The sequence below is a fragment of the Pleurodeles waltl genome, chromosome 6 (genome assembly GCF_031143425.1).
Source record: "Pleurodeles waltl isolate 20211129_DDA chromosome 6, aPleWal1.hap1.20221129, whole genome shotgun sequence".
NCBI lineage: Eukaryota > Metazoa > Chordata > Amphibia > Caudata > Salamandridae > Pleurodeles > Pleurodeles waltl.
Genome location: NC_090445.1, coordinates 1,543,677,929 through 1,544,831,361, shown reverse-complemented (window position 1 = coordinate 1,544,831,361; position 1,153,433 = coordinate 1,543,677,929). Strand labels below are relative to the sequence as shown.

The window sequence follows — 1,153,433 nt, the reverse complement described above, 5'->3', positions numbered from 1 at the left end:
GTGTATCTTTCACAAGTACATGCTCCCTTCATGTTGTGGTTTTGTACAAACTGGAAAAAGTCTTTAAGTTCCAGTATACAGTCTTCTTTTTCAGTTAGATAATTTATAAATTCCATCCTTTGAAGGCCATAGGATGTTCACTCTCAATAAGATAAAAGGTAGCCTCCCAGCCACATTCATGAAAAGTGGGAGGTAATGGCCTCTGGGTCAGGTAAGAGAAGGATATTTAAACAAAACGTTTCTCTTCTGAGACCACCACTTAAGCGCTCAATTTAGGTACAAAGAGAAATTGGTGTGCCACTTTCGATTCTAGCACTGGCCCAGAGGAATGAGAGAGCAGCAAATTCTGGATCAAGAGATAGGGACGGTCTTGTTACAGATGTTCTGAGATCTGTGAACATGCATACTGGAATAGAAAGAAACTCCGATTTTTCCAGGAGCTCATTCGGTGCCGGGACATCTTCCACAAGCTAAGCCAAAGCACAGATTACACGTTTAGGTTCCATCACTTTCTACCTCTATTCTGTTTTGTGATATACAGTGTAATGAAATGCATTATTTTCCCTTCCCAGTTTGTCTACTGACCACTGTATTCTTGTGAGCAACTTTCTTCATAATGTAGCTTAGAATCTTTGTTCAGGGAGTTCTAAAACATGTTAGCAATTCACATGCATCAGTCACTAAAGTGAAATGTTTCCTATAAGAGAATTTAGTGCTTCAAAGCTGCTAACGATCTCGCAAACACATTCTTACAGAAGACTTTCAAGACCACTATTTCCCTCAAAATAATGGCTAACTTAATGTACACTGTGTGAAAAATATCTGCAGTCTCTTTCATTGTCTACATTTATAGCTATTTTCACGGCTCTTTTGTAAAGTAGAACACTGGAATCAGCGAAAGTATGCCTCTCCAAAGGGCTTGAGAAGTGCGAGTGAAAATCATGCTCTACAGTCGTTCATTTCCAAAATCCAACATATTCAAATGCCACTAGGAACGGAGCACAACATTGAACGCTATTTCTGCCACCACAGACACTCAGGCAACGCCTTGCTGTCGGCCATGGCAGCTTCCAATCTCAAGAGACCATCGAGGCTCAGCTGGCATCAAGAAAGTAGGAGGATGTAAATCGGGTAAGGATCCAATTACTAATTCACCCCTGGGATGGGAGAGAGCAGCAGAAAAAGAAGGAACAGGCACTTTACGTGGCTTATGGAGGGGAATCTATGTAACGTTTTCCTGCAAAGAACGACAGACTAGGCTAGGAGTATTGCTGAGTATCTACTGCAAGAGGTGTTACAAAGTTGGCTAGAAATTGCAGGAGAATAGGGTACTACTGAAGGTCGCACAACACAAAGTGATATTAAGTGACCTGGTACTCAAAAGGGTTGAAGAGAAGTACCAAGAAAAGCTCTACAGGAGAGGATGATACAAGTTGGCCGGTACTTTCTAAAAGTGAGAGGGGTTGAATGATAAAGTTCCTCTTCTGAAAGTCATCCAAGTTGGCCAACTAAAATGCAAAAGTACTTGCCATAACAGTTAGAGAGATATTATAACTAGTAGGCATCACCATGCTAGGAGGGGGAAATAGCCGCCAACCTGTTACTGTCAAGCTGGAAGAAGATATGGAGGGTGGCATCACAGCAGTGCTAGTATGGAGTTTTGGGGGAATTAATAAGGCCCATGGGGAGAAAGTAAGATAAAAAAGCTGACACTTACTGGTAGAGTTGCCTTGCATCTGGATGATGCATTTGGAGTCCTTACTGGTTTCTCTACTGTTGAAGGGCCGCACCCTCACAGCCACCTTCACAGAGGCCCCCGACATCCTGGTGTGCCTTTAGTGTAAGGTCCGGAAGTTTCTTTGGTGCCGGCTAAGCTAGAATAGAAGGAAAATTAAGTTATGTAAAACAGGTATGACAGACTATTTCACTGAAGGCAGTCCCTTTCACATTTACAATTCTGAAAACAGGTAAAAAAACAAGCATTTGCAATGCAATAGGTCTCGCATTTTAGTGAGTTAGAGCTATTGGCATTGTAAATTCATAACTGGACTTTTCTTGCCACATAAATTGGTTAACCCTGCCTCATAATTTCGTCTTTCCCTACCATATAATTCCAGTGGCTCAGCATTTAACTAAAGAACTTCCATTTACCTTTATTCTTAAAACATCTACAATTATCATATAAACCTTCATCAGAAATAAACTTCAGGCATTAGAGTGTAATGCTCAAAACACCATCACAAAAATATGATTTGGGACGGATTTGAGAGTGAAAGAAAAGAGGGAGTCTGGAGTGAAGATGGAGAGAACAAGTGGCATAATAACGGTGTAAAGGGCCCTGGAGTGAGAAAGGAAAATGGTTGAATGGAATTTCAGGAGGCAAATACAACAATAATTAGAGTTGAGTGAAGTCTATAGGTCTAAGGGCCCCGGTGCCACTGCACATGTTGCTTCGTTGATAACTAGGCCTCAGTAGAGAAACCAAATGGGACAGAAAGTGAGAAGCGAAAGGAATACAACAGACAAAAGGAAGAAAGCAAAGTGGTCGCAAAGAAATAAAAGGGAAAGAAAAAACGAGAAAATGAAACCACAACTAAGAAGAAATACATCAAACATGTGAGACAAAAGAAAAAAGGGAAGGAAGTTAGCAAACGAAAGATAAGGAGGAAAAAATAATGAAAGAAGTGTGAAGAGAAAGAAAAATGAACACTAGAGAAAAGAAAAAGAGATGGGGAGAGAAACAAGCAGTGAAAGAACCAGGGCAAGTATGTACTGAGACATTTCCCACAGACACATAATGGGAAAACCACTGACACTTCAGGTCCCGACAAGTAACTTGTGGCTTCCTCATGCAAACGGGAAAAAGAGGGATTTATAGTAAAACGTGAAATGACAGATAAAGATAAGAAAAACACCAGAGAAAGGAAGGAAGGAAGAGAGATAAAATAAAGTGAAAGGACACATCGAGTCAAAGGAAAGAGCAAATAAAAAAACAAAGAAAGAATGAAGGTAAGAGAAACATAGTTAAAGAATGAATGCCTGATAAACCAAAAAAGAGCAATGAAACAAGAAAAGAAATGACCAAGTTTTTGCGAGTTTGAAAGTGGGGGGTAGCAAGAGGAAGAGGGAAATGAAAAAAAGGGAGCGGAGTAGAAATAAACAGTTGAAAGAAAGAGCGAAACTATTAGCATGTGGATTTTAAGAGCTGGAAAGAGAAAAGTGGGGGGAGAAAGTAAACATTGAGAGTAAACAGAGTAAAAGAAAGAAGGAAGTGAGTTAGATGAAACAGACCCTTCCAAATAAAGAAGGCAGCTAACAATAGCTTTAATTGGCTCCCCCACGTCCTCAAACAGAAGTCAGAGTGTGGAACAGCGGGGGGCACTGCAAAAGCTGCATTAGCAGAGTTGTATTGAACCCCAATACAGCAATATTGGGGCTCTTCAGATCAGGATTGGGGGTATAGAAAGAGCTGTGCTCCGGCCCAGTGCTGGAACAACAGAAAGGCAGCAGGTAAGGAATGAGAAACGGAGCGCCGCGTAATTCCTAGTATTGGAATAATGGGGCAATGCAGGTTAGGGTTGAGGTGCGCTGACAGAGTTGTATGTGGGCTGCAGAACTGGAATAGTAACTGGCACACAAGGTAAGAAATGAGGTATGTTAATGGTGTCATGTTTGGAACCTAGTATTGGGGTGCCAGTGTTGCTGAGTGTTATCCTGGAGGTGCCCTGGTGAAGCTGTGAGTGGGGCCCAGTATGGGAGTGGTATTGCCTCTGACCCACAGAAGCACAGAGTCCTGATGGGGGGTAGGGGGTAATGGGGGGGGGGGGGTACTTTAGTACTGACAAGAAATGTGCACTGAATGTTAGAATTGACTGATTCTGGCACCGCTGTGGTGGTTCCCATCAACAGTGACATTAGATGTCAGAATTGAGGTGCACTCGCTCAGCTGTGTTTTGCTCTTTTGGGTACAGTACTGGCTTGGCAGTGGGACTGAGTATTAGAATTGAGATGCTGTAATCGAACTGTATGTGAGCGGGGCCCCAGTATAGAAATGGAAGTGAGCTTTCCGGGGTGGATCTGAGGTGCACTGATGGAGCTGCGCCCAAGGTGCTAGTAGTGGAACAGCAGAGTGTACTGACTGTAAGAGTATGCTCTGGCATTCAGCGTGTGTGCGGTTCTGGAACGGCTGAGGGCTTGAAGTCTGTGAAATGTGGTACTCCAATGGAGCTGCTCCCAAGGTCCCAGTACTGGAGATGCACAGTGTACTGGCTGCAAGAACGGAGGTGCTCTGGCAGACAGTGTATGTGGGGTTTTCTGGCACTGGCACGGCTGAGCACTCCGAGTGTGTGGCCGGTGGTGCACTGATGGCGCTGCGCCCAAGGTCCCAGTACTGGAGCAGCAAAGTGTACTGACGGTGAGAACTGAGGTGCTCTGGCAGACAGCATGTGTGAGGTCCCTGGCACTTGCATGGCTGAGGGATTGGAGTGTGTGAACTGCAGTGCACTGATGGAGCTGTGTCTGAGGACCCAGGAATGGAGCAGCAGAGTGTAATGACTGCAAGAACAGAGGTGCTGTGGCAGACAGCGTGTGTGGGGTTCCTGGCACGGCTGAGGGCTTGGAGTGTGTGAACGGAGGTGCACTAATGGAGCTGCCAGTGGGATCCCAGTATGGAGCAGAAGTGGACACTGTCTCTAAGGATTGCAGAGCCTGAGTGCCTAGGCTATAAGCTATTAAGATAACAGCCTGATTTATAGCCTTGTTTACAGATAGGCTCAGAGGAAGAATGCTCTTCAAATGAAAAGGGAAGCTTCCCTGGACAGGAGCAGGAAACAAAGTAAAAAAAACAAGTCTCCTACAGACCAGATAAACAGGACACAGCGTAATTATACAGTAGTTGGTTCCTGCTCCCACACAGAAGGAGGGACAAAGAGGCGTGACTGACTACTAGCAAGCATGGATTTTTAAACGACACTGAAACTAACATGAAAAAGCTGGAAGTCCTCAGAAAAAGTATACAAAAAAAGTAAACAAGAAGTAGTATGGTTACGCTCGACCAAACAACCCTGTTGCCACAACTCCTCTCTGGTCTCCAACCTGTGCACTGTCAATTACACCCACCAGGTAGGGTTTCCTTTTGTCATGTGCATTAAGGCTTTATATTATTCAGTTAAATAATCACACTGACAAGGAATACTGCACAGCACAAATTACTGTAAAATATTTTCAATTGTACTATGCATACCGCCAAAAATCAATATCAACTTTGTATGTAATGTACAGTACTCTACAGCTTTTGGAGTCAAGTTTTTTTGGGGGGGTATTTAAATGCTAAGTAAAAAAGTTAAAAATTATAGATTTTCTCCTTCACATATTGCCTATGTAAGCCTTTGCTACTGCAATTCTGTATGGGAAGACAAAGTGAAAATGTATTTCCAAAGTCCAGAAGTTGTATCGTTTTCTTCCCACCTAAGTTTGTCACCCCCAGTCTATACTTCTCACCGTTTTTCTCAAACACTACTTTGTCTTTCGCAGATGTGTGGGTAACCTGGTCTTACAGTCATTTTATTTTCCTTCAAAATTGCAATCTCAAATACTAATGCAATCTGCAGGAACATTGATAAACAAATCCCCGTTCCGTGTAAAGACAGAATTCAAACGCGTATGAAGAATTTAATATTTCATCTTAACTACTGCTCTTGTTTCAGTGGTCGTTTTGCTTACGCCTGCTCCTTGTCCATTCGACGCTGACAGTCGGTTGTTGGTAAAGTTTTCCTTAGTAAGCATCAGTGCTTTGGAGCATTGTTCGTAATTTCTCTGTTATTTCTCCTCTACTGTCGCATGTCTGACCAAGCTCCTGAACTCCATTTAATTTCATTTTCTGTGTACTGTTTTCATCCAACGTTTCCTTGTGATTGCCCTGCGAATCTCTTGACCTTTGGTCTCAGCAGCAAAATGAGGAATGGTAATGGACAGACGGTGAAGGAACATTTTTCCTTCAGTCCTTGGAATAAATGATCCCAAACGCATGGCGCTATCTCTTCTCCCTCGGAGTGTCTGGCTCCTCCAGTTTTAACTTGGCCGAAGGGACAACATGAGATTTCCAGCTATCACCTGCACCTATGGACTGGTTTCATTCTCTACAACTGCAAATGGATGGTCTGGATAAACTGTTTTTTTATTTATTATTATTTAACTGTAGTTCAGTGTTTATGTTATGGTGTAATGTGCGATTTAAGGTCTTTCCTAGAAATAACTTTAGCTATCAAGGAAGCCTCTGGTTTTCCCAAGGAAATGTTACAGAAATACATACACATATGCACAGAGAGGTTCTTTTCGGTCAGCCTTCTTCAGTTCTTGGCCTCTTGTAGTGTCATTCACATTTTGCTTCCGTGCACACAGCATGGAGCTATGCGTCCGCCGCCTTAGATATTGGCTCTCTTGTACAGTGAGTGCTCTGTTGTGCCTACGTGCACAGCAGCCTGAAAAAAGAGTAAACTTATGTGCCAGAGCTAAGGGGTATGGGCCACACCTTTTTTAATATACTATTTATGTTTGCCGATTATATTTTTGCAAAGTACCTATTTGAAAAATAATACAAAATACGCATACTTGCCAATGGGAGACCTGCATTTTCTTAAAGAATGCAGTAACGAGCATCTATCCGAGAATCTCAGTAGCAGTGCCAGGAGACGTGACATGCAGAGCACCACCAATAACGGCAGCTTTCAGATTTTCTAAGAGCGTCCATGCTTGATTTACTTTGCTTCTGCCCGGGATTTTTTCATGCACGACGCACTTTACTGAGGCCACTGTTCTTAAAATTTGGGATGTTCACTTGTAAGGAGATTTGGAATTTCTGCCCGACTGCCGACATCCCGATGAAACTGCCTTGCTCTGGCAGGTTTATCGTTCACTTCCATCAAACAGCGAATGGAGGCTGCAGGCACGTCTTGATCATGGTTGCTTGAGAATCACGCGTTTCTTTTATGGTTTTACTTGTTTTTAAAATTGCTCTTGTTTGTACTATGTGAAGCTCTTGGTACATTATTACATATATTCTCTCAATTAAGGGTTTAAAAAATACTTTTATTCTCATTTTGCAATGGCTGCGCATTTTCCACATACGCATAATTAATTAATATGGCACTAAATAGTCCATGCACTGAGATGGTTTGTCATTTTACCTTCCTTTTACGTATCTGTACCAATTCTAATTAGTTGACACAATAAAATAAAGACCGAGACAACAACGGGAGCTGCTAATTGGCTGCCCCTGTAACAAAGCACACATCGTTGGAGTCTTCCGCATCCTCTTGAACATGGTCCACGGGATGCAAACTGCAGAAAGAGACAGCGGTAACAGTCGGCACCAGGAACCAGTAAATACCAGGACCGTTCAGAGCGCAGTACGACACCCTACTCGCAAACCCAAACTGTCCAGGATTATAGCACTGCAAATGGACTAGGGACACACACTGCCTAATCTTCACATCATCTTCTGATTTACTAATCTGTACAGTGAAAGCGCTGTACAGATAAGGCTTGGTGCTTCCTGCTCGAATAAATGTGTAACTGAAAGATGTGATAAATGCAGGAAGGCCCCAGTGGTGGGTCCTTTGATGCTAGACATCCGCACATTGTACTTCAAATATACTGAGAAGAAGTACAACTATCAACACAAGGATCCGGTAAAATATTTTATATGTGTTTTATTAGAACGTGCTTTTAACTCAGGTGGAGGGCCTTTAACAGTCAGTTTAGTTCTTTCCTTCGTACTGGCCTCTAATGTTATATTTATACAGCACTACATTCCCCAGGGGTAGCTTCAGGATATAAGTTTCCGTGGCAGCATTAATACGTGGAAATAATCTTTTCAAAACGTGATAGCGATAAAGGTCCTTCCGCTGGGCTTCGATAGTCACGCAAACCTGTACTATCCACAAATCTGGTTGAAGTGCATTTCATCCTGGTGCTTTCAGAACCCGAGTGGAAGAACACACGCGACATGCTGCAGTTCACCTCAAAAAGACAACATCCTTAAACCAATATTATCACCTCAACAAAGGCTTGCATCAAAGTGGAATCGAGTCACATCATGAGTACTACTACTTTATACAAAAACCATCTACCCTCCTGGCAGCAGTGGTGCTGGAACAAGGGGTGTGGTAGGAGCTACGACGCTCACATAAAACTTGAAAGAGTTTGATGGAGAAGTAAACAACAAAGGTGCCCTTTAAAGGTTTTTCTTCTGGAAGCATTTTTGGGTTTTTGCAGTAACATCAGCAAATATCCCCTATGCCTTTTTTGTGGTGACATTATTGGCCAGCACCCCATTCTAGAAATTGTTCCCTCACCTCTACATAGCAGCAAAACTCGCAATGTTCTGTGATATTCACAAAACCAAGAACGAATGCTTGACAAGGATACAACTATAAGTGTGAACTATGAAAACGTAGACGATAAAAGACGATTTATATCCCAACAGCGTGACGCACCCCACTTTAGATCAGATTTGCCAACCCATTCTACAATTCAGCAAACAGGCCCATACACTCCTTTTCTACAGCAGAGACCCATACCATCCTTTTCTCTCACACCACTGAGGTTCCTAGCACTCAAATCTTGGTAAAGAAGCCGTCTATCCCTCCTCAGTTTCCGCCCTACCTACTCTTAGATCCCATCTACACCCTACCTCTTGTATCTTATGTTTTGCCCGATACTGTATAGTGTATACAGTGCCTTTGCTAAGAACAGTGCTTTCCCGTTTTTTCAGACTTAAATTGTTCTTTTTACGTTATACAAAACAAACACTGAAATAATAATTGCATATGTATTTAGCGTTCGCTTGGTCTTCTTGCAGTACCCTAAACAGATAACGTTATTATTCATCTTAATGGTACCAGATTTTTCCACGTGAGGCCGACTTAAACACTATTAGTTAGTTTACGAAATGGCTAAAATCCGGTGGAAATAACAAAGTGATGCTATAAAAAAGTCACAGAAGGAAGAGTGACTATTTAAATAAGAACGTCCCACTGAACAGGCACATTAGCCGTGGAATACTATTTACCGTTTCTTACCAGAAACAGGGATTCAAAAACTGGAGTGCAGAATCGGGCCGTAAAAAAAAATCCTAAAGACAACTCCGGGGAGTTGACAGCAGTCACATATCATGGTAATTCAACTACTAAATGTTGCTGTCGGCACGGGAGAGAACAGCGGCTCTGCTTCTTGGTGGCTGTAAGGGCATGCGTAGACAAGATGCACGTCCATACCTTTGCCAGGTTATATACCAGTGCTTAATTTGTGCTTGTTGTTTACGGTGCGGAGCACCAGCACTTATTTTTGATGTCCGGCACTTAATTTTCTGCCGCAAGCATTTACTTCGAGCAAAGGACACATGGGAAAGACGGAGGAAGAGTAAAACGAAAAAGCGTCACGATGGGAGAGAGCAGAAAGCTTCAAGAGTGAGCTGAAGGGGCAGGGAGTGGCTGTAAATCGATTAAAGAGGCCCGAGATGGCTTTAGGATTGCGCTGCCTCAGTATTCTGTGCTCCGACATTTAATTGCAGCAGCCGCGCGTATGAGAGGGCGGCTTTGAGCACCAGCACGTATTTATTTACAAATTAAGCACTGTTACATACTGTGTCCCAAAGCAGCCCTAAACAATGAAACTTATATCTGGCAGCCCGACTGTAGAGAATGCTTCGAATGTTGAGCATCTTAGCATGTAAACTGGAGGTTGTGAGCCTGTATGCGTGGAATCAGTTGGGGGCATAGCAAGGACAGGGAAGCTATCCTGCTCCCCTAGGGCTACTCTTTGTACCTTCATACTTCTATCGACGTATCCCAAAGCTACCAGCTTGTACCTGAAGTGCCTGCCTGCTACACGGCGTCCTACTACAGGATTCCTCTGCGGGTTTTGGGACTTCCAGACTCAAAAGGGCCGAAAGATTGGACAGAAGAGCTCTAGCAACCAAAAGATTAGCAAAATAAAATGTTTGCAACAGACGTCCAGACTCAAAGGGGGTGAAAAACTGGACCTTCATCACCACCCCAACCACCCCCGGCACATTTCACATGCTCTCTCCTGTACACTTGCCTGTAACTGGAAACTAGGGCATTTGCATGGCAACATTATTTATGCAAGGTGTGTGAGAGTGAGGTTCTTATCATAACGCTGTCATTTGAAATACTGCAGATTTATTAACTCGCATTGTTTTTTTGACTGCTTTACCATATCAGTCCCACTCCTGCCCCCAGAGAGCCAACTTCTTTGAGTGTAGCTATAAACGAGCAGAAAATCTGATCAAAATGGAGGGGTGCAATCATGAGTAAAGTGCACACAAGAACCAACTCCCAAACAGACATTACAGTCGGAATGGGACAGAAAATAGGCCCAGGCAACAATATAAGTGTCTCCCTTTAATGAATCAGATATCTTTATTTAAAAAAAAAAAAAAAACACATTTACAAATCAGATGCCTAAATAAAAAAAAAAGTTCCATGTTCCCAAATCATGGAGTCCTGAATTTCTAACTAATACTATATTACTTTTGGTGTGTAGCAAAGTTTGAGAGACTGCATACGTTTGTGGGTACTGCGAGCAATACTGGGGTAATCAACAGTAAAAAAACAAACCACCAGAACATAAAACAGTCCCATAAACAGCTTAAAAAAAAAAAACTAAAAAAGGAGGTCCTCACACTGACCTGTCAGACTAGCTCCTCTGGCACTGCCAAACTAGTCTACATGCCAGTCCGACTTTGGACATTACCGTTCTACTGAAGGTCCCAAAGCCCAGGACAGCGGGACACAACAGCTTTCCATCACCTCGCACCCAGCAGCCTGCCATGGGGGCTGGGCAGCTCACATTTCAGCTCTTGGAAAGTTAACTAGAGCTACACTTCTCGGAATAAGTTCTGCTCACAAAGGTTTTTTCATAAGTGCCCCAACCCATCCTGGCGCAGATCTTTAATCTCAGAGAAGGTAGTAAGTATTTATTTTATTAGTTAATTAAAACCATAAAACATTCCTTCCACATAGAATTACGAAAAACATAATTAATACACTAAAACATTAATAGTGCATAAAACAAGACATAATTAGTGCGTTGGGCAGGTTAACCCAACTTAGCTCCAACTACAAGCACAGAACTTTGTTGCAAGGAAAATTGAAAACATTTTCACAGTAGGTGGTTCCCATGTTTTGTGATAAAATGATTCAACACCCCTGGTGTGGTTCCTGTCCACTACATTTTGGCAGGGTGATTAGGGAGATACAAATTTCCAGAAATTGGACGAGCCTAATGGTCAGTATGGTGTTGCTAGGGTTAAATGCTTCAATTAGAGCTTGTCTACATGATCTAACCCCTAATTTATTTAGTTCTTTCTTCAGTATTTGTCTTGTTTCTATGGCCAAAGCTGGACAAATACAGACCACATGCACTAGGGTTTCTACTGCCAGATGACATAGGCAGCGTTCCTGGTTGTCTATTTGCGATACCTTTTTACATTTTGGCATGAGGTCCAGCGTTAGCATATCGCCCAGCCTTAGTTTAAAAAAGCGTTCTTTAGTTTTTAGTGAGTAGGGGGCAGCCAATAATGGGGATACTTTATATGAGTTAAGAACCAACCAGCCATCTCAAAGAAGGTGATTACAGATCACCAAGAGACTTCAGCCTTAGGACTGCCCAAGCAGACGCTGCCCTTTTTAGTCCAGGTCTACACCCTCAACCCCAACACATCATACACCCTTACATTCCCACAAGCAAGCACGCATGCAATCAGAAGGATCAGGGTCTGGCAAACGAGAAGGTCACATTCAGGGGCGTATAGGTAAAAGTGCATGCCAGGAATAGCTTTCTCATTTAGAGGTTACGATTCCCATGGTTGAGGTTAGTTTGGATGGATCTCCCTCGCTCCTGACAGAGGCAGAGAATGGACTTGAACTGTTCACCCCTCCACCCCAACATTTTACCACTGGGGGCTTGTCCCCTAATCTTACACACACCACTGGAGTCAAAAAGGGCACATTAGGTGTCTGAGGCTCAGCCTGGCAGAAAGGCCCTTTTGGGAAGCAGTGGAACTCCTAAGGTGGGGCATTCATACAGGTGCATGGTACCTCAGTAGTCCGCAGGAGCTAAAATGGCCCTGCTGACCTACTAGTGGCCCAGACAGTACAGAATAAAACTGGGTAAAGATGTGTTCAACCCCCTTTTTTGGTCTCGCCTACCAGGAAGCTCATGCTGACTGTTTGCGACAAAATCTATTTGTCAGTTTAGAGAGGTCTTAGCCCCAACCCATCGGTTACTTCTTGTTTAGTTTTACTGTCACTCCCCTTTGCTTGCTATTTATTTGTTAGTTTGTATAGGCTTTCCTTACTCTTCTTGCGTTTGTCCCTTCCCTGGTGTATGGCTTATTACTAGTGTCCTTCTACTGCTTACTTTTCAGGCACTACTTTTTTTCTTTTTGGCTAACGACTCTCAGAGAATGCATGTGTTTTCCAGCTGTCTACTTCAGGCACTTCTCATCCCTCCTCCACTGCATTGTGTTGCTCTCTCACCCATGTGCTTCTCCCGACACACCCTCACTGTTGGGTGTGCCTGATGTGCTTCTCCCACGTTCCTTTCTCGCCTATGCGCTTTGACCTCCTTTTTCTGCCACAACCCATCCTCTATTTACACTTTCACCCAGGTTGTTAATTCTGTCGCGGGGCCTTGCTTCATGTTGCTTCCACCCTGTGTTGCTTCAGCCCCCACCTGCACCCACCGTGTTGCTACAGCCACCCACCCATGCCCTCAGTATTGCTCCAGCATCCCCAACCCCACACACGCACCCTACTTCTTGCTTCAGCCCCGCCAGCGCTCTCGGTTTTGCTTCCCCTACCTGGTTTAGAGAGGGGGGGGGGGGGAAATCATTTCTTTCTTTCCCTTTTTTTTTTTTTATTCACCAGTCCAACTCAGATCGGTGTACAAACAGAGAAAAAAAAAGTTCCACAATCATTTTGTAGGCACATGCACGCATGGTGAGTGCCTAAAAATGACGCTGTCTCAGAACCTTTTTTTTTTTGTTCTGCTCCAGCCATGATACACAGCATCACTAAAAGAAACACTGCAATGCCAACAGATCTGAAACACGAGGCCTACTGACAGTGTTAGTTAGGTCTGTGTTTTACAGCACAATTGACAAAGAGAGCTACTAGCTGTGCTATACTTTTCGTGTACTTTGGGTCTGCCTACTTCAACCTCTGGCTTGCTTCAAAAAGCCTCCTTCAGCCATTGGCTTGAGACTTAATCATGCATGCACTGGCTTACCCCTAGGAAGACACACAGTTCACACATCTAATGTTATTGGTGGTTTGGTGTGTATCCTTAGGTCTCCAAACGATTATTTGCACGGAACCCTGGGCGACTACTTTACAATTTAAAAGTACACTTAATATATTACATTGTTTTTCACATTTAATTATTTTATGTCATACCTGCCAATATGCTATGGCCCAAACTTTTGCTCACGTTGGCAAGCGCTACAGAAGGTCAGAGTCCTGAATACCACGGCTGTGTTGTCTTTATTCCACCTCATGTTTCTTTAATGCACTAGCAGACACTCCCTTGTATCTTTGTTTCACTGTTGCAGGTTCTTTTAAATCACTACATTATCCTTTTGCCACTGTTTTCCTGTGTTCTGTTCCTCCTTCTTTCCTTATTTTGTGTTTTTATCTCACTTGCTCTAGAGTAAAATTAGGGTAGGAAAAAAAAGTGGCGTCTGTCCTCAAAAATTAACTCCAGTTTTAACCACTGGCTCAAATCAAGCACTATCACTTGCTTTCTACACACAAATGAATCCATTTTGTAATTGGTTTTTAATGCAGCTGTTTTTAGTGTTGAGCGCAAAGCACTCTGAGCCTGCTGTAATCTCTCTTTGGGCTTCTAACCACACCCATGTTACATCAGCCACATTCATTGGTTCGTGGGCTTGTTTTTTTTAAATTCGCTTGCTTTCATTAGTGAAAGGCATGCATACGTCATGCCTTTTCCGGTGTTTAGCACTCTTCGAGCACACCGACCAACTATTGAAAACATACGAGGCTCTGTGTTTTCCATATGGTTTCTGGACTACTTTTTCTCTTTATTTCGCAGCGCAATCGCACTGGGTTTTACACCTGTTGCATTTTAAGTGCTTGTTTAAATTACTTGTCAGCACTCGAGTTTGAGAATGAGTCTGCCATAGCCATTCTGTTGGCTTTTGTTTTCGAAATAGTGGATGCCGGACAACAAAAAGCGCGTACCAATCTTACTAGATTTTGGCGCCATCTTTGAGCCATGCTGTCCAAACATAAAACAAAAGGAAAAGCCAACATTCTATTTCCCTCTTTCCCCAGTGTCACTCAGACTTCTAGTCTTATGCATGGTCACTGTTGCTCCCTCCCACTCTTTACCCCTATGCCACTTCTCAGTCCATCTGCCTAGTACGTCCTCTTTTTCCTCTCTCATTCCCATAAGTGTCGCCCTTTATTCCTACATCCTACACCAGCCTCAATTCCTTACTACCGATTCTCCCTCTTTACTTCTTGTATTACTCCTTAGTTTGCCCATCCACTCATCCGTCCTAATGGAATGTCACCAGTGCCACCAAAATGAACGAAGGCTCCCTAGCCATCATTAAAATTCAGTTTGTTAAATATAAAAGAGTGGGGATTATTTCTAGTGCAGACACATTCTGACATCAGAAAGTACCTTTTTTATAGCCAGATTTTATTGGTATTATTTTGTTTACCACCGACAAACTGAGGTCACAGCTGACACAGTACAGCATCTTCACAACACTCGCACTCTCTGTAAGGAATACTCTGCATGCTATACCGTGTGCACCATTTGCCCCATATCTTCAGGTGCCCATGAGGGCAACCCCTTGTCAGGTAAATGCTTTCTTCGGCCTTGGCATTGTGATCCATTGCCCTAAGTCAGTCACTAAAGGGTAGTGCACAGCCCCATATCCAGTATCTTTCAGTGTCATGTTTTGCTAGAACAGTTTCAATCTCCACCAGGGCTCGATTCCCCCCGTTGTGCCCAAGGTCTTCCAGTAACACCAGAAGAGCCAGTCTAGGTCTGGGTGAGGGACTTAATGGTCTGGCCAGCGCTTCCGACAAGGTAGTGAATACTCTGATCCAGTATTGGGAGATCACTCAACACCCCGCAGATCACATAAAATAAGATCCCTCCTCACAGCATCCAAAAAATTAGGGGACTTACTATGCCTCATGTGACACAGCCGCTGTCTGGTAAAGTAGACAAATTGAAAAAAATTCTGCTGAATCAGACTAGTGTAGCTGAGATAAGAACTGTGCGTGGGGCCATCTTGTTCTCCTGCCAATAATGACATCTGAGCAGGACTGGAATATGTGGTAACATAGAAGCCCCACGGGTTACCGATTACTTTGCAGTTGGGCCTCACACCATCCCATTCTCCTGCTGTGAGGTCATGTACACCAGAACATCTGCCTGCTACGAGGCCATGTGTGGAGATCCTCCCATCCCAGGGACATCTTAAGCATTTTTGTGGCCCTGGGACAAACAATTTTGGGGGCCCAATTTAAGATCCAATTTCATCTCTTTCATGCCCTCTGTGGCTAAGTCACTGACAGTGCACAGGAACACCTGCCCAAATTCTAAAGGTGTTTACATGTGATATTCAGGAATAGCAACTGTGTTTTCAATATTTTAACACAGCAGCTGCTTAATAATATTACTGAAAATCATCTCTGCAACACCTTTCCATTTCTCATATGTGAGGTCATATTGTAATCTAAAAGAAACTTTTTTTATGGATGCTGCATGTAACAAACACATTTCTCTGCAAAATGTTTGTAATAAACTCTCACACATCACTGACATAAAAAAATAAAAGGAAAATGGTAACAATACGGTTAAGAATTATTCAACGTCATTAGAGCAAGACACTTTGCAGAACAGAGCTGGCTCTATCTGGGTTGCCCCTGAAAGGCTGGGGCTCGGGAAAGAGCCCACTCTGCCCATGACTTCAAACCTTTCTGGCCCATCCACCTTCAGGGAGAAGCTGCAAACGGCCGGGAAGCCACAGACTGTCAAGGGAAGAGCGACCCGCAGGCGCCACTGAAGCCTCAGCTCACTCATATGGTATAGTGTACATCCGGTCATTCGGCTTTGCGATTAGCTGACTGCAGGGTCACATCAACACAATGTAAAATATTTTTTGCTATGACGTGCAAGGTACTAGATATTCTCTTTACTTCTTGGTTCATCTGCTTTTTTTTTTTTCCTTAGGGGGGGGAGACAGAGAGAGCGCAATTAATATGCACTGCAGCACTGTGTATTTTCTTGTTTTTAGAGTTTTGCAGATTATGTGCCCAGAGCGCGCATTATATTCCATCATACCGTCTAGGATGTTTGTTAGGAAGACAACACAGATTTCCAACCTGTCTCTGGCACATAAATATGTATTTTGTTTAGTACCTCTTAAACTATCATTTAAGGACTCAAGTGGCGTAGTAGAAGAGCCACATTCCAAGTCTGAAGAGTGAGGCTTTAAATGCTCAAACACTTCAGGATCCTTCTTGTCAATGCAACAAAGGGGATTCGGGGGGGGGGGGGGGGGGGGGGGGGGGGGCTGGCTTAGGGCACTGCTGACCAGAGGGAGGTCTCCCCCCCCCACACGGGTAGGTTTGCGTAGGTGGTACAGCCCAACGGACTTGGGCTACGTTGTGGGCTACAGTAAGGGATATTTATAGCCGCCATTACGTAGTCCGGGCACCATTTTGGTAGGTGACCCGTGGCTGGCAGCAGAAGATACAGATTTTTGGGGCAGAACTGTAGATTTTCAGGTAGAGCAGTTAAAAATAATAATATAAACTTTAAACCAAACCTAATAAATATAGCTAATTACCTGAGGTAGGGGACAGGCGGAGTGGCGATAGCGGTGCAGGGAGCAGGCGGCACACCAGAGGTCGGCGGCGGGTGTCCCTGAAGCGCAGAAGGCAGTGCAGGACGTGCACGGAGTGACATTGCTCAGGATGTCGGCGGACGAGCTGATGCAGGAGGTGGTACAGCTGCTGCGGCAGGCGGGCCGCATGGATGTCCTGCGGGAGGGTATGCTGGATGACGAGCGCCCTGCGCACAGAGCTGCAAGCAGCGTGGCGGCGGCCGTGTGGGCCTGTTCCCCGCCCGAGCTGCAGCTTCAGAAATGTGGTGAGAGGAGGAGGCCGCTCTCAGGGGCGAAGAGTGGTCTATGGGAGGGAGGAGGTATGTGGGGCGGTACAGGCAACATCAGCCTCAACAGGGGGGAGGGTGGGGAGTGGGCAAGACTCACAAAGGCGGGATTTCCCAATGTGGCCCAAGCCACGGCTCGAGTCGACGTCGGGAGGCCGAGAACACAGTCGATGAAGAGGCCTTGAGTGTAGGCTGGGAGGGGGAGGGGCGGCCACAGCAGGGAATCAATCCGCGCAGCCACAAGAGCGAGGCAACAATAAGCCTTGTTCCCCTGGGGGATGACTGCGATTGAAGCGTGGAAGGGGAGGGGGGTGGTCTAGAGAAGGGGGAGGGGGGGAGTCTGATGGGGAAACACCAGGAGGGGGGTGGGACACAGCTCTACGTACCCGAGTCCCAGAACTGGCCCACCATATTAGTATGGAGTGATGGGGAAGGGGAGGATGAGGTGAGGGGCCATATGGGGGTGCAGGTTCCCAGAAAGAGGATAGGTGGACAGTAAGGCCCCCAGAGGGTTTATGGGGGGGGGGTCAGCAGGGGCGGTTGGGGAGACAGAGGAGGGTAGTGCAGTGGAGGGGGACAGGAGGTGGGGGGAGGGGGGGAAGAGTAGCCGTTGCACCAACACATTGGACCTTTCTTGTCGTTGGCAGAAGGGGGTGACGAGGCGGGACCCGGGGGAGCCAAGTGTGGCTCTGTGACCCTGGGGAGAAATGAAGGCGGGCCTCGAGCAGCCAGCCGGATTTAGTCACTGGCGCAATGTCGGCGCAACAAGGGAGGACTACGCAAGTCTCTTCGGGGTCATGTGACGGCAGGGGTAGTGCGCCCACCAGTGTCGCAACCCTGAGGAGATGGTGTCCTAGTGCATCGGAATGGCATAGTGGGCGGAGTGCGCCCCCTTGGCGCGAGCCACAGACAAAGGTAGTATGCTACACCCCAAACATGCTGGGGGAGGCACAGGGGGTGTCTGCGCCGGGTGAGTATGGTGACGAAGATGCAATCTGGTTGGACAACGACAAAAGGAGTGAGGAATAGGGAGAGATCAGGGAGGACGACAGGGAGGAGGAGGAGATAGTGTGGTGGGTAGGGGGCAAAGGTGGGGGGTTGGGTGGTCAGCTAATGCTCTGTTTCAGTCTTTGCAGCCAGCGGTGCAGGGGCGATCCAAGGAGGTTGCGGCAAGGACAGGGAAGTCCCTACCGGCACGGCGCAAGGCACAGGAACTGCCGCCGACCTCGGCGCCAGGTAAGGGACCTGGAATGGTGTCAGTGGCCATTGAGGCCAAGGAATTGGGTGGCGGCGGGGAGGCCCGCTTGCAAAAGGGTGTGTATTTGTTGGATATTGGGGTGAGCACAGAAGACGTGACGGACGCCAAGGATGTAGGGCAAGGGGAGAAAAAAGGGGGCAACGGTAACGGGGGACAGGCAGGGAAGTATGACAGGGGCAAAAAATTGTCATATATGGGTACGGCCAAGCCCCTAGGCACTCATCTCATGTTGGTGACGAAGGAGAAGATATGGAAAGGTAGGAATGTGGAGATGCTCAAACTGCTCCACAGAGAAGTTAGGGGCGAAGAAGGGTCCAAGGAGGAAGAGTATAAGTTGGCTAAGCGGCCTAAAGTCCCAGTGACAATTGAGAACTGGACTGCGGCCTTTTTAATATTTGCCAGTGTTAATTGCAAGCGTTATCCAGAGGGATCAGTGGCGCTTTTTAAGTATATGGATGTCATTCAGAAAGCGCAATTAAATTATGGAGGGTACGCATGGGCGCAGTACAATGAGGAGTTTCGGGCGTGCATGGCGGCAGATCCGGAGATGCATTAGGGCGAGATTGACGCCGACCTGTGGCAGCACAGGATGGGCCTGACAAAGTTTGGTAAAACGATTTTTATGGCTAGCAGGCTTCCCATTACTTATCGCCCCTTTCGCGATTGTCCCACTTGGGGACGGTGGGAGGGCAGCAGGGAGAGGACAGGGCGTCTCGACAGGCTCCAGTGGTCCCAAGTTGGGGCCATGCTGGGATTTTAACAAAGGGGTGTGCAGCAAGGAGTATTGCAAGTTTAAGCATTAATGCTCCAGATGCGCCGGAAAGCACGCCTTGATGCATTGTTACGGACATGTGGCCCGTTCCGTTAGTGGAACAGGACAAGGGCCAGGAGACTGGGGAAGGAGGCTGCAGCAGGGATGGCAGGCGGGGGGAGATCGAGGGGGACAAGGGATTGTGGGAAAAGGCTCGTACTCCAATTGAATTGGAGCAGCTGGCCTTTTGGTTGGATCGGTATGACAAGAGAAAAGAGGCAGAGTTGCTGCGGGAGGGGTTCGCTCAGGGGTTTAGGTTGGGGTACACAGGACCGCGGGTGCGACGGTGGGCAGACAACTTAAAGTCCATAAGAGGCCGGGAGGAGGTGGTGCGGCTGAAGTTTAGGAAGGAAGTGCAGGAAGGTCGCATGGCGGGCCCGTTCGAAGATTGGCCTCCGGATAATCTCACTGTCTCCCCAATAGGGGTATTGCCAAAAATCGGTGAATTTCGGCTCATTCAGCATTTATCCTGGCCAGAGGGCTCGTCGGTTAATGGTTTCATACCTGAAGAATCAGCCAAGGTGTCCTATGCATCAGTTGATGTAGCAATGGCGATGGTTGAGGCGTTGGGAAAAGGCGGACGTTAAGTCCACTTTCAGGCTTTTGCTGGTGCATCCACAGGATTTCGAACTTTTGGGCATTCAGTTTGAGGGACAGTGGTACATCGATAAGGCCTTGCCCGTGGGTTGTTCCATCTTTTGTTCCTTGTTTGAATGTTTCAGTTCATTCTTGCAAATTGATCACAACCCCTGTGTGCGATGTTCCAGATGTTAACACCTCAGCTATTAATAGATTGGATCATGTAACCGGTACTTTGCGTGTTTCCCTGAACCGCTGATTTAACTGTCTGAGCTATTACCCGCTTATCTTTTTTTTTTTGGGGGGGGGGGGCGGTTGTTTTTGTTTTGTCAAACTTCCAATAGCTTTAGCTGCCTGTCAGCGGATGTGCCATAACAAAACAAGCATTAGCAATGCTAGTAAATTGAGCTTAGGAATGAAAGTGCCTTTTGTGTCACCGATGGGTTTAGGCACTCAGTAAATCATCATAAATGCAAACTGTCACTCATCTTTGCACTTATGTATCCATTCATCCATTTACCGACTCATTCTTGCATGCAACTTCGGAAACAACCACAACAACACCAACATACTCAAAATATAAAAGATAAAAAGTTTACGAGTAGAAAAAAGAAGACTTACTACCATCTTAACATTACTACATATGCTTACAATAATGAAACTAAAAATAGCAACAGGAATCTGTCTTGCAGAGGTACTGAAAAAAGTCTAAGGACGCTTTAAAGTTCCAGCATAACCGCCACATTTATAACCAACTTGTTGTCTATCCTGGAACAGTAAAACAACGGAATACTACGGACAGCAGCATTCAAGGACGGTTGCCTGGTTTAGAGAAACAGGCCACATGGAATGCAGTGCACCGCAGAAAAAATGAGCAGCAAGCAAGTGGCCTGTTAGCACTTTCTAGAAAGCTTCGGTAGCTCCTTAAGAAAAATTTAAAAAATGAAAAGAGGAAAAGCAAAAAATGAAAGGGGAACTATTAAAGGAAAAAAATGAAAACTAAAGAAGTGGCCTATCAGCCGTGGCACTGAAGCAAGAAGCACACTCATTTTCTAGTGGGTATTCACACTTGATCAGAATGTGCTGTCATTCAAAAGGCAAAAGTTTAAATGACACTCAGACAGACCAATGGCAAAAGAAAGCCTACATGAACACTCACCAGCTTCATCCACACCCACTGAATCAACACCATTTCCTATGCTCATGATACCCCAAGCTCATTCTCTCCTGCTCCGAAAGGACACCAAAATCCAGCACCAATTTCTTCACCTGCATTTCTGAAGTCTCCAAAAGAATGAAAACTGCCTGTCTCAAATTCTACAAATACAAGACAGAAGTAGTACTCTTCGGCAAAGAGACCTCATGCTGGGACTCCACCTGGTGGCCTGCTGTACTAGGACCCACTCCAAACCCAGCAACACAACCAAAGACCCTGAGAATAGCAATCGACAACCAACTCACCAGGACTGGCCAAGTGAACGTTGTCTATGTCTCCTGCTTCCATAAGCTCAAGATGGTCAGGAAGATCTTCAAATGGCTCCCCACCAACACTTACAGAACCATCACCCAAACTCTCATCACCAAAAAGATAGATTATGGCAACACACTCTATGATGAAATCAATGCTCAAGTGGCTAGAAGACCCCAGATCATACAAAAATAAAAAATGAAAACTTGGTGGCCAGGTTCACATTTACCCTCCTGTCCACACTCGTATCACCCTGCACCTCAAAGAGCTCAATTGGCTTCCAATCTTAAAATAAGCACTCTTCCAACACCTCACAAACACTAACAAAGCCTTCCATAACATTGGCCCCATGTACCTCAACAAATGCATAACCTTTCACAAACCTAACAGACACTTCTGTTCAGCCAGACACATACTCAAACATGTCCCATGCATACAGATAACCAGATCCAGCAGTAGTGCCTTCTCCAACCTAGCTCCTAAAGCCTGGTACGACCTTCCCCTGCACAACAGAGCTGCCTCCTCATTTCTTGAATTCCGCAAGAAACTGAAAACCTAGGTCTCCAGCTAGTCCCGGTCCTGGTTTAGCCCATTCAGCTCCTGCTTTAGCACCAGGATACCGTCCTGGGTGAGTCATGTGCTATACAAATACACATAACATAACACAGCATAACTTAACAAGGCTGATTCAAATGCATGCTATGTATCTATTAGGTCATAAACTTATACATATGAATGTATATATTTATTATTTAATGATTTTTTTTTTCATTACAAGATCCTGGGAGTCAGCCAAACCAGTCAGGCTTTCCGAAGAGATTCTAGCAACAATTATTACACTGGAAATCCACAATAACTAGGGTTTATCATAGAGGTAACCAACACCAAAATCCTTCCCTACAAAGGTAAACTGTGAAAGTCATGTAATAAAATATCTTTAAACTTTAGGACAGAGTAATAACAATCTACACTTAAATAACTACTGACTTAAGTATGTGCTTTTTACAGTTACTATGTCAGGCATACTGTCTTTATCGTAGCTTTTCATAATAAACAATTAGACCTAGAACCTTTATCATTGGCTTCTCACCTTACAACCAACTCAGACCTACTGTGTTGGTCATAATCTTTCCTACGAGACATCCATCACTTATAAGGTAATAACATTAGAAATATGTATGGAATTACAGTTGTCAAAACAATATAAAAACCATTCCCAATACAGCCTATTAAGCATAGCCATTGTGCACATCTTCTATCCCCATTATGTGCTTAGGTGGGCCACCATAACCCTTGGGCACCATGGTAATCTGAGACATTCCATACATCTGCTTATGGGCTGCAGCACAGTGTAATAACAATTGACTCTTACAAGCCTACTGCCTTCAACAAAAGCTTTCTACAGTAAGTAAGTCAAGTCTTCTTGCTATGTCACTTGATTAAACACAGATTACTCGTTAGGAATTTGACTTTTCCCAATGAACTAATGAGGTCTGTAGCCTTTACCATAGGCTTGAAACGGTAACAAACACAGCTCTACTGAAATGTGCATAAGCTGGCAACCATTATGCATATAGTTATAAAATTACAAATATGGACAGAATTACAGTTGGCAAAGCAGTATATAAACCCTCTCAAAAGGGCATAACAATAATTATCAGAATGAAAATCTACTCACAAAGGTTTGTCAGAGTGGACACCAAAACCCTTGCCTACTATGGGAATCTGCGAGATCACATGTAACCAAATACCTGTCTACAGACATTAACATAGTATGATGACAATACACCTTTAAAAGCCTATTGGCTTTAACAAATGCTGTTCACAATAAGTAAGCCAGCCCTACTGACTTTTCATAATAAACAGACAAGACCTAAGGTATCAGGCATAACTTTCACTAGGGCACTTATCAGGCCTTTAGGTGTTATGATTGGCCAGTCACCATAACAACTCAGGTCTACTGTATTAAGCGTAAGCTTTCCCATGAGGCATACAGTCCAAAAATTATAAAATGTTTAAGAAAAAGCCCTACAGTTGGTGAAGCAAAATACTATCTCTACTAAAAAAAGCCAAATAAGGATTACCAAAGTGCAGATCATCTATCACAACTGTTTGTTCAGGTGTTACAGACCTTGCGTACTACTGTAATCTTTGAGACTCCATGCAAAAAAATATCTATCTGTAGGCTTTAATATATAGTAAAACAATCCACTTTTCAATGCCTATTGACGTGAACGTGTTTTTCCCAATAAGTATATCACAATAAATACATGTTGCCCTTTTCATAACATTTCATAATAAACAGATAAAGCCTGTAGCCATGGTCATAATCAACCAACTAACGGAGTTGATTATGGTATAAGCTTTGCCACAAGCCAAATACAATCACTCTGTAGTGGAAGGAGATAACTTTGTCCCACACAAATCCTCTACTAGGGGAAACCAACATGTGGGAGCTTTACTGAAAGCTCTTTTTTTTCTTGATCACATAAGGCCTGGTGACAGATGTGCTTGAACATCAGACCTAAAAAATCAATTTAAATTAGTCTTGCCCTGTGTATCACATCCTTGCTCTCAAACACAATGCTGTACTTTGAAGTCTAATGGTAATGATGGAAAGGGATACATGATGCTAGAAGAAGGGAAAACACAAACTGTAAATTATCTACCTATCTAAGACACTTTAACACCGTTACTGTGCCATGTGTGTGCCAAGAACATTTTAGAGCCAAACCATTGCAAAGTTTGTGTGTGTTATGTGTGTGTACTGTAAAGTTTATGTGTGTTACAGAGCCTTCTCTAGAGAGCTGTACTGCTGCTGGCTCTTACAGATGGATTAAAAAATTTAAAAAATCACGAGTTGCTTGGAAGAGAAGTACTTTCTCTATGGACCATAGCAGATGGGACAGTGTGACCACAGCTCTAAAGACAGGTGTCTCAACCGCAGGCACTACAAAAGGGAGCACAGCTGCCACCACAGCAGAGAAACCACCAGAGGAATGACCACAGCATGTGCCTCAGCTATAAACTGAGAAGAAACAATAGCATTAACAAAAACGTCTTCCACAAAAAGGACCACAACAAAAGCAAAAGGAGCCTACCTACACTAGCTGTGACTACAACCATCACCACAGTAGCAACAACAGCTGCAAACACTGTGTAGATCACAACAGCAACTAATAAGTGCTGTGAAGCTAAACAGACCTTTATGACATCTGGTGTTCACAACTAGGCACAAAAGATTTAACCAATAAGACAATTATTGTTAACTGTACACTTATTTGGATTGTAAGTCAGTAAATGCATCACCAACGAAACTCCCAACAGCAAAAGAGTAGCATACACAAGAGAAAGGCAAATAAGAATTTGTTTCCCAGATCAGCAATAAAAACAGAAGAAAGAGAATAAGGAACCTATCTATTCTCTACATTGAGCCGCAGCAACTATATGGAACTTTAATCTCATTTTATCACAGCATTCTAAATTGCCATAATCTCTTTACATTGGGTGAGGTCCATGCCAGAACTATTCAAGAACTAAATTTACAGGTCCAATGGGATAAATGGTACCGAGAACAAGTCCCATTTCACACCAAAGGCAGAGTCATATATTCACATTAGCCAAACTATAGTTACCAACCTTCCTCCAGCAAGCAAACTAAAATGTCAGCACAGCTGGTGTAGATGTAAGCATGGCAGTTATGTGAAACATGAGACAAACACTTTCAGAAAAATATCCCTTTTGTAGCATATGCATCACAGGGTAAGGAACTAGCAAAGTTTTGTATACTGTAGCAAACCATCCAAACATGCAGTTTCATTGCAGGGAACACTCTGTAAGAAAGCAAATAGTTCAATTCATAAGAAACGGAAAGGGATAAAACTAGTACATTTGTCAAACGTTTCACTGAATGATATATGCATGGCAACCATATTGTACATTCACTAAGCATTACTGTTTGAAATTCCACTTAAGCCGAGATGCAGCAGTGAGTCAGCAGGTTTTAAAAAAATATACTTGCTTCCTCCGACTCCTCACGCCCTCTTCAACAAGAGGTGTGGTACCACATGCTCTACGCGTAGCATGAGAATCTAGAACAGGTTCACACTGCAATACAAACTAGTTACTATACCTGTAACAATAGTTTTGCACTTTAGGCGTCTTCTAGATTCACATTTTATTGATAGTGAAGAAGGGAGTTGGTGAAAATACAAATAAGATACAAGATTTCGAATAAGGTAAAGGCACAAAAAACAATCTGAAGATAGCATCAATTACTGGAGCATTGTGGGCTTATCCTCGATGTCTTCTTGAGTCAGGAGGACTTCTGCTATGCCATAAAGGAAAAACATTGTTTAAATACATGATGATTTCTAGGTCCAACCATTAGATTTTGGAAAAATGCACAAATGAGAAGACTGAACAGGTTCAAATTATAAAGCTTGCATGTCTCTATCACTTAAAGAACAGTGGTTACAATACCAGAGACCACCACCATAACCATGGCCGAGGCACTACAGAGACAACAGCTGCCACCACAGTAGCTGCAACAGCTACCACTTCAATCACCACCACATCAATCACCACAGTAGCAAAAGAAGCTGCCACAGGACCAAAAATAACTGCTAGCTAAGCAGAGTCCACAGCAGCAACAAGAGCCACCACAGCTTTGATAACGCCCTTCACCAATGCAGAAATACTTGCTGTAGTAATAGCTAAAAGCAGAGCTGGGACCTCAATTTATACCACAGTCAAGACCAAGGTAGCCACAACTGCTGCCACCATGGCAGGAACAAGAGCAATGAGCACAGATGTAACAGCAGCAAAGAACACAACTGTCACCATGGATGGGGCATCAGCAACAACAGTTATCACAACAGCAGCAACCACAGCTATTAGTATATTAAGGGCCTGGCAGCAGGCATATCTACCACCATGACCGGAATAATAGCAGTGATCGCTGCATTAAGCACAAAAAGGCCAGCGCTGCTACTATGGGAACGACAGCAATAGCAACAACAGATTTTACAAAAGCAACTTTCATGACAGGGACCAAAACTATTACAACAGCAGTGGATCACAGTTGCCACCATGACAGTATTAACAACAGGAATATCTGAGAAAACGCAGTCCATGCCATAACAATAGCTCTACCACAGCAGTGAGCACAGCTATCATGAAAGTAGAAACAGAACACTAGCCACGGTTTGCAACCATAGCAGTAATTAGAGCTTTCATCACTGTAGAGACAGCAGCAACAACAACAACAGCACTTACTACAGCTGCTACAACAGCCAGCAGTATAGCAGCAACTACTGCTGGCTGTAGCAGCAACCATATCTCCAACCATAGCAGTGACCACAGTAACAACAATAGCAGTTGGTGTAACAGGAGCAGCCACTGAGTAAAGCTCAAAAGGGAGTGCACAGTATATAGAGAGGAGTGTACACAAGAAGGAGAGCAGAAGGGAAGTAAAGAGGATGGAAAAAACGGTAAATTAGATTGATTAGAAGAGTGGTTCTGAAGGTAGGAAAAGAGGCACATAAGAAGGAAAGAGACAATCTTGAGAGGAAAAGAGGGTAAAGGTAAGGAAGGTATGGAGGAAACATCTTATGTTTTTTTTAGATACAGTATTTCATATCATAGTTTTGCAATTTGTAAGTCTTGTAAATACAAGTGTTATTATTACCTAGTAAAACAGCACTATTTACCATCCCCAATAGGCCCACTTTACATTCAAAGTTGTGACTGGGTTTCAGCAACAAGGGTTTAACTCACCAAGCTATCTTGCAGGAAAGAAGTGCACAAGGTGGAGTGAGGAGTTAAAGGAAGGCGCCCAAAAGCAAGAAAAGAGGTTGGTATGGAGGAAGAATCAAGGAGGATCCTGGAAGAAATGAAACAGACTAAAAATGTACACAGGAAGAAAGGAGGGATGCAGATAAAAGAAGGGAAAAGGCGGGAAGGATAAAGAGGTAAAGGGTGTGCATGGGAAGGCAATTTGTAGAACAGAGGTAAAGGAAGTGGGCAGAGGATGCAGAAGGATGCACAAAGATTGCCGGGAAAGAAATCTGAAGAGATTATTTAGGGAACAAGGTAGAGAAGACTGAGTAGGTGATAAACACAAGAGAAAGGATGAGATAGAGAAGGTGGTGTGGTTGTACTTGCATTTCAACAGATCAGCCTGCATTAAACAAGTGATGACCACTGAAGCAGTGATGGAAGAGAAGCTACATTGGCTGGAGAGAATGGAGATGGAAAGGATAATGGTGGGGATTGAAACAGGAACGGTGGTAAGCCGGAGGGAGGCGAAACAAAGATGGAAAGAGTGGACAAAAAACAAACAAAAAACGAGATGCATGGCAGAGGAAAAATAAAAGGGAGGATTGCGAAGTAAGTATGGGGGGGACTATAGGTTAGAGGTAAAAACCCTGATGTAGTTGCAAAGCACAGAAGGAAAGGAAATAGGGGAGCAGATGATGATTAAAGCACTTTCCGACTGACGCCATCACTGCTCCTCCAGGATGAATCATTCTCCTGCGTTCGTTACTGTGAACAGATTAAGTTACGCTTCTATTTTTAGCCATTTGTAACGATATTCAGTGAGTGAATTCTAAATGCCCGATAAACGGTTCAACATTACATAAATAATCTGCAGACAGTCGCACGCTAAGGGGCAGTATATAGCACAAGAGAGGTGGAAAGAAATAGGAAAGACTCGTTTTGACAGAAGGACAGAGCTAGCTGAATGTAAAATCTTCATTCTGGTCCACTGGTTTCGCTGCCAACTGCTGAATGTTTTCCTCCAAATCTTTAAAAACATTTCGTTCTTTTACGAAGCAGAGGAAATAGCCAAAATATCTAAATTTTTAGAGCACCCACTGATTTTGCTGGTGCATCTAAAATGAATCGCGAAGGTGCTCGACATTTTAATGCTTTCTTAGATAGACCTCATACTTCCAAGAGTAATTTCGCCCTGAATCTTCTGAATTCGACCGCGATTTCGTAGGGGTTGCGGTCTGTATGGGCATTAGCGTTATACGCAGGCATGCCAGAAAACAGAAGCAATATCACTGATTATGTATGGTATGCGCCCTTCAAAAACAATGGCAAAAATCAGTTGGGTTTGCTGTGATGTTTCATGAGGACGACTTTCTTCACAAATCATGGGCAAGGGCCACAATATCTGTGAAACTGACAAAATATTTGTTAATGGCATGCCTAGAGTACTGTAATGTATCCTATTGTGGGTTTCCAGAAAACTGAAAAAATGCAACTATTGCAGAATCAGGCAGCCAGATCATGCCTGAAACGTCCAAAGTTTAATCACAGGAAATCAGGATTGCAAACACTTAAAGTTTTCTGGTCAAGGCTGACCTTTAGGAAGGTCGAGCTGGGCTCACGCCCATGGCTCCAACATTCAGAGGAGCATAAAGAGCAGTATGCACTAAGGTCATGCAACAATCTCCTTTCAACCTGGATCCATGGGATCAGCTTACATTTTTGGTTGACTACAAGCACCAATTTTCAACACCTACTCAAACCCAATCCTTAGCCCCACTCTACTTTTCCTCACGAACAACTTGGCATCAGTGTGAAGAAGCTAAACTATGTATGGGTGATTCAGCTGAGATAGGAGAGGAGTGGGGATGTTTGAGTTCAGAGGACTGCTCTGATTTAATCAGCCACAGAGTGACCAGTGAACACAAAAGGACTCCCTGCGGACTAATTTTGCTGACCAGCAGCAGCATGGGTGCCAAAAATGGTTCTCCGAGGGTGCAATCTGAGCGAAGGCCATTGCCACTTGTGGTGCAATACAACTGAACAATTAAAAAGTGTGAACTGAAAAAAAAATTCTAGTCTTAGAATGTGCAACATGCTAAAACAACCATTGTCAAAGCCATAAGCTCTCGCCTTTGGGCTCCACTGGCTTTGCCAATGGATTTTCAGTAATTCTGCATGGCATCTCCAATTCCGTGCAGCATGATTAAAGATTTTTTTTTTAAAAAGCCTTTTACACACGAGCACCTCTATAAAATGATGTGGCCGCTTGCTTTTTACTTTTTTTTTGTAATTACTGATCCCATTTGGATCAGTAACTGAAAATAAACAAGCATTGGCACAACCAATAGGTCACACCTAGGATAGCTATTCACTTATTCAATATTTGCTGCCATGTTGTACAGAAGCACATCTGTTGTGCAGCACAGCTATAACAATACCCCCCAAAAATGTTAAAAGCACAATGACACAGCCAGAGCTGGCCACATCATATCACTTTTTTTTTAATTGCTTCCCCAAGGCAACATGGTGGGAGGGCAGGAGGCAACACAGAAGGAGGGAGAGCAGTAGACAAGACCAATGGTAGCCGAGGAATACAAATATAAAGGTGCTAATACTAGTCTAGTGCTGGACGAACCATAGCTGTTTTTTTATTGCTCCCCCGAGGAAAAACAGAGGGCTGGAAATACCATGGAGTGCAGGAGTAAGGACGCAGATGTGGGAGCACACATTCAACAGAGGGTGTGAAGGAGTAGCCGAGGGCAAGAAGACGAACAACAGAGGGTGGGAAGGAGAGGCTGTGGGCCAGTGCACAACAGAAAGTGGTCGGGAGGGGCTGGGGGCAAGCAGACAGACAACGGGGGATCAGCGGGCGGAAGGGGCTAGGGAAGGAATAATAAAAAGGGAGAAGAAAACAAGCAAGACAGTTGAAAAAATGCACTGTCACAAAGTATTAAACTAAAATAAAAGAAAGTAGTGTCTGAACAAATGTACCCAAGAAAGACGCAAGTAATGTATCCATGCAAGCAAATAAGAGTGACATTAAGGCCAAGCAATGTTAAGTAATGGGAGACCTCTAAGCCCCTTGCAAAATAACAAGAAGTCTTGCACGCAAGACCCAATAAAACAAGCAAAAGCCTTTTTTAAGCAGGTGGAGGGAAGCAACATGGGTGACACAAGCAACATGAGTGGCAGAGAGGAGGAAACAACATGTGAGGAGGAGGAAACAACATGGGGGGGCATGAATGGGGAGGTCTGGGTGGGCGGGGGGGGGGGTCAAAGCAACATGGGGCAGCCACAGGTGTGGGAGAAGCAGAAGACAGAGAGGGCAAAGTCTAGCACTGTGGGGGAGAAAACAATTGAAACAGTGCAAGTGGAGCGGGCATAGAAGTACATGGGGGGGAAAGAAACAGTTGACAGAGCAACACAGAGTGCAGGGCAGAGGATTATGCGAAGAAAACAATAGTAAAACACACACACACACCCACACTGCCATGGAGTGCTTAACCCAAAAGAAAAAAGTAGTGCTTAAAAAGAAATTAGTGGAAGCAGTGAAGCCAACCAATCAAAAGTGACAGTAAAGAGGCAATGCTCCATGGGAGGGAAAAACACAAGATTGACAATCTAGGACATGAGTAATAAGCACATAAGTGAGAGGGACAGGAAAGCCAACCAATAGCAAGCAATCGGAGTGTTCCAAACCCCTGTATGTTTCTGGTAAGCTCACAATATGTTTTGCAACACTTTTGTCCAGTAGGCTCGACCTAAAAACAATATCCGTGAAATGTAAATAATGAATCTATAGTAGAAAGAATTACCATACAATGCAGTAAGTGTACCCTCACATGAAATTCTTTTATAATCAACATAATTTAAAGAGCAAACTAGACTTCCGACTTCACACTTTGACCTGGTTCTCCGATTCCACTACCCCATCTTTTGAGGTTCTTACGCCCGAAATCTACACCCTCACAAAGAGCAGGATGGTAAGGCAATTCACAGAGCAATTTGCTCTACAAAACAACTCTCACTAACGGAAGAAATGTTTTGAAACTTGGCATCATAGTGACATTATTTCATAACTTTAGTACCTGCTACAGCCCACCAGACCAAGCCATTTACTTTAGGGACCACTTCTCCACTCTCATTAAAGGCATGTCTTTTACCTTCAGTCACATCCTCATGTTAGCAAACTAACTTGTGGCTGAAGGGCTGCACCATCTCCTTATCAAATGAGTTCATGGACAATTGTGAAAAAACTTGATCTAGAAATACTCTGCATAAAACAAAGGCCATTGCCTCAAGGCACTCTCAGCCCTCACCCTGTAACTGACTGTGGAGGTCTATGTAAACAAAACTGAACATTTACATGTAATCAAACATAACCTCTTTGTTTACCAATCCCATGCTCCAGTCCCTAGAGCAATTGTGCGCTGCTGTGTTGATAATACAACAAAAAAAACATAACATAAACAAGAGAGATTCAAGTTCAAAGTTCTATGTTCTGTACATAAAGCTTATGGGATGAAAAGCCTAGAATATATGAAATATGTTGCTCCCCCATTCCACCGCAACCAGTAATCTACCATCATTTATATAACAATAAATCGCCACAAGACTACAACATGACGGCAGATATCTAGAAATACAAGGCCCGAAACTCTAAAATGCTCAGAGTTTACCCTAATGCAGAGTCCAAAAAGCTGCATTTCAGGATACGTCTAAAAACAGAATCATACTGAATTGATTTTGACTTGATTATTGATATGGTATTGGGAAGTGAAGAATATCGGTCACGCCCTGAAGACCGATGATATAACTCCTGCAATGCCATATTCACAAACTTTCACTTCCATCTATGAGGCGCCCGAAAGTAATTTTCAAATGCGGACATTTCTCTTCTATTTTTCTTGCACATGAATATGTGAGTTGGGAGTCTGCCTTACAATATATATAAATCCTGTTCTCCGACCTATAGGGATACCAGACATTTAAAAGTATTTTTGACAGGCTCGAAGGCTCTACAGAAGCACAGCCAATCTGTGCAACTGCAGAAGAGCTAGGAGAACAACATAATTAGAGTGTCCTAAGGTGACAGATGTCAACGCACAGGACACAGCCAAACGCGAAACAATAGATTTATCAATTCTGGACAACATGCGACATCTTTCCGTAGGTCAGAAACCCTCCTTTAGATTAACAGTTGTGTACCAGCAGACAAACTTCCACTGGCATGAATCCTGCCTCATCCTGTGCATTGATCTATGACACTCAGGAGCCCAAAGGATTGCTCCATCAGTAGAACCTATACTGACAGCTTCTGTCCATTTAACAAACTAACGAAGCTTTTCTCTGAGATAATGGTTACACAGTTTTAATTAGTCGTTTGAGGTGTAAAGCAGAGATAAAATGGTTGAAATGATTGGTTTATATTAAACTCCAAGATAACATTTGGCAAAAAGCAAGACTCAACACAAAGAAATTAATAATCTGAAGTAACTACATGAAGGTAATCTGCCATCACAACCAACAGGTCACTAATGTTTCCGATTTAAATAATTCAAACTAAAACATAATAGTGTTTAAAAAAAGCTTGAGATTACAGACTCGGCTGTCACTTGACTGTAAAGAAGCAAGATCCTGATTGGCACTCACACACCTGAAAGTGCAAACACGAAAAGGCAGCAAAGGAAATGGATTGAAAGATCAAGGCATAGAAAGGAATTATTGTGCAGGAAAAAAAGGTTGAGGCCATGCAAAACATTGAGCTTGCATTACTTGGATTTCTGCAGTTCATCATAACTGCATTCAATCCAGAGACACACACTGAAGGGGATCTAGAAACTCTGAATGAACATCAGGAGGGATTGTAACATGTAGTGCAAAAAGTAGCCAGCATTATGTAAACCATGCTCCCGAAGATAGTGTCACAGTGTCATTTTGGTCCTGTAAAGCAAGCTCATGTTTTCTGCCTTCTTCGCATGCTCCACTGGCTGAGTGACAAACCAATCTTGCTTTTTTTGTTGTCTTCGCTTAACAGTCCTGTAGGTATATTCAACACTCAATAGAAATTAGAACAAGGGTCAAAATTACACAAATAATTTGTTGAAAGAGTCAGACTTCTAATCTTAAGCACAACAAGAATCACTTTCACAAGTAGAGGTATAGGAATATCAGAGGTAGAAATGATGAAATGTTCTACCCTCACCGCAGTAAAATACCTAGTGCTGTTAGACAATGACACCAAGAGATTTCAGACCAAGCTTGAAACCACTGGCTCAATACTAGAGGATCCACGAGGAAAGAAGAAAGAATCATAGTCCAAGAGACTACAATTCCAGCAATGATGTGTCCTTTTCTAAAAATTGTTGTAAATACCCAAGTACAAAGCAAAATGGTGCTGCTCCTGAAATTAAGAAAATCACATTGGGGCTTTGCTATGTACTCTGATCATTAAAATATATCTAAATTATATTTTTTGAAGAAAAGGAAGTTTAAAAAAAAACTTGAGAAAGTTCAAATAGTATACGTTTTGCTGTAATGTGAGTAAGAGTACTGGTAAGCAGACTCTGAGAAGGGGGGGGGCTCTGTTCAGTCACCTGGGTTAGCAATTTGAAAGCAGTAAAATCTGAATGAATCTCAATTCTCAAATAATTCTGATGACTGGGAAAGAAGATCACAAGCTATACACTTGGATCTGTTATGCAACTGCAATTCATATTACAGTTAGTCACAAATATACTCTATAGGATGGGCTGAATTCAGAAGCCACAAATGAAACGTAAGAAGTAGCTTCCTTAAAATTAAATGCTAAAAAAAAAAAAACACACACACAATAGTAGCAAATATTTTGGAATGAGTACATAAGTATACTTACCACATTGTAAAGCAAAAGAGATAAAGGGGCCACGAGCATAAACAGCTAAATGGGCGCATTGATTATTATCACATCTAATGACATCTTTAACACCTGTGCAGTGCTGCTGCCCTAAGTGTCATGTTTCTAGAGAGCAGTTCTGCAGGATAAGTATATTACAAGCACAAAATCTGTGCACTGTGTTCACAAACCTGCAATATGTGAACATCGTGATTCAATGCTTTCTGATACGGTCCTCTCTTCCATGTGGTAAGTGTCTTCAAGTCATGCTTTCTTACAAGGTTCTCAAATGTACGCGGTAAGTGTCCTCAAGTCAGATACATGAAGGAGACAGGTAAATCAAACCTTGTTCATAAGTGATGGTGTGCTAGAATGCCGCTCTGCACACCAAGAAGAAAATGTTAACTCGTCCAAGGTCCTGTGAATCAGTGTTTGGACTCTGGACAGTTTCTTCTGACAAGTGGAATGGAACAGTATGGAGACTGAAGAGTAAGAACAGAGGCAGGGCTAGAGACTCTAAGATCAACCCAAATACGGGGTATACAGTTACTAATCAAAGGTCTCTCAGAAGAGAACAACAGGTCAGCAAGACAGCCATTCGTCAACTACCAAGCAACTTTTAAATTTGATAAACAATTGTTCGTCAGACAATCCACAGTTTGTGCTGGATACTGGAACACGAAAGGAAACTGAGAAAGCAAAATATTTAAAAAAAAAAAAAAAAAAAAGCAAAACGAGCGTATCAAGCACACGGCGCGATCGTCTATCTTTTGAAAATGGAGTAAAACAGATGAAAACACTTAGACAACATCAGAAACCTGGGAAACAAAATGCAGCCGAATCTGTGGAGCGGGCTCTCATGGGAAACTCGAGAGAACAGAAGGAGCCAACGCAACAGTGAACACGAGAGCTGAGAAATTAGAAAAATCCATCTTCAAACTCTGCCCCCAAAGAGATTTGCTGTGGATTAAATGTCTCCCTTAAAGTTAACGCGCATAGCCTAGTATTCCAATGCCGCTCACGAAAACGGAACCAGAAAATACGTGTTAAGGCTGCGCACGGAAAGAAAGAATAAGGCACATTTACTATCACTAACTGTGGGACATTGCGTCGTTCAGTTTTCCGCTAGCTCCCAACCACCACCATATCAGGATGAAAGCTTCATTTTTTTTTTAAATCAGTGTAGCTCCCAGAGTACGAAACAGAATATGTGGCTGTGGCCGAACAACACGTAGACAAATTATTTTGTATTCTGCTACTATAGCACATACTCCACCCGAAATGGATTTCTGAGGGCTGTACAAACAGGTGTAACTGACAGAGGCACTATGTGACCACGCCTTTATTCAGAAGGGGTTTTCTAATAAGGCACGGACTTCCTTCGAACATGCTCCCTTAACTCTTCACCCCTCCCAGCCCACCCCACCCCATTCCATTCTACCCCTCCCTCATTCCACCCCCCCCCCCCCCCCCGTTAGTCTCTCAGATGGTTCTGAGGGAAATGAAAGAAAGAAAAAAAACAGTTATCTCTTCTTTAGTTAAGATACCCCGCAGCTTTCTTAACTAACAGATCTAAGAGTCTTAAGTCCAAAGCACTAAGCGTACTTAAAATAAGAGCAAGGGTTCCAAAGACTTGTTGGGTTGGCCAAGGGAGACCCCCCTCAGGTCATCAAAGGCATCGTAAGCAAATAACGGGACACCAAAAAAAATTAAGGCCATGTGACATATTATGCCAATGCATGTTATATGTCCATTCCTCAGTATATCTCTGAACTACTAATTTATGTATTTAACACTGTTACAATGAATTATATCATACAAGTAACAGCTATTCTGCTCCTCTGGGATAAATGATCACGCTTCGTAGTTCACTGTGTATCCCTAGGCTTGATCAATCGACAAAGTCTGCAGGTACTTATATTTTAAATGGGTCATCAGTTATCAGCTGTAGGACACTAAAAATAACATCCCCCCCTCTTCAGTTTGTGAAAAACGTTTTAAAACAATCTGCAGTGCTACACACATTTCTTCGTACTCAAATATTAGAGAGACTAATAGTATTTAACTTAAAAATACACAATGGGTCTATAATTATCACTCTAATCCCTGGAATCACCAGAATAGAGGACCTTGGAAGAACACCACCAAGAACACCACCAATGACTGATCTCAGTTGGTAAGCTCCTTATGCTAACTATGATATGCAAATGGGTACAACATTTGCAAAAATAGCTGTCTGTACTTGTCTCATCCTAAAACACCATATCACTCTAGGTGTGTGCTGTACACCTTCTTGCAACATCCTGTAGAGATGCAGCAGAAATCAATAGGCTGTACAAAGTGTTTTCAAAGTACCAGAAACACCAATAGCACAACACTATACCCGGAATGACGGAGTTATCCAGAAGTATGTAGCCTAGAGTAAAACCATAAACAGGCACAAAAAAGTCAAAATGCCACATACACAAACATGTAACATCCTCCCCTCAAAAAATCAGAGGACAATGTACTATGAAGAATGATGAAAACTCCTGCATCAAGTCACTAACTGATCCTATTCAAAGTCAAATCAGAAAGGAGACCCACAGAGACAGAAGCAGGGTTAGAAGCAACTGCAATCATGCACAACTTCTGCCGCTAACCTAATTTGGGGTACCTTGAAAAAAAGATGGAAAAGACAAGGCTTGAATACAGATACCTAGAGGGGGAAGGAAGGAAACAAGGAGGTGAGATCATGACTGAAAAAATAACACACGTTGGGGCGTGGCCAAGAAGCCGAAGATGGCGCACGCATAATCCCCTCGCTCCGGAGAGGCCCGTAATTCTCCGTACATCCTGAGCCACCCCTGGGGCAATCAGAGCTGGTGCGGAGACCCGCAGAGGCCTGCCGGGTGGCCGTGGAGCCCTACTTGGGCCCTGCTGCGAGGACCTGTGCTGTGCTCGCAGACTCGGGGGCTTGCGGCCTGTCCCTCCGTTGGAGCCGGGGATCCGCGTGGAAGAGCGGTCCGGCGCGCGGCTAGAGCTTGCGGCCGCGCGCTCCGAGAGAGATCCGGAGTAGCCCTGACTGCTGAGGTGCCGCGGTTGGGGCAGAGAGGTGTGCCCCCTGTCGGCCTGGGGCCCCGTGGAGGGCCGGCAGCCCCCAAGAGAGCCCTGCTGCGGCGGAGAGTGCCGCGAGGAACCGCGCAGCATTAACTTCCCAGAGACCGGGGCAGGTGGAGGCGGCACGGGCCTGGGCCGCGGACAGGCCCTCTGGGCACCGGGGAGGGCGCTGGCTGCCCGAGGCCGCTGACGTGCGGATGCGCGCTTCCCCGAGCTGTGGGGAGAGGCTGGAAGCCCCGCAGCCGTGGAGTTCAACGGGGGCAACGGCCTACAGACTAGGACGTGGCGACCTGCGAAGCCCAGGTGGTTTTAACGCGCCGGGCGCATACCCTGGGTGGCTCCAGTATTTAGTGGGACGAGGCCGGGTCAGTGCAGAGGCCTCCCAGCGAATGGAGAAAGACGTAAGACCCCAACTGCCCAAGGCAAAACAATAATAATGGCGACCTCCTGGTGAGCAGCGAAACCTGTGGGAATATTCCGCCCTGGAAATGCGGCGGCCTGGGGCCCGGTGACTTGCCCCACGGACACCGAACGGGGGATGCCGAGGTCTATCCGGCTGCCCCTGAAGTGGGGGAGACCCTGGAGTGGGCCTGGCGGGAGTACAGTCTTCCGAGTGATGGCACAAGTGAATTGTTACTGGACCGAAAGTGAGGAGCAGTAGCGCCGCGCTTCATGGTGCCTCGCTAGGAGTATACGAGCCACCCAACGGGCTCTGGCCGTCGGAGGCAGATGGGAGTGGACCAAGAGACCCCACGCAATGGCCTGAAAAGAGATAACCTGTTGCGGGCACAGTGAATATTCAGGCTGGGCCGGGCCCTGAAGCTGTGATCGCCCATGATCGCATAGTGTTGTACCTCCCACCCCGGTGAAGCACACATCGAGCACACTGGAAGTCAGCGAATACGTGCACGAATCCCCAGGGCTACTGGGAGACTACCTGGGAGCCCCTGCGGGCCCTGATGTGGGCTAGGGACGGAGGCCTTGGGTGGTGGTAACCTCGCAATAACAGTCTGGACCCTGCCTCGTCCCTGAGGGAACGGCCACTCGTGTACCCAATGTCCCCCAAGAACCGGCACAAGACCAGAATCATGGATAGTGCAGCACCCTCTGGGCATAAAGGGGGGGACCTGCAGGACCCACCGCAGATCAAAGTACAGGACACTCTGGACAAAATATTAGGGGCAATTGAAGACACCAAGTTAACGCTGCAGCACGACATCAACCAGGTTTCGGTTGAACTGGGCCTCCTGAGGGCAGACCACCACAAATTATCGGACAGAGTCAAAGAGACGGAGACCACGCTGGCTGAACTTGCACCAAAACAAAAAGATTTACAGGCCGAAATGACACACCTCAGGGACAGAGTGGGGCGCCTAGAGCAAAGGGCGGAGGACGCAGAGGGGAGAAGCCGGCGGAACAACATACGAGTGGTGGGCCTCCCGGAGGGGGCAGAGGGATCGAATATGGTGGAATTCCTCGAGAAATGGCTGGGCACAGTGGTGGCACCGGACCGCCTGACCCTCTTCTACACAGTGGAACGAGTACATCGGGTGCCCTCGAGGCCCCTTGCTCCGGGCAGACCCCCCCGAGTAGTGATTGCTAGATTATTACACTACAGAGACAGGGACATCCTGTTGCAGCGAGCACGAGAGGAGGGCCCCTTTAAGGTGGCGAATGGTGAGGTCACGCTGTTTCCGGATTTTACATAGGAGGCACAGAACAAGCGTGCTTCATACATGGCAGTTAAGAGGACCCTAGGGGAAGAAGGTATTCAATACTCTCTGCTTTACCCGGCTACACTGAAAGTGATACTAGACGGCAAAACAAAATTTCTTCAATCCCCCGAAGAGGCATGGGAGTGGCTGGAGGCCCGCGGGATCCAGATGGGGCGGCATGCGAGAGAGGGCCCTGCCGGGGGCGGATCTCGCCGGCCCCCTAGGGGGCGATGTGACCGGAGCCGCCCCCGCTTGGCGCCATCCCAGAATCAAAAAGAGAAGGGCAGGAAGGCAGCATTGGAAGCAGCAGCCCGCATGAGCGGAGAGGGGTCACCCCCGGAGTGCTCTGGAGGAGAGTCGGACGAGACCGTGATGTCATCGGCTGGGGACTCGGGCTGCTCGGCGCGGGCCCCAAGGGTGACCCCGCAGACAGCGGACGACCTTTGATAACTAAAAGCTGGCGGGAGAACCCCGGGGCAAGGTGAAACTGTTGAACGTGTGGCCCCTCCGGGCAAGGCCATTCCCCAACCGGAATCTCGCCCGTTCAAACAGACTGGCGAGAACTGCAATTAAGTTGGTATAAGTTGCACTGTTGCACAGTTTTTTTGGGCAACCTATTGTTCGAGAGGCGCCCTGGGGAGGGGGAGTTGGGATAGGCATTTACAAGTTAAGATGGCACTGTGGGAAATGTGGTCGGCTTACAGCAGAGGTCCGATAGAACGCAGGGGGAAGCCGATAGCAAGGAAAGCAAGGGGTAGCTACCATAAACCTGAAACACCAACATGACAGAATACAGTTTCCTAACATGGAACGTCAGGGGGATGGGTTCACTGACTAAAAGGCATAGAATACTGTCTTACCTAAAGAGGAGGAGTATACAAGTGGCAATGCTGCAGGAGACCCACTTAGCAGCTGGTGAAGCTGAGAGACTGAGACGCTGATGGAGGGGGCAGGTGTTTGCAATGGAGTGCTCAGCATACGCAAGGGGAGCAATGATTTGGGTCGGAGCAGGGGTCCCCCTTGAGGTAGAATCTTCCAACATAGACCGTGAGGGCACGTTTGTGATCCTGGAGGGGAAGTTACACGGCACACTAATTGTCCTGTGCTGTGTGTATGCCCCCAATCAGGATCAGATCCCCTTTATGATGCGACTGTCGAGCCACCTCACTCGCCAGCGGAGAGGGGACCTCCTGGTTGGGGGTGACTTCAACAGTATATTAGACATAGACTTGGATAGATCCACACCACCGCTACAGGGTGCAGTGACAAGCAAGATAGCCAGGAAGCTTAGTGAGTGGTTGAACTCTTGGGGGCTGGTGGATATCTGGCGGGAACAACATTTGTACGACAAAGACTACTCGGGCCTTCACTGGGTTCACACTAGAATTGACAGGGTGGTATGTACAGCAGCTCTTGCACGGGAATGATCCACTCAGAATACCTGGTACGTACACTGTCCGATCATAACCCCCTACTATTAACATGGAGGGTGACGGAAGACAGGCCTCCCTTCCTGACTTGGAGGCTGTCCCCTGCGGCACTTGAGGACCCGGCATATAGAGACGCCCTGAGACAGCACCTGACAGACCATATTAAGTCCAATGGAGGATCTACCTCCTCTAGATCAACGGAATGGGAAACACTTAAAGTGGTGACAAGAGGTTATTGTCTGGGACAATCGGTTGGGGTGAGACGTACACTCGAAAGGGAACTGACCAACCTAGAGAGGAAAATAAATGAGGGGGAGCTGAGACAGGGAATGGACACACAAGAGAACGAGGAATATATCCAGGCAAGGAGAGACCATTCCCAGGTCGAAGAACAACTCAGATACCACAATATGCAAAAATATTTCGCCTCCTTACAGTCCGAGGAGGGTAGATCTGGGAAAATGCTAGCTTGGTTGGTGAGGCCGGGGACGGACGGCGAGTCCATCACAAATGTGATGGATAAGGAAGGGGTGCGTATCGGTAGGCCGGGCCCCATAACTGACGCATTCAAGGAATATTACACCAATCTGTATGGGAGGCCTGGTGAAATTAGTGCGGAGATCTTTGATAATTATCTATAACAGATCCCACTGACGACCTTGGCGACCGAAGACTTGGATAGACTGGGGGGCCCAGTGACGTTAGTAAAGGTCAGCGAAGCTATAGCACAGCTAGCCCCTGGGAAGGCCCCGGGAACGGACGGACTGCCCATGGACTTCTATAAATAATTTGAGAAACAGTTGGCCCCCCCACGTTAGAAGAAATGTATACGGAAGCACTACAAAATGGGATGATGCCTGGCTCCATGAAGGAGGCTCTGGTGGTCCTGCTCCCTAAGACAAAATCCAAGGAGCCCTCAGTGACCGAGTTCCGCCCCTTGTCAATGTTGAATAGTGATTTTAAAATACTCAGTAAGATCATGGCCAGCCGTTTGCTTAGCCACATACCCACTCTTGTACATGCGGACCAGAACGGCTTTGCCCCGAATAGTAGCACCTCCTTGAATCTGAGGCGTCTTTTCGCAGTCCTACATATGCCCAATGGTGAGAAACCCACATTGGGGGTGTTGCTCGCAGTGGACTTTCAGAAGGCGTTTGACTCGATCAGATGGGATTATTTGAGGGTAGTGATGCTCCGTATGGAAATGGGTGAGGGATGGGTAAAATGGGTGGACTTACTATACGCGTCACCACTGGCAAGAGTAAAGACAGGTAGGACAGTGTCCGACACCTACCCAATACACAGAGGAACCAGACAGGGTTGCCCCTTGTCCCCACTATTATTCGCTCTGGCCATTGAGCCCCTAGCGTCCCAGATGCGACAGGATGGCGTGGGCATGGGTGTGGAATGGGGACATTCTGAACATATCATCTCATTATACGCCGACGATATACTCATTTACCTTAGGGACGGGGAGAGTGGTCTCCCATGGGCTCTTAGGAATCTGGAAGATTTCGGGACTCTGTCGCGACTACGCCTCAACCGTGGCAAAACATTCGTGTTCCCCATATCGCTGTGTTGCGCGCGTCCGGCAGCATATCCCGGGGATGTGATTTGTGCCCCACGTACCTTCAAGTACCAGGGCATACAAGTATTTCATGACAGGACAGACCTTCGCGAGGGTAACCTGGGTAGAGCACTCCGATCCCTGATGACCTCTGTTGGGTTCTGGCGTTCTTTGAAATTAACGATAATGGCTAGAATAGCATTATCTAAAATGATCATGCTTCCCCGCCTCCTCTATTACTTAGCTAATTTGCCCCTCCTGATCCCAGCAGCGTGGTTCCGCGAACTAAACACCCTGCTCAGGGAACTCATATGGGATGATGGTCGGAGACGCACTTCGCTCTCGATACTTTGCAGGCCAACCTGCCAGGGTGGCCTGGGTGCCCCAGATTTTGAAGCCTACTACTTAGCATCCCAATTACAGTGGGTGGCCGGTTGGTTCGCCGGTAGGGGTCAGACAGACAGGTGCACCATCCACGAAGAAGACATAACTTGGATCATTGCGCGAATGACAAATAGGAAGCTCACCCCCCCCACACGGACAGCCTGATGACAAGAGTGGCGGCGTCGTGCTGGAGGAGATGCGCAAAAAGAGTGGAAGTGGGCCCTCCATACTCCCCGGCACTACCGTTATCAGTTCTTGCGTTTGAAGCGGGGGGAGAATCCGTGGGGCACGAGACTGGGGCCATGGAAAAGGGCGGGAATAGAAACAATTGGGGACCTGTTCCGAGAAGGAGTGCTGAGATCCTTCACTGATCTTGTTGACGGTGGAGTCCCCCAGGGACAGTTCCTACTATTTTGTAAACTGGTACATACACTGAAAGAGCACTGGGTTACGATTAATGCAGAGCCAGCCACCCACAGGGTGTTACATCTCCTGTTGACATCCGGAGAGGAGGCCCACCTAATCACTAAACTATATCGGGTCCAGATTAGGGATGCATTAGACCCCCTGCGGCCTCAGAGAGAGATGGGGAAGGACAGTCGGTAGGGAACTGTCTGACGCGGAGTGGAATAGAGTACTAGCTTACCCCCGGACGGTAACTCGCAACACACAACTGCGATACATACAATACAATTATCTTCATAGGACGTACCTCACCCCACACCGTCTGTCATTAATATATGGGGGAGAGCTCCCAAGACATGCCCTAGATGCGAGGATGTAGATGCAGACTTTGACCACATGGTATGGAGTTGTCCGGAGATCCGGCTGGGGTGGGTCGAAGTAATGGCTGACCTGTCGAGATTATTTGAGATGGACCTGACTCCAACCCCCGCTGTATGCTTACTGGGCCTCGGGGTGGGCCTGCCACGAGGGAGGGTGGGGGGCCGCTTCCTGAACCTAGCCTTGGTTCTTTACAGGAGACGGATCACGAAGGGCTGGAAGGCCCTGGGTCGTCCCCCACTGACTGAGTGGAGACGAGATGTGACGACACGGTCCAGAGCCAAGCTGCAGGTCCTGAAGAGCGAAGAGATGAGAGGACTGCGTCATCACCCCATTGCCCCAGAATGGGAGGTCACAGTGACGAGTTGGGACAATATAGCAAGGGGGATGGGGGCATGCGCCGACGAACCAACAGTGGTGGAAGTCTAAGAGGACAGTAGGAAGGGAGGGTTGATACTACACCTACTAAAGTGAGACTAAACTGATGGTCAGCGAGGCGGAGTGTGAATCTGGGACAGTGATAATAATTGGACTTAGCCATGGGCACTGGGGAGTGGACAGGCTGGACATGGAAGGCAGCCCACCCAGCAAGAATTAAGTGAAGTCGGTGAATAGCGTCACCCCATACATTGGAGAAGCCCAAGCGTGGCTTACCCCTGCATATGTAATGATCTTCCCACATAGTGCCATCATGTTTAAGTTCTGTTTAATTACTGTTTAATACAGGTTAGGTCTGATGTATTGTCTCAAGAACAAAATGGTAATATAATGCCCGTATGGGTGGATAGTCCAAACAAGAATAGTTAACACACTTATTCTGGTCCAGTATAAGTCTGAATCGTAAACTGAATGCACAATGTGATGAAACGCCCAAGCTTAGAACAGACAGCTGTGATATTAACACTGTTAAATATGAACAAGATGAATACATGATTATGCCATAACCAAATTTGTGTCTGTAAAACACCGTTATGTTAATAATAATATATTTTTTAAAAAAACACACGTTTTCAGCCTGGAATAGGTTGGCAATTTCTGCAGAGGAAGTACATCAAAAGGAGCATAAAGAACGAGGTTAAGAAAACATACAGAAATCCTTACCTGCTTATGGAAAAAATACATTTCAAATAGACAAGATGGGCAGAGGAGGGATTGAAATTACAGATCAGAACTTAACACCCCAAGCAGCGGGCTATCATTTTCAAAAGGACAACCAAATTAAAAACAAAGGGAAATTGAAGCCACTGAAATCCAGGGAGATGGTATAAAAGGACTGTCTTAGCTCAAAAGAAAACCATAAAGCACAAGTATAAGCCTTATCCTCTAATTATTAAGGAGGTAGGGAGCAAGATGACGTCACAGGAAGAAAACAGAATATCAAGAGAAGCGTTAGTGAGAAAACAATATTCACTAAGTAAATGAAACTATTTATGGCATTTAATATAGTGCAACATTGCACCATGAGGATGGCACATAAAGCTGAAAGATATTGTCCAATTAGTAGTACAAAGCTCTAGTTTGAGAGATAAATCTTTATAGGTCATTGTAAAAGGTGGAGGAGAGTGCAGGTACAAATGAAAAGACATCAATAAAACGCACAGCTACTAAATACAGCTTTGATTTCACTTCTGTAATTTTGACAGTCCATTCCAGGCTGCAGTTTTTGTTCAACGACATGGTTTCTCTAGTGTCCAGTTATTTAATGAGATTTGCTCCATGATGGGGCAATTCTGTGACACAGTTTGGAGGCTTTTTTTAAATACCCGTGTAGATACTGCTGTCCCAATGTGAACAAGGCAGAGATTTCTATAAAGTACAAACTGTCTCAAAGTGAGTGAAGAAGGCGATTCAGAAACAGCTTGCCACAGTGCTTGGTGTTAGAGCCTGTATAATTTTAGATGATGTGTCCTGTGACATTAACACCTGATCAAAACATTTCTCCTACACTAAGCGGTGACGGCTACTATACGCCGGTGCTGGAAACAAGGCTTGCTGGAGCCACCCCCCTCGGAATCATGCCAGTATCTGGTCAAGGCGACTGGGAAGCACAAAGCAGTTACGTGTCTGGATAGAAGACAGACACGTGAGTTAAATCCACTGTTACCGACACTTAAGGCGAAATGGGAGGATGACCCGAGTAACCTTGTCAGTGGTGGTGACTGGGAACAAACCCTAGAACGAATTACCAAGGTGTCCCGCAATGCTCACTTAAAGTTAATTAACCTTTATATGCTACATAGGGCCTACCTTACACCAGGTAGGATCAGTCGGTACTTCAGAGACTTGGAGGCAAAGTGCTTCAACTGTGGAGAGCTGCAGGTGCAATTCCTACGTATGTTCTGGACCTGCCCCCGTTAGTAAACTACTGGGACAGGATTACTGATACAACGGCCTCCGTAATTAACCGAGAGATCCCCTGTGCCCCGGTCATTGTCTTCTTCATTGGTTTCCTCTCCTCGTACCTCCAAAACGAAAACAGGTCAGTTTCAGGACTTGGCATACATCACAGCCAAGAGGGAAATCGCAAGGCTGTGGAAGAATACCAGAGGAGCCACTTATGAGGACTGGAAGCATGAGATGCTAAATCAAGCAAAATATGAGTGGGTGATTAAAATGTAGGACGCTCGAAGAGGACAGGGATCGGTGGATGGGCCACGGCCTGAGAAGCCCTGGTTATAGCAGTGGACCTGCATGACACGGCGCTCTCGGACATTGACCACACCTCGCCTTAAATAATTCCCCCCCCCCCCCCCCCCCCCTGTTTCCAAAAATACATAGAAGGCCATAGGCTTAATAGCAAATACTGACCATAATAGATCAAGGCATGGACAACACTTAGAGATGACAAGATTGAGCCGACCTACTTCCCTATGTATACCACTGCCACACAACTGTGAAGGGAGGACGCAAAGGGAGGAGGTGGTGGGGGGGTGTCATACTTTATAGGCATACATGATGGTTGAAAATATAAAGGGGGGGGGGGGGGGGGGGTTGACCCAATTGGACAATTTACTCCCCAATGGCAGCCTTGAATATGGAAAGTTGTGAATTAATGTATTGGCTATAATGTATGAAAACCAATAAAACTTAGTTTAAAAAAACAGTTGATCAAATCATTCATTTGTTGTACTACCAGTTTGTTCATGACTTAGGTGCTTTCCATATTCCTTTTTAGAGCATTATAAAGAAAGGGCAAATAAGCTAAAAACTGATTCCATTAGGCAGAACCGGAGGTAACCGTTAAATTGCAGAGATTAGTTGCACAAGTCAGCAGTGGTTCGAGGCTAGGGCTCCCAATGGCTCTAGGGTGTAGGGCTGGGGTCTGCTTGATTAGAGTTACCATTGGCCCAAGGTCACCTGATCACTGGGCTATTCAACCTTAAGGCTCAGGTCCACCGAGCTCAGGGATCCAGGTGAAGGGAGACAGGCTAAATGTGTTGTTCGTTTGGGCAAGCTAGGGCCTGAAAAGGGCCCAGGGCAAGAAACTCTGCATCAATCTCAGAAGACTTTCAGGTAACAAATCCCTACCTACAAAATGTTTATCAACTAATAATCACTAAAACTCCACCTCTACTACAACACAGCCCTCATACACAAACACTGATTAACCTTAACTACTAACCAATCTCTCCCTCAACCATCTAACTTTTCCAAAACAAAAACAACCACAACACCACCTAGCCCTTCACTAACAATACAGCAATTCATTAACCACATGTTAAACAATCTACAAACGCAATGTCCCTTGCCAGAAGGAGACTAAAAATCAAGGAAGGGCACAAACACGTGATCACAAGATTCCCTGATCATACCATACCACCATACCACTATACCACTATAGGCCTTCACATTCTATAAAAACCAGAAGACAACAAAGAAGTTATAACACCATGATCAACCACAAAGAGCCCCCCCAACACTCACACACACACACCTCAAAACCTACATTTCTCTAACCCAACAACCTCCCTTCCACCTCCACCAATAGCCACAATCACAATTCATCATCAAGCAGCAACATCAAAATATCCTATTCCTCTTCACCACTACCACCCCTACTACAGGATATGAAGAAAAAAGAAACAACTAAAATGCCTACTCTTCAACTTTAGACTCATGAACAAAAATCACTAACATTTTTGACCTACTCTCAGAAACCGGACCTCACCTCCACGAAAGAAACACAGCTCAGCACAAATTCTGCACTCACATGCCACAAAACCATCTCTTCTGATTTTCCCATCCCTAACGAAAATCATATTGGCAAAATTGGAGGAGGCCTAGCTGTCATCCATAACAAAAACACTACAAATAACAATTACTGAAAATGTCAACATGACGGCTGTGAATCCTTAATGAAAACATGTCACCGCACCAACTATCACCTAGTCCTTCCTTTTAAGATATAGATCATCACACAGCAATGTCAACCTTAGAGATGTCCTACTTCATACAGTTGCCAACACCCATCTGGACCACCCAACCCTATACATTCTAGGAGACCTCAATTTGTTTACGGGCCTGGTCCTTCATTTAAAAGCTGTTGGGGGGGGATGAAACGCCCTCTCGAAAAGTGTTGCATCATTCTGAACTATATACTAGAGCAGCGCTTCTCAACCTGTAGTCTGGGGACTTCCGAGGGTTCGTGAAGCTTACTCAGGGGATCTGCGACTACTTCGAAAATTAAATAACATTAAGAGATTAATAAAGTGTGCGTTGTTTCCCCAGCAATAAAAATTTACACGGCTAAGGCTCAAAGTGCAGCCCTGTACGGAGCGGAGGTATGGGGTTACGCTAACTGCAATAAGATCAGTGTGGGGGAAAAAAACTTTGCAAGGGCTTTAATTGCATGTCCACGCACTACACCCTTGCTTCCATTATTTCTAGATCTGGGGTTAAGCCGAGTAGCAGATCTAGCTACTCTAAGACCTCTCCTTTATTGGATTAGATTATGGACAACCCCCGAACTAGATATATATAAGACCGCATTACTCGATTTACTGAAATGCCAAAATGCTAATACTCTTCCCTGGATTCGCCATGTGGCCCATTGGCTTAGGCTTTTGGGCTTGGGCGACTATTGGGAAAATCCCCACAAATTAGAGAGACGGCACAAAAATGTTTTAAAGTTAACCTATTGGTCTTATGTTAAGGACAACTACATAATCCATAAATCCCATGGTCGCTTAACTAATTCCTTTACTGATATTAAATGGTCCCCAAAGTTTGAATCCTATTTGGATGTGATACCGGACTTGCAAGGCAAGAGCTTATACGCAAGGTTTCGTTTTGGCTCACTGCCCCTGATGTCATTGATTCATAGGTGGGGGTCGATTAATCTTCCCGATACATGCCCTGCCTGTGGCAGTATTTTTTAAACCATTGAGCATTTTATGTTCTTCTGCCCAGCCTATGCGATTCCGCGAACAAAATGGATCCGCAAGATTTGCAGGGACATGGGATTCAAGAATTGCTCCTTGGCTCTACGGGTTCTAAAAAGCCATAATTCAGCTGACGTAATTCTTTCAGTAAGTAAGTATTTAGCAACAGCTTGGCGCATACGTTGCCATCTTCAAAAAGTTATTTAAGGTCTTATCTCTATATAGGTAAGATTTAGAGCCATATGTGCAAATCAAGTTATTGTTTTAATATTTTACACCTATTTACAGACATGTATCTATTTATTTACTTAAGAATTATTATATTCTGTTTTATGTGCTTTTATGGTCATTGATGAACTAAGTTGATGATGAAGATGATCTGGATGAAGTGGGTTGGATAGGGCTTGGAATAGATTTTTCAGACATTATGTAGGTAATCATTATGTGTTTCTGCCATTTTAACACTAGTTTTAGCCATAAAGAGCTATTTTTTATGCATCTGTCTGGTACTCGTGCCATTTTAACATGAATCCGATAACCATTTTAAGTTAATATATAAGCTTTTTATCACACTGTGCTTGTGTCTTAACGACTTGACAGTGCTTAAATTTGCCAAATGATTGTGCCGGTAGTAGGCTCTTTTTGTTAAAGTATGCCATCTAAATTATTAAGGAATTATATTATTATGTAACCTCAAATCAGCACTTTAAATTTTTACATCTTGGGTCGGATAGTTTGTATTTATCTTGATGATGATACCATCTGGGAAATATGTATTTTGAAATCACCCCATATTGTTTTAAGAGTTTTAAATATTTGTACTATTTTAACCTTATGAAGCAATTGTCTCAGAAACCCTGGTATCTAAATGTTAAGTTATGTATCGGGATCAATGGTGGATTATAGTAGGCCATTGCCTACAGAAGCTTTTCCTATTCTAAACCTTACTATTTTCAGCCAGTTTAAAAGTATAATGAAGAAAACGTACCTTTTTTGTACAATTTAATATGTAACTTTTATGACCTATGGTCGAATAAAGTATATGATGACTAAAAAAATAAAGTGTGCGTAAATAAAAAAGCAAAATTGACAATTGAAAAGTGTAAAATATTCTGTAAAGTGTGTAGGAATTTGAAATTGGAGACTAAGACTTAAATTGCTATCCTCAGATTTATTTGTGAGACAGTGCAACTGTATCAAACAGAACATGGCATGGGTTGTCTTAACTGAATTTAGAAAAGCTCCACCCTTCCCATCAAAATTATGATTTTTGCATATTTGTTTGTGAATTAAATAAAACAGTTAATTATTTGTGTATTGCTTTGTGGATCAAATCATCGAATTACTTTAGCCAGGGTCCCAGGCATCCAGTAATGACCCACTAGGAGTCCCCCAATTCCAATAATTATTCGGTGCATGTGGGAGTCCCCATATTCCAGAGATGGTTAACTGGAGTCCACAGAAGTCAAAAGGTTAAGAATCACTGCACTAGAGATATAAATGAAAATTTTGAGCACTCAACTCATTTATTTATTTGCCAAATTATACAACATCAAATAAGTAAAAAATGGAGATGGCAGAATTGTTCTGTGCCCAGTAGCAGTGAATCTACAGCCAAGTAGCAGCTCTGGTACTTTGTTTGGCATCTCCTTGATATCATTGATACAATGTTTGGTGGCAGTATCTTTTTCAAGAACTAATATTCTTACATGCTGATCTGCTTGTCACTTGATCGTGAAGTAGCAAACTCTCTATGATCTGTGCAATTGTTAACACATCTTAGAACAATGGTGATTGGCAGGTGCGGCGATGTTGTGCAATCGTTACAAAGGCAAAGCCACTGTTATACCCCTTCCAGACCATCCTTCTTGGAAAATACCTAGGTTTACTTTGCATTTCTAAAGAAGGCATCAGCAGCAACAGAAACAGCAAACTCCCCCACCATCCCATTTGTCTGTGCAGAATACAATCTATCCTCCTGAGATCTAAACACAGGAACACCTCTCTCTTCTTCTTCAGGCTAAGTAGGACTTGGAAAGGCCCGATTTGGTCTCATGTATACTTTGCATGCAGCGGACTCTCATAAAAGAGGCTGTGCTCTCCTTTCAGATTGAAGTCTGCAACAGCAGAGAGAAATTTAGCCAGCAAGCATCTAAAGGAAGACTTGCAGTCATTCCAGCATTCAGAAAAAAACACTTGAGTTGAAGGATGTCGTAAAACAGATCATATGTGTTCCATCTCCACAACGTTTGGTGTGCCAGACTGAAGCACACTTTCAACAATTTTACCAGAGAGGAACCTTTGTTGTATAGTTGTCTCTTAAAATTGTAGTCATGGTTATTAATATTATTCTTTGTGTGAAAGTCCCGACTTATGAGCAATGCGTGATGACTGCTCCTGGCTCTCAGCACAAGATCCTCTGAACAAAAAACACCAAGACCTTAATTTGCCAGGAGCTCTTACATGAAAACTACTAGTCACTGCAAGATATCGGGGTGAAAAATAACGCACGGATTCCGTTTTATGCAATCAGTGTATAGAAAAATAAATTATACGAAAGCTTGGTAATGGCATTCACGTAACATACACTATCGTTCAGGAAAAAAAAGCTACTTGCATGAGCCAATCATTCTCCCCAAGCATACAAAGCATATGACAAGTAGACTGTAAAATACAATACAGACCAAAAAGTAACTCCAAGTGTGCGATGATGACATCAAGACAAGGTTTTTACTTTATATAGCTTTTTTCCAGATTAAGAATTTCTTAAGTGCGTAGAGTCAAAATACCAGCAGAACCTAACAAAACTAGGGGAACTGTGCAAAAAATTGATTTTTCATCACCACACCTGCCAGTCAATACTTCATTTGCAGCCTAATTTGCAAATTTTAGCAAAAAAAATTGGTTTCGGGCTGAAATGGATCAACAATGACTTAAAGAGCCACACATGGTGGTGTATGGAGGTAAATCCTTTGCAAGGGCTAATCAACCATCTTTTAGTTGTTGATTGATGTATCAATGTTTTATGCTGGTACTAATGAAGTGTAACTTTTAACCACACAGTATAAATGTGCATTATAGCGAAAAAATAGAGAAATAAAACTGCAGTAGAACATGTCATTTTTGTACAGAAAACTCAAAAGCTATTGATTTCATTTATTCTGGTTTCAAATGTACTGTTTTTGTTCTAACTCAGTTCTGATCGTCCATATGCTGTCAACCCAAGGCATGCAACTAGTGCTGAAAAAGCATGCAATGCAGAAAACGTCTCAGGCTAACTAACACCAACCTTTGTGCTGGGCTTCGTGTGTTAGGTTGCAGACTAAGTCCAAGCCGAGCATATTTGGCAGAGACAGAAAATTTATACTGCTTTGGAAACACCTTACAAAGCTCATTATTGCATTTGAGACGATATTAAGATGGTAGTAAACATTAAAAATGAATTATCAACCATAATAAAACCCATAAAGCACGTTTACTCATGACAAACAAGATAAGGTTTTGCTCAAGGTGTTCTAGTGCAACCAAAAAAAAGTCCACAGAACTAGTATGATGGACATATATGTATATCTCACAGCAGCCCACACATTATTCAACATAAAACTTACATTCTAAATTCAGATTTCTATCATACTATTAAAGAATTAATATTATTAAGTGAAGTGGCAAGCAGATGCAAAAATCGCATTCTAACTTGACAAATGGGTTTCCGTATTTGTTCACCTCAGAAGAACATGTTATGCTGTCTTAATTGGTTTCCATGTACAAGAAGGTTTGTCCGCCTGGACCTCAGCATAGGATAAAGAAGGGGCAAGAATACAAAGTCATTCTAGGCAATTTACCACAAGGGATTTCTAGGTTATGCACAGGGATCTTTCAGAGATTCAACATTAAATGTAGGATCCGTCTTTCATTTCCGTTTTAGTATGACGACAACCCAGGCACCCTCGTCAAACACGATCTCCCAAATCCGATGATACTGATCAGCATGTGTCTTCCACTGACATTTCTGAGTAGTGTCAGTAGCACGTATCACGTCATCATTCAGAGTTCGCTCAGAGGTCCGCTGTGGTAATTTGGTTCTTATAGCTCTTCCAAACACCAGGGTGGCAGGACTCTCACCAATGGTAGAGTGAGGAGTTGACCGATATGCACGGAGGGCTTGGCACAATGCCTGACTGAGCTCAATGCCCTCCATCAAGGCACATTGAATCACTTGTTTCAGGGTCCCCATAAACCGTTCTATAACACCATTGGCTTAAGGCCACAAGGGTGTGCTTTTCTGATGCTTGTCCCAGCTTGTCAGAAACTCCTTGCTGCTGAACGGTAGACCATTGTCAGATTTGAGTGTGTCCGGTATGCCCCACACGGCAAATATGTTGCCTACCGGAGGAAACCAGAAATACTTGAAGACCACCACGAGGTGGTGTCCGTTTGCCAGGGTCCCAAAGACATCAACAGTTATTCTTTTCCATGCATGCACAGGAAGATCGGACATGGTTAGTGGATGCTGGGTCACGGTGGAGGACAGGCAATAGCATAAGTGACACTCCGTTAACTCCCTCTCGACCTTCTCATCCAGTTGAAGGAACCACACTTGATCTCTCAATGCCCTCTTGGTGGCTACAATGCAACAATGTTGTTCATGAGTGAGTTCAATAACTTGCTGTCTCAGACTCGCAGGTATGATAATCCAAGTTCTTATTAGCACAATGCCTTCTTTGGTAACAGACAAGGCATCTTGGACATTTCGGTATTTTGAAATTCAGCATCGTCACTTAGAGGTTGAACACTATCTCCATGATTGTGCTGAAATAATGTTTTGCAGGGCCAGCATGTCCTTTCAGCATTTGTAGAAGCAATAATCTGCTCAATGGACAGAGCCGCAGTCGTGCTAGACAATGAAGTTGATGTACATTGGCAGTTTTCAACGTTGAGCTGTGCCGCTGCAAGGTTACTTGTAAGAAATAATCTGCACTCTTGATTCTTGCCTGGCTCGTGCATAGTCACATAGTTGTACTCCTGTAGACGTAAACCCCACCTTTCAATGCAAGGGGGTGTCTTGGCCTTCAGATTTCCGAAAATGATGAGTAGCAACTGGTGGTCTGTGATGATTGCAAAATGTTTTCTATAAACACATGAAAACCTTTACAGGTCCATACTACAGCTAGACATTCTTTTTCTAGTTGGGAACAGGCATGTTCTGTGTCAGACAAGCTTAAACTGGCATACAGCACAATGAGTCTGCAATCATTCGGTTGTCCACTATGCTGAGCAAGGATCGCTCCCAGCCCCACCACTCTCGCAACAACAGTCATCTCAGTGTGCAGTTTAGGATCACAGTAAGCCATCTCAGTTGCATTTTTAATCACGTTTTACACTCTTGAAACTGTGATCACATTAAGTAAACTATCAGAACTGAACATTTACTTTTGCCAGGTCTCGCAATGGGGCACTCACTGTGGCAAAACGAACAAATGTACAGTGAACAATATCTGGCCATCCCCAAGAAGGACCGCACCATGGAGACATCTTGTGGAGTACTGGTGGCGGATATTGCTTGCACTTTATCAGAAGTCATCCCCCATCAGAAAACACATGCCCAAATAACTTGAGTTTTGCTTCATGAAATTCATATTTTTCAGCATTTAATGTGAGACCTGCATCTGTAAGTAACTAACACACTTGCTTCAGAGCTTTATCATGTTCTTTTTGCGTTACGTCAAACACCAGTATGTCATCACTGTATCTGAATACATGTGTAAAAGACTGAATAATCCTACTTGTTACATTCTTAAATATTTCCGCAGCAGATGACACTCCAACACTTAGGGGGTTATTACAACTTTGGAGGAGGTGTTAATCCATCCCAAAAGTGACGGATATACCACCAGCCGTATTATGAGTCCATTATATCCTATGGAACTCGTAATACGGCTGGTGGTATATCCGTCACATTTGGGACGGATTAACACCTCCTCCAAAGTTGTAATAACTCCCTTAGTCTTTTGTATCTGAACAAACCAACATGAGTAAAAAAGTGGTAATGTACCCGCAGTTTTTTTCTAGGACGAGCTGATGGTACTCTTTGTTCAAGTCAAGTCAGGAGAAGACTTTGGCTCCATTCAGCTGCATGATCATATCAGCAATGTGCAGACCAGGATCCCTTTCTCTCCTAATTGCCTTGTTGGTCTAGTGTAAATCCTTGCAGATGCATACTGCACCTCCACGGTCTTTTTGGCACCACCACTATGGGAGACACTCATGGTGTGGGAGCTGTAGAGCACTCAATAATGCTGTGTTTCAGCAGAGCCTTTAGGTTCTTCTCAACTGCTTCTTGTAGATGAAATGCTATCCTGCAGTGTTACTGTTCAACATGATGCATGTCTTCATTGATATTTAGTTGTAACTTCATCGTCTTGAGCCTTCCTAAGGCATGGAACAGTGACGGGAACTGATGCAATATGTCAGATTGCGTGTTTAGGATGCAATTGTTAGATATCAGTCCCATGTCAGGAGCAGTTGCAAAACTAAGTAAGCACACACTTGATGGAGTGCCTTCAAGCAAGTGTACTGGTGCCTGCACAGACCTCTTGTGCCGCAAGGTCGCTGTGAGTGATCCTTGACTTCATAATGGTTTGAAAGTAGCCCATGTATACACTTTTGTATTTGACGCTTTAAGTTGCGATACAGGTGTCGAACTGTGAAACTGTTCGACTGCAATGTTGATCGATGCACTGCTATCAACTACAAAGGTTGTGGGACAACCGTTAGCATTCAGTTTTATCTTGGGGCAATGTTCACATGAGTTCTTTTGTTTCATTAACTCACCTGTGTTTGTATTCTCCTATCTTTGGAAGCAGCCAGGCCCACATCTGCACGTCGCTCCTTTTTATTTATGATCATTGCACATTCACCCTCTTCACTGTCGCTTGATGGTGACATTCAGGAACTTGTGCAGGGTGACTTTGATGACGATCGACTTCATTCAGTTTCCACCAGTCGCAATTGAGGTTACTTTTTGTCTTTGTGGGCGTGGTAAGAATGCTTCTGGAACTTTCTAGCATCCATTTTCTCATCTTGCCATGACACACTTGGTTTTGCCTTTGCTTTGTGAAAAGATATGAAATTATTCTCCTTTCCACAGCCCATGCACCTTTGTCCAAAAGCTGGACATTTATCCTCATGTGGAAATGAAAATCCACATCGGAAACACAGTCTTTCTTCCTCTAGAGATTTCAACTTACAGGCGCCTGCTCACTGCTTGGGTCTTCTCTTCATGACCGATGTCGAGTCGCCTCTTGTTGTTCCCGCTTCCATGTTGGCAGCTTGTTCATCTGCTCGTTCCTCAGCTCTAACAGCCATCAGAACTTTCTATGAGCTGCGTGTCTCTCACAACATAGGTCTTGGGAATGACCCGACAAACAACCATCAATGACTCTGACGCACAAGGCTTCCTCATCATTAAATTCACTAAATTTACAATGTTTGATAAGCAGATCAAGTATCTAAACAAATTCATCCACTGTCTTACCAACTTGTTGTCTAGTTTGCTTGAAAATGTACCTTCCATAGTTGACATTTGGCATCAGACTGAAGTTGGCTTCTAAAGCTACTTTGATTTGACGGTATATCATTGCCTCATTTTGTGAAATTTTCATCATTACTTCATTCACTCCTTCACCAGTTAGATTCTTTAAGCATTTAATGATTTTCTCATAATTTCTTCTTCCAGAGCATTTATGAAATAATTGAAGGTCTCAATCTATGTGATCCTCCTGGCACCAAAATTCTGCTTTTTAGCAGTATCCAATGGCAATGGAGGTTTGAAGGGTGTGGCACCACTGTATTACATGTCTCTTTGGCAGCCAACTGAAAAAAATCATGAGTCCCAAGGTGGCTTTGGTTGTTCTATAGCAACCAACAGCCCTGCAAGCACAACCCCTGTGTTAGATTGAGTCACCTCACCCGGTTTTGAGGTCGTAAGGCCAATGAGTAAATCTGTACCTGGCGGACGTTGCCTTCCACCAATATATCTGGTTCTTGCTGCCTGTGTTGTACCTGGTTCTCACTGCCTTTATCATTTTCGTTGTAGAACTGATAGCTCGGTGTTGTGGCACAGCACCTTTTTTTTTCTTAGCCTGGGCGACAAATCTTGGCGGGCTTTTCTAATGGTGCACCCTTGTTAGGCCTTCAACTTCTCCACGGGGGCTCACACGGGCTAGAGTGGAGCTTGCACTCCACATACGCCAACTGCAGGCTTCTTACTTCATTTCAGCTTGCGCACACGTGGCACACACGAGCAGTTTGCTACTCCTTGCAAACTCTCAAGAGTAGTTCTGCTACTTCAGGGCACGTATCCCATCCTCGTCGCCAGATGCTGCGTCCTCCCCAGCCCAGGACCATGCACAAGAACACACCACACATGGAGCTCGTATCTATCGTCTTCCGCAGAGTACGACATTCAACTAACTTTTCAATAGGGCCACACCTTAACACCTCACAGACTGATTGTGTAATCCCTTAACTTGAGTCTGCCAGCAATCGAAGGGTCTTAGTCCCAGACCAAAGACACCACAAGTATGATATGATGAGAATTTTTAAAGGTAAAGTATAATCTTTCAGCTAGGTTTTTGGTCCTCATTGAATGGTGCATTCGCCAGTACTTCGTTACAGTTTTCCAACTGGGACACAACTAGTAGCTTAATGAGCTCCATTTGGTACTTTCGCTACCGCAGTAGCTGAACTCTCCATCACCCTGAAGATGTAGCCAAGATAACCTGTCACTTAGCTATAGTTTTAGGTCTGCTCAGTGATCTGCTGGTGGATCTGTGCATCACCCTCATACGTATTTGGGCACGAACGATGAAAAGAGTTATGCAAATTCTTGCATATGTTGAGGTGAGTGATTGAGGATCCCAGTGAAATGCTGCATAAGACCAATCTGAACAAGTAAAAATTTTCAATTCTGACTGATTTACTTTAGTTGTTAACCAAGGACTGGATCCACTGAAGGATTTTTCAACTACATCATGGGCAATTATAAATGGACTAACCAGATGGCTAAACCAGCATCAAAGGCAAAAAGGAGCTACTCTGTCCAGAAAACTGGATTCTGGAGGCCAATGTACAACAATATCAGAGTAACTTATTTAAAGTCATATAATAATAATTTTGTATCCAAAGTAACTGTTGGCAAGAGCTTTGAATCAACCTTGCAATCTTATAGCTCTTGGGCTTGAAAGTGAGCAGTTCCTCACAGTGCTGAAGATTGTGCAGGAATGGTTTATGAAAGCCTCTAGGTCAGTAATGTCTCAGGAAAACTTAACTAGCACAGCTTGGGTGGTTTGTTGCTTTTGTAAGATCATTCACTGAGATAAACACTCCCTGCTGACATCCGGTTTGAACTGCAGATCACAAGTTGGAATCCCATAAGTCAGAGGTTGCTAAACTGAATACAAATAAACTGGTTACTAGTCACACCTTAGAAGCCTGCCTGGAAACTGTGTATTAACGTGCACTCTCTGTGAGGCTGATACAAAACCCCAAGTGGAACCTAGCATTCAGGGTTTTGAAGTTTCAGCCCATGACATGGTCTTAACATCAGCATGTAGCACATCTTCTAGGGGACAGAAACAAACCAGATGGAATACTTAAGGCCGCTAGAAACAGATACAGAATTAGCATTGCCGTGTCCATCTATGTTGGCACCCTTTCCATAGTGACTTCATCACTTTACAAGAGTCTTACTGTTAGGCACCAAAGACCCTGATTCAAATCTTAAATATGTGGAAATAAATCCTCGTGCACAGAATCAAATCTACCAAAATTTGCTTTCAAAAGATTCATATTGCTAATAATTATACTATCTTGCGTTATTGTAGTAAGGAAAACGTCCCATTCTTATATTTTATTTCTAATTACATCAATTTTAAGCAATGACCGTATTAGAATCACAGTGAAGCAAGCCAAAAATAAAGCCATGAGGAGTAAGAATGAAACGTTAACGAAAAGAGAGAACAGCCTACAAAAGAACCTGTAGATACTTAAGGAACCAATTTAAAAGTTCCTTTTAAGATTAACAAAGCTATTATGTAATATTGCCCCACCCTAGAACTCAGCACTGCAGGTTAACAATAGTACCAGCAAATGTGTGTCTATGTCAACTGCTGTGGACTCAACTATCAAACTCTAAACACACAAGCAGACAGGTGGAGGTAAGCCAGCATCCATTCTCACTGCTCATTAGAAAAAAACAAAGGTTGTGACAGCTGCAGAAAGAGTTCAACCAAAATGTTTTTTCCCCTCAGACAATACCCTACTTGGAATTGGCAATCTCTAGCAAGAGACCAATCCTTTTGGAAGAGGAAGCCCCACTCACATCATGTGGCAAGTTTCATCTTGGGCCACCTCCCCCCACCCTGGTAGGATAATAACACCAGGGCAGACTCTACTTCGAAACAAAAGTTGGAAGAAGGTTCTTAGATAATGGTCTACTGTAGGTGAGGCTTCCTCTTCTAAAAAGATTGGTCTCTTGCTAGGGATTTCCAAGCCCAAATAGAGTACTGTCTGAGGAAAAAACATGATGATTGAACTCTTCCTGGAGCTATTGCACCCTTTGTGTGTTTTTCAAACCCAAGTTCCACTTTAGAATTCATAATGTCTAGGATTCTGACCATCAACAAGTCTGCAATCCAACCCTTCACTCATATTTCCTGGTTAAAATGACTAAACTCATCAAGAAACTAGTCATTTATGAGACTAATCATCAAACTGTAAAATCCCATTCAAATATATTATCACAGGTCTTTTTTGATGGTTGGTTGTATAGTACTTTATTTTAAGCCAAGGGCACCTTAGAGAGTTAAGGGTGAATAAGAGAACTTAAAAAGAGATACCTTGAGAGATCTAAGTAAGGAACAAAAGGAAATCAAGTGAATGGAATGGCCTTCCTCCTAAATGCTATTATCTCTCTAGATGGAGTTATAGTGCGTTGTGGGTTGCTGAACCTAGGTATGTGGTTAGCAAGAAGGGAGTACCAGAAGGAAGGAGGTAAACAGCGTGAAGTGGAGAGCAAATTGCATGACTCTGTAGCACCAGCACAGTTCTCTTTCTGTAGATAAGTGCAGTAAAGAAGCTCCATTAGGAGTCAGGAAAAATGAGTAACATTTCTGGAGCATCTCCCAGGTCGAAATTAGGCTCATATAGTGTCCTAATCGATCACCAACCATAGAATCTGAGCCTCCTTTTTCAGTGACAAACTTAGTTTAAAAAATGAGCACTTAGTGAGCGCCAAACATGGAAACAGAGTTAAGAGGGTGCCACTCAGGGCCTCTTCCCTCGATCCAGAATGGAGGAAGAAGGATGTGGCCATTGTGCAAATGGAATGCCTGCTGAAAAATACAGAACTGGAACAGGAATCAGAAGTGTGCACCAGCAAGCTACTGTTACATACTCATAGTGGAAACACTGAGTGTGGGGAGTACAAATACATGAGAGAGATTCAGGAATGACATAAAAGCAGGCAAATTTGGATTTGTGCACTGTAGTCTGACCACGGACAATGAAACTGCAACAAAAGGAGCAATTCAGATTTTCCTGGCTAATTCTGGTGAACAACTTTGAAACCAACCTTGAGGAATTGGAATGGAGTTTCAGCACTACCATTTTCCCCAAAGCGTAAGTAAAAATAAACTGCCCAACTGGATAATGCTTCAACAATGGCTAAGGTTATAGGTACTGCAAGGGCTCAGGCAGGTAGCTATTAGAGCAGGGGTTAGGTCAGTGCAGTTGAATATACTACGGAGGACCTACTATACAAGAATACAATTGGTAAGATTCAGTAGGATCAACAGCAACAAGTGCCTCAGAGGATGTAGTTAAAGGTGTACTTTATTTTAAAATAATATGGACGTGTCCCAGGCAGGTGTCCTACCGGGAATAATAGGAGTATGTCTCGGAATCATGCGATCTGGAGTGAAGAAACTTTATGTAAGTAGTTGAAAATGTTCTGCTACTTGAGTATGATGGTCTCAAGATGAAATGTTGTCAAACTGGGGTGGGGCAGGAACAGAAGACTGGGAAAAAAAGCTATGGACTGGTGCTGTTTGGCCAAAAAGTATGTATACAAAGTTAGAGGATGTCTGAAAAAGTAAGAAAATATTTGTATGGCAGGGGGAACAAACCAAGAGATTAGCTAAGTTAACAGCTATAAAAGCAACTGGTCGTCCTCAATAGTAGAGATAGGTAGCTGAAGCTATGGACTCTCTATGCAGTTTATGGGCTCGATGTAGTGTTCTTTGGTGATGTCTGGCAACTCACATTTCAACCATGGCAGTGGGGAACTCGTCTGGATTAATAATTGTGGATGTACAATGGACCTCCTTTAAGTACAAATGTAAAAAGCATTGTTTTTTTAGAATGTTAGCCGAAACTGGAATCCTTGCAATCACCTGCGCCTAATGGAGAGGGTGAAAAAGATTGAGGTGCCAAATACCAAGGATGTATATGTAAATTCCTGCTGGTTACTAAGGTTTCTCTTGAGGTGCAAGACCCCAAGGGTTGGGTCCCTAGCACTGGCAAAAAGAAAAAATATATATTGCTGACCTGCGGACTGCTGGTCAGTGAGAACCAGTGTTATGAGCAACAGCTGAGAATGAGGATCCTAAACTTGGACAATGTAAAATATCAATCTTCTCTGTACCGTGTATAGCTGCTCAGCAGAGAAGACAGGAGCAGTAATGTTTCAAGAAAATGTGGATTGCTCTTAAATTTTGGCCCTTTCTCAGACAGCTAGGCAGGTTGCCTAGATGTCAGAAAGAGGGCAGAGTTCTCAACCTCAGGAGACCTTGATTTCCTCAACATCAGAGGACTCCTTGAGTCTGGTCCTACTTGGCAACTGGGAGACCAGTGTAACCGCTATTTCATGCACAATGCTTAATCAGTCAATTATTTTTCTTTACACTTCACCTTTATATTCTGGATTAAAGCATCAGTTATTTAACTAAAAGGTTCTAGGACCATCATCTTGCCATACATCTTTCCCAAATTTGGTACTCGTACATTTATTCTGAGACTTTAAAACACTGTAGTATTACCACCTGGGGTTAAGGTGATGCATTATTGGGCAAATTGCCTTGATTATGTACTGCAAGCACATTGAACTTTTAAATGCTGTTACGTTTCTCTGTGTTGGATACACACAAAACAATTAAATCAGGAGGCGTAGAGGCAGCAGTGATTGGAATTCAGGCTTGACCGAGAAAAACATCATGATAGACAGAAACTGAGGAAAGCCAAAGTGAACATCTGAAAGAAGGGCACTGCTCCACATCCCACTAAGGGCCTAATTAAGAATGTGGTGGCCCTTGGACCGCCACACTTGCAGTGACTGTCGGACCGCCCCGGATGTGGCAACCCGATCACCACATTATGAGGTTGTGGGCAGCCCAGCCAACCTACCGGCGTCCCTGCCGGGATTGGAGATCAGCACTGCACTGCTGATTACAACCTGGTTCTCCGCCAGCCTTTTGCCATGAAAAGGTTAGCAGTGAACAGGTGCACGGGGCAACAGGGGGGCCCTGCACTGCCCAGGGAACAAAATCCTTAACAATGCGTCCTTAAGGACGCGGACTTTTCCCACACAAGCGTAACCACGCTTGCCTGAACAACGCATGGCTTTTTCTGTGCCTTAACCAGGCATGTGCTGAACTACGCATACGCGTGGTTAAGGCACAGAAAAAGCCATGCTGTGTTCAGGAGAGGACATGGGGGACGCGGTACAGTAAGTGGGGCAGGGGTGGGGGTGGATGGGTCGAGACGGCTATTTTTTTTATTGAGTTTTTTTTAAGGGATTAGGATGGGGTGCTCTGGGTACTTTTTTTTTTTTAGGGTCAGGGGTGGGTGGGGGTGTCGGGTAATTTAGTTTTATGGGGTGAGGGTGGAGGGGGGTCAGGATAGTTTACTTATTAGGGGGTGTAGGAAACTGGCACTTGTTGAAGTTACCCCCTCCCCACCTTTTGCCTGATATTGATGCTAACTTGACAGAGTGTGCTGGGATCCTGCTAACCAGGTCCCAGTACCAGTGTCCTTTCCCTAAAAATGTACCATTGTTTCCACAATTGGCACACCTCTGGCAAACAGGTAAGTCCCTGGTAAAATGTACCAGTGGTACCAAGGGCCCTGTGACCAGGGAGGGTCCCCAAGGGCTGCAGCATGTGTTGTGCCACCCCAAGGGACCCCACACCTAACACATGCACACTGCCATTGCAGATTGTGTGTGTTGGTGGGGAGAAACAGCAAAGTCAACATGGCATCCCTCTCAGGGTTCCATGCCCACAAAACACTGCTGTGGCATACGTAAGTCACCTGTCTAGCAGGCCTTACAGCCCTAAGGCAGGGTGCACTACACCACAGGTTAGGGCATAGCTGCAGGAGCAATATGCCCCTATAGTGTCTAAGTCCATTCTTAGACATTGTAAGTACAGTGTGGCCATATTAAGTATATGGTCTGGGAGTTTGTCATTATGAACTCCACAGTTCCATGATCACTTCACTGAATACTGGGAAGTTTGATATCAAACTTCTCAGCACAATAAATCCCCACTGATGCCAGTGTGGGATTTATTTAAACAAATGCATACAAGAGGGCATCTTAGAGATGCCACCCCGTATTTTGCCCAAACCTCGGTAGTAGGATTGACTGGTCTATGCCAGTCTGCCACTAGCAGACGAGTTTCTGGCCCCATGGGTTGAGGGCCTTTGTGCTCTCTGAGGCTAGAAACTAAGCCTGCTCTGGGTGGAGGCGCTTCACACCTTCCCCCTGCAGGAACTGTAACACCTGGCAGTGAGCCTCAAAGGCACAGGCCTCGTGTTACAGGGCCCCAGGGCACTCCAACTAGTGGAGTTGCCCGCCCCCCGGACAAGCCCCCACTTTTAGCAGCCAGTTCGGCGGGAAACTTAAGAAAAACATCGAGTGACCACTTCAGCTGGGACAACCCCTAAAGTGTCCAGAGCTGAAGTCACCCCCTCCCTGCAGAATCCTCTTGGTTTAGAAGACAGGGACCAATAGGGATAGGGATGTGCCCCCCTCCCCAAAATGAGTGAACACAAGGAGTGTGTAGCCACCCTCAGGGACAGTAGCCATTGGCTCCTGCCATCTGAAACACTTCAAAATCTAGGATTTAAGGGCCTCCTTGAACCCAGCTCACCAGATTCCTGGTTACCTACAAGAAGGAGGACTGCTAAGCTCAAACCCCCAGCAGAGAAGAAGGAAGACGACAACTGCTTTGGCCCCAGCCCTACCTGCCTGTCTCCTGCTTCAGTGAACAGGAAAAAGACCAGAGACGCGACCAGCAGGACCAGCGACCTATGCCAACTCCAGAGGACTGCCCTGCACCCAAAGAGGACCAAGACCTCTTGAGGACAGTGGCTCTTTCTAATGAAACTAACTACTAAGGACTCTCGCCTCACTCCAGATACGCAGGTCTTGACCCCTGTGCACCAGACGCCCACAGTCCGTGTCCGGGTGGTCCATCCAGCCAGAGAGATTTCCCAGGCGATTGCTAGTAAGTGCCCTGCCTGGGCTGACCTCTCCACCCCTCCACGATGAGACCTGCAAAGGGAATCCCGAGGACCCCCCTGACCTCGAAACTCTGGACAAAGATATTTGATGCCAAAGAACACACTGCACCGGCAGCCCCAGGCCTTGAAAAAACCAACCCCCAGTGCCTCAACGTTCAGCAGGCGGCCATCCTCCCTGTCCGACCGGTGGTGTGCCCGAGACACCCCCCTGGACCTTGCCTGCAGCCTCTGAGGGATCCCCTGGGGTCTTCTCACAGACCAGCATTGGAAACCCGACATCCAGTTTTCACCCGGCACCCAGCTGCCCCTGTGCCGCTGAGGGTGTGTGTTTGGTGCCTACTTGTGCCCCCTACAGTGCTCCTTCAAACTTGCCTGGTCTGCCCTCCGAGCCGCGAGTACTTATCTGCAGGCAGGCCTGATTCAGAATACCCCCTGTCTCCACAGGAGCCCATGTTAAATTTGCTCAACTTTGATCTCTGCACCAGACCGGCCACTTGCTGCTGGTGGTGGGTGTTTGGGGTTAACTTGAACCCCAACAGGTGGACTTCTTAAAAACCCAGAGACTGAAACAAGTGTTGTACATACCTGCAAACCGACTTAACATTTCTTCCAGCCAGAAAATGTTCTGAAAATTGTCTGACGTGTCTATTTTTAAAACAGATTATTGTCAATAATTCAAAAACTGTATTACTTACCTATTTTAAACAAAGTACTGTTGATACCCGTGTGAAATACGGAACTTTTAAAGTACTTACCTGCAACTTGAATCCTGTGGTCGTAAAAATAAAGAAAAAATATTTTTGATACATAAAAACCATTGGTCTGGAGGCAAGTCATAGAGTATGTACTTCTTCTATTGTCTTTGTGTGTGCGTAACAAATGCTTTGCACTACCCTCTGACAAGCTTAACTGCTCAAACACACTACCACAAAGAGAGAATTAGTATTATCTACTTTAGCCTCAGTTAAGCCTCTGGGGAACCCCCGGACTCTGTACACACCATATCTCACTTTGATACAGTATATACAGAGCCAGCTACAGAGGAGAGGTTTTAGGGCTGAGGACGGGGGGGGGGGTCAGGGTTGTGTAGCTTTATGGGGTGGGGGTCGGGTAGATTTTTGTTTTTTTAGGGCTGGGGGTTGGTGTGAGAGTTGGGGTAGTTTACTTTTTATGGGCAGGTGGGGGGGTCAGGGTTGTTTTTCTTTTTAGGGCGCAGGGTAGGTGGGGGTGTTGAGAGTTTACTTTAATGGGGCAGAGGTGGGGGGGATCATGGTCGTTTTTTTTTAGGGCTGAGGGCTTATGGGGGGGTAAGTTAGGTAGAGGTGGGGGCAGGATAGAATTTAGTTTTTTAGGGCTCAGGGTGGGTTGGAGGTCAAGATAGGTTAGGTATATGGGGTGGGAGTAGTTTTGGTCCACGGGCGTGTGTGGGGGGGGGGTTGCATGACAGAACAACGCATGCGTTTCCACACATGCCTTTACTAGACATGCTTTTACGAAATTTTTGGTAAAAGCATGCGTGGTAAAAGCATGCGTGGTAGAGGCATGCACTGTTAACAACACGGTTAAAGTTCCGACCACGTTAAGGCGTACGTGGTTCCAGCATGTGCGGTTCCATCATACAACCCCAGTGCAGGGGTCTCCCTGTCCATCACCCTCATAATGGGCAATGTCTACTGTGCAGACGGTGCACATTACGAGGGTGCTGGAGCACCCTGCGGGCAGCAGCACTGCCACCTGCTCGTTTACGAGCCAGTGACAATGCTGCTGCCACTTTCCTACCGGGTTGACTGGCTGAAACCTTAGTTTACGCCAGTCAGCCCAGCAGGAAAGTCTTAATGGGGCCGGCAGAGAGATAGCTAGCACTGTGACAACCACCCCAAACTGGTGTTCCCGCCCGCCAAACTCATAATCAGACCCCAAGTCTAAAGACAGACTGCTGGTTGCGGTCTTTCCCAGAGCAATAAATTCACCTCTTTGGCCAATCACCAAATGTTCTGAGCTATGCATCCCTAATGTACTGATACAAGAATTCTAAACTCTAAAGAAAAATAAAACTCTTCTGGCTGACGGTTGTTTATAAGAGTTGTTAGTAAGGGTTGGAATCTGAAACATAAGATGCAAAAAAGGCACTACTATACTTCCTAATTAGACAAGAGTAAAGCTCACAAGATGTTCCAGTATGGTGGCCTAGACCACTGTGACATTGTGCCTACATGCTAACCCAGAATATGAATGAAAACGTTGTTGACAATGCAGGGTCAGAGAGCTATGGGCGTGAATGCAATTTACTATACCTGACCCACCTTCAAATTCTTCTGCTGGCTACCAGTGGAATACAAAGCTAAACTTGAAAAGCTGTGCACGGTCAATCTTTTTGGGGTAGATGCCTGGCCAACTGAAGAACAAGAACGGTTCTAATTCAGAAGGATCATACATAGATATTAGGCACTAATTACAGAAAAAATTCCTTCTACAAAGGGTGCATGGCAGTGATTAATTTGCAATGGTGGATCCAGTTGGTGGGCACCGATATTTCTCTTTATGAACCAAAATATATTTTTCATTGTCATTCTTTGACAACAGCAATTGGGAGAAATGCAGAAAAGGTTTCCCACCTTGAAAAGGCTGGCAAGGGGTCACAGGGATTCCCCTGCACTGCCCATGCCATTGGTATGGGCAGTGCAGGGGTCTCCTTCCCCAGCACCCTTGAAATGCATAGCAGACAGTGCGCATTTCCAGGGTGCTGGTGCACCCCACCTGCGACAGCATTGCCACCTGCTCTATTATGAGCTGGGAACAAAGCTGATGCACCTTTCCCACTGGGCTAACGGGCAGGAACCTTGGTTCCTGTCCGCCAGCCCAGTGGAAAAGTTATAGTAGGCTTGGTGATAAGACATCCATGTCTGTTGCGGTCTTCTCACCACAGGGCTGGCGGGTCGACAGTCGGCCTATCAGTCTCATAATGAGGCCCTTAGACACCAGAAATTAAAATGAACCTGCAAAAGTGAGCTAAGGAGACAGGTAGCATATTGGTGGCAGAAGGTGGCATAAGCTAGAATCAAAACCAGGAGGCTTTGGTATTTGACAACCATCAAAGGGGCTCCTGAACTTTTTTGTAACAAATTAAGCACTGGTTCACAGCCCAACTCAAAAGATGCATTATAACTTGCTGAACCCATCCAGCAGACATGCAGAATAAGGTCATCACACCTGCATTTGGACAACGACCTACTATGCCCGCCAATGCTCGAGGCCATTATTAATTTTATAACCGGTTTAAAACAGAGAAAAAAAGTCCGTCTCATGCCAACCATCACCAAAATTCGATCTGTATGCATAATTAACCATTTCAGGTGAACTAAAATCAAACTTTGGTTCCAGACAGAATTCACTGCGGCAACTAACTAAAATCACTAAACCTAATATTCGGCCAAGAGCACTTTCACAAGCCAAAATCAAATTCGAAGCCTACAACAAACCTAACTGATGCATGCGGTCTACCAACAAATCACAATCCCTGCCCAGAACTAACTGTTGCCAGTATAACTAATTTTTAATTCTAATGCTATCCCAGGGTTCACCATTGCTTAACACTACCAAAGACACAAGATCAATTCGAAGTCAGGTGCTTATAAAGAATGTCAGTCCTCTACAGAATATATTTTATGACCTCTCCAGAACGTAATTCATCCTCAGAGCTCAAAAACTCAACCAACGAACAATCCTATAAAACAACTTGAAATCTAACTGCATGAATAACTAAATCCACCTGGGATCTGTTAGTTTTACTAGCTCCAAACAACAAACTATAATGTCTGTGCATGATGATGACCTTGCTATCAAATCTTCAAACCCAGAAGAGCAAGTAATGCAAAGTGATGTCATCACCATTCTACTTCTCTCATGAGAACTCACTGTTGCAGTGTGATTACACGACCAAAGAATATTAAATGACCAAATCCTACCATCGCAGGATAAAAACAAGAGGTAGAAACTGTACTGTAAAATATAATATTTTACTATTTAACAGACTATTCAAAAGAGATATTTCAAATGCGAAACAATTACACCATTTAAAAAAACGCATAACTACAAGTAAACTAAACTGAAAAAGTCCCACTGAGATTCAGGCAACTGAGGAGGTCATACAATATCTCCAATGCTAAATTTATAAAAGAATAAGTGCCAGATCCAAAGTTTTGTTCAAAAACATGCGGCTGGCGCTATCAAAGACTGAGGTGCCAAATACTGTTTTATAGTCTTGATTCCACATCATGCCTCTTTCATCCACCATCAGATCCCTCCCTGTCCCTTTATTTACCTATTTGATGTTCTTTTTCGTCCTTTTCTTTTATGTCATTTTTTTCTCTGTTTCTCTTCCTACTTTTCTCCTTTTCTGTTTTTCTCCCTTTTGCTCTTCGCCAGAGTCCGAGGAGGTAACATAAGTGCTGATACCAAAAATAAGCGCTGGTGGGAACCACCTGCCACTAGTGGCCCAAATTAAGCACTGTATACTCAGTAAAAAGAAGGACAAGGGCTTAGGTACAGTAAATGGTTGCTCACTGATTAATCTACGTGCAAGACAATATAAACCATGTTAAATTTTCCAACCAGTTTTCTGGCAGCGTCAGCGAGAATAGGGAGGACATTGACAGTAGAATGGGAAATCCAGGATTGGTACGCCTCCCTGGAATTGTACATACTTGACAAATTTGCTTGTCAAAACATTTTGAAAAAGGCAAACAAAGAACAATTTATTATTACTCTATGTAGAGTCTTCAATAAAAAAACGTTCTTGAAATGCAAACAGCAACACAAAATGTTCACCAATTATTGTCCACAGCAAGCAGCTTAGCCACAAAGCCAGGCACAGAATATATAGGGTTTAAGACAGACAAATCTGTGTGTAGTTATAGACAGACTAAGGTCTACACCGAAGCCACATTGACATATACTGCAATAATCAGTAAAGATCAATTCTCTAGACCCAAGGTGTCAGAGGCAGTACATGGATTATCAGGCCACAGTGACATTGTAAACATATACAAAACAGTCAGAGTCGAGTTGCATGCACAGTATGGACAAAGGTGATAGCTTAACACAAACTGCATCCCCTAATCTGCTATCTGAAGTACCGGAAAAATACATTCTGAAGTCCACAGGCCCATAAACAGGTTATGAGTGAAATGTCTTTTCATAAGAAAAGAAATCATAAAGGAATTTTAACGATCAATCCTTGGAGACAAAACATCACAACTCAGAAATACACTACTGCATTGACACACTTACGATAAACACAAGGTGACAACGTTTTTACAACAGTCTGCAGTTCAACTCTACCCAGTGATAACCATTGCCCCTTCCTTAAAAGAATGGTACAAACGCCACAGACAAGGCTGCTGGTGCAAATATCAATATTGCCTCTAGGTGTGGGGAGCGCCTATGCCATAGAGACCCAGCATGCACTATTTGGGGAAGCTCCAAAAGGGAAGCTGACGAGAGGGTGAATCAGCATTCATCCCTAGTTCTCCATTGCTGTGCAATGGGCCCACAAGCACTTCCAGAAAAGGTCCAGAACCAGTGCCAAGGTCACAGTGATCCTCATACCCCATCGACAGCTAGATATCAAATTCACATCCTCCCCCAGGACCTATCCATCAGCAGTACCCCTTCTTTAAATATATAAATGATATCTCCAAAGCAACTAAATGTTAAAAACATCAAAGTCTTAGCAATTCCAGAATATTGTGTCAAGTCAATATATTATTGGTTTATTATACAGCTATATCGAAGGTATAAAGATCTTAAGATCTAATGCTGCGTACTCTCAATGTATCCACCCAACTCACTTTCTGTGACACAGTCCTCCCACCCCCGCCACTCATCCCCCACCCTACTCTATGAACGTACAGTGTTACACAGGGAAAGGTGAATAAATCAATAGCCCCGCTCCTCAGCTGGTGGCACTCCACTCCAGCCATCAATAGAGGGATTAAAGGAGGCTTTAGACAGCAGTCTAGCACATTGTTATATTACAGTGTGCAACGCAAATCTGAGCGCTTCAGGGCCCCGTCAGGCGTATGAATGACTACATAAAGGATACAATAAAATAGCTCTGGGGGAGGGCTGTAGGGGTCAGGGAAGGAGAAAAGCAAACACGCTGTAAGCACATTAGTTAATCAGGGGGGCCCAGATAAGGTAACGGAGGAAGCAATACACAGTAGGGAACAAAATAAAGGAGATGGGAAAGGGAGGACCAGAATGGGGAGACTGAGATTTAGCTGGGACAAGATGACGTCATGGGGGAGAAAAAGGTTCTATGAGAAATAACGAAATGAGGAATGGGGTGGGAGGTGATGAAAAAAATAGGACGACCCCGTGGATAAGGATAATGGCTGTTTCTGGCTTGAAGGAATGTAGAGAAGTCTGTTCGGGAACTAGTTTTCTTTTGAGGGGAGCAGTACTGGATGGGAAGTGTGTACAGGAATTGGGAGGTAGATGTGAGGTGGAACAGTGGGGTGTAGAGGGGAACTGGGGTGAGAGATTGGAACAACTTTGAGGGAGAGAGCTGGGGAAGTCATAAGGGGTCGACAAATTATAACAAATGAAAAGGGGTGGGTCAGAGATGACAACAAATGAATGGGAGGAGGGGCCAGATGGAATTATGGGAGTGGTACGGGACAGTATTAAGTGGGGGAGGTTGGCGCAACTAAGGGTGTTCAAGAAGTAGGAAAAGCTAGGGGTGGCTGAGAGATGCTACAAAGAAGCGGTGGGCGAGAGGTGAGACTGAAGAAGAGTTAGAAGAGAGGGAGAAATGGAGGGTGGTGTTAGAAGTATGGAGGATAAGGCGTGGATAATGGAGGATGGGTCAAGAGGTGGGAAGGAAGCAGGGTGGGGCAAGAAGTGGAAAGGAAGCAGGGTGGGGCAAGAAGTGGAAAGGAAGCAGGGTGGGGCAAGAAGTGGAAAGGAAGCAGGGTGGGGCAAGAAGTGGAAAGGAAGCAGGGTGGGGCAAGAAGTGGAAAGGAAGCAGGGTGGGGCAAGAAGTGGAAAGGAAGCAGGGTGGGTCGACACGTAGGAAGGAAAAAGGGTGGACAGATAGGAAGGAAAAAGGGTGGACAGATAGGAAGGAAAAAAGGAAAAAGGGGTGGACAGATAGGAAGGAAAAAAGGAAAAAGGGGTGGACAGATTGAAAGCAAAAAAGGGGTTGTTCCGACAGGTAGGAAGGAAAAAAGGGTGGGCTTATAGGTGGGAAGGATATTGGGTGAATATTAAGCGATGATAAGAAAATGGGCGGAGGATCAGCGAGAAGGAATTAAAGGCCTACAGTTAATGGCGGCTGGTTTGAGAGAGCCTTTAGTGACGGTCAGAGGGTATCAAAAATGGTGGGCATCATACGGAAGAGATGGACGCTTCAGAGGAAGAGAAATTGTTTGAGCGATGAGCACGAACCGCCAGAATGTGAGACGAGGAAGAATGTAATGGCAGCTGGCTAACAGAGGCTTTTGTGCTTCCTTGTCTTCGTATCCATGCCAAGTTGTCTCCCACAAATAAATGCTCACCGGTTTTCAGACCTCTTGTGACAAACCGTTAAAGAGCTTCTTATCTCGGTAAACCCATTCGTCTTACATCTCCATCGTCGATTTCCTCTAACTACGTCATAGTCCCATCTTTTTTTCGCAGATCATCTTTCCCTCACCCGCCCTCTTATGTCCTTTCTACTCCCTGTTGACCACACTGGATCCTCAAAGCCCCACCCTTCCAGTCGCATCACAGGCCCCTCGCATTCTCACAGACCCCGTTCAAGTCATCCTCGCACAGGCCCCACCCTAAAAGCACCCTCTACGTTCTGCCCCCTCCCCTTTCATAGTCTCTCACCCCCAATACTGTCCCCAAGTGTGGTCTCAGTCCATCCCGTTTTAGCTCCCAAATCCCTTACCTCCAAACCCAGCTAAGCGCCACCATCCCGATTCTATAACATGCAAGCCCCCCCAATGCCCCCACCCCCAACACACACCCGTCTCCTCCTTGTGAGAATCTGTGGCGCGGACAACCCTCGCCACCCACTCTCTTCCCTGCTAAGCCCTCGTTTTTCATAGTCGCCTCCCCCCTCGCCGTCCCTCTTCCTCGGTCTTAGTCCGGATGCTCACCAAGCTTCCTCCGTGTGGGTTGTGTCAGCCGCTGTGCGCTCCGTCGGCCATGGGAGGAGCTGTTTGGAGAGGCCTCGGTCCTGTCAGACACAGAGACCAAAACGTTTATGCGCATTCGCCAGCGGTCAGATCCAGACTAAGCGGCTAGTACGGACAGCCGTGCGCGCGCACCGGCGGACACCCCCTCTATGTACTGACTGACAATGCAGCCAATAGTAAAGCAAGGACTCAAAGAATCTAACCAATGGAAGCTGAAGGGTGACATCAGAGGAGGACTCCAAAGTAGGAGGGGCGGGGCTCCTGTCAGAGCAGACAGCCTCGCCCAGAAGCCTCTGACGTCAAGGAGCGATGCGGGCCTGCTGCGGAGCGGATAATACCCAGGCCGGGTGCATGGATAGGCTATATTCCCACCAAGCGGCCATCTCTGACGGGACGGGCTTCCTGAAAAACTCAACACAGCAATAACAATTTGCCAATTAGTTCTTTGCCTAAGAAAATGGAATTCAAAATATTTAAGGTCGTATTTATACTTAACGTATATATTATGTAAGTCCATGTTAGAATTTACCATCTTAATACATTTGCGAACATTTGTTACTGGCTTTTATTATAAACCAGTATAATAAGAGCAAATATTTTGATTCCCTGACTTTCGTTTCTGCCTTTTGAAAATGTATGTCAAAAAAGCTATTCATTCTCTGTATTTCATTTTCCAGAATACTTCTCGGTGATGCTCAAGAAAAGCACGAGCACTGCGGCCTCTATCGGCGCCGAAGAGCAGTGTCAGGCCGCAGCATCAGGACCAGCCGCATCCCGCGCGTGCCCGTAGACGGAGACGTGCGTTGCGTAGATCTGGAGACATCCCGAATGGATGTACAATGTCAAAAGACAGCAACCCTCAAGAGCGCGTACCAGCGCACGGCACCTTAAATAAAACAACTCGTACCGCACCTAAACGCCCGAAGAGGCGTACAGGGACAATAAGCATTTATATAACTGCGGTTGCTGAGCTGACCGTCAGGAAAATTCTGGACTGTGGCTGTCCATAATTCCAGACGAAAAGGCACCAGTTTTAAAATCGCGAATTATCGAAAATATTACATCCACCCAAAGACTGCGCTAATCTTATACACACATTGAAATCATTCATGTTAATTCACAGCCTGTACTATATTCGCATCTTTTCTATTTTTCCATTTCAAGCACTGAGTTAGATAGAATAACGTCTGGTACTTTTCCCATCCTACACGGAACTCAAGTTCGTCCGGGGTATGCCCTTTCTGAGTGCCACCAGTTTCCACTGGTTTTATTTCAGGCCACAATAAAAACTCAAAAAATATTTCCCTAGCTGTGTAGCACAACTGGAGAACACTAATTATTAGATCGAGTCGTTTAGGTATTTATTTGAGTTATGTTCCTTTCTTTACACAATTACATTACCATGAATAAAAAACGTACTTTTTATTTTCATAAATAAACTGTTAAAACGATTGAAATAGAACACATTATCCAATAAATTACTTTTTTGCTTTGTACCTCGGGGCTCAAGCGTGAACACAAACAGCAGCTGCCCTTTCCTCTCTGTGCACTCTCGCAATCACGTGTTTCTTTTAAACATGATGCTCCTCTATTAACGAAGGACTTACTAGCTGAAAAATAGAAAGCGTACTCAAAAATAAAGCAGGGTTCAAAAAATAAAGTAAAGCTCGAATGTTGGATTCATATTTGGTGCTAAAATATGGAGACTACTTTAAAGAATTTTAGAAAACTCACCATTTTATAATTGCTGACAATTACACCGAACTTTATGATGAACTGGAAAGACCTAGCAAAAAAATAAATAAATAATAATTCACTCATCATAGCTGTTCATCTGTGAATTTCCAAATGTCCCCAAGTGGTTGCTCAAAGTTGTGGGTGTACTGTAACAATTCATAGTGAGGGGCTGTTGTAAGTGCATAGTATCTAGCTGCTAAATTACACATTTCAGAACCAAGATACCTACGATGAAATCCCAGTTTTGATCAAACTGTACAATCTTACATAATTTACTTCATTTGAGCGTCTCAGTTGCATTCTTTGAGAAACATTTAGAAGCGCCTATAAGCATCTCAATTTGTGTTGTATTTAGTACCAGGGAGTGTTTTTATTCAAATTGAGGCACTGCAATGTTTAAGAGTTCTGTCACAAAAGACGTAGGTTCAATATGAGAATGTGTTATTCTAGTTCCAGGAACATATAAGCGGAGAAACACAGCGCCCATCCAGTAGTGATCAGCTTATGTCAATAACATTGTTGGCATTGCCCTACATAAAAAAATACAGGTAGACAAAACCAATAATGTTTTTTTAAATCTTTTTGTGTGTCTTTCTGTAATTTCCCAATACATTTTATGCTTAAAGTATATATTCAGGAAAGTATTAAATTATGAGTTTGAGGTATAAATAATTTGGCTTCCCAGTGTAAGCTTGTGAATATGTGGAAATACCTTTTCATCTTCCAACAAACATACATTTTTTTGTGCAGTAAAAAATATAAATGTGTAACGTTCCTTTCAGTACCCTATTTAACATGTAGGTTTACATAATTCGGGCATTCATCTATGTTGGTGTTACTATATAATTGTGCACTTTAACAGCTACTTACCAACACTGTTAGTTATTGTGATGTCATTGGGAAAAGGTCATGCAACATCACTTACTGGAAGCATTCAGTGTCTGATTACATGATATCACTTCCTTTGAAGTCATTGGGTCAGAGGAAAGTTGTCACATCCGCTACCTCTGGCATGTTGGTAAACCGATGCCCATAGAACAAGTTTCCTTCATCCTTTCCACAGCGAACTGTGACAAAGGTTTCAAGCCTAAAAATGGGAAACTCTTCCCCAAGTTCCACACCTTGCTTCCTTTTACCCTTACCATCTTTTTACACATCTGTGTCACCTCTACAGGCTAAGAACATAGTGGAGTCACTTTCCCTGGGTAACTAGGTATCTTGTCACAAATATATTCTTCAATGTACACTTTTACAAAGGAAGCTTTACCTCTGTCTTGGTTGATCAAAAGCTGTACTTCCCCCTGGACACTGCCATCCTCGCTCAGATGCCACCATGATCATTCAACTGTACAACACTATTCATATTCTTTAAAGACCAGGGGTACAACTGTGAGCCTGGAGCATGTCTTCCAAATACCTGAAAGGACAAGCATCTGGTTACAGGATGATTTATTGTCCTATACAACACATACATCACTTAGAGAGTGCTCTGTCAGGTTGGCACTAAACCTGTGCTTCATCCGAAGAGCCACTTCATGAGGTTCTTTCTGAAAATGGTGAGTGATGGGCTTTGTCTCAGGTGCAGGAGGAGGTTGATCCAGCTCTGAAGGTAAGTAACTTGTTTGTCAGATCCACCTATGAAGCTGTTACATGATTCTCCATCTTGCTACTGCAAACTGGAGCCATGCCAGTGAAAGAGGCAAAATGATATATCCAGATGATGTTGTAGAGTCTGATGAGCCATCACAAGTTGAAGGTCCACATGATTTCTATATATAATACATACCCGGAGATTGAGGAAGAAGATAAATATTAATTTCAAGAATCACTGTTATCAGCCCCTTATCAGTCCTTCTGTCTACTTACAGGTGCCAATAATGCAAAGAGCCTGTACTTCTTAGACTCTTTGAGAAAACTCCCAGTGGAGGGTCCTCAGGTGTTGGGAGATAGGTTTTTGGCGTGGGAGGACCAGGATGAGTCTGGCGGTGGCATTCTGGATGAGTTGAAGTTTTTGATGTTTCTAGTTGAGGTGCCGGCATAGAGGGCATTGTCGTAGTCGAGCTTGCTTGTGATTAAGGCGTGGGTGACTGTCCTGCGGCAGTCTGCTGGGTTCCACCTGAAGATTTTCTGAAGTTTGTGGAGTGTGTGCCAGCAGGAGGAGGCGGATGAGTTTACCTAGTGGGTCATGGATAGGGAGGAGTCGAGGATGATGCCTAGGGTGCGGGCGTGCTCAGTCGCTGCGGGGTGGGGGGAGGGGGCGCTGAATGATGTGAGCCACAAGGAGTCGTCCCAAGTTGAGGTGGCATTTCCGAAGATGATGAGCTCAGTCTTGTCGGAGTTGAGCTTGAGGCAGCTTTTTCTCATCCAGGTGGCGACAGCTTCCATTTGGCTGTGTCCGGGTCTGCGGTGAGGGAAACAATGAGGTGTGTGTCATCAGCATATGACACGATGTTCGGTCCGTGGCTCCTGACGATGGCTGCGAGAGGGGCCATGTATCAGTGAGGATCCTTGGGGGACTCTGCAGTTGACCCCTGTGGGTCTGGATGTGTAGGGCAGAAGTGTGCCCTTCTGAGTTCTCCTGGAGAGGAAGGAGTGGATCCATTCCAGGACTCTTCCGTGGATCTCTATGTCATGGAGTCTGGTGCATTGAGTGCTGTGGGGAGACCATGTCGAAGGCTGGTGAGCGGTTGAGGAGTATGAGCGCTGCAGTGTGGCCATGGTCTAGGAGTGATCAGATGTCGTCGGTGGCTACCACAAGGGCAGTCTCCGTGCTGTGGTGACTGCGGAAACCAGACTGGGAGCTGTCCAGGGAGTTGTTGGCCTTGATGAAATTCCATAGTTGTGAGCTGATTGCCTTTTCCAGTGCTTTGGCGAGGTAGGGTAGCAGCAAAATGGGCCAGAAATTCTTTAGTTCTGATGGGTCGGTCAAAGGTTTCTTTAGGAGAGGGCTTATTTCAACGTGTTTCCAGTCCTCGGGGAAGGTGCCAATATTGATGGAGCAGTTCATCGTGTTTCGGAGCTCATGGGGCAATGGATGTGCTGGGTCTGGTATGTATGTGATGCGGGTATTGATCCGCGGGGGCTCCTGAGTGGGTGCTGTTCATGATGCTGACTGTTTCCTCCATAGGGAGTATGGACCAGCTGTGGATGGTTTCGGTGGGTTCTCTTTTCACAGGTTCTGGTGCCAGGGTTTTCCAGGAGGAAGCTGTTGTAGATGTCCTGGATCTTGCGGTGGAAAAAGGTGGCAAGCTTGTCGCAGAGGTCCTGTGATAGGGGGATGCTGGTGGCTTCGTAGGGGGGATTTGTGAACTTGTTGAGGACTGAGAAGAGTTCCTTAGAGTTGTGTGTGGAGGAGTTGATGCAACCCCGGAGTACGTCCTTCCTTGCATTCTTGATGTTTCGGCGGTGGATGGCGGTTGCAACTCTGAAGGAGGCGAGGTCTTCTTTGTTCTAACTGTTCCTTAATTTTTTCTCTAAGCGTTTGCGGGTGCACTTTGATTCTTAGGAGTTCTGTGGTGAACCAGCTTGCTTTTTTAGGTACGCGTTTGGCCGATGTGATTCAGGTGAGCTAGAGTGTCAGCGCATTCGGTGATCCATGCGTTTAGATTGCGCGCTGCTGTGTTGGCATCATCGGAGGGAGGGATTTGGAGAGAGTTGAGGTGAGTTGCTCATTGGTGATTTCATCCATTTCCTATGGGTGTTCTGGGAGTGCGGGTGCGGCTGATGGGTGCAAAATCTCTATGCTTTGACAGGTAATGGGATATTCCTTAAAGCTATACATAAGCAAACATAAATATCTTGCTAAATACATAAACAATCACACATCTCCCTGTATTTAGAGTAACTAACTCAAGCTATGACACTATGGGCCCCTTTGTGCAAGATGAGTATAGCTTTACTTGACTTCTTTAGAATAGGAAATATAGAACATTATTAGTATCTTGAGATTCCCAACACCTACCAATATATACACAGACTGGAAATCTAATACCTTATACACCAAGCACCCAATTAACAAACTGCATTTTGTAATATGTAGAGTAGTACTACAGAAGCACTACTTATTTACTGCAAAATGCAATTCACAAACCCACAAGTGCAAATTTCAACCCCCACCTGTCCTATATTTTCTAGGGGAGATCATCATACATGTAAGTTTACTACTTAGTAGTAATTGTGGAGGTATGAATGGAAGTGGTTTGATAAAGGGGAGTATTTACTACTAAATGGAAGGTATTCAGGGAGTAGTAAGGATGGGTATAGGGAGGGCTAAGCAGGGGTTTAGGGAGAGATAGACACTCACCACAAAGCTCATTGCTATTTACAGCAAGCATTTGCAATGGAATGGGTCTCACGTTTGCTCAAATTAGCATTGTAAATTCCTAACTGAACTTTTCTTGCCACATAAATTGAAAATGAAAAGTAAAACAGTTAACATAAGCAAGCCAATTCAAAGTGCCACCACAGCCATGAGCGTGAGCGCAAAGAAGTGATACAAAATGAAAAATAAGTTTGCTCACAGTGAAACATAACGGCAAAAGTGCATTTATTCATGTAATGGGGTCGATGGCCAAGGCAGCAACAAAATCGGCCCAAGGAAGGACAAACGTAAAGCATATACCAATGATGATGAAGGATTTTTGAAAGGCAAGCCCATGAACGAGTGATAGTGATGGGCATGAGGTGGGCTTGGGTAAAAGCCCACAGATAGATTACAAGAGGCCAGAGCGCTTGAGCGCTCGACCTGAAAACACTTCTAAAGTTACTACAGCCAAAAAGGACCCAAAAAAGTAGTCAATGTACTCCAGCTCAAACTTGAAGTAATACCAGCACCACACTGGCCACTCTCTGATACTGCAAAACTCTCTCATGAAAATAACAGAGACAGGGACTTAAATAGAACCCAGTAGGAAATAATGTTAAAATAAATTAATTTATATTGGCTTTATAAAATGATATAAAGAAAGTTAATGTTAAAATGATATATGAATAAAAATAATGATTTCTTATAGAATATTTAAAAAACGTTGTTAAATTTTAAAACAAATGTAATATAAAATAAAAAAGAAATTAATTTAATACTATACATTTCTTTTTGCAATTTTTAATAACTATAATTAAATATAAACATTTTACCTTAGGTGGTAATTTTTCGAAAACATGAACAAAAAATGTTCATTTAATATATTTAATTGTTTTACATATTTAATTTGGAATAAAGTTAACAATGCTGTAGCATTTGTACTTTGTTCTGCCTTTAAAATAAATAAAATACATATATCAAATTATTTAATATCCATATGTAACATTAGAATATTTTTACTATTTGTTTAAGTTTAATAAACCTTTTACATTTTCCCTATACATTACCATAGGGAAATCTCCATTCTAACAGCAGAGAACTCTGCCTACATGTGAAAAGTTAGTAGTAGTAAGTGTGCACTGTTAACTTGAACTTGATTTTGTAATGCATTTTAATTAGTTTGAATATAGTAAATTAATTTAAAAAAAAATATTTATTAAAACAATAAAAAAAAAGTAAAATGTTTACGTTAAGTTCTTATGCATTAAAATGTATAAACAGATGCATAGTATTAATTTAAATAAATGTAGTGATTGTTTTCAAAACTAAAGTTAGATTTATTTTAAAATGATAAAGTTAAAATATTTTGTCATAAAATATTTATTTATATCTATTATTTAACATTACAATAAATGTGTAGATAGATATTTATAATATATGTATACACACACACAGACACATACACACTTTAAAAAGTCTAAATAAATTAATTTCTTTTACCATTATTCGCTATGGTGTTTTCTTTAAGTCCTTGCCTCAATTATTTTCTATAGGAGGGTGTTTTTGTACCAGTGGTTGGCCATAAGTGATACTGGACTTACTCCTGGTTCATGTTTGTCAGTAGTAACTTGACAGTCGTAAAAGTTCACTTTTCCCCCTGTTTCAGGGGTGGACATGTGTTGTAAATTCACACTCGGAAATGGTTTATAGCCAAAAAGTATTGAATTCACTACAAAATATAAGGGTAAATTTACATAAGTAGGTGCCCACCACATATAAACTTACCTTTGTGAATAGCTCCATAAATTCATTAACATTTATAGATCAAATCTGTTTATTAAGTTTTCAATTTTAGAACATCGCACATGTATATGTACTACATCACTATATTGCGAACAGGCACAAAGTTAGCTTATTCCATGCGAAATAATGAAGAAAAAAAAGAATTATACAGTTAACACAACTATGTTTCCCCACTGCTAGTTGGAAATACATTAATCAAGCGATCTCAGGCTCTAATACCATGTAGTGTTAGTCCAGAATTAACCTCACTTCGTAGATGACCTCCCAGGCAATCAATTAAAATTCAGAACCCTCAGATAGGTTGGGCATGTCAGCTCTGAAAACTCCCCAGATAAAATACGTAAAAACGGTTGCCAGAGTTCCCTAAAGTCTCCACCCCGCAGCTGTGAAGCCAGGGATAGCTTTTCCATGGCGAGGATAAACCATAGCTTGTGCAGCCAAGAGACTGTTGACAGGATCTGCTCTGTCTCCCACACTGATAGCAAAAGCTGTACGGCAGCGTTCAAGGCCAAGGCCATCTGCCGACCCTTCAAAGATTTTAGGGGAAAAGTGAGCGGGTTGGGGAGACCAAGTAAAATATACGCAGGAAATCTAGGGATCTGGGTATCAAAAGCCCTGTCCACAGTGTCTATTATATCCTTCCAATACCTGTGCAACTTGGGGCAATGCCATAGTAGGTGCACAAGCGTGCCATCCCCCCACACCCCCTCCAGCAGCTATTAGATTTGTCATGATTCCAAGCATGGATCCTGTTAGGGGTGTAATACCAGGAGGAGGCTATTTTATAAGCTGTCTCTGTACCTGCTGAGTTATAAGCTGTGTGGTGCACCCTATAAAAACCACTCTCCCACTCATCCTCAGATAGTTCCCTCTCAAGCTCCTTCTCCCATCTCAATTGACCCTTAGTCTTGATTGAACGGGTCTCTCCCCGCAGGAGGGCATAGAGTTCTGAAACCACACGCTTATCGTCCTTTTTCATTAGAATCCATTTTTCAAATGGGGTTAACGGCCTGTCGATTAATATCCTATTGGCCGGAAGCAGTGCCCAGTGTCTTATTTGGTAGTACATCATCCTATCGGCCTCAGTCAGGTCATATTGCTCCCTCAATTGGTCAAAGGGGATAACCCCTTGCTCATCAAATAAATATCCTACCCTTTTGCATCCCCCCTCATACCACTGACGCAATGCCTCCGGCTGTAAGCCCGGGCCAAAATCAGGGTTCGCGCCCAGTGGAGTCATTGGGGACGGGAAGGTCGTCAAACCCGCCCTGCCTGCCACCCGATCCCACACTCTCATCATAACTTCCGTAATCGGTGATATATACAACCCCTGCGCCCTATGGCAGCGCCTAAGCCAGGGTTCCTTTCATATGTGAGAGCCCGCCACTGCTTGGTCCATGAAACACCAATGCTTCTTCGAAGATGGCCGGCTCTATTCCAAAAGGAAGCGCAGCTGTGCTGCCTGAAAGTATCGAAGGAGGCAGGGGACCTTAACCCCCCCCCCTCCCTCTTAGGACGGTACAGAACCTGCTGTGATGTCCGCGCCGCCTTCCCTTCCCAAATAAATCTTAAGACCGCTGTTTGGAGGGACGCTATCGTTCGCGGGGGAGGTTCCAGCGGGAGCACCTGGAACAGATAAAGTATACGTGGTAGGATGGTCATCTTCACCGCCGCAACCCTGCCCAGCCAGGAAAGTTTAAGCCTCCCCATGACTCCAAGTCTCGCTGCACCTCTTGCGTTAGTTTCGAATAGTTCAACTTCACAGTACTGGCGACCGTAGTGCTCAGCTCAATCCCCAGATATGGGAGCCCCGAAGAGGTCCATGTAAAATGGAATCGGGCCTTCAGGTCCCTTTCGTGCTCCGCAGGGATAAACTTGCCCAGTGCCTGCGATTTAAGCATGTTCATTTGGAACCCCGAAACCTGCCCAAATTCCTCAATAATACCCATTAGTGCCGGCAGTGAGTTCATGGGCTCCGCCAAAGTAAAAATGACATTGTCCGCATATAGCGAAATTAGATGTTCATCCCCCCCCGAACCTCATGCCCGTGATCTGAGGGTTGTCCCGGAGCCTCTGCACCAGTGGCTCCATGTAAAGCGCAAACAGGAGGGGCGAAAGAGGACACCCCTGCCTGGTGCCTCTTTGGACGACGAATGACAAAGAGAGAGTCCCATTAACCCGGACCGCTGCCCGAGGCTCTTGATAAATGCATTGAATCCATGTTATAAAACCTGAACCCAGTCCAAAGCGTTAGAGCACCCTGAACAGGTATGGCCAGTGAACCCTATCAAAGGCTTTCTCAGCATCAACAGACAGGAAGAGCGCCGCCCTACGGGAACGTTCAGTTTTATCCAAGAGATGGAGCAATCGCTTGGTATTATCGCTGCACTGTCTATGAAGTATAAATCCCGAAGGGTTGGGGTCCACAAGCCCCGGCATATAATAGTTGAGACGGTGTGCCAAAATGCCAGTAAACAGTTTGGCATCGATATTCAGGAGGGAGATCGGTCTATACGAGGCGCATTCCTCGGGATCCTTCCCCGGTTTCGGGATAACAACGATAGTAGCGTCTAACATACTAGGCGAAAGCACACCCGTTTGCCGAAAAGAGTAAAAAAGTCGCACAAGAACGGGAACGAGTTCCGCACAGAAGGATTTATAAAAAAGCGCAGAGAAACCGTCGGGGCCAGGTGACTTCCCGATCTGCAAGTGAGCAATCGCAGATATAACCTCCTCAGCCCTTATAGGTTGGTCTAACGAGGCTGAGTCTGTCGCCGACATAGGCGTGATTGCTATGTCCTCTAAGAAGGATTCTGGGGCTAAGTCACCGGGCTTCTCGGCCATATACAGACTTCGATAGAATTCCGTAAAAGCCTGCGCTATTTGGTCGCTCGTACGTGCCTCCGTCCCAGAAGGGAATCGTACCATTTTTATCAGTGACGCTGCACGCTGTGCTCTCAACCTATGCACCAGTAGCTTGCCGGCCTTATTGCTTCCTACATAATACTTTTGTTTGAGTCGGACTACCGCATACTCTGCCCTGTCCCAGTCCAACCTCCTCAGTTGCTTCCGGACCTTCTCGAGCTCTCGCCATATTCTAGGAGCACCGGTGCGTTTATGTGAGCGCTCTAACACCCTCACACGCTGCTCCAAGTCCCCCCGGAGTCGAATCCTCGCCTTATTATCCCTAGAAGAAAGCGACATCACCTCACCCCTCAAGACAACCTTCAGTGCCTCCCACAGTATTGCAATGCTTGTTGTCCCGTTGTCGTTAAAGCTAAGGTAATCTATTATTGCCCTTCGAATCGCCTCTACCATTGCGCCGTTCTGAAGCATCGAGTCTCTAAATCGCCATCCCAATGGACTAACCCTCTCCATGTCCGTATGAATCTCAACTGTTACCGGAGCATGATCCGACAAGGCCCGCGGCTCGATCGCCGGGTCTCTAACTCTGGGGAGAAGCTCCTTGGATGCCAGAAAAAGGTCTAGTCTAGCGTATGTTTTGGTTGCTAGTGAGTAGAAGGAATAGTGCCTCAATGTGGGGTGCGCGCTCCTCCACACTTCCACCAGCCCACATTCATTAAGCCACTGCCACCCAGAATCCGACAAGGACCCAGTCTGACCATACCGTTGACCTGAGCGATCCAGGTCCCCATCCATCACCAAATTAAAATCACCCCCCAGCAATACAGCACCATCCGGGGACTGCAGAATCGGAGTCAGAGACTGTCTCAAGAAGGCTTCCTGTTGGGAATTGGGTTTATAAAGGGAAGCGATCATGAGAGTGAAACCCCCCAATCGGATCCGCAAGGCCAAGAGCCTCCCCGGGACCTCATGCAATTTGGATATGAATTCCCCAGGGAATGTGCGTGATAAAAGTATCGCCACCCCTGTATGCTTTGACGGCAGGGAGGACCAGAACTGCCTGGGAAACCACTTGGATCGCATATGGGAGGTGTCTTTAAGGACAAGGTGCGTCTCTTGCAAGAGACATACATGACTCCCGGATCTCTCTAAAGCTGAGAGGATAGCTAGCCTCTTAGTAGGGTTATTTAGCCCCCTAACATTTAAGCTTATACATTTGATGGCCATAGCCTAGACTGAAGAAAGCAAGCCGGGGAGACAAAAGCACAACCTAGGACTACCCTCCACAGTATCATCTAGACCGCCTAGTGCAAGCAGGCCTGAGGATGTCTTCTCAGAAGACCAACATCGCAGGGAAAACCAACAGCAAAAAAACAAAAAGCACAACAGGTGCATGTGACACAAAAGTCCTCGATCGTCCATCCGCGCGAGGTAAAATCTCCATGGGGAAGTATATTCCGCCATGTCAGTAACTCGGTCCATTGCCCCCGCCGCCCGACCCTCTGCAACAGTCAACATACTATTACGGCTGTGGCCTGCAAAAATCCCGGGCGCCCCCGGGTGCTCAGACTAAGCCGAAGTGCCGGCCGCCACGCTGTTCAAAGCGGCTTCTCTCTCCGATCTCAGCTCCAAGGCTGTCGGGCGTTGCAACTTCCTTTTCTTCTCTCTTCTCCGCCACCAAGGAGGGCCACCCACCGATAGAGCCGCTCCCTCACTCGCCTCCCGGCTTGTGTCCTCAAGGCCCAAGACGCGGCCAGCCTCCGTAACCGATTTCACCTGCCGAAGCTGATCCTCCCAGCGGAAGACCAGGCGCGCCCAGCTCAATGCACCCGGTCCAAGACTACCTCATGTGTCTCTTCTGTGCCAAGCAGGGAGTGAAACAAATCCACCACGTAGCCCCCAATGTCCCCTTTTTCCGCGCCCACCGGTGCCCCTCGAATATGAATATTTTGTCTCCTCAAGCGATTTTCCAAGTCCTCAACCGCCATCTGAAGGAGGTCCTGTTGCTCTCGGAGGCGGACTACCTCCTGTTGCAGGCCCGTGACCTCTTCGCCGCGAGGGATCTCACTGTCCTCTAGCTGCGATACACATTCACCCAGGGAGGTAACCTCTCCTCGTATCTCCTTCACCTCCCGTGAGATGTCCCTAAGCAGCTCCTGGATATCACTTTGGAGCGACTCAACCAGGGAGGTCAGACAGCCCTTTGTCACAGAAGAACTCTCCTCTGGCTCTGTCTCAACTTGACTTTCCAAGGCCCTCGTCTCAGGTAAGTCCTCCATCATAGGCCCAAACGTAGAGCGCACCCCTGCCAACATATCCCTCACTGAGCGCTCGCGTTTGGACTTCGATGTCGCCATGATGCGCCGGCCTGATCTCACCTCACCAGCTCACCTCCGTGGGTCCTCCAAGATCACTTTTCCAAGGCCGGTCGGCGTGCACCGCTCTCTCCGGAACCGCGCCAGGGCACAGCTCCCAGCCGCCACCAGGTACTACGGTCCGCTCCTTTCGCCCATTCGCAGGACTCCAGGCCAGGCTAGGCAAAGGTTCAAGTGCTGGGGTGCGCCACCCAGAAGCCAGGGAACCGGATCCTTGCTATACACCAGGGCCCTGCGCCTCACCAACCTCGCTCCAAGGTGCCCGGGAAGGGAAGCTCCGCCAGTCACCGGGCACCGAGAAGCACCGCTCACTCCTCAGTCACCTCAACCACCAGGTGCCGGGCCCCGCAGCTATCTCCAGTTATCAGGGGGCCCCAGGAAGGCTCCTCGGCCCTCAATCCCCGGCGCCCTGGCCACAAGGGGCGCCAAGGGAAAGGCCCGTGCCGCGGCCGCACCCTGACTGCCGAGCCCCGCTCCTCCCACTGGCGTGGCGCAACCCAGCTCCGACCGGTGCCGCCGCGCCCGGAACACCCGGGGGGAGCCACACGATACAGGGAAAGCCTCCAGGCCTCCCCCAGGCTGGCCACAGGTCGCTTTTCCGGGCTGAGGCGGCGGAGCGCAAACAGGAACGTCCTAGCACTCTGCAATCTTGACCACGCCCCTTCATTAACATTTATATACACATAAAATATATTTTTAAGAATCCATTTTGTTACATTGCAGGAACTCTTAGAAGAACATACAACACCAGTCTTAAAGTTCAAATAAGTGTGCAAGAAATAGGTCAAAGTTTGTTTTCAAATCACAGATTATTTCAGAATACTTCTCTGTAAACACAACTGTTTATAATCTACTCCTTTAGGAATTAGAGGTCTTGATGCTTGGAAACCAAGATCCGTGTAGCAAGCTCTAGCTGCAGGATCTTATGCCTAGCATGGACTCCAAGCACCACAAGGGAAGTTCCACCTGAATATCTATGAGGGCCACCATCTATCCATACACTCGAGAATTACGTAGTCCACTAAAAAAATATTGTTCCCTAGAAAAACTATTCAGCATGTTCAATGCACACACATCCTAAATTCAGTCAGTAGCAACATTCTGTAAGGACCCCTCAGCATTCCCTTCACTGGAAGGCACTCAGCATGGATGGCCTCAAGGTACTGCTTCCTCACGCTTGAACCAAACTTGACAGTAAGCAGCTCCTTCAACCCCACTTTCTGACTCACTTTCATACTAACCATATGCAAACTGTATGGTATCCTTGATTACTTAGTTAAGCCTTTCTAGCAGACCATTGGCTTCCAGATGGAATACAGAAATACTCTGATTTACACCTAGCTGATCCAAGTGGATACAAATACTCATTTGTGCAAAAGTGACTAAAATGAGGTCAAGTATCAGAAAAGAAATGCTAATCTCTGGTAAAACATCCCGAGCAAAAATGTCACCCAAAAACCTAAGTTACATTTGCGGACCCACTTTCCCCCATTCTGATCTCTGACTGTTTGGTATAGAAATTAACACAGTACTAAATGCCAATGTCTGAGGCAGAACCTCAAATGCTTCAATACCAGTTGTCTCCAAGGAGCACCTGGCATGTCAACCAACTTTGACTCAGTCCTAAACGGCTTGGCAGGTTTGTCTCTATTCAAAGAGGCGACACAGTTGTTGACCAACGAATCAATAATGGTATCCATAGCTGCCCACCAACATGCTTCTCTGGTGTGTTATTTTGTGGCAGACATACCCATGTGTCTATCATGTTAATGATCGAAAATTGTCTTCCTCAAAACAAAATCGAGGCACTATTTTGGCGCCATATTTTAAAAGCCCCCCTGAACTGCCAGTTCATTTTATACCTTGAAATATGACTCAAATTCTATCACAGTTGCTCACAAAGCAGTAATTTCAGTTGTAGCCCTCTGTAACAGTGCCACCCAAGACAAGCAAACGAGAGAAAGTGATGGCATGGAGATGAAAACTGGTGACCATGACCTAGATTTGGCTAGTGGGTACCACCAGAGTTATATAGTGGAAACTATAGTATTAATGTAATGCCACGTAAAGTGACATTGTCATTTGAGCCTAAATTGGTGTAAGAGCACTTTAAATGCTTTTGAGAGATATGGAAAGTGAAATTAGTACATATTTCTGCACTATCATTGAAATAAGCAAGAAAACACGCAAAGGAAACATTACTCAGCAAGCCCTTGAAATGATTTGAAGGTGTAGAAAATTTAAGAGATGGTAGCACGAGATTAGCAAATCTCTACAGCCATGTTATCAGGCACTCTATAAATACGAAGTTGTGCCTTTGCTAGGCAGTGGTGATCAAGGGTTTACCAGGTAGCTAGCTACCTGTGCAGGAACTTACCTGAGGCACACAGAATCTAAGTGACGACTGCATCTTTCTGCAAAGCCATCACAAGCGAGTATCCACGTTCTGAAAAAGGAAGAAATGAAAAGATAAGTACAACTGACATTTAAAAAAAAAAATAGTTACAATCCAGTAACACATGCATGCGGCTATGGTGATTTTGAGGAAACAAACATTGAGAAACAGACAATCAATGTGAATAACGTTTGAAAGTCTAAATCTGAGTTTTGATAAATTGGTAATTTACAGCTTAAGCGATAAGGAAAGTAAAATTTCAAGCAATAAGTGACATCCTCAGAACTTGTGAGGAAACTCGCAAAGTCTTTTAATAATTAAAACTAAAGATAAAAGTGACTAAAGATAACCGAAGACAACTGTTGAATGAGTATAACAAGGTTGGTAATTACTCAAGTCTCTGAATTTCTGACCGTTTAGCAAGAGATGGTGTGACTGTGACTAAAAGAGCAACTTGAATTAAGATAAATTGGGCAAATCACAGCTAGAGGAATTAAGCACATTATTTCAAGAAAAAGGACATAACAAGAATTACATTTGTTCAGACTGTTCTTAAGGTAAAAAAAAAAAGGAATTTATGAAATAAGGAAATGATTGTTATATAAGGTGAATAACCCAAGACAGAATAATAAATGTGGTATGTGTATTTGCAACGGGAACAGTGGCGAGAAATAAAAAAGCATAGCCGGAGAACCAAACTGTGCAATGTACTGAAGAGAAGGGAGTAGACAGTCGTGAAAGCAACCCACAACACTTCTCGCTTCATCTTGTGTCTGTTCTAAATGACAGTCTCCTTTCCTCATGATTACCAATAACACAAGATCATTATCGCTGCTTTGGTGGGTGCGGATGGGAGAAAGAGGGCTAACCAAGTGCATCGCTCCCGCCGGTCAGTTCATTTAAGTAGTAGCTATACTGTGAATACTAACTCCATACTGTAATCTTAGTCTTATCGTCTTGCTTAACAGGTGTGTCAAATTTCCCCATTAAGTCCATGTTACTAGGCCAACATGACATGACATATTTCATGACCTTCTTCAGACTTATCATGCTCCATTTCCTTGCTTCATATACTAACATACCAGTAAAAGCCATCCACACTACCTCTACTCACATGGTTTAACGTGAATGCTACCTCACACTCAGCTTCCTCTTCCTCAATTCTAATAGAGCCTTTGAAAGTCATTCTGAACCTGCAATCAGCATGTATGTAATTTTTGCCAGATACGTATCCAATAATAACTTTAATATTCTGTACGTTTGTTGCTAACTTTGCTTATCTAGCCATCAGGGTTCTTTCCTGCCAATTGGTGATAAAATATTAACAAGAGGTTTATGATCTGTTCTGATAGTAAATTTAGCTCACCACACAAACACCCCATATTGTTCTGGTGCCCAAGTGCAAGCTAATAACATTTTCAACTACGGAGCAGTTCCTTTCAGTTTCCCTAAGTGTTCCTGACCCAGATGCAGTGCCGGATTACTAAATAGGCAAAGTAGGTACCGGACCACACTCCTTTTAGGGGCCCCACGACAACTGATCAAAATAATGTTGATTTGATCTTGAAACAAAATTAAAATCAAGCTTTCTTAAATTGCTTCAAAAGATAGAAAAATGTATTAACTAAAAAAAACGAAAACTTTACATTAAAGACTCTATAGAGAAAATATTGTATTAATGTAAAGTACCCATAAATAACATAAAGTACATAAACCATAGACATCAGTTTCATGTAACAGTATGGGCCTCATCACGAGTTTGGTGGACGGGATAATCCATCTGCCAAACGTCTGACGGGGAGGTTGCCTCCATGCTGGCTACTTCCCCACCGGGCCCGTTACGATTTTCCTGCTGGGCTGCCTGGTGGAAACCAAGGTTTGTGTCTGTCAGCCCAGCGGGAAAGTTGTGGCAGCATTGTCATCGGTTTGTAATCAAGTCGGCGACAATGCTGCAGCCGCCGGGTGCACTAGCACCCTCACAATGCTCACGGTCTTTGGCCGTGAAGAGGCTGGCGGAGAATCAGCCCGTCCGGATCCCCGATCCCAGAAGAGACTGCAGTTCCCTGGTGGTCTGACCACTAGGGTCATAATCTGGCAGCTGGACCGCCACAGTAGGAGCTTTCCTGACCACCACTGTGAGGCTGGAGAGGTCTCAGGACCACAAGCCTCAAAACCAGGCCCTTTGTCTCTTAAAAGCTCATCTTCTGTCAGCTGTCAGTCTGTAAAAAAAATAGGTGCAAACTACGTAAACAAAATGACAACTGATCTTTAGAAGATGGAGCTTGAGCTTCCAAAATTGCCTTAACATGTTCAGCTTTGGGTTTAGATGGGCTAAGATGTGTCCCAAATATTCCATGCTGTATCAAGAATTTTTTTATCTGTCCATTCCTACTGTTAGAACTTTGTTGATCCACATGCACAACACTTTCTTCAGCCTGTAATCATGTTCAAAATAGTACCTGGCAAACACTATAACAGCGGTTCCCAACCGGTGGTCTGCTGACCCGTCTGGGTCGGTGACACATTCCCAGTGGTTCCGTAGGCCTGGGCTGGGAGGAAGGCCCTTCTGCAGCTGGGGCCTCTATAAAAGCATGCATGATTTTATATTTATTTCTTCCTTTATGCAGCAGTTTTAAAAGCACTGGAAAGTTCCTTGTCTATCCAGCAGCTTTTGAGCGAAAATAAAATTGTCAGGAAAATTCTAGTGATTAATGTACCTGCTGGAGAGAGATGGGAGTTTTGACTAGTGGAATTTTTTACACTCAGAAGTAGAGCAGATGGTTACGTGCCTGCTGCAAAGAACATGTATCATACAAAGAACAGTATTTTATGTGCATAACAAAGTGAGTTACTGCTTTTGTCACAGAGGTTATTTTGTTACTGTGCAGCTCCTAAGTTACAATCGTAATCTAGCACAGTGAGCTATGAGCTGCCATTAAAGAGCTGCATGCAAATTGCATGACGCAAATTAGAAAGCTGTGTTTTTCTCAGTCTCTCATTTTCCTTATGCTGCTGAAAAAGGCTTGCTTGTGTAGAAATACATCCTTATTAAAGTCAACGCTAACCACTTGTGTTCTGAATCCTGAGTTTGTGCTTCTCCAGACCAAGCACTCTTAGAAAATGCCTACTAGTGTGGATGACATGTGAATCTAACATCTTGTTGTCCCCTGTAAAGTGCTCCAACACCATACACTTATATAAGAGGTGCTATAAAACAAATGAATTACATGTGACGGAGAGGCTATGAATAGATGAGAGGTCTCTATGGTTTTACTTCCTTTCTTTTTTATGCGAAAAAGCTTTCTCAGGTCTTATGTACCTAACAAATAAAAATGTAGAATCTGACCTGAGGATTCAACGTTCCTAAATAAAACCAAAAACTGAAAAACAATTTGCCGAGATGCAGCGCCAACATTCCCATTAAAGATTTTGATTTTTTTCATATTTTATCAATCTAAAATAATGATATTTTTAGTAATTCAAGTGTTTGGTGTGTACTTGTTTGTGTATTTTTTGCAGATTGCTGTTTCAGTGTTTGAAATTTAAATTGTACAAATTGCTTAGGGGTCACCGGCTTCTAGTAATGATTCAGTGTGGGTCCTCAGGAGTCAAAAGGTTGGGAACCACTGCACTAGAATATCATCCTGGAATGCTACAGCTCTCAGTAATGTCATTAATTTTCTTTCAGGTGAGATGCACTTGGAAACTGATTGCCATGAACACAATCACCTCTTTCAAACGCACTCTGAGTAGAGAATAGCTCTGTGTGTTTGAGAATGTCTGGTTGTACAGCAGTTGGAATGGCTAGAAGACATAGGTGGTCATTCCAACCCTGGCGGATGGTGTTAAAGCGGCGGTAAGACCGCCAACAGGCCAGCGGTAAAAAATTTGCAATTACGACCGTGACGGAAACCGCCAACAAAGACAGCCACTTTAACACTCTGACCGCCACAGCGGTACAGACAAACAGCGCGGCGGTCACCGCCAACAGACAGGCGGAGGACAATGTACCACCCACACTATTACAACCCACCAATCCGCCACCTTTTCCGGGGCGGATTCACCGTGGATGAAAACACGGCGGAAACAGGAATTCCAAAGGGAAAACGCTCACCTCTACACACCCCACGAGGAACGAGAACACCATGAACTCCAAATTCTCCCTGCAATAGTCTTCCTGCTCCTCTACCAGGAGGACGAACGTCGGCGGCGAAGACCACAGTGAGTACTGCACCTACGACACAGGGGAGGTAGGAGGGAAAAAACAGGGACACACACACGCAACACACAACACCCCCACCCCCACCCTCACCCACTACAACACACACACTAATGCATATTGATACATCACAGTTACACCCCTCAACCCCCCCCAGAAGAATGCAAAGACAATAGAAAATGAGTGTAACCATTGTAATATATTAAAATCAAGTAGGCAAAAATATATATATACACCATGTACAAAATATATACCAAGCATAGTAGTCCAGGTAGTGCTCCAATTAATTCTGTGGAACACTGGCCCCACACAGTATGGGCGAGGCCCACACAAGATCCCCGACCATGACGGAGAGAACACTGCAGGGGCATCAGAGAGCAACAAAACAGGCACCTCAGGGGGAGGGAAAGGGGGGGCACCTCAGCCGGTTGAGTGCACGACGCCAAATCCACAAGGGGGCCACATGCCCACTGTTCCATCCTGGGGAGTGCAAAGCCACAGTCTCTCAAGTCTATACAGTGGGTGGCTTGCCCACTGTTCCTTCCTGGGGAGTGCAAAGTCTCTCAAGTGGATAACAATCTCCACTGGTTCTGGAGGGGACATGGTGCCTAGAGTGCTTCATCCTGCTAAGGACAGAGGTAGTGGATGACAGTCTCCACTGGTTCTGGAGGGGGCATGGTGCCCAGAGTGCTTGAGACGGTGGTGCCCTGTTCAACGGTGCTTGAGGCGGCGGTGCCCTGTTCAGCGGTGCTTGAGGCTTTTGCTGGTGGTCCTTCATGGCCCAGCGGGGCTTGTGCTGGCGGTGGCCTCCTGGGCAGCTGGGCTTGTGCTGGCGGTGGCCTCCTGGGCAGCTGGGCTGGTACTGGCGGTGGCACCCTGGGCAGCTTGGCTTGTGCTGGCGGTGGCCTCCTGGGCAGCTGGGCTTGTGCTGGCGGTGGCCTTCTGAGCAGCTGGGATGATGGCGGTCTTCTACGCCGTGCTGCTCTTCCCAGACTTGCTGACCTTCTTGTGCCCCTTCCCCACCTTGGAAGGTTTTGCAGCTGACTCCACACTCCCACCTGTACCCCTGGGAGCGGCATTGGTGGCTGGAGTCTTCCCACTCTCCCGCCGGGCACTGGCCAACTTCTGATGCTTCACAGGTGGGGGACTGTCTGTGCTGTGGCTCCGTGCCACACTGGCTGCCCTGGTGGCCGGTGCACTCCATATTCCGGTGACTACAGGCACCACTGGTCCCGGAGATGTTGTGGCGGAGGTGCTAGTTCGGGACCTATGAGACGGACGGGGTGGGGAAGGTGTGGGAAAGAGGTCAAGGTTGGACAGGAAAAGTTTTTTGGACACACTGTGACGGGTAGCTGGAGGGGGTTTGGGAGTGGAGGAAGAGGTTGTGGTTGTAGGAGGTGTTCGTTTGGTGACTTTGGGTGAAGGTGCATGCGCTGGAGACTGTCGTGAGGTGGATGGCTGTTGGGTGCGTGTGTGCCTGCGTTTGTGTATCTTGGGAGGGGGAATTCGCAGACACACTGGGAGAGGACACATGGGACGTGTGAATGGTAGTGGGGTGGTGACTGCACGTGAGCGGGGTGTGGTGGTGGGTGTGCTGGTGATGGTAGTAGTGGCTGTAGAGGTAGTGCATGCAGGTGTGAGTGTAGACGAGACCGGGAGGGAGGAGGGAGACGAGGAGGAGGGGGACACAGTGGTGGCAATGGATGTTGCTATGTCTGCATATGTGTGATGCTTGCGTGAGTGCCTGTGGGATGTGTGGTGCTTATGTTTGCCTGAGCTTCCCTTGTGTGTTGACGTGTGTGCATGCTGGTCTGTATGTGTTCTTGGGATAGGCTGAGGTACAGGGGATTGGGTCGGAGTGGAGGAAGTTGGTGGGGGGAGGCTAGACACAGGGCTGCCATCTGCTGAAGGGCCGCCTGACCAGAATGAATGCCCTCCAGGAATGCATTTGTTTGTTGCAACTGCCTTTCTACACCCTGGATGGCATTCAAAATGGTAGACTGCCCAACAGTGAGGGACCTGAGGAGGTCAATGGCCTCCTCACTGAGGGCAGCAGGGGTGACAGGGGCAGGGCCTGAGGTGCCTGGGGCGAAGGTGATGCCCACCCTCCCGGGTGAGCGGGCAGGGGGCGAAGGCTGAGGGGCTGCTGGGAGGGCGGTTCTGGAAGGGGGGGTGGCGGCTGTACCTGGAGATGGGGGGGCACAGATGTTGCCGCCACCACAAGGGAGCTCCCATCAGAGGATGAGTCACTGGTGTCAGCCCCTGTCCCCGCCGTGGAGCTCCCCTCACCCTCCGTCCCACTGGTGAACTCCGATTCCGTAGTGTGGCCCTCCATGGTGTTGAGTACTTCCTTCAGCACAACTACGATGGTGCCCAGGGTGGAATTGATGGTTCTGAGTTCCTCCCTGAAGCCCATATATTGTTCCTCCTGCAGGCACTGGGTCTCCTGAAACTTGGCCAGTACCGTTGCCATCGTCTCCTGGGAGTGGTGGTAGGCTCCCATGATGGAGGAGAGGGCCTTGTGGAGAGTGGGTTCCTTGGGCCTGTCCGCCCCCTGTCGCACAGCAGCCCTCCCAGTTCCCCTGTGTTCCTGTGCCTCCGCCCCCTAACCGTGTGCCCACTACCACTGCCCCCAGGTACCTGTTGTTGTTGGGGTGGTGGGTTAGCCTGGGTTCCCTGTAGTGGTGGACACACAGCTGATTGACGTGTCCTGGGGACGGAGGTATGGGCCCGCTGGGTGGGTGCTGGGCTGGTGTTTCCAGAGGGGGGAAGGTCTGTAGTGGCCTGTGACTGGGTGAGGGAACCGACTGACCCGAGGTCCCCGATGGGCCTGGCTGGTCATCTAGATCCAGTTGGACAGAGGTGCTGTCATCACTGTGGGCCTCTTCTGTTGGTGGTGTGGCCATGTGTGGACCCTCCTGTCCGGTGACGTTGGGTAGGGGTCCTGCAGGGGTATCAGAGCATGATTATTGCATCTGTGTGTGTCATGGTGTGCAATGGGGGGTGACCGTGTACCCCAGTGCTAGCATTCCTGTGTGGGACCTTGTGTGATGATGGTTTAGGGGGGTGTATGGGTATGTGCAGTGGGCATGCTTTAGTGATGGGTGTCCATGCTTTGTTGTTGCATGCAGGGCTTGGTGTTAGGATGTGTGGTTTGTGATGTTGGGACATTTGTGAGGAGTTGGAGTGATGGGGTGAGGGTGAGGGTGGGGGTATGTGGTGGATGCAGAATGGCCAAGACCTGCTCCTCCCATGTTGTTAGTTGTGGGGGAGGAGGTGGGGGTCCGCACCCAGTCCGCTGAACCGCCAGTTGGTGTCTTGAGACCACGGAACGCACCTTCCCCCGTAGGTCGTTCCACCTCTTCCTGATGTCCTCCCGATTTCTTGGGTGCTGTCCCACTGCGTTGACCCTGTCCACTATTCTTCGCCATAGCTCCATCTTCCTTGCAATGGAGGTGTGCTGCACCTGTGGTCCAAATAGCTGTGGATCTACCGGATGATTTCCTCCACCATGACCCTGAGCTCCTCCTCCGAGAACCTGGGGTGTCTTTGCCGTGCCATAGGGTGGTGTAAGTGATGTGTGGGGTGGTGTGTGGGGTGATAAGTGTGCTGATACGTAGTGGGGTGTAGTGTGAGGTGCGTAGAAGTTATGTGGGTGATGGTGTTGAGTGCCTGTGGATGCTAGTGTTGTTGATGGTGGTGTCTCTCTCTGGCTTTCGTTCGTGATTTGTGGTCGTAAGGGTTTGTGGGTGATGTGGGTGGGTGTTTTATATTGTATTGGGTGTGTGGGAGTGGTGTGTGTATGTGTATCAGGTGTGTGTATTTGAAATTGTCCAATGTGGTTGTGTTTTGTATATGTGTGTGTATTTTGAGCGCGGCGCTGTGTACCACCAATGGAATACCGCAGTTGAAAGACCGCTGCGTGGATTCATGGGTCGTGATAGTGTGGGCGTATTTCTGTTGCCGTGACGGTGGAGGTTTTGTTTTCGCCAGTTTATCACTGACCTTTGGTGTAGCGGACTTGTGAGGGTGTCTGAATTTTGGCGGATTCCGAGCTGTGGGTCATAATAGCTGTGGCGGAATTCCGCGGCGGTGTGTTGGCGGTCTTCTGCACCGCAGTAAGCGTCTTTTACCGCCAATGTTATAATGACCGCCATAGTGAAGACCATTTGGAAACACAGAAGGAATCACTGTGGAGACAAGATAAGGAATGGATTACAGACAGTATCAGGATCCACAACGTTTCTTCAGAAGAAACCTCCTACCTATTAGCACCTGCATGGAATATAGTGCAGTCAGGTTCCACACAATAGAGGAGTAGAAAGGGAGCGAAAATAAGGTACAAAAGTGATGAAGGTTTCAATTAAAATATTAGTTACACAACGTCATCCATCAGCTCCAAAGAGACAGTCGAAATAGTGACCAAACATATTCTGTAGGATAATATCAGTTGTAGGAAGCTGGCCTGGTGTGTGTTGGGTACCTAAGGTACTTACACCTTATACCAGGTCAAGGTATCCCCTCTTAGTGAAGTGTAGGCAGTGTCTATAAACCAGGCTCTCTAGAGGTAGCTGTGGATTAGCAGCCAAGGCTTATCTAAGAGACATGCAAAGCTCATACAATACCACTTACACACATGAAAGAAAACACTCAGTTGTACAAAAATAAAGGTACTTTATTTTTGGAATAAATCATCACAAAATACTAGAAGGGCAATCCTCCAATAGGAGGTAAGTAATATACTAAATAAATACACTAGTAATCAGAAGTAGGCATAGAAAAGGTTAGAAAACAGTGCAACTAGCAATAACCAATAGTGACCATAGGGGGAGCACAAACCATATACTAAAAAAATGGAATGCGAACACTGGAGCCCAAACTAGGTAAGTAGAATGTGTAGAGGGGAGTTGGAAGTACTAGAAAACCACAGAGTTAAGTAACAGTACCCCACCAGCGGCTGGGAAAACAGGAGTAAATCACTGGATTTTCCCCAAACCAACCAAAGGAGGAAAAGAAGAAAAAGACACCCAGACAAGACTGCAAGAAAACCAGCAGTGGATTCCTGGTGAAAGAAGACCATTGTATAGAGTGGACCAAATCCAAGAGTCACAGTGGAGTCCAGGAGGAGTAAGAGCTACTAACCTCCCAGCTGTACTTGCAGGAGTTGGTCGATGGTGATGAACAGGTCAGCACTGCCGCCCTGGAGCCGGAGAAGAGTTCCTGATGAATGCAGATGATGTCCCACGCTGGAGTGAAGATTACAGATAGGTGTCGGTGCAGGAATTCCACCAACAAGCCTTGGCAAAGGCAAACTCGCAATAGTGGAAAAGTGGTGCTGGTGGGGACCAGCAAGGCCCAGGAGGACTAAACCCAGGAGGGGGTTCGCAGGGGACCCTCAGCATTGCAGAGAGTCCACAGGAGCAGAGGCAGCACCCGCAGAAGTCCCACAGGATGGGGACACAGGAGTCGCAGAAGGAGCCCATGGAGCACTACAAAACAGGATCCCACGCCGCAGGAGAACCACGTAAGAGGCTGTGCTTTGCAGATCCCTTGGAAGAGATGCAAACAAGCCTTGGCAGCTGGAAGAAATGCAGTGCACTGGGGTACTGTCCAGCATGGAAAGTCAAAGGCTTACCTCCACCAAAGTTGGATAGCTGGCAGAGAGGATCAAGAGTACTACTCTGGATTACCACCTGTGATGCAGGATCCATGCAGCTCAAGATGAGAGGAGATCCAAGCAACCAGTCATCGCTTGCTGTAGGTGCCTGTGGTTGCAATAGAGTGACTCCTTCACTCCAAGGGAGATTCCTTTGTCTTCTTGTGCAGGCTGAAGAGTTGCCATCTTCTGAGGATGCACGGCTGGTGAAATGTTGCAAAGCTGGAAGAAGCTGTGGAAACAAAGTTGCAGAAGAGTCTTCTTTGTTGATTGCAGTGTTGTCGGTTCCTGGAGGGTCCAGTCACAGTTCCAGTGGCCAGAAGTCAAAGTGGAGGTTGCAGAGGAATCCTGCTGGAGTCTTGCAAGCTGAATCTGAAGACCCACCCAAGAGAGCAGGGATGGGGAAATCGTATCGCCCGACGCCCCAGCCATGTTGATTATCACAACGGGCTATAAGATTTAATGTCTATTTTGTCCGACGGACAAGTAGACATTAAATCAATATCTGTGAGCGCTGCCTCGGGCTTTATCAGTTTGCACTCCCCTCCCCCGCGGCGACGCACTTGAAAAATCTGTGGCCCGCCCCCTCCGTGGCAGGTAAACTGGAGCAGAGTGGCTGGAGCCTTCCAACGTTTCCTGCGGAATCGGAGGTGAGCTGGGGAGCACGCGGCCGCTGTGAGCCAGAGAGCGCGAGCGAGAAGGCACTGCCAGCCCTGCCCTCTGTGCAGCCAGTCGGGGATGCAGCGGCTTTTCCCCGGGATCAGCGGAACGCGACTAGAAGCCTACTCCTCCAGCCCTGCCGGGCTGTGGTGAGCGGACGCTGGGCAGCGAGAGGGCGCTGCCTCCTTCCTTCTCTCCTGCTCCGGAGCAGCGGCAGAGGGCGCCGGACCGAGCTCCCGCAGCAGATATTTCTAATATTGAGGTAGGCGAGGTACTCACAACCGCCTCGAGACTTCGCCGCTCATGCGTCATGGACTCACCACATACACTCCTAGTAAATAATACATGTCATATTACACTCCGCTCACCTGCAGATAGGCTTGGTTAGATTTTAGCGCTCAGGTTTTTTGTGGTGTTGTGTGTTTACGCGCGCATTAATCCTTCTTGTTACTTTTTCGGGTGACAGCGCGCGCGTGTTGGTTTGCGCCCAAAAGCTTTTGTCGGTTGTTCTTTCTGTGGTGTGTCCGCTGTATCCATCAGTTTTTCCACGGTGTTCTTGCACGCGTCTGGGTTTCTGCTTAGCACGGATCTCAGTGCCTGCTTGGGGGGAGACGCAGCTCTAGATTCGTTTTGGGACGTTGTTATTCGGGGTTCTTATTAGAAAGGAAACCCCGAAAACCGTAAAAGACAGAATTGGCAAGAGACACTGCATCACTCAGTCACCCCGATAATCCCCGCCTTTGGGGGTCAGTGCCCCCTGCGCCGCAGTCAGTGACTCTATAAATCCCAGACCCCCCCTTTATTCCACAGAAAGCTGCGGGGATCCCATATCCACCGCGTCACACACCTTGCCGCCACCCCTTAACCTGACTCCGGCCGTGACTTCTTTCTGTCGCGCGTCTAGTGATATATTTACCCGCGGGATGCAATGGAGGGGGACAGACGGACATGGACGCTTCTCGGTGTCCCAGCAGCAAAAGCGGGGAAACGACTACCTGTGGGGTACCCGGCGTCACCTGCACCCCGACCTCAGCAGCTGTAGGGGGGTCCGTGGCCGCCCACCCCGTCCAGCGAGAACCAGAGGTAACTGGTCCGCCTTCCCCTCGCAAGCCCACCCGAGGAAGAAGGGGCGGACGCACCCCACCGCCCAGCGAGAACCAGTGGTAACTGGTCCGCCTTCCCCTCGCACGCCCACCCGAGGAAGAAGGGGCGGACGCTCCCCACTGCCCAGCGAGAACCAGTGGTAACTGGTCCGCCTTCCCCTCGCGCGCCCATCCGAGGAAGAAGGGGCGGACGTACCGACGCTGCCCCCTAGTACCAGAGGGACACCTCCTACCCGCGTGAGCAACACGGAGTCCACCTGGCTCTCCAAGAGTACTGAAAAGGGGATCATTAGTATTGTCGTCGTTGTTGTTATGATTGTTGCTGTTATTATTATTGTTGCTGTTATTATTAATATTGCTACTATTATTGTTGCTATTGTCGTTATTATTGCTATCATTATTATTATTACTATTCCAGTAGGAGACATTTAGTAGTAGCAACTATAGTAGCAGTATTATTACTACTGTTATTTATAACGGTAGTACTGCTAATACTAATACCACTGCTACTACTATTACTCCTCCTTCTAATAATAATACTAGTTATTGGTATTATTATTATTGTTGTTATTATTATACTAGGATACGTTTATTAGCAGTAGCAACCATAGTAGCGGGATTATTAGTACTGATATTATTCATGATAGTACTATTACTACTGCTACTGCCATTATTCCCCCTCCTCCTAATAATAATAATTATTATAAGTGTAGTTAGTGTTGTGTTATAAGTGTTGTTGTTATTACATCTTACAATTACAGAATTTGAAAGATGTCAAATGGCACTGAAGTCTGCTCACAGAAGCCAATGGAACTCTAACCATGTTTCGCACAGTAAAATGGTCAGTGTATATTGATAGTTGAGCAATTAAAAATTGTGACGTGGGTTAGAAACTATGGAGGTTATGGTACAGACAAGTGACAGGAAGCGTTAGGTGCTTTTAGAAACTGATTTTACTTTTCCTGTGTTTTTTTTAAAGCACTTTATCTGGTTGCTATACCAGTCTACAATTAGTTTTTCTCAACATTTCAAGTCGTTTTTTCCAATTCGAAGTAAATCACCTTTTTCCCCAGAAAAGTAGTAATCTACAAGTGGATAAAGCCCACAATTTAATTAATATAATTGATGTTTTAAATATTCCAAAGTGCTCATGACAAAGAATGTAGTTAGGCTGAAGGTGCCACACATAACCTGGGTTAGCTAGACATTCAAAATGGTGTGTTTCATTATACAGATTTGCAAGAAAAAGAAATATCACGTTTGCAATTGATGTTTGTAAATTTCATAAACCGTCTGCGCTACAGAGAACAACAAATTTTGATGCAGGACTGGGGATTAGGTACTTTCGACTGGAATCCTAGCCCCTTCCCTCCTAAAACTGCCGGCCAGCCACTGGCGCTGGGGCTGCGCCCCTCTGAAATTCCTACTGCTCTACTGCAAAAAATATTAAATATATCTATTTTATTGAGAGATACGGTTGTATCTCTAAATAAATCCATGTAATTAAGTCTGTGCTGCTTGTGCCAGGCTGTCTGCCCTGCCTCACTTTGAACAAGGAGCCAGAAGTCAGGCAGTAAATCAACTTTCTGCAATGTGACACACAGCGCAGGGCTTACCTTGCTAACTCCCTTTTTGTGACATGGGAGTCTGTAGTGATATCACTGCAGGCCAGTGATGCTGCTGGTGTCATGGGTTTGGGCATTTAGGCTGCATCCCTGCGTGAGGCCAGCCGTCAGTCATCCATAGGCATAGATCCCACCCTTTCCCATTTATCACATGGTAGGACTGGCCGTGAGCCCATGAGATTCAGGCCCAGATTTATACTTGATTTGCACTGAATTAGTGTCTTTTTTTGTTTTGTTTTTGTTAACACTAGTTCAGTGCAAACTTAACTCCTTATTTATATTTAAAATATCGGTCATAATAATAGTCATGGTTTAAGTGTGTGAACCTACCTTGGGTCGATGAGATGCAAGGTAGGCGTTCCCGCCCAAAAAATGACTCTAGGGCCCTAATGCCTTATTTATCCTCCTGTGCAAAGATGGTGTACAGGAGGGAGGTGGGACTAAATAATGGCGCTAAGCCTCCTTAGCGGCAATATTTAACGCCTGGGTCTGGGCAGGAGTTAGGGGGCCTGTGGACCCATTTCCATGGTCAAACACCATGAAAAGAGCACACTGATGCCTGCCCCAGGTACACCCCCACCCACACCAGGGGGTCCCCACAGGATGGGGGAAACCATTCCAGGTACGTAGAGGTAGGTATTTTGCTTTTATTTTAATTTTAATTTTATTTTTTTAATGCCATTGCGGTTCCTGACCAGTAAAACAAATATCATTACATTGTCTAAATCATCATTGTCAATACAGCATTAATAAAACAAATTCAAGGTGTACACATATTTCTTTTTTCTACTTTGATCGAGGTGTGCCTGCAGCTTTAGGACCAACAAGCAGGGCTCCCCACACTCCACAGCCCTTGTGCAAAACCCCAGCTCCAGGAGTGCTTTATACCTTGAAAATGCCCTCCAGGGGCACTAAAGTAACTCCCTGGGAGACTTAAGGCTACCTTTAAGCACAACATCTGAAAGTGCGGCAGCACCTATGGTAGGCCCCCCTGCACATACACTAAAACTGTTGATTCTAACATTGCCCACTTGTGGAGCACCACAAGGAGAAATAATATGGAAATTTCACCCCATGCAAGGGCTTATATGGCTTCCCTCAGAGGTGAATGTATTGTGATACAATACGTTTTTGGAAATCCCAGATGCCCCTGCACTTGATGGGGTACCCTGCAATTGTGACCCCTCACCCCATAACCACCTTCGATTCCCTCACTACCACCCAGCCCCTCATCTTTCCAATGCCCTCTTTCACATGCATTAATTTGTTTGAAAGCACTTGTAAAGGCTCTGACTTTACTTATCAACTTAACTATCACATAAGATATAAATCTGTTATTTGCAGCAGGCACCCTGTACGCTAACTTTATGGCTACCACTAGAGAAAACTCCCCTCTCTCTCCCTAGCAGGAACATTAATCACAAGAGGTATCTTTCTTAAGCAGTCAATTATACATAATTTATTGAATTTTTGTTATGGTAACATGGATGGTAGATTTGAATCCCCTTTAGGTAAGCTTGTCATTTCCAAAGCCCACATCCTTGTTCTTAGTGTAAATATTTTCTTGGTTTCTAGGTCTACTGTGCAGCCAGTGTAGTACCAGACTCCGTGTGTTCACAACTTGGCAGGAAATCACTGCGAACCATAGCAGCATAGCTTCATTGGAGCAGGCTGCCTCAGGCACTTGTTCTCAGAGAGTTTGGAAAACTGTTTCTAGGTTTATTGGAGTCGCCTATGTGAAAGGCTTGTCGCAACTGGCTCTACATTTCTGGACTGTGAGTATAAAACTGAATCAAGTAGTCTCAGACTTGATCACTTTTTGTCCTGTTGATAGAAAATATGTCCCAGCAAAGTCTTTTCAACTTTGGATTCAAAAGAAGTAAAGACACTGATAAAGAAAAGCCAGGGGAAGGAAATAAAAAAGAACCAACTGAGGTTCCGTGTTGTACCACCCCACATAATCCTAACCTAAACAAGAACAAAAAGTACGATGCTGAAAAAAGAAAACGAGTTTTTCAGTCTCACTGGGTTGAATCCTGGCCATGGCTAGCCCTGAAGGAAAGCCAGGAAGGAGAAGGACCAAAAATGTACTGCACTATTTGCCAAAAATATCCTACTGTAGCAGTCAGCTATTCAGGTTCAGGTAGAAATGCATTCTTAAGTGGATGTGACCAGTTGCGCATTGAACCAATTAGAGCTCATGAAACTAGCAAGGCACATATGACATGTGTTTCATGGCATCGCCAGGAAATGAAAGAAATGGCGTTGCAGTCTCAGACTCTTAGAGCGAGTACCTCAAATTCCAGTCCCCCTACAGAGCAGCCCCTCATCATGCAAGCACTGCAAAAGCTGAAGGAGAGAGAAAGAAAGAAACTGACCATCTTGTTTAACAATGCTTACCTAATAGCAAAACAAGGTAAGCCACTCTCAGACATGGAAATCATATGTAGGGCTATGAAGAAAGCTGGTGTGGATATAGGAGAAAATTATACAAACCGTGAAAAGGCCTCAGAGTTCATAAGATGTGAGGCAGATATACTTCGACAGGACATCCAAAAAATTGTTTCAAATTCTCGCTTCATTTGCATTATCGCGGACGGAAGCACAGATAATGCCATCATTGAACAGGAAACCGTGCTGGTGAGAGTAGTCAGTGATGGGAAACCCTACACTCTATTTGCAGATCTTGTTCCACTTGAACATGCACATGCTCGCGGTGTCCTGGATGGTATAGCTAAAGGAATCCAAAGGTTATCTTTGGATTTAGTAGGCATGAGGTCCACAGAATATCCAGGCCCATCACTAATAGCTGTCAATTTTGATGGTGCTGCAGTAATGATGGGATCTAAGGGAGGAGTTGCAGCACTTCTAAAGAAAGACATTCCTTTTCTTCTACCGTTCCACTGTGTAGCTCACAAACTTCAGCTTGGGATTCTAGACGCTGTAAAATCCAAACCCTCTATTTGTCAGTTTGAAGAAACTTTGAAATGGATTTTCAAATTTTACTGGTACAGTCCTAAGAGGCGACGAGATGCCAAAGAAATTTCAAGAATAATTGATGAAAACTTTGCACATTTCACTGATATTAAACGGATTAGATGGGTATCCAGCAAAACCCGAGCTTTGGCAGCCATGCAACAAAACCTGCAGACTGTGGTTCTACACCTGGGACAGGTTGCAGCTGGGAGTGATGATTCTGCTGCTAAGGCAAAAAAGTACCTCTCAATTGTAACGAGCTTTACATTTATAAAAAACCTTTACAGCCTGAGAGATGTTCTGAAGCCAGTGTCTAAGCTTTCAGAATTCTTTCAGTCTAATGAACTGCTTTTAATGCATGTTCCACCTGCTGTAGAGAAGTGTGCATTGACCCTAGTAGGCCTTAAGAGTGAGTTGGGTGAATACATGCAGCAGTTTAAAAAACTGTACCACCCTGAAGAAAAAAAGTTTGGAAACATTTCTACTGATGGCTGGGAAATAAAGTTATCAGGCGGCTGTCCACCAGCAGCAACAATCCAAAGTGACAGTGAGTTCATTGACAGTGTAGTTAAGTATATTGATGAAAGGTTTGAAAATTTTAATTCCATGCCAGTTCAAGGATTTCAGGCATTTGATTATACACTATGGCCAGAGAGTAGAGAGGAACTGTATAAATATGGGATCTCTGATATTGAGGCAATTGTTCAACATTTTGAAGTACTTTTCACCACAGACGAGCGGTTGGCAATTGTAGAGGAGTTTTGTGGACTTAAAACCCATATGAAAAGCTTTCAGAGCAAAGGCATTCCTGTATTGCCTGCATACTCCACCCTGCTAGCAACAAAACCTCCTACGTTAACTAATATATTAAAGCTCGTGGAGATGATGTTCACATTTAGTGTGTCTACAGCAGAAGCGGAACGTGTGTTTTCTGCAATGAATGTCATTAAGAACCCACTAAGAACACGGTTAAATCAAGATATTCTCCAAGATCTAATGCTTCTTAAAATAGAAGGGCCCAACTTTGAGGAATATGATCCCAGCAGAGCTATTGATCTCTGGCTTACAACAGGAGGCACAAAGCATGTGTGCGGACATAAGAGGCCACATCTATCATAACTACTGAAGTATTGTCAACAATGAGTCTTAGAGCAGCTTGCCATGCAAGATCATTTACTGCTGTATTCCTATACAATTTCTATACTTTTGGACAATAGGGATAATGTAACAGCTTTTCAAGTTTTTCTTTAGCATGATTACAAACCACTGAATAGTTATTGGTTTAATAAAACAAAATAAAAACATATTACATGTTTCTGTGTCAGCCCTTATAATTGATGTAGGTGGGACAAGTGGATTTTTCAGGACATGTAGATCTCATTAGCATTTTGTCCCTTGGCCAAGTAGATTATTTTAAAAATTCCACACCCCTGGAGAGATACCCTAAATAGCCCTGAAAGGGGGATTGATCACCTAATCAGGTAAACAGCTATCGGGGGGGAGGCTCTGATGTAACCTGCCTGGCTTGGCCACTCAGATGCTCCTAGAGTTCCCTGCCCACCTTGAAAACAAGATGAAAAAACCCAGGGACCCTTCCATTGTCCTGTTTTGTGCCAGAGCAGGGACTGGGGGTCCCTGAACCAGTGTGGACTTGTATATGCACGAAGGGCACCAAAGGCTACCCCTCCCAAGCCAGTCACACCTATTTCCAAAGGGAGAGGGTGTATCTCCCTCTCCCAAAGGAAATCCTTTGTTCTGCCTTCCTGGGCTTGATCAGATCAAGCAGCAGGAGGGCAGAAACCTGCCTGAGGGGTGGCAGCAGCTGGGCTGCCTGGAAAACCATGTAAGAGTGGTGGTAGCACTACTGGGGATCCTCTAAGGAGCCCCCAGAGTGCATGGAATCATACTTCCAATACTTGCAACAGTATTGACTTATGATTCTGACATGTTTGATACCAAACATGCCCAGGTTTGGAGTTACCATTATGTAGCTGGACATAAGCAGCGGCCTATGTCCAGTACACGTGTAAAATGGCATCCCCGCACTCACAAAGTCCAACAATATGGATCTGGAGTTTGTGGGGGCACCTCTGCTAATGCAGAGGTGCACTCACACAGAGGTTCCTGCACCCTGTTCTCTGAGCTCAGAGGGCCTACCATTTTTATTTTTTTTAAATGTATTTTATTTTATTTAGAGAGTTTTCTATAGCGCTGGCAAGACTTGAGGGTATCAGAGCGCTTTACAACAGTACAAGTAATCAAAACATATTCATTTTATACAGGTATGGTGTAGGAAGTTGGCTCTGTATATACTATTTCAAAGTAAGAAATAGTGTGCACAGAGTCCAAGGGTTCCCCTTAGAGGTAAGATAGTGGCAAAAAGAGATAATTCTGATGCTCTATTTTGTGGTAGTGTGGTTGAGCTTTAGGCTTATCAGAGGGTAGTGTTAAGCATTTGTTGTGCACACACAGGCAATAAATGAGGAACACACACTCAAAAACGTACTCCGGGACAATAGGTTTTTATTTAGAAAAATATATTTTCTTAGTTTATTTTAAGAACCACAGGTTCAAGATTTACAAACAATACTTGAAATGAAAGGTATTTCACTCAGGTATTCTAGGAACTTTGAATAATCACAATAGCATGTACAGTTTTGACAAAAATGGCAATAAGCTATTTTAAAAGTGGACACTGCAAAAATCAACAGTTCCTGGGGGAGGTAAGTAAATGTTAAGTTCACAGGTAAGTAAAACACTTACAGGGTTCAAAGTTGGGTCCAAGGTAGCCCACCGTTGGGGGTTCAGGGCAACCCCAAAGTTACCACACCAGCAGCTCTGGGCCGGTCAGGTGCAGAGGTCAAAGTGGTGCCCCGGTTCCAGTCTGCCAGCAGGTGAGTACCTGCGTCCTCAGACGGCAGACCAGGGGGGTTTTGTAGAGCACCGGGGGGGACACAAGCAGGCACAGAAAGTACACCCTCAGCGGCACAGGGGCGGCTGGGTGCAGAGTGCAAACAGGCGTCCGGTTTCTAATAGGAATCAATGGGGAGACCCAGGGGTCTCTTCAACAATGCAGGCAGGCACGGGGGCTCCTCGGGGTAGCCACCACCTGGGCTAGGCAGAGGGTTGCCTGGGGGTCGCTCCTGCACTGGAGTTCGGTTCCTTCAGGTCCTGGGGGCTGCGGGTGCAGTGCTGGTTCCAGGCATCAGGTTCCTTGAAGCAGGCAGTCGCGGTCAGGGGGAGCCTCTGGATTTCCTCTGCAGGCGTCGCTGTGGGAGCTCAGGGGGGTCAACTCTGGCTACTCACGGGCACGCAGTCGCCGGGTAGTCCTCCCTGTAGTGTTAGTTTTCCGCAGGTCGAGCCGGGGGCGTCGGGTGCAGAGTGGAAAGTCTCCCGCTTCTGGCAGGAAACGTGTGGTCTTTAAAAGTTGCTTCTTTGTTGCAGAAAGTTGCAGTTTGATGAACAGGGCTGCTGTTCTGTGGAGCTTCTTGGTCCTTTAGGTGCAGGGTAGTCCTCTGAGGCTTCAGAGGGCGCTGGACCCTGTTGGATGCGTAGCTGTTGCAGTTTTCTTCGAAGTAGAGAGACAGGCCGGTGGGGCTGGGTCAAATCAGTTGTCGCCTCTGTCTTCACTGCAGGGCTTCAGGTCAGCAGTCCTTCTTCTTCTTCTTTAGGTTGCAGGAATATATCTTCCTCAGTTCTGGGAGCCTCTAAATACTCAATTTAGGGGTGTGTTTAGGTCTGGGAGGGCAGTAGCCAATGGCTACTGGCCCTGAGGGTGGCTACACCCTCTTTGTGCCTCCTCCCTGTGGGGAGGGGGGCACATCCCTAATCCTATTGGGGGAATCCTCCTTCTACAAGATGGAGGATTTCTAAATGTAAGAGTCACCTCAGCTCAGGACACCTTAGGGGCTGTCCTGACCGGGGGGTGACTCCTCCTTGTTCTTCTCATTATCTCCTCCAGCCTTGCCGCCAAAAGTGGGGGCAGTGGCCAGAGGCGCGGGCATTTCCACTAGCTGGGATGCCCTGTGGCGCTGTAACAAAGGGGGTGAGCCGTTCCTGCAGGCGGAGGTGAGAAGCACCTCCACCCAGTACAGGCTTTGTTCCTGTCCACAGAGTGACAAAGGCACTCTCCCCGTGTGGCCAGCAACATCTCTGGTGTGTGGCAGGCTGGCAAAAACTAGTCAGCCCACACTGGAAGTCGGGTATGTTTTCAGGGGGCAGCTCTAAGATGCCCTTTGGGTGTATCTTTACAATAAAGTGCACACTGGTATCAGTGTGCATTTATTGTGCTGAGAAGTTTGATACCAAACTTCCCAGTTTTCAGTGTAGCCATTATGGAACTGTGTAGTTTCGTGTTTGACAAACTCCCAGACCATATACTCTTATGGCTACCCTTAACTTACAATGTCTAAGGTTTTGCTTAGACACTGTAGGGGCATAGTGCTCATGCACATATGCCCTCACCTGTGGTATAGTGCACCCTGCCTTAGGGCTGTAAGGCCTGCTAGAGGGGTGACTTATCTATACCTATAGGCAGTGTGAGGTTGGCATGGCACTCTGAGGGGAGTGTCAAGTCAACTTAGTCATTTTCTCCCCACCAGCACACACAAGCTGGCAAGCAGTGTGTATGTGCTGAGTGAGGGGTCCCTAGGGTGGCATAAGACATGCTGCAGCCCTTAGAGACCTTCCCTGGCATCAGAGCCCTTGGTACCAGGGGTACCAGTTACAAGGTACTTACCTAAGTGCCAGGGTTGTGCCAATTGTGGAGACAAAGGTACAGTTTAGGGAAAGAACACTGGTGCTGGGGCCTGGTTAGCAGGGTCCCAGCACACTTTCAAATCATAACTTGGCATCAGCAAAGGCAAAAAGTCAGGGGGTAATCATGCCAAGGAGGCATTTCCTTACATATGGTTTCACATAGGCATGTAAGATGAAGTGAGGGCAGTGGTGGGGGGTTGGGAGTTAGAGTGAACGATGGCTCTTTGGCTGAGATGTTGGTTGGTTGAAGAGGAATTCCCTTAGTTGTTTCTTGAAGATCTGGAGGGAGGGGTTTGATCTTATGTGAACTGGGATGGAGTTCCAGATTTTGTGGGCGCTGCTTGTAAAGGAGCATGCCCGGGTTTTTTCTTTATGAGTTTTGGGCGGGATGAGGAGAAAGGTGTTTGAGCTTCTTAGGTTTCTTGTCTGTCCTGCTTGAATGAGTTTAGTGGCGAGGTATTCTGGTTTCCCAGTGTGTAGGGCTTTGTGAGTTAGACAGGCAGTTCTGAAGTAGCAGCGGGCTTCGATTGGGAGTCATTTTAGTCTTTTCAGGGCAGGGGAGATGTGGTCATATTTTTGTAATTCCTGTCACCATTCTGGCCGCTGCATGGAGAGTGGATCTCATGGGAGCAAACTGGGTTTTAGCCGTGCTGGTGAGGATGGAGATCCAGTAATCTAATCTGGAAAGCACGAGTGCTTACCTGGCATTTTTTAGGTCATCTGGTGGTAGGAACAGTTTAATTTTGTTCAGTAGTTTCAGGCTGTGGAAAGCATTTTTCGCGTTATTCTTTATGTGGTCCTGCATAGTCAAGTTGGTGTCCAGAATGATTCCTAGCGACTTGACAGAGTTTGTTGGGTTAAGATTGCATTTGAGAGCGTCTATGGATTTTAGCCATTCTTGCATCTGGGGGAGCTGATTCGTTTTTGATATGAGAAGTATTTCAGTCTTATCTTGGTTGAGTTCCAGGTGGTTGTAGGATAGCCAAAGTTGTACTTCTTAAAGGGTGGCATTTAGTCGGTGTACGTCCCCTATTGGGGATATTTCCATGTAAAGTTGGGTGTCGTCAGCCTATAGGTGGAAGGAGATGTTAGATTGGTTGAGAATTATGGTAAAGGGGTCCATGTAGATGTTGAAGAGTGTGGGTGAGAGGACAGATCCTTGGGGAACACCTCTGGTGATTGTAGTTGTGACAGAGATCCGGTTATTTATTTTTACTTGTTGAGAGCGGTTCCATAGAAAAGATAGGAACCAGTGTCGGACCGCTCCTTCCACGCCAATTCTTTTTTGGAGGAAGTACAGTAGCAGCTTGTGGTCAACCGTGTCGAAAGCCGCTGATAGGTCTAGGAGAATCAGCAGGCAGCATCGGTCTGAGTTAAGGGAATTGGGAAGGTCATCTACTATGTTTAGAATAGCTGTTTCTGTGCTGCGCCCTTTTCTAAATCCAGATTGGAGAGAGTTAAGAAGGTTGCTGTTGTCTATGTGTTGGATTAGCAGAGAGAAAACATATCTCTCTAGAGCTTTGGCAAGGAAGGGTAGATAGGAGACTGGTCTGAAGTTGTTGAGGTCGTTCGGGCCTGCTCCCGGTTTCTTTAGCTGTGGCGTGACTTGACCCAGCTTGAGGCAGTCCGGTATCAAGCCAGTTTGCAGGGACCTGTTGATGATCTTGGTCCAGATGGGGGTAAGAGTCTGGTTGAGTTTTTTTTGCCAGGGAGGCTGGGTGAGGGTCTGCCAGGTGAGAGATGGTTTGGATGTGGCCAGTAATTTGGAGATATCTGCCTACAAGAGTGGGTTGAAGGTCTTCCAGCTTCGGGGAGTTTTCGTATGTTTTTGGGTAGGATGATACCAGTCATTTATTTTTGGAGGGATAGGAGCTGGGGAGTTCGTGGAGAGTGAGCAGTGTTTATTGTTGTCTTTACTGGGAGATATAATCTCCGTAGCTGACAGAATGTCAGTTTCTAGGGAGAGCTCAATCATAGTGAATTTGTCATTGAAGACGTTAGCAAAGTTGTCACAGCGTTCTTTGGTTGTTAGCGGATGGTTTTGGGGTGGTTTGGAAGTTTGTTGTTTGATGATGTTGAAAAGCTCCTTTGGGCAGTTTTTGGCTCTATCTAGTGCATTGCGGAAGAATGTATTTTTTTCATTCGTTATGTGTTTTTTGTAGTTTCTGCATTCTCTTCTGAGTTGTTCGAGGTGCGCTGTGGATGGGCCAGATCTCCACAGTCTTTCAGCTGCTCAAAGTTGTCTTCTTACAGTGTTTAGATCTTTATTAAACCAGGCTCTTGAGGGTGTGTTTCTCACTCATTTCAGTTTCATAGGGGCTAATTGGTCTAGTATGAAGGATACAGTTGAGCTGTACTGGGTGGTGAGCTAAGTTGTTTAGTGGTTATCAGATGGGGGCGGTAGAAGGGAGCTAATTCTTTCGTTAAGGGTTTCTACTGGAATTTGACTAATGTTTCTTTTTCACTGGAGAGACTTTTGCGTGTGGTTTGGGTGTTGTGGTGTTTTATTGAGATGGAATAGAATAATGTGATGATCTGACCAGTCGACAGGAAGGATGTTGTCGATCATGAGTGTTTCTTTCTGAGCTATTATAGCATCCAGTGTAGCGCCTTTGTTGTGGGTTTGACCCTTGCAGAGCTGGGAGAGGTCTTTGCTGTGTAGGAGATCATTTAGGGATTAGATTAGAGTATTGCTTTTGTTGTTCCATTGGAGGTTGAGGTCTCCTAGGATGATGAAATTGGTGCATGAGAGTGAGCAGTGTGTTATTAGATCAGCCAGGTGTTCCCCCAAAAAGGAGGGTGGTAGAGTAGGTGGCAAGTCATATTGGTGTTGTCTTTCATTCTTATGGAAGCGTTGAGATGTTCAAATGAGCTGTAGTTGATAGTGTCTTTTATCTCTCCGTTGATGTTGTTCTTGTGAATAATGGCAATGCCGCCGCCGCGGTCTTTCCTATCTTTGTTGGTTATTGAGAACCCAGCGGTACTAGAGTATCCATGATCGGTTGTGAGTATTCATTTAGCCACGTTTCTGTGATGAAGGCATTGTCAATTTTGTGGTTCAGGATTGCATCTGCTAGCTCCATAGCATGTTTGACTGCGGAACTGCAGGTAATGAGCATGCAATTGGTTTGACATCTATTCTTGGGGTCCTGAGTGATTGGGGTCAAGGGGACATTGATAAGGTGTGCTGGAGGCCTGGTTGAGGTCAGAGGTGTGTGGTTTCGACCTAGACCCATGATGACCTGGATTTTGGATGGGGGGTTAAGTATGGATGGGATCAGGTTGTACGACTGGGCGAGTTCCTCTGCTTCGCTATGTGACAATGGAACACTCGTTCTTTTCAGTCTTTGGGCATTGAAGTTGCGGGGCATGGAGGGCCACTAAGTGATTGGGGTCTAGCTCTGTCAAGTCATGGTGTGTTGGAGTGATTCAGTGAGGGGTTCAGAAGTAGGTTTAAGCTTCTCGCGATCATGTTGATGCCCTGTATTACTGTTTCTAGTTGGGTTTCCAGGTTGGTAAGTCGCTCATTTATTTTGAATATGAGTGTGTGATTGGGGGGGAGTGTGGGTGTTGTGCTTCACATTGTGCTGGGTTTGATGAGCTTCGGTAGGATGGTGTTCATTAGCAGTGGGAGGTAGATTTGAGGAAACAGCAGTAGAGCGGTTAGATCAGTTATTGGGGTCTTCGTGATTAACAACACGACTTGTGCGGGGATCTTGGGGGTCATTTAGGTTTGGGGACCTTAGTCTAGTTGTGGGAAGTGGGTAGGGGGGGGTTAGAAGTGTGAGCCGCTCGGAGGGTCTCCTGCTTGGTTTTTGGGAGAAGGGCAGAGGGTGGGGATTGTGTGGAGGGACAGTGGTTATGGGATTTGTTAGGAAGGGGGATGGGATTAGGATAGGAGTGCAGGGCGGAGTGGCCGGTTTGGGGGGAAATGGGAAGAGTGATGTCGATCTTATTGTGAAGGAGAGTTGTAGTGGTGTAGGTTTGAGTGCACCCTGGGTTGTTGGGTTTGTTGTTTGCAGGGTTTAGGGTGCTGAGAGTTGTGTCGGGGGGGTTTGTGGTGAGACTCAAGGGTATCTCCTTTTGGTTGAGGATCTGTGAGGACGGGTTATGGGGGTGTTTGAGGTTGTGATATGGCTATTTTTAGTGTAGGGAATATGGATTCGAAGGAGGGTAGGTTGGCATCATTAGCCTGTATCATGATGGTTCCATTTCTGAAGATGGTAATGTTGGCATTGCCCTGGAATGTGGGTGACCTGGAGATCGCGACTTTGCAACCATTTGGGATGTTGGTGGATTTGGAGGTGTGAAGGTAGTTGGTTCTGAACTTGTTCCACCTAGCTGGGCGTTTGGTGTAGAAAATGAGGTCTGTTCTTTCTAGGCCTTTGGAGGGATTGAAGTAAGTGTTGGCAATTAGCAGCTCAGGGTGTTGCTTGATCAGTTTGTGTTTGAGGTTTTTAGATGCTGTGAGGGAGAGGTTAGTGGGAAGGGATATTGAGAAGGAGTAGGGACTGTGGGTTTTCAGGAGGGGGAATATAGTAGGGTTAGCCGTGTTCTGTGGCTGTCAGCATCCTAGGTCCTGTAATTAAGAGTTAGATTTATAAATTGAGCGCAGACTGGATGAGTTTTCTGGGTCTTCAGGTGGGGTCTGTTGTGGGGTAAGGATGGAGATCTGTGAAATACGCTCGGCTCAGTTATGGGGGGGGGTTATCACTCACTGTTAGAGCACTAGATTAAGTATTGGGAGGTAAAAGGATATGCTGGGGGTAGAGATTATAAAGGAGGGTGGTCTAGAGTCAACCCATTTGGAGGTGGTCGCCCGTTGGGGTGAAGAAATGTTAAGTGTTCAGGTGCACCTCTTAGCTTTTATGAATTCTCAGGGGGGTCAGGGAGTCCTTTCTTTGTTTCCAATGTTGGGGTATGTGGGGGGTGTGGAGGGGTCAGGGAAACCCTGGTCCAGATAGTCCTTCTTTGGTGTTAAATTCGGGAGTGCCTCTTGATTTCTAATGGATTTCTAAGGATGGGGTCAGGGAGTCCTCTTTTTGTTTCTAGAGCTGGGGGAGAGGGGAGGGGCTTGGGATGCTTGGGCTTTATTGGTCCTACTTTGGTGTTGTTGCCGATTCTGCTTCGATTTGGACCATTGAGGACCAAGAGAATGCAATAGGGTGGGCCTGCAACCTATTGCCTGCAGAGGCTAGGCACAAAAAAAACAGCTCACAGAGTGGAGGGCTTATTGTGCCATCCTGGAGCCTGTGAGAGGTTCTTCCCGATAGGGAAACCCAGCCCAGGACTGTTCTAGCACTGGCCCCTTCGGGCTGAGGAAAGGGGGGGAAGCAGGGGGAGGTCAGGTCCAAGCCTCCACAGCTCCGGAGGGCCCCCGCTGAGCCTCAGCAGCTTTGGGAAGCCCTAGAGGCGGGCTAGGGGCCGCACCCTCATAGGGGCCGTGTTGGCACCCCCAGCTGTAGATGGCCAGGGGCAGCGCTGCCTAGTCTGTGCTGTGTAATTGGCTCAGGGGGAGCGCTGCTTGGTTCGGTCTGGCCAGAGTGATTGCCCCACCCCAACCAGTCTCTCAAAAGCACTGAGGCCAAAGAGAAGTGTTCCATTGTGCCTCGGGGGGGAGAGCGGCAGCCGACGGAGGTGGCGCGGATGAAAATGGGCTCCCAGGTCGGCTGGGCAGCATGAAGCGGATAGCGGATGGCGGGCAGCAGATGGTGTTCCCAAGGCAAGACCGACTGCCTCCCTGCTCAGCACCAATGGTGGGGCAGCTCTCACCTGCGTGTACACAGGGGTCTGGGTTTAGGTTTTCGATCGTCAGGGTAGCAAGAAGGTGGCCGATGGCAGACGGAGGTCTCAGGTGAGTTGAGTTGGTTTTTGTTCTTTCTTTCTTTTTAGTTTTCTGTTCCGTTGTAGTTTCGTATTCTGATTGTAGTTCTCCTGCAGATTCGTTGAGGATGCCTAAGGGAAACCCTGGATTTTCACCGATAGTGATCCCGTTCCCTCAGGAGCTTGGCTCAGATGCTTCCTCTCCCGCGGCCAACTTGGTTCTGAGACCATAGGGGTGGCTTACAGAGACCTGGTGCAGTGACCTGTAGTGTAAATGGGTGCATGTACCCGTTTCACGCTAGCTGCAATGGCAGGCCTGCAGAACCCTTTGCATGGACTCCCTACGGGTGGTAGAATAAGTGCTGCAACCCATAGGTATCCTTTGGAACCCCAATGCCCTGGGTTCCTAGGTAATACATACTAGGGACTTACATGGGGAGACCAGTATGCCAATTGTAGGGAGAAAAAGGTAAAATTTACATGACAGAGCAAAACTACTGGGGTCCTGGTTAGCAGGACCCCAGCAGACACAGGCAAACACATTGACAACAGGCAGAAAATAGGGGCAACCCTGCCAAGGAAGAGGGTACTTTCCTACACCAGTGAACAGACTTGAAGATATACAGGTCCTCAAAAAATACAGATTTCAGAAACTAAGTTATCTCAAAAAGTTCCACAAGGTAAAAACAAAACATCCCTGGCCAAGGAAAGTGAAGTATAAAAATTAGGAACAGAGGGCCTGAGTTAGAGTTTGGCAGACGTGTACTCCGACACAAACATGCCTGCGTCAGAGGCCTCTGCAGGACCACGGGTTAGCACATTTAGCACAATGCAGAAATGGTGAAGCAGATTGAAAATGCTGGTGTGAACCAACCTGAAATGCCTAATCCTTACAGTAAAAATGTACAAGCATCAAAGCGCAGGTTTGTGACAACCGCTCTACTGTTTCCCTCATCAATCGTTGTATATCTCAATTCCTCAAGATGAACGCCTTGGTGGAACACACATTCCAGGTCAGCAGTGAAAAAAAACTGCAGCTCCAGGTAAAGCTGACATTATTTCATATATGTTTGGTAGTTGATGCATCCATATTACTTAATTTAAACTATGCAAACCTTAGCACAATGCAATTCACTTGAAGACTTAGGGCCTCATTACGAGTGTGGCAGTCTGAGGACCGCAACACTCATGGTGACGGTGGGATCTTGCAGACAGTGCGCATTCAATGGTGCTGCTGTGCTACGGTATTGGCCTTGGCTCCCATAAGGGACCTGATCCCTATATCGTAGCACTGTTCCATTGTAATACGTTTGGGGGGGGAATTTGGATGTAGGCTCATCCAACCGCCATATTCGTAATGAGGCGCTTAAGCAATATTATTATAAATGAAACCCAGGGTGACGACTATTGGCTCAGTGAATTACTTATCACACAAGTCTCCCAAAGTTTCTATGCATTTTCTCACCGTATCTGGAAAGTACACCCCCAACTTAGCACCTAACAGTGACTGCATCTCCCTTCAGTATGATAACAATGTTTAAATCCTTTATACTTATCCAATTTCCAATCAAACATGGAACTAAACCTCAACTTAAGCTCTTCCACCAAATTCCAACCCTTCACCCACCAATACTTCCTTCCATACAGAGTACAGCGGAAATTGTGTCCAATTTGATGCCTAAGTCCTCCTGATGGGGCAGCCCAAGACATTATTTTCCTTTTCTAGTGACAAATAACTTGCCTCTGGCGTTCTTTTATTTAAATTTCCACTTTACATTACTTGAAACCTAGCATGTTTATTTTGTGTCCTGGCTACTCCCCTGGGCAACGTCAATGGGGTTAAAATCCCTACCAGATCATAATTATGTAACAAGTCATAATTTATGATAGAATACCACGGGCCCAAGTCTACCGTCATCCACAATTATCATGTGGACAGTAATATATTCTGTATCCTACCATCTTCAACAATAAGTACTACTGTGAATTCAGATACCCACACCCTTCGCTATCTACTTCCCCCGTTACTAAAGGAACCTTATTTAGTGATACATTTTTACATGCCCTTTGAGAATGGCTCCCATTTTGCATCAGTTTCACACATTTGAACCTACAGACAAACTGCATTTTCAGAAGTACAACAGTAGTTCTAATAATGTAGTACAAAATTCTATTCACAAACCTACATGTGAATGTCCCGCTCCACCTATCTTTTTCCGTGTGTCAATCGCTGCCCAATTGCGGAGTCTCAGCACAAGTAAGTATATGTTTCAGCAGTAAATGTCGGAGGGACAGGAATGAGTGGCTGGAAAATGGAGAATGCTCACTACTAAAGGGGAGGGGTTAAGAACACAGTAGGGAGGGCTTAAGAGATGGCTACGGAGGGGCACACACCCACCCACAAAAGAGTAAGACCATTTCTATTCACAAAATGCACTTCTAAAGTTACTATATGCAAAAACGGCTCAAAACAGTTGTAAATGTAATCCAGCTCAGATCTGGGGTAAGCACACATCCACACATTGCCAACCAATGGTACTGCAATGACCTACCATAGAAAATAATGGAGGTAGGAACTTAAAGTAAACCCCATAGTAAATTATGTTAAGTAAAATTAAATATTTTTAAATAGTACAAAAAATAAATGCATTTAATTTAATGTCTAACAGTAAAACACTTTTATTTTAATATATTTTAATTACCTTTTTTGAATTTAAAAAATAATCTAACATTACTTCTAATACAATATAATCAAAGTACTTTTAATTAATTCTATACATCATTTTAACAGTCATTATTACATAATAAACATAATAAACAATATAGATTTTTACATTTTGGTGGGAATTTCGTCATAATTTGCACTTCAGAAAAATAATTGTAATGTAATGTACTATGTTAAAATATTTATTTATGAATTTCAATTTTTATTACTGGTGATAACAATTTAATGTCGTTCTAAAATTGAAATACAAATATTTTAATATAATTTACATAAATGTTTAATTTAGGAATATTTTTTACAATTTGTTCAAGTTTAATAAACATTTTTACTTTCTCGGTACTTCACTATGGGTGCAGAAATGTACCTGCTGAAAAGTACAAGTAAAATGTTTATTAAACAAGAAGAAAATGAGTAAAAATAATGTTGTGTTAAATGTTATTATAAAAAAAGGCTGAACATTTTACATGTAGAACACAATGTAAAACAATGCTACATTACTATTAACTCAATTTTGAATTCAATATTCATTTAATTTAAATATTCAGGGGTGTGGAATTTTTAAAATAATCTACTTGGCCAAGGGACAAAATGCTAATGAGATCTACATGTCCTGAAAAATCCACTTGTCCCACCTACATCAATTATAAGGGCTGACACAGAAACATGTAATATGTTTTTATTTTGTTTTATTAAACCAATAACTATTCAGTGGTTTGTAATCATGCTAAAGAAAAACTTGAAAAGCTGTTACATTATCCCTATTGTCCAAAAGTATAGAAATTGTATAGGAATACAGCAGTAAATGATCTTGCATGGCAAGCTGCTCTAAGACTCATTGTTGACAATACTTCAGTAGTTATGATAGATGTGGCCTCTTATGTCCGCACACATGCTTTGTGCCTCCTGTTGTAAGCCAGAGATCAATAGCTCTGCTGGGATCATATTCCTCAAAGTTGGGCCCTTCTATTTTAAGAAGCATTAGATCTTGGAGAATATCTTGATTTAACCGTGTTCTTAGTGGGTTCTTAATGACATTCATTGCAGAAAACACACGTTCCGCTTCTGCTGTAGACACACTAAATGTGAACATCATCTCCACGAGCTTTAATATATTAGTTAACGTAGGAGGTTTTGTTGCTAGCAGGGTGGAGTATGCAGGCAATACAGGAATGCCTTTACTCTGAAAGCTTTTCATATGGGTTTTAAGTCCACAAAACTCCTCTACAATTGCCAACCGCTCGTCTGTGGTGAAAAGTACTTCAAAATGTTGAACAATTGCCTCAATATCAGAGATCCCATATTTATACAGTTCCTCTCTACTCTCTGGCCATAGTGTATAATCAAATGCCTGAAATCCTTGAACTGGCATGGAATTAAAATTTTCAAACCTTTCATCAATATACTTAACTACACTGTCAATGAACTCACTGTCACTTTGGATTGTTGCTGCTGGTGGACAGCCGCCTGATAACTTTATTTCCCAGCCATCAGTAGAAATGTTTCCAAACTTTTTTTCTTCAGGGTGGTACAGTTTTTTAAACTGCTGCATGTATTCACCCAACTCACTCTTAAGGCCTACTAGGGTCAATGCACACTTCTCTACAGCAGGTGGAACATGCATTAAAAGCAGTTCATTAGACTGAAAGAATTCTGAAAGCTTAGACACTGGCTTCAGAACATCTCTCAGGCTGTAAAGGTTTTTTATAAATGTAAAGCTCGTTACAATTGAGAGGTACTTTTTTGCCTTAGCAGCAGAATCATCACTCCCAGCTGCAACCTGTCCCAGGTGTAGAACCACAGTCTGCAGGTTTTGTTGCATGGCTGCCAAAGCTCGGGTTTTGCTGGATACCCATCTAATCCGTTTAATATCAGTGAAATGTGCAAAGTTTTCATCAATTATTCTTGAAATTTCTTTGGCATCTCGTCGCCTCTTAGGACTGTACCAGTAAAATTTGAAAATCCATTTCAAAGTTTCTTCAAACTGACAAATAGAGGGTTTGGATTTTACAGCGTCTAGAATCCCAAGCTGAAGTTTGTGAGCTACACAGTGGAACGGTAGAAGAAAAGGAATGTCTTTCTTTAGAAGTGCTGCAACTCCTCCCTTAGATCCCATCATTACTGCAGCACCATCAAAATTGACAGCTATTAGTGATGGGCCTGGATATTCTGTGGACCTCATGCCTACTAAATCCAAAGATAACCTTTGGATTCCTTTAGCTATACCATCCAGGACACCGCGAGCATGTGCATGTTCAAGTGGAACAAGATCTGCAAATAGAGTGTAGGGTTTCCCATCACTGACTACTCTCACCAGCACGGTTTCCTGTTCAATGATGGCATTATCTGTGCTTCCGTCCGCGATAATGCAAATGAAGCGAGAATTTGAAACAATTTTTTGGATGTCCTGTCGAAGTATATCTGCCTCACATCTTATGAACTCTGAGGCCTTTTCACGGTTTGTATAATTTTCTCCTATATCCACACCAGCTTTCTTCATAGCCCTACATATGATTTCCATGTCTGAGAGTGGCTTACCTTGTTTTGCTATTAGGTAAGCATTGTTAAACAAGATGGTCAGTTTCTTTCTTTCTCTCTCCTTCAGCTTTTGCAGTGCTTGCATGATGAGGGGCTGCTCTGTAGGGGGACTGGAATTTGAGGTACTCGCTCTAAGAGTCTGAGACTGCAACGCCATTTCTTTCATTTCCTGGCGATGCCATGAAACACGTCATATGTGCCTTGCTAGTTTCATGAGCTCTAATTGGTTCAATGCGCAACTGGTCACATCCACTTAAGAATGCATTTCTACCTGAATAGCTGACTGCTACAGTAGGATATTTTTGGCAAATAGTGCAGTACATTTTTGGTCCTTCTCCTTCCTGGCTTTCCTTCAGGGCTAGCCATGGCCAGGATTCAACCCAGTGAGACTGAAAAACTTGTTTTCTTTTTTCAGCATCGTACGTTTTGTTCTTGTTTAGGTTAGGATTATGTGGGGTGGTACAACACGGAACCTCAGTTGGTTCTTTTTTATTTCCTTCCCCTGGCTTTTCTTTATCAGTGTCTTTACTTCTTTTGAATCCAAAGTTGAAAAGACTTTGCTGGGACATATTTTCTATCAACAGGACAAAAAGTGATCAAGTCTGAGACTACTTGATTCAGTTTTATACTCACAGTCCAGAAATGTAGAGCCAGTTGCGACAAGCCTTTCACATAGGCGACTCCAATAAACCTAGAAACAGTTTTCCAAACTCTCTGAGAACAAGTGCCTGAGGCAGCCTGCTGCAATGAAGCTATGCTGCTATGGTTCGCAGTGATTTCCTGCCAAGTTGTGAACACACGGAGTCTGGTACTACACTGGCTGCACAGTAGACCTAGAAACCAAGAAAATATTTACACTAAGAACAAGGATGTGGGCTTTGGAAATGACAAGCTTACCTAAATGGGATTCAAATCTACCATCCATGTTACCATAACAAAAATTCAATAAATTATGTATAATTGACTGCTTAAGAAAGATACCTCTTGTGATTAATGTTCCTGCTAGGGAGAGAGAGGGGAGTTTTCTCTAGTGGTAGCCATAAAGTTAGCGTACAGGGTGCCTGCTGCAAATAACAGATTTATATCTTATGTGATAGTTAAGTTGATAAGTAAAGTCAGAGCCTTTACAAGTGCTTTCAAACAAATTAATGCATGTGAAAGAGGGCATTGGAAAGATGAGGGGCTGGGTGGTAGTGAGGGAATCGAAGGTGGTCATGGGGTGAGGGGTCACAATTGCAGGGTACCCCATCAAGTGCAGGGGCATCTGGGATTTCCAAAAACGTATTGTATCACAATACATTCACCTCTGAGGGAAGCCATATAAGCCCTTGCATGGGGTGAAATTTCCATATTATTTCTCCTTGTGGTGCTCCACAAGTGGGCAATGTTAGAATCAACAGTTTTAGTGTATGTGCAGGGGGGCCTACAATAGGTGCTGCCGCACTTTCAGATGTTGTGCTTAAAGGTAGCCTTAAGTCTCCCAGGGAGTTACTTTAGTGCCCCTGGAGGGCATTTTCAAGGTATAAAGCACTCCTGGAGCTGGGGTTTTGCACAAGGGCTGTGGAGTGTGGGGAGCCCTGCTTGTTGGTCCTAAAGCTGCAGGCACACCTCGATCAAAGTAGAAAAAAGAAATATGTGTACACCTTGAATTTGTTTTATTAATGCTGTATTGACAATGATGATTTAGACAATGTAAAGGTATTTGTTTTACTGGTCAGGAACCACAATGGCATTAAAAAAATAAAATTAAAATTAAAATAAAAGCAAAATACCTACCTCTACTTACCTGGAATGGTTTCCCCCATCCTGTGGGGACCCCCTGGTGTGGGTGGGGGTGTACCTGGGGCAGGCATCAGTGTGCTCTTTTCATGGTGTTTGACCATGGAAATGGGTCCACAGGCCCCCTAACTCCTGCCCAGACCCAGGCGTTAAATATTGCCGCTAAGGAGGCTTAGCGCCATTATTTAGTCCCACCTCCCTCCTGTACACCATCTTTGCACAGGAGGATAAATAAGGCATTAGGGCCCTAGAGTCATTTTTTGGGCGGGAACGCCTACCTTGCATCTCATAGACCCAAGGTAGGTTCACACACTTAAACCATGACTATTATTATGACCGATATTTTAAATATAAATAAGGAGTTAAGTTTGCACTGAACTAGTGTTAACAAAAACAAAACAAAAAAAGACACTAATTCAGCGCAAATCAAGTATAAATCAGGGCCTGAATCTCATGGGCTCACGGCCAGTCCTACCATGTGATAAATGGGAAAGGGTGGGATCTATGCCTATGGATGACTGACGGCTGGCCTCACGCAGGGATGCAGCCTAAATGCCCAAACCCATGACACCAGCAGCATCACTGGCCTGCAGTGATATCACTACAGACTCCCATGTCACAAAAAGGGAGTTAGCAAGGTAAGCCCTGCGCTGTGTGTCACATTGCAGAAAGTTGATTTACTGCCTGACTTCTGGCTCCTTGTTCAAAGTGAGGCAGGGCAGACAGCCTGGCACAAGCAGCACAGACTTAATTACATGGATTTATTTAGAGATACAACCGTATCTCTCAATAAAATAGATGTATTTAATATTTTTTGCAGTAGAGCAGTAGGAATTTCAGAGGGGCGCAGCCCCAGCGCCAGTGGCTGGCCGGCAGTTTTAGGAGGGAAGGGGCAAGGATTCCAGTCAAAAGTACCTAATCCCCAGTCCTGCATCAAAATTTGTTGTTCTCTGTAGCGCAGACGGTTTATGAAATTTACAAACATCAATTGCAAACGTGATATTTCTTTTTCTTGCAAATCTGTATAATGAAACACACCATTTTGAATGTCTAGCTAACCCAGGTTATGTGTGGCACCTTCAGCCTAACTACATTCTTTGTCATGAGCACTTTGGAATATTTAAAACATCAATTATATTAATTAAATTGTGGGCTTTATCCACTAGTAGATTACTACTTTTCTGGGGAAAAAGGTGATTTACTTCGAATTGGAAAAAACGACTTGAAATGTTGAGAAAAACTAATTGTAGACTGGTATAGCAACCAGATAAAGTGCTTTAAAAAAAACACAGGAAAAGTAAAATCAGTTTCTAAAAGCACCTAACGCTTCCTGTCACTTGTCTGTACCATAACCTCCATAGTTTCTAACCCACGTCACAATTTTTAATTGCTCAACTATCAATATACACTGACCATTTTACTGTGCGAAACATGGTTAGAGTTCCATTGGCTTCTGTGAGCAGACTTCAGTGCCATTTGACATCTTTCAAATTCTGTAATTGTAAGATGTAATAACAACAACACTTATAACACAACACTAACTACACTTATAATAATAATTATTATTAGGAGGAGGGGGAATAATGGCAGTAGCAGTAGTAATAATACTATCATGAATAATATCAGTACTAATAATCCCGCTACTATGGTTGCTACTGCTAATAAACGTATCCTAGTGTAATAATAACAACAATAACAATAATACCAATAACTAGTATTATTATTAGAAGGAGGAGTAATAGTAGTAGCAGTGGTATTAGTATTAGCAGTACTACCGTTATAAATAACAGTAGTAAAAATACTGCTACTATAGTTGCTACTACTAAATGTCTCCTACTGGAATAGTAATAATAATAATGATAGCAATAATAACGACAATAGCAACAATAATAGTAGCAATATTAATAATAACAGCAACAACAATAATAACAGCAACAATCATAACAACAACGACGACGACAATACTAATGATCCCCTTTGCAGTACTCTTGGAGAGCCAGGTGGACTCCGTGTTGCTCACGCGGGTAGGAGGTGTCCCTCTGGTACTAGGGGGCAGCGTCGGTACGTCCGCCCCTTCTTCCTCGGATGGGCGCGCGAGGGGAAGGCGGACCAGTTACCACTGGTTCTCGCTGGGCAGTGGGGAGCGTCCGCCCCTTCTTCCTCGGGTGGGCGTGCGAGGGGAAGGTGGACCAGTTACCATTGGTTCTCGCTGGGCGGTGGGGTGCGTCCGCCCCTTCTTCCTCGGGTGGGCTTGCGAGGGGAAGGCGGACCAGTTACCTCTGGTTTCTCGCTGGACGGGGTGGGCGGCCGCGGACCCCCCTACAGCTGCTGAGGTCGGGGGTGCAGGTGACGCCGGGTACCCCGCAGGTAGTCGTTTCCCCGCTTTTGCTGCTGGGACACCGAGAAGCGTCCATGTCCGTCTGTCCCCCTCCATTGCATCCCGCGGGCAAATATATCACTAGACGCGCGACAGAAAGAAGTCACGGCCGGAGTCAGGTTAAGGGGTGGCGGCAAGGTGTGTGACGCGGTGGATATGGGATCCCCGCAGCTTTCTGTGGAATAAAGGGGGGGTCTGGGATTTATAGAGTCACTGACTGCGGCGCAGGGGGCACTGACCCCCAAAGGCGGGGATTATCGGGGTGACTGAGCGATGCAGTGTCTCTTGCCAATTCTGTCTTTTACGGTTTTCGGGGTTTCCTTTCTAATAAGAACCCCGAATAACAACGTCCCAAAACGAATCTAGAGCTGCGTCTCCCCCCAAGCAGGCACTGAGATCCGTGCTAAGCAGAAACCCAGACGCGTGCAAGAACACCGTGGAAAAACTGATGGATACAGCGGACACACCACAGAAAGAACAACCGACAAAAGCTTTTGGGCGCAAACCAACACGCCCGCGCTGTCACCCGAAAAAGTAACAAGAAGGATTAATGCGCGCGTAAACACACAACACCACAAAAACCTGAGCGCTAAAATCTAACCAAGCCTATCTGCAGGTGAGCGGAGTGTAATATGACATGTATTATTTACTAGGAGTGTATGTGGTGAGTCCATGACGCATGAGCGGCGAAGTCTCGAGGCGGTTGTGAGTACCTCGCCTACCTCAATATTAGAAATATCTGCTGCGGGAGCTCGGTCCGGCGCCCTCTGCCGCTGCTCCGGAGCAGGAGAGAAGGAAGGAGGCAGCGCCCTCTCGCTGCCCAGCGTCCGCTCACCACAGCCCGGCAGGGCTGGAGGAGTAGGCTTCTAGTCGCGTTCCGCTGATCCCGGGGAAAAGCCGCTGCATCCCCGACTGGCTGCACAGAGGGCAGGGCTGGCAGTGCCTTCTCGCTCGCGCTCTCTGGCTCACAGCGGCCGCGTGCTCCCCAGCTCACCTCCGATTCCGCAGGAAACGTTGGAAGGCTCCAGCCACTCTGCTCCAGTTTACCCGCCACGGAGGGGGCGGGGCCACAGATTTTTCAAGTGCGTCGCCGCGGGGGAGGGGAGTGCAAACTGATAAAGCCCGAGGCAGCGCTCACAGATATTGATTTAATGTCTACTTGTCCGTCGGACAAAATAGACATTAAATCTTATAGCCCGTTGTGATAATCAACATGGCTCGGGCGTCGGGCGATACGATTTCCCCATCCCTGAATATATTAAATTACATTAACATCATTTTTTCAAATATTTATTAAAAAAATTCCACCAAAAAGTAAAATGCTTACGTTTATATATTATGTATTGAAAATTACAAAAAGATATGTAAAGAATGACTCTGAATCAAAGTGTTTTTTTTTTTACAAATTAGTTATATTATAGCCTTAGAACCCGCCGTAGCGGGCTCTACCGGCTATTAAAGGCCCGCTCCCGCGTTAAATGCCCGAGCTGAAGGTGAGGGCATTTAACAAGGGAAAGGGCCTTTAATAGGCGGTAGAGCCCGCTACGGCGGGTTCTAAGGCTATTAGAACATTCCGCCACTCAGGGCAGAATGTTCTATTAAATAAAACAAATTGCTCATGGAGCCCGAGGGGATTAAAATCACCTCGGGCTCCGTGAGGCTTTGTTCACAGCTGTTGCTGTGAACAAAGCGAACATTGGAATGTTGGCACTGCGGGCTTTTACCGGCCAGTAAAAGCCCGCAGCACTCCATTGTTTTCAATGGAGCTGCCAACTTCCAATGTTCTAATTATTCTTAAATTATATAAGCATTAAAATATTTTAGGAATCTAAAATGTAGGTTTTAACTATATTTAATTGTATTTAGCATCAATTTAATTTTGTATATATTTAAAAAGTCGAAATAAAGTAATTTATTTTAACATTATTTCCGATGGGGTTCTATTTTAAGCCACTGCCTCCATTATTTTCGATTGCAGGGTATTGTTGTACCAGTGGTTGGCCATGTGTGGTGCTGGAGTTGCTACTCCATTACCACTTTGTGACAGTCCCACACTTTTGCTGCCTTTTACCCCACGGACCCTTCCAACAGCAGAGTTTACTAGTAAGTCCTGAAGGAGGGGGGCTAGTGGGTGCGGATGTGGCTGCTTAAAGCTGAGGCGGCAAAGCAGATGCTGAAGGCAGGTAGGCTGGGTGGCAGGAGGGCTCATGAACAGTTTACAAAGTCAGTGTAATTAAAGCTGAACTCAGCATCGATGTGGAAATCACTAGCTAAAACAAGAGTCACAGAGTGCATAATGAGCTTTTTAAAAGCAGAGACCTTAATGCCTGCTCTGAACTTATGGTAATCAGTATTGAAGCAGGACTAACATACTAGCATGTTTGTGCCCCTTCCCAGTGGCAGTGATATCATGGCATTTGGGCCTGCAAGGGAAGGAGTGGCAGCACTTGAAAGTCTGACTTTTTATGCTAATTTAATCAAACGTAAAACAAATCAGTAAGTTTCACTACAAGAGAGGGGTGAACTAATTCCACTAAGGAATCGTAAAGGAGTTTCTCCAATTACTGTTGCTGCCACTGCTGCCTTATTCTAAGGACCAAGTGAGTGGACTAACTGGATCTCTAACATCTATATAGGACCCAAAACAGTTACAGGAACATCATGTACATAGGTGGAAAACATCCTAAACAAGATCTAGAACTGGGCTTCAAAAAAAATATCACAAACTTTGAGAAAGAGCTGAAAATGCAATGGGAAATTGAAAAGCATTCAGAACCCCTGCCTAGGGGCTACAGGTATTCAACATTGTTTAATTAAGAAGAATTCTGAGAATCCTAGATGCCTCAAGTTAGAACAGGATGAAAAATTATGTAAGAGCTCAGATATCTTCAACTCCCACTCCCTCAAGAACCGACCAGATAACCATCCAGGTAACAATAAAAAGCCTAATCCAGACCACTTGTCAGTAATGGTTAAATCTTTATCTGATGGTATGCGTAGTTGAACACTAGTAACACTGTTGCAGTTTTCTTCGAGTCAGGAGACAGGCCGGTAGGGCTGGGGACAAAGCAGTTTTCGTCTCTGTCGTCTCTGCAGGGCTTTCAGGTCAGCAGTCCTTCTTCTTGTTTTAGGTTGCAGGAATCTGATTTTCTGGGTTCTGGGGTGCCCCTAAATACTAAATTTAGGGGGGTGTTTAGGCAGGAGGGCAGTAGCCAATGGCTACTGTCCTGGAGGGTGGCTACACCCTCTTTGTGCCTCCTCCCTGAGGGGAGGGGGCGCATCCCTAATCCTATTGGGGGATCCTCCAAACTTAAGATGAAGGATTTCTAAAGGCAGGGGTCACCTCAGCTCAGGACACCTGAGGGGCTGTCCTGGCTGGTGGGTGACTCCTCCTTGTTTTTCTCATTATCTCCTCCAGCCTTGCCACCAAACGTGGGGGCAGTGGCCGGAGGGGTGGGCATCTCCACTAGCCTGGATGCCCTAGGGCGCTGTAACAAAAGGGGTGAGCCTTTGAGGCTCACCGCCAGGTGCTACAGTTCCTGCAGGGGGGTGTGAGAAGCACCTCCACCCAGTACAGGATTTGTTCCTGGCCACAGAGTGACAAAGGCCCTCTTCCCATGTGGCCAGCAACTCGTCTGGTTGTGGCAGGCTGGCAGAAACTGGTCAGCCTAGCACTAGGTGTCAGATTGGTATTCAGGGGGCATCTCTAAGATGCCCTCTGGGTGCATTTTACAATAAATTACACAATGGCATCAGTGTGCATTTATTGTGCTGAGAAGTTTGATACCAAACTTCCCAGATTTCAGTGTAGCCATTATGGAACTGTGGAGTTCGTGTCTGACAAACTCCCAGACCATATACTCTTTATGGCTACCCTGCATTTACAATGTCTAAGATTTTGCTTAGACACTGTAGGGGCATAGTGCTCATGCACATATGCCCTCACCTGTGGTATATTGCACCCTGCCTTAGGGCTGTAAGGCCGGCTAGAGGGGTGACTTACCTAAGCCACAGGCAGTGTGAGGTTGGCATGGCACTCTGAGGGGAGTGCCATGTCAACTTAGTCATTTTCTCCCCACCAGCACACACAAGCTGTGAGGCAGTGTGCATATGCTAAGTGAGGGGTCCACAGGGTGGCATAAGACATGGTGCAGCCGTTAGAGACCTTCCCTGGCATCAGGGCCCTTGGTAACAGGGGTACCATTTACAAGAGACTTATCTGAGTGCCAGGGCTGTGCCAATTGAGTAAGCAAAAGTACAGTTTAGGGAAAGAACACTGGTGCTGGGCCCTGGTTAGCAGGGTCCCAGCACACTTTCAATCATAACTGGCATCAGCAAAAAGGCAAAAAGTCAGGGGGTAACCATGCCAAGGAGGCATTTCCCTACACACAGCATCCTGTGTTTGCGGTTGTCTGTCTGAAATGCACAAGGGAGCTGTCAACCAGCCCAGCCCAGCCGTGGATTGGAGACAGGCTGTAAGGTGCAGAAGGATTTAAGTGCAGAGAAATGATCACCTTCTAAAAGTAGCACTTCTAAAATAGTAATATAAAATCCAACTTCACCAATAAGCAGGATTTTGTATTACCATTCTGGCCATACAAATTATGACCTATTTACCTCTTTCTAATCAGAATCTACTACTCAAACAGTGTATGAGGGTAGCCTATGAAAGGAGCAGGCCTCACAGCTGTGGAAAACGAATTTAGGAGTTGCCCACTACCAGGACATATAAAACACACAGATATATGTCCTGCCTTTTACCTACATAGCACCATGCCCTCTGGGTTGCCTAGGGCCTACCTTAGGGGTGGGTGACTTACATGTAGGAAAAGGGGAGTTTAAGGCTTGGTAAGTACTTTTAAATGCCAAGTCGAAGTGGCAGTGAAACTGCACACACAGGCCTTGCAATGGCAGGCCTGAGACATGGTTAGGTGGCTACATATGTTGGTGGCACAACCAGTCATGCAGGGCTCCTAGTAGCACTTAATTTACAGGCCCTGGGCACATGTAATGCACTTTACTAGGGACTTACAAGTAATTAAATATGCAAATTGGGTATGAGCCTTGAGCACGGGTGCCGTGCACATGGCTTCCTTCAGGGAGTCAAAGGCTTTCTACCAGGCCTCTGTCCAATTCACCAACCTAGGTTGCTTTTTGGATGTGAGCTCTGTTAAGGGGGCTACTATGGTGCAATGTCCCTTAACAAACCTGCGGTAATATCCTGTGTGACCTAAGAAGGCCCTCACCTCTGTTTAGGTTCTAGGTGGTTGCCAGGCCTTGATTATTCAATCTTGGCCTGGAGGCGCTACACCTTGCCACCACCTACTGGGTTTACACCACAGAACACTGCCCAATCAGGCACTTACTGTCCTTGATGGTCAGGCCTGCCTTTGGCGTGGTCTGAAGCACCTCTTTGAGGTGGAGCAGGTGTTCTTCCCAGCTGAAACTATAGATGGCGATGTCGTCTAGGTAGGCTGCGCAGAAGGCATCGTTGCCATCTAGGACCCAGTTAACCAACCGTTGGAAGGTAGGGCGGCATTTTTCAGTCCAAAGGGCATTACTCTGAACTGGTAATGCACCTCAGGAGTAGAAAAAGCGGATCTCTCTTTTGCCCCCTTCATTCAAGGTGATCTGCCAGTACGTGAGGTCAAAGGTACTAAGGAACTTGCCAGCACCTAGCCTGTCTACGAGCTCATCAGCTTGGGGGATGGAGTGAGCATCTGTCTTTGTGACAGAGTTGAGACCCCGGTAGTCCACGCCAAATTTAAGCTCTGGCTGGGCACCGGGAGCGGTAGCCTTGGGAACCAACACCACTGGGCTGGACCAGGGACTGCTAGACTTCTCTATCACCCCAAGAGCCAGCATCTTGGCAACTTCCTCCTTGATACTGGACCTCACCTTATCTGACAATCTGTAAATTTTATTCTTTACAGGGGGACTGTCTCCTGTGTCAATATCATGGACACACAAGTGTGTGAGCCCGGGGGTGAGGGAAAACAAGGAAGAGAACTGCTCCAATAACTCGTAGCAGTCTTCTCTCTGGTCTAGGGTCAGGGAGTTTCACACCCTCCACTGACTCATCATCTTCTATGGCAGAGAGGTCAGGAAGAGGCTCACTCTTCTCTTCCATACCCGCATCTGTCACAGGAAGCATGCGGACTTCAGACCTCTCAAAATGAAGCTTCAGTCTGTTTTGATGGAGCACACTTACGGGGTTTCTAGGGGACTTGAGGTCCACTAAGTAAGTGGCCTCCCCCTTCCGCTCCTTGATCTCGAATGGGCCAGTCCAGCGGTCCTGGAGAGCTCTAGGCTCTACTGGCTCCATTACCCATACTTTGTCTCCAGGTGAGAATTCTACCAGGGTGGCCTTCTGGTCATACCATTTTACTGGCCTTGAGGTTGCCCTTAGGCCTATGTTCAGAAGTGTTGCATCTGATTGCGGAGGGCCAGCATGTAACTGACCACATCCTGGGGGGGAGGTTTCCTGGGAGCCTTCTCCCGCCCCCCCTTTCACTATGTTTAGGGGTCCCCTGGCAGGGTACCCATAGAGAAGTTCAAAGGGACCGAACCCCACCCCTTTCTGGGGCACCTCTCTATAAGCAAAGAGAAGGCATGGCAAGAGGACGTCCCACTTACGCCTCATGGCCTCAGGTAGGCCTATGACCATGCCTTTTAAGGTCTTGTTGAACCTTTCCACAAGCCCATTGGATTGAGGATGGTAAGGGGTGGTAAGCCGGTAGGTCACACCACGCTCATCCCACATGGAGTTCATGTACGCTGACATGAAGTTTGTGCCTCTGTCAGATACAACCTCTTTTGGGAACCCCACACTGGTAAATATCCCCATTAGAGCTCTGGTCACCACCGGTGCAGTCACTGTCCTTAGAGGGATTGCCTCTGGATAGCGGGTAGCATGGTCCACCAAAACCAGGATAACCTGTTACCTAGGGCATTTTGGGGTCCAAGGGACCAATGACGTCGATGCCCACCCTTTCAAAGGGGGTGCCAACGACGAGGAGTGGGGTCAGGGGGGCCTTTAGCCTTCTTCCTGTCTTCCCACTAGCCTGGCAGGTTGGGTAGGACCTACAGAAAGCATCTGAGGCTACCCACATTCGGGGCCAATAAAAGTGGGCGACAAGCCTGGCAAAGGTCTTGTCTTGCCCCAAAGGTCCTGCCAGGGGGATGTCGTGAGCCAAATCCAGTAGGAAGGTCCGGTAGCACTGGGGGATCACCAGCGCATGTGCTGCCCCAGCTTCTGGCACCTTAAGCTCACTATAAAGGAGATCATTCTCCCAATAGATATGGGATCCTCAGAGGCTTCACCTGCTGCCTGGGCCGTGGCCTGTCACCTCAAACCCTCAGGAGTAGGGCACTCTTTCTGTGCTTTGCAGAAGTACTCTCTGGTTGGCCCACCCTCAACTTGCCAGCTAGCAAGCTCCGGCAGGTTATCCAGGGCGGCGATGTCCTCCCCAGTTGGCTCAGGGGGCATCCTCCTCTGGGACTCCGTCAACCACTGCAGGAACATCTGGGACCGGTCTCCTGTGCCCCTTGCCCTTCCTCTTTGCAGCTGTCTGGGCCATTGTTCCAGGCTCCAGACACCCTTGACTCCCTTCCCGGGCAGCCATGGACGTGTGGTCATGCAGACCCATTTAGGCAAGCCTAACATCTCCATGTGAGACCCGAGCTCCCTCTCCTTCCAGGTAGTATGATCAAGGTCATTGCCTAGCAGACAATCTAAAGGCATGGCAGGACTCACATCTACTTTCAGAGTACCAGAGATCCCCACACCCCCACTCAAAGGGAACGAGAACCACCAGTAGGTGACTCTCATGATTGTCAGCAACCATGACCTAGTGGAATGTATTGGGGATGACCTGCTCTGCTGACACCAGCTGACCCCTGACAGTGGTTATGCTGGCTCCTGTGTCATGCAGAGCCTCCACTCTTTGCCCATTAATGGTGACCCACTGCCTATACTTGGAAGTATTGGCAGGCATGTGGGCATTTTGGCACAATTTTCTCATCTCCCACGGACACTAGGGTTACATCTACATGTATCTCTTCCCCAAAACTATCTGGGACTACCTCCTCCCCGAGCACTACGCTAGCCAACCCAGGTGTCTGCCCTCCAGTGGGGGGCTGTGCCCACATTGGACACTTGGAGCCTCCCTTGAAGTGACTATGCTTGGTCGACTCTTACACTGCCCTTTCTTCTTGTCAAAGAACCCTGGCTTCTTTCAGAATCAGGTTGGGACTGGTTACCACCACCCCCCTGGGAATTGTTTTGGGGGCCTTGTGAGAACTCCTTCTTTTTATGTTTTTCTCCCCCCTCTTTTTTCTGTTGGAAACCCTGACCACCTTTGTAGGTGTCCCCCCAGATACCTTTTTGGACACTCTGGTGCTAACCCAGAGGTCCACCTCCTCAGCATGCTTCCTAGGATCAGTCAGCTTACTGTCAACTAGGTGCTGGTGCAACTCTGTGAAGCAAACACTCAGCTTATGCTCTCTCAGGATCAAATTATACAACCCCACATTGTCATCTACTTTACTGCCCTGCACCCACCCATTCAGTGCCTTACTAGTAAAATAAAAAAAGTCTACCCACGTCTGTGTGGAGAGTTTGGTGCTGTCCCTGAACCTCTGAAGGTACTTCTCAGGGGTTAGCCCAAACTTGGAAATTAAAATGGTTTTCATCGGTGAGGTGAGTATGTGTTCTGATCCTTTGGGTCTAATCTAAGGATTGTGTCCATCCCAAGTAATGGCACATATCCCCACAAGCCTGCCTCCCATTGCTCTTCAGGAACCCCATGAGCACTTAGAGCAACTTCATAAGCAGCAAACCATTTATCACTGTCATCTCCCACCACATAACTTGGCACCACACGTTTGGATATACTACCTTCTTGTCCCCAGCAGGTCCTGCATGTATGCTGCCACCATCACTCCTGGACTGCCTAGATTTGAGGTCCAGCTCTTTGAGGCTAAGTTCGTGAGCCAGAAGAAGTTTCTCTTCAGACAAGGCTCTCTCAGCTGCAGCCTCAGCTCTCCTCTCCTCTGCCTCTCTCTGAGCTTTCCTTTCCTCTGCCTCCATGTTTAACCCTGCCATCTGCAATTGAAATTCTCTCTCCTCCCTCCTTTCCTCTGCGGTCAGGCCATGGCTAGAGACACTGCTCCCTGGTTTACCAGGGTGCATAATTCCAGGGGTAACATCCCCCACTGCTGGTGGCAAATCCTCTGAGGGGCCATTCTCTGGCTCCACCACCTCAATATTCTCTTGTGAACGGGCTTCTGCCCAGGCTCTCAGCGCCTTTTGGTCCTCCTCCTTCCTAAAGGCACCCCGGGTAGGTACTCCCATCCCCTTGCAGAACCCTTTCAGATGGCTGACAGTGTATGTCTCCAGCTTGGCTAGGTCGAACTCTCCAGCTCCTACTTGAGACCCAGCCAGAGATGTGTTGTTTGAGGATTTGGTTAAAATGTCAAGCGGGAAAACAAAATTGCAGAAAAAGAGAAGAAATCAAGTTGACCTTTAACTGTTGGTAGGTAGTGTATACGTAGCTATTGTATGTTACTGCACAAATACAAGTCCTATCCTCACCGCTGATCACCAATGTTAGAAATGGGGTCTCTAGTTGGCAGAGGTATACACCTTTGTCTAGATAGGAACCACACTCCTAGTCAGGGTAAGTCACACACAATCCAAATTATCCTGTTCCCACCCTCTGGTAGCTTGGCACTTAGCAGTCAGGCTTAACTTAGAAGGCAATGTGTAAAGTATTTGTGCAATAAATCATGCAATAACACAGTTAAAACACCACAAAAATACACCACACAATTTTAGAAAAATGAGAGCTATTTATCTGAGTAAATTAAGGTCAAAACGATCATGATTTGATAATCACAAGTTGGAACATCACTTTTGTAATAATAGGAAGAGTCTTAAGTTCTTAAAAGCAACAATTGTCTCTTGCAAGCACAAAGTACCTGGTTTGCGTCAAAATTACATGAACGGAGACCGGACAGGAGAAGATGCGTGGGAAACGAAGGGTGTGCAGCGGCCTTTCGGGCACATACAGACGATGTGTCGATTCTTTTCCACGCAGCAAGGACTTTGTGTTGAATTCAGGCACGCAGGCTTGAATCCTCTTTGTGATGCGGGGTTTTTTGACGCCCAGAGACGATGCAAGGAAATCCTGGGTGTGCGGGATGAAGTCACAGTCGTTACGTCAATCTGGTGGACGTTGCAGCAGAGTTTCTGTCTCCCGGCTGCCTCAGTGTCCATTCCTCTAGCAGGAAGTCAGGCTGTGTAGTTCCAGCTTGGTGATGCATCGATCTTGTGGGCTATGCGTTGAAGTTCCAGTCACAACGCTGGTGCTGCGTCTTTCTACACTAGGGGAGCCGGGCTGCGTCGGTCCGGTTCCACGATGCAGTGATTTTCTCACCGCTGGGCAGGCTGTGAGTCGAGTCCACCAGGCTGTGCATTGATTTACGCCACACAAGGAGTTTCTTGGCAGAGATGAAGTCTTTTTGGCTCTGAGACTTCAGGAACAGGAGGCAAGCTCAATCCAAGCCCTTGGAGAGCACTTCTCAGCAGAGGCCAGCAAGGCAGCAGGGCAACAGCAAGGCAACAGTCCTTTTCAGCAAAGCAGTCCAGGTGAGTCCTTTGGGCAGCCAAACAGCTTCCCTTGGCAGGTTGCAGGTTCTGGTGCAGAGTGTCTGTCCCAAGATGTGTCTGAGTTGGTAGGGTCAGGGACCCAGTTTATGTACCCAAAAGTGCCTTTGAAGTGGGGGAGACTTCAAAGAGTGGTTTTGAAGTACACAAGGTCCCCTTTCAGTACAACTCTGTCTGGCAGGGTCCCAGTAGGGGTTTGGCAGTTCATTGTGTGAGGGCAGGCCACTGTCATTTGAAATGTAAGCATCAGACCCTTCACCCTTCCAGCCCGGAAAGAACCATTCAGTGTGCAGATGTGTGCAGGTGTGACTGAGCATCCTGTGTTTGTGGTTGTCTAGGTGAAATGCACAAGGGAGCTGTCAACCAGCCCAGCCCAGACGTGGATTGGAGACAGGCTGTAAGGCACAGAAGGATTTAAGTGCAGAGAAATGCTCACTTTCTAAGAGTAGCATTTCTAAAATAGTAATATAAAATCCAACTTCACCAATAAGCAAGATTTTGTATTAGCATTCCGGCCATACTAAATATGACCTGTTTACTCCTTTCTAATTAGAATCTACCACTCAAACAGTGTATGAGGGTAGCTCTAATGTTAGCCTATGAAAGGAGCAAGCCTCACAGCAGAGGAAAGCGAATATAGGAGTTTTCAACTACCAGGACATATAAAACACACAGATATATGTCCTGCCTTTTACCTACATAGCACCCTGCCCTCTGGGTTACCTAGGGCCTACCTTAGGGGTGACTTATATGTAGAAAAAGGGGGAAAGGGGGAGTTTAAGGCTTGGCAAGTACTTTTAAATTCCAAGTCGAAGTGGCTGTGAAACTGCACACACAGTCCTTGCAATGGCAGGCCTGAGACATGGTTAGGGGGCTACTTATGTGGTTGGCATAACCAGTGCTGCAGGCCCACTAGTAGCTTTTAATTTACAGGCTCTGGGCACATGTTGTGCACTTTACTAGGGTCATACAAGTAAATTATATATGCCAATTGGGTATGAGCCAATGTCACCATGTTTTAAGGGGGTGAGCATATGCACTTTAGTACTGGTTGGCAGTGGTTAAGTGCGCAGAGTCCTAAAACTAGCAAAAACAGTACCAAAAAGTGGCGGAAGGCAGGCGAAAAGTTTGGGATGACCACCCTAAGGCTGTCAGGTCTCACAGTGCCTTTTGTCCAAACTACTGTCGAGAGCCAGCTTAAACAATAGGGAAAACTTGCTGCCAAAATGGAAGACTTTGATCAACACCAGGTCTTCCACCTGCAAATTAATTCCTTTCGCTTAGTGACACCTGCTGATAGTGACATACCCATTTTTCCTGTTTTGGAGGGTGAGTTCATCTTTTGGCTGGATCAGAGCCCACCATCAGAGCCCATTAGGTGGCCTATGTTTGGCTTGACTAGGGGCCTGAGTTGCCTACAGGAGTACAGACAGAAAAAGTGTCTGTCTGTACTCCTGTAGGAAGGAATGAATGGTCCATTTGATGTTCTGACAACTGACTTGATATATCCTCATCAGGTTTGACAGAGTTTGCATGAAAGGTTCCACCTCGCCATTGACTTCTGGCCACAAGGGTGTTATTTTCCAGTGCTTGACCCTGAGGGACTTGAAGTGGACCGCTACTTACTGTACTTGAAATGGGGTTCCATTCTAATCCTAACCTCATCGTCCAAGGCCATAGGTGCCCATTATCTTTTCTAGTTTGTGAATCTCCTTGCTGGCAGCCACAGTCTTGACCTCCAGGTACTTGGAATAGACATCTTTCACTACTAGCATGTAACAGTCATACAGCAAGCTCACAAAACTGGCACTGACTCTGGCCATGGTGATTTAGGGATATCCTCGGTATTAACAGCCATAGGCGGGTTGAAATTCCTGGTGACTTGTCACATCTCACACGTTATGACCAGTGGTGTAACATAAGCCCTCGCAGCCTCCACAGGGTGGGGGGAACCATTCAGCAAAAGTGTCAGGTGGTAGACCAGGGAGGGGGGTGCACTCCATGTACTTTGCAGGGGGCCCCCCTCAAGTTTCATTAGACCATGGGTTATGACCACCAGTTTTACCATCTCACTCAGCCGGAAAAGCCACCCTTTGTTCTAGATCCAGCCAGCGGCGCCTCCTCCGCTAAGGCGGAGGAGTGTCGCCCCACTGCTTTGTGCAGTGCAGAAAAAAGGAAAAGAAAATGAAAATAATGCATTCCTAGTTTCATTTTATTTTTTCTCCGGAGCCAGATTAGGGCAGGGCGGAACTGGGCTACCTCACGGGGAAGAAGGGTATGTGCACCATAAGTGTGCATGACTGTCCGGCCCTGTTGGGCTGGCCAAACAGTCATGCACACTTAGCATTTCTCCACCCTGCTGTACTGCACAGCTGGGAGGAGAACATGCACAGGCTCACCTTCCCTGTCTGAAAGCCGAACCAGGCCACTCAGTCCAATCACAACGCTGCTGTCATGCTGCTTAGGGGAGTCTGGGAGCCTGTGTGCGTCCGTGCTGCGGTGGGTCAGGGGAAGAGTAGAGGATGAAGGAGAGACGGAAACGTCTCTCCTGACGGAAAAGGTAAGTGTTGTTTAAAAAAAAAAATACATTATCCCCGTTAGTAGCAGGCACTACTGGATACAGCTCTTCATTTTGAACATCCCTGGTTGACCTCTGTAGGTGAGGGAACTATACGCATTGCCAGAGTATCTCCAGTCTGTGTCCCCTAAACAGGCAGCCCTCTTTTCACAATGTCAGTTCCTGCCAGGGATGGCAGTGTCTGTTGGGTTTTCTTGCCACCTGCATCTTTGGAGCACTCCCTCTGTACAGCTTCCAGTGCGAGACGCACCCAGTCATCTTCTTCCGTGGCCTTTTTTATCACTTCTAGCTATAATGGCCATGTGCTGGACCCTCTACTACCAGCTTACATGATACTGTATCTCTAGGGCATTCACTTCCTCTTCTCCTATAGCTGACTGGAGATGTCGTGATAAACAGTCTGCCAGATTTTGGGACCGAGGCTTTTACTCCACTGAGAATGAGTACTCCTGTAGATGCAGTATCTATTTTTGATCTGTGCAGGGGCTTGAAGATAGATCCCCGGGACATGAATGAGCAGCGTGTGGTCGTTGTGAACAATGAACGGGTGGCCATATAAGGCAACATGGGAATGACAGCCAGTAGAGTGTACTATAAACGCTTCCTTTTGTATCGGCGATTTACCGTAGTTCGGTGGGGGTGAGGGCTCAACTCACATACGCTACGGGAGCCAATTCTCCACAGGCTTGCTTCTGCAAGAGTATCACTCAACGTTACATGGGGCTGGCATCCACTGACATCGCCGACTAACTTGCAAGGCTTAAGTAAGCCAGAATGGGCTCTGGCGACGGGGCATCTTTGGTGTTTTGCAACAAATGTTTTGAAGCTTGCTTTCCCATGCCCATCTGGTCGATGATTTTGCAAGTTCTTGTTGAAGAGCAGTGAGGTCTGTCAAGTTCTTAATTAAGCATCTGCAGTAGCTTATCATGCCCAGGAAACTTCTAATTTCCTTAGCAGGGGATGGGACTGGGACTGATTTTATGTCCTGCACTTCGGTAGCGTCATGGGTTACTGCAGAAACGTGGCACATGGAGAACCTAAATGTGAGGTCTCAGGAATTCACACTTCTCTTTGTGGAACGTGGGACCGCACTCTTTCAGTCTCTGGAGTATCTTTCTGAGGCGGGCATGACCTTCTTCTATGGTCGGGGCAATGACTAAGATGCTGTCACTCATGGTAATAATCTGCTGCTGCTGGGTTCCCATTTACCAAGCAGGGCGTGGCAGACAGGTGTGCCTTTTATAGGCTCTGTATTCAAATTGACCGCCAAAAACATTACAGAATGTTCCAGTGGGTTCTGGATTCAAAATGGCAGCTAAGAAGATTCCAGAAGGTTCTCACGTGCAAAGTATCCTAGTGCAAGTATGGTTAGAGGTGAATTCTGTGGACATATGGCCCTTTACACACTTGATAATTTAAATACTATATTATTAGGCTTGACCACTGTGTGTGCCTCAAGCATACAGGCCAGTAGACCAGATTCAAGCAGGAGACTCGTAATTTTATAAGCCATAAATAGCTTTATTTTGGCTGTCTCCCACTTGAAATTGTCTCTCCTTTAATAGAATCAATTAGGGAAAAACATTCTCCGGATTATTTTTTTAAGATCTGTCACTTTCCTCCTCTAAAATGTTGGCAGGTATGCTCAAGCTACATGTGTGAGTATTATGTTCCTGACTGCTCCTACTGGCTGTGACACTACCCCTTGTGTATGACTATGAAGTTTCAGGGAGCCCCAGGTGATCTTGTGGAGACTCAGGAAGGAGCACATTAGGAGTCTTGGTGTGGCCATGACAGTATCCCCTTTTAACATTTGTTGTCTTTGCTGATTTCTGGGTTTAGTAGGGTATTCTGAGTGGATTTCTTTCTTTTTCACTAGCAAAGGAGTATGGTGATGTTTCACAGGGTCCCAAAACCTCTCTTCTGGCCTAAATCCTAACCAGTCTATGAGATAGAACAAACGACCTCTGACTTCCTTAAAGTCTAAGATTTGCTTCACCTCGTATTCCGGTTCACCAACTATGGTAATTGGATCTGGAAGGGCACTCAAACGTTTAGATAGCACAACTTCAACAGGGAAATGTGAAACATTGGATGACTACGCACACTGGTGGTAAATTTAACTTAACTGTCACTGGGTTAGGTATTTTCAGGATAGGGAAAAGTCCTAAGTTTCAGTTTTCGATTTCCTGGGACTGACAAATGTTTTGTGGCTAAAATATCCTCTCATCAATCTTGTACTCTGGTTCTATCCTTCACTTTTGGTCTGCTTATTTCTTGGTATGCTCATTTGCTTCTTTTAAAAGGAGTTTGGCTTGGTCATGAATTTCTCTAAGGTGCCTACAGTGATCTTGGACAGACGATGATGGCGAGTTCTTGGGCTACTCAAATGGTAAAGGGTTTAGGTGATAACCATTTAAACAAAAGAAAACATGAACATCCAAGGGCTGAGTGGTCCGAATAGTTAAACATCAGTTATGCCATCAGAGATTTTCAATCCCATTGTCACCCTCTTGAAAGGCTAAGCACCTTAAATAGTGGCCCAAACTATGATTTAATCGCTCTCTATCCCTATCTGTCTTAGGGTGACAACTTGATGAGAGACGTGCATTGCTAAGTTTTTACATACGTGTTTCCGAAAAAGTAAATTATTTTGTTCGATCAGTTAGACCCACCCTGGGTATACCATGTAGTCGGACTATGTGGTGCATGAAGGTTTCAGTTAAGGCTGGTGCTGGTGATAGTTTTGATATTGCTATAAAATGACCCATTAGGTTAGATGGTCGATGACAGACTTGGTGTTGTCACCTGTTCCAATCGTCTCTACCTCCTGACTCTTTTTTGCTACCTTACCATGTTTATTGCCTGGATTGTTCCCTTCTTCTCAACAGTCCTTAATCAAGTGGCTACTCCGGCCACAATATATGCAAAGCTTAAGCTTCTTTTTCTTTTAATTGTTTAGGCAAGACCAGGCCCCTAATGCATTTACTTCCATCAGTTCCTCTCCAAATTTCAGCTTGAAGTCTCATCGGGATTGCCTTACTGGGGTGTACTACTATTACTTTGGGATCACTCTTTGATCTACCCCTTGCCTTTCAGATAGACTATCATCCAGTTGTATTGTTAGCTCAATCAAGTCCTCACAAGTCTCAGGGAGATTACCCACTTACACCAAACCAGCTTTCAATTCTGCCCTTAAGCCCTGATAAAACAGAGAACCTCTCTTTTCTTCAGGCCATTTGGTTTCAAAAACCAAATGGTTTAAAGTAGTTATATACGAGAGCAACTCTGGAGTTCCCTGTGTTAGGTACAGTACTTCGTAGTCTAAAGTAAGCACATGGACCATTCTGCCAAATAATTTTTGCATTTGTCTGCAGAAGGCTCCAAAATTATACAGTATGGGTTCATTGCTTTCCATGATTGGAACTGACCAACTCACTGGGTTCACTCCCAGATAGGACAATACAAAAGCAGTGTTCATATAGGTCATCATGAAAGGAAGCGGGTTTGCAGAGGAAATGCATCTTACATTAGTTGATAAAATGGGATACTTCTTGGAGTCCACATAAAACCTTTCTGGAAGGGCTAGTGCTATCTGATGTGGTTGTTTAACCTGGATTGGAAAAGCAGAGTTGTCAGTTGCAAGGTTGTATGGCCCGTTGTTGGTATAAAATGTAGGACCTGCAGGAGGAGAATATGATGAGGACACCCATGAACACAACACTGCTGGAGGCATGGACCATAGTTTGAAGTTTGCTACTCTGCTTTAACTGAGTTTAACCCTTTCTGGATAATACTGCTAGCTCATAGGACTGTTCCTAGCTCCCTTTTAAACTTTCTGCCCGGGAAGCCTGGGACTTCTGTTGCCAAGATGTTTTTGTTTCTAAAACTGTAGTAAGAATCTTATTGGTGTCCATTGCTTAGGCTGCCAGAGGCTGCTTAGCCAGTAAGCTCATCAGATTGACTAAACTGAGATCCTGTGTCCAGTGGACACATTCAAGATCCTCATCCACGCACACAAATCCCTCCACAACACCGGCCCAACCTACCTCAACGAAAGAGTTAACTTCCACACTCCCACATGCAACCTCCGATCAGCCGACCTCGCCCTAGCCACAGTTCCCCGCATCCAATGCACCACCACAGGAGGCAGGTCTTTCTCCTACCTCACCCCCAAAACCTGGAACTCCCTCCCACCGACCTTCGCAAAACCAAAGACCTCCTGGTTTTCAGAAAGAACCTCAAGACATGGTTGTTCGATCAGTGACCCTCCCTGCCCCCCCCCCCCTGATTCCCTCCCCTCCCCCAGCACCTTGAGACCCTCACGGGTGAGTAGCGTGCTCTACAAATTTTTTGATTGAAATTGGATTGGTGGTGATTTCTGTGGACAGATGTCCCTTTAAACACTTGATAACTTAAATGCTATGAAGTTAGGCCTGACAACTGTCAGTGCCTCGACCTACACATTTGACTACTGTGTTCCTGATTGCTCCTACTGGCTGTGACAATACCCCACGTGTTGTGTATGACTACGATGTTTCAGTGGGACCTAGGTGATCTTGGGGACATTGCTGTGATTCAGATCAGAGCACATTAGGGGCCGCTGGGTGGTTATGACACTTAATTTTATAAACCCTGTCCTACCAGGTGTAAGAGTAGTGGACGTTACCCATTATCTTCCATGGCAGTGGCCTTTCCATCTTCATTTTCCAATTAAATGCCTGTGCTGATGGTCAAGTGATGATAAATGGTCAAATGGATTGAATGGAAGCCATAGATCATGTGTGCTTGGGCACTCTGCTCTTATCTTTCACTACGATGTAGGGCAGGAGCTGATGGTGAGCTGTGTCTTGGGGTCCAGCATGGGCTTCTAAACACTGGACCTTTGCTGTGGCAGGCCATCTAGTGCATAGGCCTTGTGACATTTACCATGCCTGGTGGCTCTTGTGGTTGTAGGTAATTCGGGTGGTAGGAGCACCGGCTTCACCTGCAACACCAAAGGGTTTGGTTCTTGTGCCTGTGGTGCTTGGCTCTACCAGCTGCTGCACCTCAGACTTATGTGACAGACCCTTGTGTGACTTTGTGTTGCTTAGTTCCCTTTTATTTATTCCCCCTTTTTTTTTCCATTGTTTCGGGCATGATCCTTTCACCTTCAGCGTTTCGTTGGTGGTCTTTTCCTTAGCAAGCTTGGCACTCCCTGCCTTACTGCACATGGCCCATGTCGGTGTAGCTCTGTGGGTGTTGAAACTGGTGGCCGTCATACCACTGAGTGCAGAGTAGGCTGCAGAACACCCCAGCAGGTATGCTGGAGTCAGTCACTCTCTGCAATCTGCTTCAGTCGCATTGTCCCAGCAGTTGCACCATACCAGGTGCTGATGGATGTAGTCAGCTACTGCCACGTTGCTTGTCAGACATTGAAGCACACCTTGAGTTAAGGCTCAGCGCACAGAGACACGCACAGGGGCCTAATGCAGGCCCCTGCAGCTCCTGAGGTGCAGAAGTGCCCCCAACCCTCCAGGGGACCCATTCAGCCCAAGGTGCATGAAAATCTGTGACATACAAGAGACTCAGGGGCCACCCAACACATTCTGAAGGGGGGCCCCATCAGTTTGCACTGCACCACTGTGCATCCAGTATTGATCATACATCACCATTTAGCAACCAGCAGCACTTCCAACTCCTCCTCTTTCTTTGCGCAGTTCAACAAAAGATCACTAACATAGAAGGCGAACTGCACTCTAAGAACAGCGAAAAGTCACATTACCTCCAACATGGAGATTACCATCCAGAACTCTTCCATAAGATTAAAAACTGGACCCTTCGCCTTCGTAAACTAAAACATTAAACAAACCACAGGACTGGATCTGCGATTAGCACAATGCCCATGCAACCACAACGTCTACCCAGAACAGCTTTCTCTCACTACCTGAAACAACATAATGCAAAGTAACATGCCTAACAAAACTGAAAATGCACTATACAAGGAGCGACAACAAATAAACATATCCAAACAAGATACAAGTAAGCAAGATAACATGAAATCACAATTTCAATACATGCTAAATAATAGATGGGATAATCATTTCCTCCATGTCTCTAATAGATTTGAACATTATTGACCCAAAAGCTAGAAAAAGTTTTATTCTATATCAAGACTGGGTGCTCAGATTATACCTGTTGAAAGCTTGTACCACCATCACGGGTGCTAAATTAGATATTGGTTTATAATAAATTGCCTTGAAAGTAGAATTAGAGGACCAATCAGGGGCCTTCTTAATGTCCTCCAACCTAAAGCATAACAGAAAAGACTTTGATGCCATAGCACCCCTCTCCAAATGTGGGTACATCAATGCTGGCTTCCATCATAAGCCATTGACCTATCTCACCAAAGCAGTTGACGTGACCAGCCCAAAAGCTTTTTGCGCAGCCATCAACAATTGACCTTTAGAGTTCTAGCTAAATTCTCTTATTTAGTCCTCAAATGCCTTCAAGCATTGTATCAAGCACAATTTAGGGTTATTAGGAACAGTTGGATACAAAACGCATTAAGAATAGTTTTTAGTATGTCTAGGGATCTGAAAAGACACCCCTTCTGGTGAAAATACTCTACCTGTTAGGTCTAAAGCTCTCACATCCAATACTCTCCTGCATGACATCAAACATAAAAGTGTGGTCACTTTAGCTGAGAGATCATAATTGTCAGGCCAACTATGGAAGAACCTCAACACAACATCTATATTTCATAATCAGGAATAGCGAGGTCTGTGCAGTTTGGCCAGCCTAATGCCTCTCATAATCTTACTCACCAATGGGTATTCTCCCACTGGTGTACGGTCACGACTTGAACACTTCTTACCCCAGTAATCCGTCAGTTTCTGCACACCACCTAATTTCTTGCTTGTTCTAGACTGACCAAGGTAGGGGCGACCCTTTCCAGTAGCCACGGTGCTGCTGATAATAAAACACCAAGCAGGCCGTAACCTCCAGAAGGAGTCCCAAAGGAAAAAAAACAGCAGGGAAAAACCTCTAATCAAGGAACTCCTGAAAAATAAGAAAAGAAAAAATATTGAGGCACAAAAGAGGACTGGAACAGAAACTGAAGTCAGGAGAAAAGGTAGAATCCAAATCACGGAATACAGGAACGAGGAGTACAACCGGAACAGAAGTGTTTGGAATGCAAGGAACAGAAGACAAACTGTGCTTATATACAGACAAGACAGGAAGCGACATGCAGGAAGTAATGAAGACACCATCTTGGATTGGGAAGAGCTACATAAAGTAAATGGAAAAATAACCATAGTATAAGATAGGAAGCAAAGCATGCAGGGAAGGAATACAGACTTCTGGTAAAGAGAAAATATGTTCAAAGAAGAAACAAAAAGAAAAAAGGGAAAAAATACGATAAGAATAAAAAACAGTAACAAACAGGTAAGAAAAATTTATGGGGCAAAAAGTGGATGCTGTGAGAACCCGAGACAAAAGAAAAGGTCTCAGGTCGCGCTGTAGCCCGATAAACAGGTCGCGGACTGAAGAGCGGCCTGCGACAGAAATGGCCGAGACGCGAACCACCGATCTGACTGCGGCCCGCAAATAGGGAGCTGCCGGTCTGCGCGGCATCACACATGAGAAAAAAAGGATGTGCTACAATTTAATTACATCAAACAAAACCTAGGCACATGTATTTTTTAACTTCTTTACAGGTATGTATGAAATAATAGTAGCAATAGATGAGCAAAGTACAGCGTATCACCTGCTACGTCATATAACTTAAGCCATGAAAAATCCTATGTTGCACATCGCTCACAGTACATCTCAGAGTAAGCATCGTCCCCTCTTGCACTGTTTATGGGCCTTCCAAACATGGTTATATAATATATTTACACTTTCAACATATCACACAGGCAGGTCATCCGCTGATACATGCTAATGGCTGTGTGGTGCACATCTAGCACTGATAATTCGGAAGAAACCCACTTATGTTAGTCATCTAACAATCTTCAATATTACAGACCATTCAGTGACTCTTAGTACGATTGCCAGGTCTGTAAATTCACTTTTCTGCATACTTCTCTTCCTCAGATGGAACTCATAGAGAAGTAATTTTAATATTTTATTAAAGCAACTTATTCTGTTATCTATGTAAATTTGGTTACACCAAGTCACCAGAATTTCTGCACAATGGAAGATACCGAATATATGTACATAGGTCATTTTGTTTCATATGCACCTCTTGCATCTTTCAGGAGTATTTGGATTTATCCCATGTAATACTTAAGGAATTAATATTGTATGTCTTGTGAAAATAGTTGAACACGTTATAGTTAAACCTAGCATTCCAGGAAATCTGTTAGGTATCCCTCAACACCAATGCATATCTTAATTAGGATTTTCTTTTTTAGCTCAACTTTCAAAGCGAAGACATATGTATCAGATAATAATATAATAATGGAAAAATGTGATGCAAAGCTATGGAAGGCCACAAGAGCTCAAGAGGTGTACAGTTACTGCGTAAGGAAGCATTAAGCAACCATTTTCATCCAACCTAAGTATCCTTACACACATGTAGGGGGGTTATTTTCTCAGACAAAAAGATAGCTAGCTAACTCTCCAGGTAAAGATTTGAAAAACTCTGCAGGATATAATTTCTAAGCATAACCACTTTCCAATGCATTTCAACCATGCTCCCCGACACGACCAACCAAGTTTGAATTAGTAAGTCATGATCAGAGATAAAACATACTTCTTTTTGAATACTGTCCCAAATTTTTCAAATATGCTAACATTAAACAATCACATGAATCAGAGTACACTTCGGTGTATGGTAATGCCAGCAGGACCCTGAGTCACTTATCCCAGCCTTGACTTTTTACATGAGGTCCACGAAATTCTGTGAATTAGTATATATATATATATATATATATATATATATATATATATATATATATAGAGAGAGAGAGAGAGAGGGAGAGCGTGAGCTATAGTCATGGAGATCTTTGATCACAATGGATAAATTAGTCACACAAATATCCATTTTGAGCTCAGAGCTACAATCTGCCTTTATTTTAAGCTGGTGAGGCTTTTTGTTTTTCCAGATATCAATACATTACAGAGGACACATGTAATTTTTCTTAATCAGCTGTCATAGTTCAAGAATGTTTGGATGGTTATTAACACATTTGCATTTTGATATTGTAACGTTTAACTTTAAGACATCCATATTATTCAAGTAATAATTTGTTTGAAGTTGTGCAAATGAAAGAGCATTATCTTGTTCATGTAACTCACCTGCAATGGAAATGTCTGCTTTTACCCCTGGTTGTTAGGTTAATAATTGATTTTATCTTTTAATTGTTGGTTCTGTCTTAACGGCATCTAACTCTTTTATGAAGTGAAATTAGAGTTCTGGTTGTGTCCGTTGTAATCCATTTAATCTTTGATAGTTGTTTCTTAGACATAATGATTCTGGATCAAAAGCTCTGCATACCATTTCAGCTTTTTTTCTGAAGCCAAAGTGGACTGTATAGTTTCTGGGTTGTTCAGCCACCAGATCCTTTTTACTGGAAAGAAATACAGTTGATTATTCTGTAAAGCTTGTCAGTCCAACTTCACCCTCCCCTTTTAGGTCTCCTTAATTTTTCTAGTTATAACATAGGTTTCTTGTTTGCCCAAATACATGTATTAATCAGGCAATCAACCACCTTAAAGAAGTTTGGCCATATTCTCACTGGAAGCATGGTTGTTGTATAATTGATGATTGGCAGAATAATTAGTGCTTTAATTTGAAACATAGATGTGCTGGTACTCACTATCCATGGTACCTGTTTGCTCCTGAGATGTACTCACCCATTAAATGTATTGCAGCAGTGCAGAGAAGTGCAGGTACTCTCTCTTTTGAGGAAGAGCACGTATTCAGTACCGGACAGTACCTGTCCATGTAAAGCACTGGTGATAATGATTTTCATAGTTTCCATACTACGCCTCCACATTAGGAATTTAGGAGGTTATGTTTCAACAATGTCAGACACTGTCTTCAGTGTGCAATTTGAAGGTGAATAGCTTCTGCATATTGCTTGAGAAAGCCAGCCCAAAGAACGTGATAGGGCCAGATGGCCATTTAAGTCCCTCATCTTTTACCATGGCTTTTATTCAATAGGTGTTAAAGGACATACATTTAGATTTGTGCATATTCAAATAATTTGTAAATAAAACAGCTTTAAGCAGTTACAGATTAATTTTTCCTGATACTAATTTTATTGAACTTTTGTCATTTTTAATCAGTTTTTCTTCACAGAATAACTGTCTTTAAGCAAATTGTTTGTACATGACATTTGTCTTTAAGCAAGAATTCTCCTACAGGGCAATTACAGCCCCTTTAACACTTGGTTCATTTTTTGCAGTTTGTCTGGAAGCATAGGTTGGTCTAGATGTCGTCTACACCAGAGTTTTCTGTAGTCACTTTGTTGATATGCCTGTTTTCCATGCCCACTCACAGTATACTTGCCCGTTTTTTGTTCCAGCCCACCCCCAAGACCTTACCTGAGCCATAGCGTGTCATTAAGCCATGTAAAGTAATCCAGGCAGCATTCAGTGGGTATCCTGGGGACCACCAGTCCCCACTCCACTCCTCTTCCTCTGAACTTTTTACTATGGCCATGGTTCTATCTCCACCGGTTCCCTGAAAATATATCTATGCTGCTGTGGTTTCTGTGAGAAAAGGGCTCTTTTTGACATTGTTAGCCCCTACTTTTTGCCTGGTATGTGATGTAACCTAGATGCTGTTAGTGCCCAGGGCCCCTGCTAACCAGGCTCCCTGGGTCTCAGCTCTTTCCCTAAACTGTTGCGATGCATTGGCACAATTGGCGACACCTTTAAATGCCCCCATAAGTCCCTACTAAAAGGGACTTATGTTCCCTGGGCAGGAGGCACTAAGGGTATGCGCCCCTTGGGCAGCAGCACTGATTGTGCCACCCTCTAGGGACCTGCATTCAGGTGCACCCAGCACTGCCATTGCAGGCTGAGTGTCCTGATGCAAACCTAAAATGCAAACTTGACATGGCACACTGCCTGTGTTTCTTGTCCACTATGCGCTGCATGCACTATGGGTAAGACACACCTCTGGCAGGCCTTCCAGCCCTAAGGCAAGGTGCACTATACTGCATGTGAGGGCATAGGTGCATGAGCAATGTGCCCCCACTTTCTCCTTGCCAAACCTGGAACATAGTAGGTGAACAGAGCAGCCATTTTAATACATGTGCTGGACACTGGTCAATACGACAAAACGAGTTTCACAGCTACATGACGGTCACTCTAAACAATGGGTTGTTTGGTATCAAACAACTCAGAATGATGAATCCAAATTGGTACCAGTGTTAGATTTAGTACCAAATATAGCCAGGGGTCACCTTAGAGGTGCCCCCTGCAAAAGTTAACGACCCTTGCATGGTTGCTGGCCAGTCACATCCAGACTGCCACCTCCAGGCACAAATCTGCACCCTTTGAGCGAGGGTGTCTGCCCACTGAGAAGTAGAACAAAGCCTTTCCTGGCTGAAGGTGCTAACATCACCTCCCTCAGGAATTTGCACTGCCCTGTTTGCGAGTTTTAAAGGGCTTACCATCTTTGAAATTCGACCTCCAGGCCTGCTGCTAGCAGCAGATGGTCACCCCCATTACAAACACCCACCTTTGGCATGAGCAACAGTGGGAAACTCAAACAAAGGACAGCTGGAGTGAACCCACCTGACATGCACCACCCCTAAGGTTTTGCGTGTGAGGTGGACTCTCCATTTAATTTTCCTCCATCTTGGATGGAAGAAAAATAGCCAATTGGGTGTAAGGAAGTGACCTCTGCCCGCAGGAAGTGGTCACTTAGCGGGTGTAGCCACCCTAAGGTAGATGACCCATTGGTCTCTACCAGGTTCCCTCTAAAATGACCACTAAATACAGTATTTAGTGGGCACCCCTAGAACAAGAAATCAGATTAATCGAATAGTAGAAGACCAGTGACAAGAAGATCCAAAGGCACGAGAACTATGGTCCTGCTGCACAAAGAAAAGGTGCCAAACCCTGCCTGCTGCACCCAGGATATAACAATCACCACGGAGGAGCTGCTAGACAACTGGAAAAACTCTAAAGAACCCCAGAGGTCCTCCAGGCTTCACAAACCACCAGAGAACTCAACAAGCCAGTGAGGTCCACTTCACTGAGCGGATGCTAACTCCGGAACTGGAAGCTGCAGCCAGACCAAACTTCACACCAACGACCAGGAGGACAAACCCTGCCAATGTGCCAAGTTTGGTGGCACTGCACTCTCTAGTGGCTGAATCGTACCAATACCCTGGGTATTGGTCACCTGACTTCGGACACCAAGAAAAACAGCCCACATGGGACTGTAAAAGGACCAAGAGGAAGCCCCAGTTGATGGACTTCAGAAACAACCTGGACCTCCGGCCAGAGTGCCCCCTTTGTTCTGCAATCGACCCTTGAACCAATGAACCTCCTGCTTCTGAGAGCATCCTTGTGCACAGCTCCTGGCTCACCGAATCGCTCTGCAACCGGCCGTCCTGTGCCCTGCACTGAAGAACCAACTGTGCTCTAAGGGTTCCCCACCCCTTGCGACCTCGACACTCCAAGGGGACCCCAGGATCCACCTTTAAACTTACCTGCGGAGTGCTTTTTCAAGTGGTCCGTCGCAGTGACCCTGCACCAGCTCCAGAGACATTTCCCTGCTGCTCCTGCCGGAACCAGGAGCCTCCCGAACTTCTCCAGCTGGCACAGATGGCTTCACCCAACCTGCAATAGAAGAACTTGGTAAAAGGCCTCAACCAACCTGCAAAAGAAGAACTTGGTAAACCTACTGCACAATTTTCTATGTATTTTTAAAGGTTAGCCTCCATTGACTCCTACGGTGCGTAATTACGCACAAAAAGACAATTTTTATTGAACTTCAAAAACTCATATCTCGAAAAGTACTTAACCGATTTGGATTATCTTGGTTTTAAAAATCACATAGAAATCTGAAGTATTTTTATACATTTCCTGTTAGGGATCCAGTTGGTATTCGTATCCTATTATGTCCATGTGCTCCCTAATCAGTCTTGTTCCTGGTCAAAATCCTGTGTCAGGATCTCCACTGTTGTTTCTTTCTTAGAGAAGGAGAGCTTTCCTTCATTACTTTCCTCTTTTATTTCTCCCAAATCCTTACCCTGTCATCTGTCTTGTTCCTCCTTCTATTTTCTCTATAATTCTTCCCTTTCTGTGGCTTCCTCAGTAGTCTTTTCTTGCTCTCAACTATTTGTGTTTCTTTTCCCATGGTCTTTTGCTGTCAGAAATGCCCTCTTTCTCAAAGAAAACTACCAGCCATCTGTTCACGTTTTGACATTCTGCAAAGGCCCACATATGATTGTTAAGTAGAACTTTATATAAATAATCTGTATTAATTTTTAACATGGGCTTTCTGTCTTTGTGTACTTTAATTGTCAGTAAGGGGTCATTATGACATCTGTAGAACACATTAAAATGTCTTTCTCGTACATTTACTTTTCAAAGTATGCACTGGTAAGTGGAAAAGATACTGGCTTTTTAGATGCTTTTTCTAATTTTTGTACCAGCTTGTGCATCAAAATACCGGTCATGCCGGTGTAAAAACTGCCAGATGCCAAACCTAGTTGCTGTATTGGGGTTTTGGGACTCCCATCCACATGTAAGGCGTCTTGACCTGCCCTGAAACCTTGGAATAGTCATTCATGGAATTCAGTATTTCTGCCAGCGGTACTGAAACAAACAGAATAACATTATCTGCGGTTTATAAGTGTACCTACCTATACTCATTCTGTAAAATTTTATTACGTTTCAGAGACATTTTACGTGATTGCAAACCAGTTAGCAATATTAATGGTTATAGGGGACAACCCTGATCAGTGCCTCTTTTGTAAGGGAGAGAAATCTGAGCTGATTTCACGGACCTTAACATTAGTCAGAGCAACTTACAATGCACCATGATCGCAGTCAGAAAGTAATCCCCTATATCAGCTTTGCTTAATATGACCTATAATAAGTGCCATGTAACTCTCCAAATGCTTTTTTCTGCATCAAACATAATTATGGCAGCAGATGTAAGCATTTCATAACGATTTTAAATGTATAACGTATGACAACTGTATTGTGGCTTGACATCCTACCCTTCATAAAAACCACTTGAGCTCTTTAGATAACAAATGAAAGCATTTGGGAAAGATTTTTAGCCAAGATTTTGGCATACATTTTACATTCAGAATTAAACAGAAATATAGAGCGAAAACAAGCATGGGTCATGAAAGCTTTTCTTCCTTCGGGCAAGGATAATAGAAGCCTCAGAAGAAGTACCTGTTGCATATCTTTTCTTGATATTGTTCATAAATACTGTGAACACTCTTGAAGTTTGAGAGTTTTTAAAAGTTTTAAAAAATAGATTGGGGACGCTAATCCAGTACCAGACAGAGCATTACCAGATTGGAGTCAATCACATCCTTGGTCTACTCTCCTCCTCTTGATGAGTTTCTCCTATCATGTTGTGCATTGTCAAGAGATGGCAAGTTTATTCAGCCTAGTTAGTTGCTAATCATTGAACCCTCAACGCTTTTTTTCTGGAGAGTTTAAGACTCAAATTATTTTTTAAGGGTTTCCACAATTTCTTTGTCATTATTCGAAACTGATCCACCCTTAATTCTAATTATGGGAATGAGAAATCTTTTTTTTTTTTTTTTTTTTTGCTTTGAGGTAATTTGCCAATAGTCCACCAGACTGGGCTACCCTCACCTAATAAGAAATCCTTTTGCTCCTCTACCCATGAGCCTTCTCCTTTACTTAGAAATATGTTATATATTAAGGTTTTTAGCTCCATGTATAAAGACAAGCTTTTGAGTTGGCACTAGCTGTCGTGCCACTCACCCAAGTCTTGTCTGTGGAGACGATGTTGGACCTCCTCTCTCTCCTGGGGAGGCGCCTGATCAAGGAACTGAAACCTTAAACCTAACTCTGCCCCAAAAGGGAAGGGGGATTGGGACAAAATAACAAACAGAGAGACTTGCACATCCTGAAGGTCAGCTACTGTTTTTTGGGAGTCTAGTATTTGTCTCTTCTATCTTTGAGAGCGTCTTCGTGGTATATACATAGTGGTACTGTGCGGTGAATGATACTGTAAATACAAGTAGAAATGTTATGCCCTCAGGGAGGTCTCATGTAACATTACCATTCACCTGTCACACACGTATGAGCGCACACCTACGTGTAACTAATCTATTGCTGCATAGACTTTAAGAATTAAATAATGTCACTAGGAGTTACTGTACCCCTAAAAAAACCTTTGCAGAACCTAGACCAGGTCTGGTTGCCACTGATCAGCTGGGATGTTGTAGGAAAGGCCTCTTGTAGCTTGTTGCATCCGTATAGCTTGAACAGGAGCCGGGTCGTATGACACCTGGAGTCCACTTCTTTGTCCAAGGTTCAAGAGGGAAAGCAGGTCCAGTCTTCTAGGTTCTTCTCAGATGTCAAACAACAGATTTAGTCCTCTTCAAATCTTCCCCAGGTCCAGGAGTGTTCTAAAGTGGGTACCTTAAGATACCATATTTATGCCTTGCACAAGCTAGTGGGTGGGAATGACTCCTGAGGATGCCCTAACCTAGAGGGTAAAGTTTCCTGGGGCTAGCACTACCCACTTTGGGATTTTTCAAGATGGCCAAAATCTTCTGAGGGCTGGAGATTTGTGTGCGGAGTGTACTATGGTCATCCTAGTGTCCTCTCACATCTAACACTAAAATACAGTTTGGAAGGGCCATTTACCCACACCAACCTCAGAGACAGAAGTCTGGTAGACCAATGGCTGAGTTCCAGCAACCAGACAGTGGATGAATTGTTTTTAAATTTTTTCTCTTCTTGGAAGTGTGCCCCACATGTTATATGTAAAACAAACCATACCTGAAAAACAGGATTTGGCACTGTAATGTCAAAAGGACAATTTACTTACCTTCGGTAACACCTTATGTGGTAGAGAAAGTATCTAGTTGCAGATTCCTTATGTTAGAATTTCCCCTAGGCGTCAGTCTGGATCCAGAGATTTTTCCTGAGCAGCCCTGTGCGCCGTTAGGTGGTGTCGATTGGCTCCGCATCCGTTGTTGGCCTCGTCCACGCCAGATATGACATTGCGGTCCTACATAGGCACCACCCCACCGCGATTACGTCACTTTCTTTTCACAACTTTCCACACCAGAAGCGCAGAGCCACGAAGAATAATGACCACTGGGGCGTCAAAATTAAGGCCTTGAAAGGGGAGACCCTGTTCCTAGAAATCAATCCACAGAGCAAGGAGGATGGATGAGTCAGCAAGGAATCTGCAACTAGATATTATTTCTACCAGATAGGACGTTACCAAAGGTAAGTAACTTGTTCATCTGATAGAGATATTTAGTTGCACATTCCTTACTTCAGAATAGATACCCAAGCAATACCTTTCCCGGTCTGCAAACTAAGATCATATTAGAAAGTCCTTTAGGACCGAACAGGCAAAGTACCCATCCCTATGTACCTGACTCTCCAGGCAGTAATGTTTGGTAAACGTGTTCAGAGAAGCTCATGTTGCCGCCTAACAGATGTGAAGGACTGGAACTCCGTGTGCTAGTGCAGTGGTTGCAGCTGTAGCTATGGTAGAATGAGCACACAAAACCTTAGGCGGTTGCTTCTTGGCCAGTGCATAGCAGATTTTAATGCAAGGTATGACCCATCAAGAGATGTCCCTTTCTGCACTGCCCGACCTTTCTTCACACCCACATAACCGACAAAGAGTTGATCGTCCACCCGGAACTCTTTTGTACAATCATGGTAAAACGCCAATGCTCTTTTTGGGTCCAGGAGGTGGTGTGTCTCCTCTTCCTTAGAAGGATGTGGGGGGTGTAAAAAGTAAGTAAGGTGATAGATTGGCCTACATGAAAAGACATAACCACTTTTGGCAAAAAGGAAGCCTTAGTGTGAATCACCACTTTGTCAGGATTGGTGGAAAGGTAGGGTGGCATAGATGACAATGCCTGCAGCTCACCCTGTGGGCAGATGTAATTGCCACAAGGAAGGCTGTTTTCAAAGTGAGAAGCCTAAGAGGACAATTGTGGAGAGACTCGAAAGAAGCACACATCAGGAATGTCAGAACCAAATTCAAATCCCATTGGGGTATAATAAATGGGAAAGGAGGAAACATATGAGTACTGCCTTTGAGGAACTTAGTAACAATAGGAGTCTTAAACAAACAAGGTTGATCAGGCAACCTAAAAAAATGCAGAAAATGCAGATGAATGACCATTGAGAGTGCCCATAGCAGTGCCCGGCTAGGCCAAAAAAGATAAACAATAGGACCTCAAAGAGATGGGCAGAAAGGTGGATCAACAGACCTGTCTCCGCACCATCCCACAAATTTATTCCTACGACAGGCATATACCGTTTTGGTGGAGGGATGCCTGACTGCCAAGATTACATTACAGACTTAAGGAGGAAGGTCAAAAGATTTCAAGTGTTACCACTCAATCTCCTTGTAAGAAGGTGCTGAGTTGACAGGTTCAGATAAAGAACCGTCCCCTGCTGCTGCAACAGAAGATCCTCCCAAAGAGGCCGCCTGATTGTAGGATCCATGATCATTTTCAGAAGCTCGGTATACCAGACTCTTTCTACCCAGTTCAGAGCCACAAGGATAACTTGGGCCCGGCTGCTCTTGATCTTCTTGAGAACTCTGGGCAGGAGTGGTATGGGGGGAAAAGACGTACAGGAGGCCTGAGTTCCACCCGCAACGAAAAGCATCACTGAGCAACTGCCACCTTGGAAACTCCAATGTGCAATATTGCTGACATTGTAAGTTCTCTTCAGACGTGAATAGATCTAGCCAAGGTGCTCCCCACTGCTTAAAGAGACATTTCACTACCTCTGAATGGAGATACCACTTGTGATCCGCTAGGCATCGACAGCTGAGTTCATCCGTCCTGGCGTTCAGAGAACCTGCCAGGTGTTGACCACCAGGGTTATGCCTGCTGTTCCAGCCATGTCCAGAGACACAGGTCCTCTTGACAAAGGCTTCATGACCCCACCCGACCTGCTTGTTGCAGTACCACATGGCAGTGGTTTTGTCCGTGAACACCTGCACTAACTTCCCCTTGACAGAGGAAATAAATGACTTCAATGCTAGTCAGACTGCCCAGAGCTCCAACATGTTGATGTGGAGTCTGGATTCTGCCGGAGACCAGAGTCCTCTGATCTCCACCTCTCCCAGATGGCTGCCTCATCCCAGAAGTGACTCATCTATCACTATTGTAAGGTCTGTTTGGGGAAGGGAGAGGAGTCTGCCTCTGACCCAGTTGTGGTTCATAATCCACCACTGCAGGCCTTTCGCAGTTCCATCAGAATCTGGACCATGTCAGAGAGAATTCCCTGGTGCTGCACCCACTGGAACTTCAGGCCCCACTGCAGACCCCGCATATGCCATCTGGCAGTTTTACCAGCAAAATGCGGGAGGCCATGAGGTCCAGCAACCTCAGAGTCAGTCTCATTGAAACCCAGGATAGAGCCCAAAACATTGTTATCATAGCCTGAATATCCTGATCTCGCTGTTTGGCCTGACACTGCACTGTGTCTAGAACAGCTCCTATGTAAGAGAGCATCTGAGAGGGAGTCAGGTGAGACTTTGGCACGTTTATAGTGAACCCCAGCGAATGCAGGAGGTTTGCCATAGTCTGGAGGTGGGAAACAACAGCTTGGGGTGAGCCAGCCTTCAACAGCCAGTCGTCGAGGGAGGGGAAGACTGAAACCCCTGACCTGTGTAGATGAGCTGCGACCACAGCCATCACTTTGGTGAACACCAGAGGGGCACTGGTAAGGCCAAATGGCAGCAAGGTGAAGTGAAAGTGTCTGTGGCCTACCTTGAACCGCACGTAATGCCTGTGGGCAGGCAGGATGGGAATATGAAAATACACATCTTGTAAGTCCAGCGCTACCAACCAGCCTTCTAGGTTTAGGGCAAACAAGACCTGAGCCAATGTGGGCATCTTGAACTTCTCCTTCTTGAGTAAGAGATTTACGGTCCGTAAGTCTAGAAAAGGGCAAAGTCCCTTGTTCTTTTTGGGTATCAGAAAGTAGCGGGTATAACAACCACTGCCTACTTCTGATACTGGGACCCTTTCTATGGCTCTCTTGGCTAAAAGAGCTGTAACTTCTTCTTGGAGCAGTGACAAATGATCCTTCGCCAGCCATTCAAATGTTGGTGGTATGGGGGAGGAAAGGCAGGACATAGCCCTTCCTGATGATCTGCAGTATGCATGCATCAGATGTTATGGACTGCCAGTGGAGGAGTTGGTGGAGTATTCTCTCTCCAACTGGGCCAGCATGGCCCTGGAGAGTCAAGCAAGGAGGGATTTGAGCCTGCACCTGCTTTAGCTGGGTGGCAGATGACTTCTGACCTACAGACCCGCTAGGTCTGAGGGCACCGCACCCATGTCCTTGCATAGCCTGGGTTGGTTGCATAGTACGGTGGCTGGCACAGTACCACACCTCTTCTGTAGCTTCGGAGCCATGGCCCGGCAGTCTGAGCATGATTTTGAGTTGTGGTCACGGTCAAGGCACCAGAGGCAAACAAGATGGGGGTCCGTAACCAACATGGCACGGTTACAGGAGCCACGCGGTTTGAACACAGCCTTCCCTGAAGACAACCTTAACACACTCGAAAAAAAATCTTGGAAAAGTGTAAAAAAAAAGGGCTATCAAAATGCAACAGAGTGGTAGCTCTCTCTGGTGCAGAAAGAAAAGAACTGAAGCCCGCGTGCCGAGGTGCCACTTTTTTAGGTGTCTGCGACGTCACTTCCAGCGCCAACAACAAAGCTGAATGGAGCCACCGGACGGCACATGCAAGCAGTATTGCTCGAGCAAAAGTTTCTGAATCCAGTCAGACAACTCGGGAAAATCAAAGATACGGAATCTACAACTAAAAGTCTCTTTCAGATATAGTTTCTTGCTGTTATGCAGTAGTCCTTATAAAAGCCATGAACTCTTTCCAAACAGTAGGATACAGCCCCTCCCCCCAATGACCGATGGGTTATGGCAGTAGCAAGTTCAGAATATAGGCTTAGGAGAAAACGCACTGTAGCCAGTAAGTATAACTTTGGTTCTCTGGGCCCACCACTAGGTAGTTACAAGCTCTTGGAACTTAAAGTGCACATACAAAGTAAGTTTATGCTGCAATTTCGTGTTTACAGTATGGGATGTGAATAGGCATAGTAACCTGTAGGATATCGTGAGAGGCAGGGGGGAACCACAAAAGTACTTAGGATGTGTTACGTCTTTAGAATGTGATACATTAGTAGACATTCTATGCAGGTGCGGAAAAGAGCCACTTACCGTAGGGGATGTGAGATATATGTAGACCCTAGAAGGATCGTTTGCATGCAGCCTAGGTGGGTCAACCTGTGTCTAGTGTAAGTCACAGCTTGATTTAAGTATTCCAGTTTGCATCAGTTCGATGGAGAGAGTGCGGCCCACGTCTTGATGCCCATTTATCTTGTTTGGTTGACGTGCCTCTGGATGTTTTTAGATATTTCATTTAGTGCAGATAGTTGATCCATTTGGACCTTTTGTAATGATGGAGAGGAGACTGCCAGTAGGAGAGAGGTCAGGGACAGGTCACTCGCCGAGCACCTACTGTGCTCCCTACGAAATTTTCGATGCTCGAAGGATGGAAACTGCAATGGTGAGTTGTTCCACTTTCAACCGCAGGGTACAGAAGATTCCGAGGGATAAGTCAGAATCTAAGTCTTGAATCAAAAGGCCTATAACTGTCTTCCTCACCCCTGCCATGCAGCTAACATAAGAAAAGTTGTAGTTGAAGGTCGACATTTGTGAGGTTGAGTTGTCTCAGTTGCACAAAAAGGACCATCATATGTGGGCGGTCCATGGTTGAGGCTGGCACAGTACTCAGGATACCCATCACACTCTGCACATGAATAGGTAGATGGTTTGCATCTAAACCAGGCCGACAGTAGACTCATGGGTGTCCAGAACAGCACTTTAAAGTCACCACTGACCCCCTCCCCGCACCCATCGCCCCTTCCCCACCACTAATGGAAAAATGAAGTGCCAGCGTTTCAGAAATTCTGCTTTTTAAATTAAGTTAGTAGGTGGTCACTGGAGGAATATGTGTGTCTCTTTAAGGATTAAAAGGAAAGTCTATCCAAGAGGCTCTATCTCTAAACTCAGAAAAGTGTACATGGAGACATCACAAGCCTAAGAATCCATAGGGGAGCCGGGAGGTTAGCTGAAAATATCTCACATTTGGAACCCCTGATATGTATACCCAGGCATCAGATGCCACCAGAGGCCTCAATCGAGGATAAATGTGATATTGATTCTGGTGTGAGTAGGAATAGTTCAGACTTAAACCAAATTATGAGAAGGTCCAAAAAGTAAAATGTGGGCAAAAATATGCAATAATCTCAAGCTGACAACATTCCGCAAGGATACCGGGGACTTCAGTGGCACAAAACACGCGATGGGAAAATGCACAATAAAAAACCGACCTGCCAGGAAGCTCTTAAACATTATGTGAAGCTGTAATCAATTATTCACGAAAACGATTTCTATTAACAAAAAAAAACGTAGAGGGAGAGTACACCCTACTCAAAAGGCGGAGGAGGAGACAAAATATAATTTTGAAGCACACTGGAGCTATGGCGCTCCTTGGCTCTGAAAGTCACAGGTCACTTTCTAATTCTGTGATGGGTTGTATGACTTTCATGGCGAATTGAATAGCAGCAGCCAAGGATTACTCTAGGAGATGGTAGTGGGGTTAGAAACTCACATATTACACGATATAGTAAATTACTCTCATACGCACTGCACAGCTAATGCTGTATCTTTAAAGGAGAGGCTGGCACACTCAGATGCAAGTATTAGGACAGTTAACATTTGTATTTATACATAAATTTAACACCAAACTATTTAGCATGTATGCAGAGTCCTGTGCCCAAGGTTATCATCGTATGGGTCAGTGCTAAAATCCTGGCCATCTTTCGGACTTGATAGATTTACTCATGTGTTTGCATTTTTTATTTAGCAAACAAGATTTCGATCAGAAACATTCCCCAAGAGCAACGTTGACGGTACAAAGAACAGCGAGACTGAGGTGGCTAACAAACTACGAAAAAGCAGAGGTATGAGTATGGATACGGTTCCCGCAGTGGTGGTTGGTGACTGCAACAAGTGGGGGGGCATAAGCCCATACATGATTTAGCACCCTTCAGGCTAGCTTAGTAAGTGGGACCAAACCTTTCAGAGCTAGCTGCTTTTGCCCCATTAGTCACAAATTGAAAGCACAGCAAGTGAACTTTACCTTTCATCCTCCCAAGCTTAATACAATTAGAACTACTGCACCAGCCTATCTTTCAGACCTGGCTAGAGGCAAATAGTGTGCCTGCTAGAGTTCCTTCACACATTGACCAACATTACCAGGCTTTGGCCCACCAGTCCAATTACTTTCACCTATACACATTATTGATGCACACTCACTCACCCACACTCAACAGTTCTCTCAACATGACCCTGTTTCTTCCTTCACTTAACGGCTCACATTCACGCAACTACCTTATGCTTCCCACTGTAAATCACCCACATCGAATAACCAGTCACCCATAGTTATCCACCAACTTAGGAGCCCTCTCCAAACAGAACTTTTGGACAGAGCTGTCAGGTACTCTGACACTAAAAGATGTGCACACTTGGGAGGACTACATACTGGCCCTTTAACACCTGTCCTACTGCCAGTGCTTAATCTGTAAATAAAAAGGTCCCTGTGCTCAAAGCCCTCCTCTTCAACATGTGGCTATTGCAATTAAATGTGTGAACATGGAATACTGAGGCGGCGTAATACTGAAGCCGTTTCGGGCCTCTTCAATCCATTTAACCCCTTCGCTGCCAGTCCCCCCTCCTGTGCCAAGCCTTTTTTTGGCTATTTGGGGCAGTTTGCGCTTAGGCCCTCATAACTTTTTGTCCACATAAGCTAGCCAAGCCAAATTTGCGTCGTTTTTTTCCAACATCCTAGGGATTCTAGAGGTACCCAGACTTTGTGGGTTCCCCTGAAGGAGGCCAAGAAATTAGCCAAAATACAGTGAAAATTTCGTTTTTTTTTTAAAAAAATGGGGAAAAAGTGGCTGCAGAAGAAGGCTTGTGGTTTTTCCCCTGAAAATGGCATCAACAAAGGGTTTGCGGTGCTAAAATCACCAGCTTCCCAGCTTTCAGGAACAGGCAGACTTGAATCAGAAAACTCAATTTTTCAACACAAATTTGGCATTTTACTGGGACATACCCCATTTTGACGATTTTTTGTGCTTTCAGTCTCCTTCCAATCAGTGACAGAAATGGGCGTGAAACCAATGCTGGATCCCAGAAACCTAAACATTTCTGAAAAGTAGACAAAATTCTGAATTCAGCAAGGGGTAATTTGTATAGATCCTACAAGGGTTTCCTACAGAAAATAACAACTGAAAAAGAAAAATATTGAAATTGAAGTGAAAAAAACAGCAAATTTTCTCTACGTTTTACTCTAACTTTTTCCTGCAATGTCAGATTTTTGAAAGCAATATACCGTTACGTCTGCTGGACTCTTCTGGTTGCGGGGATATATAGGGCTAGTAGGTTCATCAAGAACCCTAGGTACCCAGTGCCAATAAATGAGCTGCACCCTGCAGTGCATTTTCATTCTATACCTTGTATACAGCAATTCATTTGCTGGAATATAAAGAGTGAAAAATAGCTAACAAGAAAACCTTTGTATTTCCAAAATGGGCACAAGATAAGGTGTTGACGAACAGTGGTTATTTGCACATCTCTGAATTCCGGGGTGACCATACTAGCATGTGAATTACAGGGCATTTCTCAAATAGACGTCTTTTTTACACACTCTCTTATATTTGGAAGGAGAAAATGTAGAGAAAGACAAGGGGCAATAACACTTGTTTTGCTATTCTATGCTCCCCCAAGTCTCCAGATAAAAATGATACCTCACTTGTGTGGGTAGGCCTAGCGCCCACGACAGGAAATGCCCCAAAACACAACGTGCACACATCACATTTTTGTACAGAAAACAGAGTGTTTTTTTTTGCAAAGTGCCTACCTGTAGATTTTGGTCTCTAGCTCAGCCGGCACCTAGGGAAACCTACCAAACCTGTGCATTTTTTAAAACTAGAGACCTAGGGGAATCCAAGATGGGGTGACTTGTGGGGCTCTGATCAGGTTCTGTTACCCAGAATCCTTTGCAAACCTCAAAAGTTGGCAAAAAAAAACACATTTTCCTCACATTTCGGTGACAGAAAGTTCTGGAATCTGAGAGGAGCCACAAATTTCCTTCCACCCAGTGTTCCCCCAAGTCTCCCGATAAAAATGGTACCTCACTTGTGTGGGTAGGCCTAGCGCACACAAAAGGATATGGCCCAAAACACAACGTGGACACATCACATTTTTTCACAGAAAACAGAGGGGTGTTTTGCAAAGTGCCTACCAGTGGATTTTGGTCTCTAGCTCAGCCGGCCCCGGGGGGGTAGAAGTGGCCTAAAATAAATTTACCCCCCCAACCCCTCCCCGGGAGCGACCCTTGCCTACGGGGTCACTCCCCTTGCGTGACATTGGCGCAAAAAAAAATCCCTGTTGCCTAGTGGTTTCTGCCCCCTTGGGGGCAGATTGACCTAAAATCGTCCGATCTGCCCCCAAGGGGGGCAGAAATTGTGTAAATACAATTTGCCCCTCAGGGGAGCGACCCTTGCCTAATGGGTCGCTCCCCATCTCTAAAAAAAACAAACACAAAGAAAAAATTGCCCTGGTGCCTAGAGATTTCTGCCCCCCCGGGGGCAGATCGGTCTAATAACAATAGGCCCATCTGCCCCCAGGGGGGCAGAAATGACTTAAAATAAATGTGCCCCCCATCCCCCAACCCTCCCCCCGGGAGCGACCCTTGGCTACGGGGTCGCTCCCCTTGCGTGACATTGGCGCAAAAAAAAAATCTCCGGTTCCTAGTGGTTTCTGCCCCTTTGGGGGCAGATTGACCTAAAATCGGCTGATCTGCCCCCAAGGGAGGCAGAAATGGTCTAAATCCAATTTGCCCCCCTAAATCTAAAAAAAAAAAAAAGAAAAAAAAAAAATTGCCCTGGCGCCTAGAGATTTCTGCTCCCCCGGGGGCCGATCGCCCTGATAACAATGCTTAAAATGAAAGTCTCTCTTTCCATTTTCAGCACCAACAGTGAGACAGCCAGAGACACGTGACCGGAGAAGCAGCAAAGGAGAAAAAAAGATCACGTCTTCAGCATAAAGCAGATAGGAGAATGTAATGTAGCATGAGGTGGATTTGTTTAGCACCGCTTGTCACCCATGAGGGTATCCAGGCGCTGAGTAGGTGAGGTTAGGCACGTGGGGAGATTGGGACTGAATACAGGCAGTCTTGATGGATATGCAAGAAGGATAATTGAATAGCCAGGTATACAGCTTCTTGTGAAATTCAAGTGTTGGGGGAAGTTGTTGCAGGATTTGATGACTTGGTAGGAGAATGATCAATCTCCCGTTCTGCTCGTGTGGATATGGGGTGTGTGTGCGAGTGAAAGTGATGCTGAGCCAACTTGTCTGGTGGGTTGGTGAAAGTGAAACTGATGATTGAGGCAGTGCTTAATTTGTGCTTGTGGTTTCCGGTGTGTGGGGCACCAGCACTTATTTTTGAGGGACGTCACTTATTTTTCTGCCACAAGCATTTGCTGCGAGCAAAAGGTACATATGGAAAAGAAGGAAGAAGATAAAAACAAAAAAAAGTCACAATGTGAGAAAGCAGAAAGCTACAAGGGTGAGCTGAAGGGACAGGGAGTGGCTGTAAATGGATTGAAGAGGCCCAAGATGGCTTCAGGATTACGCTGCCTCAGTATTCCGTGTCTGCACATTTAATTGCAGCAGCTGCGTGTTTAAGGGGAAGGCTTTGGGCACCAGTACATTTTTATTCACAAATTAAGCACTGGATTGAGGTATTGCAGTCCCATGTTGTGTAGTGATTTGAATGCATGTGTGAGACATTTTAACTGGCAGCACTTCTGGATGGGGAGTCAGTGGAGCTCTCTGAGGAGTGGTCTGGGAGGAGTGGAGGGTTCAGAGCAAGAGGTCGAGGACAAGTCTGGCGGTGTTTTGGATGGTTTGAAGTCTGTGAAGAATATGATAAACTTGCACTGCACTTTAATCTGCCACAGACTTTTACTCCTGTGCTGCTAGGCTTCTGAGAAAGCATAAAAAACAATGAGTTGACATTACAAGGCAGAACTTGCAGCTCTGCTAGGGATCTGAGGTGATTTATTTTCTCTCCCGCTCCCTGGAGCCCATGATAACACCCACTGTAGCATTCACACTGCTCCGCCATTACTGCCCTGCTGTCTTTTAAACTTACTTTTGGGTCTTTTAATATATTTTCTATTTTTTATGTGTCTTTTGAACCATTGTCTTTTTAGTCTTATGGTGTTCAGGGCATTTTTCAAAACTGATTGTGCTCTATTTTTGCTGATTGCAATGGTTTTTATTAATCGTGCAAATAAAAACTATCACTCTGTGAAGAAGATGGGTTGGGATGCCGGTGTAGAGTGCATTGCCGCCATTCAAGCTGCTTGTGAGTAGGGTCTGCGTGATGGTATGTCTGGTGTCCAGTGGGAGTTACTTGAAGATTTCACGGAAAATGCAGAGGATGTGGAAGCATGAGGAGGTGATGGCTTTGACCTGGGACTTCCTGGTGAGGATGGTGTCTAGGATGAAGCCTAGGTTCCTACAGTGATCAGTTGGGGTGGGTGTGAGTCCAAGATCATCCGGCCACCAGGTGGAGTCGCAAGCGGAGTGCTTATTTCAGAAGGTCAGCACTTCAGTTTTGTAGGTTTTGAGCTGGTCACATTGGTCATGCATTGTTTGAAGTTTGTCTTGGTGGTTACAGGGTTGTATGAGAGGGAAAAAAATTACCTGGGTGTCGTTGGTATAGCAGATGATGTTGCTTCTGTGGGATATGATGATGTTGGGCAGAGCACTGGTCATGCATTGTTTGAAGTTTGTCTTGGTGGTGACACTGTTGTATGAGAGGTGAAAAAATGACCTGGGTGTCGTTGGTATAGGAGATGATGTTGATTCTGTGGGATGTGAGGATGTTTGCCAGAGCAGTCATGTATATGTTGAAAAGTGCGGGGCTGAGTAATAATCACTGTGGGTTCCTTTGTGAAGGGCGAGACGCTGACTCGTTGAGCTCTTTTGGAGAGCAAGGAAGCTATCTATTTGAGTGCTGGTTCTTGTAATCTAGCTGTGTGTAGTCTGGTGATGAGTGTGTGTTGGGAGACAGTGTTGACAAATGGCAGAGAGGTCGAGGAGGATAAGGGCAGCGGTCTGTCAACGGTCGGGGGTGGTACGTATCTTGTCAGTGGCAGCGATGAGGGATGTTTTGGTGCTTTGTTTGTTTCAGAATCTTGATTGCGAGTCGTTCAAGAGTTTGTGGCACTTTAGCTGATCTAAGAGTTATTTGTGGATGGTCTTCTAGATGACTTTGGCTGGGAAGGGGAGCAGCAAGATGGGTCCTTAGTTGATGAGGACTTCAGGGTCGACTGAGAGGTTTTTGAGGAGGGGGATTTAGTGTGTTTCCAGCTATCTGGGAAAGTGGCTGTTTTGAGGGAGGTGTTGATGGAGTGAGTGCAATGTAGATTGTGGCTCTTCCCAGGTTGTAGATATGGTGGGGGCAGGGCCTGTAGGAGCGCCTGAGTGAACTGCAGTGGCCTTGATCGATAGCGAGTTCCATGCTGTCAGTTGGTAGTATTTGGTTGATGAGGTTAGCAGGCACTGGAGGTTGATGAGGGGGTGGCTGGGGTTTGAAGTTGCTGTAGATCTTGGTGATTTTTTGTGGAAGTTCTCAGCGATATTATTGCAGAGGTCTTGTATAGGGGTGATGGTTTGGGTAGTAGCTGTTATGTTGGTGAATCCCTTGACAATGGCAAAATGCTCCTTGCAGTTGTTGGAGCTAGATTCAATTCTCAGGGTCAGGGTCTTTTTCTTGGTCTCTTATTTGATTATGATAGTGTCCTAGTGCCTTGGAGGTGCCTTGCCGTGGCCCTTTAGGTGTTTCTTGCAGATGTTCCTTGGTTGGTTCTCTGTTTCCTTTTGAGTTGTCTGCAAACTCTCTTGGATTCTCGAAGGTCAGAGTTGTGGCACCTAGCTTGTTTATAGGATCTTTTGAGTTTGGTGTTTTTCAGGGGGGCCAGGGTGTTGGATGCAGGTGGTGATCCAGTTGTTACAGTTGTTTGTGTCACTGATGAGGTCATTGGAGGAGTCTAGGTAGTTTAGTTAGAGGGCGCTGAGCCATTTTGTTCCTGTAACTTTCTTCCAGGGGTGTTGCTAAACTCCATAGGGATGTTTGGTGGCCCTGTTATGTGAAAGTGGAGTGATGTAGCTGACTTTAACCTTGTCGCTGGAGGGGAAGATGGGGTCCAGGGTGTGTCCGGCAATGTTGATAGGGCCTTCTATGAGCTGGGTGAGGCCGATGTTCTGCAAGACCTTTGAGCAAGTCTGTAGAGTTGGAGTCCGTGGGTCTTTGAGATGAAAGTTGAGATCACCCAGCAGAATGTTGTCTCTGGTGCCCACAGCGGGGGTGCAGTGAGGTCAGTGAGGGGGCTGCTGAAGTGGGTGCGAGGTCCTGTGGGCTGGTAGGCAATGGTGCCTTTGATAGTGGTTTTCCTGTCCTTCTGAAGCTTGAAATGCATGTGTTCCATAAAAATAGCATCTGGGTCACTTGATGGTACCTCTGTAGACAATGGCAAGTCCTCCTCCTGGTTTATGGGACAGTCCTGCTGAAGGATTTTGTATCCAGTAGGGATGGCTTCAGCAATCTCCAACCCCAATGTGGGGTTGAGCCAGGTTTCGGTGAGGAAGAGACAGTCCAGTGCATTGGAGTAAATGAGGTCCCAAATCTCGGTGGAGTGCTTGCTGAGTGAGCATGTTGAGGAACATGCATGAGAGCGAGTGTTGTTGTGTAGGTGTGTGGTGCTTTTTGAGTGCAGGACTTGAGTTCTGATTTGGTGGGTGTTACATTGTGTGTGGGCAGTAGGAGCAGGTGTGTGGAGGCAGGTGAAGTGGCAATGCAAGCAGGCACACGTGCCCACTGTAGACCGAGGGATGGCTCAGTAGCAGCATTTGTGGCGGTATTCAGGGTTTATCAGGTGGAGTTTATTTGTGGTGTAGCTGTCAGAGGAGTTTGGACCAGGGTTCCTGGTGTTGGGTGCGGCCCAGTTGCGGATGAGCACAGACAGGCTTGTCTTTGGCGCAACTGCTGGGCACGTCTGATGCGCAGCCAAGCTGCAGCCTCCATTACGCAGGGCCCTGGCGAGTGAGAGGAACGCAAGGGGTGTTGGACGGAGTCTGCAAGGGCGGGAAAGCTGGCGGGAGAGTGGGAAAGTCCAACGGGAGCAGCAGGGTGGGAAAATGCAATCATTAGAGCAAGTCCAGGGCCAAACACTGACAGAGGAGACCAAGATGCAAAACGGAGCAATAAGAGGAGCAAAAGATGCAAAAAGGGCAGTTAAGAAGAACGTAGAGTGCAAAAGGGAGCAGTTAAACAGGGACAGGGGGCAGACAGAACATAGGGCACAAACAAGAAAGAGCAGTTACTAAGTCAGGGGCAGACCAAGCAGATAACAAGAAAAAGGGCAGAAGACAGACACCAACACGAGTCACAAGGGCAAGGTGAGGTCAAGGTTGCACTGAAGGAGAAGAGAGACGTCTGGGTGCCAGGTTCCAAATCAAACAATAATATTCCAGAAGGAGGTGGTGTACATAAAGTAAAGGAAAGGGTATGGGAGACAGTTGGGTATACCCGCTAGAGATAGGGTGGACTTTGCTTTCTTGGAGTTTCAATTAACTGAAAAAGAGTATGCAGAAAGGCAAGGCAGAATGATAAATGCATAGGATGGTTTCTAATGAGCACAGGTTAGGCTGGAATTCGGTCTAACACAACAGCAGTTGGACAGGAAAGCCCACACAATAAAGACTTGTTACAAAATAAGTAAAAATACTGTCAGCCCTCTAGTCACGGCACTATGGAATTCAGTGAATAACAATGCAACCTCATTATACAACAGGTTCATGTATAACTCCTTGCAAGAAACACAAACAAAGTACCTATGGGATTCCAACATTTCATATCCTCTTTTGTGTCGAGCGATAAAAAAGGAAATAGGCTTCCAATCATTTTTAGATGATAAAGTTAAATTTGCGCAGCGCTCACACGCTTGGTCATTAATGCATTCTTATACCATCTTGGCGCCATCACATTATCTGTCAGCAACTTTTGCATCTCATATCAAGCATCGTTTCTTGGCGCTTCGCTTAGGAGCCTTACCAGCCAGAGCGAACCAACCATCGTGGAAGAACGGGGGAGAAATTTCCTGCAGGCTATGTAACGGCCCTAAGGAAGATATGGTCCACCTGATTTGTATTTGTCCGGTCTTAAAAGAAGCACGCCAACAACTATTAAAACCACTCTGTGAGAAATGGGACTCGCTCTGACCCTCGTGATGTACAGTCAATATGCAGATTTATCAAATTTCTGACTGTACATACCAAAGATGTGAATCAGCTTCCTGGGTGACAGTCTTAATTAACGAATCTTAATTCTTCTAGAACTGAAAGCTGTCTCTCTGCACTTTAGACTAATAAAATTGATTTTAATCATACAAAAGGATTTTTATGGTAAAGGAGCTTATGGAATTTTAACAGAATTTTATATGGTATATTATGAGCTGATTGTTATGGTTTTTATTCACTAAACAATAAAGATACTTCTTCTTCGTTAATGAGCAGAGGGACTCAAAACCAGATTGCCAGTCTATCTTAATAATTTGCATCTCAGATCTCTGATGTGACAATAACTGCTCAGGTTCAAAACAGATGCAATCTTGTACCAAAGAAATGAAGATCAGACATTTTAAATGCTGCTTTGGCATTTATTTCTCTTGCCACGACGCTAGACACCTACACATCGCCTGCAGTGACCAACCACCTTAATTACCTTTACCCGTCACAAAGAATTGCTACACAGCATCCTTTTTGTAGAAAAATCTGTACCATGTCTCATAAGCTGTCAGTGTTGGTAGAAAGACACATGCCCAATATACATTTTTTTAAATTACATATTTGTTAAGTACAGGTTGTGGTGCTCAAACAACAGGAAACATAGCACAAAGCTTAATACAACAAGGGAAGAACTTAGGGCCAGATGTAGCAAGCAGTTTTGCCCATTCTGTCTCTATGGGAAAATGTGTTCGTACATATGGCCCTTAGTCACACAGTGAGCTATGGTACAGATACAGCTATCAATCAGAAGCATAATGATACAATCAGGAGGAACATTATACAGTCACAGCGCATGCCACCAAGCAGTAACTTGACAGTGTCCAAGGGCGCAGTGCAACGCCCAGTTCTAACAGAAATATGTGACGTTGGGAGCCAGGGGCTTCCAAACTATCATGGGCATGCCTTTTTAACAAACACAAATGGAAGTAATCAGGAGTCACCAACTTGGGAGTCAGCAGGATCGGTCCTCAAGGTTGTTATCATGTTGCACAAGCAGGTAGGCAACTAGTGGAGATCAATTGCCCTTCGGTTTACAGCATGCAGGCATCTATTACCAGTAGGCATTCAATAGTTCTTGGCAATAGGCAGCAATACGGAGCCAGCAAGCCGAATGAGGTTCAGGGCGTCTGCTCCAATGCATTGGCCAGCAAGAGGAAAGTAGCTGTAGGCTTTTTGTGTGTCTGAGGGGATGTCCCTCACATATCCAAGCAGGGCTACCCGCGGGGTGCTCTGGGGTGTGTTATTTGTGATCTGTGCAATGGCATTGAATACCTTGGACCAAAAGTGTGCAACCGTGGGGCATTCCCAAGCCAAATGTAGGAAGTTGGCAGCAGGCGTAACCATCACATCACTGAGAGAGAATATCATCAGCCAATCACATTGCATGCAATGGCTCGTGCGTACTATGTATTCAATGCAAATATTTAAAGTGAATAATTTCACTCTGGGGAAAGGGGCCTAGATTGAGTACAGCAATAGCATCACTGCTCTTCACTGACGGGGATGTTCAGGTCTATGGCCCAGGTCAGGCGGGCAGCACATGTTCAGTATTCTTACTCGCAAATAAATCTGTTTTGGATTACAGGTGTGCAACAGAGGTGATGGCATGATCCTTAAATTGATTCCTACAACACAATTCCACCTTTATCTGTCTACTATCTGCCTCCAGCAACCCAATCCATGGATTCAGGAGGCCAAATGCCTGTTCATTATTTTCTTATATGGCCCTTGAACTCCTCTATACCTACCTTTATAGATATCATCTCAACTGAGTCTGTATAATTGAATCTTGCAAATCTCTCACCTCTACAATGATGAGTGATTGTCCTAAATAAACAGGTAATGCCAGGCATGATGAGTTTCGTTCAGATTTGAGGTGGTCTTTGGAGGCACTCAGTATCAAATATTACAGAAGAAGAGCTTTCATGTAGAGATATTTTTTCTTTTTTTTTAAAAACATTGATCTGACCCATTTATTTTATATCTATTATATTCATGTCATATGATTATTTCGGATTCACATATTGCCCTCAATATATTTATTCACAAAAACACAGTCCATGTTTCATAGGACCATGCCACAATGTATTCCTTTGACTCCATAGTTTGTGAGGTACACTGTTGGAGTAGTTTCCTCTTTTAGAATTCTTCCTGACATGGCACCATCTCCGGCAGAGCATAAAAGACAGCTGCCGTAAGTGGAAGTCCATCTAGTCTCAGGTGCCCCTATTTCTTGAAAGGTAGCTAATTATTCCCTCTCGCCCCACACTCACTTTTCACCACCAAGATTTACTTGTTTGTAGAGCAGGAGAGAAAGACAGTAACCATAAGTTGAGGCCCTTCTAGTCCTAGGCATTCCTGAAAACAGCTCTCTTCTATCTCCTATTATAGTGCTCTTGAGGGGTAAACACCACCCCTTGTTTGTTCTATCATGATGTGATGTGGTTGGTGGCTTTGGTGTGGGTTTGGCTGTATGTTCTCTTCTGTTGATCAGGGATCATTCTAGAAGGTGCAGGACATACTCCCTCTAAAAAGATCTTGCATCCTTGTTCTTCATCCGGCACCTGTAACAGCAGTTTTTTGTGGCCACAATGGTGTCTCTACCTCTGCTTCCTTATGTGGGATTAGGTTTGGCTACCTACCCAACCAAGCAATGCTGGTGCACCTGCTGTGGGAATCTGTCATGTCCTGGCCTTTACATACCAACCTCGCGCCTGTACACAGTGTCCTTGCTCGCTGATTGAGCAGCCCTGTCTCATCTGATTTCCTTACTGCTTTCCTTCTGTTGTGGATAAGTCCAGGTGGATAAAATAAGCATGTATTGACACTTAACTTCTGTCCCATAAACAAAACAGTATAGCTTCCCTGCTGTCTTTCTTTCTTTCGCTCTTCTCACATCCTTACCTCATTGCCCACCTTCTGTTCCACAACCCCTCCTCTTAGAGCCCAGACGTTCAAGACAGTCAATGTTCTCCAGGTGGCTACCTGGTCAGCAGGCCACAGCACATAAGAAGGGTTGCAGGGCAAAAATCAGCACAACTCCCTTGAATTATTATTAATCGGTACTGCCACCCACTCACCTCATGGACAGGTATAATAAGAAAAAATAACACTCCAAAAGATAACGTTGAAGGGCATCAACTGCCTTTTTATCACTAGATGTTCCTACCTACTGTGGTATGTTACATTTCATGCCATAGAAGCTTCATGCTAACGTAAAGTTTTTGTGTAGACTGTCAGAGAATTCTTGGGATAACACCGGTCTCTAACACGTCCCTGAAAAGCCCATGACATATGATTAGGCACTGTCTTTTGAAGTAGTTCAGTCAAGGAATTCGATAGATTGGAAACTTGGGAAAAAAACATCCAATATCATAAAACTCAAAAAAAGTCCTACTGTTTTAGGTAGAAATTCTCATATAAGTTTACCTAGGAAATATCTAGCAGAGATGTGCTATCTAGTGCATTATGTAAGACATCTACTCCTGTTTCAATCTTGATCCTAGGACTTAGATAGGTCTGCTGGATTTCCAGCAGTTCTCAACTTAAGGCCACTGGTTTGAAATGTTTAAACTACAATAAATATAGCACAAGACATCGGGTACAACCATCTGTTCTCACGTGATATTAATATCAAAAGTTAAAGTGTGAAAAAAATCAAATGTGTAGAAGAGAAATAGAAGTAAGAATAGCTAAACCATAAAACCTGAAAGCATTACTCAATCTGTGAACATGAATCAAATATAATAAAATTAGTTGAGCTGGAGGTAAGTACAGCCTTTTCCACATTTGGCAGCATAGTCTCTCTCAAGCTGGTAGGAAGCTGCAATACCTATCCATCCATACGTATATATGTATTTATACATACAATATGTTTATAGCACGATCCTAGCCAAAGGGCAGCGGAGCGCTGTACATTGCCAAAGGCAAGCAAAGCCGGCGAGTAATAGGAGAGGAAGCAAAATTGTGGATGGTTAATGCCTTGGGATGCAGTGTGCTACAATGAGGGGAGTCTTCAACTTTTTCCTATATTGGAGGAGTTTGGGGGCAGTCGCGAATGAAGCTTTTTATTAATAGTTACCGAAAATACATTTTCTGTAAATTAATGTTTTGATTTGCAACCAGTAATTCCATTGTCGATGTCCGTAATGCTTTGTAACATCATGTTCTGAAATCTGGGCGATTGTTTACGTGGCTATAAACAACCTTGCAATTCCCAATGGGAAACATATTACCATTTGTGACGTCTTGTTCCTTACCGAAATAGGATCTGCTATACGAAACTGAAAGATGCGAGTGGATGTATGTATTTTTACCTGTGCAATGATGTCACAAAAGGAAGATAGTTTCTCCCATAACAATCGAGGTGGAGCATGCATAAACATGTTGTGATCTTCATTATCGTCCCCATAGAGTGGGCAGCCATACATATTCTTTGTTGTTATGTTTTCTAGGATGTTATTGGAGCCTGTACTTGTGATGAATTGCTGATGATGATATTTGGTGATAGTAAATGTGATTTAAGTTACTAATACTCCAAATATTGTCACAGATATTTACATTTTTCTTGCTCCATTGCGAAATCAGTTGTGCTTTACAGTCCGCACCATCTTGTACTTCTTTCTCAGAGTTGAGCTGCAACTCCTTTAGAGCATTTAACGTTAGTAATCCCCACTTAGCAGATGTGTGTAGGTACAGAAAAACAATTAGCAATTCTGAGCTGTACTTATGTCTGCTTGATTTGAGGGCATTGTGGGTGCGTCACTTTACTATAGGCCTGTTGGTTTAGTATCTCAACATATTTTATTTTATCTTGAATTAATTCGGTCTTTAAAACACATGATGCTGTAATGTAAAATAGAGTTACTGGAAATAGTAAAAGCTAAGAAATATTGATTATGCAAAATTGCAGTATGTTTGTATACTGTGTAATCTGACTGTCCAGCAGTATCTCTGGAAGTCTTATTTGCTTCACATATAAGTTTTTGGGGCAATTCTTGAAACATTATTGTTACAAATAAATATATTTATACACGATACCGTAATTAAAAAAAAAAAACCTTTAGGCACATAAGTTGAGCGTTGCTGGAAAAATACAGCAAATTAGGCAAGACTGTCATTTTGAAATAGGTAACTCTTTCCACTAATTATATGGACAAATATTGGCTGCAATCTAATAGCTTTTTGATATCTTCCAATTTGAATTGTAATTTAGCAAGAAGAGATCTTTATTTTTTTGCATTTAACCCGCAGATATTTTCAGTTTTAAACTCAGCCAGGCTATTGTCTAGATGTCTGTTCAATGTAATTATCGAACTCTCACTAAAGTTGTGTATGTAGCCTGAAAAAGATGTAGAAACTCCTGAGTCCTGGCATAGAAGAAGAGAATTGTAAGATATAGTTTGACCTTATTAAATGTAGGGTTTAACTAAAAACTATTTGTTCGGGGGTTCAAACGTAGCATAGTTTCTATAGGTTCAATAAACAAATCAAAAAGCCAGGAACATATTGAGCACTATACCTTGCCATAATGCCATATAACTTCCTGTAAGAGGGCCAATATACCCAATCAAAAGCCTTTCCCTAGAAATGCGCTCATTTAGAATTTGAAATTCGTAATACTAATTTAACTTCTAAATCAAAAGTTTTGATCATGTGCTAGTGGGGGAAAGGTGGTTAAAGGATACTGCAAATCAAAAAATCAAAGGTGTGTTTAGGAGTATTGCTGAAAAGATCTAATGATGTATTATTTTGTCACAGGTGAGGTAATTTTGTTTTTGGTTGAGGAATGCATGGCGTGAGTTATGGGAGTGTTGCCTCTTGGGGACAGGAGTGCTAGAAGAGTGAGCACTGAGGAAATGTTAATAAACGCATTTCTAACTTCATGATTGGATGGGGAGGATTTGATTGTGCGTTTAGAGTAGTAATACCAATTAGCAAGGCTGATGTAATATGGCTGACTCTCATTTCAATACTTTTTGGCAAAAAATAGACAACTTGGATAACAAAAACCACACGCCCCATGCCGACAGTGTCTTATAACATCGTTTTTATACATCTTACATATTTACACTCTGGATCTGGGGGTCTAATCGATACCAAACAAACTCTTCCGGAACCTGTATGTTGATCACTGCTGAACACTTATGCCTCAAGGGCATGGGCACCCCTTCAATCCTCCCCTTTCCTTGAGACACTCCTGTGTCACTGTCATTGGCTGCTAGTGCCCACCACGGCGACTCCTCGGCCGCACCCTTATCGTAAAACAAGGACATCCCAGAACTTCCAAAGATATTCAAGAGGATCAGTGCCCCAGATTAATGGCTGGGAAACTCAGTCATAAGTAAAGTGCACACATGCCAACTGCGAGGACCCCCAAGCAGAGTCAAGCAGTCTGCAGCTCAACACCCTCTGACTAGTCACCTGCCCTGCCAGCACATTAGACCGTTTCTCCTGCTTCCCAAACCCCACATCCCGCTTGCCACCGCACAGCGCCTGTCCACCCTCTCTTATCTGCACAACTGACTCTTCGTTGGGCCCCCTTATCTACTCACTACACAGAGTTGACAGGACACACTGGCTCTAGCAGAAGCCATCTTGCTGAAATTAGCTCAAAGGAAGGTGATGGCGACCTTATGATCTTCACTTATCTATCAGCACACACACTAAAGAGGAAAAGCCACTAATAGTTACAATTATTTAATTATAAATTTCAGGCAAATGCAACTAATACTACCACTAACTATACGTTGAGTGTAAGTCCAAGTGCATGATGAAGCTAGCAGTGTAAGACATACAAGGAGTCAATCCAAGGCTTTAACACCCAGTAAGCTCTACATTAACAGCAGTCAGTCAAGCAACGTAATAAAGCACTGAAGTGCAGTTCTTGCAGGACAAGTACACAGCTGGTGCAAGACTAGTAAAAGATTAGTGCAAGCAAGATAAGACCAAGTCAGTCCAAGCTTCAAGCAAATCAAGCGAGATCAAAGAAGTAAGCGAACACTAGAAAAGTAAGATCAACAAGTGCAACAGTCAAGCAAGGGAAAGTAGCGACTTAAGTGCAAGTTCAACTTATAGCAAATAATAGTAGAGCAAGCCAAGTGATAAGTCGTTTAAACAAGTTATTCTTGTTCAAACTCCATCCCCGCCTAAAATCAAGCTGGCATTAAAGGATGGAGGTATAGAGCCAGCCCTCAGCATAAATTCATTATGGCAGAATTTCATCATCGTAGACTACCCCCAAAAAAGTTATTCGGGCTTCTCGGACTCGTCCAGACTCTCCATGTAAGCATGGATAAGGGCCTAAAATACTATCAGATGGGTGAAATGCGGAAGGAGTTCAGCATAGGATACAGCCAATTCACTACATATGATCATGTCTTTTAACCAACAGTAAACATTCGTGATATCATCACCTTCTTCATATTTAGAGACAATCCCTTTGGGGATTTTTAGGACATCAGTATTCTCCCTGACCCTATTTATGTTGCTGCCACCATTAATGGGTGCTAAGCCCATTTCTGCTCTCTCCCCTTCTATAGCTAGGAGTTGTTGCCCCAAAGCTAACCTTTTGGCCATCCTTGCAAAAAGGAGGTCCTCTTCATTGAGGCTGCCCTCAATGTTCCCAGAGGAGCTGGACACCCCTGTGAAAGATCCAGATCCTGTGAGTACTATCTTTGGAGATAGGGACCTTGGGACACTGATCTCCCTAGTTAGGTGAGATGGGGGGAGTTCATCCTCCTCATCACTAACATATTCCCTGTCTGAGAGGAGGTCTTCCTCCTCAGCAAGGTGGTCCCTGGTGTACTCTGCTAAGAAATCCTGGAGATTGACCTTGGTATGGTTGAAACCTGTTCTAATCTTTTTCACCCTGCAGATGGACCTTAACCCTCCCATCCCATCGGTGCCAACAGTTTCCAACAATGCTTCTGGGCACCCCTCACACCTCCCAAAAGGAGCGGAAACAGAGTAATTGAGACCACCCCCTCTGTCATAATATCTAGGGTGCGAATCAGAGAGGCCCAAAGGCCTGCAATTCTGGGACAGGACCATGCAAGGTGGAAAAAAAAGTCAGCAGTATGGGCACTACACATACGGTAGGAGTAAGCCGACAGACCATGTTTCATCATAGAGACCGGAGTATAATACACACAGTGCAAGTATTTGTAATGGATCAGTCGGAATTTCCCATTTTGGGATATAAATATCTCTTGTGGGAGCGCAGCATAATGCCATTTGTGTACCAGTAATGTCACAGCCGAGATCTACAGACCACAACATACGGGCATACAATTCCGGTTCAGAAGAAGCCAGAGATAACATGGTATACAGGTGGGCAGTAATATGCACAATGGTAGGTTAGGCCAGCAGGAAAGACAAAAGCTCCCAATTCACCGGCATGCCCGGAGAGTTGGGGAGTAGCTGTTTCAGAACATATTTGAGCATGGAAGAGGCAGGTGAGTCAACAAAGGCCTCTAAAGGGAGGAATTTACCACTGTGGAACAAATCTCCCATTTATCTAAGTTTTTCCTCTTCAATGCAGAAAGGAGGCCTTAATGAGCACCACCATGGGGATACAGGTAATAAAAACTCTCTGCTTTGGCTGCAAAGCAATGTGATCTACCACTAAGCACTGCCAGTCATGTTAACGCCCAGCCCGAGCATTTGACCGTGTGGATCTCCCTGCTAGGGCATAGAACATGACGATACAAATATTTCTGAATGGGGTCCAGGTCTGCTAGGCCACATTCCAGATCTACATGAGGTGCCAAATGGATATTGTGTATCCAATGATGAGCAAACTGAGCCTGGGTGACAAGATGATAGAACTCAAAATTGGATGCCCTAAACCCCCCTTGTCATAGGGTTTCTGTAATTTTGCCCAACTAATTCTAGGTTGCTGGCAGACCCATGTTAAGGTGATCATTAAGGGAGAAGAATGCCTTGCAAAGAGGAAAAGGGATGTTTTGAAAAAAGTACAGAGGTTTCAGCAGCACCAGCATTTTCATTAGAGCAATTCTCCAAGTCAACAATAGGGGCAATTTAATCCACCACTGACCAGATCTATAATTCAGGAAATACATGTGCCATAGTTTGCCCTAATAACAGTATCAATATCCCTGTGATACATAATGCCTAGATGGCGTATCTGATCAGATGTCCAGCAGAGGGGGCAGTCAAGCTCCGGTCTGGTGGTGGCCTCCATAAGAATGACCAGCAGCAATTTGTCCCAGTTGATTTGGAGCCAGGCCAATGCTCTTTGAGCCATGGAACAGCTCCCCATCCTACCCACCGAGTTCGGCAACAAACTTCACTTCCCATTTGGGCTGGATCATCTAAGCAAGTGTGTGACCGGGGCATTCATCCTCCCCATATGCTCGGGCAGCACGATACTTGCAACGAAAATTGAATTTCTCCATTGGCTGCCTACTTAAACTCTCGGAATTTCAGTTGTAAATATTCTAGAAAGTTTGCCATTGCAATCATACACCTCCTCCAGCATTTTAATTTCAGTTTCTAACTTCCTCTGCGTCCCATAAGGGATTTAAGTATTCCACATCTTTTACTAACGCACTAATCACTAATACAATTTTACTAAATCACAGCTTTTACTAATGCACTGTCCCCGGATAACCACTTTATAAGCTTCCCAAAGGGGCAAAGCAGAACGCACCAAGCCCCTGTTTTCACTGAAATAGCTAGTAGTGGCCAGCCAGATATGCAGGAAGTGACCCAGCGGAGTAAGGCTTTGGTACCAAACCATGCATCTAACCTGGAAGAGGAGTCATGAACTGAAGAGCGAAACATGTACGCACAAGTCTGTGGATGCAGAGCTCTCCATAAATCAACCATATCATGGGCATGGAGCAGATCCGCCAGGGCTCCACCTGCTTTTTTGTGAGTACGGGCCAGACCCCGGGTGCTGCTGAGTCGTGGATCTAGGACAATATTATGATCACCCCCAAAAGGTTAGCCTGAGGATGTAACCCATGAATTTGTGGGGCTATACACTCCAAAATTGGACAGTCATTATTGGGGCCATAGGTGTTCACCAAGGAAAGGTGGACAAAGCCAACCATCCCCTGCACTAATAGTTAGCACCCTTCCGGTTCAGAAAACTTGTAAAAGTGCGGAAACTTAACAGATATATGAATCAGTATTGCCACCCCAAGCAAACAGGTGGAGTAAGAGGCAAAATATCTATGGTTACCCCAACCTTAGCTAAAGGTGGAGTTGAGTCAGTCTAAGTGTGTTTCTTGAAGAAAGGCCACCGTAATTTCATGCCGAGTCAAATAAGCAAGGATATGGCGACGCCTACAAGAGTTGCTAAGCCCCTCATTTTCTAAGTAACACAGTTCAGTGTCATGTAGAAGGCCGGGAAGGTCTGGGTCTGTGAGGATCAAAACCAGCATCCAGAGAGACGCTAAAGGGCAAGCATGCAGACACATACAAAGTATTATTTGTGGATACATTAAATAATGCATGATGGGACCTAAGAACAACCCGCCCACCCCACCCACATCGGGCCTCAGTTGTCCTGTGAATGCATACCAACATACCCAGTGCAGTGATCATCATCAGATACAATAACAAATCCAAACACAGAGAGCAATGAACAGCAATGGCATTTTGCCTGGAAATGCCTGAACAGCCCTCAACGAACCAGAGGGAATCATGGGTGCCACAGAGGCAATGAATGCCACCAAAAAACAGAAAATTAACCCCCGGTAATCACAGAAGCAGGCGCACATAGAGCACTTGCATAGCCACAAACATAAGGACAGCCAATGACAGTCCATACAACCAGTTAAATGGCACCTGCCTGAGTTATTCAACATCACTTAGGCGCCCTGGTCACGCTGGCTGGAACCAGCAGAGGAAAGGCTGTGCAAGGCACAACAGTGTCTATTAAGTACAGAAGAGGCTTCCTTGGGGCCCACAAAGATCATAGTTTTGCCATGCAATGTGAAGCGGAGTCATGCTGGAAACAGACTAGCATAAGAGGTGGTCAGTTTCTGCAACTTCTTTTTGACAGGAGCAAATTTTCACTGAGTATCCTGCATGCCTTGTGTGAAGTCAGGGAAAAAAAGATAGTCATCCCTTTGTAAGTGATAGTGCCTCTCTCCCTTGCCAACCGTAAGATAATGTCCCAATCCCTATAGCTGAGGAGTTTGGCGATGAATGTGCATGGGGGCGCCCCCGAAATCTGGTGGGGAGCCAGTGCATGATGTGCCTTTTCTACCACAAACACTGGAGATAGCAAGTCTGAGCTGAAGCGGTTGTGCACTAGCTTTTGATGTTATCCTCTGTTCGTCCATCACCGTTGACTTTACAACACCCACAATTTGCAGGTTTCTCCTGCACAATCGTGCCTCCAAGTCTTCATTCTTCAACTTTGTTTTGTTGATCTCCTTCACTATTTCTTTGAGCAGGGAGTTCCATTGTGCCATGTCATCTTCAACTCCCGAGAGTTGCTGTTCAGCATGGTCTATGTACATTTGATGACGGTCCAGGCGCTCTTTCATATTATCCATGCAGCAGGTAAGAGAATCAATCTTGGGGTCAATTGTAGAAACGCTAGTCTTATTTTCTTTTAGGAGAGTAGAACGTATGATCACAGACACGTATCAAAATAATGGCATATACCTGTAAGAAAGAGGCGGTCAAAACTAAAAATAGGACTGCCCATGCATCACACTACCCACAAAGAAGATCCAATTGATGTAGTCAACTGAAATTAAAAGACTGCAAAAAGCTAAAATCTCTCTCCCTTTAAAAAGTGCGAAACCAACACTTAACCAAAATAATGAACAAAGATAATTACAGAAAACATTCTTAAAATTAACCTCATATACACTACAGAATACCAAATGAAGCTTGCGAATGTGAAAACTAACATCAATGAGGGAGTTGGTAGAATCAAACACCTCGAGTTCTTCGCACCCAGAATCGGTTAAGTAGAATTTGAAGTCTCCAAGCTTCACCAAACTAGATAAGAAAAATAAGTACATGAGGAAAAATGTCAGACTGTCACCAGAAGGAAAGGCAAAAAGCAACATCATTTGCTTCCTAACTAGCCTACTGTCTATACTGTTCGACATATTAATTAATAGCTGCCAAGGTTTCAGGTTGCTATGTGTGACATTTTCATAATTTCAGTGTAATTATGAGTGACATTTCAACAACTCTGAGTGACACTTTCTTGTGAGTAAACTCAAGCAATGAAGACAAAGGAATCAAAAATATCAGAAACTACACCCATTTGAGCAACGATAAACTCTAGGAAATGTAAACCACCAGAAATGAAGACACAAACCTAGTGCCCTCGTAACCTGATCGTACAGTTAAACAAACTTAAACAAAAGAATCTTTGCTGCTATTGGACAGAAGCTGGGCTGCAGCTGGAAGTTATTAGGACTACCGACCATAGACCAGTGTGCTTAGTGCCAGTGTGTACTATTCTCCTCCCTGTAGGGTCGCGCTTGGACAAGACGGCAACCCAGTACGGCATGAAAAACAAAACTGTCATCGGTTCCTCAGTGTTGGCTCTCAGGCAATCCTGCAGAGTTGTCAACGTGGGACAGTCGCCTTTCCGGAATTGGGAGAAATACAACAAGCAAGGTGCTGAATCCACATGACAAACCAGAGCACTATCTCTGCCGACAGTCTGGATTGCTTGTAGTCATAGCCGAGAGACCACATGGAACTCTCACTAGCTGGGCGAGGCGCCTTGCTTCATTAAGCTGCCTCTTGTATGCAGGTGATATCCCGGGCCCACGGCTTGGTGAAATGAGGGTTCTTTATGAAAATAAAGATGGACGCGCCAACTATTGTGAGGACACAGAACATGAAACTAGACAGTACAGCGTGCTTGCAGCACAAAAGCATTGCAGCCTTCCCTCATATCATGTATTTCAGGGTGGTCACTAGGGCACTGTATTTGCATGAGTAATGCATTTTAGTGCTGTGCTGCTGACACCATCATTAAAATGCGTTAGTCTAACCCCTGATGCGTGGTACTTGGCAGGGCTGCTGATTGGAGATCCCCTCAATATCTAAATGGCTCATCGGACCATCCTTCAACAAGTCTATCCCTAAAGACATAAATACGTCCTTTTAAGAATTAACTGAAACCTCCGTGATACTAAAAGCCACTAAGAAACAACGAGAACGTGTGACCAACAAGTTTATATCTCACAAGACCTAGCCAAAGCAAAAAGCCACAAGGAAAAATACATTTCTCGATATGAGGCCAATATTGAAACATTAAAAAGTAGTATACACCGTAATCTACTTGGGAAAATCACCAACAAAGAAAACAAATATCGCCAATAAACAAATGAATGTTTCCTTGTGTAACGTAACTGGTGTGCATGTAGAGTGCTCAATACATTTCGGGTCGAGTTCACGGTACAAAAACGCAAAAAAAAAGCACTCAAGTGCTGCAAATTCTCCTGGATTCTCTAGCACTTTAAAACAATTGAGACAAATTAACCTCCCAGCGTATTTGTCGCATCGTCAGTAAAGAAGGGCAACAGTGCTTGTAAGTAATTCAATTGCTTTAGTGTGCCCACGGCTGGGGGTGAAGGGTCGTACACTGTCTCTCACCCGAGCATTTCCTTACACTGACTCTTTTCCGGTTCGGGGGCCTCTTATCCCCGCCTCCGGCTGAGCTGTGAGGACGCAGCCGACCGGAGGCAGTCATGGTCCTAAAGACCCGACGCTACCGTATTGTATAACAAACAGACGCAACAAATTCACAGCGCTGTGTGGGAATATCCCCTCAGCTCATCCACGAAAGCCTCTGCAAATATCTGAACCAAGCCACAGTTAAGATTCAGAAAGTGCCCAGCCTTCAACTCATTGTCTGTCACTTGCTGGGTAACTCCTTCTCATCACCGTTTATACTGCTTTGTGTGTTTCATAAAAGAGCCTAGTGGCTCTACTTGTTACTTACAAGTACATCGACAAAACCAGAAAATGTAATTAAATATGTTTCATACAAGTTCCATGAAGAAGCAGAAGATCCCCACACATCTAAACAATATGGGTCAATCATTTCCTCTAGCCAGGAAATTTGCTGGAGAGAAGAAAATCTAAAGCTGAAAAAATGAGTGGGAGACATTCTCTTTTCACAAGCAGAAACAAGCATTTGCAATGCAATGGTTTGCACATGAGTTAGAGCTATTAACGTTGTAAACTCGTAATTGAACTTTTCTTGCCACATAAATTGAAAATTAAAAGTAAAACAGTTTCACATAAGTGAGCCGATGCACAGCGCCATGGCCGCCATGAGCATCAGCGTGAAGAGACACACAAAAGCAAAAATAAGTTTGCTTGCAGTCAAACTTATCGCCAAAAGTGCAATTAACCATGTAACAGGGTCAATGGCCATGGCAGTAACAAAACCTCCTAAAGGAGGGACAAAGGTTAACCATTTACCAATGGCATTAAAGGATTTTTGAATGGCAAGCCCACCTACGAGTGGTAGTGATGGGAGTGGTCAAAATCCCAGATACATACTAACACGACGGAAAAGCAGCGCTTGCGCAATGCTACGCTCGGCCTAAAAAGAAGAATGGAGTTGCAATCTCGGCCCCTCAGCTGCTGGGGATACGTAGCACATCTCTGAATTCCAGGGTCCCCATACTAGCATGTGAATTACAGGACATTTCTCAAAAAGACTTCTTTTTTACACACTGTCTTACATTTGGAAGGAAAAAATTTAGAGAAAGACAAGGGGCAATAACACTTGTTCTTCTAATTCTGTGTTCCCCCAGGACTCCTGATAAAAATGGTACCTCACTTGTGTGGATAGGCCTACTGCCCGCAACAGGAAACTCAACATGGACTCATCACATTTTTACATTGAAATGTGAGGTGTTTTTTGGAAAGTGCCTAGCTATGGATTTTGGCCTCTAGCTCAGCCAGCACCTAAGGAAACCTACCAAACCTATATATTTCTGGAAACTAGACACCTAGGGGAATTCAGAATGGGGTGACTTGTGAGGCTCTCACCAGGTTCTGTTACTCAGAATCCTTTGCAAACCTCAAAATTTGGCAAAAAACACTTCCTTCAGATTTCGGTGCTGCAAAGTTCTGGAATCTGAGAGGAGCCACAAACTTCTTTCCATCCAGCATTCCCCTAAGTCTCCTGATAAAGATGGTACCTCACCTGTGTGGGTAGGCCTAGTGCTTGCGACAGGAAATGCCCCAAAACACAACGTGGACACATCACATTTTCTAAAAGAAAACTGACCTGTTTTTTGCAAAGTGCCTAGCTGTGGATTTTTGCCTCTAGCTCAGCCGGCAGCTAGGGAAACCTAGCAAACCTGTATATTTTTGGAAACTAGACACCTAGGGGAACCCAGGATGGGGTAATCTGTGGCGCTCTCACCAGGTTCTGTTACCCAGAATTCTTTGCAAACCTCAACATTTGGCCAAAAATACTTTTTACTCACATTTTTGAGATAGAAAGTTCTGGAATCTGAGAAGAGCCACAAAATTCCTTCCACCCAGCATTCCCCCAAGTCTCCCAATAAAAATGGTACCTCACTTGTGTGGGTAGGGCTAGTGCCCGTGTCAGAAATGGATCACACAACGGTCAATGTTAGTCCTTATATGAGAGCAATTGTTGACCCTGGGGTGATCCATTCCTGACGCAGACACTAGGTACAGGCACTTAAGTGGGGTAGTGTTTTTATCAGAACATTTGGGGGAAACACTGGGTGGTAGGAATTTTGAGGATCCAAGCATATTCCTGTAGTTTGTGTGACAGACATGCAGGAAAAAATAGAGTTTTTATTCGACATTTCATGTTTGCAGGGTTTTCTGGGTAAGAAAACTTTGGTGAATCCACACAAGTCACACCTCAGTGGACTCCCAGGGTGTCTAGTTTCCAGCAATGTCTGCATTTGATAGGTTTCCCTGTATAGCTGCTGAGCCCGGGACCAAAAACGTAGGTGCCTGCTTTACAAAACCAGGCTGTTTTGTGATAGATAATTTTGATGTGTCCACAATACGATTTGAGTGGTGGAATTTGGGGCTGAACTAAATTGGGGAGCTCACAAGAGAGCACTCTGTGTGTGCTTGCCGCCACATGCACCTGCACCTGTTCTCTGGGTTGGGCTAACCCGTTATTGTTCTGCTGCACAGACTGTGCTTGCGAAGAGACAGCAGGACTCTCCTCATCACCTCCCTCAGAATCACTAGAAGAGGAGTTGTCGGAAAAATCACTCCCAGAATACGCGCCATTGTCCTATCCCTCAGATGCTGTCTCGGTATCTGCTGTCTGAGTCTCTGATCCTACGTCAGATCTATCCTCTATAATCCGAGTTAGGGATTGCACAGCAGTTATCCAACAAGACGGTATCTCTGCTACTGGCTAAACTATCGCTCTAAAACACTCGCCCACATGGACAGTCACAAAATTGCTGGTGGGTGTGTGTGTGATGCGTGCAACAGTAAAGGTCAGTCACCTTACCTTTGCGTCTTCCCTCAAACAGCAGGTTCTCTCAAGACATTAAAAAAAACCAAAATAACCACACTATTACTTCACCTTGTCACATACCAATCATCATAGTCTTTAGCGCCTCTGGCGCCCAGTCCAGCAATCATTATTGGTGCTCCCACTATCAGCTATTTACATAAAATACAGATTTGATCTTTATAGTGGGCACATAAACCTTCTTTGCTACTTTATGGTATCACAACTGCCACTAGCCAAAAATTCAGATCCTTTTGTAACAGAAACATAATCACAAGAGTTACTTGACTTTTTTATTGCTGCCTAAAAACTACAGTTGAAACGCATCAGTTGAAGTATGTGCCTTGATTTGAAGACGCAAGCTGCAACTGCAAGAGAACTGGTGGCGAATATATATATATATATATATATATATATCACTTTTATATGCAGGTGTGGTTTTCCTGGGGGCCAATCACAGCCCCATGGAATCCACACATGCATTGAGAAAAGTGATATCTCTCTCTCTCTATATATATATGTATATATATATATATATGTTGATCTATCTATATAGATATACATATCTATATATAAATATATATAGATATTTTTATATAGCTGTATGGTTTCCAATTGCACCAAAATGTTTTGACCGGGGGCGCGATTCATGGGTAAACGTACTTAAAAAAATATATTGGGGGGGCAGCCTGTTTTCAGAGGGGTTGACCCCCCCCCCCAAGTAAAATCCCTGGTGTCTAGTGGGGTTTCAGGCAATAATCTACCCTTTCAAACAAGGCCTTCCCAAACGGTGGGGAGGCCCGTTTGGGTGCGTTTTCCCCACTGGAGCAGGAAGCTCTGCTTCCTGCTCTGGTGGGGAAAACAGATTGTGATGTCAGCGCACCTCGCGGCACGCTGATGTCACAAAGGGGCGGGTGGGGGTCAGGGGCTGACACAGAAGCTCTTCCGTGTCTCCCGATGGGGAATTAAATTTAAAAAATGCTCCGGTGCATTGCCCCAGACGACTTTACAACCCCCTCCCTGGTGTCAGCCACTGGTCGTTACCCGCACCAGGGAGCCAGTGGCTGATGCCCGCACTTATGAGGTTAATTCAAAAAAACATGAATGCCACCATCACAGCTACCAGTTGGACAAAAATGATAGCTGAGTTAGTGCCACTATTGTAACCAGTAAACAAACACAAATGATGGACGGAATGCGGAACCAATCAAACATTCGAACCCCAGTCACACATCTGGATTTAATCCACCAATTCTTTTGCTCACCATGTCACCCAAGTTTGGACCCAGCCATATGCAAATCAGTCTTGACCTTGTCCCCCATGGGAACAGTCCAGCCGAACTGCCAGGCCAGGTCCTCCCTGGACCGGAAACAAGCATCCTGGGACCGATTTCAGGGTATTACCCTTCATCAGCCAGGATAGCTTAAATCCAGTGGCACAGTGAGCCCGGGACCCAGCGCACTTATGGCGACAAAAGCAAACAAACACAAATGATGGACGAAATGTGGAACCAATCAAACATTCACCCCCAGTCACAGATCTGGGTTTAATCCATCAATTCCTTTGCTCATCATGCCACCACAGTGACATCAAATACAACCTGATCAATAATTATGCCTCTACCTCTGGTAGCGCGCACCTCTGGGAAGAAATTCAGTAAGACATTTGTGACCCTTCCCATTATTAAAATTGACTACTAGGAGTATACTGTAACACATACATCAACACTATCCTGGATAGAAGCTCCCCCCCAAGGTACTCTTTCAGCAAATTCCCCAACAAAATTCCAAAAGCTAATTGAAAATGGAAACCATGCTGATGTTTGGTGGTTTGCCAACCCCACCAAATAAGAATTCACATGCTTCTCTAACTAGCACAATTCTCCTAGGAGACTTGACTATTTGCCTACATCTGAACACTTTTCAACATCATGACAGAAACCAACATTGGTCCAATCCTTCCGTTAGATCATGCTCCCCCCAAAAAATAAAACAATACCCCAAAAAGGAAACAGGACACAGAGCTATTGAATGATCCAGGCACTATACACTGTTTTGAAATGTTCACTGAACAATTCTTCAACAACAATGACTGGGTCACTCTCAAAATAAACAATCTAGGACAGTGGTTCCCAACCGGTGGTCCGGGGAGCCCTGTGAGCCCGCAAAGCCTCCTCAGGGGGTCTGCGACTGCTTGGAAAAGTAAATACTATTAACAGATTAGGACTACAGCTTTTAGTAATTACTCAGTAGGGGGTCCCCGGATTCCAATAATGATTCAATGGGGATCCCCGGTTCCAGTAATGATAAAGTGGGGGTCCACTGAAGTCAAAAGGTTGGGAACCACTGATCTAGGATGTTTACAAAGCAACTCTACGAGGTGAGAATGTAGCCCTTCGAAAGCCACACTAAACAATATGAAACTAGCATTTACAATGCATTTGCAATGCAATAGGTCTCGCATTTGCTTGAGTTAGAGGTTTTGGCATTGTAAATTCATAACTGGACTTTTCTTGCCACATAAATTGGTCAATCCTGCCTAATGACGTTATCTTTTTCTGCTATAAAATTGCAGTAGCCCTGCATATAACTAAAGCACTTCCAATTTACCATCTCCCTCTACCTGCAGCAAAAAATGAAAACATTGCCATTTAGAGTCCTAATTTAAACCTGCCATGCTAATTCTAATAGAATACCACTTTCACCACCCCACTATCAGAGTTGCTGGCTGGCTAACACAACTCCCCAAAAAAGATACCAATAGAGGAGAAATAAACTAGAAGGGTCACCCAAACACAGTAAGAGTGTTCACACAGTCATAGTGTAGTAAGGATGTTAAGTTGGCCTGAATCATGGTCATAATTGCAATAAAGAGAGATTATTAAACCATATACAATTATTATATAACCCTTTATCAGAATTAAACCTTTGGCATTCGACTGTAATGCTCAAAACAACCCCTAGAGGGCACCATAAGAAAAATATAATTTGTAAGAAACATGGTCATGTAACCATATCGTTAGTCCCTAGAGTGCATAGCCCCATGGAAAAAAACAGGAGAAAGTAATGCAGTGTAACCATATACTTAGCCCCTATAGGGTTTTTTAGGGCTAGCAGGCCTACTGTAATGATATTACAAACAAGGCCTTTACAACAAATCTTCTCCCAGCTATAAAACAAACATTCTAGCCATGAGAAAGCTTGAAAGATACTGAATGGTGGGAGGGTTTTTTATTTTGGGGGTCCCCACTATCCTACTGTGGAGATCCAGAGATGTTGTAGACAGAAAGCGCATTTTGAAGGTGGTCCCATTGTTCTAGGACCACCATGGCTGAGTTATGAGCAAAAATGTTTTGTAAAAGTAATGCTGTGGAAAGCATTCGTTCCACGAATATTATAGTCTGTTGACAGCAAAACTCAGAACAGACCCTGGAGGAATTCACAATAAAAATAGCATTTGGAAGAAACATGGCCATGTAACCATACAGTCAGCTCTTAGAAAGCATAACCACATGAAATAAGAGAAGGATAAAGTAACCATATATTTAGCCCCTAGACAGCATACTGCATTATACATTTTCAAGGCTAGCTGGCCTACTGCAATGGCATTGCAAACAAGGCCCATAAAACATAACTTCTTCCAGCTGTAAACCCAAAGTTCCAGCCATGAGAGAGCTTAAAAAGATAATGAATGGTGGTAAGGGTTATTATTCTGGAGTCCCCACTAAAGGGGTGGGGACCCAGAGATAATGTAGGCAGAAAGAACACATTGTGGTCAATATTGTGAAGGTGGTCCCATTGTCCTAGGACCACCACAGGTTATGAGCAACATTTTTTGTAAACGTAATGCCCTGCAAAGCATTTTGGGGCAAGTGTCCATGCTACAAATATTTTAGCATGTTGATTTGCCTGCAATGCTTAGAACAGCCCATAGAGGACAGCACAATGAAAATAACATTTGTATGAAACATGGTCATGTAACTATACAGTTAGCCTTTACAACGCGAAACTACAAAAATAGAAAATGGCATCATATAATGCATAGTAACCATATATTTAGCCCCTAGAGGGCATTGTGCATTACACACATTTTCAGGGGTAGCAGGCCGATAGCAATGATATTAAAACAAGGCCCTTAAAACACAAGCTATTCCCAGCTGCAAAGCAAAAGTTCCAGCCATTAGAGCACTTAAAAAGACACTGAATGGTGGGAGGGGTTATTATTTTGAGGGTCCCCACTAACATAGTGTGGGGACCCAGAGATAATGTAGACAGAAAGATCATGTCAAGCTGAACATTTTGTAGGTGGTTCCATTGTCCTAGAACCACCACAGGCTGAGTTGCGAGCAAAAATGTTTTGTAAAAAGTAATGACCTGCAAAGCATTATGGGGTGAGTTTCCTGAGTGCAGTGAATATTGTAATATTTGCACTTCCGCTGTGCCGGGAGACCCGCTTTTGCTTTGAGGGTTTCTGTTTTACGTAAAACATTTACCAACTTCAAGTGTTTTAAGAGGAGAGCCACAAGAAATGACTATGATTAGGTAGCTGTGACCAATGTGACCAGTGCTCCAATATCACCAATCGAGTTCACGCTGTAGTGCCTGTTTGCACTACATGGCCACCATGCAGCACACAAAGGAGAGAGTCAAAAGAAAAAAATAGTTCAACCACGCTGAAGTATACTGGCAATCGTGCAATAATCCATGTAACAGGACCAGTCTGCAAGGTGTGACAAAACAGCCTCCAGGCGGGACAAACGTGAAGCATTTACCAATGAAATCAAGTGATTTTTGAAAGGGAAGCCCAGGATCATATGAAAGTGATGGGCATGGTTAAAATCCCACAATACTTACAACAGGTTAAGGTGCTTATGCTAGAAATCCAGTGTACCAAAGGCAACCCTAGCTCCATGTACAAAGACGACCTAAAGTTGAAAATTGAGGTCAACAAAAGATGTGCACAGGGTCAGACTTGCTGAAGGAATGGTCTTAAAGATTAGTGTATCTGCTGTTTTTTTAGCTTTTTTGTAGGCCTTCTTTATGATCTAGTGGGCTTGTTGCTACTTTGTCAGCATACAATCCAGATATCACATTGACAGGAACAGAGGTGCTAAACGTCTTTACTAAATACTTCAAGGGAGAAACCTAAAATAATAGCAATTAAGAACAAACAAGGACTTCTCATTTATAAAGATATCGAAGGCACTAAAATATTTAAGGATTTCTATAAGACTTTTCGGAAGCAAAACCAGTTGACTACAGAAGACATAAACAAATTGTAGGAAAATGGCTCCCTGTTGCAGTTACCCCCCACGTTTTGCCTGATATTGATGCTGACTTGACTGAGAAGTGTGCTGGGACCCTGCTAACCAGACCCCAGCACCAGTGTTCTTTCACAAAAAATGTACCATTGTTTCCACAATTGGCAAACCCCTGGCACACAGATACGTTCCTTGTAAAAGATACCAGTGGTACCAAGGGCACTGTGACCAGGGAAGGTTCCTAAGGGCTGCAGCATGTGTTGTGCCACCCTAAGGGACCCCTCACCTAACACAGGCACACTGCCATTGCAGATTGTGTGTGTTGGTGGGGAGAAAAAGGTAAAGTCGACATGACTTCCCCCTCAGGATGCCATGCACACAAAATACTGCCTGTGGCATAGGTAAGTCACCCCTCTAGCAGGCCTCACAGCACTAAGGCAGGGTGCACTATACCACAGGTGAGGGCATAGCTGCATGAGCAATATGCCTCTACAGTGTCTAAGTCCATTCTTAGACATTGTAAGTACAATGTGGCCATATTAAGTATATGGTCTGGGAGTTTGTCAAAACAAACTCCACAGCTCCATAACGGCTACACTGAATACTGGTAAGTTTGGTATCAAACGTCTCAGAATAATAAACCTACACTAATGCCAGTGTTTGACTTATTACAAAATACACACAGAGGGCATCCTAGAAGATGCCCCCTGTATTTTACCTAATCCTTCAGTGCAGGACTGACTGGTCTGTGCCAGCCTGCCACTGAGACGAGTTTCTGCCCTCCTGGAGTGAGAGCCTTTGTGCTCTCTGAGAACAGAAACAAAGCCTGCACTGGGTGGAGATGTTTCTCACCTCTCCCTCCAAGAACTGTAACACCTGGCGGTGAGCCTCAAAGGCTCATGCATTTTGTTACAGCACCCTAGGGCATCCCAGCTAGTGGAGATGCCCTCCCCTCCGGCCACTGCCCCCACTTTTGGCTGCAAGGCTGAAGGAGATAATTAGAAAAGCAAGGAGGAGTCACCCACCAGTCAGGACTGCCCCTAAGGTGCCCTGAGCTGAGATGACCCCTACCTTTAGAAATCCTCCATCTTGAGATTGGATAATAAATTAGAATCATCAGATCTCTTCAATGCTCTTAAATGGCACAGCATTCCCAACACATTTATAAACCATGTTAATTTTCTCTTTGAAAATCTGCAAACTTAATTTCTCACCAACAGAGTACTCTTGGAAAGATTCAGCTTAACATGGAGTACAAGCAAAGGCAAGCCCCTTATCTCCCCTTCTCTTTATTTTAGCTTTTGAGCAATTACTACAGAGATTTAGAAATAACACAATTGTTGGGGGAACCAAAATAAAATTCTACAAATAACAACTCTCATCTTATGATGATGACTTTAATAACCCAGGACACTCAATTCCCAGTTTCTCAAGTGAGCTGGAATTATATGTCGCTAAATCTAGTTGCTAAATGAATCAAGAAAAAATAGCAAATCATTCTCCTCTCTAAGATACGTCTTAAAATGTGTTCCTCAATTGCATATTCAGTGGTACTACTCTCACATAACATATTTACGAATTCTCAAAGAAAACTGATTATAGTTATAGCCTTAATCAAAACAGAGTAATGGAAGAAACAAGAAGTAAAACCTACAGCTGGGCTCTTCTCAAATGCCCGCCCCATTTTCAAAACTTCAAAACAATTACTGAACTCCTTGCTCTAGAAGGGTGGAATATTGATAATATCTCAAAACAAACTAGAGTAACCCAAACATGTTCATGTTACAAATCCAAATTTCAAAACTTACCAAACTGGTCTAAGATTGACCCAAGCATTGATCTGGTCATTGCCTCCTAGTGATCCACCAACACCACCACAGGTTTAGCCGCTTCAATTGAGGAGGGGTCCTCAATGTAAGATACTTTATGTTCCATCTGGGGCCGCCATCTTTCTATGTTTAGCAATCTAGTCGTTATGCATTTGCAAAAGGACACATAATTGGCTCCAGATAACGCGCTTGGCCTTTACTAATGAGCCACGTTCACTAAGGCTGATAACATTCGGACCTCAGGCAGGAGAAAGACGGGTTGATTAACGGGAGTGACGCTTTGGAGTAATAAGTACCATTCTGGTTTAAGTAGCATGGGAGACAAATATGCTTTTATCATATAGTTTTACAGAGCGATACAGCATGACTATTGTATTTATCTTTGCAGAGTGTGACTACAAGTGCACACCTCCACCGGAGGATTCATGACATATGATCCTATTCTCTAATATGTATGTGATGTGTTTCTATATACTATATGTTTTTTCTGTGTTGTGTGTCTCAGTGTGCAAGCATCACTGTGTGCTTTTTCACCCTTATTAATACTGAAGATAGTATTCACATGTAACTTTCACATTTTATAGGTGTTATATTGTTATACTAGGACCACATTTCTATACAATTACGCAAGATGCTGCCATGTGATGGCGGGTTAATTTTGTATTAGAGGTTAAATACTGAAGCTCACTGATCATAAGGTGTAGTGTGGGTGTATATTAACACATTAGGGGGGTGTATTAGCACATATCCATAGAAGGAGTGACACTAGGGAGACACTCTTGATCCTGATGCAAAGCAGAGGGGTAGGCTTGAAACATGTAGGCCACACATTAGGAAGGCATGTTCATGAAACATCTCCCGCCCCCAATAAACCTGTTTTTAACCATACCACCACTAGGGCAGTTATGAAAACATTAGTTTACCTGGGAGGCAGGTATTGTTAGTCCTGTTTATGACCCCCTCCCCCACTCCTATTATTTATTATCATAGTGGTTCATATATGAAGTGCTCCCACGTAATATGTTGGCTGAAGCACACCTCATTCTGCAGCGGAACGGGAAGGACCCAATGATGAAGCATGCCACCAAGGGGTACCCCTGGTGAGTGAGGGTTTTCCAAGGAAACTAATCAGTTTCCTAGACAGATTAACTGGAGGGCTAACCCTGTAGATAAGGCCTGGGCTTTTGTTTGGCTCAAAAACTATTTGAGCAAGACTTCATATTACCCTTTTGCACTCTCCAACTAAGCTATAACTTTACAAAACTCAGACCAGAAGAACAATCAGAAAATAATTAAATGCATCCTCAAAATGTTATCTTTACCTAGATTTCAAGACAAAACTTTCTGCAAATTCTTACCCTTGACTAGACCAACAAACAAACCTGCTCTTTCAACCTCTGTAGTGTACAGCAGAATCAAGAGTACCTATTCCGATCCCAAGAAATCAGAACCACTGGAAGTATGAGCTACATCACTCAAAATTTCACTAACAGTACCCACACTTGTACCAACTTGGAATAATGCTAGCCAATGCAACAAATCAGCCTCTGTAACAAAGACCATCTTTTTCTCGTCCTGGAGAGATCAATGTGCTCCCCCAGTAAATCTTTCAAAGCTAAGTTTCAGAGGAATGACCAGTGCTGGAGTTGCCTTGGTGAAAATGCTCCAATTAAACACATGCTGTTATTTTGCTAACTAGCAACCTTTTAGTACCTTGCCAAGTCTCTACTGACATTGCATTCAATTTTACTTAAAGAGTTTCTCTTAGCCTTAACCCTTAGCAATCCTCTAGACAGACCCAGAATTAGGCTTCTTGACCAACTTACTGCTATCACTACCTCTCTCTCTGCAATGCTGAAACACTACACTCTACTCACAGGACTGAAACCAAACAGGTTGGATCTGAACCCCTGCACAGTCATTAAAGAGAGATGTGAACCTTGCTAACTGACTTATCTTACTAACAATTGTATTGACCGCAGAAATGCATTCTAATTGTAATGAACTTTAAATCAAATCCTGAACCTATTTGAATATGTACAGTACCTTTACCTACTTATGTCTTTTGTGAGAACATGGGGTGTGTTAAAGGGTGTGGTTTTGCAAACCTACTGTGTAATACACCTAACAACCCCTTTAGGACCCTTGGGTGTTGTCTGTCAAACCCTCAGCTCAATGTAGTTGTGCCGCTGAGCAGCAAGGCTTATACAGAAGAACATGTGTTAAGCATTTAAACGGCACCAGAACAACTGAAGAAGAGATTGACAAAACACTCAAAAATCTGACACCAATTGATAAAAATAGGTTGTATTTTTGTAAGAATGTTAAAACAAAAACATCAATCAGAGGGTTCTGGAGACATAAGTTTTATAAAAATTTTAAATCAGTGCTGTAGGAGGCTGGCTCAATAAATGGTGTACACCTATAGGTGATGCACCTCACACTGAGTACAGGCAACCCTTTGTGATAGAGTTAGTGGTTCCTAATAATCAAAGCTTTAAAGGGGTATCTGTGGTAGAGCACCTAAGGCTTATCAGAGAGGGTATAAAGGAATTGCAAATACCACAAAGGTAGTCAGTGATTTACACACAAGAAATAACCATACTAAGTGTTAGAAAAATAAAGACGTATTTATTAAAACACAGTCTCTACTAACTTTAGTATATCTCCTCACCGAAGATATGAACACACAAAAATATACTTCCAAACACGTAGGTAAAAGCATAGAATAGCATGGGCCCCTACGGGATGGACCAAACCATCTATAAAAAAATGGGTTAAGAACAATACAACAGATGAGACAAATACTCAAGAATCCTCAGGATCAGGGAAGTACTAGGATACCAAAGGTAAGTTGCAGGAATTACCCAGGAACCCGTGTCAGGAGATGTTACTTAGCGTTGGTGTTCATAGGCTAACATGGGAATGTCACGAATGGAAAAAGGTTGCAGAAAGACATTTCCCAGAGGACCCTGAGGAAACCCGTTGGAGCAAGGAAGATTCAAGAGTGCCACCACCTGTGGATACCCCAGAGAAGTGGAGTACCTACATCAGGGAGTCCAGGTGCATGGGGGTGAAGTTGTGTCGGAACCTCTCATTGAAGTGAATGGGGACCTTGTCTGTCCAGGTGCTGCAGTGACCTGTGGACTAGGTGGGTGGGACTCAGGTGTGAATTCTGGACAAGGAGTACCTGAGGAAAGAGGAGACAGAATCCAAACCCCCCAGGGCACAGGGGATGCAGGAAGATAATGCCCAGTCTTCTAGTGGGAACATCTCTGTTGAATGGTTGTTGTGAAGAGGCAGCTGCAGAGTAAAGGCGATGCAGAAGAATTCCAGGAGTCATCCATGAGCTGTCCCACGCCAGTCGTCGAACTGCAGTCAGTGACTAGCAGGGTCACCAAGAAGCCTTGGCAAATGCAAGAATAAGAATGCACAAAGAGTTGCAGAAAAGGGGACTAGCAAGGTCCAAGGGACTCAACCTTTGAGGGAAAGTCAGGGCCAGACCTCAGCAAGGAGGAAAGCCAGAAGGAATTCACAGAGACCCCAGGGGGACCCTCTGACAGCAGGCATAGGGAGTTGTGAAGAGGCCTCAGCAGCACATAGAAGATGGATGCCCACATTGCAGGGAGTACATCGGTCTTGGAGCTGTGTGATGCTGGAGCTCAGGCTTCTTGGAGCTTGGAGGTCTTTAGACTGAAGAGCCAACAAGACTTGGCAATGACAAACATACGGGGTACATAGGGGTTGGTTTCAGCAGCTCCAGCGAGGGACTACCGCCTTCCCAGTTGCACAGAAGACAGATCAGACCTCTGGAAAGCCACAGAACTGTCACCTGTGTTGTAGAGCCTTGGAGGGTCATTGGGACAGCAGGATACACAAACTGGTTGTTTATGATGAAGTGCCTGCAGATGAAGGGGAGTGATTCCTTCACTCCAAGGGAGATTCCTTCTGGATGTCCTTAGTGCAGGCAAAGTCCTTGGGACTCTGGAGGGTGTATGGCCACAGAAGTTGCAGAGACCTTGCAATACCCAGAGACAAAGTTGCAGTAGGAGCCCTCCTACCAATTGCAGTCGTGTCTTGGTTCCTGGTGAAGACCAACAGCAGAATCCGGTGTCCAGGTCACAGAAGTGTCTTGGAGAAGAATCTTGCAGATGAATCCAGGGTCCCACCCTCAAGGGAGCCCTTAAGTAATCCAGTAAGGGAGTTGGATGACTACTGCAGTGGCCCACCTATCGGGGGAGGTCAGGGACGCTACTCTACTGGACTAACCAGTCATATGCTCCCAGGGCCCTCTGCTCCTCTTGTTTCCAAGATGGCAGAAGGAAGTGGGCACCTGGCAGAGCTCTGGGCACCCCTAAGGGGCAGAGCTGGACTGGGGGGTGGTCACTCCCCTGACCTTTGAGTGTTTCATGCCAGAGTGAGAGCCTGGGGGCTCCTGCACTGGAAGAAAACAGTTTTGCAAGGAGGGCACCAAAAGTGCTCTTCAAAGCAGTCTGGTGGCACTTAGGCGCACCCCCACCTTAGCCCAGTGACACCTATTTCAAAAGGAGAGGTGGTAACACCTCTCCTCTACAGGACATCCTTTGTCCTGCCTTGCCCTTCCCACGATACGCTCAGCTAGCAGGGAGGGTAGAACAGTGTCTTGGGGCAGCAGCACTGGCTTGTACGCAGACCCTGCAAGGCTGCCCAGGCAGACATCGAGGATCCTCTAAGGCAGTGTTCCCCAACCCCCGGGCCGCGGACCGGTGCCGGTCCGTGGATCAATCGGCACCGGCGGCCGCCCCACTGTGGCGGGCGGTAAATGTTTGATAATGTTTCTGTGGCCCGCTTGTCACACAATGGGACAAGCGGGCCACGGAAAAATTATCAAACATTTACCGGTCCGCGGCGATAAAAAGGTTGGACAACACTTCTCTAAGGAACCCCCAAAGTACATGGTATCATGTAACTAACACTGGAATTGGAGTAGCTGCATGATTCCAACATGTTTGATACCAAATATGACTAAGTTTGGTGAAGCCATTATGGAGTTGGACATCTCATGATGACCATTGTCCACTACACACCTTAAAATGGCTTCCCCACACCTAAAAAGCCCAGAAAATGGAGTCTGGGGTTTGTAGGGGTACCTCTGCTCATGCAGGAGTACCCTCACACTTAAAACCATGCACCGTGCCCTTGGGCTGAAGGGCCTACCTTAGGGGTGACTTATAGGGTCAAAGAGCAGTTACCGCAATGTAAGGGGAACTTTATATCTGCGGTGAATGGTGCATGCACCATTTCACACAGGCTGCAATGGCAGGTTTGCAGACACTGCTTGCATGGGCCCCCATGGGTGGGACAATGGATTCTGCAGTCCATGGGGAACCCATGGTGTACCAATGCCCTGGGTACCTAAGTACCATATACCAGGGACTTACAGGGGTACACCAGCCTGCCAATAGTAGGGTGTACAAAGTACTTACCAACCACATTTGGGGACAGAACACTGACACCGAGGTACCGGTTAGCAGGATCCCAGTGTAATACAGAGAAAACACACTGACACCAGGCATAGAATGGGGGTAACCATGTCAGAAAGATCCTACTTTGCAACAAGTGCAATTTCACTAAAGAGCGAACAAGCCTTGTCAAAGTCCTCAAATTGGACACTTAGATACTTTTTCAAAGAAAACTTAGGTTGGTTAGAAGTAATTGGGGCGACCAACACTGGCAATCACCTAGTAAGGAGGACCAGCTAGGTTCTCAAGTACAGTTACCTCCACAGGGGAAGCAGACCTTCGGCAGATCCAGGCACTTTATCCATGCTGCAATGGATTCCTATGAAGTGGTCATGATGCAAGGGATGAAGGATATTGGCACTAAGGATGCTTTGGATGCAACACAGTCAATGGGGATCTTCCTGCAGGGATTCCTCAGTTCATCAAGATGGTGAGGGGGTCATGGTTACATGGGTGGATGTCCCACAAATTCCTCTCCGGTCTGGCCAAAGTCCAATCGCCACTGGACTACCAGTTGCCAGTGGTCACGGTCATAGGTAAATCCTTCCTGGGTTGATGACTTTCCTTCTGATTATGCCATCACTCCCAGGCTTAGTGAACTAGGGTGCAACATGTGCATTGGCTCTTGGCCTTCTGTGTTGCACAGTGGTGGTAATAGCAGCATGGAGTCTTCGGGCTACCAACTTGCCCTAGCAGGCTTCTTCAGCTTTTCTGTCACTGAGGTGTGAACAGAAGGCCAGTAAGCTGGCCCTTGGAGTTGTCTTCGCTTGACTGGACTCTGAAGATGGCTTCTTCTTGAACAGGACAAGGCAGGCACAGTCCCACTCTTAGAGAGACACCAGGTGCAGCAGGTACAGTCCTTGTCGGTGCAGCAGGGGGGGTCCTTCCTCCGAGTTGGTTGAGATTAGAGGTCTGGGTGTCAGGGGTGCCCCCTTTATGCTCAGAAATTGCCCTTAGGGCAGGATGTGGTTGGTAGCCGATGGGCTACAAGGTTCCCTCCCACCTAGTGACAACTTCCTGTAGAGTGTGACATCTGGCTATCCCAGGATGCACCATTCTGCCCACTCCCAAGATAGCGAGACCTCCATAGCCCACCCCCGGGGTGTGGGTACCTTAGAGCTACATGAACTACATGTCCCTGGGGAAAACAGTTTGGCTACTGGTTTCCTCCTCTGCTTTCCATACCAGCCTGTCTACCTCAAAAGTGGGACAGCCCTTTCCCCTGGTGTCCCACATCTGCTCTTCAAAGGCGGCATTACTTTTGAAGCCTGCCTTTCGAGGCTAACACCTAAGTGGCTTCCTGCAAAAGGGAGATTATACCTCCATGGCCTGAAACCCCCCATTGTTCTCCTTCCTGAGAGTCGTTGGTACATCTCTCCCGGAGGGCAGAAAGCTGTTTCGTGGAGCAGGCTACATGTGTGCCTGGGATGGCACAGGGCTTTTAAAAGCAACAAAGTGGCAGCTTCACTAAAGTTGCACAGCACAATAGGTTACGTTACATTTGGCAAATGTTTCTAAAAATTTTAAAGTTCTGCTAGGGCCTTGGTTAAGTCAGTCCCTTTAGCATTTCTTTTTAGATTTAAAAGTTATTTTAAGGTATGAGTTAGTTACTAGAAGCAGTTTTTAGTTTCTAAAAGAAACCCACCACGTTAGTAACATAATGAACAGCTCAGAGGAAATGGTTGTGAAACTCAACCTTACCCCTCACCTCCACCTAGGGATGGGAGAGTTAAGGTCCCTCTGCAGGCTGAAAAAGATTAAAACAGGTTCCAACCATACCAAGGTCAAGCTCCAGGATCTCTTGGCAGAGTACACCAGGGATCACCCTGCTGAGGGGGAAGATCTCCTCTCAGACAGGGAATATGTTAGAGATGAGGAGGATGAACTCCCCCTTCTCACCTAACTAGGGAGATCAGTGTCCAAAGATAGCACTCACAGGATGTGGGTCTTTCACGGGGGAGTCCAGCTCCTCTGGGAACAATGGGGCGGTCTTAATGAAGAGGACCTCCACTTAGCAAGGATGGTCAAAAGGTTAGCTTTGGAGCAACAACTCCTAGCTATAGAAAGGGAGATAGCAGAAATGGGCTTAGCACCCATTAATGGTGGCAGCAACACAAATAGGGTCAGAGAGAATACTAATGTCCTACAAATCCCCAAAGGGATTGTCTCTAAATATGAAGAAGGTGATGATATCACCAAATGGTTCACAGCTTTTGAGAGAGCATGTGCAACCAAAACAGATCTCAATGGGGAACACTCCTTTGGGAACTGTTTACTGGTAAGTGTAGGGCTAGACTCCTCACACTCACTGGTGCAGATGCTGAATCATATGACCACCTGAAGGCTACCCTGATTGAAGGCTTTGGATTCACCACTGAGGAGTATAGAATTAGGTTCAAGGGGGGCTCACAAAACCCCAAGCCAGTCCTGGGTTGATTTTGTAGAATACTCAGTGAAAACACTAGATGGTTGGATAGCTGGCAGTGGAGTGCATGACTATGATGGGATTTATAATTTGTTTATGAAAGAACATCTTTTAAGTAACTGCTTCAATGACAAGTTGCACAATATCTAATAGACCTAGGTCCAATTTTTCCCCAAGAATTGGGAAAGAAGGCAGATCATTGGGTCAAGACAAGGGTGGCCAAGACTTCCACAGGGGGTGACCAACAGAAAGGGGTCACAAAGCCTCCCCAAGGGAAGGGTGGTGAGACACCTAAGACCAAAAGCAAAGAGTCTTCACCAGGGCCCCAAAAACCTGCACAGGAGGGTGAACCCCAAGCCTCTTCACAGTCCACAAGCAGGTACAAGGGTAACAACTTTGATCCCAAGAAGGCCTGGTGTCGTACCTGTAAAAAGCATAGACACCAAACTGGAGACTTGGCCTGTCCTAAAACAAATCCCCCTAGCGCTGCTCCAGTTAGTACTTGTATAGCCAGTCTCTAGGTGGGAGCAACAGTGTTCCCAGAGCAAATCAGGTTCCACAGTGAAGCTACTCTAGTCTCTGAGGGCGTGGTGGATATAGCCACACTTGCTGCCTGTCCACCTAATATGCGGAAATACAGGCAGTAACTCTTAATTAATGGGGCAAATGTAGAAGCCCTAAGGGATACAGGTGCCAGAGAAACTGGTTTCTCCAGGACAGTATTTGGCTGGACAAACTTATCCAGTCACCAATGCGGACAATGTAACTAAGGTCCATCCCATGGCTATGGTGATTTCAGAATGGGAAGGGCTTACTGGCCTGAAACATGTAATGATCTCTTCTGCAAACCCAGTTGAATGCTTGCTAGGGAATGATTGGGAGTCCTCAGCTCGGGCTGAGGTAGAGCTCAAGACCCACACAGCCATGCTGGGAATCCCTGAACTGGTGTGTGTGAAAAACAAGAACACAAAGTAAAGAACAGGGTAAAAAAGAAGTGTTGGAGCTTGGAATAATGGCCCAACCTTCCAAGAGAAAAAGCAAGAGGACGGGGGGGACCAGCCTCTGAACAGCACAAGAAACAAGACCTCTTTTCCCAGGAAGATGTCTTATCCCCTGAGGGAACTGAGTCCATGGAGCTGGAGCCTTACCAGGTAGAGCTCTTGGTCCCGGGGCACTCTTAAGGGAACAGCTGTGCCAGAGGCAAAAGACTTGTCCCACTCTTGAAGACCTGACGCAGCAAGCTGCTGCACAGCAGAAGGGAAATGTCTCCCAGAGGGTCTACTGGGACAATGGACTCCTTTACAGTGAGGCCAAAGAGTCCAATCCTGGTGCAACCAGGAGAGTGGTAGTGCCTCAGCAGATTAGGGAGTTTATCCTAAATTTGCCCCATGACAACCCCCGAGCTGGGCATTTGGGACAAACTAAAACATGGAGTAGGGTTGTCAACCACTTCTATTGGCCCAATATGTCCCAGAAGGTGAAGTAGTTTTGTAGCTCCTGTGTCACCTGCCAAGCCTTTGGTAAGGCAAGTGACCACCCAAAGGCCCCCTCATTCCACTTCCTGTGGTGGCGGGTCCCTTTGAAAGAGTTGGTATGCACATTGTGGGTCCACTTGAGCCACCCACAGCCTCAAGGAACTAGTACATACTGGTAGTAGTGGACCATGTTCCCCTTAAGTCTACCACAGCTCCTGCAGTAGCCAAGACTCTGATTAGTATTTTTACTGGAGTGGGTTTTCTTAAGGAGGTGGTTTCTGACAGAGGTACAAACTTTATGTCAGCTTACCTAAAACATGTGGATGAGTGTGGGGTGACTTACAAATTCACCACACCATACCATCCACAAACCAATGGACTTGTTGAGAGATTCTACAAGACATTGAAGGGCATGACGAAGGGGCTCCCTGAAAATCTCAAAAGGAGATGGGATGTCCTCCTGCCATGCCTGCTTTTCACTTACAGAGAGGTTCATCAGAAGGGAGTAGGATTTTCCCCATTTGAACTTCTGTTTGGCCACCCTGTAAGGGGACCACTTACACTTGTTAAAGAAGGCTGGGTGAGACCTCTCCATGAGCCTAAACAAGATTTGGTGGACTATGTGCTTGGCCTCCACTCTAGGATGGCTGAGTACATGGAAAAGGCATCCAAAAACCTTGGGGCCAGCCAACAGCGCCAGAAGCTGTGGGATGAACAAAAAGCTCATCAAAAAGGGCAGAAGGTATGGGTTCTGGAGCCTGTGGCTCCCAGGACACTTCAGGACAGATGGAGTGGCCCTTACCCAATCCTGGAGAAGAAGAGTGAGGTCACCTACTTGGGGGACCTGGGCACTAGCGGGAAACCCAAGAGAGTGACCCATGTTAACTCCCTGAAACGCTATGATGATAGGGCAGATACAACCATGCCGATGGTTACTGATGAGGGTCAGGAAGCAGAGAGTGAACCTCTCCCTGACCTCCTCTCAACGGACCCTAAGGATGGGCCAGTGGATGGAGTTGTCTTTTGAGGCACCCTCTCTGCCCAACAGTAAGCTGACTTCAGGCAAGTCCTACAGCAGTATGCTGGGCTCTTCTCTATAGCCCCTGGACAGACACACCTGTGTACCCATGATGTAAACACAGGAGACAGTTTACCTGTAAAAAAAAATATACAGACAGTCTGACCAAGTCAAAGAAAGCATCAAAATGGAAGTCCACAAGATGCTGGAGTTAGGGGTAATTTAGCACTCTGACAGTCCCTGGGTTATCCCAGTGGTGTTAGTCCCCAAACTTCATACCAAAGATGGCAAGAGAGAAATGAGGTCCTGTGTGGACTATAGAGGTTTCAATACAGGGACTAAGGGTCCTGTGGCCAGGGAAGGTCCCCAAGAGATGTAGCATGTATTATGCCTCCCTGAGGGACCCTTCACCAAGCACATGCACACTGCCCTTGCAGCTTGTGTGTGCTGGAGGGGAGAAAAAGGCAAAGTTGACATGGCACCCCTCTCAGGGTGCCATGCCCACCAACCTACTGCCTGTGGCATAGGTATGTCACCCCTCTAGCAGGTCTTACAGCCCTAAGGCAAGGTGCACTATACCACAGGTGAGAGCATAACTGCATGAGCAATATGTCCCTACAGAGCCTAAGTCCATTCTTAGACATTGTAAGTGCAGTGTAGCAATATTGAGTATATGGTCTGCGAGTCTGTCATTACAAACTCCATAGCTCCATAATGCCTCCACAATGGCTCCACCGAATACTGGGAAGTATGATATTTTACTTTAAACCCAAGAACTTCATTATAAGGTAAGTATGTTTTCAGGCATAAATATGTTTTAGTTTTTAAAAAATTGACACTTAGTGCAAGTTCAGAGTTCTTCATTGTTAACCTATGGAGGAAAGCAAGGTTCAGCAAACACACAATTAACAACGGCTTACGAGGCCAATCTAAGGTAAGTACTGGGCACTGATCAGAACCACACCAGCAGGTTACTCTGGGCAGCACTGAGGCAGCCAAGTGCAGAGTGCAGCAAGGCATCGGGTGCCCAATGGTTTTCAATGGGAATTGGTCCTCATGAAAACAGGCTGCAGGCTCTGGCCAGGAAGCCAGTTGGGGACAACAAACAGATAGGTTGTAGACGTGGGGTTCTCAGGGACATAGGGGCACCTTTGGTCCTTTTCTCGGGGGCCCAGGGGCGATGGATGCTGGGGTGTCCTTAGGTATCGGATTTCTCCATCCGGGAACACTCACGTTCAGGGGTTCCTGTGTGTTGAAGCTGTACCGTCGGTGAGTCCAGCAGGACTTGAGCTCAGGGGAGCCGGGGGAGGTCGTTGGTACCGGTGACCCACTTCAGATTGGGTTATGGGCAACAGATGCATTGGTTGCTAGAGGTGTCAGGTTTTCTCTCACTACAAGTCTGCAGAAGAGGGGGCCTGCATGCAGAGGCTGCAGGCAACTTGGGGGAGCCCAAGAGGGTTGAAACCTGAGTGAACTTGTACTCTGGACAGCTGGGGAACCATGCTGGCACCATTGGTTTGCTTCACCTCGGGTTGTGGACATTGGTTGCAGAGGTCACTTCGGGTGTCGGGTTTTTGCTGTGCCTGGAGGCTGCAGAGTCCTTTCTTGAGACTTTGTTGCAGAGCAGATCCACTGCTCACAGGAGTCTGAGTCTTTGTGGAAGGCAGGCAATCCTCCTGGGTTTCTTAGAGGCTCAGCTGCAGGACACGTTGTCTTTTTGGGCAGAATCCGTTAAGGTCAGCAGGCAGGCCGGTGGTGCTGGTACCAAGTCAGCTGCTTCTTCTTTTCCTCTTCTGCAGGTGCGACTCCTTGTGTCCTTTTCTTCGCAGGTAGTCAGGATATGAGTTCTAGGGTTCAGGTCTGCCACCTAAATACTCAATGTAGGAGCAATATAGGGAGTGCCAGGTGGTAGCCAATGGGCTGACCACCTTTAGGGTGACTACACCATCCTTATGACCACTTCTGCTGGGAAGTGGGCATCACTCTAACCCTAGTGGCCTACTTCCTTCCAAACAAGATGGAGGAATTTAAAAAGTAGTGTCCACTTCAGCTCGTCTACCTTAGGGATGGAAATGGCATGAAGTGGGTACACCTTCCAATCTGACTAATTTTCCCACCTGTGCTGCCACCAAATGTTGGGTCAGGACAGTGGGGTCTGTCATCTCTGGCATATGGAGAGACCTGGGTTGCATTACAAAGGCAGCTAGGCCTTTGAAGCTCCCCTCCCTGGAATGTCCATGCTGCCTGTGTCAGGCGCCAACACCTCCACCCAGTGCAGGTTTTTGCCTCTGGCCCTCAATAGCTCTGGCTTTCCCCTTGGAGGGTCAGAAACATGGTTAGGGTGGCTAAACTGGTCAGGACCAGTCAGTGAACACACCGGTAGCTGGTAGATTTTCAGGGGGCACCTCTAAGGATGCAGGTATTGGTGAATCCAACACTGGCATCAGTGTGGGCTCACCAATATGCGATGTTTCATACCAAACATCACTATTTTCAGTAAAGCCATCGTGTAGCTGGGGAACGCATATTTACCAGTGTCCACATGTATTTTAAATGGCTTCCATGGTCACTTACTATGTCTGGGAATCAACAAAGACACAGCAGGGGCATATCTGCTCAGGCAGATATAATATAATGTACATTGCCTTAGGGCTGTAAAGCCTGCTAGAGGGGTGACTTACATATATTACATGCAGTGTTAGGAAACATGGCACACAGGCTGTATGCCATGTCATGTTTTCAACTTTGGGAGCATCTTGTCATGCAGCCTGCAATGGCAGTCTGTAGAAAGTTGGTGCTGGGTCCCTCAGAGTGGCACAAGTTGTACTGCAGCTATGAAGGACCCTCTTCAATACCCATGCCCTAGGTACCAGGGGTACCATTTACTAGGGACTTACAGGGGGCTGAAGGGCCTGTAACTTGGGATCAAGTGACCAGGTGTCTTTTTTTAGGGAAGGAACACTGGCACTGGGGACCTGGTTAGCAGGAACCCAGTGCACTCTAGTCAAAGTTGCTTCTAAAAACCAGGCAAAAAGTGTGGGTTGTACTGCAACCAGAACCCAGCTCCCTACACTCAAGCAGAAATAAAATTCAAGATACCACAAACAACACATTTCTCAGATTTAAAATGCCCAGCAGTCAGCAAAAAAGAAACACCTGCACACCTTAGGCAGTCTGTACTAGAAGGAAGACACAGGAGTGACGTGACAGAAGAACATGGAAACTCATGTGTGTCTCACAAGGAGCCAGCACCCACCTTAGACCTCCCCAAAAGAATCGCTCTTTGGTAGAGAGACCCAAAGGACACAAGAAAATTCCAGTGACATCGACCTCTCACGACCGTATTGCTTCACCTTTGGCTTTTCAATTAAATCAAATGGCTGCTTCAACCTAAGTTAAGGAATACCATTTTCTTCTATCTGGCACTTGACAAAGCATTTCAAAGCCATGCAGAGTACCTACATTACAGTACTTAACAAAGGCAGAGTTTTTTGTATGTTCGGTGAGAGTTATTTCTTCGTTCAAAAAAAGTGTTACGGGACCCTGCATGTAGTCTGAGATACACAGTAGCTGAGATTGTGAATGGACATTGCAAATTGAATTGATGGCTAGCACTGAAAACCAGGTACCAATGAATCTGGGAAAGGCCATGAGACATGGATCCTAGCATGCAGAAAACTGCGAACTGAACCATTGTGTGCCTCGAAAAATCAGGTGCAAAACAACAAGCACTAGCAAAACCAATGGGTTTTTCTTTGGCGATATATTGGCTGTGCAAATGGTTTTAGCTACGTGGCAGAGCATCTCTGATGCTGTATGGTTAAAGAAAACAAACCAAAAAAAATGCTGTGACGTAGCAGCCAGCATGTGCGCGCCTACAAAATGACGCAAACACTTTATTTCATTTACCAACTTGGATCAGTAAATAAGCATCACGAAGGACGTGGGTGGGGGATATATCACGAAGGGCCCAGATGGCAGGAAGCCACACAACGCATGTGGGTGGAAGGAAACAAAGAGGGGTGGAGAGACAGAAGCAGCATGTAGATCGGGGGTACAGAGGAGAAACAATGGATGAGAGATGGCACTGTGAAATGGGCTCACAAGCCGATAAAGCAACACAGAGAGCAGTACACAAGGGCGAGGGCAACATGGAGGTGTAGGGGAGAAGCATATCGGTGAGAGCAACACAGAGCACAGCCAGGGAGAGAGAGAAATACACAAGGTAGACGCCCTACACAGGCGCTTTCATGGAGTGTTCAACCCAAATGAAAAAGCAGTGTTTGAAAAGCGAACAGTGAAGGACACAAGTATTGCATCCATACTCCGGGGCGAGACAAACAAAAACATGAGGAAAGATAGCCCATGCATGCTAATGAATGAAAAGCAAGCAAAAGCGGGTGACAGTAAAGCCAACCAATGGTATGCAAGGGGCGGGCTGTAAGCTGATAATCAGTTTTCCCCCCCAACAGATAGCTTGCTATAGCTAGCAAAACCTAAAAAGGGCAACCCAGCAGCAAGCCAGACATTGGTATTAATATGTCATGCAATTCGAGGTCACACATTTGATAGGGCGGTGTACATTTTTAGAACCCATTAGAACAAACTGACTTACTTGGGAATCAATGCAATTTCTGGAACAGAGATGATGAATCATCAAACCCAAAGGATGTTATAAGAAGATGAGGAGGCACACTTTGAATCATTTGAACTTGTGAGTGCAACTTCCTGGCAAGACCTTTATACAAGCAATGCTCAAAGTACGGCAGTCCTGACCTTTACATGCAGCCCCATAGTCAACAGCTGCCCTGGACTGCTATCTACTGGACTCAGCATTAACATTAAAAAGATATTGGATAAACAGGCATGTCTTTATTTAAAGGTTCATTTAAGTTAAAGAAAGGAAGTATCTAGGTTGTCTTGCACCCCTTAGCTTTTGGAACATTTTTATTTTTAAAAAGTGCAAAAGTGTCAAACTATGAAGAGGTATCTTAAAAATTCAAAAAGTGTATTTCATGAACATGCAGACCGTTTCACCTTAGTATATCAGAATATATCAGTGCATTGAGAGGTATTTTGTTTATAAAGCGATAGTTTCTAAACATGAATTCAAAAATCCTTCTTCTCCCCCACCCTGACAACAATGCCAATAGTGAACTAAGAGGCAAGTCAGCTGTTTTGTGTACTCTTTGGGTGACCTGGGTTACTATTGTACATGACCATTATAGTTTATTAAATGAAACACAGTAGAAGGTTTTGTACAGCGCGCATCCTGAAGTCATGCATTTTGAGATCCTCTGGTATCAGATAATGAAGTAAAAGAAGGGAAAGTGAAATAAAACAATTGCCTAGGGTCAAACTATTTGCTAGAGTGGGGAAGCTGGGATTAATCCCAGGTTTTCATGTTTTCACATTGTGCAGTTCAGCCACTAGATGTATATGCTAGGCTTCTCCTATACCCACTTTACCGTAACCCCCAAACTGGGGACCCCCTGGGAACCCCCTTCTCACCGCCCCCCAGCTAGCATCAATGCGACCCTTGGTCACATCACAAACCAAACTTTGTGGCCCCTGGGAAAATGTTTGTGATTACCCATGTGCTAGAGCAAAGCAGAAGAGCTTTCCAAAGTCATGGAGAGAAGTTTTGTCCCAAAACTCTTCTGGTGCTATCAAACAGGAGGACTTTCCACTCACCAGGGAAAAGGGACTAAGAACCTGAAATATATATCTGTTATAAAATGAAGATTGCAGTGCAGGTAGCACGGTTGCACTTGGTCACAGTAAACTTTCAAAAGGTGAATCTTTCCTTATGTTTATGCACTAGCCTTCCCATGATGGAGCACCAGTAGATTGATATGGAGTTCAGATTCTGCCAGAGACCACAGGCCTCTGATCTCCACCTCTACCAGATGTCCACCCTATCCCAAGAGTGACGTATCTGTCACCATTGTCAGATCTGGTTGGGGAAGGGAGGGAGGTCTGCCGCTGACCCAATCGCTGTTCTTAATCCACCACTGCAGATCTTTTGCAGTTCCCTCTGAGATCTGGACCATGTTGGAGAGATTCCCCTGATGCTGTGCCCACTAGAACTTCAGGTCTTACTGCAGAGCCCACACGTGCCTGCGGGCATGTGTCACAAGCAGGATGCAGGAAGCCATGAGGCCCAGCAGCCTCAAGGTCACTCTCACCAAAATCCAGGATAGATGCTGAAATATCAGTATCCTGGAATATCCAGGATTCATCATTTGGGAGGCTATGCCTGAAATTGCACTGTGTCCAGAACAGCTCAGATAAAAGGAGGCATCTGAGAGGGAGTTAGGTGTGACTTCGGCATGTTCATAGCGAACCCCTCCGAGAACAGAAGATCAGCCGTAGTCTGGAGGAAGGCTAAATACAATTATGGTATTTTGTGGGAAAAGATCATGTATGACTTAGTGCCACAATGAATACATCCAATACTCACAGTCATGGTGATATGATTATAGAGCATATCATTTATTTTACTTCTTGGGAGCTTACTAATCCTCACTCTTGGTAAAGATACGAGGAGTGTGCTTTCATTTTTTATAACACAAAACATTGAAATTAAACATATACAACAAAAGAATAGAAGACATTCACAAAAAGTTTTTTCACAGCAAAGACAAGTAGAATTTTGCTTTGATCTTCCAAATTGTTAGAACAATGTGGCTGCATTCCTTTTTTTGTTATGCAGTCCCCATGGGGCAGTCCAGTCCTCTACCACTTAGAAATGTCTCTAGATTAATTGTTTGTCTATTCAAGCTTGAATGACTCTTCCAGGGAAAAGGGTTGATGTGTTTCAGCCCTTATTGTTCTGGGCCACTCCAGGACTTATGGATTAAAGGAGTATCTGATAATTAAGAAATACATACATAATAAAACCATTGTTGGTGCTAACATTTTTCTGCACCTTAAGATTAAAACCACTTGTGAGTGCCTTGGAAGAAAATCCAACAGAGCCAGAAGAGGGATGTTTACATTTTTATCACTAGCTTCTCTGCAGTTTGTGCCATGCAGGACTTCAGCTACCATGCAAAATATGGCTACGGTGCTGAAGAGCACCCAAAGGTGTGGTGCTACCATTAGATCTGCCAAAAAGTGCCTCTAATGAGAGATTGTGTGCTTGTTAGGTTCCTTTCTGGCATGCAAGACATTACACAGCCCGTTCTTATTAGAAAGCCATGCTGAAAACAGGACCAGTATGTATAGCGTAATGGCAAATAAGTCTGGAGGTGGGAGATAACAGCATGGGGGAGCCCCCCTCCAGCAGCCAGTCATTGAGATAGGGGAAGACTGGCACCCTTGATCTCCGCAGATGAGCTGCAACCACCACCATCACCATGTGAAACTCCCACTGGGCATTCGTAAGGCCAAAGAGAAGCAGAGTGAACTGCAATTACTCGTGGCCTTCTGTGAACCCCAGGTAACGCCTGTGGACAGGCAAGACGGGAATGTGGAAGAAAGCATCCTGTAAGTCCAATGCTACCATCTAGTCTCCTAGGTCTAGGGCAGACAGGACTTGAGAGAGTGGGAGCATTCTGAGGTTCCCCTTCTAGGGGAAGAGATTCAGCAGGCATAGGTCTGGGATAGGATGAAGGACTCCATCCTCTTAGGGCACCAGAAAGTAGCAGAATAGCACTGGGTGCCTGTGATGGAATAAGGGCAAATTAAAAGGGGTTTGGAGGCTGCGGCTGCTGGGTGCATGGTGGACTAGTCTGACCTCTGGCTGCCTAATCCCTGAATTCTATAGGAATGGCATCCTCAGCCATGCAGAGAGAGTAGAAAAATGCAGCTGGAAGCCCCTTCCGTGGCCATGAAAGGCGGACTGGGGTTGGCGAGGGGCCATGGATAGATCAAAGGTTCTGGCAGTAGCCCTACTATCATTGAAGCGCTCCAGCGTGGAGTCCGCCTTGTCTCCGAACAGTCAGGTGCCATCAAAGGGCACATCCTTAAATGATGCTTGAACATATCCTGAAAAGGCAGTCATTCTCAGGCAGGCATGGCACCGTAAGACCACCGATGATGAAATAGCTCTGCATAATGTGTTGATGGTGTCCAGTCCACATCGGATTGCGAACTTGGCTGCATCTCTCTCGTCAGCAATGGCTTGGGAGAGTACGGCTCGGGCCTCCTCCAGGACCGTTGGCAGCACTTATTTTCACAGTGCATGGAAGTAACATCCCACAAGCCACACAGTGTACATGGATTGCAGCGCTGGTGGCAGAATACATTTTATTTCCCATGGCGTCTAGCTTCTTGGATTCCCTGTCCGGTAGGGTTGTAGGGAATGCCGCAGGATTGAAATAGGAGGTTGAGGCTTAGACCACCAAGCTCTCCGGGGAAAGGTGTTGGGTGAGGAAACTATGGTCCCTTTGGGCAGCACAGCGGCAGTGGGCAATCGTCCTGTTCACAGGAGCCGATGTGCACAGTTTGGGCCAAGACCCTGACTTGATGTCTGTGGGGGCTTTGTTAAATGGGAGAAAAAGTTTGAGGGGGTCACTGCCAGCTGAATCAGCTCAGTCAAGACATTAGTCTTGACTGCCACTGAAGACAACTGAATGTCAGGGACCTAAAAGGCCCTTTTTACCACCATTGTGAACAAGGCTTCCTCCCTTGTAGCCACAGTGGGAGAAGAGATCATGTATCTGGAGAAATATCTAGTCAGCTGACGTCCGTCAGGTCCTCAGACCAGTCCAAGGTGGGATCTAGGGGCTGGTATTCTTTGTATCCAGTTACCCCTCTCACTACTCCCCTGAGTCCAAGCCCACAGGAATAGGGTGGCACCCCTCCAGCTTTGTGTCGAGGATGAGAATAGGGATGGTGCTGCCAGTGGCATGGGGAACATCAGCATCAGGACCGGCGCTGACAAATGTTGAAGTGGTACAACCGGCGCTGGTCTGGATCCATTAGTGCATCCTAAGGACAGGCACTGGAGCCATTGAGGGAGAAACAGTAGGGGGCCCTACCTAACCCGCAGGGCCCAAATGCTCGCCAGAGAGAATGGGCCACCCAAAGATGAGGTGCATGGCCTCAAAACTCACAGCATGAAGCAGGGGTTGCTTTGGTTCCTGGAAACTTAGGGAGGTGTTGAGCCGGCCCATGCGATGGCTCAAACACTTCCTAGAGGACATTCCTGCCACACAAAGAGAAAGATTTTTTTTTTAAAAAATCCTTCAGTAAAAGCTGGAAAAGGCTAAGTCAAAAAGTGACTGATGGGGTAGCTCTCTGCGGATCGGTGCTGACTGGCGCATAAATTAAATAACTGACATCAGCGCACTTGGGTGGCACCTCTATAGCCACCGCACATGTCACTTCTGATGTGGATGATGCTGGCCATGCAGAGCAAATTGATGCCACCTACTCAGACGCAGGGGTGCTCCTCTGATGCCTGGGGAAAATTCAAAGGTAAGGAACCTACGGCTAGAAGGCTTCATCAGATGATCAGACCTTTCCAATTCATTCCTAGTTGGTAGCTGTTGTGGGTACACTAGCACATCTAAGAGCTTGAATGCAGTAAGGTGCTGTTGCATGCAACATTCAGACTTATTTGGGTATATTCATTACATCTTTGAATATCACATTTGCAATAACCAATGCTTGTTAAATGTCTCATTTATTACAACCAATGCTTGTTGATTATACATATTGTACTCCACTTGCTAAACTTGCGGCAGCTGTAACTGCCAAAACATGTGCTCTTCACAATGTGATCTGTATTGAACATGTGCCACAATCAGGAGGATATAATTGCTCATTTCCTTAACAAGCAACCAACTGCCTTTCTACCTGCTCCAACTGTAATTGCCAAAACATGTACTCTTCAAAATATGATGTGTACTGAACATGTGCCATAATCGCGAGGATAATTGTTAATTTCCTTAACAAGCAATCAACTGCCAAAAAGCACGTGTGCACATTTGCTTATTTAAGGATGCTTGTGAATCTGAGGCCTTGCTTGGCTTCGTACCTATTGCTCTGCTCACATGTTTCCAGTCAACTGAAGTTCCTTGTCCTCCAGCCTGCTTCCAGTGGAGTTCCAGTGCAAGTCATGATCCTTGGCCTCCATCCTGCCTCCAGTTGAGTTCCAGTGTTCCTTGTTCTCCGGCCAGCTTCCAGTCAAGGTCCAGCATTTCTCGTCTTTCGGACAGCCTCCAGTCGATCCCCGCCCTCCAGTCGGCTTCCTGCACAGTCCTAGCTCTTCACTTTGATCTTCTGCCTACAATCCCTTATATCCTGTAAAAAGAGAAAATAAGAAAGGTGAAAAAACTCAGTTTGAGTTCTTCTGAAATTTTCAAGCAAGTAACTTCATTTCAAGGTAAAGAAAGATTAATCGCATACATGAATCAAAACAGAGCTCTGCCTTTTAATAATTTATGACTATAAGAGCTAGCGTGGTTTATCGTTTGGATGGGGATCCAAGATACCGCTAAACAGACATTAAGGAAGATGTATTTCCTGTAACAAGCTCTACCCTAAGAATTAGGAGATCGTAAATATAGCAAGTTTATCAAAACTATTATTGGCAACAGATTACACCAGAACACAAAGAAGTCCTTTACTCAAGTTGATTGTTTTTGAGTTTGGACATTGCTTGAGAGATTCTGAAAGTATTGTAAAAAAAAAAAAAAGAGGAAGAGACTTGTACAGCCTTACAGAAACGTATGCACAATGTATGAACAATAGCTGACATTTTGTAATAGTTTATGCAAATTCTATGTGTTAATGAAGTAATTATTTTGCAGTCCAGAATCCTAAAAACCAAGAACCCAGTATATTGAGAAATCAGAAGTCCTGATCCTCAACACAACACGCAGTCCAGGGTCCAGCAGTCCAATTCTGTAGTCCACGAAGCAGAAACTGGTATTTTCTCTTCCCAAACCCCATTTCCCCTTGAGGACAATGCACTCTTCATTGCGGTCACATTAGTCCTCACCGGGATTGGAAAACTGTCACCACCCCATCAAAACACCTGGAATTCAGGGAAGTAGCTCAAACAGAACAGTAGCACCTGGCACTTGGGCTTTTGGTGTTTTTTGTATTTGAGGACACGTCTCTTTGTGGAAAGCCTGCTGCAATGTCAAGCCAAGTGCTGTTTAGAATCCACTTGTACTTATCTTGGAAGGATCTGCACAAGAATACCCCTTAGAGGTGTACTGCAGTGATCTGCAAATTTCTGGCTAGCATCTATTTTCAGAATATTTGAGCCTAGAGTAATACAATTCAATGTCTTGTGCCCACTGTCATTTTATTTTCCGCCTAGATTAGCAGTAACTTTCTTTCAACTGTGTCTTGTGTTGGAAGATGATCCAAGCAGATTTCAAATTCAATAAGAGATGCATCTATAAAGATTGTTTGAGACAGAACATTCATATGAACTGGAATACCTTGCAAAACGTCTTTCACTTGACCCGTCTCCTGAAGGATAGCACCACTGCTGGGGCTAGTTTGTCTTCTCAGCTGCCCTAGTACTGTCACCATTGGTGTTCCAGGCATGAAGAGGTCTCATGCAGTGATGCACTTTTGGAATCAGGTAATGTAGGATACTATAGAGCCCAAAACTGATTTAATGTGGTTGGCCACTGGGTCAAAGCCCAGGGACAGGAGGATGGAGACAGTCAACTGCAAATGTAGAGGACATTTTCCCAAGTAGAAGCCTTTTCAGCTAGTTGTCAAGGTAATGAACACTTTTCTGTCTGAGAAGTGCAGCTGTCAAAGATGCACATCCATCAGTTGAGAATAGATTTAGAATGTGAATGTTCGGAATTTATGTTCCTATGTAAATTTTTAATTTTTGGTCACACATGCAGCTGCTGGGGTATCGTTCTGAAACTAACGCTGCAAACCAAAATCAGGCTTCCTAACACCAACATAAAATCTGTCCCTCCATATGGAGCAGAAACTCGGAGGACAACAGTGACCGCCACCAACAGAGTCAAGACCTTCATCAACACCTGTCTGGGGAAAATCTTCCACATCCTTTGTCCAAACATTATCAGCAACAACAACCTATGGCAGCAGCCTTTCCAACTCCCTCCTCATAAAGAAATCATGGAAAGATGTTGGGGTTGGATATGTCAGACTCTCCACAAGCCTGCATCAAACACCACCAGGCATGCCCTTTCCTAGAACCCTCAAGGGAAGAGGAAAATAAGGTGGCCAAGAAACACCTAATGTTGAGTACTCAAGGCTCACAGCAAGGAGACAGGTTACACCTGTAGTCAGATTGAAAGAAAAACCCCACACAGAGATGGCTGGAGAGTTATGGTTGATGGTCTTTATGTTAGGATAGGGTAGTAGGTGTAGGTAAATCTCCTGGAGTGGCGAATGGAGGAGGGAGAAGAATAGGTGAACTGCCAGAAGCCTCCCTGTAGATGGTTACTGGTCACCACTTCCTCTTGCCAGTCTGTGTTGCTGGTGCAGTGTTATGAATTAAAATGCTTACCTGTGAGAATTGGGTTGAGGATTGTACTGCTGTAGATTTGCATAGTGTGCACTTTCCTGATTTGTAGTTTGGGCACAGATGTTGCAAATTGCTTTCCTTTGAAGAGTGAGTCAGGATACCTCCCTAAAAATACCAACACACAAGACCCAGAATCCACCTGAAATTATGTTTCTCCCCAACGAGTAAGTGTGAGTTGGTGTAGAGATGTGAAAATAAAAGGTCTATATGTACTGGTAGATGAGTATGCCTCTAGTAAGACAATAATTGTCAAACGATAAACCGTGAGGTTGAAGCTGGAGAGTTCACACCTGAATCTCAGGGAAGTAATGCCCACGCAGTAATGTTTAGTGAATTATGAAAAGACATCTGTGTATCAGCTTTACAAATGTCAACATGCAGAATATTAACTAGGAAAGCCATTGCAAGTTAAATGTGTTCTAGGCACAGAGTGCAGTGTGTACTTTGCTGTGGCACAGCGTACCTGAATATATTTCACTATTCAGGTTCACCTTGGAAATTAGTTCATCTAGGTGAAACTTGCCAAATGCAATTTACAGCTGGTTGGTTTTCAGGTGGATTCTATATGATCAATGTAGCACATAAAGGCACCTTTACCATCAAGCCTGTGTCATTCTCTTCCTGCAGCTGATTGGGTTTGGGGGAAAAGAGGGTAAACTAATAGTTTAATTAGCATGGAATTGCGAGACAACATTTGTCTATAAAAGGTTGTTTTTTCCTAGGACAAATCGATCTCATAGCTCACCTACCTTGAGGTGGGGAAGTGACTGCAATGAGGAAGCTCACTTTCCATCAAAAGAACGCATTGGTCAAGAGAGTAGTGTCTCAAATGGTGGGGTTCTATAAGCTATGCAACAACGTTAAGGTCCAATGGCTGGGACTGGTGACACTTGTTTTGTGGTAGAATTACACTTTTTAGGCCTTCCATACAAGTTTAAACAAGTTGGATTTAAAAATAGACTGATATTGCATGACTTGGAGGTGGCTACCATGACTATGTGTACTCTTTTAAAAGAGTAAGCTTGTCAAGCATTCTGTAAGAGTAGTAAATAACAAATAAAGTCATGCAGTGTGTCATATAAGGGCTGTTTGTGTAGTTTGGTATAGTAACGGACAAATCTATTCAATCTATTATTCTATTCCATCTATTCTACTTAGCTGCATAACTGCCCTCACAGTGAGCTTTCAAGATTTTTAAGAACTTGCCTGCACTCCTATGGTAGTTGTATATAACCCAATACTAATATTTCAGGTGCCAATTTGCAAGATAGTGCCCTGAGGTTTAGGTGATGCAGATGACCCCCGAAGCTGTGTGAGGTGGTCTGGGTGCAGTGGGAACTTTTCATGGGGAGATAATGGCAGTTCCTATAGTAGCGAGTACCACTGCTGCCATGCAAAAGTGGGAGCTGTGAGGATAGTGTAATTGTTGTTTGCCTCATATTTCTTACTGCATATGAAATGAGCAATAGTGGGAGGGAAAAACGTAAGTATATATTCCTGCCCAGTTGATCCATGGATGAGTGAAGCGTTGGCATTTTCCATTCTTGCATGTGGCAAACAGGTCTACCATGGGGCCTCCAAACTGTGAAAGTGTTGCAGGACCACAGGAGTATTGATTTCCCATTTATGCACTTTTGGTGTGTTTTGCTGAGGACATTGGCAAAGTCATCATCCAATCGTAGGAGGTGTTTTGCTAGGAGCATGACCTGGTTTTGTTTTTGAAGGTTATTACATGCTTGTCATGTTGTCTATGTCAATGAGGTCTGTCTTAGTGAAAATAAGTTCAAAAAATGCTTGCAGCGCTAACTGAACTTCAGTTTAGTACATTGATGTGCTGAATTTGTTGTTGTGCAGACCACAGGCCCTAGATTTTGAGCTGGCTCATGTGTTCTACCCATCCCATTGGGGGGGCGGGGGGGCAGATAGTCACTTGTGGCTGGAGGGGCCGGGGGCTGAGAAATAACCTGGCCAATAACAAGTTTTCTTTGCTCCACCACTGCAGTCTGTGCTGAACATAGCTGTGCTAATACTATATCTTCCATTCACCAGCTGCTTGTGTTCATTATCTTGCTAGCAGAGGGCATCTGAGGAAATGCATCTGCCAATGCAATGCTGCCAAACAGGCATCAGTCCCAGTTATCTGACCCTTAAAAAATCTGGATAGCTCACCCACAATTGGCACACGTTAACTTACTTATAAGTCCCTACTATATAGCACCAGAAGACCCAGGGCCTGTAAGTTGAAGTGTTCCATGTGGTCTGCAGCATTGTGCCACCACGTGTGTGTCAAAACAAAGCAAGACACCCAGCCTGACATTTAAACAAACAATAAAGTTAACACTTTTCTTTTATATATCTATGTAAGTCACTCCTAAGGCAGACCTACTGAGCCCTAAGGCAGGGTGTTTTATATTAAATTAGGGTGTTGTATATTAAAAAGTTGGACATGTGTTTTATGTGTTTTATATGTTTTAACAGTAAAACAACTAAATAGCCGTTTTTGCTATAGAAAGGCTATTAGCCCCATTGGTGAGCACAGTATTATACTGTGACAACTCAGTTGTGCTAACTTCTGAATGAGAGTACTGAGGTTGGTACTCTAAGGTATCAAAAGAATCATAACATTAAACATGACTTGATGTCCAAGTGATATTTAATGTAACTTTTAAGTAAATAGCAACTTTAGAAAAGAGTAACACTGTTGCCCACGTTTTCCAGTGACTGTTTAAGGTTGCTGACTGCAAAACAGCTTTCTGCCCTCCTGGGGGAGGTGTAAATGACTGTGAAAGGAACACAAAGAGCCTGCCATTAAAAGAGCCATTTTTTCTCCTTGGAAGGGAGGTCAAATGGAGTGTCACCCCAAAAGGCAAGCTTCTAAGGGGAAGACTTCTTTGAATGGCAAATGGTAGACACGCTAGAGGGGCTGCTCTTTTGTTCTGGTAGATAGGTTAGCACTGGGGACAGAGAGGGAGAAACAGTTGCCAAACCAGTTTTCCCTTGGGCATGTAGCCCTTAGGTAGTCAAACCTCGATGGGGTACAGAGCCCCCCCCACTGAGAGGGTATTCTGCCATCTTGGGAGTGGGCAGAATGTTATATTCTGGGGCAGCTAGATGACACACTTGACAGGAAGTTTTCATCAGGTGGGAGGGGATATGGCAGCCCATTCGTTTCTACTGCATCCCCAGAGGGCAAGTTCTGGGCATAAAAGTGGCAACTTTGGCACCCAGACTTCAGATCACGTCTGCACTGTAGAGAGGCCTGAAGGACTACCCTGCTGTTCCCTGAACCCAGCAAAGAGACGCAGCACCACACTGCACCTGCTGAACCTTTGGCTCGCAGAGAGAGGACTATACCTGTGGTGCCCTGCTCTTGGAAAAGTTGTCTCTAAGCTCCAGCCAGAAGAAATTGGTCCGAGAGTCAGTTGTCTGACTTCCTGTGACAGCAACAGGACCACAAAAGCTGAAGAAGCCTGCCTGGGTGAGTTGGTAGCCAAGATTTCCTGACCGCAGAAGTGCAGCTTGGGAGACAAAGTTTTGATGCTCAAAAGTTGCCCCTGAGTCTGCCAGACCCAGGAGAGTCATAGGAGTGCATTTTGGTTGCCCAGAACAGACAATAGCCTTAGTTAAAGAGAGCAGCTGCTTTTGCTGTAACCAGAGACCAGTGGAAACTGTTTTTTGGCTGGACTTCAGGGGACAATCGACCCATGTAGCCAAAGTCACCCCACCGTATTAATCGACAAAGGGATGGTCCCAGGAAGACCCCTGCCACTGGATCAGCATCTTTAACATCCTGTATTCCTTGGATTAGGACCACTACATTGATGTCTTATGGCAAAGCACCCACAGAGCCTGGAACTAGACTGGAGACTGCTTTGACTGTAAGGTAACTGTCCTGTCAAGCCTCATTGGCCCCTATAACTCTCTCACTGCCAAAGTAGTCAGACACAACTTTACAACAGTTTTCCAATGCTTTCCAATTAACTGCTAACCACTGTCGTCGCCAATGCTTGTTTGAGATGTGAATTAAAAGCAGTGATGTATTATTTGTTTAATAATTTATATCTCTGGAATCCTCCAAGTGGATTTTGTTAATTTTGGTGTCTAAAAATTCATAAATATAAGAGCTATTTTATAAAGTGATGTCAGATTTTCTTTGTGCCTTGTTTCTTGTTCAACTGTTTTGGTACTTTTAAATGCTTTGTACTTGTTCCTTTGATAAGGCCAGCTGCCTGAAGCCACAGCTACCCAGGGAGGAGCTAAGGTTTTGCAAATGAGCATGACAGGACCCAAAATGGAATTGTGAGCTTATTACAATGTGAGATCGCACAACCACACCATATAATAAACTGTTTTCCTCACAAGGTGCATATGAAATCAGGAATTCGGGACTAGAACAATACAAAAAATATAGGGGGTCATTTTGATCCTGGCGGTAAAAAACGCCTGCCACTGTGGCGACGGACGCCAAAAGACCATCACCGTGGCTATCATCCGTCCACCCTATTATGACCACAGCCGGATTTCTGCCAGAAGGATGGTGGAAATCTGGCTGTGGCCATGCCAGCGGATGGTGGTAAGGCGGTGCTGCTGCACCACGCCAGTAGACCGCCGCAGACCATATCATGACCCATGATACGGCCTGTCCGTGCTCTGCTGACGGACGCTGCTGCTGGCAGAAGCGCCCCGTCCCGGCTCCTGCCAGAGGACCCCCTCACAACAGGTAAGTCAGATGCTCCCATAGAGGGGGGGATGCTGTGTGTGTGTGTCTGTGTGGGGGTGTGTGTGTATGTCTGTTGCGTGTTGTATGTGTGTGCATGTATTAATGTGTGTGTGCGTGTATGTTGTGTTGTGTGAATGCTTGTATGTATGTAAGTGTGTGTGGATGTGTGTGTGAATGGATGTTTGCATGCATGGCTGAATGTGGGAATGAGCGTCTCTCAGGTGGGTGTCTTGCCCACTGGTTCTGGAGGGGGCAACATGCCCTGTTGCTTTGTCCTGGGGAGTGATTGGCCCACAGTCTCTCGAGTGGGTGTCTTCCCCACTGGTTCTGGAGGGGGCAACATGCTCTGTGCTTAGTCCTGGGGACTGCAAGGCCACAGTCTCTCAAGTGGGTGACTTGCCTATTGGTTCTGGAGGGGGCACAACATGCCCTGTGCTCGGTCCTGGGGAGTGATAGGCCACAGCCTCTCAAGTGGGTGTCTTCCCCACTGGTTCTGGAGGGGGCAACATGCCCTGTGCTTTGCCCTGGAGAGTGATAGGCCCACAGTCTCTCGAGTGGGTGTCTTCCCCACTAGTCCTGGAGGGGGCAACATGCCCTGTGCTTGGTCCTGGGGAGTGCAAGGCCACAGTGTCTCAGGAGGGTTTCTTGCCCACTGGTTCTGGAGGGGGCAACATGCCCTATTGTTTTGTCCTGGGGAGTGATTTTCCCACAGTCTCTCAAGTGGGTGTCTTCCCCACTGGTTCTGGAGCGGGCAACATGTCCTGTGCTTTGTCCTGGGGAGTGATAGGCCACAGTCTCTCGAGTGGGTGTCTTCCCCACTGGTTCTGGAGGGGGCAACATGCCCTGTTGCTGTGTCCTGAGGAGTGATTGGCCCACAGTCTCTCGAGTGGGTGTCTTCCCCACTGGTTCTGGAGGGGGCAACATGCCCTGTGCTTGGTCCTGGGGAGTGACAGGCCACAGCCTCTCAAGTGGGTGTCTTCCCCACTGGTTCTGGAGGAGGCAACATGCCCTGTGCTTTGCCCTGGGGAGTGATTGGCCCACAGTCTCTCGAGTGGGTGTCTTCCCCACTGGTTCTGGAGGGGGCAACATGCCCTGTGCTTGGTCCTGGGGAGTGACAGGCCACAGCCTCTCAAGTGGGTGTCTTCCCCACTGGTTCTGGAGGGGGCAACATGCCCGCTGCTTTGCCCTGGGGAGTGATAGGCCCACAGTCTCTCGAGTGGGTGTCTTCCCCACTAGTCCTGAAGGGGGCAACATGCCCTGTGCTTGGTCCTGGGGAGTGCAAGGCCACAGTCTCTCAGGTGGGTGTCTTGCCCACTGGTTCTGGAGGGGGCAACATGCCCTATTGTTTTGTCCTGGGGAGTGATTGGCCCACAGTCTCTCGAGTGGTTGTCTTCCCCACTGGTTCTGGAGCGGGCAACATGACCTGTGCTTTGTCCTGGGGAATGATAAGCCACAGTCTCTCAAGTGGGTGTCTTCCCCACTGGTTCTGGAGGGGGCAACATACCCTGTGCTTTGCCCTGGGGAGTGATAGGCCCACAGTCCCTCGACGGGGTGTCTTCCCCGCTGGTTCTGGAGGGGGCAACATGCCTTGTGCTTGGTCCTGGGGAGTGCAAGGCCACTGGTTCTGGAGGGGGCAACATGCCCTGTTGCTTTGTCCTGGGGAGTGATTGGCCAACAGTCTCTCGAGTGGATGTCTTCTCCACTGGTTTTGGAGGGGGCAACATGCCCTGTGCTTGGTCCCCGGGAGTGATAAGCCACAGTCTCTCGAGTGGGTGTCTTGCCCACTGGTTCTGGAGGAGGCAACATGCCCTGTGCTTTGCCCTGGGGAGGGATAGGCCACAGTCTCTAGAGTGGGTGTCTTCCCCACTGGTCCTGGAGGGGGCAACATGCCCTGTGCTTGGTACTGGGGTGTGCAAGGCCCACAGTCTCTCAGGTGGGTGTCTTCCCCACTGGTTCTGGAGGGGGCAACATGCCCTGTGCTTTGTCCTGGGGAATGATAGGCCACAAACTCTCAAGTGGGTGTCTTGCCCACTGGTTCTGGAGGGGGCAATATGCCCTGAGCTTTGTCCTGGGGAGTGATAGGCCACATTCTCTCAAGTGGGTGTATTTCCCACTGGTTCTGGAGGGGGCAACATGCCCTGTGCTTGGTCCTGAGGAGTGATAGGCGACAGTCTCTCGAGTCGGTGTCTTCCCCACTGGTTCTGGAGGGGGCAACATGCCCTGTGCTTGGTGCTGGGGAGTGATTGGCCCACAGACTCTCGAGTGGGTGTCTTCCCCACTGGTTCCGGAGGGGGCAACATGCCCTGTGCTTGGTCCTGGGGAGTGCAAGGCCACAGTCACTCTTGTGGGTATCTTCCCCACTGGTTGTGGATGGGGCAACATGCCCTGTGATTTGTCCTGGGGAGTGATAGGCCACAGTTTCTCAAGTGGGTGTCTTGCCCACTGATTCTTGAGGGGGTAACATGCCGTGTGCTTTGTCCCGGGGAGGGATAGGCCACCGTCTCTCGAGTGGGTGTCTTCTCCACTGGTTCTGGAGTGGGCAACATGCCCTGTGCTTGGTCCTGGGGAGTGATAGGCAGCAGTCTCTCAGGTGGGTGTCTTCCCCACTGGTTCTGGAGGGGGCAACATGCCCTGTGCTTGGTCCTGGGGAGCGCAAGGTCACAGTCCCTCAGGTGGGTGTCTTCCCCACTGGTTCTGGAGGGGACAGGCCCCACAGCAGTCCATGGAGGCTGGATCAAATTGCATCCACCGGCGGTGACGACTGCACTGTGGTGGTGCTGGTGGTGAGTGGCTCCTGCACAGCCCCTGCACCCTCGGATGGCTGCACCGTGGTGGTGCTGGTGGTGGAAGGCTCCTGCACAGCCCTTGCACCCTGCGATGGCTGCAAAACCACGGTTGGTTGTGGGGGCTCCGTGACAGCAGCTGGTGCAGGCTCCTTCCCCTTCTTGCCTGCTGGTGCAGGCTCCTTCCCTTTTCGGATGGCAGGTGCAGGCTCCTTCCCCTTTCGGATGGCAGGTGCAGGCTCCTTCCCCTTCAGTTTATGTGGCCTGGAATCCTTTCCATCACGAGTAGGTGTGGATGGAACTGGGCCCGTGGACTGTGTGGCTGAGGTGCTTGGCTGGGTTTGTGATACGCTGGCCATACATGCAGGACGGGGTGGTGGGAGGGGTAGAGAAGGGGTCAATGGTGGAAAGGAAAAGCTTTTTAGGGACACTGGGGTGGGAGGAGGGAGAAGTAACGGGAGTGGAGGATGAGGTAGTAGTTGTTGGAGGTATCTGCTGGATTTGGGTGCAGGTGTATGGGCTGTATGCTGTTGCGAGGTGGATGGCTGTTGGGTGTATGAGTGCTTGTGTACTTAAGAAGGGGGGCAGACATAGTGTAAGAGGACACAGGGGACATGTGCATGGCTGTTGAAGAGGTGTCTGCCAGTGAGGCGTGTGTTCTGCTTCGTGTTGTGATGATGTAGTGCATGCAGGTGTGAGTGTAGACATAACTGGGTGGGAGGTGGAGGATGAGGAAGAGGGGGAGACAGTGGAAATAGTGGAAGTTGTTGTGTCTGCAACTGGATGGTGTTTGTGTGAGTGTCTGTGGGATGAGGTGTGCTTTTTGTGTTTGCCTGTGACATTCTTGGGTGTTGTCCTGTGTGCATGCTCGCCTGGCTGTGTGCTTGGGATGGGTTGAGGGGAATGGGTGGGTGGATGCCTAATTAGCGAGAACAGAGTGACCAGGGCACACCCGTATCGTAGATCCAGATAATGTTCAGGAATTAGTAGATGTCCGATCAGGAAAGATGGTGCAGAGGAATTTATTATAGATGCAAATGGGTAATCAGAGTCACAATCACAAAGAGAACGTTGTACAGTAAGTCCATGTATCCAGAGCAGCCAGATGATAATGAATGGTCAGAGTTATAATCAGATGATCACAAGTAACAAAATGTCCGTACAGCAAAACAGCCAACACTTGTTTCGTCTTCAAGACTTTGTCAAGGCTTTGGATTTGCGTAATGTGTACCAAGATATGGTTGAACCATAAAACGGACTGGTGGTAGTATTGGATTTCTAGGTGCAGTCAATAAACGTTGCAAAGATCAATGGTGGCCATGATAATCCTCAAGTGTTGTAGAAATACACCCGTGCTGGTCGCGTCGGGATAAGGCAGTGTGTACATTTTGTGTACTCTTTGTGATTGTGACTCTGATTACCCATTTGCATCTATAATAAATTCCTCTGCACCATCTTTCCTGATCGGACATCTACTAATTCCTGAACATTATCTGGATCTACGATAGGGGTGTGCCCTGGCCACTCTGTTCTCACCATTAGACAAACAGTCCAGCCTGTTACACATATGACCCACCATACCCATTTATAGCACTATTGGACATACATAGCCCAGCACCCAATGTGTACCCAGCCAGGAGGACATCCCTCACCTCCTTACACGAGCTGTCATACACACCTCCATACATGTATGCCACATGCATCGTTCCCACAGTGTACTCATCTGTTGGTCTGGAGGCCCATACAGCAGTCCGTACTGGGGTAGGATCCCATCCACCAGTCTTTACAACTCCCCCGAAGTGAAGGCTGGGGACCTTTCCCCGGTCACAAGGGCCATGGTAGGTTCCAAACACAGGTCACAGAAGCACATGCAGTGTAGGTCCTCTCCTATGGAAGGTCAGGTAGCAAGTGAAGAATCAGATAGAAAATGGCAGTCACGTCCGCGGCGGTGCATACCGTCACCGCCGGCGTATATCACCATTGGCCACTGTAACCCATAGGGCCCAATATTAACCAATGGGGATTTGCATGGCGGTTCCCGACCGCCTCCTGCCACGGCTCACAACGTCAGCGGAATCACCTCATTTCCACCTTTTCCATTCACAAAGGACAGGCAGACGCCATTTCATGGGGGGCAACCCTATGGAATCATGCTGCGTCGCAGGAGAAATAGGCACATACTGGACAAATCACACTGACCCATTACATGTTTACAGAGTGCAAACTACAGTTGTGGCTCCAATGTTCAGTTTGTGACAGCCTCCTCACTCTTGTGTCAATTAGATACCTAGAGCTGCTAATGAATAGGAGATGGAGACATACCCCTATGTACGGACCCCTGGCGGACTTGGCTACACTGGAGGACAGGCACATTATACTCACCTATAGACTGGACAGGGCCACAATCACAGAGCTGTGTGCCCACTTGGAGCAAGACCTGATCTCATCTATCCGTCATCCCACTGGGATCCCCCCTCTTGTGCAAGTGCTATCTGTACTCCATTTTCTGGCAACTGGTTCTTTCTAAGTTACAGTGGGCTTGGCAGCAGGAATGTCACAGCCAATGTTCTCAAATGTGCTGCCAAGAGTGTTGTCTGCCCTGATAAAACACATGTGCAGCTACATTGTTTTCTCCCAGGTTGAGGATTTGGCCACAGTGAAGGACGAGTTTTATGCAATGGGACATATCCCCAACATAATTGGGGCGATTGATGGTACACATATTGCATTTGTCCCTCCTGATAGAATGAACAGGTGTTCAGGAATCGTAAGAGTTTCCACTCCATGAATGTGCAGATGGTGTGCTTGGTGGACCAGCACATCTCCCACGTCAATGCTAAGTATCCTGGGTCGGTGCATGATGCATTTGTCTTGAGGAATCATCAATCCAAAATATAAATGCACATAGGGGATAAATATATATATATATAACTATCTCAGATGAAGGAATCAATCAATCACTGAACACTATTTATTGTCTTTACCATCCCAATTATTTATAAATTTTTGTCTCTCTTTGTCTGGCTAACATCAAACATATAAAATACGACAAAACTCTAACTAAATGACATACCATTAGTACAACAATTGCCCATACACAAATACTCAAAACACATAATCAAAACATATAAAACGTATAACATACAATGTTCTCAAACAATAAACAAAATGTACTCTTGCACTGAAGTCTTTCAATACATAAGCTGCTAAGCCTTTCCGACAAGCAGTATTATACCCTGAGGTAATGATATATAGTATTGCCTTTTACAGGTCCTTTTTTCCTGATGTTTATATGCGATACTGTCCCATTTTCATAACTCCATACTTCCAAAAACACTTCTCATAAGAGTTGTTGACGCGTTTCGGCCTTTAAATTTTTGGCCTCTTCAGGACATCAAAAGACAGTGCCTACATGTGCAATTTAACCATATGTTACTTACTAATCCACATAATCAAAATCATATGACAATCATTTCCACCAGGGTTATAAAAAAAACCTGTTCACCATACCATCTGTTTTTACCACTCTTAGCCATACATGCACCCACAAAAACACCATGCAGCTCCCAAAAAATTTTTTACACATTTTTTGGTGTACCCATCTAATCATGCATATTTAGGCGGTCATTACAACATTGGCGGTAAAAGGCGCTTACCGCCGAGCAGAAGACCGCCAACACACCTCCGCGGCTGCGGAATTCCGCCACAGCTATAATGACCCACATCTCGGAACCTACCAAAATTCAGACACCCACACACGTCCGCCACACCAAAGGTCAGTGATAAACTGGCAATAAAAAAACCTCCACCGTCACGCCAACAGAAATACGCCCACACTATCACGACACACGAATCCACACGGCAGTCTTTCTACTGCGGTATTCCATTGGCGGTTCACACCACAGCGCTCAAAATACACACACTCTTACAAAACACAGCCACATTGGACAATTCGAAATACACACACCTGATACACATACACACACCACTCCCACACACCCAATACAATATAAAACACACACCCACATCACCCACAAACCCCTATGACAAATATTGAGAACGAAGCACAGAGAGAGACACCACCAGCAAGTACAACAGCATCCACAGGCACATAACACCATCACCCACACAACTTACACGCACCTCACACAACACACCACTACATATCACCACACTTATCACCACACACACCACCCCACACATCACCCCATGGAACCGCAAAGACACCCCAGGTTCTCGGAGGAGGAGCTCAGGGTCATGATGGAGGCAATCGTCCGGGTAGAGCCACAGCTATTTGCATCACAGGTGCAGCACACCTCAATTGCAAGGAAGATGGAGCTATGGCGAAGAATAGTGGACAGGGTCAACGCAGTGGGACAGCACCCAAGAAATCGGGAGGACATCAGGAAGAGGTGGAACGACCTACGGGGGAAGGTGCGTTCCGTGGTCTCAAGACACCACCAGGCGGTTCAGCGGACTGGCGGCGGACCCCCACCTCCTCCCCCACAACTAACAACATGGGAGGAGCAGGTCTTGGTGATTCTGCATCCTGAGGGCCTCGCAGGAGTTGGTGGAGGAATGGACTCTGGTAAGTCAAATCTTAACTATTACATCCCCCACCCTACCTGCATGCTATCACATACCCTCGCCCTCACCCCTATCACTCCAACTCCTCACAAATGTACCAATATCACAAACCACACATCCCAACACCAAGCAGTGCATGCAACAACAAAGCACGGACACCCATCACTAAAACATGCCCACTGCACATACCCATACTCCCCCCAAGCTCCCACACAGGAATGCCAGCACTGGGGTACATGGTCACCCACCCATTGCACACCATGCCACACACAGATGCAATAATCATGCCTTTCCACCCCTGCAGGACCCCTACCCAACGTCACCAGACAGGAGGGTCCAGACATGTCCACTCCACCCACAGAAGAGGCCCACAGTGATGACAGCACCTCTGTCCAACTGGATCTAGATGACCAGCCCGGACCATCAGGGACTTCGGGGACAGTCGGTTCCCCTCACTCAGTCACAGGCCACCACAGACCTTCCCCCCCTCTGGAAACACCAGCACAGCACCCACCCAGCGGGCCCATACCTCCGTCCCAAGGACACATCAATCAGCTGTGTGTCCACCACTACAGGGAACCCAGGATAACCCACCACCCCAACAACAACAGGGACCTGGGGGCAGTGGCAGTGGGCACACGGTCCAGGGGACGGAGGCCCAGGAACACAGGGGAACTGGGAGGGCTGCTGTGCGACAGGGGGCGGACAGGCCAAGGGAACCCACTCTCCATGAGGACCTCTCCTCCATCATGGGAGCAGACCACCACTCCCAGGAGAAAATGGCAACATCACTAGCCAAGGTTCAGGAGACCCAGTGCCTGCAGGAGGAACAGTATATGGGCTTCAGGGAGGAACTCAGAACCATCAGCTCCACCCTGGGCACCATCGTAGGGGTGCTGAAGGAAGTACTCAACACCAGGAGGGACACTGTGGCACTACAAGGGGCCCCTGACACTAGCATGGACGATGAACTGCCCACCACCTCCGCCGGCGCTAGTGGACAGGACGCCCGCCACAGGACCACCACACCAGCACCCCACCCCCTGCAGAGGGAGAACCACCCCGCAAACGGTCCCTGAGATCCAGGAACAAGACAGAGCACAATGCCAAGACCCCCGACAACAAATGAGACCACCCTGATTGTCATCCCACTGTCCCACTTTGTCACCCTGTCCATCTTGGAACTGCCCCAGCTCCACTTCCTATGCCCATATGGGCAATGCACCTGTGAGACTAATAGACTGGACTCTGCCATGGACACTCCTCCGCCATCACCCCTCACCATTTAACTTCCCCCTCCAATATTTTGCATTTAAATAAACACACCTAAAGCACAAAACAATCTGGAGTCTGTCTGTGATTTCGTAATAGTGTATTTGCAATTACAGTGACAAAATGTTCTTGAAATAGTAATGTCAACATACCTATGTCACACAGCTCTAGTCCATGAGGAATCTAAGCAGATGACAGACGTTGGGACCCACATCTGTGAAACCGTAAGGGAAAGTGACAACTCAGTGACCATACACTGGGTGAAAACGACAGACAGTAGAGTGGTAGTAGTGTAAAAGTACATGTAGTAGGCAGGAATGTATTCTCACCTGTGTTTCACTGGAAATATTGCTGGATCACTGAGTCCCTGTTCTGCATGTCTTTTTCCTCTGCTTCATCCTCATCACTGTCCACAGGCTCCACAGCTGCCACAACCCCGCCATCTGGACCATCCTCCTGCAGAAAAGACACCTGTCGTCGCAAAGCCAAGTTATGAAGCATACAGCAGGCCACGATGATCTGGCACACCTTCTTCGGTGAGTAGAATAGGGATCCACCTGTCATGTGGAGGCACCTGAACCTGGCCTTCAGGAGGCCGAAGGTCCACTCGATCACCCTCCTAGTTCGCCCATGGGCCTCATTGTAGCATTCCTCTGCCCTGGTCCTGGGATTCCTCACTGGGGTCAGTAGCCATGACAGGTTGGGGTAACCAGAGTCACCTGCAAATGGTGAGGGACAACTGTTAGACAAACACTAACCTGTAGGGATAACCCCATACAACCATTCTCACTGTCTTGCTTCCAGGGCCTCACCTAATAGCCACACACGGTGCCTCTGGAGTTGACCCATCACATAAGGGATGCTGCTATTCCGCAGGATGTAGGCATCATGCACTGAGCCAGGGAACATGGCATTCACATGGGAGATGTACTGGTCTGCCAAACATACCATCTGTACATTCATCTAATGATAACTCTTCCGGTTTCTGTGCACCTGTTCACTCCTGTGGGGGTGGACCAAAGCCACATGGGTCCCATCAATGGCACCTATGATGTTGGGGATATGTCCAAGGGCATAGAAGTCACCTTTCACTGTAGGCAAATCCTCCACCTGAGGGAAAACGATGTAGCTCCACATGTGTTTCAGCAGGGCAGACAACACTCTGGACAACACGTTGGAAAACATAGGCTGGGACATCCCTGATGGCATGGCCACAGTTGTTTGAAAAGACCCACTTGCAAGGAAATGGAGCACTGATAGCACCTGCACTTGAGGGGGGATTCCTGTGGGTTGGCGGATTGCTGACATCAGGTCTGGCTCCAACTGGTCTTCCATTGTCGACAGGTCCACCAGTGGTCGGTACACCGGAGGATGCCGCCATCTCCTCACATATCCCAGCGGACGGTGCCTATGAAGGACAACAGCAACCACAGAGTTAAACAACTCAGAGGTACGTACCCACAGTTTACCCAGAACACCAATCATACACAAAAGGTGGCCTGTATGTGTGTTGAGACTAGGCCTAGTTATGTGTGACGCAGTTGGAAATTAGGCCATGTGGGCCCCTGAAATGGCGGCTGCCTGACCTCTAAAGTGGGACAATGGGATGTAAGGTAACTGTGCTGGCGTTGTACACCGTCGCGGTAGGCGGTCGGAGACCGCAGCGCAATGCTGCATTGGTTAACATTGGACCCTATGGGTCCCAGGAGCCAATGACGATGTACGCCAGCGGTGATGGTACGCACCGCCGCGGACGTGACCGCCATTTTCTATCTGTTCAATCACTCGATACCTGATCTTCGACAGGAGAGGACCTACACTGCAAGTGCTGCTGTGACCTCAGTCTGGAAGAGACAATGGCTTGTGCGTCTGGGGAAAGGGCCCCTGCCTTCACATCGGATGAGTTGGAGAAGCTTGTTGATGGGGTCCTCCCCCAGTACAAGCTACTCTACGGTCCTCCAGACAAACAGGTAAGTACACAGGGAGCATGTTGTATGGGCTATGGCTGCGTGGAGAGGGCTGGATGTAAGAAGGAAGGGGGCAGAGTTCTGCGTGCATGAAAGACGGTGGGTGCATGTGCCACATGGCAAGGGTAGGGATGGGGGCCACTCACTTTGACGGTGCAGTTGGTAATGACTTCTCTTCTTCCCCTGTACATTTCATGTAGGTCAGCGCCCACCAGAAGAAAGATATTTGGTGTGCCATCGCCAAGGACGTCCGGACCCTGGGGGTTTACCACAGACGGAGCACCCACTGCCGGAAAAGATGGGAGGACATTCGCCGCTGGAGCAAGAAGACGGTGGAGGCTAAGCTGGGGATGGCCTCCCAACGTGGGAGGGGTGCCCGTCGAACCATGATCCCCCTGATGTTCAGGATCCTGGCGGTGGCCTACCCGGAGTTGGATGGGTGCTTGAGGGCATCACAGTAGACACAAGGGGGTAAGTACACTCTCATTCAGCTGACTTTGCGCGCAGTGGAGTTGTCTAGGTGGGGGAGGAGGGCTGTGGGTTTCCCTAGGCCAGGGCGAGTTCCGTAGGCTAGGCCTCTCCGTAAGGCATGGCCCTGTGGCCCCCCACCCCACCTCTGTAGAGTGCCAAGTACAGCTATTCATACCCCTGTGTCATATATGTTTGCAGATGTCGTCCATAGCCTTGTAGGCCACTTCCCAGGAATTGCACTGTAGAGGCCAAGTGCACGGCGTAGTGTAGGGGGCTTCTGTGTCTGTCTTGTCCGCCAACTGTAGCGGTAATCCATGCACTCAACATGTCTTTATTCTGTTCCCCCCCCCCTTTTTGTGGTTTCCCTGTTCTTGTGTGCATTAGCTTCATCAGGCGGAGGAGCAGTGGCACCGGAGCACGAGGGAGCTGCATCCCACATGGCAATGGAGGGCCACACTACGGACTCTGAATTCACCAGTGGGACGGAGGGAGAGGGGAGCTCCACGGCGGGGACAGGAGCTGACACCAGCGACACAGACTCGTCCTCTGATGGGAGCTCCCTTGTTGTGGCGGCAACATCTGTGCCCCCCGCATCTACAGGTACAGCCGCCACCCCCCCCTACCAGCACCGCCCTCCCACCAGCCCCTCAGCCTTCGGCCCGTGCCCCCTCACCCAGGAAGGTGGGCATCACCTTTGCCTCAGACACCTCAGCCCCTGTCCCAGTCCTCCTCAGGTCACTCACTGTTGGGCAGTCTACCATTTTGAATGCCATCCAGGGTGTAGAAAGGCAGTTGCAACAAACGAATGCATTCCTGGAGGGCATTCATTCTGGTCAGGCGGCTCTTCACCGAGCCTTTCAAACTCTGGCCTCAGCACTGATGGCAGCCATTGTCCCTGTGTCTAGCCTCCCCCCACCAACCTCCTCCACCCAGACACAGTCCCCTGTACCTCTGCCTATCCCAAGCACACCATCAGACCATCCTGCACACACCTCACCACACAAGGGAAGCTCAGGCAAACATAAGCACCACACATCCCACAGGCACTCACGCAAGCATCACACACATGCAGACACACCAACATCCACTGCCTCCACTGTGTCCCCCTCGTCGTCGTCTCCCTCCTCCCTCCCAGTCTCGTCTACACACACACCTGCATGCACTACCTCTTCAGCCACTACGTCCCTCACCAGCACACCCACCAGCACACCCCGCTCACGTGCAGTCACCACCCCCACTACCATTCACACGTCCCGTGTCCTTTCCAAGTGTGTCTGTGACGCCCCCTCACAAGATACACAAACGCAGCCACACACCCACCCAAAAGCCATCCACCTCACGACAGCCTCCAGCGCATGCACCTGCACCCAAAGTCACCAAACGTACACCTCCTACTACGACCACCTCTTCCTCCACTCCCAAACCCCCTCCAGCTACCCGTCCCAATGTGTCCAAAAAACTTTTCCTGTCCAGCCTTGACCTTTTTCCCACACCTCCCCCACCCCGTCCATCTCATAGGTCCCGAACTAGCACCTCAGCCACAACATCTCCGGGACCAGTGGTGCCTGTAGTCACAGGTATGTGGAGTGCACCGGCCACCAGGACAGCCAGTGTGGCACGGAGCCACAGCACAGCCAGCCCCCCCCCCCTCCTTGTGAAGCATCAGAAGTTGGCCAGTGCCCGCCGGTAGAAGGGGAAGACTCCAGCCACCAAAGCCGCTCCCAGGGGTCCCGGTGGGAGTGTGGACTCAGCTGTGACACCTCCCAAGGTGGGAAAGGGCCACAAGAAACCCGGCAAGTCTGGGAAGAGCAGCACGGCGGAGAAGACCGCCATCATCCCCGCTGCCCAGGAAGGCCCCGCCAGCCCCATCCCAGCTGCCCAGGAGGCCACCGCCAGCCCCATCCCAGCTGCCCAGGAGGGCCCGCCAGCCCCATCCCAGCTGCCCAGGAGGGCCCCACCAGCCCCATCCCAGCTGCCCAGGAGGGCCCCACCAGCCCCAGACCAGCTGCCCAGGAGGGCCCCGCTAGCCTCATCCCAGCTGCCCAGGAGGACACCGCCAGCCCCAGCCCAGCTGCCCAGGAGGCCGCCACCACCAGCCCCAGCCCAGCTGCCCAGGAGGCCACGCCAGCCCCAGCCCAGCTGCCCAGGAGGGCCCCGCCAGCCCCAGCCCAGCTGCCCAGGAGGGCCCCGCCAGCCCCAGCCCAGTTGGGCCATGAAGGAACGCCAGCACAAGCCCCGCTGGGCCATGAAGGACCGCCAGCACAAGCCCTGCTGGGCCATGAAGGACTGCCAACTCAAGCACCGCTGAACAGGGCACCGCCAACTCAAGCACCGCTGAACATGGCACCGCCAACTCAAGCACCGCTGAACAGGGCACCGCCAACTCAAGCACCGCTGAAGAGGGCATCGCCAAATCAAGCACCGCTGAACAGGGCACCACCAAATCAAGCACCGCAGAACAGGGCAAGCACCGCTGAACAGGGCACCGCCGACTCAAGCACCGCTGAACAGGGCACCGCCAACTCAAGCACCACTGAACAGGGCACCGCCAAATCAAGCAACGCTGAACAGGGCACCGCCAAATCAAGCAACGCTGAACAGGGCACCGCCAAATCAAGCAACGCTGAACAGGGCACCGCCAAATCAAGCACCGCTGAACAGGGCACCACCAACTCTAGGCACCAGTCCCCCACCAGAACCAGTGGAGACATCCATCCACTACCTCTGTCCTTCACAGGATGAAGCACTCTGGGCACCAGTCCCCCTCCAGAACCAGTGGAGACATCCATCCACTACCTCTGTCCTTCACAGGATGAAACACTCTGGGCACCAGTCCCCCTCCAGAACCAGTGGAGACTGTTATCAACTTGAGAGACGGTGGCTTTGCACTCCCCAGGATGGAACAGTGGGCAAAGCACCCACTGTAGATACTTGAGAGACTATGGCTTTGCACTCCCCAGGATGGAACAGTGGGCAAACCACCCACTGTAGAGTCTTGAGAGACTGTGGCTTTGCACTCCCCAGGATTGAACAGTGGGCAAACCACCCACTGTAGAGACTTGAGAGACTGTGGTGTGCACTCCCCAGGATTGAGCAGTGGGCAAACCACCCACTGTGGAGACTTGAGAGACTGTGGCTTTGCACTCCCCATGATTGAACAGTGGGCAAAACACCCACTGTAGAGACTTGAGAGACTGTGGCTTTGCACTCCCCAAGATTGAACAGTGGGCATGGAGCCCCCTCGTGGATCTGGCGTCATGCACTCATCCGGCTGAGGTGCCCCCCCTTCCCTACCCCCTGAGGTGCCTGTTGTATTTCTATCGGATGCCCCTGCAGTGTTCTCTCTGTTTTGATCTGATATCGAGTGTGGGCCTCGCCCATGCATTTTGGGCCCAGTGGTCCATGGACTATAAATGGTGCAATACCTGGACTTGTATTATTGGTGTCTATATTTGTTTATAGTGTATATATATTTTATAATACTGTATTTTAATAGATTACAATGGTTACAATCATTTCCTTTGGTCTTCGCATTCTTCCTGGGTGTTTGGGGGGTGTAACTATGATGTATAGATATGTATTAGTGTGTGTGTTGTAGTGGGTGAGGGTGTGGGTGGGGGTGTTGCGTGTGTGTGTCCCTGTTTTTTATCTCCCCCCTCCCCTATGTCGTAGGTGCAGTACTCACTGTGGTCTTCGCCGCCGGCCTTCGTGCTCCTGGTACAGGAGTGGGAAGACTATCGCAGGTAGGATTTGGAGTTCTGGGTCCATGGTGTCCTCGTTCCTCGTGGAGTGTGTAGAGGTGAGCGTTTTCCCTTCGAAATTACTGTTTCCGCCGTGTTTTATCCGCGGTGAATCCGCCCCGGAAAGGGTGGCGGATTGGCCTGTCATAATAATGTGGGTGGTACATTGTCTTCCGCCTGTCTGTGGGCGGTGACCGCCGCGCTGTTTGTTTGTACCGCTGTGGCAGTCGGAGTGTTAAAGTGGCTGTCTTTGTTGGCATTTCTGCCACGGTCGTGATTCCAATTTTTTACCGCCGGACTGTTGGCGGTCTTACCGCCGCTTTAACACCGACCGCCAGGGTTGTAATGACCACCTTAGTGTCTATTCTACTGCAATGAGATGCACTTTTTTTAATTAATCAATGTACCAGCACACTTCCAGAGTATATCAAACTTATGTCTTCACGCTTCTTTAATTTTTTTTTTTATGTTTAATTTTTTATTTTTCCATGCACCACAACCCAAAGCTAACCTTATCTTCCAAACGTAGAATACATTTCCATGGTGGTTGTAACTGACGGCAAAAGCTGTTACTGCAATCTATTTTCCTACTATGCAAGCGTCAAAAAAAGATATTCAAAGTCATTCTATCAATTGTAATTCACGCTAGAGGTATAAAACTAAATAGCGCTTCATGTTTACTTACACAAAGCAATCAGTTTATTCTTGTGGGAGCTCGCTGTGTGTAAGAGCGTTTACTGCCGATTTCCCCGCTTCCGCCATTCGAATCACCTGTTTGGTGATCCAGGCGTATGCTTTTGTTCCCGCTAGCATTGAAAAGACTGAAAAAGGACCACTTTGTTTCAAATGCCGTTCACGCATCTACTAACGTGGCGGCCATCTTAACATATTGTTATTACAGCTGTAGACTGCACTTCTACATTTTACCTTTCTTCCAATCCAAACGTGGACAAACAGGACCCAAAAAGATTAACAAATATTTTAGGACCTAAAACAATTGAAATAATTGTTGAAAAAGTTAAAACCTACAATAACTAAAACCTAGAAAAACTAAAAAAAATCTAGACAAAAAAATCAAGAAAAAAAAATCAAGAAAAAAGATCAGGACTTAATAAAAATAGATAAAGAACCTAAAAAGACCAAGAATTTTTTTTTTTTAGAACTATTTTAAAGACATTTCAAAGAATTGAAAATCATTAGTCCTGAGGAATAGCAGCATTCCAAATGTGATGGGCCAACTACAGAGGCATAGGGTGTGGTTAATAGGTGAGCCCTGGTTCCCACCCAGTATATGTTGGTGTACGGGTATGGTGTGGGCCATATATGATAGTGTGTGGCTAAATGTTGTCCCTCAATATTTGCAGGTGACTCTGGTTACCCAAACCGATCATGGCTGCTGACCCCTGTGAGGAATGCCAGGACAAGGGCAGAAGAACGTTATAATGAAGCACATGGGTGAACCAGAAGGATAATTGAGAGAACCTTTGGCCTCCTGAAGGCCAGGTTCTGGTGCCTCCATCTAACAGGTGGACCCCTGTGCTACTCACCCAAGAAGGTTTGCCAGACAGTAGTGGCATGCTGCATGTTGCACAACCTGGCCCTCTGACACCATGTCCCTTTTCTGCAGGAGGAGGAGACTGGAGATGCCCCTGTGGCAGAAGTAGAACCTGTGGACAGTGAGGATGAGGAAGAGGAGGCAGAGGATGAGGACAACAGAACATCTGTGATCCGTCAATACTTCCAATGACACACAGGTAGGACAGTGTAACTTTATATTTTCATGACTTTGGTTGTAATCTGTGTGGCAATGGCATGCTGATATTTCCCACTTCCATTCCCACTTACTGTTCCCTCTGGCAATTAATTTTGCAGATGTTGGTGATTTGACATATACTCCTGGTGTGATCACTACAGCCAGCTACAGGTCATTAATATATGTTCTTTCTATGTACAGTTCATTTGCAATGTGTGTAACCGTTTCAAGAAATACATGTTTGATATACATGACATACTCCAAATGGATTTATTTTCAAAGGGTGTTTATTGAAGTGCTAACATATGGGGGAAAGTGCATTGGGATGGAGTGATGATGGAGGAAAGTCCAGGGTATTGTTCCAGTCTGTTTGTAGCACAGGTGCATTGTCCAAGGGGACATAGGAAGGGGGGCAATGGCAGTTCAAGGTGGAGAGGCTGATTGAGTGGGACACAAGGGGGGATAATCAGGAGAGTCTCATTTCCTGGCGGGGGGTCTTGGCATGTGTCTCTGGCTTCTGTCTGGATCGCAGGGAACGTTTGTGGGGTGGTTCACCTTCTACAGGGGGAGGGATGCTGTGGCGGGGCCTCCTGGCCACTAGTGGCAGCGGAAGTGGAAGGCTGTTCAGATGTCTGGCTAGTGGCAGGGGCCCGCTGGTGTGAGACTGCCTCCCTCATAAAGTTGGCCATGTCTGCCAGCACTCCTACTATGGAGATCAGGGTGTTGTTGATGGCCTGCAAGTCCTCCCTGATCCCCTGGTACTGTCCCTCCTGCAGCCGCCTGTTCTCCTGCACGTTGTCCAGGATCTGGCCCATCGTGTCCTGGGATTGTTGGTAGGCTCCTAGGATCTCGGAGAGTGCCTCCTAGAGAGTCGGTTCCCTGGGCCTGTCCAACCCCTGGTGCACAGCACTCCTCCCAGTTTCCCTGTTGGCCTGTCCCTCTGTCCCCAGAACCGTGTGCCCACTGCCACTGACCCCAGGTCCCTGATTTTCTTGTGCTGTGAGTTGTGGCCTGGGGTCCCTATAGAGGTAGACACACTCCTGATTGATGTGTCCTGGGGACAGAGGTGTCGGTACGCTGAGTGAGTGCTGTGGTGTTGTTTCCTGATGGGGGAGGCTCTGTGGTGGTCTGTGACTGGTCTTGGGTAACAGTCTATCCAGTGGTCCCTGAAGGGCCAGGTAGATTGTCCAGATCCTGAAGACCAGAGTTACTGTCATCACTGTGGGCCTCTTCTGTTGGGGGACTGAATAGTGCTGGCACCTCCTCTCCGGTGACACCTTGGCTGGGGTACCTGTGGGGATGTAAATGATGTGTTATGGTTCATGTGCATGACATATTGTGCATCCCTGGCTTCCCCTCTATGGTTGGATCTGCCCTGCCAGCTTTCACTTTTGTATGTTAGTGTATGGTGGGATTGTTAATTCTCTATACTGTGCATGCTTTAGTGATGAGTGTCCATGAAGGGCTGTGAGGGGTGTCCATGCATTGGTACAGCATACAGGGCTTGGCATTGGGATGAGTGAGATGTGATAGTGGGGTGTGTGGGAAGTGGTGGAGTAATGGGAGTGAGGGTGAGGGTATGTGATGGCATGCAGGTAGGGGGGTAGTAGTAGTAGTAGTAGTAGAGAGTTGACTTACCAGAGTCCAGTCCTCCTCCTCCTCCGGCCAGGCACTCAGGTTGCAGTATTGCTAAGACTTGTTCCTCCCATGCTGTGAGTTGTGGGGGTCCACCGCCAGTCCTCTGGATACCGAGCTGGTGTCTTGCTGCTATGGAATGTACCTTCCCCAGTAGGTCATTCCACCTCTTCCTGATGTCATCCCTAGTTCTAGGGTGCCGTGGTGTTGACCCTGTCCACGATTCTCCGCCATAGCTCCATCTTCCTGGCTATTGATATCTGCTGCACCTGTGCTCCAAATAGCTGTGGCTCTACCCTGACAATTTCCTCCACCATGAACCTTACCTCTTTGTGGTGCCATGGGTGTTATGTGAGGTGTGTTGGTGAGGGTGTGTTGAGTAATGTGTTGGGGTGTGTGATGTGAAGTGCGTGAGTGGTGTATAGGTGTGAGTGGTGTTTGGCTCTAGTTGTCTTAGTGGTCTTGATGTCTCTCTGGTGACAATAATTTGTAATCGTAAAGGGTTGTGGGTAATGTGGGTGTGTGTTTTATAGTGGTGTGGGTGTCTGGGTGTGGTGTGTGTATGGGTGTCAGGTGTGTGTTGTTTGAATTGTCCAATGTGGTGGTGTTTTGTCTGTGGGTCTCCATTGTGAGCACGGGGGTATGTACCGCCAATGGTTTACCACCACTGAATGTCTGCTGTGGTGATTTGTGGGTCATAATGTGATGGGCGTTGTTCTGTTGGTGTAACGGTGTGGGTTTTGATAACACCAGTTTATCACTGTCCTTTGGGCTGGCGGATTTGTGTATGTGACTGCATTCTGTCGGATTGGTGGGGGTGTGTGTGTGTCATAATATGGTGAATGGATATCCACGCGGTACGTTGGCGGCCGTCAGCGGGGCGGTAAGCGGCATTTACCGCCAATGTCATAATGAGGGCCTTTGTCTTGCCTCCTTTTCTATATGCCCCTGGAAAGGGTTTGATGAACTCCTCCCATTAATTTCTATCATATCTCAAAAGCAGGCTAGAGGAGTTGTGATGAGCCATGATGTAGAAGTACTACTGCCACCCGCTTACCTGCAACATCTATTTTCTTGTTCTCGTTATCACATGTGGCTGTACCATTAAGGCCTCAGTGAACACCCTCTTATGTGCTGGTTCTGCAACAAGGGAATCCTGTGAAACATGTCTTCGAATGTAGGTGGGCTATTGCAGGGCTGATTTACATTTCTTCTCCACCCGATGAACACGGGCTTTTATTGGCTCTTTTTGAGAGGCCCCGAAAGAGGAAACCCTCCTTCTCCTCTTCCTCCACATGGAATTTAACTTTATGATGGCCTGCATCCTGCTGGATACCTGGGTGATATGCAGGTGTGCTATCAAGTGGTGCAGCTGCTTTTCAGAGCCTTAGGACCAGTGGCCTGCACCTACTGGCGAAACCCCCTTCAGAGGTGCTTCAGTGCTCTCCTGGTGCCGTTCCTCACATGGGAGCTGAGGAGCCACTCGAGGTTGACCTTGGAGGGCAAATCTTCTGATTGCATTGTATGTGAAAAAAAACCTGGGTATGTATTTATTTTCTGGTCGTTGATTTGGTTTCGTTTAGGGCCCAGAAGAAGACTGGTCTTTGAATTCGTAGTCAATAAACAACTTATATTGTGGACTCACCTCTCCATAGGTCCCTAGAGTACTTTCGGCCCTACCCTTATCGCCATCTGACTAAATCCCTTCAAGTTCCTCAATGCCGAGGCCAAACGTGGCACGGGAATTGCACACTGTAATGTGCCCACCTTCGATTCTTCGAATCCTAATGATCTTCATGGACCAAAACGGTTTACAAGCTGAACAGGCAGACTCATCTCTGTCCCTCGGAAACAGAGGATACTGACATGATGCTACTCTGACCTCAGGCACTTACTAATTTAGAGGGGCAGAATATAAATTAATTCACCCAGCTCCCCCACCACCACCAGACGTGTAATTCGCATATGACCAGGCCACAGGCTCCTTATGCAATTGGTGGTAACACAAAGGTTTTGCATGGAGAAGCTGTCTGTCCAGTGTCTCAGTGTCAAAGTTTTCAAGTGCCTGAGCTTCTGCAGTGTGAAAGTACCTACGCATGGAAATAGACGTCTGAACTCTACCACATTTAAAATGGTGGAGACTTTGTCCTAGTGCATTTAGATTTCAGGCGTGGGACACTTGCTGGCTGTGCGACTGGAGCCAAGCTATACCTAGCTGATAAGGCCTAAGAAGAGTGAACTAGTCTCAGGTTGCTTGAGTTCCTTTCTAAAAGAGGCCTTACCTGGCATTTTGGGACAGACTATTTCCATGAAAAGCAGAGTCTGTGCTGATTTGCATAAAATAGACCTCTGTCTAGAGAAGCGTAGAGGATGAAAAACAATTGGTTGGAAATCTACCAGCAAGGATTACCAGCGATTTAGAAAATTTGCAAGCATTCTTCCTATACCGTTTTGCATCTTTGTTACAATAACCTAGTCAAGTTGGAGCTCACCCACTAGGAAATGGGATATTTATTCAAGCTACTTTCAGCGAGGCAGGATAGAGTCAATGTTCCATGGGTGAGTCAAGTACACTTTGCACCTGCAGCAACAGGCTTCCAAATTATTCAATAATGGAGTGCCCCACAAATTACCTATGTCTTGACTGCTGAAGGTGGCATAGGAATGTTCAGTTATGCTACACTGTTTGCCAGATGTTGTGGAATGTGCTGTCGACTACAAGCAATAATACTGATAATGTAAAGTTTGCAAACGTTGGTGAATCACTTCTAACATGAAGACGAAGTAGTAATCATAGATTGTTTCATGTTTTTACCTTAGTTCTACCTCTCAATCCCTTATCAATGGGATAGTGTGTTTGTTAGACTCATCATTGCCTACGGCCTCCCAAATAGTTTATAATCAGTAACTGCTATGTGCCATTTCATTTAGGTGCACTTACATTATACAAATATTGTATTCTTTCACAGCGTATTCTAGTGTATAGGTTTTATAACCATTTAAGTAAGATATTTAGAAAAGAATATGCCTTTGGATGAATATGCAAAGGAATTGCATTCTTCTAATCTCAACATTCTTACATCAAAGCTCATGGGGTGGATGTTTCATAAAATAAGGTTAAAAATAATATATAAATCATGTTTGCAAACTCCCCTAGGTGAGAAGAGCTTCCGACATTCCAGAGGGAGCATCTATGACAATCAGTTTGTACTAAGGTCTTAGTTTTACACTTACTAAGAGGTTCTTTTGAGAACAGTGGAAAAACAGAGACATGAGACAGCCTGCCCATGTGCAGGCAGCAGACTAGAAAAAAGAAAACAATGACCATGTAAGCCTGTGCACCATCTGGGAAGCTCTTATTTATGGTAATAACAGGAAGGCAGAACAGTGTTTGGGGTCAGCAGGAGTGTGGGCTGGCAGCTAGACCCGGTAAGGCTAAACAGGCAGAACTGGGAGATCCTCTAAAGAACCCCCAGAGTACATGGTATCATGCAACTAACACTGGGATGGGATTCCAACATGTTTGATACTAAACATGCCTAGGTTCGGAGAAGCCATTATGTGGTTGGACCACTTGTGTAGACCAGTGTCCACTGCATACTTTAAGATAGTTTCTGTAGGAAGCTGACCTGGTGTGTGGTGAGTACCTATGATATAATCACCTTATACCAGGTATCCCCTATTAGTGAGGTGAACTTAGGGGGTTATTACAACTTTGGAGGAGGTGTTAATCCGTCCCAAAAGTGACGGTAAAGTGACGGATATACCACCAGCCGTATTATGAGTTCCATAGGATATAATGGACTCGTAATACGGCTGGTGGTATATCCGTCACTTTACCGTCACTTTTGGGACGGATTAACACCTCCTCCAAAGTTGTAATAACCCCCTCAGTGTCTAGAAGCCAGGCTCTCTAGCGTTAGCTGTGGATGAGTAGACAAGGCTTATCCAGGAGACATGCAAAGCTCATGCAATACCACTTATAGTCACACTGCACTTACAAACATGAAAGAACCATTCAGTGTTACAAAAATAAAGATACTTTATTTTAGTGACACAAATACTAAACTACTATATAGGCAATACTCTATCAGCAGGTGAGTAAACACACTATTACATACACCTTAGTTGTCAGGAATGAGCATAGAAAGCAATAGAAAACCGTGCAGTAACAATAGACAATAGTGATCCTGGGGGGAGCCCAAACCATATACTAACAAAAATGGAATGTGAACGAGGGACCCCACCCAGGTAAGTGGATCTGTAGTGGGGGAGCTGGATGAACTAGAAACCCAAAAATGTAAGTACCAGAGTGACTCCCAACGACTAGGAGAGAAGAGGTATGTACCTGGGTTTTCCCAAACCCACAGAGAAACTTTGGAAAAGGACTGTGCCAGACCCAAGCAAGACTGCATGAAACAGAAGATGGATCCAGACAGAAGAGGACCTACAAATGAAGAAGACCAAGTCCAACTCTAGTTGGAGTGTCCAATTGGGGCAGGAGCCACTAGCCACCCTTCTGGAGCTATAGGACCAAGTCGATGGTGAGGACCAGGAGTTGACTATGCAGCACAGGAGCAGAGAAAGAGTTACAGAAGTGATGCATGGATGCAGCCCCCATAGGCAACTCACAGGCAGCAGGCACAGGAATCGCAGTGAGGCCCACTCAGCAGACCTGGAAAGGAGTCCCATATCGCTGGAGCAGCAGGCAGGAAACCACGCATTGCAGGGAAGAGTGCTGGAGGCCAGGGCTACACGGAGCCTGAAGATTCTTCAGAAGAAGAGCCAACAAGCCTTGGTAGCTGCAAGAGTTACGCTGCACAGGGGTACCGCCCTGCAAGGACAGGCAAAGACTCACCACCTCCAAAGTTGGACAGCTAGTAGAGGGGACCACCCAAGACCACCACCTGTGTTTCAGAATTCTCGCAGAGTTGCAAGAGAGAGGACCCACGCAGCCACACAAGTAGGCACAAAAAACACACCCTCAGCGGCACAGGGGCAGCCGGGTGCAGTGTACAAAGCAGGCGTCGGGTTATGTATAGGTTTAAATGGAGGGACCCGGGGGTCACTCTAGCAGTGCAGGCAGGCACAGGGGGGGGGAGCTTCTCGGGACAGCCACCACCTGGGCAAGGCAGCGGGTCGCCTTGGGGTCACTCCTGCGTCAAAGTTCGGTTCCTCCTGGTCCTGGGGGCTGCGGGTGCAGTGTTGGTTCCAGGCGTCGGGTCCCTTGTTACAGGCAGTCGCGGTCAGGGGGAGCCTCTGGATTCTCTCTGCAAGCGTCGCTGTGGGGGCTCAGGGGGGGTCGTCTCTGGTTACTCATGGGCTCGAAGTCGCCGGGGAGTCCTCCCTGAGGTGTTGGTTTTCTGCAGGTCGAGCCGGGGGTGTTGGGTGCAGATTGTAAAGTCTCACGTTTCCGGCGGGAAACGTGAAGTCCTTGGAAGTTGCTTCTTTGTTGCAAAGAAGTAGCTGGTTTTGAACAGGGCCGCTGTTCACGGCAGTTTCTTGGTCCTGTAGTCCAGGGCAGTCCTCTGAGGCTTCAGAGGTCGCTGGTCCCTGTAGGATGCGTCGCTGGAGCAGGTTTTCAAAGTTGGAGACAGGCCGGTAGGGCTGGGGCCAAAGCAGTTGTCGTCTTCCTCCTTCTCTGCAGGCTTGTAGGTCAGCAGTCCTTCGTCTTTCTTCAGGTTGCAGGAATCTGATTTCCTGGGATCTGGGGAACCCCTAAATACTGAATTTAGGGGTGTGTTTAGGTCTGGGAGGGCAGTAGCCAATGGCTACTGTCCTTGAGGGTGGCTACACCCTCTTTGTGCCTCCTCCCTGTGGGAAGGGGGCCACATCCCTAATCCTATTAGGGGAATCCTCCAAACTCAAGATGGGGGATTTCTCAAGTCAGGGGTCACCTCAGCTCAGGACACCTTAGGGGCTGTCCTGACTGGTGGGGGACTCCTCCTTGTTTTTTTCATTATCTCCTCCAGCCTTGCCGCCAAAAGTGGGGTCAGTGGCCGGAGGGCGGGGGGGGGGCATCTCCACTAGCTGGGATCCCTGGGGCGCTGTAACAAAAGGGGTGAGCCTTTGAGGCTCACCGTCAGGTGTTACAGTTCCTACAGGGGTAGAGGTGAGAAGCACCTCCACCCAGTACAGGCTTTGTTCCTGGCCACAGAGTGACAAAGGCACTCTCCCCATGTGGCCAGCAACATGTCTGGTATGTGGCAGGCTGGCAGGAACTGGTCAGCCTACACTAGAAGTTCAGTATGTATTCAGGGGGCATCTCTAAGATGCCCTCTGGGTGTATGTTACAATAAATTGCACACTGGCATCAGTGTGCATTTATTGTGCTGAGAAGTTTGATACCAAACTTCCCAGTTCTCAGTGTAGCCATTATGGAACTGTGGAGTTCGTGTTTGACAAACTCCCAGACCATATGCTCTTATGGCTACCCTGCACTTACAATGTCTAAGCTTTTGCTTAGACACTTTAGGGGCATAGTGCTCATGCACATATGCCCTCACCGGTGGTATAGTGCACCCTGCCTTAGGGCTGTAAGGCCTGCTAGAGGGGTGACTTACCTATGCCACAGTCAGTGTGGGGTTGGCATGGCACTCTAAGGGGAGTGCCATGTCAACTTAGTCATTTTCTCCCCACCAGCACACACAGGCTGTGAAACAGTGCGCATGTGCTGAGTGAGGGGTTCCCAGGGTGGTATAAGACATGCTGCAGCCCTTGGACACCTTCCCTGGCATCAGGGCCCTTGGTACCAGGGTTACCAGTTACAAGGAACTTACCTGAGTTCCAGGGTTTTGCCAATTGTGGAGACAAAGGTACAGTTAAGGTAAAGAACACTAGTGCTGGGGCCTGGTTAGCAGGGTCCCAGCACACTTTCAAATCATAACAATAACAATTTCAATGCCAATTTCCTCACACAACCCCCCCTCCCCAAACGAAAGAGGATGAGACTAACCTTTCCCAAGAGAGTCTTCATTTTCTAAGTGGATGAACCTGGAAAGGCCATCTGCATTGGCATGGGCAGTCCCAGGTCTGTGTTCCACTATAAAGTCCATTCCCTGTAGGGATATGGACCACCTCAACAGTTTAGGGTTTTCTCCTTTCATTTGCATGAGCCATCTGAGAGGTCTGTGGTCAGTTTGAACTATAATGTGAGTACCAAAAAGGTATGGTCTCAACTTCTTCAGGGACCAGACCACAGCAAAGGCCTCCCTCTCAATGGCACTCCAACGCTCCTCCCTGGGGAGTAACCTCCTGCTAATAAAAGCAACAGGCTGGTCTAGGCCATCATCATTTGATTGTGACAGGACTTCTCCTATCCCATGTTTACCATGTTCAGAGGCATCTGTCTGCACTATGAACTGCTTAGAGTAATCTGGAGATCTGGAGCTTTCAAAACTGGTGCTGTGCACATTGCTTGCTTCAGGGTGTCAAAGGCCTTTTGACAGTCTAAGGTCCAGTTAACTTTCTTGGGCATTTTCTTGGAGGTAAGTTCTGTGAGGGGGGTCACTATTGATCCATAATCCTTCACAAACCTCCTATAATAACCAGTCAAGCCAAGGAATGCCCTGACTAGAGTCTGAGTTTTTGGAGCTACTCAGTCCAAAATAGTCTGGATCTTGGGTTGGAGTGGCTGAACTTGGCCTCCATCTACAAGGTGTCCCAAGTAAACCACAGTACCCTGCCCTATCGGACATTTAGATGCCTTGATAGAGAGGCCTGCTGCTTGCAGGGCCTGCAAAACCTTCTTCAGGTGGACCAGGTGATCCTGCCAGCTGGAGCTAAAGACAGCAATATCATCAAGATAAGCTGCACTAAAGGATTCCAAGCCAGCAAGGACTTGATTCACCAACCTTTGGAAGGTGGCAGAGGCATTCTTTAAGCCAAAGGGCATCTCAGTAAACTGGTAGTGCCCATCAGGTGTAGAGAATGCTGTTTTCTCTTTTGCTCCCGGTGCCATTCTTATTTGCCAGTACCCTGCTGTCAAGTCAAAGGTACTCAGGTATTTGGTAGCATCCAATTTGTCAATCAGCTCATCTGCCCTTGGAATGGGGTGAGCATCTGTCTTGGTGACATAATTAAGTCCTCTGTAGTCCACACAGAACCTCATCTCTCTCTTGCCATCTTTTGTGTGAGGTTTGGGGACCAAGGCCACTGGGCTAGCCCAGGGACTGTCAAAGTGCTCAATGACTCCCAATTCCAGCATCTTATGGACTTCCACTTTGATGCTTTCCTTAACTTGGTCATACTGTCTTAAAAGTTTGTTTTTGACAGGCATGCTGATTCCTGTGTCCACATCATGGGTACACAGGTGTGTCTGACCAGGGGTTAGGGAAAAGAGCTCAGCAAACTGTCGTAGGACTTTCCTACCTACAGTCAGCTTGCTGTTGGCCAGAGAGGGTGTCTGAATCGATCACTCCATCTACTGAGCCATCTTTAGGGTCAGTGGAGAGGAGATCAGGGAGAGGTTCACTCTCAGCTTCCTGGTCTTCATCTGTAACCATCAACATGTTTACATCTGCCCTGACATGGAAGAGTTTTAGGCGGTTAACATGAATCACACTCTTGGGGGTATTGCTAGTGCCTAGGTCCACCAGGTAGGTGACATCACTCTTTTTCTCTAGTACTGGGTAGGGGCCACTCCATTTGTCGTGAAGTGCCCTGTGAGCCACAGGCTCTAGAACCCAGACTTTCTGCCCTGGCTGAAACTCAACCATAGCAGCCTTTTGATCATACCACATCTTCTGGAGTTGTTGGCTGGCCTCAAGGTTTTTACTTGCCTTTTCCATGTACTCTGCCATCCTGGAACTTAGGCCTAGTACATAGTCCACTATATCCTGCTTAGGCTCATGGTGACGTCTCTCCCAGCCTTCTTTCACAAGAGCTAGTGGTCCCCTAACAGGATGGCCAAACAGAAGCTCAAAGGGGGAAAACCCCACTTCCTTCTGAGGTACCTCTCTGTAGGCGAAAAGCAGGCATGGCAAGAGGACATCCCATCTCCTTCTGAGTTCTTCAGGGAGCCCCATGATCATGCCCTTCAATGTCTGGTTAAATCTCTCAACAAGACCATTGGTTTGTGGATGGTATGGTGTGGTGAATTTGTAAGTCACCCCACACTCATTCCACATATGTTTCAGGTAAGCTGACATGAAGGTGGTACCTCTGTCAGAAACCACCTCCTTAGGAAATCCCACTCTGGTAAAAATACCAATTAGTGCTTTGGCTACTGCAGGAGCAGTAGTGGACCTAAGGGGAATTGCTTCAAGGTACCTAGTAGCATGATCCACTACTACTAGGATATACTGATGCCCTGATGCTGTGGGAGGTTCAAGTGGACCCACTATATCCACTCCCACTCTTTCAAAGGGGACCCCGCCACTGGAAGTGGAATGAGGGGGGCCTTTGGATGGCCACCTGTCGTACCACTAGCTTGACAGGTGGCACAAAACTCCTTTACTTTCTGGGACATATTGGGCCAATAGAAATGGTTGACTAACCTCTCCCATGTCTTGGTTTGTCCCAAATGGCCAGCAAGGGGAATGTCATGCGCTAAGGTCAGAATGTACTCCCTAAACTCCTGAGGCACTACCACTCTCCTAGTGGCACCAGGTTTGGGATCTCTTGCTTCAGTGAAAATTAGTCCATCTTCCCAATAGACTCTGTGGGTTCCACTGACATTTCCTTGTTCACCAGCTTGCTGCCTTAGGCCTTCAAGAGAGGGACAAGTTTCTTGCCCCTTGCACAGCTGTTCCCTTGAGGGTCCCCCTGGGCCCAAGAGCTCAACCTGATAAGGTTCTAACTCAATAGGCTCAGTTCCCTCAGGGGATATAACTTCTTCCTGCGAAGAGAGGTTCTGTTTCTTTTTCTGTGCTGAAGCTGGTTCCCCAGTCTTCTTTTCTTTTCTCCTGGAGGGTTGAGCCATTATTCCAGACTCCAACACCTGTTTTTCACCCTAAGCTCTGCACTGTGCCCTAGTCTTGAGACACACCAGTTCAGGGATACCCACCATGGCTGCATGGGCTTTGAGTTCTACCTCAGCCCATGCTGAGGACTCCAGATCATTTCCAAGCAGACATTCAACTGGTATAGAGGAAGAGACTACCACCTGTTTCAGGCCAGTGACCCCTCCCCATTCTAAAGTTACCATAGTCATGGGATGTACTTTAGTCTGATTGTCAGCACAGGTGACTGGATAAGTTTGTCCAGTCAGGTATTGTCCTGGGGAAAACAGTTTGTCTGTCACCATAGTGACACTGGCACCTCTATCTCTCAGGACCTCTACTCTAGTCCCATTAATAAAGAGCTGCTGCCTGTATTTTTGCATGTTAGGGGTCCAGGCAGCTAGTGTGGCTAAGTCCACCCCACCCTCAGAGACTAATGTAGCTTCAGTGTGAACCCTGATTTGCTCTGGGCACACTGTTGATCCCACTTGGGGCTGGCTATTCCAGTGCTAACTGGAGTAGTAGTTGAAGTGGAACCTTTCTTGGGACAGGCCTTGTCTCCAGTTTGATGTCCATGCTGACTACAGCTGCGACACCAGGCCTTTTGGGAATCAAAGTTCTTACTCTTGTACCCAAATGAGGATTGTGAAGAGGCTTTGGATCCACCCTCCTGTGCAGGTTTTTGGGGCCCTGTAGAAGACTCTTTACTTTTTCCCTTGGATGTCTCAACACTCTTTCCCTGGGGAGGCTTTGTGACCCCTTTCTTTTGGTCACCCCCTGTGGAGGTCTTAGTCACCCTTGTCTTTCCCAGTGGTCTGCCTTCTTTCCCAATTCTTGGGGAGAAATTGGACCTAGGTCTACCAGATGCTGATGCAGTTTATCATTGAAACAATTACTTAAAAGGTGTTCCTTCATAAACAAATTATACAGTCCTTCATAATCGTTTACACCACTGCCATTAATCCAACCATCTAGTGTTTTGACTGAGAAGTCAACAAAATCAACCCAGGTCTGGCTTGAGGATTTTTGAGCCCCCCTGAACCTAATCCTGTACTCCTCAGTTTAGAATGCAAAACCCTCAATCAGGGTAGCCTTCATGAGGTCACAGGATTCTGCATCTATTCCAGAGAGTGTGAAGAGTCTATCCCTACACTTTCAAGTGAACATTTCCCAAAGGAGAGCACCCCAGTGAGATCGGTTTACTTTTCTTGTTGCACAAGCCCTCTCAAAAGCTGTGAACCATTTGGTGATGTCATCCCCATCTTCATATTTTGTTACAATCCCTTTAGGGATTTTTAGCATGTCAGTATTCTCTCTGACCCTATTTAAGTTTCTGCCACCATTGATGGGAGCTAAACCCATCTCTTGTCTTTCCCTCTCTACGGCTAGGAGCTGTCTCTCCAAAGCCAATCTTTTGGCCATCCTGGCTAACAGGAGGTCATCTTCATTGAGGCTGCCCTCAATGCTTCGGAGGTTACTGGACTCCCCTGTAGGAGAACCAGCACCTCTGACTATCACTTGTGGAGTCAGGGTTTGAGGGACCCTGGTCTCTCTAACTAGGACAGGAGGGAGGGAATTATCCTCCAGGTCACTAGTTTCCCCCTCTGTAAGGTTGTCTTCAGAGGGGTGGTCTCTAGCAAACTCCTGGATCTGTACTTTGGTATGGTTTGATCCAGTTTTCATATTTTTTATTTCACAGAGTCCTTAACTCGGACATCCTTAGATGCAGGTAAGGGGTGAGGTTGAGTTCCACCAACATCTCCTCTGTGCTAGACATTATTTCTCTAAAAGTTGGGATACTTTATCAAGAATCTAAAATTATCTCTAGAACTTAATCCAAACTTTTACAAAACTTTTAAACTCTAAAAGAAATGCTAACAGGGACTTACACAAGGCCCTAGCAGGACTTTTAAAAATTTAGAAAAATAGCTCAAATTGCAAAAATCAGTTTCTAATGCCAATTTTTGGAATTGAGTCGTGTGATCAGGTATTGCCTGAGTAGTCCAGCAAATGCAAAGTCTTAGACCCCACCGCTGATCCACCAATGTAGGAAGTTGGCTCTGTATATACTATTTCAAAGTAAGAAATAGTGTGCAAATAGTCCAAGGGTTCCCCTTAGAGGTAAGATAGTGGCAAAAGTAGATTTTTTATTTATTTTTTATTATTTATTATTAATTAGTACATATTGCACAACAATAAACAACAAGACTGGCCCACCAAGTGTAAGTACAAATTATGTCGAAATGCAGCTCTCTCCTGATACAAAATACAATCTATACAGCAAGGCACAAATTCCCACCGCACGGGTGCATCATTGGTAGAAGTGGTAGTGTTGGCAGAGTTCACCAGCCTCCTCGATTAATACGGTCCAAGCAAAAAGTCCAGGAGAGGGGCCATTTACCAAATACCGTGGAGCCAAGAGCTAACAACAGAAAAGAAATAATAATAAGAAGAAAAAGGCAGGCAGGATATGCGCCCAGAAGCGCCCCACCACAAACATCCACACACAATACACAACTTAGGAGGACGACTGTGGGAGATAGAATCACCTGAGACGCGAGCAGTCACACATCTCTCACCCCCCCCCACCCGAGGCCGCCAAGTAAACTCGCAGCGTAGCCCAGATATCCTTTGGTCGGGAGCCCTCAGGAGTCAACTCCCAAAAAAAACATCAGCTGTTCCCAGCAATAGGAGGCGTCGCGCAGCCATTCAGACCCACGAGGGGCCCGCCCCCGGCCCCAACACATGGCAACTCTGCACTTAGCCAGCAAAGGAAGCAGTCCCACCAGCCTTCTATGAGTCCGGCAGACCTTGTTCACACACCCAAGCAGCGCGAGTTTGGGGGATAAAGGTAGCTCCGACCCAGTCGTTTCAGTAATCAGACGCATTACCTCCACCCAAAAAGCATGGACCTCAGCGCATTCCCACGCAAGATGTAGAAATCCAGCGTCAGGGGTGCATCAACGCTCACAGTGCGCATCCATGCGCAGACCCATAGAGCAAAGCCCGCTAGGCGTGTAATAGAGGCGGTGCAAAAACTTAAAGTGCAGCAAACGCAGCCTATAATTAGGGGACAATAATCTCATGTGCGCACAGCAACTCCGCCACGTCTCCTCCGTAATAGGCTCTCCCACAACCATCTCCCATCGAACCCTGGCAGACCTTCCAAGTTCACGCAGCTGCTCCTGGATGCAATTATATAATTTTGTAATTAGTTTACGCGGTGACTGAGCACGGCACATCACCTCCAGAGCACGACACTCCGGTGGAGCCTCTGGAAGACCAGGGAACCGAGCGTGCAGCGCAGCACATACATCCGCAGTGGCACGTTCATCTCCAATCGCCTCACCAGGAGGAATCAAACGACCCTTCACAAACCAATCGCCCAACTCAGTCAAGCTGGCTTCCTGAAGAAAATCCCGTAACCAACCATCTCGAAACATATGAACATCAGCAACTGCGAGACCAGGTAACGAAGGAGCAAAGAGTAAGGAAGCTCCGGAGCAATGCATCAGTGCCATCCACGCTTTGGCCGTGCACGTCACCGTGTCAACACCCCGCAGACGAGGCCGAGACGAATTCCCAAGCACACGTGCCAAGCCATCTGGCCAAACCGCGTCACTTTCAGGCGCCAAATGAGGCAGATACCGAATCGGACGCAGCCAATAATACGCAAAGTGCGCCTGTGCACAATTATAATAAAACTCCAGATCAGGGGCAGCAAGACCACCCAACTCAAATGGCAGTGTCAGCTTCTCCCAAGCGATACGAGGTTGGCCGCCCGCCCAAACAAAATGAATCAGAACAGAGCGAAGACGCCGCAAAAAACTCTTCGAGAGTTTGAGCGGAAGGTTCACAAACAGATACAAAAATTTGGGGAGCACCACCATCTTCGCAATAGCAATACGCCCAATTAGCGATAGCGGCAACAAACGCCATGCCTCGACCTTCTCCTCCAGCCACGAGATCGCCGCGCCATAATTGGCCATCCAGAGGGTCTCCGCGTCACAACTCAACTGGACTCCCAGATACCGAACCGGGCCCTCTGCCCACGCTATAGGGTACCGGGAAGAAAACTCTGCCACACCCGGAGATAGAGGCAGCACCACTGACTTAGACCAGCTAATCACGATGCCGGAAAAAGTGCCAAAGTGCACGATCTCATCCAACAGAACATCTAAATTCCGGCAGGGATCCCGTACATACAGCACAATGTCATCAGCATACATGGATATCAAAATGGGCCGCTGCCGGACCTGCAGACCCTTATCATTATGCTGTTGTCTCAACCCCGCTGCAAGGGGCTCCATCGCAACCGCAAAAAGCAATGGGGACAATGGGCATCCCTGACGAGTCCCACGAGCGTACGGGAACGAAGCCGAAACATTCCCATTCAAACACAGTCTAGCAGTGGGGAGAGTATACAATAATCTGACCAGTTTCACAAATTGCGCACTCAGTCCCACACGAGCAAGCAACGCTGTAGGAAGTTGGCTCTGTATGTACTATTTCAAAGAAAGAATTAGCATGCACAGAGTCCAAGGGTTCCACTTAGAGGTAAGATAGTGTCAAAAAGAGATAATTCTAATGCTCTATTTTGTGGTATTGTGGTCGAGGCTTATCAGAGGGTAGTGTTAAGCATTTGTTGTACACACACAGGCAATAAATGAGGAACACACACTCAAAGACAATTCCAGGCCAATAGGTTTTTATATAGAAGAATATCTTTTCTTAGTATATTTTAAGAACCACAGGTTCAAGATTTACAAACAATACTTTAAATGAAAGGTATTTCAATTAGGAACTTTAGGAACTTTGAATTAGCAAAATAGCATATACAGTTTTCACACAAATGGCAATAAGCTATTTTAAAACTGGACACTGCAATTTTCAACAGTTCCTGGGGGAGGTAAGTGTTTGTTAGTTTTGCAGGTAAGTAAACCACCTACAGGGTTCAAAGTTGGGTCCAAGGTAGCCCACCGTTAGGGGTACAGAGCAACCCCAAAGTTACCACACCAGCAGCTCAGGGCCGGTCAGGTGCAGAGGTCAAAGTGGTGCTCAAAACGCATAGGCTTCAATGAAGAAGGGGGTGCCCCAGTTCCAATCTGCCAGCAGGTAAGTACCCGCGTCTTCAGAGGGCAGACCAGGGGGGTTTTGTAGGGCACCGGGGGGGACACAAGTCAGCACAAAAAGTACACCCTCATCGGCACGGGGCGGCCGGGTGCAGAGAGCATAAAGGCGTCGGGTTTACAATGTAGTTCAATGGGAGACCCAGGGGTCTCTTCAGCGAAGCAGGCAGGCAAGGGGGGGGGGGGGGGCTCCTCGGGGTAGCCACCACCTGGGCAAGGGAGAGGGCCACCTGGGGGTCGCTTCTGCACTGGAGGTCGGATCCTTCAGGGCCTGGGGGCTGCGGGTGCAGTGTCCTTACCAGGCGTCGGGTCTTAGAAGCAGGCAGTCGCGGTCAGGGGGAGCCTCTGGATTCCCTCTGCAGGCGTCGCTGTGGGGGCTCAGGGGGGTCAACTCTGGCTACTCACGGGCTTGCAGTCGCCGGGGAGTCCTCCCAGTAGTGTTGGTTCTCCACAAGTCGAGCCGGGGGCGTCGGGTGCAGAATGCAAAGTCTCACGCTTCTGGCGGGAAACGTGTATTCTTTCATAGTTGCTTCTTTGTTGCAAAGATGTTTCTTCTTTGGAGCAGAGCCGCTGTCCTCGGGAGTTCTTGGTCCTTTTAGTTGGAGGGTAGTCCTCTGAGGCTTCAGAGGTCGCTGGACCCTGTGGAACGCGTTGCTGTTGCAGTTTTTCTCGAAGTGGGGAGACAGGCTGGGAGAGCTGGGGCCAAAGCAGTTGGTGTCTCCGTCTTCTCTGCAGGATGTTCAGCTCAGCAGTCCTTCTTCATCTTAGGTTGCAGGAATCTAGTTACCTAGGTTCTGGGAGCCTCTAAATACTAGATTTAGGGGTGTGTTTAGGTCTGGGGGGTTAGTAGACAATGGCTACTAGCCCTGAGGGTGGCTACACCCTCTTTGTGCCTCCTCCCTGAGGGGAGGGGGGCACATCCCTAATCCTATTGGGGGAATCCTCCATCTGCAAGATGGAGGATTTCTAAAAGTCAGAGTCACCTCAGCCCAGGACACCTTAGGGGCTGTCCTGACTGGCCAGTGACTCCTCCTTGTTTTTCTCATTATCTCCTCCGGCCTTGCCACCAAAAGTGGGGCCATGGCCGGAGGGGGCGGGCAACTCCACTAGCTGGAGTGCCCTGGGATGCTGTAACAAAGGGGGTGAGCCTTTGAGGCTCACCGCCAGGTGTTACAGTTCCTGCAGGGGGAGGTGAGAAGCACCTCCACCCAGTAAAGGCTTTGTTACTAGCCACAGAGTGACAAAGGCACTCTCCCCATGTGGCCAGCAACATGTCTGGTGTGTGGCAGGCTGCTAAAACTAGTCAGCCCACACTGGAAGTCGGGTATGTTTCGGGGGCATCTCTAAGATGCCCTCTGGGGTGTATTTTACAATAAAATGTACACTGGCATCAGTGTGCATTTACTGTGCTGAGAAGTTTGATACCAAACTTCCCAGTTTTCAGTGTAGCCATTATGGTGCTGTGGAGTTCGTGCACGACAGACTCCCAGACCATATACTCTTATGGCTACCCTGCACTTACAATGTCTAAGGTTTTGCTTAGACACTGTAGGGGCATAGTGCTCATGCACTTATGCCCTCACCTATGGTATAGAGCACCCTGCCTTAGGGCTGTAAGGCCTACTAGAGGGATGACTTATCTATGCCATAGGCAGTGTGAGGTTGGCAGTGTGAGGTGGGTATGGCACCCCAAGGGGAGTGCCATGTCGACTTAGTCATTTTCTCCCCACCAGCACAAACAAGCTGGCAAGCAGTGTGTATGTGCTGAGTGAGGGGTCCCCAGGGTGGCATAAGACATGCTGCAGCCCTTAGAGACCTTCCCTGGCATCAGGACCCTTGGTACCAGGGGTACCAGTTACAAGGGGCTTACCTGGGCGCCAGGGTTGTGCCAATTGTGGAGACAAAGGTACAGTTTAGGGAAAGGACAATGGTGCTGGGCCCTGGTTAGCAGGTCCCAGCACACTTTCAAATCATAACTTAGCATCAGCAAAGGCAAAAAGTTATGGAGTAACCATGCTAAAGAGGCATTTCCTCACAGCCCTGGAAAGGGGAATGGTCACCTAGCCAGGCGACCACCTGTCAGGAGGTGGCTGTGACGTCACCTGCCTAACCTGGCCACTCACATGATCCCAGAGACCTCCCTCTACCTTGGATTCAAGCTGGCAGAATCAAAGGGCCATCTGGAGGAGTTCTGGCACCACCCCTGGGGCGGTGATGGACAGGGGAGTGATCACTCCCCTTTCCATTGTCCAGTTTAGCGCCAGAGCAGGGACTGGAGGCCCATGATCCGGTTCAGACTGGTTTATGCAAGGATGGCACCACATGTGCCCTTCAAAAGCATACCCATGGCTTGGGGAGGCGGCTACCCCTCCCAAGCCATGTAACACCTATTTCCAGAGGGAGTGGGTGTTGCTTCCCTCTCCCAAAGGGAATCCTTTGTTCTGCCTTCCTGGGCTTGAGCTGTTCAAACAGCAGGAGGGCAGAAACCTGTCTGAAGGGTGGCAGCAGTGTGGGGTGCCTGGAAACCCCAGGAAGCTGGTAGGAACAATGCTGGGAGTCCTCTAAGTAGCCCCCAGAGTGCATGGAATTATACAGCCAATACTAGCAACAGTATTGGTGTATGATTTTGTATTTTTATTAAACTGCAAAAATTCATATCTTGAAAAGTACGAGACCAATTTTGATCATCTTGGTCTTAAAAATTACATAAAAATCTGAAGCATTTTTATAAATTGGTCTCGAGTTATTACAGTGAGTGTGTGGGTTGCGGGATTGATGCTGTGAGTACAACAAATGCTTTGCACTTGTGCAAGATTGGCCTAATTGCTTGACCAAGCTACCTTCAAAATTAGAACATTAAGTGATCTAGTTTTCACCCCTAAAAACCAACGTGTTGTTGCCTAAACCCCTTGCATAGTGTACCCAGTTTTGCACACTTCATAGATGGCCAGCCTCCTATAGTGGGTCCCCAGATTTGGTGTGCAAGACTCCATCAGGACTCCTATGCATCCACCTCTTCTGCTCCAGGCCACTTGAACCGCTGCTGGACTTCACAGGAACCAAAGAAGCCTACTACTCCCTAGACAACCTCGTCTTGCAACTTTGTTTCTCCGGCTTCTTCCAGCAATTACAACATTTCCATGGCTATGCATCCTCTGGGGTCGACAAGACTTCAGCTGCACTAAAAAAGCAAGAAGGAATCTCCCATGGAGTGAAGGAGTCACTCCCCTGTATCCGCAGGCACCTAAGGTAAAGATGTCTGCCTGCTGGGATAAGCTCCCCACAGGAACTGCAGGGATCCTCCAACACAGGTGGTGGTGGCTCTGAGTGGTCCTCTTGGTCCTCTCTGCCTTCTGTCCAACTTGAGAGACGGAGAGCCCATGCCTCTCCTTGCAGGGCAGAATCTCTGTGCACTGCGACTCTTGCAGCGGCCAAGGCTTGTTGACTTCTGCTCTGAGGGATCTTCAGACTCCAAGTAGCTCTGGCCTCCAGCACTTCATCCTTACAAGGACAGGCTCTCCTCTGCTGCTCCAGAGACGTGGAACTCCTCTCCAGGTGTGCTGACTGGGCCTCACTGCAACTTCCTGTGCCTGTTGCCAGTGGGTTGCCTGAGGGGTTTATGACTGTTTCTGATGGCTCTCTCAACTGGTGAAGGTCAGCATGGACTCCCCTCCGAGGGTCGAGTTTCCTGGACCTTGCTGGTCCTCTTCTTCTCTGCCAAGCCTCTTTCGAACAGCTTTGTGTTTGCCAAGGCTTCTTGGTGGTCCTCCTGACCACTGACCCAACTGCAACTTGGGATCTGGTGTGGGACAGCTTCTGCACAACTTCAGGTACTCCTCTTCAGCTCCTAGGTTCCACAGCAGGCCTTCGTCATCCACCATCGACCAGGATCTTCATCCACAGAAGGGTGGGTAGTGGCTCTTTCCCCATCTGGAAACTCCTGCGTGGACTGGACTCTGTCCCCTCCTTTTTTGCAGGTCTTCTTCTACTGGAATCCAATGTTGGGTTCCACTGGACTGGTCCTGTTCTTGCAATCTTTCTTTTCCAAGTCCCCTTGTTAGACTTTGGTAGGACCAGGTAGTTACCACTGCCCTCCTGGTCGCTGGGGGGTCATCTAGGTACACCTCTTGGTTTCCCATGTTCTCCCAGCTCCCTTCTAACTATTCCACATGCTTGGGTGGGGGACTTAACTTCGTACTCCAGTATTTTAGTATATGGTTAGTTCAGTGTTATGGTAATTAAGCACATTTATTTTTGCAACATTGCGTGGTTCCATGCATGTGACATAAACTACTGTGTCTGCTGTGGTATTGCAAGTGCTTTACACTCCTCCTAGATAAGACTTGGCTGCTTGCAACAGGTGCCAATAGGGAGCCCAGGCTTACACTGTTTCACTAACTAATAGGGGTCACCTGGACCTGGTATAAGGTGCACACACCATAGTTGTCCACTACACACCAGCTGCCTACACACTGTAAAAAGGAACTTCTAAAAATAGCTTTGAGTTAGCTAGTTGACATAATAAAGAAGGTTTGGGGGTACCCTCAGTAAAAAGCCTGGTGCAAAGGGATAATGAATGTATTTGTTTAAATGATTCAAATGTATTGTTTTAAAAATATATAACTATAATTGTGTACAGATTGCAGTGAATACTGCATTTTCACTTACTGGTACAAAGATGGTACTTCATAAAATACTAAGATACAATATAGTCTTCTACAGAGCAGGTTGCACGAAGTGATTGAAACAGACTGGAAATAGGTTAATCTGTCGTAATATAGGTATTTACTAGGTAGTGAATTTGAGAGCATGCATGGTATTGGACATACACAACACATCCTAACACATCGAAATGTGTATAGCTGTGCACTCCAGGTAAATGCATTTGGGAAGCAGACATATGTTAGGGTGAGGAGGACGCATAAAAGCAATTTAAGGGAAGAACTTTACAACATTTGTGTACGAGATTAAATTGCCCTGTATTACGATTATTTAACTGACAGTTTACTATGATCATCAGAGAAAATAGATTATGCATTGGACCTTAGCAGAGCTCGTCTTACGGTTGTTGAGATGAAGAAGTTAAGTGTTATTCCACGAGAAATCTCAAATGTAATCTCTTTAGAGAAACAACGGCGTGCAATGGTGGAAACATGCTGACTCTGCTGGTTAAGGGGATGCCCCTACAATGACGTACGGCACAGCATCACCAATCTTGGAAATTCCATATAATTTTAAATCCATTTAAAGTACTGTAAAACGTACTGTTACACTCCACATTGAGTGGAAAATAAACATTTTGCATTGGTCGCTTAATTTTTAAGCTGAAATTAAAGATACATAAAAAAAAGATAAAAATTCAGGGATCACGTTTTTGAATCACCTATCTACTTAAACTATGTATTCTATTGCAGGACTATGCTTTACTAATTTGTTCGCAGATTAAGTGGTGGAGCTTGAAATCCAGACATTTCCATACACATTGTTTGTGAACCATGGCCTTAGTGACAGAGATGTGAAGGAGTGACAAAAGTTACTTATTTTGCAGATATGCTACGGACATGCTACAGCTAGATGATAAAGGTGCATGCCAATCCTGCTTTTTTCAAATGTGACAACCAGCAGATGATGCCCTGTATAGAGACTTTGCAGGGTAATTGTGTTTGCTCATGCAAGACTGAACAAACCTTTAGGCTCAACATTAACTTTGCCTACCCTAACCTTTAAGGATTTTTTTTTAAAGAATCACCACACCCTTAACCACACAGGGTTGATTGGAAGTCACACTATGGCCAACCCACTTCACATGCTTAAAAATGTCTTCCCACTCCTCTCGTAACAGATGGGTTTCTTGCAGAATGATCACACCTTCCTCTCTTATGCAAAAACTCCAAGATCCTCCTCACTCTTGTCTTAACCCTAAGCCCATTTATATTCCTTGAGAGAACCTTCAGCTGATTATATTTATCACTTAGCATTGATTAGAAACCAACAAAAACAAGCATATTATGGGACCCATAATTTCCTGAGTATCTTGGGGACATAAAAAATTAGCTCCTGTGAAAAAATATTTTTTTCTGCTTTTTTCCCCCCCAATTCGCTCTCACACCCAGTGTACAAAAAAAAACACAAATCCTAAAAAAAAAAAAACCCCTACCCACCTTACCTACCTACCCCGGTGGAACCCTCCATTTCTTTTTTTGGGAAAGCCAAAGTAGACCCCCATTTGAGCTCTCCTCAAGGCAGCCTGCCTAACAATCCACACTCACTAAGGTGATGCCTTAATCCGTTCTACCAAACCACAAACTTCACTTGGCTCCCTGATATTATACGTCTCATTTTTCCGCATTGTTCTTAGAGTGGCAGGGAACCTCATCTGGACCATTGAGATCAAAGATCGAAGCTCCTGCATGAACTTCCCTAGCTCCCGCTGTCTAATCAAAGTACCCCTAAAAACCGTATAAGAAAAGACCAGTCCCCTTTTGAGAAGCTGCTAACTTTCAATGCTTCTGAAAGAATAATTTATTTGATAGTGTATGTTCCAAAGTTAACTAAAATTCTCCTTGGGGCTTTCCTGGCAGCGTTTTTCTTAAAAGGGTCTTGATGCACTTTTTGAATGTCCTCCTCCAGAATGAGATGCCCAATTTTAGGGATATAATCACTAAGTAATGAAATTACAAATCCCTTGATGATATCCCCTTCCAGGCCTTCCGGGACATTCAACAATCTAATGTTGTTTCTTCTCAAAGGATTTTCCAACGCTTCTAGCTTGTCTTGAATAGCTTTCTCTCCTGCTTTCAGCTGGAAGATTTCATGACTATTGGCACATACCTGTTTCTCTTGTTCCTTCACAGCTTTTTCCAACCTAGACATTCTCTCTGTCAACAAGTTTATCTTACTTTCCATTGTACCACACACTTCTTTAATTTTCCCTTGATTGTTTTCAGAGACCTCAAACTTCTCTCTGATCTCTTTTGTGAGAGAGAGATCAGGAGCTTCTCAATTCCTGAGTTATGCAGTCTCAAAAGTTCCTCTTGCAGCACTGGTTCAGAGGATGCAGGGGAGACCAGTGGAACAGTTTCTATGTGTATGCCAGAGAAATAAGAGTCATCCCGAGGTAGAGGTGGCTCTTTGCTGCTCATTTATAATTCCCACACCTCGAGCCAAGATCCTCCAAAGCAGACGTGGGGACCTCTATGACAGCTTTCACTGTCTCTATATCACTACTTGGCTTGGGGAGGGTGTTAAAAAAGGACATTAGTGGCGCTGTATTGTTGTCCTTTGTCAGCCTCTTCTGCAGCTCAGCACCCTTTCTTTTACTGGCCTGCATCTTTCCAAAATTAAAAGTCACTTGTTGACATTCTTCCGAGCAAACGGGACCTTTTGACATTCTGCTACTCAATCCGCCTTTTACCCCCTCTTTCCCCTTTTTAACAACTTGTGGGTGAGCTCCCACCCCTGCCTTCTTAAAAGGGGCCCCCTTACCTTCCTGTAGGCACTGCCCGGTGGAATGGGGGACAGAATTAGCCTCCTCATCGTGTGCACTCCTCTGACCATGGGCTGGCGGCATGGGCTCCAAGCCTGCCGAACTCTGGGCCTGAGTCACCTCGCGGCTTCCACTCACCTCCTCTCCCAGCAAGAGAGCACCTCTTGTGCCTCCCGCTCCTCACAGGTTGCAACGGGGGCGAGAAACGCCTACCCTGGCATATGCTCCAGGTGGCGTCCACCCACTGTGCCTCCCGAGCCACACCAGCCTCACCGCGTCCCTCCGTCCCCACCTCCTCCCCAAGCCGTCTCCACCAGCGGCTCCTCCGCTTACACACCACGACGCTCCCGCCAACTCCAGGTGAGAGCCTTCTTCGGCGATTGGCATCACTTTCTCCTTACACCGGTGCATGGTTGCCTCAGATCTCCCAGCCGCGTCCTTCAGCCCGCCACCATGTTACCCAGGAGATGGTTGAGTGTCCAGGTGGAAATATTTGTGTCGAGGCTTACAATAGCAGGATATTATGGCCCCAACATAGATGACCCGGTTCCCTTCCAGGAATCATACATTCATGTGTTAATGTCTGAATATCAATTATTCTGGGGGATGATTTTAATGTACTTCTAGACCCTAAGTTAGATAAATCTACTTCTAGGAGCACTGCAAATTCTATAAAAACTATATTTTGGGAGAAGCAGGCTATCGATGACCTGCGTTTGGTCAATGTTTGGAGATCGAAAGGTGGCAAAGGTCCTAGATTCACCTTTTATAACAAGAAGTACGGCCACCACTCCAGGATTGACTTCTTCATAGTGCATAAGAGTTTATACGGAAGGGTAACATTTGTGGGTCATGCCCCAGAACATCTTTCCCATCCCTCAGCGGTAAAATTACATTTTGCTTTTGAAGCTCAGATAGTTAGCCCTAGATTGACTGTGAATCGTGCTTTATTTTTAGATTAATTGGTAGTGGGGAGCTTAAAGCGGGACATTAGAGAATTTTTTTCAATAAACTATGGATCCACTTCCCTACAGGTGGTTTGGGATGCAAACAAAGCATATATAAGGGGCAGGTTATTCAGCTTGGCAGCATGCAGGCATAAAGCGGAGAAGGATCACAGAGGCAGGCTGGAGTATGCTATAGGCCTGTTACAAAAATCCCTATATTCCACCCAGATGTTGGATGATAACCAACTACAAATGTCTGTGGAATCCCAACGGAAGAGTGCGGGAGCAAATTTAGAGCTGTTTTTAGAAATTAAAAACAGGAGAAGAAGGGAAAGTAGTCCGTGTTCACACTATGAAAATGGAGATGGGTGTAGTAAACTTTGAGCATGGAAAAAAAAACAGATTGGTCAAAGAACTATATAGCCTCCATCAGAAACACAATTACCGGTTTGAATTGTACACAGGAATCTGATATAGGGGGCATCTTCACGTCTTTCTTTCAAAAGCTTTACACAGAAGACTTAGAAGCGTTGGAGGATCAGATCAGAGATTTTCTGAAGGGTATTCATCTTCCAAGTTTAGAAAGGATGCACAACAGGAGCTTGAAGCAAGGGTAGGGATGGAAGAAGTGAATAAGACGATTAAGAGTCTGAAGAGGTGGAAAGCCCCCGGGTCCCGTCAGCCTGCCAAATTAGCTATATATTCAACTTCAGGATGAGATGGCTCCATATATGTTGGAGTTATTCAACCAGATCTTTCTTGTGGCTATGGAGGCGCCTAAGTCATGGGAAGAAGCTATAATCAGTTTAATCCTGAAGCCCAGGAAAGAACCGGCAGAGTGCGAATCATACAGACCCATCTCGCTACTGAATTCTCATAACAAACTGTATACGCATATTCTGTCCAAAAGACTGGAGAGGGTGGTTAGTACTCTGGTTCATGAAGATCAGAAAGGCTTTGTTAAGGGAAGACAACTTCATGAACTTACACACGATCTATTAGTTGCAATTGACTTAGCACTTTTTGAGAACACCCCTATAGCGGTACTTACCTTTGATGCAGCTAAGGCCTTTGAAAAAGTTAGCTGGCTTTTCCTGCAGAAGACGATGGAGGCCTGTAAGTTAGGGACTGTCTTTGTTAGAACAATACAAGCCATATATAAGAACCCTACTGCCAGAATTTTGATTAATGATAAACTATCAAATACATTTAAGATCGAGTGAGGAACCCAGCAGGGTTGCCCACTCTCTCCCCTTCTTTTTGATCTATATATTGAACCTTTGACTGTGTTGATTAGGTAGAATGGAAACATTTTGCCCTTTCAAAGTAATGGTTGGGAGAAGAAAGTGACACTATGCGGATGAGTTAATGGTATATACTAGGGATATAGGGGGTTCCCTTCCTAGTATATTACTCTCTCTGGAGGAATTTGGCAGACTGGCAGGTTATTTGGTAAATCAGGAGAAAACAGAAATCATGTGTTGGAACACCACTTACAACAGTCCATTAGTTAAGAAAGAGATAAGGTACCTTGGGGTGCAGATAACAGCTAACTTGGAGGAGGCTGCCAAGGTCAATTTTTAATAAAGTATGGGCAGAAACAAGGAGGTTCCTAAAGACACGGCCAGGCCTCCCTTTATCTTTTATAGGGAGGTCAAACATCATAAAGATGTCCATTTTACCAAAATTTACTTTTTTTGTTTAATACTATACCCCTTGAATTTAGATCTAGTTGGTTTAAAAAAACTGCATGGGGATCTGACCTCATTTGTATGGGCCTCAAAGGGTGCACGCATCACGTGGAAAACACTATGTAGGAAGAAGGAGTATGGGGGTATTCAGACTCCATATTTCTTTAAATATTGTCTGGCCTTCAAATAAAAAAAAAAAATCTAAGGGCCCTTTTAAACAATAGTTCAAATTATACCCCTCTTTTTAGGGCAATGACTAATTTCTTAGCAAGAACAGGAGATCATTTTTTGTACAAGTTTGGCCACCCACAAATACTTCAAAAAGATCTGACTAAACATTTTGTCTGCAGCCTCTAGAGTATGGTTGTAGGTCAGGGGGCTTGTAGGGACTGCATACTACAGTAATATAGCTCCCATATGGGACTCACCTGGTACACCTGAATGCCTTTTAGACAAACTATCTGCCCCCCTTCGGGAGAGTGGGGTGATAAAATGGGGTCAATTATAGAAGACTGTTCATTGGTATCTTGGTCTAGGTTTAAGGAGCTAGCAAGGAATAGGATTTCTAAATTTAAGTATTACCAACTGGCAAGCTGGGTCAATTCCCTGAAGAAAGAAGGGACAGGAAAGAATATCTGGGAGGTAAGATTATTGCAGAGTTCTGTTTATCAGAAGGAGGTGGCCCTGTGGTACTGGATGATAATGGAGGCAGCGGAAGAGTTCCCCCCCTTCCTGTGAAGAAGTGGGGGAAAGAACTGCCTACTTCAGACATCTTTCATCTTTGGCAAGACTCAATGGCTACACTTTGGGGTACAGTCAAATCAGCCTCCCTGAAGAAGACCCATTTGTTTACCCTGCATCAGGCATACTGGCCGCCGGAAAGGATAACAGCTATGGGAAGGGTTAAATAATGCTGCCTTCGATGTGCTGAGAAGGCAGATGATAGTCACATGTTCTGGGAGTGCCAGAAACTGGGGCCTTTTTGGAACTCCACAAAAAGGGTGTTAAAGAAGATATTCTATTCTGAGCTGGAAGTAAGCCTCCCCAATGATAATCTTTGGGGGGATGAACAGGGAAAGCCAAAACAAGTTGCTTACTAGGCATCAAAGTCATTTGCTCTTCGTCCTAATATTATTAGCTAGACAAGAAATATGCTTAAAATGGGTTACCCCATCAGCCCCTACTGTACAGGAATGGTTGAGGTCAATTAATAAACTGAGCTGTTTAGAACGCAGTGGCCCACCAAATAAAAGAGATGAGTTTTGACTCCTCTGGGAGAATAGTTGCCAAGAGATAGGTCTTTAGGGGCATTCGGCAAAATGGAGTCCTATGATTATGAGATTCCACAAAAGATGCTACCAGTTTTTGGACTGTGTCGCAAGGTCTTAGGTTGGTGATGTTCAGAGTGGGTCTGTAACCGTAAATAACATCACCTTGGCTGAATACAGCAGGAGGGCAGGGGCATGCAGGGTGTGACAGACTAACAGTGATGTCTTCCCCTCTAGGCGTAAACCTACAGCCCCCTTAGCCGGAGTGGAAATCTATGAGGACAAAAAAAAGACTGAACAAACCTTTTTCATTTAGCAGCACAGCCCATGGACAATAGGTGTGGGTACCTGTAGGCAAAGCTTTGGCATTTTAATTTTTTTTCGTGGTGGCAAACAGATTTTTTGAATGCCCCACTTGCAAAAGTATTGTTAGAGAACTTGGGGATTAATTTCCCACTTGTGGACTTGTTGATGTTTCCTGCTTAGAAGGTCCACAACCTTTTTGTCCACACCTGGGAGATGCTCCTTTAGAAACTGTATCTAGTTGCTAATGGGCCACACCAATTCCCCTAAGCCAACACCAATAGCTTGGGGAAAGAGTGTTCCCCTTGTTTACGGATGCAGTGCATGGTTATCATGTTAAATTTTGGGGACTGTTTTGCCTTTGAAAGAGCTTGTAAAAGGCTCTGAGCACCACGTCAATTTGCCTTGAGTTTTATCTAATTGATGTGGCAAACCTGCTGTGGAGTTCAGGTGCCCTGTACAGTCATGTAGTCAAAGATCTGCTCTTGTACACATGAGTGAAGCATCCATGGTAATGGGTCACTTGCAGAATCGGGTCAAGAAAGGGCCTCTTCAGCAATCATTTTTGCTGTTTCACTAGCGGACAGAGCATTGTGTTGAACAAGTTACTTACCTTCAGTAGTGCCTTATCTGGTGGAGACTATGGGCCTGATTTGGATTTCGGCACACAGGCCACTCCACTGAAATATAAATCCCATTATTTCCTATGGGATTTATATTACAGCAGATGGGTTATCTGTCACCATTGTGATGGAGTAATCCATCTGCTGAAATCTAAATCAAGCCCTATACCTAGCTGCAGACTCTTTACCTAAAAATTATCCCAGACGTCAGCCTGGATCAGAAAGATTTTATGTGAGCAGTACCCATGCGCAGGAGTAGGTGGTGTTGATGGGCTCCAAGTGCGTTGTCGGCACAGTCAGCTCTGGAAGGGACGTCCGCTGCACCTCTTTAAGCACCATCCAGGTACGTGGACGTCAGTTTCTTTTCGCTACTTCCCACGCCAGAAGTGCAGAGCCATGAAGAACACTGACCACTGGTGTGGAAGACTAGGGCCTTGAAGGGGATATAGTCTTGGCCCTACAAATCTGTTTGCAGAGTGAGGAGGATTGGTGGGCCGGTAAGGAGTCTGCAGCTAGATAGAGTCTCTACCAGATAAGGCATTACTGAAGGTAAGTAACTTGTTCATCTGATAGTCTTCAAGCTGCAGATTCCTTAACTTAGACTAAATACCCAAGCAATACCATGACCGGAGGTGGGTCTGAATGTAGGAAAGTGCCATCTTTCTAGCATAGTTACCCCCACCTTTTGCCTTATGTCAGTGTGATTAGACTGTAGTTCACTGGGATCCTGCTCATCAGAACCACAATGACTGTGCTCTCTCCTCTAAATTTGGTTGCTCTTAAACTTTTTACACCCACAATAGCCATACTGGTGCACCCATGTAAGTCCAGAGTATATGGTACTTAGGTACCCAGGCCATTGATACACTAGGGGTCCCCCATGGGCTGCAGCATGTATTGTGCCACCCATGGGAGCCCATGCTATCTGTGTCCCAAGGCCTGCCATTTTAGCCTGCGTGAAATGGTGGCTGCACCCTTTCAGCACCAAGCCTGGTCACTGCACTTAGACATTATAAGTTACCCTTCAGGTAGTGCCTTCAGCCCAAGGGCAGGGGGCATGTGCCCACGTGTGAGGGTAACCATGCATGAGCAGGGTGCCCCTACAGACTCCAGGTCACTGCCTGGACTTTTAAGCGCGGGGAAGCCATTTTAAAGCATATCGTGGACACTGGTAAATAACAGTGGTCCAATGACAACATGTCTTCTCTGAGCCTAGGCATGTTTGGTAGCAAACATGTTGGAATCACACAACTACACTGATTCCAGTATTAGCTGAAGGATACCATGTACTCTGGGGGTTCCCTAGAGGATCCCCCAGTTCTGCCTGTGCAGCCTTACATGGTCTAGCTGCCAGTCCACGCTGCTGCTGACCCCAGACACTGTTCTGCCCTCCTGCTGGTGGCTGGAGAAGCAGAACAAAGGATTTCCTGCAAGGGAGAAGTGTGAACACCTCTCCCTGTGTATTAGGTGGCTAAAGGCTGTAGTCGAGGTGGCCTCTGAGGGTGACCAGACTGCTTTGAAGAGCACATTTGGTGCCCACCTTGCATAATTCGGTTTGCACCAGTTCAGGAACCCCTGGTTCGCCCTCTGGCACGAAACTGCACAAAGGACATGGGAATGGCCACCCCCTGTCCAGCTCCTCCCCTAGGGAGGTGCACAGAGCTCTGCCAGGTGGCTACTTGATTCTGCCATCTTGGAAATAAGATGTGCAGAGGCTCCTGGGAGCATCTAACTGGTTAGGCCAAATAGAGGACACCCCTGAACCCCTCTGACAGGTGGGTTTCTTCAGAGAGTGACAAACCCCCTTTTAGGGTTACTTAAGGCCTCCCCCGAGGGTGGGTCTGCAAATTCGTCGAGCAATACTCTCCAAGGAACTCTCTGCAAGACATCTTCTGCTCCTGGCATCGGGAACTGCTGCTGGTCTGCTCTGGAACCAAAACAAGTCTGCTTCTGGTAGGTAGGCTCCCACTGCAACATTGTTTCACCGGATCCTATAAGAATTCTGCCACATCCAGGCTGTGCATCCTCCAAGGCCACAAGGACTCTGTTTGCACCTGTAAGCACAAAGTAATCCCCCCTTTGAATGAAGGAGTCACTCCCCAGCATCTGCAGACACCTCAAGACGTCGACCGGCTGGTGGGGTCTGCTGTTCCACAGACATCCGAAGAATCTGCTTCTCAGAGGGTGAGTCTGTTGCTTCCTCTGGGTCCTGCTTTCCTTCTAACCAACTCGAGAGACTGTGGGCCCATGCTCCTGCCACTGGACTGGAGCCCCTGTGCACCACAACCATTGCACTTGCAAAGGCTTGTTGACTCTTCCTCCAGGAGATCTTCTGGCGCCAAGAAGCCCCAGCCTCCAATGCACTGCAACTCGAAGTTCAGACCCTGTCCTAAAACTCCTGCGACATGAGACTTCTCTTTTATTGTGCTGGTAAGGCCTCGTTGTGACTCCCTATGTCCTACGCCTGTGGGTCACAGGTGGGGATTCCATCTACTTCTGCTGGCCTTCCTGCGTGCTGAGGGCCAGCCCTGACTCCTCCTCAAGGGTAGAGTCTCCTGGACACTACTGGTCCCCAAATCTTTGCAAATACTTCTTCAGCTCCTGCTTGCATTTGCCAGTACCTGGCTGGTCACTGACCCTCCTTCAATCTGGTGACTGTTGACGGACAATGCGTAGGTGACTCCTGTGATCTTCTGCAGCTCCTGGACCCCACAGCTGGACTTCTTCCCCATCGACTTGCAGGAACTTCATTTTCAGGAGTGTGGATATTGTCATCTGCACCACCTGGACACCCACAAGGGTGCTAGAATCTGTTCTCTTCCTTTCCAGGTCCTCCACATCTGGAATCTGCCCCTCGGTTCCACCAGCCTGGGTTGTGACAGCAGCTGGACAATCTGAGGCATCCACTGACTTCAGAGAGAGTCCCTTCTCCCCTCTGCATCCTTGTCTCAGGTGTAGGTAATCCTGTCTTTTGGGTATCCTGGGGTAGAGGCACTCTCCAACCTTCATCTTGACTGCTGGTTTCCTCGGAGTGCACTGGAAGGGTCTGGAATCCCACAAAATCCAACCACTACTCTCTGTATTAGCCTGTGGGGCAACTGGGTAGATACCTATCTTGCACCTGGTGGCTGGGAACACTTACAGTACTTACCTCTGGTGTTTCTTGCTTCCCCCCAGCCCTAGACAACTACCACACTTACCTTGGTTGGGTTTACTATTTCACATTCCATTTTTTTTGTATGTGGTTTGGCCCTCCAAGAGGACCCTGTGTATTTTTATGCTATTTCTGAAGGTTATTTTGTGAATATATTGTGTGTATTGTAGGAGGCTGGCCTGGTTTGTAGGGGGTACCTAAGGTTCTTACACCTTATACCAGGTCCAGTTATCCCTTATTAGTGAAATGTAGGCAGTGTTCTAGCAGCTTAGGCTGTCTAGAGGTAGCTGTGGCAAAACAGCTTAGGCTGAACTAGGAGACATGCAAAGCTCCTGTAATACCACTATAGTTACACAGTACTTATACACAATAAAAGACAATACTCAGTGTTACTAAAACTAAAGGTACAGACAAAATATCTTATAGGCCATACTCCTTCCGGAGGTATTATATATAATATATACACTAATAACTAAACCAGGTAAGTAAACAGTCATAGAATAGTGCAAACAGTAGAAAATACAATAGATTGCAATGGGCCTAGGGGAAACACAAACCATATACTAAAATAGTGGAATGGCAATGTTGAATTCCTCCCTAGGCAACTGTAGTGTGCTGGTAGTGTAGGAAAACACCAAAGGTAAGTAAAGTACCCTATCCCAGAGCCCAGGAAAGCGGGAGTAAAGTACAGCAAGTTTCCTCAGGACACACTACAAGTCGTGATAAAGGATTTTGCAAGAACCAAGCAAGACTGAAAGCAACAAACAATGGATTCCTGGATCTGAACACATGTGGAGAGAGGAGGCTAAGGCCAGAAGTTGAAGAAGAGTCCAGGAAGGACAGGAGCCCCTGCCAACCTAGAAGAAGGTGCAAAAGTGGATTCTCCGGTCAGAAGAAAAGTACAGGAGAGCACCAAAGAAGATGGCTGCTGGTTCCTGCTGGAAGCATATGTCCCACGTCGGTTTGTTGGATGCAGGCTGTTTGCGCCACCGGATTCTGCCAACAAGCCTTGGTTCAAGCAAGTGTAAGGTTTGAGCCAAAAAGGAGCTGCCTGGACCCAGGAGGGACCTGGGGGTCTCAACTCGGAATGAGGAGACAGAGGGGGATTTTCAGCACTTAGGAGAGCCCTCAGAAGACCAGGCAGCACCCATGGGAGTCCAAGAACATGGGGACAAAGAAGATGCAAAGTGCAGTCATCGCAGCACTACACTGGAAGGTCCCACGCCGCTGGAGAACAAGTCAGGGAGCTGTGCGTTGCAGGATGGAGTGCTGGGGACCTAGGCTACACTGTGCACAAAGGATTCTTGGAAGAGCCCAAGGAGCTGCAGAAGACGCGGTGCACAGGGGTACTGTCGCAGCACAGGGAGGCAAGCTCTTACTTCCACCAAATTTGGACAGCTGGACCTTTGGATAGACTGGGTCACTTCGGTCCAAAACTTGTGTTCCAGGGAGCATGCTTGTCATCAGGAGAGTAGTCCCAGAGTACCAGTCGTTGTTGCAGAAGCAGGTAAGTGACTCCCTCACTCCACTGGAGATTCCTTCGGTTCTTCTGGTGCAGGGTGAAGACAGGCAGTCCTCAGAGCGTGCACACTTTGGAAACGGTTACAAAAGCTGGCTGGAGCTGAAGTTGCAGATCACAGGAGTCATCCTGGATCCTTTGTTGCAGTTACATCGGTTCCTGGAGCAGTCTGCGGTTGATCTGACGGTCAGAAGCTGAAGCAGAGGATGCAGAGGAGTCCTGGAGGAATCTTGCAAACCAAATCTGAGAAAACACCCTAAATAGCCCTGAGAGGGGGATTGACTACCTACCCAGGTATGCACCTATCAGGAGGGGTCTCTGACGTCACCTGTTGGCACTGGCCACTCAGGGGTCTCCGGAGGCTTCCCACACCTTGGAACCCAAGATGGCTAACGCCAGGGACACTCTGGAGGAGCTCTGGGCACCACCCCTGGGGTGGTGATGGACAGGGTAGTGGTCACTCCCCTTTCCTTTGTCCAGTTTCACACCAGAGAAGGGACTGGAGGTCCCTGGACCGGTGTAGACTGGATTATGTAAGGAGGGCACCGTTTGTGCCCTTGAAAGCATTTCCAGTGGCTCTGGGAGGCTAACCCTTCCATGCCTGTAACACCTATTTCCAATGGAAGAGGGTGTAACACCCCTCTATTAAAGGAAATGCATTGTTCTGCCTTCCTGAGATTGAGCTGCTCAATTGCCAGGAAGGCGGAAACCTGTTTGTGAGGTGGCAGTAGCTGGGGCTGCAGTGGAATGCTCAGAGAGCTGGTTTGGAAGTACTGGGGGTCCATGGTGGAGCCCCCCGGGTGCATGGGATTGGCCCCCCTAATACGAGATTTGGATTGGGGGGGTCAATTCCATGATCTTAGACACCTCATATGGCCATATTTGGAGTTACCATTGTGAAGCTACATATATGTATTGCCATATATGCAGTGCACGCTTATAATGGTGTACCCGCAGTCACAAAGTCTGGGGAATTGGCCCTGGACAACGTGAGGGGCACCTTTGCTAGTGCAAGGGTGCCCTCACACACAGTAACTTTGCACCTAGTCTTCAGTAAATGAAGGTTAGACATATAGGTGACATAAGTTACCTGGTGCAGTGCAAAATGGCTGTAAAATAGAATTTTTGCACTATTTCACTCAGGCTGCAGTGGCAGTCCTGATGAATCCCAATGCCCTGGGTACTTAGGTACGATATACTAAGGACTTATAAGGGGAGTCCAGCGTGCCAAACCGAATCGGAAAATGGAGTCACTAAACTGTAGTTACAAATTTGGTAAGCAGAGAGAGCATAAGCACTGGAGTTCTGGTTAGCAGAACTTCAGTGACACGGTCAAGCATACTGACAACACAGATAGGCCACAAACTATGAGCACTGGGGTCCTGGCTAGCAGGATCCCAATGAGACAGGCAAAACACACTGACAAACAGGCCAAAAATTGGGGCAACCGTGCTAGAAAGAGGCTACTTTCTCACATAAACAACCCCCCCCCCACCCAAAAGGACAATAGGGCTAACCTTGGCCAGTTGAGACTTTACTGTTTAAGTGGTGATAAGTGGAGAGTAGATCTGCAATAAAGTGGTTACTTCCTTTATCATCCACTATATGGTTACTTCCCTGTGAGGATGTAAACCACCCTGTTTGGAGATTTTTAACTAGAAAACAGTGCAAGTGTAAATTCTCAGAGTCTCTATTTGTACGTTTTAAAGTTGGGCAGTGGGAGTGTTCCACTGAGCCTATGTCAAGGCAGGGTTGCTGTCCTAAGGAAGAGAATGCCAGACAGGGATGCTGTTTCAGTAAAGCCATTGCTGGGCAGAAAGGTAGTCCATATGGCTGAAAGAGAGAATAGGGTTGCTGTTTCTCTTAGGTTGGAGCAGGGCAGGGCTGCTGTCCATTAAGCTCTACACTAGGACAGGGCTGCTGTCTAAAGTGTTCAGAGGTAGTGAAGGGCTGCTGCACTAAAGTTTTTCTGTGAGGGCTGGAGGGTTGCTTCAAATTTACTAAAACTGCAATTTTTCACATCTGTTTTAGTGGTTCCACAGAGAGATACTTTTACTCTGGGAGTCCAGCTGTGGTAGCTGTAGGCTCCTTGGGTACAGATTTAACCCCAGGAGACATTTCTCCCACCACAGGAATTGTAGCCTTAGTGGTAGGGCGGGGAAGGGATATTTTGATACCCTTTTTACCTGTTGGTGGAGTGGGATCCTGAGATTTCAGGCCTTTTTCTCGCCTTTGCTTTTACATTTCACCTGAAATGAGAGGAAGCAATTCCTTAGGGATACCCAGTATGGATGCATGGGTCCTAAACTCTACCTCAGCCCAACCTGAGGCCTCTAGGTCATTACCTAAGAAACAGTCTACATGTAAGCTAGGTGATACCACCACCTGCTTTGGGCCAGTAACTCCACCCCAACTAAGTTGAACTACAGCTAAGGGAAGAGACTGAGTGGAGTTGTTGACATCAGCAACCTGGTACTTCTGTACAAGGAGGTGTTGTGCAGGTGACCCCATGTTTTCAGTCACCGAAGTGATACTGGCACCTGTGTCCCTATAGGCCTGTGCCTCAACACCATTTATTACAATTGACTGCTTGTACTTGTCCATGTTAAGGGGACAAGCAGCCAAGGTGGCAAGGCCAATGCCACGAGGTGTGCCAGAAACTGTCTTGCAAGTGTCTACCCCAGTTTCTATGATGGACCCAAAAGTGAACCCAACTACACCCTTTGTTTGACTATTGCCAATAGTCCCACCACTATTACCACTACTGCTAGGGGCACTAGACCTTGATGTATTAGTGGGGTAGGCTCAGGGGCTTTACCTGGGCAGGACTTATCCCCTGGCCTATGGCCTTTACCTCTGCACACAGCACCTGGGCTTTTTATGGTGTGTAGAGTGAGAAGAGGAGGAAGATGATTTATCCCCACCCCCAGAGGAGTGTTGTGGACCTGACGAAGGATCTCTGTGCTTACTTTTATCCCCGTGCTTGTCCAGAGATTTTTCACCATCTTTCATCTTTTCTTTGTCACCCCCTGTATGAGCTTTTCTGCTCACCCTTGTTCTGACCCATTTGTCTGCCTTCTTTCCCAATTCTTGGGGAGAATTCAGATCTGAGTCCACAAGATATTGGTGCAAAAGTCAGATACACAACTATTCAATATATGTTCTCTCATAATCAGATTATATAGGCCCTGGTAATCAGACACTTTACTGCCAATTGGCCAACTCTCTAAAGCTTTCTCAGAACAGTCCACAAAGTCAACCCAATCTTGTGAAGATTCTTTCTTGGTTTCACTAAACTTGATACTGTATTGCTCTGTGGTTAGGCAAAAACCACCAATGAGTGCATTCTTTAAAATGTTGTAGTTGTCTGCATCCTCCTCCCTAACAGTGATGAGTCTGTCCCTCCCTTTGTCAGAGAAGGACAACCAAAGTATAGCAGTCCACTGCTTTTGAGGGGCCCTTTAAACCTCACAGGCCCTCTCAAGTGCAGCAAACCACTTTTGAATATCGTCCCCCACCCTGTATGGGGAAACAATTTTGTGTAAGTTTCTGGAGCTAATGTTGCCCTCCCTGACATCATGAGTCCTGAAACTTTCAATGCTGCTGCCAAGATGGGGAACTAACTCAAACTCCTGCCTTTCTCTTTCCACAGCTAAGACTTCCCTATCTAGGGCCAACTCCAATCTCAGCTTTCTGAGTTCCCTATCTAGGGAGTTATCTTCAGGGTGGGAGATGTAAGACCCTTCAGAGTTTGAGGTGATATGAGAATGGGCATAAGCCGATCTCTCCCTAACTGGTGTAACCCTAGTGACCTAGCCTCTGGTGTGAAGGGTGCCCTACTTGTGTGAGACCCCTTTCCACTGCCAGCTACACTATGTGGTTTGTTAAGGGAGTGATCTGTTGAGGGACCCTCTCCTGGATCTTCAGGACCCTCTCCTGAATCGAATCTATCTGGGTGGACTCTCCCTCTAACTCCCCTTCTGATAGTACCTGACCATTAGGATGCTCCTGATCCTCTTGCAAGAGGAGATTCAAGAGAAATTCCATGTTAGGGTTCTTCCCAATCCCTAAGCTTCTTTCCAAGCAGAGACCCTTCAGACTTTTGAAATTCAGACTTTCATAAGTGGTCTTAACAACACTTGGTGCAGCCTCTACAACAGACATAGTGAAAGAAAAGATTAAGGAGAAAAGTAAAAAGTTTGTAAACTATTTAACCTAACTTTTTAGAGGAAAAGAAAAAACTTTTCAGAACTTTTGAACTTTTAGAAAATTTGAAATAACTTTTTGAAAATGAAAAAATGACTGCTAGGTATACTTGTATATAGCTCCAAGTATTGGAGTACACTTTTCTTGTGAAAAGCACCAAGCAATTGCAAGTACTTATCCCACTGCTGCACCACCAATGTAAGAGGCTGGCCTGGTTTGTAGAGGGTACCTAAGGTACTTACACCTTATACCAGGTCCAGTTATCCCTTATTAGTGAAATGTAGGCAGTGTTCTAGCTGCTTAGGCTGTATAGAGGTAGCTGTAGCAGAGCAGCTTAGGCTGAACCAGGAAACATGCGAAGATCCTGCAATACCACTATAGTTACACAGTACTTACACACAATAAAAGACAATACTCATTGTTACCAAAAATAAAGGTACTTTATTTTAGTGACACAAGCCTAAAAATATCTTAGAGGCCACACATCTTCTGGAGGTAAGTATTATACACAATATATACACTAGTAACCAAAATCAGATATGTAAACAGTCATATAATAGTGCAAACCGTAGAAAATACAATAGATTGCAATGGGCCTAGGGGCAACACAAACCATATACTAAAATAGTGGAATGCGAATGTCGGATTCCCCCCTAGGCAAGTGTAGTGTGTAGAGGGGTGCTGGGAGTGTAGGAAAACATAAAAGGTAAGTACAGTACCTGACCCCAGCACCCAGGAAAGCAGGGGTAAAGTACAGCAAATTTCCTCAGGACACACTACAAGTCGTGATAAAGGATTTTGCAAGAACCAAGCAAGACTGCAAGCAACAAACAATGGATTCCTGGACCTGAAGACCTGTGGAGAGAGGAGACCAAATCCAGAAGTTGAAGAAGAGTCCAGGAAGGACAGGAGCCCCTGCCAACCTAAAAGAAGGTGCAAAAGTGGATTCTCCGGCCAGAAGAAAAGTACAGGAGAGCACCAAAGATGATGGCTGCAGGTTCCTGCTTGGTGCAGGAGAGGTCCCACATTGAGTTGTTGGATGCAGGCTAATTGCGCCGCTGGATTCCGCCAACAAGTCTTGGTTCAAGCAAATATGCACTTTGCGTCAAAAAGGAGCTGCCTGGACCCAGGAGGGGCCCGGGGGTCTCAACTCAGAATGAGGAGACAGAGGGGGCTCTTAGCACTTCAGAGAGCCCTCAGAAGACCAGGCAGCACCCACGGGAATCCCAGAACACGGGGACAAAGAAGATGCAAAGTGCGGTCGTCTCACCACTACACTGGAAGGTCCCATGCCACCGGAGAACAACTCAGAGAGCTGTGCGTAGCAGGATGGAGTGCTGGGAACCTGGGCTACGCTGTGCACGAAGGATTCTTAGAAGAAGTGCACAGAAGCCCAAGGAGCCGCAGAAGACACAGTGCAAAGGGGTACTATCGCAGCACGAGGAGGCAAGCTCTTACTTCCACCAAATTTGGACGGCTGGACCTTTGGACAGACTGGGTCACTTCGGTCCACCACCTGTGTTTCAGGGAGCATGCTCGTTGTCAGGAGAGGAGTCCCAGAGTACCAGTCATCACAGAAGGGTGCCTGCAGAAGCAGGGAAGTGACTCCGTCACTCCCTTTGGTTCTTCTGATGTAGGGTGAAGACAGGCAGTCCTCAGAGTGTGCACACCTTGAAAACTGTTGCAAAAGCTGTCTGGATCTGAAGTTGCAGGTCACATAAGTCATCCGGAATACTTTGTTGCAGTTACAGTGGTTCCTGGAGCAGTCTGCGGTTGATCCGATGGTCAGAAGCTGAAGAAGAGGATGCAGAGGAGTCCTGGAGGAATCTTGCAAACCAAATCTGAGGAAACACCCAGAGGAGAGACCCTAAATAGCCCTGAGAGGGGGATTGGCTACCTAATCAGGTATGCACCTATCAGGAGGGGTCTCAGAAGTCACCTGCTAGCCCTGGCCACTCAGAGGTCTCCAGAGGGCCCCCACACCTTGGAATCCACGATGGCTAACGCCAGATACACTCTGGAGGAGCTCTGGGCACCACCCCTGGGGTGGTGATGGACAGGGGAGTAGTCACTCCCCTTTCCTTTGTCCCGTTTCGCACCAGAGGAGGGCACTGCTTGTGCCCTTCAGAGCATTTCCAGAGGCTCTGGGAGGCTACCCTTCCCATGCCTGTAACACTTATTTCCAATGGGAGAGGGTGTAACACCCCTCTCCCAAAGGAAATTCATAGTACTGCCTTCCTGGGATTGAGCTGCTCAATCCCCAGGAGGGCAGAAACCTGTCTGTGAGGTGGCATCAGCTGGGGCTGCAGTGGAAACCTCAGAGAGCTGGTTTGGCAGTACTGGGGTTCATGGTGGAGCCCCCAGGGTGCATGGAATTGCCCCCCCCCATACCAGATTTGGATGGGGGCATCAATTCAATGATCTTAGACACCTCACATGGCCATATTTGGAGTTACCATTGTGAAGCTACATATATGTAGTGCAAGCTTATAATGGTGTACCCGCACTCACGAAGTCCGGGGAATTGGCCCTGGACAACATGGGGGCACCTCTGCTAGTGCAGGGGTGCTCTCACACACTGTAACTTTGCACCTAGCCTTCATTAAATGAAGGTTAGACATATAGGTGACTTATAAGTTACTTAGTGCAGTGTAAAATGGCTGTGAAATAGCGTGTGCACTATTTCACTCAGGCTGCAGTGGGTATGAGCTCCTTACGGGTGGCAAAAGAAATGCTGAAACCCATAAGGATCTCCTGGAACCCCAATGCCCTAGGTATCTAGGTACCATATACCAGGGACTTATAAGGGGGGTCCAGTACTGCCAATCAGAATTGGAAAATTAAGTCACTAAAGTGTAGTGACAAATTTGGTAAGTAGAGAGAGCATAAGCACTGGCGTTCTGGTTAGCAGAACTTCAGTGACACAGTCAAGCATACTGACAACACATATAGGCCACAAACTATGAGCACTGGGGTCCTGGCTAGCATGATCCCAGTGAGACAGTAAAAACACACTGACAAACACTCACTAACAGGCCAAAAATGGGGGTAACCATGCTAGAAAGAGACTACTTTCTCACATGTATACATCTCCAAAGTGAGATATGCCAACGCTAGACTATTATTAGTGCTGTAATAAAGTATCCTTAAGTATCCTTTATTTTTGCAACACGTATGTGATTCTTTCTTGTGAGTGAGTTACAGTTTGACTGCTGTGGTATTGCAAGTGCTTTACATTCCTCCTGGATAAGCTTCAGCTGCTCGCCTCAGCTACCCCTAGAGAGGTTTTACTATCTAGACACCTATTCACTATCATTAAGGGTTGCCTGAACTCAGTATAGGGTGCCACACCATAGGTGTAGACCATAAACTGAGCCAGCCTCCTACACTGAGAACCAATTTCAGATGAGGAAGTCCTGCAAGGAACGAATGGACAAAGTGTCCGTAACAACTGACCTAACTGTTCAGGCAGAAACATTTGGTAAACATATACAGCCCACATTACACAACCGGAACTCTGCATGCTAATGCAGTGGATCCAGCTTTGGCTGTGTCAGAATCAACTTGGAAGCTCTCAGGGGGTTGCTTCTTGGCCAATGCATGGCAGATTTCAATGCAGAGCATGGCCCATCTGGAGATGGTCCTTTTCTGCACAGCACAACCCTTTTTAGCTCCAACGTACCCCACAAAGAGTTTAACGACCACCTGGAATTCCCGCATGGGGTCAAGGTAGAACGACAATACTCGTTTGAGGTCCAGATAATGGAGATGTTCCTCATCTTTGAAAAAGTGAGTTGGAGCGTAGAAAGTAGGTAAGGTGATGGAATGACCTACATTATAGGGTGTGGCCACCTTTGGAAGAAAGCAGGCCCACGTGCGAAGCACCACTTTGTCAGGATAAATAGATAAATAGGGTGGCTAAGAAGATAATGCCTGTAGCTCATTAACTCGTGGCAGATGTTATAGCTAGATGGAAAGCTGTTTTGATGGTTAGCAACCGCAGGGGACAATTGTGAAGTGGCTCAAAGGAAGCGCACATCAAGATTGCAAGCATCAGATTCAAATCCCAGTGAGGCATGATAAAGGGAGAAGGGGGAAAAGATTAACTAACCCTTTCAATAATCTATGTACAACAGGAGATTTGAAAAGAGAAGGTAGATCAGGCAAGCTTAGGAATGCAGAGATAGCAGAAAGATAACCCTTAAGAGTGCCCAGATCAGAGGCAGAGCCCTGCTAGGAAAAAGAGAGAATGAAAAGAACCTGGGAAAGTGGGGCACAAAGGGGATCAACATTTCTGTCAGAATATCAGGCCACAATTTTCTTCCAACATCAGGCGTATACCATCTTGGTGGAGGAAGGCCTAGTTGGCAAGATAAAATTGCAGACTCGCAAGGAAGGTCAAAGGCTGTCATCTGCCACGGCTCAATCTCCATGCAAGAAAGTGGAGACTGGACAGGTCTGGTTGGAGAACACTCCCCTGCTGCTGTGACAGGAGATGCTCCCAAAGGGGCAGCCTGATCGGAGGATCGATAGCCATGCTTAGTAGCTCAGGATACCAGACTCTCCATGCCCAATTCGTGCCACAAGGATAACTTGGCCGGGTTGTTCTTGATCTTCTTGAGAACTCTGGCCAGGAGTGGTATAGGTGGCAGGCCGTACAGGAGGCCTGAGCTCCACACAAGACGAAAAGGATAGTTGAGAGAGAACTGCCTTGGTGCAGTGCGCAAAACTGCTGACCTTGCGTGTTCTCGGCAGAGGCAGATAGAACCAAGGCTCTCCCCATTGCTGAAGGTGACCTTGCACCACGTCTGGGCAGAGATGCCATTTGTGATCCTCTAAGCAACTGTGACTAGGTTTGTCCGCCCTGGCGTTCAGGGAACCTGCCAGATGGTGAACCACCAGGGATATGACCTGATGTTCCAGCCATGTCCATAGACGCAGGGCCTCTTGACATATGGTCCACAACCCTGCCCTGTTTGTTGCAGTACCACATGGCGGTGGTATTGTCCTTGAACACCTGCACCATCCTGTCTTGATGGAAGGTAGGAAGGCCTTCTTGTAGGAAGCTGGCTATCTATCTAGTGTACCAAATGTAGGGGAACACTACGCATATAGTACAGGCGACCCTTATTGGTTGACAGGGGTAAACCTGACAATCCCAAAAGCTCTTTTAGGAGGCTGGCCTGTTGTGTGGTGGAGACCCATGGTGTTGGCACCTTATAACAGGTCCGGGCAATCTATTAGTAACTGCTACAGTGTCTAGGAAGCCAGGGCTCACTAGTGGTAGCTGTGGTGAGCAGCCAAGGCTTATCTAGGAGGAACGCAAAGCACTTGCAATACCACAGTAGACACACATTAACTTATCACACATGAAAGGACCACACAGTGTTGAATAAATGAAGATACTTTCTTATAGGAACTCTGAACTAGAATACTATACGCAATCCCCCTTTCTGGGGGTAAATACACACAAAATATGCACAGGTAAGTAATGAGAATTAGCATAAAAACATCAGAAATAGCAAGAAATAGCAAGGGCCAAAACATATACTAAAATAGTGGAAAGGAGAATGGGTCCCCCACCAGAGGTAATGGAGTAGTTAGCCAAGGGCTGGGAAAGTATGGAATCCCAAGAGGTGAGCATGTAGAAGACCCCCGGCGACCAGGAGAGCAGATCGTCCCATAGGCTAACATGGAGACTTGGAAATGGACCAATGCAAGAACAGGACCAGACCAGTGGAAACCCAACAGTGGTTTCTGGATTAAGAGGACGTGTAAAATAAGGGAAGAGAGTCCAGTCCATGCAGGAGTATCCAGGCGGGGCAGGAGGCAATGCCCACCTTTCTGAGGCTAAAGATCCGGGTCGACAGTGGTGGATGAAGTCCCATTGCGGAGTCCAGGAGCTGCAGAGGAGTCCCTGACGTTGCCTGGGGCTACTTGGGGCCTGAAGATCCCTCTGAGCAGAAGTCAACAAGCCTTGGTTGCTGCAATAGCGATGGTGCACAGGATTCCATCCTGGAGGAAAAGGCAGGGGCTCACCTTCTCCCAAGTTGGACAGAAGGCCGACAGGACCCAGAGGACCACTCAGAACCACCACCTGTGTTGGAGAATCTTGGCAGTCCTGAAGAAAGCAGATCTCAGCAGGCGGTCATCATTGGCTGAGGTGCCTGCAGATGCAGGGGAGAAACACCTTCACTCCAAGGGAGATTGCTTCTGGCTTCTTTGGTGCAGCTGAAGTCTTGCCGACCCTAGAGGTTGAATAGCCGTGGAAATAGTGCTGACAGGAGCAGTGGAAACAATGTTGCAAGGAGAGGTCGTCTCGGTGTTGCAGTCTTGTTGGGTTCCTGTGGAGTCCAGCAGCGGTTCCGGTGGCCAGGAGCAGAAGAGGTTGCTGCAGAGGAGTCCTGGTGGAGTCTTGCATGCCGAATCTGGGGACTCACCCCCAAGGGAGTCCCTAAAAAGCCCCAAAAGGGGATTGGTCACTTTGCAGGGTAACCACCTATCAGAGGGGGGCACTGGCGTCATCTGCCTAACCTGACCCCCTCAGATGCTCCCAGGGGCCGCTGCCCATCTTGGGTTCAAGCTGGCAGAATCAAGTGGCCACCGGGAGGAGCGCTGGGCACCACCCATGGGGTGGTGATGGACAGGGGTGTGGTCACTCCATTTTCCTTTGTGTGGTTTCGCGCCAGAGCAGGGACCTGCGGTACCTGGACTGGTGCAAACCAGATCATGCAAGGAGGGCACCAAATGTGCCCTTCAAAGCAAACCGGTGGCGTGGGAAGGCTACAGTTCACCAGCCTTCTAACACCTATTTCTAAGGGAGAGGTGGTTGCACTCCTCTCCCACAGGAACTCCTTTCTTCTGCTTTCCCCTGCATGAGCTGGTCAGGCAGCAGGAGGGCAGAATCCTGTCTGAAGGGCTGCAGAAGTGTGGGCCCCCTGCAGACCCTGGAATACTGGTAGGAGCAATACCGAGGGCCCTCAAAATAGCCCCCAGAGTGCATGGAATCATGCCACCAATATTGGCATCAGTATTGGGGTATGATTCCAGCATGCTTGACACCAAACATGCCTAGGTTCGGAGTTACCATTAAGTAGCTGGACATAGGTAGTGACCTATATCCAGTACACGCATAAAATGGCGTCCCCGCACACATGAAGTAAGGGGAAAATGGAGCTAGAGTTCGTGGGGGCACCTCTGCTCATGCCAGGGAGCCCTCACACATGCGTACCTGCACCCTGCCCTCTGGGCTTGGAGGGCCTACCAAAGGGGTGACATAGTGACCTGGAGTACTGACCAGTGGTGAAAGGGTGCATGCACCTTTTCACGCAGGCTGCAAATGGCAGGCCTGCAGACACATGAGTGACATAATACATGCTGCATCCCATGGGGGACCTCTCCTGTACCAGTGCCCTAGGTACCCAAGTACTGTATACTAGGAACTTACAGGGGTACACAAGTATGCCAATTGTGGGGTGTAAAGGATACCAAGGCAACCACATTTAGAGGGGAGAGCACAATCACTGGGGTTCTGGTTAGAAGGTTGCCAGGGGAAACAGTTTAAGCACACTGACAACAGGTTAAAAGTGGGGGTGATCATGCCAAAAAGGACTTTCCTACAGCTCTCTTTAGTGGTAGTATGGGCGAGCAGCTAGGGTTAACAGAGGGTAGTGCTAAGCATTTGTTGAAGAACACACAAAGTCAATAAATGAGACACACTCAAGAAGGAACTGGAGACCAATTGTTTAGAAATGTTTTTATTTTGTTTATATCATGTTTCAAAACCAGAATAGTTTCAAGGGAATAAGTATTGTTGCAGTTTTATGAAGAATTTTACTCAAATTCACTTTTATGCTGTAAAGGTTCCAAGGTACTTTTACTGCATAGGGGTCCTTGCAATCAGTTTTCTGGGGACCCCTGTAGGTAGGCGAGTGCTAAAGGCCTTAAAGTCACAAACAAGAGCAGCAGTTCAGGTCTACCTGCCCTGGGGCATACAGAAGCAGTGATGCTATTTGAGTCGGGTTCCTGAGCACTGCACACTTGGAGCTGGGGGGTCACCTAGAAAGAGTGCAAGGTGGGACTCGGGGACAAGTCCGGGAGCTTTAAACAGGGGGGGCTCGTGAGGCGGGCGTCCTGGGAGCAGGGGTACACTGTTGGAAATCATGGACCTGGGCTGAGCGCTCGGGCGTAGAAGCTCTTCAGCGCCGGTGCTCCTGCGTCAAGACGCACACTGTTCTTTGGGTGACCTGCAGAAGGAGAGACAAAACAAAGCAGTTGGACAACTGAGAAGCATGTCCTCTACGATACCAACGACCCTCGTCAGCAGGTCTTCGGATGAGCTACTGGAGTCTGGGATTGGAGTCTGGGATGGGCTTCCACAAGACTTAGTTGGGTCAAGGGGTCCAATACCCCAGGTATTGATGCAGCTCAGCTCTGGTTGGTCCTGATGTCTTATCACTTGGAGGGGGGACGGGACAGGTCTCTTGGAGCACGCTGACCTCTTCCTGGACAGCTGCTGCCCCGGTGGACCTGTTGGTCAACAGAACAGTGGATTGGGCATTGCGGTTGGTGCCTGCAGGAAGCTTGGAAATGGCTCCTACACTCCAAGGGAGATGCTGATGGGCTGGCAAAGTGCTGGAGAACCTCCAAGGATTTCTGAGTCCCCACAGCTGCCGGAGAGTCGTGATATTGCGATTGTTGGGACAAGAGCATGTAGGCAGGCAAGGTTTCGCACCAACAGTTTACTAGTCATCTAAAGTTATCGCTCTTAGGGCACTTCTGTGTCATATTTTTGTGTCAAACAAATCTGTTCTTCTTGTGTAAGGGGGTCACCTAAATACTCAATTTATGGGCATTTAGGAGAGTGCAGAGTAGTAGCAATGGGCTACTTATCCTTGGGGTGACTACACCCTCATTTGACCACTTGCTGTGGGGAGTGGACATATCCCTATCCCAGAAGGCCTAGTTCCACCAAAAACAAGACGGAGCTCTTCGTCAGGTGTCCTCTTTGGGTGGCCCACCACAGGGGTGTGACTAGCCCAAAGGTGGTCCACGCCTACTAACAAAGTTTCCCACCAGTCCTGGTCAAGACAGGGTGTGGCTACACCCAAGTCTGGGGAAGCTGGGGTTTGCATACCAAAGGCGGAAGGGCCTTTGAAGTCCCTGGCTTTGGTATGTAGATTTGCTAACCATTTTGCAGGAGCAGGTTACAACCCCTCCCTCCAGAGTAGGCTTTGTTTCTGGCCTCTGAGAGCGGTAGCTCTCATTTCCAAATCACCTGTTGCTGGTGGCAGGCTGGTTGAGAACAGTCAGCCAACACTCAGAGACTGGTGGGATTCAGGGGGCACCTCTAAGGTTCCCTCTGGGTGCATGTCATAATAAATGCGCGGCTGGCATCAGCCTGGATTTAAGACGACAAGGTGCTTGATACCACACACCGTAGGTTTCAGTGGAGCCATTATGAAGCTGGGTAACTTGTGATGACGAGTGTCCAGCACACACCTTAAGAGGGCTTTGCAGCTCACTTGCAATGCTCAGCAATGGGGATGCACAGCACAAGATCACACGTGCTCATACAGATTGGGCCACACATCAAACATAATGCACCCTGCCTTAGGGCTCAAAGGCCTGCTGTGGGGAGGACATATATACTTAGATGCAGTGACTGGGGCCTGGCTCACACTGGGTGTGCCATGTTGTGTTCTCGTCTGGCTTGCAACAGGACATGCAGATTGCAATGGCAGTAGTGTGCATCTTGCTTGGGGGGGGGGGTCTCTGAGGGTGGCACAATGCGTGCTGCAGCCCTTAGGGACCCTCAGTACTACCCAGGCCCTTGGTATCAGGGGTACCCTTTACTAGGGACTTACAAGGGTAGAGGAGCGTGTGCCAAATGTACACATTGTTACCTGTTTATATGGAAAGAGCACTGGCAGTGGGAACCTGTTTAGCAGGGACCCAGTGTTCCTCAGTTGAAAAACCTCAGTACCAATGAGCAAAAAGGGAGGGGTGATCATGTCAAAAAGGGGCCCTTTCCTACACTTCAAAGCTATTTGGATCGCCCGCAACTCCAGCATATTAATGTGGAGTCCGAATTCTGCCTGAGACCAAAGTCCTCTGATCTCCACCTCTCCCAGATGGCCACTCCATCCCAGAAGTGTTGCACATTTGTCACAACTGTGGGAGCTGGTTGGGAGAGGGAGCGGGATCTACTGCTGGCCTAATTGCGGTTTGTTAGCCACCACTGCAAATCTTTGGCAGTTTCGAGATCTGGACCATGTCAAAGAAGTTTCCCTGATGCTGTGTCCATTGGATCTTAAGGTCCCACTTCAGAGCCCGCAAACATCAACATGCATTTGTTTTTAGCAGGATTAAGGAAGCCGTAAGTCCCAGCAGCCTCAGTCTGCCTCACCAAAACCCAGGACAGAGGCTGAAACATCAGGATCATAGCCGGAATATCCTGGACTCACCGATCAGGAGAATAACCCAATAACTGCAGTGTGTTCACAACAGCTCCATTGAAAGGGAGCCTCTAAGAAGGGGTCAGGTGTGACTTCAGCACATTTATGGTGAACCACAGCGAGTGAAGGAGGTACGCATTAGTATAGAGGTGGGAGATGGAAGCCTGGGGCAAGCTCGTCTTTAACAGCCAGTCGTCGAGATAGGGGAAGACTGACACCCCCGATCTCAGCAGGTGAGCTGCAACCACAACCATAACCTTGGTAACCACCTGAAATACGCTGGTCAGAACAAAGGGGAACACAGCAAACTGGAAATGCTTGTGGACAACCGTGAACCGCAGGTAATGCCTGACAGCAGGCAGGAAAGGGATTGAAAATACGCATCATGCAAGTACAACGGCTACCATCTAGTCTCCTGGGTCCAGGGCAGACAAAACCTGAGCCAATGTGAGCATCCTGGATTTCTCCTTCTTGAGGCAGTAGTTGAGGGATTGCAGGTCCAGGATAGCATGAAGGCCTCTGTATTTATTTGGCACCTCAAAGTAGCGGGAATAAAAACCACAACCTACTTTTGGCATCAGGACCCTCTCTATAGCTCCATTGGCCAGAACAGCCGCAACTTCCTTGTCGAGAAAGGAAAGATTACCCTCAGTCAGCCTGTTTTGAGATTGTGGCATAAAGGGAGGTGTAGTCACAAAGGGAAGGGAGTAGTCCCTTCAGACTATCTGTAATACTCACCTGTCCATTGTTATGAACTGCCACTGGAGCAGGTGATGGCAAATCATGCCACCAACTGGACACCTGTGATGGTATAAGGGCAGACTGGGAGGGTTTGGAGGTTGCAGCTGTGGGTTGGGGGTGGGGTACTGACCTGACATCTGACTGCATGATCCATGTGGTATGTGGATAGCCTCAGGTATGCAGAGGCTGTGGAGCATGCACAGCACAGTGGCTGGGTGTGTACTGGTGTGGTGGTAGCCCCTTCCATAGCCATGAAAGAGGTGAAAAGTGGACTGGGGGTGGCGCGGGTTAAAGATAAGCCCAAGGATCGGGCTGTAGCCCGACTGTCTTTAAAATGTTCTAGTGGCGAGTCAACTTTGATTCCGAAGAGACCGGATCAATCAAAGGGCAGGTGCATCAAAGAAGACGTGACAACCCCAGAAAAGCCAGTAATATGGAGCCAGGCGTGGCACCCAAGTGCCACTGGCAACAAAACTGCTCTTCCTAGCGAGTAGGTTGTGTCCTTATCGAATTGTGCATCTCTCCTGTCTGCCACGGCTTTGGAGAATGCAGCCTGGGCCTCCTTCGGGACCGTAGGCAACAGCTGCGCAACGGTATCTCACAGAACATGGGAGTAAGCCCAAAAGGCATGCAGTGTTCACATACCTTAAAGCCAGGCTGGCGGAAGAAAAGATCTTCTTCCCAAGTGTCTCAAAAGCTCCTGGATTCCCTATTGGTCGGGTGGTAGGGAACATGCCAGGGTTAACATGGGAGTGGAAGCCTAGACCACCAAACTCTGAGGGGTGGGATGTTGAGTGATGAAATTTGGGTCCCTGAGGGCGGGGCAGTGGTGATGGGTGATTGTCCTATTCAAAGGAGCCCCGGTGTTGGGCTCAGACCAGGTACCCAAATGGACATCTGGAAGGACTTCATTGAATAGGAGGAGCAGTTCAGATGGGAGACTCCTGGCTGAAGCACCTCTGTCAAGACATTGGCCTTGACCACCACAGAGGTCAAATGAAGGTTAAGGAAATCCGCAGCCCTCCGCACCACCAATACAAAAGATTTTTCCTCCTCTGTAGCCACGGTAGGGGGAGGAAGCATGCTAGCATCTGGGGGAGTATCCAGACCACTAGCTTCACCCAGCTCCTCACACCAGTCCACATCTTGGTCATAAGGCTGGACTTCTTCAGGGTCCAGTGACCCTTTCCATTCCTCCCTGAGTGCTAATCCATGGGAAAATGGCTCAGAATCCGACCTGGGAGGCAAGGCTCCTGGTGGCACTGGATACGATGTCAAGCGATGCCCCTCCAGCTTCGCATCAGTATCGGGGATCAAAATGGGGATTGCGCCACAGGTGGGAGCCAGGAGCATCAACATCGGAACCTGCACCAGGGAAGGTCGAGGTGGCATGACCGTCGCTAGTCTGAATTCAGGAATAGATCCCTGGGACCTACAGGTGCTGGGGCCCGGAGCCGCTGGTGAGGAACCAAAATGAGCCCCTGCCAACCCTGTGAGGCCAGAAGGTGTGCTTGAGGGGTCAGCCCACCCAAATATGATGCAAATGGCATCATACACCTCAGTGAGTTGGGCAGGGGTCGCTCCTGGTCCTTCAAACTTGGAGAAGTGTGAGCTGGCCCATGCAAAACTGCAGACCGAGGACTAGAATGCTGAAGGTCTTATCGGCCGACGGATGCAGAGAAGCCAAACCACATTTTGACTACTACTTCTTAAGCCGGGACTTAACTGAATGCCACAATGACCTCAGACTCTTAAACTGGTTCTGGAATCTCCCTCTCCACCAGGACCTAGATCTGCATGGCGTCGCATGACAGGCAGCCATCAGCTTGAGGGATCGCTCACTTAAAGCCCTGGGGTTCATGATGCGGCAGCCGGAGCATGATTTTGGGTCGTGGCCGCGCTAGAGGCACCACACGCAAACAAGATGCGGGTCCGTCACTGACATCGGCCCGTGACAGGCGCTGTATGGTTTTAAGCCGATCTTCTTGGATGATAACCTGCCACATACCAGGAGGAAAACATAAAAAAAAAGTCTTGCCAAAATCTCAAAAAATCGCAGTCAAAAACTAACTGAAGGGTAGCTCTTCCTGAATCTGCGCTGGCTGGCACTGAAAGAAAAGAACTGATGTAAGTTCACCTGGGTGGCACCTATTTAGGTGCCGCGGACATCACTTCCGGTGAGGACAACGCTGAAAGTGCACTTGGAGCTTATCAGCGCTACCTACTGGTGTGCAGAGGTGATGCTAACGAAAAATCTTTTGGATACAGTCTGACACCTAGGATAATTGTAAGGTAAGGATTCTGCAAATAGAAGTCTCTATCAGATTTAGCTGCTACAACACTAGATCCTCCCAATGACCCTCTGACTGTGAAAATTTCCTTGCTAGAGTTTGGCCTGCAGCACTACATGAAGCGATCATACCCAATAACCCAGTACCATCCTTGCTGTGAAGATATATGCTAGCTGAAAAGGACAGCAGCGATTGGAATATCATCACCCTCTCTTTCTTGGTTTTAGCGGTGACACTGTTTAACGTAACCTTAAAAGGGGCCGGATCTGCTGTGGGCTTAAGTTGGGACATTTTTAGCACTGGTGGTGAATCCTTTATTTATAGAGCCAAGGAACTGCTCATCCACTCGAACCTTTCGTAGGCGACATTCCTCTGGGGTAGCCCATTCAACCAAGTCACTCAGCCAAGCAGCACGCAACGGGGGGTGCGGGCTAGCCCATCAGATCACAATGTGCCTCTTCTCCAGATATGCCCCAGCTGTGAAAATCTATACGCCATTTTACAACCCTTTTTAGGGACAGGGAGCAGGCCCAGCAAACAGTGTTTCATCGTTGCCTGCACTCGCACAGCCGTCACCTTCCTCAGAGCCTCCACTACCTTCCGCCAAAAGGGTTCGACAGAGCCACAGACCCATGCCATGTGATCAAATGAAGCCGACGGCACCCCACAACAGCCACAGCTGTCAGGTCTTGATGGGAATATTCTATGCAAGCGTTGAGGTGTCAGGTATGCTCTATGCAAGTAATAGAATTGCGTTAACTCAAACCGAGCATTGCTATTCGCGTCCCGAACCAGTGAACAGGCTCTATTCCATTCCCCATCTGTGAGTGCCACTCCCAAGTCAGCTTCCGAGCAGCCCCTGCTCCCCTGCGTACCAGTTAGCCTGTCACCCTTGAGAGCTTTATAAGTTCGGGACAGAAGACAGCGGTCACCTCCAGGGTCAAGAAGTGTCACCAGTAGGTGGAACTCAGCCGGCTCCTCCGGAAAGGACACCCAAATCTCTCTGGCCGTCTGCGAAAGGTTTGCATACTGTAGGAACTGCCCCCGACCCATTCCAAACATGGACTCCGCTTCTTCCGTCGTAATGAATGTGCCACTGTGGTATAAGTCACACGCATTATGACAACCCCATGTGCGCCACTTCGCAAAATCCATCACCTCAGCGGCCTTGACAAAGGGTCAGATCCACCATAGTGGAAGCAGGCGTGCATACAGGGTGCTGCGCAAAACCCGCACAACTGCACTCTCCTAAGCTCTCGATACCTGCTCCACCAAAAAGGGGCAACCTGCAGAACCCTAGAGCCACCCATTAGTATATGTGGGAGGCGCTCCGCACAGACAGAGCCAGCTAACAAATCCTTTTCCCAATTGGAAGTGTCCTCACACCACCGGACTGCATACTGTAGTAACCTCGCTAAGTAATATAAATAGAGGTCTGGCAGTCCGAGACCCCCACTAATCAGGTCCAACTTCAAGAGTTCCATGCAGACTCTACATCTTTTGCCTGCACAGACTAGAGATAATAGCAGTTTATCCAGCTGCCGGAATAGTGAAAGAGGAAGCTCACAAAGTGAATTCTGCATAACATACAGGCACCGAGGAAGAACGATCATTTCACTAAGTGTGATTCTACTCATAACCGATAATGGGAGAGAGGTCCAGAATTGAACAGAGGCGCGGAGGCCCTTCAGTACTCTTCCCATGTTTAAACTAAATTGTAGTTGTGGGGAGTGCCTCACTTGAATACCTAAATATGAAAAGGACTCAGTCTCCCGGGACAGACTCAAATGGGGTAACTCAGGCGCCGCCATCGTCGACAGACATGCTGTCAGGAATAATACTGTTTTGTGCCTATTGACGCAGAGGCCCGAGATCTGCCCAAAAATGTCCATCATACCCAACAAGAGGGGGACCGCTCGCTCCAGGTCTGTGACGTACACCAGGGCATCATCTGCATACAGTGATATTATATGCGTTCTCGTCCCCACACGGATGCCCCATCTATCCAGCCCAGACCGTAGTTGTATGGCCAGAGGCTCCATAGCCAATGCGAACAGCAGTGGCGACACGGGGCACCCCTGCCATGTGCCTCGTTCGATAGAAAAGGACTCTGACACTATCGCCCCCATACGCACTCTTGCCCGAGGCGCTGTATACAAAAGACGCACCCAGGACAGAAAGACAAGGCCTATGCCCATCCTGCGTATCACCTCCCATAAGTATTCCCAGGATAAGGTGTCAAACGCTTTCTCCATATCAAGAGCCACCAGAGCTGAGGGAACCGTAGAGTCACGAGTCTCGTGTAGTATATGTGTTAAGCGCCGTATATTCATATGAGTCCCCCTCCCCGTATAATTTTACATTGATCTCCCTGTACTAAATGTGTCACCACTCCACTCAAATGAGAGGCCAAAACTTTAGCTAATAATTTAACATCAACATTTAGCATGGATAACGGTCTATAGGAGCCCGGGTCGTCAGCCACCTTCCCAGGTTTCGGTAGCATGACTATCAATGCTTCCCACATATTCTCCGGGAGAGCGCCCTCACTATGCGCCTCATGAAGTATTTCCAACAGTCGCGGCAGAATCACAGCGGGAGAGGTTCGGTAAAATTCGACTGGTAGCTCGTCAGGACCAGGTGCTTTCCTGGACGCCATACCTCCCAACGCCTCCACCAGGTCGTCCAAAGACACCTCCCCCTCCAATTCCTCGGTCTGGGCCTCCGTAAGGTGAAGCATCAGGAGACCATCCAAGTACTCCCGTATCCGGGTCTCACCTACACTCCATGGTGTGGCATAAACATTCTGCAGGTGCTCTCGCAGGTGTGAATTCACCCGTAGCTGTCCTAAAATCTTTTCTCTAGAAGAACCACAGAGCATCTGGATGATGGGAATGGGACGCTCCCGCCGGAGGAGCCAAGCCAACATACGCCCCTAGCGGTTCCCCTTCCGAAACAGCTGCTGCCTATAACTCCGGCGGACATAATTATCCAGTCTATCCCAGAGGTTCACAATTCTGCCTTGCACCTCAAGACAATCCCACGCATCGCCATTATCTACTTGGCGCTGTAAGGCTGCCAATACGTCTTCCTGCTGCGCGAGCTCCCGGTCCAAGCGCTTCCTGATATCATACATTTTACTGAGGCTTTCCCCTCTGATAACTACTTTCAGTGCATTACAGTCGATGTCTCGGGCCGTAGCCTTACCCCAATTTGTACTAAAGTAATCATTCAGCACACCTTGAAGATCTTGTTTATATTCAGGATCACCTAGTAGGTCCGGACGCAGATGCCACAGGGGGATCGCAGGCTTGGGTATATGTGTTTCACATTCCAAAAGGAGAGGGTGATGGTCCGATAAGAATCAGACTAGATAAACAACTTGGCGGACATCAAGCGATCCGTCATTGGCAAGGAGAAATCTATCCAGGCGGCTGTAAGCCCCATGGGTGGGCATGTAACACGAAAATATTTTAGAGGTGGGGTACATTTCTCTCCACACATCTACAAAGTGTAAATTTCACATAACGTTCCGCATTTTGGCGGTCATATGCGTCTTAGTGTTCATCTTTGGCGGGTCCTTATCTAGTACTCTGTCTAGGACACAAAATCACCAACCCACAAAATGGGCATCCCAGTGTAAGATATTAATTCCTGTTGGAGCTGATGATAAAACCCCATATCATCAGTGTTAGGGGCATAAATTTTCAAAAGGCAGATCTCCTGGCTATCTAATACACCGTGTAACAATATGTATCGGCCTTGAACATCCGCATTTAGACCTGTTAACGTAAAGGGAGTCCCGGGAGCAATCCAAACAGAGACCCCCCCCTAGCAGGAGGAATAGGTTGCCGAATAAAACTGCCCCTCCACTTTTTGTGCTTCATTTTCTACCAAGTGAGTCTCTTGTAGGAGAGCAATATGTACGCCAAGCCTCTTAAGATATGTATGTACTCTGTAGCGCTTCACAAAGAAATTCATTCCTTTAACATTCCATGTAACTATGCGTGTCAGGGTACCCACCATATTCTGTTCCATTCCACCTGGTCAACTACAGTTCTCAACCGCCACCCCCCAACCCCCCAGCACGGTGCATACACAACCCGATGATCCAATGCCTTCTCAACAGGAGACTGCCCAGTGCTCACAGTGTCAAAAAGAGAATGCCAATTGCAACTAGAACCCACATAACACTCCCCCATCCCACCCCGGGTAAACACTTCCCACAACTAGTGTCTGCCCAATCGTGTGTGTACCCCGCTATCACTACTAGTGCCCACAAGTGGGGAACAATTGCCGCTCCCGCTGGATAGCCAGATTCAGGTCCGGACTACGCTGCAATACTCCCAATACACAACAACGAGGGGGGGGGGGTAATCACAGGCCCATCACTCCACCACTGCCCCAGACCAGCCGCCAACCCGGACCCCCGCATCCTCAGCACCCAAAGGCAGCAGTAGACAGGAGAGAGAAAGGGCCAGAGGGCAAGAGGAGAGCCAACAGAGGGAATACCCCGAGCATCAACACAGAACAAAAGTACTTGACTCCAACCACAACGGAAGGTCCAGTGAATCACTCAGGTGTCCTCAGCTTCCCCTTCTGGAGACAAACCACCCGTGACATAGGGGGATCTGGAGCGCGAGGACGCCTCCGACGTGACAGTTTGTACCAACAGTTTAGCCTCCTCACACTCCTGTCTCCTACCTTCAAGAGTACTGTCAGAGCGAACAATCACTTGGCTTCCACGGCCGGCACCATGGCATCTAATACTGCTGCGTGCTGCAGTATGCACTTCCTTTGTCCCTCGGGGTCTCCCGCCACTCTCCCCATGCAGGGATTCCGGCGTTCCTGTCCCATCATTCTGCTCCAACCAGTGCCACGCTGCTTCAGGAGACTGAAAGAAATGTGAGCGGCCTGCATGAAGAACCTTCAACTTGGCTGGATACAACAACATATAAGTATAGCCCAGTTCTTTTAGCTTACGTTAAACACCAGCATATGACGGTCTTTGGAGCTACACCGCCCTGGTGTAGTCAGGAAAAAAGCAGATAGTGTGATTCTCAAATGTAGGTTCTCCATGTTTGCGCACCTCCTGCAAAATTGCGTTGCAGTTTCTATAGTTCAGGACCTTGGCTATGATCGTTTGTGGAGGGGCCCCTGGCAGCGGCAGTGGTGCTAAGGCCCTGGGTGCACGCTCCACCACAAACACAGCCCACAACGGGGCATCAGGCAATGATTTACGGATCCAGTCTTCTAGGAAGGCCTCAACATTCACCCCCCTCTACTCCTTTGGGGAAGCCCACTATACGGAGGTTTCAACACCTTGCCATACCCTGGGCATCCTCGACACACGCTTCCAGTTTGCGCGTTTTAGCTTTGAGGATGGCCACCAAGGCCTTCAGCGTGTCCACATCAGACTGCATGCATGTCACTTGTTGCTCAGTGGCCACCGATCGTTACGCCACTACCCTTAAATCTGCTCTCAGTAGGTTGACATCGACCGCTATGGATGCAATCTGAGTTTGCGTTGCCCGACTAGATGACTCAATAGCAGCCAGGATTTGCGCCGCGGTGGGCTACGCTCCATTCTCCAAGGGGCCAGGGGGATATTTTTGCAGAATCGCTCATGAACTCTGCGCTGTGTATTGATCCATCTGTGTTTGCTGCGTTCCCTTATTTACTCTGTCCTTGCCAATGGTGCACACTTGAAGTGCCCGCTACAAGCGAATACTCCCAATGCCGTGCACGACACTTCGAGGCGGAGTGCAAGTGGTCGAACTCTGTGCCCTCACCATGCACCACCGCCTCACCCTCACAGGACCCCTTCAGGGCGAACACTGGCACAGGCAGTAGCAGCGCAGGCGTCGTTCTCGGCTCAATGTGGCCGTTCCACAACCAGCCAGTCTTGCACTCCAAGAGCGGGCAATACAGGGCCACCCAGTCAAAACACTGCCGTAGGAGGGGTACACCCCTAGAACTAGCTCCGCGACAGTCCCCAACTACCATTGTAAGTTCAGCGCAGCTCCCTATGTCTCCGGTAGCGCTGGCACCCTCCTCAGCAGGCCAACAAACTACACCTTGCTGCATCCAATTCACTTTGATGGGCCTCCAGGGCTGTGGGAGGGCCCACCTCCAGCTCCATGCAGGGGGAGGCACGAGGGGGGTGTGCGGCGCCAAAACACATCTGGGTCCACACCATGAAGGACCCCCTGACAGGGTCACTCCCCCTAGGTTGCGACTCCCCACCGCTTCTATCAGTCGACTTTGACTGATTTTCGGCTTGCGATCGCAGCCGCCATCTTGGGGTCAGGTGCTCTTCACACGCGATCACGCCGCGGTGGTGCGCGGTGCCTGTCACTGGTTTTTGGTGCTCCTCACATTCTCCCCTCTGCCCCAGGGGCCTCCAGGACCGATCTGCCGGGTCTGTGGGGGCCCAGGGAGGGTGGCAGGATCATGCAGGATGCCAGATCCGGGGCAGAGAGCACTCCTCTAGTGCTGCCGGTCGACCATCATGCCGGCCACGCCCCCCAGCTGTTCAATGACTATCATGGGTTGTCAATAAGTCTTCCAACAAAGGAAAACACAAATATTCATCAATGACTACTATGTGATGATGTCCATTTTCTAGAGGTCCAAGGAAATCAACTGCAACTCTCTCCCAGGCATGTGCAGGTAGGACAGATATTGTTAATGGATCATGCATCACCTTGGGAGATAAACAGTTACAAAAATGGCATGCTTTTAGCTCTCTCTTAACTCATTCATCTAGACGAGGGAACCACACTCAGGTCTTCATTATGACCGCCAGCCTTGCCGTGGCAGTCTTATCACTGTGGAGCCAGTAATAAAGACCTCCGCATTGCAAGTTTAAGGTGCGGCAGAAGCCAAACCTCCACAACGCCGCCTAGTCCGTCGGTGCGATTGCACCGATGCGGCTGGCGGTGAGCACCTCCAGCCCGGCGGCAGGCCTCAGCCTGTGGGACAGATTACAAGGCTGCAGACCGCCAGGCTTTCTGTGGTGGTCACCCCGCCACAAAAACCCTGGCAGAAACGCACTTGGCTACAGGAATCCCCAATCCTGTCGCTGGCACATGCACCACCACACGTCCACACACATGCACACAAGCAACCACACAAGTCCGCACTCTTACAAACATGCACCCCACTCACCCACACACTCGCTACATACACCCCCATTCACTTGGAGAGACTGACTGAAATACGCACACTGAAACTCCCATTAATGCACCTACACGCTCTGACACACCCATGAAAACACGTACACGCACAACCCCATTCATGCACATTCACATTCAATCGCATAGATGCACGCATTCATAACCCCTGCCGCATACTCGTACTACACCCCCCTCTGCACGCCTGCACTCATACTACACACCTTCCTCCCTACGCAAACTTGCACTCATACAATCCCCCCTCACTCTCTGCATACTGTCAATCATACTACACTCCCCTCCCTCCTCAGCATACTCTCACTCAGGCAGACACCGCCTGCACCGCATACACGCAACCACAAACAACCCCCCGCAACTGTACACATCCATTCACACACCCACACTCACACATACGCAGCTCTGCACATAGGAAGAGGGCGTGGTATAACTCATTATCGATGTCGCCCACCAGATGTGACGTCAGTGCAGTCCATAAAACCCCCTCGCCAACATCAGTTTCTTGTGTGACTATTTTCTGTGCTTAAAACTTTAAGCCACATATAGAAACTGCCTATTGAAACATTGTGCTAGCACAAAAGACACCAGTGTCCATAATAACCGAATTCTTAATTCAAGGTGTTTATTTCCATAACAAAATCTTATGAGACCGAAGGAGACTCAGTTTGCAGAGAAGGGAAGATGGGAGGGTCGTTAAGGAATCTGCAGCTAGATCCTGTCTCTACCAGGTAACGCGTTATCAAAGGTAAGTAACTTGTTGATCTGCTAAAGACATCTAGCCACAGATTCCTTACTTTAGAAACAAATACCAAAGTCATAGTAACCCGGAGGAGGGAATACGGACTGAGACCTCCCAAAAGTCTCTAAGTATTATAAAAACATCTATAAAAAGATCAGACAGTCATAATAATTAAGGTCAGTAATAATATGTGTATTAAGCTGGCCTGGTGTGTGGTGGACACCTATGTTGTTTGCACCTTATACTAGGTCTAGGCAACCCCTATTAGTGAATGAGGACAGTCTCTAGGAAGCCAGGGCCCTCTAGAGGTAGCTGTGGATGAGCAGCCAAGACTTATGTAGGAGACATGCAAAGCTTATGCAATACCACAATAGTCACACAGCATCTTATCAAACATGAAGGAACTACAAAGTTAAAGGTACTTTATTACAGTAACACTACACTAGATTATTATAGGCAGTTCCATATATATATACATATACATATATATATATATATATATATTTATATGTATACATATATACACACACACAAAACAGCAATCAGAAATTAGCATAGAAACAACAAGCATTGGCAAAAATTGTAGAAAATAGTTAGGGCCCTAGGGAAGGGCCAACCATATACTAAAACAGTGGAGTGCAAAGTGAAATCCCCCACCCAAAGGTATGCAGTAGTTAGAGGGGGGCTGGTAGAACTCAGGACCCCAGGAGGTGAGTACCTTAGTGATCCCCAGCGACCAGGAGAGCAGAGGTAAGTAACTGGTTTTCCCAAGGACTAACAAGAGGGCTTAGAAAACGGACTGTGCAAGAACAGGACCAGACCAGAGGAAACCAAAGGTGGATTCTGGAAGAAGAGGACTTGCAAAAGAAGGGGATAGAGTCCAGTCCACAATGGAGTGTTGAGTCGGGGCATGAGCTACTTCCCAGCCTTCTGTGGATGAAGATCCGTGTTGATGGGAGAAGAAGACCAGCTGTGAAGTCCAAGAGCTGCAGAGAAGTCCTTGGAGTGGTTCAGATGGTGCCCCACGTTGGTCGTGGGGGTCACAGATTGTCAGTGGTTCAGGAGAACCACCAACAAACCTTAGCAAACACAAGAAGAGCCAAAAGAAGAGCTGCAAGACTTAAGAGGACTAGCAAGGTCCAGTGGGCTCTACCCTTGGAGGGAAGTCTGCGCTGACCCTCAGCAGTCGGGAGAGTCAGCAGAAGCAATTGCAGCCTCCACAGGCAACCCACTAGCAGCAGGCACAGTAAGTTGCAGTGAGGCCCAATCAACACACCTGGAGAGGAGGCGCACGTCACTGGAGCAGCAGAGAGGAGACTGTCCTTGGAAGGATGAAGTCCTGGAGGCCGGGGCTACTCAGAGCCTGAAGATCCTTTGAAGCAGGAGACAACAAGCTACACGAGACGTGGTGCACAGGGGTACTGTCCTGCAAGGAGAGGCAAGGGCTCACCATCTCCCCAGATGGACAGCGGGCAAAGAGGACCAAGGAGACCACCCCAGACCACTACCTGTGATGTAGGATCCAAGTAGTTGCAGAGAAGAGCGCATCCACACAGCCGGTTATCATTGCTGTAGGTGCCTGCAGATGCAGGGGATTGACTCCTTCACTCCAAGGGAGATTACTTCATGCTTCATAGTGTGGCTGGAGTCTTGCCGACCCCAAGGATACACAGCCAGGGAAATGTTGCAGTTGCTGGAAGGAGCCGGGGAAACAATGTTGCAAGGCAAGGTCGTCTCAGGAGTTCCAGTCTTGTAGGTTCCTGAAGTGTCCATTTGCGGTTCTGGTGGACAGGAGAAGTACAGGATGCAGAGGAGTCCTGGTGGAGTCTTGCATGCCGAATCTGGGGACACACCCGCAAAGGAGTCCCTAAATAGCATAAAAAGGGGGTTTAGTCACCTTCTATGGTGACAACCTATCAGGAGGGGTCTCTGACATCATCAGCCTGACCTGGCCACTCAGAAGCTCCCATGGTACTCTGCCCATCTCGGTTTCAAGATGGCAGAATCAAGGGGCCACCTGGATGAGCTCTGGGCACCACCCCTGGAGTGATGATGGACAAGGGAGTGGTCACCTTCCTTTCCTTTGTCAAGTTTTGCGTCAGAGCAGGGACTGGGGGTCCCTGAGCTAGTGCAAACCGGTTTATGCAAGGAGGGCATCAAATGTGCCCTTCAAAGCAAACCAGTGGCTTGAGGAGGCTACCCCTCCCAAGCCTTGTAACACGTATTTCAAAGGGAGAGGGTGTTGCCTTCCCTCTGCCATAGGAAATCCTTTGTTCTGCCTTCCCCTGCCTGAGCTGGTCAAGCAGCAGGAGAGCAGAAACATGTCTGAAGGGCTGCAGCAGTGCGGGGTGCCTGGAAAACCCTGGAAGACTGGTAGGAACAATACTGGGGCGCTCCTCTAAGGATCCTCCAGAGTACATGGAATCATGCAACCAATACTGGCAACAGTACTGGGGTATGATTCTGACATGTTTGAATGCAAACATGTCGAGGCTCAGAGTTATCATTATGTAGTTGGACACAGGCCTGTGTCCAGTACATGGGTAAAATGGCTTCCCCGCACTTAAAAAGTACAGTGCAATGAAACTGGAGTTCGTAGGGGCACCTCTGTTCATGCAGGGGAGGCTCTCACACACATGGGGACCTTCACCCTATCCCCTGGCTCGGAGGGCCTACCCTTAGGGTGACTTGCAGTGACCTGGCGTAGTGACCTGTGGCAAAAGGGTGCATGCACCTTTTCACGCAGGCTGTAATGGCAGCCCTGCAGACACATTTTGCAAGGGCTCCCATGGGTGGTACAATACATGCTGCAGCCCTTGGGGAACCCCTGGTATTCCCAATGCCCTGAGTACCTAAGTACTATATACTAGGGACTTATACGGGGCACCAGTATGCCAATTGTGGTGTGCACAAAAGTCCAAGGTAACCAAATTTGGAGGGAGAGAGCACAATCACTGGGGTTCTGGTTAGAAGGATCCCATTGAAAACAGTCTACACACACTGATAGCAGGCAAAATGTGGGCATAACCAAGCCAAAAAGGAACTTTCCTACAATATACTCTATGACAGCGGTTTCCAACATGCAGTCCGTGACATTCCAAGCAGGTCCACAGGCTTGAGCTGGCAGAAGGGCACTTCTCCATCTGGGGCCTCTTGACAGAACCATGTGTGTTTTCCTATTTATCACTTCCTTTGTGCAGCAGTATTAAAAGCACTGCAAAGTTGCTCGTACATCCAGCAGCTTTTGGGCAAAAATAAAAGCGTCAAGATAACTCTTGTGATTAATGTACCTCCTGGAGAAAGATAGGGATTTTGTCTAGTGATAGTTTTGACTCATCACATGCATTTTTGTAAAAAACAGTATTTTATGTGCCTAGAAAAGTGGGTTAATGCTTTTGTCACAGAGATTTTGTTATTGTGCAGTTCATAAGTTACAATCGTAATCTAGCACAGTGAGCTATGAACTGCCAAAGAATTGCAAGCAAACTGCATGGCACAAATGAGAAAAAGTTATGTTTTTTTCCTAAGTCTTTCATTATTCTTTTTCTGCTAAAAAAAAAAAAAGGCTTGCTTGCATAGAAATACATTCTTATTAAAGTCCATGTTAACCACTTTGTTATGTTCTGAATCCTGGGTTTGTGCTTCTCCAGATCAAGCACTCTTGAAAATGCCTACCAGTGTGGATGATGTGAATCCTACACCTTGTAATCCCTTGTAAAGTGCTTTGACACCCTAAACTGGTATGAGAGGTGCTGTAAAAAATAAATACACGTGACAGAGAAGCTATGGAAAGAAGAGGCCCTTGTGGTTTTACTTCCTTTCCCCCACATAATTATGTGAAAAAGCTTTCTCAGATCTAATGTGCTTAAAAAAATAAAAACAGAAATTGCTAGGGAAAGGTAGAATCCAACCAGAGGATTCAGATTTCCTAAATATAACCAAACAATGAAAAGTCAATCGCTGAGATGCAGCGCCAACTGTCCGATTAAAATTGTTTGATTTTTGCATATTTTTTCAATATAAAAGAATTATATCTTTAGTAATTTGAGTATTTTGTGTGTACTTGTTTGTGTAATTTTTGTGAATTACTTTTTTAATGTTTGAACTTTAAATCATACAAATTGCTTGGGGTCCCTGGCTCCCAGCAGTGATACAGTGGGGTTCCTCATGAGTCAAAAGGTCGGAAACCTCTGCTCTGCAATATCAAAACTTGTGGAGGGAGCCAAAGGTAAATATAACCATAAGACAACAAAAACATGGGAATAAGCTCAACCATGTTAGTATGTCAAATATGTATCATAAGTGAGGCAAGAACATTGAAAGTCTCTAAACATAAGAAAACTGGTCTAGTACAAGAGAAATAGACCACACATTCATAAGAATACCTTTGGGGAAACATCCTCTTTAGGAAAATAACTGTGTAAAGGACCACAGTAATAGTTAATAGCCTGGAGCTAGCATCACCCCTGATTGATACCATTAAAAATCTGTCCTTAGATAAACCCGGTCTAGAATAATTCAAAAAGACCCGGCATTCATAACAATGTAGGTAAGCCCTAACATATTTCACAAGGTAAAATTCAAGGGAGGAACCACAGATAAGGAGTCAAACATTCAAAAACATGGAATAAAGAAAATTCATACTAAAATGACCAGTGTTAGAGGCGAACTAACAACATGAATATTAAGCGATTTGCTCCCTTAATGGGATCCAAGCCCAAGCATGAGCACCCCAAAAGTACTGTGGAAAGTACCACAGCAATGAAAGTCAAAGACAAGAAACATGGGTAGAAACACTACTCATGAGTGTAGGAAAGTACTGCCAAATGTGACAATGAAGATACACCTATTTGTTCTTATATGTAGATTGAAACTGCATGCTCTACCCTGTTGGAACACAGAGCAGCATGTCATTGAGCAATCCCTCTTACCATGTAAAGGTATATCCTAACCAGATTTCCACTATAAGATACACATAGAATGTTTATCTCTTGCAGGGAAAAATTACAATTGCACTCTTTAAAAAGAAGCTGGCACAACAATAGCAACCTTTTGACTCATCCACCGATGAACTAGAAAAAGTGTCAATGACACAAAAACTGAAAATGTACAAGATTCTGAAATAAAAAGAATACATATGATTTTTATGTCTTATGACAACACTTCTCAAAGTGTGAACCCAACCTACAATAACTATATCAGGTAAACAATTAAAACAGTTGTACCTAGATGATATATTAACATATAACCTCCTCCAGCACAACAGATATAAATATCTTCACAGAGAAGAAGTAGTACCCCTGAAGAGGGTAAAACCCTTCTGAAAAGAAGGAAACCTTGAATGCAAATGCCCAAGCGCAGAACAACTCCTAAAGAGCCAATAATATTAATTATTCTTTACAATAGACTGAACAGAATCTACAGAGACACATCTCAATGAAGGTCCATGATAAACTGATATAAGCAGGGAAAAGAACAGAAAAATGTTCAAAGAACATGCCACCACCATATAAACGTGTACACCAAAGTGTAGAAAATCCACCAAACTGTGGCTATCTAAGATAAAACCTTTAAGACCAAACAAGGAAAGTCTTAAAGTCCCCAAGAAGATACTGTCTGGCTTCTAAAGTATCCAACCTACCAAAAGAAGAAAAACTAACACTTCATAGGTAAAAGCAAACATACATCACAATTAGTGTAGATCAACATTATGTGACAGTACAAAAAGGACTTTGTAAATAGAGACCCTTAGTGCTATAGAATCCTTAGAAAGAAACCTTCTTGAACAGAGATAAAAACAATATACTGGCACTCCCAAAGAGCTGTTAATATTACAAGTTCCTTATTAGGAATACTAATATAATTTCATAATCTTACAAGTGAGAAAAACAAACTCTCTGCCGAGGGAGCAACTCTGTACCCCCAAATGAAGGTGTATTAGCCCACAAGTTAAGGCCGACTTTGCATAAATATATGAATGCTCAGCAGCATACGAGCCAATACTCAAATACTACACTTAGAGTATGGTATATACTATAAGGGAAACAACTCTTAAGCACAAGAAGTTCTTCAGAGTAAACAATATTACCTTTATATCAGGTGTAATAAAAAGTGGCAACCATCAAAGAGGCTGTTATTGACAAACTTGAAGTGGAAAGGCATCACTTTACACCAAGTAATGACGATAAAGAAAGTAGCCTTGAACATCAGGCATGAAATGGCCCTTAGGGTTACAGGGCACTATACATCCCAATAATAAATTAAGGAAATATAGCACCTGCCGAAAGCAGGAACACCCACCAGGTGCCACAATAGGTTTGTAACAGATATATAACTGCAAATGCCTCACAGCCCTGCGGAAGCATGGCTTTTCTGTGGAATAAGTAAGAACAAATAACACCTCACTAGTCAGTATAGTAGTTCTGAACTAGGCCAAAAGGTAGAGAGGAACCAAACTAATTCGCTGCTCTACCCCTACTGTCACGAAAATGCCTTTAAGCTGAGCCTGCCTGTGCACCAAATAAACGGGCACCATCAAACGGTATGTCAATCAATGTGGTTTGGGCTGGCTCTGAAAACCCTGATGTATATAACCACGCACAGCAACGTAGCACAACTGAGGAAGGCACAGCTCGACTCAGAGTCAGTAGTATCCACACCCCAGCAGATGTTTAGTTTAGCTGCTTGCTGGCCATCTTCAATCATAGGAGTAAGAGTGCTCCTGATTTCTTCTGGAAGCGTAGACAAGAAGTTCGCTAATGAGTCCCATAAAGAATGAGAGACACGTCCAAGAACACAAGTTGTATTCACAGAACGTAGAGCATAACTTGTGGAGAAAAAAATATGCCTGAGTGAGGGTGGAGAAGAATCCAAGCCACTAGCTGCAGCTAGGTCAGTTAACCAGCTGTCCTCTCTCTGAGGTTCCAACTCCTCTACCTGAGGGGACTCTTGTGGAGGAAGATCAGGGATAACAGGAATGACTGAAGCGGAGGGTGAATCCGCTGCATTGACACAGTCAAGGCACATCGCACCTCCCTGGGACCCACACAGGCTCTCCAGAGAAAGATGATTCACCAAAGAGAGTGAATGAAAAGTGTAATACTCACGCGTCTGCTCAAGAGTCACCCCGTCCCCTGGAAAGGGAGAGAGACGCGGGGTAGACTCCAACCTCATTTCCTCAACTGAGGAATGGAGGGAGTTCGTATGCTGTGAAGTCGGCAACTTTTGTGACTTCGACCGCTTGTGTTGAAACTTACCTCTTGACGTTGAGGGAGAATGGCGTTCATGAGAACGACTTCTTGAATGGGCCCGTGAACAGACATCAATTCGAGAAAGAGACCTTGGTCGATGGGAAGATCGGGACCGCTCCGACGTCCCCGCCGCCAGACGCTTCATACAATGCTCCTACATAGCCTTCAGCCAAAGTTGATGACAGAAGTCGCACTCTTCGGCTTCATGGTGCTAACCCAGGAAAACGCACTGTTCCAGATGACGAAAACAGCAAAGTAGGACGAAAACGGCCTGAATAACTGTTACCGGATCAAGCACGGAAAAGAAGGAACGGACATTGGTGCGTCGGCGAGGGGGTTACATGGCCTTCGCTGACATCACATCCGGTGGACGACGTCGATACCGAGTTGCGAGACACCATCTACCGACGTGCAGACGTGTTATGGGAAAGACGTTTCTGGATCCAGGCTCACGCCTGGGGAAGATTCTAAAGTAAGGAATCTGCGGCTAGATTTCTCTATCAGATAATGTGTTCAATGGATAGAGCTGCTGCCCTGCTCGACCTCACAATGAAATTGAGATACTCTTCAGCCGATTTAGATGTCAAACTGGGGTGATGTAGCAGCACTGGTGAAAAGTAATCTCCGTGGTTTTTGTTGTTCCTCCAGCTTGTGTACAGTCACACAGTCAAATTCCTGTAGTCATAAATACCACCTCTTGATGCAAGATGGCATGTTTTATCTTTAGGATTTCTAAAGATAGTGAGCAATGCCTGGTGATCTGTGATGACAGTGAAATATTTCTAATAAATACATACATGAAAATGTTCTCATGCCCACACAACAGCCAGACTCTCCTCCGGCTCAGAGTAGGCACAATCTATTTCAGACAGCCTTCTACTGGCTTAAGCTACAGTGTTTCTCTGGACATTGTGTTGAGCAACGATTGCCCCCAGTCACACTAGGCTCAAATCTACTGTGATCTCAGTAGAAAAGTTGGGGTCAAAATATGCAATTTCAGTTGCATTTTCAATCGCATGTTTTATTTCTTTCAAACTGTGATCACATTCAGGAGACCACTGAAATTAGAAGTTGTTTTGTTAAGTCTGTCAATGGAGCACTCACTGTAGCAAAGTCACAAATGTACCTTGAGCAATAACTCGCCATGCCTAAGGATTGTAGCAAGGTTACATCTTGTCATTCCCCCATCAGATAAAAAATTTGCCCAAAAAATGTAAGTTTGGTTTTGTGAAATTAACACTTTACTGCATTCAGAGTGAAACCTGCATCAGCAAGTAATTGACATACTTGCATAAGAGCCTTATCGTGCTCCTTTTGTGTGGCCCCAAATATCATTATGTCATCACTGCAACTAAAAGTTTGAATAATTTGGTGAAAAACATCCTGAAATATCTCTGCAGCCAAAGATACTCCAAAGCTCAGTCTTTTGCATCTGATCAAACCAACATGAGATGAAAAAGAAGTAATGTACTTGCAGTTTTCTTCCAGCTTGAGTTGATGAAATTGTTTGTTCAGTTCAAGATAGGAGAAGATTTTAGCTCTGTTCAACTGCATGATCACGTCCGCTATGTGGGGACCAGGATGCATTTCTCTCTCAACTGCTTTGTTGTCCTGGAACATATCAACACAAATGCGACCTGCACCTTCCATTGTCCTTTCTTAGCATCACAACTATGGGCGAAACCCACGGCATAGGACCGGTGGAGCGTTCAATTATTTTATGCTTCAACAGTGTTTCCAGTCTTTAACAATGGCTGCTTGTAAGTAAAAAGTTATTGCTGTGCCGCTGAGCAAAAGGGTGAATGTCCTCATTATTATGACCTGCACTTTCATCTGTTTGAGTCTTCCTACCCCATGAAACAACAGTGACTGACCCACAATTTCAGACTGAGCATGGTTGTTGTAGATGAGAGATATCAGTCCCATGTCAGCAGCAGTGACAAACCTAAGTAGGCATGCACTCAATGAAGCTACCTGAAGAATATGAATTGGCACTTGCACTGACGCTGTTTCATTTCGCAAGGTTGAAGTAAATGACCCTTGACTCTGTAACGGTTGAGAAGCAAACCATATGCATACGTTCATGACGGAGAGACTAAGGTGTGACGAAGGAGAGAGGCTGAAATTTACTGGCATGATGTTAACCGACGCACCAATGTCTATAATAAAGGTTATGGGTCAACCGTTCACCTTTAGTGTGATTTTAGGGCAATGTCCAAAGGAATTGTGTTGCTTTGTTTGGTTATTCTCTTTTGAGCTTTGCAAGCAGCTAGCTCTACATATGCATATCACTCTCTAGTCATTATCATCAGCACACATCAGACTTCTTCGATAGTGCTTGACGATTTTTGACCATGCCCAGTCTCTATGTGTCGTAACTGATGTTGCCTTTTGGCCTTGTGGATGTGGCAAGAGTATTTCTGAAACCTTCTGGCGTCCATTTTCTCATCTTGTTGCTTGCTTTGCAGACAGTCACAGTGTGTTTTTTTTCCTGCAGCCTTTGCATGGCTGTCCTATGGCTGGACATTTACCTTCATGGGGAAATGAAATCCCACATCAGAAGCACAACTTTTTCTTCTTCGGAGACGTCGACTTGTGTGCATCCATTTTGTGCCTTTACTTGTTTTTCATGATCAAACCGATTCATTAAGTGCTGTTCCTGTTTCCATACCAGAAACCTGTTGATCAGCTTGTTCTGTTCCTCTTGCAGCATTTTCTCTGAACTGAGTGGCTCTCTCAGCATGCGTTTTATGAAGGAATCTGAAAGGTAGCCATCAATGACTGAATTGCATGGCTTCCTCATCATTAAAATCACAGAAGTTACAGTATTTGAGAAAAGTGCATCAAGTCTCTCAATAAATACATCTATCATTTCACTAGCTTGTTGTTATGCTTGGATGAAGACGTACCTCTTGTAGTCAACATTCGGCATTTGATTAAACTTGGCATCCAACGCTTCTTTTATCTTTTGGTAGGATATTGCATCAGCTTGTGAGCCTTTATTAGGCACTTCTTTCACTCCATCACTAAAGTTTTTTCGAGTACTTAATGATTTTCTTATTGTTGTGTTCTCCTAGTGCATGTATGAAGTCATCAAACGTTTCAAGCCATGCAGTCCACCCAGCACTCATGTGGTGTTTCTTTGCGGTCTCAAACAAAAGTGGTGGCTTCAGATGTAGCTGTGTCATACTTTACGCTTCCTTCAGCTGCCACTGAGAGCATGTGCTATTTAGCGAGTGTTCTTCTTGCAAAGCAGGACTGGCAACCTCTCTACACAACACCTCATTGCTTGGGCGTGACACCCAATTTTCGAGGTCGTATAACACTTCACTCGCTTGTGCTGGTAGGTAAGTCCCTGTTTTCGTACCTATTCATCTCTGCCCTTAGTGTTTGCTTAATACTGATCATGGCTTTGTTATGGTGCAGCACAGTGTCTCTTCTTTCACCCTTACCAATGGATTTTGGTGGGCTTTTCGAATATGCCCCTGTGCAGTCTCTTCAACTTCTTCGATGACGGGTTATGGGCTGAAGTGGAGCTTTGACTCTACATACGCCAAAAGCCGAACACTTTGCATTGATCAGGTGCGCATGTGGCATGCACAAGCAGTTTGCTACAATTTTGCAAACTCTCAAGGAGAGCAGCTTTGTTTCTTCGGGGCATGAATCCCACCCTCAGCACCAGTGTTAGCGTCTGCCTCAGCTCAGAAGCATATAAAAGAATATGGCACACAAGGAGCTCTGTAACAAGAAGTATTTATTATTCACCATAGTATTGCGCCCTCCACACACTGCATCATAACTTTCATACCCACACCTTAAAACCTGCCATCCAATTACGTAATTCCTGCCTAGAGTCCCTCCCGCGAAGGCCCTAGCACCCAGGATATCAGAAGAGCAAGCTGACAGTTTGCAATCCTACAATTAATCTATTAATTTGCTCTCCTTTTCTAAAGGAAGCGGATCTTTAGTTGCCTACACTAAGGCTCATTTTCTTGCGGTGTGGGCAACCACTGAGTCAGATTGGTCATCAGGAGATACGCTGATCTTCTTTTCTACCTAGAGAGTAAGAACACTAACACCAACCAGAAAAGTTCCTGAGGGTAGTCCTGAGCACATCCTGAAGCACTGGGAAGCACTGCACAGACCTCTTAGTCTTAAATGACAGGTCCAATGAGGAAGCCATCCTCCCAGCCTTCTGTATTACTACATGATAGTCAGTGGGGCAGCCTTAAAGGGGTATGGTTCTAGGTCTGGGTCATCTTGAGGGTCTACGCTTTACTCTCCCTAGGAGTTGTCTCCCTCAACATGCTGATAATAAGGATCCCCATGATAGTATGGCCCTTCCTGATCAGAGTCAGTATGGACTTACTTTGGAGACAGACTGGAGGTGAGAGGGTGAGAGAGCGAGTGGCAATGGGAGGGGTACTGTATGAACCCTAGGTGCAGGGTGGTAAACTGATTGTCCTGATGCAAACCCTATTTGGAAAATGGGGGGGGGGGGGGGAGGGGGGAAAAAGAGTCACAAACGAGAGTTCTTCCTCAAAAGTTAACCTCCTCTTTTTGGGGATTTGCAATGGCATGGATGTTTTTTCTGGTAAAGGAGGCCTAGTGAGAATTTTTCCCGTGGAACACTGAATAACGTTTACGTTTTGGTCTTATGTCCCAAATCACTAGGAGATGGAGCTTGATTGGGCACTCTCTTTTGTCCAACCTTGGAGTAAAGGAGTCTTTCACCTCAGCATATATTTCAGTTCTGATGCCAGTTTGTTGCTGCTTTAGGGTTGTGGTAAAGGTAATGATTGGCACAGCTCTGTGCCCTTTGACAATGGTTATCTTGAAGTTGAGGGTGGGTTTCATGTTTGAGTGATTTCAGCTGCTGGAGCTGAACCTGAAGGTTGGTGCCTATTAGGGTGAGATGCAGGACTCTTTTGGGAGTGGTGCACTGCCCTAGCTGGCATGCATGTTTGACATTGACCCGTTGGGGGTTAACCTATGTGTGTAAGGAGTGATAATGATCCTGGTTGCGACCTCAGTCAAAGGACCCCAGAGCCTCAAGCAATGGCGCTCCTCCTCCTCAGACGCCAAGCCTCAGAGGACAATACATCTTAGCTCACTTGCCCCGGTGTAAATGGAAGATCTGATAGGCTAATTTCTTCTCCCTAAGCAGTTAAGATATTGCCCTAATTAAAGATGTTGTGGGGTCTTGGGAGATTGCGGGTGCTGCATTCTATAGTTTGCCCAGTGACTCTCCTTTTGGAAACAAAGGGTCTTTTTGCACCAAAATGCTTTACAGGAAGGTGCACACCGGCCCGTTGTGGGTGGAGGACAAGCACATGTTACACATCCTGTGTGTTGATCTAACCAGGACAATTCTACATTACACCTAAGGAAGAACTGGAAGGGTGTTCTCTCTGTAACTCCCCCTCCAGTCACACTTCAGGTGAAGAGTGAATCCTCAATAATACTGATGCCAATTGCCAGTGAGATGCCCCGGTCACAGTTCCGTAAGAAGTCCTTGATCGAGGGACGGGGAACATGGCGGCCGGTTGAAGCGCTGACCGCGAACTCCCATCGGACGAGAGACGCGGACGAGAGACGCGACCTGCGACCCCTGACCTGGAAACGACGCGCTGAGAGCCGGAGCAGTCCCGCAGTTGGATCGACGCGCGAGAGGATCACCGCGGCCGTAGAGGGGCCCCCTTGTTGTGACGAGGAAGAGGTTTGGAGGAGAGACGCCGGGGAAGAGACTAGGGGAGAGACTGGGATTGTGCAGGGCTCCTAGACCGGCGCCCCGGGTGAGTCGTCCCTCTTGCCGGGAAGAGCTGTTGATGGCGTTTTTTTTTCTCTCGGTGTTGAGGTTGACAGAGCTCCCTGCGTGAGAGATACACACTGATAAATCCAGATTGGTAGGAATACCATAAATCGTTAATTAACCTGAACATCGGATCTTTAAAAAACAATCGCAGGTTGAATCTGCATAGGATTTTTTTTTTTTTTTTGTGAGCCTTTCTTTTTTTTTTTGAGACTTCTTCTGTCACCCACAGAGGTTTGATGTTAAACTCTCTTATCATTAACTTTGAGCATTGTCTCTTTGCTTTAAGAGTTATTCCAACGTTGTTTCTACTCCTTGAATTAGACCGAGTTGGGCATCACTGGGCATCATTTGCCTATCGGGCTTGGAGTAGCTATTTGAAGGACTCGGAAGGATCCTAGAAAATCCAGTCTCGGAATACGTTACTATTGGAGTGTACTTGTTTATATTGATCTCCCCGCCCCAGGTCGGGAGATTTAATTAAAAATCACGGCGAACAAGGAGGGGGGCGAAATTGCTTCGGCGAGAGGTGGTCAGGGGGTCCCCTGGAATCAAGCTTTAAATTCCAGTATTTGGGCTGAAGCAGTGAGGGGTGTGCGACGAGGGAGATCTTATACCTCTCGCTGTTCTCTTCGTAGGAGTTTACCGGAGACTCCGGGGCTTTCCACTAGGAGTAATTTGAACAGGAATAAGGTGGGAGGAGAACGTGATACCAGCAGAGCCTCTCGGTGCATGTCTCCAATCAAACGCCGCCCCAGGGTTGCACGGGCAGAGGTTAAAAACCTGGTTGGTGCAAGGACTTGTAAGCCCGGCCCCCTGGGTGTGAGTGATAAGCCCCAGGTTTATTCATCAGAGACTGTAGCAGTTACAAATCCTGGATATAAGACTCACGGCGAAGTCTCTTTAAAGGGGACTGATCAAATTTTGTCATCTGTGGGCCCTCCTATCCCTCTCTTGGGGGAAGGCCAACCTGAACTTCTGGGGAGGAGTGAATCACTGATCACAAGATATTTTCGGACTACTACCTTTCCATCGCAGGATATGGCAAATAGTCAACTAACCTCAGATGATTTAGAAATGTCAAATTTAGCTATGCGTTTGGCTAGGCGGTCGCCCCTAAATCCATTAGACAAGGATCTAGATGGACAGGGAGAGGATTCCTCTAAATTATCGGCTTTGTTAGAAGTGGAGAGCAACCCTCTCAGAGGTACAATGTCTTATGGTATGGACGTACAGGCCCTGCTAATCTCTCTTACTAAAGAGATTAGGGAAAAATTTGAGACATCAGAAAATAACCAAACAAGGATTCGGGAAGTATGTGAGGCTTTGGAAAATAAAATCACTTTGTTAACAGATCGGATGGGTAAACTCGAGACTGTGGTGGCGGCCCATGAGGAGCGGGTGGCAGCTCAATCTGAGGATATTTCACAATTAAAACGTGGAGAAAAGTTGTTACAGGACAAACTAGAGATTTTGGAAAATAACATGCGGAGAAATAATATCAGGCTTTTGGGTGTTCCTGAGGGATTGGAAGGGGAAGATATTAAGGGCTATGTGATTGCTTTGATAAAAGAGGTTATCCCAAATACAGCAGGGTTTAACCTGGAAGAGGATATTCAAAGAGTCCATCGTGACCCGTTCAAGAAAAATCCCGGGAGGAAGAATCCCAGGAGGATTCTGATAAATTTCAATACGTACTCTATCAAGGAAAAAATTCTGTCTGAAGCCCTTAAAGTTGGTGTTTTTTCCAAGGGGGATTGGGCCTTCAGGATAAGATCGGACTTGTCTAAAGCAACGTTAGATAGACAGTGGGAATTGGGAAATTTTATGCGTGAGCTTCGTTCTCTTGGGGCTACCGTACAGCTAAGGTTTCCGGCAGCACTCCGGATCATGTGGAAGAACAAAATGTATAACATGAGAGATCCGGGGGAGGTTAGCGCATTTATAGACCAGATTAAGGCGTCACAATAAGATCTAGTGGAAGTATCTCGTCCGATGGGGAGTTCGAATTTAGGATAACAGGATGGTTATCCTAGTAGAATCAGGGAGGGTTCCCCAGGGTAGGGGGGTTGGGTTTGGGTGGGAGTTGGGGTTGGTGTTGGTGGAGGGGGTGGAAGGCACTGGGTGTGGGGGTTTGGGTTGGGTTAGGTGGGTTGAAAGGATAAAAATAAGAAAGTCCTCATATGTTGTTTACCTAGGAGGGGGGTGCGCTGTGCTTATGACGTTTTCCTTTTCTCCTGACAGATATGTCTAAGTATGGGAATTTAAGATTGAAATTTCTTTCTTGGAATGTGAATGGTTTAAGAGTGGTAAGCAGGAGGAGGAAGATTTTTGAATATTTAAGATTGGCGGAAGAGGAGATTATCATATTGCAAGAAACTCATCTCCAACAAACAGAGTGGGAGACCTGGGTTAAACGGTTGAATTGGGTTTCTCTTAGCGTATGCTCCTCCCAAACTAGTGTGATAAAAGGCGTGGCAGTTCTCATCAAAAAATCCATAAAGCTTAGGATAGGATCGGTGCAAGTTGACCCTAGAGGGAGATGGGTAGTGGTAGAACTGTGCGTATGTGGTTATTGGGTCACGGTGGCAGGCTATTATGGACCTAACCTAGATGATCCCACACCATTTCAAGAGTTATTCAATATTTTACTTCTAGCTAGATATCCAGTGGTACTAGGCGGAGACTTCAACATTTTGTTAGACCCTGTACACGATAAGTCAACCCCTCGAGGTACGGATAACTCTCCTAAAATGAGGGCACAGGTGAAACAAGCCATGCAAGATTTAGGATTGGTAGACATATGGCACTGCGGAGGAGGCGAAGGAGACAGATATACATTTTACAATAAAAAATATGGGCATAGATCTAGAATAGATTTTTTTTTAATACATAAAAGTTTATGCCCAGAGGTCAGAAAGGTAGCCCACAATCCAGCTCACCTCTCAGATCATTCAGCTGTAAAATTACACTTGGATATCAGGGTCGTAAATAAAGGTATTAGATGTATAATTAATCGCGCTATACTATTAGACGACTCTATAGTAGAAGCATTAAAAAAAGACACAAGAGATTTCTTTCTTTTGAACCAAGGTACGGCAAGTTTATGGTGTGTTTGGGACGCCTTTAAGGCTTATATTAGAGGGAGGCTTATGAGCCTGGCAATATACAAACATCGTGAAGAAAAAGAGAAATTGGGAGATATGGAATTATCTCTAAAAACCTTGCAAGCTGCAATCCATAAAGCACGAGCAGAAGAGAAGGTCAATTTATTAGAGGACTTGATATGTCAAGAGGTTAATGTTCGGACTAAGCTAGAGGCTTTTTTGGAAAATCGCAGTAAGTTAAAATGGGAAGCTAGCCGATATGCTCACCATGAATATGGAGAAGGTTGCAGTAAGCTACTAGCATGGAAGGTTAAGTCAGACCTCTCTAAAAGATATATTTCAGCAGTCAAATCGGACAATACGATTTGTGTGGAGCAAGAAGAGATTGAGGGGGCATTTGTATCTTTTTTCCAAGACGTATACTCAGAAAGCCTGGTTAATTCAGACGAGTCGATTAGTGATTTTCTAGAAAAACTACACCTTCCAGCTCTAGAAGATTCTGAAAAGACCCTATTAAATTGTAAAATAAATGAGGCTGAGCTTATTGAAGGCATAAAAGCGTTAAAAAAAGGAAAGGCCGCTGGTCCAGACAATCTACCTAATGAATTGTACAAGGTCTTGGGGGAAGTTATTAGTCCTTTTTTATTAGAATTATTTAATTCTATGCTGGTTGAGGGGGCTCAGACGCCTAAATCCTGGAGAGAGGCTATAATTTGTCTAGTTTTAAAGCCAGGTAAGGACCCAATGTCTTGTGCATCTTACAGACCCATCTCCCTGTTGAATGCCGACTACAAACTTTATACAGGGATTTTAGCCAGGAGATTAGGGAGTGCCATAGGCAATCTGATTCATACGGATCAAAAGGGTTTTATGAAAGGGAGGTATCTCCAGGATGTAACACATGAGTTATTTGCTGCAATAGATCTGGCGGAACAAGAAAAGACCCCTCTGGCGATCCTGACTTTTGACGCAGCAAAGGCCTTCGATCGGGTCAATTGGTCTTTTTTGAGGTTAGTGCTGGAAAAAGGAGGCTTGGGATTTCCTTTTGTTAGGACAGTCAGGGAATTGTATAGATGCCCCTCAGCGAGAATTCTGGTCAACGGCCAGTTATCACAAGAATTTAGGATTTGGCGGGGTACGCGACAGGGATGTCCATTGTCTCCCTTGCTTTTTAACTTATATATTGAGCCTCTGGCAATTTCTCTTAGGTTAAGTAAGGAAATTACTCCATTTCAAAGTGGGGACTGGGAAAAAAAAGTAGCATTATATGCGGATGATCTTATGCTATACACCAAGGATGTTAGTTCTACCCTACTAGCGTTCAATACTTTGATGGAGCAATTTGGTAAACTTTCTGGTTACAGCGTAAACACAGAAAAGACAGAAATAATGTGTTGGAATTTGACTTATGCTTCTCCTTTAGTCAAACAAGAGATCAGATATTTGGGTATACGATTAACAAATGATCTAAATGAGGTACCTAAACTAAATTTTAACATAACATACAGAGAAACCAAAAAATTGCTAAAGACGTGGGCCGCTCTCCCTCTTTCCATAATTGGAAGATCCAACATTTTGAAGATGTGTATTCTCCCAAAATTCACCTTTTTATTCAACACTATTCCACTAGAGTTTAAGAACTGCTGGTTTAAAAAACTACAGGGGGATTTATCCTCGTTTGTATGGGCCTCTAAAGGAGTAAGGATCTCGTGGAAAAAGATGAGTAAAAAAAAAGAGTGGGGGGGCATTGCGTCTCCAGATTTCTTCAAGTATTATCTGGCATTTCAATTAAAAAACATTAGAAACCTATTGAATAAGAAGTCAGAATATGATCCGGCGTGGAAAGCCTTAACGGCACACCTCGAGGAAAAAGCAGATCATTTTCTATATAAATTCGGCCATCCTAAGTACTTCAAGAAGGTACGCTTGAAGACACTCAGACATGCATGCAACATTTGGATGCACTTTCGGAAGGTGCTAGAGATACCCTATTTTTGCAGCTCTTCCCCCATTTGGGATTCACCTGGCACTCCTGAATGCCTCACTGATAAATTATCAATTCCTTTGAGAGTGAGTGGGATTGTAAGATGGGGCCAGATAATGGAAGGACCAGAACTGTTAAGCTGGTCGACACTTTATGAAGGGACTGGAGGCACAGTCTCCAAATTCAAGTATCTTCAGATAGCTAGTTGGGTTAAATCGCAACAAATAGGAGAAATAGGAAGGAATATATGGGAAGGGAAATTAAACCAGAAAATCATTAATAAGGAAGTTGCTCTGTGGTACCATGCTCTGTTGGAAGCAACAAGGGATGGGACATCCCTTCCCTTGTCGAAGTGGGGGGGGATCTTTCCAACTCTAGATGTGAAATCTTTATGGAATAGGTCCTGCTCAGAATTGTGGTTCACGACCAGCCCGGCAGAGTTGAAGAAAAACCATTTGTTCACACTTCATAGGGTTTACTGGACGCCGGCCAGATTAACAGCTATCGGGAAAACTCAGAAAAACTGTCCGAGGTGTGGTGACGATAAGGCAAACGATATACACATGTTTTGGCAATGTTCAAAGTTGTGGGAATATTGGGAGGAGATAGGAAACACTTTAAAGATAATATTTAATGTGAACGTAAAATTGGATCTTTCTATGGTGGTGTTTGGGGTCAGTGAACAGGGTATGAATTATCAAAAATTGTCAGCACATCAGGAGCACCTGTTGTTTGTATTAATACTTTTGGCTAGACGAGAAATTTGTCGTAAATGGGTTGACCCCTTTCCCCCCCGTTCTAAGGATTGGCAAATATCTGTAAATCGAATGTGCATAATGGAACAACGAGGTCCCCTTTCTAGAAGGGATAACTTCTGGATGAACTGGGAAAATGTCTACCAATAGTATATTACTGTTTTGCTGTCTGGTCTCCTCCTCGTGCAACTTAAGTCCAATGATTAGTACTCCCCTTACCCAATACTGGGCGATGCTTTGGTTATGACTAGGTTTCATAGAAAATAGTATATCCTGGTTGATGGCATACGATTGGGAGAATAATAAAACGTAGACCAAACGGGACGACCCAAGGGTTACGTTTCCCCCGTCCGGTACCATTTTTCCTCTACCAAAGCATGGGTGATAATTATGAGGACGAAAAAAAAAAAAAAAAAAAAAAAAAAAGAAGTCCTTGATCGCAGTGGGTCGAAGCTGAGCAGTTATCAAAATTAAATCTCTGAGGCTGGCACAAAAGAATTTCACAATCATTTCCTCGTCTCTGGGTTTGAGTCCCGATGAATGGCTGTGAAATTTCTGCCAAAGAAGTGTTGCTGGTCTTGAAGGCTGGCACCTGAACATCCACGAATGGTGGAAGAAAATAATTTCAGATGGAGCCTTTCACTTGGTGCTTTGTGGACAACGGGTCAAATTAGAACAAGTCTTGTAACTCAAAAACCATACTGAATAAAAACAACTTGCAAATGTCCGCACCTCATTTTTAGATGACTGAAATTTGCAGACCATGTGTATCTACAGCCCACATTAATAACGTTTAGTTTCTTTTGTCTTAGAGTGAGGATACTTTATAAAATGGCAGAAAAATTAAATGTTTAAACCAATATATGAAGGTGGTAAATGAGTCAATACATGCGCTGTGTGGGGGCCTAAACATCTGCAAAATAGAAAAATGTGGCAATGTGCTTCATTCAAGGATTGGGGCATTTATACTGAGAAATCAGCTTTTTTCAGTGTACTATCAACTACTCAAACATGCAATGTAATGTTTTAATGGAATAAAGGTTTACAATATTCTTTAACATTATAATTTTGTGTATTTAAAACTGTGTTTGCTGAGGTGGACAAGTGTTTCTCTATATAAGGAAAATGGTACTTACCCAGTAGACATCTGTTTGTGGCATGTAGTGCTGTAGATTCACATGCTCTTGCCATCTAGTGTTGGGTTCGTAGTGTTGCAAGATGTTTTTCTTTGAAGAAGCTTTTTCAAGACATGGGATTGAGTGACTCCTTCTCCATGATACTGCGCATGGGCATCAACTCCTTTGTTAAGATTGTTTTCCCACAGGCAGGTGACAAAAGAAAGGGGTGTATAGGAAGTATAGAGAAAGATTTCCATGCACATGTAACTATATAATACAACTATATACAAGTATGAGGTATATGAAACGGCCACAGGCGTCCAGAGAGGATGGAGGGTGCATGAATCTACAGCAGTAAATGCCAGGAACATATGTCTATTGGGTTAAGTAACATTTTCCATTTGGTGGCATGTGTGGCTGTAGATACACATGCTCTGCGTAGACTGTAAAGCAGTCCCGCAATGAAAGCAGCCTAGCCTGTGGGAGTTGCAGTTGACTGGAAAAGTGTTCTTAGTACTGCTTGGCCTACGTTAACTTGCTGGCGTGCAAGTACATCTACACAATAGTGTTTTGCAAATGTATGTGGTGTAGACCATATAGCTGTCTTACAAATGTCAGGTATGTGTATATTCCCAAGGAAAACCATAGTGACTCTTCTTTCTGGTAGAGTGTGCTCTGGGAGTAACAGGAAGTTGTCTTTTTGCTTTAGCATTAGAAGTTTGATTATACTTTACCTAGCTATTCAGTTCTTGGATATTAGATTGCCTTTATGAGGTAGTGAAAAGGCTACAAAGAGCTGTTTGGTCTCGCTGAAGTCTTTAGTTCTGTCAATGTAGAACATTAATGCATGTTTAATGTCTAAAGTGTGAAAGGCTCTTTCGGCAACTGAGTCAGGTTGCGGAAAGAAGCCCGGTAGCTCAATGGATTGATTAATATGGAATTGAGAGATGACTTTAGGAAGGAACTTCAGATTAGTGCAAAGAACCACCTTTCCCCTATGAATTTGGAAGAATGTTTCTTCCAAGGTTAGGGCCTGGTGCTCACTAACATGTCAGAGACTATAACATACACTTTCCATGAGAGGTACTGAAGAGGACATGAGTGAAATGGTTCAAAAGGAGGAATGAGTCTGGTAAGGACAATATTGACGTTCCATGATGGTGCAGGGGGCACCTTTGGTGGAATGACCCGTTTAAGGCCTTCCATGAATGCTTTGATCCTTGGAATACTAAAGAGGAATGTATGTTGTCTGTTTTGTAAGTATGCAACTATGGATGCGCGATGTAAGTGCATGGAAGTGTAAGCTAAATTAGGTTTTTGTACACGAAGCAAGTAGCAGACAATATCTTGGACAGTAGTTTTAATGGATGTGTTTGGGTTGACAGCAACAAAAAAAAGACTTTCCACTTTGCACCATAACATGCTCAGGTAGCAGCTTCTCTGAGGATGTCCACGCATTATGCAGGCACATCTAAGTAATTCAGCTCTATGACATCATGAGCCATTTTGCAAGGTTGAAAGTTTTGGGGTCTGTGTTCCTGACCTTAGTTTTGAGTGAGAAGGTCCAGCATGATGGGAAGCTTCTTGTGGGGGATTGCTGAGAGATACAGTAGTGTGGTGAACTAGGACTGCCATGCCCATGAGGCAGCTACAAGGATCACGTGAGAGATGTTTGTCTGATCCATCTAACTAGACATGGAATGAGAGGAAGAGGTGAAAAAGAGTAGGAAAATATCCCTGACCAGTTCATTCATTGAGCTTTGCCCTTGGAGAGAGAATGTGGGTACCTTGAGGCGAAGTTTTGGCATTTTGTGGGTGGAGTTGCCATCCGTGGACTTGTTGCTGCATCCTGCTGAGCAGGTCCGCAAAGTCGCTGTCCGTTCCTGGTAGATACTCTGCCGCTAGCTGAATGTGATGGTGGAGAGCCCATTTCCATATTATCCGAGAGAGTTGTGACAACTGGAGTGACCGTGTCCCCTTTGTTTCTAAAGGTAGTAAATCACCATCATACTGTCTGTACGACTAAGACATTTTGTGAAAGAAGTGATGAAGAAGTGCATTCTGGGTTAGAAATACTGCCTGAAGCTATAGTAAGTTTATGTGTAGAGATGGATGATGAGGATTTCAATGTCGCTGGACTGAGAGGTCTCGAAGGTGAGTACCCCAGCCTGTGTGTGAGGCATCGGTTATCAAAATGATCAGAGTTACAGGGTCTAGAAAAGGCCTCCCATTCAACAGGTTGGTGGTGTTACATCACTGCAGACAGTAGTGAGAATGGTGGTCTAGCAACACTAGATCTTCCTAGTGACCCTGTGACTGAGTTCACTGATGAGACAGACACTGACGTAGGGGGACACATGTGGAGTCTGGCATGGGATGCAGGAGGCCATCATCCCTAACAGGCGCATTACAGTCCTGACCGTGTATGAGTTCTCCCGAAACTGAGGGAGGAGAGACTGAAAGTTGTGAACACAAGCCAGATTAGGGTATGGAGTCCCTAATTGTGCATTGAGTATAGCTACTTGATAGGGCTATATCTGGAGAGGTTGCAGGTGGGATTTGAGAAAGTTGCATGTGAAACCTAAGTGCGGCGCTTCCATCATGACAATGAGCCAGTCCTCTAGGTAAGGAAGTATATTTAGGTTTTGTCTCCTGAGATGTGCTACTACTGCTGCTAAGCACTTTGTGAATACCCTGGTAACTGTGGTGCCTCCAAAAGGAAGAACCTTGAATTGGTAGTGTTCTCCCGCAAACACAAATCTGAGATATTTACGGTGTGCTGAGTGGATGGGGATATAAGTAGGCGTCCTCGAGATCTAAGGCGGTCATGAAGTCAATCTGTTGTAAAAAGGGATAACATCTTGAAGAGTGATCATGTGAAAATGTTTTGAAAGAAGGTTTAAGGGCCTTAGGCACAGAATGGGCCTGAGAAAGCACTATTTTTTGAGAATGAGGAGGTATTGAGAGTATACCCCTGTTCCTTGGTATTGTAGCGGAACTGGCACAATGGCTCCTTTGAGAAGAAGGGATTGTACCTCTTGTTTGAGAAGGTGTTTTGGAGAAAGCCTGTGAGAGCAAGAGGGAATGTTTGGAGGAATGGTAACGAGCTTCAGACAGTAACCATGTTGGATAATGGAGAGGACCCACTGATCTGAAGTGATGTTGACCCATTATGTATGTAAATTTTGAAGGGCGTCCCCAGACAGGTGTGGAGTGGGGGGGAGGGAAGACACAGGCAGTTCACTGTTTAGATGTTGATGTAGAGGTGGGGTTGGTGGCACTCTTGCCTCTACCTTGGGCGCTATTACCTCTATAGGCTCCTCTGTAGAAGCCTTGTGAGTATGAACTGGAAGGGTGTCTGGCCTGAGAGGTGGAGGCCTCTGTGCTTGTCGGTTTGTAACCGCATCTGAATGTGGAGCGAAGAAAAATACCTCTGAGAGGGAGAACTCCCAAAGGTCCCCCCTGCTGCATCAATCTTTTCGCTCTCCTTATCTGGGGGGAGGAGAGTCCCCTGTTGCCAGACTATTGGCACGTTTATGTGTGGTAGAAGAGCCAATATAGAATCTGGCAGGACCTGTGATCTTATGTATGGTGGACCAGAGCTTTGTATTTTCTGTCAAGTCTAGGGGTGATAATGGTTACTTTAAAATGTTTGCATGACGAAGCATGCCTGGGAGCATGGAGAGGAACTGGATATCCCTATGTGTGTGTACGATCGGGCATCAAAAAGAAAGTCCTGTTCAATGAGGTCCCTGTGAAGCTCGACATTGTGGAAGGTGGCGGACTGAGCAATCCCTTGCTGGTAGGATGTTGCATCCTCTGGCGTTAATGGTTGTGCGGGATAGAAGTCTGGATCTGTGGAGATCATGGGATCAGGGTCATGTGTGTCCCATGGATTTGGGCCCTGCTGTATCCCACCCAAATCCTCCCCAGTAAATAAGTGGAACCCTGTGGTGTGAAATCTCCTGCAATAGGCGAGGCAGGTGAATGAGGAGGGGAGCAGGGTGGAGGAGAGGTAGGTGGTGATGGAGGAGGAAGAGGAAGCTTGTGAATAGTGTTAGCGTTGTTCTTGGTCCTCTTTTGAGATGGTGATAAGTCCAGGGACTCCTGAAAAGATAGTTTCCACTTGAAGGTAAAGGGGGGGGGGGGGAGGGGGCGGGGGAGTTGAGCAATGATGCAACCTGTACCCTCCTGGATGTGGAGTTGGTGCTGACTAGGAGCGGTGGTCTCCAAAATGGGCTCAACAGGAGATGGTGAGGCTGAAGACTGGCTAGAGGCTTTTGGCTCGAAGATGTTGATTCCCTTGTTTTCAGGACCAAGATTTTCAGTCGGTATTGAAGTGGATGTAGTGCTTGCTCGGCACCAGAGTGGTCGGTGCCAAGGGTCCAGTGGAGATTGCCACGATGTCTTGGACCGAAGATGTAGAGGTCCATGCCGAAGAGAATATCTTGGCTGTGGCAATTTTCAGTGCCGAGACGGAAGGCAGGGCCTCTGAGCCTGTTTTTTTGCAGCCAGCCATGGCCTGGTGGCAGTACGGCGTCCTTGGTAAGCCGCCTTTTAGAAGTCTTCGAGAAGGCAGCAGGGGCTACGGTATTCACGGGTTGTGACAATGTCATCTCATGGCTTTCGATATCCGACTGGATGTCAGGGTCGGAGTCCTGGATTGAAAAGGCCTCTTCCTGTTCCAGATTCTCCTGTGCTTGCTCCTCCCCGAAGAAGTCCGTTGTGCCTTCTGGGGTCTTGTGCACCATCTCCAGTTGACATACTCTTCAGCCTCGAAGGGTCTTTTTCGACCGGAAGGATCTGCAGGCATCGCAGGTGGCTTCTTGATGGTCGTGGGAGGAGAGGCTCAGGTTAAACACCCCATGTTGGTCGGTGTGCAGGAATTTAGAGGGGCACCGAGGACAGAAGCGAAACAGCGTCCATTCCATCAGCTCAGCATATTGGTCAGTGCCACATGTTAAGGTAGGCCAGAATGGACGAGGACCCCCGAAGGGCGTTCGGTCGGTTCCCGAACCGGAGGAGTGAGATGAGAACGTAAAAAAAACACGATCAAGAACAATACTGTCCTTAGAGTAAAGACAGCAAAAGAAACATTTTGAAACCGGAGCGAGGGGGAGACAGAGAGAAGAGACTTGTTCGAACTTCACAGCAGAGAGAAAACAATCCAACAAAGGAGGCAATGCCCAAGCGCTCTATCGAACCCAACATTACATGGCAGGAGCATGAAGAGCATGTGTATCTACAGCCACATATGCCATCGAAAACATATACACAAAAGTGGTGCAATTATACAGTACAAAAGTACACAAGAGGACAGAAAATGTCTATCACCATTTATTGTACTTCAGTTGCCCAGAAGTGGACAGAGGACGCGGTCAGCAGAAAAAAATACTAACGAAAATGAAAATAAAAAACACAACCATTTTTTTTACAGCTTAATTTTAAAACAAGCTCCTGGTTTGGACTCCGTTCAAGGACCCCCCCAAGACCTTAATGTCCTGAGCAGGAACAGGAATACAAGAAGGCTCAATTAAAAAAACAAAAGTGATATTCCCAGATCTGATGCACCCTTTCACTTTGGTAAAGTCATGGGTACAAACGGTAATCCAAGTAAAAAGGCATTCCTTTAGCAGTGGAGCACCAGGGACTTCTCTTGGTGCACAACTGTCACTGCACACTTAGCAGACAATATTACCAAATAAAAAAAACTAACACCAATTGCAGGCCATGGGAAGTGACAGAAGAGGGGTTTCCCACCTCCGTCACCATTCCTCCTTTTTCTCTGAGCCAGGTCTGCATACAGCCCTTTCTGAGAGCTCTGGCAATTTTAGATCACTGTGAGTGGCAAACAACAGGTTTCCAGGAATGCCATCTTTGTGCCAGTGTCAAAAAAGTGTGTTTTAATAGCTGTTTCACAACACCAAAATAAAAGAGTGAAAATAAAAGAACAGAGTATGCGAGTAAGTAGGATATAAAAATAGGTTCCATGAGTAACACTTAGCTGCAGGCACCATTAGGTCACAGAATGCAGGTGCTGTTCCTGTAAGGGGCAGGCAGGAGGAGGGGAGGCAGAGGGAGGAAGTTCATCTTTATTACACCATATTGTAATTAATTGTTCCTTTGTATCACTTAAAAAATGATGGTAGTGCAGGGGACAAAAATGAATTTTAGCAGCAGCAAATGGCCACGGTTTGCTCGGACTCCAAGAGAGGGAAATGGGGCGCTCCAGCACCACTCAGTAGCCAAACCATCTCAGCCCTTGGAAGTGCCAGTACCTATTCCGGTGACCCACCCCTCCACCTGCCAAACATTTGAGATTTAAATATATGTACAGGAGTAGGCGGCTCCTTGCTTTCCATGTCTGTTTCACCAGCTCGCAGAGCACTGCGTCCATCAACTTAAAATGGGTCCTCGGCAGCACTGCCCTTGTTCTTCCTCTGTGGGTCAATTGTTGACCGATGGGAGAATTAGTCAATGTTATGCTTGTCTCTCATCCACATCTGAATTCTCTCCTTGAGTTCTGGCACTAGGACGAGAAGAGATGGAAGTGTGATTAAAATGCTGTGACACACACTGCCACACGTGCAATTTCATCTAGAGGTTGTTCAAGTCAGGTAAATATGCAGTGTCTGAAAATGTACAATGAATTATTAAATGAGAACAATATCTACATCTGACCTATCAGAAAAATAAAATATCATTCTTGACAATCCTCAGCAGACCTAAAGCTCAATGAAAAAGTATTCACCTTTAATATTGTCACTGTCAAGTGGTGTCTTCACTGCTACTAAAGTCACCCAAAAGACACCAGTGTGAAAAATTCAACCCAGCTGCCACAAGATCCAACTCACCATAACCCAACTCAAGGTGTAAGGAGCACCAGATCACTGACATGTCAAAGTCAACCAGGCACAAAAGTATGCTAAAGAACAAACAACTGAAGCCTGCACCAACTCACTGATGAAACCAACCCAAAAAGAGCATCTGCTCACTCACAAACCACCCAACACTCCTAAGCAGCACTAGCTCACAGACAAACCCAACTAAAAGCCACCATCAGCAATAAATAAGTAACAAACTTAATTAAAAGTCTGGCCGATGAACAGAAGCAGCCAGAAGCATCATCTCACAGACACATCAAGTCAAATCAAACTCAAATCCATCAGAGGCACAATTTTACAAAAGATTCAACCTAAACACACCCAAACCACCCTTCTTCTAAACTAGCAAACTCACCTTAAAGACTCTAGCAACACTGCTCACTTGATATCACATGCTCAAGCTGTAAGAAGCAACTGCTCAATGATTAATTAAACTGGAAGTTATTACTTATCAAAGTTTAAACTCCTCTCAAGTCCACTTCTATTACCAATCATTTGTTAATGGAATAATTATCTTAGCTAAATTGCAGACTCATGATATAACTGTAGCTTTTGCTTGCACTGCACAGCTCACTCATTTAGGGGGCACCACGGTGCTCACTCTCATCAAGGGACGGCACAGAATAAATTCCGTCCAGGGGGGCTCTGTGTTACTCCTAGTAGGGTCTATCAGCACACTAAACACTGTGATAACAGACTTTTAGAAGAAGACCAAATGCAACTACAATCAGTAACAAGATGACTTCAGGAATAACCAACTGCTAACATCTACTTGCTTATAAGAACAAGCACTGGCAAAGCCAATAGGTCTCACCTATACAAGAGCTTTTGGCTTTGCCAATATATTTTTTGCATGTTGCACGTCAGTGTGACTGGTGTTCAGCATGGCTAAAAGTTAGTGCCATGGAATGTCATATAGTGGAGTGAAGTGTAGAGTGGAGTAGGGGGATTAGAGGCATATAGTTGAGGAGAGCAGAGTTCAACGGTTCAGTGGCAAAGAGTGTTGTGGGGAAGAATAGGGTGGATTGGCTTGGAGTGGACTGAGCTAGTGGGGTGGACTGGAGATGGGAGGATTAAAATGGGGTGAGCTGGATTGGAGTGGAGTGTTTAAACTGGACTGAGGTGGGTGGACATAATTGACGTGATAGGACTAGTGTGGATGGTTTTGAGTGGGGTGAATTTGATTGGGGTGGACTAGACTGGAGTGGATGGAATGGGGTGGATTGGATTGAAACATTGGATTAGATTAGGGTGAGATGGACTGCACTGAGGTGGGATGTACTGAGTAGGGTGAACTGGACTGAAGTGGGCTGAATTGGAGTGGGGTGGGGTGAATTGGACTGCAGTGGGGTGAACTGGTTGGAGTGAATTGGATTGGGGTGGACTGGATTGAAGTGGGGTCGACTGGAATGGGTTGGGTGTATTGGATTATTTGTAGTGGGGTGGAGTGGATAAGAGTGAACTGATGTGAGTCGAGTGGACTGGAATGAATGGAGTGGGTTGGATTGGAGTGGGGTAGATTGGATGGAGTGAACTGTTTTGGGGTGGATTTTATTGGTGTGGCTGGAATGGTGTGGGGTGGATTAGATTGGTGTGGGTTGGATTAAAGTGGTTTGGTGTGGACTGGACTGCAGTGGATTGGACAGGAGCGGGGTGGATTAAGGTAGGCTGTATTGGATTGGCGGGGTGGGTTAAGGTGAATTACAATGGAGTGGGACTTGGTGGGATGGACTGAACCGGGATGGTGCGGATTGGATTGGAGTAGAGTGGAATAGATTAGAGTAGAGTGGTATGGGTTAGACTGGAATAGATTGGGTGGATTTAAGTAGAGTGGGTATGATTGAAGTAGAGTTGGGTGGACTGGAGTAGAATGGGGTGAGGTGGACTGGAGTGGGGTGGACTAGATTTGAATGAGGTGGATTGAAATGGGGACAGGTGGACTGGATAGGGTGGACTGGACTGGGGTGGGTTGGATTGGACTGGGGTATGGTAGGGTGGATTGGAGTGTGGTGGACTGGAGTGAGATGGACAGGAATGGATTGAGGTGGATTGGATTGTGGTGGGGTGGGGTATGATTGGGGTCGGGAGGATTGGATTGGAGTGGGGTAGACTGGAGTGAGATGGACAGGATTGGAGTGAGGTGGATTGGATTGTGGTGGGGTGGTGTATGATTGGGGTCGGGAGGATTGGATTGGAGTGGGGTGGACTGGATCGGAATGGGATGAATTGGAGTGTGGTGGGTGGATTTACTGGTTTGGAGTGGGGTGGATTAAGCTGAACTGCATCGGACTGGAGAGGATTAAGATGGATTGGATTGGATTGGATTGGCATGGGATGGACTGGAGTGAGGCATGTCGATTAGAATGGGGTGGAATAGGTTAGACTGGATCGGGGCAAATTGGATTGGAGTGGGTTTGAATGGGTTGGACTGAAATGGAGTGGGTGTACTGGAATGTGGTGTACTGAAGTGGGAATGGCTGGATTGGGGTGGCTTGGACTGAAGTGGGGGTGGGTTTGACTGGAGTATGTTGGACTGTGGCAGATTGGAGTGGGGTAGGGTGGATTGGACTAGAGTGGGTGGACTGGAGTTGGGTGGACTGGATTGGGCTGCATTGAATTGGGGTGGACTGGTGTGTGGTAGATTGTGGTGGATTGGAGTGGGGCGAGTTGGGATGGAATAAATTGAATTGGGATGGGGTGGGGTGGATTGGAAAGGGGTGAGGTGGACTGAAATGGAGTGGGCCGTCTGGAGCCGGATAGACTGGAGTGGGGAAGATTGTTTTTTTTACTTGTTTGGGGCAGATGATTTTGGATTGATGAGGGGCAAATTGGAGTGGGGCAGGTTGTTTTGGATCGGAGTGGGGCAGATCGTTTTGGATTTAAGTGTGGCAGATTGGAGTGGGGCAGATTCTTTTGAATCACAGTGGGGTAGATATTTTTAGATTGGAGAGGGGCAGATTGGAGTGGGGCGCATTGTTTTGGATTGTACTGGGACAGATTGGAATAGAGCAGATTTTGGTCTGGAGTGGGGCACATTCTTATGGAATACATTGGGGCACATTATTTTGGATTGTAGTGTGGGTAGATAGTTTTGGATTGGAGTGGGATAGATAGTTTTGGGTTGGATTGGGGGGATAGTTTTAGATTGTACTGGGATAGATTGGTGTGGGGCAGACTGGTTTGAATTTTAGTGGGGCAGATTGTTTTGGACTGGAGTGTGGCACATTCTTATGGAATGGAGCGGGGAAGATAGTTTTGGACTGGAGTAGGGCAGACTATTTTGGATTAATTGTGGCAGATTGTATTAGGGTAGGTTGCTGTGGGGTGGATTAGGGTGACGTGGGGTGGACTGAAGTGGGGTGGAATGGACTGGAGTGGAGTGGAGCGAAGTGGAGCAGGGCCGATTAGAGTGGAGTGGGGCAGACTGCTTTAAATTGTAGTGGGGCAGACTGTTTTGGATTGAAGTGGGGCAGATTGTTTTTTATTGGGGTGGGGCACCTCGTTTTGGTTTGGAGAGGGGCAGACTGTATTTTATTGGAGTGGTGAAGATTGTTTTGGATTGATGTGGGGTAGATTGGAGTGGGGCTGGTTGTTTTGGATTGGAGTGGGGCAGATTTCTTTGGAGTGGGCCAGACTGTTTTGGATTGGAGTGGGGCAGATTGTTTTGGATTATGGTGTATTTTGGATTGGAGTGAGAGATGTGAGTGGGGCGGATTGTTTTGGATTGGGGTAGATTTGGATTGGGTAGACTTATTTGGATTGGGGTAGATTGTTTTGGATTTGAGTGTGGCAGATTCGAGTGAGTAGATTGTTTTGATTTTTAGTAGGGCAGATTGTTTTTGAGTGGAGTGGGGCAAACTGGTTTGTGGCAGATTGGTTTGGACTAGAGTGGGGCAAATTCTTAAGGAATGGAGCAGGGCAGTTTGTTTTTCTTGGAGTGGGGTAGATTGATTGTACTGGAACAGACTGGAGTGGGCAGATTGTTTTGTATTGTAGTGGGGCAGATATTTTTTATTGTAGTGGGGCAGACTGGAGTGAGCGGATAGTTTTGGATTGCTGTGGGGCAGACTGGAATGGGGCATGCTTTTTTGGATTGGAGTGGGCAGATGTTTTTGGGATTGGAATGGAACTGAATGTTTTGGATTATGGTGGGCAGATTATTTTGTATTGGAATGGGGCAGATGTGAGTGGGGCAGATTGTTTTGGATTGGAGTGGGGCAGACTGTTTTGCATTGGAGCGGGGCGGCAGACTGTTTTGCATTGGAGCGGGGCGGCAGACTGTTTTGCATTGGAGCGGGGCGGCAGACTGTTTTGCATTGGAGCGGGGCGGCAGACTGTTTTGCATTGGAGCGGGGCGGCAGACTGTTTTGCATTGGAGCGGGGCGGCAGACTGTTTTGCATTGGAGCGGGGCGGCAGACTGTTTTGCATTGGAGCGGGGCGGCAGACTGTTTTGCATTGGAGCGGGGCGGCAGACTGTTTTGCATTGGAGCGGGGCGGCAGACTGTTTTGCATTGGAGCGGGGCGGCAGACTGTTTTGCATTGGAGCGGGGCGGCAGACTGTTTTGCATTGGAGCGGGGCGGCAGACTGTTTTGCATTGGAGCGGGGCGGCAGACTGTTTTGCATTGGAGCGGGGCGGCAGACTGTTTTGCATTGGAGCGGGGCGGCAGACTGTTTTGCATTGGAGCGGGGCGGCAGACTGTTTTGCATTGGAGCGGGGCGGCAGACTGTTTTGCATTGGAGCGGGGCGGCAGACTGTTTTGCATTGGAGCGGGGCGGCAGACTGTTTTGCATTGGAGCGGGGCGGCAGACTGTTTTGCATTGGAGCGGGGCGGCAGACTGTTTTGCATTGGAGCGGGGCGGCAGACTGTTTTGCATTGGAGCGGGGCGGCAGACTGTTTTGCATTGGAGCGGGGCGGCAGACTGTTTTGCATTGGAGCGGGGCGGCAGACTGTTTTGCATTGGAGCGGGGCGGCAGACTGTTTTGCATTGGAGCGGGGCGGCAGACTGTTTTGCATTGGAGCGGGGCGGCAGACTGTTTTGCATTGGAGCGGGGCGGCAGACTGTTTTGCATTGGAGCGGGGCGGCAGACTGTTTTGCATTGGAGCGGGGCGGCAGACTGTTTTGCATTGGAGCGGGGCGGCAGACTGTTTTGCATTGGAGCGGGGCGGCAGACTGTTTTGCATTGGAGCGGGGCGGCAGACTGTTTTGCATTGGAGCGGGGCGGCAGACTGTTTTGCATTGGAGCGGGGCGGCAGACTGTTTTGCATTGGAGCGGGGCGGCAGACTGTTTTGCATTGGAGCGGGGCGGCAGACTGTTTTGCATTGGAGCGGGGCGGCAGACTGTTTTGCATTGGAGCGGGGCGGCAGACTGTTTTGCATTGGAGCGGGGCGGCAGACTGTTTTGCATTGGAGCGGGGCGGCAGACTGTTTTGCATTGGAGCGGGGCGGCAGGCTGTTTTGCATTGGAGCGGGGCGGCAGACTGTTTTGCATTGGAGCGGGGCGGCAGACTGTTTTGCATTGGAGCGGGGCGGCAGACTGTTTTGCATTGGAGCGGGGCGGCAGACTGTTTTGCATTGGAGCGGGGCGGCAGACTGTTTTGCATTGGAGCGGGCGGCAGACTGTTTTGCATTGGAGCGGGCGGCAGACTGTTTTGCATTGGAGCGGGGCGGCAGACTGTTTTGCATTGGAGCGGGGCGGCAGACTGTTTTGCATTGGAGCGGGGCGGCAGACTGTTTTGCATTGGAGCGGGGCGGCAGACTGTTTTGCATTGGAGCGGGGCGGCAGACTGTTTTGCATTGGAGCGGGGCGGCAGACTGTTTTGCATTGGAGCGGGGCGGCAGACTGTTTGGCATTGGAGCGGGGCGGCAGACTGTTTTGCATTGGAGCGGGGCGGCAGACTGTTTGGCATTGGAGCGGGGCGGCAGACTGTTTGGCATTGGAGCGGGGCGGCAGACTGTTTGGCATTGGAGCGGGGCGGCAGACTGTTTGGCATTGGAGCGGGGCGGCAGACTGTTTGGCATTGGAGCGGGGCGGCAGACTGTTTGGCATTGGAGCGGGGCGGCAGACTGTTTGGCATTGGAGCGGGGCGGCAGACTGTTTGGCATTGGAGCGGGGCGGCAGACTGTTTTGCATTGGAGCGGGGCGGCAGACTGTTTTGCATTGGAGCGGGGCGGCAGACTGTTTTGCATTGGAGCGGGGCGGCAGACTGTTTTGCACTGGAGCGGGGGGGGGCAGACTGTTTTGCACTGGAGCGGGGGGCAGACTGTTTTGCACTGGAGTGGGGCGGCAGACTGTTTTGCACTGGAGCGGGGGCAGACTGTTTTGCACTGGAGCGGGGGGCAGACTGTTTTGCACTGGAGTGGTGCAGACTGTTTGGGATCGGAGTGGGGTATATTGGAGTGGGGCAGATTGTTTTGGATTGATGCAGATTGTTTTGGATTGGAGTGAGGCAGATTGTTTTGGATTGAGTGGGGCAGAATGTTTTGGATTGGGGTGGGGCAGAATGTTTTGGATTGGGGTGGGGCAGATTGGAGTGGGTGAGTTGGGAGGATTGGAGTGTGGTGAATTGGAGTGGATTGGGTTGAGTGTTTTGGATTGAAGTGGGGCAGATTTAAGTGGGGTGCTCTGCACTATTATGTGTTCAAGGATAATTTTTTTAATTACACTTAAGAAAAAACCCAATGTTGCTTTACAGTCTCTTAGAACAAGATAATAGTCACCTTTTTAGAACAGAGCCCAAGAGCAAAAACAAAACCGGAGTACAAAGTGAGAAAAGAAGACATGGCAAAATAAAACAAAAAGTTAACTGTAGAAAATAAAACTTTTCAATTGTGTTAGTACTACTGAGCACGTTTTTGCCAGTTATACACCGTCTGTTTGCAGGGCATGAGAAATTAAAAAGAACAAAACAGTACCTCAATCACGTCGGGAGCAGTGAACGGGCACTATTTGAGTTGCATCAATCAGTGCTTGGGCCCTGCGCCACGGGTATGAAAGGAAAAGATGAAATGCCAGCAGCCACCAATTACGAGGCTGCAGCAAAGAGTACTATGCAATCCAACAAGTTATAAGCAACAGACGTGCTTCAAGCCCTTTTCTAAGTACAAACAGCGTTTCGTAACCGATACGCAAGTGCATGCTACTGCAGGCTTGCACCTATAAAACCAACACGAATAAACAAAATCCAATATGTAGTTTTTGTTAGCTTTTGGTAGATGTAGAAGAACTAGCTGATCTTGACATGTTTCTGCCGATACTTTTAAGCACCAGATATGCTCCTCTCATCACATCAGTTTAAGGATTTTGTTGCTAGAATCTTCACACTCTTCAGAATGATCACACATTATATAGAGAGGGGCATTTTTGACATATGATATATACACACACCCAGAAGCCTTCTAATTAAGTTGAACTATGGTAGGCCAAGTAGGGGGAATGTGCTAAATATTCTGGTGAGGATACTCGGCCTGCAGTACAATCTCCTTTGCGTTTTGTATGACGGGAGGTCTGGATCGCAATACTGGTGAAGCTAGTCAAAAATGATAAGAGCCATTCTCACCCTAGCAGGGAGTGGTTAAACTATGAGCTGGCAATTCAAAAGCAGTTTATCCGGTTTGTCAAGAAATAGAAAAAACAGTTATATACTGTTAGATAGCCATGGTATTAAGAGGTTGGTTACTCACAGTGTCAAATGTTACTGATAGACCAAAGAATACCAGGAGGTGGGATGGTGACCTCATAAGTCAATACAAGACGATGGTAAGGTCCTATGAAGGGACTAATGCGATCAAGGTGGGAAAAAAAACGTATAGGCCTTCTTTAAAGGCTTTTAAACAAACAGGATTTATAAGATAGACTTGCAGGTAGACTGCTACAGCTGCTAGGTGTACATACATAGACAAGTAGGGTAGTCCTGCATTTAGTGGTGCAACAAGTAGCATACAAGGTCCTGTACTGTGTATTTTAAGGGCTGTTTCTGAAGGCTGTAACAATATTGGGCAAATCAAACAAGTTACTTACCCTTCTGTAACCTTTCTTCTAGCAGGGACTCTAACCGCAGGTTCACCACCTTTGAAGATTCCCCATGGATCAGACTGGACCCAGAAATTTTGGGCAGTCGCTCTGCACACCAGTAGGTGGCAATCAATCCGCTCCACAACGATCACATCTGAAGAGCGGTTGCTGTGCCCATATGAGGGCCACCCAAGTGTGCTGACATCAGATTCTTTTGTGACTATTTCTGATGCCAAAAACACAGAGCTACGTAAAAACAAATGTGTGACCACTGTGCAGACTGTAATTGAACTGTTTGGGTGAAGAGCCCATTTCACAGAGTGGGGAGGACATGAGAGTTGGTGAGAAATTTGCAGTTCCATAGAGTCTCTGTAGGATGCTAGCCTGGTGTGTGGTGAGCACCTGTGGTGTTATCACCTTATACCAGTTCCAGGTATCCTCTATTAGTGAGGAGTAGGCAGTGTCTAGGAAGCCAGAACTATCTAGAGGTAGCTGTGGGTGAGCAGCCAAGACTTATCTAGGAGACATGCAAAGCCTATGCAATACCAGTGTTCCCACAGCACTTTCACATATGAAAGAATCACACAGAGCTACAAAAATAAAGGTACTAAATACTAGAATACTCAATAGGCAATCCACCAACTGAAGGTAAGTAAACACAGTATTATATACACATTAGCAATCAGTAAATAGCATAGTGAGCAATAGGCACTGGTAAAAGCAATAACAAACAGTGAGGGCCCTAGGGGTGGGCCAAACCATATACTAAAAAATTGGAATATTAAAGGCAGTCCCCAACCCAAGGAAGTGGAATCGGTAGAAGGGAGCTGGAGGAACTAGGAACCCCAAGAGGCGAGTACCAGAGTGACCCCCCAGCGACCAGACGAGCATAGGTAAGTACCTGGTCTTCCCCAAAACCAACAGGAGGACTTTGGAAAAGGATTATGCAAGACCCAACCAAGGCTGGAAGAACCCAAAGGTGGATCCTGACAGAAAAGGACCTGCAAAGGAAGAGGAACAAGACCAGTTTGTGATGCAGTATCCGGTTGTGGCAAGAGCCACTACACCCCCCTCCCCTTCTGATGATGTAGGACCAGGTCAACAGTGGATAAAGAAGAAGGTCAGCAGTGCAGCACAGGAGACGAAGAGAAGTCCCAGAAGTGATGCAAGTGATGTCCCACATCTGCAGTCGTTTAGTGGTGTTGGAGAACAACCAACAAGCCTAGGCAAATGCACGAGATGGAGGCGAAGGTTTGCAAGCCTGAAGAGGACAAGTAAGGTCCAGGGGACTCGACCCAAGGAGGGGAGTGCAGGGTGACCCTCAGCAGCTGGGAGAGTCACAAGAAGAGGAGACAGCCCCCACAGGCAACCCACTGGCAGCAGGCACAGGAGTCGCAGTGAGGCCCACTCAGCACACCTGAAGAGGAGTCCCACGTCGCTAGAGCAGCAGGCAGAAGTCTGTGTTTTGCAGGAAGGCATGCTGGGGGCCAGGGCTACACAGAGCCTGAAGATACTCTGGAGGAGGAACAAACAAGCTTTTGTAGCTGCAAGAGTCGCAGTGCACAGGGGTACAGTCCTGCAAGGAGAGGCAAGGGGCTTACTGTCTCCCAAGTTGGACAGTTGGCAGAGAGGACCAAGCAGACCACTCCAGACAACCACTTATGATGCAGGATCCAAGCACCTCTGAAGGAAAGGAGATCCACGCAGCCAGATGTTGTTGCAGTTGGTGCCTGCAGAAGCAGGGGAGTGACTCCTTCACTTCAAGGGAGAATCCTATTTACTTTTTCTTCAGGCTGAAGAAAGGCCACCGCAGAGGATGCACAGCCGGGGAAATGTTGCAGGTGCTGGAAGGAGCCGTAGAAAGTAATAGTCATCGCTGAAGTTGCAGATTATATGTTCCTGGAGGGTCCGGTTGCAGTCCCAGTGGCCAGAAGATGAAGTAAATGATGCAGAGGTGTCCTGCTGGAATCTTGAACTCCAGCTCCATTTTCCTGGACTTTGTGAGTGTGGAAAAGCCATTTTAGCTGTGTACTGGACATAGGCCAACAATGTTAACTCCGAACCTAGGCAAGTTTGGTATCAAACATGTCGGAATCATACCCCAATACTGGTGCCAGTATTGTAAGTATGATTCCATGCACTCTGGGGGTTCCTTAGAGGACCCTCAGCTTTGCCCCTACCAGTTTGCAGGGTTTTCCTGGGCAGCCTGCGTTGCTGCCATTCTACAGACAGGTTTCTGCCCTCCTGCTGCTTAGCCTGCTCAAGCAGAGGAAGGCAGAACAAAGGATTTCCTTTGGGAGAGGGAGGCAACGCCCTCTCCCTTTGGAAATAGGCGTTACACGGCTTGGGAGGGGTAGCCTCCCCAAGCCACTGGTATGCTTTGAAGGGCACAGTTGGTGTCCACCTTGCATAAACCAGTCTCTGCACAGGTTCAGGGACCTCCAGTCCCTGCTCTGGTGTGAAAATGGACAATGGAAAGGGGAGTTACTACTCCCCTGTCCATCACCACCCCAGGGGTGGTGCCCAGAGCTCCTCCAGGAGGTCACTTGGTTCTGCCATCTTGAATCCAGGATGGGCAGAGGCCTCTGCGAGCATCTGAGTGGCCAGGTCAGGCAGGTGATGTCACAGCCCCCTCCTGATAGGTGGTCACCTTGCTAGGTGACACGTACCCCCTTCCAGGGCTATTAAGGGCCTCCCTCTTGGGTGGGTCCTCAGATTCGACGTCCAGGATTCCAGCAGGACTCCTCTGCAATGTTCACCTTGACTTCTGGCCAGAGGAACCGCAACTGGACTTCACAGGAACCTACAATCTGCAGCTCCAGCGACTACTTCGCTCTGCAACATTGTTATTCCGGCTCCTTCCAGCAACTGCAACATTTCCCCAGCTGTGCACCCGCTGAGGGCGTCTTGGCCCCCTCTACCAGCTGTTCAACTTTGGAAGTCGGGAGTCTTTGCCTCTTCTTGCAGGACAGTACCCCTGTGCACGGCGACTCTTGCAGCTACCAAGGATTGTTGGCTCTTCTTCTGAGGGACCTTCAGACTCCGTGTAGCTCTGGCCCCCAGCACTCTTCCCTGCAATGCGTGGTCTCCTGCCTGCTGCTCCAGGGACATGGGACTTTTTTCCAGGTGTGCTGAGTGGGTGTCTCTGTGACTCCTGTGCCTGCGAGTTGCCTGTGGGGGGTGCAGCCACGATTTCTTGCTCTCCTGACTGCGGGGGGACACCTGGGACTCCCCTCTGTGGGTTGAGTCCCCTTGGACCTTCCTGGTCCCCAGCAGCTCTGCAAATCTTCTTCTGCAACTCTTGCCTTTGCCAAGGCTTTTTGGTGGTTTTTCCACACCACTGACGGGCTGCAACGTGGGACATAAACTGCATCACATCTGGAACTCTTCCTCTGCTGCATAGTCAACTCCTGGTCTTCACCGTCGACCTGGCTCTGCATCTCTAGAAGGGTAGGTGGTTGCTCATCCACAGCTACCTCTAGAGAGCCTGGCTTCCTTTACACTGACTACACCTCACTAATAGGGGATACTTGGACCTGATATAAGGTGATAACACCATAGGTGCTCACCACACACTAGGCCAGCTTCCTACCCATAGCACCTAGAAACCACCCTGGACAAGTTCCCTGCACAGTTTGAGAAGGTTCTCCATACCATTCTGCACACTAAAACGTCCCTTGAGGTGAAAATCGATGCTGTCTCCTTGGATGAGAACCTTTTGAGAGCAGATAACTGCACACTTGTGGACCAAGTGGACGAAACTGAATCAGCACTGACCTCCATGAACCCTGCTGTGAAAGAACTGTAGGCCAGGATGCTTAACATTTGGGAAGAACAACGTGTGAAGGATGCCTGGGGGAGCTTGCAGTGCAACAACATCCGCTTCCTGGGCTTCTCTGAGCGTGCCGAACACCCCAGCGCAGAGTTCTTCCTGGAGGACTGGCTGACATCCACCATGTCGGAGAGCAGGGTCCCCAAGCTCGGTGGAACGTGCACCATGTTCAAGGCCGTCCACATCTACCCAGGGACCTTCCTTGCCCAATTATTGCTCACTTTCTTAATTACCGAGATGTGATCTTACAATGCTTTCGCATTAATTGCCCATGTCACTTCATGAACGTGGTGGTCTCCGCATACCCAGAATTCATGGTTGAAGTACAGCATCAGCAGGGTTCCTACCTATAGGTGAAGCAATGCCTACACAAACTACAACTTCATTACACCTTGTTATTCCCAGCAGAACCTAAGGTAATAGACAGTGAATCCTCCCACATTTTCTCCTCTATGGAAGCTATATGGACTCGACTCCAAACAAAAGACCTTGTGGGCATGGCAGAGGCTGATCGCACAGACAGGAAGTGGGTTATCCCTCAACCCAAACACAGAGGAGGGAAGGCCACTCAAACAAGACCCACCCAGGGTCATGCAGCCAAGGAGCAAGCCTGTGCAGTGGAGTGCGCCGCACTGCACAGCTTGAACCCCTTAACAGTCCTGTGAACCACACCGATCCAGGACTCTCGCTTGGACACTCATGCTTTCAAGACCTCCACCATGAGGGACACACCTGACCCAAACTTCACACCACGCTCGGCTGATGACATCCTATGACCTTCATTTCATATGTGGCTTCCTCGCAGCCGAATAGGGATTGCACACTCTGGCCCTCCTGTAAGGGATGGGCTCCAGCTGGGGAGCTGGATCTTTTGGAACAGGTCTGGAACATGTGCAGCAGCCGTTGCTGCCACCTCGTGCTCCACCCCTTTTTTTTGTTGTTTCTACTGTACTGTTGGGGATTTCTGGACAGGGACACATGGAACAAATGTCCTGGGGCATGCAGTTACAACTAGCTGCTGTTTATATACGCAATATGGTTCTACTTGAATCTGCAGACACGATTGCTATGCACACAAGTGTCCTTGTGGGCTGACCACCATGGTCCTGGGAGGCCTCTCTACAGCTAGCGCAGCACTGTCTAGAGGCATGGGGGAGCAACACATCCTCCTTCACACATCTCACTGATATCTCACATCAATGAAATCCATGTCTGACTCTCATACCCCACAGTACCACATCCTCATGTGAAATGTGGGTGGCATGGCTACCCCTGTTAAGCGCTACTGCATGTATGTGCATCTTAGGCGTAGCCACACACACACTACCACGTTACAAGAAACCCATCTCACATCAGTGGAGCTACAAAAGGGTTGCACGAAATGGAGAGATCAGGTATTTGGAACATCTGTGTCAGTTTACGCCAGGGAAGTGCTCATTTAGATCACACCTGGGGTTCCCCTTGCAGTAAGCATACACAGAGTAGATGGTTGGTTTCTGATTCTGGAGGGCCAACTATACAGTGCTTCCCTCACATTAGTAGCAGTATATGCCCTCAACACCAACCAGTTGAGTTCCCTGGACAGGCTCAACCTAGCCCTCTTTTGGGATCCACTCCACCTGGAACTACGGGGAGGTAATTTCAATTGCGTACCAATGTCGCAGTTGACCATTCCCGCTCTCCCCCCTTGCACGCTGCCACATGCGTCTGAAACACACCGCATTTTCGAACACTGAGCACACACAGATGCTTACATGAGGCTAGGACATCCGATCCACCAGGAGTACTCGTTTTAGTATTTGGTTCATGACAAGCACACTAGGATCAACTTCATTCTCTGCACAGAACAATTGTGTCTATTGATAACCTGGGTGGAGTACTTGGCGCATACCCTATGAGATCACTACCCATTATTGGTCACCCTCAGATGGTGACAACAACGCCCCACTATACCCACATGGCGGTTACCGACAGAGGCACTCTCCGATCCCCCATTCAGGGAGAAGTTGGCATTGTGCATTACACAATATTTCAAGCTCAACAAAGGCAGTGGTTTGACCCATGCCCTAGGATGGGATGAACACAAAAATGTCACATGTGGCCACTGCTTGGAATCCACTTGGGGGATAAGATGCCTCTTCGAGGGTGAACTAACCACTTATTAAACAGGATCTACGGTCCTTTCAGGTGAGAGTAGCCACTTGCACCGTGATGGCTGACAAACTCCGGCAACAGCGTAAGGAGTTCGCCTAACCTAACATGACCACAAACGCTACACAGCCCTCCAAAAAAGGGGACTGTTTGGGTAAGTTACTAGAATGGCTCGTAAAGGAGGATCGATGCAGTGTTCTGATTAGAGAGTTCAGCCTGGATGAAGGCAAAATCGTCAATCGCCTCCTCTCAACCAGCCATCAAAGCTACTTTTCGCAACTATTACAGGATGCTGTGCACAACACCGGCCTCAGCAACCCCAGAGCGCACACGCACTTTTTTGCAACCTGCTGATGGCGAAGCTGAATCTGTTGCAATGGGCCTAACTGGACAAACGCCTATTTATAGAGGAAATAGTCGCTGTTATCTCACAAATCGTCCACAACGAAACACACGGGCACCGATGGGCTGCTGATCGAATGTTATACAACCTTTCCCACACAAACCACTGAACACTTGCTGGGCATGTTCTCGGAGGTCAAAACTCTGGGGCACCATCTGGTCTTGGTCCATGAGGCCCTGATTGTGATCCTTTCTAAAGCGGGCTGGGAACCTTTGATGTCTGCTCTTAATGTCCTTTATCCTTGTCAAACCTTGATTGTAAAATCCCGGGCAGAGTACTGGCTAATCGCCGCCTCCCAATAATTACAGCACTGGACCATGTTGATCATTTGGGATTCAGACCGAGGTGATGCCTTTTTACCAACATTCGCCGCCTCTTGCATGACACAAGTGCTTGTATTGCTTGACATCGAGAAGGCGTTCGACACCCTGAGCTGGGACTTTCTCCTCTCCCTTGACTCCATGGGGTTTGGTAAAGGCTTCTTGAGTTGGGTTTGCACACTATAAGACAGTCCCTCACAGCGGGTTAAGACTGGCCAGCTGATCTCCGACAGCTTCGTTCTTCAAAGAGGCACCAAGCAGGAGTGCCCACTATCCCTGCTCCTCTTTGCCCTTGCCATGGAACCGTTGGCTCATCATCTTTGCAAGTGGATGCCAGACTGCAGCATTACAGATCTGGAGGTCCATCATGTATATCGCTTTATGCAGATGATGCCCTGATCTATTTGTGCGATGTAGAGGCTTCTTTTTCAGGTCTTATGCATTCGCTAGAATAATTTGGGGACGTCTCGGGGCTTTGTGTAAACTTGGCCAAATCATGCTTGTTCCCTCTGGTGCTGCTCCCTTCTTTGCTTCACGTTGACCCTCTGCAGGCTTGTCTTCAGTGGTGCTTTGACACTTTTAAATATCTAGGTGTTCAGATATATTACTTTAAGAAAGACATCAAAGAGGGCAATCTAGACAAGGAGATTCTTCCTCAAATTGCATGGATTATTGCTCGAGCTGGTATGGAGTGAGGAACTTCCCCGAGTTGCACTCAACACCCTACAGCATCCACTGACAGAGGGTGGTCTTGGCACAACTAACTTTGAGCTTTAGTACGTAGCAGCACAGTTGCAATGGCCCCTAGCTTGGTTGTGCATACCCATATGTCCTGAACTGGTACCTATCTGAGCAATCCGTGGCACCCTGAGCATCTACACGTGGCTATCAGACTCGAAAGCCCAAGTTGAAAGTTTGTCCTCTTGGGAAACATGTCAGATGGCTGTGGCCAGCGCCTGCTGGCGCAGATTCATATACGCTTTTGGCGTTGCTCACTCATGCCCCCCACCTACGCACCACCCCTGGTGGATGACTCACTGTGACGTTCGACCCCCCCCCCCCCACACACCCATATCAAGCTACACACCCCATCACACTGTCACTCTAAATTAGACTTCACAGTTACTTGAATAACTATGTAATTGTTCATGTGTTCATCATGTTGATTCAAAATACTGGCAAATGATGACAGCTGTAATGAAATGTTAAGCGATATCCTCTACATGACTAGCTGGGAAATGTGACTATGCCTACGATTATACTTGTCGCCCATTCTGCACAATGTGTACAAAACTCAAAAAAGACATAAAAAAAGGAGTTGCACAGGAGAGCTGTGCAGTGGATGAAAGGAGAACACATCAGAAAAGTTAGGACCAGATTGATGTCTCAATGGGGTATCACAAAAGGGGTAGGAAGGAACAAGTGCTGTATACCTTTCAGGAAACGAGTCACAAAAGATGACTTGAACAGTAAAGGTTGGTCTGGCAGGTATCCCTGAACAGCGCTCAGGGCCAGGCCTTGGCACCTAAAGATGAAATAATAAGCAACACCTCTGACAGTGGTGCAGAAAGGGGGTCCACAAGACGCGAGGAGCACTAGGCCACCAACATATCTGAACAGCAGCCGTATTTCAATTTGGTGGAGGGATGCCTGGCTACCAGCATATCATCACAAACCTCAGAGGAATATAGAAAACCCTCAAATGCTGCTTCTCATTCTCCATGCATGAAGGTGGAATGTGCACAGGTTCAGGTGCAGGACCGTGCCCCAACTGGTGGGACAGAAGATCCTCCTGAAAAGGACAGCCTGATTGTAGAGCCGCTGCTCATGCTTAGAGGTTCGGGATACCATACTCTGTGCCCAACTCAGAGCCACTATGATGACTGGGGCCTGGTTGGTCTTTATCTTCTTGAGAACTCAGGGCAGGTGTGGCATTGGCAGAAAGGTGTATAGGAGTCTTTAGTGTCACTCTAAATGGAATAAGTCTGTGTGTGAGAGTCACTTTGGAAACTTCAACAAGCTTAAGTGCTTCATGGCATGTGCATGGTGGTGGCGAACAGATTGGGCCAAGGTTCTCTCCGTCCTTGGAAGAGACCGCATGCCATCCCTAGGAGTAGGTGACATTTGTGCAATGTATCCGTGGCTGAGTTTGTCCACTCTGGAGTTAACGGAGACTTCCACGTGTTGTATCACCAGGAAAATGTCCTGGCACTCCAACCAATTCCAGAGGTGCAGAGCCATGGGGTCCAGGACGCCACCCGCCCTGTTTGTTGCAATACCATATGGCAGTGTTGTTGTCGGTCAACACCTGAACCAGCCTTCCCTTGATGGATGGAAGGAAGGCTATCGCTGCCAAGTGGATCACTCTCGGCTCCAGGAGACAGATGTGAAGATGAGATTTCGCTGGTGGCCAGAGTTCTCTGACCTCTAATTGTCCCAGTTGGATGCCACAACCCAGGGTCACTACACAGTCAGCTCCATGTGGGGAAGAAAGATGGGTCTGCCGCTGACCCAAGCTTGTCAGCCACCAAGACAGATCTTTTCCAATCTCCTTTGAAATCTGGACCAGGTCTGAGAGATTCCCCTGGTGTTGCACACACTAGGACTTCAGATCCCACTGCAGAGCCCGCATATTCCATCAGGCGTTGTTTATCAGCAGGATGCAGGAGGTCATCAGTGTCAGTCTCATCAAAATCAAAAACTTAGGGTGAAACTTAGAGATCATAGCCAAATGGCCTCCCCGCTCTGGAGGGTAGGCGCATAACTGCACTGCACCCAGAATGGCTCTGATGAAAAGAAGCATCCGAGAAAGAGTCTAGAGTACCTTTGGCATTTTGGTAGTGAACTCCAGCAAGTGCACAAGGTTCACTATAGTCTGAATGTGTGTGATGACTGCCTGAAGTGAGCCCGCCTTTCAGCAGCCAGTTGTTAAGGTAGGGAATAGACTAGAAACCCCAAACTCTGAAGGAGAGCTGAAACCGCCACTTTCACTTTCGTTAATGCCCAATGGACGATGGTAAGGCCAAAGGGGAGCACAGCAAACTGAAATGCTTGTGGTCCACAGAGAACGAAATGGCTACTTACCAGTAGGAATAGTTTTGCAGCCTGAACCGTTTTCTGGATTCATATGCTTTGCATTATTCAGCCACGCAGTGGTTGGGTCCGGAATTGTCCATTTTCTCTCTTTTGTTTTTTTTCCGTGGGTGTCGTTGACCACATTTGATGGTAGCCCTTCCCATTTATGATGCTAGATAGCCCCCGGATGTTCCTGTGCATAGTTGCTGTCTTCAGATTCTTTTTCCAGTATCTTGGAATTTTTTCTCCTTGCTAATTTGTCTCTATTGTTCCCACCTGGTCGCATTATCTCCCACTTCTGAAGATACGGGTGGGTCGTATAAGAAGCCAGAAAACTCTTTAGGCTGCAAAACTACTCCTACTGGTAAGTAACTATTTCGTTTTGCAACATGAATCCTTTTCTGGATTCACATGCTTTGCATTAGATTAAGTATCTGCATCTCTTCCCTTGGGTTGGTTGGGATGAAATGAGGGAGAGTTTGCAAACAGGTCCTGCATTATTTTTGTCCCACTTGTGCCTCCTTGCCGATTTTGAATGTCCACACAGAAATGGTTTGTAAATGTGTGTGGGAATACCCATGTTGCTGATGTGCAGATTGAGTCTATAGGCAAGCTTGCTAGGAACCCTAATGTTGCACCCTTCTTTCTTGTTGTGTGCCTTTGAGCACATGGGTAGCATTATTATTTCTTGCAGATAGCATATTAAAGCTCCTCTTACATCCAAGGTGTGTAGGGTCCTTTCCATTTGTGTTTGCAGTTACCTAAAGAACACTGGTAGCTGTATGTTTTGATTGATGAGAAAACTGCTCACTACCATACGCAGGAATTGTGGGTTGGTCCTGAAAACGACCTTGTCTTTGTGTATCTATAGATACGATTCCTGTATTGTTAGTTCTTGCAGTTCGCTCACTCCACAGTGAACTGATAGCAATTAGGAATACAGATTTGAGTGTGAGTAATTTGAGGTCCGCTTTGTGCATAGGTGCAGACTGTTTCATCATTAAGTGTGTTAATACTGTGTTTATGTTCCACATTGGTGTTGGAAATGATCCTGGTGGAGCAATTCTTTTTGAAAACCTCATCACTACTCGTGAAGTGAAGAAACTGGTACTTGAGGTTCCCTGGTGTATGCCACTATCACTGCCAGGTGTACTTTTAATGCTGAACAGTTTAAGCTGTTATCCAATAGATGAGTGAGATATGTTAATATAGTTTCAATCCCTGTCTTTGTTTCCATTCTGCTGTTATTTGTGCACCAGTGGATGTATCTTTTCCACTTTGCTGCATAACGTGTTCTTGTGGTATGTTTTCTTACTTCCTTAAGGATTTCCAATGTCCTGGGCATTAATAGCAGATGCCTGAATTCTATGTATTCAGGCACGATGATGCTAAGCTGAGTGTTGCTGGCTCTGGGCGATACACTGGCCTCATCTGCATTGTTAGCAGGTCCTGATCTTCGTTGATCGTGATTATTTGTCCCTTGGACATCCCTAGTAGTTCTGAATACAAGGTCTGTCTTACCCATTGAGGGGTTATCTGTATAAGGTTCATCCCTGGTTGTCAATCCTTTTCCAGTACATCGTGTATTAGTGAGATCAGTGGAAAACTGCAAGCAAATCTCTGACCAGTTTAGTGGCAGACAATTCCCCATTCTGACTGGTGGTGCTGTAACCTGGAGGCAAAGTGTTGGCATTGTGTGTTTTCTGCTGTTGCGAACAGAACTATTGTCGGTCTCCCCAGACATTGAATATCCTCTCCTGTGTTTTTTGTTTCAGCTTCAATTCGTGCGAGCTGCTTTCTTGTTTGCTTAGTCTGTTCGCTTCTGTGTTTTCCTTCCATAGTAGGTACACAGTGTAGAAACTGATCTTCTTTGAATTTACCCACTGCCATATTTCTTGCACTAATTTGCTCCAGGTGTACGATTTTGTACCTCCCTGTTTGTTCAGGTAAAACATGGTTGTGTGTGTGTGTGTGTGTGTGTTGTCTGTTTGTATTAGCATGATTCTCCCTGTGTTGTGTGCTAAGAAGGCTTTCAGGGCTAGAAACACAGTCTTCATTTCCAGGATGTTGATGTGTTTCAGCGTATCTGAGTTGTTCCATTGTCCTTGTCCTTTCAAATTCCCTGTGTGCGCTCCCCAACTCTTGTGGGATGCATCTGTTGTGTTGGTCAACTGTTGAAGTTGGTGCCTTGAATGGTCTTCCTAAGGTCACCTGTTTTGATTGCCATGGTTGTGCTTCCTTCTGTACCCTTGCTGTGACAACCACTCGATCCTCCCAACTCCTGGTGGCTTGTGATAATTTGTTGCAGATCCATTCTTAGAAAGGTCACATTTGTAGTCGTGCATGTGTTATGAGCAGTATATGCATGATGTCATCATGCCCATTAGCTTCATGACTGTCCTCACTGTCAGACTGCCCATTTTGTTAAAGGTGAACCTGTTCTGCCATCACCTTTATCTCCTTTGGGACAGGGTATGCTTGTGCTGTCCTTGAGATTAGGGTCTCTCCTAAGAACACCTTTTCCTGTTCTGGTCGTGGTGACGATTTCTTGTGTTTTATGGAGAAACCCAGCCGTTTTAGAGTTGTGATTACTGTTTGAATGTCTCTCTGGCATTTCTATTTTGTGTTTGCCTTTACAAGCCAGTCATCTAGGTATGGGTATACATGTATTTCTTGCCTTCTTAGGTAGGTTGCGATTGCAGCAAAGCACTTTGTAAAGATGTGGTGCTGACTATGCTAACAGTAGCCCCTTGAACTGGTAGTGTACTCTGTCTACTACGAATGTGAGGTACTTCTAGTGATCTTGATTCACAGTTATGTTGTAGGGTGGCATCCTTGAGATCTAGGGTAGTCATGTAGTCTCCTTGTTTTAGAAGTGGGATGACTCCTTGGAGTGCTGTCTTCTTGAAATGCTGTGTACTAACGAATTTGTTTAGGAATCTGAGGTTTATGATTGGCCTCAGAGTTAAGTCTTGATTTGGACAAAGAAAATAAGGAGATTAGTTTCCTTTATTTCTTTCCCTTGGTAGTACTCTTTCAAAAGCATTCTTCTGTAAGTGTTCTTTCACCTCCTTTCTTAATTGTACTATTTCCTCCCCTCAAAATGTTTTTGGTTTCTGGAATTTTTGCAGTGGTTCCTTGGTTAGTTCTATGCAGTATCCGTGACTTATGTTTAAAATCCAAGTCATAATATTATTTGCTCCCACTCCCCTGGGAAGAGTCTTATTCTGCCTTCCACTAGTATTATGTGGAGGTCTGAGTTACCGGGCGAGTCAATTTGTTTGCTGTTCCTCCCCTTTGGGGCGGTTTGACCTTTTCTCCTTCCTTGCACTTGAAAGGGCTTCCTGGCAGGGTGTTGCCACTGCTGATACATTGACTGTTGCACTGCTTGATGTGTGCTGATTTGTGCCTGTTGTTGCTGTTGTCCCGGTGTGAAAGTCGCTCTGCCTCCGACCCTTTGGGTTATGTTTTCTCCCCTTCTTAACAAGCCTCTGAATTGTACGTCTCCCATAAGTTTTGTTGTCCTTCATCTGTTGTAAACATTCATCAATTGCTTGGCTGAACATGGCGTCTCCTGTAAACAGCATGTTGACTATGGAGCCTTGCACCTCTAGCTTAAAACCTGACACTCTTAACCAGCAATGGCTTCATATTATGGTGCATATCTGCCTACTGGCAGTATTTGCTGCATAAAAGGCTGACTTCAGGCACATTCTGGCTATATTTTTCACCTCCTGCATGATTGCTTTGGCCCTCCTCTTGTTCTCCTCTAGGAGGTGTTCCATTGGGGACTCCATCTCATCCCATTGTTGGTGGTCGTGTCTCTTCAGTAACTTGTTTGAATTCTTAATTTGCCACTGTGTTGCGGCTTCCCTCCCCATTGTCCTTTCCATGTAAAGTCTCTTTCTCTCTTTTGCAGGTGGACATTCTGTAGAGGTGGGGGTGTTGTTATGCCTTCTTGTCATGGTAAAAATTATTGAGCTGGTCGGTGCAGTCCCCTGTATATACTTTGGGCCTTGGGTTTATACTTTCTCAACCCTTGGCATAACTGACTTTCCTGTGGCAGGTTCTCAAAATACCTCCTTTCCCTGGTCCAGTGAGCTGGGTGACATAGGCAAATACAGGTTCTGCCTGTTGGCTGGTATGAATGTTTACAGGAGAAAACACGAGTCTCCCTTTGATTCCCCCAGTTGTACACCACAGTCTCATCAAGAGGGCTGCTTATACCTGTTGTACATTGATAGGTCTTCCAGTGGTGAAGGCCTCAAAGGGTAGATGTCTACTCCTTCCTCGGGGGAATCAGTGTCCAGATTGTTCCATAACTTTTTGTTTGACCCTCCAGCCCCTTTGTCTCTTCGATTTTGTAGGACTCCTTTAAGGCAGACTTATCATCTTTACCATCGAAGGTTGTTGACTGTTTCGTTGGGATTCGAAGTCATCAATCTAACTTTTTTTTTTTTTTTTTTTTTGCAGGAGTGCTACTATCTCGGCTTCCAGCCTTCTATTTTTTCTTTTTGACCTCCTGCAACTTTTCTTCAGCATCGAGCTTCACCGGGTCTGTTGATGATTTTGAGCCTTTGTTCATTTCCTCTCAACCGGATGGGATCATCGATGGTTTCAACAGCATCTTGTGTGCATCGGTATCACATGATCGGGATCCGTGGGTCTCTTTGGCTTTCAGCTGACCTTCGGTCGACATCTGCTTCAATGATGACACTGCCTTTTTGGACTTTTTGTCCAAGGATTTAGGTTAAGTGCCTTTCAGCTGGTTAGTTACCTTGAGGGCTTTCTTTTCTGCCTCCATCATTGTTTTCTTATTCACCTGTTTCCTCTTGTTGTCTGTTGCTTAGGCTTCGGCGTCCGACTCTCACCATGTGCTATTTCGGCTTCCTCAACATTTTTGTCAATAATGGACAGGCCGATATCCTTCAGTGATACATGCGGTCTCTGGGTGGCCATGGTGTAATGTTGCAGCCTTTGTCTTCGGCACGAATGTGGTACAGGTCTCGCAGTCGTTTTCAGGAGACAGATGTTACAGACCTAGTGGGGGTCCCTCTGCGCAAACTTGTGGTGGCAGTTGGGGCACAATTTCAAGGGAGTACTTTCCATGTCTCCTAACTGCCCTCATTCACTGACCACGTGGCTGGTTCCAGCAAGGTCCCCAGTCAGGAAAAAAAAAAAAAAAGGAGAGAAGGACCCCTATCTCTCTAGTCGTCCCTTCTTTGCGGTCCTTGGCGATTCTGTAAATTCTCAGCAAAAAACTGGTAAAAGGAGCTGGGTAACGCCAGGCCTGTCTCAATGGAAGACATACCTTTCACCACCGTGATGTGCAATGTAGCAGAGGTATTTGACCTGCAGCTCCAGCAGTCGACTGCTAATATGCGTACCCACAAATTAATAGATGTGTAAGTAACCAGTGCTTCTAACTCCATATCTTGTGCCAATTTCAGAAATACATAGGTTTCCTTGATACCTATTTTTAACTCTTTACATTTTACCATATGAATTGCTCTGTACCTGGTACATAATGAAAAACCACTGCTAAGTGCAGCTCAGTGAAAACCCACAAACCTTATATATCTCTGCAATGAGAAGCTTTTAATAGATGTAATAGTATATCACTTTTCTAAACCAGCCATTGTGACGAAAAGTTACAAATGAAAATGTTGGCACAAATGGACATGTTTCCCTACAAATTTTCAATAGTTTTATTTCAACACTTAGGGGGTCATTCTGACCGCGGCGGACGGCGGTCGCCGCCCGCCACGCGTTTCCCACCGAAAGACCGCTCTGCGGTCAAAAGACCGCGGCGGTCATTCTGGCTTTCCCACTGGGCTGGCGGGCGACCGCCGAAAGTCCGCCCGCCAGCCCAGCGGGAAACACCCTTCCCACGAGGACGCCGGCTCAGAATTGAGCCGGCGGTGTGGGAAGGTGCGACGGGTGCAGTTGCACCCGTCGCGAATTTCAGTGTCTGCTAGGCAGACACTGAAATTATTTTTGGGGCCCTCTTACGGGGGCCCCTGCAGTGCCCATGCCATTGGCATGGGCACTGCAGGGGCCCCCAGGGGCCCCGCGGCACCCCCTACCGCCATCCTGTTCCCGGCGGGAGAACCGCCAGGAACTGGATGGCGGTAGGGGGTGTCAGAATCCCCATGGCGGCGGAGATGGAGGATTCTCAAGGGCAGCGGAAAGACTTTCCGTTTCTGGCCGCGGCTGAACCGCCGCGGTCAGAATGCCCAGCGGTGCACCGCCAGCCTGTTGGCGGTGCTACCGCCGACCTCCGCCATGGCGGTAATTACCGCCAGGGTCAGAATGACCCCCTGAGTTTCTTTGAAAAAACCTTGATCGATCTACACAAATGACCCCTTGCTGAATTCACAATGACGTGTGGTTTACAGAAATGTATAGCTTTCCAGGATCCACCATGGGTTTCACACCTGTTTCCACCACAAACTGGAAGGAGGTTGCAAGCACAAAAATTTGAAAAAAATAGCTATCTTCCAGTAAAATGCCAAAACTATGGTTAAAAAATGTGTTTTTCTGAATCAAGTCTGCCTTTTCCTGATAGCTGGGAAGACGGTGATTTTAGCACCGCACACTTTTCATTGATGCGATTTGCAAGGAAGAAAACAGCCACTTTCTTCAGCAGCACTTTTTTCCCTTTTTCCCCCCAAAACAAAAATGTTGCTACATTTGACTACTTTTTTTGGTCCTCTCCAGAGTAATCCACAAACCCTGAGTACCTTTAGAATCACCAGGATGTCAGGGTGGGGAGGGTGGGGGGAGTGGGGGAGTGGAGGAGAGAGACGCAAATTTGGTGTGGATAGCCTATGTAGAAAAAAAAGTACGGAGGCCTAAACTAAATCTTTCCCAAATAGCAAAAAAAAAAAAAAAAAAAAAAAAAAGTTAGCACTGGGGAAGAAAAGGCCTAGCAGTGAAAGGGTTAACAAAAAAAATCGTCCGGACTGTAGAGGCAATTGTGTTTACTAAACACCTTTTAGGACTTATGTCATAACCAACAATGTCCAGCAATGGAGTTCACCATGAAGGTGAAACATGTGGCCGTTACCTGCTTTGAACTGTTGGTAACCCAAAGCAGTAATGGACAAGTTACTTACCCTTTAGTAACGCCCTAATCTGGTAGTGACTGTAGGAAATTAGCCTCTTTTTGGCATGGTTACCCACACTTTGTGTCTGATGTCAGTGTGTTTACTGGGATCCTGCTAACCAGGACCCCAGTGACTATGCTCTCTCTCCCTCTATATTTGGTTGCTTGGACTTCACACACCCCACATTTGGCATACTGGTGCCCCAATATAAGTCCCTAGTATAGGTTACCTAGGTACCCAGGGCACTGGGGCTCTAGGGGTTCCCCATGGGATGCAGCATTTACTATACCATCCATGGGAGTCCATGTAAAATGTGTCTGCAGGCCTGCCACTGCAGCCTGCATGAAAAGGTGCATGTACCCTTTCACTTCAGATCACTGCACTAGGTCACTGTAAGTCACCCCTATGTTAGGCCCTCCTAGCCCAGAGGGCATGGTGCAGGTACCGGTGTGTGAGGGCCCCCCTGCATGAGCAGAGGTGTCCCTACGAACTCCAGCTACATTTTCCTAGGCATCATATGTGCGGAGACACCATTTTATGCGTGTACTGGACACAAGCCACTACCTGTGTCCAGCTACATAATGGTAACTCCGAACCTGGGCATGTTTGGTATCAAACATGTCGGAATCATGTTGCCAGTGTTGGCTGTATGAGTCCATGCACTCTGGGAGCTCCTTAGAGGACCCCCAGCATTGCTCCTACCAGCTTTCTGTGGGTTTTCTAGGCAACCCACGCTTCTGCCACCCTCAGATGGGTTTCTGCCCTCCTGCTGGTTGACCAACCCAAGCAGAGGAAGGCAGAAGAAAGGATGTCCCTGTGGGAGAGGGAGGTAACACCTTCTCCCTTGGAAATAGGTGTTACATGGATTGGGAGGTGTAGCCTCCCAAGCCACTGTGTGCTTTGAAGGGCACATTTGGTGCCCTCCTTGCCTAAACCAGTTTGCACCAGTCCAAGGGACCTCCAGTCACTGCTCTGTCGCAAAACTAGACAATGAAAAGGGGAGTTACCACTCCCCTGTCCATCCCCACCCCAGGGGTGGTGCCCAGAGCTCCTTCAGGTGGCCACTTGATTCTGCCATCTTGAATTCAAGGTGGGCAGAGACATCTGGGAGCACCTGAGTGGCTAGGTCAGGCAGGTGACGTCATTGCCCCCTCCTGATAGATGGTCACCTTGCTAGGTGACCACTCCCCCTTCCAGGGGTATTTAGGGTCTCCCTCTTGAGTTGGTCCTCATATTCGATGTGAAAGATTCCAGCAGGACTTCTCTTCAATGTTTACTTCGACTTCTGGCAACTGGAACTGCAACAGGACTTCACAGGAACCTACAATCTGCAGCTACAGTGTCGACTTCGCTCTGAAACATTGTTTCTCCAGCTCCTTCCAGCAACTGCAACATCTCCCCGGCTGTGCATCCTCTGGGGGCGGCAAGTCTTCAGTTTGCACCAAGAAGCAAGAAGGAATCTCCCTTGGAGTTAAGTAGTCACTCCCCTGCATCTGCAGGCACCAACTGCAAAGACGACTGGCTGCATGGATCTTCTCTCCTGCAACTCTGCGTGGATTCTGCAACACAGGTTGTGGTCTGGAGTGATCCCCTAGGTCCTGTCTACCAGTTGTCCACTTGGGAGATGGTGAGTCTTTGCCTCTCCTTGTAGGACGGTTCCCCTGGTGCACCAAGACTCTTGCAGCTACCAAGGCTTGTTGGCTCTTCTCCAAAAGGATCTTCATGCTCCCTTTAGCTCCAGCCCCAGCACTCTTCCCTGCAACGCGCAGTCTCCTGCCTGCTCCTCCAGCGACATGGGAGTCCTTTCCAGGTGTGTTGAGTGGGCCTCACTGAAACACCTGAGCCTGCTGCCTTAGTTTCTCCAGCTCCACTCTACAGATACCACTTACCTGGGTGGGGTCTGCCTTTCGCAGTCCATTTGTTTAGTATATGGTTTGGTCTCCCCCTCGGGTCTTGTTTGTTTACTGTCATTTCACTGTTTTCTATTGCTTTCTATGCCCATTCCTGATTACTAAGTTGTATATAATAGTGTGTTTACTCACCTCCTAGTAGAGAATTGCCTATACAGTATTTTAGTATTTGTGTTACCATTACAATGTAACTTTACCTCTGTAATACTGTGTGGTTCTTTCATGTGTATAAGTGCTGTGTGACTACAGTGGTATTGCAGAAGTATTGCATGTCTCCTAGATAAGTCTTGGCTACTCATTCACAGCTACCTTTAGAGAGCCTGGCTTCCTAGACACTGACTAAACCTCACTAATAAGGGATACCTGGGCCTAGCACCATAGGTGCTCGCCACACACCAGGCCAGCGTCTTACAGAGAAGCTGCAGATTCCTCATCTTAGAATTTCCCCAAGCATCAGTGTAGATCTGGAGATTTTTCTTGAGTAGTACCCCTGTGTGCCGTTAGGTGGTGTTGATAGTCATCAGCATTGTCCATGCCGGATAGGACATTGCGGATCCTATATAGGTGCCACACTGCGGCGCTGATGTCAGTTTCTTTTCACAACTTTCCACGCCAGAAGCGCAGAGCCATGAAGGACACTGGCCACTGGTGTGTCAAAAGTAGGTCCCTGAAAGGGGAGTACCTGTCCCTAGAAATCAATTCACAGAGCAGGGAGGATGGGCGGGTCTGGTAAGGAATCTGCAACTAGATATGGTCTCTACGAGTTACTGTAGCTAAGTAACTTGTCCATCTGATAGACACATCTAGTTACAGATTCCTTACCTTACAATAGATAACCAAGCAATACCATTCCCGGCGGTGGGTCTGTGAACTAAGATCATACTATAAAGTCCTGCAGACAAAACAAGCAAAATGCCTGTCCCTTCTGACCCGACTGTCCAGGCAATAGTGTTTAATAACTGTGTGCAGACATGCCCAAGTTGCCGCCAGACAGATGTCAAGGACTGGAACTCTGCATGCTAATGCAGTGGTCTCAGCTTTTGCTCGGTAGAATGAGCATGCAAACCTTCTCGGGGCTTCTTAATGGCCAGTGCGTAGCAGATCTTAATGCAGAGGACGACCCATCTGGAGATAGTCTGCTTCTGCACTGCCTGACCTTTCTTCGCACCCACCCAAAACTCCTTTGTAGAATTAAGGCAGAACACAAACGCTCTTTTTAGGTCCAGGCAGTAGAGTCTCTCCTGTTCCTTAGAAAGATGTGGGGGGTGCGTAAAATGTAGGCAAGGTGATGAATTGGCCTACATGAAAGGGTGTAAAGACTTTAGGCAAAAAGGAAGCTCTAGAGCAAAGCACCACTTTGCCACCTTGCCAGGATAGACGGAAAGGTAGGGCAGCTTAGATGACAATGCCTGCAGCACAACTCACCATGCGGGAAGAGATAATGGCCACAAGAAAGGCTGTATTCAAAGTGAGAAGCAGGAGAGGACAACAGTCGAGAGGCTCGAAAGAAATGTCAAAACCAAACTTAAATCTCATTGGAGCATTAAGAATGTAGAGGGAGGAAACATATCTGTAAGATCTTTGAGGAACCTATTTACAATAGGAGACTTTAATAAAGAAGGTGATCAGGCAACCTAAAAAAAAAAAAAAAAAGAAATCGCTGACAAATAACCTGCGAGAGTGCCCATAGCAGAGCCCTCCTGGGCCAAAGAAGGTATAAACAACAAATCCTTGGAGAGAGGAGCAGAAAGGGGGTCAATAAACTTGTCTGTGCACCATACCACAAATTCCGTCCAATGACAGGTGTATAACAGTTTGGGTGATGGGGCGCCTGCCAAGTTAACAATACAGGCTTCAGGAGGAAGGTCAAAAGCTGTCAACTTCCGCAGCTCCATCTCCATACAGGAAGATGGAGAGTGGACAGATAAGGGTGCAGAATCCTCCCCTGCAGCTGTAACGGAAGATCCTCCAGAAGGGGCAGTCTCATCGGAAGATGGATGACCATGCTCAATAGCTCAGGATACCAAACTTGCAGTTCCGAGTACGGAGCCACAAGGATTACTTGGGCCGAGTCATTTATGATCTTCTTGAGAACTCTGGGCAGAAGGGCGCACAGGAGGCCTGAGTTCCACTCAGGATGACGAGTCTCCGAGCGATTGCCGCCTTGGAAACTCCATTGTGCAATACTGCTGACATAGTAGGAAACTTGGTTCTTGGTTGCAGTACCCCCTCCCCCAACTTTTTGCCTGGCTTATGGATGCAACTTTGACTGAAGTGCACTGGGCTCCTGCTAACCAGGTCCCCTGTGTGAGTGTTTCTTCCCCATAACAAGACACCTGGTAACTTGTTCCCCAAGTGGCCATGCACTTTAGCACCTCTGTAGGTCCGTTGTAAATGGTACCCCTTGTACCAAAGGCATGAGTACTGAAGAGGGCCCCTAAGAGATGAAGCACAACTTGAGCCACTCGAAGGGACCCAGCACTAACCTCATACAGACTGCCATTGCAGGCTGTGTGACAAAGTGCTCCCAAAAGTGAAAACACAACATGGCCCATAGAACTCTGCCTGTAATATTTCTAAGTCACCCTTACAGCAGGCCTTACCCAGACAGCCCTGAGGCAGGGTGCATTATATTACATATGAGGACATATCTGCAAGAGCAGATATGTCAGTGCTATGTCTTTATCGATTCTTAGATATAGTAAGTGTGCAGTGAAGCCATTTTAAATACATGCGCTGGACACTGGTCAACACAAGCTCCCCAGCTACATGATGGCTTTTCTGAAACAAGGGATGTCTGGTATCAAACATCTTGTATTAATAACCCCTCACTGATTCCGGTGATTGATATATTAATACACGCACCCACAGGGCATCTTGGAGGTCCCCCCTGAAAACCTACCAACCGCTGGTGAGCTCTTTGACCAGTTCTGGCCAGTCTGCCACCAACAGATGAGCATCTGATTCCTCCCCCCCCCCCCCCCCCCCCCCCCCGGGTGAGAGCCTTTGCTCTCTGGAGGTTAGAAACAATAGTCTGCAATAGTAGCGGTGTTAACACATCCCTCTCAACAAGATGACCGACAAATCTGCATTACAAGGCAGGAGAGCTGCAAAGAAGCCCATCGTATTTGGTATGCAGAACTGGCCTGCCTCCGAGAAAGATGCCGAACCCCATGCCCACGGCCCGTCTGTCACCTGGATGTACGTGTTACATTTCCAGACCGGGAACAGGTCTAGGGAGACCAGTCAGAAGTGGACATGACTTGGGAAATTTCACCATCTTGTGTGTGGTGGAATTTAGGATCTCTGGACAGAGTGATGCCCACTTAACACAGGAAGTGGTCATCTAGGGGGGGTGTAGTGACCTCAGGGGTAAGTAGCTCAGTGGTTACTACCCTTAACTCCCCTAAATTGAGTATTAAGGGGACCCCCGATACCAGATCTTAGGATCACTGCTGGACACAAAAGAAGGAGTGGACAAGAACCCAGCGGAACCTGAGAACCAAGGACCATGACTGACTAGGTGCCAACCCTGCTGGCCTGCCTGCTGCATCCAACCCTCGAGGAGCAACTGGCCTCTCCTGCTGCTGAAGACTCCAAGAAACAGTGAGAGCTGCCAGTGCTTCGCAAATCACCAAAAAGAACTCCCTTGAAGTAGAGGAGCTGCTCCCCTGTGTCTGCAGGCACTAAAGCAAGAACCAAGAGGACTGACAGAAACCCAACGTCGGACATCATCAATGGACCCGAGCCACCTAACCCAAGCTGAAGTGGGCCAATGGTGTTAGCGCGGTCGTCAGGCCCTCGAGAGACAAAGCCCATACTGACTTTGCCCACTGTGGACTTTGAGAAAGCATCTGCAGACTTCCCTGCAACCACGAGTGACATGGAGACAAAGACCCTGATACTCCAGGACACCTCCGAACCCATCCGCCCTGGACCGAGGATAAGAGAACCAAGGGAGTCACTACGTCTCTCAGCCTCGTGAGATGTGAGCCCACTTATTGGCTTGGTCAGACTGCACCCACAGTCCACATCTGTTACCTAGGGCCTTTGGAACTAAGGTGGGTCCCTAAGGGCTGCAGCATGAATTGTGCCACCCTAAGGTACCCCTCACCAAGCACATGACAGTCTGCCATTGCAGGCTGCATGTCTTGGGGCAGACAAAAGTGAAAACAAGACATGGCACACAGCCTGTGTGCCATGTCTCCTAACACTACATATAATATATGTAAGTCACCCCTCTAATAGGCCTTACAGCTCTAAAGCAGGGTGCTTCATATTACATGTGAGGGTATATCTGCTTGAGCAGCTATGCCCCTGCTATGTCTTTGTCAATTCTCAGACATAGTAAGTGACCAGTGAAGACATTTTAAATACATGTGCTGGACAGTGGTGACTACGGATTCCACAGCTACATGATGGCTTCTCTGAACCTAGACATGTTTGGTATCAAACATCTCGTATTGGTGAACTCACACTGATGCAAGTGTTGTATTTACCAATGCATGCCCCCAGAGGGCACCTTGGAGGGGCCCCCTGAAAACCTATCAGCTACTAGTGTGTTAACTGACTGGTCCCAACCAGTTCAGCAACTTTCGCCATGTTTCTGACCCACTAAGGTGACAGCCAGCGCTCTCTGGGTCTAGAGACAAAAACCTGCACTGGGTGGGGGTGTTGACACCTCCTTCAGGCAGGATGGACATTCCAGGGTGGAAAGCTGCAAACGCCTTGCCGCCTTTGTAATGTGACCCGTGTTTCTCCAAGTGGTGGAGATGACCAACCCCCCTGTCCTGACCCAACTTTTGGCAGCAAGACACGCGAGAAAATTAGGCAGATGAAGTGGTGTGGCCACTTCATGCCAGTCCCACCCATAAGGTGGACGAGCTGAAGTGGACACCACTTTTTAAATTCCTCCATCTTGGTTTGGAAGTAGGCCACTAGGGTCAGCGTTATGCCCACTTCCCAACGTAAGTGGTCATATACAGGATGTAGACACCCTAGAGGTGGGCAACTCAATGACTGCTACTTGGTACTCCCTGTAACGCCCCTAAATTAAGTACTTAGGTGGTACTCCTGAACTCCAGAATGCAGATATAGATGACTTAAAAAGACAAAGGACTAACAAGAGTCACACCCGCAGAACAGAAGAGAAGCAACTGTCTGCAACCCTCAAACAATTCTGCACCAAATGACAGATTGTCCTGCAGCTGAGCCTCCAGAAACCTGGGAGGACTGCCTGCCTTTGAAAAAGACTCAAGTCTCCTGTGAACAGCAGACCTGCTCCCCAACCAACTCTAAATAAAGGACTCTGCACCCTCAAAAACCACAAAGACCAGACACCTGAAGACACCACTGCACCCGCCATCACCGACCCGAGTGGGACTGGAGTCCATCGTGATTTCACCCTTCTTGGACTCCCTGAAGTCACCTTCAGCCTCAGCACGCAGGTCCCCTCTCCAGATGCCTCAAACAACGACTGCATTTATTGCTGCTCCTGGACTCCACGAGGACGCCTGCAGCCTCAGACTACAGGACCCCCAAAACGCGAGCGCTCCTTGACAAGGAAATCCAAAGCCAAAGGACACCCCTGCCTCCGTATCGTCGTTCACCAGATGTGAAGTCAGTGGTCTCCATGTAACTCACTCACCGACGCACCAATATCAGTTTTCTTCTGTGACTTAAAATGTAACCACACAAAGAAACTGCCAAGAAACTGCCTATTGAAACAGTGTGCTTTGAACAAAAGATACTTGGTCAAAAAATCACAGTATTCTTATTTCTAGGTGTTGATTTCCATAATTAAATCTTCTGAGACAAAAGAGGAACTCAAGTTCGCAGAGTGGTGAGGATGGGAGGTTCGTTAAGGCATCTGCAGCTAGATCCTGTCTCTAACAAGTAATTAATTGCCAACGTAAATTGTTCATCTGATAGACACATATAGCCGCAGATTCCTTACTTTAGAATCAGATACTAAAGCATAGAGACCCAGGGGAGGGACTGCAAACTCAGACCTTTGAAAAAATCATCAAGTATTACAAAACCGGTCTAGAACAAGAGAAAAAAGACCAGATAATCATAATAATTAAGAAGAGTATGGAAATAGGTTCATCCATTTTAGCATGTCAATGATGTGCCATGAGCGACCAAACAACATTGAAAGTCTTATCCAGAAGAAAACTGGTCCAGTACTGGAGGAATATACTATGAACTTGCAATAATAGTTATAAGGAAGAACATCCTCGTTAGTAAAAGAACTGGGTAAAAGACCACAGTAATGAAAAGTTATAAAAAAATATTGAGAAAATGCGTACAGATCGCCCATGATCAATGCTATTAAGATTGTTCTTAGAACAAAACTGGTCTAGAGTGATGCAAAAAGACTGGCATTCATAAGAATGTAGGTGTGCTCTAAAATATTTCATGACTAAAGACTCCTGGGTGATACCACTGATAAGGAGTCAAACATCAAAAACAAGGAATAAAGAAAATCCATTAATATGACCAATCTGTGTTAGATACTGTGGAAAGGATCACAGTAATGTCATCATAAAGACAAAGAAAACACAGCTAAAAAACCACTACCCATGATGGTAGGACAGTATTGCCCAATGAGATAGTGAAGGTAATCTATTTTCTCTTATATGTAGACTGAAACTGCATGTTCTACCCTGCTGGAACACAGACCAGCATAAAATGCCATTGAGCAGAACCTCTTACCATGAAAAGGTATATCCTAACTAGACCTACATTTTAAGACACACAAAAAATGTTTATCTCTTGCAGAGAAATCATACAATTGCCCTCGTCAAAAAGAAGTTGAAGACCGCGATAGTAACCATTTGTAATATAAATCTACTTTTTCCCCAGGAAAAGTAGCAGATATAATAAAAACAACCTCAAGATATTCTTCATATATATTTGCACTAACACAGGAGTGAAACATACTAACGCCTACACAGCACCAATGAAATACATATATATACAAACACACACATGTATATATTTCCCTTAAATTCTTTATTTTTTTAAACTGAATAAAAAAGCAAGCCTTGGTAAAGTGGTGGAAACCAAGGTCAGTATATGACTTTTATAATAAGACTCATCTACAGATTGACTAGAAAGGGTATCAAAGATGAAAAAAACAGAAAATGTACAAGATTCTGAAACAAAAAGAATCTATCTGATTTTGATGAACCCATCCCATGACAACACTTCTACAAATTTGAAACCAACTTACAAGTAGAGTCATGTAAAGAGGGACAGTTGTACCTGTATAAGGTATCAATAATTATCCTCATCAAACATAACATATATAAATATCTTCATAGAGAAGAAGAAGTACCTCCTGAAAAGGGTAAAACTCTTCCGAAAAGAAGGAAGTCTTAAATGCAAGTGAAAAAGCGTATAACAACTCCTAAGGAGTCCATATATTGATTAGTCCACACAAGAAACTGAACAGAATCTCCAAAGAGATACATCTCTATGAAGGACCCAGTATAAACTGACCTACGTAAGGAAAATAAATAATATTGTTTAAAGAACATGTCAACACTATAGAAAAGTCTAAAGTGTAGACAATACATAAACTGTGACAAGTGTCTAATATGAACCTTTAAGACCAAAACAAGGAAACTCAAAGTCCTCAAGAAGATACTTTCTGGCCTACAAAGTATCCAATTTACCAAATTTAGAAGATCTGATATTATCATATAAATGTACAACTCAATTAGTGTAGATCAACAGCTAACTTATTTGATTGTACAAAAAGGACTCAGTAAACAAACATCCTTATTGTTGTAGAAGCCTTATAAGCCTCTCTTTGAACTGAGAATAAACAATATACTGACACACCCAAAGGGCTAATATTTACAGTTCCCTATATGGGATACTAGTATAATTCCATTATTTCACAAGTTAGAAAAACTAACTCTCTGCAGACGGAGCAAATCTGTAACGTCCGTTGAAGCTATAATAGCTCACAATCCCATACTGTGTACATTATATAAAAGCTCTCTAGAATACTAGCAAATAGTCCTCTTATTGGTATATACCATGAGGGTAACAACTTTTAACCACAAGCTTTTTTTTCCAGAGTAAAATAAACTATATCACCTTGATTCAGGTGTAGTAAAACGTGATAACCCTCTAAGCGGTTATTACTGACTAACTTGAAGTAGAAAGTCATTACTTTACATCAAGTAATGATGAAATGAAAGAATCCTTGAACACATAGCATGAAAAGCTCCATATGGTTTCAGGGCACTATAATACTCTAATAACAAGTTAAGGAAAATTAGCACCTGCAAATCACGACCCACCTTGTGTTCCCATGAGATCATAACAAATATATAACTGGACAAGCCTCATGGCCCTGCCAGAGGAAAACTATTTTGTGAAATTTTTCAAAAAGAACTAACACTACAGAAGTTATGAACTAGCCAAAAGATAGATAGGAAGAAAATAAGTTACTTACCTGTAACTGTGGTTCTCCAGTATTGGTATCTTTCATAGATTCACATGCTTGAATCATTCCCCGTTGTCGAAGTGGGAGTCCCACGGTACAAAGAAAGCAATAAATAGATAAATCCCCCCCTTTTTTTTTTTCATTGTAGTTAATGGCAAAAATACATTCACTTTCCTAGCTATCAGCCTCATTAGGAAAGGCCCAAAGTTCAGCCAATCAGGCGAGACCACCACTTTAGGATCCTCCGCACAGAGGCTCAGTCTCTCAGATTTCTCTGCACTAGTGATTTTAAGAGACAGTAGAGGTGAGCCCCCAAGGGGAGGAGGGTGGGTCGCATGTGAATCTATGAAAGATACCAATACTGGAGAACCACAGTTACAGGTAAGTAACTTATTTTCTTCTCCAGTATTGGGGTATCTTTCATAGATTCACATGCTTGAATCAGAATAGTCAGCAGTAGAAGAGATGCTTAAGTTCTGCAAATAACAGAAAACATGCTTGTTCACATTTCTTCCTATATGGACTTATATAGGTTGTTAAATATGCTTATCAATATTTTAAAAACATATACATACATCAACCGTAACCATATATACGATAAATATCAGTCTTGAAATACATTCCAGGATGGAGGGTAAAGAAGATTATTGGCTCACCTTATGCAAATAAATTACGTAATACTGCTTGTCCTACCGCGGCATCCATCCGGTCAGTAGCATCCAGGCAGTAGTGTTGGGTAAAGGTGTGGGCACGCGTCCACGTTGCCGCTCTGCAGATCTGGTTCAGAGGAACTCCTGCGAAGAGAGCTGCCGACGTAGATACCGCTCTAGTGGAATGCGCCTTGACATTGGATGATAGCGGTTTTCCTGCTAACTGGTGGCAGAGTTGTAGGGCAGAAGAGATCCAGCGTGCTATGGTTTATTTGGAAACAGCCTTTCCACTAGTGATCTGTCCATAGCTAATAAACAGTTGTTCAGATTTACGAAAGCTGCTGTCCTTTGTATGTAGAATTTCAGGCATTGTTTAATGTCTAGGGAATGTAATGCTCGCTCTGCTGGAGTTCGAGGATTTGGAAAAAATGTTCTCAAAACCACCGGCTCATTCAAATGAAAGGTCGAAGGAACTTTGGGGATAAATTTTGGATTAGTTCTTAGAATTATCATATCTGATTTAAATTGTAGAAAAGGTGGTGAGACTGTGAATGCCTGGATGTCGCTAACCCTCTTCGTGTAAGTAAGGGCCAGAAGGAGAGCTGTTTTCAAAGAAATATATTTCAAGTCTGCTTTATGAATAGGCTCAAATGGATGCTTCATCAATTGGGGGAGCACAATATTTAAATGCCAGGAAGGAGGAGGACGGTGAATAGGCGGAAACAACCTGAACAAACCTTTAAGAAATTGCTTTATTATCCTGGATGACCATAAAGATGGTAACACTGATGTCCGTCGGAAACGGGATATGGCAGCGAGGTGGACCCTGATAGACGAATGGGAAAGACCTGACTTCGCTAAATGCAACAGGTATGGAAGGAACTGTTCTGGAGAGGACTTCAGAGGATGAACATTAGAAGTTGAACACCATATGCAGAAACTCTTCCACTTGAGGTTATACGTCTTATTTGTAGACTGGGTCCTGGGACAGGCAAGCACTTCCCTGCAGTCTGAAGGGATATCTAAGCCGTCAAACTCATAGAGTTCAGGAGCCAGGCTGATAATCGAAGAGAAGTGGGGTTGGGATGAATAACCTGCCCCTGATTCATCATTAGCAAGTCTGGTGCTGGTCTCAGCAGTATGTGAAGCTGTTCCGAGAGTAACAGAAGCTCTGTGAACCAAAACTGGTGCAGCCATTTGGGAGCAATCAATAGAAGCCGGCATGGTTCCCTCTTCATCTTCTGTATAAGTCTCGGGATGAGCAGGAGCAGGGGAAAAGCGTAGGCAAAAAAGCATTCCCCTTTGATACTCTCTGCGGTCGCCAGCTTGCAAAGTGTTGGCATTTTCTGTTCTCTCTGGTCGCAAACAGATCCAGACTGGGTCTGCCCCAACGACGAAAGAGGCGGTCGAGATTTGTCTGATTGAGTACCCATTCGTGACAGCTGGTTTGAGTCCTGCTTAAGGCATCCGCCCAAGTATTGGAAACTCCTGGAAGATGTTCCGCTCTGATCGATATCCGATGCCGAAGCACCCAATGCTACAGTTCCTGTGCCTGCAGAGACAGCGCCTGTGATCTTGTACCCCCCTGCTTGTTGAGGTAATGCATGACTGTGGTGTTGTCGGTTTTTATCAACACCGAGGAACCCTTGATGTTGGTGAGGAAGGCTTTGAGTGCCAAGGAGACTGCTCTTAATTCTAATACGTTTATGTGGAGAGTTGATTCCTGTGTGGACCATCTCCCTCTCACTGATAGGTCTTGTAAGTGTGCGCCCCATCCCTCTAAGGATGCATCCGTTGTTATGATGTGGACTGGTTTGTCTTTCAGGAAGGAGAGACCCTCCGAGATGAGGGGGGTGTCCTTCCACCATTTGAGGGCTTGCCTCGCTGATGGAGTTATTCGAACTATACAGTCGAAAGATCCTTCTATTTGCTTCCATTGAGTGTCCAATTGCTGCTGAAGTGTTCTCATGTGTAGACAACAGTTTGCTATCAACGGAATGCATGAAGAAAGCATCCCCAGAAAAGACTTTGTAGGTCCGTACAGAAGCGGACCTTCTTCTGCTGGGACGGGTTGCTAGATCTTGAAGTCTCTTCTGTCTGTCGTGCAAAGCAAAGGCTTTCGCTTGGACTGTGTCCAAGACGGCTCCTAAAAAGGTGATGTTCTGCGAAGGATCTAGATGAGACTTGGGGTAATTGACTGTTAAGCCTAATGTCCTGAAGAGAGATAAACATGTTCTTGTGTCCCTGGCAGCTTTTAATGTTGTTTGTGCTTTTATTAGCCAGTCATCTAAATACGGGAACACCTGAATCCCTCGTTGCCTGAGGTAGGCTGCAACTGGTGCCAAGACCTTGGTGAAAACTCTTGGGGCCGATCTGAGGCCAAAAGGCAACACTCTGAACTGGTAATGAGTGTCTGCAACCCTGAACCGTAAGAATTTCCGATGACTGGGGTGAATGGGAATGTGAAAATACGTGTCCTGGAGATCCAAGGACGTCATCAAATCTCCCTGGTTGAGTAGGCGTAGGACATCTTAAAGGGAGATCATGCGAAATGATTGCTTCTTGAGGAATTTGTTGAGAGAACGAAGGTCTAAAATAGGTCTCCAGTCTCCTGTCTTTTTCCGTATAAGGAAGAAGCAAGAGTAGAAGCCTGTTCCCCCTCTGATTTCTTGGTACGATCTCTATTGCTCTCTTCTCTATCAAGATGGAAATCTGCGCTAGGAGTTCCTTGAGATGGGCAGGTGGGGGACCCCTTGGTGGTACGTGAGGGGGAGGCTGATTGAATTCTAGTGTATGTCCTCTGCTGACAATATCGAGTACCCATTTGTCTGATGTAATCTGGGACCACTGGTGGAGGAAATTGGAAATTCTGCCCCCTATAAGAGTGTTGGTATAGGGGTTGGGTGCAGGCAACTGATGAAGGTCAGTGTTTTTTTGCTGTTTCTTTGGCTTTATAAGCCGATTTTCCTCTTGCAGCTTGCCGGAAGTGTGTGGATGATGGTTGTCGATAAGTATGCGGCTGCTGCTGGCCAATGGTGGAACAAAATTGGCCCTGGTAGGATGAGTATTGGCGGTATTGGTGTGAGCCGCCTCTATAAGAATAGAGCCCCCTTCCTCTCGCTCCTCGAAAGGGCTGTCTTCTGTATTGCAATGTACCCAGGGGTCTGGCTGTTTCGGTGTCTGTTTTAATAGATTGCAAAGCATCATCTACATGCTTGCTGAACAAGAGCTCACCATCATAGGGCATGTCCAAGATCTTTAACTGCACCTCTGGTCGAAACGATGTTGCTTTCAGCCACCCCTGACGTCTGAGTACGGCCGCTCCGGCTAACTGACAGAAACCTGTAGACGAGACATCTATGGCACAGTCTATAATCTCAGCCGAGATCTTCTCACCCTCCTGTAATATTTTGCGCGCTTCCGCTCTACTATCTTCAGGCATTAGCTCTATAAACTGAGACATGTCAGACCACATCTGGCGGTCGTATCTTCCCAGGATTGCCAGGGAATTCGCTGCTCTGACCGTGGTGGCCGCCATAGTTGAACATTTTTTACCAATCAAATCTAACCGTCGTCCCTCCTTATCCGGGGGCGCAGTCAAAGATGAAGACGGATTCCTGGACCTTGGCTGAGCTGCCTGTGATATGACAGAATCCGGCTTAGGGTGACTAACCAAACATGCTGGAGAGTTATCAGGTGCTTTGTATTTCTTTTTGAGTCTTGGTAGTACCGCTGGTATAGAAGACGGGGCCTTAAGACCCTCTTCCCAAATGAAGTCAACAATAGGTATTGCTCTTACTGACTTTCTAGTGTCCTCTTTGAAGTCATATAGGAAACAGTCTGACTGCTTTGATGTTATTGGCAGTTGAAATCTTTTTGCTGCTCTTTCCATCACACTGTGAAAACCACCAATGTCCTGTGGTGGAGAGTCCACCGGTGGTGGCATAGAAGGGGATGGCGTCTGGATCTGATATTCATCCCATTCCTGAATGAGCAAGTCAGTGTCTTGAATTTCACCTTCCTCCTGCTCGTCCTCTGACGAAGGTGGATCAATATCCTGCCCAGATGAAGGAACTGGGATAGGTTCCGTAGAATCTGATGGTTGAACAGGAGTAGAAATCAGCGTGTGTGGAGGTTGTACTGGAGTAGTGGAGCCAGGCGGAGGAAATCTAGTGTAATAGTCCTGCATCATCTGCTGAAGATTGGCAATCAAGGAGACAGGCATCTGGATCATCTGCTCCTGTTGCTCCTGAGGTTGTACGTGACTCTGCGGCTATTGACTTAAATAGAGCTAGTCACTCTCCTCTTCATCCTCCTCCTGACATTTAATGCGTAGTTCTGAAGGGCTACGTGCCACCGGGAAAAAACCGTCATCTGAATATATGTCATCCTCCTACTCCTCATCAGTAAACAGATGCTGCGGGGTGCTGGCGAGACTTTACTAGGCGATGTATGAGAAGGTAACAGGTGAGTAGATTTACTCTTTATCGGCAGAATCCTTTGAGGTAAGAAAGGAGATGCTCCATATTGTTTGAATAAAGACTCAGGAAATTGAGCCGTCGACGGAGTTATCGTCGATGGTATGTTCGGCGATGGTGTTCTCGTTGACGGGGAAGTTGTCGATGGAGCCGTTGTTAGTGGTGTCCCCATCGGCTGTGCGAGCGTCGACGGAGCGGTCGTAGACGGTGCAAGCGTTGACGGAGTAGTCATCAACAGAGCTGGTGTCATCGCTGATGTCTTAGACGGCAAAGTAGATTGTCGCGCCGTCGTCGATGCGTCAGTCAGTGGGATCGTCGACGAAGAGCTTTGGAGCTTACCCGTCGATGAGTGCGTCGACGATAGAGACCTCACCTTTTTCCCCGCCGACGGTCTCTTTGTAATCTTTAAGGTGTGAGCAGGTGAGGGACCGTATTTTAAGCTCACCGACGTTATGGTTGAAGCTGACAATGGAGATGAAGTAATAATCATTGGCGACGACGGAGCTGTAAATGTAGCCGTCGCTGTGGTCGTCGACGGTGTGGAAATCTTGGATGTAGACAGTGGTAGGGAACTTGAAGATCTTTTGAACTTCTTTGATGTGGTAGCTGGAGTAGATGGCTCAGAACGAACTTTACCACTATGTTCCCTGGAAGTTGATGGGTGTTCCTCAGGTCTGTCCTTAAACACATGCAGCTTCTTAGTTGACTTACTGCTTTTGGGGGAGAAGCTCTCCACAGACCTTTTCCTCTTTCTTGAGGCCACTGATATATCGCTGTCCTCCTCCTCAGAGAAAGTTTCTCTGGATTTTCGCTTTTGAAGCCAAAGCAGGAGCCTGGCTTCTCTGTCTCTGAGAGTCTTATTAGGAAATGTTCTGCAGATCTTGCACTCCTTGACCTTATGTTCAGGATGGAGACAGTAGATGCATTCCTCGTGAGGGTCTTTGCAAGCCTTAATTTTCCACAGGTACCACAAGGTCTAAACAAACCTTTTCTAGCTGTAGACATGATGGAGGAAGAACTAAAGGGGTGGTCTTGCCTGATTGGCTGAACTTTGGGCCTTTCCTAATGAGGCTGATAGCTAGGAAAGTGAATGTATTTTTGCCATTAACTACAATGAAAAAAAAAAAAAGGGGGATTTATCTATTTATTGCTTTCTATGTACCGTGGGACTCCCACTTCGACGACGGGGAATGATTCAAGCGTGTGAATCTATGAAAGATACCCCAATACTGGAGAACCAATCTAATTTGGTGCTCCACCCCTACGGTCTCGAAAATGCCTTAAATGTGAGTCAACATGAGCACCAAATAATTGGGGACCCTCAAATGGAATGTCAATCATTGTAGACTGGAATGGCACTGAAAGCTCTGAGGTACATAACCAGGCACGGCAACGTAGCTGAACTGAGGAAGTCATAGCTCGACCCACAGAGTCAGTGGCATTCATGCCACAACAAATTATTAATTTAGCTGTGTGCTGTCCATCCTGAACCAAAGGAATAATTATACTCCTGATGTCTTCCGGAAACGAATGTAAAATGTTTGCTAATGAGTCCCATTAAGAATGAGAGAAAGAGAACTTGTGGACGAAACAATTATGCCTGCCACAGACATCTAGACTCCTGAACTCTTTATCAGATGGAACATGTAGACGAGGCTCCATATCCTGGAAAGCTAAATCAGACTGTGCCACCAAACATCGATGAGCAGGATGTCCTATTTGACAGGGTGAATCACCAGGAGCAGGTCGGTGCTCGGGTGATATAGCCTGGTCAACAGGGGTACCCTGTATCAAACTTAGCCCAAGCCCCCAAAAAGACATCACGTAGTGTTTCGCTGTAAGGAAGCATTAGTTCACCCCGTTTGACTCTGATGAACGACATCAACGACATCTGAAGCTAATTCCACTAAAGGAAGAGCCAGATCCACACTTCCGCAAACCACTTTAGCATGTCTGCAAAGGAGGAACTTGCCTTTGTAGCAAGTCCAGGGGGTGAAAGTAGGCCTGAGCCTGGAGAAGAATCCAAGTCCCTAGCCGTAGCTAGGTCAGTTAACCAGCTATCCTCTCTGTGAGGTTCCAACTCCTCTACCCTCAGTAGGACCAACATGAGGGAATTATTGGGAAGGAAGACCAGGCATTTACTGGCACCGTTCCCAACGTCAGAAGGCAAGTCCTCGTCAACGTTAACTTCAGATGGAGAGAGAAAGTCGACTTTGATCAGTGACTCAAGCGGAGTTGCCAGAGACGGCTGATCTAATACTGGCCATGAAGGTGAAAACCCTGAAGAGCTGTGCACTGGTGCTGTACCAGCTTTGTCAGAGTAAATGCCTAACTGAAGCAGAGGGCAGACCCGCCGGCGTGGATACAGTCAAGGCACTTCGCATCTCCTTAGGACCCACAGTCGCTCCAGAGGGAGGTGACTGACCAAAGATAGAGTGAAGGAAAGCATAATATTCACGCATTTGCTTTAGAGTCGCCCTATCTCCTGGGAAGGAAGGGAGAAGCGGGGCAGACTCCAACCTCGTCTCCTCAACAGAGGAATGACGGAAGGTTGTTTGCTGTGAAGTTGGCAACTTTTGTGACTTTGCCTGCTTCCAATAATAACCTTTGGACGTCAATATAGAACGGCGTCCACAAGAACGAATCCTCGAATGGCCCCATGAACAGACGTCCGTCCAAGAAGGAGACCTCATTCGAAAGGAAGACCGAGATGACACATGACATTCCCGCCACTAGAAACTTCATCCGGCACTCTCGAAGAGCTTTCGTCTGAAGTTGCCTACAGGAGTCGCACTCTTAGGCGTCATGGTGCACGTCGAGGCACCACATGCAAACCGAATGGGGATCTGTAGCTGACATTTGTTGTCCACAGGATTTAAATTCCAAAGACATTAAAGGCACACTGTTCTACTACAACGAAAATGTCGAAGTAAGCTGAAAAAAAGCCTGAGAAACTGTTACTGGATCCGCATTGCAAGCGCGGAAAAGAAGGAACTGATGTCATACGTTGAAGAGGGAGATGTAGGGACTCCGCTGACGTCACACCCAGTGGAAGAAGTTGATATGGAGTCACCCGAAGCCCTCTACCAATGCACAGACGTAAGGACCCCCCCAGAGTGCATGGAATCATGCCACCAATACTGGCATCAGTATCGGGTTATGATTCTGACATGTTTGATACAAAACATGCCTAGGTTTGTAGTTACCATTATGTAGCTGGACCACAGGTTGTGACCTATGGTCAGTACATAGCTAAAATGACATCCCCGTATTTACCAAGTCCAAGGGACTGGAACTGGAGTTCCTAGGGGCACCGCTGCTCATGCAGGAGGTGCCCACACACACAGGGACCTGCCATAGGGGTGACTTACAGTGACCTGGTGTAGTGACCAGAGGTGAAAGGGTGCATGGACTTTTTCACGCAGTCTGCAAATGGCAGGTCTGTAGACACAGTTTGCATGGGCTCCTGTGGCATAGTACATGCTGCAGCCCTTGGGGGACCCCAGGTGTACCAATGCCCTGGGTACCTAGGTACCATATACTAGAGACTTACAGGGGTACACCAGTATGACAATTGTGGGGTGTAAAGAGTACCAAGACAACCACATTTAGAGGGGAAAACACCACCACTGGGGTACTGGTTAGTAGGATCCCAGTGCAAATATTCTTGGCACACTGACATCAGGCAAAAAGTGGGGGGTAACTATGCCAGAAAGAGGGGACTTTCCTACAACATTGGATTAGAATTTTTACACTCTAGTTCCCTGTGGTCTGAATTACAAATTGAAATTGGCAGGCCGTCTCTAGAAGACACTGTGTAGGGTGGGTCATCCTTCATATAATTTTGATTTCTCTGAGTTAATATTTCATAAACCTTTTTTTGCTACAGTTCATAAATTCCCTTAGTGGTTTCATCAAAATGTTTGAATTAAATCATGGAGTCCTGGTCATATGACATACCTGTCACTATTATGTCATTAGTAGACACAAGGAGCTCATTAATATGTAATTCTGTCAGAATACATACAGTTATTGCTTCAAAAACGGGTCATGTCACAAACTCTGGTTATGAATGTCAGAGCAAAAATAATCAACTGATGTGTTGAACTAGGCTAGGGCATCAGTGCGACAAGAGTCACAATAGAGTTAGTGCCTAGGGCACCACAGGTTGATATAACACATTGCATGTCCACTTTTGCTTCTACAGGAAGTATTTTTGTGGTTAATCTATGCAAACTTGATTATATGTGCTCACGGTCTCACAGTGATTACCATTTCCTATCTGAGCAGCTTCTTATGAAAGGTCGTTGTAGAAAGTTGGCTCTGTATATACTATCTCAAAGTGAGAGATAGTGTGCACAGAGTCCAAGGGTTCCCCTTAGAGGTTGATAGTGGCAAAATTAGATAATACTAATGCTCTATTTTGTGGTAGTGTGGTTGAGCAGTAGGTTTATCAGAGGGTAGTGTTAAGCATTTGTTGTACACACACAGGCAATGAATGAGGAACACACACTCAAAGACTTACTCCAGGCCAATAGGTTTTTATATAGTAAAATATATTTTCTTAATTTATTTTAGAACCCCAAGAGTCAAGATTTGAAGTAAATTCATAAAATGCAAGGTACTCCACACAGGTAAGTACGGAACTTTGAATTAAAGCAGTAATATACACAGTATAGGTTAAAATGGCAATAAGCTATTTTAAAAATGGACACAGTGCAAAAATCATCAGTTACTGGGGAAGGTAAGTATGGTTAAGTTTCTCAGGTAAGTAATGCACTTACACACTTAGTCTCCCAGGCATAGGCAGCCCACCGTTGAGGGTTCAAGGCAACCCCAAAGACACCGCACCAGCAACACAGGGCTGGTCAGATGCGGAGGCCAAAGGAGAGCCCAAAACACACAGGCGCCTATGAAGAACAGGGGTGCTCCGGTTCCGGTCTGCTGGCAGGTAAGGTCCTCGGAAAGCAGACCAGGGGGGTTTTGTAGAGCAATGGAGGGACCCGGGGGTCACTTAGGCGATGCAGGCTGGGCACAGGGGGGATTCTCGGGCCAGCCACTGACTGGGCTATGGAGAGGGCCGCCTGCTGGTCACTCCTGCACTGGAGTTTGGTTCCTCTTGGTCCTGGGGGCTGCGGGTGCAGTGCTTGGTCCAGGTGTCGGGTTCCTTGTTACCAGGCAGTCAAGTCAGGGAGAGCCTCTGGTGGGGTTGCAGGGGGGTCGCCTCAGGTTACTCACGTAGTCGCAGTCGCCTGGGAGTCCTCTCTGCGGTGTTAGTTCTCTGGAGCTTGAGCCAGGGGTGTCGGGTACAAAGTGTGAAGTCTCACGCTTCTGGCGGGAAGAGTGAGTTCTTTAAAAGTTGCTTCTTTGTTGCAAAGATGTTGCTGTTGTTGAACAGTGCTGCTGTTCTCTGAAGTTTCTTGGTCCTTCGGGTGTAGGGCAGTCCTCTGAGTCTTCATAGGTCGCTGGTCCCTGTCGGATGCGTCTCTGTGCAGGTTCTTTGAGTCTGGAGACAGACCGGTAGGGCTGGGGCCAAAGCAGTTGTCGTCTCTGCGGGGCTTTCAGGTCAGCAGTCCTTCTTTGTGTAGGTTGCAGGAATCTGATTTCCTAGGTTCTGGGTCGTCCCTATATACTAAATTAAGGGGTGTGCTTAGGTCAGGAGGGCAGTAGCCAATGGATAATGTCCTGGAGAGTGGCTACACCCTCTTTGTGCCTCTTCCCTGAGGGGAGGGGGGGCACACCCCTAATCCTATTGGGGGAATCCTCCAAACTCAGGATGGAGGATTTCTTAAGGCAGGGGTCACCTCAGCTCAGGACACCTTAGGGGCTATCCTGACTGGTGGGTGACGACTCCTTGTTTTTCTCATTATCCCCTCCTGCCTTGCCACCAAAAGTGGAAGCAGTGGCTGGAGGGGTGGCCATCTCCACTAGCTGGGATGCCTTGGTGTGCTGTAACAAAAGGCATGAGCCTTTGAGGCTCATCACCAGGTGTTACTGTTCCTGCAGGGGGAGGTGAGAAGCACCTCCACCCAGTACAGGCTTTGTTCCTGGCCACAGAGTGACAAAGGCACTCACCTCATGTGGCCAGAAACTCGTCTGGTTGTGGCAGGCTGGCAGAAACTGGTCAGCCTAGCACTAGGAGTCGGACTGGTATTCAGGGGGCATCTCTAATATGCCCTGTGGGTGTATTTTACAATAAATCCCACACTGGCATCAGTGTGCATTTATTGTGCTGAGAAGTTTGATACCAAACTTCCCAGTTTTCAGTGTAGCCATTATGGAACTGTGGAGTTCGTGTGTGACAAACTCTCAGACCATATACTCTTATGGCTACTCTGCACTTACAATGTCTAAGGTTTTGCTTAGACACTGTAGGGGCATAGTGCTCATGCACATATGCCCTCACCTGTGGTATAGTGCACCCGGCCTTAGGGCTGTAAAGCCTGCTAGAGGGGTGACTTACCTATGCCACAGGCAGTGTGAGGTTGGCATGGCACTCTGAGGGAAGTGCCATGTCGACTTAGTCATTTTCTCCCCACCAGCACACACAAGGTGTGAGACAGTATGCATGTGCTGAGTGAGGGGTCCCCAGGGTGGCATAAGACATGCTGCAGCCCTTAGAGACCTTCCCTGGCATCAGGGCCCTTGATACCAGGGGTACCAGTTACAAGGGACTTACCTGGGTGCCAGGGTTGTGCCAATTGTGGAGACAAAGGTACAGTTTAGGGAAAGAACACTGGTGCTGGGGCCTGGTTAGCAGGGTCCCAGCACACTTTCAATCAAAACTTTGCATCAGCAAAGGCAAAACGTTAAGGGGTAACCATGCGAAGGAGGCATTTCCTTACAGTGAGGCTCAGCCTTTACCTTTGTTATGGCCCGGGTACTGCTTAAATAAGAGGCTCTGTTTCTGCTTGCCTTGCAGTCTGCCATGAAAAGAGAAACCTCTGACGAACCCCTGGAATTTATTTAATTGTCTAGAATCTTGCTGCTTGGTTTGGAGTTTTAAACACATAGCAATGGCCCCTACAGTACTTGAATCTCTTAAGGACCAAAACTACCTTTTCTTCAAACAGCCGTGAACCATCAAGTCAAATGGGAGGACCATTAGGGTTGGTTGACATCACTGGAGAAATAGGAGTTGTGCAAGCAGGCATGATGCCTTAACGTGCTAGGAAGTGCCCATGGTATGTGCTATGGTACCAGCTGTGTCAAAGCCATATTTAATCAACTGTCTGGCGGCATCGTGATCAATCCGAACAAGTTGCGTGAAAGGTCTGAGGAGGTGGTCTGGGAGACTTGGGAAAATCAGCTGGGCAATGCCTCACAGGACATGGGAGTAACGACCAATTAAACAGGTAGCATTAAGGGATTTTAAAGCCATTCTCCGATGCCTGAAAAGTGGGGTTACCTTTGGTTAATATGTTTGATTTCCCCTCCACAGATGAATGGGACAATTATAAAACTTCTGCTGTGCGCTGTACTATGACTTGGTATGACGAGATCTCTCGTGGAGGGAGGATGCTGCAGGAGAAACAATTCCGTTCAAAGGAGGTGTCCAAGGATCTTGCCTCTACAAAAGGTTAAGAAATCAGGATCCATGGAGACAGATTGATTGTTTCGTCATCTGCATCCTGCCTAGAGTCCTCTAGAGGATCTAAAACCACTCCACAGAATAAATGGAGTTACTAGGTCCTGTGACTCGAAAAGACCTTAGAAGAAAAACAAGCTGTACACATCCGAGCCCAACACTAGATGGCAGCAGTATGCACAACATGTCTATTTACAGCCATACATGCCACAAACACCTGCTTTCTTCTTGGACCCGATCCAAAAGGGATGCACAGTGTCTTGCAGATCAATTACTGGGAGAGGGGCTAGTGCCAGTGCCAATGTAGATGGCGTTCGAACTGGCAGTATTGGAGTCTATATTTGCGCCAGTGAAGTTCTAGCTGGAGGTGGTGACAACATGGTAGACCCTATCAGAACAATCATGGCCACAGAAGGCGATGAAAATGTTGCCGAGACCAGGGAATGAGTAACAAGGGTCATAAGGGGGCAAAAGAAGCCGTAGGTCAACCTGCCAGTGGAATCCTAAATGGCACACTCATAGGACTGTGGGGTTCAAACGCACTCCAGAAGGTACCTCTGCCCTGTTTAAGACATCGAACAAAGTCGAGGAACAACACTGGGTCTGTCCCCGGAGAAGGAAATTACCGGTAGGGGTGAGGCCTGGGTTTAAGGGTCGTGGTGCTGATGGCCCCAGGGCTGGCATCGGGTCCAGAGGAACTGCGGATGCCGATTCCTCTTGGCGTATCAGTGACCAGTTCTATCTTCGAAGATGAGTTCTGAGGCATAGGGCAAGGCCTCCACGTCGTACCTTTGGAAGCATGGCACCAATTTTAGTTTTCTTTTTTGTGTTGTAAGAATTTTGAATATGGTCAGTCTGGCGTCTTCACCCTTGAGCAACACTTACTCCTGGTGTGCCAGTCATCCTGGGCCATAACATGTTTGATATCCCAGCCTCCCTTTTTTGATGGTCTTGATGTGCATGCCCCTGCATGACTCATATGACCTCTTGTAGTGCCTGGACCCGAGGCACCAAAGGCATACACTGTGTAAATCTGTGATGGACTTTTGTCAATCACAGACCCTTTAGGGTTTGAAGCATGATCTTTTGAGGGGAACAAACATCCCTACACTGCTTTGAAAATATGAGAGAATCTGATGAAAAATTGTTGAAAAAAGCTTCCTCAAGATCTGAAGTGAGCTAGCTCTGGAACCATGCCAATGGTTTGGGAAAAAACAGAACTGACATCAGGGCGCCAGTGGTGGAGCTGGATGGGTCAAGTGATGTCACAGTGGCATTGTGTCCGGCGCAGAGCTAGTACCCACTTCAGGAGCAGAAACCTATTGAAAAGTTTCCAGATCCAGTCTGACACCTGGGAAATTCCATAGGTGAGGAATCTGCAGATGAAAGTATTCATACGAAGCAACCTTACTCTTCTTGAAAAGAACTTATGACAAATGTCTGACATCATGATCTAGGTATAAATAAATGCACTCCCAAACTAGTGTCATCCTCTAAAATATTCCTCTGCATAAACTGAGAAGTTTTTATTTTTGTGTTACATTTGAAACACAATTTACTGCTCCCAGTACGGGGCTGCAGGTGAAATGCTTCTGAACAATACGCTCTTTTGCCAGAACAGCAAAATCTGCTTTTCGTTCAATTACAAATGTGTAACAAGGCAAATAATATGTGGGAGACTGCCTAACAACGTCTGTGCAACCAAAAATCTGGTTCAGATAGTTTTTGGATTGGTATTATTAATGTAGCATAAGTGAATGAGCGAAATCAAGTGCTCCAAGGATTAGGAAATAGGCCAATGGCACAGCTATAATCATGACAAATCACATTTCACACATTTTGAACCAATGGATTCCCAGTTTGATGCTGGGAACAGTGAAAAACAATTTTAAGCACATAAACACCAAGGCTGGAGGGTAGCCTTAACTTGGCTTCAGCATCCTCTAAAAAGACAGAGCCTCACACTGCACCAGATGCTTCAGTCAGAGCACCGTCTTGCATGGTAATATAATTTGGCTCCAACAAGCTCAAAGTACAGTCTAACCTGGCAGCAGCATACACTAATTAACTGCCTCGCATGATCAAGTGCAATGTACAGTCTTATCTGTCTCATAGCATAAATGTGATTAGCCTTACAGGATTTCAGCATACTGTAATTCCGCTCACCACCTAAACTGATTCCAGCAATCTCTAGTGCCAAGTATAGCCTTACCTGGTTCCAACATGCTCTCGGTCAATGTCTGGCGGTTGAAAGGGTCTGTGGATGAGTTCAACAAATGCCGGAGGATGATTGACCGATCCATGATGGTTCCAGATGGCAGTCTTACTGGTTCAGACATCAATGTATCCATCAGTGGATCTACATGTTAAAAACAATAGAAGTATTACAATTCTGCATGACAACACCTAACACATACAATATGAGAAAACATACAATATCTTTATTAACACGTCCACCCTAAGCAAGCATGATGTTTACCTGTCACTTGGACACACTGATGACTGTATTTACTGCCACTACTGCCCCACTGTCACAGGCATGTTAACACACTATCTGACACCACCAGCAGAGCTCGTTCTCTGGGCTGTAGGGTGGTGAACTCTTATTTAACCCAATATGTTATAAACCTTTATTTGTGATGTTAGCACAACAACAAAAAACACTACTATGGTCACAAAAAGCTTGCCACAGAATAAAGCTGGTCCTGTCATAGTGCTTGGAATCCCAACCAGTTTACCAACATTTTTGTCAGGAACAGATAGTGTAGCTGAGGGAACAGCAACAGACATGTTATCAGGACTATTCACATAGGATTTGAAATCTGGCTGTATATACCTAGTTCTGGGTTTTGGATCAATTAGCTCAACAAAATCACATTGCGTGCTATTAAAGAGTAGGATCATTTCCTTCAGTAACACTCTTTTTGGTACAGACTATCTAACTTCAGATTCCTGACGATTTTGATATTTCCCAGGGCGTCGGACAGTATCTGGAAAATCTCAAGCAATAGCCTGTGCACCAACAGGCAGCACAGTGTTGCTCCACTTCGGAACCAACATACATGTGTGGCAACATTAGTTGCTTTCTGAACTGTCCATGCCCTCAGATGTGAAATCCAATCTCCAGATTGGCCGCAAACCGTGTGCAGAATGTTAAATGCAACCTTTTTTTAAAGGAAAAGAGTCCAGTTTATAGAATAGTGAGGATCCATGAGGAATTTGGGGTCAGACTCTCTATAAGAAAAAAACGTTATCGAAGATTACTTTTTCTTCTGATGGATATTCTTAACCACAGATTCCTCATCATTTGAATGGATACAAAAACAGTACCTCCCAGGTGGTGAGCCTGTGAACTGCCTCAAAACAAAAAGCCCTGCAGGACCAAGCGGGCAAAGTGCCCCTCTTGACCACCCCGGCTGTACAAACTGTAGTGCTCCATGAACATATGGAACAATGACCACATAGTCGCCTGACAAATGTACCCTGAAAGCCAAAAAAATGGTAGCAGCATTGGCTCTGGTGAGCGAGCCCACAAGCCTTCGGGAGGCTTCTTTTTGGCCAGTGCATAGCAGATCTTCATGCAGACGCTGATGCCGGGAGAAATGGACCTCCTTTTCACTACCTTGCTTTTCTTTGATCCAGCACACCAAATAAAAACCTGACTTCAAGAGCCTGTCTTGGATCCAACCAATGGAGTCACTTCTGATCCTTAAAGGGGTGAGGTAGAGCAAGAAATTGTGAAAACGGGAGATTCTGGCTAACATGACATGGGGTCATAACCTTTGAGCGAAAGGAGGCTCGAGCCCGCAAGACCAAACTGGGTAGAAAATGGGGTAAGATGGGTTGACAGGGAGGGTTTGAAGCTCCCTTACCTGTTGTACAGATGTTAAGTCAACAAGAAAGACTGTATTGAGGGTGTGCAGTCAGAGAGGACAGCTGAACAGTCGTTTGAAGAGAATACACATGAGGAATGTAAAGAACAAAACTCAAATCCTATTGGGGAATAATGAACGGAGGAGGGGGAAACATTTATTGTGAAACTTTGAGAAAGCAAATTACAACAGGTGATTTAAATGACCAGGGCTGATCCAGCATCAGTTAAAACGCAGAAAGAGCAGACAGATACACTAACAGTGCCCAAGGCAAATGCTTGCCAGACTAGGTACAACAAAAATAACATTTTAGACAGTTTGGCCTGAAGTGGGTCAATCTGCCTGGTAGTACACCAAGCCACAAACTTGTCCCAACGGCAGGAGTGTACAGACTTGGTTGAAAGATGCCTGCCTGCGAAGATCACGTTAACAACCCCAGAAGGAAGATCAAAATCCCTCAACTGATACAGCTCAAACTCCAATCATGGAGGTGAAGAATGCACAGGTCTGGATGCAGGACCCTGCCTTTGCCGTGACAGGAGTTCCTCTCTAAGGGGCAGCATGATTAGAGGACAGATGCTCATGCCTAGGAGTTTGGAGTACCATACTCTCCATGTCCAATCTGGGGCCACTAAGATGACTTGGACCCAGTCAATCCTGATCTTGTTCAGAATTAGTGGCAGGAGAAGTATTGGTGGAAAGGAGTACAGGAGTCCTGAGTTTCACTGTAAGTAGAATGTGTCTCTGAGCAAGAGACACCTTAGAAACTCAAACAAGCAAAATTGCTGACATTGTGCTTTGTCAGCGGTGGCGAAAAGATCAAGCATGGTTCTCCCCATTCCCGGAAGAATCCTTGCACCACCTTATGATGTAATTTACATTTGTGATCTGCAATTTGTCAATGGCTGAGTTTGTTTTCTCTAGAGTCTTATATCCTGCTGTGATTGAGTTTGACCAATGACTTTGTGTTTCACCACTGCGCATATTAGTTGCTCAATGTTCACCAGTAGCACATTACATGTTGTGTTCAGTTTAGCTGCCTATTGGCTTTAACATGACATTAGCCATTACATTCTGTATTCAGTTTAGCTGCCTATTGGCTTTGACATTACATTAGACATTCCATTTTGATATTTAGGTTAGCTGCCTATTGGCTTTTTCCAAGCTGTGTTTTTCCACATGATAGACCAAGCTGCGTTTTTTACACCAGACCCTAGCTGATAAGAGCACGTAGATTTTGTGTTTACCTCTCAATTCAGTCTGAGAACGAGTGAGGTTCAGAGAATTGGCCACTCACCAAGTTTCTTCGGTTCTCACACTGAGTTTGGTTTTAAGGATGCCTCTGGACTACAGCAGAGTTAGACTGAAACTATCTTGACTTTAGACAGGAACCAGATGTCAGTTGCTTGTCTCCCGTTTGGGTAGAAAATCTCTTTCTCGCAGTTGAACCGGAGTCATCAACTTGCCGACCTTAGAATGATGAAGCTGTTATAGGCCCTACAGCCTTGCCCTACGGTGATGCAATTTTGGCTTTTATGCTTTGCTTTGAAGTTATGCTATAATATAATCACATGTATTTGCTGTGTACATTGCAACTGAGAAGTACTTTGCTCTCATTGCTGCGACTACTTTTGAACGTGTGCTTCCAATCTACTAATTTCGTCTCTCAGGAACCTCGTGGTGAAGTAATAATAACAATAAATGTCTTCTTTAAACTCAGAAGTGCATTCCAGAGAGGTTCTGTAACCTAGGTCATGAGATAAGGGCAGGAAAGCAGAACATTTTGTCGTTAGTTGTCAGTCTGGGAGTCAAATTGGAGATTGGAAGTGCACGATTTAAAAGTGTAATTGTTTTTTTGTTGTTTAGAGAATTAAAGAAGCACGGCAGACCATGTTTGAAAATGCATGTGAAGTTAAACTGCCTTATGGTGCTGTGAGAAACATGTTTTCTTGTTTATCAGGACTGTGTGAGTCTTGGGATGAGTGCTGTGATAAAGCATATTTAGAAAATGTGCCTTTTGAAAGAAATGATGTTCCTTTTGTTCTTGACAGAAGGGTTTGGATACTTTTATCTGATTAAAGAAAAATGCAGGAGAGATGTAGGCAGTTAGAACATGAAAATAAGAATTTACGTGAGCAAATTAGCCAGAACACATTAATGCAAGATAATGCTGAAATCTGTGAAACTGCTGTTTTTGAAGAATCTGGCTTTTCTCATTCCAGTAATGAGGGGGTTAAAACAGCTCTGTGCTAGTCTGAGCCTCAGTGTGAGCAAAACACCCCACAGTTTTTGAGAATTGAAGTGCATTCCTTAACAGATAACACTGAGAACAGCGCTCGGAAGGTGATTTACAGACCGCTTTTGCAAAGTAAAATTAATTCGGACAAGGCAGAAGTACTGTCGCAAAATGTGCAGTTGCTGGGAATTCAGTGGAACCCAGAAAATAGACAGATGTTGTCACAAGTAAAACAAAAGATTTTAGAGTTTCTTACTATTTGCACTAAGCAAGAGACACCGAGTTTCATGAGCTTGTTTGATTTTTGGAAACAGTATAGCCCTCATCTGAGTGAAATCTTAACACTTTGGTACAAAGTAACAAGGAAAAAACATGAGCAGCTGCGTGCTTTTGATTTGGCAAATGAAATAATTCAGACTTTTGGTTTCTGCGCAGTGTAAGAGGGAAACACTGATTTACATGTAAATCAGGAACAGGGGAAGACAAGAGTGCCCCTGGAAGTTTGGAGTCTGAAACTTGAAATATCAGGCATACAGTGGGTGATGAGTTCACCTAACGTTCAGTTTAGGACAGGCACAGGAGGCTAGTATCCTACACTGGATCTGGTACATGCAAGACAGGGCTAGAGTCACTGCAGCCCTACATGAACAGGTGTCACAAGCCCCTTTTCAGAATGAGGAGAGGGTGCAGGGAGTACCACAGGTAAAAGAGTCACCAATGAAATTGAGTGCACCATTTGAATTTGTGTCCCCTGAGGATAAAAAGCATGTTTGTTTGACTATTGATTCAGATTTGTACAATGTGTATCAGACTTTAAAGCAAGAGCTGCTTGAGATGTGTCATTTTTACACTGATTCTTGGTTCACTGCCAATGGTTTAGCCGTTTGGTTTACCACATGGCTTGTACATAACTGGTTCAATTCCCTTGCAGATGTTAAAGAGAAAAATTCAGAGACAGAAGTGTCCACCCAGAATTCTGACAGTGGGGATGGCTAAGTGGGTGCACCAGAAATGTGGACATCTCGGAGAAAAAGCCACTTACAGTTGGGCAGAGATTAGAGAGATGCACATTCCCCTAGATTTGATAAAAACTGTGCAGCACGCACAAGAGAGATCTGTCCCACAAACAGTCAAAGAACAGTTGGGGAGAGGAAAGTTACCAGGACAGATATGCAAATTGATCAGGTTTTAGGGGGAGTGATTGCTGCAGATTACCAAGGAGAAATCAAAATTATGCTGATAACTAGAAAATAATCTGATTCATTCCTACAGATTGGAGACAGAATTGCCCAACTTGTAAAAAGTGCAGTGATTGGAGGTTTGGTAAAGAAGGAGCCTGCCCCAGCCCTTCTGACAGTGCAAGGGAAGGGAAGCTGTGGTGCAGCAGATAAAAACCTCAGTGTGGAGGTGTGGGTTGAAGCCCCAAATGACCCTCCAGAACCTGCAGAAATCATAACAAAGGGCCCCAAGATTATAAAACAAGGAAAGGAAGAGGAAGGGCACATTTCAGATGACAAATGTTATTTGCAAGAAAAGTCATACTTTTTTCTTTTGCAGATCCTACCACGTCTCGCCACTGACCATGAGTGTGCTGTGTGGTCTCCCTTCGGGTGTGTGCGTGTGGGGTCGGAGGATGGACCGAACCCCCAACCTGAACCTGATTGAGTAAAGTACAAACCCCATGGATACATTTTGCGCAACTGGCGCCTTCAGTTTAAGTTCAACTTGTTTGATTACATTCTTCCACTGGAACTAAGCAACCTTAACAGTTAACTGTCTGTGTTTTTTCATGTGGAACTTTGACTTTCGCTTACATTCCAGCAAACCTTTCAGGTGGACCGTGCACCTTTACATGAGTAGAACTCATGCTACATCCACTCGCTGTTTTAGAGACACTGTTCAATCAGTTATTATTCCAATCAGAGTATATAAGTTTCAGTCTTTTCTTTGTAGATGTATCTGATGTTTAAGGTTATGAGATCAATATGTTAATCCACTTCCATTGCTTTACAGTGATTGCTTTTATCATTCAAATCGGATTTGCTTATGTTTTTTTGGTGTTGTTTTTGTTTGAAATAAGAGGTATGTAAACAAAAATTCACTGGTCATAGGGTGGAGTGTGATGCTATTAATTGAGTTTGACCAATGAGTTTGTGTTTCACCACTGCGCATATTAGTTGCTCAATGTTCACCAGTAGCACATTACATATTGTGTTCAGTTTAGCTGCCTATTGGCTTTAACATGACATTAGACATTAAATCTGGTATTTGGGTTAGCTGCCTATTGGCTTTAACATGGCATTAGCCATTACATTCTGTATTCAGTTTAGCTGCCTATTGGCTTTGACATGACATTACATTTGATATTTAGGTTAGCTGCCTATTGGCTTCAACGTGGAGTTAGACATTGCAGTTGAGACATTGCAGATGAGCTGTGTTTTTCCAAGCTGTGTTTTTCACACCAGACCCTAGCTGATAAGAGCACGTAGATTTTGTGTTTATCTCTCAATCCAGTCTGAGAACGAGTGAGGCTCGGAGAACTGGCCACTCTCCAAGTTTCTTCGGTTCTCACACTGAGTTTGCTTTTAAGTATGGCTCTGGACTACAGCAGAGTTAGATTGAAACTATCTTGACTTCAGACAGGAACCAGACGTCAGTTGCCTGTCTCCCGTTTGGGTAGAAAATCTCTTTCTCGCAGTTGAACCGGAGTCATCAACTTGCAGACCTTAGAAAGATGAAGCTGTTATAGGCCCTACAGCCTTGCCCTACGGTGATGCAATTTTGACTTTTATGCTTTGCTTTGAAGTTATGCTATAATATAATCACATGTATTTGCTGTGTACATTGCAACTGAGAAGTACTCTGATATTTTGCTTTCATTGCTGCGACTACTTTTGAACGTGTGCTGCCAATCTACTAATTTTGTCTCTCAGGAACCTCGTGGTGAAGTAATAATAACAATAAATGTCTTCTTTAAACTCAGAAGTGCATTCCAGAGAGGTTCTGTAAGCTCGGTCATGAGATAGGAAAGCAGAACACCTGCTAAATTGCACACCAACAGGAAAAGTTGCTCCTGCGGTTCCAAATATGTCCAAAGGCGAAAGGCCTCCTGGTACAGAGTCCATGACTCCAAACTGCCCTACTTGTTGCAGTGCTACATGGTGGTGGTGTTTTTCATGAGCACCTGCACTAGCTTCTCCATGATGGCAGGAAGGCTAAGCAAATGACTCAAAGCTCCATCAGTAAGAAGTGAAGTCAGGCCTTTGAGGCAGGGAGAGACTGGGACCCCTCACTTCCGAAGATGTGCTGCAACTACCACCACCACTTTCGTTAATACCTAAAGGACACAGGTAAGGCTAAAGACAGCATTTTGACCTGAAAATGCTTTTGGCCCAGAGTGTACTGAAGGTAGTGCCTACAGGCCTGCAAAGAAGGGGTAAGGAAATAAGCGTCTGGCAGGTCCAATGCTACCATCCCGTTTCTGGGATCAAGAGCAGACAAGATCTGGGCGAGGGTGAGTATATGGAATTTGTCCTTCGCATAGATCTAAGACGAGGCGGAGGCCTCCATATTTTTCTGGTACCTAGAAATAGTGGAAATAACAACCACTTCTGGTGCTGGCACCCCCTCTGGCTTCTTGGCCAAAAGCACCTGTATTTCTTGCTACAATAGGGACAGATGGCCCTCCTTCATTTGGTCTGAGGATGGAGTAAGGTGCAGAGGAGTTACGAGGAATGGTAAGGAGTAATCCTGCTGAACAATTTCCAGGACACTCTTGTCCAAAATTAAGTGCCATCCTGGCAGAAAATTATGGATCAGACTCTGACAGGGTGACTGTGTGCAAACAAGTGAACACTAAAGAGGGTTTGGGGCTGCATCAGCTCGAGGGGCAGAAGATTAGGCTGAAAGCTGCCCATGATGTCCACGAGGTCTGTAGGTACCATGGCTATAAGGGGGGTGCTCTACTGGTTGCATCTGCTAATGGTGATAAAAAACAAATTCACAGCAAATGAGGGGGCAAAGCTGATGATGCAGCTGATGTGAAGCTATATTTAAAGCACTCCAGGGTTGAGTTTGCTTTATCCTGAAAAAAAACAAAAAACAGGGACCATCACAAAAGGCCTGTGAGAGAGTCTGGCTTGGACATCACCCGGAAAAGAAACAGTGGAACGCATCCAGGTATGCCTGCAAGCTGCCACACTGGTGTTTATAACTCGAACAAGAGTGTGTGGTATCCAGCCCACAGTGAATGTTAATTTTGTACATATAACAACCACCCTGTATAGCCTGAGACAGGGTGGCACATGCTTCCTAAGGTACAAAAGATAACACCTGGACCAATAAGTTTTATAAAGCATGAAAGAACTGACCTAAAAGGCAGCTAGCATTCATGGAGCGTAGGGCAAAAGTCTCCATTCTCTTTGATCCCCTGTCCGGAGTAGACGGAAATTAATTTGAGTTGGCTTTGCTGGCTCAACCCTATACCACAAGGCTCTCAGGATCCAGGTACTAGGTGAGGAAGTTTGGTTTGCCCAGAACAATGGCGCCTGTTAACCTGCCGATTAATAGGTGGACCGGAATAGGTGCCCAGGTCCCCGTATGTATGTTTATAAGAGCCTCATTGGAAGAAAGTAGGGACTCGGAATCTGTTTGACAAGGTTGATGCACTTTAGTTAAGGCACTGGTCTTAACTTCCTGAGTAGGAAATTAAAGGTCAAGGACCTCTGCTACCATCCGCACAATCATCGTAAAGGAGGCACTTTCCTCAGTGGCAAGGCTAAGAGGCAAAACTAATCGAATGTTTGGGGAAGTACCCAGACTACTGGCATCCTGGAGAACCATTTATTAATTGTCCTGATGATAAGCCTGGAAAAAACTAATTCCAAGCCACATAATCACCATTATTTGAATCAGTCCCTAATAAATATGAGTGCGACCAAAAAGATGGGCAGTGTGTGCCAGAATCAGAGGGAATGTAGATGGACTGTGGCTACAGTAAAGCAGAATACAGCCTTGTTTGAGATCAAGCAGCATCGGCTCAGCAACAGCCATATGGTTGAACGCAGTCGCCCAAGTTGATGGCACAGGCATCACTGTCAGTAGACCATGTTCTTATGTTTGATGGGGCATCAGAGGGAGCAAGTACTGAAGCTGGTCTGGAACCTGGCAAAAAAAAGCCAGAGGGTCCAACTAGTGTCACAATGGTGGCCTCATTCGTGGAAGCCCTGTTGGGAGGTGTCTTGGCTCCTTGGGGCCTGAAGGCATGCCAGACGAAGTCAGTAACGTGCCAAAAAGTTGCAGCATGGCATCATGGAATTCTTTGTTTTGCTGATGACGTCCCTGATGGCCCCTGAAATTCAGGTTGCCTTGAACAAGGGTCAGAATCAGGGGAACGATTTTGGGAGAGAGACATGATGATATCCTCAAGCCCTATCAGGAGATGAGTGCAGAAAGGGGCAACACCCTGCTTGAACTTTGTGTTTTTCATCAACTTACCTGAAGATTTTTATCTCCATGAGGATATATGGTGGGGCCGGGACTGGGACCTCAACCAGGCACAATGTGGCATTGTGCAGTGCTTCACAACTAATAGCTTAAACTTCTGATCCTGTATGGCCTTGGGGTTTATCTAGGCACAGTCAATGCAGGCTTTGGAGTCATCCGACCACAGGCACAACATGCAAACCACACACGGATCTATCCCAGACATTTGTTTGTGACATTCACAACGTGTAAACCCTGTCACATTTTCTACACACTGTTTAAACAAAGTTTATTTTGATAAAGTATGGTCTCGAAGAGACAATAGTTAGCTCTAGATTTGCGTCTGCTGGCATGGAAAGAAATAACTGGTATCAGCATCCATGGGTGGTGCACTTGTGCATCACAGCTGGAGTGGACCGATGTTGATGTGGAGCCCCAAGGCACCACCTGTCAGCGCACAGAGGTACTGCAAGAGTTTTTCCAGATCCAGTTTGACGCCTGGGGGAATGTTCTAAAGGATGAGGAAACTGAGGTTAGAAGTCTCAAGCGGAAATAACTTGTATCAGCCACCCACGCTGTACCCAATGGGGCACTGGGCGTCATGCATGACATCCTTCAGCCAATGAAAATGGCCACTCTTAAAAATAAAGGACAGACGTGGTCCTGCAGAACCACATTAGGAGGTCTTGGGCGCAGTGGAGGGGGGGCTGTGTGGACCACAACCACGTTCTCTTCCGCAATGTTATGAAGCCTGAGGACGGTGGCTAAACTGTGGCTGGAGTGGTACCACACCCCTTTCAAAGCCTCAAAAGGGGCGAAAGACAGACTGCTGTCGTGCTGGTGCTGAAAGGCCCAAGGATCTGGCCGAAGCTCGAGAATCCTTGAACCTCTCAAGCGTGGGGTCTGCCTTCTCACCAAAAAGGCGAGAGCCATCAAAAGGCATGTCCATCAAACTTGACTGGACATCCCCCGAAAAGCCAGTTGAACGTAGGCGGGCGTGGCGACGTAGAGCCAATGACAATGCAATTGCTCTGCCCAGCGAGTCGGTCGTGTCCAATCCACACCTGATCGCAAACTTGGCTGCATGTCTCCCTCCATGACAGCCTGGGTGTGAGTGTCCCGTACGCCCTCCCGGACCTGGGGCAGCACCTGTGCCACCATATCCCATAAAGTATGGGAAAAACCGCTCAATAGGCAAGAGGTGTCTACGGACCTCAATGCCAGGCTGGTGGAAGAAAACATTTTCTTTCCAAGTTGATCCAGCCTTTTGGATTCCCTATCCGGGGGAGCGGAAGGGAAGGCACCATGGGAAGTAGAGGCTTGGACCACCAAGCTCTCCGGGGTGGGGTGTTGGGTCAGGAAACTAGGTCGCCCGGAGTGGGTCTATGGCGGCAGCCAACTGTCCTATTCACAGGAGCCCCTGTGCTGGGTTTGGACCATGTACCCAGAAGGACGTGTGTTAGGGCCTCACTGAAGGGCAACATTGGCTCTGATGTTGCCACCCCCGGTTGAAGCACCTCTATCAGGAGATTCGTCCTGACTGGCACTGTAGACATGTCTAGGTCCAAGACCTCAGCTGCCCTACGCACCACCATAGCATGAAGCTCCCTCCTCCATAGCCACATTAGGAGGAGAGAGCATACCAGTATCTGGAGATGTGTCCAGTCCACTGGCCTCCCCTAGATTCTCCTACCAGTCCTGTTCTAGGTCATATTCCAAAGTGTCCTCTGATCCCTCCCATTCTTCTCCTGTACCTCGCTGTTCTGAATAATGCTCAGACAATGATCTGGGCCGAATCTGCGCCATCTAAGTCGGAGTCTGCGTCATACGACGTCGCTCCGGATAATCCGGAATGAGGATGGGGCTAGAGAATGGGGCTACCAACGGTGGGCGCTGGTGGTGGAGGAAGCGTCGACGTCGGACCCAGCGCTGGAGGAGGTCGACTGTGAGGGACAGGCACCGGTCCGGATCCAGTATCGGATCCTGGGGTCCCCAACGGCACCGAAGCAGCCAAACCCAAAGGGGCCCCTGCTGACCCCACAGGGCCTAAAGACCCACCGAGAGTGCAGCCTGCTCAAAAACAAGACGCATGATGGCCTCATAAAATTATTTTATTTGAGCGGGGTCGCTCAGGTCCCTGGAAAAGGGGGAAGACGTGGAGTCGACCCTGGTGACGGCTCCACGGAACCGCGCTCGGAACGTCGACGTTCCCTAGATGCCTCGTCAGCTGACAAGCGTGGCGAAGGCAAAGTCCGCTTGGACTACTTCTTCTTCTTTTTGTGCCTCTTACCTGAATGATCAGACTACCTCGAATGCGAGGAAGAGAGCTTGGGGCTCCGGGAGTGGTGCTGCGACCTCCTCCTACTGCGGGACCGTGACCTCCTCAGAGTCCCGCCGACCAACGACAGCTGTCGGGGCCCAAGAAGCTTGAGGGATCTTTCTCACAAGGCCTTCGGAGCCATGGCCCGAAAGACAGATTACGAGGTGGAGTTGTCATCCTTCTCGAGGCACCAAAGGCAAACTTGGTGCGGGTCTGTCACCGACATGATGAAATGACATGCACCACACGGTTTGAACCCAGTCTTTCTAGAAGACATGACTTCAAACAGTCAAAAAGGTGAAAAAGCCTCAACGTTCGTCGAAGAAAGGGTAGCTCTAATCTGGATCAGTGCTTAACCGGGGAAGAAGGAAAAGAACTGACGTGCACAAGCCGAGGTGGTGTCTATATAGACAACCGTGACATCATAGATGGCTCCAACGACGCCACGTGGAGCTGGACGATGCACGCGGATCCGAACGATGCCACCCGACGGCGCGCGCAGGGTACTGCTCAGCAGAAAAATTCCAGATTTAAAGCGGACTCCAGGGAATTCTAAGGTAAGGAATCTGCAGCTAGAAGTACAAGTTACTTACCTTCGGTAACGAAATATCTGGTAGAGACATATTCTAGTTGGAGACTCCTTACCTTTGAATTTCCCCCAGGTGCCAGACTGGATCCGGAGATTTTTCTTCGAGTAATACCCTTGCACGTCGGTAGGTGGCGTCGGTCGACTCCGCAGGCGTCGTAGTCGCCGTGATGACGTCAGGAGTAGTACATAGACGCCGCCCTCGCGCAGTGACGTCAGTTCTTTTAACGACTTTCCATGCCAGAGCGCAGAGCTGCTAAGAACACTGAGATTGGTGCGCCAGAGCTAAGGACCTGAAAGGGGGGAATCCCTGTCCCTAGAAATCAGTTTGCAAGCGGGGAGGATGGGTGGGTGGTAAGGAATCTGCAACTAGAATATGTCTCTACAAGATATTTCGTTACCGAAGGTAAGTAACTTGTACATCTGATAGAGACTTCTAGTTGCAGATTCCTTACGTTAGAATAGATATCCAAGCAATGCCATCCTCGGTGGTGGGCTGCAAACTAAGATCATACTAGAAAGTCCTGCAGGACCGAACAACCAAAGTAGCCGTACCATCGGACCTGACTATCCAGGCAGTAATGCTTAGCAAACATGTGCAGGGATGCCTACGTAGCTGCCTGACAGATATCCAGGACAGGAACTCCGGGTGCTAATGCAGTGGATGCAGCAGTTGCTCTGGTAGAATGAGCCCACAAGCCATCAGGAGGTTGCTTTTTTTGCCAAAGCGTAGCACATTTTGATGCAAAGAAGCACCCATCGAGAGATGGTACGCTTTTGCACCGCCTTCCCTTTCTTCGCACCCACATAGCAAACAAAGAGTTGATCGTCCACCCGGAAACCTTTAGTACGATTGAGGTAGAACGCCAACGCTCTTTTTGGGTCCAGGCGGTGGAGTCTCTCCTCCTCATGGGAAGGATGTGGGGGTGCGTACAAGGTAGGCAAAGTGATGGACTGGCCTACATGAAATGGTGTAACCACCTTAGGAAGGAAGGAAGCCCTAGTGCCTAACACCACTTTGTCAGGGTCTACAGGCAAGTATGGAGGCTTTGAAGAAAGTGCCTGAAGCTCACTCACCCTGCGAGCAGAGGTGATAGCGATGAGAAAGACAGCTTTGAATGTGAGGAGCCGCAAGGGACAATTATGCATTGGCTCAAAGGGGGTACACATCAAGTAAGTAAGTACAAGATTAAGATCCCACTGAGGCATGATGAAGGGAGTGGGAGGAAATAAGTGGGTGAGCCCCTTCAAGAACCTACTCACATGAGGAGATTTAATGAGTGAGGGCTGATCAGGAAGCCTAAGAAAGGCGGAAATGGCAGACATACCCTATAAGGGTGCCCAATGCAGAGCCCTGCTGGGCTGAAGAAAGAATGGACAGAAAAACCTCTGAAAGAGGGGCAGAAAGGGGGTCAACAGATTTGTTGGTGCACCATGCCACAAATGTATTCCAATGACAGGCGTATACAGTTTTAGTTGATGGACGCCTGGCTGCCAAGATAACATTACAGACTTTGGGTGGAAGGGCAAATGCCGTCAACTGTTGCCGCTCAATCTCCACGCATGAAGGCAAAGGTTGGACAGGTTCGGGTGAAGGATCGTCCCCTGCTGCTGCGACAGAAGATCCGCCCGATGAGGCAGTCTGAGTGGTGGATCGATGGACATACTCAATAGCTCTGGATACCATACTCTTCGAGCCAAGTCCGGAGCCACCAAGATAACTTGGGCCCGGTCGTACTTGATTTTCTTGAGCACTATGGGCAGAAGAGGGATAGTCGGGAAGGCGTAAAGGAGGCCGGAGTTCCACTTGAGACGAAAAGCATCTCTGAGCGAGTGCCGCCTTGGAAACTCCAACGCGCAAAATAGCTGACATTGCACATTCTCTGCGGAGGCGAACAGATCTACTGAAAGAGACCTTGCGCCACCTCCGGATGGAGACGTCTGCTCTGCCGTTGAGAGAGCTCACCAGATGTTGAACCATCAGGGTAATGCCCTGATGTTCCAAACATGTCCAGAGGCGTAGTGCCTCCTGACAAAGGGTCCAGGACCCTACCTTGCCTTGTTTGTTGGAGTACCACATGGCGGTAGTGTTGTCCGTGAACACCTGCACCACTTTCACTTTGAGAGAGGGAAGGAATGCTTTCAACGCAAGTCTGATCGCCCGGAGCTCCAGCATATTTATGTGGAGTCCCGACTCCGCCGGATATCAGAGACCTCTGATCTCCGCCTCTCCCATGTGGCTGTCCCAAGCCAGAAGTGACGCATCTGTCACTAGAGAGAGATCTGGGTGGGGAATGGATAGGGATCTGCCACTGACCCAATCGGGATTCGAAAGCCACCACTGCAGGTCTTTCGCAGTCCCCTCTGAGATCTGGGCCATGTTGGAGAGATTTCCCTGATGCTGCGCCCACTGGAACTTCAAGTCCCACTGCAGAGCCTGCATATGCCACCTGGCATGTGTTACTAGCAGGATGCAGGAGGCCCAGCAGCCTCAGAGTCTGTCTCACCGAAACCCAAGACAAAGGCTGAAAGATCAAAATCATAGCCTGAATGTCTTGGACTCGCTTTTTGGGAGGATAAGCCCGAAACAGCACTGTCCAGAACAGCTCCGATGAAAGGGAGCGTCTGAGAGGTAGTCAGGTGTGACTTCGGCACGTTGACAGTGAACCCCAGCTGGTGCAGGAGGTTCGCCGTAGTCTAAAGGTGAGAGACAACTGTCAGGGGCGAAGGCACCTTCAACAGCCAGTCGTCTAGGTAGGGGAAGACTGAGACCCCTAACCTGTGCAGATGAGCTGCAACCACCGCCATCACTTTAAGGTAAACTGAAAGTGCTCGTGACCTACCACGAATCGTAGGTAACGTTTGTGGGCAGGCAGGATGGGGATGTGGAAATAAGCATCCTGCAAGTCCAACGCTACCATCCCGTCTCCTGGGTCCAAGGCAGACAGAACCTGAGCCAGGGTGAGCATTTTGAACTTCTTCTTGAGGAAGTAGTTCAGGTCCCGAAGATCTAGGATAGGATGCAAGCCATTGTCCTTCTTTGGTATCAGAAAGTAGCAGGAATAACAACCACGACCTACTTCTGGCACATGGACCTTTTCTATAGCTCCCTTGGCCAAGAGAGCCGCGACTTCCTGGTGGAGAAGCACCAAATGATCCTCCAGAAGATGATGGAAGGATGGTGGCATGCGAGGTGGTGCAGATTCGAAAGGGAAGAAGTAGCTGTAAGGAAATGCCTCCTTGGTATGGTTACCCCCTAACTTTTTGCCTTTGCTGATGCTAGGTTATGATTTGAAAGTGTGCTGGGACCCTGCAAACCAGGCCCCAGCACCAGTGTTCTTTCCCTAAACTGTATTGTAACATACACCCAGAGGGCATCTTAGAGATGCCCCCTGAATACCTACCCGACTTCTAGTGTAGGCTGACCAGTTTCTGCCAGCCTGCCATTTACCAGACATGTTGCTGGCCACATGGGGAGAGTGCCTTTGTCACTCTGTGGCCAGGAACAAAGCCTGTACTGGGTGGAGGTGCTTATCACCTCCCCCTGCAGGAGCTGTAACACCTGGCGGTCAGCCTCAAAGGCTGACCCCTTTTGTTACAGCACCCCAGGGCATCTCAGCTAGTGGAGCTGCACGCCCCTCCGGCCACTGCCCCCACTTTTGGCGGCAAGGCTGGAGGAGATAATGAGAAAAACAAGGAGGAGTCACCCACCAGCCATGACGGACCCTAAGGTGTCCAAAGCTGAGGTGACCCCTGCCTTGAGAAATCCTCCATCTTGAGTTTGGAGGATTCCCCCAAAAGGATTAGGGATGTGCTCCCCTCCCCACAGGGAGGAGGCACAAAGAGGGTGTAGCCACCCTCAAGGACAGTAGCCATTGGCTACTGCCCTCCCAGACCTAAACACACCCCTAAACATTCAGTATTTAGGGGCTCCCCAGATCCCAGGAAATCAGATTTCTGCAACTTGAAGAAACAAGAAGGACTGCTGACCTACAAGCCTGCAGAGAAGGAGGAAGATGACAACTGCTTTGGCCCCAGCCCTACCGGCCTGTCTCCGGCTTCGAAAACCTGCTCCAGCTACGCATCCGACAGGGACCAGCGACCTCTGAAGCCTCAGAGGACTGCCCTGGACTAAAGGACCAAGAAACTCCTGTGAACAGTGGCCCTGTTCAAAACCAGGTACTTCTTTGCAACAAAGAAGCGATGTCCCCGGCTAGAGATCCAGAGAACAAATACCTCAGGGAGGACTCCCCGGCGACTGTGAGCCCGTGAGTAACCAGAGACGACCCCCCCTGAGCCCCCACAGCGATGCCTGCAGAGAGAATCCAGAGGCTCCCCCTGACCGAGACTTCCTGTAACAAGGGACCAGACGCCTGGAACAAACACTGCACCCGCAGCCCCCAGGAAGGAACCGAACTTCTTTGCTGGAGTGACCCCCAGACGACCCTCTGTCTTGCCCAGGTGGTGGATGTCCCGAGAAGCCCCCGTGCCTGCCTGCACTGCTAGAGTGACCCCTAGGTCCCTCCATTGATTCCTACCTGAAACCAGACGCCTGCTTTGCACAGTGCACCCAGCCGCCCCTGTGCCACTGAGGGTGTGCTTTGTGTGCCTACTTGTGTCCCCCCAGTGCTCTACAAAACCCACCTGGTCTGCCCCCGAGGACGCAGGTACTTACCTGCTGGCAGACTGGAACCAGAGTACCCCTGTTCTCCATAGGCGCCTATGTGTTTTAGGCATCTCTTTGACCTCTGCACCTGACCGGCCCGGAGCTGCTGGTGTGGTAACTTTGGGGTTGCCTTGAACCCCCAATGGTGGGCTGCCTATGCCCAAGAACTGAGACTTGTAAGTGTTTTACTTACCTCCTAATCTAACCTTTACTTACCTCCCCCAGGAACTGTTGATTTTTTGCACTGTGTCCACTTTGAAAATAGCTTATTGCCATTTTTACAAAGACTGTATATGATATTGCTTTTGTTCAAAGTTCCTAAAGTATCTAAGTGAAGTACCTTACATTTAAAGTGTTTACTGTACATCTTGAACCTGTGGTTCTTAAAATAAAGTAAGAAAATATATTTTTCAATATAAAAACCTATTGACCTGGAATAAGTCTTTGAGTGTGTGTTCCTCATTTATTGCCTGTGTGTGTACAACAAATGCTTAACACTACCCTCTGATAAGCCTACTGCTCGACCACACTACCACAAAATCGAGCATTAGAATGATCTAATTTTGCCACTACCTTACCTCTAAGGGGAACCCTTGGACTCTGTGCACACTATTTCTTACTTTGAAATAGTGTATACAGAGCCAACTTTCTACACATGAACACTTTGACCAACAGAATATAGACCGTAAATAATATTGTCTCTTTTGCATTTGATAACATACAGAATGACATGTCTTTTCTCCAACATGAGCAGAGTCAACTGCGTCCATCATGCATTTAGGTTGGACACTGCAAGTCCTGAAAAATGGCCACGTGCCTTGGAAATACATAAACAGTAGCAACTTGTCTGCTGCTTTTAATCTATCTAGACAGCAGCAATGGTTAAGAAAGAAGCTTGTTACACCATGCTTAACATTGAAAAATTAGAAAAGTGGCCTTTTACTGTGGCAGAAATTCCCTCAGCAGTATGTCTGATACATACGGTTATAAATCTACCGATTTCGATCTTTCGATTCACAAACAGTTTAAAACATTTTTCTGTAGGCAGATACGAGCTGCTAGGAGACAGTCACATACACAAAGTGTGGAAGATGCCTTTCGATTATAAGTGTCTGAACAGCAAAACAGAGGTCTTAACGCAATTGAATGTGAGACTACTGTTAGTCATTCTATGATTTGTAAGCAGGTGTCCTTAAACGCCTTCGCAATGAGGAGGTGGCCAACTCGGCATGCCATTTGAAGAGTACTCCTATCCCTCTGATTCGTCCAGTATTTCAGATGCTTTCAAATAGAAGTCACTTGGTTCTGAACGAAGAAAGCTGCTGCGGCATGAAACCTGGAATTCCTTATGTGATTTTGGTTTCTCAAATTATAACTTGTTGCAGCCACGTTTTATTCCCCCAGACACCCAAGATGAGAGTAGTGGAATTGTGGCCTCGCATTGCTACTTTGAATGTAAATTTTGACAAGCTGAGCAGACTAAAGGTGCTACTGTTCCAAAAACAAGTAACATCAGCAAGGGAGACGTATGATCTGCAGATAGAGAGGTCATCATTTGAGATACAGTCCCTATTAAATACCAATTTCCCCTAGCAGTTTGGAGAATTGGTCAGCAGAAGTTTCAACGCCTCTAGCACAGGAGGGATTGTACACTTTTTAAAGGCAGGCAGTTCTGGGTTTGTCAGTACGTTCCAGAACGTGTTTGGAGTCATACCTTCAGCCATACACTAATTCTTTTCGAGCGTCTTTGGTGGAGTCCCCGTTACTTTGGGGCTGATTGGCAAGATTTTTCTGCTATTATTTTTGCAACGCAGCGGCTGCCCTATTTCAGCAAAGCAGAGTGAAGGAGCTACCATCAACCCAACTGTGTTGTGATCGCATGATGCAGTACATCGGAGCATTCCTTTTGGAAGAGCTGGAGCATGATTGGTCACTGACATTCAGACCAATCCTAGCCTGTGTGCAGCCGGTTTTCCACTGCATTTGGAGTACCTTGAATGTGCACCACTGGTGTGCCTTGATGTGCAGCCTGTGCCTCCTGTGGACAAGGATCTGTTAGTGTTCTCGATGAGGGTTCATTCACAGACATGCCCCTTGAGACTGAGGCTGATTCACAAAACAACTTATAAACCACCACTTGTGGATTTCCTGGCTCCAACGACATCTGGCACAATGAACACTGCCACCTCTGCAGGCCACTCTGCACTTGAGGATCCTGCACACTTCTGCTCAGTGGATCCCTCTGCTAATCCTTTGATTCACCTGATTGTCTGCCAAAGTGGAATCCCTTTTGATCTAAATCTCCATTGATGACATCAGAGACCTTTTGCAAGATCATAATTACATTGCATGTTTTTTTTTTTTTTTTTTTTTTTAAACAAACCATACAAAGTGTGACACCAAATTGCCTTTCAATTCGGCCTATCTGCTGGCCTGTTTTGCTTATCACTATTCACATTTTATCCCTTATGTATAGTTTTTAACTTGAAACTTGCTTTAAGAATTTTAGTTTAGAGCATTTAAATCTTTGGATTTTGCACCGTTTTTCATCAATAGGGGACGGTTTTGTAGATCCATTTTAGTTTGCTCAGGTACAGGAGTTTTGCTTTGCCTCGGCTTGCTGGCCTGTGCCCTTTTACATGCTCTGTTTTATTATTCAGCTTTTATTCCTTAAAGTTCCTGCATTTTGTAAAAAATGTTTTTATGTTACTATCAGTTGCCATTCCACGAAAGCGTCATTGTCGAACAAGTTACTTACCTTCGGAAACAAATTATCTGGTAGTGACTCTACCTAGCTGCAAATTCCTTACCTTAGAATACCCTGGCGTCAGCTTCGAATCTGGAATTTTTCTGTTGAGCAGTACCCTGTGCGCGCCATCGGATGGTGTCGTCCGGCTCCGTGTGGCGTCGTCAGCATCGTTGGAACCACCTGTGTCGTCATGGTCTTCTATATAGGTGCCACCCAGGCAAGCGTACGTCAGTTGTTTTCCACAACTTCCCACGCCAGAAGCGCAGAGTCATGGAATAACCAACAATTATTGACTTTTCAGTTGATTGTTTGAGCAAAAAGACATGCCCTTGAGAAAGGGAAAAAATGTGAAAAACAATGTATATATCCGCAGAGCGGACAGGCTTGGGCGGGTGTAAGGAATCTGAAGCTTGACAGAGTCTCTACCAGATAATTAGTTACCGAAGTTAAGTAACTTGTTCATCTGATACAGATTTCTAGCTGCAGATTCCTTACTTTAGAATAACTACCCAAGCCATAACTCTTGGTGGTGGGCTGCGAAAATATACTTCACACAAGGAAGTCCTGTAGGACCGAGTGAGCAAAATGCCCCTCTCTCCTCACCCGGCTATCCAGGCAGTAGTGTCTTGCAAACTTGTGCAAGGAAGCCCACGTTGCCGCCTGGCAGATATCAAGTACCGACACGCCTCAAGCTAACGGCGTGGTAGCAGCTTTCCCTCTAGTAGAATGAGCTCTCAAACCCTCAGGAGGCTGCTTCTTAGCCAAAGCGTAGCAAATTTTAATGCAGAGAACGACCCAGCGTGAAATGGTTTGTTTCTGCACTGCCCGACCCTTCTTTGCACCATCGTACCCCACAAAGAGTTGGTCGTCAACCTGGAACTCTTTTGTGCGGTCAAGGTAGAACAAGAACACTTTTTTTGGGTCCAGCCGATGGAGACGCTCCTCTTCTTTAGAGGGATGCAGTGGAGCAAAGAAGGTGGGCAGGGTGATATTTTGACCCAGATGAAAAGGGGTCACCACCTTGGGGAGGAAAGAGGCACGAGTTCTGAGGACTACCTTATCAGGATATATCGTGAGATACAGCGGCCTTGGTGATAAAGTCTGCATCTCACTCACTCTCCTGGCAGATGTTATCGCAACTAAGAAGGCTGTTCTGATGGTGAGCGGCCGAAGAGAACAATTATGCAAAGGCTCAAAAGGAGCACACATAATAAAAGTGAGCACTATATTGAGGTCCCACTGGGGCATAACAAAACGCGTAGGTGGAAACATATGTACAAGCCCTTTTAAGAATCTCTGTACAATAGGAGACTTAAACAAAGACTGGTGATCAGGCAAGCGAAGAAAAGATAGCCTTTAAGAGTCCCTAAGGAGGAACCCTGTTGGGTGAGTGTGAGAATAAACAGAAGGATATCAGAAAGAGGATCAATAGACCTCTCTGTACAATATAATACAAAACGTTTCCAATGGCAGGCATAAACCATCTAAGTAGAGGGATGCCTGGGTGCCAGAATGACATCACAGACTTCAGGAGGGAGGTCATAGGCTATGAACTGCCGCCGCTCAATCTCCACACATGAAGTTACAGAGTTGACAGGTTTGGGTGGAGAACCTTCCCTTGCTGCTGCGACAGAAGATCCTCCCGAAGAGGCAACCTGATTGGAGGATTGAGGCTCATTTTGTAAAGCTCTGAATACCAGACTCTTCGAGCCCAATCCGGAGCCAATAGGATTACTTGGGCCCGGTCGTTCTTGATTTTCTTAAGAACTCTGGGCACAAGAGGTATGGGCGTAAAGGCGTACAGGAGGCCTAAACTCCACTTGCGACGAAAAGCGTCGCCTAGCGATAGCTGGCTTGGAAACTCCAATGTGCAATACTACGAACAGATCTAAACAAGGCTCTCCCCACTGCTAAAATAGTCCTTGCGCCACCTCCGGGTGGAGATACCATTCGTGATGCACTAAGCATCGCCAGCTGAGTTAGTCCGCTCTGGCGTTCAGAGAACCTGCCAGGTGTTGAACCACCAAGGTTATGCCCTGGTGTTACAGCCATGCCCAGAGACGCAGGGCCTCTTGACAAAGGGTCCACGACCCCACAGCGCCCTGCTTGTTGCAGTACCACTTTGCGGTTGTGTTGTCCGTGAACACCTGTACTACCTTCCCTTTCACAACAGGAAGAAATCCTTTTAATGCTAGCCGGATCGCCCTGAGCTACAATAAGTTGATATGGAGCCCGGATTCTCCCGGAGACCAGAGGCCCCTGATATCCACCTCTCCCAGATGGCCGCGCCATCCCAGAAGTGACGCATCTGTCACTACTGTAAGATCGGGTTGGTGAAGGGAGAGAAATCTCCCTTTGACCCAATCGCAATTCACTAACCTCCACTGCAGATCCTTTGCAGTTCCCTCCGAGATCTGAATCATGTCGGTAAGCTTTCCCTGATGCTGTGCCCATTGGAACTTCAGGTCCCACTGCAGATCCCTCATAAGCCATCTGGCATGTTTGACTAATATGATGCAGGAAGCCATGAGTCCCAACTGCCTCAGAGACTGTCTCACCAACATCCAGGATAGAGGCCCAAAAATCGGTATCATAACCTGAATATCCTGACTCGCTGCTCGGGAGGATAGACTTGATACTGAACTGTGTCCAGAACAGCTCCAATGAAAGTGAGCTTTTGAGAGGGAGTCAGTTGCGACTTTGGCACATTTATAGAGAACCCCAGCGAATGCAAGAGGTTCGCCGTCATCTGAAGGTGGGTGACGAGAGCCTGGGGCGTCGGAGCCTTCAACAGCCAGTCATCCAGGTAGGGGAAGACTGAAATACCTAACCTGCGCAGATGTGCTGCCACTACCTCCATCACCTTAGTGAAAACCCGTGGGGCACTGGTAAGACCGAAGGGGAGCACAGTAAACTGAAAGTGCTCGCTGCCCTACGTGAACCACAATTAACGCCTGTGAGCGGACAGGATGGGGATGTGAAAATACGCATCATGCAAGTCCAACGCTACCATCCAGTCTCCTTGGTCTAGGGCAGACAAGACCTGAGCAAGAGCGAGCATCTTGAATTTCTCCTTTTTGAGGAAGAGATTGACATCCCTTAAATCCAGGATAGGGTGAAGGCCCTTGTTCTTTTTGGGAATAAGAAAGTAGCGGGAATAACAATCACTGCCTAGTTCTGACATTGGGATCCTTTCTATAGCTCCCTTGGCCAAAAAAGCCATAACTTCCTCGCGAAGCAAGACCAAATGATCCCCCATTAGTCTTTCTTTTACTTGAGGGATACAGGGAGGGAAAGACTAGAAGGAGAAGGAATAGCCCTTCCGTATGATCTGCAAGACCCATTTGTCAGATGTGATGGATTGCCAGTGAGGGAGATTAACTTGAATCCTCCCTCCAACTGAATGGACATGGTCTTGCAGAACCAAACTAGGAGGGCTTGGGCGCTGCAGAAGAGGGGGGTGTGAGTTGGTTGACCTCTGGCTACACCCTCTGGGTCTGACAGTACCACAAACTTGTCCTCGCCCGGGATGCTGGGAAGCCGGAGGACGGTGGTTAACTTGTGGCTGGCGTGGTACGGCGCCCCTTCTGAAGCCTCAAAAGGGACGAAAGATAAACCGCTGATGAGCCGGCGCAGAAAGGCCCAAGGATCTGGCCGTACCTAGAGAATCTTTGAACCTTTCAAGCACAGAGTCTGCCTTCTCACCAAAAAGGCAAGAGACATCAAAAGGCATGTCCATCAAACTCGACTGGACATCCCCTGAAAAGCCAGTAGAACGTTGGACCAGGGGTGGCGACGAAGGGCCACTGTCGATGCAATCGCTCTACCCAGCGAGTCTGTTGTGTCCAAACCACACCTAACAGTAAACTTGGCTGCATTTCTCCCATCCTTGACAGCCTGGGTGAGAGTGTCTCGTATGTCCTCCGGGACCTGGGGCAGCACCTGTGCCACCATATCCTATAAAGTATGGGAAAAACGGCCCAATAAGCAAGAGGTGTTTACTGACCTCAATGCCAAGCTGGAAGCAGAAAGCAACTTCTTTCCAAGTTCGTCCAAGCCTCAGGCAGAAGGGAAGGCACCACGGGATGTAGAGGCTTGGACCACCAAGCTCTCCGGGGTGGGGTGTTGAGTGAGGAAACCAGGGTAATTTGAAGCAGGTCTATGGCGGCGGCCGACTGTCCTATTCACAGGAGCCCCTGTTTTGGGTTTGGACCATGTTCCCAGAAGGACATCCATTACCTCTTCATTGAAGTACCGGCTGAAGTACCTCCGGCTGAAGTACCTCCGTCAGGAGATTCACCCTGAGTGGCACCGTAGGCAAGTCTAGGTCCAAGACCTCAGCTGCCATATGCACCACCATGGCATAAGAAGCCCCTTCCTCCATAGCCACATTGGAAGGAGAGAGCATGCCAGCATCTGGAGAAGTATCCAGCCAACTGGCTTCCACTAGATCCTCATATCAGTCCTGTTCATGCTCCAGTTTACACTCTAAAGGTTCTTCAGACCCCCTCCCATTCCTCTCATGTGCCTGGCTGTTCAGAATAAGGCTCAGGCAATGATCTGGGCCTAATTGGCGGTGTTAAAGTCGGAATTGGTGTTGTACGACGTTGTTCCGGATCATCCAGAATGAGGATGGGGCTACCACCACCAGTGGGCGGTAAGCCGCCGACGTCAACCCCGATGGGGCCCCTGCTGACCCACCCGAGGGTGCAGCCTGCTCAAAAACAAGGTGCATAGCCTTGTACAATTCTTTAAGTTGAGCGGGGGTTGCTCTGGTCCCTGAAAAAGGGGGAAGAAGCGGAGTCTGCCCACCTCCTCCTACTGCACTCCTCGGAGTCTCACCAACTGAAGACGGCTGTTGGGCCACTAGAATATGTATATACCTCTCTCTCTCTCTCTCCTTCTCTTCAGAGCCATGGCCCGACAGTCAGAACACAACGTCGAATCGTGGTGCTTCTTCAGACACCAGAGACACACTCGTGTGGATCTGTGACCGACATGGTGCGATGACATGCACCACACAGCTTGAATCCCGTCTTTCTCGAAGACATCTCAAATAATCAAAAAACCTCGACAAAATCATTGAAGAAAAAGGGTAGCTCTTCCCGGACCTGCCCTTAACCGGCCGGAAGGAAAAAGAACTAATGTACACGCGCCGGGGTGGTGCCTGTATAGAAGACCGTGACGTCACAGACGGCTCCAACGACGCTGATGATGCCACGCCGAGCTGGACTACGCACACAGATCCGAACGATGCCACCCGATGGCACGTGCAGGGTATTCCTCCACAGAAACATTCTGGATTCTTTGCTGACGTCAGGGAATTATAAGGTAAGGAATCTGCAGCTAGAAGTCTCTATCAGATAGTAATGTACGTACTGAATTGCCATCATGTCCCTTTACTTCATAGAATATGAACCAGGCATTTTTGTTATGGTATTGACAATCCAAGTTTGCGCACACAATTATACACTTAGGTACATATCCACGTCAGGATGTCTGCACGAACAATAACATGAGCCTTTTATAAACACTCTGTGAGACCAAGGTCTTAGAGGGAATTCCACTCAGGGTCTTCCATCTACACTGCACATATTTTTGCAGCAGACCTCAGCTTTTATGTCTCTACATTGCTTGATTTGGGGACTGGAGGCCGACCTTGTTCCAAGGTAACAGGAGCAGGGAGGCGCTTCTCAATGTCATGGTTTGGGAAGATTAGGTTAGACAATACGCTTTTAGGGAGGAGTTTGTATATTCATGTTTAATGCAAAATGTTAGGATTGTTCATATTCACATTGCTTATTTTCACAATCCTGATTTTGTCACTGGTCATTATTATCCTCATCATTACAGCTCATCTATTTTATAGTAGAGTGAAGTCTTTCCGAAAATATTCCTGCATCTTCTTTCTTGCCTGTGTATGTGTGTGTAACAGACTAATTTCTAACAAGAGAAAAGGGTAAGACTTGTTGCACGGCGAATCCCTGAGAGAATTTCAGAGTCCATGCGCTAGGCTGCTAGAAATCACCTTTACTGTTCATGTTTTGGGTGAGGTGCTGCAAGGAGGGTTGGGCCGACAGTTGCCAACTGTTGTGGGAGTAACCCAGTTACATATAATCAGATGTGCTGCCGCCCATGAACAAGCAGTTTTGTAGAGATACAAAGAGCCTCTATCACCACCCAGTGAGATCTGTGGTACCTCAAGGCAGAAAGTGGCATAGCAGTGGAGTCCTGCTGCACAAATCAGTCAGATTCTAGTAGTACTGAATTGGGTTCTGACAGAACTAATAGGTGGAGTGAGACTATTGATAGTAGGACCACTGCTAGAACAAGAAAGATCTACAGATACTTGGGAGGTGCCAATATTTTTTTTTAGAATGGAGATCTTCAATAATACTGCGGGGGAAAATAAATTCCAAAGATGAACTCTGCTGTCAGCAAACAGTTGGCAAAAAGGTGGTCACAGAAGAGTTTCTTCCCATGCACATCAAAGTATTTCTCACCATCAGGGAACCATTTGAAACACAGAATCACATTATCCAATGTAGTGCTTGTAGTGAGAGTAAACATCAGTTAATCCGAAGGCCCGAAAGATGACCATATTCTGCTTTTTTGGTATAGTGACACTGGAACTTTAGACATACACCGGTATGTCATCCGTAGATGTAGATGCTAAAATGTTACATCCACAAAACTGGAAGCTTTTAAGGTCTAATTTATCAGTCACCAACAACATCTCTCATTAACAAGAACTTAGCGAGGCTACCTGCAGGTGCTACTTGTCTCCCAGGCCACAACATCCTTTGAACTCAGTAATCTATCAATCAATCATTCTCCACCTCCTAAATGTGCCTGTTTGTAATACTCATTTTATTGGGTACTGGAGGACCGTAGCATGTGGGTCTACGCCAAGTATGATCATGAAAAGCAAAGTGGAGAACTTTGCCTGGTGCCTCACTGCTGTGAGAACGGTCTCATAGCACCCCATTACTAAGGACAACAGCTTGCAGGTGGGACTTAACTCTTTTTATCTGGATCATCCTATAGGAGCTTAAACCTGTTTTTTCTGCTAGCATCAAAATGCAGTCCATTCTAGTAAGTCGAATGCTTTCAGCACATCGAGTGCAACAAGAATGCTATAGAACTGCCACAATTCTGAAACATGACAATAAAAAGGGGAGGCAAAGATTAAGGTGTGTTAATAAGTGTGGGATAAACCAGGATGGGCTGGCTGAACCAGAGATTGGATTTAAAGAAGAAATATATCTATCATCATGATGAGCCATGAATCTGTGAAACGCAAATGTAAACATGTAAATACCAGCTTGCTCTACATTTGTTTTTTTAACTCTGCTGAATTTAATTGGACAGGAGCTATCATGCTATGTTGCATTTAAACACAACCTTAACACTTTGCTTCAAATCACCAATGAGGGCAAGGTTGTTGTTGAGGCAGTTAGACACTGTTAAAGCTCAATCCCCTTCTTCCTGCTCCTGTTCCAAACAATTATCAATCAACTCTACTTTAATAAGTAAACTTATATCAACAGACACAAAATAAACCTCTAAACTATATCCTCCAACAATTCATACATATCCCGGTCATCCCCAGCAGGTTCAATATGTCTATCAACTCTATTAACAAGGAAATGCATTAAAATCAAAGTTATGTAACAGAAGTACTACACCCTCAATTTTTATAAAATTGGTCAACTTATGTCTAGCATTTTTTTACAATGTCTACACAGGTCAAGACAGGCACAGGAAATCTTCACAGAAAGTACAGTTAGAGGAAATGTTTTGGCAATTAAAAATGAGCATGAATCTAGAACCTGACACCACCAAGCCAGAGAAAATATTGCTGCTTCAATGGGATGACAAATCTGGAAATATATGGTTAAATGTAATCATACTCCGTTGTCCTACACATGTATTGTTATGACATCTCCAAATCCAAATGTGACTTTCCAGCATGAGGGCTTCTTCACCTCAAACACTGTTCAAAGCACTTGGCTTCTACACATTTAATCCCGTCCTTAAATAATCAGCTAAATAAAAAGTCTTAAATTGGCTAGTCCAAGTAAGTCACCTTGGAAGGATCACTTCCACACTGCCTCCCTAAACACCCTGGCTGCTCAGAAGGCCTTATTGCACGCAGATGCCTTTTGAGGATGGCCCACAAAAATATGGATCACATATTTAAATCTGAGAACTTCACAGCCAATCCCTTATAGTCAGCATTCAGTCTGAGATTCTGCATTGTGTTCAAAACAAGTCCCTAGACCTTAGAACAAATACTCCTCTAATCTAGAGACAGAATCCTTACTCCACCAAACCGCTGATAAAATTGGAGTTGTGCTACAATTTGTTTTCATTATACATTTCAGCCATTCTGTATACTTGCCTCTAAATTCATCTGGAGCGTCACTGTAGTCAATCTCGGCTCGGGCATTCTTTGCTACAATCTCCTCCACCTTATCCGACAGCAGTTTGAACTTCTCAATGGCAATGGTGGATTTAATGCCAGCTTTCCGCATCTTTGAAATTACCTCTTCAAAGAGTGCTTTGCTGTACGACCGCTGTAAGGCATGAACAACAAGCAGAACTCTTAAACTACGCACAAACACCTTAAAATATTAAAAAAGGAACAATTGTTTTTACTTTCGGAAATAAAAAACAGGACATTTGTGAGCCTCTGCGATATAGGATGTTCTGAGATACCACCCAACAACAATAAAGAAGAGCTCAAGCACAGGGCCCTAACTGCAACAGTTCCATACTACATTTATATCAATTTTACATCCACATAGGGCACAAAGCTACATATAAATTTCAGGATACACAGCTCATTGTTCTTAGTTTGTTTAATTCATTCCCTGGCTGGGTAGGTTTTTCAGTCTCATGCTCAAGACACCTCCGAGTATTTTCCATGGGCCGTACGGCTTTCTCATATTTCTTGGAGCAGCCCCTACCTTCAAACACCTATCTTTCTGCTGACATAACACCAGCCAATTCCTAAACACCAGTTTTTCAGTGAGGCAAGACATGGCTTCCACCCAGGCTTGGCACTTATCTAAAACAACAATGGGCCAGAGATAACAGTGTCTCATGCAGGCTCTGAGCAGCAGGTCACCCCCCAAATACCCAGTACCAATTTGTCTCTATTAACTGACCGGTACTACGGCATTGCCAAATTGTAGGACAGAAGTCCTCAATCTCTCAATCTAGGACAACCCTTCCCATTTTTTCATTGTATAGAGTTGTCCTCAAATAGGGGAATGGAGGAGGAAGATAAAGCCTTCGCTTCTATAACAGCTAAAAACAATAATGCGATGTTCAAAAAGCAAGAGAAGAAAGCTCAAAAGGATGAGGGAAAATGGAGGCGAATTGGATCTGAAACTCAGCAGTATGATGTTAAGGCTTTGGTTAAGGTCCTACTAGCAAACTCCCTCCATACAGATACATTGGACACCCAAATCAAGGTCCTCCAAATGCTCACTAATTTCACTATGGAAACTCACACCAAGCAGGAGCATTTGAACCAACTCATAAAACAGCTCAAGCATTTCCCAAAAATAAGCTAGTGTGGTGACCATACGATTTGATAGAGGAGAAAATGTCCCAATTGCTAGAAACAATGTCTACATGTGTCCAAGATCTAAGGAATAAATCCCACATAAGTAATAAAAGCAGAATGGAGGGCCTCGTAAAAGCAATGGAGAAGAGTGGTTCTGCCGCAGACATGGTGGTAAATGCAACAGTGTTTGATCAATATGGGGGTGATAGACACCTCAAATAATACCAGCCACTAAAACAATCAAAAAGCCAAAAGGAAAAAAAGCAAGCAAAAAGAGAAATCACAGGCAATCACAAAGATGACGCAAATACCCCAGAGGTGGGAGAAGGCAGCAAAACACCAAACTAAAGCACCAGAAGCTATTGGAACTAATGAAATCCAGGTGGACACAGAGAACGGCCGACCAAAGTCCTAGGAGGGGAATCAATGGCCTGAGGGAACAATAACGACAACATCACACAGGTGGACAACTAGGAAGGCCTTTCAGGAGGAAACAAACAAAGATTAAAGAAACTTAACAAGAAGGGCCCTAGTAAAATATCTATGGGCCTAACTAGACCAATGAGGCTCGTCCCGTCTACCCGAAGTTAACCAGAATGGAGTGAGAATTGCTGCAGATGCTCTGGCAGGGAAATAGAAACAAGAAATCGTGGCGTAGGACCTGTACAACATAGTCATGCGGCACAACAAAAACTATTAGGGGCAGCTCTGGCAAGTGGGATGTTGGACATTGGGTGCTCACATCTGTATGGGGCTTTCAAACAGTTACAGCGGAAAATGAGAAGGGAACATGTGGGCTTATCACAGTGCTGAAAAGGGAAGGTTTAAAAATAACACTACTACCCAGCAAGCAACAATAGTCTCATCAGGTGGACAAGGGGGCTGGAAAAATGAGGCGCCAAGAGAGAAGCAAAGGCCTATTACTTTAAAACAGATTGCAATTTCAGCTTCACCAGAAGGATCAACAGCTGGGAGTGAAGAGCAGGAACATCTAGTAAGAAAACCTCAAGTGCTTAACTGCCCCAGCAGCTGGAATATGTCGCCTGAGGCAAATGGAATGTCCTCAACAGGCAGAACATACTCAGGCTGACTTCTAAAATTCCAGACCTGGGACGCCTGAGGTCGGACGATATTAATAACGTGGTCTTCAGCCTTCCCCGGACTGGGGGAACACCTAGAACAAATTGAGATAGGACTAAAAGAAGAGCTATCAGTGCACAAGTTTGAGTAAAACAGTTCCCTGTTGGCATCCTGGGGAACAAAGCTTCAATGTTATCGGAGTGATAAATTTCCAGCCAAACTTAACACCCCAATCACAACTGGACAGGAGCAGGGCGCATCAGTCTTACTGTACACAAGGACAAAGGAGGTGTACTGCTTCAGTTGACCGAAAGGAGTTTTTTCAATGGGCAGCATCCATCCAAGTGGTGGTATATTAATCCACATAAAAACGAAATGAGTCACTAAAGCACCAAACTTTGGACTGGTAATGAAGATGCTATCATTGTAAAAATTACCTCAATAAGATCCCCTAATAGGACAAGGCCAAACTCAATCATAATTGAAAAATATTTACCTCCACCCTGTGCCGATTAAAAATGGCATTCAGGAACAGCTGTACTGAAGAAGCTTGAGGCCGTGAAGGCAGGGCACGGGGATGCAACATATTTAATTGGGGTGATTTCAAACTGATTCTATTGGGGCAAAGCACTACTGAAGACAGGAAGAACAAATTACTTACCTTCGGTAACGCATTATCTGGTAGAGACTATCTACCTTCAGTTTCCTTACCTTTGAATTCCCTGGCATCAGCTTCGGATCCGTAATCTTTTTGTGGAGCAATATCCTGCTCGTGCCATCGATGGTGTCGACATTTGTCTGTGCAAAACTAGGTCCCTGAAAAGGGATACACCCTAACCCTACTAGTCATATGCGCAGAATGGGGAGGCATGGGTGGGTGTAAGGAATAGATAGAGTCTCTACCAGATAATGCATTACCGAAGGTAAGTAACTTCTTCATCTGATAGAGACTTCTAGCTGCAGATTCTGTACCTTTGAATAGACACCCAAGTCCTAACCTCCTGGCGGTGGACTGAGGATAGTACTCCTTACACTAAAAAGTTCTGTAGGACTGAACGGGCAAAGTACCCGTCCCCTTGTACCGAACTGGCCAGGCAGTAATGTTTTGCAAACGTGTGCAAAGATGCCCACGTTGCCGCCTGTCAGATCTCCAGGACTGGTACGCCTCGAGCTAGCGCAGTGATAGCAGCTTTGCCCCTGGTAGATCAGCAGGCTGCTTCCTGGCCAATGCGTAGCATTCCTTATTATAGAGGATGACCCAGCGCAAAATGGTTTGCTTCTGCACTGCCCACCCCTTCTTTGCTCCAACGTACCTGGCAAAGAGTTGGTCATCCACTGGGAACTCTTTTGTGCGGTCAAGGTAGAACGACAACGCTCTTTTTGGGTCCAGTCGATGTAGTTGCTCCTCCTCTTTAGAGGGATGCAGTGGAGCAAGGAAGGTGGGCAGGGTGATCTTCAGACCCAGATGAAATGGGGTCACAACCTTGGGGAGAAAAGAGGCACGAGTTCTGAGAATCACTTTAGCTGGATGGATAGTGAGATACGGTGGCTTTGATAACAGGGCTTGCATCTCACTCACACTCCTGGCAGATTTTATTGCCACTAAGAAGGCTGTCTTGATGGTGAGCAGCGGGAGGGGACAGTTGTGCAAAGGCTCGAAGGGAGCACACGTGAGAAACGTGAGGACAAGAGTGGAGTCCCATTGAGGCATAATAAAGGGCGTAGGGGGAAACATATGTACAAGCCCTTTGAGGAATCTATTTACCATGGGAGATTTGGACAAAGAAGGCTGATCAGGCAGCTGATGAAATGCTGATAAGGCAGAAAGATAGCCCTTTAGAGTCCCTAAGGTACAACCCTGCTGGGCTAGAGACAGAATGAAAAGACGAATGTCAGAAAGAGGAGCAGAAAGGGTCAATAGACCTTTCTGTACAATAATATACAAAGCGTTTCCAACAGCAGGCGTAAACCGTCTTAGCGGAGGGACGCCTGGCTCACCAAAATAACCTTGCAGACTTCAGGAGGAAGGTCAAAAGCAATGAACTGCCCCCACTCAATCTCCTCGCATGAAAGTGCAGAGTTGACAGGTTCGGGTGGAGAACCCTCCCCTGCTGCTGCAACAGAAGATCCTCTCGAAGGGGCAGTCTTATCAGAGGAGTGATGCTCATTTTGAGAAGCTCAGGATACCAAGGATACCAGACTTTTCGTGCCCAATCCGGAGCCACTAAGATGACTTGGGCCTAGTCGCTCTTGATCTTCTTGAGAACTCTGGGCGGAAATGCGTATAGGAGGCCTGAATTCCACTCACGATGAAAAGCATCACTGAGCGATTGCCGCCATGGAAACTCCAACGCGCAATACTGCCAACATTGTGCGTTCTCTGCGGAGACAAACAGATCTAACCCAAGGCTCTCCCCACTGATGAAAGAGTCCTTGTGCCACCTCCGGATGGAGATACCATTCGTGAGCCGCAAAGCATCGCCGGCTGAGTTCATCCGCCCTGGCATTTACAGAACCTGCCAGGTGTTGAACCACCAGGGTTATGCCTTGCTGTTCCAGCCATGTCCAGAGAGGCAGAGTCCCTTAAAAAAGGGTCCACGAGCCCATACCGCCCTGCTTGTTGCAGTACCACATTGCGGTGGTGTTGTCCGTGAACACCTACACTAACTTCCCTTTCACAACAGCAAGAAATGGCTTCAATGCTAGCCGGATTGGCCGGAGCTCCAATAAGTTGATATGGAGCCCAGATTCCGCCAGAGACCAGGGGCCCCTGATCTCCACCTCTCCCAGGTGGCCGCCCCATTCCAGAAGTGACGCATCTGTCACTACTATGAGATCTGGTTGGGGAAGGGAGAGGAGTCTGCCTTTGACCCAACTGCAGTTCACTAACCACCACTGCAGGTCTTTTGCAGTTCCCTCTGAGATCTGAACAGTGTCGGTAAATTTTCTCTGACGCTGTGCCCACTGGAACTTCAGGTCCCATTGCAGAGCCCTCATGTTCCATCTCGCATGTTTGACTAACAAGATGCAGGAAGCTATGAGTCCCAACAGCCTCAGAGTCTGTCTCAACGAATTCCAGGAAAGAGGCCAAAACATCAGTATCATAACCTGAATATCCTGGACTCGCTGCTCAGGAGGATAGGCCCCAAACTGAACTGTGTCCACAACAGCTGTGATGAAAGGGAGCTTCTGAGAGGGAGTCAGGTGTGACTTTAGCACACTTATAGTAAGCTCCAGCGAATGTAGGAGGTCTGCCGCAGTCTGACGGTGGGTGTAGCAAGCCTGGTGTGTAGGAGCTTTCAAAAGCCAGTCGTTGAGGTAGGGGAAGACTGAAAACCCTAACCTGCACGGATCAGCTGCCACCACCTCCATCACTTTTGTGACCACCTGAGGGGCACTGTTGAGACCGAAGGGGAGCACAGTAAACTGAAAGCGCTTGTGGCCCACCTTGAACCGCAAGTAACGTCTGTGAGCGGGCAGGATGGGGATGTGAAAATACGCATCTTGCAAGTCCAACGCTACCATCCAGTCTCCTTGGTCTAGGGCAGACAAGACCTGAGCAAGAGTGAGCATCTTGTATTTCTACTTCTTGAGGAGGAGATTGACGTCCCTTAAATCCAAAATAGGGCGAAGACCCTTGTTCTTTTTGGGGATCAGAAAGTAGCGAGAATAACAACCACTGCCTACTTCTGACATCGGGACCCTTTCTACGGCTCCCCTGGCCAAGAGAGACGTAACTTCCTTGCAGAGTAAGATCAAATGATCCTCCATCAGCTGTTCTTTTACCGGAGGGAAAGAGGGAGGGAAACAACTGGAAGGGGAGGGAATAGCCCTTCTGTATGACCATTTGTCTGATGTTATGGACTGCCAGTGAGGGAGATGAAATGGAATCCTCCCTCCAACTGGACGCACATGGTCTTCCAGAACCATACAAGGAGGGCCTGTGCGTTTTGGAAGAGGGGTCTGGGTGGTGGCTGACCGCTGGCTTGACAGTCTGTGTCTGAAGGTACCACGACCTCGTCCTCGCACGGCAAGCTGTGAAGCCGGAGGACGGTGACTAACCTGCGATTAGTAGGGTACCGCGCCCCTCCCGAAGCCTCGAAAGATGCGATAGCCAGACTGCTGGTGAACAGGCGCTGAGAGGCCCAAGAATATGGCCATAGCTCGAGAATCTTTGAATCTCTCAAGCACAGAGTCTGCCTTCTCACCAAAAAGGCATGAGCCATCGAAAGGCATGCCCATAAAGTTCAACTGGACATCCCCCGAAAAGCCAGTGGTACGCAGTTAGTCGTGGCGTTGGAGGGCCACTGTCGAAGAAATTGCTCTGCCCAGCGAGTCGGTTGTGTCGAAGCCACACCTGATGGTGAACTTGGCTGCATCTCTCCCATCCTTGACAGCCTGGGTGAGTGCGTCCCACACACCCTCCAGGACCTGGGGCAGCACTTGTGCCACCGTATCTTATAAAGTATGGGAAAACCTGCCCAATAGGCAAGAGGTGTTTACCGACCTCAATGCCAGGCTGGAGGAAGAAAACATCTGTAGGAAAATGGCTCCTTGTTGCAGTACCCCCCCACTTTTTGACTGATACTGATGCTGACTTGACTGAGAAGTGTGCAGGGACCCTGCTAACCAGGCCCCAGCACCAGTGTTGTTTCACTAAAAATGTACCATTGTTTCCACAATTGGCACACAGATAAGTCCTTTGTAAAAGGTACCAGTTGTACCAAGCATCCTGTGACCAGGGAAGGTCCTTAAGGGCTGCAGCATGTGTTGTGCCACCTTAAGGGACCCCTCACCTAACACATGCGCCCTGCCACTGCAGACTGTGTGTGTAGGTGAGGAGAAAAAGGCAAAGTTGACATGGCATCCCCCTCAGGATGCCATGCACACAAAATACTGCCAGTGGGATGGGTAAGTCACCCCTCTAGCAGGGCTTAAAGCCCTAAGGCAGGGTGCACTATACCACAGTTGAGGGCATAGCTGCATGAGCAAAATGCCCCTGCACTGTCCAAGTCCATTCTTGGACACTGTAAGTACAGAGTGGCCATATTAAGTATATGGTCTGGGAGTTTGTCAAAACGAACTCCACAGTACCATAATGGCTATACTGAATACTGGGAAGTTTGGTATCAAACTTCTCAGAATAATAAACCCACATTGATGCCAGTGCAGAATTTATTAAAATAAGGCACTGAGAGACAAATTTCTGACCCCCCTGGGGTGAGAGCCTTTGTGCTCTATGGGGCCAGAAACAAAGCATGTACTGGGTGGAGGTGCTTCACACCTCCCCCCCTGCAGGAACTGTAACACCTAGCAGTGAGCCTCAAAGGCTCAGGCTTCGTGTTACAATGCCCCAGGGCACTCCAGGTAGTGGAGATCCATGCCCCCCGGACACAGCCCCCACTTTTGTCATCAAGTCCGGGGAGATAATGAGAAAAACAAGGATGAGTCACCCCCTCAGCCAGGTCCACCCCTAAGGTGATCAGAGCTGAAGTGACCACCTCCTTGCAAAATCCTCCATCTTGTTTTGGAGGATTTAGCCCAATAGGATTATGGATCTGCCCCCTCCCCAAATGGAGGAGGCACAAGGAGGGTGTAGCCACCCTCAGGGACAGTAGTCATTGGCTACAGCCCACCAGCCCTCAACTCAACCCTAAATCGAGTAGTGTCCCTGAACCCAGGAAATCAGATTCCTGACGACCTGAAACAAGAAGAATGACTGCTGACCTGAAAGCCCAGCACAGATGATGGAGACAACAACTGACTTGGCCCCAGCCCTACTGGTTTGTCTCCAGACTCAAAGAACCAGCAGCAGCGACGCATCCAGCAGGACCAGCTGTCTCTGCAGACTCAGAGGACTGCCCTGCAACCCAAAGGACCAAGAAACTCCTGAGGACAGCGGCTCTGTTCAACCAACAAAGAAACAACAAACTTTAAACGGACTCCAGCCTAAATCGGGAAGTGTGAGTCCCCAACACTCTGCACCCAATGCCCTCGGGTTGTGTCCAGAGAAACCAGCACTGCAGAGAGGACCCCCCCCAGGGGACTCCAATGGCGTGCACACCCTGAGATGACCCCCCTGCACCACCAGAGTGACGCCTGCCGAGAGAATCCAGAGGCTCCCCCTGACCGCGACTGCCCGGTAACAAAGAACCCGACGCCTGGAAGAAGCACTGCACCCGCAGCCCCCAGGCCTGAGAGAAAACAACTATTAGTGCAGGAGTGACCAACAGGCAGTCTTCATCCTTGCCCAGTCGGAGCTGGCCCTAGAAGCCCCCCTGTGCCCTGCCTCCATCGCCAGAGTGATCCCCGGGTCTCTCCAATGATTTCTATCTACAACCCAACACCTACTTTGCACACTACTTTGCACACTGCATCCTGCTGCCCCAGTGCTGCTGAGGGTGTATTTTCTGTGCCTGTTTGTGACCTCCCCCCAGTGCTCTACAAACCTCCCCTGGTCTGCTCCCTGAGGGCGCAGGTATTTACCTGCTAGCAGACTGGAACTGGAGCGCCCCTAGTCTCCATAGTCGCCTATGCTATTTGGGCCCCTCTTTGACCTCTGCACCTGGCCGGCCCTGTGTTGCTGGTGCTGGGTGTTTGGGGATGACTTGAACCCCCAACGGTGGGCTGCCTATGCCCCGGAGACTGAACTTGTAAGTGCTTTACTTACCTGACAAACTAACCTCTACTTACCTCCCCCAGGAACTGTTGAATTTTGCAGTGTCCACTTTTAAAATAGCTTATTGCCATTCTATGCTAAACTGTGTACATTACTGTTTTGATTCAAAGTTCTATATTTACCTATGCCAAGTACCTTACAATTTATGTACTTACTTGAAATCTGAATCTTGTGGTTCTAAAATAAATTAAGAAAATAATATTTTTCTATATAACAACCTATTGGCCTGAAGTTGTCTTTGAGTGTGTGTTCTCATGTATTGCCTACGTGTGTGCACCAAATGCTTAACACTACCCTCTGATAAACCTACTGCTCGACCACATTACCACAAACAGAGCATTAGTATTATCTATTTTTGCCACTATCAACCTCTAAGGAGAACCGTTGGATTCCGCACACTATCTCTCACTCTGAGATAGTACAGACAGCGCCAACGTCCTACAACATCTTCTTTCGAAGTTGGTCCAGCCTCTTGGATTTCCTATCTGGGGGAGCGGAAGGGAAGGCACTACGGGAAGTGGAGGCTTGGACCACCACGTTTGCCGGGGTGGAGTGTTATGTGAGAAAACTAGGGTCGTTTGGAGCTGGTAGATGGCAGCGGCCGATTGTCCTATTCACAGAGGCCCCTGTGCTGGATTTGGACCATGTCCCCAATAGGACATCTGTAAGGGCTTCAAGGAAGGCTAACATCAGCTCTGATGAAGCAACCCCTGGCTGAAGCACCTCTGTCAGGAGATTAGTCCTGACTGACACCGTAGGCAATTCCAGGTCCAAGACCTCAGCTGCCCTACGCATCACCATGGCATAAGATGCCCCCTCCTCCATTGCCACAGAGAGGTGAGAGAATGCCAGCATCTGGAGAAGTATCCAGTCCACAGGCTTCCCCTAGATCCTCATATCAGTCCTGCTTCCAGCTCCAATCCATATTCTAAAGGGTCCTCAGACCCCTCCCACTCCTCACCTGTGCCTGGCTGTTCAAAATAAGTCTCAGGCACTGCTCTGGGCCTGGTTGGCGTCGTTGAAGTCGGAATCGGCATCGTGCAATGTTGTTCCAGCTCATCCGGAATGAGGATGGGGCTACCACCACCATTGGGAGCCAGTGGTGGAGGGAGCGTCAATGTCAGGCCCAGCGCCGGCCGACTGTGAGAACCCGTTCAGATCTGCTATCGGATCCTGGGGTCCCCAACTGCGTCGAGGCCGAAGCCACCAGAATCAAATTCGATTGGGCTCCTGCTGACCCCCCCCCCCCCCAGGCACCGAAGACCCATCCGCAGGGGTAGCCCACTCAAAAACAAGGCGCATGGCCTTGTAAAAGTCCTTTATTTGAGCGTTGGTCACCCTGGCTCCCAGAAAGGGGGGGAGGCGCGAAGTCGGCTCTTGCAACAGCTCAGCGGAACCGTGCTTGAAACGTCAACATTCCTGAGAAGCCTTGTCAGCCAACAGGTGTGATGAAGTCGAAGTCCGCTTGGACGACGACTTTTTGTGCCTCTTCCCAGAGTACCCTGAGGACCTCGAATCGGACAAAGAGGACTTGCGGCTCCTGGAGCGGTTCGCGACCTCCTCGAGCGGGACCGTGACCTCCGAGGGGTCGCGCGGACTTAAGTCGACTGCCGGACCGCTCCCTCAAAACTTTCGGGGCCATGGCCAGGCAGTTGGAGCACAACTTCGAGTCGTGGTCCCTGTCGAGGCACCAGAGACATACCTCCTGAGAGTCCGTCACCAACACTGTGGGATGACAGGTGCCGCTTAGCTTGAACCCTGCCTTCCTAGAGGACATCCTCGCACAGAAAACAAAAAATCTTAGATAAAATATCGAGTAAGGAAAGGCTTGCCAAAAAAGGCAAAGGGTAGCTCAATCCTGCGGTTAACAAGCACGGAAGGAAAAGAACTGACGTACATGCGCTGAGGTGGCGTCTACATGGACAACCGTGACGTCACAGATGGCTCCAACGATGCTGATGAAGCCACGCGGAGCCAGATGAGGCACACGGAACCGAATGATGCCACCCGATGGCGCATGGAGTCTATTGCTCAGCAAAAAGATTCCAGATTCGAAGCAGACGCCAGGGAATGCAAGGTAAGGAATCTGTAGCTAGCAGTCTCTATCGGACAGTATTAGAAAACATTGATCGGAAAATCTCTTAAACATCTCAACTAAATAAAAAAAAACAAAAAAAAAAAACGATGTGTTAGGTTCCTCACTTGACACCAATATTGAAGCCCTAGGACTCCTATGCCTGCATGGCAGAACCAAGGGCGATACTCCAGCTGCGTACACCCACATACCTCCGTACCGATTAGCCACCCTAGATTTTATCTGGTGCTCCTCAGATCACTTCCATCTCATCAATAATCTTCACATAGCGCAGAAAATATCAAGTGATTATGCAGTATTATACTGTGCTATTAGCTATACTTGACTCATATGTATGCTGGGCAAGACTCCACGCAGCCATGAAACTAAGATTTTAAGAAATTCTGGGGCTTTGTCAATACACCTCACCGGGGAGGGGGATTTAAAAGAAACTGTAACATCACACTAAAGGAATCAGAGAGATATCTTCAACAATTATAAAAAATGCCAACCCCAAGTAAGATAACCCCAAGAAGCGAGAGCAATAAGGCCTGGTCAGTAAACCAAGGGTCACAGGGGGAGAGGTGTAGGTCAGCATTAGCAACATCAAAGGCTGACTTAATTAAGATGGTCTTACAAAGTCAGGGAAAACAGGGATGGGGACCTCGGAAAAGGGGGAACATCCCGTGGGCAAGGGGGTATTCTCTGATGGTAGCTGCCAAAGGCCCAGCTTAAACAATGTCAGAGGGACGTTAAGCAGATTCAAATGGTCAGGCACCCCTGGTGCAAATGGAGTGCGTGCCACTCTCCTTAAATCAGACGTTCCCCTACGTGCCCCATCTTGACATCTGTTTACACTAATTGCTTCTGCACAAGCTCTGTTCCGGATAGCTAGAGGGGGTCAATTCTGGTCCCAATATTAAAAAAAGGCTGCCACCAATCGCGTAATAATTATAGAATGATTGCACTCCTGGACATAAATGGGAAAGGATATGCTTGACGCTTAAATGAAGAACTTAAGGCTTGGTCGAGGCCAGAACAGCTAATCCCTTGGTATCATAGGGGCTCCCAAAAAAACAAAAAACATATAGGATAACCTGCTGACCCTGACATGCTTAATAGAGGACTCCATTCACCCAAACGCCCACCACTTTATGCAGCATTTATCAACTTCATAAACGCTGTCAATAATGTACCATGAGCACAGTTATGGGCAAAGCTTAAAGGCTGAGGGATCGCTCCCTGCCTCTTCAAAGCACTGGAGTCCCTATATAGCGAGACCTGGGTGAAAATTAAAATGACAACAAAACTAGAGACTCTCAAAAACATATCTATATAAAGGTCTAAAACAAGGATGCATTCCTGCTCCTTTGTTATTAAATCTCTCGATGGACAAATACTGCAACATCAACTCAATCAAGATTAACCAGAAAAAAACTAAACAATACTCAGCGGGAAACTAACCAAAAAAGGTGTGTGGCATGTGGAAGGGGTGAAACTTGAGAAAGTAAAAACCTTCAAATGCTTGAGAGTGCATCTAGATGAAAAGGTAAGAAAAGGGCACAAGAGGAGATGATGAAGACCTCAGCCAAGCATCTATCAAGTGCAATGGGGCATTTTAAAGGAATCTGACTGGCCTAAATTTGCAACACCTACGTGAGGACGCCATCAAGGTGATACCGACCTTATCCTGTGGAGATTTTCAAATACTTGAGAATGCTTCTGGATTAAATAAGTGAGAAAAGGGCATAAGAGGAGGTGATAAAGACCTTAGCCAAGCATCTATCACGTGCAATGGGAGGAACCTGGCTGGTCCAAATTTGCGACACCTAAGTGAGGTTGCCATCAAGGGGATACCTACCTTATCCTGCGGAGATATAATGTTTAAAGATCACTTTTTCGAACTAATGGACAAGCAGCAATTTGCTCAATATAGAAATCTGGCTGGTGCACTTGGGCAAGGCAATCTCAAATCAAGCTGGAATTTAACATCTTGAAGCACAATTTTGTGCTGCGTGCGAAATGGATTGCTTTCTGTGTAAAATTAAAAACTGCCACAATTAGCACCGTAAAGCAGGTGCTACAGAGGAAAATCCAGGAGCCGAACTCTGAATGGGAGACATTCCTAAAGAGGTCCATTCAAGCACATGAGGTGGAGAATATTGTCAACTTAGAGCTCCTGACAAAAAATAATTCCTAAGCTCATAATGAAGAATGAAAACCCCCCCCCATCAGTGGTAGAACATTTAAAAGACTTAAAAAACAAAAAGCAAGGCAGCTGAGCTACCAAATTATATTACCCAGGCTGCCTTTCAATGTACCTGTGTTTGCTGCTTCTCATCAGAGCAAAAATCAGTCTAGGGAGATGGCGATTCTGCCTGATACCACTAAGTTGCTATTGGTTCCGGCGTCAAAATGGGGACACAGTTAAGTAATGCAGACTGAGTAGCAAATCAGAAGAGTCACTGACGCATGTGATTTGCATCTGCAAGAGTTTACTTCCATTGCGGAAGTTCTAGCTACGGCCAATGTTCCACATTTTAAACATTCGATCACGTAGGAGTGCCATCATCTGCTGTCTAAAAGGTTAGTCAAGTCAGCTCTGAAAAAGCCCTAGACAATAAATGAGAGCAGTGACAGACGAACACAAAATCATGGGCCATATGGACATTCAACCTCCACAGAAGGAACAGGAATAATGAGATGACTTTCAACTTGATCATGTCAGCATACCCCTGAAAAGTGGTCTTAAAACATGATAAGATCTTGGAACATATTGACATTAAACCCCCAAAGAAGGAACTGGAATTAGAGAAGACGTTTTCTGAACATTCTGCTAAAATGTTGCCAAGGGTTTATAGGGAAGAAATACAATAAAGGGAATAGTGCAATATCAAGGGAATGCTGATTTTGGCCTGAGGTATGGCCAATGAAACATTTTATCTGAGGTAACGTGAGGATGGCAACACTTAATATAGGTTGGTTTTGGGCAGGAGTGAGGCAGGGCATGTGCCCAGGGTGACCCAAAAAATCTTAGCGCAATAATGGAAGTAGGGCAATGTGCACTGAGGATTCCACCTTTGGGCACTGAAAATATGAGGAAACGTTTGTATCTTAATATCAAGCCAATGACAATGGGTATAGGTGAGAAATGGAAAGTGTCCTAGGGCAGCACAGAAACTATAATGCAATAGTGGGATCAGTGCAATACTTACTGAAAGCTCACTTCTGGTAACATTGATCACAATAATGTGTCTAGATCAATTATCACCGATGGCTGACCTTTGATGTTACTGGGGTGATGTGAAAGAATTTGCTAATCAAATGTGGAAAAAGCTTAATCTTCGAATCTGATCGTATTAAATACTTTTTACCCATGAGGAAAAGGGGCGGGTGGAATGTATGCAAGTATACATTTTACTGTAATGATTTTAATTAATCGAGTAGTCAAAACATTAAAATTCCCATTTTCTTTAACTCTACTGCTCGTGAAGTAGATTTTGTGTTGGACTCTAAGTTGTACCAACTTAAAGTCTACCCAGATGGCCACCTCTCGTGAGTAATGTATAGCCTCCTCACATCTGGGTCTTCCACTCTCCTACATTTGTCTCCAACCAACATTTCAATTTATTTAAAGACCTTCTAGTTTTATTGATCCAGGTTTTGAATAACAGGGACACTGGTTTTCGAGGCAAACATGCTTCCAACATCTATGCTCTAACAGTGATCCGTCTGGTACCCGGGTATCTTTGTGAATTTCTACAAACAGTGCATGCCCCCTCAACTGTAGGTATCTACATGCCTCTGTGAAGATTAGCTTATATTTGCCCTGTACATGGACAAAAGGTATCAACCCCGATGGTCCCTCATTCTTCTCTCAGGCTGGAGATTTTTATCACATCCCATCGGCTTAAGACCCAAGATCACCTCAATTGCCTCAAATTATATCTATCACATGGGATAAATTAGTAAAATAAATATCTCACCTTAAACTCTTGGTGGCAATCTTTCAGGCCTTAACCACTGTGTCTATTTAAGACGGTAAACACCCCCCACAACCGTATGAAGCCATAAGGCAACCAATGTCGGCCAAAGCATGTGTATCCACCCTGATTGAAATGTCCTGATGGGTTGCATATGCCTATTCATGTAGCACCACTGTATGAGATGCCTAATATTTATACACGTAAGGAAGTGCAATAACCTGGTTATACACTCCTTAGGTCAATATACCAAATGTCATCTATGTGGAACCACCATCCTAGAGCAAGGTAAGAACAATATCGACCTTTCTTTAAAAAAAGGGCTCTGACACTGTAGGAAATGTTCGGAAGTAGATATAGAAACTTGGGGAGAAAGGTCGTTTTATGAAATGCTGCTTCATCAAGAAGCCTTCTTCAGTGTTTAAGCCATTCTGAAATTCATCCGGTATGCTAAAAAACTCAATTTAAAGGGTGAAGAAAATCCATGATCTGGTTCCTCGCCACAAGTAAATACTAAAATGGCTTATGCCAATTATTGGTGAACCCACAGTATTTGCTAAAATAATGAACCATTTTCAAGGCCCTTTGAACTGATGCCTTGAGATGTGTGACATATAGTAAAATATCATCTGGGTACAGTGATATCCTATCTTCCCATAGGGATACACTGTCCAGGCTTTTCTGAAAGACGTCCTTCCATATTTGCCCCATCAATGGGTCCAGAGCTAGGGCAAAAAGCATTGATGAGAAGAGACAACCCTATCTTGTGCTTCTTCCTACAGCACATTTTTCCAACAGCACACCATTAGCCCTTGTCAGTGGGTTCTGTATATAACAGTTTTACCCAGGAAAGAAAAGGTGGACCAGTGCCTCACTGACGTTATGTAGAGGACTGGCCATGACCTTGGTGAGAATCTTAGTTTATTTTAAGAACCACAGGTTCAAGATTTACATCAAACACTTTAAATGTAAGGTACTTCAATTAGATACTTTAGGAACTTTGAATGAAAACAATATCATGTACAGTCTTTGTAAAAATGGCTATAGGAAATTTTCAAAGTGCACACAGTGCAAAAATCAACAGTTCCTGGGGGAGGTAAGTAAAGGTTAGATTAGGAGGTAAGTAAAACACTTACAAGTCTCAGTTCTGGGGCATAGACAGCCCACTGTTGGGGGTTCAAGGCAACCCCAAAGTTACCACACCAGCAGCTCAGGGCCGGTCAGGTGCAGAGGTCGAAGAGGTGCCCAAAACACATAGGCACCTATGGAGAACAGGGGTGCTCCGGTTCCAGTCTGCCAGCAAGTTAAGTACCTGCGTCCTTGGGGGACAGACCGGGGGTGTTTGTAGAGCACTGTGGGGGACACAAGTAAGCACACAAAACACACCCTCAGCGGCACAGGGCAGCCGGGTGCAGTGTGCAAAGCAGGCATTGGGTTTCAGGAAGGAAACAATGGAGGAACCAGGGGGTCACTCTAGCAGTGCAGGCAGGCACGGGGGGGGGCTTCTCGGGACAGCCACCACCTGGGCTAGGCAGAGGGTCATCTGGGGGTCACTCCTGCATTGAAGTTTGGTTCCTTCAGGTTCTGGGGGCTGCGGATGCAGTGTTGGTTCCAGGCGTAGGGTCCCTTGTTACAGGCAGTCAAGGTCAGGAGGAACCTCTGGATTCTCTCTGCAGGCGTCGCTGTGGGGGCTCAGAGGGGTCGTCTCTGGTTACTCACGGGCTCGCAGTCGCCGGGGAGCCCTCCCTGTGGTGTTGGTTCTCTGGATCTCGAGCCGGGGGCGTCGGGTGCAGTGTGTAAAGTCTCACGCTTCCGGCAGGAAACGTGCAGTCTTTGAAAGTTGCGTCTTTGTTGCAAAGAAGTAGCTGGTTTTAAACAGGGCCGCTGTTCACAGGAGTTTCTTGGTCCTTTAGTCCAGGGCAGTCCTCTGAGGCTTCGGAGGTTGCTAGTCCCTGTCAGATACGTCGCTGGAGCAGGTTTTCGAAGTTGGAGACAGGCCGATAGGGCTGGGGCCACAGCAGTTGTCGTCTTCCTCCTTCTCTACAGGCTTGTAGGTCAGCAGTCCTTGTTTCTTCAGGTTGCAGGAATCTGATTTCCTGGGTTCAATTTAGGGTTGTGTTTAGGTCTGGGGGGCAGTAGCCAATGGCTACTGTCCTTGAGGGTGGCTACACCCTCTTTGTGCCTCCTCCCTGTCGGGAGGGGGGCACATCCCTAATCCTATTGGAGGAATCCTCCAAAATCAAGACGGAGGAATTCTAAAAGCAGGGGTCACCTCAGCTCAGGACACCTTGGGGGCAGTCCTGGCTGGTGGGTGACTCCGCCTCGTTTTTCTCATTATCTCCCCTGGACTTGCCGCCAAAAGTGGGGGCTGTGTCCAGGGGGCAGGCATCTCCACTAGCTGGAGTGCCCTGGGGCATCGTAACACGAAGCTTCAGCGTTTGAGGCTCACTGCTAGGTGTTACAGTTCCTGCAGGGGGGAGGTGTTAAGCATCTCCACCCAATCAAGGCTTTGTTTCTGGCCTCAGACATCACAAAAGCTCTCACCCCAGGGGGTCAGAAACTTGTCTCTCAGCAGCAGGCTGTCACAGACCAGTCAGTCCTGCACTGAAGGATTGGGTAAAATACAGGGGGCATCTCTAAGATGCCCTCTGTGTGCATTTTTTATTAAATCCAACACTAGCATCAGTGTGGGTTTAATATTCTGAGAAGTTTGATACCAAACTTCTCAGTATTCAGGGTAGCCATTATGGAGCTGTGGATTTCGTTTTTGACAAACTCCCAGACCATATACTTAATATGGCTACACTGTACATACAATGTCTAAGTATAGACTTTGACACTGTAGGGGCATATTGCTCATGCAGCTATGCCCTCACCTGTGGTATAGTGCACACTGCCTTAGGGCTGTAAGGCCTGCTAGAGGGGTGACTTACCAATGCCACAGGCAGTATTTTGTGGGCATGGCACCCTGAGGGGGATGCCATGTCGACTTCGCCTTTTTCTCCCCACCAACACACACAATCTGCAATGGCAGTGTGCATGTGTTAGGTGAGGGGTCCCTTAGGGTGGCACAACATATGCTGCAGCCCTTAGGGACCTTCCCTGGTCACAGGGCCCTTGGTACCACTGGTACCTTTTACAAGGGACTTATCTGTGTGCCAGGGGTGTGCCAACTGTGAAAACAAAGGTACATTTTAGGTGAAAGAACACTGGTGCTGGGGCCTGGTTAGCAAGGTCCCAGCACACTTCTCAGTCAAGTCAGCATCATTATCAGGCAAAAAGTGGGGGGTAACTGCAACAGGGAGCCATTTTCCTACAATAGTATATCCAGAGCCAACTTCCTACAGTGTAGCTTTGCGACCTCATTGTGCAACACTAGCCAACCCCGTTACGACCCTCAGGTTTCGTTTTTCAAACCTTCAGCTCAACCCTGGGTAGCTGTGGCTCTGAGCACCAAGGCTTACAAAAAGGAACAAGCCTAAAGCATTTTAACAGCACCAAAACAACTGAAGAATTTGACAAGACACCAAATACATCGGCCACCAATTTATAAAAAAAGACTGTATTTGTATGGCTTTTAGACACCACAATGAAAATGATCCTCCAGAGGATTCTGAAGATAAATAATTTACAAGTTTTAGTAAATGGAAACATTTCACTCAATCATGAACAAGCACTGGCAAATTTACCAAATATTACAATTAGAAACTTTTTCAGCAAAAAGTCTGGGCTAGTTTTAATGCGGTCATTTAGAGTCACTTTAAGTTCAGTAACTCCGGTAGAGACAGAGTGTCAGGGAGACCAGCAAGTTCCTCAGAAGCAGTTACCCTTTCAAGTGAAGCAGTCATCAGACAGTTACAGGTGCCTTTATCATCTACGTGGCTTGCCTATAGAAATGGTGCAAGGGATGAAGGGTGCTGAAGATGTGGCTGCAAGGTGGTCGACCAGGGTCTAGCTGCAACTACTCCTTGGTCGACGAAGGAGGTGAGATGGTCTTGGTCACAGAGTCGAAATTCCATGTAGTACTATTGGTGGTAACAAAAGTCCAGTCGCCCAGTTTCGCTGTCACAGGAAAATCCTTACTTGCCCTTTGGAGGCCCCAACTGCACTCCGACAACACTCCCAGATTTAGCGAACGTGAGTGCAACTTTGTGTGTTGGGTCCTGGGCCCTGGTGCTGCAAAGCCGTGGGTTGAAAACTTTCAGCTACCAACTTGCCTCAGCAAGTTTTTCAGCTGTTGTGTCTGTGCTGCGAACAGGAAGCCAGTCAGTTGCCCTTGGAGTCTCTTGGCACTGGCTGGGCTCTGGAGACTACTTCTCCTTGGGCAGGACACAGTAGTCACAGTTCCTCTCCTTTGATCGCCATTGGGTGCAGCAGGTAAAGTCCACAACAGTGCAGCCTCTCTTTTCCAGATCAATGGTGCAGCAGGGCAATCCTTCCCCGGTGCTTCTACCAGTCCAGTTGAAATCGTAGTTTGGGGTGCCAGAGGTGCCCCACTTATACTCAGAAAATGCTCTGAGGGCAGGATGTGGTGGGTAGCCAATGGGCTTCCAGGTTCCGTCCCACCTGATGAACACTTCCTGCGAAGTGTGGCATCCTGGAATCCTAGGATGTACCACTTCCAATATGAAAGGACCCATCTCAGGCCATTTGGAGCTCCCTAGCTCTACACAGAAGTGTAGCTATCAAGAGGAATACGAGCCTCTGAAAAAGCGGTTTGGCAACTGATTTCCCCTAGTATCATCCTGTATGTCTGCACAGTGGGCAGCCTTTCTCTCAAGTGTTACCCATTTGCCCTTCGACGGTGGCTTCTCCTATGAAGAAGCCTTTTAGGCAAACACCTTTGTGGCTTACTGCAACAGGGAGGTGACACGCCCTTTCAGAGCAGGCCCCTATTGTATCCTTTCCTGGGAGTCGTTAGCGTATCTCCCCCAAGGAGAGCAGAAAGCTACATCGTTGACAGGACTCTTGTGCAACCGGTATGGGCACAGGGGACTAGAAATAAAGTGGCAACTTCGCTAAAGTTGTGCACTACTACTTGTTACAGTGATTGTGACCTGGGAATCAAGTCAGGTGTAATGCAACAGGTTGTTTCATACCTTTGATGACCCACTTTGGTCGCACCATCCCAGTTAGCACAGCTGAGGGGTCAGCGTGTTACTCTGTACTCATAAACTGAGCGAACAAGCTTTTCCACAGTAATAAAAACAGCTTCACTTTATTTCTATCAGAACATGTAAAATTACATGTTCTGCCTATGGGGTATGTTGCACCCTGTCTTAGGACTGGATAGGCCTGCCAAAAATGTCTGCCTTTTTCTTTACTTTAAATGGCGAAGTTGGGCCAGCAGTTCAAACTTCTCTTCCAACCTGCAATGGTGGGCTGGGAGTCTTGCTTTACTCATGTCACAACCAGGGTGGGACAACTAGTGCTGCAGGCCCTGGGGTGACCCCCTAACTTACATGGCCTGGGTACCATTCACTAAGGACTTACAGGCAAGTTAGCATAGCCAATTTGGGCTGAGACAATCTGACATACCAGTTTAAGGGTAAGGGCAAGGGCACTGAAGTCTGGTTAGCAGGCCTCAGTGAACTCTCATACTCGAAAAAACAGAAGCAAAGGTCTAGTCTAACACTCTAGTTCTGTAAGCCAGCACCTGGAAGACAAAGAAATAATTATCCTGTAAACAGTAGAGCGTACTGTGGAGTAGTAATACTGGCCCTACCCTAGCTGTTTCCACCTTCCATACATCCAACAGCATTTGCAAAACAAATGTGGAGGGGGCAGGACTCAGCAGTTTGCTCTTTCCCATCCAGACATCACCGTATTCATGTCCCCACCAATAACCAATGTGACTTGGGTAAATATGTAGCACTCAAACTAAATTTCCAAAATGGTGTTCCTGGGAGGCAGATACACCAAAAATAGAAACACTTGCTCACTACTTCAGTTAATGCACACCACAGCCACACACCCCTGTAGATCTAGACAGGTGCTTTCCAACTAAAAACATTCTTAAGATTTTTTTTTTTTTTTAAACAACATAGTAACTCTGATTAACCTAATTGTATCTTATGCATTCTTAAGTGTTGTATACTCGGTCAGGGCTGTGTCTATGAAGCAAGTTAAACACCACCACTCACTTGAATCTATCACCATTGCCAGGATCAAGCCAGAAGCAGCATTGGCAGCTACGTGGGGCCCAGATCATTTGACATTTTTGCCTTTATCCGTCAACTTCTCCTTCCTCCAACTGTACACCATCTATCACTACCTGACCTCCTCTGAAGCGGCATGACTCCTCTACGGTCGGGTTCTGCAACTTAGCTGGGAACATCATCATATGTTTGAAGTTTAATATTCTCTATTACTTCTTTAAAGCACTGTAGGCCCTGTGCCAGGATGCACCCCCTGTGTAAAACCTGGAAAAGACTGCACATTTTACTTGTAGTACTTGTAGAGGACCTTTAAAACTTGCAGTTTCTAAAATTACATCACGTTCTTTGTAGCTTAAGATGCAGTCTATAATTTTCATGGATCTACTTACTAGTCTTGAGTGAGTCACCGGTGCACTATGTGCTCTTTTTTCAACAGAAAATATATTAGACAGTTGTAGGAAAATGGCTCCCTGTTGCAGTTACCCCCCACTTTTTGCCTGATATTGATGCTGACTTGACTAAGAAGTGTGCTGGGACCCTGCTAACCAGGCCCCATCACTAGTGTTCTTTCACTAACAATATACCATTGTTTCCACAATTGGCACACCTCTGACACCCAGATAAGTCCCTTGTAAAAGGTACCAGTGGCACCAAGGGCCCTGTGACCAGGGAAGGTCCCTAAGGGCTGTAGCATGTGTTGTGCCACTCTAAGGGACCCCTCCGCTAACACATGCACACTTTCAGTGTACATTGTATGTGTGGGTGATGAGAAAAAGGCAAAGTCGACATAGCACCCCTGTTGGACTTTTGCTTATGCAGGGTCATCCCCAGTCTTTTTTGCCTCCTGCCTCCTATTTTTTTCTGACCTGTTGCTGTTGGCTTTTCAACTCTGAGCACTTTACCACTGCTAACCAGTGCTAAAGTGCATATGCTCTCCGTGTAAATTGTATGTAATTGGTTCTCCATGATTGGCATATTTGTTTTACTGTTAAGTCCCTAGTAAAGTGCACTAGAGGTGCTCAGGGCCTGTAAATCAAATGCTACTATTGGGCCTGCAGCACTGGTTGTGCCACCCACATAAGTAGCTCTGTAATCATGTCTCAGACCTGCCACTGCAGTGTCTGTGTGTGTATTTTTACACTGTAAATTCGACTTGGCAAGTGTACCCGCTTGCCAGGCCTAAACCTTCCCTTTTCTTACATGTAAGGCACCCCTAAGGTAGGCCCTAGGTAGCCCCAAGGGCAGGGTGCAGTGTATGGATAAGGTAGGACATATAGTAATGTGGTTTATATGTCCTGACAGTGAAATACTGCCAATTTCGTTTTTCACTGTTGCAAAGCCTGTCTCTCTCATAGGATAACATGGGTGCTACCTTTAAATATGATTAAAGTGTAGATTCCCCTAGAGAGTAGATGGACATGTGGAGTTTGGGGTCCCTGAACTCACAATTTAAAAATACATCTTTTAGTAAAGTTGATTTTAAGATTGTGCGTTTGAAAATGCCACTTTTAGAAAGTGAGCATTTTCTTGCTTAAACCATTCTGTGACTCTGCCGTGTTTGTGGATTCCCTGTCTGGGTCAGTTTGACAGTTGGGTTGTTTTTCACCTCACACCAGACAGTGACACAAAGGGGGCTGGGGTGTAACCTGCATTTCCTGATTAGCCATCTCTGCTAGGAGGGAGGGGTGGAGTGGTCACTCTCATCTGAAAGGACTGTGCCTGCCTCTGACAATGCCGGCTCCAACCCCCTGCTGTGTGTCTGATGACTTGCCTGGGCAAGGCAGGATTTCACAAGTAGGTGTGAGTCCCCTTTGAAGAAAGGTGACTTCAAAGACTAAAATGGGTATAAGAAGGGCACCCAAATCTACAGACTTTAGAAACACTTCTGGAGCCAAGAGGAACCTCTGCCTGGAGAAGAGCTGATAGCTGAGGAAGACGTGCTGCCCTGCCTGTGACTGTGCTTTGTGGAGCTTTCCTGCAGTGCTGCTTCTGCCAGAGTAAGAGGGCAAAGACTGGACTTTGTGTGCCTTCCATCTTGTGAAGAAATCTCCAAGGGCTTGAGTTAGAGCTTGCCTCCTGTTGTTTGAAGTCTCAGGGACAGCAAAGACTTCTCTCTGCCAGCACCTGTAGTCTCTGGAGAGACTCCTGCTCTGACAAGTGGTACCCTATCCAGTCCCTGGGCCCTTGAAAGGAAAGCTGGTGCAAATCCAAGGAAATCGACTTCGGACGACTCCGGACCAACGCCGCTGCTGAATCCGGTAACGCCGCCTGCACCTGACGCCGTGACCTTCGCTGGAACGCGACACTCTTCGCAGGCCCGTCGCCGCAGCAGCCCCGCTGAAGTCCGCGACTCCGTGGAAGTCGCCGCACCACGTCGTGACCGACGCCGCTTGAAGTGCACAGATTCAACGTTTCGCACAGACGCCGCAATTCCTGACTTCGAGCCTCGGCTTGTTTTCACTCTTCACCAAAGGTACTGTACTTGGGGGTCTACACGACTCCGTGTCCGGCGCCGCTGGTGTCGGCTTGTTGGGAACGACTCCGTCACGACGCCGTGTTAACATCTCATTGAAGCATTTTTGTTTCTAAGCGCTATTTTTGAGTTTAATCTTTAAAAATTCATAACTAGACCTGTGTATGTTGGATTTTTGTCGTTTTGGTCTTGTTTTGTTTAGATAAATATTTCCTATTTTTCTAAACTGGTGTTGTGTCATTTTGTAGTGTTTTCATTAATTTACTGTGTGTGTTGGTACAAATACTTTACACCTAGCGCTCTGAAGTTAAGCCTACTGCTCTGCCAAGCTACCAAGGGGGTAAGCAGGGGTTAGCTGAGGGTGATTCTCTTTTACCCTGACTAGAGTGAGGGTCCTTGCTTGAACAGGGGGTAACCTTACTGTCAACCAAAGACCCCATTTCTAACAACCCCCCTCAGGGTGCCATGCCCACAACCCACTGCCTCTGGCATAGGTAGGTCAACCCTTTAGCAGGCCTTTCAGCCCTAAGGCAGGGTGCACTATACCACAGGTGAGGGCATAGCTGCATGAGCAATATGCCCCTACAGTGTCTAAGCAAAACCTTAGACATTGTAAGTGGAGGGTGGCCATATTAAGTATATGGTCTGGGAGTTTGTCAAAACGAACTCCATAGTTCCATAATGGCTATACTGAATACTGGGAAGTTTGGTATCAACCTTCTCAGAATAATAAACTCACACTGATGCCAGTGCTTGATTTATCACAAAATGCACACTGAGGGCATCTTAGAGACAAATAGTAACAGAGGAACCCTACACCTGGAAGAAGCACTGCACCCGCAGCCCCCAGGCCAGAGAGAAGCCTACTACCGATGCAGGACTGACCAGCAGGCGGCCCTCATCCTTGCCCAGTCGGTGACTAGCCCGAGAATCCCCCTGTGCCCTGCCTGCATCGCCAGAGTGACCCCCGGGTCTCTCCACTGATTTCTATCTACAACCCGACACCTACTTTGCACACTGCACCTGGCCGCCACTGAGGGTGTATTTTGTGTGCCTGTTTGTGAGCCACTATCAACCTCTAAGGGGGACCCTTGGACTCTATGTCCACTACCTCTCACTTTGAGGTAGTATATACAGAGCCAACCTCCTACAACAGTTCTTTGAGCTGAAAATGTATCAGCAATAAGTGATTCAAAAATAGTTTCCTCTGGCACCCATGCCAGACAAATGTATGTATAAGAAAAATCTGCTACTTCCTTGGCCCTCACCGACAGCTACCAGATCTCTTCTTGTAACTTGACCTACTCTTTACAACACTGAATTTGGGTAGTGTTCCCTAATGTTTCCCTCAACCATCCCTACTCTTTCAGATCTTTTGGAGGTCAGCCCCCACAGAGCGATAAGTACGGCCCAGTGTGTATATTATGCTCTAATGTGATCCTTTTTCTGTTCCTGATCCTGTGATCTTGTAGACTGCTGCTTTTACCTCACCCATCAATAGTCCAATTCCATCTGATATTAACTTTGATTGCTTTTCCTTGATTAGGAGTTTTATCTGGAGTCTCTTCGTGGGCCTCTTCAGCAAGGCATACATTTCCAATCTTTTTTGAGGAGAAGACCTCACAAGTCTGTCGCTCTGCATCTCCTGTTGTAATCTTCAAATGAGCAGTAGCTCATGTGGTCTAGTGACAAATACCTCTGGAATAACAGCCAATCACGTTCACTATCCACAGTGCTGTGTGCTACATGAGCGCTGATGCCTACTAAAGTGCCTCAGAGGTTTTGGGGTATTTTGACCCCTTCCTTTAAGCTATTAGAAGGGGATGACAGGATATACAGCCATGATATTACCAAGTCTCAGCATTATTTAAAATAAGGCACCTAAACATCAACTACCCTAAAAGCATTAACAATCACTATATGTAGTTTAGAAAAATCTAACATCTCGTTATACAGAAGATCACTTGGCTATCACTGGCATCAGTAAGGTAATAGAGCCCCTGGTGGCATTCCAGTCCATGGTGCGGTTGAATGCAGACAATGAATAAGAAATAAGTTACTCACTTGTAACTCTAGTTCTCCAGAGTTGGTATTTTTCACATGTTCACATGCCTGAATCGTTCTCAGTTGTCAGGCTAGGCATCACTGATACTTTTAAATAGCAGTAAGAAGTGTTAAAAATGGTCATAGGCTCAATAACAATGGTTGTTTTTTAAACATCCTGAACATCAGCTAAAGAGGTGGAAGTTCTAAGGTCTCGTACACCCCATAGAGGCCACCACAGTTCAGATTTCATAGCACACACTGAACAGATAACATTATAAACGAGTTTCTAACTGGGAAGGGTTGCATGTGAAAGATATTAACAATGGAGAACCGGAGTTACAGTTAAGTAATAAATTTATTCTCCAGGATTGGATCTTTCATATAGTAACATGGTTGGATCTTTCATTTAGTCACATGCTTGAATCAGAATAGTAAGCAGTTCAAACAATTATAGCAAAGCGGAAGGAGGCTCAGCTTTGCTGATAGGTTGTGTAGGATGCCTCACTGATGAGTTGGTTGCCGGGCTCTCAACCCAGCAGTACGGCTGTGTCAACGTGAGCCTGCTCTTCCCAGTAGCGGTCTCATAAGGACAGTGTAGAGTGTTACAACCATCATCATCATCCCTTCGGTGGAATATACCATCACTATTCTCTGGAGTTGACATTTGGCCTTACTGTAGCAAAAGGTGATGCAGGTTGACAGTCAATGTGCTATTCCCTGTTTAGGCGTGCCTCAGCCCTTCTTGAATGGCAGAAGGATACAAATAGCTGGTCAGAAGACAATATGTTTTTTGTATTGTCAATTTAGAGCTTAATGGACCTGCGTACATCCAGCAAGTGCAACAACTTCTCCGCTGAAACTTTGAGAAGAAAAGAGCACAGAATGACAGGCTCATACAAATAGAAGTCAGAAAAGACTTTAGGCATGAATTTGGGACTGGTAGGTAAAATTACTTTGTCTGGTGCAAAGCACAGAAAGGGTCCTTAAATAGTAAGTGCTTTGCATCTGTCCTACTCTCTCTACTGATGTAAGTGCCAGGAGATGAATCCGAGATGTGTTAGGTGGATTAGCTAAAAGGGAGGCAACAAAAGCTGGCTCAAAACAGTATTGAGTTCCTAAGGGAGTGGAAGAATCAATAAAGGAGGGGATGCCCTGAAAGGTCTTTTCATAAACCGCTTCATTATCCACTCTACGAAAATAACAGTGGGCAGTTAGACCTTGCATTGCTGCAAGATGAACTTGCACTGATAAGTGTTTGGGACTACTCTTGGCTAGGTCTACAAGATATGTGGAATATTTGATAGGGTTGAATGAAAACTGGGTGGAATCTTCTACTTCTACACCATACACAGAAACTATTTCATTTGGCATTATATGTGTTTGTGGATGCTCATGCCTGCAGCAGGATGTTCTTGCAGTCCACAGGCAGGTCCAAATGACCCACCTCAGTCAGTTTCCAGTCAGGCTCAGTGACTAGGGTTTGTGATGGAGTTATCTATTCATTGTGTATGAGGTGCATCTTCAATGGTATCACTGTAAATGCAAGTGATTTGGTTACCAGTACTGGCTTGGCCACACTGGGGAAATTAGAAAAAAGGGACAGTAATTCACCTTCGCCTTCCACAGTACCCACAGGATGAGGGAAAATGCAGGAAAGGCACACGCAAAAGCGTAGGAACATTTGATTGAAAAGGTATTGCCCTTGGTTACTGTTGTAGTACCAACATTTCTTGTTACTCTGAGTTGCAAACACGTCCAGAGTGGGGTAGCCACACTTGTGGGAGATACAGTCCACTTGTTCATAGTAGAACTCCCACTTGTCTAAGTCTGAAAGTGTTCAACTAAGTGTGTTCACCTGATCGTTCTTGCATCCTAGTAGATGTTCCACAGTGATAATGACTTGGTGGGAGAGGGCCCACTCTCTGAAAGATGCCACAATCCCATTCCTCCCTGCTTAGCGATGTAAAATACAGACATTGTATGGTCTGTCTTGATGAAGACTGCCTGACTTATAGGATGGAATTCCAGGATTTCCAATCTCATAGGATCCAATCTCATAGGATGGAATTCCAGGATTTTCTGTATCTAAATAAAGGCCCCTGGTAGAGAGTTCTTGCATATGAGCTCCCCAACCCTCCAAAGAAGCATCTGTAGTTAGCAATACTCTCTCTGTTTAGGGATGGATAACAAGGGCTTCATTGAGATTTGCAGGATACTGTCACCACATCAGCATTTGCTTCAATCGTCAAGGGCCATGTAGTCCCACTAGCTTCCACTGTTGGTTCAGTTCTAGTTGGACAGAGCTCATCCTAAATCTACAAAAAGGTACTAGACCCATGCAGGATGACATCAGATTAAGCAGAGATGTGTATTGCCTGACTGTGACTGACTGTTTCATAGGGAAGGTCTAAGCCATGGCTTGGAGCTTCATTGTCCTGTCAGCAGAAATAAATGTTTTTCCTAACTGGGGCTTCTGTATTGACTCCGAAACTGCAGTTTTATCTGGGGTTCCACCGAGGACTTGCAGATGTTTAGTTTTAGCCCATAACTGTGTAATAGACTGATATAGCCGGCGGTAGAAAACTGCCGATCCCATTGATGGACCACTGGCAAGCCAGTCGCCCAGGTGCAGGTATACTTAATGACCTTGTCTCCTGAGGAAAACAAACTGGTGATTAGAGAGTTAGAGAGTATTCAAGGTGCTGTAACTGAGGCCAAACAGAAGGGCCATGGATTGGTAGTGCTGCCGCACCACTGAAAAGCATAGGTATTCCCTATTCTTACGTTGTATAGGGAAATTAAATTATGCAATCTGAAAATCTAGAAAGGTTGGAAAATCATTTTCTTGGGACATGAGGACCACCTCTTGGAGCACTTTCTTTGTGAAAGCTTGTTTTTAAGAACTTGTTTAGCTCCCTGATGTCTAGAATACACTTCCTCCGTCCAGTCTTAATTTTTTATGAAAAAGAACCTGGAATGAAATAGATAAAAGTTCCTTACCAGTAACTCTAGTACTCCAGCACTGGCATCTGTCAGATTCACATGCTTAATTTATTCCCCCTCATCAGATTGGGAAGACTAGGTAAACAATGCTAACATAGCCGTGCACTGTTCCACTCATTAACACTGAAAATTACAAAACACATTTGGACTCTATTCACCTTGTTATAAACGACCCAAACTCCAGCCAATCAGAGACCCACTCTGAGGTGTCTGCTGCCAGAGACTTTAAAATGGCAGACTTCCTAACCTGTTAAGTGGTAACAAAGACAACCTCTTTGTGAATGTTCAAAAGCTTCATAGTTCAACAGGGATAGAGGGAGGGACACCTGTGATTCTATGGAAGATGCCAATAAATGAATGAAGATAATCATAGTTTAAAACATGAAAATAAATACAGTGGTTGGGGATATGAGGCTTACCTTAAGAAGAGGTTGTGATGCACTGTCCTTCCTACTCCTCTGTCTTTCTCAGTGCTAATATTGATACAGTAATGCTTGGTGAAGACGTAAATTGTCCTTTCTGTGAGTGCTTTGCATATGTCCTTAAGCTGGCCATCTGTTAATGTAGCTTGATGTCGTAGGTCTTGTTTTGTGTGCTCAAACATTTCATGCTATGAGCTAAGGAGATGCAAGCTGCAAGCCATCTTGACAGGGTCTTCTTTGTTATGGGTTTACCTTTATCTGCTGGCACAACAGCTAAGCAATTTGTTTTACTGTTGAAGGTTCTTAGTGCGATGGAGGTAGAATTTGAAACATCTTCTGAAATCTAGAGAATGCAGAGTTTTCTCTACCGTTGTCCGTGGATTAGGAAAACCGTTGACCCTGATATTTTCTGTTTTTTTCTGACATGAAGCAGGAACTTTTGGAATAAACTAGGGATACATGGCAACGGTGACAGTCTCTAGAGAACATTAAGAGAGGTCCTTTGCAAGACAAGGTTTGAAATGTACTGACTTTTCTCACAGAAGAGTTCGCCAGCAAGAATGCAGTTTACCATGAATGATGCTTTATGTCCGATTTATGAATGGATTAGAAAGGGGCACAAATTACTGGAACTAATACAGTACTAAGTTCCCATCCTGGTGATAATTTTGCCTTTGGAGGGGGGGAAAACTGAAGAATCCCTTCATGAACTCCTTAATTATTCTTTCTGATATCAAAGATTCTTTGTTTGGAGTTCTTAAAAAAATAATCTAGAAACAGCAGAAGGGTAGACCTTGATAGAACAGACAATCGTAATTTTGCTAAATTTCATATGCATAACAAAAATGTATGCAGTGCCATTACTAAGGATTTATTTTTCTTTCCATTAAATTTCTATTTTACCTTTCATAATGTATTTCATGATAGTACAAGGGGCTCTTGCAGATTCTTTTTTCTGCTTACAATCTGCTGGACTATTCAAGTGACCGAATTCTATGGCTTGAGGAGCAAGGCTGTTAGCTGAAGGGATTTCAGATCATAATGGAATATTTGCCTGTTGTTCCTGGTTAACAAATGAGGACCTACTCTTAGATGCTGACGGGATGGGAGGGAACAACACAATATTGCTGGCAATTGACCTGTTCCATCACTTTTGAGCCTCCTTGGACAAGGACAGAGATTATGCCTCTCTTTGCTTTCTTATATAGAACATGTTAGTCCTGCTGTCTGTATTAATCAATGTGTATTCTGTACAGCTGGGGATTACTGCTCTGAGTTCTAGGAGGCTTATGTGATATGCTCTATTACAAACCATAAACCACTGGTGTAAATTCCTCATTTGAACTCTGCCGCTAATCATGCATCTGTGGTTAGAAATATTTGAAGTTCTGTAGGAACTACAGGTTGTTCCTTGAAAATGTTGTTCACCAACTGCCACCATTGAAGTGCTACTTTCATCGATGGTGAGATTTGTATGAAGTAATTCCACTCCTCCATCACTTGAAGCCAAGGAGCACAGAGCTGCGCTAGAATTATTCAAATGCTCAGGATGTATCAAGGTACTAGAGTAATACATAATGACATTGTCCCTAAGGCTGTCTTGACTTTTCACAGTGATGCTCATTGTGCAGATGCTAGTATGGATGATTGCTGTATGCGTTTCTTTACTGTTTCTTGAGATTGAAAAACCTCCCCTCTGAGCATTAGAATTTTTGTGCCTGCTAAGAAAACTTCTGTTGATGAAGAGAGACTTGATTTTGCTATATTGATTGCTAAACCTATACTGGATATTGTCTTTCTGGTCATTTGTTGACAACTATGAACATTTTGACCTCTTATCAGACAGTGGTCCAAATAGGGGTATAATGCGCAGTAGTTACTCCTTAAAATATGCTGTGATAGGAGCCATGAATTTTGTGAACACTTGTGGGACTGATTTCAAACCAAAGGGAAGTGCTGTGAATTAGAAGCGACGGCCAACCACCATGAAGCGCTTTGCATGAACTGTGATGTGAACGTATGCCTCCTGGAGGTCTTGGGAGGTTGGTCATATCCTTTCTTAGGAAAAGTAGAACGTCTTGGAGAGTGATGATGCTGAAGCCTTGTTTTTTACATGTTTAGTTTCCTGAGGTCTAAAATTGGCCACAACTCTCTGGATTTCTTTAAGGTAAGAAAAATTCTTAAATAAAACCCAAGATTTTCCTGCGACTGGTTCTACAGCTGCCCTGGCTATTAAACTGCACACTTTCTGCCGTAACTCTTTCATGGGTTTGTGGTGTTCCTTTTTTGGAGATATATTTGGGGGAATCTGAATGAATTCCAATGTATGACCAAATCTGAATGCCCAAAACACACTTGTCTATAGTGATGGCCTGCCAGTTTAAAGGTCAATGAGTTATTATGCATTATATTAACAAATTTGAGAAGGGAAGGGGTTGGTCTTATTAAGTAAGGCTCTTCTTCCCTTGTAGTCAAACTTAGACAACTGGTTTCCTCATCTTAGTTGTGTTAACTTCCCTTACTTATTTGCACTGTTTTAGCTGTCTGGCCTGATGACCATAAGCACCATCTTGTTTGCGTGTGCTGATTTTAATTGACTGTAGTGCATCCTCAATTTTCTAACCGAATGTTATCACCATCAAATGGCATATTCATTGACTTTTATTTCACTTTAAGTCTGGAGGTGGTGCTTTTCAGCCATCCATAACAATGCACTACGGTTGTGCTTCCTATTTGTCTGAATGCACAATTAGATGCTTCCACATACATCAAGAAACAGGATTGTTGTCCATAGTGGAAAAGAGTTCTCCTTTAGCTTTTCTACTTGTAATTGAGCAATCCCCCAGTTTTCTATAAGACTTTGCCAGCATTGCGGACACATTTATGGATTTTACTGCGTCTGCTGCTTGGATGTTTATATGTTTCCTTATTAAGTCCAGTTTCCTCCCCTCTTTGTCTATTGGAGCTGTGCTTGGCACAGAAGCATTTTGGGACCTTCGCTGCACTGCTGCCAAGACTAATGATTCTGTTCTGACGTGCTTCAGGATTTATTTACGATCAATGCTAATGTTAATGAAAAGCTCTAGCTAGGTCCTGCATCGCTAGTTGTCCTTCCTAATTAGATGTAATCTAAATATTTGTATAGACTTACCACTTTTGTCAGTTTTTGGTTGTTATAATCAAATTGAAAAAAGAATCCTTAGGTGGAGATCCTGTGTACTCATCTGAAGATGTATTGCTGTCATTATCAAAGATAAGAGATCCATCTGGGACGTTATCTTCAAAATAATTTTTGACCTGATTCTGTCATTGTTCCTCTTTATTCGAGATGGAGATTTCACTGGCAGTTCTGCTGGTTAGTCTGTAATATGAAGCTTGCAGTGAGAAGGCTTTCCCTTTGGCCGAATAAATAAGCAGAGTTGGTGTCCCCATTTTCAGAACTGGCAATAGTGGTGCTAAGAGTGGTTCCACCAATGTTTGGGGAAGGGATGCTGGAGTTAAATGTTGATAGATGTTTTTCACCAGGTCTTGTAAGGTATATAACATTACCAGTGGTATTTGTACCACTGAACTCTGGGCAAGCTTCCAAGGATTTTTGAGTTTGGGAGACACGTAGACCCCATTTGTTGCTGCATCCTGCTGAGCAGGTATGCAAGCTTGTTGCCCGCTGCCGGCATGCACTCTGCTAACAGATGTACCTGTGGTGGAGTGCACAACGCCAGATTTTCATCTACAGCCGTGACAGCTGCGTGGGGTGTGCATCGCAGATTTTGAAGGTAATACATGGCCGACATATCTGTCTTGATGAGGACCACCTTTTACTGGATCTGATGAAAGAAGACCTTGAGTGTCAGCTGGATAGCTCCCAGTTCAAAATAACTGATGTGGAGACCCTGTTGGTGGGACATCCACACCCTGGATGGTGATGTGCTGCAGATGTGCGTCCATGCATCCGTAACTATGGTCATTTGCAGAACTGGGAATAGAAAAGGCCGGCCCGCAGCAGGTTGCTGCTGTTCCACTAGTGCTAATAGCGATGGGAGCTGGCCAAATCAAAACTAGAATGTCCCAATGACATTTCACCTGTGACTAATGTACCACCACGCACTCATGTAGAGGACGTATGTGTAAACTTTCATGCAGGACAAAGGAAATACAAGAAGTCATCATACAAAGAAGGTGCATACTGTTCTGACCGTTAAGTGGCAATTCGGCTGAATAAGAGGCAGTAGTAGTTGGTAAGTGTGGACCCAACATGGCTGAGGTAACCTTTCCTAGTGACTGTGTTGAGCACTGCACCCAGGAAGGGCTGGGTTTGAAGGGGATTAAGGTGGTACTTGACTGCATTGATGGTGAAGCCAAAATTGTGCAAAAGGTCTATGGTAGTTTAAGTGTGGGAGAGTCACTATTGCTTGGCTGCACTCTTAACCAGCACAGATAAGCAAACACGTGGGTACCTCTCCTTCTGAGATGAGCGACTACTACAGCAGGATATTTTGTAAATACCCCTGGGGCCGTAGTGAACCCTGAGGAGCAGTACTTTGAACTGATAACGGTAACCACTTATCACAAACCTCAGGGAGTGGTGGTGAGAGTGGTGGAAGTAAGCATCCTTTAGAGCTGTTGTGAAGTCACTTTCTTGCAGAAAGGGGTTGACATCTTGTAAGGTGACCATATGAAAGCGTTCAGACAGGCATCTACTCTGCCTGAGCCTCTCAATGAGTACATCCTGAGTGTTCCACCCTTTTTTCGTATTAGGAAGCATAGAGGATACACCCCTTTGCAAAGGTGGTGCAGTGAAAAAGGTTCGATTGCTCCTTTGAGGAGCAGCACTTGTACCTCTTTTTGAAGGAGGCACTGATGTTCTGTGGAGAGGTGGTGTGTGTGGGGTCAGATGAAAGGTGGAGATGCAGAGAGCTCTAGACAATATCCCTGCCATATGATGGAGAAGATGCATTGGTCCGAGGGTGATTTCTCCCCACTGGAGGAGAAACTCCCATAATCTTCCGCCGACAAGAGTGGAGTGTTTTGGGGGGAGGGGGCGCAGTTTGGTATGTCGAGAGAGTCACTACTTTGTAGGAATGGCTCCTCAGACTGCACCTTCTTTGACCCTGGTATTGTTGCACCTGCAACCTTCACTGCCTGTTGACTGCACCTGCTCCTGCTGCTGGTAAGTGGAGGATTGGTCAGGAGAAGCTGTTTTGGTCCCTCGCCTCTATGCTGGGTCCTGTAAAGGCGCCTTGATGGGAGGGTGTGGAGGAGCACCCATGGCCTTGGTTGTGTTGGTATCTTTCTTGATGTTTTTTGAGCATCTGATCTACCAGCGACCCAAAGAGATGTTCGCCATTGAATGGTGGGTTTAACAGATGCTGCCTGACCTCTGGCTTGAAGCCAGAGACGTGAAGCCAAGCATGGTGCCAAATGAGGACAATGGAGTTAATCCCCTCCCACCCCCCCCCGGGATGCAGTTATCAGAAGCATAAAGGTGCAGCAGATCGTGGCGTTGGATATGATTTTGTCCCCTGAGACTAGTTTTTGACCTCACTGTCGGTATTGGTCTGGTAAGTGCTGGAGTAGTTCCTCCATCTCGCCCCAGCGGTGGCTATCAAACCGAGAGAGCAATCCAAAAGAATTTGCAACCCTTCAATGTGTGTCGGATTCCGCAGCTACCCTCTTGCACACTGCATTGATCTTTTTGCTCTCTTGCATGTTTGCTTGCCATACGCACCACTAGGGAGTCTGGAGGAAGTTGTCCACAGAAGTAGGGGGGGGTCGGTAGGTGACGCCTTGTATTTTGTTTTTTATACACCCTGGAGGGTAACTACCCAGGGCTTTCGCAGGCTGCCTTAAAGGTTTCTGGTGATGTTTAAAGCATGCCTTTGAGCACGGGCAGTAACTGCAGGGTTTGCAGTGGTGTGGACAGCATCTCGACCACAAAGTCTTTGTCTCCCTAAACAATATGAAGATCTACCTTGTGAAAGATAGCTGCCCTATGAATCACTTCATGGTAAGAAGTGGTGTCATCTAGTATGGAAGGCTTGGCCCTGATAAAGGTCCGGATTGGTGCCCCCCAGTGGATCGACAGTGTAATCTTCCCAAGGGTCATCTCTAGGCTCCATGTCAAAATGAGTCTCGTAGGGTCCTAAGGAGTTCAATGGACTTGCCACGATCAGAGGATTGTGAGGACCCCTCTGGAGAAGGTGACGGAGGAGGCACAAGTGGTGGAGACACCAGAGGTGAAGGAGGCAGAGGGCAAGGGGGAGGAGCTTAAGTAGGACAGAAAGGCAATGGCCTAGTGCCTCTATCCCGGCAGTTGCTGTGCTTAGGAGGAGGCTTAGACGTCAGTTCAAGCTGCTCCTCGAATGTCAGCTTTCTTTTCCTAGGAAGGATGTCCTGCGCCCTATGTGGCAATGTGCTTGAGATCTTCCCAGTCTGTTGATGGATGAATAGTCTTTGCTGACGTGCATCAAGCTGTTTTTGAACACACTGAAGTATTGGCTGCTCAGAGTCATTGGAGACCGCTAACGATGGGGCTTCGGGGCCAAATGCTCAGACACTGAAGTGTTCTGCAGGATTTCTGGCACTGAACTGAGCTTCAGGATGGTTGCTCTTTTGAAGCCAGAGGCTTGCGATGTTGGCACTGACTAAGCTGTCGACACCAAGGTCTGTTGAGCTTTGTGTGGCATTTTTGGCACCGCTGAAGGGTGAGTTATCAGTTCTGAGACCTTCTGTTGGTGCTAATCATGGCCCGGGGGCTTCGGTGGACTAGGGGTACATGGAGAGTTCACTGGGCTCAACACGCTGAGGTGGTGCACAGCCTGTGCACAGTGTTTATGTACTCCATGATATTGAGAGGTAGCACTCACTGAGTCTTCCATAACTGCTGCACCTCCTTACACTGCTGTTTCTGGTCTACAACTCAGATTGGGAACTGGATTCGGAGCTGAACCACAGAGGGTTGTCAATGAGAGGTTCAACTTACGAGTTTTCCTTGACGTCCCAGTCCTTGAAGATGACAGTGGTGTGATCACCTTCTTGTCACTGCATTCTTTTTTGGCATGCATGCCGATATGTCAATGTCTTTTTTAACAGATGAAGAGACAGGACAGACAAGTGGCCTCCTAGTGTTTGGGAGCTAGACACGGGTTGCAAACCTGGTATTGTTCAGTCCAAGGATACTTGGAATGACACTGAGGGCAGTACTAGAACCGAGTCCTATGTATCACAGTGTCATTATCGACAAGAAGACACAAAGGGATGGTGAAAGGCCCCAGGAGGGGCACGACACCAAGCATGGGTCTCAGGTGAAGACCAGCCGTAAAGGGGTATCGAAACCCAACCCAAATGAAGACAGTCTTTTCACACCAGCGATGCCCATGAACATTACCAGTCATAGAAGGGGTCACCTTACCTCATTACTCAAAAGACTTCTTTGAAGAAAAAAAAGGAGTTGCACACATCCAAGCCCAACACTAGATGGGTGGAGTATGCAGAGAATGTAAATCTACAACTACACATGCCACAACTGAAAGAGAAGCAAATCTCTGTTCATCATGACAGCTTATGACAGATGAGAAGTCTCTTGAAACTGAAGCTTCTCTGGAAAATTACCCTAATAAGAAATTTAAAAACTCAAGATAGGATTGGTTGAATCACAGGGTGGACCAGGAAAGTAACAGGATAATGTCCCTAAGAGGTCAGAACAGATCTTCTCAGGGAATACCGCACACACAACGTGCAGTAGAAATCTCAGCTATGGTGGCCTATAGGGAAGTAGGAAAGCATAACGCCTCCACCTCAATGGTTGGAAATCGGGTTGTTTCAAATTAGGAGAATGTGCTACTAAAACATTGTTATTGAGCCCTCCAGCCATTTTTAGGATGGTTTACAGCAATTTAAAGTTACTGGGGATTCCCAGTCTGACAACAGAGTATAATTCATGATCTATGTCAGGCCACTCCACGAGACTCTCACCTCCAGAACCTTCCAAGAGTACCTTAGCCCAAAACAATCCTGTCTGCGCCTACACCAAAGCTCCTGTTTGCTAATTTGCTACACATTTTTAGTTGGAGTTTTTCATCTGATCAACCTCACAAGGCTCTTCTCTTTCTCCTTCACTGATCCCTCATGTCTCCTCCATCTTACCCCTGGCTTCTCTCACACACTTCAAAGTGAGATCATCTAAGCTAGTCATCTCTGGTTCTTCCTCCTTGTTCTTTAACCCTAGCTCCTCATTTGATCCCTCCTCATCGAATAGCGGTCCTGACTTCTTCCCAACTCCTTGAATAGCTGTCAATCCCAACTCCTTCCCCACATGAGTCATCCTGCTGGTGGAGGAGGTAGGGAGAAACAAATATTGACATCATAGATAGATTGACTCCTTCCACTCATAATGCAAGAACAATGTTGGCATTGCTACATTGTGGGTGTCTTCCATTGACATTAATTACACAACATCATGAGGTAAATGACTTATGTACAAAGTACTTGTATTTTGCTGGGTCAGCTTTGCTTACAAAATATCCATCAAAGATTTTGTAAAAATACTGACAACCCTTTTATCAGCCTGATCTAACTGAATCATGGAGTTTGAATCCTATCTTGGACTGCTCATGAAGCCTCCATTTTAGCTTAATGGGTAAAACTTGGGGTTAAAGGCAGACAAAGAACCTACGATATTGGTAGTTGGTATAGTACCACATGCAAGAATGACCATCTGTCTTAAATATAGTACTTCTGAATACCTGTAATGTAAATGTTTTGCCCAGTGATTTTGGGATATGAAAATCAAATTGTGCCAATTTCAATTGCACACTCACCAAAAAAAAATATTTTAAAAAAGTACGGCCAGACAGAGGAGCAATTGTTCCTCAGCTGCTTCCATTACGATGCATGTCTTCCCAAAATGCAATTTTGTAATATTCTTTTTTAATGTTCAGTTGGTTTAGGAGGCTGAATGGATTTACTGGTTTATGTCGCTCATTGAGCAGATCCAGAAACACTCCTGGATAGGTGGAATTAAAAGGTGGGGCCAAGAAGTTGCACGAAGCAGCCTATTTTTAGAAACAAATAATTCCAAATACGCTGGTGGAAGATTCTAAACTAAAAACTTCCAAGTACTACTGAACCTGGAATATGGAAGTTTAAGAAAAAGATCCCATTAGTAAGGTTGAACCTATGCAGTAAGCTACAGAGAACATCAGCTTGCACTTAAAGAAAAGGAAGCCTTCTGCAATTCACATAACAAAGAATATTTTTTTTATTGGAAAAACCTCAAATTTCTTATACCGTTCAATGCTTAATAGCCCCAGGCCACAGTTACCTTAATTGTCAACATCATTAAGTTGATTGTGGCTAAAAATGTATTAATCCGGTAATACAAAAGATCCTACTGCCCCTCAAAGTGGTCCTGACTGATACGTTTGAGAAATCCTGCTGTACATTACCTTAGTTCTGGCTTGAATGGGAACCCACTAGTTGTATGCAACAAAATTCAGAGTTAGCAACATATTATCAATAGTAATGGCCTGAGTAGTCTCTCCTCACTCTCCACAATTCTGTGCGTAATGCTCACCTGGTCATCAGCGATGGCTTTAGCAAAGCGTGGACAATCCAAATGAAGGTAGATGTCAGTCAGCTGATCCAGAAGTTTCTTTGGTTCAAAGCCATACTTCTCAGGATTTTCAACTTTCAAGTCACGACACTTAGGCCCACATAACTGCTGAAGGTTAAAGTTCAGCATGGCAGCTAACCGGGGCCCTAGCTCCTGTCATTAGGAAAGGAAAAAAACACTCTTAATGCTGGACTTGGAGAAAGGAAACATGCATAGGTCAAAATGTGAACTTGTAATTTTCTTATAACCACAAGGATGAGTTACAGGCACTTAAATCATTCTTCACAATTGCTTCAATAAAATATTTTGTTAATGTGCTCTTGTCTGCAAGTGAAACATGACACCACTTGCTTTAGTAGAACATGCAGCATTCACACTAGCACAAAATATGAGAGATCACAAGCATACAGTTTAGATGTATTATTCTTATTGGTAAAAACCACCAGTTTTACAATAAGAAATATTTCCTTCCAACGCACATTAACTGCATCTGCCAACACAAGTTTTGTTTCTTTACACTGCTGCTTTTTCAAAGATTCACACAATTTTTTATGTTGTCTATGAAAATGAAGCAGCTTTCATTTAAATGAAGGAAATCAATACAGCAGGCCTTATAAAGTATCAAAGTGAAGATGCACAAATCATGTTGGGTGATTAAGCTGAAGTTTAGCAAACAACCTACAGAAGAAAATAAACTAAAATAAAAGAAAGATTTATGATTTATTATAGTGCTTTATAACAGACAATAATACTTCCAAGCCCTTGTGACCCTGAATATCCTGTGCTATGTTTTCATTTTAGTATGATTTTTTATGGCATATTACATTAGGCTGCACATATGGGCTTGGGAGGGATGTTGGGAGGCAGTAGGTCTGTTGGTGAACAAAACACAAATATTTAGGGTGGAATTCTAAATCAAATCCAGCAATTCTCAAACATCACCCTAAGAGTTGTGTATTTCCATGTTTCTCTGATGTTACCTTATTAATACATGATACTTAAGAGAAAGGTATAGTTACAAAATTCCAGTTGAAGCTTCACATACTGTGGAAAACAGTACGGAGGTGAGGACCGAAAAATGTTCTCCAAAGCTACTTAATAATACCACACAAACTTGTGAATGTGGGCTTACCACAGGGGCAGGACATGTCAGTTCTACAAAACCTGTTGGGAAGAGGTGAGAAGGAGGGCATTCACGGGTAACTGTAATGCGTGCAAATGAACAAATTGCCTTTCTCCGGTAACACACTTTCTGTTGATACTCTGTTTAACCGCAGATTCCTCACCTTAAAATATCTGCCAGACTGGATCTGAAAGACTTTCTCCAGAGCATTGCTCCTGTTCACCTCACTGACACAGATATGATGGAGCAAAGCTGCATATACGTGACACTCCTACACTTCAAACATCAATTTATCGCCTTTTCCCATTACACACTCTCGGAAGTGTAGTGTTAACAATTCTTGGAACCAGTGTGCTTAATACTAACTTGAAACATTTTAGATGTTAAAAAACAAGAAAAGGCCACCCCACAGAGCGGGGAGGTTGGAGGGCAGGGAGTAATCAGCAGTTAAGTATTCACCAGAAAGAGCGTTACTGAAAGTAAATAACATTTTCTTCTGATTGAAAATTATTTCTAAAGATTCCACACCTGAGATCAGATCCCAGAACAAAAAGTCCTGCAGGACCGAGACAGCAAAGTATCCTTCTACCAGAACCTGGCTATCAAGGCAGTAGTGCTGAGTTAACACACACCGATGCCCAGGTCATAGTCCTGCAGATGTCAAGGACGGGCACTCTGGGTGCTAACGCATAAGTAGTCACCATAGCTTTGATGGAATAGCTTTCAGAAGATGCTTTAAAAGATTAGACCTAATAGGCTACCGTCAACACCAACAAAGATGTTATTGCTGCGATTTTAGGACTCAGGGACTTAGTCCACTGTCCTGAAAAAAAGGAACTAAAATAAAATGTAGGGGGGGAGGGCAGGGATACCCTGACACCTTGGGTGGTTGGGTGGGGGTGGTGGGGGGATTAGGGCGCTGTTGAGTTGTGTTCCACAAGGACCCCCCTCTGGGGCCAAAAACACAATTTTATTTTTAGCAGTACCACGGATCAGGGGAGGACCCATGGTAAAATTCAGGCTCCTACCCTTTTCAAATAAAACCCCTGGGGTGGAATAAGGATGGTCTGTGCATTGTTATTTTTATTAGGAGGGGCATGCAGACCTGCTCCTCAAGTCATTTCAAGGCCACTGAGACCCCCCAACCCTATGGTCAATGCCATTTTTAGCATCAAGGGAGAGTGCAGCTTTTCCCTAAGCCATTTTAAAGACCCGCGGACCCGATCCTCCAGGGCCAATGTCATTTTTGAGGAGAGTAGGGATTGCGGCACCCTTCCCATAAAAAATATGTTATTGTGTTAACCTCCTAATAAAGTCAATAGGCCTGGCTTTTATATTTTGGTGTTTTGATCCTTTAACAAAGAAGTAGATTTGCTTTACTTAAAATGACACCCCTTTATCTTGTTATTTCCATTATAAAAATCTAGAAATTCACTAAGAAAACGAAAGTTTAAAGTGATGTTATAGTTAGGTGAAATGTAACGTTTTAAACTCTGGAAAACAAAACCACTGAAATTCACCAATTATAGTTAACTGAAGTAACTATAACTCATACCCTTGCCACACACTGCTTAAGACCTCACATACAATATCACTTATTACATGTCCTATGATATCATTGAGATAGAGATAGCTAGGTTATTTTTCTCAAGTCTGGGAATCGCCGTGCCACTGTTGCTGGGTTTTTTGGAGGCCTTCTGATCCAATATGGTCAATAATTAGTATTGTTTTTATTGATTTCCTTGAAGGTTCCTTAAAATCATAAAGGAAGCAGTAATTTTCTTTTGTTGATACTGGTAAGTCAATCTTCTCAGAAACTCTTTTGATCAAATTGTGAAAACCTTCAATGTTGTTTGGAGGTGAATCTGCTGCAGAGGGGGGTAACATCTCATAAAGAACAAGTAACTTACATTTGGTAATGCTCTTTCTGGTTGATACTCCTTCTGACCCCAGATTAACTACCTTCTGAATACTCTTCCAGTCTAGTTTCCTGGATCTGGAAACTTTCCAACAGTAGTCGTGCAAGCCAGTAAGTGGGCATTATGAGGCTCTGTGCTGACGTCAGGCCATCCCAGAAGTGACGTGAGGAGCTGCATATAAACGCCACCCAATCATGCTGCTGTCAGCTGCTTTCTAGACTGTCCAAGTCCCCAAACGCATAGCCCAAGAGCAGATTGGTGTTGATTAGTGTGTAGATCTCTAGACTTGGTGCCTTTTCAGTAGGAAAGGAGCCCAGTTCACAGAATGGGGAAGAGGGATGATCAATGAGGTATCTACTAGAAAGACTGTTACAGAAGGTAAGCAAATGGTTCTGCTAAATACTCATAAGCAGACTCCGCACCTTTTTTAATTTCTGAACTGCTCTGCCCTTTTTCACTCCAGCGAACACAATAAAGAGCTGGTCGCCCACATGATGTTCCCCAATACAATCAACATAGAAGCTGAGAGCTATTTTGTGATCCGGCTGATGTAGTCTCTCCTCCTCAGAGGTGTAGTGAAGAGTGCTGGGAGGCTGACCTTTTGCCTCACACGAAAGAGAGTAACCATTTGCCTGACATTAAAGGAAGAAACCACTTTAAGGAGGAAGGAGGCACGGGTCCTCAACACCAGCTTGTATTGAAAAAAATGTCCTGTATGGCAGGTTGACAGAGGTGGCTTGTCACTCACTTACCCGGGAGTTTTACGGAAGTTAAGAAATCAGTCTTTAGAGTGAGAAGCTGTAATTGACAGCTGTGCAGTGGCTCAAAGGGGGTACACATTAGAAATGTGAAAATTAAAGGTCCCATTGAGGCATTACGAAAGGTGTGGGTGGAACTACATGCTGCCACCCTTTCAAAAATGCATCACAGCAGAAGACTGAAATAAAGCGGGCTGTTCTGGCAACCAAAAAAACAGAAGCAAGAGCCGACAAATTACCTTTAACTGTGTCCAAAGCAAGACATTGCAGTTTTACAGACAACACAAAAAGCAAAGCTTCAGATAGTTTTGCTTTGCTTGGGTCGATCTGCTGCATAGTGCATCCAGTCCCAATGTCAGGCATATACTTATTCCCTGGACGGATGTTTGGCTGCCACAACAACATTGACTACTTCAAGAGGAAGGTTGAATGAGATCAATTGCCACTACTCCAGGCATGGAGATGAAGACTGTAGGCCCAGGTGCAGGACACTGCACTGTTACTGCGACAGAAGGTCCTCCCGAAGTGGCAGCTGGATCGAGGACAGTTGCTTGTGCCCATGAATTCCGCCCATGTGCCCATGAGTGCGCCACACTCTCCTTGCACAAGCCAGTGCCACTAGCATGCATTGGGGCCCTATCATTTCTGATCTTCTTTGGACTTGGGGCAGAAGAGGAAGCAGGGAAAGGCTTACAAGAGCCTCAAGTTCCACTTAAGCCAGAATGAGTCTAAGAGACAGCTGTCTTGGGAATGTCAATGCAAAAACATTCTGACAATGCTTGTTCTTGGCAGTAGTAAACAGATCAAGACAAGGTTAGTCCCACTGGCAGAAGAGATATTGTGCCACATCCCAGAGTAGCTACCATTTGTGACATGCTAGGCATTGGAGTCTAAGTTAGTCTTCCCTGGAGCTCAAAGATTCTGCAAGGTGCTGTGAAACCAGGACAATTTTGTGGCCCTCCAGCAACGTCAATAGGCACTGAAGGACGACAATGCCAGAATAACAGAGGAGAACATAGGTTTCAGAAATGTTTCAAGCACTTTGATTCTCTGTACAGTGGGGCTGTGGGGAAAGAGTTCAGTTTGACTCATTCACCCCCCTTTCATCATAGCAAGCATTGTCAGAGTCAGTTCCGAAAAGATTGTGAATAATCTGAGCTGTGTGCAATGGGTTGCTGGAATGCCGTGCCCTCTTTCTTGGAAAGGTTACCCCCATTTTCTGCCTGTATATGGTACCTAGGTGCCCAGGGCACTGGAGTTCCAGGGGATCCCTATGGGCTGCAGCAGTTATTCTGCCACCCACAGGGAGCCCATGCAAACAGTTCTGCAGGCCTGCCAATCAAGCACCCGGTTTCATTACAGGTCACTGTAAGTCACCCTTATTGCAGGCCCTCTCAGACCAGAGGGCAGGTACCTGTGTGTAAGGGCACCCCTGCACTAGCAGATGTGCCCCCACGAACTCCAGCCCCATGTTACTGGACTTCGTGAGTGCGAGGATGCCATTTTATATGTGTACCGTACATAGGTCACTACCTATGTCCAGATACATAGTGGCAAGTCCGAACCTTGGCATGTCTGGTATCAAACATGTCGGAATCATGCCCCAATACTGTTGCAAGTATTGGAAGTATGATCCCATGCACTCTGGGGGCTCCTAAGAGGACCCCCAGCATTGTTATCACAAGTCTTACAGGATTTTCCCAGGAAGCCCAGCTGCTGCCACCCCTCAGACAGGTTTCTGTCATCCTGCTGCTTGATCTGATCAAGCCCAGGAAGGCAGAACAAAGGATTTCCTTTGGGAGAGGGAGGTAACACCCTCTCTATTTGGAAATAGGTGTTTCTGACTTGTGAGGGTTAGCCTTCCCAAGCCACTCGTTTTGCTTTGAAGGGCACATTTAGTGCCCTCAATGCATAAACAAGTCCACACTGGTTCAGGGACCCCCAGTCCCTGCTCTGGCGTGAAACTCAACAATGGAAATGGAGTGACCACTCCGCTGTCCATAATCAACCCATGGGTGGCGCCCAGAGCTCCTCCAGAGTGTCCCTGGGTTCTGCCATCTTGATTCCAAGACTGGCAGGGAACTCTGGGAGCATCTGAGTGGCCAGGCCAGGCAGGTGATGTCAGAGGCACCCTCTGATAGGTAGTTACCTAGTTAGGTGACCCAGCCCCCTCTTTGGGCTATATAGGGTCTTCCACTGGAGTGGGGTCTCAGATTCGGCGTGCAAGACTCCAACAGGACCCCTCCGCAACCTCTGCTGCAACTTCTGGCCTCCGGAACCGCAACTGGACCCTCCAGGATCCTACAAGCTGCAGATCCACGAGGAAGACTCCTCTGCAACACAGTATCCAGAATTCCTGCCAGCTTTACAATGTTTCCCCGGCCGTGCATCCCCAGAAGACTGCAACTCTTCAGCCTGCACAAGGAGGAGGAATCTCCCATGCGGTGCAGGTATCACTACCCTGTAACTCCAGGTACCTGGCTACAATGACGACCGGCTGCGTGAATTTCCCTTCATCCCGAGTGGCGTGGGTCCTGCAACCCTTGGAGCTGTTATCATCCCGAAGGGTAGTACTTTGAACTGGTAGTGGTTGCCTGATATTACGAACCTTAAGTACTTGCAGTGAGCTGGATGTATGGGAATGTGGAAGTAAGCGTCCTTCAGATCTAACGCCGTCATGTAATCGTGTTTTGGAGTAGGGGAATGATGTCCTGTAGAGTGACCATGTCAAAATGTTCTGACAGTATATATAGATTTAGAGGTCTGAGATCTATAATGGGTCTGAGAGTACCATCCTTTTTTTGGTATAAGGAAGTATAGTGAATATACTCCTGTCCCTTGCTGTGAGATGGGAACCATTTCTATTGCCCCTTTTGGTAATCAAGATTGTACCTCTTGTTTTAGTAGAACAGTGTGTTTGGAGAGAGTCTGTGAGAGCGAAAGGGAATATTTGGTGGAGTAGAGATGAGTTCTTGGCAATAACCATTGTGGATAATTAAGAGTACCCACTGATCTGTGGTGATGTTTTGCCAATGAGAGTAGAATTGTTGCAGTCTTCACCCTACAGGCGAAATGTGGGATTGTGGGATGTTTGGGAAGTCATTGTTTTGTGGGTGTGGTAGCACTCTATGAGGCAGTAAACTTTCCTCTGGCTCTGAAGGTTTGTCCTCTGTAAGAGCCTCTAAATGACCCGCTTGAATAATACTGCTGCGTCTGTTTTGGATGGGAGGTGGAAGCCTCTGCAGTTTGGGATTTAAAACCTCCCCTAAACTGTTGTTTCCGAAAGGAACCCTGAAAAGGTGTGGTATAAAGGGCTCCCCCATGGCTTTTGCAGTATCTGAATCCCTTCTGAGTTTCTTAATAGTAGTATCTACTTCTGGCCCGAAAAGATGCTGTTTATCGAAAGGCATGTTAAACACTGCCTGCTGTATTTCAGGTTTAAAACCCGAGGCCCTTAGCCATGCATGTCATTGGATTGTAACGCTAGTATTAATTAATACTTCTAGCTGCAGTGCCAGCTGCGTCTAGGGCAGATCTAATCTGGTTATTTGTAATTGCCCGTCCCTCTTCTACAATTTTCTGCGCTCTCTCTTGGTGTTCCTTGGGTAGATACTGCAAGAATTCTTGCATTTCGTCCCAATGTGCCCTGTCATATCTTGCCAATAGGGTCTGTGAATTAGCAATACGCCATTGGTTGGCTGCTTGTGTAGCTGCCCTTTTCCCCGCAGTGTCAAATTTTCTACCTTTCTTCTCAGGGGTTGGGGTATCCCCTGAAGACAGACTATTAGCACTTTTCCTGGTTGCACTGACCACTATAGAATCTGGGGGGCAGTTGCTGCGTAATGTAGACTGGGTCTGTTGCTGTAGGCTTATATATTTTATCAATTCTTGGGGTTAGAACTCTAGCTTTGACTGGTTCTTTGAATATGTTGTGTGCATGTTTATGCATACCAGGAAGCATTGGTAAGCACTGGTAGTGTTTATGGGTAGAGGATGTATTAGAAAGGAAATCCTCTTCCAAAGGTTCTGCATGCATTTGGACCCCATAATATGCAGCTGCCCTAGATATAACTTGGGTGTAAACTGTACTATCCTCTGGTGCCGATGGTTTAGTAGGGTAAAGTTCAGGATCATTGGACGGTATAGGGTGCGAGTCATACATGTCCCAAGGGTCCACTGTGTCTTCTGTGAATAGGTATGGGAGTGTGATGGTGACGGTAGTGGAGGTGGGGTAGTAGGTGGTGGTGAAAAAGAAAGCTGTTCAAATGTGGTGGAGAAAGCTGGAGAGGTGATGGCTTCTCCTTTCGCTTAAACTTTTTTGTTGGTGGTGGAGCAGTATCAAGGGTCTCTTGAAATGCCAGCTTTTTTTTAGTCTGTGGAGGTGGAGAAGCAATAATTTTCCTAGTCTGTTTGTGGATGTGTATTCTTCTCTACTTACTGTCCATAACCTCCAAAATTGGTTGGATATCAGATTCTTCTATTTGATGTTCTGATGTTTTTGTGCCCTTAGAGGATTTTTTAGTGGCTGTTTTGGGCATTTGTTTCAAATGGCTCGAATGTCCTGTCTCTTCTGTGCAGAAGGAGGTTTTCGGCACCGAAGCGGTTCTGAGCTGTTTCAGTCCCGAAGATAGTAGCCGAGGTTTCGGCTCCGAAGCCGGACGCAGTAATTTCAGATCCGAAGACAGTAGATGTCGGCTCGGTTCAGAGGTGGAGCTTCTTATTTTCTTGCTCGACTCCGGCACAGAAACAGGCGTGGCCTGTTGATGGGGTGACTTGGCCTTTTTCGGCACTGAACCCAAGGGCCAGTCGCGGACAACTTTCGTTCAGGTGGAACCATGGCTTTCCAGCAGTGATAGACCCAAGGCCTTGCTCGATTTTTGGAAAGTGAGTGTAGGGGCATGTATACTCACATGCTGTGCTGTTGTGATCAGCTGGCTGTCATCTGATCCTCGATCGGAGTCGGAATCTTGGAAACATCTGTCTGTGCCTGCTCCTCCTCTAAGGTGTCAGTGGACTTTGTATATTTCAACATCATTTCAAGTCTTCTTGTCCTTCGATAAGGCAGTGTCTTTTTCGATCGAAACAAACAGCAAACTTCACAATCTTCCTCTCGATGTTCAGGAGAAAGGCAAAGATTACATACCATGTGCTGGTCAGTATAATGGAATTTTGCGTGGCATTGAGGACAGAATCAGAATGGAGTCCGATCCATCAGGCTATGGTGTGGTAGGCCCGAACAGGTCCAAGAAGGGCACAAGCTCCCAAAAGGGCTTTTTCTTGAACCCAACGGATCGATTGCAGATGTAAACTCATTCGAAAACAATACCAATGGTATGATAAAGAGAATATAAATTTTCCAAATCGAAAGTCTCGGAGCGAGAGGGAAGACGTCAGAACCAGATGGCGGAAAGATAACAATCTATGATGCCCACGCGTCACTACATGCCTCACCGAGAGGAGGAGTCAATCGATCCCGTGACTCGAAAAAGCTTCTTCAAAGAAAGACAACTTGTAACACTCCGAGTCCAACATTAGATGGCGGGATATGCACAGCATGTGTATCTGCAGCTACACATGCCATCGAACACACACACACATATATATACATACATATATATATACATACATATATATATGGAAAATGTCACTTACCCAGTGAACATCTGTTCGTGGCATGTAGTGCTGCAGAATCACATGTTATGCATAGCTCTTCCGACATCTAGTGTAGGGCTCGGAGTGTTACAAGTTGTTTTTCTTCAAAGAAGTATTTTTGGAGTCACAGGATTGAGTGACTCCTCCTCTTGGTTTCAGTGCGCATACAGGGAGTGCAGAATTATTAGGCAAATGAGTATTTTGACCACATCATCCTCTTTATGCATGTTGTCTTACTCCAAGCTGTATAGGCTCGAAAGCCTACTACCAATTAAGCATATTAGGTGATGTGCATCTCTGTAATGAGAAGGGGTGTGGTCTAATGACATCAACACCCTATATCAGGTGTGCATAATTATTAGGCAACTTCCTTTCCTTTGGCAAAATGGGTCAAAAGAAGGACTTGACAGGCTCAGAAAAGTAAAAAATAGTGAGATATCTTGCAGAGGGATGCAGCACTCTTAAAATTGCAAAGCTTCTGAAGCGTGATCATCGAACAATCAAGCGTTTCATTCAAAATAGTCAACAGGGTCGCAAGAAGCGTGTGGAAAAACCAAGGAGCAAAATAACTGCCCCTGAACTGAGAAAAGTCAAGCGTGCAGCTGCCACGATGCCACTTGCCACCAGTTTGGCCATATTTCAGAGCTGCAACATCACTGGAGTGCCCAAAAGCACAAGGTGTGCAATACTCAGAGACATGGCCAAGGTAAGAAAGGCTGAAAGACGACCACCACTGAACAAGACACACAAGCTGAAACGTCAAGACTGGGCCAATAAATATCTCAAGACTGATTTTTCTAAGGTTTTATGGACTGATGAAATGAGAGTGAGTCTTGATGGGCCAGATGGATGGGCCCGTGGCTGGATTGGTAAAGGGCAGAGAGCTCCAGTCCGACTCAGACGCCAGCAAGGTGGAGGTGGAGTACTGGTTTGGGCTGGTATCATCAAAGATGAGCTTGTGGGGCCTTTTCGGGTTGAGGATGGAGTCAAGCTCAACTCCCAGTCCTACTGCCAGTTCCTGGAAGACACCTTCTTCAAGCAGTGGTACAGGAAGAAGTCTGCATCCTTCAAGAAAAACATGATTTTCATGCAGGACAATGCTCCATCACACGCGTCCAAGTACTCCACAGCGTGGCTGGCAAGAAAGGGTATAAAAGAAGGAAATCTAATGACATGGCTTCCTTGTTCACCTGATCTGAACCCCATTGAGAACCTGTGGTCCATCATCAAATGTGAGATTTACAAGGAGGGAAAACAGTACACCTCTCTGAACAGTGTCTGGGAGGCTGTGGTTGCTGCTGCACGCAATGTTGATGGTGAACAGATCAAAACACTGACAGAATCCATGGATGGCAGGCTTTTGAGTGTCCTTGCAAAGAAAGGTGGCTATATTGGTCACTGATTTGTTTTTGTTTTGTTTTTGAATGTCAGAAATGTATATTTGTGAATGTTGAGATGTTATATTGGTTTCACTGGTAATAATAAATAATTGAAATGGGTATATATATTTTTTTTGTTAAGTTGCCTAATATTTATGCACAGTAATAGTCACCTGCACACACAGATATCCCCCTAACATAGCTAAAACTAAAAACAAACTAAAAACTACTTCCAAAAATATTCAGCTTTGATATTAATGAGTTTTTTGGGTTCATTGAGAACATGGTTGTTGTTCAATAATAACATTAATCCTCAAAAATACAACTTGCCTAATAATTCTGCACTCCCTGTAGGCATCGACTCCATTGTTAGATTGTTTTCCCGCAAAGGGTAAAGGAAGCAGTGATAGAGTATAGGAATACAGAGAGATGTCCATGCAAATGTAAATGTATATACATATGTACAAATGTAAAACTTAAACAACTACAGGCTTCCGGGTAGGACGGAGGGTGCATGTGAATCTGCAGCACTACATGCCACGGACAGATGTATACTGGGTAAGTGACATTTTCTGTTTGATGGCATGTGTAGCTGCAGATACACATGCTATGCATAGACTAGAAATCAGTTAGTCCTCCCAAAAAGCGGTGGCTAGCCTGTAGGAGTTGAAATAATGTCCTTAAGACAGCCTGGCCTACAGTGGCTTGTTGCTATGAGAAAACATCAACACAGTAGTGTTTTGTAAATCTATGGGGAGTTGACCATGTGGCTGCTTTACATATCTCAACCATTGGTATGTTCCCTAAAAATGTCATTGAAGCACCCTTCTTTCTTGTAGAATGTGCTTTCGGAGTGATCAGAAGGTGTCTTTTTGCTTTTATGTAGCATGTTTGTATGCATCTAACAATCCATCTTGCTAAACCTTGTTTTCATATAGGATTGCCTTTATGTGGTTCTTGGAAAGCAACCGAAAGTTATTTTGTTTTTCTAAAATCTTTAGTTCTATCTATATAGTACATAAGAGCTCTTTTGAGATCTAGGTATTAAAAACTCTTTCTGCCACAGAGTCTGGCTGTGGAACGAAGACTGGCAATTCCACTGTTTGGTTGATGTAAAAGGGAGATCCTACTTTTGGTAGACATTTTGGACTTGTTTTAAGTACAACTTTATGGTTCCTCAAGAGTGAACGCTTGTATCTCACCAACTCTTCTTAAAGAGGTAATAGCTACAAGGAAGGTGACTTTCCATGTTAGAAATTGTATGCAGCAAGAGTGCATGGGTTCAAAAGGTGGTCCCATGAGTCTGGTACATACTATATTTAAATTCCATGATGGAACAGGTGGTGTTGTAGGTGGAATAATGTGTCTTAATCCTTCCATGAAAGCTTTAATCACAGGAACTCTGAACAGAGAAGTGTGCTGAATATTCTGTAAGTATGCAGATGTTGGTGTATTTTGCTGGATGAAAAAGCTAAATTTGATTTCTGCAAATGAATTAAATAACATACAATGCTGTAAGTGGATCGATGATTTTAGACTGGCAATAGAAAACAAATCTTTTCCACTTGTTTGTGTAGCATTGCCTAGTAGTAGGTTTACGTGCTTGCTTAATTACTTCCATACATTCTGTTGGAAACTTTAGATAACCAAATTCTATGACTTCAGGAGCCAAATCGCTAGATTGAGTGCATTGGGGTTTGGATGCCTGATTTGACCTTTGTTCTGTGTTAACAGATCTGGTCTGTTTGGGAGTTTGTAATGTGGTACAAGAGACAGATCTAGAAGTGTTGTGTACCAATGCTGACGTGCCCATGTTGGTGCTATGAGTATCATGGTGAGTGACGTTTGACGTAGTTTGCTGACCAGAAAGGGAAGGAATGAGAGAGGGGGGAAAAGCATAAGCAAATATCCCTGACCAATTGATCCATAGAGCATTGCCCTTGGATAGGGAATGTTGGTGTCTGGATGCAGAGTTTGGGCATTTGGCATTTTCGCTTGTTGCAAATGAATCTATGTCTGGTGTTCCCCACTTTTGAAAGTACTTTTGAAGTACTTGGGAGTGAATCTCCCGTTTGTATGTTTGTTGGTGATTTCTTCTAAGGAGATCTGCCAGCTGATTGTCTATCCCTGGAATATATTGTGCTATTAAATGAATTTGATTGCGAATTGCCCATCTCCAAATTGTTTGGGCTAGAAGGGACAGTTGAGATGAATGTGTCCCACCCTGTTTCTTGAGGTAATACATGGCTGTTATGTTGTCTGTTTTTATGAGAACATTCTTCTGTTTGAGAAGAGGTTGAAACGCTTTTAGGGCAAGAAACACAGTGTAGGAAAATGGCTCCCTGTTGCAGTTACCCCCCACTCTTTGCCTGATACTGATGCTGACTTGACTGAGAAGTGTGCTGGGACCCTGCTACCCAGGCCCCAGCACCAGTGTTCTTTCACCTAAAATGTACCATTGTTTCCACAATTGGCACACCCCTGGCACACAGATAAGTCCCATGTAAAAGGTACCAGTGGTACCAAGGGCCCTGTGACCAGGGAAGGTCTCTAAGGGCTGCAGCATGTGTTGTGCCACCCACAAGGACCCCTCACCTAACCCATGCACACTGCCATTGCAGACTGTGTGTGTTGGTAGTGAGAAAAAGGCAAAGTCGACATGGCATCCCCCTCAGGGTGATCTGCACACACAATACTGCCACTGGCATAGGTAAGTCACCCCTCTAGCAGGCCTTACAGCCCTAAGGCAGGGTGCACTATACCACAGGTGAGGGCATAGCTGCATAAGCAATATGCCCCTACAGTGTCTAAGTCCATTCTTAGACATTGTAAGTACAGTGTGGCCATATTAAGTATATGGTCTGGGAGTTTGTCAAAAACGAACTCCACAGCTCCATAATGGCTACACTGAATACTGGGAAGTTTGGTATCAAACTTCTCAGAATATTAAACCCACACTGATGCCAGTGTTGGATTTATTAATAAAATGCACACAGAGGGCATCTTAGAGATGCCCCCCTGTATTTTACCCAATCCTTCAGTGCAGGACTGACTGGTCTGTGCCAGCCTGCTGGTGAGAGATGAGTTTCTGACCCCCTGGGGTGAGAGCCTTTGTGCACTCTGAGGCCAGAAACAAAGCCTGCACTGGGTGGAGATGCTTAACACCTCCTCCCTGCAGGAACTGTAACACCCAGCAGTGAGCCTCAAAGGCTCAAGCGTCGTGTTACAATCCCCCAGGGCACTCCAGCTATTGGAGATGCCCGCCCCCTGCACACAGCCCCCACTTTTGGTGGCAGGTCCTGGGGAAATAATGAGGAAAAAAGGAGGAGTCACCCACCAGTCAGGACAGCCCCTAAGGTGTCCTGAGATGAGGTGACCCCTGCCTTTAGAAATCCTCTATCTTGAGTTTGGAGGATTCCCCCAATAGGATTAGGAATGTGCCCCCCTCCCCACAGGGAGGAGGCACAAAGAGGGTGTAGCCACCCTCAAGGACAGTAGCCATTGGCTGCTGCCCTCCCAGACCTAAACACACCCCTAAATTCTGTATTTAGGGGCTCCCCAGATCCCAGGAAATCAGATTCCTGCAACCTGAAGAAAGAAGAAGGACTGCTGACCTACAAACCTGCAGAGAAGGAGGAAGACAACTGCTTTGGCCCCAGTCCTACCGGCCTGTCTCCAACTTCGAAGCCTCAGAGGACTGCCCTGGACTACAGGGCCAAGAAACTCCCGTGAACAGCGGCCCTGTTCAAAACCAGCTACTTATTTGCAACAAAGAAGAAACTTTCAAAGACTGCACGTTTCCCGCCGGAAGCGTGAGACTTCACATTCTGCACCTGACGCCCCCGGCTCGACCAGCAGAAAACAAACACCTCAGGGAGGACTCCCCAACGACTGCGAGCCCGTGAGTAACCATAGTCGACCCCCACAGCGACGCCTGCAGAAAGAATCCAGAGGCTCCCCCTGACCGCGACTGCCTGTAACAAGGGGCCCGAAGCCTGGAACCAACACTGCACCCGCAGCCCCCAGGACCTGAAGGAACCAAACTTAAACGGAGGAGTGACCCCCAGGTGACCCTCTGCCTAGCCCAGGTGGTGGCTGTCCCGAGCAACCCCCTGTGCCTGCATCGCTAGAGTGACCCCCAGGTCCCTCCATTGATTCCTACCTGAAACCCAATGCCTTCTTTGCTCAATGCACCCGGCCGTCCCTGTGACGCTGAGAGTGTACTTTGTGTGCCCTCTCGTGCCCCCCCCCCCGATGCTCTACAAAACCCCCCTGGTCTGCCCGCCGATGACGCAGGTTCTTACCTGCTGGCAGATTGGAACCGGAGCACCCCTGTTCTCCATAGGCACCTATGTGTTTTGGGCACCTCTTTGACCTCTGCACCTGACCGGCCCTGAGCTGCTGGTGTGGTAACTTGGGGGTTGCCTTGAACCCCCAACGGTGGGCTGCCTATGCCCCAAACTTTAGACTTGTAAGTGTTTTACTTACCTCCAAAACTAACCTTTACTTATCTCCCCCAGGAACTGTTGATTTTTGTAGTGTCCACTTTGAAAATAGCTTATTGCCATTTTTACAAAGACTGTATGTGATACTGCTTTCATTCAAAGTTCCTAAAGTATCTAAGTGAAGTACCTTTCATTTAAAGTATTAACTGTAAATCTTGAACCTGTGGTTCTTAAAATAAACTAAGAAAATATATTTTTCAATATAAAAACCTATTGGCCTGGAATTGTCTTTTGAGTGTGTGTTCCTCATTTATTGCCTGTGTGTGTACAACTGCTTACCACTACCCTCTGATAAGCCTACTGCTCGACCACACTACCACAAAATAGAGCATTAGAATTATCTAATTTTGCCACTATCTTACCTCAAAGGGGAACCCTTGGTCTCTGTGCACACTATCTCTTACTTTGAGATACTACATACAGAGCCAACTTCCTATAGCTGTGGTCTGCTTAGAGGTTTGGAATTTACCTCTGTTCCTGAAATATTGTCCTCTATAGGATCCTCTTTGATATTGAGTTTGTTGTCCCTGCTTGGTTTGTGAGGTGGAAGCATCTGAGGATTGTGGCTTAAAACCTCCTCTAAACTGTGGTCTGCGAAAGGAGCCTCCATCTCTATATGGGGTGGTGTATAAAGCGCCCATTGCTTTCGCAGTATCTGAGTCCTTCCTCAGTTTCTCAATAGTGGTGTCTACTACTGGGCCAAAGAGGTGCTTCTTATCAAAAGGCATATTAAATATTGTCTGTTGAATTTCTGGCTTAAAACCAGAGGAGCGTAGCAATGCATGTCTTCTAATTGTGATAACAGTATTTACACTCCCTGCAGCTGTATCAGCAGCATTGAGGGCAGATCTTATTTGATTATTGCTGATAGCTTGTCCCTCTTCCACCACTTGTTGTGCTCTTTTTTGATGCTCCTTTGGGAGATGCTGTATAAGATCTTGCATTATGTCCCAATGGGCCATGTCATACCAGGCTAGAAGTGCCTGAGAATTTGCAATTTTCCACTGATTTGCTGCTTGTGTGGCAACTCTTTTCCCAGCTGCATCAAACTTTCTGCTCTCCTTATCAGGAGGCAGTGCGTCTCCTGATGACTGGCCGTTTGCCCTTTTCCTTGCCGCACTGACTACTGCTGAGTCTGGAGGGACCTGATGAGTGATGTAATCTGGGTCAGTAGGGGCAGGCTTATACCTTTTATCAATTCTAGGGGTGATGATCCTAGCTTTGACAGGTTCATTAAAAATCTGGTCTGCATGTTTAACCATTCCTGGTAACACTGGGAGACACTGATATCTGGAATGAGTAGAAGACAGTGTATTAAATAAAAAGTCTTCTTCTAATGGATCAGAATGCATGGCTGCTGCCCTAGATACTACTTGGGTGTACGCAGTGGAGTCTTCTAGAGGAGAAGGGTTTGACGGATAAATGTCTGGATCATTGCCCGGGATGGGATCAGGGTCATAGAGGTCCCATGGGTCTGCTGTATCTCCATGTGAGTATAAAGAATGCCTTGGAGAAGGCAGTAGTGGTGGGCTATTCTGAGGTGAGAAAGAGAGCTGTGGAGATTGAGGAGGAGAAGTATAGATAGGTAGTGGCTTCTCCTTTTGTTTTTGCACCTTTGCTGGTAGTTGCACTGAGTCTAATTCCTCTTGGAAAGCCAGCTTTCTTTTGGTTTTTACATGAGGTGCAGTGATGATTCTTCCTGTCTCCTTATGCATATGGATTCTAAACTGTCTCTCATCCATGCCCTGTAATATTGGTTCAATCTCAGTCTCTTCTTCAGAAGTCTTATGAGATTCCATGATTGGATTTGCAATCTGTTTAAACTTTTTGGAAAGTCCTTGTTCCTCTGTATATGAGGATTTTTTCCAGATCTGAGCTGTGCATCTTTTTCAGTCTGAAGTGGTGCTTTTAATGGATTTGCTTGACTCCGAGGTGGATGGAGGAGGGGCCTTTTTCGGCGCTGACCCTGAAGGAAGATCGCCAGCAGTCTTTTCGGGCCGAACCATGGCCTTCCGGCAGTGGTGTACCCAAGGCCTTTGAATGTTTTTTTTCTGCAGGGGTGTAAGGGCAGATGTACTCACAAGCTGGCCAGCTGTGATGGGTCTGTCGTCTTCAGATTCCTGTTCGGAGTCTGTCTCAGATGGAGACTGCTGTCTGCGCCTGCTCTTCCTCCAGGATGTCGAGATGTTCGATGCTTTTCGACGCCATTTTGAGTCTTCTCAGGGTCTTCTTTGAGCGAAATGATCAACAGGCCTCACAATCTTCCTCCCGATGGTCTGGAGAAAGGCACAAATTACAAACCAAGTATTGGTCTTTATAGGGGTACTTGGTGTGGCACCGAGGACAGAATCGGAATGGAGTCCGATCCATCAGGCTTTCCACGTGGTAGGCCCGAACAAGCCTGAGTTGGGCGCACGCGCCCTGAAGGGCAAAATGAAGGTTCCGATGGTACTACCGGTTCGATGCTAGATGGGAAACGCGATTAAAACAATACAGATGAATAAGAAGGTTTTATGAGGTTTTCCGAATCGAAATCTCGGAGCGAGAGGAAACACGTCCGAACCCAACCGCGGAAAGAAAACAATCTAACAATGGAGTTGATGTCCATGCGAACTGAAACCGAGAGGAGTCACTCAATCCTGTGACTCCGAAAAGAAAAACAACTTGTAACACTCAGAGCCCAACACTAGATGTCAGAAGAGCTATGCATAGCATGTGTATCTGCAGCTGCACATGCCATCGAACATATGGAAAATGTGACTTACCCAGTGTACATCTGTTCGTGGCATGAGTCGCTGCAGATTCACATGCTGTGCACAGTCCGCCGTCTGGTGTTGGGCTCGGAGTGTTACAAGTTGTTTTTCTTCGAAGAAGTCTTTTCGAGTCACGAGACCGAGGGACTCCTCCCCTTTCGGTTCCATTGCGCATGGGCGTCGACTCCATCTTAGATTGTTTTCTCCACAGAGGGTGAGGTAGGAGTTGTGTATGTTAGTCATAGTGCCCATGCAATGGAATGAATACGTATGTACATAATAAAGGTTAAAGTAATGTATTTACAAATGTACAATTGTTTAAGATCTACTTCTAAACGGCTACAGGCTCCCAGGGAGGCGGGTGGGCGCATGTGAATCTGCAGCGACTCATGCCACGAACAGATGTACACTGGGTAAGAGACATTTTCCGTTCGATGGCATGTGTAGCTGCAGATACACATGCTGTGCATAGACTAGTAAGCAGTTATCTCCCCAAAAGCGGTGGTTCAGCCTGTAGGAGTTGAAGTAGTTTGAAATAATGTTCTTAGTACAGCCTGACCTACTGTGGCTTGTTGTGCAGTTAACACATCTACACAGTAGTGCTTGGTAACTGTATGAGGCGTAGACCATGTTGCTGCCTTACATATTTCGTTCATTGGAATATTTCCTAGAAAGGCCATGGTAGCCCCTTTCTTTCTGGTTGAGTATGCCTTTGGTGTAATAGGCAGCTCTCTCTTTGCTTTAAGATAGCAGGTTTGAATACACTTAACTATCCACCTGGCAATGCCTTGTTTTGAAATTGGATTTTCTGTATGAGGTTTTTGAAAGGCAATAAATAGTTGTTTTGTCTTCCTAATTTGTTTTGTTCTGTCAATGTAGTACATTAGTGCTCTCTTGGTGTCTAATGTATGTAGTGCTCTTTCAGCTACCGAATCTGGCTGTGGGAAGAACACTGGTAATTCTACTGTTTGATTTAAGTGGAACGGTGAGATAACCTTTGGTAAGAATTTTGGATTTGTTCTTACAACTACCTTATTCTTGTGTATTTGAATAAATGGTTCTTGTATGGTAAATGCCTGAATCTCACTCACTCTTCTTAGAGATGTGATGGCAATGAGAAATGCAACTTTCCACGTTAAGTGTTGCATTTCACAAGAATGCATGGGTTCGAAAGGTGGACCCATGAGCCTTGTTAAGACAATGCTGAGGTTCCATGAAGGAACAGGTTGTGTCCTTGGTGGTATAATTCTCTTTAGGCCTTCCATAAACGCTTTAATGACAGGTATTCTAAATAGGGAAGTTGAATGAGTAATCTGCAGGTAAGCAGATATTGTGGTGAGATGTATCTTTATGGAAGAGAAAGCTAGATTTGATTTTTGCAAATGTAGTAAATATCCTACTACATCTTTTGGAGATGCGTGCAATGGTTGAATTTGATTATTATGGCAGTAACAAACAAATCTTTTCCATTTATTTGCATAGCAGTGTCTAGTGGAAGGTTTTCTAGCTTGTTTTATGACCTCCATACATTATTGTGTGAGGTCTAAGTGTCCAAATTCTAGGATTTCAGGAGCCAAATTGCTAGATTCAGCGATGCTGGGTTTGGATGCCTGATCTGTTGTTTGTGTTGTGTTAACAGATCTGGTCTGTTGGGTAGCTTGACATGAGGAACTACTGACAGGTCTAGTAGTGTTGTATACCAAGGTTGTCTTGCCCATGTTGGTGCTATTAGTATGAGTTTGAGTTTGTTTTGACTCAATCTGTTTACTAGATATGGAAGGAGAGGGAGAGGGGGAAAAGCGTACGCTAATATCCCTGACCAATTCATCCATAGAGCATTGCCTTGGGATTGATGGTGTGGGAACCTGGATGCGAAGTTTTGGCATTTTGCGTTTTCTTTTGTTGCAAATAGATCTATTTGAGGTGTTCCCCAAATTTGAAAGTAAGTGTTCAGTATTTGGGGGTGAATTTCCCATTCGTGGACTTGTTGGTGATCCCGAGAGAGATTGTCTGCTAGCTGGTTCTGGATCCCTGGAATAAATTGTGCTATTAGGCGAATGTGGTTGTGAATAGCCCAATGCCATATTTTTTGTGTTAGGAGACACAACTGTGTCGAGTGTGTGTCCCCCTGTTTGTTTAAATAATACATTGTTGTCATGTTGTCTGTTTTGACAAGAATGTATTTGTGGGTTATCATGGGTTGAAATGCTTTCAACGCTAGAAATACTGCTAACAGTTCTAAGTGATTTATGTGAAACTTCCTTTGATGTATGTCCCATTGTCCTTGGATGCTGTGTTGATTGAGGTGTGCTCCCCACCCTGTCATGGAAGCATCCGTTGTTATGACGTATTGTGGCACTGGGTCTTGGAAAGGCCGCCCTTTGTTTAAATTTGTACTGTTCCACCATAGAAGCGAGATGTATGTTTGGCTGTCTATCAACACCAGATCTAGAAGTTGACCCTGTGCATGTGACCATTGTGATGCTAGGCATTGTTGTAAGGGCCGCATGTGCAATCTTGCGTTTGGGACAATGGCTATGCATGAAGACATCATGCCTAGGAGTTTTAATACCATTTTTGCTTGTATCTTTTGTGTTGGATACATGGCCTGTATCACCTTGTGAAATGTTTGAACCCTTTGTGGACTTGGAGTGGCTATCCCTTCTGTTGTGTTGATTGTCGCTCCTAAGTATTGCTGTGTTTGACACGGCAAAAGGTGTGACTTTGCATAGTTGATGGAGAAACCCAGCTTGTGAAGGGTCTGTATGACATACTTTGTGTGACGTGAACACCTTGTTAGCGTGTTGGTCTTGATTAACCAGTCGTCTAAGTAAGGGAACACGTGTATCTGCTGCCTTCTGATATGTGCAGCTACTACTGCCAGGCATTTTGTAAAGACTTTTGGCGCAGTTGTTATTCCGAATGGCAACACTTTGAATTGGTAATGTATTCCTTTGAATACGAACCTTAGGTATTTCCTGTGGGAAGGATGTATCGGTATGTGGAAATACGCATCCTTTAGGTCTAATGTCATGTAGTCTTGCTGTTTGAGCAGTGGGATAACGTCTTGTAATGTGACCATGTGAAAGTGGTCTGATTTGATGTAGGTATTTAGTGTTCTGAGATCTAGTATTGGTCTCAGAGTTTTGTCCTTCTTTGGTATTAGAAAATACAGTGAGTAAACTCCTGTGTTTTTCTGTAGGCTTGGTACTAATTCTATTGCGTCCTTTTGTAGTAATGCTTGAACTTCTAGTCCTAGAAGATCTATATGCTGTTTTGACATATTGTGTGTTTTCGGTGGGACGTTTGGAGGGAATTTGTGAAATTCTATGCAATAGCCATGTTGGATAATTGCTAAGACCCAAGTGTCTGTTGTTATTTCTTCCCAAGATTCGTAGAATTGGCTTAGACTTCCCCCCACTGGTGTTGTGTGATGGGGTTGTGTGACTTGTGAGTCACTGTTTATTTTGAGGGGTTTTGGGACCTTGAAATTTTCCCCGACTTCTTGGGAATTGGCCTCCTCTATATTGTCCCCGAAAACCTCCCCTTTGATATTGACCCTGGTAGGTAGGTGGTCTTGTCTGTGAAGTGTTGGTTTTTGTGGGTTGACCCCGAAACCCTCCCCTAAAAGGTGTTTTCCGAAATGTGCCTCTGCTCTGCGGGGAGTAGAGTGCGCCCATGGCTTTGGCTGTATCGGTGTCCTTTTTTAGTTTTTCAATGGCAGTGTCTACCTCCGGCCCAAACAATTGCTGTTCATTAAACGGCATATTGAGCACAGCCTGTTGGATTTCGGGTTTGAACCCAGAAGTGCGCAGCCAAGCGTGCCTCCGTATTGTGACTGCAGTGTTTATTGTCCTTGCAGCTGTATCGGCTGCATCCATGGAAGACCGTATCTGATTGTTCGAGATACTTTGTCCCTCTTCCACCACTTGTTGCGCTCTTTTTTGGAACTCCTTGGGAAGGTGTTCGATGAGATGTTGCATTTCATCCCAATGAGCCCTGTCGTATCTTGCCAAGAGTGCTCGCGAGTTGGCGATATGCCACTGATTTGCTGCTTGTGCTGCAACTCTTTTTCCCGCTGCATGAAATTTGCGGCTCTCCTTGTCTGGAGGTGGTGCGTCACCTGATGTCTGAGAGTTGGCTCTTTTACGAGCTGCCCCCACAACTACTGAGTCCGGTGTTAGTTGTGTTGTAATAAATATTGGGTCTGTGGGAGGTGCCTTATATTTTTTCTCCACCCTTGGAGTTATGGCTCTGCCTTTAACTGGCTCCTGAAATATTTGTTTTGAGTGCCTTAGCATTCCTGGGAGCATGGGAAGGCTTTGATACTGGCTATGGGTGGAGGACAGGGTGTTAAAGAGAAAGTCATCCTCAATAGGTTCCGAATGTAGTGAGACATTGTGGAATTCGGCTGCCCTTGCGACCACCTGTGCATATGATGTACTGTCCTCAGGTGGTGACGGTTTAGTTGGATATGAGTCTGGACTATTGTCAGACACTGGGGCGTCGTAGAGGTCCCATGCATCGGGATCATCCTGGCTCATTGTGGTATGAGCTGGTGAGTGCGTTAGTGGTGGAGTTTGCGCCGGTGATGCATGTGTTGATTGTGGTGGAGAAGGTGGTGGTGTTACTTTCTTTACCACCTTTGCTTGTGGTTGCTTGTCCCCTTGTTGGAAAACAAGTTTCCTTTTCATCTTGATTGGGGGAAGAGTGGTTATCTTCCCTGTGTCTTCCTGGATGTGAAGCCTCCTTTGAGTTTAGTCAGTTTCTACAGTTTGAAGCTCTTCACCAAATCTATGCAATTGGGTGTTTAGTCCTTGTTCCTCTGTATAGGAACTAATTTTCGGTTCCGAGGCTTTTTTCGGTACCGAAACCTTTTCGGTAGGCTTTTTAGGCTCCGAAGAAGATTTCTTTGATTTCGGCGTGGTATCTCGGTGCCGAACATCTTCGGTGCCGCTGTCTCTGCGCCGAATTGTCTCGGAGCCGGTGTCTCGGCTCCGAGGTTGCTGTGTGGCGGTATCACGACCGGAGTCGGATGACTTCGACACCAGCATGCCCTTTTTCGGTGCCTTGGCTCGGTCACCTAGTTTTTGGGTTAAGCCATGGCCCGTTGGCTGTGGCGTCCCCTGGGCTTTTGTGGACTTTTCGTGAGTCCTAATTTTCGACGTCTTACTCACGGTTGTTATGTCTTCGGCGTCGGATTCCCCCGAATCCGACTCGTGGATGGAGAACGCTTCCTCTTCATCCTCGAACCGATGGTGTCCTGTCGGCGTGGACGCCATTTGCAATCTTCTGGCTCTTCGGTCTCTGAGCGTCTTCCTCGACCGAAACGCTCGACAGGCTTCACACGTATCCTCCTTGTGCTCCGGGGACAGGCACAAGTTACAGACCAGATGCTGATCCGTATACGGATATTTGTGATGGCATTTAGGACAGAAGCGGAACGGGGTCCGTTCCATCAATCTTGAAGTTGCACGCGGTCGGGCCGACCAGGCCCCGACGGGGGATCGAAATTACCCCGAAGGGCCACCGGTGTCGATTTGTTCTAACTAACCCGATACCGAACGAAACAATACCGACAATTTTTTCCAAGATTCTAACTAACTTTCCGACCCGAAACACGGAGCGAAAAGGAACACGTCCGAACCCGATGGCGGAAAAAAACCAATCTAAGATGGAGTCGACGCCCATGCGCAATGGAACCGAAAGGGGAGGAGTCCCTCGGTCTCGTGACTCGAAAAGACTTCTTCGAAGAAAAACAACTTGTAACACTCCGAGCCCAACACCAGACGGCGGACTGTGTACAGCATGTGTATCTGCAGCTACACATGCCATCGAACATATATATATATATAGTGTATTTACTTACCTCCTATTGGAGGGTTGGTTCGCTAGTATTGTCTGATACTGTGTTCCAAAAATAAAGTACCTTTATTTTCGTTCTACCAAGTGTTTTCTTTCTTGTGTGTAAGTACTGTGTGACTGTAGTGGTATTGCATGAGCTTTGCATGTCTCCTAGATAAGCCTTGGCTGCTCATCCACAGCTACCTTTAGAGAGCCTGGCTTCTAGACACTGCCTACAATTCACTGAGAGGGGATACCTGGTATAAGATATAAGGTGTAAGTACCATAAGTACCCACCACACACCAGGCCAGCTTCCTACAGTGCCCCAGAGACATTAGGGTGCAGCCTTCTGAAGTAGAAGCATAGTCAGCTCAGAGCACTATTCCATACTGTAGGAAAAAGGCTCCTTGTTGCAGTTAACCCCCCACGTTTTACCTGATATTGATTCTGACTTGACAGTGTGTGCTGGGACCCTGCTAACCAGGCCCCAGCACTAGTGTTTTTTCACCTAAAATGTATCATTGTTCCCACAATTGGCACACCCCCTCACACAGATAAGTCCCTTGTAAAATTTACCAGTGGTAGCAAGGGCCCTGTGACCAGGGAAAGGTCCCTAGGGGCTGCAGCATGTGTTGTGCCACCCTAAGGGACCCCTCACCTAACACATGCATACTGTCACTGCAGATTGTGTGTGTTGGTGGGGAGAAAAAGGCAAAGTCGACATGGCATCACCCCTCTAGCAGGCCTTAAAGCCATAAGGCAGGGTGCACTATACCATAGGTGAGGGCATAGCTACATGAGCAATATGTCCCTACAGTGTCTAATTCCATTCTTAGACATTGTTAGTACAGTGTGGCCATATTTAAGTATATGGTCTGGGAGTTTTTCTAAACGAACTCCACAGTTCCATAATGGCTACACTGAATACTGGGAAGTTTGGTATCAAACTTTTCAGAATAATAAACCCACACTGATGCCAGTGTTGGATGTATTTAAAAACAAAAAGCACACAGAGGGCACCTACGAGATGCCCCCTGTATTATACCCAATCTTTCAGCCTGGCACTGAGAGACGAGTTTCTGACCCCCTGGGTTGAGAGCCTTTGTGCTCTCTGATGCCAGAAACAAAGCCTGCACTGGGTGGAGGTGCTTCACACCTCCCCCTGCAAGAACTTTAACACCTAACAGTGAGCCTCAAAGGCTTAGGCTTCGTGTTACAATGCCCCAGGACACTCCAGCTAGTGGAGATGCCCACCCCCCGGACACAGCCCCCACCCCCCACTTTTGGCGTCAAGTCCGGGGAGATAATGAGAAAAACAAGGAGGAGTCACCCCCTCAGCCAGTTCCACCCCCAAGGTGACCAGAGCTGAAGTGATCCACCCTCCTTGGAAAATCCTCCATCTTGTTCTGGAGGATTTAGCCCAATAGGGATAGGGATGTGCTCCCCTTCCCAAAGAGGGAGCACAAGGAGGGTGTAGCCACCCTCAAGGACAGTAGCCATTGGCTACTGCCCTGTGTCCTTAACACACAACCCTTAATTTCAGTATATAGGGACAACCCTGAACCCAGGACTTCAGATTCCTAACAACCTACAAAGAAGAAGGACTGCCTAGCTGAAAAACCCCACAGAGAAGAAGGAAGATGACAATTGCTTTGGCCCCAGCCCTACCGGCCTGTCTCCAACTTCAAAGAACCTGCATCAGCAACGCATCCTGTGGGCCCAGCGACCTCTGCCGACTCAGACGACTGCCCTGCAACTACAAAGGATCAAGAACTCCTGTGGACAGCGGACCTGTCCAACCAAGCAAGAAGAAACCATCTTTAAAGGGACTCTCACCTCACTCCAGAATCGTGAGTCCCCACCACTCTGCACCCAATGACCCTGGCCCGTGTCCAGAGAAACCAACAACCCAGAGAGGATTCCCTGGCGACTCTGACGACATGTCCACCCTGGGCTAACCTCTCTGCACCCCCACAACGACACCTGCAGAGGACCCCCTTGACCGCGACTGCCCGGGACGATACCTGGAAGAAGCACTGCACCCGCAACCCTGAGGCCCGTGATGAACCGACCACCAGTGCAGCAGTGTCCAGCAGGCCGCCGTCACCCTTGCCCAGTCAGTGGCTGGCCCGAGAAGCCCCCCTGTGCCCTGCCTGCAATGTCCGAGTGACCCCTGGGTCCCTCTATTGAAATCTATTGCAAACCTGACGGCTCGTTTGCCCACTGCACCCGGCCATCCCTGTGCTGCTGAGGGTGTGTTTTGTGTGCCTACTTGGGACCTGCCCCCCAGTGCTCTACTAAACTCTCCCCCCTGATCTGGTCCCCGAGGACGAAGGTACTTACCTGCCAGCAGACTGGAATCGGAGCACACCCTGTCTCCATAGGTACCCTTGTTATTTGGGCTCCTTTTTTACCTCTGAACCTGACTGGCCCTGTGTTGTTGGTGCTGGGTGTTTGGGGTTGACTTGAACCCCCAACGGTGGGCTACCTATGCCCCGGAGACTGAACTTGTAAGTGCTTTACTTACCACATTAACCTAACTGTACTTACCTCCCCCAGGAACTGTTGAATTGTTAACTGTGTCCACTTTTAAAATAGCTTATTACCATTTTATGAAAAACTGTGAACATTACTGTTTTGGTTCAAAGTCCTAACTATACCTATGCAAAGTACCTTACATTTAATGTACTAACCTGCAATTTGAATCTTGTGGTTCTAAAATAAAGAAAATAATATTTTTCTATATAAAAACCAATTGGCCTGGAGTTAAGTCATTGAGTGTGTGTTCTCATTTATTGCTTGAGTGTGTACAATAAATGCTTAACACTACCCTATGCTAAGCCTAACGGCTCAACCACACTACCACAAATACAGCATTAGTATTATATATTATTGCCTCTGTCAAGCCTCTTGGGGAACCCCTGGACTCTGTGCACACTATCTCTCATTTTGATATAGTAGATACAGAGCCAGCTTCCTACACATACACTTCGTAGTCTGGTGGTGATGCTCCGACGTCCAGCATGGGTTGTGACAAACGGCCTCAGTACTGAATCTGGTGCAAGACCAAAAACTGCCCCATTGGTTTTAAGCGCAGATTCCTTAGGGCCTGAATGGTGCCAGAGGGAGCTAGCAGCATGCCAAAGAGGAGCAACATGGCGTAACTAAATTCTCGAATTTGGTGTGGTGTCACCGATGGTCCTGGAAACCCTCCTTGCTCCGAAGGAGATCGAGTTTGGGAGTGAGACTGAAAGCCACATTTATGCCCCTGTGCCTTTTAAGGATTTTGAGAGTGGTGGAACTGGACAAGTCCCGCTTGGGGATCCAGCGCATGTCTAGGCTTTTTCGATTACCTGGACAAAGATCTATCCTGTTATCGACTTAAGGACCAGGACCTTTCCTGCGAATTAGACCAGTCACAGCTTGAAGTCTTCCAGTGCTTGGCAACATACAGCTTCACCTTCATCCTGGATGGCCTTCGTTTTCATTATAGCAAAATTGCTGTAGGCCTTTGGGTGGTGGTTCAATCCAAAGCACCAAAGACAAATATTGTGGGGATCTTCACAGACATTTGCAGTCTCTACAAAGTTTGAGCCCTGTGACTTTAATGGGTGACTCTGCCCATTGCACAATTGAATTCTCAGATACGTTATGAAGAATTTGCCTCATGAGAGAAGGGGTAGCTCCAGATCTGCGTCTGATGAAGAAGTAAGAAAAGAACTGAAGACAGCACTCTAGGGTGATGCTTACATATGGCTGCGCGCATCAGGGATGGGCGACCCTGAAAGTTTCTAAATTCAATCTGATGCCTGGGAGAGTTTTAAAAAAGTGAGGAATTTGCAGTTAAAAATATCAGAAATGGGGTGTGGCTTGGATGAGGAGAAAGATGGTGGCATGAGACTGCAGGGGAACACTACAACAGTAAATCTGGTATTTACAGCCCACACCACGACTGCAACTGACAACTAATGTGCAGTTTGACCCCGGGCATACCAAGAGCCCTGAAATAGGATCCAGAACACCCGTAAACTGAGAAATTCATACAACACCCTGATTCGGAACAAAATTTTGCTGCTGTACTGTGTATCGTCCTGAGGTCATATCGGTAAACAGCCCGCAGATGGCGAGTTCAACTACTCTAAAGCAGGCAGAGAACTGTTGTGCTGAAGCTTAACACTGGATATATTGCTACTATAAGTAATTAGTGTCTAAAGGGTTAGTGAAGTGGTACCGTTATACAAGGGTCAGAACTAGACTGGTCTGGAGCTGTCAGCCATCACGGTAACTCTTGTCACTTAACTGCCACCCGATAAGTCACGCAATCAACAGATGCCAGTCAGCTGAGGTGTAACTGCCCCTGGTCACATCAGGGGCTGTGAATCAATGTTCACCCAAATTCTTGCTGACTGGACCACTTTCACAAGGTCAAGGAAACACAGCGGCATGGAGCAGACGGCTCGTCTGGTGCCAAGACAGTGAATATCTTGCAGGCAAGCAGCTGCAATGACGACAGTAATAACAATGGCATAGAAACCCCTAAACCTTAACCATTAAAGATCGAGCACTAAACAATAATCTAAAAGCAAACAGGATATAACAGGCAAAGTATATAAACTGACAGGAGTAATCACTATCACCTAAGTAAACAAAGGCCTTGCACACCTAACCAATCCGAGTGGGTTATCATAATCATTTTATTTTTATCACCGTCACATGTTTGTTTACCTTTTGTCATTAGCCATTTAACTAGTGCCTAACGCTGGGTTTTGGTGTCTGCTCAGTGCAATATTATGTATACAGCTCCACCACACAAGTGCCATAGCACGAGTGAGAAGGCCATTTTAACCCAACTTAAACGAGAATGACTGCATGCACTTTGAGTAAGCAATCTTTGTGGTGAAAAAAGGAGAATTTGTGAACAACAGATTGAAATAAATACAGAGAAATATGAGGTTTTCCACATATGTGGAGTACACAACCTCTCAATTTCTTATTAACTGCACATGCTCCCTACAGTACTCCACAGCCCTTGTAACAGCTGTCACCACAAATTTGCAATCATTCATTGTCAACTGCTAAAGTGATGCCTAAACAGCTAGATTTGGATACTACCAATATATTGTAGACCTGGTGATATTGACCACAGAACAGCAGGGAAAGAACCCAAAGTAAACCTAAAAAAACTTTAAAGCAGATCTACCCAAACCTGGCTCACCTATTAAAAACTGATGTTAGCACAATACAAACGATTCTCATCTCAAGAAAGTAGCAGAGGTCCATGACCAGGCCAAATCCACAAAAGGGAGCACAGGCTCAATGGAGAATGAAATAAACGCAATCAGAGCCAACATAAAACCACATTGTCTGTCACCAAAGACTTAGTAACCCCAGAGGAGAGAAACAGAAGGGGAACCCTTCATATTAATGACATCACTGAAGAAGCAGAGGATCCAACTGGCTTGTGTATATTGTTCTTAGAAACATAAGTACCCCAACTCATTGACAGTGTTTGAAAAAGAGCTGTAATTTGAAAGAACACACAGGTTACTGTCAAACTCCCCAATGAGCCTCGTCCATGGCCAATTGTCTGCAGACCATTACACTACCAGCATATAGAAAAGAATCCTAACACTCATGAAGAAACCCAACCATATCCAATGGAAGAGAAATAAAATCTACATCTCTCAAGACTACTTCACACCTACAGTAGCAAGCAGGAAAGGTTTTCCAGTCTTGCGACTACGACTGAAGGCAATGAACTACGAATTCTCTTTTGCTCATCTGGCTAAATATTTTGTGACAATCTAAGGCATTTCACACATCTTTAGTGACTATATTGCCCTCTCAAAGTTTCTTGACAAACAAAAAAAAACTGATGGAAATGGATACCTCCTCACAAAAGACTGCGAGCAAAAGTAACAAACAACAGAAAATTGCAGAACTCTTCAAATGAGATGTACCTATCAATTTTATCCTACTTCGTAATTCATGCTGGGGTAACTAATAACCCTTATCTGCTTTGCTAGCACTTCTGTCCTGAAGATCGACTCCTCAGAGCCATACCTGGTGGCTATGACAGTACCCGAGTGAGTATATAGTTCTGTGTATACAACAGAGTTTAAATTAGCTGAATATACACCTTTGACTAGAATACTGCCCTGACCTCCTAATCTCAATTAACACAACAACAACTGATTATTGGTGATAGTGACCTATTAATGCTTCATCCAAAATAGATCCCAATTCTTAGTGATGGGTCTGATGCTGGGATCGATTCTTCCATATAACACATTCAGTGTTTGATGCCATCCTCTCTAAACTGTTTTGGATCTCAACTCCTTAAAATGACAATGAACTGTCAGTGGTTTGTCCCTACATCAGGTTCCTTTTGCCCTGCTTACTGTTTGAGCTTTATAAGAATGTGTATTGCCATTTTCCTTAACCATGGCTTAACTGTGGCAGTTAAGAGTTGCTGACTGAATGACATATGTTCCTATACCTAGTTACACAATAGATGGCTGTTCTAACAGTATAGTATCCTGATGCCCTTGGGACAGCCGTTTTCTTCCTTTTGCAATACCTGTTACATACCAAAGGGGGTGGAAGGGTGAAGGGCGGGACAGAGAAGGGGGGAAGGGGATGTTTATGAAACATATGTTTTGTTTATCTTTCTGCTGTTGCTGCTTAAACCTATACCAAAAAGTGATTTCTACCCTTTACGAGTAAGCACCCTATATCTAAATGTTTGTGACTTATTATCAACTCTACTATTCCCATGCATCATGTGGTACAAGTTTATTGTCTCTACGACTACTTATGTAACTATGACCACTCCTCATACACTGTGATCTATCTGAGACTCAAATTAGACTCTTATCTAGTTCTTGAACACATACGCAGCATCACAACCCCCAATAAATAATAATACGGTGCACACAGGTATCAAGAACCCCCTAATACATACCAATGAGACCCACTAAACAAAACATAAAGACAGTATCTCTAAATGTTAAAGATATCAACCATCAAGTTAAAAAGAGAAACATAATTGACCACTAAATAAGTTGCAGTGCGATATTGTCCTGCCTCAGGAAACCAAGTTGATGCTGCACACATCATCATTTAGAAACAACCAATTTAGTGATAAGGTTTGATCTCCAGCTAGTGGGAAGAAAAATTGAGTACTAACTCCAATCTCAAGGAAATCAGGCATAGAACTGTTATCCAACCAATCTGATAACCAAGGGAGATGGATCATATTCAAAATTATCTAAAAATAATGCTAAGTGTTTCGTGGTTATAGTCTATGCACCCACAGCTTACTACCCTACCTTCTAGATTTACACAATCCATACTCCTGCATTGACTATTTGTTAATATCAAGAGACGCAATTAGTAATATTGACCAAACGTCCTTTGAACCAAGAATAATCTCAGATCACTCTTGCATCGCTCTGTCAATACCAGGTACTTCCATAAAAGCAAAGCAAATTGTATGGACATTAAATGATGAGATATTCAAACACCAAAATAATATCAAATGAAGTGAGGAATCTACACAAAACCTCCTACGTGAAAATGATGAAAACAACTCCTGCGCCCTAATTAGATGGGAAGCACTAAAAGCTACAATAAGAGGAATAATTATCAAAATCAGATCTAGAATGAACGAATAAACAAATTGCAAACTGTTAGAACAGGAAAAGAAAATCATAGACTTAGAAAAACAACACATCTTCCCTAGAACCAATTGCAACCTAAATGAGACTGTCAATAAAAAATGTGTACAACAAAATCTTAAGCACTATACCAGGCATCGGGATCAAAATACAAAAAAGCATTAAAAGATGTAACCCTAATAAGGCTGAGAAAATTTCGGGAGCATAATTAAAATATAACTTTCAAAGAAATTCTATAAAAGCAGTGAAAGATATGAACTGACTTTTTCACCCTAATCCAAATAAAATTGCTGACATCTTTAGAGTTTTATTGAGAAGCATATTCTAACAATTCCTCAGATAAAAAACATTGTGCCACACATCTCAATAATGCTAAACTGCCTAAATTAACAGATGAACAGATGAAACCGATCAATGAACTGTAATGCTATCTATATTTAATCACCAACTCCATCTTGACCACTGACTCCATTTTGTGCTTAGCTAAGCTTCAAACACTGTCACATTGGTGGTGCAGGTATTTCTCCGCGTGCAGCTAGTTAACCTGTTTTCACTCTTCTCACTAGGGCAAGGAACCAGGAGGAGCGCTTAAGATAAGCAGGTACAAGGCTGAGAATGTTATGATAGAGCAGGGTACAACTCGGTCTTGGAAAAACAGCATGAGATTTGGCCAGTGAGATGCAGGTTTTCTCAACACTGACCTGACAAAACAAACGCATGCATTTCAGAACTTTCTCAAAGGGAGGGGAGTTTCTAGAACCTTCCTCTTTAGTTTGTTTAAAGCATATAAGGTGGGGAGCTTGACAGCTGGAGAGACTGAACTCATCTGAGAAGAGACACCTTGCTCAGAAAATAAGCTCATTGTGGGTAGTATCTCTTTTTCGGTTGTCCAGGGTTCCACAAACTGAAGCTGGCAGACAAAGGGATGAAGTCTGTGTCAAGTCCCATGGTGATGCATTTTTTATTCATATTTTTAGCTTTACGTTGTGCATACATGAATAGGTTGTGTACATATATATATATATATATATATATATATATATATATATATATGTATATATATATATGTATATGTATGTATATGTATATATATGATATCCATTGTTGAAGCACTGCATTTTCTTTGTTTTTGTGATCATTATTATTCTACTGCTGTGATTATTTTTAGAACTGCATGTGTATTGCTGCATTTGAAATAAAAGCTCATATTATTCTTTTTGTGTATGAAACTTGGGAAGTGCCTTAATAAATTCATTATTCAGACTAACAGTGCTGCATTCTTTGCATTCCTTTCACTGCGCTTCCTTTCAGTCTGAAGCAGAGCAGAACATGGCCCCATCTCAAAAGAGGAAATATCAAACACAATTAAGAAGCTTAAAGTAGGAAAAGTCCCGGGCCCTTGTAGGTATACCACACAATTGTTTAAAGAAAATTTCCTTAAATATTATCTCACCATTATCAAAACTAGTCACTCACTTCTCTAATACTGGCCAGGGCTCAAGCACACCAGCAAAAAAACTACAAGCCAATCTGATTACTAAACCTAGAATGTAAAATCTACAATATGATACTTTCCATTAGGCTCCAATAATAGACATCTAAACTCATACACTCACATCACAAGTTGGATTCTTAAAAAATAGACTATCCAATGACAATACAATAATAATTTGCCATGCCTAGAAAGCCAAAACCCTATGTACCCCTACAGTAGCAATCACACTAGATGCTGGAAAAAGCATTTGATAAGATCAACTGCTACTATCTAAACTCTGTCTTTAGGAAACTTAATTAAGATGAGCACCGTTTTAAAATGATAGTGGAATCATACTACAACTCGACTGCTAGGGTTAGAACTTGGGGAAAAATTTCCAACTCTTTCTCGGAAGAACAAGGGGCTATGTGAGGATACCCACTTTCATCATCCCTCTTTCTCCTAGTTAGAGCCATGTCTTTACAACCTGAGGGCAAACAGAAACAACTGGTGTTAAATTTGGAAGAACCACTATAAAAAGAGCTGCATAGACAGATGACATTTTGATAGTTATGGAAGACGCTGCTTCCTCTTCCATTACTGCATTAATGTCAGCAATCAAAGAATTCTCCTCAGTCTCGAGCTACTCACTCAAAGACAGATCTGAGGTTAAACTTCTAAATAACCACAGATCTGAAGAAATATTAAGAAACTCCAGCCTTATATGTCAACCTAACTGTACCAAATATTTAGGCATATAATTTTCCAGTAACCTCACTGACAACATCAAACATAAATCGATTACATTCAAAAAGATCAATTAATTATTAGAAGATTGGACACTCAAACTTTCGTGGTGGGGAAGAGATGAAACCCTGAAATTCATGACCCCTTCAGACAATGCCTAATTAGCATGCTTCCACTGACAATTTAGATGATTTTCTACTCAAAATTGGTACCATATTTAACCATTTTTAATGTCAAAATAAAAAAAAAAGAACTTCACTCAAAAAACTTTGACTAACTAAAGACATGGGTGGCACTGGCCTAACTAACTTTAGGAACAACCAACATGTCTTTGTTTAAGCAAGGTATAATAATTGGTTCCTTACCAAGTCAGACTATACACCAGTATGGGTTGATTTGGAAAAGCCATTAATATAAGGTAAACCTATTCTTATATATCAAACAGTGAAAAACTTTCACCCATCTCATTTTAAATACATCATGAATAATAATAAAAAAAAGTAGTTGTAAGACTGGACTACTACTCTAGGAGTAGCCAGAAAAGGAAATGAAGCCGGGAGAGTGGGGAAATTGATGTCTCTCTAAAGCATCCTCTTTACGGAAGATTAAACACACATGCAGGGCCATTACCTGTTTCTCTTTCGTTATTTTCTTTTTTATTTACTGTTGCTAATGTTTGGAATCACCGTTAACTCTATTACCAAAGGAAGGCATTATATACAATTATAATGTGGATGTTATATGATGTACTACATGGAATGCTGGAAAACCAAAACACGTTTAAAAGAAAAAAAACTGGACTACTATTCTACACTGGATTGGTGTCTCCCCCTACCGTAGCTACATAGGAGAGAGCATCTTTTGCTGTGGTAGTGAGGAGAGCCGCCAAGGTCCTGGACCTTTCACCTTCCGTTCCTGACTGTCAGGATGAACTTTGTGACTGAGGTGCTATATTACAGTTTGGAGTTGTAGTTCTGCCCAAATTTTGCTAGCACCTTCAGATTGTGCATCTCAGTTTACATGTTCTATTTTACGTACTTGTTAAATTACTTTTCTTTTCACTGATGCGTCATTGATGTTATCAAGTTTTTTTTCCATGTCATACTAAAACCAAATTTCACACTCCACTTACCTCTCCTGTGTTAAGCGTGGACTACTCAACCTTCCTACCATTGTGGATCGTGGGGCACCACCACTGATTAACAGTACCCATACAAGGTGCTGCTCAGTGGCTACTGACTGCACGACAAACCCTAGTACAGGGACTCACAATCAGCACTTAACATAATATATAGAAATGGAACCAGGAGGTGGAAAGAGTTCAAACATCTCCTCATGGTACTATGTCACACGCTCATAGAACAGCTTTGCAGTGGAAGTCTCGTCCTGAACACCAAGTTTCAAAATATCTCAAGTTTAGTATAAACTGAAAATATAACATTTTAACAGCTATCTATGCAACAAAGTCTATGTCTACATTTCACCACACACCTGCCTCTTCCTAGTTGAAAAACGTTCTCCATCTTAACCATACTGCATCTAAACTTCCATTATAAATGATGAGAAGATTTTTACTCCGGTTTCATCTCCCTCCCCCTTTTACTTCTTTCAAGTCAGAAATTATACAATAGAGGGAACTCTGTGTACATGGTTGCTTTATTGGTAAAGAGCACTAACAAGCAAAAAATGGGTAGAGCAGTACTACATAAAAACATAAGGTAATAAATAATCAGATCTTTGGTTTAAAAATCACGCATTATAAAAAAATCTAACGGTATAAAAAAACATGCCAGTAACAATATAAACCAATGGATCTGCAATACTAATGGGAGAAATGAGGGAGGTGGAGAAGAGATGAATAAGACGCAAGAAAATAAAAAGAGCAGAGGAAACAGGTGTCTTGTGCAGGTACTGCATACAGTAGACTGCAGTTCAGCTGCTTAGTGAGAAAATAAAGAAATGGATCAGTATATTTCCAAAGTGTTGTCAGCAGTAGATGGTTTCCAAGTTTGTCTCGGGTAATAGGAATAAATGGTTAGAAGGAACGATGTGCCAAATCCATGTTGCAGACTTACAGAAGATGTAAGTGCTTTTTATTTTGAACCTAGCTGCTTCTAATCTTAGAATATTACGTTCTCTGGGGTGAACTGATGCTCAAGGTTTAAGGCTCCTACTGGATGCATATCCTTCTGGTGGCTGGGGGACTGGGAGACAGAGTTAGTGCCTAGCTGAGAAACACATTAATTACGCTGAGAAACACGCAGCAATTTGAATGTGGAAGGCACTGAGCAATTATAGCACTGTAGATGGCATATGAGGATGCCACAAGAGAAATTGCTTTGCTTTATTTTCCATCAATGGTTGTACGCTTAAGCGGGACTGGCAAGCATATGACTGGTGGTTTATTAAGTAACATAACTGTGAGACTACCATCTGTTGGCCTGATTTGAGACCTGAAAATAAGACTCCTTTTGTGCAGTGATTATGAGGCTAGGCAATTAGTAAACCTAGTCTTTCCCCTATGGCAATAATTAAAAATAAATATTCAAAAGGTCAGTCTTGCTTAAACGTGCACTGATAACTGGCTCACATTTGGTCCTAAAATTAAGATTTGTGATAAATTTCTAAAACATTTACTGGATGACTTATTTGTCAAAGCTTGATAGCTTAGACATGTTCCGGGTACAGATTTTGCTGCTACTCCTGACTACCATACTATGCTTAAGCTGAATCTCGAAATGGAGCAAAACGGTGGGACTTTTATTTTAATATCAAATTCCATCATCAACCCCTTCCGATAAAGCACCGAGTATATGATTGAGCAACCTATTGCTTCTCAAGGGTCAGTGCTCTTTAATTGATTTACCTTTGAGACTGATGTGCTAAAAGCCTGTTTGCCCTTTAAAATGACCAAACCAAAACTGCTTACTTTGGATGATTTTAAATTGTGACATGTTCCTTTTGATAAAGTAACTTTAACTCAGGTGGCTGCTTGGGGGAGCTGTATTCTACATGTAACTTGCTTACAAGTCCTTCCAAATAAAGGGCATATTTTAGGCAGGTTGTTAACCAGGTTTCAGGGTGCTATTTGATGTAAAGGTTTACCAGTTGCCTGCTTAGATTACCTGTTACTCAGTTTCCATATGGCAGCAGAGAAGTACGCTAAACACAAGAAAACTTTCCTGCTACAACTATAAAGTTTGGGCTGTAGGAAACACTATCATAGGCCATTGTAAAGAAGAAGGTTAAGTAGCCTCATTTGGGCCTTATTGTTCTGTTGACGATTTTACCCTGCTAAAATGGTGCCATGATTTCTACTAAATCTATATCTAGATTTTTGGAGGAGCTCAAAATTACTCAGGAAAAATGAGGAGACAGGAGGAACATGCCTGTCCCAAACAATGCAATCCGTTCTCAATTAATAGCTCTCATGATAACGTATAAAGAGGGCATTCTGAATGGCAACAAGGGATGGATGAGTTTCTGAAGCATCCCATTCTACCAACAAACACGGCAAAAATCTAACAGAAATAATAAGCACAAACTCACAACATTTCCAAACTAATAACAGACTGGATATGTAGTCTCCATTCATGATAAAGACGAGGCCACTGATACAGATTTTGCATCAGGCTAAGCAGTGTCTTAACACTTCATCATTTTGGAAGCTTCTGGGATAAAATCATTCTGCGTATGTAATCATCTAATCACATTTTTTCGTTTTGGGATCTATGCTATAACAGAAAGATTAACATTCAAGTAGTTAACCTAGGTTTTTTGGGACATTTCCAACACCTTCTTTAAAGAAGGAATGGTCTTAGTTATTTTAAATGAATTATGGATTCTTTCCCTTTAGAAAAAAAATGGGTTTATTTGAAATGGATGCAGCAAGCTTCTGCACAATCGCAAATGCTTCTTAGCAGCTAAAAGCCACAGTGCGGCTTCAGCAGGATTCTAAGCTGAACTGCATCCTGGTTGACAATCAGACTCTCACTTCAAAAGCTTCCAATCCACCATGCTGAATATAGCGGACCTGGCTCATCTGATGATGCTTTCATTGGCCTTTGATTCCCTGGAACATTCTCCATTGGATGTAAGGGCAGAAGTGTCATGGTCAACACTACAGTTGATGTCCACCTTTAGGTCGAAAAGCTAGAGACATATGGCTAGGAAGCAGACAAAACAAACAAGTGATTTACCTTCTGTAATGCTCTTTCTAGTGAATAGTCTATCTACTCATAGATTCCTTACCTTCAGGATATCCCTGAGGTGCCAGACTGGATCATTCAGCTCCACATAAGCACCATACCATCCCAGAAGCGATGGAGTGGAGCCACGTATGACCACCACTACTGCATGCAGACGTCAGTCTCTTTTCTCTTTATGCATCCTCTAACGCACAGCATTAAACAACTGATGGTAACAGTATGCTGATTGTTACCTTGAGACCTTTCCATGGTTCAAATCTCTTTTTATAAATTTTTTTTTTTTTTACATTACAAATATATGCTCACCTACATCCAATGGCTAGTGAAGCTCAGTGTTAACAACAAGCTGGCCGACAGTGGGGTGGACTAGGAAAAGGCATCCAAGAAGAGGGGTGGTCTTTGAGGGGAGGAGCGCTCGCTCAAACACAGTGCAAATGATCCCGTAGGGCTTATTGTAGCTGAGCAGGGAATCACAAGGAATCCTCAGCCAATCTAGTAATCTCTGCTAACCAGATACTCAGCACACATACTCTGTTTGAGATATAGGTATAGGGGGCATGTAAGTTCATAAAATTCCTGTGCTAGAAATTGGATGCTAGCACCTCACATTGTGTAGAACCGTGGCAGCTTAGGGTCCAGAGTATCCATGATTTTCTTCATCTCAACAAAGTCCCACAGTTTATGCAACCACTCTGCTTGGCCCAGTACAGAATCAATGCCCCATGTGGAGTTGATGGCAGCACACAGTGCCATCATAACTGTGGGCTGCTATCACCATCAGCCCATCTGCACCCGGCAGAGACCAGAGGCCAGACATGCCACTCAATTGGACCCAAAAAGACTAATGTACTCAGGACAACAACTCCGAGCACTCAATAGCCAGACTCTGAGTACGGCCCATTATCCTACAATCCCTGATATTCCTACTAAGGCTTGTAACATTTGCCACTGGACCCCTCAACCTACGCTCTCCTCCCCTCTTAGTAAAACTAAAGAGCAATCTGGTAAGTTTGTATTGGTCAACTGTCGCTCTCTGCCAGCTCATAACCTACAAATGTTCTCACTGCTAGATAAATATACTCCAGATGCCCTATTCCTAATTGAAACTTGGCTTTGTGTGGACTGCTCCCCGGAGGTAGTGCTGGCACTACACAAGGACTATGCAATACTTCGATTAGATAGACTTTACTCCAAGCGTGGGGGGATTGACATTATTTATAAGAATTCAATCAAATGCCTCACCAAACCTTTCGCCATTCCTGATGGCGAAAGTCTGTCTTTCTCCTTAGCCATTAATGTCACGTCCACTCTTTCTGGATTACTTATCTATCATCCTCCTGGCCCTTATGGGAGGTTCTTACAGGCTTTACCGGAACTAGTGGCAGATATGTTCTGTAGAACTCCCAACTTTACCGTTCTTGGTGACTTCAATACCTATGTGGATGAGGAAAACGGTATGTCTGCCAAATCTCTACTTTCAGATTTGGAATCATTAGACCTGACGCAGTTGATTAAGGGGCCCACTCATATCAAAGGCCATACCATTGATTTGGTGTTCAGCACCCTCCCAAACTTACCTCCTCAGGTCTCTCTCCCTTTGATCTGGTCTGGTCATTATTTCATTTCACTCACGCGCTCTTTTCTCTCTGCCCCCTCTCACCAATTGCCCAAAAAGTTGACCCTTCATCAATGGTCAAAACTGAACCATAGGGACTGGTCGGCCCCCTTACATCTCTCTCACCCCACCTGTTATGTCCCTGGGCCTTGCTCAACAGAGACATTTAATAAATGGATTTCCACTTCCCTAGACACCATAATGCTGACCAAGGCTGCCGTTAGAAGTACTGGTCGTAAGAAGAGACCATGGTTTACACCTTAACTGCTTCAATTAAAAAAGAAGTGTAAGCAGCTCGAAAGGAGGAGGAGGAGGAACTATGATGACACCTTTAAGCTAGAATACAGAAAGGCAATCAGTTCTTTCTACACGGAAATTAAGGTAGCACAGGCAGCTTTCTATACTTCCAGAATTGAACAGTGTTAATTCTCCGAAAGAGATTGTTGTGATTTTTAAAGAAATGACCCTGGATCCTTCCTTGGACAATCCATTGGAAGTCTCCACAGTTCATACTAATAGTCTGGCAGGTTTCTGTCTAAAGAAAATCTTGGATATTCACTCAACTTTTTCTTCTAACCTCTCTCGAGAGACAGACCTGCGAGTACATGACAACTCCCAGTTTCCCAGAGCTACATTCTCAGTTTTTCAACCATTGATGGAAGACTTAGTAATAAATTATCTTTCTACAATAAAATCTGGATCTCGCTCCCCCTTATATTCTAGCTCTGGGCTCAGATATCATTGCGCCTTTATTAACCGACATTCTGAACCTCTTTCTGACATCTGGTCTTGTTTTGCATCACTGGAAACATGCGGTTCTCAAACCTTTATTAAAAGGAAAAACCAGACTTGATGCAACCCTTTTTTAGTAATTATACACCTATTGCTCTTCTTCCTATAGCATCTAAGATAACCGCAAAACATGACAGGTTTTCTTGAAAGTCATAAACTTCTCCATCCCATGCAAATGGGCTTTAGACCACAACATAGCATTGAATCTGCTCTTTTGGCCCTCACAGAAGACACTTGTCAACGATTGGACTCAGGTGGATATGCAGCCATCATCTTATTGGACCTCAGCGCTGCATTTGATACGGTGGACTATAATATATTACTTCAAAGATTATCACTAATAGGAATTGAAGGTACCACTTTCAAGTGGTTCTCTTCCTTTCTGAGGGATAGGACCTTCCAAGTTCTTGACCGTTCCTTCTTTTCTAACACATTTTCCCTTACTTGTGGGGTCCCTCAGGGCTCCTCGTTGAGTCCTACTCTTTTCAACATTTATATGTCCCATTTGGCTAATATTGTGCAACCTTACGGTCTTTCCTTGGTATGATATGCTGACGACACTCAGTTGGTAGTCTCTCATTCCACCAATGCCAACACGGAACAGGCTAATCTATCTTCCTGTCTTTCAGATGCAGCTAGATGGATGGACAACTCTAAACTCAATGATGATAAATCAGAAGTAATGTTAGCTGGGAACTTCTCTCTCCTCAAGTCCCCAGCCCAGGTACTGGAAGAATTAAAAGATCTCCCTCCGCCTAGGGAAAATATAAAAGTCCAAGGGTTCCCCTTAGAGGCTGATAGTGACAAAATTAGATAATACTAATGCTCTATTTTGTGGTAGTGTGGTCGAGCAGTACGCTCATCAGAGGGTAGTGTTAAGCATTTGTTGTACACACACAGGCAATAAATGAGAACACACACTCAAAGACTTAACTCAAGGCCAATAGGTTTTTATGTAGAAAAATAGTATTTTCTTAATTTATTTTTAAAACCACAAGATTCAAACTTGAGGTAAGTACATAAAATACAATGTACTTCACACAGGTAAGTATAGAACTTTGATTTAAAACAGTAGTACAGACAGTTTTGGTTAAAATGGCAATAAGCTATTTTAAAAGTGGACACAGTGCAAAAATCAACAATTCCTGGGGGAGGCAAGTTTTGGTTAGTTTTTCAGGTAAGTAAAGCACTTACACAGTCAATCTCCTGGCAATAGGCAGCACACCGTTGGGGGTTCAAGGCAACCCCAAAGCCACCGCACCAGCAACACAGGTCCGGTCAGGTGCAGAGGTCAAAGAAGGGCCCAAAAACACATAGGCTTCAATGGAGAAGGGGGTGCCCCGGTTCCAATGTGCCAGCAGGTAAGTACCCGTCTGCTAGCAGGTAAGTAACTGCGTCCTCGGGGAGCAGACCTGGTGGGTTTAATAGAGCACTGAGGTGTTTGGGTTGGGGGGTCACACAAGCACACAAAGCACACCCTGAGGGGCACAGGGGCAGCTGGGTGCAGTGTGCAAAGTAGGCGTCGGTTTTGCTATTGAAAACAATAGAGGGACCTGGGGGTCACTCTGGCGATACAGGCAGGGCACAGGGGGGCTTCTCGGGCCAGCCACCGACTGGGCTAGGAGGAGGGCTGCCTGCTGGTCACTCCTGCACTGGTAAGTGGTTCCTCTCCGTCCTGGGGGCTGCGGGTGCAGTGCTTGGTCCAGGCGTCTGGTTCCTTTGTTACCAGGCAGTCGCGGTCAGGGGGAGACTCTGAATCCTCTATGCAGGCGTTGTCGTGGGGGTGCAGGGAGATCGACTCAGGGTGTCCACGTCATTTGAGTTGCCTGGGAGTCCTCTCTGTTGTGTTTGTTGTCCTGGACTCGAGCCAGGGGCGTTTGGTGCAAAGTGTGAAGGCTCACACTTCTGACGGGAAGTGAGAGTCTCTTTAAAGTTGCTTCTTTGCTGCAATTTTGTTGCTTTTTCTGGACAGAGCCGATGCCCTTGGGAGGTTCTTGGTCCTTTAGGTGCAGGGCAGTCCTCTGAGTCCTGAGAGGTCACTGGTCCCGCTGGATGCGTCGCTGTGCAGGTTCTTTGAGTCTGGAGACAGGCCGGTAGGGCTGCGATCAAGTCAGTTGTCGTCTCCGTAGGACTTTCAGGTCAGCAGTCCTTCCTGTTGTAGGTTGCAGGAATCTGATGTCCTGGGTTCAGGGTCTCCCCTAAAATACTAAATTTAGGAGTGTGTTTAGGTTTGGGGGACAGTAGCCAATGACTACTGTCCTTGAGTGTGGCTACACCCTCTTTGTGCCTCCTCCCTGAGGGGATGGGGGCACATCCCTATTCCTATTGTGGGAATCCTCCAAAACCAAGATGGAGGATTTCTAGAGGCAGGAGTCACCCCAGCTCAGGGCACCTTAGGGGCTGTCCTGATGGGTAGGTGACTCCTCCTTGTTTTTCTCATTATCTCCTCCGGACTTGCCACCCAAAGTGGGTGCTGTGTCCAGAGGGGTGGGCATCTCCACTAGCTGGGATGCCCGGGGGTGCTGTAACAACAGGCATGAACCTTTGTGGCTCACCACCAGGTGTTACGTTTCCTGCAGGGGGAGGTGAGAAGCACCTCCAACCAGTGCAGGCTTTGTTCCTGGCCACAGTGACAAAGGCACTCACCCCATGTGGCCAGAAACTCGTCTGCTGGTGGCAGGCTGGCAGAAATTGGTCAGCCTAACACTAGGAGTCGGACTGGTATGCAGGGGGCATCTCTAAGATGCCCTCTGTGTGCATTTTTTTACAAATCCCACACTGGCATCAGTGTGGATTTATTGTGCTGAGAAGTTTGATACCAAACTTCCCATATTTCAGTGTAGCCATTATGGAACTGTGGAGTTAGTATTTGACAGACTCCCATACCATGTACTCTTTATGTCTACCCTGCACTTACAATGTCTTGCTTAGACACTGTAGGGGCATAGGGCTCATGCAACTATACCCTCACCTGTAGTATAGGGCACCTTGCCTTAGGGCTGTAAAGCCTGCTAGAGGGGTGACTTACCTATGCCACAGGCAGTGGAATGTGTGGGCATGGCACCCTGAGGGGAGTGCCATGTCGACTTAGTCATTTTCTCCCCACCGCCACACACACACACACACACACACGCTGTGAGGCAGTGTGCATGTGCTGACTGAGGGGTCCCAAGGGTGGCATAATACATGCTGCAGCCCTTAGAAACCTACCCTGGCCACAGGGCCCTTGGTACCAGGGGTACCAGTTACAAGGGACTTATCCGTGTGCCAGGGCAGTGCCAATTGTGGGAACAAAAGTACAGTTTGGGGAAAAAACACTAGTGCTGGGGCCTGGTTAGCAGGATCCCAGCACATATTCAATCATAACTAGCATCAACAAAAGGCAAAAAGTTAGGGGGTAACCATGCCAAGGGAGACATTTCCCTACACCTCATGATTCAGGCCCTTATATTATCTCGTCTAGACTATGGAAATTCTCCTTTCCTGGGCTTTCCTGGCTACGTAAAAAAGAGATTGCAGGTTGTGCAGAATGCTGCTACCCGGTTGCTTATGAATACTCCCAGACACCTTTCTGCTAAACCAGCACTGGTGTCGCTCCACTGGATTCCCATAGAACAACGTATTTATTTTTTTCATTTTAAAGCTATTTGCATGGCACATAAAGCCCTTCATAATAAGGGTCCAACATTTCTTAGGCAAATTATAACATCTTATACCCCTCAGAGGGCACTTACATCTTCTTCCGCCTTGCTAGTCAACACTCCTCGGGATAAGAAAGCAATATGGGGAGGCAGCTCTTTTGCTTTTAAAGCTGCCTACCTCTGGAATTCACTCCCTTTGGAACTTTGTCAAGAGCATCTGGAATCCTTCTTTCGCAGGTAACTGAAGACAATGCTATTCTCAGCATACGCACCTCCTAGTTTAGTGGTCTATTTTCAGCGCTGGGAAGCCTTCGGGTAGCCATGCGCTCTATAAATGTTGTAAACTACACTAAACATGCAAGGGAGTGAGTCGAGGGCTCAGAGGCCCAGTGTTTAATGGCAGTATAACACCAGATGTTCTGACCCTTTTAGAGTTGTAGAAAGACTAAGGCTTGGGTGATCCAATAAAATCTTGTTACCTCTTACAATTATCTGTCTCCCACGCTTGGAATTGGGGATGGCTGCTGCAGGAGGAAACTATGGGTTGACTATGATTGGTATGTGGGATGATATTCCTTTAGATACTTTTACTCTGTCCCCAGGCTTGTACTTTAGGGCAGTTAGCAAATGAGATATTAACTTCCAGCGGGGGATTCCGTTTTAGGAACCAAGGAATTTTACAAATGTGTTTCCCAGGTATGCTATGGTCCACGAGGCACCAGTGCTTCTCCCTGAGTGGTCTGAAACTCAAACACTCAAATTGTGGACAATAAGCAGTGGTGATAAAATGTCATCAAGGATCTCCCCATTAATCGAAAATGCCCTCCACTATCTCTGGATGCAGATACTATTTGTGATTTGTCAAGCAACGTAAAGTTTAGTTTGTCCACTCTGCCATTCAGGACCCCTGACCGCTGTTTTATTACTAGAAAGATGTTCTACTCTTCCAGTTAACTCCGGAGAGGAAAAGTCTCCTGGAACAGCTTTTGCAGTCTTCTCCGACACCTGGATGGAATCTGAATTGTTCTCGCAATTCGGGATCCACTGAGACTTCAGATCCCACTGCAAAGCTCATGGTCGTTGAGCAGGATCCATCAGTCCAGCAGGCCAAGAAGCCTCAGAGCCATCTTAACTGAGACCCTGGACAGAGGTGGAAACATAGGGTCATGTCACGACTGCCTTTGGTTTGTTGGTCTGGAGAAAAGGTACAAAAGTACACTATATCGAGGATGGCTCTGATGAAAGGTAGCCTCTACAAAGGAGTCAAGAGTGACTTCAGCATGGTGATTGAAAACCCCAGCAATGTAAGCAGATTTGCTGTCGCCTGGAGGTGGGCCACATCGGACTGTGACGTGCCTGCCTTCAACGGTCAGTCCTTGAGATAGGGGAAGACTGGTCCCCACAATCTTCAAAGATAGGCAGCAACCAGTGCTATCACCTTTGTGAACACTCTATGGACAGTGGTGAGCCATGAAAGGAGCACAAGAAACAAAGTGCTCTTGGCCCACCTTGAATGGCAAGTACCAACTGTGGAACTGCAGGACAGGGGTGTAAGAATATTGGGTCTGTAGGCCCAATGCCATCATCCAGTCTCCAGGATCTCGGGCAGACAGAGCCTTGTGCCAGTGTGAGAATTCATAATTTGTCCTTTCTCCGTTTCTCAGTAGGGCGTGAGAGCGTGAAGATCCAAAATAGGATAAAGGACTCCATTCTCCTTTGGCACAGGTAAGTAGGGATAACAACATCTACTTCCCACTTCCAAAGGCTGGTATCCTCTCTGCATCTCCATTTGCCAGAAGTGCCTCGACCTGCTGGTGCAAAATGGACAGAAGGCCCCATGAAAGCTGTTCTGATGTAGGTGCCAGGTGCGGTGGGTCTAAAAGGATTCGCAGGACATAGACCCATTGGACAATTTGAGGGATCCATCTTTCGGTTGTAATGCTTTGCCACTGCTAAAGGAAGTTGTAGACCCTGCTGTTCATTGAAAGGCTGTGTGCCACCAACGGTGCACCAAAGAGATTTGAAGTTGGTGCCGGAGGGTGGGGGTGCCCCTAATGGCCTCATTCTTGTCTGGTTGACTTTATAGCACCAACCTTGAAAGACATGGGAGGCCTATTGTACAGGCAGCAAGGCTTGACACTGTTAATACGCCTTGCCCCTGGAATACTCCCGAAAAGTTCAAAACTGTTGGGGGACTGCCTGACTGCTGATGAAAGGCCCAAAGAGCATGCTGGGGCTTGGTTCTCCTTGCTCCAGGACTGAGTTCCCATTTTCGGGTGGAAATCTCAAACAAGTATGTCTATTAGAGATGCTGGATGTCACTGAGCAGCTTGAGGATCTTATTTAAGCATGGAGGTGGAGGACCACACTGGTCCCAACAGGCCTTCCTAGACAATCGAGGCTCAAGCTGCTGACTAAATTGGCCCCATCCAAGCCATCCTGAAAGGCTTGGGCCAAAGAGGCTTGCAAGTCTTCAAGGACTGCTAAAAAGATCACACTAACCATAAAACAAAGTTCACAGGAGCAACGCCATAGAAAGCAGCTGGAGCTGACTGATCCCAAGGCAAGGCTGGTCAATGAAAACATTCTCTTGACAAACTTTTTCATAAATTAGAACTTTGACAGACAAAGCAGTTGAAAAGGTATTAAGGTTCACTCTGCTGGTAGACGTCTGCATCACAAACTCTCATGAGTTAGATGCTGGGTTACAAATTCTGGTTGTTTAATATTCGTGCGACTTGCCGATTGACTGGAGGACCAAAACAGAGCTATGTCTACATGCCAAAAGTTTATCAGTGAGAGCCTCATTGAAGGGTAAGAGTGGTTTGGTAACATTTGTTTTTACATACGTAGTGGAGAAGTGGAGGTCAAGGGCTTCAGTAGGCGAATTCGGCTGAGTCAGATAACACAAGCTCAGGATCTTCATCTGGTGGAGATGATGCCGGCATCGACATCCAAGGGACCAGCACTAATTTTGGCTGTGGACCCCAGGTCAGCCACCATAGACACTGGTGAGTAACCCAAAAGCAGGTTCACGTGGGACAGGTGGGACCAAGAACAGATCTGCATATGGTAACCCAAATGGAAGACAAGTGCAGATCCTTGGGACCCGAAGGTGCGCCACAGGGAGCTGGAAGATCACCAAATATACGAAGCATGCTAGCCTCTCAAAAGAACTGCTGCAATATTGCAGACAGACCTAGAAACTTGGGGTGCATCAGGACAAAAGTTGGAATCAGCTCCTCAAAGAATGAGAGTGAGACGCGTAGGTATAAATCGCCCTTGCACCTTCTCTGGAAAATGAAAGTGCCAGGAAGCAGTCAAGTCCCACTAAAATTCTTGTGTCTTCTTGAAACTACCTGAAGACTTCAACCACGAAGAACACCTGCCACAGGAACAACTTTGAGAGCAGGTGTGCGCTCTCAACTTCGACCAGGAGCTGGGTCTGCCTGAAGTCTTGCAGTATTTTTCCATGTAGATCTTCAAGTTGTCGGTTGGCCTTTGGATTTATCTGGGGGGAGTGGTCAAAGGCCTTGGAGTCATCCCCTGAATATAAACATTACAGGCACACTTAGTGAAGAAGTGTTACGGAATTCTTTGTGACGGTACCTACCAGGTTTAAGCCCTGTAGTGTTAGGGGGTGAGTTTTTCCATTGCAGACTACAAGCATTTAGAAGTGAAAACTGTCGGGAAAAAAAAATCAGAGCACTGGATTCACATCTGAAGACAAGGAAAGAATGCAAGTGATGTCAGCATGCATTGGTGGCACTTGTATGCAGCTCCGCTCATAATTTCTGGAGAGGAACGTACTGCTACAGAGGAGCACTGCTTTTTGAGTTTCCGGATCCAATCTGGTGCCTACAGATTTTGACAAGGTGAGTAATCTGTGGTTAGAAGTATCTATCAGACATTTTTATTTGGCAATGCACCCAGCTATTTGAAGCAATGTTTTACCTCTAACTGTGAGAGGGGAACAGCAGGAAACAATATCCTGTTCCTGCCACAGAGTTTTCGGGAAAAAGGCAGTAATTATGTTAAGTAAGCCATGTAATGCCTAGCTCCCGGTGGAATGCTCTCCCAGATTTTTTATGACAGAAACATCATCTCCAATTTGAAAAGGCACTGAAAACAAACTTGCCCAGGAAGCCTGTTCTACCTGGGGAGACAGCAACTAGTTACCTTGGGGCTACAGAAATGTTTCACTGAAACTGACACTTGACTTCTAATCTCTGCAATTGAATCTGCATTTGCGTGCCACTTCTGGCAATGATTCTGATCTCTGTAGAAATCTCACACTGGTCACAAACCCTCAGAACTCTTCATACGGTCACGTTTTACAATACCCTGTCCTCTGCTCTTATTTGCTTCACTTCTATGTTTTATTTGCTTGGAGTTTTAACTGAGAGCCCTAGATGTACTTAAGTTATGTACTTTTTTAGGTTTAATGTATTTTTCATTCCATCTGTGCTAAAGCCCTTGATCGCTCTGCCCAGGAGCAGCTGGGTCACCTTTCCTCAGTACGACTGGCTTTTGGGTTGCAGTTATAGCTGCACCAACACGGTCTTCCATAAACCATTATCAATTCTGATTCATGATCTCTCATTTAATGTAAATGAGAGGCCTTACCCAAGTAATTTATAATGCACTAATTCAGGAAAAGTTGGACTGTCCTCAAACGTACCTCGTTTCCACTCTGCATTTAGTCTGTGCATACTTATCTACATTTCCTTTTACTGGTACCCGGTGCCTAGTCATTTAAAAGACTCAACTCTTTCCACTGAACCTTATATCACTGCCCGGTGATTGCCAACATGATGGTTTACTAGCTGTACAGCTGCAACTAATTTACAGCGGTGCAATTTCATGGACAGCAGTGTTCATTTCTATGAACCTTCCTGGTGGCCAGAGAATGTTGTCTAGAACACGACACCCTTCTATAACCTTTACACCTGACAGATGGGGATCTCTACTACACAGCAACAGTACTCTGAACCAGCCCACACTTTTGTGAGGTGCAATAAAAGAGCATGTCTATAATTATAAATACTTATAGTGTGGGATCTGGATTCCTTAAATAATTCTACAAACACAGGATCTTGCAGTGCCTGGAATTACAAATCAAAAATCCAAATTTCCATTTACAGCAGGCAGTAAGCAAAGTTCATGTGGGTTATAAGGTACTTACTGGTCGAAGAAATGGTTTTTGAACTTGTTTGGTGAGAATGTGAAACATGTCAACTGTCTCTGTGGCCAGCGCAAGATAGGACCGTGATACACGTTCATCTTGGGCGAGCTGGGCCTGTCGGGCCTGCTGCTGATCCTGAAATAAAACATGTATAGAAAAAAGACAATTTAATCAACATTAACTGAACAAGAAGCCAATTTTTATCATTTACAGTGGGATATCATTCCCGTAGCACTCATCTGCAGACTCAGTACATGGTATAGCTGACCAATGAGCAATATATCACATGGGACAAGTAACTGAACTAATTACTCAGTTGTACTGCTGGTTCTTCATTAGAGAAAATTTATTTTAATTCATACATATCAGGATATTTCCACTTGGGTGCAGGATCCTGAAACACATGTCATTGAACAAAATACTTAGATGTTTTACATCTGAAAGTTATTCCACAGAGAAAACATCTCAAGGAATCAGTTCTGTATGCCTCTATTGTATTAAAGGTCAAATTCAAAATTTTAACATTACAAAGTGCATATTGGTAACAATACCACTTTAAATATCCCCTAAAACTGGAAAAGAAAAACGTATAACCTGTGGCATTACTATTGTCACAGATATATACTGACACTCTCAATCCTGAGTGTACATCAGTCCTTTGGTGGTCTGATAATGTTTTCAATAGGTTGCGCCCCTGTTTTTTCTAGACTGCTGTTATACAATGCTCCTTGGTGGTTTCAAGTTAAAACAATTCAGAGGTGAGTAGACAATTCAATCTAGTCACGGTTTTCATGCCTGGATAGCAATGAACACCTTATAATTATGTTTAAGACGCCTGATTAGTGTTGAGGTGAATGATGGGGTTTGCTTAGTAAGTTCTCATGCACATTCAACATGAGAACTGACTGCAGCACACAAATGGATGTATGTTTGTTTCCAAGCACAACTATTGAGTAAGTTACAATACATTATCTGTAAGCTTTTTCATTGGCTTCCACTGTGTGAGAGATTATGATGACTGTATAGGTTTCATGTTTTTGGACCCCTAGGGTGTTGCACATATGTATTTGTCATCCACACGAGATGTCTTCAGTTTCCATCACCTTTGAAACGTATTATTTACTGCAGAAAATATATTCAGTAAATCTTGATTTGTCCAGTCCACTGAGGTGTAGGTTGTGATTTATGCTACCAGCACAAAAGTAAATCCAGAACTACTTATGTAGCTAAAAGGAGAGTTAAAGTGTGACCCTGCCTTTTCCTGCATCTACGTATCCATATGATATTTCGATAGAGTAAACGGCGGAGCGCTGTACATGGTTGCAGGAAATATGCCTTTTTCTGTGTGGTCATCTTAGATTATTTGCCTTTTGCTTGATCCTATATTTTTGCTGGCTTTAGAACTCTCTGCACTTTACCCCTGTCAACAATTTGTTTAGTGCCCATGCTCCCTGTTTAGACTTGGGTGTACTGGCATACTTCTAATTGCCACATTTAACCTGTCTATAAATCACAAATATATGTTGAAAAGTGCAACCAGGGCTTGGGAATTAAATGACACTAGTGGACTGTAGCACCTATTGAGCCATTCACTACAGTAACAGTGCAAATACGGTTTCAGGCCTACCATTGCAGCCCGACTGCAGCAAAGTGAAAAGTGAAATCTGACCTGTCAAAATAAATCCTTACGGTACTGTATATTTAAATGCCATAAAGTATAAACGTTTTTGCCACAATATGTATTGGTATATAAAAGTACTTTATGATACGTTTAAATACTATGAGGTATAAACCTTTTTGTATTTAAATTAAGGATATGTTGAAATTGTAAGTTAACATGCCCCTACAGTGACTGGCATTCAAAAGCTATATGTACTGTGGCAGGCCTAACTCTCCTATGTAGAATACCAGGGTAAAGATTAAAATCCTAATACTGTATCTAAAGAATAGGACCAGCTGGAAAAATGATGAAGCTACTAATTTAATAGCTACTAAAATGTCAAATTAACGGTGAAGTCAGATTTGTGATAAATATTAAGTAAACGTAATAGAAATTTCAATAGAAAGTTCAATTCCCTGCATGAAGTTCCCAGGGGCTATTTGCATTTACTCTCTAGCTTCTCCCAGCCAACAATTAGCCTTGAATAAGTGTAAATGGGGATGAAATGCCTCTCAGAAGCAAACAATAGACTGACCTGAATGGGCAGAGATGTCTGAATATGCAGGGTGGAGGCTGTATGCATGCTTTTTGACAATACAGTGTCAAATCCTGCTTGGGAGGTCTGCTATCCTAATATAATTTTATTTCAGGGTTTACTGTGGGTCGTTGGTTGCCTCAAACGCAATTTTTAGTGTTTGATATGGGAGGGTACTAGGATTCGGTATGCATGCCCCAGACACACCTCCAGCATGCAGATCCTAGATTAAGTTTGCATGAGGATATCAACCATCTTGAAAATGCCCAAAGAGGATAGGGTTGGACCTACAAACGTTTACCCCATTAGTTAGGCTGTGCCAAGGAGTAATTTGCACCCACTGGTTGTGCCAGGTATAAATGTGGTAACTCCAAGTACCCACTTCTGAACATTTGCTGGACCTTTAGAACATCAGAAGAGGTCTGGACCTGCTGTCTGTAACCCGAGAGAGTCCTGAAGGACTGGACCCGCTCTCTCTTGTACCCAGAACAAAGAAGTGGACGTCAAAGGTCTTAAGACGGAACTCTTGTTCAAACTACAGGAATACAACAAGCTACATAAGGTATTTTCCTAGAAGTACTCAGCACAACAGTAGTAACTGGATCTTGACTCGACCCTGCTGTTGGTTTCTGGCAGACACGCTCTGCGTCTGTAAAGAGCCTTCCCCTAGATCCTGGTGGATGTGAGAAGTGTACTCTAGTGGTGGTTTGGGACTTAATGTACTAAGTCAAAAGGTAAAATTTCTGTCTAGGACAAAAATGGTTGGTGTATCTAACCCACACTCCATCACGGTCAGCTCAAAGGTGTGCCTAGGTCCTGGTCTATGCTGACCATTGATACATTGTGCTTTTTGACATTATTTCCACTAAAACTTTACCAATCCATATCTCTGGTTCCCCTTGTTGGATTTTTATTATTTTAGTGTTATGTTGTTTTTGAAAATGTTCTCTATTTTTCTAATTCAGTTTGGGATTTTTATTGCTTTGCATTTTGACTTGTGATGTAGTGATCTTTAAAGAGGTGGATCTTCAACTCTATCCTAAATTACAAAGGCATTGGGGAAATCCTAATGCATAGGGTGATGTTGTTCAAGATTGTGGGTGCATAGATGTAAAGGACCTGATGTTTTTTTACGCTTCTTAGTTTGCAGCCTGACTGTGTCCTAGCTGCACTGGTGCTGTCTACTGCCACAGTTAGGTATTTTGTCTTCAAGATAAGTGGTTCATGTCATTTAGCCAGGTTTGTGCTGTGCCGTGTTTGTTGTTAATGGCAAATAAAAGGAATTCTGTCTTTGTTGGGTTGAGGGAGGCATTGGACTTCCAGGTCTGGTTGATGTGTAAGCAATGTTTGAGGCACCGGACGGACGGACACACACAGAGTCCTTCAGTAGTCTTAACATTGCGCATGAAAAAAATATCTTCACTGGGGAGGTCACATTCCAAAAATAATGGGGGTCAAGAAAAAAAAACTGCTGTTTGAAAAAAAAAATTGATGAGATCCTAAAGCTATTTCAATCACAATGCAAGGCTCTATATGGTTTGATGGTACACAAACTTGAATCACATCAACTCTTCCAAATCATGACATGACCATTACAAAAGGCCCTTTTATGCCGTGCAGAAGATTCATTCTGCAGATTTATTTAGTTCATGAGGCTAAAGGTACATGGTGCTCTTAAAGAGGACAAGACAAACAACTGCCACAAAGAAGAAAGATTGCCTATGGGAGAAAAAACCTTCCTAAAGCTTAATAGGAAAGGTAAAATTCTTACTGTACATAACACAAGACATAAAAAAAAAATGATTAATAAACGGTTATATCACTCAAATGTACTTGCACAGCAAGAACATTAAAACCTGTATTCAGCCAGAAACTACAAGAACAGGTGGGATTCTTTCATTCTGAATGAACTGAATGAATCTGCTTCTACACACACACCAATGGATTACCTCTTACAAATGGAGATGTAAGCTGCATTCATGTAAGAGCAATTCATCACTGTTGGACCCGGCCCTTCTTGCTGGGTCATCCCCAAAATTGTCGCTGAATTCGTTTATGTTAGCTTTAGGACCCTGAGCACTTTACCACTGCTAACCAGTGCTAAGGTGCATGTGCTTTCTGCTTTAAACCTGGCAACATTGGCTTATCCACAATTGGCATATTTAATTTATGTGTAAGTCCTGAGTAAAGTGCACTACATGTGCCCAGGGCATGTAAATTAAATGCTACTTGCGGGCCGGCAACGCTGTTTGTGCCACCTACTTCAGTAGCCCTTTAAATAGGACTCAGGCCGGTCACTGCAGAGTTTGTGTGCGAAGTTTTAAACTGCCATGTCGACCGGGCAAGTTAACCCTCTTGCCAGGCCCAAATCTTCCCTTTTAATACAAATAAACCACCCTTAAGGTAGACCATGGACAGCACCAATGACAGGGTGCAGTATATTTAAAAGGCAGGACATGTACTTTTAAGTATTATATGTCCAGGTAGTGAAAAACGACTAAATCAGTTTTTCATTACTGCAAGGCCTATTTCTCCCTTAGGTTAACATTGGGATTCCCTTACTACATTTTATAAATGTAATTTCCAATTGGGACCAGATAGATATTTCGACTTTAGTGTCTCCGGACTCGTAACTTAAAATTACCATTGAAAGGAAAAATTGGATTTTAAGTTGCAAGTCTGAAAATGCCACTTTTAGAAACTTGCCATTTTCTCATCTAGGGCCAGATGTATCAAGAATGCATTTTGCGAGTCGGAAATAGCGATTTTTAAGAAATCGCTATTTCTGATTCGCAAAATGCAATGTATCACATTTGCGATTCGGTAATAGCGATTTCTTAAAAATTGCAAATGCTATTACTGAATCACAAATTGCGATACCGGCCCCATTTTCATCTATGGGCCTGTAGGCCCATATTTGCGAATTTTTTGCACTTCCAAAATTGCTAATTCCTAACTGGAATTCGCAATTTTTGGAAATGCAAAGTCTAGGGTGCTGGGGGCCATAGGCCCCCTCTGCTGCACCCCAAAATATTTTTTTTACAACATGTAAGGTGCACACATGCCAAAAGGGCATGTGTGCTTTACATGTAAATTTTAAAAATGCATTTTAAATGCATTTTTAAAATCTGCACATGGTTACCACCAAGTTCAACTTGGTGGTAAATAGCGATTCCTTAATGCCCAATTCGCATTAGGGAATTGCTTGTTACATGTGCTTTAGAAAACGCAAATAATGATTCCTTATTTAGAGAGTCGCAATTTGCGACTCTCTAAACAGGGTCGCAATTTTAAGGAATCGCTATTTTAGCGATTCCTTAAAATTGCATTCAGAATGCCTTTGATACATTCTGAAATGGCTTTTTGCATTTGCACCGTTTGCGAATGCAAAAAGCTTTGATACATCTGGCCTCTAGTGCCTTCTGCTTGTCCATGAATACATGTCTGGGTGGGAGACAGCTGGGCTCTTGTGCATTCCTTCCAGACAGCCACACAAAGGGAGTGTAGGTGTTACTGAGTGACCATCTGCATGTTGATCTGCCACCCTGGGCAGGATGAGAAGAAGGAGCTGACACCTGTATATGATGGGTTTGAGCCCTCACAAAGGACTGCATAACCTCCTGGTAGGGTGTCTGGAGCCAGAGAAGGAAGAACACAGACTTTATGCACTTCAAAGGCCTCTCTTTGAAGTCTCCCCCACTTCACTTCAAAAGCACAACTGGGAATAAGTACTGGACCTCAAACACCACAAAATAAGTACACTTCTGGACCGGAGGTCATTCTGTTGGGAAGAAGGACTGCAGAGCTGCTGAAAGGACTATCACTCTGCTGGACTCCTGCTTTGCTGTGCCTGCTCTACTAACCTCCTTTCCTGGGACTGAGGACTGGACTGCATCTCTACCCCAGAACCAAAGTGACTGCAAGTTTTTCCTAGGCTGCCTCTTATTTTGAAGTCTCAGTAACATCAAAGAATTCACTCAGCTCTGCGACAGCTTCTGGACTCAGCCAACTGTGAGTCCTACCCTGCCACGTGGCACCAATCCAGTCTTGGGCCCTTGGAAGTGGGTTCTGCAGCTGCCTTCTACAGAAATCCATGCATCATCTTCAAAGCAGTGATTAGAACCGCCACATCATTCTTTGACACATTGCCGCTGGGAACATTGCATTACCAACAGTGTGGCTCAGAATCGACACATCTTACTCAGCCCCAACACATTGCTCCCGTATCACGGGCTGGGTGCCTGGACGACAACGCATTGCTTTCGTAGCAAAGGATTTGATGCCGCACCTGGAGGACACTGCATCAATGACTGCACAGCTCAATGACGCATCTCAGACTACACGGATCAGAACCGACACATTGCCTTTGCATTGGCCCCCTTGCTCTCGGCATCGGAATATTTGATGTTGACGCAACCCTCGATATAAGATTCTTTTTCAGCAGGACAAGGTGGTCCCTGTAGCCAGCCTGCGCCCCATCAAGGTCAGTCGGAGCTTTGTGTTTACCCTAGTCTAGCACAACCAGATAGCCCCAGTTGGCACCTTAAGCTTCTAACTCTACAATTGCAGGTATTCTTTAAACATTCATATCTCGACTTCTACTTAATGGATTTTTGTTGCTTTGTTCATTAAATTAACATCTATTTTTCTAACGTGGTGTGGGTTATTTTAGTGTGGTGTTTTTGCTGTCGTAGTGCTGCACAAATACTTTATACATTGCCTCTTAAGTTAAGCCTGTCTGCTCTGTGCCACCCTACGAAATGGTGAGCACAAGCTAATTTATGGTGTGTAACTGACTTACCCTGATTGTGGTCCCTACTTGGACAGGGGTCATACCTCTGCCAACTATAGACCTAATTTTTAACAATCACCTTATACCAAGAAGGAGTATACTGAAGGCCTTTGGGCAAGAATCCTCCACAATTGTAAAAGCAAGCATCTAAGCCAATTCTAGAAGCCGTCAATAACTGAGAAAGAGGCCCCTTGCACTGGTAACACCGCCAACATCAGTGAGTCAGCCCGGGTGCAGTAACTTATAACCCAGTATAACACCAGCCTAAAAGATTCTGTGAAAACAAACCCATGCATGGATAAATTAATTTCTCTACCTGAACTTGGATGACCTGGACGGAACACATAAGACAAATTGAGAAGCTGATAACCAAAAGCAAATCAGATGGGGACCCGCAGCTGAAAGGCCTGCCCAAGCTCTCTTCAAATCAAGCTCAGAGAGTTAGGCAAACTATCTAGTCTCACTCTATAATCACTGCTTTGCTCCAAGTCAAATTCCAAACTTAGTGTGGTACAATCATCAAGATGATCTTTTAAGGTGGTAAAAATATGATCCTGCATCTGTCGCCTGATCTCTTTGTTAGATAATAAGGCCAAATACTATGCTGGGCTTCTACTTCACGACCTGAACAGCTGCGTTACTAACCGGATGATAATTCCACACAATCAGTCCGCTTTCGCACCGGGATACTATTAGTCCTGATAAAAAGAAAAGCTCAAACATAAAAGCTCCTGAAGGCCACTTTTGATCGCGTAGAAAACACAAAGTTGTGGTGTAAACTTGCAGGTTGGGGGGATTCCAGAAAAACTATTGAAAACAATTCAACAACCCCACACTGATACCTGGATTAGGATAAAAATAGGTGCTAGAACAAGGGTATCCCACAAGACTTAGACTACAACAGGCCTTAAACAGTGATGTGTACTCGCTCCAGCACTGATCAACCTCTTCCTGGAGGAGCTCACAAAAGACTTGGACCAAACACTTTTGCACCCAAGTAAGAGGGAAAACCATTGTTAAGCATTTTATAAGCTGATGATATAGTTCTTCTCAGCAGAACCAAGGTTGGCCACAAACGCTGTCACACAAATTAACTACATACACTCTAGCAAATTACCTGGACATTAACTTCGGCAAAACAAAGATGTTAACATTTAGTAAACGATCTAAGAAAGTAGGACCCTGACATCTAAATAGCTACAAACGAACTCAAGAGCAAAGAAGGACCCACACAGTGACTATTTATGGTCTAGAACAGGGTCCCTACAAAAAACTGGGGGGAGACCCCAAACTTATTTTACGTCTTTAGGAAACATGTAATCAACATTTTGTGCAAGCTTTCGGTTATTGAGGATAAAAACCTCTTCTCAAAACATGCTCACTCAAGGGTAACCATCCAGTCCTATAAGACTCTAGTGCAGCAGAAATACCTAAGTTCTAGTTATTCACTCTACAAAAAAAATTGAAAGAATAGGTCTGCGCTTGGGTGATTTCCCAGTTTTGAACCTTTCACCAAAATGGCTGGCAAAAGGAGTTAATAAATCCTGCAGAGGCTGTAATCAAGCTCTCAAAACTAGTACGCATATTATTTGTTTCTACCCAGTATTCCTAACCCAGCTATGTCAATTTTAAGAGCATTCTTTAAAGTCACTCTGAGTGCAAACTTGCCGACAAGTCGTTATAGCTTATTTTAAAGGGGGCCACATAAGGTTACATCTGCAGACAATATGATTTTTGACAAGTTGTGAACACACTGCAGCAAAAAACAAGCCAAGCAACTCTCATGCCTTCACTGTACATTGCTACCAGCAATAGTTTAAAGGCAATTTTCCCTGACAAGTTCTTAAGAAGCCCTCCAAATGTACTTTTTTTATTTTTGTAATGCTTTTATTAATATTTCAACACTGTACATTTCCACATAATGCACAATGGTTCTGACCATTAACACCATACCAAGCAGCATGTATAACTCCAAATGCTACAAAGTCCATTCGGAACACAACATAAAATACCAACTAAACAAAAATTGGAATGAAAGAACCCCCACCTCCCATGCTCAGCTCCTGACATATTCTGTTTTCCGGACAGTATAAGCAGTACAGGTTAACAGCAGCAGTTCACCCTCCAATATATTTAAGAACTTTCTGTCGGTTCTTAATTTTTTTATCCCCTCACCCCCAAAAAGCAGAGATCAGGAGCACTATATCTGGGTAGTTCCCTCATTACCTTCCCTCATCGTAGTTGTGGGGGCAGCGCTGTCACCACCAGTAAGGTCATGAACCATGGCACCCCACGCCAACAAATACATCAGTCTATAATGTGTCTCAATTTTTTCATATGTGCTGCTTTTGCACCATCCCACTCAGTCATATCTCGCAGCCAATCAGACGTTAGGAGGAGGGTGGGAGGGGTTCAGGCTTATCCATCTAATGGCTATAAGTCGTTTAGCAAGAGTCAGTCCAAGAAGTGCAAATTTCCTTGTAAGTTTAATATTTTTTCTTGTAGGGACCAACCCCAGTAGGTAGTGTTTCAGTTCCCTTCGTATCGTCCGCCCTGTAGCGTTGTGTAGGTGCCCTAGGATCTCATCCCATTAATACCCAATCTGAGGACAGCTCCATACAACATGAAGTTCGTTGCCGGTTATTACCCACACACAGGGTGAGCACCCGTGTTTCTAGAGGATTATGTTGTATGTACTATGTTCCACTGAGCAAGTTTAATCTGTACATTAGCAGAGGTCTCCCGCACCCCTCTACGTATCCTGATACATTCTTCAGCCATAATTGGGAACTCACAAATCGGTTGCCATATACCTTCCTCTATGAAGGGAAGACCTAGGCCTATCAGTCCGCAGGTGCAGTATATATGAGTAATAAGCCTCCAAATGCCCACCATTGTCAGCATTGCCACAAGAGTCTAAGTAAGTTCAGAGGCATCTAGGAACCCAGGCCAGATTGCTTGCTGTAGCTGCTATTTTGGCATACTGGAGAAACTGGCCCCTTCCTAGACTAAATGTCTGAGTTTCCTCCTGTAGAGTAATAAACCGGCCTGATGGATATAAACCTTTTGAAGTGATACAGCCCAACTCCCATCAGCTAGCTAAGGCCTTAGTCAATCAATCAATCAGGAATTTGTAAAGCGCACTACTCACCCATGAGGCTCTCAAGGCACTGAGGGGGAATTGGGGGGTGGGGGGTGACGGGGTGGATGCTGCTACTGCTTGAACAGCCAGGTCTTGAGAAGCTTCCTGAAGGTAAGTAGGTCTTTGGTCTAGCGCAGGTGGGTGGGAAGAGTGTTCCACGTTTTGGCGGTGAGATGCGAGAATGATCTTCCGCCGGTTGTAGTTCTGCGGATGGGTGGGACGGTTGCGAAGGCAAGGTCGGCGGAGCGGAGCTGCCTGTTGAGGTATTCTGGTCCGATGTTGTGCAGTGCTTTGTGAGCACGGGGGAGGAGTTTGAAGGTGATTCTCTTGTTGACTGGGAGCCAGTGCAGGTTTCTCAGGTGGTCTGTGATGTGGCAGTGGATGTCCAGGATGAGGCGTGCAGAGGCGTTCTGGATGCGCTGCAGCCTCTTCTGGAGTTTGTCCATGGTTCCTGCGTAGAGGACATTGCCTTAGTCCAGTTTGCTGCTTAAGAGGGCTTGGGTGACTGTTCTTTTGCTTTCGGTGGGTATCCATTTGTAGATCTTTCCGAGCATGTGGAGGGTGTTGAAGCAGGAGGAGGAGATGGCTTTGACTTGTTTGGTCATGGATAATGAGGAGTCCAACATGAATCCCAGGTTGCGTGGGTGGTCGATGGGTGTTGGTGCGGTTCCAAGTGTGGCAGGCCACCGGGAGACATCCCATGCGAAGGGTGTGGAGCCAAAGATGAAGACCTCAGTCTTGTCAGAATTGAGTTTGAGGCAGCTGTTCTTCATCCATCCTTCATTCAGGGTGGTCTTGGCGGTGTCCTTGGTGAGGGAGAGGATCAGCTGGGTGTCGTTGGCGTATGAGATGATGTTGAGGCTGTGGGATTGGGCGATGTTAGTGAGCGGGCCATGTAGAAGTCGAAGAGGGTCGGGCTGAGGGACGAACCCTGGGATACGCTGCAGATGATTTTGGTGGGCTCCGAGTGGAATATGGGGGGGGGGGGGAGGCGGACTCTCTAGGTTCTGCCAGTGAGAAAGGAGGTGACCCAGTCCAGGGCTCTGTCGCAGGTTCCTGCATTGCTGAGGCGTGAGCGTAGGGTGTGGTGGCAGACAGTGTCGAACGCGGTCGAGAGGTCCAGGAGGATGAGGGCTAAGGTTTTGCCGTTGTCCAGTGTGGTCCTGATGTCGTCGGTAGCGGCGATGAGGGCGGTTTCGGTACTGTGGTTGCTGTGGAATCTGGATTGGGAAGGGTCCAGGTTGCAGTTCTCCTTGAGGACGCGGGTTAGTCAGCTGTTCACAGCCTTCTCAATGACTTTTGCCGGGAAGGGGAGCAGGGAGATAGGTCAGAAGTTCTTGAGGTCCAGGGTGTTTACAAAAAAGGATTGATTCACAACACCTCCTTTTCGGGTACATATGGCACCCTGCAGAGCACCACCCATACTGTCCGCTCCCGGGGCCTGCACACCAGTCTCAGTACATGCAGCATTCTTCCAGGTGTCCTATTGCCACACAGCAGGACTTAAGGTCTTCACTCCCAGTGGTACCGGCCAATAGGGATTTCTCCCAGCTGGGCTCATTGTCAAACCAATGGACTGCGTTTTGCAGGTGTGATGCAAGGTAATACAGCTCGAGGTCAGGTACTTCCATCCCTCCTTTATCTCACTCCAACTTCGGGATGGCAAGCCCAACCCTGCACAGTTTCCCTACCCACAATGAGTCTACAAGGAGCTGGTACAACGATTCTCGTACACGGTACCTTGTAGCACATAAAGGTACAGGGGCAGCGTGGCCATTTTGTTTAGGGCAATCTTCCCCATCAGGGAGAACTTAAGGGTATTCCAGAATTTAATAGGAGGTTTCAGATTGGTGAGCACATGTCCCATATTTAAAGGGTGGCACTGCTGTGCCCTGTGCGCTACTTGCATGCTGGGAAAACCAACGCTGTCAGTGTTCTAGGATATTCCGAAATCAGACAGATGGGCAGCCTCTATTCCTTTCAGCTGTTCCAGTGGGAACAATGCAGATTTCAATTGATTTACATGTAGGCCTGACAGCTATCCAAATAACTTCATCACATTCAGCAGGATAGGGGTTGAAAAGTCAGGCTGACACAAATATTCCCTAGTGTCAACCGTATACAGATACACAACATGGGTTGTTTGTCTTACCTGTATTCCCGAGCAATGCAACACCGGTCTCAGCCTGCATGCCACCAGCTCCATTGCTAGGGTGAACAGAACAGTGGACATCACTGTACAGTTCCCCTCTGCAGCTGCATCACCTCCTCAACTACGCATCCAGTGCGCATCAGTGCCAGCAGTTCAGTGTAGAGCAATTTAACCCATGCAATATACGTGGGACTCCCCCTCACTCTGCCAAGTACTTGCCACATATACTCCCTGCTGGCTGAATCAAACACCATTTCTATATGTAGAAAGGCAAGGGCAAATAGATCCTGATCTAGACAGGGTGCCTGAGGAACCTGTCAGCCTCTGTAAGTTGTAAAGAGTGTTTCTGCGAGGTATAAATCCTGATTGGTCAGGAAGAACAAGTTTGGAAAGTGATGGAGCGAACATTTCACCAGTATTTTGCAAGGGTATTTTTTGGTCCTCATTTAATAAGGCTAGAGGGCGGGAAGAGGATATGTCCAGAGGGTCCCTCCCGGGTTTGGGTTTTAGCATATTAGCGCTTCATGCATGGATGCAGGGTGGACTCCCTGCTCCAGGGCCTCCTGGTACAATGGGAGTAACCTTTTGGCCATAGTCTCTGGAACTGCCTTGTAGAGCTCAGCAGGTGAACAATCCCTTCCAAGGGCCTCAGCTGTTTTTAAGGGAGTCTATGGCCTGTACTATCTCCTGTTTGGTCAAAGGTCCCTCTATCTCTGCCCACTCATGTCCCTCCAGGCATGGTAGCTGCAGCAAGCACTTTACGTTTTATGTGTAAAATTTTCGTTAGCACTGGTCCCACAATATCATCTTTTGATGAGCTCTTAAGAGGTCCTTTTAATTGTAATTTTAGGACAAACATGTATCACGTTCTTTTTACATGCAATGTTTTTTTTTTAATAAACTAAGCATATTTGATAAACATAATTTCAATTTGAAACTTCAACACCTTCAGCATACTTATCCAGCTAAACAAAATGGTTAATGTAAGGTGAGGTGGTGGTCTGGATACCACATGCAAAATGCCCAGTCCCATATAAGCAAATTGTTTTATTTTTGTGCTTCAATCACAGCTTTTGTTAGTAGAAATATATTTATATAAGTCCGGATATCCTGGAGAGGAGCGGCAGAGCTTAGAGGACTCCCGTGAGGAGATGCTCATTCAAAACGTCAGGAAGTCTGAAGTGATTAGAACCCTTCACACCACATTACTTCACCTTCAGTAAACCTTTGCCCAACATCATTTGTGGAGAATTAGAAACGTCTGTCTGATATCTCCATCAGAGAGCACGCATTGGGTAAGCAAACAGGTCTCACCTTTCAATAGTGGTTCCAGAACATTTGGCTTTGTCAATATTTCTTGCCAATGCAGTTCCACATCAGAAAATAGGCTGATTACAGCAAGGATAGACAATGCCAATTGGCTTTTTCTGGGTCGTCCTGCTCATCTGGTTAAGCCAAAATGCTGTGGCATGTATAATTCTGAAAATAACACCGTTGGTTTCAATCTCTTAGCATTTCAAATTGCTGCATATCTATAAGAGGATCCATTTCACTGCACTTTTATTGATCCACTATCTGTCTAATCATGTGGCTTATTATGCACCTAATAGATCAGTGCGATCCTTAGAGTCCTTCCTAGCTCGCAATCCTAGGTTCAGGCTTTCCTGGAAAGGAAGACATTCCTTCTCTGTTTTGGCAGCCCGGGCTTGAAACACTCTTACAGCAACTTTGCATCTGATTAGCAAAGAGATGCATTACCGTAAACTTCTCAAAATCTGGTTATTTTTCTCCAGTTAATTTCTGTCTAATTCGGTCAACCTGAATTATTTTCAGCACCATGACCCATCTGGCGGTTTACAGCACCCTCTGAAGTGCTGTTGTCAGTTTCTGTTTTTCTGCAAGTTACCGAGTCAGGTCCGGAGCCCTTCTTAGGTGTCAGTTTAATTCCTCAGTGATTTTAACAGTATCTAAGTAAAATGTTGCCTTCTAAAGTCTCTGGAGGCCAATTAAAGTTAGTGGTGGCCATACACAGAGAGATACTGTGCAGGTCCATAACCAAGATCTGCATGTGATGCATTATAACCTGTAGCCTAGGTGGAAAAATTCCTGCTGCACTGCCAAAAGAATTTGAAACAAAGCAAGCAGTGGTAAAAAGCTGACCCAAACTCTGTGGAGCAGAAATCTGGATCAGCATCCGAGGGCATGGAATGAAAACTGACTGGCATCAGGAAGCAGAGGTGGTGCCTATATACAGTTCCACGTTACACCTGGGGTGTGACGCTGTCACAGTTGATGCCGATGGTGCTACCTACTGGCACGTAGGAGCTTTTCTCAGATCCAGTCTGGTGCCTGGGAGGAGTCAACACATGAGTAACTTGTGGGTCTAAATATCCATCAGAACTTGGAAAATAATTAGTGATTTAAATGGTAGTAAGTAGAAAGCTTTCAGTGCAGGTGTTACAAGGCCAAGTTTTCTGGAGGCTGAGAGAGAGCTTGACAGCCTGTTCTGCAATCTTTTAGTATGCTTCTTGGGTAGGCTAAGGTATGATGATGTAGTAGTTAAAACAATTAATATGTCCTTTTGAGGTGACAATGAGCCACTATCACTGCGATCCAGGTCAACAACTGAAACATCGGGAACATAGCCTGAATGTCCAGGACTCATTGAAGAACACAGAAGGCTTGAAACAACAAAGTGTCCAGGATGGCTGAGATGAAAGGCAGTCTCTGCTGAGGAGTCGGGAATGACTTTGGCATTTTGATGGAAAATACAGATGATCTTAATAGATTAGCCATCGTCTGGTGGTTAGTAACCAGTTGTCAGGATTGAGGAAGACTGGTTATCACAAAGCTCTAAAGATGAGCCGTGACCATCACTTTCGTGAACACCGGAGAGGCACTGTTAAGGCAGAAGGGGAGCACCAAGAACTGAATGTGGCTGTGGCCTACTTGAACTGCAGGTAGAGTCTGTGGGACTTCAGGATGGGGATGTGGAAACAGGTGTCCTGTAAGTCTAAAGCCACCACTCTGTCTCCTTTATCAAGGGCAAATAGAACTTGGCAGAGAATGGCAACCCTGAAGTTGTCCTTAATGAGAAACAATTTGAGGGGCGGAGATCTAAAACAGGACAAAGTCCTTCGTTCTCCTAGAAAGTAACAGGAACAGCAATCAGTCTGGATGTCTGATGCCAGCAACCCCCCTATAGCCCCCTTCTCCAAGAGAAAATTGATTTCTTGTCCCCGGAGCCGGCCTATATCTCATGGTTTTTTGGCAGTTGATGGTAGGGCAAGATCTTGGCTTCGCCCAGGTGTCCAAAAGTGGAGGGGGGAGCTGGAGATCAAGTACTTCTGCTCCTCGCCTGACACCTATAACAAATGAAGTACACTGTTCTGTAGAAGGGCTAGGTGAAGAGTTCAGGGCTGTTTCTGCTGTTGTATCAAGGCCAATGGCATTTTTCATGTCAAAGAAAACATTTTAGTTGTCGTACAACTATGTGGTCTCATCAAAGTCATTGTCTTGTGGTTCGGTGTCAGAGAATCTACATTTCTGAGGAAGAGTGTCTTAATCAGAGTTGGAAAAGTTTGAGGATTGATCCGCTGGCCGTACCATGACTAGAGATCTACTCAGGTCCATGGGGCCTGAAGGCGCTCCAGAGGGATAAAATGAGTGATACTAAGAATCACAGCATGTACTCCTTGAAGGGGTGGAGCTGTTGTTGAATCACAGGTGGACCCAGTAATTTAGGATGCATCAAGACAAAGACTGGGATTGGTTCCAAAGTAGGAGATTGGGAGTGCGACCTTGAAGTGCCCTGATGTTAAAGTGACTTCTCCTCGTGAGATTGGTGGGAAGACTGGGATCCACGTTTGGACTTCTTGTGCTTCTTTTTTTGGGACATGAAATGCAACGAGGACTTCAAGGGGAGAACGCGTGTACATTCTCAACTTCATCTGGGACACAGCCTGCCTGGCCTTCCAACGGTGCTCAGCAATGTGAAGCATGGCCTTGGATCCTGTATAACCTTCAGGTTGAACTGAGCACATTTGCTGCAGAACTTCGAGGCTTGCAAAGAGCTCCGACATCTGAGACCGACCTCATGAGGGTCCATCAATGATATATGGTTGTGGAAATCCTTGCAGAGCTTAAAATCTATACGGCAACATATCACTTGCACAATGAAAAAAAAATGAAAATTTGAATATGTCAGGTGTCAAAGATTAAAGAAGCAAACTCTGGATTTGCACTGGAAAGCACAGAAAGAAATGAACGGACATCCACACACAGAGGTGGAGGTTATATTGTAGACCGGAAACCAATTCTGCAGATCCAGATTTCACAAGGTGAGTAATATGTGGCTATAAGTATCCATCAGAAATAGTGGTTATATTGATAGAAGATGAAGGTGCAAAACAGAAGGATGAGAAGGTCTGATAAACTCCAAGACCTTACCAAATGACAAGCACAGATGACACATGAAGAGGGGAGTTCAGAGAACAAGCAAACTACAAAACCATTGGAAAATGTTATAATCAATACATGAAGCCCTAATGAAGATGTAAAGTGAGGTTCAGGAGATTGGCACTGAGAGTATGTACCTACATGTAAATGGTGGGAACAGTGGTGGCCAGTCAGCTGGACCCTTTGGAAAATGCAGTATGGATACAAAATATGGCATGGTCAGGGGGTCTCGCAATTCCCAGTGGGCACATCTCTGGTAGTGGCTAATCAGAGTTGGAAATAGGTGCTGCTGTCACAGACACTGCCCTGAGTGACAATACGGATTCTAATAAGTGCATGATTAAAAAGAAGAAGTGAGATACTAAGGTGAAAAGCCTGGTGATTGCAGAGCTTAGAAATTCTATTGAAATGGAGGTGATACTCACTTTTAGTGAACCGGATAAAGTTATGATGAATGGTAAACAATCACTAATTTTATCATATTACGACATGGCAACCAGGAGGCAAAACAGTTACAGCAGGTTAAGAAATACTTGCTTGCTGTCAAACGTAATTCATCACTCTGGCATTAAGAGAGATTAACAAGGAGGGAAAAACACATTTTCTCCCAGACCAAGACTACAGAATCCTTTTTGCCAGCAATGATCAACACACTGGACTAGGATGCAAGAGGTGACAATCAATAAGATCCAACGCTATATTCACTGGCTCATACTGGGCAGGGTTTGTATATTAGGGATGCTGTGGAAGTTGATTTTGTGTGTAGGAAATCAATTGTTGATAGTTTGGAGGTGATAGGAGATGGAAAAGTGCATTGTACAGAATAAAGCATTGATTTAAGATTCGGAATATGTAATACTACTGATGTTAAACGAGAGTTGCAATGGCAGCAGTAATCGCCTTCAAGATCATGTAACAATATTTTCTTTTTCTCAATAAAAAGACTGAAATCTAAAACCCAGCACTGGCTTTCCATTTTTTCAAAAGCATAAGCACCTCTACTCAGGAAGGCTTGCTTACAAACAAAATAAAGCCTGACAGAGAGGACAATAGAAAATGTTCAACAGATTCTACCCATTACAAAATAATCCTGTCCAAAAAGTCACCCTCGGAATTTGAAAAGACAGTGAGTGAAAATGGTTATGAGCAGAAATTACTACAAATACAATTTACTTCTAGGAAGAAGCCATTTTAAACTGAAGATAGACATTAAAAATATCAAATGATATACTGCAGTAGGTCAATTGATATACAAAATGTAAGTAGATTTAAGATAAAATATACTAGAGGCCAGTGTTTGAAATCTTCACTCCATAGAGCAGACACATTAACTGACATACAGAGTGCTATGCAATCTGGGATCCTGAATCACTTGAATTTGTTTAAGGCATAGTATTATATTCATTTCAGTCCTCTGTAATAAATAAAGTTAAAAAGAGGTTACTAATCTTGTTTTATTTATTTAAAAAAATGTTGACACCTACGGGGCTAGAGGCATAGGGTTCCATAGTAAAGCCGAATCACTTTAAACCTGCTTCTTAATGCCTTTACTAGTCAATTTCTTTCAATTATTTAATTATATTTAGGGAATGTTATACTTGTCGAGGGTAGGGCCCACAACCTCACACTTGCCAATAAACTGTATTAAAAAAGTGTGTTATTCACATTATATTCACAGTATGTTTCTAAGTCCTGTAAAACAAAGATACTTCACCAATAAGATATTGATTGAATAACCTTTGTTTTATTTTCCTTTTTATCAGTATTAGAGATATCTTCGGTAATACTTCAGTAATATTTCATTGCAAGTATCCAATATATCATATTCTTCTCCTATATATATATATATATATATAATACAGCTACAAGAAAATCCTTTGGTATAGCTCTCTGTTGATTCAGTTAATATCGTATTGGTGAAGTATCTGTTCTGCATGACTTGGGAATATGTTGCAAATGTATTAGGATAACACGCTCTGTAGAATACAACTGATTTTTTATGGACTTTTTAAAAAACTGAATATCAAAAAAGCGTTCCATAATGGAGAACCTGGTGTATATGAGAACTGCAGGTCCTCTGTATACTCTTAAGAAACATACAGAGAATCAAGAACCACAAACCAGCCACCCCTACCTAACACATGCCTGTAGAGTGCACCAGCTCTGTGGCCCAAGAAAACCGCCCAAACCATATCATACTATGCTCCATTTCGAAGCAAAAAACAAACAAACAGTATTTAAATTAAATGTAATGTTATTTGGTACCTGCTCTTTAAAACTGGATGCTACCAAATAGTAAAAGAAGCTAACACAAGGATGTTAAAAACTGAGGTCTATGGGAAACTGGACATCAAAATAGGCCTTCATAGCCAGAGACATTGATGGATTCAAACAACCAGTCCCTCTTGGGCATGCTACCATATGGGCACAAGAATTCTAGGGCTGAACCATACTGATAATTCTAGGCATGCATGCTGCAGATGAATCAAACCTAACCAGCCAGTCTGTTCCATGCATGTGACCACATAAATTAGACAGTTCCAAAAACCAACAACCCTGATCTCCACCTTGGCATGCTAACAGACTGGTAGAGAAAATACAGGGCTCAGGCTGTCCTTTCCATGGTTATCTTAGTTGCCACTCATATTCACATATTCTTCACAGAGTATGCCTCTCACTACATCTCACCCGGGGCAGCTGATCCCAGTGTTCCTTGTTCCTCATTTCCTCTTGCATTTCGTGGATCCTCTTCAAAGATTCCAGGCTCTCATCCAGAAGAAATGTTGTATCATTGATTAGCATATTTATATAGCGGACAAACTGCTTCCCAGAGCTGCAAGATAACAAGACATTCACCTCTGTGCCAAGAAAGGTAAAATGCAGGCGATGATGAAAGGATAAGCTAGCAAAGCATGTCTTAGTGGGGGCAGGTAGTCTGGCACAGCAGGATCAGAGCAGAAGAGGTTGAAAAAAAAGGTAGTAAAGCTTAGTAGGATTTGAGATCTGGCAAATACAAATACAACAAGAAAAATTGTAGAACTGCAGGCACAGGGAAAGAAGCAAAGTAGATAGTTTAAGATTAGGGAAATCTATTAACGGGATGAAGTGGAACAGGAGACACTATATCTGCTAGAGCCAGCCTGGGGAAGTAAGTTACATGTTGCATAGTTTTACACTCACTTGAACTCTTCCATGAAAGTGCCATGGTGTGCAATATTCTGCCAGAGGCTCTTGAAAATGGTGCTGATATGGTAGCGGATTGTAAACTTGTCGTAGAATTCACTGGTGGCTCCGGTATGCTCCACATCTAAAAATGGCAGGATACCAAGGTCTTGAGGAGCAGAAACTCTAAGCAGACCTTTGCAGAGTATTATTTATACAGGACAACATGCCTTAAAAATCACAAACTGCGCCTTTACGCGTTATACTCTTATAGTGTGGGCTAATTAGATTTCATATTTATCACAGGGGCATTCCACAATCAAAGCACACATGTATCAAGAATGTAACATCGTTAGTCACTTTTGAATTCAAGCATGTTTCTTACCTTCTGTAATGTCTTATGTGGTAGAGACACAGCCAAGATGCAGACTCTTTACTGAAGAATAATCTCTGGGCACCAGACTGGATCCAGAATTTTTTTGTCAGCAGTACACCTACTCCTAGTACTACTAGGTGGTGTCGTTCAGCTCCGGGTTGCGTCATCAGCACCAGAAGGGACACATGTGATGCCAATATAGGCCCCACACCTTTGCACTGTTTAAGTTTCTGTTTGCAACTTTTCACACCAGAAGCGGTTTGCCACGCAGAACACTGACCACTGCTGTGTGAAACTAGGGGCCAGATGTATCAAAGGTTTTTACCCATTCTGTGTCTATGGGAAAATGTGTTCATACATATGACCCCTAGTCCCTTGAAAGGAGAACAATGCTTTACTCTAAAATCTATTTACAGAGCAGGAAGGATGGGTAGGTTTGTAAGGAATCTGAGTCTAAATATAGTCTCAACCAGATAAGGTGTTAAACAAGGGAAAAAACCTGTTCATCTGATAGAGACTTCTAGCTGCAGCTTCTAACTTAGAATAGATACTCAAGCAATACCTCCCTGAAAGGTGGGAAAGCAGCACAGACTTATAAAAAACTAAATTCTGAACAACCAACCAGCAAAGTGTCTGCCCCGCCAGACCGGACTGACCAGGCAGTACGGCTTTGTAAACATGTGCAGGGAAGCCCACGTTGCTGCCTGACAGATATCTAGGACAGGTACTCCGCGCGCTAACGCTGTGGTCGCAGCCTTCGCTCTGGTGAAGTGAGCACATAATGTTTCAGGAGGATGCCTTTTGGCAAACTCCTAACCACCTTGTCTTTTTTTTAAATCTCAGACGTACCCCAAAAAAATGTTGATAATCCACCTGGAACTCTCTTGTGCGGTCAAGATAGAACAACAATGCTCTTTTTGGGTCCAGCCAATGGTTTCTCTTCTCTCTTTTAGAGGGGTGTGGTAGAGCGTAAACAGTAGAAAGAGTGATGGGCTGGCCTACATGAAAGGGAGTTACAACTTTCAGTATCAATCATGCTCTAGTCCGAAGGACCAGTTTCTTTGGATAGATAGTGAGATACTGCAGCAGAGATGACGAGGCCTACAGCTAACTGACCATCCCGGCAGACGCTACTGCCACTAAGAAGGCTGTTTCGTTAGTAAGAAGCCCGATAAGAACAATGTGTAATGGCTCGAAAGGAGTACACATCAGGAATGTGTGAACTAAATTAAGGTCCCACTGTGGCATAATGAAGGGTGCAGGTGGGAACATGTGTTGGAGACCTTTCAAAAACCTAACTTGGAGAGGGATGGTTGATCTAGCAATTGCAGAAATTCTGAGATGGCAGAAAGATAGCCTTTTAAAGTGCCCAAAGCATTGCTGGGATAAAGAAACAAACAAAAAACCTGGGTAAGGGGTTCAGAAAGAGGATCAACTTGTCTGTCTGTACACCATGCCACAAATTTGTCTCAGTGGAAGGCGTGTACCATTTTAGTGGAGGGACGCCTGGCTATCAAGAGAGGCTGTTACAGACTTCAAGTGGAAGGTCGAAAGATGTCACCTGCCACTGCTCAATCTTCACGCATGATGTGTTTTATGGTTCAGGAGCAGAACCCAGCCCTTTTGCTGAAACAGAAGATACTTCAGAAGGGACCTCATGATCGGAGGATCCGTGCTCAACAGCTCGGGATACCAGACTCTCCCAGCCCAATCCGGTGTCAAAAGGAGTCATTCCTAATCTTCATGAGAACTCTAGGCAGGAATGGTACTGGCAGAAAGGCGTATAGGAAGCCTGAGCCCTACTCGAGACAAAACAAGTCCCAGAGTGAGAGCCAGGTTAGAAACTCCAATGTGTAAAACTGTGTTCAAGGCACGTGAACAGATCCAACCAAGGCTCTTCCCAGTCTTGAAAGAGACCTTCCCCCATTTCGAGACAGAGACATCATTTGTGATCTGCTAAGCATCGACAGTTGAGTTTACTCACCTTGGCGTTTAGAGAGCCCGTCAGGTGTTCACCACCAGGGATATGCACTGATGTTCCACCCATGTCCAAAGGCGTAGAGCCTCTTGACAAAGGGTCCACAACCCAAACCCGCCCTGTTTGTTGCAATATCACTTGGCGGTGGTCTTGTCCATGAACAACTTTTCCAGCATTCCCCTGAGTGATTGAAGAAAGACCTTCGATGCCAGCAGGATCCCCAGGGCTCCAACAGGTCGATGCAGAGACCGGATTACACTGGAGACCAGAGTCCTCTGATCTACACCTCTACCAGATGGCTGCCCCATCCCAGAAGTGAAACATCAGTCCCTACAGTCAGCTTTGGTTGGGGAAGGGACAGGGGTCTGCCAATCACCCAACCTTGGCTTGTTAGCCACCACTGCAGATCTTTTGCAGTTCCTTCCAAGATCAGGACCATGTCAGAGAGATTCCCCAGATGCTGTGGCTACTGGAACTTCAGGTCCCACTGCAGAAGCCTCATATGCCAACGGGCAGATGTCATGGGAAGGAGGCCATGAGGCTCAACAGCCTCAAAGTCAGTGTCACCAACATCCAGAATATAGGCTGAAACATGGGTATCATAGCCTGAATATCTTAGCCTCGCCGCTCTGGTTTAAAGGCCCAAAATGGCATAGTGTAGAAAAGAGCTCTAATGATCTGCAGTGTCTGAGAAGGGAGTTAGGTGTGACTTCAGAACATTGATAGTGAACCTAGCAGGTGCAGGAGGTTAGCCGTAGTCTGAAAATGGGAGAGGACTATTGGAAAGTGCCACTTTTGGCATGGTTACCCATCACTTTTGTTCCTGATAATGATGCTAACTTGATAAGAGTGTGTTCTGGGATCCGTCTAACCAGGCCCCAGCACCAGTGTTCTTTCCCTAAACTGTACCACTGATTCCACTATTGACACAACCCTGGCACACAGTTCCTTGTAAAAGGTATCTTGAGTATCAAGCGCTCTTTGGCCAGGGAGGGTCCCAAAGGGCTGCAGAATGTATTGTCCCACCCCAAGGGACCCCTCACCAAACACATGCACACTGTCATTGAATATTGTGTGTGTTGGTGGGGAGAAAAAAGGTCAATTCGATAAGGCCTCCCCTCCGACGGTGCCATGCTCACAAACCACTGCCTGTGGCATAGGTAAGTCACCCGTCTAGCAGGCCTTACAGACCTAACACAGGGTGCACTATACCACAGGTGAGGGTATAGCTGCATGAACAAAATGCCCCTACTGAATCTAAATCCATTCTTACATATTATAAGTGCAGTGTGGCCATGTGTGGCCATATTGGGTCCATGGGCTAGGAGTTTGTCATTACGAACTCCACAGCTCCATGATGGCTCCACTGAAGACTGGGAAGTTTGGTATCAAACTTCTCAGCACAATACACCTACACTGACGCCAGTCTTAGATTTATTGTAAAATGCAGACCAAGGGTGTAGGAAGTTGGCTCTGTATGCACTATTTCAAAGTAAGGAATAGTACGCACAGAGTCCAAGGGTTCCCCTTAGAGGTAAGATAGTGGCAAAAAGAGATAATACTAATGCTCTATTTTGTGGTAGTGTGGTCGAGCAGTAGGCTTATCAAAGGAGTAGTGTTAAGCATTTGTTGTACATACACAAGCAATAAATGAGGAACACACACTGAAAGACAATTCCAGGCCAATAGGTTTTTTGTATAGAAAAATATATTTTCTTAGTTTATTTTAAGAACCACAGGTTCAAGATTTACATGTAATACTTCAAATGAAAGGTATTGCAGGTATGTACTTTAGGAACTTTGAATTAGCAAAATAGCATATACAGTTTTCACATAAATGACATATAGCTATTTTAAAACTAGACACTTAGTGCAATTTTCAAAAGTTCCTGGGGGGAGTAAGAGTTCGTTTTTGCAGGTAAGTAAACCACCTACGGGGTTCAAGTTTGGGTCCAAGGTAGCCCACCATTGGGGGTTCAGAGCAACCCCAAAGTTACCACACCAGCAGCTCAGGGCCGGTCAGGTGCAGAGGTCAAAGTGCTGCCCAAAACGCATAGGCTTCAATGGAGAAGGGGGGTGCCCCGGTTCCAGTCTGCCAACAGGTGAGTACCTGCGTCTTCGGAGGGCAGACCAGGGGGGTTTTGTAGGGCACCGGGGGGGACACAAGTTAGCACAGAAAGTACACCCTCAGCAGCACGGGGCGGCCGGGTGCAGTGTGCAAACACGCGTCAGGTTTCCAATAGAAATCAATGGGAGACCAAGGGGTCTCTTCAGCGATGCAGGCAGGCAAGGGGGGGGCTCCTCGGGGTAGCCACCACCTGGGCAAGGGAGAGGGCCTCCTGGGGGTCACTCCTGCACTGGAGTTCCGATCTTTCAGGTCCTGGGGGCTGCGGGTGCAGAGTCTTTACCAGGCGTTGGGATCTGGGAGACAGGCAGTCGCAGTCAGGGGGAGCCTTGGGATTCCCTCTGCAGGCGTCGCTGTGGGGGCTCAGGGGGGGGCAACTTTGGCTACTCACTGTCTCGCAGTCGCCGGGGAGTCCTCCCTGAAGTGTTGTTTCTCCACAAGTCGAGCCGGGGGCATTGGGTGCAGAGTAGCAAGTCTCACGCTTCCGGCGGGAAACGCAGTTGTTTTAAAGTTGCTCCTTTGAAACAAATTTGCAGTCTTGGGTGAACAGGGCCTCTGTCCTCGGGAGTTTCTTGGTCCTTCTAGAGCAGGGCAGTCCTCTGAGGATTCAGAGGTCGCTGGTCCCTGGGGAAAGCGTTGCTGGAGCAGTGTCTTTAGAAGGGGGGAGACAGGCCGGTAGAGCTGGGGCCAAAGCAGTTGGTGTCTCCGTCTTCTCTGCAAGGTTTTTCAGCTTAGCAGTCCTCTTCTTCTTAGGTTGCAGGAATCCGATTTCCTAGGTTCTGGGGAGCCCCTAAATACTGAATTTAGGGGTGTGTTTAGATCTGGGAGGGCAGTAGCCAATGGCTACTGTCCTTGAGGGTGGCTACACACTCTTTGTGCCTCCTCCCTGAGGGGAGAGGGGCACACCCCTATTCCTATTGGGGGAATCCTCCCTCTGCAAGAGGGAGGATTTCTAAAAGTCAGAGTCACCTCAGCTCAGGACACCTTAGGGGCTGTCCTGACTGGCCAGTGACTCCTCCTTGTTTTTCTCATTATCTCTCCTGGACTTGCCGCCAAAAGTGGGGGCTGTGTCCAGGGGGCGGGCATCTCCACTAGCTGGAGTGCCCTGGGACATTGTAACACGGAGCCTGAGCCTTTGAGGCTCACAGCTAGGTGTTACAGTTCCTGCAGGGGGGAAGTGTGAAGCACCTCCACCCAGAGCAGGCTTTTGTTTCGGTCCTCAGAGAGCACAAAGGCCCTTACCACATGGGGTCAGAAACTCGTCTCTCAGCAGCAGGCTGGCACAGACCAGTCAGTCCTGCACTGAACAACTGGGTAAAATACAGGGGATATCTCTAAGATGCCCTCTGTGTGCATTTTTTAATGAATCCAACACTGGCATCAGTGTGGGTTTATTATTCTGAGAAGTTTGATACCAAACTTCCCAGTATTCAGTGTAGCCATTATGGAGCTGTGGAGTTCTTTTTTGACAGAATCCCAGACCATATACTCTTATGGCTACCCTGCACTTACAATGTCTAAGGTTTTGCTTAGACACTGCAGGGGCATAGTGCTCATGCCCCTATGCCCTCACCTGTGGTATAGTGCACCCTGCCTTAGGGCTGTGAGGCCTGCTAGAGGGGTGACTTACCTATGCCACAGGCAGTGTGAGGTTGGCATGGCACCCTGAGGGGAGTGCCATGTCGACTTAGTCATTTTCTCCCCACCAGCACACACAAGCTGGCAAGCAGTGTGTCTGTGCTGAGTGAGGGGTCCCTAGGGTGGCATTAGACATGCTGCAGCCCTTAGAGACCTTCCCTGGCATCAGGGCCCTTGGTACCAGGGGTACTAGTTACAAGGGACTTACTTGGGTGCCAGGGTTGTGCCAATTGTGGAGACAATGGTACATTTTAGGTGAAAGAACACTGGTGCTGGGGCCTGGTTAGCAGGGTCCCAGCATACTTCTCAGTCAAGTCAGCATCAGTATCAGGCAAAAAGTGGGGGGTAACTGCAACAGGGAGCCATTTCTTTACAAAGGGCATCTGAGAGATGATACCCAATCCTCTAGTGTACGGCTGACAGGTCTGTGCCGGCCTGCCACTAACAGACACGTTTCTGACCCCATGTGGTGAGAGCCTTTGTGCTCTTTGGGGTCAGGAATAAACCTTGCTATGGGTGGAGGTGCTTCACATCTCCCCCCCTGCAGGAACTGCAACACTTGGCGATGAGCCTCAAAGGCTCAGGACTCTTGATACGGTGCCCTAGGGCAATCCACCTAGTGGAGATGCCACCCGGACTGAGCCCCACATTTGGCAGCAGGTCTGGTGTGAAACGTAGGTAAAACAAGAAGGACTGATCACTGCAGCTAGGACCACCCCTAGGGCGTCCATAGCTGAAGTGACCCCCTCCTTGCAGAAACCCCCATCTTGTGTTGGTGGAGAGGGACCAATAGGGATAGGAATGAGTCCCCATTCTGGAGAGGGAGTGGGGAAAAAGAAGGGTGTAGCCACCCTCGAGCCCAGTAGCCACTGGCTACTGCCCTCTGACCCCTGTAAAGTCCCTAAATCTAGTATTTAGGGGCACCCCTGAATCTTGCTCACTAGATTCCTGGCGACCTCAAGAGGGAGAAGACTGAAGAGCCAACCCCAAGCAGTGAAGACTCCAGACAACAACTACTTGGCCTCAGCCCTACCAGCCTGTCTGCTGCTTCAAGACTCGTGCTACAAAAAGGCGACGCATCCTGCAGCACCAGCAAACTCTAGAGAGGTTATTATCTGGTAGAGACTCTACCGAGCTGCAGATTCCTTACCTTTGAATTCCCTGGTGTCAGCTTTGAATCCAGTATCTTTTTGCTGAGCAATATCCTGTGAGCACCGTCGGGTGGCGTCATCCGGCTCTGCTTGGCCTCGTCAGCATTGTTGGGGCTGCCTGTGATGTCACGGTCGCCTATAAAAGCGTCACCCCGGCACCCATACGTCAGTTCTGTTATCCATAAAACACCCATGCCAGAAGCGCAGAGTCAAGGATACAACCAACATTTGTCTGTGCAAAACTAGGGTCCTGAAAGGGGTAAGCCGCAACCCTACTAGACATATCCGCAGAGCAGGGAGGAATGGGTGGGTGTAAGAAATCTGCAGCTAGATAGAGTCTCTACCAGATAATACCTTACCGTTCATCTGATAGAGACTTTTAGCTGCAGATTCCTTACCTTTGAATACATACCCAAGCCATAACATCCTGGCGGTGGGCTGCGGATACAAATCCTTACACTAAAAAGTCCTGTAGGACTAAACGGGCAAAGTGTCCGTCTCTTCATACCTGACTGTCCAGGCAGTAATGTTTTGCAAACATGTGCAAAGATGCCTATGTTGTTGCCTGACAGATCTCCAGGACTGGCACGCCTCAAACTAGCGCAGTGGTAGCAGCTTTGCCCATGTCAGAATGAGCCTGCAAGCCCTCAGGAGGCTGCTTCCTGGCCTATGCATAGCATATCTTTATGCAGAGAAAGGCCCCGCAATGGTTTGCTTCTGCACAGCCCAACCATTCTTTGCTCCCACGTACCCCACAAAGAGTTAGTCATCCACCTGGAACTCTCTTGTACGGTCAAGGTAGAACGACAATGTTCTTTTTGGGTCCAGACGATGGAGTCGCTCCTCTTCTTTAGAGGGATGCAGCGGAGCAAAGAAGGTGGGCAGGGTGATATTCTGACCCAAATAAAATGGGGTCACCACCTTGGGGAGGAAGGAGGCACGAGTTCTGAGAACCACTTTGTCTGGATGGATAGTGAGATACGGTGGGTTTGATGACAGGGCTTGCATCTCACTCATCCTGCTGGCAGATGTTATTGTCACTAAGAAGGCTGTCTTGGTGGTGAGCAGCCGGAGGGGACAGTTGTGTAAAGGCTCAAAAGGAGCACAGATGAGAAATGTGAGAACAAGATTTAAGTCCCATTGATGCATAATAAAGGGAGTAGGGGGAAACATATGCACAAGACCTTTGAGGAATATATGTACATTGGGAGATTTTAACAGAGAAGGCTGATCAGGCAGCCGAAGAAATGCTGATAAGGCAGAAAAATTGTCCTTCAGAATCCCCAAGGCAGAACCCTGCTGGGCTAGAGAAAGAATGAAGAGAAGAATATCAGAAAGAGGGTCAACAGATCTTTCTGTTCAATAATATACAAAGCGTTTCCAACGGCAGAGGTATACCGTTTTAGTTGAGGGATGCCTGGCTGCCAAAATAACTTTACAGATTTCGAGAGGAAGGTTAAAAATCTTTAACTGCTGCCGCTTAATCTCCACGCATGAAGGTACAGAGTTGACAGGTTTGGGTGGAGAACCTTCCCCTGCTGCTGCTGCAGAAAATCCTCTCGAAGGGATAGCCTGATCGGAGGAATGATGCTCGTTTTGAGTAGCTCAGGATACCAGACTCTTCTTGCCCAATCCAGAGCCACTAAGATGACGTGGGCCCGGTCGTTCTTGATTTTCTTGAGAACTGTGGGCAGAAGTGGTATGGGCAGAAAAGCGTATAGGAGGCCTGAATTCCATTTGCCACGAAAAGAGTCACGGAGTGATTGCGGCCTTGGAAACTCCAACGCGCAATACTGCTGATATTGCGCGCTCTCTGCGGAGGCAAACAGATCTAACCAAGGCTCTTCCCCACTGCTGAAATAGTCTTTGCGCCACCTCCAGATGGAGATACCACTCGTGATCCGCTAGGCATCAAAGGCTGAGTTCGTCCACCCTGGCGTTCAGAAAACCTGCCAGGTGTTGATGCTGTTCCAGCCATGTCCAGAGACGCAAAGCCACTTGGCAGAGGGTCCACAAGCCCACACTGCCTGCTTGCTGCAGTACCACAGTGCGGTAGTGTTGTCCGTGAACACCTGCACTATCTTCCCTTTCACAACGGGAAGAAATGCTTTCAATGCTAGCTGGATCGCCCGGAGCTGCAATAAGTTGATATGAAGCCCAGATTCCACCAGAGGCCCCTGATCTCCGCCTCTCCCAGATGTCCGCCCCAACCCGGAAGCGACACATCTGTCACTACTGTGAGATCTGGTTGGGGAAGGGAGAGGAGTCTGCCTCTGACCCAACTGCAGTTCACTAACCACCACTGCAGGTCTTTTGCAGTTCCCTCAAAGATCTGAACTGAGTCGGTAAGATTTCCCTGATGCTGTGCCCACTGGAACTTCAGGTCCCATTGCAGAGCCCTAATATGGCATCTGGCATGGTTGACTAACAGGATGCAGCAAGCCATGAGTCCCAACAGCCTCATAGTCTGTCTCACCGAAATCCAGGATAGAGGCCCAAACATCAGTATCATAACCTGAATATCCTGGACTCGCTGCTCGGGAGGAAAAACCCGAAACTGCACTGTGTCCAGAACAGCCTAGATGAAAAAGAGCTTCTGAGAGGGAGTAGGTGTGACTTCAGCATGTTATAGTGAAACCGAGTAAATGCAGGAGGTCTGCCGTAGTCTGAAGGTGGGTGACGAGAGCCTGGGGCGTAGGAGCCTTCAACAGCCAGTCCTCGAAGTAGGGGTAAGACTGAAGCCCCTAACCTGCGCAAATGAGCTGCCACAACCGCCATCACCTTGGTGAATACCCAAGGGGCACTGGTGAGACCAAGGGGGAGCACAGTAAACAAAGTGCTTGTGGCCCTACGTGAACAGCAAGTAGCGCCTGTGGGCAGGTAGGATGGGGATGTGAAAATATGCATCCTGCAAGTCCAACGCTACCATCAGTCTCCTTGGTGTAGGGCAGACAAGACCTGAGCAAGAGTGAGCATCTTGAATTCGTCCTTTTTGATGGAGGGAAATGACGTCCTTTAAATCCAAAATAGGGCGAAGACCCTTGTTCTTTTTTGGGTTCAGAAAGTCGGGGGAATAACAACCACTGCCTACTTCTGACAACTGGACTCTTTCTATGGCTCCCTTGGCCAAGGGAGGTGTAACTTCCTTGCGGAGCAAGATCAAATAATCCTCCATCAGCCGTTCTTTCACTGGAGGCCTAGAGGGAGGGAGAGACTGGAAGGGGAAGGTACAGCCCTTCTGTATTATCAGCAAGACCCATTTGTCCGATGTTATGGACCGCCAGTGAGGACGATGAAACTGAATTCTCCCTCCAACTGGATGGGCCTGGTCTTGCAGAACCATACTAGAAGGGCTTAGGTGCTGCGGAAGAGGGGGGCTGTGTAGTGGCCAACCTCTGGCTGGAACCTCTGGGTGTGAAGATACCACAACCTCGTCCTCGTATTGGATGCTGTGAAGCAAGAGGATGGTGGCTAACCTATGGTTGGCGTGGTAGCGTGCCCCTCCCGAAGCCTCGAAAGGGGCGATAGGCAGACTGCTGGTGAACGGGTGCTGAGAGGCCCAAGGATCTGGCCGTAGCTCGAGAGTCCTTGAACCACTCAAGCGCAGAGTCTACCTTCTCACCAAAAAGACGTGAGCCATCGAAAGGCATGTCCATCAAATTTGCCTGGAAATCCCCCGAAAAGCCAGTGGTATGCGGCCAGGCATGGCGTCGGAGGGCCACTGCCGAAGAAATCGCCCTGCCCAGTGAGTCGGTCGTGTCCAAGCCACACCGGATGGTAAACTTGGTGGCATCTCTCCTATCCTTGACAGCTTGGATGAGAATGTCCTGTACGCCTTCGGGAACTGGGGCAGCACTTGTGCCACCATAACTCATAAAGTATGGGAAAAAACACCCAATAGGCACAACATGTTTACTGACCTCAAAGCCAGGCCGGAGGAAGAAAACAACTTCTTCCCAAGTTGGTCCAGCCTCGTGGATTCCCTATCATGGGGAGCAGTAGGGAAGGCACCACAGGAAGAGGAGGCTTGGACCACCAAGCTCTCTGGGGTTGGGTCAGAAAACTAGGGTCAATAGGAGCTGGTTGATGGCGGCAGCATATTTTCCTATTCACAGGAATCCCTGTGCTGGGTTTGGACCACGTTCCCAGTAAAACATCTGTAAGGGCTTCATTGAAGAATAACATTGGCTCCGATGTATCAACCCCTGGCTGAAGCACCTCAGTCATCGTGATGTTGGCCCTAGCAACGGCTCCTCAGAACCTCGACGTATGAGAGACACCTCCTCGGCCAACGGGCCTAGCGAAGTCGAAGTCCGCTTGGGCTTCTTCTTCTTCTTGTGCCTCTTCCCCGAGTGCCCCAAGGACATCGAGTGGGACGAAGAGGACTTGGGGCTCCTGGAGCGCTCCCGCGACCTCCTCGTTGACCGGGACCGAAGTCGAGTGCCGGGCCGCCATGAGCTTCAGGGACCACTCCCTCAAAGCTTTTGGGATCTTGGCCCGGCAGTCAGAGTACGACTGAGTCGTGGTCCCTGTCGAGGAACCAGAGGCATACCCGATGGGGGTCAGTCACCGACAAATGGCGCGATGACAGGCGCCACATGGCTTGAACCCCGTCTTCCTAGATAACATGTTCCTCGCACAGACAACAAAAATGTCGAAAAAAGGCTTGGCAAAAAAGGCACAGGGTAGCTCAATCCCTGACCTGCGCTTAACCGGCGTAGAAGGAAAGGAACTGACGTATGCGCGCCGGGGTGGCGTCTTTATAGGTGACCGTGATGTTGCAGACTGCTCCAACAACACTGACAAGGCCACACAGAGCCGAACGACGCCACCTGAACAGCGCACTCAGGGTAGTGCTCAGCAAAAAGATTCCGGATTCGAAGTGGACACCAGGGAATTCAAAGGTAAGGAATCTGCAGCTAGAAGTCTCTATCAGATATATATTGTTGATATATAAAACAATTGCCCTGGAGTTAATCATTAGTGTGTGCCACAATGTTTTGACACTGTGTGTACAACAAATGCTTTGCAGTACGCTCTGATACACCTAATTGCTTGACCACACTACCAGAAAAGAGAAGATTAGTATAATCTGCTTTAGCCTCGTTAAGCCTCTACAGAACCCCTGGACTCTGTGCACGCTATACCTCATTTTCGTATAGTATATACAGAGTCAGCTTCCTACGAGGACTGCCTGGGGCGAGGCTGCCTTCAACAGTCAATCGGCGAGGTAGGGAAAGACTGCAATCCCTGACCCTCGCAAATGAGCTGCAACCAACACCATCACTTTTGTGAAGACCTGAGTGGCACTGGTAAGCCCAAACAGGAGTACGGCAAAAGAGTGCTCTTGGACAATCATAAACCGCAATTAACGCCTATGAGCAAGCTGGGCAGGAATATGAAAATAGCCATCCCGGAAGCCCAGCGATACCACCCGGTCTCCTAGGTCCAGGGCAGACAAGACCTGTGCAAGCATGACCATTTTGAATTTCTCCTTTTTCAGGAAGAGATTGAGATAGCATACGTCTAAAATAGGACAAAGACTTCCATCCTTCTTGGGCACTGGAAAGTAGCACGGATAGCAACCATGACCTACTTCTGAAGCCAGCACCTTCTCTATAGCCTCTGTGGCCAAGAGAGTGAACACTTTCCGACTAAGCAAGGAGAGGTGGTCGTCCGTCAGCTTGCCCTATGGTGGGGGCATTGATGGTAACCAGAGAAAAGGAGTAGCCATTTTGAACTAGCTACAAAACCCAAAGGCCAGATGTTATTGACCTTCAGTGGGCGGGTGATGGCATATCCTGACTCTCCCAGTGGATGGCCACTATGATTTGAAAACATACAAAGGGAGTTTGGAGGCTACAGCTGTCTGGGGGTGGTGGACTCACTTGATCGCTGGCTGCCTGTCCCTAAGTGCTCTGTGGGTACGGCTTCCTCCCTGTAGGAAGTTGGCTCTGTATATACTATTTCAAAGTGGGAGATAGTGTGCACAGAGTCCAAGGGTTCCCCTTAGAGGCTGATAGTGGCAAAATTAGATAATACTAATGCTCTATTTTGTGGTAGTGTGGTCGAGCAGTAGGCTTATCAGAGGGTAGTGTTAAGCATTTGTTGTACACGCAAAGGCAATAAATGAGGAACACACACTCAAAGACTTAACTCCAGGCCAACAGGTTTTATATAGAAAAATATATTTTCTTAATTTATTTCAGAACCACAAAATTCAAGATTTGAGGTCAGTACATAAAATACAAGGTACTTCCCACAGGTATGTATAGAACTTTGATTTAAAACAATAGTACACACAGTTTTGGTTAAAATGGCAATAAACTATTTTAAAAGCTGAGAGTGCAAAAATCAACAGTTCCTGGGGGAGGTAAGTTTGGTTAGGTTTCTCGGGTAAGTAAAGCACTTACACAGTCAGTCTCCTGGGTATACGCAGCCCACCGTTGGGGGTTCAAGGCGATCCCAAAGCCACAGCACAAGCAACACAGGGCCGGTCAGGTGCAGAGGCCAAAGGAGTGCCCAAAACACATAGGCGTCTATGAAGAACAGGGGTGTGCCGGTCCTAGTCTGCTAGCAGGTAAGCACCTGCTACTCCGGGGAGCGGACCGGGGGGGGGGGGGTTGTAGAGCACTGGGACACACACACACAATCCCACAAAACACACTCTCAGTGGCACGGGTGGAGTAGGCAAAGTAGGCGTCGGGTTTGCTATAGAAAGCAAGGGAGGGGCCCACGGGTCATTTAGGCGATGCAGGCAGCCACCGACTGGGCTAGGATGAGGGCTACCTGCTGGTCACTCCTGCACTGGTAGGTGGTTCCCCTCGGTCCTGGGGGCTGCGGGTGCAGTGTTTGGTCCAGGTATCGGGTTCCTTTGTTACCAGGCAGTCACGGTCAGGGGGAGCGCCTCTGGATCCTCTTTGCAGGTGTCGCTGTGGGGGTGCAGGGAGGTCGACTCAGGGTGTCCACGTCGTTGGGAGTCGCCTGGGAGTCCTCTCTGCTGTGTTCGTTTCTCCAAACCCGAGCCGGAGTTGTCGGGTGCGGAGTGTGAATTCTCACACTTCCGGCGGGAAGTGAGTTCCTTAAAAGTTGCTTCTTTGTTAAAAAGTTGTTGCAGCTTCTGAACAGTGCCGCTGTTCTCTGGAGTTTCATGGTCCTTTAGGTGCAGGGCAGTCTTCTGAGTCCTCACAGGTCGCTGGTCCCGTCGGATGCATCGCTGTGAAAGTTCTTTGAGTCTGGAGACAGGCCGGTAGGGCTGGGGCCAAATCAGTTGGTGTCTCCGTCGTTTCAGCGGAGCTTTCAGGCCAGCAGTCGTTCTTCTTTATTCAGGTTGCAGGGATCTGATTTCCTGGGTTCCGGGTCGCACCTAAATACTAAATTTAAGGGTGTGTTTAGGTCAGGGGGGCAGTAGCCAATGGCTACTGTCCTTGAGGGTGGCTACACCCTCTTTGTGCCTCCTCCCAGAGGGGAGGGGGGCCCAACCCTATTCCTATTGGGGGAATCCTCCAAAACTAAGATATAGGAATTCTAAAGGCAGGAGTCACCTCAGCTTAGGGCACCATAGGGGCTGTCCTGACTGGTAGGTGACTCTTCCTTGTTTTTCTCATTATCTCCTCCAACCTTGCTGCCAAAAGTGGGGGCAGTGGCCAGAAGGGCGGGCATCTCTACTTGCTGGGATGCTGTAACAAAAGGCATGAGGCTTTGAGGCTCACCGCCAGGTGTTATAGTTCCTGCGGGGAGAGGTGAGAAGCACCTCCACCCAGTACAGGCTTTGTTTCTGGCCACAGAGTGACAAAGGCACCCACCCCATGTGGCCAGAAACTCGCCTGGTTGTAGCAGGCTGGCAGAATCTGGTCAGCCTAGCACTAGGAGTTGGACTGGTAGTCAGGGGGCATCTCTAAGATGTCCTCTGTGTATATTTTACAATAAATCCCACACTGGCATCAGTGTGCATTTATTGTGCTGAGAAGTTTGATCCCAAACTTCCCGTATTTCAGTGCAGCCATTATGGAACTGTGGAGTTCGTACTTGACAAACTCCCAGACCATATGATCTTTATGGCTACCCTGCACTTACAATGTCTAAGGTTTTGCTGAGACACTGTAGGGGCATATTGCTCATACACATATGCCCTCACCTGTGGTATAGTGCACCCTGCCTTAGGGCTGTAAGGCCTGCTGAAGGGGTCACTTACCTATGCCACAGGCAGTGTGAGGTTGGCATGGCACCCTGAGGGGAGTGCCATGTCGACTTAGTCATTTTCTCCTCACTAGCACACACAAGCTGTGAGGCAGTGTGCATGTGCTGAGTGAGGGGTCCCCAGGGTGGCATAATATATGCTGCAGCCCTTAGAGACTTTCAATGGCCACAGGGCCCATTGTACCAGGGGTACCACTTACAAGGGACTTATCTGTGTACCAGGGCTTTGTCAGTTGTGGGAACAAAGGTACAATTTTAGGGAAAGATCACTGGTGCTGGGGCCTGGTTAGCAGGATCCTAGTACACTCTCAATCAAAGCTGGCATCAACAAAAGGCAAAATGTTAGGGGGTAACCATGCCAAGGAAGGCATTTCCTCACACTCCCCCACTAAGCAATTGTGTGATTTGCTGGCTGGGTGGCTGGCCATGTACAGACACGGTTGGGAACCCCTTCCGTGGCCACAGAAGGGGCAAAGGCAGACTGGTGTTGATGAGGGGCCATGGAAGGGCCCAAGAAAGGCCATAGCAGTGCTAGCCTTAATGCTCTCAAGCCCAAAGTCTGCCTTCTTTCCAAAACGAGAGCTACCAAAGGGCCTTCACATCCTCGACAAGCCAGTAGTTTTCAGTCAGGCATAGAGCAGACGACCACGGACTATGAAATCACTCTGCCAAGTGAGTCCGTCGTAGCCAGTCCACATCGTATGGTGAACTTGCCTGCATTCCTCCCATTAACAATTGCTTGATAGAGTATGGCTCGGGCCTCCTCCAACACTATTGGCAGCACTTGCGCAACTGGGCCCAAGATGGTATGGGAGTATCGACCCAAGAAGCATGCAGTGTTAACCGACTGCAGTGCCAGGCTGGCAGAAGAAAACATAGTCTTCCCAAAGGTATCCAGAATTTTGGATTCCCTGTCCAGTGGAGTGGAAGGGAATGCACTGGAGTTAACCTTGGAGGTGGAGGCCTGAACCACCAAGCTCTCCAAGGTGGGTGAGGAAACTGGGGTCCCCTGGGGCAGGGCGATGGTGGCGGGCAATTGTCCTATGCACAGAAGTCCCTGTGCAGGGCTTGTACCAGGCCTCGAGAAGGATTTCAGTAAGGGATTTGTTGAATGGGAGTAATGGTTTGGTGGCAGCAACTCCCAACTGAAGCACCTCCATTTAGATGTTTGTCTTGACAACCACTGAGGGTAGTGTAGGGTCCAGGGCCTCTGTTGCCCTCTGCAACACCATTGCGAAATAGATGCCCTAGTGTAAAGAAATGGCTCCCTGTTTCAGTTACCCCCCACTTTTTGCCTGATACTGATGCTGACTTGACTGAGAAGTGTGCTGGGACCCTGCTAACCAGGCCCCAGCACCAGTGTTCTTTCACCTAAAATGCACCATTGTCTCCACAATTGGCACAACCCTGGCACCCAGGTAAGTCCTGTGTAACTGGTACCCCTGGTACCAAGGGCCCTGATGCCAGGGAAGGTCTCTAAGGGCTGCAGCATGACTTATGCCACCCTAGGGACCCCTCACTCAGCACAGACACACTGCTTGCCAGCTTGTGTGTGCTGGTGGGGAGAAAATGACTAAGTCGACATGGCACTCCCCTCAGGGTGCCATGCCAACCTCACACTGCCTGTGGCATAGGTAAGTCACCCCTCTAGCAGGCCTTACAGCCCTAAGGCAGGGTGCACTATACCACAGGTGAGGGCATAGGTGCATGAGCACTATGCCCCTACAGTGTCTAAGCAAAACCTTAGACATTGTAAGTGCAGGGTAGCCATAAGAGTATATGGTCTGGGAGTCTGTCAAAAACGAACTCCACAGCTCCATAATGGCTACACTGAATACTGGGAAGTTTAGTATCAAACTTCTCAGAATAATAAACCCACACTGATGCCAGTGTTGGATTTATTAAAAAATGCACACAGAGGGCATCTTAGAGATACCCCCTGTATTTTACCCAATTGTTCAGTGCAGGACTGACTGGTCTCTGCCAGCCTGCTGCTGAGAGACGAGTTTCTGACCCAATGCGGTGAGAGCCTTTGTGCTCTCTGAGGACAGAAACAAAGCCTGCTCTGGGTGGAGGTGCTTCACACCTCCCCCCTGCAGGAACTGTAACACCTAGCAGTGAGCTTCAAAGGCTCAAGCTTCGTGTTACAATGCCCCAGGGCACTCCAGCTAGTGGAGATGCCTGCCTCCTGGACCCAGCCCCCACTTTTGGCGGCAAGTCCAGGAGAGATAATGAGAAAAACAAGGAGGAGTCACTGGCCAGTCAGGACAGCCCCTAAGGTGTCCTGAGCTGAGGTGACTCTGACTTTTAGAAATCCTCCATCTTGTAGAAGGAGGATTCCCTCAATAGGGATAGGAATGCGACCCCCTCCCATTGGGAGGAGGCACAAAGAGGGTGTACCCACCCTCAGGGCTAGTAGCCATTGGCTACTAACCCCCCAGACCTAAACACGCCCTTAAATTTAGTATTTAAGGGCTCCCCTGAACCTAAGAATTTAGATTCCTGAAACTACAAGAAGAAGAGGACTGCTGAGCTGAAAGACCCCTGCAGAAGAAGAAAAGAAGACACCAACTGCTTTGGCCCCAGACCTACCGGCCGGTCTCCTGCCTTCTAAAGAAACCTGCTCCAGCGATGCTTTCCCCAGGACCAGCGACCTCTGAATCCTCAGACGACTGCCCTGCTTCAAGAAAGAAAAGAAACTCCCGAGGACAGCGGCCCTGCTCCAAAAAGACTGCAACTTTGTTACAGAGGAGCAGATTTAAAGACCCTGCAAATCCCCGCAAGAAGCGTGAGACTTGCAACACTGCACCCGGCGACCCAGACTCGACTGGTGGAGAACCAACACCTCAGGGAGGACCCTCCGGCGACTCCAAGACCGTGAGTAACCAAAGTTGTCCCCCCTGAGCCCTCACAGCGATGCCTGCAGAGGGAATCCTGAGGCTCCCCCTGACCGCGACTGCCTGACTCTAAAATCCGGACGGCTGGAAAAGACCCTGCACCCGCAGCCCCCAGCACCTGAAGGAACGGAACTTCAGTGCAGGAGTGACCCCCAGGAGGCCCTCTCCCTTGCCCAGGTGGTGGCTACCCCGAGGAGCCCCCCCCTTGCCTGCCTGCACCGCTAAAGAGACCCCTTGGTCTCCCATTGAAACCTACAGAGAACCCGACGCTTGTTTGCACACTGCACCCGGCCGCCCCCGCGCTGCTGAGGGTGTACTTTTTGTGTGGACTTGTGTCCCCCCCGGTGCCCTACAAAACCCCCCTGGTCTGCCCTCCGAAGACGCGGGTACTTACCTGCTGGCAGACCGGAACCGGGGCACCCCCTTCTCTCCATTGAAGCCTATGTGTTTTGGGCACCTCTCTGACCTCTGCACCTGACCGGCCCTGAGCTGCTGGTGTGGTAACTTTGGGGTTGCTCTGAACCCCCAACGGTGGGCTACCTTGGACCCAAAACTGAAACCTGTAGGTGATTTACTTACCTGCTAAAACTAACAATACTTTACCTCCCCCAGGAACTGTGAAAATTGCACTGTGTTCACTTTTAAAACAGCTATTTGTGTTTTATATGAAAAGTATATATGCTACTGTAATTATTCAAAGTTCCTAAAGTACTTACCTGCAATACCTTTCAAAGGAGATATTACATGTAGAATTTGAACCTGTGGTTCTTAAAATAAACTAGGAAAAGATATTTTTCTATAACAAAAACCTATTGGCTTGGAATTGTCTCTGAGTGTGTGTTCCTCATTTATTGCCTGTGTGTATGTACAACAAATTCTTAACACTACTCCTTTGATAAGCCTACTGCTCGACCACATTACCACAAAATAGAGCATTAGTATTATCTCTTTTTGCCACTATCTTACCTCTAAGGGGAACCCTTGGACTCTGTGCATGCTATTCCTTACTTTGAAATAGCACATACAGAGCCAACTTCCTACACCTAGTCTGTAGCCAAGGTAGCCGGAGAGACCAGGCCTGTGTCTGGTGAGCTGTCCAGTCCACTGGTATCTATTAGATGTTCATGCCAATTGTCCTCTGTCTCTTCTAACTGGTAGACATAAGGTTCCACAGAACCCTCCCATTCACCCCTCAATCTAAGCATATCATACGAATAAGACACTATGTCCACCATGAGGGTAACTCCTCTTTGGTGCCAGAGTTGGTGTCAGACTATGCCCGCCCAGCTCCTTGTCAGATTCAGGGATGACTATATTGATGGCGTCATCATGGGGTACAGACACTGGAAAAAGCACCAAGGAAGTTTGAGGTGGCTCGACCGGCACAGCCATGGATCCGTCAACCGGTCCAGAAAGCTTGACTAGTGCTGAGGGCAAACCCACTGGCAGGAGACCATCAGGAGCCCCTCCTGAGCCCAGGGGGCCAAAAATGCTCCAGCAGGGACAGGGTGCCCAAATATGAGGTGTATGGCTTCATAAAACTTGCGTAAATGGGCAGGAGCTGCTCCGGCTCCTGAAAACTATGGGAGGCGCAGAGACTGCCCAGGAGTAGTCTCCACCATAGAGTTAGGCTCTGAGTGCCGATGTGCCCAAGTCTCATCAGATGACTTTGACAGATGTGGTGAAGTATAACATTTCTTCAACTTCTTACTCTTCTTGTGCCTGTGGGACTTATATAATTTTCCCGACGACCTTGACTGTGACGCCAAGCGCTTGGAGCGGCTCCATCACTGGACCATCTCTCAACCAAGATTATGAGTGCTATGGAGTTGCGAGGAGCTTTAAGGACCACTCCCTCAAGGCCTTGGGGGGCACAGCAGGGCAATCGTCCCAGGTCTCGATGTTGTGGTCGTGCTCCAAACACCTGAACTGCACCAAATGTGGGTCCGTTACTGACATCTGTTGGTGACAGGCACCACAGAGCATGAAACCAGCTTTCCTTGAAGACATCCTCGATGCACCAGGAGACAAAGTCTAAAAAAAAACTTTAGACGAAAAGTCCAAAAAACATTCAGTCCAAAAAATACTTTTGGTAGCTCTTCTCTGATTTGTGCTGACTGGAGCAGAATTAAAAGAGCTGACGCCGGTCAGCGTGCTGTGATGGCACCCATATAGGCACCGAGCTTCTCAGGTCTGGTGCAGATAATGCCAAAAGGAGGTCAAACAACGACACATACTGGCATGCAGGGGTCCCTGCTCACTAAAACGTTCCGGATCCAGTCTGGCTCCTGGGGATTATTCTAAGGTAAGGAACCTAATGTAAGTCTCTATCAGATACACAATTTCTATGGCTACTCACTTATAATAACTTAGCACAACTTAGAAGTGATCCAGAAGCCACAGTTCAACATTTCACCAGCACATAAAACTGTGAGGTTAAGCAACATACAGTTTGATGTAATATAAATTAGGCTTTGACTACTTAAGAGTGAATAATGTACACACGCATTATAAGGAAAGTAACCTCAGATAAAAGCTCATATAAAAATGTCTGCCTTGTGCCTCCATGTGGTCTTGAATCACTTTTGTGGGTTGCAACATCATTATAATGTACAGCTGGAGATACAGTATCATTTAGATTGCTACAGAAGCATAGAATGTCCAAGAAACTGGTCAGTATATGAACAGGGAAGGGTACAGCAATTTAAGGTGTTAGGTGACTAACTTTAAACCAAACACAGCAAGGCTAAAAAATGAGACCCAATGATAAATTTGTGAATTTTGCAACTGGAAAGCTTTCCCTACTACGATTAGCAAGTACTGATATCAGTCATGGTCAATTTACTTGTGAAAGGCTGAGCTGTCAGAGTCTGAAGTGTCAGTGGTCAGTGTGAGAGGTGAAATTGTTTGAAACTAATTATGAAGCTTTACTACAAATCTGCATAGTCATGATTTGCTATAATAGGCACAACACGCAAAGCTCTGGCTATTTTAATGGGCAATGTATTTGAGCTATAATGAGTATTGCTATTGCCATAATCAGTTACTCGTGCCTTAACCGCTATTTTTGTATCACTGCACCACACATTTACTCAGTAAAGTCCAATGAAGTGCAAAATAATTCCACAGTACGAGGAAAAATACACTCCAAAATGATGGAAAAGGCACAGTAAAAGTTGCATTGTATCTGGAAAGATAAGGAACAGTGGGTCAGATGTACGCAATACTTATTTTGCATTTCCTAAATAGGTACTCCTTAGAAATCACTATTTAGGAAATGCAAAATGATATGCACAAAAATAGAGATTCCCTAATGGGAAATCGCTATTTAGGTAATAGCAAACTATTTGTTCCTATAGGCCTAAAGGCCCATAGGTATGAATGGTTTGGCATTTCCTAATTTGCAATTTAATAACCGGAAATCGCAAATTAGGAACTGCTAAAGCAAGGTTGATGTTCAGCCTAAGCCCCACTCCCCTCACTGCACTTGGAAAAAAGTGGTGCGCATGTGTGCGCTTTAAAAAAAAAGCATTTTCGGGTCCTTTTTAAAAAAAAAAATTGCACATGGTTAACATCGACCTGAAAACCCATAAGCGAAGGGGATTATTTTAGATGATGTGTGCGGACAGCCACTTGGGGGATGCATTTTTAAAGATTACTTTTGGTCGTTTTCTGCCTTCTCTGGGGCAGATAGGCCCTATTTGGAAGCCTATATGTCCCACCTGGGGAGGATTAGGGGGGTAGGAGGGAGAAGGCTAGCAGGGATTTTTTTTTCCATATTATGTTTGGGGGCTGACCCTTAGGCAAGGGTCACTCCTATGGGGGATAATATGGTTTGACATTACTTTCAGCTGTTTTCTTAATTCTATCATATTATGTTTGGGGATGGCTCCCTCGGTAAGGGTTGTCCCAATGGGGTGCTTTTATTTACTTTTGGCCATTTTTCTGGCCCCCCCTTGGTGGCAGACTTTGCCACAGTTTTAGGCCCATCCGCCCCCATGGGAGTGGGGGACAGGAAACGACTACACACCAGGGAAAGTTTTTGTGTGATTCTGGAGCTCGGTTGGTGGTGTGTGTGGACTAGCGCTTGGCTGGTGGTGTGTGTGGACTGGCATTTGAGTAGAGACATATTGTTTTATAATGTTAACTGTTTAATTTCTTGTCATTTACATGTGTGATTGCAATGTTTTATTTATATTTTTATTCTAGGGAAATTATTTTCTTTTCTTTGCTGTGATTCCTTCTTGCGGTTTTGTCACTGGTAGATCTGCAGTTTATGTAGCTGTCTGTGTTAGGAAAGAATAAGGTTTTTTTTTTTTTTTTTACTATTTACTCTAAATGAGTATCATTTCCCTGCATGAATGTGCTTTTTGTAAAGGGTGTAATAATAGCAGCATGTTTATCTTCTGTTTAATTGTGTGTTAAATTCTCCTTGCATTTGTGCACGATGTGTATTGTGTTGCCTTGTGAGTATTTCTTTTTCCTTTCTAGTTGGATATCGTTGGTGCTTGCTGAGTCTGTGCATAGTAGGTGCTGGTCAGTCTAGCTGCCTCAGGCAAGAGAGCAGTATTGTTTTTGAGTATATAAGTCTTTGTGATAAAGCCACACTTTATTTTCTGCTTATTTTACACAGTGTTGGTTGTTGGTGACTTATTTGTCAAGTTACTTTTATTAGTAAGGATTGTGGCTAGCCGTAAGGTGACTGCTCAGCAGGTTTTTGGCATGCTTTTTTAATCTTCCTCTAACCAGGATTATGACCCTGACCCTGCATCTGAGGCAGGGGTGGAAGTGCCAGATTTTCTCTGTCTGCGAGAAATCATCTGATGCTGAAGCCACTCTCAGTGCAGAGGTAGTGCCCCACTTAGAGGAGGGCACTGATGTGCCAATAGTGCAGCAGGAGACATCTGGAGAGCAGCCTTGGGCTGCAAGGCTTCCCAATTAAAGAGCTGAACTCTGGGTTGCCCCAAATATGGTGCATCTGGTGTTGTTTGCTTTACTGGTGTCTCAGGGTGTAGAGTGAATACTGAAAACTTTTTGGCTACACATTTCTTTCATTTTTTTATGGACAATTTATTTTTGGATGAGACTGTTGAGCAGAGTAATTTGCCTTCTGAACAGTATTTGAGGACAACAGTGTCACACTTAAGCTCCACTCAAGATCTACCCGGTGGGCTACCACAAATCTGGATAGGTTAAAGTTCTTGGGTTTAACTTGTTTGATGGGCTTGATAAGGAAGCCACTGCTGCCTTCATATTGGTCTACTAGTCCCTTGATGGCAACTGCTATATTACCTGCAACAATGAGTCGTGATCAGTATTTGCTTCTGCTTCAGATGCTGCATTTTTTTGACGAATGGTTTAGAGCTGCCACGAGATCACCCTATTTGTGACTGTCTTTTTAAGAATAGGCCTGTTTTTGATCACTTTGTAGATCGGTTTTCAGAGATCTAGGTTCCAGGGAAAGAAATAGCTGTTGATGAGTCTTTGGTCCTGTTCAAGGGCATTTTGGTTTTTAGGCCAAACAGTCCTAGCAACAAGGCACGTTATGGAATTAAGATGTATATCTGGTCTGAGAGTGGGACTGGATTTGTATATCATTTCAGGGTTTTCACTGATAGGGAACTCAGTATTAACACCCCCCTGGTTGTCCGTCCACTTTCAGAGTAAGTGAGAAGAGTGTGTGGGAACTTGGCAGAGGACTTTTTAACAAAGATCACCATTTATATATAGATAACTTTAACAATGGTGTGCAATTGTTCAGGGTATTGGTCAACGTGGACCCTGTTGCTTGTGGCACAATCTGCTCTAACAGTAAATGTTACCCAAGAGAGCTTGTTAATTAAAAAAGAAAAAAGAAAAAACATTAGGGGGGGGGGGGCAGTGCAGTGCTTGGCGTAGTGATGAACTTCAGGATGTGAAATCTGCAGACAGGAAAGCTGTCTACATGCTAACTACCATTCTGTAGTGGATCCTACTTAGTTTTTATGGGAATCAGAAGTTTAGCTTAGCCTTCAGGTTTTGCAGGCATGTGCCCCCGTCACCTAGTGATTTTTAACCTAATTATCCTGCTCTGTCTTAGCCAATTTATTTTATTATTTATTTTAAGATGGTTGCCTTTATTTAGAATTAGAGCAATGTTTTGATTTACGTTATCAATGCCACTCTGTGAAGGTATTAGCGTCAAAAGTAAATGATCTACGTAGGTCTCCACATCATGTCCCTTTCCCACTTATGTGTGACAGGAACATAATGTGGGAATTGTTTACATAATTGCCGCCACATGCCTGCCCCCCTATCTATTGTTTGGGAACATACTTGCGCCAGGGGTCCTACAAGATCTGTATAAATACATCTCACGCAGACAAGGTTATTTGAGGGATTCCTACCAGAAGCTATCAACGCCATCTATGCTGCACGTCGCCTTGATGCGGACCTAGCCTTCGTGCCACCCCGAAGTCTGATCTAGAGACCTCACTGTAAAGTCTACTCCACATAATTCCTCTTCTTTTTACAAGTTTTCTTTATTATGGTTGAGAAATCATAACAACTTCAGCAGTTATAGACACATCCTTTTCTCTCTCCTCTCCAGATTCTTCTTTCCTCATCATTCCATTCCTGACCTCAGCTTACTACCTCTTCACATTCTAGATTCCATAAAGGAGATGCTACAATGAATACTAAGATCTCCACACACCTCCCCCCTTTCATTAAAAACAAAACAAATCAAAATGAACACAATATAATTAACTATATACAATAATGTAAAATACCATAAAAAAAAATAATTCAACGATTAAGTTTGCAAACATTCCCCATGTCCCATGTGGATCCATTTTCTAAAACCACCACATTTTCTTTCACATTCGACACACGTTGAGGAGGAAAATATTTGCTTTCTCCTTTAAGAACAATACCCTTCTTCCTTACTGCCACCCAATCTCCTCTTTGTATAGTACAAGATTTCACACCCATCCTCCTATTGTAGTGTGTGGCACATTTTTCCTGCATCTTTTCAACTCTTGCCCTTATTGACTCTCTATCAACCATCACTCTATTATTATTGGTCTTCAACCACACCGGACACTCCAACACACCAGGTTCCCTTCCCTTTAATGATACAAAAGGTGACACTCCCGTTGTAGAATGGGGAGTCGTTCGATAAGTCCATATCATTTTACTCAACTCTTTTCTCCATGGAAGTCGATTCGCCAGAGATAACTGTATGTTTTCCATTATTAATCGGTTTACCCTCTCCACCAGACCATTGGCTTGCGGATGGAAAAGAGCTACCCTCTCATGTTTGATTCCAACTCTTCGTATATAATCAGTCATTTCTGATGATAGAAATTGCACCCCATTATCGGATACAATACATTTTGGGATGCCTTCCTCCATGAATACCTCCTCAAAGAATTCTATCACTACTGAAGTTTTCACGTGCCCAACCACCTTAGTAGTGAACCATTTGGAATTTTAATCTACTAACACCAATATAAATTTACACCCCACTCCCAAACTAGACATAGGTCCAATGAAATCTATAGCCAATTTTTCCCATGGACCACTAGGAAATTTCACAGGAGCCAGGGGTACGTGCCTCAACACCTTGGTCTTATCGCTACTGGCACATGCCACACAATTTTTTTTACTGCTTCTTCCACTTGCTTGTCCATCTCAGGCCACCAAAATGTCTGCCTCACCTTCCTTTTCATTGTTACTCTGCCCAGATGTCCTTGATGGGTAATCTCAATAATGTGTTTACGTATATTAACAGGTGGAACAATTTGGTCCCTTCTTAATAACCTCCCATTAACTATACTTAGTTGATACCTAATTCTAAAGTACCTTACCAAATCACAATCCTGCTCATCACCATTCTTCCAACCATTAACTACTCTTTCTTTCACGACTTGCATAGTTACATCACTAACTTCTGCCTGTTCCCACTCTTTTTGCTGTTATAGCCATTTCTCCTAAAATAGTACTCACCACATCTTTTGACTCCATTTCCTGAAACTCACCTTCATCCACTGGCGCTCTAGACAAGTAGTCCGCCACAACATTCTTATTACCTTTCACAAATTCCACCGTAAAGTTGTATCCCAATACTGACAACAACCACTTGGAAATTCGCGGGATAATACCACCCTCTAAACCACGCCCCCCTTTAAAAATGTAGGTAAGTGGCTTGTGGTAAACCCCACAAATAAAATTTAAAATGGTTTATTCCCCAACAACAAGCCAGGGCCTCCCTCTCTATCACAGAATATGAGACTTTGGCACCCTGCAACCTCCTGGATGTTCTATAGGTTCTGTCACAACACCAATACTTATCTCCTCAGTAAGTGACACAGGTTCCTTTGCGTTTGGATTTAAAATTATTCCAAGGTCCTTCTGATGGCGCCAACCAAGGAGATTTGTACCAAAGTCTGTGATGTACACTTTCCCCTGAATGATTCTTCCCTTGAAGGAAATAGTCATGCAGCACATTCCTATAATCTCTATTTTTCTCCCTGCGTATCCCACAGCTCTGATATCAGGAATTGTTAGATTTTTACGCGAAGAATCTGCCCATCCAGAATCAAATACTTCCTTTGAGATGAGGGTGAATAAGCTTCCCGAATCCACCAACAACTTAACCGGAAAACCATCTAACATGGCTTGGATATGCGGTTCATCCAGTGCTTCAGTGCTCTCCTTCTTGACTCCTTGAAGTGAAATTACCTCACAGTTGTGAGAGACCAATTCTCCATGAACCGACAGGATTATATCTTCCATGGTCTCACATATGTCTTCTACCTCCTGAACCATCTTGTTATCTATGACACATTTGAATCTGCAAACTTTGGCAAAATGCCCTTTTTTTCCACAGTTGCGACAAATAGCATTCCTGGCAGCACATGTTTTACTGGAAGCTATATGCCCTGGAGCGTCACATCGATAACATTTTATAACTCTCCATTCCTGTGTTTTACGTTTTTCCTCTTTATTTATTTTCACATCGTCACCATTCTTATCACACCTATTCCATCGTGTTGCACCGCGAGGTTCTTCTTAACTTCTGCCACAACTCCTTGTTCAACCTGTATAGATTTTACATCCATTTCTTGCAGCCATACATCTGCATGCTCCATTTTCTTAGCAATCGGTATTGCTTCTTCCAAGTTCGGATCCTTCATCAATAATTTTTCGCGTATTCTTTTGTCACTCGCACACCTCACAAGCTGGTCCCTTATTAGGGAATCCAGTAAATGATCGAATTCGCAAGATAGCCCCAGACCTCTTAGACTCGCTACATAGGATGCAATGTCTTCGTCTCTTTGCTGTGTTCTGGAAAACAAATTATGACGTTGTAACACAAGCTTCGTCTTTGGGATGAACTGTATGTCTAACATCTGTATAGACATATCAAAGACGTTAGAAGGCTGGCCATCTCCCATTCCCAGCGATACCTCCGGTAAATTCTCATATATTCTTCTGCCCTCAATTCCAAGGTGATGTAACAATATAGCTTGGCGTCTAGGAGGAGCATATCGATCACTCCCAATAGCTAACATATAAGTGTTAAAAATCTTCTTCCACTGTTTCCAGGGTATGGGTGGATCACCTGGAGTTGCTAGAAACGGTGGCGGCGCTGATATGCCTTGATCACCCATTTTATTATATATATATATATATATATATATATATATATATATATATATATTTTTTCCCTGAGCACTAAATACCTGTTATTATATTTTTTCAGTAGGATATGTATGCTATTTTCGTCTGTGTAAATTATATATTTATTTTCATATACTTAGTTGACAAATAAAATAAAAGAGATAGGAATAGTGTCTCTTCACTTTTTCTCTTATTTCTCTCTAAGCCTTTCTTCACCATTGAGGCATGAAATAGTCTTTCTTCCCTTTTTTTTTGTTTTTTTGTTTTCTAGTTTCACTTCCCTTTTGCTCAAGTCCTACTTCCTTCAAGTTCGTTCAAAGACTTAGGTAAGATTTCTACTTTTTAATTAGCCTGTAGAAACGTTACTTGAACGCGCATTTCTCTGCGGGCATTGAAGATGAATCAGCGCGAGGCTTTTACAAGTTTTCTTTATTATGGTTGAGAAGTCATAACAACTTCAGCAGTTATAGACACATCCTTTTCTCTCTCCTCTCCAGATTCTTCTTTCCTCATCATTCCATTCCTGACCTCAGTTTACTACCTCATCACATTCTAGATTCCATAAAGGAGATGCTACAATGAATACTAAGATCTCCACACTCACTCCAAGGTAACAAGGGTTGGGGGAGCTTCTCATGGACCTGGTACTGGCAGATTAGGTTTGACACACCTGTCTCTCGTTAGGTTAGAGATTAGGTTCTCCTTGCTAGGGTTTTAGGAATTTTACATTTCAAATGTATTTCAAGCTGGTGGGGGGGTCTTTGTATTTACAACTGTCATCTTTACAATTCTGCTTCTTGCATTTATCATAATCCTAATCATTGCAGCTCATAAATTTTACAGTAGATTGCAGTCTTAATGAAAACTTTCCTTCATTTCCTTTATTGCCTGTGTGTGACTGAGACTTATAACTAACGTGAGAAAAGGGTAACTTCCGTTCCAGCAGAACTCCCTGAGAAGTTGCATTCTAGAGTCCATGTGTATAGACTGCCAGAAGTCACCTACTACAGTTTAGGTTTTTGGTGAGGTACTGCTTGTGAGCCGGGAGGGTTGGGCCGACAGTTGCAACTTGTTGTAGGATTGGCCTAGTCACCTACAAATAAAAGTGCTGTCATCCCTAAACCAGCAGTCTCGCCTAGAAGCGAGTCCAACTACGACAATCCATGATGAAACTCCTTCCTCTGTAACTGATTGGGGTCAGGTTGCTGAAGTGTGCAAACCTGTGTGCATTTTAGACTAACAGGAACATGGGTGGTGTTGATAAAGTAGAACCATATCCTGCTGTTCGTATGGGGCTTAAAATTTGGTATAAGAAGTTGGCTATACATCTTTTCCTCTAAGCAACCTTGAATGCTTTTGTTGCATTTAAGGATTGCTCTCCACTGTCCAAGATGACATTTTATCAGTTTCAGGATCTGAGAAAGACAGCCTTGTTATAGCTGAACAGGCAAGTGTTCCAAGAATTGGAGTGGTGGAGGCTGTGACTAGATTGAAAGATTGCCATTTTGCTGATCACATTCCTCCCATGCGCAAGAAAGACTTTCCCAGTAGGAGATGTAGACTCTGTATGCAAAGAGGTGTGCGGAAGGAGAGCTGTATATTCTGCCGACTGTCCTCCTAAACCTGGGCTATGTGCGCTCACTTGTTTCAGAATGTACCATACCCAAAATAAATGTTAGGGAGATACTGTGAGGGTAAAAGTGAACTCCCTGTTCTAAATTGTTTTATATTTTTTGTTCAGTTTCTCAGTTGGCATTAGTGTCATGTATTTAGTTAGAGCTTTTGTGTTTGTAGGTTTGTATTTACTTACAGTTGATTATTTTTTTTAACAAAAAAGAAAACAAGAAATGCTTGTGTGCGTGGACTGGCGCTTGGCTGGCGGTGTTCGTGGACTGGTGCTTGACTGGCGGTGTGTGTGAGCAGGCACTAGGCTGTGTGTGAGTAGTGACTTGCTGCTCGTCACTAGACATGCAGCTGACCAAATGCCACTCCACACACTCCGGCAGCCGGTGTGATTGCTGTGTCAGGCACGTGGATGTATGAAAGTGATGGGCCCTTGTATGGTATTGTCTGTTCATGTGAGTGTTGTAATGGGCTGGCCAGCGACATGAATGGTCTTGTGAGTGTCATGTATGAAAGGTGTTTGCATGGACTGTAAAGTGGTTGGTGCCTTGATGCAGCTGTACAGCGCACGAGCTGTTGTTCATTGGTTCAGTTTTCTGACCTTTCAATTGTTAACAATTCATTTTATTGTTGTGAAATCTTTTTTTTATTAAAATTTTATATAGTGAATCATCACTCACCCGTGTGCCAATTCCAACCAGTATGTGTGTGTGTATCCGATGAATATATGGTTGCGCAGTAATAATTGTCTTTTTGGTCTTTCTCTGACATGATGTGCTGGGCCCGGGGCTGGCGGTGTGAATGGTCTTGTGTGTGTCATGTATGATAGGAGTGTGAATGGCCTGTAAATCATTTGGTGCCTTGTCGTAGCTTTACAGCTTACAAGCTCAAAGTCATGGCTTCAGTTTTTGAACTTTAAATTAATAACAGTGCATTTCATTACTGTGAAATCTCTTGTTAATAAAATGTTATATATTGAACCATCACTCATCCTCATGCTGCATGTTATAAGAACAGTGAGTTGCTACAACACATATTTATTGCACTTCTCTCGGTTGGGAATGCAACTCGTGAAAAAAACCCACACCTCTGTAATCAGGTGTTGAAGCACACCCCTCACACGCTAGGTGTCTCAGGGAGGACCCCAATGATGAAGTATGTCACCAACTAGGTTGGTGGGTCAGGGGTCTTTTTACCAAAACCTAAGGGTGTTTTTTCACAATTTGAGTGTTTGGGACATCACAGAAGTAAGAGGCTTGGTAATATGCTCGCTACTTGTCTAGGGAAAATCTACCAACTCTAGATACGTTTGAAAACTAGACACCCAAGGAAGTACATGGTGGTGTGTCTCTCATGGAGCTCAATACGTTTTCTTATACACAATTCCTTGCGAACCTCTAAATGTAGCTAAAATCACACATTTTTCTTGCTTTTCTGTGCCATATTCTTCCACAAACTGAAATAAACCACAAATTTCCTACCACCCAGCGTGCCCCTCAGTCTCCCAAAAAAAAATGATCCCTCACTTGTGTGGGTGCTGTAGGAGGCTGGCTCAGTTTATCGTGCACACAAATGGTGTGGCACCTTATACTGAGTCGAAGCAACACTTAGTAATAGTGTTTAGGTGTCCAGATTACAAAAGCTCTCAAGGGGTAGCTGTGGTGAGCAGCTAAAGCTTATCTAGGAGTGTAAGGCACCTGCAATACACCAAGTAAGTCAGTAGCTCCCACACAAGAAAGAACCACATTAGCTGTTGCAAAAATAAAGTATTCTTTATTACAACACTACTACTATACTAACTTAGGTGTATCTCCACTTGGCGATATCTACACACAAAATATACAATTAGCAACAAGCAGGAAAAGCATAGAAATGCATGGGACCCTATGGGGGGGGGGGGCATAAACTAAGAAAGTGGTATACAAATTAAGTGCCCAATCAAGGTAAGTGTGCTAGAATCCCAGGTGCTGGGGGAGTAAGAAATTAGTGAAGTTAAGTATCAGAAATCTCACAGACGCTTGGGTGCAGAGTTGTTATCGAGATGGGTGTCCCATAGGCTAACACAGACTATTGCGGTTGGAATTTTATGGATTCAAGACCCTTCCAAGAGGACCCTGAGTAAATCAGGGTCAAAGAAGGTTGGATAGTGCCCCCCATCCGTGGATACCCAGAAGACTAGAGCACATACAACAGGGAGGGGTGAAGTGGCATTGGAAACCCTTGTTGGAGTAAATGGAAACCTTGGTTGTCCAGCTGCTGTTGGGACCCATAGACCAGGCTGGTGGAATCCAAAGGTGGATTCCAGATGTGAAGAACCTGTAAAGGAACGGGACAGGGTCAAGACGGTTCAGGTAGGCAATGCTCATGCTCTTGAAGGTGAGGTTCTTGCAGGACGGTGAAGTAGAAGTCCAGCAGCGGAGTCCAGGGGATGCAGGAGATCCTTGGATTCACCCACAAGCTATCCCATGTCAGTCATCACATTGCAGGAGGGTCAGTAGCTAGCAGGGCCACCAACAAGCCTTAATAAACGTAAATAGTTATTTCAAGGAAGATTGTAGGTTTTCAAGGATCAGCAAGGTTCTAGTGACTCGACCCTTGGAAGAGAGTCATGGCAGGACTTCAGCAGGGTGGAAAGTCAGTCAGAGTTGGAGGTGTCCCCAACTAACAGCAGGCACAGGGAGTCGCAGGGAGGCCTCATAGCACAACAAAACATAGTCCCACTTGGCAAGAGCTGCAGAGTGGAAGCTGATCTTCAAGTTGCAGAGTGCTGGAGGCAGGGGTTTCTTGGAGCCTGAAGATCTCCTGGAGAAAGAGTCATCAAGCCTTGGCAAGAGCAACAATTGCGGTGCACAGGGGTTGCGTTACAGTGGCTGCAGCAAGGGCCCACCGTCTTCCAAGATGGTCAGAAGACGAGAGGGACACAGAGAGGACCACAGAACCACCACCTGTGAGCAGAGCCTTTTCGTTGTCTATCGGACAGTAGCATCCACCAGTCAGTCATTGTTGTCTTGAGGTGCCTGCGGGTGCAGGGGAGTGACTCCTTCACTCCAAGGGAGATTCCTTCTTGCTTCTTGGATGCAAACAGAGCCCTTGTGACCCGGGACGATGCACCTCCACAGATGTTGCACAAATCTTGCAGGAGCTGGAGAAACAATGTTGCAGTGGGAAACCTCCCAAATGGATACAGTCTTGTTTCAGTTCCAAAAGCAGACCACCAGTGGTTAGGGAGGCCTGGAGCAGATGTCTTGCATAGAGTTCCTTCCAAAGTCTTGCTCGACGAATCTGAGAACCCACCCATCGGGGAGCCCCTAAGTAACCATAAAAGGGGGTTGTTCACTCTCTAGTGACCCACCTATCAGAGGGGGTCAGGGACGTACGTCTTAGACATGCACCCTGCCCTTGGGCTGAAGAGCCTATCAGAGAGGTGACTTACAGTGTCCAAGTGTAGTGATTGCGATATAAGGCAAACCTTATATCTTAAGTGAAAGGTGCATACACAATTTCAAGCAGGCTGCAATGACAGGCCTGCAGCCACAGTTTGCATGGGCTCCCATGGGTGGCATATTACACGCAGCAGCACCTAAGTACCATATACTAGGGACTTACATGGGCGCACTAGTATGCCAATTGTGAGGTGCAAACGTTAACCAAAAAATAAAATTTAGACGAGAAAGCACAGACAATGGGGTCCTGATTAGCAGGTGCCCAGTGTACTCCAGTCTAAACACACTGACACCAGGCAAAAGTGGGTGTAACTATGCCAGAAAGATGCTACATTTCCTCTATAACCCCTCCCCCACCCCAAACGTCAGGGAAGGAGACTAACCTTGCCCAGTTTACTCTTCATTTTCTAATTGGGAATATATGGAAAGCTCATATGCACTGGCATGGTTACTCCCAGGTCTACGTTCCACTGAAAAGCCCATCCCCTGTAGTGAAATGGACAACCTCAAAAGTTTTTGTTTTTCACATTTCATCTGTTTAAACCAAAGGAGGGGCTCGTGGTCTGTTGTAACAAAGAAGTGAGTGCCAAACAGGTATGGCCTCAACTTCTTTAATGCCTAGAACACAGCAAAGACCTCCCTCTCTATGATTGACCAATGCTTTTCTCTGGGGTTCAACCTCCTAATGATAAAAGCTACAGGTTGATTTTGGCCCTCTACATGAAGTTGAGATAGTACTGCTTCTATTCCTATTGCTGAAACATTTGTCTGGACAATGAATTGTTTTCAATAGTCAGGGCTTTTAAGAATTGAAGCAGCGAACACAGCCTTTTTCAGGACATCAAAGGTCTCTAGCCAGCTAACCGTCCATTGTACCATTGTAGGCATCTTTTTAGAGGTGAGATCATTCAAGGGGGTTACAATGGAGCCATATCCTTTTACAAATCTTCTGTAATACCCAGTCAGGACCAGAAAGGCTCAGACCCGAGTCTGGATAGCTGGAGCAACCCAATCCATAATGGTTTGGCTTTTGCTCTGTAGGGGCTGATCTTGGCCTCCACCTACAAAGTTGCCCAAGTAAACCACTTTGCTCTGCCATATCAGTCACTGAGTAGCGTTTATAGGGAGGACTCTCTTTTTCAAGGCCTCAAGAACACTCCTGAGGTGGACAAGCTGGTCCAGCCAGGAGGAGCTAAAGACCGCAATATCATCAAGATATGTTGCACTAAAGACTTCCAGGCCTGCCAGAACTTGATTCACCAACCTCTGGAATGTGGCAGGTGCACTTTTCAAACCTAAGGGCATCACTGTGAAGTGATAATGCCCACCGGGGATGGAAAATGCTGTTTTAGGCTTTGCACTATCTGTCAATCTGATACAACAATAGCCTGCTGTTAAATCAAAAGTGCTGAGATACTTGGCTGCAGCCAACGTATCAAACAGTTTATCTGCCCTGGGGATAGGATGGGCATCAGTCTTCGTGACTGCATTGAGACTGCTGTAGTCTACACAAAACCTCATCTCTCTCTTTCCGCCCTGGAAATGAGGTTTGGCATAAGTATTACTAGACTAGCCCAAGGGATATCTGAAGGCTCAATAACCCCCAACTCAAGCATATTTTGGACCGTGCCCTGATGCAATCTCTGACATGGTCCGGCTGCCTGTAGATTTTACTCTTAACAGGCAGACTATAAACGGTGTCCACATCACGTGCATACCAGGTTGTCTGATTGTGTGTCAGGGAAAAGAGTTAGGAAAACTGACTGAGAACTTGTCTGCAGTCAGCTTGTTGTTGTTCAGAGAGGCAATCTGCAAAGACTACCCCATCCACTGAGCCATTACCAGGGTTGTGGTGAGAAGGTCAGGGAGAGGGTCACGCTCTGCTCACTGCCCTTCATCAGTGGCCATGAGCAAGCTCATGTCAGCCCTGTCATAGAGAGGTTTAAGGTGGTTTACATGAAGCATCCTGTGGGGGCTTCTGAGACTGCCAAAGTCAACCAAATAGGTGACCTCACCTTTTTACTCCACAATTGTGTGGGGACCACTCCATTTGTCTTGGAGTGCCCTAGGAGCTACTGTCTCCAGGACCCACACTTTCTGTCTTGGCTTGTAAACAGTCAGTACAGCATTTTGGTCATGCCATTGCTTCTGAAGCTCCTTGGTTGCCTCAAGGTTATTGGTGGCCTTCTTGATTGTAGGAGGCTGGCCTGGTTTGTAGTGGGTACCAAAGGTCCTTACACCTTATACCAGGACAGTTATCCCTTATTAGTGAAATGTAGTCAGAGTCTAGAAGCCAGGCTGTCTAGAGGTAGCTGTAGGCAGAGAAGCCAATGCTGAACTAGGAGACATGCGCAGCTCTTGCAATACCACTGTAGTCACACAGTACTCACACACAAGAAAATACTCAGAGTTAACAAAAATAAAGGTTTTTATTTTAGTGACACAAGGCCAAAAATACTTTGTGGGCTATACTCCCTTAGAAAGTAAGTAAATCACACAATATATACACTAATAACCAAAAACTTGTAAGTACACAGTAGGAAAACAGTCCAAATAGTGAAAATAAAACAATTGGTTGCAATGGGCCTCGAGGGAACACAAACCATATACTAAAATACTGGAATGCGAAAGTCTGTTTCCCACCTAGGCAAGTGTAGCGTGTAGAGGGGCATTGGGAGTGTAAGAAAACACCAAAGGTAAATAATGTACCCCACCCCAGAGCCCAGGAAAGCAGGAGTAAAACACAGCAAGTTTCCTAAAACACACTAGAAGTCGTGATAGAAGGTAATGCCAGAAGGGACTGTAAACACCAATGATGGATTCCTGGACCTGAAGACCTGTGGAAGAAGGGGATCAAGTCCAAGAAGCACTGAGGAGTCCAGGGAGAACAGGAGCCTTTGCTAACCTGGATGAAGGTGCAAAGGGGGAACCACCAGTGAGAAGACAAAGTCAGTATTGCACCAAAGAAGACAGATGCGGGTTCCTGGTTGGTGCAGAAGATGTCCCATGCCAGACAGATGAATGCAGTCTGGTTTGTATCTATGGATTCCGTCAATAAGCCTTGGCTCTCACAAAACACATGGTTGGCGGAAAATGGCGTTGGCTGGGACCAAGATGGGGAGGCAGAAGTGGCTCTCAGAAACTCAGCGAGCCCTCAGAAGACCAGACAGAATGCACAGGATTCCCACAGCATGGGGACAAAGGAGGTGCAAATGGAGGCCCAAGCAGCACGACACAAAGGTATCCCGCGCCGCTGGAGAACTGCTCAAGAAGCTGTGCATCGCAGGATGGAGTGCTGGGGGCCTAAGCTGTGAGGTGCACAAAGAGATTCTAGAAAGGTCGCACACAAGCCTTGGCAACTGCAAGTCACGGGGGTACTGTCTTGTGTGGGGAGGCAAGCTCTTACCTCCACCAAATTTCGACAGCAAGATGTTGGAGTCGCTTTAGTCCACCACCCGTGTCGCTAGATCCAGGTATGTCATCCGGAGAGGGGACCCAAGTCACCAGTCGTCGCTGCAGAGAGGTGCCTGCTGAAGCAGGGAAGTGACTCTGTCACACCGTGGGAGATTCCTTCGGTTCTTCTGGTGCAGGCTGAAGACAGGCAGTCCTCGGAGGATGCATGGCCTGGAAACTGTTGCATTTGCTGGCAAGAGCTGACGATATAATGTTGCAGAAGTCGTCTTAGCTTCTTTGTTGCAGTTTTGTAGAGTTCCTGGAGCAGTCAGCGGTTGCTCTGTCTGTAGAAGATGAAGTAAAGGATGCAGGGGATTCCTGCTGGAGTCTTGCAATCTGAATCTGAAGAAACACCCAGAGAAGAGACACTAAATAGTCATGAGAGGGGGATTGGTCACCTAACCAGGTAACCACCTATCATGAGGGGTCTCTGACGTCATCTGCTAGCACTGGCCACTCAGATGCTTGCGGAGTTCCCTGACCATCCTGAAAACAAGATGGCAGAACCCCGGGACACTCTGAGGAGCTCTGGGCACCACCCCTGGGGTGGTGATTGACAGGGGAGTGTGGTCACTTCCCTTTCCTTTGTCCAGTTTCGCGCCAGAGTAGGGACTGGGGGTCCCTGAACCGGTGTAGACTGGATAATGCAAGGAGGGCACCATCTATTCCCTTCAAAGCATTTCCAGAGGCTCTGGGAGGATACCCTCCCATGCCTGTAACACCTATTTCCAAAAGGAGAGGGTGTAACACCCCTCTCCTAAAGGAAATGCATTGTTCTGCCTTCCTGGAATTGAGCTGCTCAAGCCCCAGGAGGGCAGAAAGTCTGTCTGTGAGGTGGCAACAGCTAGGGCTGCAGTGGAAATCTCAGAAGGCTGGTATGGCAGTACTCGGGGTCCACTGTGGAGCCCCCAGAGTGCATGGGATTGTGCAAGCAAGCAATGCTGGAATCAGTATTAGGATACAATTCCCAGTTGTTTGACACCTTACTTGGCCATATTCAGAGTTATCATTGTGAAGCTGTGCATAGGTATGTACAGTGCACACTTAAAATGGTGTCCCCCCCCCACCCCCCCCCACTCACGAAGTCTGGGAAAATGGGCCTGGATGACGTGGGAGCACCTCTGCTAGTGCAGGGGTGCCCTCACACACAGGTACTTTGCATCCAGCCTTCAGGGTTGGAAGACCTGACATAAAAGTGACTTATATTTGACCTGGTGCAGTGAAAGCGGCTGTGAAATAGTGCCTTCACTATTTCACACAGGCTGCAATGGCAGACCTGAAGAAGCCTTTGTATGGTCTCCTTTTGGGTGGCAAAAGAAAGGCTGGATTCCCTGGAACTCCAATGCCCTGGGTACCTATGTACCATATACTAGGGACTTATAAGGGGATCTAGTATGAGAATTTGGAGTGAAATACAGAGTCACTAGTATGTAGTGACAAATTTAGAAACAGAGAGAGCATGAGCTCTGGAGTTCTGATTAGCAGGACTCCAGTGACAATTTAGAAAACAGTGAAACACATTTAATGTTTTTACCAGGTAATTTGGCAAAATTGTTTTGGTTTTAATCAACTGAAACAATAAATAAACAAATACATACAAATAAATACTTGGTGTCTTCAGACATGTTGGATCAGTGAAAATGTGGAACAAGCCTCTCCCAAGTCTTATTTTGCCCAAGATGTCCTGTAAGAGGAATGTCATGAGCTGGGGTCAATAACAACTCCCTAAACTTCTGAAGTATGATCAACCACCTGGATGCACCAGGCTTGGGGTCTCTAGCCTTAGTGTAAAGGGGCCCATCTTCCCAGTAGATCCTGTGGGATCCACTGTTATCCCCTGCCTCTTCTACAGTGGCCTGCTGTCTGAGGCCTTCAAGAGACGGGTAGGATTTCTGTTCCAACTCAATTCCTCCCTGGAGGGTCCCCTTCCACCAAAGAACTCTGCTGTGTCAGGCCCAAGCTCCTCTAGTGTAGGTTTCTCACAAAGGGCAAGATCATCTCCCTGAGAAGACTGATCCTCACATGAATCCTGGGCATAGGGTAATTTCTTATCATTCCTACCTCGTCTTGGGAGTTGGCTGGTCCTTAGTTTCAGACTCCAGTTTTTCCCTGTGTCTTCGCTGGTGCTCTTGTAGTCACAAATACATTTGCAGGGATGCCCAGCATTGCTGCATGGGTCTGTAACTCCACTTCAACCCAGGCTGAAGTCTCCAAATCATTGCCCATAAGGCATTCTATAGGAAAAGAAGCGGACACTACAACATTTTTCAGGCCAGTAACACCCCCAAGCTAATGTTAACAACTGCCTTGGGGTGGCACTTAGTGATAGTATCAGCACTGGTTACTTGGTTATAGTGACCAAGTAGTATTTGCTCAGGTGACCCCAGTTTTTCATTCATCATGGTGACACTTGAACCTGTGTCCATGTAATCTTCTTCCTCAATACCATTTATGAGGGGGCTAAGTCTATGTTTCCTCATATTAGGAGGCCAGGCAGCCAGAGTGGCAACGCCAATACCACCCTCGTAAATAAGGACAGCCTCAGTGGTTTCTCTTACTAGGCCAGAGTCCACTGCAGTACCCAAGGTGAAACCAGCTACACCCTTGGTTGAAGTACTACTAATAGTGCTATTGCTAAGTGCACTAGGAGGGGTGTAGAAGTACTATTCTTATTGCTTTTCTTAGGACAGTTGCTAGCACCTGTCCTATGGCCTCTTTCCTTACACAAAAAGCACAAAGGTTTCTTGTTAGATGAGGAGGGGGGCTTGGACCCACACACAGAAGAATTTTGTGGACGTGTAGAAGACGCTTTCTTCTAATCTTTAGGTTTTCCCACATGATTCTCCTACAACTTGGAAGCATTCTTCTTCTTTTAGTTCTCCAGCCTCCCACCCGCCCCAAACCATGGGAATTCTTACCCATCCTGGTGCGAACCCATTTGTCTTCCTTCTTTTCCAGTTCTTGGGGAGAGGTCAGATCAGAGTCCACCTTGTATTGGTGCAGTGTGTCAGATACATGGTTATTAAGGATGTGCTCTTGTGATTAGATTGTATGGCCCTTCACAGTAAAACACGTTACTACCATGTAACCAGCCTTCCAGAGCTTTAACTGTACAGTCAACAAACTACTTCCGAGTTTCCCTGAACGTAATCATATACTCCTCAGTCGTGAGCCTAAACCCAATTAGGGTCTCTTTCAAGATGTGGTAATTGTCTACATCCTCTTCCCTTACTGCTAAAAGTTCGTCTCTACCTTTGTCTGCAATGGAGAACCATAGGACAGCTACCCACTGCCTCTCAGGGACCGTCTGGACTTTACAGGCCCTCTATAAATCAGTAATCCACTTATGGCTATCATCCCCAGACTTGTAAGGAGGGACTAACCTGCTAAGATTCCTGGAATCAAAGGTGTCTTCCCTGATCCCATACCATGGGGATCTGTTGGAAAATAGTCCTCTCTGAAGGGTCACCCCATACTTTTTGCCTTCCTCCGCCTCTTTTTATGACCTCATTTTTGTTAGCTGTTGGACTCTGGACACTTTACCATTGCTAACCATTGCTAACCAGTGCTAACGTGCATGCACTCTCTCCCTAAAACTTGGTAACAATGGTTCATACCCAATTGGCATATTTAATTTACCTATAAGTCCCTAGTAAAGTGCACTAGATGTGTCCAGGATCTGTAACTTAAATGCTACTAGTGGGCCTGCAGCACTGACTGTGCCACCCACATAAGTAGCCCCTTAACCATGCCTCAGGCCTGCCATTGCAAGGCCTGTGTGTGCAGTTTCACTGCTACTTCGACTTGGGATTTAAAACTACTTGCCAAGCCTTAAACTTCCCTTTTTCAACATATACGTCACCCCTAAGGTAGGCACTGGGTATCCTATAGGGCAGGGTGCTATGTAAGTAAAAGCAGGATATGTACCTATGTGCTTTCCATGTCCTGGTAGTGAAAAAACGTACACATTAGTTTCTCACTACTGTGAGGCCTGCTCCTCTCATGGGCAAGCATTAGAACTGCCCTTATATACTTTTAAGGGTTGGATTCTGATCTGAAAGGAGTAGCCCTGTCATGTTTAATGTGCCAGAATGGTAACAGAAACTCCTGCTTACTGATGAAGTTGGATGTAATATTACTATTTTAGAAATGGCACTTTTAGAAAGTGGGCATGTTTCTGCACTTACTGCCATCTGTGTTTAAAGCCTGTCTCCAATCCACGTCTGGTCTGTGCTGGTTGACAGCTCCCCTTGTGCATTACACCCAGACAGCCAGATGCGCAGGGCTCTCGGTCACATCTGCATGTATCTGCATCCTGAATGGTTCATCGAGGGCAGGACGGGTGGAGGGGCCAACTCTTACACTTCAAAGGCCAGCGGCCCTCCCTCACACAAAGGACTGATAACCCCACAACAGGGATCCTGGCAGAGGGGCTGGGCCGAAAAGGGACCTTTTGCACTTCAAAACCACTCTTTGAAGTTTAGCCCACTTCAAAGGCACTTTTGTGTATAAATACTGGGTTCTAACCTCACCAAATTAGACACTTCTGGATTTACAACTGGACTCTGTCAGAGGGACTTCCTGGCTGTCCAAAGGACTCATCTGGACTGCTTTGCTGGAAGGACTGCTGCCCTGCTGCCTGCTGCCCCCTGACTCTGCTGGAAGGACTCTACCTTCCCCACAAGTGCTCTTCAAGGGCTTGGATTAAGCTTGCCTCATTTTCCGAACGCTCAGGGCCACAAACACTTCACCAAAGAGAAGTAAATCCCTGTGCGTTGGAAAATCAATGCAACGCCTGTAAAAACTGATGTAGCACCTCACTGAAAATCACTGAATTGCCTACCGGATTGAAGCAGTGCCTGCTCATTCTTACCAGCATGTCAAGAATTTTCAACACATCGTCCTGTGGTAAATCCATATTTTTTTTTTTTTTATTGGGAAGCAGGAGATTAGCTTAGCCCTTTGGCTTGCAGGTATGTGCCCAGTCATCTAGTGACTTTTAACCTACTTAACTGGCTCGGTCGTACCCCATTTATTTTATCCTTTCTGCTATTGTTTACAGTTAGAGAAATATTTTTGATTTGTATTATCAGTACCTCTTTGTGAAGGTGTCACTATCAGTGTCATAATCAAGTGATGTACGCAGGTATTCACATTATGTCCCTTTCCCAGTTCCGTGTGCCGGGAACATAATGTACATTTGGTGGGAATTCTTTACATAATTTCCGCCACAAGCCTGCCCCTTTATCTATTGCTTGGGAACATACCTGCGTCGGGGGTCCTACATGACCTGTAGGAATACATCTCACACAGACAAGGTTTTCAGAGGGATTCCTTCCAGATGCAATCTAGGACATCTATGCTGCATGTCACCTCGCTGCAGAAATCAACCTTCGTGTCCTCACGGAGTCTGACCTAGAGACCTCATCCTCAGGTAACAAGGGTTGGGGGAGGTGCTTCTCATGGACATGGTACTGGCAGATTAGGTTTAGCACACCTAGCTCTCATTAGGTTAGGGATTAAGTTCTCTATGCGTGGGATTTTACACTTCATGTTTATTGCAAGATGGTTGGGTCTTTGCATTCACAACTCATCTTTACAACCATGTAGTCTGCTGATGCTCGAACTGTTATAAAAGACTTGCTGGTCTTTATCGGTACATATGCAGTTGCAGCATTCCCCTCAGGACAGGGCCATGCTTTTGCCTCTAGGGCATTCAAGGATACCATGAGGACGATGGATGTTGAACTCCATTACTCTTCTCCATATCATCCTGAGGGTAATTCTATTGTGGAGAGAAGAAATTGCGACTTAAAGCAGTCCATAACATTATTAGCTCATGCGTTTTTTCGTAGATTGCAGTCCTTTCAATAAACATATTGAAAACTCTCCTGCAACTCTTTCATTGCCTGTGTGTGACAGACTTGTTGCTAATGTAAGAAAAGGGCAACTTAAATTCCACCATGACTCCCCTGAGATGTTGCACTTTAGAGCTCATGCGTAAGGCTGGCAGAAATCTCCTTTTACTGTTTGGGTGTTTGATGAGGTACTGCTTGTGAGCCAGGAGGGTTGGGCCGGCTGTTGCGACTTGTTGTAGGAGTGACTCAGTTGCCTACAAACAAAAGTGCTGTCGCCCCTAAACCACAAGTCTCGCCTAGGAGCAAGGCTTCAACCACGACAGTCCCTGGGAATCAAAATATCCCTGCATTGCAGTGAGGAACCAGGTTTGAGCTCCTGGAAATCAACGCATCACTTTGCAGTGTGGAAAGAAACAACACATCCTCTATGCCACGTTGGGAAATTCAATGCAGGGTCTTATTTTTCAACGCATCTCCGCCTCTGCAGCCCCCGTGCCTCGTCATTTTTTACACATCTGTCAACATCAGGGCAGTGCGCGCTCTACCGGCGACTAGAATGCAAAAACCCAAAAATTTCAAGTTAACATAATGTATGCATTGTGCTGATATGATGTTGTTTGACCTTTTGCATTGCAGAGTTTAATCTTAAAGACTAATGTTCAGCATGCATATAAATACTGTTCACATGCTATGTACTGCTGCAGGTTTTTAGACTGTGCCAGGGTGTGGTCCCCTTCCAGGGCCTTCTAGAAGCTTTCCCTGCAGAATGCCTGGGTGTGGTTTGTGGGCTGGGCCAAGACTCTATATAAGGGAGCCAGCCCAGCTCCATGTGCTCACTATTCAGAGGTCCTGGTGCAGAGCAGCAGCAACTTCCTGAGCTCCTGTTCCGGTGGCCTACTTGGATCCTCCAGGCCTTGCCCTTTTCACTTTAATTGGTGATTCTACATCAGGGCGGTGAGACGGAGGTCGGGCTGGGCCCCCGACCCAGTTATCGAAGACTCTCGAGTTCTTGGGCCTAATCTTTGCATGATAAACAATTTTACTCTTGTGCATGTGAATGTGCGCTTGGTCGTTTCGTGGCATTTGCATGCTGATACTCGAATCGGCAAGACGCGCAATTCTTTGCTTGTGTGTTAACCCTCGATATTCATTGTGCGCTACCATCCCTTGGCAGTTACATGGTGGCATTCGAATCGCCAAGACGCGCAATTCGTTTTCTTGTGCTTTAACCCTTGATATTCATTGTGCGCTACCATTCCTTGGCAGTTACATGGTGGCATTCGAATCGGCAAGACACGCAATTCTTTTCTCATGCTTAATTCATGTTATTCATTGTGCGCTACCATTCCTTGGCAGTTACATGGTGGCCTTTGAATCGTCAAGACGTGCAATTCGTTTTCTTGTGCTTAAACCCTTGATATACATTGTGCGCTACCATTCCTTGGCAGTTACATGGTGGTACTCAAATCGGCAAGACGCTCGATTCATTACCTGTGTGTAATTTATGTTACTCATTCTACGCTACCATTTCCTGACATTTATTTGGTGACATTCGAATCAGCAAGCCGCACAATTCCTTTTCTGTGTTTAAACTCATGGTGTTCATTCTGCGCTACTATTTTCAGGCATTTACTTGGTGGCTTTTGAGTTGGCAAGTTGCGTGATTTATTTCTCGAGTCTAATTTGTGTTATTCATGGTGCACAATCATCCTATGGTATTTACTACCTATGTAAAAATCTGCAATGTGCGCAATTCATGTTCTGGCAATTTGAGAGAACAAAAAGCCAGAGTTCTAGATGTAATGTTGTGTGTTCCTAATATGGTTCTCAAACACGATTCATATGATGGTTTAGAAATCATTCAGATTGTTTCCTGATCCTCATGCAAAGGATAATACTTGAATTTGAAAGTTGCATTTAACCTTTCTTGATTCCTTCACAGGTATCCAGTCATCTTGAAGCCTAGTCATTTTAAGTCTAAGTATGCTTAGGTTGTCCATGTTTTCAGAATGACAATGCTTAGAGTCATAGCCTAGTATTAATTCATATGATGTAATCTTGATATTGTGTGTTTTTAACCTTTTTGCTTCCTACAGGTCTCCTTCCCAGCTGTTCCCTTCCTAATCCCCTTTTCCCCACTTGGACTCTCTTAGACTCTGACAATTCTAATCAGAGTATTGGAGCTGTCTTGTGATGGAAGTGCTGGGAACGTGCACAGACCCCGAGGATCTGGTGACTCTGACAACATCCCAGGTACTTTGTGTCAAAAGGATACAACTAGTTTCTTATGGATTGAGACTCGTTTAAACCTTTAAAAAGTGATATCTTGACTTCTTGTTGTTTTGGTCTTATTTTATTCAGATAAATATTATCTATTTTCCTAAACTGGTGTGGAGTACTTTTTGTGGTATTTTCACTGGGTTACTATATGAGTTATTTCACAAATCCTTTACATATTGCCTTCTAAGTTAAGCCTACATGCTCTGTGCTAAGCTACCAGACGGTGGGCACAGAATAATTTAGATAGTGTAGTGACTTACCCTGACTAGGGCTGTGGTCCATACCTGGGCAATGGTGTATACCTCTGCCAACTAGTGACAATTTCTAACAGGATCTAACCCCAAATTCGTTCTTTCCATCTCTATGGCATCTCTCTCAAGAGATAGTTGCTACTTTTTCAACTTGCATTTGGCTTTCTCAAGCTTCTGCAAGTTGAAACCCTATTTAAGGATCCCTTTTCTGAGTTAGAGTGGATGGACCCAGCAGAGGATGCTAAGGCATGAGAAGATGAGGAGGATCTACTGCTTCTGGAAAGCCTTTGGACCACCCCAGGGGGAGAAAAAGTGGGCCTGCTACTGCAACCCCCCCCCTCTTGTGTTACCAACACTGCTCCCTGCAGGTTCAAATTCTCTCCAGAATCATCATGGTTCTGTCAAGTGTGGTCGTAGGAAGCAACTGATACCACCGTTGCCAGCACTGGTGGTTCCCCCTCCTCATCTAACTCTCTTTCCCTATCGGGTTCTGTATGTCATCCTGGATGAGCATCTCTGAGAGTGTAGACCTGGTAAGATTAAGAGTTGTAAAAAGTTTCCTAGCTGTAAATAGGATCCTCAGCTCCTGGAACCTAAGAGCCCCATACCTAGACTCATGAGCCTGGTCAGCACTCTTAATGAAAGACATGGTGTTAGAGTAGTGTATGTAGTTTTCTACCTACTCTAAAGTTCTAAACTTTTTGTTAAGTTTGCAGAAAGGGCTATGCTAGACCCCAGACAACTCGAGCAAAAAGTTTAGAAGTCCCTGAAGTCACAACGGTCAGTGGTGATCTTTCTTATGGAAAGTCACTGATGACAAAGTGGTAAAGCAATCCAAGAGTTTTATCCCACTGCTAAACCACTAATGTAGAAGCCTGGCTCAGTTTATGGTCTACACCTATGGTGTGGCACCCTATAGAGTCCAGGCAACCCTTAGTGATTGTGTTTAAGTGTCCAGATAGCAAAATATCTTTATTGGTAACTGTGGTGAGCAGCTAAAGCTTATCTAGGAGGAGTGTAAAGAACTTGCAACACCACAACAGTCAGTCAAGTCAGTAACTCTCACACCACACCAGATGTTGCAAAAATAAAGTTTTCTTTATTACAACACTACTACTACACTAGCATTGGTTAATCTCCACAATGAGATATCTACACACAAAATATATATTTAGCAACAAGCGGGAAAAGCATAGAAATACATGGACCCCTATTGGGGCCAAACCATATACAAAGAAAGTGGTGTAAGAATGGAGGCACCCAATCAAGGTAAGTGTTAGAATCCCAGGGGCTGGAGGAGTAACAAATTACCAGAAATAAGTACCAGAATTCCCACAGGCACCCAGGGGCGGAGTTATCGAGCCGGGTGTTCACTAGGCTAACTACAGGATTGTTGCAGTTGAATTTTTATGGATTCAGGACCCTTCGCAGTGGACCCCGATGAAACCAGTTGACACACCGGTTAGATAGTGCCCCCCACCTGTGGATACCCAGACAACTGGAGTACCTACACCAGGGAGCCCAGGTGCATAGGGGTGAAGTGGCATCAGAAACCCTTGTTGGAAACAATGGAAGTCTCAGTTGTCCAGCTGCTGTCGCAACACGTGGACCAGGCCGGTGGAACCCAAAGGCAGATTCCGGACGTAAAGAACCTGAAAAAAAAAAAAAAGGAAACAGTGCCCAGAACACTTGGAGATGTCAAAGCGGTGCAGGTAGGTAATGCCCACCCTATTGAAGGTGAAGTTCCTGCAGGATGGTGAAGGAAGTCATCCAGCTGCGGAGTTCAGAGGATGCAGTTGATCCTTGGCGTCGCCCACAAGCTCTCCCACATCAGTCGCTGGATTGCAGTAGCCAACAGGGCCACCAGCAAGCCTTGGTAAACGCAATACCAGCAAGGTCCTAGTGACTCGACCCTTGGAAGAACAGAGTCAGGGCAGGCCTTCAGGGGGGAGAAAAGCCAGCCAGAGTCGGAGTCCCCACGAGTGACTCACTGGCAGCAGATACAGGGAGTTGCAGGGAGGCCTCAGCAGCAAAACAAAACAGAAGTCCCATGTCGCAGGAGCTGCAGAGTGGAAGCTGATCTACGAGTTCCAGTGTGCTAGAGGCTGGGGCTTCTTGGAGTCTAAAGATCTCCTGAAGGAAGAGTCTGTGGGAAGCTGGCCCCGTGTGTGGTGGACACCTATGAATTTGTCACCTTATTCCAGGCCCAGGTATCCCCTGTCAGTGAGGTGTTGGCAGTGTCTAGGAAGCCAGGGCTCTCTAGAGATAGATGAGCAGCCAAGACTTATTTAAGAGACATGCAAAGCTTATGCAATATCACTATAGTCACAGACCAACTTATCACACATAAAAAAACACACAGTGTTACAAAAATAAAAACTTTATTCTAGTAACACAACACTAGAATACTTATAGGTGGTTCCCCCAACTGGAGGTTAAGCACACACTAGTTATATACACAGTAGCAATCAGCAATTAGCATAGAAACAATCATCAATGGCAATACTTAGAGTAAAAAGCAAGGGTCTTAGGGGAGAGCTAAACCATATACTAAGAAAGTGGAATGCGAAGGAAGTCCCCCACCCAAGGATGTGGAGTTGTTAGAGGGGAGCTCGAAGAACTAGGAACCCCAAGAGGTGAGTACCTGGGAGGCCCTCAGCGACCAGGAGAGCAGAGGTAAATATCTGGTTTAACAGGAGGACTTAGAAAAGGGATTGTGCAAGACCTGGAGCAGACTGGAAAAAAAAACAAAAGAGGATTCTGGCAAAAGAGGACCTGCAAGAGAAGGGGACAGAGTCCAGCTCGGGATGGAGTGTTGGGTCCTGACAGGAGGCACTACCCACCCTTCTGTGGATACACAACCAGGTCAACTGAGGAAGAAGACTACCAGCTGTGCAGCGCAGGAGCTAAAGAGAAGTCCCTGGAGTGATGCAGATGGTGTCCCACATCGGCTGTCAGGTTGCAGTGGGTCACTGGTCAGGAAAACCACCAACAAGCCTTGGCAAAAGCAAGAAAAAGCACAAGAGGTGTTGCAGGGCTGATGGGGACCAGCAAGGCCCAGGGGTCTTTGACCCTTGGAGGGGAGTCTGAGCTGACCCTCAGCAGTCTGGAGAGCCAACAGAAGCAGTCGAAGCCCCCACAGACAGCAGGCACAGTAAGTCGCAGTGAGGCCCAGTCCAGCACACCTGGAGTAGCACAGAGGAGACTTTGCTTGGCAGGAAGAAGTGCTGGGGGCTGGGGCTACTCGGAGCATGAAGATCCCTTGGAGGTAGGAGACAACAAGCCTTGGTAGCTGCAAGAGTTGTGGTGCACGGGGGTACTGTCCTGCAGGGAGAGGCAAGGGCTTACTGTCTCACAAGGTGGACAGCTGACAGAAATGACCAAGGGGACCATTCCAGACCACCAACTGTGATGCAGGGTCCACACAGTTCCAGAGGAGAGAAGATCCACGCAGCCAAATGTCGTTGCTGTAGGTGCCTGCAGTTGGAGAGGAATGACTCCTTCCCTCCAAAGGAGATTTCTTCTTGCTTCTTTGTGCAGGCTGAAGTCTCGTCAACCCCAAAGGACGCACAGCTGGGAAAATGTTGAGGCTGCTGGAAGGAGCCAGAGAATCAATGTTGCAAAGCGAAGCAATCAACGGAGTTGCAGCTTTGTCAGTTCCTGAAGAGTCCAGTTGTGGTTCTAGTGGCCAGAAGTCGAAGTAAACGATGCAGTGGAGTGCAGGTGGAGTCTTGCATGTCCAGACTGGGAACGCACCCACCATGAAGTCCCTAAATAGCCCTTTAAAGGTAGATTGGTCACTTAGCAAGGTGACCACCTATCAGGAGGGGGCTGACACGTCACCTAACTGACCTGGCCACTCCTATGCTCCCAGGGGCCTCTGTCCACCTTGGATTCAAGATGGCAGAATCAAGTGGCTACCTGGAGGAGCTCTGGGCACCACCCCTATGGTGAGGATGGACAGTGGAGTGGTCACACCCCTTTCCTTTGTCCAGTTTTGCACCAGAGCAGGGACCGGTGGTCTGTGGACTGGTGCAAACTGGTTTATGCAAGGAGGGCATCAAAAGTGCCCTTCAATGCATAACAGTGACTTGGTGAGGCTACCCCTCCCAAGCCATGTTACCCCTATTTCCAGAGGGAGTGGGTGTTGCCTCCCTCTCCCAAAGGAAATCCTTTGTTCTGCCTTCCCCTGCTTGAGCTAGTCAAACAGCAGGAGGGCGAAACCATTCTGGATTGTGGCAGCAGCGCAGGCTGCTTGCAAAATCCTAAAAGACTGGTAGGAGCAATCCTGGGGGGTCCTCTAAGGAGCCCCAGAGTGCATGAAATCATACAACCAATACTGGCAACAGTATTGGGGTATGATTCTGGCATGTTGGATACCAAACATGCCCAGGTTCGGAGTTACCATTATGTAGCTGGACAAAGGTAGTGACTAGTACCCAGTACACAGGTGAAATGGCTTCCCTGCACTTACAAAGTCCAGTTCAATGGGACTGGAGTTAGCAGGGGCACTTCTGCTCCTGCAGGGGTGCTCTCACACAGAGGGACCTGCACCCTGCCCTCTCGGCTAGCAGGACCTACCATAGGGGTGACCTGCAGTGACCTGTGGTGAAAGGGTGCATGCACCTTTTCATGCAGGCTGCAATGGCAGGCCTGCAGACACATTTTGTACAGGCTGCTATGGGTGACACAATACATGGTGCAGCCCAAGGGGAATCCCTGGTGCCCCAATGCCCTGGGTACCTAAGTACCATATACTAGGGACCTATAAGGGGGCACCAGTATGCAAATTATGGAGTGTACAAGTCCTAGGCAACCAAATTTAAAAGGGAAAGAGCACAATCACTGGGGTGCTGGTTAGCAGGATCCCAGTGAAAACAGTCTAAGCATACTGATGGCAGACAATAAGTGGGGGTAACCAGGCCAAAAAGAGGGTACTTTCCTACAGAGGCAACAAGCCTTGGCAAGAGCAAGAGTCACGGTGCACGGGGATTTCATTCCAGCGGCTGCAGTAAGGGCCCACTGCCTCCCAAGTTGGTCAGAAGACAAGGGGGACCCAGAGAGGTCAACAGAACCACCACTTGTGAGCAGAGCCTTTTCGTTGTCCCTGGGACAGCAGGATCCCTCGGCTGGTTGTCGTCATCTTGAGGTTCTTGCTTCTTAGATGCAAACAGAGCCCTTTTGACTGGAAGGATGCACAGCCATGGATGCTGCAAAAAGCTTGCAGGAGCTGGAGAAACAATGTTGCAGTGGGAGACCTCCCAATTGGATAAAGTCTTGTTTCAGTTCCGAAAGCAGACCAGTAGCGGTTTCGGAGGCTAGAAGCAGAAGATGTCTTGCAGAGAGTTTGTTGTAGGCTCTTGCTCAATCAGCCGGATTACCCACCCTCAGGAGAACCCTTAAATAACCCTAAGGGGGGTTGGTCACTCTCTGTAGTGAGGCACCTATTAGAGGGTGTCAGGGACGTTATGTACCTGGCCTGACCAGTTAGATGCTCCCGGGGGCCTTTGCCGACCTTGTTTTCAAGATAGCCGAACCAACCAGCCACCTGGCAGAGCTCTGTGCACCTCCTTAGGGGAGGAGCTGGACAGGAGGGTGGTCACTCCTTTGTCTGGTTATGTGTGGGAATCAGAAGTTCCTGGACTGGTGCAAACTGGTTTATGCACAGACGGCACCAAATTTGCCCTTCAAAATAGTATGGTGGAGCTCACAAGCCACCCCAGCCCTGGGACATCTAGTTCTAAAGGAGAGGAGGTCACACCGCCCTTCTACAGAAAAACCCTTTGTTCTGCCTTGCCCTGCTCGAGTTACGCTCAGCAGCCTGAGGACAGAACCGTGTCTGGGGTCTGCAGAAGTGTGGGCTGGCAGGCAGACCATGCAAGGCATACAGGCAGGACGGGGGGACCCTCTAAGAAATCCCCAAAGTACATGGTATCATGCAACTAGCACGGGATCATTGCAGTTGCATGATTCTAACATGTTTGATACCAAACATGCCTAGTTTCGGAGAAGCCATTATGTTGCTGGACCAATCGTGTTGACCAATGTCCACTACATACCTTAAGAAGGCTTCCCCGCATTTACAAAGCCCACAAATTGGAGTCTAGGGTTTGTAGGGGTATCTCTGCTCATGCAGGGGTACCCTCACAGTAAGGAACATGCACTCTGCCCTTGGGCTAAAGGGCCTAACAGAGGAGTGACTCAAAGTCTCCAAGTGCAGTGAAAAGGAGATAAAGCAAGCCTTATATCTTAAGTGAGAGGTGCATGCACCATTTCACGCAGGCTGCAATGGCAGGCCTGCAGCCACAGTCTGCATGGGAGGCATAATATATGATGCAGCCCATGGGAGACCCCTGGTGTGTCAATGTCCTGGGTACCTAAGTATCATATAAGAGGGACTTACATGGATGCACCAGTATGCCAATTATGCTGTAAAAGATTTACCAGTAACCAAATTTAGAGGAGAGAGCACAGACACTGGGGTCCTGATTAGCAGGATCCCAGTGTACTACAGTATAAACACACTGACACCAGGCAAAAAGTGGGGGTAACTATGCCAGCAAGATGCTGCTTTCCTATAGGTGGCCAAAGCAGAGATAGCCTAAAATCATGTTAAAAAAACTGTGATTACAAACACGCTTTGGTGCCCCCTTAATCTCTACATGTTTTTGGCCCTTCCCTATCGCAGACACTTGGCCCACCCACACAAGTGAGGTCTAATTTTTATTGGGAGACCGAAGGGAACCCTGAGGGGTAGGAAATGTGTGGCTCCTCTCAGATTCCAGAACTTGTTACCACAGAAATGTGAGGAAAATGTGTGTCTTAGATAAATGTTGAGGTTGCGTTTTGGGGTGTTTGCTGTTGCGGGTACTAGGCCCACCCACACAAGTGAGGTACTATTTTTATCAGAAGACTTTGGGGAGTGCTGGGTGGAAAGAAGTTTGTGGCTCCCCTCAGATTACAGAACCTTCCATCACAGAAATGTGAGAAAAATATATTTTTACACAAATTTTGAGGTTTGCAAAAGATTCTAGGTAACAGAACCTGGTGAGACCCAAACAAGTGACCCCATCCTCGATTCCCCTAGGAGTCTAGTTTTCAAAAATGTACAGGTTTACTAGGTTCGCAAGGTAATGGCTGAGCTAGAGCCCAAAATCCACAGCTAGGGAAGTTACAAAAAACAAGCCAGTTTTCAGTGGAAAAATGTGATGTGTCCATGTTGCGTTTTGGCCCATTTCCTATTGCGGGCACTAGGACACCCATGCAAGTGAGACACCATTTTTATCGGGAGACTTGGGGGAACACAAAACAGCAAAAAAGGTGTTAGTGCCAATTGTCTTTCTCTGCACTTGCACCTTCCAAATGTAAGACTGTGTGTAAGAAATAAGTCATTTTGAAAAATGCTAGTATGGGTACCCCCAAATTCAGAGGTGCACATAACCACTGCTTCTAAACTCTGTATCTTGTGCCCATTTCCGAAATACACAGGTTACCTTGATACCTATTTTCACTCTTGCTGTATTCTCGGCACACAATGAAAAACCATTGCAAGGTACACCTCAGTTATTGGCTATGGGTGGCTTGGGTCCTAGGAGAACCTACAAGCCCAATATATCCCTGCAACCAGAAAGGTCCAGTGGACGTAACGGTATACTGCTTTAGAAAATCTGACATAGTTAGAAAAATGTACAGCTGAAATCTTAGACACAAATGGTTGTTTTTTTCAACTTACTTTCAATATTTGTTTTTTTCAAGTGTTACTTTTTATAGGAAAACCTTGAAGGATCTACACTAATGACCATTTGCTGACTTCAGAATTTTGTCTATGTCTCAGAAATGTGTGGCTTCTCGGAATCCACCATTGGTTTCACACCCATTTCTGTCACTAACTGGGAGGAGGCTGAAAGGACAAAAAATAGAAAAAATGGGGTATGTCCCAGTAAAATACTAAAACTGTGTAGAAACGTGGTTTTCTGAGTCAGCTCTGCCTGTTCCTGAAAGCCTGGATGGTGGTGATTTTAGCACTGCAAACCCTTTATTGATGTCATTTGCAGAGAAAAAAAAACCAGAAACCTTCTTCTGTAGCACTTTTTTCCACATTTGTCCCCAACAAATTATTTTTTAAATGTAGCTGTATTTTGGGTAACTTCTCGGTCCTCCGAAGGGAAATCCACAAACCTTGGGTACCTTTAGAATCCCCAGGATGTTGGAAAACAAGGATGCAAGTTTGGTGTGGATAGCTTATGTGGAGAGAAAGTTACGGGGGCCTAAGTGCGAAGTACCCCATGTAGCTAAAAAAAAAAAAAAAAAAAAGGCTTAAAGGAGGCATGGAGGTGTGCTTAGCAGCAAAGAGGTCAACAAAGGCAGATTGTTTAATCATGTTTATAACTATGCTGGAGAAGTAATGTTACAAGCAAGTAATATTTGGTTTTCCACCCTGAGATCTTTCTTGACAATCCTGGACAGCAGAATATAATAAGCCTTACCCTTAATTCTGGGGGTGGGTGAAAAATTCTGCTCCACCGGCGCAGTTTTGACCACTCCGCAAAATGTGTCCTTTGTCTGTAACAAAGGACAAATTCCGCCAACCGCCATGTGGCGGTGTTTCTTCTTGCACCGGCTTACCAATGGTAAGTTGGCAGGCGTGAAATGGCAATTCCAAGAGCTATTTTCAGGCACCCAATGTGGGGGATTGTCCGAACCATTCTCGTTGAGAAAGCTGCCACTTGAGTCGAAAATCTACTCAAGAAGCAGCAAATTCTACTCGACCAGCAGCAACACCCTCTGATGTACCGCATAGTGCTGTTCGCACTGATATTTCAGCGGAACCAAGATTCTGGTGCTGAAAATCAGCATGAGCAGCGTAACGTGCCCATTTCTGCCCGTTCGCAGAACTCCGCGGAATCGTGCAGGGTTTTTATGTAATTCAGCAGAATTCCGCAGAGAGAACTTTTGCGAGTTCCGCCCACCCCTACTCCACACAGGGTGTTGATAAAACTGGGAGGATTAGGACTGATTTAGAAAGATAATATGGAAATCGAACTGGTGGCACAAATACTTTAGTGTCTCTTATTTCATCAACACCTACACAGTAGTGCATGGCAAAGGTGACAAACTGCTAATTTTGTTAATAGGAATCTTACTTGGACCAGCAGCAGTGTCTAAGTTTGAGTGGTTTAGTCGGTACTAGGCATACTTAGAGGAGATCTGTTCTTCTGGCAAGTTATTTACCTGATAACGGACTGTTTACAAGAAGCATTTATGTGTATTGTTTAACCTAATTAACACACAGCTGCTCAGATTTGTTTAGATTCAGCCATGACTCCATTTAATGTTCTGTAGTTAAACAGTTGCTTGGATTTTCTTGTCTCTTCAGTCCTGTCAAAGTAATATTAAAAGGTTCATTTTAAGCAGCTAGAGGATGACAATGTCTTACTGAAAAGGATGATTTAGGAAATTTTCATGGAAGAAAAATGGGTTATATGTTAAAAAAAGAAAATCCCCCAAAAAAGCTAGGGGTGGAAGGAAATTGGGGAATTTTGACTCTGCTGAGTTCTGTTGAGTTACATAAAAACTCCACGAGTTTCCAATGAGTTCAGCTAACGGGTGAAAACAGACACATTGCGCTGCCTGTGTTGTGACTTAGTGCCAGTAGCGTGTTCAGTGCTGAAATAGAGCAAACGGAACCATGCGGTGGGCACCAGAGAGGGTACCACTTGAGGTGATTTGGCTGCCACTCGAGTAGATTTTCCCTCCATCAGTTTGGAGAGTATGACTAGGGATGTTTTAAGGCATGGGAAAAGTGGGCAATTGGTCAGGGCCTCCACCTTGCAAGAGCCAACCTGAGAAAATGAACTCTCTTCTGGCTTTGCCTCCTTCAGAGTGACTGTGCATTCATCAATGAGTTTCATACTGCAAACCTTAAAGAGTCAAGCAGTCAATTTAAGAGATGGAAGGCTGGCATAGAAATCTCTTCAAGGTTTTTTGGAAAACATTTCTGACTTGATAGCATTTTGAGTAGCAGAAGGGGCAACTGAAGATAGTTCAGTTGCCACCACTGGTGAGGCCAATTTGGGGAGAAAAGAATACATTTCACATTTGAGATTCAAACTAGTTTCCACTTTATGGAAAAAAATGGATTTGAAGAAAAATGTAGAGACGTCTTCATTAGCAACTGATTAAAAATGCGTTTCCCAGGGTCAGAGGTTTAAAAAAAAAAAAAAAAAAAAACATAAAACAGAAGACATAATTGGGACATTTCTCCTTTTAGTTCTTTGTCAACACCGCTCACAATATTGAATGTCCTGAAAAGATGTCCTCCAGTACTTGGTTGTTTAAAACCCATTTAGTGCTGTTCTGTCAAATGGCGAATCAATTTGTCTGCTTCTGAGTTTTCAACACCCTCAAGAGGCACTGCAGTCAGCTGAACTTAGTCGATCATCATAATTCTTGCCAACATCCAGTGCTAAATTGACGGAGCTCTCTGAGAGGACTTTGTGCACTTGTTCGGATGGTATAGTTTACAAGTAGTCCATTTGAGACAGCAGACTTTGCTTTATCCACCAGTAAGAAAGACTTCGGTGCAAGGTGTAATGTCTTCAAATCCAATGTTAATGTGATGCCTCTTCTCAGTAGCAAACTACTGCACTTAAGTGATAAGATTGCCCATGTGAGCTCCCCAAGCCTTCCAAAGGGCATCTGATAATTGTGAGGACAGCAGAGGACGGAGGGGCATTCTAGCCAGAAGACTGTTTACACACCTCCATTGAAGCAAGTGCCGGGCATGTAACAGCTGCATTATGCCGTCCTAATTTCCTGGTTTCTGGCACTGCTGATCCCCAAACGTTCCTGGGGAGGGCACAAATGTATAACCTTATGTGCCACATCAGAGGTGCATAAGAGGCTAGTGACCTAAGAAGAGAGAATGCTTGAGTTGAAGAATATTAAACTTGACAGAGCTGTAGCCATTTTTGATGTATCTAAGGTAAACATTTGGGGGGAAAAGGACATTTCCTTTTTCCATGTTTAGGACTGTTTATAAGTATGGAAATGTTCATGAGGGAATTAACTATTTCTTTATATGCAGATGAAGCATCAACTTCAAGAGCATCCCTACTGTCAACTGCAGAGCCTGAAGAAGTTTTTGATGAGAGTTTGCCTCGAGTAATTAACTCTAGCTATAGGAGAAATTTACTTCTACCTTTCTCCAGAGGTACGGTGGAACTGCTACAACATTTGAAACAAACATTGGCAATGCCAACAGGTCTGGCTTTATTGTGCTGCACCCTGTATTCACAAAAGAATGCAGTTCATTCTGCATTTACACAGGTATACCTCTCACCTTGCACTTATACAGACATATTGTACATCCTGTAATTGCAAACCGCCTACCTCACCAATCCTAGACTCTCACCCACTCACTCAGCACTTACCCAGTCAAAATTACTCTGCACTCTTACACAGCGCACACCACCCCTCTCACCCAACTCTCGCCCTGCATGCAGACACTATGCATTTTGAGTCCTAATATTAGACAAATGTGAATACTCTCAAATAGGAGTGAATTTTGTTTAGTATTGGGTAAGCCTTCGAACATTGACGTAGTGCATTCTGGATCTAGTACACCTGTCCGGTGAACTAGCTTTCTGATAAATGTTGACTGATACAGGCAGTATTCGGTCCAGTTCTGCACACTTAATTGTTAAAAGTGATAGGTTTTGTACTGAATTTGAGTGCAAAATACCCCCAGATTATTTTTTAGCAGCTGGCCTATTGGAGGGATTGGTGAGCCTCTGTGTGTGTGTAATGCTACCTATGGGGCCAGCGGAGCGCACAGATGCCCCTTATTCAGACAGGAGCAAAACTCGTTTAAAAAAAAAAAACTTTAAAAAAAACACCTTATGAGCCGGGTAATGTTATCCCTGTGTGGTCCTCCGGGTAATGAAGTTCCCCAGTCGCCATGCTCTCCCTGCACACCCCATCAGTATATCAAGGTTCACCTAGGGTGATGGGCCCCCTCCTTCTACAAGTCTGTAGCGTTTATTAGTGCACACTCATAAGGCCCCCAGACACACCAGGACAAGTTAGGCAATAAGATCTCCATTCTCATGCCCCAAGGGGGCAATCTGAGGGTATTATCAGCACCCAATGTGCCTGTCCTCTGATGCGCAATGTTAGGGAGTCCTATAGTGTGACAGATTCCGGGTACCCCTCAGTCAGCGGGTTAGTAGTGATAATGAGGGTGCGCTCCTTAGGTCCCCAGGTTCACCAACCCAACTCCAGCAGCAGGTTCCTCAGTCCCAAGCTCCTAGTACCCATGGGCACTGTGCAAGTATGACAGGGGCAATCGGGACGGCAGGGGCCGCAATCAATGTGTTCCCAGAGATCTTCGTCACAGTGCTGGAGGTCTTAAGTAGCCCATGTGCTTTGCAGTCAGCGAAAGTCTGCAAGGTTGATAATCGCCGCTGGGGGTCTTGCTAATGCTGGAGGGTAGAGGCGGGCCCCTGTATCAGGGCAGAACCTCTCTGGGGGTGTAATCACCACCCCACGCGTCTGCGCCTCTGGTGCACCAAGGTAGAGAGTTTTGCAGCACGGTTGCAATGCTTAGGCAGCCGCCATTTTGTGAGTTGCATGGTGCACCACTTCAAGCCTTGCGGTAGTCAGGAGACATCTCAGTTGGACTGGGTCCTTCCGCTGTGTCGGCGCTATCTCTGCATTCTGGGCAGAGGCATTTTCAGCTTTCTGTAGGCTTTGCACGCTGCTTAGCACTGCTAGTGAGAGCCCCGGAGGTGGAGGTGTGAGAAGCACAACCTACTCCGCCGCCATCTTTGCCACACCCCAGGATTATGCCCCCGGATTGTGGGATTAAAATAATAAAGGCTCACCTTACTGGAATAGATGATGAAGGACTACCTACCCACTGCCACATCTCTGTGTACTGTTTAATCCAGACAGTACTGCTACGTAAATGTGTGTCTGATCTTTCAAGTTGCCGCTCTATAGATGTCCTAAAGAGACACCAGCAAAGAGTGCAACTCACGGAGGCACACTTCTTGTAGAGTGCGTACAAACCTTGGATGAAAGAGTTTTTCTAGCCGTCCCATGACAAAACTGGATAGCAGCACCAATCCAATAACCAATTCTGTGTTTGGAAAGCAGATATCCTTTCCGAGGCTTACCATAAGCCACTAGCAACTGGCTGGATTTTCTAAATTGCTGCATTCGATGTAAAAAGTATTTTAGGCATCTTTTAACATCTAATAAGCATTGCATTTTTTCTGCTATGTTCTGCGGATTTGGTAAGAACATTTTGAGTTTGATAGGCTCATTAAGATGAAATTCTGTCAGCACTTTTTAAATGAACTTGGAATTAGTTAGTAACTGTCCTTGCCGAACTGTAAAAAGGGTTGTTAAACTTTGAACGCTTGAACTTAGCCCCCCCCCCCCCCCTTGCAGCCGTTAAGGCGAGTAATAATGCCACTATCCATGAGAGAATGTTTTTATCAGCTCTGTGAATGGACTTAAATAGAGCTTTCATCAACTCTGGAAAAAACTAATTAGGCTCCAAGATGGAGGAGGTTGCTTTATTGGAGGAAAGACAAGACTCGAAAGAGCCCTTTAAGAAACCCTTTTATAAGTCTATTTGATCACAGAGAAGATGAACCAGATGATCTCCTAAATCTAAGCGCACTTTCATCGAAGTATGAACCAGGCCCGCTTTGGCTAGATGTAGCATATGAAAATAAGTTACTTACCTGTAACTGTAGTTCTCCAGTATTAGAATCTTTCATAGATTCACATGCTTGAATCCTTCTCCGTCGTCGAGATAAGAGCCCCCGGTACATCAAAACAGCAATACATATAAGCATTCACGCATGTGAATCTATGAAAGTTCCAATACTGGAGTAAAAGGCAGTTCACTTCAGATGGAGTCTATTTCTGGCACCATAAACAAAAGTATTTCTATTTTTCTATTTGAGCTTATAAACGGTGTTAGTAGAATCAGCCCTGGCTTTAGCATGAATTTCATTACAGTCTTTGGGGATATTTAGGCTCATGAATTCATTTTGTTCAAAAGCCATTATAAGTGTAAGGATGCTGGATCCGGATCAAGTATCTGGTTGTGGTTCATTGTCAAAGTTGGAATTAGATTCAGGCGAATATGATGTTTCTCTGAGAGAAGGGCCAAACCAATACTGTCTGGGCCATTTTGGGAATTATCCTGCATGGGTCTTGCGTCATTTTGTTGAGAACTGCTGGATTAATGGGATCAGGGGGAAAAGTGTAAGCATCTTATTGAAAATGCATTCCCCCGTGATTCCAGTTGTAGATCCCAACTTGCGTAAAATCAGCATTTTCGATTCCAGCGAGTTGCAAACAGACCTAGATTTGGTCTGGCCAAACCAGGCAGACATTGTCCAGGGCATCTTGGTTAAGCTCCTACTTGTGACAGCTGTTCCTGGATCGTCTTAATGTGTCCGCTTGAACAGTCTTTATTCCAGGGACTTGCCCTGCTTTCCATTGCAACTAATGTTTTACTGCCCACTTCAAAATCTTCTGAGCTTCTTGAGAAAGCAGTTGAGATCTTGTACCTCACTGCCTGTCAATGCAGTGCATGGTGGTGGTGGTACTACCCGTGCATACTGGCACTGATGCTCTCTTGATTCTGGGGATGCATGTTTGCAGACTCACTGCGACTGCCTTGAGATTCAACAGATGTGTTCTGAATATAGATACATCTTTATTGTCTACAGTTATTTAAAACCCATCACAATATACAGCAATTAAGAAAACATTATATAATCTGTTCACTTCATACATACATTTTCTCTAAAAGTCATGATCAACTGATCTATCGTAATAAAAGACAATGCACCCAATTGAGGCCATTATCCAATAAAGTAGAAGGTGAAGTGTGATACAATAAAGTAATTCAAAAACACTCCTGACCCAGGACAGCAAAGGCCCAAAGATAATCTCAGAGTCTATTAAAACAGTGCTAAAATGGCCTACAACTGGCCAAACAGATACAAGCAATAAATGAATGCATCTTTAAATGCCAAAACACATTCTATGTTACGGCAGAGCTGGAGACTGAGATACAAATATTAGGGCTCACTTAAAATATAGTGCAGGTGCAGTGAGATGCCCTTTTTAGGTGTGCCATGGCGGCCTTTTTTTTTTTTGCAGTGAATTACCAATGATCTAAAACAGACCTAACCATGTCAGAATCAAAAAAGGAGCATAATTAATAATCAATATAACTGACGGAGATCTCTGTAACAAAACCAATAACAAGAATACAATTTAAAGCTCAATCAAAATCAAAATGGAGATACCACTAGCCATCCTTATAACTGAAGCTGATCGTCTAGATCGTTTTAGAACAAACCTACCAAGATCGACCACAGCAGCATAAAATAGAGAAAATGTCAAATACAGTAAATACTAAAGTGCCTCCCAAAGGTGAACCCTACAACAAATTTAAAATGCGTACAAGATAAAATGAAATTACAACACAATGGCGGAAATCAATTTTAACTGTTCTCTAACAGTCAAGTTCTTTTAAGATAAAGGGCAAATAATCTAAAACAGACCCAAGCGGATTCAAATTGAAAAGTGTCAAGTGGAGTGCTATCCAGAGAACATTTCTGCTGCAAAGCCAATAACCGAGATACATATTTACAATTTAAAAAAGGCCACATTCTAATATGACAATATGCTGGACTCCGTTTTAAGTTATCATTAGCAGACAGATTTTTTAGGTAAAGTGCAAAACAAAGCTGTGAGGAGCAGCCAACATAGGTCTGCCGTGGGTTACCACGGCATACAGGCCCATAGCAATCACATCTGCTTGCCACAGATGGGTATTATTCAAACGAAGAATGGAATCACGAAGTTCCCCATTTCAGCGGCTTTCCGACAATGGATTCAGTAACTTCAGTACTTCTCTGAGAAATTTCACACATCTGACTGAAAGCTGCACATCCACGCCACTCAAACATGCGACACTGGCCATGTTGTAGTGTGTTAAAACAAGTTTGCGGAACAGCGGATTCAATCAATGGCATATTAAACTCTTTAGGGCTGGACACATGCGTATCATGTGAGTCACGCCTTTCTTTCTTGTAATTACATAAACTGCAGTTCTGTCCCACTGACCTAGTTAAGTGGCCAAACTTGTAACCTTTTAGGGGAATTAAGCCACATCTTCGCCTCGAAAGATCTTTTGTAAATGCCAACTTCATGGGGCAGCTAGATATGCTTTCCCCAATCCTGATACAAAGTCTCAAATAGATGGGCATAGGCTTTTCGCAAAAGATCTTGTTTATTCTCAATTCTACATCACATCTTGTTTCAACCAACAATTTTGCAGTGAGCTTGGGGGTTGATTTTTCTTAAAAATGTATTGGGCTTCAAGAGCTTCAATGGCTTCTATCAAATAGGCTTCCCACAAGAATTTTTTGTGTTGGATAACTTGACTTATCAATTCTTTAAGAGACCTCGAAGTGGGATCCTTCAGCTTCGCATAATATCCCAAGAAGCAGGCTTTCAACATATTTGTTTATAGAGCCTCAATTCCAATTGTATCTGTGAGGATGGTCCAGAATTAGGGTGACTGAATAAACATCTATAACACCTTATCTGGGCTTTGTCTAGCCAGGAAGAAATTTGATCTTTAAAAGCTGGCGTGAGCGCTGGTAAAAATTTAGTGTCAATTACTTAACAAAGGCCAGTTAGATCAGGACCACTCATTTTGGATACCAGTTTTTGAAAACTCGTCGTCTTTGACAGGCCAGAGTATTTTAGGCTTGCCAAATGTGTAACATGGGAGCCACGCTGGGTAAAATAAATGCCCAGGTATTTAAGGCTAGTCACTTGTTAACATTGTTCATCGTAAAATGAAATTTAGCATTACGTCTATTTTTCACTCCACATACTATAATTTTAGTTTAGGTATAGTTGACTTCTAATTTATTTTCTGCACAATACTAAGAGGGCCGTCAAAGATCACTGCAGCCCTACCGCACTATGGTCACATAATAAGGTGTTATTGGCATACTGGAGGCAATGAATGTGGGTACCAGTGAATTTAGGTGCAAAAGCATGTGCAGACACTGAGGCTTTATTTATGTACGCCAGATAAAGATTGAACAGCAATGGTTCAAAAATGTACTCTTGTTTTATTCCTGTCTTGTAGTCCACATTTTATAAGATGTGACTCTACTGGTGGCGATTATTACCTTTACCCAAGTCCTAGTGTATAAGCTTCAAATGGGTCTTAATAGGCTGCCGAGATGCCCCTGTTAGATAACTTCTGCCAAAGTCTCCTCCTGTCGACTTTATCAAAGGCAGTTTTAAAATCGATGGATGCAACAAAAAACTGGGGGTCAGTAGCTTTAATCAAGGACGAGAAGAGAATCAAGTTATATTCGGTGCCAAACCCACACCTGAAGCCTAATTATGTAGTGAGTATTAGGGCTTTGGAGTTGGACCATTCTTCTAACTCATTGTTTAAGATTTTTGAAAAACATTTACCTTCCACGTCAAGACAGGCAATGAGTGGGAAGTTAACTGGATTACCACCTGCCCTTTTTTTGTGAGTTTGTGAGCGTATGGCACCTCTCCAACAATCCAGTAATGAGTTCCCCGTATGCAGTTTTTAAAAAGCAGGCTTTCAGCACTGATGCTCCCTAGATTTTGTGGAGGAAGGTATGCAGACTCAATGCGACTGCCTTGAGCTTCAACATATTTCTTCTTAAGATTTTGTGGGTGAGGAGCCCATTTCCTCTTGCGTTGTAAATCCTGAAAGTGGGCACCCTATACCCCTAGGGAGGCATTGATTATAACCATAAAATCAGCTATTTGAAGCAGGAAGGCCAATCCTATTGAAAGATAGCTGTTTTGAGTTCACCGAGGAAGAGACTCCTTCAAGGCTGAAGTGATTTGGATGAGGTATTCGGAAGAGCTGTACGTTTGGAGCCATTGTTTGTCCAATTCCTCTTGCACAGGTTGCATATGGAGTTGTCAAAATAGTACTAGAGGGATGCATGATGACATGATGCTAGAAGGGACTTGAATATGCAAATTGAAACGGACTTTCATTGCATCAGCCTTTCCGCTAATAGCCTTAGCCTGGTTCATCTGTCTTCTGTGAGATATGCTTTTTCCTGAATGGTGTTTAAATGGCACCTAAAAACGTTATTGTCTTTGATGGCTGAAGCAACGATTTCTGAGGGTTTAGAGTTAAGCCTAGGTTCCTGGGTAGAGTTAGACAGGTCATTGCCCCTTGATCGCTTCCTGCTGAGTAGAGGCTTTATTCAATCAATCACTGAGATATGGAGATATTTGATAACCTTTGAGCCTTAAGTGAGCTGCCACTGGAGCTAGACATTTTGTGAAAATGTAGGGCTGATTTGAGTCCTAAAAGGAGGCCTTCAGACTGATAATGAATGCCGGCTACTCTCAGTCTTAAGAACTCTTGATGCTTTGGGTTAATAGGCAAGTGTGGATAAGCATCCAGAAGGTCGAGGGACGTCCTGTAGCTTCCATGGTTCAGGAGCTGGAAGATATCTTGAAGAGTAACCATTTGAAATGATTGTTTTCTAAGATATTTGTTGAAGCTCTGCACATCTAAAATGGGCCTCCCTTCTTCTGTTTTTGTTGATTAAGAAGAAGTGAGAATGAATCCCATTTACCTTCTGATTGTAACTTCTGATACTCTTTCTATCACACCCTGGTTGAGCATGGTAAATACTCCCCTTTGTGGCAGTGCAAGATGCAGAGGGAATTACCCCACGGGAGGCATATGTGGTGGTCTCTTTGTAAATTCCCATGCAGGGCCATAGCAGACTAGTTCCAAAACCCACTAGTCTGTTGTGATTCACTTCCAATAAGGCAGATAGTTTGCTATTTGCCCCCCTTTTGCTTCTGGTACATGCTTTGCAGTAACCAGCAAGTTCGTCCTATCGCTGTTTCCAACTCATGTCTCTTCTCTGGAAGAATGTTTCCTCCTTGCAGCTAGCTTGCTGCAAGTTACTGGTGTTGGTTGTGTGTACTGATGTTGAGGGTACTGCTGTCTGCATTGTTGATAAAAGTGATGATACTGATGTTTTCGATAAGGATGGCATCCTCCTCTACTTAAGAACATACCCCCTGCCTCCGTGCCCCAAGAAAAGGCCTTCGACTTATTTGCAGCGAACCCAGCGATTTTGCAGTGTTGGTGCCTGTTTTTATGGATTGTAGCACCTCAATGTGTCCTCCAAATAATGCTTCTCCTCAAAAAGCATATGAACAAGTTACTTACCTTCGTTAACGCCTTTTCTGGTGGATAAACTAGCTACCTGTGGATTCCTCACCTAATGAATTTTCCCCCTTGTGCCAGCATCCAACGGAAATTTTCTTCTAGCTCTTTAAGTCGACGACAACGTCACAATTGCCCGACTCCCACGCGGCGCCGTCTGACGTCATCAAGGCAAAAAGAGGTCCTCGTCCAGACGTCAGTTACCACCATTTTTTACGTGACTTTGAGGCGAACAGGTGAACATTGATACTACGTATTTGACATGAACACATCAATCCAAACTTATATCCCATCAATTAGTTCAACCAATAGAAAAAAATAACGAGAAGAAATATACCCCCTACTGTATACAGTTCCACAATATCAAATATATTTATATATATTTATATATATAAATATATATACAAATATATACACATATATAAATGATTGCATCAGTATATACATATCAACAACATACAGATGCTCACCCAAGGAAATCTTGGTAAGACCAGCCAGGCAACGGGGTGGCGGGTGGGACCGTGAGGAATTCACAGGTAGCTAGTGTATCCACCAGAAAAGGCGTACCGAAGGTAAATAACTTGTTCTTCTGATGGATACAACTACCTGTGAATTCCTCACCTAATGAATAGAGTCCCAAAGCACTACCGCACTCAGTGATGGGTGCCTGAATGGTCAAACCAAGAAATCCTGCAGCACGGACCGTGCAAAATGGCCATCCCTCCGGACTTCAGAATCCAAACAATAATGTTTAGCAAACGTGTGGAGGGATGCCCAAGTTGTGGCCTTGCAGATGTCAACCACAGGAACACCTTTAGCTAAGGCCGAAGAGGCCGCCTTAGCCCTGGTGGAATGGGCTCTTATCCCAGCAGGAGGTTCCTTCTTTGCTAAAGAAAAACACAATTTGATGCAAAGAATGACCCACCTGGAAAGCATTCTCTTGTGGACAGCCTTGCCTTTCCTCTTTCCCGCGTAACCGACAAAGAGCTGATCCTCCTGTCTGAACTCTTGTCCTGTCGACGAAGAAGCTCAATGCTCTTCTTGGATCTAGTCGGTGTAGCCTCTCTTCCTCCTTTGATGGATGAGGTGGAGGATAGAAGGAGGAAAGTGTGATGGACTGTCCTAAATGAAAGGGTGTAACAACCTTCGGTAAGAAAGGCACCTTGGTCCTTAACACCAACTTGTCCCTATAAAAGGAAGTGTATGGGGGTTCCACACTAAGAGCCTGGAGCTCATTCACCCTCCTAGCTGACGTAATGGCAACCAGGAAAACAGTTTTTAAAACTAAAAACCTTAAGGAACATGAATGCATTGGTTAAAACTGTAAACCCATCAGAAATGCTAACACTAAGTTCAAATCCCACTGTGGCATAACGAATGGAGTGGGCGGAAACTTGTTAGTGAGACCCTTAATGAACCTCAAAACTATTGGGGACTTAAACAAGGAGGGTTGGTATGGAAGACACAGAAAGGCTGACAGCGCGGCCAAGTAACCCTTAACAGTCGCAACGGCACAACCCCTCTGCGCTAAGGACAGCGCAAATGACAAAATGTCCAATAAGTGGGCACGCAAGGGATCAATTTGATTCTCTCCACACCAAGTCACAAATTTAGCCCATCTGCTTGCATAGATAGATTTGGTGGAGTGTCGCATGGCTGATAATATAACGTCCAACACTTCTGGTGGGAGAGAAAAAGTACTCAGATTGCCCGTTCAATCTCCAGGCATGTAGGTGCAGGCTCTGGAGGTGGGGGTGTAGAACCTGCCCCTGCGACTGCGAGCGGAGGTCTGCCCTGTGAGGGAGATGGAGCGGAGGGCACAGAGAGAGTTGGAGAAGGTCTGAATACCACACCCTTCTTGGTCAACCCCAGCTATTAAGATGACTTGGGCCCGGTCTTGGTGAATCTTCCTCAGAACCCGAGGAATCAAAGGTATGGGGGGGAAACGCGTAAAGCAGCTGGCCGTACCAGGACATCTGAAACGCATCCCCCAATGCTCCTTCCACCAGATACTGAAGGCTGCAGAACGACAGGCAGTCTGCGTTCTCCCGAGTGGCAAACAGGTCTATCTGAGGAAACCCCCGTATCTGGAAGATGTAAAGGACCAGGTCTGGATGAAGACGCCACTCGTGATCGGTCGAGATGTGCTGACAGACTGTCCGCACGTACGTTCAAAACTCCGGCCAGATGGTTTTCTACCAAGCATATCCGATGGTCCTGTGCCCAGCACCAGAGTCACAGAGCTTCTCTGCAGAGAAGGTACGACCCCACCCCTCCCTGCTTGTTTATATACCACATCGCGGTAGTGTTGTCCGTCAGGACCTGGACCGACTGACCGCGAAGGGAGGAAGGCCTTGAGAGCCAGAAGTATCACCCGCAATTCTAAAAGATTGATATGAAACATCTGTTCCACTGGAGACTAATGAAATTTGACCTCCAGGTCCCCCAGATGAGCTCCCCACCCTAGAGTGGAAGCATCCGTTATCACTGTGGCCACTGGAGGTGGAAGCGAGAACGGCCTTCCTTGAGAGAGGTTGCCGACCACAGCCCACCATCGAAGATCCGCTGCAGTGTCTCTGGAGATCCTTATCGATTCCTCGAGATCCCCTTTGTGTTGAAACCACTGCCTGCGGAGACACCACTGAAGAGCCCTCATGTGCTAGTGTGCATGAGTCACCAACAGAATGCAAGAAGCAAACAGACGAAGGACATTAAGGACTGGAACGACCGCTCCATTCTGGAACATTGGAATCAACGCCTGAATGTCCTGAATCCGCTGCGGTGGAGGAAAGGCCCGATTCAATGTTGTGTCTAGTACTGCCCCTATGAACAGGAGGCGTTGAGAGGGCTCCAGGTGAGATTTGGGCACGTTCACCAAAAAGCCCAGATCGAACAACAACTGAGTTGTCGACTGCAGGTGACGCAGCAGGAGCTCCGGAGACTTGGCTTTGATCAACCAATCATCCAGGTAAGGGAATACTGCTATCCCGCTCCTTCTGAGCTCTGCTGCAACCACCGCCATCACCTTCGTGAAGACTCGAGGTGCTGAAGTAAGACCAAACAGAAGGACCGCAAACTGATAGTGTTGCGATCCCTCCACACACCTGAGATACTTCCTGTGCGACTTGAGAATCGGAATATGAAACTAAGCATCCTGCAAGTCGACAGACACCATCCAATCCCCTTCGTTCAACACCAAAAGCACCTGTGCTAGGGTCAGCATTTTGAACTTTTTCCTGTTTGAGGAACCAATTCAAAATCCTCAGGTCCAGGATTGGCCTCAACCGACCATCCTTTTTGGGGATCAGGAAATATCTTGAATAACAGCCCTGACCCCTCTCCTGCTCTAGAACAAACTCTACTGCACCTTTCGACGAAAGGACTAGAACCTCCTGTTGTGATAAAAGGAGATGGTCTTCCGAACAGAAGGATGGGCGGGGAGGGATGGGAGGGGGAAACTCCTGAAAGGGAAGAGTATACCCTTTCCCCACAGTATCGGTGACCCAGGAGTCCCACATGTGGAGAAACTAAGATAATCTTCCCCCTACAGGAGATGCATGCAAAGGGATTGATGGAGGACTAAGGCTGCTTTCCCTGCTGCACCCCTCCGGAGGAAGAGGCAGACAGCTGCTGGGTGGCCCCTCTGGTACAAACCCTACCCCTCCCCCTATATGATCTATAGGGGTGAGTAGAGGCAGCCTGTCTGCTGAAATCTCCCTCGAAAGGAAGAGGCACGCCCAAACCACCTGAACCTCCTGAATGCTCATGAAGGAGTGGAGATGGAGGCCTGCAAGCATAATGACTTTGCAGTGGCCCTACTCTCCTTGAACCGCTCCAAGGCAGAGTCAGCCTTTGTCCCAAAGAGTTTATCCCCATCAAAGGGTAAGTCAATTAGGGTTGACTGCACATCGGGAGAGAATACTGAAGATTGTAGCCAGGCATGCCTACTTGTTGCTATAGAAGTGCCCATTGCTCTGGCCACGGAATCAGACGTCTCAAATCCAGATTGGATGACCTGAGTTGCCGCCGCCTGAGCATCCATGAAAAGGTTCAGAACCTCCTGAGGAAATCCAGGATGTGTCATCTTGGTCTGTCCATCAGGGCATAGATGTAACTGCCCAAGATACAGGTTGCATTGGTTGATTTCAGGGCCATGCTGCATGAAGAGAATACCTTTTTTGCAGATTGGTCCATTTTCTTGGATTACCTGACCAAAGGAACCCCTGGAAAAGATCCTGGAGCTGTGCGGGAGGCACATGAGGCCTTCACCACCAAGCTCTCTGGAGTTGATGTTTTGACAAGAAAGCTGGATCCCCAGGAGCCACCCGATACCTCCTTGCAACAGACCTTTTCACCTCTGTCGAAGTTACAGGCTTCTTCCACAACTCCATTATCGGGTCTACGAGTGCCTCATTAAATGGAAGAAGTGGCTCCGCCACAGCTGAAGAAGGGTGCAACACTTCAGTGAGAACGTTAGTTTTTATTTCAGCAGCTGGAAGAGGAAGGTCAAGAAAATCCGCTGCCTTCCTCACTACCGAATGGAAAGAAGCAGCCTCTTCGGTGTACTCCCCAGGAGATGCTAAGTCCCACTCCGGGGAAGTGTCCAACCCACTGGCAGTGTCCAAGCCCTGTAGGTCTCCCAGGGGCTTTGCGATCTCACCCTCCTCTAAGAACTGTCTCTCGTATTCCTGCTCCTTAAGCAGCCTCAGAGCCAATCTTCTGGAGCGCAACCTGGCCTGAATTCTCGGCGTCGATAAGGCGTTTGCCGACACCAAAGACCTTGGTCGGCATCGATCCTCGGATCCATCGGCACCATAGGCTTCTTCGGCGTTGAGGTGGTGGTGAACTCATCTGCGCCGGGGCAGCAGACGTCGTCGGTGTCACAGGCCTTCTAGGTGACGCCATCGGTACCGGCGCCGAGCCAGCACTTCCCGTGGGAAGGAAAGGCATGAAGGGCGTTGGTCTGTACGGAGCCGGAACACCCATGTCATATGCCAAAGGACCTGAAGGTCCAGACGGGCCACCTCCCAGAGCCATGTTGGCAAAAATGCTAAACCTTGCATTTAGAAATGTTGCAGGGTCTGTACCTGGCGCCGGGAACGCCAGATATCCCTGTGGAGTCGGCGCCTGAGGTGACACCGGCGTCGGTTCGGGCATCTCCGTCTGCGCCAGTGAAACCCCCGGATCCTGATGAGGATCGACCTCATAGACAGAGGAGATGTAGGAGAAATAGGAGTCGGCGGAGGTGTTACCGTACCATGTCTTACGGCGTCGAGCTGATGGCGACCTCGAGCGGGATCGGTCCTTACTCGACAGACGTCGTGATCCATGCCGGCGCCGGGAGTCTCGATGACATCTGTGCGACTTCGAAGATTTAGAGGAAGACCTACGATGGTGATGTCTCTCCTTCGTTGATTTTGCCAAGAATAACTTGGCCTCCCACTCCTTGAGCGCTTTCGGATTCATACGCTGGCACGAACTGCACGCCTCGACTTCATTGTCAGAACTCAAACACCACAAAATTTTTCGTGTGGGTCTGTCACTGACATTCGGCCACCGCACTCCCTACATGGTTTAAAACCCGATTTACATGGCTGAGACATAGTAACACTCGGAGTGAAACAGTAGCTCCCTGGAGCCTCGAAAAAATAACTTACTCGAAGGCACGGAAAAAAGGGAACTGATGTCTGCACGCCGACGAGGACCTCTTGTTGCCTGGATGATGTCAGACGGCGTTGCGTGGGAGTCGGGCAATTGTGACGTCCTCGTCGACGTGCAGAGCTAGAAGAAAATTTCAGTTGGATGCTGGTGCATGGGGAAAATTCATTAGGTGAGGAATCCACAGGTAGCTGTATCCATCAGAATTATAATTTTACTCTAGATTTCAGGTCTGAAGAAAGTAACTCTAAGCTGTCCCTGCCTGCAGAGAACAGCTGCCCCTCCCTATAGCCAAAAGCCTGTGGAGATGATATCCAGTGCACAATCAATTATTTCTGAAGAGGCTTGTGTGCATTCTTGTTGAATCTTTGGCTCTGTCCTTACACGAGCTGGTAACCGATCTATGTAAGGAGCAATATCAGACCACATCTACCAGTCGTATCTGTCAAGAATCACAAGCGAATTGGCCGCTCTAACCATTATAGTGGACAATGAGGAAAGGAATTTATTACATACCCAGTAAGCATCTGCTTGTGGCATTTTGTGCTTTAGGTTCACACGCTATGCATACTCCTGCCATCTAGTGTTAGGCCCGGAGCTGTGCAAGTTGTTTTTATTCAAAGAAGTCTTTTGGGTCACAAGGTCGAGTGACTCCTCCTGTCGGTGATAATGCACATGGGCATCAACTCCATTATTAGATTGTTTCCAGTAGGTGGGGCGAAAGGAATGCAAAGTTTGTGCAATGAATGTGATGACCATGCTAAATGTATAAATGTTAAGGAAGATTGCAACAGCCATAGTTCTCTGGGGACGAAGGTTGGCGCATGTGAACCTACAGCACTACGTGCCACAAACAGATGCTTACTGGGTAAGTAACCAATTCTGTTCAGTGGCATGTGTGGCTGTAGATACACATGCGCTGCATGGACCATAAAGCAGTCCCTCCTTAGAAGCGGTGGCTAACCCATGGGTGTTGCAGTGATTTGAAACAGGGTAGGTAGCACTGCTTGTCCTACATTTGCTTGTTGGAGTGCTAATACATCCACACAATAATGTTTGGTGATAGTGCATGATGTGTACCATGTGGCTGCCTTAGATATGTTAGCTATGGGAATATTTCCTAAAAAAGCCATGTATGCTCCCTTTTTGTGAGTAGAGCGCGCTCTGGGAGGAACAGGAAAAGGTCTTTTGTCCTTAGCATAGCAAGACTGGATGCACTTTACTATCCATCTGGCTATGCCTTTTCTGAGGTGGTGAAAAGGAAGCAAGTTGTTTAGATGTTCTAAAAGTTTTAGTTCAATTAATATAGAACCTAAGTGCTCTTTTAACATCTAGTTTGTGAAGAGCTCTTTCCGCAACAGATTCTGGATTAGGAGATACAACCTTATGTATGTAAGAATTTAGGGATGGGAGGCAGAACCACCTTATCTAGGTGTATTTGGAAGAATGGTTTTACTAAGGTTTTTTTTTTTTTTTTTAAATATCGTTTTATTAAGATTACCACAACAAATCAGTCACATAAAATAACATCAACTCAGTACATTTGCACATAAGTAGCATGAATTACAGTATTTCTGAGAGGGTGCGAAACAGACATTTCAAAAGTACAAGGTTGCTACAGTTGAGCTCAGAAGGCATATCAAGTCACACAAGCAGTAGTAGGCGAGCAATGGAGGTAGTGCAGGAAGCTCTGGGAACAATCTGAGAGTGACATTGATTCCAAGGAGAGTCAAGCATCAATTAAGCCCGGTTGATGTTAGTTCGAGGTGATCACAAACCTTAAGGATCGCAGGAGTCAATCCGCACATATCATTATGTGGGGCATATCCACAGTTCTCAATGTCAGATAGTGAGTGTCACGGTTCAGCACATATATCGCCCAACCACTTTGTGGACCACTGAGGTGGGGTGGGGGGGGTTGATTCTCGTAGTTCTGGGTGGGTAATTAGCATTCTTGGCCTCCACATTAAGAATATATGTATCCCAGTGCACCATCCCAGCTCTCAACAAGCCCTTGTTTTGCTATGAATGCAGTGTATTGGCTTTGGCTCGACCCCACAGCAACAGGGTCCGCAGGCATTACCATTGCCAGCATCACTGCTGCTTTCCATGGCAAAGTAATCTGATGTCTAAAAATGACAAATGGAAGATCAACAAATCTATGTAAATGTTTGGAGCCTTTGGCCTTGGGTCTGATTCCCAACAGACAAGTTTCAGGGGTAGGGTGCGGTCCGCCAGTTCGGACTGAGTGTTGTAACCTCAGCCCAAACTCTTCGCGATATAGGGCACTCCCATACCATGCAAAAGAACCCAGAATCAGGTAACTGGCATAGGGGGAACTCGGTATGAGTATCCAGAAATATGCAGCCAATGTGGTGTGGGGACAGGTATGTTTGGTGTATGAAACTGAAGTGTGTATATCAAATTGGAGGGTCACAGGATACTTCTTTAATCTGAGAGAGCATCTGCATCCAAGCTTTACCCATAAGGGGAGGGTTTAATACACTGTCCTACCTGGCTCTCGTCCGTGTTAACACAGTTAACAGTGTGGCTAGGAGAGAGGAGTGTAACATGGACAACAAACGGGGGGGTGTTTCCTCATGTAAGGAGTGTGTATCAGGCGGGCTTTAATGCAGGTTCCTTCTCCCTTGTCCTTTATGTCAACTGTAAATGGCGTTTGATGGCATAACAAGAAAGGAACAGTCCTGGTCTAACATTACATTCAGTGCCAATGTCTTGAAAAGATAGTAATAAGCCCACTCGGAAAAAGCTTCCCACTTCAGTGAATTCAGCCACATGCCAAGGGGTAAAGTTGTGCTGCAGAGGTAGGCGGCGCATGCCCAGCATTGGATCTATCGGTATAAGAGGGGAATATGAAGCAGGTAGCCCTTTTCTTTGTATGTACCGTAGACAGTACTGTTGGGCTGCTTACATCTGGAGCGGCTCATGTTGAGGATACGACTCGCGGTCTGCCAGCCAGGAAAGCACGTTAGTGTCACCCAGCACATTGTGAGCTGGTGTTTGTTCTGGGGTAGCCAACTGAGAAATCCAACACATAGGCCACTGCAGCGGTGCCGCCGCAGTGTATAATTCGAAACGTGAGACACCCATCTCCCCTTTCATCATTGGACGCTGTATGGTCGATAGGGCCACCCTGTGTCTACCTATTCCCCACACCAATTTCAATAGCAATCTATCCAGTTCTCAATACAAGGGTTTAGGAAGCCAGCAAAAAGATATAGGGCCTGATTAAGACTTCAGCAGAGGGGATTATACCGTCCCAAATGTGACGGATATCCCGCCCGCCCGAGTCCATTATATCCTATGGAACTCGTAATACGGTGGGTTGGATATCTGTCAAATTTGGGACGGAGTAATCCCCTCCGCCGAAGTCGTAATCAGGCGCATAGTAATATTGGTAGGATCAACATTCCAGCTATTGCAGTGAGGCCCAGTGGTGACTGAGGAAGCGTGCTCCAAAAGGGCAGCGAGCCCCGTATAGAGCGAACCGCTTGGCCCAAGTTGCCTTAGGCATCACTGAAGTCTGGAGCATGGTGCTATACCTCTATTATGTTCAGACGGGGGAATCAATGGGAACAAACAAGATTTACCCCAATTAACCCTGAGGCCAGACAGCAGGCCAAAGTCATCTAATAATGCTACCAATCCTGGCACGGTCGACTCTACCTTGGTCAGAAACACCAACGCATTATCAGAATACAATGATTCTATGTGATGGGCTGTCAGGTCTCGGATCCCCGAATCTTCTGCTCTGAGGAGTGGGTGGGAGGGCAGGGCCTCATTGCTAAAGAAAATAGGAGAGGGGAAACTATCTGAGATCAGGTGTCCATTCTTAACTCGGGCAGAAGGGTTGGCATATAAGGTGTATATCCATGGTTCATCTAAGTTTTAAGCCTGGAGTTCACTATCATGATGGCGACTGAGAATGCCACTTTCCAACATAAAAATTGAAGAGGGCATAAGTGTAGCGGTTTAAATGGCGGACCCATGAGTCTTGTAAATATGCTATTAAGATTCCAAGAGGGTGCAGGAGTCGCCCTTGGTGGAATCACTCGTTTAAGCCTTTCCATGAAGGCTTTGCTGACTGGAATTTTGAACAGAGAAAGCTGCTGCCTATTTTGTAGGCAAGCAGCTCTTGCAGCAAGATGCAACTTCCTCCACTCAACAAGCACTAGCCACCGTACTCCCACACATGGACAACCTCAGCCGGTGGGAGATCCTTTGCTTACCTCACAGCATACAGCTGGAACACTCTACCTCTCAGGCAGTCACCATCGCTACGCCAATTCAAGAAAGGCCTTAATACCTGGCTCTTTGACTGAAGTTCAGAGGATAAACCCCCTTAGCGCCTTGAGACCCTTACGGGTGCGTAGTTGTGCTTTATAAACCGCAATTTGAATTTATTTTGATTTGATACAGAAATGGACGCTAAGATTGCCTTCTGTAAGTGAAGTAGGTGAAAGACCATGTCTTGCACAGGCACCTTGAAAGGGTCAATTTGTTTTGAATGACAGTAGGGAAACAAAATGTTTCCATTTTGCTGCACAACAATTTGTGTGCTTGCTTAAAAATGTCCAGATATTCTTGTGGCATGTTAGGGGAGCCAAACTATAACCTCAGGAGCCAAATTGCTAGGTTGAGAGTTTTGGGGTCTGGATGTCTAATTTGACCTCGATTCGGAGTATAAGTAATTTTATTAATTGCATAGTTACTTAAAACTTTCGCAATAAAACAACATATGTAAAGGGCCAAGCCCCAATAGTCATTATTGTTGGGCTGGTAAACCCATTGCATGACACATGCCCCAGTGTTCTTTAAAACAAAATTACTCAAGATAAAACATTAGATAAAATCTGCTTGCTCTAAGTGAGAAGGTCCAGCCTGTTGGGCCCAAGTGGGAGCTACCAGGATCACTGCGAGACGTTTGTCTGAGCTTCCGAACCAGAAATGGAAGGAGAGCGAGAAGTGAAAAAGCGTAGGCAAATATCCCTGACCAACTCATCCATTATGCGCTGCCCTTGGATAGTGGGTGTGGAAACCTGGAGGCGAAGTCTGGCCATTTTGCTGTGGAGAAAAGGAGTATTTGAGGGAACCCCCACTTTTGGAAGTATGACTGGAGGACGTGTGGGTGGAGTTCCCACTCGTGGACTTCTTGTTGCATCCTGCTGAGCAGGCCTGCAAAGTTATTGTCTGTTCTCGGAAGGTATTCCGCTAACAGGTGAATGCTGTGATGCAGAACACACTTCCAAGTGGTCTGCGACAGGAAAGATAGTTGTGGAGACCGTGTCCCTCCTTGTTTCTGTAGGTAAAACATGGCTGTCATATTGTCTGTCTGGACTAAGACAGCCTTGTGAGTGAGGTGAGGAAGGAATGCTTTTAATGCTAGGTGATTAGCTTGAAGCTCTAAGTTGCTGATGTGGAGATTCTGGTGCTTGCCATCCCAGAGACCCTGAACTGTTAGGTCTAGCAGGTGTGCACCCTACCCTAACTGTGATGCGTCAGTTGTGTAAGTTACGTGAGGAACAGGGTTCAGAAATGGCCACCCTTTTAGCAGATTATTGGTGTTTCACCAATGAAGAGAACGGTGAGTGAATCAACACTAGATCCTCCAGCCGACCCTGTGACTGAGACCACTGATGGGCTAGACTTTTCTCTAGTAGACGCATGTGTAGCCTTGCATGGGGGATTATGGCAATGCGTGAGGCCATCATCACTAGTAGATGCTTAACCATCCTTACTGAGAGTTGAGGTTTGTCTGAAACTGCGGCAGTGTTGCCTGAAAGTTTTGAATTCTTGTGGGATTGTGGGTAGGCCAATCCTTCCTGTGTGTTTAGGATGACTCAAGTATGGTTGAACCTGTTGTGGTTGCCGCTGAGACTTGGGAATGTTGACAGTAAAACCTAATCTGTGAAGAAGTTCCATTGTTATCCGAGTTTGTTGTTGGCACTGATGATGAGTGCTGGCTTTGATAAGCCAGTTGTACAGGTAAGGGAACACATGGACGTTTTGTCTGCGTAGATGAGCTGCAACCACTGCTGGGCATTTGGTGAACATGCAAGGGTGCAGTGGTCGCCCTGCATGGAAGCACCTTGAACTGGTAATGTTTGCCCACTATGACAAATCTTACGTATTTGTGATGTGCTGGATATACCACAGCACATACATGTAGAAGGCCAAAAGTAAATTAGACAGTCCATCACAAAGTTCTGCAGACCCTAGTTCCTAAATAATAGGTTTACTGAATCGTAGAAAACTATGTACATTTCAGTACCCATCCCGAATTCCAGTGGTAGCAGGGTGAATGATACCACGTTAGTGGGTATCAGAGGTGTATTCCAGTAGTTTGAGAATTGGCCTTCTTGCGTGCTGTAGTGATAACAGTGGAATCCGGTGGCACTTGGCCCTGAATAAATATTGGGTCTGATGGCACTGCCTTATATTTCTTATTAATTCTAGGAGTTATGATCCTGGCCCTAAAAGTGTCCATAAAGATGTCATCTGCATGTCTTATCATACTCCTTAATATGCGGAGATACTGAGGAGGTGGAGGTGTGGGAGAAAGGCAGGGATAGTGGTCTTGCCCGTTGAGTTCTTCCTGGAAGGAAGGGGTACATTCAGTGCCTCCTCAAATGTCGATTTCCTCTTTAAAGGTGGAAAGGAAGGAATAGCAATAATCTGACCAGTTCCCACTTGAATTTGGATTCTTCGCTGCCTAATGTACCATATTTTCTAAAATAGGCTCAACGGAAGATGTTGAACCTGAAGAAGCTTTCGTGTCTTTCAAATCTGAAGGTTTCAGAATCGAGGATTTCGGCTTCGGTGGGTGAGGCTTGGTCGGCGCCAAGGTGGAGGGAGTTGACTGCCGAGACAGAACCAAAGGTAGATTTAGTTCCAAGGTCTCCTCTCGGACCGAAGAAGTTGATGCCGATGGCTTGGCCTTGGTATGGCTTTTTTGCACTGGGCAGGAGGGAGTGCATCCATAGTAGTTTTCCGGATCCGACCATGGCTGGGGAGCAGTGGCAGACCGGTGACCTCAGGTGGAACTGTCAGTGCCAAATATTTTTTGGATGGCTTGGATGAAGGTATGGGGGCAGGGGTTGCAGTACTTGCATTGTGCAGAAAGAACTTCCTGCATTTCAAGGTCTACCTTTATGTCGGAACCAGAGCTGTTGTTGTGAGAGAAGTCCTCCTTTTTTTCTATGGTAGGCTGCTCTTGTGCATTTTTGTCTCTGAAGATATTGGGAGTGTCGTCTGCGGCCCTCTGAGACATGTCGAGGTGATGAGCGCTGTAGTCTTGGAGTATTTTCTGCAATCTGAATGACTTAGAGGCCTTACAGTTGGCTCCTCCATGGTCCGGGGAAAGGCACAAACTGCACACTAAGTGCTGATCTGAGTGCTGGTATTTCGAGTGCTAATACAGGCAAAATTGAAATGGCGTGCGTTTCACCACCAGCAGTACATTTTTGGAGTGAACGTGGAAGGTAGGTCCCAAAGGACGGTACCCAGACGTGCTCGGTCCGGCAGAGACTGAGGTGGCACCGGGATGGAAAGGGAGAACGACAACAATACCATCAATGACAGAACAGAAATCAGTACAATCTAACCAAAAGGAGTCAAAGCACTGAGCGAATGCACACATCTGAACCAGACGGCGGAGAGAAAACAATCTAACAATGGAGTTGATGCCCATGCACACTATCACTGAAAGAAGGAGTCACTCAACCTTGTGATTCTGAAAACTTCTTTGAAGAAACACAACTTGCACATCTCCGGATGGCAGAAGTATTCAGAGCATGTGTATCTACAGTCACACAAGCCATTGAACATATTTTTCCTATGTTATCAAGACATGTGCCTTCTCTATCCGGTAGCGTTGACACAGATGTAGAGGGAACAGCGTTGAGCTGCTTGCATTATGATAGAATCTGATTTAGGGATGTGCTGTTAAACAGGCTTGCGAGTTTTCTAGTGCATTACATCTTTTATCCAACTTGGGTCGGACAGAAGACATTGTTGATGGATTCTTCATAATTTTCACACCTTCCTCTCAGATACAGTCCATAATCAAGACAGTTTTAACGGGTTTTCTAGCCGCCACTTTAAAATCATAAAGTGAGCAAACTGATTGTTACACTTGTATTGGCAACTCAATTTGTTTTGCTGCTCGTTCCATCAGAGTATGAAACTCCCAAAGTCATCTGGAAGGGAATCCACAGAAGGAGTTAATGGCAGTGAAGGAGCCAGTAGCAGGTAATCATCTCATTCACTGGACCCATTTTAGACGCCTGTTACTTCTCCCTTCTCTTTGTCCTCATCTGAGGATATCACATAATTCGCAGCCGAACTGCAATGATTGAAGGGGATGTCCTTTTTCGTGTATGCACTGCTGTTAAACTATGCTGTGTGAGAGGAATAGGAGGATGAATTTGAGGAAAATGATTTTTTTGTGGTGGTGATGTTGCCTACGATGGCTCTGGAAATCATTTATAAAAGTCCTGCAGTGTAGGAAGCTGGCTCTGTATATACTATATCAAAATGATATAGTGTGCACAGACTCGAAGGGTTCCCCAAGAGGCTTGACAAAGGCGATAATACTAATGCTCTATTTGTGGTAGCGTGCTCAAGCAGTTAGGCTCATCAGAGGGCAGTGTTAAGCATTTGTTGTACACACACAAGCAGTAAGTGAAAAACATACTCAATGACCTAATTTCACGCCAATAGGTTGTTATATAGAAAAATATATTTTTCTTAATTTATTTTTATAACCACAAGATTCAGTTAGCAGGTAAGGATAAGTTACTTACCTGTAAATCCTAGTTCTCTTCCAGGGGTATCCTCATCAAAGTCATAAACATTGAATATTCCCGCCCTTGTGCGGGGACCCCGGAGCATATATAAAATATATACACATTATACATGTGTAACAAACAGTCATGCAGGCTATCATGTTAAAAACAGGCTAAAATGCTTTATTTCTATGAAGGTTTTTTTTTTTTTTTTTTTATTAAATACTACAATAGAGCCTAAATAAGTACCCAAGCTCCTAAAACTAGGCTTGGGGAAGTAAGCAGTAGCAAACTCTAGTGAAAAAATAGAGAAAACTGCATTGAAAAACAATGAAGCATTCTTAGCCAATAGGCTGCATGTAGGTTAACACAGGAGAACCATAAAAACTTTGGCACTGTGCCTTTAAGACCCTGAGCACCTCCAGTATCCCACCATGCCTCAGGGGTGAAGGAAAGGTGACAGTTGGTTCACAGTTAGGTCAGTTCTTTTTACGGTGACAATTTGTATAATTGAATCAAAATACTGTCTGTCCTGCACTTCCAGTAGACGTGCGTCCGGGGAGGAGGGTGGGTTGTTTATGACTTTGATGAGGATACCCCTGGAAGAGAACTAGGATTTACAGGTAAGTAACTTATCCTTCTCTTCCAGGGGATCCTCATCAATAGTCATAAACATTGAATAGATTAGCAAGCCCATCCCTAAACCCAGAGGACTGTCCGATAGAAGTGCAGGAATAGACATGTCTTACGCAAATAAATTCCTTAGAGAGGCCTGCCCCACTTGGGCATCCGCTCTTGCATCTGAGTCTAAACAATAATGTCTTGTAAAAGTATGGACAGACTTCCATGTAGCAGCCTTACAAATCTCAGATATAGGAACATTGTTAAGGAGAGCAGCAGTAGCCGCTTTTCCCCTTGTGGAATGCGCTCTAGGCCGCGCTAGCAATTGTCTATTAGCTAGCTGGTAAGTATTAACAATACAAGAAACTATCCATCTTGATATTGTTCGCTTAGATGCTGCTTCTCCTGTCCTTAAATGACCATAGTTCACAAACAAGCGGTTAGAGTGTCTAATCGATTTTGTCTTGTCCAGATAAAATTTCAGCACTCTTTTCAAGTCTAATGAGTGCAATGCTTTCTCAGCCGGAGTTTCCGGATTGGGAAAGAACGTCGGTAAAGTTATGGTCTGATTAATATGGAATTCTGACACCACCTTCGGAAGGAAAGATGGGTGAGTTCGTAGAACTACTCTATTGTCATGAAAAACCGTGTACGGTTCTTTTGCAGACAAGGCCTGGATCTCACTGACCCTCCTCGCTGAAGTAATGGCCACCAGAAAAGCCGTTTTCCACGTAAGGTGTTGTAAGGAGGCCTTATGGATAGGCTCGAAAGGAGGGCCCATAAGTTTTGCTAGGACTATTTTCAGTTCCCACGGAGGAGAAGGCCTCCGAATTGGCGGAAAAACGTTCTTCAAACCTTCTAAGAAATCCTTGACTACAGGTTTCGTAAAGAAGGATTCCTGAGAAGGTGACTTGCGATAGGCAGTAATAGCAGACAAATGTACCTTGATAGATGATACCTGCAGACCGGATTTCGCTAGGTGAAGCAAATAGGACAGTATGACGTCCTCCAGCGCCCGTATGGGATTATGGCCTTGCTGACAGCACCATATGTAGAATCTCTTCCACTTAAAAGCGTAGGAACGCCGCGTGGAAGGCCGTTTGGACTCTTTCAAGATGTTCATGCACTCCTGCGAGAGTCCTAGGTGCCCATACTGCAGGAATTCAGGAGCCATGCTGTTAAGCTCAGAGAGGGTAGGTTGGGATGCAGAATCCTGCCCTCCATTCTGCTCAGAAGATCCGGTCTGCACGGCAGCCTCCTGTGAGGTTTTTCCGACAGGTTGAGGAGATCCGTGTACCAGAATTGTCGAGGCCATTGTGGCGCTATAAGAATCATTCTGGTCCTGGATCCGTAAAGTTTGCTGATTACTGCCCAGGGGAATCGGCAGAAAAGCGTAAAGAAATGTCCCTGACCAGTCGATCAACAGGGCATTCCCTCGAGATCCCGGACGGTAGAACCTGGATGCGAAGTCTGGGCATTTCCTGTTTACATCGTCTGCGAAGAGGTCCAGTTGAGGCCGACCCCATTGCGCGAAGATGTATTCTGCGACTTCGTCGTGCAGGACCCAATCGTGAACGTCCTCCAGGTGTCTGCTTAGAAAGTCTGCTTCTACGTTCTGCTGACCTGGCAGGTGAACTGCTGTGATTGACATTTCTCTGGCCAGGAGCCAATGCCATTTCGCTTGGGACTCTCGTGAAAGGGGTAGGGATCTCGTTCCCCCTTGTTTGTTCAAGTAATACATCGTGGTTGTATTGTCCGTCTGTATCAATAGAGTTTTCCCCTGAATTAGCGGTGTGAAAGACTTGAGAGCCAGATGGACCGCTCTGAGTTCTAGCAGATTGATGTGGTACTGCTTCTCCTTGTCTGACCACAGACCCTGCGCTTGAAAAGGACCCAGATGAGCCCCCCATCCCTGAAGAGACGCATCCGTTACCAGAGTGTCGGATGGAAGTACCTGGTGAAACGGAGCGCCCACTGACAGGTGAGGTCTGTGCCTCCACCATCTCAATGACTGAAGTGCTACCTCCGGTAGCCGCATTGTGTCTTCCCAGCGACCTGTTCTTTGGCTCCAATTGGCCTCCAATGCCTCTTGGAGGGGTCTCATGTGGAGTCTGGCATTTGGGACAATAAAGATGCACGATGCCATGGAGCCCAGTAGTGATGTCACCTGACGTGCCGTAGGTGCGCTGGCTCTCAACAGGTCCTGGCACTTCTTGTTTATTGAGGACAGTCGTTCCTCCGAAGGATACACTTTTTGTAGTTCTGTGTTTATGATAGCTCATAGGTAGTGAAGACTCTGCGTTGGAGTCAAGGTTGACTTCTGGTAATTGACCTGAAGACCTAGAGCTTCTCAAACTCCTAGTACAATGTCCCGATGGCTTCTCGCCTGCTCCGGAGAAGAAACCTTTAGTAGCCAGTCGTCTAGGTATGGATATATGTATATCCTTTGTCTTCGTAGATGCGCCGCCACCACTGCCATACATTTCGAGAAAACTCTTGGAGCAGATTTCAGGCCAAAGGGTAGAACCCTGAACTGGTAATGCTGTAACGCTACTCGAAAGCGCAGGAATTTTCGATGCTTTGGAGCTATTGGGATGTGGAAATACGCATCCTGCAGGTCGATGGAGCACATCCAGTCTCCCTGATGCAGTTGAGGGAAAATTTGGTGAAGTGCTAGCATTCTGAACTTCTGCTTTCTTATGTATTTGTTCAGCAGTCTTAGATCCAGGATTGGCCTGAAAACGCCCTGTTGACCCCTCTTTGCTACTAGAAAGTAACGGGAGTAGACCCCCTTTCCTCTGTGGGCAGGTGGAACCCTTTCTATAGCATTCTTTCTTAGGAGGGCGAGAGCCTCCTTGCGTAGCAAGGTGAGATGAGCCGGATTGTGTTTGGTTGGTGGCAAGTGTGGTGGAGGCTGCTTGAAAAGGAGAGAATAGCCATGTTCGACAATATTGAGCACCCATTTGTCTCTTGTGATAGAGTGCCACTCGTGAAGATGAGCAATAATACTTCCCCCCACCGGAGTGGTGTACAGTGTCGAGGGAAGCGAGACTTCATTGCTTAGTGGGTGCTTTTGGAGTGGACTGTTGAGGTCTGCTTGACCCTCGCTCCCTTGTGTTTCTTCGCTGAAACAGAGGGCGTCCCTGTCGTTGCTGAGACCTTTGCGACCAATGAGGGGTTTGAACCCTCTGTTGGAAAGGGCGTCTATCGTACGGTCTGTACCTCCGCCTGAAATCTTTCCTTCTTTCGAGGCCTACCGCCTTCATGGTATCCACCTCGGTCTTCATGCGGGCCATCTCTTCGTCTGCATGGGCACCGAATAGAGAATTCCCGGCAAATGGGAGATTCAGGATACGTTGTTGTGCCTCCTGTTTCAAGCCAGTGAGCCTCAGCCAGGAAGATCTCCTCGCACAGATACCATGTGCGTACCCATGAGCCGCCAAATCCGCCCCATCCGCTGCCGCGCTGATAACTTGGTTAGATACCAGGCATCCTTCCTGTAGAATCTCTTGGAAATCTTGCCTGTCTTCTCTGGGCAGTTTTTCTGTAAATCTACTGAGGGAATCCCACAGAGAACGATCGTACCTGCCCAGGAGCGCAGACGCACTAGAGACCTTCATTGCTGAAGCCGCTGTCCCGCACATCTTTCTTCCCAGAGAGTCTAAATGCCTGCTCTCTTTATCCGGGGGTACCGTGGATGAAGAACCTGATGAAGACCAAGAGGGTGATCTTCTTGAGCGCGACCTGGATCTCCGTTGAGAGCGAGATCTGCTGCGGGACGCTGTAGCCGAGCGCCTAGGCCTCGCGGTCGGCTGTCGAGGAGCTGAACGAGCCCGTTCTGCCCCGGCTGTCGGCGATGGCGTTCTTGGCGGGGAGGCAGTGGGTGAATACATTCGCGAATATTGCGAATCTGGGGAGGCCGCTGGTCTGTTGAGGCTCTCCAGCCATCTCGGAGATAGGTTGATGGGCAAGACATGCCCAGGAGATGCTCTTGACCGAGAAGAGTCGCTCGGTATGGAGACCACTGGAGACGGAGCCTTGTCTGGCGAGGGGCGATGTTCTGCTCCCTGTTGGACAGGTAAAACCTGCTTCGACGTTGATGGCTGTTTCGACGTCGAAGGACGCCCAGTCGGTCGGTCCTGCCTCGACGTTGATTGCCTCGACGTTGAGTGCCTTGACGTCGAACGGCGTTCCTTGGACCTCGACCTGCTCGCCGTCGTGTGCCTCGACGTGGAGCGATGGGAGGTTGACGGCGGATGTTTCTCGTGCCGTCGTGGAGATCTCGACGTCGTCTGTCCTGACGTCGGGGGGCGCACAGCCTTTGGCGGCGACCGGGCATGCCGGCGATGGCTCGACGTCGATCGGCGGGCTGCCGTCGACGGAGACCTGCCCCTGCTCTGATGTTCCCTCGACGCCGTTCCCTTCGACGTCGGGTGTGTCGCCGTCGCCGGCGATCTATGCCGGTGGGACGGTGGTAGCGACGACGTCGACGGTGAACAAACAGGTATTTTCCTACCTGTCGACGTCGACCGGGCCATTCTCTCCTGAGAATGGCCTTCTGGGTGCCTGGGGAGTGAGGAGGACGATGTTCTTTTCCTCTCCTGAAGCCCATGAAGTCGGATCTTCTCTCTGTCTTTCAGAGTCCTCCTAGACATGTTCTTACAGTACTTACAAGTGTCAGGGCAGTGACTCTGAGGCAGGCACACTATGCACAGAGAGTGGGGATCTGACTGGGCCTTCTTCTTCCCACAAGCAGGGCATTTGACAAAAAGAGAAGGCATTTTTCTGTCAGAAAAAACCTTCCTAGCTCAGACAAAGATGTTACTTGTCGAGTGAAAAGTGAAAAAAACGCTTTTTTAAAGAATTTTTCTGAGGAAAACTCAGAAAAACTGAGAGCTCAATGCTCCAGGATCCTCTCAGAAGAAGCCGGAAAAAAGAACTGACCTAACTGTGAACCAACTGTCACCTTTCCTTCACCCCTGAGGCATGGTGGGATACTGGAGGTGCTCAGGGTCTTAAAGGCACAGTGCCAAAGTTTTTATGGTTCTCCTGTGTTAACCTACATGCAGCCTATTGGCTAAGAATGCTTCATTGTTTTTCAATGCAGTTTTCTCTATTTTTTCACTAGAGTTTGCTACTGCTTACTTCCCCAAGCCTAGTTTTAGGAGCTTGGGTACTTATTTAGGCTCTATTGTAGTATTTAATAAAAAATAAAAAAAACCTTCATAGAAATAAAGCATTTTAGCCTGTTTTTAACATGATAGCCTGCATGACTGTTTGTTACACATGTATAATGTGAATATATTTTATATATGCTCCGGGGTCCCCGCACAAGGGCGGGAATATTCAATGTTTAGGACTATTGATGAGGATCCCCTGGAAGAGAAGTACATTAAATGAACAGTACTTTGCGTTGTAATACTTAGGACTCTGAATAGAATCAATATTGTACACAGTTTTCTTTAAAATGGCAAAAAGCTATTTTAAAAGTGGGCACAGTGCAATTTTCAACAGTTCCTGGGGGAGGTAAGTAAAGTACAGACTCTGAGGTAAGTACCACACTTACGGGTTCAGTCTCAGGGGATAGTTAGCCCACCGTTGGGGGTTCAAGGTAACCCCAAACACCCAGCAACACAGGGCCGGTCAATTGCAGAAGTCAAACAGGAGCCAAAATAACGTGGGCACCTATGGAGACAGGGGGTACTCAGTTCCAGTCTGCTTTCAGGTAAGTAACCGTGTTGTCGGAGGGCAGACCAGGGGGCTTTGGAGGAGTGCTGAAGGGGCCCCAAGTAGGCACAAAAACCACTCCCTCAGCGGCACGGGGGCTACCGGGTGCAGTGTGCAAACAGGGCGTTGGGTTCTCAATAGATCTCCTATGGAGGGACCCGGGGATCACTTAGGCGCTGCAGGCAGGGCGCAGCGGGGCCTCTCAGGTAAGCCACCAACTGGGCAAGGATGAGGGCCGCCTGCTGGTAGTTGCTGCACCGGAGGTCGGTTTCTCACGGGCCTGGGGGCGGTGGGTGCAGTGCTTCTCCGGGCATCGGATATCTTCATCCCAGGGACTCACGGTCAGGGGGGTCCTCGGGATTCCCTCGCAGGCGTCGTCGTGGGGGTGCAGAGAGGACAGCCCAGGGTGGACACGTCCTCAGAGTCGCCTGGGGGTCCTCTCTGGACACGGGCTGGGGGGTGTCGGGTGCAGAGTAGTTGGTCTGACGCTTCTGGAGTAAGGTGAGAGTCCCTTTAAAGTTGGTTTCTTGATCTTTGTGGACAGGTCCGCTGTCCACTGGAGTTTCTTGGTCCTTGGTAATGCAGGCAGTCCCCTGGAGGCTTTTCAGGGGTCACTGACCCTGCAGAATGCGTTGCTTCTTTTCTTGCAACTTTTCGAAGTAGGAGACGGGCCAGTAGGGCTGGGGCCGAGTCAGGGGGGGGGGGGGGGGGGGGGGCAGGCATCTCCACTAGCTGGAGTGCCCTGGGGCACTGTAACAACAGGCTTGAGGCTTACCGCCAGGTGTTACAGTACCTGCAGGGGGAGATGTAAAGCACCTACACCCAGGACAGGCTTTGTTTCTCACCACAAAGTGCACAAAGGCATTCACCCCCCATGTGGTCAGAAATTCGCCTGGAAGTGGCAGGCTGGCACAGACCGGTAAGTCTTGCACTGGCAGGTGGGCTAACATACGGGGGCAGCTCTAAGATGCCCTCTGGGTGCATTTTTCAATTAATCCCACACTGGCCTCAGTGTGGATTTATTGTGCTGAGAAGTTTGATACCAAAATTCCCAGTATTCAGTGTAGCCATTGTGGTGCTGTGGAGTTCGTAATGACAGACTCCCAGACCATATACCATATACTTACAATGTCTAAGAATTGACTTAGACACTGTAGGGGCATAGTACTCATGCAGCTATGCCCCCACCTGTGGTTTAGTGCACTCTGCCTTAGGGCTGTAAGGCCTGCTAGAGGGGTGAATGCCACAGTCAGTGGTTTATAGCATGGCACTCTGAGGAGCGTGCCATGTCGACTTTGTCTTTTCTCCCCACTAGCAAACACAAGCTGCAAAGCAGTGTGCATGTACTCAGTGAGGGGTCCCTGAGGGTGGCAGCCCTTAGGGACGTTCTCTGGCCACAGGGTCCTCGGTACCAGAGGTATCTTTTACAAGGGACTTAACTGTGTGCCAGAGCTGTGCCAATTGTGGAAACAAAGGTACAGTTATAGGGAAAGAACACTGGTGCTGGCGCCTGGTTAGCAGGGTCCCAAGCACACTTCCAATCAAAGCTGGCATCAACACTAGGCAAAAAGTGGGGGGCGACCATGCCAACAGTGACATTTTCCTACATGCATTATGCTCTGCAAGTCATGAGACAATTCTCTTTTTACCTACACCATCTCCTCCTGGAGCTCAATGTTCGTAGGGTTGGTAATGATGCATATATGAAGTAGACATCCATAAATTGCGTCCCTGAGGAATATTAATCCTCCTCATCATATTCCTTGCTCTCCTCTTGATATTTGACGTGTACTTCTGAAGGACTATGTGTTATTCCAAAAGGACCATCATCCTTTGAATCCTTCAAATCTATCCAGTTAGTTGGTGTAAGAGGGGGAAACATTACTCGGTGATGTGTGCTAAGGCAATATTGAAACTAAAAGAGAATGAAATGATTCTCTCAGACGGTATAATCGGCGATGGCCTTGCTGACATTAACGCAATCTTTACTGTGGACAGCAAAACCTCATTCACCATTGATGTACATGGTTTTCTCATCGATGACGGCGCCGTAGGTGAGACCGCAGGTGTTGTGATCAACTATGATGGTACAATCACCATCAACAATGCCGGCAGCGGCTGTGTTGTCATCAACAGGGCTAATTTCATTGATGATGTCGTCAGCGATGATGGAGTCCCTTTCGTTGATGATGTCGCCTACAAGGTTTGACAATTTCTTAATAGTAATCTTGGAGAAGGTATTGTGGCTCCGATTTTGATTTTTGAGGAGGCATCTTCTTAACAATGTTTATGCAAGTTCTCAGTAGACAAAACATGCTTCTCAAATGACCCCGGATGAGTCTTTTTTTAACGTTTTTTAGGTGATTCCAGAGACATATGTCTTCTCTCTTTCTCTTTTCTCAGACTTTCTTGACTTAGACAAATCAGTATTCTAATCCACAGAGAAGCGTCCCTGGTCTTGAGCTTTTGAAGCCATAACAACAACCTTCCCTCTCTATACTTTAAAAGTTTTGAGGAAAAAGTACAGCAAATCATACAGTCTTTCAGTATGAGAAGGGTAGATGCAGCAAATGCAGTCTTTGAGAGGATCCTCAGAGTGCACCCTTGGTCCCACAACGTCTGAAAATACCTTTTCTGCTTGAGCCTGCCATTTGAGCTAGACAGTTTTGAACAACAGATAAAGTAGTTCTGAGAAGTACTGTTTTAGATCTATTTTCTGACAGAAGATCCTGGATAGCGGACAGGGGCTCAGGGAGCCTCCCTTCATACAACATGGGGTAGAAATTCTGAGGGACAGAAGCCTCTGTGAGGAGTGATTGGCTGGACTTTGGTTCTTTTTTAATGATGGAGATGTGTTAATGATGTAAATGCTTTCTTAGCCCTTCTGGGCTATGTATGTCCTATACTGTTTATAAATGTACTGTGGGATTCCCACTTCGATGATGGAGAATGATTCAAGCATGTGTATCTATGATTTAGTACTGGAGAATGGGACTAATGCTGCCATGCAGCCAATGTTTTCCTGAAGTGCATCATATTTAAACTGAATGCCCTATAAGGTTGATATTGTTTTGTACACAGTCTTACTCTTCATGGTTGCTGCTCCTAATGGCGAGATTACCCTAACTGGTTTTGCTCTTGAGCCTTTTTCAGTCCTTTATCAGTCTCTGGATAATGAACCACTTTCTTCATCTGCGTTCATTTGCCCAGCGCTCAGAGAATTAAGTGTGCTTTTCCAGTATGTCAAACAAGCCAGTGCAAACCACTTCTGGCCTGCTATCAGACTCTTACCTGCACAGGGCTGACAAGCATCAGTGAAGGCTTCTCAGCTCTGTCGTAAACGTCCACCGCTGCTGCCTGACATACACGATTTTATCCCCAACCCTGTAACCAGCCAGCCCTTCCAATCCCTGGCTTCAATGTGTTTCCACAGTATATGCACTCATGCTTTTGGTGTCTGATGTTTCCCTTCCATGAACAGCAGCAGGGTTACAGTGTCGCAACCCACCAGCTGAGATGTCTGGCAGATTTCATCAGCTAAGACCAATGTGGTTTTAGTCCTGTTCACTGCTTATGCAATGCAGACTATGCTTCTGTTAATCATAGACACCCACCACATGCTTTTCCAGCTGTGGAGGGAGAGACGTCCAGCCTTAAAGCCAGCTTTTCATCTTCGAGGTGACAATAGAACTCATTAGGCAACAGTGCTGCCTTCCTAATTTGAGAATATTCCACCATTTTGCTAATCCACTACTACCTGTAACTTTTCAAAATCAATGTAGTCTAGTCACATACTGCCATGTAACACTGATCAGTATCAGTGATTCACAGTGTGATAATGGGAGATAATTTAATCTAGTAAACCAATGACATATCTAGTGCTGGAAAAGGAGATCCGCTTTGGATGACCATGTAGTATGTGCCTTGGGGATACACACTCAATTAGGTTTTTTTTCTGGGTATATTCTTCGACCCACAGACTACACACACTGGCATTCCAAAGGTTGTAATCCATGTCACAGAGAGAACTGGGTCAACCAATTCATGTTATGACAGCTTGTTCTGAGGAGTGATATTCCCTTCAACATACTTACATTACACCATCCTTATTCTATCACTTTTGAGTATTCATCCTGCAGACCATTGGTTTATTTGTTGAAGTCTAAACAAGTCCCATATTGTGAAGAATGGACCATAAATGTTGGTTTTCTGAAGAATGGAGTCCTCAAAAGAGGAAAAAAGTGACTGCAGAGAACACATAGCATGCATGCATCAAATACATAGGCAGTCTTTAGCTTGCTGGGGAAGAAAAGCATACCCAGTGTTAGTCTAGGTGCAGTGTGCACTGTAATCATAAAGGTGAATATCAACTTGTCTGTATGACCAGTTCTCTCCACAAGTACAACCACCCCAACTCCTACCCACCTCACCTGTATAAAACTTCATCAGTGAAGGAACCAGTAGCTTGGTGGAAAGAGGATGGTTTTCAATCATCTCAAAGAATTTCTGTGTTCGTGGCTGTATGGAAGGATTTGTCACAAACATCACCTCCACCAGCTTGGCAACAAGGTAGGGATTTCGGATGTAATTTTGGTTGCAAAGTAGTACCACTAAAAATGTCACAATGTCCTGGGTGCAAGGCTCGAACAGGACTTGAGGGCAGTATCTGCAGGAGCAAGGAAAGTAATGCAGATAAGCAAGGTGGCTGAAAGCACGCAGGTGAGTATACAGATGAAAATAGCAATGGTGCCAGGACACAGGTTTGGACTACTCAGTTCAGATCAAGAAATAAAAAAACAAAAGAGAAGCAACTTTGATCTTTCCGTGTTGGATGCAGTGATCAAACTTAAGGCTTGCCAATCGCCATATGTCATGTTTCAAAGCTGTATATACAAATATATTTGGAGACTATGGCTGCCAAAGTTCTTCACTACTGCAGCTGAAGCAAACCACATGGACAAGCTTTTTCACTCTAACACTAGTTTGTTTACTAAAGTATTCAACCCATACTCATAGCTTTAAGAACATTTCAAACTGCTGGTTCTCTAGAAATACTTTATTTTGATTTTATATGGTCTTCTCCAGCAAATTATTTTTTCATCTTCAGTTTACAAAAATATTTTTGAAAATGTGAAACAAAAAAACAGCTCAAAGTCCCAGCACTCAGAGCTTTACATTTTGTTATTTAGATTAGCTTTGATATGAACAACATGATCTCACCCATTAGGCTTGAAACTGTGGCTATAAAGGAATAGATTTATTCCACACAGGTGCTTTGTGTATTTTATTGTATTCAACTTTAAAGAGAATAGAGGTGTCTTGTGGATATGTTAAAGTCTTTCACTGTTTGATATTATCACTGAACAACAGTGAGAAATCAGAAACGGACTCCATTGTAGGAAACTGGGCCTCTATAGAGGGAAACTAAAGGCAGTGTGTAGTTCTTTAAACACATTCTATGTTTCATCACTCCGGGATCAATTCAAATGGAACCACATATTATGATTCCTTAGGAGAAAGTGTCTCCATATGATCTAAAATATTTGGTGTCTAACTACTTAGTGCCAATTGCACGCATTCTCTTAGTGCTAAGGTTGGAAACACTTCACAGTGCTTATAAAATGTTACTTAACTTTAACAACATTTGTCCAGAACTGGTATCCCTCACAAAGTTACTTGCGTATATCATTCCCAGTCATTGAGGTGGGAATGCCATACTAATCTTTCAACAGCAGAACTAGTAAACCATTGAAAACCAGTATAAGCAATGTCACCTAAGGTGACAGTCCACTGAACTACAATCTCATCAGAGGCTTCCTTTAGGAAGCTAGCTCTCTATATGGTGCAATAAAATGAAGTACAGAGTGCATAGAGTTCAGTGGATCCTCAAAGGTTTGCAACAGGGGAGATTTAGATAGGTCTAATGCTCTATTTGTGGTAGTGTGGGTGAGCAGTTAGGCTTATCAGAGGGCAGTGCTAAGAATTTGTTGTACTCACAGAAGCAGTAAATGAGATACAGTCCAAGAAAAAATCTGAGATCAATAAAGAAAAATAACATTCCTTTTTATATATATTTCAAACCCAAGAACATCTTTATCAGGTAAGTTTTTAAGAATAAGTACTGTGCAGTTTCAGAAATCAACACAGTGAAATTTTTCTGTTCAGCAATGTTAACCCATTGGAGGAAAACAAGAATGTAGTTTTTTAGGTAAGTACACAACTTACAAATTCAGTCTTCGGGGTTTCAGGTCAACACCAGGCAATGTTCAAATCAGTACCAAGAGTGCACCTACAGCGGCACAGGGGCAGCCGGGTGCAGAGTGCCACCACCACAACTGGTGCCCAATGTTAACCAATGGAGACTGGGGGTAAACAAAGATGCACCGCTCACAAGTGAGTAAAGCGGTGTCTGGGGTCGATCTCCTGGGGTTGAGGTGAGCAGAAGGGGCAGGGGACAAGACAGCATTAAACTTACACCCTCAGCGGCACAGGGGCGACTGAGTGCAGAGAGGCAACACAGCGGCGGGCGCTCAATGTAAATCAATGGGGGGGAGGGGGTCAGTTTTGAAAAAAGGCTGCGGGCTCTGGCTAGGAGACTGAATGAATAAAAACCACAGCTACAGAGGTAGGTTTTGATGCTAGGGGACGTAAAGACATCATTGGTCCAGCTCCCCAAAGCGCAGGGGCTTTGAGGCCAATGGTGTCCTTTGGTGTTGGAGACAGCTTACCGGGGAGGTCGCGGTCAGATGGAGTCTTCGGTTTGAGGCTGCAGGCGTCGAGCAAGAGTCTGACAGGGTTCAGCCCACAGTGGAGTCTGACTCAGGTACCTTAGGGAACCTTCACAGAATCGGTGGTCCACTTGGACTCGGGCCATGGGCGTCTGGTGCAGAGGTGGGTCCGGAGGCAGTTTTGCGGTTCCTCAATTCCAAGTATATTCTCTTTTTAAGTTGGTTTCTTGTACAGATCAGCTGTTCTCAGGAGATCTTGATCTTTGTCAAAGGCAGGTAATCCTCTCAAAGGTTTGGAGGTCGCTATGCTGCTGGACGGGTTGTCTTTTGGCACAGCATCATCAAGGGCTGCAGACAGGCCAGTAGGACTGGGGCCAAGTCAGTTGGTGTCTGCAGTCTTCTCTGCTGGTACGACTCTGTAGTGTCTGGCTCTCCTTAGGTCGTCAGGAATCTGAGTTCAGGGGTGCCCTCTAAGTACTCAATTTAGGGGTGTTACAGGGAGTGCCAGGCAGCTGCCAATGGGCTGTCCACCGTTACAGTGACTACACCCTTCTTCTGACCACTTCTGCTGCGAAGTGGGCATAACCCTAACGCTAGTGGCCTAATTCCTTCCAAACAAGACGGAGGAATTTAAAAAGTAATGTCCGCTTCAGCTTGTCCACCTTAGGGGTGGGACTGGTATGAAGTGGGCACTTATTCAAATGTAACAAATAGAACTAATTTTCCCACTTGTGCTTCCGTCAAAAGTAGGGTCAGGACAGGGGGGTTGGTCATCTCCACCATCTGGTGAGACCTGGGTCGCATTACAAAGGTGGCAAGGCCTTTGAAGCTACCTCTCCAGGAATCTCCATCCTGCCTGGGAGAAGAGGTAACACCTCTTCTCAGAGCAGGCCTTTGTTTCAAGTCCTTCAAAGCACTGGCTCTCACTAGGTGTGTCAGAAATGCATCTGTGGTGGCTGAACCAATCAGGATCAGTAGTCTGGTCGGTTTTCAGGGAGCACCTCCAAGGTGCCCTATATGTGTGCTTTTATTAATAAATCCATCACTAGGGTAAGTGAGGGTTTATTATTCTGAGATGTTCGGCACACAACATTCCAGGATTCAGAGAAGCTACCATGTACCTGGGGAACTCAAAGTACCCAGTGTCCAGCACATGCATTTAAAATGGCTTCCCTGTGCACTTACTATGCCTCAGAATCGACAGAGGCATAGCAGGGGCATATCTGTCCATGCATATATGCACTCATGTAATATAATGGACCCTATCTTAGGACTGAAAGCCCTCCTAGAGGGGTGACATACATATACTGCATGCAGAGTTAGGGGACATGGCACGCAGGCTGTGTGCCATGTCATGTTTTCAATTTTGGGAGAATCTTGTCACACAGCCTGCAATGCAGTCTGCATAAGGTTGGTGCTGGGTCCCTCAGAATGGCATAAGTTGTGCTGCAGCTCTGAAGGACCCTCTTCAGTACTCAAGCCCTGGGTACCATTTACTAGGGACGTATAGGGAGCTGAAGAGCCTGGTCACTTGGGGATCAAGTGCACTTCAGTCGAAGTTGTAACTAAAAACCAGGGGAAAAGTGGGGCAGTAGTGCAACCAGAACACAGCTCACTTTAGTGGTGGAGAGCTCAATACCTGACAACAAAAGTTCTGGGATAGCCAAGACAGGCGTGGAGAGCTTGCCTCCTTCTCCCCGTTTCTGATAGTAAAACATGGCTGTCCTGTTGTTCGCCCAGACAATAACAACCTTGGCTATCAAGTGAGGTAGGAAAGCCTCTAACTTTAGGTGAACAGCTAGAAATTCCATGTAGCCAATGTGGAGGCCCTGGTACTTGGTTTCCCAATGATCCTGTATAGTTAAATCCTGTAAGTGTGCGCCCACCCTTTAAGAGGTGTCTGTTGTAAAAATCCTTTGTGAAAATGGGTCCAGGAAAGGCCGCACCTGCACACAGGTTGTTGCTGATCCACCTCTGCAGAGAACGATGAGTGTGGTGACTGATCAACACTTAATCATACCAATGCCCTTCACCTCAGACCACTGTTCTGTTCTGTTAAACTTTCTAGCAACGGACACATGTAAAGCCTGGAATGAGGTACTATGGTAATGCAGGAGGCCATCATGCTTAGGAGGCCCATGCCTTTTCTGACTGAGTTGTTTGGGTCAAACAAGGGGAGCAGTATCTGAAAACACTGGATCCTGGCAGGATTTGAACAGGTTATGCCTACCTCCGAGTTGCGAATAACCCTCAGGTAGGGATGGATCTGGAGGAGTTGGAGATGGGATTTTGAGGCGTTGATGGTAAACCCTAAGTAATTAAGCAACTCTATTATGACCTGTGTGTGTTCGAGACACTGCTAGCGGTTGGCACTTTTGATAAGCATATCATCTAGAGAACGAGGATGCCCTGTCTGCACAGGAGCACAGCCACCACCGCAAGGCATTTAGTGAACACCCAAGGCGCAGTACTGACCCCAAAAGGGAGCACTTTGAACTGGTAACGTCCTCCGCTGTCTACAAATCTGAGATACCGGTGATGAGCCAAATGTACTAGTATGTGGAAACAGGCATCTTTTAGGTGGGGTGCGACCATAAATTCACCTTGCTAGAGAAGTGGAGTGACATCCTGTAGAAGGCTGGCTGGCTATCTAGTGTACCAATGTAAGTGGACACTATGCAGATAGCCCAGGGCGACCCTTATTGGCTGCCAAGGGTTACAATAACCCTAAAAGCTCTCTTTGTGGTAGTGTGGGTGAGCAGTTAGGCTTATTTTTTTGATGAACAATTTTTATTAGTTTTAGAACATGAAATACAAAAGGTAAGAGTGACACTTGAGTCATGACAGCTTTAAGCATTACCACTTGGGTATACCACAACATAGCCACTGGCGCTTGGGAGTTCGGATCTGCCAGGGAGCTTCACAGTATCCTGACCACCAATTTCCCCCACATCCGGGCATGTTTGCAGGGGCAGCCCTTGCTTCGTAGACTGGTTTCTCCTGAGGGGCACACCAGTCCACCCCCTTTCTCCATAGTCCAATGGACGGAGGCATGGACATTTTCCACCCCTTTGCAATGTCTCTTTTGGCCACTAAAACGGCCATATTCAGAAAGATATGCTCCATTCTCGTGCCTCCAATACCCTGCATAACCCCAAGAAGTAAGATCTTTGGGGACAACGGGACTTCCCAGCCCAAAACCTTGGTAGGTTCATACAATAGTGTGACCCAGTGGCATTGTACAGGTGGGCATTCCCATATTACGTAGTAAAAAGTTGTATTAGTGGTGTCGCATTAGGGGCAGGAAGGGTTTGGGAGATTCCCGGCTCGGTGTAGTCTGTTGGGGGAGAAATATACCCCGTACAATTAACATGTCTGTATGAGCTTGAGTCTTGATGACATGGTGCCGATCCTTGGAGTCATAAGAGCGTCCCACCAATCTTCTTCCTCTAGCAGACACACCCATTGTTCCCATCTCGCTCTAACATGGTGCAGATCTCCTGGTGCATTATTAATCAACATTTTAAAGAGTTGGGACACACCCAACCACAATCAAAGCAAGATCCTGATGGTGACAAAGGTATCACAATTGAATTTCGTGGGTTCATCCCCAGCCCAGAAGCTTCTTTGAAGCATCTTAATAAAAGGAACGTGCGTGGGCCACTGTCAGCCGGTTGGCCAAGTAGAGGAGGACGTTGTCTGTATAGAGCGCTATGCGATCTTCATTGTCGCTGCTCCATCCCCATCCCTTAAACAAGGGGTCACTCCTGACCAATTGCACCAGTAGTTCCATTACCAGTGCAAATAATAGAGAGGAGAGGGGACAATCCTGATGTGTCCCGCTCTGAATGGGTAAGGTTTGGGATAAAGTGCCATTAACCATCACTCCGGCCTACATACACTGCTTGTATCCATCTGTGAATTCATGGGCCCATACTGGTTCGCTGTAGCACCAAGTGTAAGTATCTCCAGACTAATGTATCGAAAGACTTTTCAAAATCAACACAAAATAATACGCAGTCACCAGGCAATCGATGATGCTGGGCCGGGGCTGTGTGAAGCCTACGGATGCAATGGCGTGTAACACGGTTCAGTATGAATCCTCACTGGTCTGGGTGTATAAGTGTGGATAATACTCGCTTAAGGCGGGATGCAGTATTGTAGCAAATATTTTTACATCCCCATTCATAAGTGAAACAGGGCGATACGCTGCAGAAGCCTGGGAAGGAGGCTGGGTCTTGGGGATAACCACTATGGTCGCCATGTCCAGCGTCAGAGGAAAGGCTCCAGTGCGGTCCACCTTGTCATAGAGGGCTAAAAGTGTAGGCGCTAGAAGCTCTTGAAATTTGGCACAGTACTCTGTCAGAAAACCGTCAGGCCCCGGCGTTTTCCCTGTGGCTAAAGCAGAAATCGCCAATTGTACTTCAGTGACAGAGATGGGCCTGTTTAGGACCTCTCTTTCAGAGGGAGCTATCGTGGGGAGTGAGACCTCCATCAGAAATACGGCTGAGTAGTCAGGGTCCAGCACCGAGGACGCTTTATGAAGTGTCTGGTAGTAGTCAGCAAATGCTCCTATCACCTCTGGGAGTGCACACACCTTGGTCCCTTGTGGGTCCTGAATATAAGGAATAAATTCTAGATAGCTGGTGCTGGGATACCAGCCAGTAAATCACCTTCCCCGTTTTATCCCCCCCAGCCATATATTCTGGAGGTGGAAGCGCACCACAATTGTTTAGCTACCTTCATGTAATGGTTGTGTCACGTCTCCCAGATCATGCAAGTCTACTCAAGTCTGCTTTCCCCAGGGTGTATTGCTAAATTTGTTTCAAGTTGCAAGGCTTGAGCCTCCAGATGCGTCATTTGTAGCAGACGCTTCCGCTCCTGGGTTTGCACGAATCCTTTGGCCAGACCCCTCATCACCACCTTACTAGGGGCCTATAAGGTTCATTAATGTTGAAGTAGGCTTGCAGCTCGGCTTGTAGGTATTCAGTACAGGCTTAGCTTTGTAGATGCCAGGGGTTATGGCCAGAGAGGACGGAGTCCACTTACCTCTGTCCCCACCCGCACAAGAAGAGAGGCTTGGTTGCAGATACCTCTTGAAAGGATCTGAATGTGGGTTACAGTTTCAGAATCACTAGCTGGTGCCATAATGAGATATATTCTCGAGTGAGTGTGTGGTATGCCGCTGACATACGAGTTAACTGCTGGGCCCTCGAGTTCCATGCTCTCCATACGTCATTTAACCCTAGTAATACAAGCCAAATTGTTATGTGTTGTGCTGCTGTACATTGAGAGTTGGAGAGGGTGGGGGGGTTTGGGAGGATTGGGGCTTGACGTGTCGATGTTTGGATCTGGGACTGCATTAAAGTTACCACCGATCCACGTCATCCTCCTATGGTAGATCAATAATCACCTTAGAAAGCTCGCCCAGACAAGTTCTCAGAGCCGCTGAGGAGGAGGGGAGCGAGGGGTTTGTGTGGGGGGGAGGGGCGGGAACGTTGACACTCACTAAATTAATTGGGTAGCCCTCTAATGTGCCCATTTCACTTATGTAGCGCCCATCCTTGTCTCTAGTGACCTTATCCACCATCAGAGGGAAGAAGCGATGTAGCAGGATGCCTGCTCCCTGAGTGAATCGTGCATGATAAATTCGATCGTACCCTTGCCACGCTAGGAAGGGGCAACATTCTCATGTTAAGTGTGTTTCTCGTATCATTAGGATTTCAGACCCGAGGCGTTGCGCAGAGGTTAGGACTGCCGTGCGCTTTAGTTTCTGCAGGAGGTCGTTAACGTTCCAGGACATAATTACAAATGGCCTTACCATGTTTAATGTGAGGTATTATATTATGGTTCCGGAGAGTCGGGCTGTGAAGCTCGGTGTCACTGTTTAATACCAACATTGTGGAATCGTTAAGTGGTACCAGTGCTTCCAGGATAGCATCTATTTGCTGATGGTGTGTGTTTCTATCCGTATAGAGTGTCAGAGAAACAACAAACACTTGTCAAATGTTAGTCCCCTCAAAAGCACCTGTCGCCCATATATGGTCAACAATTCTATTAACTAAAAAGTTATAAATATAAGCTAATGAATCAGCGGGTGGTGGTGGCGGTGGTTAGTGAGGTGTAGGCAGTGTCTAGGAAGTCAGGGCTCTCTTGAGATAGCTGTGGATGACCAGCCAAGACTTATCTAGGAGACATGCAAAGCTTATGCAATACCACTTCAGTCACACAGCACTTACACACATGAAAGAACCACACAGTGTTACAAAAATAAAGGTACTTTATTATGGTACCACAAATACTAAAATACTGTATAGGCAATACTCCACTATTACAGACACATTAGAAGTCAGTTATTAGCATATAAAGCATTAGAACATAGTAAAACAAAAGAAAACAGTGAAGGTCCTGGGGGAAACCAAACCATATGCTAAGTAAGTGGAATGCGAAAGGCAGTCACCCACCCAATGAAGTGGAATCTGTAGAGGGGAGCTGGAGGAACTAGGAACCTCCAAAGGAAAATATGAGAGTGCCCTTCCAGCAACCAGGAGAAGAGGTAAGAACCCGTTTTTCCCCCACACTGACAGGTAAACTTTGGATAAGGACTGTGCAAGATCCAAGCAAGAAACCAAAGGTTGACCTGACAGAAGAGGACTTGCAAAAGGAGGGGACAAGGTCCAGTTCAGGTTGGAGTGTTCTGTTGGGGCAGGAGCCACTACCAACCCTTCTGAGATGCAGACCAGTGCAACAGTGAAGACAAGGAGTCAGCTGTGCAGCACTGGAGCAGGAGAAGAGTTCCAGAAGTGATGCAGGTGATGTTCCAAGACAGAAGAGTTGTAGTCCATCAGTGGTGATGGAAAACCACCAACAAGCCTTGGCAAAAGCAAAAGTAGCAGATGAAGAGTTGCAGAGCTGCTAGGGACCAGCAAGGTCGAGGGGGGACTCAACCTATGGAGGGGAGTCCCAGGTGACCCTCATCAGTGAGGAGTCAGAAGACGAAGACACAGCCCCCACAGGCAACTCACAGGAGTCACAATGAAGCCCACTCAGCACACCTGGAGGGGAGTTTCACGCCGCTGGAGCAGCAGGCAGGAGACTATGCTTTGTAGGGAAGAGTGCTGGAGGCCAGGGCTACACGGAGCCTGAAGATCCCTTAAAGGAGGAACAAACAAGCCTTGGTAGCTGCAAGAGTCTTGGGGCACAGTTGTACTACCCAGCAAGGAGAGGGGCTTACCGTCTCCTTTTGTTGGACTGCTGGTAGAGAGGACCAAGGGGACCACTCACCACCTGTGATGCAGAAACCATGCAGTTCCGGAGGAGAGAGGATCCACGCAGCCAGTTGTCGCCTTATGTTAGTGCCTCCGGATGCAGGGGAGTGACTTTTTCACTCCACAGGAGATTCCTTCTTGGTTCTTGAGTAGGCTGAAGACTCGCCACCCTCAGAGGATGCACAGCCAGGGAAATGTTGCAACTGCTGGAAGGAGCCAGTGAAAAAATGTTGCAGAGTGGAGTCGTCGCTGGAGTTGCAGATTATCGGTTCCTGAAGGGTTCAGCTGCAGCCCGGTGGGCAGAAGGTGAAGTAAACCATACAGAGGAGTCCTACGTAATCTTGCACGTCGAATCTGGAGACCCACCCTGGGGAGGAGACCCTAAATAGCCTAAGAAGGGGGATTGGTTACCTAGCAGGGTGACTGTAAGTAAATGGCTCCCTGTTGCAATTACCCCCCACTTTTTGCCCGATACTGATGCTGACTTGACTGAGAAGTGTGCTGGGACCCTGCTAACCAGGCCCCCGCACCAGTGCACTTTCACCTAAAATGTACCATTGTTTCCACAAGTGGCACACAGATAAGTCCCTTGTAAAAGGTACCAGTGGTACCAAGGGCCCTGTGACCAGGGAAGGTCCCTAAGGGCTGCAGCATATGTTGTGCCACCCTCAGGTACCCCTCAACTAACACATGCACACTGCCATTGCAGATTGTTTGTGTTGGTGGGGAGAAAAGGTAAAGTCAACATGGCATCCCCCTCAGGATGCCATGCACACAAAATGCTGCCTGTGGCATAGGTAAGTCACCCCTCTAGCAGGCCTTACAGCCCTAAGGCAGGGTACACTACACCACAGGTGAGGGCATAGCTGCATGAGCAATATGCCCCTACAGTGTCTAAGTCTATTCTAAGACATTGTAAGTACAGTGTGGCCATATTAAGTATATGGTCTGGGAGTTTGTCAAAAACGAACTCCACAGCTCCATAATGGCTACACTGAATACTGGGAAGTTTGGTATCAAACGTCTCAGAATAATAAACCAACACTGATGCCAGTGTTGGATTTATTAAAACATGCACACAGAGGGCATCTTAGAGATGCCCCCTGTATTTTACCCAATTGTTCAGTGCAGGACTGACTGGTCTGTGCCAGCCTGCTGCTGAGAGACAAGTTTCTGACCCCATGTGGTGAGGGCCTTTGTGCTCTCTGAGGACAGAAACAAAAGCCTGCTCTGGGTGGAGGTGCTTCACACCTCCCCCTGCAGGAACTGTAGCACCTAGCAGTGAGCCTCAAAGGCTCAGGCTTTGTGTTACAATGCCCCAGGGAATTCCACCTAGTGGAGATTCCCGCCCCCTGGACACAGCCCCCATTTTTGGCGGCAAATCCAGGGGAGATAATGAGAAAAAACAAGGAGGAGTCACCCACCAGTCAGGACAGCCCCTAAGGTGTCCTGAGCTGAGGTGACCCCTGCCTTTAGAATTCCTCCATTTTGATTTTGGAGGATTCCCCCAATAGGAATAGGGATGTGCCCCCCTCCCCACAGGGAGGAGGCACAAAGAGGGTGTAGCCACCCACAAGGACAGTAGCCATTGGCTACTGCCCTCCCAGACCTAAACACACCCCTAAATTCAGTATTTAGGGGCACCCAGGAACCTAGGAAACTAGATTCCTGCAACCTGAAGACAAAGAAGTACTGCTGCCCTGCAGAGAAGATGGAGACACCAACTGCTTTGGCCCCAGCCCTACAGGCCTGTCTCCCCACTTCAAGAAGAACTGCAACAGCGACGCGTCCCCCAGGGTCCAGCGACTTCTGAAGCCTCAGAGGACTACCCTGCATCTAAAAGGACCAAGAACTCCCAAGGACAGTGGCCCTGTTCCAAAGAAACTCCAACTTTGCAACAAAGAAGCAACTTTTAAAGACCACACGTTTCCCGCCGGAAGCATGAGACTTTCCACTCTACACCCGACGCCCCCGGCTCAACCTGCAGAAAACTAACTCTACAGGGAGGACTCCCTGGTGACTGCGAGCCCGTGAGTAGCCAAAGTTGACCCCCCTGAGCCCCCACAGCGACGCCTGCAAAGGGAATCCAGAGGCTCACCCTGACCGCGACTGCCTGCTTCAACGAACCCGACGCCTGGTGAGGACACTGCACCCGCAGCCCCCTGGATCTGAAGGAACCAAACTCCAGTGCAGGAGCGACCCCCAGGAGGCCCTCTTCCTAGCCCAGGTGGTGGCTACCCAGAGGAGCCCCCCCCCCTTGCCTGCCTCGCTGAAGAGACCCCTAGGTCTCCCACTGAAACCTATTGCAAACCCGCCGCCTGTTTGCACACTGCAACCGGCCGCCCCTGTGCCGCTGAGGGTGTACTTTCTGTGCCTGCTTGTGTCCCCCCCAGTGCCCTACAAAACCACCCTGGTCTGCCCTCCGAAGTCACGGGTACTTACCTGCTGGCAGACTGGAACTGGGGCACTCCTATTTCCATTGAAGCCTATGTGTTTTGGGCACCATTTTGACCTCTGCACCTGACCGGCCCGGAGCTGCTGGTGTGGTAACTTTGGGGTTGCCTTAAACCCCCAACGGTGGGCTACCTCAGACCCAACTTTGAACCCTGTAAGTGCTTTACTTACCTGTGAAACTAACAATTACTTACCTCCCCCAGGAACTGTTGATTTTTGCAGTGTCCAATTTTAAATAGCTTAATGCCATTTTTGCCAAAACTGTATATGCTATTGTGATTATTCAAAGTTCCTAAGATACCTGAGTGAAATACCTTTCATTTGAAGTATTACTTGTAAATCTTGAACCTGTGGTTCTCAAAATAAACTAAGAAAATATATTTTTCTATACAAAAACCTATTGGCCTGGAATTGTCTGAGTGTGTGTTCCTCATGTATTGCCTGTGTGTGTACAACAAATGCTTAACACTACCCTCTGATAAGCCTACTGCTCGACCACACTACCACAAAATAGAGCATTAGAATTATCTCTTTTTGCCACTATCTTACCTCTAAGGGGAACCCTTGGACTCTGTGCATGCTATTTCTTACTTTGAAATAGTACATACAGAGCCAACTTCCTACATTGGTGGATCAGCAGTGGGGTACAAAACTTTGCATTTGCTGGACTACTCAGCCAATACCTGATCACACAACTAAATTCCAAAAATTGTCATTAGAAACTGATTTTTGAAATTTGAGCTATTTTTCTTAATTTTAAAAAGTCCTGCTAGGGCCTTGTGTTAGTCCCTGTTAGCATTTCTTTTAGAGTGTAAAAGTTTTGTAAAAGTTTGGATTAAGTTCTAGAGATAGTTTTAGATTCTTAAAAAGTATCCCAACTTTTAGAGAAATAATGTCTACTGCAGAAGAGATGGTGGTGGAGCTCAACCTCACCCCTTACCTGCATCTTAGGATGTCAGAGTTAAGGACTCTGCAAAATCAAAAAGATAAAAACTGGATCAACCCCTACCAAAGTACAGCTCCAGGAGCTCTTGGCAGAGTTTGCTAGAGACAACCCCTCTGAAGAGACCCTTACAGAGGATGATGCTAGTGAAGTGGAGGACAATCTCCCCCCTCCACCCCTAGTTAGGGAGACCAGGGTTCCTCCAACCCTGACTCCACAAGTGATAGTCAGAGATGTTGCTTCTTCCACAGGGGAGTCCAACGGCTCTGGAAGCATTGAGGGCAGCCTCAATGAAGATGAACTCCTGTTAGCCAGGATGGCCAATAGATTGGCTTTGGAGAGACATCTCCTAGCCATAGAAAGGGAAAGACAAGAGATGGGCTTAGTTCCCATCAATGGTGGCAGCAACTTAAATAGGGTCAGAGATACTCCTGACATGCTAGAAATCCCCAAAGGGATTGTAACAAAATATGAAGATGGTGATGACATCACCAAATGGTTCACAGCTTTTGAGAGGGCTTGTGCAACCAGAAAAGTAAACAGATCTCACTGGGGAGCTCTCCTTTGGGAAATGTTCACTGGAAAGTGTCGGATAGACTACTCACTCTCTGGTAAAGATGCAGAATCCTATGACCTCATGAAGGGTACCCTGATTGAGGGCTTTGGATTCTCCACTGAGGAATACAGGATTATGCTCAGGGGGGCTCAAAAATCCTCGAGCCAGACCTGGGTTAATTTTGTAGACTACTCAGTGAAAACACTGGATGGTTGGGTAACTGGAAATGAAGTGCATGACTATGTTGGGCTTTGTAATTTGTTTATGAAACAACAAATTTTAAGTAACTGCTTCAATGAAAAGTTGCATCATTATCTGGTAGACCTAGGTCCAATTTCTTCCCAAGAATTGGGAAAGAAGGCAGACCACTGGGTCAAGACTAGGGTAACCAAAACTTCCACTGGGGGTGACCAAAAGAAAGGGGTTACAAAGCCTCCCCAGGAGAAAGTGGGTGACACTAGAAGTAAAGAAAAAGAGCCCTCTGTAGGCCCCCAAAAACCAGGTGGGTGGGCCCCAAGACACAACCCAAAACAAAGGTGGGTACCAGGGTGAGAACTGGGATGCCACTAAGGCATGGTGCCAAAACTGTAGACAGACAGGGCACCACACCAAGGACACTTCCTGTCCCAAAAACAAAACCCCTAACAAAATCCCAGGGGTGACCAGTGTAGCCATTGGAGATGACTCCTCAGATGAGAAGGTCTTCATAGCCTTCAACTGGAGAAAGGGCCCAACAGGTGAGTTGGAGATTCCAGAGGGAAGTAGACACTTCTACCACCTACTGGTGAATGGAATCCCAGCCACTGCCCTGAGAGACACTTGTGCCAGTCACACTATTGTGCATGACAGGCTGGTGTTCTCAAACCAGTACATCCCAGGTGAGACTGCCAGAGTAAGAGTTAGCCCAGACAGGGTCACTGATAGGCCTGTGGCTTTTGTGCCCATAGAAGTGGGTGGGACCTTTAGCTGGAGAAGGGTGGTAGTCAGTATAGACCCCCCCCTTGATTGTCTCCTTGGAAGTAACTACCAGAGGTTAGTCAGAGCCCAAGAGAGGAACTGGTCCAGTGCCAGCCCTCTCCCAAGGATTCTGGAGGTGCTACCACTGCAGTTATTGCAAGTAGGCCCCAGAAGAAAAAGAAAATAAAACAGAGTAGGGAAGGTGGACAACCTTTAGGCAAGGTTCCAGCAAGCCAAGGAGATTCTGCTCCAGTAGGAGAGAGCTCTGAAAGTGGCACTGGTAAAGTCCAACCTGACCCACAAGAAGTCCTGACTAGTCAGGCAACTTTTAAACCTGAGTGGGTGGTTCCTCAGTTAACAGAAGAAAGAGTGGAAGAAGGGTGTTTACTACAAGATGTAGTAACCCCCCACTCTAACACAGCAGACAGGCACCCTGAACCCAAAGAAGCCTATAACTTAGCTCCTTCCCTTGTAGGTGAAGAGCTAAAGGTGTGGTTCTGGGCACTGACAGCTGTCAGTGCCTCTGCTGGGTGTTAGCCTTTATGGCTGCACTATCCTTGGCATGGTGGTCTGACCCCATGCCAAATAGCAAGTTAGGCCCCCTGACCCTGTTGGTCATGGTGGGGATACTCCAGCTCTGGGTAACATCTTTGGGTAAGCTAGGGGTGACCCTGGATAAGATAAGATTAGCAGAGGTGGATACATCTAACCCCAAAATAGAGAGAATGGGTGGAGACTTTAAAGACACAGACAAGAGGCAATTCAGACTAGGTCCTATCACTGTGGAAGAGGGTCAGTTCCCCAGAGGGAATAACCTGAACAGGAGGATGTAAGGCAGAGTAGGCCCTACAACAAACCAGCCTACTCTTCCTCGTCTGACAGACTAGGAAGACTCTCCCAGCTTTGGCTGAGTCTCCTGGCCTTTGGGCTTGGGGGGGGGGGGGGGCAATGGCTCCCTGTTGCAGTTACCCCCCACTTTTTGCCTGATACTGATGCGGACTTGACTGAGAAGTGTGCTGGGACCCTGCTAACCAGGCCACAGCACCAGTGTTCTTTTGCCTAAAATGTACCATTGTTCCACAATTGGCACACCCCTGGCACAAAGATAAGTCCCTTGTAAAAGGTACCAGTGGTACCAAAGGCCCTGTGACCAGGGAAGGTCCCTAAGGACTGCATCATATGTTGTGCCACCCTAAGGGACCCCTCACCTAACACATGCACACTGCCATTGCAGATTGTGTGTGTTGCTGGGGAGAAAAAGTCAAAGTCGACATGGCATCCCCCTCAGGATGCCATGCCCACTAAATACTGCCTGTGGCATAGGTAAAGTTACCCCTCTAGCAGGCCTTACAGCCCTAGGGCAAGGTGCACTATACCACAGGTGAGGGCATAGCTGCATGAGCAATATGCCCCTATTGTGTCTAAGTCTATTCTTAGACATTGTAAGTACAGTTGTGGCCATATTAAGTATATGGTCTGGGAGTTTGTCAAAAACGAACTCCACAGCTCCATAATGGCTACACTGAATACTGGGAAGTTTGGTATCAAATTTCTCAGAATAATAAACCCACACTGATGCAAGTGTTGGAGTTTTTAGAAAATGCACACAGAGGGCATCTTAGAGATGCCCCCTGTATTTTACCCAATCCTTCAGTGCAGGACTAGACTGGTCTGTGCCAGCCTGCTGCTGAGAGACGAGTTTCTGACCCCATGGGGTGAGGGCTTTTTTGCCCTCTGAGGCCATAAACAAAGCCTGCTCTGGGTGGAGGTGCTTCACACCTCCCCCCTGCAGGAACTATAACACCTAGCAGTGAGCCTCAAAGGCTCAGGCTTCGTGCTACAATGCCCCAGGGCACGCCAGCTAGTGGAGATGCCCGCCCCCTGAACACAGCCCCTACTTATGGCAGCAAGTCCAGAGGAGATAATGAGAAAAACAAGGAGAAGTCACCCACCAGTCAGGACAGCCCCTAAGGTGCCCCAAGCTGAGCTGACCCCTGCCTTTAGAAATCTTCCATCTTGGTTTTGGAGGATTCCCCCAATAGGATTAGGGACATGCCCCCCTCCCCTCATGGAGGAGGCACAAAGAGGGTGTAGCCACCCTCCAGGACAGAAGCCATTGGCTACTGCCCTCCCAGACCTAAACACACCCCTAAATTTAGTATTTAGGGGCACCCAAGAACCCAGGAAATCAGATTCCTGCAACCTGAACAAAAGAAGGACTGCTGACCTACAAGCCAGCAGAGACAACGGACGACGACAACTGCTTTGGCCCCAGCCCTATCGGCCTGTCTCCTGAGTCAAAAACCTGCAACCAGCGATGCATCCAACAGGGACCAGCGACCTTTGAAGCCTCAGAGGACTGCCCTGACCCCCAGGACCAAGCAACTCCCGTGAGAAGCGGCTCTGCTCAACAACCTGCAACAAACTTGCAACTTTTCTTCAACTTCAAAGACCTCACTCATCCCGCCGGAAGCGTGAGACTTCACACTCTGCACCAGATGCCCCCGGCTTGAGATCCAGAGAACCAACACCACAGGAAGGACTCCCCATCGACTGCGACCCCGTGAATAGCCCGAGACGACCCCCACAGCGACACCTGCAGAGAGAATCCAAAGGCTCCCCCTGACCGCGACTGCCTGTAACAAGGGACCCGACGCTGGACCAAGCACTGCACCCACAGCCCCCAGGACCTGAAGGAACCGAACCTCAGTGCAGGAGTGACCCCCAGGCGACCCTCTGCCTAGCCCAGGTGGTGTTGGCTGGCCCTAGAAGTCCCCCCGTGCCTGCCAGAACCGCTAGAGTGACCCACGGGTCCCTCCATTGAAACCTATTCAAAACCCAACGCCTGCTTTGCACACAGCAACCGGCCGCCCCTGTACCGCTGAGGGTGTGTTTTGTGTAAATAAAGAAAAATACACTGTTCCAGCTTGAAAGAGAGAAGGTTATGTAAGAGGGGTCCTATTCTTTAGGAGCAAAAACCCTCACACACCCAGATGGGTGTCATGCTTCATCATCGGAGTTGCTCCTCGTCAGACTGGCGCTACAATATCCGACGGGCACCACCCCAAATGGGGGGGCTCTTTGCAGGAGTTCTTATCTGAGATGATGCCACGACCCTAGGTGTGTGTGGAAAGGAAGGAGATCAAAAAGAAGGGAATCTAAAATTGACTCTCTTAACCTGAAAAGAGTGATCTATTTATTAGTCCAAATGAAGGTCAGAGGCCAAGATTAAAACTAATCGCGAGAGTGAAACAGAGATAATGGTCAATCACTCTCTGACAAGAGGGTGGGGAATTTCCACGCCATCCCTCATAAGGGTCAACATGTTTCGAGTCTCTTAGAGGCCCAAACGGGTTCAGTGATGCTTGTTCAGGACCAGATTGACTAGATGTATCTCCTATTCGTAAAAAACGCGGAAAAATCACTAACTGAAATTGTCAGGACAAACGTATCCAGTCACTTACGCTAGTATGAGACTACTAATCCTCTCTGTGGCCCTGTAATTTAAGACAAACACAGAAAAAATAAGGGTAGTGATATTAGCACATATTCACATAATGACATTCTTCAAAATGGGAGTAGGGAAAGGTAGTGTCAGACCGGTGGTAGGGCACAGTGAAGGTGTCAACACGTGATCAAAAAAAGGTGTATAGACATCAAAGAAAGCGAGCTTACCGTCCCCATTAGGGAGCGCGCTACATGGGACCACACGGACCAATGGTCAGGTACACAACTCCTCTAGAGTAGGAGAGTAAAAAGATTGAGAATGACGACACAAAAAACCACACACAAACCCGAGTCAAAGCGTGGGACCTTCGTAATGGGGGTCCGGCTCTGACCGGGAAGCGCAAGTTCTGCTCTAAGTAGCGGCGCAGAAGAAATGCTTAATAGACCTTTGGGGGTTCAGGGCAACCTCAAAGTTACCACACCAGCAGCTCAGGGCCGGTCAGGTGAAGAGGTCAAAGTGGTGCCCAAAACACATAGGCTTCAATGGAGAAGGGGGTGCCCCGGTTCCAGTCTGCCAGCAGGTAAGTACCCGCGTCTTCTGAGGGCAGACCAGGGGGGTTTTGTAGGGCACTTGGGGGGGGGGGGGGGGGGGGGGGGGAGAAGAGACAAGTCAGATCAAAAAGTACACCCTCAGCGGCACGGGGCGGTGGGGTGCAGAGTGCAAACAGGCATCGGGTTTGCAATGGATTTCAATGGGAGACCCAGGGGTCTCTTCAGTGAAGCAGGCAGGCAAGGGGGGGGGGGGGGGGGGGGGGGGGGTGCTCCTCGGGGTAGCCACCACCTGGGCAAGGGAGAGGGCCACCTGGGGGTCACTTCTGCACTGGAGATCGGATCCTTCAGGTCCTGGGGGCTGCGGGTGCAGGGTTTTTACCAAGCGTCTGGTTCTTAGAAGCAGGCAGTCGCGGTCAGGGTGAGCCTCTGGATTCCCTCCGCAGGCGTCGCTGGGGGGGCTCAGGGGGGTCAACTCTGGATACTCACAGGGTCGCAGTCGCCGGGGAGTCCTCCCTGTAGTGTTGTTTCTCCGCAGGTCGAGCCGGGGGCGTTGCGTGCAGAGTGCAAAGTCTCACGCTGCCGGCGGGAAACGTGTTGTCTTTAAAAGTTGCTTCTTTGTTGCAAAGATGTTTCTTCTTTGGAGCAGAGCCGCTGTCCTCGGGAGTTCTTGGTCCTTTTAGATGCAGGGTAGTCCTCTGAGGCTTCAGAGGTCGCTGGACCCTGTGGAACGCGTCGCTGTTGCAGTTTTTCTTGAAGTGGGGAGACAGGCCGGTAGGGCTGGGGCCAAAGCAGTTGGTGTCTGTCTTCTCTGCAGGGCCTCAGGTCAGCAGTCCTTCTTCGTCTTCAGGTTGCAGGAATCTATCTTGCTAGGTTCTGGGACTCCCTAAATACTCAATTTAGGGGTGTGTTTAGGTCTGGGGGGTTAGTAGCCAATGGCTACAAGCCCTGAGGCTGGCTACACTCTCTTTGTGCCTCCTCCCTGAGGAGGGGGGGGGGGGGGAAATCCCTAATCCTATTGGGAGAATCCTCCATCTGCAAGATGGAGGATTTCTAAAAGTCAGAGTCACCTCAGCTCAGGACACCTTAGGGGCTGTCCTGACTGGCCAGTGACTCCTCCTTGTTTTTCTCATTATGTCCTCTGGCCTTGCCACCAAAAGTGGGGCCGTGGCTGGAGGGGGCGGGCATCTCCACTAGCTGGAGTGCCCTGGGGCGCTGTAACAAAGGAGGTGAGCCTCTCAGGCTCACCGCCAGGTGTTACAGTTCCTGCAGGGGGTGGTGAGAAGCACCTCCACCCAGTACAGGCTTTGTTACTAGCCACAGAGTGACAAAGGCACTCTCCCCATGTGGCCGGCAACATGTCTGGTGTGTGGCAGGCTGGCAAAACTAGTCAGCCCACACTGGAAGTCGGGTATATTTTCAGGGGGCATCTCTAAGATGCCCTCTGGGGTGTATTTCACGATACAATGTACACTGGCATCAGTGTGCATTTATTGTGCTGAGAAGTTTGATACCAAGCTTCCCAGTTTTCAGTGTAGCCATTATGGAGCTGTGGAGTTTGTTTATGACAAACTCCCAGACCATATACTCTTATGGCTACCCTGCACTTACAATGTCTAAGGTTTTGCTTAGACACAGTAGGGGCATAGTGCTCATGCACCTATGCCCTCACCTATGGTATAGTGCACCCTGCCTTAGGGCTGTAAGGCCTGCTAGAGGGGTGACTTATCTATGCCATAGGCAGTGTGAGGTTGGCATGGCACTCTGAGGGGAGTGCCACGTCGACTTAGTCATTTTCTCCCACCAGCACACACAAGCTGGCAAGCAGTGTGTCTGTGCTGAGTGAGGGGTCCCCAGGGTGGCATAAGACATGCTGCAGCCCTTCGAGACCTTCCCTGGCATCAGGGCCCTTGGTACCAGCGGTACCAGTTACAAGGGACTTACCTGGATGCCAGGGTGTGCCAATTGTGGATACAAAGGTACAGTTTTAGGGAAAGAACACTGGTGCTGAGGCCTGGTTAGCAGGCCTCAGCACACTTTCAAATCATAACTTGGCATCAGCAAAGGCAAAAAGTCAGGGGGTAACCATGCCAAGGAGGCATTTCCTTACAGTATATACAGAGCCAACTTCCTACAGCTCTTATGTAAGGTTGAACCTGCAGGGGCTGAAGGTGAGATTTGGGAACGTTGAGAGTGAAGCCCAAATTGTGAAGAAGATCCACTGTCAACTGAGTGTGGTCTTGGCATTAGCATAACGAGATAGTTTTGATAAGCCAGTCGTCGAGGTAGGGAAAGATGTGGAAATTTTGCCTTCTAAGATGTGCTGCAATGACTGCTAAGCACTTTGTGAAAACCCTTGGAGTGGTATTGACTCCAAAGGGAAGGACCTTGAGCTGGAAATGTTTGCCTGCAATCACGAATCTTAAATATTTTCAATGTACAGAGTTGAACTGGGATGTGAAAATAGGCGTTTTTAGATCTAGAGCTGTCAAAGTCACCTTGCTGTAGAAGCGGGATGACATCATGAAGGGTGAACACGTGGAAGTGGTCTGAAAGGATTTGTATAGAGGTATGAGGTCTAGCATGGGTCTGAGAGAGGCATCCTTTTTGGGAAATAGGACGTATAGGGAGGAAACCCCAGATCCTTGATTTTGTGGTGGAACGAGCTCTATGGCCCCCTTTAAGAAGACCTCTTGTTTGAGAAGGGTTAAGTGTTCCTGAGATAGCCTACGAGTGCAAGGGAGAATATTGGGAGGAGTGGTGATGAGCTCCAGACAATAAATGTGTTGGATAATGGCACGTAGTGGAGAAGTGTGGCATAATAGTTAGAGCAGCAGTCCCTGATGCAGAGATCTGGCCTGGGACCAGGGTTCAATTCCAGCCTCAGCGGGTCTTGGTCTCAATTCCCTTGGACCAGATAATTGTCGCCTTGGTGCCTAACCTAATTAATGGGTCCCACTCTGTAACTCTGGGCAATAGCTTGCTTAATCTCCACAACGGCCCTCACAGCGCTTGGATGCCTGGCTTCACTCTGGGGGTGCCCCGGGAGTGGGTGCCTCACAGGGAAAAGCCAGGAGGGGGTCCACAGCGGTATGCGTCCAGCGCCTTGAGACCCTAATGGGTGAGTAGTGCACTATACAAGTGCGAAGTTTCCAGTTTTGTTTTTCACGTACCCAATGGTCCCTGGTGATGGTGTCTCCCAGGTAGGGTAGTGCTGTTGCAGTCTTACCTTGATAGACTTTGGATGACAGTGGGGGAAGGAGGACCCATATGTGGTGGTGTTTTTTTCCTTTTCCTTAGTTGGTAGACCCCCTTGTAAGAACCTCCATGAAAGCATCTGGTGTAGGTGGACAGAGGCTGTCTAGAGGTAGATGCCTCTGACCCGGATGAGTTATATGATCCCCTGAACCCAGGGCAGTGAAAGGAACACATTTGAGCAGTGGTCTGAAAGACACCCATGGCCTTGGAAGTGTTGGTGTGCTTTTTGCATTGTTCTCACGTGGTGTCTACCTGTGGCCCAAACAGGTGCCCTTTGACAAAGGGCTTGTTGAGGACTGACTGCTGGACCTCAGGTTTACAACCTGAGCAATACAACAAAGCATGCTTTCTTAAAATGACACTGGTGTTTATGCCATGAGCCACTGTGTTGGCACCATCAAGGGAGCACCTGATGGACTTGTTGGAGATCGTTTGACTCTCCGAAGCAATCTGTTGGCCCCTTTTACAAGGTTCCTCAGGATGGAACTGAAGAGGCTCCTCTATCTCATCCCAATGGGCCCGGTCATACCAGACCAAAAGGGTATGAGAGTGGGCTATGCACCAGTAGTTTGTGGCCCGCACTGCCACCCTCTTCCCAGCTGCACAGATTCTTTTACTCTCCTTCTCTGGTAGAGGAGAGTCCCCAGTAGCCTATTAGCCCGTTTACAGGCCGTCATTGCCACAATGGTATCGGGTGGTACCTGTTCCCTGATGTAAAGTAGGTCAGAGGTGGCCACTTTGTACTTTTTGTCCACCCGTGGTGTGATTACCTGGGAGCGGACAGGCTAATTAAAGATGTCTTATGCATGCTGAAGCATGCCAGGGAGCATGGAGAGGTACGTGTTTCTGTGTGAGTGGTGGCAAGTGTGTCAAACAGGAAGTCCTGCTCAATGGGATCTTTGTAAGGCTCAAAGTTGTGAAACGCTGCTGCTCTGGTGACTACCTTTTGGAAAGAGGCATTGTTCTCTGGTGGGGAAGGGAGTGCAGGGTAGAGGTCAGGGTCATTAGAAGGAACGAGATCAGGCTCAAAGGCATCCCAAGGATCAGTATCATCCTGAGGACCACCTAAATCGTCAGTAGATGATTGTGGGGAACCCTTAGGAGTGTAATCTCCTGTGTGGGTGAGGTGGAGGAATATGGAGGGGGTGTAGGTGAAGATGGATGTGGAGATGGATGAAGAAGAGGAGGAGGGGGGCAGGGGAGAAGGGCTGTGAGGAGGGTTAGTAGCCTTGTCCTTGATGTTTTTCGTTGGAGGGACAGGAATGTCCAAAGCCTCTTGAAAGGAAAGTTTCCTTTTAGTTAGCACAGGAGAGGAGGGAGTGGCAATTATCCGACCTGTGCCCCCTTGGATCTGGAGTCTGTGCTAATGAGCTTCCATTTTCTCCAGCATGCTCTCGACCGGAGATGGGCTGGTGGATGACTGGCCTGAGTCTCTGAATTCTGAGGTTTTTGGTTCCGATGCTGTTGGCAAAAAAAGTATCTCTTGGTCGAAAGCTGTGATGGTCAAAGCAGACGACGCGGCTATGGTCTTGGCAGCCATCTGCGGCATCAAGCCAGAAGGCGGGGCGGCCGAAGCAGATTTAAGGTGCAGTCCATGGTTGGATGTCAGTGGCGGACCAGTAACCTCAAGGATGGGCTGAAAAGTCTTTTATGGAGGATTTATGTTGGACAATAGGGGCCACAGTAATCACAAGCTGGGCAGAGGTTACCTCGGGGCTTTTAATGCCGAATTTGACGTCTGACTCAGAGCTGCCCTCTATGGAAAGGGCTTCCTACTCAGGTTCCCCCTGAGCATGCTCCTCTCCGATGATGTCCAGGGTGTCGTCTTGCATTTCCTGGGCCATTTCCAGCCGACATGCGCATCAATCTCAAAGGCTCTTTTTGGAGCAAAAAGACTTTCAGGCATAGCAGTCAGCTTCCCAGTGATCCGGCGAGAGATAGAGGTTGCACACAAGGTGTTGGCATGACACCAAGGACTGAATCGGAATGGAGTCCCATCCATGTTGGAGCCACGTTAAAGGTAGGCCTGATGGAATGGAATAAGTACAAACAATAACAATACCATCATAATGAAAGAGAAAAGAAAGGTATATAAACCGAAACAAGGACTCGAAAAACAGAGCTGAGGCACACATGTCTGAACTCTACGGCAGAGAGAAACAATCTAACAAAGGAGCCCATGCCCATGCACAATATCACCAAGAGGAGTTACTCGATCTCGTGGTTCGAAAAACTTCAAAGAAAAAAAACTTGCACCACTCCGGACCCAACACTTCAAGGCAGGAGTACGCTGAGCATGTGTATCTACAGCCACACATGCCATTGAATTTAACCAGTCTGCAGTTCCAGAGCTACTACGCCAGCTCTAGGGACAAATGTATACAAGATCTGGGCCAGGGTAAGCACCTTGAATGTGCCATTCTGCAAAGAAGTCATTGAGAGGGATAAGGTCAAAGATGTGACAGAGGCCTCTGTCTTTTTTCTGCACCAGAAATGATCAGAAATATCAGAAGTGACCAACTTCTGGCATTGGCACGCTCTCTATGGCTCTGCAGGCAAAAAAGCCTACACTTCCTGCTGCAATAGGGGTAGATTGTCCTCCTGCAGCTGGTCCAAGGATGGTGGATGGTGCAGCAGAGTTGGAAGAAATGGCAAGGAGTTATCCCGCTGGACAATTTGCAGGGCCCATTTGTCTGAAGGAATCTCTTTCCACCGTGGCACAAAATGGCAGATTATGCCTATGACAGGGTGGCTGTGTGCTGGCAAGAGCACACTAAAGAGATTTTCTGAGCTGCACCAACTGGAGGGGCAGAAGACTGGGCTACATGCTGACCTTGTCCATGAAGTCTGTGGGTGCTGCAGCCACAAAAGTAATGGAGGGAGTGAAACTCAAGACGAGGCTGACATGGAGAAGCTGACAGGCACAGGAAGCATGCTGCAGCCCTGTTATCTTTAAAGCACCCCATAGCAAAGTCAGATTTATCCTGGTAAAGACGGGAACCCATCAAAGGGCATGTCCTTGACCCTGCTTGCCTGAAAAACCAGTGGGCTGCATCCTGGCATGCTAGCTAAGTGCCACACTGGTGACTATGGTCGTATCAAAAATTCCATGATGTGCAGCCCATTACGAATGGTAAATTTAGCCACACCATGACCATTGCGTATAGCCTAATAGAGGATGACTTGTGCTTCTTCAAGTACAGTATATTAGGAGTAAAGGTGCTTACCCTAGTGGTCCCACTAAATCTGTGTATACACATTTTTGTGCTAAAAAAGTGATTGTTGGCAGGGAAAGATAATGCTACTATTCATACATCAGTGAAAACCTTAATTAGTCACTGGTAATAAGCAATAATTTCTCTGAACTAATTTATTATGCTTCTTACAGATGGCACAGTAGTCTTGAGTTCAGTAAATTAAGCATCCAACATATAGAATCATCAGTCAGCTTCAAAAATACATCCGCCAAATATTAATATACAGTGACACAGACAAACATGTTTAACAATTTCAGTTCACTGGAATAGTACGTCAATCATCTTTATAATCCAAAATGATGAGGTTGTGATCTTCAATCTATAAAACAATCCACACATGAGATAGTTGCAACGCAGAACATATCAGGTAGATACTTCTTGTCCATTTCTTTTAACAGATGTATTATTTAAATTCTTTTATATATTGTTAAAAGTTCAGGCAACTCCCCCAATCTAAAAAGTTGAAGCGTTTCGGCCCCTAGTAAATGCGGGTCTCCTCAGGACAGTGGAAGAGAGAAGTACCTGCTGTGTGAAAAACAATACATTGTTTAAAACCAAAGCAGGGGGAAGCGAACTTGCAGATTCCCTCACCACCGGGCAAACTTGAGAGCAGATGACCATTTTTTTTTTTTTTTTAGCAGTGCACGTAGTAGGTCTTATTTGATTAGACCGGGTTTTGAAGTGGACACAGGCTGGTGCCGCTTCACACTGTGTATTTGTACACTCTGCAAGTTTGTTTCCTGTTGCCTGTGGTATCAATGGTAGCATTATCTTTCCCTACTATCAACCACTTTTTTTTTTTTGCATCTTCAGGTACAGTAGGCAACTCCTGGGTCATCTAATCTCACGAAATGAGAGTAGAGCCCTCTTCGATTCTCTGTCGAGGGAGAAGACTGAAATATTCGGTTTGCCCTTGCTGGTTCTACAAAGTGAGTTGCTGGTTGATGAAGTCTGCATTGCGCTTAACCGGTCAATTGCATCTGGGGACCTGTCAAACGACAATAGGGTCTGAACACGGTTTAGCCCATGTCCCTAAAATAATTTAAGAGCCTCATTGAAGGGAAGTAGGGGATCAGAAATAGTCTGACCAGGCTGAAGAACTTTAGTTAAGACAATGGTTTTAACTTATTGAGTAGATAGCTAAAGGTAAAGGATCTCTGCCACCCATTGCACAACCTTCACACTAGAGGCCCCCTTCTAGTGTCCCGGAAGTATCCAGACCACTGGCATCCTGTAGATCTCCATACCAACTGTCCTCATGACACAAATGGGTAAACTCATCACCAGGCTAATAACCTTAATTATTCGAATCTGTGGCCAACAATTCATGCACAGTATAAGCGCATCCAATAGGCAGGAGCACTGTGTTGGGATTAAAAGTGCGGGAGATAGGCAGCAGTACCGGGAAAACAGAATGTGGACTCGGTCAAAGTCGGATAGCACCGACTTGACATCAGACAGCTCTATAGGTTGGCCATAATTATTGACAACGCCAGAGTTGCTCAATCGTGTTCCCGCATGGGAGCAGGACCTCCCTCTGAACCTTGACCTGTCACAACAGAGTTTTGTAACGCTTCATGACAAAAAGCTTTGCTTCCCGATCCCAGATGGCCTTGGGGTGAATCAAGGCACAGTCACTGCAGGCACCAAGAGGAAGCATCACGCAAATCTGTAACAGACATTTGTTTGTAACATTCATCACAAGGTTTAAACTCTATAGAGATCTGGATGGGGATATTTTCTGCACACCGTGAAAAAATACATATAGATAAAAATGTGTTTAAGTATAGTCTCAAAGAGATGATGGGTAGTTTCAGATCAGCGTTTGTTGGTGCCAAAAGAAAGGAGCTGATGTCAGAACATATGGGTGAAGACTACTTAGAGCCCCGAGCTTCACTTCTAGAGTGGAGCAACGTCAGTGCAGAGCCACTTGGTGTCATCTGTCAGCATACTTGAGTACTGCTTGAGATCTTTCGGATCCGGTTTGATGTCTAAGGGGATATTCAAAGGGTGAGGGTTCAGTGGTTAGAAGTCTATATTAGAATATTTATTTAGTGGATAGCCTGACAATCTGGTGTGAATCTGACTCTTTTGGTAGGATACTGGACAGCCCACCATACCATAACCATATACCATAACCAATTTAAAAAAATTACGAAGATGCAAGGCACAGAGCACATTTAAAATCACTTCTGACGGTTACACTGGCAAACAAATGAAATATACATTAAATTAAATTAAGAGGTTTTCACTTACTGCACGATAAAAAACAAAAACTCTGCTACATCTTCCACGTAAAATTCTGGAAGTGCAGCAAACAGCTTTGGAACCTCTGGGTGTAAAGGCAGTGTTATACTGTGAAGAGACAAATGAAAAAAATATTAGGCAAAATGTGACAACAGAGGGAACCACTCTCTGGACACAACAGGCTCAGAGAAAGGATAACAAGCAGTCAAATAAACGAAGACGATAAAGCCAAAAATCAAGACAGCAAAAAAACTGAAATGAAATAAAAACATAAAGGTCATGGTGTAATTAGGTAAAGGATTCTGTGAATACAAGAAAAGTTGCAGCCCGTTTCTTAAGGGCCCACTCCTTGATATAATAAATTTCAAACACCTATGAAAAAAAAACTCATTTTCATATTTTAGTCACTGTTTAGCTGCAAGTGTAATAGCATGTTTGACCTCAAAGCCCAGAAAAATGGGTTAATATTAGAACAACAATGTGCACACACACTTTAATTGATTATGTCACTCTGTTGGAGATCCCTGGCAGAAGATCAAACTCTCTGGCACAAGCCGTGTAATATTCCTTAGCTAGAACAGAAGATATTAAGCAACTGTCTCCTTCTGTAAGACTAAGTACACATGTATATCGTACGATGTCAGCAAGACGTACTACAAGATGCAAATTAAAGAATAGAAAGATATATATATATATATATATATATATATATATGTATCTCAATCAAAGCAATCTCCTCAATCCATTTAGAAATATTATTGAAAGTACAGTATCGCATTTGGACTCTAAAAATGAGTGCAATGGTATCATATTTCATGATGATATGTTGAAAATAATAACCTATCTCCAATTGGCTTGCTATGTGAAAAGCTACTCTCTAAAATGGCTGCCGTATTAGTCTGTCCTGGGGAATCTGTTTTTGAAATTGGTCATTTGTCCATGTTTTTTTATATATTTGTGTATATATGAGATTAGAATTAATTGGAATGGTATTGTGAACAAGGCTACGGCCGAAACGCGTCAATAATATAAGATTGCACTGCCATGGTGTCCGGTTTGCTTTTCCTGGATTGAGGAGATTGCTTTGATTGAGATTATTTGGGTTCCTGGGACCCGCACCGGACCGCTCAAGAATCCGCCTCGGCGTTTCACCAGGACAGTGTTCGTTCGTTTGGCTATATATATATGTGTGTGTGTATATATCGAAAAGACTTCTTCGAAGAAAAACAACTTGTAACACTCCGAGCCCAACACTAGATGGCGGGATGTGCACAGCATGTGTATCTGCAGCTACACATGCCATCAAACATATATGGAAAATGTCACTTACCCAGTGTACATCTGTTCGTGGCATTAGTCGCTGCAGATTCACATGCTGTGCACATCCCGCCATCTGGTGTTGGGCTCGGAGTGTTACAAGTTGTTTTTCTTCGAAGAAGTCTTTTCGAGTCACGAGACCGAGGGACTCCTCCCATTTCGACTCCATTGCGCATGGGCGTTGACTCCATCTTAGATTGTTTTCCCCGCAGAGGGTGAGGTAGGAGTTGTGTATGCTAGTAATAGTGCCCATGCAATGGAGTGAATACGTATGTACATAATGAAGTTTAAAGTAATATATTTACAAATTTACAAATGTTCAAGATCAACTTCTAAACGGCTACAGGCTCCCGGGGAGGCGGGATGGCGCATGTGAATCTGCAGCGACTAATGCCACGAACAGATGTACACTGGGTAAGTGACATTTTCCGTTCGATGGCATGTGTAGCTGCAGATACACATGCTGTGCATAGACTAGTAAGCAGTTATCTCCCCAAAAGCGGTGGTTCAGCCTGTAGGAGTTGAAGTTGTTTGAAACAATGTTCGTAGTACAGCTTGACCTACTGTGGCTTGTTGTGAAGTTAACACGTCTACACAGTAATGTTTGGTAAATGTATGAGGCGTAGACCATGTTGCTGCCTTACATATTTCGTTCATTGGAATATTTCCTAGAAAGGCCATGGTAGCACCTTTCTTTCTGGTTGAGTGTGCCTTTGGTGTAATAGGCAGCTCTCTCTTTGCTTTAAGATAGCAGGTTTGAATACACTTAACTATCAATCTAGCAATGCCTTGTTTTGAAATTGGATTTCCTGTATGAGGTTTTTGAAAGGCAATAAATAGTTGTTTTGTTTTTCGAATTAGTTTTGTTCTGTCAATGTAGTACATTAGCGCTCTTTTGATGTCTAATGTATGTAGTGCTCTTTCAGCTACAGAATCTGGCTGTGGGAAGAACACTGGTAATTCTACTGTTTGATTCAAGTGGAACGGTGAGATAACTTTTGGTAAAAATTTTGGATTTGTCCGTAGAACTACTTTATTCTTGTGTATTTGAATAAATGGTTCTTGTATGGTAAATGCTTGAATTTCACTCACCCTTCTTAGAGATGTGATGGCAATCAAAAATGCAACTTTCCACGTTAAGTATTGCATTTCACAAGAGTGCATGGGCTCAAAAGGCGGACCCATGAGTCGTGTTAAGACAATGTTGAGGTTCCATGAAGGAACTGGTGGTGTTCTTAGTGGTATAATTCTCTTTAAGCTTTCCATAAACGCTTTTATGACTGGTATCCTAAATAATGAAGTTGAGTGCGTAATTTGCAGGTAAGCTGAAATTGCAGTAAGATGTATCTTTATGGAAGAGAAAGCTAGTTTTGACTTTTGCAAATGTAGTAAGTATCCTACTATATCTTTTGCAGATGCGTGTAAGGGTTGAATTTGATTATTATGGCAGTAATAAACAAATATTTTCCACTTATTTGCATAGCAGTGTCTAGTGGTAGGCTTCCTAGCTTGTCTTATGACCTCCATACATTCTTGTGTGAGGTCTTAGTGTCCGAATTCTAGGATTTCAGGAGCCAAATTGCTAGATTCAGCGATGCTGGATTTGGATGTCTGATCTGTTTGTGTTGTGTTAACAGATCTGGTCTGTTTGGTAGTTTGATGTGCGGTACTATTGAGAAGTCCAACAATGTGGTGTACCACGGCTGGCGAGCCCATGTTGGTGCTATGAGTATTAGTTTGAGTTTGATTTGACTCAGCTTGTTGACTAGGAAAGGAATGAGCGGGAGAGGGGGAAAAGCGTAAGCAAATAGCCCTGACCAACTGATCCATAGAGCATTGCCCTTGGACCGAGGGTGTGAGTACCTGGATGCGAAGTTTTGGAATTTTGCGTTCTGTTTTGTTGCAAACAGATCTATGTCTGGTGTCCCCCAGCAGTAGAAGTAATCTTTTAGAATCTGGGGATGTATTTCCCACTCGTGAGTTTGCGGGTGATCTCAACTGAGATTGTCGGCTAACTGATTGTGAATGCCTGGTATATATTGTGCTATCAGGCGAATGTTGTGGTGAATTGCTCAATGCCAAATTTTTTGTGCTAGGAGACATAGTTGAGACGAGTGCCCCCCCCCGTTTGTTTAAATATTACATTGTTGTCATATTGTCCATTTTGACAAGAATGTGTTTGGGGACTAGAAGGGGTTGAAAGGCTTTTAGTGCTAGAAAGACTGCTAGTAGTTCTAAGAGATTTATGTGAAGTTGTTTTTGTTGACTGTCCCATTGACCTTGTAGCTGTGATTGTTGAGGTGTGCTCCCCATGCAATCATGGACGCGTCTGTTGTGATAATGGCGTGAGGCACTGGGCCTTGAAATGGCCGCCCTTTGTTTAAATTTACAGCGTTCCACCATTGAAGCGAAGATTGTGTTTGGCGGTCTATCAACACTAGATCTTGAAGTTGACCCTGTGCCTGCGTCCATTGTTTTGCTGGGCACTGTTGTAAGGGGCACTTGTGTAGTCGTGCATTTGGGAAAATAGCGATGCTTGAGGACATCATGCCTAGTAGTTTCATTACAAACCTGACAGTATATTGTTGGTTTGGTTGCATGTTTGATATTATATTTTGAAATGATTGAACTCTTTGTGGACTTGGAGTGGCAATCGCCTTTTGAGTGTTGAGTGTGGCTCCCAAGTATTGTTGTATTTGGGATGGTTGCAAGTGAGATTTCTGGTAATTTATAGAAAACCCTAGTTTGTATAGATTATCTATTACATACTGCGTGCGGCTTTGACACTGGTGTTGAGTGTTGGCTTTTATTTGCCAAACGTCTAGATACAGGAATACGTGCATGTGATGTCTCCTTATATGAGCTGCTACTACAGCGAAGCATTTTGTAAATACCCTGGGTGCTGTTATCCCGAAGGGCAATACTTTGAATTGGTAATGTTTGCCTTGTATTACAAACCAGAGGTATTTCCTGTGAGATGGATGAATGGGTATGTGAAAACACACATCCTTTAGATCCAGTGTTGCCATGTATTCTCCTTGTTTTAGTAAGGGAACTATGTCCTGTAGTGTTACCATGTGGAAATTATCTGATTTGATGAAGAGATTTAACGTTCTGAGATCTAGAATTGGCCTTAACGTTTTGTCTTATTTTGGAATAAGGAAATATAGGAAAAAAAAACCTGTTCCTTTCCGATGATGGGGTACTAGTTCTATGGCTTGTTTTGCTAGTAGTGCTTGCACCTCTATTTGTAATAGGTCTAGATGTTGTACCGACATTTTGTGCGTTCTTGGGGGAACATCTGGGAGGGAATTTTGTGAACTCTATGCAGTAACCATGTTGGATAATTGATAGAACCCATGTGTCCGTGGTAATGTCTAACCAATTGTTGTAGTATTTCGTTAATCTCCCCACCCCCCCACCCCCGCCAACTGGTGATGTGTGTTGGGGGAGTGTGACATTGAAGTCACTGCTTGCTACTAGGGGTCTGCTTGGCAGGCTGAAATTTTCCCCTACCTCTTGGGAACTGTCCTCTGTAGGAACCACAAAACCCCCCTCTCTGGTACTGAGACTGCTAAGTGGGTTTTGTTTGAGAGGTGGATGGCTCTGAGGGTTGGTGTCTAAAACCTCCCCTAAACTGTGGGTTCCTAAATGTTCCCCTGTATTGAGAAGAATAGAGCGCGCCCATGGCTTCGGCCGTGTCCGTGTCCTTTTTCATTTTCTCTATTGCGGTGTCCACCTCCGGCCCGAATACTTGGTGTTGGTTGAACAGCATATTTAATACCGCCTGCTGTATCTCTGGCTTAAAACCAGAACTTCGTAGCCATGCATGCCTTCTGATGGTACCTGATGTATTGACAGTCCGTGCCGCTGTATCAGCAGAGTCCAGTGCAGAGCGGATCTGGTTGTTGGAGATGGCCCGTCCCTCCTCCACCACCTGTTGAGCAGGTTTTTGATGCTCCTTTGGTAGATGTTGGATAATATCCTGCATCTCGTCCCAATGTGCTCTGTCGTAACGGGCAAGGAGGGCTTGTGAATTGGCAATACGCCACTGATAGGCCTCTTGCGATGCCACTCTTTTCCCTGCCGCGTCTAACTTACGGCTTTCCTTATCAGGGGGTGGCGCATCCCCTGAGGACTGTGAATTTGCCCGCTTTCTTTCAGCACCCACTACAACTGAGTCCGGAGGGAGCTGCTGTGTAATAAACACAGGGTCTGGCGGGGGAGGTTGATATTTTTTCTCGACCCTTGGCGTGATGGCCCTTCCTTTTACTGGCTCTTGGAAAACCTGCTGTGCATGTTTAAGCACGCCCGGTAACATTGGCAGGCTTTGATATGAAGCATGCGTAGATGCCAGAGTGTTAAACAGAAAGTCATCCTCCACTGGTTCTGAATGCATCGTAACATTATGAAATGTTGCTGCTCTGGCCAGTACATGTGTGTAAGACGTGCTATCCTCTGGAGGTGAAGCCTTTGAAGGATAACACTCAGGACTGTTGTCCGAAACTGGTGGGTCGTATAGATCCCATGGGTCTGCATCGTCCTGCGTCATCCCAGTATGTGTGGGTGACTGTGCCATTGGTGTACCCACTGGTGACAGTTGCGGCGAGTAAAGTGGGGACGTTTGTGGTGAGAAATGTGGGAGTGGTGACCTATCTCTAACCACTTTGGCTTTTGGTTGCACAGTCTCAGTCTCATGAAAAGCCAGTTTTCTCTTAAACTTGAGCGGAGGGATGGTTTGTATTTTCCCTGTGTCTTTTTGGATTTGTAGCCTTGGTTGAGTCTGGTCAAGCTCTTTCAAATCCACTTCCTGCTCGAATCAGTGACTCTCCTTGAGTTGTTGAGAGCGCCCCTGCTCTTCCATAAGTCTATTTCGGCTCTGAAGCAGTTTTTTTCGGTACAGAAACCCACATGGATACTGTCGGCCTCGGCTCAGAGAGGCTTTTCCGAGGCTTGCTCGACTCGACCACTCTATGTCGACTCTTTTTGGTGCCGGTTTCTCGACCCGAGTCTGAAGACTTTGGCACTATCTTGGCCTTTTTTGGTGCCGATGATGGTATTTGGTCACCTCCTTTCTTGTGGGTTGAGCCATGGCCTTCCGGCAGTGGCGTCCCCGAGGCCTTTTGTTTTTTTATTTGACTTTGGGTCTGGGACGGGGGCAGGTGTACTCACTTTTTGCACCGCTGTCGGTGGCCGATCCCCATTGGAGTAATCTGAGTCTTGAATGGAAATTCTTATTTCTTCCTCCTCGACGTCGAGATGTTGTGTCGACTTCAATGCCATCTGCAAACATCTTGCGCGTTGATCTCTTAGGGTCTTCTTGGATCGAAAAGCTTTGCAGGCCTCATAAGTAACCTCTCTGTGTTCTGGTGACAAACACAGATTACAGACCCGATGCTCGTCTGTATATAGATACATGGCGTGACACATTGGACAGAAACGGAAGGGGGTCCGGTCCATGAGTCTTCAACGATGGGTGTGGTCGGGCCGGCCAGGCCTCGGTTAAGTGCGGAAGCCCCGAAGGGCCACCGAAGCGGTTTTGTCGTCTGTGACAATGTATTTACACTAAACCGGTCCCGAACGCAAACAATACCGACGGATTTCGATGTTTTTTTCCCCGATTCGAATTACGGAGCGAAGAGGAACACTTCCGAACCCGATGGCGGAAAGAAAACAATCTAAGATGGAGTCAACACCCATGTGCAATGGAGCCGAAAGGGAGGAGTCACTCGGTCCCATGACTCGAAAAGACTTCTTCGAAGAAAAACAACATGTAACACTCCGAGCCCAACACTAGATGGCAGGAACAGTGCACAGCATGTGTATCTGCAGCTACACATGCCATCGAACATATATATATATATATATATATATATATACATATCTACAAGTGTTGTTTAACTTAAACAACAACAGGCTGCCGGGGAGGTGGGAGGGCGCATGTGAATGTGCAGCGCAACATGCCACAAACAGATGTACACTGGGTAAGTGACATTTTCCGTTCAATGGCGTGTGTAGCTGCAGATACACATGCTGTGCATAGACTACGAAGCAGTTAGTCCTCCCATAAAAGCGGTGATTAACCTGTAGGAGTTGAAGTTGTTTGAAATAATGTTCTTAGTACAGCTTGACGTACTATGGCTTGCAGTGCAGCTAAAACATCTACACAATAGTGTTTAGTAAATGTATGTGGTGTTGACCAAGTAGCTGCTTTATATATTTCAGCCATTGGTACGTTTCCTAAGAAGGCTATTGTAGCACCTTTCTTCCTTGTGGAATGTGCTTTAGGAGTAACTAAGAGTTGTCTATTGGCTTTAACGTAACATGTTTGGATGCATCTTACTATCCATCTTGCTAAACCATGTTTTGAAATGGGTTTACCAGTATGGGGTTTTTGAAAAGCTACAAATAGCTGTTTAGTTTTTCTGAATGGTTTTGTTCTATCTATTTAGGACATACATTAGTGCTCTTTTAATGTCTAGTGTATGTAGAGCTCCTTCTGCCACAGAATCTGGCTGTGGGAAGAAGACTGGAAATGCCTCTGCTTGATTGATATGAAATGGTGATACTACTTTAGGAAGAAATTTAGGGTTAGTTCGTAGTACGACTTTATGGTTGTGTACTTGTATGAACGGTTCCTCAATAGTGAAAGCTTGAATTTCGCTAACTCTTCGCAAAGATGTAATTGCGACTAGGAAGGCAACCTTCCATGTTAAGAATTGTATTTGACATGAGTGCATAGGTTCAAATGGTGGGCCCATAAGTCGCGTAAGCACTATGTTTAAATTCCACAAAGGAACTGGAGGTGTCCTGGGTGGAATGATGCTTTTTGAGCCTTCCATGATGGCTTTGATAACAGGAACTCTAAATAAAGAGCTGTGCTGTACATTTTGCAAATATGTGGAAATTGCAGTGAGATGTATTTTTATGGAAGAGAATGCTAAATTTGTTTTTTGTAAATGAACAAAATAGCATACAATATCTTGTATCGATGCTGTAAGAGGGGCAATTTGTTTAGATTGACAATAATATACAAATCTTTTCCATCTGTTCGCATAGCACTGTCTAGTAGTGGGTTTTCTTGCTTGCTTAATTACTTCCATACATTCTGATGGTAGTTGTAAATACCCAAATTCTATGACCTTAGGAGCCAAATCGCCAGATTGAGTGTGTTGGGATTTGGGTGCCTGATCTGCCCTTTGTTTTGTGTTAACAGGTCGGGTCTGTGTGGTACTACTGAAAGGTCTAATAGTGTTGTGTACCAGGGTTCACATGACCACGTTGGTGCTATGAGTATCATATTGAGTGTGTTTTGACGCAATTTGTTGACTAGAAATGGAATGAGTGGGAGAGAGGGAAAAGCGTAAGCAAATATCCCTGACCAATTGATCTATAGAGCATTCCCCTTGGATAGGGGATGTGGGTATTTGGATGCAAAGTTTTGGCATTTTGCGTTTTCGCTGGTGGCGAACAGATCTATGTCTGGTGTTCCCCATTGTTGAAAGTATTTTTGAAGTACTTGAGGGTGAATCTCCCACTTGATGATTTCTTCTGAGAACATCTGCCAATTGGTTGTGTATCCCTGGAATGTATTGTGCCACCAGGTGAATTTGGTTGTGTATTTCCCATTTGCAAATGTTTTGAGTTAGGAGGGAGAGTTGGGACGAATGTGTTCCTCCCTGTTTGTTTAGGTAGTACACGGTGGTCATGTTGTCTGTTTTGATCAGGACATTTTTGTGAATGAGAAGAGGCTGAAAAGCTTTGAGTGCTAGGAAGACAGCTAACAACTCTAAGTGATTTATGTGTAGCTGTTTGTGTTGGGCATCCCATTGTCCTTGGATGTTGTGATTGTTGAGGTGAGCTCCCCAGCCAATCATTGATGCATCTGTTGTGATTATGGTCTGAGGCACAGGGTCTTGAAATGGCCGCCCTTTTTTCAGATTTGTGGAATTCCACCACTGAAGGGACATGTATGTTTGGTGGTCTATCAACACTAGATCTTGATGTTGACCCTGTGCTTTTGACCATTGTTGTGCAAGGCACTGTTGCAAGGGCTGCATGTTTAGTGTTGCATGTGGAACAATTACAATACATGATGCCATCATCCCTAATATCTTCATGACAAATTTGACAGTGTACTGTTGACCTGTCTGTATCTGTGCTATTATATTCTGGAATGCTTGTATTCTCTGCGTATTTGGACTTGCAAGCGCTTTTTGAGTATTTACTATTGCCCCTAAATACTGTTGTATTTGCGCAGGCTGTAGTTGCGACTTTTGGTAATTTATTGAGAACCCTATCGTGTGCAGGGTTTGTATTACGTAATGTGCATGGTTTTGACACTGCGCATGACTGTTTGATTTTATTAGCCAATCGTCTAAATATGGAACACATGTATGTGTTGTCTTTTTAGGTAGGCTGCGACTACCGCTAGGCACTTTGTGAATACCCTTGGAGTTGTTGTTATGCCAAAGGGTGACACCTTAACTGATAGTGCTTTCCTTGAATGACAAACCTGAGATTTTTTCTGTGCGCGGGATGGATGGGTATATGAAAATACACGTCTGAGGTCTAATGTTGACATGAAATCGTGTTTTTGAATTAGTGGGTTTACATCATGTAGAGTTACCATGTGAAAGTGTTCTGACAGGATATAATGATTGAGGGTTCTGAGATCTAATATTGGCCTTAGGGTGCCATCTTTTTTGGGAATGAGGATATATAGTGAGTAAACTCCCGTCCCTACTTGATTTTGTGGCACGGGTTTTATTGCTTGTTTGAGTAATAGAGATTTTACTTCTTCGTGTAACAAAGTGATATGCTCTGTGGACAGTTTGTGTGGTTTTGGTGGAATGTTTGGTGGAGTTTTTATCAATTCTAGGCAATAGCCATTTTGGATAATTGATAATACCCAGTTGTCTGTGGTAATGTTTAGCCAATTGTTGTGGAACTTTTGCAGTCCTACAGGGGAGGTGTGGATTGGAAGGAAATGGAACAAGTCACTGTTTACTTTGTTGTGAGGCTTGTCTAGGTGTTTGATATTTTCCCCTGCCTCTGGGGTACTGGCCTCTATATGTGCTCTTAAAACCACCCCGTTGGTACTGAGGTTGGTAGGCCGGCTTTGGCTGTGATGTGGATGCCTCCGCAATTTGAGCCCTAAATCCACCTTTAAACTGGGGTTTGCGAAAGGATCCCCTGTACTGTGTAGTGTATAGTGCACCCATCGCTTTTGCGGTGTCTGAATCCTTACGCATTTTTTCTATAGCAGTGTCGACCCCTGGGCCGAAAAGCTGTTCTTTGTTGAATGGCATATTCAATACTGCCTGTTGGATTTCGGGTTTGAATCTTGAGGACCTCAGCCATGCATGCCTCCTGATGGTTACAGCAGTGTTGATGCTTCTGGCCGCTGTATCAGCTGAGTCTAGGGCAGACCTAATATGATTGTTGGTGATGGCTTGCCCTTCCTCCACTATCTGCTGTGCCCTCTTTTGCTGTTCCTTGGGGAGATGCTGGATTATATCTTTCATCTCGTCCCAATGGGCCCTGTCATATCTAGCTAACAAAGCCAGTGAATTGGCTATTCTCCATTGGTTGCCTGCCTGAGATGCGACCCTCTTCCCTGCAGCATCAAACTTCCTATTCCCTTTGTCTGGTGGGGGTGCATCACCTGACGACAGAGTTTGCCCTCTTCCTGGAAGCGCTTACCATTACTGAGTCTGGAGGGAGTTGCTAAGTAATATAGACAGGATCAGAAGGAGGTGGCTTATATTTCTTTTCTACTCTAGGAGTAATTATTCTTGCTTTTACAGGCTCGGTAAATATTTGATCAGCATGTTTTAGCATGTCGGGGAGCATAGGGAGCAACTGATATGTTGCATGCATGGAAGAGAGTGTATTAAACAAAAGTTTAGTCCTCCAATGGTTCAGTGTGCATGGTGACACTATGGTATGCTGCCGCCCTGGCTAGCACTTGATTGTAGCCTGTACTATCCTCTGGTGGTGAATGCTTAGAGGGATAGCAATCAGGGTTATTGTCGAGAATGGGGTCTGGATCATAAAGATCCCATGGGTCCACATTGTCCTGCTGTGAGTCAAATGAATGTGATGGTGACTGCATTGGTGTAGGACTGGTGAGAGGAGAGATACGTAGGTGTGGAGAGTGTACGGTTGTTGGTTTACATGCTTGTTTTAGAATGCCAAATCGCTAACTTGAGTACACTGGGATTAGGATACCGGATTTGACCTTTTTTCTGTGTTAACAGATCTGGTCTGTTTGGAAGTTTGTGATGGGGCACTACTGAGAAATACAGGAGTGTTGTGTACCAGTGTTGGCGTGCCCATGTGGGAGCTACGAGTATCATGGTGAGAGACGTGTGATGCATTTTGTTGACCAGAAATGGAATTAACAGGGGGAGGGGGGAAAAGCAGAAGCAAATATCCCTGACCAGCTGATCCACAGAGCATTGCAGTTGGACTAAGGGTGTGGGTGCCTGGATGCAAAGTTTTGGCATTTTGCGTTTTCGCTTGTAGCGAAAAGGTCTATGTCTGGTGTTCCCCACATTTGAAAGTAATGTTGAAGTACTTGTGGGTGAATCTCCCACTTGTGTATTTGTTGCTGTGTCCTGCTTAGAAGGACTGCTGGCTGGTTGTGTATCCCTGGGATGTATTCCGCTAGTAAGTAAATCTGATTGTGAATCGCCCATTTCCAAATTGTTTGAGCTAGAAGGGACAATTGGGATGAATGTGTCCCCCCTTGTTTTTTCAGATAATACATTGTTGTCATGTTGTCTGTTCTTATTAAGACTGTCTTGTGTGTGATCTGAGGTTGAAATGCTTTGATGGCCAAAAACACAGCTAACAATTCCAAGTGGTTTATGTGATAAGTTAATTGTGTTGAGTCCCATTCCCCTTGTATGGTTAGGTTGTTGAGATGAGCTCCCCCAACCTGTCATTGACGCTTCTGTTCTGATTATGGTCTGTGGCACGGGGTCTTGAAAGGACCGTCCTTTTGTTAAGTTATTGTGATTCCACCATTGCAGAGATTTGTACGTTTGGCAGTCTAACAACACTAGATCCTGTAAATGACCCTGTGCCTGAGACCATTGTTGTGAGAGACACTGTTGCAGTGGCTCATATTTAGTCTTGCATGCAGTACTGTTGCTATGCATGATGCCATCATTCCCAATAGTTTCATGATCAATTTTACTGAGTAAGTTGGATTGATCTGGATTTGTGATATGAGGTTTTGAAAAGCTTGTATCCTCTGTGGATTTGGGTAAGCTTATGCTTTTTGAGTATTGAGAATCACACCTAGATAAGGTTGAACCCGTGCAGGTTGAAGATGAGATTTCTGGTAATTGATTATGAACCCTAATGTGTGTAGGGTGTCTATTGTGCCTTAAGTGTGTTGTTGACACTGTAGAATATTGCTCGATTTTATTAGCCAATCGTCTAGATAAGGGAAGATATGTATGTGTTGTCTTCTGAGGTGAGCTGCTACTACAGCTAGACATTTTGTGAAAAACTTTGGAGCTGTTGTTAGCATGAAGAGAAGTACTTTGAATTGGTAGTGTTTGCCTGATATTATGAGCCTTAAGTATTTGCGGTGAGCTGGATGTATGGGAATGTGGAAATAGGTGTCTGAGATCTAACGCAGTCATGTAATCGTGTTTTTGTAGCAGGGGAATAACATCCTGTAGAGTGACCATGTGAACATGTTCCAACTGGATATATAGATTTAGAGGTCTGAGATCGAAGATGGGTCTGAGAGTACCATCCTTTTTTGGTATAAGGAAATATAGTGAATATACTCCTGTTCCTTGCTGTGAGATTGGAACCATTTCTATTGCACCTTTTAATAATAGATATTGTATTTCTTGTTTTAGTAGAACAGTGTGTTCTGAAGAGAGTCTGTGAGAACGAGGGGGAATATTTGGTGAAGTAGAGATGAGTTCTAGGCAATAACCACTGCAGATAATTGAAAGTACCCACTGATCTGTGGTGATGCTTTGCCACCGAGAGTGAAATTGTTGCAGTCTTCCTCCCACAGGAGACATGTGGGATTGTGGGATGTTTAGGAAGTCATTGTTTTGTGGGTTTGGTAACACTTTTTGAGGCAATAAACTTTCCTCTGGCTCTAAAGTTCTGCCCTCTGTAAGAGCCTCTAAATTACATCCTTGAATAATACTGCTGTGTTTGTTTTGGATGGGAGGTGGAAGCCTCTGTAGTTTGGGGTTTAAAGCAACCCCAAAACTGTTGTTTCTGAAAGGAACCCCGAAAAGGTGTGGTATATAGGGCTCCCATGGCTTTTACAGTGTCAGAAACCTTTCGAAGTTTCTCCATAGTAATATCAACTTCTGGTCCGAATAGATGTGGTTTATCGAAAGGCAAGTTAAGCACTGCCTGCTGAATTTCGGGTTTAAAACCCAAGGCCCTTAGTCATGCATTTTGTCTGATTGTTACTCTAGTATTGATACTTCTAGCTGCAGTGTCACCTGTGTCTAGGGCAGATCTAATCTGGTTATTAGTAATAGTCTGTCCGTCTTCAACAATTTGCTGCGCTCTCTTTTGGTGCTCCTGGGGTAGGTACTGCAAGAAATCTTGCATTTCATTCCAGTGTGCCCTGTCATACCTTGCTAACAGGGCTTGAGAATTGGCAATGCGCCATTGGTTAGCTGCTTGGGTAGCTACCCTTTCCCCGCAGAATCAAACTTTCTACTTTCCTTGTCAGGGGTTGGGGTATCCCCAGAAGACTGTCTATTAGCCAGTCTCCTGGCTGCACTGATGACAATAGAATCTGGTGGCAGTTGTTGCGTAATGTAGACTGAGTATCTTGGTGCAGGCTTACATTTTTTATCAATTCTTGGGGTTAGAACCCTAGTTTTGACTGGGTCCTTGAATATATCATCTGTGTGTCTAAGCATACCAGGCAGCATTGGTAAGCACTGGTAGTGTTTATGGGTAGAGGATAATGTATTGAAAAGGAAATCCTCTTCCAAAGGTTCTGCATGCATTTGAACCCCATGGTATGCAGCTGCCCTAGATATGACTTGTGTGTAAACTGTACTATCCTCTGGTGGTGAAGGTTTAGTGGGATAAAGATTGGGATCATTGGACAGTATAGGGTCAGAGTCATATAAATCACAAGGGTCCACTGTATCTCACTATGTGTGGGGGTGTGATGGTGAAGGTAGTGGGGTAGTAGGTGCTGGAGAAAAGGAAAGCTGTGGTGTAGGACGTTGGCTCTGTATGTACTATTTCAAAGTAAGAAATAGCATGCACAGAGTCCAAGGGTTCCCCTTAGAGGTAAGATAGTGGCAAAAAGAGATAATTCTAATGCTCTATTTTGTGGTAATGTGGTCGAGCAGTAGGCTTATCAGAGGGTAGTGTTAAGCATTTGTTGTACACACACAGGCAATAAATGAGGAACACACACTCAGAGACAATTCCAGGCCAATAGGTATTTGTATAGAAAAATATATTTTCTTAGTTTATTTTAAGAACCACAGGTTCAAGATTTACAAACAATACTTTAAATGAAAGGTACTTCACTTAAGAACTTTAGGAACTTTGAATTAGCAAAATAGCATATACAGTTTTCACACAAATGACATATAGCTATTTTAAAACTAGACAGCGCAATTTTCAACAGTTCCTGGGGGAGGTAAGTGTTTGTTAGTTTTTGCAGGTAAGTAAACCACCTACGGGGTTCAAAGTTGGGTCCAAGGTAGCCCACTGTTGGGGGTTCAGGGCAACCCCAAAGTTACCACACCAGCAGCTCAGGGCCGGTCAGGTGCAGAGGTCAAAGTGGTGACGAAAACGCATAGGCTTCAATGGAGAAGGGGGTGCCCCGGTTCCAGTCTGCCTGCAGGTAAGTACCCGTGTCTTCGGAGGGCAGACCAGGGGGGTTTTGTAGGGCACCGGGGGACACACAAGTCAGCACAAAAAGTACACCCTCAGCGGCACGGGGTCGGCCGGGTGCAGTGTGCAAACAGGCGTCGGGTTCGCAATAGGATTCAATGGGAGACCAAGGGGTCTCTTCAGCGATGCAGGCAGGCGAGGGGGGGGGAGCTCCTTGAGGTAGCCACAACCTGGGCAAGGGAGAGGGCCACCTGGGGGGTCGCTCCTGCACTGGAGGTCGGATCCTTCAGGTCCTGGAGGCTGCGGGTGCAGTGTCTTTACCAGGCGTCGGGTCTTTGAAGCAGGCAGTCGCGGTCAGGGGGAGCTTCGGGATTCCCTCTGCAGGCATCGCTGGGGGGGACTCAGGGGGGTCAACTCTGGCTACTCACGGTCTCATAGTTGCTGGGGAGTCCTCCCTGTGGTGTTAGTTCTCCACAAGTCGAGCTAGGGGCGTCGGGTGCAGAGTGCAAAGTCTCACGCTTCCGGCGGGAAACGTGTGTTGTTTCAAAGTTGCTTCTTTGTTGCAAAGTTGCAGTCTTTGTGGAACGGAGCCGCTGTCCTCAGGAGTTCTTGGTCCTTCTAGATGCAGGGTAGTCCTCTGAGGCTTCAGAGGTCACTGGACCCTGGGGGACACGTCGCTGTTGCAGTTTGTCTTGGAGTGGGGAGACAGGCCGGTAGGGCTGGGGAAAAAGCAGTTGGTGTTTCCGTCTTATCTGCAGTGCTTCAGGTCAGCAGTCCTTCTTCATCTTAGGTTGCAGGAATCTATTTTCCTAAGTTCTGGGGAGCCCCTAAATACTGAATTTAGGGGTGTGTTTAGGTCTGGGAGGGCAGTAGCCAATGGCTACTGTCCTTGAGGGTGGCTACACCCTCTTTGTGCCTCCTCCCTGAGGGGAGGGGGGCACATCCCTATTCCTATTGGGGGAATCCTCCAAAATCAAGATGGAGGATTTCTAAAGGCAGGGGTCACCTCAGCTCAGGACACCTTAGGGGCTGTCCTGACTGGTGGGTGACTCCTCCTTGTTTTTCTCATTATCTCTCCTGGACTTGCCGCCAAAAGTGGGGGCAGGCATCTCCACTAGCTGGAGTGCCCTGGGGCGTTGTAACACGAAGCCTGAGCCTTTGAGGCTCACTGCTAGGTGTTACAGTTCCTGCAGGGGGCAGATGTGAAGCACCTCCACCCAGAGCAGGCTTTTGTTTCTGTCCTCAGAGAGTACAAAGGCCCTCACCACATGGAGTTAGAAACTCGTCGCTCAGCAGCAGGCTGGCACAGACCAGTCAGTCCTGCACTGAACAATTGGGTAAAATACAGGGGGCATCTCTAAGATGCCCTCTGTGTGCATTTTTTAATAAATCCAACACTGGCATCAGTGTGGGTTTATTATTCCGAGAAGTTTGATACCAAACTTCTCAGTATTCAGTGTAGCCATTATGGAGCTGTGGAGTTCGATTTGACAAACTCCCAGACCATATACTTAATATGGCCACACTGTACTTACAATGTCTAGGAATAGACTTATACACTGTAAGGGCATATTGCTGATGCAGCTATGCCCTCACCTGTGGTATAGTGCACCCTGCCTTAGGGCTGTAAGGTCTGCTAGAGGGGTGACTTACCTATGCCACAGGCAGCATTTTGTGTGCATGGCATCCTGAGGGGGGATGCCATGTCGACTTTGCCTTTTTCTCCCCACCAACACACACAATCTGCAACGGCAGTGTGCATGTGTTAGGTGAGGGGTCCCTTAGGGTGGCACAACATATGCTGCAGCCCTTAGGGACCTTCCTGGTCACAGGGCCCTTGGTACCACCGGTACCTTTTGCAAGGGACTTATCTGTGTGCCAGGGGTGTGCCAATTGTGGAAACAATGGTACATTTTAGGTGAAAGAACACTGGTGCTGGGGCCTGGTTAGCAGGGTCCTAGCACACTTCTCAGTCAAATCAGTATCAGGCAAAAAGTGGGGGGTAACTGCAACAGGGAGCCATTTCCTTGCACCTCCTAATCTAACCTTTACTTACCTCCCCCAGGAACTGTTGATTTTTGCAGTGTCCACTTTGAAAATAGCTTATTGCCATTTTTACAAAGATTGTATATGATATTGCTTTTATTCAAAGTTCCTAAAGTATCTAAGTGAAGTACCGTGCATTCAAAGTGTTTAGTGCAAATCTTGAACCCGTGGTTCTTAAAATAAACTAAGAAAAAATATTTTTTATGCTGGGGGACAGGGCTTCTTGGAGGCAGAAGATCTCTCAGAGGTAGTGTCAACAAGCCTAGGCAAATGCAACAGTCGCAGTGCTCAGGGGAGCCAGTCCAGTGGCAAGAGCAAGGGCCTTCAGTCTCCCATCTTGGATGAGACCCAGAGGAGACCACAAACTCACCATCTCTGTTGCAGGATCTTCACATGTCTAGAGACAGCACACCCCACACCAACTGGTCGATGATGCATTGAGATACCTGCAGTTGCAGGGAAGTGACTCCCCTCCAAGGGAGATTCCTTCTTGCTTCCTGGTGCAAAGAAAGTCCTTGTGACCTTGGAGAATGTACAGCCATGCATGTTTGGAGATTTCTTGAAGTATCAGGAACAATGTTGCAGTGCAAGCCTTCCTACCAGAAGCAGACTTGTTCGATTTCAGGAAAAGACCAGCAGCGGTTCCAGAGGCCAGGGGCAGAAGATGTCTCGCAGAGAGTTCCTTGTAGAGTCTTGCTTGACAAATCTGAGGACCCACCAACGAGGGAGCCCCTAAAAAACTCTAAAAGGGGGTTGGTCACTATTAGCAGTGACTTACATATTAGAGGGGGTCAGGGACTTCACCTGCCTGGCCTAACCAACCAGATGTAAATAAGATGGCCAGAGGCCCCTGGGTGCAAGATTGCAGAATCAAATGGCCACCTGGCAGAGCTCTGCGCGCCTCCCTAGGGGAGGAGCAAGATGGGGGTGGTCACACTCCTGACCTTTGTGTAGTTCTGCACCACAGCAGGAAGCCGGGGATCCTGAACTGGTGCAAACCGGATTATGCACGGAGGGCGGCAAATGTGCTCTTATAAGCAGTCTAGTGGCGCTTGGAGGCCGTACCCTCCCCCCAGCCCTTAGGCACCTAATACACAGTGAGAATTGGTCACACCTCTCCTGTAGGAAGTTGGCTCTGTATATACTATTTCAAAGTAAGAAATAGAGCGCACAGAGTCCAAGGGTTCCCATTAGAGATAATATAGTGGCAAAATTAGATAATTCTAATGCTCTATTTTGTGGTAGTGTGGTCGAGCAGTAGGCTTATCAGAGGGTAGTATTAAGCATTTGTTGTACACACACAGGCAATAAATGAGGAACACACACTCAAAAGACAATTCCTGGCCAATAGGTTTTTATATTGAAAAATATTTTTTCTTAGTTTATTTTAAGAACCACGGGTTCAAGATTTGCACTAAACACTTTGAATGCACGGTACTTCACTTAGATACTTTAGGAACTTTGAATAAAAGCAATATCATATACAGTATTTGTAAAAATGGCAATAAGCTATTTTCAAAGTGGACACTGCAAAAATCAACAGTTCCTGGGGGAGGTAAGTAAAGGTTAGATTAGGAGGTGCAAGGAAATGGCTCCCTGTTGCAGTTACCCCCCACTTTTTGCCTGATACTGATTTGACTGAGAAGTGTGCTAGGACCCTGCTAACCAGGCCCCAGCACCAGTGTTCTTTCACCTAAAATGTACCATTGTTTCCACAATTGGCACACCCCTGGCACACAGATAAGTCCCTTGCAAAAGGTACCAGTGGTACCAAGGGCCCTGTGACCAGGAAGGTCCCTAAGGGCTGCAGCATATGTTGTGCCACCCTAAGGGACCCCTCACCTAACACATGCACACTGCCATTGCAGATTGTGTGTGTTGGTGGGGAGAAAAAGGCAAAGTCGACATGGCATCCCCCCTCAGGATGCCATGCACACAAAATGCTGCCTGTGGCATAGGTAAGTCACCCCTCTAGCAGACCTTACAGCCCTAAGGCAGGGTGCACTATACCACAGGTGAGGGCATAGCTGCATCAGCAATATGCCCTTACAGTGTATAAGTCTATTCCTAGACATTGTAAGTACAGTGTGGCCATATTAAGTATATGGTCTGGGAGTTTGTCAAATCGAACTCCACAGCTCCATAATGGCTACACTGAATACTGAGAAGTTTGGTATCAAACTTCTCGGAATAATAAACCCACACGGATGCCAGTGTTGGATTTATTAAAAAATGCACACAGAGGGCATCTTAGAGATGCCCCCTGTATTTTACCCAATTGTTCAGTGCAGGACTGACTGGTCTGTGCCAGCCTGCTGCTGAGCGACGAGTTTCTAACTCCATGTGGTGAGGGCCTTTGTACTCTCTGAGGACAGAAACAAAAGCCTGCTCTGGGTGGAGGTGCTTCACATCTGCCCCCTGCAGGAACTGTAACACCTAGCAGTGAGCCTCAAAGGCTCAGGCTTCGTGTTACAACGCCCCAGGGCACTCCAGCTAGTGGAGATGCCTGCCCCCACTTTTGGCAGCAAGTCCAGGGGAGATAATGAGAAAAACAAGGAGTCACCCACCAGTCAGGACAGCCCCTAAGGTGTCCTGAGCTGAGGTGACCCCTGCCTTTAGAAATCCTCCATCTTGATTTTGGAGGATTCCCCCAATAGGAATAGGGATGTGCCCCCCTCCCCTCAGGGAGGAGGCACAAAGAGGGTGTAGCCACCCTCAAGGACATTAGCCATTGGCTACTGCCGTCCCAGACCTAAACACACCCCTAAATTCAGTATTTAGGGGCTCCCCAGAACCTAGCAAACTAGATTCCTGCAACCTGAAGACGAAGAAGGACTGCTGACCTGAAGCACTGCAGATAAGACGGAAACACCAACTGCTTTTTCCCCAGCCCTACCGGCCTGTCTCCCCACTCCAAGACAAACTGCAACAGCGACGTGTCCCCCAGGGTCCAGTGACCTCTGAAGCCTCAGAGGACTACCCTGCATCTAAAAGGACCAAGAACTCCCGAGGACAGCGGCCCTGTTTTAAAGAAACCAAAACTTGCAACAAAGAAACAACTTTTAAAGGACTCCACGTTTCCCGCCGGAAGCGTGAGACTTTCCACTCTGCACCCTACACCCCGGCTCGACCTGCGGAGAAACAACACTACAGGGAGGACTCCCCGGCAACTGCGAGCCCATGAGTAGCCAGAGTTGACCCCCCTGAGCCCCCACAGCGACACCTGCAAAGGGAATCCAAAGCCTCCCCCTGACCGCGACTGCCTGCTTCTAAGATCCCGACGCCTGGTAAAGACACTGCACTCGCAGCCCCCAGGACCTGAAGGATCCGACCTCCAGTGCAGAAGGGACCCCCAGGTGTCCCTCTCCCTTGCCCAGGTGGTGGCTACCCCGAGGAGCCCCCCCCCCCCCCCCCTTTGCCTGCCTGCTTCGCTAAAGAGACCCCTGGGTCTCCCATTGAAAACAATTGCAAACCCAACACCTGTTTGCACTCTGCACCCGGCCGCCCCTGTGCAGCTGAGGGTGTACTTTTTGTGCAGACTTGTGTCCCCCCCGGTGCCCTACAAAACCCCCCTGGTCTGCCCTCCGAAGTCACAGGTACTTATCTGCTGGCAGACTGGAACCGGGGCACCCCCTTCTCCATTGAAGCCTATGTGTTTTGGGCACCACTTTGACCTCTGCACCTGACCGGCCCTGAGCTGCTGGTGTGGTAACTTTGGGGTTGCCCTGAACCCCCAACGGTGGGCTACCTTGGACCCAACTTTGAACCCTGTAGGTGTTTTACTTACCTGCAAAACTAACCAATACTTACTTCCCCCAGGAACTGTTGAAAATTGCAGTGTCTAGTTTTAAAATAGCTTATTGCCATTTTTGCTAAAACTGTACATGATATTGTGTTGCTTCAAAGTTCCTAAGGTACCTGAGTGAAATACCTTTCATTTAAAGTATTGTTTGTAAATCTTGAACCTGTGGTTCTTAAAATAAACTAAGAAAATATATTTTTCTATATAAAAACCTATTGGCCTGGAATTGTCTTTTGAGTGTGTGTTCCTCATTTATTGCCTGTGTGTGTACAACAAATGCTTAACACTACCCTCTGATAAGCCTACTGCTCGACCACACTACCACAAAATAGAGCATTAGAATTATCTCTTTTTGCCACTATCTTACCTCTAAGGGAAACCCTTGGACTCTGTGCATGCTATTTCTTACTTTGAAATAGTACATACAGAGCCAACTTCCGACAGGAGGTAAGTAAAACACTTACAAGTCTCAGTTCTGGGGCATAGGCAGCCCACCATTGGGGGTTCATGGCAACCTCAAAGTTACCACACCAGCAGCTAAGGGCCGTCAGGTGCAGAGGTCAAAGAGGTGCCCAAAACACACAGGCGCCTATGGAGAACAGGGGTGCTCCGGTTCCAGTCTGCCAGCAGGTAAGTACCTGCGTCCTCGGGGGCAGACCAGGGGGGTTTTGTAGAGCACTGGGGGGGGGACACAAGTAGGCACACAAAACACACCCTCAGCAGCACAGGGGCAGCCGGGTGCTGTGTGCAAAGCAGGTGTCGGGTTTCAGGTAGAAAAAAAATGGAGGGACCCGGGGCTCACTAGCGGTGCAGGCAGGCACGGGGGGCTTCTCAGGACAGACACCACCTGGGCAAGGCAGCGGTCGCCTGGGTGTAACTCCTGCGCCGAGGTTCGGTGCCTTCAGGTTCTGGGGGCTGCGGGTGCAGTGTTGGTTCCAGGCGTCGAGTCCCTTGTTACAGGCTGTTGCGGTCAAGGGATGCCTCTGGATTCTCTCTGCATGCGTCGCTGTGGGGACTCAGGGGGGTCGTCTCTGGTTACTCACGGGCTCGCAGTCGCCGGGGAGTCCTCCCTGAAGTGTTGGTTCTCTGAATCTCGAGCCGGGGGCATCGGGTGCAGAGTGAGAAGTCTCGCGCTTCCCGCGGGAAACGTGCAGTCTTTGGAAGTTGCTTCTTTGTTGCAAAGAAGGAGCTGGTTTTGAACAGGGCCGCTGTTCACAGGAGTTTCTTGGTCCTTTAATGCAGGGCAGTCCTCTGAGGCTTCAAAGGTCGCTGGTCCCTGTCAGATGCATCGCTGGTTGCAGGTTTTCGAAGTTGGAGAGGCTGGTAAGGCTGGGGCCAAAGCAGCTGTTGTCTTCCTCCTTCTCTGCAGGCATGTAGGTCAGCAGTCCTTCTTCTTTCTTCAGGTTGCAGGAATTTGATTTCCTGGGATCTGGGGTGCCCCTAAATACTGAATTTAGGGGTGTGCTTAGGTCTGGGTGGGCAGTAGCCAATGGCTACTGTCCTTGAGGGTGGCTACACCCTCTTTGTGCCTCCTCCCTGTGGGGAGGGAGGCACATCCCTAATCCTATTGGGGGAATCCTCCAAACTCAAGATGGAAGATTTCTAAAGGCAGGGGTCACCTCAGCTCAGGACACCATAGGGGCTGTCCTGACTGGTGGGTGACTCCTCCTTGTTTTTCTCATTATCTCTTCCAGCCTTGCTGCCAAAAGTGCGGGAGGGCCGGGCATCTCCACTAGCTGGGATGCCCTGGGGCGCTGTAACAAAAGGGGTGAGCCTTTGAGGCTCACCGCCAGGTGTTACCGTTCCTGCAGGGGGGAGGTGTGAAGCACCTCCACCCAGCACAGGCTTTATTCCTGGCCACACAGTGACAAAGGCACTCTCCCCATGTGGCCAGCAACATGTCTGGTTGGCAGGGTCCCAGCACACTTTCAAATCAAAACTTTGCATCAGCAAAGGCAAAAAGTTAGAGGGTAACTGTAGGAAGTTGGCTCTGTATATACTATTTCAAAATAAGAAATAGTGTGCACAGAGTCCAAGGGTTCCCCTTAGAAGTAAGATAGTGGCAAAAAGAGATAATTTGAATGCTCTATTTTGGGGCAGTGTGGTCGAGCAGTAGGCTTATCAGAGGGTAGTGTTAAGCATTTGTTGTACCCACACAGGCAATAAATGAGGAACACACACGCAAAGACAATTCCAGGCCAATAGGTTTTTATATTGAAAAATATATTTTCTTAGTTTATTTTAAGAACCACAGGTTCAAGATTTACAAACAATACTTTAAATGAAAGGTATTTCACTCAGGTATTCCAGGAACTTTGAATAACAACAATAGCATGTACATTTTTGACAAAAATGGCAATAAGCTATTTTAAAAGTGGACACAGTGCAACAATCAACAGTTCCTGGGGGAGGTAAGTAAATGTTAAGTTAAGTTCACAGGTAAGTAAAACACTTACAGGGTTCAAAGTTGGGTTCAAGGCAACCCCAAAGTTACCACACCAGCAGCTCAGGACCGGTCAGGTGCAGAGGTCAAAGTGGTGCCTAAACACATAGGCTTCAATGGAAATAGGGGTGCCCCGGTTCCAGTCTGCCAGCAGGTAAGTGCCCGTATCTTCGGATGGCAGACCGGGGGGGTTTTGTAGGGCACCGGGGGGGGGGGGGGACACAAGCAGGCACAGAAAGTACACCCTGAGCGGTACAGGGGCGGCCGGGTGCAGAGTGCAAACCGGCGTCGGGTTTTCAATAGGAATCAGTAGGGAGACCTGGGGGTCTCTTCAACGATGCAGGCAGGCACGGGGGCTCCTCGGGCTAGCCACCACCTGGGCTAGGCAGAGGGTCGTCTGGGGGTCGCTCCTGCACTGGAGTTCGGTTCCTTCAGGTCCTGGGGGCTGCAGTGTGGTTTCCAGGTGTCGGGTTCCTTGAAGCAGGCAATTGCGGTCAGGCGGAGCCTCTGGGTTTCCTCTGCAGGCGTCGCTGTGGGGGCTCAGGGGAGTCAACTCTGGCTACTCACGGGCTCGCAGTTGCCGGGGAGTCCTCCCTGTAGAGTTAGTTTCCGCAGGTCGAGCGGGGGCATCGGGTGTAGACTGGAAAGTCTCACGCTTCCGGCGGGAAACGTGTGGTCTTTAAAAGTTGCTTCTTTGTTTCCAAAAGTTGCAGTTTCTTAAACAGGGCCGCTGTTCTCAGGAGCTTCTTGGTCCTTTAGATGCAGGGTAGTCCTCTGAGGCTTCAGAGGTTGCTGGACCCTGTTGCATGTATCGCTGTTGCAGTTTTCTTCGAAGTAGGGAGGCAGGCCGGTGGGGCTGGGGCCAAATCAGTTGTCTCAGTCTTCATTGCAGGGCTTCAGGTAAGCAGTCCTTCTTCTTTAGGTTGCAGGAATCTATCTTCCTCGGTTCTGGCAGCCCCTAAATACTCAATTTAGGGGTGTGTTTAGGTCTGGGAGGGCAGTAGCCAATGGCTACTGGCCAAGAGGGTGGCTACACCCTCTTTGAGCCTCCTCCCTGTGGGGAGGGGGGCACATCCCTAATCCTATTGGGGGAATCCTCCATCTGCAAGATGGAAGATTTCTAAAAGTAAGAGTCACCTCAGCTGAGGACACCTTAGGGGGTGTCCTGACTGGGGAGTGACGACTCCTTGTTTTTCTCATTATCTCCTCCAGCCGTGCCGCCAAAAGTGGGGTCAGTGGCCGGAGGGGCGGGCATCTCCACTAGCCGGGATGCCCTGTGGCACTGTAACAAAGGGGGTGAGCCTTTGAGGCTCACCACCAGGTGTTACAGTTCCTGCAGGGGGAGGTGAGAAGCACCTCCACCAGGTACAGGCTTTGTTCCTGGCCACAGAGTGACAAAGGCACTCTCCCCATGTGCCCAGCAACATGTCTGGTGTGTGGCAGGCTGGCAAAACTAGTCAGCCCACACTGGAGTCGGGTATGTTTTCAGGGGGCATCTCTAAGAGGCCCTGTGGGTGTATTTTTACAATAAAGTGCATACTGGCATCAGTGTGCTTTTATTGTGCTGAGAAGTTTGATACCAAACTTCAGTTTTCAGTGTAGCCATTGCGGTGCTGTTGAGTTCGTGATTGACAGACTCCCAGACCATATACTCTTATGGCTACCCTGCGCTTAGACACTTTAGGGGCATAGTGCTCATGCACCTATGCCCTCACCTGTGGTATATGCACACTGCCTTAGGGCTGTAAGGCCTGCTACAGGGGTGACTTACCTATGCCACAGGCAGTGTGAGGTTGGCATGGCACTCTGAGGGGAGTGCCATGTCGACTTAGTAGTTTTCTCCCCACCAGCACACACAAGCTGGCAAGCAGTGTGTATGTGCTGAGTGAGAGGTCCCTAAGTGGCATAAGACATGCTGCAGCCCTTAGAGACCTTCCCTGGCATCAGGGCCCTTGGTACCAGTTACCAGGGACATACCTGGGTGCCAGGGTTGTGCCAATTGTGGAGACAAAGGTACAGTTTAGGGAAATAACACTGGTGCAGGGGCCTGGTTAGCAGGGTCCCAGCACACTTTCAAATCAGAACTTGGCATCAGCAAAGGCAAAAAGTCAGGGGATAACCATGCCAAGGAAGCATTTCCTTTCAGTAACCATGCCAAGGAGGCATTTCCTTACATCTCCCTTGCAGGAAATCCTTTGTTTTGCTCCTCCGACCTGAGCCTGGCTTATCAGCAGGAGGACAGAACATTGTCTGGGATCAGCAGCAACACAGACTGGCAACTGGACCCATAAGGCTGAACAGGCAGAACTGGGGGATCTCCCCAAGGAACCCTCAGAGTACAGAGTACCTGGTATCATGCAACTAACACTGGAATCTGTGTAGCTGCATGATTCCAACATTTTTTTTTTTTATACCAAACATGCCTAGGTTCTGAGTACCCATTATGTAGTTGGACTACTCATGTTGACCAGTGTCCAATACATACCTTAAGGTGGATTCCCCGCACTCGAGTCCAGAAATTGGTGTGTAGTCTGCAGGGGTACCATGCTCATGCAGGGGTACCCTCACACGTAGAGCTATGCACCCTGCTGTTGGGCTGGAGAGCCTACCAGAGGGGTGAAGTATGTCAATGTAGTGGTTAGGTTTAGCAGTGAAAGGGTGCATGCACCCTTTCACACAGGCTGCAATGCCAGGCCTGAAGTCACAGTCTGCCTGGGCTCCTATGGGTGGCATAATACATGCTGAAGACAATAGGGGACCCCCTGGTGTACTAACGTCCTACGTACCGCATACTAGGGACTTACATGTGTGCACCAGTATGGCAATTGCGGTTGTGAAAGGTAAATAACTAAATTTAGGGGAGAGAACACGGTCATTGGGGTTCTGTTTGGCAGGATCCTAGTGAACTACAGTTCAAGCACACTGCCATTAGGCATAAAGTGGGGTTAATTGTAGGAAGCTGGCTTGAGGTGTGGTGGACACCTATGGCGTTAGCACCTTATAGAAGGTCCAGGCAACCCCTATTAGTGCATGTAGGCAGTGTCTAGGAAGCCTAGTGGTAGCTGTGGATGAGCAGCCAAGACTTATGTAGGAGACATGACAAACTTATGAAATAACACAATAGTCACACAGCAACTTATCACACATGAAAGAACTTCACAGTGTTACAAAATTAAAGGTACTTTATTACAGTAACACAAGTCTAGATTACTTATAGGTAGTCCCCACACTGGAGGTAAGTACACACACTTGTCACTTAGCCAGTGTACATCTGTTCGTGGCATGTTCCACTTCAGATTCACATGCTATGCACAGGTCCTGCCATCTAGTGTTGGGCTCGGAAAGTTACAAGTTGTTTTTCTTCGAAGAAGTCTTTTCGAGTCACGGAACCGAGTGACTCCTCCTTTTCGGCTCCATTGCGCATGGGCATCGACTCCATCTTAGATTGTTTTCCCGCATAGGGTAAGGTAGGAGTGATAGAGTGTAAAGAAAGAGATGTCCATGCAATGGAATAGAAATGTATAAACATATGTACAAATTTTAAATGTAACTTAAACGGCTACAGGCTCCCGGGGAGGAGGGAGGGCGCATGTGAATCTGCAGCGGAACATGCCACGAACAGATGTACACTGGGTAAGTGACATTTTCATTCGATGGCATGTGTAGCTGCAGATACATATGCTATGCATAGACTACAAAGCAGTAATCCTCCCCTAAGCGGTGGTCAGCCTGTAGGAGTTGAAGTTGTCTGAAATAATGTTCTTAGTACAGCCTGTCCTAATCGGGCTTTTTGTGCTGCTAACACATCTACACAGTAATGCTTGGTAAATGTATGAGGTGTCAACCAAATGGCTACCGTGCAAATTTTTGTTCCCTAGAAATGCCACTGTTGCTCCTTTTTTCCTAGTAGAGTGCGCCTTTGGCGTAATTAGCAGTTGTCTTTTAGCTTTTAGGTAACAAGTTTGTATACATTTCATTATCCACCTGGCTATGCCCTGTTTTGAAATAGGATTACCATTATGGGGTTTTTGGAATGCGAACAACTGTTTAGTTTTACGAAATGATTTTGTTCTGTCGATGTGATACATTAGAGCTCTTTTAATATCTAATGTATGCAGTGCTCTTTCAGCCACTGAGTCTGGCTGTGGGAAGAAGACTGGGAGTTCCACTGTTTAGTTTAAATGAAACGGTGAGATGGCTTTTGGTAGAAATTTAGGGTTTGTGCAGAGTACAACCTTATGTGAACTTGTATAAAGGGTTGTTCAATAGTTTTATGCTTGTATCTCACTAACTCTTCGTAATGAAGTGATTGCCACTAGTAATGCTACTTTCCAAGTTAGGAATTGAATCTGACAAGAGTGCATGGGTTCAAATGGTGGACCCATGAGTCGTGTAAGTACAATGTTAATATTCCATGAGGGTACTGGTGGCGTTCTTGGAGGTATGATTCGTTTTAGACCCTCCATGAAAGCGTTAAGGACTGGTACCCTGAATAGGGATTTGGTCTGTTTATTTTGCAAATAAGCACAAATTAAATTACTGTGAGATGTATTTTGATGGATGAAAAAGCTAGATTTGCTTTTTGTAGGTGGAGTAAATAACCTACAATGTCTTGTATGGACGCATCTAAAGGTGTTGTGTTTTGCTTGACAGTAGAAAACAAATTTGTTAGCATAACGCTGCCTGGTGGTAGGTTTTCTTGCATGTGTAATGACTTCCATACACTCTGGTGGAAGATTTAAATACCCAAAATCTAAGATTTCAGGAGCCAGATTGCTAGATTGAGCATCGCTGGATTGGGGTGTCTGATCTGCTGTTTGTTCTGTGTCAGCAGGTCTGGCCTGTTTGGGAGTTTGACATGTGGTACTATTGACAGGTCTAGCAGTGTGGTGTACCATGGCTGGCGTGCCCACGTTGGTGCTATGAGTTTGAGTTTGTTTTGACGCAGTTTGTTGACCAAAAATTGAATGAGCGGGAGAGGGGGGAAAAGCGTAAGCAAATATCCCTGATCAGTTGATCCATAGAGCATTGCCCTTGGACTGAGGGTGTGGGTACCTGGATGCGAAGTTTTGGCATTTTGCGTTGTGGTTGGTGGAAAACAGATCTAGCGTTGGTGTCCCCCCGCTGGCAAAAGTATTTGTGAAGTACCTGGGGGTGAATTTCCCACTCGTGAGTTTGTTGTTGATCTCGACTGAGGTTGTCTGCTAACTGATTGTGAATCCTTGTAATGTATTGAGCTACCAGGTGAATGTTGTTGTGAATTGCCCAATGCCAAATCTTTTCTGCTAGAAGGAAAAGTTGTGATGAGTGGGTTCCTCCTTGTTTGTTTAACCCCTTCGCTGCCAGGCCTTTTCCCCCTCCTGTGCCAGGCCTTTTTTTGCCTATTTGGGGCAGTTCGCGCTTAGGCCCTCATAACTTTTTGTTCACATAAGCTAACCAAGCCAAATTTGCGTCCTTTTTTTCCAACATCCTAGGGATTCTAGAGGTACCCAGACTTTGTGGGTTCCCTTGAAGGAGGCCAAGAAATTGGCCAAAATACAGTGAAATTATTATTTTTTTTTTTTTTAAATGGAAAAAGTGGCTGCAGAAGAAGGCTTGTGGATTTCCCCCCGAAAATGGCATCAACAAAGGGTTTGTAGTGCTAAACTCAGCAGCTTCCTAGCTTTCAGGAACAGGCAGACTTGAATCAGAAAACCCAATTTTTCAACACAATTTTGGCATTTTACTGGGGCATACCCCATTTTTGCAATTTTTTGTGCTTTCAGCCTCCTTCCAGTCAGTGACAGGAATGGGCATGAAACCAATGCTGGATCCCAGAAACCGCAACATTTCTGAAAAGTAGACAAAATTCTGAATTCAGCAAGGGGTCATTTGTGTAGATCCTACAAGGGTTTCCTACAGAAAATAACAGCTGAAAAAGAAAAATATTGAAATTGAGGTGAAAAAAACATCAATTTTTCTCTATGTTTTACTCTGTAACTTTTCCCTGCAATGTCAGATTATGGAAAGCAATATACCGTTACGTCTGCTGGACTCCTCTGGTTGCGGGGATATATAGGGCTTGTAGGTTCATCAAGAACCCGAGGAACCCAGAGCCAATAAATGAGCTGCACCCTGCAGTGCGTTTTCATTCTATACCGGGTATACAGCAATTCATTTGCTGAAATATAAAGAGTAAAAAATTGCTATCAAGAAAACCTTTGCATTTCCAAAAAGGGCACAAGATAAGGTGCTGAGGAGCAGTGGTTATTTGCACATCTCTGAATTCCGGGGTGACCATACAAGCATGTGAATTATAGGGAATTTCTCAAATAGATGTCTTTTTTACACACTCTCCTATATTTGGAATGAAAAAATGTTTTGCTAATCTATGTTCCCCCAAGTCTCCCGATAAAAATGATACCTCACTTGCGTGGGTAGGCCTAGCGCCCGCGACAGGAAACACCCCAAAGCGCAACGTGGACACATCCTAAATTTTGGAAAAACACAGAGGTGTTTTTTGCGAAGTGCCTACCTGTAGATTTTGGCCTCTAGCTCAGCCGGCACCTAGGGAAACCTACCAAACCTGTGCATTTCTGAAAAATAGAGACCTAGGGGAATCCAAGGAGGGGTGACTTGCGGGGCTCGGACCAGGTTCTGTTACCCAGAATCCTTTGCAAACCTCAACATTTGGCTAAAAAAACACATGTCCCTCACATTTCTGTGGCAGAAAGTTCTGGAATCTGAGAGGAGCTACAAATTTCCTTCCACCCAGCGTTCCCCCAAGTCTCCCGATAAAAATGATACCTCACTTGCGTGGGTAGGCCTAGCGCCGGCGACAGGAAACACCCCAAAGCGCAACGTGGACACATCCTAAATTTTGGAAAAAAACAGAGGTGTTTTTTGCAAAGTGCCTACCTGTAGATTTTGGCCTCTAGCTCAGCCGGCACCTAGGGAAACCTACCAAACCTGTGCATTTCTGAAAACTAGAGACCTAGGGGAATCCAAGGAGGGGTGACTTGCGGGGCTCGGACCAGGTTATGTTACCCAGAATCCTTTGCAAACCTCAAAATTTGGCTAAAAATACACATGTTACTCACATTTCTGTGGCAGAAAGTTCTGGAATCTGAGAGGAGCCACAAATTTCCTTCTACCCAGCGTTCCCCCAAGTCTCCCGATAAAAATGATACCTCACTTGTGTGGGTAGGACTAGCGCCCACGAAAGGAAAGGGCCCAAAACACAACGTGGACACATCACATTTTTTTATAAAAAGCAGTGCCTACCTGTGGATTTTGGCCTGTAGCTCAGCCGACACCTGAGGAAACCTAGCAAACCAGTGCATTTTTGAAAACTAGAAACCCAGGGGAATCCAAGATGGGGTGACTTGCGGGGCTCTGACCAGGTTATGTTACCCAGAATCCTTTGCAAACATCAAAATTTGGCCCAAAAAACACTTTTTCCTCTCATTTCGGTGACAGAAAGTTCTGGAATCTGAGAGGAGCCACAAATTTCCTTCCACCCAGCGTTCCCCTAAGTCTCTCGATAAAAATGGTACATCACTTCTGTGGGTAGGCCTAGCGCCCACAAAAGGAAATGGCCCAAAACACAACGTGGACACAACATATTTTTTCACAGAAAACAGAGGTGTTTTTTGCAAGGTGCCTACCTGTGGTTTTTGGCCTGTAGCTCAGCCGGCCCCGGGGGGGGGGGGGGGGGGGGGGGGGGGGGGCAGAAATGCCCTAAAATAAATTTGCCCCCCCAACCCCCACCCTCCCCCGCCGGGAGCGACCCTTGCCTACGGGGTCGCTCCCCCTGCGTGACATTGGCACCATAAAACAAATCCCCGGTGCCTAGTGGTTTCTGCCCCCTTGGGGGCAGGTTGACCTAAACTCAGCCAGTCTGCCCCCAAGGGGGGCAGAAATGGCCTAAATACAATTTGTCCCCCAAGGGAGGGACTTTTGCCTGATGGGTCGCTCCCCATCTCTAAAAAAAAAAAAAAAAAAAAGAAAAATTCCCCTGGCGCCTAGAGGTTTCTGTCCCCCCCCCCCCCCCCCCCCGGGGGCAGATCGGCCTAATAATGGAGCGACCCTTGCCTACGGGGTCGCTCCCCCTGCGTGACATTGGCGCCAAAAAACAAATCCCCGGTGCCTAGTGGTTTCTGCCCCCTTGGGGGCAGATTGACCTAAAATTGGCCAATCTGCCCCCAGGGGGGCAGAAATGGTCTAAATACAATTTGCCCCCCCAGGGGAGCGACCCTTGCCTGATGGGTCGCTCCCCATCTCTAAAAAAAGAAACAACGAAAAAAAAAAACACAAAAAAAAAATTGCCCTGGCGCCTAGAGTGTTCTGCCCCCCCCCCCCCCCGGGGGCAGTTCGGCCTAATAATAGGCCGATCTGTCCCCCGGGGGGGCAGAAATGGCCTAAAATAAATTTGTCAATAACAATAAAAAATAAAAAAATCCCTGGTGTCTAGTGATTTCTACCCCCCTTGGGGGCAGATTGGCCTCATCAAAATAGGCCAATCTGCCCCCAAGGGGGGCAGAAATGGCCAAAATATAATTTTCCCCCAAGGGGAGCGACCCTTGCCTAAGGGGTCGCTCCCCACCAAAAAAAAAAAAAATGGTCCCTGGTGCCTAGAGGTTTCTGCCCCCCCTGGGGGCAGATCGGCCTAATAGTAGGCCGATCTGTCCCCCGGGGGGGGCAGAAATGGCCTAAAATAAATTTGTCAATAACAATAAAAAATAAAAAAATCCCTGGTGTCTAGTGATTTCTACCCCCCTTGGGGGCAGATTGGCCTCATCAAAATAGGCCAATCTGCCCCCAAGGGGGGCAGAAATGGCCAAAATATAATTTTCCCCCAAGGGGAGCGACCCTTGCCTAAGGGGTCGCTCCCCACCAAAAAAAAAAAAAATGGTCCCTGGTGCCTAGAGGTTTCTGCCCCCCCTGGGGGCAGATCGGCCTAATAGTAGGCCGATCTGCCCCCAGGGGGGGCAGAAAGGCCTTCCCGAAAATATGCCCCCCCTGGGAGCGACCCTTGCCCAAGGGGTCGCTCCCTTTTGTCAATAACAATAAAAAAAAAAAAAATCCCTGGTGTCTAGTGGTTTCTACCCCCCTTGGGGGCAGATTGGCCTCATCAAAATAGGCCAATCTGCCCCCAAGGGGGGCAGAAATGGCCAAAATATAATTTTCCCCCAAGGGGAGCGACCCTTGCCTAAGGGGTCGCTCCCCACCAAAAAAAAAAAAAATGGTCCCTGGTGCCTAGAGGTTTCTGCCCCCCCCTGGGGGCAGAAAAGGCCTTTTCAAAAAAATGCCCCCCCTGGGAGCGACCCTTGCCCAAGGGGTCGCTCCCTTTTGTCAATTTCAATGAAAAAAAAAAAAATCCCTGGTGTCTAGTGGGGTTTCAAAATCCGGATTGCAAGCAATCCGGCTTTTGAAACCCTCGGAGGGACTTCAAAGGGAAGGAAATACTTTTCCTTCCCTTTGAAGCCCCTCCGGGCCTCCCAAGTGATTGAAAAAGAAATGCTTTTGCATTTCTTTTTCAATTGCGCTGGAAGCAGAGCTTCCAGCGCTACGAGGGAGGCCCCTGTGACACATCAGCGCGCGCGCTGACGTCACATGGGGGGGGGGGGGTCGGGGGTGGAAGGGGAAGGTCTTCCCCTTCCATCCCAGACTTGGGGGGGGAGGGGGGTGCACGGGGGGCGCGCTAGCGCGCCCCCAAGTTCCCCTGTGCCATGGACGAGATGATTTCGTCCAAGGCACAGGGGAACTGTAGCCTTGGACGAGATCATCTCGTCCAAGGCACAGAAGCGGTTAAGTAGTACATTGTGATCATATTGTCTGTTCTGACAAGAATGTGTTTGTGAGCAAGAAGAGGTTGAAAGGCTCTTAGTGCTAGGAGACTGCGAACAGTTCTAAGTGATTTATGTGAAGCTGCTTCTGTTTGTTGTTCCACTGTCCCTGAATATTGCGATTGTTGAGGTGTGCTCCCCATCCAATCATTGATGCATCTGTTGTGAGAATGGCGTGAGGCACAGGGTCTTGAAATGGCCACCCTTTGTTTAAATTTGTGGGATTCCACCACTGAAGCGAAATGTGAGTTTGGCGGTCTATCAACACTAGATCTTGGAGATGACCTTGTGCCTGTGACCATTGTTTTGCGAGGCACTGTTGTAAGGGCCACACGTGTAACTTTGCGTTTGGGACAATGGCGATGCATGATGCCACAATACCTAGCAGTTTCATGACAAAACGGACAGTGTAGTGCTGGTTTGGCTGAATTTTTGGCAATATGGTGTGGAACGACTGCACTCTTTGTGGGCTTGGCCTTGCAAGCGCCTTTTGAGTGTTCAGTGTAGCTCCTAAGTACTGCTGCATTTGCAATGGTTGCAGGTGTGATTTTTGGTAATTTATTGAGAACCCTAGAGTGTGTAGGGTATCTATTATAGAACGTGTGTGATGTTGACACTGTTTTTGAGTGTTGGCTTTTATTAGCCAATCGTCGAGATATGGGAATCCATGCATATGTTGTCTCCTTATGTATGCTGCTACTACGGTAAGGCATTTTGTAAAGACTCTCGGGGCTGTTATACCGAAGGGTTATACCTTGAATTGGTAATGTTTTCCTTGTATAACAAACATGGAGGTATTTTCTTTGAACTGGATGGATGGGTATGTGAAAATACGCATCTTTTAGATCCAGTGTTGTCATAAATTCTCCCTGTTGCAGCAGTGGGACTACATCTTGTAGTGTTACCATGTGAAAGTGTTCTGATCGGATGCAGAGATTGATAGTCCTGAGATCTAATATTGGCCTTAACGTTTTGTCTTTCTTGGGAATAAGGAAGTACAGGGAGTAAACCTCTGTTCCTTTTTGCTGATGCAGCACTAGTTCTATGGCTTGTTTGAGTAATAGTGCCTGTACTTCTGTTTGTAACATTGCAAGATGTTGAGATTAAAGTTTGTGCGCTTTTGGGGGATTGTCTGGAGGAAATTATGTGAACTCTATGCAGTAACCATGTTGGATAATGGATAGTTCCCATGAGTCTGTTGTGATGTCTAACCATTGGTCGTGTAACATTTTCAGTCTTCCTCCCACAGGGGAAGTGTGTTGAGGTAAGGTGATGACCAAGTCACTGTTTCTTATTAGTTGCTTGTTTTGAGGATTGGAATTTTCGTCTAGATTTGGGAAATTGTCCTCTGTAGGATCCCCGAAATCCCCCTCTTTGGTATTGTGTCTGGTATGAGGGCTTGGATTGTGAGGTGGATGGCTCGGAGGGCTGTGGCCTGAAGCCTCCCCTATATTGAGGCTTCTGAAATGTGCCTCTGTATTGGGATGAGTAAAGCGCTCCCATCGCTTTGGCACTGTCGGCGTCTTTTTTCATTTTATCTATGGCTGTGTCCACCTGTGTGCCGAATAATTGTTGCTGATTAAAAGGCATGTTGAGGACGGCCTGTTTTAAAACCTGATAACCTGAGCCATGCATGCGGTCTAATGGTGACAGTCGTATTTATAGTCCTTGTGGCTGTATCAGCTGAGTTTAAAGCGCCAATCTTATTTGATTGTTTGTAATTGCCTGTCCCTCCTCTACAACCTGCTGGGCTCTCTTTTGGTGTTCCTTGGGGAGATGCTGAATAATGTACTTCATCTTATCCTAATGAGCCCTGTCGTATCTAGCTAGAAGGGCCTGCGAATTAGCTATGCGCCACTGATTGGCTGCTTGTGACGCCACCGTTTTCCCTGCAGCATCAAACTTTATGCTTTCCTTATCTGGAGGGGGGTGCATCTCCAGAGGACTGTAAGTTAGCCCTTTTCCTCGCTGCGCTGACCACTACTGAATCGGGGGGCAGCTGTTGTGTGATATACACTGGGTCTCAGGGTGGTGGTTTGTATTTTTTCTCTACCCTTGGGGTTATAGCCCTTCCTTTAACTGGTTCCTGGAATATCTGCTTGGCATGTTTGAGCATACTGGGGAGCATGGGTAGGCTTTGGTATGTGGCGTGGGTTGAGGACAATGTATTGAAGAAGAAGTTGTCCTCTAGAGGTTCTGTGTGCATGCTCACGTTGTGGAAAGCTGCTGCCCTAGCTAGAACCTGTGTATACGAGGTGCTATCCTCAGGTGGCGATGGCTAGCACTCTGGGCTATTGTCTGATACTGGGTCATCGTAGAGATCCCATGGATCTGTGTCCTGATGTGACTGCATAGTGTGTGTTGGAGACTGTGCAGTGGGTGTAGCAGGTGGTGAGACAGTTCGTTGAGGACAGTGAGGAGGAGACTGGTAAGGAGAAAACTGGGGAGGCGGAGATTTCTCTCTTGGCACTTTAGCCGCTGGCTGTTCAGTGTCCAAACGTCCATGGAATGCCAGTTTTCTTTTTATTTTGAGAGGAGGTGCTGTGAGGACCTTCCCAGTGTCCTTGTGGATCTGTATCCTGGCTTGTTTGTCATCAAAATCCTCCATTTGTTGTAGTTCTTCCTCAAATCTATGGCTTTCTTTTAACTGTTTCCAAAGTCCATGCTCCTCTGTATAGGAATGTTTTTTCGGCTCCAAAGCCGGTTTTTCGGCACCGAAGGGCCTGGAGTAATTGTTGGCCTCGGTTCCGAAAGTGACTTCTGGGTTCTCGACTCGATGGGTCGGTGTCATATGCTTTCGGAGCCTGTGCCTCGGCTCGAGTCTGAAGGCTTCGTAACGGGCGTGGCCTTTTTTGGTGCCGAAGAGGATACTTGGTCACTGGTCGATTTTTTACGGGTTGAGCCAAGGCCTTCTGGCAGTGGCATCCCGAGGCCTTATGTTTGGTCTTGGTCGGGGCAAGTGTACCCACATGCTTGCCCGCTGTTAGTGATCGGTCGACATCAGACTCTTCGGAATCGGATCCCTGAACGGAGATGGCGGTGTGAATCATCTCCTCCTCTTCTGTGTCGAAGTGTTCGGTGCTTCTGGACGCCATCTGTAACCTTCTCGCTCTTCGGTCTCGTAAGGTCTTTTTCGAACGGAAGGATTTACAGGCTTCACAAGTATCCTCTCGATGATCTGGGTACAAACACAGATTACAAACCAGATGCTGATCTGTGTAGGAATACTTGGCGTGGCACCGAGGGCAGAATCTGACCGGGGTCCGGTCCATGAGGCTTCGACAATACTTGCGGTCGGGCCGACCAGGCCCAAGTTGGGCACGGGTACCCAGAAGGGCAACCGAAGATGTATATCCGCCGGTACCGAGGTGTCGATGCCTGATGGGACGCGATCGAGAACAATACCCACGATTTTCAATGGTTTAGAAGTTTTTCCGACTCGAACAACCGGAGTGAAGAGGAAAACGTCCGAACCCGATGGCGGAAAGTAAACCATCTAAGATGGAGTCGATGCCCATGCGCAATGGAGCCGAAAAGGAGGAGTCACTCGGTCCCGTGACTCGAAAAGACTTCTTCGAAGAAAAACAACTTGTAACACTCCGAGCCCAACACTAGGTGGCAGGACCTGTGTATAGCATGTGTGTAAGGAAATGCCTCCTTGGCATGGTTACCCCCTGACTTTTTGCCTTTGCTGATGCCAAGTTATGATTTGAAAGTGTGCTGAGGCCTGCTAACCAGGCCCCAGCACCAGTGTTCTTTCCCTAACCTGTACTTTTGTTTCCACAATTGGCACACCCTGGCATCCAGGTAAGTCCCTTGTAACTGGTAACCCTGGTACCAAGGGCCCTGATACCAGGGAAGGTCTCTAGGGGCTGCAGCATGTCTTATGCCACCCTGAGGACCCCTCACTCAGCACAGACACACTGCTTGCCAGCTTGTGTGTGCTAGTGGGGATAAAAAGACTAAGTCGACATGACACTCCCCTCAGGGTGCCATGCCAACCTCACACTGCCTACAGGTATAGATAAGTCACCCCTCTAGCAGGCCTTACAGCCCTAAGGCAGGGTACACTATACCATAGGTGAGGGCATAAGTGCATGAGCACTATGCCCCTACAGTGTCTAAGCAAAACCTTAGACATTGTAAGTGCAGGGTATCCATAAGAGTATATGGTCTGGGAGTCTGTCATGCACGAACTCCACAGCACCATAATGGCTACACTGAAAACTGTGAAGTTTGGTATCAAACTTCTCAGCACAATAAATGCACACTGATGCCAGTGTACATTTTATTGTAACATACACCCCAGAGGGCATCTTAGAGGTGCCCCCTGAAACCTTAACCGACTACCAGTGTGGGCTGACTAGTTTTAGCAGCCTGCCACACACCAGACATGTTGCTGGCCACATGGGGAGAGTGCCTTTGTCACTCTGTGGCTAGTAACAAAGCCTGTACTGGGTGGAGGTGCTTCTCACCTCCCCCTGCAGGAACTGTAACACCTGGCGGTGAGCCTCAAAGGCTCACCCCTTTTGTTACAGCACCCCAGGGCACTCCAGCTAGTGGAGTTGCCCGCCCCCTCCGGCCACAGCCCCACTTTTGGCAGCAAGGCCAAAGGAGATAATGAGAAAAACAAGGAGGAGTCACTGGCCAGTCAGGGCAGCCCCTAAGGTGTCCTGAGCTGAAGTGACTGACTTTTAGAAATCCTCCATCTTGCAGAAGGAGGATTCCCCCAATAGGGATAGGAATGTGCCCCCTCCCCTCAGGGAGGAGGCACAAAGAGGGTGTAGCTACCCTCAGGGCTAGTAGCCATGGGCTACTAACCCCCCAGACATAAACACACCCCTAAATTGATATTTAGGGGCTCCCAGAACACAGCAAGATAGATTCCTACAACCTAAGATGAAGAGGACTGCTGAGCTGAAAAACCCTGCAGAGAAGACGGAGACACCAACTGCTTTGGCCGCAGCTCTACCGGCCTGTCTCCCCACTTCTAAAGACACTGCTCCAGCGACACGTTCCACAGGGTCCAGCGACCTCTGAAGCCTCAGAGGACTGCCCTGCATCTAGAAGGACCAAGAACTCCAGAGGACAGTGGCTCTGCTCCACAAAGACTGGAATTTGCAACAAAGAAGCAACTTTGAAACAACACACATTTCCCGCCGGAAGCGTGAGACTTTGCACTCTGCACCCGACGCCCCCGGCTCGACTTTTAGAGAACCAACACTACAGGGAGGATTCCCCGGCGACTGCGAGCCCGTGAGTAGCCAGAGTTGACCCCCCTGAGCCCACACAGCGACGCCTGCAGAGGGAATCCAGAGGCTCCCCCTGACCGCGACTGCCTGCTTCAAAGACCCGACGCCTGGTAAGGACACTGCACCCGCAGCCCCCAGGACCTGAAGGATAAGACATGCTGCAGCCCTTAGAGACCTTCCCTGGTATCAGGGCCCTTGGTACCAGGGGTACCAGTTACAAGGGACTTACCTGGATGCCAGGGTGTGCCAATTGTGGAAACAAAAGTACAGGTTAGGGAAAGAACACTGGTGCTGGGGCCTGGTTAGCATGCCTCAGCACACTTTCAAATCATAACTTGGCATCAGCAAAGGCAAAAAGTCAGGGGGTAACCATGCCAAGGAGGCATTTCCTTACACACATGCTGTGCACTATTCCTGCCATCTAGTGTTTGGCTCGGAGTTTTACAAGTTGTTTTTCTTCGAAGAAGTCTTTTCAAGTCACGGGACCGAGTGACTCCTCCCTTTCGGCTCCATTGCGCATGGGCATCGACTCCATCTTAGATTGTTTTCCCCGCATAGGGTGAGGTAGGAGTGGTAGAATGAGGATACTAAAGATGTCCATGCAATGGAATAGATATGTATTGTAGGAAGTTGGCTCTGTATGTACTATTTCAAAGTAAGAAATAGCATGCACAGAGTCCAAGGGTCCCCCTTAGAGGTAAGATAGTGGCAAAAAGAGATAATTCTAATGCTCTATTTTGTGGTAGTGTGGTCGAGCAGTAGGCTTATCAGAGGGTAGTGTTAAGCATTTGTTGTACACCCACAGGCAATAAAAGAGGAACACACACTCAAAGACAATTCCAGGCCAATAGGTTTTTATATTGAAAAATATTTTTTCTTAATTTATTTTATGAACCACAGGTTCAAGATTTACAAGTAATACTTTAAATGAAAGGTATTTCACTTAGGAACTTTAGGAACTTTGAATTAGCAAAATAGCATATACAGTTTTCACACAAATGGCATATAGCTATTTTAAAACTAGAGACAGTGCAATTTTCAACAGTTCCTGGGGGAGGTAAGTGTTTGTTAGTTTTGCAGGTAAGTAAACCACCTACAGGGTTCAAAGTTAGGTCCAAGGTAGCCCACCGTTGGGGGTTCAGGGCAACCCCAAAGTTACCACACCAGCAGCTCAGGGCCGGTCACGTGCAGAGGTCAAAATGGTGCCCAAATCACATAGGCTTCAATGGAGAAGGGGGTGCCCCGGTTCCAGTCTGCCAGCAGGTAAGTACCTGCGACTTCGGAGGGAAGACCAGGGGGGTTTTGTAGGGCACCAGGGGGGACACCAGTCAGCAGAAAAAAGAACACCCTCAGCGGCACAGGGTGGCCGGGTGCAGAGTGCAAACCGGCGGCGGGTTTGCAATGGAGTTCAATGGGAGACCCAGGGGTCTCTTCAGCGAAGCAGGCAGGCAAGGGGGGGGGGGGGGGCTCCTCGGGGTAGCCACCACCTGGGCAAGGGAGAGGGCCACCTAGAGGGTAGCTTCTGCACTGGAGGTCGGATCCTTCAGGTCCTGGGGGCTGCGGGTGCAGGGTCTTTACCAGGTGTCGGGTTCTTTGAAGCAGGCAGTCGCAGTCAGGGGGAGCCTCTGGGTTCCCTCTGCAGGCGTCGCTGGGGGGATTCAGGGGGGTCAACTCTGGCTACTCACAGGGTCGCAGTCACCGGGGAGTCCTCACTGTAGTGTTTTTTCTCCGCAGGTCGAGCCGGGGGTGTCGGGTGCAGAGTGCAAAGTCTCACGCTTCCTGCGGGAAACATGTTGTCTTTAAAAGTTGCTTCTTTGTTGCAAAGATGTTTCTTCTTTGGAGCAGAGCCGCTGTCCTCTGGAGTTCTTGGTCCTTTTAGATGCAGGGTCGTCCTCTGAGGCTTCAGAGGTCGCTGGACCCTGTGGAACACGTCGCGGTTGCAGTTTTTCTTGAAGTGGGGAGACAGGCCGGTAGAGCTGGGGCCAAAGCAGTTGGTGTCTCCGTCTTCTCTGCAGGGCTTTCAGGTCAGCAGTCCTTCTTCGTCTTAGGTTGCAGGAATCTAGTTTCCTAGGTTCTGGGAGCCCCTAAATACAGAATTTAGGGGTGTGTTTAGGTCTGGGAGGGCAGTAGCCAATTGCTACTGCCCTTGAGGGTGGCTACACCCTCTTTGTGCCTCCTCCCTGAGGGGAGGAGGGCACATCCCTATTCCCATTGGGGGAATCCTCCAAAATCAAGATGGAGGATTTCTAAAGGCAGGGGTCACCTCAGCTCAGGACACCTTAGGGGCTGTCCTGACTGGTGGGTGACTCCTCCTTGTTTTTCTCATCATCTCCCCTGGACTTGCTGCCAAAAGTGGGGGCTGTGTCCAGGGGGCGGGCATCTCCACTAGCTGGAGTGCCCTCGGGCATTGTAACACGAAGCCGGAGTCTTTGAGGCTCACTGCTAGGTGTTACAGTTCCTGCAGGTGGGAAGTGTGAAGCACCTCCACCCAGAGCAGGCTTTTGTTTCTGTCCTCAGAGAGCACAAAGGCCCTCACCACATGGGGTCAGAAACTTGTCTCTCAGCAGCAGGCTGGCACAGACCAGTCAGTCCTGCACTGAACAATTGGGTAAAATACAGGGGGCATCTCTAAGATGCCCTCTGTGTGCATTTTTTAATAAATCCAACACTGGCATCAGTGTAGGTTTATTATTCTGAGAAGTTTAATACCAAACTTCCCAGTATTCAGTGTAGCCATTATGGAGCTGTGGAGTTCTTTTTTGACAAACTCCCAGACCATATACTCTTATGGCTACCCTGCACTTACAATGTCTAAGGTTTTGCTTAGACACTGTAGGGGCATAGTGCTCATGCACCTATGCCCTCACCTGTGGTATAGTGCACCCTGCCTTAGGGCTGTAAGGCCTGCTAGAGGGGTGACTTACCTATGCCACAGGCAGTGTGAGGTTGGCATGGCACCCTGAGGGGAGTGCCATGCCGACTTAGTCATTTTCTCCGCACCAGCACACACAAGCTGGCAAACAGTGTGTCTGTGCTGAGTGAGGGGTCCCCAGGGTGCCATAAGACATGCTGCAGCCCTTAGAGACCTTCCCTGGCCACAGGGACCTTGGTACCAGGGGTACCTTTTACATGGGACTTATCTGTGTGCCAGGGCTGTGCCAATTGTGGAGAAAAAGGTACAGTTTTAGGGAAAGATCAATGGTGTTGGGGCCTGGTTAGCAGGGTCCCAGTACACTTTCAATCAAAGCAGGCATCAACAAAAAGCAAAACGTTAGGGTGTAACCATGCCAACAGTGGCATTTTCCTACATTTTCGTAATAACTGGGAATTAGCACAGGAAACCACAATTACTGGTGAGAATTAGGGGAAAAAAAATAGTTGGGACCCCATGGCAGGGCAAAACCATATTCTAATAAAGTGGAATGTGAAAGTCAGTCCCCCACCCAAGGAAGTGGAGTCAGTGGAGGGGAGCTCGATGAACTAGGAACCCCAAGAGGAGAGTACGTGAGTGACCACCTGCAACCAGGAAAGCAGAGGTAATTACCTATTCTTCCCAAGGACTAAAAAGAGGACTTCGAAAAAGGACTGAAAGAACAGGACCAGACTAGAAGAAAACAAAGCTGGATTCTGGAAAAAGATGACCTGCAGAAGAAGGGGACAAAGTCCAGTCCACGATGGAGTCTCCAGTTGGGGCAGAAGCTACTACAAACCCTTCTGTAGATAAAGATCCGGGTCGACGGGGGAAGAAGAAGACCAGCTGTGGAGTCCAGGAGCTGAAGAGAGGTCCTTGGAGTGGTGCAGATTGTGTTTCACGTTGGTCGTCGGGTCACAGAAGCTCAGTGGTTTAGGAGAACCACCAATAAGCCTTGGCACATGCAAGAAGAAGCGAAAGGAGTGTTGCAAGGCTGAAGATGACCAGCAAGGTCCAAGGGACTGAACACTTGGAGGGGAGTCCAGGCTGATCCTCAGCAGTCGGGAGAGCCAGCAGAAGCAGTCACAGCCCCCACAGGCAACCCTCTGGCAGCAGGCACAGTAAGTCGCAGTGAGGCCCAATCAGCACACCTGGAGAGAAGCCCAACGTTGCTGGGGAAGCAGTGAGGAGACTGTTGTTGGCAGGTTGAAGTGCTGGAGACTGGGGCTACTCAGAGCCCGAAGATCCCTTGGTGCAGGAGACAAGAAGACTTGGTAGCTGCCAGAGTTGCGGTGCACAGGGGTACGGTCCTGCAAGGACAAGCAAGGGCTCACAGTCTCCCAAGTTGCACAGTGGGCCGAGAGGACCACTCCAGACCACCACCTGCCATGCAGGATCTACGCAGTTCCAGAGGAGAGCAGATCCACACAGACGGAAGTGGTTGCTGTAGGTGCCTGCAGATACAGGGGAGTGACTCGTTCACTCCAAGGGAGATTTCTTCTTGCTGCAGGCTGAAGTCTCGCCAACCCCAGAGGATGCACAGCCGGGGAAAAGCTGCAGTTGCTGGAAGGAGCCAGAGAACAAAATGTTGCAAGGCAAGGTTGTCTTAAGAGTTACAGTCTTGTCGGTTCCTGAAGAGTCCAGTTGCAGATCCAATGGTCAGAATCATTGCAGAGGAGTCCTGGTGGAGTCTTGCATGTTAAATCTGGGGCCCCACCTGCAAGGGAATCCCTAAATAGCCCTAAAAGAGGGTTTAGTAACCTTGCAAGGTGACCACCTATCAGGAGGGGTCTCTGTTGACACCTGCTGATTCCTTTGTCCTAGCCCAGGCCATTTTACAACTCATTAAGGTAGCTCGGCTCAGGCTGCCAGAGGGTGACCAATCAGAAAAGGGCACTACAGAGCTGAATTTGTAAACTTTCAGAAAGAGTTCCAAAACATTCCCTGTGCTAGTTTTATTAAATTCCAAATTGACAAGTTGTTGGATTTATTATAACATCTCATTTGGTACCAAACTTGATGTATGTAGATCCTTTCTATTCAAAACAAGACTTTATTATTTTAAAATAAAGTCTCCAAATGTTAACATATGGAGCCCACTCACTACAATGGGGAAAACTAATTGGGCTGTTTTTCCCTTGCCAGGGCTTATAAAACATCCTTTATAAAGTCCTTGCTCATACTTACCCTCCGAAATAAAGGTGACAGCTAAGAATAGATTTAATTGGCTTCAACACGTCTTCAAACAGATGTCAGAGTGTGGAACAGCCGGGGGCACTGCATAACAGCAGGAGGTGCATTAGTATGTGAACCCCAATACAGCAATATTAGTGTGCTTCAGATCAGGATTGGGGGTATAAACAGAGCTGTGTCCCAGCCCATTCAGATGTTCCCAGGGGCCTCTGCACACCTTGGTTTCAAGATGGCAAATCGAGGGCCAATTGGAGGAGCTCTGGCCACCACCCCTGGGGTGGTGATGGACAGGGAAGTCGTTACTCCCCTTTCCTTTGTCCAGTTTCGCACCAGAGCAGGGACCATGGGTCTCTGGACTGGGGCAAAACGGTTTATGCAAGGAGGGCAACAATTATGCCCTTTAAAGCATACCGGTGACTTGGGGAGGCACCCCCTTCCAAGCCTTCTAACACCTATTTCCAAGGGCCTCCCTCTCCCACAGGAAATCCTTTGTTCTGCTTTCCCCTGCCTGAGCTGATCAAGCAGCTGGAGGGCAGAAACTTGTCTGTGGGCTGGCAGGAGCATGGGCTGCCCAGAAATCCCCAATAGACTGGTAGGGGAAATACTGGGGGGTGTGGGGTCCTCTAAGGAGCCTCCAGAGTGTATAGAATCACACAACCAATACTGGCAACAGTATTGGGGGTATGATTCCGACATGTTTGAGGCCAAACCTGCCCAGATCTAGATTTACCATAATGTAGCTGTGTCCAGTACACAAGTTAAATGGCTTCCCCGCACTTACAAAGTCCAGTGTAATGGAACTGGAGTTCGTAGGGGCACCTCTGCTCATGCAGGGGTGCCCTCACACACCGGTACCTGCACCCTGCCCTCTGGGCTAGGAAGGCCTACCATAAGGGTAACTTACAGTGACCTGGTGTAATGACCGGTGGTGAAGGGGTGCATGCACCTTTTCACGCAGGCTGCAAATGGCTGTTCTGTAGACACACTTTGCATGGGCTCCCATGGGTGGCATAATACATGCTGCTGCCTATAGGAGATCCCTCTTGTGCCCCAATGCCCTGGGTACCTAAGTACCATATACTAGGGGTTTATAAGGGGAACCGATATGCCAACTGTGGAGTGTACAGAGGGCCTAGGCAACCACATTTAGAGGGCGAGAGCTCAATCACTGGGGTCCTGGTTAGCAGGATCCCCATGAAAACAGTCTAAGCATATTGATAACAGGCAAAAAGTAGGGGTAACCATGTCAAAAAGAAGGTACTTTCCTACAGTAACTATGTCAGAAAGAAGGCACTTTCCACAAGACATAACACTGAATACTAATGCAAAATGAAGCAAAGGTGATGATCTGCCCAATCCAGTTGGTCATCGTGACTGAGACTGTGGGAATGAACTGTTCTCTAATTGAGTGTTCTCCCATGCAGTCACCACTGATCAGGGGTGCACCAGGAATAAAATAAAAATCATGTTGCTGTTGAACCTTTGTAGTGAGCTAGTGTTTCAGGTTTCCTTCAAATATGTATAATGCCAGCAAATTTAATTTAGACTCCGGACTACCTGTTGTTTGGTAGAAAGAACTCTGTGAAATTGAATACATATATCCTTTGACAAGTTCTATTTCAAACAAAATTGGTTTTATTCAAATTTTTTATAATTCAGATTTGAGAACTTGGTTCCGAGACCCCACACGTGAGGTGTACAGACTACAACAGAAGAAAAGCATGTGAGGATGAATTATACATTAATTAAAATGAGCCTTTACCTTCAAAGAAATGCTTAAATGCACTTTTAAGGTACATTCAAGCCACTTGTGCACTGCTAAATCAAATGCCATTTGACATCAACTTTACAGGCTCACAGGATAGCACCATAGAAACCAACATTATAAGCAAGGAGATATTTTACATGGATTTCTACACTTCAGGAGCGTATAAAAATGCAGCAGATATGGCACGTAAGATATTCCATCACTGACCAGAACAGGCATTTAGACGTTTGCAGGAACATTCTTAAGTTAACCCATTAATCCAGCAGACAGGGACAGTATACACTGCCTTACATTAATAACACAGTCTGCTGAGCAACAGGCCCAAAGAGTCGAAATCCAACCTTTATAGACTAAAAACAACCAGAAAAAAGACCGAAGACTACAAGAGACAAGGCCCATGGCTGTTGATGAACGAAGTGCAGTTTAGGAAATAAGCATATCTTCATGTTTTTAACCATTACTAAAAGAAGAATCTAACATTTTCTGCTCCCAGTATCCAATGATTTACATCTAGACAAATACTGGGTTAATGCTTTAAAATACCATTTAAAGAGCAGACAGTAACTATCTTGCCCACAGGAAAACATTATGGCAGCTATCTTACCATCTACCCTACCAATAAGCTTAAGTTTGAATCCTGCCCCTCACATCCCTGCCATCTGCATCAGGAATGTATACCGGAAAGAGCAACTTACTTGGGGAAGGCAGGATCCATAATGTGCAAAACCAGTTGAATCACCACACCATAGAAATTTAGACACCTTCGGAGGAAGTTCTCATCCAACAATCCAGCATCAGCACATGCCTTGTAACGGACCAACCTCTGAGGAAATCAATGGAAAGGGAAAAGTGAACGGATGTGTTTGAGAATACATGCAATTTAGGAGAAGGCATGACACATTTGCCAAATTAGGCACAAAATGGAGGACAGTTTCCTACATTGTGAAAACACAGACGCAGCATAGGCAGAATGACAATAGAAACTGAATGCAGATCCAAATACACCATGTAGGGCATCAGGGAAACATAATGCCTAAAGTGCAAAGTAAGTTATAGCAAGCAAATACTCTTAACTGAAATAGAAAAAACATAGCCTTCAACATTATTCCAGTAATCTTCACATCTGGATGGCAAATATCTACACAAATGGACAGAAGCAGAAAACCCCTACAATATTTTTTAAACTTGCACAAATGAGCATCCTTTTGTGCATGTGATCTTGTGCCACACACATCCACCACCAATACCCACACCCTGATCATGTTTCCGATATGCAGATAGTAGCATAGCATATTCCCAGTAGATGGCTGTATTAGACATGTGAAGCAGGATGAACTAAGAGTATCAGAACCATCATTTGTTGGATAATCTGCCTTTTATTTTCTGTATGGGCACCCTAAATTATCTGCTTCTTTCTGTAACCTATATTTGTGCTGGCTTTAGAACTCTGTGCACTCTACCCCTGCTAACCAGTGGTAAAGTGTCTGTGCTCCCCCTTTAAACATGGTCGAATTGGCATGTTCCTAATGAACAGGTTACTTACCTTAGCTAACTACTCCTCTGGTAGAGACTATATCTAGCTGCAGATTCCTTACCTTTGAATTCTCTCCACGAGTCAGACCGGATCCTGAAGATTTTTCATGAGCAGTACCAGTGCCCGCCAGTAGCTGGCGTTGATCGGCTCCACGTTCGTCATCGATATTGTTCCCGCCGGAAGTGACATCGCAGTACCTATATAGGCATCACCCAGGCATGTTGGAATTTTTTTTTCCTACGACTTTACACAACAGAATCGTAGAGCCATGAAAAACAGTGACACTGATTTGTCAAAACTAGGGGTCTGAAAGAGTGATCTCGGACCCTTGAAATATGTTCATAGAATGGGGAGGATGGAAGGATTGGTAAGGAATCTGCAGCTACATATAGTCTCTACCAGATAAGGCGATACCGAAGGTAAGTAACTTATTCATCTGAAAAGGAGTCTGCAGCTAGAATTCTCTAACTTTGAATAAATACCCAAGCAATACCATCTCCAGAAGTCGGTCTGCTAAACAATTTTAAACGAGAAAGTCCTACAGTACCGAACGGGCAAAGTGCCCATACCTGACTGTACAGGCAGTAATGTTTAATAAACACGTGGAGAGAGGCCCACGCTGCTGCCTGGCAGATGTCCAGGAGCAGAACTCTGCATGCTTCAGCTCTGCTGGAATGAGCTTGCAAGCCTTCATGAGGCAGCTTTATGGCCAATGAGTAGCAGATCTTTATGCAAAGTACAACTCAACGATAGGTAGTTCACTTCTGCACCACGATCTTTCCTCACACCCACATACCCCATACCCCATGAAGAGTTGGTTGTCCGCCCGGAACTCAAGGCTACGATCAACATCGAACACGAACGCTCTTTTTGGGATCATAGGGTTGAGTATCTCCTCTTCCTTAAAAGGGTATGGGGGTGTGCAAAAGCAGACAGGGTGATAGATTGGGCTACATAAAAAGGTGTGACCACTTTTGTAGAAAAAGTGGCCCGTCTGCGAAGCACCACATTGCCAGGAAATAGAGAGCCAAGGCGGCTTAGATGACAAGGCCTGCAGCTCACTTACTCGGCAGGCAGATGTAACTGCCACGAGAAAGGCTGTTTTCAATGTGAGGAGCCTGAGGAGACAATTGAAACAAAACCCATCACAAAAGTTAGACCCAATTAAAGGTCCCACTGAGGCATGATGAATGGAGAAGGAGGGTAGAGATCAGTAAGACCCTTGAGGAACCTAAGTCCACTTAAAGAAAGAGGGTTGATCGGGCACACGCAAGAAGGCAGAAATGGCAGTGTAATAGCCCTTAAGAGTGCCCAAAGCAGAGCCCTGCTGGGCAAGGGAAAAGATCAAAAGTAGAACATCAGAAAGAGAAGCAGAAAGGGGATCAACAGACTTTTCTGTGCACCATACCACAAATTTCTTCAAACGGCAGGTTTAGGCTGTTTTGGTGGAGGGACGCCTGGTTGACAAGATTACGTTACACACTTTGGGAGGGAGGTCAAAAGCTGTCAACTGCGACTACTGAATCTCCACACAAGTGGGCGGAGAGTGGACAGGTTCAGGTGAAGAACCCTTTCCTGCTGCAACAGATCCTCCTGAAGGGGTAGCCTTATGGGAGGATCAATGGTCATGCTCAGCAGCTCGGGATGCAAGACTGCCCATGCCCAGTCCGGAGCCACTAGGATTACATGTGCTTGGTCGTTCCTGACCTTTTCGAGAACTCTGGGCAGGAATGGTATGGGTGGAAAGGCATACAGCAGGCCTGAGTTCCACTTGACACAAAAAAAAACTCCTAGCAAGAGCCGCCTTGGAAACCACAGGTAGCAAAACTGCTGACACTGCGCGTTCTCTGCAGACACAAACAGATCTAACCAAGGCTCTCCCCATTGCTAAAAGATATCTTGAGCCACCTACTGATGTAGATGCCATTTGTCAACGGCTAGGCATTTTCAGATGAGTTTGTCTGCTCTGGCATTCACAGAGCCCGTCTGGTGCTGAACCCCTACCGATATGCTCTGGTGTTTCAGCCATGTCCAGAGGCATAAACCCTACTGACAGAGTTCACGACCCCACCGCGCCTTGTTTGTTTCAATACCACATGGCAGAGGTGTTGTTCGTGAACTCCTTCACTAGCCTTCCCTTGATGGAGGGTAGAAAGGCTTTCAATGCCAGTCAGATCGCTTGGAGCTCCTGCAGGTTGATGTGGAGTCCAGATTGTACCAGAGTCTTCTGATCTCCACCTGTCCCAGATGGCCACCCCATCCCAGAAGTGACAATGTGAAATCTAATTCTGGAAGGGCGTAGGGTCTGCCTCTGATCTAATCAGAGTTTTTTACCCACCACTGCACGTCTTTCGCAGTTCCCTTCGAGATCAGGACCATGTTGGAGACATTCCCACTAATGCTGGGCCCACTGAAACTTCAGGTCCCACTGCAGAGCATGCATATGCCCATAGGCATGTGCTACCAGCAGGATGCAGGAAGCTCAGCAGCCTCAGAATCAGTCTCACTGAAATCCAGGATAGAGGCCGAAATATCGGTATTGTAGCCTGATATCCTGGACTCACTGATCAGAAGAATTTACCTGAAACTACATTGTGTCCACAATAGCTCAAATGAAAGGGAGCATCTGCGAGACAGGTGTGTCTTTCGCACGTTGACAGTGAACCCCAGCGAATGCAGAAGGTCCACTGTAATCTGGAGGTGAGAGACAAAAGCCTGGGGCGAGCCCGCTCTCAACAGCCAGTCGTCAAGACAGACTGATCTCTGCAGATGAGCCTTGGTGAACACCCGAGGGTTGCTGGTAAGTCCAAAGCGATGCTTGGTAAACTGAAAGTGCTTGTGGCCTACAGTAAACCGCAGGTCATGCCTGTGGGCAGGCAAGACTGGTGTAGGAAAGTGCCACTGATGGCATGGTTACACCCCCAATTTTTCCCTAGTGTTGATGCCAACTTTGAAAGTGTTCTGGATCCTGCTAACCAGGCCCCAGCACCAGTGTTCTTTCCCAAAATCTATACCTTTGTTCCACAATTGGCACAGCCCTGGCCCGCAGTTAAGTCCCTTGTTAATGGTACCAAGGGCCCTGTGGCCAGGGAAGGTCCCTAAGGGCAGCAAGATGTATAATGCAACCCTAGGGGACCCCTCACCAAACACATATACACTGCCTTGCAGCTTGTGTGTGCTGGAGGTCAGAAAAAGGCAAAGTCGACATGGCACCCCTCCTGGGGTGCCATGCCCAAAAAGTACTGCCTGTGGCATAGGTAAGACAGCCCTAAGGCAGGGTGCACTATATCACAGGTGAGGGCATAGCTGCATGAGCAATATCCCCCTACAGTGTCCAAGTCCATTCTTAGACATTGTAAGTGCAGTGTAGCCATACTGAGTATACCGTCTGGGAGTTTTTCATCACGAACTCCACAGCTCCATAATGGCTACACTGGATATCAAACTTCTCAACACAATACACCCCGACAAATGCCAGTATGGGATTTATTAAATACTGCAAAAAGAGGGCATCTTAGAGATGCTCCCTGTATGTTAGCCAAACTGCTAGTGTAGGACTGACGTGTTTGAGCCAGCCTCCCACTTGCAGACAAGTCTTTGACCACATGAGGTGAGTGCCTTTGTGCACTCTGTGGCCAGAAAAAGCCTGTCCTGGGTGGAGGTGCTCCGCACCTCCCCCCTACAGGAACTGTAACACCTGGCAGAGAGCATCATAGGCTCAAGCCTCAGATTACAGTGCCCAGGGCACTCCTGCTAGTGGAGCTGCCCGACCTCCGGACAAAGCCCCACTTTTGGCAGCAAGTCCGTCGGGTAAATTAGGGAAAACAGGGAGGTGTGACCACCCCAGCCAGGACCACCCCTAAGCTGTCCAGAGCTGAGGTGACTCCCTCTCTGCAGAATCCTCCATCTTGGTTTGGATTAGGAACAGGATTAGGTTTGTGCCTCCCCTCCCCTCCCCAAGGGGAGTGGGCACAACGAGGGTGTAGCCACCCTCAGGGACAGCAGACATTGGCTACTGCCCTCTGACCCTTAAAACTCCCCTAAATCTAGGATTTAGGGGCCTTCCTGAACCCAAGTCATCAGACTCCTGGTGACCCGACAAGAAGGACTGCTTAGCTGAAACTCCCAGCAGAGAAGGAAGATGACAACTGATTGGGCCCCAGCCCTACCTGCCGGTCTCCTGCTTCAAAGAACCTGCAAGAGAACAGAAACGCAGCCAGCAGGGCCAGCGGCCTCTGCCAAGCTCCAGAGGACAGCTCTACACTCGAAAGGACCATGAACTCCTGTGGACAGCGGCCCTGTCCAAGAAGAAACCAACAACTAAGGACTCCAACCTCACTCTGAATATGTGAGTCCTAACCACTCTGCACCAGATACCAACTGCCCGTGTCAAGGTGGTCCACCAGCTAGAGAGGATCCCCAGGCGATTCTGAGCAAGTGCCCACCCTGGGTCGACCTCTCCACCCCTCCACGACGACATCTGCAGATAGAATCCCTAGGACCCCCCTGACCACAAAAGCTCCAGCCGCCAGGCCTTGGAGAAACCGAAACTCAGTGCAGCGAAGTTCAGCAGGCGACCCTCCTCCTTGTCCAGCCGGTGGTTTGCTCAAGACGAACCTCTGGACCTCACCTGCAGCCTCTGAGTGACCCCCAGGTTCCCCTCACACGAACCATTGGAGACCCGACGTCTTGTTGGCACCCTGCACATGGCCGCCCCAGTGCTGCTGAGGATGTATGTTTGGTGCTTACTTGTGCCCCTTACCCCCCCAGTGCCCCTCTAAACCCCCCAGGTCTGCCCTCCTAAGTCACAGGTACTTACCTGCCTACAGATCTGAAACCGAGTGCCCCAGTCTCCATAGCAGCCCATGTTAATTATGTTTACACTTTTACCTCTGCAACCGACCGGCCCCGTGTTGCTGGTGGTGGGTGTTTGGGGTTAACTTGAACCCCAACCTGTGGACTTCCTAACCTTTGGAGACTGAAACTCTAAGTGTTGTACTTACCTGTAAAACAATCTAACTTTTCTTCCCACCAGGAACTCCTTCTGAAAATTGCACAGACACCATTCTTAAAACAGATTGTCAATATTTAAAAACCATCTAACTTATTGATTTCAAACAAAATATTGTTGATGCATATGTGAAATACGAATCTATTTTAGTACTTACCTGCAACCTGAATCTTGTTGTTCTAAAAATAAATTAAGAAAATATATTTTTGCTATATTAAAACCATTGGTCTGGAGTTAAGTCATTGAGTGTGTGCTTCTTCTATTGTCTGTGTGTGTAAAAACAAAGGCTTTGTACCACCCTCTGATAAGCCTAACTGCTCGACCACACTATCACAAAAGAGAGCATTAGTATTATATACTTAAGCATCTAAAGTCTCTGGGGAACCCCTTGACTCTGTGCACACTATATCTCATTTGGATATAGTATATACAGAGCCAGCTTCCTACCACGGGGATGTGAAGTAAGCATCCTGCGAGTCCTGCGAACCCACCCAGTCCTCCTGGGTCCAGGGTAGACAAGACCTGGGCCAACCAGAGCATTTTGAATTTGTCCTTCTCAGGAAAGGAAGCAAGGGCTCGTAGATCTAAAATATGGCAAAGGCCTATTCGAGATCCATAAAGTAGTGAGAATAACAACCTCAGCCTACTTCTGGCACTGGAACCCTCGCTATGGCTCCCTTGGCCAAGAGACGCACGATTTCCTAGCGGAGAAGTGACAGATGATCCTGCGCTATCAGGTCATGAGATGGTGGCATGGAGAGAGGGATAGTTTTGAAGGGGAGGGAGGTGCCCATTCTGGCAATCTGCAAACCCAGCTGTCCAATGTTATGGACTGCCAGTGGGGCAAGTGATGGCAAAACCTGCCGTCAACTGGGTGCCTGTGAGGGTAAAGGTGCAGACTAGGAGGGTTTTGAGGCAGCTGCTTTTTGTGGGGGGCGAAGAGGTGGGGGAATGGAGGACTAACCAGACCACGGCCACTTGACCCATAAGGGCGAAGGGTACTGCAACCTCGTCTATGCAGAGGCTGAAAAGCATTTGAGGCATGGTGACGGAGCGAGAATTGATGCGGCTGGAACACACTTCTGTAGCCACAAAAGGAGCAAAAGGCAGGTTGGTTGAGAAGGGGGGCTGCCGCGAGGTCGAAGGACCTGACCGTTGCCAGAGTATCCTTATAGCAGTCAAACGCCAAATCTGCCTTGCCCCTGAAGACAAGGGTGCCATTGAAGGGCATGCCCATATGGGAAGTTTGGACATCCCTGGAAAAGGCAGACCTCTTCAGCCAGTCACGGGAACCGATTTGCCTCACGAGTCAGTCGGGTCAAGTCTGCAACAAATTGTGAATTTTGCTGTCTCTCTCCCATCGGCAACAGCCTGAGAGAGTACAGTCCAGGCCTCCTCCAGAACCTGTGTAAGCACTTGCGCAACTGTTTCTCACAGAGAATGGGAATAATGGCCTAAAAGGCATGCAGTGTTGACGAATTGCAATGCCAGGTTGTTGGAAGAAAACATCTTCTTCTCAAATGAGTCCAACCTCTTGGATTCCCTTTCTGGGAGAGCAGTAGGGAAAGCCCTGTGGGAAGTTGAGGCTTGGACTACAAAGTTCTAATGGGGAGGGTGTTGCGTGAGGAAGGTTTGGTCCCCAGGTGTGGAGCAAAGGCAGCATGCAATAGTCCTATTCACATGAGCCCCTGTGCTGGGTTTGGACCAGGTATCCAAAAGGACATCCGTGATGGCATCAATGAACAGAAGCAGGGGTTTGGAAGTGTAAGCTCCCGGTGGCAACAACTATGTCAAGAGAATAGTCTTGACTGTCACAAAGGGTAGCTGAAGGTCTAAGACATCAGCTGCTCTCCTCACCACCATTACATAAGACGCTCCCTCCTCCGTAGCCAAGATAGGGGGAGAAAGCATACCAGTATCTGGAGATTAATCCAGTCCACTAGCTTCACACAAATGCTCAAGTCAATCCATTTCTTCCTCACAGGGCTGGTATGCTTAAAGGGCCAGGAGCCCTCCCCACCACCCCACCCCCATCCTCCTCCAGCTCCAACCTATGAGGCAAGGCTCTTGTCGGCACTGGGGTCGACGTTGTGTGACACCCCCCTGACTCCATGTCTGAATCAGGGATGACAATGTGGTCATTGGGAGCGTCCGCATCGGTACTGGAGCCGGGGAAGGTCGTGATGGCACGACCGGCATTGGTCCGGATTAAGGAATAGATCGGGGGCCCACTGGAGCAGAGTCCAAAGCCGCTTGTGTGGAACCAAGTGGACCCCCTTCCAAACCCAGTGGGCCGCAAAGGTGGGCCAATGGGATCAGACTGACCAAAAGTGAGCCACATGGCTTACAAAACTTCTTAAGCTGGACAGGGGTCGCTCCGGACCCTGTAAGTTGGGGAGGGGCAGAGTCGGTCCAGGTGCAGGTTCTAAGGAACAAGGTCGAGAATGCGGACACGCACTCAGTGTGTCGGCTGATGGACGACTAGAAGTTAAAAAACGCTTACATTTCTTGCTTTTCTTCTTGTGCCACGACTTACCTGATCGTCCCGAGGACTTGGAGTGGGATACAGAGGACTTTAGGCTCTGTGACTGGTCCTAGGAACTTCCCATCAACTGAGACCTCAACCTGCAGTGTAGGAAAGTGCCTCTTTTGACATGGTCACGCCCCACATTTTGCCTGCTTTCTGGTGCAATTTCAACTGAATGTGCACTGGGTCCCTGCATGCCAGGTCCCCAGTGCCAGATATCTTTCCCCAAAACTGCACAGTCATTTTTCCCAACTGGCAAACTTTTAGCTATCCACTGTAAGTCCCTAATAAAGGGTAGCCCTGGCACCTAGGGCATGGGTTAATAAAGGAAGGCCCCTGAGGCTGTACCACGAATTGTGTCACCCTCAGGGATCCTCTTACTAAGTGCATCCAGTGCTTCTTTTGCAGGCTGCGTGTCTTGGTGCATAACTAAACTGAAAACACAAAACAGCCCGTGTTCCCTGTCACCTTTTACACTGCATGCAATAAATTTAAGTCACCCCTCTAACAGGCCTTCCAGCCCTGAAGGCACAGTGCATTATATTACATGTAAGAGCATACCTGCATGAGCAGACATGCCACTGTTATGTCTTTGTTGATTCTCAGACAGGGCAAGTGAACAAAGAGGCCATTTTAAGTACATGCGCTGGACACTGGCCATTACGAGTTCCCCAGCTACATGATGGCTTCACTGAAAATATGGATATTTGGTATCAAACATCTCGTATTAATAAACCCTCACTGAATCCAGTGATGGATTTATTAATGCATGCACTCAGAAGGCACCTTAGAGGTGTACCCTGAAAACCTACCAACTTCTAGCGTAGGCACTGACTGGTCAAAACCAGTGCAACCACCTTAGAGTTCTGGTCCACTCAGGTGAGAGCCAATGCTCTCGAGGGCTCAGAACAAAGGCCTGCTCTGGGCAGTGGTGTGTCCTCCTCTCCTTCCTCTCCCAGCCAGGATTGACAATCCAGGACTGGGAGCTTCAAATGTCTTACCGCCTTTGTAATGCGACCCAGGTCTCTCCAGATGGTGGATGTAGGAAAGTACCCTCTTTTTGGCATGGTTACCCCCACTTTTTGCCTGCTGTCAGTGTGTTGTGATTGTGTTCACTGGGATCTTGCTAACTAGGACCCCAGTGACTGTGATATCTCCTCTAAATTTGGTTGTCTAGGCCCTTCTACACCCCACAATTGGCATACAGGTGCCCCCTGGTAAGTCCCTAGTATATTGTACTTAGGCACCCAGGACATTGGGAAACCAGGGGTACCTCATGGGTTGCAGCATGTATTGTGCCACCCATGGGAGTCAGCCCATGCAAAATGTGTCTGCAGGCCTGCCATTGCAGCCTGCATGAAAAGATTAATGCACCCTTTCACTACAGGTCACTGCACCAGGTCACTGTAAGCCACCCTATGGTAGGCCCTCCTATCCCAGAGGGCAGGGTGCAGATACCTGTGTGTGAGGGCACCCCTGCATGAGCAGAGGTGCCTCGAACTCCAGCTCCATTGTATTGGACTTCATAAGTACGGGGAAGCCATTTTACCCATGTGTTTACCTGTGTGTCCAACTACATAATGGTAACTTCGAACCTGGGCATGTTTGGCATCAAACATGTCGGAATCTTACCCCAATACTGTTGCCAGCATTGGTTGTATGATTCCATGCACTCTGGGGGCTGCTTAGAAAACCACCAGTATTGCTGATACCAGTCTTTTAAGATTTTGCAGGCAGCCCGCGCTGCTGCCACCCTTCAGTTGGGTTTCTGCTTTCCTGCTGCTTGACAAGAACAGGCAGTGGGAGGTAGAACAAAGGATTTCCTGTGGGAGAGGGAGCAACACCATCTCCCCTTGGAAATAGGTGTGACATGGCTTGGGAGGGATAGCGTCCCCAAGCCACCGTTATGCTTTGATGGGCACATTTGGTGCCCTCCTTGCATAAACCGGTTTGCACCAGTCCAGGGACCCGGTTCCCTGCTCTGGCACGAAACTGGACAAAGGAAAGGTGAGTGACCACTCCCCTGTCCATCCCCACCCTAGGCATGGTGCCCAGAGTTCCTCCAGGTGGGAACTTGATTCTACCATCATGAATCCAAGGTGGGCAGAGGCTCCTGGGAACATCTGAGTGGCCAGGTCAGGTACGTGACATAACACCCCCATCCTACTAGGTGGACTCCCTGCTAGGTGACCAATCCCCCCTTCCTGGGCTATTTATGGTCTTGCTCTTGGGCAGGTCCTCAGACTGGACTTGCAAGATTCCAGCAGGACTCCTCTGCATCATTTACTTCATCTTCTTGCCACTGGGACTGCCACTGGCCCCTCCAGGAACCGACAATCTGCAACCACAGTGAAGACTCCGCTCTGCAACATTGTTCCTCTGGCTCCTTACAGGAACTGCAACATTTCCCCAGCTGTGCATTTCCTGAGGGCGGCACATCTTCATCCTGCATAAGAAGTAAGAAGGGGAGTAAGAAGGAACCTCCCTTGGAGTGAAGGAGTCACTACCCTGCACCTGCAAGCACCAACTGCAACGATGACCGGCTGCGTGAATCTTGTCTCCTAAGGAGCTGCATGGATCCGGCATCACAGTTGGTCATCTGGAGTTGTCTCCTTGGCCCTCTCTACCAGCTGTCCAACTTTTTCGAGACGGTAAGTCCTTGCCTCTCCTGACAGGACAGTAACTCTGTGCGCAGCAACTCTTGCAGCTACCAAGACTAGTTTGTTCCTTCTTCAAAAGATCTTCAGCCTCCATGTAACCCCGGCCTCCAGCACCTTTCCTGAAACGCACAGTCTCCTGCCTGCTGCTCCAGCGACGTGGGACACTTTTTCAGGTGTGCTTAGTGGGCCTCACTGCAACTCCTGTGCCTGCTGCAGTGGGTTGTGTGTGGGGGTGGAACCCTCTTTTTGCGGCTCTCCAAGCTGGCGTGGGTCACTTCGGACACCCCTCCATGAGCAGAGTCTCCTGGACCCTCCTGGTCCTCTTCAGCCTTGCAAAGCCTTCTTCTCCAACTCTCTCATTTGCCAAGACTTGTTGGTGGTTTTCCAGCACCACTGACTGACTGACTGCATCACAACCAACGCAAGACATCACTTGCATCACCTCTGGAACTCCTCTTCTTCTCCTGTGCAGCACTGCTGACTTTCTTGATCCACTGTTGGCCTGGTCCTGCATCCATAGAAGGGTGGGTAGTGGCTACTGCCACAACTGGAAACTCCAACTTGAACTAGTCAGTCCCCTTCCTTTGCAAGTCCTCTCCTGTCAGGATCCACCTTTGGTTTCTTCCAGTATTGTCTGGGTCCTGCACAATCCTTTTCCAAAGTAATCCTGATTGTTTTGGGAAAAGCCAGGTACATACCTCTGCTCTGCTGGGGGTCACTATAGTAGTCACCTATTGAGGTTCCCAGTTCCTCCAGCTCCCTTTTACTGATTTCACTTTCTTGGGTGGGGGACTGCCGTTCACATTCCACTTCTTTAGGATATGGTTTGGCCCTCCCCTAAGGCCCTCATTATTTGCTATTACGTTTACCAATGCCTATTACTTTCTATGTTATTTACGGATTACTTTTGTGCATATAATAGTGTGTCTACTTACCTCTAGTTGGAGCATTGCCTAAACTTTATTTTAGTATTTGTGTTACCATAATAAAGTACCTTTATTTTTGTAACACTGTGTGGTTCTTTCATGTGTGTAAGTGCTGTGCGACTAGAGTAGTATTGCGCCAGCTTTGCATGTCTCCAAGATAAGTCTTGGCTGCTCATCCACAGCTACCTCTAGAGAGCCCTGGCTTCCTAGGCGCTGCATAAACCTCACTAATAGGGGGTACCTGGTAAAAGTTAACAACACCAGAGGTGCTCACCACATACCAGGCCAGCCTCCCACTGTGGAGATGACCAACCCCCTGTCCAGACCCCACTTTTGGTGGCAGCACAGGTGGGAAAATTAGTTAAATTAGGAGGAGTGCCCACTTCATTAAAGTACCACGCCTAAGGTGGACAAGCTTCAGTGGATGCTACTTTTTAAATTCCTCCATCTGGTGTGGAAGGAATTAGGCCAATAGGGCTAGGGCTATGCCCACTTCCTTAAGGAAGTGGTCATAAGAAGGGTGTAGTCACCCTGAAGGTAGTCATCCCATTGGCTACCATCTGGCACTCCCTGTAACACCACTAAATTCAGTATTTAGGTGGCACCTCTGAAAACTAGAACTCAGATTTCTGTCAACCAAAGAGGAGCTGGACACCACAGACTCACACCAGCAGAGACGACTGAAGACACCAACTGACTTGGCTCCATCCCTATCATGCTGTTTGCAGCCTTCGAACAACCTACGCTAAAAGATGACTTGTCCTGCAACCCAGCAACCTCCAAAGCCTTGGGAGGACTACCTGCCTGCAATAAAGACCAAGAACTCCCATAGACAGAGGCCTGTCCAAAAGAAACCAACTCTAAGGAAGAAGTTGTCTGCCTGAGGAACTGCAGGAACTGCCTCTGGATCCACCTCTGCATCCAACGCCAATGGCCAGAGTCCAAGTGGCCCACCGGTCCTGTGAAGGTTCACCAATGCTTCTGAACAAGAGTCCACCGTGCCCTGACCCCTGCCGAACTTCACAGCGATACCTGCAAGCCCAGTCTGAAGACTACCCCCGACCACAGCCTGACCGGTAAGCTGTTTCCAACGCCAAAAGAGACCACTGCACCCGGAGCCCCTGGGAATTGGGGAGCTGTACTGTCGGTGTCCCTCTAAACCCTGACACCTCCACTTACCTGGGCAGCTGTGGGTTGTCCTCGCCAGGCCTCCGGGCCACAGCCTGCAGCCTGTTTCAGAAACTGATCTCCTCCACTGGATAACACAGGGCGCCAGACACTGTGTTGGCATTCTGCATCCAGCTGCCACTGTGCCACTAAGGGTGTAAGTTTGGTGGGGCCTTGTGGCCCCTCGCCTTGCACGTACCTCAACTCCAGGAGGTCGACCCCTCACCCCGCTCTCCTCACCAGGGAGCAGCGCATCTTCTGCTACCCACTATCTTCATTGGTTAACTTTGGGCACCCAATGCTGTGTTGGCACTAAGCACCTGGCCACCAGTGTGCCGCTTAAGGGTGTAAGTTAGGTGCTGCCTTGTCGGACGACCGATCAGAATGAAATAATTTCCGGCCCATCTCGCTGCTACCCTACCCCGTCAGAGTACTAGAGAAGGCAATCAACGCACAACTATGGAATTTAATCGAGGCCAACAACTTCCTGGACAGCTCCCAGTTCAGCTTCCGCAGCAATCACAGCATTGAGACAGCTCTCCTGGCAGCCACCGATGACATCTGATTACATCTGATTACTCCTAGCCTTTGCCACACCACAGCACTCATAGTCCTCAACCTCTCAGCAGCTTTCGACACGGTCTCCCACAGCACCCTGCGCACCAGACTCCATGAAAAAGGAATCCGCGATAGAGCCCTGGAATAGATCCACTCCTTCCTCTCCGGGAGGACGCAAAGGGTCAGACTCCCGCCCTACACCTCCAGACCCACAGGAGTCAACTGCCGAGTTCCCCAAGGATCCTCACTGAGTCCCACACTGTTTAATGTAAACATGGGCCCTCTTGCTGCCATCATCAGAAGCCACGGTATAACATTGTGTCATATGTCGATGACACACAACTCATCATTTCCCTCACCGAAGACCCAGACATGGCCAAAAGAAACTTTCACACAGGAATGGAAGCCATAGCCACCTGGGTGAGGGAAAGCTGCCTCAATCACAACTCTGACAAGACGGAGCTCATCATCTTTGGAAACGCCACCTCAACTTGGGGCGACTCCTTGTGGCCCACATCCGTCAGCACCCCACCCTGCAACGACCAAGCACACCCGCAACTTAGGAATCATCCTAGACTCCTCCCTATCTATGACCCGCCAGATAAACTCAGTCGCCTCATCCTGCTGGCACATAGTCCGCAAACTCCAGAAGATCTTCAGATGGATCAGAGCAGACTGACGCAGAACAGTCTCCCACGCCTTAGTCACGAGCAAGCTCGACTACGGCAACACCCTCTACACACCAGCACCTCAACTAGGAACATCAAAAAACCTCAACTCATCCAGAACGTTGCCGCCAGACTCATTCTGGACCTCCCTCGTCCACTACACATCTCCCAACACCTAAGGACCCTTGTAAGGAAATGCCTCCTTGGCATGGTTACCCCCTGACTTTTTGCCTTTGCTGATGCCAAGTTACGATTTGAAAGTGTGCTGAGGCCTGCTAACCAGGCCCCAGCACCAGTGTTCTTTCCCTAAACTGTACCTTTGTCTCCACAATTGGCACACCCTGGCATTCAGGTAAGCCACTTGTAACTGGTACCCCTGGTACCAAGGGCCCTGATGCCAGGGAAGGTCTCTAGGGGCTGCAGCATGTCTTATGCCACCCTGGGGACCCCTCACTCAGCACATACACACTGCTTGCCAGCTTGTGTGTTCTGGTGGGGAGAAAATGACTAAGTCGACATGGCACTTCCCTCAGAGTGCCATGCCAACCTCACACTGCCTATGGCATAGGTAAGTCACCCCTCCAGCAGGCCTTACAGCCCTAAGGCAGGGTGCACTATACCACAGGTGAGGGCATCGGTGCATGAGCACTATGCCCCTACAGTGTCTAAGCAAAACCTTGGACATTGTAAGTGCAGGGTAGCCATAAGAGTATATGGTCTGGGAGTCTGTCCTACACGAACTCCACTGCACCATAATGGCTACACTGAAAACTGTGAAGTTTGGTATCAAACTTCTAAGCACAAAAAAATGAATACTAATGCCAGTATACATTGTATTGTGAAATACACCCAGAGGGCATCTTAGAGATGCCCCCTGAAAACATACCCGACTCCAGTGTGGGCTGACTAGTTTTTGCCAGCCTGCCACACTTCAGACATGTAGCTGGCCACATGGGGAGAGTGCCTTTGTTACTCTGTGGCTAGTAACAACGCCTGTACTGGGTGGAGGTGCTTCTCACCTCCCCCTGCAGAAACTGTAACACCTGGCGGTGAGCCTCAAAGGCTCACCCCTTTTGTTACAGCGCCACAGGGCATCCCAGCTAGTGGAGATGCCCGCCCCCTCCGGCCACGGCCCCACTTTTGGCGGCAAGGCCGGAGGAGATAATGAGAAAAACAAGTAGGATTCACTGGCCACTCAGGACTAAGGTGTCCTGAACTGAGGTGACTCTGACTTTTAGAAATCCTCCATCTTGCAGATGGAGGATTCCCCCTATAGGATTAGGGATGTGCCCCCCCTCCCCTCAAGGAGGAGGCACAAAGAGGGTGTAGCCACCCTCAGGACTAGTAGCCATTGGCTACTAACCTCCCAGACCTAAACACACCCCTAAATTGAGTAATTAGGGGCCCCCAGAACCTAGGAAGATAGATTCCTGCAACCTTAGAAGAAGGACTGCTGACCTGAAGCCCTGCAGAGAAGACGGAGACGACAACTGTTTTGGCCCCAGCCCTACCTGCCTGTCTCCCCACTTCGAGAAAAACTGCAACAGTGACGCATCCCCCAGGGTCCAGCGACCTCTGAAGCCTCAGAGGACTACCCTGCATCTAAAAGGACCAAGAACTCCCGAGGACAGCGGCCCTGTTCCAAAGAAACTGCAACTTTGCAACAAAGAAGCAACTTTTAAAGACCACACGTTTCCCGCCGGAAACGTGAGACTTTCCACTCTGCACCCGACGCCCCTAGCTCGACCTGCGGAAAACTAACACTACAGGGAGGACTCCCCGGCGACTGCGAACCCAAGAGTAGCCAGAGTTTACCCCTCTGACCCCTCACAGCGACGCCTGCAGAGGGAATCCAGAGGCTCCCCCTGACCACGACTGCCTGCTTCAAGGAACCAGATGCCTGGTAAAGACACTGCACCCGCAGCCCCCAGGACCTGAAGGAACTGAACTCCAGTGCAGGAGCGACCCCTAGGAGGCCCTCTTCCCAGCCCAGGTGGTGGCTAACCCCAGGAACCCCCCACCCCCTTATATGCCTGCATCGCTGAAGAGACCCCTAGGTCTCCCATTGAAACCTATTTCAAACAAGACACTTGTTTGCACACTGCACCCGGCTGCCCCTGTGCCGCTGAGGGTGTACTTTCTGTGCCTGCTTGTGTCCCCCCCGGTGCCCTACAAAACCCCCCTGGTCTGCCCTCCGAAGTTGCAGGTACTTACCTTCTGGCAGACTGGAACCGGGGCATCCCTATTTCCATTGAAGCCTATGTGTTTTGGGCACCACTTCGACCTCTGCACCTGAGTAGCCCTGAGCTGCTAGTGTGGTAACTTTGGGGTTGCCTTGAACCCCCAACGGTGGGTTACCTTGGACCCAACTTTAAACCCTGTAAGTGCTTTACTTACCTGTGAACCTAACAAATACTTACTTCCCCCAGGAACTGTTGAATTTTGCACTAAGGGACCATTTTTAAAATAGCTTACTGCCATTTTTGCCACAACTGTACATGCTATTGTGTTGATTCAAAGTTCCTAAGATACCGGAATGAAATACCTTTCGTTTAAAGTATTGTTTGTAAATCTTGAACCTGTGGCTCTCAAAATAAACTAAGAAAATATATTTTTCTATATAAAAACCTATTGGCCTGGAATTGTCTCAGTGTGTGTTCCTCATTTATTGCCTGTGTGTGTACAACAAATGCTTAACACTACCCTCTGATAAGCCTACTGCTCGACCACACTACCACAAAATAGAGCATTAGAATTATCTCTTTTTGCCGCTATCGTACCTCTAAGGGGAACCCTTGGACTCTGTGCATGCTATTTCTTACTTTGAAATAGTACATACAGAGACAACTTCCAACAACCCTCCACTGGCTACCGGTTGAGAAGCGAATCACCTTCAAGCTTCTCACCCACAAGTACAAGGCCATACACAACGCAGGTCCAGCCTACCTTAACAACTGCGTCCCCTTCCACACCCCCACCAGATCACTCCGCTCCGCCCAGATGGCTCTGTCACCATCCCCCGCATCTGCAAAACCACCGCCAGAGGATGATCTTTCACCTACACTGCAGCGAAGAGTTGGAACAACCGCCCCCTGCACCCGAGACAAAGCCCGTCGCTCAACATCTTCAGGAAGAACCTCAAGACATGGCTCTTCGGATGAGGCCGCTTCCCTCCCATCAGCGCCTTGAGACCCTCACAGGAGAGTAGCTGTGCTTTACATATACTGATTGACTGACCAAAACCAACCTCTGATGCCGCTTGTACTGACCTATGAGCAGTGCATCTTCGTTCACTCACAGTCTCCACTGGTTAAGATTGAACACCCGACTGAATTTGACCTGTGCACCGGCCGCCCCTGTGGGTGCACTCTTGGTACCGATTTGAGTCTTACACAGAAGACTGGATTTGTAAGTCATGTACTTACCTGCAAAACTGCATTCTTGCTTTCCTCCCATAGGTTAACATTGAAGACTCTGAAAATCGCACTGTGTCGATTTTTTAAACTGAAAAATATTTTTAATCTAAAGTTCAAAGCATATGTAAAAGCGACAGTTATTTTTCTAAATTGGTCTCGATTTACTCTTTGAGTGTGTGTCTTATTTATTGCTGTGAGTACAACAAATGCTGAACATGATTCATAGATCAGCCTAACTGCTCGCCCACACTACCAAAAATAGAGCATTAGACCTATCTATTTCTGCCTCTGCAAGCTTTTGGGGATCCACTGGACTCTCTGCACTGTCTACTCAATTTTAGTGCACGATATAGAGAGCCAACTTCCTACAGCGTGGAGTCGCAAGCCGTGGCGCCATCAGCTTTAGGAACCTCTCTCTCAAAGCCTTCGGATGCAAGGTCTGGCCATAGTATGGCTTCGGGTCGTGGTTATGCTCCAAACACCAACGACAGACGTAATGCGGTTCTGTCCCCAACATTGGCAGACAGGCTTAAAACCAATCTTGCGTGATGACGTCCTTGACCCACCAGGAGGTAAGCCTCAAAAAGGATCGACAAAAAGTCCAGTCAAAAACTGACCAAGGCTAGCTCTTCTCTATGATTAGCACTGGATGGTGCACAAAGAAAAGAACAGACACCAGTGCACCTTGGTGGCCCCTATACAGGTACTGCAACATCACTTCTTTTGCAGACAATGCAGATGACTGACGTGGAGCTGATCGATGGCACCTACCCGTGAACAGGGGAAAAGCTCCTGAAAAGTCTTCCGGCTCCAGTCTGACGCCTGGGGAAAAACATTACTTACCTATAAGGCCCTAGAATATGTCACAAATTGTACCCAAGGCCTGGACGTTAGATGCCATTTATCTGGGCTGCAGCACCTAATATGCCATCCACTATAGTGCAGTGCAACCATGGAACGACTACCCACTCTTCTGTGGCTGCAGCATGAGGTTGACGGTGGACGAAGAAGGTCAGCAGTGCAGCACAGGAGCTGAAGAGGAGTTCCAGAAGTGATGTGCCATGTCGGCGGTTGTGATGCAGTCGGTTAGTGGGGCTGGAAAACCACCAACAAGCCTTGGCAAATGCAAAAGACGGACAAGAAGGTTTGCAAGGCTGAAGAGGATCAGCAAGGTTCAGGGGACTAGACCCAAGGAGGTTAGTCCGGGGTGACCCTCAGCAGCTGGGAGAGTCACAAGAAGAGGAGGCAGACCCCACCTGCAACCCACTGGCAGTAGGCACATAAGTCGCAGAGAGCTCTACTCAGCACACCTGGAGGAGTGTCCCACGTTGCTGGAGCTGCAGGCAGGATCCTGTGCGCTGCAGGAAGAAGTGCTGGAGGCCGGGGCTAAACGAAGCCTGAGGATCCCTTGGGGAGGAACAAGCAAGCCTTGGTAGCTGCAAGAGTCGCGGTGCACAGGGATACTGTCCTGCAAGGAAAGGCAAGGGCTTACAGTCTCCAAAGTTGGACAGCTGGTAGAGAGGACCAAGGGGACCACTCCTGACCACCACCTGTGATGCAGGATCCACGCAGCTCCAGAGGAGAGATCCATGCAGCCAATTGTCGCTGCATATGGTGCCCGAGGATGCAGGGGAATGACTCCTTCACTCAAAGGGAGGTTCCTTCTTAATCTTTTAGTTGCAGATTGTCGGTTCCTGGAGGGTCCAGTGACAGTCCCAGTGGCCAGAAGATGAAGTAAATGATGCAGAGCAGTCCTGCATGTCGAATTTGAGGACCCACCCAAAAGGAGACCTTAAATAGCCCAGGAAGGGCCATTGGTCACTAGCAGGGTGTCCACCTATTAGGAGGGGATGGAGAGATCACCTACCTGGCCACACAGGTGCTCCCAGGGGCCTTTGCCCACATTAGATTCAAGATGGCAGATTCAAGTTGCCACCTGGAGGAGCTCTGGGCACCACTCCTAGGGTGGGGATGGACAGGGAAGTGGTCACTCCCCTTTCCTTTGTCCAGTGTCGTGCCAGAGCAGGGACAGGGGTCCCTGGACTGGTGCAAACCAGTTTATGCAAGGAGGGCACCAAATGTGCTTCAAAGCATAACAGTGGCTTGGGGATGCGACCCCCACCCTCCCCCCAAGCCATGTCACACCTATTTCCAAGGGGAGAGGGTGTTGCCTCCCTCTAGCACAGGAATTCCTTTGTTCTGCCTTCCCTTGCTTGAACTGGTCAAACAGCAGGAGGGCAGAAACCCGTCCGGAGGGTGGCAGCAGCGCAGGCTGCTTGCAAAAACCTGAAAGTCCTCTAAGGAACCCACAAAGTACTCATAATCATATACCAATATTGGCAACAGTATTGCGGTATGATTCAGACATGTTTGATATCAAACATTCCCAGGTTTAAAGTTACCATTATGTAGCTGGACACTGGTCCAGTACACAGGTAAAATGGCTTCCCAGCACTTACGAAGTCCAGGAAAGAGAAGCTGGAATTCGCAGGGGCACCTCTACTCAGGCAGGGGTGCTCTCACACACAGGTACCTACACCCTGCCCTCTGGGCTACGACAGCCTACCATAGGGGTGACTTACAGTGACCTGTAGTGAAAGGGTGCATGCACCTTTTCACACAGGCTGCAACGGCAGGCCTGCAGACACATTTTGCATGGGCTCCCATGGGTGGCACAATACACGCTGCAGCCCATGGGGAACCCTGGTGTCCCAATGCCCTGGGTACCTAAGTACCATACACTAGGGACTTACATGGGGGCACCAGTATGCCAAGTATGGGCTGTGCAAAGTCTTAGGCAACCCCATTTAGAGGGAGAGAGCACAATCACTAGGGTCCGGGTTAGCAGGATCCCAGTGGAAACAGTCAAAACACTCTGACGGAAGGCAAAAAGTGGGGATAACCATGCCAAAAAAAGTGACTTTCTTACACAAACTGTCAAAATAAACCCTTTCAAATATTAGTAAGTCATACCAATGTAAACATTTAGTTGACAAGTTAGGGTCAGGTGTCCAAAATGTTTAAAAATGTTAACAGACCAGCAGGTCTAGTGACCTGAAAAATCTAGTCAACCTAACTGTAATGCGGTTTACCCATAAACTGTTCTCAAATTGTGTGATCCTAGGAAAATGTTTTATTTCATGGAGTCGCCTTTTTCTTCATGATCACATATGAGAGCAACTTCAAATACGTGAGTTCATTATGTCTGCTGTACAAAACTTATTTTTGCTGACTTAATAGTCTCAACTTTTTCTCCATGTTTAATACAGATGTAGCCCACATACAGGGTACTCATGGCCCCATATGTGTCTCTTAGCTCACTAATAGCTTTGTCATCAGCGTGGGGCAGGAATGTTTCTCAGTTCAAGTTTAAAAATTCTCTTTAAATACATATATCACTAAAGCATGCTGTTGTAGTGCATGGTCATTTACAGACAGTACATTTCCATTGTACTGGTCACACACTTTCCCACTGACATGCAGTTTTAATGATAAAACTACAAACCATATTGTGTGGAAATCAGGTTTGAGCAAATATTTATCATTTGCACATCACCAAGTAAAGTGATTTATTTGTTTTGATTTGTGCAGGAAAACACCCTTTTTGGCATGGTTAGCCCCCACATTTTACCTGGTATCTGATGTGATTTCGACTGAAGGTGCACTGGGTCCCTCCTAACCAGGTCCCTGCTAACCAAGTCTCCAGTGCCAGAGCTCTTTCCCAAAACTGCACAGTTGTCCTCCACAATTGACACACTCTTTAGCACCCTCTGTAATTACCTAGTAAATGGTCCCCAAGCGCCGCAGCACCAGCTGTGCCACCCAGAGGGACCCCGCTCTCCAACAATATCCCAGGAAATGACCTGCAGCCTCCAGGCCTGCAAAGACCTTACACCCTAACTGACCAAAGCACCCACCGTCACCGACCCAAGTTAGAGTGGGCCATCAGTGCCAACAAGGTTCCTCAGCTCCCAAGGGTCTGAGTCCATTGTGGTTTCACCCCTCCTGGACTCCCCCCAAGCTGCCTGCAGACTTTGCAGGCAGGCCCCCATCTTCTGTGGCCTTGGGGTGAGAGAAAACCCAACACCACCAGCAACCACAGCACACCTCGCCTTCAACCCGATCTGAAGTGGGTCACTGGTGCCAATGATGTCCCCCCGGCTCCCCTGAACTCGTATCCACTGGGGTTTCACCCCTCTTGGACTTCACAACAACACCTGCAGCCTCAACACACTGGACCCGCTTAACCACAAGTGCTCTCAGATACGGAAACTCAACACTAAAGGACACCCCTGCATCGTTGCCCCTGGGCCTTGGAGAAGAGGACCAAAGGTGCATCTACGTCCCCGAGCACCCCATATTTGTGACCTACCTGTTTGTTGTCCCTGACTGGCTCCCTGGACAGAGTCTGCATCCTGTTTGCACGACTACCAATCACCACCGACAACCACTGGGCACCAGACTGCTTACTGTACCTGGCTGCCAAAGTGTTGCCCGGTGTGACCTGCTGGTGTGGTCCTAATCTGTGCCTAGTACTTACCTTAACTCTCTGCAATTGGCTTCATAAGTCGTGATAACTGTGTGTTTGGTGAACATTGTTTACCTTCCATAGGTTAACAAACTCGAAAATTGCACTGTCTACTTCTATAATTGAAAAGTATTTTTACTTAAAAACGTACTACTTTAAAACAAAGTTCTTGGTTTCTAAAGTCATACAAAAAGAAGTATAATTAATATAAATTGGTCTCGGGTTTATTCTTTGAATGGATGTCTCATTTATGCCTCTATGAGTACAACAAAAGCTTAGCATAATTGGTCGCCCACACTACCACAAATAGAGCGTTAGTATTGTCTACTTTTGTCTCTCCAAAACAAATGGGGATCCACTGGGCTCTCTGCACAGTGTACTTGTTTTTAGTGCACCACACAGAGGTTCAGCTTCCTTTAATCGTATCAAATCTTTGTTTCCATCACACTTCAAAATAACAAAATAATGTTTTCCAAACTGCTAATATACTTTAAAATAGTTATACAGTCCACTTACAAGCTATTTAAATGCTGGTGTGTTAGAAAAAACGTGACATCTTACAAAATTTAATTTCACACTGCCTGTACGCCAGCATGAAGGTCAAATAGTTCAGTTTACCTTTCTTTCTCTGACTGCAAAGTTAAAAGCATTTTGTAAACACCACTCTCCAGGATAAAATAAACAGCAATTTCTAAGAAGACATAAGCTGACATTTGACCTCTGCCTTTGAATGCAAATGTGAGAAGATAGGAAAATGTTACTTACCCTGTAAGCATTTGTTTGTGTCAGGTAGTGCTGTATATGCACATGCCCACATAATCCTGCCATCTAGTGTTGGGCCCGGATGCATGCACGTTATTTTTCATCGAAGGAGTCTTCTCGAGGCACTAGCTATGGTGATCACATACTGCTGTTAAAGATATCTCAGCCTGATAAAATATGACTTGCCAAAGTGAGTGGGTGAGAAGATTTCTTTAAGACTGATGGTGCATGGTATTTATAAATAGGAAATGTAGAATGTTTATGTCACCATATCTCTACAGTAACAAGGCCCGAAAAAGTATTTTCACAGTGGCAGGCTGCTTAGCTGTCTTATGTAGAAAACCAGTGCACAGCTTAAAACATTAATAATGTATCTCTGGAAGGGACTAGTTAGAAAAATAAACAACTACTTTGAATAATTATCAGAAATCCCAATTCAATAGTGGAGTCAGATTTTTAATAAATATTAAAGAGTAGTAACTTTTAGAAAGTTATTTTTTCCCAGCCTGAAGTTCCCAAAGACTAATTTGTATTTGCTCACCACTTTCTTGCAGCCAGTTATTGCTTTTCAATAGGTGTGGAAAATATGTAATGCCTCCAGGAGGAAATTAAAGATTGACTTGAATGGGCAGAGAACGCCTCTGAATTCCACAGAAAATGCTGGAAGGCGGCTGAGGACATCAGCTGGGTTTACATATAACACCTTAAGGGGGTACATCTGAAAGGCAGAGAACCAGATTCTAAGATAAATCTTGGGTATCTGCTGTTGGGTTGCGGAAGAACCCTGCTTTGTCTCACCAGAATTCTGTCTTTGGGTTTTACATACAACAGTCAGTACACAGTTAAAAGGCAGGGAAATAGGATGGCAAAATAATTCTTGTGTATCCACTGTTTAGTTGTTCGAAAAGTCAACATCTGTTCAACCAGGCTCTTGTCTCTGGATTTCTTGGGAGTACAAGAGCTGCTTCTTATTGGAGTTTTAGACGTGGGAGGACACTAAGATTACCATAGTACACTCCCTACACACAATCGTCAGATGCCAAGTTTAGTGTGGTCAAAGACCCCATTGGTTAAGGCGTGACCAGGAGTCATTCTGACACACTTGCTCGTGCCAAGCAAGAATGTGGCTCTCACCAGGAAACACACACACACTTCAGAACACAACTAGACATGTAGTAAGATCAAAAGGGGACTAGACCTGCTGTCTGCGACCTGAGCAGAGCCCTGAAGGACTTGACCTGCTCTCACATACCCAGGACAACTAAGTTGATGATTTTGATGAAACTCATGAACAGGGTGCAGATGAAAGACAATATATAAACGTACTGCAAAAATAACAAGCATTTCCAATGCAATGGGTCTCACGTTTACTCAAGTTAAAGCTATTAACGTTGTAAACTCCTAACCAGACTTTTCTTGCCACATAAACTGAAAAGTAAAACAGTTTCACATAAGCGAGCCAATGGCCACTATGAGCGCAAAGCAAACACACAAAAGGAAACAGAAGTTCGCTTGCAGTGAAACGTATTGGCAAAAGTGCAAATATCCATGTAACAAGTTTGATTTCATGCAAAGCGCTCTAATACTACCCCGCGAGATCACACTGCCTACGAAATAAAGAGAAAAAAAATGCAGAAACTATATAGAAAACATGTAGCCTCGTATGTTTTCAGTAGTTGGTCGGTGTGCTCGAGGTGGGCTAAACACCAGAAAAGGCATGACGTATGCATGCCTTTCACTAATTAAATCAAGCTCATTTAAAAAAGGCAAACCCAAGAACCAACCAAACTGATGGGCTTGACATGGGTGTGGTTAAAAGCCCACAGAGAGATTACACCAGGGATGGAGCGCTTTGCGCTCGACCCTAAAAATTATGAAAGGAATGCTTGAATTAATCTCAGCCACAGGTACTCGCTTCAGTCACATTACAGACCATCATTTTTGTCCACTGTGCCATTCTAGGCAGAGGCTCGCCTTAAGCAAATTAGTCTTGGTCCTTCTGCAGTAGGAACCATCCAGTCTAAACTAATAAAAATTATACCCAGGACATAGAAGTGGACTCAAACGGTCATAAGGCTGACCTCTTGTTTAAGCTACAGTTTTACAACAAGCTATAAGAGGTCTTTGCCTGCAACTGCCCAGCTGATCAGTGGCAACTGGACCTGGACCCTGCTGTTTGGCATTCATCATCCAATGAGTCTTTACATGCCTCACAGAAGGTCTTGGGAGGGCTTTATAAGTCTACTACTGTGGTAGATTGGGTCTTAAAGCACTAAGTGAGAAGGTAAAATCTTTGACTAGAACAAATCTGTTTGGTGTATCTGACCCGTGCTCCATCACAGTCACTGTCAAACTGCGCCTAGGTTCTAGTCTCTCACGACCATCAACTATCAATAGCACTTTGTGATTCTTGGCAAAATCCCTACCCAAAATTCATATCTCTGGTTCCCATTATGGGATTTTTGTCATTTTTATGTAATTTTGTAAATTCAACTTTATTCTATATTTTGGAATTTATTACGGGATTTTTAGCATTTTGCATTTCAACCTTATTGAAATTTTGGCACCACATAAACACTTTACATATTGCCTCTAGGTTAAGCCTGTCTGCTCCGTGGCAAAGATACCAGGGGGTTTAGCTGATGTTTATTTAGAGACTTTGAGGGTTCCTCACCGTCAAGAGTTGAGATTGTTCCGTGAGGTGAATGGTTACCCACCCCAGATTACAATCTGATTAGTTACAAAATTTACAAGAACCTAGGCCCTGAGATTTATTTAAAAGCCTTCGGGTTCAATGGGTGCTCCCATTCCAATGAGTGACCCAGCCAGCAATAAATCTTTTTCACAACCAGTCATTTGAGTCTAAGGCCCCTAAAGTTGGCATTCTAAGACTATGTCATCATAAATGAAAATCCCTATAACGGATTCGACTGAAAAACACAGAGACAATCTGGGCACATAATTGGTCTTTAACTGAATCATAACCATGCTAGATTCTGTTTACCATATACCCAGCAGTCCATAGAAACTTGCCCGTCAATACTCTTGTTACCCTAGTACATCTGACCTAACTTGGCTATGGTAGAATCCTTCTTGTTTGGGTGCTATTTTTTGAGTAAAGGAATTATACATTTTACTGAAAACTATGTATGTTGGGAATTAAACTCACAAAGCTGTCCAGTACTACACCCAGTGTTAGATACCACTGATACTGGGAAAAGGTTACACCAACAAACTTGCTTCATTATAGTTCTTTGGTTGGTACCACAGATTCAATGACAGAACCTCTGTTAATACAGGTTATAGGAAAACCAACATATCCCAAAGCCTTCTGATTTCACACGCTAAGGATACCAAAAGCCCTAGGGATCACTATGTCAGGAAATACAATGTTTAGAGACTAAACATTGAAAATATGTTTGAGGTTTAATCTCAAGGCTAGAAGTTGTATCCCTTCCAGACTTTTGCATTGTGATCCAATTTTTTTTTTAAACAACAAATTAGGATTTTGACATCAGGACTGTCAGTTTTCATGCGGAATTCCATTGTACAGAAACATTTCACATTTAGTCAAATTCAACTACACATTTTAGAATCAACAATTTAAGAAATCTTCTAAACAATAAGCTACCCTTGCCCTCCCTTCAAGGCAGCTGTTAATTTGAGTGGGTGCTTAGAGTAAACTAAAGGTAGAGTCACTATACCGTGTGTCTCAAAAGACTTCTTTGAAGAAAAACAACTTGCAAATATCTGAGCCCAACACAAGATGATAGGAGTATGCAGACGTGCAGCTAAAACTACAAATGCTAAGAAATACGAGTTTCCAGACAGGTAAGAAGCTGCATTTGTGCTTGATTAGGTAACTTGAGAGTATCTTTATTGCCACTGTCTCCAAGATCAAAATACACCACAATGTCACATCAAGTCCTGATGCCTTCGTCCACTGTCATGCAATCACAATCATTGCAGCCAACAAAAAATGAAAAGGTTTCCATTCCACCACGCTTAAGGCTTCCCAGTTATATGGTCTGAACTCTAATACAGTGATCACTAGGTCTTGAAAACCCAACATCTCTAAAATTGCGATCAGCATTTGTTTGTTCTCAGGTCCACCATATGTGTATTGGATCGCTAGTCCTTCTGCTCATCCTCCATCATCTCCCTGTACTTCCTGGGAACATTTTATGCAGTCTCTCTGGCTGCAAGTGCCACCCCATCATCACTTTAATGGAGGACTTTGTGATGAACTTATTTATTATAGTGATCGCATTACGCAGCAGCTGTTGTCCATGCCTCATAAGGCACATTGCCAGTTGATCAGGCTGAGATACTAACCTATAAAACTTGTAAACAAAACCTTTATTGCCCTCTTAATTCTCAAATTTGGTTTTACAAAAATGTTTCTTCTTTCCTCTCTGCTGCCTCCTCAAGTGGGTGTGTCGTCCAATACCATTATTGCTGATATCTAAATCATTTATTTTTGCAATCCTAAATATACATTTGCAGTTCACAGATGCCCTGAGGGAATCCTCATCATGCATATCAGTTAAGTACCTACACTTCCCTTTCCCACCATTTCTTAAATGTATCAGTTTCGTATGGTGGTGCAAGACCACTGTTGTGGCTTATACAGGTCAGTGGTGATCTAGACGTCCGCTTTTGATGTGGGGCTGATGCCCCACACTTCAAATACTGTGCATACAAAGGGTCTGTATTACCATTGTGGCAATTTGTTACTTTCCAGAAGCCAACTAATATTCTACAATGCTCTTCGAGCGTATAGGCCATATGTGTACAAATTTTAATTGTTCTTTGTACTTCCATAAAATGTGCTAATCTTCTTAATCCCTTCTGTGCCCAGGACGTAATGGTTACGTCCTGAGGCACAGTGCTGCTGTGCCCAGGACGTAACCATTACGTCCTGTGCACAGAGCCCAGAGGGAGCGCTAGCACTCCCTTTGTGGGGTTCCACCCCACCTCCCAAGTCAGGGATGGAAGGGGAAGCCCTTCCCCTTCCACCCCCGACCCCCCCACCCCCCGTGACGTCAGCGCGCGCTGATTAGTCACAGGGTCTCCCCCAGGGTCGCTCCCTGGGGGGAGGGGCACATTTATTTTAGGCCATCTCTGCCCCCCCCCCCCCCCCCAAGAAACCTCTAGGCGCCAGGGCAAATTGTTTTGTGTGTTTTTTTTTTTTTCTTTAGGGATGGGGAGCGACCCATCAGGCAAGGGTCGCTCCCCTGGGGGGGCAAATTGTATTTAGACCATTTCTGCCCCCCTTGGGGGCAGATTGGTCGATTTTAGGTCAATCTGCCCCCAAGGGGGCAGAAACCACTAGGCACCGGGGATTTGTTTTTTGGCGCCAATGTCACGCAGGGGGAGCGACCCCGTAGGCAAGGGTCGCTCCCAGGGTTGGGGGGTCAAATTTATTTTAGGGCATTACTGCCCCCCCCCCACGGGGCCGGCTGAGCTAGAGGCCAAAATCCACAGGTAGGCACTTTGCAAAAAACACCTGTTTTCTGTGAAAAAATATGTTGTGTCCACGTTGTGTTTTGGGCCATTTCCTTTCGTGGACACTAGGCCTACCCACCCAAGTGAGGTACCATTTTTATCGAGAGACTTAGGGGAACGCTGGGTGGAAGGAAATTTGTGGCTCCTCTCAGATTCCAGAACTTTCTGTCACCGAAATGAGAGGAAAAAGTGTTTTTTGGCCAAATTTTTAAGTTTGCAAAGGATTCTGGGTAACAGAACCTGGTCAGAGCCCCGCAAGTCACCCCATCTTGGATTCCCCTAGGTCTCTAGTTTTCAAAAATGCACTGGTTTGCTAGGTTTCCCCATGTGCCGGCTGAGCTAGAGGCCAAAATCCACAGGTAGGCACTGTTTTCTATGAAAAAATGTGATGTGTCCACGTTGTGTTTTGGGCCATTTCCTGTCGCGAGCGCTAGGCCTACCCACACAAGTGAGGTATCATTTGTATCGGGAGACTTGGGGGAACGCTGGGTGGAAGGAAATTTGTGGCTCCTCTCAGATTCCAGAACTTTCTACCACAGAAATGTGAGGAACATATGTTTTTTTAGCCAAATTTTTAGGTTTGCAAAGGATTCTGGGTAACAGAACCTGGTCCGAGCCACACAAGTCACCCCATCTTGGATTCCCCTAGGTCTCTAGTTTTCAGAAATGCACAGGTTTGGTAGGTTTCCCTAGGTGCCGCCTGAGCTAGAGGCAAAAATCTACAGGTAGGCACTTTGCAAAAAACACCTCTGTTTTCTTTCAAAATTTTGGATGTGTCCACGTTGCGCTTTGGGCCGTTTCCTGTCGCGGGCGCTAGGCCTACCCACACAAGTGAGGTATCATTTTTATCGGGAGACTTGGGGGAACATAGAATAGCAAAACAAGTGTTATTGCCCCTTGTCTTTCTCTACATTTATCCCTTCCAAATGTAAGACAGTGTGTAAAAAAGACGTCTATTTGAGAAATGCCCTGTAATTCACATGCTACTATGGGCACCCCGGAATTCAGAGATGTGCAAATAACCACTGCTTCTCAACACCTTATCTTGTGCCCATTTTGGAAATACAAAGGTTTTCTTGATAGCTATTTTTTACTCTTTATATTTCAGCAAATTAATTGCTGTATACCCGGCATAGAATGAAAACCCACTGCAGGGTGCAGGTCATTTATTGTCTCTGGGTACCTAGAGTTCTTGATAAACCTACAAGCCCTATATATCTCCACAACCAGAAGAGTCCAGCAGACGTAACGGTATATTGCTTTCGAAAATCTGACATTGCAGGAAAAAGTTACAGAGTAAAACGTAGAGAAAAATTGATGTTTTTTTCACCTCAATTTCAATATTTTTCTTTTTCAGTTGTTATTTTCTGTAGGAAACCCTTGTAGGATCTACACAAATTACCCCTTGCTGAATTCAGAATTTTGTCTACTTTTCAGAAATGTTGCGGTTTCTGGGATCCAGCGTTCGTTTCATGCCCATTTCTGTCACTGACTGGAAGGAGGCTGAAAGCACAAAAAAATCGTAAAAATGGGGTATGTCCCAGTAAAATGCCAAAATTGTGTTGAAAAATTCGGTTTTCTGATTCAAGTCTGCCTGTTCCTGAAAGCTGGGAAGCTGGTGATTGTAGCACCGCAAACCCTTTGTTGATGCCCTTTTCAGGGAAAAAAACACAAGCCTTCTTCTGCAGCCCCTTTTTCCCATTTTTTTTTTAAAAAAACGAAATTTTCACTGTATTTTGGCTAATTTCTTGGCCTCCTTCTGGGGAACCCACAAAGTCTGGGTACCTCTAGAATCCTTAGGATGTTGGAAAAAAAGGACGCAAATTTGGCGTGGGTAGCTTATGTGAACAAAAATTTATGAGGGCCTAAGCGCGAACTGCTCCAAATAGGCAAAAAAAGGCTCGGCACAGGAGGGGGAAAAGGCATGGCAGCGAAGGGGTTAAAGATACTGAGTTTATCAAGTTTTGCCAGTATCAACTATCTGCTTCAGAAATAATAAAAAAAAGGCCTCACTCTCTACAGGTTGAGCCCTTTCTGACTCAGAGGGTCCCTTTAAGTTATCATCAGATTCTGGGCCAGTGAAACAACATGGATGCAAGAGGTCATTAAACCCCAAAGTACCATTGCTTGACTCAAAGATGAGCCTCCTGAAGGTGGAATGAGAGGTTCACTGAATAGTATGACAGGGCTTATAACCTGAAAAATACACTTTTCCTGGCCGATTGAAAAACCCATATCGAACATAAATACCAAGTAAACACAGGCTTCCTTGACTTGCTGTAGGGTACAGAGCTTTGACCAACTAGTTGTCCAAGTAGAAGAACAAATACATGTCCTTACGACAAGCCCCTACCACTGATAAAACGATTGTGAAGAACATGTAAGCAGAATCAAGGCTCACAGATACAGGTGATCTATGATGCTGGTGATGCTCTTTGTTTACCAGGGAAGCATACTTCCTGCCAATCTACTGATGTCATCCAGTAACAAATAAGTATGGTCACAAAGATTGCAGTTAGTGTTACCATGTGAAAAGATTCCACAATGACAAACTGATTAAGGTCTGAAAGATTCAATAACTGCTTCATATGCCTTGCACCCTTTTGGCTTTCCATTTCAAGACTAATCATCCCTATTATAAACAATGGAGATCAACTTTGCAATCCATAAGGTCATGGCAGGTGTGATGGTTGATGACTCATGGTAGTAGCACACAGGAGTACTGCACAAAGATGGCTCCCAACCCTTTAAAGAGACAGTTTTATTTCACAAGAAGTGTTTTCTGGTCATGCTTCCCACCGCAGGCAATCCAGCAAAACTTGGAAAGGAGTTGGAGCAGGATGATAGCCTGCAAAATTATTCTCCTTTCAGTTATCAAAAATAATCTAATGTAGTCCTTAAAGAATTTTGGACAAGAAATGTTGAGTATTGAACAAAAGTTTACATACCAATGACAGTTTAATTGAAAACTGTTCTAGATTCACGTGGTGTGCATAGTCTTGAAGTCTAGAGTTTGCCCCATATTGCCCCAAGAATGCTGTAGACCAGAGAGTAGGGGAAGGACGGTTTAAGAGTGACTTAAGAAGATATCAACTTGAAATGTATAATTCTTAACACTCAAAATGCCACCTTCTGACTGTTTTTCTGTCATCAGGTCTGGAGGCAAAAGTAGCATTGTGAGATAAAGGAAAATATGTAGCTCAATGACAATTGGAATATTATCAACTTTTAGCTTCCAGAAAAGCGTACTCTATGGTACAGACTGTGCAGGAATGACTCGAAACCTTATTTTACTTTTTCTTGCACTGTTTCAAGTCAGCTTCAACACTTACTTTCTTTTGGCATTTTGTGGGAGTTTTCTACTATGATTTTATCTGCGCCTAAAGTTTAATATTTATTTAAAAATTGTTGCTGATAGCAAGCTAAGTGGGGAGCAGATTTTAATAATACAGAAAAAAATAATTAGGTTAACACTTCTAAAGATTATCCTTAGTTGAGGTAAAGTTAGAATCGGAGTAGCGGCCTGATGACCTAAATGTTCATAAACACTAATAATTAGACTTAAGATGTACATGCTTTCAGTCAAAAATCAAGGACTGAAAATAACGTAGAATGTGCTAGATGCCATCTTTAGGTAGCTGTCATTATAAGGCTACTTACGACGATGGCCCGAGTATAAGACCCCATTTACAATTACACTTCTCATTCCACGATAAGGTGTCAGAATTGGGACAAGAATTCATAATGCCAGGATTTATGAAAGTTCATCAGAATCAAAAGTTTATTCCATTCTTTGCATTTTTAATGTGAAGGTCAACATGTCCCGACATCAAAGAATGGAAATTTTAACCATGATTGCATCTAGAAATTATAACTGAAATTGAAAATTCATGACTCAAAAAATGAAGTATATGCCAAAATAATGTTCAGAATGGAAACAATGCTTCAAAGGAAAAACGTATTGGAAAATACCCTCCTTCATTAAAGGACACAGAATATCCAGAAGAGAATTCCATAAATCATGTTTCCCAGGACTTTTTGCAGGACAGCGTGACTGCATGTAAACATACCAGCAATTAGTATTAAGGAATGTGTGTAATACATAAAAACTAATTGTTTGGTAATTTAAACATAATTTGTATGGAATCATATTTTCTGTGTAGGAACTCCTCGTATTTGACACCGTTCAAACAAACAGGAGAGAAAAGGGAAACATTTCACTTCTCTGGTGCACATGTTGTAACAACAGATGCAAGGGAGATGACCTTGTGAAGTTCCACTTAGAAGAAAGAGAAAAGAAGCAATACTTCCACAGTCGTTTGATTCTGCAAAGTGGTTTTGTTTGCATGGCTGACCCCCTCATCACTACATGAAGCAGCATTAGTGATAGTGGTGGTTAAGGTACAGGGCATGGGAGCATTAGACACCTGGACAGGTTGCTGGTTGGAGATGGTGAAGGGTTGAATTCCAAATGCTTAAACAATACCAGAGTAAGACATGAAGGCGAAGAATACATGAGGTGGTAAAATTAAGGCTTAACAAATAATACAGGCACACTTGTTAGAGAGCTGGTAATATATAAAAAAAATATATTAGGTAGGGTACAGACTCATAGCAAAGATATGAGTTAATAAATATGATTAAGTATTTAACATTTGCAATGAGTGTATATTTGCTGAATTGTTTAGAACATTCACAATCCGTAGGATTCATATAATTTGTAGACAAATAGTACAGAATAAATAACCATATAATTGTATAACATCATTCATTGTGTGTGCCTACTCATTGGGGGTACAAAGGCAGAGCTCTGCTTTATCATCACCTGCAGATAAGACATCATCTGGCAGGTTATTCTGACTGCTTACATTACCAGTCTAATTTACTGGAGAGGAAGTGAGAGGACCTCCTTGTCCCTGAAAAAGTACATTTCATTTTGGGGCCAAGAGGGGCTACCAGGTTTGGCCCCAAGAATATTTAGGTGAACTTGAAAAATGGATATGCCAAACTAGTCAACTAATGATTAGTACACTAGCAGCAAAATCTTTTATGCTAGCCACATTACTACGTATGCCCATTACAGTCACACTTGCTTTCCCTCACAAACTAGAAGTATTGTTTACCCACTTTGAAGTTATCTGATCATGAAAAAAATCATTGTTTTTCGTGAACTTCAAGACCTCACCCTCCTGTTTTACACTATTTCTAGGGTATTTTGTCATCTGCACAAAGAATTGAAGCTTTGATCATTCTATTAATCTTTTCAAATAAACCTGGCACATCACCAATAATTGTATTTGATAGATGCTAAAACATCATTTAAGAGTAGGTCCTCGTACAAAAGACTGAAATAAAATAAATCAACTTGCAAGACAAATAGGAACCAGTTTATAACAATTATATCCTTCCATTATAAAAAGAAATGTGGATGTGTGGAAGTATCCCATCAACAGAGGAGACAAACAAAATAACAATTTGGCCTGAAGCATGAGTGGGGGTGATTAAGGTACTAGAAGAACATCTGTTAGTAAAATGTAAGTACTGAAGCTGTCTTGACAATTAACTATTTCAGTTGGGCAATGGGTCAGTAAGCTGGACATAAACTTACATAATGAGTAAACCCACATGCTTCATGATCTGGTGGAAATTAGTTAATTACAGTGCACACAGTTACAGCAAGCTAATAAAAAATACTCTGAATGCAAGCCAAAAAGGAGCGCCTAAAAAGAAACGTCACTAGAAAGAATCTGGGACCAAACTTCAACAACTGAAGCAACACACCTTGAGCTGGGTTTTACAGCGTTTTAGCATCTCTCGATGCCGCACAGCCAAAGGGGAATCCTTCCACTGGGGCTCTGTGTTCTTTAGCTCTTCCACAGTCCTGCAAACCAGATGAAAGATGTTTAAGAGACAAATACAATAGATTACAATATCTCTAGACTGGCAGGGTAAGAGACATACATCACATTGTTATAGGATTCTGAAAATGTTGTAAAAATGAATAAATAATTAAAGATTGCCAACACCACATTTTGCCAACGCCAAATAACCTACTTAGACTGGTGAACTATTCACAAAACTAATACTATTGAAGTTGAGCCTTTTCAATGCTGGATGAATACATATTTGCAATCATTTCTAGCAAAGATCCACCTAGACTGATCTGCACCACCAACAACTAATATATGAAGGCAGCCTAGACTTTGGGGGGTTATATCGGAGAACCCCAAATCACAAATTAGCTTCAGTCCTCACCAAACATACACTTTTGCTCCACCAGATTACTCTATTAGTTTTTAGTCTGTGACACAACTACAAAGGTGCCAGAGGGCAATCTGTGACCATAACATTGGTGCCAGTTGATGATAAACTGTGCTAAAAGATTATGTGTTTTCTCAACTAAATCATTTTTATTGGGCTGTTCAGAAACATAAATAAAGCAGCAATAAACAAACACTGTTTAAAACAGATAGTAGGAAATAAAATATCAAACATTGCTAGTAGGAATCTAAAGCCATTGTACACAGTTGCAATTAGGCGTTCTAAACATAACATTCTTTGTCACAACCAGAAACTCAGCTATGCCTGCATTTGGTCATCCCTATTCAATTTTACATGACACTCCAAACCACATATGAATCCTATTAGCTGGTGTAAGACACTTCAGTAGAAGCCCACAAGATTCCACAGGAAGAAAAAAAGCACTCTGCACAATTCTGGCTGCTTCTTGTTACTCTCTCACCCCTTAATAATGACACTCACTTCACCTGGAATATAAAGTGCTGGGGGGGGTCCACTTATCAATTGTTCAGTGACTATACTATATTTGACTTTTGTATATAACAGCATCCCTCATTATACCCTCTCCAAGAGAAATGGGAGAGAAACCTGGGCCAGACTGGAGGATGATGACTGACTTGGGGGGAGGGGGGAGGGGTTAGCCTGCAGGTATTCCCAGGGGGTGGCCTTATGGGCCGCATTCCAATTAATTAGACTGAAATGCTTTCATAGGGCCTATTCCACAAGAACTAGACTGTTAGGTAATGAGGGAGGAGTTGCAGGCAGAAAGGCATATTAATACACACCATATGGGGGATGCCTCAAAATTCAGAAGTACTTGGGGGGAGGGGGGGAATAGGAAGGTGGCTCTTCACAGTCTTAGTCTACACACAGGAGCTGACTCCCCCTAACAGATTGCAGTTGGCATTTGAGGCGAACAGTCCTTGAACCAACACTAATGCCTCTTCTGCAACACCACACTGATTGTGGCAAAACGTGAAGTGGTGTAGTGGAGACATTTAACCGCATAGGGCCCGGGAACCCAATGTAGACTGCTGTATGCAATCTAAAAAAATGGTGTATCAGGCATGAGGCAGTCCTAAGAAATTTGATAAAATTTGGGGATCCTGGCAGAAGGCCGAGGGAGACATTTCAAGAGGGAAGTCTCGGATGGGAGACCCGGCTGAGTACATCGAACCAAGGGAACTTATTTGAATGCAGATTGTCATGGTAGGGGTTTATATGTTATCTGCTCTTACATGTTGGCCCTATAGAGAATAGGCTGGTGTCGACAGATTCTGAAGTACTGTATTCTACATGCCTCCACCTCAATTGTTTGAGGACGAGTGGCCGCTTTCCACCCAGTTGTAGGAAAATCAATAAAGATTAAAAAAAAAAAAGAAGAATGACACTTCAATTAATATGGAAAATATTACTTGCCAATAACAATCGATTTGCAGTTTGGAATGAAATAGATTCACAAGGTGTACACATTTCTGCCAACTTGTTTTTCTTTGAAGAAGTGCTTTTGGTTTTGAGGAGACTTGTGATTCCTTCCTAAGAAATCCACAAAGCACTAGTGCACAGGATCACAGTTGCATTTTCCCCAAGGGTAATCAAATGTGCAGAGATGCAAGGCACTGTAGAGTCTGTATACTAGTAAGAAAATGCTACAGAGCTCAAAATAGCTATAAAACCTATACAAGTCCAACAGGTGGCTCTGTGGTGGCTTACCTCCAGGTAGGCTAGTAGGGCGCAGGTGAATTTACAGCACTACAAATTGCAAGCAGATTGTTATATGCAGGTAATATTTCCATCCGCAGCATGTGCTGCTAAAGATCACATGTTATGCACAGACTGAAAAGCAGATCTCTGAACCCATGGTCTGCAAGTAAAGGAATTGGACGTTTGTAATACATTCACAAACAAATTGGCAACTCACTACACAACCAAGGCAGACACATTGGACTCCTATTTAAAACAGAAGAAAACCATCAGCACCAACCCCTTTCCTAAAATACCCTTTAAGAATAAACCATCCCAACCTCTACAGTCCTTCAAACAAATATCCCAGGATGAATTTATGGATTTGGTCAAAGCAAGCAGACCTTCTGGTTGCCCTTCTGACCCTTGCCCACCACAAATCTTCAAGAACATCCTGCTATCTACTTCTGCTGCCACACCTGTAAGAAGAATCATCAACAACTCTTTAACTTCAGGAACTTTTCCTGCAGACCTGAAAAAGGCATACATACGACCTTTATTAAAGAAAACAAACCTAGACCCGCAAGACCCCAACAACTACAGACCAATCACAAATGGACCTTTCCTGGGCAAATTGATAGAAAGAGCAGCATTCGCCCAGATGTCACAATTCATTGAAGACAATTCTATACTTTCAGACTTCCAAACTGGATTCCGCCCAGGAAGAAGCACTGAATTGGCACTCATGGCAATCTGGGATGATCTTAAAAACACAGTCGACCAAAATGGAGATGCTGCACTACTTCTATTGGACCTCTCAGCTGCCTTTGATACGGTGGACCATGACACCCTAACTCAAAGACTCCACGAAGCCAGCATACAAGGGATTGCTCTCGACTGGATAACTTCCTATCTTCAAAAAAGAGCACATATCATCCTCTCGCCCCCCTCTTCTCGTCCGAACCCTACCTCACAAAAGCAGGGGTCCCCCAAGGGTCAATCATCTCACCTTTGCTTTTCAACATCTACATGATATCTTTAAGAGAACTGATCAATGATTTCCATCTCACATGCTACAACTATGCAGATGACACACAAATACTACTTAAATTAGAAGGCCCCAAAAACATTGAAAACTCACAAATCTTCAGTTGCCTCAGAGCCGTTGATCGGTGGATGACCTGGAGCCATCTCAAACTAAATACCTCCAAAACAGAAATACTCATTTGTGGTGACTGGAAAAATTATGACCCTCTGTGCGTTTGGCCTGGCGATCTCGGACCACCTCCTCAATTATCCAAGGAAGTTAAAAACCTAGGAATCACCATGGATTCCAAGTTAACTATGAATGCCCAAGTAGACAAATTAGCACGCACAAGCTTCATCACCTTAAAGACTTTACGACGCATCTTCCCCCACCTCGGATTTCCACACAAGGTGCAAGCTACTATCTCGCTTGTACTATCCAAACTGGATTATGCCAATAGCCTCTACCATGGATCATCTCTATCTGTTATGAAAAAACTACAACTTATCCAGAATTCCACAGCCAGGCTACTACTACATATAAAGCCACAAGCCCACATCTCCCCTGCCTTGAGAGCACTACACTGGTTACCCGTTGCCAGAAGATGCACTTTCAAGTTGCTTTGTATCACCCACAAAGCTATACATGGAACAGGACCACTTTTTATCAGAAAGAAAATTACCAAATACATCCAACAAAGAACCCTCCGCTCAAGATTGGCACCCCGCCTTAGAACACCACCGTACAAGAAAAAGACTGTAGGTGGTACATCCTTCTCCGTCCAAGCAGCCAAACTATGGAATTCATTACCCCCAACTATAAGAGCCACAGATAACTTTCTTGTCTTCAGAAAACTACTCAAGAGTTGGCTCTTTCCTTCATAACCACCCTTTTCAAACAACTATGAACTGCATATGCCTATGTGGATAAATATTTTTTTTTCAGATTATATGTATATTTCTATTTATTTATAGTTTCTTTGGAAAATATGTATTGCTACTATGTCATAACAATAAAATACACACACACTCTTTAAACCTGTCTGACTAAGTATTTTTTACCCATGATTCTAATTATGTATTGTATGTGCATATGTGTGTATATTCATGTGTGTGTGTGTATATATATATATATATATATATATATATATATATATATATATATATGTATGTATATGTTGTTTCTGTGTGGGTTGTTATACTAGATATCTATGAATTCCTGCTCTCATCTTATCACAATTATCTACTCATCACTCTTATGTCATGTCTCTATCAAACTATCCTCCATTCTCACTCTGACTCATCCCAAATCCCTACTACTTTCATCTCCTAAATATCTCTGCCTAAGCTCTTCCCTCCACTTCCACATCTAACTCACCAAACCTCACTCTACCTCTGTGACCTCCCACACAACCCTACTAAATTATCCTGCATTCATCTCACCCTGCTCCTATGCTCTCCCTAACCCTTCCACATACTCTTCCCCCTCCGCCCCCCTTTACTCATCCCAAGCCTTGGGGTTGAGTAAATGAAGGATATACTCCCAATTAACACTTCTGGATTTCTTTCCTCCTCTACCCCTCCATTACTCCAGTCAATCTAATCTAACAAACTCTCATATCCGCGGCTCAAATTAACTCATAATAATACTAAAACTGTACTCATTATTTAATGATACTAATCCATCACTAATTCTTGTTGGGTTCCGGAGTAGCGTGCTACTCATCGAAAAGCGATTCGACGCCTCGTCAGGTGTAGTAAGCGCTATATAAATACGATTACAATACATTTAGGAGTACAGTATTGGCAATCTGTGCTTCTTAGTGGGCTCGAATATCAACAATATAATGTTTGGTAATGAAAATGTCACTTACCCAGTGTACATCTGTTCGTGGCATCAGTCGCAGTAGATTCGCATGTTCTGCAATAGCTCGCCATCTGGTGTTGGGCCGGAGTGTTACAAGTTGTTTTTCTTCGAAGAAGTCTTTCGAGTCACGGGACCGAGTGACTCCTCCTTTTGTCTCCATTGCGCATGGGCGTCGACTCCATCTTCGATTGTTTTTCCCCGCAGAGGGTGAGGTAGGAGTTGAATTGTAGTAATAGTGCCCATGCAATGGAGTGACTAAGTATGCACCTATTTAAGGTTGAGATGATACATATATAAATAATTGAAGGTAACTTCCAAACTGCTACAGGCTCCCGGGGAGGCGGGTGGGCACATGCGAATCTACTGCGACTGATGCCACGAACAGATGTACACTGGGTAAGTGACATTTTCAGTTCGATGGCATCTGTCGCTGTAGATACGCATGTTCTGCATAGACTAGTAAGCAGTTATTTCCCCAAAAGCGGTGGATCAGCCTGTAGGAGTGGAAGTAGTGTGAAATAATGTTCTTAATACGGCTTGACCTACTGTGGCTTGTTGTGCGGATAACACGTCTACACAGTAGTGCTTGGTGAATGTGTGAGGCGTAGACCATGTGGCTGCCTTACATATTTCTTGCATTGGGATGTTTCCTAGAAAGGCCATGGTAGCACCTTTCTTTCTGGTTGAGTGTGCCCTTGGTGTAATGGGCAGCTGTCGTTTAGCTTCAAGGTCGCAGATTTGGATGCATTTAACTATCCATCTGGCTATACCTTGTTTTGATATTGGGTTTCCTGCATGAGGTTTTTGAAATGCAATAAATAGTTGTTTAGTCTTTCTGATGTTTTTTGTTCTGTCAATGTAATACATCAATGCTCTTTTGACATCTAATGTATGTAGTGCCCTTTCAGCTACGGTATTTGGCTGTGGAAAAAACACTGGAAGTTCCACTGTTTGATTTAGATGGAACGGTGAAATAACCTTTGGCAAAAATTTAGGATTGGTCCTTAGGACGACTTTATTTTTGTGTAGTTGTATAAAAGGTTCCTGTATTGTAAACGCCTGAATCTCGCTTACTCTTCTTAGGGAAGTAATGGCGATGAGAAATGCCACCTTCCAGGTTAGGAACTGTATGTCGCAGGAGTGCATGGGTTCAAAAGGTGGACCCATAAGTCTAGTTAGGACAACATTTAGGTTCCATGAAGGAACAGGTGGTGTTCTTGGTGGTATAATTCTCCTAAGGCCCTCCATGAATGCTTTAATGACTGGTATCTTATATAGGGAAGTTGAATAGGTAGTCTGCAGGTATGCAGATATTACTGCAAGGTGTATTTTAATGGAAGAGAAAGCCAGGTTAGATTTTTGTAAGTGAAGCAAGTAACCCACTACATGTTCTGGAGTTGTGTGTAATGGTTGTATTTGATTAATATGGCAGTAGCAAACAAACCTCTTCCATTTACTTGCATAGCAGTGCCTGGTGGATGGCCTTCTAGCTTGTTTTATGACTTCCATACATTCTTGGGTAAGTTGTAAGTGCCCGAATTCTAGGATTTCAGGAGCCAGATTGCTAGATTCAGCGATGCTGGATCTGGGTGTCTGATCTTTTGGTTGTGCTGTGTCAACAGATCTGGCCTGTTGGGCAATTTGATGCAGGGTACTACTGATAGGTCTAGCAGCGTTGTGTACCAGGGTTGCCTTGCCCAAGTTGGTGCTATCAATATGAGTTTGAGTTTGCTTTGACTGAGTTTGTTTACCAGGTAAGGAAGGAGAGGGAGAGGAGGTAAAGCGTAAGCAAATATCCCTGACCAGTTCATCCATAGGGCATTGCCTTGGGATTGTTCGTGTGGGTATCTGGATGCGAAGTTTTGGCATTTTGCGTTCTCCCTTGTCGCAAACAAGTCTATCTGAGGTGTTCCCCAGAGTTTGAAATAAGTGTTCAGAATTTGGGGGTGAATCTCCCATTCGTGGACCTGTTGGTGATCTCGAGAGAGATTGTCTGCGAGTTGATTTTGGATCCCTGGTATAAATTGTGCTATTAGGCGAATTTGGTTGTGAATTGCCCAACGCCAAATCTTTTGTGCTAGCAGGCTTAACTGCGTGGAGTGCGTCCCCCCCTGCTTGTTTAGATAATACATTGTTGTCATGTTGTCTGTTTTGACGAGAATGTATTTGTGAACTATTATTGGTTGGAAAGCTTTCAGTGCTTGAAAAACTGCTAGAAGTTCTAGGTGATTGATATGCAGTTTTGATTGATGTACGTTCCATTGTCCTTGTATGCTGTGTTGATCGAGGTGTGCTCCCCACCCTGTCATGGAAGCATCTGTTGTTATTACGTATTGTGGCACTGGGTCTTGGAAAGGCCGCCCCTTGTTTAAATTTATGTTGTTCCACCACAGAAGCGAGAGGTAAGTTTGGCGGTCTATTAACACCAGATCTAGAAGGTGACCCTGTGCTTGAGACCACTGTGATGCTAGGCATTGTTGTAAGGGCCTCATGTGCAGTCTTGCGTTTGGGACAATGGCTATGCATGAAGACATCATGCCTAGGAGTTGTAATACCATCTTTGCTTGTATCTTTTGTGTTGGATACATGCGTTGTATGATGGTGTTGAAATTTAGAATTCTTTGTGGACTTGGAGTGGCTACTCCCTTTGATGTGTCTATTATGGCTCCTAGGTATTGTTGTACCTTGCGCGGCAGAATGTTGGATTTTGTAAAGTTGACGGTGAACCCGAGTTTGAAGAGGGTTTGTATGATCTGATTTGTGTGATTTGAGCACTCTATGAACGAATGGGCCTTGATTAGCCAGTCGTCCAAATATGGGAACACATGTATTTGCTGCCTTCTTATGTGTGCAGCGACTACCGCTAGGCATTTGGTAAAGACTCTTGGTGCGGTTGTTAATCCGAAAGGCAGTACCTTGAATTGGTAATGTATTCCTTTGAATACAAACCTTAGGTATTTCCTGTGCGATGGGTGTATTGGTATATGGAAATAAGCGTCCTTGAGGTCTAAAGTTGCCATGTAGTCGTGTAGTTTTAGCAATGGCAATACTTCTTGTAGTGTGACCATGTGGAAGTGGTCCGATTTGATGAAAGTGTTCACTACTCTGAGGTCTAGGATTGGTCTCAGCGTTTTGTCCTTCTTTGGTATCAGAAAGTACAGTGAGTAAACTCCTGTGTTTAGTTGTGTGTTTGGCACTAATTCGATTGCATTCTTTGGCAATAGTGCCTGCACTTCTATCTCCAGGAGATTGGAATGGTGTGTTGTTAAATTTTGTGCTTTTGGTGGTATGTTTGGAGGGAATTGTAGAAATTCTATGCAATAACCATGCTGGATAATTGCTAGAACCCAAGTGTCTGTAGTGATTTCCTCCCATGCTTTGTAATAATGACCTATTCTTCCCCCCACTGGTGTTGTGTGGAGGGGGTGAGTGACATGTGAGTCACTGTTTAGTAGTAGGGGTTTTGGGGCTTTGAAATCTTCCTCTATTTCTAGGGAATTGCCCTCCTCTATATTGTCCCCGAAAACCTCCTCTATACTGTCCCTGGTAACTGGACGGTGTTGCTTGTGAGGTACTGGCTTGTGTGCTCTGACCCCGAAACCCCCCTCGAAAGGGCGTTTTACGGAATGTGCTGTAATTCCCTCTGCTCTGCGGGGAGTAGAGTGCGCCCATGGCTTTGGCAGTGTCCGTATCTTTTTTGAGTTTCTCAATCGCTGTGTCCACTTCTGGACCGAACAGTTCTTTTTCATTAAAAGGCATATTGAGAACTGCTTGTTGAATCTCTGGTTTAAATCCAGACGTTCGGAGCCATGCATGCCTTCTGATAGTTACAGATGTATTAATTGTCCGTGCAGCTGTATCTGCAGCGTCCATGGAGGAGCGGATCTGGTTGTTGGAAATGGCCAGTCCCTCCTCAACCACTTGTTTTGCCCTATTTTGTAAGTCCTTGGGCAGATGTTCAATGAGATGTTGCATCTCGTCCCAGTGGGCTCTGTCATAGCGCGCAAGTAGTGCCTGGGAGTTCGCGATGCGCCACTGGTTTGCAGCTTGTGCTGCGACTCTTTTACCAGCTGCATCGAACTTGCGGCTTTCTTTATCTGGGGGTGGTGCATCTCCAGATGTGTGAGAGTTGGCCCTCTTCCTAGCTGCTCCTACAACGACAGAGTCTGGTGGCAGCTGTGTAGTGATGAAAGCCGGGTCTGTAGGAGGCGCCTTATACTTTTTTTCCACCCTTGGTGTGATTGCCCTACTTTTGACCGGCTCCTTAAAGATGTCTTTTGCGTGCCGGAGCATACCAGGGAGCATAGGCAGGCTTTGGTACGAGCTGTGGGTGGAGGAGAGTGTGTTGAATAAAAAATCATCCTCGACCTGTTCTGAGTGGAGGCTTACGTTGTGAAATTGTGCTGCTCTAGCCACCACTTGAGAATACGCGGTGCTGTCCTCTGGTGGAGATGGCTTCGTAGGGTATGCCTCCGGACTATTATCTGACACTGGGGCGTCGTATAGGTCCCATGCGTCCTGATCTTGGTCACCCTGGCTCATGGTGGTGTGAGCTGGGGAGAGTGATGGAGTTTGTGCTGGTGAGACGTTAATCACGGGCTGAGGAGAGGGTGGTGGGGTAACTCTTTTCACCACTTTTGGTTGTGGTGTCTGTTCAGTCTGGAACTCCAACCTTCTCTTTCTCCTAATAGGGGGAAGGGTGCTTATTTTTCCTGTCCCCTGCTGTATGAAGATACGCTTTTGCGTATGGTCCACATCAGTTGCTTGTAGCTCTTCCTCAAACCTATGCTTTTGCATTTGGGAGGTTAGCGAGTGCTCTTCTGTATAAGAGCCTGGAGCCGGGTCGCTTGCAGTTTGTTTCGGCATCGAAACCTTGTCTGCGTGTTTTTTCGGCTCCGAGGTGACTTTTTTCTTTTTCGGGGCCGAAACCTCTCGGCGTCGATCTGCTTCGGTGCCGCTGTCTCGGCGTTGAGCCGTGTCCACACCGGCATCTCGGTGTCGAGGCTTGTCTCCAGCACTTTCTCGGTCCCGAGAAGGCTGCGTGCCGGTGTCTCGACCGGAGTCGGACGACCTCGGCACTGTTTGGGCCTTTTTCGGTGCCGACGGTCGGTCACCGAATTTATGGGTGGAGCCATGGCCGGATGGCAGTGGCGTCCCCTGGGCCTTGTAAATGTGTCTCTGTGTGGTTTTCGACGTCTTACTCACGGTTTGTGTATCGTCGAATCCTTCGGAGTCTGAGTCTTGGATCGAGAAGGTACCTTCCTCTTCCTGTTCCTCGAACTCCTGTTGGGCTGTCGGTGCGGACGCCATCTGAAGTCTTCTGGCTCGACGGTCTCGGAGTGTTTTTCGGGACCGGAACGCACGACAGGCCTCGCAGGTGTCTTCGCTGTGCTCAGGTGACAGGCACAGGTTGCAGACCAAGTGTTGGTCTGTGTAGGGGTATTTATTGTGGCATTTGGGGCAGAAACGGAACGGGGTCCGTTCCATCGGCGTTCTTCAGCACGCGGTCGAGCCGACCAGGCCCCGACGGGGGATCGAAAAACTACCCTGAAGGGCACCGGAGCTCTTCGATCTTCGATGCGGTGTGGAATCTAAGTACGCCGATCCCGAACGCAACAATACCGACGAAAATCTTCCGAAATTAGCTAATTTTCCGTTCCGAAACTCGGAGCGACAGGAACACGTCCGAACCCGATGGCGGAAAAAAAACAATCGAAGATGGAGTCGACGCCCATGCGCAATGGAGACAAAAGGAGGAGTCACTCGGTCCCGTGACTCGAAAGACTTCTTCGAAGAAAAACAACTTGTAACACTCCGGCCCAACACCAGATGGCGAGCTATTGCAGAACATGCGTATCTACAGCGACAGATGCCATCGAACATATGTGAACTAAAGATCAGTTGCAGCTTTGTAGATCTCTTCTATTAGGATACTGCCTTGGAAATGCAATGTAGATTCTTTCCTATAAGGGGAATGTGCTCCAGGGGTTATATGAGTCATGCAATTGGCATTAACATAAAATGCAGAATGCATTTATTAATTACATTTGCAAGGCAACAAAAAGCTGTGAAGCTCTCCAGATAACATTGGTGTTAACTACATAGAGCATGCTAGCTCTTTTTACATCTGAAAGACATTTCTGTGCAAGACCATGGCTCTTAGAAGAAGGATGGCAATCACTAGATGGAAACTGTCACTTACCCAGTGTACATCGGTTCGTGGCATGTTCCGCTGCAGATTCACATGATGTGCATTATACTTCTGCCATGTAGTGTTGGGCTCGGAGTGTTACAAGTTGTTTTTCTTCGAAGAAGCATTTTCGAGTCACGAGATCAAGTGGTGACTCCTCTTCGGTTCCATTGCGCATGGGTATCGACTCCATGTTAGATTGTTTGACTTGAAAAGACTTCTTCGAAGAAACACAACTTGTAACACTCCGAGCCCAACACTAGATGGCAGGACCTGTGCATAGCATGTATATCTGCAGCTACACATGCCATCGAACATATATATGAAAAATTTCACTTACCCAGTGTACATCTGTTCGTGGCATGAGACGCTGCAGATTCACATGCTGTGCATTATCCTGCCATCTAGTGTTGGGCTCGGAGTGTTACAAGTTGTTTTTCTTCGAAGAAGTCTTTTCGAGTCACGAGATCGAGGGACTCCTCCCTTTCGGCTCCATTGCGCATGGGTGTCAACTCCATCTTAGATTGTTTTCCCCGCAGAGGGTGAGGTAGGAGTTGTGTATATAGTAAAAATGCCCATGCAATGGAGTGAGTATGTATGTACATAATGTGTATAAAAATAGTTTAATTTACAAATTTACAAGTTTCATTAACTTATAACGGCTACAGGCTGCCGGGCAGGTGGGAGGGCGCATGTGAATCTGCAGCGTCTCATGCCACGAACAGATGTACACTGGGTAAGTGACATTTTCCGTTCAATGGCATGTGTAGCTGCAGATACACATGCTGTGCATAGACTAGTAAGCAGTTATCTCCCCAAAAGCGGTGGCTTAGCCTGAAGGAGTTGAAGTTGTCTGAAATAATGTTCGTAATACACCCTGTCCTACTGTGGCTTGTTGTGTTAACACATCTACACAGTATTGTTTTGTGAATGTATGAGGCGTAGACCTTGTGGCTGCCTTACAGATTACTGTCATAGGTATATTTCCTAGAAAGGCCATTGTGGCGCCTTTCTTCCTAGTGGAGTGCGCCTTTGGCATAATAGGTAGCTCTCTTTTTGCTTTAATATAGCAGGTCTGAATACATTTCACTATCCATCTGGCAATGCCTTGTTTGGATATTGGATTTCTTGCATGAGGTTTTTGGAAGGCTACAAACAAATGTTTTGTCTTGCGAAACTGTATCGTTCTATCAATGTAATACATTAGTGCTCTTTTGATGTCTAACGTATGTAAGGCTCTTTCGGCTACTGAGTCTGGTTGTGGAAAAGAGACTGAGGGTTCCACTGTTTGGTTTAGGTGGAACAGTGATATAACTTTTGGTAAGAATTTTGGATTTGTACGGAGAACCACTTTATGTTTATGTATTTGTATAAAAGGTTCTTGTATAGTAAATGCTAGTATTTCACTTACCCTTCTAAGAGATGTGATAGCTATTAGAAAAGCTACTTTCCAGGTTAAGTATTGTATCTCACAAGAGTGCATGGGTTCAAATGGTGGACCCATGAGTCGTGTTAATACAATATTGAGGTTCCACGAGGGAACTGGTGGTGTTCTCGGGGGTATGATTCCTTTTAAACCCTCCATAAATGCTTTGATGACTGGGATTCTAAATAGTGATGTTGAATGTGTAATCTGAAGGTAGGCAGATATTGCTGAGAGATGTATTTTGATAGAAGAAAAAGCTAGTTTAGATTTTTATAAGTGTAATAAGTAACTTACAATGTCTTTGGCGGAAGCATGTAGTGGTTGAATTTGATAATTATGGCAGTAATAAACAAATCTTTTTGATTTGTTTGTGTAAAAATGTCTTGTAGTTGGTTTTCTAGCTTGTTTAATGACCTCCATACATTGTTGTGTAAGGTCTAAATGTCCAAATTCTAAGACTTCAGGAGCCAGATTGCTAGATTGAGTGATGCTGGATTCGGGTGTCTGATCTGTTGTTTGTGTTGAGTTAACAGATCTGCTCTGTTTGGTAGTTTGATATGCGGTACTACCGACAGGTCCAGTAGTGTTGTATACCATGGCTGACGTGCCCAGGTTAGTGCTATTAGTATTAGTTTGAGTTTGTTTTGACTCAATTTGTTTATTAGATAAGGAAGGAGTGGGAGAGTGGGAAAAGCGTAAGCAAATATCCCTGACCAACTCATCCATAACGCATTGCCCTTGGACTGAGGGTGTGGATACCTGGACGCAAAGTTTTGGCATTTTGCGCTCTCTTTTGTTGCGAATAGGTCTATTTGTGGTGTTCCCCAGAGTCGAAAGTAAGTTTGTAGTATCTGGGGATGAATTTCCCATTCGTGTGTTTGTTGGTGATGTCGACTGAGATTGTCGGCTAACTGGTTTTGAATCCCTGGGATGTACTGTGCTATTAGGCAAATGTGATTGTGAATCGCCCAATGCTAAATCTTTTGTGCTAAGAGACACAGTTGTGATGAGTGTGTCCCTCCCTGTTTGTTTAGGTAATATATTGTTGTCATGTTGTCTGTTTTGACAAGAATGTGTTTGTGGGCTATTAGCGGTTGAAATGCTTTCAATGCTAGAAACACTGCTAACAGTTTTAAATGATTTATATGCAGTTGTTTTTGTTGAACATCCCATTGTCCCTGTATACTGTGCTGGTTGAGGTGTGCTCCCCACCCTATCATGGAAGCATCTGTTGTGATAATGGCGTGAGGCACTGGGTGTTGGAATGGCCGCCCTTGGTTTAAATTTATAGGATTCCACCATTGAAGTGAGAGGTGTATTTGGCGGTCTATCAACACTAGATCCTGAAGGTGACCCTGTGCTTGTGTCCATTGTGGTGCTAGGCACTGTTGTAAGGGCCGCATGTGTAGTCTTGCGTTTGGGACAATGGCTATGCATGAAGACATCATGCCTAGGAGTTTCATTATAAACCTCACTTAATAGTGTTGGTTTGGGTACATGTTTAATATCACATTTTGGAAGGCTGGTACCCTTTGTGGACTTGGAGTGGCAATCCCCTTTTGTGTGTTGATTGTTGCTCCTAAGTATTGTTGTATTTGACACGGTTGTAGATGTGATTTTTGGTAGTTTATAGAGAACCCTAGTTTGTGAAGGGTTTCTATGACATATTTTGTGTGTAGAATACACTGTTGCTGAGTGCTGGTTTTTATTAACCAATCATCTAAGTAAGGGAATACGTGCATGTGCTACCTCCTGATGTGAGCGGCCACTACCGCAAGGCATTTTGTGAAAACCCTTGGGGATGTTGTTATGCTGAATGGTAACACTTTGAATTGGTAATGCACGCCTTGGATTACAAACCTCAAGTATTTCCTGTGGGAAGGATGTATGGGTATGTGGAAATATGCATCTTTGAGATCTAATGTTGACATGTAGTCCTGTTGTTTGAGCAAGGGAATCACGTCTTGAAGTGTCACCATGTGAAAGTGATCTGATTTTATGTAAAGATTCAGTGTTCTGAGGTCTAATATGGGTCTCAGTGTTTTGTCCTTTTTTGGAATTAGGAAATACAGGGAGTAAACACCTGTTCCTTTTTGCTGGTTGGGTACTAGTTCTATTGTTTCTTTTTGTAACAATACTTGGACTTCTAGTTGTAACAGATCTAAGTGTTGTTTGGACATGTTGTGTGCTCTTGGTGGCACATCTGGTGGCAAATGTAGGAATTCTATGCAATAACCATGTTGGATAATTGCTAGGACCCATGCGTCTGTAGTTATGTGTTTCCAGTTGTGGTAATAATTTGTAAGTCTCCCCCCCACTGGTGTTGTGTGGTGGGGGTTTGTGACATTGAAGTCACTGTTTGGTTTGTGGGGTTTTGGGGCTCTGGAATTTCCCTCTTGTTTTAGGGAACTGTCCACCCCTATATTGTCCTCAAAAACCTCCTCTCTGATATTGGCCCTGATATGTGGGTCTGACTTGTGAGGTGGAAGACTGTGGTTTGGGCCTGAAACCCCCCTCTAAAGTGCGGCTTCCTAAAAGTGCCTCTGCTCTGTGGGGAGTAGAGCGCGCCCATGGCTTTGGCCGTGTCTGTGTCTTTCTTGAGTTTTTCTATCAAAGTATCCACCTCCAGCCCAAACAATTGTTGTAAGTCATATTCAGCATAGCCTGCTGGATTTCGGGCTTAAATCCGGAGGTTCGTAACCATGCGTGTCTACGGATGGTTACTGCCGTGTTCAATGTCCTGGCCGCCGTGTCTGCTGAGTCCATAGCCAACCCTATTTGGTTGTTGGAGATAGTTTGGCCCTCCTCAACAACCTGTTGGGCACGTTTCTGGAACTCTTTGGGAAGGTGTTGAATGAGATGTTGCATTTCATCCCATGTGCCCTGTCGTATCTTGCCAGTAGAGCTTGAGAATTGGCAATTCGCCATTGATTGGCTGCTTGTGCTGCCACCCTTTTGCCTGCTGCATCGAATTTCCGACTTTCCTTGTCGGGCGGTGGTGCGTCTCCTGAAGTTTGTGAGTTTGCCCTTTTCCGGGCTGCTCCTACTACCACGGAATCAGGAGTTAACTGTTGTGTGATGTATACAGGGTCAGTAGGGGGAGGTTTATATTTCTTCTCCACCCTAGGTGTGATGGCTCTGCCTTTGACTGGGTCCTGAAACACCTGTTTGGTGTGTTTTAACATGCCTGGCAGCATTGGCAAACTTTGGTATTGGCTGTGCGTAGATGACAGGGTGTTGAACAATAAGTCATCTTCTATGGGCTCTGCATGCAATGCTACATTATGAAATGTAGCTGCCCTGGAAACCACCTGCATGTAAGCAGTACTTTCCTCAGGTGGTGATGGCCTTGCCGGGTAGCAATCAGGACTATTGTCTGAGACCGGTGCATCAAACAAATCCCATGCATCCGGGTCATCTTGGCTCATCCCTGTATGCGTTGGTGACTGCATCATTGGGGGTGTTGCTACTGGGGACAGATGTGGCGAGTGCGCGGGCGATTGTTGTGGTGAAAACTGTGGTGGTGTTTTTTCTTTAGCCACTTTTGGTTTTGGCTGCATTTCCGCTTCTTCGAATGCGAGCTTCCGCTTCATCTTTATTGGAGGAAGAGTTCTGATTTTTCCTGTGTCTTTTTGTATATGGAGCCTCCTCTGGGTATGGTCTGGCTCTCCCATGCCCAGTTCTTGTTCAAATCTGTGGCCTTGTAATTGTGTGGAAAGGCCTTGTTCCTCTGTATAGGAGCTGTGTTTCGGCTCCGAGGCTGCACGTTTCGGCACCAAAAAAAATTCAGTAGTCTTTTTTGGCTCCGAGGGAACCTTTTTCGGTTTTGGAGTGCCGAACTCTCGGTGCCGAGTCTGGTCGGAGCCGGTATCTCGACCGGAGTCGGATGTCTTCGTCTGTTGCGAGGCCTTTTTCGGTGCCGATGTTTGGTCACCGTGTTTTCGGGTTAAGCCATGGCCTGTTGGCTGCTCACTCTCGGACTCGTCAGAGTCCGAATCTCGACTGGAGAACCTCTCCTCTTCTTCGACGTCGATGTGCCCGGCCGGTGTCGACGCCATCTGGAGCATTCTAGCTCTTCGATCCCGCAGTGTTTTCTTGGATCGAAATGCCCTGCAAGCCTCAAAAGTATCCTCTTTGTGTTCGGGAGACAAACACAGATTACAGACCAAGTTTTGGTCTGTATAAGGATACTTTGCGTGGCAGTTGGGGCAGAAGCGGAAGGGGGTCCGGTCCATGAGGTTTGAAGATGGACACGGTCGGGCCGACCAGGCCCCGCCAAGGAGTGGAGGCCCCGAAGGGCCGCCGGAGCGCTTCTTTCTCGCTTCTTTCTCCGGTGTCGATGTGCTAGCACTAACCCGGTACAGAGTGCAAACAATACTGTCAAATTTTCCGATAGTCAACTAACTTTTCCGAACCGAAATATGGAGCAAAGAGGAACACGTCCGAACCAGATGGCGGAAAGAAAACAATCTAAGATGGAGTCATCGCCCATGCACGGTGGAGCCGAAAGGGAAGAGTCCCTCGATCTCGTGACTCGAAAAGACTTCTTCGAAGAAAAACAACTTGTAACACTCCGAGCCCAACACTAGATGGTAGGATAATGCACAGTATGTGTATCTGCAGCTACACATGCCATCGAACATACATATACATATATATATATATACACACACACACATATGTACAATTGATGTTAACTTAGACGACTACAGGCTCCCGGGGAGGTGGGAGGGTGCATGTGAATCTGCAGCGGAACATGCCACGAACAGATGTACACTGGGTAAGTGACATTTTCCGTTTGGTGGCATGTGTAGCTGCAGATACACATGCTGTGCATAGACTACAAAGCAGTTTGTCCTCCCATAAAAGCGGCGGTTAGCCAGTAGGAGTTGAAGTTGTTTGAAACAATGTTCTGAGGATAGCCTGACCTACTGTGGCTTGTTGTGTTGCTAAAACATCTAATCAGTAGTGTTTAGTGAATGTATGTGGTGCTGACCAAGCAGCTGCTTTACATATTTCAGCCATTGATATATTTCCTAAAAAAAGCCATTGTAGCACCTTTTTTCCTTGTAGAATGTGCTTTAGGAGTAACTAAAAGTGGTCTTTTGGCTTTAATGTAGCATGTTTGGATGCATCTAACAATCCATCTTGTTAATCTTTGTTTTGAAATGGGTTACCTGTATGAGGCTTTTGAAAAGCTACAAAAAGCTGTTTGGTTTTTCTGGATGGTTTTGTTCTGTCTATATAGTACATTAGTGGTCTTTTAATATCTAATGTATGTAGAGCCCTTTCTGCCACAGAATCTGGCTGTGGGAAGAAGACAGGTAGTTCCAAAAGTAGTATCGCCTTTCCATATCAATCAAACAGTGGAAGAACTTTGGGGTTTGTTCTTAGTACAACTTTATGTTTGTGTACTTGTATGAACGGTTCTTCAATAGTGAATGCTTGAATTTCACTGACTCTTCGCAATGACATAATTGAAACTAGGAAGGCAACCTTCCATGTTAAGAATTGTATTTGATATGAGTGCATAGGTTCAAATGGTGGACCAATAAGTCGCGTAAGCACTAGATTTAAATTCCAAGAGGGAACTGGCGGTGTCCTGGGTGGAATAATGTGTTTTAAGCCTTCCATGAAAGCTTTAATTGCAGGCACTCTAAATACGGAGCTGTGCTGTACATTTTGTAAATATGCTGAAAATGCAGTAAGATGTATTTTTATGGAAGAGAATGCAAAATTAGATTTTTGTAAATGAAGTAAATAGCATAAAATATCTTGTATTGATGCGGTAAGAGGGTCAATCTGTTTAGATTGACAGTACTATACAAATCTTTTCCATTTGTTAGCATAGCACTGTCTAGTAGTGGGTTTTCTTACTTGCTTGATAAATTCCATACATTATGATGGTAGTTGTAAATATCCAAACTCTATGACCTTGGGAGCCACATCGCCAGATTGAGTGTGTTGGGATTTGGGTGTCTGATTTGTCCTTTGTTTTGTGTCAACAGGTCTGATCTGTTTGGGAGTTTGAAGTGTGGTACTGCTGACATGACTAACAGTGTTGTGTACCACGGTTGACGTGCCCACGTTGGTGCTATGCTTATCATATTGAGTGTGTTTTGACACAATTTGTTGACTAGAAACAGAATGAGTGGGAGAGAGGGAAAAGCGTAAGCAAATATCCCTCACCAATTGATCCATAGAGAATTGCCCTTGGACAGGGGATGCGGGTGCCTGGATGCGAAGTTTTGGCATTTTGCGTTTTCGCTTGTGGCGAACAGATCTATGTCTGGTGTTCCCCATTGTTGAAAGTATTTTTTAAGTACTTGAGGGTGAATTTCCCACTCGTGTGTTTGTTGATGATTTCTGCTGAGAACATCTGCCAATTGGTTGTGTATCCCTGGAATGTATTATGCTACCAGGTGAATTTGGTTGTGGATTGTCCATTTCCAAATTTTAAGGGCTAGAAGGGAGAGTTGGGACAAATGTGTCCCTCCTTGTTTGTTTAGGGAATACATGGTCGTCATGTTCTCTGTTTTGATAAGGACATTCTTCTGTGTGAGAAAAGGCTGAAAAGCTTTGAGTGCTAGGAAGACAGTTAACAACTCCAAGTGATTTATGTGTAGTTGTCTGTGTGTTGCATTCCATTGCCCTTGAATATTGTGATTGTTGAGAATCAATGATGCATCTGTTGTAATTATGGTCTGAGGCACAGGGTCTTGAAATGGCTGCCCTTTGTTTAGATTTGTGGAATTCCACCACTGAAGGGACATGCATGTTTGGCGGTTTTTCAACACTATATCTTGTAGTTGACCATGTGCTTGTTACCATTGTTGTGCAAGGCACTGTTGTAAGAGGCGAATGTTTAGTCTTGCGTGGGGAACAATTGCAATACATGATGCTATCATCCCTAAAATTGTCATGATAAATCTGACAGTGCACTGTTGATTTGTCTGTATCTGTGCGATTATGTTTTGGGATGCTTGTATTCTTTGCGTATTTGGACATGCTAGCGCTTTTTGAGTGTTTAGTATAGCACCCAGATACTGTTGTATTTGTGCAGGTTGTAGATGAGATTTTTGGTACTTTTTTGAGAACCCTAGCGTGTGTATGGTTTTGACACTGCCTATGACTGTTTGATTTTATTAGCCAATCATCTAGATATGGAAAGACATGTATATATTGTCTTCTTAGATAGGCTGCGACTACCGCTAGGCATTTTGTGAATACCCTTGGTGCTGTTGTTATTCCGAAGGGCACCACTTTGAACTGATTGTGCCTTCCTTGAATGACAAACCTGAGATATTTTCTGTGCGCAGGATGGATGGGTATGTGAAAGTACGCATCCTTGAGGTCTAATGTTGCCATAAAATCGTGTTTTTGGAGTAGTGGGATAACATCTTGAAGAGTTACCATGTGAAAATGTTCTGACAGGATGTAAAGATTGAGGGTCCTGGGATCTAATATTGGTCTGAGGGTGCCATATTTTGGGGGAATCAGGAAGTATAGAGAGTAAACTCCTGTCCCTACTTGATCTTGTGGGACGGCTTCTATTGCTTGTTTGAGTGATAGATATAACTTCTTCCTGTAACAGATGGATGTGTTCTGTAGATGGTTTGTGTTGTTTTGGTGCAATGTTTGGGGGAGTTAATACAATTCTAGGCAATAGCCATTGCGGATAATTGATAGTACCCAATTGTCTGTGGTAATGTTTTGCCAATTGGTGTGGAACTGTTGCAGTCTTTGCCCCTCAGGAGAGGTGTGGAGTGGAAGGGGATAAGCCAAGTCACTGCTTAGGGTGCTGTAGAGTTTCTTTAGAACTTTGAAAAACTTCCCTCTACTTTTGGGGTACTGCCCCCTATATGTGCCCCTAAAACCACCTCATTGGTATTCTGGTTGGTTTTGCCTGCGATGTGGATGCCTCTGCTGTTTGAGCTCCAAATCCACCTCTAAACTGAGGTTTCCGAAAGGATCCCCTGTATGGTGTGGTGTATAGTGCACCCATAGCTTTTGCGGTATCTGAATCTTTACGCAATTTCTCAATTGCAGTGTCAACTTCTGGGCCAAAAAGTTGTTTTTGATTGAACGGCATATTTACACCGCTTGTTGGATTTCGGGTTTAAAACCCGAGGACCTGAGCCATGCATGCCTCCTTATTGTCACAGCAGTGTTGACACTCCTGGCAGCTGTGTCTGCTGAGTCTAGGGCAGACCTAATTTGATTATTGGTGATGGCTTGTCCTTCCTCCACTATTTGCTGTGCCTTTTTTTGATGTTCCTTGGGGAGATGCTGAATTATGTCTTGCATCTCATCCCAATGGGCCCTGTCGTATCTAGCCAACAACGCCTGTGAGTTGGCTATCCTCCACTGATTCGCTGCCTGGGATGCAACTTTCCCCCCTGCAGCATCAAATTTCATACTTTCTTTGCCTGGTGGGGGTGCATCACCTGATGACTGTGAGGTTGGGCTTTTTCTGGCAGCGCTTACTACTACGGAATCAGGAGGGATTTGTTGAGTTATGTAATCAGGATCAGAGGGAGGTGGTTTATATTTTCTCTCTATCCTGGGAGCAATTATCCTTGCTTTAACTGGCTCATTAAATATTTGATCAGCGTGTTTTAGCATGCTGGGGAGCAACTGGTATTTTGAATGTGTGGAGGAGAGTGTATTAAACAAAAAATCATCCTCCAACGGTTCAGTGTGCATGGTGACACCATGGTATGCGGCAGCCCTAGCTAAAACTTGATTGAACACCGTACTATCTTCAGGTGGTGATGGCTTAGAGGGATAGCAGTCCGGGTCGTTCTCGGGAATGGGATCTGGATCATAAAGATTCCATGGATCTACATTGTCCTGTTGTGAGTCAAACTAATGTGATGGTGACTGCATTGGTGCTGGACTGGTAGGAGGAGAGGTATGCAGATGTGGAGAGTGAGGAGAATGAGGAGGATAAAATTGAGGAGGTGGTGGTCTCTCCTTTGGCTTTGGCACTTTAGCTGGGGGCTGCGTAGTGACCAATTTCTTCTGAAAGGCTAATTTCCTCTTAGGTTTTAGAGGAGGTGCTGTTAGGATTCTGCCGGTTTCTTTGTGGATATGAATCCTGGCTTTCCTCTCATTCATTACTTCAAGTATTGGTTGTACTTGAGTGTCCTCTTCAGAGGTTTTGTGGCTTTCTTTTAGTCTTTTTGAAAGTCCATGTTCCTCTGTGTATCCTGCTCTTTTCGGTTCCGAAGCCAGTTTTTCGGTATCGAAAAAGATGGTGTAGTGGATGTTCTCGGCTCCGAAAGGGATTTCCGAAGTTTCGACTCCAAAAAATGATGTTTACTGGAGTCCGACACAGAGCCTTTTATCGACTGCGATGGTTTAGGAGAAGTGGCCTTTTTCGGTGCCGAACTGGCAGTTTGGTCACCGGATGTCTTTTTTTGGGTCGAGCCATGGCCTTCCGGCAGTGGTGTTCCCAAGGCCTTATGCTTGTGCCTTTGTGATGGTACAGGGGCAGGCGTACTCACATGCTGTCCTGCCTTGACCGGTCTGTCCTCAGATTCTTGGTCGGAGTCGGAACCTTGGACAGAGACTACTGTCTGCATGATCTCTTCCTCCTCCACGTTGAGATGTTCAGAGCTTTTAGACGCCATCTCGAGTCTTCGTGCCCTCTTGTCTCAAAGCGTCTTTTTGGACCCGGAAGGATCGACAGGCCTCACAATTTTCTTCCCGATGATCTGGGGAAAGGCAAAAATTAGACAAGATGTTGGTCTGTATAAGGGAATTTTGCGTGGCACCAAGGACAGAATCGAAATGGAGTACGATCCATGAGGCTTCCACACGGTCGGCCAGATTAGGTCAGAGTTGGGCACACGCGACCCGAAGGGCAAGTAAAGTTTTCTTCTCCGACGATCCCGATCGATACAATACCGATGAAAATAAGGCGTTTTCTAAGTTTTCTGAATCAAACTTTCAGAGTTAAAGGAAGTACGTCCGAACCCTACAGCAGAAAGAAAACAATCTAACATGGAGTCGATGCCCGTGCGCAATGGAACTAAAGAGGAGGAGTCACTCGATCCCGTGGACTTGAAAACGCTTCTTCAAAGAAAAACAACTTGTAACACTCTGAGCTCAACACTAGATGGCAGAAGTATTATGCACAGCATGTGTATCTGCAGCTACACATGCCACCGAACTGACTGATATCGAAAGTCCAGAGTACCTTTGATGTAAAATGTACATGTGGGCATAGCTCTACCTTATCTTTGTAAACTTGCATTAAATCTCCTCCTCTCGAAAAGGTTGATATCCACAAACACTCTGCAGGCATGTGACAGCATCTACCAAGACAGGATTTGCAAAAAGCAAGAAAAGAGGGAGGGAGCGAATCAAAAAAGCAATGGCCCTTATATTAATCTGGAGAGGGCTACATTGAGGTTTCTTGGAGAAGCCCAAACTAACCAAAGGAAAGAAAGGACGGCATTACTCCCTTCTAACTTTCTGTAAAAGCCTTAATGACAGACATGAAAGACAGACTTATTGCAGCTGAACACACCGATACAGAGGAATGCTAACCTGCTTTTCATAAATGTAATGAGAATTGCACAATTGCTAAAAAGTTAACTGTTAATAGTGCTGTTTTTTGAGTAGTACATTTAGCTGCAAAATGTCTCAGTTTAGTGGCACAACATGCTCAAGTAGTGACCCTCCTCATTTCTTTTGGAATTTCCATGTATTTTTGAGGCAGCCACAAATACCAAAATTATGTGACCTTAGATGTCAAACCATACGACAGTGTGGTTTGATTAGAATGCAGTAGCTGGCAATTGTGTTAACTGAGCATTATTGAACATGAGGACAGTATTTCCTGTGGACCTGCTTGCCTATGACAAAGCAATTCATTTCTGAATGGACTGGTTCTCGACTTATATTTTGTTCATACTGGCAAATAAGCCCTTTCGTAGCAGACCTTGAGCTGATTTAACCAGAAGAAAGGCTGCTACTGGGTTTTAAGCAATGTCACTCTTTCAGAAGTATGTAAAGCTGCAACCCGAAGATCCATATACATATTGACCAGACATTATTGTCTGGATTTGGTCCCCAAAGCAAAAGTCCAAGTTAATCAGCCCTCTGTGAGTTATCTACTTGGGTGAGAATGGACGCCATATTTCTTTCTTGAATGCTTCTTCTACTGGGATGGGTTTGCTACTCTATTCAGTGCTCATGACTATTGAAGAGATCTCCTGTAACAGAAGGAAATGTTACTTACCTATAGCAATAGCTCTCTTCCAAGGGAATTGTCTTCAAAGTCATAAGCAACTCTACCCCATATTTGGAAAAGCGAGAGTACAGCTTGGTTTCCCTTTTGCACCCAGTTCCTCTTGCTTTCGTGAAAATAAAGTGACCTAACTGTCACTTTTAGGGTATGGTGGGACACATAAGCAAGTATGAAGCAATTAAAGGCACAGTGAGGCAGGTTTCACTTTCATGTCTATGGCACACCCTTAATTTCCTTTCTTTTGCCTTACAGTAAAAGCATTATATAGGATATTTTTAGTCACTTTTGATAATGTAGTGCCTAATGTTTCAATCAGATGCTTTTTTTTTTTATATATAATGGAAAAACAAATTTAGTTTGACCATTTCCACCTTTAATATGCTCCAAAGACATATTTTCTCTATTTCATCACACTTTTCTACAGAAAAGTCTCGCACTTATGACCATGCGTGCATTTAAATACATATACTTTTTGTAAAGCTCTCTGAGGTCCTGCACGTCGACAGGATGATTAAGAGCTTATGTCTTCTGCTGAGGGATTCCTAGAAAATAACAGGCACTTTCTTTGTGACCTCTCGGCATACAGAGGTTACAGACTTGATGTTGATCCGACAAAAGGATTGTATTACTCAAAAAAATCATAAGAAGTGTTTCACAAAGCTTTCCCCAAATATGTAATTTCCATAAAACCTGGCACAAGGTTCTTCAACATAATCTACCCTAGGATGGTGATGGAAGATGTGTTCAATTGTGTGGTGTAAATCACTATTCCCCACTCCTAGAGTTGAAACTCTTCTTCATGAGCAGCTTTTCATGATGCGAGAGCAGAGCGCAACAAGAGAGGAGAACGAGCAGAGACTGGAGTGAGGACACAGAGGACAGCAAGCACGTCAGAGTGTGTGCAGTGCAAGGAGGAAACAAGCAGGTCAGGCGTAGCGGTGTGGCAGTTGGGAGCCAGGAGAGCTGGAGGTGGGGCTGGGGGTTACGGGGCGAGACAATTATTGTATAATTTCAGCTTGATGATGCTGCAAATCTTTCTAACTCTGGAGGCGCTGTCACCCTTTAATATCTACACCATGTTTCATTTTACATAACCCCACCAGTACCACTAAAGCCCTCTGGAGTGCTGGTGAGAATATTTATTACCCACTGCCTCTATTATGTACCGCTTGTTGACTCCTGCTAAATATTGGTTGTTGATATTGCTACAAAGTGCTGCCAATTTTGAGGAAGCTGGAGTCTGCTGAGTGATGGTACCTGAATGACCGTACCTCTAGGGAATATCAACTGAAGTGATAATTGGGTGCTAGAGCCTGTGCAGGTGCTGCAAGGAGAGGAACCTGCAGTCAGATTGGACCCGTGAGGGAGCCCTGTATGATAGCAGTTCCCGAAACGGCCTCAGAACAGTCTCTAATCGGCCTCAGATCACAGGGAGTGCCATGGCAGTGAAGCGGGTGGTGGGGGAGGGAATGGGTGGGCAAGTGCACAATGTGATCTTTCAGTGCACAGAAGCGGCCACTTTAAGGAGCGGGTGCAGCTTGTGCCAGTAGGACAACCTGACTTCCCTTCCGCTAGATTAAAAGGCTACCCTTCTGCCTTGGCTGCTTCCTGGGTGCCGTCCATCTCACTAATATGGTCAGACATGTTTGACTGCATCGCTGCATATCCGCTTTTCCACATTCCAGCATTTCAACATTCCAGTAGTGCCCAGCGGCTCTACAAAAACCAGCGCAGGACATAGGCCGTGCAAATCACAATGAAATCATTGTACATGGATTGTAAATAAATTGTTAACTGCCTACGATTATCTGCAGTGAATAAAATAGCTGCAGTAGCTGAAGATTCTAAGATAGTTGCAATGAAGAGCAATAAAAAGTGACAGCAATCACTAGCAAGGTCTGTAATAGGGAGTCAGTGACTAAAACTTAGTATGTCGGAACGTCTTCTGAGACGTAGGGCGGTTGGGGCTGACATTGCTAAAGGGCGCAGAAGTGAGAAATGTGCGTCCCAAGAGGCTGCTGGAGGAAGTTTCCCCAATACAATTTCCCCCCCTGTTCTAAATTCATCCGAGGATATCATCTAAGGGCAACCTATTGTGGAACTGGCAAATGTAGATTCTCTGAGTGCTCCTGATTTACCTCACACTATGCATGATTGTATCTCTGATGGCCATTCAGGGGGAGTGCCCTGTTACCGCAATTTTTAGGTCAAAGCAAGATGTGCAGGAAGGGTCGGCAGAGCCTGCACTGGAGTATTCATCACATAAATTAATTTCCGTAACTCCTACTAGTCATCCTCCAGTGACCAACAGGAAGCAGAAACCGAAATCGGTCAAGTTGGTTGCAACATTGCCATCATCCCTGCTGGACTTTGTTAGAAAACATTTTCAAGCATGAAGCTCAACAACCGAGTGGTCCTGGGCAATGATAAGAATGACTATGTCAGTGTGTAAGGTCACCGTTGGGTGTCAGAATAGGGGTTGGAATATTCTGCAATGGAGACTTCTATTTCTATCTGATCAATGGTAACCCAGCCTATTAAAGCAAATGCCTCCATGGGTGATGGTGGGACCTGGGGAGGGGAATCTTGTAGATTGCATGAAGCATCATGCTGATAAATTCCATAGTACCTCTGAACAGGGGTGGTGACCCTTCGGTGGACAAGTATGTAAAATACAAAATATTTCTTCATTATTCAGCCCACAGGGCACCTGAGGTTACTCAAATGGGTGTTCCTGTTTTTAAAGTGATTGTCGCTGAGCCCACCCATCCCGACACCGATAGTGCCCAATTGAGATGGGGACAGTTGGAGCTGTTAAGCGTATTTAACTTGTTGGACAGGTTTCAAATACGGGCTGGAGGTTCCCTGGAGGCAAGACCCTCAAGATCATGAGCTTCGCCAATATCTGTGAGGGAAAGAGGGGGTCGTGGCCTGCAGCCGATGAAGCTGCACGCCGAGCCTGACGCTCCGGGGAATGGGGCCAAGACAAATTACTAGCAGCTAAAAGCCCTGAACGGACCGCGCAATACGATTCTGGTATCGGGGAACCGCCTGGCTAAAGCGGAGACAACGCTGAGGGAAACTGATCAGTGGTTGGGGGGAAATCTGTATGTTTTCCCAGCGACTGCTGCAAACCAAGCTGGCGGCCAAGCCGAGTGCCGGCTCTGCTGAGCACTCGCTTCGGAGAGAGGAGGGCGGAAAGCCTGCTGCTGCTGCGGGGATAGCGCTCCTGCCCCCTGGAGCAGGCCTACAGAGGCGGCGGACCCCCTTGCTTCCCTAGGGGTGGAGAGGGTGTGAGGGAGCAGGTGAGGAGAGTAAGCGCAGAGGCGCGTGCGAACTGAGGCGGGTCCCGCCCAATTGGGACCAGCAGCCCTCAGCTGATTTCACGGCCTGCAGCTCCGTTGTGATGAGGGGCTGAGAACACCACAAGTGGGTCTCCCCACGGGCTCCTAAGTGTGGACCACATGAGAGGAAAAAAAAAAAAAAAAACACACACACACGGGCCTGAAATCCACACCCTCCCCCCGTGCGTATCCCTCACGTGGGAGACATCCTGGGGAACACCGACTCATATCGGGGGAGAGGGAGGAGCGTGACCGTGCACTACCCAGTGACCGGCGTCCACCCACTCTGCCAAGTGCACGAGTATCTGCAGGGTCCTGGTTGTCTCTCCCCCCCATCTGAGGGCAACGAGCATCTGACCGAAGCTCATCCAAAACAGAAGAAAGGGAGAAACCTGGTCCCCTCTCGGAGCAATTAAATCTCCTCCGTCCTGGTGCTTGGCGGGGCGCAACGGGGGCGACGAGGAGGCTCGCCCTGCGGAAACCTCAGAGCTTCAGAACTCAACAACCGAGGACACCTCCCTCCGTGAATACGCATCAGGACTAAACGATGGGTAAGCCAAAAAAAACACGAGGGGCAAGACCTGGAAGAAACCACAGTCACCAGGCTGCCAGGGCAATACCCTAAATTACACCCCCAAGATGGCTCGACATACCAGGAGACGACACTAGACCCGGTCCTTCAAGCCATCAGGGAATCATGCGAAGCACACGAACAAAAAATAGATAACTTGACAGTAGACCTTTCATTGCTGCGGGATGACCAGGCTTACGGAGAGAGGGGGAACGAACGAACGAAAAGGCACTGGAACAAATAACATCATCACAGAAATCCTCATCCACTGAACTCATAGAGCTTACCTACTGGGTCAAAGCTTTGGAAACTAGGGCAGAAGACGCTGAAAACCACGCTCGTAGGAGCAACTTCAGACTGATCGGTGTATCGGAGGGGGTGGAGTCTTCAGCAGCAAATATGGAATCCTTCTTGGAAAATTGGCTCAAAGAAACTGTGGCTCCCGAGGGCCTGTCGCCATTTTTTGCGAAAGAAAGAGCCCACAGAGTACCCAGTAGGCCTCCTCCCCCCGGAATGAGAGCACAACAGATAGTGGCGAAACTATTACATTTTAAAGAAAGAGACTACATCCTATCCCAAACCCGTTTAAAAGGCGAAATCACATTAAACAACCAGCGAGTCATGATTTTTCCAGATTTCACTAAAGGAACGCAAGCGCAAAGGGCCCTCTTCAATGAACCCAAACGCATTCTGCGTGAAAATGGTATAAAATACGGGATGCTTTTCCCGGCCAAACTCAGAATGGAGTATGAAGGCAAAACCCTTTTTTTTTTTCATCACCGCAATTAGTAGGGGAATGGCTGGAATCCCTGAACATTGCCGCCCATGACGCAGAGCCCCTCGCATATCTGTCAGGAAGCGCAGCAGATCCACCAAACCGAACACGGAGGTCGCCCCCCACAAGACACCAAACTCTCCTAGAAATGTGTGAAGCATTGGACGCTGCTGCAGCACGGAGCGGAGGAACCTTCCCCCCCATCCCAAGCTTCTGGTAACACCTCGGATCAAGACTCGAGCTGTGGGGGCTCCTCAATCTCCTCACGGGACACCCTCACCAGTTTGCCAAAAGTGACCCTGAGATCATCGGAAGAAATAATTTGACCCTTTACTGAACGAGCCGGAACTCGGTGAACATTGATACGAACCCAACCAGCCTGTAATGTTTAGCAGGAGAAGAAATCACCGGAACTGCCGAATGCAGCACTACTTGAATAATAACTCCTTGGGCAGCTGATATGGGCATGCTGGGTCCCTGGAATGGCCTGGAGCGTAGGCTCTCGGTCTCTGGCGCGCCACACACCTATAGGACACTAGGAAAAGTTATAATGGTTTGGACGGGGAAAGTTCTGGTCAACGGTCCTCGGGAGATGGAGTTGAGTTTATTAAGTTAGAAAAGGGAGTAACTCATGCACTTACCATTATTGAAGCTGATAATTCTCGAATTAGACACACGCCATCAAAACATAAATCTAAACACCGTAGTACGTACATTTACCCTAGCCGCCACAAGCAAAGTAACCAAGATAATGACCGCAAAGTATAAAATAATAACCTGGAACGTCAGAGGCTTAAATAATATGTCTAAATGGTACAAAGTGTATAGCCGTCTAAAGCGCAGAGGGATACACATAGCTCTACTGCAGGAAACCCATCTAGTGGAGCAAGAAGTTAAAGCTCTTAAAAAAAGATGGAGAGGCCAAATAATTGCCACTAATTACTCAGCATTCGCAAGGGGAGTGCTGCTGTGGATCCGTCCTGGGGTGCCCTTCCAAGAACTACAAAAGATCATAGACAAAGAGGGGAGATATGTAGTGGTAGCTGGTAGATTAGAGGGAAAAGAAGTAGCTATAGGCGGCATATACGCTCCAAACCAAGACCAAGGGAAATTTTTTGATAAACCATCTGTAGGAAGTTGGCTCTGTATGTACTATTTCTAAGTAAGAAATAGCATGCACAGAGTCCAAGGGTTCCCCTTAGAGGTAAGATAGTGGCAAAAAGAGATAATTCTAATGCTCTATTTTGTGGTAGTGTGGTCGAGCAGTAGGCTTATCAGAGGGTAGTGTTAAGCATTTGTTGTACACACACAGGCAATAAATGAGGAACACACACTCAAAGACAATTCTAGGCCAATAGGTTTTTATATTGAAAAATATATTTTCTTAGATTATTTTAGGAACCACAGGTTCAAGATTTACATGTAATACTTCAAATGAAAGGTATTTCACTCAGGTATCTTAGGAACTTTGAATCAACACAATATCATGCACAGTTTTGAGGGGCACCGGGGGGGACACAAGTCAGCACAGAAAGTACACCCTCAGAGGCACAGGAGCGGCATGGTGCAATGTGCAAACAGATTTCGGGTTCGCAATAGGTTTCAATGGGAGGACCAGGGGTCTCTTCAATGAAGCAGGCAGGCAAGGGGAGGGGGGGGCTCCTCTGGGTAGCCACCACCTGGGAGTCGCTTCTGCACTGGAGGTCGGATCCTTCAGGTCCTGGGGGCTGCGGGTGCAGTGTCTTTACCAGGCGTCAGGTTCTTGGAAGCAGGCAGTCGCGGTCAGGGGGAGCCTCTGGATTCCCTCTGCAGGCGTCGCTGGGGGGTGCTCAGTGGGGTCAACTCTGGCTACTCACAGGGTCGTAGTCGCCGGGAGTCCTCCCTGTAGTGTTGGTTCTCTACAGGTCGAGCCGGGGGCGTCGGGTGCAGAGTGGAAAGTCTCACGCTTCAGGCAGGAAACAGGCAATCCTTTAAAAGTTGTTTCTTTGTTGCAAAGTTGTAGCTTCTTTGGAACAGAGCCGCTGTCCTCTGTAGTTCTTGGTCCTTTTAGATGCAGGGTAGTCCTCTGAGGCTTCAGAGGTTGCAGGACCCTGGGGGACGCGTTGCTGTTGCAGTTTTTCTCGAAGTGGGGAGACAGGCCGGTAGGGCTGGGGCCAAAGCAGTTGGTGTCTCCGTCTTCTCTGCAGGGCTTCAGGTCAGCAGTCCTTCTTCGTCTTCAGGTTGCAGGAATCTATCTTCCTGGGTTCTGGGGGCTCCTAAATACTCGATTTAGGGGTGTGTTTAGGTCTGGGAGGTTAGTAGCCAATGGCTACTAGCCCTGAGAGTGGCTACACCCTCTTTGTGCCTCCGTCCTGAGGGGAGGGGGGCACATCCCTAATCCTATTGGAGGAATCCTCCATCTGCAAGATGGAGGATTTCTAAAAGTCAGAGTCATCTCAGCTCAGGACACCTCAGGGGTTGTCCTGACTGGCCAGTGACGACTCCTTGTTTTTCTCATTATCTCCTCCGGCCTTGCCACCAAAAGTAGGGCCGTGGCCGGAGGGGGCGGGCATCTCCACTAGCTGGAATGCCCTGTGGTGCTGTAACAAAGGGGGTGAGCCTTTGAGGCTCACCGCCAGGTGTTACAGATCCTGCAGGCGGAGGTGAGAAGCACCTCCACCCAGTACAGGCTTTGTTCCTGGCCACAGAGTGACAAAGGCACTCTCCCCATGTGGCCAGCAACATGTCTGGTGTGTGGCAGGCTGGTAAAACTAGTCAGCCCACACCGGAAGTTGGGTATGTTTTCAGGGGGCATCTCTAAGATGCCCTCTGGTGTGTATTTCACAATAAAATGGACACTGGCATCAGTGTGCATTTATTGTGCTGAGACGTTTGATACCAAACTTCCCAGTTTTCAGTGTAGCCATTATGGTGCTGTGGAGTTCGTGCATGACAGACTCCCAGACCATATACTCTTATGGCTACCCTGCACTTGCAATGTCAAAGGTTTTGCTTAGACACTGTAGGGGCATAGTGCTCATGCACTTATGCCCTCACCTATGGTATAGTGCACCCTGCCTTAGGGCTGTAAGGCCTGCTAGAGGGGTGACTTATCTATGCCATAGGCAGTGTGAGGTTGGCATGGCACTCTGAGGGGAGTGCCATGTCGACTTAGTCATTTTCTCCCCACCAGCACACACAAGCTGGCAAGCAGTGTGTCTGTGCTGAGTGAGGGGTCTCCAGGGTGGCATAAGACATGCTGCAGTCCATTATATGCGCCTACCACCGAAACACTAAATAACTCCCAGATACAGGAGTTAGAGGAACTTACCCTCCCTAAACTGGGAATTGAGGAGAGTTCAGCCCTGGCAGCACCAATATCGATTGCAGAGATCAAAACCGCGATCCAAAGAATGGCAAAGGGCAAAGTCCCAGGAGCTGACGGACTTCCATTGGAGTTCTATCTCCTATACCAAGATCTACTAGCCCCACATCTCTGCACAATATATACAGAAGCATGGAACAGCAACAGCCTGCCGCAATCTACTATCAAAGCCATTATGATACCCCTACTGAAACCAGATAGACCACCTACTGATGTCCGCTCCTACCGTCCATTATCCATGCTTAACTTAGATTACAAAATATTAAGCCGGGTACTAGCTAACAGACTCATACCTCATATGTCATCTCTGACCCACCAAGATCAATCAGGCTTTATCCCACAATGTAAATAGATGGCAAGACGCTTTAGAAAGATGGGTGGAAATTGAGGGAACTGTATTACTAAAAGAAGCATTACAGGGGCGGAGATCTAGAGAGAGCGCCACACAATGGGACTCAATACTGGAGAGCCTGAGGACCCTCAATGCCCCCACCCTAGAGGATGCTTCAACTGTCTCAGATTCCGAGTCGGAGTCTGCCTCCACGCCTACAACAAAGAACTTTGTGTGTTTATGATGTACTGTTTATCTCAAACAGAGAATTGTCAGCTCAGGAATATAATACGATGAATTAAGTGCAAGAACGGGGGCAGGGGGGTTCCTTGAACGAAGTTGGGGAATTTACTATATGAATATTATTGACATGTTTAAAAGAAAACGCAATAAAAGATATTTAAAAAGAAATCTGTGAGGGAAAGTGGGTTTGGCGTAGCTTTGACTGAACCATCTTGTAATTCTCAAACTGAAGAGATACCCTTTACTCAGGGTGTTGGTTTCAGAAGGGATGGTCTTGGTGACAAGTATGAGATTATCGACAAGACCAACTCCCAGGGAAATGTATCTGAGTTTGCCCAACACCTGTCAATGCTGAACCTTTTATCCCTTATGCAAGTAACCTTCAAGGGAATGTTAAAGGCCTTAGTACTGAAACAAGGCCAAAATGTTAAGCAGATCCAGCTTCTTGCATGCATAAGCAAAATGTTAAAGGATGGGGCTAAGGAGTGAGACCAAAATGTCTTTTCCCAGGAGTTCTTTCTAGTCTACAAGAGGTTACGCCATCTACTGCATGTGTTGTAGGTGGCGGGGTCCTTCATTTCAAAGTGCCTCTATCTAGTTCTGAAAAGAGGGAGTGATTTCAGGAAGAGAAGAGTCCTGTCAAAGTTTAGTATTAATCTGTCGTGCAGAATGGGGGTGTGAAAAAGGGCCACTGGTAAGTGCAAAACATGTGGAAAGGCAGTGTGCATGGAGTGATCTCTCCTAGGCAACCTCCTGAGTTACGAACTACAGTAGCAAATTCTGTGAAGGGCAAGCAAGAAGTCTCCAGGTAGAGGCCTGGGAAGAAAGGTACAAGAAAGTACAAAAATTCAAGGGGGGGGGGACTTAGGAGCAGAATGACAAATGTATTACTGTAAGGAAAGCTGGTATTTGGGGGTAAAAGTAGTACAGAGAAGCGCCCCCTAATCCCATGTCTCATAACAGAAGCTGCAATGGAGAAGCCAAGACTGTCTATAAAAAAAAGTACAACAAAGAAAAAGAAAAAGTGTTCATCACTCCAAGTATGAGATGATCACAGACTCAGGATGCTTCTGCAGTTATTTTTTAAAAACCTACTCTAAGAGGAAAACGTAGTCCTCTGCTAGCTGACCGCTAAATCGATCTAGACTGTTAAGTGCATTTGAAAATATTAAAAGATTAAAGAATAACTCCTCAAAGGAGCTGTATTGGTACGCTTCAAGACTGTAGCAGAGGCGGATTTAACATCTGTACTGTCTGCCTCTGAGAAATATAAGGGCCTTGGTCCCCTCTCTGGCAACAAATGGCATTTGGCTATGTGAAGGTGCTGAGGTAAAGTGTGAGACTGTGACCCAGCCGGGAGATGGTGCCTGCCCCAGAAACCCCCATTTCTATGTGAACACGCTGGGTTAAAACACAATTAGGTCATCTCTACTAGGTCTCTGGGAGCAGGGTAGAGAACAAAGGCCACAGTCACCAGAGGTATAGTTCTAGGGGAGCACAGAGTTTCCTCCCTAAAGGCATGCAGGGGGGTGGTTAAATTTTTCATGAAAATGGGAACAGAAATGGAAGTCCTGATCAATTACCCCGAATTGTTCCTCCAGGAAAAATGGCTGTTAGAGTACCCAGTTTTCAAGGGTTATGTCGTTATAATGCAAAATGCCAAGGCATAGATTAGGGGAGGAGCAGTGGGAGGACTACGAATACTGGTATCTGTCAGTAGTGGGAGGAAAATAACGAAGTTGTAAACTGCTTGTGTATGGGTTCTTGCCTGCTTGATCGACCTTTTCACAGATAATGTGGAGCTGAATCAAATGATCTGTTTAAATGAACAAGTTATTAGCCATCTTAACGTCTTATCTGGTAGAGACTATATCTAGCTGTAGAATCCTTATCCATCAAATGCTCTTCAGGTGTCAAACTGGATACTGAAGTTTTTCTTGAGCAGTACCCCCGAGTGCTGGTAGGTGGCAAAGAACGCTCGGCATCTGTCATTGGCAGCACCGGGACAGACATTGTGGTACCTATATAGGCACCAGCCAAGGGTGTTGGCATCAATTTCTATTCATGACTTTTCAAACCAGAAGTGCGGAGCCACGAAGAAGACTGACCGATGGTGTGTCAAAACTAGGGCCCTGAAAGGATTATCCCTCTCCCTAGAAATCTGTTTGGAGATCAGGGAAGAAGATGGGTCAGCAAGGAATCTGCAGCCAAATATTCTCTGCTAGATAAGGTGTTATCGATGGTAAGTACCTTGTTCATCTTACAGAGACTTCTAGCTGTAGATTCCTTAACTATGGATAGATACTCAAACAATTCCGTCCCCAGATATGGGTCTGAGAAACAATTTCAAACAAGGAAGTCATAAAGGACTGAACTGGCAAAGTGCCCATCCCTACAGACCTGACTATCTAGGCAATAATGTTTAGTAAATGTGTGCGGAGAGGCCCATGTTGCTTCCTGGAAAATGTCCAGGACCGTAATTCTGTGTGCTAATGCAGTGGCTACAGCTTTAGTTCTTGAGGAATGAGCCTGCAAACAATCAGAAGGCTGCTTCCTGGCCAATGCATAGCAGATCTTAATGCAGAGTATGACCCAACATAAGATGGTTAGCTTCTGCACCGCCCGACCTTTCTTCATTTCCACATTCCCCATGACGAGTCGGTTGTTGTACGAAACTGGCACTTGTTGCAGTAACCTCCCCCCCCCTTTTTTTTTTTTTGCCTGATATTGATGCTGACTTGACAGAGTGTGCTGGAATCCTGCTAACCAGGCCCCAGCACCAGTTTTCTTTTCCCTAAAAAGGTAGTATTGTATCCACAAATGGCACACACATAAGTCCCTTGGAAAAGGTACCAGTGGTACCAAGGGCCCTGTGGCCAAGGAGGGTCCCTACGGGCTGCAGCATGTGGTGTGCCACCCTAAAGGACCCCTCACCAAACACATGCACACTGCCATTGAGGATTGTCTTTGTTGGTGGGGAGAAAAAGGCAAACTTCCCACAAAACACTGCCTGAGGCATAGGTAAGTCTTCCCTCTAGTAGGCCTTACAGCCCTAAGGCAGGGTGCACTATACCACAGGTGAGAGCATAGCTGCATGGGCAATATGACCCTACAGTGTCTAAGTCCATTCTGAAACCTGTAAGTACAGTGTGGCCATAGTAAGTATATGGCCTGGGAGTTTGACATTTCTAACTCCACAGCTCCATAATGGCTTCACTGAATACTGGGAAGTTTGGTACCAAACTTCCCATCACAATAAACCCACAATGATGCCAGTGTTCGATTTATTCTAAAAAGCACACAGAGGGCATCTCAGAGATGACCCCGGTATTTTACCCAATCCTCTAGTGTAGGACTCACTGTTCTGTGCCAGCCTGCCACTAGCAGACAAGTTTCTGATCCCATGGGGTGAAAGCCTTTGTGCTCTCTGAGGCCAGAAACAAAATCTGCTCTGGGTGGAGATTATTTACACCTCCCCCCTGCAGGAACTGTAACACCTGGCGGTGAGCCTCAAAGGCTCAGGCCTCATGTTACAGTGCCACACGGCAACCCAGCTATTGACAACTGATTTGCCCTCAGCCCTACCCACCTATCTCCTGCTTCAAAGAACATGCAAAACAACAGCGATGCATCCAGCAGGACCAGGGCCCTCTGCCAAGCTCCAGAGGACTGCCCTGCACACGAAAGGGCCAAGAACTCCCATGGAAAGCAGCCCTGTCCAAGAAGAAACCAACAACAAAGGACTCCAACCTCACACCGAATAGTTGAGTCCTAACCACCCTGCACCTGACGTCCACTGCCTGAGTCCAGGTGGCCCATCTGCTAGAGAGGATCCCCAGGCGGTTCTGAGCAAGTGCCCTCCCTGGGTCAACCTCTCCACCCCTCCACAACGACACCTGCAGAGGGAATCCTGAGGACCCCCCTGACCGCAAAGGTCCGGACGAAGATATCCGACACAAAGACACACTGCACCCGCAGCCTCCAAGCCTTGGAGAACCAGACCTCCTGTGCTGCAACATTCAGAAAGTGTCCCTTCTCCCTGTCCAGCCTGTGGTTTGCCCGAGATGACCCCCCGGACCTTGCATGCAGCCTCTGAATGACCCCCAAGGTCCCCTCATAGATATCCGACATCTTGTTTGCACCCTGCACTCGGCCACCCCTGTGCCGCTGAGGGTGTATAAGGGGTGCCTACTTGTGGCTCCCCCAGTGCTCCTCTAAACCCCCCCAGGTCTACCCTCCCAAGTTGCAGGTATTTACCTGCCAGCAGATCTGGAACAGAGTGCCCTCAGTCTCCAAAGGAGCGCACGTTAATTTTGCCTAAAATTTGACCGCTGCACCTGGCCTGCCCCGTTTTGCTGGTGGTGGGTGTTTGGTGTTAACTTGAACCCCAACCTGTGGCCTTCCTAAACCCTGGAACTGTAAGTGTTGTACTTACCTGTAAAACGATGTAACTTATCTTCCTCCAGGAACTGTTTCTGAAAACTGCATTGTCAAGTTTTAAAACAGATTATTGACAATATTACAAAAACTGTATAACTCATCAATTTCAAACAAAGTACTGTTGATACATGTGTGAAATACGAATCTATTTAAGTACTTACCTGCAACTTGAATTTTGTGGTTCTAGAAATAAATTAAGAAAATATATTTTGACTATATAAAAACCATTGGTCTGGGGAAAAGTCATTGAGTGTGTGCTTCTTCTATTGTCTGTTTGTGTACACCAAATGCTTTGCGCTACCCTCTGATAAGCCTAACTGCTCAACCACACTACCACAAAAGAGAGCATTAGTATTATCTACTTTGGCCTCTGTTAATCCTCTGGGGAACCCCTGGACTCTGTGCACATTGTATCATTTTGATATAGTATATACAAAGCCAGCTTCATACAGTCGTCTCTTTTTGGGTCCAGGAAGTAGTGTCTCTCCTCTTCCTTAGAAGGATGTAGGGACACATAAAAAGTAGGCTGTGTGCTTGATTGGCCTGCATGAAAGGGTGTGACCACTTGTGGCAGAAAAGAGATACTTGAGCAAAGCACCAGTTTGTCAGGATATATTGATAGGTACGGCGTCTTAGATAACAAGGTCTGTAGCTCACTCACTCAACGGGCAGATGTAATTGCAACAAGGAAGGTTGCTTTTAGTGTGAGAAGCTTGAGAAGAAAATTGTGGAAAGGTTTGAAAGTAACACACACCAAAAAAACGTTGGAACCAAATGAAGGTCCCACTGGGGAATAATGAATGGGGGTGGAGAGAAGAGATGAGTTAGACCTTTGAGAAACCTATGAACAACAGGGGACTTGAACAAAGAGTGTTGATCAGGCAACCACAAAAAGGCAGAAATGACAGATAAATAGCCCTTTAGAGTGTCCATAGCATAACTTTGCTGGTCAAGAGAAAGAACAAACAGTAGTACTTCAGAAAAGGAGGAGGGTGGCAGAAAAGGGATCAACAGATTGTTCTGCACACCATGCCACCTTACAGACTTCGGGAGGAAGGTGAAAAGCTGTCAACTGTGGCCGCTCAATCTCCACATAAGAAGGCAGAGAGTCAACAAGTTCAGGTGAAGAACTCTCCCCTACTGCTGCGACAGAATATCGTCCTGAAGAGACTGTCTAATCCGAGGATCGATGGCCATGCTTAGTAGTTTAGGATGCCATACTCTCCGTGCTCAGTCCAGAGCCACAAAGATAACTTGGCCCGGCTGTCCTTGATCTTCTTGAGAACTCTGGACAAGAGTGGTAGGGGCGGAGTGGCGTTCAAGAGGCCTGAGTTTCACTTGAGAAGAAAAGCGTCTACGAGCGAGAGCTGCCTTGGGAACTCCAGTGAGCAAAACTCCGGATATACCGCTTTCTCGACAGAGACAAACCTATCTAACCAAGGCACTTCCCACTGCTGAAAGAAACCTTGCGCCACCACCGAGTGGAGACGCCATTTGTGATCTGCTAAGCATCTTTGGCTGATTTTGCCTGCTCTGCCAGGTGTTGAACCACCAGGGATATGCCCTGCTGTTGCAGCCACATCCAGAGGTGTGAAGGCCTCTTGACAAAGGTTCGACAACCCCACCCCTCCTTGTTTGTTTGAGTACCACATGGCAGTGGTGTTGTCCATGAACACCTGCACTAGCCTTTTCTTGATGGAGGGTAGAAAGGATCTCAATACTAGCTGGATTGCATGGAGCTCCAAAAGGTTGATGTAGAGTCCAGATTCTGCCCGAGACCAGAGTCCTCTGATCTCCACCTGTCCTAGTTGACCTGCCCATCCCAGGAGTGACGCATCTGTCACTGCTGTCAGATCTGGCTTTGGAAGGCGAGGTCTGCCTCTGACCCAATCGTGGTTCGATAGCCGCCACTGCAGATCTTTTGCAGCTCCCTAGCAGATCTGAACCATATCAGAGATTCCCCTGATTCTGCATCCAATGAAACATCAGGTCCCACTGTGGAGCCCGCATATGCCAGCTGGCATTTGTCACCAGCAGGATGCAGGAGGCCATGAGGCTCTGCAGCCTCAGAGTAATTCTCACCGAAATGCAGGATAGAAGCTGAAACATCAGTATCATAGCCTGAATATCCCAGACTCGCCGCAATGAGGGCAAAGCACGAAACTGCAGAGTGTCCAGAATAGCTCCAATGAAAGGGAACACCTATGACGGAGTCAGGTGTGACTTTGGCATGTTTATAGTGCATTTTAGTGAATGCAGGAGGTTCGCCTTAGTCTGAAGTTCGGAGACAACAGGCTAGGGCAGGCCTTCCTTCAACAGCCAGTCGTCGAGATATGGGAAGACTGGAAACCCCTGACCTCTGCAACCACCTCCATCACCTTGGTGAACACCAAAGTGGCGCTGGTAAGGCCAAAGAGAAGCACAGTGAACGGAAAGGGCTTGTGGCCTACCATAAACTGTAGGTAACATCTGCGCGTAGGCAGGACGGAATGTGGAAGCAAGCTTCCTGCAAGTCCCACACTACGATCCAGTCTCCTGTGTCCAGGCAGACAAGACCAGAGCCAACATGAACATTTCACATTTCTCCTTCTTGAGGAAGAGACTGAATGCTCATAGATCTAAAACAGGGCGAAGAGCTTTGTCCTTTCTGGGAACCAGAAAGTAGCAGGAATAACAACCACAACCTACTTCTGGCACCGGAGCCCTCTCAATGGCACACTTAACCAAGAGAGCTGCGAATTCCTCACGGAGAAGGCACAGATGATTCTCCGTCAGCTGGTTGTTAGATGGTGGCATGGGGGGAGTGGTAGTCGGAAAGGGAATGGAGTAGCCCTTTCAGACAACATGCAAACCCCACCTGTCCAATGTTATGGACTAGCTGTTGCAGTTGGGGGGTGATGTACATACTAGACCACTGGCCAACGGACCCACGAGGTTAGTGGGTACTGCTCCCTCATCAACGCAGAGGCTAGGAAGCATGCGCAGCACTGGGGCTGGGCGGGAAATGGTGCGGCTGGAAGACCCTTCCGTAGCCATGAAAGAAGTGAAAGGCAGATTAAGGAGGACAGGTGGCGGGGAGATGTGGGAAGGGGGTGAGTTTTGCGTGAGGCCCAGGGACCTGGCCGTAGCCCAAGAGTCCTTGATGCGCTGGAGAAAGGTGCCATTGAAGAGCATGTCTATAAGGAAAGCTTGGACATCTCCCGAAAAAGCCAGATATCCTCAGCCAGGTGTGGTGCCTCAGGGCCACTACTGTGGAAACTGCTCTGCCCAGTGAGTCATTTGTGTCACGTAGGCAACAAACTGAATTTTGCTGCGTCTCTACCATCAGCAACAACCTGAGAGAGTAAGGTCTGCGTCTCCTCAGGAAGCTGTGGCAGCACTTGTGTAACTGTGTCCCACAGAGTGTGGGAATAACGCATAAAGGGTATGCGGAGTTCACGAACCACAAGCTAAGGCTGGCAGAAGAAAACATCTTCTTTCCAAATGAGTCCAACCTCTTGGATTCCCTATCCAGGGAGAGAATTAGGGAAATTGCTGTGGGAAGTTGAGGCTTGGACAACAAAGTTTTCGGGGGTAGGGTGTTGCAGGAGGAAGTTTTGGTCCCCAAGTGCAGGGCACAGGAGGCGGGCAACCATCTTATTCAAAGCATCCCCTGTGCAGGGTTTGGAAAAGGTACCCAAAAGTACACCTGTGAGGGCAACACTGAAAGGGAGTAGAGGTTCAGATGTGGAGACTCCCAGTTGCAGCACCTCTGTCAAGAGATTAGTCTTGACTGCCACAGAGGATAGCTGGAGATCTAGGAACTCAGTTGCCCTCTGCACCACCACTGCCCAAGAAGCTCCCTCCTCCATAGACACAGTAGGGAGGGAAAGAATACCGGTATCTGGAGAGAGATCCAGTCCACTGGCTTCAGCCAGATCCTCATGGTAGTCCACTTCTTCCTCTTAAAGCTGGTATTCTAAAGGGTCTAGCGAACCCTACCAGTCTTCCCCCAGGCCTAGCCCAACAAAATAAGGCTCAGACTCCGATCTAGGAGGCAAGGCTCCTGACGGCCTTTAGAGTCAAGCAACGCTCATCTGGCTTCGTGTCAGAGACTGGATAACAGCGAGGATGGCGCCAGGAGCATCTGCATCAGGGAAGGTCGAGATGGTACGACTGGCACCAGTCCAGATCCAGGACTGTATCCTTGGGGGCTCATCATTGCCAGGGCTGAAGCTGCTGGCACGGAACCCGAAGAGGCCCCCTCCGATCCTGTGGGGCCCGAAGGTGCGCAGACGGGGCCAGACTGCCAAAAAATGAGTCACATGACCTAGACAGTTAGGGATGCACAGACCCGCCCACGTTCCAATAAACTAGGCCTAGAAGGCCGATGCTCCTTATTGCATAGACCAACGGATGAGGAGAATTTGAAGACCGCTTCTACTTATTACTCTTCTTGTGCCTCAACTTACACTATTGTCCTGAGCATTCGGAAGGGGACCAAGGTAACTTTGGGCTTTGTGACCAGTACCGGACCTTCCCCTCGATCGGAACCTCGACCTACATGGAGTGCCATGCTGGGTCACCAACAGCTTTAGAGAACACTCCCTCAAAGCCTTTAGGTGCATGGCTCCGCAACTGGGGCACAACTTCGGGTCATAGTCCCGCTTCAAACAACACAGGCATGCGAGGTGCAAATCTGGCCAACATCAGTTGTCTTACGTGAATACATCCTCGACAAGGCAGGAAGTAAAACTAAAAAATCATCAACAAAAATTCAAAAAAGTCCAGTCAAAAACTGACTGAGGGGTAGCTCTTCTCTCAGACGTGGAGACTAACACCACCACTTACCGGCAGCCCAGGAGTGCTGCTCATGAAAAATCGTCCAGATCAGTCTGACACCTGTAGAGAATTTAAAGTTAAGGAATCTTCAGCTAAAAGTCTCTATCTCATATATATATGTTCCAGCAGTCTGTCCCTCAACAGACTATAAATAGTTGAATTTGGTTAATTATGTGAAAAAATTGTCATTGGATTATTCTGATGCTTTTGTTTTTTGTGGGAGTGGCTTCAATGAGAAATCAGTGTTTAGAGTTTGATGATTCTTTGAAGGAGCTGATATTAAATATTCCCAACTGTATTTTTCTGGCAAATATCAGCAGGAATTTATCAATGTTATCAGTCAGTGTAATTATGACAAAGCTACAGCAAAACCCTTTATATATGGTAGTTGTATGCCCATTGACTGTGTTTGTCCCAATATACCAGTTTCATTGCCTAATATGTTTTTAGAGATCTTGATTTAGGGCCCAGTGATCACAATACTCTTAGATTAGCATTTTGTGTCTAGTGTATATGTGACCTTGCCTCCTGAGGTAGTATACCACCAAAGAATTTGGGCTTTGATCAAAGAAGACTCACTTCAGGCCCTATCTTAAACTGAAATTGATTATCTAGATTTATAAGTAGGAGATGATAGGATAGGTTGGTACAGCAGATTGATGATGCAATTATTAGCCCATCTCAAGCTGACAAAGGGTGGACCTAAGCCAGTTGTTCATAGTAGAGAAAAGAGGACTGGCTGGCTTGATGACAAATATTGATAAAGAAGTTCTGTGAAGAAGTGTTGTTGACGGTTTAATACAAATCCAAATAATGCAAGTAAAAGAGAAGCTATGAAGGCTTTAAAAATTGCATATTTTAACTTATGTGCCTATAAAAGAGTGAATTTTACACATTAAATTCAAAGTTAACTTTGGCAACTATTGTAGAGAAGAATAGTAAGCATTTTGGTGGCTGGTTAAATTAGTTACTCTTACTTTACCATATCTTCCTTTGAAGAACAGATAAGGGAGGATGATAGGCACATATTTCTCTATTTCCTCAACAGATGACAGAGCGGCTAACAAACTCCCAGATAGCAGTGGAATTGTTTGAAATTAGCTGCAATATGAAATCTCTGGAGCTGGTGGTCCAGATAGTCTCCCATCTGTTATCTCTAAGAGGGATTCTAGGAAGTGGGGTCTAAATTTGAGTGGGCTTTGTAAGTGGGTAACATCTACAGATATCTATCCCGATTTATGGAAGGGTGCCATAGTGAAGCGTGTTCGTAAGAAAGGAAAAACTGACCAGCCAGCCAACTATCGCCTAATTTCTTTACTGGATATTGTTGTAAAGTAGCCTCTTATTAGCATGGTTACCCCCATTTTTTGCCTTTTGTCAGTGTGTTTTGACTGTATTCACTGGAATCCTGCTAACCAGGGCCCCAGTGGCTGTGCTCTCTCCATTTAAATTTGGTTGCTGGGACTTCACAAAACCCACATTTGGCATACTGGTTCCCCCATACAAGTCCCTGGTATATGGTACACAGGGCATTGGGGCACCAGTGGTTCCCTATGAGCTGAAGCATGTATTATGCCACCCATGGGGAGTCAATATAAAATGTGTCTGCAGGCCTGCCATTGCAGCCTGCTTGAAAGGGTGCATGCACCCTTTTTACTATAGGTCACTGTACATCACCCCTATGGTAGGCCTTCAAGCCCAGAGGGCAGGGTGCAGGTACCTGTGCGTGAGGGCAACCCTGCATGAGCAGAGGTGCTTCCACAAACTCCAGCTCTATTTTCATGGACTTTAGGAGTGCAGTGACAACATTTTATTCATGTACCGGACATAGGTCATTACCTATGTCCAGCTACATAATGGTAACTCCGAACCTAGGCATGTTTGGTATCCAACATGTCAGAATCATACCCCAATACGGTTACCAGTATTAGAAATATGATTCCATGCACTCTGGGGGCTCCTTGGAGGACCCCCGGCATTGCTCCTACCACCTTTCTGGGGTTTTCCAGGCAGACCAAGCTGCTGCCAACCCTCAGCCAGGTTTCTGGCCTCCTGCTGCTTGTTCAGCTCAAGGCCAGGAAGGTAGAACAAAGGATTTCCTCTTGAGGTGGGGGGTGGGGGGAGTAGGAATGACATTCTCTACTTTTGGAAATAGGTGCTGCATGGCTTGGGAGGGGTAGACTCCCCAAGCTACTTCTATGCTTTGAAGGGGGCATTTGGTGCCCTTCTTGCATAAGCCAGTCTGCACTGGTTCGGGGACCTCCAGTCCCTGCTCCGGTGCAAAACTGGACAATGGAAAGGGGAGTGACTACTCCACTGTCCATCACCACCCTTGGGGTGGTGCTCAGAGCTCCTTCAGAGGTACCCTTGATTCTGCCATTCAGAATCCAAGGTGGGCAGAGGCCTCTAGGAGCATCTGAATTGCCAGGTCAGGAAAGTGACATCAGAGCCGCCTCCTGATAGGTGATCACCTGGCTAGGTGACCAATCCCCCTTCCAGGGCTATTGAGGGTCTCCCTCTTGTGTGGGTACTTAGATTCGGCTTGCAAGATTCCCGCAGGACCCCTCTGCAACCTGTACTTCGACTTCTAGCCACTGGAACTGTGACTGGACCCTCCAGGAACCAACAATTTGCACCCACAACTAAGATTCTGCTTGCAACATTGTTTCCACGGCTCCTTCCAGCTTCTGCAACATTTCCCCAGCAGTGCATCCTCTGCGGGTGTTAAGTCTTCAGTCTGCACAGGAAGGAAAGAGAAATCTCCCTTGGAGTGAAGGAGTCACTCCCCTGCATTTGCAGGCACCAACAACAGCAACGACGACCGGCTGCGTGGATTTCCTCTCATCCTGAGCTGCGGGGATCCTGCATCACGGGTGGTAGTCTGGAGTGGTCCCCTTGGTCCTCTCTACCGGCTGTCCTACTTTGGTGAAGGTAAGCCGTTCCCTTCGGAAGCAGGACAGTAAACCGTGCACGGCATCTATTGCAGCTACCAAGACTTGTTAGCATTTCCTCAAAGGGATCTTCAGGCTCCGTGTAGCCCCAGCCCCCTGCACTCTTCCCTGCAACGCACATCCCTCTGCGTGCTTCTCCTGCGGCATGGGACCCTTCTTCAGTTGTTCGTTTTTTTTTTTCTCTGTCTCTCTCTCTTTCTCTCTCCCCCCCCACCCCACCCCACCCCCAAGAGGGAGGAGCCTTTGAGGCTCACCTCCAAGTGTTGCAGTTCCTGCAGTGGGGAGGTGTCTGTGTTGGTGACAGAGTAGACACCTTTGTAGTGCACACAGAACCTCATTTCTTTCTTTACACCCTGGGGATGAGGCTTGGGGACTAAGACCACTGGGCTGGCTCAGGGATTCAATTACCCCCTAAATCCAGCATTTTGTTGACTTCAACTTTGATGCACCCCTTAACTTGACCAGACTGCCAATAGATCCTGGAACGGACAGGCAAGTTGACTCCAGTGTCCACATCATGGGTACACCAGTGTGTCTGTCCAGGGGTTAAAGAGAAGAGTGTTGCATACTGCTGCAGTACTTGCCGGAGTCAGCCTGCTGTTGGGCAGTGAGAGTGTGAGTAGACAACTCCCCCGACTGACCCATCTTTAGGGTTGTGAGAGAAGAGGTCAGGGAGGCATTTATTCGCTGCTTCCTGATCCTCATCAGTAACCATCAGCATGGTTACATCAGCCCTGTCACAGAAAAGCTTGGGGTGATTCACATGGTTCATCCTTTGGGGTGTCTGCCTTGTGCCCAGGTCTACCAAGTAGGTGACCTCACTTTTCTTTTCAAGGATAGGTTAAGAGCCACTCCACTTCTCCTGAAGTGCCCCTGGAGCCACAGACCCAGAAAGCACACTTTCTAGCTTGGTTGGAAGTCCATCAATGCAGGTTTTGGTCATACCACAGCTTCTGGAGCTGTTGGCTGGCCTCAAAGTTTTTGGATGCTTTCTCCATTTACTCTGCAATCCTATAACGTAGGCCTAGTACACAGTCCAACACATCTTGCTTAGGTTTGTGGAGACGTTCCTCCCAGCCCTCCTTCACAAGAGCAAGTGGTACCCCTACTAGCTGGCCAAACAGAAGTTCGAAGGGGGAAATCCTACTCCCTTCTGAGGCACCTCTCTGCAGGCAAAAAGCAAGCATGGCAAAAGAACATCCCATTTCCTTTTCAGTTTTTTGGAGAGCCCCATGATCATGATCATGCCCTTCAATGTCTTGTTGAACCTATCAACAAGTCCATTGGTTTGTGCATGGTATGGTGTGATGAACTTGTAGGTCGCCCCACACTCATTCCACATGTATTTCAGGTAAGCTGACGTGAAGTTGGCACATCTGTCAGAAACCACCCTCCTTAGGAAACCCTACTCTAGTAAAGATACCAATGAGGGCTTTGGCTACTTCAGTGGGTGTAGTAGACATAAGGGGAATTACTTCAGAATACCCGGTAGCGTGAACCACTACTACCAATATATTTTGGTTGTTAAAGTGGAGCCACTATGTCCACACCAACCCTTTCAAAGGGAACTCCAACCACTGGTAGTGAAATTAGGGGGTGCTTTGGGTGGTCACCTGCCTTACCACTGGCTTGGCAGGTGACACAGAGCTGCAAAAGTCATTCACCTTTTTAACATGTTGGGACAGTAGAAATGGCTGGCAAGCCTATTTTAAGTTTTAGTTTGGCCCAGATGCCTAGCAGAGGGGGGGATGTTCTAGGCTAGAGAAAGGATAAATTCCCTGAACTGCTGAGGCACTACCACCCTCCTGGTGGCACCAGGTTTGGGGTATTTGGCCTCAGTGAACAGGAGGGACTCCCTGTGGAGGCCACTGACCTCTCCCTTTTCCTGTGCAGCAACTCGCTGTCACTGGTCTTCAAGATTGGAACAGGTTTTCTTTCCCTGGCACAGCTGGTGCCTAGAGGATCCCCCTTGGGCCCAGGAGCCCAACCTGGTAAGGCTCAAATTCCATGGGCTAGGTTCCCTCTGGGGTTGATAAGACCTCTTCCTGAGAAGAGGAGTCCTGTGAGTTTTGCTGTACACAAGCTGGTCCCTCGGTCTTCTTGCCTTTCCCCTTGGAAGGTTGGGCCACTATTCGCACTCCAACACTTCTTTTTCACTCTGTCGTCGGCTTTGTGCTCTAGTCTCAGAGATTCTCAGCATGGGTTTGGAATTCTACCACAGCCCATGCTGAAGACTCCAGGTCATTCCCTAGCAGACATTCAACTGGGACTGAAGAAAAGACCACTATCTTGGTTACACTGTCAGCACTGAAAACTGGATAAGTTTATCCAGCCATGAACTGTCCTGGGGAAACCAGTTTTTCTGTCACCATGGTGACACTGGTACCTGCATTCCTCAGGGCTTCTATTCTAGTCCCATTAATCAAGGGATGTGGTTTGTATTTGTTCATATTAGGAGGCCAGACAGAGAGAGCGGCTACATTTACCCCACCCTCAGAGATTAAAATAGCTTCAGTGTGAACCCTGATTTGCTCTGGGCACACTGTAGGTCACCACCTGGTGACTGGCTAAATCTGTACTAGCTGGTGCAGTACTAGGGGGATTCTTTTTGGGGCAGGGTAAGTCTCCAGGTTGGTGTCCATTCTACCTACAGTTGAAACACCAGGCCTTTTTGGGATCAAAGTTTTTACTTATGTACCCATGAGTGGATGGTTAAGAGGTTCGAGGCCCACCCTCCAGAGCAGGTTTTGGGGGCCTTTATTAGACTCTTTGATCCTTAAGTGTCTCACCACCCTTTCCCTAGGGAGGCTGGTAACCCATGTCTTTTGGTCACCCTAATAGAAGTCTTGGTCACCCTAGTCTTGACCCAATGGTCTTCCCTCTTTCCCAATTCCTGGGGAGAAATTGGACCTAGGTCTACCACACACTGATGCAACTTTTCATGAAAACATTTCTTAAGATGTGTTCGGTCATAAACAAATTATAAAGCACATCATAGTCATGCACTGAACTTCCGGTTAACCTACCATCTAGTGTTTTCACTGAGTAGACTATGAAATCAACACAGGACTGGCTCGAGGTTTTGTAATTCCCCCTGAAACTAATTCTATACTCCTCAGTGGTGTAGGAGGCTGGACTGGCTTGTAGTGAGTACCAAGGGGTACTTGCACCTTGCACCAGGCCCAGTTATCCCTTATTAGTGTATAGGGTGTCTAGCAGCTTAGGCTGATAGATAATGGTAGCTTAGCAGAGCAGCTTAGGCTGAACTAGGAGACGTGTGAAGCTACTACAGTACCACTTAGTGTCATATGCACAATATCATAAGAAAACACAATACACAGTTATACTAAAAATAAAGGTACTTTATTTTTATGACAATATGCCAAAGTATCTTAGAGTGTACCCTCAGTGAGAGGATAGGAAATATACACAAGATATATATACACAATAGCAAAAATATGCAGTATAGTCTTAGAAAACAGTGCAAACAATGTATAGTTACAATAGGATGCAATGGGGAAACATAGGGATAGGGGCAACACAAACCATATACTCCAAAAGTGGAATGCGAACCACGAATGGACCCCAAACCTATGTGACCTTGTAGAGGGTCGCTGGGACTATTAGAAAATAGTGAGAGTTAGAAAAATAACCCTCCCCAAGACCCTGAAAAGTGAGTGCAAAGTGCACTAAAGTTCCCCTAAGGACAAAATAGTCGTGTTAGAGGAATAATGCAGGAAAGACACAAACCAGCAATGCAACAAAACTGTGGATTTCCAATCTAGGGTACCTGTGGAACAAGGGGACCAAGTCCAAAAGTCACAAGCAAGTCGGAGATGGGCAGATGCCCAGGAAATGCCAGCTGCGGGTGCAAAGAAGCTTCGACTGGACAGACGAAGCTGAGGTTTCTGCAGGAACGAAAAGGGCTAGAGACTTCCCCTTTGGTGGACGGATCCCTCTCGCCTTGGAGAGTCGTGCAGAAGTGTTTTCCCGCCGGAAGGACGCCAACAAGCCTTGCTACACGCAAATCGTGCGTTTGGCGTTTTTGGACGCTGCTGGGGCCCAGGAGGGACCAGGAGGTCGCAAATTGGACCTGCAGAGAGAGGGGACGTCGAGCAAGACAAAGAGCCCTCACTGAAGCAGGTAGCACCCGGAGAAGTGCCAGAAACAGGCACTACGAGGATGCGTGAAACGGTGCTCGCCGAAGTTGCACAAAGGAGTCCCACGTCGCCGGAGACCAACTTAGAAAGTCGTGCAATGCAGGTTAGAGTGCCGTGGACCCAGGCTTGGCTGTGCACGAAGGATTTCCGCCGGAAGTGCACAGGGGCCGGAGTAGCTTGCAAAGTCGCGGTTCCCAGCAATGCAGCCCAGCGAGGTGAGGCAAGGACTTACCTCCACCAAACTTGGGCTGAAGAGTCACTGGACTGTGGGGGTCACTTGGACAGCGTCGCTGGATTCGAGGGACCTCGCTCGTCGTGCTGAGAGGAGACCCAAGGGACCGGTAATGCAGCTTTTTGGTGCCTGCGGTTGCAGGGGGAAGATTCCGTCGACCCACTGGAGATTTCTTCGGAGCTTCTGGTGCAGAGAGGAGGCAGGCTACCCCCACAGCATGCACAAGCAGGAAAACAGTCGAGAAGGCGGCAGGATCAGCGTTACAGAGTTGCAGTAGTCGTCTTTGCTACTATGTTGCAGGTTTGCAGGCTTCCAGCGCGGTCAGCGGTCGATTCCTTATCAGAAGGTGAAGAGAGAGATGCAGAGGAACTCGGCTGAGCTCATGCATTCGTTATCTAAAGTTTCCCCAGAGACAGAGACCCTAAATAGCCAGAAAAGAGGGTTTGGCTACCTAGGAGAGAGGAAAGGCTACTAACACCTGAAGGAGCCTATCAGCAGGAGTCTCTGACGTCACCTGGTGGCACTGGCCACTCAGAGCAGTCCAGTGTGCCAGCAGCACCTCTGTTTCCAAGATGGCAGAGGTCTGGAGCACACTGGAGGAGCTCTGGACACCTCCCAGGGGAGGTGCAGGTCAGGGGAGTGGTCACTCCCCTTTCCTTTGTCCAGTTTCGCGCCAGAGCAGGGGCTAAGGGGTCCCTGAACCGGTGTAGACTGGCTTATGCAGAATTGGGCACATCTGTGCCCAACAAAGCATTTCCAGAGGCTGGGGGAGGCTACTCCTCCCCTGCCTTCACACCATTTTCCAAAGGGAGAGGGTGTCACACCCTCTCTCAGAGGAAGTTCTTTGTTCTGCCATCCTGGGCCAGGCCTGGCTGGACCCCAGGAGGGCAGCTGCCTGTCTGAGGGGTTGGCAGCAGCAGCAGCTGCAGTGAAACCCCAGGAAGGGCAGTCTGGCAGTACCAGGGTCTGTGCTATAGACCACTGGGATCATGGAATTGTACCAACAATGCCAGGATGGCATAGAGGGGGCAATTCCATGATCATAGACATGTTACATGGCCATATTCGGAGTTACCATGGTGAAGCTACATATAGGTAGTGACCTATATGTAGTGCACGCGTGTAATGGTGTCCCCGCACTCACAAAGTTCAGTGAATTGGCTCTGAACAATGTGGGGGCACCTTGGCTAGTGCCAGGGTGCCCTCACACTAAGTAACTTTGCACCTAACCTTTACCAGGTAAAGGTTAGACATATAGGTGACTTATAAGTTACTTAAGTGCAGTGTAAAATGGCTGTGAAATAACGTGGACGTTATTTCACTCAGGCTGCAGTGGCAGGCCTGTGTAAGAATTGTCAGAGCTCCCTATGGGTGGCAAAAGAAATGCTGCAGCCCATAGGGATCTCCTGGAACCCCAATACCCTGGGTACCTCAGTACCATATACTAGGGAATTATAAGGGTGTTCCAGTAAGCCAATGTAAATTGGTAAAAATGGTCACTAGCCTGTCAGTGACAATTTGGAAAGAAATGAGAGAGCATAACCACTGAGGTTCTGATTAGCAGAGCCTCAGTGAGACAGTTAGTCACTACACAGGTAACACATTCAGGCACACTTATGAGCACTGGGGCCCTGGGTTACCAGGGTCCCAGTGACACATACAACTAAAACAACATATATACAGTGAAAAATGGGGGTAACATGCCAGGCAAGATGGTACTTTCCTACAAGTGGCGAGTCCAAAACCCTCAATCAGGGTAGCCATCATAAGGTCATAGGACTTAGCGTCTGCTCCAGTAAGTGTGAGGGGTCTATCCCTACACTTACCAGTGAACAGTTCCCCAGTAAGACTTTTTCACTTTCCTCATTCCTCAGGCCCCTCAAAGGCTGTGAACCATTTGGTGATGTCATCATCAACCTCATACTTGGGGACAATCCCTTTGGGGACTTTAGGGTCACAAAATTGCTCTCTTTACCTAGGTACTAGGTTGCTGCCACCATTAATGGGTACTAGGCCCATTTCTGCTCTCTCCCTCTCTATAACCAGGAGCGGTCTCCCCAAAGCTAAAATTTTGCCCAGCCTTGCTTAAAGGAGGTCCTCTTCACTCAGGCTGCACTCAGTGTTCCCAGAGGAGCCAGACTCCCATGTGGGAGACCCAGATCCTGTGAGCACTATCCTTGGAGTCAGGGGCACTTAGGACCTGTCCTCCCTAGTTAGCTTAGGAGGTGGGGGGGAGGTCAACCACCCGATTCCTAACTTCTACCCCATCTGAGAGATCATCCTACTCAGCAGGGTGTTCCTTTGCATACTCTACCAAGAGCTCCTTGAGCTGGATCTTGGTAGGGTTGGAAGCTGTTATCATCGTTTTTGAGACTGCAAATGGCCCTTAACTCTCTCATCTTGAGATGGAGGTGAGGGGTCAGGTCGAGTTCCAAAACCATGTCGGCTGAGCTGCTCATTATGTTACTAAGGTTGGGAATTTTATTTTAGGAACTAAAACTACTTCTAGTTACTTAACCCTAACTATAATATCTCGTTAAACTTTTTAAGAAGACTTAACCCAGTCCCTAGCAGAACCTTTAAAAATTTGTCAATTCAAAAATCAATTAAACCTAAAGGCAATTTTGGAACTTAGCCATGTGATCACATGTTGGCTGAGTAGTCCAGCAAATGCAGTCAGACACCACCGCTGATTCACCAATATAAGAAGCTGGCTCTGTACACACTATACCAAAGTAAGGTATAGTGTGCATAGAGTCCAGGGGTTCCTCAGAGGCTTGAAAGAGGTTAAAATAGATATTACTAATGTTCTCTTTTGTGTTAGTGTGGTCGAGCAGTTAGGCTTATCAGAGTGTAGTGATAAGCATTTGTTGTACACACAGTAAAGAAATGAGGCACACACTCCATGATTAATTTCAGGCCAGTTGCTTTATGTATCAAAATATACTATGTTACTTTATTTCTAAAACCAAAAGGATATCTGTTGCACGTAAGTACAATTTCAAGAGTGTATAACTTTCAAGCATCAAATGCACTTTGTTAAGAATTCACAGATAAAACAGTTTACAGGTAAGTAATACTTTTCAGTTTCAAACGTGGATACAGTGCAATTTTTCAGAGAAAGCAATGCAGTCCTAGAGGGGGAAGTAACAACACAATTCACAGGTAAGTACATGATTTACGATTCCAGTCTTCGAGGGTTATGGTGTCCACAGTACAACGTTTAGTAAGACACCAAGAGTGCACCACCACGAACACAGGGCCGGCCGGGTGCAGAACTCAAGGTGGGTGTCGGGCACCCAATGGACTCCTATAGAGACAGGGGTGGTCAAAAATAAACCCATGTGCAGGTAAGAACTCGCAACTTTAGGGCACAGACCTGGGGGGTTTGGATCAACACCAGGGGTGCCATAGGTCAGCACCAAACACCCTCATGGGCACAGGGGGGAATGGGTGCAGGGTGCAAACACAGCATCGGGCGCCCAATGCTGTTCAATGAGGGAAGCTTGGGGGTCACAGATGTTGCACGTGTTTTCCAGGGAGTTGAGTGAAGAAACAAACTGCTGGACAGGTAAGTAGAGAGCCCACTGGATGTTGCTGGACCGTTGGTTGGGTTACCCAAGGCCTGGGAGCTGTGGGTGCAGGGGTACTTTTAGACATTGGGAAATCTTCACCAGAGCCAGTCGAGGTCAGACGGGGTCCTCTGGATTTAGACTCCCGGCGTCATCGGGTTGTTCAGGAAGGGTCAACCCAGGGTGGAATCAAGGTCGGAAACACAGAGGGACCTTCTCTGGACCGCTGGACCACCTGGACACCGGCTGGGGGCTTCAAGTGCAAAGTGGGCAAAACTCGTGGATGTGGGGCTGCTCTGGAGACCTTCTCTGAGGTTTCTCTGAGGACAGGGCTGCTATTCTCAGGAGGTCTTAGCCCTTGGGTTTGGCAAGCAGTCCTCTGGTTTTTTTTTGATGTTGCTGGTCCTGCAGGATGAGTTGTATTCTTGTAGCAAGGTCCTTGAAGCTGCAGACAGGCCGATAAGGAGGGAGCCAAGTCAGTTTTTGTCTGGAGCCTTCTCTGCTGTTGCAGCTCTTCAGTCCTCCTTCTTGCTATGGTGACACAAATCTGAAGAGCAAGGTTCAGGGGTGCCCCTAAATACTAGATTTAGGGGAGTTACAGGGGTCAGAGGGCAGAGGGCAGAAGCCAATGGCTACTGTCCCTGAGGGTGGCTGCACCATTCTCGTGCCCACTCCATTTGGAGGAGGAGGAGCACATTCCTAAGGCATTAGGGAGATGGAGGATTCTGCCAGGAGGGGTTCACTTCAGCTCTGGGCACCCTAGGGGTGGTCCCAGCTGGGGTGGACACTCCTCCTTGTGTTTACTAATTTTCCCGCCGGACCCGCTGCCATAAGTGGGGCCTGGTCTGGCGGACGGGCATCTCCAATAGCGGTAGTAACCCGGGGCAGTGCAACAGGAGGCAGGAGCCTTTCAGGTTCAGCGCCATGTGTTACATTTCCTGCGGGGGAGGTGTGAAGCAACTCCACCCAGAGAAGGCTTTGTTCCTGGCCCCAGAGAGCACAAAGGCTCTCACCCCATGGGTTCAGAAAGGTGTCCGTTAGTGGTAGGCTGGCACAGACTGGTCAGCCCTGCACTAGAGGGCTGGGTGTAATATAGGGGGATTTTATAAGATGTCCTCTGTGTACACTTTTCAATTAATCCAACACTGGCATCAGTGTGGGTTTATTGAGCGGAGAGGTTAGATACCAAACTTCTGAGTCTTCAGTGAAGCCATCATGGAGCTGTGGAGTTTGTAATGACAAACTCCCAGCCCAAGTACTCAATGTGGCCACACTGCTCTTACAATGTCCAAATATGGGCCTAGACACTGCTGGAGCATATTGCTCATGTAGCTATGCCCTCGCCATTGATATAGCGCATCCTGTCTTAGGGCTGTAAGGCCTGCTAGAGGGGTGTCTTACCTACGCCACAGGCAGTGGTTTGTAGGCATTGCACCCAGAGAGGGATGCCATGTTGACTTTACCTTTTTCTCCCCACCAGCAAACACCAGCTGCAATAGCAGTGTGCATGTGTTTGGTGAGGGATCCTTTAGGGTGGCATAATACATGCTGCAGCCCTTAGGGACCCTCTCTGGCCACAGAGTCCTTAGTACCACTGGTACCTTTTACAAGGGACTTAGTTGTGTGCCAGTGGTGTGCCAACTGTGGAAGCAATGGTACCCTTTAGGGAAAGAACACAGGTGCTGGGGCCTGGTTAGCAGGATCCCAACACACAAACCGTCAAGTTAACATCAGATATCAGGCAAAAAGTGTATGTGTGGAGGGGGTGGGGGGAACCATGACAAAAGAGGTACTTTCCTACAGTGATGTCCACTCCCCCAGGAAGTGATCATCAAGAGGGCGTAGTGACCTCAAGGTTAAGTAGCCCATTGGACACTACCCTTCACTTCCTCTAACACCCTGTAAATTGAGTATTTAGGGGACCACCTGATACCAGATCCTCAGATCTTTGCTGGACACAAAAGCAGGAGTGGACAAAGAGGGCTGCTGACCTCGAAAACAACGAGCACAGCTGGCTTGGCGCCAATCATTCAAGCCTGCCTGCTGCACCCGACCCTCGGCGAGCAACTGACCTATCCTGCTGCTGCAGCCTCCACAAATTTGGGAGCGCTGCCAGTGCTTCGCAAATCGCCAAGAATTCCCTTGAAGCAGAGGAGCTGCTTACCTGCATTGGCAGGTACACAAAGAAACAACTGTGAGGATTGGGAAGGCCAAACACCAGATGCCGGACAGCACAACTGCACCCCAACCACCTAACCCGAGCTGAAGTGGGCCAATGTTGTCAGCATGGTTCCCAGGCCCTCCAAAGACAAAGCCTACTCGAGCTTGCTCTCTGTGGACTTACCAACTGTGTATGCAGCCTGATTCCCAAGACCGAGAGGAGGACCACTGGTGTCCATTCGTTGTCCCCCCCAAGCTTGCGAGACCTGAGCCCACTTGTTGGTTCAGCAAGACTGGGCCCCTAGTCCACGCCTGCAGCCTGTTTCTTTGAGCCCCCCTCCACTGTGACCACCCTGGTGACAGTAAACCAGATGGTTAAAACTACCTCTGCACCCGGACGCCCCGGACAGAGGAGAACGGCACCACTGGTGTCCCTACGTCCCCGAGCATCGCAAGAACTGAACCCCTCGTGGTTCACCCTGACTGGACTCTCACCTCATGTCACCTCTGCAGTAACTTTATGAATGGATCGATCCCCATTGACTTACATGGGGCACCTGAGGCTGAAATGCACCCGGCCACTCCTGCGCCACCCGAAGTGACATTTTGGTGTAGGGCCTTGGACCCTACCCCCATACTGACTAAGTCCAGGAGAATGGCCCTGTAAGTCGCTGTACTCTACCTGTATGCAGTGTGTGTTCTTCCTCAATAGGATAACATTACTGGATCTGAAAAATGCACGGTCAACTTTTGCAAACTCTAAAACTTCCTAACTCAAAAAGTACCCGCCTGACCCCAGTGAGCTTGGTATCAAAGTTTATATAAAAGTAGGTGTTATTTTTGATAATCTGGTGTTGGATTTCTTTATTTAGTGTGTGTCTTCCTTACAGTATGAGTATGTGCCTTACATGCTTAGCACTATCCTTTGATATGCTTAACTGTTCGACCACACTACCCAAAAAGAGAGCATTTGGGATGTCATTTGTGCCTCTGGGCTACCTCTGGGGATTGCTTGAACTCTGCACAGTGTACCTCGTTTTGGTCCACTGTATAAAGAGACAGCTCCCTACTTAGTCCCCTGTGATAAATTATCTGTGATAATTCTCCCTGAGGTAATGTCAATTTTCCCAGTTAAGAGGAATCAAGTGGCAGTAATGTTGGAGAGCCAAGGAGTCCCAGATATGCACCTTGAAGGGGACGAAGAAAAACAAATTAGTCAAAGAACGCTCTTCGGCGCTCTGCTAGCTAAAGTGAGGATGTTCAGTACTTGAGCAACAATAGTTGTCGCCTTTATAATTTCCCACAAGGGCTTCAACCTCTTCCCATATTTTTATAGAATCCCTGATAGCCTCAGCTGGAGAATTTCATTTCACTGAGTCCTAAGAATTGACCGGGGATAGTGGATGCCAGGGCTGAAATCGAAAATAGCAGAGAATCATGGTTACTGTTCATGTACCTGGGGTAAAACATATTTAGTGAGCTACCTATTCGTGGGTTGTGTATTTTTCTTAGAGAAAAGAAGATTCTACATCCAGTTTTTAAAAAAATATGGGATATGGTCAAGAGAAATGGGATTAAACATGGCATGTGGTTTGAGATAAGAGGATGAAGCCACTGCCTTCAGTGAATATCTGTGCAAAATTGTATTATCCTATGCCAGGACTACCTTTCCCGAGCTGTCCTAGACTGGCGCTGATATACCATTTAGGGTTACTGGGACGACTCAATCTATTAGGGGCAGATGTAGGCCAAATTAGGAGGATACCCCTGGGTACAATATTGACCCTGAAATTGGATAAATAATGTCCTTTAGTAAGGCCAGACTGGTTTAAGATTTTGATAATTATGGCATTGCACTTTACTTGTTATCATTGGGATTTTAGGATTATGCTCGAACAGGGCCAACTGTTTTTTTTTTTTTCATTTGAATATGTTGTGTATGTCTATGAAACGGTTTTGCTGCAGACTTACCTATGATGCCCTTTCAAAGGTTACTTTAAATATGGATTGTCCCTCTGCCGGTTTACGCTTTGTTGGCCTTGTACAATGCTCTTTTGTTGCCTAAGTATATGAAATGAGTCTTTTATGTTGTGGGTCAAACTGATGTACCTTTAAACATTCTGATGTGTGTGGGATAAATGGGCTGCAGATGCCCCTATGATCTTCCTATTTTTATATACCATTTTGTATTTGTTTTAGGTTTGGTGATGTATTGATATAATTAGGTTTTGTTTCTTGGAGATTTTATGATACTTTTAATTGTATTTTGCTAATGAAATGGGCACTATGTTATATTTCTGAAATAATTTATTTCTTGAAAAGAAAATGAATCTGAGCAGATTTTCAAAGAACACATGAAAAAAACCTGAATCCAATGGTGAAAAAATAGAATCTGGAGTAGTAGTAGTACAAACTTTATTCAACTTTCAACAAGTCATAAAAGTATCAAATATTATACATTTCAGTATATAATAAATAAAATAAATAAGTTAAAATAATAAAAAAGATAAAAAACAGACAGAGTATCTAGTATATCATTAAAATTTCCCAATCATCAATATTTAAATGGACTAAATAAAGTTACATCACTACCCCCATAGACTTCCTTGTATTTAATACAGAGCATAAAAAGTTAGCCAAAGTTCCACGCATTTCTATAAAGGATAACACCTGGAGGCTGGCAAACGCGATACGACACTGGGGCAAGTTGATTAACCTTAGAAGGGGCACTACTAAGCGCTTTCTCTGCTTAGCGTAAAATTTACAGAATAAAACCACGTGAATTGTAGTTTGAAGTGCCTTTGCGTCACAGGGGCGTGCCTTTAACGTGGTACTCCAGTCGTTCATAGTTGGAAAGGTTACTAAACGATTAAATGTGTCTAGCCTTAATCTAGTGAGAACGAAATGGTGGCGGAGGTTTCCCACATTTGCCAAATAGGGCTGCATGCCCTCCGCCGACAAAATTAGTTGGTTATGGATGACGGTGGGCTTTTTTGATTCAACCTCCCATCGTAAATCTTCTAGATACTTTAATGCCCGAGCGCTCAGGTCCTTCCTAGAAATTTTTCCCAGCGCTACCGGGTTTGTGTAATAGTCTTTGTTACCCATATTTTCACAAAAGGTCATAATATATCTTAACGAGGGCACCCTCGCTGAGTATGTTAACTCCATACAGTCAGTCAAAATGCCCTTGTTTAATCCAGTATATTCCGAGGTCCAAACTTTATGCCATAGCAATAACGGTTGAATCTTTATCAGATCTGCAATAAAGGGGACCCCCAGTTCAGAGTGGATAATGTATGATGATGAACCATTTGGTACCATCAGCAGATATCTTAAAAAGTCATTTTCCACCGTCTGTACCGGGTTACAGTTGGTGTACCCCCAAATTCCAGACCCATACATAACAGCCGGAATGCACTTGGCTTTGTAAATTTTTATCATGTTCGGGGGGGTGATCCCCCAGAGCCTTTTGGAAAAAAGCCTTAAGGCCGCCGTTGTTTTAATAAGCTCTTTTCATTTTCCTGCAGTTGGCCCAAGAACCCTGTTTGTCAAACATTATGCCCAGATAAGAAAAGGTTCCTGCAGTTTCAACCCTCCCATCCGCGATAGTAGCATTATAAACCTTACCACGTTTCCCGCCACAGTTCATAATGAAAATGTCACTTACCCAGTGTACATCTGTTCGTGGCATCAGTCGCTGAGATTCACATGGTATGCATGAGCTCGCCATCTGGTGTTGGGTCGGAGTGTTACAAGTTGTTTTTCTTCGAAGAAGTGTTTTCGAGTCACGGGACCGAGTGACTCCACCTTCTGTGCTCATTGCGCATGGGCGTCGACTCCATCTTCGATTGTTTTCCCCGCAGAGGGTGAGGTAGGAGTTGTACTATAGTAATAGTGCCCGCGCAATGAAAAATGTAAGTATGTACCTATTAAAGGATTAAGTAATATATATACAAATGTACAAAATTGAAGGTAACTTCTGAACTGCTACAGGCTTCCGGGGAGGTGGGTGGGTCCATGTGAATCTCAGCGACTGATGCCACGAACAGATGTACACTGGGTAAGTGACATTTTCAGTTCGATGGCATCTGTCGCTGTAGATACACATGGTATGCATAGACTAGTAAGCAGTTAGTTCCCCATAAGCGGTGGTTTAGCCTGTAGGAGTAGAAGTTGTCTGAAATAGAGTTCTTAATACAGCTTGACCTACTGTAGCTTGTTGTGCGGATAGCACATCTATACAGTAGTGTTTGGTGAATGTGTGAGGCGTAGACCAAGTGGCTGCCTTACAAATTTCTTGCATTGGGATGTTTCCTAAAAAGGCCATTGAAGCACCTTTTTTCCTTGTTGAATGTGCCCTGGGAGTAATGGGCAGTTGTCTTTTTGCTTTAAGGTAGCAGATTTGGATGCATTTAACTATCCATCTGGCTATACCTTGTTTTGATATTGGGTTACCTGCATGAGGTTTTTGGAATGCAATAAATAGCTGTTTAGTTTTTCTGATGTTCTTCGTTCTGTCAATGTAGTACATTAATGCTCTTTTGACATCTAATGTATGTAGTGCTCTTTCAGCCACAGAATCTGGCTGTGGGAAGAATACTGGTAGTTCTACCGTTTGATTTAGATGGAATGGAGAAATAACTTTTGGTAAAAATTTTGGATTAGGTCGTAGGACGACCTTATTTTTATGTATTTGTATAAAAGGTTCTTGTGTTGTGAACGCTTGAATTTCACTTACTCTTCTTAGAGATGTAATGGCGATGAGAAAGGCAACTTTCCAGGTGAGGAATTGTATTCCGCAAGAGTGCATGGGTTCGAAAGGTGGGCCCATGAGTCTTGTTAGAACCACGTTTAGGTTCCATGAAGGAACAGGTGGTGTTCTTGGTGGTATAATTCTTTTAAGCCCTTCTATGAATGCTTTGATAACTGGTATCCTATACAAGGAAGTTGAATATGTAGTTTGCAGGTATGCAGATATTGCTGCAAGGTGTATTTTAATAGAAGAGAAGGCTAGCTTTGCTTTTTGTAAATGGAGCAAGTAATTTACTATATGTTTTGGAGTTGCCTCTAGTGGTTGTATCTGATTATGATGGCAGTACCAAACAAATCTTTTCCACTTACTTGCGTAGCAGTGTCTAGTGGATGGCCTTCTGGCCTGCTTTATGACTTCCATACACTCTTGGCTAAGTTGTAAGTGTCCGAATTCTAGGATTTCAGGAGCCAGATTGCTAGATTCAGCGATGCTGGGTCCGGGTGTCTGATCTGTTGGTTGTGTTGCGTTAACAGATCTGGTTTGTTGGGCAGTTTGATGTGTGGTACTACAGACAGATCTAGCAGTGTTGTGTACCAGGGTTGTCTTGCCCACGTTGGTGCTATTAAAATGAGTTTGAGTTTGTTTTGACTCAATTTGTTTACTAGGTAAGGAAGGAGAGGGAGAGGAGGAAAAGCGTAAGCAAATATTCCTGACCAGTTCATCCATAGGGCATTGCCTTGGGATTGCTTGTGTGGGTATCTGGACGCGAAGTTTTGGCATTTTGCGTTCTCTTTTGTTGCAAATAAGTCTATTTGTGGTGTTCCCCAGAGTGTGAAGTAGGTGTTCAGAATTTGTGGGTGGATTTCCCATTCGTGGACTTGCTGGTGATCTCGAGAGAGATTGTCTGCCAGCTGATTCTGGATCCCCGGAATAAACTGTGCTATTAGACCAATTTGATGGTGGATTGCCCACTTCCATATTTTTTGAGCTAACAAGCTTAACTGCGTTGAATGTGTTCCTCCTTGTTTGTTTAGATAATACATCGTTGTCATGTTGTCTGTTTTGACAAGGATGTATTTGTGGGTTATGATTGGTTGGAAAGCTTTTAGTGCTTGAAAAACTGCTAATAATTCTAGATGATTTATATGCAGTTTTGTTTGATGTATGTTCCATTGTCCTCTTATGTTGTGTTGATTGAGATGTGCTCCCCACCCTGTCATGGAAGCATCTGTTGTTATTACGTACTCTGGCACTGGGTCTTGGAAAGGCCGCCCTATGTTTAAATTTATACTGTTCCACCATAGAAGCGAGAGGTAAGTTTGGCGGTCTAGCAACACCAGATCTAGAAGGTGACCCTGTGCTTGAGACCACTGTGAGGCTAGGCACTGTTGTAAGGGCCTCATGTGCAGTCTTGCGTTTGGGACAATGGCTATGCATGAGGACATCATGCCTAGGAGCTGTAGTATTGTTCTTGCTTGTATTGTTTGGTTTGGAGACATGTGTTGAATGACCCTGTTGAAATTGTGGATCCTTTGTGGAGTTGGCGTTGCTACTCCTTTTGTCGTGTCTATTATGGCTCCTAGATATTGCTGTACTTTGCTTGGCAGAATGTTTGATTTTGCAAAGTTGACGGTGAACCCTAGTTTGTAGAGGGTTTGTATGACTTGATTTGTGTGGTTTGAGCATTGTGTGAGCGAACTGGTTTTGATTAGCCAGTCGTCTAGATACGGGAACACATGTATTTGCTGCCTTCTGATGTGTGCAGCGACTACTGCTAGGCATTTTGTGAATACTCTTGGAGCGGTTGTTAAACCAAAAGGCAATACTTTGAATTGGTAATGTATTCCTTTGAATACAAACCTTAGATATTTCCTGTGTGATTGATGTATTGGTATATGGAAATATGCGTCCTTGAGGTCTAGGGTTGTCATGTAGTCGTGTTTTTTGAGCAATGGTAACACTTCTTGTAGTGTGACCATGTGAAAGTGGTCTGATTTGATGAATGTGTTTACTACTCTGAGGTCTAGAATTGGTCTCAGTGTTTCGTCCTTTTTTGGTATCAAGAAGTACAGTGAATAAACTCCTGTGTTTATTTGTGTGCTTGGTACTAATTCTATTGCATTTTTTTGCAGTAGTGCTTGAACTTCTATCTCTAGAAGCTGTGAATGGTATTTTGTTAAATTTTGTGATTTTGGTGGTATGTCTGGAGGGAATTGCAGGAATTCTATGCAATAACCATGCTGGATAATTGCTAGGACCCATGTGTCTGTAGTTATTTTGTCCCATGCTTCGTAATATTGACGTATCCTCCCCCCCACTGGTGTTGTGTGGGAGGGGTGTGTGACATGTGAGTCACTGCTTGTTGGTAGTGGTTTTGGGGCTTTGAAATCTTCCCCTATTCCTAGGGAATTGCCCCCCTCTATACTGGCCCCGAAAACCTCCCCTGTACTGTCCCTGGTAGGTGGGCGGTGCGGACTGTGAGGTGCTAGCTTGTGTGGCCTGACCCCGAAACCCTCCTCTAAAAGGTGTTTTGCGGAAGGTGTTATAAGATCCTCTGCTCTGCGGGGAGTAGAGTGCGCCCATGGCCTTGGCAGTGTCAGTGTCCTTCTTGAGCTTTTCTATAGCTGTGTCGACCTCCGGACCGAACAGAAGTTTCTCGTTTACTGGCATGTTAAGCACTGCCTGCTGGATTTCTGGCTTGAATCCAGACGTTCTGAGCCATGCGTGCCTACGGATGGTAACCGACGTATTAATGGTTCTTGCGGCCGTGTCTGCTGCATCCATGGAGGAGCGTATTTGATTGTTGGAAATGTTTTGACCCTCCTCAACAACCTGTTTTGCTCTTTTTTGCAGATCTTTTGGGAGATGTTCAATGAGATGCTGCATCTCATCCCAGTGGGCTCTGTCGTATCGCGCTAGCAGCGCTTGTGAATTTGCGATGCGCCACTGGTTTGCTGCTTGGACAGCAACCCTCTTCCCGGCTGCATCGAACTTCCTACTTTCTTTATCTGGGGGAGGTGCATCCCCAGAAGTGTGTGAGTTTGCCCGTTTTCTGGCAGCCCCTACCACCACAGAGTCTGGTGGCAGCTGAGAGGTGATGAAGACAGGGTCCGTAGGAGGCGCCTTATACTTTTTGTCCACCCTAGGCGTCACTGCCCTACTTTTAACTGGCTCCTTGAAAATGTCCTTAGCATGGCGTAGCATGCCTGGGAGCATCGGCAGGCTTTGGTAGGAGCTGTGGGTTGAGGAGAGGGTGTTAAATAAAAAATCATCCTCTACTTGTTCCGAGTGTAGTTCCACATTATGGAATAGAGCTGCTCTAGCCACCACTTGCGAGTAGGCTGTGCTGTCTTCCGGTGGTGATGGCCTAGTTGGGTATGTGTCTGGGCTGTTATCAGACACTGGTGCGTCGTACAAGTCCCACGCATCCTGATCTTGGTCGTCGTGGCTCATGGCGGTGTGAGCTGGCGAATGTGACGGGGTGTAAGTTGGCGAAGCCGTAGTTACAGGTGGAGGCGAGGGAGGAGGTGTTACCTTTTGTGTTGTTTGTTGCTGAGGAGTAAACTGAAGCGTTCTCTTTCGTTTGACAGGTGGGAGGGTACTGATCTTCCCAGTCCCCTGCTGAATAAAGATACGCTTTTGCGTGTGATCCACGTCAGTGGATTGCAGTTCTTGTTCAAATCTATGTTTCTTCATTTGAGAAGACATAGAATGCTCTTCGGTATAGGAGCCAGAAACAGGGTCTGATGTCGCTTTTTTCGGCTCCGAAAGCCCTGTCGATTGTTTTTTCGGCTCCGAGGTAACCTTCCTCTTTTTCTGTGCCGAAAATTCTTGGCCTCTATGGTCTTCGGCGCCACTGTCTCGGCGTCGATCGGTGTCGACACCGAACTCTCGGTGTCGATGCTTCTGTTTAGCACTCTCTCGGTCCCGAGGAGGCTGCGTGCCGGTGTCTCGACCGAAGTCGGACGATCTCGACACTGAATGGGCCTTTTTCGGTGCCGATTGTTGGTCACCGAGAATTTGGGTGGAGCCATGGCCGGTTGGCAGTGGCGTCCCCTGGGCCTTCTTTCCTTTTTTAAGGTTTGATCTCGACGTCTTACTCACAGTTCTTGTAGAGTGTAGCTCGTCGGAGTCTGAATCCTGGATGGAAAAGGATTCCTCCTGTTCCTCTTCTGTCTCGAACTGTGGACGCTCTTTTGGCGTGGACGCCATCTGGAGTCTTCTCGCTCGACGGTCGCGCAGAGTTTTTCGGGACCGGAACGCCCGACAGGCCTCACAGGATTCTTCGCTGTGCTCGGGTGACAGGCACAGATTACAGACCGAGTGTAGGTCCGTATAAGGATATTTGTTGTGGCATTCGGGGCAGAATCGAAACGGGGTCCGATCCATCGGCGTTGTCCTCCACGCGGTCGGGCCCACTAGGCCCCGACGGGGTGCCGAAATCTACCCCGAAGGGCACCGAGGCGCTTCGATGTTGAACGCGTCGTCGTATGTGTCTATCTCTAACCGGATCGCAACGATACCGTCGAAAATCTTCCGTCTTCAGCTAACTTTCCGTTCCGAAACTCGGAGCGACAGGAACACGTCCGAACCCGATGGCGGAAAGAAAACAATCGAAGATGGAGTCGACGCCCATGCGCAATGAGCACAGAAGGTGGAGTCACTCGGTCCCGTGACTCGAAAACACTTCTTCGAAGAAAAACAACTTGTAACACTCCGACCCAACACCAGATGGCGAGCTCATGCATACCATGTGTATCTACAGCGACAGATGCCATCGAACTAAATGTTTTGGAGCGATTAACGGCGAGACCCAATTGTGACATGAATGTAATGCAAGTGGTTAAACGTTTTTGAAGAGCTAGTGGGGTCGTGGCCATTAATACTGCATCGTCTGCATAGAGTAGTACCGGGACAGCACGCTTACCTATTTGGGGTAGGTCTTTGCAGTTACTAGCCAATTCATTTTCTAAGTTATTTATGTACATTAAGAATAAAAACGGGGCAAGAACACAACCTTGGCGCACTCCTCTATGAAGACCAAGAGGGCGGCTGCATTCTCCTTTTAGCCCATACCTCACTCTTGCTCTGCACCCTGTGTACATTTCTCGTATGAATTGAATTATAGCTAACTCTACCCCCATGGTGCTTAAAATATCCCATAGCTTGTCATGTAGTACACAGTCGAATGCTGATGATAGGTTGATGAAGGCCAGATGCAAATAGCCTGCTATAATCTTTGTATACTTTCCAATAATGATACTTAAGTTCAGGCTTTGCTCCACTGTCCCAATTCCTTTCCGGAATCCATACTGGACAGGAGATAAAACACTCTTTTCTTCCGCCCATGTTTGCAGTTTATTCAGGATAATTCTCCCTGCTAATTTAGCTGTTGTATCCAGCAAGGAGATAGGCCTATAACAGGCTGGGTTAAGGCGAGGACCATTTTTGTATATTGCAATAATATTGGAGTCTCGCCAAGATGGCAAAGGGCCGCATATACAGATGGCCCTCAGTGTCTGCGTCAGTACAGGCCCCCATAGCTGAATATTAGCCTTGTATAAATCAATCGTAACGCCATCGGGGCCTGGCGCTTTCTCTGGTTTACTTAAAGTTATGGCTTCCTCTACCTCCTCAAGGCTAAATTGAGGGGTTATAGTCGGGCGTGGACCTTCCTGGAGGCCTTGATCGTGTACAGGAACTAAGGACTTCATATCACTAGCCAGCGAATAGATTTTAGAGACGTGTGCAATCCAATCCTCTTCGGAAATCGCAATTTCCATCCTGGGGGAGTCTGTCCCCTAACGCGGGGGAATTTATTGTTTTCCAGAAGAGGATATTATCTTTCGTGCAGCTTGCTGTATGTAAGGTTTCCCACAAAGATCTTTTCAAGGTCAGTTTCCTTTCATGTGCATTTCAGAGAAGGAATCAGTCATCCCGAACCTGAAAACATTTCTTTAAAAAATAAGTTGTAATATTTCAAACCAAAGACTAGATGGCACAAGTGTGCATGGCATGTGATCAACAGCCGCACCTGTTTAAAGTTCTTCGACTGTACATAATATTTAAACCCTACGCTTCCATTTCTGACATTCAACACCTGAGGTAGAAGGCTAGCCTCTCGTTTCATCCCCAATTTCAATCTAACTCCCTCTTCGTCAATCCCAATTAGAAGCAACTGACTATTCAGGTGTTATCCTGTTTACTTCTTGTAGTGATCTGTTTTTACCCCAAAAATCAATATCCACTGTAAAACACAAACACAAAGATGATCAGAGCACTATCATTGTGGGCAAGACACACAACTTTCAGTTTTAAATTAAAGGCTAATTTTGCTGTTTTACTTTGGATCACACGCACCCCTCTCATCCAGTTTAATGGGAAACCAAGAAAGTTTTCAACAACAATTCTGAGCATAAGTAGAATAATGGCAGTGTGACAGGATGTGTTGAGTTTTGTTTCCGTATCTGAACCCCACATTCACTGGTAACACAGAACCACAGTAACCTTCACCAGTACCACTCTTTGTGGGTCAAGCTTACCAACCTAAAAGTATACAGTTATTCTTAACTGTAGCTCTAACTCTAAGCAGAATGTCAATACTATGATGAACCATTTTGTCCTGCTCAATCCACCACTCATTCCCTGACATGATTCATTATTACTTTTTTTTATTGCAGTTTTACTCAAAGAAGGTACAGGTTACAAATACTATAGTATGGTTCTGACCGCAGACCTGGGGACCCTGCTCCTGTAAACAGAGAGCAGAGCGAATGTTTCAATTTGTGTGTGTTCCCCTTCACTGTTCCTCATTAACATACTGTCATCAGGGACCTGTAGTACAAGCATTTGACTTTAAATGCTTTATTTCTGATTAAGTCATTCAGACCTCAGTTTAATAATAAGTATTGATAGTTGAGATCAAAATCAAAAGGAATAGAGGGGAAAAGAAGAAAGGTAACAAAGAATGCAAGCCATAATGAGAATGGTATTAGGAAATAAGAGTGTAAGAATGCACATACAATTCGGGTAACGCTTGAATCAGGTGAGTTTTCAGCAGTTTACTAAATAAAAGTAGATCTGACTAGGTGCTAAGAAATATGGTTTTCATTTTCTTTGGCTATTCAGCTTTTATTACATATTTTAAATTACTTTGCAGGACCTTTACTGTTGTTTAAATGTATAATACTGTAACAACTACTGCACCATTCCACTCAACTGAGGCTCTTAAATATCAAATTATTTCTCACACCACCCTTTTCAAAACGTCTGGAAACACGTATTGATCGAAATAAAGTTACTACATTATCTGAAATGTTTTTGTAAACAAAACAAAGCAATTGATTGTTGAAAGCATGACTAGCTCGCAGACCATGACTGCAAATGGACAACTACTTACATCAAACAAAGCCTCCCAAAAAAAGAACTAATGATTATCTCGAAGGCAGCCTGTAGCCTAAATGGAGTGGCATTGTAGCCTGTGGAATTCAAAGAAAGCTCACAGCTGCGAAGCAGGTGGAACCTCGTCTAGTAAGGTCACATCTAATAAGGTTACAAATAACTTCTTGATTACAGATAACTGAATACCCACCTGGAAAGCTTCTAAACAGGTAAAAGGCTGAGAAAGTAGTCAAACAATTACCTGTTGAGCTCACGGATAGCTCGAAGTCTTCGGATATAACGTCTACAGCTGGGTAGAATGGCAAGGTGATGGGCGTGTAGTGTCAGAAAAAAGCACTCCGTAGGAAATTTTGGCTCAGTAAAAAGAGACGAATCCTGACCTGGAAACAGGAAAAGTTCAAAATAAAGATGAATTTTGATGGCTAGATTAAGTCCAAGGAAACAAGAACAAACAAAACTGAAAAGTTAAGTGTCACTGTAATGTTCAAGGAAGTCGCTTATAAAGAACTTATCTGTGTCTCGCAAGTCAATGGTACATGAAGGCTTACAGACAATAAGCTGATCACCATACATTATTTTCCACCATCCGTTCAGGTTTAGCAGTGGAAGCCATGTGCATGCTCGGGCTAATAATGAAACACTTGGGACTGGGGTAGCAGGGCAGCATGAGCCTCTTCTAGTCTTGAGTTTTATTTAGTGTCTGGAAGGCAAAAATAAAGCCAGCATGGTAGGACAGACATCTCTATTTCCATGTCTGACATTATGCTGGTTTACTTAATAACTACACCCAAGCGTTGGAGGTTGAGATACAGCAAAGCAGACTATCCCTTGTTGAGAGAAACAAATTAGAACTGAATGACACATTCAGAGTCCAAGATTCAGACAGGTGGACCAGGCTAAATCAATCTCATCTTCGGATTCCCTTCTTAAACATCAGGGCGGACAAAGCTAAAGCAGTGGATTATTTTAATGGAAATACATCACAAATAGCCCTGCCTAGGTGCTAAAATGGAACGGAGTCCATAACAAAAAATGTTACAATTCTTGCCTGTAATCCTAGTTTTCTTCCAGGGGAAATCCTCATCATAAATCCTCATCATAGTCATAAGCATTGAACAATTCTGTCCACGTACAGAGACCTCAAAGCACATACTAAAACATATAAATACACATATTTGCAGCCAATAATAAAAGCTAGAAATAACCAAATTACATTGTGTTTTTAAATTAAATTACTCAACATTTACCAAGGTATTTTTTGTCATAAATAGAAAAGGACTATAAGATGATTCAAAACCTTTACTTAAAAAGAAAAGGAAAGGCAATAGGAGACCTTCTTAGCCCATAGGGTGCATTCAAAATACAATAGATCAAAAACTGGCATCATGCCTTCAAGATCTCACAGGACCACCTGTATTCCATCACGCCTCACAGGCGACAGTTAGGTCACGTCTTTATTACAGAAACATGGAATCCAGAGCACAAAGGATCCGCATTAAAAATGGATGAGGAGTGTGCAGGGGACTGCACACTACAGACTGATTGGGGATAGTCTCCCCTTCAAAGGATACACTCTTGCGGTGATTGTGTCTACAGTAGTCCCCAAGTAATGAATGATTTGGACTGGACGCTGTATAGATTTTTTTTTTTTTAATTGATATTGAGACCTAGATTTTGTAATGTCTCAACACAAATTCGATGATGCTCTTTTCTTCTGATGAAGAGGAACTCTTTATGAGCCAATCATCTAAGTAAGGGTAGACAGATTATCTTTCTCCTTAAGGATGCTGCAACCATGGCCATACATTTTGAGAATGTTCAGGGAGCTGATTTGTGGGCGAATGGCAGCACTTTGTACTGATAATGCTTTTCTCCCAATGTGAAGCGTAGAAACTTCCGGTATTTTTGGGCAATTGGGATGTGAAAATATGCATCCTAGAGATCTACAGAGCACATCCAGTCCCTCTGACGTAGCTGTAGGTAAATCTGGTGGATAGCAAGCTTTCTAAACGTTTTTTTGTTTCGTATAAATTTGTTAAGTACTTTCAAGTCCAGAATGGATCTGAACTCTCGCTTCAGACCTTTTTTCCTCACTAAGTGGAAAGAGTAGATTCCAAACTTTCTTTGGATGGAAGGGACTTCCTCTATGGCCTCTTTTTGGAGCAGACTGATTTCATTTTGTAAGAGGTCTCACTGATGACATGATGTTGTCAAAGGTACAACAGCAAAAGGAGGGGATCTGCAACGAAAAGAGTAACCATTTTGTACAACGTTTAATACTAATGTGTCTCTTGTGATGGCATGCTGCTCCTCCATGTGCTTGGTTACACTTCGCCCTCACCGAAGCGGGTAATGGAGAAGAGGTAAGTAAAGGCTCATTGCTTGGGAGTTGGTGCGCTGGAGGATGCAGGTTGCCATTGAGACCCTCTTTCCCTGGATGGCTTGCGAGAATAGTAAAGAGACCTGGCTTGTGGTTGTTGCGCCAGTGAGGGGTTTGAATCCTCTGCAGATACCATTGTGATCATAAGGCCTGCACGTCTTCCTGAATTCCTTTTTAGTCTCCAGACCTACAGCTTTAAGAGCACCCAGTTCAGATTTCAACTTGCACATTTCCTCATCTGCATGGGTCCCAAACAGGGAATTCCCTGTGAGTGGAAGATTAATTATCCTGTATTGGGTTTCTGGTTTGAGACCTGTGAGACACAGCCAGGAAGTTATTGTAGTGTAGGTGCCATGAGATTATCCATGCTCTAAAGTGTTCCCGGCTACACTTATTATCCAGTTGGATACCAATCCACCTTCGTGAAGAATTTCCAGAAAGTCCCGTCTGTCTTCCTTACGTAATTTTTTGTGAACCTGCTGAGACAGTCCCACAGTGACCTATCATATCGTCACAATAAGGCAGAAGTGCTCGCCCCTTTCATGAAAGAAGCAGATGTTCCACATCTTCTTTCCAATAGTCTCTACTTGTCTGCTGTCCTTATCTGGAAAAACGGATGAGGAAGAAGCCACAAAATGTGTCTTGCTTGCAGCAGCTATTATGGCAGAATCTGGTGGAGGATCAGCCCTCAGGAACAAAGGGCCCTGGTTTGGCGCCATATGTTTTTTGAGGATACTCAATGGAGCTGCTCCTAGGAAAGCTGGACTTGAGAAAGGTTGCATTGCTGATTCCAAAAGATCTGGAACCAAAGGTAATAGCGGCCTTGACAAAGCTCTGTGATGCAGCGTTTGGAAAATAACTGGGGACAAGGTGGTAGGCACAGGAATATCAATGTACACTTTTGATGTGCCTCTCATGAGAACCTCATTGTAAGTTGTGATGTCATCCACCGGGGACACTCTTGTTGGTGGTATGTCCGTTAAGGTAGGAGAGTAATCCCTAGCTGAGGAGCGAAAGGTGGTGGACCAGGAGGGTGTTCTATGCCTCCTATGCTGTGACCGGAAACAATGAGAACATTGAGATCTGGAGGTAGATCTGGTTGTAGCAGATTTTGACCTTGATCTATGCCTTTGCGGAGTCCTGGATCGTCGTGGTGAGTTGGATGCAGTCACATGTCTCTCCAGAAGTGTTGATGGAGAGTACGGGGAGAATGCAGGTGGAAGAGTGTGTTTGGGTGATGGAGTATGCGGGGTAACTCTGGATGGAAAGTACGTCTGCGATAAGTCTGAGTTAGGACTCTGAGGAACAGGGTCTCGACACTTGTGTACACATACGAATCAATGTGGGGAGAGGTTCACTACTGCCCCAGTAGCAGGTCTAGCTGGAGACATTGGTTCAGCTGACTCATATGGTAAAATCTGCACATCTGTTGATTTTGAATGACTTCTTCATGTCGATACTCTTTCAGACTGCGTCTCTGATGTCAACCATGACTTTTCTGGCTGCTTTGACATTGATCGTGTGTTCTCGACATGAACAGACACTTTGTATCTTTTGACAGAATATCTTTCAGCATCAATGGGTGTCTCGATGTCGATGGATGATGTCGATTTGGCGTCAAAGGCGCTGTCAGTGAATGCCTCGATAATGATCTTATCACCATGAACCGCTTCAACGACACTGCAGATCTTGACGTCAAGTGACACTGCAGATCTTGACATCAAGTGAGGATACGTGTGCCTCAACATCGAGTGGCGAGTGCGAAGGAACTCTTGACGAAGGTGAACAAACTATTTTCTCCGATCTCTATGTCATACCGCTTGACTTCGATCAAGGTTGTTGTTTTTCCCTGTCTTTCATGTGATCTTCCTTTGTGAGCTGGTTTTGGATGAGAGGAGGTCTCTTTGGAGGAGGACTAAGACACCCTAAAGCATCTTGCAGATCATATAAGGCCTCTCTCGGAATCCATACAACCTTATTTTCTCTCTGTCCTTTATGGTGCGCCTGGACAACTTCTGGCAATAAGGACAAGAATCTGGGCGATGGGATACTGAAGGACACATGATGCAGAGTGGGGATCATTCTGACAAAATGTATAAAAATAAAAAAATAGCAGAGCTCAGTGCTCTATTGCTAATAGTAAGAGCTGGAAAAAATGAACAAACCTAATTGTCACCTGTGAGGTATGATGGGATACAGGGGGTCTTTTGAGGTCTTAAAGGCAAGGTGCAGTTTTTGTTCTGTTATATATTTATATTTGAATATGTCCTATGGGCTAAGAATGGCTCATATTACCTTTCATTTTCCTTTTAAATAAAAGGTTTTGAATTATCTTATAGTCTCATTTTGGGTTTATGACCGAAAAACCTTAGAAATTGTTGAGTGATTTAATATGAAAACTCAATGTAATTTGGCCATTTTTAGCTTTTGTTATAGGCTACATATGTTCTCCGGAATCCCCGCACACGGGCAGAACTATTCAATGCTTTTGAATATTGATGATGATTCCTTGGAAGAGAAACAATCTACAACCACACACAGTGCACACTTCTAATGTTGACAATGTCTCTGCTTGCCACCACAAGAAATCGCTTATCTCCTTATCAAGCATCTCACAAAACGTTGCCACAGACGTAGAAACCGTTATCAGTCATGGAGGTGAAGCCAGATTGTCATGGGGGTAGATTATCATATCCAGATAACTATCCAAAAATTCCAGGCAGGTTATCAATTACCTGACAGTTCTTACAACCACATTCAGACATTCAATCAAATATTTCTGTTATGAGAGAAATCATCCAGCTTTCATTGTGTTGCCAATTGTCAAGACCTAGTGACACAAGTCAGAAATCTGCTTCCCTTCTCACAGGCAAGATTACTAATACCGTCTAATCAAACCCATGCTGCACACTGCCCTGCAGCCAACCCCTATAGCCACCCAAACCTGCCCTACACACAGCCTTCGGCCAGGCCCTGCAGCCAACACCTATAACCACCCAACCCCTGTAACAATCCATCCCAATGCAGCAGAAGTTGGCCAGGCCCTGCAGCCAACCCCCTATAACCGAGGTGGTACCCATCCCCAGGGACTTGGCTTAAACATTTTTTTGAGGGGAGGAAGGCTGCATGCCTCCCCAAGCTGATCTCGGCCCAAGGGACCCCATCCCCTGGGGCCCAGCCTAATTATCTTAATTTTTGCAGGGGGGGGGGAGGGGATGTGATAGCACCCCCCCCAATAGGTGTGCAAACTTTAAAGCAATTTTCCCAATGGCGCTCTGAGACCACTATAGGGTGGTTCTTAGTTCTTTACATGCAGACCCAAATACAATAATATTATAGGAGGCTGGCCGGGTGTGTGGTGGGTATATATGGTACTTACACCAGGTTCAAGTATCCCCTCTCAGTGAAGTGTAGGCAGTGTCTAGACGCAAGGCTCTCTAGAGGTAGCTGTGGATGAGCAGCCAAGGCTTATCTAGGAGACATGCAAAGCTCATGCAATACCACTACAGTCGCACAGAACTTATACACAAGAAAGAAAACACTTGGTTGTACAAAAATAAAGGTACTTTTTTTGGAACACGGTATCAGAAAATAATAGAGGCAACCCTCCAATAGGAGGTAAGTAAATACACTATATAAATAGTATGAGGCATACAAAGGTTAGAAAACAGTGGAAAAATATCAATATGCAATAGTAGCCCTATGGGGAGGTCCACCCATATACTAAGAAAGTGGAATGTCAACAAAGAACCCCACCTAGGTAAGTAAATCGTGTAGAGGGGAGCTGGGAGTACCTGAATCCACACAAGTAATGCAGTACCCCTCAGCGACCAGGAATGCAGGAGTAAAACACTAGATTTCTCCAAAGGATGAAAAGTAGAAAGAGAAGACAGCCAGAACAGCCTGCAAGGAACCAGCAGTGGAAAACCGAAGATGGAGACCTGTGGAGAGAGGAGACCAAGTCCAGAAGTGTCTGTGGGGCCCCAGGGGAAGTAGGAGATATTACCAACCCAGAGGTACCTTTTGGAGTTGGTCGGCGAAGAAGGAAGACAGGTCAGCACTGCAGCACAGAAGGTTCCTGATGCATGGAAAAAGATGTCCCACGCTGGAAGCTGGATTGAGGCTGGGTGTCGGTGAAGGATTTCCATCAACAAGTCTTGGCAAACTCGCGGTTGGAGGAAAAAAAGATGCTGCCAGAGACCAGTAAGGTCCAGGAGGACTCTACACAGGAGGGGGAGTCACAGGGGACCCTCCGTGTTGCAGAAGGCCCACAGGAGCAGAGGCAGCACCCACAAGTGTCCCACAGGGAAGGGACACAGAAGTTTCATAAGCAGCCCACGCAGCGCCACAACAGAAGTTGCTCCCATATCGCCGGAGGAGCACACAGAGGCCCAGAAGTTGTAGGAGGGAGTGCTGGGAGCTGGAGCTACACGCCACCTGAAGTTCCCCTTAGAGGTGAAGCAACAAGCCATGGCAGCTGCAAAGGACGCAGTGCATGGTGGTACTGTCTTGCATGGGGTGGAAAGCACTTACCACCACCAAAGTGCGACAGCTGGTAGAGAGGATCAACGGAGACTCTCCAGACCACCACTCGTGATGCAGGACCCACGCAACTCAGGATGAGAGGAGATCCATGCAGCCAGTCATCGATGAAGTCAGGTACCTGAAGTTACAGGGGAGTGGTGCCTTCACCCCAAGGGAAATTCCTTCTGCTTCTTGTGTAGGCTTAAGAGTTGCAGTCTTCTTAGGATGCACAGCCAGGGAAATGTTGCAAAGCTGACAGGAGTTCTGGATACATTGTTGGGTCATAAAGGTCCCATGGGTCTACTATGTCTTCTTGCGAATATAAAGTGTGTGTTGGAGAAGGCGTTTGATGGCATGTGTCGCTGTAGATAAACATGCTCTGCATAGACTGTAGAGTACTCCCTCCATGAAAGCGGTGCTAGCCTATCGGAGTTGCAGTTGACTGGAGAAGTGTTCTAAGTACTGCTTGGCCTACTACTACTTGCACTTGTGCAAGTATGTCTACACAATAGTGTTTTCTAAATGTATGTGGTGTAGACCGTGTAGCTGCCTTACAAGTGTCAGCTATGGGTATATTTCTAAGGAAAGTCATAGTGGCTCCTTTTTGTGCTCTGGGAGTGACAGGAAGTTGTCTTTTTGCTTTAGCATAAGAAGGCTCAATACATTTTACTATCCACATAGCTATGCTGCTTTTGGGTATTGGATTACCTTTATGAGGCAGTGAAAAAGCTATAAAAACCTCTTTAGTCTTTCTAAACTCTTTAGTTCTATAAATGTATTAATGCACATTTACATCTTAAGTGCGAAGGGCTCTTTCGGGCCCTGAGTAAGGCTGCGGAAAGGAGACTGATAACTCAATGGATTGATTAATGTGGAATTGAGAGAACTTTAGAGAGGAACTTTGGATTAGTGTGAAGAACCACTTTGTCCCTATGAATATGGAAGAACAAATCTTCCAAAGTTGGGTCCTGGAGCTCACTAACCGGTCTTCGAGGTGTGAAATCAACTAAAAAAAAAAGCCACTTTCCATGACAGGTACTGAAGAGGACACGAGTGAAGTGGCTTAAGGGGGTCCCATTACCCCGGTAAGGACAATATTGAGGTACCATGAAGGCACTCTGGGTGGAATGACCGGTTTAAGGCCTTCCATGAATGCTTTGATCACTGGAATTCTAAACAGGAATTTATGTTGTCTGTTTTGTAAATATCCAGCTATAGCTGCGAGATGAAAGCAAATGGAGGTGTTCGCTAACTTAGCTTTTTCTAGATGAAGCAAGTAGCAGACAATGTCTTTGACAGCAGCTTTAGTGGAATTAATGTGTTTGTTTGGGTTGACAGTAGCAAACAAAGCGTTTCCACCCTGCAGCAGAAAATGCTCCAGTAGTAGGTTTATGAGCTTCTCTGAGAATGTTCATACATTCTGCAGACAAGCCTAAGTAACCAAAATCTATGACCTCAGGCGCCATATCGCAATGTTGAGAGATTTGGGTGTCTGACCTGACCTCGGTTTGAGTGAGAAGGTCCAGTCTGTTGGGAAGCTTCTCGTGGGGGACTAGTGAGAGGTCCAGAAATGTGGTGAACCAGGGCTTCCGGCACCCAGGTGGGAGCTACGAGGATCATGTTGAGAGATGTCTGCCTGATCCGTTGAACTAGAAATGGAATGAGAAGGAGAGGAGGAAAAGCATAGGCTAATATCCCTGACCAGTTCATCCACAGAGCATTACCCTTGGATGGAGGGTATGGGTACCTGAAGGTGAAATCTTGGCATTTTGTATTTTCTGCTGTGGCGCAAATATCTATTTGAGTTGTTCCCCACTTCAGGAAATGTATTTCTTAAGGACTTGCAGGTGGAGGTCCCATTCATGGACTTGTTGCTGCATCCCACTAAGCAGGCCTGCAAAGCCGCTGTCCGTTCCTGGAAGATACTCTATCACCAGGTGAACGTGATGGTTGAGAGCCCATTTCTATACTGCGTAAACTAGTTGTGACAAATGGAGTGACTAGGTCACCACTTGTTGCTTAAGGTAGTACACTACTGTCATGTTGTCTATGCAGACAACTTTCTGAGAGAGGTGATGAAGAAATGCTTTCAGGGCTAGAACTACTACCTGAAGCTCGAGGAAGGGGATATGCTGGGATTGATGATAGGGATCCTAATAGCCCAGTACTGAGAGTTCATGTGTGAGGCGTCTGTTGTCAGAATGATCCGAGGTACAGGGTCTAGAAAAGGCCACCCTTTCAACAAGTTGGTGGTGTTCCACCTTTGCAGAGAGCAGTAAGTATGGTGGTTTAACAAAACTGGATCTTCCCAGTGACCCTGTGATTGAGCCCACTGACCATACAGACAATGTTGTAGGGGACGCATGTGGAATCTGGCATGGGGAACGATGGCAATGCAGGAGGACATCATCCCTAACAGGCACATCACAGTATTGACCGTGTTTGATAAATTCTCTCGAAACTGAGGGGGAAAGAGACAAAGTTGTGACCACAAGCCGGATTGGGGTATGCTATCCCCAATTCTGCACTGAGAATAGCTCCTAGATCTGGTTCTATCTGAAGAGGTTGAAGGTGGGATTTGAGAAAGTTGAGTGTGAAACCTAACATGTGCAGAAGGTCCATTTTCATCAGAGTATGACGTTGGCATAGTGATAACGTGCTGGCTTTGATGAGCCAGTCGTCTAGGTAGAGGACTAAATTTAAGTTTTGTCTTCTGAGATGTGCTGCTACTACTGCTAAGCACATTGTGGGACCTGTGGCGACTCAGAAAAGAAGAACTTTAAATTGGTAGTACTGGACTGCAATTACTATCTGAGGGTGGATCGGGATATGGAAGAAGGAGTTCTTTAGATATAGGGCCATCATAAAGTCACCCTGTTGTAAAAGGGGCATAACGTCTTGCAGAGTAACCATGTGAAAGTGTTCAGACAGAATGTAGTAGTTTAAGGGCCTTAGGTCAAGAATGGCGGGACCTATGAACTTATGTAAGGTGGATCAGAAGGAGAAACTTTGCATTTCTTCTCTATTCTAGGGGTGATAACTCCGGAGCGGACTGGTTCCTTAAAAATTCTATCTGCATGACGAAGCATGCCAAGGAGCATGAGGCGGACTTGGCTATCCCTGCGTGTGGACGTTAGGGTATAAAAAATAAAAAAAAGTCTTGCTCGATGGGGTCCCTGTGCAGCTCAACATCGTGGAAAGCGGCTGCTCGAGGTATTACCGGGTGGTAGGATGTGGCATCCTCTGGCGGTGAGAATCGTGCAGGGTATAAATCCGTATATTTACTCATGGATCTGGGTCCTGCTGTGTTGGAAGTAACACCAATATCTCGGAAAGAAGATGTTAAGGTTGATACTGAAGACGATCTCTTGGTCTTGGCAATTTTCAGTGCTGAGCCGCAGGGCGGAGCATCACAGCATGTTTTAAGGAACCGGCCAAGGCCTGGTGCAATGGTGGTCCAGCTTCCTGAGTAAGGGGCTTTTTGACATTCAGAGGGGGCAGGAGGGGCCACAGTACCCACAGGTTGCGCTGATGTCACCTTGTGGCTTTCAATTTCCGACTGGACATCGGAGTCCTGGATGAAAAAGTCCTCCTGTTCCGGATCCTCCTGAGCGTGCTCTTCCCTGAAGGTGTCCAGCATGTCTTAGTGTCTTGTACACAACCTGCAGTCGACGAGCACGTCGGTCTCAACCGGTCTTTTCCATCTGAGGAAACTGATGGGTGCCCCAGAGGGCGCGCAGTCGGTTCTCGGACCGACGGAGTGAGGCAAGCATAAGAATGTGAGAAAAAAGTAAATCAAGAACAATACAGTTGATGGAGGAAATGATGGAAAGAAAGGTTTTGAAACCAGCGCAAGATGGAGTGAAGAGGCACACATCCAAACCAGACGGCGGAGAGAAAACAATCTAACGAAGGAGTCTATGCCCATGTGTAGTATCACTGAGAAGGAGGTATTACCAGGTGACTTCCTGATGGTCGGGGTAGAGGCACAGGTTACACACCAGATGTTGGTTGGTGTGCAAGAATTTCACCTGCCACCGAGGACAGAAGCGAAACGGCGTCCATTCCATCAGCACAGCATACAAGTCATTGCCACGTGTTAAAGTAGGCCCGAACAGGCAAGGGTGCCCCGGAGGGCGCGCAGTCGGTTCTCGCACCGACGGAGTGAGGCGAGCGAAAGAATGTGAGAAAAAAGTAATCGAGAACAACACAGTTGATGGAGGAAATGACGGAAAGAAAGGTTTTGAAACCAGCGCAAGATGGAGTGAAGAGGCACACAACCAAACCAGACGGCGGAGAGAAACCAATCTAACAAAGGAGTCCATGCCCATGTGCAGTATCAATGAGAAGGAGAAATCACTCATTCCTGTGACTCGAAAATACTTCTTCGAAGAAAAACAACTTGTAACACTCCAAACCCAACACTAGATGGCAGGAGTATGCGGAGCAAGTATCTACAGGCACACGCCATCGAACATTACGTTTACTTACATCTCTGATTAAAACTTCCTGAAAAGTATATATATAATTGATTGGCGATATCCTTGTTGGAGGAGACTTCAACAAAGTTGGTGAATATCTGGCCGTTCTAGAGGAGGACCATGAAGAGGGAGTATGAACGCAAAGGTCGCTTGCAAGAACACCAGAAGAGGGAATGTTCTGAATACCTGGACACGGAGTGGAGAGTGCATTGGTGAGATTGTGATCTTGTCTTATACCTACAGAGAGGTCACTGGCAATGTGACGAAGATCTGACATTTCATGGAGGCACAGGCTTAGTGTTTGCATGTGGTACAGCTTGAGTTATTTTAAGTAATGATTAGGGTTGCACCGCCAAAAGCACTGGTGCTGGAAATTTAGATGGAGAAGTGTAGGTTAGCCCTCACTTTTTGCCTGGTTTCGGATGTAGCGTGGACTGTTACTGCAATGGGTCCTTGCTAACCAGGTCCCCAGTCCCTAGTAAATGGTACCCCTGGTACCTAGGGCACTAAAGAAGGTCTCTGAGGGCTTGAGGGCTTGAGCACTAGTTTTGCCACCCCCAGAGACCTCTCACCAAACTCACACAGTGCTGCCACTGCAGACTGCATGTGTTTGTGCAGGCTAAATTGAAAACACAACCTGTCACACACCCCTTGTGACAGGTACACTACCACTGCATATGCCAGGTTTAAGTCACCCCTAAGGCAGGCTGCATCCAGTCACATGTGAGGGGATATATGCCCCTGCTATGTCTTTCGATTCTGAGATATGGTAAGTGCACAGGGAAGACATTTAAAATGCATGTGTTGGACACACTGGTCATTATGCGTCTCCCCAGCTAAATGATGGCTTCTCTGAATCCTGAGATATTTGGTTTCAAACATTTCAGAATAATAAAACCCTCGCCGAACCTGGTGATGGATTTATTAAAAAATTAACACAGAGGGAACCTTAGAGATGCCTCCTGATAACATCCAACTACTAGTGTGTTGACTGGCTGATCATGACCAGTTCAGCCACCACAGACTCATTTTTGCCCCACCAAGGTGGTATCTAGTGCTCTCGAGGGCCTGAGACAAAAGCCTGCACTGGGCAAAGGTGTGACCTCCCCTCCCAGGCAGGATGGACATTCCAGGGCAGGGAGCTTCAAAAGCCTTGCTGCCTTTGCAATGTGACCCAGGTATATCCACATGGCGGAGATGACCAACCCCCCTGTCCTGACCCCACTTTTGGTAGCAGCACAGGTGGGACAATTAGTTAAATTAGGAGTGCCCACTTCATGCCAGTACCACCGCTAATGAAGATGAGCAAAAGTGGACACTACTTTTCAAATTTCTCCACCTTTCTTGGAAGGAATTAGGTCACTAAGGTTAGGGTTATGTCTACTTTCCAGCAGAAGTGGTCATAAGAAGGGTGTAGTCACCCTAAAGGTGGTCAGCCCAATGGCTACCGCCTAGCACTCCCTGTAACGCCCCTAAATTGAGTATTTAGGTGGCACCCCTGAACTCTAGAATTAAGATTTAAATAACTGCAAAGTACTTATGCTTAAAAGTCTACTTCCCTGATTACGAAGTTCTTGGGTTTGAAACATATATAAAAAAAATAGTACAACAAATGCTTAGCACTACACTCTGATAAGCCTAACTGCTCGCCCACACTACCACAAACAGCACGTTAGTCCTATCTACTTTTGCCTCTGCAATGCCAATTGGGGAGCCAGTGGACTCTGCACAGTGTACATCATTTTAGTGCACTATACAGAGACCCAGCTTCCTACAAGAAGTCTCTGCAGATGCTACTGGAGAAACCGGAGGAGTGTGAGGAGCCAGAAATGGAGAGTCTGGTAATGCAACTGGCAGATCAGAAGACATGGATGGAGAGTAGGTTCTGGAGTAGTCAGAGTCTGAAGGTGAAGGAACTCTTTGGCCTTCATTTTTTATAAGCCACTGCAGAGACTTCTAAATGGAGACAGAAGATCTTGTAACTCTTGATGTTAAATTGTATCTAGACGTCAAAGTCAAGCCGGATGTTGTTGCAGTTGGTGCCTGCGGATGCAGGGGAGTGGGTCCTTCATGCCAAGGGAGATTCCTTCTTTCTTCTTGTGTGTGCAGGTTGATGACTAGTCACCCTTAGAGGATGCACAAAGGAGAAAATGCTGCAGTTGCTAGAAGGAGACGGAGAAGCAATGTTGCAGAGCTGAGTCGATGCTGGAGTTGCAGATTGTCAGTTTCTAGAGGGTCCAGTTGCAGTCCCGGTGGCCAGAAGATGAAGTAAACGATGCAGAGGAGTCCTTCTGGAATCTTGCCTGTCAAATCTGAAAACCTACACTGGAGCGAGACCCTAAATAGCCTAGGAAGGGGGATTGGTAACCTACCAGGATGACCACTATCAGGAGGGGGCTGTCACATCACCTATGTGACCTGGCCACTCAGATGCTCCCAAGGGCCTCTGCCGCAGTGGATTCAAGATGGCAGAATAAATTGGACATCTGGAGGAGCTCTGGACACCACACCTAGGTCGGTGATGGACAGGGGAGTGGTAACTCTCCATTCCTTTGTCCAGTTTCGTGGCAAAGCAGTGATCGGGATCCCTGGACTGGTGCAAACCGGTTTATGCAATGAGAGTACCAAATGTGCCCTTTAAAGCATACCAGTTTCTTGAGGAGGCTACCCCTCCCAAGCCATTTAACACCTATTTCCAAGGGGAGAGGGTGCTGCCTCTCTCCCCAAAAGGAAATCTATTGTTCTGCCTTCCTTTGCCTGAGCTGGTCAAGCAACAAGAGGGTAGAAACTTGTCTGGGGGGGGGGGTGGCAGCAGCACAGGCTGCCCGAGAAAACCCTATAAGACTGGTAGAAGCAACACTGGGGGTCCTCTAAGGAGCCAGCAGAGTGCATGGAATCATACAACCAAAACTGGCCACAGTATTGGGGTACGATTCAGACATGTTTGATACCAAACATACCCAGGTTCGGAGTTACCATTATGTAGCTGGACACAGGTGTCCAGTACATGGGTAAAATGGTTTCCCCGCACTTACGAAGTCCAGTGCAATGGAGCGGAGTTTGTAGGGGTACCTCTGCTCATGCAAGGGTGTCCTCACAAACAGGTACCTGCACATTGCCCTTTGGGCTAGGAGGGCCTTCCCGAGGGGTGACTTACAGCGACCTGGTACAGTGACCTGTAGTGTAAGGGTGCATGCACCTTCTCATGCAGGCTGCAATGGCAGGCCTGTAAAAACATTTTACATTGGCTCCCATCAGTGGCACAATACATGCTGCAGCCCATGGGGAACCATTGGTGCCTCAATGACCTGGATACATAGGTACAATATGCTAGAGACTTATATGGGGACACCAGTATGCCAATTGTGGGGTGTTCAAAGTCCTAAGCAGCCAAATTTGGAGGTAGAGAGCACAATCACTGAGGTTCTGGTTAGGAGGTCCCCAGTGAAAACAGTCAAAATACACTGACTGCAAGCAAAAAGTGGCAATAACCGTGCCAAAAAGAGGGTACTTTCCTACACCCGTCCCTCCAGACCTGACTGCCCAGGCAGTAGTGTGTAGTAAATGTGTGCAGAGAAGCCCACATTGCTGCCCAACAGATGTCAAGGACTGACACTCCACATGCTAATGCAGTGGTTGCTGCGGTAGCTCAGGCAGAATGAGCACGCAAACCTTCAAGGGTTGCTTTTTGGTCAGTGCTTAGCAGATCTTAATGCAGAGTATGGCCTCCCTGGAGATGGACCGCGCTTCTGCACTGCCCAACCGTTCTTCGTATCCACATTACCGACAAAGAGCTGATCATCAGCCAGAATTCTTTTGTATGATCAAGATAGAACGCCAACGCTCTTTTTGGATCAAGGTGGTGGAGTCTCTCCTCCTCCTTAGAAGGATGTACTGGTGCGTAAAAAGGAGGCCCTACTGCAAAGCACCACTTTGTCAGGATAGATGGAAAGGTAGAGCGGCTTAGATGACAATGCCTGCAGCTCACTCATCCTGCGGGCAGATGTAATTGCCACAAGGAAGGCTGTCTTCAAAGTGAGAAGCCTGAGAGAACAACTGTGGAGAGGCTCGAAAGCAGCTCCCATTTGGCCATAATAAATAGGGATGGATGATAAAGATGTGTAAGGCCTTTCAGGAACCTATGTACAATAGGGGACTTAAACAAAGAAGGTTGGTCAGGCAACTTCATAAAAGCAGAAATAGCAAACAATCTTTAAGATTGCCCATAGCAAAGCCCTGTTCCCCCACAAAAGGATAAACAGGACTTCTGAGAGCGGGGCAGAAGACGATCCCCCCCAGAAAGGGGCAATCTGATCAGGGGATTGAGGGACATGCCTAGGTGCTCGGGATACCAGACTCTACATGTTCAGTTCGGAGCCACAATGGATTACTTGGGTCTGGTTGATCTTCTTGAGAACGTCTGCGGAGACGTGGTACATGCGGAAAGGTGTACAAGAGGCCTTAGCTCCACTCAAGATGAAAAGCTTCTCCAAGCTAATGCCACCTTGTAAACTCCAACATGCAAAACTGCTGACATTCTCTGCGGAGGCTAACATATCTAATCAAGGTTCTCACCACTGCTGAAAGATAATGCGCCAACTCTGGATGGAGACCATTCATGATCAGCTAAGCATTTTCAACTGGGTTTATCTGCTCTGGTGTACAGAGCGCCCACCAGATGTCGAACAACCACAATGTGCCCTGCTGTTCCAACCACATACAGAAGCGCAGAGCCTCTTGACAAAGAGTCCACAAACCCATCCCATTTGTCGCAATAAATTATGGTGGTGGTGTTGTCCATGAACACCTGCACCATCTTCCCTATGAGAGAAAGAAGAAATGCCTTCAATGCTAGCTGGATCACACAGAGCTCTGCCAGGTTGATGTGGAGTCCAGATTCCACTCGAGACAAGATATCGCGGATCTCCACCGCACCCAAATGGCCACCCCAACCCAGGAGTGAAGCATCTATCACTACGGTCAGATCTTGTTGGGGAAGAGAGAGTGGGACCTCCCTATGACCCAATTTGAGGTCCATTAACCACCATTGCAGATTTTGCACAGTTCCCTCTGAGATCTGGAGCCTGTCGGAGACATTCCACTTATGCTGCGCCCACTAGAACTTCAGGTCCCACTGCAGAGCCCGCATATGCCACATGGTATGCGTCACCAGCAGGATGCAAGAGGCCAGCAGCTTCAGAATCATTCTCGCTCAAATCCAGATTACAGGCTGAAACATCTGTATCACAGCCTGAATATCCTGGAATCGCCGCTCAGGAGGATAAGACCAAAACTCCACTGTGTCCAGAACAGCTCTGATGAAAAGGAGCATCTGAGAGGGAGTCAGCTGTGACTTTGGCACTTTTCAAATCCAGGAGGTCCTCTGTACTCTGGAGGTGGGAGACAATAGCCTGGGGTCAGACACAGTCTTCAAGAGCCAGTCGTCGAGACAGGGGAAGACTAAACCCCGAGTTCTGTGCAGATGAGGTGCATTCACTGCCATCACCTTGGTCAACACCTGAGTGGCACTGGTAAAGCCAAAGGGGAGCCCGGTGAACTTAAAGTACTCCTGGCCTACCATGAACCGCAAGTAACGTCTGTGGGCAAGCAAGACGGGACAATGAAAATAAGCATCCTCCAAGTCCAATGCTACCATCCAGTCTCCTGGATCCAGGGCAGACAGAACAAGAGCCAGAGTGACAATCTATAACTTCTCCTTTTTGAGAAAGAGATTGAGGGACCAAAGGTCTAGGATAGGGTGGAGGCCCATGTCCTTTTTGGGTACCAGAAAGTAGTGGGAATAGCTACCACGACCTACTTTTGGCACAAGAACCCTTTTTATAGCTCCCTTGGCCAAGAGAGCTCAAACTTCCTCGCAGAGGAGGGATACGAATTCCTCTGTCATTCAATCGTAGAACGTTGGCAAGGATAGAGGGGCAGTTTTGAAGAGGAGGGAGTGGCCCCTTTGGACTAACTGCAAAACCAAAATGTCTGACGTGGACTACCAATGGAGCAGGTTATGGAGGATCCTGTCATCGACTGGGCCTAGTTGGGGAGTCAAACTAGAAAGATTCAAATGCTGCTATGGGAGGTGGGGTGGAGAGGATAGGGAGGGGGTGTGGTGCACTGGCCAGACCACTGATTTCCTGATCTGGAAGGTTGGTGGACCCCACGTCCTCGGCCACGCAGAGGCTGGGCAACATGCGCAGCACGTGGCTGGCCAGGAAAGAACACAATTGGAGGCCCCTTCCATAGCCATGAAAGGGGTGAAAAGCAGACTAAAGGGGCAAAGGGCCACTACAAGGCACAAGGACCTGGTCGAAGCTCGAGAAGCCTTAAGATGCTTGAGCACTGAGTCTGCTTTGTCTCCAAAGAGATGGTGCCATTAAAGGGCATTTCCATCAAAGTAGCCTGCATATCCCCTGAAAAGTCAGACATCCTCAGCCAGGCGTGGTGCCTCAGTGCCACTGTTGACAAAACCACTCTTCCTAGCGAGACGGTGTGTCCAGCCCAGAATGGATGGTGAACTTTACTGCGGCTCTCCTATCGGCAACTGTCTGAGAGAGTACAGCCTGGGCAGCTTCTGGGACCTGTGGCAGCACGTGCGCCCGTACCTCACAGTGTGTGGGAGTAATGGCCCAAAAGACATAAGGGGTTCACAGACCACAATGCTGGGTTGGGGGAATTAAATATCTTCTTCCCACGTGTATCCAGCCTTTTGGATTCCCTATCTGTGGGTGCAGAAGGAAACACGCCCTGGGAAGTGGAGGCTTAGATAATCAAGCTCTCAAAGGGTGGGGAGCTGCGTCAGAAAACAAAGTCGAAAAAAGCCAGTCAAAAAAATGACTGAGGAGTAGCTCTCTTCAGATCTGAGCGAACTGGCAAGGAAAGAAAAGAATGACATCAGCTCACCGGTGTGGCATGTATATAGGAATCGCAATGTCTTATCTGGCGCAGGCGACAGAGACGACAGACATGGAGCCGATCAACACCACCTAACAGCAATCAGTGCTACTGCTCAGAAAATTCTCCGGATCCAGTCTGACTCCTGGGGGAAATTCAAAGGTAAGGAATCTGCAACTAGAAGCCTCTATCAAATAAACATGTTTAAAGAATATTAGGAAATATAATATAAATGTATACTTTCATGGAAGTAGTGCTTCAGGACTGTAGTCATGGACAAGAATACTCAGTGCTTATGATTAACAATGAATTTCACCATGGGAGAAATAGCATGTGTCCCTCCACACACTATACAAAGATCACCTGCTGGCAGGAGCCTATGTCAAGTCACTTTCATGTTTGGTGACAAAATGGTTTGATGGCACACTGATGGGGGATAATTTAACACAGAGTGCAAATTTATGGGTGATCCAAGGATTTAGAAGCCCTTATTATTCTGTTAACTTTAGTCCAATATCTAGTTACCTAGGGTACGCAAGGATCACATAGATGATGACTAGCCACATGATATTGATTCCCTGCATCAATAAGCCGTTGGGTCCGTATTGCAGCTTGGAACTTAGAATGGAGTCACAAGGGGTTAGCTATGTGGGACAATGTATTCAGTTGATTAAATGGGTTGAGAAGTTCACTCTAGTTATTTAATTTAACGATTAATAAAACTGATGTTTTTAATTGTTAGCAGACAAAAAAATGCTAATAACAAGGAGAAAGGGACTTTGATAGAATGTTAAGCCACAATGAGTCACAAGAACACACACATACATCAAACAAGAATTTTTCTGCAGACTAAGGAACTCTCAGAAATCACAAATCCAAAGTTTTAGGAGTGATCCAGAATGTGCTCACCTAGATTAGCAACCCAACTAGCCACATCTTCCATGTTCGCCTTCACACGGGTCTCATCGCTGGAGACAGTGATACGGCACCGGGGGTGAAAAATGTACATGGGATCAACCGTTTCTAGCTTGATCTTGGTGCTCAACTGCTGCAACACCCACAAGAAATTGAGCATGAAGCCATCCGTGGACACTAAACGATCGTCAGTCTACAACACAGGAAGAAACAAATAATGAGATAGTAATGTAGAGACTGTAAGTACTGGTGTCTCAATAATGACTATTATGTGATCTGGCCTTCCTTCCCCTATGTTAGCTGACCCAATTTATAAAATGCCTTGTAAAATCCCAAATTAGCATATTTAGTAGATTAAGAATTAAGTGTACCAGAAACCACCAGGGGTGTGGAATTTATTAAAATATCTACTTGTCCATGGGACAGGTTGCTTCTTAAATCTACTTGTCCTGTAAAAATATCTACTTGTCCCTTTGGTGAATTGTAGTGCAGCAACAACTTTTGGCAGCACTCTTGTTATGTAAGAGCTCCAATAATAGCCTCTCTGGTTATGCCAGGGCTACTACCACAGTGGGGCTTGAATATTTGCAATTCAATGCCTGCTGAAGCAATTCCCTTTTATGCTACCTTTCCGCAGATACAGGTACATACTGTGGCTGAAGGAAGCAGTAAGCAATAGTTCCAGAGCAGGAATGCCTTTGATTCTGCAAACCTACTAACTTGCATGTTAAAAGGATTGTCACCAGCTTTTCTCTAATCTTTTCCCATAATAAGAAATTTGGAAATTTACTCCTGACAATGGCAGAAGTAGAACATCTTCCAATGTTGGGGAAAAAAGTGGTTGGAGGGAAGGTGAACTTGGAAACACTCAACAGATTTTTATATGAGCAAATCTACACATGCATATTTGCCCAAGCTAAAATACAATTGACAAATATTTTATAGTTTTACGATTTCCTGGTATACTTCTTGTGATTCAAAGACATATACCATGGGTGCACTATTGTGATTTTCTTTAAGAATTGGGTCATTAATTAGGTATGGTGTTAGCAAAGACATTTTGTTTTTATTAAACTTCTATTTCTCTCTTTATTGGATGGCTTTACTGTGAGCAATCTCATTCTGCTCTTCCACAAGGAGCATATTGGCACACAAAGTAGTTTTGTTCAGTGTCAGGAACTACAGTGGCAATCAGTGGCATAACAAAACTGGAGGGGGCCCTTTGGAATGAACATGGAGGGGCCCCCTCTCCAGACTTGCTCAGGGCATGTGGGTGCTGTGCTTAAGGGGCCCCCAGGAGAGGGCTGCGGGCCTCTGTTATGCCACTGGTGGCAACATGTGCTTTTGGAGATCCTAAAGTGTTTTTTTTTGTTTTTGCCAGTCTTTGGTAAAATGGTGAGAGCCTGCCAGCTCCCACATAAAAGTGTTATGAAAGGTATGTCAAAACAGACACGCATTGCTGAAACTAAAAGACTCACAAAAAATGTTGGCTCGGTTAGCTTTGTCAGCGCTTGTTTATTTTCATGCTTCCCATAATCTTGTTGAAAATTTTTACACTGATTTTCCATTAGGAATTTGTTTTAGAAATACCAGCATGCATTAACACATTTTACTAAATAGTGCTTAAAAGAAATAGCACCTGAAATTTCATAGTAGTGAAACCTTTTTCCCCAGTTGCATTTTTTATTAACATTTTATTCAAGCTTCTGCAAACATCTAATCAGAGAGCATTCTGGGAGCATTATACTTAGTCTCATATTGTTATACTTTTCAAATATGTGTACACTTTATTATTATTTTTTTGTTTACTGGAACCATTGTCAGTAGTGCAGTATGACCTTAAAACATTTATTTACAGCGCTCACCCTAATAATGAAGGCTTTGAATTAATAAACCATAAATACAAGTTCGAACAGTATTAACTTATGGACACACATTACCTCAACTGCAAACAGTTCCCCTCTCTGTAAACTGGTAGCCAAAGGGGTTGTGCTGCAGAGGGTTGGGCCTACTTGTCCCAAGGACAAAATAAACATGAAAACTTGTTGCCCTTGACCCCAAAAAATATGTCCCGGACGTCGGGCGATAGGAATTCAGCATCCCTGCAGTAACCACATTTTAAACACCCAAGATTGAGGGCCACGTTCTGTTACTGACCATCATTTCTTTCTTTATGGTAAAACAAACAATGACACAAAGAAACTGCAATGCCTGTAAGTTGGAAATGTGTGAAATAATGTAATGATTCTGACCTCTCAATTGAATCTGATAATGCACTGACCCTGAGGCTCTGAGTATCCCTATAGTTTTCTAAAGAAAAATCTAAACTATGACAAAAGACATTTTGATCTCTAAAATAAGCTAAACCAAAGTGTTGCTTGAATTTTTAACTCTAAATACATTTACTGAGCTCCTTCTGCTTATATTTCTATACAATATTAATCTCATCCTAATTAAAGTCTGGAAAAGGAGCTCAGCTTCCACCCTGTCTGAAGGAAGCAATACAGGATATAGAATGTCATATAACATAACACTGCATGCATAATGCAGAGGCTTGACAAGGTGAGGCTTAGAGTGTTGTTCTCAGGCAGCAATAACTGCCTCCAAAAACAGGTGTGGGCCTCCCTACAAGATGAAAGCACAAGCATGGAGTGAGGAACTCTGCAGGAAAGCACCCTTTTTTACATGGTTAGCCCCCCACTTTTTTCCTGGATTCTGATGCGACTGACTGTTAATGCACTGGGTCTCTGCTAACCAAGTCCCCAGTGCCAGATCTTTCCCAAAACTACACAGTTGTTTTGTGCAATTGGCAAACTCTTTAGCTACCACTGTAAGCCCATAATAAATGGTACCCCTGGTAACTAGGCCTGTGGTTATAAGGAAGGTGCTCTGGGGGCTGCTGAACCACTTCTGCCACCCACATGGACTCCTCGCCAAATCCACACAGTGCTGTCATTGCAGACTCCATGTGTTGGTGCAGGCTAAATTGAAAACACGACCTGTCACACACCCCAGTGTGCCAGGTCCCCTATCACTGCATGTGCCAGGTGTAAGTCACCCCTAAGGCAGGGTGCATCAAGGCACATGTGAGGGCATATGTGCATGGGCAGATATGCCCCTGCTATGTCTCTGTCAATTTTGAGAGCTAGTAAGTGGACATGGGAGCCATTTTAAAAGCATTTGATGGACACTGTTCATTAAGAGTTTCCCAGCTACATGATGGCTCATCAGAATACTGGGATGTTTGGTATCCAACATCTCAGAAAAATAAACCCTCATTAATCCCAGTGATGTATTTACTAATAAATGCACACAGAGGGCACTTAAGAGGTGCCCATTGAAAACCTACCAACCACTAGTGTGCTGAATGACAGGTCCTGACCAGTTCTGCCACCACAGAAACGTTTCTGGCCCCCAAGGTAAGAGAAAGAGCTCTGGAGGGCCTGCGACAAAAGCCTGCACTGGGCGGAGGTGTCATCACCTCACCCAGGCAAGATGGACATTTTGGAGGGGGATGGTAATGCGACCCAGGTGTCTCCAGATAGTGGAGGTGATGGACCCCCTGTCCTGATCCCACTTTTGGCGGCAGCACAGGCAGGAAATTTAGTTAAATTAGGAAGAGTTCTTGACTTCTCAGTCAAGAAACTAGGAGGCCGGTTAAAAGGTAACAATGTGCTTGATTATGAAGGGCTTTATACTTTATGAATGTAAAGCATCTCTTGAGTAATTATGTGCAGAAGAAGTCTACTTTCTCCTCAAGAGTTAGGGAAGAAGGCAAACCACTGGGTCAAAACAGGTGACCAAAACTTACACTGGTGGGGGAGACCACAAAAAGGAGGTAAAGAGGGTAACCAAAGCAAAGATAAAAACAAGGAGTCATCTAAAGGCCCCCAAACTCTGCAGAGGAGGGGTGGCCCATAGACTCTTATCAACCCAAGGGTGGGTACAAGGGCAAACATTGGGAAACCAGGAAGGATTGGTGCCATAACTGCAAAACCAATGGACTCCCAACAGAAAGAATGCCTCTAGTGCACCTGCAGTAAATGCAGTGGTAAATCTCTAGACAGGATTCCAAGTAGCCACTGACAATGTCAGTGAGTCTACTGAGATGGTGGGGAGGATGTAGCTGCCCTGGCTGTCTGACAGTAATCTAGAGAGATATAGACAACAGCCTCATATTACTGGAATTCAAGTTGACACACTGAGAGACACTAGTGCCAGTGTCACCATGGTTACTGAGCAACTGGTATCAGACACCAGACCAGGTTCCATCTTTCCATGGAGAAGACCTGTCAGCCCGAGGGGGAACTGCGCCTCAGGAGCTTGGGCCTCGCACAGCAGAACTCCTAGGACTGGGGGAACCCTCTAGGGAGGATCTGTGCTAGGGACAAAGAATGCACCTGTCTCTTGAAGCCCTGAGACAAAACACTGATCAGGAAAAGTGTGATATCATTGGCTCCCACAGGAGCTATTGGGAGGAGGGACTCCTATTTACTGAGGCTAGAGACCCCAAAACCTGTTGTCACTGGGAGAGTGGTAGTGCCTCAGCTGTTTAGAGAGTTTCTTCTCAAACTGGCCCATGATATTCCCACTAACTGGGCATCCTGGCCAGGCAAAAACATGGATTTGGTTGGTAAACCACTTTTATTGGCCAGGTATGTTTCAGAAGGTAAAGAAGTTGTGCAACTCCTGTGCCACCTGCCAAGCCAGTGACAAGACAAGAGGCCACCCGAAGGCCTCCTTAGTTCCACTTTCAGAGATCGGAGGTTCCTTTGAAAGTGTAGAGACTGACATCGTTGGTCCCCTTGATCCTCCAACTGCATCAAGGAACAGATTTTTACTGGTTGTAGTTGATCATGCAACCAGGTATCCTGAAGCAATACCTCTGAGGACTACTACTGCCCCCAGTAGCTATGGCTCTCATTGGTTTGTTCACCACAGTGGGCTTTCCAAAGGAGGTGGTGTCCGACAGAGGTACCAACTTCATGCCTGGCTACCTACAACACGTGGGATGAGTGTGCAGTTCACCACCCATTTCACCCACAAACCGATGGCAGTGTTGAAAGATTCAACAAGACACTGAGAATTATGATTGGTGGGCTCCCTGAAAAACTTAGAAAGAGATGGGATGTCTTCAATGCCTGCTTTTTGCTTACAGAGAAGTGCCACAGAAGGGAGTAGGGTTTTCCCCCTTTGAGCTTCTGTTTGGGCATCCTGTAAGGGGTCTACCTTGTCTTGTGAAAGAGGGATGAGAGAGACCTCTCAGAGAGCCTAGGCAAGACCTAATGCACTATGTGCTAGGCTTTCGTCCAAGGATGACTGAGTACTTGGAAAAAATCTTCCAAAAATCGTGAGGCCAGCCAAGAGCTCCAGAAGCTCTGGAATGACCATAAGACTGCACTGGTGGAGTTCCAACCAGAGCAGAAGGAGTGGGTGTTGGAGCCTGTGGCTCTTAGGGCCCTCCAGGATAAATGGAATGGACTGTACCCCATTCTAGAAAGAAAAGGTGAAGTCACCTACCTGGTGGGCTTTGGCACTTGCATTGGCCCCAGAGGGGTCATCCAGGTGAACTGCCTTAAACTCTATCACAACAGAGCTGAGATGACCATGGTTATGGTCACTGTTGAGGGACGGTAAGCTGATCTCCTCTCCAGCAACCCAAAAGATGGTTCAGTAGAAGGAGTGGTCATTTCAGGCACTCTCTATGACCAATAGTAGACAGACTGCCAGCAAGTCTTGCATCAATATGCTGAGCTCTTCTCCTTGACTCTTGGTCAGACTACCTGGTGCACACATGATATGGACACTGGGGACATCTTACCTGTCTAAAATGTACAGTCTGACCATGTCAAAGAGAGCATCAAAGCTGAGGTCAGCAAGATGCTGGAAGTGGGAGTCATGAAACACTCTGAAAGTCAATGAGTCAGCCCAGTGGTTTTAGTCCCAAAGCCTCTTTCTCAGGACGGAAAGAAAATAAATGAAATTTTGTGTGGACTATAGGGGCCTCAATGCTGTGATAAAAACAATGCTCACCCCATTCCTAGGGCTGATGAGCTAATTGACTAGTTAGGGGCAGCGAAATATTTCAGTACTTTTGATCTCACACCAGGTTACTGGCTGATCGGCCTGACCCTTGGAGCAAAAGAAAAATCTGCATTCTCAAATCCTAATGGGCATTATCAGTTCACTGTTATGCCGTTTGGACTAAAGAATGCCCCTGAAACTTTCCAAAGGGTTGGTGAACTAAGTCCTGGCTGGGTTAGAAGACTTTAATGCGGTTTATCTAGGTGATACTGTCGTTTTTAGCGCAACCTGGCAGGATCACCTGATCTTTCTGTAAAGGGCACGCCTCACTATCAAGGCAAGCAAGTGCCAGATAGGGCAGGGCCAGGTTGTATACATGGGCCATCTTGTAGATGGAGGGCAAGTACAACCACTGGAAGCCAAGATCCAGACAATTCTGAACTGGATACCTCCAACAACCCAGACACATGTCAGGGCTTTCCTTGGCTTGACTGGATACTACAGGAGGTTTGTGAAGGGGTATGGCTCCACTGTGGCCCCTCTCAAAGAACTAACTTCCAAGAAAATGCAAAAGAAAGTAAACTAGACTGGGAGCTGTCAAAAGGCCTTTGATGCCCTGAAAGAAGCAATGCACTCAGCACCTGTTCTCGAGGCTCCAGATTACACCAATTAGTTCATAGTGCACATAGATGCCTCTGAACATGAGGGAGGGGCAGTCCTGACCCAAATAAATGATGATGGCCAGACCAATCTGTTGCTTTCATTAGCAGCAGATTTTACTCTCCAGAAAGCAGAGTTGTATTGCCATTTAGAGAGAAGCCGTTGCTGTGGTTTGGTCCCTGATAAAGGTGAGGCCATACTTGTTTGGCTCTCACTTCCATGTTCAAAGTGACCACAGGCCTCTCAGATGACTGATGCAAATGAAAGGTGAAAATCCCAAACCTTTAAGGTTGGTCCATCTCCCTACAGGGAATGGGCTTCACAGTGGAACACAGACCTGGGACTAACCATGCCAATGCAGATGGCCTATCCAGGTTCTTACTCTTAGATGATGAAGACTCTCTAGGAGAAGGTTAGTTTCATCATTCTTTGTTTGTAGGGGGTGGGTCATATAGGAAAGCACCCTTTTTGACATGTTTATCCCCCACGTTTGCCTGGATTCTGATGTGGGTTTGACTGTTAGTGCACTGGATCACTACTAACTAGGTCCCCAGTGCCAAATATCTTTCCCCAAAACTTCACAGTTGTTCTGCACTTTTGGCAAAATCTTTAGTTATCACTGTACATCCCTAATAAATAGTAACCCTGGTACCCAAGGTCTGGGGAACCAAAGAAGGTCTCCGAGGACTGCAGCATCAGTTGTGCTAAATCCTAGGGACCTATCACTAAACCCACACAGACTGCGTGTGTTGGTGCAGGCTAAATTAAAAACACAAACTGTCACACACCCCTGTGTCACCTATCACTGCATGTGTCTGGTATGTCATTCCTAAGGTGGGGTACATCAAGGCATATGTGGGGGCATTTATGCCTGAGCAGATATGTCCCTGCTATGCCTCTGTCGATTCTGAGACATAGTAAGTGGACAGGGGAGCCATTTAAAAAGCACGTGCTGGACACTGGTTATTAAGAGTGAATCCCTCAATGATCTCAGTGATGGACTTATTAATAAATACACATCGAGGTGACCCCTGAAAACCTATCAACCACTAGTATGGTGACTGCCTGGTCCTGACCAGTTCAGGCAGCAGAGGCGCGTTTCTGCCCTCCTACCCTCTCCCTACCCCCAAAGGTGTGAGCCAGTGCTCTCGAGGGGCTGAGACAAAAGACTGCAAAGGGTGGAGGTGTTACCACCTCACCTTGAGAGGATGAGCATTTCAGGGCAGGGAGCTTCAAAGGCCTAGCCACCTTGGCAATGTGACCCGAGCCTCTCCAGATGGTGGAGATGACTGATTCCCTCCCCCCCCCCCTCCAGTGGCAGCACAGACAGGAAAATTAGTTATCTTAGGAGAGGTGCCCACTTCATGCCAGTCCCACCCTTAAGGTGGACGAGCTGAAGTGGACATTACTTTTTAAATTCCTCAATCTTGTTTGAAAGGAATTAGGCCACGAGGGTTTGGGTTACAGCCAATTCCCAGCATAAGTGGTCTAGAAAGGGTGTAGTCACCCTAAAGGTGGACAGCCCATTGGCTACCGCTTGGCACCTTCTGTAATGCTTTTAACTTGAGTATTTAGGTGACACCACTGAATCCTAGAACTCAGATCTACGAAGAGGAGGACAAAGAAGCGTTGTGCAAGCAGAAAAAGAAAAAGCAGCTACCCACGTCAGACTGCCTGTTGACCTCCAAGGACTCTGCCCAAGAAGCCAACTTGTCCAGCCTTCAATAAAGACTCAAGTCTCCCATGAGCAGCAGACCTGCTCTGCAACAAGAAATTCCAAAGAAAAGACTCTGCAGCTGATGGAACCCCAACGACCTGATACCTGAAGTGACCACTGCACCCGACGTCCGGGACCCGAAATGGAGCCAACCAACTGCGCCAATGGTAGTCCCCAGCCCAGAGACCTAGTCCAGTGTGGTCTCACCCAAGAAGTATGAAGTCTGCACGCAGTCCCTCCTCTCCTGCAGCCTTGTGGTGAGAAGAAACCTGACATCTGCAGCGAACACCGCACACGTTGCCCCTGACCCCATCTGAGGTGGATACTGCTCCTAAGAGCACAAGTCTACCATGGGTCCACCCCTGCCAGGCTCCCCGACGTCTCCTGCAGCCTTGACACATCGGACCCCCAGACTGCGAGTGCTCCCGGACGAGAAAACCTGATGCCTTAAGACACCCCTGCATCCATCATCCACTGGATACAGGAGAAGAGAACCAAAGGTGCACCTACCTCACCGAGCATCCCAAGTCTACTATCTACCTGCTTGTTGTCCCTGTCTGGCTTCCTAACCAAAGCCGTCAGCCTGTATTCTAGAGGACCAAACTCCCATAGGAAACCATTGGCCACCCAACCTCTTACTGCACCTCTCCACCGGGCCACCCCAGTGCCCACCGGTGTGACCTGTTGCTGTGGTTCTGATCAGTGCCCAGTGTAGGAAGCTGGTTCTGTAAATAATATTCCAAAGTAATGTATAGTGTGGAAGTCCAGTGGTTCCCCAGAGGTTTTACAGAGGCCAAAAAGGATAATACTAATGCTCTCTTTTGTGGTTGAGTGGGAGAGCAGTTAGGCTTATCAGAGGGCGGTTAAGCTTTTGCTGTATACCCACAGTCAAGAAATGAGGGACACACAATGGCTACCTCCAGTCCAACTAGCTATCAAAAATATAACTTGTTATTTTATTTCTAGAACCAAAGGGATCTTTGTTGCAGGTAAGTACAGTTTCAAGAATATATCACTTTTAAGTATCAAATGCACTTTTGTAAATCATAGTAAATATAGGTTTCAGATAAGCAATACTTTTCAATAGCATAAGTAGATAATGCAAAAATCATTGTAGGCAAGGCAGCCCTAGGGGAGGGAAAGTACAAGCACAGTTTACAGTTAAGTACTTGACTTAAGGTCCCAGGCTTCAGGGGTTAAGGTCTCCACAGGGCAAGGTTTAAGAAGACACCAAGGGTGTACCACCAGCAACAGAAGGCTGGCCGGGTACAGAGGTCAAAGTTGGTGTTGGATGCCCAATGGAAACCAATGGAGACTGGGGGCACTTAGAAGAAAACATATTGCAGGTAAGTCCCACAGTTTCAGGACACCTGCCCCAGGACCGAGAGGACGGCACCAAACATATACGGGGCAGCACAGGGGCTGGCAGGTGCAGGGTGCAAACACAGCATCGGGCGCCAAATGCAATTTAATGAGGAACTCCAGGTTCACAAAGAGGCTGCAGGGAGTCTGATAGAGAAGCAAACGGCTGGATAGGTAAGTAGAGATCCCACTGGACGTCAGTGGACTATTGGTTGGGCCCACCAAGGCCTGGAGGCTCAGGGTACAGGGGTACCTTTAGGTATTGGGAATCGTACCAAAGTCAGTCATGGTCAAGGGGGTCCTCTGGATTCAGGCTACAGGCATCGTCGTATTTGTCAGGAGGGGTGGACTTGAGGTCAGAATAGCCTGGTGACCTTCTCAGGACCGGTGGGCTTCCTGGACTCGGGCCGTGGGCGTTGTGTGCTCAGTGGGCAGGACTTGGGTATCTGGAGGGCTCTGGAGTCCTTGTTGGAGGTTTCTTTGTGGACAGGACCACTGTCCTCGGGAGTTTGTTGGTCCTTATGGAAGGCAGGCAGTCCCCTGGGGGTTTGTAGAGGTCGCTGGTCCTGCAGGATGAGTCATCTTTTTGTTGCAGGAGTCTTGCAGGCCGGTAAAGCTGGGGCCAAGTCAGTTGTCATCTGGAGTCTACACTGCTGGTGCGGCTCTTCAGTCCTTCTTCTTCTTTATGTCACCAGGAATCTGAACAGCAAGGTTCAAAGGTGCCCGTAAATACTAGATTTAGGGGAATGACAGGGATCAGAGGTCAGTAGCCAAAGGGCTACACCCTTCCTGTGCCCACTCCCTTTTTGGGGGGGAAACCTAACCATATTGGCTCCTCCAAAACAAGACGAAGAATTATTTAGAAGGGGTTTCATTTCAGCTCTGGGTACCCTAGGGGTGGTCCCAGCTTGGGGGGTGGGGGGTGGGGGGGGGGGGGGGGGGGCGGAGACGACACTCCTTCTCATGCTTACTAATTTTCCTGCCGGACCTGCCACCAAGAAGTGGGGCTTGGTCCGGGTGGGCGGGCATCTCCACTGTTTGGAATGCCCTGGGCCAACATAACAAAAGGCAGGAGCCTCTGAGGCTTATTGCAAAGTGTTGCTGTTCCTGCAGAGCAGGCTTTGTCCCTAACTCCCAGAAACACAAAGGCTCTCACCCCATGGGATCAGAAACTTGTCTGGTGGTGGCAGGCTGGCATAGACCAGTCAGACACACAATAGAAGGTTTGGGGGATTTCAGGGGGCATCTCTAGGATGCCCTCTGTATGCATTTCTCAATAAATCTAACACTGGCACCAGTATGGGTTTACTGAACTTCCCAAAATTCAGTAAATCCATTATAGAGCTGTGTGGTTCGTAGTGACAAACTACCAGCCCATGTTTGGAATATTGCTTCACTGAACTTACAATGCCTAAAAATGGACTTAGACACTTTAGGGGCACATTGCTCATGCAGCTGTGCCCTCAGCTGTGGTATAGTGCACCTTGTCTCAGGGATGTAAGGCCTGCTAGAGGAGTGACTTACCTATGCCACAGGCAGTGTTTTGTAGGCATGTCACTCAGGGAGAAGTGCCATGTCGACTAACTTTTTTTCTACGCCAATGAACACCATCCGCAATGGCAGGGTGCATGTGTTTGGTGAGGTGTCCCTTAGGGTGGCATAAAACATGCTGCAGCCCTTTTAGACCCTTTCTGGCCACCTGGCCCTTGGTACCACTGGAACCTTTTACAAGGGACTTAGTTGGGTTACAGAGGTGTCGCAAATTCTGGCAATAATAGTATAGTTTTGAGAAAGAACACAGGTGCTGGGGTCTGGTTAGCAGGATCCCAGCACACACTGTCAAGTTAGTAATCAGATAACAGGCAAAACGTGGGAGTGGTGGTGGGGACCATACCAAAAGAGCAACTTTCCTACACCCAGTACTTATATTTGCTCACTGAGCTTGACCTCGTAAGTCACTGTTAACCCTGTGTTTATTGAACATTGTTTTTCTTCCGTAGGATAACATGGATGACGTTGCACTAAGTGTTGATTCTTGAAACTGCAAAGTATTTATGCTTACAAGTCTCCTTACCTGATTTCGAAGTTCTTGGGTTTGAAACATGTATAAAACGAATTGCTATTTTTGTAACTTGGTCTCAGATTTATTCTTTGAGTGTGTGTCTCATTTATTGCCTCTGTGAGTACAACAAACGCTTAGCGCTATCCTGTGATACGCTCACCCACATTACCAAAAAAATACAGCATTTGCCTCATCTACTTCTTTCCTCTGCAAAACCAATCGGGGATCCATGGACTCTCTGCACAGTGTACTTCATTTTAGTGCACTATATAGAGAACCAACTTCCTACAGACTCCTAAACGGTAGAAAAAGAAATTTCAAAATAAGTGTTTCTCCTTTCAGTGCTTTGAGAACATTTAAAACAAATTGTAGGAAGGTAAAGTTATGTGATTTTCGTATCAGAACCAGTGCAGTTTCCTTATGCTGAAACAAAAACGCGTTCAGAAGACTGTTTGCAGTCCTTACCTGCATTTGTGACTTCTTAAGGTTGCTATTGACGACAGCTGCCATGTAGCTGAGGGCAGCTTCCCTTGTCTCACTATTGAGCAGGATACAGTGCAGGATCTTGAAAAGTTCTTGCTGCAATTAATGTAAGAAAAGCTTACTGAAAGGGCAGCTATCATTTGAAACAAAGCATTAATGTTCTGCTGAATCAGAAAAAAAATATAGAACAAAAAGCATGTCATAATTCCTAGTTAGTGAATAAGCAACTCACTCTAGGAAACTGCACATAATAGATCAGGGCACTTTATTCCATAAATTACATACCCGTGCAGATTCAAGGTGGTGCTGCAAAGACTGGCTCACAACACGTGTGTTGTCTAGGGTAATGGCTGGACCAGAAAAATATTTTTCAACCACTTTAGTCTAGAATTGCAATAACAAAACAGTTGGGGTAAGTCAGACTGCTTTACATTTCCCCCTGAAAAAGTAAGATGAGCAGCAGCGTCAACACTTACGTCATCCTCAGCAAAGACAGAGAGACTGAAAAAAGATCCTAGATATGACAATCTCTGAAGCTCCCGGCCAGAACCTGCACTCAGTGATTTGGGTAACCACAATGGTAATGAGGTAACCTGGAAACAAATAAAGCAGACACAGAGGACACAGAGGTACAGTTAAATGCAATTTCAGCATTGCCCATTGCATCACACTGCTATGCTGGAAACTTATGCTACTTACGGCGTGTCCTTGCATTCCATTTTATTCATCAACCTGTCAGAAATCTTCATTTTGCCAAACTGGCAATTTCTTGAAAAAACATTGTTAACCAAAACGCATAAAAACTGACAGCAACAGGAACAAATTAAATTATAATCAGCATAACATAATATAGATAATATATATTCTAATGGCAACAAACCATGCTGTCTAAAATTTCGTTCAATAATAAAAATCGATATTACTACTTCCTTTGGACTCAGCTAGCCTTTTACAAGCGGCTCAAAAATATCTAAACACTATTGGTAAAAATCCAAGGCTTGACACAATTAAATGCACAAATCTATAGCTTTATGGCGGGTGCGAACATCAAGATGTAAAAAATAATGTGGGGTGCAACTGATCCCTCAGTTCCTTTTCCAAGTTCTTGAAAACATAGAATTCGCAGTGGGGTCGGATGGGGAAGCACACTCACAGCAAACAGCTGATGGGGAGGGCAACAGTGAAAGAGAACATAAGCAGAGACGTGGCCAGGCCTAGCAGAGCCATGGATACCCGTCTGATGCCTGAAGAGCCTGCTCTGTGGTACCTTTGAGCCCTCATCTGCCCCTTAAAAAAAGGGCAGATGAAAGGAAACTTCTGTAAGGTGAGAGATAAATGTACAGAGGTGGAACTGATGTCCATCATTTGCAAAATCATCAGAGGGCATACCTCTGGGATGCCCAAGAGGAGAGAAGATCCGGGTGCCGATCTGAATCCAACTGAGTGCAGTTGGATGCACTGGGAGGCGCGTGAAGGCTGGTGATGGAGTCCACAGGGGAGTCTGCGGCCCCTTGGCAACCAAAGTTGCTTTGCAATACCACAATGGACCGCTATAAGGGCCAGAACCAGACTGCCACAGATAGACAAGATCCATCACTATGAACCCTGCTGCAAGCGGTAGGAGACACCAGATCTGCACTGGAAAATATAATTGATGCAGTGGCTTTAGATATTACTCTGCTACGAATGGATTTCCCAAAAATTTCTCCCAGAATGCCCCAGACAGGACACACTTTGGGAGAACATGGGGAGGCAATTGCTCTACTTGAAAAATAAGTTTGCCATCTTAGGGACATTATACGGTACTTGCCTGCCAGCGTGGAGAATGCTGTAACATTCACCTGGTTGGACTCCCTGAGTGTGTCAAATGAAGAGCGGTGGCAAAATTTGTGGACAGCCTCATCAGAACCATGGTGCAGACTGAACAATTGTCAAATATTTTCACTGTTGAAAGAGCACCCAGATTACAGGGTACCTCACAAAAATCAGGTCCGCTGCTCCACATGCTTACTGCACAAATTCTGAATCACAAGGACCGAGACGCCATTCTATGGGTGGCGCAGCAGAATAGCCCTATTCTGTTTGAAAGTCATGAAATTATTTAAGGTCTGCCCAGACTATACACAGGAAGCATAAAGCAATCTTCTCTACTATGATACTTGATCAAGGCAAGGTTGAACATGAGAAACACATCTAGTAGACAATTTTATTTCCTGAAAAACTTAAAAGTCTGGCTAAGAGCCAGTTGTGGTTTTTCACAACACCAGAGATGGTGTGTGTGTAGGTATATGACTTTTTGATATGGTCACCCCCCACCACCACATTTGCTCACTGGGACTAAGGAGTTTCAAGGTGCACTAGGTCTCTGCTTAACAGGTCCCCAGTGCCACTGCTCCTTCCCTATAAAAACATAACAATGTGTACAATTAGCACACTCCTCTACCTATGTAAGTCCCTAGAGAGTGCTATCTAGGGTACCTAGTGAATGGGTTGAGTAGAGGGTCCCTAAGAGCTGCAGCACATACTGTGCCATCCTCAGGGAACCCCCTAAAAACAAGATGCACACAGCTGTCACAGCAGTCTGTGTCCCCTGGTGCAATACGTGTTTGTTTCCATAGGATTGCATTACTGCCTTAAAGACACTTCAAGTTTTTTGCTTGTTTTCTTCAAACTGCATCAGTGTTTATTCCTGCAACAGTATTCTAGTGTTGAAACCTAACATAAACAAAAGTAACTGTTTTTCTAACAATTGGTCTCGAGTTCTTCTTGAGTGTGTCTCACATGTATTGCCTCCGAGTACAACAAATGCTTAGCACTACCCTCTGGTAAGCTTAACTGCTCACCAACACTACCATCAAACAGAGCTTTTGGGTATGACATTTGTAACCCTGCAAAACCAATAGGGGTTACCTGGACTATCTGCCTGGTGCCCCCATATATTGGTGCACTACATAGATAGCCAGCTTCTTACAGTGTGGGAACAGTTGCATGGCTGGCGACAAGCAGGACCGAGGCGACAAAGGACCCCTGAAAGTCCAAGCTTGTAAATGCAGTGGACAGAGGCAGGCCCTGTAGCGCCAGACAGAATCCAGATGGACCAAGAGACTGGTGGTGCAGACTGTCAAGGGGACTGAGACCACCAGAACCAGAAAGGACTGACCCAGAGGCAAGATTAGATTAAATGCCAGATATGGAGGCAGTACATCTTTGCTCATGCTCTGTATGATGTATTCCCTTTTCCCTGAAACTAGGGAGTGGACTAAGTTGGTACTGTTCTTACTAGTTAAATACATGTTTATGTTTGTAGGGGTGCCACAAGATTCCTCACACGCCGGGGATGTGGCTAGTTCGAAACTCACAGCATAAAGCAGTTGAGGGAGAGGGGCTCATTATTGGTCCCCTGGTGGCTCTGTGGGGTGGGGGTGTGAAGCAAGAGGTGGTGAAGCTATAGATGCGGGCGATGCAAGTTGTGGTGAAGCTAGAGATGCACCTAAAGAGTGATGGCACCTGAGCAGGTATGCATAGGTCCAGAATCATGGACCTAAAGGTTCTGGCTTGGAATGTGAATGAGCTAGGCAGAAAGTGAAGCAAGCTATTGTTCAGAAATTCCTATACTGCTGCAGGAGAAATAACTGGTGGAGATCACTGTGGGTTCCTGTGGAAAGAGAAATATAAGGTCCTTGCCCACTTATTCTTACCCTAGGGGTGAAGAGGAGTAGGTGTACTGGTGATATGCTCATTTCCCTTAGCAGTAACACAAACATGGGTAGAATTTGAGAACTGCTACGCAGCTATTAAAGGGGAATTGAATGAGTAAGCATCCTGGTATGTCCGATAGGGATTACAGTCAATGATGCTTAAGAAGATGGGGGCACTGGATAGCACAGGCACAGAATATGCTTTTATTTTTTAAGAGGTGACCCGAACCTCACCATGGATACAGGTATGGAGAGAATAGGTGCCACAAGTCAAACATGCAAGGTGGACAACAGACTGAGGAACTTTGTGCAGTCTGATGGACATACGGAGAATTTTCCCTGGCGTCGGGTTGTATGCAATCCCTTTCCAGACTAGACTGCTTTCTGGTACCTCATGTGCAGGGAGAGAGGTATACAGAGGCCTAGTTTTTGCCTAGGGGCATTATTGGGTCATTCTCCCCTGTATGTGCATCTGGAAACTAGGAAATGCTCCCAGGACAGGAGTGGATTGGAAGACAAAGATATATAGGGATGTACATAACTGTATTTCATTGATAAAACAAGATCTGTCACATCAAAGTTGATTCTATTGGAGGACTATAATGCAGTAATACAGGGGAAGGTGATATTCAAATCAGTGGGTCAACACAAGTAAGATGGTATAGCCATGAGGGGAATGGGGCAACGGGAGGCAGAATGCAGTGTACAACCGGAGGTCTCATTAGCTCACCAGATAAACCTTACCAGAAAGGAAAGCAACTGGTGGAAAGTTAGGCACAAAACAGTATGCGAACTAAACAATACTGACTGTAGGGGGTGGGAAACAAAGCCAGCAAACTCCTGGATGCGGAAAGGGAGGTAGCAGTTGCTCCAGCAAATCCATTAGACAAGGAGCCGCTGGTGGAGTCTACTCCAGATATAACGCACACATTTGCTGTAAATTTGGAGAAGCTCTATAGGCCCAGCAATAAATACCCTGAACACCAGGCTCTCGCTATTGTGAGCGATATTCACTCACTACGACTGAGCGCGGATGATAAAAAGCTATCTAGGGAAAGAGTTGTAGGTAGTGGAGGCAATAAAACAAATGAAGAGTGGGAAAACCCTTGGGCCAAATTGGCCACCCGCTGAGTTCTTAAGATACCTTGGATAAACTTGGCAAAGCCCTTACCTGCATGCACCAAGAGGTGTGAGTTGCCTCCTGTGGCATATCAGCACAGTCCACATCCTCTTCTTCCACAAGAGAGGGGCAACGGTCAATGCACCTCATACAGGCCAATCTTGCTACTAAATATGGAGGCTAAAATATTGGCCAAAGTGCTTGCCAATAGGCTACAGCCTGGGATTGAAAAACTGATCGCCTCCGATCAATCAGGCTTCATGCTCCACAGAACAACCCGCCGTAATCTTCATCAGTTGTATAGGGTGTTGGCCAAAATAGTGAGGCAACCAGTGGTGCTACTATGGTCAGATGCCGCAAAGGCATTCAACTCCCTCAAATGGCCATATTTGATGGCAGTGCTAAAGAAAATGGGTTTTGGCAGCAAATTCAGGTGCTACATTTGACTGCTGTATTCTCGCCCTTGTGCTCGGGTGCGAATGCATGGCTCTCAGGAATTTCAGTTGGGTCAGGGAACTCGACAGGGCTTATCCATTGTCCACCCTGCAGTCTGCCATAGTGATGCTGCCACAGTGATATTGCCACTGGCTTAATGGGTGAGAAAAAAAGAAGCCTTAGTGAGGGGCCTACAATGGAGCCCGGAATGGGAGGATGTAATTTTGCTGTACAGGAGTGACATATTGTTGTACCTTGCTGACCCTATGCACTCGATCACAAGGAGACATATTTGCACTGTATGCCAATACCACCATTAATTGGCTTAAATAGGTGGCCTACTCACCGACAAGTTCGGAGTACCCGCAGGGAGTTGATGTGTCCACTGCAATGGACTACAGAAGGATTTAAATAGCTAGTGATTTACATCAGGACAGACTGAAAATAATTCTAGCATCCAGCATTGCAACCTGGATCAGGCGAAATAATGCAAATGCAGAACAATGGAAATGACGTGCATTGACAAGGATGGAAAGAACAGCCATTTCTAAAAAGAAAAAAAAAAAAGAAAAAAAAAAAAAAGGGATCACTCTCCTTAAGTTTATGCCTTGCAAAACGCACCGTATGAGGTACTGGACAGTTTCTTCAGAACCATGGATGTTGTGATTAGGTCACACTGCTCTGGGACGGGAGGGGACACTGCAAATTGTATGTTAACTAGAAGTCTGTACGAGTGGGGTATTGCGCTGCATACAGAAATGTATTACTGGACTGAGCAGATGGAGGTCATAAATAATTAAAAGTTTGCCCTGCAGCAGTAACCCTCCATCACAGCAGACAGGAGGGCTTTAGGCCTCCAAGGGTATCTGTGCAAACCATACAGGGGAGGGGGCAGCGACAAGTGCTGGCATTAACTGCAGGTTCAATTAGAAAAATCTGGAAATAGGCCACACGAGCAATAAGGCCAACCCAACCATGAGAAACCCGTATGGAATTCTGAAGTCAAAAGATCTGAAAACCCTAAGTGACTTTCACAGTTGGGATATCCATGTTGGGAGACACTGGGAACAACAGGTTAAGCTCTCATTCAAAGACCTTCCAGTCACTGTATGAGTTGAGAGATTCACAAAGATTCAAATACATAGATATTCGTCACAAACTGACAAAGTACTCCTCAATATTGGGATACAGGACGAGACACCATTGAAATATAGCCACACCACTGCACAAACACACATCACTGATCTACAATACTATACTAAATAATTGTCACCAACCTCTGTCTCTGCCCTCAAGAAAAGGTGGGAACAGGACTGGGGCATCTCGGAGGATAAATGAGAAGTCGTCATTAGACCAGGATTCAATCTGATACACCTTAAGATCCTCGATCAAGCATTTTATACATGAAGTAGGCTCCTAAAGATAGGCCGGGTAGGCAATGATAGTAGCCTGAGATGCTGCCAGCAACAGGGCACACTTGTACATTACATATGGGCTTGCCAAAGGATTTGGGGATTCTGGTCAGGGGTTGAACAGAGATTCAGAAGAGTAAAGTAATTAGACAGAACTGAATGCTCAAATGGTCTCCCTCTGCATAAAAGGGGGGTTGGCGGCCTACACTGTTCCAGATTTTTAAAAATATTAATCTTGGGAAAAATAATTTTCATTTAAATAAATATTTAAAATAATTATAATTGAATTCCAAATTAAGTCAATAACCCTGTAGCGTTTTACAAATATATTTTACATTTAAAATAAATATTTCAAACTAATTCACATCAATGTTATCTTAAAATTATTTTGACTAATTTTGTTTAAAGTTTAATAAAGGTTTTAACTTTTACCTATACTTTATAATAGGATGATCTCCACCTATGTGAGAAACGTTACAAGTAGTAACTACACTTGTAGGCTAAATAAAGCAAACTAGTTTAAAATTACTACAAAATGAAACAGTAAACTTACAAATAAAGATAGGGTCACGTGTAAGTTTACCTTTGTGAAGGATCCTCAAGTCAGAGTTGTTCATTGGCACCACTCCTTTCCCCTAGGATGCTTTCCTCAATCGTTTCAAGCCAACAAATGACAGAGTTACAAGGCTTTGAAAACATGCTCTCAAGCCAGCCCAACTGAGTGCAAATAATAGAGGAGGCACATCCTCCCCCAGGTTGTCTGCTTTTAACAGTCCAGGGAGCAGAGTTTATGTTAGACACAATTTTATATTTTTTGCGTTATTTTCCTCGCATAGGGTGTGCTGCAGCCTTTTTCTTTTTAACACGAGGTGAGCCCAAGTTATCCGAACACTGTCTTATAACAGGCTCTTCTATGACATCAATGGAAATGATTTTATCATAGAGACAGGGGTACACCATCTTTCCACTACCTCTAGGTCCTCCTGGTCTGGAAGGCATAATAGTGTCACCATTAAAGTCAGTTAAACCAGTGCAAACAGTGAGACCGGAGTTCCCTGTAAAGATTTTTTGGGCAGCTCCGATTCTCTCCTCAACTGAGTCAATTTCCTGATTATTATCTCACAAGGTATTGGAAAGAAAGTTAGCACTATATCATGAGGGCGGACAGACCTCGCCACTTGCAGACACTAACTTGCTTTTCACCATAAAGCTTGTGGATATGAACATTCAGAGTGCAGACGTAAAAGGGGGTGGCCCAGCCCAGGTTCTTACGGGATTATCTTGGCATAGTCTTCTCCTGGGCACATCATGATTTTCAGGGATGTGCACTGCTATTTCGGTGTTGTCTTTCCCCTTCTCCTTCCACACATAGTGCCCCAAATAAATCTGGACCATGAAGTCCTTTGGATGGTTTGGCAGCACCTTGGCAACTTGCAGAAAGGCAGTTATAACAAGCGCTCTGATTAATTGCAAACTTTGATCTGGTGTACTTATAAGACTTCACTGCAGAGCATGTTTGTTACACCACTGCCCTCCCCCTACTTGTGGGATGCAACAAGGACTATGCTGTTATGAAGAGCTCAATCACACAGATTAATGACAAGGTGACAGAGGAAGTGATGTCACACATATTGTAGTAAGAGATAACAGCAGGGTTGTCCTTTAGAATGGAAAAGGACTAGAACAAAAAAAGGAGACTGGAGATTAAGAAAGATTGCCTTAAGCTCAAAGTGACAGATGTGGAGGGTTTTGTCTACAGCTGAACACCTGGGGTTTTGGAAGTCTTGAAAATGAACTTTCTCAACCATACTGATACAGGCTTGTTAGCTCACTATGGTTCTGTGTATATCTAATACTAGGAAAGATGACTACCATACAGCGATACTTTGAATATTGGGAGGTACATGTATACAGTAACTGGACAGAGATTTGAATGTTACATAACTATTAAATATTTAGTACTACAAATTTATTTTGAAGATGAAAGATATTAACAGCCTCATTGGAAGCGTGCCAGTTATACTACCGCAAATTCTATTATTTCATGTCCTGATGACGTGACACTTCAAAGTTAAAAAACAAGGCAAGGTTAGATTGCAAAGGAGGAAGAAAAACAAATAATTGGCAGGAAGAGACCATAACTCAGTGTCTGCAAATGTTGGTTTCTTTATAAGATACATGTGACAAAGGGAACTTTAAATTGCTATAAGAAAGCACTCACTCTGATCTCAGTCAAACTCCACCTCCCCAGTTTGGCTAACAAAATCAAAAGCATACGAGCAGAACCCATGGATTCTGGGGAAACCCCGAAGAGGCTTATAAGGAGGCAAGTTCTGCAAAAGACATCAGAAACACGACCCATAAAACAACAGTGCTGCACCTACACTGCACATGCATTACTTTTTTTGTTGATTTTCTTATTTTGTTCATAGTCTGTGAGAATGGCCTGTGGCAAAATAAACTTTCCTACTCAAATACACCTTCTTTCTGGAGAGGAGGATTGAGGTAGATGTGCAATAACTGGTCGCCACATTTTGCAAAAACATCCTGCATGCCTTGTTTAATCGATAAAAAGACAAAACAAGGCCACCAGATAATCTGTGCAGGGCATCATTTCTTCCTCAACAGCATAGCATGTAACCAAACTTAGTGCATGCTCTTTTTAAACTAAAGATATCTCCTTCCTGGCAACTGCTGAAATGCCCTCCTTTGCTTAAAGAAGGTAAGGGACTAAAGCCCCAAAACAATGACAGAGACTGGCAACTCCTTTTAATTAAAACAAAAACAAACTATACAACAACTTTATAAAGTCTTAAAATTTGATTTTAGGATTTGAAACCCAACTGAATTGGCTACAAAACGTGACTCTTATAAGAGTTCATGATGGAACACTGCAGATATTCCTTCAATACAACAGACACTTACCAAGCAGCAAACAGGGTGAGTCTTCCCAAACTTGATCTCGCACAGCTCAGCCAGTGCCTATGAGGAATAAGCAGAAATTGCACTTAGAGGAGCCAACAGGTGGAAAGTGTTGGAAGTATCCATGTACTTTCCAGGCGTTCAAAAAGGTAGCTCTGTGATTCCTTTACCACTTTCCTACTTCACATGAGTTTTTTTTATATCAGTTTGTTTGGGCTTGGGCCCTCATAGTCACATTACATAAGAAAATAAGCTAGAAGATAATGTGCTCAATAAAAACAAATACATTGTATACTTTAATAATTTCTTATAAACGTACACAATCAATCAATTCATTATACATAATGCTCTGCAGACTATCCATCAAATAATTCCCGGCCACGAAAGCCAATCACGTGGTTTCTAGCAAGAGCAATAGTGTTAATGCTTTTGCTTGAACAAGTAGTGGGCCCAGACGTGCCTTTATTTTTCCTTCAAAAGAATACATGATAACAATATATAGCTTAAAAAGACCAGGCCACAATATCCACCTTCTCCACCCAAACACAACAACCCCCTCCCCCCCCCCCCAACCCTGTCAACCAACCTCCCCCCCTCCTCACTTGCACTTTGAGGTCAGAGAGCGACTAATAAGCTCCACTGATAATATACTTTTATCAATACTTAAACCCATACTTTTCTCTAAAAGATATTCTTGGAGAATGGGGAATATACATAAAACAGGAGACATACCGAAAGAGAATATATGACTGCTGAACAAATTTAGCAATGTTTTACCCTGGATGGATTTTAAAACAGCTAAAAGGAATTTGCCTAAGCATGGTTCTTAATTTGGGGTTGGGGAAAATTGAGGATGGAGGCAGTGATCGGCCTTCAGACCTGTATTTTTTTTTATTAATCAGGATGGGTTTTTGACTTGTTTAACAGAATGAGGTAGTGAATGAATCAGTCCTCATAAACAAACATTTGCAACAGAGTGCTGACAAACTTCATGGCCTGATAATCTCATTTAGAACCTGGCAGGCGACCAGCCAGCCTCCAGGTCAAAGACTAGACCCTCCACTGCTGTGGAGGAAGACCTCCAACAATAATTAAGAGATCCCAAACTGTCTTGTAGATCGCCAAAGTCTTAATTACAACTACCAGTACAGCAGTTGCAGTGGAGGCCATTAACTTTGCTAAGAGAAGCAATGAATCTTGTGGCCACTTGGCAAAGTATTTTATGTTCCAGCAACAATCACACACTTTGAGGGGTTTATTTCTGGGAAAAATTGACTGAAACACAGGGAGGTTTCTTCCTGTGAATCATGGCAATTAACTGATTGCCCTGCCATGTCTAAATAGGTCAGGTGACAGTAATTTTAATCTGTGGCTGACAGGCCTGCTGGTTAAATGTTTGTGCCAACGGAGCCAGCTAATACTCAGTCATTGCAAGAATGGTGCTTATTCCACCTCCAAAAGGCAGAGGACTGCAGATTTCACAGGGTAGGAGAAGCGCAGATTTAGTTTGATTCTCCCACTCAACCAAACCACAAATGGCTCCCAAACCTTCTACAAGCACACTCCAGGAATAAACAAATCCCTAATTTGAAACTTAAGAAAACAGCCTATGGCAACCTCTTTTGCAGCCTTCCATCTTCTGTGAAATTATATTGATATAAGGACACTAGATAGGGAAGAGGACATCGAATTAAACCAACAGGATTATTCTTGATTTTAAATGCACACACCAGGGGGGCAGAGGACAATTCAACATATTAGATATTTAAATTGTTTTCAAGGCTCACGCAGTATGTAGCCCTAGGGCCTGGGTCAAACAGTGAAGAACTTACTCCATGTCAAATCATTCCAAATAAATTCTCTCAGTTAGTAGTGACATACTACTGCAAATATTTATTTCAGATCACAAATTTGGGGTTTTTTTCCGCTAAAATACACAACTTGAGCATTTATGTTTATCTTTAATAATATATTCTACTCAGACAGTCAATACATCTTTATTCGGCTGAAAATAGCCATGAAAGAACTAAAATTCAACAATAACACATGTACATTGTATCAACTTTACAAAATTAATCTGAAGATCATTAACTACAAAGATATTAAAATGCAGCAAGTTCAACTATTTGTCTAAAACATGCTAAAATACAGTGCAAAAAAAAAATAGGATACACGATGAACAGTTAGTTCTTAAATGGTAAGCAGCTTGTTTCAGTAAGTTTCTTCAATTTGATTGAGCTGCTAATAAAATTTATAACAGAAAACATATCAGGAGTTTCTTATCTCTGCAAAAAGATCAGGACTAATATAGGTTCTAATAAGCGGCAGGCGAAAAACAGGCATCAAGAACATGCGGCATGGAAATGAATATAATGTGCAAAAAAGCATAAAGTGACACACGTTTCTGGCTGGAAATATTGCGGGAGCAACACGGTAATGCTCGAAAGAAGGTGCCTTGGAGAGGAAAAGCAACAATAAAGTGCATTGTGCTCATTCGTAAACAAGTTAAATAAAAGCTATTCCTAAGAATAGTTATAAACCACTAGATAGATTCCATCCCTGTACAGATAGAGTACTTAACAGTACTAGACATTCTGGCTGCACAGACCCTCCTTTGCTCCATGCGATATTCTTGGCAACACGGACTGATTTTTGTTTGACACCACAAATGTACGATCTCAAGATTCATAATTCAGGAGTTACCAATAAATTGAACAATTCCTTAGCGTATGCAAGCCAAGGTATAGGGTGAGAATTACCAAGAGACAAGTCCCCAAGGAATTCCCTCACGCTTCCTGCTTAGCCTAACAGTTGATCCATAAAATCAGGGGGCAATACCAATAGTGTCTTCTAAGTAGGATTACCCTACTTCTTCATGGCAGGTGATGAATGCCGTAATTCTTGGAGTACATAATAACCTGCAAATAAATCGATTTTCATTATGGTACAGGATGCGAAGATTAGTATAACTCCAAATACCAGCCCCATATGACTCAACTGGGATGCACTTACTCTCATACATATGAACTAACTCGTACATCAGAAGCCAGTTAAACTTATGTGCACTGCGTCTAAAGTTTTGTGAAACTGTTGTTTTCTCAGTGTTAGCAGAGGGTTCCGTGTAAGTGAAGCATTAAATGAAATTCCCAAACAGTTAAAAGATCTGGTTCTGCCAAGTTTAACGCCTCCCAGCCTGTGACACCTAACTTTTGCCTTTTGTGCGCCACGTGATCACACAGGATTTGTAAAATTAACCTTCAAATCCAGGTCCTCCACAAAAGGGAAAAACAAGTCCAATTGTGTTTGAAGACCATTTGCTGTTCTCGAAATGAGAACCCCATCATCGGTGTACAATAGTTTAGGGATTGGGCGATTTCCCATCCTAAGCATATCTCAATCTTTTGTTATTAAAAATCTGTCAACATTGTTTATATATAACAGGAAGAGCAAAGGTGTCCTGATACAACCTTGTTTTACCCATCTGTGTGTTCTGATAGGGGAGGTTAATTCTCCTGTTGCAGTATATCAAACTGAGACCGAAGTATCAGAATGGCAGAGTTTTAATATGATTAGCAGTTCTTTTTCTACCTCATTTGTTCTTCTATAACTCATAGCTTACTTCAATGTACCGAATTCAACGTGCTTGTTAGGTCCATAAACACTATGTGAAGTGCCCCCCATTTATAAATTGACATATTTCCTAGCGAAAAGGTATACATTTAAACTCTGTTCGACTGTTCCAATCCGTGGTTGGAAGCCAAGCTGAACTACTGTTAGAATGTTGATTTCTTCAGTCCAGGCATCCAAGCGGGACACAGTAACACTCTCTAAAATGTTTGTACTAGAATCAATTAGTGAAAGTGGACAATAGCAACTAGGCTGTCCTCTGTCCCTTTTCTTAAAAAGTGGGACAATTGCTTTGCTCCACGACTCTGGGAGGAGTCCAACTACAGCAGCTCTTTTTACATTAGTTAGAAGAGGGGTCCCACAGTGAAGTACTACCTTTGAAAATATCAACCAGAACACCATCAATCCCTGGTGCGTTCCCTGCAATATTCCTAGACACTGCAGTAGCCACTTCCTTTACAATGACTTAATTCTTAAACTCTTGCGGTATAGTTTCCGATGAGGACAATTCATCTGCTAACAAAGTGGGTGCAGACTCTAGATCCTCTACATAGAAGATATTAGTGTAGTGTTTCACCCATCTCTCTTCTGGTAATAAAGAGTACACATTAGGAAGACCAGAATCCTTAAAATATGGCCAATTTATGATCTACCAGAATATGGTCTCCAACCCTGCCTGCCTCCATCAGAGCTTCCCAGGCTTTACATCTAATCTCGTTCTTACATGTTTTCAAGGTCTGGTTGTATATGCAACACACTTGCTTGTATATGCAACACACTTGTGGGCATCTGGGATATGTGTGCAGATCTAACTTTAATGGTTTATGGGCTATCATGCATGTGGTATCAAATCAACTAAAGGGCTTAACCTTAGTGGGAGGCGGCTTAGATAACAGCATATCTGAAAAGGCCAGGCAGATTTTTTAAGAACTGTCTTGGACAGCACATGTGTCGGAATCAGCCGACAAGCAGCTAGGAAAGGTCTCCTTATTATCATTCAAAGGTTTATCCATAAAAACATTGAGAGCCACCTTGTTCCACTTCATTCTAATGCCTTTCGAATATTCATAATAGGGCAACCTTCCATACAAACCAGACTTGTACACAAGTATATTCCAAGAGACCTTAAGAGGATTGTCGTCACTAAAACAATTAATGATAACCTCAAACCCCTTGAAAAGGGCACAAAGATCTGATGAAACCATTATAAAATCAACTGCCTTAGAAATCAGGGTGGAGGATGCTGAAAACAGAGCCAAGAGGAATAGTCTTTGGATTATAGGGCTAGCAGAGTGCAGAGAGGGCCCCAATGCCAACAAGACCAGCTTTCTGGAACAATGGTCTGTGATGAGGTTGCCCGGAGGGTCTCTCCCAATTCTATGCACTTTTCCATTGCCAGGTGCGAGTCCCAGACCATTGGTGGCAAACCCTTTACATTAATAAGAATAAGATCACATCTTAAGTCAAGCCTGGATTAAAAAGACATAATGGTGGAAAATAACAGAATAATGATATTTACAGTGCCGGGAACCTAGGGATAGCTTTTGTTATGTTGTTCCCTGCCAGGCTACGAATGACCCACGGGGACAATGTAAACTTTTTTAACCTTACCTCATCTACTTTGGTGTGAGAATGGATTGATCACCTCCCTCAGAAGGGTGAAAGCTTGGCTGCTGACAATCGGCAAAAGACCCAGAGACCCCCTAGGAGGCAGGGATGGTGGGGGAGGGAGGCTTGGGGTGGCTGGCGCAAGCCCTTATAGCTCCCAGGTGCTGCATGAATGTCAGAAGGTAGTGGAAGTGTTGGTGGCTTTAAGTGGAGCAGGCTCTTAACCCTCATTCCGCAACTGATGATGATAAAATGATTTGACTGTACTACTGTTGGTTATATGGTGCGGTGTATGCCTGTAAATGTAGACAGTGTTTACTCCATTGCTATCTTGCTCCTGGGTTAATTTTGGGCTTGCTTATTCTGTCTTGCTGTCTGGATGGTGTGATGTAAAGCTGGGAGGCATCCAACCCGCTGCACCACACCAGTATTGAAGTTGTGCGTGTGACAATTGCACGTATGTTCAATGTTTGTTCATTGGTTTGGACGGGGTGTACTTTTCTTCTTGTCCTCAGGCTTGGGAGTTAGGGGTGTGATCACGGTTTTATGGGTTTGTATGTTGGACTGCCCTCCCTGATCTGCCGGAATGTTAGCACAGTGGTTCAGGGTCCATAGCCTGCATGAGAAATTGGGACCTCATCCCAGTGACACAGGGTGCTACTACAACTCTCAACCCTTATGGCGTCCACCTTGACATATACTTTTATCACCTGGAACGTTAGGGGCCTTAATAACATGTCCATACATAACACAACATAAATAAAAATACTTGAAGAGAAGGGGAGCTCCCTTAGAGGACACCAACCTCACTGCCACCAAGAGGCAAATGATACGCTAGACATGGAGAATCTATAAAGGAAAAATTGAGGTTTAATACCTAACTGTGATCCTAAGGTCCTGCTCACATGAGCCGAAAAAAACAACTGAACTCTGAGGCATACTGCCAGTAGGGTGCACTGTGTATAGAGAAGTCTCATGGAGCAACAATACCCTTTTTCAGCTGTTCTGCAATGTAAGCCTATCATTCTGCATTTTATTTTTCTATTACTTTATGCATTTTCACTTTTATGAGCAATAATGCTGCAATGCAGGTTCAAATTGGTGTTCAGTCACTGCATTCTCCACAAACAAGAAATTGAGTCTTTGATATACTATTACAGAGTATTTTCAGCTCATGAAAACTGATGCACAGTGACGACATATGGAACTTTAAAATGGATTAGATATTTATCAAGAATTGATCTTGGGTCCATACAGGTACCACTGAATTATTAAATGTTTATGACTATCGATGAAGACACTACAATGCACAAGTTACTTTTATAAAGGTGCCTTTTCCCTGCTTGATTTTCCTGCATACATCAACTATCCAGCTTCTCTCAGTGAGGGATTAGCATTTGAAAAAGCATGACAAAGCTGTGAAATGCCACCCAGGAGCAAAGTGTAGGTTGACCAGAATATGCAGCGTGAGATTGCTAGCTTTATCATGGCAGAAGACTCTTGTCATCTAGAAAGTGCTCAAAATGGCTAGGGTTGGCCCCAGAAACGTTTGCCCCATTGGTTAGGGCATGCTCAGGAGTCATTCCCACCCACTAGTTGGTTCCAGGCATAAATGTGGCATCTCTAGGGACTCACTCAGAACACTTTCAGCGCCTGCAGAAGATCAGAAAAGACTTGCTGCCTGTCACCCGAGAAGAGCCCTAAAGAAATGAACTTGCCCCCTTTTGTGCCCAGGACAATGAAGTGGACTCCAATAGTCATAAGTCTTAACCCCTATTCAAGCTATACGGGTAAAACAAGTTACATAGGCCTTTCCTGCAACTACCCAGCTGACCAGTGGCAATTAAGCGTGGAATAAGCCCTGCTGTTTGGCCTCTGCCAGATACCCTGCGACTTTCCATACGCCTCCCCTAAAGGGCCAGGGGTATTTATAAGTGTACTCCTGTCACGGACTGGGACTTACAAGGCTAAAGTCACAAGGTAAAATCTTTGACCAGAATGAACCATTTGAGTTTCCGACCGGTGCTCCATCACGGTCAGCGTCAAATTGCACCTTGGTCCAGGTCTACCACAAGCACTGACTATCATTGACATTTTGTTCTTCTTGGTGAGATTCCGATTTAAAGCTTAACAAATGATTTTCCACTCGTTCCCCTTATTGGATTTTTGTAATTTTGGTGTCACTGTATTTATTAAATTCTACTCTATTTTTTATTTCTGTTCCGGCTTCGTATTGTTTTGCATTTTGACTGTATTACTGTTTTGGTACTGCACTAATACTATACACATTCCCTACGTTAAGCCTGCCTGCTCTGTGGCAGTAGCATAAGAGAGTTGAGCTCAGATTAATTTAGTAACTTTGAGGGTCCACCCTGGCAAGGGTTTTGAATATTCCTTGAAGTGGGAACTCAGTCAATCCAAATAATAAACCAATTTTATACAGGACCCAAAAAATAAAATCAGTTTGTCTTGTCAGACTAACTATACATAAATAGCATATCAAAATCACTCAATATTGCTTATGTTCTACTACATGCCATCCTCCCACAATTCCTTTCTCACTAAGCATACAACATATAGTAATACAAGTAAGCAGTAGTATTTAGCATTTTAGTGACATTCACCTACTATTCCCTATTCATTACATGAACATGCATACAACTCGCCAAAAATGCAATCCGCAGCATTTGGGGGTGCAGTTCCTATTATTAATTTCTCCAAAAATATAGAGGGGTAAGCCCCCTACAACACCAACCATACAATCCGTGCTCTGACTTTTAACCTCTACTATTTATTTTCCTATTAAAATGCAGGGCAGAGCAAGTTATATTCTACCCACAAATGGCACTATTTCTGCAATTTCACTGCAACCATTTCTGTCCTGTCATGCTATCATCAGGAGAAAAAAAAAAAAACAGTGTCTACAAACCTAACCAGATTTGACGTAAGCATTCCTTTTAACCTTTGAAAATATTTACAAAATCAAATCCAATATACATGTTTACAAATTGCCCATGACTGGTGGCAGTGACTAAGACAAATATGTCTTGAATCCAGTGTTTATCAATGAATATATCAACACCATAATGATAAAAAAGCAACTGTTGCCTTACCATCAAAGGGTACTTGAAGTTGTCACTGTCAAGGGAACACTCTTTGGCTGCCTGAGCCAGGCCTTGTAATATTGGAATAAATATCTAAAAGATAAAGCAAAGGCACAAAGACATCAATGCAGAGACGGCAAATCGAGATATCAGCACAGGAAAGGCATATAAATTGGCATGAGTGAAAGCAAGGAGAGAAATGAGACATGGTAGTGCAAGTAACTCACAGACATTTGTGAAGGAGAAGCGGAGAAAGAAGCAGAAGGGAGGATACACAATATGACATGGAAGACAAAGACATACCTATGCACATGTGAGGTGTTTGGCAGAAATAAAGAAAAAGATTTAGAGAGATGCAACAAAGTTGGAAGAAAGAAGCACTACAAGTACCAGTATCTCGCACTGTAAAAAGACTCAATTGAGGGAAAACAGGACTACAGAGACTAAGTGGGCTAATGCACCCTCTGCCAGGATCTATGCTGGGTCTTACCATCACAGTCTAAAACATTAGAAGGTACCCTAAGATTTTCATTTACCCAAGGTTGACAGAATGTGTACTACTAATTAGGGCAACATTAGCATACCCCTTTACAGTGCGGTTGAAGTTCACTCTGTAAAGCAATAAATCAAGTCTCTTTGATAGGTAGTACTGCTCTGAAACAGCTAAGCTCTGTTCTACCAAACTGAGACCTTCTGCTTGGTACAAAACAAAGGACTTTCAGAATACTTTTCCCTAAATAGGAGTGTTTCCACTGTTGAAGGAGGCATGGCTAAGTAAAGAACAAGTTACTTACATTCATTAACGCCTTATCTGATAGAGACTATCTAGCTGCAGATTCTATACCTTTGAATTCTCCCAAGGAGTCAGGTGAAGATTTGTTGTGAGCAGCAGCCCTGCGCGCTGGTAGGTGGCATCGATTGGCTCCATGTCAGTCGTCAGCGTCATCCGTGCCGAAAGTGACATCATGGTATCTAGACAGGCACCATTGGTGCGCTGGCGTCAGTTTCCTTTCATGACTTTCCACGTTAGAAGCGTGGATCCATGAAGAACACTGACCACTGGTGTGACATAACTAGGGCCCTGAAAGTGTAATCAGCATCCCTAGAAATCTGTTTGCAGATCAGAGAGGATGGGTGGGCCGGTAAGGAATCTGTAGCCAGATGTAGTCTATCAGATAAGGTGCTACCAAAGGTAAGTAACTTGTTCATTTGATAGACTTACAGCTGCAGATTCCTTCCCTTTTATAATAGATATCAAAGAAATACTGTCCCCGGAGGTGGGTCTGCAAATCAACTTCAAATGAGAAAGTCCTTCAGGACCGGATGGGCAGAGTGTCCATTCCTAAGGACATGACTGTACAGGCAGTAATGTTTAATAAACGTGTGTAGAGAGGCCCCAGTTGCTGCCTGACAGATGTTCAGGACCAGAACTGCCCATGCTAACACAGTGGTCGGAGCTTTAGCTCTGGTGGAATGAGCTTGCAAGCCCTCCAAAGGTTGCTTTTTGGCCAGTGCATAGCAGATCTTGATGCAGAGTATGACCCCAAAAGAGATGGTTCGCTTCTGCACCGCCAGACCTTTCTTCGCACCCACATGCCCCATGAAGAGTTGGTCGTCTGCCCGCAAATCACAGGTACAATCAAGGTAGAATGCCAATGCTCTTTTTGGGTCCAGATGATGGAGTGTCTCCTCTTGATTAGATGGATGTGAGGATGCCTAAAAAGTGGCAGGGTGACAGATTGGTCTACATGAAATGGTGACCTCCTCTGGTAGAAAAGAGGCCCTTGTGCGAAGCACCAGTTTGTCAGGATATATTGAGAGGGAAGGTGGCTTAGATGACGAGGCCTACAGCTCACTCACTCGACAGGCAGATCTAATTGCCACAAGGAAGGCTGTTTTCAAGGTGAGAAGCCTGAGGGGACACTTGTGGAAAGGTTCAAAAGGAGCACATTTAAAACAATTTTAGAACCAAATTAAGATCCCACTGGGGCATAATGAATTGGAAAGGAGGGGAGAGATAAATAAGACCTTTGATTAACCCATGTACAAAAGTGGATTTAAACAAAGAGGGCTGATCAGGCAAGCCTCAGAAGGCAGAAATGACAGATAAACAGCCTTTAAGAGTACCCAAAGCAGAGCCCTGCTGGGCAAGAGAAAGAATAAAGAGTAAGACTTCAGAAAGAAGTGTAGAATGAGGATTAACAGACTATTTTGTGCACCATGCCACAAACTACTTCCAATGGCCGGCGTATATCATTTTGGTGGAGGGAAGTCTGGCTGCCAGGATGACATTACCGACATTGGGAGGAAGGTCAAGAGTGTTCAACACCTGCCTCTCAATCTCTATGCATGAAGACAGAGTGTGGTCTGGTTTGGGTGAATACGTCTCCCCTGCTGCTGCGAAAGAAGATCCTCCCGAAGGGGCAGTCTGACCAGAGGATACATGACCATGCTCAGTAGCTCAGGCTACCAGACTGTCCCTGCCCAGTCCAGAGCCAAAAGGATGACATGGGCCCAGTCTTTCCTGGACTTCTTGAGAACTATGGGAAGGATTGGTATGGTCAGAAAGGCATACAGGAGGTCTGAGGTCCACTCAAGACAGTGTGTCTTTGAGCCAGATCCATCTTGGAAACTCGAGCATGCATAACCGCTGACATTGCGTGTTCTCTCCAGGTGCGAACAGACACCCTGTGCCACCTCCGGGTGAAGATGCCATTCACAATCTACAAGGCATGTTTGGCTGAGTTTGTCTCCTCTAGCATTCAGAAAGCCCGGTAGGTGTTGAACCAGGGATATGCCCTGCTGTTCCAGCTATGTACAGAGACACAAAGCCTCTTGACAAAGGGTCCACGACCACACCTGGCTTGTTGCATTACCACATGGCGGTGGTGTTGTCCGCGAACATCTGCACCATCTTCCTCTTGATTGAGGGAAGAAATGCCTTAAATGCTAGCCATAGCACACAGAGCTCCAACAGTTTGATGTGGAGTCCAGATTCTGTTTGATACAAGAGGACTCTGATCTCCACCTCCCTCAGATGGCTGCCCCATCCCAGGTGTGATGCATCTGTCAAGACTGAGATCTGGTTGGGGAAGGGAAAGGGGTCTTCCTTTGACCCAATTGCGGTTCATTATCCACCACTACGCGTCTTTCTCAATTCCCCCAAGTTCTGGACAATGTCTAAGCAACTCCCCTGATGCTGCACCCACTGGAACTTCAGGTGCCAGCTCTGGGTGAAGGCACCATTCATGATCAGCTGAGCATATTCAGCTCAGTTTGTCTTCTCTGGCGTTCAGAGAGCCCACCAGGTGTTGATCCACCAAGGATATGCCCTGCTGTTCCAGCCATGTACAGAAGCACAGAGGCTCTTGACAAAGGGTCCCTGACCCCACCCTACCCTGTTTAATGCAAAACCACATGGCAGCGGCATTGTCCATGAATATATGCACTACCTTTCCCTTGAGAGAGGGAAGAAATACTTTCAAAGCTAGTAAGAACACACAGAGCTTCAACAGGTTGATGAGGAGTCCAGACTCCGCCACAGACCAGATGCCTCTGATCTCTGCCTCTCCCAGATGGCTACCCCAGCCTAGGAGTGAAGCATCTGTCACTACCGTGAGATCTGGTTGGGGAAGGGAGAGGGGTCTACCTCTGATCCAATTGTGGTTGTTATCCATCACTGCACGTCTTTTGCAGTTCCCTCCAAGATCTGGACCACGTCGGAAAGATTCCACTGTTGCTGCGCCCATTGGAACTTCAGGTCTCACTGCAGAGCCCACATGTGGAAATGGGCATGTGTTACTTGCAGGATGAAGGAGGCAATGAGGCAATGAGGCCCAGCAGCCTCAGAGTCATTCTCACCAAAATCCAGGATAGAGGCTGAAAGTTCCAAGTATCCTGGACTCGCCGTTCAAGAGGACATACCAGAAACTGCACAGTATTCAGAACAGCTAGGATGAAACGGAGCGCATGAGAGGTAGTCAGGTGTGATTTTGGCACGTTGTTAGTGAACTCCAGCAAATGCAGAAGTACCCCCATAATGTGGTGGTGAGAAACGACAGTCTGGGGCGAGCTAGCCTTCAACAGCCAGGCATCGGGATGGGGAAAGACTAGCACCCATGATCTCAGCAGATGAGTTGCGACCACCTCCATAACCTTGGTGAACACCTGAGGGACGCTGGTAAAGCCATATAGAATCACAGTGAACTGAAAGTGCTCGTGGCCTGCCGTAAACTGCAGTTAATATCTGTGGGCTGGCAGAACGGGGACATGGAAGTCACTGTCCTGCAAGTCCAACGCTACCATCCAGTTTTCTGACTCCGGGGCAGACCAAACCCGAGCCAACATGAGCATTTTGCATTTCTTGTTTCTGAAGAAGAGATTAAGGGCTCTAAAACAGGACGAAAGCCATTGCCCTTCTTGGGAAGAAGAAAATAGCAGGAATAATAACCACAGCCTACTTCTGGCACCTAGAACCCTCTCTATTGCTCCTTTGCCAAAGATCCGCAACTTCTTCATGGAGAGGGGACAGATGATCCTCCGTCAATCGGTCGTGAGATGGTGGTATATAAGAAGGGGTAGTGTTGAAGGGGAGGGAGTAGCCCCTTCAGACAATCTGCAAATCCCATCTGTCGATGTTATGGACTGCCAGTGGGGAGGTGATGGCAAATCCTGTAGCCAACTTAGTGCCCATGGTTGTAAATCGACAGACTAGGAGGGTTTAGAGGCTGCAGCAGCTGGGGGGTGGCAGACTGATCAGACTGCTGGCCACCTGACCCAAGAGGTCGTGAATACTGCGCTTTCGTCCACATAGAGGCTGTGAAGCATGCGCGGCATGGTGGCTGGGCAGGAAGTGGCACAGCTGGAAGTCCATTCCATGGCTGCGAAAGGCAGAATGAGGGGAATGGGGGCTGCCGTAAGGCCCAAGAATCTGGCCATAGCCTGAGAACAATTGAAGCACTTGAGAGCCTAATCTGCCTTGTTTTCGAAGAGACAGGTGCCACCAAAGGGCATGTCCATAATGGAAACTTGGACATCTCCCGAAAAGCCAGATGTCCTCAGCCTGGCGTGGTGCCTCAGGGCCACTGTCCTGGAAACCGCTCTGCCTAGTGAGCCAGTTGTGTCAAGTTCACAACGAATTGTGGACTTTGCTGCCTCGCTCCTATTGGCAAAAGCCTGAGAGCATACTGCCTAGGCCTCAGCCGAAACTTGTGGCAGCACTTGAACAACCATGTTGCACAGAGATTGGGAATAACTGCCCAAAAGGCATACAGTGTTCATGGACCGCAATACCAGGCTGGTAAAAGAAAACATTTTCCCATGAGTCCAGCCTCTTGGATTCCCTATCGGGGGAGTGGTAGGGAAAGCACCATGTGAAGTTGAGGCTTGGACCACAAATCTCTCAGGGGTAGGATGCAGCATGAGGAAGGATGGATCCCCAGGTACGTGGCGATGGCGGCAGTCAACCTTCCTATTAACAGGTGCCTAAAATTACATCAGTGAGGGCATCATTGAATATGAGTAGGAGTTCAGACGTGGAAGCTCCAGGTTGCAACACCTCTGTCAAGAGATTAGTCTTGACTGTCACCGAGGGTAGCTGAAGGTCTAGGACCTCAGCTGCCCTCCTCACCAACAATGCATAGGAAGCTCCCTCCTCTGTAGCCACCGTACAGGGAGGAAGCATATCAATATCCGGAGGGGTGTCCAGACCACTAGCTTCACCCAAATCCTCACGCCAGTCCATTTCTTCCTCATAGGGCTGGTATCCAAAAAGATCCAGCAACCTCTCCCAGTATTTCCCGAGGACTAGCCCAAGAACACAGAGTGCAAGCTCCGATCTAGGAGGCAAGCCTCCTGCTGGCATAAAAGTCAGTATCGAGCAACGCCCATCCGGCTCCATTTCAAAGTCAAGGTTAACAATCGGAATGGCTCCCGGAGCATCGGCATCAGGTCCAGTGCCGGGGAAGGTCAAGATGGTACGATCTGCATCAGCCCAGACCCAGGACTGGATCCTCAGGACCCATCGGAGCCAAAGCTGAAGACACCGGCATGGAACCAGATGGGACCCCCTCTGGCCCGTGGGCCCGAAGGTGCACTTACAGGGTCAGACTACCCAATAATGAGGTGCATGGTCTCATAGAACTTCTTAGCGGGCAGGGGTTGCTCAGGCTCCTGGAAAGTCGGGGATGCGCGGAGCAGCCACAGGTGCAAGTTCTGAGGAACGAGGCCTAGAATGGAGACTCTCCCTCATTACATCGGCCGAGGAGAAGTTTGAAGACTGCTACGACATCCTATTCTTCTTCTTGTGCCTCGACTTACTCGATCACACCGAGGACTTGGAGAGGGATGACGCTGACTTAGGGCTCCTCGACCGGTCCCAGGACCTTCTTCTCGACCTGCCCGGAGTCACATGCCGGGCCGCCATCAACTTTAGGGACCGATATCTCAAAGCCTTCTGTCGTATGGCCCGGCAATCAGAGCATGACTTTGGGTCGTGGATGCATGCGAAACACCACAGAGAGATGAGGTGCGGATCCATCACCAACATTGGCCGCTAACAGCCTCTGCAGGGTCTTAAGTGATGATATCCTCAACAAAGAAGGAGGAAAAGCCTAAAAAAAATAGTCAACAAAAAGGAAAAAAAGAAGAAAAAAAAAAAAGAAAAAAAAAAGGCCAGTCAAAAACTGGAGGGAAGGGTTAGTTCTTCTCTCAGATCAGAGCTGGCTGGTGAAGAAAGAAAAGAACTGAAGCCAGTGCCCCTGGGTTCCACCTACATAGGTACCGCAATGTCACTTATGGATGCGGACGACGCAGACAACGGACACAGAGCCGACTGCCACCACCTACTGGTGAATATGGGTACTGCTTATGAAAAATCTGCCAGATCCAGTCTGACGCCTGGGGAAAATTCAAAGGTAAGGAACCTGCACCTAGAAGTCTCTATCAGATATAATGAATACTCATTTCCATTATCCTTTTCCTGTTCAGAACTACAGTCTACTAAAGCATGTCAGACTGTACCTGTCGAAACACTTCCTCGTCCTGGTGTGTGGCTCGCATGAGCTCCTGGATGAATCCAGATGGCAGGTTCCGGCATAGCATGTAAGGTACTAAGAGCGACTGCTGACGCACGGACCTGCTCAGGGGAAAAAGGAGTACAGTACTGTGGTTAGGAGAGTTACCGTAGATAGAGGATAAGGCTTCCAAAGTGCTCAGAGCCTTTGGAGATGTGTAGCAGCATCCACCCTAAGACAACAACAAAACTTTCTAGGATGCATACCAGGCACTGAAGAAGCCTTTAAATTAGAGTATCAATTCATTTTGGCTTACAGTGGACATATCAGACTTTTCATATTCATACCATTTGTGAATGCAGCTATCCAGCCATTGGGGTGCAACTCACATAACACACATCAGGCCCAACCTCATTCCTGCATTCAGCTGTTTACATCCTGTATAAAAGTGATCTTCAAGTGTGAGAAATAATTTAGCTTTAGTATAAACTAAGCACCTTCAGTATAAATAACAAGAATAATTGCAGTGGAGACAGGGTTAACAGAAGAGTTTTTTTTTTTTTGTTTTTTTGTTTTTTTAAATAATACTTTAATGAAATTATATTTGAGGCCATTACTCACAAAGCACTCACACTTCCCTACTACAGTCAACAGATGCACAGTTCTAAAGATATCTTCTTGGGAGACCATAATACACTATGGTCATGGGGGATGTTCAGTGGGACAGTTAACTGTTAATTATGAAGATGCCAATGATGAAGAAAAAGTAATTTACTTTTAACTTTTAGTACCATTTCCCAATCATGGTTCATAAACACTGAATATCTCCCACTACGTGTAGTATGCCAGAACACAGCCAATCAAAAATCCTTTGTTAGAATAATACACTCTAGGATTTTCCAATTATCACCACAAGGTCCGTATTACTAATGCAAATAGACTGAGCTGACAGCATATTCAGAAATCAGAAGTTTTCAGAAATCACCTACCCCTATCCCTCCAGTCATATCTAGCCACAGTGGTTATGAACATAAGGAGAACGGCCTTGCCCCCGGTCAATGCATGAGATTCAACCTCAGGCAGATTGGCCTCCTAGCCATGGAACTGTGTTTGGTACCTTCTGCAAGTCTCTTGTGTGATTTATGGTGCATCTGCAGCTGTGGTGGCTTTTAGTGATGGAGCTACAGAAGAGTCGTTGGACCAGCAACCTGTGGGCCGGACATCAAGGGCCCTACAATGGAGGCCTGGACAAGACTTGGCCTGCATTATGCTGTGCACAGTGTTTTCACCATGAGATCAGCAGAGAACTAAACAGCTCTGGCACTCACATGCATAACTACTGAGTTGTTACAGTACAATTTAACTTTGGTGTGGGGTGCTGCACACACTGACACAGATGTGGAGTCATATCTGAAAACACTAATTTAATGGCTGGGGCCACTGAGACTAGTCACACTTAGGGCTAGTCAGTAGTATTACAGGCTGGTGTCTCTGGTGCATGTTACTGACTGAGGCCACTGATGAATATTACAGCCCGAGTCTGTTGCATATTTTACCAACTGGGGTCCTCACTGCAGTCTGAGCCATTGATATACTTATTCTCTAGGGCCACTGATGAATGCTTCAGCCACTGATACTCATTACAACATCCATGCATTTTGTTGTGCGGGCCATCAATGTATATTAAAGAATGGGGCTGTTCTTGCATATTACTAAAATGGCATCTAATGCACACTAATGGCTGGGGATACTGATGCACATTACTGCCTGGAAACAATGATGCACATCTCCACCTGTAACCACTGATGTACGTCTCTACCTGGGACACCCTGATCCATATCTCTGCTTGGGACCATTGATGCATGTACTGCCTTTGACCACTGAGGCCTCTATTGACAGTGGAAACTTATGCAAGTCAGTGCCTTGGTAATTTATGCACACTGCGGCATTACACCAAAAAGGAATGTCTCTGACCAGTATTGCTCATCATTGTTGGTGGTCATGGATGCTTATATCTTTGGCAAACTATGCCTATTTCTGTCTGGGACTATTGACGGGTATTGCTGTCTACATTAACTAAATCTCACTGCTGTCTCTGGCAACTGATATGCTTTACCACCTGTGGCCAGTGATTCGGGCACTGCCTTGGGCCACTGAGCCCTGTCTGGGATCACTGATTCATGGTTAATCTGGCCCTCTCATGCCATAATGTCTGGGACACTAATGTGTATGTCATACCTTGGTCACCCTGTGCTCTTTGTTCCCCACTGTTGTCACTCTTTTCTAGTTGTTCAGGTTCCATGTACTATGCCACACACTTTTCAATGTTTTCTAGTTAGACAGGCGCAATGTACTCTGTGTACTTCATTTAGGCCAGCTGTGTACTTTAGTTTGAGTGAACAGTTTCAAGATCTGTTACACTAAGTGCAAATTCTTGTAATTTTCGGTTTACTGCTATCCTCACGATTGTTGGATATGCTTGCTTATTTGTTTAGCTGCCCTGCCATCCAATTAATGGCCTCAATTTCCTGCCAGAGACAGCCTTCTGATTGACAGGAAACACTCTGTGATCTTCAAGAAGGCTCCACTTACAGGATAGGCTGCAAACACTGCTTTCAAATTCAATCCTCTGCTTGGTTTTCTCAATCTGTCTTGAGAAAGATGTGTCTCCCATAATCACCATCATCGGGGTTCGAACCCTGCCTCTCGCAACAAGAATAATCTGGACATCTTTGCCTGGAAGCTTCAGGCCAGCAATCCCCACTTTGAAGTCCGTCCTTTCTGGTCAGTTTCCAATAACTTTGAACCCTGGAACCTGTTCAATCAATCTGGTGTTGACATGCCTGCACTGACCTGACTACGACTATCTTTTTGAGGTTTAATGCTCAAGCTATTCCGGACCTCAGCTTAGTGCACTAACCTGCCACTTCTAGTTTTGGTGTCCCTTTTTTTCTTCAAGAACACCCTAGCAATTGGAGTAGGAATAAATAAGCCTTGGCTAAACTAAAATTAATTGTGTGCAGTAACAACGTTAAGGACAGAAAGATTTCAGAATCAGTTGAGCAGAAGGATATTTGCTGAGGATTTAGTGCACGGGTCAGTTGCTCAAGGACCCTTCACATGGACTTCAAAATCTTTTAGTGAATATTTCAATAAGAACTTGCACCTCAGGCTAATTGTATTTTTTTTTTTAACTGTTTTTATTGACATTTTACTAATATGCATTTTCAATGCAACTTCAAAACAGTGATATACACAAGTCTAAACATATATTATATTCAACTATACTGTCTACGGGTAGGTAAGTATATTGCATATGCAGAGCGATCGCTACTAACCAGTTCTTCAAATGCCTTTGTTTCTTTCGTCTAACCTCGTCACGACCATCCCCCTCATGCTCTCACCTGTCGGATACCGGACCTTCACTGTCATTGTTTAAGATTCAATATGCCTTCAATACCTTAGGCTGATTGTAAAGTGATGTATGGTTATCTGAAATAACTGTGTTCTTGTTGCAGAGTACCTCTCCTGGCTGACGGAGAATGCCTTGCCACCAGAACTTGAGGTGTCCAGCTCAGAAGCATTACTTCCCACCTGCCTTACTATTCACAGGAGTATCAGGCACATCAAAACTATCGCCCTCTCTCGGGGGCGTGGCCACGGAGCCGAGCATGGCGCACGCTTAGCTGATCGGCTCCGGAGGGGCCGACTTTAAATCGGTGCCTGGACGCGCTGAAGCAGGCGGTCCGGTGCCCAGAGTGGAGTGGGACGACTGCTGTGGACGGGGGAACCGCGGAGGTGCGGTCTCGCCCCCCTGGAGCGAGCCCCGAGTGACTGGGGCTGCTCGGAGCTGCGGGGAGGTCGCGGCCCGGCCGGCGGGCGGGGCCGAGACGCGCTGTGTCGGGGGGCTCCCCGTGTTGGAGCATTGCAGGTGAGCGGCCGACGCTACCGGGGCGGCTTGAGTGCGGCCGCGGCCCCGGGGGCGGCCTCCGGCGGACTCGTGCGCACCGGTGCGGGCCTGGACCCACGTGGGTCGCCGCCGGATTGCGGCCGCGGCCCCGGACCGAGCGGTACGCTGCGCCCGGCGCTGGCCTTGAATGCGGGCCCGCCCTGAAGGAGGGGTGCAGACCGGAGCGCCTGGTGGGGGCACCTGCCGGTGGCGAGTCGGCCTCCTGCTCGGGAGGCGGAGCCTGATGCTCCCTGACTGAGGGACTACGCACAGCGGAAAGACACGGAGGCGGGGGGCCCCCCGGGGCTGCCCGGTGAGGGGTCCGCTTTGGGTGCACCCCCCTGGTGAACGCACGACCGGAGCTCTGGTGTTTGCTGCCCGGGAGCCCCCGAAAGCCGACGACGGGACTTACTACACCCAGAGCCGCACAAGATGAGTTCTGACTGTCCTTTGTGGGGCGTGACAGCGTGGAATCGCCTTGTGCCATCTGCCGTCATCTACCAGTGTTGGGGGCCGGATGCCCTTGTTCCCAGGTGCGGAGCCCCCTTTGATTGACCGGACCAACCCAGACCGGAAGGCCTTGCTACACCAATCGCTTATACGCACAACAACGCAAAGCTACTAAAGCATGCTATCCCCGGTTTAGCCCGAAACTGGTTTCTTGCCTATGGAGTAGATGTGACGAGACCGGGGGACGGAGCACGGCATACTCACGATCGTTCGGTCCGCGGGGGCCACTGGTGGACCTGAGCCTGAGCGCACTGGGCGCTAGCCTCATTGAGTCGCCCCTACCTGCCTAGCCAATGCCCCCCAAGGGCAAACATAAGAGTAAAACCATGGACCCTCCGGCACATACACTATTGGGGGAAAATGAATCGACCACGCAAAGCCAGTCGCAAAGCAAAGTGCAAGACACTCTAGACAAAATACTGGGTGCCATTGAGGACACCAAATCCACATTACAGCGCGACATCAATCAGGTGGCGATAGAGGTGGGCCTCCTTAGAGCTGATCATCACAAATTGGATGACAGAGTAAAAGAAGCGGAGGCAACGCTAGCGGAAGTAGTCCCAAAACAAGATGATGTATCGGCGGAGGTGACCTCCTTGGCTGGCAGAGTGGCGAAGCTTGAACAGCGAGCTGAAGATGCAGAAGGCAGAAATAGGAGGAATAACATTTGCGTGGTGGGCCTCCCTGAAGGGGCCGAGGGGCCGAATATGGTGGAGTTTCTGGAGAAATGGCTAAGCACAGCTGTCGCACCAGGATGTCTGACCCCCTTCTACTCACTGGAGCGAGCTCACCGTGTACCGGCTAGACCACTAGCTCCTGGCAGGCCACCGCGGGCAGTAATAGCTAGACTCCTGCACTACAGGGACAGAGACATCCTCTTGCAGAAAGCCAGGGAAATGGGCCCATTTAAAGTAGCCAATGGCGAAGCGACATTGTTCCCTGACTTCACCTTAGAGGTCCAAAACAAGCGCGCCTCCTACCTAGCCGTTAAAAGAACCTTGCGAGAAGAGGGGATACAGTACTCGCTGCTCTACCCAGCAAGACTACGAGTGATTGCGGAGGGGAAAACCACGTTCTTCCAAACCCCAGAGGAGGCATGTGTAGGAGGCTGGACTGGCTTGTAGTGAGTACCAAGGGGTACTTGCACCTTGCACCAGGCCCAGTTATCCCTTATTAGTGTATAGGGTGTCTAGCAGCTTAGGCTGATAGATAATGGTAGCTTAGCAGAGCAGCTTAGGCTGAACTAGGAGACGTGTGAAGCTACTACAGTACCACTTAGTGTCATATGCACAATATCATAAGAAAACACAATACACAGTTATACTAAAAATAAAGGTACTTTATTTTTATGACAATATGCCAAAGTATCTTAGAGTGTACCCTCAGTGAGAGGATAGGAAATATACACAAGATATATATACACAATAGCAAAAATATGCAGTATAGTCTTAGAAAACAGTGCAAACAATGTATAGTTACAATAGGATGCAATGGGGAAACATAGGGATAGGGGCAACACAAACCATATACTCCAGAAGTGGAATGCGAACCACGAATGGACCCCAAACCTATGTGACCTTGTAGAGGGTCGCTGGGACTATTAGAAAATAGTGAGAGTTAGCAAAATAACCCACCCCAAGACCCTGAAAAGTGAGTGCAAAGTGCACCAAAGTTCCCCTAAGGACAAAATAGTCGTGTTAGAGGGAGAATGCAAGGAAAACACAAATCAGCAATGCAACAACGATGGATTCCTGTCTGAAGGTACCTGTGGAACAAGGGGACCAAGTCCAAAAGTCACAAGCAGCTCGGAGATGGGCAGATGCCCAAGAAATGCCAGCGGTTGGTGCAAAGAAGCTCTTACTAGGCTGAAGAACTGTGAATACTGCAGGAACGACAAGGGCTAGAGACTTCCCCTTTGGAGGATGGATCCCCCACGCCTTGGAGAGTCGTGCAGAAGTGTTTTCCCGCCGGATGGACGCCAACAAGCCTTGCTACCCGCAAATCGTGCGTTTGGCGTTTTTGGACGCTGCTGGGGCCCAGGAGGGACCAGGAGGTCGCAAATTGGACCTGCAGAGAGAGGGGACGTCGAGCAAGACAAGGAGCCCTCACTGAAGCAGGTAGCACCCGGAGAAGTGCCAGAAACAGGCACTACGAGGATGCGTGAAACGGTGCTCGCCGAAGTTGCACAAAGGAGTCCCACGTCGCCGGAGACCAACTTAGAAAGTCGTGCAATGCAGGTTAGAGTGCCGTGGACCCAGGCTTGGCTGTGCACGAAGGATTTCCGCCGGAAGTGCACAGGGGCCGGAGAAGCTTGCAAAGTCGCGGTTCCCAGCAATGCAGCCCAGCGAGGTGAGGCAAGGACTTACCTCCACCAAACTTGGGCTGAAGAGTCACTGGACTGTGGGGGTCACTTGGACGGTGTCGCTGGATTCGAGGGACCTCGCTCGTCGTGCTGAGAGGAGACCCAAGGGACCGGAAATGCAGCTTTTTGGTGCCTGCGGTTGCAGGGGGAAGATTCCGTCGACCCACGGGAGATTTCTTCGGAGCTTCTGGTGCAGAGAGGAGGCAGACTACCCCCACAGCATGCACAAGCAGGAAAACAGTCGAGAAGGCGGCAGGATCAGCGTTACAGAGTTGCAGTAGTCGTCTTTGCTACTATGTTGCAGGTTTGCAGGCTTCCAGCGCGGTCAGCGGTCGATTCCTTATCAGAAGGTGAAGAGGGAGATGCAGAGGAACTCGGCTGAGCTCATGCATTCGTTATCTAAAGTTTCCCCAGAGACAGAGACCCTAAATAGCCAGAAAAGAGGGTTTGGCTACCTAGGAGAGAGGAAAGGCTACTAACACCTGAAGGAGCCTATCACAAGGAGTCTCTGACGTCACCTGGTGGCACTGGCCACTCAGAGCAGTCCAGTGTGCCAGCAGCACCTCTGTTTCCAAGATGGCAGAGGTCTGGAGCACACTGGAGGAGCTCTGGACACCTCCCAGGGGAGGTGCAGGTCAGGGGAGTGGTCACTCCCCTTTCCTTTGTCCAGTTTCGCGCCAGAGCAGGGGCTAAGGGGTCCCTGAACCGGTGTAGACTGGCTTATGCAGAATTGGGCACATCTGTGCCCAACAAAGCATTTCCAGAGGCTGGGGGAGGCTACTCCTCCCCTGCCTTCACACCATTTTCCAAAGGGAGAGGGTGTCACACCCTCTCTCAGAGGAAGTTCTTTGTTCTGCCATCCTGGGCCAGGCCTGGCTGGACCCCAGGAGGGCAGCTGCCTGTCTGAGGGGTTGGCAGCAGCAGCAGCTGCAGTGAAACCCCAGGAAGGGCAGTCTGGCAGTACCAGGGTCTGTGCTACAGACCACTGGGATCATGGAATTGTACCAACAATGCCAGGATGGCATAGAGGGGGCAATTCCATGATCATAGACATGTTACATGGCCATATTCGGAGTTACCATGGTGAAGCTACATATAGGTAGTGACCTATATGTAGTGCACGCGTGTAATGGTGTCCCCGCACTCACAAAGTTCAGTGAATTGGCTCTGAACAATGTGGGGGCACCTTGGCTAGTGCCAGGGTGCCCTCACACTAAGTAACTTTGCACCTAACCTTTACCAGGTAAAGGTTAGACATATAGGTGACTTATAAGTTACTTAAGTGCAGTGTAAAATGGCTGTGAAATAACGTGGTCGTTATTTCACTCAGGCTGCAGTGGCAGGCCTGTGTAAGAATTGTCAGAGCTCCCTATGGGTGGCAAAAGAAATGCTGCAGCCCATAGGGATCTCCTGGAACCCCAATACCCTGGGTACCTCAGTACCATATACTAGGGAATTATAAGGGTGTTCCAGTAAGCCAATGTAAATTGGTAAAAATGGTCACTAGCCTGTTAGTGACGATTTGAAAGTAATGAGAGAGCATAACCACTGAGGTTCTGGTTAGCAGAGCCTCAGTGAGACAGTTAGGCACCACACAGGGAACATATACATGCACACCTATGAGCACTGGGGCCCTGTGTGACAGGGTCCCAGTGACACATACATATAGGCCACAAACCTATGAGCACTGGGGTCCTGACCAGCAGGATCCCAGTGACACATAACAACCATACTGAAAACATAGTGTTTTCACTATGAGCACTGAGGCCTGGCTATCAGGATCCCAGTGAGACAGTGAAAACAGTGACAAACACCCTGACATACACTCACAAACAGGCCAAAAGTGGGGGTAACAAGGCTAGAAAGAGGCTACCTTCTCACACAACCCCCCCCCAAACGAAGGACAATAAGGCTAACCTTGGCCAGTTGAGACTTTATTGTCTAAGTGGTGATAAGTAGAGAGTAGCTCTGCAATAGACTGGTTACTCCCTTTATCATCCACTATATGGTTACTTCCCTGTGGGGATGTAAACCACCCTGTTTGAAGTTTTTTAGCTAAGCAACAATGTGAAGATGTATTTTCAGAGTTTCTATCAGTAAGTTTTAGTTTAGAGCAGTGGGAATTGTCCACTGAACCTATTTGTAGTGATGGAAATGCCAGACAGGGATGCTGTCTCAGAAAAGCCATAGCAGGGCAAAAACTTTGTCCATATGGCTGGAAGAGAGAACAGGGATGCTGTTTCTCTTGGGTTGGAGCAGGGCAGGGATGCTGTCCTATCAGCTCCACACTAGGGCAGGGATGCTGTCCTAAGTGTTGTGAGGCAGTGCAGAGTTTCTGCACTAAAGTTTCTCTGGGAGGGTTGGAGGGATGCTCCATGTTAACTAAAATGGTGCTCTTTTTCTCACCAATGTTAGTTATCCCACAGAGAGGTACTTCCACCTCAGGGAGTACAGTTTTGCCAACTGATGATTCCCTTGGAACAGGTGCCACCCCAGGAGAGGTTTCTCCCACCACAGGAATAGTATCCTGAATGGTAGGGTGGTTAGGGGATACTGTGATACCCTTTTTACCTGTTGATGGAGAGGGATCCTGAGTTTTCAGGCCTTCTCTCCTTTGCTTTTTCATTTCACTTGAAATGAGAGGGAACAATTCCTCAGGGATGCCCAGCATGGCTGCATGGGCATAAAACTCTACATCAGCCCAACCTGAGGCCTCTAGGTCATTACCTAAGAGACAGTCTACAGGTAAGCTAGGTGATACCACCACCTGCTTAGGGCCAGTAACTCCACCCCAACTAAACTGAATTATAGCTAAGGGAAGAAACTTAGTGGAGTTATGGACATCAATAATCTTATACTGTTGTCCAATGATGTGTTGATCAGGGTGCACTAGGTTTTCAGTCACCAAAGTGAAACTGGCACCTGTGTCCCTGTAGGCCAAGGCCTCAACACCATTTATTGTAACTGTCTGCCTGTACTTATCCATTGTAAGGGGACAAGCAGCCAGTGTGGCAAGGCCAATGCCACTAGGTGTGACATAAACTGTCTTGGGACTGATTACATCAGTTTCCACTATGGACCCATAAGTGAACCCAACTACACCCTTTGCTTGACTGTTGCCAGCAGTCCCACCACTAGTACCACTACTGCTAGGGGCACTAGAGCTTGATGTATTAGTGGTGGGAGGCTCAGGGGGTTTACCTGGACAGGACTTATCCCCTGGCCTATGGCCTCTATTTTTACACACAAAGCACCAAGGCTTTTTAATGTGTGCAGGTTGGGAAGAAGAGGAAGAATTTGTTTTATCCCCACCCTCTGAAGAGTGTTTAAGATTTGAAGTGGGATCTTTGGTTTTACCCTTATCCCCATGCTTATCTTGAGATTTTTCACCATCTTTCTTCTTATTGCCATCTTTGTCACCCCCTGTATGAACTTTTCTGTTCACCCTTGTTCTGACCCATTTGTCTGCCTTCTTTCCCAATTCTTGGGGAGAGATCAGATCAGAGTCTACCAGGTACTGGTGCAACAAATCAGACACACAATTATTAAGTATATGCTCTCTCAGGATTGTGTTATACAGGCTTTCATAATCAGTAACTTTACTGCCATGTAACCACCCCTCCAAGGCCTTCACTGCCTGGTCAATGAAATCAACCCAGTCTTGTGAAGACTCCTTTTTGGTATCTCTGAACTTTATCCTGTACTGTTCAGTGGTTAAGCCATAACCATCCAGGAGTGCATTCTTAAGAACTTGGAAATTGTTAGCATCATTTTCTTTTACAGTAAGGAGCCTATCCCTACCTTTTCCAGTAAATGATAGCCATAGGATAGCAGCCCACTGCTTTTGAGGGACATCCTGTACAGCACAGGCCCTCTCAAGTGCAGCAAACCACTTGTTAATGTCATCCCCCTCCTTATAAGGGGGAACTATCTTGTGCAGATTCCTGGAATCATGCTCTTTTGCAGGATGACTATGGGGAATACTGCTGCTGCCACCATGGGTATCTAAACCCATTTTCTGTCTTTCCCTCTCTATTTCTAAAGACTGTCTATCCAAATCCAGCTGTTGCTTCTTGAGCTTCAGTCTGGTTTGCTCCACTCTCAATCTATTGAGCTCCCTTTCTAACAATCTGTCATCAGGGTGGGTGGGAGGGACATTTCTAGATACAGAGGTATGATGGGAATGAACAGAAGGAGACCTGTTCCTTACAGAGGGCACCCTAACAGCTTGGCTACCAGCATAATGTGAGAGCACATCATCAGTATGATGTGATTCAACCTCTGTACCAACTATGCTAGACTGTCTAGTAATGGGCAGGCTGAGAAGTTTCTTTCCTGAACCTTTTCCTGGGGGAGTCCCTGGATCAGATTGAGAACCATTAGCTACTTTTTCTACAGATTGGGCACTTATGGCCTTATCCTGTACTCTAAGCATATTAATTAACAGTTCTAAGGAAGGATTCTTCCCTACACTCAAACCTCTCTCTATGCAGAGACTCCTTGCTCCTTTCCAGCTAAGGTGATCATATGCAAGTTTGGACAGTTCAACTTTTTGGCCTGTGCCAGACATTTTTTAGAGAGAGTTAAAGTGATAGACAAAGAGAAAAAAGTTTTCAGAACTTTTTGGAAAGACAGAAAAAAACTTTTTAAACTTTTAAGAACTTTTTGAAAGTTTAGAAGTACTTTTCAGCACTTAGAAAAGAGTGAAAAGAGGAAATGCAAAACTTTTTGGCTATGTGTATATACACTGACCTTGTTTTGTATATTTTTCTCTTATGAAAAGTACAATGACAAGAGTGGTAAGTAGTCTCAAGCACTTATCCCACCACTGCACAACCAATGTAGGAGGCTGGACTGGCTTGTAGTGAGTACCAAGGGGTACTTGCACCTTGCACCAGGCCCAGTTATCCCTTATTAGTGTATAGGGTGTCTAGCAGCTTAGGCTGATAGATAATGGTAGCTTAGCAGAGCAGCTTAGGCTGAACTAGGAGACGTGTGAAGCTACTACAGTACCACTTAGTGTCATATGCACAATATCATAAGAAAACACAATACACAGTTATACTAAAAATAAAGGTACTTTATTTTTATGACAATATGCCAAAGTATCTTAGAGTGTACCCTCAGTGAGAGGATAGGAAATATACACAAGATATATATACACAATAGCAAAAATATGCAGTATAGTCTTAGAAAACAGTGCAAACAATGTATAGTTACAATAGGATGCAATGGGGAAACATAGGGATAGGGGCAACACAAACCATATACTCCAGAAGTGGAATGCGAACCACGAATGGACCCCAAACCTATGTGACCTTGTAGAGGGTCGCTGGGACTATTAGAAAATAGTGAGAGTTAGCAAAATAACCCACCCCAAGACCCTGAAAAGTGAGTGCAAAGTGCACCAAAGTTCCCCTAAGGACAAAATAGTCGTGTTAGAGGGAGAATGCAAGGAAAACACAAATCAGCAATGCAACAACGATGGATTCCTGTCTGAAGGTACCTGTGGAACAAGGGGACCAAGTCCAAAAGTCACAAGCAGCTCGGAGATGGGCAGATGCCCAAGAAATGCCAGCGGTTGGTGCAAAGAAGCTCTTACTAGGCTGAAGAACTGTGAATACTGCAGGAACGACAAGGGCTAGAGACTTCCCCTTTGGAGGATGGATCCCCCATGCCTTGGAGAGTCGTGCAGAAGTGTTTTCCCGCCGGATGGACGCCAACAAGCCTTGCTACCCGCAAATCGTGCGTTTGGCGTTTTTGGACGCTGCTGGGGCCCAGGAGGGACCAGGAGGTCGCAAATTGGACCTGCAGAGAGAGGGGACGTCGAGCAAGACAAGGAGCCCTCACTGAAGCAGGTAGCACCCGGAGAAGTGCCAGAAACAGGCACTACGAGGATGCGTGAAACGGTGCTCGCCGAAGTTGCACAAAGGAGTCCCACGTCGCCGGAGACCAACTTAGAAAGTCGTGCAATGCAGGTTAGAGTGCCGTGGACCCAGGCTTGGCTGTGCACGAAGGATTTCCGCCGGAAGTGCACAGGGGCCGGAGAAGCTTGCAAAGTCGCGGTTCCCAGCAATGCAGCCCAGCGAGGTGAGGCAAGGACTTACCTCCACCAAACTTGGGCTGAAGAGTCACTGGACTGTGGGGGTCACTTGGACGGTGTCGCTGGATTCGAGGGACCTCGCTCGTCGTGCTGAGAGGAGACCCAAGGGACCGGAAATGCAGCTTTTTGGTGCCTGCGGTTGCAGGGGGAAGATTCCGTCGACCCACGGGAGATTTCTTCGGAGCTTCTGGTGCAGAGAGGAGGCAGACTACCCCCACAGCATGCACAAGCAGGAAAACAGTCGAGAAGGCGGCAGGATCAGCGTTACAGAGTTGCAGTAGTCGTCTTTGCTACTATGTTGCAGGTTTGCAGGCTTCCAGCGCGGTCAGCGGTCGATTCCTTATCAGAAGGTGAAGAGGGAGATGCAGAGGAACTCGGCTGAGCTCATGCATTCGTTATCTAAAGTTTCCCCAGAGACAGAGACCCTAAATAGCCAGAAAAGAGGGTTTGGCTACCTAGGAGAGAGGAAAGGCTACTAACACCTGAAGGAGCCTATCACAAGGAGTCTCTGACGTCACCTGGTGGCACTGGCCACTCAGAGCAGTCCAGTGTGCCAGCAGCACCTCTGTTTCCAAGATGGCAGAGGTCTGGAGCACACTGGAGGAGCTCTGGACACCTCCCAGGGGAGGTGCAGGTCAGGGGAGTGGTCACTCCCCTTTCCTTTGTCCAGTTTCGCGCCAGAGCAGGGGCTAAGGGGTCCCTGAACCGGTGTAGACTGGCTTATGCAGAATTGGGCACATCTGTGCCCAACAAAGCATTTCCAGAGGCTGGGGGAGGCTACTCCTCCCCTGCCTTCACACCATTTTCCAAAGGGAGAGGGTGTCACACCCTCTCTCAGAGGAAGTTCTTTGTTCTGCCATCCTGGGCCAGGCCTGGCTGGACCCCAGGAGGGCAGCTGCCTGTCTGAGGGGTTGGCAGCAGCAGCAGCTGCAGTGAAACCCCAGGAAGGGCAGTCTGGCAGTACCAGGGTCTGTGCTACAGACCACTGGGATCATGGAATTGTACCAACAATGCCAGGATGGCATAGAGGGGGCAATTCCATGATCATAGACATGTTACATGGCCATATTCGGAGTTACCATGGTGAAGCTACATATAGGTAGTGACCTATATGTAGTGCACGCGTGTAATGGTGTCCCCGCACTCACAAAGTTCAGTGAATTGGCTCTGAACAATGTGGGGGCACCTTGGCTAGTGCCAGGGTGCCCTCACACTAAGTAACTTTGCACCTAACCTTTACCAGGTAAAGGTTAGACATATAGGTGACTTATAAGTTACTTAAGTGCAGTGTAAAATGGCTGTGAAATAACGTGGTCGTTATTTCACTCAGGCTGCAGTGGCAGGCCTGTGTAAGAATTGTCAGAGCTCCCTATGGGTGGCAAAAGAAATGCTGCAGCCCATAGGGATCTCCTGGAACCCCAATACCCTGGGTACCTCAGTACCATATACTAGGGAATTATAAGGGTGTTCCAGTAAGCCAATGTAAATTGGTAAAAATGGTCACTAGCCTGTTAGTGACGATTTGAAAGTAATGAGAGAGCATAACCACTGAGGTTCTGGTTAGCAGAGCCTCAGTGAGACAGTTAGGCACCACACAGGGAACATATACATGCACACCTATGAGCACTGGGGCCCTGTGTGACAGGGTCCCAGTGACACATACATATAGGCCACAAACCTATGAGCACTGGGGTCCTGACCAGCAGGATCCCAGTGACACATAACAACCATACTGAAAACATAGTGTTTTCACTATGAGCACTGAGGCCTGGCTATCAGGATCCCAGTGAGACAGTGAAAACAGTGACAAACACCCTGACATACACTCACAAACAGGCCAAAAGTGGGGGTAACAAGGCTAGAAAGAGGCTACCTTCTCACAGCATGGGAATGGCTTGAAAGATCGGGGACACAGCCGACGCGACCAGTACCGGAAAACCGCGGGGTGAGCGGGACCCGGCGGGCCTCGAAGGGGAAAAGACTCAGAGACCGCCAGAGATTAGCACCAACGCGGACACAGAGGGAAACTGGCAAGAGAGAGGCCCTGGAGGCTGCGGCCAAGGTGGGTGGAGAGTCGCCGCCCCGGGAGATCTCCGAAGAAGGATCGGACGATACGGTGGTGTCCTCGCCCGATGGCTCTGGGGACTCGACTTACGCACCAAGAGTGACCCCGCAGACCGCTGACGAACTTGCATAGATTGTACCCGCACCACGCTGAAAGGCAAGACAAGACAAGAAGCAAAATGGCCCCTCTGGACCTGGCCGCTCCCCCGGACCTGACTCTTGCCTGTCAGTCCTGACTGGCGAGTATTGCGGTGATGTGTTTGAATAATTTGCAGCGTTGCAGAACTTATTGGGCAGCCTACAGTTCCGGAGGTGCCCTGGGGATGGGGAGTTGGGGTTTGCAGTTACTAGTTATGTCGGCTACACGTGCGAAATGGTACGAGCATGAGGAAGGTACAAACTTGTGGGGGAATCGATCGGGGCCTTGGGCGTGCCGACCCTTCATACAACAGGCCTTGAGAATAGGATGGCGGACTACAATATCATAACTTGGAATGTCAGGGGGATGGGTACTCCTGCTAAGAGACATAGAATCCTTTCCTTTCTAAAAAGGAGAGGGGTGCAGATAGCTATGCTACAGGAAACCCATCTCGCACCCGGAGAGGGAGAGAAACTAAGGCGGAGATGGAGGGGACAGGTGTTTGCCACAGAATATTCAGCTTACGCAAGGGGAGTCCTGATTTGGATTAGGGCGGGGGTCCCCTTCACGATCGATTCCTCCAACATAGACAATGAGGGAAGGTTTGTCATATTGGAAGGGAAATTACAGGGACTCCAGTTGACCCTGAGTTGTATATACGCCCCCAACCAGGACCAAACAACATTTATGACGAACCTGTCTAGGCACCTTACACGGCAACGCACGGGGGAATTACTAGTAGGTGGAGACTTCAACGCAGTGCTCGACACTGACCTAGATAGATCTACCCCCCCACTACAGGGAGCAACATCAACCAAAACAGCAACAAAAATTAGTTGGGTGGCTAGACGCCTGGGGACTGGTAGATGCTTGGCGGTTACAACACCCAGCGACCAGGGATTATTCGTTTTATTCGGGTCTTCACCAGGTACACACCAGAATCAATAGGATAGTTTGCACTGCGGGACTGGCTCGCAGAGTGACCCATGCTGAATACCTTGCCCGCACAATATCAGATCACAACCCTCTATTACTGACATTGAGAGTATCACAGGAAAGACCCCCCATACCGTCATGGAGAATGCTCCCGACAGCGCTTGAAGATCAGGCATACAGGGAGGAATTAAGATGCTTCCTAACAGAACATATAGAAACTAACCAGGGATCCACTTCCGCCAGAGGCATAGAGTGGGAGACTCTCAAAGTGGGGACGCGGGGTCACTGCCTTGGACAGTCAGTGGGGATAAAACGTACGCTTGAGAGAGAATTAAACGTGCTGGAGAGGGTCATACATGAGGGGGAGCTGAGACAGGGCACTGCAGGGCAAGTGGATGAAGAGTACGATCGTGCACGTAGAGAGCACTCCCAGGCTGAAGAGCGACTTAGATGCCATAGTATGCAAAGATACTGGGCATCCATACAGTCAGAGGAGGGAAGATCTGGTAGACTATTGGCATGGTTGGTGCGACCGAACAGAGATAGTGACCCTATTGCAAGTGTACTAGACAGGGGGGGAACACGCAGACTTAGCCCAGAATCCATTAACGACGCATTTAGAGATTACTATACACACCTATATAGGAGGCCCACAGGCATGGAGAGGGGGACCCTTGACAATTTCCTAACTCGGATACCTTTACCGGTATTGAGCCCAGAGGACAGGGTCGGCTTGGGGGGCCCAGTGACTGCGGATGAGACGGTTGAGGCAATAGCACAGTTGGCCCCTGGGAAGACCCCCGGAACAGATGGTCTTCCTATGGACTTTTATAAAAAGTATAAAACCTTACTAGTCCCCAGGCTGATAGAAATGTATACGGAATCGGCAAAGAACGGAGAACTCCCACATACATTGCGTGAAGCACTGGTAGTGCCACTTCCTAAAACAAACAGCAAGGAGGCATCAGTGACAGACTATCGCCCACTATCAATGCTAAATAGTGACTTTAAGATCCTCAGTAAGATCCTGGCCAACCGGCTGTTGCCTCTTATGCCCACTTGATACATCCTGACCAGAACGGCTTCATACCTGGTCGCAGTACCTCCCTAAACCTTAGGCGTATTTTCTCTATCATACATATGCCCAGTGAATCGAAGCCACCAACCGGGGCCCTGCTAGCAGTGGACTTTGAAAAGGCCTTCGACTCAATTAGGTGGCACTACCTGAGGGCGACAATGCTAAAGATGGGCCTGGGTGAGGGCTGGGTCGAATGGGTGGACCTGTTATATTCATCCCCACTGGCAAGGGTCAAGACAGGCAGGACAGTCTCTGGTGCCTACCCAGTACACCGAGGAACCAGACAGGGATGCCCCCTATCCCCATTGTTGTTCGCTCTGGCGATGGAGCCCCTGGCGGCCTGGGTGCGAGGGGAGGGAGCAGACAGAGGGATTCAGTGGGGACCAACTGATCACATTGTATCGTTATATGCAGATGACATCTTGATCTATCTTAGAGATGGGGCGAGTGGTCTCCCCTGGGCCCTGAACGCCCTGGAGGAATTTGGAGAAGTGTCAGGATTACGACTTAACCGCAATAAAACATGTGTGTTCCCCCTGGTGCCTGGATATAGTTGTCCTGCAACATGCCCAACAGACCTGAAATGGGCCCCACGGACATTTAGATACCTGGGGATCCAGATCTATCATGACGTGGGAGACTTAAGAGAGGGCAACCTTGGTAACGCGCTCCGATCCCTGAGATCCTCTGTAGAATTTTGGCGCTCTCTGAGGCTGTCGGTGATGGCCAGGGTGGCGCTCTCCAAGATGATCATGCTCCCCGACTTCTCTACTACTTTGCCAACTTGCCACTGCTAATACCCCGAACCTGGTTCCGCGATTTGAACGCATTACTCGGAGAACTAATATGGGACAATGGGCGCAGGCGAACTACACTTGCAACTATCTGCAGACCACCCAACGCGGGTGGCCTGGGAGCCCCCGACTTTGAGGCATACTATTTGGCATCCCAATTACAGTGGATACCTAGCTGGCTTGCGGGCCAGGGCCAACTGGATTTACATACAGCCCAAGGAGCAATAGACACGGCGTGGATTGCGACATGCATGACAAACAGAAAGATAACCCCCCCTGGGAACAATATAATGATAAAAGTGGCACTGGCATGCTGGAAAAGATGCATGAAGAGGGTGGGAGTGGGCCCTCCATATTCCCCAGCTTTGCCACTGGCGGTGCTTGCCATAGAACCCAGGGGGAAAGGGCCGGGAAATACCGGACTTGGCCCATGGTTGTCATCCGGAATAGAAGTAGTGGGAGGACTCTTCAAGGAGGGAGTGTTGAGGGAATATACTGAATTAACTGAAGGGGGGGTTCCCGGGGGGCAGTTCCTGCTTTATGGGAAGCTAGTACATACTCTTAAGACCCACTGGGGCACGGTGAACGCGGAGCCTACCACACACGAGGTCCTGCACTCGCTGTTGACATTAGGGGAGGAATCACATCTGATCACTAAAATATATCGGGCCCAAGTTGAGGCAGCCTTGGATCCATTACGGCCGCTGAGAGGACGGTGGGAGGGCACAATTGGGCGGGAACTAACTGACTCAGAATGGAGGAGAACACTAGCCTACCCCCGAAAAATATCACGTAATACACGGTTAAGATACATTCAGTATAATTATTTGCACAGAACCTACCTCACGCCTCACAGACTGTTCCGTATATTTGGAGGGGCTTTGGGGAATTGCCCGAGATGTGGAGGAGGAGGGGCAGATTTTGACCACATGGTTTGGACTTGCTCAGCGATCCAGACGGGCTGGAGGGAAATATTGCCCACCCTGTCTGAATTGTTTGAGTCTGAGTTGAGACCCACCCCTGAGCTGTGCCTGCTGGGCCTCAGACCAGCTGCGCTCTGCGGAAAAGTGGAGGGGCGCTTTCTGGACCTTTCCCTGGCCCTTTATAAGAGACTAATCTCGAGGGGCTGGAAGACCACAGATCACCCCCTACTGTCTGACTGGAAAAGGGATATATCGACATGGTCTAGAGCTGAACTACAGGTCCTAAAAGCAGAAGAAGCCAGAAATATTCGCCAGGTTCCTATAGCCCCGGGGTGGGAGAATTTAATGACGAGCTGGGAGAGTATAAATAAGAGGCTAGCAAGCCCAGTAGGAGAAACCAGTGCAACTCAATCCACACCGAGGATGGAACCAAATGGTGGAAGCACATAGACAGGCACCCAAAAACAGACCCTAACCACACATAGATCGCACCAAGATTAAAGGTGGGAGGACAGTTGGACCTCTGACTCCCGATCCACTGACAATAATAGTAAGCAACGTGAGTGACCCGCCACCTCCGCGGTGCGCCGGTGCGCCCTGGATTGCCATCTTCCCTCACTCAAAAACGGGCACATTATAGTACCTTCAAGCTAGCAATCACAAAAGCCATTCGCACGAAGCCGTAAAGTTGACCGTTTGAGGTCCCCTGATTTTCTTTTTTCTCCCCTTCCTCCTTTCCCTACCTCCAACTAACTCAATACGATTGTCAATAGAAATTGTACATTGCATACCTCGGGTTCTCCCTCCCCCTCACCTTCCTCTTCCACCACCCTTACCTTCCTGTACCTAACCCCGAGCACCACTCTCCCAAGTTACAAGGAAGAAGGGGTCCAAGTTTGTTGTTTGATTGTTGATTACACAGAACAGCGAATTGCAGAAAGGAAATATACCTTAACAAGTAAATGTGCACAATTTATTGAATAATAAATGTTAAGACCAACGATAATAAAGAGTGCAAACAATGAGCAAAAAGAAGAATATAACAGCATAAGCAAAAAAAATGCATGTAAAATTAACAAATATGAAACTGTGTAAAAACAAAATGTTAATAAAAATATATAAAAAATAAAATAAAAAATAAATAAAAAACTATCGCCCTCTCTCTCCCTCCACAAATCCCCTTCCCGCCAGGGTATGACAATGATATCAGTCATCTTTTCTGATACTAAGGATTAACCACAAGCAGAAGTGGTGGAAGGTCTTTGCTTCCACAGATGTCCAGAGTATTCAGGTGAGTGGCCCTTGGTGTGAAAGAATATACTGCTTCTGTTACTTCCTGTGATGTGACTGGAGTGAAAGGCCACTTGACGGTAATTCCAGATTTCCAGTGAGGTCACATACTATACAAATGGTTATTCACACCAAAGAATTTTAAAAACTTGAGCATGGACCTAAGAAACAATCCAAAATGTAGGCCTGGACCTGACATGGGACAAATTCAAATCTCTTAGCTAATCCCTTATTAGGTGGGAGCAGTTAATCTAATCCTGCATTTTTCATAAGAATTCTGGTACTTTTGGTTTTGCTCAGCACAGTAAAAAAGTAAAATTTCAGAAATACCAATTCAAAGACGAAAACAAGAATGGATATTTCAGCACTATTTTCTTTTTCAACTCCTCCCAAAACAGTGGTGCAAGAGCTGCTTAAACATCACAACGCGCACACTGAAATCTCCCCAATAAGCACAATGACAATTTAGAAGAGAACACATTTTCAATTAAGAAAAAAACTTCTCTAGGATTATAAAAATGCAAAGCTTAGCTGAAGACTTTTCTTTTTTTTTTAGCTTTTAATAGAAAGGAATGTAAATGTACAACAGCCCACTAGAAATGAAGAAACATGTCTTAAAAGCACACAGTAAACTAAAACTGCTTCCAGAGGTATACAGCCTAGCAAAATGGAATATCCGCACTGTTGCTTCCAGGAAAATAAAGCAGCCAGACCACTGAAGGCTCAGAAAGAGCAGACCGAGCTCTTTCCTCCCGCAGGCACAGGGTCTGCGGATGGGGTGAACCAGTACTTGTGTTGTAGCATTCAGAGGGGCAGAGAGCCACTCAAGGAATTCCTTCACTTCAGAGTTGCCGCTCTCTATCATAGCAGTAGAGATCTCAGCAACTCTGCCCTGGTTGGGCTCTTTTGGTACAGAAAAGCGCCACACACAGTGACAGAATGCAACCCTGCCCCGAGTGCCCCAGCTACAGCAATATCTGGATCCTTGGTGCTGATTAGCGTAGGAGAACATAGAGCATGCATGTAAGCCTCACGGCCTGATTCACAGATCAGTCTTGTTGAAACGGGAAAAGCATCCAAAGTCCTAACCTCATGGTGGTGAAAGGCTGCTGCTTTTACCAGGAGTTAGGTAGCATGAGTGTAGTGGTGGCAGCCTACCGCATAGTGAGCAGTAGGAGTGAATAGACCTTTTTTTTCCTATGTTTCTGGAGTGAGGCCTGAAGGCAAACTCATGTAAAGTTATGCTGCTGTGTTCTTAACTTATCCGTGGCTTATATCAACTTATTATGTAGCACTTCAAGGTTGCATGTATATGCTGGGGGAGGGGGTGGGGGATGCCTGTGAGTGGTACACTACATGGAAGATTCTGGGTTGCATTTTAGGAGATCCAGGGCTGATTGGAGGGGCATGGGGAAGTAGAGGATTCCCCCAGACAGATTTGTGGATTGTTACATTGCCGAGAGCCAGGTGATACACACACTAGAGAAAGGAGGAGTCATGCTCTTCAGTACACTTCAAAGGGTGAACTTAGATTCTGAGAGAGATCACGGGAAGGAGCCGGTGCACATCATAGGAACATGGGCCTGATAAGAGAACCATAAAGAGTAGAGATAGGGCCCTTTGATACACACATTACTGTCACTGGCATGACATTCAGGTGTGAACCTCTAATCATTCTCATTGCTTGTGTTGTGGGGGCGGCGTGTCCAAGATGGCGACTGAAGCGGTAGCATAAACTGCGGCTCCGCTCTCGGCCACCCGACTATCCTGCACCCAGGCCTTCCCCGCCCTCCCAGCGGGTCGGCGTATGCCCTACCACTCGGGGGAGCCCCCGGGAAGTGCCTGCCTGATTTCTGAAGACGAGTGTGCAGTCCAGCACGTGTGCTATCTTCGCCGGGCGGAGGGAGCGCCCTGCTCTACGCAACCTCGGCGGGGGCTCAGTGCCCGCTCTGTTGGGGGTGTGAGCGGCCCGGCTCCTGGGCACGCCTCGGAATCGTGCCCGCCGGGTCTCACGTGTCCGGAGAGGCCGTGGTCTGCCGTCGGCCCAGGCGGTCGGGGGGAGTGCGGGCGCCGCCGAGACAAACCCTCTGTGGGACTCAGCTGTCAGTGCGCACGGCCTGGGAGGCCCCTGCCGTCTCTGCCTCTCCTCACGCTGCCCTGCTGGGCAAATTTCAGATATTCCTCTCATCGCCAAGCAGGGACCTCTTGCTCTTGACGCCGCTGGGGGTGAGTGCGCTGTCGGACCCCAGGCGCTCCCCTCCTTCTCTGTGAATTGCGGGGCACATCTACCTCGACCCCTGTGACGGGGAATACCTGGACTGCCACCTGATCTCATGGATCGGAGATCAGGGTATAGGCAGGGATGAGGTAGGGAATCTGTGGCACTCATCGAGCCACGGCTTATCTTACACACATCCTGGAGATCCCTACCACCATTGCGCCCAAGCACGGGCCTCTGCCAGAGAGGGTGCTGCTGCTGCTCTTGGCTCCTGCTGTCTTTGCCCCTTACGGTGTTGGCCGGAACTATCGGCCCTCACCCTACATCTATTGCTTTGGTACTTCAGCTTGTCAAAATCACTGCATCTGGGCCATCCCTCTGCTGATACCGGAACCTACTGGGCCCGTGGACCCCCTGGCCCTGCGCCCCTCGGATTGTATGCACACTCCGCTCAGCCATTTGGCCCACTCATATTAACAACTTAATCAGTGGGTTACTCATCCCTTTTGATACAGCCCTGATCTTTCTCTACATCATACCGCTGTGGGCAATACCCGCTCTTGGCTCAACTTGTTCTACTACTTTGTGGTGTCATTCTACAGCGCCAGTATCCCTTTCATTATCCGGCTCTGTATTCACCCTACCCCCTTAACTCTCTGGCCACACCTCACGGAAACGAATAGAACCAATCACAGGGCATTGGTGGAGAGGGTGGCAGAGGGTGACATAGCACAGCTGTCCCCGGAGGTGAAGTCCCTCCAGGAGCAAATGACCCACTTATCCACGGAGGTGGACGAACTTAGACGCAGAGCTGAAGATGAGCACGGAAGATCAAGGAGTAATAATATGCGCCTGGTGGGTTTTCCTGAGAGAGCCGAGGGCCCCAGTGCGGAATTATTCTTGGAAGGATGGCTAACGGACAATTCTACGAAACAACGTGCCGAAATTCTTCTCGATTAGATGGGCTCACAGAGTACCAGGCAGACCTCCACCACCAGGTGCCCATCCCCACCCATTGATCGCCCGCTTCCTTAACTACAGAGACAGAGATCTAGTGCTGTTCCGCAAGGAGGGCCCGCTAAAATTTGAGAACACATCAATATCTGCCTGTCTGGATTTCACTGCTGAAGTCCAAAGACGTAACTCCTTCTACTCAGCAAAACAACGTCTCCGCGAGCATAACATTAAATATGCCCTCCTCTTCCCTGCAAAATTATGGATACAGGACGGCTCTGCAGTACACGTTTTCACTCCTCGGAGGACGTCTGGACCTGGCTTCATGCTAAGGGGCTTGCCCAGCCCGTCCGGAGGGGGACTGGGCACCACCTAAAGGGAAACACGATCGCCGGGCTCGCTCTGGAAACAAACCTACCAGGGCGCAGGCTGAGGAAGAGCGCACCCGCCTACTGCTCGAAGCCACGCAATGTGTTTCCAATCCGTACTTAGCCCTGAATGCACTGCCTGATACCGATGCCGAAACCAACCGGGCTGACTCCTCGGACGCTGGGGACTCCCATCAGGGCCCGTCACTCACTCCGCGGTCAGAGGACGACATTTGATCCACATGTTCCGTGCTACCACTATCTCCACGGGGAAAAACCCCAAGTTACTCTTTCACCACTTTGGTCCTCCTCATCCGAAGTATGATATTCCGGCCTGGCGTGCTGCTGCTCGTGATTATGGGCCACACAACTGTCATGACTGGTACGGGATCAGAGGCGGTAGTGGCCTGAGCTGTTGCTTGGGTGGCCGGGGACAAGACCTCCGCAATCTGAAACTCACACACAGAGCCCCGCTCCATATGGACCAGTTTCCTCTTATGCATGCCTACAGGCCTAGTTCTTTGTTTGCGTGTAGTTATTATGTATTGTGTTTAGTTTCCTCCCCCACTCTGCTGGGGATTTTCTTTTTTGTGTTCTTATCGGTTTGTTCTGACAGTGTCACGGCTGGTGGTCAAGGGAGGGGTGTGGGGCTCCTCTAGCGTTCCTGCTCCGAAACGTATGTCTGGGGGAAGGTGCCTAAGGGGATCCCACAAGCAATGGGGGGTTGGTCCTGGGGAACTCCCCCGCTGTCAAACATAATAGCTTAGCAATCGTTGTACAACCTCAGACACACACCCCTCGCTATAGCTTAGTCACAAGGAACATTCGGGGAAGGTCCAACCCACGCAGGCGACAACGCATATACAGTTTCTTAAGGCGACACCTTGTCCACATTGCAATGTTTCAGGAAACGCACTTATCTTCAACCACGATAGAGAGAGTGCGCGCTAGTTGGAGGGGACAGTTGGTGGGCACTATTGCCTCGTCCTTTGCTCAAGGCGTAGCAATTTGGATTGCATCAAATGTCCCGTACACGATTTCCCACACACAATTGGACCCTGATGGCCGCTATGTTTTTATAGAGGGTTGTCTGGATGTTAAGCCGCTGACCCTTGTAGCCCTTTACGCACCCAATACCTCCCAAAAGAGCTTTCTGCATGCAATGTCCGCTGGCTTACTCAAAGACTACTGTGGAGAGTATTTGGGGCAGAGATTTTAATTGCGTTCCAGATATTCACCTTGATCATTCTTTCCCCCCCCCACCCACTGCTCTGAGCAGGCAGATATCACATGAGCTTTGTGCATGGAGTGTGACAAATGGCCTGAATGACGTCTGACGCCTACGACACCCGACAGACCATGAATACTCATTTTACTCCCCGGTGCGCGACTTGCATACAAGGATTGACCTATTCTTTGTCCCTTTCATAGTGATACCCAAGGTTAACACCGCCACTTACCTGGCACGCACTGTGTCGGATCACTGCCCCCTACAGGTGGTTCTGGATTGGGGCCGTCCGAAGGCTCTGATACCCACGTGGCGCTTGCAACCAGAAGCCCTGACGGATCCTCCCTTTCGGGCGGACCTAGCCCAATGCCTGACCACTTATTTCTCACAAAATCAAAACACGACCTCACATAGGGCAACGGAGTGGGATGCACATAAAGTGGTGATACGGGGTCATTGTAGGACTGCTTCTTTCAGGGTCTGTCGGGCTCTAACCAGGGAATTGTCGGAGCTAGAAACCAAACAACGCACGGAAAAGGTCGCTGTGCCTAGAGGCGAGAAAGCGGCGAGCACACTTGTATCCTTACGCGCAGACCGCAGGAAAGCAGACTACAGATTGTGCAAACACGATTACCTGCAAACTACATGCCAGTACGCGAAAGGCAATAGAGCGGGCCGATTGCTGGCATGGCTGGCCCACAATAATCTCCAGTCTTCAAACAATTGGAGTGATTCGCTTGGATACTGGTGAAATAGTGAACGCTCAAGGGGCGATTAATGAAGCTTTTTACACCTACTATCACGCGCGCTCACCAGCACCTGTGGGGGAAGGAGGCGGCAGCAGGAATCTTCACAGGGCAGGAGCCCTTTAAATAACTTTTAGCGCTCCCGCCTCACGGGACGCGCGCTCACCAGCACCTGTGGGGGAAGGAGGAGGCGGCAGGAATCTTCAAAGGGAAGGAGCCCTTTAAATAACTTTTAGCGCTCCCGCCTCGCGGGACGCGCCCGGGACAAGGGCGGGCCCGTCCTTCGCCTGTCATCGACCGGAAGAGGCTGGGCTGGGCTGGGCTCCCACCCCCCCCCCACCCAACGTCCATTTCTCCCGCATGTGGCAACATCTTCCCATACTCTGTGAGACCATTATCTATAATGGGGAAAAAAAAGATCAATGTGCTAAAGGGGGAAGGTGGGCCCGGCTCTCTTCAGTCCTCCATTACTAGTTATTTATCTTCAGTGATGGGGGCCATTGAATCCGAACTTGAACAAGTAGAACAAAGGATTGGGGCTGTCCAAAGTACTGTACAACACCCCCCTTTGGAACCTATTGTTCACATAACCACTACTCCGAGAACCGGTCCTTCAATACCGATCCTGCCTTTGAATACTAGACAGTCGGGCGACGACATTCTCCCTCCTACCGGCCGAATTAATTCTTCTACCCCATTAGTTATTCCCCCTCATGAAAGCTCTTGTTCTCAGGCAGATTCCCCTCCTTTGAAGAATAGGAGAGCCGGGAAAAAGCCCAAAAATACAAAAAAGGCCTTGGGTTCCAGAAAGAGTGTACCCACACTCCCGGCTTTAAGTGGCACAGCCCCAATCTCCTTGGTTATCTCCCCTGAATGTCTTCTGAGCAAGGATGCCCCTGTAGACTTTTCTAGTATTATTGATCTGACACTCAAATCTTTTTGCGCAACTTTAGAGGCGAAACTTATCACCTTGATTACTAGGAAGCTTGATTGCTTCTGTAATGATGTGACCAGTACTCTATATAATTTATCTAAATCAGGATCATTATGTACAGGAATACATCATAGCCAAGAACCAGCTCATCAAACCATCCCTCCTACCTTGGTACCTCAAGGAGCGAGTAATCCTCCGCTTGATCCCCAAGCTGTTTCTGGACATGGAATTTTAGTTGACAACCCTGCACAAGGGAAGTTTACTCCTCTAGGTTGCAAGACATTGGTCCAGATACATTTACAAGCCACGCAGATCCTTTACATCTACCTCCTGATTGTAATCCGTATGTTTTGATTCTCTCAGATGTTCCCCCTATGGAGAGTTCTAAACAAGAAGATACCCATTCCCTAATTAGGAAAGCTGGTCATTGGTTGAAATCCAATATTAAATCTAATTTCCATTATAATGACAAGATTCTTATGGCACGTAGAGTGAGGAGGGTAGGATATTCAAAGGAACTGGAGAGAGGTGATTATGTTGTTTTAAATTTAGCAAATCCTCGTTCAGTAGACTATCTATTGACCAACCTGGATCAGTGTAATAGGTCATGTAATAGGATTCAAATACATCCCCTGTGTCAATTTTATGACCCCGTGCTCCTACCAAAACGCATTGTTACTAATTCAAGTAGCCATAGACCTGACCCAGAAAGGCTCCAATTACAGGCAATTGTACCCTCTACCAATAGGTTTTCGGCTCTTAATTGCCTTGACGAGAACGATTGACTGACGGCTTTGGTCCACCCCTGTTCCTCTAACATGGAGAGATCCAAAGCTGGGAACGTTCATAATGAATGTACTTGGGACACAGAAAAGCCTGCACTGGCTTTGCCAATTCTTATTAATACTAAAGCTCTAACTTCACGTCCTAGGTCTAGACCATTAATCCTGCTTAGTTGGAATATAGCAGGGCTCCGATCCAAAACTGACAATTCAGATTGGAAGAGCTTTATTTCCTCTTATGATATAATTTGCCTACAGGAGACCTGGTCTAAAGATACGTTCCTTCTGAACGGTTTCACCTCTCTGTGTCAGCCGGCAATAACCTCCCAAATGGGGAGAGCACGTGGCGGCCTTTTAGTTCTTGTTTCCCTACATCTTCCGCTTTTAAACGTGTCCTTAATCTGATCTTCCCCTTATTTCAGGGTCGTTCTAGTCTCTATTACTGGACAAAAAGATATCTTAATTTTAAACTTTTACAGTAATATCCCTCGGGGCCTTCTTATGGGCCACCTGGAGGAGATAACATACCTCATAGACTCTTCTAAAGTCCTGCAGAATAATGACCTAATTACTCTATGGGTGGGTGATTTTAATACTCCTCTGTGCAGCAAGGATCACATAGACTTGTGTGCCTTCCCTGTCGAGGGTAGAGAGTCATTAGTCCATTTCAATCATTCTACTGAAGGAGATGCCCTAAACCTTTTTATTTGTAAGTTTGATTTAGTACACATTATTGAGAAATTGGCTGCTGACGCCTGTAATATACCAACCTTTACAGGGAATTTGAAGGGGAGTATTATTGACTTCATACTTATTGGCTCCTCTGACTTTTATTTAATTCAAGAATTCAAGATCACGCCTCACTGTGCCAGTGACCATAATCCCCTTAGTATTAACTTGGATTTAAAAATTAACCAGGTTCCTAAGAGCAAATGCTTGAGAGCTACTACTGTTTATAACCCAAACTGTGGTATACGTCTAAAATGGGACAAAATATATCCTAAAACTTTTAACCACGAAATTGTAAGAAGTAGTTCTGACTCTATTCATATGTGTTTGTCCCGGCAGCTAGATCCTGAACGTATAGTTCGTGAATTCGAATCTTTAAGTACTGATATCTCCCTTGCCTTGGTGGTGGACAGGCCCATGAAGGGGCCAGTGGCCCACAGATGGTTTGACTCTGTGTGCTCATCTGCCCACAAAAAACTGAAAGATGCTCTTAAAGCAGCTCTCCTCTCCCGCCAACTAGTTAAACTAGCTAGAGCCGCCCTTGAAAAACGGAAATCAGAAATTAGGACTAAGGCCTGGGCTGATCTTTTGGCTGCCTCTGAGCTGAAGGATACTTCTAAATTTTGGAAAGTGATAAACCAATCCTACTTCTCAGATAACAATACTAAGGCTGATGACTGTCTTATTGTAGAGGACGTCTGGGTTACTCATTTTAGGAAAGTTTTTTGTCCAGGAAACAACGAGAACCTGCATATAGTAGATAATCCCACTGCATATTCCATTTTAGACCCCAATATTAAGGCCCCAGATATTACTTTTGATCTCCGTGAGGTCTTAAGCGCCATCAATCGATCAAGGCAGGGAAAGGCTCCTGGCCCTGATGGGGTTCCCGTTGATCTTTTCAAATCTGAAAATCGACCTCTGGGGTCCGTTAGTTACAAATGTGTTGAATAGCGCGGCTAATAGTAATGTGCCCATCTCATGGAAATCAGCTATCAATGTCCCCATTTTTAAAAAAGGAAACAGACAAGATCCTTCCTGTTACAGACCAATTTCTCTTATCGATTCGACGGCAAAGATTTTAGGAAGTGTGATCTTATCCCGTCTAGAAGATTGGGTGACCGAGGCCCAGATCTTATCCCCTATTCAATTTGGTTTTAGACCTGGTGTAGGCACAGTCAAGCAAGTTTTAAACCTGCAACTGATACTCAGTAAATATGTGTTAGTCAAAAAAGAGTCCATTCATATGGCTTTTATTGATCCAACTAGTGCCTTTGATATGGTCAATAGGTCGAAGTTATGGCAAATTATGGGAACTTTAGGATGTGACACGTCCCTATTGGAGCTTATTAAACGCCTACATACAGATTTATCGGTTTCCGTTCAGGCTGGTTTACATGGCCAGAGAACCTCTCCCATTCCGTCTACAAGGGGCGTAAGACAGGGATGTATCTTAGCCCCCTTTCTTTTTTTAATATACATAAACGGGCTCTATGATTCGCTGGTAAAACATGCAAAGGACGTACCAAAGATGGGCCAGAGACCACTTCCAGTTTTACTATATGCTGATGATGCAGTTTTAATTGCTCGTACCGCTAATGGTTTACAGGGACTATTGGACTTATTTTATAATTTTATGTCAAACCTTGATTTGAAAATAAACTACCCTAAGACTTTTGTTATGACATGTGGCCCACGTAACACGAAGTCTAAACAATTTACTATGGGAGGACATATTTTAAACAAGGTGAATAATTTCTGTTATTTAGGCATGTATACGAGTTCCTCTCTGTCCTGGAAAACACACATTAACTTTAAGCTCCAACAGCTGACAAGGAACAATGAAGCGATTTTTCGCTTTTCTAGTAAACTAGGTCACAGACCTCCTGCACAGATGAAAACACTTTACAACTCCAAGTGCGCTGCATCAGGTGTTTGGGGCTTCAATAAAATACCCTCTCTCCAGAGCACTGAAAATAAATTCCTGCGCAGATTACTGATGGTCCCAAAATGCATAGCAAACATCATCTGCCATGAGGAACTTGGCCAGCATTTCCTGGAGGACAGGGTTTCCATTGCTTCCCTTCTGCTCTGGATTAGATGCTGGACAAACCCTGTGGCAAAACTTGTACAGGATTGCATTTCGGATTGCCTACAATTGGATAATTCAAATAGGATTCCTTGGATTGTGTTTTTGCAAAACTCTTGAGAAGCTAGGGCTTAGGTACATGTTTGATGAACCCCTTCTGTTAACTACAAATTCTAGGACTGTTTTGAAGTCTACTTATTCTGAGCATGTATCAGAGCTGAGATTTTATAGCTCCCTGAAATTGAAATCCTTCGATCCCTATACTTGGATTGTGACTCCTTCATCCCTTGAACCCTATTTGATCTGGTTTTGAGTTTAAGTTTAAGAAAAATTTCTCTTTTAACACTTTTTAGACTTAATCTAATTCACTTTAAGGTAGCCTTTCCCGAACCATGTTTTTGGAAAAAGGATCTACCACTTTGTCCCTGTGATTCCAAATCACAGAGTACCTTACATTTTCTTCTTTTTTGCCCTCTATATGCTGCTCCCAGAGGGCTTTTATCCTACCCATTTTACGTCACCTTAGACCTATCCACTACACGGAAGCTCTATTATATCTCCAGAGATTGTCAGATATCCAAACCTGTCATTATGTACTGGATTTTGTTACAGCTTCTTTAAGTATTAGGAAAAGGTCTACTCTATATTAAATTCTTATATATTTGTAAATTTTACTATTTTGAGATAATATCTGTACTTTTTTATTTTGTGATTTTAATCTTGTTTAGTATATTTATCTGCTATATGTCAAGGGGTCTTAGAATGGATGCTCATATGGTGTTCTCAGAAATTGTTTTATAGTTTTAATTGTGTTTTTATATTATTTATAGATCAGTAAAATGTGTTCTGGTTTGCACTTTTATGGCGATTGCCGAATAAAGTTATTTGACTGACTGACTGACCTACTATCGTACACTATATGCTCCTCTCCCCTCCCCCTACAGTGGAGCGTGTGACTGGCTTTCTGGACTCCCTACAGTTTCACTACCTGCTCCCGGAACAGGCGGACACACTGAATGGACCTTTCGAGGTGGAAGAGATCCGCCTTGCGATATCCCAACTGTCCCGAGGCAGGGCTCCCAGCTCAGATGGTCTCCCACTTGAGTATTTTGCATCATTAGTACCCCACCTCTTGCAACCCCTGCTTCAGGTTTACAACGAGGCGCAGTTACGCGGCATACTACCTGCCTCAATGCGGGAAGCCCTCATAGCGCTACTCCTAAAACCTGGCCGCGATCCCCTGGACATCCGTTTATATCGTCCCCTTTCACTGCTAAATACAGACTGCAAAATACTGGGGAAAATTCTAGCCAACCGGCTTCTCCCGTATATATCTCATTTAATTCAGGAGGATCAATCGGGTTTTATACCTGGCAGGAATACTTTCCTGAATATCAGGAGATTGATTCGTGTACTACACCGCACCGATCCAACTCCCACCTGCAACAAAGTTGCCGGGTCACTAGACATAGAAAAAGCATTTGATACGCTGAGTTGGGACTTTCTTTTTCTATTACTCGTTACGATGGGGCTCGGTGTAGGATTTAGAACATGGATCAAGATCCTTTACTCTAATCTGTCGGCCCGTGTCACGACGGGACAAATTATCTGAGAACCATTCCCCATCTCCAGAGGCACCAGACAGGGATGCCCTTTGTCCCCTTTGTTGTTCGCCATAGCTATGGAGCCCTTGGCCGTTCACCTTAGACAACAAGCACAATGTTGGGGTATCCAGGAGCTACATACATTTCATATAATCTCCTTGTATGCGGATGACGCTCTGATTTATTTGCGTGATCACACAACGTCCATGTGTCAGGTACTGGAGACCTTGGACTCTTATGCAGACATTTCCGGCCTGCGGGTAAATAAGACTAAATCTTATATTTTACCCCTATCTCCAGTGCCCTCGGAACTCCAGTTGGCATTGCCGAATTATCAACTGCCATGGTGTCATACCACCTTTAAATACTTGGGCATACAGATGTACCATTCTTTCGAGGACCTTAGGGAGGGCAATTTGGACAGAGCCCTTCGCTCCATTAAGGGCTCTCTGCCCTTCTGGGGAGCGCTCCCCGTCCCCTATGGGCAGGGGCTCTATCACTAAAATGATCATCCTACCTTGTCTACCCTACTAATTTGCAGCGCTCCCGCTTGTTTTACCACAAGCATTCTTTAAGACACTACAGGGTATTTTGACGGACTTTCTATGGGGTGAAGACAGACGCTGAGCGGCCTCGTCTACGATTCAACACCCACAGATTGGGGGTGTACTGGGTGTTCCCAACTTTGAAATGTATTATGCTGCGGCCCAGCTGCAGTGGCCAGCAGATTGGCTGGGTGATCATTTTTTAGGCGAAAAATCGGTCCTGCTCAGTGACTTGGCTCCAACACCATTGTTGACCTGGCTATCAGTCAAATCCTCCTATCCTCTGCACGGCAATATTGTATTAACTACTGCGAAGTCGGGCTGGCTACGCTATGTCCATGGCAGGGGACCTCACATACCATACTCTCCCATATACCCCTTTGTGAGAAAGTAGCCTCTTTCTAGCCTTGTTACCCCCACATTTGGCCTGTTTGTGAGTGTATGTCAGGGTGTTTTCACTGTCTCACTGGGATCCTGCTAGCCAGGGCCCAGTGCTCATAGTGAAAACCCTATGTTTTCAGTATGTTTGTTATGTGTCACTGGGACCCTGCTAGTCAGGACCCCAGTGCTCATAAGTTTGTGGCCTATATGAATGTGTTCCCTGTGTAGTGCCTAACTGTCTCACTGAGGCTCTGCTAATCAGAACCTCAGTGGTTATGCTCTCTCATTTCTTTCCAAATTGTCACTAACAGGCTAGTGACCAATTTTACCAATTTACATTGGCTTACTGGAACACCCTTATAATTCCCTAGTATATGGTACTGAGGTACCCAGGGTATTGGGGTTCCAGGAGATCCCTATGGGCTGCAGCATTTCTTTTGCCACCCATAGGGAGCTCTGACAATTCTTACACAGGCCTGCCACTGCAGCCTGAGTGAAATAACGTCCACGTTATTTCACAGCCATTTTACACTGCACTTAAGTAACTTATAGGTCACCTATATGTCTAACCTTTACCTGGTAAAGGTTAGGTGCAAAGTTACTTAAGTGTGAGGGCACCCTGGCACTAGCCAAGGTGCCCCCACATTGTTCAGGGCCAATTCCCCGGACTTTGTGAGTGCGGGGACACCATTACACGCGTGCACTACATATAGGTCACTACCTATATGTAGCTTCACAATGGTAACTCCGAATATGGCCACGTAACAAGTCTATGATCATGGAATTGCCCCCTCTATGCCATCCTGGCATAGTTGGCACAATCCCATGATCCCAGTGGTCTGTAGCACAGACCCTGGTACTGCCAAACTGCCCTTCCTGGGGTTTCACTGCAGCTGCTGCTGCTGCCAACCCCTCAGACAGGCATCTGCCCTCCTGGGGTCCAGCCAGGCCTGGCCCAGGATGGCAGAACAAAGAACTTCCTCTGAGAGAGGGTGTGACACCCTCTCCCTTTGGAAAATGGTGTGAAGGCAGGGGAGGAGTAGCCTCCCCCAGCCTCTGGAAATGCTTTCTTGGGCACATATGTGCCCAATTCTGCATAAGCCAGTCTACACCGGTTCAGGGACCCCTTAGCCCTGCTCTGGTGCGAAACTGGACAAAGGAAAGGGGAGTGACCACTCCCCTGACCTGCACCTCCCCTGGGAGGTGTCCAGAGCTCTTCCAGTGTGCTCCAGACCTCTGCCATCTTGGAAACAGAGGTGCTGCTGGCACACTGGACTGCTCTGAGTGGCCAGTGCCACCAGGTGACGTCAGAGACTCCTTGTGATAGGCTCCTTCAGGTGTTGCTAGCCTATCCTCTCTCCTAGGTAGCCAAACCCTCTTTTCTGGCTATTTAGGGTCTCTGTCTCTGGGGAAACTTTAGATAACGAATGCAACAGCTCATCCGAGTTCCTCTGCATATCTCTCTTCACCTTCTGCCAAGGAATCGACCGCTGACCGCGCTGGAAGCCTGCAAACCTGCAACATAGTAGCAAAGACGACTACTGCAACTCTGTAACGCTGATCCTGCCGCCTTCTCGACTGTTTTCCTGGTGGTGCATGCTGTGGGGGTAGTCTGCCTCCTCTCTGCACTAGAAGCTCCGAAGAAATCTCCCGTGGGTCGACGGAATCTTCCCCCTGCAACCGCAGGCACCAAAAAGCTGCATTACCGGTCCCTTGGGTCTCCTCTCAGCACGACGAGCGAGGTCCCTCGAATCCAGCAACTCTGTCCAAGTGGCCCCCACAGTCCAGTGACTCTTCAGTCCAAGTTTGGTGGAGGTAAGTCCTTGCCTCACCTCGCTAGACTGCATTGCTGGGAACCGCGACTTTTGCAGCTACTCCGGCCTCCGTGCACTTCCGGCGGAAATCCTTTGTGCACAGTCCAGCCTGGGTCCACGGCACTCTAACCTGCATTGCACGACCTCCTAAAGTTGTTCTCCGGCGACGTGGGACTTCTTTGTGCGACTTCGGGTGAGCACCGTTTCACGCATCCTTGTAGTGCCTGTTTCTGGCACTTCTCCGGGTGCTACCTGCTGCTAAGAGGGCACCTTGTCTTGCTCGACGTCCCCTCTACCTCCTGGTCCAATTTGCGACCTCCTGGTCCCTCCTGGGCCACAGCAGCATCCAAAAACGCTAACCGCACGATTTGCAGCTAGCAAGGCTTGTTGCCGTTCTTTCGGCGGGAAAACACTTCTGCACGACTCTACAAGGCGAGAGGGATCCGTCCTCCAAAGGGGAAGTCTCTAGCCCTTTGCATTCCTGCAGAAACCGCAGCTTCTTCTGTCCAGTAGAAGCTTCTTTGCACCCGCAGCTGGCATTTCCTGGGCATCTGCCCATCTCCGACTTGCTTGTGACTTTTGGACTTGGTCCCCTTGTTCCACAGGTACCCCAGATTGGAAATCCAGCGTTGTTGCATTGTTGGTTTGTGTCTTTCCTGCACTGTTCCTCTAACACGACTTCTTTGTCCTTAGGGGAACTCTAGTGCACTTTGCACTCACTTTTCAGGGTCTTGGGGAGGGTTATTTTTCTAACTCTCACTATTTTCTAATAGTCCCAGCGACCCTCTACAAGGTCACATAGGTTTGGGGTCCATTCGTGGTTCGCATTCCACTTTTGGAGTATATGGTTTGTGTTGCCCCTATCCCTATGTTTCCCCATTGCATCCTATTGTAACTATACATTGTTTGCACTGCTTTCTAAGACTATACTGCATATTTTTGCTATTGTGTATATATATCTTGTGTATATTTCCTATCCTCTCACTCTAAGATACTTTGGCATATTGTCATAAAAATAAAGTACCTTTATTTTTAGTATAACTGTGTATTGTGTTTTCTTATGATATTGTGCATATGACACTAGGTGGTACTGTAGTAGCTTCACACGTCTCCTAGTTCAGCCTAAGCTGCTCTGCTAAGCTACCATTATCTATCAGCCTAAGCTGCTAGACACCCTATACACTAATAAGGGATAACTGGGCAAGTACCCCTTGGTACTCACTACAAGCCAGTCCAGCCTCCTACAATATTGTATTAACTACTGCGAAGTCGGGCTGGCTACGCTATGTCCATGGCAGGGGACCTCACATACCATACTCTCCCATATACCCCTTGACACTTCTACCTGAAGTACGGTCCTTGCTGGCGCACCATACTATGTCCCCGTGGAAAGCTGTGGGCCTTATCACGACTGGAGACTTTTACTCCGAGGGCACACTACTAACATTCAACAAATTATTGTCCCACACAAAGATACCGGCTGGCAACTTAACATACTGTGCTATACGACACCTCCTTCATATCTCGTGGGGCCTGGGAGACGTTGAACCTCCTACATCGCAGATCCTCACTCTACTCCTTTCAATGGGCAGAGCTGGGAGAGTGGTGTCACACTTGTACTCCATGCTACTACTGGACACACTTCCGGACCTTGATCATGCAAAGTCTCGCTGGGACGAGACGTTGCCTGCCCCCCTATGCTCGGCGGCGTGGTCATCTGCGCTCTCTTCTCTTAAAACTGTTTCCCGAAATGCTAGACTTCGCTACGCCCAATTTAACTACATACACTGCTCCTACCTGTCCCCTCTCCGCATAAAACACATGTTCCCTGCTTCAGATGCAGCTTGCCCTCGATGCGCGCACCCCCTGGCAGATCTTTACCACGTGGTGTGGAGTTGCCCCCCGTTGGCTGTGGCTTGGCGGCACGTCACCGACGAAGTGTCTGACATCACCGCCCACTCTCTGCAACTGACTCCCGAATCTTGTCTACTGGGATTAAGACGACGCTCCAGCAAAGATAAGCAACTACATAGGTTAGTAGATCTTGTATACATAGTTTTCAAGAAACAAATAGTCATTAATTGGAAGGCACCACATGCCCCTAATCAGGATGGGTGGCTACGGATATTAAGACAGCAGTCCCAGGCTGAGGCTCAGACACTGCGCAGTTTACAATATAGAGGACTAGTGCAGGGCGGCTCAGACATATGGGACACCTTTATAGTCAAGATGGAGGTCAGGGACAACACTCGCCCACGTTAGATCTCCTACAGATATTGAGATGGGCTGATTATTTGTCCTCCCCACTTCCAGGGTTTATTTTCGCTCTGTGAGTGACTATTGCTAATGTCACTGTTCCCACGTGGGAGAGGGCGCCGCCAATGTATCAGCGTAAAAGTGCACCTGGACATCCCCGTGACCCTATCTATTATGTCCTGGCTCATCCCATCTTCCATTAGAAATACGTATGCTGTACCCCCATACACTAACACACTCGCATAACATATGCCTATAATGCACTTGGGCGCCTCGCTTCCCCCCCTTGGATATTATCGCATACGCCCCCCCCCCCCCCCCAGCTTCCCTGGCGTAGCAGCGGTTTAACTACCACGTGACACAGTTTATAGTTCAAAGTTGAAGTTATATATGTAATCCTCTTTTAATGATAAAAGGTATTTCTTCCTTTTTTCTTCTCTAAGTACCTGGTCGATTCAGTGGTACCCCTATATGTATGTCACTTTGAAATAATAAAGAGATGTTACAAAAAAATGGCTTGTGTTGCGGGGCTGACATATTTGAAGTCTGACAGACTGCTTTCTGGAGGAAGGGCAGGACAGAAGAGTGGGCATGTCATAAGGAAGCAAACCCCCCCAAAAAACGAAAAAGACTCAGACACTAAATCGCAGTTTGTGTCTGGAAATGGACTATTAAAAAAGGAGCTCGAGGCCCCCCAAAGTTGTCAACTGCCAAGGGTTATAGGTTGAGGAGGAGAAGCTCTGCAAGACTTCTACCTGTGATCAAAACTGAGAACTAAGGTCTGCCAGTCTTCCAGTTAGGTGAGGGGACTTCACCCAGCAAAATGCAAAACCATCTGCCCTTGAGTCTGGAGCACCAGATTGTGTCTGCTTGACAAGACCAGTATGCCCTGTGAGGAAGCGAAGAGCGCTTGGAGGGAGCAAGGTCGAAAAGGGGGGGGGGCGGAATCATGGAGAATGGATCCCCATTGCTAGTTGTGAGGAAGCAGCTGCTACACCATGGGTTGTCACCCATGTGCAGACTCAAATATCAAGAACTGGAACTCGAATTATTAAAGTAGCTTACCTCATCATCTAAGCGAGCGCCAAGGAGGATCAGCTACTGCACCTGCAAAGCAGAGTGCCACTCACAACCACCAGCCACTGTAGACCTGCATGGAACACTTCCAAGCTTTCTGGTAGACAACCCTGGAGGGAGTAGGTTAAGCTTAACACAGGGCCGAAGGACCCAGGCAAACTTATTCTGCCTTGTACAGACGTGTGTACGGAAACACTTTTGACTTTGAAAGAGTTGGCATGGGACTATTAAGACTCAGCGCACTAAACAGGCATAATCTGAATGTTGCCATTCATGAATGGGGATTAACTACTAACTGTAGAAAGAAGGAAGTGGGACTCAGGGACCTACCTAACATTACAGTACTGATTTTAGGAGGACTGAATCTATTATGTGTGCATGTGGTATTTTACTTTGTGTTTGTATATACACACTTGTTTGTTCATAAAAGAAAGGATTCCATTGGATGATCATTTATTGCGTATAATATGGTGCCGCTTTGAGGCCAATGGACTATATTTGCTAACCGTATTTGGTTGTATGTTACGTGTAACACACATGTAATTTTTATATTGCAAAAAGTTTACCCATACTTTATCTTTGCTACACTGGGGAAACTATGAATCTGTGTTTGCTTTGTATGGTTGTCTTGTGTAATTATGAATAATTCCATACGTCAATTGATATTATAAATACATACTTTGGAGTGTCTTGATGGTTATGTGATTGAATTGATCATTTTGCATTAAATGTGTGAGGCAACTTAGTCTTCTGAAATTCTACTGATTAATTTAAATAAATGACACCTGTGAGTGCCATTGTTTTTCTTTAATAGTTATACCCTGGACTTGTGCGTTTATAGGTTGCTCTTGATGCTTTCTAAAACTGAAAGGGTATTTGTCAGAGTTGACAGAGGGAGAAAAATGCCTCAACCCCTCACTGGTCTAGAAAAGCGGTCTGCCTGGATAGCTCAAAACCTCACTATTATCTGGACGGGAAGGGTAATTTAGTTCAATGCCACCCCCTTGCCAGAAGCCAGAACAATCTACCCAGTCTGATTCCAAAGAAATAATAACCCCAGAAGATACTCTCCTTCACATAATAAGTACTTTAGGCTCAGGCACAAGCGTAATTTGGTGTCAAACTGTTAAGCAGGCTATTTCTGAGAAAGAACTACATGAATTGCTGCATTAAGGAGAGTGGGCAGGCTGCTCACTAAGAGTCTTGGGGATCTCCAATGTTTCTGCTACTAGATGGTAGCAATATGTTTTTGATGACACCTTTGCTGTTTGAATGATAGTAGGCGACAGCAGTGTACACCATGGGATAAAATGGCCACTTGTAACTGTCAGGAAGTGTCTAGCAGAGGATGTTTCACAGATAGGTGCTTTGATGTCAATCAATGTTGAAGAATTACTCTTGAGCCAAGTATGCTGTCGACAATGTTCTAGATATTGTTGTCCTATGCTACATGGGTTATGCATGATGCAGGACAACTTCCACCACCACAGAAAGGCTCCTGAGGGTATACAACACAACCACAACAGGGGTACATAGGAGAAATCAAATCTTATTCAAAACTGAAATCCAGCACTCTGTTTCCATCCCAGAAGAACACACAGAAATTTTCTTTCCCCTTATTAGACAAGAAGAAAATATGCCTTCTAATGTCATCCGCTTTGCTCATCTTACTGCCAACAAAGTTCAGACAAGGACTTTTTGAAAAGTTACAGATGAAAAAGGAACCTCAAGGGAAACGAGGGAATCACAAACGTGAGTTGCAGGTTTCAGGGACTCTCTCTTGCAGGAAAAAAAGAGCTAGAAAGCAGTTGGCAAGCACAGAGCACTCCGGATCCTGCAGGGTTGCTGCTGACATTCAGGGAGTAACAATATGCAACATCTGTTTTTCAAGATGGGTAATAAACGTACCAAATTAATTTCCTGTTTCATTTGTTGTAAAAAGAAAACAATATTAATATGTTGATTTAAAACGATTTAAGCATCTTTTCAGTTTGTGAGAACAAGTTATGTAAATAGTGTTTCGTAAAAAAATTAAAAAAAATAAAAAGGTTTTATCTTAAGGTGTACACATTGTTTGAGATTAATTATTGCATTTTCTAAACCAATAGGTATTGTTTCCAGCCTCCATCCCCTCTAACAGTACTCTAGGATCCAGCCTTTAGGCACACTTACCTTGGCTGTGTGAGGGATCCTTGTAGTACCAAAGCAGCATGCGAGATGCACTGTGATCGGATGTTACTTAGCAAGTGGCTAACATCTGGTTGACTACAAATCTGGGAAAACGAAATAAACATCTTAATAAAGCAAATCCTATCAATGAAGCAGGACAGCAACTATATTTGTGAAATACCTAGGCAGCAATATAGCACGATGCACACTGTGCCGAGGGCAAAAATCATGAAGTTCCCCTAGAAGCTGTTGACGACCAAGAACCAACATGTGTGTGCTCCGAAACCAAGAGTGAGTAACAGAATCTGCTCTGTATTGTCTCTTTCCATTCATGTGCATGTGATTTTTTTTTCACCTTAATAAATCCAAGAATACAAGCAGGATGCACAGAAAACAGGAGGTACATGAGCAAATCACACCCTGCATGGAATAACGTATGATCTCCTCAAAATAAATCTCTCAACAGTGCCTATAAATGAGCTGTTCTAGAAGAAGAACAGGCAGACCAGAAAATCAACATACACTGTTAACAAGTACACACCCACAGTGACCAAGGCATATAGTGCCTATGAATATAAATAGGTCTGCTCATCAATGAACCTCCAAAAATTACCAGTAAACTGCCATACACACAACTAAACACAAAATAATCCCTCTCAGCCATGCATTGTGTAAACATCTGACATTAATTAGTTACCTTTGGGGCCTTCCTTTCCTCGATCCCCACCCTGTCAAAGCATTCGATGAGGTAGTTCAGCATTTCTGTTTCTTTGCAAGTCTCTATGGTGAATCGGTCATAACACGAACTTGAGTTTCCTGCACCGCCGGGTGTACCCAAGCTTCAGAAACAGGGATGAAAAAAATGTTTTAATATTGTTCCTGCAGGGGCACAGACATACTCTAACCTGCATGCTTGTTCCTTCACACTATGCATGCAGTTAATATCTGTGCAAGTTAGGCACACTTGCCCCTCTATAAAGTCTGGGGACCAAAGATATTGTCTGTTTTAAGTCACCACCAGGGTCCCTCATGGTTAAATGCATTTTTCAGAGACACTACCACCTTGTGTGTAAGAAGTACACTAAGAAACATTTTTTATTTCACAGTAAAAATGCTGCTAGAAAAAAGATCCAGGGGTATGACACAAACGTAAAGCTTTCTCCAACAATCAATGGCAAGGATATCTTCAGCTCTGAAGTCAATTCTAGCTAAACACTTGAGTGACTTGGTATCAATGGCCAGGCTACCCTTCTTCCAGCACTAGAAATTCGTAGTTGCCCTGTTTGATGCTATAAAAGCTAAAAACATAATTGATGCCTCTTTGCCCCAAAAGCGGAAAGAATACAAGCTGGTATTTTCCCAAAAGAAAACAGTACACTGCAAAGAAAATGCCAATACTTGCGTCAACCCACTGCGGATAAAACATATCTACGTTTTGAGGCCAAGTTACTGCCAGCTGTAAAGGTTAAGCGCCACCCTCCCACCAGTATGAGCTTTAAAACCTTAGAAGAGAGGTTTCTAAACTGTATTACAACCTTTTAATTGCTGATCAAGTTGTGCACTAAAAAGGGATGTAGCCTCACAGTGCTAATACTACACAAAAGGTTCCCATTCTTTCCAATGAGATTCAAGAGGTATTAGTTTCTCAGAAGAAACGAACAGCAGGACAGGACCATGCACCTATCATCTAATTTGCATACAATCTTGACTTAGCACATCTGTTCAATCGTATTCTAGCAGCTGGTAAAATTAAGAACACCTGGACTAAGACTGTCATAGTTCCAATGTTTAATAACAAGCAATACAAAGTGAAAAGTGCTGCAGAGAATGTCTAAAATTGTTGCATTGAGGGAGGCTCCAACTCCAGAGGCTCGAAATATTGGATACACTAGGACACAAAAATAAACATACAAATATATGAAAGTCTTAATCTGCTCAACAAAATAAGATATTGTACTTAGATAACATAATCCACCTTTTACACGTCTGCACCTACTCATTCCCATAAAACAGGCAGAGTTCAGTTGTTCATTTGATTTCTGAATAATGGGCATGAATCCAGCTGAGTCACAATATGCACTTCGTGCAGCTACATTGTAAAGCAGAGAGCATCAGTATAATTCCATCAAGAAAAAAGACAAATCAGTGTGTTCTCCTATATAGTACAAGACTTTGCTCGTGGATAAACCCAAAGTGCTTCCAGGCATCTTGTCACCGTAAACTTTACAGCAACACACTGAACATCTGTATCAAAGAAACAAATACACAGTATAATGGTTGACAAGATGCACGTCGAACCCAAACATATGGAAATAAGCCTTGATGTGGAGAGAATTCCAATGTGAATGCAAAGTTATAATGCAAATTATTACCAGTGTCAATGAACAGATTTGAAAATACTTTTTACTGTGAACTGGCAGGGTCAGGATCTACAAACAATTTCTCAGTTATGAAACTGTAGACCTAACTGGCAGAGCTACTCCTCCAAAGTATAAATCTATAGACCCGATCTGCAAAGAATACTAGAGAGTGAACTGACTTGGAATGGTGTATAGCGAATCCAGCAGTGTGACTCCAGTGACAACCTCTAGAGAACCATCAACAAAAAAACATATGCCTCAACTAGATAATTGCTTGGTCATGAATTCATAGGCCTGAACTTCAGAAAAATCTGAAATGTGAATCGACAGGATTGGATCGCAGAAACCACAGCAGGGTTAACGCACAGGCTTAATTTCAAATAATTCTCCTTGTATGGAAATGTCAAAACAATGCCCCACACACAACATTTTTAATAAAGTATCTGTTTTTTTGTTTAGTACTGCTATCTTGACGTGCAAACCCACTAAGAATCCAACTATTCCAGAATAAACAAACAAAGTTTAAAGTAGAAAGACTACCCTTTCCACAAGTCACTCAATGTCATCCCACCAGCCTGAATGGCATTAAATTATCACAGTGGACCAATAAGCATCAACTGTGTAAAATCCTGCATTATACAAGACTTGGCGTTGAAAAATCCCTGCTATACTGCCCCCACCCCCTAACGCCCCAAACATCATTTGAACAGATATGCTTGATTTTCAAGAATCACCAACGCATATAAAAAACCTACGAGTGTGAAATGCATAACTCTAGCGTGAATCCAGATATCGGTCCTTCAACGGACAACAAACAGGAATCTAGAATGTCACAACACACATGAACTTAGGTTTTGGCTCAATGTGTGATCACAGGTTAAAACGTTTCAAATCGCTGAAGTGTGTTTGTCACTTACTGGAACCCTCTTAAAAGTCTCATAAAAATTAAAATGTTCCTGCAAACATGCTCCCTACATCTACTGAGAAAGCCTTTTCAGAACAGGTTAAAGTGTGCAAGATTGTTTCCTAATTTGGCCACATAAATCAGGCCTAGTTCATAGACAAGGAGAAGAACAAAGAAGTGCCAAGCTCATCACTGTGTGGCACCAAGAGTTGTGAAACATATGAAAAGAAAACAAACATTCCTTATCACTAATCTGACAATTGAGAGTTGCTATAAAAAGCATATTTCATCACTGTCTTATTTCTGTTGAGAGACTGTCAAAAATTGAGTTTTAAATGAAACCGGGTAAAAACTGACTTTCTTAAATTTTCTTATATGGTCTGTGCAATACAGCAAAGACTTGAAAGCAGGCACGATCTCTCTGCTATGAAACATACCTTGACATGTAAAACCCACAAATTGATGTGTAAAGCATACAACAGTGCAGTGCTAAGTCTTTTATCTAGGACATTAAGGACTGCTAACACGAGTGGAAACCAAAGATATCCGCTCAATTCTAGTTCAGATTTTATTGTCAAATGCAGTTCATACTGACATGCATGTTTAAAAAGACTGTAAATATGAGCTGTGAAGATTTTCATCTAAGAAACTGGGCAGCTCCACGAGAGCTTGGCAAACAGATCTTCCTTTCTAAAGGCACAAATATAAGGCTAAAATCAAATTTAAAAAAACGGGCATCATTGCTAATTTAGAAGGACGCTTATGTCATACCAACTATCTCACATAAAAAATAATAAAAAACAACACTATGCAAGTAGTAGATTTAGACCACTTTGCATAATTATATATGGCAGACTTGAGTATGCCATGGCCAAAGAAAAAGTACTGAACCCTTTGGGAGAGGCACCAAACACCAGCAGCTGATCCTACTGTGAGGAAATGCTTAGTTTAGTCTACATAACAATTTACACTGATTTTATTTGGGCAAGGTAATCTGGTACTGGTGAAAAAATAATTTAACTACCAAAAAAACTCCTGGATATGGATGATTGGACAAATAAGAGACAAGAGAAAAAGATAAAGTATATTTCATGGTGATTGTTATCAGACCATTAGACTCTCTCCAATTATCAAGCTAAGGGCACTACAGTATCTTTTAGGAGGACCAGAGAAGGCTACGACTGTTAAAACAAACATTAAAGACTCAGCAGCAGATTTATGGCTGTAATACATGGACAATCCTCGTTCCAAAGACAGGTGCACACCCACACAAATTGCACTGTTTACGAAGAGAGCCAATAAGTATTCTATTCTGGCTGAGTCATCAAAATGGTAATTTTATAATATCCTTATGTCCATGATCATTACCATTTTCACCACATTGATAAAATCTACAAACTAGAAAAACACATGGTTACAGGGAGAGCAGCAGGCAGATTCGGCCTAGAGCAACAGATTGCCTGGAACCTTCGGAACAAACCGAGCATTGCATCAGTAAGAAGCTTCAAGAGCATAATGCTTGCAAAATACAAGTGGACTAAGCAATATAGCTACTCAATACCGCCCTCTGACAGGCACATACCTGAAGAATGTTACAAATGCTGCCTTAGTTGTTATGGTGCGGATTGACAAAACAAGATGGCAAACCCCGAGCAAGGAATATATAACAATCAATATAGCAGTGCTGGGCTCAGCAGCTGTTGGGCCAGCATCCTTGCCGACAAAGGTTACAAACCTTTGGTCTATAGAACACCGCTCTAGTCCTGCCCCACAAAAATGCAAAACATGTCAGACATCAAGGTTGTGCAAGGTCTCCTTGTTGCCTTTTTTTTTAAGTAACTAGCCAGTCACAAATTACTCTGCATAGGCCATTGTTGCATATGCAAGTTTTCCTCTAGGCATCTGACTCTCCTTTGGCAATTAAATCAAACAGCTAAGGCTTATTGGCTTATTCTAAGAGGTGCGATGGTTTAGAAAAGTGGATGCGGCACAGCATAGTAACATTTACTTTATACCTTTATGACCTCCCATACTTCCCTGCAAAGGAATTAGCTTTACCTGATAAGATACTAACTTTTCACATCAATACATTATTTTAGATGGACGACTTGGTCATCCTTGAACATTCCACAACTATAATATAAAGACCTCCTAGAACTTAGTGTGAAACAAAAAACATTCTGTAAATGAAACTGTGATATTGGTCTTTGGCATATTAAGTTGCTGTCGGTGGTCAAGTAGTCAAGTGATGAAATATAAAGACATGGGAGTTCCATTTAAGAGCGGTATCTCTTTTGGCCTGCTAAGAGGTAGATAGGTCTGTGGAAATGGCAGTGCTGGCAAGAGAAAGTTGCTATAATTTGATTCTGCATGCATATATGAAAATTAGTTACTTACCTGTAACTTTAGTTCTCCAGTATTGGAATCTTTCATAGATTCACATGCTTGAATCATTCCCCGTCGTCGTGATGGGAGCCCCCAGTACATTTAAATAAAAGCCTGCTCATTTAGAAATGAGAGCTCTGACACAACGTTTGATTTTGTTGGGTGCTATCTATTCAAACTAAACAAATACCACCTCTTAGGATAAAAATGACTGCTTGACTTTACTAATCCTGAGCTTGATTAATTTAGCTATCTGATTAGAGTGCCCAGGACATATGGCCCTGGACTGAAGTGAAACATCAGTGCCCACCATGGGTCCTGCCCACCTACTGCTTCAGAACCGAAGAAACAGGCTGATGACCAGAAAAGGATTTAAAAAAAAAGCAGAAGAGGGGTAACGTTTCTCCATGTCATTCAGAGACCTTTGGGCCAAAGCCCCCTAGTGCAACTCTGTTGAATCATTGTGGAGACATTCCAGGTGACAACCTGCATCTAGAAAAAAAGGCTTTTTTGACTGCGCAGAGTAATGAGTGGGCAACAATATTCCAAAAATGATAGACCTGTTCAATCCTGTAGAGCAACAGTACCTCGATGCCTAGACTACAACTGTGACTGAACCAGAATCAGAGTGTGTTAGGTTCTCAAAGGTGCCTTCGCTACTAGACACTTGTGAGCAGTTCTCCGGACCTTGACTAACTGATTGGCTGAAACAAACCCTCACAGAATCAAAATATTGCACTTATGTACTCTGACCCTTCCTGGGGACAATAATAATGACACCGCCCGACCGGATATCGCCTTCCTTACCGAGACCTGGACCAACCACACCTCGGGACCAGACATCGCCATCGCCATCGCCATTCCCGACAGATACAGCATCCTAAGAAGGGACCAGCCCTCCCAGCTGAGCAGAGAACTCACCATCGTACACAAGTCCTCACTACATGTCAAGGCCCAGAAGAACAATGCACCATCATGGAGCCCTTCACTTCCTGGTCCACTCCAACCACACCTCCTCCATCTGCGGCACCCTGGGGTACAGGCCACCCGGACCCAACCCAGCTTTCATAGACGACGTTGTAGACATGGCTACCCCCCCAGGCCCTGCCGACAGACGACTACCTCCTTCTCGGCAACCTGAATTTCCACCTCGAAGACCGCGCCGATCAAAACACCACCACTCTACTCAACAACCTTGCCACCCTCGGTCTCAGACAGCTGGTCTCTGCACCCACACACATCGCAGGACACACACTGGACCCCATCTTCACCTCAAGCAACCGGATCACCCTTGAGACCACCTCTACCCCGGACTGGACCGAACACCGCTGCATACACTTCACAATCAAGGCACCCAGCAGCCGCACTCGCACCCTCTGGCCCCCCCCCCCCAAAGGAAATGGAACAAAATCATCAATGATTAACTAGCCTCATTGCTTACCAAATCCCTCCCTCTGATGAGGTCAACACAGCAGAGTGCAATACCAACGCAAGGATCACCGAAAACACTCTAGCCCCCCTCTGGCTGACATCAGCCAAACCCGGACCTAAGAAAGCCAGCTGGTTCACCACCGAACTGCAAGATTCAAAGCGTACCCGCAGACGTCTAGAGAAAAAATGGAGGAACAGCCAAACCAGCGAACATCTCGCTTCATTCAGAGCCGCTATCGCTGCCCACCGCTGAAAACTCAAGAACACTAGGAAGGACGCACTCCAGGAACATATCAACTTCTCCGCACACGACTCTAAGGCACTCTTCTCAGTCATCGAGTTCACAGATTCCCCCCTCCGAAGCCACCAGCATCCCCTCACTCTACTCTGCGTCATTCCACCGTATGCCACTCCACTCAGGACCTCTGTGACAAACTTGCCACCTTTTTCCACTGCAAGATCCAGGCCATCTACGACTGCTTCCTCCTGGAAAATTCTGGCACCGGAACCTGTGACCTAGCCCCCACCCCCCCAAGAACCCACCCGGACCATCCACAGCTGGTCTACGCTCTCCACAGAGGAAACAGTCAGCACCATGAACAGAACCCACTCCAGAGCCCCCTTGGACACCTGCCTGCACCACATATATATCAAAGCCAGCACATCTATCACCCGAGCTCCAGAAACACAATCAACTGCTACATCAACACTGGCACCTTTGAGGAGGACTGGAAACACGCTGAAATACGAACTCTCCTGAAGAAACGTTTGGCCGACCCATAAAAACTAAAGCATTTCCGGCCCATCTCACTGCTACTTTACCCCGTCAAAGTACTGGAGAAAGCAATCAACATACAACTACGGAATTTCATTGAGGCCAACAACTCCCTCAACAGCTCCCAGTCCAGCTTCTGCAGCAACCACAGCACAGAGACAGTCCTTCTAGCAGCCACTGACGAAATCCAATTACTCCTAGACTGTGGCCACACCGCAGCACTCATACTCCTCGACATCTTAGCAGCTTTCGACACAGTCTCCCACAGCACCGTGCACCAAACTCCACGACACAGAAATCCGTGGAAGAGCCCTGGAATGGATCCACTCCTTCCTCCCCAGGAGGACGCAGCGGGTCAGACTCACACTCTACACATCTAGACCCGCAGGAGTCAACTGCAGAGTCCCCCAAGGATCCTCGCTGAGCCCCACACTGTTCAACTTATACATGGCCCCTCTTGCAGCCATCGTCAGAAGCCACGGTATGAACATTGTGTCATATGCCGATGACACACAACTCAACATTTCCCTCACTGAAAACCCCACTCCCACTGCCCATACCCTCCCCCCTCACCCCTTCCCCCTTCCCCCCCCAGCGCCTTCAGACCCTCACGGGTGAGAGGCCGCACTTCACAAAAACGGATTGATTGATACTGTAGTGGCGAGATTGGCCACTATGCCAGCCAGGGAGGAATCTGGCACATCGACAGATTTCATTAAATAAAAATCAGCATGGTTCAGTACCCGGTTTCACAGTCCCTAAACTCAGCACTTACTTCCTCTTATTTGTGAGCAAATTAAATGCCTTCTGCAGGACAGGATCCCATTTGCTCTGCGCGTATGTCTGACTGTTTCATATGGACTCTGTGTCTATGCTAGTAAATGGGACTAAGCCCTTCACAAGATACTTTCACAAGCAGAAACAGAAGACATGCAAATCAACAAATGGTTATAAAGAGAATGCATGCATCTAAACCTAAAATTTAGCATAGGCTAGATAAACTGAAACAATAGAAAAATAAACAAGAAAATAGGCAAACAGCCCCAATCCCAAGGGGAAATTGGTAGTCGAATGGGAAGAAAGTTTCAATTCACACAGTAGGTTAGAAAATAAAACAAATCAGAGAGCACACAACCACACTGATTTACTATGACAAACAGCAATATTCGTTGCCGCTGGGTGTGCAACTCAACTGCTATGGAAGGTTCACAGTTTCACTACTCGGAAGAGCCAGGACACAGGAATAAGAGAGAAACACCATTCCCTCAAAATGCCTTGTCAGTGAATGATGGCCCTATTCCATGTCGTAGCAGACTTCAGTGGGCTGTTAACACTTTTCATAACACAAACTCTCATCTCAACCGACATTGCACACAAGAAGGTTTTTTTGTACGTTAAGCAATCAATTATTATTTTCACAACAAAACATGCGTCCACACTTCTTGTGTCAATACCTGGACCCAAACTGTACACAAGAAAAATCTTCTTCGTTTTCATCACTGATATCCCCAAGGTTATAATAAGGGCCAAAGAAGAGGAAGGAGAAAGGGTTGTCGTTCATACTAGCACTACCAAAGACAACACCAAGAATCAAAGAAAACAAGTATGAGTTTTAAGTTTAAAGCAGCAGAAGAAAAAAAGATGTCAAGAACAAATAATGCAATTCTAAACGGATCAAAACATTGCAAGTAAATACAATTGGAGAAACGCCAGAAACTGAAGTACAAAACAAACACTGCAAAGACTCTGAAAAAAGATGGGTCACTCTGCAAGGGGCCCCATAAGGATGCACAAGATACCGGAATCTTGAACTGACATCACAAATATCTACAAAATGTGACACAATGCATGGGAGATTAATCAAGGGCAGCCAGTACAAGGGGCCAGAATCTGGGGCACACAGCAAGGAATCCAAATTAGGACTAGACAATGCAAAGAAGCGCAATCAGGCAGATCCAGTAGATGAACATTATCAGAATAAGCAACAGTGCAAGAACAATTATGACAAAGCACTAGGGCTGAGGATTGGGGGAAGAACGCTCAATCAACTAAAAGTGGCATGCAGCAAAAGGAAGCAAAATACCGACTCGATAGCCAACAAAAGAGAATCGAGAACAGGAATTACCAGGAGTAATGGTGAGAGACAAACAGGATTTTCGAGGCCATGCAGTACATCACCTAGTATTCTGACAGTCTATAAGTTTCTTTTTGTTAGTATACGTACAAGCATAATATAAGGAAAATTTAAATTAAACTTTAAGGTGCATGCTCGAGCAATACCAGGACGGGTGCACATGACTGGTAAAAACCCAGCCCAAATACACTAGCAAATCAGTATCAACGGAGGGGCGAGCAACATTTTACAGGCTACCACACTAGCAAAAGGTCCCCGTAACAGAAATCATACAAGTGCAGTGGTGCATTGAACAATGTAGCCCTACACATTAGCACACAGAATAATTATATGTAAGAACTAGAAAAAGGGAGCTTACTGGAGGCTAGAAACAAGTATATAAAAATGCAGACGCATGTGCAGAAAGACACGGTAACAAGTAAATACGTAAAAAGGCACAGTTGTGCACAGAACCAAAGCATATTTGGTCACATAATGGATACTTGAGTACAAAGCAACAGAGAAACATCACATTAAGATAAACCGAGGCAAAGCTACACAGCTATGCTCATACACATGGCCAATACAAAAGAAGAGGCATGTTTTAATCATTAACATGTCCACTCACCAGCAAAAAGGCATGAAAGCAGGCAGGTTGAGGTGCACAGACATGCAAAAACGTAGGAGATGCAGTCAGGCGGCACTGTGGGACAAAGGATAAATGTGCAGCAAGCCAATCATGCCGTAAAAGAGAACTGTAATATTGGTAAGATCAGGCCTTGCACATTCAACTATACTCCTTAATGTGTAGTGGATGGCGTTTTAACTCTCTGATCCTGCAACTTATGCAGTTTACAATGGATGGTAAAACTGAGCGGGTAGTAGTAGTGTACAAATCTCACTTCCTAAATTGAATATATTGAAGGGCAAAGTACAAACAACAACAAGTATCCTACTACCCAAGGAAACCATCAACAGTGAGTTTGGGTCTACTGTGTCAAATTGCAAATGTTAGTACCACAGCACACAAAACAGTCAGTTCAGTTAACAATGTAGGGATAATTCACATCAAAGTAAGTAGACGGAAGTCCATGTTTTTTTCATAAATACATTGATCCAAAATTTACTGAGAAGTAGTTTGGTCCTTAATGTCCTCCAAAAGGCAATATTACGTTAGGCAGGTAAGCAACGTGTTTCGTCACAAATGACATTTCAGGACTAAAAGATCTACAGCTTATATCCTGAGCAAGAGATTAGAGTTCATACTTTTCACTATGTGAATTCACAATTGCTGTGCAATTGCAGCAAACGCATTTAGTATAACGGTATGCCCAAATAGGTAGATAGTAGAACTCATAGTTTGTGATCAGGCATAACTGACCTGGACTGGATGTCAACTTGCAATTTTTGATTCACATATCAAAAAGGATTAACGGTGCTCAGGATATACAATGCAGATCTTTTAGCCTTGAAAAAGTCACTTGAGGTGATGAAACATGTTGGTTGCCTGTCTAAATGTTATACTGCCTTTTTGAGTACTTTAAGGACCGAGCTTCTATTCAATATATTTTGGATCTATGGATTTGTGAAAAAATACAGACTACTGTCTTTTTACTTTGATGTAAATTATCCCTACATTGTTAAATGAAGCAGATCCTAGAAGCGTTAGCCATCTGGCGCGCTGAGAGCCTCATCCCGACAGCCACCTAGGTAATATAAGGTCAAAACTAGGGTTTTTGCAGCTGAGGCTACAATGTCTCAGGTCAGAAGGGGTTCCCCTTTAGACCTGATCTTTCTGTGCTTCCAGAAACACAGGAGGTAATCCTTAAGTCTGAGCAAGGATTCTTAGCCACTCTGAAAGGACCCCTCCAATGTTGGCTTTTAGAGGTGAAATTGAAGGTGAAACTATTAGCTAGACCTGCCTGGATAGCATCACAACGCATACCAAACACTAGCAACAAAGAGCATTATCTGCTTTAATGGCATGCCAACCACAAAGTGACCTCCAAAGTGGTTACTGCAGTACTTTCTTCCAAGGATAAGCAGGAGCCAGAAGCCACAATCGCAGACAGTTACTGGTGTCTAGGTGTGGCATGCCTATCAAAGGAGGCAAAACAGTCCAAACCCTACTCGAAGATTTGTGAATTCCAAAGGACGGATCGAGCTACTTTCAACCAATCTTTGAAGACTGAAGAAGTGGCTGTGATACTAGAAAGGATGCAGTCGAAGAAAACTACAGACAGAAAATTCATTTCCCATTGAGTTCTTAAATTTGCTTTCTTTTAGACCCCCTCAATCCTTTAACATGTTCATTGAAGCCTCTGAGTTAAGTTGCATTCTAGATGACCGCCGTGATGCAAATCTCTCAGTCCTCCTGAAGCATGAAACCTCCTAGAACTGTGCCTCCTTGTGGACAGGCTGGTCAAGGTCATTTCCTCCGTAACACACCAATTAAAAACTGATTTATACTGCAAGGAGGTACACATCACTGTCTTAGAAGGGTGTAGCTGGCGATAGCTAGCACCCATGAATTCCACTGCCCCAGCGCACTGATTTTATAAGACTTTAAGAACGCTTTTGTTTCTCTCAGTTGGTGTTTTCTCTATCTGGTCATTAGTCAAATTAACTTTAGACCACAATTTCTTTTTTTGCATTAAGATCCTCTGCCATAGACCCTAGAGGTGTGGGTTTCAGTCAATGGTATGCAGTCTACTCACCTTTCTACTTAGATGGGGAACCAGACAGGCTTGCCGCCATCACCCCTGTTATTTGCACTGGCCTACTGGATTGGAGAGGTGGGAGGGGTTGGTAAAGAGGGGCAGGTGGGGATACTGATATGCAAGGCTTTCACTTACCTTGGTGAGCGCAGGAGCATTGAAGATGGTGTTTCCCCCTAAGCTAACAACACTCCTTTTCATCCACTGCCCCCGTTGGACAGGACAGCGAACACTAGCTACTTATTGTCAATCTAGGTTACAAATACAACTCTGTGACTCTAAATACCTAGGGAATTCATGACATAACATACCCCCATAAAATAAATGTAGGGGTGTGAAGAGGATAGAGTGTGCTTACCTTCTAGGGTGGGATTACTGAGATGGACATATTCCTGAGGATTCTTTATGTATTGCAGAAGTATTCATTTGATTTAACCTTTTTAAATGGGAAAGTTTTTCTTGTTTCATAACTAAACCGGCTCCTATTTTACTTGATGAGATGAGAGATTACTTTGCTTCACTTACAGTTACACCTATATTGCAAAAACGTCTTCAGGCGGCATTATTAGAGGTCTCTGCCTCGATTGAATCTGCCTTGGAGGGGCCAATTGTAGCGGTAAGGGTATATCGAATACCCTTTCTTGGCAAGAGGAATGTTGCCACTGGAGCCATACATTTTGTGAAGATTCAACAGCTGGACCAAAATCCAAAAGGGATAATGCATAACTGAAAAGGCAACCAGCTACATGAAAGCAAAGTTATTGTCAAGGTTCTTTATGAATGAGAAATGAATAAGATCCACCTTCCTGGAGGAGCTGGAGAACTTCTTCTTCAGCTTCACCATTACCCGTAAAATGTGATTCAACCTCATGTGCAAGGGGTCCCCCTGGCATAGGTGGCAACTGCAGCGGTTGCGCTGGTGGAAGTGGTGGTGGTTGTAGAGGCTGTGGCTATCCTATCCCCAATGTAGTGTAAAGGTCTGCAATCATGGACTGACGGTCACTGCTGAGGGCCATGGAAATGTGCATCATAGGCTGTATGTGGTTAAGACCGAATTTCATAGTAGGTCCATTCATTCTGTCATTATGAAGAGGTCTGTAATACTAACCTTCAGTATCATCTTGCTGCAGACAGGGATGTCTGTACTTATGATTCTCCTGTGAATATTCTGGTCAGTCACAGTCTTCTTAAGAGTGATTATAGTTATCCTGATGCTTTATGGATCACATAGACTATATGCAACACCCTACTGCCACTCATCTCATGAACTATCCCCTTCCTCTCCTGCCATATCCAGGGTTTTAAAAGGGGGAGGGGGTGGTTCTGGGTGAACTTTGCTTACTGAAGTAGGTGTAACCTGACGCGGATTATATATATATATATATATATATATATATATATATATATATCCAAATGACAGGTCTTTCCTTAGAAATAGATATTTGAGGTAAAAGAAACTAAAAACAAATGGAAGAAAATAGTGACAAAGCAAAAGCCTGAATGTAAATTGAATCCAGACATTACACATGAATAATGTCTTTAGCAGCCCATGGGGTGAAAAATTATTTACTGAGGTACTGACATTACACAACAAACATGGATGGATATAGCATGTAAAAAATGTGAGAAGGGCACTGCATGGAATTATAGTATGTACATGAGAGATGAGCTATACATGCTTTAGACTTGCACCTTAAGTGGAGAGACAACATCTAGCTAAGACTGCCATTAAACTAAGAGTTCAACAAACTGCCAATAGCAGCAACTCACTGACTGCCATTCCTCCCTTCCCCCCCATATATTTCTAGTCTGGTAAATAGCTATAATAGATGCATTCACCCAGTGGTTCCCAACCTTCTGACTTGTGTGGACCCCCACTTTATCATTACTGGAACCCGGGGACCCCCACTGAATCATAACTGAAAGCTGGGGACCTAATCTAGTAATATTATATAATTTTCTAAGCAGTCGCGGACCCCCTGAGGAGGCTCCACAGACCCTCCAGGGGTCCTCAGACCACAGGTTGGGAACCACTGCATTCACTGAAACACACTGTTTTCTGTACGGACCATGATCTCTTACAATGCTAATTGTGAACGAGTATTGGGAGAATTTTCAAGAAATATAGCTACTGTGAAAAATAATTGGTAGGGAAGCAAAAAAATCTGGCCCCTTGCTTTTAATTTGATTTAGTTTGGAAAAATCTGGGATAAAAAATAAATTTGTTGAAAAACCTAAATGTAACTTAAATAGTAAAGAAGAAAAGTAGTTGTAAGACTTTTACTCTATGGGCCCACTAGAAGAGAAGCACAGGAATATGGGATAATCCAAAGACTATGTATCTACCAAACGGTGAACTGAAAGATTTCAAGAGAAGCAGGTCAAGCAGGATCAGGTGCAGTATTTAGAAATCAAGCAGATTAGATGGACACACATCAGTGCAATAGAAAGAAAACAAGGGAGCCTTCATAGGTTATGTCCGTATCTATAGGAAGCTCACACCCAACACATATACATGCACAAGCTCTCTTTGAGAAGTACCTATGAGGGATCCTGCTCTGCACAGTTGGGGACCTGGAGAGGGCACCAGGAGACGACGATAACAGAGGAAGGCTCATGGTAGAGGGCTGTTGCCGGGGTGAGGATGATGGCAAGGCCTGAGGGCTGTTGCTCACAGTTTGCAGATGTGGCATGCTGGAGAGGGAGAGGGAGGCAGGCCTTGGAGTGGGAGATGATGAAAGGGCCCCCGAGCTGGTGACTATGTATGGTCGGTACCTTGGAGATGGAGGCTGGACTGGGAGGGCATGGGGGCTGACAGACTGAGAAGGCATGGAAATGGGGGTCGTGGGATTGGTGGGTGGATTAAAAGTTGGAGTCAGAGGTGCCACATTGCTTGAGAAAGTTCTGCTAGAAACCGGGCTAGACCCATATAGGCTGGATAGAAAAAAATTTGAAATAAAGTTAATTAGGCATCAAGGTGATCAAAGATTAGGCAGAAGAAAAATACCACACAGCTTCAATACGAAAGTACAACTACAAGATTCCCATTTATATATATTTCTCTCTCTCTAACCTATGTAATGATAAAAGGTGAGCAAGGCAAAAGGAAAGGGCAACAATAATCCAATTTCCACACAGAAGGCCCATTTCAAAACATATGACATTCCACCACAAGTTAAAATCTAAACATTAATCATTAACTAATGGCTAACATCACAGTTCTCAACTCTGCTGTGTCAGTATTAGAACGGGTGGGCAACTACACCACTTCAAGATATTATTGAGGCTATGTCTATCACGTTGTCTTCTTTGGTCTCATTCACCCTCTGCCCCTTTCTTGCTCTGTTCCCACCAATCCATTAAAATACACATAGCCACGAAAAAAATGAGTCAGAGCTTGCCTTGAAACAGAACTGGCACCAAAGGAGCTACCACTGCAGAACATGGGACTAGAGCCCAAACTAGAGGAGGAGTGAAGCACCAGACCCTTGTCTGGCGATCGGATGGCAGCAGCAATTGGCTGGGATGTAGCCGTCAGACTGGCAAAGGGGTTGTCATCTTTCGACTGGGTGGACATCATCAGGACCTCCATCAAAATCTGTCCAATCAAGTCCTTAAAATTGGAGAACACTGTCAAAGATAAAAGAAAGCAAGAAGCGAAATGACAATTTACTACAATTAAGTGAAAAAGCACAACCTTTCAGTGTTCAGGTGACCAATGAATGAAGAGGCGCTCAAGGAAATTTGGAACACATCTCTCCAGACAAACACCCACCTTCTTTGGGGTTCTGTTTAAACTGTGCAGAGAGAGAAGAAAGAAAGATAACATCTCGGTCCCTTTCCTTCCAGGAAACTCGGAAAATCTTGCAGACCAGCTGCAATGCCTGCTCCTCTGATACTTCTGACCCAGATGTAAGGTCCTTGTAAAGAGAGAGGAGATTATCATGTTAATGAGAGTAAAATAAAGGGTGTGCAGATTCAAAAATGAGCGCAAACAAAACCCAGGCCATTCAGCAACATTCCACTGACAAGGTACAACAGAGAAGGCCAAATAAAGGTGATATTAGTATGATTTGTGCAGCTAAAAAGGTTGAGGGTGTTACGGTTCTAGGAGGTAAGTATTTCACATCATAACTCAGACAGCATTGTTGTACAGAGCGATTGTTCTAAATTCCAGCCTTCTGATTAGTAGCTCTACTATTAAATCAAGTTATTATGCAATGGTGCAAGCCCCATATTTTAAAAGAAGACTCATGTTATAATTCCTGCATCACCTGTATGTTTACCCAAACAATAAGACTTCTTAAAACCAAACTTACATTTAGGTGTGCAGTCTATGGCAAATTAATGAACAAAAAGCAGTCAGAGAATTATTAAAAAAGAGGGGCACCCTGCAGTGGACCCCATGTACAGTATGTGGAAAAATGCAATCACACAAAATCACAGGGATAAAAGACTGTGGGGAAAGCCACTCGCAATAGCAGCAAAACATTATTTTAAAGAAGAAATCTGAAGGGAAGCTTTTGTTCACTATAAAAGGGGAGGAAGACATGTTTTTCCCATTAGGTTCCAGAGTGAAATGGTTTTTCCACCTTAAAATGACCTATGTGGAAGAGTTATTTGCTGGATACTTATGGCTCTCAAGACCTCTTGAGAAAACATGATGCCCCACAGCACCAACTAAGGATAAAGGCAGTCAATTTCAGTGAATGTAGTCTGGGGTGCGTAATCACGTTCTGATAACCTGGAGAGGAGACATCACCTACACTGAAGACTCTTGGAGAAGGTTCTTGGAGAAGACCTGGATACCGCAATTGACCATGCCAATTAGAAGCAATAAGTCAGTCTCTTTAACTTGGTCAGGTAATGCTCTTGGAAAGCAAAACATTTATTACATTTTGTTTCCTAGACACCAGCAAGGAGTGTAAGCCTACCATTAGTAATATTCTTTCACCCTAGGAGTTTCCTGTTCTCTGGTACCACTGCTCCTCCAGGCATTCACAGACAGACCTCATTTGACGTCTGGTAATCAGCACTAAAAAAAAACGCAAAATTCCAAGAAGCATAAGTGACTAATCTGCTGGATAAGATGGCACCAGACATCATTCCTCCTTGTAGGATTTACTTTGGTGATCTGTATCCACAACCACTCTAAGTATGACATTATTTGTACAACGCAAGTACTGTGGACCAGGACTTTAATGCTAACCTATTGCAGGCTGCAGAAACAGCATACCCCATGCTGAGTGCAGCTAACAGTTCAATATGTGTAGAGGGAGATAACTTTGCCCCAGAGAAAGCTGCCGCTAAGACCAAGCATTTGGTAACTGGGCATGATAATTTAAGGCAAATGTTCATAGCCTATCTTGAACTGAAGAAAATTACTGCTTCTAAACAATCAGTACATGAATGTAAGTGTTCTAGAAAACAATGGCATAGATGCACTCCCCAAGATGTCATGGTGGATAGATGTGGTGCATCATTAAGCAGATTTGTTTTCTCTTAACCCACTTATTTGGATCCTCCAGATCTATACATGGTTGGAATTCTTGTTTCTCCACTTCAAGAAAAAATGTATCCGTAGTAGATGCTGATACTACTTTGATGCTGGAGTACACTTTAGCATAACGCTCATGACGATGGTCTCAACCTCCTGAACCACTGGGTCCAGAAGAATAGGCCTCAACACCTTTGATGGAATGCTGCAGAACTTGACATTGTATCTGTTCTGTACAATTTCCTGCACCTGTTTAAGTTCTGCTTTTGTGTTACACTGAAAATGGTCTGTGATGCCTCGAATTACTGTGATGGTAGTTTTAGAATGATGGAGCTATTGCCTGGCTGCTATTGTAGCCTTTGCTACAGCAGTGGAACACTACTGTCACTTTCCCTGTAGTCAGCTCCCGACACAGATAAAACAGCTTCTGCAGTAAAAGCTGTGAATGGTAAAGCAACATTTACTGATAGTGGTTACAGGTACATTATTGCTGCCCCCCACTGTACTTGATTTTCAGTTCTCTACTTCAGTCTTCATTTTCTGGATCTTGTACTTGGTTGAAAGCCAAAAAGGTTGGATGCAAGAAAAGAAGTGCATGATATGTCTGCTGTTATTATGGAGCCAGAGAGATATCCTAAAGCCATGAACAACATCTCAATGATTGGCCATGGCAGTAGCCATGATCTGAAAGCGCTGCCATTCTTGTAAGCCAAGTCAAACTAATCATACCTCCTTTTCATGTTTATCATTAGGTCTTCAATGTTTACTCATTGGAAAGAAACTGAATTGATCTAGAAAATTCTAGAGCAGTGGTTCCCAACCTGTGGTCTGGGGACCCCTGGGGGTCCGCAAAGGCTTCTCAGGGGCTCCGCGAGAGCTTAGAAAATTACAATTTTTTAAACAAATATTGACAAATTGGGCCCCAGCTTCCAGTAATGAATCAGGCAGGAGTCCTCGGATTCCAATAATGATGCAGTGGGGGTCCCTGGGTTCCATTAATGTTAAAGTGGGGACCCACAGAAATCAAAAGGTTGGGAACCACTGTAGAGGGCAACATTTTATCAGTATATTGGGTGCTATTGGGTGCTGTCTGCCATACTTTTTTCCTACAGTATCTATCTTTTTGCATTCTAATTGCAGTGAGACCGAAAACGCGCATCTTGATTTACAGTGATCCTTTGTATCAAATCTATAAAAAAAAAAGTTATTGTTTTCAGTACTGAGAAACTGTAATTGCAGTTAACTAACACCGGAATTGAACACAGTTTACAGATTTTGCAGGTACAGTAATAATTCAACAGCATTTGGTCCCATCATACTGTATGTTCCTTCTATGGAGAGTGACTATTACCAAGCAGGTGCTAGCATTTCCCCAGTTGGTTCTTCTCAGTTATTAATGTGTCATTCTTTACGGTTATTCCTTTTTATGACTCTCAGAAAGGGCCCTACAATTAGACCTGGCGAAGGGTGATGAATCATAGGTTTTGTATCTTATACCTTTAGCCCAGATGTTAATATATATATGTCGGCAACCTCAGCTCTTGAATGGTCTTGTTCTGCTGCCCTACACCAATCCATGTCCAAAAGTCAGACACTGTATTCATAGACATTTAACCCTGCCTAGTCTCCTGCTATGTTCCATCTGGCCCCTGCCAGCCCTGTGTTACATAGCAGTATCTTCTATTTTGGGGAGATTGTTTCCCCATATCCCTTTAGAAGCATACGTTTTACATTCTAATCAATGTGAATTTATATAATTCAATGTAGTTCTCTAGCAATTCTTCCCTCATCCTGTATGATACTGCAGTATGCCTACCATGCGTGAATGAAAGTCGCTTTTTTCAGCAGCCTCTCAAACAGAGGTCTCACAGGGAGTAGCACATGTCTTTGAGAAGTACCTTCATGTAATATACATGATGAAAGAGTCTGAGTTGGGATAGTCTAAATCCTGGATCATCTTGGCTTTGGCTCCCAACACCGGACATTGGAAAGTACTACTGGCCAAAGGGGCAGGGAGAAGGTTTTTTTTTTTTGTGTTTTTTTTTTAACTCCCTCTATGCCAGCCAATATCTCAAAACTACACCCAAGGAAATTCCAATTTCCTCTCATCTGCCATGGGGAATGGCTGCAATATTTGAGATCTGACTAGGTCAGCCAGCAAGCATAAAAATCAGCCATGAGATTTCTGAAACCTAGAGATCTACAAGAATACAGGGTAGTGATACTTGGGTTGCTCTAGCATGTATGCTGACCCACAATACCCTGTGAATGTCAATGTATTGGTCAAAGAAGATTATTTTTACACATGTATCTGCTGGAAAACGTATGCACTTCCAACTAAATGCCAAAGTCTTGCCACCCTCTGTTCCCACACTTTCCCAGAATGTCTTCCATTCATGTGAGAGGGGACATAATATCATAAGAATGGACCAACACTGTAACTATGTGAAGATTTCATTAATACCACATTGACTTCACATGGTCGAAGGTTTCATGGTCATGTTGAGGGCAACAGGCTCACCCACACAAGTTGAGTACTGTTTTCATCAGAAGGACTTTGGGAATGCTGGTAGGTAGTAATTTTGTGGATCCCTACTTATTCCAGAACGTTCACATGGAGAAGAGTGAGGAAAAGCTTCAATTTTAACCAAAGTCCGACATTTGTACTGTATTCTGGGTAAGAAAATGAAGCTGGATCTGTGAAAATCTCCCTACACTTGACTCCCCTGGTTGTCTAGTTTTCAGAAATGTGTGAGGTTGTTATGTTTTCCTGAGTCAGCCACGCCTGGTACCAAATACCGTAGCTTCCCATTTTATGAGAACGAGTCAATATGAAAGGAAAACTTATAATGTTTCCTTGTTTAATTTTGTGGCCTTTCTTGTTGAGGCCACAGGCCCACCCTAACAAATGGAGTAGATTTTTTGATTGGAGAAGTGAGGAACCCATATAGCAAAATATTTGTTATTATAAACTACAATTTTCACCATTTTTTGTTTTTCAAATGTAAGGCAGTGTGCAAGAAAGAACTCATTTTAGAAACTACCCTCTGAATCAAATGACAGAATGGGCTACCACAGATACAGAGTTGTACAAATAACCACTATTTCTAAAACGTATTACCTTGGGAACATTAAAAAATGCATGATTCCTTCATAACCATTTTTTATTAATTAGATATTTCTGTATGAATTGATGCAAGGAACGTACACACCAAAAAATCCACTTAAGCTTCAGATCAGCAGATGGCTCTTGCAGAAGTGTGTTACCCAACTAATACTATAAATCCATGTGACCAGAAAAGTAAGGAGGACAAAACTGTATATTACTGTTTTAAACTGGCCTTCGTGGCAAAACATTTCAGATAAAAACACTGTCACTTTGTTCTATTTTTTCTTACTAATTCTATTTTTGATTTCTTGAAACGATTAGTTTCATTGGGAACACCAAGTCAGCTACATAAATTACACCTTGCTGAAATTAGAGATAGGCTACTTTTCAGAAATGCATAGCTCTCAGACTTCACCCAGGGTTTTCACATCTTTTGAAACATTTTATTGGCTTTCAATTAATTCCCAGGTACAATTTAAAATACGTTTTCGATGTACGTAAACATTTTATTGTTCAACAAACTATATTTCAAATGAAGGATAAAGAGGATGCACATTGTTCCCAAAATAATTATAACTCGGCAGCAAATTCATTCTTTTGAAATACATTCTTCCCATCACACATATCTTTTTCATTTTATTAATTAACATGAGAAGGATCTTTTGCTTTCCAAATAGCAATGATAAGCTATCTGCTCAGATTCCTAGATACCCAGAGCATTTCACAATCACTAACATTACATCAGGAGTTATAAATAGTTCAAGCACAGTGTTGGTAAGTAAACAATAAATGCCAAAGTTGGTGTGAATATGGACAAGTCTAATTATATGATCCCATGTACCAGAACTCCAACATCTGACACAATGGTTGGAGAGATCTGCAATCTGTTTGTTTAGCTGTTTTTGAGTGTAGGGGAGCCATTCAGCGAATAGCAGATTTGTATTTTTTAATATGGCCCTCTCGCTGCTTTATGATTATTTTGGGATGCCTCAATCCAAACCTCAAGATTTATTCCAGAATCAATCTTACTTTGAGTAAAGAAGTGATCATTAAATCTAGGCCAATACCTGCATACTTCGTTGTCTTCAAAAACACGGTTTCTAGGACAATATAAGGTTTTTATATTTCTTAGGTAAATCATAAAGCCCTGTAATGTAGGAAGACATACTACCCCCATCAGGGTTTCCTTTTTATTAACTATTTGGTCCCACTGGGCAAGGCACCAATTCCAAAAACATTTGCCAATTTTATCACTGTCATATGTTCCAGTGACTTATTTCACTTTCATCTAAATTGCTACATATATTAGATGCTCTTGCACAATCTGTTAATGTCTGCACATATCTTCTTTTCAATGTACAATAACATACAAGTTGTGGACTGTAGGGTTCCCTATATATATATATATATATATATATATATATATATATATATATATATCTCTCTCAAATGAGTATTTTTTTTAAACCTTCGATTAGGCTTAAAAATAAATCACAACACCTTGTAGGATTTATAATACTACTAGCCATATAGTAGTGGATCCAGAAATCCGGTACTGCTAATCTACCCTTATTAATTGTAAAACTACATTTCTTAATTCTGATTCTCAGGTGTTTTTTATACCGTAAAAAACTAATTAGACTTTCTTATTTTGAAAAAAGTTGCCAGAAAAATACATAGCAAAGTAGAAAATAGAACTGGGCAGAGACAACATATCTTTATCAATGATACTCTTCCCGCGAGTGTAATTCAAAGTAGCTCTTTTTTTATCTAGTAAACCTCACATTTGGTTTGCTTAATATTTGAGGTGCGTAGTACAGCTCATAAAGACCTTGATATTTATTTTAGAGCGTCATATACTCAGATCGCTTTGGCTTTTTATTATAATTACTTTGCAGAGAGATAGGTAATACCTCCTTCTTAACATGAACCAACATTATATTAGTTTTAGATGAATTTATTTTTCAGCCTCCATCCCAGTAAATTCTGCTATATCTAATGTGAACTGTATAGTATATTGTTTTTTTAAAAAACATCTTACAAACATTATTCAATAATGTGATAGGTCGATATGAATTGGGACGTAGAGGGCTATTTCCTTTTTTCAAAGAGCATATTAGAGCAGAGTTGGGAAAAGAATTAGTAATATTACCACTTGTCAAAAATAATTAAAAGAGTTTGGTAAGCACCTTTTGTGTTCATTGACTGAAAATGCACACTTACCTGCAGGGAAACCCATCCATAATAAATGCTCTACAATTTTGTAGACTGCTTGCTGCTATTTCCACTTCCTCATCTTCAAACTGGTGCTATAAACATTTGCACATCTTCCCTAATAAACACCTGAATTTCCAATCTCTGTAAATGTAATTTCATTTATGCAAAAAAGGCAAAATGTAAAACTTTTTAGATATGGGCTAGAAAATTCTGGTGACTGTCCCTCTAATCACGGGTAGTTATATTATTCTTGAGCTCCTGCATTGTTAAAACTGTTTTTTGGTACAAACAACTTACATATGCCAATATGTTGCTGCTACCTTTCCTTCTTCATAAAGCTGCTGCCCCACTGTTTTAGAATCAGCTACCTCTTTTTATAATAGTTAAGCATGCAGCTTTCTTTTTGCTTCTTCCCACTGGATAAGCTGTGCTCTAGTATTTGCTAAGCTCTAAAAATTCAGTGCTTCTATTCATTTGATATATAAAGCTTGATACTTTAAGTTATTCACTTTCAGTCTCTGAACTATGTGTGTAATACATCTGCTTGTTAGGGCCGATTTGAAAGCTTCCCAAATAACCTCATGTGCAGCCGTGCCTTGCTTATTGTGAAAAATATTGGATAAATCGGATTTTCATTTGATTGATGATAAAATTATCTGTAAGAACACATTTTGTCCATGCTCCATCTATTTATATTGCCTGATTCATGCATGAAATTTTTACTTAAAGGGCTGTGTGGTCTGAAAAGAACTGAGCATATAGCACATCAATTCTAGATACGGACTGGTATCATTTAGAAAAAGCATTTGCAATGCAATAGATCTCGCATTTGCTTGAGTTAGAGCTACTGGCATTGTAAATTCATAACTGGACTTTTCTTGCCATGTACATTGGTCATCCCTGCCTCATAATTTAGCTTTTTTCTTGCCATATAATTCCAGTAGCCTTGCATATAACTAAAGCACTTCCATTTACCTTCTTCCTCTATCTGCAGAAAAAGATGAAAATGTTGCCATTTAGCATCCTAAATTAAATTTGCCATGCTAATTCCAATAGAATACCTCTTTTACCACCCCACCGTCAGAGTTCCTGGCTAGCTAACAGAAACCCCCCGAAAAAGACACAACACAGCCATAGAGGACAAATAAACTAGAAGGGTCACTCAAACATATCAAGAGTGCTCAAACAGTCATAATGTAATAAGGATGTTAAGTTGGCCTGAATGATGGTCATAACTGTAATAAGGAGAAATGATTAAAACATGAACAATTATCATATAAACCTTTATCTGAATTAAACTTTTGGCATTAGACTGTAATGGTCAAAACAGCCCGAGAGTGCACCATAGCAAAAATATAATTTGTAAGAAACATGGTTGTGTAAACATATTGTTAACAGGAAAAGATAATACCGTGTAACCATATACTTAGCCCCTAAAGGGCTATTTTAGGGCTAGCAGGCCTACTACAAGGCCTTTAAAACAAAACTTCTCCCAGCTGTAAAACAAAAGTTGTAGCCATGAGAAAGCTTTAAAGACACAATGGTGGGAGGGGGTTATTATTTTGGGGTCCACACTAACCTAGTGTGAGGACCCAGAGATGATGTAGACAGAAAGAGCGTTCTGAAGGTGGTCCCATTGTCCTAGGACCACCACAGGCTGAGTTATGAGCAAAAATGTTTTGTTAAAGTAATTCCCTGCAAAGCATTATGGGGTCAGTTTTCGTGCTGCCAATATTATAGCAGGTTGACTGCAATGCTCAGAATAGCCCTTAGAGGACATAGCATTTGGCAGAAACATGGTCATGTAACCATACAGTCAGCCCTTTGAAGGCATAACCACATGAAAAAAGAATGGGAGAAAGTAATGCAGTATAACTATATGTTTAGCCCCTACATAGAATAGTGCAATATGCATTTTCTAAGCTAGCAGGACTACTGCAATGTTATTACACACAAAGCCCATAAAACATAACTTCTCCCAGCTGTGAAACAAAAGTTGTAGCAATGAGTAAGCTTAAAATACACTGAATGGTGGAAGGGGTTATTATTTTGGGGTCCCCCACTAACCTACTGTGGGGACCCAGAGACGATGTAGATGTAGACAGAAAGAGCGTTCTGAAGGTGGACCCATTGTCCTAGCACCACCATAGGCTGAGTTATGGGCAAACATGTTTAGTAGAAGTAGAGCCCTGCAAAGCATCAAGGGACAAGTTCCTATGCCACAAATATGTTAATATGTTGATATGACTATAATGCTTAGAACAGCCCCTGGAGGACACCACAGTGAAAACAGCATATGTAATAAACATGGTCATGTAACTATATAGTTAGCCCGTAGAGGGCATAACTACACAAAAAGAAAATGGCAATAAATAATGCAGCACAACCATACATTTTGTCTCTAGAGAGCATATTGCATTATATATAATCAGGGGTACTAGTCCTATAACAAGGATATTACAAACAAGACCCTTATATCACAAGCTATTCCCAGCTGTAAAACAAACGTTCCAGCCATGCGAGAGCTTAAACAGACACTGAATGGTCAGAGGGGTTATTATTATGACCTAGACAGAAAGGGCACATTGTTGTGAACGTTTTGATGGTGGTCCCCTTGTCATAAGACCACCACAGGCTGAGTTATGAGCAAAAATGTTTTGCAAAGGTTATGCCCTGCAAAGCATTATGGGTCAGGTTTTCCCAAGTACAGTGAATATTGTAGTATTTGCTCTCCGGTTGTGCTGGGTAACCTTTTTTGCTTTGAGGATTTCTGTTTTACATAAGGCATTCACCAATTTCATGTTTTCTAAGGAGACAGCCACAAGAAATTACTCCGATTAGGAGCCCTCCAATACCGCCGATCGAGTTCACGCTGTTGTGCCAGTTTGCCCTGTAAACGCCATGGCAGCCATGCACACGAAGAGGAGAGACGAAAGAAATAGTTCACCCACACCAAAGTATATCGACAATTGTGCAATAATCCATGTAGCAGGGGCAGTCTGCAAGGCGTGACACGAACAGCCTCATGGTGGGATAAACTCAATCATTTACCTTTGATATCAAGTGATTTTTGAAAGGCAATCCCACAAACAAGTGAAAGTGATAGGCGTGACATGGGAGTATTTAAAAGCCCACAATACTTACAACAGGTCAAAGTGCTTGCCCGCTCAACCTAAAATATGAATATGGTCTAGTAATACTATGTTCTGCTTGCCAAAGATCAAGGAGTCCTAATTAATTTTTATCAGCATTCATTACTTTGGCGATCTTGGGGATTTTTTCTGGGTCACAACACAATTCAGAACATACCGCGACTGGAGGTAGTTAAAATGACAACCCTGATATAAAATGCTGAGGAAGCTACATTAACAGGAGCAATAATCTATTCAAAGAGATGGGACCACTGTCCTTTGGTCTATAACAGGGTAACAGTGTCAAGTATTTGTGGATAATTTTGACCCCTGAAACTATGCATCTGGTCATGTAAGGTCCTACAAATTTGTCCCAAAAGAATTCTTGCTAATAAAATAGTTACCCCAATATGAGCTGCTGAGGCAAAGGAATAATATGCCTGCTTAAAGCCTGCCCATTTACACTTGAGATTTAGATTTAATAATTGCTTTGTCTAAAAGGATAAACAAAGATTAAACTGTGCGAAGCCATGTTCGTATCGCCCACTTACTGAGATTGTTAACTTCATTCATAACTAAACAAATAATTTTCAGCATCTGGCAAGTAATGATAGTAACAGCCCGTCATATTTTTCATCAGATTCATCAAAACCACATTCTCTTTTCCGCTCCCATCCACGCCTCCCACCTTCTTCGTCGCCATCTTCACTTGCTCTTTCTTGCAAGCCCTGTACTCTCCTGAGTAGCTGCACCTATATTCATGATGATCCCATCCCTTTTTAAAAACACAGAGCTCTGGTATTGCACTGAATAGGTGCATCCCTCGGACGTGCCCCTTTTCATACATTTCTATTCCTTTAATTATGGAAATCCATTTTCCCAGAGACATAATTATTTACCAATTTCCTTTCACTACCCTGTGTATCTTTTTCTTTTTTTAATTTTTCATTACCATGACAAAGGTTTGTGCTGTCCTTACTTCACTCTCTGAAATGCTTCTTGTGCCAATATAAATTTAGCTGTGCTCCGATTTCTTTAACTACTAGTCTTGTTTCAATTCCCATCTGCAAAGTGATTTCACAAGTGGCATGTCTGAAAGGATTTGCAAATCAATTTCATTCTCAGTCTTGAAGGAATTTGACCAAACTGCTTTAGCTAGAGTATTCGCTTTGAAGCCTAAGTTTCTAAAATTTACAAGCATCCTTCTGGTTTGAAATCTAGGTTTAGGTGGAGCAAGAGGGGTTCTATGAGCTAGATATATTGTAAGATGATTATACGTTCCAACCAACACATGTTGTAATTATTTCCTTCAGTATATGTGGTATCTTAAAACATAATATTAGGCTCTATGTTCTAACTGTTGCATTTTGGGCAGCATATTGATTTATTTTAGAGTCTAAAAGATGGATCTGCTGCCCAAGACTGCCTGCAGTCTCATTCAGATATATTTCAATGGTCTGTTTTTCAGTTGGAATATTTTTTAACACTTTAATCACATTAGCATTCATGGTGTCTACATAATCTATATAAAAAAAGGCTTTGCAGATTTGAACAGTTGGGCCATAGATTGTACTTGCAACTTTATTGTTTTGACTGTTTTTAAGTGCATTTTGCTCTTCAGGTGTTTGATTTTTCTCTACCCATTCAACTTACCATGTACCTGTTTATTTACTGGCAATTGCTCCTGCTGAACTAAACCTTAGGACAGAATTTCATACAGGCTTTGATCGGTCTCATAATTCTTTTTTGGATGGCTTATTTCGATAAAGTAGTTAAGGACAGGCTTTTAAGAGAAGAGTACCTTCTTTGGTGGAATATATAGGTATCCTCTGTCTGTGGTTGACCTCCGTTTACTTGTTATAGTCTTTTACTACAGGTGGAGAGATTTTGCTTTTCCAGCTCATTTAGTGCAGGGAGGCCCATTTTTACTTTAATTCAGGCTTCTCCAACCCGAAGCTTGTGAGCTACTGGTAGCTCTCCAGCTACCTGTAGGTAGCTCACCTGTGTGCAGCCAGCCTCATAGATCAGAAGCTTCTGCTTAGTTGAATTATTATATTTATATCAACATTGAAGAGCATATAACGGAGGTGAAAATGTGTCTTTTTTTCAGATCTCAAACTGCTGTTTGGAGGAAAATTGCTGAATTGGTATCCTTTACAGTCTCTCAGTTTCGCTGTGGAGATCCAGTTCCAGGAGTGGAGATCACCAGTATTACCTATAGCTTTTATCTTATGTCTCCTCCGCTCTTCAGGATTCTAAGAAGGTTCTCTTGTCTGCTATCACCACCACAGCTTTCTGGACTCCCACTGCCATTTCACTCTGATCGGCATGGGAAAAAGCAGCACCATAGCACCTTGCTGGATGGCATATATTCCCAATCCTTTGTCGTCGGTGGCTTCAGCCTTCCAGAACGCAAGGGGCTCCATCCTGTTACAATTCTCCCTGTGCAAATGCACAATACACAAAAGGAGCAAGTCACAGACAAACAGCACTTAGTCAGCATGTCTGGGTGGGCATATTCCTGCATGTTGGAGATGTTACACTTACATCAGCCAGTTGCTTTCATGCCCCAGACATCTGATATCCCAGCCAGGGGTCTCACAACTGTTTTCACAACAAAAGGTAAGTAACTAGAACCCATACACATAGAAATTGACTATCACTTAGAAAACTGGGAAAACTGATATACTTTCTTGTACAGCACTCCCCCACCAAAACAAAACCCCCAAAATGTTGCCACATTTTGGCTTCTGCCCATTTTCTCTGTCCTCTTCAGTGGAATCCACAAACTCTGGGTACCTAGACCCCAACCTCTTGTCAGTGGCAGAGATTAATTCAAGCATTCCATCAATCACCTTGTTTGTTATAGTTAACACTCTACGTGCAATGAGTATGCCTGGACTTGAATCCTGTGCTCAAAGTACCACAGGATTCAAGCAGCACCCTAATGAGGACACCGAAATAGGCCAAATCTGATCTTCAGTTGCTTAGGTCCCCCTTCTGGAGATGATCACGTCTTGCATTTAGGGGTGAGCTGTTCAAATGAGGAACAGAACTGGTTTGATGAAAGATGGACTGTCTAGAGTGGCATGGGGGAAAAAAACAAAGGACTGCATGCTAACCTCTGCAATTGCCAGTGGCTGTGACTAATTAAAGCATTTCACCCATCACCTTGTTTCCTGTAGTTTAGAATCCCCAGCAGGGGAGGAAAAAATGACGCAAGTTTGGCCGGAATACCTTTTGTGAAAAAACAAATTACTGAAGCGTAAATTGTCCCAAATATTAAAGAGGGTTCCGTGTGAAGCATTAATCCTCAGCTTATAAGAAGTATTTTGTTACTGGTTTGGTTCAGCTGGCTAAATTTAAAGAACAGTCAGAAAATGTTCTCTGCCGCAGCAAAGTTTTCCTTACAAAATGATGGTCAAAAATGTATTTATCTGTAATGTATTTTAGGATTATGCACAGTAGAGGTGTTCTTCGGCAACGGGTGGCCATTTGTGTGTTTCCAAGTGTCTAAAACGGTTGCGGAATAAGTGATTTTCAAAATGGGTGTCGGCATGACGCTGGTGGGTTGCAGTCCTCTGGAGTAGGCATAGTATGGGCAGATGTCCGACGGGGCCCCTGAGAGTATAACTTCAAAGTAGTGGTGGTTTCTTCTGGAGGTCATTACGGGCCACGATGTGGTTCATATTGTTTTTGGATAAGATCAGGAGAAGGAGGGTTGAAGTTGCTGTACATGGGATTTATTTTATTGCTGCAAATTGCCCTGCAAGGGGGTGGCCTAGTTAGAAGCAGATGCTGGTGAAATTAAATCCTTCAAGATGACAACGATTTCTTTGCTGGCACTAATGCGGCCTGCCAAGGCATATTTGGTGGTAGTGTCTTAAGGTGAATTTTAATGTTCTCCTGTCTGCAGGGTCCTGGCTCATTCTCCATTTTCACTTCAGTTGTTTGCAGTTCTCAGTTCCTCCATGTATCAACTGGCCAGGGGTCTAGATCTTGTATAGCTATGTTTGCCGGAAAGTAAGGGGTGAGTTGGCACCAGAGGTGATCCCATTGTTAAACGTATTGATTACTCAGTGGGTGTTGAAAGCAGTGTTCCAGTCCTTGTCAGTGATGCTGTTCCAGTTTTAGCAAACTGGTCTGGTGGTGGTGCATGTGAGTAGGACTTGGACAGGATGCTGAACTTGACAAGGCCGTGGCCTGCCAAGGAGAATGGTGTGGGCTTGCCAACTCTGATGATGTTGAAAATGATGAAAATAGGGCCTAGCTTGTATCCGGCAAGTGGGTAAGTTCCCTTACTTGTGGAGTGAGGCCCAAACTGCCAAAGTCTTCAATAAGTGTTTGTGAGTTGGGGGTTGGCATGGTCTTTCAGGAGGAAGGTGATATCTCCCAGTAGGGTGTGATTGCTAGTGCCAAGGGCGAGTGTTGCAACTAAGTCTGTGACGGTGGTGATGAATTTGGTGCATGGAACCGGTGCTCTGCAGATGAGAGCCACTTACGGTGAAGTTGGCTGTGAGGTAGCTCTTCAATGATACTTGTTCCATGTTGGAAAATGACATGTTCTTAGAGTTAGTGTAGCTTATGGCATTTTTGTTGAATGATGGAGATCCACCTCTGGGCTTGTGCAGTCTTCCTTGCCTGGTGATCTTGTAGCTGGAGGAGATGGCTGAGGAGATGTCGGTACTGATGCAGGGTTCAGGCAGAGTTCTGGGAGGAAAATTAGGTCAAAGGCTGTTGCTGTGTAGCAGGTCCCAGTGCTCTGTGGTGTGTCTGGTGAGCGAGTGGGTGTTGAGGAGCATGCATGCATGCAAGTGTTAAGTGTTCTGTAGTGCTTTTGGGACTGTGAATGTGTGAGAGTTGGGTGTCGGGTGCTGTTGGGGCAGTGAGAGTTGGGTGTAAGAGCATGAAACCTGCAGCAAGTGCAGGAGAATGCTACCTCAGCGTTGTGTGGTGAGGTAAAGCAGCAACGTGGGTAGCTGCAGCCAGAGTTGAGGTTGAAGAGGGTCGCAGCAGGGTAGCGGCACGAGGTCCGGGTGTGAATGAGTTTCCCTTTGAGGCGCCAGCAGCGTGTCTGCTGCAGCCTCCATGAAGTATGTCCTAGGCATGAAGAGGGGTGATGTCACTTACTGTGTAGAAGGATGATAGAAATTAGCCCTTTTGTTTGGCTTCTTATTATAAAAGTAAAATTGCACGGTTCTTCTTCCTCTCCATCATTGCTAATATCAGTACTTTTATCATACTCTTGCCCAAATACCCCACGAAGAAGTGACTAAGTAAAGTCATTTTTTTCCCCATCAGTGCTTAAATTGTCCAGCGTCTACCTCTATGGTGACAATTTGTTTTTTCAACACCAATATTTTTTATACACCTAACAATTATTTTTGTCGTACATACCTTGTAAACACAAATTTGAGACATTAAGATGATCTGACCAAGAGAATCAGTTTAAAAGAGTGTGTTTTCCATGATCACCCCATAAGCAAGTCATTCACATATGGCCTGTCCTCTTGATGTCTCAATAAAAACCTAATTTTTAAGTCTTTCTTTTTTTTTTATAGAGGCTTTACAACTGCTTCAGTGCTTTGTTCTTGATCTCCAGTGATAAGTATTTTCCAGGTGCACAGGTTTATATATTGAACACTTGAAAGCAGCTCCAAACACAATGGTGGAAACAAAATCTGAGGTGGAGTCTGTCTTTTGTGCATTGTCTGTTTCAGTGGTTACAATCAGGGGTCATTTGATGCACACATAAAACAAAGAAAAACATAAGTCATATTACAAACCTGACAATAGGTGGCTAGAGATTGCACAGCATGTGATTTACAGCAACAAATGCTGAAAACAATTATAAAGTATACTATACTCCTTTGTCGGTCTCTAGCAGCTGCTAACCCAGTCGGGAGATGATAATATACCTCTAATACAGACCGAGATTCACGTTTCCGCTAAATAGTTGGTAAGCAATTAAAGATCAACCACAAATAGTTGAAAAATATGATAGCATTCGATGAAGAAGCTCCAGACAAGCTGCTGGGCACCAAGTATATAATCAAAGCTTTATAGAAAGTCTCCTAATGTTTGTATCCTTGACTCTGAGGACTACACAGTGGTTGGATGACGTAACAGTGCATAGTGTTACAGCAAGCTGCTCTAACTATAGGTACTTAATTAAATTTGACAACAATGGAAGTACTGTGCAACATTTTTGGACACAGATGGAACAGACTTTGTGACAGATGAGACCTGGTGTTCTAGAATCATACGTTAGTCAAGAATGACACTAAAGTGTTTATCCTTGTGTACCAAAGGTAATGGGTGCCTAAATAATGAAGGTTGGTACAGCAAGCAGCACAACCAAGATTGAACTTTGGGGCCAAAAAGGATGCAGATGTACAGTTACACCTAGCTGGTTTTGATTCATATCTGCAACACAGACATTTGGCGAGATAACAAAAGTATAGGAACGGCCTGTGATCCATAAAAATAAGTTCTGAGTGCTATCACAGGGCCCGGTAGAACCAAAATTATGGTGCAGGTGGATTGAGGAGACCCAACCGGTCTGATGAATGGACACGACTTGACTTACTCCTGTTTACATTTAAAAAATGACAAATTATTTAACAGCAGAGTAGCCAGCATGTGACAAAGACTAGTTATTTCACAGTACTTGAAGATCCACAGTGTCAAAAGATGGGTAAAGTCAATGAGCACTAGAAGGGGCAGGTGTTCTTTGCACAGTTTCAAAATTATCACCTCACACAGCTCTCAGAACTTTTGTGGTGCACGGATTAGGTCGAAAATCACATTATGAGACCGGTACCGAACAGTGTCCAGAAGGGGTTGCTGCTGATGCAGTTCTAATGAAGTTGTGAGGAAACTGGTTCATTCTCCTACGCTTCACATTCAACAGTTGCAGCTTGGGAGACCAAGAACATATCAAAAGTAACCAAGACCTTAAGTGGAAGAAGTCCTCTTCAGAGAGGTTTTACATTAATGACTGCAAGAAAAATTGTAAAAATACAATTTGTAGGTTAGACAAATATGCTCTTGCGGTTACAGAAACAGGAAATGGCAGCTGATCTAGTAAATGGAAATGAAGTATACATTCTCCATGAAGCTAAACAGAGAGCTGACACTGATGAGCCCAGCTCAATAATTTGACAACATGAGCACACAGCCTGAGCTTTAGACGGTTTCTTCAGGAAAGGGATAGCTGTCACTCACCTTATCCAAGAGGCTCCGTTTCTCTCGGCGATCAGTTTCATCTACCTCCATGTTCTCGATCCCAGAGTCTACATCCACCTGGCACATGCTGTAAGTGTGAAACAGGCAAACACCAGTCAGCTTAACAGATCACTACATTAAATACAAAGGACAGCCATGGAAACATAAGAGGAATAATTGTGTGAGGCTGATTGGTCTACCAGGTGCGTAATGCAGCCTTTTCCACACCTCTTCATAGCCACTCTGGGGATTATTTTACATCTGCTCCCCCCAATTCCCCTGCTACCACATACACTAAAGGAATTACAATAAATTGGCCTGTTAAACAATAGGTGATGAATGGATTTCAAAATGTGTAAACACGTAGTACAATCAATGCACAGGAGCGGAACATGACCATGTCACAAGGAGTAAATTGTAAGCAAGGGACAGTGCAGAATTATGGGTTCTTGCTTAGTTCCCAGCAAAGGCATCAGAATATTCCACGTAGTAGAAAAAGAGATTGGTAAGCCCATCCTAAATCCGATATATGAGTCCAATCTTCAAACGTGGCCATTTATTACAAAAGCTTCAGTAATAAATGACCACTGGACTCACTGACATGGCTTAGCGTATTGATTGAAAAAAATCTGCATGTGAAAACTGGACTCTTACATCGGATTTAAGATGGGCCCACCAATCTCTTGTTCTACTAGAAGGAACTCACTTGAGGAATAGTGGTTCATATCTCATTTGGTGGCCCACAGCTGTGTGAGAAAGGGCATTTTTGAAAAGAAGAGTGTGCTGGACCATTGGAGCAAGGTATCAGAATATTCCAAGTGAAAATGTATGAGCAAGAGTACCTTCAACCAACACCACTGACCTTTTCTCACAGGATACGCTATCTATATCCATACTCTGTGAACGAGACAAGGACTGGCACTGTGTCTCGAGGCTGTTGGATGGAGAACTGCTGAGAGAGCTAACCCCTTCGCTGCTCTGACTACGGTGCGCCGTCCCTAAAGAAAACAAAGGAATGGTTAAAAGACAAAGGGTGAGAGAAGGAAAAGAGAAGGCACGGTAATAAACAATGAGGTGCTAATACAACGGCAGCCTATGAATGCAACACAAGGAACGCTAACGCACAGAAAGACGCTTAATGGAGAAAAGCAGAAGTTATTAGACAAAAATTCCTTGACAGGAGTCCAGAGACATCGCTCACAAACCCTGAACGATGTTTAGGGAGGTTACTACTTAAGAAGACCTCCCTCTAGTGCACAGGGTGATTATTACAAGAAGAAAGCATCCTAAAAGAAGCAACAGTAAGTTGTTCAAGGAGTATATTACAGAACAACACAGGTTCTTATTACGGAGCAAAATCCCCAAAAATACAAAGGTTGATCATTAGAGAAAACAGAGGGGGCATATGTGGTAGAAAGATGCCCTTCCCACAGCACAGACGACAATTATTAAATACACACACAAACTAAGGGACCGGAAAAAAAACTATAGAAATTCACTTAAAAAAATAAAACCAAGTTAACAGGGAGGTTACAGTTAGGCTCACATTTTAAACACACAAAACCATAGAAGTTCACCAGTTACAGTAATAGTTACCTGAAGTAACTATAACTCGCGCCCTCGCCATGCACTGCTAATTAACCCACAAATTACGGCACCCATGACATCTTTGATAACATCATTGATAATATCAATGTAATATCTGCAGTGAAATTTGTGTCGAAAAAACTGTGCCTAGCAGTAACCTTTACCTTAGGGAACAAGTTATAGTTACTTGAGGTAACTAACTATAGCTGGTGAATTTCTATTGTTTTTTTACATTTAAAATGTGATCCTAACTAGAACGCCCCTGTAACCTTCGGTTTTCTTCCAGTGAAAAATGTTTTTTTTTTGCTTATTTCCAGTCCAGGAAGGAACTGGCCTGGCAGTTCGGGCTGTACTGTTCCCATGGTGAACAGAGTCAAGACTGATTTACATATGGCTGGGTCCAAACTGGGGCGGTCTGGTGAGGAAAAGAACAATGGATTAAACCCAGATCTGTGACTGGGGGTGGGTGTTTGCATTGTTCAGCCCTCCGTCCATCATCCTTTTGTGTTGCTAAAGTTGCCCTAGGTGGGAAGAGTATGCCCAGATGTGGGTCCCTTGCTCACTGTGCCACTGGATTCAAGCTAGCCTGGCTGATGAGGGTGATACCCTGAAACCGATTCCAGGATGCTTGTTTCCGGTATGGGTCTGTGAGTGGGTGTATGAGCAGATGTATGAGTGTGTGGATACCTGAATTATTACTGTATGGGTGAGTGGCTGTTTGAGTGAGTGGGTGTATGTCAGTAGTTTTATGGGCCTGTGCATGTGTATGAGTAGTTTGTTTGTGTGGAAGTATGAGAATTTGTATGGGGTATGAGTGGATGTGTGAGTGATCTGTGGATGATGTCATCAGTGATGTAATATGTGGGGTCATAAATAGAGCATTAAGGGGGCACTAGTTATAGTTAGCTCAGTTAACTATTACTGCTGAATTTCTATGGTTTTGTACGTGTGAAATGTGAGCCTAACTATAACGATCCTGTAACCTTTGTTTTTTTTAAGTGAATATATATATATAGATATATGTATGTGAATTCACTTAAAAATCCAAAGGTTACAGGGACGTTATAGCTTGCGTTAAGGTAACTATAACTTGTGTCCCCGCCATGCACAGTCTTTTATGAATAATTGGACAGCAAATGTTACAGTGATATTAACAGTGATGTTACAAAAGAGTGCAGTAATATGTGGGGTAATTAGCAGTGCACGGCGAACGCGCAAGTTATAGTTACCACAGGGCACGCGTTATAGTTACTTGAAACAACTATAACTGGTGAATTTCCAAGGTTTTGTATGAGATAATTCAGAACCTGGCTATAACGTCCTTGTAACCTTTGTTATTTTAAGTGAATAAATATATACATATATTTATTCACTTAAAAAACAAAGGTTACAAGGACGTTATAGTTAGGTTCTGAATTTACTTGCACAAACCCATAGAAATTCAGCAGTTATAGTTGTTTCAAATAACTATAACTCGTACCCCGCAAAACCGCAAATATGCATTTCACTACTACCTATATAACTAGACTGTAAACAAGTCCCTTGCCACATACTGAGCTAAATGTGAATACATAAGTCCCCGCCACATGAATTTGAATGTCACTGAGTGACAACATGAATGCACATCACATACACAACAAAGCTGTAAAAGCACATCTGGTCTGACACATTATAGGCCGCACTGTAAAAGCCGAGCTCACCTACCACGTAGTGAACTGGTCTGTAAATAAGCAGGCCCTCTGTCAAATAACAGGTCAGAATGCGAACATGTCATCTGTGTCACACTACTATAAATGTGCTGATCACCTACTATACCCCAAGACGTAATGTGAAAGCACATGCCACCTGCCAAGGAATGTGTTTGCAATTAATCTACCAGCTTAACGTACAAGCAGCAAGGACTAGTTACATTCACAAGCAAAATACCTCATGTACAACGTACAATTTAAGGAATAGTAAACTACAACACATAAATCGCAATTTGCGATTCCTTATATGGAGTAGGCAAAAATAGATTTGTGAGAAGTAGTCGTAATTTGCACAGCGACTTATAACAAATCCATTGGTATTTTGAGAATCAACTTGTGTATTAACAGGTTGCTTCTCAAAATCCTGATTTGTAATGGGTCACAATTCGAACTACCTTATTAGAATGCATAAGAGAGAGATTGTAAATTGAGACACACTACAAATGGCTACAATGACGGGCAGACCACCATGAGAACACCTTGTCTGATTGCTTCTGAATAAAGCATTAAAAAAAAAAAATGCAGCCCGTTTTCCTTAAAAAATGGGATAGGTTAAAAAAATAAAAAATAATGTTTATGAGCAGGCAGTGTTCTCGTGGATCACTGCCTGCCCATAAAAAATGTTTTTGTTCACATTCACAAAAGAAAAGGGGTCCCTTGGGATTCCTTCTCATTTGTCAATAGCTTACCATCTACTCTGAGCAGGTGTTAAATAGTAATGTAACGCGACCGGATTTCAGTTGAACTACATTCATATATATCTTAAAAGTTAGATATTTATAAGGAACGCCATTTTCAAATACCACATTGGTATTTATTGGCAGAACCAATTATCGATTCGGTAACATTTTACTGAATCGCAAGCTAGGTTTGGTTCATTAACAAATGTCAGTTTGCCGTTGAAAAGTCTCTGATTTTACAAATTGGAACCTTACTGATCATAAAGTAGCTTCATACACAAGGGCCCTAATATTTTCAATGCACAAAGAAATGTAATAGCACAAACAATCTAGGTGCCTCGCATTTCTTCTGCCTTACACATTTCCCCCTGCCTGTAGTTATGCTCCATAATTCAGTATTTCATAGAAAGGTTCAGTGTACACACAATGAGGCACCTACATTTCAGCATTATTACGTTAAAGCAAAATTTAAGAATATTGTTTTAAAGCAACAGCGAGATTATATATGTAGTTAGCTGCAAAAACATGTCTGCGAAACCCATACATCTTGTTTAAAAGAATCTTCAGAGCTCCATCAATTCGAGCATCTTGAGGCAGTGGGGAAGAAGAGAAGAGTGGGTCAGGGGTTTAAATGTTTATTTCTGGAATGGGTGTGGGGAATTATCTCAGTTCATGTGATTGTGCTTATTCTGGTTAAAGTGTCCAGGCCCGGTGGCCAAATGGCTCAAGTACTGGCAAATATACCAATGTTCATTAAAATTTCAAGACCGGTGCAGACCAAAACAGCATAGATTCATTTGTCCAACCTCGATAACAAACAATCCCGTCCCACCATCTTAAAATTAACTCCCTCCAGGCACTTCCCGCTTGACTGGAGAATTGTGGCCCTTCGCTGAACTATCCTCAGGAGAAATAGGACTCCGAATCTAATCACAGCTCCTGGGAGAAGGCAGACACTACGGACGGTTAACAGAATTATGTGCAGTAACATCCGTCGCGGGCTTAATTTTTGTAATCAGCCTCTTCATAAACAGCGTGGGTTTCATAGGACATTTACACTGCCGCAAAAGACACCACCATTCAAATAACAAATCAGAAATAAGTCTCTTAGAGTACTGTAGTTTGTTTGATGTAATATAGCGTTTAGAAAGCAAATGTTACAAAAGACAGTCTCATATCACATAAAGGACCAGACCGTAAATAAAAACAGCTATAACTGTTGCACTGTTAAAATATGGTATTCCTACAGCGCAAACCTAGCCAAAACGCAAGAGTGCACTGGACATGGTAAAATACAGCATAAATTTAACTAGTAATACAGGAAGACAGATTGTGGACGCTTAATGGACTACGATGTGGTGTTCTTTATAGACTTGCATCTTCAGCTCGTTCCCTAAACTGGAAAAGCGTTGGGACTACCTTGATGTATATGGGGACATTGTTCCAGAACCTCGGTGCATACATGGATGGAAAAAGCTTGCAGTTTTGTTTTTCGCTTTTTTACACTTCTTAATCTGAGTGTGATGCTATGAAGCTGCGAGTGTGCAGAAATCCACTAGGGACAGTGATGAGATGGCTGCAAAATAAGCCGAGGTGCGAGTTCCACCAGGATAGGAGTAATCTGAATGTTTCCACAGGACTAAAATGAGATTTGCTGTGGAATTTAGGATGCCCTTAGTGTAGTGCTTAATTTGTAGTTCAAGGTAATCCACTTTAGTTAACACCATTCACAGCTCCGTCACCACTGCTGAATGTCAGAGCTATTTCTTAACAATCACAGTTAAGTGTGACATTTTCGACAATTCCAGGTCACCTCAAACTGTAGATATGGTAAGGCGTCTAAGCTTTATAAACACTTTATTAAACTCTCCACTGATGTGCTCTTCTGAAAATATAGACACGCCGCGCCACCTTGTGGTGGACTCTGAAAAATACATTCCAGTGTTTAGAACTAACTGCTGGTGCTAAGAACTAGCTAACACTAGTGCAAATTCAGCACTGCACTAGGAGTGCTAGTATGGCATCTGGGAGGCTATGGTTTAAGGGCTTTATCACCATCTAAATGAGAGAGTATGAGGACTTCAACAAGGTTGATTTCTAGAAGAACCAGTTTGACTTTATTTATAAGAGACAGTTGGTACCAGGCCGTATTTGTTGTTTTGGCAATGTGTTTGAGGGCGAGGTTGGTGCTATTGTGAATCCAAGAAACCACGCATTCATTGAAAGATGGTGTGCGAATTCATGTCACTGAGCCAGGTTTGCACTCTTTCTTGTTAGTTTTTCTTGCAAGGGACACAAATTATTTCTTGGTTAGGTTGAGCTTCATATAGGCTTGGCATCAAAGCTATCTTTGAGGCTTTGGATGTCTGAAAGAGGAGAGAGTTTTGAAGTGTGGCGCATCAGATGCATCATGGTGAACTTTGATGCTGTTAACTGAACAGAGTATCAAGAGGCTCAATATAAAGGTTGAAGATGACAGGAGACAGCATTAAATCTCATGAGACTCCACAGGTGATGGGGGTCTTTTGTGACATGAGCAGTGAGTGCCTAAGTGAACTAACTGATATTGGAAAGATAGAAGTATTGAAGGATAATGCATGTGAATCCCCTTACAGACTCCAGGGTGCAAAACAGGGTGGGATGGTTGACTGTGTCAAAGGAAGCTGAGAGATCCAGCTATATTGGAAAGCTGGGGTCATTTTCATCTGTGATCAGGAGGGTATTGTTTACTATGGGCAAGGTAGCGGTCTCCGTAGTTCAGCGTGATTGGAAGTCAGGTTCATAGTCATGGAGGAGATGATTATCACTGATGTTATCTTGGAGATGAACAAAGAATGCTTTTCAATGATCTTGCCAATGAATGGTAGTTGAGTAGTAGGTCTGTATTTCGCATGGTCATCAGGTTCCAGTGTTGGCTTCTTTAGGAGTGGGTGGATCTAGCCTGTTTTGAGCACATCTGGGAAGAGGAGTGAGGGAGGCATTGACAATGATAAGTAGGGGTAAGAGAGCATCCCCAGACACAGCTCTGATGAAGTACATTATAATACTGTCTAAATCTTACGTTTAAAAAAAACAAAATGGCAACAGATGGAATGCTCTCTGAAGACAGGGTATGCATTTCAATCACATGCCCACATGGGAGAAGGTTTCAAAAGGGTTCTTATTCTTTACTCTTCTTAGATTAAGCCATCCTGAAGTCATAGTGATGCCAATATAATGAGAAATGGAATGCAAATTGAGGGAACATGGTGGGTCCTTAGATCTCTGATTTGACAAATCGATGCTTCTATGCCACACTGACTCCTTCAGCCTCAGTAGTGCTCTCCACAAAGGGCCATGAAATGTAGTGAGGAGTACATAGGAAAAAGTGAGAGAATGTCTTGACGGATCCTGACTGACAGTCACTGACAATAAATACAATATGAAATGGACATAAGTACATTAACTGGGGTGTCTTAAAAAACAATTGTTCAATGCAAAAAGTTTGTTATACCAAAAAAGGCTAAAAATAATCCTTCGGGCTAGAGTATCCCATCAAGGTAGGAAAGCTCAAGCTGGAGGAACCTCACTAGGGAGAGATAATTCGAAAGCACCAGAAAAAGTGGTACTCAACCTCATCAAGAATCTGTCGCTTTAAAGTGGCATTTAAAGTGGTAGGGCACACCGGATGACCTACACCCAGAAGCGGCTAAAATACAATAGAATTCTGTCACCCCCATACAACCGAACTGCATTTCAATGGCCAGGAAGGGACACTAAGCCTGCCTTAATTCCAAGTTAGCCCATAAAACAATGCTCATGAACTGGAACATCGAGCTCAGTACAACAACATTAAAGTAAACCTAGATGCCAAGGACACAAAATAACCCAGCAGGAAGCCAACAGGGAAGCAGGATACTGGCCAGGCACCCCATGCACTGGAATTAAAACAATGTTGCTGAGATGCAAGACCTGCAAAATACTGAAAACTCCCCTGAGAAAGTGTGGTGACAGCAAGGGCAATTACTATTTTCGAGTCTGTCTAAGCAATTGCATGTATTTAAGAAGTTAGTATTCGAAGTGAGTGGCAATGCCATCCACTGGACAACAGAAGTCAGTCCAGCCTTGACACAGAAGCATGTGGAAGGGAAGAAGACTCAAAGCAGAACATCTAAGTGATCCAAAGTCCTGCTGCAAGGCGTAGAAAGTAACTCTCAAGAACTTAGGAAGTTCTACAACCCACTATGTCAATAGCACCTCTGGCAAAATCAGAGATGCTCTATAACAAAGAGGAGTTCAGTTACCTCTCAACCAAGAAACACAGAAGCAAACTAGAAACCCATGGTTGGGGCCACTAGTTGGCCAAGTCCAAGTCTGATAAAGCTTAGTGCAATGAAAAAAGGGTCTCATGCATACACAAGGTGAAACCGAGAATAAGAGCTTGCTCTGGGGAGGATTCTGCACCCAAGCAGTGCATGACCCCTGGAAATTACCAGGTAAAAGCTGATACACAGTAAAGAGGGGTACCTTAGACAAAGCTCAGCACCCAGACCTAAAACCAAGACCACAGAGGCTTGGGAAGTGTATCCAGGCAAGCTCACTACTTAGCATCAACACCCTATAATATCCTTGTGAAGTAAAAATTACTTAAGGGGTGAAGGCCCTGGAGAGCGCATTGGATACAAGCCAAAAGATGATTCCCTCAAGGAGTCCAAGTCAAATCAGTACAAATCCCTAAGGTCAGGACCTTTGAAGGGATGCATATTGTGAGGCCTAGGCTTGAGACTCCAGCACAAAGACACCAAAAAATACCTTATACAATCCCCAAGAAAGAGGCCACTAAGTGTGCCATCAACCAAAGCTTTGATACTTAGAATCAAAATGCCTGAGTATCAAAGCCTTTTACTGGGCCATGTAGGATTTCTTCAATGAAAAACCTGGCACACCACCCGAGGGGGTAGTGAAATCCCAGGTAGCAGACTCAGAAGGTATCTTGAGAGAAACCGGGTCCCATTTACCACTTCAATCAAAAAACTGTTATGCAACTGCAAGAGGAACCTGGGTTAAGGCTTTGGTCTAAGCCATTTAGGGAAGTCCAATGCAATTTCAAGAAGCCTTATTATGTTCTAATGACAAGGAGCATAAGAACACAAATTCGTACCAACTATGGACAAAAAAAGAAAAGAAAAAAAAAAGGATCCTGAAAGGCTGAAAGGTCACTAGAGGAGAAGGTCCAAGAGCTATGCGCAAACACCTCTGTATGATAAAGAGAGGAGGGAAGGCCTTGTGTCTTTGAAGTCATGGAGCTTGGTATGGAAACCAAACAGACTGAGTGGGTTATGCATGTGGCTTAACAGATTCATCTGTTTTGTGCTGGGCAACATTGGAGTCCATACTACAGCCTGTTTTTTGTTTTGGTTTTTTTAATACCAAGAGTTTGGAGGAAGAAAGAGTGAAGGTACAAAGACATATATTTACAGCCTCCCCGACTCAGAGGCCACTGCCCAGTCTAAACCAAGTTCCCCAGATAGATGAGTCAAGACAAAACACAAGAATGTAAGCAGTCAGGGGCAAGGGGCACAAACAGACTGCAGAGACGTCCTTTACTTCTTACAAAAGGAAAAGGTCCCAGGAAGATTCCAACATCCACTTAAGTCCAAATCTGCATTACACCATCATAAGTGAAGCATACACCCTTCCCAATGGTACATGCAGAAAGTGACAGTTTGACCCCATATTTACTGGCTACATGCTGCAAGAAGTTATAACTATTTGTATTTTATGAAGTGGTGTGTAAATAATTCGAAGATTGGATAGTACAGGAGCACTGGGCAGTGATACACAACAAAACAGAATATTCATAGTAATAAAAACTGGCAAGGGCCATAACGCAAATAAAATAGAGTAAGAGCAATCAAAACAAAATTAACCAAAGTATTCCTGGAATAGGGTGATCGTCAATTCTTTACCAAAAGACAAAGGGAAGGGACAAATCTAAACAAGCCCAGGAAGGTTTCCCCAACCTGGGTGCTCTCAAGGAAAAGACTGGTTCATGCATAGATGTTTTTTTTTTTTTTTAAACACAACAAATGTCAAGCCTGGCTAGACTTGCTACGGGTTTTACACGCATTGCTAGATAACACTATTGATAAAGCACAAGCATCTTGTACATCAGGTCACCAATATGATCTGTATACTGTCTCCTGGTGACAACCAGCGTAGGTATTGGAGTAGAGGATTAACATGTTCAAACATATATGACCCTATCTCCCCTGCCTTGAGAGCACTACACTGGTTAGCCGTTGCCAGAAGATGCACTTTCAAGCTGCTTTGTATCACCCACAAAGCTATACATGGAACAGGACCACTTTTTATCAGAAACAAAATAACCAAATACATCCAACAAATAAACATCCGCTCAAGATTGGCACTCCGCCTTAGAATGATGGTACATCCTACTCCGTTCAAGCAGCCAAACTATGGAATTTATTACGCCAACTATAAGAGCCACAGATAACTTTCTTGTCTTCAGAAAACTACTCAAGAGTTGGCTCTTTCCTTCATAACCACAATTTTCAAACAACTATGGACTGCATATGCCTATGTTGATAAATATTTTTTCTGATTATGTGTCTATTTCTAGTTATGTATAGTTCTTTAGAAAATATGTATCGCTATTATGTCATAACAATAAAATACACACACTCTCTTTAAACCTGTTCGACTAAGTATATTTACCCATGGTTCTAATTATGTATTGTGTGTGTATATGTGTGTGTGTACATATATATATATATATATATATATATATGTGTGTGTATATGTTTCTGTGCTTGGCATGTTCGTGGGTCATTGCATGGCTCCTGGGTGGGTTGTTATATACTAGATATCTATGAATCCCTGCTCTCATCTTATCACACTTATCTACCTATCATCATGTGTCATGTCTCTATCAAACTATCCTCCATTCTCACTCTTACTCATCCCAAATCCATTCTACTACTTTCATCTCCTAAATAACTCTGCCTAAGCTCTTCCCTCCACTTCCACATCTAACTCACCAAACCTCACTCTACTACCATGACCTCCCAAACAACCCTACTAAATTCTACCTCATTTATCTCACCCTGCTACTATGATCTTCCTAACCCTTCCACAGACTCTTCCCTCCTCCATCCCCCTTTACTCATCCCTAGCCTTTGGGTTGAGTAAATGAAGGATATACTCCCAATTAACACTTCGGATTTCTTTCCTCCTCCACCCCTCCATTACTCCAGTCAATCTAACTAACAAACTCTCATATCCGCGGCTCGAATTACCTCATAATAATACTAAAACTGTACTCATATTTACCGATGTTAATGCATCACTAATTCTTGTTGGGTTCCCAAGTAGCATGCTACTTGCAGAAAAGCGCTTTGACGCCTCGTCAGGGGTAGTAAGCGCTGTATAAATACTATTACAAATACAAAGATACAATGCAAAACATGAAGTCAATCACTTGTGGGAACCATCACTATAACGAACATGCGGTTCGTCCAGAAACTGAAGTGGGGGGAGGAGCATCATGGTCAGTCAATGAGTAAGAGATAGATGCTGCTTCTACCCGAGGCAGCAGGCTCAGTCGCCACGTGACAAGAGGCCATTCACCACAGAGCAATCACTATCACACAAGATTTAGAGGGTTCTCCACTGAGGATAGCCGTAACTATCAAATGATGCATAAGGTAAGCCACAGAGCAAGACCGTCACAAATTAGAGAGGTCTAGGTTCATTAACTGCATAACTGCCACTTCCAAGTGATACGAGGGTGCAGACATTGAACAGAACCATCACTTGCAGAGGCGACACATCGCCAGCGCCCTACCAAAGATATCTTTGTCTACCACATAGGAAGGAGGGTGGCAAGCCCGCCATCACACTCGGATCCCAAAAAGCAACCTTGCTTCAACAAGTTTTCTGTTAATTTCTATTATCGCTTTCCCAATTCGTCATGTTTTAAAGGGTTTATAAATATACAGGGTTTAATGAATAATAGCCACATCTTTGTTGTCAATATCTCATTCTACAGCCACTCCACCTTACTTATTGTTCCATTCAACTGTAATTCATGCTTTGATTCACTATACCAAATCATACAGCATGGGCAACGAGTCAGTCCCCTTATGCCATTGTCTCTCTTTCACTTTGACACATTGTGCACTATCATGTTCATGTAGGAATAAAATGAGGTGCACTTCAATGCCAGGGATAACGGGACAATATTTTGGCAATTACTTTTCTTTCTATTTTGTAACCCTTTTAGGTCAAGCCTAAGCGTTCAACACCATGAATACTATTGAGTATACTTATATTGTGGGCTTAAAGCGATTGCATTTGTTGGTTGCAGTGTCGTTTAAAAATCCTTGCTCGCTAGTGGTCAGTTCTGCCTCTTCGTCCCTCCTTTTTCCTGTTTGGGACCAGTGACCAACTACTGTTAAATTATGCCTTGTTGTGTTTGTTTGGTCTTGGTGGGACTTGTTTTTTTTTTTTGTTAGCTATCTACCCGTGTTTGGCAAAGCTTCCCTATTTGTTTCCGGAGCATTTGACTTCTCTCAGCTTACCTTTGCTGTATCGTTGTTCCAGAAAACAGGTGTGTAGATTATGTTATCTGTTGTTATTTTGGTTACTTTTGATAATTATTGAAATTGTGAGCTTAAGCTTTTTGCGGTGTGCAACAATTTTATAAAGTTTAACTTTTCCTGTATGAGATGTGTTGGCTTTATTGTAGATCACTGCCTTTTCTTCCCAATGAAAATGCTGTCTTTTTGGCACGTTTAATGATTTTTGTTGAAAGAAACTTTCTTGATGACATAAAAACATGTGAAAAGAAATTAACAATGCCCAATATACAAACAAACCGTGATTAATTTCTGATGGTGGTTTTCAGTGTGGGTACTGGTACTTATTTTGGAGGGTGGTACTTATTTTCCTGCCTCAATCATTTACTGTGAGCAAAAGACATATGGGAAAGACGGAGGAAGAGAAAAATGAAAAAGCGTCACAAACGGAGAAAGCAGAAAGATGCTAGAGGGAGCTATCGTAGCAGGGAGAGGCTGCAAATGGATTAAAGAGGCCATACATCGCTTCAGAATTTGACTGCTTTAGTATTTTGTGCACTTACATTTCATTGCAGCAGACACGAGTTTCAGAGGAGAGCTTTGGGCACCGACATGTTTTCTTTACAAATTAAGCTCCGAACAAAATGCAAGCCTAATATTGTCCCAGCTGAAAGTGAAATATAAATAAAAAATAAAGAAACCTTCTCGTTACTGCTGGGAACTGAAGTGACAGGGAGAGGCTGCAAATGGATTGAAGAGGCCATAGATTGCTTCAAAATTTCACTACTTTAGTAGTTTGTGCACTTACATTTCATTGCATCAGACGCAAGTTTCAGAGGAGAGCTTTGGCACCCGCACGTTTTATTTATAAATTAAGCACTGCAAAGAATGCAAGCCTAATATTAACCCTGCTGAAAGTGAAATTTTGAATAGTAAAAATAAACCTTTTCGTCATTGCAGGTTTTCTTTTTCTAGATCTACTTACTACATATTGTTAGTAACTAATTTTATGGTTCTTAATTTACTGGTTTTATCGGGAAGAAAGAAGTTTGGGCTGGCCCTTGTGGTTAACAGAGTGCTTAAAACTAATTTACATTCTTAACAGCCTTTTTATAGCCCCATGTTTAGCAACATTTGTTGCATAGAATAAGAGATCTTCAGACAGGAAAAGGGCCAGAAACCTATCACACTATTTCCAAAGGTTTAGTTCACTTTGATCTCTTAAACCTGGGCAACATGTAACTACCATTTGCGCGCATGCTCCGTTTATGGGGTTAGCTCTGTTACTTAAACCTTTAAACTATAATAATTTGCTTGCCTTTTCTGGTTTACAGAGATTTTATAAAGAGTATTTTGTTTTCAGATGTGTTTGTTTGCTTTATTTTCGATCAACGTCTTTCCTTCCAAATTAAAATGTCTCTTTGGCATGTTTTACACTTTTAGGGAAAAGAGACGTTTTTGATGGGATATATAAAACATAAAAAGAAATAAAACAATGGTCAATTTACACAAAAAAAAAAAAAAAAAAAAAAAAATCAGTGCGTCATTTGAACTGGTGGTTTCCGGTGCAAGGCATTAGTACTTATTTTTGAGGGTCGTCATTTATTTTTCTGCCTTAATTTACTGCGAGTAAAACAAACCTATGGGAAAGAAGGAGGAAGAGAAAAACAAAAAAGCGTCAAAGAAGCGAGAGGGAGCTGAAGTGTCAAGGAGTAGCTGTAAATTAAAGAGGCCCGAGATCGCTTAAAAATCACCTGCCTGAGTATTAATTTCTTGTACATTCAATGCTTTAAAGGGGCTGGTACTCTCCGATACTGAGTACCGGCACTTTTTTATTTTGAGAGGGAGAGTACCAGCACTTCTCAAGAAAAAAAGAAATAGTGAGAGTACCTGCACTTTTATTTTTCCATTTCAAGCTCTATGAAATTGAATTGCAGCAGCCACAAGATTCAGAGGAGAGCTTTGGGCACCGGCACAATTTTATTTACAAATTAGACACTGCAAAAATGCACGAGTATTATTGTGCGTGCAATAAATTAAATTTAACTAGAAAAAAAGGTTTTCCGGCAGTACGGAAAGAGGTATAGGAGTGTCTGTTATTCCTACAGCTCCGGGTATACCACAGATAAACTATCCGTCCAGGTAAGCGTGCGTTCTCTTCACACAGCAATGGGAGATGAAACTGCAATTTTGGTCACTTTACCGACTATTTCCATAATGCTTTAAACACCTTTTATAAGCTCAACTATTCATAATTCAAGCAGTTAAAGCCTTCACCTGTTGAAATAAACTTTCTGGATAACATATAAAAAGATGTGAAAAGAAATGAAACAATGCCCAATGTGCAAAAAAAGTGCTTAATTTTTGCTGTTGGTTTCCGGTGCAGGGTACTAGCACTTACTTTTCAGGGCCGCTACCTATTTTTCTGCCTCCATTTGTGAGCTAAAGATACATGGGAAAGACAGAGGAAGAGAAAAAAGAAAAGGCGTCACTAAGAAAGAAAGCAAAAAGCTGCTAGAGTGAGCTGAAGTGTCAAGGAGTAGCTGTAAATGGATTAAAGAGGCCCGAGATCGCGTCAGGATTACAGTTGTGCCTTTTGCTCAAAGAAATGCCTTATGCAAAAAACATAAGTGACAGACCACAAAAATAAGTGGTGGTGCACCACACAGACACAAATTAAGCACTGAATTATGAATGTAGCCTTGTATATAGAGCTGTATAGATAGGTTTTATATGAGTAACAACATAGGTGGTCTACGTAATTGCTACAATAAATGGAGTTGTCGAAACCTCCCCCTCTTTTCCAGAAAGCACCGCTCCCATCTAGTACCTTTTAATGTAGCACTCTCAGTGTATTTGGAATCAAAAAAGTCCTACAAATGCCTCTTTAGCCTCCCATTCCATTCATCCATTACAGTCGTTAACCCCTCCAAAGAAACTACTGAGGCTCTTAACCATGCCCTCAAACGCTGCATTCACCAAACAGTTCTTACTAACCCTCCAGATGGAAACACGCATATGATTAATTCCTCCTTCCTCTCTTGAATGGTTCCTGTCCCTCTGAAGCATGCCAACATCAATCCTCTTCTCAAAAATACACCTACAGATAGGGAAATATGGGCCAACTCTTGGCAAAATGCCAGTCTCCCACCACTGAGCAAAACTATGAAAAGGAAGGTGATAAGACAACTTCAAGAGTTTGTGAAACTCACCCTACTCCTCTAGAACTATCAGTCTGGATTCAGACCTGCAGGGTGATTAAAACTACATTGACTTACAAGGGAGGAGCTCTTGTGCTTGGACGACAATTACAAAACTCCACTCATACTCCAAAGATTCTGCACTCCTTACATTACTGTCAAGTATTCAATCCTATTGGAAGGGCTAGAACTATATGCAGGCTAATGCAAAAGTGCTATGCAATTAATCCAATCATTCCTCGTCAACTGTGGGCAGAACGTCTGGGTCAGATCGGTGAAATCCTACACATTCACTTTTGCCTCAGAATTGGTAGGGAGAACCTAAACAATACAGCCTTGGACTAGGAATCTCACTGTATGAAGAAGAGAGTCTGTGTAGCAATGACACGAAGACTGATTTTCAGGTCAGTGATTGCAAACCATCACCAATATGTATACTTCTCCCTTGCACATTTCTGTATACTTCTCCTTTAAATGCACAATATTGTACAGTTTGCTTTAATTATACCACCTGAAGATATGTAGTAATGTCGATTTGAATTTGAAGGACAAATTCAGTAAGGGCTTTATTGCAGCATCCAAGACTGAAGAGAGTAGCCAAGCAACTGACCTCCAGCCACCTCAACAATCTAGAACACATACTGAATCATAACAATAAGAACAAATGAGATTAATGTTATACAGCAACATCATCTTACAGTTAACCTGTACATATAAGTAATCAACTTAAGTAAACTATTTTATTAACTTACAACATTACTACAAATCTTTCTCCTTTATATAAAAAGGAAAGATTAAAGAAAGTATATTCAGTAGTCCATTACAAAATATTAATATTTCCTTGGAAGGAACTATGTTCCTTTTCCTGTTATTTCCATTAGATAAAATATCTGACTCATGTGGAGTGATCATTTTCACAAATTGTTTAGTCAACAGTAATACTTCCAAAATCACATTCTTCATTACAAGCAGAATTAACTTTTGCCAGTCTAGTAATACTCCACCAAGATCAATTATTTAATAAAACAGAAGTTGTACCCACTCTCTAAACAGTAAATACTTTTGAAAACTTGGATTGACCCTTCTTAACCTGTTTTGGTAACTTTATTTGTACTTGGTCACCTACTTTCGAGGAAACTAGCTTATCCTTATCAGAATTTTAAACAGGTTTTCCCTTGCTTTCATATGATTATCTTTTGCCATTTGGTATACTTCATTTAAATCCAGCATTTTTTTTATTAGCACTGAGGCAACTAAGATAAAGTTTCTGTTTTGGTTTCCTTCTTTTGAGCAATTAAAAAAAAGGTGAAAATGTAGTTGTACCGTGTGGAGTAAAATGATAAGACCACATTACATCTGAGATATGCTTTTAACATTGATGCAAGCTTTAATAGCTAATTGTATGTCTTCAACCAAAGTTTTATTAAATCTTTCCACTTAACCATTCATATTTGTCAAATAAAGTGCTGTTTTAACGTGATGAATACTGCTGTCTTAAGAAAAGATGTAAATTCACTAGAAGTAAATTAGGTTCCATTATCACTACCTATACTTGTGGGTAATCTTTGGCTTCTACAAATCTCCTGTAAATACTTGATGACTATTGAAGTATCAATTTGGGAAACCGAATTAATTTCAACCCACTGTAAAAATTAATCAATTACAACCAAAATATATAGTTTTCCACTTGAAATTCCTTTATACGGACCTAAAATGTCAATGGCTAATTTATCCCATGGTCTCTCAGGCATCAATTCTACGAAATTTGGATGCTGCATTTTTTAAAATTTTTATCTGAGTTAGCACAAAATGAACAATCCTTGATGAAAATGTACCACATCATTATCCATGTAAGGCCACCAAAAGAGATCCCTGACTTTATATTTTTTTTAAATGGTATTTGTGTGTCCTGAATGTCCCAGATGAGCAATCAATATTAGTTTTCTTCTTACACCACTTGGTGGCACAAATAATTCCCCCTTCAAAATGAACTCATTGTTAATGGTTGGCTCATGCCTAACTTTCCAGTATACACAAAACTCTTGAGACAAATGTTTTTCAGATGAACATCCTTCAACAATGTATTGTCTTAATAGTCATTGTTTTATCCTTTGACATGGCTTCTAAGCACTGCTCTTTGGAAACAACCTGTACTACTGTTTATACAAAATCCTCTACAGAAGCTACCACACATTATTCTTGATCAGTTATCTCACTTACATACGGTGATTCAGTAGACAATCTAGACTAACAGTCCGCTCTCACATTCTGTGACCCACGCAAATAGGCCACAGTGAAATTATATTCATATAATTTTGCATGTATGCGAACTAGTCTAGAAGATGCTTTGCCTACTCCTTTTTTTTTTTTTTTTTTACACCAACGATATTAATGGTTTGTGGTCAGTCCTTAATTTAAAAGATTTACGCCAAAAATATGTTTTAAAATGTTCTACAGCCCATGAACATCCAAATGCCTCTCATTCCATACTGGAATATCTGCTTTCAGCCACTGTAAGTGGTCTGGATGCAAATGCTATGGTGTATTCAGTTCCTGCTTTCAACTGGGTAAACACTGCTCCTAAACCCATGGCACTTTCATCTACTGTCACTATATTTTCCTCAAACTGTGAAAATTGAGAAAAGGATTTACCTTCCAGAATAGTATTCTTGTTAAGTTTGATAGCCTAAACACGTTCATCAGTCCATTCAAACTTTACCCCCTCCCCTTTTTTTTTCTTTTAATAATCATCTTAATGGTAAAACTGTGTCTGAAAAATTTGACACAAACCTTGGGTAATATTCACAAAAAGCCCAAAATGATTTGAGTTGACCCTTGTTTTGTGGCTCTTTCATGTTCCCAATGGACTCAAGAAGGTCCTTCTTTGGATATATTCCTGTACTTTTGATTTGATGTCCCATATACTCTACATCGGTCACAAAAAAATTACATGTAACTAACCGAAAGATCATACCCTTATTTTTCAGTATTGCCAAAACTTTATGTAGAGTTATAGAATGTTTTTCAGCTTTATCAGAATATACTAAAATATCATCCTGAAATGCTACATTTTCATCAGTGTTTCCAAATAAGCAATTCATCAACTTCTGAAAAACTGATGCAGCCGATGACAGTTCAAATGGCATTCGGACATATCTAAAAGTAACTTCAGGAGTTATGAAAGTAGTAATACTTCTAGATTCCTCTGTGAGCTCTATTTGATGATAAGCTGCTTTCAAATCAATGGTACCAAAGAACTTAGCACCATCCAGTTTCGCTAATAACTCTTAAACTTTAGGCAACGGATGACACTCCATCACAATCTGTTTATTTACTGATCTTAAGCCAATGCACATTCTGAGATCCCCATTTTTTTTTTTAACCAAAACATTTGGAGAAACCCACTCAGATGCATCTACTGGCTCTATAATACCATCCTCACACAAATCCCTAATAGTTTTAGCCAATTCTTGTCATACCGACAATGGTACACTTCTTAATTTATGCTTAGTTGGAATGGCATGTTTCTATAATTGAATTTTGTGCGAAAATCCTTCAACTTTACCTAGTTCTTTTCTTAACAGTTCCTTATATTTTTCAAAATATCATTTACATATTTTGTATAAGTATCAAGTCTTCAGTCATACATTCTTGTATTTTAGCATTTGTTAAATCAAACTTACCTTGATGTTTCCATCCCAGTACTTGTAATCCATCAACTGCCACATACCATTTCCCAAAAATGGTTTTATGTTTCAAAGATATTACTGACAAAAACTATCCTAACATTTTAATTTCTTTTCCTCCAAACCCATATACTCATGTCAGTAGGCTCTAATTTGTTTTCACTCCAATTCTTAAGAAATAATGAATCAGAAATGATTGTGTATGGGGGAACCTGAATCCACCACGACTTCAATTTTTTTTCCATCAACCTTAATTACACATATAGGTGGAACATAAGGTTCACTGTCAATAACATTTAATTTTTTATCTGTGTTACAATCTCTCACACAGAGTATACTATTCTTTGATACGGACATACTCCTCTTCCTTGTCTTTTTCCTTGGTTTCATTTAATATGCTAGATATTCTTTTATTTGTGCTCGGACACATTACCCCCAAAATGTCCTAATTTTTTTTTTAGATTTAAAACATTCCTTACCTCTAGCAGGGCAATTTTTAATTCGAGAGAAATGGGATTTTGAACCACATCAAGTGCAGTGTATCTTATTATAAGAAGTACGTACATTAGGTTTAACTATTTTCCCTTTAGTTAGGTTTGATTTATAGCCACTGTCATAAATAGTGCAGCAACGCCAGTAGACACACTATCAACATTAATTGTATTGAAAGGAGAAATGAAACATTCTACACTTTTGACAATTTCAATGCCTTGCTGCAACGCAGGATTGCGTTGTCTTAAATGCTGTTCCTGAATCTTTTTGTTCTCACAAAGAATAATTAATTGATCCCTGATATAGGTATGTACTTGTGCACCAAAGTCACAATCTGTTGCTAGAATTCCTAAACTAGATACAAATGGATCTACAGACTCACCAGTTAACTGATGTTGTGAATAGAAATGGAACCTTTCGAATACAATGTGTGGTTGCTCAATGAACCTTTTCTTAAGTCTATCAAGTGCCTCTTTAAAACGATCAATTTCCTGTTTGCATTCCATGTGGTGTAAATCATGGGGGTAAATGCTTAAACATCCTCAGCATCTGCACCCATAGTATTTAATAAAATTGCCTTTTTTCTATGTGGATCAAAGGTCTCACCACTGAAGGACAATAAATAGTTAATAGTCTTATCCATATTTCCCATTTCATGGTAGGTTCATTAGTACCTTTAAAAAAAATGGTGGTGGTGGATTCCCACCTACATTGACTCATATTGGATACAATAGTAAAATGAAAAAAAATATATATATATAAAGTCAAAGTAGGTTTTATTTGGTTTCCTGTAATGTTGGTACTTGTTATAGTTATTCTTTTTTTTTTTTTTTTTTAAATCTTTTTAAAATATATATAATCGATGAAGTACGTACATCAATGTAATCACAGTTCACTAATCCAGTGTAAATATACACGATGCACGTGTTTAATTTTGACTTACAGTGCGCCCGCCTCAAAGTGTGCGCATCACTGTAGTCGCGCTCAATAAATCAAATATGCGTGTGCATAGCAGAACACGTGATAAGCAACCAACATCCTTTTTTACTGTGTCAATTTTCTGACCAATCAAGTGCGCTCGTCACTCAACCCATCACTAATATCTAAACATGCATTCTTCCTCAAGTCTGCAAATCATGCAATGTCAGGCTTCCTCCTAGTGCAATCAGAAAAACTCCTTCCGAGCAGTCGTTCAGCACTGACAAGCACTGAAAAAAGTGCCAATTCAGACCAATCAGACAGCGGCGCTCTGCACAGCCACCAGCAATCAGCTGTGTTCTCCATGCACCACAAGGCTCACCAGCTTCAGAGCTGCCCTCCGTAACTAGGCAGGCCCAGAATCCCTTGCTTGTACTGCTTACAATATGTCAAAAAGACATCAATGTGAAATCCGCTGACACCGCTTCAAATACCTCTAACAATGCAGTATCTTGAACAATGCTGTATCCCACCGCAACTCAAGTCGTAAACATAGTATGTTTAGTCCATGGATGGACGAAAGTAAAAATTCCAAATCGTCGCCAAAATGTAATTATGTTTATTCAAAATGACAAATTCAGTAAGAGCTTTATTGGAACATTCAAGTCTGAAGAGAGTAGACAAGAAACTGACCTCCAGCCACCTCAACCATCTAGAACATATACTGAATGATAACAATAAGAACCAATGAGCATTTATTTGTTGATTTAGGATGCCCACTGCATGGCAGAGGGCAGCCACCACTGGTTTTATTCTGCGTTATTTTTCAGGATTGGCACAGTTTCCATTTTATCTAATTTAGCTTCCATTTCTATGTATTGTAGCATACGGAGCTCTAATTGTGGATTCCACCTCTTTGGCTCTCACATTCCGTCCATGAGCTGTATCTCTACTGGGGCCTTTCTGGGATCTAGGTTTCTTAAGCAGCAAAACTCTGACTATGTGCGGGTGTGCAAAAATGGGATAGAACTAGGCGCTCTGGGTAATGAGGTAAATATAAAACTAGAACCAATTCTCTGACGGTGCGCCCTTGAAAGAACCCACCCCTGAGCCTTAAATGTGAGCTAACGCACATCTATAAATCATTAACCACAAGAGGCACTCGTTACAATAACAAAATTTAACAGAAATTGCAAATAGAGTACTCTGGAGTCAGTGTTGTAGACACAAAAGCAATATTCCAGTATTGATGATATAATTATATGGCACCTTTGGAGAACGTTACTGATTCTTGATTGAAGACATATGGACTTTGAATTTTGATCATGTAATAAGATTGGAGCAACACACATGACCGTTTCTTGAAACTTTATGAACTTGGACTTGGACATTGATATTCAATTATGGGATATTGAAACATGCGTTGAAGATTATCTTATTTTTTCCAGAAATATATGGAATATTGCTTTTGTGTCTACAACACTGACTCCAGAGTACTCTATTTGCAATTTCTGTTAAATTTCCTTATTCTTAAGCAGCAATTCCAATACCTGGAGGGTTACCCCCTGCCAACTAAACTGTGGGTAACTCCAGATATAATGTGTTTCACAAACCAGCCTAGATCTGGTCAGGGTTGAGACCACCAGCCGTCTGCTTTCAAAGTTCAGGTAAGAGGAAATCTCCCTTAGTACTTTATTTGATACATTGAAGACACAACAGCAGAAACATGTGTAGACATCAAGAGTGTGATAAATACTCATCCCCGGACTCTTTACCATATTAGCTAGAATAGATAAAATACAAATCCTCCTGCCAGCTTATAAACACCCATCCAAAGATTGAGACACCTGCTAACTTTACCTTGATGTTTTCTGCATTTAACCTGAGCTACCAATCTACTCCTTTGCAAAACACTTGGTTTACTGAAATGTCAATATGGGAGCCGGGGGGTTTATTTTCTTAGTGTAGGAGAAGTTTAGTGTTGTCAGCATACATGATCTGACACACCTCTCCATCACAGCCTTAGCAAGAGGAATAACACAGAAGTTTGATAAATGAGGTGGGTGTTTGGAGACCATTCGGGTATTCCCCCAGACAACATTCAATTTTTAAGATTTCAAAACGGTCTAGTCTAATGGTCTGTCTGCAGCCAGCAAAGACGATTTTCAGCCACATTAATGCCTGTCCCACAGGCCAAGCACTTACAACACGATTTCGGGCAACAGAATGGTCCACCCTATTGATGGCAGAGGAGGGTTCCAATAAAATTAAAGCGGTTGAGTGGCACATGTCCTAAGCTCATCCACAATTGAAAGAATCATAGTTTCTATTCTCTGAGCTGCCTAAAAATATACCAGGATGTCAATAAGGCAATCATTAACCTATAGGAAATTACACCGTTTTTTAGCAATATAACTTTCAAACTTCTTGATAGTAGAGATAGAGGGTGGATTTTAATTTTTTAATAACCAAAGGATCCCAGCCAACAGTTTATTTGTTTTTTTAAGGTGAGGGAGTAACTGTAGGCTCCTTAAATGCTGAAGAAACCATAACACTAGCCAGAGAAGCCTTAAGTAGGTTCATAAGGGATGTAACAATTGAATGCTTAAGCTGTTTAAAGATCAAGACAGGGCACGGATCACAGAACCTTATTCGGTTGACTAAAAAAAAAAAAGGTTATAAAATCATTATGGTAGAAAACTGAAAATAGTTTGCGTAATGCAAGATGGGAAGCTGGATTTATCTCAAATGGAGGGAAATTCTGGGACATGATATCCTGCTTTATAATGCCGACTTTATCAAAACCATTAAACAGATGGTATAATTGTTGGGAAGGTGTGGGATTAACTGTAGATGTACGGCTCTGTAAGCTGCTTGATTATCAGAAAGACAGATTTCTGGGTACGGGTGGATGACAATCTGGGCAGAGAAAAACTGATATTTGCATTTATAAAATAATTGCTTACAAGGCAACATTTCAGCCTTATAACTATTCTTATCAGTAATGAAAGTAGAGGTTCTCTTCTCTCCCTAGGACAATTTAATCTTAGCAATTTTAAATCTATGGTGTACCAAGGAGCATTTTTGAGAGCATCCGTTTGATGTGATGTACAACAGGAACACACAAATGGTGATTGCATGCTGATCTAGAGAATTGGGAGGAGTCAATGTAGATTTGAATAACACATCAACAAATTTTGTTAGATCTAATGTGGATCAGAGCCTGGTGATAGTGCTCGGGCAAAACCATGCCCTTCTTGATACTGACAGGAAGGTCCCATTTAATTAGAACTTTGTCAGACGACAGACATGTCATTCCACAATGGTCTCTCATCAGAACGTCCAATGCCCAGAGGTGGTCTAAACTATGGTCTCTTCTGCGTTGGGAATTTAATTTTTGGCAAGAGATTGATGGCAGACAGTAGTTTGAAATAATGTGCAACCCTAGAATCCTCTTTTAAAGCAGTCTAACCATACTTTATAGTCACCAACTACGAGAAAGCAAGCCCATAGAAAAGGCTGGCACTTAATAGTTGACACGCTTGTCACTGACATTCTTCACTTCATTTGGGGGGTAGGTGTAGGGTGGGGGCAGATGAGTATCATTATGTCTTGTCTTGTTGGCCTACAAGGAACAATTAATTATCAGCAAACTCCTTCTTAGTAATTTTGTTGAGTTATTTTTAATTCACTTGTAATAACAGCTATCAAACCACAGGCTAATCTTCTAATGAGTCAAGTTTGGTAAAGTATTTTATATATTCCTCTGGAATGGTCTTAATTAAGCCAGGTAAGGTGATCTCATTGAGCCACGCCTTAGTTATTAATATAACTACTATGTGGTCATGCTCCATCAACTCCCTAAACTCCTAGGCATGCTTTAGGCAAGCAAATTTGATAGAAGTGTTAAAGATCTTTAGGGGGTCACTAGGTGGAATTGGGCATAATGAGTATATGGATGACGGTTTTCAGACACTGAGGTCAGAAATCTTACGAGGCAGAGTTCCAGATTACTGCAAGTATGCAGTGTCTCACATCAAAAGCACTGGACTGGTGGTTGGCCCGAGTCCCAACCTTTGATATTTTAGGAACCTCTTAGATGGGAAGAAGATCTCAGTTGACATGTCACCACCAGCTGCAGCTTATGTCTCAGAACTAGTGTGCACAAACTCATTCAACAAAGAAACTTATGATTTTGAGAATATTTGGGGGCTTCATAACCCAACGTCTTTAGTTAGATACCAGTTATTAGGTCAAGCATAGCAGTGCACAAGCCCTGCTCTTCTCCACATGTTGTAATCTATTCTGTGAGTTTTAACCACGCCCATCACTTCCATTAGTTCCTGGACCTGCCTTTCATAAATCCTTTGATGTCATTGGTAAATGCTTTTGTTTGTCCCGCCTTGAGGCTGTTTGTTACCTCCTTGGAGACTGACCCTGTTACATGGATTACTCAACTATCAGCCATGTATCTTAGTGTGGCGCACTATTTTTTCTTTCGTCTCACTGCTTTGCTCATGGAGGTATGTTTTTCTTCGTCTTCCTTGCTTTCGGGCATCATGCTGTTTCTGTGGGATGTCTGCACAGTCTTTTATATTTCTTTTTATTTTTTGCGGCACAAACTTGACACAAAGGTAATGGAGCGCTTTATTTATTTTACAATTTGATACAGCGCAAACTTGATTCAAAAGGTATTACAGCGCTTTACATGAGCACCGGTTACATTACACAATAAGACATTCATTTTTGGTAGTAAGGGGAGATTAAGTGATTTGTCCAAAATCACAGGATGCTAGGCAGGTGCAGGGACTCGAACCATGTTCCCCAGCTCCAAAGTAGGTGGGTCTGGCCCTTATGCCCCATCCTCTCCCCCAGGGTTCTTGGCCTGTTGTGTGTTGGGACAGTCTGGGAATATATGGCTGCCCCTTTTGTTCTTTGCTCCTAACTCTTTTGACCCCCACATTGTCTGGGTTAAATGCCACAAAGGTCCCTCTTTGTGCCTTGTTTGGTGCTTTACAAATTTAGGTAAACAGATTAGGAGGACTTGCATCTCCAGTGTATCATAGCCAGTCTGTAGGATGCAAAAACACTCCCAAGATGGCGGCCTTGTTGTGCCCTCTCTTCTGCAGCAGCAGACATGGGAGGGTTGCTGTAGCATCTGGCATCGATCCACTACACTTCAAACCAAAACACATAGGTAGAAGACATTGTAATTTACAACACCAATACCTCTTACTCTCACAAATGCGAGACCTATCGCATTGCAAATGCTTGTTTTTACTGCAGCAAGTGCAGTCCAGAACAGATACAGATTATTTTTTGTTTACTAAAGGCCAGGCCTCCAAAAGTTTATAAAAAGATCCATTAAGTGGCTGATCAAGCTCTTATTTCTATCACATTCATGATTGATTGTGTTCCCCATTAAGACTTTAATCATGTCTGGGTAGGATAACTGCTACTGCTTCCGTATATTCACTGAGTTTACTGCCTTTTTGTAACAAATCTCAATTGAACGGCTCCTCAAATTATTTGGATATATTGAAGGCATTTGGGTCAGGTGTGTGATCAAAAAAACGTGCTTGCCAGCTAGAGAAAGGCAATCCTGCATGACTCATTGCAGGAATTACAAGTCCATTATGCCCCGACAATGAGACTATGTGATTGCTAGGCAATCCCTGGAGCAGCAAGACTCTAGACATAATGTATTTCTTGATATCCGTAAGATACCCAGAGTGAGGGTCAACAGCAGGTAGTGATCTATTTCAGTGGTACCGCCAACAATAATTTGCTTCATTTGGGATGGAGGAGAAGAGGACAGGTTACCAATAGCCATGTGAATATCAAGAGTGGTAACATGCTGGGGGGAGGAGGAGCAAATTTCAAAAAAATCATTGAAGAATAAGGTCCTAAGCACACTTTAGCAGATATATCTTCCTGTGATTTATTTTAACAATTTGACTGTTTCTATTTTTCTCACCTTTTCTCCACCCAGGTGCCAGCTCTAACGTGCCACAAAGCAGAATTTGACTAGATAGGTAGGAACCTAGGTGCTAGTCTTTTCATCCATGAATGTAATGCCCCTGGAGAGTTACAGAGTAAACTGTCTGGCGAGTATCAGTTTGGATAACAGGTAGGTTATGTCTTTTTCTAACCTCCTGGGATTAGGTCTAGCATTTGAAAAAACAAACACACACACACACAAACACACATACAAACCCCGCTCCCCCAACCCCCTTTCCCCGGCCTGTGTAGTATGCAGAGGATATAAGTGGAGAGAGCTAGAGAGTAAGGGAGAGAAAGAAAAATGAAGAAGAGAAGAAACAGAAGAAGGGAGAGAATAGTAGAAAATTAAAGCGGGAAATATAGCAAGAAAGGGAAAGGAATAAGCGCACATGCTCTATTTACCACCTTGAAAAATGCACGTGTGCCATGCCTAAGCCACTGTTATTACTTAATGGTGAATCACTAGAATATATTATCCTCCTCATATTCTTTAGAAATGGTGACTCTATTTACTACTATAGGAAAACTGCCTTATCAGCATGGTTGCTCTTGATTTTTTGCCTTTTGCTGGACCCTATTTTATTTCTGGCTTTACAAATACATACACTTTAGCCCTGCTAAACAGTAGTTAAATCCTGTGCTCGGTCTTTAAGTATGGTTGGACTGGGCTATTCCTAATGGATATACTTACCTTACCTTTATGTCCCGAGTATATGGTGTATAAAGTGTACCCAGGGACTGGGAGTTAACTACGATTAGTGGACTGCAAAACCTACTGCGCCATTTACTACAGTGGTAAAGCAAATTTAACTTCAGGCTTACCCTGTGCAGACTGATTGGAGCAGTTTAATCCCCCCAGTGCAAATTTGTAAAATAACCCTTTTTGACAGAAGAAAACCTTCTTTTTAAATATAAATAAGTTGTCTCTATATAAGTCTGCAGCCCACAAAGTATAATGCATAGTATTTAAAAGAAGGACATGTATAAAATGAATATTACCATGTCCCTAAAGTGACATGGCCCAAAATTTTGTTTTTACTGTAGCAGGCCAGCCTGTCCTAATTATAAAACCAGAGTGCAGATTAAAATACTAAAACACTTCCCCCTTGGCATTACACAGATTCGGCAGATGTTACACACGCCGCAGGAGAGAGCAACAAGGAGTAGAGGGGAGTAGCAGCGGAGGCAAAGACAAGCAGAGGCATGACTGAGTGAGCAGAAGAGGGCAGCTTTGCCGATTCCCCCAGAGCTCTTGGAGGAACAGCAACAGATGAGGTGGAGCGAGGTTATGGAGACCTACAAAGTGCATTAGGCACTGACGAACATTAACTTCAGAATGTGGAAGCGGACAGCCTAACGGCTGCTGCGGATTGCACCCAGGTTCTGTTTGTTGCGTTCTTCCGGATTTCGCTTGTCACACCACTCACTTTTGCCTCTTCACTGGTCATCTGGTTCACCTCTTGCTAGCCTCACTCGCCCCGCACCACACTCAACCCTTGCGGCTCCTATTGGGCTGGATAGTTAAACAGTTTATCTTTGGCATTCTGTCAGTCTTAACCTAAGCCCTCAGCCAGCAGCCATCACTTATTTTCCTAGCCTGACTTGGTAGGTGTTCCCCTCTTCCTTAGCACATGAAGCAGCAAGGAGCTTTAGTTGGGACCCACTAGTAGAAATTCTAATAATCAACCCTGCATTTGTCTGTGCTTATGTCCCCCCAACCACCAACAGCGAACCCCATAGGCTGTTGTACGTTAGTCACTCGGGCCTAGTCTTCAGCCCTCAGCCTTAAGTCTCTAGATAACCTGACGACTTGGCAACTTGATACAGAAACACAAATTGAGGCCCGAGGTGAAGGAAGCAGTAAAACGCTCCTTTCACCTTATACTGCCTTCACTGCTCCATAGATCTTCACTATGGATAAATAAGAAGCTAGTCTGAGAATCCAGCAGTTGCAGTAAAACTACAGAAACACTTTTTTTAACACAAAACTGTAAGTTGTTGCACAGTGTTTTCAACACGAGACGCAAGCGTACAATCCTTAACAAAAAAGGAAAGCAAACTAACACCAATCCAAGGCAGGCATGGAGTAGAAAAAAATACATAAAAAGGCATTAAGGAATAAACAACTCACTCCCTTGCCAGCTGGAGATGCAGCCCTTCAAGGGCATGTGATGGGCAAGTTGGCCTCCACCTCAATTAAACACTACTTCTTACCAAATCAACTATCCTGCCCAGTCTGCATGGAGTACTTCTACCAAAAAGGATCATAGTTTAACAGGGCGATTCCCGACTGAATAGGTGGTACAATCTAAGATCAACAGCCCAAGCCGGAAGACAGTGACACAGCCATTATTGAACTTTCATGAACAGTAGATCCCTCAAGCTCCTCTAACACCCAAATTTGACCCAGGCACATCAAACATAACTAATTCAGTGCCAGCAGCACATCAATGTTGCACCATAGACATTAAGGTGCAAGTACATCAAGCCAGCAGGCCCGAGGCAACATTAATATCAACCTACTCATCCCTCCTTGCAGCCACAAATGCCTTAAACTGGGAATCTCAAACTAGAACTCTGAAGCGACCTGATGCAAAAACTGGCTAACTCCATATCAAGAGGGTTTTGAAAAATAAAAATAAAATGTAATTTAAGTGTTCACTTCCACCCTTGTGGGAATAAGATCTGCACCTGCACTCCAATAGTTGACAAACTCTGCACTCTCCCAGAATTATTCTCACTCCTTTACGTTAATCTTAAGAACACAAACTGATCAGAAGATTTGACAAGAACCATTGATCATGCCACAGGATTGAACAAACCAAATAGTGCTAAAACTACTTAATGCACCATATCGTCTACACACTTTGCCTGTCCTGAGGCAGGAAAAGATAGTGTATTACAGGTGGCGCAAATCAAGATCTAACAAAAGGAATCTAAGGCACAGGAAATAAGTCGAAGGTGATTGTGGAGGGCCAACTAAATTCTCCCCCTTTTCCTGACAAGCAACCCAAGCATCTTACAAACCATTAACAAGAAGGGAAAAGAAAAATAAGAAAAACCCAACTAGGCTCAGGCTGGGGGACTGTCTCAAAGCCAAGCTCTAAGGCCCACACTGACAAACCGATACAACTGAAACTTCTTCCAATATTTTGAGAGGCTCAATAAATCCAACCCACTAATTCTGAGGGCATTCACCCCTTAGTGGACAATGCCTCAAAGGTAATAGCAACCCAAGTAACACAGAACAAGTGCCTGAGCAGAGAGGCATCAAATCAAAAGGGGACTGTCAATATCCATGCAACACTGTCGCCGCCACCAAGCTCAGACCAGTCTCCAAATGGCTTGCAGGAAGTAATCAATCCACAGGGACAACTAGAGCGAGTGAATACTAAACGCAGCCACCCAGGACTCATGGTCTGTGAAGCCAGTCGGAGCTAGGTAGTTATAACAACTCAACAACCTTAACTCCTACCATAGAGAGCACCAACGCCGTCTTGCCCTCAAACACGTCTCTTACAAAAAGAAACATCTTTAAAATAGGTCGTTACTTGGAACTCCGATGACCAATGTACACTAAATAACCTTTTCTTCACTCCAGTATGTACATCAAGAGGTTGCAATATACAGAAAAGGGAAAATATCTTGCACCTCAACACCATATTCCCATTTTAAGCTACTACCAGAGTGAAGGCATCTTATGAATTCAATTCAACAAACTGCATCAGTCTACAAGAACAGAGTCTACTATGGTCACCTGGAGATTCTCAACTTATGTGGCACAAGCCCTCAGCAAAAAAGGTGTATTTGCCGAATGGAGCATTGAAATAGGTACCGTAGAGACAGAAAAGTATCCCCACATGTTAAACAGCAGTAGGACTTTGGCGAATACTAAAGCAACCACCACAAGCATACTGAAGGTAGCAAACAGTGCATCAGATCCCGGAGCCAATAAGCACTTAAACTCATGAAAGGGAGGGGGAGAGGGATTTGGGGGCAATGTTTGCCTACAGGAAACCTGGGAGATTACACCACCACATATTGCTAGATATCAAAGAATGTACCAACTGGCCACCAAAATAAATAAAGTTGAAGCCCATAAGGTGGTCTTTCAATTCAAGTAACCACGAGCATTAGGATGAAAATCACAGTTGTTGACATAAACAAATCAGTTTCAAGTAGTTATAATTAAGGGATGCCATTTTCATAAATCGGAAAATACAGTTTTGCTAATCAACACATACTTAAACATCCACAGCAGTGGAGGAAAGCCAGAGTGACAGCTTTTTGTGACGCACTCTGTGTTCTCATTTGCAGGTTTTCCCCACTCAATGGTAACAGTAGATTTTAATATGGAAAACATGGATAAATTCACCGACACCTTATCAGCTATTAGTGGTCATACAGCAAAGGGAATAGCCAGCTGTTTGCAAACACACAAACTCACTTACAGAATCTTCTAACATCTAGCAGTACCACCAAAAACTCCTGCATACATTTAGGGACATCATCACTCTGAAGCCTTTGTTGTATTGGAATGCCCTAAAAGTGACCACCTTCCAGCAACAATACAACTACAACTTGAGCACCTCACTACTGGTCAATTAAAACCTCTTGGCACGTCCTTGGATGAGAGAAAAACACCCTATTAAGGACCTTAAAGTGGAGAAAAGTTTGCTTGGATCAATTCATCATGTGGAAGCAAATATAAAATCATCTAAACATCAGGACTGGCCATCTGCAACATGATTGGGGCCTAATATCAGACTCAACTTACCATGCCCTAAGGAAAAAAGTAACCTCTGTCTGTGAGCCACCATGAAATCTTGGACCATTAAACCACCATGGTACACTGACAAATTAAAGAATAACAAATCAGCTTTAAATGCAGCGGCCAGAAGGTATAGCAACAAGCATTTGCAATGCAGTGGATCTAGCATTTGCTCAAGTTAGAGCTATTAGCGTTGTAAATTTCGAACTGGACTTTTCTTGCCACTTAAATTGAAAATTAAAAGTATAACAGTTGACCTAACACACGCCATGAGCATGTGCGCAAAGGAGAGACACAAAAGGAAAAATCAGTTTCCTTACAGTCTAACGTATCAGCAATCGTGCAATTATCCATGTAACTGGAGCAGTCTGCAAGGCAGTAACAAAACCGGCTCAAGGAGGGACAAACGTAATGCATTTACCAATGATAACAAAGGATTTTTGAGAGACAAGCCAACAAACAAGTGAAAGGGATGGGCGTTGAGTTTGCGTGGTTAAAAGCCCACAATACTTACAATGGGTCAAAGCACTTGCGCGCTCAAACTGAAACGAACTTGGCTGCATATTAGCAGCTAAGCAAAAATAAAACGTTCACTGTACTCTTATATGGAAAACACAAGAGAAATGTGCGTAATTAGAATGGCTCCATGTCCACTCACTTCTATGCCACAACAACCAGAACAAATTCTGACAGCATGTCAAAACCTTAAATAAAAAATTCAGTACCAGAGAGTTTGGCATACTATGGGAAATGGATCGAACAGGTCCAAATGTTCTACACTGATACAGAATCACAGGGCACCTACAAAAGTGAACACGGGGGGACCGAATTTAGAGAACCACCATGCTAAATACAGCACAAAGGTTTTTAACAAAGCCAATGTTTACTAAGCCATTAAACAGGTCAGAGCAAATGGGGTTCCTGGCCCTATCTGCAACAATGTCTCAATAGGTGTTACTTACAACCACAATTTAAATACGTGATGAATAGGACTACCACAGGAAAGCACCTATAATCCTATTGAAATCTATATTATAATTATGAAGGCCGTAGAATCAAGACAAATTGGAGGATTCTGTGCAGTTATACCATATTTGCAGAACTCCCCACTTTCTTTCGTACAAAAGAAGTAGTCATTTAGGTGATCATTTGGTGTATGCAGTTACTTGGAACCTTGAAGCTAACACTAATCAATGCATCACTATCCCCTGGGGCTTACCACCTGTCAATGGACACCTCAGACCCAGAATTGCAGTGTATGCTCTCGGGCTGGAAATGTAGAGTAATTCAGGGTGGACAGACAGACATCCATTTGAGCACTTCATTAATCGCAGCAACTGTAATGTTATCTATGCAATCTGGCGCCCATGTGATTTGTTGTATATAGGACAAATAAACCAGATGGAGAAAACTCGAATTAGCCAACATAAGAGCAGAGTTTGTTGTAAAGTGGAAACAGCACCATTGGTCTCCCACTTCCTAACAAATAACCATGCCAAAACCGATTTCACCTGGCTAGTGACTGACCAACCGACCCTTACCTTCCATGGTGGTGATCTCAAACAGGTACTACAATAATGTGAGCGTCGTTGGATATCACATATATCTGTTCTTGGCACTGTGAAGAACACCGCTGAGGTTTTTGAACACATGCTAGGACACATAATAGTGCCTTGATTTATTATGTTCCTTTTCACCTATTTTGTGTTCATACATTTTGGTATACACTTGAACTGTTTTAATCATGGAGGCCGGGATCATGGCTAGTCCTTGTAGTGATTCTACATTTATTTTTAACCATCCCAATACTAATTGTTTTAGGATTTTTGGTCATGAAAAGTTTTTTTGTGGTCTCCTACTCTCTTTTCCTCCTATCTCTATTCTCTCTTGCTTACTTATATATTTGGACATTGCATCAGGTCTTCCCCCTAAATTGTGGGCCCCAAGATGATATTACGGGGAATCACTTCCGTTATAAGACGCCTCACTTGGCATCCCAGTGTTGGCGTTTACCATAGTTTGCGGTGGTTCCTTCAGGCAGTACCCTTTAGAAGTAAGCAGATATTTTCCTGACTAAACGCTATAGGACTTAACATAAGGAGTGAATCCTTGTTTAATAAAAGGTGTATGTCTGTTTCCATTCAGATTTATGCAATATATTTGCTACATTTAGTGGTCACTGACTGGTTTCTTTTTCGGAGTCCAGAGGTAAGCGTTTCATTCCATCCTTTTCCTTTTTAAAAGGACAATAATTCTGGCAATAACTTGTTATTATTAAACATGAGTTTCTGTTTTGTTTACGGTCCTAATGATTGGTTTGTCTCTGGGTGCCCTACACTGCCTTAGTTGTGAACATGTTTATGAATTCGCAACTGCAAACAGTTGAGCATTGTATCTTTAATAATATAAGTACTTTCTCATGTTAAGGGGCTCTTATAAATCTGTAAGGATTCATTAATTTATTATTTTTATTTTTTTTCTCCTTGGCTTATGGATGTACAAAGTGGATTGATGACCGAACTGGTGTCAAATGGGATTTTTTTATTTAGGAAGAATCCTTGGAGGTGGGTTCCTATTATGTTCTTTTTTGCTCCATGAAGGGACAGATGTCCATAACATGAATACTAATAGGCTTCAATTTTTCCTTTAGATCAAGAAGATTCTTAACCACTGTTGTGTTGCCCCAATGAATTGAGGTACAAACTGGTTCTGGATGATTTGTCTGACTAATTGGTCCCTGTAAGATCTACTTGGACTACCTTCCAGGTTGATGAACTATTTACACGTCATTCATTTATTTATTTTCCTCCATCTCCTTTCTTTACCTAATTGTGCTTCTTTTGCCTCTTGCCACCCCTTTGTGCTTCGTGAATTACTCAGCAGCCTTCGATGCATTCCACCGAAACAAAATCTGGGCAAAGCTAGCAGACTGAGGAATTTTAGCCACCTTACTTAGAGCAATTATTTATCTTTATTAGGACACGTGGGTTTGTAGAAAGGTTTGGTAAAGGGAAGTTCGCCACAAACCAAATCCTGACTAGATAGGGTTTAAAAAACAAAACAGTGCCATTTAGCTGCTATGTTGTTTACACAACTGACATAGGCTGCAAACTTACAAAGGCAAACATAATCCCACTGACAATCGGAACATACAGATTGCAAATTAGACAGTTTGCCGGTAACTTGCTCATTCATGACCAGGCTAAAATGTACATGCAGTGCGCCCTCTCTGAGCTGAATATGCACAACAAACAATACGTTTGTGGCTAATTCTGACTAGTCAAATGGGATGGTCTTTGGGAAATATAATAACGAATAGAAACAATGATGGACGTTAGGGAATTTAAGTATCTTGCAAACATCAAAACATAATGATGTAGGTGTACGCTTTACAGAAAATGTTAAGCACAGCTTACAACTAAAAAGTACTATCAGGAAATCCTTAGAAGTCACAGCTGGTTATGCAAACTAAATTCCAAAAATTACCAGTCCTTCAGCAGAAAGTCTTACAAGAGATTTGATTATAGTTTTGCTTGCGTAATTTGAGTAACATCATCATTACTGGGTAAATCGCAGTGAATGGGCTCTAGAAAAATGCTTCACCTTATGAAATACACATGCCTTTCGCTGCTATGTCCCTAGTTTGGCTTGACCGGGCAGAATCTGAATGTAAGACACCCTTCCTCACATACTACTATACAATTCAGCAAGCCAAACCAGACACATTAAAGAAGGCCTTACAGAAGCTCTATGAAAGTTGGACAATCCATGGTCGCTGTACCCAAGGATGGCAGCCAAAGACCTAAATATAAACATGTAAACCATAGCTTCTAATACAGTCTCCTAGTAGGGTGTAAAATCCATTCTGAAGAAACAGATCCGGTCTCTCACGTGGGAGGATGATCAAGATTCTGTTCAACCGACTGCCTATGCTGCTCTGAAATGTAAAATCGTATGAAGGAATGAAAATGCAACCATATTTAAAAGCAGTCTTAAATAGGAAGACCAGACTCCCAATCCTCCGAGCAAGATTTATGGCCCTCCTGATTAATGAACTCCACTCTAACAGGTCATCATCAATTGGCATAGGTACCTGCAGTTCTGCGATTACACAAGAAAGTTTATGCAGCACAAATCTGTAACTGCGCACCTCACTTTATTAAAACCAATGTCTTTAAAGCATGCAATTTTCACTTGTAAAGATGTTCTGGACTTTTGCATGACAAACAGTGTCTTAATGGATCTCGCACACTTTGGCAAGTATGTCAGCACAATACGCACTAGCATTAAATTGCGAGGAAAAGCAGAAGCTACCGACTGAGCGTTAAACTGCCAGACCATCACTACAAAAGCTAACAGTTTTTAATTCTTTACTTTCTTGCCTCATACTCGAACAGGAATCTCTACGTGCACTCTGCACTTTATTTTTATTTGTCTCAATTACAAACAAAAAACATTGGGATTGGCTTTTAGCTGACCATATATATATATTTATTGCTGTATTGTTGCTTTTATTCTTTTATGTAAATGTACCCATTTTAAATAATAGACAATAATGATTTAATTCATTCAATATTTCATTTCAAAATTACATTTCATACTAAAACTGCTATCTCAGGAACGGAACCAGCTACAAAAATAACGAAACTACAATTTTTTTAAACAAATATTTATAGAAAAGTAACTTTTATAAAGTTACCCCTCACCTGGCTGAACTGTTAGAAGGTTAGTTAGCATAAGACTCCTGCAGCTCTGGGCATTTGCTCAGCCTTAAATAGTTGTGAAAAAGGCGCAAAATGTTTTCCAAGAGCCAACAATAGGATGACATGAGTGGTCACAGCATACTTCTCTGAACTCAACAGAATGTTCAGGGTAAGGGCTGGCGGCATCCTATAACATCACACTAGAACATCCTGCTCAACAGGCCAGTTGAGCCACATGTAACACACAAGGCATACTTGAAAGGGAGATGAGAGTATGCCAACACAATTCTTGGGCATCTCTCCTCTGGTTGCTGATGAACTCTGCTTTTGTCCTACCAGACTACTGTATCTGGGTTTGTTGTGGATACAGTGGCTGCCTCAAATTGGATTTTGGTGTTAGATGTAGGAGGACACTAGGACCACCATAGTACACTCACGCCCAGCCTCAGAGCCCATGTTTAGTATGGCCGAAGTCCCTTGTCATTGTGGTTTTGCCCTGACACATTGCATTTTGGGCCTGTTTATAGTAAGGAAAGCAGGAACTACTGCAAATGTAGGTAGGTCAGAGCCACAAACCTTTAAACCTTTGTTAAGGAAGTGCCAAGAGTAACCCCCCCACTCATTAGTTAGCGCCATGCATAAATGTGGCATCCCCAGTCACTGTCCTCAGAACACTTTCTGGACCTGCGGAAGATCACACGAGGACTGGACCTGCTATCTAAAACCTGAGAGGAGACCTAAAGGACTGGGCCTGCTCCCTCTTGTACCCATGACAAAGAAGTGTACTCCAACTAGTAGTTAGCTGCACTCCTGTGTGCCTACAGGGAGAAAGTAGGCTTCAAGATGCCTTTTCCTGAGGGTACCCAGCTGACCAGTGTCAACTCGACCTGAACTGGATGCTGAAGGTGGTCTCTCTCTCTATAACCTGTTTGAGGACCTGAGGGATGCAGAAGTGTACCCCTGTGGTTGGATGGGACTTAAAAGACTAAGTCAGACAGTTAAATGTTTGACTAGGACAAAGCTGGCTGGTGTATCTGACGCATGCTCTATTGCGGTCAACCTCAAATTGTGCCTAAGTCCCGTTCTACCATGACCACTGACTATCATTGGTACTTGGTACTTTGAGCTATTACTTCTTAAAACTTCATGTCTCCGGTTCCCCTTGATGGATTTTTGTCACTGCGGTGATCTACATTTCAACATTATTACTTTTGGTGCTGCATAAATACCTCACACATTTCACTACATTAAGCCTATTCTGTGCCATAGGTACCAGGGGCTTCAGTTCAGGTTAACTGAGTGACTAACAAGGGTTGTGCTTATTCCTTGTGATGGGTAGCCAACGCCACCGTTGATAATCCAGTTTCTTACAACAACTTCCTCTACCGATGTTCGCTTTTCCTTCAGATTTCTTGCTCTCTAAAAGGGTGGAAGGAAGAACGCTCTGACTATGGAATTCATTGTGCACTTCTACACCAAGGACCTGTTATGCAACCATCTGTCTCAATAAAAAATAACTAAGCACAGGTTAGCAGCACTGTATTACTGTTTCAGCTTATGGGGCCTGGTGTAGCCAATGTTTGGCCAAACCACTGCACCACCAAAGCTTCTACATTACTGTACTCCAAACAGGAAACCAAATTATTTCCTTTGAACACTTGACTCTCAAATGGTAGTTAAGGCCAGCATTCAAGGCTTAGTTTGAGGAGGAGAAAGTAGATTAGGAAGCTCATACCATTTGACACAGTATTCATGTTTTCATTGTCCAGTCAGGGCTATTGCATTTAAGATGATTCTGCCTTTAGTTAGAGGTAGGTGAAGGTCAGAAGATACAATTGTCTTCACACAAAATGAATAGGTAAGAGAAAGACATGTTTACCCAAAGACACAGTTGTATCATAGTCAAAGCACGTCCTTAACTCTCACATGAAGGCAGTGTCATCTGGGTCAATCACCGCCAACTGGATGCAAATGATTATGGCAGCCTATTGCTTATACATTTCAGGGGCTCTGGCCCAGAAGCTAGGGAACATCAAACAAGGTGCTATGTTCAAAATTCATAATTCCAGTCATTTAGGAAACCCTTGCCCCTGCCACCCACCTTCCCCACCTGAACATTTCCACCCCAGAGGCAAGAGTTTTAAAAGCAAAATTACTGAACTGCAGATAAAATTTAGGATGAGCACAGAACAATGGGACTGTTAAAAAAATACCTCTATAGTGATTAATTTCTCAAGCATGAAAGGAGTCTGTGTAAGGATAAGAGAAGCAAAATAAATGCACTACAGGCCCTGCCTTCTATTGGGGACACATAGGCAGTTCAAGTTGCAGAATTCTTACCTGTCATACAGGCATATTATTATTATGGGGTCCAAAAGTCTCAACTCAACAGCAACCCTAGTAGGTTTGAAGTTGATGAGAGCTGAAATGCCAGTGCACTCTTGACTCCAGTGAAGGGCTACTTGGGTCATGAAGCAGGGGATGCCTTTGACTGATGGGAAGGCAAAAAGAACAGTTGATGGATGGAATGCACAAACTGCGTTGGAGGTAGTGGCAGGAATATCGGCACCTGCTGTGCAGCGGAAGATGACTGCAGGAATAGTCCTCAAGAAGCTTTGTCTCTCTGTGTGTACCATATATATTGACAATTTTGTTACCAAACGTCACAAACAGAATAACCCTCTGAAGCCAAAAGGGACACACGTTATTTCTCCACTCACTGCTACTCCATTTGCCACCTTCGGATTGAGACACCCGCTACTGATGAGCTCACCGAGCTAGCTAAGGAGTTACTATCATAAGGATTATGGTACAACTTTTGCGTCACCTATATAGCACTTCTTTCTGATGTTTTTTTTAATTGTGCTGAGGCAAATGCATGTAGACTTGCTTGAAGCATAAAATGTTTTGTTACTACGGTGTACTGCAGCTGCATGCACTGGGCTAGCAAAATTTACTGTGTGCCGTTAAACACTGTATGCCAGTAAGATGTGATGGTATGTCGTGGGCCTTCTGCACATGAAGAAATACTGTGCATACAATTTCACCACCACAACAACCCTGCAAAATATACTTAAAAAGGAAACATGTCAGAAGTATTAAGCATTAAAAACAAAAACACCCAATCCTATTACCAAACAGGTGCTTCCACTATGACTGGACAAAAATGTTACCCCATATACACCACAACTGTATACATACCTGAAGCTCCAATTGGGGAGGTAGCCGGGGTCGTGCTCTGGACATTAAGACCAAGGCTGTGGGAAGGGCCTGGGACAGAAGCTGCCACTGGTGGCCCAGGAGGATTCTCTCTTTGTGGAGAAGTAAGGGGCGTAGTGGGCTGAGATGATGCTCCTCCAGCCAGTCGAGCAAGCCGCCGTCGGCGAATCTAAAATGCAGAACAAACTTTGGCATTGCAAGTATGTCTGGTTTTAAAAGGAACATTGAAAGGTAATGTGAAGCATTACACGTAAATAGCGCGAGAATAGAGTTTTATGTGCAAGCAAAGATCTGTAGAATAATATTATACAGATATAGGTTCAAAGGTCATGTGACAGTTGCACTGTCAAACCAGATCTAAACATTCATGTAAGTTAATTAATACTCTTCTCCCATCTGTGCTTGTGCCAGAGAAAAACATTCTTATATAAGACATTTTAATAGAGTAGCAGTGTCATACGTGGCCCCCAGAAAAGTTGAAGCTCGGGCTGCTGGATAAATAAACAAAACAATCACAGCTATGCGCAGGGCAAGCACTTCTTTTCTAGAAACACACAACTTTTACACAGTCAAGACATATGCACCTGGCTCCCAACATTTGGTTGGAGCCGAAACCTCTCCTTGGGCCATATGTACGAAAGCTTTTTCCCATAGACACAGAATGGGTAAAACCCTTTGGTACATCTGGCCCCTGGTGATTTCTCGCATAACTGTCTGGCGACAGCTGCGCTATCAAGCTAGACCATAAAAACAGAGCTTGGCAAAACTGTCACAACAAATTAGCTCAGCTTGTACACATAGGTTCTAGATTCTATAAATGACAGAGAGAAAAGGTAGCGAAGTAGGGATAGCTACAGAAAAGTGCATGACACACACCATAATTGTTTTAGACCCGTAACTGTGGCCTGCGCATAGCAGTGACTGATTTGAATAATCAATCTCTCGACAGGAACCTAAACATTGAGCTCCAAACCCGGGAGCAGGGATACTGAGCCCCGCGCCTACCAAAGCATTCGCAATTGCACAGGCTGTCCTAACAGATTCCCCCCCCCAACAGATGGTTGCACAGACCATCAGATAGACTGTCACACACAGACCCCACAAAAGGCCATCAACACAGGCCTTCCACAACCACAGGTCTCTTGTACCTCAAACAGCCTGTTCCCCCAGCCCCTCCATCCCTTTCCCCCACCTCAGAACATCAAACAGCCCAAAAACTGTGTGTCACTATCTGCTCCAACTCTGGTGAAAAACTACAGCTATTATTCTAGTAAGCGCAAACTTTGTATTGCATTTACCACAATGCAAAGGGGCTAACTCTGCTGTGATGTGCGGCAGTGTGCTCCCATCCCCCTTCTGTTTAAAAAGGCTCCCTCGAGCCAACCAGCTGACTAGCTTTGGGAGAAGCACCTGTACACCAGTGAAAGGTACGGAGACATGAGAGCACTGTGGCAGCATTCTCAGCAACACCTGAGATTTATTTTCTGATTTCTACTGGTAAAGGATAAAATCCAGACACCCGTGTCTAGAGATGTACAGCACTATCCGCACCCACTCTGGTGGGAATCTACAGCTAATATTCAAATAAGTTCAAACTTTGTTCTGCGTTTACCACAATGCAAAGGGGTGAACTGTGCTGTGATGTGAGGCAGTGTGCTCCCATCCCCTCTTCTATTCACTTCAGTCTGTCCTGGGGTGTCCGGGTGCAGTGGTGCTTCTTGCAGCAGCAGCCTCAAATGCTACTTGTCAAAGTCAATGGGGAACAGTGCCTGTAAAGAGAGGCTGCCAGCAAGGACGGGGGGGGGGGTCCTCAGGTCTTAAGGGTCTCTGGGGGCTCGAGACACTGTTGGTTACTACACCCCCTATATGACCACTTCCTACAATGAGTGGGCATAACCCGGTCCCAGACTTCCTAATTTCACCACACACAAGATGGCGGAATTGTTTTTTTCATGTTCACTTCAGGTAGGCCACCCTAGGGGTGTGCCTAGCCTGACAGTGTAACAAGCCTCCTGACTATCTACCTTCACACCTGTCCTGGTGCCAAATGGGCCTAAGGGAAGGGGGTGGCATTCTCCAGGTCTAGAGGAAGCCTGGATCACATATCAAAGGCAGCAGAGGTGTTGAAGCCTCTGCCCTCAAATATGCTGATTTACTAGGAATCCTGCTGGAGGAGGCAATAACACATCCTGCCAGAATAGGCATTGTTCCTGACCTCCTAAGAGCGTGGGCCCTCACCTGCAGGGGGTCAGAAATGCATCCGTGGTGGCAGGCTGGATGAGACCAGTCAGTCACCACACTAGACGACTAGTAAGGTCTCAGAGGGCACCTCTAAGGTGCCCTCTGGGAGCAGATCATAATAAATCTAGTACTGGCATCAGCAGAGATTTATTAAGACAAGGCATTTGATACTAAACACCATTGGTTTCAGTGTAGCCATTATGTAGGTGGGTAACTCATTTTGACCAGCACCCATTGTATATCTTGAGATGGCTTTCCTGCTCACTTGTAATATCTAGCAATGGTACTAGACATTACAGGGGCATAACTGCTCATGCAGATATGTCCTTACATGTGCTAAAATGCACCATGCGTTGGGGCTCCTAGGCCTGCTGTAAGAGTGACATACATATAGCCTATGCAGTGTCTTTGGCATTGCACACTGGAGTGCGCCATCTCATATTTCAAACATGCTTTGCACCATGTCAAGCAGCCTGCAATGCTAGAGCCCCCTAATCGAGTGATCTTCAAAGAGCTCCCCCATCGAGCGACCGTCAGAGCCCCCCCACATCGAGCGACCGTCAGAGCCCCCCCACATCGAGCAACCGTCAGAGCCCCCCCACATCGAGCAACCGTCAAACAGCTACCCCATCGAGCAACCGTCAAACAGCTACCCCATCGAGCAACCGTCAAACAGCCCCCCCATCGAGCAACCGTCAAACAGCCCCCCCATCGAGCAACCGTCAAACAGCCCCCCCATCGAGCAACCGTCAAACAGCCCCCCCATCGAGCAACCGTCAAACAGCCCCCCCATCGAGCAACCGTCAAACAGCTCCCCCATCGAGCAACCGTCAAACAGCTCCCCCATCGAGCAACCGTCAAACAGCTCCCCCATCGAGCAACCGTCAAACAGCTCCCCCATCGAGCAACCGTCAAACAGCCTCCCCATCGAGCAACCAAACAACCCCCCCATCGAGCAACCAAACAACCCCCCCATCGAGCAACCAAACAACCCCCCCCATCGAGCAACCAAACAACCCCCCCCATCGAGCAACCAAACAACCCCCCCCATCGAGCAACCAAACAACCCCCCACTGAGCAACCGTCAAACAGCCCCCCGCCGACCATCAAACAGCCTGCCCCCCCCACCGCCGACCATCAAACAGCCTGCCCCCCCACCGCCGACCATCAAACAGCCTGCCCCCCCCACCGCCGACCATCAAACAGCCTGCCCCCCACCGCCGACCATCAAACAGCCTGCCCCCCACCGCTGACCATCAAACAGCCTGCCCCCCACCGCTGACCATCAAACAGCCTGCCCCCCACCGCTGACCATCAAACAGCCTGCCCCCCCAACCGCTGACCATCAAACAGCCTGCCGCCCCCACCGCCGACCATCAAACAGCCTGCCCCCCACCGCCGACCATCAAACAGCCTGCCCCCCACCGCCGACCATCAAACAGCCTGCCCCCCACCGCTGACCATCAAACAGCCTGCCCCCCACCGCTGACCATCAAACAGCCTGCCCCCCCAACCGCTGACCATCAAACAGCCTGCCGCCCCCACCGCTGACCATCAAACAGCCTGCCCGCCCACCGCTGACCATCAAACAGCCTCTCCCCCCCCACCGACCATCAAACAGCCTCTCCCCCCCACCGACCATCAAACAGCCTCTCCCCCCCACCGACCATCAAACAGCAATCTTGCAAAAACCAAAACAATGATATGCTACTCATCACACAATCATTTTAGTAAACATCACACTGGACAGTCAGTGTGGAATGTCATTGTACTATTCATCTAAGATGGCCAAACATATTGCTTCTAAATGTGGTGGCCATCTTGGAAACATGAATTAATGACAGACTACTGGCAATATAATTTCAAGATACCCACATGGTTTTAGCAGTGGCCACACAGTGAAACTGGCTGCAGATGAATTGAGAAACAAACGAGTGGCCTGCTGGTAGCACTGTCTGGGGAGCTATGGGGTGCTCTGGAGGGGGGGGGGGGGAGAAACTGAAAAAAAGTTAAGAAATTTAAGGGAACCTATAAAAAGGGAGATCATCCCCCATCAGCCCTAGCACTAAAACTCATTCATGTTCAGACAGCTGTACATGTGATGAGGTGAAATGCCACCACACACGGGATAATAGAACAAATGGCTAAACTGGACTGACCCGCAGGCCTGTGATCTATGCTGTCACAGGCAGAAATCGAATGAGAATGAAACTCACTCAGGCCAATGCCAGAAATGGGCTGATCCAAGGTCCTTTCATATGTGTATATTGCTAATTTTGTATTGCAAGAGCCTGGCATGGAGCTAAAAGTGTTGTGTTATATCTTTAAAATTACTTTGATACACACAGCTAAATACTGTGTGTAAAATTACAGATATGTATCAAATTATTTTTTTTTAAAAATGTAAAAAAAAAATGTAAAAAAAAAACAAAAAAACAAAAAAAATCAATGCTAAATGTCAAGCTCAAGCATTATTACACTAAAAGTCTTCAATCCCTAGGGTTTGTCAGAGGAGGAAACAAATACCAAAACCGTTCCCTACTTCACTAATCTGAGATATTCCATGTAACAAAATATCCGTCTATAAGCTTCAACACAGTATAACAACAATACTCCATGCTCAAGTCCGATTGGCTTTAACATAAGTGGTCACAACAAGTAAGTCAATACCTACTGTGTTTCATGCACATTTAAATACTGAACAGATCCTACCAATTAAATCTAACATAATTTGTTCCAATAATCTCTTCAGGCCTATAGCCTTTATCATGGACTTGTCACAAGCTCATAGTACTGAAAATAAGTTTTCTGACAATGAAAAACTATCACACTTTTTCAGTGGAAGTAGATACCAAATTGGACGCTTGTTCAGAGGATCAACATGTAGGTGGAGTCTAAGCCCCTCTCTTCCTACTACTACTTCAAGATCCTTTTCTAGTCTCATGAGGTGTGGTGACATATGTGCAGTCAAGCCAGACATAAAAAATATATCAATCAATCAATCAATGCATTTATAGAGCGCGCTACTCACCCAAGAGGGTCTCAAGGCGCTGGGGGGGGGGGGGTTTACTGCTGCTCAAAAAGCCATGTCTTGAGGCGCTTCCTGAAGGCGAGATGGTCCTGGGTAGTTCTTAGGTGTGCGGGGAGGGAGTTCCATGCTTTGGCTGCCAGGTAGGTGAAGGATTTACCTCCTGCGGTGGTTCTGCGGATAAGTGGGACGGTGGCGAGGCTGGCTGAGCGAAGCGGACGGGTAGGCATGTAGAACGAGAGGCGGCTGTTGAGGTATTCGGGGCCCATGTTGTGGAGAGATTTGTGTGCATGGGTGAGGAGCCTGAAGGTGATCCTCTTGTAGACGGGGAGCCAGTGCAGGTGTTTCAGGTGGGCGGATATGTGGCTGTGGCGCGGGATGTCGAGGATGAGGCATGCGGAGGCGTTCTGTATGCGTTGAAGACGTTTCTGTAGCTTTGCGGTGGTCCCTGCGTATAGGGTGTTTCCGTAGTCCAGACGGCTTGTGACGAGGGCATGGGTAACTGCCTTTCTGGTTTCGGTGGGGATCCATCGGAAGATTTTTCGGAGCATGCGAAGGGTGTGGAAGCATGATGATGATGATGATGATGATGATGATAAGACGCCGTTGACTTGCTTGGTCATGGTGAGGTGGGGGTCCAGGGTGAATCTGAGGTTGCGTGCGTGGTCTGAGGGGGTTGGTGTGGTGCCCAGAGCCGTGGGCCACCAGGAGTCGTCCCAGGCGGACGGGGATTGTCCGAGGATGAGGACCTCAGTCTTGTCTGAGTTCAGCTTCAGGCGGCTGAGCTTCATCCATTCCTCGACATCTTTCATTCCTTCCTGTAGGTTGATTTTGGCGGTGGTTGGGTCTTTGGTGAGGGAGCGTATCAGCTGGGTGTCGTCGGCGTAGGAGATGATGTTGATGTTGTGTTTCCGAGCGAAGTCGGCGAGGGGGCTCATGTAGATATTGAAGAGGGTTGGGCTGAGCGAGGAACCTTGGGGTACGCCGCAGATGATCTCGGTGGGTTCTGAGCGGAAGGGCGGGAGGTAGACTCTTTGGGTTCTGTCAGAGAGGAACGAGAAGATCCAGTCAAGGGCCTGTCCTAGGATTCCAGTGGAGCGGAGGCGGGTTATTAGGGTGCGATGGCACACGGTGTCGAAGGCAGCCGAGAGTTCCAGGAGGATGAGGGCGGTTGTTTCTCCGTTGTCCATTAGAGTTCTGATGTTGTCGGTGACTGCGATGAAGGCGGTTTCCGTGCTGTGGTTGGCCCGAAATCCTGATTGGAAAGGGTCGAGCGAGTGGTTAGCTTCAAGAAAATTGGTCAGCTGCTTGTTGACGGTCTTCTCAATGACCTTGGCCGGGAAGGGGAGAAGAGAGATGGGGCGGAAGTTCTTCAGGTCGTTGGGGTCAGCCGTGGGTTTTTTCAGGAGGGCGTTGCTGTTGTGGATAGCTCGTTCATATACTTTTCTTGTCTGTACAAGAACTGCCCTTGATCAGAATAACATAGCTCATTCTCCACCCAATAATGAACAGTCCCAATTTAACCATAGTCCAAATCTATTCTCACTCCAGAAACTAAACCTGCTGTACAGGATGGGCCAGTGCATTTTGGCATTCATGAAGTTGTCCACAGGTTCAACAATCCTTTACAACTTCCTCAACATCTATACTTCATTTACCAAATCATTTTCCATATGCACCACTTTTTTAAGCCCCTGACCAGGTGACCACTGGATAACAATAAAATAATTCTTGGTGCCAAGGTACCAGATCACCCAGTGCTTCATTCAGCTTCTATTGCTTCTGTAAAGCTTACACCTTCCCTTCCCTCTCATTGTAGCTATAGGGGCAAGCCATGCCACCCCTCAATGACTTAATTCCCAAGTTTCATCCAGTCACAAAGCATATGAGTTATACAAAAAAGTTCTTATTTGTCCCTAGTGCACTTACCTTAAACACTTTAGGTCTCACAAGACATATGCAAAGTGCATAGATACCAGTATAAATGTGTCATCCGGCTACTGCTCATTTAAAACCACACTCAAAAACATCTCCACGCTAATATCATAGCATCCTAAGGCCAGAGCCCCAGCCACTTGTCTTGTACTCCACCCCACATTGAGTAACTCTCTAAATGCATGCTTGTATGAAGACTGGCACAAGCTCAATTCACTTTGACACAGTGTTCCTGCACCCACTATTATCTCATCAGGCACACCATCCCATCTGCTCGCACAGTGCATCCCAAACAGGTGATGTCCCTTAAACTTCATATGACACTGCCAATGTTAGACTACTCAAACAATGACAAAGTTTTCAGTACCCCCCTTATTTGTTCATCTTTTCACTTTGTTTTGCTGTACACATGACGTAATCTTGGAAAAATTATACATATCAACTTTGTCCAAACAATCAATGCTTCACACTTAAAAGGCCAAACGTGCCAAAGCTAACCCTAAAAGGCATGCATCTAGCCTGGTACCCTATGCCCTTCCAAAAGATGCCACAAAAGAGGCAAGCTGTCACACTTGAAGATGGTATGGTATCAACTGGTGGGAAGGCAAAACATAAAATGCAATAAACAAATTCAAAGGACCAAGGGGTGCAAATTGTTCATCGATATTTGATCGGGGAACATACTCCACCAAAAAACCTTGTCTGAAATTACTAACATCCATACTCATCTAGTCCCCTCTCCATGTTACCATTATTGAATACAACTAAAGCTTTATTCATTACAACACTCTTGTGAATCATGTTGAACTCTACATTTCACTTCTCCCTTACTATGACTGGAATGCCTGGCACCTTGTGCATCGCATGTGACACAGAATCTTTCAAAACAGTTCCATGGCAGACGCCTTTAATCAACACAGCTTGTTAATTAAAACTTTGGAGATACAAATTAAAAGATTAAACAATCCATTACCTACACTACACATTAGGCAGGAGTGCCCCAGCATAAGAAACAACTTTAACTCTTTATGATGTAGCTATCCCAAGTGGTGACCCTTTTCTTTGTCACATAAATTCTAGCTGCAGTCCAAAGTCGCTCACATTGCACCTTTGTGTCTAAACTTCCCTACATGAATATAGGACATTCTCCACACCAACTGTGTATCATCGACCCTCTGTGAATCAACTCGTATTAAGGCACAAAAAAACAAAGTCAACCATTGTATTTATACGTATCCATTTTACACATCACAACTTGGTGAATGTTTCATATGAGCAATCCACCTACAGCACTACATTTCTTGTTGCTCAAGTAGGCACATTATTATACTCAATCCATTCCCCTACCTTAGACTGCACTTGTTGGAGCACCTGCTTTCTATTTATCTATGCAAATGTCCCAAGACTCCATCTTCTTTCTATTAGTTATCTTTTTGCCTTTTTCTCTGCACTTTCTTTCCAACCTAGTACATTTGATTACTTTTTCCATCACAACTGCCCACATGCTTTAAGCAATCTGAAATTACGTAAATTGTTTTTTCAACTTCAGCGAAAGAAAAATTATTTTCCACCTACTGCCTAACACTTGTAGACCCTGGGATAAATATTGAATCGTAACACGTTCGGTTGATTCTCATTAATGTCACATATGTCTGAAAAATGGCAACAAAGTTGTCCTTAAAAAAAAATAAAAAAAATAAAGGCCCAATACTTGACGCTATTTATGCACGTAGGCAACTCGTAAACATGCAAAATTTGGTTCTGCACTGATAAAGGGATCTTCTTGCATGGAGAAGTTTATATAAGCAGATCTACTCAAACAGTGAAAAGCAGATGGAAAATAGTAATTCCAAGGCTAGAAAGACCTTTAATTTTGTCCATACCCACTCATTTACAAGTCAAAAGTTAAGCATGAACGTCTCTCCAAACGATTCCTATTAAGGAAAAGATTGGAAATTTACTCCTGGTGATGGCAAAGGGCTGCCACTTCTTAACAAAAATAAGGTTTGCTATAGAGAAAGGAGTTTATTCATGGGGGGAAAACGATTATCCTACTGAAGAAAAAATAAAACAAACCTTTGAACAAGTGAGTTTGCACTTGTTCTGCAGGATAATCACATGAACAAATTTACATGTAGATCTGTGTCCATGCCAAATTGGAATTCACAAAAGTTTTTAAACTTGTGAATTCTTTAAGTCGTAGATCTGTACCAATCCAAGCTCACAGAACTGTGGGGGACCTTCTGTGGCTTTAGCTAAGAATCTGCTAATTTTTTCACATGTTGCCCTTAAAGTTTTTATACTAATTCTCCATTATGGTTACATTGTAATTGATGAAAAGTATTAAATATTTTTATTATTTCTGCCTTAAAGAAACAGAATTTAAAGTTACCCTTTAAAACAGTACAGTAGTTCAGCAAATCTGCCTGTGTTTTTTGTCTGTTTTTTAGCAAATTGTAAAGATGACTTGTACATGTTATATTGTAAACAGTCATCAATCTTGCTTTCATTCTTCTGAATGTATTTGAATAAACAAATCACAAATAGCCACAAATTGTTAAATTTTGCAAATGTGCACACATTTTGAACAGGAATTGCTGAATGAAATGCAAGCTGAGCTTACAGCTCACTGTTCTTCCTTAGAGCACCCACCCTAATACTAAGGTTTTTGCATTTTTAAACCATAGATACAATTCATGTCTGGTCCCTGACCCCAAACAATATAACCCAAGCATCAAGTTGCAGGAATTACATATCTTTACCACAGCACAGGCCTAGTGAAGGGGTAACCAAGTATCAACTGGCTATTTTAGTCCAAAAGACACTATCTATCACACCAATTTTCTCATAACACCTAGGAAATACAAAGAGCCCCAGCCACTTTAAAACAGAGAGCTAGTTGGCTCACTGGCAGTGAGAGAAGCCAACCTCCTTTCAATTAAACGATGCAACCAAATTCATACCCTTCACAGGTTGGTGAGGAGGTAGTAGCCATCTTCCCTACGGAAGAAAAGCAAATCACTAATGTGTGCTCCCAGCTGCTAAGGATAAAATAAAACACATCAGAGACATGTGGGATGCTTCACACTGGGTTCAAGACCTGAAAATATTAGATCGGATAAATGCACAAGATAGATGCATGATTATATAATTCACTATGCTGTGGGGGACTCTTGACTGTACAGTGGGCAGTGTGAAGAGCCTGAACTGGGGGCAGAGGCCCTCTATGTTGCAAGAAGGGTGGACCTTAAAACTAACCACACAGCAAGCTGGCCCATTTTACACCTTACAGTCTGCCAAAGACTCCTAGTGGAACAATGTAGGGAGCAACTGTTGCTCAGCAGGCTGATCAAGTCTCAACATCACTAAACTGCCATGTCAAGCTCATTCACATTAGCAGTTATATACAACTTGAATACTCTCTTCTACTTTCACTGCCTGCTCTAACAAGCATTGCCAATAGGTCTGGCTTTAACCCGTAGGGTGCCTTGGACAAGGTGATCTCGTCCAAGGCGCTGGTTCCCGGGTGCCTTGGATGAGATCACCTCGTCTTGCACCCGGGCCACCCACACCCCGCGGTCGTGGATGGAAGGGGAATCCCTTCCCCTTCCACCCCCCCCAATCTGATGATATCAGCACGCTCACAGCGGATTCCTGCAGGGCCCGCAATCGTGGAGCAGGAATCCCCACTAGCCACAAGGGATTTGTTTTATTTTAGTATTTGGGGGGTGGGGGGGGTCAGGTTTTCCCAATTATTTCACGAGAGACCCCTTGGGCAAGGGTCGGTCCCATTAGGGGCTATTTTTGTATCCTATTTCGGCCCCCCCACCCCTGGGAGCAGATCGTCCGTTTTTTTTGCGAAAACCACCAGACACAAGTGATTTGATTTTCTTTATGTTTTGGGCAGCGACCCCTAAGGCAAGGGTCGCTGCCCCGGGGGCAATCATTTTTTATATGTTTCGGTCCCCCCCCTGGGGCTAGATCGGCCATGTTTTTGGACGATCTGGCCCCCGGGGGGGGGGGGGGGGGGTTCGAAACCCACTAGGCGCCAGGGATTGTGTGGTGTGTGTGTGTTTTGTGTTTTTGGGGGCACCTCTTGGGCAAGGGTCGCCCCCCCCCAAAGTGGGGAAATTTCGTATTGGCTATCTCTGCCCCCCTTGGGGGCAGATGGGCCTGTTTTTGTAGGACCATCTGCCCCCAAGGAGGGCAGAAACCACCAATACGCCAGGGATTGGGTTTTTTTTCCCCTTTTTTTGTTTTGTGCTGGTGGTGCCCCCTTTGGCAAGCGTCGCCCCCTAAAGGGGGCACAGACCTGTTGGCCATTTCTGCCCCCCTTGGGGGCAGATCGGCCAATTTTTTCTACGCCCATCAGCCCCCAAGGGGGGCAGAATCCAGTTAGGCACCAGGGATCGTGTGTGTGTGTGTGTGTTTTGTGTGTGTGTGTGGGGGCACATTAGTGATGGCCATTTATGCCCACCTTGGAGGCAGATGAGCCTATTTTTGTTAGGCCCATCTGCCCCCAAGGGGGGGCAGAAGGCACCAAGATGTCAGAGATTTTTTTTTTTGGTTCCCTTTGTTTTTTTTGTGCTGGGGGCACCACTATTCGTCTCCTATGGCAAGGGCCGCCCCCCCCCCCAAACAGGGTACAGAGATGTTGGCCATTTCTGACTCACTTGGGGGCAGATCAGCCTATTTTTTTTAGGCCCATCTGCCTACTAGTAGGGCAGAAGCCACTTAGGCACCAGGGACAATTTCTAAGTTCCTAGTGGCGGGGTGTTTGTCAACTGGCGAAGTATTTGTATTTGTGATTATAACAGTTTATTTCTTCTTTTTGTTCTAGTTCAAAGCTTTTGTTTCCTTTGCTGTGGATCCTCGCGGATTTGGCAGTAGTTGTCCTGCGGGTTGCATAGTTGCATGTTTTAGATAAGTGAAAGCAATTTACTCCAAAGGAGTATTGTTGACATGCATGAATGACATGTTTGTAGGTGGTGTCCTAAATGCAGTATTGTGTGTGAAATTGTCCTTAGATTTGAGCACAATTATATTTGTGTTGTCATATGTCTAATTTGCTTTTTTCTTTTTAGTGGGATATCATTGGTGATTGCTGTGTCTGTGCAGAGTAGTTGCTGGTGAGTAGCTTTTTCAGGCAAGTGAGTGGTATAGTTTTTTTTAGTACATAACTCTTTGTGATAAAGCTACACTTTGTTTATTACTTATTTAAATGCTAGTTGTTGTTGGCAATTAATTTGTTGTTACTGAGGATCATGGCTAGCCGCAGAGTGACCGCTCAGCAGGTTTTGGCATGCTCTTTGAGTCGTCTTCAGACCATGATTACGAGACTGACTCTGAGGCAGAGGAGGATGTGAGTGAGTTTTCTGTCCGAGAGTGTTCTTCTCATGAGGAAGCTACTCTCAGTGCAGATGAAGGGCCTGTGTTAGAGGAGGACATTGATGTGCCAAGAGTGCAGAAGCCTGGGGCTGAAGCGTTTCCCATTAGAAGACCTGACACCAGGATTGCCCCAAACATGGAGCAGCCACAGTTACCTGCATTTACTGGTCTCCCAGGGTGTAGAGTCAATACGGAAAACTTTTTGGCTGTCCATTTCTTTCACTTGTTTATGGACAATGTGTTTTTGGAAGAGATTGTGGAGCAGACTAATTTGTATGCAGAGCAACATACGCGGGACAACGCTGCCACACTTAGGCCTCAGTCTAGAGCTACTCAGTGGGTTCCCACATATCTGGAAGAGATGAAAAAGTTTTTAGGTTTTACTGTTTTGATGGGGTTGATCAGGAAGCCGTCACTGGCTTCTTAATGGTCTACTAGTCCTTTGATGGCAACGGCTATATTTCCTGCAACTATGACACGTAATCGCTATTTGCTTCTTCTTCGTATGCTGCATTTTGTAGACAATGCTTTAGCCTTGCCACGAGATCACCCTGATTGTGACCGTCTTTTTAAGATTAGGCCTGTCCTTGATCATTTTGTAGATCGGTTTTCAGAGGTCTATGTTCCAGGCAAAGAGAGGAGTGTGGACGAGTCTTTGGTCCTTTTCAAGGGGCGTTTCGTTTTTAAGCAGTACATTCCTAGTAAGAGGGCACAGTATGGGATTAAATTGGATATGCTGTCAGAAAGCAGTACAGGATAGGTGTATAATTTCTGGGTCTACACTGGTAGGGATTCCAGTATTGACACTCCTGGTTGTCCGGCCACTTTTGGAGTTATCGAAAAAATTGTGTGGGAACTTGGTAGACGAGTGTTTAACAAAGGTCACCATTTGTACGTAGATAATTTCTACACTGGAGTGCAGTTGTTCAAGGAGTTGTTTAGAGTGGACACTGTTGCTTGTGGCACAATCCGTTCTAACCGGAAAGGCTATCCAAGGGAGCTTGTTTGTAAAAAAAAACTTGAGAGGGGACAGTGCAGTGCCTTGCGGAATAATGAGCTGCTAGGTCTGAAATTTTCAGACAGGAGGGATGTGTACATGCTATCTACCATCCATGATGAGAGTACTTCCCCTGTGACTGTTTGGGATCAGGTTGCGGAAGTGCGCAAACCTGCGTGCATTTTGGACTACAATAGGCACATGGGTGGTGTTGATAGAGTAGATCAGAGGTTGGAAACTTACACTGCTCTTCGTAAGTCTTACGTGTGGTATAAGAAGTTGGCCCTACATTTATTTAATTTGGCAACTTGTAATGCTTTTATTGTGTTCAAGGATTGTTCACCTGAGTCGAGGATGACATTTGTTAAATTTCAGGAGTCCGTGATACAGAGCCTTATTGTGGTGGACTGGCAAGAGTTCCTAGAGTAGAAGTGGTGGAGGAAGTGGCTAGATTGAAAGATCGCCACTTTCCATATCACATTCCTCCCGCTCCCAAAAAAGACCTGCCCACAAAGAAATGGAGAGTATGTGCCCGGAGAGCAATCCGGAGGGAGAGCCGGATGTACTGCCCCGAATGCCCTTCAAAGCCTGGGCTGTGTGTGCCCGGCTGTTTTAGAAGTTACCACACTAGGAAAAATGTTTGGGAAATACTGTGATCGTACACTGCCCGTTTGATATTTTCATATGTTCAGTTTCACGGTTGGCATTACTGTCATGTATTTAGTTAGAGCTTTTGTGTTTGTAGTTTTGTACTTATTTTATAATTAGTTAGTGGTTTGTTTATAAACAAAAAAAAAGTGATGGCGGTGTGCGTGGGGTGGCGCTTGGCTGGCGGTGTGCGTGGGGTGGCGCTTGGCTGGCGGTGCCAGCCAAACCCCAGTCCACACACTCATCAGCTGGTGTGATTGCTGTATCAGGCATGTGGGCGTATGAAAGTGATGGGCCCTTGACTGGCGCTGTCGGTCGATGCGAGTGTTGTAATGTGCTGGGCCCGTGGCTGGCGACGTGAATGGTCTTGTGCATGTCATGTATGAAAGGTGTGTGAATGGACTGTAAAGTGGTTGGTGCCTTGCCGTGGCTTTACAGCTCATGAGCTGTGAGTCATTGGTTCAGTTTTTTGGTCTTTCAGTTATTACCAGTGCATTTCACTTTTGTGAAATCTCTTGTTAATAAAATTTTATCTACTGAACCATCACTCACCCTCGTGCCAAATCCAACCAGTATGTGTGGTAAAAATGACAAAACCTGCTCCACTGTAATCAGGCGTAACTGCACTCTTGTGACACGCTAGGTGTCTCAGGTGGGACCCCGATGATGAAGCATGCCACCAACTTGGTTGGTGGGTGAGGGGTCTTTTTCACATAACCTAAGTGCGTTTCTTTCCACAATTTTAGGGTTTGGCACATCACAGACGTATGTGGACACATCAAAATGATATATTACAAAACTACCTGTGTTTGGGGGGGGGGGAAGGGGCACCTATGTTTTTGGTCCTGGGTGCAGTCTTCATCTAGGGAAACCTACCAAACCCAGACATTTATTTTAAAACTAGACATCCCAAGGAGTCCAGGGAGGTGTGGCTTGCATGGATCCCCCAACATTTTCTTACCCAGACTACTCCACAAACCTCAAAATTTGCTTAAAAATGCATATTTTCCTGACTTTCGTTTGTACGATCACCGCTCCAGCTCATAATTCCTACTCCCCTGTGTTCCCCTCAGTCTCCCAAGTAAAATGACACCTCACCTGTGTGGGTCCCCAAAGCAGAGTCAGCCTAAAGATGTATCAAAGAAGAATATGTGCTTATTAACAGCGGTGCCATCCTCATAATCTCTACAAGTTTGTGGCCTTTTTCTGTTGCAGGCACCTGGCCCACCCACACAAGTGGGGTATCATTTTTTATCGGGAGACTTGGGGGAATGCTGGGTGGAATTTGTTGCTCCTCTCAGATTCTAGAACTTTCTGTCACCGAAATGTGAGGAAAATGTGTTTTTTTAGCCAAATTTTGAGGTTTGCAAAGGATTCTGGGTAACAGAACCTGGTCAGAGTCCCACAAGTCACCCCATCTTGGATTCCCCTAGGTCTTTAGTTTTCAATAATGCACAGATTTGGTAGGTTTCCCTAGGTGCCGGCTGAGCTAGAGGCCAAAATCTACAGGTAGGGACTTTGCAAAAAACACCTGTTTTCTGTCAAAAGATGGGATGTGTCCACGTTGTGTTTTGGGGCATTTCCTGTTGCAGGCGCTAGGCCTACCCACACAAGTGAGGTATCATTTTTATCTGGAGACGTGGGGGAACACTGAAAAGCAAAGCAAGTGTTATTGCCCCTTGTCTTTCTCTGCATTTTGTTCTTCCAAATATAAGAGTGTGTGTGAAAAAGACATCGATTTGAGAAATGCCCTGTAATTCACATGCTAGTATGGGCACCCCGGAATTCAGAGATGTGCAAATAACCACTGCTCCTCGACACCTTATCTTGTGCCCATTTTGGAAATACAAAGGTTTCCTTGATACCTATTTTTCACTCTTTGTATTTCAGCAAATTGATTGCTGTATAGCCGGTATAGAATGAAAACCCACTGCAGGGTGCACCTAATTTATTGGCTCTGGGTACTTAGGGTTCTTGATGAACCTACAAGCCCTATATATCCCCGCAACCAGAAGAGTCCAGCAGACGTAACGGTATATTGCTTTAAAAAATATCTGACATTGCAGGAACAAATTACAGAGTAAAACGTAGAGAAAAATTGCTGGGTTTTTTTCACCTCAATTTCAATATTTATTTTTTTCAGTTGTTATTTTCTGTAGGAAACCCTTGTAGGATCTACACAAATTACCCCTTGCTGAATTCAGAATTTTGTCTTTTCAGAAATGTTTAGGTTTCTGGGATCCAGCATTGGTTTCACGCCCATTTCTGTCACTTACTGGAAAGAGGCAGAAAGCACACAATTTTTTTTTTGTAAAAATGGGGAATGTCCCAGTAAAATGCCAACATTGTGTTGAGAAATAGTTTTTTCTGATTCAAGTCTGCCTGTTCCTGAAAGCTGGGAAGCTGGTGATGTTAGCATTGCGAACCCTTTGTTGATGCCATTTTCAGGGGAAAAAACCACAAGCCTTCTTCTGCGAAATTTTCATTGTATTTTGGCTAATTTCTTGGCCTCCTTCAGGGGAACCGACAAAGTCTGGGTACCTCTAGGATCGCTAGGATGTTGGAAAAAAAGGACGCAAATTTGGCGTGGGTAGCCTATATGGACAAAAAGTTATGAAGGCCTATGCAAAAACTATTCCAAATAAGAAAAAAAAAGGCCTGGCACAGGAGGGAGAAAAGGCCTGGCAGCGAAGGGGTTAAAGGAATGTTGTATATTTATGTGAAGCATTACAGGTAAACAGCATGAGAACAGAAATGTGTCTGTGAGAAAGCAAAGAACTGTAAACTTATATGGTGTAGGTTAAAAGGCAAGGTGACAGTTGCACTGTCAAGCCAGACTAAAAATCAATGTAGGTTAATGACTGCACTCCTCCTTCCTATCTGTGCTGATGCCAAAGGAAAAAACAAATTATCTAGTAATCTAAGAAACTTTAATAGCCGTTTCAATGTCACGTGTGTGCCGCTGAAAGTTCAAGCTTAGTTAGCTAGATTAATAAACAGAATGATCGCAGCAGGCAGAGGAGAAGCATTTTTTGCTAACACACACAATGTCTGCCCGATCAAAACAAACTCCAGGCTGGCGGAGCCAAAGCCCCTCTCTAGTGATGATCACATAATTGTTTGGCGAAAGATGCATTGTAAAGCCAGACCATAAAAAGGGGCTTAAAAAGATATGTACATGACTATCCATTTCAAAGAAAGCACCGATTACAGCACACAATGTCACGGTTTAATACTAAATATATTCTGGCTATTTAAAAATATTTCTACCAGGAATGAGAATTACGTTTTTACTACTAAGACACAATTACTCCAATCTTCCAAAAGAAAAACAGAAAAAAATACTTAGAAAGCTTGTCTGGTAGATGTGGGAAGGAGCTGGTGAGAAGTGGGACAATCTTAGAAGGCAGCACTTGGGGAGATCAGGAGTCAGACCATCGGCATGGGGAGAAACAATCCATGAAAATAACCCTAAACACTTGAAGGTGCTTCTGGAATACGTGTGCTTTTATGAAGTGCATTGCTTGAATTCTGAGCAGTCGGAAGGGTGGACGGCAGTGAAAGATAAATATAGCTACTTGGTTACAGTGTGGCCGTGCGATTGTATTACTTGCCCTCTGCAGTAAACATGTCCTTTTCTGCAAATTCATACATTCTGGGAACATGTGGTTAGTTTCCACAGAAACCAATGTGACCCAGATAGGAACCACTGAAAGCTCTAGCTTCCAACTTCACTGCGACAAGTGGACTAATGCAAAATTATGAGGCCCCCTGCTGAATGTGATGAGAGCCCACAGACTCTCCAATATCTTAACAGATATTAATTGGTCTTTGGGTGAATGGCGCCCCCTTAAAGGTTTGAGGCTCCCGGAAGTGTGGGGGCCCCTCTGCGCCACGGCAGCTACAAGGGCCTGCATTATAACCCTGGCTGCGACTGCAGTTTGAAGTTCTCTGATGTGCCCTCTACAGATTTCAAGCTATTAGGATGCTTGATCAGGCTTGGGGACATCTCCCTGTATCTTGTTTATATGTACCCCAAGTGTGTGGCTGTCCAACTGAACGAGATATTGCTAATTTATAAATAGGTGGATAAACTAAAAGTTAGCAGTTGAGTGTCAAACCAGCTGCATTAGATTTGGAGTGCTAATTAACTGGATGCAAATGAAGGATGCAAGTTAATTGTTTATACTCAAGAGAGTGGCATTAAGTTCTCATATCGCTAAGCCAAATGGGTGAAAACTTGAACTGAGAGTGAATATGGTGGGAGATTCACACATCTAAAGGTTTGATAGGGTAGGAGATCATCGGAAACACCCACTTGCACTGGTGGGGTTTAAATACTCTCATCTACAATGGAAATGGACTGATGGCAAGATGGAGACAACCACTCACCTGTGGTGGGGAATAAGTCTGACAAGAGTGTGACAGCCCCGTGAGCAAAACGGAGCTGGGTGTTTAGAATGACAAAACACAAGTAGGGAAGAAGTCAGACAGAAAGAGATCAGTGTGTGTGTGTGTGTGTGTGGGGGGGGGGGGGGGGGGGAGGGGGTGCTGTATCCCGAGTCTCCATAGGAGATGGAGCGAACAATCATATGAGACCTCAAATTCTGGGTATGCCCGGGAGGCCATGGTATGGGTGGCCTTTGGAGTGCCTTACCACCGTAAAGGTCATGTGGAGGACCCGGAGGACTGTTTTGTTATCCTATGGAGGGACCTACATGGTCACAAGAAATGCCTGCTAAATTTGTATGTTTCCAATGATGATTGTGGAAACATCTTCACCAGGGTGATGGCGGCTGCTGCACCCTATCTGTCAACAGATGGGATGTTAGCGGGTGACTGTAACTGTGCGCTTGATGGAATGTTGCATCATGAACCGCGGCGCAGAAATACGAAGCCACACATGACAGGACAACTCTGACATAATGCACGGCCTGTAGCTATTAGATGTTTGGAGAAAATGACATCCAACCTTGAAAGTTTTCTCCTGCTATACCACTGCACAGGGAAGCATAGCCATTTGGACTACTGTCTTGTTTCTACTAGAATGGAACATCAAGTAAAGGAGGTTTCTTAATTAGCACACTATTTATCGGATCATTCCCCACTCCTGTTGTCTATAGGGAGGGGGCGTACTCATCCAGCTGTACCGTTGTAGTGCTTGCGCGATAGGCCCTGCAAGACCCGCCGTTTGTGGCCACAGTCCAAGAGGAACTAACCCAACAGTTCCAGGTGAACTGGGGCAGTGCGAGCAGCAAAACCTATGACTGGGATGTAATGAAAGTCGTAATGGAGTGGGAATAACTGGTGTGTTCTGGAGAAAGTTGTGTTGGGACCCAAATCTAACTTGGATAAAAGTGTTATACACTGACCCGAATGCTAGGGTGTGGACGGGTGGAATGGGGTCTTCGTTTTTCCAACTACACAGAGGGTACCTAACAGGGAGGCAACCCTGTAACCCCTGCTCCTTTCCCTGGCTATAGAGCCAGTGACAGCGTTCTGCATCGTAGATTGTGGCCCTGGGGGATCCCAGTAGGAAAGACAATGCATGTCATGTCTTTATATGCTGATGACACACTAGTGTATTTGCAAGACCCAGAGTAATCTGTCTCGGTACTCCTACGTGCTCTAAAGAACTTTGGGGAGGTCTCAGGCCTCTTATGTGAACATTTGTAAGTCTCATCTGTTGCTGATGGGTAAACTGTGAACATTGAACTCCAAGGCGCTTCCAACAGTGGGGCTCCAATGGGGGACCGAAGGGATACGATATCTGGGCATTAAGACTGCCTACACTGAGCACATGTTCTTGGAACTAAATATGGGCAGGGTCCCAGAGAGCCTACGAATGTCAATACAATTGTGGAAATATCTCCCTCTGTCACTGATGGGTAGAGCCTCGCTAGGTAAGATGGTGGTATTACAGCAGTGTCTATATACCTTGCAAGGAACCCTTTAGGAGATATCCAGGAAAAATGTAATTGAATTGGATGAATTAATTCTTGAATTGCTCTGGTCCACTAAAAGGAAACTAAAAGGCCTTTCTATGTTGAAGCAGACCTGGAACTGGGGAGGGTTGGTGCTCCCAAACATTGAGATTTATTATCTAGCGGCTCACCTGCAACACGAGGTTCACTGGCTAGGTGAGGGAGATAATTGGTAAAATAGGCTTCTGAAGGGCTCTCATGAACAGCATACACACCCTGAACTGCTCAAGTGTGGTGCTCGGATACCGGCGGAAATGCAGTCCCCGATACAAAATGTGGGAAGGGTGTCATCATTTTTTTACTCTTCCCCCAGGCAAGACTGCTGGTGTAAAGGATGACAGTACTTATGTATGCAGGTGACTATGCCTGTCCTACAACAAGTCATAACTGTAGTCCCAACTCTTCCGGCTCACTAGCAGTACCTCACCAACAACCAAAATAGTTAAAGGTGATTTGTGGCAGCCTTTACACATGGACTCAGAAGTATGACATCTCAGGGAATGTCGTGGCTAAACGGAGATTACCCCTTTCTCACAGATATATTATATCTCAACCACTCACAGGCAATAACAAAGATGCAGTAATGTTTCAATAGTTTTTATTCAACATAATGCGGTAAATCGTATTGGCTGCAATGATTAGGATAATGAACAGTACAAGAGACAGAATTGTAAAGGCGAGGGTCATGATTATGAAGACCCAACAATCTTGTATTAGCATAGGAAGACAAAGCATATCATGATAGGGTACACGGACATATAATAGGCCTAACCTTCTACCTAGAGGAGAGCGGGGTATGGTAAACCTAATCTGCCAATGCCATGTCCCTGGAAGGAGCCCCCAACCCTGGTTGCCTTGAATGAGGTCTCGAGCTCAGACTTCGGCAGAACACAAAGTCCGGGTCAGCGTCAAGGCATTGTGCAGCATCGATAGCAGCAATTATATCTGGTTGGAATCCCTCTGATTATCTGTCTAAAGTGTGATGTATTTATACAGATCTACTTGGACCCCGGACGTAGGTTGCTCCAAAACAATAGATAACGCTGCATGCTTGGGATAGTAATTTCTAATGTTAGCCCCTATAGTTTGTCCTTGTTGCATGAGTTGACTCTTTAGTGAGGTGCCACTGATAACATAACTAAACAAAAAGGCCTAACTATAAACACGGCAGCCATCTTAGAAGATTTAACTAAATAAAATGGTCTAAGACAGAGCAAGCTAAGTAGGTTAAAAGTCACTAGGTGACGGGGGCACGAGTCTGCAAGCCAAAAGCTAAGCTAACTCCCGTTATCCCATTAAAACAAACTAGGATTCACTAGACAGGTGGGGGAACAAGCGGTTACGAGGGTCGGTCCCGAGTTGTGAGCCCTATGCACGTGATATGCCAATTTGAGCATTAAAGCCATATGCGGTTCTAGTAGTGAGGTCCGTGCGGAAATGGCAGGAGGGGGGCCTGTAAGGTTTTAGGAGATTTATACCTAGGTGGTCAGTTCATTACACGGGGTGATACAATAGCCTTGTTCGTGCTGGGTACAGGCCAACATCTACAATATGCTAAGATATCAACAACAGCCCATGAGATATGGCCCTGTTTTCCAACAGAACTGTTGCCCTCACAGACACAGACAGCACTACTTGCACTCTCTGGAAGATGCAGACAATAACGCAAATGTATTGTGCACTACGAGAAGACTTACTGAGGAAAATCCCTGATGCGCAGGAGAGGTGGGAGGGTGCATTGGGCGAACCACTCTCTGTAAAAGACTGGTAAAAGATCCATATGGGTGTGTATACTGTAAGCTCCAACGCCTATTTTAAACTTATACAGTACAACTATGTGCACCAAGCGTATCTTGCGCCCAGGACCTTACATGCTATTTACCCCATGCGCTCTGACCAGTGTGCTAGATGTGGAACCTCTGCTGAGGGCTTTGCACATGTGGTGTGAGGTTGTCCCTCATTGGCCCTTTACTGGAAAGAAGTGGTGCAAAGTTTAAATGATGCGACTGATTGGGATGGTCCATACGCCCCACAAGAGATACTAATGGGATTGCTCCCTGCCCCATCAGCTAGGAAACTTAGTCACAGGCTCCTGCTACTGGGTTTGCTGCTGGAGAAACAATGCATTGCTATTAGATGGATGGGATAACAACCTCCAAGTTATGAAGAATGGTTGCAAGATATGCCTGAACGGGCAGTGGCAGGAGAAGTAAGAATGAAAGATGTGAGACGTGATGAACTCCCCAGAGTTGACTTCGCCACCTAGGCACACGTGTTGGCAGACCTGCAAGTTGCTGGAGTGCCACCAACTGTTTCAGAAGACTAGACTGTAAAAGAGCTACATGTATGGAACGGACTTTATATGGGCTGGCAGCCTAATGAGTTGCCTTCTATGATATGTAATGCATGGGGAGGGTGGGACAGAAATTAGTAATTGTGGACTTGCTGTAACAGCTGTGATGCCTGCCTACACTAATTGCTTCCAAATAGGATACTTATATGTATTGATGATACTCATGTTCAACTGTCTGAGCTGGTGGGGGGGGGGGGGGAGAGGTTGGGGGTATTTCATGTGTTGTTGTGACATTGCTGTGTACATCTTGCTGTAAAGTGATAAAGATGTAATGTATTGATCCTATAAATGTCAATAAAGATTATTAAAAATAAAAAATAGCAAAAGCACAAGAGTACTCACAAGCCTAAGACCTAAAATTAAATCAAGGTCACAGTGCAACCAACTGCCTGGGCGAATATTCCAACTAGACACCATCTTGTGCATCCCCATAACAGTGAGAGAGCAACTGCTTCCTGGTGAGGTGCCTAGGTGCAGAGGAATATGGTGAAAGGAGATCCAAAACAAGGCAAGCTAGCCTTCAAGACTAAGATAACACATGAACATGAGAAACCTCCTGAATGATGGCAGCAGAGTGTCAGTCAAACATTACTACTGAAGAAGTGGTCTTCATGTTGCTGTTTGAAATGAATGTAGCTTTGTTAAAATTGACACGATAGAAGCACTGGTATAGGAGCTTCAGAACTTGGAGAGGCATGAGATACGAATAACAACAGCGGAGTAGTGAATGTCAGAAACAGAAGCCACTTTGAACATCGTGATTAAAAAGCAGAAAAGTGAAGTAAAGATTGGAGGCAAGGTCTTGCCGAAGCAAGGTGCGGATCACTGGAGTACCAGAGTCCATAGCCAATAGGGGATATTTTGGAAATTTTTTGGCCACGAAAACCTTTCACCAGCATTCATCATAGAGGGAGTGCAGTGCACTTTAGGACCCACACCCATTCCCCGTGCCCAGCTGCAGTCTATCTAACTTTAGCTTCTTAATATCGAGGCCAGCATAAAATATTCGCCATGGCAAGGGATATGAAAGACATTAATTAAGATGGAGCTGAACTGGCAATGTATCTAGACCACACACAAACAATACAAGAAGCACGTCAAAAGTTCAGCTCAGTCAAGAAAAGACTACAAGTAAATGACCAGTACGTCAAGTTATATCTGGCGAGACTTTGATTAACTATAAACGGTACAGTATTGCCAGATAACAATATTGCAGCTGCGTTTCTCAATAAAACTGTAAAAAGAAAAATAATGACCATTGAGATTGCAACTCTGAAGAAAACCAAGGCCTCAGAGATATTGATTGACATATGGGATCCCAATTATGAAAGTTGAAACAGTCATGATGACAGATTTAGAACCTAGGACATGGGAACAGTATTGTAGGAAATGCCATAATATAAAGGAGTATGGAAAGGCATTGTTAAAACTAGCAGCCCGTACACTACTGATTAATATGTACTATATAACAAAAGGTAGACACCGCAGAAATAAGTTGGGGCTATGATAGACATTAAATGTGAGAGGATTAAATGACGTAAGGAAAACTCAGCAGGTTGTAGCATATGCCACAAGACATAATACAGATGTGTTATTATTGCAAGAAAAACACTTTGTAGAAGAGAGACAGAGGCAGAAATGTGGCTAGGAGCTATGATTCACAGATACTTTGCTACCTACTTTAGCTCTAGTGTTGTTTTCCAAAAAGGCTTGCAATGTCATCCCTTACATACAGAAACATACCCAGAGAGGAGACATTTGATTCTACAACGAATACTCAACCAAGCGCATATCCCTAGAGTGAACTCACACGACCCGAATTATGACGACCCACAGTTCTTCATGATGATCATGGCCAACTGTAGTATGCTACACCAGCACACACTCATCTGAGGTGGAGGATACAACATTACTCCACATGCCACTATAGACAGTGTCAACATCAGAGAAAAGCAACATGCTGGGCACAGACTGGCTTACTAGAAATGATGAACACTATGAACTGCAGGTCAGTTGGAGGATCAGAAAAGGCGTGAGGCATGAGTACACATACCATTCAGCGGTACCTGGATTAGCCTGTAGACTGGATTTTTGATTAGGAAAGAAAGACGTAACATGGTGGGAAACTAAGGCAGAGCGCTTACCACATACACTCTGACCACTCACCAGTGGTCTTGTCATTAACAGAGATGTTATGGAGATTTCAGCACACTATGTTGCTAGACACAGTGTTCAAAGAAATTAGACAGACCATACCACTTTATATGGTATGGACTATCAAGCCACAAATTCCTTATCTTAAAATATTCCTCAGGCATCACACTGGATCTGAAATCTTTTGTTGAGTAATACCCCCGCACGCCGGTAGGTGGAGTAATTCAGCTTCGCGTGGTGTCCATAAATGAAGTGACGTGTGCAGTGCCTATCACCCAAGCGCACTGACATCATTTTCTTTTCTTGGCTTTCTACGCTTGAGGCGTGGAGCCATGTGGAACACTGACTACTGGTGCATTAAACTAGGGCCCTTAAAGGACCTTGAAGGGTACAACCCTTTGCTCTATTATCAGTTCGGACAGTAGGGAGTATTGGAGGATCGGTAAGGGATCTGCATATAGATGGAGTCTCTACCAGATAAGGTGGTACTGGACATAAATAATCTGTTCATCTGACAGAGACTTCTAGCCACAGATTCCTTACCTTAGGATAGAAACCCAAGCAATACCATCCTCGGAGGTGGGGCTGCAAAACAGATTAGACAAAAAGTCCTGTAGGACAAAGGGCAAAGTGACTGTCACGCTGGACCTGAATGTCCAGGCAGTAGTGCTTCGTTAATGTGGGCAATGAAGCCCATGTTACCGCCTGACAGACATCCAGAAACTCTGTGGGCTAACTTAGTCGCAGCATCCTTGACTCTGGTAGAATCAGTTTGAATGCTTCATGGAAGTTGTTTTTGGCACATTCGTAGCAGATCTTGATGCAGAGTACTATCCATCCTCAGATGGTACACTATTGCACTGCCTTTCATTTGTTGGCTCTGACGTACCGCACAAAGAGTTGATCGTCCACCCGTAACTCTTTTGTGCTGGTAAGGTAGAACAACAACACTCTTTTTGGATCCAGCCGATTGAGTCTCACCTCTTCTTTAGAGGGATGAGGTGGAGCATGGAGAGTAGGCAGAGTGATGGATTGGTCTACAAGAAAGGGAATTACCACCTTATGTAAAAAGGATGCTTGAATCCGAAGGACCAGCTAGTCTAGGTAGATGGTAAGGTATGTAGGATGTGCAGACAGTACCTGTAACACACTGACCCTCCCCAGGCAGAAGTTATCACCACCAGAAAGGCAGTTTTGATGATGGTGAGGAGTCTCAGTGGAGAGTTGTGGAGCGGCTCAAACGAAGTGCACATCAGGAACATAAGAACCAAATTCAAATCCCACTGGGGCATAATAAAAGGAGCCGGTGGAAATATATGTTGGAGGCCTTTTAAGAACCTTTGTATAATAGGGTATTTAAATAGGCGTGGCTGGACAGACAGCCGCAAAAATGTCAAGATGGCAGAAAGATAACCCTTCAATGTTCCGAAAGCAGAGCCCAAGTAAAGAATAAACAAAATAAAATGGGAAAAGGACGCAGACATGGGATCAGCATCAGTTTGTACACCATGTTGCGAACTTGCTCCAAAGACAGGTGTATATCACTTAGGTGGAGGGACACTTGGCTGCCAAGTTAACACTGCAGACTTTGGATGGAAGGTTGAAAGCTGTGCCCTGTCATTGCTCAATCTCCATGCAAGAAGGCTAAGTAGTTTCAGAATGTGGTGCAGAACCCTTCCCTGTGGCTGCAACTGAAGATCTTCCCGAAGAGGCATCCAGATCGAAAGACCGATGCTAATGCTCCCCAACTCAGATATCAGACTCTCCATGCTGAATACGACACCACAAGAATAACTTGAGTACAGTCGTTCCTGAACTTCTTGAGAACTCAAGGCAGGAATGGCATGCAGGTGGCCGGAGCACCACTCGAGATAAAAAGCATCTCCAAGTGGTAGCAGCCATGGAAACTCCAGCGTGCAAGACTGAAGACCTGCGCGTTCTCAGCAAAGATCTAAGCAAGGGTCTTCCCACTCCTGGAAGAGACCTTATGCCACCTCTAGATGGAAACTTCATTTGTGATCCGCTAGGCATCGATGGCTTAGTTTGTCAGCTATGGCGTTAAGAGAGCCGGCCAAGTGTTGAACCACTAGGGATATGCTCTGCTGTTGCAGATATGGTTAGAGGCCTCTTGACAAAGGGTCATCGACCACACCCCGCCTTGTTTGCGGCAGTACCACATGGCAGTGGTGTTGTCTGTAAACACCTGCACTAACCTTCCCTTGACTGAAGGAAGAAAGGCTTTCAATGTCAATCCAATCACCCGGAGCATCAACAGATATGTGGGGCCAGATTTGCCAGAGACCTCTCATATCCCGCTCTCCCAGATGGGCACTCCAGTGCAGGGTAACACATCTGTCATTACCGTCAGTTCAGGTTTGGTAAGGGAGAATGGTCTGCCACTGACCAAATCACATTTCATTAGCCACCACAGCAGGTGTTTTGCAGTTCCCTCTGAGATCTGGACCACGTTGGAGAGATTTCCCTGATGCTGCCCCAACTGAACATCTGGTCCCACTGCAGAGCCTGCATCTGCCAACTGGCATGTGTCACAAGCAGGATACAGGAAGCCATGTGGCCCAGTACCCTCAGTGTCAGTCTCCCTGAAATCCAGGATAGAGGATGAAACATCAGTATCATATCCTGGACTCTGGGAATTTTCAGACAATCTCTCTGGTGCCAGACCTAAGTAAGGTAGCAGAAAAAACTGTTGATAGCCATCTGTCAGAATTTATTGAGGCCAACTCCCTCCTCCACCCTACCTAAACCACCTTTCAGCCTAAACACAGCTGCAAAACCACTCTTTTAGCTGTAGGGGAGGAGGTGAAAAAAAAGATAATATCAAGGAGTTATGGTCACCATTATATTTCTGGATCTCAGCGCAGTCTTTAATCCCGTTGACCACCATATTCTTCTCCACAGGGTCTAGAAGGCTGGGATCGCAGATAATGCACTGGGCTGGCTCAGGTCCTTCTTGACTGATAGATCCTTTCAGTTATTTGACGGGTCCAGCTCCTCTGTTGTTCTCCTGGTCACATGCGGGGTGCCACAGGATTCATCTCTTAGCCCCACACTGTTTAATCTGTACCTGCAACCAATGGCGGACATTATAACCCCCTCTGGGATGTCCATAGTCTCTTACGCGGATGATGCTCAGCTGTTTATTCTCTCACTACATACTCAAGTTCTTCTGTAGCCACCTTGGAACTGTGTCTGAAAAAGGAGCCAACTGAATGAATAACTCTTGCCTTAAGTTCAATGAAGCTAAAACCAAGCTAATGATTCTTGGGAACACCCCTCTTTTCCAACAGTCCCTGGGATGGGCAGCATGTTTCGGGTCCCGTCTGCCCCCAACATAACCATAAAAAGTCTGGGAGTATGGCTGGATAATACTCTCTCTATGGAAACCCAAGCCACCAAATTATCAGGAAGCTGTTTTGGAATCCAGAGATTGTTACTCCATGTACTGCCCCTACTTCTCCAAACTGAAAGACTGGTTGTCCAGGTATTGATTCTATCTCGCTTGGACTACAGCAACTCACTCCAACTCGGTGCTTCCAAAGCAGTTACTCGGAAACTACAAGTAGTGCAGAATGCTGCTACCCGCTGTGGTTAGCAATCTCCAGTTTTGAGTCAGCCGGACAAGGGCCGGCAGACCCCCATTGTCTCCTGGTCACGTGAAGGACTGAATTTAAATCACTCTGCATCACACATAGAGCCCTACGTGGGCCACACCAGCTTGCTGATCCTTACACCCCCAATAGGCCCTTAAGATCTACCAACACCCACCTCCCCAGCATTAGAAGAGCTAGAAGTGGAGGTTGGTCTTTTAGTTTTAATGTAGCCAAACTCTGTAACTCCCTTTCTCTGACCCTTCGAGCTATGGACAATGGAGCTAGGCTTTTGAAAACTCAAAAAAAAAAACCCTGGTTGGTTATGAAATACATTTTCATTGGGCTCCTTCTTCTTGCAGTTGCTTGCCCTCTTTTCAATTGGATCGCCATACGCTCTGTAAGTCAAAATAGAACAGAATCGACTTGCTGCTCAGAAGGATAAGTCCAAAACTGTACTGTGTTCAGAATGGATCTGATAAAGGGAGTCAGGTGTCACTTTGGCACATTGATAGTGAACCCCAGCATAGTCTGAAGGTGGAAGATGACTGCTAGGGGTTAGCCCACCAATCAATCATCGAGGTAGGTAAAGACTGGAATACCTATTCTCTGCAGGTTAGCTGGGACCACCCCCATCTCTTTCGTGAACACGTGTGGGATGCTTGTAAGGCCAAACGGGAGAACAACAAACTGAAAGTGGACTTTACCCACCATGAACCACAAGTGATATCTGTGGGCAGCGAGGACTGGGATGTGAAAGCATGCGGCCTGCACATACACTACTACCATCCAGACTCCCAGGTCCAGGGCAGGCAGGACTTGTGCAAGTATGAGCATTTTGGACTTCTGCTTTTTCAATAAGGAGGTTGAGAGACAGCAGGTCGAGAATACAATTAAAGCCTTTTTCCTTTTTGGGCACCAGATAGTACTGGGAACAGCAACCACAAAATTCTTCTGATGCCAGCACCTTTTCTATGGCTCTGTTGGCCAAGAGAACCAGCACTTCTTGATGGAGAAAGGACAGGTGGTCCTCCATCAGAATGTTGCAAGTGGGCAGCATGGGTAGAGGAGTGGTCACAAATGGGAGGGAGTAGCTCCTTTGGATGAGCTGCAAAAACCAACTGTCAGGTGTTATGGATATCCAGTGGTGCAGGTAATGGCGTTTCCTGCCCCCACTAGATGCCAATCATGGTCGGAGCGGAGGGCAAAGTAAAGGCATTTGGAGGATGTGGCTGCCAGGGGGAGGTGGACTGACCTGACACCCGGACTGCCTGTCCCACGTGGTCTTCGTACTCAGCCATGAAAAGATTGTGAAACTTACTGGTGTGGTGGCTGAAGTGTAGAGACATGGTTGAAAGCCCCTTCCACGCCCACAAAAGCAGATGGGTGGGAAAGGGTCTAGGGAAAGGTCCCAGGACCTGGCTGTAGCCCTGCTGCCTTAATGCGATTCAGCGCCGAGTCCGCTTTCTCTCCAAACAGACAGAAGCCACCAAAGAGCATATCCTTGTGCCAGGCTTGGATATCCACAAAAAGCCAGTAGTTCTCAGCTAAGCATGGCACCAAAGGGCCAAAGACGATGAAATTGCTCTACCCAGAGAATCTGTTGGGTCTAGCCCACATCTTACAATGAACTTGGTTACTTCCTCCCATCAGCAATTGCTTGGAAGACTATGGCTCAACCCCCCCCCCCCCCAGACTGTGAGCCACACTTGCACAACAAAATCCCAGATTGTATTGGATTATTGGCCCAATAGGCACGCAATGTTCACTGCCCACAGTGCCAGGCTGGCAGAGTCCCTAAGGTATCCAGCCTTTTGGAATCGCTAATAGGTGGGGTGGTGGGAATGCACGGAGGTTGATTTTGGAGGTCGAGGCCTGGACCACCAAGCTCTCTGGAGTGGGGTGCTGGGTGAGAAAACTGCGGGTCTCCTTGGGCAGGGCAATGGTGACAAACAATTGTACTATACACAGAAGCCCCTGCACAGGGCTTGGACCAGGCCCTGATTAGGACGTTCTTAAGGGCGCCATTATATGGGAGTAATGGTTTGGGGGAGACAATTCCACACTAAAACACCTCTGCCAAGACATTTGTCTCAACTGCAACCGAGGGTAGCATAAGGTCCAGGACCTGAGCCGCTTTCCGCACAACCACTTCGAATGAGGCACCCTCCTCTGGAGCCACAGTAGGTGGAGAGACCAGACCAGTGTCTGGGGAGGTGTCCAGCCCACTGGCATCAACAAGATCCTCATAACAGATGACCTCAGGCTCTTCTACAGGATGGCGTCAGACTAGCACTCCTAACAACAAAGACAAACCAAATGTGGTTTGTGACTTCTTTGGTGACATCCTCACCAGGAGACAAAGTCTCAAAAAGTATTTTAAGAAAGGTCATTCAAAAAGGGAATGGGGTAGCTCTCTCCAGATCTATGCTGACTAGTGTGGAAAGAGAAGAATTGATTTCAGAGGAAGGGGTGGCGCCTATATAGACACCGCGCTGACAACCCTGACAATGAAGGGCAGAGCTGAATGACAACACGTACGGGCGAGCAGCGGTACTGCTCATCACAAGTTTCCAGGTCCGATGCATGGGGAATATTCTAAGGTAAGGAATCTACAGCTAAAAGTCTCTATTAGATGTCATATTTCAAGGTGACTAAGGACGTAGTTGTCAACCATATGGAATGCGTTTTAATATTGCAGGATTAAGCAAACCAAAAAGTAAAATATTTGTAGAAATATTCCACTGCCACAGCATATGGGAAAGAGGGAGACTTTGATGTACACTGGTTGCCATAGTTAAACTTAAGTGGGCGGCTGAATACATGGTCAGCATAAACACAGAGGATAATAATGAAATATCTGAATTTTCCAAATATTATGCCTAACTATATAACTAAATATGTGACAAAAGAAAAACATTCAATAATATTTGGAGGAGCTAACACTTGCATGGGTGGAAAATGTAGAATCAGAAGTGTTGTGCTCCTCAATCAAAAGCACAAGACATAAAAAATGGCTGACCTTATAAATGGTTGTTATCTGTGTTCCACAATATTCCTGTACCACTAATATCCAACTTTAATCATTATTAATTACACTCCATTGGCTGGCATGCAGCAGTATATTAGCTGGGACACTCTTCATGAACTATGTAAGGAGTGTGCCTCTGCAACGCCGAATTTTAAAATGTAATATTTGATAGTGCAGGAAATTTGTCATATGCTGGTTCCCTTTCAGTAGGCAAGTTCCACAATGAGATGTAGAACAGGCCTGCCGAGTCCCCATACTTTGGTCAACCTGATCAAGAAAGCTCCAGTTAGACCATGTGATGAAATCCATATGATTAATAGTAGTGTGTCAGATTTGCCAAGATTGGTAGACACGATCTACTCACCACAAAATTAGTTTGGAATCCCAAACTAGCTCTCAGCTGTGAATTATTAATGGTAAAAGGATTACACAAAGTAAATTTGCCCTCTTGGGAAACCTATACACTGAAACGATTTATCTCAAATATAGATTACCTGAATAAGGGCCATTCCACGCACATAGATATATTCCTAAATCACAGGCTAAGGGAAACAGTAAAAGAAGAACTCCTATAATACCCCCAAGAGCCAGACACATAGAAATTACTGACACTAGTTGCCACGGGCCCGGCCCCTAGGAAAATAGTCATTATAATGTATAACACAGTTACGAATGACATGTCAACTGAAAGGTGTTGTTACAGAGATAAATAGTCACAGGGTTTAGGAATAAGTCTATCAGATGCACAATGGGAATACTGTTGTGGTCACACTAAGGAGGTGTTGATGAATGATGCAGATTCATTAATTTTAAGTTTTTGCACAGACAGTACTGCACGCTGCTTAATATGTTCAAATACTGTGGGAGAGAAAATGCTGCATGCGCTAGATGGTCAGCTCCAGAGGCAGACTTTCTTCATTTACAATGGGGATGCCCAATGATTATTAACTTTTGCTATCAGCTGATTCAGATAGTGAACGAGATGACAGAGCCACCATTGAAGACCGATCCACTAATAGCAATCCCTAAATACATGGAATTAGTTCCAAAAAGTATTAGAAAATGTAAAGCCATTGTACTGTTAATGGGAAATGCAGGGTGGCCATGTCCTGGAGCAGAGGAGCATCCCCTAAAACGGAAGCCTTGATGAAAACTAAGGGGGTGATTCTAACCCGGGGTTGGAGGATGCACCGCCAACAGGCTGGCGGTGCATCAAGGGCAATTGACGCGGTCAGAAAAGGGAAACCGGCGGTTTCCCGCCGGTTTTCCCCTGCCCCTGTGAATCCTCCACGGCGGCGCTGCAAGCAGCGCCGCCATGGGGATTCCGACCCCCTTCCCGCCAGCCTGGTTCTGGCGGTTTTCACCGCCAGAACCAGGCTGGCGGGAACGGGTGTCGTGGGGCCCCCTAACAGGGCCCCACATTGATTTTCAGTGTCTGCCTAGCAGACACTGAAAATCGCGACGGGTGCAACTGCACCCGTCGCACACCAGCAACTCCGCCGGCTCCATTCGGAGCCGACTTCCTCGTTGCTGGTGCTTTCCCGCTGGGGGGCGGCCTTTTGGCGGTCGCCCGCCAGCCCAGCGGGAAAGTCAGAATGACCGCCGCGGTCTTTTGACCGCGGTACGGTCTTCTGGCGGTTCCCGCTTGGCGGGCGGCGACCGCCGCCCGCCAAAGTAGGAATCATGCCCTAAGTCTCATACAACCCGAAATCTGAATCTATAGTACACTGCTGCAGCAGACATACCGCCACATAAGACATTTGTGAACCCTGGAGGTGATATCTGGCAGAGAAGGAACCTGACTGATGGATCACTGTAAAGAGCTGAAGGTGCTAAAGCTGCATATTATTAAGAAAATTAGTCAAATTTGAACTTTGTAAAGTCGAATGATTGTTTATCCATTGCTACTGCACTGTTTCAGAATGAATAATACCTACATGTAGGTGCTATGGCTATGATGCTCTAGGCAATATGTTTAATAAAATGTGGTAAAATAAATATCTTTGAAAAGCAAGCACTAACCGTCAAACTAGCAACATAAAATACAAATCTATAACCTGTAAGATACATACTATGTTTGGCAGCAGGCACGGTAAACCTCTGTGCTATGTTACAAGAAGTCAAAGCTATTTACTATACTGCAAAGAGCTCTCTCCAGCAATGCACAGCCACCAGAGTTATTTTACATTTATTATATCCTGGGACGTGCTGTGTACACAAAGATCTCCACAGGAGGTGCCTTAAACTTCTAAAGTATTTGAAAATGCAATATGTTATCAATTAAGCTACAACAGACTGTGTCACATTTGTCGTTGTTGCCAATTTCTTATGAGCAAGGTACATAAGAATTTAAATGTATATGATGACTGTCAGACACTGCTCCCTTTCTGCTGCCAGCCCCCGACCATCAATTTATGAAATTCTAGATTATTATTTTCCCTATTTTCAGTACCGAATTAACAACTCAGCTGCAGAGCCCTAATATGCAGAGGTGAAGCTCTAGGGAAAGAGGACGCACAGTAAACGCCTTAAGGGGGAAATAAGGGGCATGACAGCCCCAGGGGTGTGGAATTTAATAAAATATCTACTTGTCCAGAGGACACGTTCCTTCATAAATCTACTTGTTCTGTTAAAAAATATATATCTACTTGTCCATTCGGTGCCATGTAGAGTGGGTACATATTGTGGCAGCAATCTCATTACTTAAGAGCTCTAATAACAGCCTCTCGGATTATGCCAGGGCTAGGACTACAGTAGGGTTTAAATACTAGCAATTTAATTGTTTTGCCGCCTTTCTGCAGATCTACATACTGGGGCTGGAGGCAGCGGTAAGCAGAAGTTCCAGGGTTGGAATGTCCTTTTGAGTCTGTGAAAGCCTTTTAAACTTGCATGTTTTATGGGTTTTCACCAGCTCTTCTCTAATCGTTTCCCATACTGGTAAACGTTGGATATTTACTCCTGACAATGGCAGAAGTAAAACTTATCTCAGAGTTGGGAAAAAAAGTGGTTGGAGGGACAGTGAACTTTTAAGCAGTCAACTTATTTTCGCATGAGCAAATCTACACATGCATATTTTCTCGTGCTAAAATACAGTTCACAAATATTTTCTAGAAGCATGATTTCCTAATCTACTTCGGTAAATTATTTTGAATTCATGAATTATGTAAATCTGCACTTATACAAAGACATATACAATGGGTGCACTTTTGTGACAATTGGGCTCCTAATTAGATCTGGCGTTAACCAAGACCTTTTGTGTTTATTAAAATTCTCCCTCTTTCTATTCATCTATTGGCTGGCTTCACTGTAAGGTACAGCAATATGATCTTTCCCAAGGAGCATTTCAGCACACAAAGTCGTTTTGTTAAGTGCCAGAAAATACTGTGACAATGTGTGCTTTTTGAGGCCAAAAAATATTTTGGCCTTTTGCCAATGTTTGCTACAATGGTGAGGGCCTGGTAGCTCTCACAACAATAACGTTTTCCAAAAGCCATGTCAAAATAAGGCGTGCATGGACAAAACCAAAAAACTGACTACACATTTCAAACCTATTGACTTCGCCAATGCTTGTTTATTTTCATGTTTGCCCTCATCTTGTTGAAACTAGACTCAATGATTTTCCATTATGAATATTTTTTGTTAATACCAGCATTCATTAAAACATTTTACTGAAGGGATCGTCAAAGAAATGGCACCTAAATTTCACAGTGTATTTTAGCAAAATGTTTTTTTTTTCTGGTTTTTGTGAACATTTTATTTTAGACGCAAACAAGCATTACTCTTGCTTTCAAGCTTCTGTAAATATTTGAATCTAATCACAGAACATTCTGGGAGCATTACATGTAGCCTCATATTGTTAAACTTTGCAAATGTGTGTGTAGAAATGTGTTTACAGGAACCACTGTCAGTTGAGCAATCCGACCTTACAACATGTATTTATAGAGCGCTCACCCTAATTATAAAGGGTTTGCATTAATGAACCATAAATACAAGCTTAAACAGCATAAACATATGGACACCAATATTACCTCAACTGCAGAAAATTCCCTTTCCTGCTCCATAATGTGGTACTGTAAACTGGCAGCTGAAGGGTTTCTGCTGCAGAGGGTTGGGCCTGCTTGCCCCAAGGACAAAATAAGCATGAAAACTTGTTGTCCTTTACCTCAAACAATATGTCCTGGGTGTCGGGCTATAGGAATCCTACACCCCTGTGACAGCTCAAAGATGTAAGGAAACTGACTGCGCTGAAGGGAGGGCCCAAGTGGGAGTTCTAAGGCAAAGAGGTACAGAGTAACAAGTCGAGGAAGCTCAGTGACAAGGTAAGTAAGTACAGTGACAACTCGGATGTGTAGGTGGTGTAAACTTACTATTGCGCATTTGGCGGTCAAACAGAGGGGTAGCCATGACAGGGTAGCGCAGGATAACAACTCAATCTGGTTGGGAGTGCAGAGTTAGATCCCAGAGCGAAGCACGGGGCGGGGATAACAGAGCAGCAAGTGGACAGCAAAACAGTGACAGCTGGGGGGGTGAATTAGGCAGTAAGTGACAGCTCCGGAAGATCATGATGACAGTTCTGCAGAACCAAGTGAACACCTCAAACTAATAAGGGAAACTGATAGCTCCGGGGCAGGATAGACTTGTCCGTTCAGGAGGGTGTACACTGACAGGTCGGTTGGATGGAGCAAAGTATGAGATCCGAGAGTAAGGGATCAGACTGACAGTTCCTGGGGGGGACTACGGGTTCTAAGGGTGTGGGGAGAGGGGGGGCAGGATGACAGGACCAGAGGGAGGTACCGGACTAATGGTTCCGTGTGGTGGAAGATGACTGAACCTACTTCCTCGGCTTCTTGTACTACCCTTAACCTTACTCAAGTCTCTTTCTCCCATCTGGTGTGTTCACCTCCCTCAGAAAAAAAACAGCTGTACCCCCTCCTTTAAATCATGATCTGCGTCCGGACAGCACTTCTTTACCTCGTCCGCGCTCAGTTCTTCCATGGTTTTCCTTTTAATGGCTGCAAAGGGGGTGCCGCCTCGGTGGGGCGGGGGTTCACGGCTACACGGCCCTCCTCAGCGCCTCATGATGCGAGGGGAGGATGGTGAGCCTCCACGGCCACCGTCCCTCAGATTGGCTTGATCTGAGGGAGACAGTCGGCGCCCGGCGTCCAAAGTTGTGCCGCTGCGCTGTGTGCCTGCCTCCTTGCTCAGGTGGCACCAGTACCCAGCTGTCAGTATAGTTCCTTGCCCCTGTATCGGCCCACTACACAGCTGCGGTGTCCGGAGCTGCTACTACTCAGGATTATTCATCAAAACACCCAGGCGGCCATCTTGGGTACGTCACGTGAGTGCGCGAGTACACAGCAAGACACCACCGCTCTGCCAATCGAAGAACCCCATCTCAAAAATCCCTACAGCAACAGAGGAGGGGCTGGGTGAAGGCGGGACTTATGGCACCATCTCTATAGCAACAGCGCACAGAGGGCTGGAAATGGGAGGGACTAAGCAAGCAAAAAGGAGGAGCTCAAGGAACGTAGGTGGTGCTAGTAAAAGTGAAAGGTGTTGGTTATCGGGGGAGTGACTTGGTGTAATTTAGCCACGCCCGTTAAAGCCCAACCCACATCACCGAAGCTCTATAAAATACGTAGGGAAAAAAAACTCCCCGTGACAGGGAAGTCATAGGTATAAAAAGAAGACTAGTCAGCAAAATACACGGGGCTCTGTATTACTGAAGTTAGGCTTTAAACCTAGCCAGACCTGCAGAATGATGTCGGTTACTGTCATATTGAAGAGAAGAGGCAAATCTTGGAAGGAAGAGTCTTTGTCTCCAGCCTTACTCTCACAAAATATATTTTTTTCTAGCTAGTGCATCAATAATTTTCAATTCTATTAAGGACACAGAGGCGAGGATTATGCTTTGTCTTTCTATACCAAGAACATGACAGCAGCCAATCAACATTAAAATCACAAAAAAACTACTTTCCCCAATACCACTTATAGTTCATATCATGCCCAATCCTAGGCCTGTTCTCCATATAAATGTCTCTGCAATCTTAGTCCTTCCTCTTTCTTTGCAACAAAAGAATATTTCAACCTGAATCCCAACGAACTGGAATCTCCATAAGTCCCTTACGAAGAACTCTGAACTGCAGCCTCCGGCTGAATCTGGAACAACCACGTTGTCTGCGAACTTCTGAATCATTCATGCTCCCTTATTGTCCGATCCTATGAAAAAAAGAAATATGCTAATAGACTTGCACTGATCACAAGTGAGAAATGTCCTAGCTATGGAGAAGGAAAGTTTCAATTCTATTAAGGACACAGAGGCGAGGATTATGCATGTCTTTCTTCACTTTTATTTAAACAGCCAGTTCAAAGTTCAACAGAGATTCAAAAACTACAACACCCAGGAAGCCATCATCTCCATGGCAACCAGTGTCCAATCGCTATTCTCTCCGACGGTCTGTATATATATTCCTTACTATCGTCGTCCGTCTTTGACTTCACTGCGACAGGAAGTTAAGGCATCCTCAAGTTGCTGCTGCCTCCGATCCTAAGAGAACAATGTAACACTGTGAGCAAGTTGAACGTGCCTCCTTCAAAAAAAGGTCTGAACAGTTGAGATAACTATACATTGTAGGGTATGCATTCCCCCTTCAGAAACAAAACTAAAAACATCAAACCCACTATCAAGTTGGAAACAAATTCAAACCAGGGTTCATCATCTGACCATTGTAAATGCAGATACCACCTCCAATGACGTTGTGACCCATCAGCTCTCGGGTGGGAGACACATCCCTTGTGTTGGGCGGGATAATCCTCGCCTACGTGTCCTTAATAGAATTTAAACTTTCCTTCTCAAAAGCTAGGAAATTTCTCATTCTATGTCAGGATCTAAGGCGAGGATTATGCATGTTTGAAGCTTACTTACCACCAAAGAGGCTGTTTCGTGAATAGGTTTAAAGTTAAACGTTTTGAAAGTAGACTCTGATGACCAATCAGCAGCGTTCATGATGTCTTCCAACCTATCACCTACCTGGACGGCCTTGGAAGCCATGGCACCCCGAGTGGAGTGTGCCCAAAAAATTTGTACATTGATTCCCACTTCCATCAGAGCCCATCTGATCCACCTAGCGATCGAAGGAGAGGAACCTGCCCTAAAGGGTTTGTTTATCAAAATCAACAATTGCCTTTCCCCAGGTGGCCGATGTTCGGTTGTCACCTCTTCGTATGTGTTCAGACACCTTACAAAGCACAATTTAGGCACACATGGAAAAGCTGGATAGGTTACCGGCCTGGTATCACACTTGGTCTCTCTGGATACAGTAAAGGTCACTCCCTCAGGAGAAAAAACCATTGCTGATATATCAAGGGCTCTGACGTCAGACACCCTTTTGCACGAGATGAGACATAGCATCATAGCTAGTTTTGCTGACAGTTCCTTCCGGAAGAGCTATTGGCTATCCAGCCATGAGGACAAAAGACGCAGAACCTGATTGACGTCCCTAATTTTGAATACCTGGGTTCCAGAGGTCTGGATATTCTGATACCCTTTAGCAATTTGCACACCCATGGGTGTTCCCCCACAGGGCAATTGTTCAGCAGGGGGGTGTCCCGCCGAGATCGGAGATCTAAAAGAATTGATCAAGCAATAAGACAAACCAGCCTCCGCTGGTTCTGCTAGAAAATTTATGACATCTGTAACCTGGGCCCCGATGGGATCTACGTGCCTTTCCACACACCAACGAACCCAGCAATTCCAGGCGGACCTGTACCGCCTGCATGTGCCCAGAGCCCAGGCTTGTGTGATGAATGTTTCTGTGTCCTTTGAAAGTCGGCTGTCTTCCCAGCGAGACCGGTAATTTTCCAAGCCATCAGATTGAGATGGCCTTGAAGGACCAGAGGGTGAAGGTGCCCCACGTGATCCAAGAGAATTGTCAGGAATTCCGAGAGAAGTATTGGAAAGTCACAAGAGAGCTCCAGCAGAGATAGAAACCACACCTATGACCTCCATAGTGGGGTTATCAGGACCACCATAGCCCCCTGATGACGCACTTGGGCGAAACTCTTGGAATCAGTAAGAAAGGGGGGAACACATAACCCTGATTTCGCCCACAATCCTGCAGGAACACATCCACTGCTGCCGCCCCCGGATCCAGGCACCAGCTGAAGTACCTCGGTAGTTGGGTGTTCCATCTGGACGCAAAGAGATCCACTGAACACGGACCCCAGCGCTCCATGAGTGCCAGAAATACACCTCTGTCTTGCCGCCAGTCGCTGGAATCCTCCAGAAATCTGGAGTTTCAGTCTGCCAGTGTGTTCTGGGAGCCCGGAAGATACTCCGCTGTTACCGAAATTTGTTGCTGGAGTCAAAAGTGGCAAAAATCCTCGCCACTTCCACTAGGGCTCTCGAGCGAGTGCCCCCTAGGGGATTTATGTACTACACTGCGGATACATTGTCCATCCTCAGAAGGGCACGGCAAAGGACCTTGTCCCGAGTCAGAGACCTGACTACAAAGGATCCCGCCAGGAGCTCCAGACAATTGATATGTAGGCTGAGATTCCGTGGGGTCCAACGTCCACCGAACGAGATGTCCCCACACCGGGCTCCCCAACCCTAAAGCCTGGTGTCTGATTCTATGACGAGATCCAGCAAGTATCCAAAGATCACTCTGCCATTCCAAGCCTCCATGTGGTCCAGCCACCACTGGAGTTCCTTTCTCGCCTCTTGGGGAAGAGTTATTAACTCAGAATAAGTTAGTCCGCGCTGGAGGTGATGAGCCTTCAGGCGTTGAAGAGCCCTGTAGTGAAGAGGGCCCGGAAATATGGCTTGAATCGAGGATGAGAGAAGTCCCACCACTCTGGCCAATTGTCTGAGTGAGATTCTGTCGCGCCTCATGACCTTCGTCAACTCCTTCCTGATCTTGGTTATCTTCAAGATCGGGAGGCTGTGTTAGAGTCTACGAGGAACCCCAGAAAGGTCAGCGACTGCGAGGGCAGGAGGTCCAATTTCTGCTGGTTTATCACAAACCCCAAGTCCTGGAGGAGCGCAATAGTCGTGGAAGCATTGGATAGAAGTTGTGCACGGGATTGATCCATCAGGAGGATATCGTCGAGATAAATGATTAGACGGATCCCCCGGGACCAGAGGTACTCCACCACTGATTTGAGGAGTTTCATGAAGCACCACGGTCCTGAAGATAGGCCGAAGGGGAGGGACGTGAATTTGTTGAGGTCCAGACGAATCATCCAATCCCCTTCCAACAGGAGATTCCTGATCATATGAATGCCCTCCATTTTGAATTGTCTGTAGACTGCCCACTCGTTGAAGGCGTTGAGGTTGATCACCAAGCGGAATCCTTTGTCCTTTTTCTCCACCAGGAAGATATTGCTCACAAAGCCCCTGGGATGTAGGACTGACTTGCGTATGGCCTACTTTCACAGGAGGTCCTGAACCTCTGAGTCTATTAGTGCGGATTCCACATCCATAAAGACCAAAGGTCTCAGAAGCCCCTCTTGGATTGGTGTTCCCCAGAACTCTATGTGAAAACCCATCACTGTCTGTAAAACCCATGCATCTGAGGTTATATGTGCCCACTTGGGCGTGAAAAAACACAATCTCCCTCTGAGAATTTGAGGGGAAGAAAGGCTAATCCTTACCATTAGGGCCTCCTGGAGCGTTAGCTCCGCCACGGGCACTTCTGCCTGTTCTGTTTTTTCCTCTACCCCGGTTGGGGAAGAAGGCACCTTGGTAGCCATCCCGCCATCCGTTGTTCCTGTTGGTGTAGCTGCTGGGGCCTTGTTGATATAGGCAGCCGGAGGAGCGACCCCTGCCTCTTCAGCCCCCCCCAAAAACCTTCTCAGGAAAAATGTTCTTTATGGAGGACTGTGCCGTGTCAAGCGCCAAAAAAGTAGCCACAAACTTGCCCAGTTCTTTCACGAATGGATCGCCAAACAAGTTACCTTGGGCGATCGCCCCTGCCTCTGAGTTAGAGAGTTCCCTCAGTTTGGGGTCTATCTTGATAAGTAAAGAACAGCACCCCTCTGGCGAGATGGCGCAGTTGGCATTGCCCAGGAGGCAAACCGCCCTCTGGGCCCACCCAGCCACAATATCCGTCGGCAAGGGGTATCCGTGTGCCTTGCATGCTCGGCCAATTGAATAATCCGTGTTAGGGGTCCTAGCTCGTCTAACAGTTTGTCCTGGCATGCCCTCCAGGACCGGTTGATGCCCTTCTTGGGATCCTTACTGTACTTCGCAAGGAAGGTACACATCTTAGGATCTATGTCCGTAGTTGCCACTACCTTGCCTGGCAATGTAGGGCGCAGATATTCGGCCTTCAGATGGGACCGAACCTCTTTATCAAGAGGCTGCCGTATCTTGATGGCAACATACTCAGCCAGCCTCTGCTCCAGTCGCCCTTCAGGGGATCTAGGGTGGTAGATGCCCTCAGGGTCAAACATTTCTGAATTGGAGTTCTCTGCCTACTGCGGGCCTGGCGTGGTGGGAACCGGACGCCATGGACGACCGGAGTCTTGCTCCTCGTCAGAGGAGGAATCTCCCTCTGTGTCCCCCTCACCCCTCTTGGGTGACCCCACGTCAGGGTCTAATATGGGGTGAACCTCTTCACTAGTCTTCCAAGCCAAGACCCCTCCTGGAAGGGTGGTAGCTTTAAAATGCGTGCACTCTTACGAAAAGCTTCGGTGAGGCGTTCAAAGCCCTCCAGGTGCCCTATGTCGCGCTTGCGCAATTTCTTGGGAGCCGTCAAGTTCATTGATGCTTTAGGATCATTTCCCATCCCCCTAAACATGCTTGTCCCCTTAGATACCTGTCCGGACAATTTTGCTACACTCTCTTTGAGAGGGGCCAGGGCCTTGGCTATGGCTTGTGTGAGCAAGACATCCACCTCAGGGAGTACAGTGCATTGCGAAGGGCCTTCCCCTGGGGACAGGTTGGGGAAAAAATAATGGTCCTGTATGGACTGCATTTTAGGGACACAGTGGACAGATGTTAGACAGGAGAAACACCCTGTAGAAATGCCTAGGGCAGCCCCGCGCTCCTTTAAAAAAGGAAGCGACCGAACGGCCTCTGCGCGCGCTTTTGTTAACGCGCTCCGCCCCCCAGTCAAGAGTTGACCTCAACGCAGAAGCGGTGTTCTGCGGGGGTTGGAGGGGTTAATAATGAGCTTCAAGCTCAAAACCCCTGTTGTGCTATCCCTCTAGCGATCGCTCACTTATCGGGACTTGAAACACTAGGAAACGCGCTCCAGAACACCAGCAAGCACGAAAGAGCGCCCTCTGGTGGACCCGACGCGTCACTGAAAATGGAATCTGCACTCAGGCAAAGAAAAGCCTACCGCGAGCGGTGAGCATCACTATAACAAATACTGTAAATAAAGTCAATACCGGCAGAAGGCTATATCAAACACTCAAAAACGCAATGAACAAGCACTCAAGAGGCACTAAGGGCCAAAGAGACTTAACCGATGCTCGAGCAGTGAAGAAAGAGGACGGGTGATGACAGCAAGGGATATATATACAGACCATCGGAGAGAGTAGCGATTGGACACTGGCTGCCATGGAGATGATGGCTTCATGGGTGTTGTAGTTTTTGTATCTCTGTTGAACTTTGAACTGGCTGTTTAAATAAAAGTGAAGAAAGACATGCATAGTCCTCGCCCCCGGTCCTGACATAGAATTACATGGGCAAGTATACTAATAAAACATATAAGCAATACAACATGCATATAGTTCAAACTGTAAAATGTACATTATAAATGCAAAAATGCTTAGAATCAGCATTTTGTATAAAAATCATGTTACGGTGGGCTAATCCTCACCGCCTTGTCCTTAACAGAATTGAAAATTCTTGTTGCAATAGCTAGACATTTTTTTATTCTATGTCAGGACCGGAGACTTCAGATTATGCTAGTTCAAAGCTGACCCACCACTGTGGATGCCACATCCACAATAAGTTTAAGACAAAAAAAAAGTAAAGTCAGAAAACCAATCTGCGGCGGCCATGATATCTTCTAAACGAGAACCAGGTCCAAAGGACTTAGATGCCATAGCCCCACGCACAGAATGTGCTCTAAATCTAGTAGTGTCTATGCCATCCTACCCTAATAACCATTTGACCCATCTGGCTAATGTGGCTGAGAATACCAGTGCAAATGGACTTTGTAGGGATATGAGTAATGTCCCCGTGCATCTCTACGAATGTCCCAAGTACAATCCTCATAAGCCTTTAAACATTTAACAACACATAACTTCTGGTCATGGGGAAAAGTTGGATATGAAATATACCTAGTAGTCGTCTTTGTACATCTGGAAATAGTGAAAGAAACTCCAGAAGGAGTAAAACACTCTGCCGGCTAATTCCAGAGCGTGCATGTCAGACACACGCACCAGGAAATGAGACAAAGAAGCACAGTGAGCTTGTCTGACAATGGTTTATGAGAAAGGTCCTCGTCATAGGGCCAGGCTCTCAAAAAACATAAAACAATATCTACATCCCATAAGGTAGTATATTTGGGTTGAGGAGGTCTGACCATTCGGATGCTCTGTAAAAGCTTACAAATCAGAGGATGCTCACCCACTGGCATGCCCTCTAGATGTGGATGTCCCGCTGAAATATGAAATTATTAATGGTCCAGTACACTAAACCCTGAGATGCCAAATCTGAAAGAAAGTTAACAATCATACTAATATGGCCCTCCATGGGATCTACACGTCGTTCATCACACAAACCCACCTATCGTCTCCAAGAAGCCTCATAGCGTTTATGGGTGGAGGGAGCCTAAGACTGTGATAAGAAGAATCTTTCGTCCTTTGAAACTCCCAGCACTTGCCAACGTCTCCTGAAAGTCTCCATGCCATGAGTGACAAGTGTCCCTGCAATATCAATGATTGAGGATGACTGGACTGATCTAGAAGCAGGGATGGAAAGGATGGGAGTGGAACCAGAGGAGCACATGATAGCAATACATCGCTACTGGAAACCACAACTGCGTTTTCCAGAGAGGGATCACCTAAATGATCTCCACCACTTGTCTCTTCACCTGAGAGAGTACTCTCTGAATCATGTAAAATGGAGGGAAGGCATAAAGGAGACCCAGGGACCAATCCTGGAGAAAAGCATCTTATCCTATGGCTAGGGTATCTGGTCTCCAACTGTAAAACCATGGAAGCTGAGCACTGAACTGTGAAATACTGACCAGTGGAGTTTCCAGTCACTGCTATCCCTCAAGAAACATGAGTTCCAGTCCGCCACATTGGAGCGCCCCAGAATGTACTCTGGTGTCACTGATATCTGGTGTTAGAGGCAACAGTGCCAAAACTCCTTGGCAAGCTCCACAAGAACATGCAATCTGGTCCCCCCTAGGCGATTTATGGATCTTACTGCTGATATGTTGTCCATATGTAACAGTATGCAACAACTGGCCCTATGGGGAGAGAGAGATGGAATCACAAAGGCCCCCGCTAAAAGCTCCAAACAATTGATATGGAGACTTGATTCCTCCGGGGACCACCGGATCCCCGTCTCCACAGCTCTGCACTGAGCACTCCAGTCCCATTGGCTGGCATCTGACTCTATCACTATCTCCAGGGAAGATGCAAAAATGGCTTTTCCGTTCCACAAATCCATGTGGTCCAGCCGCCACCAAATTATCTCTGATCTAGCCTCGTCTGATAACAGAACCTGCTCCGAATAAGACAGCCCCTTCTGAAGATGAAGGATCTTTAGATATTGAAGGGTCTGATAGTGAAGGGGGCCTGGAAATATCACCTAGATGGAAGAGGCTAAAAGTCCCACCTGACGAGCAAGGATCTTCAATGATATAGTCGGAGAGGCAAGGGCTCTCCTCAACTTTTTCTTGATAAAAGCCTGTTTCGCTTGAGGTAATTTCAACTGAGATCTGATGGAATCCACTTAGAAACCTAAGAATTCTATACATTGAGAAGGATTCATGACCAACTTGTCTGAGTTTATCAGAAAACCCAGATCTTGAAGAATCTGGAGAGTCCAGGATAGTTGCAACAGAATTGAATCTTTGTTGTGGGCCATGATCAGGGTATCATTGAGATAGATAATGAGGTGCATGCCCCTTTCTCGAAGAAATTGCACCATTGGCCACAGCAGTTTGGTGAAACACCAAGGGGCCGAGGACAGACCAAAGGGGAGGACAGTGAACTCGTACCATTGGTCTTGCCAACAACATTGATGAAAACGTGAGGAGAAAAAATGGTCACCGCTAAATAGGTGTTTTTGAGATCTAACCGTACAAGCCAATCTTCTTCTTGTAAAAGATCCCTTAGAACAGTGGTTCCCAACCTTTTGACTTCTGTAGACCCCCACTTTATCATTATTGGAACCTGAGGACCCCCACTGAATCCCTATTGGAATTCGGGGACCCCCTACTGAGACGTTACTGTAAACTGGGGACCTAATCTGTTAATATTATTTAATTTTCTAAGCAGTCGCGGACCCCCTAGGAGTCTTCGTAAACCCCCAGGGGTCCCCGGACCACAGGTTGGGAACCACTGCCTTAGAAGATGGATACCCTCGATTTTGAAATGGTGGTACACTATCCAAGAGTTGAATGTATTTAGACTGAGGACCAAGCGGGAACACCCGCCTTTTTCTGCACCAAAAATATTGTGCTGGTAAAACCTGCCTGGTGGGGAACAGTTTTGACTATCGCCTGTTTGCGAAGAAGAGAGGCAATTTTGTTGTCTATGAAACGTCTCTCTTTTTTGCAAAAAAGAAACAGACCGGGAAGTAACTCTTGTTTTGGAGGGGAGTAGAATTACATTCTGTAACCCTGGACTGTTTGCAAGATCCATGGATCTTATGAATGTGTTCCCAAGCTGAAGATGCCATTTTAACCTTTCCCCCAGAATAACTTCTGAAAAGGGAATTACTCTCACCTGATGCTGTGGTGCCTTTTGGATTGAAGCCACATCGACCTCCACCTCTGTAGGCACGACCTCTCCTATTCCAGGTGGGGTAAAATCCAGGTGTGGCTTGGTAATTGCATTGACCCCTTTGGGGATATCCTGATGAGGCCTGGTAGAAGCCCCAGCCTGGCGCTCAGCCTCGGTAGTGTCCAGCCCTGGTAAAAAGACCCCAGCTGAACATCTTCATAGATGGGGGATGTCTGGGCCTTGTCAAGAGCAGAGAAGGTGACCACATATTTTCCTAAATCTTTCACAAATTTGTCCCCGAATAACAGACCATTCGCTTAGGTTCCTGGTTCTGAAGGGGCCAATTTGGCCAATTTAGGATTGATCCACATCAAGAAGGATTTTCACCGCTCTGTGGACATAGCACAGTTTGTAATACCTAATGGGCAAATTGCTCTCTGTGCCCATTCTAGAATCGCCTTAGGGTCCAATTGTGAGCTGGATTCTTTTGCCGTCACCACCAGCTCAAAAATCTTACTGATAGGGCCTGAGACGTTGAGATGTTTGTCTTGACAACCTCTCCATGCTTGATCTAGGGCCTTCTTTGGGTCCTTAGCAAACTTTTTGAGGAATGTGGCTATGCTAGGGTCTAGTTCCGGAGTATCACCCACCTTGTCTAACAGGGAGGGTTGGGGACACTCTGAGCACAAGGTATTATGCACGTCCTTTTCAAAACCATTTTGTAACCTTTCCTGCACATAATGTGCTACTTTCACACATGGAACCCACTCTGTGGATCGTGGATGTATGATATTTTATTGGTCGAAGAAGAAATTCTTTTGAAGAAGTGCCTCTTCACTGGTACATTTTCATTTGGCTGGTTTCTTGGGCTCATTTAGCGCTTGCTCAGAATTTGAAGTGTGAGAAGAGGATTAGTGGGCAGACTCTGTGGTGCAGAAAGTACTGAAAAGAGCTCAGAAGAATCTAAAGAGGCCATATGTCCGTATTCGTGGTCTTTATGCACCGATGCTGCCATTTGTGAAAAGATTTCCGCTGAGGAAGTAGTCCACACTGAGGCTCTCGGGGCAAGGCCCACATCAAAAGTCTGACTGTCCCTACTCGGTGTCTCAAATGGAGGGGGTCTCTCCATCAACTCTCGTTGATCAAACCTCAACAGAGGTTGAGTAAAGGGCTTTTAGGCTTTTATAAGAGCCTTATTAATAGAGTCCTGTACATGGTTACCAAGGGCTTACACTAATCTCTCCCCCATCTGGTGTTCATAAGGCACATCAGCCATCTCTTGAAAATATTCGTCCTCTTCAGTGTGGTACGCCTTGCTGCTTAAGAAAGAGGATATGGAAGAGTTCAAAGGGGGTGTGATAGCACCAGCAGGTCAAATAAGGAGAAAACTCCTATATAAAATAAAAGACCAAAGGTCTCTGTGGGCCCAAATTAAATGAGGAGGGAGCATCTGCTAGAAATTCCCGTAGGGCAAAGCCCTAAATAGTTTTTGAACCCCGTTGGACGTTCCAGGGGATGCTTCACATGTGTAGAAGTGCCGCGCTACACCCGAGCCGGTATCCAAGACTTTTCTGAAGTCGGAGAACGCCTAGCGTGCGCGCGCGCACATCGACATGAAAAGAGGACTAAGGGGGTCATTCTAACCTTGGCGGTCGACGACCGCCAGGGCTAAAATGACGGGAGCACCGCCAACAGGCTGGCGGTGCTCCCATAGGCATTCTGACCGCGGCGGTACAGCCGCGGTCAGAAACGGGAAACCGGCGGTGTCCCGCCGGTTTCCCTCTGCCCTAGGGAATCCTCCACGGCGGCGCTGCTTGCAGCGCCGCCATGGGGATTCCGACCCCCTTACCGCCATCCTGTTCCTGGCGGTGCGGTAACGGGTGTCGTGGGGCCCCTGGGGGCCCCTGCAGTGCCCATGCAAATGGCATGGGCACTGCAGGGGCCCCCTAACAGGGTCCCACTAAGATTTTCAGTGTCTGCATAGCAGACACTGAAAATCGCGACGGGTGCAACTGCACCCGTCGCACCCTTTCCACTCCGCCGGCTCCATTCGGAGCCGGCATCCTCGTGGAAGGGGGTTTCCCGCTGGGCGGGCGGGCGGGCGGCCTTCTGGCGGTCGCCCACCCAGCGGGAAACTCAGAATTACAGCGGCGGTCTTTTGACCGCGCAGCGGTATTCTGGCGGTTCCCGCTTGGCGGGCGGCTCCCGCCGCCCACCAGGTTCAGAATCACCCCCTAAGTCCTCAACACTAAAGCACTTGCTTGGCCTCACCGAACGGAGGCTAGAAAAACAGCGTCTGACTGTGGAGCAATGAATGCGGGTGTTCCATCCAACAAGAGACGCTGCTGTCAGCGGTGAATGTGACCGATCAGAAAAGTGGGATCGATCGGTCTTCACGTGAATTCGACACTGTGAATGACTGAGGGCGTTCCTCTAAATGTGAAGTGCTGAGCAATCCCCGCTCCCACTCCATGGCTGTAAGTGATACCAATAATACAGACAATAACACTAAACAATATATCATCAAATAGCACTTAAATATGAAGAACTTAACTCTGGCTGCAAGCGCAAAGAAAGAGGAAGGACTATGGTTGCAGAGACATTTATACAGAGAGCAGGTCTACGATTGTGCAGTATATGGACTACAAGTGATATTGGGAAACAATGTTCTTTTGTGATTTTAATGTTGATTAGCTGCTGTCATTTTCTCAGTAAAGAAAGAGAAAACATAATCGAAAAACTCCGGTCCAGACATAGATTTCATCTAATTTGACAAGAACAACATTCTAAATGAGCTCTACCTGAAGACTGGGATAAACCAAGGAGAAATAACTCAGGGGCAAAACTAGTGTGGAGGATTACAATACACGTTTAAGTTAAATCAAATCCCCCCAAAAACATTTTGGGCATGACCAAGCCTGCAATTGAGACGGACACGTAGTCTGCAGCTCTCAGCCTGGTTGGAGGCCTCTTGGGCAATAATCCTGATTGTGGGCTACACAGAGCCCTCTGCTCTGGCGGGACCCTCAACGGAGTGACTACCGAGGCTGGGGACCCCTGAGGGACCACACGTATAGGGTGCGCAGTGGTTGAATAAGCCTTCAGAATTGCCGGCAACAACAATTAAAATGGAGGCCGCCCGGCATTGCTGACGCGGCTGCCACCTACATTGCTGGACTGGTGGCCCAGGCAGTGTCTTGCCCTGGCAACAATTAGCCCTACCTGGAGGCTGGTGGAGAGGCTCTTAGGTGTACCAATGACTGCCCACTGGCGTTCCTGCCCCAGATTTGGCCCCCCAGAAGAGAAGGACAGTGATTGCGAGACAGCCTCATTCATAGTGCACCGAATGCGTGCTGATGAGCTGGGAGGAATGCCCGATGTGCTGTGGACCCACCTAAAGGTACGGAGGGGTTGGGTCTCTCTCTTGTCTGTGCCCGCGGGCTGGGGTTGAACACATAATCTCATTGTGGGAGTGCCAGGGTGCATGTAAATCTCGACTGTTTTGCACTATTGGGGCTGCCATCGCCTCTGACCTGGAGCAGCCTTGTTGTGAGAACACTATCTCCTGCTTACAAAAGTACTGCTGAGCCTATGAGTGATGGAGAGATGTTATGCAATTTGAGCGTGGTTGCACAGCTGCTAGCCCCCCACTTGCTCATAAGAGACATACTGTGCCCACATTTACAAGTATAGTGGAGTCTGTGCAGGATTTGCGCCTCCTGGCCTGGGGTACCATTAACTTTATTGAGGATGGAATGATGTCTCCTCATTCTCTCCTGCGGGCTCACACTTCTTATCACCAGTGAGGTGATAAACTGATACGTGACCCAGCTCTTCTGAAGTGGTGCCTGCAAGAACTCTCTGTGGGTGCACAGGCCTTTACTGTGGAGGCTCTTGACTGAGTGGACAGTATCTGCAGTCTTGTTAGACCTGGCATCTTTTGGCATGTTTCCCCCTGTCTCTTTACCTTCTGACCTCCTGTTTTTATGATATGCTGGACTCTGTTTTTGCTGGTTTATTGTCTCAGCGCACTTTACCACTCCTGATCAATGCTAAAGTGCAAGTGCTCGCTGTGTAAATTGTATTGGTGAATTGGTTTATCCATGATTGGCATATTTGATTTACTAGTAAGTCCCTATTAAAGTGCACTATATGTGCCCAGGGCCTGTAAATCAAATGCTACTAGTGGGCCTGCAGCACTGATTGTGCCACTCACGAGTAGCCTTGTGAACATGTCTCAGACCTGCCACTGCAGTGCGTATGTGTGCAGTTTTAAACTGCCAAGTCGACCTGGTAAATACACCCACCTGCCAGATCCAAAACATCCGTTTTACTAAACGTAAGACACCCCCTAAGGTAGGCCCTAGTTAGCCCGATGGGCAGGGTGCCGTGTATTTAAAAGATAGGTTATGTACTGGTGTGTTTTACATGTCTCGATAGTGACATACTGCTAAATTTGGGTTTTATTATTGCATGGGCCATCTCTTTCATAGGGTAACATGGGGATTACTTTGAAATTCTTCTTGTGAGTGTAATTTCCCATTGGGAGCAGATAGAGATGTGGAGTTTGGGATCCCTGAACTCACAATTTAAAAATACATCTTCTAGAGGAATAGGTTCTTAGATTGTCTTTTTGAAAATGCCACTTTTAGAAAGTGGTAATTTTCTTGATTAACCATTCAGTGCGTATGCCTGCCAGTGGAATTCACGTCTGGGTCATTCTGACAGTTGGGCTGTTTGTGAATTCCCTCTAGACAGTGACCCAAAGGGAGCAGAGGTGTGTTCTGCATTTCCCGATGAGTCTCCTGGGCTAGAGTGGGGAGGGGGCTGCGGACACCTGCACCTGCACCTGAAAGGACTGTGCCTGTCCTCACACAATGCAGTCTCCAACCCCCTGGAGTGTGCTTGGGGCCAGACCTGGGCAAGGCAGGATCTTGTGAACAACAGAGACTTTCCTTTGAAGTTTGCCTACTTTAAAGGCAGAAATGAGTATAAGTAGTGGACCCAAAACCCCAGACTTTTAGAACACTTCTGAAACAAGATGAACCTCTGCCAAGGAGAAGAGCTGAAGAGTGGAGGAGGAGTACTGCATTTTTGCTGTGTGTGCTTTTCTGGGTTGGCCTGCAGTTGCTGCTACTGCCTTAAAGATGCAACTGCCTTTAAGATGATAAAGACTGGACTTTGCTGTGTGTCCTTCTTGTGAAGTAGAGCTTGCCTCCTGTTGGAAGTCTCAGGGATATCAAAGACTTCAGGTGCACGTGACCTGATGACAACACACAGAGCCGTGCCCCGCTTTGCCACCGCAACCCTGGTCTCACCACCGCCGCCGCTACCTGACGCCATCACCAGGCCGCTGCTTGCACCGTGACCTGTGGCTCCACACTCTGCATCGCCTTGCTCACATCGCAGCTTTGTTATCCCCGACAACGATGTTCTATGCTGACACCAACGCTGCTGCCTGCACCGTGACCTGTTGGCACCGCATGTCACATCGTCCCACTTCACACTGCAGCCCGACGCCATCAATGCCAGCGCTCTCGACTTCGTCATCAGCCCAGAGTTCGATCTGCAATGTGTGTGACTTCAAGGGCCCGACGACCCCTGCAGTGACCTCTGAACCTATGGCTGCCAACGCCTGCAGACGCCAGCGATGCCGCACTCCGGATTTCATTGCGAGGACCACAACTCCCTGCATTTCCAAGATACTGTTTGCGGGTCTTCCCGACACCATAGGTGGCCCGCGATACTGCAGTTGGCCTGAACTGTTGGATTTGTTCTCAATGCAATGATAGCCCCAGACGGAGCTATCAACTTCAAGGAACTATATTTTTAAGTAATTCTTGCAAAATTCATATCTTTATTACTGCAATGTTGGATTTTTCTCGTTTTGGTCTTGTTTTACACAGATAACTATTGGCTATATTTCTAAAACTGGTGTGGTGTCCTTTTGTAGTGTTTTCACTGTATTACTATGTGTTATGTGCAAATGCTTTACACATTGCTTCTGAGATAAGCTTGACTGCTCGTGCCAAGCTACCAAGGGGATTGAGCAGGGGTTATCTGAGCTCGGTATCTTCCTTACTCTGACTACAGTGAGGGTCCCTACTTGGACAGGGTGTAAACTGACTGCCAACTAGAGACCCCATTGTTAACAAGTCCCATGAGCAGAGCTGTGGGTAGGGGGCCGACTAAAGACACACTGTGAAGTGGCGGACCAAGCTTGGAGACGGTGGCATTGTTGGGGTGTCGTTGGAACATTGGTGATACACTAAAGAACCTGGGCCTCTCTTACACCCTTGCCTCCTCCTGGAGCTATTGTGATCATCCAAAATGGAGTGCATGCTGGAATCTGTAAGTGATCCCAGAATCAAAAATAGTCAAGCAACTGTAGGAAAGTACCCTCTTTTTGGCATGGTTACCCCCACTTTTTTGCCTGATATCAATGTGTTTTGACTGTGTTTACTGGGATCCTGCTAACCTGAACCTCAGTACTGTGCTCTCTGCCTTTGGATTTGGTTGTCCCTAACTTTTTACACCCCACAATTGGCATACTGGTGCCCCCATATAAGTCCCTAGTACATGGTACTCTGGTATCCAGGCCATTGTGGCACCAGGGGTTCCCCATAGGCTGCAGCATGTATTATGCCACTCTTGGGAGCCCATGTAAAATGGGTCTGCAGAACTGCCACTGCAGCCTGCATGAAAGGGTGCACGCACCCTTTTCACTACAGGTCACTGTAAGCAGGTCACTGTAAGTCACCGCTATGGCGGGCCCTCCTAGCTCAGATGGCAGGCTGAAAGTACCTGTGTGTGAGGGCACCCCTACATGAGCAGAGGTCCCCCCACGAACTCCAGCTCAATTTTCATGGACTTTGTGAGTGCAGGAAAGACATTTTAGCCATATACTGGACATAGATTACATAATGGTAACTATGAACCTAGACATGTCTGGTATCAAACATGTCAGAATCATACCCCAATACTGTTGCCAGTATTGGTTGTATGATTCCATGCACTCTTTGCTCCTACCAGTTTGCTCCTACCTTTCAATCTTAGAGAGGGATTACGCAGCCTCACCGACTTCTGAGGGTAAAAAGGCACTTGACCTTAAAAAGGCTGAATACCAATTACTGGCCAATGATGAAGTTAACACAATGTCTTTTGCCAAACAAAAACGACTGTATGATGCCGGAAACAAGGCAAGCAAGCTTCTTGCATGGATAGGCAGTAAAGAAAGAGAAAGTATGCTTATTAGAGAAATGTGTACATCTAAAGAGGAGGTGGTACAGAACAGTCTGGAGATAGTGGACGTGTTGGCGAAGCACCTTGCCTCCTTCTAAGAATCAATGCTGACTGTTTCTGATCAGGACATATTAAGCTTCATAGCGAACTGCCCCATAAATAGGCTCACTCCACAGCTAAGGTCCGACCTAGAGCCGGACATATGGGGGGAGGACGTACCGTTGGCAATGGGTCAACTACAAGCAGGAAAGTGTCATGGCCCTAATGGATTTCCGGTGGAGTTTTTCCGTAAACCAAACAGATGGTTGACCTCTCTCTGTGTGCTGCCTTTGTAGGAGTAGGAGAACTCCCGACAGACTTGTGTTTGGCGACAATAGTCCTTATCCCCAAGACCGGCAAGCCTAGAGATAAATGCGAATCCTACCGCCCTATCTCCCTATAGAATGTGGATATTAAAATTCTGGCCAAACTCCTGGCCAAGAGGCTCATGAGGGTGGTGACGGACTTGTTGAACCGGGAACAGAACAGGTTTATGCCAGGTTGTTCAACTGCGCTGAACTTGCACCAATTTCATAATACCTTGGCAGTGGTGGAGTCTTCCCCTGAAATGAGAGCAATAGTCTCCTTAGAGGCAAATAAATCCTTTGATTCCGTGGAATAGCTATACCTTTTTGGAGTCTTGGAAAAAATGGGATTTGGCGTTTAATACCAGCGATGGGTCCGGCTGCTTTATGATAGGCCCTGTGCAAGAGTGAGGGTCAACGGTTGTACCTCTAGAGAGTTTCGTCTGTATAGAGGCACAAGACAGGGCTGCCCTCTGTCACCAATGCTGTTTGCTCTTGCGATAGAGGGTCTGACGGAATAGATCAGGGTGGATGCACAGGTCTGGGGCTGGTCGGATGGGTTTGGCTGGGAGGTACACAGATATTTTTTATATGCGGACGATATTCTGTTATACTTGACCCGTGTGCCCCAAACACTTGATAGATTGAATGACATCTTTCATGTCTTAGGGGAGGTTTCTGGGTTTGCCGTTAACTGGGACACGCCCCTTTTGTTTCCCTTGGGAAATTGGGACTGGAAACAAGCAATGGCCCTGCCACTTTGAATAGAAATGCGCACATTTAATTATCTGGGGTTATGGATTACCAGGAACCCAGATTCATTTGTTGAAACAAACTTGACCCCCTTGTTAACACGTCTCGACCAAGATATTAAACAATGGCAGCTACTGACGATTTCCCTATTTGGGAAAGCAGCTTTGTTTAAAATGATGGCTCTTCCCCATTTCCTCTATACCCTTCAGAACTTACCATATGGAATCCCCAATGCCTTGTTTATACGGATTGATGCGTTGGTCTGCACATTGTTGTGGGAAGGTGGGCAGCCTAGAGTTGCCTTGTGCACCTTTCAGAGGTGTAAATACAATGGAGGAATTGTTCTCCCAAACATTCGGAAATACTATGAGGCGACTCACGTCAGTGTGATTAATCACTGGTCCTAGGCTCACTGGGATGACCCAGCGTTTCAACTGGACCAGCAGGCCCTGGAAACAGAAGCAACCTCCACTGGTTATACGGGGTTAAATTGCACAGGTTTCTGCAATGTGATGCAATGGATTTGATTTCTTCTTGTTTTCTGAATAAATGTGATGCATACCATGGGGAGTGGGGTGGGGGGTTTACACAATGTGATTGATGGGTGTTTGTTTATCTTGCATATAAATTAATAACATTTTCAAAAAAATATTTTATTTCATAGAACACACTTAATAATTAAATCTCAAATAATTGGATTAATAACTTTCTATTGGGAGTCATTGATGAAGCACGCTAAAGCCTGTAGTATGTGTAGTAAGCTACTCCGACCACAAACTTAGTGGCTTGTCCAGTGTTATTTGATTATAGAGGAGGGTGAGCCAATGAAAGCGTGAACCAGGTGCTCTGATCGAGGTTGTTTTGAAACCTCTAACCTATAACTAGTCTCGCTTTCATGGAGGTGATGTGGCCTAGTGGCTAAAGCTGTGAATTAAAGTTTGAATCCTGGCCTCTTCTGAAACAGCCTATGACTCCTGGGCAAATCAGTGTGGATTCTGCCTGTCACCCACGCTCTAATCCACACCAACAATTAAAGACAATGCATTACCTTTTGATATGTTTGATGTGAGAAAATGATAACAACAAATGCTGTGATATAATCAGATGTACTAAGGTGTAACACGTTCACATATTAAAGAAATACACTTTTTTAATACTGATGACATTGTTTCTGTTGTTTACATGATGTTTGCTGCATAATTTACGTGACACATACTTTAAGGCTGGCGTTATTGAATGTCGGCACACCAAATACCAAGGCTGCGTAGTCTTGCATTCATCTCATTCCTCTTTAATCGACTATCAGACACTCCCTGCCACTTTATCTCATTCCTGCAGGGTCATGCTTTCTCCCTTTGTGGTGGTTTTCTGCATTTCAGTTCCTTCGTTTAATTTCCTCCATCTTTAAACTATATGTGTTTTTCCCTCTCTTGCTGTTGGTAAATGTTAAATGTGAAAAATAAGTGCTGGGCTCCAAAAATGAGTGCTGATGGGCACCACTGGCTCAAGTTAAGCACTGACAAAATGCCTCAAATAGGCTTTAATTGAGTCACCCGCTTTCAACCCTACATCGTTCTCTGAAAAAGCATTCAATCCCTATTGAGCTTAATGGGCTCACTCTCTAAAATGCCCGACTTCACCTTCATTGTTAAGGCAAGAGTTTGACAGGTATGTTAAGATCAATGGGGAATAATCAGTTTGGGTGATATAAGTCTGAAAGTTGGGTCACTTCACTAAAGTAATTATAAGGCTTTTAGTTAATTAGGTGGGTGAACAGAAATAAAAATAGGGTGTAGTCACAGGTGTGATGTTAGGATGCATGGATATGGTTTTAAAGAAAGAACAGTTTGGATTTTTCACAAGGCACAGGCACTCTGCATAAATACAATAAAGGAGATTAAGGAAAACAGGCATTCAATTTAGAATAGGGTATATTCAGAGAGAGGAGGCATGCACAGGACTGATGAAAGGAGGGGATCATTCAAAAGAAGGAAGAGGAGATAACTGAAAAATGTAAGTCAAGGTCAAATTCTCATGCGGAATTTTAAAATATAGCTCTCATGCAATCTGAGAAAGTAAAACTGTAGCAGGGAAACATTATTCACAGGCGATAAGTGCTGCATTAAGTTTCTTGAAAGGCATTAGAATCTTGCATGCAGCCTGTCCACCTCTAAGACTGATTTCAGTTGAGATGTCAATGTCCTTTATATAGCATAAGATGTGTACCGCAGCACTGAGTGCCTGACTGCGTATCTATCTGGTATCCTGACTTTTGTTTTGGCCGTAGTGTCACATCAATGTAGCATGTTCTCGGAGGCCTATTCCTAAACAATGCCAAGCCCAGAACCTGTTTTAGGTATTGGAGGTGTACACCAACTGTGCCATCAGAGTGGATCGAAGCTGACTGAAGCTGTCCTGGGTTTAACACATAAAGTGGTGGTGTCAACATATCATGTATTATGATTTCCTATAGTTGACCAGACCCTGTCATCTGTGTCAGTGAAAGTGTTCCCTGTCGGTCCCTCTTGTGTAAAGTTGTGCTGTTATGTGAAAAGCCGGATACCTTGTTCTGACATCTTGTGTGTGTGTAGAGGGTGTGTGCAGGTTGCAATGCCTAGGATGCGTGAGGCACAAGTGTAATTGTAGAATTCTATGTGTGTGTTGTGTCAAGAGTAGGGAAAAACTAGTGGGATCCATTTTAAATGCCACTGGCTTACCATGTCACAAGGTGGAGCATGAATACAGCTTGTACAGACAATTGATATTTATTGCTGTGGCTGGATCATGGAGATCTAGGCGCAGACATGAGGAGGATGGAGACAGGGCTACTTTTAAATATTCCATGAAGACTTTATTAGCAAGGGGCTGTTGATTAGTTCTTCATGAGCACTGCCATTTGGTAGGGGTAAAAGGCGAAACTGCACTTTTTGTTGTGCAAGGTGTGAAGGTTTTTAGATGATGCCTGCCCTTTTGTTTGCCCCTATTACTACTTCAGAGAGGCTGAAGTCAGCCAGGTGCAAAAATGTCATACTTAATGTAAAGCCTGGCACTTGATAATTGACATGTTGGTAGAAGAAAGAATAAAAAGCAATCATGACCCTCTTTATTTAATGCTTGATTTTGCAAAAAAAACAAAACAGTTGAGACCTGGATCCAGCCAAAGCACACACTACACAGCAATTTAATCCTGCATGTGAACAGGTAAAAAATTCCAGAGCTGCTTCTAATTAGGAATCAGTTAATTTTCCCTCTAGTCCCCTTTGAAGTGTGCTATTTTATCGATTGTGTATGGAGAACTGGGCATGAGGGCCCTTGGTGACTTAACTTTTTAAGCAACCACTTAAAGCTACCAATCAAGTGTTATCGACCCTTAAAGGCATCAGGAAAACACCAACGCAATTCTCCTAACTCGAGTGGTACAATGAGGAGTTCCTTAACAAGAATAAATAAATAATTGCAGCACTAAAACCTAGAAGGACAACTGTGGTGGGCGAGACACAGACACTGGAGGCCAGGAGGGTTACAAACGTCTTAAAAGACACAAGAAACAATAACAGTGCACCAAGGCCTAGCAAGCATTGCAAGCTATGATTGATCGGAAGGACTAGAAGGAGTACTGGGAAATTATGCACCAGGGTTGTGAAGGTCCCACTAGAAATAGAAAGGCGAATATAAGCCCCTCCAAAAGTCTTTTGAAGCTGAAGCTCGTTCTACGGAAATGGGCCTTAATGTAGACAGAGAGAGCAATGACGCATGAAATTTACCCTTGTGCCTGTGGCCCCGTGCAGAGGATGCATTCAACAAGAAAGAAGTTGCAAAAGCCATTAAGGATCAAAAATCAGGTTAAAACCCCAGGCCCAGACATGGTCCCAGTGAATGTGTTAAAAAATAATATGGGTACTTGGCTGGACCCATTGACATTGGCTTTTAATGCCTTATTGGCAGAAGGTGTGGTCCCAGATTGCTGGAGGTCCTCAATCATAGTGCCAATTCATAAAAAAGGGAGGCAAGAGGATCCCACCAATTATCGGTCAGTCTCTCTGCTTGATGGTGCGGGCAAGATCTTTGGGAAGCTGTTACTATCCTGGCTGGAGCCCTGGATGGAGGACACTTGCATCATATCTCATCTACAGGCTGGGTGCTGTAAATGACAAAGCACAACCGATCAAGCATTGAGACTATATATGATCTGTCTGAAGTATGTAGTTATATGAAAATCTCCACTCTGCTTGGTCTTTATAAATCTAAATACAGATTTCGATAGTGCTGTCCGATCAATTCTGGAGGACATACGAAGTCCCAAACTATCTGCTGAAGATATTATTGGACTTGCGCAAAGCCAGTGTAGCAACAGTAAAATGCAGCAGTGAGATCCAATGTACTGCCATATTTAGTATTCAACCATGGGTGAGGCTGGCCTGTGTACTAGCCCCAGTGCTTTTTAACATCTATTTCTAAAGCATAGGGAAGTTTCTCATTAACCTTGGTCTTGATGCACCAAAGGTTACAAACTAGCCCATTTCAACTCAAATGTTCGCAGATGATGCGGTCATTCTAGTCCATAAAGAACTATCCATGCATCTGCTTCGAATCCTTCTGTAAAAAAGGAATTTAGCCATCAACACAGAGAAAAGAAAATGTATGATAATAAAATCCAAATTAAAATTAAGGTCGTCATTCATGATTTATGGGAAGCCTACTGAGCAGATAAAAACGTGTGATTACTTTGGTATCAGGATCGATAACCAGCTCCTTACAGAAGCAGAAGTAACCAAGTCAAAAACAATATTGTTCCAATACATGGGAGCATTCAGGAGATTCGCAAACAGCTGCAGCAACCACCTAATCAAGCCAGCACTGATTGCATATAAAACAAGCATTTACAATGCAAAGGGTCTCGCATTTCGTCGAGTTAGAGCTATTAGCGTTGTAAACTCCTAACCGGTCTTCTCTTGCCACATTAATTGAGGGAAAAAAACGAGCCCTGCGAAATAAAGAGAAAAAGTAGCCCTGAAACCATATGGAAAACACGCAGCCTCGCATGTTTCCAGTAGTTGTCAGTGCGCTGGAGGAGGGCTAAATACCGGAAAAGGTATGACTATGCATGTCTTTCACTAATGAAAGCAAGTGGAATTTAAAATGCAAGCCCACGAACCAATGAAAGTGGCAGACTTAACATGGGCGTGGTGAGAAGCCCAACGCAAGATTACAGTAGGATTGGAGCGCTTTGCGCTCCACCCTAACAAAGACTGTAGCAGCTACCCCCCCCCGCTCCCCAGGGTTCTGAAATCTGGGGGCACACAAATGTGCAGGCATTGTAAAAGCTGGTAAACAACTTTTATTTACAATACAAGCAATATGGTGGCAGATAAAAATACATGCAGAGCATTTATGCAGACAAACAGTTTTGTTTTTCTCTGTTTATTTTTTTTAAATGCTGTGTCATGGAACATGAATTAATAATACCTGGACTGTATTTCTACCATGAGATAATAGCCTTTGTCCTGAGGTTTCATGGCGCTGCAAGTAACAAGTGCCACTCAACTCAACCATCCCCATATTATCAGCAGGGGTAGGATAAAAGGCTATTCCTGCTCGATCAGGATTCAAAGGTGAATCCTCCACATTTCTCACAAATCTTAGCAGTAAGCATTTAACACTTACTATATGGAAGGTATTACAAGGGTCCAGCAGGACACAGTTTGGTAAGTAAATAGAAAGAGGAGTCATCCTACCTTTGCAGAGTTCTCCAGTTGTGCAGAGCAGGCACAAACATATATCTTAACCCAGAGGCGGTCCTGCAGGCAGCAGAGCTGGGTGACCTCGGTTCACTACTCCCCAGCCTCAATCATCCCTCCCCAATCTTAGCATCGTACCACAGGCAGATGAGTTCTTTGCCTTTATTACCATTGACTCCTACCCACCTTTTAAACTTATTAAACCCGTATTACCCTTTATGCCTACACACCCCTGAACCCTAAAAACTATGTACTCCTACCCATCCATTAAACTTAAAAAAAACCTTACTATCCTTACCCCTGACTATCTTTGATCCCTTAAAGCCCTTTACTCATTTCCATCCCTGAAATCTAATAAACCCTTACTTCTCCTTACCCCTAACCACGGCTGAAACCTAAAAAACGACTTACTACCCATTAATCTTACCCACCCCTAAAACTTAATTGTTTATTTTTTTGAATTATATGTTATGTTAATTATATATTTGATTATTTAATTTTATATACATATGTATATGTGTGTGTATATATTCACTAGTGATGTAATATGTGAGGTCATAAGCAGTGCACAGCAGGGACTCAAGTTAGAATTACTCAGCCTAATTCAACCTCAAGAATTCTTAAAAGAGCCCGGGCAAGCTATATCAGATAGGATGCGATGGAAGAACTTGAAGAGATTTTAATTTTATGTGATAAGTTCAATTTGTGTAGCCAGGCATTATTTATTCCAATTCAAGAACTAAGGTAGTCATTGTCACAATGGCAGTGACAGTTAAAGTGGCGGTAATACCGCCAACAGGCTGGCAGTAATTACCACCAAATTATGACCATGGCGGTGAGAACTCCCATAGACAGCCAATGTACCACACCAACCGCAAGGGTGTTAACACCACTGACCACAGCGGCAGCCATCAACAGCCAGGCGTAAAACAAGGTACCACCCACCATATTATGACATAGCAAACCACCACGATTTCTGGGGCGCTACCAACTACATCAAAAGCCTGGCAGAAACAGAACACAAGAAACAAAAGACTCACCATCAGAGACACAGAGAAGATCAACGCTGTCATGGAACCAGAACTTCAAGTCTTCCTGATGCTCCTCTATGCCATGCTTCACCTGGAATACCAACGCTGACGAAGACGACAACGGTGAGTACAGCCGCCTAGCACACAAGGGAGGGAGGGAGGAAAAGGAGAGTGACACACACATGCACAACACACACCACCCACACACAAACTATACACACAACCAGCTGCAGAGGAAAACCAATCTCACAGGACCCATGTCATAATAATGCAAGAACAACATTTAGCTATCACTGATATTGTAATTTGATGCCAACAGTCACCCTATTGTCCATGTGATAAGAGAAGAGAAATTGGAGTAAATGTTCAGAAGAAGCCGATGGCCAGTCCAATGTACAAATGGCCCACATGGCCACAGGGCACAGTCCAAGCCCCACCTGGTTTCCTGACAAAATCCGCACTACACTGAGCAGGGGCATCATGTTGGAAATGGCTAGGCACCTCAGGGGGAAGGGGGATGGTGGCACGTCAGCTGAAGTGGGGAACTTGCCCACTGGTTCTGGACGGGGCTCAATGCCCATTAGCCTTTGTTGGGGAGTGCAAGGTCACAGTCTCTGAGGTGAGGAACTTGCCCACTGGTTCTGGAGGGGGCTCCATGTCCATTATCCTTTGCTGGGGAGTGCAAGGTCACAGTTTCAGAGGTGGGGAACGTGCCCACTGGTTCTGGAGGGGGCTCCATGTCCATTATCCTGTGCTGTAGAGTGCAAGGTCACAGCCTCTGAGGTGGGGAACTTGCTCACTGGTTCTGAAGGGGGCTCCATGCCCATTATCCTTTGCTGGGGAGTGCAAGGTCACAGTCTCTGAGGTGGGGAACTTGCCCACTGGTTCTGGAGGGGGGTCCTTGTATAACAGTCCCTGGAAGGTGGGCTACATGCCCTCTGCTGGAGGTGGGAGCTGGTGTGTCCCAGCTGGAGGTGAGGGCTGCTGTGTCCCAGCTAGAGGTAAGGGATGCTGTGTCCCAGCTGGAGGTGAGGGCTGCTGTGTCCCAGCTGGAGGCGAGGGCTCCTTGCCCACTGCTGTTGGAGGTGCCCTCTTGCCTCTCTTGGTTGGTGGAGTGGGAACCTTCCCTTTCTTGGATGGTGGAGTAGGATCCTTCCCTCTCTTGGTTGGTGGAGTGGGATCCTTTCCTTTCTTGGGTGGTGGAGTGGGATCCTTCCCTCTCTTGGGTGGTGGAGTGGGATCTTTTCCTTTCTTGGGTGGTGGAGTGGGAACCTTTCCTTTCATGGGTGGTGGAGTGGGATCCTTCCCTTTCTTGCCTCCACGACTAGGAGGTTCCTCCACTGTCCCCGTGGACTGTTTGGCTGAGGTGCTGGGCTGGGTAGTTGTTACCCTGCTCTTATGGGCAGGACGGTGGTGGAGGGTGTGGGAAGAGGTCAAGTTGGACAAGGAAAAGCTTCTTATGGACAGTGGGGTGGGATGAGGGAGGAGGGATGGGAGTGGAGGTTGAGGGAGTGGTTGTTGAAGGTGTATGTCTGCTGGACTTGGGTGCAGGTGCATGGGCAGTGTGCCGGTGTGAGGTGGATGGCTGTTGGGAGTCTGAGTGTGAGCATTTGTGTCTCTTTGGGGGGGCAGACGGAGTGGGAGAGGACACAGGGGACGCTTGGATGGATGTTGTGGAGGTGTCTGCAAGTGAGGTGTGTGTGCTGGTTGGTGTGGTGATGGTGGTGGTGGCTGTTGATGCAGTGCATGCAGGTGCAAGTGCAGATGTGACTGTGAGGGAGGAGGAGGAGGGAGAGACAGTGGAGGCAGTGGATGTTGTTGTGTGTGCACTGTCTGTTTGTGTGAGTGCTTGTGGCCTGAAGTGTGCTGCTTGTGTTTGTTTGTGCCACTCTTGCGTGATGTTTTGTGTGCATGGTTGTCTGTATGTGTGCATGGGATGGCTGCAATCAGAGAGGAGGCCAAAGCCCGGAACGATCTTTGTTGGGTCGCCAATCCACCGTGAATGCCCTCCAGTAATGCATTGCTGCATCAGGGATGCCAGCCCTTGGATGGCATTCACAATGGTTGACTGCCCTACAGAGATGGATCTCAGGAGGCCAATAGCCTCCTCACTGAGGGCATGAGGCCTGACTGGGGAAGGCCCCGAGGTGCCTGGGGCGAAGAAGATGCCCACCCTCTTGCGTGAGCGGGCACGGGCAACTCGGTGAGGGCTACTGGGAGGGAGGTGCGGGTACTGCGATGGCAGCTCTCCCTGTAGCTGGGGTGGTCCCAGAGGTGTCCTCCACCACCGGGGAGCTTCCATCGGAGGAGGAATCAGAGTCAGTGTTGTCACCTCCTGTCTCCGCTGTGGTGCTCCCCTTGCCCTCCGTCCCACTGGTTCCCTTGGTGTCGGTGGACTCTGCCTCCTGTGTCCTGTGGAATGCAGCTCCCTCTGTCGCTGGTGCCCCTGCTCCTCCACAAGATGATGCTAATGCACAAATGGACAGGATGACAGAAGAAAAAAGGGGGGAGAGAGAGAGAAAGGGAGCACTGAGTCAATTACAGCACCAACACCACAGATGACACCACACAGAGATCAAGATTGAGCACCATGCATCACACTGGCATTCCATTGGCTAGGTACCACAGCAAGATGAGAGCCAACCACTGCCAACTGCACCCCTCCTGGGAGCCACTGAGCCTTGTCTGACATGGATTGCAACCTAGCTAGGTACCAGATGTTGCAATACACCCATCACCTTTGAGCTGGATCATGCTGCAATGTCTGAGCTGGCATTAAGGGGCACCCAGTAACTGACACCCACCACCAGGATCCCATGCAACCTACCAATTATAGCTGTAATGCCCACTCTACTCACCCCTTTGTGGCTGCTGTGATGCCCTCAAGCACCCATCCAGCCCCAGGTAGCATGCGGACCATCAGGAGGGTTATGTTCCGACGGGCGCCCCACTCTCGTTGGGAGGCCATCTCCAGCTTGGTCTCCACGGTCTTCAGGGCCAAGCATCTCAGGTCCTCCCACCTTTTCCTACAGTGGATGCTCCGCCTGCGGTAGACCCCCAGGGTCTGCACGTCCTTGGCGATGGCACGCCACAATCCCTTCTTCTGATGGGTGCTGACCTGAAGCGGAAACACAGACAGGAGGACACCATTACACATACAATCCACCCTGTCACACATATGGCCCACAAATCCCATGTCCGTCTCTATTGGCACACATATCACCCAGCGCCTACCATGTACACTACCACCAGACATACCACCACCCCTAATGACATGGTGTTTGCACACACATCTCCATGCAAACTTGTCACATGCATTGTGCCCAAGGTGTACTCACCTGTTGGTCTGGATGCTCATACAGCTGTCCATATTGGGGTAGGACCCCATCCACCAAGCGCTCCAACTCCTCCCAAGTGAAGGCAGGGGCCCTTTCCCCGGTCACACGGGCCATGGCAGGATCCAGACACAGGTCACAGCAGCACATGCAGTGTAGGTGTTGTCCTGTGGAAAGTCAGGAACCAAGTGAGGATTTAGATAGAAAATGGCAGTCACGTCTGTGGCAGTGTACACCGTCACAGCCGCCGCTGATCCACATTGGCCACTGTACTCCATAGAGCCCCATATTAGCCAATGAGGAATTGCGCAGCTGTGCAAGACCACCTTCCGCCATGATGCCCAACGTCGGTGGAGTTACGTCACTTCCACCTGTCCCTAGATACAGGACAGGCGGTCGCCATTTAATAGTGGTGGACTACATTCAGCTAATCCATAACTGCGTCATTGCTACAATTTGCACATACATTGACATTCCCATTGTCCCATCACATCAATGCTCAATGTACACTGAGGTGGTGGTTCCATTGTTCAAATTGTGACAGCCTACTCACTCTTGTGTCCCTTAGATACCTACCACAAGGGATGAAAAGGAGGAGGAGACAAGCCCCCCATGTACAGACCCCTTGTGGACTTGGCTACACTGGAGGACAGGCAAATAATTCTCACCTATAGACTGGACAGGGCTACAATCACACAGCTGTGTGCCAAATTGTAACCTGATTTGATATCAGCTATCCGTCATCCCACTGGGATCCCCCCTCTTGTGCAGGTTCTATCAGTGCTCCATTTCCTGGAAACTGGTTCTTCAGCAGTAATGTCACAGCAAATGTTCTCAATTGTGCTGGCAAGGGATTTGTCTGCCTTGGTCAAACACATGTGCAGCTACATTGCTTTCCCCCAGGTCGAAGATTTGGCCACTATGAAGGCAGGATTCTATGCAATGGGACATATACCCAAAATTATTGGGGTGACTTACGGTACACATATTGCATTTGTTTTTTCCCCCACCAGAATGAACAGGTGTTCAGGAATCGGAAGAGTTTTCACTCACTCAATGTGCAAATGGTGTGCCTGGTGGACCAGTACATCTCCCACGTCACAGCCAAGTATCCTGGGTCGGTGCATGATGCCTTCGTCCTGAGGAATAGCAGCATCCCAAATGTGATGGCACAACTACAGATGCACAGGGTGTGGCTAATTGGTGAGCCTGACTCCCCATCCAATGTATGTTAGTGTATGCCTTCTGGTGTTAACCCCATACCATTGTGTAAGGCTAATGTTTGTCCCTCAATACTTGCAGGTGACTCAGGCTACCCAAACCTATTGTGGTTCCTGTCCCCTGTGAGGAATGCCAGGACAGGGGCTGAGAATCATTATAATGAGGCATATGGGCGAACCAGGAGAACTATTGAATGACCTTTGGCCTCCTGAAGGCCAGGTTCAGATGCCTCCATCTGACAGGTGCATCCCTGTGCTACTCACCCGAGAAGGCCTGCCAGATAGTAGTTGCATGCTGTATGTTGCACTACCTGGCCCTCAGACAACATGTCCTGGAAATGCCCCTGTGGCAACAGTGGACCCTGAGGACAGTAAGGATGAGGAGGCAGAGGATGTGGATATGGACAACAGAACATCAGTTATACGTCAATACTTCCAATGACACACAGGTGAGACAGTGGAACTGACCATTCCTCTGAAAATGTATGTTTTCTTTGTGGCTGTATCAGGATGGCATTCACATCCTTTGCATCTCAACTTACTGTCACCTATGGCTTCTCATTTTGCAGATGTTGGTGATATGACAACTGTGTACTGATGTGATGACTACAGACAGCTACAGGTAATTAATTGTATGCTATCACAGTGTTCAAATCATTTGCACAAGATGTAACTGTTTCCATAAATGCACATTTTCATCACATAAGACACTATCACTCATGCTGTGTTCAAGGGTGTTTATTGTAGTGCAAAGAATTGACGGAAAAGTGCAATGGAATGGGGTGATGGTAGAGGAAAGTTCAGGGTATTGTTCCAGTCTGTTTGTAGCACAGGTCCAGTGTCCAAGGGGCCATAGGAAGGGGAGCAAAGGCAGTTCAAAGTGGACAAGGTGACAGGGTAGGACACAAAGGGGACATTCAGGAGGGTCTCATTTCCTGGTGGTGGTCTTGGTCTTGGTAAGTGTCTCTGGCTTCTGTCTCGGTCACAGGGAACGTTTGCGGGGTGGCTTACCTTCTGCAGAGGGTGGGGTGCTGGTGGCCTGTGGGTCCTGTGGCAGGGCCTCCTGCCCACTAGCTGCAGCAGAAGTGGAGAGCTGGTCAGTAGACTGGCTAGTGGTAAGGGCCCGTGGTGTGCTGTCCATTCCCTCATGATGTTGGCCATATCTGCCAGCACCCCTGCTATGGAGACCATGGTGGTGTTGAGGGCTGCAAATCCTCCCTGATCTCCTGATGGTGTTCCTCCTTCAGCCACTTGTTCGCCTGCATGTTGGTAAGGATCTGGCCCATCTTGTCCTGGGATTGTTGGTAATCCTGCAGGACATTAGTGAGTGCCTCCTGGAGGATCAGTTCTCTGGGCCTGTCCTCCCCCTGGCGCACAGCGGTCCTCCCAGTGTCCCTGTCCCCCTGTGCCTCTATCCCCTGAACGGTGTGCCCAATGCCACTGACCCCAGGTCCCTGATTGTCTTGGGGGTGAGGTGTGGACTGGGGTCCCTGTACAGGTGGGCACACTGCTGATTGACGTGTCCTGGGGACAGAGGTGTGGGACGTTGGGTGGGTGCTGTGGTGTTGGATACTGATGGGGGAGGCTCTGTGGTGGACTGTGAGTGGGCTGGGGTGGCCGACTGACCAGTGGTCCCTGATGGGCCAGGTAGTTCTTCCAGATCCTGAAGTCCAGAGTTACTGTCATCACTGGGGGCATCTTCTGTTGGGGGACTGAATAGTCGTGGCACATCCTCGCCACTGACATTGGCTGGGGCACTTGTGGGGATGTAAGTGATGTATTATACTGCATGTCTGTGACATATTGTACATCCCTAGCTTCCCCTCTATTGTTGCTGTTGCCAAGTCACCTTTGTCTGTGTATGGTGATGTACTGTGGGATTGTTAGTTGTCCATGCTGTGCATGCTTTGGTGATGGGTGTACATGCAGCGCTGGGAGGGCTGTCCATGCATTGGTATATCATACAGGGCTTGGCATTGGGGTTAGTCAGATGTGTAGGTGCAGTGTGTGGGAAAGAGTGGAGTGATGGGAGTGAGAGTGAGGGGGTGTGATGGCATGCAGGTATGGAGGGTGATAAGTAGTAAATAGTAAACCAGTGTCCAGTCCTCTGGCTACTCCAGTGAGTCCCGCAGGTTGCAGTATTGCCAGGACTTGCTTCTCCCATGCTGTGAGCTGTAGGCGGAGGAGGTAGGGGTTCACCGCCGGTCCTCTGGATGGCGAGCTGGTGCCTTGCTGCTATGGAACGTACCTTCCCCCGTAGGTTGTTCCACCTCTTCCTGATGTCGTCCCTTGTTCTTGGATGCTATCCCACGGCGTTCACACTGTCCTCGATTCTCCGCTGTAGCTCCATCTTCCTGGCAATGGATATTTGCTGTACCTGTGCTCCAAACAGCTGTGGCTCTAACTGGACTATTTCCTTCACCATGACCTGCAACTCCTAATCAGTGAAACAGGGGTGCCTTAGTGGGGACATGGGTGTTGTGTGGTGTGTGTTGTGCAGAGGGTGTTGAATGATGTTCTGGGGTGTGGGATATGGGGTGCGTGATGGATGGATGGGTGCTTGTGGTGTGTGTGTATAGTTGTCTCAGTGATCTTCGTGTTAGTCTTGTGGCGATTATTTGTGTTAGTAAAGGGTTGTGGGTAATGTGGGTGTGTTTTATAGCGCTGTGGGTGGGTGGGTGTGGTGTGTGTATCAGTGTCAGGTGTGTGATTTTTGTTTAGGCCAATGTTTTTGTTGTGTGTTGTTTTGTATTTGGGTGGCCATTCTGAGTGTGCCGGTGTATACCGCCAATGGTTTACCACCACTGAATGTCCTCCATGGTGATTCGCGGGTCATACTGTGGTGGGCGTTATTTTGTTGGCGTAACGGTATGGGTGTTCGTACCGACACCTTAACGCTGACCTTTGGGCTAGCAGAGTTGTGTATGTGGCAGTATTCTGTTGGTTTGGTGTGTATGTGTCATAATATGGCAAACGGATATTCGCCACTACGACGGTATGTTAGCGGCCGTCACCGCAGTGGTAAGCGGCATTTATCGCCAATGTCATAATGAGGGTCTCAGTCTGGAGGTCATTCAGATGTGTCAAAACAATCCTGCTTATTCTAGAGGAGCTAGGACAATCTTGAAATTGCTTCCTAGATTTTTTTGGTGGCCACATGTTCACAAGGATACTCACTGATACATAGTGTACTCCCCTGTTTGTACCCAAAGAAAGTCATCCCCTACAAAACATTCAGGTGTGCTATAGCTATTGCCAGTTCCTTCTGATCCTTGGCAGCAACTGGTCCTCCTATCTAGCCTTGGCTAAATTGTTTTATAATAACAACCTCCACAGTTTCACTCAAATTTCACCTATTTGTTGTTCCATGGTTTTCTTCCCAGTCTTTCCTACACATCCTCCTATGAACCAAAGGCTACCTGCTGCAACAGATTTAGGAGAACATCTACAGACTTTGAGACAAAAGTCCATGGAAATCTTTAAGATTCCAAGGCCAAAATTAAGGCATATTCTGACATGCACCATGACCAGTTTCAGAGCTAAGTTTTGTTATATTCTTGGGTCCTACCATCACATCCTTCTGATAATAAATTTAAACCATGCATTATGGCCCATTAAAGATAACTCAGTGCATTAATCCAGTAATCTTAAGGACTTCCATACTTTCAGCTTCGAAGATTAATAGTTTATTCTTCTTTGGTAAAAGCTTTCCATGCAGCTCCAGTTCAAAGATCCTACCCTCTACTGTCACCTGTTCTGGTTGATGATGTCCCAGAGCAGGAAATCCAAGCAATTTGTAAATTCCTAAATATGTAGAGGAAATTTACATGGTCTCATAGACTGGAAGGGTTTCCCTCCTTGTGAACAATCCTGGGAAGATGCTTCTACAGTCTATGCTCAAGGATTGGTTCACCAATTTAATAAGTAATTTCCATGCAAATCCAGAGCATCGGAAGGGGTGTACTGTTGTACTGAAGCAGCCATGGCACCAGTCTTATCATGCTCAGAATCTTGCAGACAGTATTCTAAAACTTTGTATGCAGGCCACCGTTGGCAGAAGAGTGTTGCAATGTTGCAGTGCAACTGGCGTCCCCTGGCAGTACCTTGTTCTATCTTTGTCCCAGGTTTTCTCCCTAGTTCACTGTTTTTTTTTCTCAGGAATTTCTTTGCGCAGAACTTTTCAGCTTGCCGCAAGTTTCATCCCCAGCTCCATCCCCCATCACAAGCTCTTGAAGACTTCCATCCTTCACTCATCTTCCAAGAGGTTTTTTACCTTCAGGTTTTTCCTGCTTGGGGCTTTTTCTGGAGGGCGCAGGTTGCTTGCTGTATAGTTTAGAGCATCAGCAACCTTGTGGCTCCTTAAAGTACTGACCTTAACTCTGGCAGACGACGTGAAAACAATAAAATAAATTGGTTGAGATGCCCAGTCCTTGACACCAACAGGCCACCATCCCCCAGATTAGACTACCTGGAACCTTACTCCATTGTTGAAGACGTTTGATGAAGTCCACTCGTCGGATTGGCAAAACCAGATGGAAAGTCATTTGCATTCTAGTGGTTCATTCCAGCCTTATACTCTACTGAAACCTAGGCCTTTCAATGAGATATATCATATTGGCAACTTGAGAAATTCACGCTATATTGGTATCAACCACTTGACTGGTTTATGATCTGCCTGGATTGCATATGTGAGACAAAACAAATATGTTTAGAACTTTCTGAAAGCCGCACTGTGACAAAGACTCCTTCCCACTGACTGCCCAGTTCTGTTCCTTGGGTAGTATTCTATGACTAATAAAAGCCACAAAATGCTCTAACCTTTTGTCATAGGGTTGACCCAGCACCATACTAACTTCCCTGTCCGAGGTATCAGTCTTTAAAATGAAGGGTTGGCCGTAATCAGAGACTTCAGTACAGGTGCATTGCATAGTGCTCCCTTTAGTTCCTCAAAAGCTTTCTGACACTCCTCAATCTAGCTCACTTTCTTTAGATTCGGTATCAAAGTTTTCAAAGAGGTCACTGGATGGTCCCATAGTCAGCTATAAAATTGCTATAGTAAACAGTGAGTCCTAAGAAGGCTCTTATTTCCTCCTGTGTAGTGAATAACTCCCACTCTTGTAGTGACTGAATCTTGGCATACTAGGGGTGAATCTTCCCATTACCATCCTGATGTCAAAAGTAGACTACAGTGGACTGCCCAGCCTGGCACTTCGTCGCCTTGATGGTCAGTTTTGCTACCTGTATCCTAACCAAAATCTATTCTAGGTGCTTTAGGTGGTTCTTCCGCGAATTGTTAAACACCATACTATCATCTAGGAAGGCCACACAGAACCCTTTTAGCCCTGATAAAACATTGTTCGTCAGGTGAGGTGCTGGAAAGTGATGGGAGCATTTTGAAAGCCAAAAGGCATAACCTTATAGTAGAGTAACCCATCTGGCATAGAAAATGTGATCTTTGTCTTGGCACCAGACACCAAAGCAATCTGCAAGTAACTGCTTGTCATATCAAAGGTGCTCTAGTCCTTTGCTTCACCCAGCCGGGTCCACAAGTTTGTCAGCTCTGGTCTTAGTGACTTCACTGAATCCACTGTAATCCATACAAAAATGAACATCTGTGAAACCTTATAAGGCACCAGCACCACTGGTCTCACACTTTAAGATCTCAGAACCACTCCAACGTCCAACATCTGGACAACTTTCTGCATTAATGCATTTCTGGACTCGACCTGACATGCTATAAGTCTTGCCCTTGACAGACAGACTATCTCCTGTGTTAAACGCAGACAGGTGCCAACCCTGTATTCAGTAAGAACAGGTGGGAAAATCACTTAGTTACCTCCCTATTTTCTCTCTTCTGCTCATTTGTCATCACATAGGCATGCTGTACCACTTTCACAGATCATTTCCTTATGTCACTATGCAGCAAGTCTGGAGGAGCACATTGTCTTCTTCAACTTCCTCTGCTATAGCCATTGATGGAGTGTGGACGTCTGAACTTCACCCTGCTTAGTATACTTGATGATCTAGAAGGTCCCAGGGGCAACAGAATATTGTTTGGGGTGGGCACGTTGGGGTGGGCACGTTCATAGCCAAGAGGGATATACGCACATAACTAGACCTCCCCAATAAACCTTTCGATTACGGCCTGGACGCAGGGCATGGACTGTTGCGGAAAAATTGAAGAAACCATTTACGAGGCTCAGGGATGCCCCGTAAATATGATAGATTTTGCAAAAAGTGGTGGGACTACCACGGCCTATTGAACAGATGACACCAGTGTCAGGAATTAAAGTAATGTGGGGATTAGGTTTTGGATTTACTCTGCGATTGTGAAATGAATATGATACAATAAGCTGTGCTTTCTATACTTTGCAAGGCATTTATTTTACTGTTGCTATGTAAAAAGTGCATTTTTTTTCTATAAAAATACAGTCTGGAGACCAAAATGTGCCAATAAGCTAAGCTATAAATAAAATGGGATAAAAGTTAGTAACAGGCATAATACGAAGGAAACAAATTGTCGCAATCAGGTGTTCCATTAAGAAACTCTTCCTGTCTGATCTAAACATATGCTAAGACAGAAACTCTAAAGGAAATTGTAAAGGAGAAGCATATAAGGTGTCAGCTTAAAGTCCAACCTCAGTAGAAGTTTGAGGAAATTTGGGAGAGTGCTCAGCATGAAGCTTCACACTCAGGAAATCCCAGCAGAGAGAGAGAGAGAGAGAGAGAGAGATCTGTTCCCTCTCAAAGTCAGGATGAAGTCTGTCTAACTAACGATGAAACACCAATTAAAAATACAGTCAGTAGTTTCTATAACATCTATATCTTATTCCCACCACTAGGAACCAATCAGGTAACCACATTCAAGGGGAGTCAGCATACTCCCTAAGTTCCCATCTCCAAATAATTAAGTACACAGCTGTTAACCTTGAATGTTCTTTCCTCCTGGTACATCATGGATAGAAGGCCTTCTCATAATCAGTTTTTCACAATTGCTGACAACTTTCTTCTTCCCAGCCTCACTATCAGCCATGTTATATACAATAAGCCTTTCACTAGCTAACGAGAATCACCATAATGCACCTGCAGAGGAGAGATAACAGCATACTGGGAGCGTTAAGCAAACATTTTTAACTGATGCCTAATGTCAGGCTACGTTAACTTAAGAATCAAAATGGATGCACATTAGAAAAACATAAATTATTAAGAAGTAAACAATCAATATCCAATGTGAATATATGTTAAACATGATTACATCGGTCTATGAATTAGCGTAATGCAGTTTTGTGTAAACTTCTAGCATTCAAGCTGGTTGCATTTTATTATGTCAGATGTGCCACATGTTGATAAATTAGATCACACTTTGAATATAACTGTTGCATATAGGTGCAGATATATACATGACGTAGGTTGAGTGGCGCCAAAATTACGCAGCTTCACCATGATGTTCACTGTATCATCTTTCCAGGGTAAGACTTAAGCATTCCATGTAGAATACCTTTCTAAGTTCCAGTGTGATACCTGTGTCCACCAAGTAGATCACATTGGACCACTTCTTCTCAACCTTGTATGGCCCACACCACTTAACCTCCAAAGCTCTGGGACAAATGGGCTTCAGCATCAACACCTTTTGACCCTCCTGGTATGCAGCCAGTGACACTTTCTGGTCATACCATTCCTTTATGAGCTCATGGCTAGCCTGAATGTTGTTCTTTGCGTGACCCGGGTATTTCACCATGAAATTCCTGAGGCCAGTTACATAGTGCACCACATACTCTGAGGTAATTCAGAAGTTCTTTCCCATCCTTCTCTAATCAAGGTGAGTGAGCACAGTGTGGTTTTGCCTTTTCCCCATTTTGATTTAAGATCACAGAGAAACACAATGCACAAATAGAATCGATATAGAAATGTCCTATGTATGTGAATGGGATTAACATGAAGTCAAAGAATTATTCTTTTTGCAATATGTTTTTGAAGCACGGATAAATTGGCCCCAATAAATTGCCCAAATTGGAATAGTAGTGATTAAATATAACTTTTTTTCCCCAACACCTGATTTTAATTAAACTCACTGAGCTCTGAAAGCGTGTGGGCAGATCAGACCAAAGTGTGGTGATGCCCTATTTTATCAGCATTTATCTAACATGGGATAACCAAGAAAGGGTTGCCACATAGTCCTTTTCAACAGTTCTTGTAAGTTTGTTTGCTAAATGTTGGCACCATCATTCATCCTTACTCATGAAAGGATTGGTTTTAGAGGAGAAGTCTGTTTTCCATCTTTCTCTCCCAATTCCAGTCTTAGCAGATTCATAGAGGTGAACTGTTGAAATCTACATCACTTCATTTGGAACCTGTTCTATGCTTCTGGTAGGTATTCAAGTGGCCCAAATTAAGCTCCAGGAAGTGTGGAGGATTTGGATTTCATTCTCAATATGTCAAGTGTGACAGGTGGTAGGTCAAGGTGCTGTAGGAAATTTGCTTTCCACAGGGTCACCTCTGATTTTTCACCTTATGATGGACGCTATATTTTGGCTGACTGTAGAACTCTGTACATTTTACCCCTGGTAACCAATTATAAAATGCCTGTGCTCCCCCTTTCAATGTGGTGGAATAGGCATAACCCTAGATGACATATTTAACTCGCTTATAAGTCCTTAGTATATGGTGCAAAGTGAATCCCAGAGCTTGTATGTTAAATGCCACTAGTGGACCGCAGCACCTATAGTGCCATCCAGTACAGTGACAGTGCAGCTGTGACTGGTCCTACAATTTTCAGCCTGGCTGTTGCAGTTTTAAACTGAAAATTCAACCTGTCAAAATAACTCCTCTGTGTGAGCCAAATCTTTCTTTTAAATGTTTATAAGCCACACTTATGTAGGTCTTATTGCCCATAAGGTAGGGTGCATGGTATTTAAAAGTCTGATATATAGGAATTTAATGATAAACATGTCCTTACAGTGTAAAGGCCCCAAAAGCTATTTTCACTTTAGCAAGGCTGGCTGTTCCACAGGAAAACACTGAATTACAATATTACATTTAATGATGCTAATTTCATTTAGGAAACAGCCACAAAAATAAGTAATTAAGCAACTGTTTTCAACGGTTGTTGAAATCTAATTCAGTGGTGAGTCAGATGCTTGATAAATATTAAGGAACAGATACTTTTTGTAGAGTTATCTTGTCCCTGTCTAAAGCCTCTGGAGGCCCATTTGCATTTGTTTCCCCGCTTCTGCCAGCCAGTAATTAGCATTTGAATAGGTGTGAGAACTGCTACCAGAGCCAAGAACAAAGGCATGGGTGTGGGCAGGTGTTGTTGTTTCCTTGACAGAAAGGCCAGTTGGCTGTGCTCAGGAGCTCTTTCACAAGCAGATGTTAGCAAAAGCTGGGCAGGGGCCTTCCTTTTTCCCACCCACACCCAGCCAAGCAGGCTTATGTCACAGTGGGCCTTTTTTGACATTACAGTGTCAAATCCTGCCTGACAGGTGTGCTTGGGTTTTACATATAACACCTGAGGTGCACCTCAAGGAGCAAGAACAGGATGATAAACAATTTTTCAGTTCGGTGTATTCACTGCCTGGTTACTGGAAAACCCTGCTTTGTTCTACTAGACTTTTCTCTCTTGGTTTATTGGAGGTAAAGTTACCTGCTCCAAACTGGATTTTTATTGTTAGAAGTGGGAGGATTACCGTAGTACCCTTCCCACACACACCCTAGCCCTCAGAGCTCAAGTTTAGTGTGACTGAATACTTCCACCATTTTGAAAATGCCCAGAGTCGGTACAGTTGTTCCTAGGAATTTTTACCCCACTGGTTAAGGTGTTCCCCAGAGTCATTCCCATCTACTAGCTTGTGCGAGGCATACATGTGACATCTTGATAACCCACTTCAGAACACTCCTGTGCCCTATCAAAAAAGGACTGAACCTGCTCTCTGCGACCTGAGAAGAGCCCTAAAGGACTTTGCCTGCTCTTTGTTGTACGCAGGCGAAAGAAGTATACTACAATGGTCACAAGACAGACCTCTAGTTAAAGTACATGGACACAACAAACTACTAAAGGCCTTACCTGCAGTTGGCCAGCTGACCAGTGGCAATTGGACCTGGACTGTTTGGCCTCTGCCTGACATCCTAAGAGTTTCTTAGATTCTCCCCTTGAGGTCCTGGAGTCTGCCTGACACGCTGTGAGTCTCTAAAAGTCTCCCACTAAGGTCCTGGAGGGCTTTAGAAGTGTACTTCTTTGTGGTAGATTGGGACTTAAAGGACTAGAGTTAGAAGGTAAAATCTTTGACTAGGTCAAAACTGGTTGGTGCGTCCAATCTGCACTCCTTGCAGTCAGCCTGAAATTATGCTTAGGCCCCACTCTACCATGACCATTGAGAATCATTGGCACCTTGTGCGTCTTGGCCCTATTCATAGTTAAACCTTTAAGAAATCATGTCTCTGGTACCCCTTAAAGGATTTTTGTAATTTTGGTGTCATTTTGTTTATTCAATTTTACTCTACTTCTTCTAATTTGCTTTGGTATTTTTGTTTTGCATTTAAACTTTATTACTGTTTGATACTGCATAAATACTTTCTACATTGTTCTTAGTCAAGTCTATCTGCTCTGTGCCATAGGTACCATTGAGTTGAGCGCAGGTTAATTTAGTGACTTTGAGGGTTCACCTTGACAAGAGTTTTGATTATTCTTTGAGGAGGAGTGACACGGTCTGCACATCTCTAACTGTTGTAGGCTGCAGTACTTTGAAGGACGCCTGGTTTCTTACTGGTTCTGGACTGGCCAAGATAAGGGCGACCCTTTCACGTAGCTACTGTGCTGCTGACTAGAAAAATGCCAAGGCAGACCATGCCCTCCAGAAGGAGTCCCAGAGGAAAAACCCAAGTAATGGGAAAAAAAACTCTATCACAGGAACTCCTGAAAAAGAGGAAAAAACTATGAAAAAGGCAAAATTAGAAGTCAAATCCGCAGGGAAAAATAAGCAGGAGCGAGAAGAAAACTGGTAACAGGAGCGAGGATCACCACCAAGACGGAAGAGTTTGCAATGCAAGAAAGGAGGGAACTGCAGTGCTTATATACCATGAAACAGGAAGTGACAAAACAGGAAGAACTTACTACACCATCTTGATTTATGCAGTAACCAAGATTCTGTACTTCTGTTTTGTTAAATTCATATTTTTCCGGTTTGCAGTATAGCTGATTCTGTCTGAGTCTTTCCAAAACTTGAAGGACATGCTCAGTATGTTGTTCAGGTATGCAAGAGTATACTTGAATGTCATCCAGATATATCACCACAGTGTGATTCAATAAATTAGAGTCCATGAATCGTTGGAATATTGATGGTGCGTTTGTTAAACCAAAAGGCATGACTCGGTATTCATAATGGCCAAATGGAGTACGAAAAGCTGTTTCCATTGATCTCCTTCCTTGACACATAAGAGATGATAAGCACCACTCAGATCGAATTTTGTAAACATCTTGGCACGTTGGACTGCATCAAGTATATACCTAATAAGGGGTAAGGGATATCGAACCTTGATGGTTATCTTGTTCAGTCCATGAAAATCAACACAGGGAGGCAGATCTTTTGATTTCTTCTGAACGGAAAAAAGAGGAGCCCAAGCAGGAGATGAAGAGGGGGCAATTAAACCATTCTGTTGATTATCATCTAGGTATTGTTTAAGTACCTTCCTTTTTCGTTCGGTCAATAGTATTTATCCAAATGGAAACCACTTCTCCCAGAATCAAAGGAATGGCGCAGTCATAGACCTGATGTGGAGGTAAAACTGATTTTCTAGGCTTCTGGAATACATCACAGTATTCTTGATAACAACTTGGTACTCCCTGTATCATGTTAATAGTGCAGCTCGTGTCTTTGGCAGAAAGGATTAAATCTTTAGGGGACCAATAAGAGTTCGTGGAGTAACAGTTCTGTTGACAAAACTGTGATGATAAAGATATTGTTCTTGTTTCCCAATTAATATATGGGTTGTACCGAGTCAGCCAGGGAATTCCCAATATCATGGTATGGTTTGGAGAGGTTATTAGATCAAAGGTAAGGTTCCTGATGTTTTCCAAAATGCAGACAGAGTGTGGGTGTAGTATCCACCACTGGCTCTGAGGTCAGCGGGGAGCCATGAACTGTGTGGACATGTTCTGGCATCTCTTTAGGAACTCGTGATATTCCTCTTTGTTTATTCCAAGTCTCATCCAAAATATATACCGCTTGCCCCACAATCCAATAATGCAATTACCTGTTCTTCTCGATTATGGGAACAATGTAGGGTAACGGACAGTATAAACAGAGCTGTGGTATTCTCTTTGGAGGAACATATCGAAGGTAAGTGTACTCCTCCCATCCCCTTCCTCCTCACAGGGGGCAGGAGCTGGCGTTGCAATCTGTAATGGTCTGCACGTCTCTTACCGCTGTAGGCTGCAGTACTTGGAAGGACGCCTGGTTTCTTACTGGTTCTGGACTGGCCAAGATAAGGGCGACCCCTTCCTGTAGCAACGGTGCTGGTGACTAGAAAAACACCAAGGCAAACTGTACCCTCCAGAAGGAGTCCCAGAGGGAAAAAAAACAAGTAATGGGAAAAAAACTTCTATCACAAGAACTCCTGAAAAGAGTAAAAAACAATGAAAAAGGCAAAAACAGAAGTCAAATCCGCAGGGAAAAATAAGCAGGAGCGAGAAGAAAACTGGAAACAGGAGCAGGGATCACCACCAAGACGGAAGTGTTTGCAACACAAGGAAGGAGGGAACTGCAGTGCTTATATACCATGAAACAGGAAGTGACAAAACAGAGAGAACATAAGACACCATCTTGGATTGGGAAAAGCCACACAGGAATGAAATGAGAAAAAAAACAAGTAGAAAAGGAAAAGGAACAAGGCATGCTGGGAAGACAACCATCACAGAAGAAGGCACTATGGACAACCAAGAAGAAAGAAGAAAGAAAGAAAGAAAGCTGCCAGGGACAGCGGTGAAAGTCGGAGCACAAAATGTGCCTCCTGGGCCACACCGCAGCACAAAGAGCCAAACCAATGCCAAAAACGGGCTGTGGCAGTTCCGGAATCCTAAAATGCAGACTGCCGGCCTGACCGCAGCCCGAAAAAAGGACGCCGCAGTAGTCCACGGTGTCACAAGGATAGTCACCACCCTCAAATAATAATCAAATTTTTTAAAGGTCAAATTTATAAATAAATAAGCAATTATTAACTTTACCATGAGGACCGGAGTCAGATTACTTACAATGACTATGCTCTTTCTTCATCTAGATAGCGGACAGGCCATTTTTAAGAAGGTGAAATCCAAGTGGTCAAGTTCATCCACACATTCTAGATTATCATTATTTAATATGAGAGCTCTTATTAGGCAACCCACATAATTATGGACTTACCATGCTCTCCTGTATAGATCTCTGGCTGTGATCAGAGCCAGGTAGAGTGTGTGCCCTGGAGACCATCCTTAGCCCTCCAAGTGGAGGTAGTTTTGTGCCTGCTCCACTCAACTAGCTGTGATTGTCCTCCACCTACTCTTCATCCCCACTACCCTGCAGTAATTGCTTTCTCAGGCATGGAGGTACCCTGTGAGTCTCCTCCCAGGCTTTCAGGTACTTAATCAAAGCAGGTTTCTTGGGTTTGGCTCCCATGATGATTTTCATTTCTGCACAAAACGCCCTCAGATTATCTCTTTTGTATGAGGAAAGATTTGCCAAGTCAAGCTTCATGTCTCCTGTGTCGATAAGTGGCTTTTGAGCTGGTTCAAAACTTGTGGAAAATATTTTCCTCCATTTTACTGAGCTTGTAGGAAACTTTTCCAAACTTTTCAAACTCTCCTCCACTCTTTGGGAAGGTTTTTGCACTCCTAGGAGACAGTATTCTGGAGTTCAGCAATGTCCACAGAAAATATCTTATGGGAGTAAGAACTTGTTTTCTGTGTGTCTACCTATGCCGATTCTCAGAGGGATTCACTTCAATAACTATATAGTACTGCCAAACACAAGTTCTGGATCCCACCGCTGCAACCAATATGAGGAAATGGGGTGTATTATATGTTGTGGTAGTGCAACCTCACCATGTAATACACTTACCAATCCCTTTTAGGACCCTTGGGTTTCCTCTGTCAAACCCTCAGTTCAATCCTGGGTAGCTCTGGCACTGAGGAGCAAACGCTTAAATAGAGGAACTACTGTTAAATATTTAAACAGCACCAAAACAACTGAAGAAGAAATCAATACGACACTCAAGATATTTGACACCTATTTATAGAAATAGGTTGTATTTTTATAAGAATTTAGACACTAGAACAAAAAAGATCCATCAGAGGGTTCCTGAGATGCAGATTTTACAAGCAATAATAAATCAATGCAATTTCACTTAACTGCAAGCAAACCTTGGCAAAGTCAACAATTGGACACTTAGGGGGTCATTCCGACCCTGGCGGTCCATGACCGCCAGGGCCGGGGACCGCGGAAGCACCGCCAACAGGCTGGCGCTGCTTCCTGGGCCATTCTGACCGCGGCGGTAAAGCCGCGGTCAGAAAAGGGCAACCAGCGGTTTCCCGCCGGTTTACCCCTGGCCCAGGGAATCCTCCATGGCGGCGCTGCTTGCAGCGCCGCCATGGGGATTCCGACCCCCTTCCCGCCATCCTGTACCTGGCGGTTTTTACCGCCAGGAACAGGATGGCGTGAATGGGTGTTGTGGGGCCCCTGTGGGCCCCTGCACTGCCCATGCCACTGGCATGGGCAGTGCAGGGGCCCCCTAACAGGGCCCCATAATGATTTTCAGTGTCTGCTTTGCAGACACTGAAAATCGCGACGGGTGCCACTGCACCCGTCGCATCCCTACAACTCCGAGGCTCCATTCGGAGCCGGCTTCATTGTTGAGGGGGGTTTCCCACTGGGCCGGCGGGCGGCCTTCTGGCGGTCGCCCGCCAGCCCAGCGGGAAAGCCAGAATGGCCGCCGCGGTCTTTTGACCGCAGTGCGTTCATTCGGCGGTTCCTTCCAGGTGGGCAGCTCCCGCCGCCCGCCGGGGTCAGAATGACCCCCTTAGAGAGTTTTTCAAAGAAAACTTAGATAAGTGTCAATGCAGTCAGTTAGATGTACTTGGGCCAACCAACCCCGGCATGGAGCTAGTCAGGGAGACGAGCAAGGTCCTCCAAAACAGTTATTTTCACAGGAGAAGCAGTCCTTCAACAGTTCAAGATACTTTATCAGTGTTGCAATGGATTCCTATAGAGTGATCCTGATGCAAGGGCTGAAGGATGCTGAAGGTGCTCTAAGGATGGTGTGGATGTGGCCTGGCGGACAAGTGTCTTCCTGCAGGAATTCCTCAGAGAAGGTGAGAGGTCCTGGTTGCAGGGACGATGTCTCACAAAGTCATCTACGGTCTGGCGGATGTCCAGTTGCCACTGGACTACCAGTAACCTGTTGTCACGATCACAACCCAATCCTTCCTGAGTCAATCACCCACCTTCTGAGGGTCACAACTCCATGCAGTGGATCTTTGTGCTGCACGATAGCAGTGGCAGCAACTTGAAGACTTTGGGCTACTAACTTGCCCCAGCTGGCTTCTTTAGCTGTTGTGTCCCTGTTCTGGGAACAGGAGGGTAGTCAGCTGGCCCTTGGAGTTCTCTCAGGGCTTGACTGGACTCTGGAGATGTCTTCTCTTTGAGCAGGACACAGCAGGCACAGTCCCTCTCTTTGCTACCTAACAGATGCAGCAGGTGCAGTCCTTTTCAGTGTAGCTTCTCTTTGCTGGTCGCTCGGTGCAGCTGGGCAGTCATACTTCGGTCCTTCTTCCAAGTCGGTTGAGATCTGGTGCCAGAGGTGCCCCTCTTATGCTTGGAAAATGCCCTCGGGCAGGGTGCAGTTAGTAGCCAATGGGCCACCAGGTCCTCTCCTACTTCCTGTGGAGTGTGGCATCTAGCTAGCCCAGGATGCACCATTGTGCCCACTCCCAAGATGGCAAGACCCTGCTCCTGCTATACAGACCTCCCTATCCCATTCGAGGGCTGTGGTTATCTCAGGGCTACAGGCCCATCAACAATGGGGAAACCCTCCCCCATGGTGTCCCACATCTGCTCTTCAAAGGTGGCTTCCGCCTGCCCAAGTGACTTCTTGCCGGAGGGAGGTGACAGCTCCCTGGCCTGCAATCTCCCATTTTTCTCCTTCCTGAGAGTCGTCGGCACATCTCTCCAGGAGGACAGAAAGCTGTCTCGTGGAGCAGGCTCCACATGTGCCTGGGGAGACACAGGAGTTTTAAAGGCAACAAAGTGGCAGTTTTCGCTAAAGCTGCACACTGCAGCAAGGTACATTAATTTCGACTTGAGATACAAGTCGGCTTAATGTAACGAGTTGTTTGATACCTTGGCGTGCCCACTTCGGTCACGCCATTCTGGAGTTAGCACAGCTGAGGGGTTCAGCATGTAACCCTGTACTCACCAATTGGGCCACCAAGTCTTTCTGCAGTAAAACTGTAGTTTTGTGTGTTTTACTGTCAGGACATATAAAAAATATGTTCTGCCTGTGTCATATGTTGCACAGTGCCTTTAGGGCTCGGTAGGTCTACCGGAGGGGTGATTTACACACATGTCCAGAGGAAGAGTTGGCTCTTCCATTACTTTCAATGACAAAGTCAGGCTAGCAATGCACGACTGCTCTACCACTCTGCAGTGACAGACTGGGTTACTTGCTTTACTTGAGGGACCTCCAGGGTGGCACAATAAGTGCTGAAAATCCTGGGATACCCCTCTATCTTACATGCCCTGGGTATCAGGGTACCATTTACTAGAGGTTTATTGGTAAGTTAGCTATTTCAAATTCAGTATAGCCAATATGACATACACTTTTAGGGTCAAGACACTGGCACTGAGGTCTGGTTAGAGTCGAAAAACCAGCAGCATCAGTCAAAAAAATTGGGAGTGACTATACAAAAAGAGGCATTTCCTTACAGCCACATAATACACCATCTGCTGCCTCATGTGCAGACTTTACCAAAAAAATTGTTTCTAATGGAAACAAATCCAAAAACACTATCAATAGTGCAGAAATGTGCTCCCAGCTAATGGCAGAACCTGTGCAAAGGTTAACTGGTAACATCTCAGCTGCCGGTTGCTGTATTCTGGTTTTATAATGAGACTAGTGAGGGAAAACCTTGCCCATATAGTATTAAAGAGTGTTTAAATATCAAAAGAATTAAATAATACTGTAATAGATTGCCATATTATGCCGCATAATTTGCTCTTTTGCAACATAATCTTGCCAAAAAGCCTCAAAAATTTCCCTATCATTTCTGCCAAATTCCAGTGCCTCTGCGTATGATTTATCAACAATTAATTCTTTCCATTTGCACCTTTCCGCTGCAGATTTTTTAGGTGCCAATACTCTTGTAAAGGAGAAAGTAATCTGGGCAGGTCGTTTGGACAACCAGTACCGTGTCAGCCTCCATGTTGAAGCTGTTAACAAAACAACCTCACCGTCGTTGTTGCATTTTCTCAAATGATTGTGAAAGTCATTGATACAATGTTTAAACAGTTTAAGACTCATTTGGGTCCCCCTGGTGGGTTCCTTTAACTACTTAAAATGTTTGTGTAACTTTGCCTATGACTTCAAATCACACTAAGGCTTTGTTAGACACATGAAGTAAAGACGATTGCACCTATCATCTCACGAGGACCGAGAGGAATTTAAAAGTTCTCAGCCCGCATTATAGACAGCTGTTATTAGTCAATAAAGGCTGTAAAAGACTACCCTTGCTCATAAATTCTTTATGAAGATTGACAGAGGAAGCCACTGTTTTATGCAGGGCCGGCTTTAGGGCAGTGCGAATGGTGTGGCCGCATTAGGCGCTGACCTGGGGAGGTAGTGGTGACCTGGGGGGAGGAGTGTTGTGTTAAGCAATAACGTACGATTTAAGAACACCTACTGCAGAGATCCTTGTACCTCCAGCTTTCAGGCAGCAATAAAAATGTCAAGCTAACTCTTTGACTAATCTTGTGAGAGAGAGAGAGTGATGGAGATTTGTCTAGTGGCAGTTTTGACTCACCATAAAGTAATGCAGAGGGTTAATATGCCTCCTGCAAGGAATGCATACTATTCAGATTACAGATCCGTATTTTATGTGGATAGCTGAGTGGATTATTGGTTTTGTCACAGAGGTTCTTTTGTTGCCGCAATTCATACGGTACAACTCTAATATAGAACAGCGACTGTTACCAACTGTCATCAAAGAGCTGCATGCAAACTGCATAAAATAGGTTAGGATGTTATTTTTTTACCTCACTCTTTGATTCCCTTTTCCAAATGTTGCTAAAAAGAGTTCGTTTGGGCATACATACATTCTTGTTGGTAAAGTCAGCCTTTACCAGTACTTTAAAACAAATGTAATGTATGTGGGAGAGGGGCACACTTTTGCCTGGTGGTGGTAAGGGAAACTGAGGAGGTCATGGGGGTGCCAAATATGATTGTTGCACTTGGCAATGCTAGCGCTAAAGCCAGCCCTGGTTCTAAGGTACCTGTAGAAGCAGTAAAATCCACGTGACTCATTTATGATGCTATTTTGTGGCGGACATGACAGAGTATTATCGATAAGATCTTCCCAAAAATCTTACTTGCCCCCATGCAACAAGGCGATGGGGTAGTAATTGGGCAGATGTGTGTGGTCTCCTTTCATGTAGATTGGAGTATTAATGGCTTTTTGCCACAATGGGAATGTGACACCCAGTAAGACGATTTTATTAAATACAACGGTGTTGTGGTAGCTGGGGACAAACAAGGTGTCAGATGCAAAGCAATCCTTTGGGACTGAATTGGGGCCCATGGTCTTTCCTTTCTTTTGGTTGGTGGTTACTTTTCCTGCGTTATCAAGAGTGATTGTGGTTAATGGTATAGGAAGACCTCTAAAACCTTAAAAGAATTACAATGCCTGATTTATACATTGAAGGGACTGAGACATAGCCATACATAGCTGAAAAATGCATATACATTGCTTGGTGATGTTTAATTCCGGGATCTCTGAACAAATCCTGCAGCCCTTGCTTATGACAGAAATCTCTCCATCATTCTTCAAACTGACTCTAGGAAGATTCTCCCAAGAACCAATGGCAAGTACCATTTTTTGGGGACTTACTCTCCTGCGGTACCTACTTTAGACTCTCACAGTGCACACATATCTCCCAGCAATTGGTCCATCTGCTCGTAAATCCTCCACCACATCATTATATCCATGTGATGTTTTATTACCTCATTGGTACCCACAAATAGCTTAGTCGACTAAATTGTTATCTAGTCTAAGATAGATCTAAGAGATGGCTTCCAGGAAAATCCATGTCTATGGCTTCTGGCATCCATCCATGAAAACCCTATAAGAGCACACTCAGCAAATATCCCAGACTCATGCTGGATATACCTGTAACGCTTTAATAAATACAGTTGTACATGATAGATGTCTTGGCTACACACACATGCACGCCCGCCCTTTGCAACCTTCACGAAGAATTCACTACACCATCATATGATACTTTAGATTGCATGGAATACATATCTGATGATATGCTGTATAATGCACAACAAAGTTAAAAAAACACCAAAGGATGTCACGAGGATTGCACTCAATATACACTCACTCACTCTTTAAGTCTTAAACAAGTTTGCAAACAAGTCACTATACACTGTATCACGGAACAACATAGGGGTTGCCAACCCTCTTGTTTACCACATCATATGTTGGTGACGAGACAATTTCAGATAATTATTTAAGTAGTAAAAAATTTCTATCCAGACAATTTTGTTTTGTAAACATCTCTGTGATGCAGATATTTAATTTCTTTGATGAGCTGACTAAAATCATGCTAGTTACAGCTGGTGCTCGGCCGAGCCCATAATATATGCATGGCCTAAAGCAAAGCACAAAGAGAGGCCAGCCTACAGCCTTTTCTTATATCCATGTAAAGAGCCAGTTGGTGTCAGTCTTCTCTTTCAATGGTAGAGTTTTGGCATGAGGAGAACAAGGTGGAAAAACAAGAGGAAAAAGCAAGGAGAGGCACAGAGAAGCCCCATTCCTTAAAGATGAGGAAGTCAATGAGTAAACATCCCAACTGAAGGATCATTTTCCGTTCAGGTGTACCCAGAACCCCTACGTGCCTGTTTTTAGCCACCCATCCAAAACCACCCTATGCTTGTGTAGAGACTCATCTTCAGAGCTAAGGCCAATGTATGGTCCCACTTAGGTCCATCACTTAGCAGTTAGCTTATTTTAAGACACTCTTTGGGAGTGGTACATTAATCCAACCCCAGGGCTTTAGGTGCACATGGTTAAGCAGTTAGCTGGCATCAACATATCCCTTTTTAGAGTCTTCTTCACTTGGGCTCCAAGGGTTCCAAATACTTTATTGTATTGGGAGGTCTCTAGCATGTTCTCTGGTCAGCACATTGATCCCTTACCTCTGCGTTCTAGCCTTTTAACTAAGGTCAATAAAAGGTGCGGCTGAAAATTGATTAAAAGGCTCTGAAGTTGCAAAATATTACTATGGCTTGGTATAAAGTGTTGCTGTCTCTCATGGAGAAGAAATCATGATTTTATTAAAGACAATGAGCCTAACATTATTCCCCTGCTATCACCCACCTTCATTGAGTCTGTTGTTTCCTTCTTGTTCCCAGCTGCCTCAGCTTAGTAGTTTCAAGGCGGTGATTGCTTCTACACTTTAATTCTTTCAGTCAAGAAAGATACTGTCTCAAGCTCAATCTCGATACATAATTGTATTCCTTTGTGACATCTTTGGTCTGCGATGTCAGGATTTGTTCATAATGCACTTGCTGCTCAGTTCTAGGTACCATTAAATATGTAATACATAATGTTAACTTTCATTTGGTTTTTAACTCAGCAGAATAGAAGCCTACATGCACACTGTTCTCGTAATAAAATGTGTGGCTTATTAATTTTGGTAATCCCCGTTATGTTTTAAACCCGTCTCTGGTTTAGGTTTGCTGTGTGCTCACACTTTGGGGCTTTGTGAAGCATGTTTTCCCATTAAGAAACAGTCCTACAGACAGTAGTGTACGTTAATAGGCATTATGTACATACCTCAACCCCACTTTAAGATTTATAATATCAGGTCTTAAAAAGAGCTGCTAAATCTTTGATACTTTTCTAAACTGATAATGCACCCTTAGCCTGAATCCTCTTTTGTAGAGAGTGTCTGTGATGTAAATATGAATTTGAATGAATAGTGAGGAAACCAATGTTCACAATAAGTCTGGTGGATAATCTTTAAATTGGTGACATTTTTTTCCGGTCCATCAATTGGGCATATTAACACTATCTAGACAACAGCCTAACATTTTGCTGCATGCATACATTAACAGATGAAAAGTAGAAACAGCCCTTTAGGGGAAAAGGAGAATTGTCAGTTGTCTCACATTCCTCCCTGACTGAGTTAAGCACAAGTTGAAAGTGGTGATTAGAGTCAGACCTGTCAGAGAATCTCTCATTTACGGGTGATATACATAGAGTCCTGTTCCACACAATAGTTGATATTTTACAATATGGTTATTTATTACAAAACTATCTATAGATCAAATGCATTAGAATTATTTTAAATGTTATAACCAGCTTAGCAACAATTATACAGAGATCAAGTATAGCCCAATTACTGTTAGTGGCTACTGATGCGCTGTTAATCATGCCCTTGCCCCATAACAAACTATATGTCATGCAAACAAAATACTGACATCTCCCACGCCCACACAGCTGAATGTTACCACAATTGCTTCGAATTCCACTAAATATAAATATACTTTAACAACACTACAAATATGCCTATTGTTATAAAATGTATCAAGTTTAAGTTGATTGTCAGCACATTGAAATGTAACCGTACTGTATAGAAACCACAAGTACGTGTAGAGGCACATGAAAAGAGAAAAATGTTTACTCTCTTACTGATTTAAAGGAAATGTACTGCTGTTCGTGTGTTATGTTTAATAAAAAGATTTAAAAAAAAAAAAAAGTATAGCCCAATTATATTTCATCACACATCTCTACACTACTAGTTTTCTACCTAAATTGTTCGTAACTAGCCTCCTAATGGCATGGTTGAGTAAGATTTAGATATATATCAATAAGGTAATATACCAAGTCGTTCAATGCCTTCCCAATAATCTTGGGGTGCTTTTAGGTGCAAAGTCAGAGCTCCATTGTTCAGCACCCTTTCCAGCAATTTTCTTTCTCAGTGTTGATAGCAATAGTATTAAAAATTGACAATTCAAGCATAAGTTTATTAGCTACAAAAAAATAAAACAACGTCAGCCTGCTATCTCTTTTTGGCCTTTCATCTGCACTTCACATGCTTGCATCTGAATACAAAAGTCAATGTTATGACAGCACATGTTATATGCAACCAGGTCTGCATTGCATGCAGCACTCAAAACACATAAAAAAACCCTGCCTCACATATCACCTCATCTTGTACATGGACGCCATGAGGGATAGTAAAGGCTCTCATCTTGTATCAAAATTAGTATCTTAACAATAAATTGTATCACCTACATAGGCTCTCAGCCGCCCGCCAAGATCTGACCGCCCGGGCGGCCGCCAATGCGGCTGCACTCCCACTGCAGTCATTATGAGATCTCCACTGGGCCGCAACACAGGAGCCGGCTCCAAATGGAGCCGGCGGTGTTGCGGCCGTGCGACGGGTGCAGCTGCACCCATCGACCTTTTCAGCTGCATGGGGCCCTGTCAGGGGGCCCCTGCACTGCCCATGCCAGAGGCATGGGCAGTGCAGAGGCCCACAGGGGCCCCGCGACTCCCCGTACCGCCAGCCTTTTCCTGGCGGTTCAAACCGCCAGGAAAAGGCTGGCGGTCGGGGACTCGTAATCCCCTGGGCAGCGCTGCAAGCAGCGCTGCCGAGGCGCATTATCACCGCCGGAACAAATGTGGCGGGAAACCGCCAGCCCCGGCGATGCGACCGCAGCGCTTCCGCTGCGGTCAAAATACCCAGGATTGCACCGCCAGCCTGTTGGCGGTGCAATCACCAAAACAGCCCTGGCCGTCTTTGACTGCCAGGGTTGAAATGACCCCCATAGTCTCTTAATCCTATCCACAATCTGACTCTGTGTGTTATAGGCCACCTTTAGATCTTAAAAAAGACCCCTTACCCAACAACCTAGTTGGTGGCATGCTTCATCATAGGGGTCCCATCCGGGTGCCTAGCGCCTCGAGGGTGTGCTTCAAAACCGGATTACAGCGGAGTGGGTCAGTTGTTAATATTCTGTGCACTTAAGAAGTAGTTTGTGCATAAACAGAAAACAATATGGTTTAAAATTGTCTACAGGGCACCCACTTACTAGTGTACCTTTATTAGCGGTGCCCTTTGACAAGGTTAAAAGGAGTGCATGATGTACATGGAGACCTAATGTACTCCTACATCTGATTTAAGGTCAACATGTTTCAGCCAATCGTATGTGTGCCCCAATGGGGTCAATATGGCTTTCTTGAGGACCTATTCTCTTTTACACCAGCTCACTAAGACTGGCGTTTCTACCGTCTACTGTCTACTGTTAACTCACGGTTTCTTTGCAGCAATGGCACTACTCCATTTAAGTACCTGATAAAAAAAACATAGAAAATAGATACTTCCTTAAATGCATTTGCATTGTGGCTTTAATAATACCATCACCAACTGATTCACCTTTCCCCACCACAATTACAACTACATACAATCAATGTGAAAATGAGTGGAGTTTATCTCTCTGTTCTGATACCGTAATACTGAAAATCTGCCTCACCAACCGCAGAATGTAGCTCACAACAATCTTGGCATCCTTTGATCGCTTTGTTATGCTTGTTCTCAATTATGAAAACCAACTACACAATAACACATTACCCGCATACCACATTGCACCACACTTTCTTGTCATGGGTAATTAGTACTCGGACTGTTTATGCTTTTTTTTAGGGGAACCATCTTCTGAAGTGCAGTGCTCACAAACTCATTGACCCATTTGCTTAAAGTGAAATAGTCAAGGGTATATCCACCTACTTGTGCTTAATTCCGACATAACTTCATGGTGTTCCAGGGGAGGCTAGCACTGTAGTCATACCCTATGGGAGGTTTATTTATGTTAGAATCATGGCTCCCAAGTCTTTTTAATCCAACATTAGTGTTCTCGACCCATTAGAAATTAGCCCCCCTCTTACTTCATCAAGGGTTGTCATCTGCCTTTCCACCTACTTTGGTCCCAGGGTCCTCCAAAAGGTAGAAATCAACTCCCTTTGGTGTTTAAATACCTTTTGTTTTTTCGTAGATTGCTGTATATGCATGGCTCCGCCCACCATTTTGTGGGTGCATCCTCTGTTAAGCGACGTCAGACGTCATCTGCTTGTTGTTCCACTTGGGGGTGTGGCCAATCTCATTAGAGGAATGTACGTAAGGCACACTCGCCCCGTGAGCTCTTTAACCACTGGATTGTGGTCACCTCCGCTGGGCTTCCTCCTTCGTCCGGGTTCTTAATTTAATTAATGGGGTCTTTAAATCATACAAGCACTTGGGTCACTCACAGGATATGTGACCACATTATTGGTGTTACAATTAGTATGCCCCCTTATAATCCAAGCTTTTCCTGGTTCTAACTCTAAAGATTTGACTAAGCTCGTAAATTGACATACACTGCAACTACCACAGGCATAACGGCCTGTAACCTTTGGTAATCCCAGGTATCCCGTATGTTTGTTGTCAGATATGGGTTTCTCGCCTTTGTTTGAGTTTTTACTAGATTGTCCCTTAGGCTTCTCGTTCTTCTAAAGGAAAAAAGGGAGTTTTCACAATCTAACTTCCCTGCCTGTAGCAATGCCCAATTTTTGTTTATCACCTTTTTTACCTGATTGGAAATGGTGTTATAGGTGGTCACACATGTCAGGGGCGTGGGTTTTGTCTCCTGTGGTCTCACTTCTAACAAGGCCTCCCAATTCTGGTTTCTAGCTGGTTTTCGAGCTTTTGAAATCACCCTGTCTGGGTACTCTCAGCCTGTAATATTTTTGTCAGAGTCTTTGCCTGTTTTTTTAAATCTGAAGCTTCCGTAGAGATCCTCCTCAGTCTCAAGAACTGTTCATAATGTAGGTTTTCACAGAGGAGTCTAAGGTGGAAACTGTCATATCGTAATAGTGTGCTTCTGTCTGCTGGATTTGGTGCATAGCCTTCCTCCCTTAATAAAGATAGCAACATCCAAAAATGTTATGGTATTAGTATCTACTGTGTGGGTGAACTTTAAATTAGGATCACATTCATTACTCCAAGTTAGGAACTGGGGGATAGTATCAAACCCTCCCATACCAAACGTTGGATGTAGTCAATGAATCTCTTCCATAGAACTATTCTCTGTTTGAATGGATTAGTATCACAAAATATATATTGCTTTTCAAAATTGTAAACATGCAAACCTGCCACACAAGGGGTGAACGTACTCCCCATAGATGTCCCAAAATGGCTCAGCTTAGTAGTGCTAATAGTTAGAAAAAGTAATTAGAAACAACAGGTTGCTAACTCACTAAGAAGTATTAATAGGGTGGTCTATTCAACTGAGTTAATCCATGGAGATTTAGAGGCCCCTGTCCTTATACTAGTCCATTTAATGGGGCTATACCACCTTGATCCAAGAACATAGTACATAACCGACTACCCAGCCAGCATGTTGATTTTCACCTTTGTGAGGGGGGAGGTGGCAAATGATTTCAGTTATCCGGATGCATTTTAAGGACACTCATGTGGTAATGGTATTTTTTAAACAAAACCACACCTTCAACAAGAAAAACAAGCACTGAAATAGGTGTTATAGTGAAGGGGGAATAAAATAGATACATTGACGCATAACCTATCAGTGACCGAAGCGCTTGTATGATCGAAAGAACCCATTAATTAAATTAAGAACCTGGAGGAAGGAGGAAGCCCAGGGTAAGTGACCGCCACACAGGGGTTAAAGAGCTCACAGGGTGAGATTACCTTACGTACATTCCTCTAATGAGACTGGACACACCTTCAAGTGGAACGACAAGCGAGCGATGTCTGACGTCACTTAACTGAGGATACGCCCACAACATGGCGGGTGGATCCATGCTGATACGGCATTCTAAGAGAAATAAATGTATTTAATCTCCGAAGGGGAGTGAATTTCTACCTCTCAGAAGATCCGGGGACCAAAGAAGGTTGAAAGGCAGGTGACAACCCTTGACGAAGTAAGTGGGGGCTAATTTCTAATGGGCTAAGCACACTAATGTTGGATTATGAATACTTGGGAGCCATGATTCTAACATAAATATAACCCTTTGCAGCGTGTGACTACAGGGCTCAACCCTCCCCCGAACAACATGAAGTGATGTCGGAACTAAGCACAAGTAGGTGGAGATATTCTTGACTATGTCACTTTATGCATGTAGGTCACGGAGTTTGTGAGTTGGCTCTTCAGAAGATGATTCCCCTAAAAAAACGAGCATAAAAATTCTGAGCACTATTTATCCGTGACAAAAAAGCATGGTGCAATGTGGTACGCGCGTCATGCATTATGGTGCAGTTAGTTTTGGTAATTAAGAAGCATGACAAAAGGATCATAGGAAGCCAAGATTGTTTTGACCCACATTCTGGGGTTGGTGAGGCAGATTTACAGTATTATGGTATCAGAACAGAGAGACAAACTCTGCTCATTTTCACACTGGTTATATTTAGTTATAAGTGTATTGGGGAAAGGGGACCCCACACAATAAGGTTAATCAGTTGATGATGGTACTATATGAGCCACAATGCAAATGCATTTAAGGAAGGGATCTGTTCTCTGTGTTTTTTTACAGGTAGTCAAATGGAGTTGTGTCATTGCTGAAAAGAAACCGTGAGTTAACGGTACACAGTAGAGGCGCCAGTCTCAGTGAGTCGGTGTAAAAGAGAATAGGTCCTGAAGAAAGACCATTTGATCCCATTGGGGCACACATATGATTGGCTGAAACATGTCGACCTTAAATCAGTGGTAGGAGTACATTAGGTCTCCAGGTACATCATGCACTGTTTTTAAGCTTGTCAAAAGGCACCGCTAATAAAGGTATATTAGTAAGTGAGTGCCCTTTAAACAATTTTAAATCACATTTTTTCTGTTTATGCACTAATCACTTTTTATGTGTACAGAATATTAACAACTGACCCGCTCTGCTGTAATCAGGCATTGAAGTACACCCCAGAGGTGCTAGGCACCTGGGGTGGGACCCCTATGATGAAACATTCCACCAACTAGGTTGGTGGGTGAGGGGTCTTTTTGTAAGATCTAAAGGAGTCCTATAACACACAGAGACAAGATGTGGATATATTTAAAAGGTCGCAACATGCCAGCTCTCATTGTTTTGGTTATGAATTAAACTTTAGAAGGTGGGCAGGCGTTCTTCTCTTCTCACTCTCTCTTTTGTTGGTTTATGTCAACTTTATAATCTACATGTTGATGACACTGAGGAGCATATTTACAACAAAGTGGCACAGGATAGCGCAGCAAGTGACCTGTGTGTACTGCCCTGCGCCACAGGGAAAGGGAAGAAATGCAGCGTATTTACAAAATATGGCGCATTTCTGTCCTGTACCCCCTGCACTGGCACCCTTTTGACTGCATAGCACCAATGCAAGCACCCTTGCACCATGGTGCGAGGGTGCCTGTATTGCATTTAGGATTGTTTTTGTACAGGAAGGGACACCTTCCTGCATAAAAAAACAATCCATGGCCGTGTTTTCCTCTTTCTATGTGTGCTGCAGAATGGCACACACACTGAAAGAGGAAAAAAACAGGAGAAATAGAGATATTTCTCCTCATTATGCCTCCCCGGGAGGCATACTGTTTTGATGCATTCCCAGGTTTACAGAGCCTTGCAAATCTGGGAATGCGTCAAAACCCATGGGTGATGCGTGGGAAAGCCCACCGCAATGCCATTGGAAGGCCTGCCTGACGCAGAATGAGGCAACGCAGCGACTTGCGCTGCCTTCCTTTACTCTATATCTACGAGGCCCTGAAAAGCCAAAGGGCACCAGCGCAGGGGGGGAGACAGAAATGCACTGTATTTGTTAAATACAGTGCATTTCTGTACTTTCCCTGTGGAGCAGGGCAGCGCAGAAAGGTCACTATTTCTTCTTGGTGTTTTCCTTCAGTGAATCATTTGCGTGCTGAATTGTGTTCTTACATTTCAGCACGAACAGTAATACTAAAACCAGAAATGCTGTTTTTGACATTTTCTCAATTTGTTGTAGTACGAGTACCGCGATGGTTTGCTTCTAATCCAGCATCTTAAAATTTTTAGCCACATTTTGAACACCCTTTTAGTGAGCACATTCATTTCTTCATTACTAATTTTACGGTTAGTGTTGCACCCCCCACTGATAATAGTCGAGCCAATCCGATAAAAGACTAGATGTGAGTGTGATTGTAAGGCTGATCATTGCGTGAATTTAACACGTCTAAACTTCCCTTACAAGCAGCTTTTTTATGTGTTACAAATCCTATTGTTTTGATGCAAGTAAGTAACTTCTAAAGTCTCAATAAATGCTGGCGGGTATGCTGTTTGTAACAGATGTGCAGTCTGCGGTGCACTGTGTGCTACGTGTTCATCTGTGGATTTTAGTGTATTATCTTGTTTAAAAAATGGCGAAACTATGCAAGGTAGTTTGTCACATTTTGCATACGTAAAAATGTTAAGATTTGGCCAGTGGGCAAAGTTTTTGCTTCCTGATGTCACGATTTCAGTCTAAGAACTGAAACAGAGAGGAGTTAAGCTGTAAATCTGTTATTCCTCGTATTATTCTTCAAATAAAATTATTCCGAGAGGGGACAGAATACAAACTGAAAAACTGGGCAATGGCGACTAAGAAACGAAGACCACTACCACCACTTGAATGGAAACTTCCAGATTACCAAACTGCTTCTGGGTCACTAGTGGTAGAGCACATTTAACCGCACTAATCATAGATCTCTTTGCCTGGCAATAATTCATACGTGTTTTGGCTCTCTCCTTGCGTATAGTTCGCCCACCTGATCCTGCATCCCGTATGTTTGTTTTTTGTGCACATTTTGGTTCCTTCATAGTAGTCCTTACCTAGAAATACTTCTTTTCGCTAGGCCCTCTTTGTCTGTGATGTTAGTTGTGGAAGATTTTCCTGCTGCTGCTCAATTTGTTTCCATTTGCTGGATATCCTGGGGAGCCGCACCTGTACCCTGCGAGATGTCTCTTTTCATGACCATATCATCTGCTCAGGGTTCGGGGATAGATGCTGACTCTACTGCGGCTAATTCTCATTATACTTGATATATTTAAGAAGTGCACGCGTATTGACCTGTGCCTCTTTCTCATACCTATTTAGCATTTGCTCCATTCATCCACCAACTGAGAAGGAGTTAGTGCACTAATCCTCAAGCAGGATATTCCACCCTGTGTTTTTTCCAACACTGGCCTGTGACAGCAAACATTTCTGCGTTTTCTCTCTCCCTTCCCCATTTTCCCCTTTTCTCTGTTGTGGTGTATTTCGGTTGTTCTTTTCAGAGAGATCGGGGGTCATCCAGGACACAATGCATATCTAAGTTTCCAGCCAAAGCTTGGTATCTGGGTGGTGGAAAGAATTAATATCCAAAAATATTTAAGCCCATCCCTCACAGTAAGCACTTAACTATCGTTTTCTCGAAGAACAGGATGTTTTTGCAAACCTAACCAAATCTGAACCATGATTCATGGTCATTAATTCTTTAGTGTTTGCATCGGGGACACTGTCAGTGTACATTGGTCATTCAAAATTCTAATTCAGCTGTGTTGCATTTACTGTGCAATGTAATTTGTTTACATAAAGGCATGATTTGTTGTAATTAGAAATACATATTCTTTCTGCAAACAATGGAATATGTACAGAAGTTTCAAAGAAAAACATACGGAAGCATTCCTTAGTTCATTGTACCTTCCCATTTCTTTCTTAAACAGACAACCCTCAAAACGTAATAAACCCATAGATTAACCGTGTGATACTTAACTTTTAATATCGGGTAATTGGAGATATTCAAATTCTTCTACTGAAACTAAACCATAGGTTGAGTCCTGTTTACAAGATGTTTTTTAATCTCATACCATAAGGTTCTGTGGTACTAAGATAATTTGACAGCTGTGAGGAAAATTGCAAAGCGAATATAGGACCATATGTACATACACATTTTCCCATAGACACAGAATGGGTAAAAACCTTTGCTGCATCTGGCACATAGTTTTGTACAGCTTTTCACAGCTTTGTACAGCGTTCGTTTATGATTACAGAATTCCAACATGTTTTTCACAATTTTAAGAGTAGATTATATACATTCTTAAACTGAATACATTATTTTTTTTGCATTCTAGTGTATCATCTATCTTCACCTTACCATTTCAGCATCTATCTCCCTCATCCTCCTGGCTTTATCCTTCGCAGAACAGGCAGACTTTTAAATTAATGCCATTGTTATCTTCAATATTAAGTCTCTTTTTGATCTACTTTTCAGTTGCATTCCCTCTAGAAAAATACTCACATTTTCTTGTTCATTAAATGGATACATGTATCACACACACACACAGGATATCTCTACTTCTTACTTCGCAAAGTTTACCTAAACTATATTTGATGGCATGAACCTTACCATACCTTAGCTCCACCACATTCACAAATACTTTAGCAAAGGTCTGTTCACCTTAATTTCCATGTAGGTTCCCAATGCATGATTTAGACTCATCTGTTACTTTCCTAAATATACCATAAGCAATCAAAATATTAAGTTATTTTCTATTTTATGCTTGCCTGAAATTCCAGTTTGGAAAGTGAAAGTAATTTTCTTCAGTAATTACTATACTTGGTAATTCTCTATTATTTCCAGAATCAAAGCATTTTATTTATTAAACAGGATCATTCAGAAATGTAAAATCTTTATGATAGTTAAATGCAAGAAAAGGGTATCTGTTTCTTGAATTTGAAATTCCTTGGATCCCTATACCGCGTGTAAAAGAATTGTTTTATTCTAAATTACAAACCAATGTTTGACTCAGATGGGTAGAAGAATTAACCATTTTATATTTAGAAAAAAACACGCAGGTCTGCCTATTATTTTGAATATTGTCTCATTTGACAAACCTTTAGTGACTCTGTGTAGATTTTCATTGCTGTCTAACTTATTCATTGCTGAGCATGTATTCTCCATCACCAAAATGTATTCAACATACACCATTTGAATAGGAAACACCATCATGATCAGCTAAATTATGAATGTAATCAGTGTCAAAGCTATTCAGACCAAAATCCTGGAAGGCCTAGCATAAGGCTCAATTGCGGGCCTGAATTCCACTTATGTAGTTTGCCAATTTCGATGTGTATATCAGATCTATAGTTGTTCATGACTGCCAGAGTACACCTTAATTTAAGACCCTTGCAGTTTCACATTCAGACAGTTCAGGGTTAATATCTATTTGTTTTTAATACAATCTGAGACAGATATCAATGGTGATGCAGAGGTGTTGTATTTACATTTTCAAGCATTATAGTACTTTCTGTTTGCTTATTTGTTCTCAAACCTAGCTTCTTTTCATCTGGGTGTTTCAACTACAGTACACCGTGCTATTGGTTTACTGAATCAAAGGACAACTTTATATATTTTCCTTCTGGCCAACAGCAGTGGCACTACTTAATTTCTAGCTTCTTTTGTCACCAAGGTGGCACAGTCCCTATGTAGGAGGGAGGGAATTATTTTCTGTCTGCCAACTCCTTGGCCAATCAGACCATGTTAACGGAACCGCAGCTTCTTGTGTGTCATCTAAACTTTGCTGAACTGCAAATCCTGTGACAGATCAAGGTGTTATTGAACATAAGAATTTCTTCCTCCTGGAAGATCTATTATATACATCTTTAGGCTCAACAACATTTCATGATGCATACGATTCATCAATACATATCTTGACATATATTTGAAATTCTTTGTGAACTATATATAGTTACTTAACCAGAGTACACCTTAATTTAAAACCCTTGCAGTTCAAACATGTTTAAGAATAATGGTGGCTCTCCTTCTGCCTACCTGTTTGAATTAAGCCAAAAGGGATGTAAGAAGTGTTTGTATGCAGTTTTATATAGTGCGAACTTGGCCCAAAAGCAACGGAGGGCTTTACAGGAGCACTAGATTACGTAACAAAGGTCAGATCCTTTTGTTTTTTAGGCATGGGGAGATTAAGTGATTTGTCCAGAATCACAGGATGTTGAGTCAACGCTCAGTTTAGAACCTAGTTCTTTAGTTTCAAAGTTGGCAGCTCTGGCCATTATGCCACAAACTAAAGGCTTACTCCCTTCTCAACAAGCTTTTACGCTAATACCTTAAAGCCAGTGCTTTATCTCAGGAAAAAGTACTCACATTTCTGGAATTACTTGCTCATATTAAAGACACCTCAGTGTTTTTGGTGATGGCAGGTATTCAAATTTAACACTGAAAGTGCCTGGCTCTAAGCCCATTGCATCGAGTACACATGTAAGCCTCAAAAATGTGCTATACCTGCGTTTGTAGCAGCCTATAATGACAGTATAGGTCTCAATACGCCTAATTTCTTGCCTTGTGCAGTAGGTCTTTCCTTAGTGATGGCCATATGCACTGCCATGAGGATGTTTTCTATCAGAGTGAAACACTCCTCTAATGGGAGTCATGAGTGTGGTTTGTATGCAGTTGGAGTAGTCAGGCCTTCATTGCACATTACGTCAGCAAATCCTGCCTGACTGGAACTGCTCTTATTACTAAAATGTATGTGTTACCCCATGTTTGTAACTGTGCACTTAGGATCTTGTATTTCTCTATATCTCTAAGGATTTTAGTATGTTTTTCCTTCCTGTCCTTCCCCGTAAAGGGAGTAATGATCAACTGGTGCAATGGTTTTATTGTCTCTTTATGATGTGGGAAATCTGTTTGTCTGAATTTCCGAAACCCCGTTAATGCAACCTGCTTTTTGAGAATATTCGGGGTTGCTCTCAAGATTTAGGCTAAATTCATGGAGAACTGGCTGAGATTCGAAATCCTCCTTAAATGACACAAGAGTCTAATAAGAAAATGAGGGAATGGGAAAAATATAAGTGTCTGGTACGCACTGCACGTCTCAGTGGAGGCTTCTTGTCAGGATGTCGGAACAGCACGTCTCAGGGGTGTGTCACTGAAGGGTGCAGAGGTACTCACTCAGAGCATTCTTTAACAACAGCATAGAAATAGAACAGGATGGAAGGCTTATATTGCCTCAAGGCAGATGTTGCAGTGACAAGGGCATTGATCAACCTGAATACTGATGATGAATTACAGGATGCCAAAACTATCACAAATGCTGAACAGATGCATGTAACTAAAAGTAGGGATGAGAAAATACAGCGTAAGTACAATATCAATAGGGAAAACAAAAACTCTCCAACAGAGGATAAGTTAAGAAATGGGAAAAAATAAACAACTGTACATTGTTGCAAGGCACAACATAACAAGTAACAGGTTGTCCTATTCCCCCCCTGCCTCCCGTCACCTAAAGGACCTGGAAGTGTTCTACACTCCGCTGTCTTTTCCCCATGCTTATCCAGTTATAATTGAAAATGTGGACAGGATTGTTCACTGCAACATGTGAGGTCTTTTCTTCAAGTGAATTCAGGTGAGTTTGCATGTTTTCCTATAAAGCCTGTCATATCTAAATCTTGGCATTTCTTCAAGAACTCTGATGCAAGTCCTTTTCCTTCACTGATTATCTTGTATCCTAGTAAGATTATTTTCAAATAGCATATTTTAGATTTTCTGTATTCAGTATGTAACTGGAATCAACAAGTATCATAGCTATACTAGCTACATGTAGGAAATGTGCATTTAATTCATCATCAGTAATGTTATTATCGTCCACATAACAGGCCGAACTAAAATCCTCCCTCTACAATTCAACAATGCGAGTTGAGAAAATCAATGGACTATATTTATTTCCTTGAGGTAATCTCCTAAATCTCTAATGCTCCCCCCCCGAATGTGGTGTTAGATAGTAAGATTCAGGAGCTATGTTTTGAGTGAAAACCCCATTTGCTATGTGATAGTGATAGAATTAACGACACAACCCACACAAATAAATGTGATTATTTGTGTGAGTTGCGTCAATAATTCAGTATTAAATGTATAAAGTCTATGTTTTACAATGCTGTTCCAAATTAAGATAGCCTGTGCTAATCTCCTGAATTTATCTGGTATCTAAACTGGGAAAATAGGGTGTTTCATGGTAGATGGTAATGGGGATCACTGTTCCCTGACACTGCAATTCATATAAAATACATTTAGATCTTACTTCATTGGATACTGCTTTTAAACCTGTAGCTAATCTTCTAAGGGGACCACACGCAAATTGCTTTTTTCCCAGAATGCTAGGTTTTTACAAAGTTCTGGAGCCATTTGTAATGCACACTTTGTGGTATACCATTCCTTCAGTGGCTGTGGCACTAGCTAAAACTTTCTCTATAGTAGGAGCATATATTTCAACTTGTGGGTGGAGTCTTCCTCAGCCAATACAATGTCATATGACTCCATCAAGAATACAGAAAACCTATTATACACTCAGTGTACCCTCAATTTGCCTCCGTGTTTTGTAAATCAAGTCTGATTTGCTTAAATTAAATTCCAATCCAGTGTTTCTACCTGAACATCGTCATTAGTTTCCTCCATGATCAGGATTGGTTTGAGTTTCAGATGTGATTTTTACTGCACTGACAAAAATTTCCTCAGTCCATTCCCTGCTATTCAGAAGGACCCTCTTTTTGTGAGGCATCCTGCATCCTAGTTCCAGCTACTTTCTTCATTCCGAAGTGTTGTTTGATTCTTTGGCCTGATCCCCCTACTGTTCACCTCTCTCCTGCTTTCAGGCCTTACATTACTGGATTCTTGGGAAGAATGGGGACTTGTGGAACTCGACTTTTGTTGACACAACCTTGGAAGAGTGACAATAATGCTCACTGAAGAATTCATATCTGTCTGGAGCCCTAATTTCTTGTCTATTTTTTTCAAGTTATATCCTCCTAGCTCCTTGTCTTCACAATATTATTGAAATGTCTTTTTCCTAAAACCACCCTGTGTTTTCAGACCTTCCCCTTGAGATCCCCGAGCATACCGTTTCTTTTCTTTTGGGTAGAGTTTTGTGGTGTCATACCTAAGGTTTCTCTTCCCTTGGAGACATGTTAGCGAATGTATCACAATTAATTGGGACAACTGTAATTTGGGTCTTCATCTTTTCAGCAACTGATCCATTGTTTTTCATTTCAGTACTATTTTAATTTTTAAATGCCTTTTAATTTTACTAAATTGGTGAGGGAGTATTACTGAGTAGTTTCTTAATTCAAATGTTATGTCAGTACTGTTGATGCGATCTCTGAAGTATTCTTTCATCTCAGTCCTGCGCAAAAAAGTAGAAGACAAGGCTGTTTAAAAAAAAAAAGGATTTGCCTGACTAGGAGTTAGTTGTACACAGTGGTAGGAGAATTTGTACCATTGAGTAAGCCTCCCATTTGTTTAAAACAGTTTTGAGAAATTGATTTTCAACTTAAACCCAGTGCTGTAGTTTCAACAGAAATCATACAGTGAGCAGAAGTGGCATCTGACACAATTGTATTCTTCTCAGTATCTGATAATATTAGAGGAAGCCACATCAGAGGTTCTTTTACTTCAATGATGGCCATGATATTATTATTTTTTATGACAACTTTTTGTTCAGCATTTCAACAGTGTAAAAGTACAAATTGTATATGCTGTATTCTTATACCATAAACCAGAAGAATTTCCCTTTTTTATACCCTACCCCGACCCTGTCAGGTTACAGCATAATCCACTCATGACATCATCTTAAAATCATATGTTTTCTAAGAGGAAGTTTGTACTTTTCCAACAAGATAAAAGGAGCTGGCCCTTAAAAGTCTCTTGGGCATACTGGATAATGCATAACTGTTCTAAGTGCATGCATTAGTCCAGAATTGGAGGCCCTAGCTTCTGGAATTTTGTATGGCAGTTTCTCCGTGGCCATAAGCTGTCAATTCTGATAAAACCACTGTTTTACTCTTGGCTTACTACTTGATTTCCAGTTAGTGCTGTCAACATTAGAGCAGCACACAGTATTTGCAATAACAAAACCCAACTTGGTTAACTTAAGCCTTCTAATTAGTGATTTCTCCTTTCCAAAAGTACCAGACTCAGGTCTTCTGGAATTGGGAAGCTCACAAGACCCCTTTGATGTGCCCCACTATTTATTTCCGGCGAGTGTGAATTTGGAGGCAATCCCATGAGATACATGTCAATGAACCCAACATCATGTTGCATCTCCAACATGTCTGGTGTAGAGGGAAAGATGTAGTCTTTGTGGCATTGAAAATCACTGTTACATGGTCTTCCAAAACGTGCCTAGAAGTGAGATTGTCATCCATTTCTGGGTTGTGGACGAGTCTTCTGGAAGTTAAGGTCTAGAGAAGTTCAGAGTGACCGCTAATTTCAGTGCCTGATGACATCTCCCAAATGTTTTGGCTCACTTTGAATCATTAGTTTGTTCACTTAGCTATTGCATACCCTCACCTTTGTTCTTTTCTGCCTTCTTCTTTCCTGCCCCCTTATGGACCCTTACCATAAGCCTGGGTCTGTTCAGTTACTTCTTTTTCACTCTGTGTTGCTCCATTTGTGCTTCATCTGTGGCTCCATATTGGTGTCTATACCATCACCACCAGCTCCTCTTCTACCGGTCTACTCCTCCAGCGTCTGCCTATCCACACCCTGACATCTCTGAAAACGTTTGTCAGCTATACAACCCCAGGCTTCCCCAGGCTTCCCCAGGATTCCAGGTAGGACTGGAGCAAGTCATGACACTTCTGCGCTGAGTGAGGGATATACAAGCAGTGGTTCAGAGATAATTCTCAGTTGCAATAGATGGTGTTCTGAACCAGTGACTCTGGTGTTTTAACCTTCCCCTATTTGTCTTTGAGTTCCTAACATACATATTACTATTGAGTATATGGTTTCGAACAGGTGGATGATTAGGATTGTCAGCTACACTCCTGTTGGAGCTAACTTACTATCCTTCATAATCCTGGCATCCACTAATGACAGTATGAAATGTTGATTGTCATATACTGTACATTGGGAGAAGGAAATGTTGTCAATTGCCCTCATGTGGATACACTGTCCAGTACTTCCAAGAAAGATTTTACTGGACTGGCTTGGTACGCATTTTGTGGCCTGTGCCTCTTCTCTAACATGCTACATCTATAAAGTGCTGCACATCAGTGCCTTAACCATTGGCAATTCACGTTTGTTCTGAGTATTTGACTGTCCGTTCTCCTATCACCTGGAGGTGCTCTACTTGATAATACTTCAGTAGGTCTGAGCATGCTACGCGTCCCTCCCCTCCCCCCCACACACTCTGCAAATACCATTAGGAATTTCTTGATAACTCTTGCCTTATCTCCTGGCTAAACTGTATCATCCTGTGCTGTAATTTCAATAACTGAAACTTCAGCAATGCAGCTGGCAGAGTTTCAAATAAATACAAAAGCCTAACTAGGACATTAATTTATAAAACATGGCTACAGCCTAATGGGGGCAGCAATAATGGGTGTCACCTTCACCTTTGCTGTACCTCCAGAATTTGACATTTTAATACTGCCCAATAAGCTGCATAGTAGCCACCAGTCTGTCCACAAAATATGGCCTCAGATATCATTTTTTTTGTGCTTGTCCATTTTAAAAGGGCACTTTCTCATCATCCATTAATTTGATCTTGGGGCAAAGAAATGTGCAAGATTTTAGATTTGTGTGTTGTGACCTTGAATCTTAAAACTCTTCCTAACTTTTCTAATAGATCCAATGGTGTAGGTATGGCAGTCCCCTGCTCTGTTAGGATTAACAGGATGTTATCTGTAAAAAGGTCATTTCTTGAGTCCTGATTGAGATGTGATGCGGTGTATAGGATGCCCTTAAGAGGTGCCAGTAAGGAGTCATGGAGGCCAATGAGCAGGTCTTTACCACCATCCAGATGCAAGATTAGGAGGGCTTGAACTGCAGTTATGGAGTAGTTTTCTGGAATAATCTGTTTCACTATATCTAAAAAAAAAGACCTGGTAGCAGGCCATCTTTATTTTTTTGGCAGTGTGTTCCTTGAAGGTGAGGTTTGTGTCCATGGCGTATCAAGGTGACGTGTCATTCAGTGAAGTTGGGGCTCGAAGATATCAAGCTTCATGTAATTGAGCCCAACTTACACTGTTTGTTCTTGCCAAATTAGAGGAATTCCATCTTGGTTCACTTGAGCTTCAGGCAGAGGCTGGACTTTTAGGTGTCGATGATGTATAGGCAAGGGTTTGAGGCGTTTAATGTCTAAAGCAGAAGAGACTTTCAAGAAGAATTGTGTATCATCAGCATATTAGTGAATCTTGATGCTGCTGTTTGTGAGTAGAGCACTAAGCACGCCAAATAGAGGCTAAACATGACAGAGGACAATATGGAAGTTTGGAGGCTCTGCAGTCCGCAGGTGATAAGGATATTTTGAGTCCTGGAGGTGTTATTATCTATTCTGCTTTAGTGATTGGTGCCTCTAGTGCATTGGTACAATCCTGTGGTAGGACTGGAATATTGCATGACTTTACAGTTGGTTTGATTTAATCTTCCATCTTGTTTGTGACCTTTTCATAGAGTTATTCAGAGAAATCTTTCTTTGCTTCCTTCACAAGGGCCCACCATTAATTTCGAGTCTTGAGCCAACTCTTATGCGTCTTTAACTTCTGCAACCAAATTGCCATTCCAATAATTGTTCTACCTTGTCCCCCTTTTCATACCTAATTTGTTTCAGCTTCAGTAGCATGGCTTCCTCCCTGCTTGTCAGAAGAAGCGAGAACTGCCCTGTTAATTATCGGTGCCTTGGTCAGGACATTTTTAATTTATCTAACTAATGCTTTGTTGGCTTTTACGTCAGCTGATAGCTGAGTCTTGACTAGCTCTGAAGTGGTCACTAACCCTCTTGTTACAATAAATGAATCTCTGCATATTGCAAGGATAGCATCTTCAGTGTTTTTATTTTAAATAGTATTCAATCTTTGACCATTTCCTCCCTGTTTGCTGAGTCCATAAACTTCTCCATAGCAAGTCTTCAAAATGCCCTCCGGTTTGCTTTCTCAATTCTGCCCGATTAATGTCTATATGTACATTATTTGAAAGGACTGTGTGGGCACATTTGTTTTTCAAAGCATTGAATTAACCCCGGTAGATAAAAGATACTCAGGGTGCAACATGTGACAAGTGTCTTATAGCCTCTGTCTTTTGAATTTTACTTTCCCGCCTTTGGCCATTATCTCCATGTTCAAATGCCCTCGACTTCCCCAACTGTTTGGCTCCACACAGACTTTGTCTATCCTCCTAATACAACCTCGGCTTCACTACAGCTCAATAGATTGTCTTGAACCCACCTCCAGGATTGGTCCTGTCCTACTCTGTGAAGGCATGTTAATCAAGACTATGCATTGATGTCCAAACTGCATCTGCAACCCTATATTCCGGCCTTCGGGTCCCTCTTCAACACCCCTCCTCCCATGTACTTTTGCATAGGATGGTAAAGCCTGCTGTTTTCAAAGTTACTGAAGTCCAAAATTACAAGGTGTATACTTTGTGTCTCAGGCAGAATTGATACCTTTACAGTAAATGTGTTTTAAAAAGAAAAATAACGTCTGGGTCTTGGCTTCTAATGACTTGCTGGGAGAATTTAAACTCCTTGCATTAAGCGAAAGGCGTTTGAATAGAGATCACAAGTTGTGTTCCCATTGTTACTAAACTCCTGAAGTGCTTTGTCGTGCACCACTTTCCCTCCCTCCTACCCAATTCCCTAAACTAGGCTGGGCATACCAGGCTCCAACAATAGGGGGGCTATTGAAGTGCCACATGGTGAATGAGAAAGATTCTCATCACCTCTTAGCTCGAAGACTAAATACCCTGTTTCACTGTCTATGCCATGGTCTATGTAGCGCTCCATCCCTCGTGCTTTCTTTTCACCTTGGACGCCACAAAAGTAGGACGTTTCAATGAATCAGTAGTCAGACAGGCAAAATAATAGGGATTAGAACAACATAATTGGGGAAGCTATCTATTGTTGCCCCATTGCTCAAATCAACACACCAGTCAAAACCAACATACCTATAAAGAGCGATTGGGAGAACATAGGATGTAGATATCTACAGTACGTTTAACAGCCCTTCTGAACATTCTATAGACCTACAGTTGAGCAATATATGTATGGTGCAAGTTTTTGCTGCAGACTGCAATGCACTGAATAAGCATTTGCATTTCAGTTTTTAACATCATTTATCCATTCAAGTATATATTTAAAGGGCAGTGTTTCTTCTTGTGCCTGCTTCTTTTGATGACTAAGACTGTAGCGTTTTGCCCGCCACTAAGACCACTGGTCCTGGGTATGATCCGGTATTACAGGTCCCACTGGAAAATGGTGGCCAAGAGTCTGCATGATGAATATGGAGAAGCCCCATTTCTTCCAGTTTTCTGGTACCACCAACGTTCTCCAGACAACACTAGATGAAACACAGCTTTCGATGACTGCCAGGTTTAATGTTGCCCTGCCTTATTCACGAAATAAAGGCTCTTGAGCATGTTCAATCAGGGCTGACTGTAGGCATGAACATTATGGGCAGCTGCCAAGGACCCGACGCATAGCTCACCAGCATGGGGCCCGCACAAGGGTGCATAAATTAAACCTTATTCTCTCTCTGTCTGCTGGGCCTTGCCGCACTAGTCCATGGCTGCAAGCTCCCCAACCCCTTCACCTGGGTATTGCAGAGCTGGCTCTTAGCCTCACACTGCTGGATACATCTGAGGCACAGGGGAGTTGCTTCTCTTCCCCTGGGCCTTGCAGCCCTAGACCATAACTACTATGCCAGGAGAGGTGAGCCCCATCCCATAGGACTCTGACTTGGTCATAGGTGCAAGTCCTGGGGGCCTCTCCTCCCATGGTTCTTGCAGCACTATACCATGGATACGAGGCAAGGATATTGGGGCCCCCTCCCCTGGGCCTCATAGTACTGAACCATGGACTCTCAGTGTTGCATCATAGCTGACAGGCCCAGAGCAGAGGGCTCCCCTCTCCTGGGCTTTGCTGTGCGAGACTATGGTTTTGAAACCTAGGAGCCCATCCACAGGGTCTCACACGCTGTGCCATGGCTATGTGCATGGGCCCATGTCAGGGGTATAGCCATTACTAGTGCAGCAGGTGCAGTAGCCCTAAGGATATTAGATGCCCAGTGCACCCAAATGATGGCTATATTTAGTGTGTAGCCAGTGGATGGAGCGGGAAGGTGCTTTTACTTTGCACCAGGGACAATAGCACCATTGCTGTGCTATCTGCCCTTCTTCCATGGACCTACCACTCTTCTGGGTTTTGGAGCAACTATTGAGTGTCCTGAGGCCCTTGTGAGGAGGTGCGTTCTCATGGGCTTCATAGAGCTAGCTTAGGGCTTTACAGCACTGGATCTTGGCTGTGAGGCCCAGGAGAGCTGGAACCCTTCTCTAGGGCATGCAAAACTGGATGATAGCTGTGAGGAAGAATTCTGGCCCTGGGCTTCATAGTGCTGGGAGCTCTCCTCCCCTGGGCATCACAGCAATAGACCAAGGGTGCAAGGCCTAGAGCACCCTTGTGCCTCGTAGCACTAGAGCATAGCTTTGAGTCCCGGGGGATGGGTCCACCCTACCCTTCAACTTACACTTCTAGACCATGGCTGACAGTCCCCTTTCCTGAGCCTCACAGCTCTGGGTCATATCTGCGAGGCCCTGGGAAGGGGGCTCCCGTCATCAGGGCTGTGCAGCACAAGACCATAACTGCGAGGTACAAAGGAGTGGACTCCCCCTATGCCTCTCAGCATTAGACAATGCCTGTGAGGACCAGGGGACAGAACCCCCTCTCCTGTGTGCTTCTCAACTCGGGATCAGGGCGTTGAGTTCCAGAGGAGGTGCACATCATCCCCTGTGCCTCTCAGTGGTATCCTATGATTAACAGGCCCAGGGAAGAGGACTCCTGTCCCCTGGGTCAGCAGAACTAAACCATTGGTGTGTGGCCTAGTGAAGCAGTGGGCCCCCTCCCATGAGCCTCACAGTTCTGTAACTTGCTTATATGCATGGGCCCATGTCAGGGGCATAGTCGCCAACAGTGCAGCTGGTACAGTAGCACGGGGCCAGGGGGATATTAAGTGCCCAGCCAGTGGACATGCTTGGGGCTGCAGCACTTTTACTTTGCACTCGGGCCATGGCACATTGCTGTGCTACATGCTGCTTTTCTATGGACCTCACAGCCATTTTACAGTGCTGCTTGGACCGGGGTGTTCCTCCTAGTGCTGGGCCCCACAGCCATGGTGAGATATCACCAGGCCAAGGAGAGGGGGGGACCCTCTCATTCCATTCCCAGCTCTGGACCTTGGCTGTAAGGCCAATGGCGTGGTGACACTTTCAGGAGTGTAGCTATGAATGGTGCAGCAGCACCCTTGCTTACGGATGTTAGGGACCCAGTGCACGGATGTGATGGTTCTTTTTACTGTCTAGCTGGTGGATGGGGGGGCTTACTTTGCTTGCACATGGCTCCATTACTACGCCACTGGTCTCTCTCTCTCATTGACCTCACAGCCATTATCCAGGGTTGCAAGGCCAAAGACAATTCATCCTCCTCTGGACTTCTCATCCATGGCCCAGTTGTGTGAGGTCCAAGGGAGGGTGGGAGATTCCTCCTATGGAGCTTGCAGCAATGGACCACAGCTGTGAAGACACAACTAGGTTCTTGTGAATGGTGATATCCTGTTGTGTCCTGAGATGCTGAATCAGAGGCAGGCAGCAGCATTTTGCCACAGATGAAGACTATAGAGGAGATTTTTAGCGATGGATAAATGAATGGCGTTATTGTAAACCACCCTAGATTGAATCACACTGTTGACTATGGTATGAGCCTGTTGCTGTCAATGTAAGGTAGAAGTATTTTCAAGATCTTGAGTTTGCCAAAAATCATACCAGACACTTTTGCCACTTGTGTTTACTTTTGAGCAAGGGATTGGAATCAAGATGGATGCCCATATTGTGCATGACTGTAGCTGGGGTTGTAGGAGGTGGCATAAATTTAGGCCAGCAGGTCATGAGGCCGGAAGAAAATGTTTTGGTGTTAGCAGTGTTGTAAGGGCCCTTTAGGAAGCGAGTTGGTCACCCCTGTTTCAGCTTAGTTTTACAGTTCATGTTTTATTCACATTATATTCATGTTAGCAAGACTGCTTTTAGGAAATCTTTTACACATTTTCATCAGTTTGCTTTTATTCTAGGAATGCAAGGAACATGCTGCTCATTTAGCTTAGCCTTTGCACAACATATATAATCAGTATTTTCTGTCCAAGGCTATGGAACATGGTACACAATATGCTAGCTTGTGTTACCCATACAGAAGACAGATTCAATCACCCAGACATCATTACATCAGAAATGTATACCCATTATGGTATGGTTTATTAAATAAATCATGCACTGACCAAAGGAGAGCAGAGGGCATTCCGGCCATGATGAGCCTGGGAATCATGCTATATGACATGCAGCTCAGTTGGCGTTGATCTGCCAGCTTCCCAAGACAATTGCCATTTACATCAGAGGCTGATTCCTGACACACTTTCCAGCTATGGGGCTGGAGCTTATCCCTTAAATCGGGCCAGGCGGAGGGTTACAACCACTATGCTCTCAGAGATAGATATGAAATGGTAGGAACTTCTAGTACACCTAGGACCATGTAGATAATGATTGAATTGTTCATCTTCTTTACCATGTTCGTAATGCATAACACCTTGCTTTGTTTCATTGCCTAATTATCACAGCTCACTCTTTATATGCCAGATTGAGATTGTTTCAATAAATGTATTGAAAATTTATGCTGCATCTTTTTGTCTTGCATTGGCGTGCATGTGTAACTGAGGGAACGGGGTATGGTCTGTTTCCAAGACTTCCCTGGGGACATGTTCACATTGCCATAATAACCTTTTACCCTATTGAATGTGGAGGTTTGGGTGAGGCTCTGTGCGCTAGCCAGGAGTTAGGATTGCAGTTTCTAACTAAGAGGAAAGATTCAGACCTTCACGCCTTGCCATCCTAAACACGCAGTCCTATTACCAAAGTAGGAACCGCACAACAGCAGCACCTCAATTTTGGTAGGATTCATCTTCATGAAGTTGGAACATATCAACAAACATGTTAAGGTAAGACAATTGGTCAAAGTCTACCTTGTGCAAGGTTCGTATCGCTCTCAGATTAGAGAGGCTAAATATGATTTGTGTCATCCACATACCTATAAAAAGTGACCTGCAAGGTGGTGTAAAAGACTGGGTTAAAAAGCAGACAGAACAGGATTAACCTCTGCAGCACACCAAAGTTCAATTGCTTGGGTGTTGGTGAAAAGGTGAAAACATAGTCATATGCTGATTGTCAGAGAGAATTGATGTAAGCTATTTGATGACTTTGAAGCCCAGGCCCAGGCCCAGCCCCAGCCCCATTTGTTTTTTTTTTGTTGCTTTTTGTTTTTTTTTAACATCGAAATGATCCATGGTAATGAAGGCTTCAGAAAGGCGCCATTTTCGATCAGAGGTCAAAGGTCAACCAAAACACTATAGGAGCACCAGTTCTGCACTGTGACCAGGCTGGTATGTTGCTTTGGGAGCATCCAAACGATTACTGTCTTCAACAGAGTGACACACTGGGGAAAATATCCTGTCCTTAAGAACAGTTAAACAAGACCACAGTTAAACAAGACCACCATGAAATTAAGTTTCATGAATTTATCTGTGCAACAGCTGCTCAGCTACCAATTGGTAACAGAGGCATCAAGATCGACTCCTGTTTATTCATGTGAAAGTGTTTCAAATAATCACTGTATAGATTTTGTGAGTTATCATAGTAAGGTTATCTGAATGTTTCTGCCTGTATGTTGTCACATATTTGTTTTATCTTGAAAAAGATTTGAGCACGATTATCACGTAGTTGCTTAGAATGCAATGAGGTAGCCGAGGAAGCTGGAGGAGATTGTACTTAAATATCAAAGTTTGGGAGATAGAATCAGGGAATTAGCTTTAATTAGGTTTCCTTATTTTATGTTTATAACTGGCAGCTATTTTGATATGTTCTGTTATTTTGTTTATAGCATGGTCTCCATAGTCTTTATACCCTGTGTACTTCCAATTAGAGAGATTTTAATCCGAAAACCAAGGATTTGTTTGTTCTGTATACTGGTATCACAAGAGGTTCTGTTGCGTTTGTTGCACTGTCGCTCTGTTGAGAAAAACAAAAAGGGGTAGGGGAATGCTTGATTAATCTCAGACACTGGTCATTACTTGGGTGAAATTCAAATCCATGTTTTTTATTCATTGTGTTGCTACTGGCAGTGACCAACCTCATGCTAATCCGTTTTGGCCCTGCTCTAATAGGAACAGTCAAGCCATGTGATATTCCCTCTCAATGGAAAACGGAAAGGTGGATAGCCCAGGGTGGTCTCAGCCTTGTTATGCCTCCTCGGTAAAGTGAAGATTATATCCTAACGCCCAGTGAGATTAGAGGCCCACATCTGGGCAAATCCATCACACTTAGGTGCTTCACTGAGAAGAAGGAAAAGGTGAAAAGTGGAATGCTTGAATTTATTTCAGCCCCTTGTAGTTATTGAAGTAAGCATTCCAGGCCATTGTTTTGCTCATTGTGCTACAAATGAGGACCAACCATATGCAAATAATCCTTAGTCCACCAATAGAAAACCTGGAAAAAAATACCTGCTTTTGCTCCTTTATCCAGTTTTTCTTCCTTTTATTCATGTAATAACTGGCCACTCCGATAAAATACTAGCCTGGTGGCAACCCTATAGGGCTGACCTCCATTCCCCATGACTTGCAGCCACAGTTTAGCCCTGTGAGACCCAAGGAAAGGGGTCAGACAGTGAGCCAAGACTGCAGCATTGTTTCATTGCATTTTGATGTGTGCTTTCAAGGTGTGCTGCAAAACTGAAAAAAAATCATTGCATGTAGTTTAAAGGAGATAGATCTCAAAATTGTTAATTTAAAATGCATCATGCTAATTTACAAGAAGAAATGCAGCCTGGAGCCACCGAATTGTATGCTAGTAATTAGTATTAAAACGTTTAAAGGCTGCAGAGGGGGTTGATAAGGGTCTTGTAGCCATGGATGAGTGTCCATGCCAATGAACCCTTTTATCCTACATATCATTAGATTTCAGTAGTTCCACATTAAATAATGTAAGCTTGGTCTGAAAAATCCCATAATGCTAATCCCTGACAGAGAAAACCCTAAATAATAATACTTTGTGCATCACTCTGCTGTCCTTTCCCTAGGTCTGACCACTGCTTTATTTCTTTCATATAAAAAGGTAAATCAGAACTCAGATATATCTCCCTAGACCCCATTGCTTAATTTTACAGTGACGTGAGTAATGCCTTTAATATATAATATATATATATATGTATATATATATATATTTATTGACTTTCTTTCACAGCGAGGTAACACATTTGTAATGGAAACATGGTTCAGCAGTATGTGGTTTACATAGACTGTCACATAGGTAATACTGTTAGTTGAATCAAATAATAGTTTCCATAAGAAGTAGGCATAATCTCAGTTATAAGAGGGGGTGCAGATAGTCACAGATTTTTAAATGCAAATTTATAACAAACTAACCACCAAATGCAACTTTGGCCATACCTTAGCTAGTATATGGTCTAATCTAATATCTGGGTGTGACTTCACTGTGTTTTACTGGAGGAGGCAAGACAAAATCGCTATGTATACATAATTCCCAGTTGGGATCTATTTTATTCATATGGAGTAGTAGCATTAAAGTCTGAAAGGCTTTCTTGCCATAAACAGACGAATGGTTTACTACGGATATGTCTTTTTTTCTTCTACATGCAATGCTAGGCTCTCAGATTCAGCCCATTTGCCAACATCACTGTAAATAAGGAGAGAGCTTGCATGCAAGAATTTCGATATGGCTGTCATATCGCTCCATGCAATGGAGGGCAATGTCACTGAGAATCTGCACACGGACCACTGGAGACAGCAGAATTAAAGGTTGAGTGGTGGAACAGTGGAAAAGGTTCACCAAACGCGGATGGAGGAGTTGCCAAGAGAAGACAAGACAAGGAAAGTGAAGCTGAGGTAGGAGAGTGAAATTACTAAAGGAGAAGACCGGGTCTGGGAAAACGCAACCTGTGCAGAGAGCGAGCCTCTCTCCTTTTGTCATCCTGTCCATGTGTGCATTAGCATTATCTGGCGAAGGAGCAGGGGCACCGGCGAGTGAGGGAGCTGCAGCCCACGGGACCCAAGAGGCAGAGTCCACGACACTGAGAGGACCAGTGGGACGGAGGGCGAGGGGAGCACCACGGGGGAGACAGGACCAGACACAACTGACTCTGATTCCTCCTCCGATGGAAGCTCCCTGGTGGTGGCGGACCCCTCTGGGACCGCCCCAGCTACAAGATCATCCGCCACCCACCAGACCAGCACTGCCCTCCCAGTAGCCCCCCACCCAGTTGCCCGTGCCCGCTCACCCAGGAGGGTGGGTGTCTCCTTTACCCCAGGAGCCTCAGGCCCTGCCCCAGTCAGCCCTGCTGCCCTCAGTGAGGAGGCTACTGACCTCGTGAGATCCATCTGTGTAGGGCAGTCAACCATAGTAAATGCCATCCAGGGGCTGGCATCCCAGATACAGCAATGCAATGCCTACCTGGAGGGCATTCACGGTGGCTTGGTGGCCCTACAGAGATCATTTCAGACTCTGGCCTCCTCTCTGACAGTAGTCAGTGACCCTGTTTCTTCCGTCTCCCCTCCAACTACCTCTTCCCAGTCCCTGTCTCCTCTCCCCCAATTCATCCCACGCACACATTCTGACAAGCATGCACCCAAAACAATAGACTGGAATCGCTCTGACAAACACAGGCAAAACACACATCAATCCACAAGCACACACATAGCCAACACACAGATGCACACACAATAGCCACTGCCTCCACTGTCTTCCCATCTGCCTCCTCCCTCACAGTCACATCAGCACTTACACCTGCATGCACTGCATCCACAGTCCCAGATCCTGCCACCTGTACAGCATTGCCCAGTCACCACAACAGCAGACCCGCAGGCATTCACCCCACACACATGTGTAATCACCACCATCACCACCTCATGCAGCACACCCACCTCACTTGCAGACACTACCTCAACATAATCCACACATCCTGTTTGTCCTCCCCCACGCTGTCTGCCCCCCCCCACCAAAGACACATAAACGCTCTCACTCAGGCACCCAACAGCCATCCACCTCACACATGCACACTGTCCATGCACCTGCATCCAAGTCCAGTACACTTCCTCTGTTGTGTAGCCATTTTATGTATAGCTCCATGCACGTTAGTTTAACATACTAGGCCGCTGTGCACTGTGCCCTAGATACATTTTATTCAGCTTCGCATTGTTATTTTACAATAACCAGTTTTTACGGTCTTGTTTTAATTTCTTCTATCACACTGTTTAGCTTAGTTCAGCGCTGTGTTCTCAAATAATGCATTCTTCATCGCCCTGTGCTTCAGTCAAGGCTACAGTCTGGTACATTGCCGGTAAACCTGGTAGAAGTTTAGTCTCCAGCATTCGTAGAAAATACACATCCTTACGTAGGGACGTTTTCTTAGAACATCTGCCTGTTAGTTATAAAAACACTTTCTAGTCCTAGTACACGTCAAGAGGGAGATTCCAGCCAGGGAACCACAACTGTATGCTGAATACCCCGTTGCAGATGCTGATGCAGATTACAGGCCTATGCTCAGGTATGAGGGTTGATGTCCTCCTGGGGGAACCAGAAAGGCAGGCTTAGAGCTTAACATGCTGTGCTCAAAATATAACTTAGAGAGAGAATAATCTAGCGGCACTATGATAGCCTTATTTTTGTGCTTCACTCACATCGTTACTATTTTAATATTACTGTGTTGTGTAGTTCTGGTTATTGCAGCTCTTTCTCTGCTATCTAGAATGCAGTCGTTTTATTAAACCAATCTTTAAAACTTACGCTGCCTTTAGTGTCATTCATGAGACTGTACTGTGAATGAAAGAACCGGTTGTGACCTGAGTGACCACGACTTCCCTGAGAAGTACTGATATGTCATGCGCTCTGCTGCCCAATTGTCTCTGCCATTGGGGTAGATGAGGCACTGCTAGTTAGCCGGAGCAAAACCTGGATTTGGAGTGACAAGCGTCATCCACCTTGGGTCAGACTCAGTCCCCCACATTGTGGACGATCTTGCTGCTCAAAAATCAGTAGTCTCATTAAGATAATGAGAGCCTACGCGACACCTCCTCCTACAACGACTCCCTCTATCTCCACTCCCAATCCTCCTCCCACAAACCGCTCCCTTGGTCCTAAGAAGCTTTTACATTCCCGCCTTGACCTCTTCCCACCCCCACCCCCACCCAGTCCTGCCCGTAAGAGAAAAGTCCCACCTCCCCAGCCCAGTACCTCCAGCTTCAAATCGACTCCTGTTCCTCCCCCTAAGAGTACTCCTGACACTAAGGTGCAAAAGAGTGGAGCTCCAGCCCCCGTCCCAAGGCCACTCCTCCGCCCTCAAAACAGAAGTGCAAGGACCCGTCCCCTCTGAAACCCACGCCCACGAACCACCCTCCCAAGAAGAAACCCCCCCCACCCTATCCCCAGTGGGGTACCTACCTACCATCTCAATGATGTCCCTGCCCAGTGGAGTGCCAATGTTGTCAGGAATCAAATTGGGCCTCGGACGTTGCCCTGTGGCCACTTGCGTACTTTGGACTGACCAATGGCCCTGCCTGTATATATGTCATTCATTATTTAGTTCAGTTACGACTTGTTCTCCAACATGATTACAGTGGTTGGACCAGAGGTATGTGTCCTAGCTTTCTTTGCTCCTGGGGTCTGTTGCTGTCGATTAACTCTGCGGATAGTTCTGGGTGTGTGCTGTGTGTGTATGGAGTGTGTTGTGCGTTTGTGTGTGTGTCACTCTCCCCTCCCTCCCTTGTGTGCTAGGTGGCTGTACTCACCGTCGTTGTCTTCATCGGCGTTGGGGCTCTTGGACTGCCATCATGTGGTACAGCAACAAGAAGACTTCCAGTTCTGGTTCCATGGCGGGCGGGGACTCCTCTGTGTCCTGGAGGTGAGTGTCTCCTTTTATATGATGTGTCTCTGCCAGGCTTTTGGTGGAGATGCTAATGCCCCGGAAATCCTGGCGGTCTGCTATGTCATAATATGGTGGATAGATCCTTGTCTTAGGCCAGCCTGCAGGTGACTACCGCTGTGGCCGTACTGCACTGGCGGTTGGGGTGTTACATTGGCTGTGTATGGGAGGGATCACCGCCATAGTCATTATTTGGTGCCAGCCTGGCGACGGTACTACCAACATTGCCAGTGTGGCCAATGTCATAAGGAGGGCCAGAGTAACATCGGGGTGAGTGGAAGACCCTCCCAACGCTCCAAATCTGTTTGATAGGCTCTTCCCACCTTCTCTAGATTATGTGCCTGGCCCACGCCCATCTTGTGCGTCATGTATATTCCTAGATAATTAATTCCTTCTCTTGAATACTGAAGCTGGCACAGGAGAGGAGAGAGCGCTGCCTCCTCTTGGGGGGATATAACACAGACATATCCCAATTGATCTGGTATCCAGAGTGGCTCACATACTCTGTCAATACTTGGAACAATCTTGGGATGGTTTCCGAGGGGTTTGCGACATATAGGAGAATGTAGTCTGCATACAACGCAATGCGCTCCTCTTCCTTCTCTCCTTCTTTCAATGGAAACCCTCTGATCTCTGGATGCACCCGTATCTGGCATGCTAATGATTCAATTGTGAGGGCAAACAACAAGGGGGACAAGGAGCATCCCTGCCTAGTCCACGTTGCAATTGGGAACTCTTGGGAAAGAGCTCCATTAACTCTCACTGCCGCCACTGGACTGCAATAAAGCAAACTCACCCACTCTCTATATCTGGGGCCAATGTCAAATCTCTCCAGAGTACCTTCTACGAAGGGCCAATGGACGCATCAAATCCTTTTCACCATCAAGGGCATCATAACTCTCTTCAGGCATGTCGCTAAAACTGTGGCTAGAATTTACACCTCTACATTTAGGAGGGAGACTGGCCTGTAGGATGCGCAGGAAGTCCTGGGCCTCCTTTCTTTATGAATTAACACTATTTCTGCCCACCGCAGATCTAGGGGGAGGGCCCCTTGGGCTTTTGCCTCATGAAATATATCTAGCAAATGAGGGGCCATTAGGTCATTGTATCTCTTATGTAGCTCCTCTGGGAACTCATTGGGACCCGGGACCTTCCCGACCAGAGCTTCATGGTAGCTGCTTTAATCTCTTCCAGAATAATCTCTCCTTCCAGCACCCCCCAAACCCCTGCATCTGAGACCAGGACCTAAAGCCCCTAATCTGCTGTTCATCCCGTGGCGGACGTATCACATATAAATTCTGGTAGTATTCAGCGAAGGCCCCTTTGGGGTCACTAGCTCGCCTATCCATCTGGTTTCCATTTCCTTTCTCCCAAGCCAAGCCAGGAGTTTCCCTGATTTGTCCCCCGTAACGTGTAACTGTTATTGGGTGTGCCTCCTTTTCTGACGCTGCCCTATACTCCGCCCTCTTGACTTCTAGCCAGCGAAAGGCCTAGGAGTGTTAGTACTCATTCCACTACGTCTTCTAGATCCTGGTGCTCATACGTACGCAAGGTTTCTGATTCTTTCTTCCTCTTCCGTGCCACCAGGTTTTGGGCGCTATCTCATATTAGTGTCTTGTAGGCTTCCCAAAGCACTACCGGAGACGCAACCGATCCCACATTCTCTCGAAAGTAGAGCTCGATATCTACTTGCAGCCCATGTGAAACCTAGTCGCCATCAACACTGTCCCTCTCCACCCCTCCTGAACCTCACCAGTAGGGACGAATGGTCAGACAAACCCCGGGCCAAATAATCTGCTTGTGAAACTGATCCCATCTCTCCCGTCAGTGTAAAAATATGATCCAGTTTCGAAAAGACCTCATGGGCTCCAGAGAAATAAGAATACTTGTGTTCACCTGGATGAGCCCTCTGCTCAAGTCCGAGAGTCCCAGGGCTGTGACAAAGCGGTTTGGCGTTGTGGGGAAAGTCCTACTCTCGGTCCCTCCCGGGCTATCCACCTCCATGTCCATCACATCATTGAAGTCGACCCCTACCACATGCAGATGAGACATCCCAGGAGTATCTCCCCCTGTTTCTCTAACACCGGGGGCTGGAGCCCGGGTCGTGCATAGACACTTAGGAGTAACATCTCTTGCCCCCTCAGGACTCCTTCACCCCCATATAGCTCCCTGCTGGGTCCACCCACTGCCTGGTAGGCTGGAAGGGAGGGGATCTACGAACTAGGATCGCCACTCCTCTTGAACCCGAATTGAAGACCGCATGTGCCAATGTGACATAGGTCCCACCGGCCAGAAATGTACATTTCATCCCTTTGAGGTGTGTCTCCTGGAGGTGCTCTATATCTGGTCGCAGCCTTTTTATATACTGAGACACCAGCCCCCATCTTGGCGTTATCTCCAATCCATTATCGTTCCATGATAAGACCGACAAGGCCTGGGGCTGTCCTGGGAGCCCCTGGATCACCCACAGTATCCATGTTGATTCTTCTGTCAACTATTGCAGAGGGGAGTAGTCCGTTTACCTGCAACCCCAATTAAAGCCCTCGGGATGCCCAGAGCCTGACACCTCTTCAGTAAAGACCTGCGGAATGTCTGTGTCTTCTAGCTTTTTAACCTTTCCCATCAACCCCTCAGAAACAAACTTTTGCAAAACAGATAGCGTTCACTTCCCCCTCCCCACCTCCCACAAACCCCTGTGAGCCGGAAACCTTAAACAGCATCTCATCAGGAGTTAAAAGATCTGTAGCCAACTGCCCCCCACCACCCACCCTATCCCCTCAAGTCCCAACTTTAAAGCTTCAACGACCCAGAATATCTGAAATTGGATGTCACAGAAAGATCAGCACCCACTCTTCCCACTTAAGGTGTGGGGTCATGGAAAGAAGAAATACCCATTCATCCTCCTCTGGCCTCGCATTAAATTGCTGCCTCATCAGTCTCTGCAGCCCCACTGGCCCTGGAGCCCTCTCCTCTGTCTCCAGGTGGCTGATGGCCACTGCCAAGGGATGGGGAGGACACAGACCCCTACTCCATGTCCACCCCATCCCAGTCATTCTTGAAGTGAGAGCTGGGTCGCCTCTTCTGTCTCTCTTCCTAGTGGACTGGCCTTGGCTCCCCTCTGATCCAGACGAATCCCCTCCAGACCCCCTCGACTGGATCCGTGGCTTACCTCCATCTCCTCTCTGCCTTCTTCAAATTCCTCTCTTAGGGTGATGCCATTCATTTGGTCCCATGTCGTCCTTTTCTCTGGACCTCCAGTCAGTCCCCTGACCCCTTTTACCAACAACTCCCACCCCTTCTCTGGCGTTTGAAAAAAAAAAGATTTTCATATGGAATATAACCTTCAGTTTGGCTGGGAAAAGAAACATTTACTGCATCTGGAGGCTACGGAGCTTGGCCTTCACTGAGTCAACCGTGCGCCGCTGCCTCTGAACCTCTCTCATATAATCAGGGAAGATAAGAATCTTAGATTTATCGTGCCACACTTCTCCCCTCTTACGAATCTTCTTGAGGATCATATCTCTAGCTTGAAAGTTCAAAAGCCGGGCGTTTATTTGCTGGTGGGGGGTCCAGAGCCCTGTGTGCGCTTTCAACCACAAAGCAAGCTGAGAGCTTGTCAGCTGGTAGTACTCCTCACAGCCAGGTCTCCAGGAAGTGACCCAATTCTGACTCCTCAGCCCCCTCGGGAAAGCCTACAAATGCCAAGTTGTTTCTGCGGGCCCGGTTCTCGGCATCCTCCAGCCGCCATATAATGCCTTTATCCCAGACCCTAGCTTCTGCTACTTCTTTATGGAGGTCCCAAACAGTATCTTCAAGATCCGATATCAGAGCTTCTGAGGATGTGACTTGCTTGGCCACATTCCGGAGGTCTTGGCGAAGAAGGGAGACCTCTGATCTTACCTATATCACCTGCCCCTCCAAGGCCTCACAAGAGGACTGAATGGCAGCCAGAACGGCTGCATTATCCGATGCCACTGGAGAGTCCAGAGCCAGCGCCCCAGGGGGGTGGGACCATCACCTTTGTGTATCAGTCCATACGTCCCTGGCGAGGGGGCCTGGACTCCTTGTCTCTTGCCATTCCACTGCTTCGTGCGTACAATCTCCTTAAAGTGCGCTTCATGGCATCTCTCGCTCGGTCAACACCCCCTGGCCGTTTTGATCTTGCGCGCCCCCCTGCCAGCAAAGAGGACAAGGACCAGAGGCCAAAGCAGGGCACCTGGGGGGGAAGCGCCCACCTTCTTCTGAGTTGGTGTACTCCTCAGCCCCAGATCTCCACGTTGTAGGCCTTTCACTCATACGAGGCCCAAGTCACCCTGGCCCCTCCAGTCAGGCCGTCCCGTCGCGACAGCACCCGGAAACCCGAAGTCGGGAGAGTCAATTCGGTGCTAAATAGCATCAGACACCTTTCTAGCACGCTCCTATTCCAGCCGCACCCCGGTGCGATCTCGCCGGCGAACCCAGGACACCAGATATCGGTCTCGCTCTACCGCCACTTCCTCAGCGCACCCTCTGGGTCTTTCACAGAGGGGGGGAAGCCCCACACGCTATCACCACTCAGGCCTTGCCCCCACTTCGCGGCCTAGGCTTCCACCTTCTCATGTACTCTTCCCCTGGCTCCCTGGCTCTCTTGGGGGGGGGGGCACCCATTCCAAACACTTCTCCCGGGGGCCTCCCCCTCTCCCTCCGACGTGATTTCACTGGAGACTCAAACCCACTTACCGCGTCTGTGCGGGGGACCCCCCCATGCTCCCTCAGGTCCCCTGGAATGCCAAACATGGAAGAGGGGAGGAATCCGGAGTCCATTTTCTCCCTCCGGACGGGGAGATAATCAATTCCTGGTGCCCCAGCCTCAACGTCACTGCGAGGGAAGCCAGCCACCCACGCAGGAAAATGTTGGCTCGTCGATGGGCCCAGTTTAGTCCTTCTGGTGCCACGACCGAACCTCCAACGCTCGGCCGGTGGCCCCGGACGCCTGAGCTGTGAGGCAGCAGGATCTCTTGCACAGATTCTGAGAGGCTGGGATGGAGCTCCTGTCTTAGGCGTCCATCCCTGGTGCTGTCTTTCCGGAAGTGGGTAGTTTAGTTTTTAGGGGCGGGGTTGGGGGGATTGGGATAGTTTGGACAGGTAAGTGGGGTTGGGGTAGTTTTTAGTGATGGGGTCGATTAAGGGCTTGGGGTGGGGGGGTCAGGATTGTTTTGTTTTTAGGGGTGGGGTGGGGGGGTCGGGGTAGTTTGTTTTTTAGGGGCGAAGTGGGGATCAGTTGCTTTTAGGCTGGGTGAGGGGTTTGGGGAAGGTTTTAGGGCTCAGGGTGGGTGGGGGTATCTGGGTAGTTTTGCTTTTAGGGGTGGGATGCGGGGATCAGGGTAGTTTACTTCTTAGGGGCGGGTGGGGGTTTGGATTTTAGGGATGGGGATATCGGGTAGTTTTGGTTTTAGGGACGGGGTGGAAGGTCAGTTGTTCTAGGGCAGGTGGGGGGGTCAGGGAAGGTTTTAGGGCTCAGGGTGGGTGGGGGTGTTGGGGTAGTTTTGTGTTTAGGAGCAGGGGTGGTAGGGTCAGGAGAGTTTTGTTTTTATGAGAAGGGGTGGGGGTTGGGTAGTTTTTTTTTTAGGGGGGAGGGTGGGGGCATCGGGCAGTTTCGTTTTTAGGTGCGGGTAGGGGGGTTGGGGTAGTTTTGTTTTTAGGGGCGGGGTCTGTTTTTAGGGCGGGTAGGTCGAGGAAGGTTTTAGGGCTCAGGGTGGGTGGGGGGTGTTGGGGTACTTTTGTTTTTAGGGGCGGGGTCAGTGTAGTTTTAGTATTAGGGGTGAAGTACTTTTGGGCTTTAGGGCAGGTGGGGGGTGGCATGCTAGAACCACGCATGCCGTTCCCACACATGCCTTTTCGAGGTATGCTTTTACAATTACATATTGTTGTAAAGGCATGCGTGGTAAAAGCATTTGTGGTAACAACGCGGTTGTTGTTCCAACCGCGTTGTTCGGGCATGCGTAGTTCTCGCATTAGTTGTTCCATCATACATTCGCACCCCACAGCTTCCAATGTCTCACCACCATAGGCTGGATACCAGGCCCCAAGAGGTCAGCAGATCAGGTTATTCTCCTTATTTTACAGTTCCAAGCAATAGAACCTCACAGGCACACCACACCCTAACAACTAAATACAAACAGGGACCACATTTGAGCCTCAAAGGAAGTCTACAGCAAAGGCACCTGAACAGGGTCCAGTCTGCTCAGTCTCTTCAGCCCACCAAACGTGCCGCCTCCTTTGCACAGGCTTTAGGGCAATGTTGCAGTTGGAGCAGCTGCCATCTTGGGGCCTACAAGAGCTCTGTAATCCACTCTACTCTCAATTTCTAATAGGGTCCGAGGCACCGAAGCCTCATTAGAACACAGGTATTCGCCCTCACATCCATCCTTGAACAAAGGGGTCCTCAGGGCATTCAAGCGGAGCGGACAGATGGGGATGAAAGCAAACCAGGCAGGAACAGCACAGTCTACGTCATACTTCATGGTTTGCTACCCACGCCCCCAGTTGAGAGATGCCTTTAATAGATGCCATGCTATGTTCAACTATTTTGTTTGGTTTTGTATATGTTTTCTTTAAAAATATTCTGTGCCACATACCTTATCTTGCAATGGGGATTTGGGAAACCACACTCTCCTCCCCGCACCTCTTTAAGGGCATCCTACCACCTGCAGCAAGCCTTACTATGGCCTGAAAATATTTGACCACATCACTCTACCCGGATGGAACTCCGGAGGCTCCTCTTATCAATCTGTACTTTAAATGCAACTACAAAGTCATCAAAACCAGCATGCCTGCCTACTTAGTTGACAAGCTCACCATGTCCAGTGGTCCTTGGCCCACCATCCAGACACTTTCAGGTCGGAGACAAAGACACAGAAAGAAAAAGAAGAAAAAAAAACAAGGGAAAAGGCCTTCCCCATCTGTTCACTAAGGATATCCCTGTATGCATCCAGATAGCGCCAAACCAGCTCCAATTTCAGAAACATCTGAATGCCCACCTATTTAAAGAACACTACATCATGATGCAGTAATGGTTCACAAACCTGCTACCTCTCCGGGCACGCTGACTGTGGCTTTGCCTTTGACCCTATGCAGCTACCTACTGCCTTTCTGCTACGTTTGCACCATATAAATACAAAACACACATATAGATACATGTACTAATCTGGAAACAAGTTGCTAATACAAAATATATACGTTTTGGAGTGATTGAGAGGACAAGCTTTTCCACCTAGTGTGTCAACTATAACGTATTTCAACTTAATAGAGCTTTAAAATATATGTATGTATGTGTTTAGGGTTATTATATATGTTTTTATTGCTTTACTGATATTCGCACTAGGAAACTTGTCTCTTGCACAGTCACCTCAATTATACCACAGGATTACTAGACAATTGATGACACCTCCAGTTTTGTGATTTTCTTTGAGGTTGTGTTAAATTAGAGATGCAATCCAAAAAGGGAGCACCCTGTCTTACATTTCAGCTCGAATAGCCCCAAAGCATCATGTTAAATGCAGTCATTAGAATGAATTAGAGTAATATGTCAAAAAGTCTTTCACCATAAATGGGTGCAGCAAGTGCTGTAACGTTGTAGAAAGTTTTTCACCATAAGTTGGTGCGGCGAATGCCGTATCTCCGGACAAGTGTTTCTGGCTTTCGGCCGTCATCAGCGGAGAGCAGAGTGTGGCAGACGGGGTTGCTTGAAATGCCGCCTGAACGTATTCTCAGGTTTTTGTACCACTCAGTAGGCGCACAGGTGCTTCACCAGAGCTCGTCAGCTCAAAGGCTCACGGAGCCGTTAAATACACAATCCAAAAAGGGAGCACCCCGTCTTACATTTCAGCTCGAATAGCCCCAAAGCATCATGTTAAATGCAGTCATTAGAATGAATTAGAGTAATATATCGAAAATTATTTCACCATAAATGGGTGCAGCAAGTGCTGTAACGTTGTAGAAAGTTTTTCACCATAAGTTGGTGCGGTGAGTGCCGTATCTCCGGACATGTGTTTCTGGCTTTCAGCCGTCATCAGCGGAGAGCAGAGTGTGGCAGATGGGGTTGCTTGACATGCTGCCTGAACGTATTCTCAAGTTTTTGTACCACTCAGTAGGCGCACAGGTGCTTCACCAGAGCTCGTCAGCTCAAAGGCTCACTGGAGCCGTTAAATACACAATCCAAAAAGGGAGCACCCTGTCTTACATTGCAGCTTGAATAGCCCCAAGCTATACGGCACTCGCCGCACCAACTTATGGTGAAAAACTTTCTACAACATTACAGCACTTGCTGCACCAATTTATGGTGAAAGACTTTTGAAAGATTATTCTAATTCATTCTAATGACTGCATTTACCATGATGCTTTGGGGCTATTCGAGCTGAAATGTAAGACAGGGTGCTCCCTTTTTGGATTGTGTATTTAACGGCTCCCCTGAGCCTTGGAGCTGACGAGCTCTGGTGAAGCACCTGTGCGCCTACTGAGTGGTACAAAAACCTGAGAATACGTTTAGGCGGCATTTCAAGCAACCCCGTCTGCCACACTCTGCTCTCCGCTGATGACGGCCGAAAGCCAAAAACACGTGTCCGGAGATACGGCACTCGCTGCACCAACTTATGGTGAAAAACGTTCTACAACATTACAGCACTTGCTGCACCCATTTATGGTGAAAGACTTTTGAAAGATTATTCTAATTCATTCTAATGACTGTATTTACCATGATGCTTTGGGGCTATTCGAGCTGAAATATAAGACAGGGAGCTCCCTTTTTGGATTGTGTATTTAACGGCTCCCGTGAGCCTTTGAACTAAAGAGCTCTGGTGAAGCACCTGTGCGCCTACTGAGTGGTACAAAAACCTGCGAATACGTTTATGCGGCATTTCAAGCAACCCCGTCTGCCACACTCTGCTCTCCGCTGATGACGGCCGAAAGCCAGAAACACTTGTCCGGAGATACGGCACTCACCGCACCAACTTATGGTGAAAAACTTTCTACAACATTACAGCACTTGCTGCACCCATTTACGGTGAAAGACTTTTGAAAGATTATTCTAATTCATTCTAATGACTGCATTTACCATGATGCTTTGGGGCCATTCGAGCTGAAATGTAAGACAGGGTGCTCCCTTTTTGGATTGTGTTGAATTAGAGATGCCTCACCTATTCTTCTGCCCAAGGCCCAAAAAATCCTCGATTCCAATATTTACTAATAATTGTTCCATCACTTTAATCGAAAAGTGCAGATTTTACAATATTTTCCTAGTACCGTAAACGACTAGGTGGCTCATTCGTTTGCTGTAAAAATCCCTTAGGTTTTCTGGCGCCTTTTATCTGCACTGGTCTTATCTAAGACTCCTATACTTGGGTGTAGAAAAAAATAACTTTCTGAGGGGAAGCAGGGATCGCCTTGACTTGTCAACGTAAACACGTCCGAAATTTAGTTGTGGATTTACTAGTGAAACCGGGAATTAACTATAAACATGCATTAAAATGAAAAGAAATACAGGGCTTAGTGCCATGGTGCCATAGAGAAGCAGTGCCCTGGATCTGCTTAGTTTTACTATGCAGTGAAAACAACGTCGCTGCTGCTGCTCACTTCCGTGTTTGGCCCCATCACACATTGTAAATAAATCTAGAGGGTACATATCCCCTCCACCCAGTCACCGACCGTGGGTCAGGAACATTCTGTCCGCAGACAATGGTGCAACGCAAAAAATGTGGCATCTCAGCAGAATGAGGTGACAGGTGACAGACCTCCCATTATATCTCACAAACATACTCGTAGGCCCCGGTCGGAAAGGGACTTGTGATACTACTCTACCCGCAGGGAAACGGGGTTTACGAGGAAATGTAACCTGGGGGTATCAGGTGTTTAAGGTCTCATGGCAACCAGCAGGTGGGGGGGGGGGAGCCTTGTGACATGGAGCCGCTCTGGCGCACATCTCTCAACAGCACCGGCATCCTCTTAACACAGAATAGTCTCGTCACAGCAGCGCCGCTCTCCACACAGTCCACCGAACTGCGTGCTTCCCTCTAGAGGCACAGCTCTGTCTGTCCCGCTCCACAACATCACGAGGATACAGGCAAAAACCAGGCCCCCATGCGGGCCCAGCAGCAAAGGTTAGTGGAGACACACAAAGCTGCATGCGCATGCCGCATATACTTTTTCCTCTCTGTCAACCGCGCTCTGTCAAACACGTGCCAAACCTGCCACGTCACCCTCCATTATCCGAAGGCCGTTGTCATAAAGGACGCCCAGTTCTGGCTTGTTAGCCAACACCGCGTGGCATTCTGCAGCCCCTCGCACCACTTTTGACGTCGAAGTCTACCCGACAACGCGCTGTCTGGTTTGCTAACGATATCTTGGGGATATTCCGAAAGCTTCCATGGGAAATTTTTCTAACCATTGCTTACCATTGGCGTTGTGCTTCGTAAGGCTCATTTGCTTGCTTTCTTTTTGCTGGCTTTGTTTTAGGCTGTCCAGTTTGAGTTGGTCCTTTCTGTGGAGCATAGCCTATTCACTGCATTCTTCCACAATTGCTTTCGGTAAACAGGCCTTTAAATCGTGTTCCTATCTTCTCACATTTGATGTGCATTCCAAGACACAAGTCAAATGTCAAGCTGTGTCCTCCCAGGGAGCTTTGTGTTTACTTTTTTTTTCTCTGACTAAAAAAGTCAGAGGATTTTGTGGGACAATCCTGCTGTGTCCATGTGAGAGGAGAGGCTGTAGGATGTTATTTTTTTCTAGCCCATGACAAAATATAAACATCTATAAGTCAACTGTACAAGTATTGCAGAATATATTTGGAAGCACAAATAAAAAACTTTTTTTGTAAATCTAATGTGTGGTGGAAACAAATATTTAAATGTGATCTAAATAAACCAATACACTTGGTAATGCCTTCTCCATATATTCTTGTTTGTGCGCTGTATAATTTTATCACTAAAACGGTATGTCTGTGCAAATACAATGGTCATAAAAATGTGTTCTATGTAATGTTTGTGTGCAGTCCTGCGTACTGTACTCTACACAACTCCACTCTACGCCAGTCTGATCTACACTACTATACTCCATGTCACACGACCACACTAATCCCTGTTATGCTTTGCCACTCCACTCCACTAAAAGCCACTCGTCTACTCCAATCCACACTTTACCACTCCACTCTATGATACATTACTCCACTCTGTGCTATGGCAGTTTTCGTCACTCCTCTCTATGGCCCTTTAGGTCACTCTGTGCCTCTCCATGACTATGATTCGACTCAACGTCACCTCATGGTTGGTCACTCTACTCCACTTTATGCCCCTCCACGCCTCTATACAACAGTCCACTCTACGTCAATCTTTGTCACTCTACTGAACTTCATACTATAGTACTTTACTCCACTCTAAAACACTTCCCTCTACTCTGTGCTACACCACTCCTGGGCCTGCCACTGTACTCCACTCTACAACACTCTACTCTGCACCAGAGCACTCTACTAACCCACTCAATGCCACAGGATTCCACACCCCTCTAAGACACTCTACTCTATGACTGTCCACTCTACGACACTCTCCTCTGCACCACAAACCTTCAGTCATGCTTAACAGCAGCCAAACTGGTGTACAACATGTCTAAAACACATTGGCGTTTTCAGTAGCTTTTGCATAGGCAAGATCTATTGTCTTTGCCAGCGCTTGTTTAACCTTTGTTTTACTAAACAGCAGTTCTAACATTGTGACTATTAGTGCAAGAATCAAACCTTTTAAAGCAGTGCTGGCTACAAAGACCCCCTGACTGAAGGTGCCACATGTGACATGAGGCCTCATGGCAGCTGTGTTAGACTTAAAAACATTGAATGAAATAGAAGGGTAGACTCTCCCTGGATGGTCCTTGTCCTTTAATTGACAGGCTAAATGGTCTTCAGCGTTATCCTTGCTTACTCAGTTCAACTTCTCTTGTTTCTGTCCGAAACTTTATTTGCACCAGGTGTGTAATCAATATATAAAACTATGTCCTCAGCCAGTCTATGACAGCGGCTGTTAAAATGTAACTTGGCTGCTAGCAATTACAGATAACTCTCTGTTGAACAGAAGAATAGCATTTACCGCCCTGACTATGTTGCTCCTAGTCCCTAAGGTCTTACAGTTGCCATCATGCGCAATGTCTTCAGGAAATGACATTTCCAGTTGTGGGCTCTGTTACAAACCATTTGTCGTCACCACCCTTCTCAAGAAGTTCACACTCTCATTTGAATGAGCTAGGCACACTAATTGCAAATGCAAGAAGGAGGTGGGTGGGGTTCCTACAGTGGGGGATATTTTAATGCATTCCTGGACAATTACTAGGATATTTATCTCTGCACTATGAAGTCACTAAATGCACAACAGCTCACTCTCTTCCTACCTGGGTGACCTAGGGACTGATGGAAGCATAGACATCCTCAATCTACGAATTGCACCTGCTTCTCTGTGGCACACTAGCCTTCCTCGCGCATTGATCAGTTCCGGATTGTGACCCATAATTGTGGCCTGGGTGATTAGTGCCCCTATCCTCTCTAGAAGTCTGCTTGTGCCATGAGCTTAGCCAAGGACAAAGCAGAGTACTGCACTGCTCTGTTTCGAGATTGAATGCTTGGTGGACAGCAATTTTCCTCTGTGCCTTATGGAGGAAACAAAGTTATGTTTTCAGTTGAATGCGTGGAGACACTATGGGAAGCTTTTACAACTACCTTGTGAGGGAAAGCGATGGCATACAAAAGTAGACAGAACAAGGAGGGAAGAGGAAACCTGTCAAGGACAATGAGACCGAACTCTTGAAAGAAAGTATGTATTCACACAATTGGACACCATCGTCCACCAGAGATGACCCAATCGTCCTGAAGACAACTGTTAATATATTGTGCTGGCAATCTGCATGGATGAACTTGACAACAAGGCAAGGTAAATACTGTATTGGCTAGCATTAAGGGAGAATCCCAACAGGACTGTGCCTGAACTGCACGATTCCCCACACTATTCACGATGTCAGTCCAGTGTATCCCACCAATTTAACAAGTACATTCTGTGCCTTACTGGGTGTCCTGCCCCGGAGAGGCGAAGAAAGCTGCCCCACCCGTTCACCAACGTCAACAGATACTGCACATAGTGCAAGAAGCTCATAGCTTCTCCAGGGGGGGGTGGGCAAGCGAAGGTGCTGTGGGGATGGTGAGGGGGCTGTGAGTAGGCTATTACAGCTTGTGTTCTCAACTGCAAGAGGAGGGACCGTATCCTCCGGACTGCACAAGAGACGGACACTGCACATTTTGACTATAGCAAAATATAAATCTAACCCAATTACACACAACTAGTGCAGGGGAACATGAAATCCTTCCTGAAGACAAGAGACAGCTGAAAACTACTGTGGGCCTGAAATATATGCTGCTGTATCTGGCCAGACTAAGAGTCATCTGAGATGGACAATCTCACTTTTTTCATAGTCCCCAGGATATTTGGCGTTGGCTTGAGTGCTGCAGGATTCAGTAGGCTCCGGGAGTTGGAGGGGTGCTACGTCACATACGGGGGACATGAGAGCCCAGCAGACAGACCGACTCGATCTCCACAGGAGGACCTGAAACGTCATTATTGGTGATACAAAGTGATGGCACCTTGGCAATACACTCGGCTCCAGCGGAGTCAGAAGCAGACAATGGAAGGGCAGCCACGATGGACGGCCTGAATTGGACGGGATTGGAGCATGAGGAGAGGAAACTGTGGTTGCTGACGGTCTTGTCCATCAATTGTTGTGTATGCTGGTGCTCGGTTGATGATTCAGCGCTTGCCTGTTAGTGGCAGTATCTGTGAGATGAGCGTCTTACCCTTGCAATGGTACTGATTTCTGTTACGGGGAGGGGGATTCAGAGGGGCCTTGTATCTCTCAACCTGTTGCGAGCCGATGGATGTCTATGGGACCGGTAGGAAGCTTGAATCGCATACAGTATGTACACCTGAAAATGTTTTACGGGGACGGGAGTTTGCTCCCAAATTTGGTGGTAGGCTTTGGAGTTTTTTGTTTTTCGTTTATGCGTAGGGGTTACGGCGCTGGTCATGACAGCTTCATACAAACAGACAACCATGTCTGTTCTCCCTTTGATTGTTTGCAAGGGGAGGGGGTATTCGTTTTTACCATACAACCACGTTCTGGCAAGTTTGTTTTCTGCACCCAGGCTCTGGTAGGAGGTATGTCAATACCATGCCCAGGGAGGGTTAGGGGATGGCGTGATCCAGATGACACGCGTGTTCATTTGTATGTGAATCCAGTAACATAATCTCCTGAAATGTCAAGGGCTTAGGTAGCTACACTGAGATATCAGGTACATTCATTCCTCAGATTCACTAATGTCCACATACCATGCTTGCAAGAAACACACCTAATGACAAAGGAAACAAAAAATGGCGAATAAACCGAGGAGGTAACTATATTCAGTCACATGTTCTTCTTACACGGGGAGGTGGCCATTTGGGTGGTGCCTGGGGGACGTTTTCACCACATACACTGTGAAGCGGATATAGACAGGGTAGATACTTGTACGGGCATGCTGGAAGGAAAGGACATCACTTTTCTAAACACCTATGCACCTAATACTGATGATATACTATTCTTCTAGAAGATGCAGGATTTACTGCAGGTCAGTATTGGCTTCCCTATGATCTGGGCGGGTAACTAACTGCATTACTGGTGATGGCAGAGATCAACAGCCAACCCGTACAAGTACAAAGCCATTGATTACCAGGTAACTCTTAGATGTCATGCACAATTTGGATCTCTTGGACAGCTGGAGGGCACTCAGGAGTACACTTACTATTCCTTAACACATAATACTTATAGCCGCCTGGACTGCATTGTAGTGATGTGGCTCCTATATTCCTCCTTAAAGAATGTTGTGCACCTCAGGCGGTACTTATCTGACCATGCACCAAAACTGCTATGTCTTGTTTGGCAGGGGGAGTACACAGAGCAGGAGGAGCTGGTATTTGCCCCCCAGATGTTCTTACTGATGTCATGTGTCAGTCCTCATTGGCAGATACACTGAAGGACTATATGGAACACAATTGGAGTACCACACCCAGCAGAGCATACAAGTCAGAGGCCATTAAGGCAGTGCTGCAAGGCCCCCGCATAGGGAACTCCTAAGTAGGCGAAAACAGACCAGGGAGTTCAGCGTTGTGAGGAGCAGCTAGCGGACTACAAGAGGGAGGAGGCGGATACAGTAGAAGCTAAACAGGGGTTTGCATTGACTCGGCTGAAGTTGCATGAGCTTTGGTGCACGCTTGACAACTATACGCCTTAACAATACCAACAGTGCTTACACAGGCAGGGGGACAAATCAAGGAAACTCCTGCCTTGGATACTCTAACGTGAGCAGAGAATGCCACCCATCTTACACGTTCAGGATCAAGAGGGATGGCTGGTCACGGCCAGTTGAGACATTTTACAGACCTTTTGGACACATCTTTGGGAGGTGTGTAAAGCTAAGGAAACTGGAAATGTAGTGGGACTATTTCTCAGCCAAGTGACATTTCCCCAGCTTGTGGACAAAAGTGCCCAGGTATTGGACGGTGACCTGACCCTAAAAGAACTGAAGGGGAGTTTACCTGAATTCAGTAGATCAAAAGTGCTGGGGTGCAACGGCTTCCCGGTCGAGTTTTACCAGACCTACTCAGCAATACTGTCAGAGCAGTTGCTGGAGGTGTTTCAGGAGGCATGGGTTAAGAAGATTCTCCCCCCCATGATGCAGTAGGCCATTATATGGCTGTTACTCAGGCTAGTGTGACGCAACTGACCCCTCTTCGTATAGACCCCTTACTATAACCAATTCTGATGTTAAGGTTCTTTGCAAGATTTTGGCTACCAGGCTCCAGAAAGTGATAGGAGATCTAGTAAATGACGACCAATGCAGCTTTATTCCAGGTCTGGTTCTCAGTATAGGTAGACTGTCCCATGTGTTGCATGAGGTCATGGACGAAGAATAGGAAATGGCACTGGTGGCCATGGACTTGGAAAAAGCCTTCGATACAGTGGACTGGGCTTACTTACTGACTGTGCGGGAGGCAATGGGCTTTGGATCGGTCTTCCTTCGATGGGTGAGACTGTTGTACACAGAAACACTGGCCTGGGTTAGAGTGGGGGGAACATGATTTTGGAGAGCTAGATGGTCGGGAGGAGCACACAGCAAAACTGCCCTGAGTCACCACAGCTTTTTGCGTTAGACTCTGTGGTGGTTTTGTTGCGTCAGGTGATGAAAAAATGGGGGATTCAGGTGGCGAACAGTGTACATGTCATTCACATACAGTGATATGACACTCTCGTCTACATTTGCTCCTTCAGGGACAGTACCTTGTCTGGTGAGCCACATGGCGACTTGAGAGGTCTCAGGCCTTCGGGTCAACCATCATAAAACACTTGTTTCCACTAGTGGGGGTTAGTGGATATCCCAAGAGAACATCTGCCAGAGCTGGGTTTCCAATCGGAGACAGCTTAGGTGCTTAGGAGTCATGGTGGCTAATACTGCGGCATAGCAGAATATTATATAATATAGCGAGGGAACTTCAGGGGGTCCGTGCAGTTCTGGAATACAGTTCCCCTCTCTGTAATGGGCAGGGTGGGTATAACCACGATGGTCTTCCTCCCTTGTTGCCTTTTCATGGCCTAAAACGCCTCACGCACCCTTGTGGTTTGTCTTGTTTTTTATTTTATTTTTTACTTTTGGACAGTTTGTTAACTTCCTTGGTAATGGCAGATGGCGGTAGTAGAGTGGCCCTGAGAGTATTAAAAAAGGGATATGGAGGATGGGGTATTAGCCTTAACGGATAAGCAACATTATTACTTTGCAGCACATTTACAGTATACAGCAAAATGACTCGCACAACTGGGAAAAAACGTTTACAGTGGGGCACAACTAGCAGCGTGACACTGACGCAGCTCCTCATGACATGCGGAGAAACCAGTCCCCAATTTGGTACATCACAGTGGCAATTTGTGAAAGGGTGGTCACTAGGGTACTCTGCAGAGCCCTTTTTGTCAGTCAGCTTAAACTCTGGGACCTGGCTCCGTTTTATGTTATTGCTACAGACATGGCCATGGAGCGGTAGGGCTTGCTTACTAGCCAGGGATTTCTATCCCAGGGAGGTCTTTATCACCTTGCAGTAAGCACAGGACATATTTCAGTTAGGGACTGGCCAATTCCTACCATATGCAGAACTAGAGAATACTGTGAAATAGGTGTGGTGTACTTTCCCGGCCGCTCCAGCATCACAGGTGTTGGGTGTGCTCCTCAATGGGGGTGGGGTGGGGTGGGGGGGGGGGTACGAGAGAAGGAAGGTAGACACTTTAAAATGCTACCATATAGGACCATCAGATGAGATCGTACTAAGACATCACTACAACCTCGGCAGGGATTGAGCCAGGGCATGGGAAACAGAACTGGCAGAAGAGTTCTCATACGCAGACTGGAATCGGGCCTGTAAGCTGGTTCGTAAGGTCTCATGCAATAGCAGATTCAAGCTAGTTCATTTCAACTATCTTCACAGTACATACATTACTCCATATGCCCTCAGTAAAATCTAACTAGCTAGAGTGGCCAAACGTCACAGATGCAGTTCAGAAAGGGACACTTTTTTTTTTTTTACATCTGGCCTGGTTCTGTTGGTAAGTCAGGAAATATTGGAGGGAGGTGGTGCCTAGGCTTGTGGCTGCTACAGGGCTCCAGCTCCTGGTTACATCTTATGCATGTTTATCGGGTAAAGTAGCTTAGACAATGGGCTGGAAAAAATGCCTTATAAGTTCCTGTAGCTTGCACTCCTTTTGGCAAAAACAAGGGTGGCCATTGGTTGGATGAGAGTCCGAAAGCTCCAGGTTAAGGAAGTATTAGACTGGTCTGTCACTGAAGAGCAATAAATCACATTGATTAGGTACGATGACAAAGCTCAAGATGATATTGCCACTTCGGTATTGGTGTTCAATCCGTTTCAAACTTAGGATGGGCATTGATGACTCTGATTAAGATGTGGCTAGTGGTACGGGAAGGACTGAAGCAACCTTATCAGCTGATCCTGGGATAGCATCGGATTTCTTTTGAAGCTCCTCAGGGGCTGCTAGTGCAGGACTCAAATCCAGATTCTTAGTGTTTTCCAATCGTGCTTCCGATTGTATTTATATTTATACTCCGATTTTGTGATATATTATGCCGTGAGGGATGCTGAAGACACGCGTCATGGGCAACCTGTTTTATTTAAGTTATTGTTTCTCCAGGTCTTCCGATTTTAACGCTGGAAAATCTATAAATAAAAAGGTTACATGGAAAAAGGAAAATAAGGCGGGGGGGGGGGGGGAGAGGGGGGGGGGGAGAAAAAACACACACCACACATAACCAGCCCTTCATCGAACGTTTAAAAACTAATAGGTGGCCCATATTTGTTTTCCTGGGAAAAGTCTCACCATTAGTCCCAGCTCAAACCCCATATTTTTGGTTTTCAAGTCCAGCAGGATATGGCTCATTTGCTGCCCTGTACGTCCCTTTTTCTCCAGGCGAATATGTGAAGATGTTTAGATGCCTGCAGAATGCAGGTGAGGCCATTTGAATGAGTTAGTCCTGCTCTGCCAGACAGGGGTACAGCAAGTGTGCCATGGGCATTGGTACAACGATGGAAAATGAATGGTTGGCCAATGAAAATACAACGATATTGTGGGGGGGGGGGGGGGGCAGCATCAGCTCTCAAGAGTGTAACTGACAAACTTCCTACAGAATCGCCAAATCAGGGAGAATACCTGGAATAAATCCACTCAGTCAGAATTCACCAACACTACTGGGGCCAAGGATGGCAGGGTTCAGAGTAACCCCCTCCCCCTCCAAAAGGGGTGTACAGTGCCTAGTCTAGGCTGGTGACACATGCATATTGCTGAAGTAATTGCTATGCAGAAGTGTGTAGACAAACAAAGCAATAATGTTGCAGAACGACAGGCTCAATGGTCTTATGCTTCAGATGAGACAACTAGAGTCAGGCTTTATCAGACCAAATAAATAGTATTGGCCATGCAGATGTAACTTGGTCTCAAGAGCAGAAAAAAAAATCCTGTTGTGTTATACACTGGACCTAAAACTTAGCATTGAAAGTATACTCTTGCAAATCTGAATCCAAATACTTGGAAAACTGCATTGCCTCTTTCACTAAGGTGAGAGCTTTAGGTGTATCGGGCGGATCCAGTGTCTAAACAGCAACCGCTTGCTTCTATATTCAGGGCTGGCTTTAATGCTAGTGGCACCCTGTGCAGCAGACTTTTTTGTCACCCCACCCCATGGCCACCTCCTTGGATTCCCTCACTAAAACCCCACAAACGTGCCCCTCTTCTCTCCATAGCTCTCCTTTCACATACATTTAATTTGTTTTAAAGTGCTTTTAAAGGCTGGCTTTTCTAATCCACTCAGCTACGCACGTAAAATACAGATCTGTTATTTGCAGCAGGTACAATTACCCTTGAGGCTACTCTGTGGCAAGTCAAAGCTGCCACTAGAAAAAACTCCCATGTCTCTCCCTAGCAGGAATATTAATCACAAGAGGTATCTTGACATTTTAATTGCTTCCAAAGGCTGGACGCAGAAATAACTTTTCAGCAGGTGCCTTTAAATCGCAAGTTTCTAAGTTATTGCTAAATACAGCACCCCCCCCCCCCCCCCCTTGAGGTAGGCGCACTCTAATTCAGGTCAGCACCCAGTGCAGCTGCACCACTCGCACCACCCTAAAGCAGGCCCTGTCTATATTAGATTCAGAGGCCAACAGTCCTCAAAATACCCAATTTGTCTAAAGGGGCACAAGTGAGGAGTGGCTATCCCTTCACGTAACCGGTGCTCAAAGCAAGTGGTAATGGAAAGGGTGGGGTGCAGAACTCTCCCTGTGTTCAAGGATCTTACCTCTGACAAAGACAGCAGATCCCTAAAGAAGGTGTAGGATATCAGAATGAAACTTAGCATGGCCTTGCTTGAACCACGAGTTTTAATGAACAAAAGTAATCCTTGACCCATTACAACGCACTAGAAGCATTTTGTGGGAGAGCATAGGAATTTTTCAAGCCTATCTAATATCAGCTTTTCCTCAATGGGTTATAGAACCGTAGTCCATCCAGGAGGTCCAGTGGTCACCTTGTGGCAGGTGACCAAAATAAGCATTCTGTAGCCCTATGCAGGGCAACCAGTGATGCTGAATTTGGGGCAGATGTGAGGAGAGAAGAAGAGAGGAAAGAAAGAAGGAAAAGAGGAAAGAAGGAAAAGAGGAAAGAAGGAAAAGAGGAAAGAAGGAAAAGAGGAAAGAAGGAAAAGAGGAGGAAAACTCTCTCTCTCTCATTAGGGGACAGAGTTCATTACGGTAATTGCACACAAAGCACAATCACCCACTGTATAGCAGTTACCCCAGAGAGGATACTAAAAGTAGGTCAGCAACTGCACATTGCTTTAGGCGCACACAGGCTGAACGTGGGAAGTTGCTGGATAGGCTCACAGGCTGCGATGTAAAGGATGAACTGTGCAAGACCAGATCTCGATCTACAATGTGGAGTCAGAAAACGTGAGCAGGAGCACACTGGCGAGAAGTCAAGCGGCTATGGATGCTGCTGGGTGGGGCAGGGTTTTGCGACTTAACTTTTAAGAGACTGTAACCCAGCCAATAGGTGGCAGCTGACACCTTATTAGACGAAGATCAGAAGCCGTGGGTATATGCTGTACATTATTTTGCTGTTCTATTCACCGAGTTGAAACACCAGCTCATCCTTATGAGGTCACCAAATGGAGTGGTAAATCCACTGGAGGATCGTTTCAGTTGTATTCTTACTGTCAATAGTCTAAAAATGAAGTGTCTTCTAGGGTTACATGCAGGTATCACTCATGCCATAAAGTAATGGGGCTTCGAAAAGAATCCTACTTATTGGAATAATTTCCTGACCATTAGCCAGTTATTCGTCATCAATGAACCGGTGCCCAAAAACTCCAAATGCACCATCTAGTTGTGATTTCCTCGTCACCGTGTGATGTGCGACATTGAGAACTAAAATAATTTAGTTGTGCCAAGTCTCCTTCTCACCTGAAAGTAGGAGTGCTTCGCATGAAGCTAGATTAAACTAGAAATACTAGTGTTAGGAAAATATGTTACCTTTTTGCAGCACGAACAATTCTATGCTTACTTGCACGCATCAGGTGCAAAACAGAATTCTCTATGAATAAAGTTCCAGCTGACTACTCATTTGAAAGATCCCCGCACCCCACTTTCGCCTCATCTAGTATGAAGCCACATACTGATGCTTAGCAGACGAGGGAGGGCCAGTTTGCCAGCCTGCGATATGTCCATAAATTTCAAATCAAAGCTAGAGTGGCTGTTTTTCCTCCTGTTCCAGCATTCTTTACCTGGGGCAAGCCTTGTTTGCAATTGACTAAAGATCGCTCTAGTCATTGTACAAGGCAGCATGCAGAAAAAGTTGTTACAGCTTCCTAAACTCAATAGCCCTATTTACCCAATACAAGAGCTCTCTGCACGAGACCATGTAATGGTGTCCGAAGATGTTCTATGATCAAGGGGGGAAAAAAAAAAAAAAAAAAAACAGCAATTCTCAGAATACATGGCAAGTGCACTACTTATTATGTGCAACGTGAGAGCCTAAATCAGTTCTACCCATCATCCACCTTCAGATTTTCGGGTGTCCTACCATCCTCCTGCGGCCCATAGTCTGGCACCGAAACAAATCACAAAAACGATAGATGAGACTGGATAGGTCTTGTTCCACTGTCTGCATACCTGCCCCACTGACTGGGTTTTTAAACAGGCAGAATAGTAAAATCCCCCGAGCCTCAAATTTAGCATTATTGTAAATAGGTTCTAATGTTAGGCCAAAGGTCCCCAATCTATTTGGTCGGATAGAGCCTAACTTACATACTAACTACACCTGCAGTCTCACCATCATCTCTGAAGGTAACAACACCTTCTAAGTCGTCCTCCACATCATGATTAACTGCCCTCTCAAATTCGGTACCATCAGTCTTATTGTATTTGAAAGAAGCCCTTACAGCCAGATTGTTTCAAATCAGTCACCAACGTCCTGTATCACCTAATGTAATTTCCCTTGTTTATTTGCAACTGACAGTACAGTTAGTGTTGGGTTAATTGGATAATGAACACGCTGTGATGTAATTCTGTGTTACTATACATTCTGGAAGGAACGAAACAAGTCTTGGCATGCAGATTTGGAACTGATTTTTCCATACTGGAATAAGAGTTCAATTAAACATCTGAAAGGATTTTACATTAATTACACCGCTATATAGATTGAGGTATGAATGTAAAAAGGGACTACTTATGGACACCACTGGATGAAAAATTTGCCACTTCCAGAACATGCCAATCTTGATAGCCAAACGCAGCACGTGATAATGTTTGACGAGATATGATTTGTGTATAAACTGAGATTTAAAGTTCCCAGTTTGCCAAATTGATAGCCAAACTAACATGCCTGTTGGTATCCGTCAGCAGCTCCCAGGTAGCATTCTCTACCGCTCAGCAACTCCAGCCTCAGTGACTCCCTCCCTGGTCTACCTACCCTAAATATCTCACTCATCACAGCAAGTTGCAATGTAAGGTTTCACGTCTGCACTGTGTCATATGCTGTTTAATATCGGTTTCCAAGGTATGGTAAGGAACGGGGTTGGCTACTATGTGGGATTCCAATTATCCGGTCAGGATCCTGCGAGTGGATGCAGTGTCAGATCTTTTAATAAAAGCAGTTCAGCTCTTCAACTGTGCCTTAGTTGAGTCACATCTTCTCAATGGCAGGAAGGATGGGATAGATAATACTCTTCAGCTTTCCCCACAGAGGATAAAATGGAAACCACTGCATTTCTGGTAGATCATAGTTGCAGGCCCTCAAATGAGTTCAGAGGTTCGGTGGGGCTGCCCAGATCTTCCAAGAACCTACTGTGGAGGAAGCACTCTAGGGGGGCAGAGCAAGCTCTAGCAACAAGGACTAGGAAATATGCCACTCTAATAGCTCTCAGCTGCCTAAACTGCAATTCATTCTATCCAAAGGTTTGCAAAGCACATCATGTGCATCTTGACAGCAAATGTGCATTCTGATAGCTAATTACACCCAGAATGAAGTAAAGGACCTCCAAATTGTTTTTGGGATTTATTTTCAACAGAATTCAGGATCAAGCAAGTCCACACATCAGCCAAGGAAGAGCATGAATATATGATGCACTCATCTAGAGTCCCAGCTGTCAGGCCATCCGCAATCTAAGGGTTCCTTCACACGTGGCAGTCATGTTAGTTGTGCATTCAATGTGCTGGAACATTTTAATCTGGGGATACCAGAATAACAGTTCAAAGTTCATATGCAGGTTTCATAAAACCCTGCAAGCCAAAACATCACGCTTTTCGGAACACCTGCTTGCATACTTGATCCTCGCAGCACAGTTCCTGCATAGTAAAAAAAAAATAAATAAATAAATAAATAAATAAATAAATAATAGGGATAACAGTGAGAAGATGGGTAACAAAGTTGAAGTGTACATACAAAGCATTTTACTGCTGATTGATATGACCGGACTGAAACCCTCCCCTGTCGACTTCAGAGATCAGCCACTTTCAGGTGTAGCTGCACCTCACCACAGTGAAGAGCCATCCTATAACTAGGTTAGAACTATAAATGCCTCACACTGCAGGTCTGCTTGAATAATGCTTTCACGGATTTCACCATGCCCACAGGCTGTCCCGGTTACAGAAGGATCAATAATACTATCATGGAAACAGAAGTTATTCTGAAGGGCAAGACTAGGTGTGTGTAATATAAATAAAAAAAACATTAAAAAAAGGTTTCATCAAGACTTCAGAGAAAGGTCCATAATAATTGAAATTCAGGGTATAAGGCACTAATTATATTTGGACATGGCAGTGAAATGATTCTTGTATGTGAAGTTTTTTTTAAATATATTTTATTTCTTGAGGGAGAAAAAAACCCACCCAGTTCCGGAACTCCAAAATACTTCCTATGAAGGATTACAAGAGTAGTATTTTAAGATCGCCCCTTCCAAGAGAAGGATGACGGCTGTCCCAACCTATACATCGGATTTCCCTAGTCACTGATTTAAGACTTAACTTTCTAATACATAAGGCAGTACATGATTCCATGGCAACCCCTCACCAAGAGCTGTAGGTTATTTACCTCCTTTAATACATAGTCTTACAATATCTTTGTTTATCTACATAACATTTAGGTCACCATAACCTAAAAATTAATTCTCTAGTTTCAGCCGTTTACCTATCACAAAATAAAGTACATAGCAGCAAAGCAGCATTGGAGTCCCGATTGCATCGCAACATTCGGAACCAACATCTACCGAGTATAATGGTCTCCATGTTATCCAATATTTTTGGCAACAAAGGACCTGCTGAAGCGGGTTCTCTCAAAGGCGTGTCTTGTAACTCAGGTGTGGGTAGGGGGCTGGTATCAGATACAGCAGTACAGGCACTGAGCTGAGTAATTTCATACTTTCCCACAAGACAGTGTTCTTCAGAAATGCCAGTGCCCTGCAAAAATAACACACTTGTCCCTATGTAAGGAGGTAAAAAACAAAAAGTAAAGCAAGTCATCTCAGAGATAATAGCCTCTGATTATTTGAGGCTTCACGTTAGGTCAGGGTTTAGATTCTGGCAAGGCCGTAACCAAACAACTTTGATATACAGTTCACTGAACAAAGCGGGATTCTGCACATTTTTTTATATCTACAGACTGTGCGTCTGTGGAAGCTCCCTTTACGTGTTGAGGCTAGATTTCTGTCTGACCACACTTACGATAGGAATATGCCAGTACGTTTATTCCAGATTGCTCAGGATATACAACAGCCATCTTTTAGTTTCACAGTTATGTCATGAATTGCACAGGCAGATGAGAGCATTAACTGCATTTTATAAAATGTCACAGAAAGAGAAAAATAAAAATTCTACTCGCAGCCTAGTCGCCAACTGAGCATCAAGAAGATTGCCCCAAGTCCGACAGCCTTCACTTATTTTTTTACATTCAAAAAGATTCACTCGCATGAAGTTGTCATTCCTGGGCTCGATTGCCCAATGAGTTGTGAAGACCATTCTGAATGTGTGACTGCACAAATTTCTCTTCAGCCTCCCCGCACCTTAAAAATGGTTAGACATTTGCTACTCACAAAGCAATAAGTAACATCTTAGGATGGGAGAGGAGTTTCGTCATGGGGAATAATAGTTCTCTCATGGAGGAAAAAAAAAAAAAAAAAAAAGTGAATTTGCAGGTTAGCCGCATATTTCGCATACGCAAGTATGCGCATGTACCTTGCTCATGCAAACATGGAATTCACAAAGGTCTGTTGGGGGATATGTCTTGAAATTTACAACTGTCACCGGTACTGAAGCCTACTTTTGTAAACTAGTATGAATTTCTGAAAGTCACAAATCTACCCTAATGGAAGAACATAGACCTGCAGGTGGTCCTTATGACCATGAGTTGGCACTATATTGGTTTAATGAAGTGATTTAAGGACAACTGAAAATACACTCTAAAACGCACTGTAGTTTAGTAAATGTGTGTCTCAGAACTAGGTATTTATATTTAAAGTTTTTGGTTACGTTTATTTGAAAAGCAGTCAAATTGCCAAGTGGCTCAGCAAAGCCATCTGCAACCTTAGTCTGCCCCCCCCCCCCCCACAGGAAAAAGTACATGGTATACTTATAGAATCAGATCACCAATCTTGCTCACTGTATACCATAGCGTGCTCACACAAACACTAAACACTTTTCAAGAATTAACAGCTGTATTCATTGTGCTATAGAAGGGAGGTTCTTTCTTTTTCCACCATGCTACAATTAATATCTTGGATCCCCCAACTTGGAGGTTTGTGGTTCCTGTAATTTAGACTCATCTACCTAGCTAGTGGGTCCTATATGGAGGGGGATGAATTCCAGGCCCTGGTTAATCAATAATCCTACGATTTTACTTTTGAGGGTTAACACTTTCTTGAAGTATATCTGCATAGATGCACACTGCCATCATGTACTGCGTCTGCCTTATGTTCTTGCCAAATCAAAATTGATTTGAGGTGCCCAGGTAAATCGGTTGTACAGTTTTAGGAGTGAGAAGCTATTGCATCCTAATCTTATTCTCTAGGTCAGTGGTTCCCAACCTGTGGTCCGGGGACCCCTGGGGGTCTGCAATGCCTTCTCCGAGGGGGGTCACGAGAGCCTAGAAAATTAAATTTATTTAACAAATTAGGTCCCCAGCTTCCAGTAATGACTCAGGCTGGGGTCCCCGGATTCCAATGATGATTCATGGGGGGGGGGGGTGGGGGGGGGGTTCCGGTCCCTGGGTTCCCTTAATGTTAAAGCAGGGGTCTACAGAAATCAAAAGTTTGGGAACCACTGCTCTAGGTTGAAGGAACCCAGGATTCCAATCATTTTTTGCCATCGTGTCTCTGGAACTCTCACCACGTTCCCATTACGTTTGAGATTTGTTTTTTTTAAGCTCCACACCAGTGGTCCATAGCAACCCTTTCATAGTCTCTACTCAACTACCCCTAAAGTCAGGTTAATGGTCTCATGGCTGCGATTCTATTTTTTCTCATTGGCAGTGAGACATAGTGGTTCCCTTAGGTAACTATAATTTTGAGACATACACCAGATGTCTTTGCTAGTTTAATTGTAGAATGCTAATCGAAAAGTATAAGGTACCCCTATTGACAGGAACAGGGGGGGGGGGGGTGTACCTATACAGTTCTGTGCCCCTACTTAGAAAATACCTATGGAGGTTATGAAGGGATCTCACCCACAAGTGTGTCATGCTTCATCAGGACCCTCACTAAAAGTAATGTTACATCTGGGTGGGCTCAGACGGGTTCAGGAGCTCTTTATTATAGGGATCAAGCATATAAAATGATCTGTTACAACCAGAGGCTATACGATTGTTTTCATTTATGGTCATAAGAAAAATGGAGCAGCACTGATTTGTACTGTGGATGATGCTAGGAGACAGTTATGGCCCATACAAACTGGTCTGAGCCATCAAATTACACCTGCAGGATAAGGCAGTATGGGTTAATTGCCCTTTATCAGGACCAGAAAGATATCCCTAAATAGTAATGGTCTAAATCCAATTACAGAGGCCGTTAGCATGTTCTAGGTATGAATACAGACTGGGACTTAGAACGAATGTTTGACTAGAGCTGTCCACTGCGCACTCCTGTGGGCAATAATTTACCCTTTCCTGGGATGACAGAATATTCCACAAATGTGTGGAAGTCTGAGAGTCTACAGATTGTGTGTATTGAGACTATTATGGTTTCATCACAAATTGATTCAGCCTATTTTTGGGGGTAAAGACCTTGGCAAATACTTTGGCCTAGGTTCTGAAGTGGAATGGGCCAAAGGTGTTTACAATTCTCTAAATATTGCCTCGGTTTAGGGAGGAGTTTAATTTGTACTTCACACATAGTTGAAGTGATTCAAGAGGCTCAGTTGAAAGAATTAAACTAGGATGTTAGAGGGCAGATTAGCAAACCCTAATATTCTCCCTAGAAGTCCATTAGAAGACCACCCAAGGTCAGTGTCTTGTTCAAATTCATTCCATTTACATCTGACACCAACTCACGTGCCTCAATGTTCTTCACTTCTGCTCGTCACTGCTGGGAGAGCTTTGCATCTGGGCCATGGCTTAACAACTGTCATCATCTCATCTGTACTTCGTTTCTCATTTGTGTGGAAGTATTGATAGACCCTCATAAAGACATCCTTTGTGCAGTCATCCTTCACTGTTTTTCATGCTGGGGCCCTAATCTTTGCTACATACACTTTCGCACTTTCTGCCTGCAACTTCATCCTAGAGGTTGACCAATTTTGCTTTAAGTTGAACATGGCGTATTCCAATCTTCGGCATTTGATTATGGCCATGTCATTAGCCATCTCATGCGATATTGTGGTCCTATGCTCATGCCCAGTTTCCTCTGGGGTCTACGAGTAGCTTAAGCGGTTAGGCTTTCACCTAGACTGGCTTTATTGTTTTTGCCATGTACCTTACCATGGCTTTAAGTGCATTCCACTGAAGGTGTATTTGTGTCTTATAGGTATTGGTCAGCAATAGGTTTTAATTCCCTGGCAGAAATCCCATTTATTGAGTCTCTAAAAAGATGCACGTGTCTCCATGTTCAGTGTGCATTGGGTGTTACCTCCTTCTCATTCGGTTGCCAAGTGTGAAATGTCTGAATGTCCCCTACCATCTAAGCTTTAGGGAGCCTTTCCAGATGGGTTTTAAAGGGAGGTTATAATCTATTCGACTGTACGTTCTTTTGGCCGCTGGTCCAAGTCTGTTAACCGTTTTTGGGCATGACTGTTGTGGGACAAAGGTTGGGCATAGAAGTGTAACGCTTGGCTCCAGATCAGGTTGGGGGTCACCTCATGTAATTGGGGTGCTACTTTCCCGATCTGTATACATTGTTTTTTTTTAATTAATTAGAAAGTCCTCCTCATGCATGTTGAGGGATTATGTTAGGTTAAAGAATTATCATTTCCAATAACTAGAGCTACAATGAGTTTACATAAACTCGCCCTGGGTCCTTGATAACTTTGCTGTTGTCTACTAGGGAGTTTTGATGCCGCCCTATATTTTGGGGGAGTAAGAGGCACAGGTTGGGGTTTAGTTGGTTCCATTCAAAATGCATCTGTTGATTGGATGAGCTTTTTGGAAAATGTTATACCCGATTTGGATAGTTTTAGATACAACCACCACACTTTGTTTTTAAGATGGGAGGGGGGGGGGGGGGGGGTGAAGGCCCTAACATTTAACAATAGGTGCATCAATGATCAGATTATTTTGTCTTCTTATTGTGCAGCTTACCTCTAGCTTGTGTTATGCAGGGTGTTTGTGACTTGGCTCCCTTTAAACATATTACCTAATTACCTTTAAAGAAATTAAAAAGGTGACAGTAAGCTGCAAACACCTCTAAGAATCAAACCGCAGGATGAGGGCTGGTATGCCTAAGGTGATACCTCAGTGTGGCCTTGGAGGCCATTATACAAGACACCCAAGGCATCCTTAGGTCTCAATAATACCCCCTTGCCCCCCCCCATTGTTTTTTCGTAATTGCTAGCTTATGGTAAATTTACACCCAAGTCTTCTATGAACTTAAGTCCACCTTTCACCTTCCACAGTGGAACTCCATGAGCCAATTTATTCCCTCAGTTGCTCTCATACGCCTCCTAATCCACCGAGAGTCTCACTGCACGTCAATCCTGCGTTAGTCTACAAGTTCAATGCCCGCATATAATTGCTCCATTTCCCTGTGAGCAGGGAGACTGCATTGACCAAGATCTTGACAGAGGACCTTCCTAGAATGAGTGGATATCTTCTATACTTAGTGTTTTCCCCAAGCAGTTTTTTCCATGCACTGAAGAGGTGATTGTGGTCTCTTAATTCTTCTATTTAAACTGCTATCTCTCTGGAAATTGCTATCTAAACTGTGTGTGGTAAAGTTTCTGTACGACTTCTGTGAAATCTCTTTAGCATCATAGAGCAACTACAACTCAATCTTGAAATAAGGATACTTCACTACCCCTTGAGATGTGAGATTTATTTAAGCAAGCCCTAGCCCTGAACTGTGCTACCACATCACAGGTAACATTAGGACGGTTTCTCTGTCTGCTCCTGATTGAGCCCATTTAATAGCTACAATGCCACATGATCCTTCACCTTCTCTTGTGAAAGAGTAGAATACAATTGATGAGGTATAATCCCTTAGTGTCTTGAAGGTTTTTAATAGGAATATTCCTTTGAACCCCATTTTTCCAGGTCTTTCCATTTAGACAGGCATTTAATATGGGATTCCATGCAAGAAGGGGTGGTGGTGGTCTGTTGATCAGCTTCCACATAGAGCTCAGATTCCAGGCACTGGTCAAGTCTTTGTAAGTTTGATTTCATCTCTGATAAAAAAAAATTAAAAAAATCAGTTTTGCTATAATTTCTCTAGGTTTACTTTTAAGTCTTTGAAACACTATAGCGTGAGGGGCTCCAGGGAAACTTAGCTGCCATGGGACAGTCCCCTCCCAGGGATCAGGACTTGCAATGTTCTGGACAGAGATCTTATGCTGCACATTTAAGACCAGATTTTAATTTCAGCGGACGGGTTACTATGTCACAATAGTGATAAAAATCCTGACCACTACAATATAAACTCCACAATCTCCTATGGGATTTATATTTCGATGGACAAGATACCCGTCTCAGTTGTGACGGAGTAACCTCATCTGCCGAAAAATAAATCAGGCCCTTAGTAGTACGTCATAGGTGGCGAGGTGGCCCTACTGGCAGATTTCCCCAGTCTCAGTTTCCTTAGCATCAGTCCTGCCTTGTTCACAAGGGAAATGATTTTTTTGTTTTAATCTTCTGCAGCAGGTGGGAAGGTTCAGGTTGCTGTATACTTCCTTGTTTCTAGAAGCGTCTTCCTTGGTCCACGTTTGAGCTCCTAACTCAGTCTTCGGCTATAACCCTTTACTAGACTTGTGAATCTATGTGATGTGCCTCAGTCGTAATTCAGGTGGGTGATTCCACTGACCAATCCTCAATTTTCTGTGGAGCTCAACCAAGCTGTTAATTGTAGCCCACAGTTGCTTATTATTTAGGGGCTGCTCAAATACAATACCCTGCTCACTTCACCCATGCTCTTTATTACACTTTAAGCAAGAGCACTAACCATCCACTTCTAAGTGCCCCCCCCCCCCCACCTCCATTTTGCCTTCATTTCAGGGCAATGGCTACTGGGTAGTCTCAGGCACTATGCATTGCCACCTGTTCTGCAAGCCAGTCCATGGAGAACCCAACAAGCTCCTCCACTCAGTAGGAGCTTCTCATGTGGCGGTAAGGGGTGCAAAGAACCCCCTGATCAGAAGCAGAAGAGCCCCCCCCCCCCCCATGTAAGCAGATAAGCCAATCATGGTTTTTCCTCCATTCTATCCTACCAGCACAGGCCGTGGCCCCGACGCCCAGCTCCACAACGTCTGAGCCATTATCCAGCACATTCCCCAGACAGGCAGGCTGCTACTCCTCAGATACACACAGACCTATACTAGCCACATACCGCCTTCCATGGGTGTTCCTGCCATCTTGGAGCAAGGTCCGTTTCCATTCTTAAGACGTTACATGGTTGAACATGCATACTGTTTTGAGACTTCTGCTTGTAGGACTGTAGCATGGTTACATAATCATGCATAAAAATCCCTTTAGAGCATAAGCAAAGGGTGGGTGCTTGGCTTCTGAATATTGGTAGGGTGATGAGGAATGGGGACACCTGGATAGGCCGAGTTTTGTTTGTGTGGATTCGGTTTATGTCTTCGTGTGAAGAATGGAGCTTGAATATATGCGGGGCTGCAAGATTCAGTATCATGGCAGTTTGTCATAACACTGAGGGTGGCTGCTCTATAATCGGTCTTGAAATAAAGATTTCCCTTTACAGTCTGCCCCTCTACGGTGTTTTTCAATATCCATTTTCTAACACTGACCATCTTTTCAAGATCTGACCTACCTCATCTTGAGGGAAGAGGTTGATGACTAAAGGAACCACATGAGGGAGTGGAAGTCTGCCTCTGGCTATACGTGGCTGATGAGAGTAGAAGAGATCATACTTCTGGAGCCCGAGCTCCACAGAAAATTGATGATTGGTCAGTGGAATCAGCCACCGGACTGAGGCACACTACATAGATTAACAAGTCTAGTAAAGGGTTAGAGCTGAAGACTGAGTAAGGAGCCCAAACAAGACACTTCTAAAAACAAATAAGTATACAGCAACCTGAACCCTCCCACCCGCTGCAGAACACTAAAAATCATACCCTTGTGAATAAGGCAGGACTGATGCTAAGGAAACTGAGCCAGGGAAATCTGCCAGTAGGGCCACCTTGCCACATATGAAGCAATACAAAGGGCCCGATTTATTATTTGGCAGATGGGTAGAAAGGCTGCAGAGATTCTAAGTGGTATCATTGGTATACCACAGTAGCTGAGGAAGTGAATCACATTCTCTGTTGATTGAAACTGAAAGCCCCAATGAAGGCCAAAAGGGGAAGTGAAGGACATCGTTTTGTAAGGTACTACTACAGACAGCTTGGACTGTATTTGAATTAGCTGAAGATGTTTAATTGAGTGAATTCCTTCTCTGGATACAATTTCTGAATGTACTAATAAGCCTATTTATAGAACCCTTATATTTGTTCATTTATTGATAATGCACTCAATGATGCAAGATCCTTGAAAAGATTGTATCCTAGAATTTCAAAGGGGTTTTTCCAAAAGCAAGAACCTCTTGCCATAGGGCACTTCAATCACAACTATTTCCCAGCTATTTCCTATGGTTAACCAAACCACTCAAAATTAGTAAGTGGCACACAATAGCCTGTGTCAAGCCCAGCCTTGTGGATAATCATTTGATCACACTCTGCCATGAAGCCTATCTTCGCTGTTACTCTACAACTAAGACTTTAAGGAATATGGCATTAGCTGCCACTTTCCCAGCCCCTTCATCAGGTGGGCGTTTTCATGACTTTCTACTCCAATTTGCCCAATTCAGACTTCCATGGTAAAGATAAAAATCACAAGTGTCCAAAGGGGAAAACAAAAACATTTAAGCGGTCTCTTCACAAGATCCAAAACATCTACAGATTTGTTCTTCCACAGAATATTACTTTGGACAGCAGGAAGAAAATCTGGGGGAACATCTGCCACTTGTTTAAGTTTGTGCATTGTACAATGCGCCCCAAATGGCATACAAGAGTTTTAGCTAGACAATCTAACAAACATCCATTAATAAATATAGTTAAACGTGTACAAGGTACTCACTCATCTCAGTTACTCTTCACAAAATAAGGAAAAATATTAATAATTAGGATGGTCTTCAGATAAACCCATAATTATCACCAGTCAATAGGCACACAATGGCAAGTCTGATAGTTGCTTATCAGTTTACCGCTTTTAATCTGTTCATATGTTAGTAGACCACCCTTAAGGACAGAAACATTCTATTTGAAAACTGAAGTGTATAATTTCTAGACTGGACCAGTCCGATTAAGCAGAAAAATTTGCAAGTATGAAGCTGGGGCCCTTCTAAGAGGTGACATTTTCTTTTACATAACTGGACCAACCGTGTTCATGGCAGGAATGCAATAAAATGGAAACTTCATATTTTCTAAAACCTTTCCATAAAAATAAGATAGGCCCAAACTCTTCAGCCCTGAAGTATGCAAAGGAAAGAAGGATACATTTCCACCATGAATATACAGTAGCTTTTTGTTCTCCTACTCATGGCTCTACAGGTTTCTTTCCTTTATCTGATTTTGCATCAGCAGTCTTACCAAACTGGGAGACAATTTATACCTGCAAAATCCACCTTAATTGAATCTATAATTAATTTTAATTCCCCCTGTGATTCATGGAACAGTTTACCATCTCCCAAGCATTATACAACCCCACAGCAACACTTCTACCCGACTCCTATTGAAACTATCAGCATCCACCAATATCACAGCTGATCTACATTGCAGGAAGACCTCAAGTCAATTTGCTTGCAGAATTTACTGGATGAAGAATTGCTTCAAGTTTTTTAGTTAGCAGTTTAACCTAGAATGCAACAGCATTTGCTCAAGTAGTTTCATTTGATAGACTTTTAGTAAAAACAAACCTCAAAATTTAAGGGTCTCAAGGGCTTCCTCCAAAAAAGGCTCAGCGAGCTACAGGGCACACATTCCAAGTAGGTTTGGCAGGAAAGCCCTATCTCCCAACAATCAGACAGCAAGAGTAGCTTCTCAATTGCCCTTACCAAGTGCAGCTCGCCCCCTTCAAGCCAATGAGTCCAGCCACGGTTCTTTTTCTCACCCTTCTGCACACAGGTCAAGCGATCATTGTCCCAGGAGACTGTACTCTGTGCAGAGTAGAGATTGGGGAGAGGGACAAAAAAAAATTACATTTCTTAATATTTTTCTACTATTTCCTCTACTCGTATTTAATGATCTTACCATGCATTTCCTGTTATCCAAGCCTTTTGTGTCCTCTTCAAACTCTTTCCCCACTGTGAACTCGACCAGGTAGTTCCGAAGTGAGCTCAGGGTGCGGATGGTAAAGGAGTCTCCCTTCTGTTCAATCACCTTCTGGGGCTTCAGCAGCTTAGCAACTTTGCGTGTGGCAAAATCCACATCTAGAGAAATAAAGTTACAAATGCAAGTCACAGTTGGCTCACAACTACGTAGCTGGAGAATGGAGCTCAGGATGTGGTAGCACAAACATTTGCCCAGGGTTAGTGTGCCTCAAAGCTTACATTTAGAACAGGCCAAATATTAAAAAGAGCGTAAACATAAGAGAACAGGAAGACAAACGACCATCAGACAGAAGCCACAACAACTCTTGACATTCAGGGGTGGTGTGACGGGGAGGAAGAAACCGAACTTCCAAGCCCATCCAAAGGAGAAACCACCATCAAGACCTTTAAGAAACGTCTGAACCCCCACGCCACTACCAAAGCCTTTCATAAAATCACAACCACACCCCTTTATCTGCTTTTGGGTCAAAGCACTCAGTCGACCACTGCATCTTAGATAGTTTGGAGAGGCTGAAGACTAAAACCCTTTACAGGCCTTGCTTCTGCCTTCATTACCAGAGGACAATCTCATGGGTCACAGATCTCCATTACACGCAAAGGTAGCATCTCTACAGAGTCCTACACCTTTCTAAACACTTGAAAAATCTCCCCCCACAACCACCCATCACCATTTACATTAGTCACAATCTCCTTGCTTCTAACCCAAACGTGTGCCCCAAGCTAGCCAGGACTGGAGTTGGAAGCACTTCTACCAGTCAAAGTCACTTTCAGTTTCATATAACATGGAATGGGAAGTCGCTGCCAGTCAATGTGTTTACTTACATCCTTTAAAGGCTTTCCAGTCGGCTGCAGAGAGCATTGTTGCCATGAAACATGGCATAAGAATATCAAAGTTTCTATGAAAGGGAAATTCTGTGCAACACATGACACCAAATTCAGGGAGATTTTACAAAAGCCCCACTTGTTCAAGACTGTCATTTAAACTGTTGTTGGTGAGGACCTGGTGATCCAAATCAACATGAACTGAAGCCTGGTAGGGTCTTCAAGAAATTTCTATACAACAGTCACAGGCGATATTAAGAGAAATTCCTCTTGACGTAATTTAGAAACTGGGACAGGGTTATTGAGTCTATGCTCTGGGGTACCCACATGTAACAGTGCAGTATTTCCAGCCTGTGACCGTGTTCTGGGGAAGGGGTTACACTATTATGTTCCTCAACCTCCCCACAATTCAAGGTTGTATGACTTGAAGTTTCAAAAGGTAGCTTTTCATGGTCTCCTCTCTGGTTGGACATTCTAACTTAATTTCTATACTGGAGTTTCACTTTTTTTTATTGAAAGGTTATCCTAACAAATACAACCAACGCGTGCTTGACATCCAAGTGACAGTTCAGGTTGTGAGAACCTTATTGAAATACGGCGATATGACAGCAGGCAGTGGCTAGTTTTAATCTGCCTCTGAATTTCCTCCAAGGACCCCATATCTTGTCAAATTTCTTGAGACACTGTGCTCTTATACTGTGTGTTCAGCCTACATGCACAAGTCTATCCCTTGTTGATACAGGGAGACTGTGGGCACCTTGACCCTCCCCCACGCAGTGTCCCGTCTGGCTACAATAAGGGCCACATTATCAATTAGGAGGGCATATTTAGGTAGGGTCTGGTCTTCCCATATCTACAGAATACACAACTTGGATAAATTGGCTCCTCCAGTACTGGGGACAGGTGTCCATCAAGTCCCACCCTGAAAGTTTAAATCAATAGGCAGTCCCAGAAGGAGTGTATCAGTGGTCCCTTGTGACCACAGGGTCATAAGCATCTGTCATTTTCTGCCCGTCCCACAAGAACCAGCTGTATCCTAGTGTAGTAGTCTTGATAGAGGTCAGCTCTTGTGGGTGGCACAGGTCTTCTCCCACTCCTCGTCTGACAGGACCCCCGATCCTCTTCCCACTGGGCTTGCAGCCCATCAATGGAGGGTTGGCAGTTTACCAACTATGTCTGGTATAGCAAAGATATGGTGTTTTCTAAAGGGACCGAAAGAAGTCAGAACTCCAGTGGCATTTCATCCACAACCTCCTGAAGTTGCTTCCAGTAGCTCTGGATAGTATGGCAGACATGTATGTATTTGAAGGGCTGGTAGGCCACCAATTCATATTTGGTGCTGTAGTTCTGTAAAAGGGAGGAATCCCGGAGGGCTCCAGATGTCTCCCAGCTTAGATATAACTAGTATGCCTCACTGCCCTTGGCACTCCAGCTCCTGTGTCTCCCTTAGCACTGGAGTCTCAAAGGAGGGTTCTCCAGGGCCAGTCAGACATTCCTGACCATTCTGGCTGTCTTCCACATTTTCACCACTAGTTCAGTGGTAGAAGGGCAGCAAGGTGACCAGTGCTGGTCTGAGAAGCTGCAGGTATCCCTGGTGGTCACACCAATTGTAGGTCTAGCGTCAGAGGGTTAGTTGTTTTGGCTGGGGGGGGGGGGGGGGGGGGAACGGAGAGTGGAAATAGGGTTTGAATGCCATATCATTAATGGTCAATAACTGCAGGTCCGGGAGCCCACTCCCTCCCCGTAACGGTGCTGTGGTCAGCATTTGTGGGGGGGGGGGGGGGGGGGCGCACACACACATGCATAGGGACACCCCTCACCCACTATCCTCCCTACCCCTCCACCCATCCCATAGCACAACTAGTAACCCTATCTACCACTTTTTTTTTTAAAGACCTCTGGGACCTCAAAAAGTAGATTAGTAAAGGTAAAAGAGTACTATCATTTTATACAGAGTAGCCCTACCCTTGAGTGACAGTGTTCGCCTGTGTCTTATTCTACGATCTGTCTCAAGTTTCCCCAACAGGAAGACGTCTGGATCACCCATCATATGACCCACACACAAGTACTGGAAGCCATCTGGTGAACACTACAAGGGGGCAGGGCCACCCAGCAGTGGGACGCCAGCTAGTTAGTGGAAACAGCACCAACCTTTGCCAGTTGATGTGGCTCTCAGAATACCTTCCGTATGCATCAAGAATCTTAAGGAACCTGAGGGTAGAGGTCAGCGGGTACACCAAGTAGAGTAAAACATCAGCATACAGGGAGATGATGTCCTCCTAGTCAGTCACAGGCCCGTGTTTGAGGGTCACCAACCCTTGTACGTCGGCCTGGACTTTGCAGCCCCTGGGTGGTAAAGCGCTGCAAGGTGCACGGACAAAGCGCTCACAAAATCCTCGGGGGTGGTTCTGCACAGTGCGCCCCTCGTCAGTCATTCGGTGTACCCAGCACCTCTCCTCCTCCCGTTGCACCAATCGGGCCAGCAATTTCCTGGCCTGGTTACCTACTTTATAAAGTCTGTTTAGTTCAACATTGCGTCCATGCCTCCTTTTCTGTCAGGCTACAGTATGCCTCGTTGAGAAGGGCTATGTGGTGTGGGGCAGGCAGGGATAGGTGGAGGGCACACTCCCCTTCTGCTGTCAAGAGGCTGGATTCTAGCTCAGCTGCCTGTTTGTTTTAGCTTCCCATGGATAATAGGCCTCCCATAGTACGCATCCAACACTATTGTCCTTAAAGTAGGCCTCTGGTGGAAGTCAGCGGAGTCCTGGCGTGCCAGTCTCCCAGCTCTCAGGTGTTTAGTCGCCACCATATCGGCACTCAAGGCAGGCACCATTTCCCAGCGCCTTTGAAGGAGATTTGTCCGAGTCCTAGCCCTCTGCCCTGCTCCCTTCCTTGGCAATAGTGCGGCACACCCAGAAAACAAGATAAGAGATGCATGCATTACTACCTCGCTAACGGCGCCTGATCCGGGACTGCAGAGAGATTGTATTTAAAGCGGTTTCTTTTTTGTCTGTGTCGAGAAAACGTAGTTTGTCTCTTAAGATTGGCACGTTGGAATTTCACAGTTCTGATTTTAAGGTCTAGCTAGAGACTGCTTTAAGCTCGTCGACCGCCCACATCAGTGTGTAAATAAAGTACAAAGGAGGGCTTTGGATGTTGACCAGACTGGCAGCAGGCCGCTTGACTGGCCAGAAACCGCGTGCGGTTCCTTCCGCAGAGAGGCGCCTTTAGCTCTCTCCCCGGGCTCATGCGATCACGAAAAATATTGAAAGGAGGGGCTTCGGGTACGTGACCACCGCAATAACGACCGATGCAACTGCTCCTTCAGAAATTACAAGCAAAACAGTGGTATTTACAATCACAGCAGGCACAGTGGCTCCCACCATAGCTGGACTGCGGTAGTGACCATAGTTTACACCTACGCAGGTAGAACAGCAGCAACACAGCACCACTGCAAAAGTTGGAAGCAGAGACCCGCGACAGCAAGGACCACAACTTTAACTACAGCAGAAACAACCGCAGTAACCAAAGTTAACCACTAAGCAAAACACGATAGCGATGGCTGGAAAGCCCGAATGAATTTCAGCCATTGAGAATTACTCTGGACTGCTTTACACGAAGGGCATCGCAACTAAACCATAAACCCAAAATGCTAATCTGGGGCTCCGTCAGAGGCATTCACAAGAGTTAGTTTGGATGAGCTTCATCGAGGTACAGCACAAGTTTTAGACAACAGGGAGTACAGGCCCCAAGAATATGAATCACATTTAGGCTTTGAATTTGTAACTGACAAAAAACAAACAAGCACCGGCAAAGCTACTAGGTCTGGGTTTAATACAAGTGTAAGCATGAACATCTGTGCAACCTGCCTTATTCCGCCTATTCAGTATATGCGCTTTTACTAGTTCTCAAGCTTGTGGTTCTGGGCAGTAGTTTACATAGTGCCATGGCACAAAGTGTTTGTGCATCTGAGCAAGCTGTGTTTGCAAATTTAAACCAGACCAACTGGTTTTGCTAATGCTTGATTTTATTAGACGGAAAAGCTACTTGGACTGGGAATTGTCCACAGTCCTTTATTTATAGCAGAAGAGTCAGGAGGTGTAGAAAAAGCCAATCTCGAACTTCTTTACATGAGATTATTTCCATCCCTAGTCACCTGTAATTAAGAAATTATGTAGCTGCTCAAATGTAATGTTACTACAGTTGAGTTGTGACGTTACAGTGCCTTCTGCCAGTACCCTAGATGAAACGGAGCACAATTTAAGCTGCAAAAACATGCAGTACACCACACACACCCCAACAGAAACAAAGCATGGCTTTTCCTTCTACTGCTGTTTTCTCTAGATTAACAGGCATTATTAGAATGGAAATGTATATTGCAACATATTTTCCACACTTTTGGTCATTACAGGAAAACAATCTCTGCATGTTTCTACATAATTATAGCAGGAGGTTTTTTTTTTTTTCAATTTTGACAAATAAAATGGTGTGTTTAAGTTTGCATCCGAGCTTCTTATTTTATTCTTCATGTTTACGTACCCTTCTGTATAAAAGTACAGCAAACCAAGGATTTAAGTGGTTTGGGTTAAGGGTTATTGAGTGACTATATTATAAGGAATAGAATACCCCTGCCATACATTAAGGATATTGCAAGTAACCTCCGAGTTCCACAACCTTATAACGGTCACGCCTTCAGCCATGTGCCTCCACGGTTACCTGCAATATCTTCATGTACAACAGAGGCTCTTTATAACGTATGCATGGCCACTGAATTATGCGGCAGCAGAGTCAAATTATGCAGCAAGATTCAGTAAAATATGAAGCAAGAAAGGGCAAGTAATGATGCAGCATATATATTTTTAAATTACTAGATTATTTTGTAATTTGTACACGTGGTAATGTCGTCTAGGTAAAGATTTCACCCCATTAATGCTAGTTTAACAATCAGATACATAAATAGGAAACTGAAAGGCGACTAGTTAACCTCTGCAAAGTGTCTTCCAACCGGCGTGAACACATACCGCCACATTTTTAGTAACTTTTGATCGAGCTGGAAAAAAGTGCCACTGCAGTAGATCCATAAACCCAGGGACCCACCTCACAAATATCGAGTTTAACTTGTAAATTGAACTTTACTATACCTGCGACAAAGACTTAAACTTGAGATGCTGATACAATGGCGCAGCAACACGTAATATTCAAAAGCCCTTCCATGTTGCTCGGGTCCACGCTTGACTAGCTGTTTTAGTTAAACTTTTTCTTAACATCCTATCATGAGTGGTATTGTTTATCCCATTATTGAACCAGGACCACGAGCCTCAGAACGTAAAGAAAAACACGGAACTTGAACTTCTAGTCCCACACGGACCTGAAACTTGGGAGCCATGCTACAAGTTACACCTCTCTGCAGCAAGAGCATCACTCACCTCAGACGAGGGGGGGGGAGGAGGGGCAAAGTTAAAAGCAGACAAGCACTTACCAATGCCGGTGTGGGAGCGGGGGCAGACAGCGCTCTAGGAGGATCTTTTTTTATTTCTATTTTCTAGGTTGGCTCCGACTAGTCTGACAACCTCACTGCACGCCATCACGAAAAATGTTCCCAGTCACGGGCTTTTTTTTAAACGGACAAACCCATCATCTGTTTGGCGAGTCTAAGAGATGCAGTTAAATAAAATGACAACGCCCAGAATGTATTAGTTTTTCTGATCGAGAAGCCGTGTCCGTGGTGACAAGGGGTAATTGTCAAGGTACTGTGGGGTAAGTGTCCCAGATTGTCCCCTTCATATGTGAGTGGTTTACACAGTACTGTCATTTAACGGAGCATTCTGGGATTCGTAGTTACATTTTTTCCATTCTACTCGCAGGAATGCGAGTATCAAAATACTAACCAGATATAAAATACTTTGAAACTGGGACAACTTAAGTTCTGTGGGCCATATAGAAGCCCTGTGAGTATTAGACTCTAGCAGGACACCTGACTTGTTCACTCGGCGGAGTCGGGGGGGGGGTGTGTGTGTGTGTGTGTGTGTGTGTGTGAGAGTGTGTGTGGGGGGGGGGGGGGGCGGGGAGTATGCCGGTTGCTTGAAAACCCCAGGTTCAAGAGGGGGTGACACTCACCCAGTCTCTGCATATACGGCTCGAAGTTCTCGTTGCTGACCATATTCCAGGTGCCGCTGAGGTCCGGGTGCGTCGGAGGGGCCATGCTGTGGGGCGGAGCGGCGCTCAGTGACAGGCCAGATCCCAAAGAAAGTTTCTGCTGCTCGAGAGAAGTTGCTGCTCCGAGCTTTATGAACACCCGGGGGCGGGACTGTGGAGAGTCTGTCCAAGGACAGGTCGTGTAACAGGGGGCGGGTCAGGGGGGAATGTGGCAACCTAGAGCATGTCCCAATTGGCCCAGGGAAAAGGGGATCTGGCAAAGCACGCAGGAGCAAGCGGCTTGGGCGCAGCACAAGAGGTGTTGGGCCCTGTAGAGCCCGCCTCAGCACGTTAGGTACATGACGCCCTGGCACAATTTTGCGTTGCACTTAAGTATCATTGTTGTTTTGTTTCCCTTTATGTATCTGATCTACTCCCTTTAAGGGCACAGAGAAGAGAAACGGGTGGGTAGGTGCAGGTACGCGAAAGGATCATATGTGCATTGTTCCCTCGCTTTATCGAGTGGAAATAGTACATTTCAGTCATTGACAACTGGTTCCTTAGCAATTTCAAACAGACGTGATTATACGCGACTTCTGAAGGTGGTGTGCATGGATCAATGTATTCCTCCTGTAATTAAATTGGGTTGCTCGCATTTTGCTTACAGATTGAAGTACGTTGTTGGGATCTTTGCTAAGTGTTGTTACCTTTAAATCGAAGAAATTATGTATTTTGCATGCAATTAGTATTTTATGACACTATACATAAACTAAATAAAAATATACTGCATTGTTAGAGTTGGAGTATAGCTTCACACTAACCACATACATCTGTGTGCTGAAGTTCCAGAGTACGTACAACTTTACAGGGACACGGGTGACCAGGTGGGTTTGCTTTGCATGATGTAGCAGTGACAGTGTTGAGTAATGAGATCCGTCTGTTTCAAGTGTTCTCTCTTAATTCTTCAGCCACAGTGTCAGTGTCAGAGAGAGAATAAACCCATGTGCCCAACGCATTTTCATAGCATGTTCGGTGTGTTTAATACAATTAATAACACAAGTGTTGGTGAAAGGTGAATTGGGTTCGTGCCGTTTTACACAATATTTCAAAATATGGTATGCATTAAATGTCACCTTTGCACCCTCCCAATTTAGTGGGACCTCTCTCAAAATACAGATGCCTCGTTTTAAGTGGGCTGTGAAAGGAGGTGCAGGGGTCTCTACGAGAAGCGTGCTGCAGTAGTGTGAAGTGATGCCCCCTCACAAAATGTGGAGAGTAGCCTCTGAGTCTTCCATATATCACAGATATTCATCGGCTTTGGGGTGAAATGTGGCCTGCCCTGAAGGATTAGGGGCCCTGAAGGGTTAGTCGCCCCCTGAGCCGCATGGGCTTGCATTGTCCCCCCTGGAGAGCGGCCTAACAAGCATAATTAAGCAGCTCTCATTAGAAGCGTGGCCCTAACTAGGAGGGTCTCTTAATACATGTGGTGTAAAATCTGGTCACCGTGATCCTTGTATTCCTAATGATCTAGGACATTGTCCTCTTCTTCCTGATGATTCTGCTTCTGGTTGTCCTTTCCTGGTGGTCCTGCTCTTCCTCCAATACCTCATTCTCATTCCATTCAAAATTCTGCACCAGTGACTCTTGGCTCTTCAAGGACCGTAAGTCCTAGGTGTAAGTACTGATCCACCCCATTGTCCTCCTGCTATTGTTCATCTTTGTCCAGGTCCTCCTGGTGGTCCAGATTTTCCTGGTCCTCTTTTGGTTGCAGTGTCTTTCATGATTTAGAATGGAACCTTTCTGGTTGCCTGAGGACTCCGTATCAATGTGTGACATAATCGTTAGAAAATAATCTAGGCCACAGAGAGCTGTAAATTGCACGTCTTTTTTCCTCTGCATGTACCTGTGAGCTCCAGCATTCTAAACCAACCATTCATAGTTATTCAGCAGGTGCCAGGCTGGGGCAGACACCACAACTGGCGATGAGATAGGGGATAAGTAACTTGAAGAAGAAAGTGCTTTACCTGGAGAGTTTGCCTTGGTCCAAGCAAACTGCTTGTGCTACAGTGTGTGCCTTTGTTGAAAAACCAAGTAGACAGTTGGAGTATGTGGAGTCAAAGCACAACTCCAGTGGTGTGAAGTGTGTGAATGGAAAGAGAGCTTCACGGAAAAGTCTACACATCGCTGGTCAAGAAACTACGACCAAGAGCTTACAAAAAGGTACCGCTCTACAGCATTAAGGAGTGTTAATGCTGAAGGCGGAATCAACCAAGTTTACAAATTGGAGTTAAAGACAATTATTAGACATCAAATAATGCTGGCTGACAGAACAAGTAAAAAAAAGCATAATGTTATTACTCTTACTTGAGTTTTGATAAGTGGAGCATTACGATCTCAGAACCGGGTGGAGGGACCCAAGAAGAAGCACTGGGGTTGTGCTTACTGAGCTGTCCTACACCTGAAACAGCATACCATCAAAGCTGCTGGGTGACGACTCAGAACACCTCCAGAGGTCTCTGTGAGTGAAGGGGCTCCGATGGAGACCAAGAAGGTTAAATCTTCAAAGAATGTTTTAGATGACCCACAAGTTGAAACATCATCAGGCCTCAGTGATGATGCAGATTCTCAGGGACAGTCGTCACGTGACGATGTGCAGAGCAAAGGAAAAAGTAAGTGTGTCACGGCTCGAAGACAAAATGGCCACCAGAACATTCCAGAAGCAACGTTCAATGCCCACAAGGCCAAGAGGCAGCATCAGTTGAGGCAAATAGATGCTAAATGAAGTCGATCGCCATCTAAATCCTTGTCAAACTGTTTTTTAGCCTCAATAATAAGTGAAAGTGAAGAAAGGGATTAGTGCCATGTCAATGCTTACCAAAGAAAAACATGCACATGTCAGACTGAATGTGTGTGAGGAGAAAAGTCAGTCAAAGAAAAGTCGACATGTCAAAGTAAAAAAATTGTATAAACACTGTCCAAAGATTACCTTGGAAATAAATGGATATTCAATGGCTTTCATTAGTGATAGTGGTGCTTTGATAAATATAATGCCTGAAGAAAAGTACAATGATCTATCTCCATTACCGTGACTAACATGGTCAAATACCAAAGTGTACACTTGTGCTGCATCAACACCCATAAAGAGTAAATGTTAGTTTATGGCAAAAGAGAAATATAAGAAAACAAAGGTACAAGCACCGATCCATGTGCTTCAAGACAGCGGCAAGTGCCTGCTTGCTCAGTTCCAACAAAGCTGCTGACCTTGGTCTAATTTCAGTGAATTTCAACAGGAATGCTCATCACGAAATACGAAGTGAATTCTCTTCAATGTTTCATGGCTTAGGAAAGTTAAAGCCTATGAAAGTAAAACTGCATATAATTGAGGATATCCGTCCTGTTGCTCAGAGACACAGGTGAGTTACTTTTCATTTACAAGAAGCTGGTGAAAAAGAATTTGAATCATTAACAGTGACATTATTGAACATTCCACTGGTCCAGCGCCATGGTTTTCTCCCATAGTGGTAGTGCCTAAAAAGGACCACGAAGGAGCTGTGCAAATATGCGTTGACATGCATCATACAAACAAAGCGATTGAACAAGAGCGACATTGTTCACATGATCACTCAATTGAATGGTGCTAAAATCTTCTCTCAGTTTGATTTGAGTAAAGGTTATCATCAGTTAGAACTAGATGAAAGCTGCAGATATATTACAACCTTTGCTACACATGTTGGTTTATTTACATACAAGAGACTAAGGGCCATATTTATAGTCTGGTTTGTGTTGCTTTTGCACCAAGCTACGTGATGCAGGAGTGACGCAAACCTTAAGTGAGATTTATGAAGCCACGCAAGGCCACCTTGCATGGCCCTGCAAGGCTACATAAAATCTAGAGTAATGTAACGGAGCGCAAATCACTGCATTACATTACTGTGTGCCAAGGAGGCGTTTCCATGGGTGTTGCATGGGTGTTCCCACACCACAGCCTCAGAAAAATGTTTGTTTCACCTCGTTTTTTTGTCTTACTACATGTGCTGTATTCTGCAGCACACATAGAATGAGGAAAACGCCTCTCACAAAATCAATCCTCCTTACAACACAGGCACCCATATACAATGGTGCCAGGATGCCTGTGTTGTTGCTAGGCTGCCGAAAGGCCACCAGCGCAGGGGGAAAAGATAAGAGTATGCCATATTGGATAAATACTGCACATCCCTGCAGCACAAAACCCATAAATATGGACCTGAGTTTTGGTGTGTCATCAGCCACAGAACTTTTCCAAGACATCATACAAATCATCATAAAACCTGTTGTGAATGCGTTTAACTATAACAATGACATGCAGGTCTTTGGAGCTAGACGGAAGGAGCACAATAGAGCCTTCACACAAGTTTGTCAATTACTCGGTGATGCAAGTTTGACCTTAAACGCAGTCAGGTGTGAATTCAATAAGACGAAACTGAAATTCTTTGGTCATGTTTTTTCTGATTGGCGCATGACACCTGATCCTGCAAAAGTCCGATACTTGACTAATGCTGAACCCCAACAAGATGTTTCAATGTTACGTTCTATTCTTGGAATGGTCAGCTACAGCTCACAATACATAAAGGACTTTGCCATTGTCAGTGCTCCATTACGAGAGTTAACAAAGAAAAGAGTTCCTTTTAAATGGTCAACAGAATGTGAAAAGAGTTTCAAGTGCATCAAATACACCATTGAAAATGCTACAGAAATGGTATACTTCAATTCAAATCTACACACTGAGATTGTGGTTGATGCTAGCCACTTTGGGTTAGGCGCGATACTTGCACAGCATAGTGGACGTTCAAATGCAAGACGACATATTGTGGCCAATGCTAGCAGAAGTTTGTCTCAAACATAACATGCTTACTCACAGCCTGGAAAGGAAAATTTGGCTGTAGTATGGGCTTGTAAACATTTCCATGTATTCCTGTACAGAAAGCCTTTTTCACTGGTCACAAATCATCAAGCTTTGCTGACCATCTTCAGCAATCCAGAAGCCAAGATGCCTCCTTGAATTGAACAATGGGGACTACTATTGCAAGAATACAATTATACAATTGTGCAGCAACCCGGAAAAGATCAGAATCCTGCTGACTACCTTTCAAGAGTTCCTATTCAAGGTCATGGTACTCCATTCAAAATGGCTGAGGCTTAAATCAGTTTCATTGTCAAGTACACCAGTAGTTGTATCATTAGCCCAGCTTGTCACTGCAACGAGTCATGATAGTGACCTGCTAAATTAAAAATAATTACACATCAGCCGTGGCACAAACACACTCAATCTCTCAGTAATGATGGTGAAAATCAAAAGTATAAGAATATAAAATACAAATAAAAGACAAATTGTCCATAACTCAGGACAGAGTTATACATTGAGAATCTTGATTCTGGAGAGTCTATGACAAGGGGTGATAGAATTAGCTCACAAAGGACAGCGTGGCATTGTTGCTATAAAGAGAGCTCTCTGAGACCGAGTTTAGTTTCTATACCTAGATGAAAGAGTTGAAAAGGTACTCAAAGCCTGGCACATATACAATTGTCTGTCAACCAAAGTCACCCAACATACTCTGAACATGTTAGAACTCCCTAAACACGCCTGGGAGAAAATCGCCATCAATTTCTTTGGTCCTTTTGACAATGGACATTATTTAATGATGATCATAGATTAAGACCACCCGGACCACGCCCCGCCTTCTGCGACACCATCGCCGACAGCATCAGCCCATATGCCCTCACCTCCACTGACTACACCATCCTCGGTGATTTCAACTTTCACTTAGAAAACCCACAAGACACAACACTACCTCCCTCATAGACAACCTCAACAACCTCGTACTCAAACAACTGGTCACTGCACCCACCCACTCAGCAGGACACACGCTGGATGCAATCTTCACCTCAAGCCAACACATAGCCTACACCCACACCACCGAACTCCTCTGGACAGACCACTGCTGCGTCTACTTCTCCTTCTCCTTCACCAAACCCCCCACACACTACCATCAACACACCACACCCTACCGCATGTGGGACAAGATCCCCACAGAACGACTAAACTCCCAACTGGCCCATAACCCCCCCCACACCAACGACCCCAACGCAGGAGCACACAACCTCTACAAATGGATCACTACCTGCGCAGACACACTAGCACCCCTCAGAAAACACATCACCACCCGCAACATCAAGAACGCCCCATGGTTCACCCCTGAACTCCAAGCGCAAATGCCGCCAAGCTGAAAAAATATGGAGACTAGAACCCTCCTCAACCAACTTCTCCACCCTCAAAACCAACATTCGCACCCATCACCAACTCATACGCACCGCCAAAAGAGATCACTACAAGACACGCCTTGACAACAACTCCCAAAACAGCAAAGAACTCTTCACCATCATCAACGAACTTGCCAAACCCAAAGCCAGCAACATAGACCCCACACACACACAGCCCCTATGTGACGCCCTTTCCAACCACTTCCTCCACAAAATCCTGGACATCCATAACAGCTTCACATCACACACACCCACCTCACATACCCCTCTCTCACCCAACTCAACCCCCACTCAAGAACCCCCCACCACACTATCCACAGGAACCCCTACCACACACAAAGAAACTGAAAAAAACATGAACTCCATCCACTCCGGTTCCCCCTCCGACCCCTGTCCACACCGCATCTACAACAAAGCTAGCCCTACCATCGTCCCCATACTCTACAACATAATCAACTCCTCTTTCGACTCCGCCACCTACCTAGACCCCTGGAAGCACGCGGAAATTACCGATCTCCTAAAAAAAAACAAGCCGACCCGGAGATCCTCTCCAACTACCGCCCCATCTCCCTCCTCCCGTTCCCCACCAAGGTTGCAGAGAAATTAGTCAACACTCGCCTATCCCACTCCCTCGAAGCAACCAACACCCTTGACCCCTCACAATCTGGGTTCTGCAAGAACCACAGCACAGAAACCGCCCTCATCGCATGCACTGACGACATCAGGACCAAAGTCGACAAAGGCGAGACTGTCGCACTCATCCTCCTAGACCTCTCCGCAGCTTTTGACACCGTCTGCCACCACACACTCCGCACATGCCTCCACAACATAGGAATCCACCACAAAGCCTTAGACTGGCTCTCCTCCTTCCTCACCGACCGAACCCAGAGAGTCCGCCTCCCGCCCTTCCACTCCAACACTACCAAGATCACCTGCGAAGTACCCCAAGGGTCCTCCCTCAGCCCCACACTCTTCAACATCTACATGATCCCCCTAGCCAACATTCTCCGAGCACACAGAATCACCATCCTCTCATATGCAGATGACACCCAACTCATCCTCTCCCTCACCGCAACCCCACCACCGCCAAAACCAACCTACACGCCGCTCTCCTAGACACTGCCAACTGGATGACCACTAACCATCTCAAGCTCAACTCAAACAAAACCGAAGTCATCATCTTCGGCCCCAACAAAACCACATGGGACGACTCCTGGTGGCCCACCACCCTAGGCCCCGCAACCCACGCACGCAACCTCGGCATCATCCCCGACCCCTCCCTCTCCATGACACAGCAAATCAATGCTCTAACCTCCTCCTGCTTCCACACACTCCGCATCCTAAAAAAATCCTTCAAATGGATCCCCCCAGAAACCAGAAAGACAGTCACCCACGCACTCATCAGCAGCAGACTGGACTACGGCAACGCCCTCTAAGCCGGCACCACACTCAAATGCAAACACCAAAGAATCAAGAACACAGCTGCGCGCCTCGTCCTTGGCCTCCCCCGATACGAACGAATCTCACCACACCTCAAATCCTTACACTAGCTCCCCATAGACAAGAGAATCACATTCAAGATCCTCATCCACGCACACAAATCCCTCCACAACACCGCCCCAACCTACCTCAATGAAAGAGTAAACTTCCACGTGCAATCTCCGATCAGCCGACCTCGCCCTAGCCACAGTCCCCTGCATCCAGCACACCACCACAGGAGGCAGGTCCTTCTCCTACCTCGCCCCCAAAACCTGGAACTCCCTCCCCACCGACCTTCGCAAAACCAAAGACCTACTGGTCTTCGACCAGTGACCCTCCTTGCCCCCCCCCCAGTTCATCCTCCCCCCAGCGCCTTGAGACCCTCACGGGAGAGTAGCGTGCAAATTTCTTTGATTGATTGATTGATTTGATTGATTGAAGATTCACAGTTTCCTTTAGTCAAAGAGTTCTCATCCATAGCACATAAGCGAGTAATCGAAAAACTTGAGTGCATCTTTGCAACTTGGGGCTTACCAGCCATTGTGAACTCTGACAATGGCCCACTCTTAAATAGCAAGGAATTTGAATGATTTCTGGAACATCTAAACATAAAGCATCCAAAGATTGCACTCTTATGGCCACAGGCCAGTGGACTTGTTACGCGGTTTATGAGTATGTTAAAGAAAGCAGTGCAGCTTGCAACTCTTGAGAAGCTCAGTCCAAAAACAATACTAAATTTGACTCTACAAGCTTATTGTTTGACAACTCACTCGAACACAGGTGAAAGTCCTGCGAGTTTGATGTTCAGGAGAGCAATGGCAACCAAGATACCCCAATGGACCACATAACGAAAATTATGCAGACGAGAGACGAAATGCGAAAGAGCTCTTATTCCGAAAAGGAGATTTAGTGATCGCTCAACAGTTTCAGAAAAGAAAATCTGATGCTTCTTACAATTTTTTTACATTTTTAAGTAGTGTCTATCCAAGGACACATGGTGACTGCCCAACGACCTGATAAGTCCCTTACCAGAGACTCTTCTCACTTCAGGCCATTGTTTTATCACTCTTCAACTTGAGATGATGAAAGAAAAACTGGTTTGGAAAACTCGATAACTGTTGCTGATTCCTTACCATCATTGGCACGCTCCAGCATTAAAGAGGATCATTTACAGCTTCCAGTAACCAGATCGGGTCAATAGGTCAAAGCGTCAAGAAGATCAATTGAAGAGATATAGCTGTACATATTTCTCAATATATGTATATATTTGTGTCTGTCTTATGATTCTCTAAAGATTTGCAATTTTTCATTTAGCAGAGGGGGAGATGTAGTGTCTTACATGATTTAAAACAGAACCTTTCAGGCTCCCCGAGGAGTCCATATCAATGTGTGATGTAATCGTTAGAATAGAATCTATTAACACTTGCTATAGAATGTTAGCGTTCACGGGTACACACAGGAATAAAGGTGTGTAATTTACAGCTCCGTGTGTGGCCTAGTTATTCTGCGAGCACCATGCTGGGGAAGACTCTACAGTGGTCTTGCACATCATCCAGGAGGGGCGTCTGCCTGTGCTCCTAGTTTTCGTGGTGGTCCTTTTCCCTTCTTCCTTATCTTTTGCTTTCCCCAGACAGGGATTGGATGAGCATGTGCTTTGAATACCTCTATGATCTACTGATAGGCAATGTCAGAAACATGCACTACCTTCTCCCTCAGTGCAAACTTGTCATTAATGGCCCATTATAAGCATGCACCTACATCCTGAGCCCACAGAGACGCATAATGGCGATCGTATGATGCCTGAAAAAAATACAGAAGCATAACATGTGAACAACAAACACTCTTAGTGACAGCAAGCTTAGGTAAAATGTGTGAAATGTTCACAGAAACCAAAATCACTGGCATTGCCTTAACGGATTTTACAGTCATTGTTCAGAAACACATTAGAGGTTTTTTTCCTGTAAAGCTAGGGACATGAATATAGGGCACAAGAGGGACCCGTTCCAAGGTTGGGTATTAATTAATGCAGGGTCTTTAAGTGGGCTGATTGCCTCTGAGTCTCAGACCCTGCAGTAAGCTATTAAAATGGTTACTGGGAGTGAGAATGCCCATAGTGAAGCAGCTCAGCCCTAGCAAAGGAGATACCCCAGGGCAGTAGCAGCCATACAGTGTCCATGGCCTGTCTACCCTACATTATTTTATTAATATTACGATTATTTATTATTTCAAATTATTACTGTGGGTAATTCCATTAAAAGAGGGCCTGGTAGCGACTCCTGTGAACCACATTTTTAGGTCACGCGTACAAGCACTTTTCGACCTGTTGTAAGTATTCTGTGGGTTTTTAACCATGCCCATCTCATGCCCATCACTTTTATTCGTTCGTGGGGTTTTCTTTCAAAAATCCCTTGATGTCATTGGTAAATGCTTTACGTTTGTCCCGCCTTGGGGCGGTTTTGTTACTGCCTTGCAGACTGACCCTGTTATTTGGATTACTGCACGATTGCCGATATACTACAGCGTGGTCAAACTATTTTTTCTTATGTCTCTCCTCTTTGTGCTCTATGGCGGCCATGGCGCAAGCAGCACAGAACACCCAGAACTCCATCAGCGGTATTGAAGCACTGATCACATTGTTCACACTGTTACCTAATCAGAGTAATTTTTTTTGGCCCTCCCCTTCACGCTCCATAGCTTTCACAAAAACACTTGTAATTGATAAATGCTTTAGGTGAAAAACACAGAAATCCTTAAAGCGGCTCACCCGACACACAGCAGACACTACAATATTCACTGCACTCAGGAAACTCTCCCCATAAAGCTTTGCTGGCCATTAATTTTAGAAAAAATGTGCTCATAACTCATCCTGTGGTGGTCCTAGGACAATGGGACCATGACCAAAATGTTCACGGCAACGTGCTCTTTCAGTCTACATCATCTCTGGGTTCCCACACTAGGGACCCCAAAATAATAACCCCTCTTACCATTCAGTGTCTATTTAAGCTCTCTCATGGCTGTAAGTTTTGTTTTACTGCTGGGAGTAGTTTGTGTTTTAAGGGCCTTGTGTAGGAGGCTGGACTGGCTTGTAGTGAGTACCAAGGGGTACTTGCACCTTGCACCAGGCCCAGTTATCCCTTATTAGTGTATAGGGTGTCTAGCAGCTTAGGCTGATAGATAATGGTAGCTTAACAGAGCAGCTTAGGCTGAACTAGGAGACGTGTGAAGCTACTACAGTACCACTTAGTGTCATATGCACAATATCATAAGAAAACACAATACACAGTTATACTAAAAATAAAGGTACTTTATTTTTATGACAATATGCGAAAGTATCTTAGAGTGTACCCTCAGTGAGAGGATAGGAAATATACACAAGATATATATACACAATAGCAAAAATATGCAGTATAGTCTTAGAAAACAGTGCAAACAATGTATAGTTACAATAGGATGCAATGGGGACACATAGGGATAGGGGCAACACAAACCATATACTCCAAAAGTGGAATGCGAATCACGAATGGACCCCAAACCTATGTGACCTTGTAGAGGGTCGCTGGGACTATTAGAAAATAGTGAGAGTTAGAAAAATAACCCTCCCCAAGACCCTGAAAAGTGAGTGCAAAGTGCACTAAAGTTCCCCTAAGGACAAAGAAGTTGTGTTAGAGGAATAATGCAGGAAAGACACAAACCAACAATGCAACAACGATGGATTTCCAATCTAGGGTACCTGTGGAACAAGGGGACCAAGTCCAAAAGTCACAAGCAAGTCGGAGATGGGCATATGCCCAGGAAATGCCAGCTGTGGATGCAAAGAAGCTTCTACTGGACAGAAGAAGCTGAGGTTTCTGCAGGAACGAAAAGGGCTAGAGACTTCCCCTTTGGTGGACTGATCCCTCTCGCCGTGGAGAGTCGTGCAGAAGTGTTTTCCCGCCGAAAGAACGCCAACAAGCCTTGCTAGCTGCAAATCGTGCGGTTAGCGTTTTTGGACGCTGCTGTGGCCCAGGAGGGACCAGGAGGTCGCAAATTGGACCAGGAGGTAGAGGGGACATCGAGCAAGACAAGGAGCCCTCTTAGCAGCAGGTAGCACCCGGAGAAGTGCCAGAAACAGGCACTACGAGGATGCGTGAAACGGTGCTCACCCGAAGTTACACAAAGGAGTCCCACATCGCCGGAGACCAACTTAGAAAGTCGTGCAATGCAGGTTAGAGTGCCGTGGACCCAGGCTTGGCTGTGCACAAAGGATTTCCGCCGGAAGTGCACAGGGGCCGGAGTAGCTGCAAAAGTCACGGTTCCCAGCAATGCAGTCTAGCGAGGTGAGGCAAGGACTTACCTCCACCAAACTTGGACTGAAGAGTCGCTGGACTGTGGGGGTCACTTGGACAGAGTTGCTGGATTCGAGGGACCTCGCTCGTCGTGCTGAGAGGAGACCCAAGGGACCGGTAATGCAGCTTTTTGGTGCCTGTGGTTGCAGGGGGAAGATTCCGTCGACCCACAGGAGATTTCTTCGGAGCTTCTAGTGCAGAGAGGAGGCAGACTACCCCCACAGCATGCACCACCAGGAAAACAGTCGAGAAGGCGGCAGGATCAGCGTTACAGAGTTGCAGTAGTCGTCTTTGCTACTATGTTGCAGTTTTGCAGGCTTCCAGCGCGGTCAGCAGTCGATTCCTTGGTAGAAGGTGAAGAGAGAGATGCAGAGGAACTCGGATGAGCTCTTGCATTCGTTATCTAAAGTTTCCCCAGAGACAGAGACCCTAAATAGCCAGAAAAGAGGGTTTGGCTACCTAGGAGAGAGGATAGGCTAGCAACACCTGAAGGAGCCTATCAGAAGGAGTCTCTGACGTCACCTGGTGGCACTGGCCACTCAGAGCAGTCCAGTGTGCCAGCAGCACCTCTGTTTCCAAGGTGGCAGAGGTCTGGAGCACACTGGAGGAGCTCTGAACACCTCCCAGGGGAGGTGCAGGTCAGGGGAGTGGTCACTCCCCTTTCCTTTGTCCAGTTTCGTGCCAGAGCAGGGCTAAGGGGTCCCCTGAACCGGTGTAGACTGGCTTATGCAGAATTGGGCACATCTGTACCCAAGAAAGCATTTCCAGAGGCTGGGGGAGGCTACTCCTCCCCTGCCTTCACACCATTTTCCAAAGGGAGAGGGTGTAACACCCTCTCTCAGAGGAAGTCCTTTGTTCTGCTATCCTGGGCCAGGCCTGGCTGGACCCCAGGAGGGCAGATGCCTGTCTGAGGGGTTGGCAGCAGCAGCAGCTGCAGTGAAACCCCAGGAAGGGCAGTTTGGCAGTACCAGGGTCTGTGCTACAGGCCACTGGGATCATGGGATTGTGCCAACTATGCCAGGATGGCATAGAGGGGGCAATTCCATGATCATAGACATGTTACATGGCCATATTCGGAGTTACCATTGTGAAGCTACATATAGGTAGTGACCTATATGTAGTGAACGCGTGTAATGGTGTCCCCGCACTCACAAAGTCAGGGGAATTGGCCCTGAACAATGTGGGGGCACCTTGGCGAGTGCCAGGGTGCCCTCACACTAAGTAACTTTGCACCTAACCTTTACCAGGTAAAGGTTAGACATATAGGTGACTTATAAGTTACTTAAGTGCAGTGTAAAATGGCTGTGAAATAACGTGGACGTTATTTCACTCAGGCTGCAGTGGCAGGCCTGTGTAAGAATTGTCAGAGCTCCCTATGGGTGGCAAAAGAAATGCTGCAGCCCATAGGGATCTCCTGGAACCCCAATACCCTGGGTACCTCAGTACCATATACTAGGGAATTATAAGGGTGTTCCAGTAAGCCAATGTAAATTGGTAAAATTGGTCACTAGCCTGTTAGTGACAATTTGAAAGAAATGAGAGAGCATAACCACTGAGGTTCTGATTAGCAGAGCCTCAGTGAGACAGTTAGGCACCACACAGGGAACACATACATATAGGCCACAAACTTATGAGCACTGGGGTCCTGACTAGCAGGGTCCCAGTGACACATAACAAACATACTGAAAACATAGGGTTTTCACTATGAGCACTGGGCCCTGGCTAGCAGGATCCCAGTGAGACAGTGAAAACACCCTGACATACACTCACAAACAGGCCAAAAGTGGGGGTAACAAGGCTAGAAAGAGGCTACTTTCTCACACCTTGTTTGTAATATCATTGCAGTCGACATGTTTGCTCAGAAAATGTGTAAGACACTACACCCTCAAGGGGCTAAATATATGGTTACAGTGCATAATTTTCTTTCATTTTCTTCTCATGTGGCTGTGTTCTCTAGGGGCTAGCTATATGGTTACATGACCATGTTTCTTATGAATGCTATTTTCATTGTGGTGCCTTCTAGGGGTTGTTCTAAGCATTACAGTCAAGATATCAACATAATACAATAGTCGCGGCATGGAAACTCTCACCGTAGTGCTTTGCAGGGCATTACTTTTTTACAAAACATTTTTTATAATAACTCAGCCTATAGTGGCCCTAGGACAGTGGGCCCACCTTCAAAACATTCTGTTTACCACAATCTAATGAGATAACTCAGAACTATGGTCTTTCCAAGTGCTTGTTTGTACTGCCACCAGTCAAACCAAGCAGGAACCAGCCCACTTAAAGCACAATCTTTACACATTTTGGTTAATATGACTTCTCTGCACAGTGCACCGGGTGCAGAGAGATTTAGCACAACTTATCTGGCAATGGTGTTTTGAGGCGCCTTAGGATGAGGAAGGCAAATAGGCGTCTCCCCCAGGGTTTTAAGACGGCTGGTGCGGTACAGAGGAGGACCATCTGGGTATTAGCTGGGTATGGCTCAGGTGATATTAAATGTCTCAAAAGGGGCAAAATTTGTGATACTGGTCGTTTGCCTGGATATGCCCTAAATTCTGCAGAGGTCAGATGAGTCTGTTTTGGGCCTTCCCTTCTTACCTTGTAGGTCACCTCTTTTATCCCCTCTGGGTGAAATCAAGGGGAGGGTTATTCTACTTGGTAGATTCTAGACTGGTGGGCTGAGTTTCTGTGCTGAGTCAGAAGAAGGGCGTTTGGACGCACTTGTCCAGGAGAGGTGGGGCATCTCCAGGGTGATGGTTTTCTCAGCTGGGAGAGGGTAAGATGCAAGAGAAAAGATACTGAGAGGCAACAGGGTGAGAGTAGTGGATAAGAAAAAATTGACATGGATTGCAAGGCGTGGGACTCTTTATGAGGAATGGTGGAGGTTTTGAAGGAAGGTGTTTGTGGTTTTGGCAGCGTTGGAATGAAGGGGAATCCAGGATCCTGCAGCTATGATTGAGCCAGATTGGGGATCTGTGTGGCCGTGGTGAATTTGTGCAGGTGTAATTTGTCAACACAGGGACACAATTCACCAGCATGTTGTCTGCTTTATGTTTGGAGTAGTAACATGAAGTGGCCAGGGGGCCTTTCTTATTTCAGATTCCAACTGAGCCCAAAACAAAGGTCCCTCAGCTCTCCTTTTGTTCAGGTATGCTGTTCTTGGGAGCTATCTGAAGCCTAACAACTAGATGCATTTACAATGAAGGAGGAAACTGGAGCACACATATTTTTATCACTTCACAAGTACTTACGAGAAACTAGGATATGGAGGCAAGTTTTTGACTGAGTTCAGTCCATGTATATAATAGATAAGCACGCACTGGGAGAATGTCAGCTGTATCATTCTGTACAAGTATTTAAACAAATACCAATTTAAAAAGCACTTATTCATTTTTTATTTAATTCTTATTTAATATATTGTTTAATTATTTATTTAATGTAATAATATATTTAATTCTTTAATTTTCATCCTCCCAATTTAGAGTGACAGAGCACTTTACAACATGCACACACAATACATTGACAATAATTTATACAAGTGTGTAAAACAAATGTGTATATCAATGTACAGGATGTTCCATAAGACAATGAGGGTTTCTAGTGTAGGAGTCACACTTTGTATTTACTACCCAGGATTATATGTTAAGAGCACACAGCTTGGTGAAACTCAAAATCAGGATATAAAAGTAACACAGTGGTTAAGGTTGTCTATAATATTAACACTTAAAAATGATTTTTCCATTAACAGTAACCACAATACAAGTGACATGTTGACAACAAATTGGTGCACTGGTGTGTACAAGTACAGGGTGACATAGCACTGATCAATCTTCCATAGTTCCCTCATTCCTCCTCCCATCTTCCCCCACAGTCTCAGAATCCAGTTCAAAAGCATGTTCAGCCACAATTCCAGGTCTTGTGTCGGTTTGAGTGGTTCCTGATCCTTTTCATCCGAATCTCTCCCACTATTGCCCATTCCCGTAGATCCCTGCTCCACATCTCTAGGGTGAGGCCCTGTGCTCACATCCAGTGTGTGGCTACCCTGTGTTTAGCTAGCACTAACCCCAAGGAGGCAAATTTATATACAATCTGCTGTTTCAGAGGCTTGGGTATTAAATTGAGCAAGCAGTGATGTGGCAACATTTCTATTGATATAATGATCATTTCTGCCAATGCAAGCAGTACCGCTTGCCAGTACATGCCCAAATTACCACACCTCCACGACATGTGAATGAAGTCCGCCCCACCCTCCCCACATTTGGGACAGGTGGGTGGTCTGTCCGAGCAGATTCTGTGGAGATGTGTGGGTGGCATGTAGGTCCGATGTAGGTAATAGAAGTGGGTTAATTGAAAATCGGGCATTGCTTGAAATTGTCAGCACACACTCTTTTGCCGTGTCCCAATCTTCATCTGTCAGGGGTGCATGGAGCTCTGCGTCCCATAGCCGTCTGACAGAAGGTCCGGCCGAGCACGGTCAGCCTTTAAAGCCTTGTGGAAGTGGGAGATTGCATGCGTTACACGCCAAGCTATATGATTGTATTTGTAACCACTGATGACTCATGAGCGGCTGGGAACTCCGGCCAAATTTCCTGTGCCGTCTTATACAGTGTAGCATATTGCAATAACTGACCAGGGACCACTCCGAATTGAGTCTGAGCCTTTTCATATGAGATGAATATGTCAGAGGGATAGAAGTCTCCAAATGTCAAGCAGCCACCCTATTCCCAACTGGCAACGGTCATTGATGGACTGGAAATGCTGCAGCCCACTAGATCTCCAGAGATTTGGAAAAGGGGGACCTCCGAAGGACCCTGCTCATCGCTGTCTCCTATGTTATGGTCACATGTTTAATCATGAAGGGACAAGGAGACGGTACCCCTGTACCCCTCATCAATGTGACCAGGAGCGGCTCCACCTCCCAGCATCCGCTCAAGATACGTTTCCCATTGAGCACCATGCAGCTGCCTACTGGAGCTGGGATGCTATATAGTAACATTTGAAATCCACAAGTCCCAGCCTGCCCTCCTATTTGTCCAGTTTAAGAACAGGCAGTCTCACCATACTTACCCACCCAGACCAACGAGACCAAGAGAGAGTTCAACTCCTTGAAGGTGGATCTAGGAATGCAGCTCAGGTATTCTGTAGGTACAGAAAACTGGGTAGGAACACCATTTTCGTGAGTGCTGTGCCACCCTCAGAGAAAAGGGGAAGGGTGTTCTAGAAAGTGATAGAGCCCTGAAGTCCCTCCATCACTACGCCTAAATTATGTCTGTATTGAGTAGTAGGATCAAATACAATTTGTTCACCCAGGTACCTGAATTTATGGGAGTCCCTCCACAGACCCACATCGGCATGCCATCTTATGAACTTTTTGCCATTCTGGCCTGTGGAAATATCATTGTCTCATCCGAGTTAATCCGTACGCCGGAGGTCACCCTGAAGCATTCCAGCTCCAGGAACATAATCTGCAGGGAGACATGGGGATCTCTGAGTTGGACTAGTGTATTGTCATGGGGATCTCTGAGTTAGACTAGTGTATCGTCTGCATACATTGAAACTATATAAGTGCTATTACCCACCTTGACTCCCCAGCTGCATAGTCTTCCACCTAGCAGACACCACTCCACCCTCACGTACCCTGGCCACTGGTTCAGAGTAGAGGAGCTTTACCCAAACCCAGAAATACAGCTGAAGCCCATTGCCTGTATTACCTGGAGCATATATGACCATCTGATGGTGTCAAACGCTTTTTCTATGTCAAGAACTATCAGTGCACCCTCCTTGTCAGTGTCCCTCATTGAGTGTAGAACGTCTTAATGTCCGAAGGCTCATTGCAGTACTATAATCAGGGATAAAACCACATTGATCTTCGTGTACCCGCTCCCCACTACCTGCTTAAGTCTATTCGCCAATACCTTGGACAGCAACTTTGCATCTTTATTTATCATAGAGAGAGGCCTATGAGAGCCCATTTCATCTGTGGGTGTATCTAGTTTAGGCAACATTGCAATAACTGCCTCACGCATTGATTCAGGAAGTCTCCCCACCTGCCCTGCTTCCATATAAACCTCTAATAGTCTCCCTGTCAGGGTCTGGGAAAATGTCTGGTTAACTTTCCGGGGGGAATTTGCCCAATCTTGGAGTCTTATTGTGCAGTGTGACCATAAATGCCATTATCAGTTCTGGTTCAGTTATTTTTGCGTCCAAGCCCTTCAGCTGCTTCTCTGTAAGGAACAGCAACTTCACCCTTTCCCCATGTAATCACTTGAGGGAGCCACAACACCTCCCCCCTGAGACCTATACATGTCCCTCAGGAAGCCACAGAAGGCCTCCACAATTCCCACCCTACTTGTCACCTCCGTACCATCTGATCTCCAAATTGACAGAACCTCTGTATATGGTGTTTCCCTGTGGAGCAGCCACGCAAGAAGTCTCCCCAGCTTGTCTCCCTCCGTGGGCCTGTTCAACTCACCCCACACCCCCTGCAAAGTTTTCTCAGCATCAAGCAATTCAGAGCAATGAGTGGCATCAGAGCTTCCCAGCTTCTGTAGCGGCGATACCTACTCATCCTGCTGTAGTAGATCAAGTTTAAGTTGGTGTTTGATCCCTACCACCTTGCTCAGGCACTCGCCTCTGACCACAGTTTTGAGAGCTTCCCATTCATAGGTTTTGGTGGCCGTAGAGCCCCAGTTGTTATCAAAATATGATATTGCTCCCATGATTTCAGCATGGAAGATCATATTACTGAGGTCCTATCTGCGGTATACTAATAACACTTTATTACTACACAGGGAAACAATTTTAGCACCCTTATAATAACATCAGATTGAGAATAAAACAATAAGGTTCTAAAGCCATGCCTTGCAGTTTTCATGAAGGTCCTTGATGTTGGTTCATACCTTCCTGTGCTGTATTACAACAATTGCTATTTATGAACTGCATGTAATAAAAGGATCTCTGTGTCAAAAGCAGCAACTCACTAATCTATATAAAACAAAACTTTCTCATCAGCAAGTTACACAATGTGCTTTGTGAGATATATTAACCCTCCAGCAAGTTTATTAACTACCAGAGATATCTTACCACTACTGTTTACTGTTGTTTACTGAGCTTTACAGGGCATATAAAGCCCTCTGCAGCAGGTTCCTTAGCCCCATGAGATATTTTAAAATACAGCCTTTGCAAACAATTAAGCCGGAACGGATTTACTGTCTCATTTCTCAATGTTGCCAATTCCTTTGTGGAAGAGTTTAGAAAAATATATGTATATCTTGACCGCTGCTCTTCATTTCACCCCGTTTTGTTGCCACTCATTGACTCCCAGGGTTGTGGGTTGCCTCGGTGTCTTAACAAAGACCCCAAGCACCCCCCGCGGTGAGAGAGGGGGGAACTCCCCCCACCCTCCACTCTCACACAACACACAGACCCGAGACCTCCTGAGTGTCCCCGGAGGGGGCGGCATCCATGTTCCTTGCTGGGGGCGTTCACGTTCCGTTACGCCACTAGGTTGACTGAGTTTTTCGGGTTCCAGCTCTGGGTTTGGATTACGATGTTTGGATGGGGGGAAGGGGGTGTTGGTTGTGGGGCAAGGGTACTTTGTGTCAGTGAGGCAGGATTTCAAAACTTGTATATGTTGAGAAAGCGAGCTTTCTCATTACACTAATCTCTGGCCTGATTGCCAGGCCGTCTCGCCTGTTGCACCTTGGCACACTTGGCTGGCTGGCTGGGTACGGAATGGGCACACAGCGGGAGGGAGGAGGCCTGCGGTTGGTTTAAAACATTTCTAATCGCTGTCATTATTTCTGGAGCAAATGTCACTGCGTTGAGACTGAGTGTGACCAGCAGTGGCCTCAGCCTTCGGTGACTGTAGGAGAGCTCAAAACCCACTGCGCCGATTCCGGCTGCACCTACACTATTCATCATCGATATTAGGATTACATTGGGACAAGGTGAAAAGCGCGATAGGAGTATGTTTTCTTTCCCAGATGTACCCAAGCACCTCTTTTGAACCGTTATTACACTGCGATCGTCCCAAGAATACGGGATCATGAACACACGCCAGCGGAGGCTTGTAGCCTAGACCCGTGGAGGATGAAGCAGGGCAGGCACCGGTAATAGCAGTCCTCTGAGGGAAACTGTATGCCATTAAATCCGTGTGTATTGTTGGCGGTCACAGAGGGGCGTATGCCCTCCACCAGCCGTCCGCAAAGCCAGGAGAACCAGGGATAGGCGCAGAACCATAATGGAAAGTTCGAACATAACCAGCCTGAGATCAAAGAAGACAAAATAGTAATTTATTAACGTATATCATTGCTTTTGTATAGCACCTTCCACCCCTTATTATAGCATCGAGCAGACGAATTCTATGTAAGACATCGGATGCGGAGATACAGGTAATTAATTATTTTGGCCTTACATGTGGACAATTTCATTTATCATTACAGCGGATAACGTGCCAGGGTCCGGCAGGGGGAAATGGATACAAATTTCACCCCGAATGTCGATATAAGGTGGGTCTGGTCAGGTGCATGCCATGGCCAATTTGCCCCCACACCTGCTCCTCTATGCCTCCAGGTAGATCCCGGTCTGTTTCTCTGGATGTCTGACCGGCCTTGTTTGAACAGCGCAGTTTCCGGTTGTTTCCGGCACCGTAGGTAGTTTACCTCGCACTCCCGCGCGGTCTATGACCCCTACCTCTGCCTAGTGTTTGTGCAGTTTTTTTATTTATTTTTTATTTCAGAGGCTGCTCGTTATCAAACCGGGACCAGGTTTCCTGTGGCATTCAGTGAGGGGTCAAGTTTCCACGGGTTTCACCGGAAGTCACTTCCCACGGAGCTTAATATTTTTTAATCTTGTAAAGTATGTCACCAGGATCCAGTAGAACAATGTTAGGGAAGTTTCGTCTGTTCAGTCTCTCACCCAGCCCAGTCTGGTCCCTGATGCTGTACTGTTTCCGGTGTACCCCCGTGCAAATGAAAAGAAGTGCTGATATAGCAAGGAGTGGCATGACGGGACATGTAAGAGCCCGGAGAACAGTGGAGTATGCGCTCAAGCAACGTATTTGGGGAAAGGTTCGCCTGACTTGCTCTGAAACGAAAACGATACTCTTGTTTAATGTTTTATTAGACTGTGGTCGGATCTTTTCGCATAGAGGGTGGCCACGTGAAGCTAGGGTGTTCTAAGCATCCTCTACCATCAGAATCTCTGCTTTAGGCTCTGCTCAGGGTGAAGTGGTTTCTTTTCACTATTTAATATCTCACAAACTAACTCCTTCAGTATGGCTCAGTGGTCGAGGTGCATTAAACAAGCATTGACAAAGCCAGTAGGTCTAGGCAATGCCCAGGCTACTGGCGTTTCTACTGTGCCACCTCGTCATCTCGGAAAGGGGGGTCTCAAAACAGTCAGTCACCCGCGTGCGCGGGGTGTGTGGGTTTGTCCCAGCGTGACGCTGAAGTGGCAATAAAAGAGCGCAGAGGTGGGACTCGCTAAGTCACGACCTGCAAGCACGAACGACACGTATCCGCACGTGTATTGCGTGGCACAAGATTCACCGGGAACCCCGCTGCTGAACACAATGAGCAGAGCAGACGTTCAGCCGCGCTACATTCACCCATGTCAGCGCAATCAACGCTCCACGTGTGTGGTGGCCCGCGGCCTAAAGCGGCACGCGCACAGCACCTGCTCCAATCTTCAGCTGTGCAGCTTCATAAAAGAGAATTGTGCACTCGCAGTAAGAGTCGCCCTGCCCGCCTGTCCTGCCACAAAGCCCCGCAACAATCACCTGCTGGCATAATACTCAATCACTGTCTGGGTGGAAGCAGCCCCTCCCCCATCCTAGTACCATACGAGTGCATCCACCGACTGAGAGTCATTCAATACAGCCACGAGGCACTGACAGGTCGCACACTACCCTGAACACATGGTAACTCCGCCTCTCCTGCCACAGAACACTGCAGCATTTCTCCGGAAGGGCGCATCACACTGCTTGACAAGAGTACAGCAGGTACCCACCTCATCAGAGGTAGGGCACCATTGTCCATACACAGCGACTGGAGACACAAGCGTCCTTACTCAGCATGTCCTGCCTTCTGACTCCCAAGACCCCACAAGTATGAGGGGATTGAGAACCTAAAAGTGGCTGGTCACTGGCCCAGCTAAAAGCAATACGTAACAGACATCCTTGGCCTGACAGTTGTCCCACATTGCTACTGGCGACAGTGCTTCAGCCTGCAAAACCAGGGGGCAAAACGTCCGGCGCACAGCTCAGGATCAATTAATTGTGGATGGAGCACCACCTGCACTTGCGCCACAATGGAAAGATTGGGTGGAACGCCTCCAATTCTACTTCGAAGGGAGAATATTCCAGAATATTCCAGCAGATGCAGGGCCCACCTGCTGCATTAGGAGGGGAAGGATATTCACGAAATATACAAACCTCTGGTAGAAGACGCCCAAATCATATACCACACTGCTGCAATTAAACTGCCACCTCAAACCAATGGCAAACAGGGACTATGAGCGGTTTGTATTCAGACAAGCCCATCAAGAACCAGAAGAGTCCCTTTTTTTGTAAATAGATTTTATTAAGGTTTCCATAGCACCTCAGCAGAACCAACCAACGTTGCATGGCACGGTTCAGAATGGAGAAAAACATATATTAAGGTGCAAGGAGTCCAAATATCATACAGTAACCAGAGTACATCATGCACTTAAAATGCCAGTCCCCCAAAACCCTCCCTCCCCATACCCGAGTTGGTACCTAAGGCTGGGGTCCCATGGGGCCCGGCAAGAAAGTCTCCATTGATGAGGAAGCTGTTCCTCTAGCCTTGCATCAGGTGACATAATATCCTACCGGCCAGGGGTTATTTTTGTATCTTATTGGGGGCAAATGTTAGCACTGTTAGTGCTCATCAACTAGGGGAGTTAGTTAGGGAAGGGTCTCATGATTGTTGCACAGGGTCCTGCAAACTCTCCGGAAGGACCCCCCAAGCCTGAGCCGCCTCCATCCGGACAATCCCTCTCCGTGCCTCTCACCACAGAAGTGTACCTTACCAACCTGCCCATTTTCCCACTCTTTTAGCAGTTGAACAGAGGTGGGCCCCTAAGATCTTTCCATTGTCAGGTGATCTCCCGCTTAGCCAGTATTAACCTTAAATCCTGACCTTTACTGGTCATTTTTGATTTAGATGTATGAGGGAATCAATGGAGTAGACAATAGGCTGGTGTGAGGGGGCAGTCTTTTCTGTAATTGCTGGCAGCAGTCAAGTGACCTCTGTCCAGTAGGGCATCAAGTTTGAACATGACCATACAATATGAAAAAAGGAAGCACCCACCACCTTGCACCTGGGGCATGCAGCATCTGCTATGCTGAAGAATTTGTTAACCTTGTCTGGGGTGAGGTAAGCCCTATGCATTATGTAGAAACTGATGAGCTTAAATCCTGCGTTTCGGGAAACCTTCAGAATGCGCTGCTGTGTCATCTGCCATGCTCTGGAATCGGAATACCTAAATCCTCCTCCCATTTGGTCCGAAGGATCTCAAGGGGCAGCAGTGTTTCTGCCTGCAGCGAGTGGTAAAATTAAGTAACCACTTTATATGTACCCACAGACTGGATCACACAGCTGCAACAGAGATGTTCCTTGGGGTCCGCATTCCCGGCCCTCCAGTGTCACGGACAGCTGTGGTCACCGACCCATGGAGCAGGGAATGACCCTGTGGGAGGCCAAATTATTCTTGAAAATCTGCAAACAGGAGTAGGGTCGAATCCATAAACATGTCTCAACCTGGTATCCCCCTGCCTCAGCCCAGTCGTTCAGTTCCACCCAGTTTACGCCATGCCTGAACAGCTGGAGTGCGCCAAGAGGCAGCTCCGAGGAATACAGCACCTTAGAGTCGTCTTTCTCATGCAGCGGTCCCAACACGTCTGAATGGTCGCAACTGCCTGCAAGGCCACAGTTTGGGTACATGGCATGTTGAGCACCAGTTTTAACTGGGTGTCATACGGTGGTGTGAAGGGGCCTACAGTTCCCCCTGGGGATCGCCTGCTGGCCAACCACTGTGTGAACCACTGGAGCTGGGCTGCCAGGTAGTAAGATTCAAAATCTGGAACTGCTAGACCTCCCTGTGGGCTTGGGCGTTGTAAAGTGGACAAGGCAACCCTTTGGCGTCCCGAGCCCCAGATGAAAGCTGTTACAATTGTATTAAGAACAGTGAAAAAGGAATGTGGGAGCCACACCAGGACCATCCCGAAAAGAGATAAAAGGCGTGGCATCTTAAACAAGGCCCTGCCACCGATAACAAGAGCGTTTGCCAGAAGCCAATATGCACCTTCAGCCGGTCGACTGCCAGGCCGTAGTTCCCATCCATGTCATCAGTGATGGAGTGGTATATTTTCACACCCAAGTAAGAGAGTCAGCCGGGCTCCCAAATCAGATTTCCCAGGATGTCAGGGGCTATGGCAGTTTCTGTAGTAGGAAACATTCGCATTTTTCACCAGTTTACCCGCTGGCCCGAGACAGCACCAAAAAGATCGAGGAGTACCCTGGCGCCCGTTAAGTCCCTCTGTTGCTGCTTAGTAATATGAGGAGGTCATCGGCATGTGGACACCACTATAGTGGGAACCGGAGCGGGCTGCTATCACCAGGGGCTTCATGGCCTCAGTGAATAGCAAGAGTGACAACAGGCACCCCTGCCTTGTGTCACTCCCAATTCCATAACTGTCAGAGATGGTATGGTCTATATGGACCCAAGCCATAGGGCAGGTGTACAAGAAATGCGACCAGGTCACAAAATAAGCACCCATGTCCATGCATGCTATAACATCCACAAATAATCCCACTCCAGGCTGTCAAAAGCCTTCTCAATATCCACCACCAGGAAGGCTGCCCTTTCAATATCATACATATTGTCCTCCAAGAGCTCTACCAGCCTTCAAATATAGATGGCTGTGTTGCGCCTCGGGGTAAATCCTGCCTGATCTGGATGAATCAACCTTTTCATATGTGGGAGCAGCCGGGAGGCCAGGATCTTGCTCAATATTTTATAATCAACGTTGAGCATAAACAGTAGTCTATATGTCCCAATGTCTGTAGCAAGTTTCCCCGGTTTTAACAAATGGACAGTAGGTGCCTCTCTAGTGGACTGCGGCAACTCGCCAGCAAACTTCACCTCATTGTAAAGTTTCACCAGCTGAGGGACCACCTCAGAGGCATCAGTACCGTAAAACTCAACAGACAAACTGTCTGAACCGTGGGTTTTACTGCTTGCCAATCCCTTAATTGTCCCCAAGACTTCCAGCAGCATAATATCAGCCCCCAGGCCATCAGCCTCCTCTCGTGTTATGTGAGGGACAGTAGCCGCCCCAAGAAACTGGGTCCGGGCCGAAGTGTCAGCTGTTAGATTACTCGTGCAAAGGGCTCGACAGAAGGAGGTAAAGCAGGCATTAATATCCACCTGTGAGAATAGGGAACAACCCTAAGGTGTAGTCAACTCCACTACCGGTGTCCCTCTCCTAGCAGGATTGGCTAGCCATGCTAGTAAACTGCCCACACAATCCCATTTCACATGGGATTGCTCTGTGTATACCCAGAAGTCAAAGGAGCAAAGACGCTTAGTAGGCTCCTCGACTTGCTCCTTGGCAGCCAAAAGGTTCTGGTGCAGATCAGGGGGATCAGGACATGCTAAGTCTGCATCCCTAAGGATAGACTCCGCAGTCATATGCTCCAGGAAAGGGTAGATTGCACCCCTATAGATTCAGCCAAGCAGTGACCTTGGATGACCACCTTAAAGGAGTCCCACTGCACTCGGCCGAAAAAGGCTGTGCCCTTGTTGTCAGTGAAGTAGGTCACTATTTTCCCTCTAATGGCTGCTCTAAACTGGGGGTCCTCTAGAGCCTCAGTTTTTGATTTCCAGGTAGGAATCGTAGGGAGCAGCCTACACCAGTTCAAGAGCAGGACTGGGTTATAGTCAGATAGGGTATGGGAGGGGTATTCTGCTGTTTCCACGTGTGAGGTGACTTCTGGGGAACATAAAAAATGGGTTGAGTCTCATGTGCAAATCATGAAATGAAGAAAAAAGGAGTAATCCCTGGCCCGGGGGTGTTGACACTGCCATACATCCTGGAGGCACTAGTTTTCCTGCAAATTCCAGAATGCTCGGGCCGCCCGATGGGTAGGGGAGTCATTCAATGGAGGGTGGGAACGGTCCAGGCCAGGATCCGCTATAAATTTAAATTAGCTTCCGATAATAACAGTGTTGGTCTAAGGAGGACAATTGTGCTGAAAGTTGCCCTAGAAATGCCACTTGATTGACGTTCGGACCATAAAAACTCTCTATGGTGATATCCTGTCCATTTAACCTATCTGCAACTACTACATACTGGCCCTCAGTGTCCACCCTGGAGCTGATAGGCTGGAAGGGGAGTCCAGCCCTGATCTATATTAGGGTCCCACTGACGTAGGCTGAATATGTGGTATAAAATCATGCCCCCTCCATCGCCGGTGAAGAGCAGCACTCTATTTAGTCGTTAGGTGGGTTTCTTGTAGTAGGGCTATATTAGCCCCTCGTCTCTGAAAGTAGGAGAACACCTTATAGTGCTTAGTCATATTGTGGATGCCCCGGACATTCCAGGAAATTAGTCTGTAACTAGACTTGTGTGACATGGCTGGGAAGTGAAGTGAGCAAATGTCGCCACACGCTTAGGTGGCATCCAGGAGAAGCCCAGAGCCCCATGTGCCTGGGGAATAAATGGAGATCTTTCCAAATTCCGACTTGGGGGGTTCCCCCTTAGAACTCCAAGAACAACCAACAAGAACATATCCCAACTCCCACACCCAAGGACAGGGAGAAGAAACCCATCCGTCAAAGCTATATGTGACCTTTACTGTCTTAGCAGTAGGAAACGCTTAGGGAGAGGTGGACTTTGCGCACCCAGTTCCAGGTGCCCAGGACACCCATCCAACATTAAGGGTATAGCAACAATCTCTTAAGGAAAGAGTCAGCAGCAGTAGAGGGAACCCATGTGACCTGAGGAAAAAATAAGTATACTGGAAAGGCCCCCTTGAGCCCCCTGCCACCCGGCTTCAGGTAGGCCCCTCTATTCATAGAAGTTTGCCCACTGTTTTGGGGGTGACCAAGGGCAGAAGGACACTGGAGTGGTCGGAAGCCAGAGAGTCACTTTCGGAATCAGATCCTCCACCCTCCACCTCCTGGGACGAGGATGATGGACTGGGCGCTGAGGGATGCGACTGCCTCAACCACCCTCTGCCTCTCTCTTTGTGCCACCGCCTGGACCAGGGTGAGGTTGCCATTTTGTCTAAGCCCAGGCCACCTCCAGTGAGGTGAAAAATTGTACTCCCTCAGGCCCCACCACCCATAGGCACATGTGATGCCGAGGTCTCTAAGTCTCCTCTTCATCTTGGCAAAAGCAGTACGTTGACGCTGGACTTTGCAGGAAAAGTCTGAGAAGATCATCACCTTTTGATTTTTAACCATTAGGGATTCCCTCTGCCTGCTTGCTGCAGGATGTGGTCACCATCCTTAAAGTACAATAGGCGCCTCAGAGGGGCGCCTGGGGGAAGTGTTGTGCTGGGACCCTATGAGCGCGCTGCAGGGCAAAAAAGATGGACAAGCCTTCTGGGGCCGCATGGGTGTGGATCCAGTTCTCTAGATATGCCACCATGTCGTAGCCTCCACTTTTCTTGGGTAGCCCCGCCACTCTGATATTATTCTAGTGTGCCCTGTTTTCAGCATCCTCTGCTTAACTTTCAAGGCTTATCAAACTGGATTTGATGGTGGCCATTTGGCCAACAGCCACCACCACAGCGGAGGTCGCATGAGAGAATTTCCTCTCCGCCACGGTGACCCGCGCTGCCAACTGACTATGATCATCACGTATTGGGCTCAAATCAGTGCTCAGCTTGTCAATCGTCATCTCCAGAGCCTCCCTCGATGCCACAATGGCCTGCAGGACTTCATGGAGCATGGGAGCGGGGGAGAAGCCCCAACCATATGGCAGACCCTGGTTGCAGGAGGTGTAGGGTCAGTTTCCCCATGCAGATGGCCTCTCAGTTCCACGTCACGCTTCTTCGCACTCACATGGTGAGTTGCTATGTGTTTCGTAGCGGATAAACGTCGGGTACAGCCTCCGCTAATGAGGGCCGAACCCAGGAAGGCTCCCTCGGGTGTCAGGCAGGTATGCTGTCACTGCAGCCAGGGCATCCCTCCAGCAGGTGAGTCACCTCAAAGTCACCGAAGGGTGGCGTGCGCCAATGTCGGCTAACCCTTGGGGACAGAGGCGTTCATGGCCGAAACAGCTAGAATGATGGTCTGCTGCAGAGGGGGTTGGGAGGTTAGGCCGCAGCCGCAGAAAGATGAGCAGCATGCCATCTGGGATTGGGCCCCAGGCCTAGGAGGCGCCTAGACGGTGGGTGCACTACCGCCGAATTCGCCCCGTGGTCCTGTTGCCAGTCATCCATGCCAGCCTCCAGTAGCCCCGGTCCTCTGTCCACCTCTCCTCACACCAATACCAGCTCCAGGGGGGAGAACAAACATCTCCAGCTCTCCTAGGGCCCCACAGGCCCGCCTTCACCTCCAGGAGGTACAGCGAGGCACGCTGTACGGTCACCCAGGCCTCCTCGCCCACCACCTTCTCACCTCATGCTCCAGCGGCTGTGGACAAGCCAGGGCCTTGCTACAGTTCCAGGGATAGGCTAGTCAGCGAACTCCACTTCAGGCTCCTCCACGGGGGGCTGCCTTTCACCAGTCTCCCATTGACCTCCACTTAGCCAAGCAGCAGCAGCCGAATCTGGGCCCTAGGGAACCCAGTCTCGCCAGAGTGGGTGCGATCTGCAATCCCTTGCTCGGCTGCGCCATCAGGATCGGTCTTGGGGGGGGCTGGTGTTGGGGATCACAGAAGCAGGGTGGCGTGTCCTCTGCAGCCACAGAATCCAACACCCCCTCCCAGCAGGCTCGGCACCAAGGAATGGTGGAAAATTCAACCCTGGCCCCGCCAAGGCAGCTGCTTAGCCCCAGGGATATATTGGGCCCCTCCATCAACGCTGCTTAAAACTGGCCAGGATGGTGTTGGATGGGGCCTGGTGCACCTGAGCACTCCAGACTCTGTCCTACACCATTCATCGCTAGCTATGACTACACCCTGGAGAAACCCCCTACTACTAAAAAGGGTGAAGATTAGCGTATTCACATTTGGCAGACGCAACCAATACCTCTACTGGGATGCTTTCAGTCACCCTTTTCCCAGGGAGAAATCAGTGTTGTCTCTACTGTCTGCGTAACAAAGGAAAGGCATGCCATGCTGGTAGCAGACAGATGGCAGAGGCTCTTGAACTAATCTTGTTTGCCTTGGGAGTACAAGAAAGAGAAATCAAAGCCCTGCTAGAAGAATTTGCAGAAGTCTTCACCGACATCGTCTGCCTACCTGACAAAGTGGTCAAGCTTCACATCAACCAATCTATCCAACCAGTCGCGTTGAGGCACTGACGCACAGCTTTCCATCTCCGGCCAAAAGCTGAAGAAGAGCTGAACAAATTAGAATGGGCCGGCATCATTGAGAAGATGACAGGACCCACCCCTTGGTTTTCGCCGATCGTAGTCTTGAAAAAACAGAAACAACCCAGAGAAGTATGCATTTGCATAGACATGAGGCTTCCCAATGTCACCATCAAACTAGACAGACATTTGACTCCCATTATGGACGACATCCTTGAAGAGCTCACAGAGCTCAGTGGTTTTCCAAAGTCGACCTTTGATCAGGGTATCATCAACTGCCACTCTATCTGGACTCAAGATATATAACAACCTTTTTAACCCATGTTGGGCTGCCGATATACCGCTGCCGTAACATCAGCAACTCAAGCGCCGCAAAAGTCTTTCACAACACTATCCATGAGCTGCTCAGTGGCCTACCTGGAATAGTCAATGTCAGTGATGACATACCAGGTGTGTGGAATTCCTTTAGCCCGACGCCCAGAACATATTGTTTGGGAATAAGGACAACAAGTTTTTATGTTTATTTTGTCCTTGGTCCAAGTAGACAAACCGCCCTACAGCACAAACCCATTGACTGCCAGTATACAGTACCACATGATGGATCAGGTAAAGGCATTGTTTGTAGTTAAGGTAATATATGTGCCCAAATGTTAATGTTATTTGAATTTGTACTTATGATTCTATGATACTAGGGTGAGCACTCTAAGAAAATGTTGTAAGCTCGGACTGCACTACTGATAGTGGTTCCAATATAAAAACAAATATGAGGCTATGTGTTATGGTCCCAGCATGCTGTCTGGTTTGATACAAATATTTGCAGAAGCTTGAAAGCAGAGTTGGTGATCTTTGCTTTCAAAATAAAATGTTCACAAAAAAGGCAACTAAGAAAAAAACGTTTTGCTGAACTTCTGTTAAATTTAGGTGCCATTTCTTTGAAGAATTATTCAGTAAAATGTATTGATCCATGCTAGTATTTAAAAGAAATCATAATGGACAAATCAGTGTAACCAATTCCAACAAGATTAGGGGAAACATGAAAATAAACAAGCATTGGCAAAGCCAACGGGTCCGACATTGTTGGCCAGCCTTTTGATTTTGTCAATGTGTGTCTTCTTTTGATATGGTTCTTGTAAGACGTTATTGTTGTGGGAGCTGTAACAAACATTGGCAAAAAGCAAACATATTTCTGGTCTCAAAAAGCACACCTGGCCACAATAGTTCAGGGCACTGAACAAAACTACTTTATGTGTGTATATGCTCCTTGTGAAAGAGCAGAATGCCATCATTCACAGTGAAGTCAGCTGATAAACAGATAGATAGAATTGAAATATTTTTGTAGAAAAATCACAAAAGTGCACCCATAGTATATATACTTGTATTAGTGCAGATTTGCAGCTTTCATGACTTCACAAGAATTTACAGAAGTAGGCCAATAAATCGTACTCCTAGAAAATATTTGTGAACTGCATTTTAGCACAAGCAAATATGCATGTGTAGATTTGCTCATGTTAAAATCTGTTGAGTGTTTACAAGTTCACTTTCCCTCCAACTACTTTTTCCCAACCCTTGAAGAAGTTTTACTTCTGCCCATGTCAGGAATACACTCCAAACCTTTCTCTGTATGGAAAAAAATAGAGAAGAGCTGGTGAAAACCCTGAAAACATGCAAGTTAGCAATTTTGCACAGACCCAAAAGGGCATTCCAACCCTGGAACTATTGCTTACCTCTGTCTCCAGCCCCTGCGTGTAGATCTGCTGAAAGGTGGCAAAATAAGGGAATTTCTATAGGTCATAGTAGGTCACCAAGGCACTATGATCACAGCCCTTCAGGGTGATGACGTAGTCACCTGAAATGTTTTGTTCTTCAACTAAGTCCAAAAAACCCCAGGGAGACTTCAAGTCCCCTTAATGACTCCGACTCATCATCAGAGGCTGCAGCTTTGACACCCCCACCTCAGTCCCCTCGTTCTGGGGCACTGCCTGAAGAGTCTCCATGTTCCAATGAGTGTCTTCCCAATTCCAGCCCAGCCAGTAGGTCCCCGCCAACCTGTCCAGACACCGAGGCCAGTGCTTCAAGCAAAGGGGGCCAAGAGGTATATTCCAGGGATCACCTAAGATGCAACCCAGCCCCATTTCCCGACTGACAGACTTCCTGGTGTGAAACAAGTTGCCTACCCTGGTTCGCAAATGGCGTAGTAATGTTCTTACATGTCTGAACATCTTAATGTATTTCGGTTATGTGTTGTTACATTTGTTAAAGTTGGGGAGGAATGTACTGTACCACCTTGCCATCTCTGGCGGGGTGGTCTCACAACAGTCATCCGCGTGTGCGGGGTGTATTAGTATGTCCCAGCATAACGTTGAAGTGGCAATAAAAGAACGCAGAGGCGAGACTTACTCAGTCATGACCTGCAAGCACGAAACACACGTCTCCACATGTTTATTGCATGGCACTAGGCCTCTGGGCAAGACTCTCCAGGAGCAGACACGCTACAGCTTTATTAACGTGAACGTCTTTTAGTCTTATTATCTAGAAACATACCTGCTGTTCAGCATGGCTGAAAGTTACAATAAAAGCACTATGATGTGGCCAGCTCTGTCCACGCAATAGCGCTTTTTATGTATCGGAACAATGAACTCAAAATGGAGGGGGAGGTGAAGAGACAGCTCATGCGCTGTCCAGCCAAGACAAAACTGAATGCATCTCAATGTAATGTAACTTTTTTTGCAGTTTATAAAGTGCGAACTTGAGGTATTGGAGCACTTTACCTGAGCAACAGTTACATTACACAAGGACACATTCATCTGGGTAGGTATTTTGTATGAAATCACAGGATGTTAATCCAACACTGAGACTCAAAGCTGTGAAATTTGGTAGCTCTGGTCAGTAAGCCAGATCTTTTCTGCATTAATGCTATCAGGTATGAGAGGGGAAAGAAGCAACATGGATGGCAGTGGGTAGGAGGGAGAAAGAAGCAACTGGGTTGAAAGTTTACGTCCCTGCCTGGTTAAAGAAAGCCTGAATGGTGAGCATTGGGTGACTTCAAATCTTGCACTGACTGTAAACAACATGTCTCGAAGAGACAGCATGTGCGCTGTCTAGCCAAGACCTGAAAATACAGGCACCGATGCGGCCCGTTTCTAAAGGACTATCGTAGAGTTCAGGTTTAGAAAAATAGTTTTTCCTAGCAAAAAGAAAATACAAGTCGCTTTCTTGTTTCCTTGGTGGAACGTTTGCAGCGGTTTCCCCTTTTTGTCTTCCCAAAAGAATAAAACTTACAACAGATCTCAATTAATTTGACAGATCTTTTAAAAGACCTTTCAAACTGCTGTTCTCCTTCCTGACTATTGCAAAAAAATGCAGCTCCTCAAAATAAGTTGGTGATCTTAAGATCAGTTATTAATTATCTCGCCCTGACACCTCCCCATGGTGGATTTTCCTTTTATTAAACAACATCTTTATCACATGATGGTTTTATGTGCATGCACACCACACTGATTTATTTTTGTTTACATTCATACGAAATTATTTTAAATTTGATTTGGTATCATCAGTAGATCATGGTGTTGCTAAAACTGACCCCACAGAAAACGGATGTGATGGACAGTATCCTGATTATGCACTAAACCTGATCAATTGTAGTGGTTTATTTTTTACCAGTTCCATCACATGACATATATAAAACGCTGCAATCTTGTTGGATGGGGGATGCCAGAAGGATAGATGATTTTTACTGTTGATGAAAACTTGCCTCTCCTATTGTTTTATTTACCTTGCCAATTACCAAGATGTGCAGAATTTGTCTGATGCTACTAGATAGCCAACAGGTATAACAGAAAATACTTGTTTCTAACGTATTGATATGTTGTATTGCAAGAATGTATAGGCTTCATGCTTTTCCCCATAATGCATATATTACCCCTACGTTTGTTTACATCTCAAGAACAGCTTCCAAGATGTTTGCTGTGGAAACAATTTCAGATTATAGTACCCCTCAATTGAAATTTCTAAATGTATACGTCCTCTGGTGGAACACATTTTATCTGTTTAGAAAGAAATCTTCTACTAATAAAATGTGCCGTAACCAGACCTGCACCAGTTATTAACCCCTTCGCAGCTAAGTATGTAACGGTTACGTTCTTGGCTGCGGTGCTGAGGCGCCAAGGACGTAACCGTTACATCCTTGGACCGGGTCATGGGGGGAGCGCTAGCGCTCCCCCCATTAGCCTCGCCTCCATGCCTCCAGGGCAGAGATGGAAGGGGAATCGCTTCCCCTTCCACCCCTGCCCACCCACCCCCTGTGGCGTCTTATGACGTCAGAGCGCGATCGCGCGCTGACCTCATCAGAGGCTGCCCCCACTGCGCTGGAAGCTCAGCTTCCAGAGCAGATCGGAGGAGAAATGCTTTAGCATTTCTCCTCCCATCACGTTTAGGGGGCGGGAGAGGCATCAAAGGAAAAGAAAGGCCTTTCCTTTCCTTTGATGTCTCTCGAAACATTTCTGCTGCCTGATCACGATGCGATCGGGCAGCAAAAATGCCCACTAGACACCAGGGAGTTTTTTTTATTTACTTACACATAAGGGGAGTGAACCCTTGGGCAAGGGCTTCTCCCCAGGGGCAATTCATTCTAAGGCCGTGTCTGCCCCCAGGGGCAGGGCACAAACTGCTAGACACCAGGGATTTTTATTTTTTATTTTATTGTTTACATGTGGGGAGCGACCCCTTAGGCAAGGGATGTTCCCCTGGGGGGGGTGGGGGGGGGAATTTATTTTAGACCATTTCTGCCCCCCCCTGGGGGCAGATCTGCCTATTTCTATTAGGCCGATCTGCACCCAGGTGGGGGGAAAAAACACTTAGGCACCAGGGATTGGTGTGTGTGCATGTGTGTGTTTTGTTTGGGGGGACAGCCCCTTGGGCAAGGGTCGCTCCCCATGGGGGCACATTACTGTTGGCCATATCTGGCTCCCTCTGGGGCAGATTGGCCTATTTTTGGAAGGCCGATCTGCCCCCAAGGGGGGGCAGAAAGCTCACCGAAGACCAGGGAAGATTTTTTTTCTCCCAAAAAAGAGGGTGGGGGTATGGCCATACCCCCATCCCAAATAAATGGGGCCAAAGTAGTTCTGCCTACCAGTGGATAAGTGGGGCAATTACCCCTGATCCACTCTGGGGGATGGGGGAGGGCAGAAAGCCTACTAGATGCCAGGGAATTAAAAATAAATAGTGGGGTGGTGGCTACCAACCAGTATGGGCATGGTTATGCCCCCATCCCAACTGAATGGGGTAACAGTCTTTCAGCTCTTCCCCTCACACTAAAACATCTTATCCCACGGCAAGCAAGAGGACATTTGATTATTTTGGGTTTAGGTTTTACATTTGGGCCATAAGAGCTTTGCTAACTCTCAAAATCTTCCCACTTGGAATGGTGAGGGCTGCACTTTTTGGACATTGGGACGCTGCCATGTAGAAAAATCCACAAGACCTAGACACATCTAAATACTAAACATCTGGGTGAGTCCAGGGTGGTGTGCTTCACATGCACCCGCACCATTTTCTTACCCACAGTGCCCTGCAAACCTCCAACTTTGCTGGAAATTACACATTTTCCCCACATTTTTGTGATGGAACATTCCGGAAACTGCAAGAATCCACAAAATTCCTACCACCCAGCATTGTCACATCTATACTGATAAAAAATCTGCCCCACTTGTCAGCCTAAAAACGTTTTTTCTCCAAACTGCCAATATGGACCCGCTTTTGTTCCCCTTCATTTTTGACATGCTTTTGGCTCTTCCCTGTCACAGTCACTTGACCCACCTACACAAGTGAGGTATAATTTTTACCAGGAGACTGAGGGGAACGTTGGGTAGTAGAAAATTTGTGCCGATGCAGTGATCCCACACAGAAATGTGGGAAAAATGACATTTTTTAGCTAAATTTGAGGTTTGCTGAGGATTCTGGGTAAAAAAAACAGCAGGGGATCCACGCAAGTCACACCTCCCTGGATTCCCTTGGGTGTCTAGTTTTCAGAAACATTTAGGTTTGGTAGGTTTGCCTGGATGGCTGCCCAGGACCAAAAACGCAGGTGCCCCCGCAAAAACAGGTATTTTGTATCTGATAATTTTGATGTGTCCACATAGTGTTTTGGGGCATTTCCTGTTGCGGGCACTAGGCCTACCCACACAAGTGAGGTACCATTTTTATCAGGAGGCCTAGGGGAACACTGGGTAGAATGAAGTTTGTGGTTCCCCTCAGATTCCAGAACTTTGCAGCACCGAAATGTGAGGAAAATGTGTTTTTTTGTCAAATTTTGAGGTTTGCTAAGGATTCTAGGTAACATAACCTGGTGGAGAAGTGTGGCACAATGGTTAGAGCGGCAGACCCTGATGCAGAGATCTGGCCCGGGGCCAGGGTTCAATTCCTGCCTCGGCGGGTCTTGGGCTCAATTCCCTTGGACCAGATAATTCTCGCCTCAGTGCCTAATCTAACTAATGGGTCCTGCTCTGTAACTCTGGGCAATAGCTTGCTTAATCTCCACCACGGCCCTAACAGCGCTTGGATGCCTGGCTTCACCCTGAGGTTGCCCAGGAGCGGGCACCTCACAGGGAAAAGCCAGGAGGGTTTCCACAGCGGTATGCATACAGTGCCTTGAGACCCTAACGGGTGAGTAGTGTGCTTAACAAGTGCAAGCACACAAGTTACCCCATCCTGGGTTCCCGTAGGTGTCTAGTTTTCAGAAATGTCCAGGTTTGCTAGGTTTTCTTAGGTGCTGGATGAGCTAGAGGCCAAAATCCACAGCTAGGCACTTTGCAAAAAACAGGTCTGTTTTCTTTGGGGAAATGTGATGTGTCCACGTTGTGTTTTGGGGCATTTCCTGTTGTGGGCACTAGGCCTACCCACACAAGTGAGGTAGACTTGGGGGAACGCTGGGTGCAAGAAAATGTGTGGCTCCTCTCAGATTCTAGAACTTTCTGTCACCGAAATGTGAGGAAAAAGTGTTTTTTTGCCAAAGTTTAAGGTTTGCAAAGGAGTCTGGGTAACAGAACCTGGTAAGAGCCCCACAAGTCACCCCATCTTGGATTCCCTGAGGTGTTTAGTTTTTTTAAATGTCCAGGTTTGCTAGGTTTTCTTCGATGCAGGATGAACTAGAGGCAAAAAGCTACAGTTAGGCACTTTGCAAAAAACAGGTCTGTTTTCTTTGGGAAAATGTGATGTGTCCATGTTGTGTTTTGGGGCTTTTCCTGTCGCGGTCTCTAGGCCTACCCACACAAGTGAGGTACCATTTTTATCGGGAGACTTGGGGGAACGCTGGGTGGAAGAACATTTGTGGCTCCTCTCAGATTCCAGAACTTTTTGTCACTGAAATGTGAGGATTTTTTGTTTTCAAAGTTTGAGGTTTGCAAAGGATTCTGGGTAACAGAACCTGGGGAGAGCCCCACAAGTCACCCCATCCTGGATTCGCCTAGGTGTGTAGTTTTCAAAAATGCACAGGGTTGGTAGGTTTTCCTAGGTGCCGGCTGAGCTAGAGGCCAAAATCCACAGCTAGGCACTTTGCAAAAAACACGTCAGATTTCAATGTAAAAATGTGATGTGTCCATGTTGCGTTTCCTGTCACAGGCACTAGTCCTACCCACACAAGTGAGGTACCATTTTTATCGGGAGACTTGGGAGACAACAGAATAGAAGAACAAGTGTTATTGCCCCTTGTCTTTCTCAAAAATTTTTCCTTCCAAATGTAAGACAGTGTGTAAAAAAGACGTCTATTTGAGAAATGCACTGTAATTCACATGCTAATATGGGGATCCTGGAATTCAGAGATGTGCATATAACCACTGCTTCTAAACACCTTATCTTGTGCCCATTTTGGAAATCAAAGATTTCCTTGATACCTATTTTTCACTCTTTATATTTCAGCAAATGAATTGCTGTATACCGGTATAGAATGAAAACCCATTGCAAGTTGCAGCTCATTAAATATCTGACATTATTTCAGCTGTTATTTTCCGTAGGAAAACCTTGTAGGATCTACACAATGACCCCTTGGTGAATTTAGAATATTGTCTACTTTTCAGAAATGTTTAGCTGTCCGGTATCCAGCATTGGTTTCACACCCATTTCTGTCACTAACTGGAAGGAGGCTCAAAGCACAAAAAATAGTTAAAATGGGGTGTTAGAAATGGGGTTTTTGGTTGGCAGTCAGGTTGCCATCTGTCCAAGCAAGAACCCTCACTCTAGTCAGGGTAAGTCACACACAATCCAAAATCAACCTGTGCCCACCCTCTGGTAGCTTGGCATGAGCAGTCAGGCTTAACTTAGAAGGCAATGTGTAAAGCATTTGTGCAATAAATCATACAACACCATAGCATAACACCACAAAAATACACCACACAGTGTTTAGAAAAATATATAATATTTATCTGGGTATTTTCAGGTCAAAACGATCAAAGTTGCAATATGAATTTGTAAAGATATCACTGAAAAGTGATATAAAGTGTCTTAAGTCTTTAGAAAGCAAACAAAGTCTCTTTCAAACACAAAGTACCTGGTTTCTGGTGGAAAATCTCCTCAGAGGGCCACAGGAGAAGAGATACGTGGAAAACTGGTGTGTGCGTCGATTTCTCCTCAGCACACACGGACTTGCGTCGTTATTTTCCACGCGGGAAGTCGAGCGTCGTTTTCCGGCGCGCGGACAGTCTCTTTCTGTGGTTCGCGGGGAGTACCAGATGTCCCGGGTTTGTGCGTGGATTTTCCTGCTTGTTTTCCGGCTGCGCGTCGTTCTGCGGGGCTGCGCGTCAAAGTTTCGATCTCACGGCAGGCGTCGCGTCGATTTCTCCTGGGGAGTCGGGCGGCGTTGTCCTTGCGAGGCCGTGCGTCAAAGTTTTGATCTCACGGCAGGCGTCGCGTCGATTTCTCCTGGGAAGTCGGGCGGCGTTGTCCTTGCGAGGCCGTGCGTCAAAGTTTTGATCGTCCCGAAGGCGTCTCGTCGATCAGCGTCGGTGTGCGGCGTTTTTCTTGCCGCGGAACAAGCTGTGCGTCGAAAATTTCGGCGCACGGAGCGTCCAAGTGGAAGAGAGAAGTCTTTTTGGTCCTGAGACTTCAGGGAACAGGAGGCAAGCTCTATCCAAGCCCTTGGAGAGCACTTTTACAGCCAGACAAGAGTTCAGCAAGGCAGCAGGCCAACAGCAAGGCAGCAGTCCTTTGTAGAAAAGCAGACAGGTGAGTCCTTTGAGCAGCCAGGCAGTTCAGCAAGGCAGCAGGCCAACAGCAAGGCAGCAGTCCTTTGTAGAAAAGCAGACAGGTGAGTCCTTTGAGCAGGCAGGCAGTTCTTCTTGGCAGGATGTAGTTTCTGGTTCAGGTTTCTTCTCCAGCAAGTGTCTGATGAGGTAGGGCAGAGGCCCTATTTTATACTAAGTTGTGCCTTTGAAGTGGGGGTGACTTCAAAGAGTGTCTAAGAAATGCACCAAGCCCCCTTTCAGTTCAATCCTGTCTGCCAGAGTCCCAGTAGGGGGTGTGGCAGTCCTTTGTGTGAGGGCAGGCCCTCCACCCTCCCAGCCCAGGAAGACCCATTCAAAATGCAGATGTATGCAAGTGAGGCTGAGAACCCTGTGTTTGGGGTGTGTCTGAGTGAATGCACAAGGAGCTGTCAACTAAACCTAGCCAGACGTGGATTGAAGGGCACAACAAGATTTTAGTGCAAAGAAATGCTCACTTTCTAAAAGTGGCATTTCTAGAATAGTAATATTAAATCCGACTTCACCAGTCAGCAGGACTTTATATTACCATTCTGGCCATACTAAATATGACCTTCCTGCTCCTTTCAGATCAGCAGCTGCCACTTCAACAGTGTATGAGGGCAGCCCCAATGTTAGCCTATGAAGGGAGCAGGCCTCACAGTAGTGTAAAAACGAATTTAGGAGTTTTACACTACCAGGACATATAACTACACAGGTACATGTCCTGCCTTTTACCTACACAGCACCCTGCTCTAGGGGTTACCTAGGGCACACATTAGGGATGACTTATATGTAGAAAAAGGGGAGTTCTAGGCTTGGCAAGTACTTTTAAATGCCAAGTCGAAGTGGCAGTGAAACTGCACACACAGGCCTTGCAATGGCAGGCCTGAGCCAGGGTTAAGGGGCTACTGAGGTGGGTGGCACAACCAGTGCTGCAGGCCCACTAGTAGCATTTAATCTACCTGCCCTATGCACATGTAGTGCACTCTACCAGGGACTTACAAGTAAATTAAATAGTCAATCATGGATAGTAGTACAATTTACACAGAGAGCATATGCACTTTAGCACTGGTTCGCAGCGGTAAAGTGCCCAGAGGTCAAAAGCCAACAACAACAGGTCAGAACAAATAGGAGGAAGGAGGCAAAAAGTTTGGGGATGTCCCTGTCAAAAAGCCAGGTCCAACATGACCCCCTACCAGCCTAAAGCCAGGAGAGAACAATCACTATCCTGATGTACTTCCCTGTTTGAGGCGACAGAACAAGGACCCAGGCCCACAACAGCAGGGGCATGCTCCAGTTCTTCGCCTTCCTGACTCCAATTGGATCCCTCTGTCCATACTCTCAGGGCCCACTAAGCCAACCCATGGGGAACCTTTCTCCTTACCTGCGGATCCCATCTGTGCAGCACCTAACCTTACTTTGCTCACAGATGTATCCCAGGAGCAGGATAGTACCACCATGACCAACACAGTGGTGTTGCCCACTTGTCCCCTCCCCAGGGATAACTCTGTCCACCCGGACAGCAAGCCACAGTGATTACTGACAGCTGCCAGGGATGAGAGCCAGGCCCCAGGCCTCTCAAAGCTCTCCCACCACTGTGGCTGTGGAGAGTGGGGGGCGGTAGCCCCAGGTGCTGGGCACCCTTTAACCACTCTCCCTTCCACCAGGTCAGGGATGACAGCCTGAACCTGGTCCTCCCCTCTGGGGTTCTGTACCCTCCCTCCTGGAGCGGTACCCCCAGAGTCCAACATGGTCAGGGTGCTTACAGAAGTCGCCCTGTACCATTCCTCCACCAGTGCAGGGCTGTTAACCTGCAACTGGCCCTCCAACCTGGGGTCTGTACCTTCAGGTTGGACTAGGGCCCGGGGTGAGGCTTCCCTCCCCCTGCCCTCCCTTCTGGGGTCCAGCACCCTCCAACTAGGAATGGCCTCCTCAGAAGACAACATGGTAGGGGCACTGTTATCAGTAGCCCCTCCCTCCAGGACCGGGGGGACCCCCTGAACCTGGTCTTCCTGCCCAGGGTCTGTACCCTCAGACTGGATCACTGCCTGGCAAACCAGGACTTTCTGGGAGGCACACCTACCCCCCACCAGGTCAGAGTTTAACCTCTGCACCTGACCATTCAACTCAGAGTCACCACCCTGAAGTTGAACAATTGCCTGGCACGCCAGGACTTACTGGAGGGCACACTGACCCTCCACCAGGTCAGAGTTTAACCTCTGAACTTGGCCATTCAACTCAGAGTCACCACCCGGAAGTTGAACGATTGCCTGGCACGCCAGGACTTCCTGGAGGGCACACTGACCCTCCACCAGGTCAGAGTTTAACCTCTGAACCTGGTTCTCCAACCTAGGGTCACCACCCTGAGGTTGGGCAACTGCCTGGCACACCAGGACTTTCTGGGAGGCACACCTACCTCCCACCAGGTCAGAGGTTAACCTCTGAACCTGGTTCTCCAACCCAGGGTCACCACCCTGAGGTTGAACAATTGCCTGGCACGCCAGGACTTTCTGGGGGGCACACCTACCCCCCACCAGGTCAGAGTTTAACCTCTAAACCCGGTTATCCAACCCAGAGTCAGCACCCTGAGGTTGGACAACTGCCTGGTACACCAGGACTTTCTGGGGGGCACTAGTACCCCCCACCAGGTCAGAGTTTAACCTCTGAACCCGGTTATCCAACCCAGAGTCAACACTCTGAGTTTGGACAACTGCCTGGCATAGCAGGACTTCCTGGGAGGCACACCTACCTCCCACCAGGTCAGAGGTTAACCTCTGAACCTGGGTATCCAACCCCGAGTCACCACCCTGAGGTTGAACCATTGCCTGGCATACCAGGACTTTCTGGGGGGGCACACCTACCCCCCAACAGGTCAGAGTTTATCCTCTGAACCTGGTTAGCCAACCCAGAGTCACCACCCTGAGGTTGAACCATTGCCTGGCAGGCCAGGACTTCCAGGGAGGCTCACCTACCTCCCACCAGGTCAGAGTTTAACCTCTGAGCCTGGTTCCCCAACCCAGGGTCACCACCCTGAGGTTGGGCAATTGCCTGGCACGCCAGGACTTTCTGGGGGGCACACCTACCTCCCACCAGGTCAGAGTTTAACCTCTGAAGCTGGTCATCCAACCCAGAGTCAACACCCTGAGGTTGGACAATTGCCTGGCACAGCAGGACTTCTTGGGAGGCACACCTACCTCCCACCAGGTCAGAGTTTAACCTCTGAACCTGGGTATCCAACCCAGAGTCACCACCCTGAGGTTGAATCTTTGCCTGGCATGCCAGGACTTCCTGGGGGGCACTATCACCCCCACAAGGGACACACCGTCCCCAAGGGCCACACAAGAGTCTGTTTGGCGCAGGTCTCCCGACCTCTGCCCATCCGGCAGAGTCTGGGTTTCCCCCAAACCAGAAACGGTTTCACCTGGGTCATTCCTGGGGGGCTCTGCTCTCAGAGCTGTCCCCTGACTCTCAAGGTCCTCCACTGGGGTCTGCAACCCCCTCTCAACCCTATGTCTGGACTTCTGCACCCCCTCACTAGGAGGGGTACTGCCAGACACCAGAACTGTTGGGATGCGGGCTACAGTCACCCCCCCAAGTTCTTCCGACACTGCAGGGCTTCCCTCAAAAGGTGGCCCTACGGTACAGGCTAGGCTTCCCTCCTGGTGTTCCCTCATGGAACCCTCTAGGACCTGGGACCTACCTGGGACACTACAATCCTTTCCCACCTCACTCGGTTGGGAACCACCTAGACCACTCCCTTCAGGAGCACCCCCAAATGCCTCTTCAGACTCTCTGGTACTCACCCAGAAGTCTGCCTCCATTGTAAGTTCCCTGGGGTCAGAGAACTTACACTCCACCTGGTGTTGGCGTAGCTCTGGAAAATAAGGACCAGACATATGCTCTCCAGCAATTACATCATTCTGCCCTTCACATGTATTAACCACAGTACCCTTCACCCAACCACCCAGTAACTCAACCTTGGAAAAGCACTCTACCTCACTCTCCTGAGACTGGTGAGACAGTATCTGTCTCTCCCTGACACTCAACCCATACTCTTCTGGGATGTCTCTACACTCTATATCCAGAACGTCCACCAGGGTGGAACCCTTTTCTCTGTCACTCTCTGCTAGAGTCAGTAAAGTGTCCCTCCCCCCAGTAGGAATATGACTCCCTGTGCCAGTTCCCCAATCCTTCTCAGGGACCCTGTGCATAACGGGAACTACCTCATACCCTTGAACCGCCTGGGGTGTGTCAACTCCCTTCTTCAAGTTGGGCACCACATCTCTGGGCTTGTGCCCTTCTTCAGCAGTACCGGATGCAAGATTTTTGCTGCCACCATCTGAACTGGACTCAGCCCTTCCGGCCTCCAGTTTCAGCTCTTTACAGCTCAGCTCTTGAGCTGCAATCTTTTCTTCTTCCAGGGCTAAGAGTCTTTTTGCCTCAACCCTTGCAAGATACTCCTCTAATTGTTGCTCCTGTCGCCTTTGACCTCGGAGCCATTCATCTATCTCTGGGTCTCTTTCCTCATCTGAGTAGTCTTCCTCCTCATGTGAACAGTCTTCCTCCTCATGTGCGTAGTCCTCCTCCTCATCTGAGGGGTACTTAGTCATTTGGTTTCTTGCTGCCTCTCTCTCTGCCCATCTTTCCTTCCCCCAGACTATGTAGTTATGTAGCATCTCCGCCTTAGTAGATCTCCTTGCTACAGGAAGGCCCCATTTTCTGCAAAGCTTCCTTAGGTCCGCCTTAGTGAGGTGGTCAGTACGAACAAAGAATGAGTAGGTAAGCAATCCCATTCTGATAAGATCTTACCAGCAAAAAACAAAATCCAAAGTCCAAAATATCAATAGTATATCCAGGAGGACATCAGAGAATCAAAAGCCAAAAAAGATGAAAAATCAAGTTGACCTTCAACTGTGGGTAGGTAGTGAAATACTTAGCTACTGTATGTCACTGCACAAACACAAGTCCTATCCTCACCGCTGATCACCAATGTTAGAAATGGGGTTTTTGGTTGGCAGTCAGGTTGCCATCTGTCCAAGCAAGAACCCTCACTCTAGTCAGGGTAAGTCACACACAATCCAAAATCAGCCTGTGCCCACCCTCTGGTAGCTTGGCACGAGCAGTCAGGCTTAACTTAGAAGGCAATGTGTAAAGCATTTGTGCAATAAATCATACAACACCATAGCATAACACCACAAAAATACATCACACAGTGTTTAGAAAAATATATAATATTTATCTGGGTTTTTTCAGGTCAAAACAATCAAAGTTGCAATATGAATTTGTAAAGATATCACTGAAAAGTGATATAAAGTGTCTTAAGTCTTTAGAAAGCAAACAAAGTCTCTTTCAAACACAAAGTACCTGGTTTCTGGTGGAAAATCTCCTCAGAGGGCCACAGGAGAATAGATACGTGGAAAACTGGTGTGTGCGTCGATTTCTCCTCAGCACAAAGGACTAGCGTCGTTATTTTCCACGCGGGGAGTCGTGCGTCGTTTTCCGGCGCGCGGACAGTCTCTTTCTGTGGTTCGCGGGGAGTACCAGATGTCCCGGGTTTGTGCGTGGATTTTCCTGCTTGTTTTCCGGCTGCGCGTCGTTCTGCGGGGCTGCGCGCTGAAGTTTCGATCTCACGGCAGGCGTCGCGTCGATTTCTCCTGGGGAGTCGGGCGGCGTTGTCCTTGCGAGGCCGTGCGTCAAAGTTTCGATCGTCCCAAAGGCGTCGCGTCGATCAGCGTTGGTGTGCAGCGTTTTTCTTGCCGCGGAACAAGCTGTGCGTCGAACATTTCGACGCACGGAGCGTCCAAGTGGAAGAGAGAAGTCTTTTTGGTCCTGAGACTTCGGGGAACAGGAGGCAAGCTCTATCCAAGCCCTTGGAGAGCACTTTTACAGCCAGACAAGAGTTCAGAAAGGCAGCAGGCCAACAGCAAGGCAGCAGTCCTTTGTAGAAAAGCAGACAGGTGAGTCCTTTGAGCAGCCAGGCAGTTCAGCAAGGCAGCAGGCCAACAGATAGGCAGCAGTCCTTTGTAGAAAAGCAGACAGGTGAGTCCTTTGAGCAGCCATGCAGTTCTTCTTGGCAGGATGTAGTTTCTGGTTCAGGTTTCTTCTCCAGCAAGTGTCTGATGAGGTAGGGCAGAGGCCCTGTTTTATACTAAGTTGTGCCTTTGAAGTGGGGGTGACTTCAAAGAGTGTCTAAGAAATGCACCAAGCCCCCTTTCAGTTCAATCCTGTCTGCCAGAGTCCCAGTAGGGGGTGTGGCAGTCCTTTGTGTGAAGGCAGGCCCTCCACCCTCCCAGCCCAGGAAGACCCATTCAAAATGCAGATGTATGCAAGTGAGGCTGAGTACCCTGTGTTTGGGGTGTGTCTGAGTGAATGCACAAGGAGCTGTCAACTAAACCTACCCAGACGTGGATTGAAGGGCACAACAAGATTTTAGTGCAAAGAAATGCTCACTTTCTAAAAGTGGCATTTCTAGAATAGTAATATTAAATCCGATTTCACCAGTCAGCAGGACTTTATATTACCATTCTGGCCATACTAAATATGACCTTCCTGCTCCTTTCAGATCAGCAGCTGCCACTTCAACAGTGTATGAGGGCAGCCCCAATGTTAGCCTATGATGGAAGCAGGCTTCACAGTAGTGTAAAAACGAATTTAGGAGTTTTACACTACCAGGACATATAACTACACAGGTACATGTCCTGCCTTTTACCTACACAGCACCCTGATCTAGGGGTTACCTAGGGCACACATTAGGGATGACTTATATGTAGAAAAAGGGGAGTTCTAGGCTTGGCAAGTACTTTTAAATGCCAAGTCGAAGTGGCAGTGAAACTGCACACACAGGCCTTGCAATGGCAGGCCTGAGCCAGGGTTAAGGGGCTACTGAGGTGGGTGGCACAACCAGTGCTGCAGGCCCACTAGTAGCATTTAATCTACCTGCCCTAGGCACATGTAGTGCACTCTACCAGGGACTTACAAGTAAATTAAATAGTCAATCATGGATAAACCAATCAGTAGTACAATTTACACAGAGAGCATATGCACTTTAGCACTAGTTAGCAGCGGTAAAGTGCCCAGAGGTCAAAAGCCAACAACAACAGGTCAGAAAAAATAGGAGGAAGGAGGCAAAAAGTTTGGGGATGTCCCTGTCAAAAAGCCAGGTCCAACATGTCTTGAAGAGACAGCACATGCGCTGTATTAACCAAAACCTAATAAAGTATAGAAACTGTGATGCTGTGCACAATGGGGACAACGTCAAATCCATGGCTAAAAAAAAAAAAATATTCTGTAACTTATTTCGGTCTTTCACCTTCAGGTAGCTACATATAAAATAACACAGACCTTAAATGAAAAGTAAATGCAAGTTAATCGGTGGGAAATTCACCATTGTATATCAAAACATCTCTATTAGTTAATGTACTGCACCAGAGAGATACACAGTATTGAATCCTGGTTGGTGTAGCGGAGAATGACTTGTGTATGTTTGGCGCTACGAGGTCCTTCTCTGTGACAGAAAACAGTGAATATGTAAGTAATTATTTATAAGATAATTTGCTACAAAATATGCAAAAAGGTGTACGGTACAAAGGTGCTTCCAAAATATAGATATTAGTAATACCCAGACTGTAGGTAGTGCATTGTTTTTATAACTGTCTTTTAAAAACACGCACTTGACAGCTAAGCTGGTAACTCCTTTGTAATTCCACTCAAAAATAATAAATCTGTCTCACCAGGAAGCTACAAAGTAAATCCACTGATTAAATCCCATACTGGCTTCCAAGCACCCTTTACATTTGTAGATTAACCAGTTGTGCACATTTACATTTCTTTACGGAACAAGCAGGCACAGTGGAAACAAGTCTTATTTACCTGTCTGCCCCTCCCTCAGTTTCGCAGCACAGGAGACTGTCTTCCTTACAATTCAGCTGAAACATTTAAACTGTCAAAATTAACCGGCCAGGGCGGTTGTCTTTTCACAAAAAGTAGGGGAACTGTATGGGTATGTTGTGCCTTTCAGATCCCGCCAACTTTGACCACTGGCCTCACTACACACAGAGTTAACTGTATGTCTGAGACAGCATTATAAGTATTACTTAGAACAGTTTTTTTATCTGTTTTTATTAATGTGTAATAACAACCACAAGTGAAGCCAGGTATGAGCATTACTTAAAAGTTATACAGAGGATAAGCTTAGGGTCTGTCTCTTGCTCATTTTCTCTTGCAGAGACAGCCAAGTGCATGCACTCTCACTTGTGAGACATTTTATTCACTACAAGGGGCTTGGAGCCTGCTCATTGCTCACCATTCGTTGGTTTCATTGTCCGCCTTGTTTGCTGCCTCTTAATTGCCCAGCATCTGCAGGTGTCACTTCCACTTATTTCGTTTGGAACCAGCACCAAGAACTGATTTCCTCATTTCAAATAGTGCCCTTCTGCTGCGATTGAGGTACTATTTTTTATTTCCTCTTTCCCCCGTCATCGTAGCTTGTGTTGCTGCTTCTCTCCTGCCCTCCCGTTGTCTGTATTGCTTCTTCCCTTCCATCCTCCTATTACCCGTGTGGCTTGTTACCTCCCACTCTCCATCCCATTATCTGTGTTGCCCCCTCACCAGCCATAAGAAAATAAAGTGCTATAAAGCGTCCGGAACAGGCCATGTCATAGCACTTTTTTTACCCTTATATTGTCAGTGTTACTTGTTCACTTCTTCCTCTGTGTTGCCTCATCCACCATAAACCAAAAAGTGCTCTGACATGGCCAAGCTGCTATACAACATGGCCGAAAAACATTGTCAAAGCCAATAGCTTTGGCACAGACGAGATCTACTGGCTTTGAGTATGCTTGTTTTTGATTTGCTCCTGATCAATGCCTTTCTTCCATGCTAATATTTTTGTTTCACCTTTGTAGCATTATGGTTTCACTCTTACTTTTGGTTGGTTCAGTGTATCCTTCCACAGCTGATGTCAGGGGACTTTTTTGCTTTGTGCTTTTTAGGGTAGAGCCTGCTTTGCATGCGCTCGCGCATGCGTATAGCAGGGAGACTTTTATGTATTTAGAAAAGGGCTCCGAGCCCTGTCAACTTCAGTCAGTGCTTTTTATTGGTTCGTGGGCTTCCCTAATTAAATCGGCTTGCTTTCATTAGTCGAGGCACGCATATGTCATGCCTTTTCCGGTGGCAAGCCCTCCTCGAGCGCAGCGACCAAGTACAGAAAACATCCGAGGCTCGCTGTTTTCCATCGGGCTCGTGGACTTTTTTTTAAAACTAATTTACGAGCCCGATCTCGCTTGGCAGAAGTCGAGCGCTTTACCTACTTGATTTCACTTTTTCGGCTTACGTGCATAAATGCACTTTTGCCCGATAGGTGAAAAGTCGGGTTAGGAGTTTACAACGCGATCGGCTCTAACACGAGCAAACGCGAGACCCGATGCATTGTCAATGCTTGTTTGTCTTGCTACTTCTGACTGAACATTCGATGGAAGTACGGGTCCAGCTCTCTCTCGCCCTCACACTCACATTATGCTTTCTCTTTTCCTCTCTCTAATCTTCCTCTCCTCGCCCTCTAGTCATCCTGTGTTCCCCTAATGTTCTGTATTTACCTCGTAACCCTCCCTGCAGTCCTAACACTCTGCACAGCAGTAACTCTGTCACTCTTATCCGACGCCCGCCTTCCTATCTCCTTCCACCCGCCCATCTCCCCGCCCACCGCCTTTGCTCACCGACTTCCGTTCTCTTTACCAGTGCTTGTGAAATGTTGCTGCCACTGGAAAAGGAAACGTTAGTGTCCGGCCATCTTGACACAATATTTTCTATACTTCGAGATAGCCGTCAGATTGTGTGTACGCTCAATATGGCAGATGTTTTGGAAGTATAGAAAATAACACTCCATATGACCTACCACAACAACAGCAGAGCTACCAACACGCATGGTGCACTGTGTCACACAATTTCAGAAGACTTCAAACAGCCACTCGGTGAAGAGGAAATAAGACACAGTGAGCACACGGTGCACCGGAAACCCCTGTGAGGGACACATGCGTTTTTTTTTAGGGTAGTTAGCTTCACAAATCTTTTTTCTTCAAAGAGCAGCCTACAGTGGGCACTGACAGAAATTCTAATATTTAGGTTTTGTTTATTCTTTGTGAATAAATAGCTGATAAAACAATAGACAGTGGCGGGGGTCCGTGGATTTATGCAATTCTGGGCTGTGAAGTTTACTGCATGATAATCACTTACTGTGTTTGTCACATAATTTGCTGAGTTCCCCAAAATGTTCCTAGCTCAAATGAATGAAAATAATGCTACCAGAGATCGTGCGCATAATTTGTATTTTTTTGCTGTATTGTTTAAATAAACTTGACTCATATGTTCCTCCATGCCACGTAACCATAGAAAACCCACGAAGTTAGAGCTCTGCAAAATGGTTTTAGGAGTTGTCATGATGATGAAAACCATGTTTTACATGGAACTGTGACGTTTTCTATTTTTCACAGTTCCCTATGAAATATGGGTTTTACACTGCTGCATTTTGTGCAATTAAATCACCCAACATGTACTGTAAATATAGTTATGTTTGTTGATGTGTACGTGACATGATTTTTGATACTGCACAAGCAGAGAGTGGTTAAACTTTAACCCAGACAGTTACAGTACTAGACAAGGACGGAGAATGCAAGGTCACCTCTGATGTTTGTGGAGCAGTCTGCATTGGTGAGCTTGGGCCAAAGCCAGATACGTCTGACAACAGGACAGAGGCCCACTACTTTTGACTTTTTTTGCTGAAGAATATGTATTGCACTGCTGCTTTGCTATTAATATTTTCTGTTGGGGAAAGTGAGGGGTATGGCCAGCTCTGCCACTTTTGTACCTTTTGTGTGAAGAAGAGAAAATCATAGTGTAACCTTGAAAACCATGTATGCTGAGTTGGGATATGCGTTAGAGGAAAGGATTTTGTTAATTATTACACAGAAATGCTAATTACGTAATTGCGTGAAATCCAAATTATCAGTCGTAAGTCTTTCATCACAACACTGGTATCAGAGCCCTTTTCAGAAGGCCAGGGGGAAAGCAGGGGTAATTGGGTCCAACCATGGTGGGTGAGAATTTTACTCCTGCTGTCCAGGGGCCTGACCTACTATGGGTATTGGGTGAAGGGGCTAAGTACTTCCCCTTTCAACACTTGACTCTCAGTGGCAGCCCATGTCCAGCAGCCCAAGGGTCTTTGGGTGGGAGGGAGTGTAGATGTGAGGCATACGCAGGTGCAAAACTAAAAATAAAAACACTAACTGCGATAAGCTGATTGTTCCAGTCACATGCTTGCTTCTATGAAAAATATAGTATTTTAATATAAGCACACAAAGCATGGAAAGAACACACTAAAAAACCTTACATAAAAAGTAAGCACCAGTCCAGTGACAGTAAAAAGGCCTGTTCATACCAGTGATAACTACTAAACACAAAACGGGTAGGCTGCCACCACCACACTCACGTTATTTGTCTCTTGGCAAGGGCAGTAGCCCTGTACCACTATGAGGGGAGTGCTTAGTGCACCACTTCCTGGTCTAACAAGACTGCCTTGCCATGAGATAGACCTCAGTCATGGCGCAGAAGCATGATCCAAGTTTGCTCATGACCAAATTTCAGTACCCGGGGCCCAGATATCAATGAAGCTGGGACACCCAGGGCAAGTGTGCACGTCCCTCACAATACAGGAGACATTTCTGTCCCAGCAACTGTCAATAATCACACTCCCTGTTGTAGGTTCTTCATAATACTACATAGACGTAATTCCATCATCTGCCCCTTTAGTCCTGGTATTTCCCCAGCCCTTGGTGCGTTTTGGTTCCTTCCACCTGAAAAGGTGAGGGACCTTTTTGTCAGGATTGGACCTACCTCCCAGCTACGCTAATAATGTTTCCTATGGTCAGCATTCACATGAAAAGAAGAGGCATCTGTTGTTAGGATCGGTCTTACCTACCAGTTGGACTCCATCTTACATCTATTGGCATTAGCTCCATATCTAAAAACCTACACTTCGTCATTGCTTAGAATACAAATTCTGCTACCAAACTCTACTCATCAACTCAATGTAATCAGTTTTTTAGTACCTTAAGTTTTGTGGCAAATTGAAATAAGTCAGTTTCATAGATATCCATTTTCTTCTTTTTAAAAGGAAACCTATAGAAAATATATGTATTTAATACAACAAAAGGGAAAATAGTCCACCTTTTGTCACATTAAAGTAGTCCTCAAATGCAACTCCTATTAATCCTAATTTTATAGCCCTTGCTACCATTACTAATACTACTACCAGTATTACTACCACTGTCAGTGCTAATTGTAGTACTTGCTCCAATATTTCTCCAGTATTACTGACACCACCACTATAATACTGTATATATGAATGTGGTACTATGAGCATTACGTTTGTAACTGCTACTTATATTACTACTACTACTACTACTTCTATAACTATTCCAGGTTCACTACGCTTCACTGAGGTAACAACCACATCCTTCGAACATACAAATGCACCAAATAACCCGTTATTCAATTTCAATTGTATATAAATTATTCATCTGTTTTAAAATTTTATGTAGAAGGGTTGAGTTGTTTGTAAAACTACATATTTTATTAGTTATGCAAGAGGGTACATTTGCTTTGTTATTTTTTTAGATTGTGTTTTTACTATTAATTCACAATAAAACAGTTTTGTACACCATTTTTATACATCAGTATGGTGTTGAAGTCTCTGAATTTAACTCAGGAATCGAATATTAACCCTAGATGGGGCTTACATTGAATGAGTTTGGATTCTATGAAAAGAGACAGTAACTTGAGTGCACCTCTCACTGCTTCTGTCTTTGCCATCCCATATTGTGTGTATCGCATATTGTGCGTGTAAGTGATGTGATGATTACATTATTGTTGCTTGCAAGTGCAAACAAGACTTATCAGCCTTGTTATTTAGCAACCCTAGTATTCCGCTGTGCCAGCAGTGGGTTCCTAAGAAAAATCTTGAGCCTCTGCACTTCTTTCCATATTTATTTACTTACATACTTGCTTAAAATCTTTATTCAATCTCATAATGGAAGATCACAAAGGTAAACAATATGAAGTATACAGCTCATATATATATACATATATATATATATATATATATATATATATATACACACACACACACACAAGTATAAACAGGCATTTTTATAAATATTTATTTATGTATGTATGTAACAAATAGTTCCCCCTTTTTGTATTTCTAATGGTCTTCGATTGTTTTTGTGTAATTTGTTCTGTTTTAACTTCGCCTTATAGATTTTGTGTTTTGATATTTTATTGGATTATTATAAACTTTTTTAAACTAATATTTATTTGATTGTGTTTTTAAATGTTTTATGTGATGTATTGTGATGTACTTTTATGATCCTAGTGATCGATAATACAGTTGTGGTGGTGATGCATGTAACAAATCAAGTACGACCTAGCACATTCATCATTTCAGTGGTAACATTACAGAAAATAGTTTATTTCAAGCAAGCTTGTCTAGCATTCAGTTGTTGTTATAAGCATTTGCCTAGTTACCTGGAATCCAACTTTACCAGGACATTCCAGGTGTGCAGGTAGTTCAGCTGACAAGGTACTGTTGACCACAACTACTGATAGTCAGGTTTCTAAAGGAAAGGAGTGTGGTCTTCGATATCTGCATTGTTTGTAGCTGAAGCTGGTAAAGTGGAGATTCTGCTGCTGTTCTAGCTTCACCAGCAAATAGGCAGAGGATCATCAAATTCTAATATATACGGAAGTACTTGATTTGTGCTGGTGGTTTCCAGTGCTTAGCACCGGCACTTATTTAACAGGCCTGGGGCTATTGAATTTTTCTACCCTATGCGATGGGCTGAGACATTATTAAAAACGTATGTACCTACCTGTCCTGTCCTCCTCCTTACGTTTATATACTTGTTCTGCATTGTCTGCATTTCATGGTGCGGTCAGAACTCTTTGTTTGCTGTGTCCCCCTTTCTCTGGCGATGGATTAAAGTGGCCTGAGGTCGATTTAAGACCACGCAGCATGGTACTCAGCGCGCCGGTGCCGCCACTGGTTTCTGAGCAGCGCTTTGAGCACTAGCACTTATTATTCTACAAATGAATCATTGATATGCGGTGTCTCCTAGGAAGTTACAACTTCCTCTGGATATAACCTCATTTACTCCTGGCAGAAGCCTTTGATTGACAACCTTCAGTGGCCTGCTAGCCAATGAACATCTGGCCATCTGCCCTTAAGGAGGGTGTCGGTCCCAAACAGGAACTAGAATTAATGACCATTAAGCACTGGGAAAATACTCCTAATGTATCAGGCCCATTATTTGTTTTTCAACAACAGACTTTCGCTTTGGGAAGTTTGTTTTAGGAAAACAAAAAAAAAGCTATATCTGCACATGGAAGATAGCACCCACACAGCAAAACGTCAGTGCCTTTAGATGAATGGCTGTGGCGGTGGTTCTTCTGAAAGCTACAGAGATCTCCATTTGCCTGTCCGAGAACTCTAAATATGGCAACTTGGAGCCAGAGATTATATACCTCGCTGGCGTTGCAGAACAGAGTACAGTCCTCTAGACTTGAAATAGGCCCTAAACCTGTACCCATGGCGGGCTTTTCAAATTAATTTCATAAAGCAGCCACCAGCCCTTGAACTTTGAGCTCAGCTACTATTCCAAACACATCTCTAGGTTCCAAAAGAGCTCTATCATGTGAGGAGTCCCACAGTGCCCTATACTGTCACCCCTCTTCTTCATCTTCTAATTAGAGCCACTTTGGGCTCTACTCACCAATAATAGCATCAACATTCACCAATAATGTGACAAACACAACTATTTTTGAAAGTCTCCTCTGTTCCAGACATCCAATTAGTTGCAGCTCGCAGGAGGGAAAAGGGACGGGGTGGCACGGCGCATGGCGGGATGGGGGGGGGGCAAAACAAATATATAATTTTTAAAAAAGCACCTTTCTTGCTGTGCCGCTCCGATCCGCTCCTCCACTGCAGACACAGGCTTCCAGCC

General features: G+C 45.8%; 3 protein-coding genes across 18 annotated transcripts in view; all 3 read right to left on the bottom strand.

The window, feature by feature from the left end:
• Window positions 1-72,285, bottom strand: part of KIF1B (kinesin family member 1B) — a 1,289,105-nt gene extending 1,216,820 nt beyond the window's left edge. For 11 of the 15 annotated variants that reach the window (XM_069241181.1, XM_069241184.1, XM_069241191.1 and 8 more), the window contains exons 1-2: window positions 72,104-72,241; window positions 1,718-1,874 (exon numbers count right to left, since the gene is read on the bottom strand). In XM_069241181.1, coding sequence (XP_069097282.1) covers window positions 1,718-1,823 — 106 coding nt within the window. In that variant the 5' untranslated portion in view covers window positions 1,824-1,874; window positions 72,104-72,241. Of the gene's footprint in view, window positions 1-1,717; window positions 1,875-72,103 lie in introns of all 15 variants that reach the window. The other 4 variants (XM_069241187.1, XM_069241189.1, XM_069241193.1 and 1 more) reach the window with 2 other exon arrangements.
• A 247,923-nt stretch (window positions 72,286-320,208) lies between these two features.
• UBE4B (ubiquitination factor E4B) lies at window positions 320,209-978,901 on the bottom strand. Of its 2 annotated transcripts, XM_069241179.1 has the most exons (28): window positions 978,519-978,893; window positions 942,163-942,349; window positions 903,457-903,592; window positions 902,595-902,682; window positions 885,189-885,333; window positions 884,815-885,043; window positions 883,955-884,347; window positions 869,426-869,567; window positions 868,732-868,832; window positions 828,694-828,808; window positions 821,683-821,766; window positions 813,338-813,394; window positions 804,224-804,340; window positions 804,033-804,131; window positions 803,730-803,843; window positions 791,434-791,632; window positions 772,478-772,616; window positions 705,145-705,244; window positions 670,794-670,921; window positions 624,689-624,787; window positions 597,446-597,681; window positions 507,980-508,106; window positions 507,488-507,632; window positions 488,061-488,195; window positions 438,747-438,938; window positions 400,082-400,256; window positions 371,977-372,123; window positions 320,209-321,413 (listed from the first exon to the last, which is right to left on the bottom strand). In XM_069241179.1, exons 1-28 carry the CDS (start codon window positions 978,540-978,542, stop codon window positions 321,355-321,357), a joined length of 3,912 nt encoding a protein of 1,303 aa, XP_069097280.1. In that variant the 5' UTR covers window positions 978,543-978,893; the 3' UTR covers window positions 320,209-321,354. The 2 variants fall into 2 exon arrangements, with proteins under 2 accessions (XP_069097280.1, XP_069097279.1); XM_069241178.1 differs by lacking the exon at window positions 883,955-884,347 and having other exon boundaries at window positions 978,519-978,901.
• Window positions 978,902-1,081,605: 102,704 nt separating this feature from the next.
• Window positions 1,081,606-1,099,716, bottom strand: RBP7 (retinol binding protein 7). The gene is made up of 4 exons (XM_069241177.1): window positions 1,099,521-1,099,716; window positions 1,092,502-1,092,680; window positions 1,092,306-1,092,407; window positions 1,081,606-1,081,908 (listed from the first exon to the last, which is right to left on the bottom strand). The coding sequence occupies exons 1-4, from the start codon at window positions 1,099,603-1,099,605 to the stop codon at window positions 1,081,858-1,081,860; spliced, it is 417 nt and encodes a 138-aa protein (XP_069097278.1). The 5' UTR covers window positions 1,099,606-1,099,716; the 3' UTR covers window positions 1,081,606-1,081,857.
• Between the last annotated feature and the right edge of the window lie 53,717 nt (window positions 1,099,717-1,153,433).

Coding starts and splice junctions, on each gene's coding strand:
- UBE4B (XM_069241179.1), bottom strand. CDS start 978,542: ATGGAAGAACTGAGCGCGGACGAG. Junction 772,617..791,433: donor TAGTTGGGTTGCTAATCTAG/GTGAGCACATTC, acceptor TCCTGTTTCCAG/GTCAGGATTCGTCTCTTTTT. Junction 597,682..624,688: donor TTTTTGTTTTTTATCGTGCA/GTAAGTGAAAAC, acceptor TTGCTCCTGCAG/ATACTGCCCTCAAGTCCTGT.
- RBP7 (XM_069241177.1), bottom strand. CDS start 1,099,605: ATGGCCCCTCCGACGCACCCGGACCTCAGCGGCACCTGGAATATGGTC. Junction 1,092,408..1,092,501: donor TGGATAACAGGAAATGCATG/GTAAGATCATTA, acceptor TACTCTGCACAG/AGTACAGTCTCCTGGGACAA. Junction 1,081,909..1,092,305: donor AAGGGGGCGAGCTGCACTTG/GTAAGGGCAATT, acceptor TTTACTATGCAG/GAACTGTGCTGCGAGGATCA.